The sequence below is a fragment of the Lithobates pipiens genome, unplaced genomic scaffold (genome assembly GCF_037356315.1).
Source record: "Lithobates pipiens isolate NorthernLeopardFrog02 unplaced genomic scaffold, aLitPip1_a1.2 Scaffold_80, whole genome shotgun sequence".
NCBI classification, from domain to species: domain Eukaryota; kingdom Metazoa; phylum Chordata; class Amphibia; order Anura; family Ranidae; genus Lithobates; species Lithobates pipiens.
In genome coordinates this window covers 47,508-1,200,940 of record NW_027507904.1, presented here as the reverse complement: position 1 = coordinate 1,200,940, position 1,153,433 = coordinate 47,508, and the positions used below count along the sequence as shown (strand labels likewise).

At 47.6% G+C, this 1,153,433-nt stretch overlaps 2 protein-coding genes, 1 long non-coding RNA gene and 3 pseudogenes across 3 annotated transcripts; 3 read left to right on the top strand and 3 right to left on the bottom strand.

The window, feature by feature from the left end:
• Positions 1-342,530: 342,530 nt before the first annotated feature.
• Positions 342,531-1,145,878, bottom strand: LOC143973410 (uncharacterized). Its single transcript, XM_077474402.1, has 8 exons — positions 1,145,750-1,145,878; positions 1,111,930-1,112,256; positions 1,102,967-1,103,293; positions 1,091,155-1,091,481; positions 1,060,272-1,060,598; positions 736,275-736,604; positions 346,701-347,027; positions 342,531-342,871 (listed from the first exon to the last, which is right to left on the bottom strand). The coding sequence occupies exons 1-8, from the start codon at positions 1,145,823-1,145,825 to the stop codon at positions 342,531-342,533; spliced, it is 2,382 nt and encodes a 793-aa protein (XP_077330528.1). The 5' UTR covers positions 1,145,826-1,145,878.
• LOC143973413 (5S ribosomal RNA) lies at positions 379,503-379,621 on the bottom strand (annotated as a pseudogene).
• Positions 567,873-583,264, top strand: LOC143973411 (uncharacterized). The gene is made up of 3 exons (XR_013272026.1): positions 567,873-568,137; positions 581,124-581,387; positions 582,881-583,264. It is a non-coding gene; the product is annotated as an uncharacterized LOC143973411 (long non-coding RNA).
• Positions 869,857-936,296, top strand: LOC143973409 (uncharacterized). Its single transcript, XM_077474401.1, has 5 exons — positions 869,857-870,009; positions 870,602-870,702; positions 873,794-873,939; positions 931,768-932,094; positions 935,956-936,296. The coding sequence occupies exons 1-5, from the start codon at positions 869,857-869,859 to the stop codon at positions 936,294-936,296; spliced, it is 1,068 nt and encodes a 355-aa protein (XP_077330527.1).
• LOC143973414 (5S ribosomal RNA) lies at positions 897,942-898,060 on the top strand (annotated as a pseudogene).
• On the bottom strand, positions 1,132,703-1,132,821 carry LOC143973415 (5S ribosomal RNA; annotated as a pseudogene).
• Positions 1,145,879-1,153,433: the final 7,555 nt, after the last annotated feature.

Genomic DNA, 1,153,433 nt, shown 5'->3' with positions numbered 1-1,153,433 from the left:
AGTCTATCTGTGATTGGAGGATCCCAGCGGAATTATTCCAATAACATTACAGCCATTGTGGGGTCCCCGGGGCCCTGGAACATCACCTGTACTGTGAAGAATGGGGTCAGCCAATCAGAGGAGAGTAGAGGCGGGGTCACCTATCCAGGGGAGGAGAGATCGGGGGATGGGCACAGAGACATTTCAACAGAGCAGGTGGGAGGGGCAGAAAACAAATAAGCTCCGCCCACTGACTGAATAGAGAATATGAAATATATACAGAAATGATAGATTTACATTACAGGTTTTATTTTTTAGTCCTGATCATAATAAAATAAAACACAATATTTCCCCTTCACGGTGTTTGTTCTCAGAGGACAGGAAATGATTTCCAATCATAGATGGCGGATAATATTCCTGTCTATATAATCCGCAGTCTAGAGCGGGTAACCACTTCCTTACCGGGCACTAACCCCCTCCTGCCCAGACCAATTTTCATCTTTCTTCGCTGACGCACTTTGAATGACAATTACACAGTCATACAACACTGTACCCAAATGACATTTTTATCAGTTTTCCCCACAAATAGAGATTTCTTTTGGTGGTATTTATTATTTTTTAATTTTTTTGCTAAACAAACAAAAAAAAGGGAGAATTTGGAAAAAAAATCATGCTTAACCACTTCAGCCCCGGACCAATAAACACCTTAAGGCCGCGTACACACGGGCGGACTGTTCGCCCAACCTTGTCCGCTGAACAGTGTTTGGGCGGACAGTCCGCTCGTGTGTGGGCTTTCAGCGGACAGTTTCAGCGGACAGTTGGACGGACAAAGTCTTTCGGAAATTCCGAAAAACTGTCCGCTGAAACTGTGTTTGAGCGAACAGTCCGCCCGTGTGTGGGCTTGTCCGCTGTACTTTCGAAATGAGCGGACTGTTCCCGCTCGGAAAGTCCGCCCATTTCGAGCGCGTGTACAGGTAGGCGGGGCCCGCGAAGGAGACGTCGCGGGCTCCGCCGCCTGGAATGGGCTTAAAGGGGAACCCCAACGCCGAAAAAAATCGGCGTGGGGGTTCCCCCAAAGTCCACACCAGACCCTTGTCCGAGCACGCTACCCGGCCGGCCAGGAAAGGGGGGCGAGCGAGCGCGCCCCCCCTCCTGAGCCGTACCAGGCCGCGTGCCCTCAACATGGGGGGTGCCTTGGGGAAGGGGGGGGCCGCGCGGCCCCCCCACCCCAAAGCACCTTGTCCCCATGTTGATGAGGACAAGGGCCTCTTCCCGACAACCCTGGCCGTTGGTTGTCGGGGTCTGCGGGCGGGGGGCTTATCGGAATCCGGGAGCCCCCTTTAAGAAGGGGGCCCCCGGATACCGGCCCCCCACCCTATGTGAATGAGTATGGGGTACAATGTACCCCTACCCATTCACCTGTGAAATAAAGTACAAATAAAAACACAACACAGGGGGAAAAAATATTTTATTGCACAGCCGGGGGTCTTCCGTCTTCGGGGGTCTTCTCGCCGGACTCCTCCGCTATGTGTGTGTAGCTCTTTTGCCAGCGGAGGAGTCCGGCTTTCTTCCTCCCCGCCGCCGGCCTCTTCTCCCGACTTCGGGGGTCTTGTCCCCCTCTTCGGTTCTTCTGCCGGGCCACCGCGCCTGGTCCGGTGGCCCGGTCTTCTGTCGCCGTCTTCCGTTCTTCTGTCGCCGCCTTCGGTTCTTCTGCCGGGCCACCGCGCCTTCTTGTAGCTCTTTTACAGGCGGTGGCCCGGTCTTCTGTCGCCGTCGCCGCCTTCCGTTCTTGTTCTTCTTGTTCTTCTCCTGGAGATGTTGACTCGACGAGCTCTCCGGCCGGAATGCCGGGGACGCGCTGTGCGGTCACTTATATAGTGACAATGGGGCGGGGTCACATGGTATATGTCACATGGGTTGGTCACATGGGTTGATGTCACATGGGGACTATGACATCGTAAGGGGGCGGGGTCACCATGTGACATCAACCCATGTGACATATACCATGTGACCCCGCCCCATTGTCACTATATAAGTGACCGCACAGCGCGTCCCCGGCATTCCGGCCGGAGGGAGCGACGTGTCAACATCGCCTGGAGAAGAACAAGAAGAAGAAGAAGAAGAAGAAGAAGAAGAACACGAACGGAAGGCGGCGACGGCGACAGAAGACCGGGCCACCGCCTGTAAAAGAGCTACAAGAAGGCGCGGTGGCCCGGCAGAAGAACCGAAGGCGGCGACAGAAGAACGGAAGACGGCGACAGAAGACCGGACCACCGGACCAGGCGCGGTGGCCCGGCAGAAGAACCGAAGAGGGGGACAAGACCCCCGAAGTCGGGAGAAGAGGCCGGCGGCGGGGAGGAAGAAAGCCGGACTCCTCCGCTGGCAAAAGAGCTACACACACATAGCGGAGGAGTCCGGCGAGAAGACCCCCGAAGACGGAAGACCCCCGGCTGTGCAATAAAATATTTTTTCCCCCTGTGTTGTGTTTTTATTTGTACTTTATTTCACAGGTGAATGGGTAGGGGTACATTGTACCCCATACTCATTCACATAGGGTGGGGGGCCGGTATCCGGGGGCCCCCTTCTTAAAGGGGGCTCCCGGATTCCGATAAGCCCCCCGCCCGCAGACCCCGACAACCAACGGCCAGGGTTGTCGGGAAGAGGCCCTTGTCCTCATCAACATGGGGACAAGGTGCTTTGGGGTGGGGGGGCCGCGCGGCCCCCCCTTCCCCAAGGCACCCCCCCATGTTGAGGGCACGCGGCCTGGTACGGCTCAGGAGGGGGGGCGCGCTCGCTCGCCCCCCTTTCCTGGCCGGCCGGGTAGCGTGCTCGGACAAGGGTCTGGTGTGGACTTGGGGGGAACCCCCACGCCGATTTTTTTCGGCGTTGGGGTTCCCCTTTAAGCCCATTCCAGGCGGCGGAGCCCGCGACGTCTCCTTCGCGGGCCCCGCCTACCTGTACACGCGCTCGAAATGGGCGGACTTGCCTCCGCCTTACGTGGGCGAGTCCGTTCATTTCAAAAGTTGAGCGAACTGTTTGCCCAACCTTGTTCGTCAAACAGTCCGCTCGTGTGTGGGCAAGTCCGCTCATGCAAATTTTGAGCGGACTGTTTGATGAAACTGTTTGCCGAACAAGGTTGGGCGAACAGTCCGCCCGTGTGTACGCGGCCTAAGGACCAGAGGTCTTTTTCCAATTTCGCACTGCACTGCTTTAACTGGTAATTGCGCGGTCATGCAATGTTGCACCCAAACGAAATTTGCGTCCTTTTCTTCCCACAAATAGAGCTTTCTTTTGATGGTATTTGATTGCCTCTGCGATTTTTATTTTTTGCGATATAAATGGAAAAAGAGCGAAAATTTTGAAAATAAATGATATTTTCTTCTTTTTGTTATAAGAAAAATCGAATAAACTAAATTTTAGTCATACATTTAGGCCAAAATTTATTCAGCCACATGTCTTTAGTAAAAAAAATGTCAATAAGTGTATATTTTTTGGTTTGCGCAAAAGTTATAGCGTCTACAAACTAGAGTACATTTTCTGGAATTTACACAGCTTTTAATTTATGACTGCCTATCTCATTTCTTGAGGTGCTAAAATGGCAGGGCAGTACAAACCCCCCCCAAATGACCCCATTTTGCAAAGTAGACACCCCAAGCTATTTGCAGAGGGCCATCTTGAGACTATTGAATATTTTTTTTTTTTGTCCCAAGGGATTAAATAATGACAAAAAAAAAAAAAAAAAAATTTTTACAAAAAGTTGTCACTAAATGATATATTGCTCACACATGCCATGGTTATATGTGGAATTGCACCCCAAAATATATTCAGCTACTTCTCCCGAGTATGGGGATACCACATGTGTGGGACTTTTTGGGAGTCTAGTCGCGTACGGCACCCCGAAAACCAATCACCACCTTCAGGATTTCTAAGGGTGCAAATTTTTGATTTCACCCCTCACTACCTATCACAGTTTCGAAGGCCATAAAAAGCCAAAATAGCACAAAACCCCCCAAAATGACCCCATTTTGGAAAGTAGACACCCCAAGCTATTTACTGAGAGGCATGTTGAGTCCATGGAATATTTTATATTTTGCCACAAGTTGCGGGAATATTACAAACTTTTTTTTTTTGCACAAAGTTGTCACTAAATGATATATTGCTCACACATGCTGTGGGCATATGTGAAATGACACCCCAAAATACATTCTGCTGCTTCTCCTGAGTACAGGGATACCACATGTGTGGGACTTTTTGGGAGCCTAGCCGCGTACAGGACCCCGAAATCCAAGCACCGCCTTCAGGATTTCTAAGGGCATAATTTTTTTATTTTACTCCTCACTACCTATCACTACCTATCACAGTTTTGACGGCCATAAAATGCCAAGATGGCACAAAACCCCCCCAAATGACCCCATTTTGGAAAGTAGACACCCCAAGCTATTTGCCGAGGGCCATCTTGAGACTATTGAATATTTTTTTTTTTTTTGTCCCAAGGGATTGAATAATGACAAAAAAAAAAAAAAAAACAATTTACAAAAAGTTGTCACTAAATGATATATTGCTCACACATGCCATGGTTATATGTGGAATTGCACCCCAAAATATATTCAGCTACTTCTCCCGAGTATGGGGATACCACATGTGTGGGACTTTTTGGGAGTCTAGTCGCGTACGGCACCCCGAAAACCAATCACCACCTTTAGGATTTCTAAGGGTGCAAATTTTTGATTTCACCCCTCACTACCTATCACAGTTTCGAAGGCCATAAAAAGCCAAAATAGCACAAAACCCCCCAAAATGACCCCATTTTGGAAAGTAGACACCCCAAGCTATTTACTGAGAGGCATGTTGAGTCCATGGAATATTTTATATTTTGCCACAAGTTGCGGGAATATTACAAACTTTTTTTTTTTGCACAAAGTTGTCACTAAATGATATATTGCTCACACATGCTGTGGGCATATGTGAAATGACACCCCAAAATACATTCTGCTGCTTCTCCTGAGTACAGGGATACCACATGTGTGGGACTTTTTGGGAGCCTAGCCGCGTACAGGACCCCGAAATCCAAGCACCGCCTTCAGGATTTCTAAGGGCATAATTTTTTTATTTTACTCCTCACTACCTATCACTACCTATCACAGTTTTGACGGCCATAAAATGCCAAGATGGCACAAAACCCCCCCAAATGACCCCATTTTGGAAAGTAGACACCCCAAGCTATTTGCCGAGGGCCATCTTGAGACTATTGAATATTTTTTTTTTTTTTGTCCCAAGGGATTGAATAATGACAAAAAAAAAAAAAAAAAAATTTACAAAAAGTTGTCACTAAATGATATATTGCTCACACATGCCATGGTTATATGTGGAATTGCACCCCAAAATATATTCAGCTACTTCTCCCGAGTATGGGGATACCACATGTGTGGGACTTTTTGGGAGTCTAGTCGCGTACGGCACCCCGAAAACCAATCACCACCTTTAGGATTTCTAAGGGTGCAAATTTTTGATTTCACCCCTCACTACCTATCACAGTTTCGAAGGCCATAAAATGCCAAAATAGCACAAAACCCCCCCAAATTACCCCATTTTGGAAAGTAGACACCCCAAGCTATTTACTGAGAGTCATGTTGTCTGAACGAAAAAAAAGAGATTGATCGGTGGGTATGCCCACCATTAGATACCTCCCTTCATCCACCCACTTCTAATGATGGACATACATGCACCATTTATATATGCCGAAGCATGGGGGCATCCTCCCGCAAAAAAGTTATGGCGCGTACATACGTTCAAACTTTTCCATGGGCAAGCCCTCCGTCGGAATTTTGACCGTATGTACGCGGCATTAGGAGCAAAATCGCTCCTCCACCCCTTATGCCCCCATGCTTCGGCATATATGCTCTTTTTTAACTGTGGTGGTGAAATCACCGCCTACAGCACTGGAGTCACGGCTTTATGTATCGTGGGAGCAAACGCTGTTGCTGTCAAGATAAATAAATCCGCGCTGCAGCTGAATGGCGTACCTGCTAAGCAAATTATGGTTAACGTTAAAACAAAGTAACATCACAGGAAAACCTTACCATACCATACCTGCAAAGCAAATGCCAAAAAAAACAGTAAAAAATAAAACATTTTTTAACACAACCTGTGCCTAAAATATATATATGCCGAAGCATGGGGGCATCCTCCCGCAAAAAAGTAATGCCGCGTACATACGTTCAAACTTTTCCACGGGCAAGCCCTCCGTCGGAATTTTGACCGTATGTACGCGGCATTAGGAGCAAAATCGCTCCTCCACCCCTTATGCCCCCATGCTTCGGCATATATGCTCTTTTTTAACTGTGGTGGTGAAATCACCTCCTACAGCACTGGAGTCGCGGCTTTATGTATCGTGGGAGCAAACGCTGTTGCTGTCAAGATAAATAAATCCACGCTGCAGCTGAATGGCGTACCTGAAAACATGAAAAATGGTTAACAATAACACAGTAAACAGTAAAGTATAAAAAATTAGAGAGAAGAGAGAGAGAGAGAGAGAACAATAAAACGACAACTATTTTTGGTTTTTATATTTTATATTTTTTTTGGTTTTTTTATTTTACTTTTTTTTTTATACACTTTTTTTTTAACTGTAAACTGTAACGGTTCGGGTCTCTCAAAATGCGATGGCATCTTGGGAGACTCTGTGTTAGTGTGTCTAGCCTGTGAAATGCTGTACCCTACGCTAATACTTCACTATATCATGGTAGCGTTCAAAACACTCACCCTGACAAAGACCAGGATTGCCAGGACAGCGTGGACAATAAGAACGGGTGTCACGCCTAAATCCGCGCTTGGTACAGACACGACATCTTTTTTGGGGGGCTCGTTGGGTAGGGGTACTCGGGAGGACATAAGAATAATGCCTCTCATGCAGCCGGCTTACTGCATTTGGTTGGGAATGGTGAGGTGCAGAACCCTCTGGATACAGAAGCTCTGTGACAACCTCTCTTTGGAAGAAAAGAAAGGTTAAAGTCCCGCCTGAAGCTTTGTATAGCACAAAAGCATTCAGCAAAGCCAATTGAAATAAGTAAGCAGACACTTTTTTGTACCAGCGTCTGGCCTTACGGGAAACTAGATACGGCGCCAACAACTGGTCATTGAGGTCCACCCCTCCCATATTTTTGTTATATTCGTGGACACAGAGGGGTTTCTCCACAATACCAGTCGCCGTAGAAATTTGGACCGTCGTGTCTGCATGAAGGGAGGTAAGAACGAAAACATTCTTATTATCCCTCCACTTCATAGCGAGCAAATTATTACACCGATAGCAGGCTCTCTCCCCCAGCCTAAGACGGGAATCTACAAGCCGCTGGGGAAAGCCCCGGCGATTAGGTCGCACGGTGCCACATGCTCCAATCTGATGATCAAATAAATGACTAAACCGTGGCACGCTGGTGTAATAGTTGTCCACGTACAAGTGGTACCCCTTTCCGAATAAGGGTGACACCAATTTCCACACTATCTTGCCAGCGCTTCCTATGTAATCAGGGCAGTTCTCCGGCTCTACGTAACTATCTTTACCCTCATAAACCATAAAGCTCCATGCATAGCCTATGGCCCTGTCACAGCACTTATAGAGCTTGACCCCGTATCTGGTACGCTTGTTGGGAATGTACTGTTTGAATGACAAGCGACCAGTAAACTTAACTAGGGACTCATCAACGCAGACAACTTTTTGGGGAGTAAACAAGTCTGCAAAACGTTGGTTGAAGTGGTTTATGAGGGGCCGAATTTTGTAGAGCCGATCGTATTCAGGGTCTCCACGTGGACGACAAAGTTCATTGTCACTGAAGTGCAAGAACCGCAAGATCTGCTCGTATCGTTTCCTGGACATGGAGTTAGAGAACACGGGCATGTGGTCAGCCGGATGCGTGGACCAATAAGCCCGCAACGTCATGAATTTATGTGTGCCCATGTTGAGGGAAAGGCCCAGAAACGTCTTAAATTCGGAAACCGTAACTGGTTTCCAATCTCTGGCAAGAGACGGCAACTGGGGATTAGCGGCGATGTGTTGACCAGCATATAAATTGGTTTGGTCCACAATAGATCTATAGAGATCTTCCGTGAAATACAGAGAATAAAAATCGAGTGGCGTAAAATCATCTGTATCCACCTGAATACCGGGTTGGGCAGTGAATGGGGGAAGTACTGGTGCTGCAGAAGTGGTGGGCACCCAATCAGGATTGGCGAATTCTGCAGGAAGGGCACTATGGGAAAGACGGGCCTGTCTTCGTCTTCTTGGTGGCAGCGGGACACTACTTGTGCTTGCCACCTCGCCAGCTTGAACTGCACTTATGGGACTCGCCACGTCACCACGTGATACTGCAGTGCTGGATGTACGTCCAGGGTGTACTAGGCCGCTGGTGCTTGCCAGTTCACCAAAAGGATGAGCGGGGCTAGTACTGGCTCTATACTCCATACGAGGGACTTGCGGTTCCTGCACCTCAACAACATCAGAAAATCGGGGTCGGGTACGCCTGACGTTAGCAGGGACCTCTTCTTCATCGTCAGAGCTATCTGACATGGAGGCTCTGTCCTCTACAGGTTCGTATTCTGAGCCTGAATCTGACAGATCAGTGTCTTCCTCTTCACTATCTGTCATGCTCAGAAACGTGTAGGCCTCTTCACTAGTGTACCTTCGCTTTGCCATTTTGGGCTCTAAATTTAGGGGTACAGTAGTGAGACTCACAGGTAAAAAAGCACCTAGCCTGTCAGCGACTGTATAAAACGCTACAAAAAAACCTGTTAGCGATGGCAGGGATCAGGCCTGACTCTGCGAACGCTGCAGTTATGTGTGTTGTGTTTTGTAAGTGACAGTGATCGATCGATACTGCACTTGGGTGGGCTGGGCTGGGCTGGGCTGGGCAGAGGGGCAAAACGCAGGTGCTAGCAGGTATCTGGATTGATCCTGCTAACAATGCGTTTTTTTAGAACCCTAAATTGCTGGGCACGCTAGTATAGATCTGATCAGATCAGATATTGATCTGTTCGGATACTATACCACTAAGGGAGGTGTATGCTTTGCGCGTGGGTGTTAGCGGTACTGGCACTAACCTAGCACTGCCTGGGGCGACGCAGACCCTTTCTGACCCTAAAACCAAATTTATATCACCCGCCGGGTGATCAGGGGGTTAAACCTTTATTAGGTAATAAATGGTGGGTGCCCTGATGCTATAAAAAGCAAAAACTACCTAACCAGCGTCACCCGTAACACTTATACGGTGATCACTGGTGAAAGGGTTAACTAAGGGCAATCAGGGGTTAAAACCTTTATTGGGTATTTATATGGGGGTACCTGAAGCTTTATAAAAACCTGACGGGAATAACTAAATAACTAACTGGCTAACCAGCGTCACCAGTGACACTTATGCAGCGATCGCTGGTGAAAGGGTTAACTCTAGGGGCAATCCAAGGGTTAAAACCTTTATTAGGTTATATATCGGGGTACCTAACGCTATAAAAACCTGGCGTTGAACCTAAAAAAAAACTAGCTTCCTAGCGGGACCAGTGACACTATTGCAACGATCAGAAAAACGATCGCTTAGTGACATTGGTAAAAGGGGGTGAAAGGGTTAACTGGGAGGGCAATCAAGGGGTTAAACCTTTATTAGGGGGGGTAGGGGGCTACCCTGGACCTAAAGGGGCCTAACACTAGCTGCCCTGACACTTTTTACAGTCACAACTGACACTAAATGTAGTGATCAATAAATAAATGAACACTGCATTAGTGACACTGTGACTGGGGGGGGGGGGGGGCGGGGGGCCGATCGGGGGGGTGATCGGGGGGTGACTGGGGTGAAATGTGTGCCTATGTGTACCTATGTGTCAGTGGACTGTTGGTGCACTTACTTGAATGTCTTCACTCCTCGCTGTCCGGTTCAAAAAGACCGCCACGAGGAGTGTGACATCACTTCCTCCTCCTGTGTTTACATTTTCACAGGGGAGGAAGTTCGTCACTGGCCAGGAGCGATCGAGAGGGGATGGCCAGAAATGAACGGCCATCCCCTCATCGCGGATCGCTCCGGCACCGAAAGGGACCGCCGTATCTAGCGGGAGGGGGTCCAATCGGACCCCCCACCCGCTGGAAGGCAGGCACGTACACCTACGTGATTGTGCCTGCCTGTGCCATTCTGATGACGTATAATGGCAATACGGCGGTCCTTAAGTGGTTAACCAGTTCCTGACTAGGGATGAGCTTCGTGTTCGAGTCGAACGTACGTTTGACTCGAACATTGGCTGTTCGTCCGCTTGGTGAAACCCGAACATTTTGGTCCGTTCGCGTCAAATTCGTTTGGCGCTCACGGCCCACAATGCACTGCAATGGCGCAGTGCATTGCTGGCTCATGATTGGCCAAGCATGCACTGTGACCCTGCATGCTTGGCCAATCGCAGCGCCAGCAGCGAGGAGAGCCATGATTGGCCACAGGCAGGATGCCTGTGGCCAATCATAGCTCAGGCTGTGTAGTGCACACCCCACACTATATAAGGCCGCCATCGCGGCGGCCTCGTGTAGTGTGTTGGCATCTGAAGCAGTGGGTGTTCTGTGTACCTTCAACACAGTACACACCGATCGTTTTCGGCCGATTTTCTATCTTGCTGTTGTGTAGTGGTTATTGTCTGTGTGCCCTGACCGCAGTATACACCGCTATATTCACCTCACCTATATAGCTAGTGATCTATCTTTTATAATAGAGCTTGCAGTCAGTAGTGTTAGGAGATAGTGCGTGCTGTCTGCGTGCTCTGTACCCAGTACATACCGCTATATCCACCTACATAGCTCTTCTCTATTTGAGCCCACTTGCCATCTGCAGGAGTTATTGGAAGTTGTGTGTGCCTCCAGCACAGCACAGTATACATCTGTATATACCCCTTTATCTCTGGTGTTCTATAATAAAGGCATCTGCAGGAGTTAGTGGGTGTTGTGTGCCTCCAGCACAATATCCACTACCCAACTGCTGTTTTACCCAACTCCCTTCAGGCCTATACCATGTCTGGAAGGCCGGCAAGGAGAGGCAGACGGGCGCGAGCCGATAAAAGAGGGCAAGCAGGCTCTGTGTCTAGAGACAACAGTGCTGGTCATGGACGCGGTGCATTGTCATCAGCACGTGGCCATGGGACATGCTTGTCCTTCTTTTCGGCAGCTGGACATGTTGAACCGCAACATGCCAACGACTTGGTAAAGTGGATGACCAAGCCCTCTTCATCCTCCTCATCCTCTCTCACCCAGTCTCAGGGTAGTAGCAAAGCAGCTGCCAACGCATCGTCTTCCCTCCTCTCAATGTCATCATCAGTGACTCCTTCCCTAGACCCACCACGTCCTCCTGAGGAGTCTCCTGAACTCTTTGAGCACAGTGTTGGGTACATGCTCCAGGAGGATGCCCAGTGTTTTGTGGGCTCTGATGATGACACTCAGCTAGAGGAAGGCAGTAGCGTGAGCGCAGAGAGAGGGGATGCTCAAGAAGGACAGCAATCTGGCAGTCATGTTCCACAAGCTGCAGCATACTGCCAGGTTTGCTACAGCGATGAAGAGGGAGGGGATGATGAGGGCACTGACTCCACGTGGGTGCTTGGAAGGAGGGAGGAGGAGGAGGAGGAGGAGGAGGCACATGTTCAACGAGGCAGGATGCCCTCCGGGGGCCAGCTTAGGGGCAGCACACCGACTGAATCACACCGCAGAGCTCCGCCTGTGCAGAGCGCTGCCTCTGCGCGTTATTCTAAAAGTTCTTTGGTGTGGGCCTTTTTTGAGACGAGTGCATCAGATCGCACCACTGCTATTTGCAACATATGTCTCAAGCGTATCTCACGTGGCCAAAACATCAGCCGCTTGGGCACCACATGCTTGACCAGACATATGTTGACCTGCCATGCAGCTCGTTGGCAAGCGTACCTCAAAGACCCACACCAAAGAACAAAGTGGACCTCTCCTTGCTCCTCATCAGCTGGCATCTCCAACCCCACTAGACCTTCAGTCCTCTCTGAAACCTGCTCTGAGAGGAATGAAGGTGTAGAATTAGGTGTGTCACAGCCAAGTGCTTCCGGGAACTCTGCTAGCGGTACACCCATGTCCGATTATAGCAGGCAAATGTCCCTGCCCCAGCTGCTGGACCGGCGGAAGAAGTTCACTCCCAGCCATCCACATGCCCAGCGGTTGAATGCTAGCTTGGCTAAATTGCTAGCACTTCAACTGCTGCCTTTTCAGTTGGTAGACTCTGCCCCCTTCCGTGAGTTTGTACAATGTGCGGTTCCTCAGTGGCAGGTCCCCAAACGCCACTTTTTCTCACAGAAGGCGATTCCGGCTCTCTACCGGCATGTGGAAGGCAAAGTCCTTGCCTCGCTGGACAGGGCGGTCAGCGGTAAGGTGCATATTACCGCTGACTCATGGTCCAGCAGGCATGGACAGGGACGTTACCTGTCTTTCACGGCCCATTGGGTCACTCTTCTGGCAGCTGGGAAGGATGCAGGACAAGGTGCAGTAGTGTTGGAGGTTGTTCCGCCACCACGCCTCCAAAATGCTACTATTGGTTGGGACACACCTCTCTCCTCCACCCCCTCCTCTTCTTCTTCCTCCATGGCCTCTTCCAGTGCTCTGTCCTCAGAACCAGCGGTGCTCCGTAGGCGTTCCAGGGGCTACGCAAGTACACAGGCAAAACGATGCCATGCCGTGCTTGCGCTGGTTTGTTTGGGGACAGGAGCCACACTGGGGCGGATGTTTTGTCAGCTCTGCAGGGGCAGGCTGAGAGGTGGTTGACGCCACGCCAGCTTAAGCCAGGAATGGTGGTTTGCGACAATGGCACCAACCTCCTCTCTGCCCTCTGACAGGGACAACTGACCCATGTGCCCTGTGTAGCTCACGTCCTTAACCTGGTGGTGCAGCGGTTCTTGGACAGGTACCCCGGCTTACATGATGTCCTGAAGCAGGCCAGGAAAGTCTGTGTGCATTTCCGCTGATCATTTAATGCCTGTGCTCGGCTGGCTGAGCTCCAAAAGGAGTTGAACCTGCCCAAGAACCGCCTTATATGTGACATGCCCACCAGCTGGAACTCAACATTGGCCATGCTGCAGCGGCTGCACACGCAGCAGAGGGCCATCAATGAGTACCTGTGCGACTACGGCACCAGGACAGGGTCAGGGGAGCTTGTTTTTTTCTCACCACGCCAGTGGGGCATGATCAGGGATGCATGCACTGTCCTGTCACCGTTTGAGGAGGCCACAAGGATGGTGAGCAGTGACAGTGCATGCATCAGAGACACTGTACCTCTTGTCCACCTCTTGGAGCATACGCTGCGTGGAATAATGGACAGGGCACTTGAGGCAGAACAGAGGCAGGAAGAGGAGGACTTCCTTGCCTCTCAAGGCCCCCTTTATCCAGACAGTGTTCCTGCTGTGCCACCCATCACACAAGAAGAGGATGAGGAGGAGGAAGAGGAGGAGGAGGATGATTGTGTCAGCATGGAGGTGGAGGCTGGCACTCAGCATCAGCAGCAGCAGCAGCAGTCCTGTAGGGATGATTTACAATCCCAAGAAACACGTGGACTTGTACGTGGCTGGGAGGAGGTAGCTGCGGATCATGTTGTCCTTAGTGACCCAGAGGACTCCGGACCGAAAGCTAACCTACGCTGCATGGCCTCCCTGATCCTGCAAAGCCTGCGGAAGGATCCTCGTATTCTTCGGATCAAGGAGAGGGACCATTACTGGCTGGCCACTCTCCTTGATCCACGGTACAAGGGTAAGGTTGCCGACCTTATCTTGCCATCGCAGAGGGAGCAGAGGATGAGACATCTCCGGGAGGCCTTAGAGAAAGGTCTGTGCAACGCGTTCCCAGAGACTGGGAGGTTACAAACTCCTGGTCCTGGACAACGTGTTGCTGAGGCATCGGTCAGAAGGAGCGGTGGAGAAGGTGGCCGTCTGACTGATGCTTTCAGACAATTTTTTAGTCCGCAGCCCCAAGGTATGATCGGTTCCAGCACCCATCGCCAGCGTCTGATTTACATGGTGCAGGAATACCCAGGGGCAAGGTCAGACTTGGACACCTTTCCCACCGAAAATCCTCTGGCTTACTGGGTCTTGAGGATGGATCACTGGCCAGAGCTTGCACAGTATGCAATTGAGCTACTGGCCTGTCCTGCATCCAGCGTTCTTTCGGAACGCACCTTCAGTGCTGCTGGTGGCTTTGTTACCGATCACAGGGTGCGCCTGTCCACCGAATCAGTTGATCGACTGACCTTTATCAAGATGAATCAGTCTTGGATCACCCACAGCTACCAAGCACCTGAAGCTGATGTAACCGAATAATTTTTTTTGAAATACCACATCCCTTCAAGACTGCCTATGCTGATGCTGACTGACTGTCCTGTTATGTTGATTGTCTATCCTCTTCCTCCTCCGCTGATATGTTGGAAGAACATTTCTGGTTCTGGTTGATGCCATCAGCCCAATTTTTCTGCCCCTGTTTAACAGGGGCGTTTAAGTACAATTTTTGATGCAATGCTTTGCAGCAGGGCTAATTCCTGCAATCAAACAAGAGTATATGGGAGAGGTTGCAGTGTGGTGGCACCAGCACCAGTGCCTAAGGCCCAATTTTTCTGCCCCTGTTTAACAGGGGCGTTTAATTACAATTTTTGATGCAATGCTTTGCTGCAGGGCTAATTCCTGTAATAAAACTAGAGTATATGGGAGAGGTTGCAGTGTGGTGGCACCAGCAGCAGTGCCTAAGGCCAAATTTTTCTGCCCCTGTTTAACAGGGACATGTAATTACAATTCTTGATATAATATTTCACAGGAGGGCCCCTTCCTGTGCCCACCCAGAGTAACGGTGAGGACTTATAGTGTTGTGGCACCAGCACCACAACCACCAAAGGTCAATTTTTCTACCACTGTTCAACAATGGCATGTAATTCCAATTCTTGATATGATCGTTCACAGCAGGGCGCTCCAGCGCCCACCAAGAGTCACTTTGAGGGCTTACAATGTTGTGGCAAAACCAACACCTTGTTCCGCCATTTCTGCAGAGCATATAGGGCAGGCCCCTACTTTCAAACATCCAACTTAGAAACATCTCCTACTTGCAAACGGAAGGAGACAACAGCAAGTGAGATGAAAAAAGATGGACGACAAAACAAATTATACAGGGGTGATAACCCTTCCCTATGTTTTCCAAAAAGCTTAAAAATCGTTTTTTTGACTGGAGCTACACTTTAAAAATGTACCAGTTGAAAATTACAAACAGATTCAACTTAACACAACAAACCTACACAGTCCCTGTCTTGTTTGCACCGCCTGTATACTGCTGTTCTGAGTATATAGGGCCTGGGGGCCACACGCATTTCCTTTTTTTAATATGGGTACGGGGTTCCCCTTAATATGCGTACAAGACCCAAATAGGCTGGTAATGGGCAGGGAGGGCTACCCATGCCATTTTTCTGAATGATTTTCAACCATATTGCAGGAACCAGATATAACATTAAAACCGCAAGCAGTTTTAAATGGTGTTATTTCCGCTTAATGTCATTTTGTGCAGGGACTGTTCTAAACACGGGAAACACGTGGCACTTCACAGGCATACTACAGACACCCCCCAGGCACCATATTTAAAGGAATATTTCATTTTTTTTTTCACTTTAATCGTCATTAAAATCAGTGTTCCCGCCAAAACGGCCGCTTTTAAAACTTTTTTTTGCAGTGACCCATGTCCCCTGAGGCAGGAGGCAGGTCCCCAAACCCTTTTTAGGACAGTATCTTGCATATCAGCCGTTAAAATTAGCACTTTCCATTTCAAACGTTCGAGTCCCATAGACTTCAATGGGGTTCTAACGTTCGTTACGAACGCGGGGTCCGTTCGAAAGTTCTGGTGCGAACCGAACCGGGGGGTGTTCGGCTCATCCCTAATCACAACCTTATCCTTTTCACACTCTCCTTGCCTCCTACATCCCATGCTGCCAACCTACAAACCGCGACCCGCAGAAACCTTCGCAACCTCAACCCTTCCCTTCTTCACTCTGCTACTGATGGCCTTTATGACAAAATCGCACCCCCTGTCCTGCCCAGACCTAACCACTTCCATCTACAACAACACGCTGTCATCCTCCCTAGACGTAATTCCTTCTCTTTCTACACATAGAACAAGGACCCATCTGCCACAACCCTGGCAAAGAGACGACACCAGAAGTCTTAAAAGACACAGCCGTGCTCTTGAGCGAGCATGGCGTAAATCTAAGTCCCTGCAAGATTTTACCCTCTACAAATCTGCTCTTCTCAAATACAACTCCTGCCTCCACACTGCTAAACAAACCGACTGCAACACTCTCATCAAAACCCTCTCATCCAAACCTCGTCAACTCTTTTATACCCTTAATTCCTTACTTCACCCACCACTGCCCCCACCCACCAACTTGCTTACCGCTCAACAGATTGCCAACCATTTCAATAGCAAGATTGACACAATTCGCAAGGAGATATCCAGCATTCAACTTCCTCCCCTACTCAACAACAGGTCCAACACCACACTCAATACTTTCCTCCTTCTGCCCAGTTACCACCGATGAAGTTAATAAACTCCTCTCCACGGCCCACCTCACTACCTGCTCCCTGGACCCTGTCCCCTCACAATTACTGCAACCACCTTCTCACTCTATCCTCAAATCCCTAACCCACATCTTCACCCTCTCCCTCTCCTCCGGCACATTTCATTCCCCGCTCAAACATGCACTGGTTACCTCCATACTCAAAAAACCCTCACTAGACCCCACCTGTTTGGACAACTTAAGACCCATCTCCCTGCTCCCGTTTGCCTCCAAGCTTATCGAACGCCTTGTCCATGACCAAATGAGTTGCTACCTCATGGACAACAACCTTCTGACCCCCTACAGTCCCACTACCGCCCACAACATTCCACTGAAACTGCACCACTAAAACTCACCAATGACCTACTAACTGCTAAAACTAACGGCCACTACTCCATACTCCATACTCATACTCCATCCTCCATCCTCCATCCTCCATACTCATCCTCCATCCTCCATACTCATCCTCCATCCTCCATACTTCATACTTATCCTCCATCCTCCATCCTCATACTCCATACTCCATCCTCCATCCTCCATACTCCATCCTCCATACTCCATACTCCATACTCATACTTTTAGACCTCTCTGCTGCCTTTGACACAGTTGACCACCTGCTCCTCCTCAGCAAATTACACTCTTGGCCTCCGTGATTCTGCTTTATCCTGGTTCTCCTCCTACCTATCTCACCACACTTTCAGTGTCGCTTACAACTCCATCTCCTCCGCTCCCCTTCCTCTTTCTGTTGGGGTACCCCAAGGTTCTGTCCTTGAATCCCCCTATTCTCGCTCTATACCTCTTCCCTGGGCCAGTTGATAACCTCCCATGGTTTCCAATACCAGCTCTATGCCGACGACACCCAGATCTATCTTTCCACTCCTCAACTCACCCCCTCCGTCTCCTCACCGATCTCCAACTTACTGAATGACATCTCAGTATGGAGGTCACACCACTTCCTCCAACTCATTTGTTCTAATACTGAGCTTCTTATATTTCCTCCTTCACAATCCACCCCCCCCCTTATGACTTCACCATTAATATCAACAACACAACCATTGGTCCCTCCACACATGCCAGGGTCCTGGGTGTAATCCTTGACTCTGACCTCTCCTTCAGCCCCCATATCCAATCACTGGCTAAATCCTGCCGCCTTCCCCTCCGCAACATCTCCAGAATTCCACCTTCCCGAATAATGACATCACAAAGCAACTTCTTCACTCCTCGATTATTTCCCACTTTGACTACTGCAACTCTCTCCTCAATGGCCGACCCTTACACAGGCCCCGCCCCTTCAGTCTATTATGAATGCTGCTGCTAGACTAATACACCTCACTAACCGATTCGTGACTGCCGCCCCTCTCTGCCAATCCCTTCACTGGCTTCCCCTCCCCCACCGTGTAAAATTCAAAATGCTAACCATAACATACAAAGCCATTCACAACATCGCCCCCCCCCCCCCCCCCCTCTACATCAACCAACCTCATCTGCAGATATCGCCCAAATCATCCCCCCCCATCTACATCACCAACCTCATCTGCAGATATCGCCCAAATCATCCCCTCCCCCCATCTACATCACCAACCTCATCTGCAGATATCACCCAAATCATCCCCTCCCCCCATCTACATCACAAACCTCATCTACAGATATCACCCAAATAATTGCCTCCCCCCCATCTACATCACCAACCTCATCTGCAGATATCGCCCAAATCGTCTCCTCCGCTCCTCCCAGGAGCTTCTGCTTTCTATCTCCCTTGTTACCTCCTCTCATGCTCGCCTTCAATACTTCTCCAGAGCCTCTCCCATCCTCTGGAACTCCCTGCCCCAGTCTGTCCGATCAGCCCCTACCCTGTCCACCTTTAGGAGTTCCCTGAAAACTCATTTATTCAGGGAAACCTATCCCACACCCACCTAACTGTCCCCGAGCCACCCCCATCAAATCATTCTCTGCAGCTATTACCTTTTGTACCACCACCCCCTCCCTTTAGATTGTAAGCTCTATGAGCCGGGGGCCCTCCTGTACCTTTTGTATTGTACTGTAATTGTGTTGCCCCCCCCCCCATACATTGTAAAGCACTGGGTAAACTGTTGGCGCTATATAAATTGTGAATAATAATAATAATAACAATGTTCAGCAGCCAAAACGAGTACTGCCTAGTTATTGGTTGCCAGAGGTTGGAAGATCTGACATCTATATTCAGACGGGAAGGAAGCGGTATATGACGGAAGCACTCAGGCGGAGTGTGGGGACGTTTCCTTATACAGAATACATTGTAAAATGGAAAACAGACACAGTGTTGGACCATTAAAGTCCCACAATGTCCATCCACTGTCAATCACATTGTCCAATGATGTAGATCCATATCAACCGTGATGCCCCGCTTCCTGCCGACCCACTGAAGGAAGAAAAACCCGGATCACCGACACACATCTGTTCCCCTTCCTTCGCTCCCTCTGAATGACAGGTCCGGTGGATGACGGCTTTGATAAACAAAGGGGTGGGTCGTCTGGATGATGTTATTGACCAGACTTAGTCCATAACGCCATGTTATCCCGGTGTGTTCCGAATGAACCTGAAGCTTATCCCTAGAGATCGATGACGGAGATTTTACTGCATGAGGAGCTACTCAACCTCTATTCATTTTTGGGGACAATTCAGTCCGGTGAGTTGCTCTGATCACATGGTTTGGGGTTTTGGTTTGAAGGACCTCATTATATGATGTTGCTAAGTGAGACTACAAATCGTTGGCGGATAACAAATGACTATTTATGTTTTTTTCCGACAAAAATTCCCGAATCAGCATCTTAAGGATTCTCAGATCATTACTATAGAAAACAAACCAGACTACCCACCACACCAAATATCAAAAGCAAGTAAACAGTCCAATCTCTGTATCTGCGGACAATACTAAGCTAAGCAGGGCAATAACTTCTCCGCAGGATGTGGGAACCTTGCAAGAAGATCGGAACAAATGAATGGGGGGAGGGGCAACTACATGGCAAATGAGGTTCAATGTAGAAAAATGTAAAATAATGCATTTGGGTGGCAAAAATCTGAATGCAATCTATAGACTGGGGGGAGAATCTGGGGGGGATGTAGGATGGAGGAGGACCTGGGGGTCCTAGTAGATGATGGGCTCAGCAATGGCAAGCTGCTGATAACAAAGCAAACAGAGTATTGGCATTAAAAAGGGATCAACTCCAGAGATAAAACGATAATTCTCCCCTCTACAAGACTCTGGTCCAGCCGCACCTGGAGTATACTGACATATAATCACACAACATACATGATATACAATGTAATACTGACATATAATCACACAACATACATGATATACAATGTAATACTGACATATAATCACACACATAGGTTGAACTTGATGGACTTGTGTCTTTTTTCGACCTCACCTACTATGTAATTATTATTATACACAATTTATATAGCGCCAACGGTGTACGCAGCACTTTACAATGTCAATGGGACAGTACAATTACAGTACAGTTCAATACAGAAGAGACAGGAGGGCCCGGCTCATTGAGCTTACAATCTAAAGGGAGGGGGGTGGTGGTACAAAAGGTAATGGCGGTAGGGGATGATGTGATGGGGGTGGCTCAGCTATGGTTCTTATGTGGGTGTGGGATAGGCTCCTCTGAATAAAAAAAAAGTTTTCAGGGATCGTCTAAAGGTGGACAGGTTAGGGGCTGAGCAGACATACCGGGGCAGAGAGTTCCAGAGGATGGGAGAGGCTCTGGAGAAGTTCTGGAGGTGGACAGGTTAGGGGTTGATCGGACATACCGGGGCAGGGAGTTCCAGAGGATGGGAGAGGCTCTGGAGAAGTCCTGGAGGTGGACAGGTTAGGGGTTGATCGGACATACCGGGGCAGAGAGTTCCAGAGGATGGGGGAGGCTCTGGAGAAGTCCTGGAGATGGACAGGTTAGGGGCTGAGCAGACATACTGGGGCAGAAAGTTCCAGAGGATGGGAGAGGCTCTGGAGAAGTCCTGGGGGTGGACAGGTTAGGGGTTGATCGGACATACCGGGGCAGAGAGTTCCAGAGGATGGGAGAGGCTCTGGAGAAGTCCTGGGGGTGGACAGGTTAGGGGTTGATCGGACATACCGAGGCAGAGAGTTCCAGAGGATGGGAGAGGCTCTGGAGAAGTCCTGGGGGTGGACAGGTTAGGGGTTGATCGGACATACCGAGGCAGAGAGTTCCAGAGGATGGGAGAGGCTCTGGAGAAGTCCTGGAGGTTGACAGGTTAGGGGTTGATCGGACATACCGGGGCAGAGAGTTCCAGAGGATGGGAGAGGCTCTGGAGAAGTCCTGGAGGTGGACAGGTTAGGGGTTGATCCGACATACCGGGGCAGAGAGTTCCAGAGGATGGGAGAGGCTCTGGAGAAGTCCTGAAGGCGAGGATGAGAGGAGGTAACACGGGAACTAGAGAGCAGGAGGTCCTGGGAGGAGCGGAGGGGATGATTTGGGCGATATCTGCAGATGGGGTTGGTAATGTAGATGGGGGCGATGTTGTAGGTGGCCTTGTATGTTGGGGTTAGCATTTTGAATTTTATACGGTGGGGGGAAAGGAAGCCAGTGAAGGGATTGGCTGAGAGGAGCAGCAGTCACAGATCGATTAGTGTAAGTAACAGACCGGCTAAACACTTCTCCGGGAAGTCTGAACCCAAAGCTCTCTCAGGCAAGATATCAGGAGGTTCTTCATTTCCTTGTCATCAAAGTCTCCACACTTAGAGATGGGATTAAGTCTGAAATATCATCAGACCCCCCAAGATCCGGTAATACAGACCCCCCATCTACAAGCCTACAGAGAACATTTGGTATCAGTGATGATTGGACCTTGGCCCAGATCCAAGGGCCCATCTACTGGTTATCACATCGGGAGCACCAGACAGCAGCTGATAGACAAATGACGTGTTTGTAGGATGCAGCCTGTGTAAATGTCTTGGATGTCTCCTCAGATCCCCTCTCCGCACCCCGCCTGACTGTCTCTTGCAACAATAATGGAAGTGCCAATGTCTCCTGTGTGTTAGAAGACAATGAGGATGTATCTTATCACTGGACATGGGACATCTCTTCCTAGAAATCACTCCCGTAATATCACCATTATTAATGAAGAATTCATCTCTGGCCCTCTGAATGTCAGCTGTTCTGTAAATAACTCAGTCAGCAAAAAAGAGAGCAACTACACCAACATTTTCTGCCTAGGTGAGTAGAGAGTGACCTCTACTCCCTGTCCTTCCCCATGTTCTCCCTCAGCTCCCTGTCCTTCCTCACAATCTCCCTCAGTTCCCTGTCCTTCCTCACACTCTCCCTCAGTTCCCTGTCCTTCCCTGCACTCTCCCTCAGTTCCCTGTCCTTCCTCACACTCTCCCTCAGTTCCCTGTCCTTCCTCACACTCTTCCTCAGTTCCCTGTCCTTCCTCACACTCTCCCTCAGTTCCCTGTCCTTCCTCACAATCTCCCTCAGTTCCCTGTCCTTCCTCACAATCTCCCTCAGTTCCCTGTCCTTCCTCACAATCTCCCTCAGTTCCCTGTCCTTCCTCACAATCTCCCTCAGTTCCCTGTCCTTCCTCACACTCTCCCTCAGCTCCCTGTCCTTCCTCACGCTCTCCCTCAGTTCCCTGTCCTTCCTCACAATCTCCCTCAGTTCCCTGTCCTTCCTCACACTCTCCCTCAGTTCCCTGTCCTTCCCTGCACTCTCCCTCAGTTCCCTGTCCTTCCTCACACTCTCCCTCAGTTCCCTGTCCTTCCTCACACTCTCCCTCAGTTCCCTGTCCTTCCTCACAATCTCCCTCAGTTCCCTGTCCTTCCTCACACTCTCCCTCAGTTCCCTGTCCTTCCCTGCACTCTCCCTCAGTTCCCTGTCCTTCCTCACACTCTCCCTCAGCTCCCTGTCCTTCCTCACACTCTTCCTCAGTTCCCCTGTCCTTCCCTGCACTCTCCCTCAGTTCCCTGTCCTTCCTCACACTCTCCCTCAGTTCCCTGTCCTTCTTCACACTCTACCTCAGTTCCCTGTCCTTCCCCACGCTCTCCCTCAGTTCCCTGTCCTTCCTCACACTCTCCCTCAGTTCCCTGTCCTTCCTCACACTCTCCCTCAGTTCCCTGTTCTTCCTCACACTCTCCCTCAGTTCCCTGTCCTTCCTCACACTCTCCCTCAGCTCCCTGTCCTTCCTCACACTCTCCCTCAGTTCCCTGTCCTTCCTCACACTCTCCCTCAGCTCCCTGTCCTTCCTCACACTCTCCCTCAGTTCCCTGTCCTTCCTCACACTCTCCCTCAGTTCCCTGTCCTCCCTCACACTCTCCCTCAGTTCCCTGTCCTTCCCTGTACTCTCCCTCAGTTCCCTGTCCTTCCCCATGCTCTCTCTCAGTTCCCTGTCCTTCACCATGCTCTCCCTCAGCTCCCTGTCCTTCCTCACACTCTCCCTCAGCTCCCTGTCCTTCCTCACACTCTCCCTCAGTTCCCTGTCCTTCCTCACACTCTCCCTCAGTTCCCTGTCCTTCCTCACACTCTACCTCAGTTCCCTGTCCTTCCTCACCCTCTCCCTCAGCTCCCTGTCCTTCCCCATGCTCTCCCTCAGTTCCCTGTCCTTCCCTGCACTCTCCCTCAGTTCCCTGTCCTTCCCGATGGTCATAGTATGATAACTGTCCTTTTCCATACCCACTCTCCACACTCTATCTCTACTAGTAATGGGTGAATCTGTGTCAGGGTCCCAATCTGAACCTGCAACCTCCGTGGTGTCTGGCCACAGCGATTCTTGCTGGACAGCTCCCTGTCTGATCTTTTTGGACAATCTTGCCTTGTTTCTGGTGAACCTTGAACTCTTTGCTCTTCCCATGAACTCCTTGACTTAAGCCATGAATCTGGACTTCCTGTTTGCCAGATTATTGTGCTCTCTTTAGCCTATATGTTGTTTGTCCTTATCTCGACATTTGTTACCAGAGTTTGGCTTGTTCCTCGACTATGCTTCCACTTTGACCTCAGCTACCTGTTACTGACCTTTGGCTTTTTTACTGACCATGCTTTTGCTTGATTCCTACCTGCTATATATGCTACTGGACCCTGGGTTGCTCACCTCCTGATGGGGCGATCCTGAGGACCGTGACCTGGTACTAACACGCAGCAAAATCCACCCCACCATCAGGAGCTCTGGCGAACACTGGTTAGTGCTTGCACCCCGCACTTTGGGGGAGCCCACATCATCCGCCAGGGTGACCTGCGAGTATACCTATCCTGCTGGTTGGTGGGAGCCTCTCTACTGGCATAGCAACTGGTCTCCGTTCCTGACCCTGGACCATGACAATCTGCTTGAAATTGATTCCGGGGCAGGTCCAGCCAACATGTCCAAACAAAATTCGATATGAACCCCATTAAGGTCAATGGGAGGTGAGTCTTGACAATGAATTCTCTACATTTTCAAGGTTAATAGGCAAGGGGGTGTCAAGCAAAGTGCACTGCCAGGGGGACGTGTGTCAATGCAAAAAAATAATAAGACTTTTCAACAGTTCCTGCTAATTAGGATTAAGGTGCAACATTTCTAAAATACACAAATTAAAGTTGTGTTATAAATTAAAAAAGGAAGGAAATAAAAAACAAATACAAACATTGCAACAATGTAGTCCATGAAGTGATAATAATCCAATATGTCCCTCGGTGTAAACATTCACCTGAATGGTGTGCGAATTCCAGAACAGCCTCTATAAGGATGGCCGCTTTCTTATGACCTCCCATTACGGAAAGGTCTTTCCCGCTTGTGGCTATAAACCCAGCCAGGGCCTTTAGTCATCCAGGGGAATCACGCTGCAGAGCATCCACCGCTCAAGGAAGAGCCCGATCGCATAAGAACCCCAAAAGAAATAAGGCTTCCATAGTATAAAATCTTTTGAGGTTTTAATAATATAAAAAGGCGGCACAAGGAAGTGGTAAAACACACACAAATAAGCCGGCTGGCTCGTTACAACAGCCCGTCCTTCCGGGACCCGCACAAGCACGGTGACGTCAGCAGGTCGCTCCTCCCTACGCATTTCGTCACAAGATGATGTCCTCCTGTGCCCCACCGTGAGATATATTGGATTCCTTATCACTTCATGGACTACTGTGTTGCACCGTGTTTTCATTCGTTTTTTTCTTTCCTTCTTTTTATAATTTATAGCGCAAATTTAATTTTGACCCTTTAAATAACATACTTGGGGGGATATCTTAAAGGTATCTTATATATCGTATAGCCCCCCCCACCGTTTTACTTATCTGAGCCCTGTAATTTCCCATGGTGAGGACACGTTGTCCCCCTCTGCCCGGGGGTTCTCGGCACTTGATTGGATAGATTGATAGCAGAGCAGCCTTTGGCTCCCGCTTCTGTCAATCAAATCCAATGATGCGGGCGCTGGTGGGGTGGGGCAGAGTCATACATTCGGCGGCTATGGACGCCGATTGATGGACTCGGGAGCACGCCCACAAGGTAACCCCCCTGGGTGAGCGCTTCTCCTAGGGGGTTATTTGATGCGGGGAGGAGCCGCGAGAGCTGACAGGGGACCCCAGACCTTCGGTGTTCTCGGCCACTCTGTGCAAAACGAGCTGCACAGTGGAGGTAAGTATGACATGTTTGTTATTTAAATAAAAATAAATAAAAATTGAAGCTTTACAATCATTTTGAACCTGCCTGTGAAGTGGCTCATTTTCAAAATGTACTGAAGCAAAGGGGACATTTACAAAGAAAATGGAAAATTCCCTTTCACATACTTTCCGTAATTTTCATTCCCTGATCATCTCAATGGCAGTATATGAATGGGTATTCTCCATCCTCACTCCTACTCCATAGGACCCCACTCTCATACATTTGAGGCTAGCACAGGCCTCGTGTTCCATAACTAGCCTACTCATCAAACTGGGAGAGATGTCCATGGAGTTATCAAGGAAAGGAAAATTAAGGTAAGTAATTGAGAAGGAATTTCCATTTTTCTGACTAAATCCATGGCAGCTCATAAATAGGGAATAACTCAGACAAGAAAAGAGAAAGTTGTAATCACAGTTCTTGACTAACAGAAACAATAAGGCCAAGATTACCAAGATAAAGGTTCTGGTGGCAGAGTGGCCGATAAAGGTTCTGGCTCCATGCCTAGTGAGCCATAAAGGTTCCACTGGAGCACCATGCTGTCACCCTACCTTTACTGCTGGTGCCCCATGACAGGGAGTCCACAAAGTCCACACACTTCTGGTTAGGTTTGTCATCGTTTCTGAAGAAGTCAAGCCTTTAGCCACATAAACCCATTAGTTAGCCAGCACAATCCATCCAGAGGTGATTCTGGATGATGTTTGCTTCTCTCTGGTTCTGCCAGGGAAGGTGAAAGCGATGGTCTAAGTTCCTAAAAGAAGCTGAAGCTTGTGAGTAAGTTGGAAGTCACCTGCCGACATCCAGCAGATGGAACAGGTCATCCTAATGCCCCGTACACACGATCGGACTTTCCGACAACAAAACCATGGATTTTTGTTCAAAAGGTTGTTGGCTCCAACTTGTCTTGCATACACACGGTCACACAAATGTTGGCCAACAATTATGAACGTAGTGACGTACAAGGTGTGCGGCAAGCTGATAAAAAGGAAGTTCAATAGTCATGTGATATCTCCATTATGAACGCTAGTTTTACAAGACCGAGCGATTCCGGCTAGTACTTGATTCCGACTTGACTCGGACTTGTGTACACATGATCGGAAAGTTTTGTTGGTGGAAAATTTTAGAAACTACTAGCCAACATTTGTTGGCAGAAAATCCGACAACAAATGTTTGATGGAGCGTACGCACGGTCAACCAACAAGCTCACATCCAACATTTCCCAGCGGAAAACCTGACCGTGTGTACGCGGCATGCTAGCACATTATGTGACACTTACCTGAAAACAAGTCCCACGTTGTACCCGATGCAGGCCGCATCTATGTTCGCCCCTACTCCTTCTGGGGCCACTCTGTGACTGGCTGGAGCCACGTGACGTCACCTCCAGTCACGGCACTCGTTCGTGAAGAAATGCCTGGGGGGTCCGTTTGTAGATGACACAGTATATATCTCATGAACAATGCACGTTGAGGAGATATCTACAGTACCTATATTTAAGCCTTATTTTAGGCTTACCTATAGGTACAACTTCCACAGAGAGGTTTACAACCTCTTTAAAATGGTGCAATCTGGAGATGGCATGGAACTTCAGAATGAGTGATAAATCCCAATAAGATGCAGTTCCTCTTTAAGGAATTGGGCGAATCGCTAGCAAAACTTTGGAGAAGACCAGGAGTGCAGAGATTTGTGCTTTCAGAGAGCTGATTTACAGTTCAATATTCAGGGTGACCTGTAATGCCGCGGTGGAGTTCCGACAGACTTTCGGTGGATTTCCGACAGACTTTCAGTGGAGTTCCGACGGACTTTCGGTGGAGTTCCGACAGACTTTTGGTGGAGTTCCGACGGACTTTCGGTGGAGTTCCGATGGACTTTTGGTGGAGTTCCGACCGATTTTCGGTGGAGTTCCGACCGACTTTTGGTGGAGTTCCGACTAACTTTCGGTGGAGTTCCGACTAACGTTCGGTGGAGTTCCGACTAACTTTCGGTGGAGTTCCGACTGACTTTTGGTGGAGTTCCGACCGATTTTCGGTGGAGTTCCGACCGACTTTTGGTGGAGTTCCGACAGACTTTCGGTGGAGTTCCGACTAACTTTCGGTGGAGTTCCGACGGACTTTTGGTGGCGTTCCGACGGACTTTCAGTGGAGTTCCGAAGGACTCTCCGAACGAACGGACTTGTCCAAACACAAGCACACCAAAGTCAGACGGATTCGAACGTGATGACGTTCGACCAGACTAGAATAAGGAAGTTCATAGCCAGTAGCCAATAGCTTCCCTAGCGTCGATTGTCATCTGTCGGACTAGCACACAGATGAACGGATTTTTCGGCCAGACTCGAGTCCATCGGTAAGATTTGAAACATGTTTTAAATCTGAAGTCCGCCTGATTTTTAGACAGCAAAGGTCCGATGAAACCCACACACGATCGAATTGTCCGGCGGATTCGCTCCTTCGGACCCAGTCCGTCAAAAAGTCCGCTCGTGTGTACGCGGCATAAGAAGTTCCGAATGTAATGGGCATGAGGATTGAAGCAGGACAAATCAGCAGCAGGTAGAACTGGACGAATCTTATTGAAAATCGGGAGTAAACTAGGCCGGTGCTCGATCATCCAGGATTATAGATATCAGCTTAGAAAAACAGCCAGTGCTGGTTATTCTTTCCTTCTCAAGAGCCCGACCATTACCAGAAGGTGGGATGGACAAGGAGGCAGTATTGTACCCTGTGGCCAAAGATCTTGTCTGAGTGACAGAGGGACCGATACTGAGATGGAGTAGAAGAAGAGATCCATGACGTCTTTAGTCAACAGGTGGAATTGCTACAACTTTTTTGCAGCAATGAAAGGGAGGTTTTTCCCATAACACATCTTGTTAGGTAGGAAGAGGATCACATGACCCGTGTAGGCCAAATGACCCCTTCTATTATACTGTTATGTCCTTATACTCCCATCCCCTTAAAACCCCCTTTCCAAAATAACCAAGACCACACATTGCTTATGGAGTATAACTGGCCATAACAACCTTTATTAAAACAATTCAACCAAATAACTCCAATATAAAATATGTAACATGAAAACAACATAACATTTTAAACCAGTTTGTTGTTCTCTGACGGCGACCCACCTTTTTACCATGTAATTATATCACCACACACTGCGGGACCATTTTACAACCTGTTAGGCCTCCAGCTGTCACCGCTCGGAGACACCCACCTCCCGCAGTGCCACCATTACCGAATTCCAGCCCCCTTACTGGAATACACTGGAGGGGCACATACCGAGATGAGCCCCCCACCCCTTTTCCATCACGTACATTTTACCACCACCGTCAGAGACCAACAAGCAGCACCGCCACAGCCCAAAAGGGTGACTAACTTACTCTTGAGGGCGCCTCCACAAACTCAAAGCCCTGTGAACCCCTTCCTGTGTACTCATTGTCCAGAGGTCAATCCCCACATCCGAATCCCCCATCCTTTCATCCTTCCATAAGTAAAGCCCAACATTCTTTTCCAGCTCTTGATGCCTGATCACCAAGCCACCATTTTTTATCACAAACCGCCCCACCACCTTGTTCACTCGAATACGTGTCTTCTGGATACTTGCCACCGACCTGGCCCATCTCCAAACTGTCCGTGCCACTATGTCCGACCACAGCACCACTGTATCAGGGAAAGTCACTCACAACTGCAAGAAGTCTGACTTGATGCCAGCGATCAGCCCCAAGTCACTGCCCCCCCCCACGTGCAAAACCAAGACATCCGGAGGTTTATCCAGACTGGCGTAGCGCAACTCATCCCTGAGCACCCTCTCCCACAACATCCCTGGTGAACCCAACCATCTCATATACGCCTCCCTTCTAGAGATACCTAACTGCCTTCCATCCGGCCTAGCATCTCCTCTCCTGGCCCCCCACTACACATAAGAATGTCCAAGAATCCAGACGAGGTGCGTTGAATCTCCATCTGAAACGAGACGATAACATAAAATAATAATACACACCCAGCTCACTGCTGATCGTACCCCTACCCCCATTCACCCCCCTTCTTTTTTTTTTATTCAATCACCATATGGGACCTAATATAGGACCAAAATCTCCTTGATTCCCAACTACCAATCCGACACACAGCCGCTTCGTCCAACCCACACCTGGCCGATTCGGTAGCTGCCCCAATGCGGAAGGAGTGCGAAGCGTACTGTGACACATCCAAACCCGCCCTCATCAGGCATTTCCTAAACACTGAAATAAATTGGAACCTAGATAAGCAGGACCCATCCTCGTGCTTCAGAAATGGCCTCCCCCAACCATTCTGACCTCTGCAAATTTCTTTACCACCCCTACCGGGCAGACTGCAGAACCCGGCAATGCAAACAGCCAAATATCCACACCCTTGCCCTGTTGGTCCGTCTTCGACTTACGCAGCCTACAACACACCCTATCCTCTTCCAAGCAAATATCCCTCTACAAAATACCACCAGCTGAAATCCATGATGGGCTCACTAATTCCTCTATCCGAGACGCCCCGTAAAACGAAAAGGCAGCCTTAAACAGTAGCACTTCATATGGAGAGGTACACACCGCCTCCAGCAACCCACAGATCGACTGCAGATTAGCAAACGTGACCGGGCACCTGGAATCCACTCTCCTATGCCCTTTTCTAAAACCCTTTAGGGCCTGCCTTACCCAGAAATCCTTCGTTGCATCCTCACCCCCGTCAACTTAAACAGGAAGGACAGCCCTGCCATCTTCCTCTCTAGGACAGAGACTGACACCCCCCCATTCCATGTGCCGGGATACAAAGTACAACACAACCTTACCTTACCTGTTCTTCCCAATCCCGGCCTCTTGCACCAATAATGACCATTCCTTCCACATCTTAAGGTAGTACGCCCACGTAGCTTTGCTCCCCGACCGGAAAATCCATCCTGCGACAACACCAATGCCCGCTCCCAAATCCACACCGGGCAAGGAATGCCATCCCTCTCTGCGCCCGGGGCCAGTTCCCTGAACCTGTCCCACTGAAAGCGAGACAGAGCATCAGCCAAATTATTGTCCACTCCCGGTATGTGAACAGCATAAATTAAAATATTTAAACTCAAACACCTCAAAACCAACCTGCGCAACAGCCGTCTTACAGGCGGCAACGACGCTGACATGCGGTTGATCACTTGGACCACCCCCATGTTGTCGCTATTCAGCCTCAACTTTAGGTTCCAGCAAGCCTCCCCCCATAGTTCCATGGCCAACACTACTGGAAACAGCTCCAATAGGTTCCGAGCAAAGCCGTCATCCACCTAGGACTGCGGCCATGACTCCGCGCTCCACTGCCCCCAAAAGAAGGCCCCGCAACCCGCGGATCCCGCCACATCCGCAGCCAACTCTACGTCAAAATTACTTACCGGGCCTGACATCCACACTGACCTGCCATTGAATGATTCCAGAAACTCTAGCCACACCCTAAGATCCTCCCGATGCTCTTTGTTAAGCCTAACAAAGTGCTTAGGAGCCTTCACCCCCGATGTGGCTGCCGACAGCCGTCGATAGAACACTCTCCCCATGGGGATTATTCTACAGGCAAAACTCAACTTAGCCAAAAGTGACTGCAGCACCCTCAACGGAACTTTCCGCATTCCTTGGATCCCACGAATTTCACTCTGCAAATCCTCAGATTTCTCTCTGGGCAGTCTGCATTTTATCGCAACTGCGTCAATGACTGCCCAAAAAACTGAGTTCCGTCGTTGGGCCCTCAGTCTTTTCCGTTGCCAAGGGCATGCCAAACCTGCCTGCGATGTGCTGCAAAGTTGACATTAGAATCGCACACACCACGGAGGCAGGGGGACCAATGCACAGGAAATCATCTACACAATGGATGACGGAATACAGACCCGACACATCCCTAACCACCCACTCCAGGAAAGAACTAAACGCCTCGAACATGGCACATGAAATGGAGCAACCCATAGGCAAACATTTGTCCACTTAGAATCGCTCCTGCCAACAACAACCCAACAACCGAAAACTACCCAGATGCACCGGTAACAAGCGGAAAGCCGACTCAATATCCGACTTCGCCCCTTGTCCGCATTTCCTGACCCACCACACCGCCGCACAAAAAGACGTGTACGAGACCGTGCACGCCTCCGGGTCATTGAAATCATTCACCGACCCCCCCATTGGGAATGACAAATGGTGTATAAGTTGGAACTTGTTTGGTTCCTTCTTAGGCACCACTCCCAATGGAGAAACCACCAAGTCAGGCAATGGAGTTTTTTCAAACGGCCCTCCCATGGGGACCTCCTTCGTCAGCTTCTCCCCCACCACCCCCACGTGTTCAAACGCAGACCTCAGATTGTAAGCCGGCGGGGGAACTACCGACAAGGAACACAGTATCTTAAAACCCTCCCTAAAACCATCCGCTAACAATTTTGCCGCCTCCGCCAGGCTCTCCAGCACGCTTCCCCTTCTTAAAGCAACGGGGCAGTGGGTGGGTACCCCCGCAACCTGAGCACTCGTGCTTGAATTTGCAGGAGCCCCCAAATCTGCAGGCACCCTCATTGTACTGCCAGCACAACCCCAATTTTTTTCCCACCGAAAGTCCTGAGGCTTGACTACTCTTGGCCCCCCCCCTTGAAGAAACTGTGATGGGGTCCTCGCCGAAGACATAAGCCGCATCCAGAGGCTTACGTCTTTGTGATCCCACCAGAGGGAAGGTGTGACCGCCCTAAGCTGGCCAAACTGCTCGTCATAACGTAACCAAGAAGACCCACCGTACACCCTGTGGGCCTCCCGATTGCGTCCATATAACAAAATAATGCCGAGCAATGCTCGGGGTTCTTTTCCCCTATCACGCTAGTCATAACGGAAAATGCCTGGAGCCAGTTCGCAAAAGTTCTTGGAATCAACCGATACCTCCTCTTTTCTTTGCCTTCTTTCTTGGAGTCATCTGGCTTCACCCTTTCCAGATTGAATTACTCTAAGGGAAGCAGTGAAAATATCTCCACATACTCACCCTTGTGGATCTTGTCCTGCACCTCCTGCTTCAAGTGTGCACCTAGCGGGCCCTCAAAGCACGCGTGTACCTCACACTTCGCCGCATCCTCACTATATCAGACCTTGCCGCGGGATCCGCGCTAGTTTTTTCCCCGGTACCTGTAGCCTGTTCACCCCCTCCCGCCCCCCTCAAGGTAGACTCCGCTGGGGCAACTGTGCTCGTAGCCCCCGTGTCCCCTTCCACAGCCCCCTACCCTGCACCTGCCCATGGGGCACCCTGAGGGGCCTGATCCTGCCTGTGCTCGAACTTACCCACCAGTGCCTTTAAACCCACCAATAACTCCTTCAGCTGTGTATCTGACCCGGGACCAGCCGCCCCCTTAGTCACTGGCTACCGTTCAGGTGCCCCACCTGCTGACCCCCCTGCCCCAGCCATTACCACCCCCAACAAGTCACTTAAAGCAGTAGATAACGACAGTGTATCAGTTGGCTTACCTGGCCGTCCGGGCCTACGCCCCACCTACTCTGAGCTGCTTGGGACTGCTGGTGCTTGTAGTTCCTCTTCCTCCGACACTTCCCCTTTGGATCGATCGCTGTGCTCCAGTACAGATGGTGCCGTCAGCCCCCCAGGGGAAGTAGCCCCAGAGGCCATTGTCTCCTGCTCCTGTAAGGGCCGACTCCCTCCATCCAATAACCTTCTGGCCAGCGCTGCACTTGGAGTCGCCCTGGACCTGGCTGATGCCATCTGCTGCAGTCCCCTCCTGACATCTTGGTCCCTTGTCCTCCCTCCTTGTAGGCCCCCCGACCGGTGCACTGCATCCTGCTCACCCCTGCCGCCCAGCCTGCTGCCTTTCCTTTCCCACAGCCACCCCCCCGCTCCCCCCTGCCTCTCTCACGCTGCTCTGCTCCATGCTGCTGCCTCACAGTCGCAGGCAGGGAAGCGGCACCATCCCGGTCCGTGGCCCCGCTCCCCCCTACAGGCCCTGCTTGAGCCCCAGAAACCAGTTGTTCGTTGGCGGTAACGACCGTTCCTCCCTCGGGCTCCTCGTGTACCTTACAGGCCGCTCCGGCGGCCCAGGCGAGAAACGCGCCGTAGGCCGCGACCTCCGCACGCAAGGGGTCTCCACCGCTGTGCTGGGTCCACCGGCCTCATCCTCCACCAGGCTCCCCACTTGCCTGGCTAGCCAGTCCGCCCCACGAGTCGCCGCCGCTGCCCGCAATTTTGCCAAGAGAGCGTCCACGTCGGCCACGCTGAAAAGTGGAGGAGCAGTGATTAAAAACTGCCTTCTCCCGTGACTTCCTTCTCCAACTGCTCTCTTGGCTCCTCCCCCACCTTAAATAAAGCCACTCCACCTCCAACAAAGTTCCCTAAACCCGTCCCCTTCTCACACGCAAGTTACCACCCCTATTAAACCCTGAATGACTCGGCCCTCCATTATTATCCCTTTCAGTCCTTTCCACTCCGTGCCTCACTAAATAGATCACATGGCCTGGGTCAGCCTCAAATTCATGGGAGCAGGGTCCTCTGGGGTAGAAGCAAGGGCAGAGAATACCCACTTGTGTGCTGCCATTGAGTGAGTCAGAAAATACCATTTAAATGACCATTAATTGACATAACCTGGCGACTTCATGCATTGCGTAAACATAGCTGATACCCCTTAACATCCATACTAGGCCTTTATCCTAGATGAAGGTCTGTCATGGATTCTAAGGGGTTCCCTCTTACAATCCATACAACACCAAACCCTTATCTTTGATTAGGATCAGGAAATGAAATGAACAAAAAAAAAAAAACGAGTGGGTTTCCCTCAAATGCTATACCAGACCCAAAGATTTTGAGGGAGAACCTCAGCTAAAAAATAAGCACCACAATATCCTCACCCAAGCATGTAGTCTGGCTGACCAAGAAAGGCAGCAGTAGTGAGTGTGCCACACAATCCCGGCCACATGCCTTCAACATACGGAGAGAGAAACGCAATATTCCCCGTGCACACGTTTCTGTAAATGAAGAAGGCGATATGCTAAGGGGGTCCCCCTAGAAAGGTTTCCTCCATATGTGAGTGAAGAAAGGTCACCAGCACACCGAGGATTCATTAAAATGGTTCCAAACTTTATTTTCATGGCCAGATGCATGGGCATCCGCAGGTAGGGGCAAGGGGGGGGGGGGCAAGTGCCCCCCCTGGAATCAGGGATCAGATCTTAAATTCAGCACAGTTGCGTCGCTATCAGGGTGCGGGCAGCCCGCACCTGGGTACCAACCACCAGTGGGGGGACACCATCAAGCTCCTGTCAAGCCCCCCCATCCGTGTAGTGTGATTTTGGCTCTTTTCCCTGCTTAGTCCAGCAGAGAACTCCGTGGCACTATGACAGGAGAAAGGCGAGCTGCGGGCTGTCAGAGGTTTCCCCCACTCGCCTCCCCTTCTCCTGTCAGGGAGAAGAGACAGCAGCTTTCACCAGGTTCCCCGCCCAGCTTCCTGCCCACTTCGTTCCTTGCCTATTGGCCATAACTGAGGGTCAATCCAAGGATACTAGGAGAGGATAGAATCATGGGACATGTAGTCTCAAAGATTGGAGGCCCCATTTTCCACAGGGAGGAGGCTACAGCTCAATCAAGAGAGAGATTGAGAGACTGCAGCCTGGGAAAAAAGCAGAGGGAGAGAGCGCTACAGGACAAAGAATGAGGCGTGTGCTGGGTGGAAGCCAGAGAGAGAGAGCCGCGCTGCCCAGCGCCACCAGAGAGAGAACCATGCTGCCCAGAGCCACCTGAGAGAGAACCACGCTGCCCAGCACTACCAGAGTGAGAGCCACGCTGCCCAGAGCCACCAGAGAGAGAGCCACGCTGCCCAGCACCACCAGAGAGAGAGACACACTGCCCAGCACCACCAGAGAGAGAACCACGCTGCCCAGCGCCACCAGAGAGAGAGCCAAGCTGCACAGCGCCACCAGAGAGAGAACCACGCTGCCCAGCGCCACCAGAGAGAGAGCCAAGCTGCACAGCGCCACCAGAGAGAGAACCACGCTGCCCAGCACCACCAGAGAGAGAGAGCCACGCTGCCCAGCGCCACCAGAGAGAGAGAGCCACGCTGCCCAGCGCTACCAGAGAGAGAGCCGCGCTGCCCAGCGCCACCAGACAGAGCCACGCTGCCCAGCGCCACCAGAGAGAGACCCACGCTCCTCAGTGCCACCAGAGAGAGACCCACACTGCCCAGCGCCACCAGAGAGAGAGCCACGCTGCCCAGCGCCACCAGAGAGAGAGCCGCGCTGCCCAGCGCCACCAGAGAGAGAGCCACGCTGCCCAGCGCCACCAGAGAGAGAGCCACGCTGCCCAGCACCACCAGAGAGAGAGCCACACTGCCCAGCGCCACCAGAGAGAGAGCCACGCTGCCCAGCACCACCAGAGAGAGAGCCACGCTGCCCTGCGCCACCAGAGAGAGAAAGATGAGCCACTACCAGGGTACAGAAATGCTACACTACTGACCAGAGTCGATCCCAGGGAACACAGAGTGAGCGATCGTCCAGCCCAGAGGGATCACTACTGTCGTTTCTCTGGGTCTGGTAACAGGACCTGTTGGCCATTATCCATTATTTATCCTAGGGACTGTACTACGTCTGCAGTCTGACCATGATAATGTGATAATGACATTGTCAGAAAGGGCAGTGCATGGATGACCCTAAAATAATGCCCCTCCCTGAAAAAGTTCTGCGGACGCCCATGGTCAGATGGTAAACATAAGACAATGTTTCAGAACTGCTCAGAGCCCCTTCGTTAGGCGAGTCACTTACCTGACAAAGGGGCACTGTGTGGCTCCGAAACGTTGCCTTATGTTTACCGTGTGCTGGGGACATTGTATCCATGTTGATGAGGATAAGGGATTCCTCTCCACATTCTGAGCTGAGTAGATGTGGGATTCTGCAGGGGGAATAATAAAATAAAGCGCTAATAATAAAATAATGACTGACGCATGTGTCCAAATACGATCACTGTCCTCACCCAGGATGCCCATCAGCATTTTTTATGAGCCACTGAGTATAGGGATAGGGGTTGCTAGGGCGCTGGTGGCCACCTTCACCTTGGCAACCAACAACTCTAGCAGCCCGCGAGGCGTTCCTATCATTTTTCATTGGAGGTAGTAATACCACCAAATAATCAATGGCTGAAGCTGCTTATATCAAGAGGTTTGGGTGGGCAAAAAGGCTGAATAGTTTGGCTGCTCCTTGACCCCCAAACAAGTACGAAGCAAACCCTGTGCTGCCAAACCCCTGAGCACCAACCCTAATCCTGCCCCACATTCACACTCCGCTCCCTGTTCTTTCCCAGGCTCCCTGTTCAATTCCTCTTCTTCCTAGCAGTAACATTATTCTTCCTCACCCTTCCCCATACTCTGCTCCTATCTTCTTCTCCTCTCCTCACCTCTACACTCTTCTTGTTTTCACCTTTATTTCCTCTCGTCTCCTCTTCTCCTTCCTCATCATCTCTTCCTTTGTAAGTGTCCTCAATGTCTTTTCAGCTCCACCCTCTACACCTAAGGTGATCTTCTCTTGCCAAAACAATGGAAGTGTCAGTGTCTCCTGTGTGCTAGAGAAGGAGCAGAATGTCACTTATAACTGGACAGTGAATGGGAAAGTATATGGAGATCACTCCAGTAATGTCACCTTCTCTAAAGAACGCAAGACTGTCCCAATGAATGTCAGCTGTTCTGTACAAAACTCAGTGAGCAGGAAAGAGAGCAACACCACCCACATCTCCTGTCCAGGTGAGTAGAGAGCGACCTCCCCTCCCCGTCCTTCCCCACATTCTCCTCTCTGTCCTTCCCCACACTCTCCTCCCCGTCCTTCCCCACACTCTTCTCCCCGTCCTTCCCCACACTCTCCTCCCCGTCCTTCCCCACACTCTCCTCCCTGTCCTTCCCCACACTCTCCTCCCCATCCTTCCCCACACTCACACTCTCCTCCCTGCCCTTCCCCACACTCTCCTCCCTGTCCTTCCCCACACTCACACTCTCCTCCCCGTCCTTCCCCACACTCTCCTCCCCGTCCTTCCCCACACTCTCCTCCCTGTCCTTCCCCACACTCTCCTCCCCGTCCTTCCCCACACTCTCCTCCCTGTCCTTCCCCACACTCACACTCTCCTCCCCGTCTTTCCCCACATTCTCCTCCCTGTCCTTCCCCACACTCTCCTCCCTGTCCTTCCCCACACTCTCCTCCCTGTCCTTCCCCACACTCTCCTCCCCGTCCTTCCCCACACTCTCCTCCCCGTCCTTCCCCACACTCTCCTCCCCGTCCTTCCCCACACTCACACTCTCCTCCCTGTCCTTCCCCACACTCTCCTCCCCGTCCTTCCCCACACTCTCCTCCCCGTCCTTTCCCACACTCTCCTCCCCGTCCTTCCCCACACTCTCCTCCCTGTCCTTCCCCACACTCTCCTCCCCGTCCTTCCCCACACTCTCCTCCCCTGCCTTCCCCACACTCTCCTCCCCGTCCTTCCCCACACTCTCCTCCCCGTCCTTCCCCACATTCTCCTCCCCATCCTTCCCCACACTCTCCTCCCTGTCCTTCCCCACACTCTCCTCCCCATCCTTCCCCACACTCTCCTCCCTGTCCTTCCCCACACTCTCCTCCCTGTCCTTCCCCACACTCTCCTCCCTGTCCTTCCCCACACTCTCCTCCCTGTCCTTCCCCACACTCTCCTCCCCGTCCTTCCCCACACTCACACTCTCCTCCCCGTCCTTCCCCACACTCTCCTCCCCGTCCTTCCCCACACTCTCCTCCCTGTCCTTCCCCACACTCTCCTCCCCGTCCTTCCCCACATTCTCCTCCCCGTCCTTCCCCTCACTCACACTCTCCTCCCCGTCCTTCCCCACATTCTCCTCCCCATCCTTCCCCACACTCACATTCTCCTCCCCGTCCTTCCCCACACTCTCCTCCCCGTCCTTCCCCACATTCTCCTCCCCGTCCTTCCCCACACTCGCACTCTCCTCCCCGTCCTTCCCCACACTCTCCTCCCCATCCTTCCCCACACTCTCCTCCCTGTCCTTCCCCACACTCTCCTCCCCGTCCTTCCCCACATTCTCCTCCCCGTCCTTCCCCACACTCTCCTCCCCGTCCTTCCCCACATTCTCCTCCCCGTCCTTCCCCACACTCTCCTCCCTGTCCTTACCCACACTCTCCTCCACGTCCTTCCCCACATTCTCCTCCCCGTCCTTCCCCTCACTCACACTCTCCTCCCTGTCCTTCCCCACATTCTCCTCCCCGTCCTTCCCCACACTTACACTCTCCTTCCCGTCCTTCCCCACATTCTCTGCCCTGTCCTTCCTCACACTCGCACTCTCCTCCCCGTCCTTCCCCACACTCGCACTCTCCTCTCCGTCCTTCCCCACACTCACACTCTCCTCCCCGTCCTTCCCCACACTCACACTCTGCTCCCCGTCCTTCCTCACACTCTGCCTTGGCATTCCTCTACTCTGAGTTTTATCAATGTATATCTGCTGTGTGATATCATCTAAGGCACTTCTGACTGACTATTGGTATCTCCAGATTCAGAGTAAGATTTGGTGATATCAGTGCTGCTCACTGTTTTCCTTACTGGAGAGGAAGTTGTACTTGAGGCCCTGCCATGCAAGGATCTCCATGCTTCTGATTCATCCATTCTGAGGACCTATGTTTCCTCCACCTCTATCATACCCCACCAGTCATCAGGACGTCTGTGGGCAGCTTTGAAATGAGGAAGCATAGCCCTGCTTGTACCAATATAACCACCTCCTTACAGCAACACAGTGCAGAACAAGGCATGATAGGCCAGTAATGAGGAATTGTTTAGCTGCTAGGAGGCCAGAGGCAATACCGGCCACTTGTCCTTTGTCCTCTCCTTGACTGTTTTTGCACAGCTTGCTATAGGTGACCAGTAGGAGGAGAGGAGCAGACAGTGCAACGGGGGGACTCCAGAAGAAGAGGTAAGAGACCACTCTCTGCAATACCATTGAACAAAGAAGGTAAGTTTACCGTCTTTTTTTATTTTTCCTAAAAAAATATAGACTTTACAATCACTTTAATAACAGACATTGTGATGCAATAAATCTTTCATGGGTGGGGTTCCGTATCCACTGAGAGGAGGACAGTCCTGGTGATTTGAGGAATGGATTGAAGGGTAGAGTCATCAGACGGTACTGAAGGTGGAGCATAGTAAGCCAGACAACTGCAGAGTGTGACAGAATCTATGAGTAGACACTGGTGTCATGGAGGTGTCACTAGAATGCTTCAGAATCACTAGAATCATGGGGCACAAAGGGGCACACTGGGGTCACCAGAGGGGCAGTACAGAGAACACTTGGCAGCTTAAGAATCTCAGGGGACACAAAGGACTGGAGCTGTGTCCTGATTGGTTGTGGCACAGGCACTCCAGGTGAAACCCAGAAGTTCTGGTGGCCACACACCAAAGAGTAGACTCAGCATTGGATTGGAAAAGGGGGTGAGTGTGATATAATTAGGGTTGTTATATAACGGCGAGTGAATGTAAGGTTCACATTGCTGGGTTTGCCACAAAACGGGTCAGAATTCCAGCTTGCAGCAGATTAATAAAATCATTTTAGGAAATTATTAATAAAATAATTGTCCATCATTTCCAGTTTGTGTTTCTTCATTGTGAGTCTACAAGTGGCATGTTCTGACTGAAGAGCGTCATTGTCCACCTAACACAGATAAAAGATGGAAAATCATGACCTCTTGTAAATATCTCACACTCTGATCTCTCCCGTCTCTTGTAGATCAGCCTTGTTTCAGCTGTTTGACGAAGTCCTTAATTGGGGGCTCTGTGGCTCTGCTTTTGACAATGCCCCCTGTCTTCGTCGCCCATTGGTGGATACTACGTGGTATGAGAAAGAAAACCTAGACCGTCCTCACATAGGACACAGAGGAACAATCCGCCTTCCAACATGAGACAACAAGGACAAAAGAACTGGGTTTGATTTATATAAAATGATCTGGGTCTTCAGAACGGACTTCTGCTGCAGAACGATCCCTTTATCACCTCTACCTGGCTATGGAAGATATAAACATTTCCTACAATCCCTGCAAGTTGCCCGATACTACCCACCATCCTCTTGTATGGCCAGAGCATGTCTACATTTCCCACCAACCCTCCAACTTCTATCCACATCTGCTATGACCTCATTGTGTCTACATGTCCTTCAATCCCTCCTCTTTCCCCAGTACTACCCACCATCTTCTATGACCTCATTGTGTCTACATTTCCTTCAATCCCCCCTCTTTCCCCAGTACTACCCACCACCTTCTTCTATGACCTCATTGTGTCTACATTTCCTTCAATCTCTCCTCTTTCCCCAGTACTACTCACCATCTTCTTCTATGACCTCATTGTGTCTACATTTCCTTCAATCCCCCCTCTTTCCCCAGTACTACCCACCACCTTCTTCTATGACCTCATTGTGTCTACATTTCCTTCAATCCCCCCTCTTTCCCCAGTACTACCCACCACCTTCTTCTATGACCTCATTGTGTCTACATTTCCTTCAATCTCTCCTCTTTCCCCAGTATTACCCACCATCTTCTTGTATGACCTCAGCGTGTCTACATTTCCTTTAATCTCTCCTCTTTCCCCAGTACTACCCACCATCTTCTTGTATGACCTCATTGTGTCTACATTTCCTTCAATCCATCTTCTTTCCCCAGTACTACCCACCACCTTCTTCTATGACCTCATTGTGTCTACATTTCCTTCAATCCCCCCTCTTTCCCCAGTACTACTCACCATCTTCTTGTATGACCTCAGCGTGTCTACATTTCCCTCAATCCCCCCTCTTTCCTAAATACTACTATACTACCATTATCTTGAAGGACCTCAGTGTGTCTACATTTCCTACAATCTCTCCTTTTTCTCCAATATTACTCATCATCTTATATGAGCTGATCGTGTCTACATTTCCTACAATCCCATCTTATGTCCCCACCAATATCCTGTATGACCACAGCGTGTCTACATTTCCTATAATCCCCCTCGTTCTCCAATACTACCCAACAACTTCTTGTATGATCTCAGTGTATCTACCTTTCCATACAGCTCAGCATCACAGGACAGAGTATATAGCTCAGCCTCACAGATCATGGTATATAGCATTTCTCACAAAGCCTGCTATATAGCATTTCTCACAAAGCCTGGCATATAACATTTCTCACAAGGATGGCATATAACATTTCTCACAAGGCTGGCATATAACATTTCTCACAAAGCCTGGTATATAGCATTTCTCACAAAGCCTGGCATATAGCATTTCTCACAAAGCCTGGCATATAACATTTCTCACAAGCCTGGCATATAGAGTTTCTCACAAAGCCTGGCATATAGCATTTCTCACAAGCCTGGCATATAGCATTTCTCACAAAGCCTGGCATATAACATTTCTCACAAAGCCTGGCATATAACATTTCTCACAAAGCCTGGCATATAACATTTCTTACAAGCCTGGCATATAGCATTTCTCACAAAGCCTAGCATATAGAATTTCTCACAAGCCTGGCATATAGCATTTCTCACAAAGCCTGGCATATAACATTTCTCACAAAGCCTGGCATATAGCATTTCTCACAAGCCTGGCATATAGCATTTCTCACAAAGCCCGGCATATAACATTTCTCACAAAGCCCGGCATATAGCATTTCTCACAAAGCATGGCATATAACATTTCTCACAAAGCATGGCATATAACATTTCTCACAAAGCATGGCATATAACATTTCTCACAAAGCATGGCATATAACATTTCTCACAAAGCCTGGCATATAGCATTTCTCACAATGCCTGGCATATAGAATTTCTCACAAAGCCTGGCATATAGCATTTCTCAGGGAGAATGCTGGCAGCGGATGGGGATGGGGTGCTGATATAAGGTGACTCTGATATAATGGTGGTATAATTAGCAGTCAGCATCCCCCATTAGTTCAGAGTCACCTTATAGCAGCGCCAGTGGCAACTATGGTGTGAATGAGCCCCTCCTGTAGCAATGCCACTGATCAGCAACCCGTCTTACAAAGTGATACCCCCATTGGATTATTGGAGTGAGTCCCTTAATAATAGCAGCACCCCCCACCTTAGAGACCCTATTAGCTCTGAGTGAGTCCTTATATGTATCAGCACCCCCCCCCCCCCCCAATGGAGACCTCCATTAGTGAGAAAAAAAACCTTACCATCCCGGAGTGCAGTGGGAGCAGCATTAGCCCAGTGCTGTATTGACAGGGCCCAGTGGAAAGCGGGACCAGAACGGGACTGAACTAATTGCCACTGCCCCATTAGCCCGGCGGAAGGGGGAAGTGTGCTGCTGGTGGGAGAGAGTGCAGTTGCCGACCACCTACATTTAGGCGGGGGCAGCTCCCCCACCAGTACCAGAACCTCACAAGCAGCCCCACCCCAATCTGTTCTCTCCAGAGTCCCGCACCTGTATTCGGGTTGTGGTCCCTTTAAGAGAGTCCCGGTAGACTTCAGGGGGTCACCCAGAATTGGTGAGGAGTTCTGGGTGTAGTCATCAGGAGAGGACTGACTCGCGGTCCTCTCTATATTAAGAGTAAGATAGTTGGGACCCGGAATTTGGGGGGGCTCTGAAGTGAGATTTGGGTGGGAAAGAGCCTCCCTCCCTGACCACAGGGATTCTGCTATTTTGTAGGCTGCAAAAGATTTCTATAAGGACTCTGAAAACTTTGGGGCGAAGACCCAGCTACAGAACTGTAGGTGCTTTCTTTAACCCTTTCATGACTAAGCCTATTTTTGGAATTTGGTGTTTACAAGTTAAAATCCATATTTTCTACTAGAAAATTACTTGGAACCCCCAAACATTATATATATTTTTTTAACAGAGACTCTAGAGAATAAAACGGCGATTGTTGCAATATTTTATGTCACACGGTATTTGCGCAGCGGTGTTTTAAATGCAACTTTTTGGGAAAAGGGACACTTTCATGAATTAAAAAAAAACAAAACAGTAAAATTATCCCATTTTTTTTGCATAATGTGAAAGATAATGTTACACCGAGTAAATAGATACCAAACATGTCACACTTTATAATTGCGCGCACTTGTGGATTGACGACAAAGTACGGTACCTAAAAATCTCAATAGGCGACGCTTTAAACATTTTTTACGGTTACCAGGTTAGCGTTACAGAGGAGGTCTAGTGCTAGAATTATTGCTCTCGCTCTGACGATCGCGGCGATACCTCACATGTGTGATTTGAACACCGTTTACATACGCGGGCGCGACTTCCGTATGCGTTTTCTTTGCTTTGCGAGCTCGCGGGGACGGCGGGCGCTTTAAAATTTTTTTTTTTATTTTTTTATTTATTTTTAAATGACTACATTTAAAAAAAAAAAAAAAAAAATTTTGATCACTTTTATTGCTGTCACAAGGAATGTAAACATCCCTTGTGACAGTAATAGGCGGTGACAGGTACTCTTTATGGAGGGATCGGGGGTCTAAAAGACCCCCCACCCCTCCTTTACACTTCAGTGTATTCAGATCGCCAAAAACGGCGATTCTGAATACCGGATTTTTTTTAAAACCGGCGCCATTGGCAGCCGAGTAAACGGGAAGTGACGTCATGACGTCGCTTCCGTGTTTACTATGAGGAGACTGGAACGAAGCCGATTACGGCTTCGTTCCAGTTCCTCCCCAGCGGCCGGAGGCAGTGCAAGTTGAATCGGTGCTCCCGATCGAGCGGGAGCACCGGTAACAGCGGCGGGAGGCATCCCCTCCCGCTCCTCCGGCATAACAGCCGAGCGGCTTTTAGCCGCATCGGTTGTTATGGCTGGATAGCCAATCGCCCGCTGAACAAAACAGTACCGGGATGATGCCTGCAGGTGCGGGCATCATCCCGGTATACCCCCCGGAAGCCGAGTACGCAGATCTGCGTACGCTCGGCGGGAAGGGGTTAATTTTAGTTTTTTGTGTTGAAGATAAGCAGACTTTAATTTACGTTTTGATATGTGTGCTGAAGAAAAGCCTTATTTTTGATTTAATTATAAATAAAAGTCTTTTGGTTTCACCTTTGACCGGTTTATGCACTTGGTCCCGTGGAGCTAGTATCCCCAAACTTTACAATTGCAACAGGAGCGGATTGGGCGGTGGGACTCTGGAGACCGGAGAGAACAGATTCGGGGGGGGGGGGGGCTGCTGGTGCTCCCCAGTAATACCCGCAATCTTCTTGTATGACCCCAGCATGGTCTACATTTCTTACAATCCTTCCTCCTTTGCCTTATGCCGCCCACCATCTTCTTGTATGACCTCAACAGTCTACATTTCCTACAATCCCTCCTTCTTCCTCCCATACCACCCACCATCTTCTTGTATGACCTCAACAAGTCTACATGTCCTATAATCCCTCCTTCTCCCTGCCATACCGCCCACCATCTTCTTCTATGACCTCAACAAGTCTACATTTCCTACAATCCCTCCTTCTTCCTCCCATACCGCCCACCATCTTCGTATATGACCTCAACAAGTCTACATTTCCTACAATCCCTCCTTCTTCCTCCCATACCGCCCACCATCTTCTTATATGACCTCAGCAAGTCTACATTTCCTACAATCCCTCCTTCTTCCTCCCATACCGCCCACCATCTTCTTCTATGACCTCAACAAGTCTACATTTCCTACAATCCCTCCTTCTTCCTCCCATACCGCCCACCATCTTCTTCTATGACCTCAACAAGTCTACATTTCCTATAATCCCTCCTTCTTCCTCCCATACCGCCCACCATCTTCGTATATGACCTCAGCAAGTCTACATTTCCTATAATCCCTCCTTCTTCCTCCCATACCGCCCACCATCTTCTTCTATGACCTCAACAAGTCTACATTTCCTACAATCCCTCCTTCTTCCTCCCATACCGTCCACCATCTTCTTCTATGACCCCAGCATGGTCTACATTTCTTACAATCCTTCCTCCTTTGCCTTATACCACCCACCATCTTCTTGTATGACCTCAACAGTCTGCATTTCCTACAATCCCTCCTTCTTCCTCCCATACTGCCCACCATCTTCTTGTATGACCTCAACAGTCTGCATTTCCTACAATCCCTCCTTCTTCCTCCCATACTGCCCACCATCTTCTTGTATGACCTGAACAAGTCTACATTTCCTACAATCCCTCCTTCTTCCTCCCATACTGCCCACCATCTTCTTGTATGACCTGAACAAGTCTACATTTCCTATAATCCCTCCTTCTTCCTCCCATACCGCCCACCATCTTCTTCTATGACTTCAGGGTGTATGCATTTTATTCAGTCCTTCAATGTTCCCCAACACTGCCCACCATCTTCTTGTATGACCTCAGCAAGTCTACATTTCCTACAATCCCTCCTTCTTCCTCCCCTTACTACCCGCCATCTTCTTGTATGACATCCCTGATGTGTCACAGATGAAATTCTGGTGATCCCTCTAATGGTGTCCCACCTAAACTATCGCCCCCTTTCCTGGATTTGCACTGTAACTAGGAGTTCCTGCTTCTTTGTAATATAAATATTGTTATTTTTGGTTACATTTTATGCAATTTTTTTTGAATAATCAGATGATTTGAGTTTGATGTATTTTATAAGCTTTGCTGTGTATGTTGTTTTATATCATCGCTTTCTATGGATTTTCTTTTCAATGTCTTGTTCATGAAAGTATGAGAAACATGAATTCAATAGTTCAACGAATTACGAGTTCTCATTCTTGTGTTCATCTATTGGATCGTATTTAGTACCGGTCATGACTTCATCCAATCAGAGTCAGGCCGGCGTAGGACAGAACTACAGCCCAGATATAGGAAGACAAGGGGCACCTAGTCCTCGGTCGGGACTTGGGAAGGGGTTTGTGGTCTACAACAGCTGACTTGATGTAGAGCTGCCCCCACAGGGGGTTCTTCTCTAATGTACAGAGGCCGTCCACCACCACAAGCACCAGGCCATGCACTCCGGCTCCAATACCTCAGCCTAGGGAATGTCTTTTTAAAACTTATTGCTTGAAGAACTTTAAACAGGAGAATGGTTAGGGCATGTGATACTCCAAAACACTGCACAGCAACAGGAGGACACTCTTGTCTAGGCTGACACTCCCAAATTCTGCTGAGGATGGACAATCGCAAACACTTTAGACCAGCGGTCATCAACCCTGTCCTCAGGGCCCACTAACAGGCCAGGTTTGCAGGATAACTGAAATACATCACAGGTGATATCATTGGCTGCTCAGCATTGCCATATTCTAGTTTGCATCTCCCCAAGGTAATACAGAAAACCTGGCCTGTTAGTGGGCCCTGAGGACAGGGTTGATGACCACTGCTTTAGACTATGAGAGGCTTCCCAAACCAAGCTATCTCTGGCACTTATATACCAAATGCACACAGTCACCAGGAGACAATCACAATCAGTTCACTCCAGGCCCTCAGTCCTGACACAGCCCCCAAAGAACAGCTACACAGTCCATGGGCTGTCTCAAAGGGGCAGCAGCCACCCCCCCCCCCCACCCAAGGCTTGAAATCCTCCCAAGGAACAAGAGCAATCTCTCCAGGGCTTCAGACTATTTCAACTCCTGAGCCACCTTCTGGACACTCCTCTCCAGGGATTGGCCAGGCCATGATAAAAATCCAGGCTTGTCATTTTAATCTCCCTCCCTAAGCTCTGGAAGCTTCTCCTAGTGGCAGGTGGAAGCAATCAAACTCCCAGTCTGTGAAACCCTGAACAGACCAGAATAAATGATCATTGCTCCCTTGACTACAGAAAGAGCCAACGACTAGATTGGCCACACATCCTGTGCTGGGGGGGGGGGGGGTGCTACACCTGCCAAGATCTGCTACCAGTCCATGGAATTCATATCCTCACCAGAACGCTAAAGGTTTAAGGTGCTCATAAAGATGAAAGGTGTCCAATCTACAATAGGCAAGAAGGTTTATGTATAGTCCATTTTTAATACATCCAGGGATGTAGATAAGGAGGGGGTCAGGGGGTCTGAATCTCCCCGGAGAGATGAAAGGTGTCCAATCTACAATAGGCAAGAAGTTTTATGTATAATCCATTCTTAATACATCCAGGGAGGTAGATAAGGAGGGGGTCAGGGGGTCTGAATCCCCCCCGGAGAGTCCTGCCAAAATTTGAAGTGTCACTGCCCTGCTGCTGTGCACGGTGGTTCTGCCACCGAGCAAAAGGCGGCACAGCGGTCCGCGTGTGTGGTGGAATGATCGGCCGGTGTAGTACCAGGCAGTGACTCTCGCTGTACAAGGCCAGGCTGGCTGATGGATCCCTCCGCTGCTGTTGGGCCCAGTGGATCACAGTGACGTATTCCCAGCACAGCGTGCAGCACCTGAACTCCCACCCACTGCGCTCTACGCTATATTCTCCTGCCACCGCACCGCTCCTGGGGTGGGAGGAGCCTGACCTGGAGGATAGAATGGGCAGGGTTGGTGGTGTACCAGAGAACTGATGCTCCCATCTTCCCTCAGCATCATAGACCACTTACCTCTGCTGCCATACATGGGTAAGTGACTGTGGCAAAGTCGGTGGGTGGTCCTCTGCTTACTGGTGCCCACTCCAGACATGTGCAGAATGGAAAAAAAAATTTGATTCGTTATTCAAAGTTTAGTTCAATTTGTTTTTTGGAATTTGTTTTATTTCATTCATTTAAAAAAAAAATAGATAAAAATTTGCCAAATTCGGTCGCATTTAATAAAACAAACAAAAATGGCCTGGCGCGCGGGAGTAATGGACGTCTAAAGACTGAGCTCCGGAGCAGAGCGACGGTTCTCCCAGCAAAAACGAACATCCTTTTGCAGCATGGGCAGACTCTATAGAGGGGGATTGCACCACAATCATCCCCGGACCCCGGGATCCTCAAAACACAAAGCGATACCTGAGATATTCCTGTCACAGGGACAGGGGAAGAGAGGCCCAGCAGATGACAACATGACGCGTTCCAGCACGAGGGAGGAGGAGGAGGATTTTGATTCGGAATCCCTGATGACTTCAGAGGATCTGGTAAGGAATTCCCTGCCACCCGATCAACCCCTCTCCGGGGGGAATTCAGATCCCCTGACCCCCTCCTTATCTACCTCCCTGGATGTGTTAAAAATGGACTATACATAAAGCTTCTTGCCTATTGTAGATTGGACACCTTTCATCTCTCTGGGGGGGGGGGATTCAGACCCCCTGACCCCCTCCTTATCTACCTCCCTGGATGTATTAAGAATGGACTATACATAAAGCTTCTTGCCTATTGTAGATTGGACACCTTTCATCTCTCCGGGGGGATTCAGACCCCCTGACCCCCTCCTTATCTACTTCCCTGGATGTATTAAGAATGGACTATACATAAAGCTTCTTGCCTATTGTAGATTGGACACCTTTCATCTCTCCAGGGGGATTCAGACCCCCTGACCCCCTACTTATCTACCTCCCTGGATGTATTAAAAATGGACTATACATAAAGCTTCTTGCCTATTGTAGATTGGACACCTTTCATCTCTCCGGGTGGATTCAGACCCCCTGACCCCCTCCTTATCTACCTCCCTGGATGTATTAAGAATGGACTATACATAAAGCTTCTTGCCTATTGTAGATTGGACACCTTTCATCTCTCTGGGGGGGGGGGGGATTCAGACCCCCTGACCCCCTCCTTATCTACCTCCCTGGATGTATTAAGAATGGACTATACATAAAACTTCTTGCCTAAAACTGCTATGATGGATATTGCAGCGGACATCAAATCCTCCCTCTCCACAGTGATTACGGATCTCAAGGCGGACATCTTAATGCTAACCGAACAAATGGCGGCGGGGGAGAGAGCGGGTAGACAGAGAGACAAAGCCATCTAAAGATTAGATGAGGTCTCTTATCAACATTCACAACATCTAATCAATGTCAACAGACATTTAGAAGATTTAGATAATCGGGACAGAAGGTGTAATATCAGAGTCAGAGGAATCCCAGAATCAATCACTGCGGATCAGATTAGACCCGTGTTGTGCTCAGTGTTCAATCAACTACTGGAGAGGCCACAAGAATCCCCCATTGAGTTTGACAGAGCCCATAGAGCCCCAGACCCAGCACCGCCACGTGACATCATTACCAGCTTTACCTTAAAGGAAGAAATCCTACAGAAGGCAAGACAAACCGACCAAATTATCTTTAATGAGACCACCATCCAGCTATTGCAGGATCTTTCTCCCATAACCCCGAGAAACAGGAGAGCCCTTATACCCCTGCTGGATGCCCTGAGGGAAAAGGGTATTCCTTACAGGTGGAAGTTCCCCTTGGCGGTCCAGGCATCTTACAATGGGAAGCAACACCCCTCTTGCGCACCCCAGATGAACTACCTAATTTCTGTAATAGCCTACAGATCGATCAAATCGAACTACCCGATTGGTACCAGGAGTTCCGTCTTCCACCACCGATCACTACAACATCCTCACCGCCACGCATATCGCCGTGGAAATCACCCTATGTCAAAGGCTTGGGAGGGAAAAAAACAGAAATTGTATGATAACTACAATCCCTCTACTCCACCACACAAATCAAGCAAAATGAAAGACAGTCGTCAATACAATCATCTATAACAGTCTGTAAATTGGCTTCATAATATGTTCTCTACTATAATACCATTATAGAGGTATTACAAGCTGATTTTCCACTATTGTCCTAAGTTTTTCTTTCTTTTTGTATTTAACCACTTCCCACCCGGCCAATGTACATATACGGCCCGGGTGGGAGCCGTCTACTTCTGATAGGACGTTCAGGAACGTCCTTCAGAAAGAGGGGGATCGCGCGCGCGCGCCTGCCCGCGCAGCGGCGCGATCCCGATGCGCTCGTGTCACCCGGACACGGCGCATCTCGGATCGGCAGGAGGGCTCTGTGATTGACCCTCCTGATCACATGACGGCCATGTCCAATCACGGCCGTCATGTGATGTAAACAAGCAGCCGGTTGCTAAGCAATCGGCTCCTCCTCTCCTCACACGGAAGTCGTCGCTGAGGAGAGGAGAGCAGATCGCTGCAGCCGGCTGATGATCAGTGAGTATGAGCTGTTTTTACAGCTTTTTACTCACTGATCCCCAGTCTAATGTAATACACACAACACACCACACAGTGTAAACACAGTCCCCACATATGTCCCCAAAACACACATGTCCCCAAATAAAAAAAAAAACATGTCCCCCACATATGTCCCACTAAAATCACATGTCCCAATGATTATCTGCACACATATGTACGTGATCATTTGCGTACATATATCCGTCATCACACAAACCAATTATTATACACTGAACGGATTTTTTTTTTACCAAAAACATGTAGCAGAATACATTTTGGCTTAAATTTATGACAAAATTTGATTTTATTGGATTTCTTTTAATCACTTGCAGACCGGACCATTTTGCTGGTCAAAGGCCAGACCACTTTTTGCGATTCGGCACTGCGTCGCTTTAACTGACAATTGCGCGGTCGTGCGACGTGGCTCCCAAACAGAATTGACGTCCTTTTTTTCCCACAAATAGAGCTTTCTTTTGGTGGTATTTGATCACCCCTGCGGTTTTTATTTTTTGCGCTATAAACAAAAATAGAGCGACATGAAAAAAACGCATTATTTTTTACTTTTTGTTATAATAAATATCCCCAAAAATATATAAAAAAACATTTTTTTCCCTCAGTTTAGGCCGATACGTATTCTTCTACATATTTTTGGTAAAAAAAATCGCAATAAGCGATTATTGATTGGTTTGCGCAAAAGTTATAGCGTTTACAAAATAGGGATAGTTTTATAGAATTTTTATTAATAATTTTTTATTATTTTTTTTTTTTACTAGTAATGGCGGTGATCAGCGATTTTTATTGTGACTGCGACATTATGGCGGACACATCGGACATTTTTGACACATTTTTGGGACCATTGTCATTTATACAGCAATCAGTGCTATATAAATGCAGTGATTCCTGTGTAAATGACACTGGCAGTGAAGGGGTTAACCAGTGGGTGGCAGTGTAGGTGTTAAGTGTTCCTAGGGGTGTGTTACTAACTGTGGGGGGGTTGGGCTTTCATTTAGTGAACACTGATCTCTGCTCCAATCACATGGAGCAGAGATCAGCGTCACTAGTTGCTAGGCCGAATGGAGAAATGTTGTTTACAACGGCACTTCTCCATTCGGCGGCTCCGTGAGACGATCGCGGGGATGCCCGCGGCGATCGAGTCCGCGAGTCCCGCGACCGGACTCACCGGGGTCCCAACCCGCCGCCGGCGCGCTCCCGATGGCAGGGCGGCATTGAATATTGGACATACCTGTACGCCAATATGCCTGCCCGTGCCATTCTGTCGACGTACATCGTCGTGCGCTGGTCGGGAAGTGGTTAATTTAGCCATCGAACCTCTAGCAGAACGTATACGATCTGACACAAAACTATCTGGTATAAAAATTGGGCAAATAGATAATAAAATAAGTCTGTTCGCAGATGACATAGTGCTTATAGTGTCTGATCCTATTTCATCTCTCCCGAATCTCCAAAATATACTAACGACATTTGGAGCAGCATCATATTATAAAATCAATGAAACTAAGTCCCATATTTTAGACCTAGGATTAGATAACACAACCAGGCAGTTATTGTCTAATAAATACCCCGACCACTGGAAAGACGAGGGGATTTCTTACTTAGGAATCACTCTCACTAACAAAACAAAACAGTTATTTGAAACAAACTTTTTACCATTTAAGAAACATTTTGAAACAGATCTGACAACACTTAGTAAATTCGAATTTACATGGGCCGGTCGCCTGGCAGCTTTCAAAATGATGACCTTACCAAAATTATTGTATCAACTCAGGTCCCTTCCAATATGTATCCCTAAATACTACTTTAAATCCTTACAAAGCAGTTTGGGAAAATATCTATGGAATGGCAAAAAATCCCGTTGCGCATACCATATACTAATTAAACATAGAAATATAGGTGGTGCGACCGTACCTGATCTACAGGATTATTATGACGCAACTCTTTTGACCCAATTGCAAGAATGGTTCTTGCCTACTCCTAAAACTTTATGGGGACAAATTGAGAAAGACATCACACGACAGCCTAATATGCAATTCTGGTTACTTAGTAGGAAAATTAAGTCCACAATTACAGCTCAATACCCACCAACGGTGAAAGCGACGCTACACTCTTGGCAGAGAATCATCACATACAAATGGGATAAAACTCCAATCACGGTGTTAAACCCTCCTCTAACAATCATACCAACATTAATTCCTGGCGTACAAATACACGACTGGAATTTGGGTCGGGATATCAAACTTGGTTCCTTCTTCCAACAGGGCTCATTAAAGTCTTTTTCTCAGTTAAGTAATGAATTACAGCTTCCGAATTCTGAGCGATCTACATATATTCAAATAGAAAAGTGTCTGCTACACAATCCACAACTCAGAGCTTCAATCCCGGTTAAAATATGGTCTTTCCTCAATAACCATGCCACCTCACAGAAAGGAGTAGCTACAATATACCGTATATACTCGAGTATAAGCCGAGATTTTCAGCCTCTTTTTTGAGGCTGAAAGTGCCCCCCTCGGCTTATACTCGAGTCATCGCCGTCTGACTGCCCGATCAGCGTATCGAGCAGACAGACGGCGGACATTCTACAATTCAAAAGCCGCGCCTCCGCCTCCGTCTCCGCCTCCGCCTGTGATAGGCGGAACACTCAATTTCCCAGCAGTCAGTGTTCCGCCTATCACGGACATCCGCTCATCCTCATACTACGGACGAGGATGAGAGGATGTCCGTGATAGGCGGAACACAGGCTGCTGGGAAATTGAGTGTTCCGCTTATCACAGGCGGAGGCGCGGCTTTTGAATTGTAGAATGGCCGCCGAGAAGAGCGGCAATCCTGGAAGGACGGAGGCTCGGCTCGGCACGGGACGGAGGAGGCTCAGGACGACTGAGGCTCGGGACGACGGCTCGGGACGGAGGCTCGGGACGGAGGCTCGGGACGGAGGCTCGGGACACAGGTAGGCTGGACACACACACACACAAGGCTGCACGGACACACACACAGGGATGGATGGATGGACACACACACACAGGGAGGGATGGATGGATGGATGGACACACACACAGGGATGGATGGACGGACACACACACAGGGATGGATGGATGGACACACACACAGGGATGGATGGATGGACGGACACACACACAGGGATGGACGGACACACAGGGATGGACAGCCATGTCTCACCCTCGGCTTATACACGAGTCAATAAGTTTTCCAGTTTTTTGGGGATAAATTGGGGGCCTCGGCTTATATTCGGGTCGGCCTATACTCGAGTATATACGGTACCCAATTCTAGGGGGAAAAAACATACCCAGCAAACTACCTTCCTTCCTTAAATGGGAACAAGATTTGGGGCAAAGATGTGTCTACGGCTATAAAGTGCATATAATTAATTATTATTGCAATGTGTATATAGAAAAAAAGGTGAAACATCTAGGATAAAACTACAAACAAATATGTACCAATAAATCAATGTGATAAATGATCTAAAAAAGATTCTATGGATACTTTAAACGTGCAAAGAACAGAGAGAAGCAATAATATATTCCTTGATAAAAAAGGAAACAGAGTAGCAGCAAAAAAAAAAAAATTGTGAATCTCGATAAAGTGTCCCATACACAGTCCAATCGTGCAACTCCAAAGTGTGATTTCACAACCAAACATAAAGTGCAATGTGCCAAGGTAGTTTTCCTCCAAACGGTATCCCGTGTCAGTGCTGGTACTCCTAAATAATTACCTCACAGCTGTAAGGTATACAGCAAGACAACAGATTTGCAGGGGGAATTCCGGGGGATGAAATAGGCTGTGACTGGGACTTCTGACAGTGCCGCTCTTCCTTGCAGTTTTGGCCAACAAGCAATGCTCAAAATAACAAGTGAGAGATATCCTCCATGGTGTAGTAATTTAAAACGAACGATTTATTTGTAAAAATAAAACTACTCACAAACAGGAGCGAATAAGCAGGCACACACAGCTAAACAGATCGATGGATGATACGAACGTCACTTCCGATTTCCTACGCGTTGCGTCACGAATGGACTTCAACTGGGATAGTTCTAAAGGGATCGGAAGTGCTTCATGAGAGTATTGGGCGGATCGCGTCCGCCCACTGTTTCCATAACTAGAGTGTGTAATCACACAAACAGGCAGTAGAATCGCCCAGCATTAGCATAGCTAGGATGTGCGTTAGTAGAGCGAGCCATTCGAATTCCGGGGGTGTGTCCCGCTCTATATCTCGCCTCCCACCACACTCACAATATATTCGTTAAAATTGCCCGCACCCGCTCGTTATTTTAACGAATATATTGTGAGTGTGGTGGGAGGCGAGATATAGAGCGGGACACACCCCCGGAATTCGAATGGCTCGCTCTACTAACGCACGCCCTAGCTATGCTAATGCTGGGCGATTCTACTGCCTGTTTGTGTGATTACACACTCTAGTTATGGAAACAGTGGGCGGACGCGATCCGCCCAATACTCTCATGAAGCACTTCCGATCCCTTTAGAACTATCCCAGTTGAAGTCCATTCGTGACGTAACGCGTAGGAAATCGGAAGTGATGTTCGTACCATTCACCCATCTGTTTAGCTGTGTGTGCCTGCTTATTCGCTCCTGTTTGTGAGTAGTTTTATTTTTACAAATAAATCGTTCGTTTTAAATTAATACACCATGGAGGATATCTCTCACTTGTTATTTTGAGCATTGCTTGTCGGCCAAAACTGCAAGGAAGAGCGGCACTGTCAGAAGTCCCAGTCACAGCCTATTTCATCCCCCGGAATTCCCCCTGCAAATCTGTTGTCTTGCTGTATACCTTACAGCTGTGAGGTAATTATTTAGGAGTACCAGCACTGACACGGGATACCGTTTGGAGGAAAACTACCTTGGCACATTGCACTTTATGTTTGGTTGTGAAATCACACTTTGGAGTTGCACGATTGGACTGTGTATGGGACACTTTATCGAGATTCACAATTATTATTTTTTTGCTGCTATTTTGCTGCTACTCTGTTTCCTTTTTTATCAAGGAATATATTATTGCTTCTCTGTGTTCTTTGCACGTTTAAAGTATCCATAGAATCTTTTTAGATCATTTATCACATTGATTTATTGGTACATATTTGTTTGTAGTTTTATCCTAGATGTTTCACCTTTTTTCTATATACACATTGCAATAATAATTAATTATATGCACTTTATAGCCATAGACACATCTTTGCCTATTCTTAGACACTGGAATGATGCACTAGCACATTATGTATTAGATGTTTATTTGAATGCAATTTTATAAGTTTTAAATATTATATACTAAGCACTATTGCACTTTTTTTCACATTCTGTGGAGAATTGATAGTCTCTATTTATCACATGAGTTTATCTCTTTCTTGGTATCTAAGGAAGCGCAACACACCCCCTTCTTCCCTTTTTCTATTTTTTATTAAGAGTTCACTCAAAAAAAGTGTCTGCTGCTCCGATTAGAACATACTTTCTACTTCCTTTCCAAAATTATTCTTCTTGCCATGGAGCGCAGGAGCCCCTCTACATACATAAGATTTGGGGGAAGACTTTTCAATTAAACAATGGATGGCTTCCCTACGAAGCATACATAGGGCCACTGCTTGTGTTACACTATGGGAATTGGCACAAAAAATTGTTCAAAGACAATACCTGACTCCACATATCCTAGCAAAATTCAAGGGGAACTCGTCACCTAATTGCTGGAGAAATTGTACCCAATTGGGGACCCTATTTCATATTATGTGGGACTGCCCAAGCTTACATAACTACTGGCAGGCAATCTCCCATTTACTCACTTCCGTATCAGGTATTGTCCTTCAACTTTCACCAGAACTAGCCATTCTGAATATGAATTTACATACCATTCCCAAACAATATGGTAAAGTAGTAACACATATACTTTTAGCTGCGAGACTATCCATAACTAGAAAATGGAAAACTGACTTTCTTCCTACTATGACAGAAGTTATAGAATTAACCCAACTCCACCACTCCTATGAATTGTTATTTCCTAATGACAAATCCCTATATATTAAGGAACAACAACTATGGGAACCTTGGAGTACATGGTACAAAAATTATACTTCCACAATTTAGATAATGCTGATTCTTTAATCATATAGAAGAAAGAACTCCTGTGCGTTTTAATATTTTTTTTTGGATGGCTTTAAAAATAATTTCATAACAAATTGACAAATATATCACATGTTTGTTTATCTGAATTGAGCTGCGGAATAAGAATAGATCTTTATTTTCCTTCATAAAAGATAACTGCTGTGTTTGAATTTCCTTTAGGATGTTGGCCTAGGTACTCCAAGACACAGATCGATCCCTGTGAGGGGTGTCTTGGGGTCCAGAAGTGGCCGTTATCCATATCGCTATTTATAAATCTTACAATAATTATATTACGGACTTTATTACACAAATTCTAAGAGACTTACTCTTGTTCGAGTCCCTTTATGACTATGAATATTAGATACTTGGGAATACTACTTTATTCTTTATTGTGGACTATTTGTTTCTATGCTATATTATGCTGAGAAAAACCTGTCACTACATTATACTGTGTTATGTTACTTTTATTACTATATATTATTTTTTTTTGTTTTGTAACCTTTGTTGTAACTAACTCTGCTAAAAATCTCAATAAAAACATTTGAAAAGAAAAGAACCTGGGGCCATGAAACAACTAATGAGTGCCAGTTGAAGGCAATGGTCCAGTGGATGGAGCTAAACAAAGTATGTATTAGTCTGGAGCTTGCATGTGGGGTTAGTGATGGACGAACTTCCGACGGGACTTTTCGCGAACGCGGACCACGAACGCGGCCGATAGTTCGCGAATCGTAACGTTCGCGGCGGGCCCCATTGACTTCAATGGGAGGCGAACTTTGCAAATCTACAGGTCAAATTTGCAGCCACAAAATAATTACTAGCTGTGCAAACATAGCCCCACCACATGGCCAATGACATAACACATGTATGAGGTGAATCTGGGATCGACAACTACAAGCATTCTTTTTTTATATGGGAAATTGTTGTGACAATTCAGGACTGTGGAGCGCATGAAGGCAATGGAGGAGAGGGAAGGTCAGGGACCAGGGTAGGCAAAGAAGAGGGTGCAGGAGATGATCACCAGCAGCGTGACATACAGCAATGACACCTGCACCGTGATAGAATCATCGGACAGCAGCACCGTGATAGAGAGCACTGACATCAGCAGCGTGACATACAGCACTGACAGCAGCACCGTGATAGAGAGCACTGACATTAGCAGCGTGACTTAAAGCACTGACACCAGCACCGTGATATACAGCACTGACACCAGCACCGTGATATACAGCACTGACACCTGCACCGTAAGCAGCCCCAGGAGGAAGTCAGCATAGCACAGGGATGGTGGGAGCCCCTTATAATGAGCATAGCACAGGGAAGATGGGAGCCCCTCATAATATGCACAGCAGAGGTACAGCCCCAGGAGGAAGTCAGCACAGCACAGGGATGGTGGGAGCCCCTCATAATAAGCAGCCCCAGGAGGATGTCAGCATAGCACAGGGATGGTGTGAGCCCCTCATAATAAGCAGCCCCAGGAGAAAATCAGCACAGCACAGGGATGGAGGGAGCCCCTCATAATAAGCAGCCCCAGGAGGATGTCAGCATAGCACAGGGATGGTGGGAGACCCTCATAATAAGCAGCCCCAGGAGGATGTCAGCACAGCACAGGGATGGTGGGAGCCCCTCATAATGAGCATAGCACAGGGATGGTAGGAGCCCCTCATAATATGCACAGCAGAGGTACAGCCCCAGGAGGAAGTCAGCACAGCACAGGGATGGTGGGAGCCCCTCATAATGAGCATAGCACAGGGATGGTAGGAGCCCCTCATAATATGCACAGCAGAGGTACAGCCCCAGGAGGAAGTCAGCACAGCACAGGGATGGTGGGAGCCCCTCATAATGAGAATAGCACAGGGATGGTGGGAGCCCCTCATAATATGCACAGCAGAGGTACAGCCCCAGGAGGAAGTCAGCACAGCACAGGGATGGTGGGAGCCCCTCATAATAAGCAGCCCCAGTAGAAATATGACACCGCTCAACCTCTTCAAACAGGAGGGTACGGGTATATAGTACGATGTGCTTTTTTTGGACAAGGAAGTGAGCCAAATGAAGAAAGAAGGTCTGTGTGCTCGATTAAAAAAATTGTTTATAGACATATACATGGTCTACTGGTCACATGTGTTGAACTCCTCTGAGATCCATGCCTCATTCATTTTTAGAAATGTGAGGTAGTTAACACTGTCGTGAGCTAGGCGAGTACACTTATCAGTCACAATCCCCCCTGCTGCACTGAACGTCCTTTCGGACAGGACACTGGATGAGGGGCAAGCCAACAGTTCGATTGCAAATTGGGCAAGCTCTGGCCAGAGGTCAAGCCTGCCCACCCAGTAGTCCAGGGGTTCATCACTCCTCAGAGCGTCCACATCGGCCGTTAACCTAATGTAGTCAGACACCTGACGGTCTAGGCGTTCCCTGATGCTGGATCCGGATGACACCTGTCGATGGGTCGGCTGAAAGAATGACCTCATATCCGAAGTCACCAACACATCTTCAAACCGGCCTCTTCTTGCAGGCGCTGTTGGATTGGTACCCGCAACTCCTTCTCTGGGAGTGGGAATTGCTCCTCTGCCAGCGCACGCAAAAGCAGAATGCAGCATTTCTCGAAGCAAGGCCTGGAAGTGCTCCATTCTGACAGCCCTCTGTGATGGTGGTAACATTTCCGCCATTTTGTGTTTGTACCGGGGGTCTAAGTACGTTGCCACCCAGTACTGGTCCTTGACCCTTATGTTTTTTATACGGGGTCCCTATTAAAACACTGGAGCATGAAGGCCCCTATTTGCACTAAACTGGAAGCGGTGTGGTGGCCTGGCTCCTGCTCATCATCCAGGATAATGTCGTCCTCTTCATTATCCTCTCCCCATGCACAACAACAGGGATCCCAGAAAGGTTTAAAGCATGCTCTTCTTGCTCCTCCTCATCCGCCCCGGCACCATCCTCCTCTGACTCCTCTTCAGACTCCTGTTGTTGACTTGTCTCAGATAGAGTAGCCCCCTCTGGAAATTCATCCAGCATTGCGACTTCCTCATCTTCCCGCTCCTGCTCCTCCACAGCTTGATCAATGACACGACGCAATGCACGCTCCATTAAGAAGGCATAAGGTACCATGTCACTGATGGTGCCATGGCTGCGACTGACCAGTTTGGTGATCTCCTCAAATGGCCGCAGAAGTCTTCATGCGTCGCGCATGAGCAGCCACTGGCGCGGTGAAAAAAAACCCAGCTCCCCAGAACCTGTTCTGCCGCAGAGTTCATACAGGTAGACGTTAACTGCACGTTTCTGCTGGAGCAGCCTATCAAGCATATAGAAGGTTGAGTTCCATCGCGTCGGGCAATCGCAAATAAGATGTCTGACCAGCAGATTGTGTCGCCACTGAATGTCAGCAAGGCGAGCCATGGCCGTGTAAGATCTTCTGAAATGGGCCGAGATTTTCCTTGCCTGCCACAAGATGTCCTGGACCCCAGGGTATTTGACAACGAATCGCTGCATGACCAAGTTTAAGACGTGTGCCATGCATGGCACGTGCGTCATTTTGCCCTGTTTCAATGCGCTAAGCAGATTGGCACCGTTGTCACACACCACTTTACCAACTGTCAAATTGAGTGGTGTTAACCACTGATCTGCCTGTGAATGCAAAGCTGAAAGGAGTGCCGGGCCAGTGTGGCTCTTGGCTTCCAGGCACAACAGACGCAGCACGGCGTGGCAACGTCTCACCTGGCATGTCGAATAGGTTCTGGGGAACTTGGGCGGCACAGCGGAAGAGACGCTAGCAGCGCAAAAGGAGGAGTCAGCCGAGGAGGAGAGGGAGGAGGATGGAGTAGGAGGAGGAGGAGAAGAAGAGCCAGGCCTGCATGCAATCCGTGGCAGTAAAACCAAATCTACACAGGTGCCACGGCTTACATGCTTGACGGCCGTCAGAAGGTTCATGCAGTGGGCAGCAAAAGTGATATACCTTCCCTGCCCGTGTTTGCTAGACCACGTGTTTGTGGTCAGATGTATCTTGGCACCGACACTGTGTGCCAGAGATACATTCGCTTGCCGCTGAACATGGCCATATAGCTCTGGGATGCCCTTCTGTGAGAAATACTTCCTTCCTGGGACCTTCCATTGTGGTGTTTCAATGGCCACAAATTTTCGAAAGGCCTCCGAGTCCACCAGTTTATATGGCAGTAGTTGGCAGGCTATCAGTTCTGAAAAGCCAGCCGTCAACCGTTGGGCAAGAGGGTTATCCGGCGCCATCATTTTTTTACGCTCGAACATTAGGCCCACGGAAGCCTGCCCTTTTGCAGAAAAACGTGAGCTTGGCGTGATGGAAGGTGGAGTGGAGGACAATTGTGAGGAGAGAGGAGAAGGAGAAGAAGAAGACGAGGCTGGGCGGTGAGAGCCTGCAGTGTGGCTTTGTGTGTTACATTGCTCCCACTCGGCTCGGTGATGGCTGCCCATGTGCCTTCTTAAGGCGGTCGTCCCTAGGTGAGTGTTGGGCTTACCACGACTAATGCGTTGACTGCAAAGATTGCAGATGGCAACGCTATTGTCAGCAGCGGACACGTTAAAAAAAGCCCACACTGCGGAGCCATGTGCCGGCGTCCTGGGAGCGCCAGATGTGACCATACATGGTCAATTACTCGCTCCTGATACATTAGCAGTCTGCTTTGTCCCTCCTGTGCAATGTAAGTTATTCCTGCTTCTCCTCCCTATCTGCTGGTCCATATCTCCCTCTGAACTCCCCTCCTCTTCCTCTCTTGTGGGCACCCACGTGACATCACTAGACACGTCATCATCAACGTCACCTTCCCCCCCGCTATAAGTAGAGATCTCGGAGTAGGCAGCAACACCGGGGACCAACCTCCTCCTTGGGCTGATCTGGGTACTGTCGTCAGACTGCTGAGTAGCGGTTGTTGCTGCCTCCTCTTCCTGATCCAATACCAAGAGTGGCTGCGCATCAGAAATGTCTTGATATGGATCGGAAAATAATTCCTGTGACTCAATCGGAAGGTATGTGGTGGTGGTGGTGTTGTTGGTGGTAGTGTCTTTGGGGGTGCACATAGCAGAGAGTGAAGAAGAGGGTGCAGATCGAGAGGATGAGGAGGGTGCAGAAGATTAAGGCTGAGTGAGCCACTCAACCAAGTCTGGTGCGTCCTTTAAAGTAATTGAATGCACCTTCTGCAACTTCCCACTTTGGCTCAAGCCTGTTGCTCCTGCCCTACCCCTACCACCCCTGCGGAAGGGCCTGCCTCTTCCTCTGCCTGTCATTTTTAAATGACCCTGTGACAAAACTCTCAGTCCCTATACCGATGAAGGACTGCTGCAGTATAGGGCAGCGGTCAGCAGTAGTGCACCTCAACCCTATGTATTGTGGACCTATACCAGTCCTTAAGGATTAGCAGACTGTACCTCACTCAACCCTATGTACTGTAGTACCCTAGACCTTACCAGTCCTTATAAGGACCTTTGTGGAACAAGTAGGTTGTGAATGATTAGCAGACTGTACCTCAGTCCCTATACTGATAAAGGACTGCTGCAGCAGAAGGGCAGCAGTCAAGTATAATATTTTTTCTATATTTGGAAGAAAGAATATTATAAGTGTACAAGCCTATTACCATACCACTGATACCAGTCCTGAAAAGAACCTTTGTGGACCTAATAGTAACAGCTACTGATTAAACTGACTGTCCCTCACTGCCACAGATAGCTTCCTTCCTGTCCCTATTTAAACTGACAAAACACAGGCTGCTGGAACAATAACTTGAATAGCACTCAAAACTATATCCTGTACTACTTTATCCTTCCAAGCCTGAAAAGGACTTTGTGGACCTAATAGTAACAGCTAATGATTAAACTGACTGTCCCTGCTGCACACAGCGTCCTGTCCCTCTCTCTACACTGACAAAAGACAGTCAGGCTGCTGCAACAATGACTTGAATAGCAGTGCCTCAAACCTATATCCTGAACTACACCTAACACCTATACCATGATACCAGTCCTTAAAATAACTTTTGTGGACCTAATAGATAGCGATTTGGGTCACTGCAGTCTCTCCCTGCTCCACACAGCAACCTCTCCCTATAGTGACATACAAAAGAATTTAAAATGGCCGCCGGATCGGGTCTATTTATAAGTTAGGGGGAATGTCCAAGTGTCCATGTGCTGTAATGTCTCAATTGGCTGTCCTGTACCCCATGATGGATGTGTCATCATAGGTCAAAGTTCTTTTACACAGTAAACACGGAAGTCTGCCGGGCGAACGGCGGCAATAGTCCACCGATCGGGCGGACGGCGAATAGCCGAAATTTGCTGCGAAACGACCGCCGGGCGAACCGTTCGGCCATCCCTATATGGGATGCCTTGTATTGGGAGGAATAAAAGGCACATTTGGGGAGTTAGAGGGACTGTTCTACCTAAGATACGTTCAGTCATCAGCTTGGCATTGTGCCAAATATCTTTAAGGAGGGGGCAGTCCCAGAAGATGTGAAGCAAAGTCCCATGTGTGGGGCAGCCTCTGAAACATAGTGGGGATGTTGAAGGGTAGAAAGAATTGAGTTTGGAGGGGGTAAGATACCACCTATAGAGCAGTTTAGTGGCAGAATCTCTGATAGTGGTAGTTTTGGAAGATTTGTGTAAGTTTTCAAATATAGTGTCCCATTGTTCGGTGGAGAATGAAATGTTTAAGTCTGATTCCCATTTGAGCATGGGGTGTGATTTATCAGGCATATTGAATTAATTCAAATTTTTATAGAATTTGGATATTAATCCTTTAGCTCGTGGGGAGGAAATACAAATCTGCTCAAATTGTGAGGGAGGGGTGTGAAAGGTCAGGGAGTAGTACTTGTGGTAGAATTCTTTTATCTTCCCATACATCACTTGTTCTGTAGGAGCAAGCTTGTATTTTATTTGTAGATCAGAGAAGGAGTAAAATATATTGTTATGTATAAGAGCGTTTAGGTTCGTTAGATTATGTTGTTTCCATATAGATAATGAATTATGGAGATAATCTGATGGAATGAAGTGAGGGTCTCCCAGAAAGGAAGCTAGTGGTGGGGTGATAGAGGACAAGTTGATTTTGGTATTTTGTCTGTTCCACAATTGTAAAGTATGTGTCACAGTAATATTCAATGGTCTTATTTTCTGAAGCGAGACGGTCTTGGACCATAACAGTCCTTGTAGATGGTATGCGAGGACCGATTGTTCTTCGAACAGGAGCCATGGGATTTGAGAGGAAGAAGCATACCATTGTGCAAGTTGAGTAAGTCTGGCTGACAGATAGTATATCCAAAGATTAGGTGTGCCAAGACCTCCCTTCAATTGGGGCCTAAACATCAAGGAGTAACTGAATCTTGGTTTTTGGTTTAGCCATATGAATTTGTTGATTTCTCTTTGGAGGGAGTCTAATGTGTTTTTAGGCACCGGGAGAGGAAGGGCTCTAAAAAGGAATAGTAGTTTGGGTAGTATAACCATTTTTGTAGCCACTATTCTACCAGAGAATGACATTTGGTATGATGACCATGTTTTCATTAGGTTTTGATGTTGTTAAATATTGGAGGGAAATTAGCATGAAATAGTGATTTGTAAGAGGGTGTGATATGGATACCTAGGTATCTAAATGCATTAGGACACCAGATGAAAGGGAATTTGTCTTTAAGTGTTGTAATCATGTTTGATGGGATAATAATAGGAAGGGCAGAACATTTAGACAAATTTACACTTAGGCTGGTCAGATCATAGAAAATATCCAGTTTTTTGGTCAGATTCGGTAAGGAGATGAATGGATCTGTTAGATATAGAAGGATGTCGTCAGCATAAAGGATACGTTTAAATTCCTGGGTCCTTTAGTGTACACTTTAATATCTGTATTGTTTCCAATTGCGCAAGCGAGGGGCTCTATTGCAAGCGCAAAGAGGAGCAGGGAAAGTGGGCATCCTTGTCTAGTACCCTTACTCAAGGGGAAGAAGTCAGAGTTAGACCCGGGTAGTTTGATGCGTATTTGTGGGTTGTGGTATAAAGCTTTAAAACCATGAAGAAATTCTGTTAATACCGAATCTAGGGAGTAAAATGTCCAAATATGACCAGCTAACGCTGTCAAAGGCTTTGTGGGTGTCAAGGCTGAGAAGAAGTGTGGGAGTAGAGTTTTGATTATGCCCCGTACACACGAGCGGACTTTTCGACATCCAAACTCCGACGGACCGAGTCCGTCAGACTATCCGATCGTGTGTGGGCTGCAACGGACTTTTGATTCGCCAAAGTCTGACGGACTTTAGAAATGAAGCATGCTTTAAATTTTCCCGTCGGAACTCCGCCGGACCCGGTCCCCTTCGAAAAATTCGCTCGTGTGTGTGCTACTCCGACGGACTAATACCGACGCTAGGGCAGCTATTGGCTACTGGCTATGAACTTCCTACGTCGAATCCAGTCGTACGTCATCACGTTCGACTCCGTCGGAGTTTGGTGTGATGGTGTGTGGTCAAGTCCGTTCGGTCGAAAAATCCGCCAGAACTCCGTCGGAACTCTGGCGGAACTCCTTTGGAGGTCTGTCAGACTTAATCCCTCTCGTGTGTACGGGGCATTAGAGTCTTGGATGATGTTTGTGGTCAGTCTTATGCCCCGTACACACGAGCGGACTTTTCGACATCCAAACTCCGACGGACCGAGTCCGTCAGACTATCCGATCGTGTGTGGGCTGCAACGGACTTTTGATTCGCCAAAGTCTGACGGACTTTAGAAATGAAGCATGCTTTAAATTTTCCCGTCGGAACTCCGCCGGACCCGGTCCCCTTCGAAAAATTCGCTCGTGTGTGTGCTACTCCGACGGACTAATACCGACGCTAGGGCAGCTATTGGCTACTGTCTATGAACTTCCTACGTCGAATCCAGTCGTACGTCATCACGTTCGACTCCGTCGGAGTTTGGTGTGATGGTGTGTGGTCAAGTCCGTTCGGTCGAAAAATCCGCCAGAAATCCGTCGGAACTCTGGCGGAACTCCTTTGGAGGTCTGTCAGACTTAATCCCTCTCGTGTGTACGGGGCATTATATTATCCGTTATCTGTCTGTCAGGGATAAATCCTGTTTGGTCTGGGTTAATTAACGGAGGGATAACTGCGGCCAGTCTATCAGCTAACAGACGGATGAATATTTTGAGATCATTGTCAATGACTGAAATGGGGCGATAGTTCTGTGGGATGGAATGGTCTTTGTTTGGTTTGGGAAGAAGGGACATGTTCGCTAAGGCAGTGCATTTTTCTTGTATTTGTTTGAAGAGATCACTAGAAGGGTTTTGGTTGTTCCGATGATACAAGTTGTCTAAATCTTCGGTAAGAGATCTTATATCAGATAGTTTAGTTTTGTTTTTGGTTGAGGCGATTTTTATCAAGTGGCCTCTCATGACTGCCTTATGTGCCATCCATAAGGTTGTGGGTAACGTGTCCGGGGATATATTAAGTGCAGAGTATTGTTCAAGGTGTGAAAGGATTTCTTGTGTGATTGTTGGGTCAGTCAATAGGGAATCGTTTATTCGCCATTTGTGTGTTGAAGTAGATAGGCTTATATGTGGGGTATTAAAGCGGGAGTCCGCCGGGACTCCGCGTTTTTTTTTTTTTTTAAAAGCCAGCAGCTACAAATACTGCAGCTGCTGACTTTTAAAATAGTGACACTTACCTGTCCAGCGCGCCCGCGATGTCGGCACCCGAAGCCGATCTCTAGATGCCGCCGCCATCTTGGGTATGGGAATCAGGAAATGGAGCCTTTCGTCTTCATTTCCCAGTTCCCTACTGCGCATGTGCGAGTCGCGCTGCGCAATAAGGACGGTCCCCGCTGCCTCTGGGATCTGTGTGTTTCCCAGCAGGCAGCGGGGCACTTGCGGAAAGGGGCGGGCACTTGCGGAAAGGGGCGTTATCTACGCCCCTTTCCGCAGAGAGCTATCCCGGAAGTGGGTGCAGATACCTGTACTGTACAGGTATCTGCACCCCCCTGAAAGGTGCCAATTGTGGCGCCGGAGGGGGGGAGGGTTCCGATGAGCAGAAGGTCCACTTTAGGGTGGACCTCCGCTTTAAAGGAAACTATATGATGACCTGACCAAGGACAAGGGTGGATCTCAGCCTTTGAAGAGTTAGTCAACAATATTGGGGTGCAGAAGACATAGTCAAGACGTGCGTAACTACCGTGTGGGTGAGAATAAAAAGTGTAGGCTTTGATGCCAACATTATGTGCTCTCCAGGTGTCTATTAGTTGGTGGGTATGTAATGCACGATTTAGAGACTTGGGGAAGGCTTTAGAGGATGGTACTACTCTGCGTCTATCAAGTGCTGAGTGTGCGGCTAGATTAAAGTCACCACCTACAATTAGATGTGTGGAGTGAAATCTATCCAAAGTGTTGAAAAATTTAGAAAAAAAAGCTTGTTTGTGCATCATTAGGGGCATATACTGAGGCTATAGTAATTGAGCGACCTTCAATTGAACCCCTCAAGATCAAATATCGGCTATCAGGGTCTTTAAACACCTTTTGTATTTCAAATACAACAGAATTCTTTATGAAAATTGCAACACCTCTAGACTTGGTACCAAATGTGGTGCAGTAAAATTGGCTATATATAACATTTGTCAAAAAATTTCGGATGCTTATCAGATGCGAAATGAGTTTCCTGCAACAAGATAATGTCAGCCCCCAATCTCTTGTAGTGTCGGAACGCCTTCTTCCTCTTTGGAGGAGAATTGATGCCCTGGGCAGTGTGAGATATCACCCAAAGCCCCATAGGATAGATGGTGAGAGACTATAATGGTTATAGGGTGAAAGGAAAGGCTCACGATGCACAGAGCATGGACCGCTTCCAACAAAATCATCAGCCCAGAAGGCCTTAGGATTACATTAGGACCCGAGAGAAAGAGTAAAATGGTATATGTAACGATGTAAAGTGAACTGTCATTATTGTACAACATCATTGAGTATAATGAACCCAGAGATGAGATTACTGTGGTTGACCTTTTTTTAAGAAAAAAACATGTGATAACAATTACTGTAAGATAGGGAGTCAGGGTGAACAATACTACCTGACCAAAGAACATTTTGAAGTGGACAAATATGTCCAGAACTCATAAGGGGAGCCCAATCTACACTGGTGATAGATATCATGATCAAGTGCGCAAAAATAAATGTGAACCGAACCATAGGCCGGGAACCCCAAATGAGTAGGGGGACAAACTAACTGAGACGGAGCAGACCAGCCTCAGTGAAGATTATGTATATCGAAAAGGTATAGACATACATTACGTCAAAAATAGAAAAATTTAAAAAAGAGGAAGTATATTATCTCATATAAACTGGGGATATATAAAAAAATAAAATAACAACAGTTAAACTCAGGGAGGGGTGCAACAGATTTTTGCTTTGAACTGCAAACTTATCTTGCATCATTGCAACAATACAATACACTATAATATATATGTATTTTCTTTTTTTTTCTTTTTTCCTCTTTACGCTTTTCCCCTCCCTTCAGTGTTTCCTTTGTCCCCCCCCCCTTCTAGGTCAGGTGGAGAAAGTAGGACACTCTAAAAAGAAAGTTTCTGTTAGAGATTATTCCTTTTCTTAGACGCATTCAGGGAGGGAGGAGTGGAAGGCAATTGGAGAAGAGAGACAGCTTAATCAAGCCTCCAGATTTCTAAAAGATTGTCGCCATCTTCTTTGGTCTCGACGTGTTGCAGGGGTATTAAAAAAAGATGCTAAAAATTATAAAAGCCGGCCCTAATAGCACACTGCTCTGCGCTCTTGGATGCAAATATGCAAACTTAAATTTAGTACATGAATGGTGCCCCACTTATATAGAAAACACATTTTAAAGCTGCTGCTTTTACAACCAAAGAAACATAAACATATATAAAAAATTGTAACTTAAATGAAAAGTCCACTTTTCACATATAGCAGCGCATGCACACTTTTCCCCAAAAGTGAGTTGATCTTAGTCCTATTCAGTGTCCGGAAAAAATGGTGCTTGATCTATCAGTTCCTATTGTGATTTAGGTACAGCTTCCACCATATAGTACACCACTTGTGGATCAAAGACGATCCCCCTTTGTGTGCAGGGGTAGCCCAGATTGGTGAGGAGTAGGGGGTCTGGCGTCCGCAGGTGCGTCTAGAAGCCCCAACTTTACCAAGAGTTCTTTTCCTTCTGAAACATTAACAACGGTGTAAGTGGATGCCGTTATGGGGCACTGTAAGTTTAAAAGGAAAACCCCATCTATATCTTATGTGTGCTGACTGTAGGACCGAGGTTATTTCCTTCATTTTACGTCTTCTTTCCAGTGTGGCCTGGGAAATGTCCGGAAAAATTTGAATTTTAGTACCATCTAATTCAATGTTGTGTATGTTGCTGGAGGCTCTTAGTATGTTTTCTTTTGTGATGAAGTCCTTCATGCATAGTATAATATCTCGAGGTGGCTTGTCCACTGGAGGTTTGGGACGTAAGGCCCTATGGATTCTATCACAGGCAAATGAAGATGGTGGTACTTCTGGAAGGAGGATGTGGAACAATTTGGTTACCGCCGGCATTAGGTCTGAGACTAATTCAGGAATACCGCGAATCCTAAGGTTGTTTCTGCGGTTACGGTTATCCAAATCCTCGACTTGTGATAGCGGAAAACTACTCATACCTGCAAGGAGCTCAAAGTCTTTCCTAAGGTCGTTATGGGCCAGGGATAGCTCATTGTGTTTAGTTTCAAGAACATCTGTACACCCCCCGAGGGAAGCTATCTCTTGTGTGAGTGTGCTTGTTGTTTTTTGGAGCTCAGATTGGATTTTGTCTGCAAGTTTTTCATAAATCTTAGTTAGACTAGCATCTAGGTCGGCTTTTGTAATCTGCGCTGAGTGTTCATTATCGTTTTGTGTAGAGGCACTCTTGAAGGGGGGTTCCTGTTATGTCAGGAGAACGCTCAGCCCTTGAGGTGCCAGCTCCTTTTTGAGCCATTTTCTTCTGCTCCTTGTTGCACAGAGGATATGAGGCTTAAGAGTGTTGCTGTGAGTGGCGACGGGGCGCCTTCTTGCCTGACGGCATGCACTGCGTTGGACTGCAGGAAAGGTAATTAAAGAGGTTTTGGAACCCCTTGTAGAGAGAGTAGAATCTTCGCTGAATTGGTGGGGTAGTTAATTTGTGTAGCTGATCTGCATCTTGTCCAATATGCGTCCCCCTTAGGCTGGGGGGGTGAGTTTAGATCATTTTAGTGGATCATAATTAAAGTAAGGGGTAGTCACGTGTTATGGTTGGGAAGATGGACAAATCAGCCCGGAGGTGACAGCTGATCCTGATAGAAATCCCACTGTCAGCTATGACCCAAGCAGAGATGGGGGGCCGACCATTAGGCTGGGGTATTGATTGGACCCGATGAGGGGACATCAAAGGGTGGGCCGGCACTGAAAGATCCTCCAGGGAAATTGCCAAGAGGAGAAAAAAAAAGTGTGGCTTTAAATGGTGAGTAAGAGCCTGGTGTTGGTATGGCCGCAGGCCCAACTGTAAGATGTGAGGCCCACTCACTAATACGGTCAGAGAGCGTTCAAACAAGGCTAATAATAACCCCTTGAGCAGAGAGTTCACTGAGAGGGAGGGGGTGCCTTAAATGTGCAGGCCTGGGGTGCCTGTTAAATCAGGGGGGGCTCAGGTTGTTGGAGCAATAATCCCTGTTCTGCCCAGCTGTAGAGCTGTAAGGGGTCAGATGGGAGGCCTGGCCAGTAAGGTTACACAGTCTATGGCCGCAATAGAAGGCTGGGTCGGCCGCGGTGCGCTCCCCCAGGCAGCTGCCTCAGGAAACACCAGGGATCGTCAGGCCTGACTAGGCTGCACCAGGCCGGAGCCGGACGCGGCCCCCCCCCGAGGAGTGTAGAAGCCCAAAACAGCCACCGGAGCGTACCCGGAGAAAGGATGGGTGGCAGGGGGGGGACAGATGATTGTCCCTTACCTTCACGAGCGTCCTGGCTCTGAATTTTCTGGGAGGCCTTGTGGATGCAAGATGGTTTCGGCCGAGAGGGATCCTCGGCGGAGAATCCTGGGTGTCCGTGGGTCAAGATTACCCAAAATAACTGCCTGGGGTGGTACAGCAGGGTGATCCAATCCTGATGATATAAAAATGTTGTCTTATAAAAATCGTTGTGGTGCGGATGGCGGTAGATTGCTCCGAGGTTGCACGGAGCTATCAGCAAACACGTCCGCCTCCATCCACGTCAGGACACGCCCCCTATAAATTTTGTTTTTTAATGGAATTACTCTATATGGCCTTATCTTTCCATTTTATGTGTCCATCATTTTGAGTTGGACCTCTATGTGATTGGAGAAAACCTAATGTTATCGGCTGTGTTGGCGAAAGGACTGCTTTGACGTTTTTTGGCATTCCAGCACCTGCGAGTTTGGATTCCTGCAGATATTGTACAAGTGTGTATGACCCTTGGAATATATATTCTTTTGGGTCAGATACATCTGGTAAGCCCGCATCCACAGAAGTGGTGTGACTGGCACTTGGGTGTTCACATGTGAATCCTTTAAGATTGGATGGTCTATTTGAAATTGAACTAAACAAAGGGACTTTATGTTTATTTTGTTCATTATTGATTATTTCTTGTTTTATGCATAAGCACAATTCTATTTGCCAAATGTTTCATTGATATGCTTTTTGCGTTTATCAATATAAAATATCCACTATGGATAGCACAACATTTACGTGGTTACACACGGGGATGTTATATATATTCTCTCGTAATATATTTAGCGCTACACTTTTTATAAAATGTACACTTTATACCTAAAATATCAATTTTTAGTGTGTTAGCAGCTTTTCAACATTGGGATAGAGCAGTGTTTTTTCTTTAAATAGTTTTTTTTGGTACCCAGCACCGTATTGCCAAGAATACAGCACCATATTGCCATGAATGCAGCACTGTATTGCCATGAATGCAGCACCGTATTGCCATGAATGAAGCACCCACCGTATTGCCATGAATGAATCACCCAGCCGTATTGCCAGGAATGCAGCCAGCACCAACCCACCGTATTGCCTCCCTCAGAGGCTCACACACACTCACCTGTCACACTGCAGACAGGGAATGATTTCCCAATCCCAGTCCCAGATGAAGTCCCACGTCCAGATCCGGCACAGTCAGGACTCAGGAAGAAGAGTGGAGGAGATGGCGGTGGCTTGGCTTACAGAAGCACCACCCAGGCGGGACTCCCGGAGGCAGAGCAGCCTTTGCACATGTGTTGCCCATGTTCAAGGACTGGCCACCACATTTGCCCAATCACAGGGTGCAACATGGCGGCTGGAACGCATTCGCAGGGAACACAGCAGTTAAATTCACAGAAGTGACACACAACACAGTGCAGGATTTAAATTTGCGCTCCCCCTTGGCCTGTGCGGCTGCACCCCTGTGGGCGTCGGCCTCGTCAACCCCTTGGTACGCCCCTGATCCACCATAAGCAAAATAACAAAAACATGCAGTTCCATATTACTGCTCCCGATCACGGTATTAAAATTTTTAATTTCCTCTATAAAAATTCAACCTTGGCTCTCTTGTGGGATAACATCAATTAAAGACATTAATACAACAATCCCGACGTATAACCACTAAGGATGAGCCGAACACCCCCCCGGGTTCGGTTTGCACCAGATCCTGCGAACAGACCGAAACTTTGTGTGAACTTTAGAACCCTATTAAAGTCTATGGGACTTGACGTTCAAAATCTAAAGTGCTAATTTTAAAGGCTAATATGCAAGTTACTGTCCTAAAAAGTGTTTGGGGACCCGAGTCCTGCCCCAGGGGACATGTATCAATGCAAAAAAAAGTTTTAAAAACGTCTGTTCTTTCGGGAGCAGTGATTTTAATAATGCTTAAAGTGAAACAATAAAAGTGTAATATTCCTTTAAATTTTGTACCTGGGGGGTGTCTATAGTATTCCTGTGAAGGGGCGCATGTTTCCTGTGCTTAGAACTGTCCCTGCACAAAGTGTCATTTCTGCAGGAAAAAAGTCCTTTAAAATCACTCGCGGCTATAACGAATTGTCGGCTCCCGTAATACAGAGAATACTGATTGAAAGTCATTGATAAAAACCCGCGTCAAATTTTAAAAAAATTACGTGGGGTCCCCCCTAAAAATCCATACCAGAACTGTACCAGGCCACATGCCCTCAATATTGGGAGGATGCTTTGGGGTCCTTCCCAAAGCACCATGTTCCCATGTTGATGAGGACAAGGGCCTCATCCCCTCAACCCTGGCCGGTGCTTGTGGGGGTCTGCGGGCAGGAGGCTTATCAGAATATGGAAGCCCCTTTAACAAGGGGACCCCCAGATCCCGCCCCCCTGTTTGAAATGGTAAGGGCGTTCAAAAGTGCCCCTACCATTTCACAAAGAAAGTGTAAAAGAATGTTAAAAAAGACAGACACTGTTGAAAAAGTACTTTATTTAAAAAAAAAAAAAAAAGATTCCAGCGGTGGTAATCCACTCTTGCTATCCATCGACGGATAATCATCTCTCCGGGGTCCAGCCATGGCTGATCTGATCCAGCGACGGGTGATCTCTCCATCCAGGGCAGCGCAGGATATACAGACTCAGAACATGTGCCAGCGTCCCTAGGAGGACTACAGCGCCCAGCAGAACGCCCAAACACAGATGGGGGGAAAAAGCAGCAAAAACAGGTACACAGGGAACAAAAGAAAGAGAGGCCCGGGAAGTGAGAGGAGCAAAGAGGAGCATAGCTAAAGGGCCAACATGACAGTTGGATAAGGGTACAGCAAGGGTTAAAATAGTAGTGAGTTGTGTGGAGTAGAAAGGGGGGTGGCTAGGTAAAGAACAGGAGGGGAGGAGTTGAATGCAGTGAGGAAGAGGAGGGGTTCCCGGACATTATTCCAGTGGGGGAGAGAAGGAGAGGATGTTTCCCACCCTCCCTTTGTGTTGTTTGTGTTTGTCTTGTACTAATTGTTGCCTCGTAGGTGCGCTTGTGGATTCATCATGGCAGCTTTCGGTGAGGCGGTGGTGGTGGTGGTCTTGTATGGTGGTAACTGACCCAGGAGATGGAAGTGTGGGGGACTCATTAGTGACATGGGCTCCCTTGGTTACAGCTAACACGGGTTAGCTGAGGATGGGAAAGTGGACACTGCGGGTAGTGAGTTGTCTGCGGGATGAAGTTATCACGGGCAGAGGCCTAGTACGGTAGCGTACCCGCAGTGTAAAAGTGGAACATTTATTTGGGGAAGTGCCGTACCAGGAAAAACTGATATTTTGAGTTTTGTTATTTATGGTTAAAGTTGATACATGTTTATGTATTTTGTAAATAAAAGGCTGCTGTGGCCGGTTATACCCTCAGGCTCGGTTCACACAGGGGGCGACACGAGGCGACACGACTTGCCGCGCCGCGACCTGACAAGTCGCCCCCGTTCTGTACTACGGAACCGTTCTAAGAGGAGCGACTCGAGTCGCTCCGACTTAGAAAAAAGGTTCCTGTACTACTTTTGGGCGACCTCGGGCGACTTGCATTGACTTCTATACAGAAGTCGTTTGCAAGTCGCCGCTGAGGTCGCGGCAGGTCGCGGCACGGCAAGTCGTGTCGCCCCCTGTGTGAACCGAGCCTAAAGAAAGTGTGGTCTCATTCTTATAGGTAAGAGGATGGGGAAAATAAGTTGGGTGTGTAATGAAGGGGAAGCAGTCAGTTGTGAAAGGAGGTGTATCTCTTATGCCGCGTACACACGATCAAATTGTCCGGCAAACAATCCGGCGGATAGTCTGGCGGACTTTCTACCGAATAGACACACAGAAAGTCCAGCGTTTGCTAGTGCGATGACGTACAGCACGTACGATGGGACTAGAAAAAGGAAGTTCCATGGCTAGTAGCCAATAGCTTCCTTTTCGTACTTGCTTCTGAGCATGTGTCATTCTTAGTCCGCCGGACTAGCATACTGACGAACGTATTGTCCGCTGAAACCCAAGTCCGACGGAAAGATTGGACTGCAAAAATACTTTCTAAGTCCGCCGGACTTTGCGCTGAGAAAGTCCACTGAAGCCCACACACCTAACCCTAAGCAGTGATTTTAATAATGCTTAAAGTGAAACAATAAAAGTGTAATATTCCTTTACATTTTGTACCTGGGGGGTGTCTATAGTATGCCTGTGAAGGGGCACATGTTTCCCGTGCTTAGAACTGTCCCTTTACAAAGTGTCATTTCTGCAGGAAAAAAAGTAATTTAAAATCACTCGTGGCTATAATGAATTGTCGGCTCCCGTAATACAGAGAACACTCATTGAAAGTCATTGATTAAAAAAAAAGCGTGGGGTTCCCCCAAATTAAATTACCAGGCCCTTCAGGTCTGGTATGGATATTAAGGGGAACCCTGCGTCAAATAAAAAAAATGACGTACCAGAACCGTACCAGGCCACATGCCCTCAACATTGCCCTCAACATGCCCTCAACATGCTCCCCAAAGCACCATGTTCCCATGTTGATGAGGACAAGGGCCTCATCCCCACAACCCTGGCCGGTGGTTGTGGGAGTCTGCGGAAAGGGGGCTTATCAGAATATGGAAGCCCCCTTTAACAAGGGGACCTTCAGATCCTGCCCCCCCCCTGTATAAAATGGTAAGGGCATACAAAAGTACCCCTACCATTTCACAAAGAAAGTGTAAAAGAATGTTAAAAAAGACACACTTTTGAAAAAATCCTTTATTAAAAAAAAAAAAAAAAAAAAAAAAGATTGCAGCGGTGGTCCAGCAATGGCTGATCTGATCCAGCAACGGGTGATCTCTCCCTCCAGTCCAGCACAGCGCAGTCCATCCATCCTCTGTCTCCACTGGCGGAGACTCTGCGGGGATCCCGCCAGCCTGACATTTCTTATATGAGGAGGGCGGGGCCACCCATCACCTGACCCTGCCCCCTCTGACGCAGGGTGAAAGCCTGGCTTCCCCAATGATGTGAGGGTGACCACGCCCCCTCTGATGTAACGCAGATTTCTGTTACATCAGAGGGGGCGGGGTCACCCACACGTCATTGGGGAAGCCAGGCTTCCCCACTTGCATCAGAGGGGGCGGGGTCAAGTGACGGGTGGCCCTGCCCTCCTCATATAAGAAATGTCAGGCTGCCGGGATCCCGCAGTGTCTCCGCCAGTGGAGGCAGAGGAAGGATGGATGGACTGTGCTGCGCTGGATGGAGAGCTCACCCGTCGCTGGATCAGATCAGCCATCGCTAGACCCCCGGAGAGATGATCATCCATCGCTGGATAGCAAGAGTGGATTACCACCGCTGGAATCTTTTTTTATTTTTTTTATTTTTAATAAAGGAATTTTTCAAAAGTGTCTGTCTTTTTTTAACATTCTTTTGCACTTTCTTTGTGAAATGGTAGGGGTACTTTTGTACCCCCTTACAATTTCAAATAGGGGGGCCGGGATCTGGGGGTCCCCTTTTTATAGGGGGCTTCCAGATTCTGATAAGCCTCCGGCCCGCAGACCCCCACAACCACCAGCCAGGGTTGTGAGGATGAGGCCCTTGTCCTCATCAACATGGGGACATGGTGCTTTGGGGGGGACCCCAGAGCATTCTCCCAATGTTGAGGGCATGTGGCCTGGTACAGTTCAGGAGGGGGGCGCTCTCTCGCCCTCCCCTCTTTTCCTGCGGCCTGCCAGATTGCATGCTCAGATAAAGGGTCTGTTATGGATTTTTAGGGGGAACTCCACTTCATTTTTTTTTTATTTGACGCAGGGTTCCCCTTTATATCCATAAAAGACCTGAAGGGCGTGGTAATTGAATTTGGGGGAACCGCATGCTTTTTTTTTAATCAATGACTTTCCATGAGTGTTCTCTGTATTACGGGAGCCGACAATTCATTATAGCCGTGAGTTCTTTTAAATTACTTTTTTTCTGCAGAAATTACACTTTGTGCAGGGACAGTTCTAAACATGGAAAACATGCGCCCCTTCACAGGCATACTATAGACACCCACCAGGTACGAAATTTAACCACTTAACAACCGGCCCATAGCCGAATGATGGCTACAGGGCGGTTGTTTAACTCTGGGAGGCCGTCATAGGACGTCCTCCCAGAACTCCGCTCTCGCGCGCCCCCTGGGGCGCGCACTCGAGAGCATCGCGGCCGTTTACCACGTGATCGCTCCGTCAAATGATGGAGCGATCACTTGTAAACAAACCGGCGTCATCTTATGACGCCGGTTCCTCTCTCCCCTCTCTGTACCGATCGGTACAGCGGAGGGGGAAGAGATCGGTGTTAGCAGTGATGTGGGCTGCATCTGCAGTGCCCACATCGCTGCTCACCGAAAATTAACCCCTCAATTCCCTGCCATTACTCTGCAATACTCTGCAACACTCTGCAATACCCTTCAATACTCTGCAACACTCTGAAATACCCTGCAACACTCTGCAACACTCTGCAACACTCTGCAATACCCTTCAATACTCTGCAACACTCTGCAACACTCTGCAAAACTCTGCAACACTCTGCAACACTCTGCAACACTCTGCCATACTCTGCAATACTCTGCAACACTCTGCAACACCCTGCAATACCCTGCAATACCCTGCAATACCCTGCAACACTCTGCAATACCCTGCAATACTCTGCAACACTCTGCAATACCCTGCAATGCTCTGCAACAACCGCCAATACCCTGCAACGCTCTGCAATGCTCTGCAACACCCGCCAAAACCCTGCAACACTCTGCAATGCTCTGCAACACCCGCCAATACCTTGCAACACTCTGCAACACCCTGCAATACCCTGCAATACCCTGCAATACCCTGCAACACTCTGCAACACTCTGCAACACTCTGCAACACTCTGCAATACCCTGCAATGCTCTGCAACAACCGCCAATACCCTGCAACACTCTGCAATGCTCTGCAACACCCGCCAATACCTTGCAACACTCTGCAATGCTCTGCAACACCCGCCAATATCCTGCAATGCTCTGCAACGCAATACTCTGCAACGCCATACTCTGAGATACCCAGCCATACTCGGAGATACCCAGCCATAGTCGGTGATACCCTGCAATACCCAGCCATAGACATCCGCCCCTCCCGCCGCCCTCCGGTGCTTCTACCGACTCGTCAATATGATCAAAGCCAGAATCTTTTTTTATTTATTTTTTTCAGGCTTCCCAGCCTAGAGGTGAGATGTGGGGTCTTATTGGCCGTCATAGGACGTCCTCCCAGACGCTCCTCCTCCGCTCTCGCGCGCCCCCTGGGGCGCGCACTCGAGAGCATCGCGGCCGTTTACCACGTGATCGCACCGTCAAATGATGGAGCGATCACTTGTAAACAAACCGGCGTCATCTTATGACGCCGGTTCCTCTCTCCCCTCTCTGTACGGATCGGTACAGCGGAGGGGGAAGAGATCGGTGTTAGCAGTGATGTGGGCTGCATCTGCAGTGCCCACATCGCTGCTCACCGAAAATTAACCCCTCAATTCCCTGCCATTACTCTGCAATACTCTGCAACACTCTGCAATACCCTTCAATACTCTGCAACACTCTGAAATACCCTGCAACACTCTGCAACACTCTGCAACACTCTGCAACACTCTGCAATACCCTTCAATACTCTGCAACACTCTGCAACACTCTGCAAAACCCTGCAAAACCCTGCAACACTCTGCAACACTCTGCAATACTCTGCAATACTCTGCAACACTCTGCAACACCCTGCAATACCCTGCAATACCCTGCAATACCCTGCAACACTCTGCAACACTCTGCAATACCCTGCAATACTCTGCAACACTCTGCAATACCCTACAATGCTCTGCAACAACCGCCAATATCCTGCAACACTCTGCAATGCTCTGCAACACCCTGCAATACCCTGCAATACCCTGCAATACCCTGCAACACTCTGCAACACTCTGCAACACTCTGCAACACTCTGCAACACTCTGCAATACCCTGCAATACTCTGCAACACTCTGCAATACCCTGCAATGCTCTGCAACAACCGCCAATACCCTGCAACACTCTGCAATGCTCTGCAACACCCGCCAATACCTTGCAACACTCTGCAATGCTCTGCAACACCCGCCAATATCCTGCAATGCTCTGCAACGCAATACTCTGCAACGCCATACTCTGAGATACCCAGCCATACTCGGAGATACCCAGCCATAGTCGGTGATACCCTGCAATACCCAGCCATAGACATCCGCCCCTCCCGCCGCCCTCCGGTGCTTCTACCGACTCGTCAATATGATCAAAGCCAGAATCTTTTTTTATTTATTTTTTTCAGGCTTCCCAGCCTAGAGGTGAGATGTGGGGTCTTATTGACCCCATATCTCACTGTAAAGAGGACCTGTCATGCCATATTCCTATTACAAGGGATGTTTACATTCCTTGTAATAGGAATAAAAGTGATCAAAAAAATTATTTTTGGGGAAAAAAATGTCAAACTAAAATAAATAAAGTAAAATTAACAATATATATTTTTTTTTTAAAGCGCCCCTGTCCCCATGTGCTTGCATGCAGAAGCGAACGCATACGTAAGTCCCACCCACATATGAAAACGGTGTTCAAACCACACATGTGAGGTATCGCTGTGAATGTTAGAGTGAGAGCAATAATTCTAGTCCTAGACCTCCTCTGCAACTCAAAACATATAACCGCCTATGGGGATTTTTAAGTAGCGACGTTTGGCGTCATTCCACGAGCGTGTGCAATTTTGAAGAGTGACATGTTAGGTATCTATTTACTCGGTGTAACTTCATCTTTCACATCATGCAAAAATTGGGCTAACTTTACTGTGGTTTTTTTTTAAGCACAAAACTGTTTTTTTTCCAAAAAAAAGCATTCGAAAAATTGCTGCGCAAATACCGTGCGAGATAAAAAGTTGCAACGACCACCATTGTATTCTCCAGGGTGTTTGCTAAAAAAACATATATAATGTTTTGAGATTCTATGTAATTTTCTAGCAAATAAATGATGATTTTTAGATGTAGGAGAGAAATGTCAGAATTGTCCTGGGTGCTCCAGAACGCCTGATGGCGCTCCCTGCATGTTGGGCCTCTGTATGTGGCCACACTGTGTAAAAGTCTCACACATGTGGTATCGCCGTACTCGGGAGTAATAGCAGAATGTGTTTTGGGGTGTAATTTGTGGTATGCGTATGCTGTGTGTGAGAAATAAACTGATAATATGACAATTTTGTGAAAAAAAAAAAGTAAAAAAAATCTTGATTTTGCAAAGAATTGTGGGAAAAAATGACAACTTCAAAAAACTCACCATGCCTCTTACTAAATACCTTGGAATGTCTTCTTTCCAAAAAGGGGTCATTTGGGGGGTATTTGTACTTTTCTGGCATGTTGGGGTCTCAAGAAATGAGATAGGTCGTCAGTACTTCAGGTGTGATCAATTTTCAGATATTGGCACCACAGCTTGTGGACTCTACAACTTTCACAAAAACCAAATAATATCCACCAATTTGTACTTATTTTTACCAAAGATATGTAGTAGTATAAATTTTGGCCAAAATTTATGAAGAAAAAATTACTAATCTGCTAAATTTTATAACAGAAACAAAGAAAAATTCATTTTTTTACAGAATTTTCGGTATTTTTTCTTTTATAGCACAAAAAATAAAAAAAATGAGCGGTGATTAAATACCACCAAAAGAAAGCTCCATTTGTGTGAAAAAAAGGACAAAAATTTCATATATGTCCAGTGTTGCATGACTGAGTAATTGTCATTCAAAATGTGAGAGCACCGAAAGCTGAAAATTGGTCTGGTTATTAAGGGTGTTTAAAGAGGAAGTAAACCCTGATGGGTGTTACTTCTTCTTTCATTCCCTGCAAAGGCAAAGCATAATGGACTACTATGCATCGCATCGCATCGCATAGTAGCCCATTATGTGTCACTTACCTGACACAGGAGCCAGCGAAGTCGCCGCTGTCCCCTGTAGTCCGCCGCATCCATCTTGCTGGTGGCGTCTCGCAGCTCCGCCGCTGTCATTCGGCGAAGCCGCGATGACGTCGCTCCCGCGCATGCGCACGGGAGTCGACACGCGCGGCAGCTCCATTCTAGGAAATGCCGTGCTCAGTGCGCCTGCGCGCCGCTGTCTACGGCGCATGCGCCGTAGACAGTGGTGCCCGTTTTCGGCCAAATATCTCCTAAACCATATAGGTTTAGGAGATATTGCTTGGACCTACAGGTAAGCCTTAATCTAGGCCTTAATCTAGGCTTACCTGTAGGTCAAAGTGGTTTGTAAGGGTTTACAACCACTTTAAGTGTCCAGTGGTCAAGTGGTTAAAGGAATATTACACTTTTATTGTTTCACTTTAAGCATTATTAAAATCACTGCTCCGAAAAAACTATATAGGATATAGGAATTTCGTTCAGCAGTATAGAATGGAAACAAGCTAGGAGAGCTACCTTTAAGGCTTCCAGGTGTGTCAATCATTGGGATAACTTTCTAAAAAAGACAAACGGAAGCTATCTTGTTCCATTTAGGCTGTCCAAAATTTTCCCTAACTCTGAAGCTAAGTGTTGGAGAGGGTGTGGAGCAGTGGCGGCTGGTGAAGTTTTAGGATGGGGGGGTGCAAGACCACGCCCCTCAGATTTGGCCCATCCCACTTCTCACAAGCCACACCCCTTATCAAATCAACATCATATACAAGGCTGCACATTATACATGGGGCTCTGCACATCATATACCAGGCTGCACATTATACACAGGGCTCTACTAAAGCAGATGAATCATGCCTATCTTGTTTATATTCACATCAGGCACCTTTTCTGCAACCTGTAAATCGCACATATTTGCATTCTGCAACCTGTAAATCACACATATCTGCATTCTGCAACCTGTAAATCACACATATCTGCATTCTGTAAATCACACATCTGCATTCTGTAAATCACACGTCTACATTCTGTAAATCGCACATATCTGCATTCTGCAACATGTAAATCGCACATATCTGCATTCTGTAAATCACACATATCTGCATTCTGTAAATCACACATCTGCATTCTGTAAATAGCACATATCTGCAACCTGTAAATAGCACATATCTACAACCTGTAAATCACACATATCTGCATTCTGCAACCTGTAAATTGCCCATATCTGCATTCTGCAACATGTAAATCGCACATATCTGCATTCTGTAAATCGCACATATCTGCATTCTGTAAATCGCATTCTGTAAATCGCACATATCTGCATTCAGCGGTAAAGTCCGATGGAGCCCACACACAGTCGGATTATCCGACAACACGGTCCGATCGGACATTTTCCGTTGGAATGTCCAACCGTGTGTATGGGGGCTTTGAATCTCAGCTGTTTGTTTTTATACATCAATTTCCTTTAATTTTTTTTTTTTTTTTTTCAAAATGATGTTTATTAAATTTCACAAAATACAAAGTATGTATAGCAACTACATCCAATACAATTCTTGGATGTCATACAGATATAGGCAGCATGAACAATGACGATATTAACAACAGTAACTTCGGCACATAGTTGTATCTGAATCAGAAAACAGGTACTAGCATATGTGTAACTCAAGGGTGTGCCTTGGAACATAGTACAGCAGTAAAAGTAGGGTAGAGGGTAGGGTAATGAAGGGAGGGAGAGACAGATAAAAAGAAGGGAAGAAGATGGGGGGGAGGTTGGGTTGTGGGAGGGAAGGGGGGGGGGAGGTTTTGGGAACAAAGTATGGAGTGAAGAACCAGCAATCACAAGTAAGTTAACAAAAATGATATTCATCAGGAACAAAGTCAGGTTATCTGGGATGAGTACCATTTGTGCCATGGGAGCCATTGGGCCTGGGTTTTTGCATAGGATGGTAAGCCTCTGGACCCAATCAGCTCGTATGTATAGTGAGAGTGCACTAGTGTGGTAACGTCTAGGATGCTAGGTATAGTAGAGGATTTCCAATTTCTGGTTAGAAGTAGTCTAGTTGCCAGAAGGATATGAGTAAGGACTGTGCGGCATGTATGAGGGACATCGTCCGGAAGTATGTTGAGTATAGCAAGTTGCGGAGACAGAGAGATTGGAACATTGCATACGTCTCGAATAAGTTTCGTAACGTCTGACCAAAGGAGATTAATATGTGGACATTGCCACAGAATGTGGAGTAAAGTTCCTGTATAGTTGCAGTTGCGCCAACACAGTGGGGTAGTGCCGGGTTGAAATTTAGCGAGTCTATGGGGAGTCATGTACCAGCGAAGAGTGATTTTTGACGTCAGTTCCCATAAGCCTGTGCACCGTGTGGCTTTGTATACAGAGGTAAATGCTTGTTGCCATTGGGCGTCAGAGAAGTGGAGAAGTGTGTCTGATTCCCAGTCTAGGAAGGGTTTGGATTTGAAGAAGATATTTTTCTCCTGTAACAGGGGGTAAATAATCGATATACCTTTATATGTGGAATCTTGTTTGAAATAGTAATTCCATAGTTTTAAGGGTATTGCACCCTCTAAGCGGGTGTGTGTGGTCAGACAGGAGCGTAATCTATGATAATTGAAAAAATCTGACGAGGGTGCCCCATAAATGGACTGGATCTCAGGGAAAGATTTGTTATCCGTGAGGGACCTAAGATCATTAGTGTGGGATGCCCTGGATGTGAGCCATGTAGGGATAGTTAGATCAGGTGATAAGATTTGGAGGGTCTGTAGTGATACCGGTATGTCTTTCATAGGGAGGGATGACCATGTGTTATTGCGAAGTATTTTCCATGCAGAAAGCGATGCTTTTATGGTGGGTGAGTAGATGCTGAGATTTGTCACCGAGACTAGGGAGCTAAATAACCAGCTTTTGAGGTCGGGACCAGGTGTGGCACAATTTTCTATATCTCCCCATAGCGTAGTATGGGGGGGGTTAGTCCATTCCCGCAATTGGGAGAGGATGGTGGCCAAGTAATAGTCCCGGATGTCTGTATATCCCATACCCCCAGCATGCTTATGTTTGAGAAGTTTGGAATAGTTGCTTCTAGGTTTTTTATCTTGCCACATGTATTTACTAAGAATAGATTGCAAAGAAGCTAGGTATGATTTAGATAAGGGGATGGGAAGGGTGCGAAATTGATATAGAATTTTAGGTAATGTGAGCATTTTAAACGCAGCGAGCCTACCCGACCATGAAAGTTCAAATTTGGCGAGGTTGGACAGATCTTTGATTAACAATTGTTTGGTTTTAACATAGTTGGCTTGAAACAATCTAGACACCGATTTAGTGAGTACAATGCCTAAGTACGGTATTCCTTGGTCCGCCCAAGGGTATGCATATTGGTTTCTTAGAATATTGCTAGTGACAGCATCAAGGCCCAGTTCTAAGATATATGATTTGGTTTCATTGACCTTATAATAAGAGATGGAGCCAAAGGTAGTTAAAACATGTTGTACCGAAGCCAGGGAAGTCATAGGGTTAGTAAGCATCAATATGACATCATCTGCAAATAAATTTATTTTGTGTTCTATGTGGCCTATTTTAAAGCCAGAGATGGTTGTGCAATTTCTGATGTGTGCCGCCAGGGGTTCCATGATCAGGTTAAAGATGAGTGGTGATAAGGGACAACCCTGGCGGGTACCATTGGTTATTGGAAAAGCTCGGGAGGTTATTCCGTCCGTGTAGACTTGTGCCGATGGAGAAGAATATAGGGCCATAATTGCTGAAAAAATATGACCTTGGAATCCAAATTTTTTAAGGGTAGCTTCTAGGTAAGCCCAATGGACTCTATCGAACGCCTTCTCTGCGTCTAGAGATAGAAGCAGAGAAGGCGTTCTACTAGTCTCAGCGTGATGAATTATGTTAATCAATCTCCTTGAAGCATCATAAGTTTGTCTACCCTTCGTGAAGCCTGATTGATCAGGGTGTATCAAAGTGGGCATAATTTGGACTAAGCGATTGGCTATGAGTTTAGCGAAGATTTTGGTGTCGGTGTTTAGGAGAGATATTGGTCGAAAATTTTGTGGTGTGTTGGGCTCTTTCCCTGGCTTCGGTAGAGTAATTATCAGAGCATTAAGCATTTCATTGGGAAGAGAAGAGGAGGAGGCAGCGTCATTGCACACTTGTGATAGGTAAGGAGCCAAAGTAGTACTGAATTGTTTATAGTACTCATTAGTTAAGCCGTCAGGCCCTGGTGATTTGTGGGAAGGCAAGGTTGATACTATGTTTTGAACTTCTAGGTGTGTGAAAGGGGTGTTCAGGTCAGAGATGTGTTGTTGTGATAATGTTGGTAGGTCGATCGTTTGAAGAAAGGAATTGATGTCAGCAATAGAGGGTTGAGTGGTGTTGGGGTCATCTTTCAAGTTATATAAAGTATGGTAGTACTGGCTAAAGGCATCTGCAATAGCTTGAGGGTCTAGAAGTTTCTGCTTTGTGGTTGGATGGAAGAGATGATGTGTTCTAGATTTAGCATAGTGACCCTTGATCCTTAGAGCAAGTGCTTTCCCAGCCTTGTTACCTGTAGTATAATAGTGTGCTTTGAATTTCGTGTTGGTGCGAGTATGATATTCTAGGAGTAAATTTCTAAGTTCCTGTCTAAGGAGGACTAACTGGTCTTTTGAATTAGGGTCTGGTGTGGTTTGGTTATGAACATCGAGTGCATGAATTTTGGCTATTAATGTGTCTAGACGCTGTGATCTCCTCCTCTTCTCTCGAGCAGAGAGTTGCATTATAATCCCTCTGACGAATGCCTTATGAGCATTCCAGAGGACAGTATTACTGGAGACTGAGCCAGTATTAAGGGTAAAAAACTCTTCAAGCTGGTTACGTATGTACAAGGAGTGTTCCGGAGAGTGAATGATGTCCGCATTCGCTCTCCATACCGTATGCCGTGGGGAGTTCAGATGATCGGTGACAGTTAGTGAGATCGGAGCGTGGTCCGACCAAGTGATCGTACCAATGCCTGATTCGGTGGAGTTGGTCAGCGTCCATTTATCTACAAGGAAGTAGTCAATTCTCGTGTAGCAGTTATGTCTGTGGGAAAAAAAGGAGTAGTCTCTTTCGGTGGTATGTTGGCATCTCCAGATGTCGTATAAGTTGTTGTTCCGTATGAAGGTAGTCATAGGGGAGGACAGCCTGGAGGAACGGGAGGAGGCATCCATGAAATTATCTGGAACTATGTTAAAGTCCCCACAGACAATGAGACATCCCTGTCGGAACTTGTTAAGCTTGTTCATCAGTCTAGAGAGGAATTTAATTTGGCCCGTATTGGGAGAGTAGACGTTAACGATAGTATATCTGGTTTTGTTGAGGGTACAATCCAGGGCTATATATCTTCCATCCTCGTCCTCCATGCTATTGTGGAGGGCGAAGGTGACAGTGTCTTTTACCGCTATCATAACCCCATTACGTTTGTCAGGTCCTGAGGAGTGAAAGATGTGAGAAAAGTGGCGGTTGGAACAACGGGGGCTGTCTAGCTTTTTGAAGTGGGTCTCTTGGAGGCAGAGGACATCACATTTGGATTGGAGAGCGGTCCTCCACATGGAGGATCTCTTCGCTGGGTGGTTAAGACCTTTAGTGTTAAGGGATAGAAATTTCGGCATTGTGCAGGTCAGGTGCAGATGTCAGACGTGGTGGTAGGTACTTACAGTGAGTGAGATTTTCTATAAGATGTCAGATGGTGTCCGGATGCGGGTTCCTGTAGCCGGAGCAGGTGCAGTTCTCAAAACAGAGGCAAACCAGGGAAGAGGAGAAGCAGGAGCAGTGGAAAGAAAGGGTAGAAATTAGTACTTCAGTAGTGGTAGTTAGAACAATAAAGAGGTAATTAATACTGTAGTGTAGAACAGCCAAAAAAAAACACTAGGCTGTTGAAACTATGCGGGGTGAAAGTTTATGGATAACACAGCTCGAGCAGGGCACCAACCGGAGTAATGTGGTGCAGAACATGAATTGAAGCGGGTGAGCATCGCCAGCAGTAAAGATTCAGCGGGCATTAGGCGGTTGTTTAGGATATAGAGGCGGAGAAGGCCCTCTGCGGTTGTTGGACTGTACGGCAGGCTCTTCCGGGAGAATATCCCATTGTTGTAGAAGCTTTATGCCCTCAGGTACTGATGTAATAATGTGTTTAGACCCATTCCTGGTTACAATGAGTTTAGTCGGGTAACCCCATTGATAGGGGATTTTGTGGTTGAACAGCGGTTTGGTAATCGTTATCAGCTGTTTGCGCAGTTGTCTGGTGTGTTGAGACAGATCCGCAAATAGTTGTAGATCAGAGAATGGTTCCGGTAGCCTATTCATATGCCGGGACTTGAACATTAGCTGATCTTTAGCATGATAGAAGTGCACCCTCATCAGGACATCCCTGGGTATGGTGTCAGCCAAGTGCGACGGCTTAGGGATGCGGTGTATGCGATCAATAATGGTCTCCATCGGTGACAGATCAGGTAGCAGTGTTGAGATCATTTTCCTGGCGTAGGTGTTAAGGTCATGAGGTAATACCGATTCGGGGATACCCCTGATCTTGACGTTATTACGTCTAGAGCGGTCTTCGAGGTCCGCCATTTTGGATTTCATCCATTTTTGTTCGTCATGTGTGTGGTCTTGGGCATCCACTAGGTCATTAACCGTAATAGTCAGGTCACTCATATGGTGTTCAATACGTTGGATTTTTTGCCCCATATGTAGCATATGAGATGAAAACTGGGTAAACATGGATGATAGTTCATTATGTATAGAGGATTGCAAGGAGATGAGCATCTCCTTCATAGTAGTGTCCAGGACAGGCTGGTCTGATGTGGGGAAGGCCGCAATAGCTGAGGGCTGGCGTGTGGGTAAGATGGATGCAGGGCTTACCTCAGAGTTGGGCCCTGCAGAATCCATTCGCATCCGCGCTTTGGCAGGGCTGTTACTGGCTGAAGAGGGAGAATTCTGTGGAGATATTGCAGGGGAGTGCTGCTGGATGGATATTGCAGATTCGTCCGCATCAGGGAGGTCAGTGTAATCCGAAGGTTTGACAGGGCCGCGGGCGCCATCTTGGATTTCTGTGTCAGGCGGCTGAGTAAAATAATCGGTCAATTTCTTCGGCGTCCGGTATTCCTTCCGCTTTCGGTTCGTCTGAGGCATAGCTGGGCTCTTCGGTAGTCACCCGGTCGTGTTAGGGAGTTCGTACGTGTGCTCTGTACGGCGATGCTCCGGTCGAAAGTCCGGTCGGTGCGGGAGCTGAGGAGTCAGACGTCCATCCTGCTCGGCGGTTAGCCACGCCCCAATTTCCTTTAATTTTTAATTGTTTGTATATATCCCAATGTATTGCCATGAATGCAGCACCCACCATATTGCCATGAATGCAGCACCCAGCACCGTATTGCCATGAATGCAGCACCCACCATATTGCCATGAATGCAGCACCCACCATATTGCCATGAATGCAGCACCCAGCACCATGTTCCCATGAATGCAGCACCCAGCACCGTATTGCCATGAATGCAGCACCCACCGTATTGCCATGAATGCAGCACCCACTCCATTGCCATGAATGCAGCCCCCACCGTATTGCTATGAATGCAGCACCCAGCACCATATTGCGATGAATGCAGCCAGCGCCAACCCACCGTATTGCCATGAATGCAGCCAGCATCAACCCACTGTATTGCCTCCCTCAGAGGCTCACACACACTCACCTGTCACACTGCAGACAGGGAATGATTTCCCAATCCCAGTCCCAGATGAAGTCCCCACTTCCAGATCCGGCACAGTCAGGACTCAGGAAGAAGAGTGGAGGCGGCGGTGGCTTGGCTTACAGAAGCACCACCCGGGCGGGACTCCTGGAGGCAGAGCAGCCTTTGCGCATGCGTTTCCCATGTTCAAGGACTGGCCAGCCCCGCAGCACAGCACATGACCAGTGACCACCACATTTGCCCAATCACAGGGTGCAACATGGCGGCTGGAACGCATTCGCAGGGAACCCAGCAGTTAAATTCACAGAACTGAATTTACATAGGACGTCCTCCCAGAACTCCGCTCTTGCACGCCCCCTGGGGCGCGCACTCGAGAGCATCGCGGCCGTTTACCACGTGATCGCTCCGTCAAATGGTGGAGCGATCACTTGTAAACAAACCGGCGTCATCTTATGACGCCGGTTCCTCTCTCCCCTCTCTGTACCGATCGGTACAGCGGAGGGGGAAGAGATCGGTGTTAGCAGTGATGTGGGCTGCATCTGCAGTGCCCACATCGCTGCTCACCGAAAATTAACCCCTCAATTCCCTGCCATTACTCTGCAATACTCTGCAACACTCTGCAATACCCTTCAATACTCTGCAACACTCTGAAATACCCTGCAACACTCTGCAACACTCTGCAACACTCTGCAATACCCTTCAGTACTCTGCAACACTCTGCAACACTCTGCAACACTCTGCAAAACCCTGCAACACTCTGCAACACTCTGCAACACTCTGCAACACCCTGCAATACCCTGCAATACCCTGCAACACTCTGCAATACCCTGCAACACTCTGCAACACTCTGCAATACCCTGCAATACCCTGCAATACCCTGCAACACTCTGCAACACTCTGCAATACCCTGCAATACTCTGCAACACTCTGCAATACCCTGCAATGCTCTGCAACACCCGCCAATACCCTGCAACGCTCTGCAATGCTCTGCAACACCCGCCAAAACCCTGCAACACTCTGCAACACCCGCCAATACCCTGCAACACTCTGCAAAGCTCTGATAAACCCGCCAATACCCTGCAAAACTCTGCAATGCTCTGCAACACCCGCCAATAGCCTGCAACACTCTGCAATGCTCTGTAACACCCACCAATACCCTGCAACACTCTGCAATGCTCTGCAACAACCGCCAATACCCTGCAACACTCTGCAATGCTCTGCAACACCCGCCAATACCTTGCAACACTCTGCAATGCTCTGCAACACCCGCCAATATCCTGCAATGCTCTGCAACGCCATACTCTGAGATACCCAGCCATACTCGGAGATACCCTGCAATACCCAGCCATAGACATCCGCCCCTCCCGCCGCCCTCCGGTACTTCTACCGACTCGCCAATATGATCAAAGCCAGAATCTTTTTTTTTTTTTTTCAGGCTTCCCAGCCTAGAGGTGAGATGTGGGGTCTTATTGACCCCATATCTCACTGTAAAGAGGACCTGTCATGCCATATTCCTATTACAAGGGATGTTTACATTCCTTGTAATAGGAATAAAAGTGATCAAAAAAATTATTTTTGGGGAAAAAAATGTCAAACTAAAATAAATAAAGTAAAATGAACAATATTTTTTTTTAAAGCGCCCCTGTCCCCATGTGCTCGCATGCAGAAGTGAACGCATACATAAGTCCCGCCCACATATGAAAACGGTGTTCAAACCACACATGTGAGGTATCGCTGCGAATGTTAGAGCGAGAGCAATAATTCTAGCCCTAGACCTCCTCTGTAACTCAAAACATATAACCGCCTATGGGGATTTTTAAGTAGCGACGTTTGGCGCCATTCCACGAGCGTGTGCAATTTTGAAGAGTGACATGTTAGGTATCTATTTACTCGGTGTAACTTCATCTTTCACATTATGCAAAAATTGGGCTAACTTTACTGTGTTTTTTTTTTAAGCACAAAACTGTTTTTTTTCCAAAAAAAAGCATTCGAAAAATTGCTGCGCAAATACCGTGCAAGATAAAAAGTTGCAACGACCACCATTGTATTCTCCAGGGTGTTTGCTAAAAAAACATATATAATGTTTTGAGATTCTATGTAATTTTCTAGCAAATAAATGATGATTTTTACATGTAGGAGAGAAATGTCAGAATTGTCCTGGGTGCTCCAGAACGCCTGATGGCGCTCCCTGCATGTTGGGCCTCTGTATGTGGCCACACTGTGTAAAAGTCTCACACATGTGGTATCGCCGTACTCGGGAGTAATAGCAGAATGTGTTTTGGGGTGTAATTTGTGGTATGCGTATGCTGTGTGTGAGAAATAAACTGATAATATGACAATTTTGTGAAAAAAATAAAGTAAAAAAATCTTGATTTTGCAAAGAATTGTGGGAAAAAATGACAACTTCAAAAAACTCACCATGCCTCTTACTAAATACCTTGGAATGTCTTCTTTCCAAAAAGGGGTCATTTGGGGGGTATTTGTACTTTTCTGGCATGTTGGGGTCTCAAGAAATGAGATAGGCCGTCAGTACTTCAGGTGTGATCAATTTTCAGATATTGGCACCACAGCTTGTGGACTCTACAACTTTCACAAAGACCAAATAATATCCACCAATTTGTACTTATTTTTACCAAAGATATGTAGTAGTATAAATTTTGGCCAAAATTTATGAAGAAAAAATTACTAATCTGCTCAATTTTATAACAGAAACAAAGAAAAATTAATTTTTTTACAGAATTTTCGGTATTTTTTCTTTTATAGCACAAAAAAAAAAAAAAACGAGCGGTGATTAAATACCACCAAAAGAAAGCTCCATTTGTGTGAAAAAAAGGACAAAAATTTCATATATGTCCAGTGTTGCATGACTGAGTAATTGTCATTCAAAATGTGAGAGCTGAAAATTGGTCTGGTTATTAAGGGTGTTTAAAGAGGAAGTAAACCCTGATGGGTGTTACTTCCTCTTTCATTCCCTGCAAAGGCAAAGCATAATGGACTACTATGCATCGCATAGTAGCCCATTATGTGTCACTTACCTGACACAGGAGCCAGCGAAGTCGCCGCTGTCCCCTGTAGTCCGCCGCATCCATCTTGCTGGTGGCGTCTCGCAGCTCCGCCGCTGTCATTCGGCGAAGCCGCGATGACGTCACTCCCGCGCATGCGCACGGGAGTCGACACGCGCGGCAGCTCCATTCTAGGAAATGCCGCGCTCAGTGCGCCTGCGCGCCGCTGTCTACGGCGCATGCGCCGTAGACAGTGGTGCCCGTTTTCGGCCAAATATCTCCTAAACCATATAGGTTTAGGAGATATTGCTTGGACCTACAGGTAAGCCTTAATCTAGGCTTACCTGTAGGTCAAAGTGGTTTGTAAGGGTTTACAACCACTTTAAGTGTCCAGTGGTCAAGTGGTTAAAGGAATATTACACTTTTATTGTTTCACTTTAAGCATTATTAAAATCACTGCTCCGAAAAAACTATATAGGATATAGGAATTTCGTTCAGCAGTATAGAATGGAAACAAGCTAGGAGAGCTACCTTTAAGGCTTCCAGGTGTGTCAATCATTGGGATAACTTTCTAAAAAAGACAAACGGAAGCTATCTTGTTCCATTTAGGCTGTCCAAAATCTTCCCTAACTCTGAAGCTAAGTGTTGGAGAGGGTGTGGAGCAGTGGCGGCTGGTGAAGTTTTAGGATGGGGGGGTGCAAGACCACGCCCCTCAGATTTGGCCCATCCCACTTCTCACAAGCCACACCCCTTATCAAATCAACATCATATACAAGGCTGCACATTATACATGGGGCTCTGCACATCATATACCAGGCTGCACATTATACACAGGGCTCTACTAAAGCAGATGAATCATGCCTATCTTGTTTATATTCACATCAGGCACCTTTTCTGCAACCTGTAAATCGCACATATTTGCATTCTGCAACCTGTAAATCACACATATCTGCATTCTGCAACCTGTAAATCACACATATCTGCATCCTGTAAATCACACATATCTGCATTCTGTAAATCGCACATATCTACAACCTGTAAATAGCACATATCTACAACCTGTAAATCGCACATATCTGCATTCTGCAACATGTAAATCGCACATATCTGCATCCTGTAAATCACACATATCTGCATTCTGTAAATAACACATCTGCATTCTGTAAATCGCACATATCTGCATTCTGTAAATCACACATCTGCATTCTGTAAATCGCACATATCTGCATTCTGTAAATCGCACATATCTACAACCTGTAAATTGCACATATCTGCATTCTGTAAAGCGCACATATCTGCAACCTGTAAATAGCACATATCTACAACCTGTAAATTGCACATATCTGCATTCTGCAACATGTAAATCACACATATCTGCATTTTGTAAATCACACATATCTGCATTCTGTAAATCACACATCTGCATTCTGTAAATCGCACATATCTGCATTCTGTAAATCACACATATCTGCATTCTGTAAGTAACACATCTGCATTCTGTAAATCACACATCTGCATTCTGTAAATCACACATCTGCATTCTGTAAATAGCACATATCTGCAACCTGTAAATAGCACATATCTACAACCTGTAAATCACACATATCTGCATTCTGCAACCTGTAAATTGCCCATATCTGCATTCTGCAACATGTAAATCGCACATATCTGCATTCTGTAAATCGCACATATCTGCATTCTGTAAATCGCATTCTGTAAATCGCACATATCTGCATTCTGTAAATCACACGTCTGCATTCTGTAAATTGCACATATCTACAACATGCAAATTGCACATATCTACAACCTGTAAATCGCACATATCTACAACCTGTAAATTGCACATATCTACAACATGCAAATCGCACATATCTACAACCTGTAAATTGCACATATCTACAACATGCAAATCGCACATATCTACAACCTGTAAATCGCACATATCTACAACCTGAAAATCGCACATATCTGCATTCTGCAACCTGTAAATTGCCCATATCTGCATTCTGCAACATGTAAATCGCACATATCTGCATTCTGTAAATCGCACATATCTGCATTCTGTAAATCGCATTCTGTAAATCGCACATATCTGCATTCTGTAAATCACACGTCTGCATTCTGTAAATTGCACATATCTACAACATGCAAATTGCACATATCTACAACCTGTAAATCGCACATATCTACAACCTGTAAATTGCACATATCTACAACATGCAAATCGCACATATCTACAATCTGTAAATTGCACATATCTACAACATGCAAATCGCACATATCTACAACCTGTAAATCGCACATATCTACAACCTGAAAATCGCACATATCTGCATTCTGCAACATGTAAATAGCACATATCTGCATTCTGTAAATCGCATTCTGTAAATCGCACATATCTACAACCTGTAAATTGCACATATCTGCATTCTGTAAATCGCATTCTGTAAATTGCACATATCTACAACCTGTAAATTGCACATATCGGCATTCTGTAAATCGCACATATCTACAACATGCAAATCGCATATATCTACAACCTGTAAATAGCACATATCTGCATTCTGTAAATCGCACATATCTACAACATGAAAATCACACATATCTACAACCTGTAAATCGCACATATCTACAACCTGTAAATTGCACATATCTACAACCTATAAATCGCACATATCTACAACCTGCAAATTGCACATATCTACTATTTTTATTAATAACCCTTTTTATTTTAAAGCTTCTTTGGGGGGGTGTATGCTGCCGGCCACCGATAACACTTTTTCTTTAAATCTTGTTTAGCAGGGGGTGGGGGGGTTGGGGTATGCTGCCGAGTGCGACCACCATAGTAACCCTGTCGATGTGGAGGGGGTACCGGTGGCTGGGCTGAATAAATTATCAAGAATTTGTAAGCTGCCATGCGGCAGCCCCTGCAGAAGAGGCAGAAGAGAGAAGAGCCGTGCCAATGTCACTTCCTTGAGTGATGTCGGAAGCACCGCCCACCGCTTACTCAAGTGCAAGTCTATGCACTTGCTTGGCCAGTCGATCGGCTGCGCCACAGAGCGCTCTTTTTTTGGGCAAATGAAGCGCCTCGTCTGCAATCTTGTGATTGCATAGACGTGGCATTTCCTATATTGCACTGCGCCCGGCACCAGTGCACATAGGGAGGGAAATAAAAAAAAAAAAAAATTCTTAAAGGGACATGTTTAAAAAAAATTGTCGGCTCCCCGTAATACAGAGAACAGTCATTGAAAGTCATTGTTAACAAATACAATTTGACACAGGGTTCCTCTTAATATCCATACCAGACCTGAAGGGCCTGGTAATTGAATTTGGGGGAACCCCACGCTTTTTTATTTTTATCAATGACTTTCAATGACTGTTCTCTGTAATACGGGGAGCCGACAATTCATTATAGCCGCGAGTGATTTTAACCACTTTCAGACCGGACCAATTTGCTGGTCAAAGACCAGACCACTTTTTGCGATTCGGCACTGCGTCGCTTTAACTGACAATTGCGCGGTCGTGCGACGTGGCTCCCAAACAAAATTGACGTCCTTTTTTTCCCACAAATAGAGCTTTCTTTTGGTGGTATTTGATCACCCCTGCGGTTTTTATTTTTTGCGCTATAAACAAAAATAGAGCGACAATTTTGAAAAAAACGCATTATTTTTTACTTTTTGTTATAATAAATATCCCCCAAAAATATATAAAAAAACATTTTTTTCCCTCAGTTTAGGCCGATACGTATTCTTCTACATATTTTTGGTAAAAAAAATCGCAATAAGCGATTATTGATTGGTTTGCGCAAAAGTTATAGCGTTTACAAAATAGGGATAGTTTTATAGCATTTTTATTAATAAAGTTTTATTATTTTTTTTTACTAGTAATGGCGGCGATCAGCAATTTTTATTGTGACTGCGACATTATGGCAGACACATCGGACATTTTTGACACATTTTTGGGACCATTGTCATTTATACAATAATCACTGCTATATAAATGCAGTGATTCCTGTGTAAATGACACTGGCAGTGAAGGGGTTAACCAGTGGGTGGCAGTGTAGGGGTTAAGTGTTCCTAGGGGAGTGTTACTAACTGTGGGGGGGTTGGGCTTTCATTTAGTGTACACTGATCTCTGCTCCAATCACATGGAGCAGAGATCAGCGTCACTAGTTGCTAGACAGAATAGAGAAATGTTGTTTACACAGCATTTGCTCTATTCGGCCGCTCCGTGAGACGATCACGGGGATGCCCGCGGCGATCGAGTCCGCGGGTCCCGCGACCGGACTCACGGGGGTCCCGACCAGCGCAGGAGCGCGCCACCGACGGCGTGCTCCCGATGGCAGGGCGGCATCGAATATTGGACGTACCTGTACGCCAATATGCCTGCCCGTGCCATTCTGTCGACGTACATCGTCGTGCGCTGGTCAGGAAGTGGTTAAATGACTTTTTTTCCTGCAGAAATAACACTTTGAACAGGGACAGTTGCGCCCCTTCACAGGCATACTATAGACACCCCCCAGGTACGAAATTTAAAGGAATATTACACTTTTATTGTTTCACTTTAATCATTATTAAAATCACTGCTCCCGAAAAAACTGCAGTTTTTAAAACTTTTTTTTTGCATTGATCCATGTCCCCTGGGGCAGGACCCGGGTCCCCAAACACTTTTTAGGACAATAACTTTCATATAAGCCTTTAAAATTAGCACTTTAGATTTCTCCCATAGACTTTTACAGGGTGTTCCATGGCTTGTCGAATTTGCCCCCGAACACCCCAAATTGTTTTGGGGCAAGCTGATCCCTACCAGTAGGTGATATGGAACTGGAAGCAAGAAAAGAATAAGGCACAACGAGCCTGGTGAGGTCTCAATCGTTTGGCAGACTGGAGGGGTTCTATATTTTTATGATCCGTATAGATCATAATAGGATGACTGGCTCCCTCTAGGAGGTACAGTACCTCCATTCTTCCAGGGCTGTTTTATAGCGAGAAGCTCTTAATTCCCCCACATTATAATTCTTTTCTGGTTGGCTCATCTTGCGGGAGGAGAAAGCTATGGGATGGAGACGTGCCTTGGGCCCCTGGCGCTGTGACAAAATGGCTCCTGTAACTATTTCTGAGGCATAAACTTCCAAAATATAGAGTAGTGCAGGGTCAGGGTGCTGAAGGATCGAAGCAGAAGTGAATCGGGACTTCAGGGTGTCGAAGGCGACCTGAGCCTCAAAGGACCATTGGAAGCATACATGCTTTCGGGTTGAATGAATGAATTAAATACTTGTATAGCGCACAATGCGAACTGAATCGCCTCTAGGCGCTGTGGCGAGCTTCGATCATCTGCTAAAAGAGGAAGGTCTTGAGTTTTTTCCTAAAAGCCAGGTGATTTTCTTCCAGGCGGATGTTGATTGGTAGAGCATTCCATAGCCGAGGCCCTTGGACAGCGAATCTCCGATCACCCTTGGATTTATACCGGGCTTTGGGCACGAGGAGGAGGTTTTTGTTGGCTGATCGAAGACTGCGGTTTGGTGTGTAATGATTTATTTTCTCCATTAGGTATTGCGGAGCTTCTCTATGCACGCATTTGTGGGTGAGGCAAAGGGTCTTGAACGTGATCCGATTTTTTACGGTTAGCCAATGTAAGCTCCTCAGTGAAGGAGAAATGGATTCCCAGGGTTTTTTTCCTGTTATCAGCCTTGCCGCCGTGTTTTGGATCAGTTGTAATCGCGCAAGTTGATATTGTGGTAATCCTATGTAAAGCGAGTTTGCGTAGTCCAGTCGTGAATTAATGATTGTTCCAACAACCACTGCTTTGTCATTCTTTGGGATAAAAGGGATGAGTCTGCGAAGCATGCGCAGCAGATGGTGAGATTGACTGACTACAGATCCTATTTGCGCATCCATTGACATTTGTGCGTCTAAAATAACCCCGAGACTCTTCGCTTTGGTCTTTGGGGAGATAGTCTGCCCAAAGACGGTTGGTGGAGACCAGGAGGTTTTGGTTGTGGGCTTATGATTTGGGTGTAAGATAAGAAGCTGTCTTGCTTGGGTAATTAGTGAAATAACGGTGGAGAAGTCCTTTATAAATTTCCTATAGAAGTTGGCAATGACAACGAACCTCTGCACACCCTTTTTATCCATTGGAGCTGGCCAGTCCACAATGGTTTTGACCTTTTTTGGCAGTCCATAGTGATCCCTTTGGTAGAAATAATGAGGCCTTAAAAACTGGATGAATTCTTTCTCAAAATCGCACTTTTCGACTTTTGCGAACAGTCTGTGTCTCCTCAGGGTGGCTAGCACCTTTTTTACATGAGACCTATGGAAATCCAAAGTATCCAAAAAGATAAGGATGTCATCTAGGTAAACGATAAGAAAATGGTCCAGTAACTCCCGGAAAATGTAATTCACCAGGTGTTGGAAAGTGGCAGGTATGTTGCTGAGACTAAAGGGCATGACCAGGTATTCGAAGTGTCCGAACCAAGTTCAGAACGCTGTTTTCCACTCATCACCCTCTCGGATGCAGATCGGGTTGTAGGCCCCCGCATAGGTCCAGTCTGGTGAAGACCCAGGCGTTACGGAATCTCTGGAAAAGTTATGAGATGAGAGGGAGCTGGTAGGAATTCTTAATTGTAATTTTTTGCACTCCATGTAGTCTATGCAGGGTCTTAGGGACTGGTCCTTTTTTTCTCACAAAGCATATGCCAGCGTCCACAGGAGAGGAAGAAGGATGGATGAACCCCCTTCTTTAGGTTGTCACCCAGATACAGCCGCAGGGTCTCAACCTCCTTTTTCAAGAGGGGGAATATTTGACCAAAGGGTATCTCAGAGCCTGGCAAAAGTTCAATGGGGCAGTCGTAGTGCCATTGCAGGGGAAGAGCATCTGCACTCTTGGGGTCAAAGATATCCAGGAACTCCCGGTAGACTGTAGGCACCTCCTGGTGGGCGTTGGGCTGAAATCAGATGGGATCCTGATGTTTGGGGTGAAGGCAATGCTGCTGGCAGATCTCCCTGCTGGACCAGTTGATGTGAGGCTTGTGTGCCTGCAGCCATGGGATACCCAGGATAACCAGGAATATGGGTACATTTAAAATATAAAATCTGAGGAACTCGTGCCGGCCAGACTCAGTGGACATGAGGAGAGGAGTAGTGGCTTGGGTGACCGGTCCAAAACGGGGCTCGGAGCCATCAACCACGTGGACAGTCAGGTGCTTTTCCTTAAGAAGGGGGGGTGTTGTATTTTGTTACCAGTGAGTGGTCCAGGAAACAACTGCATGCCCCCGAATCAACTATTGCCAGAAGTCAGATCACCTCTTCCACCACCTGCAGGGAAACAGAGATAACCAGGTTAGTAGGTGAGGTTGCAGCAACTTGGGAGAGAACAGGGATGTGTGGAGATGGCTCACTGGGACGGATATGGCAATTGGGGATGAAGTGGCCGATGATCTCACAGCATAGGTTGTCTTTTCCTGAGCTTCTCCTCAGCAGACAGAGATGACTGGACCAGGCCAATCTGCATAGGCTCCAACTCTGCAGGAGCTGTGGATTTGGGCACTGCTGCTGGGGAGGAGCGACCTTTGGTAGCATCCAGGTGGTCCTGAAAGCTTGAGTGCTTTCAGACCATCGCTCCCGCAAGCACCTGTCAAACTGGATGGCAACTTGAATAAGACCTTCCAAGGTGGCGGGAGTCTCTACTCTCACTAGCTCATCCTTGAGTGGCTTCAACAGGCCCTGATGGTACTGGCACCTCACTGCCGGCTCATTCCAGCCTGTCAGCTGACCACTTTGCGGAAGTCGACTGTATAATCTTTCACTGGCTGCCGCCCTTGTTGCAGGGTGGATTCAGCGGTGGCCACATGCTTTGGGTCATCATACAGTTGAGCTATAGCCTCAAAGAATGCATCCAGGGAATTGATGACAGGGCTCTTTTGCTCTAACAGGCCGTGGGCCCAAGCCTAGGGTTCAACGACCAACAGCGACACCATGAAACCCACCTTGATGGACTTGATGGAGAAGGTGTGGGGTTGTAGGGCCAGATACAGTAAACAGGTATTTTTAAAGGAGCGGAACTTCTTTTGGTCCCCAGTAAAGCACTCAGGGATTGGCATCTGGGGCTCAGGGGTGGGACCACTACTGTATGGGTAGAGGTGGTGCATTTCAGAGAAGAAGCTGCTCACACAGCGCTGGCAGAGGGCAAGCCTTGATCCAACAGAGCAGGTGGCACTGACAAGTGGCGCTGACAGGTGCTGCAGACAACCTTCCAACTGAAAGTAGCCCTCCTGTAATTGTTGCACTGCTTGTGTTAGGGTGGAAACTTGTTGGCACAGAGCCTCCAAAAGGGACGTGCTTCCATTGACCCCAGACATATGGCTGGATTATACTGTCAGGTTCCAAGGATGAGGCCGATTGTTGAGAGGGTGCCCCTTTGCGGCTAAGTGCAGTGCTCCCCTGGGAGTGATACAGAGGGAGCAGTGCACAAAGGTACATGATTTGCCAGGTGTTGATGATGAGCCAGTCACGTGGAGTGCACTGGTAGTTGCTGGGATGACCCACAGAGCCACTAAGCGTGAGGTACCAGGCAGAATATGTCAGTAGGGGCAAACCAGTAGCAAGAACTGAAGACAAGCCAGGGATAATACACAAGAGATCAGTCCAGAAATGCCAGAGACAAAGTACAGATGAAGGAGTGAACAGGAGCGTAGTCAGTGGTGCAAGCCAGAGTTCAACAGCGGATCAGAAGCAGAAGTCAAACAAGTCAGGTCGGTAACAGAGAACAGAATCACAGAGACACAGGAGCACAGGAAACATTGGGGAGCTGACGATTAATCCAGCAAGGGGTGGCTCCAACAGCAGGCTTAACCACTTCAGCCCCGGAAGGATTTACCCCCTTTCTGACCAGAGCGCTTTTTCCATTACGGCACAGTGTTGATTTAACTGACAATTGAGCGGTCGTGCGATGCTGCACCCAAACAAAATTGATGTACTTTTTTTTACACACAAATAGAGCTTTCTTTTGGTGGTATTTTGTCCATCTGTGTGCCTCACTGTGCCAATCTCCCTACCTGATCTGTGCCTCATGTACCACTGTGCCCATCTGCAGCCTTATGATCTCCATACCGTTTTTACTGCTACACCGGCGCTGTGATATGCAGTCTAGTCGGAGGCCGTGTATTGTAACAAAGCCCCGCCTCCTCCTCGTCCATGATGGAACACTGACTCAGTTTCCCAGCAGTGAGTCAGTGTTCCGCCTATCGAGGAGGAGGAGGGGCTTTGTTACACTGCACAGCCGCCGACTAGACTTACGTCACAGCGCTGGGAGATCATCTGCAGCCTCGTGCGCCTGGACACAGACTCGAGTATAAGCCGAGGGGGGGCATGCTGAAAAACTTGGCTTATACTCCAGTATATACGGTATATTGATTGGTTTGCACAAAAGTTATAGTGTCTACAAAATAGGGAATAGATTTATGCCATTTTTTTTTTTTTTTTACTAGTAATGGAGGTGATCTGTTTTTTTTTTTATTGTGACTGCGACATTGTGGCCGACACATCGGACCCTTTTGACACTATTTTGGGACCATTCACATTTATACAGCGATCAGTGCTATAAAAACGCACTGATTACAGTGTAAATGACACTGGCAGGGAAGGGGTTAAACACTAGGGGGCGATCAAGGGGTTAAGTGTGCCCTAGGGAGTGATTCTAATTGTAGGGGGGATGTTTACATAGGCATCTCCTCGATCTGCCTCTCCATGCCACGATCGCAGAACACCGGCAGACATTGAGCCCGCAGGGTGCGGTCACGCAGTATACTACGTGCGCCCCGCTGGTGGCACACGCCCACTAGCCCGCAAATTAAAGGGGAAATATTGGCGTGCATCGGATGGCAAGTGGTTAAATAGACCCAGAAGTACTGCCCACATCAGTCATCCTGTGCACCATGGTGGCCATGATTGTATTGGGTGGAATTGCCAGTCCTTCTTCGGCCATTTCCCTGACATTGGCTGATGTTCTTAAAGCCCCTTTTGATATTTCTGCTACACTTAGTCTGGTGCACTGTGTTGTCTTTCCATTTGTCTTCCAGAGAATTACTTCACTCTAAAGGGAGCTGCCACTAGTGTTGCCATAGCACTCAATTGGACTTTATGAACTCCATATCTGATTATCCACGACCTTTATTCTATATATGTTTTATGCATATTTTGTGACATTTCTTTCTCCCCCCAAGGTGTGTCTTCTGTACTAACCTTTGCTCTATCCTCCTTTTGTTGTTTTTTCTGTATATAGAAGGATATGGGGGCCACAAAGAGGATTTTAGTGGCTGCGTACCCTAAATTTACTCTGGTGTAAAGATATAATCAAAACCGTATATACATCCCAGATATGGAGACCACAGTGAGAAGTCCTACGTGTGAAGATCAGAGGTCCTTTTCAAAACCTCCAGAGATGAAACCTTGAAGAAATGGCTTGAAGTTAAAGGCCTCATTGAGTCCTGGGGCAAAGTGGAATTCAGATCAGAGATCCACCACAGTTCATGCCGGAGGAGGGACTTGTTGAAGTCCCCACCCCATGGACTGGGGTGGACTCGATCCAGGGCCAAGAATGACACTCGGGGTAGCAGCCAGCATGGACATATATTCAGGGTCACTTTGTTTCATACTTTATATGTGGCGATAGATATACGCTTCCAGAATTTTTGAATAGTCTTGTCCACATAGTAGCAACCACATTCACACTGCAAAAAATAGACTACCCCTGACGTTTGACAATTGCCAAAATGTTTGGGGATAAACATGCGGTCATTGGGTTGGCAAATGCATACTCGGGTCAATAAATTGGCAATGTGAACAGGAGCCACAGGGAAAGGTTCCAAGTACTTTACTCACTCTGCGCCAACTGGTCACCCATGGAGGATACCCACCTGTATGTGATTGGGGGAGCCGGAGGAACAGATGGACCCACTGTGGGATCTGAAGTGAGAAGACCGCTCATTACAAGAGGAAAAAATTGAGTATTGAATTGTGAGTAGCCAGGAACTCAGCACAGATATCGTACCAAGAAAGTCCCCGAGTTTTAAAAAACACTTTCTGTTGGTTTATCACTTTGAAATCCACTACAAATGAAATGTTGGATGTGATTGGTCTGACACACCAGGTGTTATTCTTGAAAAAAGAGGAAACAAGAGTTTTGCAATACAGAATCTTTTTCCTGTTTGAGTTTTCTGTAAATCTAAAACTTCTCATTATTTCATTATTTCACACAGACCAGATACCCCGACTGCAGCGATGTGCCCCCTGCGTGTCATCCTACTGTGCCCCCTGCGTGTCATCCTTCTGTGGACTCTTCTCTGTCCAGGCACAGGTATGTAAGAACATTATATTGTTTTAACATTAATGACTAAACTTTTTTTTTATATTCTTTTATATGCCAGTTTTAAAAAATATTGAATAGAAAAATGCATAAAATTGTAAAAAGAATTATTTATCTCATCTGTAAATAAGTTGGCCATGCTTTGTGGCAGGGATGTAATGTGTCGTTATAAAGTGGAATAAAATGTGTACTTTGTATCTCCAGTCACACTCCTTCCATGAAAACTAACATTTAGTGTTGGGTGAACACTGGCTGTTCGCCCGTTTGAGCACCCAAATTATTGGGGCGTTCGACCATTTGTTCAGTCCGCAGAATGACCACAATGCACTGCACCTCCGCACAGTGCATTGGAAGCCCTGATTGGCTTAAGCAAAGAAAGCTTTGCCCAATCAGGGCACAGAGCACTCTCAGAGCCACGATTGCAGAAAGTAATGATGACTTTATCCAATCATAGCTCATTGCTCTTAGTCCCGCTCCACACCCAAAAAATATTCTCCCCATAGTGGTCAGTGTGATATTGGCATGGAGAGAGATAGAATAGGGCTCTGTTCAGTGCTACTAGACAGTTAGTAGAGATGAGCCGAACACCCCCCTCGGTTCGGTTCGCAGCAGAACATGTGAACAAGCAAAAGATTTTTTCAAACATGCGGACACCATTAAAGTCTATGGGAAAGGAACATGAAAAATCACTTTCTAAGTGCTCATTTTAAAGGCTTATGAGCAAGTTATTGCCATAAAAAGTGTTTGGGGACCCGGGTTCTGCCCCAGGGGACATATATCAATGCAAAACAAACGTTTTTAAAATGCCAGTTTTTTCGGGAGCAGTGATTTTAATAATGATTAAAGTGAAACAATAAAAATGTAATATTCCTTTAAATATCACTGCTGATGAAGTCCCGCCCACTGGAACGATACACGTGCAGAGGAATCCACACCATGTCGGCTGCAGACACCTCTCATTCATTTCATTTTATCACTGGTCACCAAGCGTTTGACCGCATGCTCTTCATCCAGGCACTAGGATTTTAGTGCCTCGTATGTAAGTGTAGCTTTTTACCTTCTTAATAAATGCATACCTATAAGCAGAGAGCACTATATATTCTTTATTGATTTTACATGATACGGTGCAACACTGTCCCATGTTGAGTTGGAAGGTAAAGCTGGCTTTCTTGAAGTTGTGTGATCTAAACGTCTCAGGATCTCCACAGAGGCAATCAGCATACACTACTCCCAGAGTGGGAGGCTTAATTGACCTGACTGTGTAAACAGGGGTCCATTAAACAAGTCTCCAAGATCGGGCGAGGTAGCTGTTTTTGGTACTTTGAGAGTACTGAAGGATCCGGGATGGAGCCCCAGGAATGCCAGGCTTGCTAGCGGTGGGAGGATCGTAATTACCCAGGCTGGGTGACAAGCTATTATTTTCTGAGAAGCTGGTAAGCCTTCATTCTGTATGGTGGCCGAGTCACAGGGTGTTGCTTCTGGAAGATTTTTCACAGGGTGTTGCTGCGTTCATGTCTCTTGGACACACACAAAGAGACTTTTTATTATTTGCTTTGTATTTTACCAATTTATGTATTTGGTTACATTTATTTGTAAACACAATTTGATGGTTTAACTTAAAATGGTTATGGGGTGTGATAGCACTTAACCTTTCAGAACCTCTATGGAAAGGGTTTCTTTCCACATTTTTTACATATTAACCACTTGACCACTGGGCACTTAACCACTTGAGACCCGCGCTATAGCCGAATGACGGCTACAGCGCGGACCTCCTTTGCCGGGACGACGTCTATTGACGTTGTCCCATGCACAAGCGGCCTGCGCACCCCCTGAGGGGCACGCGTGGCACGCTCTGTGATCAGCGAGTCTATGAGACTCACCTGATCACCGATCTGTGCAAGGGGTCGATCCCGACCCCTTATCACATGATCAGCTGTCAGCCAATGACAGCTGATCATGTGATACAACGGAGCCGGTAATCGGCTATTATTCCTTCTCGCGCTGACAGCACGAGGAGAAAAAAAAAAGAGCCGATCACCGGTGGCCGTGATCGGGACTGACCAGCCCTGCCAGTGCCCACCTGCCCCCTGCCAGTGCCACCTCATTAAAAAATAAGTGCCCCCCGTCAGTGCCACCCAGCAGTGCCCACAGTGCCACCCAGCAGTGCCCACAATCTGCCTCAACAAAGGTGCTGCACCCCAGTGCCACATATCCGTGCCCATCAGTGTCATCTACCAGTGCCCATCAGTGCCGCCCATCAGTGCCCAGCAGTGCCACCTATCAGAGACACCTATCAGTGCCACCTATCAGTGCCCATCAGTCCCATCTATCAGTGGTACCTATCAGTGCCCCTTAGTGCCACCCATCCGTGCCACCCATCCGTGCCATCTTATCTGTGCCCATCTTTGCCCATCAGTGCCGCCTTATCTGTGCCCATCGGTGCCACCTTAACTATGCCTATCAGTGCCCACCAATGCAGCCTATCAGTGCCCACCAATGCAGCCTATCAGTGCCCACCAGTGCAGCCTATCAGTGCCGCCTCATCAGCGCACTTCAATGAAGGAGAAAAATTACCTGTTTGCAAAATTTTATAACAAACTATTAAACATGATTTTTTTTTGCATCTTTTTTTGTTTGTTTAGCAAAAAATAAAACTCCCAGCTGTGATTAAATACCACCAAAAGAAAACGGAAAATGTATGTCAAATACTTACTATAATTTTCCTTTCCTGATGGACTCCATGGCAGCCTACGTGTGGGTTTAGTCCCGCCTCCATTACCCTATAGGACGATACTCCCATAAATCTTTTCTCCCTGCCAGAGGCCGTGTTCGGTAACTATCCTACTCCAGCCATTTGGGAGGGAACTCCTGCTGCCATGGAGTTCATCAGGAAAGGAAAATTACGGTAAGTATTTGACATACATTTTCAGTTTTCCTGACAGACTCCATGGCAGCCTACGTGTGGGAAATAACTCGCCAAACACACTCGGGTGGGCAAAAATGCTGCTTAACAAAGATTTATTTGACACCGTCAACCGACAAAACTTTAACTCCAAAGTCAACTGAGGATAGAGCCGCCGGCTCAACACAATAATGAGACATAAAGGTGTGTATTGAAGACCACGAGGCCGCCCTGCATATCACGTCAGGAGCCACGTGGCGAGAGGCCGCCCACGAGGTAGAAAGACTTCTGGTTGAATGCGCCGTCACCGCCTGAGGAGGAGCCAAGCCCTTTTCTCTGTATGCCCACTGGATTGCTTGAACTATCCATGCCGCAATTGCCCTGACTGATGCTCTAGTGCCCTTGTTCTTCCCACAGAACAGAACGAACAGGAAGTCCGACTGCCGGAATGGAGCTGTAGCTTCCAAATAGAGCTTTAATGAGCGCCCAACATCAAGTGGATGAATTTCTGAGGAATCCGAGGATCTGAATATGGGTAGAGAGATTTCTTGATTCTCATGAAAAACAAAAGTGACCTTAGGGTTTGACCCCAACATTGGAACTAGGACCACTCTGTCCGGAAAAAAAGGTTAGAAAAGGCTCCTTGACTCCTAGAGCTTGAATCTCTGATACTCGTTTCGCCGAGGTGACCGCCACCAGGAATGCAGTTTTCAAGGTGAGTTCTCTGATGGAAAGAGCCTTACTGAAAAGAGAAAATAAGTCCAGAACTAGAGGCAGATCCCATTTAGGGAATCTGGGTTTTTTCTGGGGTCTCAATCTTACTGCGCCTTTGAAGAACTGCTGGATAAGGGCATGCTTGGCCCACTGAACCTCTGTAAACGCGGAGATAGCCGAGACTTGAACCCGAAGGGAGCTAACTGACAAGGGTAAGTCCAAGCCTGATTGCAGGAAACCCAAAACGTCTTGAACTGTGGGTGAAACATAGGAACTGGTTCTGGAGGACACATAAGATACAAATTTGGCCCAGATCCGTTCATACACCTTATTAGTACTTCTCCTTGCACTTAAGAGGGTGGAAATGGCTTCCTTAGGACACCCTAGTGCTTCCAGCCTTCCCCTCTCAAGAATCAGGCCCTCAACTGAAGGTGAGCCGGACATGGATGGAGAATGGGAGAGCAAGTCCCGTCTGGATGGAAGAGGAACTGGGTCCCGAAAGCTGAGGAGGGTTAGGAGAGGAAACCAAGGCCTGTTGGGCCAATGCAGGATTATTGCCAACACCTCCACTTCTTCCCATCTGAGTCTCTTCAGGAACTGAAAGATAATTGGAATTGGAGGGAAGGCGTATGCCTTGTGGAACCACCACTGCTCTGTTAGGGCATCTATCCCGTAGGCCTGCGGATCCTGGAACCTCGAATAGAACCTCGTTAGCTTCCTGTTGAAACGGGAGGCGAAGAGATCGACTTCTGGAGACATCCCCAGGGATAGAACCCACTGAAACACATCTTCGTGAAGGGTCCACTCGTTGTTGTCCAAGTGGACTCGTGATAGAAAGTCCACTTGGACATTGAGAACTCCAGGCACATAGGCTGCTGTTAGGTTGGCCAGATTCCTCTGGGCCCAACGCATTATTGGATCTACTTCCCTCAGCAGAGACCGACTTCTGGTGCCCCCTTGCTTCCTTACATATGCGACCGCAGTCGTATTGTCCAGCCTGAGGACTACAGATGCTCCCACTATCAGATGCGGAAATGCCAACAGCGCTAGGAAGGCTGCTCGTAGTTCTAATACATTTGACACTATTCCCCGAGAGGGAAAGTCCCAAATGCCCTGAGCCACTTCTGATAGACAATGTGCCCCCCAGCCCTTGTTGCTGGCATCTGACGTCACTGAGATCCATTTGATTGGAAGCAGAGAGTGGCAAATCAATATTTTCTCCCGACGAAGCACCCAGAGGAGGGAACCTCTCATGGTCTGAGTAATCTCGATGGACTGGACCTTTTCTCCCGACCATTGGCAAAGAAAACCCATTTGAAAGGGGCGCATCCTCCACTGTGCCCACTTCACCATCGGTATAGTAGACACCATGGTGCCTATGATCTTTAGGCAATGAAGAGCACTGAGACGAGACGAAGAGAGAGCCAGGTGGATCCTGTCCCGTACTACTGCAATCTTCTCCTCGGGCAGAGAGATGGTACCTTTTGCCGTATTGAATAGGGCGCCGAGGAACACCAGAGACTGTGTAGGAACTAACTGGCTTTTCTCTAAATTCAGGAGCCACCCGAATTCCTTGAGGGTTGCGATGACTTGATCCCTGTGTTTCAAGAGACAATCCTTGTCCTGAGCAAGAAGAAGCAAATCGTCCAGATAATGATGAATCCGGATTTTCCTGACTCTCAACAATGCTAGGACTGCTAGAAGGATCTTCGAGAAAGTGCGAGGGGAGGTTGACAGACCGAAAGGAAGGCAGGTAAACTGTAAATGAAGCTGGCCAATGGAGAAACAAAGAAACTGTTGGAACTCTGTGGCCACTGGGACGTGAAAATAGGCGTCTTTGAGGTCTATTGAGACAAGCCAGTCCCCTGGCTGCACTGATTGTTGAATCGTGGACAGAGTTTCCATTTTGAATTCCTCCTTTTTTATGAAGCGATTTGGACGCGTCAAGTCTATTACGGGTCTCCACGTACCGTTCTTTTCCTGGACCAGGAAAAGAGGTGAATACATTCCCCTGCCGCGTTGGTTGTCTGGAACAGGAATAGCGGCGCCTTGATCCAACAAAGATTTTATGTAGGTTAAAAGAATTTGTCTTTTTTCTTCCGACCTTGGAATCGATGTGGGAACACACTTGAGTTTGGGGACACTGCTGAACGACGAAGTGTGCCCGGAGGAGACAATCTTGACGGTCCAAAAGTCCTGGATCGAGGCCGCCCAGATATGCCGAAGGTGGAACAAACAAGCTCCTACCCGGACCGCCTGGACGGGCCCAAACTCAAAAGGACTTAGTAGGCTCCTTTTCCCCCATCGAACTGCCCTTTGCAGATTTTTTGAGAGATGTCTGTCTGGACCTCCAAGATCTGGAAAATTCCCGTCCAGGCCTGTAAGTGCGTGCCTCCCTGGCACGATCTTGACCCTGCTTTCTTGGGAACGATCTCCTTTGATTCTGCAGGTGCCTATCCTGGGGGAGAAACCCCGACTTACCCCCGGTGGCTCGAGTTATAGCACTATCCAGCTTATTGCCGAAAAGGGAAGAACCATCAAAAGGAATACGGCACCAAACCTGCTTAGAAGCGGGATTGTCTAGCCAAGGACGGAGCCACAGGGCACGCTTGGCAGTTACAGACGAGAGCATAACTCGAACCACCAGTCGGATAATATCGATCGAGGCCTATCCTAAGAAAGCTGAAGCCAGTCTTAGTTCTTGAATGGGAGAACTCTTGGCCAGATCTTCTGAAACGTTCCTGAGTGTTTCATCAACACTATCAGACCAAACTTCCATCGCTCTAGACAGAGCCGCTAAGGCCAGGGCCGGTTTACAGGCCATGCCAGCCGTAAGATAGATCCTCTTCAGGTCAGAATCATTTCTCCTATCCAGAGCGTCCTTAAAAGAGACTGTGTCCTCAAGAGGAAGGGTCACATGTCTGACCAATCTCATTACAGCCGCATCCACCAGAGGGAAAGACTCCAAATTTTTAACTTCTTCCTCCTTAAAAGGGTAAAGTCTCTGAATCTTAGATAGAAGAGAATTCTTTTTCTCTACCTTACTCCACTCATCCGAGATCACTTCTCCCAACTCTGAGAGGAAAGGGAAGCTAATACGCTCCTTCTTCAATTGCTTAAAAAACTTTCTTTGTTTCGCCGGGGCCACTACCGGCTCTTCCCAGTTCAGTGTTTCCTTGATGGCTTTGACCAAGGGAGGGAGCAGGGCAAAGTCAAAACCAGAACCAGACTCTTCTTCCTCAGATTCACTCTCTGAGAGGACAGCAGACGGATGGCTAGGCAACGAGGAATCCCATGTGTCGTGGGCCTGAGCATCCCTCCCCGGAGACCTTGGAGACTCTATGGGAGACAACTGGGGGGCTTCAAATTTCTTTAGACTGTCCTTGACCAATCTTTCCACCATAGACTTCAGCTGTTGGTCAGAGTCACTCCTTTCACCCGTCGCTTTAACATAACAGGCATCACAAAGGGACTTGTCAGCAGGAACCTGCGTCCTGCACCCCCAGCATAAACCTTCAGCTACGTGACTTGGGCAAGCTGTTGAAGGGCGGGAAGATTCCCGGCTACAGAGACTGGTTCTCGCAGGAGAATCATGTCGTCTGGATCTGGAAGAGGAATGCCGGCGGTGGGACTAAGGCCGCGTACACACGGGCGGACTGTTCGCCCAACCTTGTTCGGCAAACAGTTTCATCAAACAGTCCGCTCAAAATTTGCATGAGCGGACTTGCCCACACACGAGCGGACTGTTTGACGAACAAGGTTGGGCAAACAGTTCGCTCAACTTTTGAAATGAACGGACTCGCCCACGTAAGGAGGCAAATCCGCCCATTTCGAGCGCGTGTACAGGTAGGCGGGGCCCGCGAAGGAGACGTCGCGGGCTCCGCCGCCTGGAATGGGCTTAAAGGGGAACCCCAACGCCGAAAAAAATCGGCGTGGGGGTTCCCCCCAAGTCCACACCAGACCCTTGTCCGAGCACGCTACCCGGCCGGCCAGGAAAGGGGGGCGAGCGAGCGCGCCCCCCCTCCTTAGCCGTACCAGGCCGCGTGCCCTCAACATGGGGGGTGCCTTGGGGAAGGGGGGGCCGCGCGGCCCCCCCACCCCAAAGCACCTTGTCCCCATGTTGATGAGGACAAGGGCCTCTTCCCGACAACCCTGGCCGTTGGTTGTCGGGGTCTGCGGGCGGGGGGCTTATCGGAATCCGGGAGCCCCCTTTAAGAAGGGGGCCCCCGGATACCGGCCCCCCACCCTATGTGAATGAGTATGGGGTACAATGTACCCCTACCCATTCACCTGTGAAATAAAGTACAAATAAAAACACAACACAGGGGAAAAAAATATTTTATTGCACAGCCGGGGGTCTTCCGTCTTCGGGGGTCTTCTCGCCGGACTCCTCCGCTATGTGTGTGTAGCTCTTTTGCCAGCGGAGGAGTCCGGCTTTCTTCCTCCCCGCCGCCGGCCTCTTCTCCCGACTTCGGGGGTCTTGTCCCCCTCTTCGGTTCTTCTGCCGGGCCACCGCGCCTGGTCCGGTGGCCCGGTCTTCTGTCGCCGTCTTCCGTTCTTCTGTCGCCGCCTTCGGTTCTTCTGCCGGGCCACCGCGCCTTCTTGTAGCTCTTTTACAGGCGGTGGCCCGGTCTTCTGTCGCCGCTGTCGCCGCTGTCGCCTTCCGTTCTTCTTCTTGTTCTTCTTGTTCTTCTCCAGGAGATGTTGACACGTCGCTCCCTCCGGCCGGAATGCCAGAGCCGCCCTGCGCTGTGACTTATATAGTGACAATGGGGCGGTGTCACATGGTATATGTCACATGGGTTGGTCACATGGTGACCCCGCCCCCTTACGATGTCATAGTCCCCATGTGACATCAACCCATGTGACCAACCCATGTGACATATACCATGTGACACCGCCCCATTGTCACTATATAAGTCACAGCGCAGGGCGGCTCTGGCATTCCGGCCGGAGGGAGCGACGTGTCAACATCTCCTGGAGAAGAACAAGAAGAACAAGAAGAACAAGAAGAAGAACGGAAGGCGACAGCGGCGACAGAAGACCGGGCCACCGCCTGTAAAAGAGCTACAAGAAGGCGCGGTGGCCCGGCAGAAGAACCGAAGGCGGCGACAGAAGAACGGAAGACGGCGACAGAAGACCGGGCCACCGGACCAGGCGCGGTGGCCCGGCAGAAGAACCGAAGAGGGGGACAAGACCCCCGAAGTCGGGAGAAGAGGCCGGCGGCGGGGAGGAAGAAAGCCGGACTCCTCCGCTGACAAAAGAGCTACACACACATAGCGGAGGAGTCCGGCGAGAAGACCCCCGAAGACGGAAGACCCCCGGCTGTGCAATAAAATATTTTTTTCCCCTGTGTTGTGTTTTTATTTGTACTTTATTTCACAGGTGAATGGGTAGGGGTACATTGTACCCCATACTCATTCACATAGGGTGGGGGGCCGGTATCCGGGGGCCCCCTTCTTAAAGGGAGCTCCCGGATTCCGATAAGCCCCCCGCCCGCAGACCCCGACAACCAACGGCCAGGGTTGTCGGGAAGAGGCCCTTGTCCTCATCAACACGGGGACAAGGTGCTTTGGGGTGGGGGGGCCGCGCGGCCCCCCTTCCCCAAGGCACCCCCCATGTTGAGGGCACGCGGCCTGGTACGGCTCGGGAGGGGGGGCGCGCTCGCTCGCCCCCTTTCCTGGCCGGCCGGGTAGCGTGCTCGGACAAGGGTCTGGTGTGGACTTTGGGGGAACCCCCACGCCGATTTTTTTCGGCGTTGGTGTTCCCCTTTAAGCCCATTCCAGGCGGCGGAGCCCGCGACGTCTCCTTCGCGGGCCCCGCCTACCTGTACACGCGCTCGAAATGGGCGGACTTTCCGAGCGGGAACAGTCCGCTCATTTCGAAAGTACAGCGGACAGGCCCACACACGGGCGGACTGTTCGCTCAAACACAGTTTCAGCGGACAGTTTTTCGGAATTTCCGAAAGACCTTGTCCGTCCAACTGTCCGCTGAAACTGTCCGCTGAAAGCCCACACACGAGCGGACTGTCCGCCCAAACACTGTTCAGCGGACAAGGTTGGGCGAACAGTCCGCCCGTGTGTACGCGGCCTTAGACGAATCACTTCCTCGGTGAGAACTCCGTCGCTGAGTAGGCCTAGAAGGGCTGAAAAAGGGAAAAACCCAGCAGTGTTAGTGGAACATTCCCTAATGTTCCACTGCCCCCCGCCCCCCCGGCAGGTAACCCAAAAAAAAGTACCTTCTCCGAGAGGGCTGGCCACTAGCAGGCGGTGAGGCATCCAAAGGATCCATCAGGGCTGGAGATAAAACAGTCTCAATTAAACACAGAAAACAGCTAAGGAGGCAGAGATAAACTGATCTTATCAAAGACACATACCTAATGCTGAAGAACCAGGGCTCAGGAATGGCACTGCAGGCTTTACAAGCATCCCAGATTCACTGCAAGCTGTTTTCTGTTTTTAAAACTGCCGCCTTAATGACGTCACGAATTTCGTCATGAAAATGCTAACGCGCATGCGCAAACTAAGCCTCGTCCTCGTGCCGGTCTCGCGCATGCGCAGAACGACCGAGCGGCGAATGAGGAAGTAACTGAGCAGCTGGAACGCAAGGAAACCAGCTGCCCAGCAAGCCACATACACCGCACAGTGCTGTATGGGGGAAGAAAAGACACACTGCAAAAAAGAAAAGAAACACACAGAAAATGACACAGAAAGGCTGCCATGGAAAAACAAACAGCTCACCACTCCTGTAGACGGACACCAGCCGAGGTAGGTCCCCACACACATGCCGGACTTCTGTGAGGAGGGGGAAAGTCACCTGCTAGTAGCTAGGCTCACGACTAATCACGCGGCTTCACCTGTTAGTGACCAGGCATACACCTCTTCAGCGCCTCTTCCATATGCCCCTTTTCCATACTCCGCTAGTAGCTAGAGCTTATTGGAAATATGCGACTCCAAGTCGCTCGGCCGGTCCGTATCGCAGAAAAAAATGCAAGTCTTCAGGGTAAAAAGACACATGCTAGGTCCTATGGAGGAGGACAAAAAAGAACACGGCCTCTGGCAGGGAGCAAAGATTTATGGGAGTATCGTCCTATAGGGTAATGGAGGCGGGACTAAACCCACACGTAGGCTGCCATGGAGTCTTCAGGGTAAAGCTCTATTTGTGGGAAAAAAATGATAAAAATTTCATTTGGGTACAGTGTTGCATGCCCGCGCAATTGTCATTCAAAGTGCATCAGCGCTGAAAGCTGAAAATTGGTCTGGGCAGGAGGGGGGTTTAAGTGCCCAGTAAGCAAGTGGTTAACCACTTCAGCCCCGGACCAATAAACAGCCTAAGGACCAGAGGTCTTTTTACAATTTCGCAATGCACTACTTTAACTGGTAATTGCGCGGTCATGCAATGTTGTACCCAAACGAAATGTGCGTCCTTTTCTTCCCACAAATAGAGCTTTCTTTTGATGGTATTTGATTGCCTCTGCGATTTTTATTTTTTGCGATATAAATGGAAAAAGACCGAAAATTTTGAGAAAAAATGATATTTTCTAATTTTTGTTATAAGATAAATCGAATAAACTAAATTTTAGTCATACATTTAGGGCAAAATGTATTCAGCCACATGTCTTTAGTAAAAAAAATGTCAATAAGCGAATATTTATTGGTTTGCGCAAAAGTTATAGCGTCTACAAACTAGAGTACATTTTCTGGAATTTACACAGCTTTTAATTTACGACTGCCTATCTCATTTCTTGAGGTGCTAAAATGGAAGGGCAGTACAAACCCCCCCCCCCCAAATGACCCCATTTTGGAAAGTAGACACCCCAAGGAAGTTGTGGAGAGGCATGTTGAGCCCATTGAATATTTTTTTTTTGTCCCAAGTGATTGAATAATGACACAAAAAAATAAAAATAAAAAAAGTTTACAAAAAGTTGTCACTAAATGATATATTGCTCACACATGCCATAGTTATATGTGGAATTGCACCCCAAAATATATTCTGCTGCTTCTCCTGAGTACGGGGATACCACATACGTGGGACTTTTTGGGAGTCTAGCTGCGTACGGCACCCCGAAAACCAATCACTGCCTTCAGGGTTTCTAAGGGTGCAAATTTTTGATTTCACTCCTCACTACCTATCACAGTTTCGAAGGCCATAAAATGCCAAAATAGCACAAAACCCCCCCAAATGACCCCATTTTGGAAAGTAGACACCCCAAGCTATTTACTGAGAGGCATGTTGAGTCCATTAAATATTTTATATTTTGCCACAAGTTGCAGGAATTTTACAATTTTAAATAAATTCTGCTGCTTCTCCCGAGTACGGGGATATCACATGTGGGGGACTTTTTGGGAGCCTAGCCACGCACGGGACCCACGAAAACCAAGCACTGCCTTCCGGATTTAAATATAAAATGCTACCAAAAAAACTGTTAGCGATGGCAGGGATCAGGCCTGACTCTGCGATCGCTGCAGTTATGTGTTTAGTGTTTTGTAAGTGATAGTGATCGATCGATACTGCACTTGGGTGGGCTGGGCAGAGGGGCAAAACGCAGGTGCTAGCAGGTATCTGGGCTGATCCTGCTAACAATGCGTTCTTTTGGAACCCTAAACTGCTGGGGACGCTAGTATAGATCTGATCAGATCAGATATTGATCTGTTCAGATTCTATACCACTACGGGAGGTTTATGCTTTGCGTGTGGGTGTTAGTGGTACTGGCACTAACCTAGCGCTGCCTGGGGCGACGCAGACCCTGACCCTAAAACCTAATTGATATCACCCGCCGGGTGATCAGGCGGTTAAACCTTTATTGGGTAATAAATGGTGGGTGCCCTGATGTTATAAAAAGCAAACTAACCAGAGTCACCCGTAACACTTATACGGTGATCACTGGTGAAAGGGTTAACTAGGGGCAATCAGGGGGTTCAAATTTTTATTAGGTAGTATATGGGGGTCCCTGGCGCTATATAAAAACCTGATGGGGAACCTAAATAACTAACTGGCTACCTAACGACACTAGTGACACTAATGCAGCGATCAGAAAAATGATCGCTTAGTGACAGTGGCAAAAGGGGGTGAAAGGGTTAACTAGGGGCAATCAGGGGGTTAAAACCATTATTGGGTAGTATATCGGGGTACCTAGCGCTATAAAAACCTGGCGGTGAACCTAAAAAAAAACTAGCTACCTAGCGACACTAGCGACACTAATGCAGCGATCAGAAAAATGATCGCTTAGTGACACTGGCAAAAGGGGGTGAAAGGGTTAACTCTAGGGGCAATCAGGGGGTTAAACCTTTATTGGGGGGTGGTAGGGGGCTACCCTGGACCTAACACTAACTGCCCTGACAGTTTTTACTGTTACAACTGACACTGAATGCAGTGATCAGTAAATAAATGATCACTGCAATCAGTGACACTGACGGGGGGGGGGGGGGGGGGCGCGATCAGGGGGGGGATGGGGGGGGGGTTTGTGTGCCTGTGTGTGCCCTACATGTCAGTGTAGTGTTGGTGCACACTTACTTTGTCTTCTCCTCGTAGTCCGGTCAAAAGACCGCCCCGAGGAGAATGACATCACTTCCTCCCTGCCTGTGTATACAATACACAGTGGGAGGAAGCTTCTCATTCGCCAGGAGCGATCGAGAGGGGGTGGCCAGAAACCAACGGCCGTCCCCTCATCTCGGATCGCTCCTGAAGCGAACCGGACCGCCGTATCCAGCAGGAGGGGGTCCGATCGGACCCCCCACCCGCTGGAAGGCAAGCACGTACATGTACGTGCTTGTGCCTGCCTGTACTATTGCGATGATGTACAATGGTAATACGGACCTTAAGTGGTTAAACACCCTTAATAACCAGACCAATTTTCAGCTTTCGGTGCTCTCACATTTTGAATGACAATTACTCAGTCACGCAACACTGGACCTATATGAAATTTTTGTCCCTTTTTTCAAACAAATAGAGCTTTGTTTTGGTGGTATTTAATCACCGCTCGGTTTTTTATTTTTTGTGCTATAAGAGAAAAAATACAGAAAATTCTGTAAAAAAATATGAATTTTTCTTAGTTTCTGTTATAAAATTTAACAGATTAGTAATTTTTTCTTCATAAATTTTGGCCAAAATTTATACTACTACATATCTTTGGTAAAAATAAGTACAAATTGGTGGATATTATTTGGTCTTTGTGAAAGTTGTAGAGTCCACAAGCTGTGGTGCCAATATCTGAAAATTGATCACACCTGAAGTACTGACGGCCTATTTCATTTCTTGAGACCCTAACATGCCAGAAAAGTACAAATACCCCCCAAATGACCCCTTTTTGGAAAGAAGACATTCCAAGGTATTTAGTAAGAGGCATGATGAGTTTTTTGAAGTTGTCATTTTTTCCCCCAATTCTTTGCAAAATCAAGATTTTTTTTAACTTTTTTTTTTTTTTCACAAAATTGTCATATTATCAGTTTATTTCTCACACACAGCATATGCATACCACAAATTACACCACAAAACACATTCTGCTATTACTCCCGAGTACGGCGATACCCCAGCTGTGAGACTTTTACACAGCGTGGCCACATACAGAGGCCCAACATGCAGGGAGCACCATCAGGCGTTCTGGAGCACCCAGGACAATTCTGACATTTCTCTCCTACATGTAAAAATCATCATTTATTTGCTAGAAAATTACATAGAATCTCAAAACATTATATATGTTTTTTTAGCAAACACCCTGGAGAATACAATGGTGGTCGTTGCAACTTTTTATCTCGCACGGTATTTGCGCAGCAATTTTTCGAATGCTTTTTTTTGAAAAAAAAAAACAGATTTGTGCTTAAAAAAACAAAAAAAAAAAACAGTAAAGTTAGCCCAATTTTTGCATAATGTGAAAGATGAAGTTACACCGAGTAAATAGATACCTAACATGTCACTCTTCAAAATTGCACACGCTCGTGGAATGGTGCCAAACGTCGCTACTTAAAAATCCCCAAAGGCGACGATTTACATTTTTTTTACTGGTTATATGTTGAGTTACAGAGGAGGTCTAGGGCTAGAATTATTGCTCTCGCTCTAACGTTCGCAGCGATACCTCACGTGTGGTTTGAACACCGTTTTCATATGTGGGCGGGACTTACGTATGCGTTCGCTTCTGCATGCGAGCACATGGGGACAGGGGCACTTTAAAAAAAAAAAAAAACATTTATTGTTCATTTTACTTAATTTATTTTAGTTTTAAATTTTTCCCCCCCACCAAAAAAATTTTTTGATCACTTTTATTCCTGTTGCAAGGAATGTAAACATCCCTTGAAATAGGAATATGGCATAACAGGTCCTCTTTACAGTGAGATATGGGGTCAATAAGACCCCACATCTCACCTCTAGGTTGGGAAGCCTGAAAAAAAAAAAGATTCTGGATTTGATCGTATTGGCGAGTCGGTAGAAGCACCGGAGGGCGGCGGGAGGGGATGTCTAGGGCTGTGTATTGCCGGGTATCACCGACTATGGCTGGGTATCTCCGAGTATGGCGTTGCAGAGTATTGCATTGCAGAGTGTTGCAGGGTATTGGCAGGTGTTGAAGAGCATTGCAGGGTATTGGCGGGTGTTGCATTGTATCGGTGGGTGTTGCAGGGTATTGGCGGGTGTTGCAGAGCATTAGACATGTGCAGAGTAAAATATTTCGTTTCGCAATTTCGTTTTCGTCCAAAAACTTAATTTATTTAGTTACTCCCGAAATTCGTTTTTATTTATTTCGTTTTTCGTTCAAAAATTGCATTCGTCCGAAAATCCACATGAATTAAGGTCGAATCTGTCTTGGAAGGCTTATGGTGTCTGTCGAATGTATAAAGAAGATTCGACGGAGCTAACTATATAGCATACTTTAGAACCCTATTAACGTCTATGGGACTCCAACGTTCAAAATCTAAAGTACTAATTTTAAAGGCTAATTTGCAAGTTACTGTCCTAAAAAGTGTTTGGGGACCCGGGTCCTGCCCCAGGGGACATGGATCAATGCAAAAAAAAGTTTTAAAAACTGCCGTTTTTTCGGGAGCAGTGATTTTAATAATGATTAAAGTGAAACAATAAAAGTGTAAGGCCGCGTACACACGCGCGGACTGTTCGCCCAACCTTGTTCGGCAAACAGTTTGTCAAACAGTCCGCTCAAAATTTGCATGAGCGGACTTGCCCACACACGAGCGGACTGTTTCAGCGAACTGTTTGCCAAACAGTTCGCTCAACTTTTGAAATGAACGGACTCGCCCACGTAAGGAGGAGGCAAATCCGCCCATTTCGAGCGCGTGTACAGGTAGGCGGGGCCCGCGAAGGAGACGCCGCGGGCTCCACCGCCTGGAATGGGCTTAAAGGGGAACCCCAACGCCGAAAAAAATCGGCGTGGGGGTTCCCCCAAAGTCCACACCAGACCCTTGTCCGAGCACGCTACCCGGCCGGCCAGGAAAGGGGGGCGAGCGAGCGCGCCCCCCCTCCTGAGCCGTACCAGGCCGCGTGCCCTCAACATGGGGGGTGCCTTGGGGAAGGGGGGGCCGCGCGGCCCACCCACCCCAAAGCACCTTGTCCCCATGTTGATGAGGACAAGGGCCTCTTCCCGACAACCCTGGCCGTTGGTTGTCGGGGTCTGCGGGCGGGGGGCTTATCGGAATCCGGGAGCCCCCTTTAAGAAGGGGGCCCCCGGATACCGGCCCCCCACCCTATGTGAACGAGTATGGGGTACAATGTACCCCTACCCATTCACCTGTGAAATAAAGTACAAAAAAAAACACAACACATGGAAAAAGTATTTTATTGCACAGCTCCGGGGGTCTTCCGTCTTCGGGGGTCTTCTCGCCGGACTCCTCCGCTATGTGTGTGTAGCTCTTTTGCTAGCGGAGGAGTCCGGCTTTCTTCCTCCCCGCCGCCGGCCTCTTCTCCCGACTTCGGGGGTCTTGTCCCCCTCTTCGGTTCTTCTGCCGGGCCACCGCGCCTTCTTGTAGCTCTTTTACAGGCGGTGGCCCGGTCTTCTGTCGCCGCTGTCGTCGCCGCCGCCGCCGCCTTCCGTTCTTGTTCTTCTTCTTGTTCTTCTTCTTCTTCTCCTGGAGATGTTGACTCGACGAGCTCTCCGGCCGGAATGCCAGGGACACGCTCCGCTGCCACTTATATAGTGACAATGGGGCGGGGTCACATGGTATATGTCACATGGGTTGGTCACATGGGTTGATGTCACATGGGGACTATGACATCGTAAGGGGGCGGGGTCACCATGTGACCAACCCATGTGACATATACCATGTGACCCCGCCCCATTGTCACTATATAAGTGACCGCACAGCGCGGCTCTGGCATTCCGGCCGGAGAGCTCGTCGAGTCAACATCTCCAGGAGAAGAAGAAGAACAAGAAGAAGAACAAGAACGGAATGCGGCGGCGGCGGTGACGACAGCGGCGACAGAAGACCGGGCCACCGCCTGTAAAAGAGCTACAAGAAGGCGCGGTGGCCCGGCAGAAGAACCGAAGAGGGGGACAAGACCCCCGAAGTCGGGAGAAGAGGCCGGCGGCGGGGAGGAAGAAAGCCGGACTCCTCCGCTAGCAAAAGAGCTACACACACATAGCGGAGGAGTCCGGCGAGAAGACCCCCGAAGACGGAAGACCCCCGGAGCTGTGCAATAAAATACTTTTTCCATGTGTTGTGTTTTTTTTTTGTACTTTATTTCACAGGTGAATGGGTAGGGGTACATTGTACCCCATACTCGTTCACATAGGGTGGGGGGCCGGTATCCGGGGGCCCCCTTCTTAAAGGGGGCTCCCGGATTCCGATAAGCCCCCCGCCCGCAGACCCCGACAACCAACGGCCAGGGTTGTCGGGAAGAGGCCCTTGTCCTCATCAACATGGGGACAAGGTGCTTTGGGGTGGGGGGGCCGCGCGGCCCCCCCTTCCCCAAGGCACCCCCCATGTTGAGGGCACGCGGCCTGGTACGGCTCAGGAGGGGGGGCGCGCTCGCTCGCCCCCCTTTCCTGGCCGGCCGGGTAGCGTGCTCGGACAAGGGTCTGGTGTGGACTTTGGGGGAACCCCCACGCCGATTTTTTTCGGCGTTGGGGTTCCCCTTTAAGCCCATTCCAGGCGGCGGAGCCCGCGACGTCTCCTTCGCGGGCCCCGCCTACCTGTACACGCGCTCGAAATGGGCGGACTTTCCGAGCGGGAACAGTCCGCTCATTTCGAAAGTACAGCGGACAGGCCCACACACGGGCGGACTGTTCGCTCAAACACAGTTTCAGCGGACAGTTTTTCGGAATTTCCGAAAGACTTTGTCCGTCCAACTGTCCGCTGAAACTGTCCGCTGAAAGCCCACACACGAGCGGACTGTCCGCCCAAACACTGTTCAGCGGACAAGGTTGGGCGAACAGTCCGCCCGTGTGTACGCGGCCTAATATTCCTTTAAATTTCTTAGGGGGGGGGGTTGTCTATAGTATGCCTGTGAAGGGGCGCATGTTTCCCCTGCTTAGAACTGTCCCTGCACAAAGTGTCATTTATGCAGGAAAAAAAGTCCTTTAAAATCACTCGCAGCTATTATGAATTGTCGGCTCCGTAATACAGAGAACACTCATTGAAAGTCATTGATAAAAAAATAAATAAATAAATTTAAAAAAAAGCGTGGGGGTCCCCCAAATTCAATTACCAGGCCCTTCAGGTCTGGTATGAATATTAAGGGGAACCCTGCCTCAAATTTAAGAAAAAATTTGATGTGGGGTTCCCCCTAAAAATCCATACCAGACCCTTTATCCGAGCACGCAACCTGGCAGGCCGCAGGAAAAGAGGGGGGGACGAGAGAGCGGCCCCCCCTCCCTCCTGAACCATACCAGGCCACATGCCCTCAACATTGGGAGGATGCTTTGGGGGTCCGTGACCCCTCAAAGCACCTTGTCCCCATGTTGATGAGGACAAGGGCCTCATCCCCACAACCCTGGCCGGTGGTTGTGGAGGTCTGCGGGCGGGGGGCTTATCAGAATCTGGAAGCCCCCTTTAACAAGGGGACCCCCAGATCCCGGCCCCCCCCTGTTTGAAATGGTAAGGGGGTACAAAAGTACCCCTACCATTTCACAAAGAAAGTGTAAAAAATGGTTAAATAAAACAAACACACTTTTGAAAAATTCCTTTATTAAAAATAAAAAATAAAAAAAGATTCCAGCGGCGGTAATCCACTCTTGCTATCCAGAGACGGACGATCATCTCTCCAGCGATGTCTCATCTCATCCAGCGCAGCGATCCTCCATCCTTCTTCTGTCTCCTCCACGGAGACACTGCAGGCATTCCGGCGGCTGACGTTTCTTATATACGGAGGGCGGGGCCACCCGTCACCTGACCCCGCCCCCCACTGACGCAAGGGGAAACCCGGGGTTCCCCGTGACGTATGGGTGACCCCGCCCCCCTCTGATGTAACGGAAACCTGCCTGTGTTACATCAGAGGGGTGCGGGTCACCCCTACGTCACAGGGAACCCCGGGTTTCCCCTTGCGTCAGAGGGGGCGGGGTCAGGTGACGGGTGGCCCCGCCTCCGTATATAAGAAACGTCAGCCGCCGGAATGCCTGCAGTGTCTCCGTGGAGGAGACAGAAGAAGGATGGAGGATTCGCTGCGCTGGATGAGATGAGCCATCGCTGGAGAGATGACCGTCCGTCGCTGGATAGCAAGAGTGGATTACCACCGCTGGAATCTTTTTTTTATTTTTTTATTTTTAATAAAGGAATTTTTCAAAAGTGTGTTTGTTTTATTTAACCATTTTTTACACTTTCTTTGTGAAATGGTAGGGGTACTTTTGTACCCCCTTACCATTTCAAACAGGGGGGGGCGGGATCTGGGGGTCCCCTTGTTAAAGGGGTCTTCCAGATTCTGATAAGCCCCCCGCCCGCAGACCTCCACAACCACCGGCCAGGGTTGTGGGGATGAGGCCCTTGTCCTCATCAACATGGGGACAAGGTGCTTTGAGGGGTCACAGACCCCCAAAGCATCCTCCCAATGTTGAGGGCATGTGGCCTGGTACGGTTCAGGAGGGAGGGGGGGCCGCTCTCTCGTCCCCCCCTCTTTTCCTGCAGCCTGCCAGGTTGCGTGCTCGGATAAAGGGTCTGGTATGGATTTTTAGGGGGAACCCCACGTCAATTTGTTTTTAAATTTGATGCGGGGTTCCCCTTAATATCCATACCAGACCTGAAGGGTCTGGTTATGGATATTTAGGGGGAACCCCACGTTAAAAATGTTTCTTAAATTTGAGGCAGGGTTCCCCTTAATATCCATACCAGACCTGAAGGGCCTGATAATTGAATTTGGGGGACCCCCACGCTTTTTTTTAAATTTATTTATTTATTTTTTTATCAATGACTTTCAATGAGTGTTCTCTGTATTACGGAGCCGACAATTCATAATAGCTGCGAGTGATTTTAAAGGACTTTTTTTCCTGCATAAATGACACTTTGTGCAGGGACAGTTCTAAGCCCCAGAAACATGCGCCCCTTCACAGACATACTATAGACAACCCCCCCCCCTACGAAATTTAAAGGAATATTACACTTTTATTGTTTCACTTTAATCATTATTAAAATCACTGCTCCCGAAAAAACGGCAGTTTTTAAAACTTTTTTTTGCATTGATACATGTCCCCTGGGGCAGGACCCGGGTCCCCAAACACTTTTTAGGACAGTAACTTGCAGAATCTTTTCTCTCTGTCAAATCTTTTTTCTCTGTCGAATATTTTCTCTATATAATCTTGGACTAATAGAGGTAAGGTTAGGCACATTCGACCACAGGTTCTATAGACACATTGTTGTCAGAGTCATGTCGAATCTCCTATTCTATATCGAACTGTTGTAACAATGAAAACGAAAATAAAGCATTTATTTATGTCGGATCTTTCGTTTTTCAGATTTTGTGCTTTCGTTATTGTTTGTCAAAACGAAAACGAAAATAGCTGAAATTCGGACGAAAATGCATTCGGACGAAAACGAATGCACATGTCTACAGAGCATTGCAGAGTGTTGCAGGGTATTGGCGGGTGTTGCAGAGCATTGCAGAGTGTTGCAGGGTATTGCCGGGTGTTGCAGAGCATTGCAGAGTGTTGCAGGGCATTGCAGAGTGTTGCAGGGTAATGGAGGGTGTTGCAGAGCATTGCAGAGTGTTGCAGGGTATTGGCAGTTGTTGCAGGGCATTGCAGAGTGTTGCAGGGTATTGGCGGGTGTTGCAGAGCATTGCAGGGTATTGGCGGGTGTTGCAGGGTATTGGCAGAGTGTTGCAGGGCATTGCAGAGTGTTGCAGGGCATTGGCGGGTGTTGCAGAGCATTGCAGAGTGTTGCAGGGTATTGGCGGGTGTTGCAGAGTGTTGCAGGGTATTGGCGGGTGTTGCAGGGCATTGAAGAATGTTGCAGGGCATTGCAGAGTGTTGCAGGGTAATGGAGGGTGTTGCAGGGTATTGGTGGGTGTTGCAGGGTATTGGTGGGTGTTGCAGGGCATTGCAGAGGGTTGAAGGGTATTGGCGGGTGTTGCAGAGCATTGCAGGGCATTGCAGAGTGTTGCAGGGCATTGGCCGGTGTAGCAGAGCATTGCAGAGTGTTGCAGGGTATTGGCGGGTGTTGCAGAGCATTGCAGAGTGTTGCAGGGTATTGGCGGGTGTTGCAGAGCATTGCAGAGTGTTGCAGGGTATTGGCGGGTGTTGCAGAGCATTGCAGAGTGTTGCAGGGTATTGGCGGGTGTTGCAGAGTGTTGCAGGGTATTGGCGGGTGTTGCAGGGTATTGGCGGGTGTTGCAGGGCATTGCAGAGTGTTGCAGGGCATTGCAGAGTGTTACAGGGTATTGGCGGGTGTTGCAGAGCATTGCAGAGTGTTGCAGGGTATTGCAGGGTGTTGCAGGGTATTGCAGGGTGTTGCAGGGCATTGCAGTTTTGCAGGGCATTGCAGAGTATTGCAGGGCATTGCAGAGTGTTGTAGAGCATTGCAGAGTGTTGCAGGGTATTGCAGAGTGTTGCAGGGTATTTGCAATGCTCTGCAACACCCGCCAATACCCTGCAACACTCTGCAATGCTCTGCAACACCCGCCGAGTGTTGCAGGGTATTGGTGGGTGTTTCAGAGCATTGCAGGGTATTGGCGGGTGTTGCAGGGTATTGGCGGGTGTTGCAGGGTATTGGCAGGTGTTGCAGAGCATTGCAGAGTGTTGCAGGGATTTGGCGGGTGTTGCAGAGCATTGCAGAGTGTTGCAGGGTATTGGCGGGTGTTGCAGAGCATTGCAGAGTGTTGCAGGGTATTGCAGGGTGCTGCAGGGTATTGCAGGGTGTTGCAGGGCATTGCAGAGTGTTGCAGGGCATTACAGAGTGTTGTAGAGCATTGCAGAGTGTTGCAGGGTATTGCAGAGTGTTGCAGGGTATTTGCAATACTCTGCAACACCCGCCAATACCCTGCAACACTCTGCAATGCTCTGCAACACCCGCCGAGTGTTGCAGGGTATTGGCGGGTGTTTCAGAGCATTGCAGGGTATTGGCGGGTGTTTCAGGGTATTGGCAGGTGTTGCAGGATATTGGCGGGTGTTGCAGGGCATTGCAGAGTGTTGCAGGGTATTGGCGGGTGTTGCAGAGCATTGCAGAGTGTTTCAGGGTATTGCAGAGTATTGCAGGGTATTGGCGGGTGTTGCAGAGCATTGCAGAGTGTTGCAGGGTATTGGCGGGTGTTGCAGAGTATTGCAGTGTGTTGCAGGGTATTGCAGAGTGTTGAAGGGTATTGCAGGGTGTTGCAGAGCATTGCAGAGTGTTGCAGGGTACTGGCAGGTGTTGCAGAGCATTGCGGGGTATTGGCGGGTGTTGCGGGGTATTGGCGGGTGTTGCAGAGCATTGCAGAGTGTTGCAGGGTATTGGCGGGTGTTGCAGGGCATTTCAGAGTGTTGCAATGCATTGCAGAGTGTTGCAGGGTGTTGATGGGTGTTGCAGAGTGTTGCAGGTTATTGGCGGGTGTTGCAGAGCATTGCAGAGTGTTGCAGGGCATTGCAGAGTATTGCAGGGTATTGGCGGGTGTTGCAGAGCATTGCAGAATGTTGCAGGGTATTGGCGGGTGTTGCAGAGCATTGCAGAGTGTTGCAGGGTATTGCAGGGTGTTGCAGAGCATTGCACAGTGTTTCAGGGTATTGGCAGGTGTTGCAGAGCATTGCGGGGTATTGGCGGGTGTTGCGGGGTATTGGCGGGTGTTGCGGGGCATTGGCGGGTGTTGCGGGGCATTGCAGAGTGTTGCAGGGCATTGAAGAGTGTTGCAGTGTATTGGCGGGTGTTGCAGGGAATTGCAGAGTGTTGCAATACATTGCAGAGTGTTGCAGGGTATTGACGGGTGTTGCAGGGTATTGGAGGGTGTTGCGGTGTATTGGCGGGTGTTGCAGAGCATTGCAGAGTTTTGCAGGGTATTGGCGGGTGTTGCAGGGCATTTCAGAGTGTTGCAATGCATTGCAGAGTGTTGCAGGGTATTGATGGGTGTTGCAGAGTGTTGCAGGGTATTGGCGGGTGTTGCAGAGCATTGCAGAGTGTTGCAGGGCATTGCAGAGTATTGCAGGGTATTGGCGGGTGTTGCAGAGCATTGCAGAGTGTTGCAGGGTATTGCAGGGTGCTGCAGGGTATTGCAGGGTGTTGCAGGGCATTGCAGAGTGTTGCAGGGCATTACAGAGTGTTGTAGAGCATTGCAGAGAGTTGCAGGGTATTGCAGAGTGTTGCAGGGTATTTGCAATGCTCTGCAACACCCGCCAATACCCTGCAACACTCTGCAATGCTCTGCAACACCCGCCGAGTGTTGCAGGGTATTGGTGGGTGTTTCAGAGCATTGCAGGGTATTGGCGGGTGTTGCAGGGTATTGGCAGGTGTTGCAGAGCATTGCAGAGTGTTGCAGGGTATTGGTGGGTGTTGCAGAGCATTGCAGAGTGTTGCAGGGTATTGGCGGGTGTTGCAGAGCATTGCAGAGTGTTGCAAGGTATTGCAGGGTGTTGCAGGGCATTGCAGAGTGTTGCAGGGCATTACAGAGTGTTGTAGAGCATTGCAGAGTGTTGCAGGGTATTGCAGAGTGTTGCAGGGTATTTGCAATGCTCTGCAACACCCGCCAATACCCTGCAACACTCTGCAATGCTCTGCAACACCCGCCGAGTGTTGCAGGGTATTGGCGGGTGTTTCAGAGCATTGCAGAGTGTTGCAGGGTATTGGCGGGTGTTGCAGGGCATTTCAGAGTGTTGCAATGCATTGCAGAGTGTTGCAGGGTGTTGATGGGTGTTGCAGGTTATTGGCGGGTGTTGCAGAGCATTGCAGAGTGTTGCAGGGCATTGCAGAGTATTGCAGGGTATTGGCGGGTGTTGCAGAGCATTGCAGAATGTTGCAGGGTATTGGCGGGTGTTGCAGAGCATTGCAGAGTGTTGCAGGGTATTGGCGGGTGTTGCAGGGCATTTCAGAGTGTTGCAATGCATTGCAGAGTGTTGCAGGGTGTTGATGGGTGTTGCAGGTTATTGGCGGGTGTTGCAGAGCATTGCAGAGTGTTGCAGGGCATTGCAGAGTATTGCAGGGTATTGGCGGGTGTTGCAGAGCATTGCAGAATGTTGCAGGGCATTGCAGAGTGTTGCAGGGCATTGCAGGGCATTGCAGAGTGTTGCAGGGCATTGGCGGGTGTTGCAGAGCATTGCAGAATGTTGCAGGGTATTGGCGGGTGTTGCAGAGCATTGCAGAGTGTTGCAGGGTATTGCAGGGTGTTGCAGAGCATTGCACAGTGTTTCAGGGTATTGGCAGGTGTTGCAGAGCATTGCGGGGTATTGGCGGGTGTTGCGGGGTATTGGCGGGTGTTGCGGGGCATTGGCGGGTGTTGCGGGGCATTGCAGAGTGTTGCAGGGCATTGAAGAGTGTTGCAGTGTATTGGCGGGTGTTGCAGGGAATTGCAGAGTGTTGCAATACATTGCAGAGTGTTGCAGGGTATTGACGGGTGTTGCAGAGTGTTGCAGGGTATTGGAGGGTGTTGCGGTGTATTGGCGGGTGTTGCAGAGCATTGCAGAGTTTTGCAGGGTATTGGCGGGTGTTGCAGGGCATTTCAGAGTGTTGCAATGCATTGCAGAGTGTTGCAGGGTATTAATGGGTGTTGCAGAGTGTTGCAGGGTATTGGCGGGTGTTGCAGAGCATTGCAGAGTGTTGCAGGGCATTGCAGAGTATTGCAGGGTATTGGCGGGTGTTGCAGAGCATTGCAGAGTGTTGCAGGGTATTGCAGGGTGCTGCAGGGTATTGCAGGGTGTTGCAGGGCATTGCAGAGTGTTGCAGGGCATTACAGAGTGTTGTAGAGCATTGCAGAGAGTTGCAGGGTATTGCAGAGTGTTGCAGGGTATTTGCAATGCTCTGCAACACCCGCCAATACCCTGCAACACTCTGCAATGCTCTGCAACACCCGCCGAGTGTTGCAGGGTATTGGTGGGTGTTTCAGAGCATTGCAGGGTATTGGCGGGTGTTGCAGGGTATTGGAAGGTGTTGCAGAGCATTGCAGAGTGTTGCAGGGTATTGGTGGGTGTTGCAGAGCATTGCAGAGTGTTGCAGGGTATTGGCGGGTGTTGCAGAGCATTGCAGAGTGTTGCAAGGTATTGCAGGGTGTTGCAGGGCATTGCAGAGTGTTGCAGGGCATTACAGAGTGTTGTAGAGCATTGCAGAGTGTTGCAGGGTATTGCAGAGTGTTGCAGGGTATTTGCAATGCTCTGCAACACCCGCCAATACCCTGCAACACTCTGCAATGCTCTGCAACACCCGCCGAGTGTTGCAGGGTATTGGCGGGTGTTTCAGAGCATTGCAGAGTGTTGCAGGGTATTGGCGGGTGTTGCAGGGCATTTCAGAGTGTTGCAATGCATTGCAGAGTGTTGCAGGGTGTTGATGGGTGTTGCAGGTTATTGGCGGGTGTTGCAGAGCATTGCAGAGTGTTGCAGGGCATTGCAGAGTATTGCAGGGTATTGGCGGGTGTTGCAGAGCATTGCAGAATGTTGCAGGGTATTGGCGGGTGTTGCAGAGCATTGCAGAGTGTTGCAGGGTATTGGCGGGTGTTGCAGGGCATTTCAGAGTGTTGCAATGCATTGCAGAGTGTTGCAGGGTGTTGATGGGTGTTGCAGGTTATTGGCGGGTGTTGCAGAGCATTGCAGAGTGTTGCAGGGCATTGCAGAGTATTGCAGGGTATTGGCGGGTGTTGCAGAGCATTGCAGAATGTTGTAGGGTATTGGCGGGTGTTGCAGAGCATTGCAGAGTGTTGCAGGGTATTGCAGGGTGTTGCAGAGCATTGCACAGTGTTTCAGGGTATTGGCAGGTGTTGCAGAGCATTGCGGGGTATTGGCGGGTGTTGCGGGGCATTGGCGGGTGTTGCGGGGCATTGCAGAGTGTTGCAGGGCATTGAAGAGTGTTGCAGTGTATTGGCGGGTGTTGCAGGGAATTGCAGAGTGTTGCAATACATTGCAGAGTGTTGCAGGGTATTGACGGGTGTTGCAGAGTGTTGCAGAGTGTTGCAGGGTATTGGCGGGTGTTGCAGAGCATTGCAGAGTGTTGCAGGGCATTGCAGAGTATTGCAGGGTATTGGCGGGTGTTGCAGAGCATTGCAGAGTGTTGCAGGGTATTGGCGGGTGTTGCAGAGCATTGCAGAGTGTTGCAGGGTATTGCAGAGTGTTGCAGGGTATTGCAGGGTGTTGCAGAGCATTGCACAGTGTTTCAGGGTATTGGCAGGTGTTGCAGAGCATTGCGGGGTATTGGCGGGTGTTGCGGGGTATTGGCGGGTGTTGCGGGCATTGGCGGGTGTTGCAGAGCATTGCAGAGTGTTGCAGAGCATTGAAGAGTGTTGCAGGGTATTGGCAGGTGTTGCAGGGTATTGGCGGGTGTTGCAGGGCATGACTAGTGTAGTCTGAATGTTCCCCTTATATTATTCCTTACCCATACCTTCCCCTATTAGAAACGAGACCACACCATAAGTTGGAGTAAACTGGCCACAACAGCCTTTATTAAACATAACTCAAAATTCACTCCAATAACTTGTAAATATGAAAATATCTAAATATATATAGATATATAAATATAAATAACTTTATTACCATTAAACCACATTAAATAACATTAACTGCCCATTCTGGTGATCTCTGACGGTGACCCCACTTAAGCCAATACCAAATCACTGCGGTACACCTCACCAACTTCCCAAAGGCCTCCACCTGTGACCGGTCGGAGACAACTTCCGCCAGTGAACATAACCGTATTCCCTCCAACGTTCAGGAATACCCAGAGGGGCCGATCGTTAGATGAGCCCCCCACACCCTCAATTCCTTTCTGAGTACCTGTCTACCGTCAGAAACCACCAGAAAACACACCGCCAACACAGGAAAACCTTCAGCTGCCGTGACAACCGACAAAACCTGCAAAAGAAGAAAAGACCAGCAACAAACGACACAACAAAACAAACACATAACATTAGGGCGGGAGGGCGGGAAAAACTGCCTCCTCTGTGTCACGCTGGGATCCGAATGATCCCCTAAAGCCACACCCCTCCCTTTTATATGACCCCTCCCCTACACTGAACTTGCTTCCTGCAAACCTTTTTACTCAGCTCCACCCATAAAGCTTAACCCTCTGTGTCCCTCATCCACACTGTCATGTCCAGCACTCCTTATATCATTGCATTCATAATCCGTGCTTCTCTTGACTAGTGTAGTCTGAATGTTCCCCTTATATTATTCCTTACCCATACCTTCCCCTATTAGAAACGAGACCACACCATAAGTTGGAGTAAACTGGCCACAACAGCCTTTATTAAACATAACTCAAAATTCACTCCAATAACTTGTAAATATGAAAATATCTAAATATATATAGATATATAAATATAAATAACTTTATTACCATTAAACCACATTAAATAACATTAACTGCCCATTCTGGTGATCTCTGACGGTGACCCCACTTAAGCCAATACCAAATCACTGCGGTACACCTCACCAACTTCCCAAAGGCCTCCACCTGTGACCGGTCGGAGACAACTTCCGCCAGTGAACATAACCGTATTCCCTCCAACGTTCAGGAATACCCAGAGGGGCCGATCGTTAGATGAGCCCCCCACACCCTCAGATCCCTTCTGAGTACCTGTCTACCGTCAGAAACCACCAGAAAACACACCGCCACAGCCCGAAAGGGTGACCCCCTCAACCTTGAGGGCCACCCCACACCCTAAGAGCTATTTTGTATACCCTCCTGCAGACCCAATGACCAAAGGTCAATACCCACGTCCGACCCCCATCCTGGTTTTGTTGATGCTTACCATGGACCTAGCCCACCCCCACACCGATCTGCCCGCAATGACCTACCAAACCAAGATGGTACCAGGGAAGCGGACTCGTAAGTGCAAAACATCCGCCCTAACATCAGCTAAGATGTCCCTTTCCTTCCGTATGCCCAGGTCGTTGCCCCCTGCGTAAATGACCAACACATCCGGGGGCCTGTCCCTCATTGCAAAGCGCTCAACTTCCTTCATCACACGCTCCCACCGCATGCCCGGGAATCCCAACCACATCAACCTAGCCTCCCCCCAGGAATTCCCAACGGCCCGCCTGCTGGCTGAGCATCACCTCTCCCGGCCCCCCAGCACACGTCCGAGTGCCCTAGGATCCAAACGAGGCGTGAGGAACCTCCATCTGGAATGAAAAACATAACACAGAACACATAACAACCAACCAACGTAATATACCATAACACCTGTAACTCCCAACCCCATACTGCAAAACACTCCCAGCCGCGCCCCAGCTCACCCCAGGATCAACTGCGGCCGGACATACGAACGGAACCTCTTAGATTCCCAACGACCGATCCGGCGAACAATCGCCTCAGCCAGCCCACATCGGGCAGCCTCAGTGGCCGCCCCAATACGGAAGGAGTGCGACGAGTACTCCCGGTCGTCCAAACCCACAGTCCACAGGCACCGTTGAAAACTGACACGAATTGCAACCTAGAGAGAAAAGAGCCCCCCGCATGCAGCAAGAAAGGCCCCCCCCCTCCAGCCGCACCGCCCGAAAGGCCCTTACCGCCACCACAGGGCCCACTGCCGAGCCCGGCAAGGCAAACAGTATAATCACCACTCCCCTGCCCAGCTGGTCAGGCTTGGACCTCCGCCACCGTATACTCACCCGATCAGCAGCCACCTGTACATCCTGATCCAACAGCCCCACAGCACCCCGTTTAGACCGACACACCAACTCCCCAGTCCCAAACGCCCCATAAAACGCCAATGAAAAAGCCGCTGTGAACAGGATGGCCTTGTAAGCGGAAGAACAAACTTCCACAAGCCGGGAACAAATCGCCACCAAGTTATCACACTTCACCAGCCTGTGCGCCTCCCGACCTTTCCGTTCCCTCCTATACCCCTTCAAGGTTTGCCGCACCCAAAAAATACGCATTCCCGTCCGGCTCTCCCCACAGCTTAAACAAAAATGCCAACCCCGCCAATTTCCGATCAATCGACGCAGGTGCCAATCCCATCTCAATGTTCCGTGCCACCCAATACAGCACCAACCAGCGCTGGTCGGAGCCCCGACCAACCGCTCCAACCCAACCATTCTGACCACACCCCAGAATAGGCCGCCCACGTGGACCCACTCAAAGACCCCTGAATCCAACCTGCGGCGACTACAAGGGCATCCCCCACATCCACCCAGGGCAAGACGCCCTCGACTCCTCCGTTCTCGGCGCCAGATCCCGGAACTCGTCCCACTGAAAACGAGAGAGCGAGTTAGCCAAAGAATTAGGTATGTGCACTGCCGAAACGTAAACATTGAGCCGTAAGCACCGAAACACCAGCTGCCGTAGCAGCCAAATGGTTGAGGACCTGAACCACCCCCATGTCGTCTCAACTAATGCACAACTTCATATTACGGAACTCCTCCCCCCACAGCTCCAATACCAACACCACCGGGAATAGTTCGAGCAGAACCAGGTTGCCCAACAACCCCGCCACCTCTCAATATCGCGGCCAAGGTTCAGCACTCCACCGTCCCCGAAAATACGCCCCATAACCCGCCGACCCAGCCGCGGCAGCGACCAATTCCACATTGAAATTGCTCACTGGCCCTGACATCCACATGTCCCGCCCGTTACAAGAGGCTAGGAATTCAAGCCACGCCCACAAGTCTTCCCTGTGTTCCTTCCCGCAGACGCACAAAATGGTTAGGCACACTCACCCCGGCCGAGGCTGCCGACAGCCGACTGCAGAACACCCGCCCCCATAGGGATGATCCGGCAAGCAAAATTTAGCTAGCCCAACAGAGACTGCAGGGCCCTCAACCAGACCTTCTACTATCCTTGCATCTCCGCCAATTCCATCTTCAGATCAAGTAATTTATTCTCGGGCAATCGACACTCCATTGCCCTCGAATTGATCACTATCCCCAAAAAACTCAAGTCCGTAACTGGTCCCTCCGTGTTATCCCCCGCCAACGGTACCCCGAACTTACCTGCAATGTGCTGCAACGTAGACAGAAAAATCGCACCCACACTGGAGGCAGGCGGGGCCCACGCACAGAAAGTCGTCCAAATAGTGGACGACCGACTCCAGGCCCGAAACGTCACTCACCACCCACTCCAAAATGAGCTAAACGCCTCAAAGTAGGCGCAGGAAATGGAACAACCCATGGGCAGGCACTTACTCATATAGAACTGGCCCCGCCAATGGCACCCCACATCTGCCTTGGCCATAAGAGCCCCGCATCCAGAAAGCCTGACCCACCTCACCGCCGCATCAAAAGACGTGTATGAGACCGTACACGCATCAGGGCCGATAAAGTCATTGACCGACCCCCCTTTAGGAAAGGACAAGTGATGAATCAAGCGAAATTTCCCTGGCTCTTTCCCAGGAACTACACCCAGCGGGGACACCACCAGGTCGCCCCACGGTTGCACTTCGAAAGGCCCACCCATCCGGCCCAACGCCACTTCCTTGCCCAAGTTTTCGCCTACCACCCCCAGGGTATACCAAAGCCGATTGCAAGTTCCGGGCCACTGGCGGCACCTCCGCCAATGAACAAGGAATCCTGAAACCATCCCGAAACTCCGAAATCAACCCCAGCGCCGCCTCACCATCCGGATACTCACTTAGGAAAGGAAGCATCCTTCCCAGGGTTACCGGCGTCATCCCTTTCGTGAGCAACATCGCCGGAACGCTTTCCTTTCCTGAAACAGCGGGACAGTGCGAGGGCGCCGCCGCAGCCGGAGCACTCGTGCTTAAATCGGCACGCTCTCCCGAATTTACAAGCCCCCCGTTAAAGGGCCAGCACACACCCCACTTTTTCCCGGCCGGCAGCCCTGAGGACAACACACTCCCGCCCCCCCCTGAAGAAACGGAGCAGGAGTCCGAGCCGCAGACATAAGCCTCATCCAGCGGCTGATGTCCTTGCGGTCCCAGCGTAGTTCCGGCCGCACCGCTTACCGCTGCCCGGACTGTTCGTCATAACGCAGCCATGCCACCCCCCCCATACACCCGATAAGCCCCTCCAATCGCGTCCATATAGCAGAACAACGCCGAGCTCGGGGTTCTTCTCCCCAATCACGCTAGCTAAGCCAGCGAACACCTGAAGCCAAATGGAGAAAGTGCGCAGAATCAGCCGATACCTACGCTTCTCCTCGTCGTCCTTTTGGAACCGTCCGGCTTGACCCTATCCAAGTTGAACTTCTCAAGGGGGAGCAACGAGAAAATCTCCACATACTCACCCATGCCAATATTCTCCCGCACCTCCTGCTTCAGGCACGCCCCCACCGGGCCCTCGAATCAACATATGCTGCGCACCGGGCAGCATCCACAACCCTGACCACATCGGTCCACGCCCCAGGTTCCGTGACCACCGGGGGGACCCCCGTGCCCCCAGGCCCCATGTCTACCACCCCCCCAGAAGCCGCAGCGGTCGGGGGGTCCACCACCGGCGTGGTCCCGGACCCCCCACCCCCCGACCCTGGGCCCGCAGCCATCCAGGGACCCACTTGCGGTGCCCCCGAACCCCCGGCAAACTTACCCACCAGGGCCCGCAGCCCCTCCAAGAAGGTCCTGCAGCTGTCCGTGGGACCCCCCCCAGGGCGACATGCCCCACCCCCGCCGACCGGCCCTCTGCCCCCATCCCCTTGCCGTTCTGGGATACCGGGTCCCCCAGGAAATCCCCCCAAGGCTTCCGTCAGAACCAAAGGATCACGTGACTTACCTGGCCGCACCGGGGCCTTGCCGACAGTCATGGTTCCGTGCGCTGCATGTGAAAATTCCTCCTCCTGCGACAGCTCACCCTCGGACTTGTCCTCCGCGGTGCGCGCCGGGGGCACCGCCATCCCCCTGGGCGAATCGCAGACCTCCTGGTCAGCGCGGTCAGGCGCATCCCGCAGTGCCTGTGGCCCCCGACCACCCCCGGCATGCTGGCGTCCAAGACCAGCCCTGCCAGGCACCTCGGTGGCTCTCTGCATCCCACCCGCCCCATCCCGGGAGCAGCGACCCCCCCCCCCCGTGCCAAACCCTGCCCCCCACCGCGCGTGTCCCCATGCTGAAACCCCCAGTCCGAGGATCCCCCCTTCCGCCGCACCCCCAAGGTGGCTGGACCCAGAGCCCCCCGCCCGTTCCCCCCCCCGTACCCGGGTGCCGACCCGGAGCCGGCGCCATTTTGCCGCGAGGCCCCGCCCCCCTCCGGTCGGCGGCGCAATGACCACCCAGACCAGGGAGAGCCAGGCACCTTCCTCTTCGCCGGGGGGACCGAGCGGTCGGCCCCCGGGCTCCGACAGTCACGAGGTGGACGAGGGGTAGGCCCCGGGGAAAAAACGCGCCGGAGGCCGAGACCTCCGCGCATGCAGCGGCGCCTCACCTGCATCACCGACATCCTCCGCGGCGTCCTCCTGGTCCCCGCTCGGTCCCGCAGCCACTCCGCTCCGCGCGCCTCCGCCGCCCGTCTCAGCCTCTTGAAAATCCCATCCAGGTCGGCCATTACAGAGGAGCAGAGAAAAACTGCCTCCTCTGTGTCACGCTGGGATCCGAATGATCCCCTAAAGCCACACCCCTCCCTTTTATATGACCCCTCCCCTACACTGAACTTGCTTCCTGCAAACCTTTTTACTCAGCTCCACCCATAAAGCTTAACCCTCTGTGTCCCTCATCCACACTGTCATGTCCAGCACTCCTTATATCATTGCATTCATAATCCGTGCTTCTCTTTGCAGAGTGTTTCAGGGTATTGCAGAGTGTTTCAGGGTATTGGCGGGTGTTGCAGGGTATTGGCGGGTGTTGCAGGGCATTGCAGAGTGTTGCAGGGCATTGCAGGGCATTGCAGAGTGTTGCAGGGCATTGCAGAATGTTGCAGGGTATTGGCGGGTGTTGCAGAGCATTGCAGAGTGTTGCAGGGTATTGCAGGGTGTTGCAGAGCATTGCACAGTGTTTCAGGGTATTGGCAGGTGTTGCAGAGCATTGCGGGGTATTGGCGGGTGTTGCGGGGTATTGGCGGGTGTTGCGGGGCATTGGCGGGTGTTGCGGGGCATTGCAGAGTGTTGCAGGGCATTGAAGAGTGTTGCAGTGTATTGGCGGGTGTTGCAGGGAATTGCAGAGTGTTGCAATACATTGCAGAGTGTTGCAGGGTATTGACGGGTGTTGCAGAGTGTTGCAGGGTATTGGAGGGTGTTGCGGTGTATTGGCGGGTGTTGCAGAGCATTGCAGAGTTTTGCAGGGTATTGGCGGGTGTTGCAGGGCATTTCAGAGTGTTGCAATGCATTGCAGAGTGTTGCAGGGTATTAATGGGTGTTGCAGAGTGTTGCAGGGTATTGGCGGGTGTTGCAGAGCATTGCAGAGTGTTGCAGGGCATTGCAGAGTATTGCAGGGTATTGGCGGGTGTTGCAGAGCATTGCAGAGTGTTGCAGGGTATTGAAGGGTGCTGCAGGGTATTGCAGGGTGTTGCAGGGCATTGCAGAGTGTTGCAGGGCATTACAGAGTGTTGTAGAGCATTGCAGAGTGTTGCAGGGTATTGCAGAGTGTTGCAGGGTATTTGCAATGCTCTGCAACACCCGCCAATACCCTGCAACACTCTGCAATGCTCTGCAACACCCGCCGAGTGTTGCAGGGTATTGGCGGGTGTTTCAGAGCATTGCAGGGTATTGGCGGGTGTTTCAGGGTATTGGCAGGTGTTGCAGGGTATTGGCGGGTGTTGCAGGGCATTGCAAAGTGTTGCAGGGTATTGGCGGGTGTTGCAGAGTATTGCAGAGTGTTGCAGGGTATTGCAGAGTGTTGAAGGGTATTGCAGGGTGTTGCAGAGCATTGCAGAGTGTTGCAGGGTACTGGCAGGTGTTGCAGAGCATTGCGGGGTATTGGCGGGTGTTGCGGTGTATTGGCGGGTGTTGCAGAGCATTGCAGAGTGTTGCAGGGTATTGGCGGGTGTTGCAGGGCATTTCAGAGTGTTGCAATGCATTGCAGAGTGTTGCAGGGTGTTGATGGGTGTTGCAGAGTGTTGCAGGTTATTGGCGGGTGTTGCAGAGCATTGCAGAGTGTTGCAGGGCATTGCAGAGTATTGCAGGGTATTGGCGGGTGTTGCAGGGTATTGGCGGGTGTTGCAGGGCATTTCAGAGTGTTGCAATGCATTGCAGAGTGTTGCAGGGTGTTGATGGGTGTTGCAGAGTGTTGCAGGTTATTGGCGGGTGTTGCAGAGCATTGCAGAGTGTTGCAGGGCATTGCAGAGTATTGCAGGGTATTGGCGGGTGTTGCAGAGCATTGCAGAATGTTGCAGGGTATTGGCGGGTGTTGCGGAGCATTGCAGAGTGTTGCAGGGTATTGCAGGGTGTTGCAGAGCATTGCACAGTGTTTCAGGGTATTGGCAGGTGTTGCAGAGCATTGCGGGGTATTGGCGGGTGTTGCAGGGTATTGGCGGGTGTTGCGGGGCATTGGCGGGTGTTGCGGGGCATTGCAGAGTGTTGCAGGGCATTGAAGAGTGTTGCAGTGTATTGGCGGGTGTTGCAGGGAATTGCAGAGTGTTGCAATACATTGCAGAGTGTTGCAGGGTATTGACGGGTGTTGCAGAGTGTTGCAGAGTGTTGCAGGGTATTGGCGGGTGTTGCAGAGCATTGCAGAGTGTTGCAGGGCATTGCAGAGTATTGCAGGGTATTGGCGGGTGTTGCAGAGCATTGCAGAGTGTTGCAGGGTATTGGCGGGTGTTGCAGAGCATTGCAGAGTGCTGCAGGGTTTTGCAGAGTGTTGCAGGGTATTGCAGGGTGTTGCAGAGCATTGCACAGTGTTTCAGGGTATTGGCAGGTGTTGCAGAGCATTGCGGGGTATTGGCGGGTGTTGCGGGGTATTGGCGGGTGTTGCGGGCATTGGCGGGTGTTGCGGGGCATTGTCGGGTGTTGCAGAGCATTGCAGAGTGTTGCAGAGCATTGCAGAGTGTTGCAGGGTATTGGCAGGTTTTGCAGGGTATTGGCGGGTGTTGCAGGGCATTGCAGAGTGTTTCAGGGTATTGCAGAGTGTTTCAGGGTATTGGCGGGTGTTGCAGGGTATTGGCGGGTGTTGCAGGGCATTGCAGAGTGTTGCAGGGCATTGCAGACTGTTGCAGGGCATTGCAGGGCATTGCAGAGTGTTGCAGGGCATTGCAGAGTGTTGCAGGGCATTGCAGAGTGTTGCAGGGTATTGACGGGTGTTGCAGGGCATTGCAGGGCATTGCAGAGAGTTGCAGGGTATTGGCGGGTGTTGCAGAGCATTGCAGAGTGTTGCAGGGTGTTACAGAGCATTGCAGAGTGTTTCAGGGTATTGGCAGGTGTTGCAGAGCATTGCAGGGCATTGCAGAGTGTTGCAGGGCATTGCAGAGTGTTTCCGGGCATTGCAGAGTGTTGCAGGGTATTGGCGGGTGTTGCAGAGCATTGCAGAGTATTGCAGGGTATTGGCGGGTTTTGCAGGGTATTGGCGGGTGTTTCAGGGCATTGCAGAGTGTAGCAGGGCATTGCAGAGTGTTGAAGGGCAATGGCGGGTGTTGCAGAGCATTTCAGAGTGTTGCAGGGTACTGGCGGGTGTCGCAGAGCATTGCAGAGTGTTGCAGGGTATTGGCGGGTGTTACAGGGTATTGGCGGGTGTTGCAGAGCGTTGCAGAGTGTTGCAGAGTGTTGCAGGGCATTGCAGAGTGTTGTAGGGTATTGGCGGTTGTTGCAGAGCATTGCAGAGTGTTGCAGGTTATTGGCGGTTGTTGCAAGGTATTGGTGGGTGTTGCAGGGTATTGGTGGGTGTTGCAGGGCATTGCAGAGTGTTGCAGGGTATTGGCGGTTGTTGCAGAGCATTGCAGAGTGTTGCAGGGTATTGGTGGGTGTTGCAGAGCATTGCAGAGTGTTGCATGGCATTGCAGGGCATTGAAGAGTGTTGCAGGGCATTGCAGAGTGTTGCAGGGTATTGGCGGTTGTTGCAGAGCATTGCAGAGTGTTGCATGGTATTGGTGGGTGTTGCAGAGCATTGCAGAGTGTTGCAGGGTATTGGTGGGTGTTGCAGAGCATTGCAGAGTGTTGCATGGCATTGCAGGGCATTGAAGAGTGTTGCAGGGTGTTGCAGGGTGTTGCAGAGCATTGCACAGTGTTTCAGGGTATTGGCAGGTGTTGAAGAGCATTGCAGGGTATTGGCGGGTGTTGCAGGGTATTGGCGGGTGTTGCGGGGTATTGCAGAGTGTTGCAGGGTATTGGCGCGTGTTGCAGAGCATTGCAGAGTGTTGCAGTGTATTGGCGGGTGTTGCAGAGTATTGCAGAGTGTTGCAGGGTATTGCAGAGTGTTGAAGGGTATTGCAGGGTGTTGCAGAGCATTGCAGAGTGTTGCAGGGTACTGGCAGGTGTTGCAGAGCATTGCGGGGTATTGGCGGGTGTTGCGGTGTATTGGCGGGTGTTGCAGAGCATTGCAAAGTGTTGCAGGGTATTGGCGGGTGTTGCAGGGCATTTCAGAGTGTTGCAATGCATTGCAGAGTGTTGCAGGGTGTTGATGGGTGTTGCAGAGTGTTGCAGGTTATTGGCGGGTGTTGCAGAGCATTGCAGAGTGTTGCAGGGCATTGCAGAGTATTGCAGGGTATTGGCGGGTGTTGCAGAGCATTGCAGAATGTTGCAGGGTATTGGCGGGTGTTGCAGAGCATTGCAGAGTGTTGCAGGGTATTGCAGGGTGTTGCAGAGCATTGCACAGTGTTTCAGGGTATTGGCAGGTGTTGCAGAGCATTGCGGGGTATTGGCGGGTGTTGCGGGGTATTGGCGGGTGTTGCGGGGCATTGGCGGGTGTTGCGGGGCATTGCAGAGTGTTGCAGGGCATTGAAGAGTGTTGCAGTGTATTGGCGGGTGTTGCAGGGAATTGCAGAGTGTTGCAATACATTGCAGAGTGTTGCAGGGTATTGACGGGTGTTGCAGAGTGTTGCAGAGTGTTGCAGGGTATTGGCGGGTGTTGCAGAGCATTGCAGAGTGTTGCAGGGCATTGCAGAGTATTGCAGGGTATTGGCGGGTTTTGCAGAGCATTGCAGAGTGTTGCAGGGTATTGGCGGGTGTTGCAGAGCATTGCAGAGTGTTGCAGGGTATTGCAGAGTGTTGCAGGGTATTGCAGGGTGTTGCAGAGCATTGCACAGTGTTTCAGGGTATTGGCAGGTGTTGCAGAGCATTGCACGGTATTGGCGGGTTTTGCGGGGTATTCGCGGGTGTTGCGGGCATTGGTGGGTGTTGCGGGGCATTGGCGGGTGTTGCAGAGCATTGCAGAGTGTTGCAGAGCATTGCAGAGTGTTGCAGGGTATTGGCAGGTGTTGCAGGGTATTGGCGGGTGTTGCAGGGCATTGCAGAGTGTTTCAGGGTATTGCAGAGTGTTTCAGGGTATTGGCGGGTGTTGCAGGGTATTGGTTGGGTGTTGCAGGGCATTGCAGAGTGTTGCAGGGCATTGCAGAGTGTTGCAGGGCATTGCAGGGCATTGCAGAGTGTTGCAGGGCATTGCAGAGTGTTGCAGGGCATTGCAGAGTGTTGCAGGGTATTGACGGGTGTTGCAGGGCATTGCAGAGTGTTGCAGGGCATTGGCGGGTGTTGCAGAGCATTTCATAGTGTTGCAGGGTATTGGCGGGTGTTGCAGGGCATTGCAGAGTGTTGCAGGGTATTGGCGGGTGTTGCAGAGCATTGCAGAGTGTTGCAGGGTGTTGCAGAGCATTGCATAGTGTTGCAGGGTATTGGCAGGTGTTGCAGAGCATTGCAGGGCATTGCAGAGTGTTGCAGGGCATTGCAGAGTGTAGCAGGGCATTGCAGAGTGTTGCAGGTTATTGGCGGTTGTTGCAAGGTATTGGTGGGTGTTGCAGGGTATTGGTGGGTGTTGCAGGGCATTGCAGAGTGTTGCAGGGTATTGGCGGTTGTTGCAGAGCATTGCAGAGTGTTGCATGGTATTGGTGGGTGTTGCAGAGCATTGCAGGGTATTGGTGGGTGTTGCAGAGCATTGCAGAGTGTTGCATGGCATTGCAGGGCATTGAAGAGTGTTGCAGGGCATTGCAGAGTGTTGCAGGGTATTGGCGGTTGTTGCAGAGCATTGCAGAGTGTTGCATGGTATTGGTGGGTGTTGCAGAGCATTGCAGAGTGTTGCAGGGTATTGGTGGGTGTTGCAGAGCATTGCAGAGTGTTGCATGGCATTGCAGGGCATTGAAGAGTGTTGCAGGGTATTGCAGAGTGTTGCAGGGTGTTGCAGACTGTTGCAGGGCATTGCAGAGTGTTGCAGGGCATTGCAGAGTGTTGCAGTGCATTGCAGAGTGTTGCAGGGTATTGACGGGTGTTGCAGGGCATTGCAGAGTGTTGCAGGGCATTGGCGGGTGTTGCAGAGCATTTCATAGTGTTGCAGGGTATTGGCGGGTGTTGCAGGGCATTGCAGAGTGTTGCAGGGTATTGGCGGGTATTGCAGAGCATTGCAGAGTGTTGCAGGGTGTTACAGAGCATTGCAGAGTGTTGCAGGGTATTGGCAGGTGTTGCAGAGCATTGCAGGGCATTGCAGAGTGTTGCAGGGCATTGCAGAGTGTTGCAGGGTATAGGCGGGTGTTGCAGAGCATTGCAGAGTATTGCAGGGTATTGGCGGGTTTTGCAGGGTATTGGCGGGTGTTTCAGGGCATTGCAGAGTGTAGCAGGGCATTGCAGAGTGTTGCAGGGCAATGGTGGGTGTTGCAGAGCATTTCAGAGTGTTGCAGGGTACTGGCGGGTGTCGCAGAGCATTGCAGAGTGTTGCAGGGTATTGGCGGGTGTTACAGGGTATTGGCGGGTGTTGCAGAGCATTGCAGAGCGTTGCAGAGTGTTGCAGAGTGTTGCAGGGCATTGCAGAGTGTTGTAGGGTATTGGCGGTTGTTGCAGAGCATTGCAGAGTGTTGCAGGTTATTGGCGGTTGTTGCAAGGTATTGGTGGGTGTTGCAGGGTATTGGTGGGTGTTGCAGGGCATTGCAGAGTGTTGCAGGGTATTGGCGGTTGTTGCAGAGCATTGCAGAGTGTTGCATGGTATTGGTGGGTGTTGCAGAGCATTGCAGAGTGTTGCAGGGTATTGGTGGGTGTTGCTGAGCATTGCAGAGTGTTGCATGGCATTGCAGGGCATTGAAGAGTGTTGCAGGGTATTGCAGAGCATTGCAGAGTGTTGCAGGGCATTGCAGAGTGTTGAAGGGTATTGGCGGGTGTTGCAGAGCATTGAAGAGTGTTGCAGGGTATTGGTGGGTGTTGCAGAGCATTGCAGAGTGTTGCAGGGTATTGTAGGGTGCTGCAGGGTATTGCAGGGTGTTGCAGGGCATTGCAGAGTGTTGTAGAGCATTTCAGAGTGTTGCAGGGTATTGCAGAGTGTTGCAGGGCACTGCAGAGTATTGCAGGGTATTGGCGGGTGTTGCAGAGCATTTCAGAGTGTTGCAGGGTATTGGCGGGTGTTGCAGAGCATTGCAGAGTGTTGCAGGGTATTGCAGAGTGTTGCAGGGTATTGCAGGGTGTTGCAGAGCATTGCACAGTGTTTCATGGTATTGGCAGGTGTTGCAGAGTATTGCGGGGTATTGGCGGGTGTTGCGGGGTATTGGCGGGTGTTGCGGGGTATTGGCGGGTGTTGCGGGCATTGGCGGGTGTTGCGGGGCATTGCAGAGTGTTGCAGGGCATTGTCGGGTGTTGCAGAGCATTGCAGAGTGTTGCAGGGTATTGGAGGGTGTTGCAGAGCATTGCAGAGTGTTGCAGGGTATTGGCAGGTGTTGCAGAGCATTGCAGAGTGTTGCAGGGCATTGTCGGGTGTTGCAGAGCATTGCAGAGTGTTGCAGGTTATTGGAGGGTGTTGCAGAGCATTGCAGAGTGTTGCAGGGTATTGGCAGGTGTTGCAGGGTATTGGCGGGTGTTGCAGAGTGTTGCAGGGCATTGCAGAGTGTTGCAGGGCATTGCAGGGCATTGCAGAGTGTTGCAGGGCATTGCAGAGTGTTGCAGGGCATTGCAGGGCATTGCAGAGTGTTGCAGGGCATTGCAGAGTGTTTCAGGGTATTGGCATGTGTTGCAGAGCATTGCAGAGTGTTGCAGGGTATTGACGGGTGTTGCAGGGCATTGCAGAGTGTTTCAGGGTATTGGCGGGTGTTGCAGAGCATTGCAGAGTGTTGCAGGGTATTGGCGGGGGTTGCAGAGCATTGCAGAGTGTTGCAGGGTATTGGCATGTGTTGCAGAGCATTGCAGAGTGTTGCAGGGTGTTGCAGAGCATTGCAGAGTGTTGGAGGGTATTGGCAGGTGTTGCAGAGCATTGCAGGGTATTGTCAGGTGTTGCAGAGCATTGCAGGGCATTGCAGAGTGTTGCACGGCATTGCAGAGTGTTGAAGGGTATTGGCGGGTGTTGCAGAGCATTGCAGGGTATTGGTGGGTGTTGCAGGGCATTGGCGGGTGTAGCAGAGCATTGCAGAGTGTTGCAGGATATTGGCGGGTGTTGCAGAGCATTGCAGAGTGTTGCAGGGTATTGGCGGGTGTTGCAGAGCATTGCAGAGTTATGCAGGGTATTGGCGGGTGTTGCAGAGTGTTGCAGGGTATTGGCGGGTGTTGCAGGGCATTGCAGAGTGTTGCAGAGCATTGCAGAGTGTTGCAGAGCATTGCAGAGTGTTGCAGGGTATTGCAGGGTGTTGCAGGGTATTGCAGGGTGTTGCAGGGCATTGCAGTTTTGCAGGGCATTGCAGAGTATTGCAGGGTATTGGCGGGTGTTGCAGAGCATTGCAGAGTGTTGCAGGGTATTGCAGGGGGTTGCAGGGTATTGCAGGGTGTTGCAGGGCATTGCAGTTTTGCAGGGCATTGCAGAGTGTTGTAGAGCATTGCAGAGTGTTGCAGGGTAATGCAGAGTGTTGCAGGGTATTTGCAATGCTCTGCAACACTCGCCAATACCCTGCAACACTCTGCAATGCAGGGTATTGGTGGGTGTTTCAGAGCATTGCAGGGCATTGGCGGGTGTTGCAGGGTATTGGCAGGTGTTGCAGAGCATTGCAGAGTGTTGCAGGGTATTGGCGGGTGTTGCAGAGCATTGCAGAATGTTGCAGGTATTGCAGGGTGTTGCAGGGCATTGCAGAGTGTTGCAGGGCATTACAGAGTGTTGTAGTGCATTGCAGAGTGTTGCAGGGTATTGCAGAGTGTTGCAGGGTATTGGCGGGTGTTTCAGAGCATTGCAGGGTATTGGCGGGTGTTTCAGGTTATTGGCAGGTGTTGCAGGGTATTGGCGGGTGTTGCAGGGCATTGAAGAGTGTTGCAGGGCATTGCAGAGTATTGCAGGGTATTGGCGGGTGTTGCAGAGCATTGCAGAGTGTTGCAGGGTATTGGCGGGTGTTGCAGAGTATTGCAGAGTGTTGCAGGGTATTGCAGAGTGTTGAAGGATATTGCAGGGTGTTGCAGAGCATTGCAGAGTGTTGCAAGGTATTGGCAGGTGTTGCAGAGCATTGCGGAGTATTGGCGGGTGTTGCGGTGTATTGGCGGGTGTTGCAGGGCATTTCAGAGTGTTGCAATGCATTGCAGAGTATTCCAGGGTATTGGCGGGTGTTGCAGAGCATTGCAGAGTGTTGCAGGGTATTGCAGAGTGTTGCAGGGTATTGCAGGGTGTTGCAGAGCATTGCACAGAGTTTCAGGGTATTGGCGGGTGTTGCAGAGCATTGCGGGGTATTGGCGGGTGTTGCGGGGCATTGGCGGGTGTTGCAGGGCATTGCAGAGTGTTGCAATGCATTGCAGAGTGTTGCAGGGTATTGACGGGTGTTGCAGAGTATTGCAGAGTGTTGCAGGGTATTGGCGGGTGTTGCAGAGCATTGCAGAGTGTTGCAGGGCATTGCAGGGTATTGGCGGGTGTTGCAGAGCATTGCAGAGTGTTGCAGGGTATTGGCGGGTGTTGCAGAGTGTTGCAGGGTATTGCAGAGTGTTGCAGGGTATTGCAGGGTGTTGCAGAGCATTGCACAGTGTTTCAGGGTATTGGCAGGTGTTGCAGAGCATTGCGGGGTATTGGCGGGTGTTGCGGGGTATTGGCGGGTGTTGCGGGGCATTGGCGTGTGTTGCGGGGCATTGCAGAGTGTTGCAGGGCATTGAAGAGTGTTGCAGTGTATTGGCGGGTGTTGCAGGGAATTGCAGAATGTTGCAATGCATTGCAGAGTGTTGCAGGGTATTGACGGGTGTTGCAGAGTGTTGCAGAGTGTTGCAGGGTATTGGCGGGTGTTGCAGAGCATTGCTGAGTGTTGCAGGGCATTGCAGAGTATTGCAGGTTATTGACGGGTGTTGCAGAGCATTGCAGAGTGTTGCAGGGTATCGGCGGGTGTTGCAGAGCATTGCAGAGTGTTGCAGGGTATTGTCAGGTGTTGCAGAGCATTGCAGAGTGTTGCAGAGCATTGCAGAGTGTTGCAGGGTATTGGCAGGTGTTGCAGAGCATTGCAGGGTATTGGCGGGTGTTGCAGGGTATTGGCGGGAGTTGCAGGGTATTGCAGAGTGTTGCAGGGTATTGGTGGGTGTTGCAGAGCATTGCAGAGTGTTGCAGGGTGTTGCAGAGCATTGCAGAGCATTGCAGGGTATTGGTGGGTGTTGCAGGGCATTGCAGAGTGTTGCAGGGTATTGGCAGGTGTTGCAGGGTATTGGCGGGTGTTGCAGGGCATTGCAGAGTGTTTCAGGGTATTGGCGGGTGTTGCAGAGCATTGCAGAGTGTTGCAGGGTATTGGCATGTGTTGCAGAGCATTTCAGAGTGTTGCAGGGTATTGACGGGTGTTGCAGGGCATTGCAGAGTGTTGCAGGGTGTTTCAGAGCATTGAAGAGTGTTGCAGGGTATTGACAGGTGTTGCAGAGCATTGCAGGGTATTGGCAGGTGTTGCAGAGCATTGCAGGGCATTGCAGAGTGTTGCAGGGCATTGCAGAGTGTTGAAGGGTATTGGCGGGTGTTGCAGAGCATTGCAGGGTATTGGTGGGTGTTGCAGGGCATTGGCGGGTGTAGCAGAGCATTGCAGAGTGTTGCAGGGTATTGGCGGGTGTTGCAGGGCATTGGCGGGTGTAGCAGAGCATTGCAGAGTGTTGCAGGGTATTGGCGGGTGTTGCAGAGCATTGCAGAGTGTTGCAGGGTATTGGCGGGTGTTGCAGAGCATTGCAGAGTGTTGCAGGGTATTGGCGGGTGTTGCAGAGTGTTGAAGGGTATTGGCGGGTGTTGCAGGGCATTGCAGAGTGTTTCAGGGCATTGCAGAGTGTTACAGGGTATTGACGGGTGTTGCAGAGCATTGCAGAGTGTTGCAGGGTATTGCAGGGTGTTGCAGGGTATTGCAGGGTGTTGCAGGGTATTGCAGGGTGTTGCAGGGCATTGCAGTTTTGCAGGGCATTGCAGAGTATTGCAGGGCATTGCAGAGTGTTGCAGGGTATTGGTGGGTGTTGCAGAGCATTGCAGAGTGTTGCGGGGCATTGCAGGGCGTTGCAAGTGTTGCAGGGCATTGCAGAGTGTTGCAGGGTATTGGCAGGTGTTGCAGAGCATTGAAGAGTGTTGCAGGGTATTGACGGGTGTTGCAGAGCATTGCAGAGTGTTGCAGGGTGTTGCAGAGCATTGCAGAGTGTTGCAGGGTATTGGCAGGTGTTGCAGAGCATTGCAGGGTATTGGCGGGTGTTGCAGGGTATTGGCGGGTGTTGCAGGGTATTGGCGTGTGTTGCAGGGTATTGCAGAGTGTTGCAGGGTATTGGTGGGTGTTGCAGAGCATTGCAGAGTGTTGCAGGGTGTTGCAGAGCATTGCAGAGTGTTGCAGGGTATTGGCAGGTGTTGCAGAGCATTGCAGGGTATTGGTGGGTGTTGCAGGGCATTGCAGAGTGTTGCAGGGTATTGACGGGTGTTGCAGGGCATTGCAGAGTGTTGCAGGGCATTGGCAGGTGTTGCAGAGCATTTCATAGTGTTGCAGGGTATTGGCGGGTGTTGCAGGGTATTGCAGAGTGTTGCAGGGTATTGGCGGGTGTTGCAGGGCATTGCAGAGTGTTGCAGGGTTTTGCAGAGCATTGCAGAGTGTTGCAGGGTATTGGCAGGTGTTGCAGAGCATTGCAGGGTATTGGCAGGTGTTGCAGAGCATTGCAGGGCATTGCAGAGTGTTGCAGGGCATTGCAGAGTGTTGCAGGGCATTGCAGAGTGTTGCAGGGTATTGGCGGGTGTTGCAGAGCATTGCAGAGTGTTTCAGGGTATTGGTGGGTGTTGCAGGGCATTGGCGGGTGTTGCAGGGAATTGGCGGGTGTTGTAGGGCATTGCAGAGTGTTGCAGGGCATTGCAGAGTGTTGCAGGGCAATGGCGGGTGTTGCAGAGCATTTCAGAGTGTTGCAGAGTGTTTCAGGGTATTGGCGGGTGTTGCAGAGCATTGCAGAGTGTTGCATGGTATTGGTGGGTGTTGCAGAGCATTGCAGAGTGTTGCAGGGTATTGGTGGGTGTTGCAGAGCATTGCAGAGTGTTGCGGGGCATTGCAGGGCGTTGCAAGTGTTGCAGGGCATTGCAGAGTGTTGCAGGGTATTGGCAGGTGTTGCAGAGCATTGAAGAGTGTTGCAGGGTATTGACGGGTGTTGCAGAGCATTGCAGAGTGTTGCAGGGTGTTGCAGAGCATTGCAGAGTGTTGCAGGGTATTGGCAGGTGTTGCAGAGCATTGCAGGGTATTGGTGGGTGTTGCAGGGCATTGCAGAGTGTTGCAGGGCATTGCAGAGTGTTGCAGGGCATTGGCAGGTGTTGCAGAGCATTTCATAGTGTTGCAGGGTATTGGCGGGTGTTGCAGGGTATTGCAGAGTGTTGCAGGGTATTGGCGGGTGTTGCAGAGCATTGCAGAGTGTTGCAGGGTTTTGCAGAGCATTGCAGAGTGTTGCAGGGTATTGGCAGGTGTTGCAGAGCATTGCAGGGTATTGGCAGGTGTTGCAGAGCATTGCAGGGCATTGCAGAGTGTTGCAGGGCATTGCAGAGTGTTGCAGGGCATTGCAGAGTGTTGCAGGGTATTGGCGGGTGTTGCAGAGCATTGCAGAGTGTTGCAGGGTATTGGTGGGTGTTGCAGGGCATTGCAGAGTGTTGCAGGGTATTGACGGGTGTTGCAGGGCATTGCAGAGTGTTGCAGGGCATTGGCAGGTGTTGCAGAGCATTTCATAGTGTTGCAGGGTATTGGCGGGTGTTGCAGGGTATTGCAGAGTGTTGCAGGGTATTGGCGGGTGTTGCAGGGCATTGCAGAGTGTTGCAGGGTTTTGCAGAGCATTGCAGAGTGTTGCAGGGTATTGGCAGGTGTTGCAGAGCATTGCAGGGTATTGGCAGGTGTTGCAGAGCATTGCAGGGCATTGCAGAGTGTTGCAGGGCATTGCAGAGTGTTGCAGGGTATTGGCGGGTGTTGCAGAGCATTGCAGAGTGTTTCAGGGTATTGGTGGGTGTTTCAGGGTATTGGTGGGTGTTGCAGGGCATTGGCGGGTGTTGCAGGGTATTGGCGGGTGTTGTAGGGCATTGCAGAGTGTTGCAGGGCATTGCAGAGTGTTGCAGGGCAATGGCGGGTGTTGCAGAGCATTTCAGAGTGTTGCAGAGTGTTTCAGGGTATTGGCGGGTGTTGCAGAGCATTGCAGAGTGTTGCATGGTATTGGTGGGTGTTGCAGAGCATTGCAGAGTGTTGCAGGGTATTGGTGGGTGTTGCAGAGCATTGCAGAGTGTTGCGGGGCATTGCAGGGCGTTGCAAGTGTTGCAGGGCATTGCAGAGTGTTGCAGGGTATTGGCAGGTGTTGCAGAGCATTGAAGAGTGTTGCAGGGTATTGACGGGTGTTGCAGAGCATTGCAGAGTGTTGCAGGGTGTTGCAGAGCATTGCAGAGTGTTGCAGGGTATTGGCGGGTGTTGCAGGGTATTGCAGAGTGTTGCAGGGTATTGGTGGGTGTTGCAGAGCATTGCAGAGTGTTGCAGGGTGTTGCAGAGCATTGCAGAGTGTTGCAGGGTATTGGCAGGTGTTGCAGAGCATTGCAGGGTATTGGCAGGTGTTGCAGAGCATTGCAGGGCATTGCAGAGTGTTGCAGGGCATTGCAGAGTGTTGCAGGGCATTGCAGAGTGTTGCAGGGTATTGGCGGGTGTTGCAGAGCATTGCAGAGTGTTGCAGGGCATTGCAGAGTGTTGCAGGGCAATGGCGGGTGTTGCAGAGCATTTCAGAGTGTTGCAGGGTATTGCATGGTATTGGCGGGTGTTTCAGGGTATTGGCGGGTGTTGCAGAGCATTGCAGAGTGTTGCAGGGCATTGCAGAGTGTTGCAGGGTATTGGCAGGTGTTGCAGAGCATTGCAGGGTATTGGCGTGTGTTGCAGGGTATTGGCGTGTGTTGCAGGGTATTGCAGAGTGTTGCAGGGTATTGGTGGGTGTTGCAGAGCAATGCAGAGTGTTGCAGGGTGTTGCAGAGCATTGCAGAGTGTTGCAGGGTATTGGCAGGTGTTGCAGAGCATTGCAGGGTATTGGCGCGTGTTGCAGGGTATTGGCGTGTGTTGCAGGGTATTGGCGTGTGTTGCAGGGTATTGCAGAGTGTTGCAGGGTATTGGCAGGTGTTGCAGAGCATTTCATAGTGTTGCAGGGTATTGGCGGGTGTTGCAGGGTATTGCAGAGTGTTGCAGGGTATTGGCGGGTGTTGCAGAGCATTGCAGAGTGTTGCAGGGTTTTGCAGAGCATTGCAGAGTGTTGCAGGGTATTGGCAGGTGTTGCAGAGCATTGCAGGGTATTGGCAGGTGTTGCAGAGCATTGCAGGGCATTGCAGAGTGTTGCAGGGCATTGCAGAGTGTTGCAGGGCATTGCAGAGTGTTGCAGGGTATTGGCGGGTGTTGCAGAGCATTGCAGAGTGTTGCAGGGTATTGGTGGGTGTTGCAGGGCATTGGCGGGTGTTGCAGGGTATTGGCGGGTGTTGTAGGGCATTGCAGAGTGTTGCAGGGCATTGCAGAGTGTTGCAGGGCAATGGCGGGTGTTGCAGAGCATTTCAGAGTGTTGCAGGGTATTGCATGGTATTGGCAGGTGTTTCAGGGTATTGGCGGGTGTTGCAGAGCATTGCAGAGTGTTGCAGGGCATTGCAGAGTGTTGCAGGGTATTGGCAGGTGTTGCAGAGCATTGCAGGGTATTGGCGTGTGTTGCAGGGTATTGGCGTGTGTTGCAGGGTATTGCAGAGTGTTGCAGGGTATTGGTGGGTGTTGCAGAGCAATGCAGAGTGTTGCAGGGTGTTGCAGAGCATTGCAGAGTGTTGCAGGGTATTGGCAGGTGTTGCAGAGCATTGCAGGGTATTGGCGCGTGTTGCAGGGTATTGGCGTGTGTTGCAGGGTATTGGCGTGTGTTGTAGGGTATTGCAGAGTGTTGCAGGGTATTGGTGGGTGTTGCAGAGCAATGCAGAGTGTTGCAGGGTGTTGCAGAGCATTGCAGAGTGTTGCAGGGTATTGGCGGGTGTTGCAGGGCATTGCAGAGTGTTGCAGGGCATTGCAGAGTGTTGCAGGGCAATAGCGGGTGTTGCAGGGCAATGGCGGGTGTTGCAGAGCATTTCAGAGTGTTGCAGGGTATTGGCGGGTGTCACAGAGCATTGCAGAGTGTTGCAGGGTATTGCAGAGAGTTGCAGGGTATTGCAGGGTGTTGCAGAGCATTGCAGAGTGTTGCATGGTATTTCAGGGTATTGGCGGATGCTGCAGGGTATTGGCGGGCGTTGCAGAGGATTGCAGAGTGTTGCAGAGTGTTGCAGAGCATTGCAGAGTGTTGCAGGATATTGGCGGGTGTTGCAAGGTATTGGTGGGTGTTTCAGGGTATTGCAGAGTGTTTCAGGGTGTTGGCGGGTGTTGCAGAGCATTGCAGAGTGTATCAGAGTGTTGCAGGACATTGCAGAGTGTTACAGGGTATTGGCGGGTGTTGCAGAGCATTGCAGAGTGTTGCAGGGCATTGCAGAGTATTGCAGGGTATTGGCGGGTGTTGCAGAGCATTGCAGAGTGTTGTAAAGCATTGCAGAGTGTTGCAGGGTATTGGCGGGTGTTGCAGAGCATTGCAGAGTGTTGCAGGGTATTGGCAGGTGTTGCAGAGCATTGCAGGGTATTGGTGGGTGTTGCAGGGCATTGCAGAGTGTTGCAGGGCATTGCAGAGTGTTGCAGGGCATTGGCAGGTGTTGCAGAGCATTTCATAGTGTTGCAGGGTATTGGCGGGTGTTGCAGGGTATTGCAGAGTGTTGCAGGGTATTGGCGGGTGTTGCAGAGCATTGCAGAGTGTTGCAGGGTTTTGCAGAGCATTGCAGAGTGTTGCAGGGTATTGGCAGGTGTTGCAGAGCATTGCAGGGTATTGGCAGGTGTTGCAGAGCATTGCAGGGCATTGCAGAGTGTTGCAGGGCATTGCAGAGTGTTGCAGGGCATTGCAGAGTGTTGCAGGGTATTGGCGGGTGTTGCAGAGCATTGCAGAGTGTTGCAGGGTATTGGTGGGTGTTGCAGGGCATTGGCGGGTGTTGAAGGGTATTGGCGGGTGTTGTAGGGCATTGCAGAGTGTTGCAGGGCATTGCAGAGTGTTGCAGGGCAATGGCGGTTGTTGCAGAGCATTTCAGAGTGTTGCAGGGTATTGCATGGTATTGGCGGGTGTTTCAGGGTATTGGCGGGTGTTGCAGAGCATTGCAGAGTGTTGCAGGGCATTGCAGAGTGTTGCAGGGTATTGGCAGGTGTTGCAGAGCATTGCAGGGTATTGGCGTGTGTTGCAGGGTATTGGCGTGTGTTGCAGGGTATTGCAGAGTGTTGCAGGGTATTGGTGGGTGTTGCAGAGCAATGCAGAGTGTTGCAGGGTGTTGCAGAGCATTGCAGAGTGTTGCAGGGTATTGGCAGGTGTTGCAGAGCATTGCAGGGTATTGGCGCGTGTTGCAGGGTATTGGCGTGTGTTGCAGGGTATTGGCGTGTGTTGTAGGGTATTGCAGAGTGTTGCAGGGTATTGGTGGGTGTTGCAGAGCAATGCAGAGTGTTGCAGGGTGTTGCAGAGCATTGCAGAGTGTTGCAGGGTATTGGCGGGTGTTGCAGGGCATTGCAGAGTGTTGCAGGGCATTGCAGAGTGTTGCAGGGCAATAGCGGGTGTTGCAGGGCAATGGCGGGTGTTGCAGAGCATTTCAGAGTGTTGCAGGGTATTGGCGGGTGTCACAGAGCATTGCAGAGTGTTGCAGGGTATTGCAGAGTGTTGCAGGGTATTGCAGGGTGTTGCAGAGCATTGCAGAGTGTTGCATGGTATTTCAGGGTATTGGCGGATGCTGCAGGGTATTGGCGGGCGTTGCAGAGGATTGCAGAGTGTTGCAGAGTGTTGCAGAGCATTGCAGAGTGTTGCAGGATATTGGCGGGTGTTGCAAGGTATTGGCGGGTGTTGCAGAGCATTGCAGAGTGTATCAGAGTGTTGCAGGACATTGCAGAGTGTTACAGGGTATTGGCGGGTGTTGCAGAGCATTGCAGAGTGTTGCAGGGCATTGCAGAGTATTGCAGGGTATTGGCGGGTGTTGCAGAGCATTGCAGAGTGTTGTAAAGCATTGCAGAGTGTTGCAGGGTATTGGCGGGTGTTGCAGAGCATTGCAGAGTGTTGCAGGGTATTGCAGAGTATTGCAGGGTATTGGCGGGTGTTGCAGAGCATTGCAGAGTGTTGCAGGGTATTGGCGGGTGTTGCAGAGCATTGCAGAGTGTTGCAGGGTATTGCAGAGTGTTGCAGGGTATTGCAGGGTGTTGCAGAGCATTGCACAGTGTTTCAGGGTATTGGCAGGTGTTGCAGAGCATTGCGGGGTATTGGCGGGTGTTGCGGGGTATTGGCGGGTGTTGCAGGCATTGGCGGGTGTTGCGGGGCATTGCAGAGTGTTGCAGGGCATTGTCGGGTGTTGCAGAGCATTGCAGAGTGTTGCAGGGTATTGGAGGGTGTTGCAGAGCATTGCAGAGTGTTTCAGGGTATTGGCAGGTGTTGCAGAGCATTGCAGAGTGTTGCAGGGCATTGTCGGGTGTTGCAGAGCATTGCAGAGTGTTGCAGGGCATTGTCGGGTGTTGCAGAGCATTGCACAGTGTTGCAGGTTATTGGAGGGTGTTGCAGAGCATTGCAGAGTGTTGCAGGGTATTGGCAGTTGTTGCAGGGTATTGGCGGGTGTTGCAGGGCATTGCAGAGTGTTGCAGAGTGTTTCAGGGTATTGGCGGTTGTTGCAGGGCATTGCAGAGTGTTGCAGGGCATTGCAGAGTGTTGCTGGGCATTGCAGAATGTTGCAGGGTATTGGCGGGTGTTGCAGGGTATTGGCGGGTGTTACAGGGTATTGGCGGGTGTTGCAGGGCATTGCAGAGTGTTTCAGGGCATTGCAGAGTATTGCAGGGCAATGGCGGGTGTTGCAGAGCATTTGAGAGTGTTGCAGGGTATTGGCGGGTGTCGCACAGCATTGCAGAGTGTTGCAGGGTATTGCAGAGTGTTGCAGGGTATTGCAGGATGTTGCAGAGCATTGCAGAGTGTTGCAGGGTATTGCAGGGTATTGGCGGGTGTTGCAGAGCATTGCAGAGTGTTGCAGAGTGTTGCAGGGCATTGCAGAGTGTTGTAGGGTATTGGCGGTTGTTGCAGAGCATTGCAGAGTGTTGCAGGTTATTGGCGGGTGTTGCAAGGTATTGGTGGGTGTTGCAGGGTATTGGTGGGTGTTGCAGGGCATTGCAGAGTGTTGCAGGGTATTGGCGGTTGTTGCAGAGCATTGCAGAGTGTTGCATGGTATTGGTGGGTGTTGCAGAGCATTGCAGAGTGTTGCAGGGTATTGGTGGGTGTTGCAGAGCATTGCAGAGTGTTGCAGGGCATTGCAGGGCATTGCAGAGTGTTGCAGGGCATTGCAGAGTGTTGCAGGGTATGGGCGGGTGTTGCAGAGCATTGAAGAGTGTTGCAGGGTATTGGCGGGTGTTGCAGAGCATTGCAGAGTGTTGCAGGGTGTTGCAGAGCATTGCAGAGTGTTGCGGGGTATTGGCAGGTGTTGCAGAGCATTGCAGGGTATTGGCGGGTGTTGCAGGGTATTGGCGGGTGTTGCAGGGTATTGCAGAGTATTGGTGGGTGTTGCAGAGCATTGCAGAGTGTTGCAGGGTGTTGCAGAGCATTGCAGAGTGTTGCAGGGTATTGGCAGGTGTTGCAGAGCATTGCAGGGTATTGGTGGGTTTTGCAGGGCATTGCAGAGTTTTGCAGGGCAGTGCAGAGTGTTGCAGGGTATTGGCGGGTGTTGCAGAGCATTGCAGAGTGTTGCAGGGTATTGGCGGGTGTTGCAGGGTATTGGCGGGTGTTGCAGGGCATTGCAGAGTGTTGCAGGGCAATGGCGGGTGTTACAGAGCATTTCAGAGTGTTGCAGGGTATTGGCGGGTGTCACAGAGCATTGCAGAGTGTTGCAGGGTATTGCAGAGTGTTGCAGGGTATTGCAGGGTGTTGCAGAGCATTGCAGAGTGTTGCAGGGTATTGCAGGGTATTGGCGGATGTTGCAGGGTATTGGCGGGCGTTGCAGAGCATTGCAGAGTGTTGCAGGGTATTGGCGGTTGTTGCAGAGCATTGCAGAGTGTTGCAGGTTATTGGCGGGTGTTGCAAGGTATTGGTGGGTGTTTCAGGGTATTGCAGAGTGTTGCAGGGTATTGGCGGGTGTTGCAGAGCATTGCAGAGTGTTGCAGGTTATTGGCGGTTGTTGCAAGGTATTTGTGGGTGTTGCAGGGTATTGGTGGGTGTTGCAGGGCATTGCACAGTGTTGCAGGGTATTGGCGGTTGTTGCAGAGCATTGCAGAGTGTTGCATGGTATTGGTGGGTGTTGCAGAGCATTGCAGAGTGTTGCAGGGTATTGGTGGGTGTTGCAGAGCATTGCAGAGTGTTGCGGGGCATTGCAGGGCGTTGCAAGTGTTGCAGGGCATTGCAGAGTGTTGCAGGGTATTGGCAGGTGTTGCAGAGCATTGAAGAGTGTCGCAGGGTATTGACGGGTGTTGCAGAGCATTGCAGAGTGTTGCAGGGTGTTGCAGAGCATTGCAGAGTGTTGCAGGCTATTGGCAGGTGTTGCAGAGCATTGCAGGGTATTGGCGGGTGTTGCAGGGTATTGGCGTGTGTTGCAGGGTATTGCAGAGTGTTGCAGGGTATTGGTGGGTGTTGCAGAGCATTGCAGAGTGTTGCAGGGTGTTGCAGAGCATTGCAGAGTGTTGCAGGGTATTGGCAGGTGTTGCAGAGCATTGCAGGGTATTGGTGGGTGTTGCAGGGCATTGCAGAGTGTTGCAGGGCATTGCAGAGTGTTGCAGGGTATTGGCGGGTGTTGCAGAGCATTGCAGAGTGTTGCAGGGTATTGGCGGGTGTTGCAGGGCATTGCAGAGTGTTGCAGGGCAATGGCGGGTGTTGCAGGGCAATGGCGGTTGTTGCAGAGCATTTCAGAGTGTTGCAGGGTATTGGCGGGTGTTGCAGGGTATTGCAGAGTGTTGCAGGGTATTGCAGAGTGTTGCAGGGTATTGCAGGGTGTTGCAGAGCATTGCAGAGTGTTGCAGGGTATTGCAGGGTATTGGCGGATGTTGCAGAGCATTGCAGAGTGTTGCAGGGCATTGCAGAGTGTTGCAGGGTATTGACGGTTGTTGCAGAGCATTGCAGAGTGTTGCAGGTTATTGGCGGGTGTTGCAGGTTATTGGTGGGTGTTGCACGGTATTGCAGAGTGTTGCAGGGTATTGGTGGGTGTTGCAGGGCATTGCAGAGTGTTGCAGGGTATTGGTGGGTGTTGCAGAGCATTAAAGAGTGTTGCAGGGTATTGGCGGGTGTTGCAGAGCATTGCAGGGTATTGGCAGGTGTTTCAGGGTATTGCAGAGTGTTGCAGGGTATTGGTGGGTGTTGCAGGGCATTGCAGAGTGTTGCAGAGTGTTGCAGGGCATTGCAGAGTGTTGCAGGGTATTGACGGTTGTTGCAGAGCATTGCAGTGTTGCAGGTTATTGGGGGGTGTTGCAGGTTATTGGTGGGTGTTGCACGGTATTGCAGAGTGTTGTAGGGTATTGACGGGTGTTGCAGGGCATTGCAGAGTGTTGCAGGGTATTGGTGGGTGTTGCAGAGCATTGCAGAGTGTTGCAGGGTATTGGTGGGTGTTGCAGAGCATTGCAGAGTGTTGCAGGGTATTGGCGGGTGTTGCAGAGCATTGCAGGGTATTGGCAGGTGTTTCAGGGTATTGCAGAGTGTTGCAGGGTATTGGTGGGTGTTGCAGGGCATTGCAGAGTGTTGCAGGGTTTTGCAGGTTATTGCAGAGTGTTGCAGAGTGTTGCAGGGTATTGTAGGGTATTGCAGAGTGTTGCAGGGTATTGGTGGGTGTTGCAGAGTATTACAGAGTGTTGCAGAGTATTGCAGGGTATTGCAGAGTGTTGCAGGGTATATGTGGGTATTTCAGAGTGTTGCAGGGCATTGCAGAGTGTTGCAGGGCATTGCAGAGTGTTGCAGGGTAATGGTGGGTGTTGCAGAGTATTGCAGGGTATTGGTGGGTGTTGCAGGGTATTGGTGGGTATTGCAGAGTGTTGCAGAGTGTTGCAGAGTATTGCAGGGTATTGCAGAGTGTTGCAGGGTATTGGTGGGTGTTGCAGAGTGTTGCAGAGTATTGCAGGGTATTGCAGAGTGTTGCAGGGTATTGGTGGGTATTGCAGAGTGTTGCAGGGTATTGGTGGGTATTGCAGAGTGTTGCAGGGCATTGCAGAGTGTTGCAGGGTATTGCAGAGTGTTGCAGGGTATTGGTGGGTGTTGCCGGGCATTGCAGTGTGTTGCAGGGTATTGCAGAGTGTTGCAGGGTATTGGTGGGTGTTGCAGGGCATTGCAGAGTGTTGCTGGGCATTGCAGAGTGTTGCAGGGTATTGGCGGGTGTTGCAGGGTATTGGCGGTTGTTGCAGGGTATTGGCGGGTGTTGCAGGGCATTGCAGAGTGTTGCAGGGTATTGCAGAGTGTTGCAGGGTATTGGTGGGTGTTGCAGGGCATTGCAGAGTGTTGCAGGGCATTGCAGAGTGTTGCTGGGCATTGCAGAGTGTTGCTGGGCATTGCAGAGTGTTGCAGGGTATTGGCGGGTGTTGCAGGGTATTGGCGGTTGTTGCAGGGTATTGGCGGGTGTTGCAGGGCATTGCAGAGTGTTGCAGGGCAATGGCGGGTGTTGCAGAGCATTTGAGAGTGTTGCAGGGTATTGGCAGGTGTCGCAGAGCATTGCAGAGTGTTGCAGGATATTGCAGAGTGTTGCAGGGTATTGCAGGATGTTGCAGAGCATTGCAGGGTATTGCAGGGTATTGGTGGGTGTTACAGGGTATTAGCGGGTGTTGCAGAGCATTGCAGAGTGTTGCAGAGTGTTGCAGGGCATTGCAGAGTGTTGTAGGGTATTGGCGGTTGTTGCAGAGCATTGCAGAGTGTCGCAGGTTATTGGCGGGTGTTGCAAGGTATTGGTGGGTGTTGCAGGGTATTGGTGGGTGTTGCAGGGCATTGCAGAGTGTTGCAGGGTATTGGCGGTTGTTGCAGAGCATTGCAGAGTGTTGCATGGTATTGGTGGGTGTTGCAGAGCATTGCAGAGTGTTGCAGGGTATTGGTGGGTGTTGCAGAGCATTGCAGAGTGTTGCAGGGTATAGCAGGGCATTGCAGAGTGTTGCAGGGCATTGCAGAGTGTTGCAGGGTATTGGCGGGTGTTGCAGAGCATTGAAGAGTGTTGCAGGGTATTGGCGGGTGTTGCAGAGCATTGCAGAGTGTTGCAGGGTGTTGCAGAGCATTGCAGAGTGTTGCAGGGTATTGGCAGGTGTTGCAGAGCATTGCAGGGTATTGGCGGGTGTTGCAGGGTATTGGCGGGTGTTGCAGGGTATTGCAGAGTATTGGTGGGTGTTGCAGAGCATTGCAGAGTGTCGCAGGGTGTTGCAGAGCATTGCAGAGTGTTGCAGGGTATTGACAGGTGTTGCAGAGCATTGCAGGGTATTGGTGGGTGTTGCAGGGCATTGCAGAGTGTTGCAGGGCAGTGCAGAGTGTTGCAGGGTATTGGCGGGTGTTGCAGAGCATTGCAGAGTGTTGCAGGGTATTGGCGGGTGTTGCAGAGCATTGCAGAGTGTTGCAGGGCATTGCAGAGTGTTGCAGGGTATTGACGGTTGTTGCAGAGCATTGCAGAGTGTTGCAGGTTATTGGCGGGTGTTGCAGGTTATTGGTGGGTGTTGCACGGTATTGCAGAGTGTTGCAGGGTATTGGTGGGTGTTGCAGGGCATTGCAGAGTGTTGCAGGGTATTGGTGGGTGTTGCAGAGCATTAAAGAGTGTTGCAGGGTATTGGCGGGTGTTGCAGAGCATTGCAGGGTATTGGCAGGTGTTTCAGGGTATTGCAGAGTGTTGCAGAGTGTTGCAGGGCATTGCAGAGTGTTGCAGGGTATTGACGGTTGTTGCAGAGCATTGCAGTGTTGCAGGTTATTGGCGGGTGTTGCAGGTTATTGGTGGGTGTTGCACGGTATTGCAGAGTGTTGTAGGGTATTGGTGGGTGTTGCAGGGCATTGCAGAGTGTTGCAGGGTATTGGTGGGTGTTGCAGAGCATTGCAGAGTGTTGCAGGGTATTGGTGGGTGTTGCAGAGCATTGCAGAGTGTTGCAGGGTATTGGCGGGTGTTGCAGAGCATTGCAGGGTATTGGCAGGTGTTTCAGGGTATTGCAGAGTGTTGCAGGGTATTGGTGGGTGTTGCAGGGCATTGCAGAGTGTTGCAGGGTTTTGCAGGTTATTGCAGAGTGTTGCAGAGTGTTGCAGGGTATTGTAGGGTATTGGTGGGTGTTGCAGGGTATTGGTGGGTGTTGCAGAGTATTGCAGAGTGTTGCAGAGTATTGCAGGGTATTGCAGAGTGTTGCAGGGTATTGGTGGGTATTTAAGAGTGTTGCAGGGCATTGCAGAGTGTTGCAGGGCATTGCAGAGTGTTGCAGGGTATTGCAGAGTGTTGCAGGGTATTGGTGGGTGTTGCAGAGTATTGCAGGGTATTGGTGGGTGTTGCAGGGTATTGGTGGGTATTGCAGAGTGTTGCAGAGTATTGCAGGGTATTGCAGAGTGTTGCAGGGTATTGGTGGGTGTTGCAGAGTGTTGCAGAGTATTGCAGGGTATTGCAGAGTGTTGCAGGGTATTGGTGGGTATTGCAGAGTGTTGCAGGGCATTGCAGAGTGTTGCAGGGTATTGCAGAGTGTTGCAGGGTATTGGTGGGTGTTGCCGGGCATTGCAGTGTGTTGCAGGGTATTGCAGAGTGTTGCAGGGTATTGGTGGGTGTTGCAGGGCATTGCAGAGTGTTGCAGGGCATTGCAGAGTGTTGCTGGGCATTGCAGAGTGTTGCAGGGTATTGGCGGGTGTTGCAGGGTATTGGCGGGTGTTGCAGGGTATTGGCGGGTGTTGCAGGGCATTGCAGAGTGTTGCAGGGCAATGGCGGGTGTTGCAGAGCATTTGAGAGTGTTGCAGGGTATTGGCAGGTGTCGCAGAGCATTGCAGAGTGTTGCAGGATATTGCAGAGTGTTGCAGGGTATTGCAGGATGTTGCAGAGCAATGCAGGGTATTGCAGGGTATTGGTGGGTGTTACAGGGTATTAGCGGGTGTTGCAGAGCATTGCAGAGTGTTGCAGAGTGTTGCAGGGCATTGCAGAGTGTTGTAGGGTATTGGTGGGTGTTGCAGAGCATTGCAGAGTGTTGCAGGGTATTGGTGGGTGTTGCAGAGCATTGCAGTGTGTTGCAGGGTATTGGTGGGTGTTGCAGAGCATTGCAGAGTGTTGCAGGGTATTGGCGGGTGTTGCAGAGCATTGCAGGGTATTGGCAGGTGTTTCAGGGTATTGCAGAGTGTTGCAGGGTATTGGTGGGTGTTGCAGGGCATTGCAGAGTGTTGCAGGGTTTTGCAGGTTATTGCAGAGTGTTGCAGAGTGTTGCAGGGTATTGTAGGGTATTGGTGGGTGTTGCAGGTATTGGTGGGTGTTGCAGAGTATTGCAGAGTGTTGCAGAGTATTGCAGGGTATTGCAGAGTGTTGCAGGGTATTGGTGGGTATTGCAGAGTGTTGCAGGGCATTGCAGAGTGTTGCAGGGTATTGCAGAGTGTTGCAGGGTATTGGTGGGTGTTGCAGAGTGTTGCAGAGTGTTGCAGAGTGTTGCAGGGTATTGGTGGGTATTGCAGAGCGTTGCAGGGTATTGGCGGGTGTTGCAGAGCATTGCAGGGTATTGGCAGGTGTTTCAGGGTATTGCAGAGTGTTGCAGGGTATTGGTGGGTGTTGCAGGGCATTGCAGAGTGTTGCAGGGTTTTGCAGGTTATTGCAGAGTGTTGCAGAGTGTTGCAGGGTATTGTAGGGTATTGGTGGGTGTTGCAGGTATTGGTGGGTGTTGCAGAGTATTGCAGAGTGTTGCAGGGCATTGCAGAGTGTTGCAGGGTATTGGTGGGTATTGCAGAGTGTTGCAGGGCATTGCAGAGTGTTGCAGGGTATTGCAGAGTGTTGCAGGGTATTGGTGGGTGTTGCAGAGTGTTGCAGAGTGTTGCAGAGTGTTGCAGGGTATTGGTGGGTATTGCAGAGCGTTGCAGGGTATTGGTGGGTATTGCAGAGTGTTGCAGGGCATTGCAGAGTGTTGCAGGGCATTGCAGAGTGTTGCAGGGTATTGCAGAGTGTTGCAGGGTATTGGTGGGTGTTGCCGGGCATTGCAGAGTGTTGCAGGGTATTGCAGAGTGTTGCAGGGTATTGCAGAGTGTTGCAGGGTATTGGTGGGTGTTGCCGGGCATTGCAGAGTGTTGCAGGGTATTGCAGAGTGTTGCAGGGTATTGGTGGGTGTTGCAGAGTGTTGCAGAGTGTTGCAGAGTATTGCAGGGTATTGCAGAGTGTTGCAGGGTATTGGTGGGTATTGCAGAGCGTTGCAGGGTATTGGTGGGTATTGCAGAGTGTTGCAGGGCATTGCAGAGTGTTGCAGGGTATTGCAGAGTGTTGCAGGGTATTGGTGGGTGTTGCCGGGCATTGCAGAGTGTTGCAGGGTATTGCAGAGTGTTGCAGGGTATTGGCGGGCATTGCAGAGTGTTGCAGGGTATTGGCAGGTGTTGCAGAGCATTGAAGAGTGTTGCAGGGTATTGACGGGTGTTGCAGAGCATTGCAGAGTGTTGCAGGGTGTTGCAGAGCATTGCAGAGTGTTTCAGGGTATTGGCAGGTGTTGCAGAGCATTGCAGGGTATTGGCGGGTGTTGCAGGGTATTGGCGGGTGTTGCAGGGTATTGGCGTGTGTTGCAGGGTATTGCAGAGTGTTGCAGGGTATTGGTGGGTGTTGCAGAGCATTGCAGAGTGTTGCAGGGTATTTGGCAGGTGTTGCAGAGCATTGCAGGGTATTGGTGGGTGTTGCAGGGCATTGCAGAGTGTTGCAGGGCATTGCAGAATGTTGCAGGGTATTGGCGGGTGTTGCAGAGCATTGCAGAGTGTTGCAGGGTATTGGCGGGTGTTGCAGGGCATTGCAGAGTGTTGCAGGGCATTGCAGAGTGTTGCAGGGCAATGGCGGGTGTTGCAGGGCAATGGCGGTTGTTGCAGAGCATTTCAGAGTGTTGCAGGGTATTGGCGGGTGTCGCAGAGCATTGCAGAGTGTTGCAGGGTATTGCAGAGTGTTGCAGGGTATTGCAGGGTGTTGCAGAGCATTGCAGAGCATTGCAGAGTGTTGCAGGGTATTGGCGGGTGTTGCAGAGCATTGCAGGGTATTGGCAGGTGTTTCAGGGTATTGCAGAGTGTTGCAGGGTATTGGTGGGTGTTGCAGGGCATTGCAGAGTGTTGCAGGGTTTTGCAGGTTATTGCAGAGTGTTGCAGAGTGTTGCAGGGTATTGTAGGGTATTGGTGGGTGTTGCAGGTATTGGTGGGTGTTGCAGAGTATTGCAGAGTGTTGCAGAGTATTGCAGGGTATTGCAGAGTGTTGCAGGGTATTGGTGGGTATTGCAGAGTGTTGCAGGGCATTGCAGAGTGTTGCAGGGTATTGCAGAGTGTTGCAGGGTATTGGTGGGTGTTGCAGAGTGTTGCAGAGTGTTGCAGAGTGTTGCAGGGTATTGGTGGGTATTGCAGAGCGTTGCAGGGTATTGGTGGGTATTGCAGAGTGTTGCAGGGCATTGCAGAGTGTTGCAGGGCATTGCAGAGTGTTGCAGGGTATTGCAGAGTGTTGCAGGGTATTGGTGGGTGTTGCCGGGCATTGCAGAGTGTTGCAGGGTATTGCAGAGTGTTGCAGGGTATTGCAGAGTGTTGCAGGGTATTGGTGGGTGTTGCCGGGCATTGCAGAGTGTTGCAGGGTATTGCAGAGTGTTGCAGGGTATTGGTGGGTGTTGCAGAGTGTTGCAGAGTGTTGCAGAGTATTGCAGGGTATTGCAGAGTGTTGAAGGGTATTGGTGGGTATTGCAGAGCGTTGCAGGGTATTGGTGGGTATTGCAGAGTGTTGCAGGGCATTGCAGAGTGTTGCAGGGTATTGCAGAGTGTTGCAGGGTATTGGTGGGTGTTGCCGGGCATTGCAGAGTGTTGCAGGGTATTGCAGAGTGTTGCAGGGTATTGGCGGGCATTGCAGAGTGTTGCAGGGTATTGGCAGGTGTTGCAGAGCATTGAAGAGTGTTGCAGGGTATTGACGGGTGTTGCAGAGCATTGCAGAGTGTTGCAGGGTGTTGCAGAGCATTGCAGAGTGTTTCAGGGTATTGGCAGGTGTTGCAGAGCATTGCAGGGTATTGGCGGGTGTTGCAGGGTATTGGCGGGTGTTGCAGGGTATTGGCGTGTGTTGCAGGGTATTGCAGAGTGTTGCAGGGTATTGGTGGGTGTTGCAGAGCATTGCAGAGTGTTGCAGGGTATTGGCAGGTGTTGCAGAGCATTGCAGGGTATTGGTGGGTTTTGCAGGGCATTGCAGAGTGTTGCAGGGCATTGCAGAATGTTGCAGGGTATTGGCGGGTGTTGCAGAGCATTGCAGAGTGTTGCAGGATATTGGCGGGTGTTGCAGGGCATTGCAGAGTGTTGCAGGGCATTGCAGAGTGTTGCAGGGCAATGGCGGGTGTTGCAGGGCAATGGCGGTTGTTGCAGAGCATTTCAGAGTGTTGCAGGGTATTGGCGGGTGTCGCAGAGCATTGCAGAGTGTTGCAGGGTATTGCAGAGTGTTGCAGGGTATTGCAGGGTGTTGCAGAGCATTGCAGAGTGTTGCAGGGTATTGCAGGGTATTGGCGGATGTTGCAGGGTATTGACGGGTGTTGCAGAGCATTGCAGAGTGTTGCAGAGTGTTGCAGGGCATTGCAGAGTGTTGCAGGATATTGGCGGTTGTTGCAGAGCATTGCAGAGTGTTGCAGGTTATTGGCGGGTGTTGCAGGTTATTGGTGGGTGTTGCACAGTATTGCAGAGTGTTGTAGGGTATTGGTGGGTGTTGCAGGGCATTGCAGAGTGTTGCAGGGTATTGGTGGGTGTTGCAGAGCATTGCAGAGTGTTGCAGGGTATTGGTGGGTGTTGCAGAGCATTCAAGAGTGTTGCAGGGTATTGGCGGGTGTTGCAGAGCATTGCAGGGTATTGGCAGGTGTTTCAGGGTATTGCAGAGTGTTGCAGGGTATTGGTGGGAGTTGCAGGGCATTGCAGAGTGTTGCAGAGTGTTGCAGGGCATTGCAGAGTGTTGCAGGGTATTGACGGTTGTTGCAGAGCATTGCAGAGTGTTGCAGGTTATTGGCGGGTGTTGCAGGTTATTGGTGGGTGTTGCACGGTATTGCAGAGTGTTGTAGGGTATTGGTGGGTGTTGCAGGGCATTGCAGAGTGTTGCAGGGTATTGGTGGGTGTTGCAGAGCATTGCAGTGTGTTGCAGGGTATTGGTGGGTGTTGCAGAGTGTTGCAGGGTATTGTCGGGTGTTGCAGAGCATTGCAGGGTATTGGCAGGTGTTTCAGGGTATTGCAGAGTGTTGCAGGGTATTGGTGGGTGTTGCAGGGCATTGCAGAGTGTTGCAGGTTATTGCAGAGTGTTGCAGGGTATTGTAGGGTATTGGTGGGTGTTGCAGGGTATTGGTGGGTGTTGCAGAGTATTGCAGAGTGTTGCAGAGTATTGCAGGGTATTGCAGAGTGTTGCAGGGTATTGGTGGGTATTGCAGAGTGTTGCAGGGCATTGCAGAGTGTTGCAGGGTATTGCAGAGTGTTGCAGGGTATTGGTGGGTGTTGCAGAGTGTTGCAGAGTGTTGCAGAGTATTGCAGGGTATTGCAGAGTGTTGCAGGGTATTGGTGGGTATTGCAGAGCGTTGCAGGGTATTGGTGGGTATTGCAGAGTGTTGCAGGGCATTGCAGAGTGTTGCAGGGCATTGCAGAGTGTTGCAGGGTATTGCAGAGTGTTGCAGGGTATTGGTGGGTGTTGCCGGGCATTGCAGAGTGTTGCAGGGTATTGCAGAGTGTTGTAGGGTATTGGTGGGTGTTGCAGGGCATTGCAGAGTGTTGCAGGGTATTGGTGGGTGTTGCAGAGCATTGCAGTGTGTTGCAGGGTATTGGTGGGTGTTGCAGAGCATTGCAGAGTGTTGCAGGGTATTGGCGGGTGTTGCAGAGCATTGCAGGGTATTGGCAGGTGTTTCAGGGTATTGCAGAGTGTTGCAGGGTATTGGTGGGTGTTGCAGGGCATTGCAGAGTGTTGCAGGGTTTTGCAGGTTATTGCAGAGTGTTGCAGAGTGTTGCAGGGTATTGTAGGGTATTGGTGGGTGTTGCAGGGTATTGGTGGGTGTTGCAGAGTATTGCAGAGTGTTGCAGAGTATTGCAGGGTATTGCAGAGTGTTGCAGGGTATTGGTGGGTATTGCAGAGTTTTGCAGGGCATTGCAGAGTGTTGCAGGGTATTGCAGAGTGTTGCAGGGTATTGGTGGGTGTTGCAGAGTGTTGCAGAGTGTTGCAGAGTATTGCAGGGTATTGCAGAGTGTTGCAGGGTATTGGTGGGTATTGCAGAGCGTTGCAGGGTATTGGTGGGTATTGCAGAGTGTTGCAGGGCATTGCAGAGTGTTGCAGGGCATTGCAGAGTGTTGCAGGGTATTGCAGAGTGTTGCAGGGTATTGGTGGGTGTTGCCGGGCATTGCAGAGTGTTGCAGGGTATTGCAGAGTGTTGCAGGGTATTGCAGAGTGTTGCAGGGTATTGGTGGGTGTTGCCGGGCATTGCAGAGTGTTGCAGGGTATTGCAGAGTGTTGCAGGGTATTGGTGGGTGTTGCAGAGTGTTGCAGAGTGTTGCAGAGTATTGCAGGGTATTGAAGAGTGTTTCAGGGTATTGGTGGGTATTGCAGAGCGTTGCAGGGTATTGGTGGGTATTGCAGAGTGTTGCAGGGCATTGCAGAGTGTTGCAGGGTATTGCAGAGTGTTGCAGGGTATTGGTGGGTGTTGCCGGGCATTGCAGAGTGTTGCAGGGTATTGCAGAGTGTTGCAGGGTATTGGCGGGCATTGCAGAGTGTTGCAGGGTATTGGCAGGTGTTGCAGAGCATTGAAGAGTGTTGCAGGGTATTGACGGGTGTTGCAGAGCATTGCAGAGTGTTGCAGGGTGTTGCAGAGCATTGCAGAGTGTTTCAGGGTATTGGCAGGTGTTGCAGAGCATTGCAGGGTATTGGCGGGTGTTGCAGGGTATTGGCGGGTGTTGCAGGGTATTGGCGTGTGTTGCAGGGTATTGCAGAGTGTTGCAGGGTATTGGTGGGTGTTGCAGAGCATTGCAGAGTGTTGCAGGGTATTGGCAGGTGTTGCAGAGCATTGCAGGGTATTGGTGGGTGTTGCAGGGCATTGCAGAGTGTTGCAGGCCATTGCAGAATGTTGCAGGGTATTGGCGGGTGTTGCAGAGCATTGCAGAGTGTTGCAGGGTATTGGCGGGTGTTGCAGGGCATTGCAGAGTGTTGCAGGGCATTGCAGAGTGTTGCAGGGCAATGGCGGGTGTTGCAGGGCAATGGCGGTTGTTGCAGAGCATTTCAGAGTGTTGCAGGGTATTGGCGGGTGTCACAGAGCATTGCAGAGTGTTGCAGGGTATTGCAGAGTGTTGCAGGGTATTGCAGGGTGTTGCAGAGCATTGCAGAGTGTTGCAGGGTATTGCAGGGTATTGGCGGATGTTGCAGGGTATTGACGGGTGTTGCAGAGCATTGCAGAGTGTTGCAGAGTGTTGCAGGGCATTGCAGAGTGTTGCAGGGTATTGGCGGTTGTTGCAGAGCATTGCAGAGTGTTGCAGGTTATTGGCGGGTGTTGCAGGTTATTGGTGGGGGTTGCACAGTATTGCAGAGTGTTGTAGGGTATTGGTGGGTGTTGCAGGGCATTGCAGAGTGTTGCAGGGTATTGGTGGGTGTTGCAGAGCATTGCAGAGTGTTGCAGGGTATTGGTGGGTGTTGCAGAGCATTCAAGAGTGTTGCAGGGTATTGGCGGGTGTTGCAGAGCATTGCAGGGTATTGGCAGGTGTTTCAGGGTATTGCAGAGTGTTGCAGGGTATTGGTGGGTGTTGCAGGGCATTGCAGAGTGTTGCAGAGTGTTGCAGGGCATTGCAGAGTGTTGCAGGGTATTGACGGTTGTTGCAGAGCATTGCAGAGTGTTGCAGGTTATTGGCGGGTGTTGCAGGTTATTGGTGGGTGTTGCACGGTATTGCAGAGTGTTGTAGGGTATTGGTGGGTGTTGCAGGGCATTGCAGAGTGTTGCAGGGTATTGGTGGGTGTTGCAGAGCATTGCAGTGTGTTGCAGGGTATTGGTGGGTGTTGCAGAGCATTGCAGAGTGTTGCAGGGTATTGTCGGGTGTTGCAGAGCATTGCAGGGTATTGGCAGGTGTTTCAGGGTATTGCAGAGTGTTGCAGGGTATTGGTGGGTGTTGCAGGGCATTGCAGAGTGTTGCAGGGTTTTGCAGGTTATTGCAGAGTGTTGCAGAGTGTTGCAGGGTATTGTAGGGTATTGGTGGGTGTTGCAGGGTATTGGTGGGTGTTGCAGAGTATTGCAGAATGTTGCAGAGTATTGCAGGGTATTGCAGAGTGTTGCAGGGTATTGGTGGGTATTGCAGAGTGTTGCAGGGCATTGCAGAGTGTTGCAGGGTATTGCAGAGTGTTGCAGGGTATTGGTGGGTGTTGCAGAGTGTTGCAGAGTGTTGCAGAGTATTGCAGGGTATTGCAGAGTGTTGCAGGGTATTGGTGGGTATTGCAGAGCGTTGCAGGGTATTGGTGGGTATTGCAGAGTGTTGCAGGGCATTGCAGAGTGTTGCAGGGCATTGCAGAGTGTTGCAGGGTATTGCAGAGTGTTGCAGGGTATTGGTGGGTGTTGCCGGGCATTGCAGAGTGTTGCAGGGTATTGCAGAGTGTTGTAGGGTATTGGTGGGTGTTGCAGGGCATTGCAGAGTGTTGCAGGGTATTGGTGGGTGTTGCAGAGCATTGCAGAGTGTTGCAGGGTATTGGCGGGTGTTGCAGAGCATTGCAGGGTATTGGCAGGTGTTTCAGGGTATTGCAGAGTGTTGCAGGGTATTGGTGGGTGTTGCAGGGCATTGCAGAGTGTTGCAGGGTTTTGCAGGTTATTGCAGAGTGTTGCAGAGTGTTGCAGGGTATTGTAGGGTATTGGTGGGTGTTGCAGGGTATTGGTGGGTGTTGCAGAGTATTGCAGAGTGTTGCTGAGTATTGCAGGGTATTGCAGAGTGTTGCAGGGTATTGGTGGGTATTGCAGAGTGTTGCAGGGCATTGCAGAGTGTTGCAGGGTATTGCAGAGTGTTGCAGGGTATTGGTGGGTGTTGCAGAGTTTTGCAGAGTGTTGCAGAGTATTGCAGGGTATTGCAGAGTGTTGCAGGGTATTGGTGGGTATTGCAGAGCGTTGCAGGGTATTGGTGGGTATTGCAGAGTGTTGCAGGGCATTGCAGAGTGTTGCAGGGCATTGCAGAGTGTTGCAGGGTATTGCAGAGTGTTGCAGGGTATTGGTGGGTGTTGCCGGGCATTGCAGAGTGTTGCAGGGTATTGCAGAGTGTTGCAGGGTATTGCAGAGTGTTGCAGGGTATTGGTGGGTGTTGCCGGGCATTGCAGAGTGTTGCAGGGTATTGCAGAGTGTTGCAGGGTATTGGTGGGTGTTGCAGAGTGTTGCAGAGTGTTGCAGAGTATTGCAGGGTATTGCAGAGTGTTGCAGGGTATTGGTGGGTATTGCAGAGCGTTGCAGGGTATTGGTGGGTATTGCAGAGTGTTGCAGGGCATTGCAGAGTGTTGCAGGGTATTGCAGAGTGTTGCAGGGTATTGGTGGGTGTTGCCGGGCATTGCAGAGTGTTGCAGGGTATTGCAGAGTGTTGCAGGGTATTGGTGGGTGTTGCAGGGTATTGCAGAGTGTTGCAGGGTATTGGCGGGTGTTGCAGAGTGTTGCAGGGTATTGCAGAGTAATGGCAGGGAATTGAGGGGTTAATTTTCGGTGAGCAGCGATGTGGGCACTGCAGATGCACCGATCTCTTCCCCCTCCGCTGTACCGATCGTTACAGAGAGGGGGAGGGAGGAACCGGCGTCATAACATGACGCCGGTTCGGTTTGTTTACAAGTGATCACTCCGTCATTTGACGGAGCGATCACGTGGTAAACGTCCGCGATGAGCGCCCGTTTACCGAGATCCGTGATGCGCCGGGTCCACAGATGCTCTCGAGTGCACGCCCCAGGGGGCACGCGAGAGTGGAATTCTGGGAGGATGTCATATGACGGCCTCCCAGAGTTAAACAACCGCCCTGTAGCCGTCATTCGGCTATGGGTCGGTTGTTAAGTGGTTAATCAATACTGTTATTTTGTTTTTATTTGTTGGTACATTTGACCCTTCTCTATTATTCAGCTTTATTTTTTTTAATTAATTTTGTTGGTGTATATATCACTTTTAAGTTGCAGTTTGTTGTTTTTAGGTGAAATAGCATCATTTTTTTCTTTTTTCTTTAAATATCATGCCTGGGGGGTGTCTATAGTATGCCTATAAAGTAGCACATTTTTCCCGTGTTTAGAACAGTCACGCAGAAAAAATTGAAAATTGTATACTCACCTTTCCGTAATTTTCCTTTCCTGACGCATCTTCATGGCAGCACACACTGGGTTGTGACTCCGCCCCCACAACCTGACAGGATTGGATTAACTATAAATTTGAAGGGGAGACACCCTGCTGCATTCTCTGTAAATATCATCACAAAAGAAACAGGGAGGGCAACTGTGTGCTGCCATGAAGATGCGTCAGGAAAGGAAAATTACGGAAAGGTGAGTATACAATTTTCCATTTTCCTGACGCCTTCATGGCAGCACACACTGGGAAATAACTCGCCAGTCGGGTGGGTGCAAGTAAAATAATATTTATTCCTTATAATGCTGAAGAATTGGCTCTAATGACGGATCTGCCGAAGTCGGCCATGGATAAATTAGCAGAATCCACCTTGTAGTGGGAAATAAAGGCATTCCTGGAGGACCACGTTGCTGCCCTGCATATTGTCTCTGGTGAGACCCTGCAATACGCTGCCCAAGAGGTAGCCACTGCCCTAGTTGAATGAGCCCTGATGTCTTCAAAAATCGCCATATGCTGGGTGGAGTAAGCTTTTTTAATGGTACTGACTAACCAGGATGCAATAGTGCATGAGGAGGCGGCTTGCCCACGCCTGGTTCCATGGGGAATGATCAAAAGCGAGTTTGTTTTCCTAAAAGAGGTGGTAGCAGTTAAGTAGTTCATAATGGTTGTTTTGACATCTAGTGAATGAGGATTACCCTGATCGTCCGTGAAGGATGGAAGGATGATGGTTGTAATGGAAGGAAGTTGCCACTTTGGGTATGAAGTGTTCGGAAGGTCTGAGGACTACTTTGTCAGGAAAGAGAACTAACTTAATGCTTGGATCTCCGACACTCTCCTAGCTGATGTAATCACGATGAGAAAAGACAGTTTTAAAGTCAAGTCCCATAAAGAGATAGTTTCAAATGGAACAAACGGAGGAGAAGCGAGAGCATGGAGAACTATTGAAAGATCCCATGATGGAAAGACTGGCCTCCTGGGGGGTTTAAAGAGGAAGTAAACCCTGATGAGTTTACTTCCTCTTTCATTCCCTGCAAAGGTAAAGCATAATGGATTACTATGTATCACATAGTAGCCCATTATGTGTCACTTACCTGACACAGGAGACAGCGAAGTCGCTGCTGTCCCCTGTAGTCCGCCGCATCCATCTTGCTGGTTGCGTCTCGCAGCTCCGCCGCTGTCATTCAGCGAAGCCGCGATGACGTCACTCCCGCGCACGGGAGCCGACACGCGCGGCAGCTCCATTCTTGGAAATGGCGCGCTCAGTGCGACTGCGTGCCGCTGTCTACGGCGCATGCGCCGTAGACAGCGGTGCCCGTTTTCGGGCAAATATCTCCTAAACCATATAGGTTTAGGAGATATTGCTTGGACCTACAGGTAAGCCTTAATCTAGGCTTACCTGTAGGTCAAAGTGGTTTGTAAGGGTTTACAACCACTTTAATGTTTAATGTTTAATGCTCTGTAAATTGGATTACCAATGGGTGGAATGCCCACTTAGTATCTGTTTTAGCTGACAGAGCTGATACCTGAACCTTTAGGGTACTTAAGCTTAGACCCTTGTTGACCCCCGACTGGAGGAATTCCAGGACCTGAGAGGGTTCCGGAGAAAGGGAATTCCATCCTTTCTGTTGTGCCATGAAGCAGAATCTTCCCCAAACCTTTGAATAGATGGTATTGGTAGTGGCTTTCCTGGCTTGCATCAGGGTTAACTTCATGAGAACAGCCTTGCGCTTTTAGTCTAGCCCTCTCAATCTCCAGGCCATCAGGTGCAATTTCTCTGATGCAGGATGTAAAAATTGACCTTGAGACAGAAGATCCGGAGTTATTGGGAGAGGAACTGGAGGTTGAAGGCTGAGCTGTAAGAGTGTCGTGAACCACGGCCTCCTCGGCCACAGTGGAATAATCGTAAATACCGCCACCGAACCTTGAGCCTGAATATGCCACTGGCCCTGGGCTGCCTGGTCTTGATAGTGGGCCCCCCAACCGCTCTGGCAGGCACCCGAAGTGACTACTTCCGGGTCTGGAGGGACTATCGGTTTGTATTTCCTGAGATTGCTCGGGCGCGTCCACCACCATATCGATTGCTTCACCGATCTGGAGATGAAGATGGTCTGACGCATCGAGACTCCATCCCACTGCCTGAGGAATGAGTTCTGTAAGGTTCTCATGTGTCACTGTGCCCATCGCACCATGGGTATGGTTGAGGACATGGACCCTAGTACACTCAGACAGGCTCTGGCTGGTAAGTGATTCCTTGATAGCAGCTTCTGCATTTTCTGTATCAGAGGCCGGATCTTCTCTTGTGGGAGCTGTATCTTGTTTGTTTTGGTGTTCAGATCTGCCCCTAAAAATATCATATTTTGTGTGGGTCGCAGACAGCTCTTTTCCCAATTGATTATCCACCCACTTCTGGAGGGTTTGTAAGGAGGATCTCTCGGTGATGAATCAACGTCTCTTGATCCTTTGCTAAAAGTAGGATGTCGTCCAGATAATGGCGGACACGTAATCCCTTTTCTCTGAGGAAAGCCACCAACGGTAACAATACTTTTGTAAATGTCCTGGGTGCCGAAGAGATGCCAAATGGGAGGCACTGGAATTGGAAATGATGTTGGTTTATGGCTAACCGGAGTAACTTTTGAAAGGCCGGATGAATTGGTATATGCAGATAAGCGTCCGATAAATCTATTGAAAGCATCCAATCGCCCAGATTTATTGCTAGAAGTATGGATTGAAGGTTTTCCATTTTGAAAGCCTCCACTTTGATATCCTTGTTGAGCATCTTGAGGTCTAATACAGGACGCAAATCCCCTGTCTTTTAGCAGAAACAAGGAAGAGTAGAACCCTCTTCCCTTTTGGCATGATGGGACCTCCAGGATCGCTCCCTTTTTGTTTCAATTCTGCTACGTACTTTACTAGCAGAATCCTTTGGGGTACTGAGGATGGTACTCTGGTTGCCTGGAAATGATTTGGTGGGAGTCTGTTTTTAAATTTCCACCTGTGTCCGAATCGGATTGTGGACAATGTCCATAAATCCTTTATATGGTCTGACCAGATGTTGGTGAAGTTCCTTCTGTTCCCCTGCCGGGGTGGCCTTAGATTTCTGTATCCTTAGAAAAGAAGGTTTTGTGTTTTTCCAGTCCCTTCTAAATTCCCTACCAGGAGAGTAGGACCTGGACTCTCTATATTTGTCCGGAAGATTACGTCTGTAAACAGGTCCCTTCTGTGACTTGGGTCTCCTGTTGGAGGGGATCAGGCCTGACTTCCCTCCTGTTACCTTGGATATGGCAGAGTCTAACTTGGCACCGAACAGATTTGCGCCATTATATGGAATTCTGCACCAATTTATTTTGATGCTGTATCGGCCATCCACGGTTTGAGCCATAGCGCTCTTCTCACTGTTACGGAGGCCAGCATAGCCTTGGCTGAAGATCTTATAATATCTACTGATGCCTCTGCTAGCTTGACTTCTTGCAGAGAGGAAATCATCTTTCCCATTTCAATGCCATCCTGTAGGTCTTTTTCTATTTTAGATGCCCATCCTGAGATGGCTGTGGCCACTGCTGCTGTGGTAATTGCTGGTCTACAGGCTCCCCCAGCCATGGAATATGCCTTCTTCAATTCCTTCGAGCACATCCCGAAAGTAAACAGCATCCTCGATTGGTAGTGTGACGTGGCGGGTGAGGCGCATTAATGAGGAATCGGCGATGGGAGCATTAATTAAAGACTGAATATGTATATCAAAGGGCTTCCGCGCTCTATGGACAATAAAAGAAGGAGGTAAATAACTAAAGAAGCAGCAATCACTGTATGAGTTGGCTCTCAATGCTGTGAACTTAAAACAAGGTGGGGGTGTGTTGCGCTACCTTTAAAAAACAGATTTTATGAAAGAATAATAAATAAATAAAAATAACACTAATACTGGCGAAACAAAGTGTAGGTGCAGGTGTGCTTGTAAACAATACCAAGTGATTGTATATTATATAAAAAGTGCATACGTGCATTATTCATAAATCAAAAAGTGACTATGTGCATCATTCAAGTGTCCCAAATCCAAAGTACATATGCTACATGCAACAAAACGCATATGCCCAAAGGACAATGTAAAATTGCAGTGTCTAATTAAAATTACACAAAAAAAGAGAAATCAATTCCAATCAGGAATCCGATAGCAGCAAATGAGTGAATTACGCAAGTAATGGCAACAAAATGTACTAATAATAGCAGTAAAAATGGATAAATAAATATAAATCAAGGTGACATCAGTGAATCACACTAAAGTGTCCCATACATAATCCAATCGTGCGAATCGAATGATCACAATTCAAAAGATTTAAAGTGCAATATGCCAAGCCGACAATCCTCTGGTGATGATCCGTGCCAGTGATGCTTATGCTATGTAATTACCTCACCGCTGCAAGGTAAGCAGCGAAAGACAGGGCAACTAGATGGCAGGAAATGATCAAGGGGATGGCTGCACAGCAAGCTCCTGGAGATACCACAGACTCCTCCAATTTCCTCGTAAGTAATAAATGGCAGGCAAGCTCAAAGGGATAAGTCAGAAAGATCCACCATGGTGTAGTATTTCAAACACACACTTTTATTTAAAAAAACGTATCTACTCACAGGAGAAGTGGAACAGTACACAGTAAAAACATTAGACCGGCGAGTGCCTTGCTCGGGTGTAAACGTCACTTCCGGTTTCCTACGCGTTACGTCATCAAAAGACTTCAACTGGGATGTTTCTAAGGTGACCGGAAGTGGCTTTTGAGAGTACTGGGCGGGTAAGTTCCACCCTCTATTTGCATACTTTCGCTGCATACAGAGAGTATCATGGGCGAGAGCGGACCAATCAGGACGAGCGGGTGTGGTGGGGGAACATCGCCGCTTGATAAAAAAGGGCTGCGTCAATCATAGTATTCCGCGTCACTTTCGCCAATTTCATAACAGAGACTTAAAAAAAATTGAGGTTTTTGCGATTGAGGCCATCCCGAAGGGGACCCCAACGGATAACGAAAGGTTTTCCCTCCTTTGCCAGAGGGAAACCTTTTGGATATACCTGATGGGTTCCCTTTCACCGGGTGGCCTCAACGAAGAAATCGATGTTCTTAATATAACCAATTGAGATCTGTCATTCAGTCACAATGCGATCAATCTGAGCCGATTTCAATTTTAACCTAATGGATTACTTTTCTTACTAGTAATATGGGATTTCTAGTTAGATGGTTGTTATTGAGATTTATATCAATCTATCATGGTATCATCTTGTTTCAAATCTTCTCTTTATTATTTTTTTATAATAATCATAAAACATACAAGTCCATTTACAACACCATCATACAACATCATACATAAAACACAAACATTTTACTCCTCATTTAATATCACCCCAAAAAAATAAATAAATAAAATGACCCCCCTTTTCTCCTTCCCTCCCCCCCTCCTCTCCCTCCCCCCCCTTTCTTTAAATTGTAAATATTCTACCATTCCATTTGAGGACCGAAACTCTTCCCATTTTTTCCACACCATTGGTATCTGGCTTTTTACATAACCTTCTTCTCTTATTTGTTTTTCCATGAAACACATCTCATTCATTTCGCATATCCATTCTGATATTGTTGGACTAGTTGTTTCTTTCCATTTACGTGCTATTATTGTTCTAGCTGCTGTTGTCATATATTGAATTATCCAATTTTTCATGCTATCCAATGTATCTGTTGTAAGGGAAAATAATGCTACCTTTACATCTGGAGTTAATTCTTTTCCAGTCACTTTTTGGTAAATTTTTATCCAAAAGTTTCTCACTTTCTTACATCCATACCAAATATGTTCCAATGTTCCTTTTTCTATCCCACACCTCCAGCATTTCTCTGTATTTCCTTTATTAACTATTTTTAATGCCACTGGACTCCAATACCATCTCAGTGTAACTTTATAATTTCTTTCTTGATGTTTTAACGCCGTTGAGGTTTTATGTATTATTCCTAAAAAAAAATTCCAATCTTTCTCTGTAATTATCTCTCCCAATTCTTCTTCCCATTTTCCGATTCCTATTAAATCTCTAATGTCCCCCGTGGGTAGCAGCAATTCATATATTTTAGATAGCTTATTCTTATGGTTTTGCTCCTTCAATATTATCTGTTCAAACGTAGTTAATGGTCTATTTATTGAATTTTTATTTATCTCAATACATTTTTCTAGTTTATAATGTTGTAACCAGTATTTTTTAACTTCCAATCCCAAGTCAAGTAAACTTGGCATATTTCCATCCACCAGGATCTGTACTAGTCTTATATTCTCCATCTTGTTCCATTTTAGATAACTTAAACCTTCCAAAGCTGGCTTAAATTCTGGGTTGGACATCAATGGGGTCAAAGGTCCAGTCCTGGAGGATAGCTTACCTTTTTTCAGCATCACGTCCCAAATTTTTAAAGTAGCTCTCTCGAAAATTGGCAATTCCTTTTTCTTTATTCTTAATTCAGGTTTTATCCAAGGTAAAAATTTAAGCTGTTCTCCCGTAATTGCCTCTTCCAACGTTACCCATTGTTTATTTTTCTTATCATGTTGCCAATTTATAATTCTAACCAGTGATGCTGCTTGCATATATTTTACAAAATCAGGAAATGCCAACCCTCCATTTTCTTTTGTTCTGGTTAGTGTTTTTCTTTTTATTTGGCAGTTTTTTTTTTTGCCCATACTAAACTACTTATAGCTTTCCTTAGATCTATCATTATCTTCCTGGATGGAACAATAGGTAACGTTTGGAATACGTATAGTATCTTTGGCAGTATCTCCATTTTTACTATATTTACCTACCTAACCATGAATATGTTATTTTTTCGTATTTTTGCATTTGTTTTATTGTTTTGCGTATAATCGTATTATGATTTAATTTTTGTAACTGCTTCAAATCCTTCGGAATCATAACTCCCAAATACTTGATTGCCTCTTTCTGCCATCTAAACGGAAAATCTTTTTGCAAGAGTATCTGCATTTCTTCTTTTATTGTAATATTCATCATTTCTGATTTATCATAGTTTACCTTAAAATTACTTAATTCCCCGAATCGATCTAATTCTTTTATTATATTAGGAATTGTTATAATTGGGTTTGTTATATACAATAATAAATTGTCCGCATATACTGCCAATTTATATTCCTTATCCTTAATTTTGATCCCTTGTATATCTTTATTTTTCCTAATTGCGTTAATTAAGTGTTCCATCACTATTATATATAGGGGATAGGGGGCAACCTTGGCGGGTCCCATTTGATACCTTTATGTATTCTGAAAGTATTCCGTTTATTCTTACCTTGGCTCTTGAATTGGCATATAATGCCATAATCCTACGTAACATTTTTGGGCCCAATCCTAACTGTATTAGTGCCTCCTCTAAGAACCGCCATCCCACCCTATCAAAAGCTTTCTCAGCGTCTATAGTTAAGAGACAGGCCGGGATGGCGGCCCTCTGGGTATATTCCAACAACATACAGATCTTTATTATATTATCCCTAGTTTCTCGCCCCTTTGTAAAACCCGTTTGGTCCAGTTTTATATGTTCCGGCAAAACAGGGGTTAATCTATTAGAAATAATTTTTGAATATAATCTAATATCTATATTTGTTAGTGAAATAGGGCGGAAGTTTTTGCTTAATGTATGGTCTTTTTCTGGTTTTGGGATAAGTATAATGTGGGCTTCCGTACTCTGTGGTGCGAAAGTCTGCGTTTTCGTTATGGAATTATATGATTTTTTTAAGTATAGGTATGATTAGATCTTGGAACCGTTTATAAAACCTTGCTGTATATCCGTCTGGTCCTGGGCTCTTCCCCAGGGCCAGTTCGGCAATTGCCTGTTGAATCTCCTCTGTTGTAATTTCTTCTTCCATTTCCTCAATTATTTCTCTAGGGAATCTGGGTAACGCTGTTTCATTAACATATTTTCTAGTTTTTTCCGCCCTTTCCTCTTTTTTATTTTCCTGTTGTAATTCTATATTATATCATTTATTATAGTATTTTTGGAATGTTTTTACAATTTCGGTTGGATCATATATTATTTCCCCGTTTGCTTTTAAAATCTTTACTATAGATGTCGTGGATTGTTGTCTTCTCAGTGTTCTTGCAAGTAGTTTCCCCGTTTTATTTCCATAATAGTACCATTGTGTTCTATTCTTGTCCCTTATACGAAGGGACTCCTCATCAAGCACGGCCTGCAGCTCAATTCTTTTGTCTTTTAAAAGAATGTATCATCTGACTTCAAGCTCTGTTTATGTTTTCCTTCCAATATCCCAATTTCCAACAACAATTGAGCTTTTTTTGTTCTTTTTCCCTTTTTACCCTACATCCGTGCTTGATGAGCAGTCCCCTCAATACGCATTTTAATGTTTCCCATTGCATAGGAGATGAGGTGTTATCTTTATCATGAATTAGCTGGAATTCCTTTATCGCTCGCTGTATATCCTCCTCGCACTTTTTATCTTTAAGTAAATTATCGTTCAGACTCCACATCCCTCTTGTTTTTTTATATTCCATTATTTTTAATTCCAGATATATTGGTGCATGATCTGACCATAAAAATCCTTCTATATCTGTTGTTGGAGTCATCAATAATCCCGATTGATTCAGGAAAAAGTAGTCTATTCTATGATAAGAATCATGAATATTTGAATAATATGTGTAGTTCTTCTCCTTTTGATGTTGTACTCTCCATATATCAATCAGTTGATATTCATCTAGTAATTCCTTAAATTCTTTTAGTTGTTTATTTCTCCTCTGAGGGTGGGTATTAGTAGTGTCTATTTTCATATCCATTATAAAGTTCAGATCTCCGCCAATTATTATTGTTCCTTCTGCACTATCCATTGCATTCCTTAGAATTTTTATCCCTGTCTCAATTTGTTCATAGTTTGGTAAGTAGATATTAATGATTGTAAACATCCTACCAAATACTTTAACCTTTACAGCTAAAGATCCGTCATCTTTCCCTTTATACTCCTGAGCTATTTGATATAACGTATCTCTATGGAACGCTATTGATACCCCTCTTGACTTAGAATATGGGAATGTATCGTGAATCCAATTAGCGTAGTTCTTATTAGTTAATTTCGGAATGTGCTCTGAACGAAAATGTGTTTCCTGGAAAAGGACTATATTTACCTTTTGTTTATGGAAGAAGTTTAAAATTTGACTTCTTTTTGAGGGAGAGTTAAGGCCTCTTGCGTTGAAAGAACAGATTTTTAACCCCTCCATGTTAGACTTCCAGGAGGGGATGAATTATTCCTTAATCTACGGGGATCTCACAAGGTAACAGAAGAAGAGGGAAGAGAAGAAAAAAAAAAAAACCCAAAGAACTACAAATTTAATTAATCCTTCCTAACACAATTCTTACCTAATATTTCATATCCCCAATCTTACCCCCCTTATTCCTAGTTTTCCTCTCACCCCCCCAAAAAAATAAAAAATAAATAAATACTTGTTACTTACACTCGATCCTAACACCTTAAACTAATCAACTCACCACCCACTCCACTCTTTCCTTCACTTACACTACCCTATATCTAATGACTTCAAAAAGTCTAACTTAACCAGTAAGGTCCCTATTAAGAGGAAGGAAGTCGGAACCGCTGGTCTAGATTGGCTATCTGTCAGTTTTTCCAATGCCGCCTATCTTTTCATGTCTACGTCTACTATTATGGCTTCTAGTGCTGAAAGCTCGTCCCTTATTTCATATCGTTAGGCTTCTTCATTTTTTCCCTTTTTATCCATGACCCCAAAAAAAAAAAGGGGGAGCCACAGTCATAATCGGGAAGAGGAGGGCATAAGGATGGGTCATGGGGAGAGAGGGAAAGGGAAGAGAAAAAAAAACAAAACAAAAAAAAAACCCACAAACCTAACCCCCCCTCCCCAAAAAACACTTAATCGCTTAATCCCTTATTTATTTATTTTTCCCCTTTCCCCCACTTCCCTTCACCATACTCATGTGAAGAAAAGAAAAGAAAAAAAAGAAAACAAACAATTTATTACATTTATTTATTAATAGTGTTGTATCTAATTTTACTTGTTATTTAAATCTATCCCCCCTCCCCTCATTAATCGCATAATTGTGAAGAAGAAAGAAAGAAGAAGAGAAAGAGAGAGAGAGAGAAAAAAAAAAAAACCCTCCCCCATATCCTCCTTCGGACATTTATTCTTTCTTTTTTTTTATTTTGTATTGTGCTCACATATAAAAAAAAAAAAAAAAAAACGAAAAAAAAAACCAAAACACCCCACCCACTTTGAGACCTCCTACGGTCACTTATTTCATTTAGCTACTATGCTCGTGTATGGAAAAAAAAGAAAAAAAAAAGAGAAAAAACCCCCATTCTCCCTTATTCACTCATTTGTATTTTACTGTGCTTGTATACCTAATTTCGTGACATAAAAAAAAATAAAAAATACATATATATATATATATATAAACTTTTCTCCTTCCCTTCCTCCCTCCCCCTCCCCTTTTCTCTTCTCTTTCCTTCCCTCCTCTCCTCCTCCCTCCCCTCCCTCCTCCCGTTTCATTCCCCTTTTCACTTTGTGTGTAATTCCGTGAGAGAAAAAAAAAAAAAAGAAAAAAGGATCCCATCTTAAATCCCAATCAATCCCCCCATCCCCATCCCCCCCTTCTCCTCACTCCTCCTGTCCAATTCCTCAAGTCCTTATATTCTTGTTGCTGGTTTTCTGTATAGTTTTAGCCAGTCTGGTAATTCTACTAGCGGGAGACCAAGAATTTTTACAAATTCCGGTAGATCTTCTAGGTTCCTATAGGCTGCTATCGAACCTTCATAGTGAACCTGCAATTGGAATGGATATTTCCATCTATATTGCAAGTTCCTTTTTCTAAGTTGTTCCAACAGGGGTTTTAATGCTCTTCTTCTGTCCAAGGTATGCTTGGAAATATCCTGAAAAAATATCAATTGTTTTCCTTCGTATTCTATATTTTTTTTTTGTCTTGCCGCCATCATTATTTTATCTTTTATTTGTGCATAGTGCATCCTACAGATAACATCTCTAGCCTCACCAGGCTCTGTCCTTCTTGCTCCAGCTATTCTATGGACCCGATTGATCAGCAGATCGTCTAAGGACAAGTCCCCACCCACACTTTGGAAGACCCCTTGTATCACCGAAATCAAGTCCTTTGAGCTCACATTTTCACTCAGACCTCTAATTCTCATATTGTTTCTTCTGCTTCTGTTTTCCTGTTCATCTATAGCAGTTCTAGCTTGTATTAAATCTTTTTCCTGTTCTCTCTTTTAATTGAAACACTTCTTGCTCCATATTAGACACTCTTGCATCCAGTTTCCCTATTATTTCCTGTGTTTTTTGAGTGGATACTTTAATCTCATGGATTTCGGTTTTATGGGAATCCTCCAGTCTGTGTATGTATTGATCCATATCCGACCTGGTAGGGAGGGAGCGGATATATGTTCTTATGTCCCAACTTTCATTATCTCCCTCCCTTTGTTCTGTTGATAACCCTGTTATCTCAATCGGTGAGCTATTCCTGGGTTGACTTGTAGTTTCCTCTCCTAATATCCCCAAAGATGTTGATGTTGATGTTTCTGCCATTTCTATTAATTCCTGCGATATTTGTAATGTATGTGATGTATGCGATGTTTGTGATACTTGTTGGGGGGATTGAGATTGATCCTGTACCTCTATCTGTGGGTACATTTGCTGAAAAAATTCCTTGATATCCTTTGTTTGGGTAGCTTGTGGCCCCTGTAGAACCTTTGTTTCCACCTTCTTTTTTATCCCTTTTATTTTTTTGGCTTTGGGATGTCTTATTACCCCTCTTTGGTGCCATAACTTTAGCTTTCCTGGGATTTTCAGCCTTTTTCTAAGAACCGTTAATGTCCCTTTAAGGAGATTGCTGTACTTTTCAGCAATAGCTTTGCATTAGCCTTTGATAGTCTTTCAGAAAGCCAGTATACCTCAATAGCATTTAAATACCATCCTTATATATGTATACATAATAAAACAGTCCATGACATTCCATAATTATATTAATCAAAGCCTTTTTCTTTTGTTTGTTTAAATTTTAAATTCATTAATTAAATCGCCATAACTTAAATCATTAATTTCTTAACATCGAACCAGCAGTCCTAAATTATGTTTGCTTTAGCTTTTAGTTTTTTAAATTTGAGTACAGTTCCTCTCTTCCCTTTCTTTCTATGTCTCTTCCAGGACCTTTTCTCTTTTTTCTTACTTCACTTAACCACTTCAGCTCCGGACCAATAAACACCAGAGGTCTTTTTCCAATTTCGCACTGCGCTGCTTTAACTGGTAATTGCGCAGTCATGCAATATTGCACCCAAACGAAATTTGCGTCCTTTTCTTCCCACAAATAGAGCTTTCTTTTGATGGTATTTGATTGCCTCTGCGATTTTTTTTTTTTGCGATATAAATGGAAAAAGAGCGAAAATTTAGAAAAAAAAAGATATTTTCTTCTTTTTGTTATAAGAAATAATAGAAAAGAAAAGAATAAAACGGAAAATTGTATACTCACCTTTCCGTAATTTTCCTTTCCTGACGCATCCCATGGCAGCACACACAATGGGTTGTGACTCCGCCTCCACAACCTGATAGGACTGGTTAGCTATAAGATTTGAAGAGGAGTCCACCGTTGCATTCTCAGTAACTATCACCTTAGAGGGGTGGGATCCTGTGTGCTGCCATGGGATGCGTCAGGAAAGGAAAATTACGGAAAGGTGAGTATACAATTTTCCGTTTTCCTGACGCATCATGGCAGCACACACAATGGGAAATAACTCGCTAAATGGGAGGGTGCCTTTCAGAAGTTTTTATTTACTCAAGTACAAGGTATGGATGAATTTGATTGAATAATTGATCTCCCGAACTCAACCGTAGTTAGTTGAGTCGGGTCTATTCTGTAGTGCGACATGAATGTGGTTTTTGACGCCCAAGTTGCTGCCTTGCATATAGTCTCTGATGATACTCTACAGTACGCTGCCCATGAGGCCATCGCCCTCGTTGAATGCGCTTTCAGGTTTTCCGGTATTGAAAGATGTTGAACTAGATATGCTTTCTTGATAATTTTAATTAACCATGAAGCTATTGTCCTTGAAGAAGCCGCTTGACCTTTTTTGGCGCCATGCGGAATGACCAGGAGGTTTTCTGACTCTCTAAATGGAGCGGTGACTTCCAGATAGGTAGAGATTGCAGACTTCACGTCCAGAGGATGCGGATTTCCGTCTGTGTTGAGAAAAACAGGAAGATTGATCTCCGGATTGAAGTGGAAGCTAGATGCTACCTTCGGCACGAACCGGTCCGAAGGTTTGAGTGCGACCCTGTCTGGGTAAAAAAACTAGGTGTGGTTCTTTGATTAACGGAGCTTGCAGCTCGGAGACCCTCTTGGCCGGTGTGATTGCAACTAGAAATGATAGTTTTAGTGTCAAGTCCCATAGGGATATTGATCCCGCCAGTGTGAAAGGTTCTTTTATTAAAGCTTCCAGAACGATCGATAGATCCCAGGTCGGTAAAGTTGGTTTTCTGGGAGGCCTTATTTTTAGGCATTCCTTCTGAAACTGAATGATGAGGGGATTTAAAGCCTATTTGATTCCTGTCATTGCAGGTATGGCAGAGACGTGAACTTTTAAGGTGCTTGGCCTTAATCCTTTCTCTAGGCCTAGTTGTAGGAATTCTAACATCTGAGAGACTGATGGAGAAGGAAGGGTTCCAGGACTGCTGTTGGGCTATTGCGGAAAAATTCTCCCCAAATCTTATTGTATATGTTGTTTGTCGATTTCTTCCTTGCTTGTTGTAAGGTAGATACTACTCTTAATGAACAACCCTGTTCTCGCAACCTTTCCCTTTCAGTTTCCAAGCTGTCAGGTGTAATCGCTCTGGTGACGGGTGTAGGAATTGCCCTCGCGAGAGCAGGTCTGGGAACAGCGGAAGTGGGAGAGGCTCCTCTGTGTTCAATTGCAGGATGGTCGGAAACCACGGTTTTCTGGACTCGAAGGGCAACACTGCTATTACTGTGGAAGACAAACTCCTCAGTCTGGCCAGAAATCTGGCTAAACCGGGGCACCGGAGGGAATATGTAACCTAGGCGAAATACCCAATGATGGTGAAGACAGTCGATTTCCGTTGCTGGATAGGCTGTCCTTGCTAAGAAGCGAGTGCATTTGCGGTTCGCTGCCAGATCTATATCGGGAACGCCCCATTTGCGTGTCAGAAGAGTAAAGGCCTTGTGACTGAAAGACCACTCGTTGTTTGATATAAACATTCGACTTAGGTCGTCCGCGAGTTGGTTGTGAATCGCGGGTACATATACTGTCCTCAAAACCGTCAGGTGAACTTGAGCCCATTCGATTATAGGTCGAACTTCCCGCATTAGGACTTTGCTTCTGGTGCCCCCTTGCCTGTGGACATAATTCACAGCCGCTGTATTGTCCATACGTAGTAGGACACTCTTCCCTGAAAGAAGGGGACTGAAAGTTAGGAGTGCTTGCCATGCGGCTCTGAGCTCCAGAACGTTTGAGACTATCCCTTGTGGACAGAAGGGCCAGCGGCCCTGTGCTCCCCGGTCTAGATGATACGCTCCCCACCCAAGATGACTGGCGTCTGACGTTACTATTTCTGGGAGTGGGTGAACGATAGGACGACGGCGTGCTAAATTGCTGGTTTGAGTCCACCATCGTACTGATTCCTTGACTGCCCTGATGATCGATATTTGTTGTGACATTGATACCCCATTCCATTGTTTTAGGAACGAATTCTGGAGTATCCTCGAATTCCATTGGGACCACTGAACCATTAGAAAGGTTAATGACATTGAGCCCAGAACGCTTAAGCACTTTCTTGCAGACAGGTAGTCTGCTGACAGTAGCCTTTTTACTTTGCGGATGAGTGGATAAAGTTTTCCCTGGGGAAGTCCTACTGTGTTGGATCTGGTGTCTAATTCGGCTCCTACGAAGACCATTTTCTGTACTGGGACCAGGCTGCCCTTCCTCCAATTCACTATCCACCCGAATTGCTGGAGTGTGGAAATCAGGATTGAACGATGTTGTAGAAGTGTTTCTCGACTGTCTGCTAGAAGAAGAATATCGTCGAGATAGTGTAGGACCCTTAGTCCCCTCTCTCTCAATAGTGCTATGACTGGAAGTAAAACCTTTGTGAAGGTCCTGGGTGCCGTCGATATCCCGAATGGGAGGCTTTGAATTGAAAGTGTTGCTTGTCTATCGCGAAGCGCAGGTATTTTTGAAAGGTTTGATGCACTGGAATGTGTAGATAAGCGTCAGACAAATCGACTGAGAGCATCCAGTCTTGCTCTCCTACTGTTAGTAATATTGATTGGAGACTCTCCATCCTGAATGATTCGACTAGAAGCATTTGGTTCAACCTTTTCAAGTCCAACACAGGCCTCAGGTCTCCTGTTTTAAGAAAAAAGGGGGGAGTAAAGACCTTCTCCTCTCTGCTCCTGTGGAACTTCTATGATTGCCTGTTTTTGGAGCAACTGCATGATGTATTTGACTAAAAGCTTCCTTTTCCGACGCGAAAAAAGGTAGTTTGGTAGGCCTGTAGTGTTTTTTTTTTTTTGGTGGTTTTTGCTTGAACTTCCACCTGTGACCTTGCTGAATGGTGGATATCGTCCAGGGATCTTTTATTCTGTCTATCCATACTTGGGCAAATAACCTCAGCCTCGCACCTACTATTGCGGGCTGGGCATGCATGGCATCAAAAAGATTTTTGTTGGTCTCCCGGAATGGTTGTCTTTGATTTTTGGACTCTCACAAAAGAGAGTTGTGTGTTTCGCCAATACCGTTTGAATTCTTTCCCGGGTCTATAAGATCTTACGTCCCGGTACCTTTCGGGCAAGTGTCGTCTGAAGGACGGAGTTATCTGTTGTTTGGGTCTTCTGTCCGACGGTTTTAGACCCGATTTTCCTCCCGTGACGTTTGATATTACGGGATCTAATTTTAAACCGAAAAGGTTAGTGCCATCGTAAGGGATCTTACACCAGCTGGATTTGGAAGTTGCATCAGCAACCCAAGGTTTCAGGCAGAGCGCCCTCCTGGAAGTTACTGAGGCTAGCATCGCTCTTGCTGAAGATCGTATAACGTCCACCACCGCCTCTGCTACAAAATCGCCCGCTAGGCTGAGTTCCTGCAGCGCTGAAATAATCTTGTCTTCTATTGGTAGGGTTACATGGCGTGCTAAACGCATCAGTAAGGAGTTTACCACAGGAGCGGAGATAAGAGGGTTCACTGCTGGCTCTTTTAGGGGATAGAGCTTTGCTAATCTGTTATTCAAACCGGATTTTTTTATTTATTTTTTTTGGCCTTTGCCATTCATCTTTTATGAGCTCCTCTAGCTCTTCAATAAAGGGAAGGACCTCCGGGTCCTTTTTCAGATTAGGGAAATATTTTCCCAACTTAGGGGGGGTGTCTTTCTCTTCTTCCCAACCGATCGCCTCCTTAACTGTTTTCGCAATGGGTTTATCCATGCAAAATCGAAAATTGTAGGGGCCAAGGGTTCCTCTTCCTCCGAGGAGTCGTCTGGATCCTGAGGGGTGTGTGAAGTTGAGGCTGAGTTAGATGATCTGATTGGATCGTATGCTGTCACCTGCAAAATCGTTTTTTTTTTTTTAACCGAGTCTCTTATGATATTGGAAGCTTCTCTTGCGTCAGCTTCTTTGTCTCGAGTTGCTTCCTCCAGACAGATTTGGCAAACAAGCTTACTAGGTAATGCTTGCGCTCCACAGACCCAGCAGGTATTAACCGCAGGACGGGTATGGTGCTATGACTGGAAGTAAAACCTTGACCGACTACGCCGACGGTGCGAGTGTCTTGAGGGGAAACGTTCCTTTCGTTTAGAATAGGATGACCCCGATGACCTGCCAGAGCTACCAAAATGAAAGGTATTAATGGCAGTGCTCTCTTTTTCTCCTCTTCACTACTTACCAATCCATACGTCCCCTTACCTTGTAGTTCTTGGATGGTCTACTAAGGCAGCGGTCTCCATAGGGAAGGATAGAGTACACCTTCAGTGTAAAAAGCTCATGCAGAGTATAGGCAGAAGGTGCTGACACAGAAATTAATGGTACGCAACATAAAGATGATAGAAAAACACTTACCAGAGATCAAGGAGGACTTGTCTTGCAAGGTAGCAGGCTGTGTGCAGAGACCAGGATGACAGGTGGTGTAGAAACACAAGCAGCACATCAAAAATGAAAAAAGGCAGTTTTTAAATAGACCGCCGTCGCCGGAGGAGTGACGTCACCGCTGCGCATGCGCACTGGCCGCCCGCGCCGCCCCGCGCCATCTTGGATGCTGGCAAATGCAGAGGGCAGGGGGAAATGTCACTTCCTGAGCGCCGAGCGTCCAAACACGGCCGCCATGTTGGAAAGGGTATACCGCTGTGGAACTACAGGGCTCAGCATGCCCAGAGAAAGTAAAGAAGGAAAAGAAAAGGGAAAAAAGAGAAAAACGAAAATGAGACAAAGGATAAAGGTATGCCTGGGGAAGTAAGAGGGAGAGCAGTAGCTAGAACAAAATAGGTAGAGGGAGACCGCTGCATAACATTAAAAACCTCTTTAAGGTTTTTTTTTTTTTTTTTTTTTTTTTTTGCTTACTTGATTTTTTGCCCCTGAGACCACCAGAGTGGGGCCCCCTGCGTTATAGCTCATTTAGAGACCGTACGGACAGGAGCTTCCAGGTAGGAGAGGCTGAACCTAGCTGGGGTAGTGCGGTAAGGGGCTCCATTGCTAACTGATCGAATAGATGATGTCCCATTCAGGTGAGGAAAAAAAGGAGAATGCAACGGTGGACTCCTCTTCAAATCTTATAGCTAACCAGTCCTATCAGGTTGTGGAGGCGGAGTCACAACCCATTGTGTGTGCTGCCATGATGCGTCAGGAAACTAAATTTTAGTCATACATTGAGGGCAAAATTTATTCAGCCACATGTCTTTAGTAAAAAAAAATGTCAATAAGCGTATATTTTTTGGTTTGCGCAAAAGTTATAGCGTCTACAAACTAGAGTACATTTTCTGGAATTTACACAGCTTTTAATTTATGACTGCCTATCTCATTTCTTGAGGTGCTAAAATGGCAGGGCAGTACAAACCCCCCCAAATGACCCCATTTTGGAAAGTAGACACCCCAAGGAAATTGCTGATGGGTATGTTGAGCCCATTGAATATTTATTTTTTTTGTCCTAAGGGATTGAATAATGACAAAAAAAATTAAAAATAAAATGTTTTACAAAAAGTTGTCACTAAATGATATATTGCTCACACATGCCATGGTTATATGTGGAATTGCACCCCAAAATATATTCCGCTACTTCTCCCGAGTATGGGGATACCACATGTGTGGGACTTTTTGGGAGTCTAGTCGCACACGGCACCCCGAAAACCAATCACCACCTTCAGGATTTCTAAGGGTGCAAATTTTTGATTTAACTCCTCACTACCTATCACAGTTTCGAAGGCCATAAAATGCCAAAATAGCACAAAACCCCCCAAAATGACCCCATTTTGGAAAGAAGACACCCCAAGCTATTTACTGAGAGGCATGTTGAGTCCATGGAATATTTTATATTTTGCCACAAGTTGCGGGAATATTACAAACTTTTTTTTTTTTTGCACAAAGTTGTCACTAAATGATATATTGCTCACACATGCTATGGGCATATGTGAAATGACACCCCAAAATACATTCTGCTGCTTCTCCTGAGTACGTGGATACCACATGTGTGGGACTTTTTGGGAGCCTAGCTGCGTACGGGACCCCGAAATCCAAGCACCGCCTTCAGGATTTCTAAGGGCATACATTTTTTATTTTACTCCTCACTACCTATCACTACCTATCACAGTTTTGAAGGCCATAAAATGCCAAGATGGCACAAAACCCCCCCAAATGACCCCATTTTGGAAAGAAGACACCCCAAGCTATTTGCTGAGGGCCATGTTGAGACCATTGAATATTTTTTTTTTGTCCCAAGGGATTGAATAATGACAAAAAAAAAAAAAAAATTTTACAAAAAGTTGTCACTAAATGATATATTGCTCACACATGCCATGGTTATATGTGGAATTGCACCCCAAAATATATTCCGCTACTTCTCCCGAGTATGGGGATACCACATGTGTGGGACTTTTTGGGAGTCTAGTCGCGCACGGCACCCCGAAAACCAATCACCACCTTCAGGATTTCTAAGGGTGCAAATTTTTGATTTAACTCTTCACTACCTATCACAGTTTCGAAGGCCATAAAATGCCAAAATAGCACAAAACCCCCCAAAATGACCCCATTTTGGAAAGTAGACACCCCAAGCTATTTACTGAGAGGCATGTTGCGTCCATGGAATATTTTATATTTTGCCAAAAGTTGCGGGAATATTACAAACTTTTTTTTTTTTGCACAAAGTTGTCACTAAATGATATATTGCTCACACATGCTAGGGGCATAAGTCAAATTACACCCCAAAATAAATTCTGCTGCTTCTCCCGAGTACGGGGATACCACATGTGGGGGACTTTTTGGGAGCCTAGCCACGTACGGGACCCCGAAAACCAAGCACTGCCTTCCGGATTTAAATATAAAATGCTACCAAAAAACCTGTTAGCGATGGCAGGGATCAGGCCTGACTCTGCGATCGCTGCAGTTATGTGTTTAGTGTTTTGTAAGTGACAGTGATCGATCGATACTGCACTTGGGTGGGCTGGGCAGAGGGGCAAAACACAGGTGCTAGCAGGTATCTGGGCTGATCCCGCTAACAATGCGTTTTTTGGAACCCTGAACTGCTGGGGACGCTAGTATAGATCTGATCAGATCAGATATTGATCTGTTCAGATTCTATACCACTACGGGAGGTGTATGCTTTGCGCGTGGGTGTTAGCGGTACTGGCACTAACCTAGCGCTGCCTGGGGTGACGCAGACCCTGACCCTAAAACCTAATTGATATCACCCGCCGGGTGATCAGGGGGTTAAACCTTTATTGGGTAATAAATGGTGGGTGCCCTGATGCTATAAAAAGCAAACTAACCAGAGTCACCCGTAACACTTATACGGTGATCAGTGGTGAAAGGGTTAACTAGGGGCAATCAGGGGGTTCAAATTTTTATTAGGTAGTATATGGGGGTCCCTGGCGCTATATAAAAACCTGACGGGGAACCTAAATAACTAACTGGCTAACCAGCGTCACCAGTGACACTTATATTGTGATCGCTGGTGAAAGGGTTAACTAGGGGCAATCAGGCGGTTAAAACCATTATTGGGTAGTATATCAGGGTACCTAGCGCTATAAAAACCTGGCGGTGAACCTAAAAAAATAACTAGCTACCTAGCGACAGTAGCGACACTGATGCAGCGATCAGAAAAATGATCGCTTAGTGACACTGGCAAAAGGGGGTGAAAGGGTTAACTAGGGGCAATCAGGATGTTAAAACCATTATTGGGTAGTATATCGGGGTACCTAGCGATATAAAAACCTGGCGGTGAACCTAAAAAAATAACTAGCTACCTAGCGACTGTAGCGACACTAATGCAGCGATCAGAAAAATTATCGCTTAGTGACACTGGCAAAAGGGGGTGAAAGGGTTAACTCTAGGGGCAATCAGGGGGTTAAATCTTTATTGGGGGGTGATAGGGGGCTACCCTGGACCTAACACTAACTGCCCTGACAGTTTTTACTTTTACAACTGACACTGAATGCATTGATCAGTAAAGAAATGATCAATGCAATCAGTGACACTGTGACTGGGGGGGGGGGAGGGGGGGCGGGGGCGATCGGGGGGGGGGTTTGTGTACCTGTGTGTACCTACATGTCAGTGTAGTGTTGGTGCACACTTACTATTAGTCTTCTCCTCGTAGTCCGGTCAAAAAGACCGCCCCGAGGAGAATGACATCACTTCCTCCTTCCTGTGTAAACAATACACAGTGGGAGGAAGTTCGTCATTGGCCAGGGGCGATCCAGAGGGGGTGGCCGAAAACCAACGGCCATCCCCTCATCACGGATCGCTGCTGGAGGGAAACGGACCGCCGTATCCAACGGGAGGGGGTCCGATCGGACCCCCCACCCGCTGGAAGGCAGGCACGTAGATCTACGTGATTGTGCCTGCCTGTGCCATTCTGATCACGTATAATGGCAATACGGCGGTCCTTAAGTGGTTAATATGTATACAATCCTTTAACCTTTTACCTCGGAAATTTTTATTATTTTTTTTTTCTTTTATACACACAGTCCTTAATTAAATTTACTTCTTATTCATTATTATTGTTAAATGTTACGAGCATCTCTGGTTCTTCACTGCAGCTTTCTCCTATTCTTTTCCTTGCTTCTGCTGTCACTCAGACACAAAAAGGTCCTCTGGGTCTCTAGTCAGCCTTGGGGTTCCCCGAGACACCCCAAGGTTTCCAGCTCTCTTTCTCTTGGCAGGGCTCTCCGTAGCTCTCCGTAGCTCCCCCCGAGATTTTTCCTGATCTCCGCCTGGATCCTCCGAGACCGCCGCCGTGTGGACGGTCAAACAGCTGATGGCACAGTGGCAGCATTTGATGGGCACAGCGGTGACATTTGGTGGCACAGTGGTGGCGTTTGATGGTACAGTGGCTGCAATTGATGGGCACATTTGTGCCTACCTCGCCCGGTACATCCCCAATCCTTGGGTGGAAATGGCACAAGCATTCACCAAACTTTCTCAACTAATTAAGCTAAAACTAATAAAACTACACCCCTACCTGAATGTTTTTGCCCCCTTATTTTGGTATACCGACCATCAGACTAGACCAGATCACTTTTCAGAGGCATTTGACAGCCGGTAGAGAGGCAATATGTTGCCTACTGACCACCTGTTTTAACCCCTTAAATGCATCATCACTATGGTGCAACTTCATGCGATGCACACAGTTGCAGGGGGGTTGCAGTGCAGCCCCATTCACCTAGAGATGTACTTCAAGGGGGTCCTGACTGGAAAAAGATTGTGAAACACCGACACAGAGGAACCCGTCTCTCCATTTTCCTCCTGCAGCCGCCGAATGCCTGTGAGTGGGAGAGGAGGAGAAGCGGCCACCCACTTGGGACCGGCCCCGGTGTTCTGCCATTGCGCTCAGAGAAAAGAGCCCTGTCCGGAGGTCGGGGGTGGGGGGCCCTCCATGGTTTCTTGCATCGGGCCCTGAAGGTTCTAGTTACGCCACTGAAGTCTGTTATGGCCAATTATACTCCATAAGCAATGTGTGGATCCCGGTTATTTTAGTAAGAGTGTTAGGGGGATGGGAGTATTAAGGACATAACAGTATAATAGAGGGGCCATTTGGCCAACAGGGGTCAAGACACAACATACTATGAGATGAATACTTCCATATGTAGTCTGGTAATGGGCAGCTTCTCTCCTCCCCTCTGTCCTGCTGTCCCCAGCTCCTACTCCATGTAGCCCCTCCCTCTGCCCGCCCACACACTCACAGCTCCTCCCTCTGCCCACCCACACACTCACAGCTCCTCCCTCTGCCCACCCACACACTCACAGCTCCTCCCTCTGCCCACCCACACACTCACAGCTCCTTCCTCTGCCCACCCACACACTCACAGCTCCTCCCTCTGCCCACCCACACACTCACAGCTCCTCCCTCTGCCCACCCACACACTCACAGCTCCTTCCTCTGCCCACCCACACACTCACAGCTCCTCCCTTTGCCCGCCCACACACTCACAGCTCCTCCCTCTGCCCAGCCACACACTCACAGCTCCTCCCTCTGCCCACCCACACACTCACAGCTCCTCCCTCTGCCCACCCACACACTCACAGCTCCTTCCTCTACCCACACACTCACAGCTCCTCCCTCTGCCCACCCACACACTCACAGCTCCTCCCTCTGCCCACCCACACACTCACAGCTCCTCCCTCTGCCCACCCACACACTCACAGCTCCTCCCTCTGCCCACCCACACACTCACAGCTCCTCCCTCTGCCCACCCACACACTCCCAGCTCCTTCCTCTGCCCACCCACACACTCACAGCTTCTCCCTCTGCCCACCCACACACTCACAGCTCCTCCCTCTGCCCACCCACACACTCACAGCTCCTCCCTCTGCCCAGCCACACACTCACAGCTCCTCCCTCTGCCCACCCACAAACTCACAGCTCCTCCCTCTGCCCACCCACACACTCACAGCTCCTCCCTCTGCCGACCCACACACTCACAGCTCCTTCCTCTGCCCACCCACACACTCACAGCTCCTCCCTTTGCCCACCCACACACTCACAGCTCCTCCCTCTGCCCAGCCACACACTCACAGCTCCTCCCTCTGCCCACCCACACACTCACAGCTCCTCCCTCTGCCCACCCACACACTCACAGCTCCTCCCTCTGCCCACCCACACACTCACAGCTCCTTCCTCTGCCCACCCACACACTTACAGCTCCTCCCTTTGCCCACCCACACACTCACAGCTCTTCCCTCTGCCCAGCCACACACTCACAGCTCCTCCCTCTGCCCACGCACACACTCACAGCTCCTCCCTCTGCCCACCCACACACTCACAGCTCCTTCCTCTGCCCACCCACACACTCACAGCTCCTTTCTCTGCCCACCCACACACTCACAGCTCCTCCCTCTGCCCACCCACACACTCACAGCTCCTCCCTCTGCCCGCCCACACACTCACAGCTCCTTCCTCTGTCCACCCACACACTCACAGCTCCTTCCTCTGTCCACCCACACACTCACAGCTCCTTCCTCTGCCCAGCCACACACTCACAGCTCCTCCCTCTGCCCACCCACACACTCACAGCTCCTCCCTCTGCCCACCCACACACTCACAGCTCCTCCCTCTGCCCACCCACACACTCACAGCTCCTCCCTCTGCCCACCCACACACTCACAGCTCCTCCCTCTGCCCACCCACACACTCACAGCTCCTCCCTCTGCCCACCTACACACTCACAGCTTCTCCCTCTGCCCACCCACACACTCACAGCTCCTCCCTCTGCCCACCCACACACCCACAGCTCCTCTCTCTGCCCACCCACACACTCACAGCTCCTTCCTCTGCCCACCCACACACTCACAGCTCCTCCCTTTGCCCACCCACACACTCACAGCTCCTCCCTCTGCCCAGCCACACACTCACAGCTCCTCCCTCTGCCCACCCACAAACTCACAGCTCCTCCCTCTGCCCACCCACACACTCACAGCTCCTCCCTCTGCCGACCCACACACTCACAGCTCCTTCCTCTTCCCACCCACACACTCACAGCTCCTCCCTTTGCCCACCCACACACTCACAGCTCCTCCCTCTGCCCAGCCACACACTCACAGCTCCTCCCTCTGCCCACCCACACACTCACAGCTCCTCCCTCTGCCCACCCACACACTCACAGCTCCTCCCTCTGCCCACCCACACACTCACAGCTCCTTCCTCTGCCCACCCACACACTTACAGCTCCTCCCTTTGCCCACCCACACACTCACAGCTCTTCCCTCTGCCCAGCCACACACTCACAGCTCCTCCCTCTTCCCACCCACACACTCACAGCTCCTCCCTCTGCCCACCCACACACTCACAGCTCCTTCCTCTGCCCACCCACACACTCACAGCTCCTTTCTCTGCCCACCCACACACTCACAGCTCCTTCCTCTGTCCACCCACACACTCACAGCTCCTTCCTCTGTCCACCCACACACTCACAGCTCCTTCCTCTGTCCACACACTCACAGCTCCTCCCTCTGCCCACCCACACACTCACAGCTCCTCCCTCTGCCCACCCACACACTCACAGCTCCTCCCTCTGCCCACCCACACACTCACAGCTCCTTCCTCTGCCCACCCACACACTCACAGCTCCTTCCTCTGCCCACCCACACACTCACAGCTCCTCCCTCTGCCCAGCCACACACTCACAGCTCCTCCCTCTGCCCACCCACACACTCACAGCTCCTCCCTCTGCCCACACACCCACAGGTCTGTCCACTAGATCAGTCTGTGAACAGTGAACAGTCTGGGCAGGGCTCCAGTAGCCGGGACTAGAAGCAGAGCATCGGGAAATGCGGTCAGGAGGTTCTGTATCCCTCCACAGAGAGAAACAAGTCCCTTGTAATTAGGGCTGTTTCCATCCAGACAGTTACATTATTATTATTATTATTATTATTATTCAGGATTTATATAGCGCCAACAGTTTGCGCAGCGCTTTACAATATGAGGGCAGACAGTACACTTACAATACAAATCAATACAGGAGGGATCAGAGGGCCCGGCTCGTTAGAGCTTACAATCTAGAAACATATATGTATAGATATGTGACATTCTAATACATGTTATGGATCCTAAATTCTGATTAAGATTTTATGGGGGTGTTATAAGTATTTTTGAGGATGCCCTGGTGGCTGGACTGTCTGGGTGAATCCCGGACAGGTGGCAACCCTAGCTGGGGTGACATTTGGTAAGGGATACCTCGTGATTCCAGTCCTGATCAGGTGAGGAAAAAAAGGAGAATGCTGTGAGCCGGGTCTGTCTTTGATTTATAGTTAACCAGACCTATCAGGTTGTGGGGGCGGAGTCACAACCCATATGTATGATGTCATAATGCACCAGGAAAGTACATTTTATATACAACTCTATAGATCAGACCAAAATGAGGAGGAAAGAGGGACAGAGGGACATTGCTCCAAATCAGGGACAGTCCCTCAAAATCCGGAACGGTTGGGAGCGATGATAGAAGAGAAAAAAAATCCTCCAATCCCATCTACACAATCCTATACCTACAGAGGATCCAGAGGAAGGCCAAATAAAGGACGCTCCAATTTACTCCAGCAGGGGAAATGGGGGGAGGAATATTGTCTATTCATTGATGATTTATTGGTAGAATAATGGAGAGTATAGGGGTGTCAGAGGAGATTCCTCAATGATCTGAGATGGGAAGAAAACAGAGGAATCCCAGGAAGACCCGGAGGACTCTGATAGATGGAATCTGAATATTTCTGGGATCCTCATAGAGGGATATATGTTATATGAGGGGGGAGGGGAGTACACTGTGACCTGACTGGGATCTGTATTCTGTCTGTGCAGGAAATGTCCAGGAAATATTCACCCGGCCGGGATCTGACCTTCTCATCCCCATCAGAATCCATCTCACCCTCAACCGTCCAGATACAGGGGAATGTGACTGGATTATCTGGTACTATGAGAAATTTCCTGGAGACTGGGAGGAAATAGCTCATCACAGGAATTGTGATCCATATGATTTCAGATATTTCCCCAATACAAGGATATCAGAGAATGGAAGTCTGATCATATCCAATGTGACTCCGGAGAATGACGGGAGATACAATGTGGATATATACACCTCTACAGGATTACAGATAGATAATTACACCGTCCATGTAGAAGGTAAGTCCAGAAGATTGTAGAGCGCTGTGTATGGGGGTCACATGACTGAAGAGAATGGGTGTCATATTAGTGGGGGGATTTAGTGTTGGGGGAGGGGTGCACACAGACACAATCTATCTCCTCCAGTCTCATACTTGCCAACATTGTAAAAAAAAAATCGGGACACTTTTTTGGCAGTGGGCGGAGTTGTGGTATAATTAGGGGGCGGGGCATGCGTTTATAGGTGTGGCATAGGAAAAGGTAAAAATGCGTCACGCAGCGAAAAATGGGCATGGTTTACGTAAAATAGTGGGCATGGCTTACATGGGGCGTGGCTCAAAGGGGTGTTGTTAGAGTCTGAGATGAATGCGGGATGGATAGAGGGAAAGGAGGGGGGAGAGGGAAAGGGGGGACAGCAGCCCCCCGATCCCACACCACAATAGCAATATGTGTTTTTCAGAGTTTGACAATTAGCAGATAAAGATACTCCAAACACCTGGTGTTGGCGCTTCAATCATCCCGGCGCCATGATTGTTATGGTGTCAGGATGATTGAAGCGCATTATTTCTATTATTATATTGTAATATGAAATGAAATCATTCAACTCACCATAATGCCGAATCAGTGGTAGCCATGCGCGCGTCACTAGCCACGTCGCCTGCCACCAGATGCCATCAGGTGTCCCAAGCGGAGTCTGTCCTTACATCAGGTGCCCCATCAGAGGTACCTTCCTCACATCTGTGTCCATCAGTGGAGCACCTCCTTACATCTGGTGCCCCTCTGACATCCACAGACCGCCCCCCCCACATCCACAGACCACCCCCCCCACATCCTGCACAGACCTGCCCACACATACTCCACAGACCGGCCCCCACATCTCCAGACTGGCCCCCGACATACCACTGGCCCCCAACATCCACAGACTGGCCCCGACATACAACTGGCCCCCGACATCCACAGACTGGCCCCCGACATCCACAGACTGGCTCCCGACATCCACAGACTGGCCCCCGACATCCACAAACTGGCCCCCGACATCCACAGACTGGCCCCCGACATACCACTGGCCCCCACATTCACAGACTGGCCCCCCACATTCACAGACTGGCCCCCAACATCCTCAGACTGGCCCCCACATTGGCAGACTGGCCCCCGACATCCACATACCATGACTGTCACTGGCCCTCGACATCCGACTGGCCCCCGCCCCGACATCCACATTGACAGACTGGCCCCCGACATGCCGCCATTGCCACGCGCAGACATTTAACTGTGGCGCCGCCCACCGCCCTTTACACTGACACAAACACACACTAGCAGCGGGGGTGGGCGGCACCACAGGTGTAGACCAACTTCTGGTCTTCTTAAAAATGGCGGACAGCGAAGACATTGTCTCCGCCGGCCGCCGACCTCTAGCGGCCGGCGGCAAAAAAACGGGAAATTCAATTTCCCGGGACAAACCGAATTCCGCGGGACATTTCCCGGGACAAAATTAATTTGGGACAAATGTCCTAATTAGGGATGAGCTTCGTGTTCGAGTCGAACATACGTTCATCTCGAACATCGGCTGTTCGCCCGTTCGGCGAATTCCGAACGTTATGGGCCGTTCGCGCCAAATTCGTGTGGCGCTCACGGCCCACAATGCACTGCGTCATCGCAGTGCATTGCTGGCTCATGATTGGCCAAGCATGCACTGTGACCCCGCATGCTTGGCCAATCACAGCGCCAGCAGCGAGGAGAGCCATGATTGGCCACAGGCAGGATGCCTGTGGCCAATCATAGCTCAGGCTGTTTAGTACACACCCCACACTATATAAGTCCGCCAGCGCGGCGGCCTTGTGTAGTGTGTTGGCGTCTGAAGCAGTTAGTGGGTGTTCTGTGTACCTTCAACACAGTACACACCGATCGTTATCGGACGATTTTCGATCTTGCTGTTGTGTAGTGGTTGTTGTCTGCGTTCCCTGACCACAGTGTACACCGCTATATTCACCTCACCTATATAGCTAGTGATCTATCTTTAATAATAGAGCTTGCAGTCAGTAGTGTTAGGAGATAGTGCGTGCTGTCTGCGTGCTCTGTACCCAGTACATACCGCTATATCCACCTACATAGCTGTTCTCTATTTGAGCCCAATTGCCATCTGCAGGAGTTATTGGAAGTTGTGTGTGCCTCCAGCACAGCACAGTATACATCTGTATATACCCCTTTATCTCTGGTGTTCTATAATAAAGGCATCTGCAGGAGTTAGTGGGTGTTGTGTGCCTCCAGCACAATATACACTACCCAACTGCTGTTTTACCCAACTCCCTTCAGGCCATTACCATGTCTGGAAGGCCAGCAAGGAGAGGGAGACAGGCGCGAGCTGATAAAAGAGGGCAAGCAGGCTCTGTGTCTAGAGACAACAGTGCTGGTCGTGGACGCGGTGCATTGTCATCAGCATGTGGCCATGGGACACTCTTGTCCTTCTTTTCGGCAGCTGGACATGTTTAACCGCAACATGCCAACGACTTGGTAGAGTGGATGACCAAGCCCTCTTCATCCTCCTCATCCTCTCTCACCCAGTCTCAGGGTACTAGCAAAGCAGCTGCCAATGCATCGTCTTCCCTCCTCTCAATGTCATCATCAGTGACTCCTTCCCTAGACCCACCACATCCTCCTGAACTCTTTGAGCACAGTGTTGGGTACATGCTCCAGGAGGATGCCCTGTGTTTTGTGGGCTCTGATGATGACACTCAGCTAGAGGAAGGCAGTAGCGTGAGCGCTGAGAGAGAGGATGCTCAAGAAGGACAGCAATCTGGCAGTCATACTGCCAGGTTTGCTACAGCGATAAAGAGGGAAGGGATGATGAGGGCACTGACTCCACGTGGGTGCCTGGTAGGAGAGAGGAGGAGGAGGAGGAGGAGGCACATGTCCAACGAGGCAGGATGCCCTCCGGGGGCCAGCTTAGGGGCAGCACACCGACTGAATCACACCGCAGAGCTCCGCCTGTGCAGGGCGCTGCCTCTGCGCGTTATTCGAAAAGTTCTTTGGTGTGGGTCTTTTTTGAGACGAGTGCATCAGATCGCACCGCTGCTATTTGCAACATATGTCTCAAGCGTATCTCGCGTGGCCAAAACATCATCCGCTTGGGCACCACATGCTTGACCAGACATATGTTGACCTGCCATGCAGCTCATTTGCAAGCGTACCTCAAAGACCCACACCAAAGAACAAAGCGGACCTCTCCTTGCTCCTCATCAGCTAGCATCTCCAACCCCACTAGACCTTCAGTCCTCTCTGAAACCTGCTCTGAGAGGAATGAAGGTGTAGAATTAGGTGTGTCACAGCCAAGTGCTTCCGGGAACTCTGCTAGCGGTACACCCACGTCCGATTATAGCAGGCAAATATCCCTGCCCCAGCTGCTGGACCGGCGAAAGAAGTTCACTCCCAGCCATCCACATGCCCAGCGGTTGAATGCTAGCTTGGCTAAATTGCTAGCACTTCAACTGCTGCCTTTTCAGTTGATAGACTCGGCCCCCTTCCGTGAGTTTGTACAATGTGCGGTTCCTCAGTGGCAGGTCCCCAAATGCCACTTTTTCTCACGGAAGGCGATTCCGGCTCTCTACCCGCATGTGGAAGGCAATGTCCTTGCCTCGCTGGACAGGGCGGTCAGCGGTAAGGTGCATATTACCGCTGACTCATGGTCCAGCAGGCGTGGACAGAGACGTTACCTGTCTTTCACGGCCCATTGGGTCACTCTTCTGGCTGCTGGGAAGGATGCAGGACAAGGTGCAGTAGTGTTGGAGGTTGTTCCGCCACCACGCCTCCTAAATGCTACTATTGGTTGTAACACACCTCTCTCCTCCACCCCCTCCTCTTCTTCTTCCTCCATGGCCTCTTCCAGTGCTCTGTCCTCAGAACCAGCGGTGCTCCGTAGGCGTTCCAGGGGCTACGCAAGTACGCAGGCAAAACGATGCCATGCCGTGCTTGCGCTGGTGTGTTTGGGGGACAGGAGCCACACTGGGGTGGATGTTTTGTCACCTCTGCAGGGGCAGGCCAAGAGGTGGTTGACGCCACGCCAGCTTAAGCCAGGATTGGTGGTTTGCGACAATGGCACCAACCTCCTCTCCGCCCTCCGACAGGGACAACTGACCCATGTGCCCTGTGTAGCTCACGACCTTAACCTGGTGGTGCAGCGGTTCTTGGGCAGGTACCCCGGCCTACAGGATGTACTGAAGCAGGCCAGGAAAGTCTGTGTGCATTTCCGCCGATCATTTAATGCCTGTGCTCGGCTGGCTGAGCTCCAAAAGGAGTTGAACCTGCCCAAGAACCGCCTTATATGTGACATGCCCACCAGGTGGAACTCAACGTTGGCCATGCTGCAGTGGCTGCACACGCAGCAGAGGGCCATCAATGAGTACCTGTGCGACTACGGCACCAGGACAGGGTCAGGGGAGCTCGCCAGTGGGGCATGATCAGGGATGCATGCACTGTCCTGTCACCGTTTGAGGAGGCCACAAGGATGGTGAGCAGTGACAGTGCATGCATCAGTGACACTGTACCTCTTGTCCACCTCTTGGAGCATACGCTGCGTGGAATAATGGACAGGGCACTTGAGGCAGAACAGAGGCAGGAAGAGGAGGACTTCCTTGCCTCTCAAGGCCCCCTTTGTCCAGACAGTGTTCCTGCTGTGCCACCCATCACACAGAAAGAGGATGAGGAGGAGGAAGAGGAGGAGGAGGATGATTGTGTCAGCATGGAGGTGGAGGATGGCACTCAGCATCAGCAGCAGCAGCAGCAGCAGCAGCAGTCTTGTAGGGATGATTTACAGTCCCAAGAAACACGTGGACTTGTACGTGGCTGGGAGGAGGTAGCTGCGGATCATGTTGTCCTTAGTGACCCAGAGGACTCCGGACCGAATGCCTCAGCTAACCTACGCTGCATGGCCTCCCTGATCCTGCAAAGCCTGCGGAAGGATCCTCGTATTCTTTGGATCAAGGAGAGGGACCATTACTGGCTGGCCACTCTCCTTGATCCACCATACAAGGGTAAGGTTGCCGACCTTATCTTGCCATCGCAGAGGGAGCAGAGGATGAGACATCTCCGGGAGGCCTTGCAGAAAGCTCTGTGCAATGCGTTCCCAGAGACTGGGAGGTTACAAACTCCTGGTCCTGGACAACGTGTTGCTGAGGCATTGGTCAGAAGGAGTGGTGGAGAAGGTGGCCATCTGACTGATGCTTTCAGACAATTTTTTAGTCCGCAGCCCCAAGGTATGATCGGTTCCAGCAACCATCGCCAGCGTCTGATTTACATGGTGCAGGAATACCTAGGGGCAAGGTCAGACTTGGACACCTTTCCCACCGAAAATCCTCTGGCTTACTGGGTCTTGAGGATGGATCACTGGCCAGAGCTTGCACAGTATGCAATTGAGCTACTGGCCTGTCCTGCATCCAGCGTTCTTTCGGAACGCACCTTCAGTGCTGCTGGTGGCTTTGTTACCGATCACAGGGTGCGCCTGTCCACCGAATCAGTTGATCGACTGACCTTCATCAAGATGAATCAGTCTTGGATCACCCACAGCTACCAAGCACCTGAAGCTGATGTAACCGAATAATTTTTTTTGAAATACCACATCCCTTCAAGACTGCCTATGCTGATGCTGAGTGACTGTCCTGTTATGTTGAATGTCTATCCTCTTCCTCCTCCGCTGATATGTTGGAAGAACATTTCTGGTTCTGGGTGATGCCATTAGCCCAATTTTTCTGCCCCTGTTTAACAGGGGAGTTTAAGTACAATTTTTGATGCAATGCTTTGCAGAAGGGCTAATTCCTGCAATACAACTAGAGTATATGGGAGAGGTTGCAGTGTGGTGGCACCAGTGCCTAAGGCCCAATTTTTCTGCCCCTGTTTAACAGGGACATGTAATTACATTTCTTGATATAATATTTCACAGGAGGGCCTGTTCCTGTGCCCACCCAGAGTAACTGTGAGGACTTATAGTGTTGTGGCACCAGCACCACAACCACCAAAGGTCAATTTTTCTACCACTGTTCAACAATGGCATGTAATTACAATTCTTGATATAATCGTTCACAGCAGGGCGCTCCAGCGCCCACCAAGAGTCACTTTGAGGGCTTACAATGTTGTGGCAAAACCAACACTTTGTTCCGCCATTTCTGCAGAGCATATAGGGCAGGCCCCTACTTTCAAACATCCAACTTACAAACATCTCCTACTTGCAAACGGAAGGAGACAACAGCAAGTGAGATGAAAAAAGATGGACGACAAAACAAATTATACAGGGGTGATAACCCTTCCCTATGTTTTCCAAAAAGCTTAAAAATAGTTTTTTTGACTGGAGCTACACTTTAAAAATGTACCAGTTGAAAATTACAAACAGATTCAACTTAACACAACAAACCTACACAGTCCCTGTCTTGTTTGCACCACCTGTATACTGCTGTTCTGAGTATATAGGGCCTGGGGGCCACACGCATTTTCTTTTTTTAATATGGGTACGGGGTTCCCCTTAATATACGTACAAGAACCAAATAGGCTGGTAATGGGCAGGGAGGGCTACCCATGCCATTTTTCTGAATGATTTTCAACCATATTGCAGGAACCAGATATTACATTAAAACCACAAGCAGTTTTAAATGGTGTTATTTCCGTTTAATGTCATTTTGTGCAGGGACTGTTCTAAACACGGGAAACACGTGGCACTTCACAGGCATACTACAGACACCCCCCAGGCACCATATTTAATGGAATATTTCACTTTTTTTCACTTTAATCGTCATTAAAATCAGTGCTCCCGCCAAAACGGCCATTTTTTTGCATTGACCCATGTCCCCTGGGGCAGGAGCCAGGTCCCCAAACCCTTTTTAGGACAGTATCTTGCATATCAGCCGTTAAAATTAGCACTTTTAATTTCGAACGTTCGAGTCCCATAGACTTCAATGGGGTTCTAACGTTCGTACGAATTTGGGGTCCGTTCGAAAGTTCTGGTGTGAACCGAACCGGGGGGTGTTCGGCTCATCCCTAGTCCTAATCCCGGGAATGTCCCGCGAAATTTGGGACAGTTGGCAACTATGCAGTCTCCAGGAAGATGTCTGCACACCTGATTATAGGTAAGGATGGGGGAGGGGCATGCTGTGTATATATTGGATCTGATCAATGGAAATGATTGTCTCTCTCAGTTCCGCTCCTCCATGTCTCATGTCTCCGGAATGGCAGCGCTGAGATCTCCTGCAGGGTGGAGGAGGGGACTAAGTCAAATATCCGTCTATCTGTGATTGGAGGATCCCAGCGGAATTATTCCAATAACATTACAGCCATTGTGGGGTCCCCGGGGCCCTGGAACATCACCTGTACTGTGTAGAATGGGGTCAGCCAATCAGAGGAGAGCAGAGGTGGGGGGTCACCTATCCAGGGGAGAAGGGATTGGGGGATGGGCACAGAACATTTAAACAGAGCAGATGGGAGGGGCAGAAAACAAATAAGCTCCGCCCACTGACTGAATAGAGAATATGAAATGTATACAGAAATGATAGATTTACATTACAGGTTTTATTTTTTAGTCCTGATCATAATAAAATAAAAACACAATATTTCCCCTTCACGGTGTTTGTTCTCAGAGGACAGGAAATGATTTCCAATCATAGATGGCGGATAATATTCCTGTCTATATAATCCGCAGTCTAGAGCGGGTAACCACTTGCTTACCGGGCACTAAACCCCTCCTGCCCAGACCAATTTTCATCTTTCATTGCTGACGCACTTTGAATGACAATTACGGAGTCATATAACACTGCACCCAAATGACATTTTTATCAGTTTTTCCCCACAAATAGAGATTTCTTTTGGTGGTATTTAATCACCGCTGGGTTTTTCTTTTTTGCTAAACAAGCAAAAAAGATGGAAAATTTTGAAAAAAAAATCATGTTTAATAGTTTCTTATAAAACTTTGCAAACAGGAAATATTTCTGCTTCATTGATATGCGCTGATGAGGCGGCACTGATGGACACTGATAAGATTGCACTGATTGTGGGCACTGTGTTATAGGATCTGAAGAACACACACATTTGGGGTAGCTTCAGGTGTACACTGTGCAGGAGGCACAATACACCGACTGTAACTGCACTAGGTTCAATCACAAGAAAAGAAGACGCTGTCCCTGCATATCCTTCTCTCTATGAACGCTGCAGCACACTACACAAGGCCATCGTGCAGGTGGCATTATATAGTGTGGGGGGTGTACTTAACCCCCTGAGCTATAATTGGCCACAGACATCCTGCCTGTGGCCAATTATGGCTCTGCTCGCTACCGGCGCTGTGATTGGCCAAGCATGTGGGTCACAGTGCATGCTTGGCTAATCATCAGCCAGCAATGCACTGTGATGGCGCAGTGCCTTGTGGGCCGTGAGAACCACACGAATATAGTGCGAATGGCCCATAAAGTTCTGGCTTCACCAAACAGCCGGTGTTCGAGTTGAACGCATTTATTCAACTCAAATACCAAGCTCATCCCTAGTCTTCATCAAGATCTCTGCGAGTCTCAGCAGGAGCCAATCAGTGGGTCCGACAGAAGTGGTGAGTCTATAGCAAGAGCCCCACAAGTCCCCACAAGTCTATAGCACGGGTCTTGTAATGTGGATTCCCTACAATTGTACAACAAACTTGTGAAGTCCGGCAAGTCTGGCAATAGCTTGTCAAGTCATCTTCAAACTTGCAGCTGATTGGCTATCTGGGCCCCTTCCTACACCTTGTGATAGGGGGCGCCCCTCTTTCTTATCTCAGAAGGTTGTTGGGTTTCCATTTTCTGATGTGACTGTTGTGTCTTCTCTTCTTATGATAATGATAATTGTATGAGAGGTCAGGACCCCACATATAGGATACAGGATTGTCTGCATGCCAGTTTGAAATTCAAGCCATCCAAGGGCAGACTGATTGTACTGAAGTTGGTCCATCGGCTGACTTCAGAACAACCAGCCCGTCGTGTTCTTTTCTTGTACAATCACTGCCGGTGGCTATAGCCTCCAGCACTGATCATTGTATTCTGATGGCGGGGAAACCTTCCACTCTCAGAACACAATGACTCCACAAGAGGGATTCTTCCCATCAACACTGACTGTGCTGATGGGGAATCAAGCGATTTTCTTTCCTTCAATCTGTGGAAGAAGAACCGAAAATTGAAAATGTATGTCTAGCCTTAGACCAAATAATACAAAATATCCAGAGAAGACATTTATTGTCCTCCACATGTCCATTGTCCTTGTCCATGTATGGATGGACGCCCACCATCATCTACTGGAAGGTCAGGGATTATCTTACCTGACTGCATTATATATGTAATACATTCTCTATTTATCATCTCTTCATAAAGTCCATCCAGTTCCACCAATAAAAGAGAAGAAATCCTCCAATCCCATCTACACAATCCTATACCTACAGAGGATCCAGAGGAAGGCCAAATAAAGGACGCTCCAATTTACTCCAGCAGGGGAAATGGGGGGAGGAATGTTTGTCTATTCATTGATGATTTATTGGTAGAATAATGGAGAGTATAGGGGTGTCAGAGGAGATTCCTCAATGATCTGAGATGGGAAGAAAACAGAGGAATCCCAGGAAGACCCGGAGGACTCTGATAGATGGGATCTGAATATTTCTGGGATCCTCATAGAGGGATATATGTTATATGAGGGGGGAGGGGAGTACACTGTGACCTGACTGCGATCTGTATTCTGTCTGTACAGGAAAAGTCCAGGAAATATTCACCCGGCCGGGATCTGACCTTATCATCCCCATCAGAATCCATCTCACCCTCTACCATCCAGATCCAGATATATGGGAATGTGACGAGATTGGCTGGATATATGAGGAATCTCCTGAATACTGGAAAATAATAGCTCTACACAAGTATTGTAATCCATCTGATCTCAGATATTTCCCCAATACAAGGATATCAGAGAATGGAAGTCTGATCATATCCAATGTGACTCCGGAGAATGACGGGATGTACCGTGTGTATATATACAACTCTACCATTCACCGTTTACAGAGAGATGATTACTTCATCCATGTAGAAGGTAAGTCCATCCAACCCCCCACCCCCAGTCCTAGCAGTGTCCTCCCCGCTCCGTGTCTTTATATACAACGTCCATGTAGAAGGTAACTCCACCCAACCCCCACCCCCAGTCCTAGCAGTGTCCTCCCCGCTCCGTGTCTTTATATACACCGTCCATGTAGAAGGTAAGTCCACCACCCAACCCCCACCCCCAGTCCTAGCAGTGTCCTCCCCGCTCCGTGTCTTTATATACAACGTCCATGTAGAAGGTAACTCCACCCAACCCCCACCCCCAGTCCTAGCAGTGTCCTCCCCGCTCCGTGTCTTTATATACACCGTCCATGTAGAAGGTAAGTCCACCCAACCCCCACCCCCAGTCCTAGCAGTGTCCTCCCCGCTCCGTGTCTTTATATACACCGTCCATGTAGAAGGTAAGTCCACCCAACCCCCACCCCCAGTCCTAGCAGTGTCCCCCCCGCTCCGTGTCTTTATATACACCATCCATGTAGAAGGTAAGTCCATCCAACCCCCACCCCCAGTCCTAGCAGTGTCCTCCCCGCTTTCCGTGTCTTTATATACAACGTCCATGTAGAAGGTAACTCCACCCAACCCCCACCCCCAGTCCTAGCAGTGTCCCCCCGCTCCGTGTCTTTATATACACCGTCCATGTAGAAGGGAAGTTCAGTTTATTGGGATGGAGCTGATTCTTCAACAGGGTGGAGCTTCTTCCAACAGCAGCCAATCAGTTTTCACATCTCAGGAAAAAAGGAGTTGAGAATTCTGATTGGTCGCTGTGGGCAGCCCCTCCCCCGTGCTCATTTTCCTCTCTCACTATGAGGATTCCATGATCTGGATGGTGGGAATTCTGCTGATGGGTGACAATGGTGGATCTCCAGCTGGAAACACAGATGGGGTGTGAAGATCTCATCCTTCACCTGAGCGGGGAAATCTTCACCCCTCCCCCCTGCACAGATGTTGGGGGATTCCCAGCATGGGGGGGCATTTACATCTCCGGAGACTCTTCATCCCAGAAGACTCCACCAAGAACCACTGGGTGGAGGTCTCCTTTAGAGGGAACTCCTCACATCCTGTTTTGTATCATCCACTTTGTATTACAATGTACAGAATATCTCTCACACAGCAGTAGCCATGTACAATGTTCTTAGAGCCGATCATCCAGATGAGATTGTACAGCGCTGTGTATGGGGGTCACATGACTGAAGAAAATGGGTGTGATGTTAGTGGGGGGATTTAGTGTTGGGGGAGGGGTGCACACAGACACAATCTATCTCCTCCAGTCTCCAGGAAGATGTCTGCACACCTGATTATAGGTAAGGATGGGGGAGGGGCATGCTGTGTATATATTGGACCTGATCAATGGAAATGATTGTCTCTCTCAGTTCCAGTATCGGTTCCGCTCCTCCATGTCTCATGTCCCCGGAATGGCAGCGCTGAGATCTTCTGCAGGGTGGAGGAGGGGACTAAGCCGAATATCAGTCTATCTGTGATTGGAGGATCCCAGGAGAGATATTCCACATCTGCCAATAACATTACAGCCATTGTGGGGTCCCCGGGGCCCTGGAACATCACCTGTACTGTGGAGAATGAGGTCAGCCAATCAGAGGAGAGCAGAGTCGGGGTCACCTGTCCAGGGGAGGAGAGATCGGGGGATGGGCACAGAGCAGGTGGGAGGGGCCAGAAGCAGATAAACACAGAGCTCCGCCTACTAACTGAATAGAGAATATGAAATATATACAGTAATTATAGATTGATCTTACATGTTTTATTTTTAGTCCTGACCATAATAAAAATACATTATAACATTATTTACAATCATAGCGGCACATAAAATTCCTCTCCCTACAGTCCAAAGTTTTACATTTTTGTATGAATTTCCATTCCCATTCCAGTCTTTTGGAATGATTAGGGATCAGCTTCAGGTTCGGGTCAAACATGAGACTCCCCCAAATCCAGTCTATGGGATGTTCAGTGAAGGACAGGAGAACAAAGTGGGCAGATTTCTCCACTTCTCCCCCCAATCCTCCGCCCGGCATTTAGCGGTGATATCACTAATGTCAGTAAATGACAGATCCCTGCCGGCTCCATTCTGTGTGTAACAATCCAGCGAGGACTCCGAGTGACATCACTGACACAATGAGATCATCACCCCTACATGGTCTATGACATCACTGACACAAGGAGGTCATCACCCCTACATGGTCTATGACATCACTGACAAAATGAGGTCATGACCCCTACATGGTCTATGACATCACTGATACAATGAGGTCATCACCCCTACATGGTCTATGACATCACTGAGACAATGAGGTCATCACCCCTACATGGTCTATGACATCACTGACACAATGAGGTCATCACCCCTACATGGTCTATGACATCACTGACACAAGGAGGTCATGACCCCTACATGGTCTATGACATCACTGACACAATGAGGTCATCACCCCTACATGGTCTATGACATCACTGACACAATGAGGTCATCACCTCCACATGGTCTATGACATCACTGACACAATGAGGTCATGACCCCTTAATGGTCTATGACATCACTGACACAATGAGGTCATCACCCCTACATGGTCTATGACATCACTGACACAAGGAGGTCATGACCCCTACATGGTCTATGACATCACTGACACAATGAGGTCATCACCCCAACATGGTCTATGACATCACTGACACAAGGAGGTCATCACCCCTACATGATCTATGACATCACTGACACAGTGAGGTCATCACCCCTACATGGTCTATGACATCACTGACACAATGTGGTCATCACCCCTACATGGTCTATGACATCACTGAGACAATGTGGTCATGACCCCTACATGGTCTATGACATCACTGATACAATGAGGTCATCACCCCTACATGGTCTATGACATCACTGACACATTGAGGTCATGACCCCTACATGGTCTATGACATCACTGATACAATGAGGTCATCACCCCTACATGGTCTATGACATCACTGACACAAGGAGGTCATGACCCCTACATGGTCTATGACATCACTGACACAATGAGGGCATGACCCCTACATATCACTGACACAATGAGGTCATCACCCCTACATGGTCTATGACATCACTGAGACAATGAGGTCATCACCCCTACATGGTCTATGACATCACTGACACAAGGAGGTCATGACCCCTACATGGTCTATGACATCACTGACACAAGGAGGTCATGACCCCTACATGGTCTATGACATCACTGACACAAGGAGGTCATGACCCCTACATGGTCTATGACATCACTGACACAATGAGGTCATGACCCCTACATGGTCTATGACATCACTGACACAATGAGGTCATCACCCCCACATGGTCTATGACATCACTGACACAAGGAGGTCATGACCCTGTTTAGTCAATAACATCACCCATCACATTTCAGCAATGTCAGGCAGCTGTCCTTTACACACAGGAGTTTTCTGGGGGAAGCATTGTCATTGTGGATGTGGGGGCTCATCGGAATCTAAAATTCTTCTTTAACCCCTTCATGACGATCGTATGCAAATTTCTGTTCATGACTTGAAGGGGTTATACCGGGGGGGATATGCAGCTGCAGGCATCACTCCGGTACCGTTTTTTAGAGCCTTCGGTTGGCTCTTTAGTGATAACAACCGATGCGGCTAAAAGCCTCTTGGCTGTTTTTCTAAAGGAGTGGGAGGGGACCACCTTCCACCGCTCTTCCTAGACCTCCAATCCCACCGGGAGCCCCGAGACACCAGCTGGCACATGCGCCGCCCCGGCTAAGACCAGAGCAAAGCCGGATTTGGCTCTGATTGGGTCTCCGATGTAAAATCCCGGAAGTGACGTCACTTCCAGTTTATTTGCCTGCCAATGGCACCGATTTAAAAAACATTACTGTATTCAGAATCGCCAATTTTGGAATCATTTAGACCCCGGATCCTTCCATAAAGAGGACCCGTCACCCCCTATTACTGTCACATGGGATGTTTACATTTATTATAGACCCCGGATCCTTCCATAAAGAGGACCCGTCACCCCCTATTACTGTCACATGGGATGTTTACATTCATTATAGACCCCGGATCTCTCCATAAAGAGGACCCGTCACCTCCTATTACTGTCACATGGGATGTTTACATTCATTATAGACCCCGGATCTCTCCATAAAGAGGACCCGTCACCCCCTATTACTGTCACATGGGATGTTTACATTCATTATAGACCCCGGATCTCTCCATAAAGAGGACCCGTCACCTCCTATTACTGTCACATGGGATGTTTACATTCATTATAGACCCCGAGTCTCTCCATAAAGAGGACCCGTCACCTCCTATTACTGTCACATGGGATGGTTACATTCATTATAGACCCCGTATCTCTCCATAAAGAGGACCCGTCACCCCCTATTACTGTCACATGGGATGTTTACATTCATTATAGACCCCGGATCTCTCCATAAAGAGGACCCGTCACCTCCTATTACTGTCACATGGGATGTTTACATTCATTATAGACCCCGAGTCTCTCCATAAAGAGGACCCGTCACCCCCTAATACTGTCACATGGGATGTTTACATTCATTATAGACCCCGGATCTCTCCATAAAGAGGACCCGTCACCCTCTATTACTGTCACATGGGATGTTAACATTCATTATAGACCCCGGATCCCTCCATAAAGAGGACCCGTCACCCCCTATTACTGTCACATGGGATGTTTACATTCATTATAGACCCCGGATCTCTCCATAAAGAGGACCCGTCACCCTCTATTACTGTCACATGGGATGTTTACATTCATTATAGACCCCGGATCTCTCCATAAAGAGGACCCGTCACCCTCTATTACTGTCACATGGGATGTTAACATTCATTATAGACCCCGCATCTCTCCATAAAGAGGACCCGTCACCCCCTATTACTGTCACATGGGATGTTTACATTCATTATAGACCCCGGATCTCTCCATAAAGAGGACCCGTCACCCTCTATTACTGTCACATGGGATGTTTACATTCATTATAGACCCCGGATCTCTCCATAAAGAGGACCCGTCACCTCCTATTACTGTCACATGGGATGTTAACATTCATTATAGACCCCGGATCCCTCCATAAAGAGGACCCGTCACCCCTATTACTGTCACATGGGATGTTTACATTCATTATAGACCCCGGATCTCTCCATAAAGAGGACCCGTCACCTCCTATTACTGTCACATGGGATGTTTACATTCATTATAGACCCGGATCCTTCCATAAAGAGGACCCGTCACCCCCTATTACTGTCACATGGGATGTTTACATTCATTATAGACCCCGGATCTCTCCATAAAGAGGACCCGTCACCTCCTATTACTGTCACATGGGATGTTTACATTCATTATAGACCCCGGATCTCTCCATCAAGAGGATCAGTCACCTCCTATTACTGTCACATGGGATGTTTACATTCATTATAGACCCCGAGTCTCTCCATAAAGAGGACCCGTCACCTCCTATTACTGTCACATGGGATGGTTACATTCATTATAGACCCCGGATCTCTCCATAAGGAGGACCCGTCACCTCCTATTACTGTCATATGGGATGTTTACATTCATTATAGACCCCGGATCTCTCCATAAAGAGGACCCGTCACCTCCTATTACTGTCACATGGGATGTTTACATTCATTATATACTCCGGATCCTTCCATAAAGAGGACCCGTCACCCCCTATTACTGTCACATGGGATGTTTACATTCATTATATACTCCGGATCCTTCCATAAAGAGGACCCGTCACCCCCTATTACTGTCACATGGGATGTTTACATTCATTATATACTCCGGATCCTTCCATAAAGAGGACCCGTCACCCCCTATTACTGTCACATGGGATGTTTACATTCATTATATACTCCGGATCCTTCCATAAAGAGGACCCGTCACCCCCTATTACTGTCACATGGGATGTTTACATTCATTATATACTCCGGATCCTTCCATAAAGAGGACCCGTCACCCCCTATTACTGTCACATGGGATGTTTACATTCATTATAGACCCCGGATCCCTTCATAAAGAGGACCCATCACCCCCTATTACTGTCACATGGGATGTTTACATTCATTATAGACCCCGGATCCCTCCATAAAGAGGACCCGTCACCCCCTATTACTGTCACACGGGATGTTTACATTCATTATAGACCCCAGATCCTTCCATAAAGAGGACCCGTCACCCCCTATTACTGTCACATGGGATGTTTACATTCATTATATACTCCGCATCTCTCCATAAAGAGGACCCGTCACCTCCTATTACTGTCACATGGAATGTTTACATTCATTATAGACCCCGGATCTCTCCATAAAGAGGACCCGTCACCCCCTATTACTGTCACATGGGATGTTTACATTCATTATAGACCCCGGATCTCTCCATAAAGAGGACCCGTCACCTCCTATTACTGTCACATGGGATGTTTACATTCATTATAGACCCCAGATCCCTCCATAAAGAGGACCCGTCACCTCCTATTACTGTCACATGGGATGTTTACATTCATTATATACTCCGGATCCTTCCATAAAGAGGACCCGTCACCCCCTATTACTGTCACATGGGATGTTTACATTCATTATATACTCCGGATCTCTCCATAAAGAGGACCCGTCACCTCCTATTACTGTCACATGGGATGTTTACATTCATTATAGACCCCGGATCTCTCCATAAAGAGGACCCGTCACCTCCTATTACTGTCACATGGGATGTTTACATTCATTATAGACCCCGGATCCCTCCATAAAGAGGACCCGTCACCCCCTATTAGTGTCACATGAGATGTTTACATTCATTATAGACCCCGGATCTCTCCATAAAGAGGACCCGTCACCTCCTATTACTGTCACATGTGATGTTTACATTCATTATAGACCCCGGATCCCTCCATAAAGAGGACCCGTCACCTCCTATTACTGTCACATGGGATGTTTACATTCATTATATACTCCGGATCCTTCCATAAAGAGGACCCGTCACCCCTATTACTGTCACATGGGATGTTTACATTCATTATAGACACCGGATCCCTCCATAAAGAGGACCCGTCACCTCCTATTACTGTCACATGGGATGTTTACATTCATTATAGACCCCGGATCCCTCCATAAAGAGGACCCGTCACCTCCTATTACTGTCACATGGGATGTTTACATTCATTATATACTCCGGATCCTTCCATAAAGAGGACCCGTCACCCCTATTACTGTCACATGGGATGTTTACATTCATTATAGACCCCGGATCTCTCCATAAAGAGGACCCGTCACCCCCTATTACTGTAACATGGGATGTTTACATATATTATAGACCCCGGATCTCTCCATAAAGAGGACCCGTCACCCCCTATTACTGTCACATGGGATGTTTACATTCATTATAGACCCCGGATCTCTCCATAAAGAGGACCCGTCACCTCCTATTACTGTCACATGGGATGTTTACATTCATTATAGACCCCGGATCTCTCCATAAAGAGGACCCGTCACCTCCTATTACTGTCACATGAGATGTTTACATTCATTATAGACCCCGGATCCCTCCATAAAGAGGACCCGTCACCTCCTAATACTGTCACATGGGATGTTTACATTCATTATAGACCCCGGATCTCTCCATAAAGAGGACCCGTCACCTCCTTTTACTGTCACTTGGGATGTTTACATTCATTATAGACCCCGGATCCCTCCATAAAGAGGACCCGTCACCTTCTATTACTGTCACATGGGATGTTTACATTCATTATAGACCCCGGATCCCTCCATAAAGAGGACCCGTCACCTTCTATTACTGTCACATGGGATGTTTACATTCATTATAAACCCCGGATCCCTCCATAAAGAGGACCCGCCACCTCCTATTACTGTCACATGGGATGTTTACATTCATTATAGACCCTGGATCTCTCCATAAAGAGGACCCGTCACCTCCTATTACTGTCACATGGGATGTTTTCTTTCATTATAGACCCCGGATCTCTCCATAAAGAGGACCCGTCACCTCCTATTACTGTCACATGGAATGTTTACATTCATTATAGACCCCGGATCCCTCCATAAAGAGGACCCGTCACCTCCTATTACTGTCACATGGGATGTTTACATTCATTATAGACCCCGGATCTCTCCATAAAGAGGACCCGTCACCTCCTATTACTGTCACATGGGATGTTTACATTCATTATAGACCCCGGATCTCTCCATAAAGAGGACCCGTCACCTCCTATTACTGTCACATGGGATGTTTACAATCATTATAGACCCCGGATCTCTCCATAAAGAGGACCCGTCACCTCCTTTTACTGTCACTTGGGATGTTTACATTCTTTATAGACCCCGGATCCCTCCATAAAGAGGACCCGTCACCCCTATTACTGTCACATGGGATGTTTACATTCATTATAGACCCCGGATCTCTCCATAAAGAGGACCCGTCACCCCCTATTACTGTCACATGGGATGTTTACATTCATTATAGACCCCGGATCCCTCCATAAAGAGGACCTGTCACCCCCTATTACTGTCACACGGGATGTTTACATTCATTATAGACCCCGGATCCCTCCATAAAGAGGACCCGTCACCTTCTATTACTGTCACATGGGATGTTTACATTCATTATAGACCCCGGATCCCTCCATAAAGAGGACCCGTCACCTTCTATTACTGTCACATGGGATGTTTACATTCATTATAGACCCCGGATCTCTCCATAAAGAGGACCCGTCACCTCCTATTACTGTCACATGGAATGTTTACATTCATTATAGACCCCGGATCTCTCCATAAAGAGGACCCGTCACCTCCTATTACTGTCACATGGGATGTTTACATTCATTATAGACCCCAGATCCCTCCATAAAGAGGACCCGTCACCTCCTATTACTGTCACATGGGATGTTTACATTCATTATATACTCCGGATCCTTCCATAAAGAGGACCCGTCACCCCCTATTACTGTCACATGGGATGTTTACATTCATTATATACTCCGGATCTCTCCATAAAGAGGACACGTCACCTCCTATTACTGTCACATGTGATGTTTACATTCATTATAGACCCCGGATCCCTCCATAAAGAGGACCCGTCACCTCCTATTACTGTCACATGGGATGTTTACATTCATTATATACTCCGGATCCTTCCATAAAGAGGACCCGTCACCCCTATTACTGTCACATGGGATGTTTACATTCATTATAGACCCCGGATCCCTCCATAAAGAGGACCCGTCACCTCCTATTACTGTCACATGGGATGTTTACATTCATTATAGACCCCGGATCCCTCCATAAAGAGGACCCGCCACCTCCTATTCCTGTCACATGGGATGTTTACATTCATTATATACTCCGGATCCTTCCATAAAGAGGACCCGTCACCCCTATTACTGTCACATGGGATGTTTACATTCATTATAGACCCCGGATCCCTCCATAAAGAGGACCCGTCACCTCCTATTACTGTCACATGGGATGTTTACATTCATTATAGACCCCGGATCCTTCCATAAAGAGGACCCGTCACCCCCTATTACTGTCACATGGGATGTTTACATTCATTATAGACCCCGGATCCCTCCATAAAGAGGACCCGTCACCCCCTATTACTGTCACATGGGATGTTTACATTCATTATAGACCCCGGATCCCTCCATAAAGAGGACCTGTCACCCCCTATTACTGTCACACGGGATGTTTACATTCATTATAGACCCCAGATCCTTCCATAAAGAGGACCCGTCACCCCCTATTACTGTCACATGGGATGTTTACATTCATTATATACTCCGCATCTCTCCATAAAGAGGACCCGTCACCTCCTATTACTGTCACATGGAATGTTTACATTCATTATAGACCCCGGATCTCTCCATAAAGAGGACCCGTCACCTCCTATTACTGTCACATGGGATGTTTACATTCATTATAGACCCCAGATCCCTCCATAAAGAGGACCCGTCACCTCCTATTACTGTCACATGGGATGTTTACATTCATTATATACTCCGGATCCTTCCATAAAGAGGACCCGTCACCCCCTATTACTGTCACATGGGATGTTTACATTCATTATATACTCCGGATCTCTCCATAAAGAGGACCCGTCACCTCCTATTACTGTCACATGTGATGTTTACATTCATTATAGACCCCGGATCCCTCCATAAAGAGGACCCGTCACCTCCTATTACTGTCACATGGGATGTTTACATTCATTATATACTCCGGATCCTTCCATAAAGAGGACCCGTCACCCCTATTACTGTCACATGGGATGTTTACATTCATTATAGACCCCGGATCCCTCCATAAAGAGGACCCGTCACCTCCTATTACTGTCACATGGGATGTTTACATTCATTATAGACCCCGGATCCCTCCATAAAGAGGACCCGTCACCTCCTATTCCTGTCACATGGGATGTTTACATTCATTATATACTCCGGATCCTTCCATAAAGAGGACCCGTCACCCCTATTACTGTCACATGGGATGTTTACATTCATTATAGACCCCGGATCTCTCCATAAAGAGGACCCGTCACCCCCTATTACTGTCACATGGGATGTTTACATTCATTATAGACCCCGGATCTCTCCATAAAGAGGACCCGTCACCCCCTATTACTGTCACATGGGATGTTTACATTCATTATAGACCCCGGATCTCTCCATAAAGAGGACCCGTCACCTCCTATTACTGTCACATGGGATGTTTACATTCATTATAGACCCCGGATCTCTCCATAAAGAGGACCCGTCACCTCCTATTACTGTCACATGAGATGTTTACATTCATTATAGACCCCGGATCCCTCCATAAAGAGGACCTGTCACCTCCTAATACTGTCACATGGGATGTTTACATTCATTATAGACCCCGGATCTCTCCATAAAGAGGACCCGTCACCTCCTTTTACTGTCACTTGGGATGTTTACATTCATTATAGACCCCGGATCCCTCCATAAAGAGGACCCGTCACCTTCTATTACTGTCACATGGAATGTTTACATTCATTATAGACCCCGGATCCCTCCATAAAGAGGACCCGTCACCTCCTATTACTGTCACATGGGATGTTTACATTCATTATAGACCCCGGATCTCTCCATAAAGAGGACCCGTCACCTCCTATTACTGTCACATGGGATGTTTACATTCATTATAGACCCCGGATCTCTCCATAAAGAGGACCCGTCACCTCCTATTACTGTCACATGGGATGTTTACATTCATTATAGACCCCGGATCTCTCCATAAAGAGGACCCGTCACCTCCTATTACTGTCACTTGGGATGTTTACATTCATTATAGACCCCGGATCTCTCCATAAAGAGGACCCGTCACCTCCTTTTACTGTCACTTGGGATGTTTACATTCATTATAGACCCCGGATCCCTCCATAAAGAGGACCCGTCACCTTCTATTACTGTCACATGGGATGTTTACATTCATTATAGACCCCAGATCCCTCCATAAAGAGGACCCGTCACCTCCTATTACTGTCACATGGGATGTTTACATTCATTATAGACCCCGGATCTCTCCATAAAGAGGACCCGTCACCTCCTATTACTGTCACATGGGATGTTTACATTCATTATAGACCCCGGATCTCTCCATAAAGAGGACCCGTCACCTCCTATTACTGTCACATGGGATGTTTACATTCATTATAGACCCCGGATCTCTCCATAAAGAGGACCCGTCACCTCCTTTTACTGTCACATGGGATGTTTACATTCATTATATACTCCGGATCCTTCCATAAAGAGGACCCGTCACCCCTATTACTGTCACATGGGATGTTTACATTCATTATATACTCCGGATCCTTCCATAAAGAGGACCCGTCACCCCTATTACTATCACATGGGATGTTTACATTCATTATATACTCCGGATCCTTCCATAAAGAGGACCCGTCACCCCTATTACTGTCACATGGGATGTTTACATTCATTATATACTCCGGATCCTTCCATAAAGAGGACCCGTCACCCCCTATTACTGTCACATGGGATGTTTACATTCATTATAGACCCCGGATCTCTCCATAAAGAGGATCTGTCACCACCTATTACTGTCACATGGGATGTTTACATTCATTATAGACCCCGGATCTCTCCATAAAGAGGACCCGTCACCTCCTATTACTGTCACATGGGATGTTTACATTCATCATAGACCCCGGATCTCTCCATAAAGAGGACCCGTCACCTCCTATTACTGTCACATGGGATGTTTACATTCATTATATACTCCGGATCCTTCCATAAAGAGAACCCGTCACCCCCTATTACTGTCACATGGGATGTTTACATTCATTATATACTCCGGATCCTTCCATAAAGAGGACCCGTCACCCCCTATTACTGTCACATGGGATGTTTACATTCATTATAGACCCCGGATCCCTTCATAAAGAGGACCCGTCACCCCCTATTACTGTCACATGGGATGTTTACATTCATTATATACTCCGGATCCTTCCATAAAGAGGACCCGTCACCTCCTATTACTGTCACATGGGATGTTTACATTCATTATAGACCCCGGATCCTTCCATAAAGAGGACCCGTCACCCCCTATTACTGTCACATGGGATGTTTACATTCATTATAGACCCCGGATCCCTCCATAAAGAGGACCCGTCACCCCCTATTACTGTCACATGGGATGTTTACATTCATTATAGACCCCGGATCCCTCCATAAAGAGGACCCGTCACACCCTATTACTGTCACACGGGATGTTTACATTCATTATAGACCCCGGATCCTTCCATAAATAGGACCCGTCACCCCCTATTACTGTCACATGGGATGTTTACATTCATTATAGACCCCGGATCCCTCCATAAAGAGGACCCGTCACCTCCTATTACTGTCACATGGGATGTTTACATTCATTATATACTCCGGATCTCTCCATAAAGAGGACCCGTCACCTCCTATTACTGTCACATGGAATGTTTACATTCATTATAGACCCCGGATCTCTCCATAAAGAGGACCCGTCACCTCCTATTACTGTCACATGGGATGTTTACATTCATTATAGACCCCGGATCTCTCCATAAAGAGGACCCGTCACCTCCTATTACTGTCACATGGGATGTTTACATTCATTATAGACACCGGATCCCTCCATAAAGAGGACCCGTCACCTCCTATTACCGTCACATGGGATGTTTACATTCATTATATACTCCGGGTCCTTCCATAAAGAGGACCCGTCACCCCTATTACTGTCACATGGGATGTTTACATTCATTATAGACCCCGGATCCCTCCATAAAGAGGACCCGTCACCTCCTATTACTGTCACATGGGATGTTTACATTCATTATAGACCCCGGATCCCTCCATAAAGAGGACCCGTCACCTCCTATTACTGTCACATGGGATGTTTACATTCATTATATACTCCGGATCCCTCCATAAAGAGGACCCGTCACCCCCTATTACTGTCACATGGGATGTTTACATTCATTATATACTCCGGATCCTTTCATAAAGAGGACCCGTCACCCCTATTACTGTCACATGGGATGTTTACATTCATTATAGACCCCGGATCTCTCCATAAAGAGGACCCGTCACCCCCTATTACTGTCACATGGGATGTTTACATTCATTATAGACCCCGGATCTCTCCATAAAGAGGACCCGTCACCTCCTATTACTGTCACATGGGATGTTTACATTCATTATAGACCCCGGATCTCTCCATAAAGAGGACCCGTCACCTCCTATTACTGTCACATGGGATGTTTACATTCATTATAGACCCTGGATCTCTCCATAAAGAGGACCCGTCACCTCCTATTACTGTCACATGGGATGTTTACATTCATTATAGACCCCGGATCCCTCCATAAAGAGGACCCGTCACCCCTATTACTGTCACATGGGATGTTTACATTCATTATAGACCCCGGATCTCTCCATAAAGAGGACCCGTCACCTCCTATTACTGTCACATGGGATGTTTACATTCATTATAGACCCCGGATCCCTCCATAAAGAGGACCCGTCACCTCCTATTACTGTCACATGGGATGTTTACATTCATTATAGACCCCGGATCTCTCCATAAAGAGGACCCGTCACCTCCTTTTACTGTCACTTGGGATGTTTACATTCATTATAGACCACGGATCCCTCCATAAAGAGGACCCGTCACCTCCTATTACTGTCACATGGGATGTTTACATTCATTATAGACCCCGGATCTCTCCATAAAGAGGACCCGTCACCTCCTTTTACTGTCACTTGGGATGTTTACATTCATTGTAGACCACGGATCCCTCCATAAAGAGGACCCGTCACCTCCTATTACTGTCACACGGGATGTTTACATTCATTATAGACCCCGGATCTCTCCATAAAGAGGACCCGTCACCTCCTATTACTGTCACATGGGATGTTTACATTCATTATAGACCCCGGATCCCTTCATAAAGAGGACCCGTCACCCCCTATTACTGTCACACGGGATGTTTACATTCATTATAGACCCCAGATCCTTACATAAAGAGGACCCGTCACCCCCTATTACTGTCACACGGGATGTTTATATTCATTATAGACCCCGGATCCCTCCATAAAGAGGATCCGTCACCTCCTATTACTGTCACATGGGATGTTTACATTCATTATAGACCCCGGATCTCTCCATAAAGAGGACCCGTCACCCCCTATTACTGTCACATGGGATGTTTACATTCATTATATTGATTTTATCTCTCTACGACATTATCTAGTACTTCTCCTATCCAGGTTTTCCCATCACACTTCTCACACTTTCACCGTATCTGTTATCTGCATCATACTTTTGCAGGCATACTACAGCCTACACACGAGTACTCATTATTTTTAGTTCACACTTACATCCCTTCCAAACCTTTTTTGCACATCACTCCCACACCATATTTTTCATTACCACTACAATTCTGTAGATTTATGACATTTGCCCCACAAAATTACAACCTTCCCTTAGCTTACTAATATTTCCTCATTATTCCTCTTCACACCCAGGCATTTCTTCACTATAGCCGCTGCTGCCCAAACATGCCGCCCCAGCTCCCGGGGGGGTGAGTTGTGCCTCCGACTCGCCATGGGCCAGTTGCCGTTTGCTGCATTTGCTTCCGGGGATGGTAGATATGCTTGTTTAATTTCCTTTGAAAGCACTTTTTGTATTGTGTCTATTCCCCTCTATACAGAGTGTGGTTTATTATACCTATACATTTTACAGGAAACTGTCGCATCTGCTCCTGATGAGTGGAGGTGCATCCACGAAACGCGTCGAGCTACATTGGATGCTACAGTGATATCTATTACGCCCTGACGTTAATACCTACATCAATTCAGTATATTTATGCTTATATCATGCCATTATAGACATAGGTACCGGACATGTCGCCCTGAGGCACTTTTAGGCTATGCTGTTGCTCTACACACTATTTACTGTTTATATATGTTCCTTGATTTGATGTGTTTTTACATACACCTTGATGTTCTCCTAAACATATATTGTGCCAATAATTGTACATGTATGTATGTATATATATGAATTTACTCTGTATTATACATTATTATGGATCCAATTAAATTACTATTTTTTACCTTGACCTCCACACACCAGCCGCCTCATTTAAAGTCCCAACTCCCTTTCTATTTTTACATTCATTATAGACCCCGGATCTCTCCATAAAGAGGACCCGTCACCCCCTATTACTGTCACATGGGATGTTTACATTCATTATAGACCCCGGATCTCTCCATAAAGAGGACCCGTCACCCCCTATTACTGTCACACGGGATGTTTACATTCATTATAGACCCCGGATCTCTCCATAAAGAGGACCCGTCACCTCCTATTACTGTCACATGGGATGTTCACATTCAATATAGACCCCGGATCCCTCCATAAAGAGGACCCGTCACCTTCTATTACTGTCACATGGGATGTTTACATTCATTATAGACCCCGGATCCCTCCATAAAGAGGACCCGTCACCTCCTATTACTGTCACATGGGATGTTTACATTCATTATAGACCCCGGATCTCTCCATAAAGAGGACCCGTCACCTCCTATTACTGTCACATGGGATGTTTACATTCATTATAGACCCCGGATCTCTCCATAAAGAGGACCCGTCACCTCCTATTACTGTCACATGGGATGTTTACATTCATTATAGACCCCGGATCCCTCCATAAAGAGGACCCGTCACCTCCTATTACTGTCACATGGGATGTTTACATTCATTATAGACCCCGGATCTCTCCATAAAGAGGACCCGTCACCTCCTATTACTGTCACATGGGATGTTTACATTCATTATAGACCCCGGATCTCTCCATAAAGAGGACCCGTCACCTCCTATTACTGTCACATGGGATGTTTACATTCATTATAGACCCCGGATCTCTCCATAAAGAGGACCCGTCACCTCCTATTACTGTCACATGGGATGTTTACATTCATTATAGACCCCGGATCTCTCCATAAAGAGGACCCGTCACCTCCTATTACTGTCACATGGGATGTTTACATTCATTATAGACCCCGGATCTCCCCATAAAGAGGACCCGTCACCCCCTATTACTGTCACATGGGATGTTCACATTCATTATAGCCCCCGGATCACTCCATAAAGAGGACCCGTCACCTCCTATTACTGTCACATGGGATGTTTACATTCATTATAGACCCCGGATCTCTCCATAAAGAGGACCCGTCACCCCCTATTACTGTCACATGGGATGTTTACATTCATTATAAACCCCGGATCTCTCCATAAAGAGGACCCGTCACCTCCTATTACTGTCATATGGGATGTTTACATTCATTATAGACCCCGGATCTCTCCATAAAGAGGACCCGTCACCCCCTATTACTGTCACATGGGATGTTTACATTCATTATAGACCCCGGATCTCTCCATAAAGAGGACCCGTCACCTCCTATTACTGTCACATGGGATGTTTACATTCATTATAGACCCCGGATCTCTCCATAAAGAGGACCCGTCACCTCCTATTACTGTCACATGGGATGTTTACATTCATTATAGACCCCGGATCTCTCCATAAAGAGGACCCGTCACCTCCTATTACTGTCACATGGGATGTTTACATTCATTATAGACCCCGGATCTCTCCATAAAGAGGACCCGTCACCCCCTATTACTGTCACATGGGATGTTCACATTCATTATAGACCCCGGATCACTCCATAAAGAGGACCCGTCACCTCCTATTACTGTCACATGGGATGTTTACATTCATTATAGACCCCGGATCCTTCCATAAAGAGGACCCGTCACCTCCTATTACTGTCACATGGGATGTTTACATTCATTATAGACCCCGGATCCTTCCATAAAGAGGACCCGTCACCTCCTATTACTGTCACATGGAATGTTTACATTCATTATAGACCCCGGATCTCTCGATAAAGAGGACCCGTCACCTCCTATTACTGTCACATGGGATGTTTACATTCATTATAGACCCCGGATCTCTCCATAAAGAGGACCCGTCACCTCCTATTACTGTCACATGGGATGTTTACATTCATTATAGACCCCGGATCTCTCCATAAAGAGGACCCGTCACCCCCTATTACTGTCACATGGGATGTTCACATTCAATATAGACCCCGGATCACTCCATAAAGAGGACCCGTCACCTCCTATTACTGTCACATGGGATGTTTACATTCATTATAGACCCCGGATCCTTCCATAAAGAGGACCCGTCACCTCCTATTACTGTCACACGGGATGTTTACATTCATTATAGACCCCGGATCTCTCCATAAAGAGGACCCGTTACCCCCTATTACTGTCACACGAGATGTTTACATTCATTATAGACCCCGGATCTCTCCATAAAGAGGACCCGTCACCCCCTATTACTGTCACATGGGATGTTTACATTCATTATAGACCCCGGATCTCTCCATAATGAGGACCCGTCACCCCCTATTACTGTCACATGGGATGTTTACATTCATTATAGACCCCGGATCTCTCCATAAAGAGGACCCGTCACCCCCTATTACTGTCACATGGGATGTTTACATTCATTATAGACCCCGGATCCCTCCATAAAGAGGACCCGTCACCTATTATTACTGTCACATGAGATGTTTACATTCATTATAGACCCCGGATCTCTCCATAAAGAGGACCCGTCACCTCCTATTACTGTCACATGGAATGTTTACAATTATTATAGACCCCGGATCTCTCCATAAAGAGGACCCGTCACCTCCTATTACTGTCACATGGGATGTTTACATTCATTATAGACCCCGGATCTCTCCATAAAGAGGACCCGTCACCTCCTATTACTGTCACATGGCATGTTTACATTCATTATAGACCCCGGATCTCTCCATAAAGAGGACCCGTCACCTCCTATTACTGTCACATGGGATGTTTACATTCATTATAGACCCCGGATCCCTCCATAAAGAGGACCCGTCACCTCCTATTACTGTCACATGGGATGTTTACATTCATTATAGACCCCAGATCTCTCCATAAAGAGGACCCGTCACCTATTATTACTGTCACATGAGATGTTTACATTCATTATAGACCCCGGATCTCTCCATAAAGAGGACCCGTCACCTCCTATTACTGTCACATGGGATGTTTACATTCATTATAGACCCCGGATCCCTCCATAAAGAGGACCCGTCACCTCCTATTACTGTCACATGGGATGTTTACATTCATTATAGACCCCGGATCTCTCCATAAAGAGGACCCGTCACCTCCTATTACTGTCACATGGGATGTTTACATTCATTATAGACCCCGGATCTCTCCATAAAGAGGACCCGTCACCCCCTATTACTGTCACATGGGATGTTTACATTCATTATAGACCCCGGATCTCTCCATAAAGAGGACCCGTCACCCCCTATTACTGTCACATGGGATGTTCACATTCATTATAGACCCCGGATCACTCCATAAAGAGGACCCGTCACCTCCTATTACTGTCACATGGGATGTTTACATTCATTATAGACCCCAGATCTCTCCATAAAGAGGACCCGTCACCCCCTATTACTGTCACATGGGATGTTTACATTCATTATAGACCCCGGATCCCTCCATAAAGAGGACCCGTCACCTATTATTACTGTCACATGAGATGTTTACATTCATTATAGACCCCGGATCTCTCCATAAAGAGGACCCGTCACCTCCTATTACTGTCACATGGAATGTTTACATTCATTATAGACCCCGGATCTCTCCATAAAGAGGACCCGTCACCTCCTATTACTGTCACATGGGATGTTTACATTCATTATAGACCCCGGATCTCTCCATAAAGAGGACCCGTCACCTCCTATTACTGTCACATGGAATGTTTACATTCATTATAGACCCCGGATCTCTCCATAAAGAGGACCCGTCACCTCCTATTACTGTCACATGGGATGTTTACATTCATTATAGACCCCGGATCCCTCCATAAAGAGGACCCGTCACCTCCTATTACTGTCACATGGGATGTTTACATTCATTATAGACCCCAGATCTCTCCATAAAGAGGACCCGTCACCTATTATTACTGTCACATGAGATGTTTACATTCATTATAGACCCCGGATCTCTCCATAAAGAGGACCCGTCACCTCCTATTACTGTCACATGGGATGTTTACATTCATTATAGACCCCGGATCCCTCCATAAAGAGGACCCGTCACCTCCTATTACTGTCACATGGGATGTTTACATTCATTATAGACCCCGGATCTCTCCATAAAGAGGACCCGTCACCTCCTATTACTGTCACATGGGATGTTTACATTCATTATAGACCCCGTATCTCTCCATAAAGAGGACCCGTCACCCCCTATTACTGTCACATGGGATGTTTACATTCATTATAGACCCCGGATCTCTCCATAAAGAGGACCCGTCACCCCCTATTACTGTCACATGGGATGTTCACATTCATTATAGACCCCGGATCACTCCATAAAGAGGACCCGTCACCTCCTATTACTGTCACATGGGATGTTTACATTCATTATAGACCCCGAATCCTTCCATAAAGAGGACCCGTCACCTCCTATTACTGTCAAACGGGATGTTTACATTCATTATAGACCCCGGATCTCTCCATAAAGAGGACCCGTCACCCCCTATTACTGCCACATGGGATGTTTACATTCATTATAGACCCCGGATCTCTCCATAAAGAGGACCCGTCACCTCCTATTACTGTCACATGGGATGTTTACATTCATTATAGACCCCGGATCTCTCCATAAAGAGGACCCGTCACCTCCTATTACTTTCACATGGGATGTTTACATTCATTATAGACCCCGGATCTCTCCATAAAGAGAACCCGTCACCCCCTATTACTGTCACATGCGATGTTTACATTCATTATAGACCCCGGATCCTTCCATAAAGAGGACCCGTCATCCCCTATTACTATCACATGGGATGTTTACATTCATTATAGACCCCGGATCCCTCCATAAAGAGGACCCGTCACCTCCTATTACTGTCACATAGGATGTTTACATTCATTATAGACCCCGGATCCCTCCATAAAGTGGACCCGTCACCTCCTATTACTGTCACATGGGATGTTTACATTCATTATAGACCCCGGATCCTTCCATAAAGAGGACCCGTCACCTCCTATTACTGTCACATGGGATGTTTACATTAATTATAGACCCCGGATCTCTCCATAAAGAGGACCCGTCACCCCCTATTACTATCACATGGGATGTTTACATTCATTATAGACCCCGGATCTCTCCATAAAGAGGACCCGTCACCCCCTATTACTGTCACACGGGATGTTTACATTCATTATATACTCCGGATCCTTCCATAAAGAGGACCCGTCACCTCCTATTACTGTCACATGGGATGTTTACATTCATTATAGACCCCGGATCCTTCCATAAAGAGGACCCGTCACCTCCTATTACTGTCACATGGGATGTTTACATTAATTATAGACCCCGGATCTCTCCATAAAGAGGACCCGTCACCCCCTATTACTATCACATGGGATGTTTACATTCATTATAGACCCCGGATCTCTCCATAAAGAGGACCCGTCACCCCCTATTACTGTCACACGGGATGTTTACATTCATTATATACTCCGGATCCTTCCATAAAGAGGACCCGTCACCTCCTATTACTGTCACATGGGATGTTTACATTCATTATAGACCCCGGATCTCTCCATAAAGAGGACCCGTCACCTCCTATTACTGTCACATGGGATGTTTACATTCATTATAGACCCCGGATCTCTCCATAAAGAGAACCCGTCACCCCCTATTACTGTCACATGCGATGTTAACATTCATTATAGACCCCGGATCCTTCCATAAAGAGGACCCGTCACCCCCTATTACTATCACATGGGATGTTTACATTCATTATAGACCCCGGATCCTTCCATAAAGAGGACCTGTCACCTCCTATTACTGTCACATGGGATGTTTACATTCATTATAGACCCCGGATCTCTCCATAAAGAGGACCCGTCACCCCCTATTACTATCACATGGGATGTTTACATTCATTATAGACCCCGGATCTCTCCATAAAGAGGACCCGTCAACGTCTATTACTGTCACATGGGATGTTTACATTCATTATAGACCCCGGATCTCTCCATAAAGAGGACCCGTCACCCCCTATTACTGTCACATGGGATGTTTGCATTCATTATAGACCCCGGATCTCTCCATAAAGAGGACCCGTCACCCCCTATTACTGTCACATGGGATGTTTACATTCATTATAGAACCCGGATCTCTCCATAAAAAGGACCCGTCACCTCCTATTACTGTCACATGGGATGTTTACATTCATTATAGACCCCGGATCTCTCCATAAAGAGGACCCGTCACCCCCTATTACTGTCACATGGGATGTTTACATTCATTATAGACCCCGGATCTCTCCATAAAGAGGACCTGTCACCTCCTATTACTGTCACACGGGATGTTTACATTCATTATAGACCCCGGATCTCTCCATAAAGAGGACCCGTCACCCCCTATTACTGTCACACGGGATATTTACATTCATTATAGACCCCGGATCTCTCCATAAAGAGGACCCTTCACTCCCTATTATTGTCACATGGGATGTTTACATTCATTATAGACCCGGGATCCTTCCATAAAGAGGACCCGTCACCCCCTATTACTGTCACATGGGATGTTTACATTCATTATAGACCCCGGATCCCTTCATAAAGAGGACCCGTCACCTCCTATTACTGTCACATGAGATGTTTACATTCATTATAGACCCCGGATCTCTCCATAAAGAGGACCCGTCACCTCCTTTTACTTTCACTTGGGATGTTTACATTCATTATAGACCCCGGATCTCTCCATAAAGAGGACCCTTCACCCCCTATTATTGTCACATGGGATGTTTACATTCATTATAGACCCCGGATTTCTCCATAAAGAGGACCTGTCACCCCCTATTACTGTCACATGGGATGTTTACATTCATTATAGACCCCAGATCCTTACATAAAGAGGACCCGTCACCCCCTATTACTGTCACACGGGATGTTTATATTCATTATAGACCCCGGATCTCTCCATAAAGAGGACCCGTCACCTCCTATTACTGTCACATGGGATGTTTACATTCATTATAGACCCCGGATCTCTCCATAAAGAGGACCCTTCACCCCCTATTATTGTCACATGGGATGTTTACATTCATTATAGACCCCGGATCCCTTCATAAAGAGGACCCGTCACCTCCTATTACTGTCACATGAGATGTTTACATTCATTATAGACCCCGGATCTCTCCATAAAGAGGACCCGTCACCCCCTATTACTGTCACATGGGATGTTTACATTCATTATAGACCCCGGATCCCTTCATAAAGAGGACCCGTCACCTCCTATTACTGTCACATGGGATGTTTACATTCATTATAGACCCCGTATCTCTCCATAAAGAGGACCCGTCACCCCCTATTACTGTCACATGGGATGTTTACATTCATTATAGACCCCGGATCTCTCCATAAAGAGGACCCGTCACCCCCTATTACTGTCACATGGGATGTTCACATTCATTATAGACCCCGGATCACTCCATAAAGAGGACCCGTCACCTCCTATTACTGTCACATGGGATGTTTACATTCATTATAGACCCCGAATCCTTCCATAAAGAGGACCCGTCACCTCCTATTACTGTCAAACGGGATGTTTACATTCATTATAGACCCCGGATCTCTCCATAAAGAGGACCCGTCACCCCCTATTACTGTCACATGGGATGTTCACATTCATTATAGACCCCGGATCACTCCATAAAGAGGACCCGTCACCTCCTATTACTGTCACATGGGATGTTTACATTCATTATAGACCCCAGATCTCTCCATAAAGAGGACCCGTCACCCCCTATTACTGTCACATGGGATGTTTACATTCATTATAGACCCCGGATCCCTCCATAAAGAGGACCCGTCACCTATTATTACTGTCACATGAGATGTTTACATTCATTATAGACCCCGGATCTCTCCATAAAGAGGACCCGTCACCTCCTATTACTGTCACATGGAATGTTTACATTCATTATAGACCCCGGATCTCTCCATAAAGAGGACCCGTCACCTCCTATTACTGTCACATGGGATGTTTACATTCATTATAGACCCCGGATCTCTCCATAAAGAGGACCCGTCACCTCCTATTACTGTCACATGGAATGTTTACATTCATTATAGACCCCGGATCTCTCCATAAAGAGGACCCGTCACCTCCTATTACTGTCACATGGGATGTTTACATTCATTATAGACCCCGGATCCCTCCATAAAGAGGACCCGTCACCTCCTATTACTGTCACATGGGATGTTTACATTCATTATAGACCCCAGATCTCTCCATAAAGAGGACCCGTCACCTATTATTACTGTCACATGAGATGTTTACATTCATTATAGACCCCGGATCTCTCCATAAAGAGGACCCGTCACCTCCTATTACTGTCACATGGGATGTTTACATTCATTATAGACCCCGGATCCCTCCATAAAGAGGACCCGTCACCTCCTATTACTGTCACATGGGATGTTTACATTCATTATAGACCCCGGATCTCTCCATAAAGAGGACCCGTCACCTCCTATTACTGTCACATGGGATGTTTACATTCATTATAGACCCCGTATCTCTCCATAAAGAGGACCCGTCACCCCCTATTACTGTCACATGGGATGTTTACATTCATTATAGACCCCGGATCTCTCCATAAAGAGGACCCGTCACCCCCTATTACTGTCACATGGGATGTTCACATTCATTATAGACCCCGGATCACTCCATAAAGAGGACCCGTCACCTCCTATTACTGTCACATGGGATGTTTACATTCATTATAGACCCCGAATCCTTCCATAAAGAGGACCCGTCACCTCCTATTACTGTCAAACGGGATGTTTACATTCATTATAGACCCCGGATCTCTCCATAAAGAGGACCCGTCACCCCCTATTACTGCCACATGGGATGTTTACATTCATTATAGACCCCGGATCTCTCCATAAAGAGGACCCGTCACCTCCTATTACTGTCACATGGGATGTTTACATTCATTATAGACCCCGGATCTCTCCATAAAGAGGACCCGTCACCTCCTATTACTTTCACATGGGATGTTTACATTCATTATAGACCCCGGATCTCTCCATAAAGAGAACCCGTCACCCCCTATTACTGTCACATGCGATGTTTACATTCATTATAGACCCCGGATCCTTCCATAAAGAGGACCCGTCATCCCCTATTACTATCACATGGGATGTTTACATTCATTATAGACCCCGGATCCCTCCATAAAGAGGACCCGTCACCTCCTATTACTGTCACATAGGATGTTTACATTCATTATAGACCCCGGATCCCTCCATAAAGTGGACCCGTCACCTCCTATTACTGTCACATGGGATGTTTACATTCATTATAGACCCCGGATCTCTCCATAAAGAGAACCCGTCACCCCCTATTACTGTCACATGCGATGTTTACATTCATTATAGACCCCGGATCCTTCCATAAAGAGGACCCGTCACCTCCTATTACTGTCACATGGGATGTTTACATTAATTATAGACCCCGGATCTCTCCATAAAGAGGACCCGTCACCCCCTATTACTATCACATGGGATGTTTACATTCATTATAGACCCCGGATCTCTCCATAAAGAGGACCCGTCACCCCCTATTACTGTCACACGGGATGTTTACATTCATTATATACTCCGGATCCTTCCATAAAGAGGACCCGTCACCTCCTATTACTGTCACATGGGATGTTTACATTCATTATAGACCCCGGATCTCTCCATAAAGAGGACCCGTCACCTCCTATTACTGTCACATGGGATGTTTACATTCATTATAGACCCCGGATCTCTCCATAAAGAGAACCCGTCACCCCCTATTACTGTCACATGCGATGTTAACATTCATTATAGACCCCGGATCCTTCCATAAAGAGGACCCGTCACCCCCTATTACTATCACATGGGATGTTTACATTCATTATAGACCCCGGATCCTTCCATAAAGAGGACCTGTCACCTCCTATTACTGTCACATGGGATGTTTACATTCATTATAGACCCCGGATCTCTCCATAAAGAGGACCCGTCACCCCCTATTACTATCACATGGGATGTTTACATTCATTATAGACCCCGGATCTCTCCATAAAGAGGACCCGTCAACGTCTATTACTGTCACATGGGATGTTTACATTCATTATAGACCCCGGATCTCTCCATAAAGAGGACCCGTCACCCCCTATTACTGTCACATGAGATGTTTGCATTCATTATAGACCCCGGATCTCTCCATAAAGAGGACCCGTCACCCCCTATTACTGTCACATGGGATGTTTACATTCATTATAGAACCCGGATCTCTCCATAAAAAGGACCCGTCACCTCCTATTACTGTCACATGGGATGTTTACATTCATTATAGACCCCGGATCTCTCCATAAAGAGGACCCGTCACCCCCTATTACTGTCACATGGGATGTTTACATTCATTATAGACCCCGGATCTCTCCATAAAGAGGACCTGTCACCTCCTATTACTGTCACACGGGATGTTTACATTCATTATAGACCCCGGATCTCTCCATAAAGAGGACCCGTCACCCCCTATTACTGTCACACGGGATATTTACATTCATTATAGACCCCGGATCTCTCCATAAAGAGGACCCTTCACTCCCTATTATTGTCACATGGGATGTTTACATTCATTATAGACCCGGGATCCTTCCATAAAGAGGACCCGTCACCCCCTATTACTGTCACATGGGATGTTTACATTCATTATAGACCCCGGATCCCTTCATAAAGAGGACCCGTCACCTCCTATTACTGTCACATGAGATGTTTACATTCATTATAGACCCCGGATCTCTCCATAAAGAGGACCCGTCACCTCCTTTTACTTTCACTTGGGATGTTTACATTCATTATAGACCCCGGATCTCTCCATAAAGAGGACCCTTCACCCCCTATTATTGTCACATGGGATGTTTACATTCATTATAGACCCCGGATTTCTCCATAAAGAGGACCTGTCACCCCCTATTACTGTCACATGGGATGTTTACATTCATTATAGACCCCAGATCCTTACATAAAGAGGACCCGTCACCCCCTATTACTGTCACACGGGATGTTTATATTCATTATAGACCCCGGATCTCTCCATAAAGAGGACCCGTCACCTCCTATTACTGTCACATGGGATGTTTACATTCATTATAGACCCCGGATCTCTCCATAAAGAGGACCCTTCACCCCCTATTATTGTCACATGGGATGTTTACATTCATTATAGACCCCGGATCCCTTCATAAAGAGGACCCGTCACCTCCTATTACTGTCACATGAGATGTTTACATTCATTATAGACCCCGGATCTCTCCATAAAGAGGACCCGTCACCCCCTATTACTGTCACATGGGATGTTTACATTCATTATAGACCCCGGATCCCTTCATAAAGAGGACCCGTCACCTCCTATTACTGTCACATGGGATGTTTACATTCATTATAGACCCCGGATCCCTTCATAAAGAGGACCCGTCACCTCCTATTACTGTCACATGGGATGTTTACATTCATTATAGACCCCGGATCTCTCCAAAAAGAGGACCCGTCACCCCCTATTACTGTCACATGGGATGTTTACATTCATTATAGACCCCGGATCCCTTCATAAAGAGGACCCGTCACCTCCTATTACTGTCACATGGGATGTTTACATTCATTATAGACCCCGGATCTCTCCATAAAGAGGACCCGTCACCCCCTATTACTGTCACATGAGATGTTTACATTCATTATAGACCCCGGATCTCTCCATAAAGAGGACCCATCACCTCCTTTTACTGTCACTTGGGATGTTTACATTCATTATAGACCCCGGATCTCTCCATAAAGAGGACCCGTCACCTCCTATTACTGTCACATGGGATGTTTACATTCATTATAGACCCCAGATCCCTTCATAAAGAGGACCCGTCACCTCCTATTACTGTCACATGGGATGTTTACATTCATTATAGACCCCGGATCTCTCCATAAAGAGGACCCGTCACCCCCTATTACTGTCACATGGGATGTTTACATTCATTATAGACCCCAGATCCTTACATAAAGAGGACCCGTCACCCCCTATTACTGTCACACGGGATGTTTATATTCATTATAGACCCCGGATCTCTCCATAAAGAGGACCCGTCCCCTCCTATTACTGTCACATGGGATGTTTACATTCATTATAGACCCCGGATCCCTTCATAAAGAGGACCCGTCACCTCCTATTACTGTCACATGGGATGTTTACATTCATTATAGACCCCGGATCTCTCCATAAAGAGGACCCGTCACCCCCTATTACTGTCACATGGGATGTTTACATTCATTATAGACCCCGGATCTCTCCATAAAGAGGACCCGTCACCTCCTTTTACTGTCACTTGGGATGTTTACATTCATTATAGACCCCGGATCTCTCCATAAAGAGGACCCGTCACCCCCTATTACTGTCACATGGGATGTTTACATTCATTATAGACCCCAGATCTCTCCATAAAGAGGACCCGTCACCCCCTATTACTGTCACATGGGATGTTTACATTCATTATAGACCCGGGATCCCTTCATAAAGAGGACCCGTCACCCCCTATTACTGTCACATGGGATGTTTACATTCATTATAGACCCCGGATCTCTCCATAAAGAGGACCCGTCACCCCCTATTACTGTCACATGGGATGTTTACATTTATTATAGACCCCGGATCTCTCCATAAAGAGGACCCGTCACCTCCTATTACTGTCACATGCGATGTTTACATTCATTATAGACCCCGGATCTCTCCATAAAGAGGACCCGTCACCTCCTATTACTGTCACATGGGATGTTTACATTCATTATAGACCCCGGATCTCTCCATAAAGAGGACACATCACCCTGGCTAAATTTACCTATCACTACCTATGAAGCCCTATCTAGCACCCATCTAAATAGGTTGGGCGCTACATATACAATCCTATTCTCACAGTTGATCCAGAAGAAGGCAATAAAGCGTGATCCAATTTGCTCCAACAGTGAAAAAAAATCCTTCCTGATCCCCCGAGAGGCAATTGGATATTCCCTGGTTCAACTTTACCTATAAATATTAGTATCCGGCTATGTTTTATAAATGCAGGTGAGCTTACACTTCACTCTCTCTCTAGCCACAGGAATTGCAATTTACTGGGAAGTATCACTGACACTATACAGCTAATACTATACATATAGTATTGTACATAGCACTGTATATATGGCTGTATACCTGGAGTAGAACAATACATTGCCAACTCTCTCTCCCTGCAATACTGTCAGTTGCCCCCCACACTGACCCCCCATACACTGAGGAAGGGCTGCTGGGACATTTTACTTTTATAGTATGTGGGCTGCAAGTTTATCTACAACCATCACTATAGAATGTCTTGCGCTTCACCAGAGGTCAAGTCAGATGATTGCAATGTATTATGGGATATTCAGAGGAGTATTTCATGATGAACTTCCGAAACGTTTGGATTTTGTCTGAACACCCAAAATTCCGTCCACACCTAAGTTCCTGCTCAGCTTATCCTTAGTGGGGACATCGCCCACACTATACCAGAGGATGGCGCTCTCAGGAGAGGGAAACCTTGTAACTGGAGATGGAAGAGCTCTGTTCTGATTGGGTGATTAGAATGTAGGGTGCTGAGCACACAACACCTGGTAATTATTTCCATTTCAGGACCATTAATCATCCCAGTATGAGGTCAGCAGATTTCATAAAGCAGCCGTGATCTCCATCCCTTCCCCCTCATAGGGGGTTCATATACTTTTGGAAATGTTTATAGATGTGATGGCTGGTGACTCTGTCACATGGTCATGTCCTCACCCGGCCCGCTGTCATTGTCTGACCATAATCTGACCTCCTTCTATTCTCCATGTGTATGGAATGATTTAGGAGCAGCTACATCTTCATCAAGAGAAGAAGAATCTCCACATTGTAATTAGTGTGACTTCCCTGATACAGGTCCTACTGAATGATCTGACTGTGTCTGATATTTTATATTGGGGTTCTGTATATCTCTTTCATGGTGTCCCCATATTTTATCTCCATTTCCCAGAAATTCGGTCAGGTTGGGGTCACTTCCTGTCATCCGGTGCGGTCTTTGTCCTCTACACTGGGCTCCTCATCTTTATGGTCAATGACCTGAGGAAGATGAAGAATGAGAAGAATGAGAAGAGTCGGAGTGAGAGGAGGACGAGGAGAAGAGATCCGATGGAGGTGGAGATGGAAATGGAACCAACTTACTATAATGAAGGAACATAAAGATGTAACCAGATTCATCCTGGAAGTTGTATGAGGTCACAAACACATCTACAGAAAGGAGCACCTTGCAGTACATGGTCATATCTGTGTCTCCTGATGGCCTTGTGTATTGACCACCAATAATAGTTGGAGTGTAATTAGTTATAAAGTGATATAGATGTATACACCTGAAATGTCTTTAGTCTGTGAGATTGTAGATGTAGTGTGTTAGAGTGTGTGTAAGTAATAGCCGTGACAGAATCAACCAATCACAACGTGTGTCAGATCAGCTCAGCTCAGGGAAAATTGTCTTCAAATTAAATTTCCATAAAAATTGTTGCCATGAATTGTAAGATGTATTGTTCCATCTGATTGTACATGATATGGGGGGAGGGGATACATCACAACATCTTAAGGGGTGATGATGATGATGAGCCCAGAAGTGGGGTGTCAGCAGTTTCAATATGATAAAGCTGCTATAAGAGGAATCTCCGACTCTCAAGACGCTAATTAGAGGAAACTCAAATCCCGACCATAACTGAACCAGAAGAGCAATTTGGGTCATTTTGATTGGTTGAAGGAAAATATAAAAAGTTGTGTCAGTCTTTCCTCAGAATCGCTCACCGAGCCTTTAGAAATGACATTCTACCAGCTGATGACACCTAGAGAAGGTCATCGACTATCCAACCAGCCCTAGATGACATCAAGATGTAGCTAGTACCCGACATTAGCTGACCTGACCATCCAAATCACAAGGCCCCTTGAAGCTTGGAGTCATTTATCATTCCTTAGCCCTCATTCACATTGACCGCGGCTCTGAAATCATGTGACTTCACCTGAAATCGCACCATTTCAAAGCTGCATTTCAATGTGACTTGGGGTGAGACTCGGAAGACATCCGTCCAACTTCATGCAGAGATGTCTATGCAAGTCACCCCCAAAATCACCAAAAGTAGTGGAGGAATCACTTTTCTTTAAAGCGATGCAGCGCCACAAAGTCGGCATCGCACTGATCTGAACAGTGCGATTACCGGCGACATGACAAGTCGCTCCAATGTGACCGATGGATTAAGGACTAAGATTTGTTCATCTGTTATACTACTCTGACATTAAAGGAGTTGTAAAGGAAGAAGGTTTTTTATCTTAATACATTCTATACATTAGGATAAAAAACCTTCTGTGTGTAGTAGCCCCCCACCCCCTGTACCCCCTAATTACCTACCTGAGCCCCTTCTCTCTCCAGCCATGTCCACGATCCCTTCAGCCATTATGGATACCCCCGCAGCTATCAATCAATGTCAGTCAGCCAATCAGGGGAGAGAGAGGGCGGGGCCAGGTCGGGGCTCCGTGTCTGAATGGATACACAGAGCTCTGACCCGGCTTGGGTGCCCCCATAGAAAGCTGCTGGCTGAGGGGCTCTCAAAGGAGGGAGGGGCCAGGAGCAGCAGAAGAGGGACCCGAGAAGAGGAGGATCCGGGTTGCTTTGTGCAAAACATCCTCACAGAGGAGGGAAGTATAACATGTTTGTTATTAAAAACAAACAAAAGTGAGAGTTTACAATGACTTTAAGTTATGCTTGGATCCGAGGACATGAAATTTGGATATTTCAGTTGGGGGTGATCTCAGTGCCCATCGACTGGCCTGCGGGTCTGGGGACCTACACCTCCTTTGTCTCCCCTCTTCCTCCTTTTTGTTTAGGGGTGTGGAATTGGACACAAGTGGCGATTATCCACTTCTCCTCCTCTGGGGGTGTGAGAAGGATTATCTTTTCCCTGGGTACTCTCCGTATTACTTTGTACTGATCACAGAGCTACCCCTGAGGAAGGAGCCAAATGCCTGTGAAACGCGTCAGTTCTATGTGATTTGGACTAGGCTCTATTATGTACAAATAAGTATAAGTATACTGTACACTTACATATTTTTGTCATGTAATTTCTTATGTGAAAAAGTTTTTAATTCCACTTTTATATGATTACATTTATATTATTTGTAGACTAATATACTTTTTGTGCCATTAAGGTCCCATTATATGGGGGACCTGTTTTTCGCTATATATATAGATTTAAACATTGAGGTTATTTTATTTAAGGTTCACTTAGTCCACCTAGAGCTCTCTACCAGGAGGCAGTGATGACCCTATTGTGCACCCGGACAGTGGGTACCTTAATCCCTTCAGCCCCGGAAGATTTTACCCCCTTCCTGACCAGAGAACTTTTTGAGATTCGGCACTGCGTCGATTTAACTGACAATTGCATGGTCGTGCGGCTCTGCACCCAAAAACAATGATGTCCTTTTTTCCCACAAATAGAGCTTTCTTTTGGTGGTATTTAATCACCTCTGCGTTTTTTATTTTTTCACTATAAACAAAAAAAGCAACAATTTTGAAAAAAATGCATTATTTTTTACTTTTTGTTATAATAAATATCTTCAAAAAACATATAATTTTTTTTTCCCTCAGTTTAGGCCGATACGTATTCTTCAACATATTTTTGTTAAAAAAAATATCGCAATAAGCATATATTGATTGGTTTTCGCGAAAGTTATAGCGTTTACAAAATATGGGATAGTTTTATGGCATTTGTATTATTATTTTTTTTAATAGTAATGGTGGCGAAATGCGATTTTTATTGATACTGCAACATTATGGCGGACGCGTCAGTCAATTTTGACACATTTTTTGGACCACTGGCATTAATACAGCGATTAGTGCTATAAAATTGCATTGATTACTGTAAAAATGTCATTGGCAGTGAAGGGGTTAACCACTAGGGGGCAGTGAAGGGGTTAAGTGTGTCCTAGTGTGTGTTCTAACTGAAGGGGGTAGGGGACTGTGCAGGGGAGATGACAGATTGTCTGTATGAACAGAGGATTTGTCTTTTCCCCCCCTCAGAGAACCGGAAACTGTGTGTTTATACACTCAGATCCCGGTTCTCCGTGTGTCCCGAGAGATCGCGGTAGCCTGGCGGAGATTGTGACTGCCGGGCACTCACATCGGCACTGTGGGCGAGCAGGGGGTGTGCACGTGTGCCTGCAGCGGCGTGCTAGTGCCCCCTAGTGGCCGTCTATGGTATCGATGTATCATGATGCCGAGGTGCGGTGGCTCCTCAGCATGCGGTTAAAGTATCACAATGAATAAAGGTGGACTTTTAGGCCTCGGTCACACCATTCTGCATGCGTTGTACAAGGGCCACAACACTGGTATCACATGCAGATTTTTTCCACATTGGCGTGAATAGGGCACATAACTGACACGCGTGAAAATTGATGTGAAATTGATGTTGGTTTTCCCTTCAGTTCCCATCCGTTTTCATGCATGTACGGTGTGAACGAGCCCTTAAGGAAGCAGATCAAGACATGAATAAGGTAATCAATTCATTTTGTATTAGTGTTATAATAAATATGCTTAGAAACAGATAGATGACATCATCATTTTACATTGAGGCGTCTCGGTATTCGTCACCGGCCCCCAACCCCCACCCATCCACCTTCAATATATGTGAAGCACTTAGGGTGATTGGTGATAAAAGGGGCTCAGAAGTGCCATCACCGTGTATTACTATTCTGCTGGACAGGTGATGGGTTGGGGATTCCTGGTGATGTTTCCTGAACTCTGAATGGGGCTTCTTCAGGAGGAGGAGTGAGACTGATGTACTGGGTGTGGAGTCTGTACTGGAGCCTCTCACTAACATGACATTCCCGGGACCAGGAATAATTGTATTGAGGAATTCTTCTTACTCCTTGGATTTTGCTATTACTTCTTTCTAGTTTTGGGTGACGGCTCCAAAATCCAATGGTTGGTCTCTTGTATTTCCTCCTGGGAGGGACCTTTGTCTGTAAATGTTGTCTTTAGTCCTCCATGTTGGGGGACATCGTCTTCTTTCTGGGGACACTTTTTACTGCAATTCTGACTTTTTGGGATAATATTTTCCATTGTGGAAGGTGAGAAATATTATATTGTAGATTGGAGGGACAACCTGTTTCTTCAAATTGTTTCTTTGTAATAATCCCCCCAACAAAGTGAAGATCTTCAATCTATAGAAGAGATATTCTCTCTCTTCTTCTAGAAATAAAGGCTTGTACTGGATTTCCCCCAATTCTAAACCTTCTTCATTCACTTTAAAGATCATCAAATCTTATTTCTCAATCTCACTGGAAAAAAACATTTTTCAATGTAAAATGCAGAGAAGCTGTGAGAATTCTACAATCCGAGGGGAATGGAGGAGAGAAGTGATATTGTTCCTGAAGATGGGAAAGACCAGCAGGGAGATGAAGCGTTTGTAGAGTTATTAGTGGGAAATGATAGAAAATACAAGCACCTTGAAAAAGTATTCATACCTCTTGAAATTTCCCACATTTTGTCATGTTTCAACCAAAATCATAAATTTATTTTATTGGGATTTTATGTGATGGACCAACACAAAGTGTCACATAATTGTGAGGTGGAAGGAAAATTATACAAATAAATGTGAAAAGTATGGGGTGGCATTTGTATGGCGCCCCCTGGAGTCAATACAATGTGTCAGGCCGCGTACACACGGGCGGACTGTTCGCCCAACTTTGTCCGCTGAACAGTGTTTGGGCGGACAGTCCGCCCGTGTGTGGGCTTTCAGCGGACAGTTTCAGCGGACAGTTGGACGGACAAAGTCTTTCGGAAATTCCGAAAAACTGTCCGCTGAAACTGTGTTTGAGCGAACAGTCCGCCCGTGTGTAGGCTACTTTCGAAATGAGCAAACTGTTCCCGCTCGGAAAGTCCGCCCATTTCGAGCGCGTGTACAGGTAGGCGGGGCCCGCGAAGGAGACGTCGCGGGCTCCGCCGCCTGGAATGGGCTTAAAGGGGAACCCCAACGCCGAAAAAAATCGGCGTGGGGGTTCCCCCAAAGTCCACACCAGACCCTTGTCCGAGCACGCTACCCGGCCGGCCAGGAAAGGGGGGCGAGCGAGCGCGCCCCCCCTCCTGAGCCGTACCAGGCCGCGTGCCCTCAACATGGGGGGGTGCCTTGGGGAAGGGGGGGCCGCGCGGCCCCCCCACCCCAAAGCACCTTGTCCCCATGTTGATGAGGACAAGGGCCTCTTCCCGACAACCCTGGCCGTTGGTTGTCGGGGTCTGCGGGCGGGGGGCTTATCGGAATCCGGGAGCCCCCTTTAAGAAGGGGGCCCCCGGATACCGGCCCCCCACCCTATGTGAATGAGTAAGGGGTACAATGTACCCCTACCCATTCACCTGTGAAATAAAGTACTAAAAAAAAACACAACACAGGGAAAAAATATTTTATTGCACAGCTCCGGGGGTCTTCCGTCTTCGGGGGTCTTCTCGCCGGACTCCTCCGCTATCTGTGTGTAGCTCTTTTGCTAGCGGAGGAGTCCGGCTTTCTTCCTCCCCGCCGCCGGCCTCTTCTCCCGACTTCGGGGGTCTTGTCCCCCTCTTCGGTTCTTCTGCCGGGCCACCGCGCCTTCTTGTAGCTCTTTTGCAGGCGGTGGCCCGGTCTTCTGTCGCCGCTGTCGCTGTCGCCGCCTTCCGTTCTTGTTCTTCTTCTTGTTCTTCTTGTTCTTCTCCAGGAGATGTTGACACGTCGCTCTCTCCGGCCGGAATGCCAGAGCCGCGCTGTGCGGTCACTTATATAGTGACAATGGGGCGGGGTCACATGGTATATGTCACATGGGTTGGTCACATGGGTTGATGTCACATGGGGACTATGACATCGTAAGGGGGCGGGGTCACCATGTGACCAACCCATGTGACATATACCATGTGACACCGCCCCATTGTCACTATATAAGTGGCAGCGGAGCGTGTCCCTGGCATTCCGGCCGGAGAGCTCGTCGAGTCAACATCTCCAGGAGAAGAAGAAGAAGAACAAGAAGAAGAACAAGAACGGAAGGCGGCGGCGGCGGCGACGACAGCGGCGACAGAAGACCGGGCCACCGCCTGTAAAAGAGCTACAAGAAGGCGCGGTGGCCCGGCAGAAGAACCGAAGGTGGCGACAGAAGAACGGAAGGCAGCGGCGACAGAAGACCGGGCCACCGCCTGCAAAAGAGCTACAAGAAGGCGCGGTGGCCCGGCAGAAGAACCGAAGAGGGGGACAAGACCCCCGAAGTCGGGAGAAGAGGCCGGCGGCGGGGAGGAAGAAAGCCGGACTCCTCTGCTAGCAAAAGAGCTACACACAGATAGCGGAGGAGTCCGGCGAGAAGACCCCCGAAGACGGAAGACCCCCGGAGCTGTGCAATAAAATATTTTTTCCCTGTGTTGTGTTTTTTTTTGTACTTTATTTCACAGGTGAATGGGTAGGGGTACATTGTACCCCATACTCATTCACATAGGGTGGGGGGCAGGTATCCGGGGGCCCCCTTCTTAAAGGGGGCTCCCGGATTCCGATAAGCCCCCCGCCCGCAGACCCCGACAACCAACGGCCAGGGTTGTCAGGAAGAGGCCCTTGTCCTCATCAACATGGGGACAAGGTGCTTTGGGGTGGGGGGGCCGCGCGGCCCCCCCTTCCCCAAGGCACCCCCCATGTTGAGGGCACGCGGCCTGGTACGGCTCAGGAGGGGGGGCGCGCTCGCTCGCCCCCCTTTCCTGGCCGGCCGGGTAGCGTGCTCGGACAAGGGTCTGGTGTGGACTTTGGGGGAAACCCCACGCCGATTTTTTTCGGCGTTGGGGTTCCCCTTTAAGCCCATTCCAGGCGGCGGAGCCCGCGACGTCTCCTTCGCGGTCCCCGCCTACCTGTACACGCGCTCGAAATGGGCGGATTTGCCTCCGCCTTACGTGGGCGAGTCCGTTCATTTCAAAAGTTGAGCGGACTGTTTGGCAAACAGTTCGCTGAAACAGTCCGCTCGTGTGTGGGCAAGTCCGCTCATGCAAATTTTGAGCGGACTGTTTGCCGAAACTGTTTGCCGAACAAGGTTGGGCGAACAGTCCGCGCGTGTGTACGCGGCCTCAGGGGGACTTTAGTAGCTGCAATTTATGAGGAAAAGTCCAGCCAGGATTTATCAAGAGCTAAAATTGAAAGTTCATAACAGTGGGCAGAAATGGAATCCATAAGCCGCAATGTCAGAGGGAGAGAGCAGGCGTGATTTATGAGGAAGAACATTACAGTCTATTATTTCACACACAATTCTCATCAGTTTTATACAAAGAAAAGTCCATCCACGTTTCATCCAGAATTTCTAATCACAGCGTATTATTTCACAAAGTCCCTGGAAATATTCTTCATTAGACAATTCCTTATTCAGAAATTAAGATGTATCCAAATCTCCGAATTTAACCACATGCTGACCGCCGCACGCCGATTTACGTTGGCAGAATGACACGGGCAGGCAAAGGGTGTACCCCTACGTCCCTTTGAAATTCCTGACTAGCAGGCATGTGTGTGCCCGTCGTGTTCCATGGGAGCGTGCCCACGGGTCCCGCAACCTGTATGTTCACCAGCGTTTGCAGTGAAAAGAGGCAGAACGAGGGGGGGTGCCTATGTAGACAAGGAATTCCCCTGTTTTGCCTAGTAACGTGACAGAGATCCTACTGCTCCCTGTCTCCCAGTGATCTCTGTCATGGTGTAGTGAGCCCATCCCCTCTACAGTTATAACACATTCAGGGGAACACACTTAACCCCTTGATCTCCCCCTAGCATTTAACCCCTTCCCTGCCACTGACATTTATACAGTAATCAGTGGCTATTTTTAGCACCGATTGCTGTATAAATGACAATGGTCCCAAAATAGTGTAAAAAGTGGCCCATGTGTCCACCGCAATGTTACAGTCATGAAAAAAAAAGTACAGATCACCGCCATTACTAGTAAATAATAATAATAATAATAATAATGCAATAAATCTATTCCCTGTTTTGTAGACACTAAAACTTTTGTGCAAACCAATCAATATACACTTATTGTGATTTTTTTTTACCAAAAATATGTAGAAGAATACGTATCGCCCTAAACTGAGGAAGACATTTTTATACATTTTCGGTGGATATTTATTATATCAAAAAGTAAAAACAATATTGCTTTATTTTTTAAATAAAAACCGCAGAGGCGATCAAATACCACCAAAAGAAATCTCTATTTGTGAGAAAAAAATGGATGTCAATTTTGCTTGGGTGCAACGTCGCACGAGCGTGCAATTGTCAGTTAAAACGACGCAGTGCCAAATTGCAAAAAAATGCTCTGGTCAGGACGGGGGTAAATCCTTTCCGAGGCTGAAATGGTTAAATAGTAATGAATTTAAACAAAAATAACCACATTTAAACTAAACTAGATTCGGACGAAATTCTAATTGAATTTGAGAATTTATTTTACATTTAATTCAACAACACAAATAGAACACTATTGAATAGAAAAGAATAGAATAGAATAGAGAAAAATAGAACAGAATAGAATAAAACAAAACAGAATAGAAAATAAAAGAATAGTTTAAAATATAATAGAAAATAAAGGAATAGAATATAATAGAATAGAATAAAACATAGAGTAAAACAGAACAGAATAAAGTAATAATAGAGTATAAAATAAAATAATAGAATGAAATATAATAGAGAATAAAGGAATAGAAGAACAGAATAGAAAATAAAAGAACAGAATAAAATAGAATAGACAATAAAGGAGAAAGAAAATGAGGGGATATAATACAAAATAATACAATAAAATAGAAATAAAATAGAAAGATTATAACTGTCTTCCGAAATTTGAATGGAATACATTTGAATTAAAAGAATAGAATTGGAAATAGGAGAGTAGCATAGAAAAGAAAAAAAATAATAAAATAGAATATAATAAAAAAGAAATCATAAAACCATCTTCTGAAATTTGAATTTAGAATAGAATAGATGAAAATACAATAGAACAGAATAGAATGAATATAATCATCTTCTGAAATGTGAATTTCTAATAACATCGATTAGAATAGAATAGAATAAAATAGAAAATAAAACCATCTTTAGAAATTCTAATTTTGAATAGAATACATTTGAATGCTAACTGTGAATTAAATGCTGATATCAAATTTTCTGAATTTGGTCCAATTTAATTTAATTTGACTAAATTTGGAAAATTTTAATCAAATTTGAAAAGGAAAAAATTCATTCCTGACAATGAACTAAACAAAATTTAACGAAACAAAATTCTTTGAATAAGGGATAGAAAGGTAACAAATGTATTTGTTCTGCACATGTGTATTGCTGATAAAGAAGAGATATAATGTACACATCCAGTGACAGGAATATACAGCCACAATGTAAGAGATATATGTGGGGGGAGGGGCGGTACTATCCATAAAGAGTTCTGTAGATAGGATGGAATGTCCATCAGAGGAAATAGAAGTCTGAAGAATGGATGTCATGTACTATAATCCATCCAGAGTCACACTGTCCTCCCCCTGCAGCGCCATCATCAGGATCTGGGAGGAATCCCGCTGACACAGAAAGCACAGGGTACAAGAGGGTGTTTGTGGTGTAAAAATGTAACTCCCAATAAAACAATCTCCACTTAACACTCACAATCTACCAATATCGTGGTTCGGAAGAATTAGCATTATTTAAATGTCTATTGTTCCAAAATTTTTATATTTATTTAGAACACTTCCAATTCATATTCCTGCTTACTTTCTCAGACTAATTCAACAAAAAGTAACAAAAAGTAACACAATTTACTTGGGGAAAAATAAAACCTAGGTTGTATAAGAAAACACAAATTCTCCCTAAATCCATGGGTGGTCTGGGATTCCCAGACTTTACTGCATATTATAAAGCAGCTCAATTATCACAATTAACAAATTATCATTCGACCACAGAGATTCCTATGTGGGTATTCATTGAAGCTCTAAGGCCCCATGCACACGAGACGCAGATGCAAATTCTGCTGGACACATGTTATTAAAAGCTGAAACCTGCATTTAGAAACGTCTGTTTTGCCACGATTTTTACCGCAATTTAGCGGTGTTTTACCGCATTTGCTTCTAGAAGCATTTAGTTAAGCTAACATCATAGACCCTCCTCAGCTCATAAAACTGTATTATTAACTATTTCAGCCATTTTGTGAGACCAGCAGCAGCTGTGAGAGCAGCAGTGCACTTGTATTTAGCGTGTCACTTGCCACATCACCTGCCACAAGTTATGAATTGTCCACTTACCACGTCACTTGCCACGTCACTTGCCACGTCACTTGCCACGTCACCTACCACGTCACTTTCCACAAGTTGTGGATTGTCCACTTGCCACATCACTTGCCACATCACCTGCCACGTCACCTGCCACAAAATGTGGATTGTCCACTTGCCACATCACTTGCCATGTCACCTGCCAGGTCACCTGCCACATCACCTGCCACAAGTTGTGGATTGTCCAGTTGCCACGTCACTTGCCACGTCACCTGCCACGTCACCTGCCACGTCACCTGCCACAAGTTGTGCAAAGTCCACCTGCCACTTCACTTGCCACATCACCTGCCACAAGTTGTGGATTCTCCACCTGCCACTTCACCTGCCACAAGTTGTGGATTGTCCACTTGCAACGTCATCTGCCACACGTTGTGTATTCATCTGACACAAGTTGTGGATTGTCCACTTGCCACTTCACCTGCCACAAAATGTGGATTGTCCACTTGCAACGTCATCTGTCACACGTTGTGTATTGTCTACTTGCTACGTCACTTGCCACGTCACCTGCCACGTGACTTGCCACATCATCTGCCACAAGTTGTGGATTGTCCACTTGCCACATCACCTGCCACTAGTTGTGGATTGTCCACCTGCCACTTCACCTGCCACAAGTTGTGGATTGTGCACCTGCCACTTCACCTGCCACAAGTTGTGGATTGTCCACTTGCCACATCATCTGCCACAAGTTGTGGATTGTCCACTTGCCAAATCACCTGCCACAAGTTGTGGATTGTCCACCTGCCACTTCACCTGCCACAAGTTGTGGATTGTCCACTTGCAACGTCATCTGCCACACGTTGTGTATTGTCTACTTGCTACGTCACTTGCCACTCCACCTGCCACTTCACCTGCCACAAGTTGTGGATTGTCCACTTGCCACATCATCTGACACAAGTTGTGGATTGTCCACTTGCCACATCACCTGCCACTAGTTGTGGATTGTCCACCTGTCACTTCACCTGCCACAAGTTGTGGATTGTGCACCTGCCACTTCACCGGCCACAAGTTGTGGATTGTCCACTTGCCACATCATCTGCCACAAGTTGTGGATTGTCCACTTGCCACATCACCTGCCACAAGTTGTGGATTGTCCACCTGCCACTTCACCTGCCACAAGTTGTGGATTGTCCACTTGCAACGTCATCTGCCACACGTTGTGTATTGTCTACTTGCTACGTCACTTGCCACGTCACCTGCCACGTCACTTGCCACAAGTTGTGGAATGTCCACTTGCCACGTCACCTGCCACAAGTTGTGGATTGTCCACTTGCCAAATCACCTGCCACAAGTTGTGGATTGTCCACCTGCCACTTCACCTGCCACAAGTTGTGGATTGTCCACTTGCCACATCATCTGCCACAAGTTGTGGATTGTCCACTTGCCACATCACCTGCCACTAGTTGTGGATTGTCCACCTGCCACTTCACCTGCCACAAGTTATGGATTGTCCACTTGCCACGTCATCTGCCACAAGTTGTGGATTGTCTACTTGCAATGTCACTTGCCACGTCACCTGCCACGTCACTTGCCACAAGTTGTGGAATGTCCACTTGCCACGTCACCTGCCACAAGTTGTGGATTGTCCACTTGCCACATCACCTGCCACAAGTTGTGGATTGTGCACCTGACACTTCACCTGCCACAAGTTGTGGATTGTCCACTTGCCACATCATCTGCCACAAGTTGTGGATTGTCCACTTGCCACATCACCTGCCACAAGTTGTGGATTGTCCACCTGCCACTTCACCTGCCACAAGTTGTGGATTGTCCACTTGCAACGTCATCTGCCACACGTTGTGTATTGTCTACTTGCTACGTCACTTGCCACGTCACCTGCCACGTCACTTGCCACAAGTTGTGGAATGTCCACTTGCCACGTCACCTGCCACAAGTTGTGGATTGTCCACTTGCCAAATCACCTGCCACAAGTTGTGGATTGTCCACCTGCCACTTCACCTGCCACAAGTTGTGGATTGTCCACTTGCCACATCATCTGCCATAAGTTGTGGATTGTCCACTTGCCACATCACCTGCCACTAGTTGTGGATTGTCCACCTGCCACTTCACCTGCCACAAGTTATGGATTGTCCACTTGCCACGTCATCTGCCACAAGTTGTGGATTGTCCACATGCCACGTCACCTGCCAGGTCACTTGTCACGTCACCTGCCATGTCACCTGCCACAAGTTGCGGATTGTCCACATGCCACGTCACCTGCCAGGTCACTTGTCACGTCACCTGCCACGTCACCTGCCACAAGTTGTGGATTGTCCCCTTGCCACGTCACTTGTCACGTCACCTGCCAGGTCACTTGTTACGTCACCTGAGACAAGTTGTGGAATGTCCACCTGCGACTTCACTTGCCACGTCACCCGCCACAAGTTGTGGATTTTCCACTTGCCACGTCACTTGCCACTTCACCTGTCACATCACTTGCCACAAGTTGTGGATTGTCCACTTGCCACGTCACCTCCCACATCACTTGCCACAAGTTGTGGATTGTCAACTTGCCACATCACTTGCCACATCACCTGCCACGTCGCCTGCCACAAGTTGTGGATTGTCCACTTGCCACGTCACCTGCCACAAGTTGTGGATTGTCCACCTGCCACTTCACTTGCCACATCACCTGCCACAAGTTGTGGATTGTCCACCTGCCACTTCACCTGCTACAAGTTGTGGATTGTCCACTTGCCATGTCACCTGCCACAAGTTGTGGATTGTCCACTTGCCACATCACTTGCCATGTCACCTGCCACGTCATCTGCCACATGTTGTGGATTGTCCACTTGCCACATCACCTGCCAGGTCACTTGCCACATCACCTACCATGTCACCTGCCATAAGTTGTGGAATGTCCACCTGCCACTTCACTTGCCACAAGTTGTGGATTGTACACTTGCCACGTCACCTGCCACATCACCTGCCACGTCACCTGCCACGTCACCTGCCACAAGTTGTGGATTGACCACTTGCCATGTCACTTGCCACATAACCTGCCATGTCACCTGCCACGTCACTTGCCACATCACCTGCAACAAGTTTTGGATTGTCCACCTGCCACTTCACCTGCCACAAGTTGTGGATTGTCCACTTGCCATGTCACCTGCCACAAGTTGTGGATTGTCCACTTGCCACGTCACTTGCCATGTCACCTGCCACGTCATCTGCCACAAGTTGTGGATTGTCCACTTGCCACGTCACCTGTCACAAGTTGTGGATTGTCTACTTGCTACGTCACTTGCCACGTTACCTGCCACAAGTTGTGGATTGTCCATTGCCACGTCACCTGCCACAAGTTGTGGATTGTCCACTTGCCATGTCACCTGCCACAAGTTGTGGATTGTCTACTTGCTACGTCACTTGCCACGTCACCTGCCATGTCACTTGCCACAAGTTGTGGATTGTCCACTTGCCATGTCAACTGCCACAAGTTGTGGATTGTCCACTTGCCACGTCACCTGCCAGGTCACTTGCCATATCACCTGCCACGTCACCTGCCACAAGTTGTGGATTGTCCACTTGCCACGTCACCTGCCAGGTCACTTGCCATGTCACCTGCCACGTCACCTGCCACAAGTTGTGGATTGTCCACTTGCCACGTCACTTGCCAGGTCACCTGCCACGTCACCTGCCACGTCACCTGCCACAAGTTGTGCAAAGTCCACCTGCCACTTCACTTGCCACATCACCTGCCACAAGTTGTGGATTGTCCACCTGCCACAAGTTGTGGATTGTCCACTTGCCATGTCATCTGCCACACGTTGTGTATTGTCTACTTCTACGTCACTTGCCACGTCACCTGCCACGTCACTTGCCACAAGTTGTGGAATGTCCACTTGCCACATCACCTGCCGCAAGTTGTGGATTGTCCACTTGCCACATCAACTGCCACAAGTTGTGGATTGTCCACCTGCCACTTCACCTGCCACAAGTTGTGGATTGTCCACTTGCTACGTCATCTGCCACAAGTTGTGGATTGTCTACTTGTAACGTCACTTGCCACGTCACCTGCCATGTCACTTGCCACAAGTTGTGGATTGTTCACTTGCCACGTCACTTGCCATGTCACCTGCCATGTCACCTGCCACAAGTTGTGGATTGTCCCCTTACCACGTCACTTGTCACGTCACCTGCCAGGTCACTTTTCACGTCACCTGCCACAAGTTGTGGAAAGTCCACCTGCCACTTCACTTGCCACATCACCTGCCACAAGTTGTGGATTTTTCACTTGCCACGTCACTTGCCACTTCACCTGTCACATCACTTGCCGCAAGTTGTGGATTGTCCACTTGCCACGTCACCTGCCACATCACTTGCCACAAGTTGTGGATTGTCCACTTTCCACATCACTTACCACATCACCTGCCATGTTACCGGCCACAAGTTGTGGATTGTCCACTTGCCACATCACTTGCCACGTCACCTGCCACGTCACCTGCCATGTCACCTGCCACGAGTTGAGGATTGTCCACTTGCCACGTCACTTGCCACTTCACCTGCCATGTCACATGCCACCAGTTGTGGATTGTCCACTTGCCACATCACCTGCCATGTCACCTGCCACAAGTTGTGGATTGCCCACTTGCCACGTCACGTGCCACAAGTTGTGGATTGTCTACTTGCCATGTCACATGCCATGTCACCTGCCACGTCACCTGCCACGTCACCTGAAACAAGTTGTGCAAAGTCCATCTGCCACTTCACTTGCCACATCACCTGCCACAAGTTGTGGATTGTCCACCTGCCACTTCACCTGCCACAAGTTGTGGATTGTAAACTTGCAACGTCATCTGTCACACGTTGTGTATTGTCTACTTACTACGTCACTTGCCACGTCACCTGCCACGTCACTTGCCACAAGTTGTGGAATGTCCACTTGCCACGTCACCTGCCACAAGTTGTGGATTGTCCACTTGCCAAATCACCTGCCACAAGTTGTGGATTGTCCACCTGCCACTTCACCTGCCACAAGTTGTGGATTGTCCACTTGCCACATCATCTGCCACAAGTTGTGGATTGTCCACTTGCCACATCACCTGCCACTAGTTGTGGATTTTCCACCTGCCACTTCACCTGCCACAAGTTGTGGATTGTGCACCTGCCACTTCACCTGCCACAAGTTGTGGATTGTCCACTTGCCACATCATCTGCCACAAGTTGTGGATTGTCCACTTGCCACATCACCTGCCACAAGTTGTGGATTGTCCACCTGCCACTTCACCTGCCACAAGTTGTGGATTGTCCACTTGCAACGTCATCTGCCACACGTTGTGTATTGTCTAATTGCTACGTCACTTGCCACTCCACCTGCCACTTCACCTGCCACAAGTTGTGGATTGTCCACTTGCCACATCATCTGACACAAGTTGTGGATTGTCCACTTGCCACTTCACCTGCCACAAGTTGTGGATTGTCCACTTGCAACGTCATCTGTCACACGTTGTGTATTGTCTACTTGCTACGTCACTTGCCACGTCACCTGCCACGTCACTTGCCACAAGTTGTGGAATGTCCACTTGCCACGTCACCTGCCACAAGTTGTGGATTGTCCACTTGCCAAATCACCTACCAAAAGTTGTGGATTGTCCACCTGCCACTTCACCTGCCACAAGTTGTGGATTGTCCACTTGCCACATCATCTGCCACAAGTTGTGGATTGTCCACTTGCCACATCACCTGCCACTAGTTGTGGATTGTCCACCTGCCACTTCACCTGCCACAAGTTGTGGATTGTGCACCTGCCACTTCACCTGCCACAAGTTGTGGATTGTCCACTTGCCACATCATCTGCCACAAGTTGTGGATTGTCCACTTGCCACATCACCTGCCACAAGTTGTGGATTGTCCACCTGCCACTTCACCTGCCACAAGTTGTGGATTTTCCACTTGCAACGTCATCTGCCACACGTTGTGTATTGTCTACTTGCTACGTCACTTGCCACTCCACCTGCCACTTCACCTGCCACAAGTTGTGGATTGTCCACTTGCCACATCATCTGCCACAAGTTGTGGATTGTCCACTTGCCACATCACCTGCCACTAGTTGTGGATTGTCCACCTGCCACTTCACCTGCCACAAGTTGTGGATTGTGCACCTGCCACTTCACCTGCCACAAGTTGTGGATTGTCCACTTGCCACATCATCTGCCACAAGTTGTGGATTGTCCACTTGCCACATCACCTGCCACAAGTTGTGGATTGTCCACCTGCCACTTCACCTGCCACAAGTTGTGGATTGTCCACTTGCAACGTCATCTGCCACACGTTGTGTATTGTCTACTTGCTACGTCACTTGCCACATCACCTGCCACGTCACTTGCCACAAGTTGTGGAATGTCCACTTGCCACGTCACCTGCCACAAGTTGTGGATTGTCCACTTGCCACATCACCTGCCACAAGTTGTGGATTGTCCACCTGCCACTTCACCTGCCACAAGTTGTGGATTGTCCACTTGCCACATCATCTGCCACAAGTTGTGGATTGTCCACTCGCCACATCACCTGCCACAAGTTGTGGATTGTCCACCTGCCACTTCACCTGCCACAAGTTATGGATTGTCCACTTGCCACGTCATCTGCCACAAGTTGTGGATTGTCTACTTGCAACGTCACTTGCCACGTCACCTGCCACATCACTTGCCACAAGTTGTGGATTGTTCACTTGCCACGTCACTTGCCATGTCACCTGCCATGTCACCTGCCACAAGTTGTGGATTGTCCACTTGCCGCGTCACCTGCCAGGTCACTTGTCACGTCACCTGCCATGTCACCTGCCACAAGTTGTGAATTATCCCCTTGCCACGTCACTTGTCACGTCACCTGCCAGGTCACTTGTCACGTCACCTGCCACAAGTTGTGGATTGTCCACTTGCCATGTCACCTGCCAGGTCACCTGCCACATCACCTGCCACAAGTTGTGGATTGTCCACTTGCCACGTCACTTGCCACGTCACCTGCCACGTCACCTGCCACGTCACCTGAAACAAGTTGTGCAAAGTCCATCTGCCACTTCACTTGCCACATCACCTGCCACAAGTTGTGGATTGTCCACCTGCCACTTCACCTGCCACAAGTTGTGGATTGTCCACTTGCAACGTCATCTGTCACACGTTGTGTATTGTCTACTTAATACGTCACTTGCCACGTCACCTGCCACGTCACTTGCCACAAGTTGTGGAATGTCCACTTGCCACGTCACCTGCCACAAGTTGTGGATTGTCCACTTGCCAAATCACCTGCCACAAGTTGTGGATTGTCCACCTGCCACTTCACCTGCCACAAGTTGTGGATTGTCCACTTGCCACATCACCTGCCACTAGTTGTGGATTGTCCACCTGCCACTTCACCTGCCACAAGTTGTGGATTGTGCACCTGCCACTTCACCTGCCACAAGTTGTGGATTGTCCACTTGCCACATCATCTGCCACAAGTTGTGGATTGTCCACTTGCCACATCACCTGCCACAAGTTGTGGATTGTCCACCTGCCACTTCACCTGCCACAAGTTGTGGATTGTCCACTTGCAACGTCATCTGCCACACGTTGTGTATTGTCTACTTGCTACGTCACTTGCCACTCCACCTGCCACTTCACCTGCCACAAGTTGTGGATTGTCCACTTGCCACATCATCTGACACAAGTTGTGGATTGTCCACTTGCCACATCACCTGCCACTAGTTGTGGATTGTCCACCTGTCACTTCACCTGCCACAAGTTGTGGATTGTGCACCTGCCACTTCACCTGCCACAAGTTGTGGATTGTCCACTTGCCACATCATCTGCCACAAGTTGTGGATTGTCCACTTGCCACATCACCTGCCACAAGTTGTGGATTGTCCACCTGCCACTTCACCTGCCACAAGTTGTGGATTGTCCACTTGCAACGTCATCTGCCACACGTTGTGTATTGTCTACTTGCTACGTCACTTGCCACGTCACCTGCCACGTCACTTGCCACAAGTTGTGGAATGTCCACTTGCCACGTCACCTGCCACAAGTTGTGGATTGTCCACTTGCCAAATCACCTGCCACAAGTTGTGGATTGTCCACCTGCCACTTCACCTGCCACAAGTTGTGGATTGTCCACTTGCCACATCATCTGCCACAAGTTGTGGATTGTCCACTTGCCACATCACCTGCCACTAGTTGTGGATTGTCCACCTGCCACTTCACCTGCCACAAGTTGTGGATTGTCCACTTGCCACGTCATCTGCCACAAGTTGTGGATTGTCTACTTGCAACGTCACTTGCCACGTCACCTGCCACGTCACTTGCCACAAGTTGTGGAATGTCCACTTGCCACGTCACCTGCCACAAGTTGTGGATTGTCCACTTGCCACATCACCTGCCACAAGTTGTGGATTGTGCACCTGACACTTCACCTGCCACAAGTTGTGGATTGTCCACTTGCCACATCACCTGCCACAAGTTGTGGATTGTCCACCTGCCACTTCACCTGCCACAAGTTGTGGATTGTCCACTTGCAACGTCATCTGCCACACGTTGTGTATTGTCTACTTGCTACGTCACTTGCCACTCCACCTGCCACTTCACCTGCCACAAGTTGTGGATTGTCCACTTGCCACATCATCTGACACAAGTTGTGGATTGTCCACTTGCCACATCACCTGCCACTAGTTGTGGATTGTCCACCTGTCACTTCACCTGCCACAAGTTGTGGATTGTGCACCTGCCACTTCACCTGCCACAAGTTGTGGATTGTCCACTTGCCACATCATCTGCCACAAGTTGTGGATTGTCCACCTGCCACTTCACCTGCCACAAGTTATGGATTGTCCACTTGCCACGTCATCTGCCACAAGTTGTGGATTGTCTACTTGCAACGTCACTTGCCACGTCACCTGCCACGTCACTTGCCACAAGTTGTGGATTGTTCACTTGCCACGTCACTTGCCATGTCACCTGCCATGTCACCTGCCACAAGTTTTGGATTGTCCACTTGCCGCGTCACCTGCCAGGTCACTTGTCACGTCACCTGCCATGTCACCTGCCACAAGTTGTGAATTATCCCCTTGCCACGTCACTTGTCACGTCACCTGCCAGGTCACTTGTCACGTCACCTGCCACAAGTTGTGGATTGTCCACTTGCCATGTCACCTGCCAGGTCACCTGCCACATCACCTGCCACAAGTTGTGGATTGTCCACTTGCCACGTCACTTGCCACGTCACCTGCCACGTCACCTGCCACGTCACCTGAAACAAGTTGTGCAAAGTCCATCTGCCACTTCACTTGCCACATCACCTGCCACAAGTTGTGGATTGTCCACCTGCCACTTCACCTGCCACAAGTTGTGGATTGTCCACTTGCAACGTCATCTGTCACACGTTGTGTATTGTCTACTTAATACGTCACTTGCCACGTCACCTGCCACGTCACTTGCCACAAGTTGTGGAATGTCCACTTGCCACGTCACCTGCCACAAGTTGTGGATTGTCCACTTGCCAAATCACCTGCCACAAGTTGTGGATTGTCCACCTGCCACTTCACCTGCCACAAGTTGTGGATTGTCCACTTGCCACATCACCTGCCACTAGTTGTGGATTGTCCACCTGCCACTTCACCTGCCACAAGTTGTGGATTGTGCACCTGCCACTTCACCTGCCACAAGTTGTGGATTGTCCACTTGCCACATCACCTGCCACAAGTTGTGGATTGTCCACCTGCCACTTCACCTGCCACAAGTTGTGGATTGTCCACTTGCAACGTCATCTGCCACACGTTGTGTATTGTCTAATTGCTACGTCACTTGCCACTCCACCTGCCACTTCACCTGCCACAAGTTGTGGATTGTCCACTTGCCACATCATCTGACACAAGTTGTGGATTGTCCACTTGCCACTTCACCTGCCACAAGTTGTGGATTGTCCACTTGCAACGTCATCTGTCACACCTTGTGTATTGTCTACTTGCTACGTCACTTGCCACGTCACCTGCCACGTCACTTGCCACAAGTTGTGGAATGTCCACTTGCCACGTCACCTGCCACAAGTTGTGGATTGTCCACTTGCCAAATCACCTACCAAAAGTTGTGGATTGTCCACCTGCCACTTCACCTGCCACAAGTTGTGGATTGTCCACTTGCCACATCATCTGCCACAAGTTGTGGATTGTCCACTTGCCACATCACCTGCCACTAGTTGTGGATTGTCCACCTGCCACTTCACCTGCCACAAGTTGTGGATTGTGCACCTGCCACTTCACCTGCCACAAGTTGTGGATTGTCCACTTGCCACATCATCTGCCACAAGTTGTGGATTGTCCACTTGCCACATCACCTGCCACAAGTTGTGGATTGTCCACCTGCCACTTCACCTGCCACAAGTTGTGGATTTTCCACTTGCAACGTCATCTGCCACACGTTGTGTATTGTCTACTTGCTACGTCACTTGCCACTCCACCTGCCACTTCACCTGCCACAAGTTGTGGATTGTCCACTTGCCACATCATCTGCCACAAGTTGTGGATTGTCCACTTGCCACATCACCTGCCACTAGTTGTGGATTGTCCACCTGCCACTTCACCTGCCACAAGTTGTGGATTGTGCACCTGCCACTTCACCTGCCACAAGTTGTGGATTGTCCACTTGCCACATCATCTGCCACAAGTTGTGGATTGTCCACTTGCCACATCACCTGCCACAAGTTGTGGATTGTCCACCTGCCACTTCACCTGCCACAAGTTGTGGATTGTCCACTTGCAACGTCATCTGCCACACGTTGTGTATTGTCTACTTGCTACGTCACTTGCCACATCACCTGCCACGTCACTTGCCACAAGTTGTGGAATGTCCACTTGCCACGTCACCTGCCACAAGTTGTGGATTGTCCACTTGCCACATCACCTGCCACAAGTTGTGGATTGTCCACCTGCCACTTCACCTGCCACAAGTTGTGGATTGTCCACTTGCCACATCATCTGCCACAAGTTGTGGATTGTCCACTCGCCACATCACCTGCCACAAGTTGTGGATTGTCCACCTGCCACTTCACCTGCCACAAGTTATGGATTGTCCACTTGCCACGTCATCTGCCACAAGTTGTGGATTGTCTACTTGCAACGTCACTTGCCACGTCACCTGCCACATCACTTGCCACAAGTTGTGGATTGTTCACTTGCCACGTCACTTGCCATGTCACCTGCCATGTCACCTGCCACAAGTTGTGGATTGTCCACTTGCCGCGTCACCTGCCAGGTCACTTGTCACGTCACCTGCCATGTCACCTGCCACAAGTTGTGAATTATCCCCTTGCCACGTCACTTGTCACGTCACCTGCCAGGTCACTTGTCACGTCACCTGCCACAAGTTGTGGATTGTCCACTTGCCATGTCACCTGCCAGGTCACCTGCCACATCACCTGCCACAAGTTGTGGATTGTCCACTTGCCACGTCACTTGCCACGTCACCTGCCACGTCACCTGCCACGTCACCTGAAACAAGTTGTGCAAAGTCCATCTGCCACTTCACTTGCCACATCACCTGCCACAAGTTGTGGATTGTCCACCTGCCACTTCACCTGCCACAAGTTGTGGATTGTCCACTTGCAACGTCATCTGTCACACGTTGTGTATTGTCTACTTAATACGTCACTTGCCACGTCACCTGCCACGTCACTTGCCACAAGTTGTGGAATGTCCACTTGCCACGTCACCTGCCACAAGTTGTGGATTGTCCACTTGCCAAATCACCTGCCACAAGTTGTGGATTGTCCACCTGCCACTTCACCTGCCACAAGTTGTGGATTGTCCACTTGCCACATCACCTGCCACTAGTTGTGGATTGTCCACCTGCCACTTCACCTGCCACAAGTTGTGGATTGTGCACCTGCCACTTCACCTGCCACAAGTTGTGGATTGTCCACTTGCCACATCATCTGCCACAAGTTGTGGATTGTCCACTTGCCACATCACCTGCCACAAGTTGTGGATTGTCCACCTGCCACTTCACCTGCCACAAGTTGTGGATTGTCCACTTGCAACGTCATCTGCCACACGTTGTGTATTGTCTACTTGCTACGTCACTTGCCACTCCACCTGCCACTTCACCTGCCACAAGTTGTGGATTGTCCACTTGCCACATCATCTGACACAAGTTGTGGATTGTCCACTTGCCACATCACCTGCCACTAGTTGTGGATTGTCCACCTGTCACTTCACCTGCCACAAGTTGTGGATTGTGCACCTGCCACTTCACCTGCCACAAGTTGTGGATTGTCCACTTGCCACATCATCTGCCACAAGTTGTGGATTGTCCACTTGCCACATCACCTGCCACAAGTTGTGGATTGTCCACCTGCCACTTCACCTGCCACAAGTTGTGGATTGTCCACTTGCAACGTCATCTGCCACACGTTGTGTATTGTCTACTTGCTACGTCACTTGCCACGTCACCTGCCACGTCACTTGCCACAAGTTGTGGAATGTCCACTTGCCACGTCACCTGCCACAAGTTGTGGATTGTCCACTTGCCAAATCACCTGCCACAAGTTGTGGATTGTCCACCTGCCACTTCACCTGCCACAAGTTGTGGATTGTCCACTTGCCACATCATCTGCCACAAGTTGTGGATTGTCCACTTGCCACATCACCTGCCACTAGTTGTGGATTGTCCACCTGCCACTTCACCTGCCACAAGTTGTGGATTGTCCACTTGCCACGTCATCTGCCACAAGTTGTGGATTGTCTACTTGCAACGTCACTTGCCACGTCACCTGCCACGTCACTTGCCACAAGTTGTGGAATGTCCACTTGCCACGTCACCTGCCACAAGTTGTGGATTGTCCACTTGCCACATCACCTGCCACAAGTTGTGGATTGTGCACCTGACACTTCACCTGCCACAAGTTGTGGATTGTCCACTTGCCACATCACCTGCCACAAGTTGTGGATTGTCCACCTGCCACTTCACCTGCCACAAGTTGTGGATTGTCCACTTGCAACGTCATCTGCCACACGTTGTGTATTGTCTACTTGCTACGTCACTTGCCACTCCACCTGCCACTTCACCTGCCACAAGTTGTGGATTGTCCACTTGCCACATCATCTGACACAAGTTGTGGATTGTCCACTTGCCACATCACCTGCCACTAGTTGTGGATTGTCCACCTGTCACTTCACCTGCCACAAGTTGTGGATTGTGCACCTGCCACTTCACCTGCCACAAGTTGTGGATTGTCCACTTGCCACATCATCTGCCACAAGTTGTGGATTGTCCACCTGCCACTTCACCTGCCACAAGTTATGGATTGTCCACTTGCCACGTCATCTGCCACAAGTTGTGGATTGTCTACTTGCAACGTCACTTGCCACGTCACCTGCCACGTCACTTGCCACAAGTTGTGGATTGTTCACTTGCCACGTCACTTGCCATGTCACCTGCCATGTCACCTGCCACAAGTTTTGGATTGTCCACTTGCCGCGTCACCTGCCAGGTCACTTGTCACGTCACCTGCCATGTCACCTGCCACAAGTTGTGAATTATCCCCTTGCCACGTCACTTGTCACGTCACCTGCCAGGTCACTTGTCACGTCACCTGCCACAAGTTGTGGATTGTCCACTTGCCATGTCACCTGCCAGGTCACCTGCCACATCACCTGCCACAAGTTGTGGATTGTCCACTTGCCACGTCACTTGCCACGTCACCTGCCACGTCACCTGCCACGTCACCTGAAACAAGTTGTGCAAAGTCCATCTGCCACTTCACTTGCCACATCACCTGCCACAAGTTGTGGATTGTCCACCTGCCACTTCACCTGCCACAAGTTGTGGATTGTCCACTTGCAACGTCATCTGTCACACGTTGTGTATTGTCTACTTAATACGTCACTTGCCACGTCACCTGCCACGTCACTTGCCACAAGTTGTGGAATGTCCACTTGCCACGTCACCTGCCACAAGTTGTGGATTGTCCACTTGCCAAATCACCTGCCACAAGTTGTGGATTGTCCACCTGCCACTTCACCTGCCACAAGTTGTGGATTGTCCACTTGCCACATCACCTGCCACTAGTTGTGGATTGTCCACCTGCCACTTCACCTGCCACAAGTTGTGGATTGTGCACCTGCCACTTCACCTGCCACAAGTTGTGGATTGTCCACTTGCCACATCATCTGCCACAAGTTGTGGATTGTCCACTTGCCACATCACCTGCCACAAGTTGTGGATTGTCCACCTGCCACTTCACCTGCCACAAGTTGTGGATTGTCCACTTGCAACGTCATCTGCCACACGTTGTGTATTGTCTACTTGCTACGTCACTTGCCACTCCACCTGCCACTTCACCTGCCACAAGTTGTGGATTGTCCACTTGCCACATCATCTGACACAAGTTGTGGATTGTCCACTTGCCACATCACCTGCCACTAGTTGTGGATTGTCCACCTGTCACTTCACCTGCCACAAGTTGTGGATTGTGCACCTGCCACTTCACCTGCCACAAGTTGTGGATTGTCCACTTGCCACATCATCTGCCACAAGTTGTGGATTGTCCACTTGCCACATCACCTGCCACAAGTTGTGGATTGTCCACCTGCCACTTCACCTGCCACAAGTTGTGGATTGTCCACTTGCAACGTCATCTGCCACACGTTGTGTATTGTCTACTTGCTACGTCACTTGCCACGTCACCTGCCACGTCACTTGCCACAAGTTGTGGAATGTCCACTTGCCACGTCACCTGCCACAAGTTGTGGATTGTCCACTTGCCAAATCACCTGCCACAAGTTGTGGATTGTCCACCTGCCACTTCACCTGCCACAAGTTGTGGATTGTCCACTTGCCACATCATCTGCCACAAGTTGTGGATTGTCCACTTGCCACATCACCTGCCACTAGTTGTGGATTGTCCACCTGCCACTTCACCTGCCACAAGTTGTGGATTGTCCACTTGCCACGTCATCTGCCACAAGTTGTGGATTGTCTACTTGCAACGTCACTTGCCACGTCACCTGCCACGTCACTTGCCACAAGTTGTGGAATGTCCACTTGCCACGTCACCTGCCACAAGTTGTGGATTGTCCACTTGCCACATCACCTGCCACAAGTTGTGGATTGTGCACCTGACACTTCACCTGCCACAAGTTGTGGATTGTCCACTTGCCACATCACCTGCCACAAGTTGTGGATTGTCCACCTGCCACTTCACCTGCCACAAGTTGTGGATTGTCCACTTGCAACGTCATCTGCCACACGTTGTGTATTGTCTACTTGCTACGTCACTTGCCACGTCACCTGCCACGTCACTTGCCACAAGTTGTGGAATGTCCACTTGCCACGTCACCTGCCACAAGTTGTGGATTGTCCACTTGCCAAATCACCTGCCACAAGTTGTGGATTGTCCACCTGCCACTTCACCTGCCACAAGTTGTGGATTGTCCACTTGCCACATCATCTGCCATAAGTTGTGGATTGTCTACTTGCAACGTCACTTGCCACGTCACCTGCCACGTCACTTGCCACAAGTTGTGGAATGTCCACTTGCCACGTCACCTGCCACAAGTTGTGGATTGTCCACTTGCCACATCACCTGCCACAAGTTGTGGATTGTGCACCTGACACTTCACCTGCCACAAGTTGTGGATTGTCCACTTGCCACATCACCTGCCACAAGTTGTGGATTGTCCACCTGCCACTTCACCTGCCACAAGTTGTGGATTGTCCACTTGCAACGTCATCTGCCACACGTTGTGTATTGTCTACTTGCTACGTCACTTGCCACGTCACCTGCCACGTCACTTGCCACAAGTTGTGGAATGTCCACTTGCCACGTCACCTGCCACAAGTTGTGGATTGTCCACTTGCCAAATCACCTGCCACAAGTTGTGGATTGTCCACCTGCCACTTCACCTGCCACAAGTTGTGGATTGTCCACTTGCCACATCATCTGCCATAAGTTGTGGATTGTCCACTTGCCACATCACCTGCCACTAGTTGTGGATTGTCCACCTGCCACTTCACCTGCCACAAGTTATGGATTGTCCACTTGCCACGTCATCTGCCACAAGTTGTGGATTGTCCACATGCCACGTCACCTGCCAGGTCACTTGTCACGTCACCTGCCATGTCACCTGCCACAAGTTGTGGATTGTCCACATGCCACGTCACCTGCCAGGTCACTTGTCACGTCACCTGCCACGTCACCTGCCACAAGTTGTGGATTGTCCCCTTGCCACGTCACTTGTCACGTCACCTGCCAGGTCACTTGTTACGTCACCTGCCACAAGTTGTGGAATGTCCACCTGCGACTTCACTTGCCACGTCACCCGCCACAAGTTGTGGATTTTCCACTTGCCACGTCACTTGCCACTTCACCTGTCACATCACTTGCCACAAGTTGTGGATTGTCCACTTGCCACGTCACCTCCCACATCACTTGCCACAAGTTGTGGATTGTCAACTTGCCACATCACTTGCCACATCACCTGCCACGTCGCCTGCCACAAGTTGTGGATTGTCCACTTGCCACGTCACCTGCCACAAGTTGTGGATTGTCCACCTGCCACTTCACTTGCCACATCACCTGCCACAAGTTGTGGATTGTCCACCTGCCACTTCACCTGCTACAAGTTGTGGATTGTCCACTTGCCATGTCACCTGCCACAAGTTGTGGATTGTCCACTTGCCACATCACTTGCCATGTCACCTGCCACGTCATCTGCCACATGTTGTGGATTGTCCACTTGCCACATCACCTGCCAGGTCACTTGCCACATCACCTACCATGTCACCTGCCATAAGTTGTGGAATGTCCACCTGCCACTTCACTTGCCACAAGTTGTGGATTGTACACTTGCCACGTCACCTGCCACATCACCTGCCACGTCACCTGCCACGTCACCTGCCACAAGTTGTGGATTGACCACTTGCCATGTCACTTGCCACATAACCTGCCATGTCACCTGCCACGTCACTTGCCACATCACCTGCAACAAGTTTTGGATTGTCCACCTGCCACTTCACCTGCCACAAGTTGTGGATTGTCCACTTGCCATGTCACCTGCCACAAGTTGTGGATTGTCCACTTGCCACGTCACTTGCCATGTCACCTGCCACGTCATCTGCCACAAGTTGTGGATTGTCCACTTGCCACGTCACTTGCCACATCACCTGCCACGTCACCTGCCACGTCACTTGCCACAAGTTGTGAATTGTCCACTTGCCACGTCACTTGCCATTTAACCTTTCACGTCACTTGCCACAAGTTGTGGATAGTCCACTTGCCACATCACCTGCCACATTGCCTGCCACAAGTTGTGGATTGTCCACTTGACACATCACTTGCCACGTCACCTGCCACTTCACCTGCCATGTCACCTGACACAAGTTTTGGTTTGTGCATTTGCCACGTCACTTTCCACTTCACCTACCGTGTTACATGCCAAAAATTGTGGATTGTCCACTTGCCATGTCACCTGCCATAAGTTGTGGATTGTCCACGTGCCACATCACCTGCCACGTCACCTGCCACAAGTTGTGGATTGTCCACTTGCCATGTCAATTGCCACGTCACCTGCCACGTCACCTGCCACAAGTTGTGGATTGTCCACCTGCCACTTCACTTGCCACATCACTTGTCACAAGTTGTGGATTGTCCACTTGCCACGTCACTTGCCACAATTTGTTGATTGTCCACTTGCCACATCACTTGCCATGTCACCTGCCACGTCATCAGCCACAAGTTGTGGATTGTACACTTGCCACGTCACCTGGTACATCACCTGCCACGTCACCTGCCACAAGTTGTGGATTTTCCACTTGCCACGTCACTTGCCACATCACCTGCCACGTCACCAGCCACGTCACCTGCCACAAGTTGTGTATTGTCCACTTGCCACGTCACTTGCCACTTCACCTGCAGTGTCACATGTCAAAAATTGTGGATTGTCCACTTGCCATGTCACCTGCCACAAGTTGTTGATTGTACACTTGCCACGTCAACTGCCACGTCACTTGCCACATCACCTGCCGTGTCACCTGCCACGTCACATGCAACAAGTTGTGGATTGTCCACTTGCCACATCACTTGCCACGTCACCTGCCATGTCACCTGCCACGTCACCTTCCACAAGTTGTGGATTGTCCACTTGCCACGTCACTTGCCACTTCACCTGCCGTGTTACATGCCAAAAATTGTGGATTGTCCACTTTCCATGTCACCTGCCACAAGTTGTGGATTGTACACTTGCCACGTCAACTGCCACATCACCTGCCACGTCACCTGCCACAAGTTGTGGATTGTCCACTTGCCACGTCACTTGCCACATCACCTGCCACATCACCTGCCACGTCACCTGCCACAAGTTGTGGATTGTCCACTTGCCACGTCACTTGCCACTCCATCTGCCGTGTCACATGCCAAAAATTGTGGATTGTCCACTTGCCATGTCACCTGCCACAAGTTGTGGATTGTCCACTTGCCACATCACCTGCCACATCACCTGCCACAAGTTGTGGATTGTCCACTTGCCACGTCACCTGCCACGTCACCAGCCACAAGTTGTGGATTGTTCATTTGCCACGTCAGTGCCACTTCACCTGCCGTGTCACATGCCACAAATTGTGGATTATCCACTTGCCATGTCACCTGCCACAAGTTGTGGATTGTCCACTTGCCACGTCACCTGCCAGGTCACTTGCCAGGTAACCTGCCACGTCACCTGCCACAAGTTGTGGATTGTCCACTTGCCTCGTCACCTGCCAGGTCACTTGCCACGTCACCTGCCATGTCACATGGCACAAGTTGTGGAATGTCCACCTGCCACTTCAACTGCCACGTCACTTGCCACAAGTTGTGGATTGTCCACTTGCAACGTCACTTGCCACATTACCTGCCACTTCACTTGCCACAAGTTGTGGATTGTCCACTTGCCACGACACTTGCCACATCACCTGCCACGTGATCTGCCACAAGTTGTGGATTGTCCACTTGCCACATCACTTGCCACATCACCTGCCACAAGTTGTGGATTGTCCACTTGCCACGTCACCTGCCACATCACCTGCCACAAGTTGAGGATTGTCCACCTGCCACTTCACTTGACACAAGTTGTGAATTAACCACTTGCCACGCCACCAGACACAAGTTGTGGATTGTCCACTTGCCACGTCACCTGTCACAAGTTGTGGATTGTCTACTTGCTACGTCACTTGCCACGTTACCTGCCATGTCACTTGCCACAAGTTGTGGATTGTCCATTGCCACGTCACCTGCCACAAGTTGTGGATTGTCCACTTGCCATGTCACCTGCCACAAGTTGTGGATTGTCTACTTGCTACGTCACTTGCCACGTCACCTGCCATGTCACTTGCCACAAGTTGTGGATTGTCCACTTGCCATGTCAACTGCCACAAGTTGTGGATTGTCCACTTGCCACGTCACCTGCCAGGTCACTTGCCATGTCACCTGCCACGTCACCTGCCACAAGTTGTGGATTGTCCACTTGCCACGTCACTTGCCAGGTCACCTGCCACGTCACCTGCCACGTCACCTGCCACAAGTTGTGCAAAGTCCACCTGCCACTTCACTTGCCACATCACCTGCCACAAGTTGTGGATTGTCCACCTGCCACAAGTTGTGGATTGTCCACTTGCCATGTCATCTGCCACACGTTGTGTATTGTCTACTTCTACGTCACTTGCCACATCACCTGCCACGTCACTTGCCACAAGTTGTGGAATGTCCACTTGCCACATCACCTGCCGCAAGTTGTGGATTGTCCACTTGCCACATCAACTGCCACAAGTTGTGGATTGTCCACCTGCCACTTCACCTGCCACAAGTTGTGGATTGTCCACTTGCTACGTCATCTGCCACAAGTTGTGGATTGTCTACTTGTAACGTCACTTGCCACGTCACCTGCCATGTCACTTGCCACAAGTTGTGGATTGTTCACTTGCCACGTCACTTGCCATGTCACCTGCCATGTCACCTGCCACAAGTTGTGGATTGTCCCCTTACCACGTCACTTGTCACGTCACCTGCCAGGTCACTTTTCACGTCACCTGCCACAAGTTGTGGAAAGTCCACCTGCCACTTCACTTGCCACATCACCTGCCACAAGTTGTGGATTTTTCACTTGCCACGTCACTTGCCACTTCACCTGTCACATCACTTGCCGCAAGTTGTGGATTGTCCACTTGCCACGTCACCTGCCACATCACTTGCCACAAGTTGTGGATTGTCCACTTTCCACATCACTTACCACATCACCTGCCACGTTACCGGCCACAAGTTGTGGATTGTCCACTTGCCACATCACTTGCCACGTCACCTGCCACATCACCTGCCATGTCACCTGCCACGAGTTGAGGATTGTCCACTTGCCACGTCACTTGCCACTTCACCTGCCATGTCACATGCCACCAGTTGTGGATTGTCCACTTGCCACATCACCTGCCATGTCACCTGCCACAAGTTGTGGATTGCCCACTTGCCACGTCACCTGCCACAAGTTGTGGATTGTCTACTTGCCATGTCACATGCCATGTCACCTGCCACGTCACCTGCCACAAGTTGTGGATTGTCCACTTGCCACTTCACTTGCCACGTCACCTGCCAGGTCACTTGCCACATCACCTGCCACAAGTTGTGTTTTGCCCACTTGCCACGTCACCTGCCACAAGTTGTGGATTGTCTACTTGCTACGTCACTTGCCACGTCACCTGCCAGGTCACTTGCCACGTCACCTGCCACGTCACCTGCCACAAGTTGTGGATTGTCCATTTGCCACGTCACTTGCCACTTCACCTGTCACATCACTTGCCACAAGTTGTGAATTGTCCACTTGCCACGTCACTTGCCATGTCACCTGCCACGTCACCTGCCACAAGTTGTGGATTGTCCACTTGCCAGGTCACTTGCCACATCACCTGCCACGTCACCTGCCACAAGTTGTGGATTGTCCTTTTGCCACGTCACTTGCCACGTCACCTGCCAGGTCACCTGCCACGTCACCTGACACATCACCTGCCTCAAGTTGTGGAATTTCCACCTTCCACTTCACTTGCCACGTCACCTACCACAAGTTGTGCATTGTCCACTTGCCACGTCACTTGCCACATCACCTTCCATGTCACCTGCCACAAGTTGTGGATTGTCCACTTGCCACGTCATTTGCCACGTCACCTGTCATGTCACTTGCTACAAGTTGTGGATTGTCCACTTGCCACGTCACTTGCCACTTCACCTGTCATGTCACATGACACAAGTTGTGGATTGTCCACTTGCCATGTCACTTGCCATGTCACCTGCCACGTCACCTGCCACAAGTTGTGGATTGTCCACTTGCCACATTACCTGCCACGTCACCTGCCACAAGTTGCGGATTGTCCACCTGCCACGTCACTTGCCACATCACCTGTCACAAGTTCTGGATTGTCCACTTGACACGTCACTTGCCACGTCACCTGCCACGTCACCTGCCACAAGTTGTGGATTGTTCATTTGCCACGTCAGTGCCACTTCACCTGCCGTGTCACATGCCACAAATTGTTTATTATCCACTTGCCATGTCACCTGCCACAAGTTGTGGATTGTCCACTTGCCACGTCACCTGCCAGGTCACTTGCCACGTAACCTGCCACGTCACCTGCCACAAGTTGTGGATTGTCCACTTGCCTCGTCACCTGCCAGGTCACTTGCCACGTCACCTGCCATGTCACATGGCACAAGTTGTGGATTGTCCACTTGCAACGTCACTTGCCACATTACCTGCCACGTCACTTGCCACAAGTTGTGGATTGTCCACTTGCCACGACACTTGCCACATCACCTGCCACATGACCTGCCACAAGTTGTGGATTGTCCACTTGCCACATCACTTGCCACGTCACCTGCAACAAGTTGTGGATTGTCTACTTGCTACGTCACTTGCCACGTCACCTGCCATGTCACTTGCCACAAGTTGTGGATTGTCCACTTGCCATGTCAACTGCCACAAGTTGTGGATTGTCCACTTGCCACGTCACCTGCCAGGTCACTTGCCATGTCACCTGCCACGTCACCTGCCACAAGTTGTGGATTGTCCACTTGCCACGTCACTTGCCAGGTCACCTGCCACGTCACCTGCCACGTCACCTGCCACGTCACCTGCCACAAGTTGTGCAAAGTCCACCTGCCACTTCACTTGCCACATCACCTTCCACAAGTTGTGGATTGTCCACCTGCCACAAGTTGTGGATTGTCCACTTGCCATGTCATCTGCCACACGTTGTGTATTGTCTACTTGCTACGTCACTTGCCACGTCACCTGCCACGTCACTTGCCACAAGTTGTGGAATGTCCACTTGCCACATCACCTGCCGCAAGTTGTGGATTGTCCACTTGCCACATCAACTGCCACAAGTTGTGGATTGTCCACCTGCCACTTCACCTGCCACAAGTTGTGGATTGTCCACTTGCCACGTCATCTGCCACAAGTTGTGGATTGTCTACTTGTAACGTCACTTGCCACGTCACCTGCCATGTCACTTGCCACAAGTTGTGGATTGTTCACTTGCCACGTCACTTGCCATGTCACCTGCCATGTCACCTGCCACAAGTTGTGGATTGTCCCCTTGCCACGTCACTTGTCACGTCACCTGCCAGGTCACTTTTCACGTCACCTGCCACAAGTTGTGGAAAGTCCACCTGCCACTTCACTTGCCACATCACCTGCCACAAGTTGTGGATTTTCCACTTGCCACGTCACTTGCCACTTCTTCTGTCACATCACTTGCTTGCAAGTTGTGGATTGTCCACTTGCTACGTCACCTGCCACATCACTTGCCACAAGTTGTGGATTGTCCACTTTCCACATCACTTACCACATCACCTGCCACGTCACCTGCCACAAGTTGTGGATTGTCCACTTGCCACATCACTTGCCACGTCACCTGCCATGTCACCTGCCACGAGTTGAGGATTGTCCACTTGCCACATCACCTGCCATGTCACCTGCCACAAGTTGTGGATTGCCCACTTGCCACGTCACCTGCCACAAGTTGTGGATTGTCTACTTGCCATGTCACATGCCATGTCACCTGCCACGTCACCAGCCACAAGTTGTGGATTGTCCACTTGCCACTTCACTTGCCACGTCACCTGCCAGGTCACTTGCCACATCACCTGCCACAAGTTGTGTTTTGCCCACTTGCCACGTCACCTGCCACAAGTTGTGGATTGTCCACTTGCCACATCACCTGCCACAAGTTGTGGATTGTCTACTTGCTACGTCACTTGCCACATCACCTGCCACGTCACTTGCCACGTCACCTGCCACGTCACCTGCCACAAGTTGTGGATTGTCCATTTGCCACGTCACTTGCCACTTCACCTGTCACGTCACTTGCCACAAGTTGTGAATTGTTCACTTGCCACGTCACTTGCCATGTCACCTGCCACGTCACCTGCCACAAGTTGTGGATTGTCCACTTGCCAGGTCACTTGCCACATCACCTGCCACGTCACCTGCCACAAGTTGTGGATTGTCCTTTTGCCACGTCACTTGCCACGTCACCTGCCAGGTCACCTGCCACGTCACCTGACACATCACCTGCCACAAGTTGTGGAATTTCCACCTTCCAATTCACTTGCCACGTCACCTACCACAAGTTGTGCATTGTCCACTTGCCATGTCACTTGCCACATCACCTTCCATGTCACCTGCCACAAGTTGTGGATTGTCCACTTGCCACGTCACTTGGCACTTCACATGTCGTGTCACATGACACAAGTTGTGGATTGTCCACTTGCCATGTCTCCTGCCACATCACCTGCCACAAGTTGTGGATTGTCCACTTGCCACGTCAATTTCCAGGTCACCTGCCACAAGTTGTGGATTGCCCACTTGCCACGTCACTTGCCACGTCACCTGCCATGTCACCTGCCACGTCACCTGCCACATGTAGTGGATTGTCCACTTGCCATGTCAGTTGCCACTTCACCTGTCAGTCACTTACCACAAGTTGTGGATTGTTTACTTTCCACGTCGCTTGCCAGATCACTTGCCACGTCACCTGCCACAAGTTGTGGATTGTCCACTTGCCACGTCACTTGCCACTTCACCTGTCATGTCACATGCCACAAGTTGTGGATTGTCCACTTGCCATGTCACCTGCCACAAGTTGTGTATTGTCCACTTGCCACATCACCTGCCACATCACCTGCCACAAGTTGTGGATTGTCCACTTACCACGTCATTTGCCATGTCTCCTGCCAAGTCACCCGCCACAAGTTGTGGATTGTCCACTTGCCACGTCAATTGTCACGTCACCTGCCACAAGTTGTGGGTTGCCCACTTGTCACATCACCTGCCACGTCACCTGCCACATCACCTGCCACGTCACCTGCCACAAGTTGTTGGATTTCCACTTGCCACGTCACCTGCCAGGTCACTTGCCATGTCACCTACCACGTCACCTGCCACAAGTTGTGGATTGTCCACCTGCCACTTCACTTGCCACATCACCTGCCACAACTTGTGGATTGTCCACCTGCCACTTCACCTGCCACAAGTTGTGGATTGTCCACTTGCCATGTCTCCTGCCACAAGTTGTGGATTGTCCACTTGCCACGTCACTTGCCACGTCACCTACCACGTCACTTGCCACAAGTTGTGGATTGTCCACTTGCCACGTCACCTGCCATGTCACCTGCCACAAGTTGTGGATTGTCCACTTGCCACGTCACCTGCCAGGTCACTTGCCACGTCACCTGCCACAAGTTGTGGATTGTCCACTTGCCATGTAACTTGCCACTTCACCTGTCACGTCACTTGCCAAAAGTTGTGAATTGTCCACTTGCCACATCACTTGCCATGTCACCTGCCACGTCACCTGCCACAAGTTGTGGATTGTCCACTTGCCACGTCACCTGCCAGGTCACTTGCCAACTCACCTGCCAAAAGTTGTGGATTGTCCACTTGCCAAGTCACTTGCCACATCACCTGCCACAAGTTGTGGATTGTCCTTTTGCCACATCACTTGCCACGTCACCTGCCAGGTCACCTGCCATGTCACCTGCCACATCACCTGCCACAAGTTGTGGAATGTCCACCTTCCACTTCACTTGCCACGTCACCTACCACAAGTTGTGCATTGTCCACTTGCCACGTCACTTGCCACATCACCTTCCATGTCACCTGCCACAAGTTGTGGATTGTCCACTTGCCACGTCACTTGCCACGTCACCTGTCATGTCACTAGCCACAAGTTGTGGATTGTCCACTTGCCACGTCACTTTCCACTTCACCTGTCACGTCACAATCCACAAGTTGTGGATTGTCCACTTGCCACGTCACTTGCCACATCACCTGCCACGTCACCTGCCTTAAGTTGTGTATAGTCCACTTGCTACGTCACTTGCCACATCACTTGCCACGTCACCTGCCAGGTCACTTGCCACGTCACCTGCCACGTCACCTGCCACAAGTTGTGGTTTGTCCACCTGCCACTTCACTTGCCACATCACCTGCCACAAGTTGTGGATTGTCCACTTGCCATGTCACCTGCCACAACTTGTGGATTGTCCACTTGCCACGTCACCTGCCACAAGTTGTGGATTGTCTACTTGCTATGCCACTTGCCACGTCACCTGCCATGTCACTTGCCACAAGTTGTGGATTGTCCACTTGCCATGTCACCTGCCACAACTTGTGGATTGTCCACTTGCCACATCACCTGCCACAAGTTGTGGATTGTATACTTGCTATGCCACTTGCCACGTCACTTGCCACATCACTTGCCACAAGTTGTGGATTGTCCACCTGCCACATCACCTGGCAGGTCACTTCCCACCTCACCTGCCACAAGTTGTGGATTGTTCACTTGCCATGTCACTTGCCACTTAACCTGTCAAGTCACCTGCCACAAGTTGTGGATTGTCCCCTTGCCACGCCACTTGTCACGTCACCTGCCAGGTCACTTTTCATGTCACCTGCCACAAGTTGTGGAAAGTCCACCTGCCACTTCACTTGCCACATCACCTGCCACAAGTTGTGGATTTTCCACTTGCCACGTCACTTGCCACTTCACCTGTCACATCACTTGCTTGCAAGTTGTGGATTGTCCACTTGCCACGTCACCTGCCACATCACTTGCCACAAGTTGTGGATTGTCCACTTTCCACATCACTTACCACATCACCTGCCACGTCACCTGCCACAAGTTGTGGATTGTCCACTTGCCACATCACTTGCCACGTCACCTGCCACGTCACCTGCCATGTCACCTGCCATGAGTTGAGGATTGTCCACTTGCCACGTCACTTGCCACTTCACCTGCCATGTCACCTGCCACCAGTTGTGGATTGTCCACTTGCCACATCACCTGCCATGTCACCTGCCACAAGTTGTGGATTGCCCACTTGCCACGTCACCTGCCACAAGTTGTGGATTGTCTACTTGCCATGTCACATGCCATGTCACCTGCCACGTCACCAGCCACAAGTTGTGGATTGTCCACTTGCCACTTCACTTGCCACGTCACCTGCCAGGTCACTTGCCACATCACCTGCCACAAGTTGTGTTTTGCCCACTTGCCACGTCACCTGCCACAAGTTGTGGATTGTCCACTTGCCACATCACCTGCCACAAGTTGTGGATTGTCTACTTGCCATGTCACATGCCATGTCACCTGCCACGTCACCAGCCACAAGTTGTGGATTGTCCACTTGCCACTTCACTTGCCACGTCACCTGCCAGGTCACTTGCCACATCACCTGCCACAAGTTGTGTTTTGCCCACTTGCCACGTCACCTGCCACAAGTTGTGGATTGTCCACTTGCCACATCACCTGCCACAAGTTGTGGATTGTCTACTTGCTACGTCACTTGCCACATCACCTGCCACGTCACTTGCCACATCACTTGCCACGTCACCTGCCACGTCACCTGCCATGTCACCTGCCATGAGTTGAGGATTGTCCACTTGCCACGTCACTTGCCACTTCACCTGCCATGTCACCTGCCACCAGTTGTGGATTGTCCACTTGCCACATCACCTGCCATGTCACCTGCCACAAGTTGTGGATTGCCCACTTGCCACGTCACCTGCCACAAGTTGTGGATTGTCTACTTGCCATGTCACATGCCATGTCACCTGCCACGTCACCAGCCACAAGTTGTGGATTGTCCACTTGCCACTTCACTTGCCACGTCACCTGCCAGGTCACTTGCCACATCACCTGCCACAAGTTGTGTTTTGCCCACTTGCCACGTCACCTGCCACAAGTTGTGGATTGTCCACTTGCCACATCACCTGCCACAAGTTGTGGATTGTCTACTTGCTACGTCACTTGCCACTTCACCTGTCACGTCACTTGCCACAAGTTGTGAATTGTCCACTTGCCACGTCACTTGCGATGTCACCTGCCACGTCACCTGCCACAAGTTGTGGATTGTCCACTTGCCAGGTCACTTGCCACATCACCTGCCACGTCACCTGCCACAAGTTGTGGATTGTCCTTTTGCCACGTCACTTGCCACGTCACCTGCCAGGTCACCTGCCACATCACCTGACACATCACCTGCCACAAGTTGTGGAATTTCCACCTTCCACTTCACTTGCCACGTCACCTACCACAAGTTGTGCATTGTCCACTTGCCACGTCACTTGCCACATCACCTTCCATGTCACCTGCCACAAGTTGTGGATTGTCCACTTGCCACGTCATTTGCCACGTCACCTGTCATGTCACTTGCCACAAGTTGTGGATTGTCCACTTGCCACGTCACTTGCCACTTCACCTGTCATGTCACATGACACAAGTTGTGGATTGTCCACTTGCCATGTCACCTGCCACATCACCTGCCACAAGTTGTGGATTGTCCACTTGCCACGTCAATTTCCAGGTCACCTGCCACAAGTTGTGGATTGCCCACTTGCCACGTCACTTTCCACGTCACCTGCCGCGTCACCTGCCACGTCACCTGCCACATGTAGTGGATTGTCCACTTGCCATGTCAGTTGCCACTTCACCTGTCATGTCACATGCCACAAGTTGTGGATTGTCCACTTGCCATGTCACCTGCCACAAGTTGTGTATTGTCCACTTGCCACATCACCTGCCACATCACCTGCCACATCACCTGCCACAAGTTGTGGATTGTCCACTTACCACGTCATTTGCCATGTCTCCTGCCACGTCACCCGCCACAAGTTGTGGATTGTCCACTTGCCACGTCAATTGTCACATCACCTGCCACAAGTTGTGGGTTGCCCACTTGTCACGTCACCTGCCACGTCACCTGCCACATCACCTGCCACCTCACCTGCCACAAGTTGTTGGATTTCCACTTGCCACGTCACCTGCCAGGTCACTTGCCATGTCACCTACCACGTCACCTGCCACAAGTTGTGGATTGTCCACCTGCCACTTCACTTGCCACATCACCTGCCACAACTTGTGGATTGTCCACCTGCCACTTCACCTGCCACAAGTTGTGGATTGTCCACTTGCCACGTCTCCTGCCACAAGTTGTGGATTGTCCACTTGCCACGTCACTTGCCACGTCACCTACCACGTCACTTGCCACAAGTTGTGGATTGTCCACTTGCCACGTCACCTGCCATGTCACCTGCCACAAGTTGTGGATTGTCCACTTGCCACGTCACCTGCCAGGTCACTTGCCACGTCACCTGCCACAAGTTGTGGATTGTCCACTTGCCATGTAACTTGCCACTTCACCTGTCACGTCACTTGCCAAAAGTTGTGAATTGTCCACTTGCCACATCACTTGCCATGTCACCTGCCACGTCACCTGCCACAAGTTGTGGATTGCCCACTTGCCACGTCACCTGCCAGGTCACTTGCCAACTCACCTGCCAAAAGTTGTGGATTGTCCACTTGCCAAGTCACTTGCCACATCACCTGCCACAAGTTGTGGATTGTCCTTTTGCCACATCACTTGCCACGTCACCTGCCAGGTCACCTGCCATGTCACCTGCCACATCATCTGCCACAAGTTGTGGAATGTCCACCTTCCACTTTACTTGCCACGTCACCTACCACAAGTTGTGCATTGTCCACTTGCCACGTCACTTGCCACATCACCTTCCATGTCACCTGCCACAAGTTGTGGATTGTCCACTTGCCACGTCACTTGCCACGTCACCTGTCATGTCACTAGGCACAAGTTGTGGATTGTCCACTTGCCACGTCACTTGCCACTTCACCTGTCACGTCACATGACACAAGTTGTGGATTGTCCACTTGCCACGTCACTTGTCACGTTACCTGCCACGTCACAATCCACAAGTTGTGGATTGTCCACTTGCCACGTCACTTGCCACATCACCTGCCACGTCACCTGCCAGGTCACTTGCCACGTCACCTGCCACGTCACCTGCCACAAGTTGTGGTTTGTCCACCTGCCACTTCACTTGCCACATCACCTGCCACAAGTTGGGGATTGTCCACTTGCCATGTCACCTGCCACAAGTTGTGGATTGTCCACTTGCCACGTCACCTGCCACAAGTTGTGGATTGTCTACTTGCTATGCCACTTGCCACATCACCTGCCATGTCACTTGCCACAAGTTGTGGATTGTCCACTTGCCATGTCACCTGCCACAACTTGTGGATTGTCCACTTGCCACGTCACCTGCCACAAGTTGTGGGTTGTATACTTGCTATGCCACTTGCCACGTCACTTGCCACATCACTTGCCACAAGTTGTGGATTGTCCACCTGCCACATCACCTGGCAGGTCACTTCCCACCTCACCTGCCACAAGTTGTGGATTGTTCACTTGCCATGTCACTTGCCACTTCACCTGTCAAGTCACTTGCCACAAGTTGTGAATTGTCCATTTGCCACGTCACTTGCCACATTACCTGCCATATCACTTGCCACAAGTTGTGGATTGTCCACTTACCATGTCAATTGCCACATCACCTGCCACGTCAACTGCCACAAGTTGTGGATTGTCCACTTGCCACATCACTTGCCACGTCACCTGCCACAAGTTGTGGATTGTCCATTTGCCACGTCACTTGCCACTTCACCTGCCATGTCACATGCCACATCACCTGCCACAAGTTGTGGATTGTCCACTTGCCATATCACCTGCCAGGTCACTCGCCACGTCACCTGCCACGTCACCTGCCACAAGTTGTGGATTGTCCACTTGCCATGTCACTTGCCACGTCACCTGCCAGGTCACTTGCCATGTCACCTGCCACGTCACCTGCCACAAGTTGTGGATTGTAAACTTGCCACGCCACCTGCCACATCAACTGCCACAAGTTGTGGATTGTCCACTTGCCACGTCACTTGCCACTTCACCTGCCATGTCACATGCCACAAGTTGTGGATTGTCCACTTGCCATGTCACCTGCCACAAGTTGTGTATTGTTCACTTGCCACATCACCTGCCACGTCACCTGCCACAAGTTGTGGATTGTCCACTTACCACATCATTTGCCATGTCTCCTGCCATGTCACCTGCCACAAGTTGTGGGTTGCCCACTTGACACATCACTTGCCACGTCACCCTCCACATCACCTGCCACGTCACCTGCCACAAGTTGTTGATTGTCCACTTGCCACGTCACCTGCCAGGTCACTTGACACGTCACCTGCTACGTCACCTGCCACAAGTTGTGGATTGTCCACCTGCCACTTCACTTGCCACATCACCTGCCACAAGTTGTGGATTGTCCACCTGCCACTTCACCTGCCACAAGTTGTGGATTGTCCACTTGCCACGTCTCCTGCCACAAGTTGTGGATTGTCTACTTGCTACGTCACTTGCCACGTCACTTGCCACAAGTTGTGAATTGTCCACTTGCCACGTCACCTGCCACAAGTTGTGGATTATCCACTTGCCACGTCACCTGCCACAAGTTGTGGATTGTCTTCATGCTACGTCACTTGCCACGTCACCTGCAATGTCACTTGCCACAAGTTGTGGATTGTCCACTTGCCACGTCCCTTGCCATGTCACCTGCCACGTCACCTTCCACAAGTTGTGGATTGTCCACTTGCCACGTCACCTGCCAGGTCACTTTCCACCTCACCTGCCACAAGTTGGGGATTGTCCACTTGCCAGGTCACTTGCCACATCACCTGCCACAAGTTGTGGATTGTCCACTTGCCACGTCACCTGCCACGTCACTTGCCACGTCACCTGCCAGGTCACCTGCCACGTCACCTGCCACATCACCTGCCACAAGTTGTGGAATGTCCACCTTCCACTTCACTTGCCACGTCACCTGCCACAAGTTGTGCATTGTCCACTTGCTACGTCACTTGCCACATCACCTTCCATGTCACCTGCCACAAGTTGTGGATTGTCCACTTGCCACGTCACTTGCCAAGTCACCTGTCATGTCACTTGCCACAAGTTGTGGATTGTCCACTTACCACGTCACTTGCCACTTCACCTGTCACGTCACTTGACACCAGTTCTGGATTGTCCACTTGCCACGTCACTTATCACGTTACCTGCCACGTCACAATCCACAAGTTGTGGATTGTCCACTTGCCACGTCACTTGCCACATCACCTGCCACGTCACCTGTCACAACACCTGCCACGTCACCTGCCACGTCACCTGCCACAAGTTGTGGATTGTCCACTTGCCATGTCACCTGCCACAAGTTGTGGATTGTCCACTTGCCACATCAATTGCCACGTCAATTGCCACGTCACCTGCCACAAGTTTTGGATTGGCCACTTTCCACGTCACTTGCCACGTCACCTGCCACGTCACCTGCCACGTCACCTGCCACAAGTTGTGTATAGTCCACTTGCTACGTCACTTGCCACATCACTTGCCACGTCACCTGCCAGGTCACTTGCCACGTCACCTGCCACGTCACCTGCCACAAGTTGTGGTTTGTCCACCTGCCACTTCACTTGCCACATCACCTGCCACAAGTTGTGGATTGTCCACTTGCAATGTCACCTGCCACAACTTGTGGATTGTCCACTTGCCACGTCACCTGCCACAAGTTGTGGATTGTCTACTTGCTATGCCACTTGCCACGTCACCTGCCATGTCACTTGCCACAAGTTGTGGATTGTCCACTTGCCATGTCACCTGCCACAACTTGTGGATTGTCCACTTGCCACGTCACCTGCCACAAGTTGTGGATTGTATACTTGCTATGCCACTTGCCACGTCACTTGCCACATCACTTGCCACAAGTTGTGGATTGTCCACATGCCACATCACCTGGCAGGTCACTTCCCACCTCACCTGCCATAAGTTGTGGATTGTCCACTTGCCATGTAACTTGCCACTTCACCTGTCACGTCACTTGCCAAAAGTTGTGAATTGTCCACTTGCCACATCACTTGCCATGTCACCTGCCACGTCACCTGCCACAAGTTGTGGATTGCCCACTTGCCACGTCACCTGCCAGGTCACTTGCCAACTCACCTGCCAAAAGTTGTGGATTGTCCACTTGCCAAGTCACTTGCCACATCACCTGCCACAAGTTGTGGATTGTCCTTTTGCCACATCACTTGCCACGTCACCTGCCAGGTCACCTGCCATGTCACCTGCCACATCATCTGCCACAAGTTGTGGAATGTCCACCTTCCACTTCACTTGCCACATCACCTACCACAAGTTGTGCATTGTCCACTTGCCACGTCACTTGCCACATCACCTTCCATGTCACCTGCCACAAGTTGTGGATTGTCCACTTGCCACGTCACTTGCCACGTCACCTGTCATGTCACTAGGCACAAGTTGTGGATTGTCCACTTGCCACGTCACTTGCCACTTCACCTGTCACGTCACATGACACAAGTTGTGGATTGTCCACTTGCCACGTCACTTGTCACGTTACCTGCCACGTCACAATCCACAAGTTGTGGATTGTCCACTTGCCACGTCACTTGCCACATCACCTGCCATGTCACCTGCCACAAGTTGTGTATAGTCCACTTGCTACGTCAATTGCCACATCACTTGCCACGTCACCTGCCAGGTCACTTGCCACGTCACCTGCCACGTCACCTGCCACAAGTTGTGGTTTGTCCACCTGCCACTTCACTTGCCACATCACCTGCCACAAGTTGGGGATTGTCCACTTGCCATGTCACCTGCCACAAGTTGTGGATTGTCCACTTGCCACGTCACCTGCCACAAGTTGTGGATTGTCTACTTGCTATGCCACTTGCCACATCACCTGCCATGTCACTTGCCACAAGTTGTGGATTGTCCACTTGCCATGTCACCTGCCACAACTTGTGGATTGTCCACTTGCCACGTCACCTGCCACAAGTTGTGGGTTGTATACTTGCTATGCCACTTGCCACGTCACTTGCCACATCACTTGCCACAAGTTGTGGATTGTCCACCTGCCACATAACCTGGCAGGTCACTTCCCACCTCACCTGCCACAAGTTGTGGATTGTTCACTTGCCATGTCACTTGCCACTTCACCTGTCAAGTCACTTGCCACAAGTTGTGAATTGTCCATTTGCCACGTCACTTGCCACATTACCTGCCATATCACTTGCCACAAGTTGTGGATTGTCCACTTACCATGTCACTTGCCACATCACCTGCCACGTCAACTGCCACAAGTTGTGGATTGTCCACTTGCCACATCACTTGCCACGTCACCTGCCACAAGTTGTGGATTGTCCATTTGCCACGTCACTTGCCACTTCACCTGCCATGTCACATGCCACATCACCTGCCACAAGTTGTGGATTGTCCACTTGCCATATCACCTGCCAGGTCACTCGCCACGTCACCTGCCACGTCACCTGCCACAAGTTGTGGATTGTCCACTTGCCATGTCACTTGCCACGTCACCTGCCAGGTCACTTGCCATGTCACCTGCCACGTCACCTGCCACAAGTTGTGGATTGTAAACTTGCCACGCCACCTGCCACATCAACTGCCACAAGTTGTGGATTGTCCACTTGCCACGTCACTTGCCACTTCACCTGCCATGTCACATGCCACAAGTTGTGGATTGTCCACTTGCCATGTCCCCTGCCACAAGTTGTGTATTGTTCACTTGCCACATCACCTGCCACGTCACCTGCCACAAGTTGTGGATTGTCCACTTACCACATCATTTGCCATGTCTCCTGCCATGTCACCTGCCACAAGTTGTGGGTTGCCCACTTGACACATCACTTGCCACGTCACCCTCCACATCACCTGCCACGTCACCTGCCACAAGTTGTTGATTGTCCACTTGCCACGTCACCTGCCAGGTCACTTGACACGTCACCTGCTACGTCACCTGCCACAAGTTGTGGATTGTCCACCTGCCACTTCACTTGCCACATCACCTGCCACAAGTTGTGGATTGTCCACCTGCCACTTCACCTGCCACAAGTTGTGGATTGTCCACTTGCCACGTCTCCTGCCACAAGTTGTGGATTGTCTACTTGCTACGTCACTTGCCACGTCACTTGCCACAAGTTGTGAATTGTCCACTTGCCACGTCACCTGCCACAAGTTGTGGATTATCCACTTGCCACGTCACCTGCCACAAGTTGTGGATTGTCTTCATGCTACGTCACTTGCCACGTCACCTGCAATGTCACTTGCCACAAGTTGTGGATTGTCCACTTGCCACGTCCCTTGCCATGTCACCTGCCACGTCACCTTCCACAAGTTGTGGATTGTCCACTTGCCACGTCACCTGCCAGGTCACTTTCCACCTCACCTGCCACAAGTTGGGGATTGTCCACTTGCCAGGTCACTTGCCACATCACCTGCCACAAGTTGTGGATTGTCCACTTGCCACGTCACCTGCCACGTCACTTGCCATGTCACCTGCCAGGTCACCTGCCACGTCACCTGCCACATCACCTGCCACAAGTTGTGGAATGTCCACCTTCCACTTCACTTGCCACGTCACCTGCCACAAGTTGTGCATTGTCCACTTGCTACGTCACTTGCCACATCACCTTCCATGTCACCTGCCACAAGTTGTGGATTGTCCACTTGCCACGTCACTTGCCAAGTCACCTGTCATGTCACTTGCCACAAGTTGTGGATTGTCCACTTACCACGTCACTTGCCACTTCACCTGTCACGTCACTTGACACCAGTTCTGGATTGTCCACTTGCCACGTCACTTGTCACGTTACCTGCCACGTCACAATCCACAAGTTGTGGATTGTCCACTTGCCACGTCACTTGCCACATCACCTGCCACGTCACCTGTCACAACACCTGCCACGTCACCTGCCACGTCACCTGCCACAAGTTGTGGATTGTCCACTTGCCATGTCACCTGCCACAAGTTGTGGATTGTCCACTTGCCACATCAATTGCCACGTCAATTGCCACGTCACCTGCCACAAGTTTTGGATTGGCCACTTTCCACGTCACTTGCCACGTCACCTGCCACGTCACCTGCCACGTCACCTGCCACAAGTTGTGTATAGTCCACTTGCTACGTCACTTGCCACATCACTTGCCACGTCACCTGCCAGGTCACTTGCCACGTCACCTGCCACGTCACCTGCCACAAGTTGTGGTTTGTCCACCTGCCACTTCACTTGCCACATCACCTGCCACAAGTTGTGGATTGTCCACTTGCAATGTCACCTGCCACAACTTGTGGATTGTCCACTTGCCACGTCACCTGCCACAAGTTGTGGATTGTCTACTTGCTATGCCACTTGCCACGTCACCTGCCATGTCACTTGCCACAAGTTGTGGATTGTCCACTTGCCATGTCACCTGCCACAACTTGTGGATTGTCCACTTGCCACGTCACCTGCCACAAGTTGTGGATTGTATACTTGCTATGCCACTTGCCACGTCACTTGCCACATCACTTGCCACAAGTTGTGGATTGTCCACCTGCCACATCACCTGGCAGGTCACTTCCCACCTCACCTGCCACAAGTTGTGGATTGTTCACTTGCCATGTCACTTGCCACTTCACCTGTCAAGTCACTTGCCACAAGTTGTGAATTGTCCATTTGCCACTTCACTTGCCACATTGCCTGCCATATCACTTGCCACAAGTTGTGGATTGTCCACTTACCATGTCACTTGCCACATCACCTGCCACGTCAACTGCCACAAGTTGTGGATTGTCCACTTGCCACATCACTTGCCACGTCACCTGCCATGTCACATGCCACATCACCTGCCACAAGTTGTGGATTGTCCACTTGCCATATCACCTGCCAGGTCACTCGCCACGTCACCTGCCACGTCACCTGCCACAAGTTGTGGATTGTCCACTTGCCATGTCACTTGCCACGTCACCTGCCAGGTCACTTGCCATGTCACCTGCCACGTCACCTGCCACAAGTTGTGGATTGTCCACTTGCCACGTCACCTGCCACAAGTTGTGGATTGTAAACTTGCCACGCCACCTGCCACATCACCTGCCACAAGTTGTGGATTGTCCACTTGCCACGTCACTTGCCACGTCACCTGCCATGTCACCTGCCACGTCACCTTCCACAAGTTGTGGATTGTCCACTTGCCATGTCACTTGCCACTTCACCTGTCACGTCACTTACCACAAGTTGTGGATTGTCCACTTTCCACGTCACTTGACAGATTACCTGCCATGTCACCTTCCACAAGTTGTGGATTGTCCACTTGCCATGTCACTTGCCACATCACCTGCCACGTCACCTTCCACAAGTTGTGGATTGTCCACTTGCCACGTCACTTGCCACGTCACCTGCCATGTCACCTGCCACATCACCTGCCACAAGTTGTGGATTGTCCACTTGCCACGTCACTTGCCACTTCACCTGCCATGTCACATGCCACAAGTTGTGGATTGTCCACTTGCCATGTCACCTGCCCCAAGTTGTGTATTGTTCACTTGCCACATCACCTGCCACGTCACCTGCCACAAGTTGTGGATTGTCCACTTACCACATCATTTGCCATGTCTCCTGCCATGTCACCTGCCACAAATTGTGGATTGTCCACTTGCCACGTCAATTGCCATGTCACCTGCCACAAGTTGTGGGCTGCCCACTTGACACATCACTTGCCACGTCACCCTCCACATCACCTGCCACGTCACCTGCCACAAGTTGTTGATTGTCCACTTGCCACATCACCTGCCAGGTCACTTGACACGTCACCTGCTACGTCACCTGCCACAAGTTGTGGATTGTCCACCTGCCACTTCACTTGCCACATCACCTGCCACAAGTTGTGGATTGTCCACCTGCCACTTCACCTGCCACAAGTTGTGGATTGTCCACTTGCCACGTCTCCTGCCATAAGTTGTTGATTGTCTACTTCTTACGTCACTTGCCACAAGTTGTGAATTGTCCACTTGCCACGTCACCTGCCACAAGTTGTGGATTATCCACTTGCCACGTCACCTGCCACAAGTTGTGGAATGTCTTCATGCTACGTCACTTGCCACGTCACCTGCAATGTCACTTGCCACAAGTTGTGGATTGTCCACTTGCCACGTCACTTGCCATGTCACCTGCCACGTCACCTTCCACAAGTTGTGGATTGTCCACTTGCCACGTCACCTGGCAGGTCACTTGCCACCTCACCTGCCACAAGTTGGGGATTGTCCACTTGCCAGGTCACTTGCCACGTCACCTGCCACAAGTTGTGGATTGTCCACTTGCCACGTCACCTGCCACGTCACTTGCCACGTCACCTGCCAGGTCACCTGCCACGTCACCTGCCACATCACCTGCCACAAGTTGTGGAATGTCCACCTTCCACTTCACTTGCCACGTCACCTGCCACAAGTTGTGCATTGTCCACTTGCCACGTCACTTGCCACATCACCTTCCATGTCACCTGCCACAAGTTGTGGATTGTCCACTTGCCACGTCACTTGCCAAGTCACCTGTCATGTCACTTGCCACAAGTTGTGGATTGTCCACTTACCACGTCACTTGCCATTTCACCTGTCACGTCACTTGACACCAGTTCTGGATTGTCCACTTGCCACGTCACTTGTCACGTTACCTGCCACGTCACAATCCACAAGTTGTGGATTGTCCACTTGCCACGTCACTTGCCACATCACCTGCCACGTCACCTGTCACAACACCTGCCACGTCACCTGCCACAACACCTGCCATGTCACCTCCCAGGTCACCTGCTACAAGTTGTGGATTGTCCACTTGCAACGTCACCTGCCAGGTCACTTGCCACCTCACCTGCCACATGTTGTGGATTGTCCACTTGCCATGTCACTTGCCACTTCACCTGTCACGTCACTTGCCACAAGTTGTGAATTGTCCACTTGCCACGTCACTTGCCACATTGGACAATCCACAACTTGTGGCAAGTGACGTGGTAAGTGGACAATCCACAACTTGTGGCAAGTGACGTGGCAGGTACTTACCATGTCACTTGTCACATCACCTGCCACGTCAACTGCCACAAGTTGTGGATTGTCCACCTGCCATGTCACTTGCCACGTCACCTGCCACGTCACCTGCCACGTCACCTGCCACGTCACCTGCCACAAGTTGTGGATTGTCCATTTGCCACGTCACTTGCCACTTCACCTGCCATGTCACATGCCACATCACCTGCCACAAGTTGTGGATTGTCCACTTGCCATATCACCTGCCAGGTCACTTGCCACGTCACCTGCCACGTCACCTGCCAAAAGTTGTGGATTGTCCACCTGCCACGTCACTTTCCACATCACCTGCCAGGTCACTTGCCACCTCACCTGCCACAAGTTGTGGAATGTCCACCTGCCACTTCACTTGCCACGTCACCTGCCACAAGTTGTGGATTGTCCACTTGCCACGTCACCTGCCACGTCACCTGCAACGTCACCTCCCACAAGTTGTGGATTGTCCACTTGCCATGTCACTTGCCACTTCACCTGTCACGTCACTTACCACAAGTTGTGGATTGTCCACTTGCCACGTCACTTGCCACGTCACTTGCCACGTCACCTGCCATGTCACCTGCCATGTCACCTGCCACGTCACCTGCCACGTCACCTTCCACAAGTTGTGGATTGTCCACTTGCCATGTCACTTGCCACTTCACCTGCCATGTCACATGCCACAAGTTGTGGATTGTCCACTTGCCATGTCACCTGCCACAAGTTGTGTGTTGTCCACTTGCCACATCACCTGCCACGTCACCTGCCACAAGTTGTGGATTGTCCACTTACCACGTCATTTGCCATGTCTCCTGCCATGTCACCTGCCACAAGTTGTGGATTGTCCACTTGCCACGTCAATTGCCACATCACCTGCCACAAGTTGTGGGTTGCCCACTTGCCACGTCACTTGCCATGCCACCTGCCACGTCACCTGCCACAAGTTGTGGATTGTCCATTTGCCATATCACCTGCCAGGTCACTTGCCACGTCACCTGCCAGGTCACTTGCCATGTCACCTGCCACGTCACCTGCCACAAGTTGTGGATTGTAAACTTGCCACGCCACCTGCCACATCAACTGCCACAAGTTGTGGATTGTCCACTTGCCACGTCACTTGCCACTTCACCTGCCATGTCACATGCCACAAGTTGTGGATTGTCCACTTGCCATGTCACCTGCCACAAGTTGTGTATTGTTCACTTGCCACATCACCTGCCACGTCACCTGCCACAAGTTGTGGATTGTCCACTTACCACATCATTTGCCATGTCTCCTGCCATGTCACCTGCCACAAGTTGTGGGTTGCCCACTTGACACATCACTTGCCACGTCACCCTCCACATCACCTGCCACGTCACCTGCCACAAGTTGTTGATTGTCCACTTGCCACGTCACCTGCCAGGTCACTTGACACGTCACCTGCTACGTCACCTGCCACAAGTTGTGGATTGTCCACCTGCCACTTCACTTGCCACATCACCTGCCACAAGTTGTGGATTGTCCACCTGCCACTTCACCTGCCACAAGTTGTGGATTGTCCACTTGCCACGTCTCCTGCCACAAGTTGTGGATTGTCTACTTGCTACGTCACTTGCCACGTCACTTGCCACAAGTTGTGAATTGTCCACTTGCCACGTCACCTGCCACAAGTTGTGGATTATCCACTTGCCACGTCACCTGCCACAAGTTGTGGATTGTCTTCATGCTACGTCACTTGCCACGTCACCTGCAATGTCACTTGCCACAAGTTGTGGATTGTCCACTTGCCACGTCCCTTGCCATGTCACCTGCCACGTCACCTTCCACAAGTTGTGGATTGTCCACTTGCCACGTCACCTGCCAGGTCACTTTCCACCTCACCTGCCACAAGTTGGGGATTGTCCACTTGCCAGGTCACTTGCCACATCACCTGCCACAAGTTGTGGATTGTCCACTTGCCACGTCACCTGCCACGTCACTTGCCACGTCACCTGCCAGGTCACCTGCCACGTCACCTGCCACATCACCTGCCACAAGTTGTGGAATGTCCACCTTCCACTTCACTTGCCACGTCACCTGCCACAAGTTGTGCATTGTCCACTTGCTACGTCACTTGCCACATCACCTTCCATGTCACCTGCCACAAGTTGTGGATTGTCCACTTGCCACGTCACTTGCCAAGTCACCTGTCATGTCACTTGCCACAAGTTGTGGATTGTCCACTTACCACGTCACTTGCCACTTCACCTGTCACGTCACTTGACACCAGTTCTGGATTGTCCACTTGCCACGTCACTTGTCACGTTACCTGCCACGTCACAATCCACAAGTTGTGGATTGTCCACTTGCCACGTCACTTGCCACATCACCTGCCACGTCACCTGTCACAACACCTGCCACGTCACCTGCCACGTCACCTGCCACAAGTTGTGGATTGTCCACTTGCCATGTCACCTGCCACAAGTTGTGGATTGTCCACTTGCCACATCAATTGCCACGTCAATTGCCACGTCACCTGCCACAAGTTTTGGATTGGCCACTTTCCACGTCACTTGCCACGTCACCTGCCACGTCACCTGCCACGTCACCTGCCACAAGTTGTGTATAGTCCACTTGCTACGTCACTTGCCACATCACTTGCCACGTCACCTGCCAGGTCACTTGCCACGTCACCTGCCACGTCACCTGCCACAAGTTGTGGTTTGTCCACCTGCCACTTCACTTGCCACATCACCTGCCACAAGTTGTGGATTGTCCACTTGCAATGTCACCTGCCACAACTTGTGGATTGTCCACTTGCCACGTCACCTGCCACAAGTTGTGGATTGTCTACTTGCTATGCCACTTGCCACGTCACCTGCCATGTCACTTGCCACAAGTTGTGGATTGTCCACTTGCCATGTCACCTGCCACAACTTGTGGATTGTCCACTTGCCACGTCACCTGCCACAAGTTGTGGATTGTATACTTGCTATGCCACTTGCCACGTCACTTGCCACATCACTTGCCACAAGTTGTGGATTGTCCACCTGCCACATCACCTGGCAGGTCACTTCCCACCTCACCTGCCACAAGTTGTGGATTGTTCACTTGCCATGTCACTTGCCACTTCACCTGTCAAGTCACTTGCCACAAGTTGTGAATTGTCCATTTGCCACTTCACTTGCCACATTGCCTGCCATATCACTTGCCACAAGTTGTGGATTGTCCACTTACCATGTCACTTGCCACATCACCTGCCACGTCAACTGCCACAAGTTGTGGATTGTCCACTTGCCACATCACTTGCCACGTCACCTGCCATGTCACATGCCACATCACCTGCCACAAGTTGTGGATTGTCCACTTGCCATATCACCTGCCAGGTCACTCGCCACGTCACCTGCCACGTCACCTGCCACAAGTTGTGGATTGTCCACTTGCCATGTCACTTGCCACGTCACCTGCCAGGTCACTTGCCATGTCACCTGCCACGTCACCTGCCACAAGTTGTGGATTGTCCACTTGCCACGTCACCTGCCACAAGTTGTGGATTGTAAACTTGCCACGCCACCTGCCACATCACCTGCCACAAGTTGTGGATTGTTCACTTGCCATGTCACTTGCCACTTCACCTGTCAAGTCACTTGCCACAAGTTGTGAATTGTCCATTTGCCACTTCACTTGCCACATTGCCTGCCATATCACTTGCCACAAGTTGTGGATTGTCCACTTACCATGTCACTTGCCACATCACCTGCCACGTCAACTGCCACAAGTTGTGGATTGTCCACTTGCCACATCACTTGCCACGTCACCTGCCATGTCACATGCCACATCACCTGCCACAAGTTGTGGATTGTCCACTTGCCACGTCACTTGCCACTTCACCTGCCATGTCACATGCCACAAGTTGTGGATTGTCCACTTGCCATGTCACCTGCCCCAAGTTGTGTATTGTTCACTTGCCACATCACCTGCCACGTCACCTGCCACAAGTTGTGGATTGTCCACTTACCACATCATTTGCCATGTCTCCTGCCATGTCACCTGCCACAAATTGTGGATTGTCCACTTGCCACGTCAATTGCCATGTCACCTGCCACAAGTTGTGGGCTGCCCACTTGACACATCACTTGCCACGTCACCCTCCACATCACCTGCCACGTCACCTGCCACAAGTTGTTGATTGTCCACTTGCCACATCACCTGCCAGGTCACTTGACACGTCACCTGCTACGTCACCTGCCACAAGTTGTGGATTGTCCACCTGCCACTTCACTTGCCACATCACCTGCCACAAGTTGTGGATTGTCCACCTGCCACTTCACCTGCCACAAGTTGTGGATTGTCCACTTGCCACGTCTCCTGCCATAAGTTGTTGATTGTCTACTTCCTACGTCACTTGCCACAAGTTGTGAATTGTCCACTTGCCACGTCACCTGCCACAAGTTGTGGATTATCCACTTGCCACGTCACCTGCCACAAGTTGTGGAATGTCTTCATGCTACGTCACTTGCCACGTCACCTGCAATGTCACTTGCCACAAGTTGTGGATTGTCCACTTGCCACGTCACTTGCCATGTCACCTGCCACGTCACCTTCCACAAGTTGTGGATTGTCCACTTGCCACGTCACCTGGCAGGTCACTTGCCACCTCACCTGCCACAAGTTGGGGATTGTCCACTTGCCAGGTCACTTGCCACGTCACCTGCCACAAGTTGTGGATTGTCCACTTGCCACGTCACCTGCCACGTCACTTGCCACGTCACCTGCCAGGTCACCTGCCACGTCACCTGCCACATCACCTGCCACAAGTTGTGGAATGTCCACCTTCCACTTCACTTGCCACGTCACCTGCCACAAGTTGTGCATTGTCCACTTGCCACGTCACTTGCCACATCACCTTCCATGTCACCTGCCACAAGTTGTGGATTGTCCACTTGCCACGTCACTTGCCAAGTCACCTGTCATGTCACTTGCCACAAGTTGTGGATTGTCCACTTACCACGTCACTTGCCATTTCACCTGTCACGTCACTTGACACCAGTTCTGGATTGTCCACTTGCCACGTCACTTGTCACGTTACCTGCCACGTCACAATCCACAAGTTGTGGATTGTCCACTTGCCACGTCACTTGCCACATCACCTGCCACGTCACCTGTCACAACACCTGCCACGTCACCTGCCACAACACCTGCCATGTCACCTCCCAGGTCACCTGCTACAAGTTGTGGATTGTCCACTTGCAACGTCACCTGCCAGGTCACTTGCCACCTCACCTGCCACATGTTGTGGATTGTCCACTTGCCATGTCACTTGCCACTTCACCTGTCACGTCACTTGCCACAAGTTGTGAATTGTCCACTTGCCACGTCACTTGCCACATTGGACAATCCACAACTTGTGGCAAGTGACGTGGTAAGTGGACAATCCACAACTTGTGGCAAGTGACGTGGCAGGTACTTACCATGTCACTTGTCACATCACCTGCCACGTCAACTGCCACAAGTTGTGGATTGTCCACCTGCCATGTCACTTGCCACGTCACCTGCCACGTCACCTGCCACGTCACCTGCCACAAGTTGTGGATTGTCCATTTGCCACGTCACTTGCCACTTCACCTGCCATGTCACATGCCACATCACCTGCCACAAGTTGTGGATTGTCCACTTGCCATATCACCTGCCAGGTCACTTGCCACGTCACCTGCCACGTCACCTGCCAAAAGTTGTGGATTGTCCACCTGCCACGTCACTTTCCACATCACCTGCCAGGTCACTTGCCACCTCACCTGCCACAAGTTGTGGAATGTCCACCTGCCACTTCACTTGCCACGTCACCTGCCACAAGTTGTGGATTGTCCACTTGCCACGTCACCTGCCACGTCACCTGCAACGTCACCTCCCACAAGTTGTGGATTGTCCACTTGCCATGTCACTTGCCACTTCACCTGTCACGTCACTTACCACAAGTTGTGGATTGTCCACTTGCCACGTCACTTGCCACGTCACTTGCCACGTCACCTGCCATGTCACCTGCCATGTCACCTGCCACGTCACCTGCCACGTCACCTTCCACAAGTTGTGGATTGTCCACTTGCCATGTCACTTGCCACTTCACCTGCCATGTCACATGCCACAAGTTGTGGATTGTCCACTTGCCATGTCACCTGCCACAAGTTGTGTGTTGTCCACTTGCCACATCACCTGCCACGTCACCTGCCACAAGTTGTGGATTGTCCACTTACCACGTCATTTGCCATGTCTCCTGCCATGTCACCTGCCACAAGTTGTGGATTGTCCACTTGCCACGTCAATTGCCACATCACCTGCCACAAGTTGTGGGTTGCCCACTTGCCACGTCACTTGCCATGCCACCTGCCACGTCACCTGCCACAAGTTGTGGATTGTCCATTTGCCATATCACCTGCCAGGTCACTTGCCACGTCACCTGCCAGGTCACTTGCCATGTCACCTGCCACGTCACCTGCCACAAGTTGTGGATTGTAAACTTGCCACGCCACCTGCCACATCAACTGCCACAAGTTGTGGATTGTCCACTTGCCACGTCACTTGCCACTTCACCTGCCATGTCACATGCCACAAGTTGTGGATTGTCCACTTGCCATGTCACCTGCCACAAGTTGTGTATTGTTCACTTGCCACATCACCTGCCACGTCACCTGCCACAAGTTGTGGATTGTCCACTTACCACATCATTTGCCATGTCTCCTGCCATGTCACCTGCCACAAGTTGTGGGTTGCCCACTTGACACATCACTTGCCACGTCACCCTCCACATCACCTGCCACGTCACCTGCCACAAGTTGTTGATTGTCCACTTGCCACGTCACCTGCCAGGTCACTTGACACGTCACCTGCTACGTCACCTGCCACAAGTTGTGGATTGTCCACCTGCCACTTCACTTGCCACATCACCTGCCACAAGTTGTGGATTGTCCACCTGCCACTTCACCTGCCACAAGTTGTGGATTGTCCACTTGCCACGTCTCCTGCCACAAGTTGTGGATTGTCTACTTGCTACGTCACTTGCCACGTCACTTGCCACAAGTTGTGAATTGTCCACTTGCCACGTCACCTGCCACAAGTTGTGGATTATCCACTTGCCACGTCACCTGCCACAAGTTGTGGATTGTCTTCATGCTACGTCACTTGCCACGTCACCTGCAATGTCACTTGCCACAAGTTGTGGATTGTCCACTTGCCACGTCCCTTGCCATGTCACCTGCCACGTCACCTTCCACAAGTTGTGGATTGTCCACTTGCCACGTCACCTGCCAGGTCACTTTCCACCTCACCTGCCACAAGTTGGGGATTGTCCACTTGCCAGGTCACTTGCCACATCACCTGCCACAAGTTGTGGATTGTCCACTTGCCACGTCACCTGCCACGTCACTTGCCACGTCACCTGCCAGGTCACCTGCCACGTCACCTGCCACATCACCTGCCACAAGTTGTGGAATGTCCACCTTCCACTTCACTTGCCACGTCACCTGTCACAAGTTGTGCATTGTCCACTTGCTACGTCACTTGCCACATCACCTTCCATGTCACCTGCCACAAGTTGTGGATTGTCCACTTGCCACGTCACTTGCCAAGTCACCTGTCATGTCACTTGCCACAAGTTGTGGATTGTCCACTTACCACGTCACTTGCCACTTCACCTGTCACGTCACTTGACACCAGTTCTGGATTGTCCACTTGCCACGTCACTTGTCACGTTACCTGCCACGTCACAATCCACAAGTTGTGGATTGTCCACTTGCCACGTCACTTGCCACATCACCTGCCACGTCACCTGTCACAACACCTGCCACGTCACCTGCCACGTCACCTGCCACAAGTTGTGGATTGTCCACTTGCCATGTCACCTGCCACAAGTTGTGGATTGTCCACTTGCCACATCAATTGCCACGTCAATTGCCACGTCACCTGCCACAAGTTTTGGATTGGCCACTTTCCACGTCACTTGCCACGTCACCTGCCACGTCACCTGCCACGTCACCTGCCACAAGTTGTGTATAGTCCACTTGCTACGTCACTTGCCACATCACTTGCCACGTCACCTGCCAGGTCACTTGCCACGTCACCTGCCACGTCACCTGCCACAAGTTGTGGTTTGTCCACCTGCCACTTCACTTGCCACATCACCTGCCACAAGTTGTGGATTGTCCACTTGCAATGTCACCTGCCACAACTTGTGGATTGTCCACTTGCCACGTCACCTGCCACAAGTTGTGGATTGTCTACTTGCTATGCCACTTGCCACGTCACCTGCCATGTCACTTGCCACAAGTTGTGGATTGTCCACTTGCCATGTCACCTGCCACAACTTGTGGATTGTCCACTTGCCACGTCACCTGCCACAAGTTGTGGATTGTATACTTGCTATGCCACTTGCCACGTCACTTGCCACATCACTTGCCACAAGTTGTGGATTGTCCACCTGCCACATCACCTGGCAGGTCACTTCCCACCTCACCTGCCACAAGTTGTGGATTGTTCACTTGCCATGTCACTTGCCACTTCACCTGTCAAGTCACTTGCCACAAGTTGTGAATTGTCCATTTGCCACTTCACTTGCCACATTGCCTGCCATATCACTTGCCACAAGTTGTGGATTGTCCACTTACCATGTCACTTGCCACATCACCTGCCACGTCAACTGCCACAAGTTGTGGATTGTCCACTTGCCACATCACTTGCCACGTCACCTGCCATGTCACATGCCACATCACCTGCCACAAGTTGTGGATTGTCCACTTGCCATATCACCTGCCAGGTCACTCGCCACGTCACCTGCCACGTCACCTGCCACAAGTTGTGGATTGTCCACTTGCCATGTCACTTGCCACGTCACCTGCCAGGTCACTTGCCATGTCACCTGCCACGTCACCTGCCACAAGTTGTGGATTGTCCACTTGCCACGTCACCTGCCACAAGTTGTGGATTGTAAACTTGCCACGCCACCTGCCACATCACCTGCCACAAGTTGTGGATTGTTCACTTGCCATGTCACTTGCCACTTCACCTGTCAAGTCACTTGCCACAAGTTGTGAATTGTCCATTTGCCACTTCACTTGCCACATTGCCTGCCATATCACTTGCCACAAGTTGTGGATTGTCCACTTACCATGTCACTTGCCACATCACCTGCCACGTCAACTGCCACAAGTTGTGGATTGTCCACTTGCCACATCACTTGCCACGTCACCTGCCATGTCACATGCCACATCACCTGCCACAAGTTGTGGATTGTCCACTTGCCATATCACCTGCCAGGTCACTCGCCACGTCACCTGCCACGTCACCTGCCACAAGTTGTGGATTGTCCACTTGCCATGTCACTTGCCACGTCACCTGCCAGGTCACTTGCCATGTCACCTGCCACGTCACCTGCCACAAGTTGTGGATTGTCCACTTGCCACGTCACCTGCCACAAGTTGTGGATTGTAAACTTGCCACGCCACCTGCCACATCACCTGCCACAAGTTGTGGATTGTCCACTTGCCACGTCACTTGCCACGTCACCTGCCATGTCACCTGCCACGTCACCTTCCACAAGTTGTGGATTGTCCACTTGCCATGTCACTTGCCACTTCACCTGTCACGTCACTTACCACAAGTTGTGGATTGTCCACTTTCCACGTCACTTGACAGATTACCTGCCATGTCACCTTCCACAAGTTGTGGATTGTCCACTTGCCATGTCACTTGCCACATCACCTGCCACGTCACCTTCCACAAGTTGTGGATTGTCCACTTGCCACGTCACTTGCCACGTCACCTGCCATGTCACCTGCCACATCACCTGCCACAAGTTGTGGATTGTCCACTTGCCACGTCACTTGCCACTTCACCTGCCATGTCACATGCCACAAGTTGTGGATTGTCCACTTGCCATGTCACCTGCCCCAAGTTGTGTATTGTTCACTTGCCACATCACCTGCCACGTCACCTGCCACAAGTTGTGGATTGTCCACTTACCACATCATTTGCCATGTCTCCTGCCATGTCACCTGCCACAAGTTGTGGATTGTCCACTTGCCACGTCAATTGCCATGTCACCTGCCACAAGTTGTGGGCTGCCCACTTGACACATCACTTGCCACGTCACCCTCCACATCATCTGCCACGTCACCTGCCACAAGTTGTTGATTGTCCACTTGCCACGTCACCTGCCAGGTCACTTGACACGTCACCTGCTACGTCACCTGCCACAAGTTGTGGATTGTCCACCTGCCACTTCACTTGCCACATCACCTGCCACAAGTTGTGGATTGTCCACCTGCCACTTCACCTGCCACAAGTTGTGGATTGTCCACTTGCCACGTCTCCTGCCATAAGTTGTTGATTGTCTACTTCCTACGTCACTTGCCACAAGTTGTGAATTGTCCACTTGCCACGTCACCTGCCACAAGTTGTGGATTATCCACTTGCCACGTCACCTGCCACAAGTTGTGGAATGTCTTCATGCTACGTCACTTGCCACGTCACCTGCAATGTCACTTGCCACAAGTTGTGGATTGTCCACTTGCCACGTCACTTGCCATGTCACCTGCCACGTCACCTTCCACAAGTTTTGGATTGTCCACTTGCCACGTCACCTGGCAGGTCACTTGCCACCTCACCTGCCACAAGTTGGGGATTGTCCACTTGCCAGGTCACTTGCCACGTCACCTGCCACAAGTTGTGGATTGTCCACTTGCCACGTCACCTGCCACGTCACTTGCCACGTCACCTGCCAGGTCACCTGCCACGTCACCTGCCACATCACCTGCCACAAGTTGTGGAATGTCCACCTTCCACTTCACTTGCCACGTCACCTGCCACAAGTTGTGCATTGTCCACTTGCCACGTCACTTGCCACATCACCTTCCATGTCACCTGCCACAAGTTGTGGATTGTCCACTTGCCACGTCACTTGCCAAGTCACCTGTCATGTCACTTGCCACAAGTTGTGGATTGTCCACTTACCACGTCACTTGCCATTTCACCTGTCACGTCACTTGACACCAGTTCTGGATTGTCCACTTGCCACGTCACTTGTCACGTTACCTGCCACGTCACAATCCACAAGTTGTGGATTGTCCACTTGCCACGTCACTTGCCACATCACCTGCCACGTCACCTGTCACAACACCTGCCACGTCACCTGCCACAACACCTGCCATGTCACCTCCCAGGTCACCTGCTACAAGTTGTGGATTGTCCACTTGCAACGTCACCTGCCAGGTCACTTGCCACCTCACCTGCCACATGTTGTGGATTGTCCACTTGCCATGTCACTTGCCACTTCACCTGTCACGTCACTTGCCACAAGTTGTGAATTGTCCACTTGCCACGTCACTTGCCACATTGGACAATCCACAACTTGTGGCAAGTGACGTGGTAAGTGGACAATCCACAACTTGTGGCAAGTGACGTGGCAGGTACTTACCATGTCACTTGTCACATCACCTGCCACGTCAACTGCCACAAGTTGTGGATTGTCCACCTGCCATGTCACTTGCCACGTCACCTGCCACGTCACCTGCCACGTCACCTGCCACGTCACCTGCCACAAGTTGTGGATTGTCCATTTGCCACGTCACTTGCCACTTCACCTGCCATGTCACATGCCACATCACCTGCCACAAGTTGTGGATTGTCCACTTGCCATATCACCTGCCAGGTCACTTGCCACGTCACCTGCCACGTCACCTGCCAAAAGTTGTGGATTGTCCACCTGCCACGTCACTTTCCACATCACCTGCCAGGTCACTTGCCACCTCACCTGCCACAAGTTGTGGAATGTCCACCTGCCACTTCACTTGCCACGTCACCTGCCACAAGTTGTGGATTGTCCACTTGCCACGTCACCTGCCACGTCACCTGCAACGTCACCTCCCACAAGTTGTGGATTGTCCACTTGCCATGTCACTTGCCACTTCACCTGTCACGTCACTTACCACAAGTTGTGGATTGTCCACTTGCCACGTCACTTGCCACGTCACTTGCCACGTCACCTGCCATGTCACCTGCCATGTCACCTGCCACGTCACCTGCCACGTCACCTTCCACAAGTTGTGGATTGTCCACTTGCCATGTCACTTGCCACTTCACCTGCCATGTCACATGCCACAAGTTGTGGATTGTCCACTTGCCATGTCACCTGCCACAAGTTGTGTGTTGTCCACTTGCCACATCACCTGCCACGTCACCTGCCACAAGTTGTGGATTGTCCACTTACCACGTCATTTGCCATGTCTCCTGCCATGTCACCTGCCACAAGTTGTGGATTGTCCACTTGCCACGTCAATTGCCACATCACCTGCCACAAGTTGTGGGTTGCCCACTTGCCACGTCACTTGCCATGCCACCTGCCACGTCACCTGCCACAAGTTGTGGATTGTCCATTTGCCATATCACCTGCCAGGTCACTTGCCACGTCACCTGCCACGTCACCTGCCACAAGTTGTGGATTGTCCACCTGCCACGTCACTTTCCACGTCACCTGCCAGGTCACTTGCCACGTCACCTGCCACGTCACCTGCCACAAGTTGTGGAATGTCCACCTGCCACTTCACTTGCCACGTCACCTGCCACATGTTGTGGATTGTACACTTGCCACGTCACCTGCCACATCACCTGCCACGTCACCTGCCACTAGTTGTGGATTGTCCACTTGCCATGTCACTTGCCACGTCACCTGCCACGTCACCTGCCACGTCACCTGCCACAAGTTGTGGATTGTCCACTTGCCATGTCACTTGCCACTTCACCTGTCACGTCACCTACCACAAGTTGTGGATTGTCCACTTTCCACGTCACTTGCCAGATCACCTGCCATGTCACCTGCTACAGGTTGTGGATTTTCCACTTGCCACGTCACTTGCCACATCACCTGCCATGTCACCTGCCACGTCACCTGCCACGTCACCTGCCATAAGTTGTGGATTGTCCACTTGCCACGTCACTTGGCACTTCACCTGCCATGTCACACGCCACAAGTTGTGGATTGTCCACTTGCCATGTCACCTGCCACAAGTTGTGTATTGTCCACTTGCCACATCACATGCCACATCACCTGCCACAAGTTGTGGATTGTCCACTTACCACGTCATTTGCCATGTCTCCTGCCACGTCACTTGCCACAAGTTGTGGATTGTCCACTTGCCACGTCACTTGCCACGTCACCTGCCACGTCACCTGCCACAAGTTGTTGATTGTCCACTTGCCACGTCACTTGCCACGTCACTTGCCACGTCACCTGCCAGGTCACTTGCCACGTCACCTGCCACGTTACCTGGCACGTCACCTGCCACAAGTTGTGGATTGTCCACCTGCCACTTCACTTGCCACATCACCTGCCACAAGTTGTGGATTGTCCACTTGCCACGTCTCCTGCCACAAGTTGTGGATTGTCTACTTGCTACGTCACTTGCCACATCACCTGCCACATCACTTGCCACAAGTTGTGGATTGTCCACTTGCCACGTCACCTGCCACAAGTTATGGATTGTCCACTTGCCACGTCACCTGCCACAAGTTGTGGATTGTCTACTTGCTACATCACTTGCCACGTCTCTTGCCATGTCACTTGCCACGTCACCTGCCACAGATTGTGGATTGTCCACTTGTCACGTCACCTGCCACAAGTTGTGGATTGTCTACTTGCTACGTCACTTGCCATGTCACCTGCCACTTCACTTTCCACAAGTTGTGGATTGTCCACTTGCCACGTCACCTGGTACGTCACCTGCCACATCACCTGCCACAAGTTGTGGATTGTCCACTTGCCATGTCACCTGCCACAAGTTGTGGATTGTCCACTTACCACGTCATTTGCCATGTCTCCTGCCACGTCACCTGCCACAAGTTGTGGATTGTCCACTTGCCACGTCAATATCCACGTCACCTGCCACAAGTTGTGGGTTACCCACTTGCCACGTCACTTGCCATGTCACCTGCCACGTCACCTGCCACAAGTTGTGGATTGTCCATTTGCCACGTCACTTACCACTTCACCTGCCATGTCACATGCCACATCACCTGCCACGTCACCTGCCACAAGTTGTGGATTGTCCACTTGCCATATCACCTGCCACGTCACCTGCCACAAGTTGTGGATTGTCCACCTGCCACGTCACTTTCCACGTCACCTGCCAGGTCACTTGCCACGTCACCTGCCACAAGTTGTGGAATGTCCACCTGCCACAAGTTGTGGAATGTCCACCTGCCACTTCACTTGCCACGTCACCTGCCACAAGTTGTGGTTTGTACACTTGCCACGTCACCTGCCACATCACCTGCCATGTCACCTGCCACAAGTTGTGGATTGTCCACTTGCCGTGTCACTTGCCACGTCACCTGCCACGTCACTTGCCATGGCACCTGCCACAAGTTGTGGATTGTCCACTTGCCATGTCACTTGCCACTTCACCTGTCATGTCACTTACCACAAGTTGTGGATTGTCCACTTTCCACGTCACTTGCCAGATCACCTGCAACGTCACCTGCTACAAGTTGTGGATTGTCCACTTGCCACGTCACTTGCCACATCACCTGCCATGTCACCTGCCACGTCACCTGCCACGTCACCTGCCACAAGTTGTGGATTGTCCACTTGCCACGTCACTTGCCACTTTACCTGCCATGTCACATGCCACAAGTTGTGGATTGTCCACTTGCCATGTCACCTGCCACAAGTTGTGTATTGTCCTCTTGCCACATCACCTGCCACGTCACCTGCCACAAGTTGTGGATTGTCCACTTACCACGTCATTTGCCATGTCTCCTGCCACGTCACCTGCCACAAGTTGTGGATTGTCCACTTGCCACGTCACTTGCCACGTCACCTGCCGCGTCACTTGCCACGTCACCTGCCACAAGTTGTTGATTGTCCACTTACCACGTCACTTGCCACGTCACCTGCCAGGTCACTTGCCACATCACCTGCCACGTCACCTGCCACAAGTTGTGGATTGTCCACCTGCCACTTCACTTGCCACGTCACCTGCCACAAGTTGTGGATTGTCCACCTGCCACTTCACTTGCCACATCACCTGCCACAAGTTGTGGATTGTCCACTTGCCACATCTCCTGCCAAAAGTTGTGGATTGTCTACTTGCTACGTCACTTGCCACGTCACCTGCCACATCACTTGCCACAAGTTGTGGATTGTCAACTTGCCACGTCACCTGCCACAAGTTATGGATTGTCCACTTGCCACGTCACCTGCCACAAGTTGTGGATTGTCCACTTGCCACGTCACCTGCCACAAGTTGTGGATTGTCTACTTGCTACGTCACTTGCCATGTCACCTGCCACTTCACTTTCCACAAGTTGTGGATTGTCCACTTGCCACGTCACCTGCCACGTCACCTGCCACGTCACCTGCCACGTCACCTGCCACAAGTTTTGGATCGTCCACTTGCCACGTCACCTGCCATGTTACTTGCCACATCACCTGCCACGTCACCTGCCACAAGTTGTGGATTGTCCACTTGCCACGTCACTTGCCACGTCACCTGGCAGGTCACTTGCCACGTCACCTGTCACACGTTGTGGAATGTCCACCTGCCACTTCACTTGCCATGTCACCTGCCACAAGTTGTGGATTGTCCACTTGCCACGTCACTTGCCACATCACCTGCCACATTACCTGCCACAAGTTGTGGATTGTCCACTTGCCACGTCACCTGCCACGTCACCTGCCACAAGTTGTGGGTTGCCCACTTGCCATGTCACTTGCCACGTCACCTGCCACATCACCTGCCACGTCACCTGCCACAAGTTGTTGATTGTCCATTTGCCACGTCACTTGCCATGTCATCTGCCAGGTCACTTGCCACGTCACCTGCCACGTCACCTGCCACAAGTTGTGCATTGTCCACCTGCCACTTCACTTGCCACATCACCTGCCACAAGTTGTGGATTGTCCACCTGCTACTTCACCTGCCACAAGTTGTGGATTGTCCACTTGCCACGTCTCCTGCCACAAGTTGTGGATTGTCTACTTGCTACGTCACTTGCCACGTCACCTGCCACGTCACTTGCCACAAGTTGTGGATTGTCCACTTGCCACGTCACCTGCCACAAGTTGTGGATTGTCCACTTGCCACGTCACCTGCCACAAGTTGTGGATTGTCTACTTGGTACGTCACTTGCCATGTCACCTGCCACTTCACTTTCCACAAATTGTGGATTGTCCACTTGCCACGTCACTTGCCACTTCACCTGTCACGTTACTTGCCAAAAGTTGTGGATTGTCCACTTGCCACGTCACTTGCCACCTGCCTTGTCACTTGCCACAAGTTGTGGATTGTCCACTTGCAATTGCAATTGTATAAAATATTTTTTAAGGGTTTTTCATCATTTGCAATCATTTTTGAGCTTTTTAATGTAAAAAAGTTCACCTTTAAAAACGCTTATAAACTAAAATGTTTTGCCACGTTTTGTGACTGAAACGTGGAAACTTTTGCGTCTGAACCCATTTTTTTGCTTCTGGAAAAACGAGGTTAAATGCAACTGCATAAAAACGGCAAAAAACGAGACTGTGTGCATGGACACATAGGATAACATTGAATGAGTTCCGGGGCAGTTGAAAAAAGTGTCCAACTGCCTCTGAACACGCGTTTAACAACGTCTCGTGTGCATGAAGCTCTAAACTGTGATCCTTTTCCGATAAACAATTTATTATGATTACAACCTACAGATCATAAAATTATAGATAATCTAATCTCTAAACATTCTTTATCTATCTGGAATAGACATAGAATCTCACATGGTTTATAATCTTCACATAACCCATTACTTTCCTTTCACAAAAATCCGGCCTTTTACCCAGCTTGGACATTTCCTAAACCTTTTAAAGCTTGGTTCAAGGCTGGTATTACTTGCCTATATCATTTACCTTCAACCTCCTCAATAAGACCTTTCCCTGAACTCTGCGAGTTATATAAACTTCCTCAATCTGAAATATTCAGATATCTTCAAATCAAACATTTTTATACTCTCCTGCTCAACTCGTGTGAAAACCCTCACACTATTTCTCAATTTGAAAGATTCTGTCTCAAAGAAGCACATGCTAAAGGTCGTATTTCATCTATCTATGCACAATTGGTTTCTAAATCTAATACTATTGTACCTACATATGTTGTGGGGAAGAGATCTAGATCGTACGATTGACTCTAAAACTTGGGCTCACATATAGTCTAATACCAAATCTTCCTCTACAAATATATTGGCGTTAGAGACATCATATAAAGTCCTCCCCGATGGTATTTGGTTTCTGTGAGAATAGCCAAATTCACAACGGACAATGCCGGCCTCTGTTTTCGCGGCTGTCAGGAACTTGGTACATTTATGTACATTTGGTGGCGATGCCCAATTGTACAAAAATTTTGGAAAAAAGCCTTTGCAATAATTTCAAAATGATTTAATTGCTTAATTCTACCAGACCCAATGTTAGCTCTTCTCAATAATAAGATAAAAAAGACAATCAGCGCTCACATGTACCCAAAAAACAAATCATTTCTGCAAGCTGAACACCTAAAGGAGCAATACACAAAACACCTCACAACCAGATTAGAAGATACAAATGGTGCAGCGCAAATGAAAGTCCACCAAACATTGATGACATATCACTGTGTGACCGCCGAGAGAAGGGGAAGACACCACGTAGTGAGATAGATCTTCTTTTTTGTGTGACCGCTCCTTCCACCAGTAGAAATAAACTCTTACCAGCTGGGATGGACCTCTGAATTCTCAGATGGTCAAACATGCAGATTCATACTCATAGTATGCAGGAGCCTCACTGGTTGGTTTCCTACGTGTGGACAGAGAGAACTTCAAATCCCATTCGTCATCGGTCAGATGTAGCCGGCTTCCAAAATATGCCCAACGCTTTCACTCCAGGTGTATATGGGCCAATATATGTAGCCAGGAAAAAAATCCGAGGGAACCGCAGCCCAAAATAAATGTGCAAAAGGGATAAAAAACGATCTAAGTGTAGCTTAAAAAGGATTGTTTTATTTAATATTCACAATTACAGAAAATAAAAAAAATAAAAATATGATAATAAAAATAGTAGCCAAAAATTCCACTGTAATAGTCCACAGTTCAGTAAAGTAACTTATACTGATATTTCTGTGTCAGTACTCATAGCCACCACAAGATGTCAGTGTGGCAGCTTATATGATGCCAAAGAGCAGAGTGCACAGCGGAGAAAAAAACACAGTTCACGTGTATTGGATAATGACACCGTCCTAGTGCAAATACACCAAGCCACCACAAGATGGCAGTGTGGCAGCTTATATAATGTAAAAAGCAGAGCACACAGTGGAGAATGAAATATCAAACACATTCCTAAAGGAAGTCAAGTGTCGGTCTCTGCAGTTATTGGGCCATCAACCTCGGGAACCCCTAGACAAGAATGACGAGCTACGAGGTGAAGAAGGTAAACGGTAAGCCCAAAATAACAAGCCGCTCCTTTGGAGGTCAGTGCTACACGTGGGGGCTCACAGTCCGGGATTTTCCGTTACCTCTCACAATGGAGAAGAATTGTACATGTGAATTTATGGAATAGAGGGTGGAAAGTTTTTTTTGGACTGCGCCATTTTGAGAAAGACAAAAGACATTCACTGTTGGTGTGTAAGAGTGGGAGGAGCCCTGGAGAAAAGCCCACAAAATTGCATAACCAGAGGAACCAGCGGGAGGAGTCTTGCCTGTTTCGTCTTCCTACACGAGGCACGGCGTGAGTGTGTCGTAGGAAGATAGTGAAGCCAGTTGTGTTTTCTACGCGGAGAGGAAAAGTGTCTGGAAACAAAATGTCTCGTGTTCCGGGTGCATCATCTGTACCAGGACCCAGGATGCCTTCAGTGAGAGGTCCCACCAGTATGCAGATACCCGGTACTGTGTTGGCCGACACGGGGATCCGCCTGCTGCCACAGGGGTGGTTTGTCCTCTACACCGCCGGGGACATTGAGGCCCTTGACATGCTATGTGGAGGATGGGAGAGTTTGATCCCAAGCCCTCGGCCATTTGCCCGGTGTCGGAGATGTGGGGAGTACATTTTTTTAACATTAGTTTTTTATTGAAGAAAACAATTTCCATGACATATTTATGTTGTACATAGAGTCCTTTACATGTTATCAGTATACAGCAATGATATAATTATAGATCTGATTCTCATTGAGGTGATAATGTAGAACAGAACTAATGGCGGGTCTCAGAAGTGAACATTTATCATCTTTTAGGTTCCTTCTCATTCGTGTGAAGCTCTTCCAGCTCAAGATGCCCCATTGGGAACACTCTGCATCTCAGAGCTGGAGTTGCCCCTGTATTGTGCCCTCTGGTGGCCCAGATCACTAACTAACAGCTAATAAAGCAACAAAACATGAATGAAGGATGTAGTGAAGAATTACCAAATACAGTTATGTACACCAGTTATATACGGCCGTCCATATACTCCAGTTCCCGACAAATTCCTTACATTTCAAGGGGTTAATTTCTAGTTTCCTTTCAAGGTTGTGATGTCTTTGGACTCTCTTTGTCATGTCAGGTATATTTATGTATGTGGTGTTTTTCCATGAGCCCAGCACTAGGGATCTAGCGGTTAGGAGTATGGGGGTGACTACCTGTCACATATTATGTGGGAGTTTTTCTATTCCTATGTGTAGTATTGGGTGGTGTAAGCAGGGGTCAAGTCCTGGGGAAAAAAGTGTGGGAACTCCCACCCAAGATCCCCTCCCCCACTAAAAAAAAAATGATATAAATGCACAAACGCTTCAAAAGTTGTATTTATAAGGTATGGGAGACCTTTTTATTTATACTTTACTTTTATTTTATAAAGCCTGGGTTATGTGTACGTAACAAACTACTGATAACGTGATAATTAGTAGCGTGACAAAAAGAAGATGATTACTCAAGTCTGACCAGAAGGTCAGTCTCAAGTTTCTATACAAGCATCAATTGTCTGTTTCAACTTGTGATACCAACCGCATGGTGAGGTAATGCTGGTTGAGAATGGTTTTGCTGAACTCTTGACATATTTGGGGTCAGTCAGCAGACACTGATGTGCAAAGCGTAACGAGCTAACTAACCTTTGGTCTATATTTATTAACAAGGACTATTGTTTGAGGAAGTATAATGCTGACGTATGTTTATGTGTAATGACTTCTACGGGGCAGGGTCTTTTTCTTGTAATGCATAAAAGGCTATGTGTAAGTTAATAAACCTCGCAGTCATTATTCACGTACAATCGAGTATGTGTGGTGTCTGTCCACCGGTGATCGGGACCTCCGCTCTTCCATCCTAGCCTAGGCTACCAGGGGTTACTTACAGAAGACGAGCAACCTAACAGTTTTGGTACCAGAAGTGGGGTGCGTCTTGCGACAGGTAAGTCACTTTACTCTTTTTACCTGATTGGTGAATGGTGTAAACACTTACTCTGTCCGGGCGGCTGCTACGAACTTAGTTTAAATTTAAAAGAAGTAACTGTGCCTTCGCGGCGGACTAGGCTGGTCCCTCGGAAGGTTAAAAGGGCTCGCAAGGAATTTATAGGTTTAGGGGAGTCCGACTAGGTTGGTCTGACTTAAAACTATTGGTGATAGTATTTTTAACACGGGAAGTAGTAGATTACGCCCGTGACAAAGGGATTGGTGGAGTGGACGCCCATTTGAAAAAATTTTTTTTTTAAAAAGTGCACTATAAATTGATAAATGTATTGCAATACGGTTATTTCATGTCTTAAAGTATATTAAGAATATGTCTGTTTCTCTCTAGGTACGTGTGTAAGTATATAGAGTATAAGTTTTAATATAGAGTATAAGGAAAATAATTGTTGTTGTTTAAATGAGTGCAGAGTATGAGGAGCCCTCTTGTAGTGACATAGCATCCGCCTGCCCCCATTGCACGTTAGGTCTACTCTTCCTAAGAATAGATGACAAGTGGATTTTACTGACCACCAGACCAGGGGGGTTCTCTTGCAGACTTGGTGTAAGAGGGGTATATCCCGCCACCAGGAAAAGATTTACCCTTCATCATATATTCTTCATAGTTTTATATAAGTCCATCTGCCCAAAAAAAAAGATCAGGGATCCTACTCCCAGACCAGAGACCGGATTGTTGGACAAACCGGGTGTTATCACCTGTGTCCTGCCACTAGACACACACTGCCCAGACTACTAGATGGGGAATTCTGCAGCAACCCAAGCCATGGCCACCCCATCACCCTATGAATTTGTCAGTAATATGATCCCTGGCCCCCAGGTAGAATCATTTTGGACACAAGTCCGGGAAAGGTGTCACCAATTGGGAATACATGACCCAGGGCCATATGGTCCTTGTACTGAGGAAGACTGGCAAGAAGTCAGTAAAATTTGTCAGGTACATAAGCATTCTTATCCTCCCTGAAAAGGGGCTGACCCACAATACATGAAGGATTGTTTCTGTGCATGGAACAAATGCCTTGGAAAATATAGGCAATTGTGGAGAGCAAGGACATTGGAAATCCCAGTGCCCTTATAGGACTGGACAGATTAGAGCAAGAGGCAGAGGCAGGGGATTTAACCCCCAGACCCGCCCACAGTATCCCCGTTATCTGCCATACCAGAACCCTCGTCAACCACTACCCCAATATCCTACACAGCCACAAATAATGCACCGAGGGAAACTCTGTTGGTATTAATGGGACACCTGTCACCCATCCCATCACTCCACCACTGACTGTAGCCACTCCAGAAGGACGGAAATTATGTACCCAAACTTTTGCCGTCTTGTCCTCATGCCCTGTGCCCCTTATGGGACGGGACCTCTTGGCATAACTGTGTATTACCATTAAGTTTAATAGAGAAGGTTCCCTTACAGCTAGTTCACCATTATGTGACTTACATGGCCCTAAGCGACATGCACACAGAGGCTTCTTTATGCTACTCCCCGCCTCTCTCGAAACACATGCCATCTGGGCAGAAAATAAGGGGAGCGTGGGTTTCATCAACTGTACACCTTACTCCCCACAGATGCGCCCTGATGCAGAGACACAATATCACAAACAATACCCCTTGCCCCCCGAAAAAACCCAAGGCATTTCCCCCCAGATCAATGATTACATATCTAAAGGTATCCTAAAACCAATTATTAGCCCCTGGAACACACCCATTTACCCTGTAAAGAAGACCAGTGGCGAGTGGAGATTAGTCCAAGACCTCAGAGCAGTAAACAAACAAGTGGTTCCACTCCCGCCCTTAGTGTCAGATATCACATTTATTTTCTCACGCATACCGGCAGGCTCCCTCTGTTATACGGTAATTGATCTAGCGAATGCTTTCTTTAGCGTTCCTATTGCTGAGGAGGCGCAACCAATCTACGCCTTCTCCTGGGCCGGGGGCCAACTAACCTGGACGCGTTTACCGCAAGGGTATGTAGACAGCCCAGCCGCCTTCTCAATGGTGCTCAATGAGACTGTCAAGTCTTGGACATCTGAGCGAGGGTCGGTACTGATACAGTGTGTGGATGACTTGCTCCTGTGCAGTCGAACTGCTGAAGATTGTGCGGTCGATTCAACATCACTGTTGGGACACTTAGCCCGAGCTGGACACCTCGCCTCCAGGAAGAAGGTGCAATGGTGCCAGTCCCAGGTTGAATACTTAGGTTGTATCCTTAGAGAAGGAACAAGGCTGGTGTCACCTAAACGTGCCGCAGCCCTACAAGCTCTCAGTCCGCCAAAAGACAAGGCCGCCCTACTCTCATTTTTGGGTGCAATTGTATATTGCCGCCAATGGATCCCTGACTGTTCTCACTATGATAGCATCCTACGAGAGGCTACTGGGTCAAACGCCCCCAAATTGATAGATTGGACAGAAGACAGACTGAAAGCTTTTAAAGCTTTACTATACAGCCTGTCAAGTGCCCCCGCCCTAGGGTTGGTGAACTACGGTAAACCTTTTCAACTTTACTGTGTAGTTTCAGGAAGCTCTTTTGCCGCCGTGCTAACACAACAACATGGATCAGGGTATCGCCCTGTCTCATATCTATCAAAAAAACTCCCCATCCAAGTACAGGGACTGCCATCCTGTCTCCAAAATCTTGCTGCCTGTGCAATGGCTGTACAAGATGCAAACAAATTAGTGCTAGGTCACCCATTGACTCTCTATACCACTCATTCAGTCACGCATCTTATTCAGAACATGAATACCCAACATATGACCTCGCAAAGACTTAGTGGTTATGAGATAACACTGATGAACACTGATAACCTCACACTCAAATATGTGCCTGCCAGCAACCCCGCTGTGCGCCTTTTGCATTCCATGTTGCGTTTACCACATGACCCAGACATTATACATGACTGTTCGGAAAAGGTTGCTGCTATTACCAGTCCCAGACCGGATCTCACTGACACCCCTATCTCAGGTGCAGAGGATGTTTTCGTTGACGGTAGCTGCTCACGTCCCTCTGACTCCACCTTTTTAACCGGTTATGCAGTTGTTCAACTACCAGACATCGTACTGGAGGCAAAATCATTACCTCCTTCTTCAGCCCAGGTAGCAGAGTTAGAAGCCCTCACTAGGGCCTGCATTCTATTCACCGGTAAAGAGGTGAACGTCTACACAGACAGTAGATATGCTTTTGGAGTGGTGCATGATTTTGGTGTGATATGGGCCAATAGAGGTTTTAAAACAGCAGACAACAAAATAATTGCCAACTCCACACAGATTAGTGCTCTCCTCCAAGCCATTCTTCTTCCAAAAAAGGTAGCCATAATTAAAGTAAAGGCACACTCCTCTGACAGCAGTCGTGTTTCAAAAGGGAATGCTCTTGCTGACAGAGAAGCTAAAAGAGCTGCTGCCTTTTCCCCTAACCCACCTGCCCCCACAACAATGTTTTTCAAGGAACACTTCGCAGCACCTAACTTTAAAACTGTCATAGCACAGATGCAATCAATGGCCACAGAAGATGATGTCCATTTTTGGACACAGGAAGGATTGACCAAAGACCCTGAAGGTCTTTGGTCAAAAGAGGGGAAGATCCTGGGCATACCCGAAACAAACTGTGTACTTATACTCTCATATCTCCATGGTCCAGGACATATAGGGGCTGCCCCTTTGATCAATATATATATGAAATCCTTTTGTACAAATAATCTGAACAAACAGGTCAAGCTCCTGACTAGGAGTTGTCTAACCTGTGCCCAAAACAATGTCCAGGGGAAGAGACATGGTTTGCATGGTCACCTACCCCCACCCTTGGGCCCCCTGACGGATTTGCAAATAGATTTCACTCACATGCCCAAGCAGAAAGGCAATCTGAAATGCCTCTGCGTTATCGTGGATAAATGGTCAGGATGGGTTGAGGCGATCCCCTGTACAGGTGAGACAGCCAACATAGCAGCAAAGTGTTTGCTCAATCACTGGATTTGTAGGTTCGGCATACCTACATCCATTTGGTCAGACAGAGGACCCGCATTCAGTTCCTCTGTGACCCAGACTGTAGCCAAACTTTTGGGGTTGCAATGGAAATTGCACATCCCCTATCACCCACAAAGTGCAGGAGTAGTGGAAAGAATGAATAGGAATATCAAAGATAAACTAAAAAAGGCCACAGGAGGCACGTTGAAAGGATGGCTTGACCATCTGCCTGCTGTATTGTTCCAAATTAGGACCACACCACATGCAAGAACAAAATTATCACCCTTTGAGGTCCTCATGGGAATCCCCGCAAACATAGAATTACCCCCATTAGACCAAGACACTGATATTGACATTTATTCCCAACAGGAAATGTACGTGAAAAACCTGGTAAGTATGCTTCATGAAATGAACGAACAAGTTTCTGTCACCTTTTTCCCTCTTCCCACAGAACCAACGCATCCCTTCATCCCTGGGGATAAAGTGCTGATCAAACAATTAGCACAAAGAAAGAGTATCGGACCGGCTTTCTCAGGACCATGGAAGGTGGAAAAGGTATCCAGGACCGCAGTGTTAACAGACCTAGGAAACACCTGGATCCACGCCAGCCGTCTTAAGAAGTGTCCCCAGCTTCCCTCGACTCCAGAGCCCCTGGCAGTGACAGAGAGCAGCAACTCCCAAGAACAAGATCTACAAGAAGTTCAGAGAGGCATAGAACAAATTTCCCTGGAAGATCCCACACCCCCTCAAAAGGACAAAACAGAGCCAACAACTGCCGGGATGAGAAACGAAGAAGAAGAACAGAACTCTTAGATAACAAATAATCAGAACTTTAAAAAACAAAGATGCTTTCTCCATCAGTGTCAGGGAAGGCCTTGTGCCTCTTATGCTGTATTACCCTAGTAGTGTTCCTACCAACCTGGTTGATAGCTAATTGTATATACCACCCAGAAGATTTGGGACCATTAAAAGGGATTTGTGGGACTCCCTCCCCCAAGAGAAATAACACACCCGCTGTTAGACACAAAAGAAGTGAACCTCCCCAAGAGTTCACTGATAAAATGTTGTTATTAAAATTTAAATACAGTTATGCCCAAAAATCAGGTTTTGATAAATGCTGGATATGTAGTAAGCTTCACCCTAGTACTGCTAGGATTCCTTTGATGGCCATACCTTTAAATTTCACCCTTCTCCTTAAAGGCACACCCCCAATAGTTCTTACCGATGTTACAAGAAAAGCTTCTAACAAAACCCTCACTTTTCAGATCATAGGTAGAAGCCATTATCCAGATTGGTGTTTTAGGTTGGGAAATACTACCAAGGGAGCCAAAATTTGTAAGCAATCAAAGCTTAATATTTCAATGACAGCATTAAACGAGACCTTTTATAGAACTCAAGACACCACCTTAAACACCACATTATACCAATTCTTAAATACCAGCACCACTTCCCCTATGGCTCAACTCTTATCAACTCTTACATTTTCTGGCTATTCTGACAAATTGTATAAAGTGTTCCTCAAGCGCCCCATAGCCTTGGGGAATAATACTTATATCTGTTGTGGGAAGCTTTGTCACCCTTGGATCCCCACAAAACCCCAGGGATGGTGTTATCTCGCAGCACTAGCCCCCATTATGGGTGTGTTGGGGGATAAAGAAGGGAGTCACCTTCTTGAAGCCAGTGTTCATCCCAGATATCCCCTTAAACATCGTAATAAGAGAAAGATATTCCTAGAAAAAGATATGGCATGGGCCTGGTTCCCATCCTGGACAGGATGGGGAATAGATTTAATGAAGAGACTGAATAATTATACTGGAATTATTGATGAGATCTTGGAAAAGAATTCCGACGATATCACTAAATTAAACATAGAAACTAGGGCAATAAGGAAACAGCTAGAACTACATGAACTGGCCATAGAAAGTATGAGTGCAGCACTCACAGGGCTTTGTGAAATTACGGAAGACTATGAGTGTTGTACCTGGATTCATAATACTAGCATTGAAATACCTGATTACTATAATATAATTGCACAACACAGAAAAGAAGTAAATAAACTCCAAGACGAGGCTAGGAATATTGCAATAACATGGGACCCTCTAGCCAATTTTAGTCTTGGAAATATAACCTCTTGGTTAAAAAACACAGCCATGACTATTGTGATCATATTGTTTTTTATTTTATTTTTATATGCTTGCTATAGAATTGTAGGATGTCTTTGTTCTGCTAAGGGGACTGTATCAAATCAGGAGACCCTAAAGTTAACCGCCATTCCCAATAGTTCAAATATTTGGTATGAGAATCAGGAACATGAACCTTGATTAGGTTTTGACCATTCTGTATAGTACAGAATGGCCAAAGGGAGGATTATAAGGTATGGGAGACCTTTTTATTTATACTTTACTTTTATTTTATAAAGCCTGGGTTATGTGTACGTAACAAACTACTGATAACGTGATAATTAGTAGCGTGACAAAAAGAAGATGATTACTCAAGTCTGACCAGAAGGTCAGTCTCAAGTTTCTATACAAGCATCAATTGTCTGTTTCAACTTGTGATACCAACCGCATGGTGAGGTAATGCTGGTTGAGAATGGTTTTGCTGAACTCTTGACATATTTGGGGTCAGTCAGCAGACACTGATGTGCAAAGCGTAACGAGCTAACTAACCTTTGGTCTATATTTATTAACAAGGACTATTGTTTGAGGAAGTATAATGCTGACGTATGTTTATGTGTAATGACTTCTACGGGGCAGGGTCTTTTTCTTGTAATGCATAAAAGGCTATGTGTAAGTTAATAAACCTCGCAGTCATTATTCACGTACAATCGAGTATGTGTGGTGTCTGTCCACCGGTGATCGGGACCTCCGCTCTTCCATCCTAGCCTAGGCTACCAGGGGTTACTTACAGAAGACGAGCAACCTAACAGTATTTTTCATCCAATTTCCGTATTGTGTGTATGAAGCTTAACTGTTAGTACATAAAAAAAAAATCCTTAATAAACATAAATACGGTAATTCTCTGAATAATCAGCATTCATTCATTGTGCTTCCATGTAATGTGACCATCATGTTCTGATCTTTATTGGGGATGTTATTTTGTATATAGAGTGTTTATGTGGTGAGGTTACACTTTTCATTGAACAGAGTTTGGATAACACAGGGTTAAACGGAAAGGTCATAAATGAACTGCACATTATCTGGACAGAATGCTTGGGGAGATAGTGATGTGTTCCTGCTTAGGAGATGTATGTTAGCTTGGGGGGGGGCTGCAAACTCTGCAGGGGCTCCAACACACACTCGCCTTCTATTCCATCCCTTCACATATTTCCACATAAACTTCCCTCCTGGCATTAAACTTTGCCAGGTATTGTGCTCAGCTTACCACCCCAAACTGATGTTCCTCCCTCAGATCACCTCCCTGTATGTCCTGTGAGCAGAATAGCTCATCTACCCGTCAGCTAGACCTAGACCTGATCTACCCGTCAGCTAGACCTAGACCTGATCTATCCGTCAGCTAGACCTAGACCTGATCTACCCGTCAGCTAGACCTAGACCTGATCTACCCGTCAGCTAGACCTAGACCTGATCTACCCGTCAGCTAGACCTAGACCTGATCTACCCGTCAGCGAGCAGTGATTGACAGGTTGATCGAAGCGGAAGCTGTCATGGGGCCCCTTACTGGCAATGCCTGAATGGTCAGGTGTGCGGTACTTACTATTGCGAGCTGTGTCGGCACCTGTCACACAGCTCACATACTTCAAAGTCTTGCAGGACGCGGCTCCTAATGGGAACTGAGTTCCTGTTGTAGAAAAAGTACAGGAACTCCGTTCCCATGTGTTCCCGCAAGACTAGAGATCTGATTACAACCCTATATACTGTACACCTATACCAGTCCTTAAAAGGACTTTTGTGGACCTAATAGTAATAGCTAGTGATTACAGACTGACTGTCCCTGCTCCACACAGTGTCCTGTCCTTACACTGACTAAAGACAGAATGTAAAATGGCCGCCAGATCAGGTCTATTTATAAGGTAGGGGGAATGTCCATGTACTGAAATGTCTCAATTGGCTGTCCTGTACCCCATGATGGATGTGTCATGGGTCAAAGTTCTTTACAATGTAAACGAATATGTCCGCCGTGAACAGCGCCAAAAGACCGCCGGTTTGGCGAATTGCGAACGAGCAAAGTTCGCCGAAAACCGTCCGCCAGGCGAAGTGAAAGGCCATCTATATTTAGGAGGGTATTCAGGCAGTCTTGCGGGTGTGGAGGTGCCATCAAGGTTGAGGTTTCACCCTTTCAGGCTGTGGCAGTGTTTGTTTATTGGTCGGTGGCGCTAGCAGTAATAGAGGTGGTAAAGTGGGTGGGGGGCTCATCAGTAGATGCCCCTCCGGTGTGTACATCAAAGTATTGATGAATACGGGTGTTGTCGCACTGCGGGAAAGGTGGTTGTCTCCGAGCAGTACAGCTGGAGGCCTATGAGGTTATGGTAAAAGCCCCGCAGTGCCCCCTGGTGTATATATATATATATATATATATATATATATATATATATTTATATATACGGTAAAAGGAGTTAGCTCCATCACTGACCAATCAGGTGAAACGTGTTGTTTCTATGTTTTTAATATGTTATTTTATTAAAAGTTAATTTGGAGTTTATTTCAGTTGGTGTAATAAAGGCTGTTGTGGCCATTTTACTCCATAAGAATGGTGTGGTCTCTTATTAAGGGTAAAGGGGTAGGGAGTAGAAGGGGCTGTAGCAGCAGAGAGTGGCTATCTGGGCTACACTGCTCATGACTTTTTGCGGGGGGGTGGAGACCCCTAAGGTTAATGGATATATACTTGATATTCATTGAAGCTTGTCAGTGTTGTTGTGCGGCGCTCACTGCGATCCTTTGACCTCCTTTGGAGTGGTGGTTTTTCTTGCGTGTTGTATTGCTCTGTAGAGCGTCTTTTCTGCGGGTTTATGTTGGTCTTCTTCTTCTTCTGGCGTTTCCTTCAAACAGAGTGCTCAAAAAAAAGTTATAACCATATCAGTCCAAACTTATATCTAAGTAGAGTTTATTAAGAATGGGATCTAACAAGCGATCGATGAGCAGACGTAGCTGCTGGGATGTATTCGGGGGAGGGGAAGACAAGGAATGAAATGTTCCTTGTGCCCAATGAGAGAGGAGATGATGGTTTAGTTGTGCGTCATTCGTGGGGTTCACCGGATTATTTTTTGTGCTCTTTTTGCGTGAATCCACTTGCCGCTCTTCCTGGATGTGTCTGGGGGTTAGCATTGGTGCTATATCCGACGCGTTTTGCGGTTCTAAGATACCCCATTGGCATAAGATTTCTATTCCCTCATACAAGGTGGTTAGGAGGACTGTGGCACCGTTGTGTGTGACTGACAATTTTGCCGGGTATTTCCATTTGTGTGGTATGTTATGGTTCCTTGGTAATGGTTGCCAAGTTGCGGCGCTGCTGCAGAGCGTGTCTGGAGAAGTCTGGTAGTAGAATTACTTCTCCGTATTGCGGGGGGTTTGCTGTCATTCCTGCGGGAGGATAAGAGGATTTGTTCCTTAGCATGGTAGTAATGCATACGCAGGAGAACATCTCTGGGGGGGGTTTTCCGGGAGGAATGATGGTTTAGGAACTCTGTGAATTCTGTCCACCATCATGTCTTGTGCCGACATGCCCGGGACTAAGGCTGAGAAGAGTGTTTGGGCGTATTGTAGTAACTGGGTGGCTGGAATATTTCCGGGTATTCCTCTCATTTTTATGTTTTGTCTTCTGGACTGGTCTTCTAAGTCTGCCACCTTGTTTTTCAACCACAGAATTTCCTCATTGTGTGATGTATGGGCATCCACTAGCGTGTTGTATGATATGGAGTAGTCCCCCAATATGTCGCTCCATGTGATCTACCCTGTCCCCCAGAGCTTGCACTTCTTTCTGGCATCCCCTTATGCCTGCTGTCAGGTCAGTGTGGAGGGATGCCTTTAAGGACAGCAACATGTCTTTCAGGACAGTGTCTGACACCGGTTTGTCAGAGGTAGGGTAAGCTGCTAGGGGGTCCTGTACATGGCGTTGTGCTCCTGTGTTGTTGTCTGTGGGTCCACTTACCTCCATGTCCTGCTCTATATGTGCCTCCTCCTGTGTGCTTATCCTCATCCTCTGCTTGGCTGGGCTGTTGGTGGATGGAGTGTTTGTGCCCGATGAGGAGCCACTCCGCTGTGCCTCTGCTGTGTTTTGTCTTCCATTGCTGTGTCCGCTGCGGTGTGCTTCCTGGCTCCCCGTCATCTCTGCGTGCGCACTGCCGCCATCTTGGTATAGGCCGCGCGGCTGGAAGAAGCTGGGAAGCTTCTGCGGTTGCTGCTGCCCTTTTTTGTTTTTGGGCATCTTTCAGCTGCACGGGGGTTTGCCTGTGACTCGGAGGTATTTCTGTCTCTTGGGCTGCCGGCTTTCCCCTGTGTTGTCGTTCTCTCAGCGGAGCTCAGGATCAGGTGTCCATTCCGGAGCTCGGTCGCCACGCCCCGGGAGTACATTTTTAAGGTGGGGCAGCCTACCGAATTGCCTCGGGCCTACCATATGAACTGGGCCACAGGTTTGGCCACCAAGGAGTCTATTGTTTATGCTCTGGCTGCGAAGGAAGGAAAATCATGAGAAGTGGTATGCAGAGGATGTCTGGAACTACCTTAAACTTCCAAAGCCACTTCATAAGAAGGCATTCTGTCCGGAGATGTATGAACGCTTTCTGGGGTGTCTACAGCACTGGAGCCATGGCCGGCATATCTACACAGATAAAGTTCTCATTTGCAGGCCAGACAAAGACAGTGCAGTGTACTTTATAACAACCGTGGATGAGAATAGAAAAGACTTGACATTGCCTGATCCACGATTCTACTGGTGAACTGTTTCTTGAACTGAGTTTTTAATGCAAGAAGAGACTTTCTTCCTTTTTCTGCATTTTTCTTGAAAGTACAAGGACTGTGGGTAGATAGACAGGTTAGTTACTGGAGAGCTGCGTGTCAAGACTACCACATGGGTCGCAGGACTTGCTTTCAGGGAAAGGACTTGCAGTTACCCTGTCCCTGGAATTACTATGTCTATGTCTCCTGTCTATTACTATGTCCCTGGCATTCTCCTGTTGCTCCTCAGCAAGCGTATTCAACATAGCGCTTCTCCCTGCATGTGGGGCCATTGGTAATTATGCCGCATCATGTGTGTGGTGGGCCGGTGTCATTCAGAGGAGCCGGTCCGGTCCTGTGCACTTGATCCCCTTGTCATTAGACAAGGACGTGGCTCCTACTCGCGTGTTGGTGGCCCCCTGACGTCTGACATCATCACACAGTGCCTGCTCCCCGCGGTTCTCTTCTCCATTTACATTGCTGCTAAAAACAAAATACACTTCATCATTTTATATATACATATTGTATACCCATTTTCCCTTTTTAAATATTTTTATTACTATCAGGATTGGCTCCCCTTGTGCGATCCTCGTGAGCAGCCACTGGTGTCAGTGTGGGTATACCCTACATGTGGTTTTCATCGCCCACCTTCTCACCGCATGGGAAAACGTCTACTCTCACATCCAATCTGTACTGTGGGAACAATGCGGTGCGGCACACCCAAGAGACAAACCTTGATGTATATTCTTGGTGACAGAGCTATACATCGTGAGTATTACAAATCTGCTGTTATACTGGATGATTTACCTGTATTGATACTAACTGTAGACTGTAGACGCCCTCAGATGAAGTCGGAAGTGGTGAAACACGTCAGGACGTAATACACACCGGAAGTGACGTGTGCGGTCCACATTCCGTGTTCCGGCCAACCAAGGCACCAGGAAGTTAACCGATGGCTATAGAGCGGACGTCCGCTGTTTCTTGGGTACACCGAACAAGGAAAAGGTATAGTACACAATGATATTTTGAGCGATTATTTTTTATCTTTCTGGTACGCATATTTTTACTGTACGGGGGGTTTATAATAAAAAGGCTGAAGCAATATTACGCTATGTTGGCACATTTTGTTCTTTTTATATGAGAAACATTCGATCCCCCTTATCAACTAAAGAGACATCTAGCGGCCAAGGAGGAATTGGTTTTGATAGTGTGAAGGCTCTAATTATTTAGAGATTTGGTGAGTGTATCCCCAAAAGGGGCTCTTGTTTTGGAGCACAAGAGGTGGATCGTGAGGTGGAAGCTGTTTTGTATCCCTCCTTTTTTCACATATAGAACTGTATTCAATCACCACCATTTCATGGGCACTTGATAAAGGCTTTTCTGAACAGAAGTGCACGTTTATGCGCTGCTATATATAAATGAGTGGACTCTTGTTTCCAGGACTTGAACTATTTATATATTCTATGATTATATATATATATATATATATATGCACATACTGATATGTCACTATTACATCCTTAGAAAATTATATTTTGCTCTGACCTTTCCCTGAAGAAGGAATTATGATCTATTCTGAAACATGTCGGGAATGTCTTGTGAACTCTCCCTTGATTTGGTCTCCTATCATATGAGGCCAACCGTGTGTTCCAGATCATGAGCTATACAATATTGGTATCTCCATAAGTGTGTGTATATATATATATATATAATATGTATATGTTTGTGGATGTGTATATATGTGTATATATGAATTTATGTGTGTTTGCATATCTCCCTTTACAAACATCTAGCATATGTCAGATATACACATTTTTAACTATACCAATCATTATGGTTATCCTTCACCCTACCTCTAATCATATTCTCTATTTTCATTTCATTCAGATTCTTAAGTCATTTTTCAGGTAATAAGTTTCCAATTAGTTTATAATTTATAATAATCTCTATATATGAAATACCAATATGCACTATTCACTTCTTATTTATATATTATATTTTATTTATCTTTTATTAATTTGTACTCTATAATAGTTTCACCATATATTTCACTTGTTTTTAATCAATTGTATCCCAATACAACCTATCTTTAAGTTTTATTACGTTTTAATCAGTAAACAAACACACAAAATACCCTCTATGACACACTAGGTGTTAAAAAGCCAAAAAAAAACAAGAAAAATCATAATTAAGAAAACTAAAAAGTCATCCAATACAAAAAAAATATTAAAAACAAGATATTGATAAAAGAATCAACATGTGTGTGTCTATATGTGTATATGTATGTGTACAGATATATGCATGTATATAGAAAGAACCAAGGAATGAATTATAGAAGAACCCTAGTACTATTTTCTACCTATCCAATTTTATTAAAATGTATGATTTATTAATATATATATATATATATATGTATAGATAGATAGATAGATAGATAGATAGATAGATAGATAGATAGATAGATATAGATATGTTAAAATTATCTTTTATTTTTAATTTAATAGTACTGCTAAGAAAAGGGAAGAAAAAATGATATGTAATTATATCTTAGACATATTGTATGTATGCTGTTGTTGAATGTATTCTAGTTGTCATACTATCCCCCATATGTTTTTTAGTTGAAGTTTGATCAATTTTGATTACGGGGTTAAAAAACCCAGGCCAATTAATTTCAGCTACAAAAGGACTCTCTGAATAACAGCAGGGTGACCTGAGGAAGGAGGCCGCGGCCTCCGAAACACGTTATCCTGACAACTACCAGTTGGCTTCACCAAAGCTCTCCCTGGGACAAGTGTCAGAGGCGCCCCACAGCCCTCTCCTGACCGGCCGTCTCTTCAGTCGGTGAGCGGCTCACTCGTGGCCCGTCGGCAGCTGCTTGATGAGCCGGTGTCTGTGGAGCCAGCCCATCCATCCAGCGGTCTTTTCATCCACTCTGAAGCACGGATGTGTCCCTCACCTCAGATGGCTTTACCCAAACTCCTCATTGGGACTAAAGAGCTAACCTGCCAGATCAATCCCAGTTGAAAACCATAAAATCGTGGATTCCGCAGTTGGAAAAGTGAACATCATCAGCACTCCTGAAAATGGTGGTCAGGATCTCCAGCAGAGAAATCACCATAAACAAACATATCCCCTGCAAATGGACTCTTCATATCTATACAGCATGTAGAGCTTACTGGATGCTCATCAAGGCCAACCCAGGCTATGGATCCCGACACATTTTCTTCCTGTAGGGACTTCCTTGATTGAGGCCACACCCCCTGCGAGGAAGTCCCTATGAAGAGGAAACACATCAGGGATCCACATGCTTTATAGATATGAAAAACCCATTTTCAGGGGCCATGTTTGAGTCCTCTTGATGTACCTGCTGGAGATCCTGACCATCATTTCCAGGCACACTGTTTGGGACAATGGTCACAAAAATGGGTCAAAATTGTCCTACGTGTCCGCCATAATGTCGCAGTATCGATAAAAATCGCAGATCACCGCCATTTACTAGTAAAATAAAAAAATAATAATACAAAAGCCATAAATCTATTCCCTATTTTGTAGACGCTATAACTTTTGTGCAAACCAATCGATATACGCTTATTGCGTATTTTTTTTTTTTTTACCAAAAATATGTAGAAGAATACGTATCGGCCTAAACTGAGGAAAAAAAGTTTTTTTTATATTTTTTGGGGGATATTTTTTACAGCAAAAAGAAAAAAAAAAATTATTTTTTTTCAAAATTGTTGCTTTTTTTTGTTTATAGCGCAAAAAATAAAAAACGCAGAGGTGATCAAATACCACCAAAAGAAAGCTCTATTTGTGGGGAAAAAAGGACATCAATTTTCTTTGGGAGCCACGTCGCACGACCGCGCAATTGTCAGTTAAAGCGAAGCAGTGCCGAATCACAAAAAGTGCTCTGGCCAGGAAGGAGGTAAAATCTTCCAGGGCTGAAGTGGTTAAGGTACCCACTGTCCGGGGGCACAATAGGGTCATCACTGCCTCCTGGTAGAGATCTCTAGGTGGACTAAGTGGACCTTAAATAAAATAACCTCAATGTTTAAATCTATATATATAGCAAAAAAAGGATCCCTCATATAATGGGACCTTAACAGCTCAAAAAGTATATTAGTCTACAAATAATATAAATGTAATCACATAAAAGTGGAATTAAAAACTTTTTCACATTAGAAATTACATGAGAAAAATATGCCAGTGTACAGTATACTTATACTTATTTGTACATAAAAGAGCCTAGTCCAAATCACATAGGACTGACGCGTTTCACAGGCATTTGGCTCCTTCCTCAGGGGGAACTCTGTGATCAGTACAAAGTAATACGGAGAGTACCCAGGGAAAAGATAATCCTTCTCACACCCCCAGAGGAGGAGAAGTGGATAATCGCCACTTGTGTCCAATTCCATACCCCTAAACAAAAAGGAGGAAGAGGGGAGACAAAGGAGGTGCAGGTCCCCAGACCCGCAGGCCAGTCGATGGGCACTGAGATCACCCCCAACTGAAATATCCAAATTTCATGTCCCCGGATCCAAGCATAACTTAAAGTCATTGTAAACTCTCACTTTTGTTTGTTTTTTAATAACAAACATGTTATACTTCCCTCCTCTGTGCAGGTTGTTTTGCACAGAGCAGCCCGGATCCTCCTCTTCTCGGGTCCCTCTTCTGCTGCTCCTGGCCCCTCCCTCCTTTGAGTGCCCCTCAGCCAGCAGCTTTCTATGGGGGCACCCAAGCCGGGTCAGAGCTCCGTGTATCCATTCAGACACGGAGCTTCGACCTGGCCCTGCCTCCTCTCTCCCGTGATTGGCTGACTGACTTTGATTGACAGCTGCGGGGGTGTCCAGGGTGGCTGAGGGGATTGTGGACATGGCTGGAGAGAGAAGGGGTTCAGGTAGGTAAATAGGGGTACAGGGGGTGGGGAGGCTACTACACAGAGAAGGTTTTTTATCCCAATGTATAGAATGTATTAAGATAAAAAACCTTCTTCCTTTACAACTCCTTTAATGTCAGAGTAGTATAACAGATGAACAAATCTTAGTCCTTAATCCATCGGTCACATTGGAGCGACTTGTCATGTCGCCGGTAATTCAGATCAGTGCGATGCCGACTTTGTGGCGCTGCATCGCTTTAAAGAAAAGTGATTCCTCCACTACTTTTGGTGATTTTGGGGGTGACTTGCATAGACATCTCTGCATGAAGTTGGACGGATGTCTTCCGAGTCTCACCCCAAGTCACATTGAAATGCAGCTTTGAAATGGTGCGATTTCAGGTGAAGTCACATGATTTCAGAGCCGCGGTCAATGTGAATGAGGGCTAAGGAATGATAAATGACTCCAAGCTTCAAGGGGCCTTGTGATTTGGATGGTCAGGTCAGCTAATGTCGGGTACTAGCTACATCTTGATGTCATCTAGGGCTGGTTGGATAGTCGATGACCTTCTCTAGGTGTCATCAGCTGGTAGAATGTCATTTCTAAAGGCTCGGTGAGCGATTCTGAGGAAAGACTGACACAACTTTTTATATTTTCCTTCAACCAATCAAAATGACCCAAATTGCTCTTCTGGTTCAGTTATGGTCGGGATTTGAGTTTCCTCTAATTAGCGTCTTGAGAGTCTGAGATTCCTCTTATAGCAGCTTTATCATATTGTAACTGCTGACACCCCACTTCTGGGCTCATCATCATCACCCCTTAAGATGTTGTGATGTATCCCCTCCCCCCATATCATGTACAATCAGATGGAACAATACATGTTACAATTCATGGCAACAATTTTTATGGAAATTTCATTTGAAGACAATTTTCCCTGAGCTGAGCTGATCTGACACACGTTGTGATTGGTTGATTCCGTCACGGCTATTACTTACACACACTCTAACACACTACATCTACAATCTCACAGACTAAAGACATTTCAGGTGTATACATCTATATCACTTTATAACTAATTACACTCCAACTATTATTGGTGGTCAATACACAAGGCCATCAGGAGACACAGATATGACCATGTACTGCAAGGTGCTCCTTTCTGTAGATGTGTTTGTGACCTCATACAACTTCCAGGATGAATCTGGTTACATCTTTATGTTCCTTCATTATAGTAAGTTGGTTCCATTTCCATCTCCACCTCCATCGGATCTCTTCTCCTCGTCCTCCTCTCACTCCGACTCTTCTCATTCTTCTCATTCTTCATCTTCCTCAGGTCATTGACCATAAAGATGAGGAGCCCAGTGTAGAGGACAAAGACCGCACCGGATGACAGGAAGTGACCCCAACCTGACCGAATTTCTGGGAAATGGAGATAAAATATGGGGACACCATGAAAGAGATATACAGAACCCCAATATAAAATATCAGACACAGTCAGATCATTCAGTAGGACCTGTATCAGGGAAGTCACACTAATTACAATGTGGAGATTCTTCTTCTCTTGATGAAGATGTAGCTGCTCCTAAATCATTCCATACACATGGAGAATAGAAGGAGGTCAGATTATGGTCAGACAATGACAGCGGGCCGGGTGAGGACATGACCATGTGACAGAGTCACCAGCCATCACATCTATAAACATTTCCAAAAGTATATGAACCCCCTATGAGGGGGAAGGGATGGAGATCACGGCTGCTTTATGAAATCTGCTGACCTCATACTGGGATGATTATTGGTCCTGAAATGGAAATAATTACCAGGTGTTGTGTGCTCAGCACCCTACATTCTAATCACCCAATCAGAACAGAGCTCTTCCATCTCCAGTTACAAGGTTTCCCTCTCCTGAGTGCGCCATCCTCTGGTATAGTGTGGGTGATGTCCTCACTAAGGATAAGCTGAGCAGGAACTTAGGTGTGGACGGAATTTTGGATGCTCAGACAAAATCTAAACTTTTGGGATGTTCATCATGAAATACCCCTCTGAATATCCCATAATACATTGCAATCATCTGACTTGACCTCTGGTGAAGCGCAAGACATTCTATAGTGATGGTTGTAGATAAACTTGCAGCCCACATACTATAAAAGTAAACTGTCCCAGCAGCCCTTCCTCAGTGTATGGGGGGTCAGTGTGGGGGGCAGCTGACAGTATTGCAGGGAGAGAGAGTTGGCAATGTATTGTTCTACTCCAGGTATACAGCCATATATACAGTGCTATGTACAACACTATATCAAGTGCTGTATAGTGTCAGTGATACTTCCCAGTAAATTGTAATTCCTGTGGCTAGAGAGAGTGAAGTGTAAGCTCACCTGCATTTATAAAACATAGCCGGATACTAATACTTATAGGTAAAGTTGAGGCAGGGAATATCCAATTGCCTCTCAGGGGATCAGGAAGGATTTTTTTCCACTGTTGGAGCAAATTGGATCACGCTTTATTGCCTTTTTTGCCTTCCTCTGGATCCACTGAGAATAGGATTGTATATATATTTTGTGGCAGAGCGTTGCCCTGCCGGGGTCTAGAAGGAGGATGTGACCCACAATTATCAACCAGATGGGTTGAGGGGCTCCAGGGAGTTTGTAACGTGAAGAGGAAACTGGCCTTTCAGTTTCCTCCTTTCTTAAGCCTCATACACACGACTGGACTTTGTACAAACTTTCCCGTGGATTTTTGGTTACATTACATTTATTGAAGGTACAGCATTTAGCAACTCACATGGTTGATGATTAAAAGCGGCACATCTAAGTATGGAGACATCCGGGGTAAAGCTGTCCACATAGACCATCCCCCGCACCGCCATCAACGTTATCCTTTCCACGCTGTGCTTCATGAGAGCTTCAAGCATCACTTTCAGATCGCTCTACTGCAGGGGAGTCTTCCCGGTCACTATTGCAGACTGACATCGGTGAGAGCCGGCGGTGTGGGGGATGGTCTATGTGGACAGCTTTACCCCGGATGTCTCCATACTTAGATGTGCCTCTTTTAATCATCAACCATGTGAGTTGCTAAATGCTGCACCTTCAATAAATGTAACCATATTGCTACACTTAGAGGCGCCTCTCTCCTCTTTTATACTCTGTAGAAGGGATGAGCCCGATATTCGAGTCAAACTAAGTGCAACTCGAACATCGGGTGTTCACCAGTTCACCTAATAGCGAACAAATTGGGGTGGTCGCGGCAAATTCGATAGCTACAGAACACCCTTTAAAAGTCTATGGGAGAAATCTAAAGTGTTCATTGTAAAGGCTAATATGCAAGTTATTGTCCTAAAAAGTGTTTGGGGACCCGGCTCCTGCCCCAGGGGACATGGATCAATGCAAAAAAAGATTGAAAAATGTCAGTTTTTTCGGGAGCAGTGATTTTAATAATGCTTAAGTGAAACAATAATAATGAAATATTCCATTAAATTTCGTACCTGGGGGTGTCTATAGTATGCCTGTAAAGGGGGGCATGTTTCCCGTGTTTAGAACTGTCTGACAGCAAAATTACATTTATAAAGGAAAAAAAAGTAATTTAAAACTACTTGCGGCTACAATGAATTGTCGGTCTACAATACACATAAAAGTCATTGATAAAAACAGCATGGGGATTTCTCCACAGGGGAACCCCGAACCAAAATGTAAAAAAACATTTTAAAAAATGGCATGGGGTCCCCTCAAAAATCAATACCAGACCCTTATCCGAGCACGCAACTTGGCAGGCTGCAGGAAAAGAGGGGGGATGAGAGAGTGTGCCCCCTCCTTGAGCATACCAGGCCACATGCCCTCAACATTGGGAGGGTGCTTTGAGGTAGCCCCTCAAAGCACCTTGTCCCCAAGTTGATGCGCAGAAGGGCCTCATCCCCAGAACCCTTGCCCGGTGGATGTGGGGGTCTGTGGGCGGTGGGCTTATCGGAATCTGGAAGCCCACTTTAACAAGGGGACACCCAGGTCCAGCCCCTGCTGTGTGAATTGGTAATGGGGTACAAATGTACCCCTACCATTTCACAAAAAAGTGACAAAAAAGTTAAAAAATACCTTTATTAATTTCTTTGTGCTTCTTCTTTCATCTTCTTTCTTCTGGTTTTCCTTCAGTGTTGTTCTTCTTCTCCATTTTCTTCTTCATCTTCTTCTTCCTCCACTCTTCTCCTCCCGAGACGGGGCTGGTATGGATTTTGAGGGGGACCCCATGCCATTTTTTTTTTAAATTTTGACGCAGGGTTCCCCTTTATATCCATACCAGACCTGAAGAGCCTGGTATGGAATTTAGGGGGACCCCCACACATTTTTTTACATTTTGGTTTGGGGTTCCCCTGTAGGGAATCCCCATGCTGTTTTTATCAATGAACTTTTATGTGTATTGTTGGACCGACAATTCATTATACCTGCGAGTAGTTTTAAATGACTTTTATTTCCTTTTAGAAATGTAATTTTGCTGTCAGACTGTTCTAAACAAGGGAAACATGCGCCCCTTTAAAGGCATACATGTCCCCTGGGGCAGGACCCGGGTCCCCAAACACTTTTTAGAACAATAACTTGCATATAAGCCTTTAAAATTAGAACTTTTGATTATTCAGGTTCGTGTCCCATAGATTTAACAGTGTTCACGTGTTCAAACACATTTTTTGCCTATTCGCATGTTCTGCCGCAAACTGAATCGGGGGGGGGGGGGGTGTTCGGCTCATCTCTAATAAAGAGCCAACCGACGGCTCTAAAAAAATGGTACCGGAGTGATGTCTGCAGCTGATAACCCCTTCAAGCCATGAACGCAAATTTGCATACTGTAGTCATGAAGGGGTTAAAGAAGACTTTTAGATTCAGATGAGCCCCCCACATCCGCAATGACAATGCTTCCCCCCGAAAACTCCTGTGTGTAAAGGAAAGCTGCCTGACATTACTGAAATGTGATGGGTGATGTTATTGACTAAACACTAAATCCCCCCACTAACACGACACCCATTTTCTTCAGTCATGTGACCCCCATACACAGCGCTGTACAATCTCATCTGGATGATCAGCTCTAAGAACATTGTACATGGCTACTGCTGTGTGAGAGATATTCTGTACATTGTAATACAAAGTGGATGATACAAAACAGGATGTGAGGAGTTCCCTCTAAAGGAGACCTCCGCCCAGTGGTTCTTGGTGGAATCTTGTGGGATGAAGAGTCTCCGGAGATGTAAATGTCCCCCATGCTGGGAATCCCCCAACATCTGTGCAGGGGGGAGGGGTGAAGATTTCCCCGCTCAGGTGAAGGAGGAGATCTTCACATCCCGTCTGTGTTTCCAGCTGGAGATCCACCATTGTCACCCATCAGCAGAATTCCCACCATCCAGATCATGGAGTCCTCATAGTGAGGGAGGAAAATGAGCACAGGGGGAGGGGCTGCCCACAGCGACCAATCAGAATTCTCAAGTCCTTTTTTCCTGAGATGTGAAAACCGATTGGCTGCTGTTGGCAGAAACTCCACCCTGCTGAAGAATCAGCTCCATCCTAATAAACTGAACTTCCCTTCTACATGGAGGGTGTATATAAAGACACGGAGCGGGGAGGACACTGCTAGGACTGGGGGTGGGGGTTGGATGGACTTACCTTCTACATGGACGGTGTATATAAAGACACGGAGCGGGGAGGACACTGCTAGGACTGGGGGTGGGGGTTGGATGGACTTCCCTTCTACATGGACGGTGTATATAAGGACACGGAGCGGGGAGGACACTGCTAGGACTGGGGGTGGGGGTTGGATGGACTTACCTTCTACATGGAGGGTGTATATAAAGACACGGAGTGGGGAGGACACTGCTAGGACTGGGGGTGGGGGTTGGATGGACTTCCCTTCTACATGGACGGTGTATATAAGGACACTTAGCGGGGAGGACACTGCTAGGACTGGGGGTGGGGGTTGGATGGACTTACCTTCTACATGGAGGGTGTATATAAAGACACGGAGCGGGGAGGACACTGCTAGGACTGGGGGTGGGGGTTGGATGGACTTACCTTCTACATGGACGGTGTATATAAAGACACGGAGCGGGGAGGACACTGCTAGGACTGGGGGTGGGGGTTGGATGGACTTACCTTCTACATGGACGGTGTATATAAAGACACGGAGCGGGGAGGACACTGCTAGGACTGGGGGTGGGGGTTGGATGGACTTACCTTCTACATGGACGGTGTATATAAAGACACGGAGCGGGGAGGACACTGCTAGGACTGGGGGTGGGGGTTGGGTGGACTTACCTTCTACATGGACAGTGTATATAAAGACACGGAGCGGGGAGGACACTGCTAGGACTGGGGGTGGGGGTTGGGTGGACTTCCCTTCTACATGGACGGTGTATATAAAGACACGGAGTGGGGAGGACACTGCTAGGACTGGGGGTGGGGGTTGGGTGGACTTACCTTCTACATGGACGGTGTATATAAAGACACGGAGCGGGGAGGACACTGCTAGGACTGGGGGTGGGGGTTGGATGGACTTACCTTCTACATGGAGGGTGTATATAAAGACACGGAGTGGGGAGGACACTGCTAGGACTGGGGGTGGGGGTTGGATGGACTTACCTTCTACATGGACGATGTATATAAAGACACGGAGCGGGGAGGACACTGCTAGGACTGGGGGTGGGGGTTGGATGGACTTGCCTTCTACATGGACGGTGTATATAAAGACACGGAGCGGGGAGGACACTGCTAGGACTGGGGGTGGGGGTTGGATGGACTTACCTTCTACATGGACGGTGTATATAAAGACACGGAGCGGGGAGGACACTGCTAGGACTGGGGGTGGGGGTTGGGTGGACTTCCCTTCTACATGGACGGTGTATATAAAGACACGGAGTGGGGAGGACACTGCTAGGACTGGGGGTGGGGGTTGGATGGACTTACCTTCTACATGGACGGTGTATATAAAGACACGGAGCGGGGAGGACACTGCTAGGACTGGGGGTGGGGGTTGGGTGGAGTTACCTTCTACATGGACGGTGTATATAAAGACACGGAGCGGGGAGGACACTGCTAGGACTGGGGGTGGGGGTTGGGTGGAGTTACCTTCTACATGGACGGTGTATATAAAGACACGGAGTGGGGAGGACACTGCTAGGACTGGGGGTGGGGGTTGGGTGGAGTTACCTTCTACATGGACGGTGTATATAAAGACACGGAGCGCGGAGGACACTGCTAGGACTGGGGGTGGGGGTTGGATGGACTTACCTTCTACATGGACGGTGTATATAAAGACACGGAGCGGGGAGGACACTGCTAGGACTGGGGGTGGGGGTTGGGTGGACTTACCTTCTACATGGACAGTGTATATAAAGACACGGAGCGGGGAGGACACTGCTAGGACTGGGGGTGGGGGTTGGGTGGACTTACCTTCTACATGGAGGGTGTATATAAAGACACGGAGTGGGGAGGACACTGCTAGGACTGGGGGTGGGGGTTGGATGGACTTACCTTCTACATGGATGAAGTAATCATCTCTCTGTATAAGTCGTCCTGTAGAGTTGTATATATACACATTGTATCTCCCGTCATTCTCCGGAGTCACATTGGATATGATCAGACTTCCATTCTCTGATATCCTTGTATTGGGGAAATATCTGAGATCAGACAGATCACAACTCCAGTGATAAGCTATTCTCTTCCAGTCTCCAGGAAATTTCTCATAGTACCAGATAATCTCATCACATTCCCATCTATCTGTATGGTTGAGGGTGAGATGACGTCTGATGGGGATGAGAAGGTCAGATCCCGGCCGGGTGAATATTTGCTGGACTTTTCCTGTACAGACAGAATACAGATCCCAGTCAGGTCACAGTGTACTCCCCTCCCCCCTCATATAACATATATCCCTCTATGAGGATCCCAGAAATATTCAGATTCCATCTATCAGAGTCCTCCGGGTCTTCCTGGGATTCCTCTGTTTTCTTCCCATCTCAGATCATTGAGGAATCTCCTCTGACACCCCTATACTCTCCATTATTCTACCAATAAATCATCAATGAATAGACAATCATTCCTCCCCCCATTTCCCCTGCTGGAGTAAATTGGAGCGTCCTTTATTTGGCCTTCCTCTGGATCCTCTGTAGGTATAGGATTGTGTAGATGGGATTGGAGGATTTCTTCTCTTTTATTGGTGGAACTGGATGGACTTTATGAAGAGATGATAAATAGAGAATGTATTACATATATAATGCAGTCAGGTAAGATAATCCCTGACCTTCCAGTAGATGATGGTGGGCGTCCATCCATACATGGACAAGGACAATGGACATGTGGAGGACAATAAATGTCTTCTCTGGATATTTTGTATTATTTGGTCTAAGGCTAGACATACATTTTACATTTTCGGTTCTTCTTCCACAGATTGAAGGAAAGAAAATCGCTTGATTCCCCATCAGCACAGTCAGTGTTGATGGGAAGAATCCCTCTTGTGGAGTCATTGTGTTCTGAGAGTGGAAGGTTTCCCCGCCATCAGAATACAATGATCAGTGCTGGAGGCTATAGCCACCGGCAGTGATTGTACAAAAAAAGAACACGACGGGCTGGTTGTTCTGAAGTCATCCGATGGACCAACTTCAGTACAATCAGTCTGCCCTTGGATGGCTTGAATTTCAAACTGGCATGCAGACAATCCTGTATCCTATATGTGGGGTCCTGACCTCTCATACAATTATCATTATCATAAGAAGAGAAGACACAACAGTCACATCAGAAAATGGAAACCCAACAACCTTCTGAGATAAGAAAGAGGGGCGCCCCCTATCACAAGGTGTAGGAAGGGGCCCACATAGCCAATCAGCTGCAAGTTTGAAGATGACTTGACAAGCTATTGCCAGACTTGCCGGACTTCACAAGTTTGTTGTACAATTGTAGGGAATCCACATTACAAGAGCCGTGCTATAGACTTGTGGGGACTTGTGGGGCTCTTGATGAAGACTAGGGATGAGTTGGGTGTTCGAGTTGAATACCGGCTGTTCGGCGAAGCCAGAACTTTGTGGGCCGTTTGCACTATATTCATATGGCGCTCATGGCCCACAATGCACGGCGCCATCGCAGTGCATTGCTGGCTGACGATTGGCCAAGCATGCACTGTGACCCACATGCTTGGCCAATCACAGCGCCGGTAGCGAGGAGAGCCATAATAGGCGACAGGCAGGATGCCGGTGGCCAATTATAGCTCAGGGGGTTAAGTACACGCCCCACACTATATAAGGCCGCCTGCACGATGGCCTTGTGTAATGTGCTGCAGCGTTCATAGAGAGAAGGATAGGCAGGGACAGGGTCTTCTTTTCTTGTGATTGAACCTAGTGCAGTTACAGTCGGTGTATTGTGCCTCCTGCACAGTGTACACCTGAAGCTACCCCAATTACTCGTGTTCTTCAGATCCTATACCACAGTGCCCACCAGTGCCACCTGTCAGTGCCCACAATCAGTGCTTGGACAGTGCTGCTACACATCAGTGTCACCTATCAGTGCCCACCAGTGCCGCCTCATCAGCGCATATCAATGAAGCAGAAAAATTACCTGTTTGCAAAATTTTATAAGAAACTATTAACCACTTTCAGACCGGACCATTTTGCTGGTCAAAGACCAGACCACTTTTTGCGATTCGGCACCACGTCGCTTTAACTGACAATTGCGCGGTCGTGCGACGTGGCTCCCAAACAAAATTGATGTCCTTTTTTCCCCACAAATAGAGCTTTCTTTTGGTGGTATTTGATCAGCTCTGCGGTTTTTATTTTTTGCGCTATAAATAAAAATAGAGCCACAATTTTGAAAAAAACGCATTGTTTTTTACTTTTTGTTATAATAAATATCCCCCAAAAATACATTAAAAAAAAATGTTTTCCCTCAGTTTAGGCCGATACGTATTCTTCTACATATTTTTGATAAAAAAAATCACAATAATTGATTGGTTTGCGCAAAAGTTATAGCTTTTACAAAATAGGGGATAGTTTTATGGCATTTTTATTAATATTTTTTTTTACTAGTAATGGCGGCGATCAGCGATTTTTATTGTGACTGCGACATTATGGCGGACACATCGGACATTTTTGAAACATTTTTGGGACCATTGTCATTTATACAGCAATCAGTGCTATATAAATGCAGTGATTCCTGTGTAAATGACACTGGCAGTGAAGGGATTAACCAGCGGGTGGCAGTGTAGGGGTTAAGTGTTCCTAGGGGCGTGTTACTAACTGTGGGGGGCTGGGCTTTAATTTAGTGAACACTGATCTCTGCTCCAATCACATGGAGCAGAGATCAGCGTCACTGGTTGCTAGGTAGAACGGGGAAATGCTGTTTACAACGGCATTTCTCCGTTCAGCTGCCCCGTGAGACGATCGTGGGTATGCCTGCGGCGATTGAATCCACGGGACCCGCGACCGGACCCACGGGGTTCCTGACCGACACGCAAGCGCGCTGCCGCCGGCGTGCTCACGATGGCAGGGCAGCAATTTTAAAGGGACGTACAGGTACGCCCATTTGCCTGCCTGTGCCATTCTGCTGACATACATAGGCGTGCGCTGGTCAGGAACTGGTTAAGCATGATTTTTTTTCAAAATTTTCCATTTTTTTGTTTGTTTAGGAAAAAAATTAAAAAAATAATAAATACCACCAAAAGAAATCTCTATTTGTGGGGAAAAATGATAAAATTGTCATTTGGGTACAGTGTTGTATGACTGTGTAATTGTCATTCAAAGTACATCAGCGATGAAAGATGAAATTCGGTCTGGACAGGAGGGGTTTAGTGCCCGGTAAGGAAGTGGTTACCCGCTCTAGACTGCGGATTATATAGACAGGAATATTATCCGCCATCTATGATTGGAAATCATTTCCTGTCCTCTGAGAACAAACACCGTGAAGAGGAAATATTGTGTTTTTATTTTATTATGATCAGGACTAAAAAATAAAACCTGTAATGTAAATCTATCATTTCTGTATATATTTCATATTCTCTATTCAGGCAGTGGGCGGAGCTTATTTGTTTTCTGCCCCTCCCACCTTCTCTGTTTAAATGTCTCTGTGCTCATCCCCGATCTCTCCCCCCCTGGATAGGTGACCCCCCGGCTCTGCTCTCCTCTGATTGGCTGACCCAATTCTCCACAGTACAGTTGATGTTCCAGGGCCCCGGGGACCCCACAATGGCTGTAATGTTATTGGAATAATTCCGCTGGGATCCTCCAATCACAGATAGACTGATATTTGGCTTAGTCCCCTCCTCCACCCTGCAGGAGATCTCAGCGCTGCCATTCCGGGGACATGAGACATGGAGGAGCGGAACCGATACTGGAACTGAGAGAGACAATCATTTCCATTGATCAGGTCCAATATATACACAGCATGCCCCTCCCCCATCCTTACCTATAATCAGGTGTGCAGACATCTTCCTGGAGACTGGAGGAGATAGATTGTGTCTGTGTGCACCCCTCCCCCAACACTAAATCCCCCCACTAACATGACACCCATTTTCTTCAGTCATGTGACCCCCATACACAGCGCTGTACAATCTTCTGGACTTACCTTCTACATGGATGAAGTAATCATCTCTCAGTATACGGTGTCCTGTAGAGTTCTGTATATACACACGGTATATCCCGTCATTCTCCGGAGTCACATTGGATATGATCAGACTTCCATTCTCTGATATCCTTGTATTGGGGAAATATCTGAGATCAGACGGATCACAATTCCAGTGATGAGCTATTTTCTCCCAGACTCCAGGAGATTTCTCATAGTACCAGGAAATCTCGTCACATCTCCCTGTATCTGTACGGTTGAGGGTGAGATGACGTCTGATGGGGATGAGAAGGTCAGATCCCGGTCGGGTGAATATTTCCTCTGGGACTTTTCCTGTACAGACAGAATACAGATCCCAGTCAGGTCACAGTGTACTCCCCTCCCCCCTCATATAACATATATCCCTCTATGAGGATCCCAGAAATATTCAGATTCCATCTATCAGAGTCCTCCGGGTCTTCCTGGGATTCCTCTGTTTTCTTATTTTTTTTTTTCCATAAAAGAGTTTTATTGAAAAAATAGTATGCAAATATACAAGTAACAAACAGATGAACTGACAATGCGTGTACATTGCAAACAATGATAAGTTTAGTTAACAGCGTATCTTGGTAAATCAGTAATAAAACTTGTTTCCACCTAGTGTTGTTAAACCTATCAACACAATGCATTTGACATATGCGTCTGTCTTAAAGTATGATGCATAAAATCCGCATTACAACAATCAGGTTAGTAGACTTTGGACGGAAAAAATGGTGTCATCTGTCTCAATAGGTGGATTATGTAGAGCGGTTGATATTCATCTGGGATCGGGTGGTCAAAAGCAGAAAGAGGTCAGTCGTCAGTGTTGGAAAAAAGAAAATGAAAACAAGGAAAGAGAAAAAAGGGGAGAGGTGGGGGGAGGGTGATCAGAGGGATTGTGACTAGGGAGAATGTTGGGAATGGGCAGGGGTGATTCCAAAGAGAGGGGGGGGGACGGTTGACCAAGAGTGTCGCCCCCACAGTCCCCACCATCCTTCCAGTTAGAGAGGAGCTCTCAATGTGGGGGACCCCGTCCAGCGGGGATCCCTCTTAGATCTTTGTGGGAGGCGGGGTAAGAATAGTATGCAGCTCGAGGTGAACCCTCTAAAGGGGGAGCGCTGGTGAGGATATGTTGAGATCGCTATTGGGGCCGTTCGAACGATTTGAGTTCATGATGGAGGCATATCTATCCGAAGTACAAAAGTGATTCCAACAAGCCCATGTCTGTGAATATTTGGAAGGGGAATCTCGGGCAATGTGTATCATTTCCTCCAGCTCGGCTATTCTCCCCACTCCTACTAGCCATTCAGATGTCGTTGGAGAGTGTGGGGTGCCCCAATGAGTGGAAATACATAATTTGGCAGCATTAATCATATGGACCCCAACAGATTTCCTGTAAGATTGGATTGATGTAGAAGAGTGGTGCAGAATCATCCGAGCTGGGGAGAATTCAATAGGATATGTGGTTACTTGAGCGGTTATATCGCGTACCTGTGACCAAAAATTCTGAAGCCGTGGGCATGACCACCATATGTGTAGGAGTGTGCCCCTGTCTGTCGAGCATCGCCAGCATTTGTCTGATGTGTCCGGATTGAATTTGTGGAGAAGCTCAGGGGTGCGGTACCATCTTGAGAGCGTTTTGTAGTTATTTTCTTGAATTGTGACGTTAAGTGAGCCTTTGTGTGCTAACGTAAAGATTTTTTCCCAGTCCGCTTCTGATAGATCTAGTTGTAAATCTTTTTCCCATGACCTGCAAGATTTCCAATCTTTAGGCGAAACTGATGTGAAGAGCATAGAATGTGTGGTGGAGATCATGTGTTGCTGCGTCGAGGTCTGGGAACATAGGCTTTCAAATGGGGTCAAGGCTCGCGCCAGGCGCGAATCTAGATTAATAGTGGTGAGAAAGTGACGGATTTGCAAGTAGGACCAATAGGGGAATGGGGGGCTGTCTGGAAGACGTGGGAGTGCGTTTTGTTCTAGGAGTTTGCCTCCACTGAAAAAGTGTCTTGCTAAGACTAACTTGTGCGGCCATATAGAGGCTAAAAAATTCCTCGACATTCCTGGAGAGAAGGCAGGATTAAGGCGTACAGGTGTAAGGGGGCCCGGAATGGATGAGATCTGGGGATCCTTACATACCTCTCTAAAACATCCTAAAGTTGCTCCTATAAGTGGGTGTTCTTTCAAGGTTTTAGGGACATGAGAAAAGGGTATCCACGGCACGGACTTGAGAGGCAAGTCCGAAAATGACTCTTCTAACGATACCCAATCCTTACAGCTTTCGTGTAGTGACCAATCCGCTATCCTGCCCAGGTGACATGCTCGGGAGTAATTCAGGATATCTGGGAGGCCGATTCCTCCTTTGGTTTTGGGCTTGGATAGTTGTGAAAAACGTATTCTTGTTTTTTTTTGTTTCCATAAAAACTTTAAGGAAAGCCGTTTTACCGTCAGAAAGAAAGCTTTTGGGACTTTAATGGGTAGTGCTTGTAAGAGATATAAAATACGAGGCAGGATGTTCATCTTAAGAATGGCCGCTCTGCCAAACCAAGAAAAATTAGGTTTTTCCCATCTATGCAAGTCTGCGGATATAGATTGGATCAGCGGGACAAAGTTTTTAAGATATAAGTCAGCTAAGCGTGGGGTCAGTTGAGTGCCGAGATAAGTGATAGAGTCTTTTTTCCATATGAAGGGGAAATTCTCACTATATTGGGTTACTATCTCTTCGGGCAGGGAGATATTGAGGGCATGAGATTTAGAGAAGTTAATCTTTAAATTAGATATATGGCGAAATAACTCAAAGTCTTTAAGCAAATTGGGGATCGACGTTAAAGGTTCGGTCAGGAAGAGTAAAATATCATCGGCAAAGGCCGCAAGTTTATATGTGCGGCCTGCAACTGGGATCCCTTTTATATTATCATTGGTGCGGAGGCATTGGAGGAAGGGTTCTAAGGTCAAAATGAAAAGGAGTGGGGAGAGGGGACATCCCTGTCTCGTTCCGTTATGGATGGGAAAGGCGTCCGACAGGTGGCCGTTGACCCGGACCCTCGCCGTCGGCGCGGTATATAAGGCCATAATGAAGTCATACATACGATTCCGAAGACCCAGGTGGCGTAATACCGCCCCTAGATAGTCCCAGGCCAACCTGTCAAACGCCTTTTCCGCATCCAGAGACAGAAAGAAGCCCTGCCGATGTTGGGTAGTCAGTAAGTGGTGTAGGTTAATGGCTTTGATGGTGTTGTCCCTGGCCTCTCTGCCAGGGACGAACCCCACTTGATCTTTTGAAATAATAGAGGGTATGAAGGGAAGTAAACGGTTTGCTAGCATTTTGGCGAATAATTTGAGATCTACGTTCAGTAGAGAAATCGGTCTATAGTTGGCGGTTGATGTGGTATCCTTGTTTGCCTTCGGTATCACTGTAATATGCGCTTCTAGTAGTCTGTGGAAAGGTGTGGAGGTAGGGGAAAGGGAGTTAAATGCCTTAAGGAAGGGGGATATTAAAAGGTCCATAAAGGTTTTATAGTATGACGCTGAAAATCCGTCGGGACCTGGGCTCTTACCCGGCTTTAGTTGCTTTATTGCCTTCTTAAGTTCGTCTACCGATAAGGGGTTGTCTAATTCGCTTGCCTCCTCTCCAGGAATGGGTTTGAGGTTGTACTTAGTGAGAAAGTCCGAGATAAGCGATTGTCGTTTCGATTGACCTAGGGGGGTTGTAGACTGTAATGGTAGGTTGTAAAGCTCTGAGAAGTACTTCTCAAACTGTTTGGCTATATCAACTGTGGTCGAGTATGAGTTACCCCTGGCATCTTTTATGATATGTACGTTGGTACAGGCTTTCTGTGTTTGGATTGCTCTTGCCAAGAATTTCCCACATTTGTTGCCCTGTTCATAGAAAAGCTTTTGGGATAGAGTAAATTTTCGGTGCGTTCGACGATTAAGGATATCTAGGAGTGATTTCCTAGTTTGTGTGAGTTCCAAGTAGGTGTTCTGGGCATGTGAGAGTTTGTGAATTCTCTCCAATTTCCCTATTTTGTCAATCAGTTCCGAGATCAGGGCTTGTTGCTCTTTTTTCCGGATGGCTTTAAGGTGTATGAATCTGCCTCGAAGGACACATTTATGCGCTTCCCAGATATTAATGGGTGTCGTCTCCGGGTTATCATTGTTCTGGAAGTATTCGTTTAGGCTCGCGCGGATGCTAGAAATATCGCTTTCTGTGGTGAGGAGCGAAGGGTCTAGTCTCCATATTTTAGTGGAAGGGTTGTGTTCTGGGAATGTTAGGGAGAGGGTGATAGGATGGTGATCTGAGATGAGCAGTGGTTCTATTGTGGCTGAAGTTAGGAGGGGGAGGTCTTTCTGTGAGAGGAACAGGTAGTCAATTCTAGAATACCTGTTATGGGGTATAGAAAAGAAGGTATAGTCCTTCTCGGTTGGGTGCAAGGTCCTCCATGTGTCATGTACAAGAAGGTCCTGTAGTTGGGTTTTGATTTGCTTTAGCGCCCTATATGGTAGTGTCGTGGACCCTGTCGATGAGTCAAGAAGGGGTTGTAGGGGCACATTAAAATCGCCTCCCAGAATTAAGATTCCCGATTGGAAACTAGCTAGAGCAGATGCGATAGCTCGGATAAAACTAACCTGGGCCGAGTTAGGGCTGTAGATGTTTGCCAGGGTGACTGTTCGGTTATACAAGGTTCCTTTTAGGAAGATGAAACGTCCTTCTGGGTCTATACGGGTGTCAATTGTGTTCCAGTGAGTATTTTTTGAGAGCAAGATGGAGACTCCTTTCATTTTAGCTAAACTGTTGGAAGCGTGAAAGGCCGTTGGGTATAAGCGATTTGAAAGTTTCGGAATGTGCTTCGTGCAAAAGTGGGTCTCTTGCAGGAAAATGACGTCAGCTTTTAGTTTGGCCATCCTATCCAGAATTTGACTACGCTTTTCCGGGATATTGAGGCCCTTTACATTTTGTGAGACTACTTTAAGTTTACATTGGTTAGAACTATGCTGAGCTGTGTCCATGATGTGTGGGTTCATTCTCAACATTGGGAAAATAATTCAGAGGTTCACCTCCCAAGGGAGTAGGTCTTGATATAGAGTGTCTGTATGAAAATTAAAATTAAAATTGAAATTAAAAGAATAATTAAAGTCTGGCCCTCTGATTACTCCTCAATCTGAAATGACGTCAAGGTGGGGGCCGTGAGGGCGAGACTCAAGGCCAGGGGGGGGGGGGGTGGTGAATAAGGGGAATAGGGGTGTTACTCGAGGGCAGGGAAGGGAGGAGGGGAAAGGAATGTCAAGTGTTATGGGGTTAGGTTGTGTAGGAGAAGGGGAACCGGGGGTATATATAGTCCAGCTACCTTACCCTGTTAGAGCTAGCTCTGTCCGGTATTGGTCAACGGGGTTAGGTACTATCCCGTTGTGTGGGGAAGTGAAAGGCGATCGGGTGTCAGTCAAGGATGTGTCCAGTCCATAGGAGGTCAAAAAGAATCATTTAGGGTTATGAAGCAAGTGGCTAAACATAGAGGGGAAAGAAAAGCAAAATTAGGTCCAAATATACAAAAATTGTGAAACCACATTTATAAATCAGATAACAACCATGACTAGGATATATAGAACTGTATGCATAAACATAAAAACAGGAGAACATTGAAAGTAAGGCCTCTATGAAGGAGCAGGTGGATCTTGCGGAATTAAAAACAGCATTTCCGCTTGAGGGATATGGAGGTTGCTCAACTTCAGTAAGCTAAAGAGACATTATGATCTTAGATGATCCGCTAGCAGAGTTGGCATGTTCCCCCTTGGTACGGGGGGGATTACATTTCAGCTCGTAGAGGGATAACATTATGTTAAGCAGCGTGCATCTAACCATCAACCCTGGCCCTTGTCGGTGAACATGGTAGCTGGGAGTGTCCCTGGACATAATGTGAGAGGGTCTGGATTGTCTGATAATCCCCACCGTTTTTTTTTGTTAGGGTTAGCTGGGGGGAAATCAGACACGTATTCCTCAGAGATTAGTCTCGTCCCGTCCCAATGTTTATGGTGGGATTAGGGTGGCCTTTCTAGTCTGAAGATGGGAATAATCCCTGGCTGACTAGATATAATGTATGAGACGTGGCCCTGGCCACTAAGTAATGAATGCGGCCATGGCAACCCTGCTGGACTGTGGATTTGGGGAGTCACCCCGTTGTGAGGTGGGAAGTAGGGCGATGGAAGGCTCTGCATTAGCTTACTGGGAAGATCTCTGCCATAACATGCAGGTCTTTTTGGAAGTCTACAGCAGTATAAAAAGGGGAACCCATTCCTGGGAAAAAAAAAGGGTAAAGAGTTATGCATGCAACATATGAACATAAAAACACAGGCATATAGATGAGACGTTGTGTTCCCCCAGTATCTGAGTTAGATCCCCCCCTATTTCCTTTAACAAATCTTGCGCTGCAGGGTCGGAAAAGACCGTTTGGCATTGAGAACCTAGGGGGAGATGAGAGGAAGAAGAGCACAGCAAATAACAGTAGAAAAGGTATGATATTCATAATAGCTTATCTGTCGGGGTGAGGTAGGAACATCACGGTGCTAAGTTGGGCAAGGCGCGGTTTAGAACGCCTATGTATAGGTGAGAGCCGTAGACCAACGGTCTTTGAAGTAGCCGGAGATCTTAAAGGAAAAGTCTATTTCTCTCGTCGGGGTGGGTTGTAGAGATGAGTATGGGTGGCCATGTTCTGTCCTACACACCCCATTATGGGAATGCTGCAGGATGGGGACTTGTCTGCGAGAAAATCTCTAACAGTCTGAAGAAAGAGGAAAACCAGGGCATGTCCAAAAGAGACCATGGTTCTGGGCCAAGGCGATGGAAAGAGCGGGTGAGTGTTTCAATCGGGATCTTTAGGGCCTATCCGGCCGTGCCCTTCTGTGGGCTGGTGATGCTGTGGGGCTCTGGCGGTCTTGATCCCTCTGGTCTCTCTGAGCCGGTGGTCTGGGTGACGTCGACCTACGTCTCCGAATGTTGAACTCATCCCTCACCGGTATGGCATCCATGGAGCTGGTTCTCTGAAGGTGAGGGGAACGATAGGATTTGTACCACTCTGGAAGCTCTACAAGCGGGATTTGTAGTGTGCTGCAAAAACTCCTGAGGTCCTCCGGGACCCTCAGGTTGGCCGTGCGACCATCTGAGGAGGCAGATAGGCAAAAGGGGAACCTCCAACGGTACTGAATTCCCTTCTGGCGTAGGACATCCAGGAGCGGACGGAGATCCCTTCTGTGTTGGAGTGTTATAGGGGACAGGTCCTGGAATATTTTGATCTCTGCCCCGTGGTAGTTCAAGTTGCGGCGGTCTCTGGCCCTTCTGAGTATGTCCTCTTTCAGCCTGAAACTCACCAAGTAGCAGATTACGTCTCTGGGGGGGTCAGTTTCTCTGCCCCTGGGTTTGAGCGCCCTGTGAAGTCGTTCCCATTCAATGGGGGCTTCATATGGACCTAGTAGATCAATGGGGGCTTCATATGGACCTAGTAGATCATTAAAGATTTGGACAGTCACTTGTGCTAGGTGGGCCTGATCTACGGATTCAGGAATGCCTCTTACCCTCAGGTTATGGCGTCGTCCGCGATTGTCCAAATCTTCCAAGTGTCTGCTTAGATCTCTGAGTTGGCCGTGGTGAGCATGAGACATCTGTTGCATGTGGTGAATGGCGGTGTCATGGCGTGCTGTCTCTTCCTCCAGATCGCCTATTCTTACATGCATAGACTGTATATCCCTCCGGAGGTCGGATATGGCTGCTGTGAGGGATCCTTTGATGTCCTCTGCCATTGCTCTGAGGTCTTGTACGTTCAGTGGACGTGCAGCAACAGGACTTTCTGGATGCTGCGTATCCCTCCTGCTGTGTGGGCTAGGGCTGGGGGAGCGATGCTCCGTGTAGGCCTGAGGTGAGGCCGCGGCCTCGCGTGAGCGGGCCCGGAATATCTCCGGGATATTTCTTTCGAGCGGCGGGTCCGTCCCTCTCGGGGATCGGGACCTGGATTACGGCGATTTCCCCTTCTGCTTCACCATGGTTTCGGGTGAGTATTGCTCCGCTGGGCTTACTGCAGGACCTCCGATGGACGGAGCGGTAGAATCAGGCAGCCATCTCCCGTCCGCGCCAAGCCACGCCCCCCTCTGTTTTCTTCCCATCTCAGATCATTGAGGAATCTCCTCTGACACCCCTATACTCTCCATTATTCTACCAATAAATCATCAATGAATAGACAATCATTCCTCCCCCCATTTCCCCTGCTGGAGTAAATTGGAGCGTCCTTTATTTGGCCTTCCTCTGGATCCTCTGTAGGTATAGGATTGTGTAGATGGGATTGGAGGATTTCTTCTCTTTTATTGGTGGAACTGGATGGACTTTATGAAGAGATGATAAATAGAGAATGTATTACATATATAATGCAGTCAGGTAAGATAATCCCTGACCTTCCAGTAGATGATGGTGGGCGTCCATCCATACATGGACAAGGACAATGGACATGTGGAGGACAATGAATGTCTTCTCTGGATATTTTGGATTATTTGGTCTAAGGCTAGACATACATTTTACATTTTCGGTTCTTCTTCCACAGATTGAAGGAAAGAAAATCGCTTGATTCCCCATCAGCACAGTCAGTGTTGATGGGAAGAATCCCTCTTGTGGAGTCATTGTGTTCTGAGAGTGGAAGGTTTCCCCGCCATCAGAATACAATGATCAGTGCTGGAGGCTATAGCCACCGGCAGTGATTGTACAAGAAAAGAACACGACGGGCTGGTTGTTCTGAAGTCATCCGATGGACCAACTTCAGTACAATCAGTCTGCCCTTGGATGGCTTGAATTTCAAACTGGCATGCAGACAATCCTGTATCCTATATGTGGGGTCCTGACCTCTCATACAATTATCATTATCATAAGAAGAGAAGACACAACAGTCACATCAGAAAATGGAAACCCAACAACCTTCTGAGATAAGAAAGAGGGGCGCCCCCTATCACAAGGTGTAGGAAGGGGCCCAGATAGCCAATCAGCTGCAAGTTTGAAGATGACTTGACAAGCTATTGCCAGACTTGCCGGACTTCACAAGTTTGTTGTACAATTGTAGGGAATCCACATTACAAGACCCGTGCTATAGACTTGTGGGGACTTGTGGGGCTCTTGATGAAGACTAGGGAGGAGTTGGGTGTTCGAGTTGAACACCGGCTGTTTGGCAAAGCCAGAACTTTGTGGGCAGTTCGCACTATATTCGTGTGGCGCTCACGGCCCACAAGGCACTGTGCCATCGCAGTGCATTGCTGGCTGACGATTGGCCAAGCATGCACTGTGACCCGCATGCTTGGCCAATCACAGCGTCAGTAGCGAGGAGAGCCATAATAGGCCACAGGCAGGATGCCAGTGGCCAATTATAGCTCAGGGGGTTAAGTACACGCCCCACACTATATAAGGCCGCCTGCACGATGGCCTTGTGTAGTGTGCTGCAGCATTCATAGAGAGAAGGATAGGCAGGGACAGTGTCTTCTTTTCTTGTGATTGAACCTAGTGCAGTTACAGTCGGTGTATTGTGCCTCCTGCACAGTGTACACCTGAAGCTACTCCAATTGCTCGTGTTCTTCAGATCCTATACCACAGTGCCACCAGTGCCACCTGTCAGTGCCCACAATCAGTGCCTGGACAGTGCTGCTGCACATCAGTGCCACCTATCAGTGTCCATCAGTGCCCATCGGTGCCACTCATCTGTGCTCCCCATCAGTGCCATCTTATCAGTGCCCACCAGTGCCGCCTCATCAGAGCATATCAATGAAGCAGAAAAATTACCCGTTTGCAAATTTTATAAGAAACTGTTAACCACTTTCAGACCGGACCATTTTGCTGGTCAAAGACCAGACCACTTTTTGCGATTCGGCACCACGTCGCTATAACTGACAATTGCGCGGTCGTGCGACGTGGCTCCCAAACAAAATTGACGTCCTTTTTTCCCCACAAATAGAGCTTTCTTTTGGTGGTATTTGATCACCCCTGCGGTTTTTATTTTTTGCGCTATAAATAAAAATAGAGCCACAATTTTGAAAAAAAACGCATTATTTTTTACTTTTTGTTATAATAAATATCCCCCAAAAATACATAAAAAATTTTTTTTTCCCTCAGTTTAGGCCGATACGTATTCTTCTACATATTTTTGATAAAAAAAAATCACAATAAGTGATTATTGATTGGTTTGCGCAAAAGTTATAGCGTTTACAAAATAAGGGATAGTTTTATGGCATTTTTATTAATATTTTTTTTTTTTACTAGTAATGGCGGCGATCAGCGATTTTTATTGTGACTGCGACATTGTGGCGGACACATCGGACATTTTTGAAACATTTTTGGGACCATTGTCATTTATACAGCAATCAGTGCTATACAAATGCAGTGATTCCTGTGTAAATGACACTGGCAGTGAAGGGGTTAACCAGTGGGTGGCAGTGTAGGGGTAAAGTGTTCCTAGGGGTGGTTGCTAGGCAGAACGGGGAAATGCTGTTTACAACGGTATTTCTCCGTTCAGCAGCCCCGTGAGACGATCGCGGGTATACCTGTGGCGATCGAGTCCACGGGACCCACGACCGGGCTCACGGGGGTCCCGCCCGGCATGCAAGCGCGCCGGCGTGCTCATGATGGCAGGGCAGCAAATTTAAAGGGACGTACAGGTACGCCCATTTGCCTGCCTGTGCCATTCTGCTGACGTACATCGGCGTGCGCTGGTCAGGAACTGGTTAAGCATGATTTTTTTTCCAAATTTTCCCTTTTTTTTGTTTGTTTAGCAAAAAAATTAAAAAATAATAAATATCACCAAAAGAAATCTCTATTTGTGGGGAAAAATGATAAAATTGTCATTTGGGTACAGTGTTGTATGACCGCGTAATTGTCATTCAAAGTGCGTCAGCGATAAAAGATGAAAATCAGTCTGGGCAGGAGGGGGTTTAGTGCCCGGTAAGGAAGTGGTTACCCGCTCTAGACTGCGGATTATATAGACAGGAATATTATCCGCCATCTATGATTGGAAATCATTTCCTGTCCTCTGAGAACAAACACCGTGAAGGGGAAATATTGTGTTTTTATTTTATTATGATCAGGACTAAAAAATAAAACCTGTAATGTAAATCTATCATTTCTGTATATATTTCATATTCTCTATTCAGTCAGTGGGCGGGGCTTATTTGTTTTCTGCCCCTCCCACCTGCACTCTTTACATGTCTCTGTGCCCATCCCCCGATCTCTCCTCCCCTGGACAGGTGACCCCCCACCTCTGCTCTCCTCTGATTGGCTGAACCCATTCTTCACAGTACAGGTGATGTTCCAGGGCCCCGGGGACCCCACAATGGATGTAATGTTATTGGAATAATTCCTCTGGGATCCTCCAATCACAGATAGACTGATATTCGGCTTAGTCCCCTCCTCCACCCTGCAGGAGATCTCAGCGCTGCCATTCCGGGGACATGAGACATGGAGGAGCGGAACCGATACTGGAACTGAGAGAGACAATCATTTCCATTGATCAGGTCCAATATATACACAGCATGCCCCTCCCCCACCCTTACCTATAATCAGGTGTGCAGACATCTTCCTGGAGACTGGAGGAGATAGATTGTGTCTGTGTGCACCCCTCCCCCAACACTAAATCCCCCCACTAACATCACACCCATTTTCTTCAGTCATGTGACCCCCATACACAGCGCTGTACAATCTCATCTGGACTTACCTTCTACATGGACGGTGTAATCATCTCTCTGTATAAGTTGTCTTGTAGAGTTATATATATACACACGGTATCTCCCGTCATTCTCCGGAGTCACATTGGATATGATCAGACTTCCATTCTCTGATATCCTTGTATTGGGGAAATATCTGAGATCAGACGGATCACAATTCCTGTGTTGAGCTATTTTCTTCCAGTCTCCAGGAGATTTCTCATAGTACCAGATAATCCGGTCACATCTCTGTCTATCTGTATGGTTGAGGGTGAGATGGATTCTGATGGGGATGAGAAGGTCAGATCCCGGCCGGGTGAATATTTCCTGGACTTTTCCTGTACAGACAGAATACAGATCCCAGTCAGGTCACAGTGTACTCCCCTCCCCCTCATATAACATATATCCCTCTATGAGGATCCCAGAAATATTCAGATTCCATCTATCAGAGTCCTCCGGGTCTTCCTGGGATTCCTCTGTTTTCTTCCCATCTCAGATCATTGAGGAATCTCCTCTGACACCCCTATACTCTCCATTATTCTACCAATAAATCATCAATGAATAGACAATCATTCCTCCCCCCATTTCCCCTGCTGGAGTAAATTGGAGCGTCCTTTATTTGGCCTTCCTCTGGATCCTCTGTAGGTATAGGATTGTGTAGATGGGATTGGAGGATTTCTTCTCTTTTATTGGTGGAACTGGATGGACTTTATGAAGAGATGATAAATAGAGAATGTATTACATATATAATGCAGTCAGGTAAGATAATCCCTGACCTTCCAGTAGATGATGGTGGGCGTCCATCCATACATGGACAAGGACAATGGACATGTGGAGGACAATAAATGTCTTCTCTGGATATTTTGTATTATTTGGTCTAAGGCTAGACATACATTTTACATTTTCGGTTCTTCTTCCACAGATTGAAGGAAAGAAAATCGCTTGATTCCCCATCAGCACAGTCAGTGTTGATGGGAAGAATCCCTCTTGTGGAGTCCTTGTGTTCTGAGAGTGGAAGGTTTCCCCGCCATCAGAATACAATGATCAGTGCTGGAGGTTATAGACACCGGCAGTGATTGTACAAAAAAAAGAACACGACGGGCTGGTTGTTCTGAAGTCCTCCGATGGGCCAACTTCAGTACAATCAGTCTGCCCTTGGATGGCTTGAATTTCAAACTGTCATGCAGACAATCCTGTATCCTATATGTGGGGTCCTGACCTCTCATACAATTATCATTATCATAAGAAGAGAAGACACAACAGTCACATCAGAAAATGGAAACCCAACAACCTTCTGAGATAAGAAAGAGGGGCGCCCCCTATCACAAGGTGTAGGAAGGGGCCCAGATAGCCAATCAGCTGCAAGTTTGAAGATGACTTGACAAGCTATTGCCAGACTTGCCGGACTTCACAAGTTTGTTGTACAATTGTAGGGAATCCACATTACAAGAGCCGTGCTATAGACTTGTGGGGACTTGTGGGGCTCTTGATGAAGACTTGGGATGAGTTGGGTGTTCGAGTTGAACACCGGCTGTTTGGCGAAGCCAGAACTTTGTGGGCTGTTGGCACTATATTCGTGTGGCGCTCGCGGCCCACAAGGCACTGCGCCATCACAGTGCATTGCTGGCTGATGATTGGCCAAGCATGCACTGTGATCCACATGCTTGGCCAATCACAGCGCCGGTACTGAGCAGAGCCATAATTGGCCACATGCAGGATGTCTGTGGTTAATTATAGCTCAGGGCATTAAGTACACACCCCACACTATATAAGGCCGCCTGCACGATGGCCTTGTGTAGTGTGCTGCAGCGTTCATAGAGAGAAGGATAGGCAGGGACAGCGTCTTCTTTTCTTGTGATTGAACCTAGTGCAGTTACAGTCGGTGTATTGTGCCTCCTGCACAGTGTACACCTCAAGCTACCACAATTGCTCGTGTTCTTCAGATCCTATACCACAATGCCCACAGTGCCACCTGTCAGTGCCCACAGTGCCGCCTGGACAGTGCTGCTGCACATCAGTGCCACCTATCAGTGTCCATCAGGGCCCATCGGTGCCACTCATCTATGCCCCCATTATGCCCATCAGTGCCATCTTATCAGTGCCCAGCAGTGCCGCCTCATCAGCGCATATCAATGAAGCAGAAAAATTACCTGTTTGCAAAATTTTATAAGAAACTATTAACCACTTCAGCCCCGGACCATTTTGCTTGTCAAAGACCAGACCACTTTTTGCGATTCGGCACTGCGTCGTTTTAACTGACAATTGCGCAGTCGTGCGACGTGGCTCCCAAACAAAATTGATGTTCTTTTTTCCCCACAAATAGAGCTTTCTTTTGGTGGTATTTGATCACCTCTGCGGTTTTCATTTTTTGCGCTATAAACAAAAATAGAGCAACAATTTTGAAAAAAAAGCATTATTTTTTACTTTTTGTTATAATAAATATCCCCCAAAAATATATAAAAAAACATTTTTCCACTCAGTTTAGGCCGATACGTATTCTTCTACATATTTTTGGTAAAAAAAAAATCGCAATAAGCGATTATTGATTGGTTTGCGCAAAATTTATAGCGTTTACAAAATAGGGGATAGTTTTATGGCATTTTTATTATTTTTTTTTTTTACTAGTAATGGCGGCGATCAGCGATTTTTATTGTGACTGCGACATTATGGTGGACACATCGGACATTTTTGACACATTTTTGGGACCATTGTCATTTATACAGCAATCAGTGCTATATAAATGCAGTGATTCCTGTGTAAATGACACTGGCAGTGAAGGGGTTAACCAGTGGGTGGCAGTGTAGGGGTTAAGTGTTCCTAGGGGCGTGTTACTAACTGTGTCTGTGGGGGGCTGGGCTTTAATTTAGTGAACACTGATCTCTGCTCCAATCACATGGAGCAGAGATCAACGTCACTGGTTGCTAGGCAGAACGGGGAGATGCTGTTTACAACGGCATCTCTCCGTTCAGCCGCCCCGTGAGATGATCACGGGTATGCCCGTGGCGATTGAGTCCACGGGACCCGCGACCGGACTCATGGGGGTCCCGACCGGCACGCAAGCGCGCTGCCGGCGGCGTGCTCACGATGGCAGGGCAGCAATTTTAAAGGGACGTACAGATAAGCCCATTTGCCTGCCCATGCCATTGTGCCGATGTACATCGGTGTGCGCTGGTCAGTAACCGGTTAAGCATGATTTTTTTTCCAAATTTTTAATTTTTTTTGTTTGTTTAGGAAAAAATTCAAAAATAATAAATATCACCAAAAGAAATCTCTATTTGTGGGGAAAAATGATAAAAATGTAATTTGGGTACAGTGTTGTATGACCGTGTAATTGTCATTCAAAGTGTGTCAGCATTGAAACATGAAATCGGTCTGGGCAGGAGGGGGTTTAGTGCCCGGTGGGCAAGTGGTTACCCGCTCTAGACTGCGTATTATATAGACAGGAATATTATCCGCCATCTATGATTGGAAATCATTTCCTGTCCTCTGAGAACAAACACCGTGAAGGGGAAATATTGTGTTTTTATTTTATTATGATCAGGACTAAAAAATAAAACCTGTAATGTAAATCTATCATTTCTGTATATATTTCATATTCTCTATTCAGTCAGTGGGCGGAGCTTATTTGTTTTCTGCCCCTCCCACCTGCTCTGTTTACATGTCTCTGTGCCCATCCCCCGATCTCTCCCCCCCTGGACAGGTGACCCCCCATCTCTGCTCTCCTCTGATTGGCTGACCCCATTCTTCACAGTACAGGTGATGTTCCAGGGCCCCGGGGACCCCACAATGGCTGTAATGTTATTGGAATAATTCCGCTGGGATCCTCCAATCACAGATAGACTGATATTCGGCTTAGTCCCCTCCTCCACCCTGCAGGAGATCTCAGCGCTGCCATTCCGGGGACATGAGACATGGAGGAGCGGAACCGATACTGGAACTGAGAGAGACAATCATTTCCATTGATCAGGTCCAATATATACACAGCATGCCCCTCCCCCATCCTTACCTATAATCAGGTGTGCAGACATCTTCCTGGAGACTGGAGGAGATAGATTGTGTCTGTGTGCACCCCTCCCCCAACACTAAATCCCCCCACTAACATGACACCCATTGTCTTCAGTCATGTGACCCCCATACACAGCGCTCTACAATCTCATCTGGACTTACCTTCTACATGGACGGTGTAATCATCTCTCTGTATATGGTGTCCTGTAGAGTTCTCTATATACACATGGTATATCCCGTCATTCTCCGGAGTCACATTGGATATGATCAGACTTCCATTCTCTGATATCCTTGTATTGGGGAAATATCTGACATCAGACGGATTACAATTCCTGTGTTCAGCTATTCCCTCCCAGTCTCCATGAGATTTCTCATAGTACCAGTAAATCCGGTCACATCTTCCTGTATCTGTATGGTTGAGGGTGAGATGGATTCTGATGGGGATGAGAAGGTCAGATCCCGGCCGGGTGAATATTTCCTGGACTTTTCCTGCACAGACAGAATACAGATCCCAGTCAGGTCACAGTGTACTCCCCTCCCCCTCATATAACATATATCCCTCTATGAGGATCCCAGAAATATTCAGATTCCATCTATCAGAGTCCTCCGGGTCTTCCTGGGATTCCTCTGTTTTCTTCCCATCTCAGATCATTGAGGAATCTCCTCTGACACCCCTATACTCTCCATTATTCTACCAATAAATCATCAATGAATAGACAATCATTCCTCCCCCCCATTTCCCCTGCTGGAGTAAATTGGAGCGTCCTTTATTTGGCCTTCCTCTGGATCCTCTGTAGGTATAGGATTGTGTAGATGGGATTGGAGGATTTCTCTCTCTTTTATCATCGCTCCCAACTGTCCCGGATTTTGAGGGACTGTCCCTGATTTGGAGCAATGTCCCTCTGTCCCTCTTTCCTCTTCATTTTGGTCTGATCTATAGAGTTGTATATAAAATGTACTTTCCTGGTGCATCATGACATCATACATATGGGTTGTGACTCCGCCCCCACAACCTGATAGGTCTGGTTAACTATAAATCAAAGATAGACCCGGCTCACAGCATTCTCCTTTTTATTCTCACCTGATCAGGACTGGAATCGCGAGGTATCCCTTACCAAATGTCACTCCAGCCGGATTCAGCCTCTCCTGGGTGGAAGTCCTTCCTCTACAGCAGGGATCCTCAAACTACGGCCCTCCAGCTGTTGCGGAACTATACATCCCATGAGGCATTGTAAAACTCTGACATTCACAGATGTGACTAGGCATGATCGGAATTGTAGTTCTGGAACAACTGGAGGGCCGTAGTTTGAAGACCCCTGCTCTACAGTCTCTAAACGAGCCTATATGTTTGGAGCCCCATTCTGGTGGTGCAGTCTTCTCAAAGAAACCTTTAAACAAGCTTTGACACAAGTCACAGAGTTTCTTTTTGCTTTCCATGTGCTTTTTACCTCTTTTCTCTGTGTTAGGGGCATTTGCCATTCCCAAGATGGCCGTAGCAGTGAAAGTACACTGTGATCACGAGAGGCGGGAAGTAATGAGGCCTCTGTGTTTCCTGGCTAGAGCTTGTCCAGGATGGTGATCTGAGCATGCTCAGCACTGATATCATCACTAATGGCAAATGTGAGTTCTAAATGGTTTTATGGCATTTTGGGCAACAAATCCGCTGAAGCCCACACACGAGCGGACTGTCCGCCCAAACACTGTTCAGCGGACTAAGTTGGGCGAACAGTCCGCCCGTGTGTACGCGGCCTTAGTGTGATGCTGTTTTTCATTTCAGTCGGCTGCTTTGCTCTGTTTCTATGGGAAACGCTGTCCAGTCAGACCACCCATTGCTTGTAAGGTATAGGGATTAGGTAAGGGAGCTGACATGTTCCCTTGGCGTGTCTTCCGGGTATCGTGGCTCCGGCGCTGTGAGTGGCCAGACCCGTGATGTTGTCACTCCCGCACATGCACGCGGGAGATTTCTTTCCGGCAGGGTCTGGCGTCTGCCGGGCTTTCAGCCGAAAATCCCCTGTGCACATGCGCCGCTGCAGTCAGAGGCTCATTGCCAGGGGAATATCTCCTAAACCATACAAGTTTAGGAGATATTTTTTTACCTACAGATAAGCCTTATTATAGGCTTTCCTGTAGGTAAAAGTAAAAAAAAAACTCCTTACAACCGCTTTAAAGGGGCCACAAGGTTTGAAGATTGCCCAAGAGAAACTTTTTTGCAAGGGCAGTTAATCACTTGCCATCCGGCTCACGCCAAAATACATTGGCAAAATGGCACGGCTGGTTATATTAACATACCTGTACGTTCCTCTTTAAGATGTGGCATTGTGGGCGCATGCTGCGAGCTCCGTGAGTGTGACCGCGGGTGCTGCGGACTCGATGCCCGTGGGGGGTCGCACGATCGTCTCACAGAGGGGAAGAACGGGGGAAATGCTGATGTAAACAAGCGTCTCCCCATTCTGCCTAGTGACAGGACACTGATCACAGATCCCTATAATCAGGAGCGGTGATCAGTGTCATGTCACACATAGCCCCTCCCCCCCACAAATATAACACATCCCTCAGACACACTTAACCCCTTCACTGCCCCCTACTGGTTAACCCCTTCCCTGCCAGTGTAATTTTTACAGTAATCAATGCATTTTTAGAGCACTGATCGCTGCATAAATGACAATGGTCCCAAAATGATGTAAAAAATGTCCGATGTGTCTGCCATAATGTCGCAGTCATGATAAAAATCGCTGATCACCGCCATTACTTGTAAAAAAAAATAATAAAAATGCCATAAAACTATCCCCTGATTTGTAGACGTTATAACTTTTGTGCAAACCAAATATGTAGAAGAATACATATCGACCTAACCTGAGAAAAAAAATTATATATTTTTGGGGATATTATAGCAAAGTAAAAAATGTGTTTTTTCCAAAATTATCCCTCTATTTTTGTTCATAGCGTAAAAAATTCAAACCACAGAGGTGATCAAATGCCACCAAAAGAAAGCTCTATTTGTGGTAAAAATGGATGTCAATTTTGTTTGGGAGCCACGTTGCACGACCGCGCAATTGTCAGTTAAAGTGACGCAGCGCCAAATCGCAAAAAGTGCTCTGGTCTTTGGCCAGCCAAATGGTCCGGGGCTGAAGTGGTTAAGGTCGTGGGATGTTAATCTTATGAGGAATAGTCATAAATGTTCTTGAACTGAGTCGTGTTCAAAGCACTTTTGTCATTCACTCCTTTTAGAAAGAGGAACAAGATTTGTACGGTGAGGCCCGAAATGGAAAAGAGAGAAAAGAAAAAGTAGTGCAGGGTCGGGCATGACCATGTGTTTAGGGGAGACAATGCATGGGTTAATATGAAGAGATAAGAGGGGAGGGGACAGTGAGTAAAGTCCAAGGGGGAGTGGTAATATATAAGCAGGAGGCGGGGCTAGGCTGTGGAACAGAAAGTTGTGGAGAAAGAAAGGAGTAGGCAGTTTTTTGCACTGCTCCTCCAACATGGCTGAGATGTCACTCGGATAAAGGTCTTTATGGATGACCAGGTGAGCGGATGGAGGCTGGGAGGTGAGGGGTGCTGTGCATGCAGAGTTTGCGGCCTCTGGCACTCTGTTTTCACCAGGGCCCTCATCCGGGGCCATGCACCAGACGAGGAGCCCTCTGGGGGGAACAATCCTTTCCCCCAGCAAAGAATAGCCAGCCGTCTGCATGAGCAGGGTCTGGGCGGACTCCACGCCGCCAGCCCAGCTCGGTGGGCGGGGCCACGGGCCGTTATGGTGCCGCTTCCCCGCCCGTGATTTGCAGGACTACTACCTCCTCTGCCTGCATCGCTGTGCGGGGAGGAAGGCTCAGCGAGGGAGACTTATTAGTATGGCCGTCAGGCTGCTTGTATATAAAAAAAAAGTTTTAAGGGGGCAGGGCTCCGCGGGTGGGCGTGGCCTATACGGGCGGCGCAAGATGGCACAAGATGGCGGTGGAAGGACGAGGTTGACCTTCCAGGTCACAGTATGTGAGGGCATTTGTGGAACTGTGGCAGGAGGCGGAGTTTTGGGGGTGAGACAGGCACTACAACGGAGGGACTCCATGGCCCCCAGGACCTCTTTGCCTGGGGGGCTGATGACACCACTGGTCCTGGTCTAGGACCACAGGTCGGAAGGCGAGCTGACAGTATGCGAGGAGGAGGAGCCACAGGAATGCGAGCCAGCGATGGAGGCAAGCAAGGCGGCTGTTGGGGTTCCAGTCAGCCCAGTAAGTCAAATAATGTCTAAAGGTTTTTCGTTTAAGTTGCATTGCAGGATTTGTTGGGGGGTTGGAAAGGGGGGTGCAATGTCGGTGGCAGTTGCTCCTCCGGGAACAGAGGTGGTGGATGCTGGCCCACAAGTGGTGGGCGGTGCGCCTGCCAGTTTGGGGACAGTGGTGCAGCTGTGGGGTCGTCAGGTAATGGTAGGATGGAGATGGTAAGAATTGCAGATGCAAAAAAAAAAAAAAAAATGTGAGATGTATGGGTGCCTTGGGAACACAATTAAATAGGAGTCCGGGATACGATTTGAAAAGGTAAGTGGGTGGAGATCTTCTCATTATGGCCCCCTTTAAAAAAAAAAAGGGGGTGGGGGGAAATTTACATTTTAAGTGTATAGGGTCATGCAGGAAGATTAAGGGAAAAAGGATGAAGGTAAGAGGAGGTACCGATTGATTTTGCGGAAGGCGGTCGCCATTATGCGATTGTCATGGGGGGGAAAGAACCCGAACATGGTTCGGCCTTGTTCTGTTATATGCAGGCCATTAGTAGGTGCACATGTTAAAAAGAGGGATCTGATTGGCTACAGGATGATGAGCAGTTTAGACCGCGCAGGTCGGTATGGCCGTCTCTTAATGGGGATCAAAGGATAGCGGCCTCTGGATGCGGTTTCTGTAGTAGTAGAGGCCCACAAAGCAGTTCCTTCAGTGGGGATATACCCCCCTCTGGACGGTCGGCCGAAAAAGGAAGGGGGGTGGGTTGTCAGTGCAATGTGAGCTCCTGTCAGTTCGGTGGTTTTTGACGTTAAACACAAGTGTTAAAAGGGTGGGGGGACCCATCCATTGTATTGTGGCTTCATGTGAGGACAATGTACAGGCGAGCCTAGTCACACAAGGGATGACTTTTGGAAGGGGGTGAAAAGGTTGCAGCCTTTCATAAGTAGATACGGAAATGGTGAGGCTGCTTGCCTCCGGGGTTTTTTAATGGGGTCTACAGCGGGGGTGGTGCCTGAGAAGGAACCAACAAGTTTTGCCTCGTTTCCCCACTTATCTGTCAAAAAAAAAAAAAAAATAGAAAAAATAAATAAACCTTAAAAAAAAAAGTTCTGTCATAATCCGATGCGGTGCACTGTGTCCGATACTTCACATACACAGCTATAAGGTGGGTTAGGTGGGACAGAAAAGGGGCGCCTATGGCAAATTAGGAATCCGTGTACCACTTGCTTCCAGTTTATTCGGAGAGCTTTAGCTGCTGGATAGATGCTGGCAAGGGGAGTTTTTTCCTTGGAACGATGCCGGCCCAGGGGTTGCTGAATTTAGTGGGCTATGGTTAGATGTTTAGTTTCTTACCGGAGTGGGGGGGGTAGAGACGTGTTGGTCCCTGATTCAATCATACATGGCTTGGACGTTTGTGTGTTGGGCTGCCTTCCTCCGATGTGTGTGCGATTATACTTTATACATTGCAGCACATTGCAGGTAGGTTCATTAGTGCCATTGGCTGCAAAACACAAAGGGGCCGACGAGGGATATTGTACTATTTTGTTCTGGCATTGTGATTGTTTCAGGGGTTACGGAGGGTCATCTGCCAGTGACCAAGTTGGAGGTACTATAGAAGGGGGTGTGTGAGGCCCAGGGACGCGTGAGGTACAATTGAGGACTTTGCATTCGTTGCTGGGTAAGTTCAATTTCGCCTGCCGGTTTTATTCCGATGAGTGGGTTTTGGCCGATGGCTGCCGTCTGCTACATTGGGGGTTTCAGGCCCTGGCTAATTTAAACAGTGGAATGCGGAACATAGGGAGGGTTAGAAGGTTTGGTACGAGTTCTTGGCCGCATATAACGGACGATAGGTGGATCCCAGGTCGATGGGAAAAGAGGTCACGAACATGGCGGGGTAAACAGGTTTGTGGGAAATTTCTCTTTCAAGGGCAATAGAGTGAGAAAATTTGGCCCCAATTGTGTTGGGTGGAAGTGGGGTGTTCATTTGTAAATGTGTGCTATTGGAATTTTTCCAGTGGTTCCGGCTATGGAGCTGGGGTAAGGGTCATGCAGAAACCTGACATGGAGTTGAATTGTGATTAGGTGGGTGTGGTTTACGTGGTCAACCACATGTCTGCGTTGTCACAACTGGTCATACGGCGGCTACGCCATTTCGTGTTGCGTTAGGTGCAGTTGAACATTTTCGATATGCTATTCATCTTGCAGGCTTCGGAAACATGGGGGGCTTACTCCTTGCATCTATTTTCAGTGGGATATGTTCAGAGAGTTAGCCGGACACAGAGGGGGAGGGGGAGGAGTTCCCTACTCGGCTGGATATGGGAGATGGCATTGGAGTCACCACGGGAGGTAACAGGGCGGTCAGCCAGTGAGTCCACATGGGCGGCTTATGTGAAGGTATGAAAAGAAGGGTGGATTGTTCGGTGCAGGAGTCTGAGGTCAAACATGGCTGTGTGGGGGGTAAGGCTGTTGGTGGTACTGTGGTTCCAGGAACTTGGTAAACGTATCTGGTATCTGCCATCGAGCAGAAACTGGTGGGTTTCTTGACTTTTGTTTAACCTGCTGTGCAGGGTGGATGTCAGAGAATCACCAGACTTCAACGTCGGCACTTCCCCGTGCGCCTGCGGGGAAGAGCTGCACAACGACGCATGCATATGCGTCGTACGATACAATGTCGTACACGCATGTGCAAACCTATGCACACAGCTATGGGCCTTACCTGATTGGCCTGACAGTCCTATAAAAGGCATCAATGTGCTCTGTGTATTTTCTGGTTTGTCTCCTCAGCTCACCTGTGTTTCCTGGTTCCTGTTTCCTGTTCCTGTTGACCACTTCCTGTTGTGACCCGGCTTGTTTGAAGGCTACTCTGATTCTCTCCTGATCTGACCCCTGGCTTGTTTAAACGGACTTTCTGCACTTAGCCTTGCTGGCTTACGGACTGATACCTGTGCTTGACCCTCGGCCTGCCTCTGGAATATCCTTTATCTCACGGACTGTACCTGTGTTTGACCATCGGCCTGTCTCCGGAATATCCTCTGTCTCACGGACTGTACCTGTGTTTGACCCTCGGCCTTCACTCCAGGTGTTGGAACCCCTGGCAGGCATTTACTTCTACCAGTTCCAAGATCTTCTGCACGGGCATCTCTTCCTTCAGAAGACCTGCTGCATACAAGTCACCTGCTGGCAACCCGTGCCTCTTCGTGCCCTGTACCCACTGTTCCAACCTCAGGGGTACTGTGCACCCAGCTGCAAGGGAAGCCGCTCTCAGCACTTCGGCTTTGGTGAGTACCTGACAGTACAAACCAGCCAATGTCAGAAGCCGACAGAGCTGGCTCACCTCTTGAGGTTCTCTGCCAGCAGGTTGCAGCCCTCACTCAGGCAGTGCAGCGACTCCAGGATGGCTACTTTCAGATTGAAGGCCGGCTACAGCACCTGGCGATCTCTCCCAATCCATCGGATCCTTCGCCTTCTACAGCCAGCAGCTCTTCCGCTTCGCAGATTCAAGGCAGTGCTACACCTGCAGTAGTCATGAACTTTCCGGAACCCAGGGTCCCTACTCCTGAGCGTTTTTCAGGCAACCGCAAGAAGTTTAGGGCGTTCAAAAACGCATGCCTCCTGTACCTGGCCCTGCAGCCCCGGACTTTCCACTCTGAATCAGTGAAGGTGGGTTTCATCATCTCCCTGCTTTCCGATGAACCACAGTCCTGGGCCCATAACCTCCTGGAGCAGAAGAGCTCCCTTCTCGATTCCGTAGAGTCCTTTTTTGTAGCCATGTCACAATTGTATGATGACCCTCAACGCACCGCTACAGCCGAAGCCATCCTGCACTCCCTAACCCAGGGAAAAAGACCGGTAGAGGACTATATCGTAGAGTTTCGCAAATGCTCTGGGGACACTGACTGGAACGAGGCTGCCCTTAAATATCAATTTCGCCTAGGCCTCTCTGAGACCCTAAAGGACGAACTGGCCCGGGTAGATACCCCTGCATCTTTAGAAGACTTAGTCCAGTTGGCTACCAAGCTTGACCGACGTTTACGGGAGCGTCGCTCTGAGCGCCTTCAATCATCTAAACCCATGTGGATGCTACCCCGGGTACCCCCCTTGCCTATACCTGCTCCAGTCCCTTCCTCCTCTGCTGACAGTGAACCCATGCAGCTGGGCCTAGTCCGGGCTCCACTCACCCCTGATGAGAGACTCCGTCGGCGTCAAGCCAATCTTTGTCTGTACTGTGGTGAATCGGGCCATTTCCTGCGCAGCTGTCCTGTTAGGCCCAGTAAGTGCCGACCTCATGCTGCGAAGAATCCTCAAATTTCAGGTTTCACCCAATCTCATCTTGTCCTCCCGATTTCATTACAGGTGGCGGAAGAGGAGGTTCGGCTGGGAGCCATCATTGACTCAGGAGCCTGCAGTTGTTTCATGGACTTAACTTTAGCTCGGAAACTGCACATTCCTCTCTGCACTAAGAAACAACATCTACAAATCCACCTGGCTGACGGCTCCCTACCCTGCTCTGGTCCCGTGACCCAAGAAACGGTACCAATCTTAACATCCACTGATTCCGGCCATCGCGAATTTCTTCGCTTCGACATTATCCATTCTCCGATGTTTCCGATCATCCTCGGGTTTCCTTGGTTACAAGCCCACGACCCACTGATTAAATGGAATAAGAAGGAAGTACGCTTTTCTTCTCCCTACTGTTCACAGCACTGTCTCCTGCCAACCTCCCACAAGTCTACCTCTTGCTTGACAATACAGACTAGTCCTGACAATCTCCTGCATGTCCCCTCAGCTTATCATGACTTTTTGGACATTTTTGACAAAAAGAAAGCTGATACTCTGCCGCCCCATCGGCCCTATGACTGCCCGATTGATCTGCTACCCGGTTCCGAAATACCATTCGGGCGGATCTTCCCATTATCGGAAACCGAATTGGAAGCTCTGCGTTCTTACATTGATGAAAACCTAGAAAAAGGATTTATCCGACCATCCTCTTCTCCAGCTGGCGCAGGCATCTTTTTCGTTGAGAAAAAGGATGGTTCACTCAGGCCCTGTGTGGACTACAGGGAACTTAATAAAATTACTATTAAGAATCGGTATCCACTTCCCCTCATCCCTGAACTCTTCCAACGCCTAAGAACTGCTAAGGTATTCACTAAACTAGACCTGCGGGGAGCATATAATTTAGTCCGAATCCGCGATGGAGATGAGTGGAAAACGGCTTTCAGGTCTAGATTCGGACACTTTGAATACCTAGTGATGCCCTTCGGGCTCTGCAATGCCCCGGCCACATTCCAACACCTCGTCAACGATATTTTCCGTGAGTATCTAGACAACTTTGTAATTGTGTATCTTGACGATATTTTGATTTTCTCCAACACACTAGAAACACACCGAACACACGTCAGGAAGATCCTCCTCATCCTCAGAGAGCATGGGCTCTACCTAAAAGGAGAGAAATGTGAGTTTGAAAAAGACACTATCCAATTCCTCGGGTTCATCATCACCACAGGGGGCATATCAATGGACCCACAAAAGGTCAAAGCTATCCAAGAATGGCCAGCACCCACAGACAAGAGATCTGTTCAGCGATTTGTTGGCTTCGCCAACTTTTATCGCAGGTTTATTCAGGGATTCTCCACGATCATTTCCCCTATTACTCAACTAACCCGTCAGCAAGTTAAATTCCAGTGGTCTCAGCAAGCTCAGGAAGCTTTTGATGAACTAAAGAGACTTTTCACATCAGCACCTATCCTCCGGCATCCCGACCCAAGTCTTTCTTATGTATTGGAGGTAGACGCCTCCGAATCCACAGCAGGGGCGATTCTTTCCCAAAGGAGTGGCCCGAAGGCTCTCCTTCACCCAGTTGCCTTCGCCTCCCGGAAACTCAGTCCTCCAGAGAGGAATTACGATGTCGGGGACCGAGAACTTCTCGCTATAAAATTCGCCCTGGAAGAGTGGAGGTATCTATTGGAGGGTGCGTCTCAACCCATCATGATCTTCACAGACCACAGGAACCTGGAGTACCTTAGAGCTGCCAAACGCCTCAGACCTCGACAAGCACGCTGGGTCCTCTTTTTCTCCAGGTTTAATTTCCACATCACCTACCACCCCGGTTCCAAAAATGGAAAAGCGGACGCACTCTCCCGAATGTTTCCAGAAGCAGAAGAGCCACCTGAACCTGCAACTATTCTGTCTCCACACAACTTCCTCCAAATCATTCAGCCAGACCTAGAATCAGCCATTAAACAAGCCACCGGTCAAATTTCCGAAACTACAGCATCCTCCCTAGAAAAGAAAGAGGGTTTACTATGGGCACACAACAAGATATTCATTCCTCCCTCTGTAAGGCTCCGGATTTTGCAGACCTTTCACGATCATAAGATGGCAGGACATTTTGGGGTCCAGAAGACTGCTGATCTGATCTATCGTTCTTTCTGGTGGCCAGGTTGGAGGAAGGATTGCAGGAACTATGTCCAGTCTTGTATTACCTGCCAACGAAATAAGGGTGCTAACACCAAAGCATGGGGACTTTTGAGATCCTTACCTGTTCCCGAACGTCCCTGGAGAGAGATCTCTATGGATTTTATTGTGGATCTGCCACCTTCAGACAAGTTTACCACGATCCTAGTAGTAGTAGATCGCCTCTCGAAGATGGCGCACTTCCTACCCATGTGTGGCACTCCCTCTGCTGCGGCTACAGCAAATATTTTCATCAAGGAAGTTGTGAGGCTACACGGTGTCCCCTCCAATATCGTGTCTGATAGAGGAATTCAATTCACCTCCAAATTTTGGAAGAATCTCTGCAAGGCACTGGAGATCAAGACCTCTCTATCTTCCGCATACCATCCGCAAAGCAATGGGCAAACAGAAAGGACGAATCAAACGTTAGAGCAATACCTCCGCTGCTTTTGCTCCTGCTCCCAAGACGATTGGTCTTCTCTCCTGCCCTGCGCGGAATTTGCTTATAATAACTCTGTACATTCCGCTACCAACCAAACTCCATTTTGGGCGAACTATGGCTACCACCCTTCTTTCTTGCCAGATTCCGTCCCTGAAGTCTCCGCTCCTGCAGTCCAAGAACGGGTAAAGTCAATTCAGGACAATTTCCTTCAGATTCAGGAGGCCATGAAGAAGGCTCAAAGAGACTATGAGGTGTACTATAATAGAGGAAGAAGGAGTTGCCCAAGTTTCAAGATCGGGGATAAGGTTTGGTTATCTTCTGCCAACCTGAGATTGCCATACCCGTCTCGGAAGCTCGGTCCCAAGTTCATTGGCCCCTTTGAAATCAAAAGGGTAGTAAACCCAGTAGCTTTTGAACTGGCGCTACCTAGTTCATACAAAATTCACCCGGTGTTCCATGCATCCCTATTAAAACCAGTGATTCTAAGCTCCTTCACCGGAAGACAAGTGGCACCACCTCCACCCGTCAAAGTCGAAGGTGAGGAAGAATTCGAGGTGGAAGCCATAATGGACTGTCGAAGAAGGGGAAGACAGACCCAATACCTCGTAAAATGGAAAGGGTATCCCCCTGAAGACAGTTCTTGGGAACCCTCCAGTAACATCCACGCTCCTCGCCTGATACGGGATTTTTACCGGAGACACCCCAAGCAACCAACCAGATTGGGCATCCGGAGGCTGCCCCTTGGGGGGGGGCACTGTCAGAGAATCACCAGACTTCAACGTCGGCACTTCCCCGTGCGCCTGCGGGGAAGAGCTGCACAACGACGCATGCATATGCGTCGTACGATACAATGTCGTACACGCATGTGCAAACCTATGCACACAGCTATGGGCCTTACCTGATTGGCCTGACATTCCTATAAAAGGCATCAATGTGCTCTGTGTATTTGCTGGTTTGTCTCCTCAGCTCACCTGTGTTTCCTGGTTCCTGTTTCCTGTTCCTGTTGACCACTTCCTGTTGTGACCCGGCTTGTTTGAAGACTACTCTGATTCTCTCCTGATCTGACCCCTGGCTTGTTTAAACGGACTTTCTGCACTTAGCCTTGCTGGCTTACGGACTGATACCTGTGCTTGACCCTCGGCCTGCCTCTGGAATATCCTTTATCTCACGGACTGTACCTGTGTTTGACCATCGGCCTGTCTCCGGAATATCCTCTGTCTCACGGACTGTACCTGTGTTTGACCCTCGGCCTTCACTCCAGGTGTTGGAACCCCTGGCAGGCATTTACTTCTACCAGTTCCAAGATCTTCTGGACGGGCATCTCTTCCTTCAGAAGACCTGCTGCATACAAGTCACCTGCTGGCAACCCGTGCCTCTTCGTGCCCTGTACCCACTGTTCCAACCTCAGGGGTACTGTGCACCCAGCTGCAAGGGAAGCCGCTCTCAGCACTTCGGCTTTGGTGAGTACCTGACAGTACAAACCAGCCAATGTCAGAAGCCGACAGAGCTGGCTCACCTCTTGAGGTTCTCTGCCAGCAGGTTGCAGCCCTCACTCAGGCAGTGCAGCGACTCCAGGATGGCTACTTTCAGATTGAAGGCCGGCTACAGCACCTGGCGATCTCTCCCAATCCATCGGATCCTTCGCCTTCTACAGCCAGCAGCTCTTCCGCTTCGCAGATTCAAGGCAGTGCTACACCTGCAGTAGTCATGAACTTTCCGGAACCCAGGGTCCCTACTCCTGAGCGTTTTTCAGGCAACCGCAAGAAGTTTAGGGCGTTCAAAAACGCATGCCTCCTGTACCTGGCCCTGCAGCCCCGGACTTTCCACTCTGAATCAGTGAAGGTGGGTTTCATCATCTCCCTGCTTTCCGATGAACCACAGTCCTGGGCCCATAACCTCCTGGAGCAGAAGAGCTCCCTTCTCGATTCCGTAGAGTCCTTTTTTGTAGCCATGTCACAATTGTATGATGACCCTCAACGCACCGCTACAGCCGAAGCCATCCTGCACTCCCTAACCCAGGGAAAAAGACCGGTAGAGGACTATATCGTAGAGTTTCGCAAATGCTCTGGGGACACTGACTGGAACGAGGCTGCCCTTAAATATCAATTTCGCCTAGGCCTCTCTGAGACCCTAAAGGACGAACTGGCCCGGGTAGATACCCCTGCATCTTTAGAAGACTTAGTCCAGTTGGCTACCAAGCTTGACCGACGTTTACGGGAGCGTCGCTCTGAGCGCCTTCAATCATCTAAACCCATGTGGATGCTACCCCGGGTACCCCCCTTGCCTATACCTGCTCCAGTCCCTTCCTCCTCTGCTGACAGTGAACCCATGCAGCTGGGCCTAGTCCGGGCTCCACTCACCCCTGATGAGAGACTCCGTCGGCGTCAAGCCAATCTTTGTCTGTACTGTGGTGAATCGGGCCATTTCCTGCGCAGCTGTCCTGTAAGGCCCAGTAAGTGCCGACCTCATGCTGCGAAGAATCCTCAAATTTCAGGTTTCACCCAATCTCATCTTGTCCTCCCGATTTCATTACAGGTGGCGGAAGAGGAGGTTCGGCTGGGAGCCATCATTGACTCAGGAGCCTGCAGTTGTTTCATGGACTTAACTTTAGCTCGGAAACTGCACATTCCTCTCTGCACTAAGAAACAACATCTACAAATCCACCTGGCTGACGGCTCCCTACCCTGCTCTGGTCCCGTGACCCAAGAAACGGTACCAATCTTAACATCCACTGATTCCGGCCATCGCGAATTTCTTCGCTTCGACATTATCCATTCTCCGATGTTTCCGATCATCCTCGGGTTTCCTTGGTTACAAGCCCACGACCCACTGATTAAATGGAATAAGAAGGAAGTACGCTTTTCTTCTCCCTACTGTTCACAGCACTGTCTCCTGCCAACCTCCCACAAGTCTACCTCTTGCTTGACAATACAGACTAGTCCTGACAATCTCCTGCATGTCCCCTCAGCTTATCATGACTTTTTGGACATTTTTGACAAAAAGAAAGCTGATACTCTGCCGCCCCATCGGCCCTATGACTGCCCGATTGATCTGCTACCCGGTTCCGAAATACCATTCGGGCGGATCTTCCCATTATCGGAAACCGAATTGGAAGCTCTGCGTTCTTACATTGATGAAAACCTAGAAAAAGGATTTATCCGACCATCCTCTTCTCCAGCTGGCGCAGGCATCTTTTTCGTTGAGAAAAAGGATGGTTCACTCAGGCCCTGTGTGGACTACAGGGAACTTAATAAAATTACTATTAAGAATCGGTATCCACTTCCCCTCATCCCTGAACTCTTCCAACGCCTAAGAACTGCTAAGGTATTCACTAAACTAGACCTGCGGGGAGCATATAATTTAGTCCGAATCCGCGATGGAGATGAGTGGAAAACGGCTTTCAGGTCTAGATTCGGACACTTTGAATACCTAGTGATGCCCTTCGGGCTCTGCAATGCCCCGGCCACATTCCAACACCTCGTCAACGATATTTTCCGTGAGTATCTAGACAACTTTGTAATTGTGTATCTTGACGATATTTTGATTTTCTCCAACACACTAGAAACACACCGAACACACGTCAGGAAGATCCTCCTCATCCTCAGAGAGCATGGGCTCTACCTAAAAGGAGAGAAATGTGAGTTTGAAAAAGACACTATCCAATTCCTCGGGTTCATCATCACCACAGGGGGAATATCAATGGACCCACAAAAGGTCAAAGCTATCCAAGAATGGCCAGCACCCACAGACAAGAGATCTGTTCAGCGATTTGTTGGCTTCGCCAACTTTTATCGCAGGTTTATTCAGGGATTCTCCACGATCATTTCCCCTATTACTCAACTAACCCGTCAGCAAGTTAAATTCCAGTGGTCTCAGCAAGCTCAGGAAGCTTTTGATGAACTAAAGAGACTTTTCACATCAGCACCTATCCTCCGGCATCCCGACCCAAGTCTTTCTTATGTATTGGAGGTAGACGCCTCCGAATCCACAGCAGGGGCGATTCTTTCCCAAAGGAGTGGCCCGAAGGCTCTCCTTCACCCAGTTGCCTTCGCCTCCCGGAAACTCAGTCCTCCAGAGAGGAATTACGATGTCGGGGACCGAGAACTTCTCGCTATAAAATTCGCCCTGGAAGAGTGGAGGTATCTATTGGAGGGTGCGTCTCAACCCATCATGATCTTCACAGACCACAGGAACCTGGAGTACCTTAGAGCTGCCAAACGCCTCAGACCTCGACAAGCACGCTGGGTCCTCTTTTTCTCCAGGTTTAATTTCCACATCACCTACCACCCCGGTTCCAAAAATGGAAAAGCGGACGCACTCTCCCGAATGTTTCCAGAAGCAGAAGAGCCACCTGAACCTGCAACTATTCTGTCTCCACACAACTTCCTCCAAATCATTCAGCCAGACCTAGAATCAGCCATTAAACAAGCCACCGGTCAAATTTCCGAAACTACAGCATCCTCCCTAGAAAAGAAAGAGGGTTTACTATGGGCACACAACAAGATATTCATTCCTCCCTCTGTAAGGCTCCGGATTTTGCAGACCTTTCACGATCATAAGATGGCAGGACATTTTGGGGTCCAGAAGACTGCTGATCTGATCTATCGTTCTTTCTGGTGGCCAGGTTGGAGGAAGGATTGCAGGAACTATGTCCAGTCTTGTATTACCTGCCAACGAAATAAGGGTGCTAACACCAAAGCATGGGGACTTTTGAGATCCTTACCTGTTCCCGAACGTCCCTGGAGAGAGATCTCTATGGATTTTATTGTGGATCTGCCACCTTCAGACAAGTTTACCACGATCCTAGTAGTAGTAGATCGCCTCTCGAAGATGGCGCACTTCCTACCCATGTGTGGCACTCCCTCTGCTGCGGCTACAGCAAATATTTTCATCAAGGAAGTTGTGAGGCTACACGGTGTCCCCTCCAATATCGTGTCTGATAGAGGAATTCAATTCACCTCCAAATTTTGGAAGAATCTCTGCAAGGCACTGGAGATCAAGACCTCTCTATCTTCCGCATACCATCCGCAAAGCAATGGGCAAACAGAAAGGACGAATCAAACGTTAGAGCAATACCTCCGCTGCTTTTGCTCCTGCTCCCAAGACGATTGGTCTTCTCTCCTGCCCTGCGCGGAATTTGCTTATAATAACTCTGTACATTCCGCTACCAACCAAACTCCATTTTGGGCGAACTATGGCTACCACCCTTCTTTCTTGCCAGATTCCGTCCCTGAAGTCTCCGCTCCTGCAGTCCAAGAACGGGTAAAGTCAATTCAGGACAATTTCCTTCAGATTCAGGAGGCCATGAAGAAGGCTCAAAGAGACTATGAGGTGTACTATAATAGAGGAAGAAGGAGTTGCCCAAGTTTCAAGATCGGGGATAAGGTTTGGTTATCTTCTGCCAACCTGAGATTGCCATACCCGTCTCGGAAGCTCGGTCCCAAGTTCATTGGCCCCTTTGAAATCAAAAGGGTAGTAAACCCAGTAGCTTTTGAACTGGCGCTACCTAGTTCATACAAAATTCACCCGGTGTTCCATGCATCCCTATTAAAACCAGTGATTCTAAGCTCCTTCACCGGAAGACAAGTGGCACCACCTCCACCCGTCAAAGTCGAAGGTGAGGAAGAATTCGAGGTGGAAGCCATAATGGACTGTCGAAGAAGGGGAAGACAGACCCAATACCTCGTAAAATGGAAAGGGTATCCCCCTGAAGACAGTTCTTGGGAACCCTCCAGTAACATCCACGCTCCTCGCCTGATACGGGATTTTTACCGGAGACACCCCAAGCAACCAACCAGATTGGGCATCCGGAGGCTGCCCCTTGGGGGGGGGCACTGTCAGAGAATCACCAGACTTCAACGTCGGCACTTCCCCGTGCGCCTGCGGGGAAGAGCTGCACAACGACGCATGCATATGCGTCGTACGATACAATGTCGTACACGCATGTGCAAACCTATGCACACAGCTATGGGCCTTACCTGATTGGCCTGACATTCCTATAAAAGGCATCAATGTGCTCTGTGTATTTGCTGGTTTGTCTCCTCAGCTCACCTGTGTTTCCTGGTTCCTGTTTCCTGTTCCTGTTGACCACTTCCTGTTGTGACCTGGCTTGTTTGAAGACTACTCTGATTCTCTCCTGATCTGACCCCTGGCTTGTTTAAACGGACTTTCTGCACTTAGCCTTGCTGGCTTACGGAATGATACCTGTGCTTGACCCTCGGCCTGCCTCTGGAATATCCTTTATCTCACGGACTGTACCTGTGTTTGACCATCGGCCTGTCTCCGGAATATCCTCTGTCTCACGGACTGTACCTGTGTTTGACCCTCGGCCTTCACTCCAGGTGTTGGAACCCCTGGCAGGCATTTACTTCTACCAGTTCCAAGATCTTCTGGACGGGCATCTCTTCCTTCAGAAGACCTGCTGCATACAAGTCACCTGCTGGCAACCCGTGCCTCTTCGTGCCCTGTACCCACTGTTCCAACCTCAGGGGTACTGTGCACCCAGCTGCAAGGGAAGCCGCTCTCAGCACTTCGGCTTTGGTGAGTACCTGACAGTGGATTGAAAAAAGGAGTTTGGGTTGGACAATAAAAAAAAATGAATATAAAAATGATCTAAGGGTTAGAGGGGTGAAGGCGCTGCTGTTTGTGTTACCAGGATTCAGGGTAATAAAAATAAAATAAATAAATAATATTAAAAAAAAAAGGGATAAAAGGGTTAGGGAGTTTCTAGGGTTTGGAACAGATGGCATGGGGGGCAGTTCATGTGGCACAAGGCTGGGAAGTATTGGTCGAGGTTCCAGTTTGGATGGGTGTTCTGAAAATGCCACTGGGACGCAAGGTTGGATGGTGCAGAATACACTTCACACTCCCGCATCGGGGCGGCTGTAGAAGCTGCCAGATGTGGGTTGAATGAGGCGGTGGTAAGGAGGAATGGTAGGTGGGAAGCAAAGCGATTACGCACTTACCTATGCCTTCATGTGGTGGTGGAATAAATAATAATAAAAAAAAAAAACATGAGTGGGGGAGTAGTCTGTACTTACAAGCTGTGTTGTTTGTGGTATGGGGTACATTGGTTTATTTTAAAGTTGGTGCTGCCTTTGTTTGGCGTTTTTTTTCGTCCAGATGGAGGACTTGTCTGGATTTTCTTTGTTATCTGTATGTTTGTTGGGGGGCCAGGAGAGCAGATGCGAGATCGGTTGGCAGACAGTTGGGTAGTTAGAGGAGGGAGGCATGTGTTCACTGGCTAGGTGTATGGGGGTTGAAGTGCAGCAAGGTGATATGGGAAGTGGAACATTCGGCATGGCGGGATAAACCACCGGCCTTTGAGTTATGCATGCAAGGGGTAATGCTTTTGGGTTTGAATGATCAGGGAGCTGATCTCGGACGTTAAGTCAGATATTTTATGACTTCGTACGGTTGTCTAACACTCAGGTGGTGGGGAGGTTGTGGCTCAGAATGGGGGGGCTTGGGGATCAGGCAAGTAGAGGTGGAAACTAATGTGGGCCTGTAATTGGGGGTGTTAGAATACACCTCTAGGTAGTGGGGATTGTTTTCTGGGCTCTGAGGCTGCAAGATGGGATCCAGCGGGCCCTGGGGGTGTGGGGGAGCCCTTAAGGGTAAGGTGTCATTCTTGCGGGCTGTGGCGGTGTTTTGTTGGTCTTTGACGGTGGCAGTAAACATATGTGATGGAAAGGGGTGGGGGGCTCATCGGTAGTATGTGCCCCTCCGGTGTATTCCAGCGAAACGTTAGGTGGAATACTATAATGGTTGCACTGCGGGAAGGGGGTTGTCTCTGAGCCGATTATCTGCTGGAGGCCTATCGTGTGGAAAAAGGTCCCGCAGTGTATTGGTGGAACATGTGTTGGAGTTCCAGGCGGCCGTCAAAGACCAGCAGACTGGAGTTGAACAAGTTGTTACGGAGGTGATATTTTGGTATATATTTGATATTGGAGTTATTTATATGGTGTAAATAATAAATAGGCTGCTATGGCCATTTATACTCCAAAATGAAGGTGTGGTCTCATCATTTTAGAAGGGTAAGAAATGGGGATGTTGGAGTACAAGTGGTATAGCAGTAAGAGGCAAGTTGGGTACCTCTGAACTACACTGGTCAAGGTGAACCCGGCTCGCCACAGTAACATTTGGAAAATTCATGGTGCATACTTGCGCTCCTGATGATTACAACATTTTTCTCACACCCTCCCATATGGCGAGTTAGTTCCCATGTGTATGCTGCCATGATGCACCAGGAAAGTGGAAAATTGTATACTCACCTTTCCGTAATTTACAGATGCCCACCCAATGGGTGAGAGTTACAGAGAATGCTGTGAGGCGGGTCTGTCTTTGATTTATAGTTAACCAGTCCTATCAGGTTGTGGGGGCGGAGTCACAACCCATATGTATGCTTCCATGAAGATGCACCAGGAAAGAAAGATTATGGAATGGCGAGTATACAATTTTCCATTATTTATCTTTCAAGTGTTTCCCAGTGCTAAACCTTCCAAATCTTAAATTGCTGCATTTGTAAATTTAAATAGTCAATATAAAGGAATAGTAGTGGTAAAAAAGCCCTTGTGAGTTTAACTAAATATTTTTAGGGGTCAATTCTTCTTCAACCACTTTAGCCCTGGAAGGATTTGCCCCCCTTAATGACAGGCCATTTTTTGCGATTCGGCACAACGTCGCTTTAACTGACAATTGCGCGGTCGTGCGACGTTGTACACAAACAAAATGAATGTCCCTTTTTTCCCACAAAATAGGATTTGTATAACCGCTTACCTGTAAAATCCTTTTCTTTTGAAGTACATCATGGGACACAGAGCCATAGTAATTACTATGTGGGTTATAGTCCACCTTCAGGTGCTGGACACTGGCACATCCTAAACAGAATGTTGCCTCCCTATATAACCCCTCCCATACTGGGAGTACCTCAGTTTTTGTAGCAAAGCAATACACATATATACCAGAAAGAAGGGCGGGACCTCTGTCCCGTGATGTACTTCACAAGAACAGGATTTTACAGGTATTTTCTTTATCCTACATCATGGAACACAGAGCCATAGTAATTACTGTGTGGGATGTCCCTGAGCAATGCAAACTGAGGGGAGGGAGACACAAAAGAATTAGGGCAACATGAGACTAGAGGAGTTATACCGCTGCCTGCAGCACACTACGCCCAAAGACGATATCCTCATGCCTTTTTACATCCACCTGATAGAATCTGGTAAATGTCTGGATTGAAGACCAATTTGCGGCCTAGCAGATTTGAGCCATGGAGGCTCGATGATGCACTGCCCACGGGGCACTATCAACCCTAGAGGAGTGCGTTTTGATTTGAGAGGGTGGAACCACCTTTTGAAACCATAAGCTTGAATGATTACTTGTTGAATCCATTTTATAAATAGTAGATTTCGATGCTGCCTGTCCTCTTTTAAGACCTTCAGACAACACGAACAAAACATCAGTTTTTTTAATCTGTGTAGTCGCCTTTAAGTAGACTTTGACTGCTCTCACCACATCAAGAAAATTTAGTGGTTCTTCCATAGAACAAGGTTCTGGAAAAAAAAGGTAGAACAATATCCTGGTTTAGATAAAAAAACCTGATACTACCTTTGGTAAAAAGTTAGGATGAGGACACAATACCACCTTATCCTCGAAAACAATAATAATATGGCTCTTTACAAGAAAGAGCAGACAATTCTGATACCCTTCTTGCAGCAGATATGGTTACCAGAAAAAAATAAAAATAGTTTCCTTGTCAAAAATGTCCAATCGGCCCAAAAGGGCTATTTTGTAATGCCGACAAAACTAAATTCAAGTTTGAAAGGTTCAGGGGTGACCTAACCAGAGATTAAGCCGTGTTACCCCCTAAATAAAGTTACGAACCAAAGAATGCGAAGCAAGTGGTCGTTGAAATAATACAGATAAGGCCGAGGCCTGTCCTTAGAAAGCACTCAAGGCCAGCTTTATTTCTCACCCCATCTGTAGAAAGTCAAGGATTCTATCTTTGACCTATTTCCTGGGGTGCCATCCCTGGTTTTACACCAGGAGATGTATGCTTCCCAGACTCCATAATATATAATTATGGAGGCCGTCTCCCTTGCATTAACCAAGGTAGAAACCACTGAATCTGACAGCCCATGCTTCTTCAGAGTGTGGGTCTCAATAGCCAAACCATTAAATTTAGTGTTTACAAAGTAGGTTGGAATATCCAACCTTGTGAGAGAAGGTCTGGCCATGCAGGTAGGGTCCATGTGTGCCCTACTGCCATCTTTACAATATCTGCATACCAAGATTTCCTGGTCCCCACTGGGCCACAAGAATCCCGACTTCCCTTCCTGCTTGATCCTGCGAAGAAGTCATGGACGCAGGCAGAATAGGAGGGAATGCATAAATCAGTGACAATGGATTCCACGGAAATAGTAAGGCCTCCTTTGTTCTTGATACAAAGTTGTCAATTTCTTTGTTGAACCTGGACTCAAACAGATCTACGTCTGGAATCCCCTATCTTTGATATATTGACAGGAAGATATTGGGTTGAAGGAACCATTCTCCCGGGAACAACTACTGGCGACTCAAGTAGTTCTCCTGCCAATTTTTTATTCCTAGAATGAAGACTGCCGATAGGCAAAGTACATTGTTTTCTGTACAAGATAGGATATGATTCACCTTTCTCTGGGCCGCACAACTTCTTGTGCCCCCTTGGTGATTAATATAGGCCATTGTGGCATTGGGCAGGACAATTCCGTAAACTGAACGTTCAAGCCTTCAGGACCAAGTACTCTGCCTGAATTTTTAGAATGTTAATGGGCAAGGCCCTTTCTGATCTGGGCCACTTCTCTTGGACAGTTGCCTCTTCCGGGACTGCTCCCCAACCCAAAAAATGTTCTTACCATTTCCCAGGTAACTGAAGCAAGGATTTTTCCTTTTGCAGATTTTTGGTTATCAATAGAGATGAGCCGAACACCCCCCGGTTCGGTTTGCAGCAGAACATGCGAACAGCCAAAAAATTTGTTCGAACATCGCTAAAGTCTATAGGACACAAACATGAATAATCAAAAGTTCTAATTTTCCTTTGGGGTGACCCCGCCCCACTTTAACACCACAGGGAAAGCCATAGGGAAGTCCCCATGCATCAGAGGGGGGTGGGGTCACTGGGTGGCCCCTCCCTCAGTTATATAAGAGCTGTCACAAGAACAGAAGTATCACACAGAGGGAGCCTCCCATTGAGGCAGATTGTCCGGAGAACAAAGCGAGGGGAGAAAAAGCCAGAGGAAGATGCCGGAGGAAGCTTGAGAAGAACGGAGGAAGAAGCAGAGGAAGATAGAGGAAGAAGCAGGGAAAGAACAAGATGGAGGAAGAAGATGGAAGAAGCGGGGAAAGAAGAAGAAATTAATAAAGGACTTGTCAAAAACCGGCTATTGTCTTTTTAACATTTGACACTTTTTTGTGAAATGGTAGGGGTACATTTTTACCCCATTTCCATTTCACACAACAGGGCTGGGATCTGTGGGTGCCCTTGTTAAAGGAGGCTTCCAGATTCCCATAAATCCCCCACCCGCATACCCCCACAACCACTGGGAAAGGGTTGTGGGGATGAGGCCCTTGTCTCCATAAACATGGGGACACAGTGCTTTGAGGGGCTACTCCAAAGCACCCTCCCAATGTTGAGGGCATGTGGCCTGGTACAGTACAGGAGGGGGGGGCGCTCTTTCGACCCCCCTTTTCCTGTGGCCTACCAGGTTGCGTGCTCAGATAAGGGTTTGGTATGGATTTTTAGAGGGAACCCTATGCCATTTTTTTCTTAAATTGGTGCAGGGTTCCCCTTAATATCCATACCAGACCCGAAGGGCCTGGTATGGAATTTGGGGGGACCCCCACGCAATTTTTTATTTTTTAAATTTTGGTTCGGGGTTCCCCTTAATATTCATACCAGACCTGGCAATGGACTGTGGGGGAATCCCATGCCGTTTTTTTTTCAATTACTTTTATGTGTATTGCAGACCGAAAATTCATTATAGCCACGAGTACTTTTAAATTACTTTTTTTCCTTTAGAAATGTAATTTTGCTCTCTAACGGTTCTAAACATGGGAAACATGCGCCCCTTTACAGGCATACTATACACACCCCCCAGGTATGAAATTTAAAGGAAAATTTCACTTTTATTGTTTCACTTAAAGGGGTTGTAAAGGTTTGTTTTTCATTTTCTTAATAGGTTCCTTTAAGCTAGTGCATTGTTGGTTCACTTACCTTTCCCTTAGTTTTCCCTTCTAAATGTTTTTTTTTTTCTTTGTTTTCTTTGTCTGAATTTCTCACTTCCTGTTCTTCCTCAGTAAGCTGTTCAGTAAGCTGTTCTGGCTGACCAGACACCGCTCGGATGATGGTGTCAAGTTTACTGAGGAGAAACCGGAAGTGATAAATTCAAAGAAAAAAACATTTAGAAGGGAAATTGAAGGAAAAGGTAAGTGACCCAACAATGCACTAGCTTAAAGGAACCTATTTAGAAAATAAAAATAAAACAAAGCTTTACAACCCCTTTAAGCATTATTAAAATCACTGCTCCCAAAAAAAAACTTCAGTTTTTAAACCTTTTTTTGTATTTTTTTTTTTTTTCAAATTAGTTTTTATTAGAGATTTTCACAAACAAAGAAAATAGACATTTATATACATCATGTATATGAAAGGAGTTACAATAGTGTAGTAGCATATGCATCTTCATAAATGTTAAGTCATGTATAGAAAAGGAACGTATTGATGTAGCCACACAGTATTCACCTAAGCACCTAGAACCTAGGTTATTATGATAAAATTTATAACTGAACCCCTTTAACATACGCAAGATTTCTTACGGCATGAAAGTATAGATAGTACAGATTGGGATTGTAAGGTGCCAAGAACGGAGGGGAAAGGAGAACCAAAAGAAGGGCAGAGATATCAAGAAGGGGAGAAGGCGATAGGGTGGTAATCAAAAGAACGGGGAGAGGGGAAGGCATGGTAAGGGCAAGGGGGGGGGGGGGGGGGGTTGAGATGGACCTGAGGTTTTCAAGATATTAGGAGTGTAGAAGCAAGTTAGTGATATTTAACTTTCCATATTTTCCAGACTTCCACACGCTTCATACCATTACTTAGCCTAGAAAGTAGTGAGGTTTCATATATACAATTGGTTTTCACAACAGTAATTACATCAGAGAGGTTAGGAACTAGATCTGTTTTCCATTTCTGAGTTATGAGTGATCTGGCGGCTAGTAAGACATGTGTCACCACTGTTCTATATTGAGGGGGATATTTCTCAATACCCAAATTCAGTATAGCTAGCCCTGGGTCAGGCTGGGAAATAATTCCCGTAAGGGAGGTAATCATTCTGAATACACTGTTCCAGAAACTGGTCAAATGTCTACACGACCAAAAAATATGTTTGAGTGAGCCCACTTCTCCACAGCCCCTCCAGCACAAATTGGAATTCCCTCTGGAAAATTTAGATAGTCTATATGGGGTAAGGTACCATCTCAAGGATATTTTTTGGGACAATTCCCAATGGTTAACACAGCGAGATGCTCTGTAGATTGAGTTGAGAGCTTGGTACCATTGTTTTGATGTGTATACCTTTCCCAAGCCTCCTTCCCATTTTAAATATGGGGAGGATTTAGTAAATACATTTTTGTGCCGGAAGAGGCCGTAGAAAAATGAAACTCCTTTTGCTAGCTTAAGTTTGTTCGTGTAGAGCCTCCAAACAGCCTCCTGTAGGTAAATTCGGGTTGTGGGTAGGGAACGTAGAAAATGGGATACCTGACCATATTTAAACAGTTCACCCACTTCTAAACCGTATTCATTTTGGAGTGTTTTGAAGTCTTTGACATGTTTGTCATGCAACAGGTCCGAGAGAAGGGTAATACCTTTGAGTTTCCAGGTCTGAAGAACTAGACCAGGGATAGCCTTGGTGATTAGGTCGATAGGTATGGGGACATCAACCCTTCCTCCTTCCGAATGGCCGATCCGTCCGAGGGCCCTCCATCCCCAAAGAGAGGCTTGAATCATCAGCGGTAGTTGTCTCAAGTTAAAGGGCCTCAGACGGTCAAGTCAAAACAAGGAAGGAAGGTCGTCCGTCGGGGACATAGACTGTTCGATGTCTCTCCAAGGGACAAAAGCTTGTTTGTCGAACCAAGTGTTGAGTTGGGAGAGCACAGCTGCCATAAAATAATCTTGTAGTTCCACATAACCCATGCCCCCTACCTTTGTGTGTTTCACTAATAGACCCTTAGCGCATCTAGGCTTCTTATTTTGCCAAATATATCCATTTAGGAGAGAGTTAAGTAGCCTAAGATACATGGGTTTAATAGGTATGGGTAGCGTACGAAATACATAAAGAATCTGTGGAAGTAATAACATTTTAAAAGAGGCCAAGCGGCCCGACCACGTTAGTTCAGTTTTGGAGATGCGTTTGGTCTCGGAGTTTAGTTTTTGGAGTAGTAAGGAGTAAGTTAGCATCAGCTAGTTTATTAGGGTCTGCTGTGATCTGTAGGCCCAAATTCGTTATGCTGTCTTTTTTCCAAGAGTACGGGAAGGACTTTTGCAAGTTAAGTATTAGTTGCACTGGGATATCAAGAGGAAGGATAAGAGATTTAGTATTATTAACTTTATAATAGGAGGCATTACTAAATTGTTCCAGAATGTGGTGGGCGTGTGATAAAGTGTTGGGTATGTAAGAAACAAGATTATATCGTCCGCGAATAGATTTATTTTGTGCTGTTTGCCTCTGAAAGTAAAACCATGGATGTTTGGGTGAGATCAAATTTTTTCAGCTAGGGGTTCTATCAGTAAGTTGAATATGGAGGGGGACAGTGGGCATCCCTGCCGCGTACCATTCGTGATAGTAAAAGATTGGGATAGGATGCTAGAAGTATATACTTTTGCAGAAGGGGTAGAGTAAAGGGCTAAGATTGCAGATATGATAGGGCCTTGAAATCCGAATTTGCAGAGAACACAGTTCATATATCCCCAATGTATCCTGTCAAACGCCTTCTCCGCATCAAAAGAGAGGAGCAGAGAAGGCGTCCGACAGGTCCTCGCATGGCACACAACATCAATCACCCGCCTAGTTGCGTCGGAAGCTTGTCTTCCCACTGTAAATTCTGTTTGGTCAGGGCTTATAAGGGTTGGTAAAATGGGCAGCAGTCTCTGGGCCAGAATTTTAGCATAAACCTTTACATCTGTATTGAGAAGCGATATTGGACGGAAATTGGCTGGGATATCTGGGGGTTTCCCTGGTTTAGGAATGGTGACAACATATGCACCTAACATCTCCGGAGGGAAGGAGGAGGTAGTGGCCGCTTGTGAGTAGATTTCTTGTAGCGTCGGGGTTAAGATGTCACTAAATTTTGAATAATATTCGCCAGGAAGGCCATCAGGGCCTGGAGATTTGCCCGACGGTAATGTTCTAATAGCTTTTTGAATTTCCGTCTGAGAAATAGGGGCATTTAATGTGGAAAGTTGCTCCATAGAAAGTCTGGGAAGTGAGACACTGTCCAAAAAGGCAGCAATGTCCGCCTCTTTTGGTTGAGAGGTATTGGGGTCTGCTTTGATATTATATAGCGAGTAGACATGTGCATTCGTTTTCTTCCGAATGCATTTTCGTCCGAATTTCAGCTATTTTCGTTTTCGTTTTGACAAACGATAACGAAAGCACAAAATCCGAAAAACGAAAGATCCGACATAAATAAATGCTTTATTTTCATTTTCATTGTTATAACAGTTCGATATAGAATAGGAGATTCGACATGACTCTGACAATAACAATCTGTCTATAGAACCTGTGGTCGAATGTGCCTAACCTTACCTCTATTAGTCCAAGATTATATAGAGAAAATATTCCACAGAGAAAAAAGATTTGACAGAGAGAAAAGATTCTGCAAGTTACTGTCCTAAAAAGTGTTTGGGGACCCGGGTCCTGCCCCAGGGGACATGTATCAATGCAAAAAAAAGTTTTAAAAACTGCCGTTTTTTCGGGAGCAGTGATTTTAATAATGATTAAAGTGAAACAATAAAAGTGTAATATTCCTTTAAATTTCGTACCTGGGGGGTGTCTATAGTATGCCTGTGAAGGGGCGCATGTTTCCCGTGCTTAGAACTGTCCCTGCACAAAGTGTCATTTATGCAGGAAAAAAAGTCCTTTAAAATCACTCGCAGCTATTATGAATTGTCGGCTCCGTAATACAGAGAACACTCATTGAAAGTCATTGATAAAAAAAAAAAAAAGCGTGGGGGTACCCCAAATTCAATTACCAGGCCCTTCAGGTCTGGTATGGATATTAAGGGGAACCCTGCCTCAAATTTAAGAAAAAAATCGACGTGGGGTTCCCCCTAAATATCCATAACCAGACCCTTCAGGTCTGGTATGGATATTAAGGGGAACCCCGCGTCAAATTTTAAAAAAATTGACGTGGGGTTCCCCCTAAAAATCCATACCAGACCCTTTATCCGAGCACGCAACCTGGCAGGCCGCAGGAAAAGAGGGGGGGGACGAGAGAGCGGCCCCCCTCCCTCCTGAACCGTACCAGGCCACATGCCCTCAACATTGGGAGGATGCTTTTGGGGTCTGTGACCCCTCAAAGCACCTTGTCCCCATGTTGATGAGGACAAGGGCCTCATCCCCACAACCCTGGCCGGTGGTTGTGGAGGTCTGCGGGCGGGGGGCTTATCAGAATCTTGAAGCCCCCTTTAACAAGGGGACCCCCAGATCCCAGCCTCCCCCCTGTTTGAAATGGTAAGGGGGTACAAAAGTACCCCTACCATTTCACAAAGAAAGTGTAAAAAATGGTTAAATAAAACAAACACACTTTTGAAAAATTCCTTTATTAAAAATAAAAAAATTAAAAAAAGATTCCAGCGGCGGTAATCCACTCTTGCTATCCAGCGACGGACGGTCATCTCTCCAGCGATGGCTCATCTCATCCAGCGCAGCGATCCATCCTTCTTCTGTCTCCGTGGAGGAGACACTGCAAGGATTCCGGCGGCTGACGTTTCTTATATACGGAGGGCGGGGCCACCCGTCACCCGACCCCGCCCCCCTCTGACGCAAGGGGAAACCCGGGGTTCCCCATGACTTATGGGTGACCCCGCCCCCCTCTGATGTAACGGAAACCTGTCTGTGTTACATCAGAGGGGTACGGGGTCACCCATACGTCACAGGGAACCCCGGGTTTCCCCTTGCAGCAGAGGGGGGCGGGGTCAGGTGACGGGTGGCCCCGCCCTCCGTATATAAGAAACGTCAGCCGCCGGAATCCTTGCAGTGTCTCCTCCACGGAGACAGAAGAAGGATGGATCGCTGCGCTGGATGAGATGAGTCCTCGCTGGAGAGATGACCGTCCGTCGCTGGATAGCAAGAGTGGATTACCGCCGCTGGAATCTTTTTTTAATTTTTTTATTTTTAATAAAGGAATTTTTCAAAAGTGTGTTTGTTTTATTTAACCATTTTTTACACTTTCTTTGTGAAATGGTAGGGGTACATTTGTACCCCCTTACCGTTTCAAACAGGGGGGGGCCGGGATCTGGGGGTCCCCTTGTTAAAGGGGGCTTCCAGATTCTGATAAGCCCCCCACCCGCAGACCTCCACAACCACCGGCCAGGGTTGTGGGGATGAGGCCCTTGTCCTCATCAACATGGGGACAAGGTGCTTTGAGGGGTCACAGACCCCCAAAGCATCCTCCCAATGTTGAGGGCATGTGGCCTGGTACGGTTCAGGAGGGAGGGGGGCCGCTCTCTCGTCCCCCCCTCTTTTCCTGCGGCCTGCCAGGTTGCGTGCTCGGATAAAGGGTCTGGTATGGATTTTTAGGGGGAACCCCACGTCAATTTTTTTTAAATTTGACGCGGGGTTCCCCTTAATATCCATACCAGACCTGAAGGGTCTGGTTATGGATATTTAGGGGGAACCCCACGTCAAATTTTTTCTTAAATTTGAGGCAGGGTTCCCCTTAATATCCATACCAGACCTGAAGGGCCTGGTAATTGAATTTGGGGGACCCCCACGCTTTTTTTTTAATTTATTTATTTATTTTTTTATCAATGACTTTCAATGAGTGTTCTCTGTATTACGGAGCCGACAATTCATAATAGCTGCGAGTGATTTTGAAGGACTTTTTTTCCTGCATAAATGACACTTTGTGCAGGGACAGTTCTAAGCACGGGAAACATGCGCCCCTTCACAGGCATACTATAGATCCCCCCCCCCCCCCCTCCCTACGAAATTTAAAGGAATATTACACTTTTATTGTTTCACTTTAATCATTATTAAAATCACTGCTCCCGAAAAAACGGCCGTTTTAAAACTTTTTTTTTTTAATTGATACATGTCCCCTGGGGCAGGACCCGGGTCCCCAAACACTTTTTAGGACAGTAACTTGCAAATTAGCCTTTAAAATTAGCACTTTAGATTTTGAATGTTGGAGTCCCATAGACTTTAATAGGGTTCTAAAGTATGCTATATACTAGCTCCGTCCAATCTTCTTTATACATTAGACAGACACCATAAGCCTTCAAAGACAGATTCGACCGTAATTCATGTGGATTTTCGGACGAATGCAATTTTTGAATGAAAAACAAAATAAATAAAAACTAATTTCGGGAGTAACTAAATAAATTAAGTTTTCAGACGAAAACGAAATTCCGAAACGAAATATTTTACTCTGCACATGTCTAATAGCGAGGAGTAGTATCTGGCAAAAGAATCAGCAATATCCTTAGGGTTGTATACTTTACTTCTATCCGAGGGATTAATTAAATATGGAATAGTGGTTCTAGCCTTTTGTTCTCTCAAGCGTTGGGCTAAAGATTTACCTGCTCTGTTTCCCGCCGAATAATGAGTCAATTTTAGATAATGGACGAGTCTATTGTGGTCTTCTAGAAGCAGAAGTCTGAGCTCAGAACGAAGAGCATCCAGTCTGTGAGCCGTCGTAGGGCAGGGATTTATCTTATTCTGATTATCTAATGAGTCAATATCAGTTAGGAGTCGGTCTATCCTGAGGGATCTCTGTTTTTTAAGTCTTGCATTGGCTTGCAGCAAGATACCCCTTATAAAAGCTTTATGTGCACACCAAAGAGTCATTGGGTCGGTAACCGAGCCAATGTTGGTCACAAAAAACTCTTTAAGGCTCCTAGTGACCTCTAACATTTGTTCTTGTGAACTAAATACACCAACACTCGCCCTCCAGATTCCAGAAACATTATGAGTGTTCCCCTCCGCCACTACTGCCGAAACGGGGGCATGATCCGACCAAGAGATACCATGAATGGCGGAGGAGGACACTGCCTGCAACAAGAGTCTATCTACCAGGATCATATCAATTCTTGAATACGTATTATGTCTAGAGGAATGAAATGAATAATCCCTTTCAGTAGAATGCTGACACCTCCAGACGTCATATAGTCCTTCTTCTTGGAGCAAGCGTTGGAGAGATGGAAGAGGTCTGCGGGAACTAGTGGTTGTGTCTATTTGGAAATCCACTGTTATGTTATAGTCTCCACACATTACTAGGGCTCCTTGTCGCACTTCTTTGATTTTTGTGAGCAGTCTCTTGAGAGACCTGAGCTGGTGGGAGTTAGGAGCGTAAAGGTTTACAATGGTGTAGATCTTGTTGTTAAGCGAACCCACCAATATTATATATCTACCCTCAGGGTCCGTTAGTGTGAGAATATCAATTGAATCTCTAATAGCGATCACAACACCTTTACGCTTTTGTGAGGCGGATGAAAAAAAAAGATGAGGAAAATTCTTGTTGCGGAAGGGCGGAGGGTCGTTAGCTAAGAAGTGCGATTCCTGTAAGCAGAGTACATCTGCCCGCAGTTTCTGAGCTTCCTTCCATACAGATGCCCTCTTAGCCAGGTGGTTTAAGCCATGCACATTAAAGGAAATTAACTTAAACATTGAAAGTCCAGGAGTGTATTGAGTAAGTTAGTCCGCATACCTTTCCGATCCATAGAATAGCTTTGCAGAAGCATGGACGTCCAGGTCAATCTGATTCCACACCTCCGACCGACACAGCTAAAGTGCCACAAAGTCCATCTCATGAGGAAAGAGGGAAGGATCCAGGGATGGGGGAAATCAGAGGAAGAAAAAGAAAAAAAAAAAGTATAAATAAAAAAGAGGTTAGAGATCCAGAGCGTAGGCATAAGCCACATAGGTAAAAAGAAACAATTCAACTTGGAATCTGTAGGCAGTGAACCTGCCTGTCAAATAACGGGGGGGGAACAACAACGTTCACTTATATCCGCTGGTACCGAGAGCAACATTATTGAGAATAGCGGATGTTAAACAAAGAGTCCGGATAGCTCAATAATTGCTATTCAAACTCTTCTTCTTGCGAGACACCACTTGCCAGTTGTCCGGTGATGAGATCTTTGACAGAGGTTCTGGAGTGATGTCATTCTGCGAGGGAAGAATGTTCCATTGTTTGAGTAGCTCTAGACCATCTTCCAAGTTAGCAATTACTGTCGTATGGCCCTCCCTGGAAATGCTAAGCTTACACGGAAAGCCCCATCTGTAAACAATGGCATGGTTGCGAAGCGCCTTGGTGATGGGGAGCAAGGCTTTCCTCCTCTGCATGGTGTGTTGCGACAAGTCTGCGAAAACTTGAAGGTTAGCGTAGCGTTCCGGGGGTTGTTTGTTGGATCTGAAGGCGAAAGTGAATTTCTCCTTGACCTGGAAGAAGTGTACTCTCATCAATACGTCCCTCGGAATGTTATCCGGGAGGTGCGATGGCTTTGGGAGGCGATGGATTCTATCAATCGCCAGTTCTGAGGCAGGCAGGTCCGGCAAAAAGGCGCCCAACAGCTCTTGGGCATATTGGAGTAGTTGCGCTGGTAGTATTAACTCCGGGACTCCCCTCAATTTAATGTTGTTGCGTCGGGACCTATCTTCCAAATCTGCGACTTTTGCCTGTAACCACGCCACCTCCTCTGTCTGGTCGTTCTGGGCATCCACTACTGAATTAATGGTAGCTGCAAATTCGCCCATTTTGTTTTCCACATGGTCGATCCGTGCACCTACTGCATTGATATCTGATTTAAACCCTCGCATGTAGTGTGCTACGCAGGGAGATCAGCATATCTTTTAGTGTAGTGTCGGACACTGGCTGATTAGAGGTGGGGAATGTATCTATGGTGTCCGAAATTTCCCTGGTGTCCTCCAACTGATCCCCCTCTCCACTAACCTGTTCCGTGCCAGGGTTGTCCATCATCCGCTGCTTGGATTTCGCTGGACTGAGGGAGAGCGGGGTAGACATTCCTGGGGACCCACGTGGCGATCAATGATCTGGGCTTGGAGCTTCCGAGCCGGAGCTGCTGGAGGCTGAAGGCGAGGCGCCATCGGCGCCATCTTGGAGAAGGCCTTGAGGGTTCCGCGGGAAGAATTGCGGTAACTTCTTCAGTTGTGGTAGGTTCTTGCGCTTACGAGTCATCTCAACTGGATAAAGAGGAGATATGCCGTCGATGGATGCCAGTTTGGGATCGTAGGAGCACTCCGGAGTGTGAGTATTGCTCTCGGTGTAGAGGAGCTACCTTCTCACGCGTCCATACAGCAGCACGGTAGCCACGCCCCCCAAAACTTTTTTTGTATTGATACATGTCCCCTGGGGCAGGACCCGGGTCCCCTAATACTTTTTATGACAATACCTTGCATATTAACCTTTAAAATTAGCACTTTTGATTTCTCCCATAGACTTTTAAAGGCTGTTTGCCGCGATCACAAATTGTTCGCTATTTGGCGAATGGTGAACAGCCAATAATTGAGCCGAACTCATGTTCAACCCAAACATAAAGCTCATTCCTAGTTATCAACCATAAACTGAGGCTCCAGTGCACCCAGCCTACAGCACCTGGTATTTCCAGGTGGTCTCCCATCCAGGCACTAACCAGGCCTGACCCTGCTTAGCCTCCAAGATCTGACAAGATTGGGCACTTTCAGGGTGATGTGGCCGTAGGCTTGGGAATCCCACACATTGGGAATCTAGAGCTTGAACCCTTTGTTGCAAGCCGATAGGATTCTGTTTTGCAGCAGTCTTAAATGAAACTGAGCATAAAGAACGGCCTCGAATGAAGCCCCCCATCTTTCCCAAAAACCTCACGAAAAGCTGAATAGAAGAATTCACCTTGCTTCGACCACCTGAATCAGTTCCTTTAATGCGCTGATCTTTGTCTGGGGCAAGAATACCCTTTTCTGGGTGTATCTATGATCAGACCCAAGTATTTTAGCCTTCTTCATGCTTTATAAAAAATATTTCTTCTAGGTTGAGAATCCGACCTAGATATTTCAGGTACAGTAGTTTAATGTGGTGGCCATACTTTGGTCTAAGTGGGCTATTGACTGGTCTATGAAGAACAGATCGTCTAGTTAAACCATAATTGTTAAAGAGGAGGGCCGGTTTAAAAAAAAATGTAAAAGTCAGCAGCTGCAAACACTGTAGCTGCTGACTTTTAATAAGCAGACTTACCTGTTCAGGGCGCCCGTGATGTAGGCCGCCCGAGGCTGACCCTTCCCTCGGTCTCGGGTCCTGGCGCCGCCATTTTGGCTAAAGGAAACAGGCAGTGGAGCCTTGCGGCTTCACTGCCCATTTCCTACTGCGCATGCGCGAGTCACGCAGCGCTTTGTGAATGGGGCGCGCTGTGTTCTGGAACACACAGTTCCCAGAACACAGCGTGACCCATTACCCAGAAGACCCCACACGGAGGAAAGAAGACCAGAAGATCTCCGCAGAGGTGGAAGAGGCAGATTAGGATGATGTGCCTAGCAATAGGCATTTCTGGTAAGTTAAAATAAAATCATTTTTTTTTCTGATTTTTTTCTAATTTTAAATGGATTTTTTTTCAGGGTGGCCCTCCACTTTAAACCTTGAGCCCTTAATCTGGCTAGCAGAGGGGTCAGACCTCTGTAAACACTCAAGGTACAGTAGCTAGACCGAAAAGCAGAGCTACACCCTGAAAATGAAGGTTTTCCACCTTGAAAAGTAGATATTACTAGTGAGAGAGGAAATAGGCATATGGAGGTATGTCTCTTTGATGACGATTGACACCAGAAGTTCTCCTCCTTGTAGGATGGAGATAACTGATTGGATTGACTCCAGGCAAAAAAGAGTGGTTATATTCAGGAATTGAATTTTGATTTTTGAAAGAGGTTTGGACCAAATCCCAACTTCTGCTCTTACATGGGGATCACCATGATCACTTTTTGCCAAAAGATGGTCCAATGCTTGAGAAAGACTTCTTTTTCTCTGGATCCTTAGGAACTTTTGATTTGAGAAAACGAGGAGATGGGAACTCTTGGAACTTCAGTTTGTACCTTGGCGCTATTGAGGAAGTCCCATATGTCTTGACACTCTTCCTGCCAGATCCTTGAGAACTGCAGAAGAATTCCCAGATTGAGTGAGTGGGGCGCCTCCTCATAAGGGGGCTTCAGCATCTTGTAGGTTTCCTCCCCAATATCTCTTTTGTCCCTGGGGTTAAAGGGGTTGTAAAGGTAAAACAATTTTCACCTTAATGCATTCTATGCATTAAGGTGAAAAAACATCTGACAGTGCTGGCCCCCCCAGCCCCCCTTTTTTACTTACCTGACCCCTCGAAAGTCCTGCACTCGCCTCCAAAATCCTCTTCGCCACTCAGCCTAGCCGTAGTGGATGGATTTAAAGCAGCGCAGCCACTGGCTTGCGCTGCTGTCAATCACATCCAATGAGGTGGCGTGTCGGGGGGCGGGCCCGAATGATACAGTGAGCGGCTATGGCTGCCGGCTGTATCACAGAAGCATGCCCACAAGTGCTTCTCACCATGCGAGGGCGCTCGCATGAACGTGAGAAGTACTTGTGGGGGGAATCAGGGACAGCCGTCGAGGGACCCCAGAAAACCAGGTTTGGGGCCACTCTGTGAAAAACGAGCTGCACAGTGGAGGTGTATAACATGTTTGTTATTTTAAAAAGAAATTCTCTTTACAACCCCTTTAACCCTAAGATTACCTTTTGAACCTGACGGTGGAAGCCGTCGTGATTGCCTGGAGGCTGATGACCCTGGCACAGAAGAAGGAGCTTTAAATACAAAAACACATTTACTCCTTTTCTTAAATGGCAAAAGGGGTACAATTTCCACTAGAATTTCTTTGGATGTATTATCCAAAACATCCCCAAATACCTTTTTCACCGCAAAAGGAAGACTTTTGTCATGATGCTTAGAAAAGGGCGCAAGGCCTGAAGCATAGAATCTCTCAAAGCAACTATTGCAAACATAAAGCTGCCAGATCCTGGGCCTGCTGAGCAGGATAACCTTGAACACCTGCTTAAACTGGTCTCTGAACGATTAAGCAATTACTGTCAGGCTGAGACACTCAATCTGTCAGAGAAAAGTGTTTTTTTTAATCTTTTAATAGGAATTACAAATTTTTATCTGTTGGATCTCTAAGTATTTGAGTATTGTCTGCCAGAAAAGTCAAATTCTTATTCACAGAGGATATAGCAGCGTTACAGTGGTTGTAAACCCTTACAACACACTTTGACCTACAGGTAAGCCTAGATTAAGGCTTACCTGTAGGTCCAAGAAATATCTCCTAGACCTACACGTTTAGGAGATATTTGCCGAAAGACAGGCACCGTTATCTACGGTGCATGCGGCACCGTCAACAACGAAGATGCCGTGCGTGTCGGCTCCCGTGCGCATGCGCGGGAGTGACGTCATCGCGGCTTCGCCGAATGACAGCGGCGGAGCAGCGAGACCCCACCGAGAAGATGGATGTGCCGGACTACAGGGGACAGTGTTGACATTGCTGGCTCCTGTGTCAGGTAAGTGACACATAATGAACTACTATGTGATGCATAGTAGTCCATTATGCTTTGCCTTTGCAGGGAATGAAAGAGGAAGTAAACTCATCAGGGTTGCTGGTATACCCTACTTAGTGAATTTCCTCCACCATAGGATAAAGTGTGAAAACTTTTTAGGAGGGAAAATAATGTTTATCTGGGTGATCCTCTCAGATACAAAAAATCTTTTCCAGCAATGAATGGACAGGAAAGGCATGTGCAGCTTGAGGAGGCTTTAGCGAACCCAAACACTCAGTTAAGGGTACATAAATGTGGAGCAGACCATTCAGCAAGAAATTGAAAAGAGATTGAAACAGCGGACTCTCCCGCATTTGACATCTCAGAAGAGGAGTCATCAGCCTCACCATGGTCCCCTGAGGAAATTCATCTTCTCCCGCCCCTAGTTCCTGTTTGAGGGCCTTGGGCAATGGAAGAGAACCTGTCGCATTTTGACCCATACTGGGATGCGATTAAAGTCACTAAACTTTTTTTTTTAAACCTATCATGGCTGAGGAAAAAATATATTTTTAGTAAAATAAACAGGGGCTGCAGTGTTGAAAACAGGTGCAAACATTTCATGGCCCCGATGCTCACTCTGACCAGCCACCATCTCTCGGGGAGGATGCCATTTGTAGACATGAGTAAGCTTTCCAGAGCTTGAGGGAGACCCCTTTTATCTCTTTTTTGGGAGTGTTTCAACCCCCCTTCTGACCTTAGCCCGATGCTCAAAGCAGAGGTACTACCAGAAGAAATCACATCCACCACTTGAGCAAATAGTCCAGGCACTGCCGCTGCTATTAATGCTCAGCCTGATGCAAATAGTAAATGTGTCAAATAGGAAATGCCTGTGTCACCAAAACCTCTTTGATGCTCCTCTTTGCTCTTATGTCTCTCTGACAATTTTGCAGCCATCACAAATGGAGTGTTTTTTTTAATCGCACACTACCGCGTTAGAGGATGCCAATGCCATAATAAGCCTTGCCCCCACCTCACATTGCTCCCCTCTCTCTTTCAAAAAAAGAGTTTTCCCGCGCAAGCACAGGCCTCCGATCCACCGGGATCGGCTTGTGAGGGAGGGATGGCGTGGAGAAGACCTAAGAGCGTCCACCGAGTAGGGGCAGTGAAAGAAAAACGGCATTGCCGATCGTTTTCAGTTCTCCCTTATATTCAGCCTCATGAAGAGGGGAAGAGTTCAGCCGAGGTGGGAGTGTCTGGAGGAAGCAAAACCCCCAAAATTACTGGAGATCTGCCTGCTAGCCGGAGGAAAAAAAGTCTGTTGCTTCTGTGACACAGTGTGACTGAGTAAAGCATGAGAAGGTATGTGCTCCATACAGCTCCAGTGGTGACACTTAGGCATGACAGCATTTACTTTAAAGGAGACCTTTCATAAGAAAATTTAAAAATTCCTTAGAAAAACTCCACTTACCTTTCCTGCCGCAGGGATTTCTGTGTTAAAACCAACAATCTTCACCCTTCACAGTGGGTTCCGTTAACAAACCTTCAGGAGTCATGGACCCTCGGGGAACCCACATTCCTGGACCTGTAATAGCATCCCACCAGTAATACTTTATGGCCTTAATACCAAAAGTGCTGAATCCCGGAATCCAGCTCTCTCAAAAGAGAAGCGTTTAGAGGCAAAACCTTGTTTCTTCCGGCACAAGGCACGGGTACTATTCAATTCGGCCTAAAAGATACTTTGAATGGATCCGGCTGCATAGCTAGCCCCAGCAAGGATTGCTCCAGAAGGGCTCAGCACAGCACATCTTTAATTGTGGCCAACACCTTAGACACTGGCGAAAAAAACGGAGGACTCCCAGTAGTGGGAGGAGTTATATAGGGAGGCAACTTCTTGTTTAGGGTGTGCAAGTGTCCTGCATCTGAAGGTGGACTATAACCCACATAGTAACTACTATGGCTCTGTGTCCCGTGATGTACGATTAAAGAAATAGAGCTTTCTTTTGGTGGTATTTGATCACCTCTGTGTTTTTTTTTTTTTATCACTATTAATAAAAAAAAGACGGAAAATTAAGAAAAAAAGTATATATTTTACTTTTTGCTATAATAAATAACCCCCAAAAAAGTATTAAAAAACAAATTTCTTCCTCAGTTTAAGCTGATATGTATTCTTCTACATATTTTTGGTAAAGAAATTGCAATAAGCGTATATTGTTTAATTAGTGCAAAAGTTATAGCGTCTACAAAATAGGGGACAGATTTATGGCATTTTTATTACTAGTTTTTTTTCCAAGTAATGGCGGTGATCAGCGATTTGTAGCGGGACTGTGACATTGCAGCAGACACATCGGACACTTTTGACACTTATTTGAGACCATTGACATTTATACAGCGATCAGAGCTAAATAGCCACTAATTACTGTATAAATGTCACTGGCAGGAAAGGGGTTAACACTAGGGGGCGATCAAGGGGTTAAATGTGTTCCCTAGTGAGTGTTTCTAACTGTGGGGGGGGGGCTGCCTGGAGGAGGAGAACGATCTCTGTTCCTAATTACTAGGGACAGCAGATCTGTCTCGTCTCTCCTGACAGAACAGAGATCTGTCTGTTTACAGGCAGTCTCTTCACAGCAGCAATTGCGGGTGCCTGGTGCACATCGTGGTGGCCGGCCACATTCATCTGCTCCGTTATCGTGCCGCGCATCCCCTAGAGCTCTTAAAGTGGCTGACGTACCATGACGGCCATTCGCACAGGGGAGTCAACCTGCTGCAGTATAACTGTGCTGGCTGGTCCTTAAGCGGTTAAAGGGGCGTGACGGGGGGTGTGTCCAATGTCTTTATACTTCTGTTAGTAGGTTTCCCTCATTCCCATCTCAAAAAGTTGGGAGGTGTGATTTATTGGTTGAACTGGATGGACTTGTGTCTTTTTTGAACCAGACTGACTGTGTAATATGTAACTTACAAATACATACCGGACCCCCATCAGACCCAGTGAGGGAGTTTGTGAATAATAATAATAATAATAAGAAGAAGAAGAAGAAGAAGAATAAGTGTCCCAAAGCGTTGGAGTTCTCACATCAGATTAGGCAGGGAGATTAGGGGTTCCATTAGGTGGAAGAGCACATCATCGGCATACACCGAAAGCTTGTGCTCCGTATGACCCACCGTCAATCCTTTGATGTCTGTGTTAAACCAAACAGTGCATAGGAATGGTTCCAACACCAGGCAAACAAAATAGGCGAGAGAGGGCACCCCTGTCTCATGCCGTTTCTGATCCAGAATCTCGGGGAGAGGAAGCCATTAATCTTGACCTGAGCTCTCGGGTCTGAGTACAGGGCCAAACAGTGCATATGAATGGTTCCAACACCAGGCAAACAAAATAGGCGAGAGAGGGCCTATTTTGAGGCGAGAGAGCTAGCATGTGTGTATCGATGGACAGGATCAGGTAGTGGGGGGTCAGGAGAGGTACGTGCCCAATGGACGAGGTGAATTGCCCTAATGGAGTTGTCCCTAGCCTCTCGGCCCGTAATGAACCCTGTCTGGTCTGGGTGAACAATGAGCCGGATTAGGTGTTTTAATCTGGTTGCAAGGATCTTGGCTAGAATTTGCCCAAAGTGTGGCGGTAAAGAGCTGAAAAACCACGTGGTTTGGTGAATGTTGGCTGAAAATGTTGTGCCGTGTGTATGCAGAACAAGTTCACGGCCTTCAATGCCCTTCGGACCAAAATCCACAGTAAAGTCAGCTGGAAGTCCGATCGTGTGTACGAGGCTTTAGACTTCTGGCAGAATTCAGCTGTCCCAACTTATCAAAGTGTCTTTGTGTAAATATGTCAGCGTCATCTCTCCTAGTGTGTGTGTCTGTGTGTGTGTGTCTGTGTGTGTGTGTGTGTGTGTGTGTGTGTGTTCCTCCATCTGTCACTTTATACAGTATATTAAAATATGAACGTCATCACCTCACACAAACTTAGAACCTTGTATGGCACACATTCATTTCTGCTAACTTCAGTAATATGTTATTCAAAAGTAGATACCAATGCCGCGTACACACGATCAAACAATCCGGTGAAAAAGTCCGCCCGTGTATAGGCTCCGGCTGACTTTTTTTTATTTACCCAAAAGTCCGGCGGACTAAGATTGGAGTTTTGCACACCAATCTGTCCGCCGGACTTGCATTTCGGCGGACAGTACGGCCGTGTGTGTGCCAGTCCGCCGTACTTTTGAAATGAACAGACTTTTCCCACCCGGAGAAAAGTCCGCTCATTTTGAGCGCGGCTCCAGGTAGCCGGGACCAGCGAAGGAAGCGTCACTGGCCCCGTCACCTGGTATGGACTTAAAGGGGAATCCCTACGCTGAAAAAACGGCGTGGGGGTCCCCCCCCCAGGTCCATATCAGACCCTTATCTGAGCACGCTACCCGGCCGGACAGGAAAGGGGGTGAGGACGAGTGAGCGCCCCCCCCTCCTGAGCCGTACCAGGCCACGTGCCCTCAACATGGGGGGTGCCTTGGGGAAGGGGGGCAGCGTGCCCCCCCACTCCAAAGCATCGTGTCCCCATGTTGATGAGGACAAGGGCCTCTTCCCAACAACCCTGGCCGTTGGTTGTCGGGGTCTGCGGGCGGGGGGCTTATTGGAATTCGTGAGCCCCCTTTAATAAGGGGGCCCCCGGATCCCTGCTCCCACCCTATGTGAATGAGTATGGGGTACAATGTACTCCTACCCATTCACCTGTGAAAAAAATGTAAAAAAAAACACAACACACAAGGGTTAAAACAGTTTATTGCACAGCTCCGGGGGTCTTCTTCCGTCTTCGGGGGCTTCTCGCCGGACTCCTCCGCTATCTTCTGCTAGCTCTTTTACTAGCAGAGGAGCCCGGCTTTCTTCTTCGCTGCCGCCCTCTTCTTCCGACTTAGGGGGTCTTGTCCCCCTCTTCGGGGGTCTTGTCCCCCTCTTCAGTTCTTCTTGCCAGGCCACCGCTCCTTCTTCTAGCTCTTTTGCAAGTGGTGGCCCGGTCTTCTGTCGCCGTCTTCTGTTCTTCTCTTCTGGAGATGTTGCCTCATCGCTGTCTCCGGGCTCAATATGACAGGACACGCTGCGTGCAGCGACTTATAAAGGGACATCACCGGATGATGACCCCGCCCATTATGATGTCACAGTCCCGGAGGATGCACGCCACGTGTCCTGTCATATTGAGCCCGGAGACAGCGATGAGGGAACATCTTCAGAAGAGAAGAAGAGAACAGAAGACGGCGACAGCGGCAACAGAAGACAGGGCCACCGCTTGTAAAAGAGCTAGAAGAAGGCACGGTGGCCCGGCAAGAAGAACCGAAGAGGGGGACAAGACCCCCGAAGTCGGAAGAAGAGGGCGGCAGCTAAGAAGAAAGCCGGGCTCCTCCGCTAGTAAAAGAGCTAGCAGAAGATATCGGAGGAGTCCGGTGAGAAGACCCCCCAAAGACGGAAGAAGACCCCCTGTCATATTTCTACTGGGGCTGCTTATTATGAGGGGCTCCCACCATTCCTGTGCTGTGCTGACATCCTCCTGGGGCTGTACCTCTGCTGTGCATATTATGAGGGGCTCCCACCATCCCTGTGCTGTGCTGACTTCCTCCTGGGGCTGCTTATTATGAGGGGCTCCCACCATCCCTGTGCTATGCTGACATCCTCCTGGGGCTGCTTATTATGAGGGACTCCCACCATCCCTGTGCTATGCTTATTATGAGGGGCTCCCACCATCCCTGTGCTGTGCTGACTTACTCCTGGGGCTGCTTATTATGAGGGGCTCCCACCATCCCTGTGCTATGCTGACATCCTCCTGGGGCTGCTTATTATGAGGGACTCCCCCCATCCCTGTGCTATGCTCATTATGAGGGGCTCCCACCATCCCTGTGCTGTGCTGACTTACTCCTGGGGCTGCTTATTATGAGGGGCTCCCACCATCCCTGTGCTATGCTGACATCCTCCTGGGGCTGCTTATTATGAGGGGCTCCCACCATTCCTGTGCTATGCTCCTTATGAGGGGCTCCCACCATCCCTGTGCTGTGCTGACTTACTCCTGGGGCTGCTTATTATGAGGGGCTCCCACCATCCCTGTGCTATGCTGACATCCTCCTGGGGCTGCTTATTATGAGGGGCTCCCACCATCCCTGTGCTATGCTCATTATGAGGGGCTCCCACCATCCCTGTGCTATGCTGACATCCTCCTGGGGCTGCTTATTATGAGGGGCTCCCACCATCCCTGTGCTATGCTCATTATGAGGGGCTCCCACCATCCCTGTGCTATACTCATTATGAGGGGCTCCCACCATCCCTGTGCTATGCTGACTTCCTCCTGGGGCTGCTTACGGTGCAGGTGTTAGTGCTGTATATCACGGTGCTGATGTCAGTGCTCTCTGTCACGGTGCTGCTGTCAGTGCTGTATATCACGGTGCTGGTGTGAGTGCTTTATGTCACGCTGCTGATGTCAGTGCTCTCTGTCATGGTGCTGCTGTCAGTGCTGTATATCACGGTGCTGGTGTGAGTGCTTTATGTCACGCTGCTGATGTCAGTGCTCTCTATCATGGTGCTGCTGTCAGTGCTGTATATCACGGTGCTGGTGTGAGTGCTTTATGTCACGCTGCTGATGTCAGTGCTCTCTATCATGGTGCTGCTGTCAGTGCTGTATATCACGGTGCTGGTGTGAGTGCTTTATGTCACGCTGCTGATGTCAGTGCTCTCTATCACGGTGCTGGTGTCAGATGACTCTATCACGGTGCAGGTGTCATTGCTGTATGTCACGCTGCTGGTGATCATCTCCTGCACCCTCTTCTTTGCCTACCCTGACCTTCCCTCTCCTCCATTGCCTTCATGCGCTCCACAGTCCTGAATTGTCACAACAATTTCCCATATAAAAAAAGAATGCTTGTAGTTGTCGATCCCAAATTCACCTCATACATGTGTTATGTCATTGGCCATGTGGTGGGACTATGTTTGCACAGCTATTAATTATTTTGTGGCTGTAAATTTGACCTGTAGGTTTGCGAAGTTCGCCTCCCATTGAAGTCAATGGGGCCCGCCACGAACGTTCCGGTTCGTGAACTATCGGCCGCGTTCGCGGTCCGTGTTCGTGATACGTCCCGTCGGAAGTTCGTCCATCACTAGTAGTGTGTTCTGGCGTGCTGATAGAGAGATAGACAGTGTCATTTCATTTGAGTTAGATAGAGCAGGCAGGAGTTGAATCAGTTAGCTGCAGTCAGTTTATTATGTGTGTATATATATATATATATATATATATGCATCCTAGGTGTTGTGTGTGTGTGTGTATGTATATGTATATATATATATATATATATATCTCCCAATTGCTGGTGTTCTTCTGATCCTATACCACAGTCAGGCAGCTGCAGTAATTACAGCTGGGTTACTGTATACTCTGCATAGTGTGCACTTAAAGCTACCCCAATGGCTGGTGTTCTGATCCTATACCGCAGGCAGGCAGCTGCAGTATGTATAGTTGGTGTACTGTGTACTCTGCACAGTGTGCACATAAAGCTACCTGAAGACAATTTCTGGTGTTCTCATACTAATACTACAGGTAGGCAGTTGATTCTGCTAGCTGTAGTATATCAGTATATGCGTCCCAGATTTGTGCAGCTATATCTCCCTGCAGGCCATTAGTTTGTTTGGAAGGCCAGCAAGGAGAGGCAGACAGTCACAAGCCAATAAAAGAGGGCAAGCAGGCTCTGTGTCTAGAGGCAACAGTGCTGGTCGTGGACACAGTGCATCCTCATTAGCACGTGGCCATGGGACACACTTGTCCTTTTTTTCAGCAGCTGGCTGTGTTGAGCCGCATCAAGCAGAAGACTTGGTAAAGTGGATGACCAAGCCCTCATCCTCCTTATCCTCTCTCATCCAGGTTCAGGGTACTTTGTCTGGCAAAGCAGCTGCCAATGCGGCCTCTTCCCTCGGCTCAATGGCATCAGTCACTCCTTCCCTAGCCCCACCATGTCCCCCGAACTGTTTGACCACAGTGTTAGCTACATGCTCAAGGAGGATGCCCAGCTTTTTAAAGGCTCTGATGATGGTACCCAGCTAGAGGAAGGCAGTAACGTGAACCCAGAGAGAGGGGGTGCCCAAGAAGGACCGCAATCTGGCAGTCATGTTCCCCCAGCTGCAGCATACTGCCAGGTTTGCTCTAGTGATGAGGAGGGGGGATGATGAGGTCACTGACTCCATGTAGGGGCCCAATAGGAGAGAGGAGGAGGCACATCTCCAACGAGGCAGGATGCCCTCCAGGGTCCGGCTTAAGGGCAGCACACCGACTGAATCACACCGCAGAGCTCTGAATGTGCAGGGCACTGCCTCTGCGCTTTATTCCAAAAGTTCTTTGGTGTGGACCTTTTTTGAGACCAGTGCATCAGATCGCACCGCTGCCATTAGCAACATATGTCTCAAGCGTATCTCACGTGGCTAAAACATCAGCCGCTTGGCACCACATGCTTGATCAGACATATGTCGACCTGCCATTCAGTTCATTGGCCAAGCGTACCTCAAAGACCCACACCAAAGAACAAAGCGGACCTCTCCTTGCTCCTCATCAGCTGGGATCTCCAACCCCACTATACCTTCGGTCCTCTCTGAAACCTGCACTGAGAGGAATGAAGGTGTAGAATTAGGTGTGTCACAGCAAAGTACTTGCGGCAATCTGCTATCTGTACACCAACGTTTGATTGTACCAGGCAAATGTCCCTGCCCCAGCTGCTGCACCATCGAAAGAAGTTCACTCCCAGCCATCCACATGCCAAGCAGTTGAATGCTAGCTTGGCTAAATTGCTAGAACTTCAACTGCTGCCTTTTAAGTTGGTAGACTCGGCCCCCTTCCATGAGTTCATGGAATATGTGGTTCCTCAGTGGCAGGTTCCCAGACGCCACTTTTTCTCAGGGAAGGCGATTCCGTCTCTCTACTGGCATGTGGAAGTCAATGTCTTGGCCTAGCTGGACAGGGCGGTCAGCGGTAAGGTGCATATTACCGCTGACTCATGGTCCAGCAGGCATGGACAGGGACGTTACCCATCTTTCACAGCGCATTGGGTGACTCTTCTGGCAGCTGGGAAGGATGCATGACAAGGTACAGTAGTGTTGGAGGTTGTTCCACCACCACGCCTCCAAAATGCTACTACTGGTGATTCTGACACGCCTCTCTCCTCCACCCCCTCCTCTTCTTCTTTCTCCATGGCCTCTTCCTGTGCTTTGTCCTCGGGAACCAGTGGTGCTCTGTAGGTGTTCAAGGGGTTATGCAAGTACACAGGAAAAAAGATGCCATGTGGTGCTTGCACTGGTGTGCTTGGGGGACAGGAGCCACACTGGGGCAGAGATTCTGTCAGCTCTGCAGGGGGTGGTTGATGTCACACCAGCTTAAGCCAGGAATGGTGGTTTGCGACAATGGCACCAACCTCCTCTCGGCCCTCCGACAGGGACAACTGACCCATGTGCCCTGTGTGGCTCAGGTCCTTAACTTGGTGGTGCAGCAGTTCATGGGCAAGTATCCGGGCTAACAGGATGTCCTGAGGCAGGCCAGGAAAGTCTGTGTGCATTTCCGCCAGTCATATAATGCCGGTGCTTGGCTGGCTGACCTCCAAAAGGAATTGAACCTGCCCAAGAACCGCCTAATCTGTGACAAGCCCACAAGGTGAAACTCAACATTGGCCATGCTGCAGCGGCTGCACACGCAGCAGAGGGTCATCAATGAGTACCTGTGTGACTACGGCACCAGGACAGGGTCAGGGGAGCTTGTTTTTTTCCCCACGCCAGTGGGCCATGATCAGGGATGCATGCACTGTCCTGTCACCATTTGAGGAGGGCACAAGAATGGTGAGAAGTGACAGTGCATGCATCAGTGACACTGTACCTCTTGTCCACCTGTTGGAGCACACGCTGCGTGGAATAATGGACAGGGCACTTGAGGCAGAACAGAGGCAGGAAGAGGAGGACTTCCTTACCTCTCAAGGCCCCCTTTATCCAGACAGTGTTCCTGCTGTCCCACCCATCACACAGGAAGAGCACGCGGAGGAGGAGGATTGTGTCAGCATGGAGGTGGAGCCTGGCACTCAGCATCAGCAGCAGTCTTTTAGGGATCATTTACAGTCTCAAGAAACCCGTGGACTTGTACGTGGCTGAGAGGAGGTGACTGAGGATCATGTCATCCTTAGTGACCCAGAGGACTCCAGACCGAATGCTAACCTACGCTGCAAAGCCTGCGGAAGGATCCTCATATTCATCGGATTAAGGAAAGGGATCATTACTGGCTGGCAACCCTCCTTGATGGACATTGCAAAGGTAAGGTTGCGGACCTTATCTTGCCATCGCAGAGGGAGCAGAGGATGAGACTTGTTCGGGGGGCCTTGCAGAAAGGTCTGTGCAATGCGTTCCCAGAGACTGGGAGGTTACAAATTCCTGGTCCTGGACAACGTGTTGCTGAGGCTTCGGTCAGTCACAGAAGGAACGGTGGAGAAGGTGGCCATCTAACCGATGCGTTCAGACAATTTTTTAGGCCCCAAGCCCCAAGGTATGATTGGTTCCAGCAACCATCACCAGCGTCTGATTTACATCGTGCAGGAATACCTAGGGGCAAGGTCAGACTTGGACTCCTTTCCCACTGAAAATCCTCTGGGTTACTGGATCTTGAGGATGGATTACTGGCCAGAGCTTGCACAGTATGCAATTGAGCTACTGGCCTGTCCTGCATCCAGCGTTCTTTTGGAACGCACATTCAGTGATGCTGGAGGCTTTGTAACCGATCACAGGGTGCCCCTCTCCACCGACTCGGTTGATTGAGTGACCTTCATAAAAATGAATCAGTCTTGGATTACCACCAGCTACCAAGCACCTGATGATGATACAACCGAATATTTTATTTGAAATGTTAGATCCTTTCAAGACTGCCTATGCTGATGCTGAGTGACTATCCTGTTATGCTGAGTGACTATCCTCTTCCTCATCAACGATCATGCTGATAGCTTGGAAGAACATTTTTGCTTCTGGGCGCTGCCACCAGTGGCTAAGGCCCAATTTTTCAGCCCCTGTAATCCAATACTTTGCAGCAGGGCTCATTCCTGCTCTCCAACTAGAGTTTCTGTGAGGTGTTGCAGTGTTGTGCCACCAGTGCCTAAGGCCAAATTTTTCAGCCTCTGTTCAACAGGGGCATGTAATTACAATTCTTAATATAATATTTCACAGCAGGGCCCATTCTAGCACCCACCGAGAGTAACTGTGAAGACTTAGTTTTATGGCACCACTACCAAAGACCCAATTTTTCTACCACTGTTCAACAATGGCATGTAATTACAATTCTTGATATAATAGTTCACAGCAGGGTGCTCCATCGCCCACCAAGAGTCACTTTGAGGGCTTACAGTGTTGTGGCAACACCAACACCTTATTCCCAGATTTCTGCAGAGCATATAGGGCAGGCCCCTACTTTCAAACATCCAACTTAAAAACGTCTCCTACTTGCAAACAGAAAGAGTCAACAGGAAGTGAGATGAAATCTTACAGTGTTCTGGTACCACCAACACCTAAGGTCCAATTTTATGCACAGTATATAGAGAAGGCATATAGTAAATATACTGCTGTTCAGATTATATAGTGCCTGGGGGCCCCCCACACCATTTAAGAAAAATGGGTGCAGGGTTCCCCTTAATATCCATACCAGACCCAAAGCGGCTGGTAATGGACTGGGGGGAACCTATCAATTTTTTTTAATGATTTTCATCTATATTGCCGGGACCCGACAAAACATTATATCCGTAAGTAGTTTTAAATTACTTTTCCCCCCTTTAGAAATGTCATTTTTCTGCGGGACTGTTCTAAACACGGGAAAAATGTGCTACTTTATAGGCATACTATAGACACCCCCCAGGCACCATATTTAAAGTAAAAAGAAAAAAAAATGACGCTATTTCACCTAAAAACAGCAAACTGCAACTTAAAAGTGATATACACACCAACAGAATTAATAAAAAAAATAAAGCTGTTCTAATAGAGAAGGATCAAATGTACTAACAAATAAAAACTAAATAACAGTATTGATTAATATATGAAAAATGTGGAAAGAAACCCTTTCCATAGAGGTTCTGAGAGGTTAAGTGCTATCACACCCCATAACCATTTTAAGTTAAACCATCAAATTGTGTTTACAAATAAATGTAACCAAATCCCTAAATTGGTAAAATACAAAGCAAATAATAAAAAGTCTCTTTGTGTGTGTCCAAGAGACATGAATGCAGCAACACCCTGTGAAAAATCTTCCAGAAGCAACACCCTGTGACTCGGCCACCATACAGAATGAAGGCTTACCAGCTTCTCAGAAAATAATAGCTTGTCACCCTGCCTGGGTAATTACGATCCTCCCACCGCAGCGAATGGCTAGCAACTCTGGCGTTCCTGGGGCTCCAACCCGGATCCTTCGGTACTCTCAAAGTACCAAAAACAGCTCCCTCACCCCATGTTGGAGACTTGTTCAATGGACCCCTGTTTACACAGTCAGGTCAGTTAAGCCTCCCACACTGGGAGTAGTGTGTGCTGATTGTCTCTGTGGAGATCCTGAGTCGTTTAGATCACACAACTTCAAGAAAGCCAGCTTTACCTTCCAACTCAACAGGGGGCAGTGTTGCACCGTATCATGTAAAATCAATAAAGAATATATAGTGCTCTCTGCTTATAGGTATGCATTTATTAAGAAGGTAAAAAGCTACACTTACATACAAGGCACTAAAATCCTAGCGTCTGGATGAAGAGCATGCGGTCAAACACTTGGTGACCAGTGATAAAATGAAATGAATGAGAGGTGTCTGCAGCCGACATGGTGTGGATTCCCCTGCACGTGTATCGTTCCAGTGGGCGGGACTTCATCAGCAGTGATATTTAAAGGAATATTACATTTTTATTGTTTCACGTTAAGCATTATTAAAATCACTGCGCCCGAAAAAACGGGCATTTTAAAAACTTTTTTTCATTGATTCATGTCCCCTGGGGCAGTTGCCATCCCCTCTCGTTCGTTCCTGGCCAATGAGAAGCTTCCCCCGCCTGTGTAGTGTAAACATAGTCAGGGAGGAAGTGATGTCACTCTCCTCGGGGCGTTCTTTTTGACCGGACTGCGAGGAGACCACAGATAGTAAGTGCACCAACACTACACTGACATGTAGGTACACATAGGCACACAAATCACCCCCCGATCGTCCCCCCATCCCAGTAACAGTCACTGATTGCAGTGATCATTTATTTACTGATCACTGCATTTAGTGTCAGTTGTGACAGTAAAAACTGTCAGGGCAGTTAGTGTTAGATCCAGGGTAGCCCCCTACCCCCCTAATAAATGTTTAACCCCCTGATTGCCCCTAGAGTTAACCCTTTCACCCCCTTTTGCCAGTGTCACTAAGCAATCGTTTTTCTAATCGCTGCATTAGTGTCACTGGTGCCGCTAGGTAGCTAGTTATTTTTTTAGGTTCACCGCCAGGTTTTTATAGCGCTAGGTACCCCCATATACTACCCAATAAAGGTTTTAACCCCCTGATTGCCCCTTGAGTTAACCCTTTCACCAGCGATCACCGTATAAGTGTCACTGGTGATGCTGGATAGCCAGTTAGTTATTTAGGTTCCCCGTCAGGTTTTTATATAGCGTCCAGGACCCCCATATACTACCTAATAAAGGTTTTAACCCCCTGATTGCCCCTAGTTAACCCTTTAACCCCCTTTTGCCAGTGTCACTACGTGATTGCTTTTCTGATCGCTGCATTAGTGTCACTGGTGCCGCTAGGTAGCTAGTTATTTTTTTATGTTCACCGCCAGGTTTTTATAGCGCTAGGTACCCCCATATACTACCTAATAAAGATTTTAACCCCCTGATTGCCCCTAGTTAACCCTTTCACCAGCGATCACCGTATAAGTGTCACTGGTGACACTGGTTAGCCAGTTAGTTATTTAGGTTCCCCGTCAGGTTTTTATATAGCGCCACGGACCCCCATATACTACCTAATAGAAATTTGAACACCCTGATTGCCCCTAGTTAACCCTTTCACCAGTGATCACCGTAAAAGTGTTACGGGTGACTCTGGTTAGTTTGATTTTTATAGAATCAGGGCACCCACCATTTATTACCCAATAAAGGTTTAACCCCCTGATCACCTGGCGGGTGATATCAATTAGGTTTTAGGGTCAGGGTGTGCGTCGCCCCAGGCAGCGCTAGGTTAGTGCCAGTACCGCTAACACCCACGCGTAAAGCATACACCTCCCGTAGTGGTATAGAATCTGAACAGATCAATATCTGATCTGATCAGATCTATACTAGCGTCCCCAGCAGTTTAGGGTTTCAAAAAAACGCATTGTTAGCGGGATCAGCCCAGATACCTGCTAGCACCTGCGTTTTGCCCCTCCGCCCAGCCCACCCAAGTGCAGTATCGATCGATCACTGTCACTTACAAAACACTAAACACATAACTGCAGCGATCGCAGAGTCAGGCCGGATCCCTGCCATCGCTAACAGTTTTTTTGGTAGCGTTTTATATTTAAATCCTGAAGGCAGTGCTTGGTTTTCGGGGTCCCGTACGTGGCTAGGCTCCCAAAAAGTCCCCCACATGTGGTATCCCCGTACTCGGGAAAAGCAGCAGAATTTATTTTGGGGTGTAATTTCACTTATTCCCATAGTATGTGTGAGCAATATATCATTTAGTGACAACTTTGTGCAAAAAAAAAAAGTTTGCAATATTCCCGCAACTTGTGGCAAAATATTAAATAATTAATGGACTCAACATGCCTCTCAGTAAATAGCTTGGGGTGTCTACTTTCCAAAATGGGGTCATTTGGGGGGGGGTGTGATATTTTGGCATTTTATGGCCTTCGAAACTGTGATAGGTAGTGAGGAGTGAAATCAAAAATTTGCACCCTAAAGCCCCGTACACACGAGAGGACTTATGTCCGACAGACTTCCGAAGGAGTTCTGCCGGAGTTCTGCTGGAGTTCCGACAGAGTTCTGATGGACTTTTCGGCTGAGCGGACTTGGCCACACACAATCACACTAAACTCCGACGGATTTGAACGTGATGACGTACGACTGGATTCGAATAAGGAAGTTCATAGCCAGTAGCCAATAGCTGCCCTAGCGTCGGTTTTAGTCCGTCGGAATAGCATACACACGAGCGAATTTTTCGAAGGGACTGGGTCCGGCGGAGTTCCGTCGGAAAAATTTGAAGCATGTTCCATATTCTAAAGTCCGTCAGACTTTGGTGAATCAAAAGTCCGTTGCAGCCCACACACGATCGAATAGTCTGACGGACTCAGTCCATCGGACTTTGGATGTTGAAACGTCCTCTCGTGTGTACGGGGCTTTAGAAATCCTGAAGGCAGTGATTGGTTTTCGGGGTGCCGTACGCGGCTAGACTCCCAAAAAGTCCCACATATGTGGTATCCCCGTACTCAGGAGAAGCAGCAGAATATATTTTGGGGTGCAATTCCACATATAACTATGGCATGTGTGAGCAATATATCATTTAGTGACAACTTTTTGTAAACTTTTTTTTTTTTGTGTCATTATTCAATCACTTGGGACAAAAAAAAAAATATTCAATGGGCTCAACCTGCCCCTCAGCAATTTCCTTGGGGTGTCTACTTTCCAAAATGGGGTCATTTGGGGGGGGGGGGGGGTTGTACTGCCCTGCCATTTTAGCACCTCAAGAAATGAGATAGGCAGTCATAAATTAAAAGCTGTGTAAATTCCAGAAAATGTCCTCTAGTTTGTAGACGCTATAACTTTTGCGCAAACCAATAAATATACGCTTATTGACATTTTTTTTACTAAAGACATGTGGCTGAATACATTTTGGCCTAAATGTATGACTAAAATTGAGTTTATTTGATTTTTCTTATAGCAAAATGTAGAAAATATATTTTTCTTCAAAATTTTCAGTCTTTTTCCTTTTATATGAGCCCTCAGGAGTCATGAAGAGGAGTCATGATAGCCGTGAGGGATTCGGTGAACTTTGAACTTAAAGACTCTTTTATTGATCCGGATGGTAGGTTCATCATATTGGTTTGTACCATAAACAGGATTCCCATTACCTTTGCCTATATATATGCTCCTAACTCGCACCAACTAAAGTTTCTAAAGAAAGTTATTAAACAAATGGAGCAGGTGCAAGTTGGAAGCATATTGATTTGTGGGGACTTCAACATGATTTTAGATAGAGATTTGGATACCTCCTCTAGAGTCAGGAATCATTTCCCTAAATTCTGAGAACTCCTGCTCAAGGAAAGCTTATATGACGCCTGCCGTTGCCTAAATGCAAGCGAGAGATCATACACGTACTAATCCCCTAGATTTAATTCCTACTGCAGACTAGATATGTTTATTACTGATAAGGACTTGCTCCACAGGATTACACATTCATCTATCTTAGATATTACATGGCCAGACCATGCCCCGGTCTTGATTCACATTGAAGGATGCAGAACTCACACTCCATCCCGTATATGGAGGAACAACGAGACTATATTGCAAGACCCAAAATTTCAAATAGAAATCTCCCAACAACTTGAGGAATACTTTAATTTCAATGACCCTGAGTGCACCAGTCCTTTCACTAATTGGAATGCCCATAAAGCTTTTATAAGAGGAGCTCTAATAAAACTTAATTCCAAAATCCAGAAAGCCCGCTCTACCAAATTAAATAACCTACTAACTGAACTCCGTTCTTTAGAACAACGTAACCAGTCAAACCCATCCGTTGACCTCGCCACCCATTTATTTCAAGTAAGATATAAAATTAGAGAATGGTATAGCGTAAAACATGACCACGCTATGAAAAGGCTCCGACTTAATTATTATGGAAACAACAACAGAGCAGGTAAATTCCTGGCCAATCGTTTAAAAGATAAACGTTCTAAAACATCAATCCCACATCTGTTCCACCCCAAAACAACAGCTAAAGTAGAAAACCCCCAGGAAATTGCAGACGCATTCGCAGACTACTATGCATCCCTTTATAACCTACATACGGACCCCAACACAATTAGGCCAACAAAGGAAAACATAGAGTCTTTCTTAGCTAAAGTCCATCTACCCTCGTTATCGAACGCCCAACTTCAGGAATTAAGAGCCCCATTTACATCAACCGAGTTAGAGAAAGCTATCCAATCCCTACCTTTAGGGAAATCCCCAGGCCCAGATGGGCTTTCTAACGTGTATTACAAAAATTTCAGTGATATAATATCCCCTCACCTTCTCTCTATCTTTAACGTAGCTAGGACAACCGGATCCTTCCCAGCAGAAATGCTTAAGGCCTATGTTGTCACTCTGCCCAAGCCAGGGAAATCTCCAGACACACCAGCCAACTTCCGTCCCATATCTCTCCTCAATGGAGATATCAAACTGTACGCTAAAGTGATAGCAAACAGAATTTATGATATTATACCAGACTTAGTGTACCCGGACCAAACTGGATTCATGAAAGGGAGGCAGGCATCAGATGCCACACGGCGCTTACTAAATATCATTCACCAAGCTGGGACTCATGGAACGCCTTCTCTGCTTCTCTCAATAGATGCAGAGAAGGCATTTGACAGGGTCCAGTGGGAATACATGGAAGCGGCGCTAAGGAAGTTTGGCTTTCAAAATGAGGCCCTGTCGGCTATCCTGGCACTTTATTCCAATCCTTCTGCTTAGGTATTTACCGTGGGGCTTTTATCCAAAACCTTTACCATATCAAATGGCACCCGCCAGGGGTGTCCTCTGTCACCTTTAATATTTAATCTGATGATAGAACCCCTGGCGGAGGCCATTAGATCCCATCCACACATTTCAGGACTCAAAGTCCAACGAAAGGAACGCATAGCCAATTTGTTCGCTAATGATATCATTCTTTTCCTATCGAATCCAGTTGTGTCTCTACCATTTACACATGAAATTTTAGAAGCATTTGGACAGATTTCTTACTATAAAGTAAATTTTACTAAATCCCTAATATTAGATCTAGGGCTGAACCACCATGTGAGCTCATATCTTAAACGAACATTCCCATATTTATGGGCCTCCAAACAGATTCCCTACCTCGGCATACAGTTGACAACGAACCTGTCCCATATTGCAGATGTCAACATAAAAACTCTTCTACAAGACATAAAAAAACCCTTTCCAAAATCTCAACAACCAAATTATCGTGGGCAGGGAGAATAGCATCCTATAAAATGTTGATCCAAAAATTTTATACATATTCAGAACCCTCCCTATACCATATAAAGCCTCACATTTTCAGAATTGACTAAACTCCTCAAGCAATACATCTGGAAGGGTAAAAGAGTCAGATGCCCAATTAATAAACTTATAATGCATAGAAAAGCGGGAAGCATGGGCCTTCCTGACATCAAAGACTATTATTGGGCAGCCATACTGGCACAAGCTAAACTTTGGTTTCTTCCAAATCCTGAACCACTATGGGTAAACACTGAAACGTCTATAGCAAAAACCCAACATATGAGTCTACTTCTCATGGCAGACACTTGGAAATCTAGATCCTTAAAGAGGGATTCCACCTGCAAAAAAAATATTAAAAGGCAGCAGCTATAAATACTACAGCTGCTGACTTTTTATAAATGGACACTCACCTGTCCCGGGTTCCAGCGATGCCGAGGCCGATCGATCGCTCGGCCCTCGGCTGCTGCCGCCACCATTCCAGGTGAGGGAATCAGGAAGTGAAACGAATCGGCTTCACTTCCCGGTTCCCTACTGCGCATGCACGAGCCGCGCCGCGCAATAGGAAATCTCCGCGCTGTCACTGGGACCCGTGTGTGTCCCAGCAGACAGCGCGGCAAGGCAGGAAGTGGCGTAGACTCCCGTGGGAGTCTATGCCCGGAAGTGGGTGAAAATACCTGTCTTTGACAGGTATCTCCACCCCTTCCCCCCTGAAAGGTGTCAATTGTGACACCGGAGGGGGGGATCCGATCAGCGGAGGTTCCACTTTAGGGTGGAATCCCGCTTTAACATGCTTCTCCCCAACGATTACAGCGACTATCGTAGCATGGAGACACTTACGACAGCAACAATTGCTGGGAAATCTCCGCACTACAGTTAGAATCCCGATTCAAACTTCGGAAATACTGCTCCCGTATAGTACAGTTACCAAATGGAAGAAGAATGGAATAGAATGGGTAGACGACTTATACATTCATGAAACCCTAAGATCGTTCGACTCCTTAAAATCCAGCTATAATATACCCCAAACTAGCAAATTTCTATACAATCAGGTGTCATCCTTTCTACTGAAATCTCCCCCACCGAATATTGAAATAAACAGCCTCATATGTCAATACTATATGTCCCCCAACACCAAGAGTAAAGGCATCTCACTTTTATACAACACTTTGCAATACAAACAACTGTTGGTGAAATCCTCCTCTATGCTCACACGGGAGAAGGATTTAAACCAGACCTACGATGTCAATCAATGGAGCAATGCCTTCAGATATAACTACAAAGCCACCCATTGCATTAACCACAGGGAGCTCACTCAGAAGATACTTCATAAATGGTATAGAACTCCTCATCAATTGGCAAGAATGTTCTCTACACACTCTTCGCTTTGTTGGAGAGATTGCGGTAGCGTAGGCACTATACTGCATATATTCTGGCATTGCAAAAACATTTCTAGCTTTTGCAGGAAGTTGTTTAGTATACTCACAGAAATCACAGGAGTGTTACAGTCCCCAAACCCAGCTCTAGCAGTTCTCCACCTCGGTATTGACAATTATCCGCCCCAATTCCGTACAGTAGTGATCCATATCCTGATTACGGCTAAATTAGTTATTGCCCAACACTGGAAAGCATATTGTCCCCAAACCCATATGAAGTTCTAGTCCAGGTGAACCTGAATTTTCAATATGAAAGATTGTTGGCTCTTAGGAAATCTTGTGGCAAAAAATTGGACTCACAATGGAAATGTTGGACAGAATGGTATAAGAAATAATCTCTACTTCCATTGATAATGGGAATCCTTGAACAGATCCTCGAACAGACCCTCAAACTATGTCATGTATAGATACTTATTCTTTGTACAGATGCTAGTCCTTTTATATATCGCCACCCATTTTGGACTTTATTTTGATAAAAACCTGATTGCTGCGACTGACGTTATCCAGTGATACTCTGGATGGCCCTTCCGACACAGCGTGATCCCAGTTGGGGTGCGGAGGGAGCCAGACAGAGGTCACCGTACTATATGGTTGTACTAATTATTTAAGAGTACTGGTCGGACTTTCAATTCAAGAGATTGAGTTAGTAGTAATAAGATATGTATATGAAACCAGTGGAAGAAAACTGGTTTTATAACTATAAGAGCATTTTCGATATATATCATCTAATTGTAGTTCATCACCACTTGTATTTGTTTCATTTTGTTTGTACCAAATGAAAATTTCAATAAAAATTATTTAAAAGAATGTGATTTTTCATGTTCCTGTCCCATAGACTTTAATGGTGTTCGCATGTTCGAAAAAATCTTTTGCTTGTTCACATGTTCTGCTGCGAACCGAACCGAGGGGGTTGTTTGGCTCATCTCTACTAACTGTCTAGTAGCACTGAACAGAGCCCTATTCTATCTCTCTCCATGCCAATATCACACTGAAAATTACCACTATGGGGAGAATATTTTTTGGGTGTGGAGCGGGACTAAGAGTAATGAGCTATGATTGGATAAAGTCATCATTACTTTCTACAATTGTGGCTCTGACAGTGCTCTGTGCCCTGATTGGGCAAAGCTTTCATTGCTTAAGCCAATCAGGGCTTCCAATGCACTGTGCGGAGGTGCAGTGCATTGTGATCATTCTGCGGACCGAACAAATGGTCAAACACCTCAATAATTTGGGTGCTTGAACGGGCGAACAGCCAGTGTTCACCCAACACTAAATGTTAGTTTTCATGGAAGGAGTGTGACTGGAGATACAAAGTACACATTTTATTCCACTTTATAACGACACATTACATCCCTGCCACAAAGCATGGCCAACTTATTTACAGATGAGATAAATAATAAATTTTACAATTTTATGCATTTTTGTATTCAATATTTTTTTAAACTGGCATATAAAAGAATTTCTAAAAAGTTTAAACATTAATGTTAAAACAATATAATATTCTTACATACCTGTGCCTGGACAAAGAAGAGCCCACAGAAGGATGACACGCAGGGGGCACAGGAGGAAGACACACAGGGGGCACATCGCTGCAGTCGGGGTATCTGGTCTGTGTGAAATAATGAAATAATGAGAATTTATAAATTTACAGAAAACTCAAACAGGAAGAAGATTATATTTTGTAAAACTCTTGTTTCCTTTTTTTCAAGAATAAAATCTGGTGCCTCAGACCAACCACATCCAAAATTTCATTTGTAGTGGATTTCAAAGTGATAAACCAGCAGAAAGTGTTTTATATCTTGGGGACTTTCTTGGTAAGATATCTTTGCCGAGTTCCTGGCTACTCACAATTCAATACTCAATTTTTTCCTCTTGTAATGAACGGTCTTCTCACTTCAGATCCCACAGTGGGTCCATCTGTTTCTCCGGCTCCCCCAATCACATACAGGTGGATATCCTCCATGGGTGATCAGTTGGCGCAGAGTGAGTAAAGTACTTGGAACCTTTCCCTGTGGCTCCTGTTCACACTGCCAATTTATTCACCCGAGTAGGCATTTGCGACTACCCAATGACCGCATGTTTATCCCCAAACATTTTGGCAATTGTCAAACGTCAGAGGTAGTCTATTTGTTGCAGTGTGAATGTGGTTGCTACTATGTGGAAAAGACTATTCACAAATTCTGGAAGTGTATATCTATTGCCGCATACAAAGTATGAGACAAAGTGACCCTGAATATATGTTTATGCTGGCTGCTACCCTGAGTGTCATTCTTGGCCGTGGATCGAGTCCAACCCAGTCCACGGGGTGGGGACTTCAACAAGTCCCTCCTCCGGCATGAACTGTGGTAGATCTCTGATCTGAATTCCACTTTGCCCCAGGACTCAATGAGGCCTTTAGCTTCAAGACATTTCTTCAAGGTTTCATCTCTGGAGGTTTTGAAAAGGACCTCTGATCTTCACAAGTAGGACTTCTCACTGTGGTCTCCATATCTGGGATGTATATACGTTTATTATTATATCTCAACACCAGAGTAAATTTAGGGTATGCAGCCACTAAAATCCTCTTTGTGGCCCCCATATCCTTCAATATACAGAAAAAAACACCTTGGGGGGAGAAAGAAATGTCACAAAATATGCATAAAACATATATAGAATAAAGGTCGTGGATAATCAGATATGGAGTTCATAAAGTCCAATTGAGTGCTATGGCAACAATAGTGGCAGCTCCCTTTAGAGTGAAGTAATTCTCTTGAAGACGAATGGAAAGACAACACAGTGCACCAGACTAAGTGTAGCAGAAATATCAAAAAGGGCTTTATTAAGAACATCAGCCAATGTCAGGAAAATGGCCGAAGAAGGACTGGCAATTCCACCCAAGACAATCATGGCCACCATGGTGCACAGTGTGACTGATGTGGGCAGTACTTCTGGGTCTATTTAACCACTTGCCATCCTCTGCATGCCAATATGTCCCCTTTAATTTGCGGGCTAGTGGGCGTGTGCCAGGTGTTCTGCGATCGTGCCATGGAGAGGCAGATCGAGGAGATGCCTATGTAAACATCCCCCCTACAATTAGAATCACTCCCTAGGGCACACTTAACCCCTTGATCGCCCCCTAGTGTTTAACCCCTTCCCTGCCAGTGTCATTTACACAGTAATCAGTGCGTTTTTATAGCACTGATCGCTGTATAAATGTGAATGGTCCCAAAATAGTGTCAAAAGGGTCCGATGTGTCGGCCGCAATGTCGCAGTCACAATAAAAAAAAAAAAAAACAGATCACCTCCATTACTAGTAAAAGAATAATAATAAAAATGCCATAAATCTTTTACCTATTTTGTAGACACTATAACTTTTGTGCAAACCAATCAATATACCGTATATACTGGAGTATAAGCCAAATTTTTCAGCATGCCCTCCCTCGGCTTATACTCGAGTCTGTGTCCAGGCGCACGAGGCTGCAGATGATCTCCCGGCGCTGTGATGTAAGTCTAGTCAGCGGCTTTGCAGTGTAACAAAGCCCCTCCTCCTCCTCGATAGGCGGATCACTGACTCACTGCTGGGAAACTGAGTCAGTGTTCCATCATGGGCGAGGAGGAGGCAGGGCTTTGTTATACTACACGGCCTCCGACTAGACTGCATATCACAGCGCCGGTGTAGCAGTAAAAACGATATGGAGATCATAAGGCTGCAGATGGGCACAGTGGTACAGGAGGCACAGATCAGATAGGGAGATTGGCACAGTGAGGCACACAGATGGACAAAATACCACCAAAAGAAAGCTCTATTTGTGGGTAAAAAAAGTAAATACATTTTGTTTGGGTGCAGCATCACACGACCGCTCAATTGTCAGTCAAAACAACACTATGTCGTAATGGAAAAAGCACTCTGGTCAGAAAGGGGATAAATCCTTCCGGGGATGAAGTGGTTAAGCCTGCTGTTGGAGCCACCCCTTGCTGGATTAATCGTCAGCTCCCCAATGTTTCCCGTGACCCTGTGTCTCTGTGATTCTGTTCCCTGTTACCGACCTGACTGACGGCATTTCTGGACTGATCTCTTGTGTATTATAATTGGCTTGTCTTCAGTTCTTGCTACTGACATATTCTGCCTGGTACCCCACACTCAGCGGCTCTGTGGGTCATCCCAGCAACTACCAGTGCACTCCAAGTGACTGGCTCATCAACAACACCTGGCAAATCATGCACCTTTGGGCACTACTCCCTCTGTATCACTCCCAGGGGAGCACTACACTTAGCCGCAAAGGGGCACCCTCTCAACAATCGACCTCTTCCTTGGAACCTGACAGTATAATCCAGCCATATGTCTGGGGTCAATGGAGGCACGTCCCTTTTGGAGGCTCTGTGCCAACAAGTTTCCACCCTAACACAAGCAGTGCAACAATTACAGGAGGGCTGCTTTCAGTTGGAAGGTTGTCTGCAGCACCTGTCAGCGCCACTTGTCAGTGCCACCTGCTCTGTTGGATCAAGGCTTGCCCTCTGCCAGAGCTGTGTGAGCAGCTTCTTCTCTGAAATGCACCACCTCTACCCATACAGTAGTGGTCCCACCCCCGAGCCTCGGGTGTCAATCCCTGAGTGCTTTACTGGGGACCAAAAGAAGTTCCGCTCCTTTAAAAATACCTGTTTACTGTATCTGGCCCTGCAACTGCACACCTTCTCCATCAAGTCCATCAAGGTGGGTTTCATGATGTCGCTGTTGGTCGTTGAACACTAGGCTTGGGCCCACGGCCTGTGGGAGCAAAAGAGCCCTGTCATCAATTCCCTGGATGCATTCTTTGAGGCTAGAGCTCAACTGTATGATGGTCCACAGCGTGTGGCCACCGCTGAATCCAGCCTGCAACAAAGGCGGCAGCCGGTGGAACATTATACAGTGGACTTCTGCAAAGTGGTCAGCTGACAGACTGGAATGAGCATTGAGGTACCAGTACCATCAGGGCCTGTCTGAGCCACTCAAGGATGAGCTAGTGAGAGTAGAGACTCTCGCCACCTTGGAAGGTCTTATTCAAGTTACCGTCCAGCTTGACAGGTGCTTGCGGGAGCGATGGTCTGAAAGCGCTCAGGCTTTCAGAACCACCTGGATGCTACCAAAGGTCGCTCCTCCCCAGCAGCAGTGCCCAAATCCACAGCTCCTGCAGAGTTGGAGCCTATGCAGATTGGCCTGGTCCAGTCATCTCTGTCTGCTGAGTAGAAGCTCAGGCAAAGACAAGCTAATCTAATGTTAGAGCATCGGCCACTTCATCCCCAATTGCCCTATCCGTCCCAGTAAGCCATCTCCACACATCCCTGTTCTCTCCCAAGTTGCTGCAACCTCACCTACTCACCTGGTTATCTCTGTTTCCCTGCGGGTGGTGGAAGAGGTTGATTTGGGGGCATGCAGTTGTTTCCTGGACCACACACTGGAAACAAAATACAACACCCCCCTTCTTAAGGAAAAGCACCTGACTGTCCACGTGGCTGACGGCTCCGAGCCCCATTTTGGACCGGTCACCCAAGCCACTAGTCCTCTCCTAGTGTCCACTGAGTCTGGCCAGCACGAGTTCCTCAGATTTGATATTTTAAATGTACCCATGTTCCTGGTTATCCTGGGTATCCCATTGGCTGCAGGTACACAAGCCTCACATCAACTGGTCCAGCAGGGAGATCTGCTACTCCTCTCCATACTGCCAGCAGCATTGTCTTCACCCCAAACATCAGGACCCCGTCTGATTTCAGCCCAACGCCCACCAGGAGGTGCCTACAGTCTACCAGGAGTTCCTGGACATCATTGACCCCAAGAGGGCAGATGCTCTTCCCCTGCAATGGCCATACAACTGCCCCATTGAACTTTTGCCAGGCTCTGAGATACCCTTTGGTTGAATATTCCCCCTCTTGAAAAAGGAGGTTGAGACCCTGCAGCTGTATCTGGACGACAACCTAAAGAAGGGGTTCATCCATCCTTCTTCCTCTCCTGTGGAGGCTGGCTTATGCTTTGTGGGAAAAAAAAGGACCAGTCCCTAAGACTCTACATAGACTACATGGAGTGCAAAAAATTACAATTAAGAATTGCTACCAGCTCCCTCTCATCTCAGAACTTTTCCAGAGATTCCGTAACGCCTGGGTCTTCACCAAACTGGACCTATGCGGTGCCTACAACCTGATCTGCATCTGAGAGGGTGATGAGTGGAAAACAGCATTCCGAACTCGGTTCGGACACTTCGAATACCTGGTCATGCCCTTTAGTCTCTGCAACATACCTGCTACTTTCCAACACCTGGTGAATTACATTTTCCGGGAGTTACTGGACCATTTTCTTATCGTTTACCTAGATGACATCCTTATCTTTTTGGTTACTTTGGATTTCCATAGGTCTTATGTAAAAAAGGTGCTAGCCACCCTGAGGAGACACAGACTGTTCACAAAAGTCGAAAAGTGCGATTTTGAGAAAGAATCCATCCAGTTTTTTAGGTCTCATTATTTCTACCAAAGGGATCACTATGGACCCCCAAAAAAGGTCAAAACCATTGTGGACTGGCCAGCACCAATGGATAAAAATGGTGTGCAGAGGTTCATTGTCATCGCCAACTTCTATAGGAAGTTTATAAAGGACTTTTCCACCGTTATTTCACCAATTACCCAAGCAACCGGAAAGCATGTATGCTTCCAATGGTCCTTTGAGGCTCAGGTCGCCTTCGACACCCTGAAGTCCCGGTTCACTTCTGCTTCGATCCTTCAGCACCCTGACCCTGCACTACTGTATATTCTGGAAGTTTATGCCTCAGAAATAGTTACAGGAGCCATTTTGTCACAGCGCCAGGGGCCCAAGGCACTTCTCCATCCCATAGCTTTCTCCTCCCGCAAGATGAGCCAACCAGAAAAGAATTATAATGTGGGGAATCAAGAGCTTCTCGCTATAAAAACAGCCCTGGAAGAATGGAGGTACTGTACCTCCTAGAGGGAGCCAGTCATCCTAATATGATCTATACGGATCATAAAAATATAGAACCCCTCCGGTCTGCCAAATGGTTGAGACCTCACCAGGCTCTTTGGGGTGTTCGGGGGCAAATTCGAAAAGCCACGGAACACCCTGTAAAAGTCTATGGGAGAAATCTAAAGTGCTAATTTTAAAAGCTTATATGAAAGTTATGGTCCTAAAAAGTGTTTGGGGACCCGGGTCCTGCCCCAGGGGACATGGATCAATGCAAAAAAAAGTTTTTTAAAAAAAAGGGTTATTAATAATAATAGTAGATATGTGCGATTTTCAGGTTGTAGATATGTGCGATTTATAGGTTGTAGATATGTGCAATTTACAGGTTGTAGATATGTGCAATTTACAGGTTGTAGATATGTGCGATTTTCATGTTGTAGATATGTGCAATTTACAGAATACGATTTACAGAATGCAGATATGTGCAATTAACAAGTTGTAGATATGTGCAATTCACAGGTTGTAGATATGTGCAATTTACAGAATGTGATTTACAGAATGCAGATATGTGCTATTTACAGGTTGTAGATGTGTGCGATTTACAGAATGCAGATATGTGCTATTTACATGTTGCAGAATGCAGATATGTGCTATTTACATGTTGCAGAATGCAGATATGGGCAATTTACAGGTTGCAGAATGCAGATATGTGCAATTTACAGGTTGTAGATATGTGCAATTTGCATGTTGTAGATATGTGCGATTTACAGGTTGTAGATATGTGCAATTTATAGGTTGTAGATATGTGCAATTTACATGTTGTAGATATGTGCAATTTACAGAATGCAGATGTGTGATTTACAGAATGCAGATATGTGCGATTTACAGAATGTGATTTACAGAATGCAGATATGTGCAATTTACAGAATGCAGATATGTGCGAATTCCAGAATGCAGAATGCAGATATGGGCAATTTACAGGTTGCAGATATGTGCGATTTACAGAATGCAGATATGTGATTTACAGAATGCAGATGTGTGATTTACAGAATACAGATATGTGCAATTTACAGAATGCAGCTATGTGATTTACAGAATGCAGATGTGTGATTTACAGAATGCAGATATGTGTGATTTACAGAATACAGATATGTGAGATTTACATGTTGCAGAATGCAGATATGTGCGATTTGCAGGTTGTAGATATGTGCTATTTACAGGTTGCAGATATGTGCGATTTACAGAATGCAGATATGTGTGATTTACAGAATGCAGATATGTGTCATTTACAGGTTGCAGAATGCAGATATGTGTCATTTACAGGTTGCAGAATGCAAATATGTGTGATTTACAGGTTGCAGAAAAGGTGCCTGATGTGGTTGTACACAAGATAGGCATAATTCATCTGCTTTAGTAGAGCCCTGTGTATAATGTGCAGCCTGGTATATGATGTGCAGAGCCCCATGTATAATGTGCAGCCTTGTATATGATGTTTATTTGATAAGGGGTGTGGCTTGTGAGACGTGGGAGGGGCCAAATCTGAGGGTCGTGGTCTTGCGCCCCCCATCCTAAAACTTCACCAGCCGCCACTGCCCAACACCCTCTCCAACACTTAGCTTCAGAGTTAGGGAAGATTTTGGACAGCTTAAATGGAACAAGATAGCTTCAGTTTGTCTTTTTTAGAAAGTTTTCCCAATGATTGACACACCTGGAAGCCTTAAAGGTAGCTCTCCTAGCTTGTTGACATTCTATACTGCTGAACGAAATTCCTATATCCTATATAGTTTTTTCCGGAGCAGTGATTTTAATAATGCTTAAAGTGAAACAATAAAAGTGTAATATTCCTTTAAATTTCGTACCTGGTGGGTGTCTATAGTACGCCTGTGAAGGGGCGCATGTTTCTCATGTTTAGAACTGTCCCTGCGCAAAGTGTAATTTCTGCAGAAAAAAAGTAATTTAAAAGAACTCACGGCTATAATGAATTTTCGGCTCCCGTAATACAGAGAACACTCATTGAAAGTCATTGATAAAATAAAAAGCGTGGGGTTCCCCCAAATTTAATTACCAGGCCCTTCAGGTCTGGTACGGATATAAAGGGGAACCCTGCATCAAATTAAAAAAAAAAATGAAGTGGGGTTCCCTCTTAAAATCCATACCAGACCCTTTATCTGAGCACGCAACCTGGCAGGCTGCAGGAAAAGAGGTGGTTGGTTGTGGGGGTCTGCGGGCCAGAGGCTTATTAGAATCTGGAAGCCCCCTATAACAAGGGGACCCCCAGATCCCAGCCCCCCTATTTTAAATGGTAAGGGGGTACAAAAGTACCCCTACCATTTCACAAAGAAAGTGCAAAAGAATGTTAAAAAAGACAGACACTTGAAAAATTCCTTTATTAAAAATAAAAAAAATAAAAAAAAGATTCCAGCGGTGGTAGTCCATTCTTGCTATCCAGCGATGGATGATCATCTCCCCAGGGTCTAGCAATGGCTGATCTGATCCAGTGACGGGTGAGCTCTCCATCCAGCGCAGTCCATCTGTCCTTCCTCTGCCTCCACTGGCGGAGACACTGCGGGGATCCCGGCAGCCTGACATTTCTTATATGAGGAGGGCGGGGCCACCCGTCACTTGACCCCGCCCCCTCTGATGCAAGTGGGGAAGCCTGGCATCCCCAATGACGTGTGGGTGACCCCGCCCCCCTCTGATGTAACAGAAATCTGCTTTACATCAGAGGGGGGCGTAGTCATCCTCACGTCATTGGGGAAGCCAGGCTTTCTCCCTGCGTCAGACGGGGCGGGGTCAGGTGACGGGTGGCCCCGCCCTCCTCATATAAGAAATGTCAGGCTGCCGGGATCCCCGCAGTGTCTCTGCCAGTGGAGACAGAGGATGGATGGACTGCGCTGTGCTGGACTGGAGGGAGAGATCACCCGTTGCTGGATCACATCAGCCATTGCTGGACCACCGCTGCAATCTTTTTTTTTTAATAAAGGACTTTTTCAAAAGTGCGTTTGTCTTTTTAAACATTCTTTTACACTTTCTTTGTGAAATGGTAGGAGTACTTTTGTATGCCCTTACCATTTCATACGGGGGGGGGGCGGGATCTGAGGGTCCTCTTGTTAAAGGGGGCTTCCATATTCTGATAAGCTCCCTTTCCACAGACTCCCACAACCACTGGCCAGGGTTGTGGAGATGAGGCCCTTGTCCTCATCAACATGGGAACATGGTGCTTTGGGGGGCATGTTGAGGGCAATGTTGAGGGCATGTGGCCTGGTACGGTTCTGGTATGGATTTTTAGGGGGAACCCCACGTCATTTTTTTTATTTAACGCGGGGTTCCCCTTAATATCCATACCAGACCTGAAGGGCCTGGTAATTGAATTTGGGGGAACCCCACGCTTTTTTTTTTATCCATGACTTTCAATGAGTGTTCTCTGTATTACGGGAGCCGACAATTCATTATAGCTGATTGTAGTGATTTGAAATGACTTTTTTTCCTGCAGAAATGACACTTTGTGCAGGGACAGTTCTAAGCACGGGAAACATGCGCCCCTTCACAGGCATACTATAGACACCCCCCAGGTATGAAATTAAAAGGAATATTACACTTTTATTGTTTCACTTTAAGCATTATTAAAATCACTGCGCCCGAAAAAACGTCTGTTTTTAAAACTTTTTTTGCATTGATCCATGTCCCCTGGGGCAGGACCCAGGTCCCCAAACACTATTTAGGACAATAACTTGCATATTAGCCTTTAAAATTAGCATTTTAGATTTTGAACGTTCGAGTCCCCTAGACTTTAATAGGGTTCTAAAGTTCACACGAAGGATCTGGTGCGAACCGAACCCGGGGGGGTGTTTGGCTCATCCTTAGTGGTCATACGTCGGGTTTGTTGTATTAATCTCTTTAATTGATGTAATCCCGCAAGAGAGCCAAGGTTTGTTATTTTGCTTATGGTGGATCAGGGGCGTACCAAGGGGTTGGCGAGGCCGACGTCCGCAAGGGGCGCAGACGGACAGGCTGAGGGGGGGGGGGGGGGCAAATTGAAATCCTGCACTGCACCGTGTTGTGTGTCACTTCTGTGAATTTAACTGCTGTGTCCCCTGCGAATGCGTTCCAGCCGCCATGTTGCACCCTGTGATTGGGCAAATGTGGTGGCCACTGGTCATGTGCTGTGCTGTGGGGCTGGCCAGTCCTTGAACATGGGAAACGCATGCGCAAAGGCTGCTCTGCCTCCGGGAGTCCCGGGTGGTGCTTCTGTAAGCCAAGCCACCACCGTCTCCTCCACTCTTCCTCCTGAGTTCTGACTGTGCCGGATCTGGAAGTGGGACTTCATCTGGGACTGGGATTGGGAAATCATTCCCTGTCGGCAGTGTGACAGGTGAGTGTGTGTGAGCCTCTGAGGGAGGCAGTTTGGTGGGTTGATGCTGGCTGCATTCATGGCAATATGGCTGGGTGATGCATTCATGGCAATGGAGTGGGTGCTGCATTCATGGCAATATGGTGGGTGCTGCATTCATGGCAATATGGTGCTTCATTCATGGCAATACGGTGCTGGGTACTGCATTCATGGGAACATGGTGCTGGGTACTGCATTAATGGCAATACGATGAGTGCTGCATTCATGGCAATATGGTGGGTGCTGCATTCATGGCAATACTGTGGGTGCTGCATTCATGGCATTATGGTGGGTGCTGCATTCATGGCAATACAATGGGTGCTGCATTCATGACAATATGGTGGGTGCTGCATTCATGGCAATATGGTGCTGCATTCATGGCAATACGGGGCTGGGTGCTGCATTCATTGGAACATGGTGCTAGGTGCTGCATCCATGGCAATATGGTGGATGCTGCATTCATGGCAATACGGTGCTGGGTGCTGCATTCATGGCAATACGGTGTTGGGTGCTGCATTCATGGCAATATGGTGGGTGATGCATTCATGGCAATATGGTGGGTGCTGCATTTATGGCAATGGAGTGGGTGCAGCATTTATGGCAATGGAGTGGGTGCTGCATTCATGGCAACGCGGTGCTGGGTGCTACATTCATGCAGCACCCACTGTTTTGCAATGAATGCAGCACCAACTGTTTTTCCATGAATGCAGCACCCACTCCATTGCCATGAATGCAGCACCCACCATATTGCCATGAATGCAGCACCCACTCCATTGTCATGACTGCTGCATTCATGGCAATGGAGTGGGTGCTGCATTCATAGCAATACAGTGGGTGCTGCATTCATGGCAATATGGTGCTGGGTGCTGCAATCATGGCAATGGAGTGGGTGCTGCATTCATGGCAATGGAGTGGGTGCTGCATTCATGGCAATACGGTGGGTGCTGCATTCATGGCAATACATTGGGATATATACAAACAATTAAAAATTAAAGGAAATTGATGTATAAAAACAAACAGCTGAGATTCAAAGCCCCCATACACACGGTTGGACATTCCAACGGAAAATGTCTGATCGGACCGTGTTGTTGAATAATCCGACTGTGTGTGGGCTCCATCGGACTTTACCATCGGAACGTTCGACCAACAAAATTTCCTGTCGCATCATGGCAGCATAGACTCTGGGTTGTGACTCCGCCTCCACAACCTGATAGGACCACATAACTATAAGATGACGATACGGCCCCCGCCCCAGCATTCTGTTATTTTTCCTCACCTGTTGGGACGGCACGGATCAGCACCCCCTTACCACTTCACCCCAGCCAGGTTCTAGCCTCTCCTGGGTGGAAGTCCTTGCCGGTACAGCCTCTAAACGAAGATAAATGGAAGGAACCCCACTCCGGTGATCTCAGGGGTATGTTACAATCTCTCTCTGTGTCTTTGGATAAAAGCCTTAAACAGGCTTAAACTGCTTCAGTTATCTTTAACGATCTTCAGTTGAGTCTTAAATAGACTCTGGTGTAACTTCCTATTTACCATGATAAGCCTTAGACAGGCTTTACAGCATGCTATTAAGCACTCTGGCATATAAGCCTTAAACAGGCTTAGCCAAAATGCAGTGGTCTCCATGACCAGTGCATATAATGCCGCGTACACCATCAAATTGTCCGGCGTACTTAGTCCACAGAAACGCATTTCACCGGACAATTCGATGGTGTGTGGGCTTCAGTGGACTTTCTCAGCGGAAAGTCCGGCGGACTTAGAAAGTATTTTTGCAGTCCAATCTTTCCGCCGTACTTGGGTTTCAGCAGACAATACGTTCGTCAGTATGCTAGTCTGACGGACTAAGAATGACGCATGCTCAGAAGCAAGTACGAAAAGGAAGCTATTGGCTACTGGCCATTGAACTTCCTTTTTCTAGTCCCGTCGTACGTGCTGAACGTCATCGCGCTAGCAAACACCGGACTTTCTGTGTGTCCGTGTGTGGCCAAGTCCGTTCGGACTATCCGCCGGATTGTTTGCTGGACAATTCGATCATGTGTACGCGGCATAAGAGATACACCTCCTTTCACAACTGACTACTTCCACTTCATTACACCCCCAACTTATTTTCCCCATCCTCTTACCTATAAGAATGAGACCACACTTTCTTTGGGGTATAACTGGTCACAGCAGCCTTTTATTTACAAAATATATAATCATGTATCAACTTTAACCATAAATAACAAAACTCAAAATATCAGTTTTTCCCGGTGGTCTTGTACGGCACTTCCCCAAATAAATGTTCCACTTTTACACTACGGGCACGCTACCGTACTAGGCCTCCGCCCATGATAACTTCATCCCACAGACAACTCACTACCCGCAGTGTCCACCTTCCCATCCTCAGCTAACCCGTGTTAGCTGTAACCAAGGGAGCCCATGTCACTAATGAGTCCCCCACACTTCCATCTCCTGGGTCAGTTACCACCATACAAGACCACCGCCACCCCCACCTCACCGAAAGCTGCCATAATGAATCCACAAGTGCACCTACGAGGCAACAATTAGTACAAGACAAACACAAACAACACAAACAACACAAAGGGAGGGTGGGTGGGAAACTTCCTCTCCCCCACTGGAATAATGCCCGGGAACCCCCCCCCCCCTCTTCCTCACTGCATTCAACTCCTCCCCTCCTCTTCTTTACCTAGCCACCCCCCTTTCTACTCCACACAACTCACTACTATTTTAACCCTTGCTGTATCCTTCTCCCACTGTCATGTTGGCCCTTTTGGTATGCTCCTCTTTGCTCCTCTCACTTCCCCGGCCTCTCTTTTGTTCCCTGTGTACCTGTTTTTGCTGCTTTTTCCCCATCTGTGTTTGGGCGTTCTGCTGGGCGTTGAAGTCCTCCTAGGGACGCCGGCACGTGTTCTGAGTCTGTCTATCCTGTGCTGCCCTGGATGGAGAGATCACCCGTCGCTGGATCAGATCAGCCATCGCTGGACCCCAGAGAGATGATTATCTGTTGATGGATAGCAAGAGTGGATTACCACCGCTGGAATTTTTTTTTTTTTTTTTTTTTTTAAATAAAGGACTTTTTCAAAAGTGTCTTTGTCTTTTTTAACATTCTTTTACACTTTCTTTGTGAAATGGTAGGGGTACTTTTGAATGCCCTTACCATTTAAAACAGGGGGGCGGGATCTGGGGGTCCCCTTGTTAAAGGGGCTTCCATATTCTGATAAGCCTCCTGCCCGCAGACCCCCACAACCACCGGCCAGGGTTGAGGGGATGAGGCCCTTGTCCTCATCAACATGGGAACATGGTGCTTTGGGGAGGACCCCAAAGCATCCTCCCAATATTGAGGGCATGTGGCCTGGTACGGTTCTGGTATGGATTTTTAGGGGGAACCCCACGTCATTTTTTTTTAAATTTGACGCTGGTTTTTATCGATGACTTTCAATCAGTATTCTCTGTATTACGGGAGCTGACAATTCGTTATAGCCACGAGTGATTTTAAAGGACTTTTTTCCTGCAGAAATGACACTTTGTGCAGGGACAGTTCTAAGCACGGGAAACATGCGCCTCTTCACAGGCGTACTATAGACACCCACCAGGTATGAAATTTAAAGGAATATTACACTTTTATTGTTTCATTTTAAGCATTATTAAAATCACTGCTCCCGAAAAAATGGCAGTTTTTAAAACTTTTTTTGCATTGATACATGTCCCCTGGGGCAGGATCCGGGTCCCCAAACACTTTTTAGAACAATAACTTGCATATTAGCCTTTAAAATTAGCACTTTAGATTTTCAACGTCGAGTCCCATAGACTTTAATAGGGTTCTAAAGTTCACACAAAGTTTTGGTCTGTTCGCAGGATCTGGTGCAAACCGAACCCAGGGGGGGGGGGGGTGTTTGGCTCATCCTTAGTGGTTATATGTCGGGATTGTTGTATTAATGTCTTTAATTGATGTTATCCCACAAGAGAACCAAGGTTGAATTTTTATAGAGGGAATTAAAAATTCTAATACCGGGATCGGGAGCAGTAATATGGAGCTGCATGTTTTTGTTATTTTGCTTATGGTGGATCAGGGGCGTACCAAGGGGTTGACGAGGCCGACGCCCGCAGGGGTGCAGCCGCACAGGCTGAGGGGGGCGAAAATTGAAATCTCGCACCGTGTTGTGTGTCACTTCTGTGAATTTAATTGCTGTGTTCCGTGCGAATGCGTTCCAGCCGCCATGTTGCACCCTGTGATTGGGCAAATGTGGTGGCCACTGGTCATGTGCTGTGCTGCAGGGCTGGCCAGTCCTTGAACATGGGCAACACATGCACAAAGGCACCACCCGGGTGGTGCTTCTGTAAGCCAAGCCACCGCCATCTCCTCCACTCTTCCTCCTGAGTTCTGACTGTGCCGGATCTGAAAGTGGGACTTCATCTGGGACTGGGATTGGGAAATCATTCCCTGTCGGCAGTGTGACAGGTGAGTGTGTGTAAGACTCTGAGGGAGGCAATACGGTGGGTTGATGCTGGCTGCATTCATGGCAATACGGTGCTGGGTGCTGCATTCATGGCAATACGGTGCTGGGTGCTGCATTCATGGCAATATGGTGGGGGCTGCATTCATGGCAATATGGTGCTGGGTACCAAAAAATCTATTTAAAGCAAAAACACTGAGCTAACCTAATGTTGAAAAGCTGCTAACAGTAAAAATTCCTATTTTAGGTATAAAGTGTACAGTTTATAAAAAGTGTAGCGCTAAATATATTACGAGAGAATATATATATAACATCCCCATGTGCAACCACGTAAATTTTGTGCTATCCATAGTGGATACTTTATATCGATAAACGCAAAAAGCATATCAATGAAACATTTGCCAAATAGAATTGTGCTTATGTATCAAACAAGAAATAATCAATAATGAGCAAAAAAAACATAAAGTCTCTTTGTTTAGAAGGAAGTGTTCAAGTCCCACATGTTTAGTTAAATTTCAAATAGACCATCCAATCTTAAAGGATTCACATGCGAACACCCAAGTGCCAGTCCCACCACCTCTGTGGATGTGGGCTTACCAGATGTATCTGACCGAAAAGAATATATATTCCAAGGATCATACACGCTTGTACAATATCCGCAGGAATCCAAACTCGCAGGTGCTGGAATGCCAAAAAACATCAAAGCAGTCCTTTCCCCAACACAGCCGATAACATTAGGTTTTCTCCCATCACATAGAGGTCCAACTCAAAATGATGGACACATAAAATGGAAAGACTGGGCCATATAGCGTAATTCCATTAAAAAACAAAATTTATTAAAAGATAATAACAAACTCATATTTATGAGGTTTATCAAGCGCTTTCAAATAAAAATTGGTGGCAGTAGAGGCCTCCGACGCGTTTTGTCCTCATAGACATCGTCTGGGGTGCCCATCCACTGCAGCCAGACTCATTTTTATAACCACAAGAGCCCATTTAGCAAGATTCACTCACCCTGTGTCACCGCGTGTCACTTCCGGTTTCTAGGGGCCGAAATGGCCACCGCGGCGTGCGTTCCATGCCTCTATTTCAGTATCCCACCTCTATACTGATGTCATAAATCCTTTTGTAAATGCGTAATATATATATATATATATATATAGATATATATAGAAATCCAGATTCTAAAGTATACATATCCAATTCTTTAATTTCCTTGACCGTCTATCCGTAAATCTGTCTCCGCTGTGCGTTGGAACGCACGCTTATCGATTACGGAAGTGACGCATGGGTAGTCGCCATCGAGACACCAAGTCTCATATGGAAGTGAGGCCATAAAAACAACCCACGTCACTCCAGGAAGGTCCATGGAGGACACAATGACCCCCCTAATAGTGACAGGATATCGGCCACGTCACATCCGAACGGACGTAGCAGGCCCCATATTCATAAACCAATCCATAGGCCCTAAGTCTACACATTAGAATGATAAATATACTCAACCATTGCTATTCTGCTCTTTTTCTAAGACATTAAATATTAATCATTATCACATGAATGACTAAATACCGCAAATATGCTATGAGGGGGTTATATTACGCGTTGGTGCAGGAAGTGGATTGAGTCTTGCTGTAGGGCTTACTAATATAGAACAACATATTCATGTATTCCAAATACACATAAAAAACTTCTGGAAAAAATATAAAAGAATATTTTTATTAAAAAAATAAATGAAAAAATTAGAAATTATATCTCGTATCAGCCCATCTCTCCATCTTATTTTAAGCTTCATTAATGAAGGCATTAATGTCCCACTCTACGTTCAAACAGGGAGTGGGATCGGAGGGTATAGATCCAGTAAGTTTCTAATTGTGACACCCCTCTGGTCATAGCCCCCCTCCACGGGGGTACATATTTATCAATCGCTAAAAATTGTGTTCCCTTTGGATCACTATTGTGGCATTCTTTATGGTGTCTAGGGACACTATGTTTAGAGTCTTTGCCTTTAATCAAAGATATGTGTTCCTCTACTCTCACTGAAAATGTCCTTGTTGTCCTTCCGACATATTGCTTGCCACAGGGGCAGGTAATTAAATACACAACATATCTAGTACTGCACGTACAAAACGTTTTGATAGTGTGTCTCTTGTTAGTAACTAATGACATAAACTCAACCGTTTTTTCCCTCCCTGATATATTATGTTGACATACAATGCATTTCTTGCAGAGAAAGAAACCGATTAAATTATGAAAAAATGATGGGCGAATTTATAATATTTTGTGCAAGACGACTTTGTAAGGAGGGTGCTCCTCTAAAAGGTAATTTGGACCTAAGAATAAGATCCCTCCTCAAAACTCCCAGTGTCGGGGGCGTGGCGACCGCCGACCGTGATGGCTGCACTTGTATAGAGCTCCGCTCGGCTGCAGGGGAATTATCAGCTTATCGCCCGCCTGGTTGCAGCTAAGAACGCCGACGCCGCGCACAGCAATACCGCCAACATACAGAGCCCCCGGGGTATGAAGAAAAAGCTCCGAACACGGGAAAAGATGCTTAAATTACCAGACTTTTTTCCGGCCGTCTCCCGCGGACTACAGGAAAATGGCGCCGAGAGACCAGCCCACAGTCGTAGTCCAGGTGCTCTAGTGCCAGCTCCAGCAGCGAAAGAACAGAGAACGGGCCGAGAGAGGAACACTGCTATTATACCTGACATGCCTACCACACAAGATAGCGGTTCCTCTTCTCCCTGCAACTCGCCCACCACAAGGAGCCCTGCAAAATCCAAACCGAGGCTGGATCCGGAGATATCCACACACAGCAACAGGTTCTCGGCCCTGGATATGGAGGTGAGTGGGGCACATGACAGTGACCCGGGCGCACACTGTCCAGCAGACCCGATCGCCATGTTCCCGACCACCGGTCAAGCGATCTCAGATACAGTGTAGAGCAGAGATTACAGAGCTTGGGGATAGAGTGCATCAAGTTGAAACGAGAATGGGGGACGTTACTATATCCTTTAACGCACTCGTGGACTCCCACGTATCCCAGCAAGACTCTATCTCCAAAATACAAGTGAAACTGGCAGACCTCGAAGATCGTTCCCGCAGGAACAATTTGAAACTACGGGGTATACCTGAAACCGTGGCAGCACAACAGCTCCAGTCATATGTTATGGATCTATTCCATGCAGCAGCACCATCGTTATCTCCATTAGATCTCAAAATAGATAGGATCCATAGAGTACCTAAACCAGCCTTTCTACCACAGGAAGTTCCAAGAGATGTGCTACTCAGAGTTAATTTTTTTCAAACTAAAGAGATTCTCTTGGACGTTTTTCGCAAAGCAGAGAACCTACCAGAGTCAGCTGCGAATCTACAAGTGCTCCCGGATCTCTCGCAGTACACTTTGCAGCTGCGGCGAAACATGGCGACTATCACCAAAGCACTGCGAAACCACAAGATAGTTTACAAGTGGAAGTACCCGGCTAAACGAATTGTCTCGCACCAAGGCTCCACTCACCTAGTCAGCTCATTAGAAGAAGGGCTACAACTTCTCCGACAATGGCAAATCATAATTTCGGACACGAACACGGATCCACCTCCATTACACAAATCCCCTCTGGGCAAGATACAGCCGGAGTGGCAACCCAGACAGCAAAGACGTTCCAGCTCAAGACGCACCTGAAATTCAAGGAACAAGTTCCTACCTGCAAAGTTTAGTAGAATTCCCTGAAAGCCTTTGGTACAGTCTACCGTACCGTAGCACCCTCCAGTTGGGCAGTAATACTGCTTGGTCCATTTGGACTTTGTTCGTCTGTTTGTCCTTTTGATGGTTTTTCCTTTTTTCTTCCTTTTATTTTTTGTTTTCATTGGATGTTTTCACTCGACAGTTGAACACACATTCCTACTACTCTATATGTCTCCAGCTAAAGGTATTGTCAATTCAATCTTTTCAACCATGCAACTTCCTAACCCATGCTCCGGGCAGTCAGCCGGGATATTGACTGTCTTGAGAGTGCATTTACACTTCACCATTGATCCTTATATAACAGAATACAAACTTCCTGACTTTACCATCATTATAACTCAAATCTTTCCACCACAACCAACACAGTGCCACGCCTTCCACAGAAGTACTAGCCATCGACCACCACCCTATTCCATTGAGCAAAATGAACGTTAAGATTATGTCGATCAATGCGAGGGGCCTTAACCACCCGGCCAAAAGAAGATCCCTTTGGAAGGAAGCTATCCAGCATAAAGTGGATATCTTAGCAGTCCAAGAGACTCACTTTCACAGCTCAGCCACACCCCGATGCTCCCATCCAAACTTCCCGCATGTTTTCTTATCATCGACCTCAGCCAAGAAGAGGGGGGTTATGCTGGCTATAAGAGATACTGTGTCATTCGAACTGAAAGACTCCTTTATTGACCCGGAAGGTCGCTTTATTATACTGGTTTGTACCGTAGATAAGCTGCTTATGACTTTAACGTGTGTGTATGCTCCCAACTCGCATCAGTTACAATTCGTTAAGCGGGTTACCAAACAAATGTCAAAGATGCGAGCGGGGAACATACTAATGTGTGGGGATTTCAATATGATTATTAATGATGACTTAGATACCTCTTCTCGAGCCAAACAACGGGGCCCGAATTTCCGAGAATTTATTATAAAAGAGGAGTTATATGACGCTTGGCGTTGTTTACACGCTAATGATAAATCATTCACGTACTACTCCCCTAGGCACAATTCATACTCTAGATTAGACATGTTTCTAGTAGATAAGATACTGCTGCAGAAGAGAATTTCGCACTCTACTATACACGATATCACGTGGTCAGACCACGCTCCTGTAGTCATCCAGATAGAGGGTGGGAAACACTGTGCTACGGCACGTATATGGCGATGCAACGATTATTTAATCCAAGACCCTAAATTTCAAAAAGAGATAGCCCAACAGCTAAAAGAGTTTTTTCACTTTAATACTCCCAATGACACAAACCCATTTACTAATTGGAATGCCCACAAAGCATATATCCGAGGTATCCTTATTAAACTAAATGCAGCAGTATACAAAGCACGTTTGGCCAAAGTCACTGAACTCACAGCTACAATTCGCAAACTAGAGAAGGAAAATCAAAATACGCCTACTGAAGTTATAGCCTCGAAACTAGCCAATACACGCTTACAACTTAGAGAACTACTCAGTACACAACACGAACAATGTATGAATAAGCTTAAATTACGCTATTACGCTAACAATAACAAAGCAGGTAAATTTTTAGCGAATAGACTTAAACAACGTAGGTCCAAAACAGTAATTTCCCACTTGCACTACCCTGACTCTTCCAAAAAAGTAGAAAACCCACAAGAAATTGCAAATGCCTTTGCAGACTATTTCTCGTCACTATACAATTTGAAAGACGATCCCAAAACCACCCAACCATGTAAAACAGACATAGATGGCTTTCTATCCAAATTGAAATTACCCTCGCTTTCGGAGTCCCAACTCCAAACTTTAAACGACCCTTTCTACATCGCAGAGTTAGAAAAAGCTATAAAGTCCCTTCCCCTCAGCAAAGCCCCCGGGCCGGATGGTCTATCCAATGGATACTACAAAGCCTTTAGTCATATTCTAATTCCAAACCTTTTACCACTATTTAATGAGGCCCGGAAAAAAGGCACCTTTCCACCAGAGATGCTCAAAGCATATGTGATCACTCTACCGAAACCAGGCAAAACCCCAGATGTTCCGGCAAACTTTCATCCCATATCTCTTTTAAATGGCGACATAAAACTCTATGCCAAAATGATAGCTAACAGAATATATGATCTCATACCAGACCTTGTACAACCAGACCAAACGGGCTTCACCAAAGGACGCCATGCGTCAGATGCTACCAGACGCCTCCTAAACATCATTCACCACGCTGAAACTCGGAAAACGCCTTCTCTGCTTCTGTCAGTAGACGCAGAGAAGGCGTTTGATAGAGTTCACTGGGGATATATGGAGGCAGTATTACAGAAATTTGGATTCCATGGGGAGTCATTATCAGCTATTTTGGCCCTATACTCGAACCCAGCAGCACAAGTTTATACGTCAGGCCTACTATCAAAAGAATTTAAAATCACAAATGGAACCCGCCAGGGATGCCCATTATCGCCATTTATCTTCAACCTGATGATGGAACCCCTAGCCGAGACCATTCAAACTCACCCCCATATTGCAGGCTTTAAATTTCACCAGACGACTCACGTAATTAATCTTTTTGCAGACAACGTGATACTCCTTCTCACTAACCCTACTGTTTCATTGCAATTCACGCATGAAGTTCTTAATCAATTCGGGAACCTGTCATACTATAAAGTCAATTTCAATAAGTCCCTAATCCTAGACCTGGGCGTTCACCACGTTACTAGAGAACATCTGAAAAAACTTTCCCATATATATGGGCAGAGGAATATATCCCCTATCTGGGCATTCAACTAACGCCCAAAATATCACAGATAGCTGAATTAAATATCAAACTCCTGCTTTTAGACATTCGGAAATCACTAGACACTATGACCAAAACGGAACTATCCTGGGCAGGCAGAATTGCATCATATAAAATGGTTATTCTCCCTAAAATTCTGTATATCTTCAGAACCCTTCCCATCCCATTTACGGCGTCTCACTTCCGAGAATTAAATAAATCTCTCAAAGTGTTTATATGGCACGGGAAGAGGGCTCGTTGTTCCCACAAAATTCTTATACGACATAGAACAGGAGGTGGAATGGGTCTCCCGGATATAAAGGATTATTATTGGGCATCTATCCTAGCCCAAACCAAACACTGGTTTCAAGCATCTCCTTCCCCACTATGGGTAAATATTGAAGCATCTACTAATAATGTATACCCTCTAAGCTTACTACTATGCGCAGACTCCTGGAAACCGTTGTCGCTAAGCTCTATGTCCCCGACCACTAAGGCCACGCTGCTTGCGTGGAGACACCTTTTAGCCCAACCAAATAATGACAATACAACTGCCACCATCAACATTCCCTTGCAAACACTAGGGACATTACTCCCATATAGCCATATCGTCAAATGGACAGATCTAGGAATAGACAGAGTAGACGATCTTCTAGACAGAGGCATTCCTTTATTATTTCAGACCTTACAAAACAAATACAAACTACCTGCTTCACATTTCATGCTATACAAACAAATTTCTTCATTCTTAGTTAAAAACCCCATGCCAGAAATCAAAATAAACACACAAGCATGGCACTTTTTTACGAACAATCAGGATAAGTGTAGAGGTATATCTCTTATTTACAACCTACTTCGATCTAAACAAGAATTCATAAAGTCCCCAAATATATTATCCTGGGAGAAAGACCTAGGTACAACATTTGACACAAGCCACTGGCGTACAGCACTGAGATACAATTTTAAGGCCACGAGCTGCATTAATCACTGGGAATTAACCCAAAAAATGTTAACAAAATGGTACAGGACCCCCTTTCAACTAGCTAGGATGTTCCCTACACACTCCATATTATGTTGGAGGAATTGTGATACACCTGGAACAATCCTACATATTTTTTGGCAATGTAAGAACTTAACCAGCTACTGGAGGAAAATTTTTACCATCCTCGCAGATGTCACGGGGATACTACAAACACCAAACCCAGCACTGGCACTCCTTCATATAGGCATACATGAATACCCCTCCCAATATAGATCAGTGGTCACTCATATCTTAACCACTGCAAAACTTATCATAGCTAGACACTGGAAAAATATCCTCTCCCCGAACCCCTCAGAAGTAGTGGCACAAGTGAATCTTAATTATCATTACGAAAGACTATTGTCGATCAGAAACAATTCTTGCACAACTTTTGACAAAAACTGAAATTGTTGGAAAGACTGGTACGGTCGTTGAAACATAACCCTGTTTCCCCTCCCCCATCTTCCCCTACCCTACCCTCTTGACCTCTTATGCATATCTCTTCTACAACAATACTCCTAAAATGTAGAATCTGATAACTGGTTAGGAAACTAGACATTATTGCATTAGCACTATTAGTTGATACACGATAGCTGTATATCCCCTACCCATGTCTACCCTCTTCTGGGGCAGTGTGAGCCTAATTGGGCGCCAGAAGGGGCTAGATAGGGACCCAAGACGAGGTGACCAGCTGGAGTGGACACTGTTAATATTCATTGTTCATAATGGTAAATGTTAGCTCACATTAACGGTGTTAATCTCATTCATGTTTTATACTGTAGATTGATGACAATGTTACAATGTAAAATTTTTTATGACTTTATCTGATACTACCTGATGTATCTGTTATTCTTCAATAAAAATTATATTTAAAAAAAAAAAAAAAAAAACTCCCAGTGTCTATTAACAATGTTTTTAATTTGTTTACGTTGAATTGAAAATGATGTTAACATGGCCCATTTGGAACTGTCATCGGAGACTCGCTGTGGTTTAATTGCTACGAGACTCTCCCTACTTGTGTTAATTACTCTTTGTAATTCCCCGTCCAAAACTGAAATATCATAACCGTGATCTCGCGTATAGGCCGCTACATAGATTTTTATTTATAGCCTCTCATTAGGAAAACACCATTGTATCTTAAAGATACAGGCGCCACAATTAGAAGACTTGAGAGCATTGAACTTCAGGACCATTACATTATTGCCACAGCTGATGTGACGTCCTTACACACATGTATACCACATGGAAGAGGCATAGAGGCAGTTCGCTATTTTCTTAATCGCGAACAATCTCTTGCATCATTTCAATGCGAATACCTTGTGGAACTTCTAGAATTTTCCACAGAGCATAGTTATTTTTGGTTCAATGAATGTTATTACCTTCAACAACGGGGTGTGGCGATGGGGGCTAAATTTGCCCCCAGTCTTGCAAACCTCTTTATGGCCAAGTGGGAGGAGGATGTCATCTATGCCCAGCAGAACTCGTTAGTGATAGATAGACGTCATCCTCCTCCTCTGGAATGGCACCTCACAGTCTTTGAAGAAATTTTTTGTTTTTTTAAATCTCAATGATAGGGGGATAGTGCTATCATATGAAATGAGCACCTCAAAAATCAACTTTCTCGATTTAGAGATAGGAATAGTTAATAAGAGATTTGAATTTAAAACATACTTTAAGCCCACAGACCGTAATGGTTTTATTTCTGTTAACAGTTATCACCACAAGTTGTGGTTAAGTTCAGTTCCATGCAGTCAGTTCCTGAGGCTTCGGAGGAAATGCACAGATGTAAATACATTCATTGCACAATCCGAAGTCTTGAAACAGAGATTTCTTGATAAAGGTTATGATATTTCAGTTTTGGACGGGGAATTACAAAGACTAATTAACACAAGTAGGGAGAGTCTCGTAGCGATTAAACCACAGCGAGAGTCCGACGACAGTTTCAAATGGGCCATGTTAACATCATTTTCAATTCAACATAAACAAATTAAAAACATTGTTAATAGACACTGGGAGGTTTTGAGGAGGGATCCTATTCTTTTCTTTCAAAAGTTTGTATTTGTTACAGAGTAAAGTCCATACAGTAAACAATGACAACTTATCGTCTCATTTGTACATAAAAAACATGGAAAACATGTAATAAAGTACAGGCAATAAGTATAAACAGGTGAGATCAGTCTGTGGACTGTATGGCAGCTGTGTTGCTAAACAATCATATATGTCTGGTAAGGACTGGCTTGACTAATGGGGGGTGATGAAAAACGGGTCGCCGCCTAGATCCCCCGACACCCCAAATGGGATCACACTGTGTCGGGGTAGGCTGGCGCCCCCAAATTATATAAAAAAAAAGATAGATAAAAGAAAAGTGTCTGTCTCATACCAGAGCACATCTGTTCTGCCAGCTTATCAGCCCATGAGATATTCATCGGCTCATCTGCTGGGTGGAAAATACAAAAGCAAGTCACAGAGGACTCTTCATGCTGACCATCAAGCATTGCCTAAGAGACGTTTACAGATAATTATATTCCTTTCCGGACTAACCTTAATGTAGAGAATAGATAAAGTGAGGAAAAGTGAAAACAAAAGGCGAGAAAAGGAAAAAAAGAAAAGGGGGGACAGAGAGGGGGGGGGGGGAAGGGGAGAGCGTCACTACTCGCATACGGTTCAATAAGAGGAGTTCACACATATGAAACGTTGGATAGGCCCATTAATCGGGCCTAGGGCTCCCAAGGTGGCTATAAATCTATCAGAGGAGTCCTCCAGCAGACTGGCCAGTCTCTCCTGAGACATTATCCAGGAGATCTTTCTCTTGGCTATTGTAAAAGAAACCCCTGGTTCCTTCCAGTTCCTGGCTATGGAAATTTTGGCTCCCAGAAGTAGAAATTGGGCCAATCTGCTGGAGGGTTTAGAAAGATGAGGGATGGGTTCATTAAGAAGAGCCACCATGGGGGACCTGGGAATAGTGGAACTAACCAGCCTTTCAATCAGATTAAAAACCTTCTTCCAGAAGGGGCGAATTCTTGGACATTCCCACCAGATATGAGACATTGTCCCTATAAGCAGGCAGCCCCTGAAGCAGAGGGGGCTAGTTGTTGGGAACATGGATGCGATTCTGGCTGGCGTGTAATACCATCTGGTTAGTACTTTTGTCCCTGCTTCCATAAGGTTGGTGTTGAGCAGACCTCGGAAGGATTTAGAACTCATTGAGTGCCATTTGTCCAATGGCCATTGAAAAGTAAAGTCAGTTTCTCAAGCAACCATATAGGGCGCCTTTGTTTTGGGAGTGGTGAATGATGTGTATACCAAGGAGATCCCCCCTTTTTGGTCCATGGCTTGACCGCACCATAGTTCATATTCTGTAAACGTCGGGGGGGTTTGAGTCCCCGTTGCAAAGGGAGTGTAGGAAATGTTGAATCTGATGAAACCCGAAATATCTCTGTTAGAGATGAGCTTCGTGTTCGAGTCGAACATATGTTCATCTCGAACATTGGCTGTTCGCCCGTTTGAATTCCGAACGTTATGGGCTGTTCGCGCCAAATTCGTCTGGTGCTCACGGCCCACAATGCACTACGATGGTGCAGTGCATTGCTGGCTCATGATTGGCCAAGCATGCACTGTGGCCAATCACAGCGCCGGCAGCGAGGAGAGCCCTGGTTGGCCACAGGCAGGATGCCTGTGGCCAATCGTAGCTCAGGCTGTGTAGTACACGCCCCACACTATATAAGGCCGCCAGCGCGGCGGCCTTGTGTAGTGTGTTGGTGTCTGAAGCAGTTAGTGGGTGTTCTGTGTACCTTCAACACAGTATACACCGATCGTTATCGGCCGATTTTTCATTCTTGCTCTTCTGTAGTGGTTGTTGTCTGCGTGCCCTGACCGCAGTATACACCGCTATATTCACCTATTATAGCTAGCGATATATCTATCTTTTATAACAGAGCTTGCAGTCAGTGTTAGGAGATTGTGCGTGCTGTCTGCGTGCTCTGAACCCAGTACACACCGCTATATCCACCTATATAGCAAACTATCTTGCTCGTTTTAAATAGAGCTTGCAGTCAGCGGTAGGAGCTTGTGTGTGCTGTCTGCATGCTCTGAACCCAGTATACACCGCTATATCCACCTACATAGCTCTTCTCTATTTGAGCCATCTGCCATCTGCAGGAGTTATTGGAAGTTGTGTGTGCCTCCAGCACAATATACACTACCCAATTGCTGTTTTTCCCAACTCCCTTCAGGCCATTACCATGTCTGGAAGGCCAGCAAGGAGAGGCAGACAGGCGCGAGCCGATAAAAGAGGGCAAGCAGGCTCTGTGTCTAGAGACAACAGTGCTGGTTGTGGACGTGGTGCATCGTCATCATCAGCACGTGGCCATGGGACATGCTTGTCCTTCTTTTCGGCAGCTGGACATGTTGAGTCGCAACATGCCAACGACTTGGTAGAGTGGATGACCAATCCCTCTTCATCCTCTTCATCCTCTCTCACCCAGTCTCAGGGTACTAGCAAAGCAGCTGCCAACACATTGGCTTCCCTCCTCTCAATGTCATCATCAGTGACTCCTTCCCTAGACCCACCACGTCCTCCTGAGGAGTCTCCTGAACTCTTTGAGCACAGTGTTGGGTACATGCTCCAGGAGGATGCCCAGTGTTTTGTAGGCTCTGATAATGATACTCAGCTAGAGGAAGGCATTAGCGTGATTGCAGAGAGAGGGGATGCTCAAGAAGGACAGCAATCTGGCAGTCATGTTCCACAAGCTGCAGCATACTGCCAGGTTTGCTCCAGCAATGAAGAGGGAGGGGATGATGAGGGCACTGACTCCACGTGGGTGCCTGGTAGGAGAGAGGAGGAGGAGGAGGAGGAGGCACATGTCCAACGAGGCAGGATGCCCTCCGGGGGCCAGCTTAGGGGCAGCACACCGACTGAATCACACCGCAGAGCTCCGCCTGTGCAGGGCATTGCCTCTGCCCGTTATTCTAAAAGTTCTTTGGTGTGGGCCTTTTTCGAGACGAGTGCATCAGATCGCACCGCTGCTATTTTCAACATAGGTCTCAAGCGTATCTCGCGTGGCAAAAATATCAGCTGCTTGGGCACCACATGCTTGACCAGACATATGTTGACCTGCCATGCAGCTCATTGGCAAGCGCACCTCAAAGACCCACACCAAAGAACAAAGCGGACCTCTCCTTGCTCCTCATCAGCTGGCATCTCCAACCCCACTAGACCTTCAGTCCTCTCTGAAACCTGCTCTGAGAGGAATGAAGGTGTAGAATTAGGTGTGTCACAGCCAAGTGCTTCCGGGCACTCTCCTAGCAGTACACCCACGTCCGATTATAGCAGGCAAATGTCCTTGCCCCAGCTGCTGGACCGGCGAAAGAAGTTCACTCCCAGCCATCCACATGCCCAGCGGTTGAATGCTAGCTTGGCTAAGTTGCTAGCACTTCAACTGATGCCTTTTCAGTTGGTAGACTCGGCCACCTTCCGTGAGTTTGTACAATGTGCGGTTCCTCAGTGGCAGGTCCCCAAAAGCCACTTTTTCTCACGGAAGGCGATTCTGGCTCTCTACCGGCATGTGGAAGGCAATGTCCTTGCCTTGCTGGACAGGGCGGTCAGCGGTAAGGTGCATATTACCGCTGACTCATGGTCCAGCAGGCATGGACAGGGACGTTACCTGTCTTTCACGGCCCATTGGGTCACTCTTCTGGCAGCTGGGAAGGATGCAGGACAAGGAGCAGTAGTGTTGGAGGTTGTTCCGCCACCACACCTCCAAAATGCTACTATTGGTTGTGACACACCTCTCTCCTCCACCCCCTCCTCTTCTTCTTCCTCCATGGCCTCTTCCAGTGCTCTGTCCTCAGAACCAGCGGTGCTCCGTAGGCGTTCAAGGGGCTACGCAAGTATGCAGGCAAAACGATGCCATGCCGTGCTTGCGCTGGTTTGTTTGGGGGACAGGAGCCACACTGGGGCGGATGTTTTGTCGGCTCTGCAGGGGCAGGCTGAGCGGTGGTTGACGCTACGCCAGCTTAAGCCAGGAATGGTGGTTTGCGACAATGGCACCAACCTCCTCTCCACCCTCCGACAGGGACAACATGTGCCCTGTGTAGCTCACGTCCTTAACCTGGTGGTGCAGCGGTTCTTGGGCAGGTACCCGGGCTTACAGGATGTCCTTAAGCAGGCCAGGAAAGTCTCTGTGCATTTCCGCTGATCATTTAATGCCTATGCTCGGCTGGCTGAGCTCCAAAAGGAGTTGAACTTGCCCAAGAACCACCTTATATGTGACATGCCCACCAGGTGGAACTCAACGTTGGCCATGCTGCAGTGGCTGCACACACAGCAGAGGGCCATCAATGAGTACCTGTGCGACTACGGCACCAGGACAGGGTCAGGGGAGCTCGGTTTTTTCTCACCACGCCAGTGGGGCATGATCAGGGATGCATGCACTGTCCTGTCACCATTTGAGGAGGCCACAAGGATGGTGAGCAGTGACAGTGCATGCATCAGTGACACTGTACCTCTTGTCCACCTCTTGGAGCATACGCTGCGTGGAATAATGGACAGGGCACTTGAGGCAGAACAGAGGCAGGAAGAGGAGGACTTCCTTGCCTCTCAAGGCCCCCTTTATCCAGACAGTGTTCCTGCTGTGCCACCCATTACACAGGAAGAGGATGAGGAGGAGTAAGAGGAGGAGGAGGATGATTGTGTCAGCATGGAGTTGGAGGCTGGCACTCAGCAGCAGCAGCAGTCTTGTAGGGATGATTTACAGTCCCAAGAAACCCGTGGACTTGTACGTGGCTGGGAGGAGGTAGCTGCGAATCATGTTGTAGACATGGGCGCCATTAATAAATTTGTTTTGTTCCGTTCTGTTCCGGTTCGTGTTAGAATTAATTCGTACTTCGTATTTTGTGTCCGCAATTCAATTTCAATTCGTACGAAATACGAATTGTCGTTAGGTTCGTTAACTTGTACGAACGTTCTTTACGATGAATTTAAAGGAAAAAATATATACCTCAATATGACAATATGTCCAAATTTTGTTACTACGGAAACAACACGTGACTTGGTTGACCAATCAGAGGTTTTCTTATGCTGCTGAGGTCTACAGGGCAGGCCCTATCATGTGACTTCCCTTTGTGGGTTAGTTAGTGTAGTGGAGCAGATCACACGATTATTTGTCTGTGCATCTGAGCGAATATCTTTGCAATCCTTAGTTTTTCATTGTTCATTTTAGTTTATATCAGTTATAGTTTGCAAGTGTATCATCTCTTAGCGTTTAGTTTCTGGTTTTATTTGTTTTTTGGTTGGTTTTGAGAGATCTTTTTTTTTCATTTCTTGTTTCATTTACTTAATATTTTGTTATTTTCTGTTTGTATAATATTTTTTTGTACATTTGGTGATTTTGGTGTTAGTTTGCTGCAATCAAAATCATATTTTTTTGTCTACATTTTTCTAACTTTTAAAGGAAAAATGAGCAGCAAACAAGGCCAAAAAAGCAGTAAGAGTGCTGCTGGGAGAGGGAGAGCTATGAGCTGGAGTGGTGCTGGGAGAGGGAGAGCTAAGAGCTGGAGTTCTGCTGGGAGAGGGAGAGCTATGAGCTGTACATGAGCAGCAGGTGGGACGTTCTGTCTCTGCGCCCTCTGAGTTCAGCTCACCTCCCATAAAGCTGAGGCGACTGGGAGTGAAGACTGCTGGTGGTAAAGAGCCTGGCAAACAGCAGACATTTGCATGTCGCCAGCTGTTCCAGGATTTACCTCCTAGAACCAGCAGCACAATTCATAGCAAAAGTGGCGCTACCACCTCTGCCACTGCTGCTGGTAACATGCTGCCCATTGGTACCTTTTATGGAAGAGGGCAGGCCAAAGGGGTTCCCAGTGCACATACCGTATATACTCGAGTATAAGCCGAGATTTTCAGCCTCTTTTTTGAGGCTGAAAGTGCCCCCCTCGGCTTATACTCGAGTCATCGCTGTCTGCCTGCTCGATCAGCGTGTCGAGCAGACAGACAGCGGACATTCTACCATTCAAACGCCGCGCCTCCGCCTCCGCCTTCGCCTGTGATAGGCGGAACACTGAATTTCCCAGCAGCCTGTGTTCCGCCTATCACGGACATCGTCTCATCCTCGTACTACGGACGAGGATGAGACGATGTCCGTGATAGGCGGAACACAGGCTGCTGGGAAATTCAGTGTTCCGCCTATCACAGGCGAAGGCGGAGGCGGAGGCGCGGCGTTTGAATGGTAGAATGTCCGCCGAGGCGCCGACGAAGAGCGGCGATCCTGGCAAGGCACGGGACGGAGGCAAGGCAAGGCACGGCACGGGACGGGACGGAGGCAAGGCACGACACGGGACGGAGGCAAGGCACGGCACGGGACAGAGGCAAGGAGGCAAGGCACGGCACGGGACAGAGGCAAGGAGGCAAGGCACGGGACGGAGGCAAGGAGGCAAGGCACGGGACACAGGCTCGGGACACAGGTAGGCTGGACACACACACACACACACACACACACACACATGGACACACACACACAGGGATGGATGGATACACACACACACAGGGATGGATGGATGGATGGATGGAGACACACACACACAGGGATGGATGGATGGAGACACACACACACAGGGATGGATGGATGGATGGAGACACACACACACAGGGATGGATGGATGGATGGACACACACACACACAGGGATGGATGGATGGATGGACACACACACACACAGGGATGGATGGATGGATGGACACACACACACACAGGGATGGATGGACGGACACACAGGGATGGACGGACACACAGGGATGGACGGACACACACACAGGGATGGACGGACACACAGGGATGGACGGACACACAGGGATGGACGGACACACAGGGATGGACGGACACACACACAGGGATGGACAGGCATGTCTCACCCTCGGCTTATACACGAGTCAATAAGTTTGCCAGTTTTTTTGGGGGTAAATTGGGGGCCTCGGCTTATATTCGGGTCGGCCTATACTCGAGTATATACGGTACATTTGTGCAGCCAAAGCTGGAGATCCTGGCCATGCAGCAGGAAACATGTCAGGCTCATGATGCTGTCACCACCACCATTGCTGCCAGTGCCATAACCATCAGCACTACAGGGAGCTTGGCAGTGGTCATCAAGGAGACAGAGTTTACTGCTTCTAATGATCACTGTTCCCTTGGCAATGTGAAAGAGGTGGAAGCAGTCTTTCCTGACATTGTTGTAGACAAATTTAATTTCCACCCCTCTACCCATGTTGGCACCACCTACAGCCCAGAAAGTATCTCCCCTCAGTCCCCGCTACTTTTTTCTCCTGAAAAGACCCCTGCCCAAGTGCTTTCTAAGCCTCCAGCATCAGAATGGGCCAATGCAACCATTAGACCTCAATCCATCACAGCACCCAATATACCTGGGATGTTCAGGTCTCTTCCTCCTGCTCCTGCCGAATCTCAGAAAGAGAGTGTGACCACTGCAGTGGAAGGGATTCCATCAGGCAGTGTCTGAGGTGGTGGCTGCCGTTCCAGCATTTGGCAGCATTTTAAAAGAATTGGTGTCGGTCAGAAGGCCAAATGCAATCACTGTGGCAGAGAGGTCAGCCGGGGCGAGACATAGGGCATCTCAGTAACAGTGGCATGAACCAGCACATGCGTGTGCACCACCATGCAGTGCTGTTAGGGGAGAAAAGTATCATGCCACTCCTCCAAACACCAAAAGGGAACCAATAGTGGCACCGCCACAGCCACCATGAGTGCCAGCACCACCAGCCAGTATAAGGCAGAAAAAAATGCTGTTACCATCCCGCATCCAATCCATACCAGCCAGGCCACCCTGGAAGAGTTTGGTGGCTTTCAGAGTAAGGGTATGTCTCGGGCGCAGGTGCATAAAATAACACGCCTGATTGGCCAGCTCATTGCAGTTGGAGGAGCACCTTTCAACATGGTGGAAGGTGAGCCCTTCAAGCAGTTGATGCAGGCTGTTGCACCACAGTACCGTGTGCCATCACGTAAGACCTTCAGCCAAACTGTGGTGCCAGCCTTATACAGGTCTTGTGTCGGGGTGTTCAAGGAGGAGATTGGAAGGGCAGGTGGACAGGCAGTGCACTTGACCACTGACCTGTGGAGTGGATGGTAGTGCCCAGCGTGCCTTCCTGTCCCTGACGGCACATTGGTGGCAGGCCAAGGTGTCCCATGACATAGTTCAAACATCTGGATCCTCGTCAGTAGTTGACAAACATGGGTGCCATTCCTTCCTCCTGCATGCTGAGGTGCTTGTTGAAAAGCACACAGCACAAAACATCCTACAAGCCCTGCAGAAAATGTTGTTGCAGTGGTTTGGACAGGCAGACAGCAACTACCAGATTGGCTATGTTGTCACTGATGGAGGCAGCAACATGGTCAAGGCTGTAAGGGATTGCAGCTTTGTGGGTGTGCGCTGCTCAGCCCACCTTCTCCACCAGGTGGTAACTGACAGTTTTCTGTTGGTGGAGACCATTTCTGGCAGTGGTGGAAGGTTGTCCAAAGTGGTGGACTCTTGTCGGAAGATGGCTGGCCACTTCCATCGGAGTGTGAGGGACAGCCACCTCCTCAGGGTGGAACAGAGGAAGGCAGGCCTTCCAGAACACTGCCTAAAACAGGATGTGGGGACTAGGTGGAATTCAACCCTAGCAATGCTGGAACGCATCCTTGAGCAGCAGAAGGCTCTCCATGCCATGGCCTGTGATCATAACATTGGCATAGAGAGACCTTTAGGCAGGGAGGACTGGGCAATAATTGGACAGATTGTGGCAGTCCTCAAACCTTTCCTCTCTGTCACAGAACACCTAAGCCGTGAGGATGCCAGCATTGGTCATGTGCTCCCACTCTTCAACCACCTTCAGAGCAAATTGGAGTGGTTCAAGTCGGCTGAGGAACCTTTGCCTGGTGGTGGCCCTCAACCTGATGTGTTGGCAGCCAGCATCAGTTCTGGGCAAGAGGCGGTCAACTCCTGCGTGCGCCTGCCTAACTCTACTAAACACATTTCTGATGGAGTTAGGCAGGCGCACGCAGGAGTTGACCGCCTCTTGCCCAGAACTGATGCTGGCTGCCATGTGTGACCCTCGTATCAAGGGCAAAATGGCTGTGCAGTGTAGTGCTCTGACAACATGGCGGGACAGACTAATTGACAGGGTGCGTCAGAGGGAAAGGCAGATGGTAAGTCTGGGAGAAGAGGAAGAAGAAGATATTGAAGACCCCCTCTCCCATGCATCATCTACATCTAGTGAAGTGAGCAGAGCTCCTGCCAGCGGAGCATCTTCTGTCTTGGCTGAGGCACTTGACACCCTAATGGGAACCTCCAGCATAGTGCACCCCAAGAAACCCATATCAGCAAAGGAGGTTGTCATGTCCTATTTGTCAGCCCCACCAGTGTACCCCACCACAGATCCAATGTTTTTTCGGCAGGGGAAGAGCGAGGAGTGGCCTGCCCTCGCAGATATTGCCAAGAAGCTACTGTCCTGCCCTCCGACAAGTGTCCAGAGTGAGCGGGTGTTTTCTGTGACGGGAAACATCCTGTCACCCCAAAGATCCCAGTTGTCCCCCCAGCTAATGGAGCAGTTAGCATTTTTGAAAATCAATTTGCCAAAGCTGGGGTACCCCTCCCTCTCTCTGAACATTCCTTGAACTGACTGTCTGCAGCAGAGATGGCCATTTGGTCTTAGTAGTTGGTCCCTGTCCCTCCTCCACACAATCCCTCCTCTCGCTTCTCATCTACCCCTATTTGCTTGTGACATCATCTGGGATGGACGAGAAGAGAGGAGGTGCCACCAGGGAGGAGCGGAGAGAGAACTTATTACACACGCTTCCTGCGCTACTCTGCATGCTGGCTGGTAAACGCTGTGCCCTGATGTTCCCCAATGTGTCCCAATGTGCTCCAATATGCCCTGATGTTCCCCAATGTGCCCTGATGTTCCCCAATGTGTCCCAATGTGTTCCAATATGCCCCAATGTGCCCTGATGTGCCCTGATGTGCTCCAATATGCCCTGATGTGCCCCAATGCGCTCCAATATGCCCTGATGTGCCCCAATGTGCTCCAATATGCCCTGATGTGCCCCAATGTGCCCTGATGTTCCCCAATGTGTCCCAATGTGCTCCAATATGCCCTGATGTGCCCTGATGTGCCCCAATGTGCTCCAATATGCCCTGATGTGCTCCAATGTGCCCTAATGTGCTCCAATGTGCCCTGATGTGCCCCCACCATTCTTCTCATTTACACATATGACTGCTAGAACAGATAAAAAGACATTTAGGGAAATTGATCAAACTTGGAGCAAACAGAATCTGGAGCAGTTGCCCATGGCAACCAATCAGCTTCTCTTCAGTTTGTTCCGTTAAGATTTGAAAATACAAGAGAGAAGCGGATTGTCTGCCATGCATCACTGGTCCAGTTTTCGCCTGATCACCCCACACTGTTTGGGGTCACCGGGGATGTGCGGAGAGCACATGCTTGGTAACACCAAACAATTTCCAGTGACCCCGTACATCCCCGCTGACCCCGTAGAGTGCGGGGGATAAAAACTGGAACAGCTGTGCATGGCAGCCATGTGCTCATTATGAGGGGCTTCCACCATCCCTGTGCTGTGCTGACTTCCTCCTGGGGCTGTACCCCTGCTGTGCTCAGTATGTCAGCAGAGGAATGGTGGAAACCCCTCATAATGAGCACAGCAGAGGTACAGCCCCAGGAGGAAGTCAGCATAGCACAAGGATGGTGGGAGCTCCTCATAATAAGCAAAATGACTGAGTCGTCAATGCGACAACAACTGATCCGAAATTCGTAAACAAAAGTTCGTATTGCGTACAAAATTTGGATGAATGGCAATTTGTATTTTGGATCCTTCCGAACGTACGAATTTAGGGAAATTCGTACGAATTTGCGATTCGTACGAAACTAATCGCACATGTCTATCATGTTGTCCTCAGTGACCCAGAGGACTCCGGACCGAATGCCTCAGCTAACCTACGCTGCATGGCCTCCCTGATCCTGCAAAGCCTGCGGAAGGATCCTCGTATTCTTCGGATCAAGGAGAGGGACCATTACTGGCTGGCCACTCTCCTTGATCCACGGTACAAGGGTAAGGTTGTCGACCTTGTCTTGCCATCGCAGAGGGAGCAGAGGATGAGACATCTCCGGGAGGCCTTGCGGAAAGGTCTGTGCAACACGTTCCCAGAGACTGGGAGGTTACAAACTCCTGGTCCTGGACAACGTGTTGCTGAGGCTTTAGTCAGAAGGAGCGGTGGAGAAGGTGGCCGTCTGACTGATGCTTTTAGACAATTTTTTAGTCCGCAGCCCCAAGGTATGATCAGTTCCAGCAACCATCGCCAGGGTCTGATTTACATGGTGCAGGAATACCTAGGGGCAAGGTCAGACTTAAACACCTTTCCCACCGAAAATCCTCTGGCTTACTGGGTCTTGAGGATGGATCACTGGCCAGAGCTTGCACAGTATGCAATTGAGCTACTGGCCTGTCCTGCATCCAGCGTTCTTTCGGAACGCACCTTCAGTGCTGCTGATGGCTTTGTTACCGATCACAGGGTGCGCCTGTCCACCGAATCAGTTGATCGACTGACCTTCATAAAGATGAATCAGTCTTGGATCACCCACAGCTACCAAGCACCTGATGCTGATGTAACCGAATATTTTTTTTTTTTTAATATTACATCCCTTCAAGACTGCCTATGCTGATGCTGAGTGACTGTCCTGTTATGTTGATTGTCTATCCTCTTCCTCCTCCGCTGATATTTTGGAAGAACATTTTTGATTCTGGGTGATGCCATCAGCCCAATTTTTCTGCCCCTGTTTAACAGGGGCGTTTAATTACAATTTTTGATGCAATGCTTTGCAGCAGGGCTAATTCCTGCAATAAAACTAGAGTATATGGGAGAGGTTGCAGTGTCGTGGCACCAGCACCAGTGCCTAAGGCCCAATTTTTCTGCCCCTGTTTAACAGGGACATGTAATTACAATTATTGATATAATATTTCACAGGAGGGCCCCTTCCTGTGCCCACCCAGAGTAACTGTGAGGACTTATAGTGTTGTGGCACCAGCACTAGTGATGGCCGAAGGGTTCGCCCGGCGGTCGTTTCCCGGGCGAATTTCGGTCGTTCGCGGTCCGCACTTTCGATCGCCTTTTCCCGTCGTTCGCCCCGGCGGACTTACGTGTTTAATGTGTAAAAGAACTTTGACCTATGATGACACGTCTGTCATGGGGTACAGGCCAGCCAATTGAGACATGACAGCACATGGACACTTGGACATTCCCCCTAACCTATAAATACACCCGATCCGGTGGCCATTTTACATTCTTTCTTCTGTCACTATAGGGAAAGGTTCCTGTGTGGAGTAGGGATAGATAAATCGCTAGCTATTTGGTACACAAAAGTTCTTTTCAGGACTGGTATAGGTGTTAGGTGTATATAGGTTTGCTGTGCTACTGATTGTTGCAGCAGCCTGAGTGTCTTTTGTCAGTTTAGAGAAAGGGAAAGGACGGTGTGTGCTACAGGGACAGCCAGATTAGTCTTTCATCATCATCATCATCATCATCATCATCATTAGCAGTTACTATCAGGTCCACAAAAGAGCTGTTCCAGTAACCACTAATCGTTCCAGTCTACTCTTTTTTGCCACTTTGTATAGGGACAGGAAGGAAGCAGTGTTGTCAGGCAGTGAGGGTCAGATTAAAGACTTGCTGTTACTATTAGTTCCACAAAGGTTCTTTTCAGGACTGGTATCAGTGGTACGGTAATAGGCTTGTACACGTATAATATTCTTTCTTCCAAATATAGAAAGGATATTATACTTGACTGCTGCCCTTCTGCTGCAGTCTGCTAAACATTCACAACTCACTTGTTCCACAAAGCTCTTTATCAGGACTGGTAACTTGGTCTGTGTAGGGTGCTACAGTACATAGGGTTTAGTGCGCCAGTGCGGTACAGTCTGCTGTTCTGTAAGGACCGCTATCGGTCCACAATAGATAGGGTTGAGGTGCACCACTGCTGACTGCTGCCCTATACTGTAGCAGTCCTTCATTGGTATAGGGACTGACGTACAGTCTGCTAATCACTAACACACAACCTGCTTGGTCCACAAAAGTTCTTATAAGGACTGGTAACTTGGTCTAGGGTGCTACAGTACATAGGGTTCAGTGCGCCAGTGCGGTACAGTCTGCTGTTCTGTAAGGACCGCTATCGGTCCACAATAGATAGGGTTGAGGTGCACCACTGCTGACTGCTGCCCTATACTGCAGCAGTCCTTCATTGGTATAGGGACTGACGTACAGTCTGCTAATCACTAACACACAACCTGCTTGGTCCACAAAAGTTCTTATAAGGACTGGTAACTTGGTCTAGGGTGCTACAGTACATAGGGTTGAGTGCGCCAGTGTGGTACAGTCTGCTCTTCTGTAAGGACCGCTATCGGTCCACAATAGATAGGGTTGAGGTGCACCACTGCTGACTGCTGCCCTATACTGCAGCAGTCCTTCATTGGTATAGGGACTGACGTACAGTCTGCTAATCACTAACACACAACCTGCTTGGTCCACAAAAGTTCTTATAAGCACTGGTAACTTGGTCTAGGGTGCTACAGTACATAGGGTTGAGTGCGCCAGTGCGGTACAGTCTGCTGTTCTGTAAGGACCGCTATCGGTCCACAATAGATAGGGTTGAGGTGCACCACTGCTGACTGCTGCCCTATACTGCAGCAGTCCTTCATTGGTATAGGGACTGACGTACAGTCTGCTAATCACTAACACACAACCTGCTTGGTCCACAAAAGTTCTTATAAGGACTGGTAACTTGGTCTAGGGTGCTACAGTACATAGGGTTAGTGCGCCAGTGCGGTACAGTCTGCTGTTCTGTAAGGACCACTATCAGTCCACAATAGATAGGGTTGAGGTGCACCACTGCTGACTGCTGCCCTATACTGCAGCAGTCCTTCATTGGTATAGGGACTGACGTACAGTCTGCTAATCACTAACACACAACCTGCTTGGTCCACAAAAGTTCTTATAAGAACTGGTAACTTGGTCTAGGGTGCTACAGTACATAGGGTTGAGTGCGGTACAGTCTGCTATTCTATAAGGACTGTTATCGGTCCACAATACATAGGGTTGAGGTGCACCACTGCTGACTGCTGCCCTATACTGCAGCAGTCCTTCAGCGGTATAGGGACTGACATACAGTCTGCTAATCAGTCACACACAACCTACTTGGTCCACAAAGGTCCTTATAAGGACTGGTAACTTGGTGAAGGGTGCTACAGTACATAGGGTTGAGTGAGGCACAGTCTGCTGTTCTGTAAGGACTGGTATCGGTCCACAATAGATAGGGTTGAGGTGCACCACTGCTGACCGCTGCCCTATACTGCAGCAGTCCTTCATCGGTATAGGGACTAAGAGTTTTGTCACAGGGTCATTTAAAAAATGACAGGCAGAGGAAGAGGCAGGCCCTTCCGCAGGGGTGGTAGGGGTAGGGCAGGAGCAACAGGCTTGAGCCAAAGTGGGAAGTTGCAGAAGGTGCGTTCAATTCATTTAAAGGACGCACCAGACTTGGTTGAGTGGCTCACTCAGCCTTACTCTTCTGCACCCTCCTCATCCTCTTGATCTGCACCCTCTTCTTCACTCTCTGCTATGTGCACCCCCAAAGACACTACCACCAACAACACCACCACCACCACCACCACCACATACCTTCCGCTTGAGTCACTGGAATTATTTTCCGATCCATATCAAGAGGACATTTCTGATGCACAGCCACTCTTGGTATTGAACCAGGAAGAGGAGGCAGCAACAACCGCTACTCAGCAGTCTGACGACAGTACCCAGATCAGCCCAAGGAGGAGGTTGGTCCCCGGTGTTGCTGCCTACTCCGAGATCTCTACTTATAGCGGTGGGGAAGGTGACGTTGATGATGACGTGTCTAGTGATGTCACGTGGGTGCCCACAAGAGAGGAAGAGGAGGGGAGTTCAGAGGGAGATATGGACCAGCAGATAGGGAGGAGAAGCAGGACTAACTTACATTGCACAGGAGGGACAAAGCAGACTGCAAATGTATCAGGAGCGAGTCATCGACCATGTACGGTCATATCTGGCGCTCCCAGGACACCGGTACATGGCTCCGCAGTGTGGGCTTTTTTTAACGTGTTCGCTGCTGACAATAGCGTTGCCATCTGCAATCTTTGCAGTCAACGCATTAGTCGCGGTAAGCCCAACACTCACCTAGGGACGACCGCCTTAAGAAGGCACATGAGCAGCCATCACCGAGCCCAGTGGGAGCAACGGAACACTCAAAGCCACACTGCAGGCTCTCACCCTCCAGCCTCGTCTTCTCCTTCTCCTCTCTCCTCACAATTGTCCTCCACTCCACCTTCCATCACGCCAAGCTCACGTTTTTCTGCAAAAAGGCAGGCTTCCGTGGGCCTAATGTTCGAGCGTAAAAAAATGATGACGCCGGATAACCCTCTTGCCCAATGGTTGACGGCTGGCTTGTCAGAACTCATAGCCCGCCAACTACTGCCATATAAACTGGTGGACTCGGAGGCCTTTCGCAAATTTGTGGCCATTGGAACACCACAATGGAAGGTCCCAGGAAGGAAGTATTTCTCGGAGAAGGGCATCCCAGAGCTATATGGCCATGTTCAGCGGCAAGTGAATGTATCTCTGGCACACAGTGTCGGTGCCAAGATACATCTGACCACAGACACGTGGTCTAGCAAACACGGGCATTGAAGGTATATCAGTTTTACTGCCCACTGGTGAACCTTCTGACGGCCGTCAAGCATGTAACCCGTGGCACCCGCGTAGATTTGGTTTTACCGCCACGGATTGCATGCAGGCCTGACTCTTCTTCTCCTCCTCCACCTACTCCATCCTCCTCCCTCTCCTCCTCAGCTGGCTCCTCCTTTTCCGCTGCTAGCGTCTCTTCCGCTGCACCGCCCAAGCTCCCCAGAACCTATTCCACATGCCAGGTGAGACGTTGCCATGCCGTGCTGCGTCTGTTGTGCCTGGAAGCCAAGAGCCACACTGGCCCGGCACTCCTTTCAGCTTTGCGTTCACAGGCAGATCAGTGGCTAACACCGCTCAATTTGACAGTTGGTAAAGTGGTGTGTGACAACGGTGCCAATCTGCTTAGCGCATTGAAACAGGGCAAAATCACGCACGTGCCATGCATGGCACACGTCTTAAACTTGGTCGTGCAGCGATTCCTTGTCAAATACCCTGGGGTCCAGGACATCTTGCGGCAGGCAAGGAAAATCTCGGCCCATTTCAGAAGATCTTACACGGCCATGGCTCGCCTTGCTGACATTCAGCGGCGACACCATCTGCCGGTCAGACGTCTTATTTGCGATTGCCCGACGCGATGGAACTCAACCTTCTATATGCTTGATAGGCTGCTCCAGCAGAAACGTGCAGTTAACGTCTGCCTGTATGAACTCTGCGAAAGAAACGGTTCTGGGAGCTGGGTTTTTTTTCACTTGCCAGTGGCTGCTCATGCGCGATGCATGCAGACTTCTGCGACCATTTGAGGGGATCACCAAACTGGTCAGTCGCAGCCATGGTGCCATCAGTGACATGGTACCTTATGCCTTCTTTCTGGAGCGTGCATTGCGTCGTGTCATTGATCAGGCTGTGGAGGAGCAGGAGCGGGAAGATGAGGAAGTCGCAATGCTGGATGAATTCCCAGGGGGGGCTACTCTATCTGAGACAAGTCAACAACAGGAGTCTGAAGAGGAGTCAGAGGAGGATGGTGCCGGGGCGGATGAGGAGGAGCAAGAAGAGCATGCTTTAAACCTTTCTGGGATCCCTGTTGTGCGTGGATGGGGAGAGGAGAATGAAGAGGACGACATTATCCTGGATGATGAGCAGGAGCCAGGCCACCACACCGCTTCCACTTTAGTGCAAATGGGGGCCTTCATGCTCCAGTGTTTTAATAGGGACCCCCGTATAAAAAGCATAAGGGTCAAGGACCAGTACTGGGTGGCAACGTACTTAGACCCCCGGTACAAACACAAAATGGCGGAAATGTTACCGCCGTCGCAGAGGGCTGTCAGAATGCAGCACTTCCAGGCCTTGCTTCGAGAAATGCTGCATTCTGCTTTTGCGTGCGCTGGCAGAGGAGCAATTCCCACTCCCAGAGAAGGAGTTGCGGGTACCAATCCAACAGCGCCTGCAAGAAGAGGCCGGTTTGAAGATGTGTTGGTGACTTCGGATATGAGGTCATTCTTTCAGCCGACCCATCGACAGGTGTCATCCGGATCCAGCATCAGGGAACGCCTAGACCGTCAGGTGTCCGACTACATTGGGTTAACGGCCGATGTGGACACTCTGAGGAGTGATGAACCCCTGGACTACTGGGTGGGCAGGCTTGACCTCTGGCCAGAGCTTGCCCAATTTGCAATCGAACTGTTGGCTTGCCCCTCATCCAGTGTCCTGTCCGAAAGGACGTTCAGCACAGCAGGGGGGATCGTGACCGATAAGCGTACTCGCCTAGCTCACGACAGTGTTAACTACCTCACATTTCTAAAAATGAATGAGGCATGGATCTCGGAGGAATTCAACACATGTGACCAGTAGACCATGTATATGTCTATAAACTATTTTTTTTAATCAAGCACAGAGACCTTCTTTCTTCATTTGGCTCACTTCCTTGTCCCAAAAAAGCACACCGTACTATATGCCCCTACCCTCCTCTTTGAAGAGGTTGAGCGGTGTCATATTTCTACTGGGGCTGCTTATGAGGGGATCACACCATCCCTGTGCTGTGCTGACTTCCTCCTGGGGGTTCTTATTATGAGGGGATCACACCATCCCTGTGCTGTGCTGACTTCCTCCTGGGGTTTCTTATTATGAGGGGCTCCCACCATCCCTGTGCTGTGCTGACTTCCTCCTGGGGCTGCTTACGGTGCTGCTGTCAGTGCTGTCAGTGCTGCATATCACGGTGCTGGTGTGAGTGCTTAATGTCACGCTTCTGATGTCAGTGCTCTCTGTCACGGTGCTGCTGTCAGTGCTGTATATCACGGTGCTGATGTCAGTGCTGTATGTCACGCTTCTGATGTCAGTGCTGTATGTCACGGTGCTGCTGTCAGTGCTGTATGTCACGCTTCTGATGTCAGTGCTCTCTATCGGTGTTGCTGTCCATGCTGTATGTCACGGTACTGGTGTCAATGCTTTATGTCACGCTGCTGATGTCAGTGCCCTCTATCACGGTGCTGTTGTCAGATGCCTCCATCACGGTGCATGTGTCATTGCTGTATGTCACGCTGCTGGTGATCATCTCCTGCACCCTCTTCTCTGCCTACCCTGGTCCCTGACCTTCCCTCTCCTCCATTGCCTTCATGCGCTCCACAGTCCTGAATTGTCAGAACAATTTCCCATATAAAAAAAGAATGCTTGTAGTTATCGATCCCAAATTCACTCCATACATGTGTTATGTCATTGGCCATGTGGTGGCACTGTGTTTGCCCATCTAATAATTATCCTGTTGCAGCAAATTCGCCCTAAAGGTTTAAAACGTTCGCCTCCCATTGAAGTCAATGGAGCCCGCCGCGAACGTTCGGTTTTCGCGAACGTTCAGCCCCGTTCGCGGTCCGCGTTCGCGAAACGTCCCGTCAGAAGTTCGTCCATCACTAACCAGCACCACAACCACCAAAGGTCAATTTTTCTACCACTGTTCAACAATGGCATGTAATTGGACCTTTAGACTACACTGGTCATGATAGTCCTTAGGCCGATTCCAAGCTTACTACCTAAGGTTGCCATATGATTTCATATGAACTGGGAGGTCATTCTACCAGCCTTTCCGGCAGATACAGCTGATGATGAGTGGAGTAGGTTAGACCTGGGCTCTGCGGTTTCAGCCTACCTGAAATGATCTAAAAGCAGATCAGCTGTAGTTTTTTCCCAATGGGGCCTATAAGGGTATGCAGGAAACATCCAGAGTTTTTTCTTCCAGATTTGTCAAAGACCATGCATATAGCATACAAAACTCTGTGCCTTCCTCCTCCTTCAGAGATCAAAGCACATTCGATGAAGGGTATGGCAGCATCCTGGGAAGCATACGCAAAGGTCGCCCCTGAGTTAGTTTGCAGAGCAGCAAACTGGAGCGTGCCCAACGCCTTTTATTAGGCATTACAGGCTTAATTGGCTTGCCCACCTGAGGAGACATTTGGCTCTATGGTTATTATGGCGGCTGTCGCCCATTAAAAATTTAAGTAGCATTGAGGGTTTGGCTTATTTTTTGTCTTCCCTCCCTTCTTAAAAAGCTGCTACATCCCATAGTAGGCGGACATGGGGAGGTCCAGGAATAAGGAAAATTGTTGCCCATACTGTGCCCACCATGCAGCCTGTGTACCACCATGCAGCCTGTGTCCCATGTGCATCCTGTGTCCCATGTGCATCCTGTGTCCCATGTGCATCCTGTGTCCCATGTGCAGCCTGTGTCCCATGTGCAGCCTGTGCCTACCATGCAGCCTGTGCCTACCATGCTGCCTGTTCCTACCATGCAGCCTGTGCCCCATGTGATGCCTGTGTCCACCATGCAGCCTGTGCCCAGCATGTAGCCTGTGCACACCATGCAGCCTGTGTGCCATGTGCAGCCGGTGTCCCATGTGCAGCCTATTCCCACCATGCAGCCTGTGTCCACCATGCTGCCTGTGCCCACCATGCAGTCTGTGTCCCATGTGCAGTCTGTGTCCCATGTGCAGTCTGTGTCCCATGTGCAGCCAGTGTCCCATGTGCAGCCTATTCCCACCATGCAGCCTGTGCCCACCATTCAGCCTGTGTCACATGTGCAGTCTGTGTCCCATGTGCAGCCAGGGTCCCATGTGCAGCCTATTGCCACCATGCAGCCTGTGTCCACCATGCAGCCTGTGCCCACCATGCAGCCTGTGCCCACCATGCAGCCTGTGCCCACCATGCAGCCTGTGTCCCATGTGCAGTCTCTGTCCCATGTGCAGCTGGTGTCCCATGTGCAGCCGGTGTCCCATGTGCAGACTATACCCACCATGCAGCCTGTGTCCACCATGCAGCCTGTGCCCACCATGCAGCCTGTGCCCACCATGCAGCCTGTATCCCATGTACAGTCTGTGTCCCATGTGCAGTCTGTGTCCCATGTGCAGCCAGTGTCCCATGTGCAGCCTATTCCCACCATGCAGCATGTGCCCACCATTCAGCCTGTGTCCCATGTGCAGTCTGTGTCCCATGTGCAGCCATTGTCCCATGTGCAGCCATTGTCCCATGTGCAGCCTATTCCCACCATGCAGCCTGTGCCATATGCAGCCTGTGCCCACCATGCAGCCTGTGTCCCATATGCAGGCTGTGTCCCATATGCAGGCTGTGTCCCATGTGCAGCCCGTGTCCAATGTTCAGCCAGTGTCCCATGTGCAGCCTATTCCCACCATGCAGCCTGTGTCCACCATGCCGCCTGTGCCCACCATGCAGCCTGTGCCATATGCAGCCTGTGCCCACCATGCAGCCTGTGTCCCATGTGCAGTCTGTGTCCCATATGAAGTCTGTGTCCCATGTGCAGCCGGTGTCCCATGTTCAGCCAGTGTCCCATGTGCAGCCTATTCCCACCATGCAGCCTGTGCCCACCATGCAGCCTGTGCCCACCATGCAACCTGTGTGCCATATGCAGCCTGTGTGCCATATGCAGCCTGTGCCCACCATGCAGTCTGTGTCCCATGTGCAGTCTGTGTCCCATGTGCAGTCTGTGTCCCATGCAGCATGTGCCAACCATGCAGCCTGTCTCCCATGTGCAGCCAGTGTCCCATGTGCAGCCTATTCCCACCATGCAGCCTGTGTCCACCATGTAGCCTGTGCCCACCATGCAGCCTGTGCCCACCATGCAACCTGTGTGCCATATGCAGCCTTTGCCCACCATGCAGTCTGTGTCCCATGTGCAGTCTGTGTCCCATGCAGCATGTGCCAACCATGCATCCTGTGTCCCATGTGCAGCCTGTGTCCCATGTGCAGCCTGTGTCCCATGTGCAGCCTGTGTCCCATGTGCAGCCTACCTGTGGAGGGGAAGAGAGGAGAGCCGCCACTGGATGATCTGAGCAGGAAACATCACAGCTTTCATTTCAATAGCCACGTGTTCCCCCTCCGCGCGCCGTCACATAAGCCCCTCCCCTTGTCCGGAGAACTTTGATACATGTCACTCGTCCTAGGATTGGACACGCAATCTGTCTATCAAAGTCCTGGAAAAAGAAGAGGGATTTATGTGATGGCACACGGTGGGGGAACACACAGCTATTGAAACAAAAGCTATGATGTTCCTTGCGCTGATCATCCACTGGCGGCTCTCCTCTCTTCCCCTCTGTGATTGGCAGTGCTCACCCCCCCGGGTCCCAGGCAGCCCTTCTCGCCAGACCTCAAAATACACTCGCAAAATGTGAGCGTGCGAGTGGAATTTTTGAGGGCTGTATATGTGTGTGTGTATATATATATATATATATATATATATATATATATATATATATATATATATTATGTAACCTGGGGGACAGGTAGCAGGTACAAAGCTCCCTGGGATGAACAGTTTCTCAGGCGAAGATACCAAATCCAGTGATGAAGTGACAATTCAAACAGTGCTGTGTTTATTTGTGTTATATACAAGTCCATACACAGGTGCTGTACAGTGTTCCAGAAAGCAAATAAAGGACAAACAATAGCAAAACCCAAATCCTAGCCGTGTCTCGGCTCTAACTATACCATATGCAGCCCTCACTATCGGGATGAACAAGCCTAACGCTTGTCAGTCTCTACAAAAACTGCTTAACAGCTTTTACCGACCTTACTCTCTTCACAGACCGACTTTGTATGTTCCAGGCAGAGAGAAAGGCTGTCTGCTCAGGTGAGCTTAAATTAGCCTGGAGAAGAGGACCAAGACCCCAACTGGATCATGGATCAGAGATTTCTGAATGTGAGAGGAGCCTGGGAGACGTATGAACCCCGAACAGGACTTTTCCTGGCTCTCTCTGGGAATATATATATATATAATTTCATTTCTAGATGTGATATGCCTGCTTCAACTCCTCAGAAACTGCAACCTGCCCAATAATGTTTGGATTCTGTGGTGCAAATGTGTACATTTCTTCCATCTTCAGTCTCTGAAAAAAAATTGTATTTCCGGGTGCAATCTGCTTTCTCCTTCAGATATTGCAGCCTATTCAATCAATGTTCCAAAGTCATACTGCAAATCTCTACATTTTTTTTCTCTTTTCAATTTAATGTAAAATAAACAAACTCAACAATTTTTTTTCAAGTTGCTATCTGTCCACTCACTTTAAAACTGCAGCCGGTCTTAAAAGGCTTAATAGTTGTGGTTCAAATGTGTGAATTTTTACATTTTCAGAAAAAAAGGAACTGTTTTTAGATACAATCTTATTGCTCTCTGCCGCGGAAATTGCAGCCTATCCTAAAAGGTTTAGTATCTATGTTGCAAATGTGTTTTTTTTTATCTTCAGTCTCAAGACTAGACAATTATTTTTAACTTCCAGATGCAATATGCTTCCTTTCTAAAAAAAAAAAACAGTAAACAAATATCTGTGGTACAAATGTGTGATTTTTTTTATGCTTGCAATTTCATACAATAAAATGCAATTTTTTCATTCCCATGAATGTGTCTCAATCACTCTCAGTTCAATCACTCTGAAATTGTGACCAGATAATTTGTTCATAATAATATATATATAAAAAAAAAAGGTCTTAACTCAAACTTTACATGTGATGGTATTCTGGTTTCCATTTAAAAAAAAAAACAAAAAAAAAAAACTGAAAAAATACAAACTGAAACCAAATTCATATCTGCAATATGTTCTTAAACAAAATGTTTTGCTAAATTGGAAGGTTTATCCTATTTCTGATTCTTCTAGACATCCTACCGACATTTTATATTCCACATGCTTTACACATCATAAGATAAACAATATTTCTTGTTTTACATATTCTATACTGTACAGCCAAATTTCCAATTTTTTGTCCTGAGGCATTAACCAATTGCCTACTGGGCACTTACACCCCCCTACTGCCCAGACCAATTTTCAGCTTTCGGCGCTCTCACATTTTGAATGACAATTACTCAGTCATGCAACACTGTACCCAAATGAATTTTTTGTCCCTTTTTCCCACAAATAGAGCTTTCTTTTGGTGGTATTTGATCACCTCTGGGGTTTTTATTTTTTGTGCTATAAATGAAAAAAGACCGAAAATTTTGAAAAAACAAACAAATTTTTCTTTGTTTCTGTGATAAGATGATGCAAATTATTAATTTTTCTTCATACATTTTGGCCACAATTTGTACTGCTACATATCTTTGGTAAAAATAACCCAAATTAGTGGATATTATTTGGTCTTTGTGAAAGTTAGAGAATCTACAAGCTGTGGTGCGAATCATACAAAATTGATCACATCTGATGTACTGGCGGCCGATCTCATTTCTTGTGACCCAAACAAGCCAGGAAAGTACAAATACCCCCCAAATGACCCATTTTTTGAAAGTAGACATTCCAAGGTATTTAGTAAGAGGCATGGTGAGGTTTTTGATGTTGTAATTTTTTTCCCAAAATTCTTTTCAAAATGAAGATTTTTTATTTTTTTTCATTTTTTTTCCACAAAATTGTCAGTGTAATAGTTTATTTCTCTCACATGGCATGAGTATACCACAAATGACACCCCAAAATAAATTCTGCTACTCCTCCTGAGTATTACAATACCACATGTGTGGGACTTTTTCACAGCCTGGCCACTCAGAGGCCCAACATGCAGGGAGCGCCGTCACATGTTCGAGGAGCTCTGGTTTCAGTTCCAACTCAGGTCAAGAGGTCCCTTTGGTGGTGGAGAAAGGGGGAAATTTGCCATAAGGTCTAGAGTGTGTTTTACCAGTATCCAGGGTGGTTACAACCGATGCGAGCGGCTCAGGCTGGGGTGCGCACCTAGACTCCTGTTTGGTACAAGGTACCTGGGAGAGGAGGGACTCAAAGAGGTCCTCGAATTGGAGGGAGATCTGGCACTCAGGGCCTTTCAGAGGGAACTCCGGGGACATCATGTGAGAGTCCGGACGGACAACTCCTCGGTAGTGGCTTACATCAACAGGCAGGGGGGCACCAGGAGCGGATCCTTATGGGCCCTAGCAAAAGTCATCCTCAGGTGGGCCGAAGCAAATGTCCTGTCCCTTTCGGCGATACATTTGAAGGGGGAGCAGAATCAGGTAGCAGATTTCCTCAGCAGGAGAACACAGAGAATGCAACTGGGTTATCAAGCAAGAGGTTTTCGAAATGGTCACCCAAAGGTGGGGGATTCCTTCGACAGACCTCTTTGCCTGGAGGGAAAATGCAAAGGTAGCCATCTTCTTTTCCATAAACAGGGGGGATGGGGCGTTGGGGGTGGATGCACTAGCACAAAGTTGGAGATTCTCCAGATACTCTGCTTCCTCCCCCCCCCGTTCTGATCCCTGCAGTGTTAAGGAAGTTTCAGGCAGAGAACACTACTCTTATTCTAATCACGCCACACTGACCCAGGAGGCCGTGGTTCTCCATTCTGAAGGGCCCGTCTGTGGAACCCCCTGGATTCTCCCAGTCCAGGAGGATCTTCTTTCTCAGGTTCCATTCTGCTGTCCTCAGGTGGAACCTTGCAGCTTGGCTACTGAGGAGGAATTGCTGAGGGGCAAAGGGTTCTCAGATCATTTAGTAGCCACTCTTCTAAGTTGCAGGAAAAAGGAAGCGCAGACCATTTACTTGAAGGTATGGAGGCGGTTCAGTAGCTGGTGCTCAGAGAACTCCTTTGATGTGCACAGCTCGGTAGCCGTTCTAGAATTCCTGCAGGCAGGGGCAGATAAAGGTTTAGCCCTTGGAACCTTGAAGGGTCACATATCCGCTTTAAGCGTATTTCTGGAAAGGCATCTAGCGACAGACCCTTGGATAGTGAGGTTGTTTAGAGCTTTAAGTAGGCAGAGACCCGTTACAAATTCCCCCTTCCCAGTTTGGGATCTTTCATTAGTTTTACAGGTTCTCACAGGAGAACCTTTTGAGCCATTGGAATCTTGCTCGTTAAGATTGATTACTCTCAAAACGGTGTTTTTGGTGGCGATCACTACGGCAAGGAGAGTGAGTGAACTCAAAGCCCTTTCTATTAGGGCACCTTTTTTTCAGGTTTTTCCGGACCGTTTGATTTTTAAGACGGATCCGGCCTTTTTACCTAAGGTAGCCTCTAGTTTTAATAGTGTCCAGGAGATTGTGCTGCCTACTTTCTGTTCAAATCCGGTGAGAGAACAGGAACACATTTTTCATAGATTGGATGTTAGAAGATGTGTCTTTCATTATTTAGATTGCACAAGTCAGTTCAGGAAGTCTGATTCACTTTTTGTGTTATTTTCAGGGGCCAGGAAGGGTCCCAGAGCTTCTAAATGTACAATAGCCAGATGGTTAAGGTCAGCCATTGCGCAGGCTTACGTGACAGGGGTTAGAACCCCCAGTTGGGATCAGGGCACACTCAACCAGGGCAGTGGCAACTTCTCAGGCAGAGTGGGCTGGTGCTTCTCCTGAACAGATCTGTAGAGCTGCAATGTGGTCCAGTTTTTCTACGTTTGTGAAGCACTATAGATTGGATCTTCTGTCAGCCAAGGACCAAGCCTTTGATCGTAAAGTGCTGCAAGCAGTAGTCCCACCCTAAGTAAGGTGCTCGCTTATCCTCTCTACAGTGGCTGTTCTGAAAGACGGACTTGGGAAAAATGGAGTTACTTACCGGTAACATCCTTTTCCTGGAGTCTTTCAGGACAGCACCGGTTCCCACCCAGGTTTTTGGATATCTTTGGGAACTCATCACATGAGGCCGTCAGGTAAGATTAAAAGTTGGTTTGTTTAAAATGTTCTTGTGTCTCTCCAGTTGGCCGGAGGTACTCTGGAAGAACTGAGGGGACGGAGGGAGGATGAGACTTAAATTGTGAAATTGAAGGTGGTGTTTCCTAAGAGGGGAGGAGCCAGGGTCTCTCTACGGTGGCTGTCCTGAAAGACTCCCGGAAATGGATGTTACCGGTAAGTAACTCAGTTTTTTGCTAGAAAATTACTTAGAACCCCCAAACAGTATATACATTTTTTTAGCAGAGAACCATGATAATAAAATGGCAATCATTGCAATATTTTATGTCCCACTGTATTGGCTCAGCGGTCTTTCAAATGCAATTATTTAGGAAAAAATACGCTTTCATGAAATAAAAAAAAAACTTTCATGAAATAAAAAAAAACTATATGGTAAAGTTAGCCCGATTTTTTTTAATGATAAAGATGATGTTACACCGAGTAAACAGATACCCAACATGTCATGCTCTGAAATTGCGCACATTCGTGGAATTGTCGAAAAACGATGGTACCTAAAAATCTCCATTGGCGGTGCTTTTAAAAAAAAAAAAAACATTTACCAGGTTAGAGTTACAGAGGAGGTCTAGTGCCAGAATTATTGCACTCGCTCTGACGATCACGGTAATACCTCACATGTGTGATCTGAACACCATTTACATATGCAGGCACGACTTACGCATGTGTTTTCTTTGCTGCGTGAGCTCGCGGGGACGGGGGGGGGGGGGGGGGGGCGCTTTAAAAATAACTTTTTTTCTTATTATTTTTTTTTTTACATTGTCATATATGTCATAATATTGTGATGATTTTCTTTGCTGTCAGAAGGAATGTAAACATCCCTTGTGACAGTAGGATCTTTAATTTCCAGCTGGCCAGAGCCAAAAGAGTGGTGGAGAACACTTTTGGAATACTGGCCAGCCGGTTCCGCCTTTTTTTAATGCCTATCTACATGGCTGAATATAAACTCAATCACATAGTGCTTGCCTGCTGTGTTCTGCACAATTTCTTGAAAAGACATTCAGCAAACTATGTGGTCTCAGTTGGCCCAGATGCAGACTTGCCAGAAAATGAGAATCTCATGCCCCTTAAAGCTGCTCGTCCTGGCTTGCCCCCCCCCCAAAGTGCCCGTGAGGTCCGAACCCAATACATGGAGTACTTTGTGGGTAGGGGGGCCATTGATATTCCAGACAATGTCTGAGAGGCATTTTTGTAATAAATTTTTCTTTGAAACTACAATAATCTTTGTTTTCATTTACTGCTTGGCTTGGTTTTAGGTGTCTCCTAGGTACATTTTAGATTTTTGTTGTTGTGCCTTTTTCTACAACAATGCAAACCCAAGTTCTGAGTGAGATGAGGTGACAGTCTCTTCTTCAGATAATCTTATTATGTTGTGGGTCTGCTACACACACACCTTGTTTTTGTTAACTAATGTAAGTAGTGCATTACTGACCAAAATCTTGCTAATTTTCCACACCATGGCAGAAATATGTGGGGTCAGGAATTGGGGAAATTTACACATCACTGTGGGTGTTATTTACTAAAGGCACATCCACTATGTACTACAAGTGCACTGCAAAAGTACACCTGAAACTGCACTTGGAGTGCAAAGTGGAGTTGCCTTTAGTAAATAACACCCATTGTCACCGAAAATAACAATTTTACTCCAAATACTGCTTTTGCGCATTGAAAAAGGAAGCCACGCATTTTTGATAATTTAACTTTTTAATCAAAGCACATTCACATGTGCATTTAGAAAAGGGTTTTACAACAAGCCAACATATTGGGTGTATTAAAAACATTATTTAAGGTAATTTTTTTGTAACTTGGTGTTTTTGTGTAAACAGGCACGTATCAAAGCGTAACATACAGAACACAGGAACTTACAAAGTTCAACTTTGAAAAGTGAAGACAATATCAGACATGAGTATGTACAAACTGTGCTGATATTGCCTTCATCACATGGGGTGTCACCCCTGGAAAAGCCAAATTTGGAAGATGCACACAGTGTGTCAACATGTGCTATCTCCCATCATGGGGGATCAATGTACATGTTTTGGGGCCGCAACCCCTTCATCTCAGACACTTTCCACAAAACACGTACTTTGATCCCCCATGGTGGGAGATAGGGCATGTTGACACACTGTGTGCATCTTCCAAATTTGTTTTTTCCAGGGGTGACACCCCATGTGATGAAGGCAATATCAGCCCAGTTTGGCGGTGCTTTAAAAAACAGTGACAGAATTATTGCACTCGCTCTGACGATCACGGTAATACCTCACATGTGTGATTTGAACACCATTTACATATGTGGGTGCGACTTCCGTATGTGTTTTCTTTGTTGCGTGAGCTCGCGGGGACGGGGGGGGGGGGTGCTTTAAAAATAACTTTTTTTCTTCTTCTTTTTTTTTTTACATTGTCACTTAAAAAAATAAATAATGTGATGATTTTCTTTGCTGTCACAAGCAATGTAAACATCCCTTGTGACAGTAGTAAGTGGTGACAGGTAATCTTTATGGAGAAATCGGGGGTCTAAAAGACTCCAAATCCCTCCTTTTAACTTTAAAGTATTCAGATGACCGAAAACGGTGATTCTGAATACTATCGTTTTTTTTTTAAACTGCGCCATTGGCAGCCGAGTAAACTGGAAGTGACGTTGTGACGTTGCTCCCGTGTTTACAGAAAGAAGACTTTTCCGGCTTCCTTCCAGTCCTCCTCTAGCTGGCGGAGGTGCCGGATCGTGTCTCAGGTCTCCTGGTGGGGGGGGAGGCCCGGGAAGAGCGGCGGAAGGCGACGAGAGTGGGGGTCGTTCCCTCTCGCTCCTCCGGGATAAACCCTTGTACACACGGTCGGAGATTCCGACAACCAAATTTCCGGTTGCCAAGAACGCAGTGACGTAAGCCACGTACGGCGGCACTAGAAAAAGGAAGTTCAGCACCACGTCTGGCACCCTTTGAGCTCCTTCTGCTGATCTCGTGTTTATCGCGTGTTAGTAGAAGTTTGTTGAGAGACGATTCGCGCTTTTCAGATTTGTGCTTCAGTTCGGTACTGCGCTTCAGTTTCTGCTTGTCTTTGCGTATCTGATAATCAGTGCGTGTAGTCAGTATTTGTTTCTCATTGTGGACTATATCTTGGTATAGAACGCTTTGATTTGCATTGCTTATTGTCTGCTTGCTTCTGCTATTCAGGTCGTTCTTTCAGGCCTTGCTGTTTATCGGTGCTTTCTGTTGTCCGTTCTGACCAGCCGACTGTTTTCAAACCATGTTTCGTGTACGTACTCGTTGTAGAGTTTGTGCTGTGCGGGGGCTTCGTGTTGGGGTTCTTACTTTGACACAAGCCCGGTCAATGAACAGGGAGGGGAGGCGTTTGTGGGCCAAGAATTGGTTGCGCCAGCGTGACCAGTTCTCGCACATGCCTTTGCTCCGTGATATCCGGGAGAATAATCCTGATGATTTCAGGAATTATCTCCGGATGACGGACCCCGTTTTTCACTGTCTGCTGGCTTTGCTGTCCCCTTATATCACCAGGCAGGATACCTGCATGCGGCAAGCCATCACTCCGGAGCAGAGGCTCATCGCCACATTGCGCTACTTGGTGACAGGGAGAAGCCTTCAGGACCTCAAGTTCTCCACAGGCATCTCCCCCCAGGCTCTGGGGATCATTATTCCAGAGACCTGTTCTGCCATCATTCAGGTCCTGCAGAAGGACTATATTAACCCCTTCCCGCCGAGCGTACGCAGATCTGCATACTCGGCTTCCGGGGGGTATACCGGGAGGATGCCCACACCTGCAGGCATCATCCCGGTACCGTTTTCTTCAGCAGGCGATTGGCTTTCCAGCCATAACAACCGATGCGGCTAAAAGCCGTTCAGCTGTTATGGCGGAGGAGCGGGAGGGGACGTCCCCCCCTCCCGCCGCCTCCCGCCGCTGTTACCGGTGCTCCCGTTCGATCGGGAGCACCGATTCAAGTTGCGCTGCCTCCGGCCGCTGGGGAGGCACTGGAACGAAGCCGTAAGTGGCTTAGTTCCAGTCTCCTCATAGTCATGATGTCACTTCCCGTTTACTCGGCTGCCAATGGCGCCGGTTTTAAAAAAATATCCGGTATTCAGAATCACCTTTTTCGGCGATCTGAATACATTGAAGTGTAAAGGAGGGGTGGAGGTCTTTTAGACCCCCGATCCCTCCATAAAGAGTACCTGTCACCACCTATTACTGTCACAAGGGATGTTTACATTCCTTGTGACAGCAATAAAAGTGATAAAAAATTTTTAAAACAATTTAGTCATTTTAAAATAAATAAAATAAATAATAAAAAAAAAATTTAAAGTGCCCGCCATCCCCGTGAGCTCGCAAAGCAAAGAAAACGCATACGGAAGTCACGCCCGCGTATGTAAACGGTGTTCAAATCACACATGTGAGGTATCGCCACGATCGTCAGAGCGAGAGCAATAATTCTAGCACTAGACCTCCTCTGTAACGCTAACTGGTAACCGTAAAAATTTTTTAAAGTATGGCCTATTGAGATTTTTAGGTACCGTACTTTGTCGCCAATCCACAAGTGCGTGAGATTATAAAGTGTGACATGTTTGGTATCTATTTACTCGGCATAACATTATCTTTCACATAATGCAAAAAATTTGGGCTAATTTTACTGTTTTGTTTTTTTTTTATTCATGAAAGTGTCCCTTTTCCCAAAAAGTTGCGTTTAAAACACCGCTGCGCAAATACCGTGTGACATAAAATATTGCAACAATCGCCGTTTTATTCTCTAGAGTTTCTGATAAAAAAATATATATAATGTTTGGGGGTTCCAAGTAATTTTCTAGCTAAAAATATGGATTTTAACTTGTAAACACCAAATGCCAAAAATAGGCTTAGTCATGAAAGGGTTAAGGTAAGTTTTCTCCTTTAACATCACATTCTATGTATTAAATGATTGCTAATGTATTGGATTTCTTTCCTCCTTCCCTAATTACCATGATTGCAATATGCTCTAATTGATATGCTGTGCCCCTTTGTCCTCATGCATGCTGGAAGCTTTTCAAGTTCCTTTTTTGTCCTTCATTTATATTTGCCTTCACTAACTTCCCCACCATGCTCTTCTGGGCCCATAAAACTATAGTCTAGTCACTTAGCAATGTCTTTTGTCAGCTTCATAGTATTGCTTTCCCCCTAAACACCCCATAAAATGTCTACAAATGTTATGTGTGTGCTTCAATTCATGCAGAGTGACATTTTTTTTTTGGTTGGGCCAAACTCCTTAGGAACCCCCCTCCCCCCAACTGCTAGGTCAGCTGATAGCAATCCTCTATCTGCTGATTTTACCAAACCCAACACACACTCTACCTACCTTTTTGATGGTCACATTTATGGACGAGTTCACCAAAGCATGTAGTGCAAGGGCCTGCCTCAATACTTTCAAATGCTATATTTTTTATTTTTTTACCCTATTATTATCTTAATAGGTAATAGCAGAATGTCAAAATGTGCTTCCATTTTGTTTTAGTTTTGATATTATGACACTTCTTACCTGTCCGGTGGGCTGCCAATATTGTAATTAAGGAGGGGCTTCCCAAAGTATCACACATTATTTAGGCATTCAGCTCTCAATCAAGTGGAGAGGGTTACCTGTCCAAAACACCCCCCCTCTCATTTTTTGCAAGGGCCCATCAGATGGGGGGATGGGGAGTGATGACTCTGATAAGGGGACCTTATACTTTAGGCTTTAAATACTCATTTCCCAAAATGTTATACTGATCTTGGCCAAAAATGTTGTTGTCTAATCTGCTTGCAAAATTACTAATTTTTTGTCTTGTTTCACTCCACAGTTTCCTTCAACGCCACAGGAAAGGCAGACTGTGGCCTCCCACTTTGCCAGTCATTGGGACTTACCCAATTGTGGAAGTGCAATTGATGGGAAACACATTCGCATCATCCCACCCCTCAACTTGGGGTCGTACTATTATAATTACAAGGGGTTTAATAGTATCGTGATGTTGGCGGTGGTGTCAGCGACCTATAACTTCATGTATGTGGACGTGGGGCAAAATGGCCGTATGTCGGATGGTGGAGTGTTCTCACAGACGGAATTCTACTGGCGTCTCCTGTTCGTCTTTGTTGCGAATGAGGCGTTTGCCCTGGCAAACCACCTGATGCAGCCTTTCCCAATGAGGACCCTCACCCCGGACCAGAGGATCTTTAATTTCTGGCTGGCCAGAGCCAGAAGAGGGGTGGAGAACACTTTTGGAATACTGGTCAGCCGGTTCCGCCTTTTTTTAATGCCTATCTACATGGCTGAATATAAACTCAATCACATAGTGCTTGCCTGCACAATTTCTTGAAAAGACATTCAGCAAACTATGTGGTCTCAGTTGGCCCAGATGCAGAAAATGAGAACCTCACGTCCCTTGAACCTGCTCATCCTGGCTTGCCCCCCCAAAGCGCCCGGGAGGTCCGAACCCAATACATGGAGTACTTTGTGGGTAGGAGGGCCATTGATATTCCAGACAATGTCTGAGAGGCATTTTTGTAATACATTATTCTTTGAAACTACAATAATCTTTGTTTTCATTTACTGTTTGGCTTGGTTTTAGGTGTCTCCTAGGTAAATTTTAGATTTTTGTTGTTGTGCCTTTTTCTACAACAGTGCAAACCCAAGTTCTGAGTGAGATTAGGGGACAGTCTCTTCTTCAGATAATCTTATTATGTTGTGGGTCTGCTACACACACACACCTTGTTTCTGTTAACTAATGTATGTAGTGCATTACTGACCAAAATCTTGCTAATTTTCCACACCATGGCAGAAATATGTGGGGTCAGGAAAATGGCATGATTGGGGAAATGTACACATCACTGTGGGTGTTATTTACTAAAGGCACATCCACTATGCACTACAAGTGCACTGCAAAAGTGCACCTGAAACTGCACTTGGAGTGCAAAGTGGGGTTGCCTTTAGTAAATAACACCCATTCTCACCGAAAACAACAATTTTACTCCAAATACTGCTTTTGCGCATTGAAAAAGGAAGCCACGCATTTTTGATAATTTAACTTTTTAATCAAAGCACATTCACATGTGCATTTAGAAAAGGGTTTTACAACAAAGAAACATATTGGGTGTATCAAAAACATTATTTAAGGTAATTTTTTTGTAACTTGGTGATTTTGTGTAAACAGGCATGTATCAAAGCGTAACATACAGAACACAGGAACTTACAAAGTTCAACTTTGAAAAGTGAAGACAATATCAGACATGAGTATGTACAAACTGTGCTGATATTGCCTTCATCACATGGGGTGTTACCCCTGGAAAAGCTAAATTTGGAAGATGCACACAGTGTGTCAACATGTGCTATCTCCCATCATGGGGGATCAATGTACATGTTTTGGGGCTGCAACCCCTTCATCTCAGACACTTTCCAAAAAACACGTACATTGATCCCCCATGGTGGGAGATAGGGCATGTTGACACACTGTGTGCATCTTCCAAATTTGGCTTTTTGTAAAATACAAAATTAGTTGTTTCAAAACACAAAAATAAAACCCTAGCTAATTTGGGGTGTTTCAGACTCTCCCCAAAACATCAATGATGTTTTTCATTTTATTTTGAACATCATTGATGTTTTGCTGTATATTTTCTAAATCCCGATTGCACCCCATTATCTCCCTAATCAGGATCTGGGCACTTTCACTGGTAAAATGGGATTCTTCTTCCACATCACCTACAAAAAAAGCAAAAAAACACACCATGTATTATAAATATGACGACATACATTGATTAGCTTACTGGAAGCTGTGGTCTCCGACACTCACCTGTTGTGGTGACAATTTGTCCAACTTCAACGATCTCTCCTTCCTCCTCCTCCTGCTCCTCTGCTTCTGGTGTTGGAATTTCCCCTTCTTTTTGAGGTGTGGGGTCCCTGGTGTCCTCAGACTTTCCGAGTCTTCTCTCCCCTATGAGAATGTAAAAAAGCAATACTTAGCACACAGAGGGCAGAAATAGGAATATGAAACATTGCTTGGAAGTGTGGTCCAATTGTGTTTTTTGGTCGAGTTCAAAGGTGAGAACATTATTGTGGACACTTTGTTAAGCTGGAATACTTACCTGCAGTGTGAAGAAATGTAGTGAAGTGTAATTTGTGAAAACATTGTGTTGGGAGTGGGCTAACGAACAATGTTTCTAACGAACGATTGAACCCATGAACATGAACGTGGCCATTTTAAACTGTACAACATGAAATCAAAGCACATGGAGCAGTATGCAAGCAAGAATAACAATATGAACACACCACAACTACTTACTTTTTTGAAGAACACGCTTGATCCTTCTGTACTGATTGTGCTCCCTCAGTTTCAGGTTTGACCAGCGTTTTCTCAGTTGATCCTTGGATCGTCGTACCCCAAAATTCTTTCTTTCTGAAGACTCTTCACAACTTTAGTCATGATCTTGGCCTTTCTGATATTTGGGTTTGGGTAAGGTCCATACTTCCCATCATAATCGATCCTGTTCAATATGTCCACCATCTCCAACATCTCTCCAAAAGACATATTTGAGGCCTTAAATCTTCTCCTCCAGGATCGGGACATTTCAGGTTTTCGGGCTTTCCTCGCCCTCCTCCTCGTTAGTGGAACTCTGATTGCGCACCTGTGTTGTCTCCGCCATGTGCTCTCCCCACTGCGCCAAAAGAGAAGGGGCGGGGAATAGTCTAGAAAGAACGTCAGGGGCGGGCGGAGTTTCACGCATGCGCATTGTATATAAAATGCAACGCGCGTGTCGCGTACATGCGATCTGTCCACAGAGTGAGGAGCTGACGCGACGATCGTGCAAACAAAGGTAAAATTTTGAACTTGGTACATCACTAGACTACACTGCTTCTATCTCGGCCTATGTTGGGACAAGATTAGGAGGGTTTATCATGGCATTATTAGTATTTTAGGGTTTGTCTTGTGTTGTGTCTTGCAGACAAGATGGATCCCTTCCAAAACACCAATTTTATGGGGCTATTCCTTGAACTGTACAGGGAGATGCCCTGCCTGTGGCAGATGAACAGCCCATTTTATCATGACCGAAGAAAGAGGAAGGCAGCGCTGGAGAAACTTCTTGCTTTGGTGCGGATCATGGTCCCCACGGCAGACATGACCTATGTGATTTTTAAAATTGGTGCCATGAAGAGTACATAGCTCAGGGAGAGAAAGAAGCACCTGGAGTCCCTGAGATCAGGAGATCCAGATGTCATTTATTACCCCAGGATGGTGTACTTTGAGAGGCTGCATTTTCTGGTAGACCAGGGGGTACCCAGGCCACCACTCTCCAGTCTTCCTTCAAGGCTTCCTTCACCCCCAGCTGAGGCTTCCAATGTCCAACCTGGGCTTTCCAGGCAGCAACATGTGGTGAGGCCCAGCTTGAGACAGGTATAGCATTGTTGAACATATTTCTTGTCGTACATTTAATGATGTTAAACAGATGTTATTATTGATCAGTAAGTTGTGATTTAACAAAGTGGTTTACATCTCAATAGACAGTAGTGACCAAAAATGATTGGAAAAATGCTGGGCTCAGAATGATAGTCTGTTCTATTTGGTAACATTCAATTTGCAACAGTCATGAGCTCAAAATGGTGAGATTGATGAGCAAAAAACTAAAACTATGTCCCATTTTCATACACAGGAAGACCTCAGCCGGGGGGAGGCTGTGGCAAGTGGCAGCGAGGAGGTCGACCATTGCCCTCCTCCTCCTCCTGCCACAACTACAGGAGCCCAGCCACAGCCTGGAAGGATGCCTGGTGGGAAGTGCCTAAGGAAGACGAGAGAGTGATGGCCTGGGTTCAGTCTGGTCTGACAGAAGATGCAGCCTCTTGAAGAACCAAATCCTGGGGACATAGATGGCATCTGCTCTTCATGATCTCTGACTTCTGGACCAGACTTCTCTCCCTGAGATATGTACTCCTCAGGCCACCAATTTAGCATTTTCGAATTAGTTCATGTCTGCCCTGGGGGCCAAAGGCTTCGCCAAATTGACAAGTTTCTCCAGCGCTGCCTTCCTCTTTTTAGTTGTTTGACACCTAAATAACGTTTTTTTTTGTTTGAAGAAATACTTGCGTATGTGTTTTACTTCAAAAAGGACAGTTTATTTGTGAGCAGGCATGTACATTTCAAAAATACAAAGTGAAATGAATAACAAGGGGCACCAACACTAAACAACCTCCTGTAGATTAAAAAAGAAAAACAAAATACAAAAAAGATAATAATGGTGTTGTGGTAAGTTGAAACCCAAAGCACACCCCAAAAAATGCAAAGATGAGCAAACTGACAAAAAAGGAGATGTTGATGAAAAAACCAACCACAAAATTCCGACGATTTAAAATATTGTATTGCTGAAATTAGTAAAAAAACTCATGAAATATGTTCGGGAGAAGTGTGTGTGACTATGAGCATCAAAAGAAGTTCATTCTTGCAGCATTGTAAAGAACAAGAGAATGCGCTTTATGAAAGAATTTTTAACATTGCAGCATGACGAATGTGCTATATTGATTACGAGCGGTAGTTCTACCTGAGCGAGCGCTTCCGTGTCCAAATTTGATTGTGAGCATGCGTGGCACCTTATTCGTCGGAGTAGGCTACACATGATCAGACTATGTCCGATCGGAGCATATTGTCGGAAAATTTTACCGGCAAGTTGGAAAAGTTGGTCCGATGCAGACCACACACAGTCGGAATATCCGACAAAATGATCCGATCGGAAACATTCCATCGGAATCTCTGATCGTGTGTACAAGGGCTAACACATGAATATGCTTTGATGTAAACCATTCCATTGTAGCTCTGGCTGGATGTTTCGGGTCGTTGTCCTGCTGGAAGGTGAACCTCCGCCCCGGTCTCAAGTCTTTTGCAGATTCTAACTGATTTTCTTCTAACATTGTCCTGTATTTGTCTCCATCTATCTTCCCATCAACTCTGACCAGCTTCCCTGTCCCTGCTGAAAAAAAACATGCCCACTACATGATGCTGCCACCACCATGTTTCACAGTGTGTTCAGGGGGATGGGCAGTGTTAGTTTTCCACCACACATAACGTTTTGCTTGATAAAAGTACCCCAGATGTAATCTTATACTTTTGCATTACGAACCTTTACCGCACACCTCCCCTCTTACCCCAACTAAAATGACCAAAAACCATGACACAAATGTTGGAGGAAATTTGGGCGTATCGGCCTCTTTATTAAACAATAACAAATATAACAAACATTCCTTAACCAGTTCCGGACCGGCGCACGTTGGTGTACGTCAGCAGAATGGCACAGCTGGGCTTTAAATTTGCCACCGTGCCATCCTGTGTGGGCCTGCCGGGACCTCCGAGAGTCGGGTCGCGGGCCCCATGGACTCGATCGCCGCGGGGATACCCATTATCACCTCACGGAGAGGAAGACACTGCCTAGTGACAGTGTCACTGATCTCTGATCCCTGTGATTGGAGCAGAGATCAGTGATGTGTTACACATAGCCACGCCCCCCACACAGTTATAAACACTCCTTAGGGTACACTTAACCCCTACACTGCCCCTAGTGGTTAACCTCTTCACTGCCAGTGTCATTTACACAGGAATCACTGCATTTGTATAGCATTGATCGCTGTATAAATGACAATGGTCCCAAAAATGTATCAAAAATGTCAGCACCTTTCCGGTACCAGTCCTTCCACCTCAGCATCACCTCCTCTTCCTACTCAGCCTGCTACCCAGCCTGCAGTGGTGATGCTCCCTCCTGAACCGAGAGTACCTGCTCCAGAAAGGTTCTCGGGAGACCGATCCAAGTTCCGGGCCTTTCGTAATGCCTGTCAGCTATACTTCGCCCTCCAACCCAGGACTTTTTCCCTTGAAGCTACCAAGGTGGGGTTTGTGATATCGCTACTACAGGGAGAACCCCAGACGTGGGCCCACCGTCTCCTGGAGGGTGACAGTGCTATTACCCATTCCCTCTCTTCATTCTCCGAGGCTATGGCACAGCTTTATGAAGATCCTCAGCGAACTGCCACAGCTGAATTCACTCTGTCTGCGCTCCAGCAGGGCCGCCGCGCGGCCGAGGACTATGTTACTGACTTTCGGCGCTGGAGCGCAGACACCCAATGGAATGACTCTGCTCTAAGATATCAGTTCCGCATGGGCCTCTCTGAGGGACTGAAAGATGAACTGGCCCGTGTCGGTATCCCGGACTCTTTGGAGGAGTTGATCACCTTGGCAATACAAACTGACCGTCGACTTCGGGAACAGCGGGCCGAGCGCTCAACTCAGCCCTATCGCTCGAATTGGATGACTGCAAGGGTTCCTATTCCCACCTTCTGACCTCAGCCTGCTCCTCAAGGGGACTCTGCCAGTCCTGCTCCTGACACTTCTGAGCCAATGCATCTGGGATTGATGCGTCCCACCTTGTCTCCAGAGGAACGTGCCCGTCATCGCCAGTTGAACTTGTGTCTTTACTGCGAGGGGTTCGGACATTATGTTAACACTAGGCTTGTGCAATTCGTTTCGTAACGAATCGAAATTCGGCCGAATTTTGCATATTTCGGACATTCGGATGCATCCGAATGTCCGAATAAAAAAATAACAAATTACAATGAATACGAAAGAAATATAACGAATGAATTTGAATGAATTCGACATGATTCGAAATTATTTCAACCGCATTCGAAATTATTTCAACTGTATTCAAAATTATTTCAACTGCATTCGACATTATTTCAACCACATTATTTTCGAATGCGGTTGAAATAATGTTGAATCATGTTGAAATAATTTCGAATGCATTCAAAATTATTTCAACTGCATTCGACATTATTTCAACTGCATTTGAAATTATTTCAACATGATTCAACATTATTTCAACCGCATTCGAAAATATTTTGTGACCCAACTTTAGGGCCATGTATCTCGGGGTAATTTGGTGCTAGATACTTCAAATTTGGATATGTTGTAGTGCTAGTATTATTGTGTTTGCATACCAAATTTGGGGTTAGCTATAAGTGACCCCGAGATATGTGGCCCCAAAATCGGGTCGCAAAATGTTATTAGTTATTAGAGCAGAAAATGACATTTTGCGACCCGAATTTGGGGCCACATATCTCGGGGTCACTTATAGCTAGAAACCCCAAATTAGGTATGCAAACACAATATTACTAACACTACAACATAACTAAACAAAAAAATTGGAGTTTCTAGCACCAAGTGACCCCAAGATACATGGCCCTAAAGTCGGGTCACAAAATATTTTCGAATGTGGTTGAAATAATGTCGAATCATGTTGAAATCATTTCGAATCTGGTAGAAATATTCTCGAATTTGGTTGAAATATTTTCAAATGTGGCCGATTTTTCGAATTCGGTAGAAAACGAAACGAAATCCGAAAACGAATTTAAGGAAGTTAACGAATATAACTAAACAAAATTAATGAATTAACGAATTAAAACGAAACGAAACTAAACAAATTTTTTCCTTTTGCACATGTCTAGTTAACACTGCCTTTCCTCTGTGTCTCCTGTTCCTGTTTCCCTGCCAGCTAGCACAACCCACCTTGCTCTCCCTCTCTCATTGCAGTTCCAGGGAAGGATGGTCTCTACCAGCATCATCGTTGATTCTGGGGCTTGCAGTTGTTTTGTCAATGCCACCTTTGCCAGTCTGCAAGCCTTGCCCCTTCAGAAGAAAACCCACAGACTGTCTGTGTTCTTGGCTGATGGGTCCCGCATCAAGTCGGGACAAGTAACTCAAGAGACGTTACCTCTGATGGCTTGTACCCCTTCTCAGCACAAGGAGCTCCTAACTCTTGATGTGATTTCTTCCCCTCCATTTCCTGTGATCCTGGGCATCCCCTGGCTTCAGGCCCATAATTCCTGCATCAACTGGGCCACAGGGGAGATCAAGTTCCAGTCCAGCTACTGCCAAGAGCACTGTCTTCGTGTGAACTCTGTTGTGCCCCCTACCCTTCTTTGCCTTGATTCTGATCAGGACTTATGCCAGCTGGTTCCTGAACCATACCATGAATTTTTAGACATTTTCAGCAAGCGAGGAGCAGACACACTTCCACCTCACCGCCCCTATGACTGCCCCATTGAACTTCTTCCAGGAGCTGAGATCCCGTTTGGGCTTATCTTTCCCCTGTCTGAAAAGGAGCAGGAGTCTTTAAAGGTTTATATTACGGACAATTTGGAGAAGGGGTTCATTCGTCATTCCACCTCCCCAGCAGGCACTGGAATATTTTTTGTGACCAAGAAAGACCAGTCGCTCCGGCCCTGCGTGGACTATTGTGAGCTTAACAAGATCACGGTCAAGAACCGTTACCCTCTTCCTCTGATGCTAGAGCTCTTTCAGAAACTAAGATCAGCCACGATTTTCTCTAAGTTGGACTTAAGGGGGGCTTACAACCAGGTTCGCATTGGGGCTAGAGACGAGTGGAAGACAGCATTCAGGACTCGTTTCGGGCATTACGAATACCTGGTCATGCCCTTTGGAATTTGTAATGCTCCTGCCACCTTCCAGCATCTCATTAATGACGTGTTTAAAGACTTCCTGGACATTTTTGTGATCGTCTACTTGGACAACATTTAGATTTTTTCAGGGTCCCTCGAACGTCATCGGGTCACGTGGGCAGGGTGTTACTTCAGCTCCGTCAGCATGGACTGTATGCTAAGGCTGAGAAGTGTAGCTTTGAGCAACGGAACATCCAATTCCTCGGGCTTGAGATCTCCCCGGCTGGCATCAAGATGGATCCTCAGAAGGTTTCCGCTGTTCTGGACTGGCCGGCACCTACGGATAAAAAGGGGGTACAACGTTTTGCGGGCTCTGCAAATTTTTACAAGTTTTACAATTTTTACAAGTCAGGCTCATCACCAGGTACCTAACAAAACCAATCAATAAACGCTTATTGCGATTTTTTTTTTTAACCAAAAATACGTAGAAGAATACGTATCGGTCTAAACTGAGGAAAAATAATATACATTTTTGGGGGATATTTATTATAGCAAAATGTAAAAAATAATGTTTTGTTTTTTTTTGAATGTCGCTCCTTTTTTGTTTATAGCACAAAAAATAAAATCCGCCGAGGTGATCAAATACCACCAAAAGAAAGCTCTATTTGTGGGAAAAAAAGGACGTCAATTTTGTTTGGGAGCCACGTTGCACGACCGCGCAGTTGTCAGTTAAAGCGACGCAGCGCCGAATCTCAAAAGGGGCTCTGGTCTTTGGCCAGCACAATGGTCCGGGGCTGAAGTGGTTAATAAAGGAAAATAAAATAACACAATAACCATTAAATGAAGGTTGTTGATCCCTGGTAGCACCAAATAAAAAATGATCACTTTGTATCTGCGTACTACTACCACGGTCCACAGCCGCATCACACTGGCTCGGGACGAACCCCATTCTGCAGATGGCATCATTGCAATTACCAGTTAATCCACCATAACTGCCATTTCACCAGGGACTCCATACCTTAGATGGGTCCCTAATAAAATCATCACAGCAGGTTATTTTAAAATGCCTCCAAAGACCCCAACCGCCACAGCGCAAAGTGTGAAGCCCTCACACCTTTGTGCCCTGCCCAAAAAAGCAATGCCCTCTGAATCCTGTCTTGTAATCCCAGAGACCACAGATCCATGCCCATCGCATTATGATGCACCCCATCGCTGTCTAGATACTGCCACGTATCCACCGCCAGCTTCCCAATGCCTAATCACAAAACCCCCGTTGTGCGCTACGAACCTGCCAACTTCCTTATTGATGTTAACCTTGCCTTGTTCAATTTTTCCAACAGACCTGGTAAGACGTGCGGCCTGCAATGTCTGACCAAACTACCACTGTGTGAGGAAAATCCAACTGCAGCCGCAGAACAGCAAACTTGATATCCCGAATGAGATGTCGGATGGAACGAACACCCATTGCCAACAGCGTGCAAGACCAGAATGTCCAGGAACCTTGACCTTGTAGGACTTAGGCCCAGTGACCTAATGTCTTTTACCCCCTGACCACATACAACCCTCCAAAACCTGCTTCACAAAAGACCCAGCTAGGCTTTGGAGTAAATGGCCATCCAACTTTATTTTATTAACAAATATAAAATTTAATAAATAACATAATTTAACATTAACATCAACTTTCAACTTTTTTAAGCTGGTTCCTGGGTGGGGGGCCCACTGGTCACTGCTACCACATATTTTAACTTCAACCTTATGCCTCTAGTCGGAATCCCCTGACTCGGAGGCGTTACCAAAACTAGCAGTGACCTACCCCTTTTAACCCTTTCAGGTACCCCCTGTAACCTGGAAGTAACATAAACCACTCCCATCACATGGATAGGTACAGCATGTTTTAAACATGTACCTTTCCGATCTCCTCTCCCAGCAACCCAAAGAGCTACCACAGCCCACAAGGGGTAAACCCTTACCCTTGTGAGCACCTCCACACCCTCAGGCCCCCCTGGGTCCCCTCTTGCAATTCCAGGGCCCACAAATCCATACTGACCTCATTCAAGTGCACCCCATCACTCCACAAGTACCTCCACGTGTTCAACTCTAATTCCCTGTGTCGAACCACCAAACCCCCGTTCCTAATAAAGAACCTGCTCACTTCTTTGTTTACTTTTATTCTAGCCCTGTCAACTTTTTTGTCTAACCAAGCCCACCTCCAGGACATCTTGCCTATCATATCCGACCAGATGACCACCATTTGAGGATAAGCAGCTTTTATCCTCAAATGGTCACACTTTATGTCCCTAATCAAGTCGCGTATGGATCTAGCTCCCATGTCATTCCCCCAACATGTAACACCAAAACATTCGGAGGGCGGTCTAGTCTGGAGAATCCAAAAACTTCCCCCAGCACCCTATTCCACCACACGCCCGGTACCCAGGTCCAACGGACCAGGGCCTCCTGCCGGGGTATCCTCAATTGTCTGCCATTCAGCCGAATGTCAGCCCTCTTACACATACGAGTGGCCAAGTATCCACACCAAGCCGACTTCCCAACCTGTAAAAAAATAAAAATAACAGCAGGAACCTATACATTAGGGAAAAAAACATAAGTGTACCATAACCTCCCCCGTGCAATCGCCTGCAGCGGCCAAACATTTGCGGAACACCGCAATAAACTGGAATTTTGAGAGGGACCCCATCCCCATGTATAAGGAAAGAACCCCCATGTCTCCAAAAAGGCCGTCACCGCTTGTACCGGGCAGAGACCAAACCGTGAAATCCTCCCAACCTCTATCTGTGCCCCTCGTCCCCTTTGATCCATCTTGGATCATCTGATCCAGATTCCTGAGAGAATCCTGGCCACATTCCACATCTCTCGCCAGAAGCCCTCCAGCAACTCCCTTGGAAGGGCTTGCCAGCTCGGTAACTCTCAATGCACCAAAGAAAGCAATTGCAAAAGCTGCCCAGAATAAAATTTGTTCATAGACCGAGCTACAAACCTGCTCGACCACTGAACCCAAAGTTTGTAGCATGTCAAATGATACCGGGCGCCACCCATCCCTCTTTCTATGAGCCTTCCTATAGCCCTTCACCACCTGATTTACCAAGAAATCCTTGGTATAGTCCCTGTGCCCCTGCCACTTAAACAGGAACGCAAGACCCGCTAACTTACGGTCAATCGATGCTGGCGACAAGCCCGCATCCAAACCCAGGCCAACAAAATAGAGCACCGCATGAGCCATACCTGGATCCTCCGGGGATACCCTGATGCTCGCTAAGCAGTCCAACCATTCCCTTCATACCTTAGAATAGGTGTTCCAGGTGGCCTTACTCACTGATGCTCTGATCCATTTGGATGCAGTCCCAAAGCTACACTCCACAACCAATCGGGACAAGGCACCCCGTACTGTTCTGCCATTGGTGCCAGTTCCCGGAACCTGTCCCACTGGAAACAAGACAGGGTGTCAGCCAGAGTATTGTCAACCCTGGCAAATGCACAGCGCATATGAATGCATTAACCTGCAAGCAGAGCAGCACTAAACGCCTCAACAGCCTAATCACCGGCCCTGAATCCGCTGTCAACCTGTTGACCAACTGCACTACACCAAGATTGTCGCAATTGAAGCGGACTTTAAAATTGCAAAAGGATTCCCCCCAAATTTCCAGAGCAACCACTATAGGGAACAACTCCAACAAAACGAAATTCTTTAACACCCCCACTTCCTGCCACTCCGCCGGCCATTTTGCCGCGCACCACTGAAATTGAAATTGCTAATGGGGCCAGACATCCAGAGAGCTTGTCCATTGAACAACTCCAGGAACTCCTGCCACACCTGCAAGTCCTCCCTATGCTCCCTGCTCAGGGTCACAAAATGCGTGGGAGAACTGTCCCCTGCAGACACTCCCCCCGCTGGCCGACCAATGACCTCCTTATACTTGCTTTGAACACTTATCATGCTACCCTGTGCTTATTATTTTCTTTTTTGCTGTGGGCTGTACTAAACAGCTGAAAAGAGCTGAAATGTGCGCTTAATGGGCGGGAAGTGGTTAAATGAACAGTGATTTATTGATGCTTAAAGTGAAACAATAAAAAATGCAAAAATTACATAATAAACCATAAAAAATGAGAAATACATTTTTTTTTTTTCTATGTAGTGTGTGTGTGTGTGTGGGGGGGGGGGTCCCCTTAGTCTACATGTAAAGTGGTGCATCTGAACTATGTATAGAAGCTGCTGCAGCAAAAATGACATTTGCAAAGCCCAAAAGAAGACATTTTCCCTGCAAGCTTTCTTTATTTATAAACAACGGCTTGGGGAGCCGGTCTGTATGATGAGGCCACAATGTAGTGCACTTGGAACAAGATTAGAGATACATTCTGGTGTACTTTGGGTAGAAGTAACAGGTGCATAGAAATTGGGTATTAGATATTGGTGGTGCCTTCACACCGTAACCCTATAGAGCCGGGGTAGGCAACCTTAAAGAGATCTACCTGAACCACACGGAAGAAGTCAGAGATCTCCGGGCACACTGTCACCTCCTCACAGCTGATTTAAACCTCTTGGTCTTGGTTTTGTTATCCTGACTGGGTGTCTTATGACATTCAGCAGGATAACATGCCAGTGTGCGCCCACCAGGTGGCATGAAGCATGGTGATCAGTGGTGCCGTGTGTCACTCTGACACACCGCATCTCTGATCCTGGTATGGACCAGGGTTGCCAACCTCCCGCAACATTTTTTACTGACAAAACATAGAAAGTTTACTGACGAAGCACTTTTTTTACTGTCAGCCTGAGAAATGACAAAACTCCTACTGAAAACTAACACAGAGAATATTTGAACAGTATAAACATGATATGGAAACACTGACTATACCGATAACAAAGTCATTTGCTTGAGTTACACTTAAAAAGTCAACACAGCATGAAATGATCAGCCCCTGATATTTACTGGTTTTACAAACTGTCAGTAAATTTACTGGCGATTGGCAACCCTGATAAGGAGCCTCTGACAGAGGCTCCTTCCCATGTGATCAGCTGTGACCAATTACAGAGTGAACCAGGAAGTGCCGGTAAATGTCTTTCACGCTGACAGGGAGAGCCAATCGGAAACTCTCCTTGTCGGGGGGGTCTGTGCTGATCATCAGGACATTGATTATCAGCACAGCCCCCATCAGATGTGCCACCACAATACCAATCAGTGCCCATCAGCAGCCAGTCAGTGCTCCATCAAAAACACCTGTCAGTATCTCATCAATGGTGCTGCCCATCAGTGCCGTCTATCAGTGGCCATCAATTCTACATAGCAGTGCCTCCTCATCAGTGCCCATCAGTGAAGGAGAAAACAAAATTTTATAACAGAAAAAGAAGAAAAACTTTTTTTTTACATTTTGGTCTTTTTTAGTTTGTTTAGTAAAAAATAAAAACCTGCAGAGGTGATCAAATACCATCAAGAGAAATCTCTATTTGTGGGAAGAAAATTGTGACGGAACCGATCCCACACTCCGATTGAGTGCTTCCGTCTATATACCACTTCCTAAGTCCTGGAACACAAGTTCAATGGATCTGGCTTTAGGAACCCCCAAGAGACTAGATGACACCAGTCTTAGGAGGACATCAGAAATTACCTTTATTTGAGATCTCACACAAAATATATACAGTGGGGTGACTAAAACCTAACCTAATTAGCATGAGCTAATTATCTAAATCAACACTCAGACTAGTTGACTGGATAGGATAAGACTTTTCGGCTCCTAGCTCACTAACAATTCAATTGCAGGTTAATTAGCACAAACAACAAAACAACAATAGGTGAAATAATCTTTAGAATCTGTGTCAAGCCAGACTAGACTCATTTACATTATACAAGACAGTCAGATGGCTGGAGGTGATGATATTAGCATCTAAGAGTTTGTGTCCCAATAGTGCGATTTAGTCTATTGCTAACATGGCATTTACATATCCAAAGTCTGTGTGTCTTGGGGGCGGGGGGGGCCGGACCTGAATCCCAGTAACACCACCTCAGGGGTCCCCAGGCATACAGCTCACAAAGAGCACCATTCCCCCAAATGTGAGGGCTCATAATCACAAGGCAAGAGGCTCGCATTCAGTCCCCTCTAAGAGCCTCAGTCCCAGCTAGGTCTGTCACAAAAATGATAAAAATGTGATATGTGTACAGGTCTGTCACATTTCTCCCCTTTCGGCAGGAGACTAACAGGAGGAGACCCCATACGGGTTTACTCTGAAGTTAGTCAGGGTTTCCAGTCCTCTAATGCTGGCAGCCACACAGTACCCCAAATAAAGTGTCCCAAACAGAGTATTCCTCACCCAGCCAACCTCTGCCTCTCTCAGAGAACATGCCGGATGCTGGGGAGAGGTGTGGACTGGTCCTTCCCCCTGGAGTCCCTTTAGCCGCAGGAGAGAAGACAGGGTGGTTGGGCTCAGTCCGTCATGCTGTTGGGCATCTGGGCCTACTGCCCAGAATCCCTGGGGTATACAAGTGGAGACTGAAGTCCCATCCACCTTTACAGGAAATCTGTCCTCTGTTTGTTGTGGGCAGAGGCCAGCAGCGCTTTCTTCCATTGCCAGCAGTTCAGCTGGGCGTAGGAGCTTCCCTACATCATCTGCTCCAGCTAACTGTTGGGGAGGGAGCCTGAGTGCCCCAGCTCCCTGGAACTCCGCAGTTGTTGGTGGTGCTGGGCAGAGGTTCTTAGCACTCTGCCCAGTTGCCAGCACTTCTGCTGGTGTTCTGTTAGTGGAGACCACAAGCCCATCCCCCGACACCAGATCAAGCTGCAGTTGTGAGGTGGCGACTGCATTCTCTCCTTGGATCCTGATCTGCAGCTCATGATAGACTGCCACCTCCTCACCCTCGGCCTCCAGAATTGCTGCAGGTGTGGGGCAGAGGTCTTGGACCCTCTGTCAGGTTGCCAGCACTTCTGCTGGGGGTTTGCTAGGTGGTTCCTCCTCTACAGAAACGTCTATTAAATCCCCAGTCTCTGGAATTGCTAAAAGTGTGGGACAGAGGTCTTGGACCCTCTGTTCAGTTACCAGATCCTCAGCTGGAGAAGTTTGTTGTAACTCCATAGATGCTGCTGGCAGAAAATCACATGTCCCTGTCAGTGTTGTGGGAGAAAGGCTGACTGCCTCTTCTCTCAAGAAGGCCGAAGCCACTGTTGGTGCTGGGCAGAAGTTATCAGAACTCTGCCCTGTTGTCAGAACTTCAGGTTTGGAGACAACAATCTCCGGAGTTTCCACTGCCGATTCTCTGGCAGGCTGCTGAACGTGTTCTAGCAGTTTCCTGTATGCCCTTTCCAGATGCTGTTCCTTCCTTAACAAATGGTCCAGATCAGATTTAAGCTCTGAGACCCCTGCAAGAGTGAGCATAGCCTCTCTATATTCTCACAGGTCCTCAGGGGTAGGTTCCCCTTCATCGCCAAACACAAAACAATCCGTAAGGCTCTCCAACAGCAATCCAGGGCCTCCAAAGTCATATCCCTCTGGAGAGCATTCTGCTGTCTCCCCTAAATATCCCTGCTCTGCGTGCCGTTGCAGAGCCCGATAATGATTGTCCAGCTCTATCTCCTGCTGGACCAGCCTGTCCAACTCAGTCACCCATTGCTCCTGGGGCCGCTCTCCCAGGAATGCCATCTGCAATGCCCGTTGGTCACTGGCCCATTGCTCTTGGGTTGGAAAGCACTTGCCCTGTTTTATACCAGCAATCTGGAGGGCTCCAATCCAGAGCTCCACTCGAATCCGCTGCCTGAGCTCCAAGTATTCATCCACAGACAAAGTCCTGGTGTATGCTGAAAGGACAATCCGCAGCAGCCCCGGGAACTCTGATGCCAGGTCCATATTTCCACTGGGGTGACTTAAGTCTGCAATCCTGATCTTGGATCCCAGTGGAGGTTTGGATGTCCCAGACTGCAGGAAGCAACCCAGTGCTTACCACCAATGTGACGGAACCAATCCCACACTCTGATTGAGTGCTTCCATCTATATACTGCTTCCTAAGTCCTGGAACACAAGTCCAATGGATCTGGCTATAGGAAACCCCAAGAACTAGATGACACCAGGACATCAGGAATGACCTTTATTTGAGATCCCACACAAAATATATACAGCAGGGTGACTAAAACCTAACCTAATTAGCATGAGCTAATTATCTAAATCAATGCTCAGATTAGTTGACTGAGGGATAAGACTTTTCGGCTCATAGTTCACTAACAATTCAATTGCAGTTTAATTAGCACAAATAACAAAACAACAATAGGTGAAATACTCTTTAGAATCTGTGTCAAGCCAGACTAGACTCATTTACATTATACAAGACAGTCAGATGGCTGGAGGTGATGATATTAGCATCTAAGAGTTTGTGTCCCAATAGTGTAATTTAGTCTATTGCTAACATGGCATTTACATATCCAGAGTCTGTGTGTCTTGGGGGGGCACAGACCTGAATCGCAGTAACACCACCTCAGGGGTCCCCAGGCATACAGCTCACAAAGAGCACCGTTCCCTCAAATGCCAGAGCCCATAATCACAAGGCAAGAGGCTCACATTCAGTCCCCTCCAAGACCCTCGGTCCCAGCTAGGTCTGTCACAAAAATGATAAAAATGTGATATGTGTACAGTGTTGTATGACCGCGCAATTGTCATTCAAAATGTGACAGCGCTGAAAGCTGAAAATTGTGCTGGGCAGGAAGGGGCAAAAGTGCCCCCGGTATTGAAGTGGTTAAAAATGATGTTTATTAACTTTTTTCCCATTGATACATCCCCCTCCCCCAAGACACCACCCGGACCACCATAACCAATGTATTCCCAATAACTTGAATATAAGCCTTCAAATTGGACACTTTTCTTTTTTCTCAGTTCGGGTCCCATAGACTTCAATGGGGTTCATTGTTTGGCTCCAAAACTGTTGTGACTTTCTAAAGTTCTGCCGCAAACTGAACTGGGGGGGTGTTGGGCCCATCTTTACTGGGGATATACTAAGCACCACAGACTGGGAATGGGATTACAATGGAACATAACAAATAGCATGCAAATTATAAATCTGCTGCCCCTGGAAGCAATCGCCATATGAAATACATAAACCAGCAGGAATGGTGGGAGACCTGAAAACTCAGCACAGAGATCTCACCAATATAAGAAGATAGAAGAAGTCAGAGGATGTAACACTTCTACATCCACCCAACACTGAGATATTCATTACACCAAGTGTGACCCCCTATAAATTATAAATAATTCATGTGTGAGATGGAGAGGAAACACAAGTCTGCCGGGCAGAATCTTCTTCCTCTTTTATTATTTTACATACGTTGTATTTATTTATTTTGATTCTCACTCATTCCACACAGACCAGAGACCCCGACTGCAGTGATGTGTCCGCTCCGTGTCCTCCTCCCATGTCCCCTCCGTGTCCTCCTCCCGTGTCCCCTCCGTGTCCTCCTCTTGTGGGCTCTTCTCTGTCCAGGCACAGGTATGTAAGAACATTATACAGTATTATCATTTTTTTATTGTTTTAATATTTAAACTTTTTTTATTTTCTTTGTTTTTTCTTTTATATGCTAATTTTTAAATACTACATAAAAAATGCACAAAGTTGTAAAAAACCTCCTTTATCTGATGTGTAAATAGCTTGTCCATGCTTTGTATCAGGAATGTAATGTGTCATTATAAAGCAGACATATTATAGAATAAAATGTGTACTTTGTATCTCCAGTCACATTCCTTCCATGAATGGTGAGATGTGAGGTGATTCAACGCTATGGTCAGATATTTATAGTGATAAGTAGGGATGACCCCCCCGGTTCAGTTTGCTTCAGAACAGGCAAAAGATTTGGATGAACACCAATAAAGTCTATGGGACGCGAACGTGAAAAATCAAAAGTGCTCATTTTAATCGTTTATATTCAAGTTATTGCCAAAAAAGTGTTTGAGGACCCGGGTCCTGTCCCAGGGGACATGTATCAATGCAAAAAAAGTTTTAAAAATGCCTGATTTTCTGGAGTAGTGACTTTAATAATGCTTAAAGTGAAACAATAAAAATGAAATATTCCATTAAATATTGTGCATGAGGGTCCCCTTAGTATGACTGTATGACTGAAGTAGCGCATCTTTCCCTTGTTTAGAACAATACCACAGCAAAATGACATTTCTAAAGAAAAAATAAATTTAAAACTGCTCCTGGCTGTAATGAGTTGCATGGCTTCCCCCAGTCCGTTACCCGAACCACAATGTAAAAAAATGGCATAGGGGTGCCCCAAAATCCACACCAGGCCTCCAGATCTGGTATGGATATTAAGGGGAACCCTGTGCCAATTTTTTTTAAAAAAATGGTGTAGAGGTCCCCCCCAAAATCCACAGCAGACCCTTATCAGAGAACACAACCTGGCAGGCCACTGGGAAAGAGGGTGGGGGGATACCCCCTCCTAAACTGTACCAGGCCACATTCCCTCAACATGGGGAGGGTGCCCTCAAAACATCTTGTCCCCATCTGGATGGAGACAAGGGCCTCATCTCCACAATCCTTGTCGATGGTTGTGGGGGTCTGAAGGTGGGGGGCTTATCAGAATCTGGAAGCCCCCTTTAACAAGGAGACCCCACAGATCTCGGTCCCCCTATATAAATTGGTAATGGGTACATTGTACCCCTACCATTTCACAAAAAAGTGTCAAAAATAGTAGAACTGACAGGAGACACTTTGGCACAAGTCCTTTATTAACCACTTGACCACTGGGCACTTAAACACCCTTAATAACCAGACCAATTTTCAGCTTTCAGTGCTCTCACATTTTGAATGACAATTACTCAGTCATGCAACACTGTACCCATATGACATTTTCTTTTGGTGGTATTTAATCACCGCTGGGTTTTTTTTATTTTTTGTGCTATAAAAGAAAAAAGACCAAAAATTCTGTAAAAAAAGTGAATTTTTCTTAGTTTCTGTTATAAAATATAGCAGATTAGTAATTTTTCTTCATAAATTTTGGCCAAAATTTATACTACTACATATCTTGGGTAAAAATAAGTACAAATTGGTTGATATTATTTGGTCTTTGTGAAAGTTATAGAGTCCACAAGCTATGGTGCCAATATCTGAAAATTGATCACACCTGAAGTACTGACGGCCTATTTCAATTCTTGAGACCCTAACATGCCAGAAAAGTACAAATACCCCCCAAATTACCCTTTTTTGGAAATAAGACATTCCAAGGTATTTAGTAAGAGGCATGGTGAGTTTTTTGAAGTTGTCATTTTTTCCTACAATTCTTTGAAAGTCAAGATTTTTTTCCTTTTTTTCACAAAATTGTCATATTATGAGTTTAATTCTCACACACAGCATATGCATACCACAAATTACACCCCAAAACATATTCTGCTATTACTCCCGAGTACGGCGATACCACATGTGTGAGGCTTTTACATAGCGTGGCCACATACAGAGGCCCAACATGCATGGAGCACCATCAGGCGTTCTGGAGCACCCAGGACAATTCTGACATTTCTCTCCTACATGTAAAAATCATCATTTATTTGCTAGAAAATTACATAGAATCCCAAAATATTATATATGTTTTTTTTAGCAAAGACCCTGGAGAATACAATGGTGGTCGTTGCAACTTTATATCACACATGGTATTTGCGCAGAAATTTTTCGAACGCGTTTAAAAAAAAAAAACAGTTTTGTGCTAAAAACAAAACAAAGCAGTAAAGTTAGCCCAATGTTTTTGCATAATGTGAAAGATGAAGTTACGCCGAGTAAATAGATACCTAACATGTCACCCTTCAAAATTGCAAACGCTCGTGGAATGGCGCCAAACGTCGCTACTTAAAAATCCCCATAGGCGACACTTTACATTTTTTTACTGGTTACATGTTTTGAGTTAAAGAGTAGGTCTAGGGCCAAAATTATTGTTCTCGCTCTAACGCTTGCAGCGATACCTCACATGTGTGGTTTGAACACCGTTTTCATATTTGGGTGGGACTTATGTATGCGTTCACTTCTGCATGCGAGCACATGGGGCCAGGAGAGCTTTAATTTTTTTTCTTTTTTATTGTTCATTTTACTTTATTTATTTTAGTTTGACATTTTTCCCCAAAAATATTTTTTTTGATCACTTTTATTCCTATTATAAGGAATGTAAACATCCCTTGTAATAGTAAAAGGCATGACAGGTCCTCTTTAAAGTGAGATATGGGGTCAATAACACCCCACATCTCACCTCTAGGCTGGGAAGCCTGAAATAAAAAAGATGGCAGGGTATTGCAGAGTATTGGCGGGGTATTGCAGAGTATAGGTGGGAATTGCAGAGTATTGGCGGGGTATTGGCAGGGTATGGCAGAGTATTGGCAGGGTATTGCAGTGTATTGGCAGGGTATGGCAGAGTATTGCAGAGTATTGTCAGGGTAAGGCAGAGTATTGTCAGGGTATTGCAGAATATTGGCAGGGTATTCCAAAGTATTGTCAGGTATTGCAGAGTATTGGCAGGGTATTGCAGAGTATTGGCTGGGTATTGCAGAGTATTGGCAGAGTATTGGGTATTGCAGAGTATTGGCAGGGTATTGGCAGGGTATGGCAGAGTATTGGCAGGCTATTAGGTATTGCAGAGTATTGGCAGAGTATTGCAGAGTATTGGCAGGCTATTGGGTATTTCAGAGTATTGGCAGGGTATTACAGAGTATTGGCAGGGTATTGGGTATTGCAGAGTATTGGCAGGATATTGCAGAGTATTGGCAGGATATGACAGAGTATTGCAGAGTATTGGCAGGGTATGGCAGAGTTTTGCAGAGTATTGGCAGGGTATTGGGTATTGCAGAGTATTGGCGGGTATTGCAGAGTATTGGCAGGGTATAGGGTATTGCAGAGTTTTGGCAGGGTATTGCAGAGTATGGCAGAGTATTGGGTATTGCAGAATATTGGCAGGGTATGACAGAGTATTGCAGAGTATTGGCAGGGTATGGAATGGTATGGCAGAGTATTGGCAGGGTATTGCAGTGTATTGGCAGGGTATGGCAGAGTATTGGCAGGGTATTGGGTATTGCAGAGTATTGGCAGGGTATTGCAGAGTATTGGCTGGGTATTGCAGAGTATTGGCAGGGTATTGGGTATTGCAGAGTATTGGCAGGCTATTGCAGAGTATTGGCAGGGTATTGGGTATTGCAGAGTATTGGCAGGGTATTGCAGAGTATTGGCTGGCTATTGGGTATTTCAGAGTATTGGCAGGATATGACAGAGTATTGCAGAGTACTGCAGAGTATTGGAAGGGTATGGTAGAGTTTTGCAGAGTATTGGCTGGGTATTGCAGAGTATTGGCAGAGTATTGGGTATTGCAGAGTATTGGCAGGGTATTGGCAGGGTATGGCAGAGTATTGGCAGGCTATTAGGTATTGCAGAGTATTGGCAGAGTATTGCAGAGTATTGGCAGGCTATTGGGTATTTCAGAGTATTGGCAGGGTATTACAGAGTATTGGCAGGGTATTGGGTATTGCAGAGTATTGGCAGGATATTGCAGAGTATTGGCAGGATATGACAGAGTATTGCAGAGTATTGCAGAGTATTGGCAGGGTATGGCAGAGTTTTGCAGAGTATTGGCAGGGTATTGGGTATTGCAGAGTATTGGCGGGTATTGCAGAGTATTGGCAGGGTATAGGGTATTGCAGAGTTTTGGCAGGGTATTGCAGAGTATTGGCGGGGTAATGGGTATTGCAGAGTATTGGCAAGGTATTGTCAGGATATGGCAGAGTATTGGGTATTGCAGAATATTGGCAGGGTATGACAGAGTATTGCAGAGTATTGGCAGGGTATGGAATGGTATGGCAGAGTATTGGCAGGGTATTGCAGTGTATTGGCAGGGTATGGCAGAGTATTGGCAGGGTATTGGGTATTGCAGAGTATTGGCAGGGTATTGCAGAGTATTGGCTGGGTATTGCAGAGTATTGGCAGGGTATTGGGTATTGCAGAGTATTGGCAGGCTATTGCAGAGTATTGGCAGGGTATTGGGTATTGCAGAGTATTGGCAGGGTATTGCAGAGTATTGGCTGGCTATTGGGTATTTCAGAGTATTGGCAGGATATGACAGAGTATTGCAGAGTACTGCAGAGTATTGGAAGGGTATGGTAGAGTTTTGCAGAGTATTGGCAGGGTATTGGGTATTGCAGAGTATTGGCGGGTATTGCAGAGTATTGGCAGGGTATTGGGTATTGCAGAGAATTGGCAGGGTATTGCAGAGTATTGGCAGGATATGACAAAGTATTGCAGAGTATTGCAGAGTATTGTCAGGGTATGGCAGAGTTTTGAAGAGTATTGGCAGGGTATTGGGTATTGCAGAGTATTGGCAGGGTATTGCAGAGTATTGGCAGGCTATTGGGTATTTCAGAGTACTGTCAGGGTATTACAGAGTATTGGCAGGGTATTGGGTATTGCAGAGTATTGGCAGGCTATTGCAGAGTATTGGCAGGATATGACAGAGTATTGCAGAGTATTGCAGAGTATTGGCAGGGTATGGCACAGTTTTGCAGAGTATTGGCAGGGTATTGGGTATTGCAGAGTATTGGCGGGTATTGCAGAGTATTGGCAGGGTATTGAGTATTGCAGAGTATTGGCAGGGTATTGCAGAGTATTGGCGGGGTAATGGGTATTGCAGAGTATTGGCAGGATATTGTCAGGATATGGCAGAGTATTGGGTATTGCAGAGTATTGGCAGGGTATGACAGAGTATTGCAGAGTATTGGCAGGGTATGGAATGGTATGGCAGAGTATTGGCAGGGTATTGCACTGTATTGGCAGGGTATGGCAGAGTATTGGCAGAGTATTGGGTATTGCAGAGTATTGGCAGGGAATTGCAGAGTATTGTCAGGGTATTGCAGAGCATTGGCTGGGTATTGCAGAGTATTGGCAGGGTATTGGGTATTGCAGAGTATTGGCAGGCTATTGCAGAGTATTGTCAGGGTATTGGGTATTGCAGAGTATTGGCAGGGTATTGCAGAGTATTGGCAGGCTAATGGGTATTGCAGAGTATTGGCAGAGTATTGCAGAGTATTGGCAGGCTATTGGGTATTTAAGAGTATTGGCAGGATATGACTGCAGAGTATTGGCAGGGTATTGCAGAGTATTGGCAGGGTATTGCAGAGTATTGGCTGTGTATTGCAGAGTATTGGCAGGATATTGGGTATTGCAGAGTATTGGCGGGTATTGCAGAGTATTGGCAAGGTATTGGCAGGGTATGGCAGAGTATTGGGTATTGCAGAGTATTGGCAGACATTTGGGTATTGCAGAGTATTGTCAGAGTATTGCAGAGTATTGGCAGGCTATTGGGTATTTCAGAGTATTGGCAGGGTATTACAGAGTATTGGCAGGGTATTGGGTATTGCAGAGTATTGGCAGGCTATTGCAGTGTATTGGCAGGATATGACAGAGTATTGCACAGTATTGCAGAGTATTCGCAGGGTATGGCAGAGTTTTGCAGAGTATTGGCACGGTATTGGGTGTTGCAGAGTATTGGCGGGTATTGCAGAGTATTGGCGGGGTAATGGGTATTGCAGAGTATTGGCAGGGTATTGGCAGGATATGGCAGAGTATTGGCCGGGTATTGCAGAGTATTGGCAAGGTATTGGGTATTGCAGAGTATTGGCAGGGTATGACAGAGTATTGCAGAGTATTGGCAGGGTATGGAATGGTATGGCAGAGTATTGTCAGGGTATTGCAGTGTATTGGCAGGGTATGGCAGAGTATTGGCAGGGTATTGGGAATTGCAGAGTATTGGCAGGGTATTGCAGAGTATTGGCAGGGTATTGCAGAGTATTGGCAGGCTATTGGGTATTGCAGAGTATTGGCAGGGTATTGGCAGGGTACGGCAAAGTATTGGCAGGGTATTGGGTATTGCAGAGTATTGGCAGAGTATTGCAGAGTATTGGCAGGCTATTTGGGTATTTCAGAGTATTGGCAGGGTATTACAGAGTATTGGCAGGGTGTTGGGTATTGCAGATTATTGGCAGGCTGTTGCAGAGTATTGGCAGGATATGACAGAGTATTGCAGAGTATTGCAGAGTATTGGCAGGGTATGGCAGAGTTTTGGCAGGGTATTGCAGTGTATTGGCAGGGTATGGAAGAGTATTGCAGAGTATTGTCAGGGTAAGGCAGAGTATTGTCAGGGTATTGCAGAGTATTGGCAGGGTATTGCAGAGTATTGGCTGGGTATTGCAGAGTATTGGCAGAGTATTGGGTAATGCAGAGTATTTGCAGGGTATTGCAGAGTATTGGCGGGGTAATGGGTATTGCAGAGTATTGGCAGGGTATTGTCAGGATATGGCAGAGTATTGGGTATTGCAGAGTATTGGCAGGGTATGACAGAGTATTGCAGAGTATTGGCAGGGTATGGAATGGTATGGCAGAGTATTGGCTGGGTATTGCAGTGTATTGGCAGAGTATGGCAGAGTATTGGCAGGGTATTGGGTATTGCAGAGTATTGGCAGGGTATTGCAGAGTATTGGCAGGGTATTGCAGAGTATTGGCTGGGTATTGCAGAGTATTGGCAGGGTATTGGGTATTGCAGAGTATTGGCAGGCTATTGCAGAGTATTGGCAGGGTATTGGGTATTGCAGAGTATTGGCAGGATATGACAGAGTATTGCAGAGTACTGCAGAGTATTGGCAGGGTATGGTAGAGTTTTGCAGAGTATTGGCACGGTATTGGGTGTTGCAGAGTATTGGCGGGTATTGCAGAGTATTGGCGGGGTAATGGGTATTGCAGAGTATTGGCAGGGTATTGGCAGGATATGGCAGAGTATTGGCCGGGTATTGCAGAGTATTGGCAAGGTATTGGGTATTGCAGAGTATTGGCAGGGTATGACAGAGTATTGCAGAGTATTGGCAGGGTATGGAATGGTATGGCAGAGTATTGTCAGGGTATTGCAGTGTATTGGCAGGGTATGGCAGAGTATTGGCAGGGTATTGGGAATTGCAGAGTATTGGCAGGGTATTGCAGAGTATTGGCAGGGTATTGCAGAGTATTGGCAGGCTATTGCAGAGTATTGGCAGGGTATTGGCAGGGTACGGCAAAGTATTGGCAGGGTATTGGGTATTGCAGAGTATTGGCAGAGTATTGCAGAGTATTGGCAGGCTATTTGGGTATTTCAGAGTATTGGCAGGGTATTACAGAGTATTGGCAGGGTGTTGGGTATTGCAGATTATTGGCAGGCTGTTGCAGAGTATTGGCAGGATATGACAGAGTATTGCAGAGTATTGCAGAGTATTGGCAGGGTATGGCAGAGTTTTGGCAGGGTATTGCAGTGTATTGGCAGGGTATGGAAGAGTATTGCAGAGTATTGTCAGGGTAAGGCAGAGTATTGTCAGGGTATTGCAGAGTATTGGCAGGGTATTGCAGAGTATTGGCTGGGTATTGCAGAGTATTGGCAGAGTATTGGGTAATGCAGAGTATTTGCAGGGTATTGCAGAGTATTGGCGGGGTAATGGGTATTGCAGAGTATTGGCAGGGTATTGTCAGGATATGGCAGAGTATTGGGTATTGCAGAGTATTGGCAGGGTATGACAGAGTATTGCAGAGTATTGGCAGGGTATGGAATGGTATGGCAGAGTATTGGCTGGGTATTGCAGTGTATTGGCAGAGTATGGCAGAGTATTGGCAGGGTATTGGGTATTGCAGAGTATTGGCAGGGTATTGCAGAGTATTGGCAGGGTATTGCAGAGTATTGGCTGGGTATTGCAGAGTATTGGCAGGGTATTGGGTATTGCAGAGTATTGGCAGGCTATTGCAGAGTATTGGCAGGGTATTGGGTATTGCAGAGTATTGGCAGGATATGACAGAGTATTGCAGAGTACTGCAGAGTATTGGCAGGGTATGGTAGAGTTTTGCAGAGTATTGGCAGGGTATTGGGTATTGCAGAATATTGGCGGGTATTGCAGAGTTTTGGCAGGGTATTGGGTATTGCAGAGTATTGGCAGGGTATTGCAGAGTATTGGCAGGCTAATGGGTACTGCAGAGCATTGGCAGAGTATTGCAGAGTATTGGCTGGCTATTGGGTATTTCAGAGTATTGGCAGGATATGACAGAGTATTGTAGAGTACTGCAGAGTATTGGCAGGGTATGGCAGAGTATTGCAGAGAATTGTCAGGGTAAGGCAGAGTATTGTCAGGGTATTGCAGAGTATTGGCAGGGTATTGCAAATTATTGTCAGGTATTGCAGAGTATTGGCAGGGTATTGCAGTGTATTGGCTGGGTATTGCAGAGTATTGGCAGAGTATTGGCAGGGTATTGGCAGGGTATGGCAGAGTATTGGCAGGCTATTGGGTATTGCAGAGTATTGGCAGAGTATTGCAGAGTATTGGCAGGCTATTGGGTATTTCAGAGTATTAGCAGGGTATTACAGAGTATTGGCAGGGTATTGGGTATTGCAGAGTATTGACAGGATATTGCAGAGTATTGGCAGGATATGACAAAGTATTGCAGAGTATTGCAGAGTATTGGCAGGGTATGGCAGAGTTTTGCAGAGTATTGGCAGGGTATTGGGTATTGCAGAGTATTGGCGGGTATTGCAGAGTATTGGCAGGGTATTGGGTATTGCAGAGTATTGGCAGGGTATTGCAGAGTATAGTCAGGGTATTGCAGAGTATTGGCTGGGTATTGCAGAGTATTGGCAGGGTATTGGGTATTGCAGAGTATTGGCAGGCTATTGCAGAGTATTGGCAGGGTATTGGGTATTGCAGAGTATTGGCAGGGTATTGCAGAGTATTGGCAGGCTAATGGGTATTGCAGAGTATTGGCAGAGTATTGCAGAGTATTGGCAGGCTAATGGGTATTGCAGAGTATTGGCAGAGTATTGCAGAGTATTGGCTGGCTATTGGGTATTTCAGAGTATTGGCAGGGTATTACAGAGTATTGGCAGGGTATTGGGTATTGCAGAGTATTGGCAGGATATTGCAGAGTATTGGCAGGATATCACAGAGTATTGGCAGGGTATTGGGTATTGCAGAGTATTGACAGGGTATTGCAGAGTATTGGCAGGCTAATGGTATTGCAGAGTATTGGCAGAGTATTGCAGAGTATTGGCTGGCTATTGGGTATTTCAGAGTATTGGCAGGATATGGCAGAGTATTGCAGAGTACTGCAGAGTATTGGAAGGGTATGGTAGAGTTTTGCAAAGTATTGGCAGGGTATGGGGTATTGCAGAGTATTGGCGGGTATTGCAGAGTATTGGCAGGGTATTGGGTATTGCAGAGAATTGGCAGGCTAATGGGTATTGCAGAGTATTGGCTGGCTATTGGGTATTTCAGAGTATTGGCAGGATATGACAGAGTATTGCAGAGTACTGCAGAGTATTGGCAGGGTATGGTAGAGTTTTGCAGAGTATTGGCAGGGTATTGGGTATTGCAGAGTTTTGGCAGGGTATTGGGTATTGCAGAGTATTGGCAGGGTATTGCAGAGTATTGGCAGGCTAATGGGTATTGCAGAGTATTGGCAGAGTATTGCAGAGTATTGGCTGGCTATTGGGTATTTCAGAGTATTGGCAGGATATGACAGAGTATTGTAGAGTACTGCAGAGTATTGGCAGGGTATGGCAGAGTATTGCAGAGTATTGTCAGGGTAAGGCAGAGTATTGTCAGGGTATTGCAGAGTATTGGCAGGGTATTGCAAAGTATTGTCAGGTATTGCAGAGTATTGGCAGGGTATTGCAGAGTATTGGCTGGGTATTGCAGAGTATTGGCAGAGTATTGGGTATTGAAGAGTATTGGCAGGGTATTGGCAGGGTATGGCAGAGTATTGGCAGGCTATTGGGTATTGCAGAGTATTGGCAGAGTATTGCAGAGTATTGGCAAGCTATTGGGTATTTCAGAGTATTAGCAGGGTATTACAGAGTATTGGCAGGGTATTGGGTATTGCAGAGTATTGACAGGATATTGCAGAGTATTGGCAGGATATGACAGAGTATTGCAGAGTATTGCAGAGTATTGGCAGGGTATGGCAGAGTTTTGCAGAGTATTGGCAGGGTATTGGGTATTGCAGAGTATTGGCGGGTATTGCAGAATATTGGCAGGGTATTGGGTATTGCAGAGTATTGGCAGGGTATTGCAGAGTATTGGCAGGGTATTGCAGAGTATTGCCTGTTTATTGCAGAGTATTGGCAGGGTATTGGGTATTGCAGAGTATTGGCAGGCTATTGCAGAGTATTGGCAGGGTATTGGGTATTGCAGAGTATTGGCAGGGTATTGCAGAGTATTGGCATGCTAATGGGTATTGCAGAGTATTGGCAGGCTAATGGGTATTGCAGAGTATTGGCAGAGTATTGCAGAGTATTGGCTGGCTATTGGGTATTTCAGAGTATTGGCAGGATAATGGTTATTGCAGAGTATTGGCAGAGTATTGCAGAGTATTGGCTGGCTATTGGGTATTTCAGAGTATTGGCAGGATATGACAGAGTATTGTAGAGTACTGCAGAGTATTGGCAGGGTATGGCAGAGTATTGCAGAGTATTGTCAGGGTAAGGCAGAGTATTGTCAGGGTATTGCAGAGTATTGGCAGGGTATTGCAAAGTATTGTCAGGTATTGCAGAGTATTGGCAGGGTATTGCAGAGTATTGGCTGGGTATTGCAGAGTATTGGCAGAGTATTGGGTATTGAAGAGTATTGGCAGGGTATTGGCAGGGTATGGCAGAGTATTGGCAGGCTATTGGGTATTGCAGAGTATTGGCAGAGTATTGCAGAGTATTGGCAAGCTATTGGGTATTTCAGAGTATTAGCAGGGTATTACAGAGTATTGGCAGGGTATTGGGTATTGCAGAGTATTGACAGGATATTGCAGAGTATTGGCAGGATATGACAGAGTATTGCAGAGTATTGCAGAGTATTGGCAGGATATGGCAGAGTTTTGCAGAGTATTGGCAGGGTATTGGGTATTGCAGAGTATTGGCGGGTATTGCAGAATATTGGCAGGGTATTGGGTATTGCAGAGTATTGGCAGGGTATTGCAGAGTATTGGCAGGGTATTGCAGAGTATTGCCTGTTTATTGCAGAGTATTGGCAGGGTATTGGGTATTGCAGAGTATTGGCAGGCTATTGCAGAGTATTGGCAGGGTATTGGGTATTGCAGAGTATTGGCGGGTATTGCAGAGTATTGGCAGGGTATTGGGTATTGCAGAGTATTGGCAGGGTATTGCAGAGTATAGTCAGGGTATTGCAGAGTATTGGCTGGGTATTGCAGAGTATTGGCAGGGTATTGGGTATTGCAGAGTATTGGCAGGCTATTGCAGAGTATTGGCAGGGTATTGGGTATTGCAGAGTATTGGCAGGGTATTGCAGAGTATTGGCAGGCTAATGGGTATTGCAGAGTATTGGCAGAGTATTGCAGAGTATTGGCAGGCTAATGGGTATTGCAGAGTATTGGCAGAGTATTGCAGAGTATTGGCTGGCTATTGGGTATTTCAGAGTATTGGCAGGGTATTACAGAGTATTGGCAGGGTATTGGGTATTGCAGAGTATTGGCAGGATATTGCAGAGTATTGGCAGGATATCACAGAGTATTGGCAGGGTATTGGGTATTGCAGAGTATTGACAGGGTATTGCAGAGTATTGGCAGGCTAATGGTATTGCAGAGTATTGGCAGAGTATTGCAGAGTATTGGCTGGCTATTGGGTATTTCAGAGTATTGGCAGGATATGGCAGAGTATTGCAGAGTACTGCAGAGTATTGGAAGGGTATGGTAGAGTTTTGCAAAGTATTGGCAGGGTATGGGGTATTGCAGAGTATTGGCGGGTATTGCAGAGTATTGGCAGGGTATTGGGTATTGCAGAGAATTGGCAGGCTAATGGGTATTGCAGAGTATTGGCTGGCTATTGGGTATTTCAGAGTATTGGCAGGATATGACAGAGTATTGCAGAGTACTGCAGAGTATTGGCAGGGTATGGTAGAGTTTTGCAGAGTATTGGCAGGGTATTGGGTATTGCAGAGTTTTGGCAGGGTATTGGGTATTGCAGAGTATTGGCAGGGTATTGCAGAGTATTGGCAGGCTAATGGGTATTGCAGAGTATTGGCAGAGTATTGCAGAGTATTGGCTGGCTATTGGGTATTTCAGAGTATTGGCAGGATATGACAGAGTATTGTAGAGTACTGCAGAGTATTGGCAGGGTATGGCAGAGTATTGCAGAGTATTGTCAGGGTAAGGCAGAGTATTGTCAGGGTATTGCAGAGTATTGGCAGGGTATTGCAAAGTATTGTCAGGTATTGCAGAGTATTGGCAGGGTATTGCAGAGTATTGGCTGGGTATTGCAGAGTATTGGCAGAGTATTGGGTATTGAAGAGTATTGGCAGGGTATTGGCAGGGTATGGCAGAGTATTGGCAGGCTATTGGGTATTGCAGAGTATTGGCAGAGTATTGCAGAGTATTGGCAAGCTATTGGGTATTTCAGAGTATTAGCAGGGTATTACAGAGTATTGGCAGGGTATTGGGTATTGCAGAGTATTGACAGGATATTGCAGAGTATTGGCAGGATATGACAGAGTATTGCAGAGTATTGCAGAGTATTGGCAGGGTATGGCAGAGTTTTGCAGAGTATTGGCAGGGTATTGGGTATTGCAGAGTATTGGCGGGTATTGCAGAATATTGGCAGGGTATTGGGTATTGCAGAGTATTGGCAGGGTATTGCAGAGTATTGGCAGGGTATTGCAGAGTATTGCCTGTTTATTGCAGAGTATTGGCAGGGTATTGGGTATTGCAGAGTATTGGCAGGCTATTGCAGAGTATTGGCAGGGTATTGGGTATTGCAGAGTATTGGCAGGGTATTGCAGAGTATTGGCATGCTAATGGGTATTGCAGAGTATTGGCAGGCTAATGGGTATTGCAGAGTATTGGCAGAGTATTGCAGAGTATTGGCTGGCTATTGGGTATTTCAGAGTATTGGCAGGATAATGGTTATTGCAGAGTATTGGCAGAGTATTGCAGAGTATTGGCTGGCTATTGGGTATTTCAGAGTATTGGCAGGATATGACAGAGTATTGTAGAGTACTGCAGAGTATTGGCAGGGTATGGCAGAGTATTGCAGAGTATTGTCAGGGTAAGGCAGAGTATTGTCAGGGTATTGCAGAGTATTGGCAGGGTATTGCAAAGTATTGTCAGGTATTGCAGAGTATTGGCAGGGTATTGCAGAGTATTGGCTGGGTATTGCAGAGTATTGGCAGAGTATTGGGTATTGAAGAGTATTGGCAGGGTATTGGCAGGGTATGGCAGAGTATTGGCAGGCTATTGGGTATTGCAGAGTATTGGCAGAGTATTGCAGAGTATTGGCAAGCTATTGGGTATTTCAGAGTATTAGCAGGGTATTACAGAGTATTGGCAGGGTATTGGGTATTGCAGAGTATTGACAGGATATTGCAGAGTATTGGCAGGATATGACAGAGTATTGCAGAGTATTGCAGAGTATTGGCAGGATATGGCAGAGTTTTGCAGAGTATTGGCAGGGTATTGGGTATTGCAGAGTATTGGCGGGTATTGCAGAATATTGGCAGGGTATTGGGTATTGCAGAGTATTGGCAGGGTATTGCAGAGTATTGGCAGGGTATTGCAGAGTATTGCCTGTTTATTGCAGAGTATTGGCAGGGTATTGGGTATTGCAGAGTATTGGCAGGCTATTGCAGAGTATTGGCAGGGTATTGGGTATTGCAGAGTATTGGCAGGGTATTGCAGAGTATTGGCATGCTAATGGGTATTGCAGAGTATTGGCAGGCTAATGGGTATTGCAGAGTATTGGCAGAGTATTGCAGAGTATTGGCTGGCTATTGGGTATTTCAGAGTATTGGCAGGATATGACAGAGTATTGCAGAGTACTGCAGAGTATTGGCAGGGTATGGTAGAGTTTTGCAGAGTATTGGCAGGGTATTGGGTATTGCAGAGTATTGGCGAGTAGTGCAGAGTATTGGCAGGATATGACAAAGTATTGCAGAGTATTGCAGAGTGTTGGCAGGGTATTGGCAGGGTATGGCAGAGTATTGGCAGGCTATTGGGTATTGCAGAGTATTGGCAGAGTATGGCAGAGTATTGGCAGGGTATGGTAGAGTTTTGCAGAGTATTGGCAGGGTATTGGGTATTGCAGAGTATTGGCAGGGTATTGCAGAGTATTGGCAGGATATGACAAAGTATTGCAGAGTATTGCAGAGTATTGGCAGGGTATTGGCAGGGTATGGCAGAGTATTGGCAGGCTATTGGGTATTGCAGAGTATTGGCAGAGTATGGCAGAGTATTGGCAGGCTAATGGGTATTGCAGAGTATTGGCAGAGTATTGCAGAGTATTGGCTGGCTATTGGGTATTTCAGAGTATTGGCAGGATATGACAGAGTATTGCAGAGTACTGCAGAGTATTGGCAGGGTATGGTAGAGTTTTGCAAAATATTGGCAGGCTATTGGGTATTTCAGAGCATTGGCAGGGTATTACAGAGTATTGGCAGGGTATTGGGTATTGCAGAGTATTGACAGGATATTGCAGAGTATTGGCAGGATATCACAGAGTATTGGCAGGGTATTGGGTATTGCAGAGTATTGGCAGGGTATTGCAGAATATTGGCAGGCTAATGGGTATTGCAGAGTATTGGCAGAGTATTGCAGAGTATTGGCTGGCTATTGGGTATTTCAGAGTATTGGCAGGGTATGGTAGAGTTTTGCAAAGTATTGGCAGGGTATGGGGTATTGCAGAGTATTGGCGGGTATTGCAGAGTATTGGCAGGGTATTGGGTATTGCAGAGTATTGGCAGGGTATTGCAGAGTATTGGCAGGATATGACAGAGTATTGCAGAGTATTTCAGAGTATTGGCAGGGTATGGCAGAGTTTTGCAGAGTATTGGCGGGTTTTGCAGAGCATTGGCAGGGTATTTAGTATTGCAGAGTATTGGCAGGGTATTACAGAGTATTGGCAGGCTATTGGGTATTGCAGAGTATTGGCAGAGAATTTCAGAGTATTGGCAGGCTATCGGGTATTTCAGAGTATTGTCAGGGTATTACAGAGTATTGGCAGGGTATTGGGTATTGCAGAGTATTGGCAGGCTATTGCAGAGTATTGGCAGGATATGACAGAGTATTGCAGAGTATTGCAGATTATTGGCAGGGTATGGCAGAGTTTTGCAGAGTATTGGCATGGTATTGGGTATTGCAGAGTATTGGCGGGGTATTGGGTATTGCAGAGTATTTGCAGGGTATTGCAGAGTATTGGCGGGGTAATGGGTATTGCAGAGTATTGTCAGGGTATTGTCAGGATATGGCAGAGTATTGGGTATTGCAGAGTATTGGCAGGGTATGACAGAGTATTGCAGAGTATTGGCAGGGTATGGAATGGTATGGCAGAGTATTGGCTGGGTATTGCAGTGTATTGGCAGGGTATGGCAGAGTATTGGCAGGGTATTGGGTATTGCAGAGTATTGGCGGGTATTGCAGAATATTGGCAGGGTATTGGGTATTGCAGAGTATTGGCAGGGTATTGCAGAGTATTGGCAGGGTATTGCAGAGTATTGCCTGTTTATTGCAGAGTATTGGCAGGGTATTGGGTATTGCAGAGTATTGGCAGGCTATTGCAGAGTATTGGCAGGGTATTGGGTATTGCAGAGTATTGGCAGGGTATTGCAGAGTATTGGCATGCTAATGGGTATTGCAGAGTATTGGCAGAGTATTGCAGAGTATTGGCTGGCTATTGGGTATTTCAGAGTATTGGCAGGATAATGGTTATTGCAGAGTATTGGCAGAGTATTGCAGAGTATTGGCTGGCTATTGGGTATTTCAGAGTATTGGCAGGATTTGACAGAGTATTGCAGAGTACTGCAGAGTATTGGCAGGGTATGGTAGAGTTTTGCAGAGTATTGGCAGGGTATTGGGTATTGCAGAGTATTGGCGGGTAGTGCAGAGTATTGGCAGGGTATTGGGTATTGCAGAGTATTGGCAGGGTATTGCAGAGTATTGGCAGGATATGACAAAATATTGCAGAGTATTGCAGAGTATTGGCAGGGTATTGGCAGGGTATGGCAGAGTATTGGCAGGCTATTGGGTATTGCAGAGTATTGGCAGAGTATGGCAGAGTATTGGCAGGCTAATGGGTATTGCAGAGTATTGGCAGAGTATTGCAGAGTATTGTCTGGCTATTGGGTATTTCAGAGTATTGGCAGGATATGACAGAGTATTGCAGAGTACTGCAGAGTATTGGCAGGGTATGGTAGAGTTTTGCAGAATATTGGCAGGCTATTGGGTATTTCAGAGCATTGGCAGGGTATTACAGAGTATTGGCAGGGTAATGGGTATTGCAGAGTATTGGCAGGATATTGCAGAGTATTGGCAGGATATCACAGAGTATTGGCAGGGTATTGGGTATTGCAGAGTATTGGCAGGGTATTGCAGAATATTGGCAGGCTAATGGGTATTGCAGAGTATTGGCAGAGTATTGCAGAGTATTGGCTGGCTATTGGGTATTTCAGAGTATTGGCAGGGTATGGTAGAGTTTTGCAAAGTATTGGCAGGGTATGGGGTATTGCAGAGTATTGGCGGGTATTACAGAGTATTGGCAGGGTATTGGGTATTGCAGAGTATTGGCAGGGTATTGCAGAGTATTGGCAGGATATGACAGAGTATTGCAGAGTATTTCAGAGTATTGGCAGGGTATGGCAGAGTTTTGCAGAGTATTGGCGGGTTTTGCAGAGTATTGGCAGGGTATTTAGTATTGCAGAGTATTGGCAGGGTATTGCAGAGTATTGGCAGGCTATTGGGTATTGCAGAGTATTGGCAGAGAATTTCAGAGTATTGGCAGGCTATTGGGTATTTCAGAGTATTGTCAGGGTATTACAGAGTATTGGCAGGGTATTGGGTATTGCAGAGTATTGGCAGGCTATTGCAGAGTATTGGCAGGATATGACAGAGTATTGCAGAGTATTGCAGATTATTGGCAGGGTATGGCAGAGTTTTGCAGAGTATTGGCAGGGTATTGGGTATTGCAGAGTATTGGCGGGTATTGCAGAGTATTGGCAGGGTATTGGGTATTGCAGAGTATTTGCAGGGTATTGCAGAGTATTGGCGGGGTAATGGGTATTGCAGAGTATTTTCAGGGTATTGTCAGGATATGGCAGAGTATTGGGTATTGCAGAGTATTGGCAGGGTATGACAGAGTATTGCAGAGTATTGGCAGGGTATGGAATGGTATGGCAGAGTATTGGCTGGGTATTGCAGTGTATTGGCAGGGTATGGCAGAGTATTGGCAGGGTATTGGGTATTGCAGAGTATTGGCAGGGTATTGCAGAGTATTGGCTGGGTATTGCAGAGTATTGGCAGGGTATTGGGTATTGCAGAGTATTGGCAGCTTATTGCAGAGTATTGGCAGGGTATTGGGTATTGCAGAGTACTGGCAGGGTATTGCAGAGTATTGGCAGGCTAATGGGTATTGCAGAGTATTGGCTGGCTATTGGGTATTTCAGAGTATTGGCAGGATATGACAGAGTATTGCAGAGTACTGCAGAGTATTGGCAGGGTATGGTAGAGTTTTGCAGAGTATTGGCAGGGTATTGCTTATTGCAGAGTATTGGCAGGTATTGCAGAGTTTTGGCAGGGTATTGGGTATTGCAGAGTATTGGCAGGGTATTGTAGAGTATTGGCAGGCTAATGGATATTGCAGAGTATTGGCAGAGTATTGCAGAGTATTGGCTGGCTATGGGGTATTTCAGAGTATTGGCAGGATATGACAGAGTATTGTAGAGTACTGCAGAGTATTGGCAGGGTATGGTAGAGTTTTGCATAGTTTTGGCAGGGTATTGGGTATTGCAGAGTATTGGCAATGTATTGGGTATTGCAGGGTATTGGCAGGGTATTGCAGATTATTGGCAGGTATTGCAGAGTATTGGCATGCTAATGGGTATTGCAGAGTATTGGCAGGCTAATGGGTATTGCAGAGTATTGGCAGAGTATTGCAGAGTATTGGCTGGCTATTGGGTATTTCAGAGTATTGGCAGGGTATTGGGTATTGCAGATTATTGGCAGGCTATTGCAGAGTATTGGCAGGATATGACAGAGTATTGCAGAGGATTGCTGAGTATTCAGAGGGTATGGCAGAGTTTTGCAGAGTATTGGCAGGGTATTGGGTATTGCAGAGTATTGGCAGGTATTGCAGAGTATTGGCAGGGTATTGCAGAGTATTGGCTGGGTATTGCAGAGTATTGGCAGGATATTGGGTATTGCAGAGTATTGGCGGGTATTGCAGAGTATTGGCAGGGTATTGCAGAGTATTGACAGACTATTGGGTATTGCAGAGTATTGGAAGGGTATTGGCAGGGTATGGCAGAGTATTGCAGAGTATTGGCAGGCAATTGGGTATTGCAGAGTATTGCAGAGTATTGGCAGTCTATTGTGTATTTCAGAGTATTGGCAGGGTATTACAGAGTATTTGCAGGGTATTGGGTATTGCAGAGTATTGGCGGGCTATTGCAGAGTATTGGCAGGCTATTGGGTATTTCAGAGTATTGGCAGGATATGACAGAGTATTGCACAGTATTGCAGAGTATTCGCAGGGTATGGCAGAGTTTTGCAGAGTATTGGCAGGGTATTGGGTGTTGCAGAATATTGGCAGGTATTGCAGAGTATTGGCGGGGTAATGGGTATTGCAGAGTATTGGCAGGGTATTGGCAGGATATAGCAGAGTATTGGCCGGGTATTGCAGAGTATTGGCAAGGTATTGGGTATTGCAGAGTATTGGCAGGGTATGACAGAGTATTGCAGAGTATTGGCAGGGTATGGAATGGTATGGCAGAGTATTGGCAGGGTATTGCAGTGTATTGGCAGGGTATGGCAGAGTATTGGCAGGGTATTGGGTATTGCAGAGTATTGGCAGGGTATTGCAGAGTATTGGCAGGCTATTGGGTATTTCAGAGTATTGGCAGGGTATTGGGTATTGCAGATTATTGGCAGGCTATTGCAGAGTATTGGCAGGATATGACAGAGTATTGCAGAGTATTGCAGAGTATTGGCAGGGTATGGCAGAGTTTTGCAGAGTATTGGCAGGGTATTGGGTATTGCAGAGTATTGGCGGGTATTGCAGAGTATTGGCAGGGTATTGGGTATTGCAGAGTATTGGCAGGGTATTGCAGAGCATTGGCAGGCTATTGGGTATTGCAGAGTATTGGCAGGGTATTGCAGAATATTGGCAGGCTATTGGGTATTTCAGAGTATTGGCAGGGTATTACAAAGTATTGGCAGGGTATTGTAGAGAATTGGCAGGGTATTGCAGAGTATTGGATGGGTATTTCAGAGTATTGGCAGGATATTGGGTATTGCAGAGTATTGGCGGTTATTGGAGAGTATTGGCAGGGTATTGCAGAGTATTGGCAGAGTATTGGGTATTGCAGAGTATTGGCAGGGTATTGGCAGGGTATGGCAGAGTATTGGCAGGGTATTGCAGAGTATTAGCAGGCTATTGGGTATTGCAGAGTATTGGCAGAGTATTGCAGAGTATTGGCCGGCTATTGGGTATTTCAGAGTATTGGCAGGGTATTACAGAGTATTGGCAGGGTATTGAGTATTGCAGAGTATTGGCAGGCTATTGCAGAGTATTGGCAGGATATGACAGAGTATTGCACAGTATTGCAGAGTATTCGCAGGGTATGGCAGAGTTTTGCAGAGTATTGGCAGGGTATTGGGTGTTGCAGAGTATTGGCGGGTATTGCAGAGTATTGGCGGGGTAATGGGTATTGCAGAGTATTGGCAGGGTATTGGCAGGATATGGCAGAGTATTGGCCGGGTATTGCAGAGTTTTGGCAGGGTATTGGGTATTGCAGAGTATTGGCAGGGTATGACAGAGTATTGCAGAGTATTGGCAGGTAATTGAATGGTATGGCAGAGTATTGGCAGGGTATTGCAGAGTATTGGCAGGCAATTGGGTATTGCAGAGTATTTGCAGGCAATTGGGTATTGCAGAGTATTGGCAGAGTATTGCAGAGTATTGGCAGGCTATTGGGTATTTCAGAGTATTGGCAGGGTATTACAGAGTATTGGCAGGGTATTGGGTATTGCAGAGTATTGGCAGGCTATTGCAGAGTATTGGCAGGATATGACAGAGTATTGCAGAGGATTGCTGAGTATTCAGAGGGTATGGCAGAGTTTTGCAGAGTATTGGCAGGGTATTGGGTATTGCAGAGTATTGGCGGGTATTGCAGAGTATTGGCAGGGTATTGGGTGTTGCAGAGTATTGACAAGTTATTGCAGAGTATTGGCAGGGTATTGGCAGGATATGGCAGAGAATTGGCCGGGTATGGCAGAGTATTGGCAGGGTTTTGGGTATTGCAGAGTATTGGCAGGGTATGGAATGGTATGGCAGAGTATTTGCAGGGTATTGCAGTGTATTGGCAGGGTATGGCAGAGTATTGGCAGGGTTTTGGGTATTGCAGAGTATTGGCAGGGTATTGCAGAGTATTGGCAGACTATTGGGTATTGCAGAGTATTGGCAGGGTATTGCAGAGTATTGACAGGGTATTGCAGAGTATTGGCAGGCTATTGGGTATTGCAGAGTATTGGCAGGGTATTGCAGAGTATTGGCAGGCTATTGGGTATTGCAGAGTATTGGCAGGGTATTGGCAGGGTACGGCAGAGTATTGACAGGGTATTTCAGAGTATTGGCAGGCTACTGGGTATTGCAGAGTATTGACAGAGTATTGGAGAGTATTGGCAGGCTATTGGGTATTTCAGAGTATTGGCAGGGTATTACAGAGTATTGGCAGGGTATTGGGTATTTCCGAGTATTGGCAGGCTATTGCAGCGTATTGGCAGGATATGACAGAATATTGCAGAGTATTGCAGAGTATTGGGAGGGTTTGGCAGAGTTTTGCAGAGTATTGGCAGGGTATTGGGTATTGCAGAGTATTGGCGGGTATTGCAGAGTATTGGCAGGGTATTGGGTATTGCAGAGTATTGGCAGGGTATTGGGTATTGCAGAGTATTGGCAGGGTATTGCAGAGTATTGGCAGGCTATTGGGTATTGCGGAGTATTGGCAGGGTATTGGCAGGATATGGCAGAGCATTGGCAGGGTATTGCAGAGTATTGGCAGGATATTGGGTATTGCAGAGTATTAGCAGAGTATTGCAGAGTATTGGCAGGCTATGGGGTATTTCAGAGTATTGGCAGGGTATTACAGAGTATTTGCAGGGTATTGGGTATTGCAGAGTATTGGCAAGCCTATTGCAGAGTATTGGCAGAATATGACAGGGTATTGCAGAGTATTGCAGAGTATTGGCAGGGTATGGCAGAGTGTTGCAGAGTATTGGCTGGGTATTGGGTATTGCAGAGTATTGGTGGGTATTGCAGAGTATTGGCAGGGTATTGGGTATTGCAGTGTATTGGCAGGGTATTGCAGAGTATTGGCAGGCTATTGGGTATTTCAGAGTATTGGCAGGGTATTGGGTATTGCAGTGTATTGGCAGGGTATTGCAGAGTATTGGCAGGCTATTGGGTATTTCAGAGTATTGGCAGGATATGACAGAGTATTGCATAGTACTGCAGAGTACTGGCAGGGTATGGCATAGTTTTGCAGAGTATTGGCAGGGTATTGGGTATTGCAGAGTATTAGCAGGGTATTGGGTATTGCAGAGTATTGGCAGGGTATTTCAAAGTATTGGAAGGGTATTGGGTATTACAGAGTATTGGCGGGTTATGGAAGGGTATGGCAAAGTATTGGCAGGGTATTGCAGTGTATTGACAGAGTATGGCAGAGTATTACAGAGTATTGGCAGGGTATGGCAGAGTATTGGTAGGATATTGGGTATTGCAGAGTATTGGCAGGGTATTGCAGAGTATTGGCAGGTATTGCAGAGTATTGGCAGGGTATTGCAGAGTATTGGCTGGGTATTGCAGAGTATTGGCAGGATATTGGGTATTGCAGAGTATTGGCGGGTATTGCAGAGTATTGGCAGGGTATTGCAGAGTATTGGCAGAGTATTGGGTATTGCAGAGTATTGGCAGGGTATTGCCAGGGTATGGCAGAGTATTGGCAGGGTATTGCAGAGTATTGGCAGGCAATTGAGTATTGCAGAGTATTGGCAGAGTGTTGCAGAGTATTGGCAGGCTATTGGGTATTACAGAGTATTGGCAGGCTATTGCAGAGTATTGGCATGATATGACAGAGTATTGCAGAGTATTGCAGAGTATTGGCAGGCTATTGGGTACTGCAGAGTATTGGCAGGGTATTGGCAGGATATGGCAGAGTATTGGCAGGGTATTGCAGAGTATTAGCAGGCTATTGGGTATTGCAGAGTATTGGCAGAGTATTGCAGAGTATTGGCAGGCTATTGGTTATTTCAGAGTATTGGCAGGGTATTACAGAGTATTGGCAGGGTATTGGGTATTTCAGAGTATTGGCAGTCTATTGCAGAGTATTGGCAGAATATGACAGAGTATTGCAGAGTATTGGCAGGGTATTGGGTATTGCAGTGTATTGGCAGAGTATTGCAGAGTATTGGCAGGCTATTGGGTATTTAAGAGTATTGGCAGGATATGACAGAGTATTGCATAGTACTGCAGAGTATTGGAAGGGTATGGCAGAGTTTTGCAGGGTATTGGCAGGGTATTGGGTATTGCAGAGTATTGGCAGGGTATTGGGTATTGCAGAGTATTGGCAGGGTATTTCAGAGTATTGGAAGGGTATTGGGTATTACAGAGTATTGGCGGGGTATGAAAGGGTATGGCAAAGTATTGGCTGGGTATTGCAGTGTATTGACAGGGTATGGCAGAGTATTACAGAGTATTGGCAGGGTATGGCAGAGTATTGGTAGGATATTGGGTATTGCATAGTATTGGCAGGGTATTGCAGAGTATTGGCAGGGTATTGCAGAGTATTGGCTGGGTATTGCAGAGTATTGGCGGGTATTGCAGAGTATTGGCAGGGTATTGCAGAGTATTGGCAGAGTATTGGGTATTGCAGAGTATTGGCAGGGTATTGGGTATTGCAGAGTATTGGCGGGTATTGCACTGTATTGGCAGGGTATTGGGTATTACAGAGTATTGGCAGGGTATGGCAGAGTATTGGCGGGGTAATGGGTATTGCAGAGTATTGGCAGGGTATTGACAAGATATGGCAGAGTATTGGCCACGTATTGCAGAGTATTGGCAGGGTATTGGGCATTGCAGAGTATTGGCAGGGTATGATAGAGTATTGCAGAGTATTGCAGAGTATTGGCAGAGTATGGAAGAGTATTTCAGAGTATTGGCAGGGTATTGGCAGGATATGGCAGTGTATTGGCCGGGTATTGCAGAGTATTGGCAGGGTATTGGGTATTGCAGAGTATCGGTAGGGTATTTCAAAGTATTGGCAGGGTATTGGGTATTGTAGAGTATTGGCAGGGTATTGCAGAGTATTGGCAGGGTATGACAGAGTATTGCAGAGTATTGCAGAGTATTGGCATTGTATGGAAGAGTATTTCAGAGTATTGGCAGGGTATGGCAGTGGATTGGCAAGGTATTGGGTATTGCAGAGTATTGGCAGAGTATTGCAGAGTGTTGGGGGTATTGCAGAGTATTGGCTGGGTATTGCAGAATATTGGCTGGGTATTGCAGAGTATTGACAGGGTATTGGGTATTGCGGAGTATTGGCGGGTATTGCAGAGTATTGGCAGGGTATTGGGTATTGCAGTGTATTGACAAGGTATTGCATAGTATTGGCAAGGTATTGGGTATTGCAGAGTATTGGCAGGGTATTGCAGAGTATTGGCAGGGTATGGCAGAGTATCGCAGAGTATTGGCAGGGTATTGCAGAGTATTTGCGGGTATTGCAGAGTATTGGCAGGGTATTGCAGAGTAATGGCTGGATATTGCAGATTATTGGCAGGGTATTGCAGAGTATTGGCGGGTATTGCACTGTATTGGCAGGGTATTGGGTATTACAGAGTATTGGCAGGGTATGGCAGAGTATTGGCGGGGTAATGGGTATTGCAGAGTATTGGCAGGGTATTGGCAGGATATGGCAGAGTATTGGCCACGTATTGCAGAGTATTGGCAGGGTATTGGGCATTGCAGAGTATTGGCAGGGTATGATAGAGTATTGCAGAGTATTGCAGAGTATTGGCAGAGTATGGAAGAGTATTTCAGAGTATTGGCAGGATATGGCAGTGTATTGGCCGGGTATTGCCGAGTATTGGCAGGGTATTGGGTATTGCAGAGTATCGGTAGGGTATTTCAAAGTATTGGCAGGGTATTGGGTATTGTAGAGTATTGGCAGGGTATTGCAGAGTATTGGCCGGGTATGACAGAGTATTGCAGAGTATTGCAGAGTATTGGCATTGTATGGAAGAGTATTTCAGAGTATTGGCAGGGTATGGCAGTGGATTGGCAAGGTATTGGGTATTGCAGAGTATTGGCAGAGTATTGCAGAGTGTTGGGGGTATTGCAGAGTATTGGCTGGGTATTGCAGAATATTGGCTGGGTATTGCAGAGTATTGGCAGGGTATTGGGTATTGCAGTGTATTGACAAGGTATTGCATAGTATTGGCAAGGTATTGGGTATTGCAGAGTATTGGCAGGGTATTGCAGCGTATTGGCAGGGTATGGCAGAGTATTGCAGCGTATTTGCGGGTATTGCAGAGTATTGGCAGGGTATTGCAGAGTATTGGCTGGATATTGCAGATTATTGGCAGGGTATTGCAGAGTATTGGCTGGAAATTGCAGAGTATTGGCAGGGTATTGGGTATTGCAGAGTATTGGCGGGTATTGCAGAGTATTGGCAGGGCATTTGGTATTGCAGAGTATTGGCAAGGTATTGCAGAGTATTGGCAGGGTATGACAGAGTATTACAGAGTATTGGCAGGGTATGGAAGAGTATTTCAGAGTATTGTCAGGGTATTGGCAGGATATGGCAGAGTATTGGCCGGGTATTGCAGACTATTGGCAGGGTATTGAGTATTGCAGAGTATTGGCAGGGTATTGGCAGGATATGGCAGAGTATTGGCCGGGTATTGCAGACTATTGGCAGGGTATTGAGTATTGCAGTGTATTGGCAGGGTATTGCAGAGTATTGGCAGGGCATTGGGTATTGCAGAGTATTGGCAGGTATTGCACTGTATTGGCAGGGTATTGGGTATTACAGAGTATTGGCGGGTATTGCAGTGTATTGGCGGGGTAATGGGTATTGCAGAGTATTGGTAGGGTATTGGCATGATATGGCAGAGTATTGGCCGCGTATTGCAGAGTATTGGCAGGGTTTTGGGCATTGCAGCGTATGGGCAGGGCATGACAGAGTATTGCAGAGTATTACAGAGTATTGGCAGGGTATGGAAGAGTATTTCAGAGTATTGGCAGGGTATTGGCAGGCTATGGCAGAGTATTGGCCGGGTATTGCAGACTATTGGCAGGGTATTGAGTATTGCAGAGTATTGGCAGGGTATTGCAGAGTATTGGCAGGGTATTGGCAGGATATGGCAGAGTATTGGCCGGCTATTGCAGACTATTGGCAGGGTATTGAGTATTGCAGAGTATTGGCAGGGTATTTCAGAGTATTGGCAGGGTATTGTCAGGGGAAAGAAGAGTATTGCAGAGTATTGGCAGGGTATGGCAGAGTATTGCAGAGTATTGGGAGGGTATGGCAGAGTATTGGCAGGGTATTGGGTATTACAAAGTATTGGCAGGTTATTGCAGAGTATTGGCAGGGTATTGCAGAGTATTGACAGGGTATTGGGTATTGCAGGGTATTGGCAGGGTATTGCAGAGTATTGGCGGGTATTGCAGAGAATGGGCAGTTTATTGCAGAGTATTGGATAGGTATTGCAGAGTATTGGCAGGGTATTGGGTATTGAAGAGTATTGGCAGGGTATGGCAGAGTATAGGCAGGGTATTGGATATTGCAGAGTATCGGCAGGGTATTGCAAAGTACTGGCAGTGTATTGGGTATTGTAGAGTATTGGCAGGGTATTGCACAGTATTGGCAGGGTATTGGCTATTGTAAGGTATTGGCATTGTATTGCAGAGTATTGGAAGGGTATGACAGAGTATTGCAGAGTATTGTAGAGTATTGCAGAGTATTGCCAGGGTATTGCAGAGGATTGGCTGGGTATTGCTGAGTGTTGGCTGGGTATTGTGGAGTATTGACAGGGTATTGCAGAGTATTGGCAGGGTATTGCAGAGAATTGGCTGGGTATTGCAGAGTATGGGCAGGATATTGGGTATTGCAGAGTATTGGCAGGTATTGCAGAGTATTGGCAGGGTATTTCAGAGTATTAGCAGGGTATTGGCAGGGTATTTCAGAGTATTGGCAGAGTATTGGGCAATGCAGAGTATTGGCAGGGTATGGCAGAGTATTGCAGAGTATTGGCATGGTATGGCAGAGTAATGCAGAGTATTGACAGGGTATGGCAGAATATTGTCAGGGTATTGGGCATTGCAGAGTATTGGCAGGGTATTGCAGTGTATTGGCTGGGTATTGCAGAGTATTGGCGGGGATTGCAGAGTATTGGCAGGGTAGAGGGTATTGCAGAGTATTGGCAGAGTATTGCAGAGTATTGGCAGGCTATTGGGTATTGCAGAGTATTGGCAGGGTATTGCAGTGTATTGGCAGAGTATAACAGGGTATTGCAGAGTATTGGCAGGGTATTGGGTATTTCAAAGTATTGGCAGGGTATTGCAGAATATTGGCGGTTATTGCAGAGTATTGGTGGGTATTGTAGAGTATTGGCAAGGTATTGAGTATTGAAGAGAATTGGCAGGTATTGCAGAGTATTGGCTGGGTATTGTAGAGTATTGGCCAGGATTACAGAGTATTGGCAGGGTATTGGGTATTGCAGAGTATTGGCAGGGTATTAGGCATTGCAGAGTATTGGCAGGGTATGGCAGAGTACTGGCAGGGTATGGCAGAGTAATGGCAGCATATGGCAGAATATTGGCAGGGTATTGGGTATTTCAGAGTATTGGCAGGGTATTGGGTATTGCAGAGTATTGGCAGGGTATTTCAGAGTATTGGCAGGGTATTGGGTAATGCAGAATAGTGGCAGGGTATGGCAGAGTATTGCAGAGTATTGGCAGGGTATTGTTGGGGTATAGCAGAGTAATAGCAGGGTATTGCAGAGTATTGGCAGGGTATTGGGTATTGCAGTGTATTGGCAGGGTATTGCAGAGTATTGGCAGGCTATTGGGTATTTCAGAGTATTGGCAGGATATGACAGAGTATTGCATAGTACTGCAGAGTATTGGCAGGGTATGGCAGAGTTTTGCAGAGTATTGGAAGGGTATTGGGTATTGCAGAGTATTGGCAGGGTATTGGGTATTGCAGAGTATTGGCAGGGTATTTCAGAGTATTGGAAGGGTATTGGGTATTACAGAGTATTGGCGGGGTATGGAAGGGTATGGTAAAGTATTGGCAGGGTATTGCAGTGTATTGACAGGGTATGGCAGAGTATTACAGAGTATTGGCAGGGTATGGCAGAGTATTGGTAGATTATTGGGTATTGCAGAGTATTGGCAGGGTATTGCAGAGTATTGGCAGGGTATGGCAGAGTATTGCAGAGTATTGGCAGGGTATTGCAGAGTATTGGCAGGGTATTGGGTATTGCAGAGTATTGGCAGGGTATTGCAGAGTATTGGCAGGGTATTGCAGAGTATTGGCTGGGTATTGCAGAGTATTTGCAGGATATTGGGTATTGCAGAGTATAGGCGGGTATTGCAGAGTATTGGCAGGGTATTGCAGAGTATTGGAAGAGTATTGGGTATTGCAGAGTATTGGCAGGGTATTTCAGGGTATGGCAGAGTATTGGCAGGGTATTGCAGAGTATTGGCAGGCAATTGGGTATTGCAGAGTATTGGCAGAGTATTGCAGAGTATTGGCAGGATATGACAGAGTATTGCAGAGTATTGCAGAGTATTGGCAGGGTATGGCAGAGTTTTGCAGAGTATTAGCAGGGTATTGGGTATTGCAGAGTATTGGCAGAGTATTGCAGAGTATTGGCAGGATATGACAGAGTATTGCAGAGTATTGCAGAGTATTGGCAGTGTATGGCAGAGTTTTGCAGAGTATTAGCAGGGTATTGGGTATTGCAGAGTATTGGCAGGTATTGCACTGTATTGGCAGGGTATTGGGTATTACAGAGTATTGGCAGGGTATGGCAGAGTATTGGCGGGGTAATGGGTATTGCAGAGTATTGGCAGGGTATTGGCAGGATATGGCAGAGTATTGGCCGCGTATTGCAGAGTATTGGCAGGGTATTGGGCATTGCAGAGTATTGGCAGGGTATGACAGAGTATTGCAGAGTATTGCAGAGTATTGGCAGGGTATGGAAGAGTATTTCAGAGTATTGGCAGGGTATTAACAGGATATGGCAGTGCATTGGCCGGGTATTGCAGAGTATTGGCAGGGTATAGGGTATTGCAGAGTATCGGTAGGGTATTGCAAAGTATTGGCAGGGTATTGGGTATTGTAGAGTATTGGCAGGGTATTGCAGAGTATTGGCAGGGTATGACAGAGTATTGCAGAGTATTGGCAAGGTATGACAGAGTATTGGTGGGGTATTGGGTATTGCAGAGTATTGGAAGGGTATTGCAGAGTAGTGGCGGGTATTTCAGAGTATTGGCACAGTATTGCTGAGTATTGGCAGGGTATTGCAGAGTATTGGGTATTGCAGAGTATTGGCAGGGTATGGCAGAGTATTGGCAGGTTATGGCAGAGTATTGGCAGGGTATTGCAGAGTATTGACTGGGTATTGGCAGGGGAATGAAGAGTATTGCAGAGTATTGGCAGGGTATGGCAGAGTATTGCAGAATATTGGAAGGGTATTGGCAGGGAAAAGAAGAGTATTGCAGAGTATTGGCAGGGTATGGCAGAGTATTGCAGAGTATTGGCAGGGTATGGCAGAGTATTGCAGAGTATTGGAAGGGTATGGCAGAGGATTAGCAGGGTATTGGGTATTACAAAGTATTGGCAGGGTATTGCAGAGTATTGGCTGGGTATTGCAGTGTATTGGCAGGGTATTGGGTATTGCAGAGTATTGGCAGGATATGGCTGAGTATTGGCAGGGTAATGCAGAGTATTGGCAGGGTATTGGGTATTGCGGAGTATTGGCGGGTATTGCAGAGTATTGGCAGGGTATTGGGTATTGCAGTGTATTGACAAGGTATTGCATAGTATTGGCAGGGTATTGGGTATTGCAGAGTATTGGCAGGGTATTGCAGAGTATTGGCGGGTATTGCAGATTATTGGAAGGGTATTGGGTATTGCAGAGTATTGGCAGGATATTTCAGGGTATGGCAGAGTATTGGCAGGGTATTGCAGAGTATTAGCAGGCAATTGGGTATTGCAGAGTATTGGCAGAGTATTGCAGAGTATTGGCAGGATATGACAGAGTATTGCAGAGTATTGCAGAGTATTGGCAGGGTATGGCAGAGTTTTGCAGAGTATTAGCAGGGTATTGGGTATTGCAGAGTATTGGCAGGTATTGCACTGTATTGGCAGGGTATTGGGTATTGCAGAGTATTGGCAGGGTATGGCAGAGTATTGGCGGGGTAATGGGTATTTCAGAGTATTGGCAGGGTATTGGCAGGATATGGCAGAGTATTGGCCGTGTATTGCAGAGTATTGGCAGGGTATTGGGCATTGCAGAGTATTGGCAGGGTATGACAGAGTATTGCAGAGTATTGCAGAGTATTGGCAGGGTATGGAAGAGTATTTCAGAGTATTGGCAGGGTATTAACAGGATATGGCAGTGTATTGGCCGGTTATTGCAGAGTATTGGCAGGGTATAGGGTATTGCAGAGTATCGGTAGGGTATTGCAAAGTATTGGCAGGGTATTGGGTATTGTAGAGTATTGGCAGGGTATTGCAGAGTATTGGCAGGGTATTGGCAGGGTATTGCATAGTATGGGCAGGGTTTTTGGTATTGCAGAGTATTTTCAGGGTATTGCAGAGTATTGGCAGGGTATGGCAGAGTATTGCAGAGTATTGGCAGGGTATTGCAGAGTATTGGCAGGGTATGACAGAGTATTGCAGAGTATTGGCAAGGTATGGCAGAGTATTGCAGAGTATTGGCAGGGTATGGCAGAGTATTGGTGGGGTATTGGGTATTGCAGAGTATTGGAAGGGTATTGCAGAGTAGTGGCGGGTATTTCAGAGTATTGGCACAGTATTGCAGAGTATTGGCAGGGTATTGCAGAGTATTGGGTATTGCAGAGTATTGGCAGGGTATGGCAGAGTATTGGCAGGTTATGGCAGAGTATTGGCAGGGTATTGCAGAGTATTGACTGGGTATTGGCAGGGGAATGAAGAGTATTGCAGAGTATTGGCAGGGTATTGCAGAGTATTGCAGAGTATTGGCAGGGTATGGCAGAGTATTGCAGAGTATTGGAAGGGTATTGGCAGGGAAAAGAAGAGTATTGCAGAGTATTGGCAGGGTATGGCAGAGTATTGCAGAGTATTGGAAGGGTATGGCAGAGGATTAGCAGGGTATTGGGTATTACAAAGTATTGGCAGGTTATTGCAGAGTATTGGCAGGGTATTGCAGGGTATTGACAGGGTATTGTGTATTGCAGAGTATTGGCAGGGTATTGCAGAGTATTGGCTGGGTATTGCAGTGTATTGGCAGGGTATTGGGTATTGCAGAGTATTGGCAGGATATGGCTGAGTATTGGCAGGGTAATGCAGAGTATTGGCAGGGTATTGGGTATTGCGGAGTATTGGCGGGTATTGCAGAGTATTGGCAGGGTATTGGGTATTGCAGTGTATTGACAAGGTATTGCATAGTATTGGCAGGGTATTGGGTATTGCAGAGTATTGGCAGGGTATTGCAGAGTATTGGCGGGTATTGCAGATTATTGGCAGGGTATTGCAGAGTATTGGCTGAATATTGCAGATTATTGGCAGGGTATTGCAGAGTATTGGCTGGAAATTGCAGAGTATTGGCAGGGTATTGGGTATTGCAGAGTATTGGCGGGTATTGCAGAGTATTGGCAGGGCATTGGGTATTGCAGAGTATTGGCAAGGTATTGCAGAGTATTGGCAGGGTATGGCAGAGTACTGCAGTGTATTGGCGGGGTAATGGGTATTGCAGAGTATTGGCAGGGTATTGGCATGATATTGCAGAGTATTGGCCGCGTATTGCAGAGTATTTGCAGGGTATTGGGCATTGCAGCGTATTGGCAGGGTATGGCAGAGTATTGCAGAGTATTGGCAGGGTATGGAAGAGTATTTCAGAGTATTGGCAGGGTATTGGCAGGATATGGCAGAGTATTGGCCGGGTATTGCAGACTATTGGCAGGGTATTGGGTATTGCAGAGTATTGGCAGGGTATTGCAGAGTATTGGCAGGGTATTGGGTATTACAGAGTATTGGCAGGGTATTGCAGAGTATTGGCAGGGTATGACAGAATTTTGCAGAGTATTGCAGAGTATTGGCAGTGTATGGAAGAGTATTTCAGAGTATTGGCAGGGTATAGCAGTGTATTGGCAAGGTATTGGGTATTGCAGAGTATTGGCAGGGTATTGCAGAACGTTGGGTGGTATTGCAGAGTATTGGCGGGTATTGCAGAGTATTGGCAGAGTATTGCAGAGTATTGGCTGGGTATTGCAGAGTATTGGCAGGGTATTGCAGAGTATTGACAGGGTATTGGGTATTGCGGAGTATTGGTGGGTATTGCAGCGTATTGGCAGGGTATTGGGTATTGCAGAGTATTGGCAAGGTATTGCAGAGTATTGGGTATTGCAGAGTATTGGCAGGGTATGGCAGAGTATTGGCAGGGTTATGGCAGAGTATTGTCAAGGTATTGCAGAGTATTGGCTGGGTATTGGCAGGGGAAAGAAGAGTATTGCAGTGTATTGGCAGGGTATGGCAGAGTATTGCAGAGTATTGGCAGGGTATGGCAGAGTATTGCAGAGTATTGGCAGGGTATTGGGTATTGCAGAGTATTGGCTGGGTATTGCAGAGTATTGGCAGGCTATTGCAGAGTATTGGCAGGGTATTGGGTATTGCAGAGTATTGGCAGGTTATTGGAGAGTATTGGCGGGTATTGCAGAGAATGGGCAGTTTATTGCAGAGTATTGGATAGGTATTGCAGAGTATTGGCGAGTATTGAAGAGTATTGGCAGGGTATTGGGTATTGAAGAGTATTGGCAGGGTATGGCAGAGTATTGGCAGGGTATTGGGTATTGCAGAGTATCGGCAGGGTATTGCAAAGTACTGGCAGTGTATTGGGTATTGTAGAGTATTGGCAGGGTATTGCACAGTATTGGCAGGGTATTGGCTATTGTAAGGCATTGGCATTGTATTTCAGAGTATTGGCAGGGTATGACAGAGTATTGCAGAGTATTGCAGAGTATTGGCAGGGTATGGAAGAGTATTTCAGAGTATTGGCAGGGTATTAACAGGATATGGCAGTGTATTGGCCGGTTATTGCAGAGTATTGGCAGGGTATAGGGTATTGCAGAGTATCGGTAGGGTATTGCAAAGTATTGGCAGGGTATTGGGTATTGTAGAGTATTGGCAGGGTATTGCAGAGTATTGGCAGGGTATTGGCAGGGTATTGCATAGTATGGGCAGGGTTTTTGGTATTGCAGAGTATTTTCAGGGTATTGCAGAGTATTGGCAGGGTATGGCAGAGTATTGCAGAGTATTGGCAGGGTATTGCAGAGTATTGGCAGGGTATGACAGAGTATTGCAGAGTATTGGCAAGGTATGGCAGAGTATTGCAGAGTATTGGCAGGGTATGGCAGAGTATTGGTGGGGTATTGGGTATTGCAGAGTATTGGAAGGGTATTGCAGAGTAGTGGCGGGTATTTCAGAGTATTGGCACAGTATTGCAGAGTATTGGCAGGGTATTGCAGAGTATTGGGTATTGCAGAGTATTGGCAGGGTATGGCAGAGTATTGGCAGGTTATGGCAGAGTATTGGCAGGGTATTGCAGAGTATTGACTGGGTATTGGCAGGGGAATGAAGAGTATTGCAGAGTATTGGCAGGGTATTGCAGAGTATTGCAGAGTATTGGCAGGGTATGGCAGAGTATTGCAGAGTATTGGAAGGGTATTGGCAGGGAAAAGAAGAGTATTGCAGAGTATTGGCAGGGTATGGCAGAGTATTGCAGAGTATTGGAAGGGTATGGCAGAGGATTAGCAGGGTATTGGGTATTACAAAGTATTGGCAGGTTATTGCAGAGTATTGGCAGGGTATTGCAGGGTATTGACAGGGTATTGTGTATTGCAGAGTATTGGCAGGGTATTGCAGAGTATTGGCTGGGTATTGCAGTGTATTGGCAGGGTATTGGGTATTGCAGAGTATTGGCAGGATATGGCTGAGTATTGGCAGGGTAATGCAGAGTATTGGCAGGGTATTGGGTATTGCGGAGTATTGGCGGGTATTGCAGAGTATTGGCAGGGTATTGGGTATTGCAGTGTATTGACAAGGTATTGCATAGTATTGGCAGGGTATTGGGTATTGCAGAGTATTGGCAGGGTATTGCAGAGTATTGGCGGGTATTGCAGATTATTGGCAGGGTATTGCAGAGTATTGGCTGAATATTGCAGATTATTGGCAGGGTATTGCAGAGTATTGGCTGGAAATTGCAGAGTATTGGCAGGGTATTGGGTATTGCAGAGTATTGGCGGGTATTGCAGAGTATTGGCAGGGCATTGGGTATTGCAGAGTATTGGCAAGGTATTGCAGAGTATTGGCAGGGTATGGCAGAGTACTGCAGTGTATTGGCGGGGTAATGGGTATTGCAGAGTATTGGCAGGGTATTGGCATGATATTGCAGAGTATTGGCCGCGTATTGCAGAGTATTTGCAGGGTATTGGGCATTGCAGCGTATTGGCAGGGTATGGCAGAGTATTGCAGAGTATTGGCAGGGTATGGAAGAGTATTTCAGAGTATTGGCAGGGTATTGGCAGGATATGGCAGAGTATTGGCCGGGTATTGCAGACTATTGGCAGGGTATTGGGTATTGCAGAGTATTGGCAGGGTATTGCAGAGTATTGGCAGGGTATTGGGTATTACAGAGTATTGGCAGGGTATTGCAGAGTATTGGCAGGGTATGACAGAATTTTGCAGAGTATTGCAGAGTATTGGCAGTGTATGGAAGAGTATTTCAGAGTATTGGCAGGGTATAGCAGTGTATTGGCAAGGTATTGGGTATTGCAGAGTATTGGCAGGGTATTGCAGAACGTTGGGTGGTATTGCAGAGTATTGGCGGGTATTGCAGAGTATTGGCAGAGTATTGCAGAGTATTGGCTGGGTATTGCAGAGTATTGGCAGGGTATTGCAGAGTATTGACAGGGTATTGGGTATTGCGGAGTATTGGTGGGTATTGCAGCGTATTGGCAGGGTATTGGGTATTGCAGAGTATTGGCAAGGTATTGCAGAGTATTGGGTATTGCAGAGTATTGGCAGGGTATGGCAGAGTATTGGCAGGGTTATGGCAGAGTATTGTCAAGGTATTGCAGAGTATTGGCTGGGTATTGGCAGGGGAAAGAAGAGTATTGCAGTGTATTGGCAGGGTATGGCAGAGTATTGCAGAGTATTGGCAGGGTATGGCAGAGTATTGCAGAGTATTGGCAGGGTATTGGGTATTGCAGAGTATTGGCTGGGTATTGCAGAGTATTGGCAGGCTATTGCAGAGTATTGGCAGGGTATTGGGTATTGCAGAGTATTGGCAGGTTATTGGAGAGTATTGGCGGGTATTGCAGAGAATGGGCAGTTTATTGCAGAGTATTGGATAGGTATTGCAGAGTATTGGCGAGTATTGAAGAGTATTGGCAGGGTATTGGGTATTGAAGAGTATTGGCAGGGTATGGCAGAGTATTGGCAGGGTATTGGGTATTGCAGAGTATCGGCAGGGTATTGCAAAGTACTGGCAGTGTATTGGGTATTGTAGAGTATTGGCAGGGTATTGCACAGTATTGGCAGGGTATTGGCTATTGTAAGGCATTGGCATTGTATTTCAGAGTATTGGAAGGGTATGACAGAGTATTGCAGAGTATTGTAGAGTATTGCAGAGTATTGCCAGGGTATTGCAGAGGATTGGCTGGGTATTGCTGAGTGTTAGCTGGGTATTGCAGAGTATTGGCAGGGTATTGCAGAGTATTGGCGGGTATTGCAGAGTATTTGCAGAGTATTGCAGAGTATTGGCAGGGGATTGCAGAGAATTGGCTGGGTATTGCAGAGTATGGGTAGAATATTGGGTATTGCAGAGTATTGGCAGGTATTGCAGAGTATTGGCAGGGTATTTCAGAGTATTAGCAGGTTATTGGCAGGGTATTTCAGAGTATTGGCAGGGATTGCAGAGTATTGGCAGGGTAGAGGGTATTGCAGAGTATTGGCAGGGTATGGCAGAGTATTGCAGAGTATTGGCAGGGTATTGCAGTGTATTGGCAGAGTATAACAGGGTATTGCAGAGTATTGGCAGGGTATGGCAGAGTATTGGCAGGGTATTGGGTATTTCAGAGTATTGGCAGGGTATTGCAGAATATTGGCGGTTATTGCAGAGTATTGGTGGGTATTGTAGAGTATTGGCAAGGTATTGAGTATTGAAGAGAATTGGCAGGTATTGCAGAGTATTGGCTGGGTATTGCAGAGTATTGGTCGGGATTACAGAGTATTGGCAGGGTATTGGGTATTGCAGAGTATTGGCAGGGTATTGGGCATTGCAGAGTATTGGCAGGGTATTTCAGAGTATTGGCAGGGTATTGGGTAATGCAGAATAGTGGCAGGGTATGGCAGAGTATTGCAGAGTATTGGCAGGTTATTGGTGGGGTATAGTAGAGTAATAGCAGGGTATTGTAGAGTATTGGCAGGGTATGACAGATTATTGCAGAGTTTTGGCAGGGTATGGCAGAGAAATGCAGAGTATTGACAGGGTATGGCAGAATATTGTCAGAGTATTGGGCATTGCAGAGTATTGGCAGTGTATTGCAGAGTATTGGCAGGGTATTACAGAGTATTGGCTGGGTATTGCAGAGTATTGGCGGGGATTGCAGAGTATTGGCAGGGTATTGTAGAGTATTGGCTGGGTATTGCAGAGTATTGGCGGGGATTGCAGAGTATTGGCAGGGTATTGGGTATTGCAGAGTATTGGCAGGGTATTGCAGAGTATTGCAGAGTATTGGCACGGTATTGCAGAGTATTGGCAGGGTATGACAGGGTATTGCAGAGTATTGGCAGGGTATTGCAGGGTATGGCAGAGTATTGGCAGGTTATTGGGTATTGCAGAGTATTGGCAGGGTATCGCAAAGTATTGGCAGGGTATTGGGTATTGTAGAGTATTGGCAGGGTATTGCAGAGTATTGGCAGGGTATTGGCAGAGTATTGCCAGGGTATTGCAGAGGATTGGCTGGGTATTGCTGAGTATTGGCTGGGTATTGCTGAGTATCGGCAGGGTATTGCAGAGTATTGGCAGGGTATGGCAGAGTATTGCAGAGAATTGGAAGGGTATTGGCAAGGAAAAAAAGAGTATTGCAGAGTATTGGCAGGGTATGGCAGAGTATTGCAGAGGATTGGCAGGGTATTGGGTATTACAAAGTATTGGCAGGTTATTGGAGAGTATTGGCAGGGTATTGCAGAGTATTGACAGGGTATTGGGTATTGCAGAGTATTGGCAGGGTATTGCAGAGTATTGGCTGGGTATTGCAGAGTATTGGCAGGGTATTGGGAATTGCAGAGTATTGGCAGAATATGGCTGAGTATTGGCAGGGTATTGCAGAGTATTGGCAGGGTATTGGGTATTGCAGAGTAATGGCAGGGTACTGCAGAGTATTGGCAGGGTATTGGGTATTGCAGAGTATTGGCAGTGTATTGCAGAGTATTGGCAGGGTATTGGGTATTGCAGAGTATTGGCAGGGTTTTGCAGAGTATTGGCAGGGTTTTGCAGAGTATTGGCAGGGTATTGCAGAGTATTTTCAGGATATTGGGTATTGCAGAGTATTGACGGGTATTGGCGGGTATTGGCGGATATTGGCGTTTATTGCAGAGTATTGGCTGGGTATTTCAAAGTATTGGCAGGGTATTGGGTATTGCAGAGTATTGGCGGGTATTGCAGAGTATTGGCAGGGTATTGCAGAGTATTGGCATGGTGTTGGGTATTGCAGAGTATTGGCAGGGTATTGCAGAGTATTGGCAGGGTATTGGGTATTGCAGAGTATTGGCAGGGTATTGCAGATTATTGACAGGGCATGGCAGAGTATGGCAGAGTTTTGGCAGGGTATGACAGAGTATTGGCAGGGTATTGCAGAGCATTGGCAGGGTTTGACAGAGTGTTGCAGAGTATTGGCAGGGTATGGCAGAGTATTGGCAGGGTATTGGGTATTGCAGAGTATTGGCAGGGTATTGCAGAGTATTGGCGGGTATTGCAGAGAATGAGCAGTTTATTGCAGAGTATTGGTTGGGTATTGCAGAGTATTGGCGAGTATTGAAGAGTATTGGCAGGGTATTGGATATTGTAGGGTATTGGCATTGTATTGCAGAGTATTGGAAGGGTATGACAGAGTATTGCAGAGTATTGTAGAGTATTGCCAGGGTATTGCAGAGGATTGGCTGGGTATTGCTGAGTTTTGGCTGGGTATTTCTGAGTATTGACAGGGTATTGCAGAGTATTGGTGGGTATTGCAGAGTATTGGCAGGTATTGCAGAGTATTGGCAGGGTATTTCAGAGTATTAGCAGGGTATTGGCAGAGTATTTCAGAGTATTGGCAGGGTATTGGGCAATGCAGAGTATTGGCAGGGTATGGCAGAGTATTGCAGAGTATTGGCAGGGTATGGCAGAGTAATGCAGAGTATTGACAGGGTATGGCAGAATATTGTCAGGGTATTGGCATTGCATAGTATTGGCAGGGTATTGCAGAGTATTGACTGGGTATTGCAGAGTTTTGGCGGGATTGCAGAGTATTGGCAGGGTAGAGGGTATTACAGAGTTTTGGCAGGGTATGGCACAGTATTGCAGAGTATTGGCAGGGTATTGCAGTGTATTGGCAGAGTATAACAGGGTATTGCAGAGTATTGGCAGGGTATGGCAGAGTATTGGCAGGGTATTGGGTATTTCAGAGTATTGGCAGGGTATTGCAGAATATTGGCGGTTATTGCAGAGTATTGGTGAGTATTTGCAAGGTATTGAGTATTGAAGAGTATTGGCAGGTATTGCAGAGTATTGGCTGGGTATTGCAGAGTATTGGCCGTGATGGCAGGGTATTGGGTATTGCAGAGTATTGACAGGGAATTGGGCATTGCAGAGTATTGGCAGGGTATGTCAGAGTACTGGCAGGGTATGGCAGAGTATTGGCAGGGTATGGCAGAGTATTGGCAGGGTATTGGGTATTTCAGAGTATTGGCAGGGTATTGGGTATTGCAGAGTATTGGCAGGGTATTTCAGAGTATTGACAGGGTATTGGGTAATGCAGAATAGTGGCAGGGTATGGCAGAGTATTGCAGAGTATTGGCAGGGTATTGGCGGGGTATAGCAGAGTATTGGCAGGGTATTGCAGAGTATTGGCAGGGTATGACAGATTATTGCAGAGTTTTGGCAGGGTATGGCAGAGTAATGCAGAGTATTGACAGGGTATGACAGAATATTGTCAGAGTACTGGGCATTGCAGAGTATTGGCAGTATATTGCAGAGTATTGGCAGGGTATTGCAGAGTACTGGTTGGGTATTGCAGAGTATTGGCGGGGATTGCAGAGTATTGGCAGGGTATTGAGTATTGCAGAGTATTGGCAGGGTATTGCAGAGTATTGGCAGGGTATGGCAGAGCATTGCAGAGTATTGGCACGGTATTGCAGAGTATTGGCAGGGTATGACAGGGTATTGCAGAGTATTGGCAGGGTATGGCAGGGTATGGCAGAGTATTGGCAGGTTATTGGGTATTGCAGAGTATTGGCAGGGTATCACAAAGTATTGGGAGGGTATTGGGTATTGTAGAATATTGGCAGGGTATTGCAGAGTATTGGCAGGGTATGACAGAGTATTCCAGTGTATTGGCAGAGTATTGCAGTGTATTGGCAGAGTATTGCCAGGGTATTGCAGAGGATTGGCTGGGTATTGCTGAGTATTGGCTGGGTATTGCTGAGTATCGGCAGGGTATTGCAGAGTATTGGCGGGTATTGCAGAGTATTTGCAGAGTATTGCAGAGTATTGGCAGGATATTGTAGAGTATTGGCTGGGTATTGCAGAGTATTGGCTGGGTATTACAGAGTATTGGCAGGATATTGGGAATTGCAGAGTATTGGCAGGTATTGCAGAGTTTTAGCAGGGTATTGGGTATTGCAGAGTATTGGCAGGGAATTTCAGAGTATTGGCTGGGTATTGGGTAATGCAGAGTATTGGCAGGGTATGGCAGAGTAATGCAGAGTTTTGACAGGGTATGCCAGAATATTGGCAGGGTATTGGGCATTGCAGAGTATTGGCAGGGTATTGCAGAGTATTGGCTGGGTATTGCAGAGTATTGGTGGGGATTGAAGAGTATTGGCAGGGTATTGGGTAATGCATAGTATTGGCAGGTTATTGCAGATTATTGGCAGGGTATGGAAAAGTATTGCAGAGTATTGGCAGGGTATTGCAGAGTATTGGCAGGGTATGGTAGAGTATTGGCAGGGTATTGGGTGTTTCAGAGTATTGGCAGGGTATGGCAGAGTATTGGCAGGGTATTGGGTATTTCAGAGAATTGGCAGGGTATTGCAGAATATTGGTGGGTATTGTAGAGTATTGGCAAGGTATTGAGTATTGCAGAGTATTGGCGGTATTGCAGAGTATTGCCTCGGTATTGCAGAGTATTGGCTGGGATTGCAGAGTATTGGCAGGGTATTGGGTATTTAAGAGTATTGGCAGGGTATTGGGTATTGCAGATTATTGGCAGGGTATTTCAGAGTATTGGCAGGGTATTGGGTAATGCAGAGTATTGGCAGGGTATGGCAGAGTATTGCAGAGTATTGGCAGGGTATTAGCGGGGTATAGCAGAGTATTGGCAGGGTATTGCAGAGTATTGGCAGGGTATGACAGATTATTGCAGAGTATTGGCAGGGTATGGCAGAGTAATGCAGAGTATTGACAGGGTATGGCAGAATATTGTCAGGTTATTGGGCATTGCAGAGTATTGGCAGTGTATTGCAGAGTATTGGTAGGGTATTGCAGAGTATTGGCTGGGTATTGCAGAGTATTGGTAGGGTATGGCAGAGTATTGCAGAGTATTGGCACGGTATTGCAGAGTATTGACAGGCTTTTGCAGAGTATTGGCAGGTTATGGCAGAGTATTGGCAGGGTATCGCAAAGAATTGACAGGGTATTGGGTATTGTAGAGTATTGGCAGGGTATTGCAGAGTATTGGCAGGGTATGACAGAGTATTGCAGAGTATTGTAGAGTTTTGCAGAGTATTGGCAGGGTATGGTAGAGTATTGGCAGGGTGTTGGTTATTTCAGAGTATTGGCAGGGTATGGCAGAGTATTGGAAGGGTATTGGGTATTTCAGAGTATTGGCAGGGTATTGCAGAATATTGGCGGGTAATGCAGAGTATTGGCGGGGATTTTAGAGTATTGGCAGGATATTGAGTATTGCAGAGTATTGGCGGGTATTTCAGAGTATTGGCTGGGTATTGCAGAGTATTGGCCGGAATTGCAGAGTATTGGCAGGGTATTGGGTATTTCATAGTATTGGCATGGTATTGCAGAGCATTGGCAGAGTATTTCAGAGTATTGGCAGGGTATTGGCAGGGTATTGGCGGGGTATAGCAGAGTATTGGCAGGGTATTGCAGAGTATTGGCGGGTATTGCAGAGTATTGGCAGGGTATTGGGTATTTAAGAGTATTGGCAGGGTATTGGGTATTGCAGATTATTGGCAGGGTATTTCAGAGTATTGGCAGGGTATTGGGTAATGCAGAGTATTGGCAGGGTATGGCAGAGTATTGCAGAGTATTGGCAGGGTATTGGCGGGGTATAGCAGAGTATTGGCAGGGTATTGCAGAGTATTGGCAGGGTATGACAGATTATTGCAGAGTATTGGCAGGGTATGGCAGAGTAATGCAGAGTATTGACAGGGTATGGCAGAATATTGTCAGGTTATTGGGCATTGCAGAGTATTGGCAGTGTATTGCAGAGTATTGGTAGGGTATTGCAGAGTATTGGCTGGGTATTGCAGAGTATTGGTAGGGTATGGCAGAGTATTGCAGAGTATTGGCACGGTATTGCAGAGTATTGACAGGCTTTTGCAGAGTATTGGCAGGTTATGGCAGAGTATTGGCAGGGTATCGCAAAGAATTGACAGGGTATTGGGTATTGTAGAGTATTGGCAGGGTATTGCAGAGTATTGGCAGGGTATGACAGAGTATTGCAGAGTATTGTAGAGTTTTGCAGAGTATTGGCAGGGTATGGTAGAGTATTGGCAGGGTGTTGGTTATTTCAGAGTATTGGCAGGGTATGGCAGAGTATTGGAAGGGTATTGGGTATTTCAGAGTATTGGCAGGGTATTGCAGAATATTGGCGGGTAATGCAGAGTATTGGCGGGGATTTTAGAGTATTGGCAGGATATTGAGTATTGCAGAGTATTGGCGGGTATTTCAGAGTATTGGCTGGGTATTGCAGAGTATTGGCCGGAATTGCAGAGTATTGGCAGGGTATTGGGTATTTCATAGTATTGGCATGGTATTGCAGAGCATTGGCAGAGTATTTCAGAGTATTGGCAGGGTATTGGCAGGGTATTGGCGGGGTATAGCAGAGTATTGGCAGGGTATTGCAGAGTATTGGCGGGTATTGCAGAGTATTGGCAGGGTATGACAGAGTATTGGAGAGTATTGGCAGGGTATGGCAGAGTAATGCAGAGTATTGACAGGGTATGGCAGAATATTGTCAGGGTATTGGACATTGCAGAGTATTGGCAGGGTATTGCAGAGTATTGGCAGGATATTGCAGAGTATTGGCTGGGTATTGCAGAGTATTGGCGGGGATTGCAATATATTGGCAGGGTATTGGGTATTGCAGAGTATTGGCAGGGTATTGCAGAGTATTGGCGGGTATTGCAGAGTATTGGCAGGGTATGACAGAGTATTGCAGAGTATTGGCAGGGTATTGCAGAGTGTTGGCAGGGTATTGGGTATTGCAGAGTATTTACAGAGTTTTGCAGAGTATTGGCAGGGTATTGGGTATTTCAGAGTATTGGCAGGGTATTGCATAGTATGGTCGGGGTTTTGGGTATTGCAGAGTATTGGCAGGGTATTGCAGAGTATTGGCAGGGTATAGCAGAGTATTGCAAAGTATTGGCAGGGTATTGTTGGGGTATTGCAGAGTATTGGCAGGGTATTGCAGAGTATTGGCAGGGTATGACAGAGTATTGCAGAGTATTGGCAAGGTATGGCAGAGTATTGCAGAGTATTGGCAGGGTATGGCAGAGTATTGGTGGGGTATTGGGTATTGCAGAGTATTGGAAGGGTATTGCAGAGTAGTGGCGGGTATTGCAGAGTATTGGCAGAGTATTGCAGAGTATTGGCAGGGTATGGCAGAGTATTGGCAGGTTATGGCAGATAATTGGCAGGGTATTGCAGAGTATTGACTGGGTATTGGCAGGGGAAAGAAGAGTATTGCAGAGTATTGGCAGGGTATGGCAGAGTATTGCAGAGTGTTGGCAGGGTATGACAGAGTATTGCAGAGTATTGGAAGGGTATTGGCAGGGAAAAGAAGAAAATTGCAGAGTATTGGCAGGGTATGGCAGAGTATTGCAGAGTATTGGCAGGGTATGGCAGAGTATTGCAGAGTATTGGCAGGGTATGGCAGAGGATTAGCAGGGTATTGGGTATTACAAAGTATTGGCAGGTTATTGCAGAGTATTGGCAGGGTATTGCAGAGTATTGGCTGGGTATTGCAGTGTATTGGCAGGGTATTGGGTATTGCAGAGTATTGGCAGGATATGGCTGAGTATTGGCAGGGTATTGCAGAGTATTGGCAGGGTATTGGGTATTGCAGAGTATTGGCAGGGTACTGCAGAGTATTGGCAGGGTATTGGGTATTGCAGAGTATTGGCAGTGTATTGCAGAGTATTGGCAGGGTATTGGGTATTGCAGAGTATTGGCAGGGTTTTGCAGACTATTGGCAGGGTATTGGTGGGTATTGCAGAGTATTGGCTATGTATTGCAGAGTATTTTCAGGGTATTGGGTATTGCAGAGTATTGACGGGTATTGGCGGGTATTGGCGGGTATTGCAGAGTATTGGCTGGGTATTTCAAAGTATTGGCAGGGTATTGGGTATTATAGAGTATTGGCGGGTATTGCAGAGTATTGGCAGGGTATTGCAGAGTAATGGCATGCTATTGGGTATTGCAGAGTATTGGCAGGGTATTGCAGAGTATTGGCAGGGTATTGGGTATTGCAGAGTATTGGCAGGGTATATCAGATTATTGGCAGGGCATGGCAGAGTATGGCAGAGTATTGGCAGGGTATGACAGAGTATTGGCAGGGTATTGCAGAGTATTGGCAGGGTTTGACAGAGTATTGGCAGGGTATGGCAGAGTATTGGCAGGGTATTGGGTATTGCAGAGTATTGGGGGGTATTGCAGAGAATGGGCAGGGTATTGCAGAGTATTGGATGGGTATTGCAGAGTATTGGCGTGTATTGCAGAGTATTGGCAGGGTATTGGGTATTGAAGAGTATTGACAGGGCATGGCAGAGTATTGGCAGGGTATTGGGTATTGCAGAATATCGGCAGGGTATTGCAAAGTACTGGCAGTGTATTGGGTATTGTAGAGTATTGGCAGGGTATTGCACAGTATTGGCAGGGTATTGGATATTGTAGGGTATTGGCAGGGAATTGCAGAGTATTGGAAGGGTATGACAGAGTATTGCAGAGTATTGGCAGAGTATTGCCAGTGTATTGCAGAGGATTGGCTGGGTATTGCTGAGTATTGGCGGGTATTGCAGAGTATTGGCAGGGTATGACAGAGTATTGGAGAGTATTGGCAGGGTATGGCAGAGTAATGCAGAGTATTGACAGGGTATGGCAGAATATTGTCAGGGTATTGGGCATTGCAGAGTATTGGCAGGGTATTGCAGAGTATTGGCAGGATATTGCAGAGTATTGGCAGGATATTGCAGAGTATTGGCTGGGTATTGCAGAGTATTGGCGGGGATTGCAATATATTGGCAGGGTATTGGGTATTGCAGAGTATTGGCAGGGTATTGCAGAGTATTGGCAGGGTATGGCAGAGTATTGCAGAGTATTGGCAGTGTATTGCAGAGTATTGGCAGGGTATGAGAGGGTATAGCAGAGTATTGGCAGGGTATTGCAGAATATTGGTGGGTATTGCAGAGTATTGGTGAGTATTGTAGAGAATTGCCAGAGTATTGAGTATTGCAGAGTATTGGCAGGTATTGCAGAGTATTGGCTGGGTATTGCAGAGTATTGGCAGGGTATTGGGTATTGCAGAGTATTGGCAGGGTATTGGGTATTGCAGTGTATTTACAGAGTTTTGCAGAGTATTTGCAGGGTATTGGGTATTTCAGAGTATTGGCAGGGTATTGCATAGTATGGGCAGGGTTTTGGGAATTGCAGAGTATTGGCAGGGTATTGCAGAGTATTGGCAGGGTATAGCAGAGTATTGCAGAGTATTGGCAGGGTATTGTTGGGGTATTGCAGAGTATTGGCAGGGTATTGCAGAGTATTGGCAGGGTATGACAGAGTATTGCAGAGTATTGGCAAGGTATGGCAGAGTATTGGCAGGGTAGGGCTGAGTAGTGGTGGGGTATTGGGTATTGCAGAGTATTGGAAGGGTATTGCAGAGTAGTGGCGGGTATTGCAGAGTATTGGCAGAGTATTGCAGAGTATTGGCAGGGTATGGCAGAGTATTGGAAGGTTATGGCAGAGAATTGGCAGGGTATTGCAGAGTATTGACTGGGAAATGGCAGGGGAAAGAAGAGTATTGCAGAGTATTGGCAGGGTATGCCAGAGTATTGCAGAGTATTGACAGGGTATGGCAGAGTATTGCAGAGTACTGGAAGGGTATTGGCAGGGAAAAGAAGAAAATTGCAGAGTATTGGCAGGGTATGGCAGAGTATTGCAGAGTATTGGCAGGGTATGGCAGAGTATTGCAGAGTATTGGCAGGGTATGGCAGAGGATTAGCAGGGTATTGGGTATTACAAAGTATTGGCAGGTTATTGCAGAGTATTGGCAGGGTATTGCAGGGTATTGACAGGGTATTGTGTATTGCAGAGTATTGGCAGGGTATTGCAGAGTATTGGCAGGGTATTGCAGAGTATTGGCTGGGTATTGCAGTGTATTGGCAGGGTATTGAGTATTGCAGAGTATTGGCAGGATATGGCTGAGTATTGGCAGGGTATTGCAGAGTATTGGCAGGGTATTGGGTATTGCAGAGTATTGGCAGGGTACTGCAGAGTATTGGCAGGGTATTGGGTATTGCAGAGTATTGGCAGTGTATTGCAGAGTATTGGCAGGGTATTGGGTATTGCAGAGAATTGGCAGGGTTATGCAGACTATTGTCAGGGTATTGGTGGGTATTGCAGAGTATTGGCTATGTATTGCAGAGTATTTTCAGGGTATTGGGTATTGCAGAGTATTGACGGGTATTGGCGGGTATTGGCGGGTATTGGCGGGTATTGCAGAGTATTGGCTGGGTATTTCAAAGTATTGGCAGGGTATTGGGTATTATAGAGTATTGGCGGGTATTGCAGAGTATTGGCAGGGTATTGCAGAGTATTGGCATGGTATTGGGTATTGCAGAGTATTGGCAGGGTATTGCAGAGTATTGGCAGGGTATTGGGTATTGCAGAGTATTGGCAGGGTATAGCAGATTATTGACAGGGCATGGCAGAGTATGGCAGAGTATTGGCAGGGTATGATAGAGTATTGGCAGGGTATTGCAGAGTATTGGCAGGGTTTGACAGAGTATTGCAGAGTATTGGCAGGGTATGGCAGAGTATTGGCAGGGTATTGGGTATTGCAGATTATTGGCGGGTATTGCAGAGAATGGGCAGGGTATTGCAGAGTATTGGATGGGTATTGCAGAGTATTGGCGTGTATTGCAGAGTATTGGCAGGGTATTGGGTATTGAAGAGTATTGACAGGGTATGGCAGAGTATTGGCAGGGTATTGGGTATTGCAGAGTATCGGCAGGGTATTGCAAAGTACTGGCAGTGTATTGGGTATTGTAGAGAATTGGCAGGGTATTGCACAGTATTGGCAGGGTATTGGATATTGTAGGGTATTGGCAGGGAATTGCAGAGTATTGGAAGGGTGTGACAGAGTATTGCAGAGTATTGCCAGAGTATTGCCAGTGTATTGCAGAGGATTGGCTGGGTATTGCTGAGTGTTGGCTGGGTATTGCGGAGTATTGTCAGGGTATTGCAGAGTATTGGCAGGGTATGACAGATTATTGCAGAGTATTGGCAGGGTATGTCAGAGTAATGCAGAGTATTGACAGGGTATGGCAGAATAATGTCAGGGTATTGGGCATTGCAGAGTATTGGCAGTGTATTGCAGAGTATTGTCAGGGTATTGCAGAGTATTGGCTGGGTATTGCAGAGTATTGGCGGGCATTGCAGAGTATTGGCAGGGTATTGGGTATTGCAGAGTTTTGGCAGGGTATGGCAGAGTATTGCAGAGTGTTGGCACAGTATTGCAGAGTATTGGCAGGGTATGACAGGGTATTGCAGAGTATTGGCAGGGTATTGGGTATTGCAGAGTATTGGCAGGGTATCGCAAAGTATTGGCAGGGTATTGGGTATTGTAGAGTATTGGCAGGGTATTGCAGAGTATTGGCAGGGTATGACAGAGTATTGCAGAGTACTGTAGAGTATTGCAGAGTATTGGCAGAGTATTGCCAGTGTATTGTAAAGGATTGGCTGGGTATTGCTGAGTATCGGCAGGGTATTGCAGAGTATTTTAGAGTATTGCAGAGTATTGGCAGAGTATTGCCAGGGTATTGCTGAGTATTGGCTGGGTATTGCTGAGTATCGGCAGGGTATTGCAGAGTATTGGCGGGTATTGCAGAGTATTTGCAGAGTATTGCAGAGTATTGGCAGGGTATTGCAGAGTATTGGCTGGGTATTACAGAGTATTGGCAGGATATTGGGTATTGCAGAGTATTGGCAGGTATTGCAGAGTATTGGCAGGGTATTGGTTATTGCAGAGTATTGGCAGGGTATTTCAGAGTATTGGCCGGGTATTGGGTAATGCAGAGTATTGGCAGGGTATGGCAGAGTTTTGCAAAGTATTGGCAAGGTATGACAGAGTAATGCAGAGTATTGACAGGGTATGGCAGAATATTGTCAGGTTATTGGGCACTTCAGAGTATTGGCAGGGTATTGCAGAGTATTGGCAGAGTATTTCAGAGTATTGACAGGGTATTGGGTAATGCAGAGTATTGGCAGGGTATGGCAGAGTATTGGCATGGTATTGGGTATTGCAGAGTATTGGCAGGGTATTGCAGAGTATTGGCAGGGTATTGGGTATTGCAGAGTATTGGCAGGGTATTGCAGATTATTGACAGGGCATGGCAGAGTATGGCAGAGTATTGGCAGGGTATGATAGAGTATTGGCAGGGTATTGCAGAGTATTGGCAGGGTTTGACAGAGTATTGCAGAGTATTGGCAGGGTATGGCAGAGTATTGGCAGGGTATTGGGTATTGCAGATTATTGGCGGGTATTGCAGAGAATGGGCAGGGTATTGCAGAGTATTGGCAGGGTTTGACAGAGTATTGGCAGGGTATGGCAGAGTATTGGCAGGGTATTGGGTATTGAAGAGTATTGACAGGGTATGGCAGAGTATTGGCAGGGTATTGGGTATTGCAGAGTATCGGCAGGGTATTGCAAAGTACTGGCAGTGTATTGGGTATTGTAGAGAATTGGCAGGGTATTGCACAGTATTGGCAGGGTATTGGATATTGTAGGGTATTGGCAGGGAATTGCAGAGTATTGGAAGGGTATGACAGAGTATTGCAGAGTATTGCCAGAGTATTGCCAGTGTATTGCAGAGGATTGGCTGGGTATTGCTGAGTGTTGGCTGGGTATTGCGGAGTATTGGCAGGGTATTGCAGAGTATTGGCGGGTATTGCAGAGTATTTGCAGATTATTGCAGAGTATTGGCAGGGTATTGCAGAGAATTGGCTGGGTATTGCAGAGTATTGGCAGGATATTGGGTATTGCAGAGTATTGGCAGAGTATTTTAGAGTATTGGCAGGGTATTGGCAGGGTATTTCAGAGTATTGGCAGGGTATTGGGTAATGCAGAGTATTGGCAGGGTATGGCAGAGTAATGCAGAGTATTGACAGGGTATGGCAGAATATTGTCAGGGTATTGGGCATTGCAGAGTATTGGCAGGGTATTGCAGAGTATTGGCGGGGATTGCAGAGTATTGGCAGGGTAGAGGGTATTGCAGAGTATTGGCAGGGTATGGCAGAGTATTGCAGAGTATTGGCAGGGTATTGCAGGGTATTGGCAGGGTATTTGGTATTGCAGAGTATTGGCAGGGTATGGCAGAGTATTGGCAGGGTATGGCAGGGTATCGGCGGGGTATAGCAGAGTATTGTCAGGGTATTGCAGAGTATTGGCAGGGTATGACAGATTATTGCAGAGTATTGGCAGGGTATGTGAGAGTAATGCAGAGTATTGACAGGGTATGGCAGAATAATGTCAGGGTATTGGGCATTGCAGAGTATTGGCAGTGTATTGCAGAGTATTGTCAGGGTATTGCAGAGTATTGGCTGGGTATTGCAGAGTATTGGCGGGGATTGCAGAGTATTGGCAGGGTATTGGGTATTGCAGAGTTTTGGCAGGGTATGGCAGAGTATTGCAGAGTGTTGGCACGGTATTGCAGAGTATTGGCAGGGTATGACAGGGTATTGCAGAGTATTGGCAGGGTATGGCAGAGTATTGGCAGGTTATTGGGTATTGCAGAGTATTGGCAGGGTATCGCAAAGTATTGGCAGGGTATTGGGTATTGTAGAGTATTGGCAGGGTATTGCAGAGTATTGGCAGGGTATGACAGAGTATTGCAGAGTACTGTAGAGTATTGCAGAGTATTGGCAGAGTATTGCCGGGTATTGTAATGGATTGGCTGGGTATTGCTGAGTATCGGCAGGGTATTGCAGAGTATTTTAGAGTATTGCAGAGTATTGGCAGAGTATTGCCAGGGTATTGCTGAGTATTGGCTGGGTATTGCTGAGTATCGGCAGGGTATTGCAGAGTATTGGCGGGTATTGCAGAGTATTTGCAGAGTATTGCAGAGTATTGGCAGGGTATTGCAGAGTATTGGCAGGATATTGGGTATTGCAGAGTATTGGCAGGTATTGCAGAGTATTGGCAGGGTATTGGTTATTGCAGAGTATTGGCAGGGTATTTCAGAGTATTGGCCGGGTATTGGGTAATGCAGAGTATTGGCAGGGTATGGCAGAGTATTGCAGAGTATTTGCAGGGTATGACAGAGTAATGCAGAGTATTGACAGGGTATGGCAGAATATTGTCAGGGTATTGGGCACTGCAGAGTATTGGCAGGGTATTGCAGAGTATTGGCAGAGTATTTCAGAGTATTGACAGGGTATTGGGTAATGCAGAGTATTGGCAGGGTATGGCAGAGTATTGCAGAGTATTGGCAGGGTATTGGCGGGGTATAGCAGAGTATTGGCAGGGTATTGCAGAGTTTTGGCAGGGTATGGCAGAGTAATGCAGAGTATTGACAGGGTATGGCAGAATATTGTCAGGGTATTGGGCATTGCAGAGTATTGGCAGGGTATTGCAGAGTATTGGCAGGATATTGCAGAGTATTGGCTGGGTATTGCAGAGTATTGGCGGGGATTGCAAAGTATTGGCAGGGTATTGGGTATTGCAGAGTATTGGCAGGGTATTGCAGAGTATTGGCAGGGTATGGCAGAGTATTGCAGAGTATTGGCAGGGTATTTCAGAGTATTGGCAGGGTATGACAGGGTATTGCAGAGTATTGGCAGGGTATGGCAGAGTATTGGCAGGGTATTGGGTATTTCAGTGTATTGGCAGGGTATTGCAGAATATTGGTGGGTATTGCAGAGTATTGGTGGGTATTGTAGAGTATTGGCAGGGTATTGAGTATTGCAGAGTATTGGCGGGTATTGCAGAGTATTGGCTGGTTATTGCAGAGTATTGGCCGGAATTGCAGAGTATTGGCAGGGTATTGGGTATTGCAGAGTATTGGCAGGGTATTGCACAGTGTTGGCAGGGTATTGGGTATTGCAGAGTATTGGCAGAGTATTGCAGAGTATTGGCAGGGTATGACAGAGTATTGCAGAGTATTGTATAGTATTGCAGAGTATTGCCAGGGTATTGCAGAGGATTGGCTGGGTATTGCTGAGTATCGGCAGGGTATTGCAAAGTATTGTAGAGTATTGCAGAGTATTGGCAGAGTATTGCCAGGGTATTGCTGAGTATTGGCTGGGTATTGCTGAGTATCGGCAGGGTATTGCAGAGTATTGGCGGGTATTGCAGAGTATTTGCAGAGTATTGCAGAGTATTGGCAGGATATTGCAGAGTATTGGCTGGGTATTACAGAGTATTGGCAGGATATTGGGTATTGCAGAGTATTGGCAGGTATTGCAGAGTATTGGCAGGTTATTGGTTATTGCAGAGTATTGGCAGGGTATTTCAGAGTATTGGCCGGGTATTGGGTAATGCAGAGTATTGGCAGGGTATGGCAGAGTATTGCAGAGTATTGGCAGGGTATGGCAGAGTATTGCAGAGTATTGGCATGGTATTGCAGAGTATTGGCAGGGTATGACAGGGTATTGCAGAGTATTGGCAGGGCATGGCAGAGTATTGGCAGGGTATTGGGTATTTCAGAGTATTGGCAGGGTATTGCAGAATATTGGCGGGTAATGCAGAGTATTGGCGGGGATTGTAGAGTATTGACGGGGATTGCAGAGTATTGGCAGGGCATTGCAGAGTATTGGCAGGTTATTGCAGAGTATTGACAGGGTATGGCAGAGTATTGCAGAGTATTGGCAGGGTATTGCAGAGTATTGACAGGGTATGGCAGAGTATTGCAGAGTTTTGGCAGGGTATTGCAGAGTATTGGCAGGGTATGGCAGAGTATTGGCAGGGTATTGGGTATTTCAGAGAATTGGCAGGGTATTGCAGAATATTGGTGGGTATTGTAGAGTATTGGCAAGGTATTGAGTATTGCAGAGTATTGGCGGTATTGCAGAGTATTGCCTCGGTATTGCAGAGTATTGGCTGGGATTGCAGAGTATTGGCAGGGTATTGGGTATTTAAGAGTATTGGCAGGGTATTGGGTATTGCAGATTATTGGCAGGGTATTTCAGAGTATTGGCAGGGTATTGGGTAATGCAGAGTATTGGCAGGGTATGGCAGAGTATTGCAGAGTATTGGCAGGGTATTGGCGGGGTATAGCAGAGTATTGGCAGGGTATTGCAGAGTATTGGCAGGGTATGACAGATTATTGCAGAGTATTGGCAGGGTATGGCAGAGTAATGCAGAGTATTGACAGGGTATGGCAGAATATTGTCAGGTTATTGGGCATTGCAGAGTATTGGCAGTGTATTGCAGAGTATTGGTAGGGTATTGCAGAGTATTGGCTGGGTATTGCAGAGTATTGGTAGGGTATGGCAGAGTATTGCAGAGTATTGGCACGGTATTGCAGAGTATTGACAGGCTTTTGCAGAGTATTGGCAGGTTATGGCAGAGTATTGGCAGGGTATCGCAAAGAATTGACAGGGTATTGGGTATTGTAGAGTATTGGCAGGGTATTGCAGAGTATTGGCAGGGTATGACAGAGTATTGCAGAGTATTGTAGAGTTTTGCAGAGTATTGGCAGGGTATGGTAGAGTATTGGCAGGGTGTTGGTTATTTCAGAGTATTGGCAGGGTATGGCAGAGTATTGGAAGGGTATTGGGTATTTCAGAGTATTGGCAGGGTATTGCAGAATATTGGCGGGTAATGCAGAGTATTGGCGGGGATTTTAGAGTATTGGCAGGATATTGAGTATTGCAGAGTATTGGCGGGTATTTCAGAGTATTGGCTGGGTATTGCAGAGTATTGGCCGGAATTGCAGAGTATTGGCAGGGTATTGGGTATTTCATAGTATTGGCATGGTATTGCAGAGCATTGGCAGAGTATTTCAGAGTATTGGCAGGGTATTGGCAGGGTATTGGCGGGGTATAGCAGAGTATTGGCAGGGTATTGCAGAGTATTGGCGGGTATTGCAGAGTATTGGCAGGGTATGACAGAGTATTGGAGAGTATTGGCAGGGTATGGCAGAGTAATGCAGAGTATTGACAGGGTATGGCAGAATATTGTCAGGGTATTGGACATTGCAGAGTATTGGCAGGGTATTGCAGAGTATTGGCAGGATATTGCAGAGTATTGGCTGGGTATTGCAGAGTATTGGCGGGGATTGCAATATATTGGCAGGGTATTGGGTATTGCAGAGTATTGGCAGGGTATTGCAGAGTATTGGCGGGTATTGCAGAGTATTGGCAGGGTATGACAGAGTATTGCAGAGTATTGGCAGGGTATTGCAGAGTGTTGGCAGGGTATTGGGTATTGCAGAGTATTTACAGAGTTTTGCAGAGTATTGGCAGGGTATTGGGTATTTCAGAGTATTGGCAGGGTATTGCATAGTATGGTCGGGGTTTTGGGTATTGCAGAGTATTGGCAGGGTATTGCAGAGTATTGGCAGGGTATAGCAGAGTATTGCAAAGTATTGGCAGGGTATTGTTGGGGTATTGCAGAGTATTGGCAGGGTATTGCAGAGTATTGGCAGGGTATGACAGAGTATTGCAGAGTATTGGCAAGGTATGGCAGAGTATTGCAGAGTATTGGCAGGGTATGGCAGAGTATTGGTGGGGTATTGGGTATTGCAGAGTATTGGAAGGGTATTGCAGAGTAGTGGCGGGTATTGCAGAGTATTGGCAGAGTATTGCAGAGTATTGGCAGGGTATGGCAGAGTATTGGCAGGTTATGGCAGATAATTGGCAGGGTATTGCAGAGTATTGACTGGGTATTGGCAGGGGAAAGAAGAGTATTGCAGAGTATTGGCAGGGTATGGCAGAGTATTGCAGAGTGTTGGCAGGGTATGACAGAGTATTGCAGAGTATTGGAAGGGTATTGGCAGGGAAAAGAAGAAAATTGCAGAGTATTGGCAGGGTATGGCAGAGTATTGCAGAGTATTGGCAGGGTATGGCAGAGTATTGCAGAGTATTGGCAGGGTATGGCAGAGGATTAGCAGGGTATTGGGTATTACAAAGTATTGGCAGGTTATTGCAGAGTATTGGCAGGGTATTGCAGAGTATTGGCTGGGTATTGCAGTGTATTGGCAGGGTATTGGGTATTGCAGAGTATTGGCAGGATATGGCTGAGTATTGGCAGGGTATTGCAGAGTATTGGCAGGGTATTGGGTATTGCAGAGTATTGGCAGGGTACTGCAGAGTATTGGCAGGGTATTGGGTATTGCAGAGTATTGGCAGTGTATTGCAGAGTATTGGCAGGGTATTGGGTATTGCAGAGTATTGGCAGGGTTTTGCAGACTATTGGCAGGGTATTGGTGGGTATTGCAGAGTATTGGCTATGTATTGCAGAGTATTTTCAGGGTATTGGGTATTGCAGAGTATTGACGGGTATTGGCGGGTATTGGCGGGTATTGCAGAGTATTGGCTGGGTATTTCAAAGTATTGGCAGGGTATTGGGTATTATAGAGTATTGGCGGGTATTGCAGAGTATTGGCAGGGTATTGCAGAGTAATGGCATGCTATTGGGTATTGCAGAGTATTGGCAGGGTATTGCAGAGTATTGGCAGGGTATTGGGTATTGCAGAGTATTGGCAGGGTATATCAGATTATTGGCAGGGCATGGCAGAGTATGGCAGAGTATTGGCAGGGTATGACAGAGTATTGGCAGGGTATTGCAGAGTATTGGCAGGGTTTGACAGAGTATTGGCAGGGTATGGCAGAGTATTGGCAGGGTATTGGGTATTGCAGAGTATTGGGGGGTATTGCAGAGAATGGGCAGGGTATTGCAGAGTATTGGATGGGTATTGCAGAGTATTGGCGTGTATTGCAGAGTATTGGCAGGGTATTGGGTATTGAAGAGTATTGACAGGGCATGGCAGAGTATTGGCAGGGTATTGGGTATTGCAGAATATCGGCAGGGTATTGCAAAGTACTGGCAGTGTATTGGGTATTGTAGAGTATTGGCAGGGTATTGCACAGTATTGGCAGGGTATTGGATATTGTAGGGTATTGGCAGGGAATTGCAGAGTATTGGAAGGGTATGACAGAGTATTGCAGAGTATTGGCAGAGTATTGCCAGTGTATTGCAGAGGATTGGCTGGGTATTGCTGAGTATTGGCGGGTATTGCAGAGTATTGGCAGGGTATGACAGAGTATTGGAGAGTATTGGCAGGGTATGGCAGAGTAATGCAGAGTATTGACAGGGTATGGCAGAATATTGTCAGGGTATTGGGCATTGCAGAGTATTGGCAGGGTATTGCAGAGTATTGGCAGGATATTGCAGAGTATTGGCAGGATATTGCAGAGTATTGGCTGGGTATTGCAGAGTATTGGCGGGGATTGCAATATATTGGCAGGGTATTGGGTATTGCAGAGTATTGGCAGGGTATTGCAGAGTATTGGCAGGGTATGGCAGAGTATTGCAGAGTATTGGCAGTGTATTGCAGAGTATTGGCAGGGTATGAGAGGGTATAGCAGAGTATTGGCAGGGTATTGCAGAATATTGGTGGGTATTGCAGAGTATTGGTGAGTATTGTAGAGAATTGCCAGAGTATTGAGTATTGCAGAGTATTGGCAGGTATTGCAGAGTATTGGCTGGGTATTGCAGAGTATTGGCAGGGTATTGGGTATTGCAGAGTATTGGCAGGGTATTGGGTATTGCAGTGTATTTACAGAGTTTTGCAGAGTATTTGCAGGGTATTGGGTATTTCAGAGTATTGGCAGGGTATTGCATAGTATGGGCAGGGTTTTGGGAATTGCAGAGTATTGGCAGGGTATTGCAGAGTATTGGCAGGGTATAGCAGAGTATTGCAGAGTATTGGCAGGGTATTGTTGGGGTATTGCAGAGTATTGGCAGGGTATTGCAGAGTATTGGCAGGGTATGACAGAGTATTGCAGAGTATTGGCAAGGTATGGCAGAGTATTGGCAGGGTAGGGCTGAGTAGTGGTGGGGTATTGGGTATTGCAGAGTATTGGAAGGGTATTGCAGAGTAGTGGCGGGTATTGCAGAGTATTGGCAGAGTATTGCAGAGTATTGGCAGGGTATGGCAGAGTATTGGAAGGTTATGGCAGAGAATTGGCAGGGTATTGCAGAGTATTGACTGGGAAATGGCAGGGGAAAGAAGAGTATTGCAGAGTATTGGCAGGGTATGCCAGAGTATTGCAGAGTATTGACAGGGTATGGCAGAGTATTGCAGAGTACTGGAAGGGTATTGGCAGGGAAAAGAAGAAAATTGCAGAGTATTGGCAGGGTATGGCAGAGTATTGCAGAGTATTGGCAGGGTATGGCAGAGTATTGCAGAGTATTGGCAGGGTATGGCAGAGGATTAGCAGGGTATTGGGTATTACAAAGTATTGGCAGGTTATTGCAGAGTATTGGCAGGGTATTGCAGGGTATTGACAGGGTATTGTGTATTGCAGAGTATTGGCAGGGTATTGCAGAGTATTGGCAGGGTATTGCAGAGTATTGGCTGGGTATTGCAGTGTATTGGCAGGGTATTGAGTATTGCAGAGTATTGGCAGGATATGGCTGAGTATTGGCAGGGTATTGCAGAGTATTGGCAGGGTATTGGGTATTGCAGAGTATTGGCAGGGTACTGCAGAGTATTGGCAGGGTATTGGGTATTGCAGAGTATTGGCAGTGTATTGCAGAGTATTGGCAGGGTATTGGGTATTGCAGAGAATTGGCAGGGTTATGCAGACTATTGTCAGGGTATTGGTGGGTATTGCAGAGTATTGGCTATGTATTGCAGAGTATTTTCAGGGTATTGGGTATTGCAGAGTATTGACGGGTATTGGCGGGTATTGGCGGGTATTGGCGGGTATTGCAGAGTATTGGCTGGGTATTTCAAAGTATTGGCAGGGTATTGGGTATTATAGAGTATTGGCGGGTATTGCAGAGTATTGGCAGGGTATTGCAGAGTATTGGCATGGTATTGGGTATTGCAGAGTATTGGCAGGGTATTGCAGAGTATTGGCAGGGTATTGGGTATTGCAGAGTATTGGCAGGGTATAGCAGATTATTGACAGGGCATGGCAGAGTATGGCAGAGTATTGGCAGGGTATGATAGAGTATTGGCAGGGTATTGCAGAGTATTGGCAGGGTTTGACAGAGTATTGCAGAGTATTGGCAGGGTATGGCAGAGTATTGGCAGGGTATTGGGTATTGCAGATTATTGGCGGGTATTGCAGAGAATGGGCAGGGTATTGCAGAGTATTGGATGGGTATTGCAGAGTATTGGCGTGTATTGCAGAGTATTGGCAGGGTATTGGGTATTGAAGAGTATTGACAGGGTATGGCAGAGTATTGGCAGGGTATTGGGTATTGCAGAGTATCGGCAGGGTATTGCAAAGTACTGGCAGTGTATTGGGTATTGTAGAGAATTGGCAGGGTATTGCACAGTATTGGCAGGGTATTGGATATTGTAGGGTATTGGCAGGGAATTGCAGAGTATTGGAAGGGTGTGACAGAGTATTGCAGAGTATTGCCAGAGTATTGCCAGTGTATTGCAGAGGATTGGCTGGGTATTGCTGAGTGTTGGCTGGGTATTGCGGAGTATTGTCAGGGTATTGCAGAGTATTGGCAGGGTATGACAGATTATTGCAGAGTATTGGCAGGGTATGTCAGAGTAATGCAGAGTATTGACAGGGTATGGCAGAATAATGTCAGGGTATTGGGCATTGCAGAGTATTGGCAGTGTATTGCAGAGTATTGTCAGGGTATTGCAGAGTATTGGCTGGGTATTGCAGAGTATTGGCGGGCATTGCAGAGTATTGGCAGGGTATTGGGTATTGCAGAGTTTTGGCAGGGTATGGCAGAGTATTGCAGAGTGTTGGCACAGTATTGCAGAGTATTGGCAGGGTATGACAGGGTATTGCAGAGTATTGGCAGGGTATTGGGTATTGCAGAGTATTGGCAGGGTATCGCAAAGTATTGGCAGGGTATTGGGTATTGTAGAGTATTGGCAGGGTATTGCAGAGTATTGGCAGGGTATGACAGAGTATTGCAGAGTACTGTAGAGTATTGCAGAGTATTGGCAGAGTATTGCCAGTGTATTGTAAAGGATTGGCTGGGTATTGCTGAGTATCGGCAGGGTATTGCAGAGTATTTTAGAGTATTGCAGAGTATTGGCAGAGTATTGCCAGGGTATTGCTGAGTATTGGCTGGGTATTGCTGAGTATCGGCAGGGTATTGCAGAGTATTGGCGGGTATTGCAGAGTATTTGCAGAGTATTGCAGAGTATTGGCAGGGTATTGCAGAGTATTGGCTGGGTATTACAGAGTATTGGCAGGATATTGGGTATTGCAGAGTATTGGCAGGTATTGCAGAGTATTGGCAGGGTATTGGTTATTGCAGAGTATTGGCAGGGTATTTCAGAGTATTGGCCGGGTATTGGGTAATGCAGAGTATTGGCAGGGTATGGCAGAGTTTTGCAAAGTATTGGCAAGGTATGACAGAGTAATGCAGAGTATTGACAGGGTATGGCAGAATATTGTCAGGTTATTGGGCACTTCAGAGTATTGGCAGGGTATTGCAGAGTATTGGCAGAGTATTTCAGAGTATTGACAGGGTATTGGGTAATGCAGAGTATTGGCAGGGTATGGCAGAGTATTGGCATGGTATTGGGTATTGCAGAGTATTGGCAGGGTATTGCAGAGTATTGGCAGGGTATTGGGTATTGCAGAGTATTGGCAGGGTATTGCAGATTATTGACAGGGCATGGCAGAGTATGGCAGAGTATTGGCAGGGTATGATAGAGTATTGGCAGGGTATTGCAGAGTATTGGCAGGGTTTGACAGAGTATTGCAGAGTATTGGCAGGGTATGGCAGAGTATTGGCAGGGTATTGGGTATTGCAGATTATTGGCGGGTATTGCAGAGAATGGGCAGGGTATTGCAGAGTATTGGCAGGGTTTGACAGAGTATTGGCAGGGTATGGCAGAGTATTGGCAGGGTATTGGGTATTGAAGAGTATTGACAGGGTATGGCAGAGTATTGGCAGGGTATTGGGTATTGCAGAGTATCGGCAGGGTATTGCAAAGTACTGGCAGTGTATTGGGTATTGTAGAGAATTGGCAGGGTATTGCACAGTATTGGCAGGGTATTGGATATTGTAGGGTATTGGCAGGGAATTGCAGAGTATTGGAAGGGTATGACAGAGTATTGCAGAGTATTGCCAGAGTATTGCCAGTGTATTGCAGAGGATTGGCTGGGTATTGCTGAGTGTTGGCTGGGTATTGCGGAGTATTGGCAGGGTATTGCAGAGTATTGGCGGGTATTGCAGAGTATTTGCAGATTATTGCAGAGTATTGGCAGGGTATTGCAGAGAATTGGCTGGGTATTGCAGAGTATTGGCAGGATATTGGGTATTGCAGAGTATTGGCAGAGTATTTTAGAGTATTGGCAGGGTATTGGCAGGGTATTTCAGAGTATTGGCAGGGTATTGGGTAATGCAGAGTATTGGCAGGGTATGGCAGAGTAATGCAGAGTATTGACAGGGTATGGCAGAATATTGTCAGGGTATTGGGCATTGCAGAGTATTGGCAGGGTATTGCAGAGTATTGGCGGGGATTGCAGAGTATTGGCAGGGTAGAGGGTATTGCAGAGTATTGGCAGGGTATGGCAGAGTATTGCAGAGTATTGGCAGGGTATTGCAGGGTATTGGCAGGGTATTTGGTATTGCAGAGTATTGGCAGGGTATGGCAGAGTATTGGCAGGGTATGGCAGGGTATCGGCGGGGTATAGCAGAGTATTGTCAGGGTATTGCAGAGTATTGGCAGGGTATGACAGATTATTGCAGAGTATTGGCAGGGTATGTGAGAGTAATGCAGAGTATTGACAGGGTATGGCAGAATAATGTCAGGGTATTGGGCATTGCAGAGTATTGGCAGTGTATTGCAGAGTATTGTCAGGGTATTGCAGAGTATTGGCTGGGTATTGCAGAGTATTGGCGGGGATTGCAGAGTATTGGCAGGGTATTGGGTATTGCAGAGTTTTGGCAGGGTATGGCAGAGTATTGCAGAGTGTTGGCACGGTATTGCAGAGTATTGGCAGGGTATGACAGGGTATTGCAGAGTATTGGCAGGGTATGGCAGAGTATTGGCAGGTTATTGGGTATTGCAGAGTATTGGCAGGGTATCGCAAAGTATTGGCAGGGTATTGGGTATTGTAGAGTATTGGCAGGGTATTGCAGAGTATTGGCAGGGTATGACAGAGTATTGCAGAGTACTGTAGAGTATTGCAGAGTATTGGCAGAGTATTGCCGGGTATTGTAATGGATTGGCTGGGTATTGCTGAGTATCGGCAGGGTATTGCAGAGTATTTTAGAGTATTGCAGAGTATTGGCAGAGTATTGCCAGGGTATTGCTGAGTATTGGCTGGGTATTGCTGAGTATCGGCAGGGTATTGCAGAGTATTGGCGGGTATTGCAGAGTATTTGCAGAGTATTGCAGAGTATTGGCAGGGTATTGCAGAGTATTGGCAGGATATTGGGTATTGCAGAGTATTGGCAGGTATTGCAGAGTATTGGCAGGGTATTGGTTATTGCAGAGTATTGGCAGGGTATTTCAGAGTATTGGCCGGGTATTGGGTAATGCAGAGTATTGGCAGGGTATGGCAGAGTATTGCAGAGTATTTGCAGGGTATGACAGAGTAATGCAGAGTATTGACAGGGTATGGCAGAATATTGTCAGGGTATTGGGCACTGCAGAGTATTGGCAGGGTATTGCAGAGTATTGGCAGAGTATTTCAGAGTATTGACAGGGTATTGGGTAATGCAGAGTATTGGCAGGGTATGGCAGAGTATTGCAGAGTATTGGCAGGGTATTGGCGGGGTATAGCAGAGTATTGGCAGGGTATTGCAGAGTTTTGGCAGGGTATGGCAGAGTAATGCAGAGTATTGACAGGGTATGGCAGAATATTGTCAGGGTATTGGGCATTGCAGAGTATTGGCAGGGTATTGCAGAGTATTGGCAGGATATTGCAGAGTATTGGCTGGGTATTGCAGAGTATTGGCGGGGATTGCAAAGTATTGGCAGGGTATTGGGTATTGCAGAGTATTGGCAGGGTATTGCAGAGTATTGGCAGGGTATGGCAGAGTATTGCAGAGTATTGGCAGGGTATTTCAGAGTATTGGCAGGGTATGACAGGGTATTGCAGAGTATTGGCAGGGTATGGCAGAGTATTGGCAGGGTATTGGGTATTTCAGTGTATTGGCAGGGTATTGCAGAATATTGGTGGGTATTGCAGAGTATTGGTGGGTATTGTAGAGTATTGGCAGGGTATTGAGTATTGCAGAGTATTGGCGGGTATTGCAGAGTATTGGCTGGTTATTGCAGAGTATTGGCCGGAATTGCAGAGTATTGGCAGGGTATTGGGTATTGCAGAGTATTGGCAGGGTATTGCACAGTGTTGGCAGGGTATTGGGTATTGCAGAGTATTGGCAGAGTATTGCAGAGTATTGGCAGGGTATGACAGAGTATTGCAGAGTATTGTATAGTATTGCAGAGTATTGCCAGGGTATTGCAGAGGATTGGCTGGGTATTGCTGAGTATCGGCAGGGTATTGCAAAGTATTGTAGAGTATTGCAGAGTATTGGCAGAGTATTGCCAGGGTATTGCTGAGTATTGGCTGGGTATTGCTGAGTATCGGCAGGGTATTGCAGAGTATTGGCGGGTATTGCAGAGTATTTGCAGAGTATTGCAGAGTATTGGCAGGATATTGCAGAGTATTGGCTGGGTATTACAGAGTATTGGCAGGATATTGGGTATTGCAGAGTATTGGCAGGTATTGCAGAGTATTGGCAGGTTATTGGTTATTGCAGAGTATTGGCAGGGTATTTCAGAGTATTGGCCGGGTATTGGGTAATGCAGAGTATTGGCAGGGTATGGCAGAGTATTGCAGAGTATTGGCAGGGTATGGCAGAGTATTGCAGAGTATTGGCATGGTATTGCAGAGTATTGGCAGGGTATGACAGGGTATTGCAGAGTATTGGCAGGGCATGGCAGAGTATTGGCAGGGTATTGGGTATTTCAGAGTATTGGCAGGGTATTGCAGAATATTGGCGGGTAATGCAGAGTATTGGCGGGGATTGTAGAGTATTGACGGGGATTGCAGAGTATTGGCAGGGCATTGCAGAGTATTGGCAGGTTATTGCAGAGTATTGACAGGGTATGGCAGAGTATTGCAGAGTATTGGCAGGGTATTGCAGAGTATTGACAGGGTATGGCAGAGTATTGCAGAGTTTTGGCAGGGTATTGCAGAGTATTGGCAGGGTATGACAGGGTATTGCAGAGTATTGGCAGGGCATGGCAGAGTATTGGCAGGGTATTGGGTATTTCAGAGTATTGGCAGGGTATTGCAGAATATTGGCGGGTAATGCAGAGTATTGGCGGGTATTGCAGAGTATTGGCAGGGTATTGGGTATTGCAGAGTATTGGCAGGTTATTTCAGAGTATTGGCAGGGTATGGCAGAGTATTGCAGAGTATTGACAGGGTATTGCAGAGTATTGGCAGGGTATGACAGGGTATTGCAGAGTATTGGCAGGGTATTTCAGAGTATTGGCAGGGTATTGCAGAATATTGGCGGGTAATGCAGAGTATTGGCGGGGATTGTAGAGTATTGGCAGGATATTGAGTATTGCAGAGTATTGGCGGGTATTGCAGAGTATTGGCAGGGTATTGGGTATTTCATAGTATTGGCATGGTATTGCATAGTATTGGCAGAGTATTTCAGAGTATTGGCAGGGTATTGGGTAATGCAGAGTATCGGCAGGGTATGGCAGAGTATTGCAGAGTATTGGCAGGGTATTGGCGGGGTATAGCAGAGTATTGGCAGGGTATTGCAGAGTATTGGCAGGGTATGGCAGAGTAATGCAGAGTATTGACAGAGTATGGCAGAATATTGTCAGGGTATTGGGCATTGCAGAGTATTGGCAGGGTATTGCAGAGTATTGGCAGGATATTGCAGAGTATTGGCTGGGTATTGCAGAGTATTGGCGGGGATTGCAAAGTATTGGCAGGGTATTGGGTATTGCAGAGTATTGGCAGGGTATGGCAGAGTATTGCAGAGTATTGGCAGGGTATTGCAGAGTATTGGCAGGGTATGACAGGGTATTGCAGAGTTTTGGCAGGGTATGGCAGAGTATTGGCAGGGTATTGGGTATTTCAGTGTATTGGCAGGGTATTGCAGAATATTGGTGGGTATTGCAGAGTATTGGCTGGTTATTGCAGAGTATTACCCGGGATTGCAGAGTATTGGCAGGGTATTGGGTATTGCAGAGTATTGGCAGGGTATTGGGTATTTCAGAGTATTGGCAGGGTATTGGGTATTGCAGAGTATTGGCAGGGTATGGCAGAGTATTGGCAGGGTATTGGGTATTGCAGAGTATTGGCGGGTATTGCAGAGTATTGGCAGGTATTGCAGAGTATTGGCGGGTATTACAGAGTATTGGCAGGGTATTGGGTATTGCAGAGTATTGGCAGGGATTTAAGGGGTTAAATTTCGGTGAGCAGTGATGTGGGCACTGCAGATGCAGCCCACAGCGCTGCTGACACCGATCTTATCCCCCTTCGCTGTACCAATCGGTACAGAGAGGGAGGATCCGGCGTCATAACATGGCGCCGGTTTGTTTACAAGTAGGGATGAGCCGAACACCCCCCAGTTCGGTTCGCATCAGAACTGACCCCAAATTCGTATGAACTTTAGAACCCCATTGAAGTCTATGGGACTCGAACGGTCAAAATAAAAAAATGCTAATTTTAATGGCTAATTTGCAAGATTCTGTCCTAAAAAGGGTTTGGGCACCCGGCTCCTGCCCCAGGGGACAATGTTTTTAAAAATGCCAGTTTTGGCGGGAGCACTGATTTTAATGACGATTAAAGTGAAAAAAAAGTGAAATATCACTTTAAATATGGTGCCTGGGGGGTGTCTGTAGTATGCCTGTGAAGTGCCACGTGTTTCCCGTGTTTAGAACAGTCCCTGCACAAAATGACATTAAACGGAAATAACATCATTTAAAACTGCTTGCGGTTTTAATGTTATATCTGGTTCCTGCAATATGGTTGAAAATCATTGAGAAAAATGGCATGGGTAGCCCTCCCTGCCCATTACCAGCCTATTTGGGTCTTGTACGCATATTAAGGGGAACCCGTACCCATATTAAAAAAAGGAAATGCGTGTGGCCCCCAGGCCCTATATACTCAGAACAGCAGTATACAGGCGGTGCAAACAAGACAGGGACTGTGTAGGTTTGTTGTGTTAAGTTGAATCTGTTTGTAATTTTCAACTGGTACATTTTTAAAGTGTAGCTCCAGTCAAAAAAACTATTTTTAAGCTTTTTGGAAAACATAGGGAAGGGTTATCACCCCTGTATAATTTGTTTTGTCGTCCATCTTTTTTCATCTCACTTGCTGTTGTCTCCTTCCATTTGCAAGTAGGAGATGTTTGTAAGTTGGATGTTTGAAAGTAGGGGCCTGGCCTATATGCTCTGCAGAAATGGCGGAACAAGGTGTTGGTTTTGCCACAACATTGTAAGCCCTCAAAGTGACTCTTGGTGGGCGCTGGAGCACCCTGCTGTGAATGATTACATCAAGAATTGTAATTACATGCCATTGTTGAACAGTGGTAGAAAAATTGACCTTTGGTGGTTGTGGTGCTGGTGGCACAACACTATAAGTCCTCACAGTTACTCTGGGTGAGCACAGGAACGGGCCCTGCTGTGAACTATTATATCATGAATTGTAATTACATGTCCCAGTTAAACAGGGGCAGAAAAATTGGGCCTTAGGCACTGGTGCTGGTGCCACGACACTGCAACCTCTCCCATATACTCTAGTTGTAGTGCAGGAATGAGCCCTGCTGCAAAGCATTGCATCAAAAATTGTAATTAAACGCCCCTGTTAACCACTTACAAACCGGACCATTTTGCTAGTCAAAGACCAGAGCACTTTTTGTGATTCGGCACTGCGTCATTTTAACTCACCATTACGCGGTCGTGCGATGTGGCTCCCAAACAAAATTGACGTTCTTTTTTTCCCACAAATAGAGCTTTCTTTTGGTGGTATTTGATCACCTCTGCGGTTTTTATTTTTTGCACTATAAACAAAATAGCGCAACAATTTTGAAAAAAACGCATTATTTTTTACTTTTTGTTATAATAAATATCCCCCAAAAATATATAAAAAAACATTTTTTTCCCTCAGTTTAGGCCGATACGTATTCTTCTACATATTTTTGGCAAAAAAATCGCAATAAGCGATTATTGATTGGTTTGCGCAAAAGTTATAGCGTTTACAAAATAGGGATAGTTTTATGGCATTTTTATTAATCATTTTTTATTATTTTTTTTACTAGTAATGGCGGCGATCAGCGATTTTTATTGTGACTGCGACATTGTGGCGGACACATTGGACATTTTTGACACATTTTTGGGACCATTGTCATTTATACAACAATCAGTGCTATATAAATGCAGTGATTCCTGTGTAAATGACACTGGCAGTGAAGGGGTTAACCAGTGGGTGGCAGTGTAGGGGTAAAGTGTTCCTAGGGGTGTGTTACTAACTGTGGGGGGGTTGGGCTTTCATTTAGTGAACACTGATCTCTGCTTCAATCACATGGAGCAGAGATCAGCGTCACTAGTTGCTAGGCAGAATGGAGAAATACTGTGTAATTTCCTCCATTCAGCCGTCCCGTGAGACGATCGCGGGTATGCCCGCGGCGATCGAGTCCGCGGGACCCGCGACCGGACTCATGGGGGTCCCGAACGGTACGCGAGCACGCCGCCGACGGCGCGCTCACGATGGCAGGGTGGCATTGAAGATTGGACGTACCTATACGCCAATATGCCTGCCCGTGCCATTCTGCCGGCGTACATCGGCATGTGCTGGTCAGGAACCGGTTAAACAGGGGCAGGAAAATTGGGCTGCTAGCACTGGTGCTGGTGCCATGACACTGCAACCTCTCCCATATACTCTAGTTGTGGTGCAGGAATGAGCCCTGCTGCAAAGCATTGCATCAAAAATTGTAATTAAACGCCCCTGTTAAACAGGGGCAGAAAAATTGGGCTGGTGGCATCACCCAGAACCAAAAATGTTCTTCCAACATATCAGTGGAGGAGGAAGAGGATAGACAATCAACATAACAGGACAGTCACTCAGCATCAGCATAGGCAGTCTTGAAGGGATGTGATATTTAAAAAAAAAATTGGTTACATCAGCTTCAGGTGCTTGGTAGCTGTGGGTGATCCAAGACTGATTCATCTTGATGAAGGTCAGTCGATCAACTGAGTCGGTGGACAGGCACACCCTGTGATCGGTAACAAAGCCACCAGCAGCACTGAAGGTACGTTCCGAAAGAACGCTGGATGCAGGACAGGTCAGTAGCTCAATTGCATACTGTGCAAGCTCTGGCCAGTGATCCATCCTCAAGATCCAGTAAGCCAGAGGATTTTCGGTGGGAAAGGTGTCCAAGTCTCACCTTGACCCTAGGTATTCCTGCGCCGTGTAAATCAGACGCTGGCGATGGTTGCCTTGAGGCTGCGGACTAAAAACTTGTCTGAACGCATCGGTCAGATGGCCACCTTCTCCACTGCTCCTTCTGACCGATGCCTCAGCAACACGTTGTCCAGGACCAGGAGTTTGTAACCTCCCAGTCTCTGGGAACGCGTTGCACGGACCTTTCTGCAAGGCCTCCCGGAGATGTCTCATCCTCTGCTCCCTCTGCGATGGCAAGATAAGGTCGGCAACCTTACCCTTGTACCGTGGATCAAGGAGAGTGGCCAGCCAGTAATGGTCCCTCTCCTTGATCCGAAGAATACGAGGATCCTTCCGCAGGCTTTGCAGGATCAGGGAGGCCATGCAGCATAGGTTAGCTGAGGCATTCGGTCCAGAGTCCTCTGGGTCACTAAGGACAACATGATCCGCAGCTACCTCCTCCCAGCCACGTAAAAGTCCATGGGTTTCTTGGGACTGTAAATCATCCCTACAAGACTGCTGCTGCTGCTGCTGCTGCTGCTGCTGCTGCTGAGTGCTGGCCTCCACCTCCATGCTGACACAATCATCCTCCTCCTCTTCCTGTGTGATGGGTGGGACAGCAGGAACACTGTCTGGATAAAGGGGGCCTTGAGAGGCAAGGAAGTCCTCCTCTTCCTGCCTCTGTTCTGCCTCAAGTGCCCTGTCCATTATTTCACACAGTGTATGCTCCAAGAGGTGGACAAGAGGTACAGTGTCACTGATGCATGCACTGTCACTGCTCACCATCCTTGTGGCCTCCTCAAACGGTGACAGGACAGTGCATGCATCCCTGATCATGCCCCACTGGTGAGGTGAGAAAAAACCAAGCTCCCGTGACCCTGTCCTGGTGCCGTAGTCGCACAGGTACTCATTGATGGCCCTCTGCTGCGTGTGCAGCCACTTCAGCATGGCCAACGTTGAGTTCCACCTGGTGGGCATGTCACATATAAGGCGGTTCTTGAGCAGGTTCAACTCCTTTTGGAGCTCAGCCAGCCGAGCACAGGCATTAAATGATCAGCGAAAATTCCCACAAAGTTTCCTGGCCTGCTTCAGGACATCCTGTAAGCCCGGGTACCTGCCCAAGAACCGCTGCACCACCAGGTTAAGGAAGTGAGCCACACAGGGCACATGGGTCAGTTGTCCCTGTCGGAGGGCGGAGAAGAGGTTGGTGCCATTGTCACAAACCACCATTCCTGGCTTAAGCTGGTGTGGTGTCAACCACCTCTCGGCCTGTCCCTGCAGAGCTGACAAAATATCTGCCCCAGTGTGGCTCCTGTCCCCCAAACAAACCAGCGCAAGCACGCCATGGCATTGTTTTGCCTGCGTATTTGCGTAGCCCCTGGAACGCCTACGGAGCACCACTGGTTCTGAGGACAGAGCACTGGAAGAGGCCATGGAGGAAGAAGAGGAGGGGGTGGAGGAGAGAGGTGTGTTACAACCAGTAATAGCATTTTGGAGGCATGGTGGCGGAACAACCTCCAACACTACTGCACCTTGTCCTGCATCCTTCCCAGCTGCCATAAGAGTGACCCAATGGGCCGTGAAAGACAGGTAACGTCCCTGTCCATGCCTGCTGGACCATGAGTCAGCATTAATATGCACCTTACTGCAGCGAAGCAAGGAAATTGCCTTCCACATGCCGGTAGAGAGCCGGAATCGCCTTCTGTGAGAAAAAGTGGCGTTTGGGGACCTGCCACTGAGGAACTTCACATTGTACAAACTCACGGAAGGGGGCCGAGTCTGCCAACTGAAAAGGCAGCATTTGAAGTGCTAGCAATTTAGCCAAGCTAGCATTCAACCGCTGGGCATGTGGATGGCTGAGAGTGAACTTCTTTCTACGGTCCAGCAGCTGGGGCAGGGAAATTTGCCTGCTATAATCGGACATGGGTGTACTGCTAGCAGAGAGCCCGGAAGCATTTGGCTGTGACACACCTAATTCTACACCTTCATTCCTCTCAGAGCAGGTTTCAGAGAGGACTGAAGGTCTAGTGGGGTTGGAGATCCCAGCTGATGAGGAGCAAGGAGAGGTCCGCTTTGTTCTTTGGTGTGGGTCTTTGAGGTACGCTTGCCAAGGAGCTGCATGGCAGGTCAACATATGTCTGGTTAAGCATGTGGTGCTCAAGCGGCTGATGTTTTGGCCACGCGAGATACGCTTGAGACATATGTTGCAAATAGCAGCGATGCGATCTGATGCACTCGTCTCAAAAAAGGCCCACACCAAAGAACTTTTAGAATAACGCACAGAGGCAGCGCCCTGCACAGGCAGAGCTCTGTGGTGTGATTCAGTCGGTGTGCTGCCCCTAAGCTGGCCCCCGGAGGGCATCCTGCCTCGTTGGACATGTGCCTCCTCCTCCTCCTCTCTCCTACCAGGCACCCACGTGGAGTCAGTGCCCTCATCATCCCCTCTCTCTTCATCGCTGGAGCAAACCTGGCAGTATGCTGCAGCTTGTGACTGTCAGATTGCTGTCCTTCTTCAGAATCCCCTCTCTCTGTGCTCACGCTACTGCCTTCCTTTAGCTGAGTATCATCATCAGAGCCTACAAAACACTGAGCATTCTCCTGGAGCATGTTCCCAACACTGTGCTCAAAGAGTTCAGGGGACTCCTGAGACGAGGGAAGACGATGCGTTGGCAGCTACTTTGCTAGTACCCTGAGCCTGGGTGAGAGAGGATGAGGAGGTTGAAGAGGGCTTGGTCATCCACTCTACACGTCCAGCTGCCAAAAAGAAGGACAAGAGTGTCCCATGTCCACGTGCTGATGATGACGATGCACCGCGTCCACGACCAACACTGTTGTCTCTAGACACGGAGCCTGCTTGCCCTCTTTTATCGGCTCATGCCTGTCTGCCTCTCCTTGTTGGCCTTCCAGACATGGTAATGGCCTGAAGGAAGATGGGAAAACCAGCAATTGGGTAGTGTATATTGTGCTGGAGGCACACAACACCCACTAACTCCTGCAGATGGCATATAGGTGGATATAATAGTGTATTGTGCGGTCAGGGCACGCAGACAACAGGCACAATCTCCTACAACTGACTGCAAGCTCTATTACAAAAGAGAAATATAGCTAGCTATATAGGTGGATATAATGGTGTATACTGCGGTCAGGGCACGCAGACAACACCCACTACAGAAGAGCAAGAACGCAAAATTGGTCGATAACGATCGGTGTGTACTGTGTTGAAGGTACACAGAGAACACCCACTAACTCCTACAGACGCCAACACACTACACAAGGCCGCCGCGCTGGCGGCCTTATTTAGTATGGGGCGTGTACTACACAGCCTGAGCTATGATTGGCCATAGGCATCCTACCTGTGGCCAATCATGGCTCTCCTCACTGCTGGCGCTGTGATTGGCCAAGCATGCGGGGTCACAGTGCATGCTTGGCTAATCATGAGCCAGCAATGCACTGCAATGGCGCAGTGCATTGTGGGCCGTGAGCGCCACACGAATCTGGCGCAAACGGCCCATAACGTTCGGAATTCGCTGAACATGCGAACAGCCGATGTTCGAGACAAACGTATGTTTGACTCGAACACGAAGCTCATCCCTAATTACAAGTGATTGCTCTGTCATTTGACAGAGTGATCATGCGGTAAAGGGCCGCGATGAGCGGTCATTTACCGTGATCCGTGATGCACAAGTCCCGGCGGTCACGGATACTCTCGAGTGCGCGCCCCAGGGGGTGTGCGAGAGCGGAATTCTAGGAGGATGTTAATTAACGGCCTCTCAGAGTTAAACAACTGTCCTGTAGCTGTTAATCGGCTTTGGACTGGTTGTTAAGTGGTTAAAAAATAGTTCCGTAATGTAAATCCATCTCACGCTGCCCGACAGACTGAAAAAAAGAGCAACAGCTCCGCCTCCATGGGATTCTCCTGCTGGGTGACACAAAAGATTGAAAGCAGGTTCTTAATTTTTCGGTCGGAAAAAGTTCGGATGGGAAATTCCGATAGTCTTTAGCAATTCTGACAGCAAACTTCCTACGCATGCTTGGAAATAATTTGATGCACGCTCGGAAGCATTGAACTTAATTTTCTCGGCTCGTCGTAGTGTTGGACGTCACCGCGTTCTTGACGGTGGAAAGTTCAGCGAACTTTTGTGTGATGTGTGTATGCAAGCCAAGCTGGAGCGGAATTCCGTGGGAAAAACCATCCGAGATTTTTCAGGCGGAAAATGTGCTCCTGTGTACGGGGCATTAGGGGCTGGTGGTGTTTGTGGGGTGATTGGTCCATGGGGTCCAAAGTTCCTGTAGTTTAGGTACTGAAAGATGTGCTTTTGTATACACATGTTCCAGGTGGAAGTGCTGATTGGGCGTGGAGGGTAGTTGTTGACTGGAAGGAGGGAAGTTGCCGTTCCAGTTAAGTGCTATCAAGAGCCTCGCTGCAATGAAAATATGTGTGAGGATGAAATGGTAGGGACAGGACCTTGTGTCCCAATAACGCTTGTTGAGGGGGAAGTGTTTGCGGGTTCCAGTCATTTTCCCAATGAGGGATTCTACCTTATTCCAATAAGGGATGATTATTGGACAAGCATAGCAGATGTGGGGGGTAGATCCGTCTCTCTACATCCTCTCCAGCAGGCGGTATTACTGGGAGGAAGAGAATCGGGAAGGTCTGCGGTGTCTGATACTAGTGGTGTCTGATACTAGTGGTGTCTGATACTAGTGGTGTCTGATACTAGTGGTGTCCGATACTAGTGGTGTCCGATACTAGTGGTGTCCGATACTAGTGGTGTCCGATACTAGTGGTGTATGATACTAGCGGTGTCTGATACTAGAGGTGTCTGATACTAGAGGTGTCTAATACTAGCGGTGTCTGATACTAGCGGTGTCTGATACTAGCGGTGTCTGATACTAGCGGTGTCTGATACTAGCGGTGTCTGATATTAGCGGTGTCTGATATTAGCGGTGTCTGATACTAGTGGTGTCTGATATTAGCGGTGTCTGATACTAGTGGTGTCTGATACTAGTGGTGTCTGATACTAGCGGTGTCTGATACTAGCGGTGTCTGATACTAGTGGTGTCTGATACTAGTGGTGTGTGATACTAGTGGTGTCTGATACTAGCGGTGTCTGATACTAGCGGTGTCTGATACTAGTGGTGTCTGATAGACATGTGCATTCGTTTTCGTCCGAATGCATTTTCGTCCGAATTTCAGCTATTTTCGTTTTCGTTTTGACAAACGATAACGAAAGCACAAAATCCGAAAAACGAAAGATCCGACATAAATAAATGCTTTATTTTCGTTTTCGTTGTTACAACAGTTCGATATAGAATAGGAGATTCGACATGACTCTGACAACGTGTTTATAGAACCTATGGTCGAATGTGCCTAACCTTACCTCTATTAGTCCAAGATTATATAGAGAAAATATTCGACAGAGAAAAGATTTGACGGAGAGAAAAGATTCTGCAAGTTACTGTCCTAAAAAGTGTTTGGGGACCCGGGTCCTGCCCCAGGGGACATGTATCAATGCAAAAAAAAGTTTTAAAAACGGCCGTTTTTTCGGGAGCAGTGATTTTAATAATGATTAAAGTGAAACAATAAAAGTGTAATATTCCTTTAAATTTCGTAGGGGGGGGGTTGTCTATAGTATGCCTGTGAAGGGGCGCATGTTTCTGGGGCTTAGAACTGTCGCTGCACAAAGTGTCATTTATGCAGGAAAAAAAGTCCTTTAAAATCACTCGCAGCTATTATGAATTGTCGGCTCCCGTAATACAGAGAACACTCATTGAAAGTCATTGATAAAAAAATAAATAAATAAATAAATAAAAAAAAAAGCGTGCGGGTCCCCCAAATTGAATTACCAGGCCCTTCAGGTCTGGTATGGATATTAAGGGGAACCCTGCCTCAAATTTAAGAAAAAATTTGATGTGGGGTTCCCCCTAAATATCCATAACCAGACCCTTCAGGTCTGGTATGGATATTAAGGGGAACCCCGCGTCAAATTTAAAAAAAAATTGACGTGGGGTTCCCCCTAAAAATCCATACCAGACCCTTTATCCGAGCACGCAACCTGGCAGGCCGCAGGAAAAGAGGGGGGGACGAGAGAGCGGCCCCCCCTCCCTCCTGAACCGTACCAGGCCACATGCCCTCAACATTGGGAGGATGCTTTGGGGGTCCGTGACCCCTCAAAGCACCTTGTCCCCATGTTGATGAGGAGAAGGGCCTCATCTCCACAACCCTGGCCGGTGGTTGTGGAGGTCTGCGGGCGGGGGGCTTATCAGAATCTGGAAGCCCCCTTTAACAGGGGGACCCCCAGATCCCGGCCCCCCCCCCTGTTTGAAATGGTAAGGGGGTACAAAAGTACCCCTACCATTTCACAAAGAAAGTGTAAAAAAATGGTTAAATAAAACAAAGACACTTTTGAAAAATTCCTTTATTAAAAATAAAAAAATAAAAAAAAAAGATTCCAGCGGCGGTAATCCACTCTTGCTATCCAGCGACGGACGATCATCTCTCCCGCGATGTCATGTCATCCAGCGCAGTGAATCCTTCGTTCTTCTGTCTCCGCAGAGGAGACAATGCAGGGATTCCGGCTGGTTGACGTTTCTTAAATACGGAGGGCGGGGCCACCCGTCACCTGACCCCGCCCCCCTCTGACGCAAGGGGAAACCCGGGGTTCCCCGTGACGTATGGGTGACCCCGCCCCCCTCTGATGTAACGGAAACCTGCCTGTGTTACATCAGAGGGGTGCGGGTCACCTATACGTCACAGGGAACCCCGGGTTTCCCCTTGCGTCAGAGGGGGGCGGGGTCAGGTGACGGGTGGCCCCGCCCTCCGTATTTAAGAAACGTCAGCCAGCCGGAATCCCTGCATTGTCTCCTCTGCGGAGACAGAAGAACGAAGGATTCGCTGCGCTGGATGACATGACATCGCGGGAGAGATGATCGTCCGTCGCTGGATAGCAAGAGTGGATTACCGCCGCTGGAATCTTTTTTTTTTATTTTTTTATTTTTAATAAAGGAATTTTTCAAAAGTGTCTTTGTTTTATTTAACCATTTTTTTACACTTTCTTTGTGAAATGGTAGGGGTACTTTTGTACCCCCTTACCATTTCAAACAGGGGGGGGGCCGGGATCTGGGGGTCCCCTTGTTAAAGGGGGCTTCCAGATTCTGATAAGCCCCCCGCCCGCAGACCTCCACAACCACCGGCCAGGGTTGTGGAGATGAGGCCCTTCTCCTCATCAACATGGGGACAAGGTGCTTTGAGGGGTCACGGACCCCCAAAGCATCCTCCCAATGTTGAGGGCATGTGGCCTGGTATGGTTCAGGAGGGAGGGGGGGCCGCTCTCTCGTCCCCCCCTCTTTTCCTGCGGCCTGCCAGGTTGCGTGCTCGGATAAAGGGTCTGGTATGGATTTTTAGGGGGAACCCCACGTCAATTTTTTTTTAAATTTGACGCGGGGTTCCCCTTAATATCCATACCAGACCTGAAGGGTCTGGTTATGGATATTTAGGGGGAACCCCACGTCAAATTTTTTCTTAAATTTGAGGCAGGGTTCCCCTTAATATCCATACCAGACCTGAAGGGCCTGGTAATTCAATTTGGGGGACCTGCACGCTTTTTTTTTTATTTATTTATTTATTTATTTTTTTATCAATGACTTTCAATGAGTGTTCTCTGTATTACGGGAGCCGACAATTCATAATAGCTGCGAGTGATTTTAAAGGACTTTTTTTCCTGCATAAATGACACTTTGTGCAGCGACAGTTCTAAGCCCCAGAAACATGCGCCCCTTCACAGGCATACTATAGACAACCCCCCCTACGAAATTTAAAGGAATATTACACTTTTATTGTTTCACTTTAATCATTATTAAAATCACTGCTCCCGAAAAAACGGCCGTTTTTAAAACTTTTTTTTGCATTGATACATGTCCCCTGGGGCAGGACCCGGGTCCCCAAACACTTTTTAGGACAGTAACTTGCAAATTAGCCTTTAAAATTAGCACTTTAGATTTTGAACGTTGGAGTCCCATAGACTTTAATAGGGTTCTAAAGTATGCTATATAGTTAGCTCCGTCGAATCTTCTTTATACATTCGACAGACACCATAAGCCTTCCAAGACAGATTCGACCGTAATTCATGTGGATTTTCGGACGAATGCAATTTTTGAACGAAAAACGAAATAAATAAAAACGAATTTCGGGAGTAACTAAATAAATTAAGCTTTCGGACGAAAACGAAATTCCGAAACGAAATATTTTACTCTGCACATGTCTAGTGTCTGATACTAGCGGTGTCTGATACTAGCGGTGTCTGATACTAGCGGTGTCTGATACTAGTGGTGTCTGATACTAGCGGTGTCTGATACTAGCGGTGTCTGATACTAGTGGTGTGTGATACTAGTGGTATGTGATACTAGTGGTGTGTGATACTAGTGGTGTGTGATACTAGTGGTGTGTGATACTAGTGGTGTCTGATACTAGTGGTGTGTGATACTAGTGGTGTGTGATACTAGTGGTGTCTGATACTAGTGGTGTGTGATACTAGTGGTGTGTGATACTAGTGGTGTCTGATACTAGTGGTGTGCGATACTAGTGGTGTGTGATACTAGTGGTGTGTGATACTAGTGGTGTCCGATACTAGTGGTGTGTGATACTAGTGGTGTGTGATACTAGTGGTGTGTGATACTAGTGGTGTGTGATACTAGTGGTGTCTGATACTAGTGGTGTCTGATACTAGTGGTGTGTGATACTAGTGGTGTCCGATACTAGTGGTGTCCGATACTAGTGGTGTCCGATACTAGTGGTGTGTGATACTAGTGGTGTCTGATACTAGTGGTGTCTGATACTAGTGGTGTGTGATACTAGTGGTGTCCGATACTAGTGGTGTGTGATACTAGTGGTGTGTGATACTAGTGGTGTCCGATACTAGTGGTGTGTGATACTAGTGGTGTCTGATACTAGTGGTGTCTGATACTAGTGGTGTGTGATACTAGTGGTGTCCGATACTAGTGGTGTGTGATACTAGTGGTGTCTGATACTAGTGGTGTCTGATACTAGCGGTGTCTGATACTAGTGGTGTCTGATACTAGTGGTGTATGATACTAGTGGTGTCTGATACTAGTGGTGTCGGACCTTCTGTGTGTTTCCCAGTGAGGCATCCAGAGGATGTGAGTGGAGCTTTCGCAGAGTAGCGCCATGTTGAAACATCTGCTGAGAAGTTGAGGATTTTCCCCCTTTGAGGGAAGTTTAGTTGGTTTTCTGCAGCTTGTAAATGTGTGAAATCCCTTTATCTTGGTACGAGTATTAAACAAGGTAATTGTTTGTAGGGCGCGGCGTATCCAGAGGAATTTGTAGAAGTAGAGAAATAAAAAAGCTGCGCTAAACCATAATTATATCACAAGGTTAAAAAGTTAAAGCCTGCCGTGCATATGCTTCACAATTAGTGTGATAATATCATACAGGCCTATTTCACCCTATCCCATGGGTAATATAGGAAATTAATCTCCCCCTCTCTCCCTCCCTCTCTCTGCCCCTCCCCCTCTCCCCCCTCTCTCCCTCCCTCTCTCTGCCCCTCCCCCTCTCCCTTCCCCCTCCCCCCCCTCTCTCTTTGCTGGGATCCCCCACTCTCCTTCCTCTGTGGATGTGGAATGATTCAGTGACACCCCCTCCCCATTCTCCCAAGGCACAGAGGTAAATCCTAGAGGGGTTGTCATCTTGCTGGGCCCAGATGTTGTATTGGCTGCCTATGTCTGATGGGTGAGGAGGGCGCCCTGGAAGTGGTGCTGATCACCTGTGTGCTCCATCCACACAAAGCCTAGAGCCGCCTCTGCCCTGTACCACCCCAACCTGCCCTGTACCACCCCAAACCTACCCTGTACCACCCCAAACCTGCCCTGTACCACCCCAACCTGCCCTGTACCAACCCAACCTGCCGTGTGCCACCACAAACCTGCCCTATACCACCCCCAACCGGCCATGTACCACCTCCAACCTGCCCTGTACTACCCCAACCTGCCCTGTACCACCCCCAACTGGCCATGTACCCCCCAACTTGCTCTGTACCACCCCAAACCTGCCCTGTGACACCACAAACCTGCCCTGTACCACCTCCAACCTGCCCTGTACCACCCTCAACCTGCCTTGTACCACCCCCAATGTTTCCTATATCACCCCCAACCTGCCCTGTACCACCCCAAACCTGCCCTGTACCACCCCAACCTGCCTTGTACCACCCCAAACATGCCCTGTACCAACCCAAACCTGCCCTATACCACCCCAACCTGCCCTGTACCACCCCAACCTGCCGTGTGCCACCACAAACCTGCCCTATACCACCTCCAACCTGCCCTGTACCACCCTCAACCTGCCCTGTACCACCCCAACCTTTCCTGTATCACCCCAAACTGCCCTATACAACCCCAACCTGCTCTGTACCACCCCAAACTGCTCTGAACCACCCCGAACCTGCCCTGTACCATCCTAAACTGCCCTGTACCACCCCCAACCTGCCCATTTCCACCCTCAACCTGCCCTGTACCACCCCAAACTGCCCTGTACCACCCTCAATCTGCCCTGTAGCACCCTAAACTGCCCTGTAGCACCCCAATCTGCCTTGTACCACCCCACACCTGCCCTGTACCACCCCCAACCTGTCCTGCACCACCCCAACCTGCCCTGTACCACCCCAAACTGCCCTGTACCACCCCAACCTACCCTGTACCACCCCAAACCTGCCCTGTACACCCCAATGTGCCTTGTACCACCCAAAACTGCCCTGTACCACCCCCAACCTGCCCTGTACCACCCCAACCTGCCCTGTACCACCCCCAACCGGCCATGTACCCCCCAACTTGCCCTGTACCACCCCAAACCTGCCCTGTGACACCCCCCAACCTGCCCTGTGCCACCACAAACCTGCCCTGTACCACCTCCAACCTGCCCTGTACCACCCTCAACCTGCCTTGTACCACCCCCAATGTTTCCTGTATCACCCCCAAACTGCCCTGTGGCACCCCACACTTCCCTGTACCACCCCCAACTGCCCTGTACCACCCCCAACCTGCCCTGTACCACCCTCAACCTGCCCTGTACCACCCCAAACTGCCCTGTACCACCCCCAACCTGCCCTGTACCACCCCAATCCTGCCTTGTACCACCTCAACCTGCCTTGTACCACCCCAAACCTGCCCTGTACCACCCCAACCTGCCCTGTACCACCCCCAACCTGCCCTGTACCACCCCGAACTGCCCATTACCACCCAATTTGCCCTGTACCACCCTCAACCTGCCCTGTACCACCCCAAACTGCCCTGTATCACCCTCAACCTGGCCTGTACCACCCCAAACTGCCATGTAGCCTCCCAAACCTGCCCTGTACCATCCCAATTGGCCTTGTACCACCCCAAACCTGCCCTGTACCACTCAAAATGCCCTGTACCACCCCCAAGCTGCCCTGTGCCACCCCAGCCTGCCCTGTACCACCCTCAATCTGCCCTGTACCACCCCAAACTGCCCTGTAGCACCACAAACCTGCCCTGTACCACCCCAATCTGCCTTGTACCACCCCAAGCCTGCCCTTTACTACCCTCATCTTGCCCTGTACCACCTTAACCTGCCCTGTACCACCCCAACCCTAACCTGTACCACCCCAAACTGCCCTGTACTACCCCAACCTGCCCTGTACCACCCCAGACCTGCCCTGTACCCCCCAACTTGCCCTGTACCACTCCAAACCTGCCCTGTACCACCCCCAATCTGCCCTGTATCACCCCAACCTGCTCTGTACCACCCCAAACTGCCTTGTACCACCCCAACATGTCCTGTACCACCCCAAACCTGCCCTGTACCACCCCAAACTGCCCTGTACCACCCCTAACCTGCCCTGTACCACCCCAAACTGCTCTGTACCACCCTCAACCTGCCCTGTACCACCCCAAACTGCCCTGTACCACCCTCAACCTGCCCTGTACCACCCCAAACTGCCATGTAGCACCCCAAACCTGCCCTGTACCATCCCAACTGACCTTGTACCACCCCAAACCTGCCCTGTACCACTCAAACTGCCCTGTACCACCCCCAAGCTGCTCTGTGCCACTCCAGCCTGCCCTGTACCACCCTTAACCTGCCCTGTACCACCCCAAACTGCCCTGTAGCACCCCAAACCTGCCCTGTACCACCCCAATCTGCCTTGTACCACCCCAAGCCTGCCCTGTACTACCCCCAACTTGCCCTGTACCACCCTAACCTGCCCTGTACCACCCCAACCCTACACTGTACCACAACAAACTGCCCTGTACTACCCCAACCTGCCCTGTACCACCCCAAACATGCCCTGTACCCCCAAACTTGCCCTGTACCACCCCAACCCTGCCCTGTACCACCCCCAATCTGCCCTGTATCACCCCAACCTGCTCTGTACCACCCCAAACTGCCTTGTACCAACCCAACCTGTCCTGTACCACCCTCAACCTGCCCTGTACCACCCCAAACCTGCCCTGTACCACCCCAATCTGCTCTGTACCACCCCAACCTGCCCTGTACCACTCTCAACCTGCCCTGCACCACCCCAAACCTTTCCTGTACCACCCCAACCTGCCCTGTACCTCCCCAACCTGCGCTATACCACCCCAAACCTGTCCTCTACCATCCAATCTGCCTTGTACCAAGCCAAACCTGCCCTGTACCACCCCCAAACTGTCCTGTACCAGCCCAACCTGCCAATATACCAATCCAATCTACCCCATACCACCCCAACTTGCCACTATACTATTCTATACTACCCTAACCTGTCACTATACCACCCTATTCTATCATTTACAGGGGCTGGTTTTGGGTGCGCCCCGTGACTGTGCGCTGCCTGCAGGGTGCTGGCAGCCTAGGCAGGAGGGGTATGACACCATGTTTTACCGCATCAGGTGACACGAACCCTAGTGACGCTACTGGTGATGAGATCTCTGACCATACTTGGGTGCCTGAGAGAAGAGAGGAGGAAACTGAGGAGGAGAACGCACAACTCTAACAATGCAGGATGTCTTCCAGGGGTCAGGTTATGGGCAGCCTCCCTATGGCATCACACCACCAAGCTCCACAGATGCAGGGCATGATTGACTCCCCGCTGACTTGCAAAAGTTCCTTGGTGTGGGCTTTTTTCAACACATGTGCAGCAGATCGCACCATTGCTGTTTGCAAACTTTGTCTGAAGCAGATCAAGTGTGGCCAGAACAGCAGCCGCTTGGGCAACACATGCTTGACCAGACTTATGTCAACCTGCCATGCAGTTCATTGGCAGCAGTACCTGAAAGACCCACATCATAGAAAAAGGTAGACTTCTCCTTGCTCCTCATATGGGATCTCAGCCACCCTACTATACCTCCAGTCCACTCAACAACCTGCACCAAGAGGAATGAAGGTATAGCAATAGGTTCCACAAATACTTGCAGCCAATCTGCTAGCAGTACACCACCAGTAGGGATAAGCTTCTTGTTCGAGTCGAACATTGCCTGTTCGCCTGTTCAGCGAACAGTGAACAATTTGTGGTGTTCGCGGCAAATTCGAAAAGCCGTGTAACACCTTGTACAAGTCTATGGGAGAAATATAAAGTGCTAATTTTAAAGGCTGATATGCAAGTTATTGTCCTAAAAAGTGTTTGGGGACCCGGGTCCAGTGGCGTTGCTAGGTGGGTGCAGGGGGTACGGGCCGCACCTGGGTGACACCCACCAGAGGAGTGACACCCGTGGGTAGTGCCACCGCTAATACAGCCCGCTGCCCTTTCCAATGCCGTGGCTGTGTCCCTCAGTGGAGTGGAACAAAACCGCCTCCTCCTCCTCTCTGTTTACATCCACAGAGGAGGAGGAGCTGAGCTCGAGTGACACACACTGCCGTGTGTGTATGATTGTCTGCTGTTCTGAGGTATGTAAGGGGGTGTCTGCATTGGGGGGATCTTCACTGGGGGGGTGTCTGTACTGGGAGGTCTGCACTGGGGGTGTCTGCATGGGGGTTTGCACGGGCAGGGGTGTCTGTACTGGGGGGTGTCTGTACTTCTGGGGGTCTGTACTGGGGGGGTGTTTACTGCTGGGGAGTCTGCACTGAGGGGGGTCTGTAACTGAGGGGGGTCTGCAATGAGGGGGGTGTCTGTACTGTTGGGGGGTCTACACTGGGGGTATGCACTAAGAGGGGTCTGTAACTGAGGAGGGTCTGCACTGAGGGGGTGTCTGTACTGTTGGGGGGGTCTACACGGGGGTCTGCACTGGGAGGATGTCTGTACTGTTGGGGGATCTGCACTGGGGAGTCTACACTGAGGCGAGGGTGTCTGCACTGAGGGGGGACTGCACCGAGAGGGGTGTCTGTACTTTTTGAGGGTCTGCACTGAGGGGGGGTGTCTGTAATGCTAGAGGGGTCTGCACTGAGGTGGGGGTGTCTGTACTGATGGAGGGGTCTTCACTGAAGGGGTGTCTGTACTGAGGGGATGTTTATACTGAGGGAGGGGGTCTGTATTGATGGAGGGTGGTCTGTATTGAGGGAGGGGGATCTATACTGCGGGAGGAGGGTCTGTAGTTAGTGGAGGGGGTCTGCACTGAGGGGGAACTATAGTTGGTGGGGGGGACACCATTTTTTTCCCCACCGGGTGACACCAACCCTAGTGGTGCCACTGCCCGGGTCCTGCCCCAGGGGACATGTATCAATGCAAAAAAAAGTTTTAAAAACTGCCGTTTTTTCGGGAGCAGTGATTTTTTTTTTTTTTGATAAAATGTTTTTTATTATTCAGATTAACTTCGAATGACAGGGAGCAGTGATTTTAATAATGCTTAAAGTGAAACAATAAAAGTGTAATATTCCTTTAAATTTCGTACCTGGGGGGTATCTATAGTATGCCTGTGAAGTATGCCAGGGCGTGGCCAGATACGTACACCTTCAGCACAAACGGCGTGTCAGCCGAGTGGATATTCCGAACGCTTTTAATACAATACTCGTTTTTTTCGTACTAAATGTGAGTATTTTTAAGGTTGTTTCAATAAAACTGAGTTTCAAACATACTACACCATGGGCAGTCCTCTTTTCTATCACATGTAAACGAGGTACAACATCCCCACGGAAGAACGAAGGATCTCCCCAGCAGCATAGCAGAGACAGCCCAAGAAGCGACACAGTGGCTTATACTGTGGAGGCTGATCCACCCCGGACGGGGTCATATCTCTGGTGAGAGCAAAATCCATAAACGTTCACTGCAAACGTTCACTGCGAACGAATATCGATGTCACTTTCTTTACTTACTTTTTCCACCACCAAATATTCATTTCATGTTTAAATATCAACTATAAACTTTATTCAATTGGACTTTCATATTAGACTTGTCACCGCAAGATTTTTTAGATTTTTTACTTTTTACTTTCTGGACTAAAATATTTTTAATCTTTTATATCTTCATTTTTCATTTCCTCACTGGTTTTAATTTTCTATTTTTGAATTTTCTTAATTTTTTTGGCATGTTTTGATATTTGACACAGTGTGTTTACACCCACCACCCCACCAGTATTCACGTTTATATAGGTTTGATTGTTCCCCTTGTGTCCATTCATTTAGTTGTGCTACAATCACAGTCACAAGTAACTCTAAGTAGCCTTCACTACTAAGTATTGATCGATTCATGATAGTTTTACTATTATTTATCTAAATATTTATTTATTCACCTTTACCTAATTTGAGTGAACCGTACAGTTTCATTGCATTTATTAATCAGCAGGCTGGAAAATTTACATTCACTTTGCATTTACTAACTAATAAGGACATACCACTAGCACTTTATTATTATTTATTGATTTTACTATAGATTTTACTATAAGGTTTCTTGCTGTTTTTCAAAAAAATTTTAAAATATTAGCCAGCAAGCTGGAAAATTTGTACAATTTTATTTTTATTCATATTATATTTTCTAGTGAGTTTTATAAGGTATAGCGCCACATCTATTTTTCTTCTTTTCCCTATTTTACGGTTCCATCCATCTGGATGGAAACATAATAGAGGCTGCTCTTACCTTACATTACACTACAGACTCTCTGTATAACTGATTCCATAGCGCACCCTATCCTTCTGCTTAAATGCCTGTGAAGAGGCCCATGTTTTCCGTGCTTAGAACTGTCCCTGCACAAAATGTCATTTCTGCAGGAAAAAAAGTCATTTAAAATCACTTGCGGTTATAATGAATTGTCGGCTCCCGTAATACAGAGAACAGTCATTGAAAGTCATTGATTAAAAAAAGCGTGGGGTTCCACATCAAATTTAAAAAAAAATTACGTGGGGTTCATCTAAATATCCATACCAGACCCTTTATCTGAGCACACAACCTGACAGGCCGCAGGAAAAGAGGGGGGAACAAGAGACCCCTCCTGAACCGTACCAGGCCACATGCCCTCAACATTGGGAGGATGCTTTGGGGGTCTGTGACCCCTAAAAGTACCATGTCCCCATGTTGATGAGGACAAGGGCCTCATCCCCACAACCCTGGCCGGTGGTTGTGGGGGTCTGAGAGCGGGGGGCTTATCAGAATCTGGAAGCCCCCTTTAATACACACCCCAGGAACAAAATTCAAAGGAATATTACACTTTTATTGTTTCACTTTAATCATTATTAAAATCACTGCTCCCGAAAAAACATCAATTTTTAAAACTTTTTTTGCATTGATCCATGTCCCCTGGGGCAGGACCCGGGTCCCCAAACACTTTTTTGGACAGTAACTTGCATATAAGCCTTTAAAATTAGCACTTTATATTTTGAACGTTCGAGTCCCATAGACTTTAATAGGGTTCTAAAGTTCACAGGAAGTTTAGGTCTGTTCGCAGGTTCTGGTGTGAAGCGAATCGGGGGGGGGGGGGTGTTCGGATCATCCTTATTGAGCATAGTGACGAGCAGAGGTTCTGCAGTTTGCTGAGTAGGGCTTCATAGTTTAGTTGATGTTGCTGGTAGGAGTTGTTTTTTATGTTTCTAAGTAGGAAAAGGTGGAGGATGGGGCCCGAGGAAAAGGTGACGCGTGTGAGAGACAGTTTTTGTGGGATGGTCTAATCCTGTTCCAATCATGGAGGCCTTAGTGCAGTTGACTTTATAAAGAAATATATGCTGGGCTGCTGGAAGGATTTTTGACACCCTAGGCAAAACCTAATTTTGCCGCCCCCTTGGCTCCACCCTTGACTCCACCTCCTTTGTCCTGCCCATATATACCCTACATTTTTAATGAAGCGCCCGTCAAATGCAGCCCCACCAGCGCCCATCAAACGTTTCCATTCATTTGGAAGTCAGGACAGACACAGTCCTCTGCCACCGCTGTGCCTCTGACACATGGCTGCCTGCTGATGTTTGCTGAAGAGAGTAGGAACACCAGTGTCTGGGCGCCCTAGGCAGTAGTGCGCCCTAGGCAGCTGCCTAGTTTGCCTAGTGGTAGCACCGGCCCTGGATATATGACAGAATAGCATTAGGAGGTCATATAGTGCTGTGAGGATTTGGAGGGGATTTGTCATGGCTACAATAATATCGACTGCATACAGTCCAGACTTTAGCTGTGGGGGAGAAATATAATACTAGGAGGGCTGGATATATATTCCCAGAGAATCCACATTTTCGGAGCACTGCTCTGAGGTAGGACCAATGTACTCTGTCAAACACCTTCTCTGTGTCCAGTGATAGGAGCAGAGAAGGTGTTTTATGGTGTTCTGCCCACTGTATGAGATTTATGATTCTTCTGGTGCCATTAGAGGCTTGCTGGCATGGAGAAAAGCCTACCTGATCTTTGTGTACTAGCTTGGGAATAAACGAGAATATGGGTGTGGCTAGAATTTTTGGATACATTTTGAGATCCAAATTCAGGAGGGGAATGGGCCATAGTTGGCAGGGTCATCATGAGGTTTAGCAGGCTTTGGTATGGGGAGGATAAGGGCCTCAAATCCTTAGGGATGGCACCAGTGCACATTATGAGATTAAAAGAGTTGGTTAGCTGGGGTGCCAGGAGGTGTGCCTATGTTATAATATTCATTATAATATCCATCTGGTCCGGGGCCTTGTGGAGCGGCAGTGAGTGTATTGCTTTTAAGACTTCAGCCTCAGAGAACAGCTATTTGGTCTGGGGTGAGGGGGGTAAATGTAAGGAATTGTGATATTTGCACGGGGTCAGGGTCAGGATCTGTGGGGGAGACTCTAAGGTTCTATAAGGAGGATCCATAGGAGTGACTAAAGCAGATCGCTATGTCTTTAGGGTTGTCAACTTTAGGGCCAGACTGCTGGTTGGAAGCCAAACAGTGGAGACCTTGAGTGCAGAGTGAACAAGTCTTGCTTTTTGACTCATCCACCCCCTCCCTCACCTCCTGATATCCCCCCCATGACAGTGTGCGTCCACAAGGCTGGGCCATTTATTTATAGATTTCTTAGAAAAATATTTGCATATTTTTTTACCTGCAAAAAATGGGCATTTTATTATTTTTTTTCCAAAAGTTGAACTTAACCTTTAATAATCCTTCCCATATATACATAAACCTAAAAATAATTAACAAATTATTCTATATATATATTGTATATATTCGTAAAATTACATACACTCAGATATGTACATATATATATATATATATATATATATATATATATATATATATATATACACACACACATACTGTAAAGAAACACTAAGCTACTATATATATATATATATATATATATATATATATATATATATATATATATATATATATATATATATATACTAATGTAGCGCACTACTCCCTTGGGAGCTGCAAAGTTGTTTGTTTTCCCACTGGCCATCCCAGACATTCGGGGCTACCCTTACCTCTGACACTTCGGGTTCCATGCTTACATGACCAGGGTAGTTAAAGGGGTTGTAAAGGTAATGTTTTTATTTTCTACATAGGTTCCTTTAAGCTAATGCATTGTTGGTTCACTTACCTTTTCCTTTGATTTCCCTTCTAAATGTTTTTTTGCTTTGTCTGAATATCTCACTTCCTGTTTCTCCTCAGTAAACTTCTCACCATCATCCGAGCTGGTGGTTAGTCAGCCAGAACAGCTTACTGAACAGCTTACTGAGGAAGAACAGGAAGTGAGAAATTCAGACAAAGAAAACAAAGAAAAAAAAACATTTAGAAGGGAAATCGAAGGAAAAGATAAGTGAACCAACAATGCACTAGCTTAAAGGAACCTATGTAGAAAATAAAAAATTTACCTTTACAACCCCTTTTAAGATGTACACTTCCCTTTTTCATGACTGCCGCCATTCAGTATACTCCAACCTTACCCCGCTTTAATCTTACTTCTAAACAACGAGACCACACTTTTGTTGGAATATAACTGGCCACAGCAGCCTTTTATTCTCAAATATAAAAAATATATAACGATTTAACCATAACAAACTCAAAAATATCAGTTATTTCCCCCGGTGGTCTTTGACGGCACTTCCCCAAATAACTCTGTTCTACCTGTGGGCCTTCTACCGTATTAGTATAAAATCAGTCCGGAGACAACTCATTACTAGTGATGGACGAACTTCCGACGGGACGTTTCGCGAATGCGGCCGATAGTTTGCGAACCGGAACGTTCGCGGCGGGCCCCATTGACTTCAATGGGAGGCGAACTTTGCAAACCTACAGGTCAAATTTGCAGCCACAAAATAATTAATAGCTGTGCAAACATAGTCCCACCACATGGCCAATGACATAACACATGTATGAGGTGAATCTGGGATCGACAACTACAAGCATTCTTTTTTTATATGGGAAATTGTTGTGACAATTCAGGACTGTGGAGCGCATGAAGGCAATGGAGGAGACGGAAGGTCAGGGACCAGGGTAGGCAAAGAAGAGGGTGTAGGAGATGATCACCAGCAGCGTGACATACAGCAATGACACCTGCACCGTGATAGAGTCATCTGACACCAGCACCGTGATATACAGCACTGACAGCAGCACCGTGATAGAGAGCACTGACATCAGCAGCGTGACATAAAGCACTCACACCAGCACCGTGATATACAGCACTGACAGCAGCACCATAATAGAGAGCACTGAGATCAGCACCGTGACATAAAGCACTCACACCAGCACCGTGATATACAGCACTGACAGCAGCACCATGACAGTGAGCACTGACATCAGCACCGTGATATACAGCACTGACACCTGCACCGTAAGCAGCCCCAAGAGGAAGTCAGCATAGCACAGGGATGGTGGGAGCCCCTCATAATGAGCATAGCACAGGGATGGTGGGAGCCCCTCATAATATGCTCAGCAGAGGTACAGCCCCAGGGGGAAGAAAGCACAGCACAGGGATGGTGGGAGCCCCTCATAATAAGCAGCCCCAGGAGTAAGTCAGCACAGCACAGGGATGGTGGGAGCCCCTCATAATGAGCATAGCACAGGGATGGTGGGAGCACCTTAAAATATGCACAGCAGAGGAACAGCCCCAGGAGGAAGTCAGCACAGCACAGGGATGGTGGGAGCCCCTCATAATGAGCATAGCACAGGGATGGTGGGAGCACCTCAAAATATGCACAGCAGAGGTACAGCCCCAGGAGGAAGTCAGCACAGCACAGGGATGGTGGGAGCCCCTCATAATATGCACAGCAGAGGTACAGCCCCAGGAGGATGTCAGCACAGCACAGGGATGGTGGGAGCCCCTCATAATAAGCAGCCCCAGGAGGATGTCAGCATAGCACAGGGATGGTGTGAGCCCCTCATAATAAGCAGCCCCAGGAGGATGTCAGCATAGCACAGGGATGGTGTGAGCCCCTCATAATAAGCAGCCCCAGTAGAAATATGACCCACCCCTGTATACTACCCCTGCGGAAGGGCCTGCCTCTTCCTCTGCCTGTCATTTTTTAAATGACCCTGTGACAAAACTGTCAGTCCCTATACCGATGAAGGACTGCTGCAGTATAGGGCAGTGGTCAGCAGTAGTGCACCTCAACCCTATGTATTGTGGACCGATACCAGTCCTTATAGAATAGCAGACTGTACCTCACTCAACTCTATGTACTGTAACACCCTAGACCAAGTTACCAGTCCTTATAAGGACTTTTGTGGACCAAGTAGGTTGTGTGTGAGTGATTAGCAGACTGTACGTCAGTCCCTATACCAATGAAGGACTGCTGCAGTATAGTGCAGCGGTCAGCAGTAGTGCACCTCAACCCTATCTATTGTGGACCGATAGCGGTCCTTACAGAACAGCAGACTGTACCGCACTCAACCCTATGTACTATAGCACCCTAGACAGACCAAGTTACCAGTCCTGATAAAGCGCTTTGTGGAATAAGTGAGTTGTGAATAATGAGCAGACTGCAGCAGAAGGGCAGCAGTCAAGTATAATATTCTTTCTATATTTGGAAGAAAGAATATTATACGTGTACAAGCCTATTACCATACCACTGATACCAGTCCTGAAAAGAACCTTTGTGGAACTAATAGTAACAGCTACTGTTTAAACTGACCCTCACTGCCTGACACACTGCTTCCTGCCTGTCCCTATATAAACTGGCAAAACAGAGGCTGCTGGAACAATAACTGGTTACTGGAATAGCACTTTTGTGGACCTGATAGTAACAGCTAATGATGATGATGACTAATCTGGCTGTCCCTACAGCAGCACACAGCGTCCTGTCCCTTTCTCTAAACTGACAAAAGACACTCAGGCTGCTGCAACAATCAGTAGCACAGCAAACCTATATACACCTAACACCTATACCAGTCCTGAAAAGAACTTTTGTGTACAAAATAGCTAGTGATTTATCTCTCCCTATTCCACACAGCAACCTCTCCCTATAGTGACAGAAGAAAGAATGTAAAATGGCCGCCGGATCGGGTGTATTTATAAGTTAGGGGGAATGTCCAAGTGTCCATGTGCTGTAATGTCTCAATTGGCTGTCCTGTACCCCATGATGGATGTGTCATCAGGTCAAAGTTCTTTTACACAGTAAAAACACGGAAGTCCGCCGGGCGAACGGCGCCAATAGTCCGCCGAACGGGCGGACCGCGAACAGCCGAAATTCGCAGCGAAACGACCGCCAGGCGAACTGTTCGGCCATCACTAGCGGTGGAGGAGTGGTAAACACACCGCTCCTTCACCGCTCCAAAGAAGCTGCTGGCAGGACTTTTCTCTGACATCCTGCCAGCGCACCGCTCCGGTGTGAAAGCCCTCGGGGGATCACACTACAGACAATGGTGCAGCTTTTTTTTGGGCGGATTGCAGGCGCTATTTCTAACGCTATAGTGCCTGCAAAACACCCTGGTGTGAAAGGGGTCTACAGGTCAGAAGTTCCAAAGTACCTGAGCTATACTTCATCCTTATACCCTTTATTCCCAACTGAGAGACTGGGTTTTGTTCAACTGTTTTATGCAAATAAAAACCCTAAAAAGGAAGTCAGGTGTCGGTCTCTGTAGTTGCTGGGCCATCAACCTCGGCAACCACTAGACAAGAATGACAAGTTACGAGCTGGAGGAGGTAATCGGTAAGCCTTCAGGGGTCAGTGCTACATATACATACACACACACACACACATTGAGATACATACATGCACTCAGATACACACAAACAGGCATACATACATTAGACAACATACTATGAAATGAATACTTCCATATGTATTCTGGTAATGGGCAGCTTTTCTCCTCCCCTCTCTGTCCTGCTGTCCCCGCCTCACACTCCCTGCAGCTCCTCCCTCTGCCCACCCACACACTCACAGCTCCTTCCTCTGCCCACCCACACACTCACAGCTCCTCTCTTTGCCCACCCACACACTCACAGCTCCTTCCTCTGCCCACCCACACACACACAACTCCTTTCTCTGCCCACCCACACACTCACAGCTCCTCCCTCTGCCCGCCCACACACTCACAGCTCCTTCCTCTACCAGCCCACACACTCACAGCTCCTCCCTCTGCCCCCCACACACTCACAGCTCCTCCCCCTGTCCACCCACACACTCACAGCTCCTCCCTCTGCCCACCCACACACTCACAGCTCCTCCCCCTGTCCACCCACACACTCACAGCTCCTTCCTCTGCCCGCCCACACTCACAGCTCTCTCCACTAGATCAGTCTGTGAACAGTGAACAGTCTGGGCAGGGCCCCAGTAGCCGGGACTAGAAACAGAGCATCGGGAAATGTGGTCAGGAGGTTCTGTATCCCTCCACAGAGAGAAAAAAGTCCCTTGTAATTAGGACTGTTTCCATCTAGACAGTTACATATATGTGAAGATATGTGACATTCTAATACATGTTATGGATCCTAAATTATGATTAAGATTTTATGGGGGTGTTATAAGTATTTTTGAGGATGCCCTGGTGGCTGCTGACAGGTAGTCAGAAACCCGGGCAAAGGATGTAAAAACCGGAATGTCCGGGTGAATCCCAGACAGGTGGCAACCCTAGCTGGGGCGACATTTGGTAAGGGATACCTCATGATTCCAGTCCTGATCAGGTGAGAATAAAAAGGAGAATGCTGTGAGGCGGGTCTGTCTTTGATTTATAGTTAACCAGACCTATCAGGTTGTGGGGGCGGAGTCACAACCCATATGTATGTTGTCATGATGCACCAGGAAAGTACATTTTATATACAACTCTATAGATCAGACCAAAATGAGGAGGGAAGAGGGACAGAGGGACATTGCTCCAAATCCGGGTTAATCCCCCGAATTGCGGGACAGTTGGGATCGACGAGAAAAGAGAAAAAAAATCCTCCAATCCCATCTACACAATCCTATACCTACAGAGGATCCAGAGGAAGGCCAAATAAAGGACGCTCCAATTTACTCCAGCAGGGGAAATGGGGGGAGGAATGATTGTCTATTCATTGATGATTTATTGGTAGAATAATGGAGAGTATAGGGGTGTCAGAGGAGATTCCTCAATGATCTGAGATGGGAAGAAAACAGAGGAATCCCAGGAAGACCCGGAGGACTCTGATAGATGGAATCTGAATATTTCTGGGATCCTCATAGAGGGATATATGTTATATGAGGGGGAGGGGAGTACACTGTGATCTGACTGGGATTTGTATTCTGTCTGTACAGGAAAAGTCCCGGAGGAAATATTCACCCGGCCGGGATCTGACCTTCTCCTCCCCATCAGACGTCATCTCACCCTCAACCCTACAGATAGACGGGGATGTGACTGGATTATCTGGTACTATGAGAAATCTCCTGGAGACTGGGAGGAAATAGCTCAACACTGGAATTGTGATCCGTCTGATCTCAGATATTTCCCCAATACAAGGATATCAGAGAATGGAAGTCTGATCATATCCAATGTGACTCCGGAGAATGATGGGAGATACAATGTGGATATATACAACTCTGCAGGACTCCCCATACAGGAAGATGATTACACCGTCCATGTAGAAGGTAAATCCAGATGAGATTGTACAGCGCTGTGTATGGGGGTCACATGACTGAAGAAAATGGGTGTCATGTTAGTGGGGGATTTAGTGTTGGGGGAGGGGTGCACACAGACACAATCTATCTCCTCCAGTCTCCAGGAAGATGTCTGCACACCTGATTATAGGTAAGGATGGGGGAGGGGCATGCTGTGTATATATTGGACTGATCAATGGAAATGATTGTCTCTCTCAGTTCCAGTATCGGTTCCGCTCCTCCATGTCTCATGTCTCCGGAATGGCAGCGCTGAGATCTCCTGCAGGGTGGAGGAGGGGACTAAGCCGAATATCCGTCTATCTGTGATTGGAGGATCCCAGGAGAGATATTCCACATTCGCCAATAACATTACAGCCATTGTGGGGTCCCCGGGGCCCTGGAACATCACCTGTACTGTGGAGAATGGGGTCAGCCGGTCGGAGGAGAGCAGAGCCGGGGTCACCTGTCCAGGTGAGGAGAGATCGGGGGATGGGCACAGAGCAGGTGGGAGGGGCCGGAAGCAGATAAACACAGAGCTCCGCCTACTGACTGAATAGAGAATATGAAATATATACAGTAATTATAGATTGATCTTACATGTTTTATTTTTAGTCCTGACCATAATAAAAATACATTATAACATTATTTACAATCATAGCGGCACATAAAATTCCTCTCCCTACAGTCCAAAGTTTTACATTTTTGTATGAATTTCCATTCCCATTCCAGTCTTTTGGAATGATTAGGGATCAGCTTCAGGTTCGGGTCAAACATGAGACTCCCCCAAATCCAGTCTATGGGATGTTCAGTGAAGGACAGGAGAACAAAGTGGGCAGATTTCTCCACTTCTCCCCCCAATCCTCCGCCCGGCATTTAGCGGTGATATCACTAATGTCAGTAAATGACAGATCCCTGCCGGCTTCATTCTGTGTGTAACAATCCACCGAGGACTCCGAGTGACATCACTGACATGATGAGGTCATCACCCCTACATGGTCTATGACATCACTGACACAAGGAGGTCATGACTCCTACATGGTCTATGACATCACTGACACAATGAGGTCATCACCCCTACATGGTCTATGACATCGCTGACACAATGAGGTCATCACCCCTACATGGTCTATGACATCACTGACACAAGGAGGTCATGACCCCTACATGGTCTATGACATCACTGACACAATGAGGTCATGACCCCTACATGGTCTATGACATCACTGACACAATGAGGTCATGACCCCTACATGGTCTATGACATCACTGACACAATGAGGTCATCACCCCTATGTGGTCTATGACATCACTGACACAATGAGGTCATGATCGCTATATGGTCCATGACATCACCCAGGTTCCCTGATGCCGTTGTTTACATTTAGCACCACACTAGAATAATAAATGGGAAGGAGACAAAGCAGTCTCTATTGTTCTCACGGTTTTACAGGTACCCCATCCCTTCATGTATGACACTGAAATATAATGAATTCCTAACAAAATGCAAACTAATGGCACTTTCAAGGCACCACACCACAGATTACAATTCACATTTTTTTTTACTACAAACATATTAAAAATTTTTAAAGACAAAAAATATCCTTGACACATAAATATAAATGATATAGACACGTGCACTGCTGAAAAATTATTATTATTATTTTTTTTTTTAACGGGTCATTTTGTTATGAACGCAGTTCATAAATTGGAAAATTCATAAATTTGAAAATCTGAAAATAAGAAAGAAAATCCAAAAATTTGAAAGAATAACTAACTAATAATAACTAACTATTAAATTCTAGGTATTGGAATTTCCTTTCACATTTAGCAGTGAACATAACGAATACGAATTTATCGGATTATCCGAAATAACGAATGCCGTATCTAAATAAATGGAACAGAACAAATTAATAATAAATAATAACAATAATAATAAAAAATTCTAATTATTAGTATTATTAATCCATTACATTCCATTCGTTTAGATATGACATTCATTATTTTGAATAATTTTGTATTCGTTACGTTCACTAACAGCCACATTTGATAGGAAATTCCAATACCTATAATTTATTAGTTAGTAATAGTTAAGTTATTATTAGTTATTATTTCATATTTTCTAATTTTCAAATTTACGAATATTTGTAATAATTTGTGTAGCACTGACCCCCAAAGGAGCTGCTGGTTTTATTGGGCTTACCGTTACCTTCTTGACCTCATGTGTGTCTAGGGGTTTCCCGAGGTAGATGGCGCAAAGAATAGTAGAAACTGACACTGGATCCTCTTTTTCAGGATATTTATTTGAAAAGACAAGTACCGTATATACTCGAGTATAGGCCGACCCGAATATAAGCCGAGGCCCCCAATTTACCCCCAAAAAACTGGAAAAAATTATTGACTCGTGTATAAGCCGAGGGTGAGACATGCCTGTCCATCCCTGTGTGTCCGTCCATCCCTGTGGGTCCATCCATCCCTGTGTGTGTCCATGCATCCGTGTGTGTGTGTGTGTGTGTGTGTGTCCATGCATCCGTGTGTGTGTGTGTGTGTGTGTCCATGCATCCGTGTGTGTGTGTGTGTGTGTGTGTGTCCATGCATCCGTGTGTGTGTGTGTCCATCCATCCCTGTGTGTGTGTGTGTGTGTGTGTGTGCATGCATCTGTGTGTGTGTGTGTGTGTGTCCGTGCAGCCTACCTGTGTCCAGCCTGCCTGTGTCCGTCCAGCCTGCGTCCGTCCAGCCTGCGTCCCGTCCAGCCTGCGTCCCGTCCAGCCTGCGTCCCGTCCCGGCCCGTCCCGGCCCGTCCCGAGCCGAGCCTCCGTCCTTCAGCTCTTCGTCGGCGGCCCTTCTAGGATTCAAAAGCCGCGCCTCCGTCGGTGATAGGCGGAACACTCAATTTCCCACTGACTGCTGGGAAATTGAGTGTTCCGCCTATCGGATGTCCGTGATAGGCGGAACACTCAATTTCCCAGCAGTCAGTGGTCCGCCTATCATGGACGTCCGCTCATCCTCATACTACGGACGAGGATGAGAGGATGTCCGTGATAGGCGGAACACAGACTGCTGGGAAATTCAGTGTTCCGCCTATCACCGACGGAGGCGCGGCCTTTGAATCCTAGAATGGCCGCTGTCTGTCTGCTCGACACGCTGATCGGGCAGACAGACAGCGATGACTCGAGTATAAGCCGAGGGGGGCACTTTCAGCCTCAAAAAAGAGGCTGAAAATCTCGGCTTATACTCGAGTATATACGGTAACAGCTTCTCAATGAAGGGTAGAGGGTTAGGAAGGGAGTTCAGGTACTTTTTGAAATTGCAAAGAATAGGAAGTCTTTCACAATAGAAATCCAGAGAATTGTTTCACAACTGGATTGTCACAGCCACCGGATAGATCTCCTCTCACCAGGCCTAGCAGCCAATAGTGTTTAAGTAAAGCAAAAGTATCTGCCACAGACTTGAATGTAACTGAGGGACGTAGGTAAATTTAGAGAACTATCATACGGTACCAGTATCTTGCAGCCGGTCCGGCAATACCGTTTGAGTGTAGATCCACTTAGTGTCCTTCAACTGAGCCTCCAGGCTCCTTCTGAGAAGCCAGCCTTATGCATGGCCTTCTCCCAAAGAGTCCTCCCCTGGGTGCTTCTCCAGTTGCTGGGCCTCTCCACAGATGAGACGGCACCGGACCACCTTTGAATACTCACCAGGTCAGTGATTCTTGTAGTCAGAGGACCAGTATGACACCCAGGTAACTGGTACTTTAAGAAGGAGAGGGTCACCTTGGCAGCCTCCATATTCCTATAGGACCATTGTGATAAGTCTCACTTTCCATGTCATTACTCTGACCAATCATATCCTGGAATTCTGTTCCTCCAGTCCCCCTCTCTGACATGGCTGTGACCTCCTCCTGTCTCCCGGATGGGAGCGCAGAGGCCGAATGTTCGGTGAAAGGATCAGATCCACGTTATTCCTGGAGTTTGGATGGAAGATCCGTCTCCTCACACCGCCGGGTAACTCTTCCTCCTCCAGTCTCCGAAACCCTCCACTGTGATGTCACCAATCAGATCAATAATCTAAGAAGATCCATCAACATCTCCTGTTCAGGTGAGTGGGAGACCGAGACCTCTCTGGAGTTTATATATCATCCTAACACTGACACAATACCGGCTCATTCACACCAGCAGACCAGATTATAACACCGCCAATGGTGTGTGATGGGAACAAAACCGGGCATTGCTCTGATTACAACACATTGTACTCTTTCATTTTCTTGTTACTTGACTGGTGTAGTGCTGAGATGTTCGGTGCCCAGCTATATAACCAAAACAAAACCACCCCATTAAAATAATAATTTAACCTATTAAATTTACTTAAACACATGACACCTTCTGGATTAAATGACAAACAAAGACCCCTTTATTAAATCCCAACCAGAACTGTATCAAAAATAACTTTTATTAACTTATATATATATACAAATGTAGCGCTGGTATTTTTAATAGCAGTGCTATTATTTTTGTAAATTTAAGTTTGTCTGAAGCTGCAGTTTGCAAAAATAAACAGATAGGGATATCAAAAACACTTAGTGGTAAAAGTGGATATCCCGGGGTAAATCTTGATAAAGGGTGCCAGCGTCCATAATGAATGTATACAAGACGTAAAGATATAGGGGACTTATGGACTTTACAGGCACCAGTAGAAAACAAAATAATTCATTAATAAATTTTATTTATACAAATGACATACAAAAATGCATTAAAAACCAGGAATAGAAAAGTACATTTGTCAATGTGACCACTTTCAGCAAAAGATGTAATAAGTGAATATCATATAATACAACCACTTGGCTCAATACCCATCAGTATTATATTACAGACTGTTGGTGATATGCTGATGTGGGTCACATGCCCGACATGTTTCGTGTCGGATCGGCGCTTCTTCTGGGGCTCAGTAGATTTGATTCGTAAAAGCAGAGAAAAACATAACATGAATTAAAAAGAACACACAAAAATATATGGGTTGTAAACTGGTAATGTCAATTTGAGTATTGCCAGGGAGAAAGCTCGAGCGTGCACCATATAGATAGTCAGACATGAGCCCAGTGGGGACACACAACCATATAGTGTCAAGATATAGATGAAGATGAAATTACCCTTTAAATTGAAGGATCGCGGCCAATTATATAGAATGTACAGATCTCGAAGCAGATTAATGAATATAACCGCCAACAGCTGGAAAAAATATATACTGTAAGTATGGAAAGGATTTTATATATATAAATATATGTCAACCTATGTAGTCTATTTCCTTTTTAGAATAATAAGCCAGTATCAATACTATCAAATACGGTAGGGAGGTTCACCAGAATATAGTTTTCCATTGCAATAGATAGGGTAAAAGGTAAAATGAAGCGCATAAGAGGGATAATATATATCAAAATCTATATATGCACAGCTCCACGGAGAAACACAAAGGAAAGGCAGACAAATATGTCCATGTTAGAGAATCCAAGCTGAATTAGCCCAGCTATATAACCATAACAAAACCACCCCATTAAAATAATAACTTAAAGAGGAAGTTATCCCTGATGGGTTTACTTCCTCTTTGTCTCCCTGCAAAGGTAAAGCATAATGTGCTACTATGCATGCCGCTAACGGCGATAGTGCGCCTGCACATCACTGTCTACTGCGCATGCGCCGTAGATAGCTGTCACTGTCTTTTAGTAAATATCTCCTAAACCGTATAGGTTTAGGAGATATTTCTTGGACCTACAGGTAAGCCTTAATCTAGGCTCACCTGTAGGTAAAAGTGGTTTGTAAGGGTTTACAACCACTTTATCTTACTAAATCTAATTAAACACATGACACCTTCTGGATTAAATGGCCAACAAAGACCCCTTTATTAAATCCCAACCAGAACTGTATCAAAAATAACTTTTATTTATATATATATATATATATATATATATATATATATATATATATATATATATATCAAATATTTCAAACAACATACCTCCTTCTTGAACCTTCAGCTTGATGACCGATAGTCCAATTACCAATTAGGGAAAGGTACCCATCCCGAGATAGGTCCCAACCCATACCACACCAGAAACGTAATTTATTTAGTTACTCCCGAAATTCGTTTTTATTTATTTTGTTTTTCGTTCAAAAATTGCATTCGTCCGAAAATCCACATGAATTACGGTCGAATCTGTCTTTGAAGGCTTATGGTGTCTGTCGAATGTATAAAGAAGATTGGACGGAGCTAGTATATAGCATACTTTAGAACCCCTGTTAAAGTCTATGGGACTCCAACATTAAAAATCTAAAGTGCTAATTTTAAAGACTAATTTGCAAGTTACTGTCCTAAAAAGTGTTTGGGGACCCGGGTCCTGCCCCAGGGGACATGTATCAATGCAAAAAAAAGTTTTAAAAACGGCCGTTTTTTCAGGAGCAGTGATTTTAATAATGATTAAAGTGAAACAATAAAAGTGTAATATTCCTTTAAATTTCGTAGTGGGGGGTTGTCTATAGTATGCCTGTGAAGGGGCGCATGTTTCCCGTGCTTAGAACTGTCCCTGCACAAAGTGTCATTTATGCAGGAAAAAAAGTCCTTTAAAATCACTCGCAGCTATTATGAATTGTCGGCTCCGTAATACAGAGAACACTCATTGAAGGTCATTGATAAAAAAAATAAATAAATAAATAAATAAAAAAAGCGTGGGGGTCCCCCAAATTCAATTACCAGGCCCTTCAGGTCTGGTATGGATATTAAGGGGAACCCCGCGTCAAATTAAAAAAAAAAATTGACGTGGGGGTCCCCCTAAAAATCCTTACCAGACCCTTTATCCGAGCACGCAACCTGGCAGGCTGCAGGAAAAGAGGGGGGGATGAGAGAGCGGCCCCCCCTCCCTCCTGAACCGTACCAGGCCACATGCCCTCAACATTGGGAGGATGCTTTGGGGGTCTGTGACCCCTCAAAGCACCTTGTTCCCATGTTGATGAGGACAAGGGCCTCATCCCCACAACCGTGGCCGGTGGTTGTGGAGGTCTGCGGGCGGGGGGCTTATCAGAATCTGGAAGCCCCCTTTAACAGGGGGACCCCCAGATCCCACCCCCCCCCCCGTTTGAAATGGTAAGGGGGTACAAAAGTACCTCTACCATTTCACAAAGAAAGTGTAAAAAATAGTTAAATAAAACAAACACACTTTTGAAAAATTCCTTTATTAAAAATAAAAAAAATAAAAAAAAGATTCCAGCGGCGGTAATCCACTCTTGCTATCCAGTGACGGACGGTCATCTCTCCAGCAATGGCTCATCTCATCCAGCGCAGCGAATACATCCTTCTTCTGTCTCCGCAGAGGAGACACTGCAGGGATTGCGGCAGCCTGACATTTCTTATATACGGAGGGCGGGGCCACCCGTCACCTGACCCCGCCCCCCTCTGACGCAAGGGGAAACCCGGGGTTCCCTGTGACGTATGGGTGACCCCACCCCCCTCTGATGTAACGGAAACCTGCCTGTGTTACATCAGAGGGGTGCGGGGTCACCCATACGTCACAGGGAACCCTGGGTTTCCCATTGCGTCAGAGGGGGGCGGGGTCAGGTGACAGGTGGCCCCGCCCTCCGTATATAAGAAACGTCAGGCCGCCGGAATCCTTGCAGTGTCTCCTCTGCGGAGACTGAAGAAGGATGTATTCGCTGCGCTGGATGAGATGAGCCATCGCTGGAGAGATGACCGTCCGTCTCTGGATAGCAAGAGTGGATTACCGCCGCTGGAATATTTCTTTTATTTTTTTTATTTTTAATAAAGGAATTTTTCAAAAGTGTGTTTGTTTTATTTAACTATTTTTTACACTTTCTTTGTGAAATGGTAGGGGTACTTTTGTACCCCCTTACCATTTCAAACGGGGGGGGCGGGATCTGGGGGTCCCCTTGTTAAAGGGGGCTTCCAGATTCTGATAAGCCCCCCGCCCGCAGACCTCCACAACCACCGGCCATGGTTGTGGGGATGAGGCCCTTGTCCTCATCAACATGGTGCTTTGAGGGGTCACAGACCCCCAAAGCATCCTCCCAATGTTGAGGGCATGTGGCCTGGTACAGTTCAGGAGGGAGGGGGGCCGCTCTCTCGTCCCCCCCTCTTTTCCTGCGGCCTGCCAGGTTGCGTGCTCGGATAAAGGGTCTGGTATGGATTTTTAGGGGGAACCCCACGTCAAAATTTTTCTTAAATTTGAGGCAGGGTTCCCCTTAATATCCATACCAGACCTGAAGGGCCTGGTAATTGAATTTGGGGGACCCCCACGCTTTATTTATTTATTTATTTATTTTTTAATCAATGACTTTCAATGAGTGTTCTCTGTATTACGGAGCCGACAATTCATAATAGCTGCGAGTGATTTTAAAGGACTTTTTTTTCCTGCATAAATGACACTTTGTGCAGGGACAGTTCTAAGCACCAGAAACATGCGCCCCTTCACAGGCATACTATAGACACCCCCCCCCCCCTACGAAATTTAAAGGAATATTACACTTTTATTGTTTCACTTTAATCATTATTAAAATCACTGCTCCCAAAAAAACGGCCGTTTTTAAAACTTTTTTTGCATTGATCCATGTCCCCTGGGGCAGGACCCGGGTCCCCAAACACTTTTTAGGACATTAACTTGCAGAATCTTTTCTCTCTGTCGAATATTTTCTCTATATAATCTTGGACTAATAGAGGTAAGGTTAGGCACATTCGACCACAGGTTCTATAGACAGATTGTTATTGTCAGAGTCATGTTGAATCTCCTATTCTATATCGAACTGTTGTAACAATGAAAACGAAAATAAAGCATTTATTTATGTCGGATCTTTCGTTTTTCGGATTTTGTGCTTTCGTTATCGTTTGTCAAAACGAAAACGAAAAATTGCTGAAATTCGGACGAAAACGAATGCATATGTCTAATATCTACCACCACCATTCTGACCTTCAGGAACCAGAGACCCCTGCCACAGATGCCCACCAGTGATCCCTTACACATGGGTGACCCGCCACAGTCGCAAAGCTTGCTGGAGACCTTCCTGGAGCCCCAGGAACCACATATCTATTCCCACCTCTGACAGGTGAACCCCATCTCCCCTCAAATAAATGCCATTGTTCCCCTCTAATTCCAGATGCCAGGCCACCATCCCTCCGTTCCTGACCACAAACTTCGCCACAGCCTTGTTGACCTTTATCCTTGTTTTATTGATGCGGCCCCCTGCCATGTTGCCTTCCTGATGATATCCGACCAAACTATGGCCATATCAGGAAAGGCCAATCAGAGTCGAAGGATATACAACTTGACGTCACTAATCTGCTCCCTTGAAGTCCGAAGGCAAAGGTCGTTGCCCCCCAACATGTAATAATAACACATCCGGTGGCCTGTCCATGTGAGCGTACCATTGTATTTCCAGGATAACTATGGACCATAGCATACCCGGAATGACAATCCACCTCACCCTGGCCTCTTCCCTGGAGAAACCCAACTGACGGCCCTCTGGTCTGACCAATGCACTCCTTTCCCCCCAATGTACATAGGAATGGCCCAGGATCCACATCAGACAGGTAGGGGCTGAAAAGAAAGAAAAACACAGAAACATAGACCCAGAGGACAATCACCATCACACACCCGTCATGCAAGTACCCAGAAAAGAAAGCCCTTGGCACACAAAACATACACATGACAAACACCATATAGGACTTGTGACGGATCCGATCCCACACTCCGATTGAGTGCTTCCGTCAGTACATCCCGCTTCCTCCAATCTGACTATCAGAGAGATATATTATCATAGCTGCACTGTATACAAGTCTAGCTGAAAATAGCTTGTAGAATCTTGAATGCCTTTATTGGACAGAACCCAGTGCCTTTTATACACATTTTACACAAGGGGTAGATAACAAGGTAGGGCTGCTCATGGATACTCCCCCCTCCCCTATAGCAACAACTTAAAAAACAATTACACAATTAACATGTTAATTAAGCCAGCACTTAAGACAGCCTAGGTGACCAGATAGTCCGTATCCGGAGGTCAGTGTGATTAGCTCTTTTAAGGATTGTGTATTGTTCAAAATTAACATTCAAGAGAACAGTCTCGCAAAAATGTAACAAAAGAAAGATTAATATATCAATACCAAAAAAAACAGGGTGAATTTGGACAGAAAAGGGTCCTTGCAGCCAGTGTCCGTGACAGGACTCCCCCTACCCTTTCTCCCCCTACTGGAGGTGGGGCGGACATACATACAACCTGAAACGATGAGACTCCCATCGCCCAATCTGCTGTAGTATTTTATCACTCAAACCCCAGCATGAGGCCTCCGTTGCCGCCCCAATTCTGAAAGAATGGGACGCATATTCACCAACTAATAACCCCCATTTCCAAGCACTTCTTGAAGATCACCACAAACTGATATTGTGACAACGATAAACCAGTTTCATGAATCAACAAAGGACCACTACCAGGAGGCCGTAAAACTGACCACTCCCTTATAACCTTGACCGGGCATACTGCCAGGCCAGGCACACTCCCCAAAATTACCTTGATCCCTTTTCCCAACTGATCCGTCTTGGACTTGCGTACCAGCATACATTGCATACATGCAGTTGCGGGGTGGGCAATGCCTCCAACACCTATGATTTGTTGTCAGCTTTGATAGCTTCCAGGCAGGATAGCTTGAGTGGTTTTGGACTTGCATCACCCCTACCTAGGGAGGAACCCTGAACACTGGCAACCAACCCTTCACCACTGACCACACCACAGAACAAGTCCTAATATAAAATACAGTTTTGATGCAGAGGGACAGAGATAAAAAACCTAGAGACCCAACATTCAGTAGAAGAGGTCATACAAGTATATAATGTGAGGAGGACACCAGAATGAGCTGCTTCATAATCTCACAATTTATAATTGTGAGACCTTCTATTTTTCCCCCAATAAATCTACCAGAACATTTGTAGATGAAGCCCAATTCCAGCTAAGACTTTTTATAAACTATTATAACAGAGATAAGAAGAGTTAGAACTTCTGGCAGTTTTTTATTGCTGTCTTGCTCCATATTGGGAGGATTTCTATTCACTTCCTGTGTGGTCACCATGATAGGAAATGAGGGGAAATCTCCCCAATGGATAATAAGGAGGACACCAACAAAGGAGAATTTTATTATGAAGATATATTTTTACAGTATTGCCAAAACCAATATTGATCAAGGTAAAGACAAACATACTACAAGTATACTATACTCTCCTATAAAGTTCAGTGGTGGGGATAGGGAGCCAGTGGCAGGAACTATAAGGGTCGCTGCAGTCGCACTTGTGACTGGGTCCTGTTGTTCGGCCCCTGTGCATCTCTTCCTGCACCCCTGGCTGTCTTTTTAACATGCGGAGGGAGCGACGAGCAGGAGGAATAGCTGATGTAATTAAATAATTAGTTCTGGAGGTTTAACAGTTTCTGGTATGCCCTTAAATGTGATATTATTCCTCGTGGAGCGATCCTCTAAATCAGCCACTATCACTTGGAGGAATCTGATTTCTTCGGTGTAATGGTCATAGGCATCCGCCATTTTGTTATAAACTGAGGTATGTTCTGTCACCACTTTTTCCAGATCGGTCGTGCATTCCTCTACCCGATCATTTCTTTTTTGTAAGGTACTGTATATACTCGAGTATAGGCCGACCCGAATATAAGCCGAGGCCCCCAATTTACCCCCAAAAAAACTGGCAAACTTATTGACTCGTGTATAAGCCGAGGGTGAGACATGCCTGTCCATCCCTGTGTGTGTGTCCGTCCATCCCTGTGTGTCCGTCCATCCCTGTGTGTCCGTCCATCCCTGTGTGTCCGTCCATCCATCCCTGTGTGTGTGTGTGTCCATCCATCCATCCATCCCTGTGTGTGTGTGTCTCCATCCATCCATCCATCCATCCCTGTGTGTGTGTGTCTCCATCCATCCATCCCTGTGTGTGTGTGTCTCCATCCATCCATCCATCCCTGTGTGTGTGTGTATCCATCCATGTGTGTGTGTGTGTGTGTGTGTGTGTGTGTGTGTGTGTGTGTGTGTGTCCAGCCTACCTGTGTCCCGAGCCTTTGTCCCGAGCCTTCGTCCGGTGCCTTGCCTCCTTGCCTCCGTCCCGTGCCGTGCCTTGCCTCCATCCCGTGTCGTGCCTTGCCTTGCCTCCGTCCCGTCCCGTCCCGTCCCGTGCCGTGCCTTGCCTTGCCTTGCCTCCGTCCCGTGCCCTCTTCGTCGGCGCCTCGGCGGCCATTGTAAAATTCAAAAGCCGCGCCTCCGCCTTCGCCTGTGATAGGCGGAACACTGAATTTCCCAGCAGCCTGTGTTCCGCCTATCACGGACATCGTATCATCCTCGTCCGTAGTACGAGGATGATACGATGTCCGTGATAGGCGGAACACAGGCTGCTGGGAAATTCAGTGTTCCGCCTATCACAGGCGAAGGCGGAGCCGGAGGCGCGGCTTTTGAATTATAGAATGGCCGCTGTCTGTCTGCTCGACACGCTGATCGAGCGGGCAGACAGCGATGACTCGAGTATAAGCCGAGGGGGGCACTTTCAGCCTCAAAAAAGAGGCTGAAAATCTCGGCTTATACTCGAGTATATACGGTAGATATAGAGGAGAGCAGTTCATTATGAAAGTCTCTTTGCAGAGAAAGCAGAATGAGCTTTAGTGTGTGATCAGACGCTGGCTGGTCACTGGCAGGGAGGACTGCTAGGCAGTCTGAGGGATTTCCTCAGGGTTTGTGCGTGTCTGGACATCCCAGTGCTGCTTCTTAAGCAGTGGTTCCTTAGCAGGGGAAAGTGCTGGGGACAGTGCAGCCCGCTTACCTCTATCTGAAGGTGATTGCTGGGGAGAGGTAGGCTCTGATGTGAGATTTTCCATGGGCTCCGAGTTGTCTGCAGGTCCCTGCATGATGCCTGTGTCCTAGGAGGGATCACAAGGTGCCGCACCGGCGCCATCTTTGGATGATTGCATGGCCAGCTGTGGGAAATATTCGGTGAGGTGGTGCAGCTTGTGGAGGCTGAGGTATTTCCTCTTGGACATACCATCCATTCGCTGAGGATGAGGGCTCCCCTCCGGTGCATCAGGGAGAGGGAGCTGCTGCTGGTAAGTCCTGGGAGCAGCTATTTCTCCCAGGGCTGAGCAGAGCTGGGTGGTTAAGCCGCCATCTTGCTCCATGGCTGGCCACGCCCCCCAGGAAGGAGTCAATTTTTTTTGGCTGATGGTCTCCTTTAGAGATCAACCAAAGCCTAGGAATCCCGATCACATAATTGGCCCCTTTAGTATCTTGCAATAAAATTTTCTGCAGCAAAGATATTTCAGGAATTTTGTGACTTTTTATGACTGTAATGGATTGGGGTGGACGGGGTATTACAGGGGAAATCATATTTCATTATAGTGCAATGTTACAGATCTCCCCATCTCTGTGTCTCTTAGTTCCGGTATCAGATCCAGTCCTGGATGTGAGGTGTCTCCAGAATGACAGCGCTGAGATCTCCTGCTGGGTGGAGAACGGGACTGACCCCTCCATCTACCTGACTGTGAGTGGAGGATTGGGGATATATGATGTCACCAGCTCAGAGCGGACAGTCCGTGTCACTGTGCCTCCTGTGTCACCACCCGATTTCTGGAATATCAGATGTTCAGCAAAGAACAACATAAGTGAGAGTTCCACCAATCAGACACAAGACCCTTGTCCAGGTGAGTGACGTGTGACCTTTCCCTTCCCTTTAGAAAGGCCCGGAGTGAAAAGAAAGAATGCACTAGACGTAGGGCCTGCATGACAGGGGTTAAAAGGGGCTTGTTAGGACCTAGTTAAGGGCACAGGATAGGTCAGTAGTTGTAGGGGGCAGGCTTGGAGCGGGGAGGAGAATAAGTTATATTTTTACAGGAAGGGGAGGGCTTTGGTTAGCAAAAGAAAGTGAAGGAGCAACTTCTCAACTTCCCGCATCCTTAATCATGTGGTTTATATTTTTACATTCTTAGCTGTGCTTCATATAAAGTCCCAACTTTTCTTTTAGATATTGTATATACATTAGGGATGGAGGTAGAGGAACGTATCCATTCATTGTCTCATACAAAGTCCCAAATCCCCCTTTCCCCCCTTTTTTGACGACATGATTCAGGGATGGAAGCACATTAGCTAAGGTAGCATACAGTCTATTAATTGTATTAACTATATTGAGGTTTCACTATTGCAGGGAGACTTTTGCTGGACATTTTGGATTTTTTGCTATTAGTTTGTGTTTCGTTTTGTGGACTCCTGGGTTTTGCATCCTCGGGAGCTGCGATGTTTGATATGACCCCTCCCTCTGCCTCCCCCCTTGGTTGGGGTGGTGGGCGGTGCCACCCACACATCAACGCCAGGCCCGTGCTCCGAGTGCATGGCATTACATGATGCCGGGCGTCCACGTGCGGCGTTGTCATGGTGCCACGCACTGTTGTGCTTGTTTGTCTATCAGGTTTTGACATGAGGGAGGACTTTGAGCGCCAACTGTTGAGTGACACTGTGCGCCCGGGTGGTGGCTCCGCCTTCCTTCCCTCTGTTTCATAACGCAGCGTGGCATTGGCGGCATACTGTGGTTATCCTTGGCCATTGGGACTGCATGCTGGTGGAGCACACACCTCACTTTGATTTTGAGATACACACACACACCGGCTCCCATGATCTCCTTTCGAGATCTAAGGTAAATATACATTCTTATTTTTTCATTCATTTTTTATTTCTCCTGACATTCGTTTGGGCTGTCACACTATAGCCCTCACTTGGCTTGGGCAGGTTCTGCCCAAGAACGGCCCTTTTTTTGCACTTAACACAATCACACTTTTACATTTCATTTTTATTTATTTTTTTACTTTTTATTATTTCTTACAGTACATCTTATGGTACTTGTACACATACAGCATCATTTATTCTCTTATCTTATTACCAACTGTGAATCACAACGTCACTATCGCTCCACATGCTGCATCCCCGGCCTTGATGTGGCCGTGTTTATGTTGCCTCAGCTCCCGTGGGAGGTATGACTTCCCCATGGCGTCCGCAACCTCTAATACTATTACCTTATTACTAGCCTGTATTCTCTGGTAAGAGTGTTATACGTTATGTATACACTTGTACTTTTGCTTTTGTTTTCCTCGGTGTCCAGTGATTGTTCACCCTGTTAACCTTTTATATTATTTTATTATTATAGATGATTATGTATGCGAGTGCTCCTGATGAATGGGACTCCCCCACGAAACGCGTAGAGCCCTAGCCTTATGCTACATGTATTAATCACGTGATCTTGAGATGCCGCAATAAGTGATATCAACTTATTTTTTTGCTAATGTTTATCAATTGATTATTATTGCTATGGTTGTGTTTATGAATCAGCATAATCGCTTTACCGTGCTACCAGGTTTTTACTATTTATAGACTGGTTTTGAATTATGTTATTAACCTAATCATGCTGTTCATGAACTAGTATAAACTAGTATAATTGTACTATCATGTATCAATATTCTTTTACTTATAGATTGGTTATCAATTGTGTTATTATCATGTATAACAAATTATTAAAGATTTTTGAATTTTATTATTTTATTTATTATTGATTTTTTTTTATTTAATGTATATGCTTTTTGGCATCCTTAATTATGTGGATTCTATTTTTACATTCTTAGCTGTGCTTCATATAAAGTCCCAACGTTTCTTTTAGATATTGTATTAGCAAAAGTATGTGGCCATAGGACACACCCCCTTAAAGGAGAATTATACAAAAAATGATTAGTTAAATCCACAAGTGCTTTTTTTTACTACTACTATTCCTTTATATTGGCTTTTGGAATTTACAAATGCAACAATTCAGAATTTGGATGAAAGGTTTAGCTCTGGGAAACACGTTTTTAAATAATACATTTTATATACCATTATACAGATTAGACCAAAATGAGGGACAAATGAGGGGGACAGAGGGACACTCCCTCCAAATCAGAGACAGTTGGGAGCTATGTATACTTCATTCATTTCTGCTTTTCTTTTTTCTACTTTTCTAATCTTCCCATAATGTGATTTCCTGGACCTCCCCATGTCAACCTACTATGGGTCAGCTCTGCCCCCTCTGACCCCTCCAGGACCACCTTTTTCCTAGCCCATAAAGGGCGGCTGTCTGCCCACACCAGTGTTCTTTTTTCATCCTCGCTCCAGACACCTTTTAAAGTTTATTTATTTATTTTTATTTTGTATTTATTTATTTATTTATTTTTTCACCACCCATCCTGTTCGGGTTCAGCCTCTCCCGTATCAGAAGACCCCCCCATAGAGGCAGTAAATCTCCTGAGGAGTGTGGGTTCCCTTGGTGCTGGGATAAAAAGGTGCAGTATAAATGACTGTGTATTACTGGCAAAGGTAACTGGCAGTATAAATGACTGTATATACCTTCGTTGATTTGGCTCGCTGGGTCTTGTAGTTCACCACCTCCACATGTATTCCTTTCAGGAAGCTCAGTTGAGCAGGTGAGGTCAGAGGTGGCTTCCTCTTGGATTACCTAGCAAACACCAGAATTCTCACTGCTGATTAGGGATGAGCTTGATGTTCGAGTCGAACATACGTTCAACTCAAACATCGGCTGTTCGCACGTTCGGCGAATACCGAACGTTATGGGCCGTTCGCGCCATCGCAGTGCATTGCTGGCTCATGATTGGCCAAGCATGCACCGTGACCCGCAATGCTTGGCCAATCACAGCGCCGACAGCAAGGAGAGCCATGATTGGCCACAGGCAGGATGCCTGTGGCCAATCATAGCTCAGGCTGTGTAGTACACGCCCCATACTATATAATATTGTGTAGTGTGTTGGCATCTGTAGGAGTTAGTGGGTGTTCTCGGTGTACCTTCAACACAGCATACACCTTTCGTTATCGGCCGATTTAGCGTTCTTGCTCTTCTGTAATTGAGCTTTTAGCAATCTGCAGGAGTTTGTAGGTGTTGTCTGCATGCCCTGACCACAGTATACACCATTATATCCACCTATATAGCTAGCTATATTGCTCTTCTGTAATAGAGCTTTCAGTCAGCTGTAGGAGATTGTGGATGTTGTCTGTGTGCCCTGACCGCAGTATACACCATTATCCACCTATATAGCTCTTCTCTATTGAGCCATCTGCCATCTGCAGGAGTTAGTTGGTGTTGTGTGCCTCCAGCACAGCACAGTATACACCGGTATCTACCCTTTAATTCCTGTTCTATAATAAAGGCATCTGCAGGAGTTAGTGGGTGTTGTATGTGCCTCCAGCATAATATACACTACCCAATTGCTGGTTTTTCCATCTCCCTTCAGGCCATTACCATGTCTGGAAGGCCAACAAGGAGAGGCAGACAGGCACGAGCCGATAAAAGAGGGCAAGCAGGCTCTGTGTCTAGAGACAACAGTGCTGGTTGTGGACGCGGTGCATCGTCATCAGCACGTGGCCATGGGACATGCTTCTCCTTATTTTTGGCAGCTGGATGTGTTGAGCTGCATCATGCCGAAGACTTGGTAGAATGGATGACCAAGCCCTCTTCATCCTCCTCATCCTCTCTCATCCAGGCTCAGGGTACTAGCAAAGCAGCTGCCAACGCATCGTCTTCACTCATCTCAATGTCATCATCAGTGACTCCTTCCCTAGACCCACCACGTCCTCCTGTGGAGTCCCCTGAACTCTTTGAGCACAATGTTGGGTACATGCTCCAGGAGGATGCCCAGTGTTTTGTAGGCTCTGATGATGATACTTAGCTAGAGGAAGGCAGTAGCGTTAGCGCAGAGAGAGGGGATGCTTAAGAAGGACAGCAATCTGGCAGTCATATTCCACAAGTTGCAGCATACTGCCAGGTTTGCTCCAGCGATGAAGAGGGAGGGGATGATGAGGGCACTGGCTCCACGTGGGTGCCTGGTAGGAGGGAGGAGGAGGAATATGTCCAACAAGGCAGGATGCCCTCTGGGGGCCAGTTAGGGGCAGCACACCGACTGAATCACACCGCAGAGCTCCACCTGTGCAGGGCACTGCCTCTGCGCGTTATTCTAAAAGTTCTTTGGTGTGGGCCTTTTTTGAGACGAGTGCATCAGATCGCACCGCTGCTATTTGCAACATATGTCTCAAGCGTATCTCGAGTGGCCAAAACATCAGCCGCTTGGGCACCACATGCTTGACCAGACATATGTTGACCTGCCATGCAGCTCGTTGGCAAGCGTACCTCAAAGACCCACACCAAAGAACAAAGCGGACCTCTCCTTGCTCCTCATCAGCTGGGATCTCCAACCTCACTAGACCTTTAGTCCTCTCTGAAACCTGCTCTGAGAGGAATGAAGGTGTAGAATTAGGTGTGTCACAGCCAAGTGTTTGCGGGCACTCTGCTAGCAGTACACCCACATCCGATTATAGCAGGCAAATTTCCCTGCCCCAGCTGCTGGACCGTTGAAAGAAGTTCACTCCCAGCCATCCACATGCCCAGCGGTTGAATGCTAGCTTGGCTAAATTGCTAGCACTTCAACTGCTGCCTTTTCAGTTGGTAGACTCGGCCCCCTTCCATGAGTTTGTGCAATGTGCGGTTCCTCAGTAGCAGGTCCCCAAATGCCACTTTTTCTCATGGAAGGCGATTCTGGCTCTCTACCGGCATGTGGAAGGCAATGTCCTTGCTTCACTGGACAGGGCGGTCAGCGGTAAGGTGCAGGACAAGGTGCAGTAGTGTTGGAGGTTGTTCCACCACCATGCGTCCAAAATGCTACTACTGGTTGTGACACACCTCTCTCCTCCACACCCTCCTCTTCTTCTTCCTCCATGGCCTCTTCCAGTGCTCTGTCCTCAGAACCAGCAGTGCTCTGTAGGCGTTCAAGGGGCTACGCAAGTACGCAGGCAAAACAATGCCATGCTGTGCTTGCGCTGGTTTGTTTGGGGGACAGGAGCCACACTGGGGGAGATATTTTGTCAGCTCTGCAGGGGCAGGCCGAGAGGGGGTTGACACCACACCAGCTTAAGCCAGGAATGGTGGTTTGTGACAATGGCACCAACCTCCTCTCCGCCCTCTGACAGGGACAACTGACCCATGTGCCCTGTGTGGCTCACATCCTTAACCTAGTGGTGCAGCAGTTCTTGGGCAGGTACCCAGGCTTACAGGATGTCCTGAAGCAGCCCAGGAAAGTCTATGTGCATTTCTGCTGATTTAATGCCTGTGCTTGGCTGGCTGAGCTCCAAAAGGAGTTGAACCTGCCCAAGAACCACCTTATATGTGACATGCACACCAGATGGAACTCAACGTTGGCCATGCTGCAGCGGCTGCACACGCAGCAGAGGGCCATCAATGAGTACCTGTGTGACTACGGCACCAGGACAGGGTCAGGGGAGATCAGTTTTTTTCTCACCACGCCAGTGGAACATGATCAGGGATGCATGCTCTGTCCTGTCACCGTTTGAGGAGGCCACAAGGATGGTGAGCAGTGACAGTGCATGCATCAGTGACACTGCACCTCTTGTCCACCTGTTGGAGCATACGCTGCATGGAATAATGGACAGGGCACTTGAGGCAGAACAGAGGCAGGAAGAGGAGGACTTCCTTGCCTCTCAAGGCCCCCTTTATCCAGACAGTGTTCCTGCTGTCCCACCCATCACACATGAAGAGGACGAGGAGGAGGAGGAGGATGATTGTGTCAGCATGGAGGTGGAGGCTGGCACTCAGCATCAGCAGCAGTCTTGTAGGGATGATTTACAGTCCCAAGAAACCCGTGGACTTGTATGTGGCTGGGAGGAGGTATCTGCTGATCATGTTGCCCTTAGTGACCCAGAGGACTCCGGACCAAATGCCTCAGCTAACCTACGCTGCATGGTCTCCCTGATCCTGCAAAGCCTGCAGAAGGATCCTCGTATTCTTCGGCTCAAGGAGAGGGACCATTCCTTACTGGCCACTCTCCTTGATCCACGGTACAAGGGTAAGGTTGCCGACCTTATCTTGCCGTCACAGAGGGAGCAGAGGATGAGACATCTCTGGGAGGCCTTGCAGAAAGGTCTGTGCAACGCGTTCCCAGAGACTGGGAGGTTACAAACTCCTGGTCCTGGACAACGTGTTGCTGAGGTATCGGTCAGAAGGAGCGGTGGAGAAGGTGGCCGTCTGACCGATGCGTTCAGACACGTTTTTAGTCCGCAGCCCCAAGGTATGATTGGTTCCAGCAACCATCGCCAGCGTCTGATTTACATGGTGCAGGAATACCTAGGGGCAAGGTCAGACTTGGACACCTTTCCCACCGAAAATCCTCTGGCTTACTGGGTCTTGAGGATGGATCACTGGCCAGAGCTTGCACAGTATGCAATTGAGCTACTGGCCTGGCCTGTATCCAGCGTTATTTCGGAACGCACCTTCATAGCTGCTGGTGGCTTTGTTACCGATCACAGGGTGCACCTGACCACCGACTCGTTGATCGACTGACCTTCATAAAGATGAATCAGTCTTGGATCACCCACAGCTACTAAGCACCTGAAGCTGATGTAACCAAATATTTTTTTTTTTAAATATCACATCCCTTCAAGACTGCCTATGCTGATGCTGAGTGACTGTCCTGTTATGTTGATTGTCTATCCTCTTCCTCCTCTGCTGATATGTTGGAAGAACATTTTTGGTTCTGGGTGATGCAACCAGCCCAATTTTTAAGCCCCTGTTTAACAGGGGCGTTTAATTACAATTTTGATGCAATGCTCAGGGCTCATTCCTGCACTACAACTAGAGTATATGGGAGAGGTTGCAGTGTCGTGGCACCAGCACCAGTGCCTAAGGCCCAATTTTTCAGCCCCTGTTTAACAGGGGCATGTAATTACAATTCTTGATATAATATTTGTTATATTCTTAATATCTAAAATTTCAATTGGCTTTATTATACTTTATTTAGAATATGAATTCTCCATAATTGTGTGTATGATAACTTTGGATTAATATCTCCAGATGATGACATGCTGAAACTGAAAAAGTAAACATTTAAAACTTGTCAGGATTTTGATGGAAATTGTAAATCTTATATATGCGTTTAAAGACATATTCCTATGTAACTGATATTTTGTTTAAAGTCTAAAGCCACACGAGCGGACTTTTCGACATCCAAACTCCGACGGACCGAGTCCGTCAGACTATCCGATCGTGTGTGGGCTGCAACGGACTTTAGCTTCGCCAAAGTCTGACGGACTTTAGAAATGAAGCATGCTTCAAATTTTCCCGACGGAACTCCGCCAGACCCGGTCCCCTTCGAAAAATTCGCTCGTGTGTGTGCTACTCCGACGGACTAAAACCGACGCTAGGGCAGCTATTGGCTACTGTCTATGAACTTCCTACGTCGAATCCAGTCGTACGTCATCACGTTCGACTCCGTCGGAGTTTGGTGTGATGGTGTGTGGTCAAGTCCGTTCGGTCGAAAAGTCCGCCAGAACTCCGTCGGAACTCCGGCGGAACTCCGGCGGAACTCCTTTGGAGGTCTGTCAGACTTAATCCCTCTCGTGTGTACGGGGCATAAGATTTTCCTCCCCCCCACTTCCTGTCATTAGAATGGTCAGTCTGTGTTTTTCTACATGATACCAGATGTTGAAATAGCTATGGAAACCACTCCTTTGCCCACACCCTTGTGAGGGAGTGTTAATTAGAAGGAGGGTTTATTCTTTTGGCGCAAATTTAGAAGCTTTGAGTTCATATAAGCAAAATCTAGTTGGAAGACGGTCCTTCTGCTCCTACACTCAGCTATGAATACATCCATCTATTTCAGCACACAGACTTTCTTCAGCATACAAAGGGTTATTCCGCCATTTCTAAAAGCTAGAACAATAGAACACATGGTCTAACTTGAAGAACTCTTTTTATATCTTTTGAAACGAATGAACAATACTAGAATTTTATCATTGTACCATTTTTGTAAGTATTATTTTTCTTCTTTAGTGTGTACAATAAAACACACATTTTGATTTATGCTGACTCAGAACTAATTAGAGAGCACATCCTCTGTTTTACAGAGAGAAGGGCCCAGTGTGAGCTAAACGCCCACAAAGAGGTTCCTAATCAGCATTCCAGTCTCAAAAGGAGTAAAAAGGCTAGACATGACAAGTCACAGAATTGCATGCAGCTGGAAAGACGCCTTTTGTCACAGCATTCCAGATCTCCCTCGCCCTTACCTCACTTTAGTCGCTCGGACCTGAGCCAGGAGAGGTCAAGACATCAGAAAGCTCTAGAAAGAGGAAATCTGGGGGCAGACAGAGAAGATCCTGTTCTTCAGATAGGTCTTCATCAGAGGAAAGCGGTGTGCATCTTGCTTTAAGGAGGCGGCTCATGACAATGCTGTGAATGCACGCCAGGTTAAATCCTACATTAAGCATGCAGTCAAGGAAGGGTTGAGCAGTGTTTCAAGGAATCCTGCTCATCCTGCTGTATCTTCAGCATTTGCAGATTCAGATCATGTGTTTTCAGTGCGTTTTAACTTTGACGTCGATAGCGATTCAGATCCATCTGAGGCTGAGATGGTCTCGGAATCGCATACGTTTGATTTTTGCACTGGTCCCCCTTGGTGGAGGCCTCAAAGAAACAGCAGAGATACTACCCGTATTTTAAAAAATCTTTACCTTCCTTCCCATTCATTTCTGAAATTAAAGTGACTGGGCGGGGCCTGAGAAGCTCAATGTGCATAATAGAGTATCAAAGCTGTAACCCTTGGGAAACTATGCCAAAGGTGGATGCTTCATTACCTAGATTCTCCTGCCACATTCCGCTTCTGCTGGAGGATTCGGTCTCCTTTAGGGATCCTATGGATCGTAGAATAAACGCAGAACTAAATAGGTTGTATAGTTTGGCCGAGGCAGGCTGGTGGGTAGTGCTCACTTCTGTGGCAGCAGCACTTGGGTTGGATTCGCACCTGTGCGTTTTTTGTGCTTTTTGCGGTTTTGCGCTACCGTTCATTTACCATGGTCTCCTATGGGGCATGTTTGGTGGTGCGGATCTGCAGAATGCAGGAAGAGTGCATGAGTCTGAGTCCAGCCTTAGGCTGTGGGTAGCGGAGCTGGTGGATGGATGTTCAGATGAAAGTCTGGGAAGTGGCAGTTCTTCTCTTTTGCAGTTTTCAGGACTGATGTAGAGTTTGTGGCTGAAGTGGCTGTTGACCAGATCAGGGAGCCGGTTCAAAAGATGACAGCGATTGATGAGGCGATTCAGTTCGTGTTGTGAGCTATACAAATTATTCATTCATTCATTCATTCACAGCAAAGATAATGGCTCATTCCATCACAGCCGCAGAGCCTTATGGTTGAAGCATTGGTCAACCGACAAGGCTTCCAAACACAGTCTATGTTCGATTCCATTCTACGGGAAGATACTCTTCAGGAAGACTTAGAATCAGCAATTCAGCCGGTTTCTGACGGCAGATCTAGCCTAATCCTGCAGAAGAGAAAAAGACAACAGCAGCCCTTTCGGTTTAACAAGAGATCCAAAGTAGGGTCCAGCGAGGCCAGTACTTACAGTTTTTCATGGAAGGGAGCTGGTTAAACCTTCCAGAAACCTTCCAAACCCAGGGCCAACAAAGCTGCTAAGGCTTCAAATAAGTCGTTCTGAAGGTGTCTCCACTTAACCCTCTCAAGTAGGAGCAAGACTAGCCTAATTCGGGGGGGGTTTGGTTAGTCAAATTACAGGATTCCTGGATTGAATTATTGTCTCGAGTTCAGAACAAGGCCCCATCAGACCTTGTTCATGGAAACTGGGCTTCCTACAGATGTTTGAGAGAAAATATATGGGGAGCTGTTGGCAGCAAGGGCCATCCTTCCGGTTCCAAGGCACAAATTGGGTCAAAGAGTATGTTCCCCACTGTTTTTGGGCCCAAAGGCTTCAGGGGGATTCTGAACAGTTTTTTGGCTTCAAAGTCCTGAATTCTTTCATGAAGGTTCCACCATTCAAAATGGAGTCAGTGGAAACGATCATTTCCGTTGTGGACTTAGGAGACTGGATGGTTTCCATCGATTTGGTGGATGCGCATCTTCTTGTTTCCATAGATGCATCTCAGCATCGCTTTCTCATGTTTTCAGTGGAAGGCTCTCATTTTCACTTTTAATGTCTCCCATTCAGTCTCTGCACGGCTCTGAGAATTGTTGTCAAAGCTTCTGTCTGCTATCGTCGCGACTTTCAAGGTCAAGGGAGTGCAAATATTCCATTATCTAGTCAACATGCTACTTCTGGGTCCGTCAAATGAGCTCCTTCTACTTCATGTGAATTTCACCTGCAAACACTAGCTTGTTTTGCTTGGTTGTTCAACTATCGGAAGAGCCAGATGCATCCAACCCAAATGTTGGAGTATTTAGGAGTACAATTCAACACGGATCAGGATGGTGTTTCTCTTCCTCAGAGGTCCAGGAGATCCAGTCTTAGACAAAAGCAGTGATAGCAAGGTCTTCGATGATGGTGAAGGAATGCATGCAGTATCTGGGGGTTCTATCGGCCACAGTTCCAGTAGTCCAATGGGCCAGGTGGCGCAGAAGGAGGTTTCAATGCAACTTTCTTCTTCAGTGGGATCGTCACTCCTTCTACCAGAAGTTCTATCTGCCAATTCAGATAATCTGAAGAAAAAGACGAAAATATTGCGCTAACCCAAAAAATAAGTGTATAAACCAGCAGCTACATACGAATATAACCAAATTCTTAAATAAACCTAACACAATATAATGTAGCGCTAAAGTATACTGTATATATATATATATATATATATATATATATATCTTTATATGCATACATAAACTTATGGTTTCCGATAAGAGTACCCACCTTGGTTGCCTTTATTTAGAATCCACTGCATTAGAATGTCTTCAAGATCACCTTACAGCCTCCACATTTTGTGTATTATCACATCATCCTATGTCCTATAAGGATTCAAAAGACTTTTTCTATTCACTTAATATTTGGACTTTATTTTTTTCTTTATTTGTCACATATGTTTCTCACAGCATACTTTAGTGCTACATTATATTGTGTTAAATTCAGATAATCTGGTCCCTGGTTTGGAGGTCAGTAGCTTGCAATCTTTCCCGCAGAGTTCCGTTGAAGGCCTCAGAACCAATAGTGGTGACGATCAATGCCAGTCTGGCAGGCTGCGGGTACACTGCCTGGGACAGCAGGTTTAAGGCCAATGGAACTTTTGTGAATTTCCTAGGATTGGATGCTGTCAGACGCTCTCTCTCTTAGCGCTCCAACCTATGTTGCAAGGTTGAGCTGTCTAGATTCTTGGGCAACAATTACGGTGACTTATGTGTCTCAAGTGGGCACAAGCAGTCGCCCTCTCCTTCAGGTGACATGTCAATCTTCCTATGCGCAGAGAAGGATCTCGGCTCTTACAGCATCTTATCTCCCAGGGCCTGGGAATGGTTTTAGCAGATGAGTGGAGGCTTTGAGGATCCCAACGAATGGGGCCTGAATCGATAGATCTTATGGCATTGGAGGAGAATTGTCAACTGCCTTGCTTCTTCTCCTGTACCTGGCATCCACAGGCGTTGGGTCAGGGTGTTCTGTCCAGGTCTTGGAACTTCCCCTTGGTTTATGTGTTCCTGCTGCTTTCATTGGCTCTCAAAATCCTGCTGAAGATTTAGCGGGAAGGATCACAGCAATAGTAGTCTTACCTTACTGGCTCAGGGAGCCGTGGTTTCCTCTGGCTTGGAGGATAAAGTTGGGCTCGCCAATCCCACTGCCTCCTTGTCAAAATCTCCTTCTGCGGAGTGGGGCCTGACACCCGAACTGCAGGAGGATGAAGTTAATAACTTGAAAATGAGAGGGAGGCTTGTACTAGATATTCTCTACATCCGTTGGTGATCTGATTTTTAGGGGCAGCCATAGAAATCAGACCTCCATTTAAATCGTTTTTTCAAAAAGAGGACTTCACACTAGTTTTGGGAACATCGCTGGTTTCTCCATTTGATCAACCTTTCTCTTGTTTATTATTTCTTTTAACAGTTTTTTTTTTTTTTACTAGCTGTTGCCTCGGCCAGAAGGGTCTCTGAGTTGTGCGCCTTCTCATCTAAAGAATAATATTGTTTGGTGCTCCCAGACAAGGGAGGCCCGAAATGGCTGGACTGGAAGGAAAGTAAAGAAGGGCCGGGCATGACAGTGCTGGATAAGGCAGCAGAGGTAAGGGTTAAAGTTTAGAAGGAATAGTAGGGGAGAGAGAGAGCAGAGGGGGAGGAGCTGGATGAGAGTGTGGAGTGGGCGGAGCAAAGGTGTCGTATGGGGAAGGAGACAGAGAGAGGAGGCAGTTTTACTCACTGCTCCTCTATCATGGCGTAAATTGAGGCTTTGCTGGCGGGATTGCAGCGGACGGCGTAGAAGCACGGACCGGATTGGCTGCAGAGGCGACTGGGGGAGATGGCGGAGACGACTGGCGCAGACCCAGGGACTGGTGAGCGGACCCCACGCGCGCGGAGGTCGCGGCCTCCGGCGCGATTTTCGCCAGGGCCTGCTGCTCGGTCACCTCATGTGCTGAGGAGCCCAGGAGAGGACCGATCGATCCCCCCAGCGAAACAGACACAGCGGGACACTACAGGCCCGGGGCGGTCCACACGCCGCTGGCCTGTGTCTGGGGGAGGGGCAGAAGAAGCATGAGGTCTGGGCTCCAGCCCAGTGAGAGATAGGAGGGAGAATGGAACTGCAGCAGCAGGGCCCAGCTATGCAGGAGGGATGGCTGAGCTGGATGGATCCATGAGGGGGAAGATTTCCAGTGGCAGGCCTGGAGCAACACACCCTGTGCAGGGCCGGGGATCGCCTGCAGGCTCAACTAGCAAAGCTGGAGGGGGCGCCCAGATATCCGCATCCCCGGGGGCTGGCAGGGCTGGTGTTCACCGCCAGTCTGCCAGGGACTTCTCGGCCGGAGGGATGGCGGCACCGTTGCGGACAGTGGCATTGACCCCCGGGGTCTCTTCCCCGGGGGGCTTACGCCCCCGCCTACTTGGGATCAGGAGACCAGGTCTGAAGGGGAGATCTCGGACGAGGAAGAACCACAGGAACCAGCAAGGGATGTCACCGGTCCGGCTGTGGGGAGAGCTCCTGGACAACCTGGTGAGTCACATGATTCAATGTCTCTGACTACTGCCTTGCAGGGTTTGTTGGGAGTGGTTCAGGCGGGTGCAGGGGGGTCAGTAGCATCCATCAGGCAGGAAAATGGGGGGACTGAGGTTTGGGGGACAGGGAACAAGCCCCCTGTCATGGCGGAACCTGCCCACCAGATGCAGGACCTGTTGGAAGGACTGAGGGCTTTGGTGGGGAAGTTTGAGAAAGGGCTGGGGCAGCCGAGTACGGTGACCCCGTGGGTGGCTCCTGCAGTAGGGGTGCAGGGGGGGTAGCCGGGGATGCGGGGAGTGTGGTGTCAGTGGCTCCTTCCACACAGAGTTTGGCCGGGGAGGGGGTGACTAAGGCGTTGGTGGCGGACAAGGGGTCTAAGGAGGCGACTGCGTGGTCCGACATTGTGCGGCTGGCTGACGCCGCGCGTGTGAGGTCTACGTGTGTTTTGAGGGTCCGCTGGGGGCTCATTTTGAAGCCGGAGGTGTGGGAGAAAATTGCAAAGGGGGAGTATGTGGAGATTTTCTCGCTGCTCCCTTTGGAGAAGTTTAATTTGGATAGGGTCAAGCCCGACGATTCCAAGAAGGAAGATGAGGAAAAGCGCACTTTTTCTAATTGGCTGCAGGCGTTTGCCATTTTGGCGAGCGTCATCGGGGAGAAGAACTCCGAGCACTTCTCGGCGTTGTTCTGTTATATGGATGCGATCGGGGAGGCCCATAGGGTGTATGAGGGGGTGGCGTGGCTCAGGTACAATGAGCAGTTCAGGCAGCGCAAGGCGGTGCGGCCTGAATTGCGCTGGGACCCCAAGGACATCAGCCTCTAGATGAGGCTTATGTCCTTGGTGTGGGCCCCGCCTCAGTTTCTTCAGGGGGGGCGGGAGTGCGCCAGCCTCAGGACTGTCGGCCAGAAAGAAATGGGGGTGGGCTGGCAGTACAGTGAAGGCGTCTGCAAATTTGAGGGCACGTGTAAGTTCAAGCATGAGTGCTCCGGCTGCGGGGGAGCACACATGTTGTCCAGATGTTTCCGGAAAGGGAAGGGGGCCAGAGATCCTGCTCAGAAAAGGGAGGACGCCGGTGATACTGGCAAGGATGCTTCCTTTTCTAAGTAGGTATCCGGAGCCGGGAGCGGCTTGGTTGCTGGCGGTGGGGTTTCGGGTGGCTTTAGGTTTCCCTGCTCGCTGACGGCAGTGCCGCCGGTGGTGGAGAACTTGAAGTCGGCTTTGCAGCATCCGGGGGTGGTGGATGAAAAATTGGGTAAAGAAGTGGCCCTGGGGCGGATGGGGGGGCCGTTCAGGGATAGGCCTTGGCCTGACCTGGTCGTTTTCCCATTGGGGGTGTTTCCCAAGAAGGAGGTGGCCAAATTTCGCTTGATCCATCACCTGTCTTTTCCAAAAGGGGGCTCGGTCAACGATTTCATTGAGCCTGAGGTGTGCATGGTATCGTATACATCGTTTGATGCGGCAGTTCGGTGGGTGCAGCGATATGGAAGGGGGGCACTGATGGCTAAAGCCGATATCGAATCGGCTTTTCGGTTGCTCCCGGTTCATCCCGACAGCTTTCAGCTGTTGGGGTGCCACTGGCGTGGTCAATTGTATGTGGATAAGTGTCTGCCTATGGGTTGCTCGATTTGGTGCGCATATTTTGAGACATTTAGCTCCTTTTTGGAGTGGGTGGTGAGGGATGTTTCGGGCTTGGAGTCGGTTATCCATTACTTGGATGACTTCCTCTGCGTGGGCCCGCCTGCCTCCGCTGTGTGTGCGATTCTGCTGTCTACGTTGCAGCACATCGCAGGCAGGTTTGGGGTCCCCTTGGCGGCAGAAAAAAACGGAGGGTCCGACGTCGGAACTCAGTTTCCTCGGGATAGTGATTGATTCCGGGGCGGTTGGAATGCCGGTTGCCGAGGAACAAGTTGGAAGAATTGCAGCAGGGGATCAGGGACATCCAGGGGCGGAGTAAGGTCCAGTTGCAGACTCTCCAGTCACTCCTGGGTAAGCTGAACTTCGCTTTCAGGATCATTCCCATGGGGAGGATTTTCTGCCGACGGCTGTCGGCAGCTACAGCTGGGGTTACGGCCCGACGCATTTTGTGCGGCTGCGCCGGGACCATAGGGAGGACTTACGGGTGTGGCGTGAGTTTTTGTCCTCCTACAATGGTAGGGCCATGTGGATGGCTGGCCCGGTCAGCAACTTTGACGTGGACCTGGTTATGGATGCGGCTGGTTCGACAGGGTATGGCACATTTTTCAAGGGCACGTGGAGCGCAGAGCCTTGGCCACAGTCCTGGGTGGCAGCGGGTTTACTGGGAAATTTGGGGGGGACGAGTGTAGGAAATTGAAGTTGTGCATTAATTGCGACAATATGGGAGTAGTACTGGTTGTGAACCGCATGTCAGCTTCTTCACCTCCTGTCATACGGCTGATGCGGCAGTTGGTTTTTTTCGGTGTTTGCAGTTAAATGTTTTTGTTTATGCTGTGCATATGCCGGGCGTGGACAACGCGCTGGCTGACTCCCTGTCTCATTTTCTTTTTTTTATCCAGAAAAAACTTTATTCAGTAATGCACACATACAGTCCAAATAATCACAGTCAGTACAAAACAATGCAGTACAGTGCAAAGTAGTCCGAGGTACAGTACATGAGAACATTCAAGTCTCCCCCACCCCTCCAATCTATAACCCAATAATGTTAGTAATCTTTACATACACCAAAACATTAATCCACAGCCATGCAAATAGAAATATATTTATATTGCAGCGCTTAACGCACTCCTGGTCCGAGCAGTCGGTCCATGACTAAATCATCCGGGGAAAGACCCAGAGTATCCAGCCACGGCCCCCATAGTTTTTCAAATTTATCAGGGCAACCTCTGTGCTGATATACAATTTTTTCCATTCTCAGCGTATTACCAACAGTGGTGGTCCACTCCCGGACCGATGGAGGTGAGTCCGATTTCCAGTGGAGCATTATCAACTTACGAGCCGCAAAGAGCGCCCTGGTCAGGGCCTCTCTAGTATGGGATTCCCACTCCAACTCATCCAGCAAGTTCAAAATGCAACACCGAGGATCCCAGGGGACTGACACCCGAAACACTATGCTCAGGGTACCAGTCACCCCTCTCCAATAAAGATGAAGTTTGGGACATCGCCACAGCATGTGTATTAAGTCTCCGTGATCCCTTTCACATCTGGTACACACAGGTGTCGGTGTAAGACCCATAGAGTGTAGCCTATGGGGAGTATAGTAAATTCTTAGTATGGTGTACAGTTGTGTAAGTCATATGGCCACTCAGTCAGTGTAGAGCATACGGCCACCGATTGCAACACATCCTCCCACTGCTCGTCCTCCAGGGGCGCCACATCTAATTCCCATTCCCTTTTAACAGTCAGGGGGTGCTTCAACAAAAATCTGCTTAAAAGTGTAGCGTAACTCTGCGAGATAAATCCTTTTGAGTTTTCGGCTGATTTAAGCTGGGAAACAAGAGGCAGTCCCTCCAGCTGCCAATCCGAAACCTTTGATTGGGCTAGAAAGGCATGCCTAAGTTGCATATAATAAAAGTACATATGTGCCGGGAGTTGATATCTTGCTCTCAGGGCATCAAAGGGTAATAGTTTACCATTGCTGACTATCTGTGTAAGATAAAACACCCCCCTCCTCTGCTACCTCTCCTTGTGATGTAGCTTTGCTAATTCAGGGTACGACTGATTAGCCCATATAGGGCTATATTCACTAATTCCCGTTGCTCCCTGCAAATATTTGGTTTTGTTCCATACTTTCTGTATTAAATTATATGTGGGGAAACTTTTTTGGGGGGGCTTTACCGAAGGCCAGGGCTTCCAGGGCGGTCGGAACAGATCTCCCACCCACTGTGTGCAACATAATACCCTCAGAAGCACTGGGGACTCTGCCATTGGGGTCTCCCTCAGGGACCATAGTGCCTATCAAATGTTGTAGTTGAGAGGCTAAATAGTATAGCCAGGGGTTCGGCAGTGCAAGGCCACCGTCCCCCTTCGGGCGTTGGAGATGCTCTAATTTAATCCTAGGGCCTTTCCATATTAGCTCTCAGAATATTGAGTTTACTATCCTAAAGGTCTTCAATGGGATCACCACTGGAGAGTTGTGCAACATGTATAACAGTTGGGGCATAAGAATCATTTTAATAAGATTCACCTTGCCTGCAGCCGACATACACAGCATATTCCAAGTCTTAGTCCTGGAGCGGAACCTGGTCAGCAGCGGTGCAATGTTTAATGCAATATAGTCTCTGATCCGTGGCGTCACCTTTATCCCCAGATATTTGAACGTGAGGGCGATAGGGATCTCTCCCACCCGCCCCCCCTGTTGTAGTTGTGGTTCATCTATTGGCATAAGTGCTGATTTGGACCAATTTATCTTAAGACCAGAGAACTCCCCAAAACGGGTCACTGTGTCTAACGTGTTATTCAGAGACTGTGTCGTGTCCCCCAGTAAAATCATTGTATCATCTGCATAAAGCATCACCTTTTCCTGTCTATCCCCATAGCAGAAACCTGTGATGCCTCTGTGCTCCCTGATCCTAATGGCCAGTGGTTCTATTGCCAGGGCAAACAGCAGGGGGGACAATGGGCACCCCTGCCGAGTGCCCCGACCAAGACAAAATGGCAAGTACAGCCTACCGGCCTCCCTAATGCCTGCGCTCGGGTAGTAATAAAGCAGCCGTACCCATGAGATATACCCAACACTAAAGCCAAAACGCCTCAGTATCTCCCAAAGATATGGCCACTCCACACTATCAAATGCTTTCATAGCATCAAGGGACAGGAGAGCTCTCCTGCCCACATTATCAGCCACTGATTGTATATTAAGGAATAATCTACGGAGATTCACTGCCGTGGATTTATTCAGTATAAACCCTGCCTGGTCTGCGTGTATCACCGAGGTGATTACTTTGTTTAAACGGAGCACTAGCACCTTGGCCAATATTTTAATATCAGATTGTAGCAAGGAGATTGGCCTGTAAGAGGCCGGGTCCACCGGGTCCTTATCAGGTTTCAAAATTAAAACAATATTTGCCTCAGACATAGAGGGGGCAGAGTCTCCACCACCTTGGCAGCATTGAACACGTTCAGCAGTTTAGGGAGCAATACCTCCGAAAAGTGTTTGTAGATTTTAATAGGGATCCCATCCCCCCGGGGCCTTACAATTGGGGAACCCCGCCACTGCAGTCTGTAACTCCTCAAGGGTGAGTGGGGCGTCCAATGTCGCACACTGGGACCCCGAAATTTGTGGGAATGGTATTTCATCTAAGTAGGCATTCAGCTCCTCAGAACCATACTGCGAGGATGGGCAGTATAAGTCCTCATAATATGCAACTAGTGTCTGTATCACCCCATCAGGGGAGTGAGCCAATTTCCCCTCCTTCATTCGTATACTTCCAATAACTGGAAATCTCTGCTCAGAGTTAGCTATCCTGGCCAAGAGACGACCCGTAATCTCCCCTTCCTCAAAAAAAGCTGTCCTCGAAATAAATCTCTTTTTTTCCACAGAGGAGGCCAACAGGCGGTCATACGCTGATTGAGCCAACTGCCAGGCCCCCTTTGTGAACTCTGTTGGGTCCTGAATATACCGTGCCTCCAGGGAATGTACCTGTGCCTCAAGTGCCTCCCTGAGAGACTCCAACCGCCTCTTAACCTTTGTAACCTCCTTACTAAGTAGCTGTCTCAGAAATGTCTTGAACTCTTCCCATTCAGTAAGTATTGATAATGCATCAGGTTGCTGAGTGAAAATATCTCGGATGCTCCCCTCCATCACCTCGGGTGTTGTAAATAGCTGAAGCCAAAAGGCATTAAATTTCCAGGGCGCCCTAGAAAGTGAGGATGGTTGAGTGACTAGTAAATTGACTACTAAGTACGAGTGGTCCGAAACACATCTAGGTTTATAAGTAACATCCAGGACTGAAGGGAGCATGGTTGAGTTCCCCACCACCAAGTCTATCCTGGACAAAGACCCGTGATTTTTTGAGAAACAGGAGAATTGCTTACTAAAGGGATTACGCTGCCTCCATATGTCCCCCTGTCTTGTTTTCAGTGGGACAAGTTCAGGGAGCTGGCTCCGGGCACGGAGGTGGAGGGGGTCCCTTGCCCAGAGTGCATTTGGAGGCTGCCATTGGCATCGCCGCAGGATGGATCCGGCAGTCGGTGAGTACGGCAACGTTGTCAGCTTACTCGAGGGCTTGGTCGGAGTGGTCTGGATTGGCATGTGAAGCAAGGGTAAGTGATCAGGGACCCGATAGGCGTTTGCTGGTGCTCTACATCGTGGCCAGGAATATTGAGCGGAGGATGTCGGTGTCCGCCATTGAACGGAAGCTGGTGGGTCTCACGTTCTTATTTAAGTTGATGCGTGAGGAGGATTGGACTAAAGACTTTTGGGTAAAGCAGGCATTGAAGGGGTACCGTAAGCGGCACATGCAGAGGGATGTCAGGAGGCCGGTCACGTTTGCGAATCTTCAGGCGATGTGTGCCCGGCTGGGGGATATCTGTGCATCGGGCTATGAGGCGTGGCTGTTCATGGCCGTGTTTTCCCTGGCCTTCTATGGGGCAATCCAGTTTGGAGAATTGGTGAGCCCTACCAGGAAGGTGGCTGGGGGATTGTTGGATGGGGAGGTACACTTGGAAGGGGATCGGGTCAGGCTCTGGCTGCGCAGGTCTAAGACGGACCAGCGGGGTAAGGGAGCATTGGTGTCCCTGTATGCGCTCCCAGGATCCAGGGTGTGCCCGGTGGTGGCGGTTCGGGAGTTCAGGAGCGTGAGGCAGGGAGGGGAGGGGCCCTTCCTGCGGCATGAGGATGGGTCCTTTATGTCCAGGTACCAGTTCATGTCGGTGTTTAGGCGTTGTTTACGGGAGGTGGGTTTAGATTGTAAGGCGTATGCGCCACACTCCTTCCGTATTAGGGCAGACATGGAAGCTGCCCGATGCGAGTTGGACGAGGCGGTGGTACATAGGATTGGCAGATGGGAATCTCGCCGATTTCATACTTATGTGAGGACGCAACTGGCAGTCAACTAGGAAAAGCATTTCAACTGTGATTTAAAAAAAAAAGGAGAGTGGAAATTAACGGGAGGTTCCGTGGAGGGCTGTGCATCTTACAGGGGAGCAGGCTGTGGTTTGCGGTCTGTTGGAATTATGTTTTGGTTTATCTTTTGAGATGGAGGTTCGGCTCGCCTAGTCTGGATCGTAGGGCACTCCTACGTGTGTTGGGGGGCCAGGACAGGAGACCAAAGACCTGATGGCAGGCAGCTTGGTATTTCTAGGCAGGAAGCTTGTTTAAGGTGGTTGGGGGTCCCGGGGATGAAGTGGGAGAGAGTTTTGGGGGAGGTGGTGAAGTATGCGGGTAGAGACGGGCCCCCGGATGTCCTAGTGGTGCATGCGGGCGGGAACGATCTGGCAGTCCGGAAGGTCCGGGACCTGATTGCGGACATTAAGTCCGATTTCGAGAGACTGCGGGTCCTTTTCCCAGGTACCATATTGGTCTGGTCTGACATTGTGGCCAGGACGGTATGGAGGTGGGCTAGGTCCATCGCTAGTATTAACAAGACCCGTATTAGGGTCAATAAAGTGGTGGGGAGGTTTGTGGTGCGGAATGGTGGGATCGTTATTAGGCACCGGGAGCTCGAGTGTAACGTGGGGATGTATCTTAAGAAGGATGGGGTGCACCTCTCAGACGTAGGCATTGATCTATGATCCTTGGGGTTGCAGGAAGGCATTCAGAAGGCCTTGAGGGTGTGGGATTGCCCTAAAGGTTGAGGGAGGTCATCCTTTCGGGCTGTGGCAGGGTTTGTCTGGTGGTCTTTAACGGTGGGTGGTAAATCAGAGGTCATCTGAAAGGGGTGGGGGGCCCATTGCTAGTATGGGTCCCTCCGGTGTATTCCAGAACTTTGGATGGAATACGGTTATGGTTATAACTGTCGGAAGTTGTCTCCGAGCGGTCACAGCTGGAGGCCTGGTTAAGTTAAAATGGGTACACAGTGAGTTGGTTGTTTGGTAAAATTATGGGTCACCGTCAGAGATCACCAGACTGGACAGGTTGTTATATGCTATTTGTTTGTTATGCCGGATGGTTGTATATGGTTATATTTATGGTTATTTATATACAGTGGTGTGAAAAAGTGTTTGCCCCTTCCTCATTTCCTGTTCCTTTGCATGTTTGTCACACTTAAGTGTTTCGGAACATCAAACCAATTTAAACAATAGTCAAGGACAACACAAGTAAACACAAAATGCAATTTGTAAATGAAGGTGTTTATTATTAAAGGTGAAAAAAAATCCAAACCATCATGGCCCTGTGTGAAAAAGTGATTGCCCCCTAAACCTAATAACTGGTTGGGCCACCCTTAGCAGCAACAACTGCAACCAAGCGTTTGCGATAACGTGCAATGAGGCTTTTACAGCATCCTGGAGGAATTTTGGCCCACTCATCTTTGCAGAATTGTCCTAATTCAGTTACATTAGAGGGTTTTCGAGCATGAACGGCCTTTTTAAGGTCATACCACAACATCTCAATAGGATTCAGGTCAGGACTTTGGCTAGGCCACTCCAAAGTCTTCATTTTGTTTTTCTTCAGCCATTCGGTGGTGGACTTGCTGGTGTGTTTAGGATCATTGTCCTGCTGCAGAACCCAAGTTCGTTTCAGCTTGAGTACACGAACAGATGGTCGGACATTCTCCTTCAGGATCTCTTGGTAGACAGCAGAATTCATAGTTCCTTTTATCACGGCAAGTCTTCCAGGTCCTGAAGCAGCAAAACAGCCCCAGACCATCACACTACCACCACCATATTTTACTGTTGGTATAATGTTCTTTTTATGAAATGCAGTGTTCCTTCTACGCCAGATATACTTGGACACACACCTTCCAAAGAGTTCCACTTTTGTCTCATCGGTCCACAGAATGTTGTCCCAAAAGTCTTGGGGATCATCAAGATGTGTTGTGGAGAAATTGAGACGAGCTTTGATGTTCTTTTTGCTCAGCAGTGGTTTTCTCCTTGGAACTCTGCCATGCAGGCCATTTTTGCCCAGTCTTTTCCTGATGGTGGAGGCATGAACGCTGACCTTAACTGAGGCAAGTGAGGCCTTCAGTTCCTTGGACGTTGTTGTGGGGTCTTTTGTGACCTCTTGGATGAGTCGTCGCTGCGCTCTTGGGGTAATTTTGGGCGGCTGGCCACTCCTGGGAAGGTTCACCACTGTTCCATGTCTTCGCCATTTGTGGATAATGGCTCTCACTGTGGTTCGCTGGATTCCCAAAGCTTTGGAAATGGCTTTATAACCCTTTCCAGACTGATAGATCTCAATTACTTTCTTTCTCAATTGTTCCTGAATTTCTTTGGGTCTCGGCATGATGTGTAGCTTTTAAGGATCTTCTGGTGGACCTTACTGTGTCAAGCAGTTCCTATTTAAGTGATGCCTTGATTGTGAACAGGTGTGGCAATAATCAGGCCTGGGTGTGGCTAGAGAAATTGAACTCAGGTGTGGACAACCACAGTTATAGTATGTTTTAACAAGGGGGGCAATCACTTTTTCACACAGGGCCATGATGGTTTGGATTTTTTTTCACCTTTAATAATAAACACCTTCATTTACAAATTGCATTTTGTGTTTACTTGTGTTGTCCTTGACTATTGTTTAAATTGGTTTGATGTTCCGAAACACTTAAGTGTGACAAACATGCAAAGGAACAGGAAATGAGGAAGGGGGCAAACACTTTTTCACACCACTGTATATTGAATTGGAGTGTTTGAGTTATATTAATAAAGGCTGTTATGGCCATTTCACTCCAAATCAAGGTGTGGTCTCATCTTTCAACGTGAAGTGGGAAAAGGGGGAAGGGGTTGGAGTATAATGGATAACAGGGTGAGTGGGAAGGACCTTTAGACTACACTGGTCATGATAGTCATTAGGCCGATTCCAAGCTTACTACCTAAGGTTGCCATATGATTTCATATGAACTGGGAGGTCATTCTCCCAGCCTTTCCGGCGGATACAGCTGATGATGAGTGGAGTAGGTTAGACCTGGGCTCTGCGGTTTCAGCCTACCTGAAATGGTCTAAAAGCAGATCAGCTGTAGTTTTTTTCCCAATGGGGCCTATAAGGGTATGCAGGAAACATCCAGAGTTTTTTCTTCCAGATTTGTCAAAGACCATGCATATTGCATACAAAACTCTGTGCCTTCCTCCTCCTTCAGAGATCAAAGCACATTCGATGAAGGGTATGGCAGCATCCTGGGAAGCATACGCAAAGGTCACCCCTGAGGTAGTTTGCAGAGCAGCAAACAGGAGCGTGCCCAATGCCTTTTATTAGGCATTACAGGCTTAATTGGCTTGCCCACCTCAGGAGACATTTGGCTCTATGGTTATTATGGCGGCTGTCGCCCATTAAAAATTTAAGTAGCATTGAGGGTTTGGCTTATTTTTTGTCTTCCCTCCCTTTTTAAAAAGCTGCTACATCCTATAGTAGGCAGACATGGGGAGGTCCAGGAATAAGGAAAATTGTTGCCCATACTGTGCCCACCATGCAGCCTGTGCTCACCATGCAGCCTGTGCTCACCATGCAGCCTGTGTACCACCATGCAGCCTGTGTCCCATGTGCCACCTGTGTTCCATGTGCAGCCTGTGTCCCATGTGATGCCTGTGTCCCATGTGCAGCCTGTGTCCACTATGCAGCCTGTGCCCAGCATGCAGCCTGTGTGCCATATGCAGCCTGTGCACACCATGCAGCCTGTGTCCCATGTGCAGCCGGTGTCCCATGTGCAGCCGGTGTCCCATGTGCAGCCTATTCCCACCATGCAGCCTGTGTCCACCATGCAGCCTGTGCCCACCATGCAGCCTGTGCCCACCATGCAGCCTGTGTCCCATGTGCAGTCTGTGACCCATGTGCAGTCTGTGTCCCATGTGCAGCCAGTGTCCCATGTGCAGCCTATTCCCACCATGCAGCCTGTGCCCACCATTCAGCCTGTGTCCCATGTGCAGTCTGTGTCCCATGTGCAGCCAGTGTCCCATGTGCAGCCTATTCCCACCATGCAGCCTGTGTCCACCATGCAGCCTGTGCCCACCATGCAGCCTGTGCCATATGCAGCCTGTGCCCACCATGCAGCCTGTGTCCCATGTGCAGTCTGTGTCCCATGTGCAGCCAGTGTCCCATGTGCAGCCTATTCCCACCATGCAGCCTGTGTCCACCATGCAGCCTGTGCCCACCATGCAGTCTGTGCCATATGCAGCCTGTGCCCACCATGCAGCCTGTGTCCCATGTGCAGTCTGTGTCCCATGTGCAGTCTGTGTCCCATGTGCAGCCAGTGTCCCATGTGCAGCCCATTCCCACCATGCAGTCTGTGTCCACCATGCAGCCTGTGCCCACCATGCAACCTGTGTGCCATATGCAGCCTGTGAGCCCGTGTCCACCATGCAGCATGTGTCCCATGTGCAGTATGTGTCCCATGTGCAGTCTGTGTCCCATGTGCAGCCAGTGTCCCATGTGCAGCCTATTCCCATGCAGCCTGTGCCCACCATGCAGCCTGTGTCCCATGTGCAGTCTGTGTCCCATGTGCAGTCTGTGTCCCATGCAGCATGTGCCAACCATGCAGCCTGTGTCCCATGTGCAGCCTGTGTTCCATGTGCAGCCTGTGTGCCATATGCAGCCTACCTGTGGAGGGGAAGAGAGGAGAGCCGCCACTGGATGATCCGAGCAGGAAACATCACAGCTTTCATTTCAATAGCCGCGTGTTCCCCCTCCGCGCGCCGTCACATAAGCCCCTCCCCTTGTCCGGAGAACTTTGATACATGTCACTCATCCTAGGATTGGACGCACAATCTGTCTATCAAAGTCCTGGAAAAAGAAGAGGGACTTATGTGATGGCACACGGTGGGGGAACACACAGCTATTGAAACAAAATCTATGATGTTCCTTGCGCTGATCATCCACTGGCGGCTCTCCTCTCTTCCCCTCTGTGATTAACAGTGCTCACCCCCCCCCCCCCGGGTCCCAGGCAGCCCTTCTCGCCAGACCTCAAAATACACTCGCAAAATGTGAGCGTGCGAGTGGAATTTTTGAGGGCTGTATATGTACATGTGTGTATATATATATATATATATATATATATATATATATATATATAAAATGTAACCTGGGGGACAGGTAGCAGGTACAAAGCTCCCTGGGATGAGCAGTTTCTCAGGCACAGATACCAAATCCAGTGATAAAGTGACAAACAGTGCTGTGTGTATTTGTGTTATATACAAGTCCAAATACAGGTGTTGTACAGTGTTCCAGAAAGCAAATAAAGGACAAACAATAGCAAAACCCAAATCCTAGCCGTGTCTCGGCTCTAACTATACCATATGCAGCCCTCACTTTCGGGATGAACAAGCCTAAGCCCACGTACACACGGTCGGAGATTTTGGCAACCAAATCCGTCGGATTTTGCCCGTCGGATTTTGTCCGTCGGATTGTGTCCGAAACTGTTGCATACACACGGTCGGGCCAAGTTGGTGAAAAATCCGATCTTTCAGAATGTGATGACGTAATTTCGTTACGACGGGACTACGTTCAGGCTAGTAGCCAATAGCTTTGATGTAGGAATTTGATCTGAGCATGCGTGGCACTTCGTCCGATCGGAATTCTCTACACATGATCGGAGTATGTCCGACCGGCCCAGTTGGTCAGGAAATATTTCCAACATGTTGGAAAATTGGGTCCGACGGAGATTCGGACGGAATTAGTCCAATGCAGACCACACACAGTCGGATTATCTGACGACACTGTCCGATAGGACACATTCCGATGGATTCTCCGACCGTGTGTACGCGGCATAACGCTTGTCAGTCTCTACAAAAACTGCTTAACAGCTTTTACCGACCTTTACTCTCTTCACAGACTGACTTTGTGTGTATGTCCCAGGCAGAGAGAAAGGCTGTCTGCTCAGGTGAGCTTAACCGGTTCCCGACCAGCGCACGATGATGTACGTCGACAGAATGGCACGGGCAGGCATATTGGCGTACATGTACGTCCAATATTCAATGCCACCCTGCCATCGGGAGCACGCCGGCGGCGGCGCGCTCCCGCACTGGTCGGGACCCCCGTGAGTCCGGTCGCGGGACCCGCGGACTCGATCACCGCGGGCATCCTCGCGATCGTCTCGCGGGACGGCTGAATGGAGGAAATGCTGTGTAAACAGCATTTCTCCATTCTGCCTAGCAACTAGTGACGCTGATTTCTGCTCCATGTGATTGGAGCAGAGATCAGTGTTCACTAAATGAAAGCCCAACCCCCCCACAGTTAGTAACACACCCCTAGGAACACTTAACCCCTACACTGCCACCCACTGGTTAACCCCTTCACTGCCAGTGTCATTTACACAGGAATCACTGCATTTATATAGCAGTGATTACTGTATAAATGACAATGGTCCCAAAAATGTGTCAAAAATGTCCGATGGGTCCCCCACAATGTCGCAGTCACAATAAAAATCGCTGATCGCCGCCATTACTAGTAAAAAAATAAATAATAAAAAATTATTAATAAAAATGCTATAAAACTATCCCTATTTTGTAAACGCTATAACTTTTGCGCAAACCAATCAATAATTGCTTATTGCGATTTTTTTTACCAAAAATATGTAGAAGAATACGTATCGGCCTAAACTGAGGGAAAAAAATGTTTTTTTTATATATTTTTGGTGGATATTTATTATAACAAAAAGTAAAAAATAATGCGTTTTTTTCAAAATTGTCGCTCTAGTTTTGTTTATAGCGCAAAAAATAAAAACCGCAGGGGTGATCAAATACCACCAAAAGAAAGCTCTATTTGTGGGAAAAAAAGGACGTCAATTTTGTTTGGGAGCCACGTCGCACGACCGTGCAATTGTCAGTTAAAGCGACGCAGTGCCGAATCGCAAAAAGTGGTCTGGTCTTTGACCAGCACAATGGTCTGGTCTGAAAGTGGTTAAATTAGCCTGGGGAAGAGGACCAAGACCCCAACTGGATCATGGATCACAGATTTCTAAATGTGTACGAGAGGAGCCTGGGAGACGTATAAACCCTGAACAGGACTTTTCCTGGCTCTCTCTGGGACAATATATATATATAAATATATATATATATATATATATATATATATATATATATATATATAAAATTTAATTTCTAGATGTGATATGCCTGCTTCAACTCCTCAGAAACTGCAACCTGTCCAAGAATGTTTGGATTCTGTGGTGCAAATGTGTACATTTCTTCCATCTTCAGTCTCTGAAAAAAATGTTCTATTTCCGGGTGCAATCTGCTTTCTCCTTCAGATATTGCAGCCTATTCAATCAATGTTCCAAAGTCATACTGCAAATCTCTACATTTTTTTCTCTTTTCAACTTAATATAAAATAAACAAACTCAACATTTTTTTTTTCAAGTTGCTATCTGTCCACTCACTTTAAAACTGCAGCCTGTCTTAAAAGGCTTAATAGTTGTGGTTCAAATGTGTGAATTTTTACATTTTCAGAAAAAAAAGGAACTGTTTTTAGATACAATCTTATTGCTCTCTGCCTCGGAAATTGCAGCCTATCCTAAAAGGTTTAGTATCTATGTTGCAAATGTGTTTTTTTTTTCTTCAGTCAATTATTTTTAACTTCCAGATGCAATATGACTGTGCAAGTGCTCAGAAATTGCTTCCTTTCTAAAAAAAAAAAAAAAAACTGTTGAATAAATATCTGTGGTACAAATGTGTGATTTTTTTATGCTTCCAATTTCATACAATAAAATGCAATTTTTTTCATTCCCATGAATGTGTCTCAATCACTCTCAGTTCAATCACTCTGAAATTGTGACCAGATAATTTGTTCATAATAATATATATAAAAAAGGTCTTAATTCAAAGTTTACATGTGATGGTATTCTGGTTTCCATTTGAAAAAAAAACAAAAAAACTGAAAAAAATACAAACTGAAACCAAATTAATATCTGCAATATGTTCTTAAACAAAATGTTTTGATAAATTGGAAGGTTTATCCTATTTCTGATTCTTCTAGACGTCCTACCGACATTTTATATTCCACATGCTTTACACATCATAAGATAAACAATATTTCTTGTTTTACATATTCTATACCGTAGAGCCAAATTTCCAATTTTTTGTCCTGAGGCATTAACCACTTGCTTACTGGGCACTTACACCCCCCTACTGCCCAGACCAATTTTCAGCTTTCGGCGCTCTCCCACTTTGAATTACAATTACTCAGTCATGAAACACTGTACCCAAATGAATTTTTTGCCCCTTTTTCCCACAAATAGAGCTTTCTTTTGGTGGTATTTAATTACCTCTGGGGTTTTTATTTTTGTGCTATAAATACAAAAAGACCGAAAATTTTGAAAAAAAACACATTTTTCTTTGTTTCTGTGATAAGATGATGCAAATTATAAATTTTTCTTCATATATTTTGGCCACAATTTATATTGCTACATATCTTTGGTAAAAATAACCCAAATTAGTGGATATTATTTGGTCTTTGTGAAAGTTAGAGAATCTACAAGCTGTGGTGCAAATCATACAAAATTGATCACATCTGATGTACTGGTGGCCGATCTCATTTCTTGCGACCCGAACATGCCAGGAAAGTACAAATACCCCCCAAATGACCTTTTTTGAAAGTAGACATTCCAAGGTATTTAGTAAGAGGCATGGTGAGGTTTTTGATGTTGTCATTTTTTTCCCAAAATTCTTTTCAAAATGAAGATTTTTTTTTTTCCCACAAAATTGTCAGTGTAATAGTTTATTTATCTCACATGGCATGTGTATACCACAAATGACACCCCAAAATAAATTCTGCTACTCCTCCTGAGTATTACAATACCACATGTGTGGGACTTTTTCACAGCCTGGCCACTCAGAGAGGCCCAACATGCAGGGAGCGCCGTCACGTGTTCGAGGAGCATAAATTACACATCTAACTTGTTGACTACCTATTACACTTTTGAAGGACCTGGAGCACCAGGACAATGACATGTGGCACTGATGACAGATGGCACTGATACGTTGCACTGATGACAGATGGCACTGATACGTGGCACTGATGACAGATGCCACAGATACGTGGCATTGATGACACGTGATACTGATAACAGATGGCACGTGACACTGACAGGTGGCACTGATGACAAATGGCACTGATATGTGGCGCTGATGACAAATGGCACTGATATGGCACTGATGACAGATGGCATTAATATGTGGCACTGATGACACGTGGCACTGATGACAGATGGCACTGATACGTGGCACTGATGACAGATGGCACTTATACATGGCACTGGGGACAGATGGCACTAGGGACAAATGGCAATGACAACAGGTGGCACTGAGGACAGATGGTACTAACAGGTTGCACTTGGGACAGGTGGCACTGGGGGGCAGATGGCACCTTATTTTACTTTTTTTTTAACTTACGGCCGCTGCAGCCGTTCATCTCTCCCCTCTCACATGCTGTCTGACATCTTCATTGGATCCGCATCTTCCGGTTCCAGACGCGATTCATGAAAGGGGACCAAGCATTCGGGTGGTGCAGCCTCTCTCTCTAAGCTGTACAGGCAGCTGTCGGAGGCACATTCGTACCACTCTTCCTTAACAGGAAAATGTCCGAAGCAGAGGCTTCAAGAGCTCCTGGAGACAACAGCACCAGCCACTCAAAGGTAAGTGGAACCCTGGGGAGGTGTTCCCTTACTCTGTAACCAGTAGCTCCACTGGTGTTATCCCCCCTTGGTGGTCGGGGGGAAGGGGAGTGTGTCTGGGATCCTGGTGGTGGTTGGTCCTGGGGGGGCACTCCCGGTGGTCCTCTAAGTAGCGCTGGTGTTTTTTTAAACTTATGCTGCCATCTCTTTTATTTCTGTATTTCAGAGAGCCACAAGCAAGTCCCCCCATGGTTCTAGGAAGAAGTGTCCTTCATGTAGAGCCTCTATGGGGGATTCCTGGACCAAGGCACTTTGTAAGGAGTATATTGAGGGGTTGGTTAAGGAGCAGGCAGCAGAACAGGGTGCAGACCTGGCGGCATCTGTGAAGGAACTCTCTAGTACTTTCCAGTCCTTCAAAACGCTCTTTTTTAGTTTCCAGTGGCCTCAGCCCCAGAGCATTCCTCCACCAGCGCAGCAGAGGGTACCACCTAGCCCAGTGGATGTTCCTCCTGCAAGTGGGGAGAATCCACGGGGTTCCAGAGAGGAAGCTGAGGAAGAAGTTGACAGTGCCGCCTCAGACTCCCAAGAGGAATCTGATGGTGAGAGATTGGATGGGGAATCCAAAAGAACCTCACGGTATAAACTTTCCCTGGAAGAAGTGGATGAGCTCTTGGGAGCTATTCATACCACATTAGGTATACAAGAGGAAAGGAAGGCATTGTCACTCCACGATCAGATGTACAAGGGCCTGGGGAAACAGAAAAAGCGGGTGTTCCCGGTTCATGATGTCTTGATCGATGCCATCAAGAAGGAATGTCAGGTTTCTGAAAGAAAACCTTTCTTTTCTGGTGCGTTGAAACAAAGGTTTCCTTTTGCGGAAGAATATGGAGTATTGGCTTAACCAGATTAAGGCACACATTGAAGCAGGGACGGCGAAGGAGACTATTCTATCCTCCTTTCCCATGCTGCTTAAGGGGGTAGCATACATTGCGAATGCTTTGGCTGAATCGGTGCGAATGTCTGCAAGGTCTACGGCCCAGACCAACTCATCCAGGAGGGCCTTATGGCTGAAGACATGGCAGTGGGACAGTGTGTCCAAAAAAAAAAGCTCTGTGGGATCCCTTTTACAGGGGACTTGCTGTTTGGGCCAGGTCTTGAAGGAGTGCTAGATCGCACGGCTGATAAGAAAAAGGCCTTTCCCGTTAAGAGGAAGTATGGGGAGCAGTCAAAAAGAAAGACTCGTCCTCAGAAAAAGTTTGAAGCCCCTAGAACTGATCGGCAGAAGAAAAGTTGGGGGCTGAAGGGCAATGGGCGTGGGGGAGCGATTTTTCGCCCTCCTGAACAGCCCAAAAAGTCTCAATGACAGGGTCACGGTGGGAGGAAGGTTGGGGGCCTTCCTCCCACAGTAGGAGATGATCACCTCCAATCAGTTTGTGTTGGAGATCATCAGAATAGGTTACCGATTGGAGTTTTTAGAGCCCCCCCCCCTTTGAGACTCCTTGTCACCGAGCTGCCAAAGTGTGCAGAAAAATTGTCTGCCCTTCTTTCCTCTCTTCAGGAGTTAGAGGAACAGGAGGTGGTAGTACGGGTCCCAGCAGGAGAGACAGGCAAAGGCTTCTATTCTCACATTTTTGTGGTTCGCAAGCCTTAGGGAAAGTTCAGGCTCATCCTGAACCTGAAGCCTCTGATTATCTCAGTCACCTACAGGAGGTTTCGGATGGATTCAGTTTACTCGGTGAAGGCACTTCTTCCACCAAACTGTTTCATGGCATCGATAGATTTAAAAGATGCATACCTGCATGTTCACATCGCAGAGAGCCACCAGCGTTTCCTCAGGTTGGCAGTGAAAACCTCAGTAGGGGTGCTACACCTCCAGTTCAAAGCACTTCCCTTTGGGCTATCCTCTTCCCTCATATCTTCACCAAAGTGATGGCAGAAGTTCTGGCATTCCTGCGTCTCAGGAGAATCTTGGAGATCGCGTATCTCAACGATCTTCTCCTGTTTGCCCATTCCCTGGCGCAGTTGCCTGGGCCGGAGAAGGGGTGAGCCTGGGGTGGCTTCTGAACCTGGAGAAGTCCAACTTAATTCCATCCCAAAGGGTCACTTTCCTGGGGTATGTGTTGGACTCAACAGAACAAAAGGTCTTCCTTCCCTTAGAGAAAATCCAAAAGGTAGAAAAAGCATTGTTGTTTCTCCAGGCCAGCCGTCAGATCTCAGTGAGGAAGGTCATGTCAGTCTTGGGCTTGCTAACATCCACGCTCCCAGCAGTTCAGTGGGCGGGGTTACATTTCCGTCCTCGGCAACTATTCATCTTGAGGGTTTGGGACCACAGCCAGGGGTCTTTGGACTCTCTGGTTTCAGTTCCAACTCAGGTCAAGAGGTCCCTTTGGTGGTGGAGAAAGGGGGAAAATTTGTCATAAGGTCTAGAGTGAGTTTTACCAGTATCCAGGGTGGTTACAACCGATGCGAGCGGCTCAGGCTGGGGTGCGCACCTAGACTTCCGTTTGGTACAAGGTACCTGGGAGAGGAGGGAGTCAAAGAGATCCTCAAATTGGAGGGAGCTGAGAGCAGTAGATCTGGCACTCAGGGCCTTTCAGAAGGAACTCCGGGGACATCATGTGAGAGTCCGGTCGGACAACTCCTCGGTAGTGGCTTACATCAACAGGCAGGGGGGCACCAGGAGCGGATCCTTATGGGCCCTAGCAAAAGCCATCCTCAGGTGGGCGGAAGCAAATGTCCTATCCCTTTCGGCGATACATTTGAAGGGGGAGCAAAATCAGGTAGCAGATTTCCTCAGCAGGAGAACACTGAGAGAATGCAACTGGGTTCTCAAGAAGGAGGTTTTCAAAATGGTCACCCAAAGGTGGGGGATTCCTTCGATAGACCTCTTTTCCTCGAGGGAAAATGCAAAGGTAGCCATCTTCTTTAACATTAACAGGGGGGATGGGGCGTTGGGGGTGGATTCACTAGAACAGAGTTGGAGATTCTCCAGATGCTATGCTTTCCCCCCCGTTCTGATCCCTGCAGTGTTAAGGAAGTTTCAGGCGGAGAACACTACTCTTATTCTAATCACACCACACTGACCCAGGAGGCCGTGGTTCTCCATTCTGAAGGGCCCGTCTGTGGAACCCCCTGGATTCTCCCAGTCCAGGAGGATCTTCTTTCTCAGGGTCCAATCTGTTGTCCTCAGGTGGAGCGGTGGAACCTTGCAGCTTGGCTACTGAGGAGGAATTGCTGAGGGGCAAAGGGTTCTCAGATCATTTAGTAGCCACTCTTCTAAGTTGCAGGAAAAAGGAAGCGCAGACCATTTACTTGAAGGTATGGAGGCGGTTCAGTAGCTGGTGCTCAGAAAACTCCTTTGATGTGCACAGCTCAGTAGCCGTTCTAGAGTTCCTGCAGGCTGGGACAGATAAAGGTTTAGCCCTTGGAACCTTGAAGGGTCACATATCCGCTTTAAGCGTATTTCTGGAAAGGCATCTAGGGACAGACCCTTAGATAGTGAGGTTCTTTAGAGATTTAAGTAGGCAGAGACCCGTTACAAATTCCTCCTTCCCAGTTTGGGATCTTTCATTCGTTTTACAGGTTCTCACAGGAGAACCTTTTGAGCCATTGGAATCTTGCTCGTTAAGATTGATTACTCTCAAAACTGTGTTTTTGGTGGCGATCACTACGGCAAGGAGACTGAGTGAACTCAAAGCCCTTTCTATTAGGGCACCTTTTTTTCAGGTTTTTCCAGACCGTTTGATTTTTAAGATGGATCCGGCCTTTTTACCTAAGGTAGCCTCTAGTTTTCATATAGTCCAGGAGATTGTGCTGCCTACTTTCTGTTCAAATCCGGTGAGAGAACAGGAAAACATTTTTCATAGATTGGATGTTAGAAGATGTGTCCTTCATTATTTAGATTGCACATGTCAGTTCAGGAAGTCTGATTCCCAGAGCCTCTAAATTTAAAATAGCCAGATGGTTAAGATCAGCCATTGGGCAGGCTTACGTGACAGGGGGGTTAGAACCCCCAGTTGGGATCAGGGCAAACTCAACCAGGGCAGTGGCAACTTCTCAGGCAGAGTGGGCTGGTGCTTCTCCTGAACATATCTGTAGAGCTGCAACGTGGTCCAGTTTTTCTACGTTCGTGAAGCACTATAGATTGGATCTTCTGTCAGCCAAAGACCAAGTCTTTGATCATAAAGTGCTGCAAGCAGTAGTCCCACCCTAAGGTAAGGTGCTCGCTTATCCTCTCTACGGTGGCTGTTCTGAAAGACGGATTTGGGAAAAAATTGAGTTACTTACCGGTAACATCCTTTTCCGGGAGTCTTTCAGGACAGCACCGGTTCCCACCCAGGTTTTTGGATATCTTTGGGAACTCATCGCATGAGACCGTCAGGTAAGATTAAAAGTTGGTTTGTTTGACGTGTTCTTGTGTCTCTCCAGTTGGCAGGAGGTACTCTGGAAGAACTGAGGGGACGGAGGGAGGATGAGACTTAAATTGTGAAATTGAAGGTGGTGTTTCCTAAGAGGGGAGGAGCCACGGTCTCTCTCTACGGTGGCTGTCCTGAAAGACTCCCGGAAAAGGATGTTACTGGTAAGTAACTCAGTTTTTTGCTGGAAAATTACTTAGAACCCCCAAACAGTATATACATTTTTTTAGCAGAGACTCTAGAGAATAAAATGGTGATAATTACAATATTTTATGTCCCACTGTATTTGCGCAGCGGTCTTTCAAATGCAATTATTTATGAAAAAATACGCTTTCATTAAATTAAAAAAAAAACGATATGGTAAAGTTAGCCCGATTTTTTTTTTTAATGATAAAGATGACGTTACACCGAGTAAACAGATACCCAACATGTCATTCTCTGAAATTGTGCACATTCGTGGAATGGCGAAAAACGATGGTACCTAAAAATCTCCATTGGCGGTGCTTTAAAAAAAAAATACCAGTTACAGAGGAGGTCTAGTGACAGAATTATTGCACTCGCTCTGACGATCACGGTAATAACTCACATGTGTGATTTGAACACCATTTACATATGCGGGCGCAACTTCCGTATGCGTTTTCTTTGCTGCGTGAGCTCGCGGGGATGGGGGGGGGGGGCGCTTTAAAAATAACTTTTTTCTTATTATTTTTTTTTTACATTGTCACTTAAAAAAATAAATAATGTGATGATTTTCTTTGCTGTCACAAGGAATGTAAACATCCCTTGTGACAGTAGTAAGTGGTGACAGGTAATCTTTATGGAGGGATCGGGGGTCTAAAAGACTTCAAATCCCTCCTTTTAACTTTAAAGTATTCAGATGACCGAAAATGGTGATTATGAATACTGTCGTTTTATTTTATTTTTTTAAACTGCGCCATTGGCAGCCGAGTAAACTGGAAGTGACGTTATGACGTTGCTCCCGTGTTTACAGAAAGAAGACTTTTCCGGCTTCCTTCCAGTCCTCCTCTAGCTGGCGGAGGTGCCGGATCGTGTGTCTGGTCTCCCGGTGGGGGGGAGGCCCGGGAAGAGCGGCGGAAGGCGACAAGAGTGGGGGTCGTTCCCTCTCGCTCCTCCGGGATAAACCCTTGTACACACGGTCGGAGATTCCGACAACCAAATCCGTCGGATAAATTCCGATGGATTAATTCCGGAAGTGGTCCGGAAGTGATGTTGCATACACACGGTCGGACTAAGTTGTCGGAAATTTCCGGTTGCCAAGAACGCGGTGACATAAGCCACGTACGGCGGCACTAGAAAAAGGAAGTTCAGCACCCCCAAGGGTCTGGGGATTATTATTCCAGAGACCTGTTCTGCCATTATTCAGGTCCTGCAAAAGGACTATATTAACCCCTTCCCGCCGAGCGTACGCAGATCTGCGTACTCGGCTTCCGGGGGGTATACCGGGAGGATGCCCACACCTGCAGGCATCATCCCGGTACCGTTTTCTTCAGCAGGCGATTGGATTTCCAGCCATAACAACCGATGCGGCTAAAAGCGCCCCCCCTCCCGCTGCCTCCCGCCGCTGTTACCGGTGCTCCAGTTCGATCGGGAGCACTGATTCAAGTTGCGCTGCCTCCGGCCGCTGGGGAGGAACTGGAACGAAGCCGTAAGCGGCTTCGTTCCAGTCTCCTCATAGTAAACACGGAAGCGACGTCATGACGTCATTTCCAGTTAACTTGGCTGCCAATGACGCCGGTTTTAAAAAGATATCCGGTATTCAGAATCGCCTTTTTCGGTGATCTGAATACATTGAAGTGTAAAGGAGGGGTGGGGGGTCTTTTAGACCCCCAATCCCTCCATAAAGAGTACCTGTCACCACCTATTACTGTCACAAGGGATGTTTACATTCCTTGTGACAGCAATAAAAGTGATCAAATTTTTTTTTAAACAATTTAGTCATTTTAAAATAAATAAAATAAATAAAAAAAGAATAATTGTTTTTTTTAAAGCGCCCGCCGTCCCCGCGAGCTCGCTAAGCAAAGAAAACGCATATGGAAGTCGCGCCCGCGTATGTAAACGGTGTTCAGATCACACATGTGAGGTATCGCCACGATCGTCAGAGCAAGAGCAATAATTCTAGCACTAGACCTCTTCTATAACGCTAACCTGGTAACCGTAAATTTTTTTTAAAGCAACGCCTATTGAGATTTTTAGGTACCGTACTTTGTCGTCAATCCAAAAGTGCGTGCGATTATAAAGTGTGACATGTTTGGTATCTATTTACTCGGCATAACATTATCTTTCACATTATGCAAAAAAATTGGGCTAATTTTACTGTTTTGTTTTTTTTAAATTCATGAAAGTGTCCCTTTTCCCAAAAAGTTGCGTTTAAAACACCGCTGCGCAAATACCGTGTGACATAAAATATTTCAACAATCGCCGTTTTATTCTCTAGAGTCTCTGGTAAAAAAAATATATATATATAATGTTTTGGGGTTCCAAGTAATTTTCTAGCAAAAAATATGGATTTTAACTTGTAAACACCAAATGCCAAAAATAGGCTTAGTCATGAAAGGGTTAAGGTAAGTTTTCTCCTTTAACATCACATTCTATGTATTAAATGATTGCTAATGTATTGGATTTCTTTCCTCCTTCCCTAATTACCATGATTGCAATATGCTCTAATTGATATGCTGTGCCCCTTTGTCCTCATGCATGCTGGAAGCTTTTCAAGTTCCTTTTTTGTCCTTCATTTATATTTGCCTTCACAAACTTCCCCACCATGCTCTTCTGGGCCCATAAACCTATAGTCTAGTCACTTAGCAATGTCTTTTGTCATCTCCATAGTATTGCTTTCCCCTAAACACCCCCTAAAATGTCTACAAATCTTATGTGTGTGCTTCAATTCATGCAGAGTGACATTTTTTTTTTTTTGGTTGGGCCAAACTCCTTAGGAACCCCCCTCCCCCCAACTGCTAGGTCAGCTGATAGAAATCCTCTATCTGCTGACTTTACCAAACCCAATACACACTCTACCTACCTTTTTGATGGTCACATTTATGGACAAATTCACCAAAGCATGTAGTGCAAGGGCCTGCCTCAATACTTTCAAATGCTATATTTTTTATTTTTTTACCCTATTATTATCTTAATAGGTAATAGCAGAATGTCAAAATGTGCTTCCATTTTATTAGGAAAAATTAATTCTATTAAAATGACCCTCATGCCTAGACTCTTATACTTATTTCGTTCCTTACCCATTCCTATCATCAGAAAGCATCTGAAGTTATTCCAGAGTAAGCTGCTTAAGTTCGTATGGGGCAAGAAGGGGTACAGGATACCCCAGAGTATCTTATTTCATCACAGGAAGAAAGGAGGACTCGGTCTTCCCAACCTCCATTACTACTTTATTGCTGCCAGACTATCACAGATTTCGATTATTTATTCCAAGTTTGAAAAGCCGGATTGGGTTGGGATCGAGAGACAAGCTGCCCCACGTCACAATCTAGACTTTTTAATGTGGTCCTCTCCTAAAGAAAGACCCCCGATACTAGCACCCACTCTATCACACTCTCTAGCCCTCTGGGATAAGACTCGCAACTTGGGCTCCATCTCATCTCCGACCACACCGTTAGCGCATCTGTTTAATAACCCAGCTTTCCCCCCAGGTCAAAATATATCAGCTTTTAAATGGTGGTTGAATAAAGGGCTGTACCGGATCGGGCATTTCTTCTCCAGGTCGGGACCTCTCCCTCTGAAACACTACATTAAGAATCTAGAATTACCAATGTCGGAGAGGTTCAGATTCCATCAAATTTCCCACTTCCTACATTCTATCTGGTTGGAAAAACCTTTTCCTCCTAGTTTCACAGAGTATGAGACATGGTGTGGTCAGGGCTCGGAGCAGAGGGGAGGTATCTCTTGCATATACTCTTCACTGACGCAGCCCAAATCTAAGACTTCAGTCATGATCAAATGGGAAGAGGATCTCCAGTTTAATTGGGACCTGGGGCCATGGCACACGGCGATCTCGTTGGCCTACAAAGGAATACTAAACATGTCTTTAGCAGAAGCTAGTCTAAAAATTATTCTACACTGGTACTACACCCCAGCTAGGCTGGCCGGCATGTACCCCTCTGCTGATCCGCTGTGCTTCAGGGGTTGTCACCTCAGGGGCACTCTGGCCCACGTGTGGTGGGAGTGTCCCAGGTTACAATCCTTTTGGAGAAGAATTTTCAAAATTATTGACGGGATCGCTGGGTGCCGGGCCCCCCGGTCCCCTACCATTGCTCTTCTTAATGCTCCAATTATCGAGACCCCCAGGCATTCTATGAAACTGATAAGATTTATTCTAATAGGAGCCAAGCTCACCATTGCAAAAGCTTGGAAACAGCCCTCAGTTTCGGTCAAGGCTGCTCAAAGAAAAATCTCCTGGATCATGGCTCAAGAGAAAATGGCTAGCATTATATCTGACACACGCGCTAAATTTGACATTGTTTGGGAACCATGGGCTATGCTCATGGGCATCTCCTTAACCCACGCTCCAACGGAGCTATGATCACCCGTTCTTGTTTCTAGAGCATCGGAACTTAGGTAGTTAGCACAGACCTTTGGTTTAACTATGGACCATTCTACTTGATCCCCCACTCCTTCCTCTTTACCCCTCTTTACCCCTTCATCTTCCTTCTTTACCTCTCTTTATTGTTATGTTTGGCTCGGATGGCCGACGGCTGACCTCAAAATTTTTCACATGTCTTTATAGTGATGCCAGATATGATCCGTTTTGTGTGTTCAGGGGTGGGGGGATTGGTCCCCCATTTACGGGGGCCCTCTGGCTAGGTCCCTCACTTGGCACAGCATGATCCCGCGAGGGGTGCCGAGTGGCCCAGGGACCGCTAGGGTTCTTCCCTTACCCCGGGTCCAGGAATCTGCAGGAGATATCTCTGGATTTTGTTCTTCCCTGGACAGTGCTCTCCCTTTTTAGAGTACTGGTATAGGTTAGGTTTCTGGACCTCAATAACACTATGTTGGTTGGATCAGACTCTAATAGGCATAGATTTTCTTTGTTCAAATGTATGATTATGCATGGTTCTAATGCTCTGTTAAGTCATCTGTTGGCCATGTGGGCCTATTTCTTGTTTCCTATGCTGTATTCAAAAATAAAATATTTTGAAAGTAAAAATGTGCTTCCATTTTGTTTTAGTTTTGGTATTATGACACTTCTTACCTGTCCGGTGGGCTGCCAATAGTGTAATTAAGGAGGGGCTTCCCAAAGTATCACACATTATTCAGGCATTCAGCTCTCAATCAAGTGGAGAGGGTTACCTGTCCAAAACACCCCCCCCCTCTCATTTTTTGCAAGGGCCCATCAGATGGGGGGATGGGGAGTGATGACTCTGATAAGGGGACCTTATACTTTAGGCTTTAAATACTAATTTCCCAAAATGTTATACTGATCTTGGCCAAAAATGTTGTTGTCTAATCTGCTTGCAAAATTACAAATTTTTTGTCTTGTTTCACTCCACAGTTTCCTTCAACGCCACAGGAAAGGCAGACTGTGGCCTCCCACTTTGCCAGTCATTGGGACTTACCCAATTGTGGAAGTGCAATTGATGGGAAACACGTTCACATCGTCCCACCCCTCAACTTGGGGTCGTACTATTATAATTACAAGGGGTTTAATAGTATCGTGATGTTGGCGGTGGTGTCAGCGACCTATAACTTCATGTATGTGGACGTGGGGCAAAATGGCCGTATGTCGGATGGTGGAGTGTTCTCACAGACGGAATTCTACTGGTGTCTCCAGAGTGGCAGTCTGGGCTTGCCACCCCCAGAGGAGAATCAGGAAGGACTCCTGTTCGTCTTTGTTGCGGATGAGGCGTTTGCCCTGGCAAACCACCTGATGCAGCCTTTCCCGATGAGGACCCTCACCCCGGACCAGAGGATCTTTAATTTCCGGCTGGCCAAAGCCAGAAGAGTGGTGGAGAACACTTTTGGAATACTGGTCAGCCGGTTCCGCCTTTTTTTAATGCCTATCTACATGGCTGAATATAAACTCAATCACATAGTTCTTGCCTGCTGTGTTCTGCACAATTTCTTGAAAAGACATTCAGCAAACTATGTGGTCTCAGTTGGCCCAGATGCAGACTTGCCAGAAAATGAGAACCTCACGTCCCTTGAACCTGCTCATCCTGGCTTGCCCCCCCAAAGCGCCCGGGAGGTCCGAACCCAATACATGGAGTACTTTGTAGGTAGGGGGCCATTGACATTCCAGACAATGTCTGAGAGGCATTTTTGTAATAAATTTTTCTTTGAAACTCCAATAATCTTTGTTTTCATTTACTGTTTGGCTTGGTTTTAGGTGTCTCCTAGGTAAATTTTAGATTTTTGTTGTTGTGCCTTTTTCTACAACAGTGCAAACCCAAGTTCTGAGTGAGATGAGGTGACAGTGTCTTCTTCAGATAATCTTATTATGTTGTGTGTCTGCTACACACACACCTTGTTTTTGTTAACTAATGTATGTAGTGCATTACTGACCAAAATCTTGCTAATTTTCTGCACCATGGCAGAAATATGTGGGGTCAGGAAAATGGCATGATTGGGGAAATGTACACATCACTGTGGGTGTTATTTACTAAAGGCTCATCCACTATGCACTACAAGAGCACTGCAAAAGTGTACCTGAAACTGCACTTGGAGTGCAAAGTGGAGTTGCCTTTAGTAAATAACACCCATTCTCACCGAAAACAACAATTTTACTCCAAATACTGCTTTTGCGCATTGAAAAAGGAAGCCACGCATTTTTGATAATTTAACTTTTTAATCAAAGCACATTCACATGTGCATTTAGAAAAGGGTTTTACAACAAACAAACATATTGGGTGTATTAAAAACATTATTTAAGGTATTTTTTTGTAACTTGGCGTTTTTGTGTAAACAGGCAAAGTGTAACATACAGAACACAGGAACTTACAAAGTTCAACTTTGAAAAGTGAAGACAATATCGGACATGAGTATGTACAAACTGTGCTGATATTGCCTTCATCACATGGGGTGTCACCCCTGGAAAAGCCAAATTTGGAAGATGCACACAGTGTGTCAACATGTGCTATCTCCCATCATGGGGGATCAATGTACATGTTTTGGGGGCTGCAACCCCTTCATCTCAGCCACTTTCCACAAAACACGTACATTGATCCCCCATGGTGGGAGATAGGGCATGTTGACACACTGTGTGCATCTTCCAAATTTGGCTTTTTGTAAAATACTAAATTTGTTGTTTCAAAACACAAAAATAAAACCCTAGCTAGTTTAGGGTGTTTCACACTCTCCCCAAAACATCAATGATGTTCTTCATTTTATTTTGAACATCATTGATGTTTTGCTGTATATTTTCTAAATCCCGATTGCACCCCATTATCTCCCCAATCAGGATCTGGGCACTTTCACTGGTAAAATGTGATTCTTCTTCCACATCACCTACAAAAAAAAAAACACACCATGTATTATAAATATGACAACATACATTGATTAGCTTACTGGAAGCTGTGGTCTCCGACACTGACCTGTTGTGGTGACAATTTGTCCAACTTCAACGATCTCTCCTTCCTCCTCCTCCTGCTCCTCTGCTTCTGGTGTTGGAATTTCGCCTTCTTTGGGAGGTGTGGGGTCCCTGGTGTCCTCAGACTTCCCGAGTCTTCTATCCCCTATGAGAATGTAAAAAAGGAATACTTGGCACACAGAGAGCATAAATAGGAATATGAAATGTTGCTTGGAAGTGTGGTACAATTGTGTTTTTTTGCCGAGTTCAAAGGTGAGAACATTATTGTGGACACTTTGTTAAGCTGGAATACTTACCTGCAGTGTGAAGAAATGTAGTGAAGTGTAATTTGTGAAAACATTGTGTTGGGAGTGGGCTAACGAACAATGTTTCTAACGATTGATTGAACCCATGAACATGAACATGGCCATTTTAAACTGTACAACATGAAATCAAAGCACATGGAGCAGTATGCAAGCAAGAATAATCATATGAACACACAACTACTTACTTTTTAGAAGAACTCGCTTGATCCTTCTGTACTGATCATACTCCCTCAGTTTCAGGTCTGACCAGCGTTTTCTCAGTTGATACTTGGATCGGCGTACCCCAAAATTCTTATGAAGTCTCTTCACAACTTTAGTCATGATCTTGGCCTTTCTGATATTTGCATTTGGGTAAGGTCCATGCTTCCCATCATAGTTGGCCCTCTTCAATATGTCCACCATCTCCAACATCTCTCCAAAAGACATATTTGAGGCCTTAAATCTTCTCCTCCAGGATCGGGACGCTTCAGGCTCCGGCCTTTCCTCGCTCTCCTCCTTGTCAGTGGAACTCTGATTGCGCACCTGTGTTGTCTCCGCCATGTGCTTTCCCCACTGCGCCGAAAGAGAAGGGGCGGGGAATAGTCTAGAAAGAACGTCAGGGGCGGGCAGAGTTTCACGCATGCGCACTGTATATAAAACACAACACGCGTGTCTCGTACATACGATCTGTCAACAGAGTGAGGAGCTGACGCGACGATCGTACAAACGAAGGTAAAATTTTGAACTTGGTACATCACTAGACTGGACTTCTTCTATCTAGGCCTATGTTGGGACAAGATTAGGAGGGTTTATCATGGCATTATTAGTATTTTAGGGTTTGTCTTGTGTTGTGTCTTGCAGACAAGATGGATCCCTTCCAAAACGCCAATTTTATGGGGCTATTCCTTGAACTGTTCAGGGAGCTGCCCTGCCTGTGGCAGATGAACAGCCCATTTTATCATGACCGAAGAAAGAGGAAGGCAGCGCTGGAGAAACGTCTTGCACCTCATGGTCCCCATGGCAGACATGACCTATGTGAATTTTAAAATTGGTGCCATGAAGAGTACATATCTCAGGGAGAGAAAGAAGCACCTGGAGTCCCTGAGATCAGGAGATCCAGATGCCATTTATTACCCCAGGATGGTGTACTTCGAGAGGCTGCATTTTCTGGTAGACCAGGGGGTACCCAGGCCACCACTCTCCAGTCTTCCTTCAAGGCTTCCTTCACCCCCAGCTGAGGCTTCCGATGTCCAACCTGGGCCTTCCAGGCAGTAACATGTGGAGGGGCCCAGCTTGAGACAGGTATTGCAATGTTGAACATATTTCTTGTCGTACATTTAATGATGTTAACTAGATGTTATTATTGATCAGTAAGTTGTCATTTAACAAAGTGGTTTACATCTCAATAGACAGTAGTGACCAAAAATGATTGGAACAAGAATGAAAAATGTTGGGCTCAGAATGATAGTCTGTTCTATTTGGTAACATTCAATTTGCAACAGTCATGAGCTCAAAATGGTGAGATTGATGAGCAAAAAACTAAAACAATTTCCCATTTTCATACACAGGAAGACCTCAGCCGGGGGGAGGCTGTGGCAAGTGGCAGCCAGGAGGTCGACCAACGCCCTCCTCCTCCTCCTCTTGCCACAACTACAGGAGCTCAGCCACAGCCTGGAAGGATGCCTGGTGGGAAGTGCCTAAGGAAGACGAGAGAGTGATGGCCTGGGTGTCAGGAAGATCCTCCTCACGGACGTCCGAGCGGCGAAAGTCACAGAAGATCTTTTGTCCAGTTTCAGGAGCGTTACCGCGATCAGCGGCGCGTGCGCGGCCGTTTGACGCAAATTGGCGCCAATAGCGCTATTTAAACTGGAGCCATGCTTCAGTGCTTTGCTGCCTGATCAACAGCGTTCCTGTGCTTCCTGGTGATCCGTATCTGAACCTGAACCTGTACCTGTACCTGTATCCTGATCCGTATCGAACCCGGCTTGTTCCCGACTCTGCTGTTTGCTGCCTGCCTCCCCGACTTTTGCTTTGTACCCGACTACTCTTCTGGATTCCGTTTCTGTACCTGATCTGCCCGCCTGTGCTTGACCTGGACTGTTACACCATCCGTCAACTGTAAGTTGCTTGCTGTTGTACTACAGGACACCTCCCAGTCCTCCGCAATATTTGGCTGTACTCCTTCTGCGTTTGTAGCCTTCTACCTCTGGCTGCAGACTACTGGACTCTTCCACTTCCGCTTATCCATTGCACCTGCATCCGTTGTTGGACTACAATACCCCTCCGTTGTTTGTCACTTCCTGCAATCACTTGTATGCCGTTGCTGGACTACAGGAACCCTTCTGCTGTCTGCTGAACCTTATCTCACCTTTGCCTGCATTCTGACACCGGACTACAATACACCTCCTCCTTCAACGGTCTTCTGCCTCTACCACCTGCTATCCAGTCAGGCACTTGTGCCCCTCTGTGCTCCTGAGCCCCTGTCACCACTACCAGGGTCTCTCGAGTCAGAGGTCTACGAGAGGCCACTCCCTGCACTCCGGGCTCTGCTTAAAGGTACGTGACACTGGGTTCAGTCTGGTCTGACAGAAGATGCAGCCTCTTGAAGAACCACATCCTGGGGACATAGATGGCATCTGCTCTTCCTGATCTCTCGGACTTCTGGACCAGACTTCTCTCCCTGAGATATGTACTCTTCAGGCCACCAATTTAGCATTTTTGAATTAGTTCATGTCTGCCCTGGGGGCCAAAGGCTTCACCAAATTGACAAGTTTCTCCAGCGCTGCCTTCCTCTTTTTAGTTGTTTGACACCTAAATTAAGTTTTTTTTGTTTGAAGAAATACTTGCGTATGTGTTTTTCTTCAAAAAGGACAGTTTATTTGTGAGTAGGCATGTACATTTCAAAAATACAAAGTGAAATGAATAACAAAGGGCACCAACACTAAACAACCTCCTGTAGATTAAAAAAGAAAAAAAAAATACAAAAAAGATAATAATGGTGTTGTGGTAAGTTGAAACCCAAAACACACCCCAAAAAATGCAAAGATGAGCAAACTGACAAAAAAGGAGATGTTGATGAAAAAAACAACCACAAAATTCCAAAAATAAATAAAAAATTGTGTAGATGTGACGATTTAAAATATTGTATTGCTGAAATGAGTAAAAAGACTCAAGAAATACCTTCGGGAGAAGTGTGTGTGACTATGAGCATCAAAAGAAGTTCATTCTTGCAGCATTGTAAAGAACAAGAGAATGCGCTTCATGAAAGAATTTTTAACATTGCAGCGTGACGAATGTGCTATATTGATTACGAGCGGTAGTTCTACCTGAGCGAGTGCTTCCGTGTCCGAATTTGATTGTGAGCATGCGTGGCACTTTGTCCGCCGGAGTAGGCTACACATGATCAGACTATGTCCGATCGGAGCATATTGTCTGAAAATTTTACCGGTAAGTTGGAAAAGTTGGTCCGATGCAGACCACACACAGTCGGAATATCTGACAAAACGGTCCAATCGGAAACATTCCATCGGAATCTCTGACCGTGTGTACAAGAGCTAACACATGAATATGCTTTGATCTAAACCATTCCATTGTAGCTCTGGCTGGATGTTTCGGGTCGTTGTCCTGCTGGAAGGTGAACCTCCGCCCCGGTCTCAAGTCTTCTGCAGATTCTAACAGGTTTTCTTCTAAGATTGTCCTGTATTTGTCTCCATCCATCTTTCCATCAACTCTGACCAGCTTCCCTGTCCCTGCTGAAAAAAACCATCCCCACCACATGATGCTGCCACCACCATGTCTCACGGTGTGTTCAGGGGATGGGCAGTGTTAGTTTTCCACCACACATAACGTTTTGCTTGATAAAAGTACCCCAGATGTAATCTTATACTTTTTCATTACGAACCTTTACCGCACACCTCCCCTCTTACCCCAACTAAAACGACCAAAAACCATGACACAAATGTTGGAGGAAATTTGGGCGTATCGGCCTCTTTATTAAACAAAAACAAATATAACAAACATTCCTTAACTGGTTCCCGACCGGCGCACGCCGATGTACGTCAGCAGAATGGCACAGCTGGGCTTTAAATTTGCCGCCGTGCCATCCTGTGTGGGCCTGCCGGGACCTCCGAGAGTCGGGTCGCGGGTCCCATGGACTCAATCGCCGTGGGGATACCCATGATCACCTCACGGAGAGGAAGACACTGCCTAGTGACAGTGTCACTGATCTCTGCTCCCTGTGATCGGAGCAGAGATCAGTGTTGTGTCACACATAGCCACACCCCCCCACACAGTTATAAACACTCCTTAGGGCACACTTAACCCCTACACTGCCCCTAGTGGTTAACCTCTTCACTGCCAGTGTCATTTACACAGGAATCAGTGCATTTGTATAGCATTGATCGCTGTATAAATGACAATGGTCCCAAAAATGTGTCAAAAATGTCTGAATTGTCTGCCATAATGTCGCAGTCATGATAAAAATTGTTGATCGCCGCCATTACTAGTAAAAAAAATATTAATAATAAAAATGCCATAAAACTATCCCCTATTTTGTAGATGCTATAACTTTTGTGCAAACCTGTCAGGGTTTCTCCCGCTTGGAACAGGCGGGTGCGCGGGTGCGTGTGCGCATTAGCGCTGTTTGGCGCCAGTGGCCCTATTTAAAGGAGGTTGCTTTTTGTCTGCAGCTCTGTAACCGAACTACCTGCTATCTGCCTGCTGTTGTGATATCTGACCCGGCTTCCGTCTGACCTCGCTGACCTCTCTTGCTCTGACCGCGGCCTGCCTGACCTTGCTTTGGACTGTACCTCTGTTGCCGAACCTCTGCCTGCCTGCACTTCTCTTCTGCTGCTGTCTTACCTGTCTGCTTATCCGTTGTGACCCGGCCCGCCTGACTATTCTTCTGCTGACCAAGTGTGCTGCACCCGGTCCTTGCTGATCACTGCCTACCTGTCTACCATCTTCTCTGCAGTTCCAGCATCCAGAAGCAAACAGCCGCTGCTTCCAGTCAGACACTCCTACCCCACTGCACTCACGGGGCCACTGTCTCCATTCCAGTGGTCCCTGAACCAGAGCTGTAAGAGAAGTCTTCTTCCATCAAGTCGGGCTCATCACCAGGTACCTAACAAAACCAATCAATAAACGCTTTTATTTTATTTACCAAAAATACATAGAAGAATACGTATCGGTCTAAACTGAGGAAAAAAAAATATACATTTTTGGGGGATATTTATTATAGCAAAATGTAAAAAATAATGTGTTTTTTTTTTTAAATGTCGCTCTTTTTTTGTTTATAGCACAAAAAATAAAAACCGCCGAGGTGATCAAATACCACCAAAAGAAAGCTGTATTTGTGGGGAAAAAAGGACGTCAATTTTGTTTGGGAGCCACGTCGCACGACCGCGCAATTGTCAGTTAAAGCGTCGCAGTGCCAAATCTCAAAAGGGGCTCTGGTCTTGGGCCAGCACAATGGTCCGGAGCTGAAGTGGTTAATAAAGGAAAACAAAATAACACAATAACCATTAAATGAAGGTTGTTGATCCCTGGAGGCACCAGATATAAAATGATCACTTCGTATCTGCGTACTACTACCACGGTCCACAGCCACATCACACCGGCTCGGGGGCGAACCACATTCTGCAGATGCCATCATTGTAATTACCAGTTAATCCACCATAACTGGCATTTCACCAGGGACTCCATACCTTAGATGGCTCCCTAATAAAATCATCACAGCAGGTTATTTTAAAATGTCTCCAAAGACCCCAACCGCTACAGCGCAAAGTGTGAAGCCCTCACACCTTTGTGCCCTGCCCAAAAAAGCAATGCCCTCTGAATCCTGTCTTGTAATCCCAGAGACCACAGATCCATGCCCACCTCATTATGATGCACCCCATCGCTGTCTAGATACTGCCACGTATCCACCGCCAGCTTCCCAATGCCTAATCACAAAACCCCCGTTGTGCGCTACGAACCTGCCAACTTCCTTATTGATGTTAACCCTTGCCTTGTTCAATTCTTCCAACAGACCTGGCAAGACGTGTGGCCTGCAATGTCTGACCAAAGTACCACTGTGTGAAGAAAATCCAACTGCAGCCGCAGAACAGCAAACTTGATATCCCGAATGAGGTGTCGGATGGAACGAACACCCATTGCCAACAGCGTGCAAGACCAGAATGTCCAGGAACCTTGACCTTGTAGGACTTAGGCCCAGTGACCTAATGTCTTTTACCCCCTGACCACATACAACCCTCCAAAACCTGCTTCACAAAAGACCCAGCTAGGCTTTGGAGTAAATGGCCATCAGGCTTTATTTTATTAACAAATATAAAATTTAATAAATAACATCATTTAACATTAACATCAACTTTCAACTTTTTTAAGCTGGTTCCTGAGTGGGGGGGAACACCCACCCACTGGTCACTGCTACCACATATTTTAACTTCAACCTTATGCCTCCAGTCGGAATCCCCTGACTCGGAGGCGTTACCAAAACTAGCAGTGACCTACCCCTTTTAACCCTTTCAGGTACCCCATGTAACCTGGAGTAACATAAACCACTCCCATCACATGGATGGGTACAGCATGTTTTAACCACTTGCCGACCGCCTCACGCCGATGTACGTCCTATTTTTGAAGAGGGATATCTCGGTAACGGCAACAGCTGCTGCCACAACCGAGATATCCATCTCTTCAGGCGGCGGTCGGCTGTTCGATAACAGTGGTCTCCGCGGTGGATTTGCCGCGAGATCACCGCTATCGGCGGCGGGAGAGGTGCCACCCCCCTCCCGCCGCCCTCCCGCACCTTCCGCCGCTTACCGGAGCCGTCGGTAGCGGCGGAGGCGATCGGGTTATTTCATCTGCTGGGCATAGAGACAAGTGAGGCTAAGATGGCCCCCACTCGTCTCTATACCATAGGAGGGCAGAAGCGACGTCAAAACGTCACTTCCACCCATACCTCTTAAAGGTATATTTTTTTTAAATGTCAGATTTTCTTTTTTTTTTTTTTGCATTTTAGCCCAAATATGAGATCTGAGGACTTTTTGACCCCAGATCTCATATTTAAGAGGACCTGTCATGCTTTTTTCTATTACAAGGGATGTTTACATTCCTTGTAATAGGAATAAAAGTGATCAATTTTTTTTTTTTTTTTTTAAACAGTGTAAAAATAAATAAGAAAAAGGTGGTCAAACCACACATATGAGGTATCGCCGCGATCGGTAGAGCGAGAGCAATAATTCTAGCCATAGACCTCCTCTGTAACGCAAAAAATGCAACCTGTAGAATTTTCTAAATGTCGCTTATGGAGATTTTTGAGGCTAAAAGTTTGACGCCATTCCACGAGCGGGCGCAATTTTGAAGCGTGACATGTTGGGTATCAATTTACTCGGCGTACCATTATCTTTCACAGTATAAAAAAAAATTGGGCTAATTTAACTGTTGTTTTATTTTTTTATTCAAAAAAGTGAATTTTTTCCAAAAAAAGTGCGCTTGTAAGACCGCTGCGCAAATACGGTGTGAAAAAAAGTATTTCAATGACCGCCATTTTATTCTCTAGGGTGTTAGAAAAAAACCAATATAAAATGTTTGGGGGTTCTAAGTAATTTTCTAGCAAAAAAAACTGTTTTAAACATGTAAACACCAAGTCTGAAAAAGAGGCCTGGTCCTTAAGTGGTAAAACATGTACCTCTCCGATCTCCTCTCCCAGCAACCCAAAGAGCTACCACAGCCCACAAGGGGTAAACCCTTACCCTTGCGAGCACCTCCACACCCTCAGGCTCCTCTGGATCCCCTCTTGCAATACCAGGGCCCACAGATCTGTACCGACCTCATTCAAGTGCACCCCATCACTCCTCAAGTACCTCCACGTGTTCACCTCTAATTCCCTGTGTCGAACCGCCAAACCCCCGTTCCTAATAAAGAACCTGTTCACTTCTTTGTTTACTTTTATTCTAGCCCTGTCAACTTTTTTGTCTCACCAAGCCCACCTCCAGGACATCTTGCCTATCATATCCACCCAGATGACCATCATTTGAGGATAAGCAGCTTTTATCCTCAAATGGTCACACTTTATGTCCCTAATCAAGTCCCGCATGGATCTAGCTCCCATGTCATTCCCCCCACCGTATAACACCAAAACATTGGGAGGGCGGTCTAGTCTGGAGAATCTAAAAACTTCCCCAAGCACCCTATTCCACCGCATGCCCAGTACCCCAGTCCACCGGACCAGAGCCTCCTGCCGGGGTATCCTCAATTGTCTGCCATTCAGCCGAACGTCAGCCCTCTTACACATATGAGTGGCGAAGTATCCACACCAAGCCGACTTCCCGACCTGTAAAAAAAAAAAAAAATTAACAGCAGGAACATATACATTAGGGAAATAACATAAGTGTTCCAACACAGTGTACCATAACCTCCCCTGTGCAATCCCTTACATGTGTGGGCGAACATACAACTTAAACCTGTCCAAATCCCACCTACCTTTGCGACTAACCCCCTCCTGACTCATTCCTGCCTTTGACACGTCCATTGCAGCCCCAATTTGGAAGGAGGTAAAACTCTTGTGGTTGAAGCCTGCAGCGGCCAAACATTTGCGGAACACCGCAATAAACTGGAATTTTGAGACGGACACCCATCCCCATGTATAAAGAAAGAACCCCCACGGGTATCTCTCCAAAAAGTCTGTCACCGCTTGTACTGGGCAGAGACCAAACCGTGAAATCCTCCCAACCTCTATCTGTGCCCCTTGTCCCCTTTGATCCATCTTGGATCATCTGATCCAGAATACTGAGAGAATCCTGGCCACATTCCACATCCCTCACCAGAAGCCCTCCAGCAACTCCCTTGGATGGGCTTACCAGCTCGCTAACTCTCAACGCACCAAAGAAAGCAATTGCAAAAGCCACCCGGAATAAAATTTGTTCATAGACCGAGCTACAAACCTGCCCGACCACTGAACTCAAAGTTTGTAGCATGTCAAATGATACCGGGCACCTCCCATCCCTCTTTCTATGAGCCTTCCTATAGCCCTTCACCTCCTGCTTTACCAAGAAATCCTTGGTATAGTCCCTGTGCCCCTGCCACTTAAACAGGAACGCAAGACCCGCCAACTTACGGTCAATCGAAGCTGGCGACAAGCCCGCATCCAAACCCAGGCCAACAAAATAGAGCACTGCATGAGCTATACCTGGATCCTCCGGGGATACCCCGATGCTCGCTAAGCAGTCTGACCATTCCCTTCATACCTTAGAATAAGCGTTCCAGGTGGCCTTACTCACTGATGCTCTGATCCATTTGGCTGCAGTCCCAAAGCTACACTCCACAACCAATCGGGACAAGGCACCCCGTACTGTTCTGCCACTGGTGCCAGTTCCCGGAACCTGTCCCACTGGAAACAAGACAGGGTGTCAGCCAGTGTATTGTCAACCCCGGCAAATGCACAGCGTATATGAATGCATTAACCTGCAAGCAGCGCAGTACTAAAAAGAGGCTCACATTCAGTCCTCTCCAAGAGCCTCGATCCCAGCTAGGTCTGTCACAAAAATGATAAACATGTGATATGTGTACAGTGTTGTATGACCGCGTAATTGTCATTCAAAGTGTGACAGCGCTGAAAGCTGAAAATTGTGCTGGGCAGGAAGGGGCCCCCCGGTATTGAAGTGGTTAAAAATGATGTTTATTAACTTTTTTCCCATTGATACATCCCCCTCCCCCAGGGCACCACCCGGACCACCATAACCAATATATTCCCAATAACTTGAATATAAGCCTTCAAATTGGACACTTTTCTTTTACTCAGTTCGGGTCCCATAGACTTCAATGGGGTTCATTGTTTGGCTCCAAAACTTTTGTGACTCTCTAAAGTTCTGCCACAAACTGAACTGGGGGGTGTTGGGCCCATCTTTACTGGGGATACACTGAGCACCACAGACTGGGAATGGGGTTACAATGGAACATAACAAATAGCATGCAAATTATAAATTTGCTACCCCTGGAAGCAATCGTCATATGAAATACATAAACCAGCAGGAATGGTGGGAGACCTGAAAACTCAGCACAGAGATCTCACCAATATAAGAAGATAGAAGAAGTCAGAGGATGTAACACTTCTACATCCACCCAACACTGAGATATTCATTACACCAAGTGTGACCCCCTATAAATTATAAATAATTCATGTGTGAAATGGAGAGGAAACACAAGTCTGCCGGGCAGAATCTTCTTCCTCTTTTATTATTTTACATACATTGTATTTATTTATTTTAATTCTCATTCTTTCCACACAGACCAGAGACCCCGACTGCAGCGATGTGTGCGCTCCGTGTCCTCCTCCCATGTCCCCTCCGTGTCCTCCTCCCGTGTCCCCTCCGTGTCCTCCTCCTGTGGGCTCTTCTCTGCCCAGGCACAGGTATGTAAGAACATTATACAGTATTATCATTTTTTATTGTTTTAATATTTTATTATTTTTTATTTTCTTAGTTTTTTTCTTTTATATGCTAATTTTAAAATACTACATAAAAATATGCAGTTATAAAAAACCTCCTTTATCTGATGTGTAAATAGCTTGTCCATGCTTTGTATCAGGAATGTAATGTGTCATTATAAAGCGGACATATTATAGAATAAAATGTGTACTTTGTATCTCCAGTCACATTCCTTCCATGAATGGTGAGATGTGAGGTGATTCCACGCTATGGTCAGATATTTATAGTGATAGGTAGGGATGACCCCCCCGGTTCGGTTTGCATCAGAATAGGCAAAACATTTGGGCGAACACCGATAAAGTCTATGGGACGCGAATGTGAAAAATCTAAAGTGCTAATTTTAAAGGCTTATATACAAGTTATTGCCAAAAAAGTGTTTGGGGACCTGGGTCCTGTCCCAGGGGACATGGATCAATGCAAAAAAGTTTTAAAAACGCCCGATTTTCAGGAGCAGTGATTTTAATAATGCTTAAAGTGAAACAATAAAAATGAAATATTCCATTAAATATTGTGGCTGGGGGTCCCCTTAGTATGACTGTAAAGTAGCGCATCTTTCCCATGTTTAGAACAATACCACAGCAAAATGACATTTCTAAAGAAAAAAGTAATTAAAAACTGCTCGCGGCTGTAATGAGTTGCATGGCTTCCCCCAGTCCATTACTCGAACCAAAATGTAAAAAAATAAATGGCGTAGGGGTCCCCCAAAATCCATACCAGGCCCTTCAGGTCTGGTATGGATATTAAGGGGAACCCTGTGCCAATTTAAAAATAAATGGTGTAGAGGATCCCCCAATATCCACAGCAGACCCTTATCCGAGCACACAACCTGGCAGGCCACTGGGAAAGAGGGTGGGGGATACCCCCCTCCTAAACTGTACTAGGCCACATGCCCTCAACATGGGGAGGGTGCCCTCAAAACATCTTGTCCCCATCTGGATGGAGACAAGGGCCTCATCCCCACAATCCTTGCCCGATGGTTGTGGGGGTCTGCAGGCGGGGGGCTTATCAGAATCTGGAAGCCCCCTTTAACAAGGGGACCCCACAGATCCCGGTCCCCCTATATAAATTGGTAATGGGTACATTGTACCCCTACCATTTCACAAAAAAAGTGTCAAAAATAGTAGAACTGACAGGAGACACTTTGGAACGCGTCCTTTATTAACCACTTGACCACTGGGCACTTAAACACCCTTAATAACCAGACCAATTTTCAGCTTTCGGTGCTCTCACATTTTGAATGACAATTACTCAGTCATGCAACACTGGACCTATATGAAATGTTTTGTCCTTTTTTCACACAAATAGAGCTTTCTTTTGGTGGTATTTAATCACCGCTGTTTATTTTTTATTTTTTGTGCTATGAAAGAAAAAAGACCCAAAATTCTGTAGAAAAAAAAAATGAATTTTTCTTTGTTTCTGTTATAAAATTTAGCAGATTAGTAATTTTTTCTTCATAAATTTTGGCCAAAATGTATACTACTACATATCTTTGGTAAAAATAAGTACAAATTGGTGGATATTATTTGGTCTTTGTGAAAGTTATAGAGTCCACAAGCTGTGGTGCCAATATCTGAAAATTGATCACACCTGAAGGACTGACGGCCTATCTTATTTATTGAGACCCTAACAAGCCAGAAAAGTACAAATACCCCCCAAATGACCCCTTTTTGGAAAGAAGACATTCCAAGGTATTTAGTAAGAGGCATGATGAGGTTTTTGAAGTTGTCATTTTTTCCTACAATTCTTTACAAAATCAAGATTTTTTTTTCCTTTTTCTTTTTCACAAAATTGTCATATTATCAGTTTATTTCTCACACACAGCATATGCATACCACAAATTACACCCCAAAACACATTCTGCTATTACTCCCGAGTACGGCGATACCACATGTGTGAGACTTTTACACAGCGTGGCCACATACAGAGGCCCAAAATGCAGGGAGCGCCATCAGGTGTTCTGGAGCACCCAGGACAATTCTGACATTTCTCTCCTACATGTAAAAATCATCATTTATTTGCTAGAAAATTACATCGAATCCCAAAACATTATATATGTTTTTGTAGCAAACACCCTGGAGAATACAATGGTGGTCGTTGCAACTTTTTATCTCGCACGGTATTTGCGCAGAAATTTTTCGAATGCTTTTAAAAAAAAAAAAAACAGTTTTGTGCTAAAAAAAAAACAAAAAAACAGTAAAGTTAGTCCAATGTTTTTGCATAATGTGAAAGATGAAGTTATGCTGAGTAAATAGATACCTAACATGTCACCCTTCAAAATTGCACACGCTCGTGGAATGGCACCAAACGTCGCTACTTAAAAATCCGCACAGGCGACTCTTTACATTTTTTTACTGGTTACATGTTTTGAGTTACAGAGGAGGTCTAGGGCTAGAATTATTGCTCTCACTCTAACATTCGCAGCGATACCTCACATGTGGTTTGAACACTGTTTTCATATGTGGGTAGGACTTACGTATGCGTTCGCTTCTGCATGCGAGCTCATGGGGAAAGGGGCGCTTTAATTTTATTATTTTAGTTTTTATTGTTAATTTTACTTTATTTATTTTAGTTTGACATTTTTTTCCCCAAAAATATTTTTTTTATCACTTTTATTCCTATTACAAGGAATGTAAACATCCCTTGTAATAGGAATATGGCATGACAGGTCCTCTTTACAGTGAGATATGGAGGGTCAATAAGACCCCACATCTCACCTCTAGGCTGGGAAGCCTGAAATAAAAATAAAAAAATGGCAGGGTATGGCAGAGTATTGGCAGGGTATTGAAGAGTATTGGCAGGGTATTGGCAGGGTATTGCAGAGTATTGGCAGGGTATTGGATATTGCAGAGTATTGGCAGGGAATTGGCAGGGTATTGCAGAGTTTTGGCAGGGTATTGGATATTGCAGTGTATTGGCAGGGTATTGGGTATTGCAGAGTATTGGCAGGGTATTGGCAGGGTATTGGGTATTGCAGGGTATTGGCAGGGTATTGGATATTGCAGAGTATTGGCAGGGTATTGGATATTGCAGAGTATTGGCAGGGAATTGAGGGGTTAAATTTCGGTGAGCAGCAATGTGGGAACTGCTGATGCAGCCCACAGCGCTGCTGACACCGATCTCTTCCCCCTCCGTACTGATCGGTACAGAGAGGGGAGGGAGGAACCGGTGTCATATGACGCCAGTTTTTTTACAAGTGATTGCTCTGTCATTTGACGGAGCGATCACGTGGTAAACGGCCGCGATCACGGATGCTCTCGAGTGCGTCAGAGTGGAATTCTGGGAGGATGTTAATTAACGGCCTCTCAGAGTTAAACAACTGTCCTGTAGCCGTTAATCGTCTATGGGCTGGTTGTTAAGTGGTTAAAAAATACAAATAAAAAAAAAGTTCTGCGATGTAAATCCATCTCACGCTGCCCGACAGACTGAAAAAAAAAGCAACAGCTCCGCCTCCATGTTATTCTCCTGCTGAGTGACGCAAAAGATTGAAAGCAGGTTCTCAATTTTTCGGTTGGAAAAAGTTCCGATGGGAAATTCCAATAGTATTTAGCAATTCTGACAGCAAACTTCCTACGCATGCTTGGAAATAATTTGACGCACGCTCGGAAGCATTGAACTTAATTTTCTCGGCTCGTCGTAGTGTTGGACGTCACCGCGTTCTTGGAGGTGTATGCAAGCCAAGCTGGAGTGGAATTCCGTGGGAAAAACCATCCAAGATTTTTCAGGCGGAAAATGCACTCCTGTGTACGGGGCATTAGGGGCTGGTGGTGTTTGTGGGGTGATTGGTCCATGGGGCCCAAAGTTCCTGTAGTTTAGGTACTGAAAGATGCGCTTTTGTATACACATGTCCAGATGGAAGTGCTGATTGGGCGTGGAGGGTAGTTGTTGACTGGAAGGAGGGAGGTTGCTGCTCCAGTAAAAATGCTATCAAGAGCCTCGCTGCAATGAAAATATGTGTGAGGATGAAATGGTAGGGACAGGGCCTTGTGTCCCAATAACGCTTGTTGAGGGGGAAGCGTTTGCAGGTTCCAGTCATTTTCCCAATGAGGGATTTTACCTTATTCCAATAAGGGATGATTATTGGACAAGCATAGCAGATGTGGGGGGTAGATCCGTCTCTCTACATCCTCTCCAGCAGGCGGTATTACTGGGAGGAGGAGAATCGGGAAGGTTTGTGGTGTCTGATACTAGTGGTGTCGGACTTTCTGTGTGTTTCCCAGTGAGGCATCCAGAGGATGTGAGTGGAGATTTCGCAGAGTAGCGCCATGTTGAAACATCTGCTGAGAAGTTGAGGATTTTCCCCCCTTTGGTCATTGAGGGAAGTTTAGTTGGTTTTGTGCAGCTTGTAAATGTGTGAAATCCCTTTATCTTGGTACGAGTTTTTAAAAAAACAAGGTGATTGTTTGTAGGGCGCGGCGTATCCAGAGGAATTTGTAGAAGTCCCTGTTGGGGATTTGATATTGTGAGTGGCGGTCCTGAAATATGTGCAGAACTCCTTTATTGTATAAGTCCTTGATGCAGGAAATTCCCGCTGCTGACCATGCTGAGGTGGTTGGGTCGGCCCAAACAAGTTCCAGGGAGGAGAGAGGGAAGAACTTCAAAACTCGGGGTGACGGCCCTTTGGCAAGTTGGCAGCATGAGTTGCAGATTTTGGTCGTGGCATTTACTGTGTTAGGAAAGGAATGAAGCGGATTGTAGTGCAGCCAGAGAGCGGTGAGAAGGGATTACGGATGAGCTTGATGTTGGAGTCGAATGTAAGTTCATCTCCGAACAGCGAACATTATGGGGCGTTCGTGGCAAACTCAAAAGCCGCTGAACCCCCGATAATGCACCGCTAGATCACAGTGCATTGCTGATCACAGCGCCCTCTGCTAAGAGAGCTATCATTGGCCAAAGACAGGGTGCTCAGGGGGATTAAGTCCATTAAGCCACGCCCCCATGTAAGCCACACCCACTATTTTACGTAAACCACGCCCATATTTTGCAGCATTTTTTCTGTGCCACACCTATAACCGCATGCCCCGCCACCTAATTATAACACAGCTCCGCCTAATGACAAAAAAGTGTCCCGAATTTTTTTTTTTACAATGTTGGCAACTATGGGAGGAGTGACGGGGACAGGTGAATATGGAGGAATTTCATATTCCTCCTGCAGCTGCTGAATGGCCGCTTCTTCTGCGGGCGTTCATTGGCTGCAGAAAGAATATGGAAAGATCAATTCCTCCATATGCAGCTGTCCACGCCGCTCCTCCTATCCAGGCACACAGGAGGGCAGCACGGCCGGGCACTCACTTTCTCTCTGGGTGGTCGGCCAGGCTGCAGCGGGCGCTGGGAAGGGATCTATCCACCGGAGCTCCTCCTATCCAACTTCTTTTACTGCCCCCGGGCCCCCTGGTTCCTCCCAGTTCTCCCTGCATACCCCTTCTGCTCCCTGGCTCCCCCCAGTGCTCTTTGGTCCCCCATGCTCCCTGGCTCCCCCACTGTGCTGTCCAGTCCCACGTCCCCCCTGTGCTCCTCTACAGTGCCCCCCCCCCCACAGTGCTCTCTGGTCCTCCCTGTGCTCCCTGGCCCCCCACTGTGCTGTCCAGTCCCCCCCTATGCTCTCCCCCCACTGTGCTGTCCAGTCTACTGCTCCCCCTGTGCTCCTCTACAGTACTCTCCCCTACAGTGCTCTCTGGTCCTCTCTGTGCTCCCTGGCTCCCCCCATGCCCCCCCCCCCCCCACTGTGCTGTCCAGTTGCCCCCCCACTATTCTCCACCTCCCCCCAGTGCTCTGTGCTCCCTGGCTTCCCTCACACTTATATTCCCCCCACAGTGCTCTCTGGTCCTCCCTGTCTCCCCCCATACTCTCCCCATTGCTCTCCAACCCCTCGTGCTCCCTGGCTCCCCCTAACAGTTCTCTCCAGCCCCCCAGAGCTCTCTGCTCCCCGGTGCTCCCTAACCCCTCCCAGTTTTATCTGCACCCCAGTACTGTCCAGTTTCCTCCTGTGCTTCCAACTTCCCCCATGCTCTCCAGCTTCCCCACAGTGCTTTCCGGCCCCCACATTTCTCCCTGGCTCCCCCCCACTATGCTATCCACCACCCCTAGTTCTTTCCAATTCCTCCCACCCCCTGGGCTCCCTGGCTCCTCCCATGCTCTTCACCACACTGTGCTATCCAGCTCCCCCGGTGCTTTCTACCCCCCACCCTCCCTATGCTCCTCTGCCCCTCCACCAGTACTCTCTGGCCCCTAAGCTCTCCATCACCCCCCTGTGATCTCTGCCCCCACCAGGCTCTCCACTATCACCAGTGCATCCCCCTAGTGCTCTCTGCTCCCCCAGTCCTTCCCGCCCCCTGCTCTCCACTCCCCCAGTTCTCTCCGCCCCCAGTGCTCTTGCCCCCATACTCTCAGCCACCCCTCTGCTGCTCTCAGCATCACTCCATGCTCTCCGCCCCCCTGTTCTCCTTTCTGGCCCCCTCACCCCGGGCAGCTCTGCTAGGTTCCCCCATCTTTTCCCTCCAGCTGCTGTGGGGGTCTCTCAGGCTGGGGAGTGGGGAAGGGACCGCTCAGTCTATTTTTTGTCCCGGTCCGGGCCTGGCGGGTAAGTTGAGCAGCGAGGCTTGCAAGGATCAATAGTCCTGGAGGGAGAAGAGCTCTAAAGACCCCCCAGGACTGGAGGACAGGCTGACTGGGGCTGGTAATTGAGGACGGGTGGAAGGTAAAGGTGACCAGGGACCACCCCATCTCACAGCAAACAGATCCCCTGGAAGGAGCAGGACACTGTCCCCACCCGTCATGAACATCCTGCTGGCATGGAAGGTACCGTACCAAGCATCAGACACACCTTCCCACAGCGGGGCACTGCAGACAGGGACATGGGGCACAGTAGTTGCTGCAGACTGGGACATGGGGCACAGGAGGGGCTGCAGACTGGGACATTGGGCACAGGAGGGGCTGCAGACAGGGACATGGGGCACAAGAGGGGCTGCAGACTGGGACATGGGGCACAGGAGGAGCTGCAGACAGGGACATGGGGCACAGGAGGAGCTGCAGGCAGGGACAGATCACCTCTCCCTCCCTTTTTCTCCCCCTCCCTCTCTCTCTCCCTCCCTTTCCCTCTCACCTTCACTCTCCCCCTTTCCCTCTCTCTCCCCCCTCTCTACCCCCTCCTCCCTCTCTCCCTCCCTTTTATCCTCCCTCTCCCTCCTTCCCTCCCCTCCCTCTCTCTCTCTCCCTCCCTTTCCCTCCCTCTTTCCCTCCCCCTCTCTCCCTCTTTCATGCCTGATTTAAGAAGTCACGGATGTCGATCGCAAGGCAAGATATTTCTTGGACCTACAGGTAAGCCTTAATCTAGGCTTACCTGTAGGTCAAAGTGTGTTGTAAGGGTTTACAACCACTTTAAAATGGGATCAGAGGGTTGGAAAGGAAGTTCAGGTACTCTTATGCCACACACACACGATCATGTCGCATACACCCGACCGGACTATCCAGCAGATTTAGTCCAGTGGACAAACCGCCGGACTTTGCAGAGGAGGACCTGCCCACACACGACCAGACTTTTCCGGCATACTAGTTCCGGAAAACAAACCGCTGGACCATGGCGGGAGTCTGACGGACATTTGAAATGAACGGACTTGCCCACACACGGAGGAAAGTCTGTTAATTTTGAACGCGGCTCCAGGTAGACGGGATTAGCAAAGGAAGTCAATGTTGCCACCACCATCGGCGAGATTGACACCTCCCTGGCCCTGTCACCTGGTATGAACTTAAAGGGGAAGCCCTATGATGAAAAATTGGTGTGGAGGTCCCCCAAAGCCCATATCAGACCCTTATCCGAGCACGCAGCTCAGCCGGTCAGGAAAGGGGGTAGGGATGAACAAGCGCCCCTCCTCCTGAGCCATACCAGGCTGCGTGCCCTCAACATGAGGGGTGCTTTAGGGAAGGGGGGCCCTGCGGCACCCCACCCCAAAGCACCTTGTCCCCATGTTGATGAGGACAAGGGCCTCTTCCTGACAACCCTGGCCATTGGTTGTCGGGGTCTGCGGGCGGGGGGCTTATCGGAATCTGGGAGCCCCCTTTAATAAGGGGGCCCCCAGATACCAGCCCCCCACCCTATGTGAATGAGTATTGTGGTACCATGTACCTCTAATCATTCACCTGGTGAAAAAAAGTGTAAAGAAAAAAACACAACACATGTTTTTAAACTAATTTATTGCACAGCTCCGGTGGTCTTCCATCTTGGGGGGTCTTCTCGCTGGACTCCTCCTCTATCTTCTGCTTGCTCTTTTACTAGCGGTGGAGCCCGACTTTCTTCATCGTCATCGCCACTGCCATCCGGTGGTCTTCTTCTGACTTTGGGGGTCTTGTCACCCTCTTCAGGGGTCTTGTCCCCCTCTTCAGTTCTTCTTGCCGGGCCTCTGCTTTCTTCTTACAGCTCTTTTACTAGTGGTGGCCCAGTCTTCTTTCGCCGCCACCGCCTTCTCTTCTTCTTCTTCCTTGAGATGTTGACTCAACAATCTCTCTGGTCGCAATGACAGGGACGTGTTGTACGGCGACTTATATAGGGACAATGGGTGGTGTCACCGGGTGATGTCACATGGTGACCCTACCCCCTTATCATGTGACAGTCCCAGCATCCTACCAACCCGTACATGGCCTTCTACTAAAGAGTCCTGCCCTGGATAGTCACTGAGTCTCAAACTGGAGACGGCACCCAAACACCTCAGAAACCTCCTTTAGTTTCCTTGCCTCGGGCTAGCCAGCCCCAAGACAACATGATCAGGTGGATCCACACCCCAGGCCATAGCCTTCCTAGGGACTGGTCAGGAGGACCAGGACCATGAAGTCAGTACATCATTCTGGACCGGAACCCCGAACCACGTGACGTCCACATCTTAAATACCTTCTCCCAGAAAGCACAGCAAGAGCGCCACTCCAACTGGGTGGGCTCCGAGAGAGAGCAACTCAAGCACCTAACCAGACCATAGTTCCATGCCTGCCAGAAGAGAGCAGTGCCCCCTGTGGCCAGGCTGAACATCTCATAGCCCAGTCAGACTGATGTTGAAGTCCATATTTGGACAATTGTACCCAAAGCAAACTGCAGTTCAGGTGTAACTTTAACTTTGAAAAACATATAGAGCGTGCTCTTCAGGAGCCGGTGATACATATATTTCATTTTTGCTATAATAAATATCTCCCAAAAATATATATATATAAAAAACATTTTTTCCCTCAGTTTAGGTTGGTACGTATTTTTCTACAGGTTTTTGGTAAAAAAAAAAAAAAATAAACAAAATTGCAATAAGTATTTATTGATTGGTTTGCGCAAAAGTTATAGTGCCTAAAAAATAGGGGATAGATTTATGTCTTTTTTATTAATAATTATTTTTTTTTTTTACTATTAATGGCGGCGATCAGCGATTTTTATCATGAGTGCAACATTATGGAGGACACGTCGGACATTTTTGACACCATTTTGGGACCATTGCCATTTATACAGCGATCAGTGCTATAAAAATGCATTGATTACTGTAAAAATTGCAGTGGCAGGGAAGGGGTTAACCAGTAGGGGCACTGAAGGGGTTAAGTGTGTCTGAGGGATGTGTTATAACTGTAGGGGGGAGGGGCTATGTGTGACATGACACTGATCACGGCTCCCAATCACAGGGTATTGTGGTCAGTGTCCTGTCACTAGGCAGAATGGGAAGACGCTTGTTTACATCAGCATTTCCCCGTTCTTCCTCTCCGTGAGACTTTTGCATGATTACCGGCGGATAGGGATGAGCCGAACACCCCCCTGTTCGGTTCGCACCAGAACCTGCGAACAGACCTAAACTTCGTGTGAACTTTAGAACCCTATTAAAGTCTATGGGACTCGAACGTTCACAATCTAAAGTGCTCATTTTAAAGGGTAATATGCAAGTTACTGTCCTAAAAAGTGTTTGGGGACCCGGGTCCTGCCCCAGGGGACATGGATCAATGCAAAAAAAAAGTTTTAAAAAACGGCCGTTTTTTCAGGAGCAGTGATTTTATTAATGATTAAAGTGAAACAATAAAAGTGTAATATTCCTTTATATTTAGTAGCTGGGGGGTGTCTATAGTATGCCTGTGAAGGGGCGCATGTTTCCCGTGCTTAGAACTGTCCCTGCACAAAGTGTCATTTGTGCAGGAAAAAAAGTCTTTTAAATCACTTGCGGCTAAATTGTCGGTTCCCGTAATACAGAGAACACTCAATGAGTGTTCTCTGTATTAGCCACAATTCATTCATTCATTGATAAAAAAAAAAAAAAGCGTGGGGGTTCCCCTAAATTCAATTACCAGGCCCTTCAGGTCTGACATGGATATTAAGGGGAACCCCGTGTCAAATTTAAAAAAAAAATTGACATGGGGGTCCCCCTAAATATCCATAACCAGACCCTTCAGGTCTGATATGGATATTAAGGGCAACCCCTCATCAAATTTTAAAAAATTTTTACGTGGGGGTCCCCCTAAAAATCCATATCAGACCCTTTATCCGAGCACGCAACCTGGCAGGCCGCAGGAAAAGAGGGACTGAACTGTACCAGTCCACATGCCCTCAACATTGGGAGGATGCTTTGGGGGTCTGTGACCCCTCAAAGCACTTTGTCCCCATGTTGATGAGGACAAGGGCCTCATCCTCACAACCCTGGCCGTTGGTTGTGAGGGTCTGCGGGCGGGGGGCTTATCAGAATCTGGAAGCCCCCTACGAAATTTAGAGGAATATTACACTTTTATTGTTTCACTTTAATCATTATTAAAATCACTGCTCCTGAAAAAACGGCAGTTTTTAAAACTTTTTTTTGCATTGATCCATGTCCCCTGGGGCAGGACCCGGGTCCCCAAACACTTTTTAGGACAGTAACCTGCATATTACTAGTGATGGACGAACTTCCGACGGGACGTTTCGCGAACGCGAAACGCGAACGGACCCAAACGTTCGCGAAACCGAACGTTCGCCGCGGGCCCCATTGACTTCAATGGGAGGCGAACTTTGCAAACCTTCATGTCGAATTTGCGGCCACGTGGTAATTATTAGGAGGTAAAACGTAGTCCCACCATCTGGACAATGACATAATACATGTATGAGGTGAATTTGGGATCGATAACTACAAGCATTTTTTTTTTATTTGGGAAATTGTTCTGACAATTCAGGACTATGGAGCTAATGAAGGCAATGGAGGAGAGGGAAGGTCAGGGACCAGGGTAGGCAAAGAAGAGGGTGCAGGAGATGATCACCAGCAGCGTGACATACCGGAATGACACATGCACCGTGATAGAGGCATCTGACAGCAGCACCGTAATACAGAGCACTGACAGCAGCACCGTGACATACAGCGTTGACAGCAGCACCGTGACATACAGCCCTGACAGCAGCACCGTGACATACAGCGCTGACAGCAGCACCGTGACATACAGCGCTGACAGCAGCACCGTGACATACAGCGCTGACAGCAGCACCGTGACATACAGCCCTGACAGCAGCACCGTGACATACAGCGCTGACAGCAGCACCGTGACATACAGCGCTGACAGCAGCACCGTGACATACAGCGTTGACAGCAGCACCGTGACATACAGCGTTGACAGCAGCACCGTGACATACAGCCCTGACAGCAGCACCGTGACATACAGCCCTGACAGCAGCACCGTGACACTATAAGTAGAGATCTCGGAGTAGGCAGCAACACCGGGGACCAACCTCCTCCTTGGGCTGATCTGGGTACTGTCGTCAGACTGCTGAGTGGCGGTTGTTGCTACCTCCTCTTCCTGATCCAATACCAAGAGTGGCTGCGCATCAGAAATGTCCTCTTGATATGGATCGGAAAATAATTCCAGTGACTCAAGCGGAAGGTATGTGGTGGTGGTGGTGGTGGTGGTGTTGTTGGTGGTAGTGTCTTTGGGGGTGCACATAGCAGAGAGTGAAGAAGAGGGTGCAGATCGAGAGGATGAGGAGGGTGCAGAAGAGTAAGGCTGAGTGAGCCACTCAACCAAGTCTGGTGCGTCCTTTAAAGTAATTGAACGCACCTTCTGCAACTTCCCACTTTGGCTCAAGGCTGGTGCTCCTGCCCTACCCCTACCACCCCTGCGGAAGGGCCTGCCTCTTCCTCTGCTTGTCATTTTTTAAATCACCCTGTGACAAAACTCTTAGTCCCTATACCGTTGAAGGACTGCTGCAGTATAGGGCAGCAGTCAGCAGTAGTGCACGTCAACCCTATCTATTGTGGACCGATAGCGGTCCTTACAGAACAGCAGACTGTACCGCACTCAAGCCTATGTACCGTAGCACCCTACACCAAGTTACCAGTCCTTATAAGAACTTTTGTGGACCAAGCAGGTTGTGTATTAGTGTTTAGCAGACTGTACGTCAGTCCCTATACCGCTGAAGGACTGCTGCAGTATAGGACAGCGGTCAGCAGTGGTGCACGTCAACCCTATCTATTGTGGACCTATAGCGGTCCTTACAGAACAGCAGACTGTACCGCACTCAAGCCTATGTACCGTAGCACCCTATACCAAGTTACCAGTCCTTATAAGAACTTTTGTGGAACAAGTGAGTTGTGAATGTTTAGCAGACTGCAGCAGAAGGGCAGCAGTCAAGTATAATATTCTTTCTATATTTGGAAGAAAGAATATTATACGTGTACAAGCCTATTACCGTACCACTGATACCAGTCCTGAAAAGAACCTTTGTGGAACTAATAGTAACAGCAAGTCTTTAAAATTACCCTCACTGCCTGACACACTGCTTCCTTCCTGTCCCCATACAAATTGGCAAAAAAGAGTAGACTGGAACGATTAGTGGTTACTGGAACAGCTCTTTTGTGGACCTGATAGTAACAGCTAATGATGATGATGATGATGATGATGAAAGACTAATCTGGCTGTCCCTGTAGCACACACCGTCCTTTCCCTTTCTCTACACTGACAAAAGACACTCAGGCTGCTGCAAGAATCAGCAGCACAGCAAACCTATATACACCTAACACCTATACCAGTCCTGAAAAGAACTTTTGTGTACCAAATAGCTAGTGGTTTATCTCTCCCTACTCCACACAGGAACCTTTCCCTATAGTGACAGAAGAAAGAATGTAAAATGGCCGCCGGATCGGGTGTATTTATAGGTTAGGGGGAATGTCCAAGTGTCCATGTGCTGTCATGTCTCAATTGGCTGTCCTGTATCACATGATAAACGTGTCACCAAAGGTTAAAGTTCTTGTATACATTAAACACGTAAGTCCGCCGCGGCGAACGCCGGAAAAAGGCGTTCGAACGTGCGGACCGCGAATGTCGGAAATTCGCCGCGAAACGACCGCCGGGCGAAACGTTCGTCCATCACTACATATTACCCTTTAAAATTAGCACTTTAGATTTCTCCCATAGACTTGTACAGGGTGTTCCGGCTTTTCGAATTTGCCGCGAACACCCCAAATTGTTCACTGTTCGCTGAACAGGCAATGTTCGAGTAGAACATGAGTTCGACTCGAACTCGAAGCTCATCCCTACCGGCGGACATCAAGTCCGCAGGACCTGTGGTCACACTCACGGAGCTTGCGGGACATGCCCACAATGCCGTAAAGGTACAGGTAATATGCCCAGCTGTGCCATTTTGCCGATCGGCATGTGATTAACTGCCCTTGCAAAAGAGTCTCTATTGGGAAATCTTCAAAGCTTGTGGCCCCTTTCTTCCCATGGCAAGCTTTCTAATTTGGACACCACCTACTGGCTCTGGTTGGAAGTGCTAGGTGATTTTTGCACTGTAGCTTGTCAAGCAATGACTTCCCACCACGAATGCAGCAACCATTTGGGCCGGTATCCTGTGGTGTTTGTAAACGGGGAGCAAACATAATGAGGGGGGAGATGATGAGCTTAATCAACATTGCCTGGATGTCTGTTCTTAGATGGGGAATTGTCTTGACCGTCAGAAGGCTCCCTCCATCTTGTAGTCCTTACAGGACTATAGATATTGGCTCTCTTTTCCTCAATCTTCACTACTTACCTAATCCCTATACCTTTAAAGCAATGGGTGGTCTGACTGGACAGCGTTTCCCATAGAAACAGAGCAAAGCAGCCGACTGAAATGAAAAACAGCATCACACTAAGGCCGCGTACACACGGGCGGACTGTTCGCCCAACTTTGTTCATCAAACAATCCGACAAACAGTCCACTCAAAATTTGAATGAACGGACTTGACCACACACGATGAACTAACAGTCCGCTGAAAACGAGCGTGATGACGTGTACAGCACGTACGACGGGACTAGAAAAACGACGTCCTATACACTGCAATGCAACCTTCGGCCGTGTAAACCCTTTCTGAGTATGCGCGATACTTAGTCCGTCCAACATGCCTACACACGAGCGGACTGTCCGCTGAAACCAAGTTTGGACGGACAAAACCAAGTTTCAGCGGACTGTCTTACGGGAATTCCGAAAAACTTTGTTCGTCAGACTGTCCGCTGAAACTGTCCGCTGAAGCCCACACACGATCGGACTGTCCGCTGAAACACTGTTCAGCGGACTAAGTTGGGCGAACAGTCCGCCCGTGTGTACGCGGCCTAAGTCTACACTATTGCGACCTGAAAGTCACATGATTTTTCCACAAATTTGATGCGACTTGAAGCAATGCCTGTGTATTCTTGAGGTCTATGGACGCAGATATGAACGGTACTCATTGGAAATCATGGGGTACGGCTTGTCATGTGACTTTGCAGTGAAAAGGGGATAGGAAGAGCCCAGGTGAATGCCATAAAGAGCACAATGATCCTAGAGCAACACTGAGAAGGAGATAGAAAAAACACAGGTGAAAGCCATAAAGAGGGAAAACATACCTGTAAACAATGACCACATAAGCATCCAGCATGCATGAGTAGAGAGCTCCACCATTTGTTGCCCGAAATGCCATAAAACCATTTAGAACTCACATTTGCCATTAGTGGTGATATCAGTGCTGAGCATGCTCAGATCACCATCCTGGACAAGCTCTAGCCAGGAAACACCGAGGCCTCACCACTTCCCGCCTCTCGTGCTCACAGTGCACTTTCACTGCTACGGCCATCTTGGGAATGGCAAACGCCCCTAACACAGAGAAAGGAGGTAAAAAGCACATGGAAAGCAAAAAGAAACTCTGTGACTTACGTCAAAGCTTGTTTAAAGCTTTCTTTGAGAAGCCTGCACCACCAGAATGGGGCTCCAACCATATAGGCTCATTTAGAGACTGTAGAGGAAGGACTTCCACCCAGGAGAGGCTGAACCTGGCTGGGGCTAGGGTTGCCACCTTACCCGAACACTTTACTGGCGCATTTTTTTTTTTAGTATACACTATAGACAATAGGATTTTTAGACATTGGAGTGGGAGTGGACAGGGGGGCAGTGAGATGGACAATGCTTCTAAAAAAAATTTCAATGAATACTTTGAAAACGGTAGGGATGAGCTTCGTGTTCGAGTCAAACGTACGTTCGACTCGAACATTGGCTGTTCGGCCGTTCGGCGAATTCCGAACGTTTGGACCGTTCGCGTCAAAATTCGAGTGACGCGCGCGCGGACCACAATGCACTGCGGTGGCGCAGTGCATTGCTGCCCCATGATTGGCCAAGCATGCACTGTGACCCCGCATGCTTGGCCAATCGTAGCGCCGGCAGCGAGGAGAGCCATGATTGGCCACAGGCATCCTGCCTGTGGCCAATCATAGCTCAGGCTGTGTAGTGCACGCCCCACACTATATAAGGCCGCCTTTGAGGCGGCTTCGTGTAGTGTGTTACTTAGCATCTGAAGCAGTGGGTGTTCTGTGTACCTTCAACACAGTACACACCAATCGTTTTTGGCTGATTTCCTATCTTGCTGCTGTGTAGTGGTTGTTGTCTGTGCCCTGACCGCAGTATACACCACTATATTCACCTCACCTATATAGCTAGTGATCTAGCTTTAACCACTTAACAACTGCCCATTGCCGATTAACAGCTTCAGGGCGGTTGTTTAACTCTGAGAGGCCGTTAATTAACGGCCTCCCAGAATTCTGCTCTCGCGTGCCCCGAGGTGTGCGCACTCGAGAGCATCCGTGACCGCCGGGTCGCATCACGGATCACGGTAAACGGCCGCTCATAGCGGCCGTTTACCACGTGATTGCTCCGTCAAATGACGGAGTGATCACTTGGAAACAAACCGGCGTCATGTTATGACGCCTGTTCCTCCCTCCCCTCTCTGTACCGATCGGTACAGCGGAGGGGAAAGAGATCGGTGTCAGCAGCGATGTGGGCTGCATCTGCAGTGCCCACATCGCTGCTCACCGAATTTAACCCCTCAATTCCCTGCCAATACTCTGCAATACCAGTGCATACTCTGCAGTACCCTGCCATTACTCTGCAGTACCCCGCCATTACTCTGCAGTGCAGTACCCTGCCATTACTCTGCAGTACCCGCCATTACTCTGCAGTACCCCCAATACTCTGCAGTACCCTGCCATTACTCTGCAGTGCAGTACCCTGCCATTACTCTGCAGTACCCCCAATACTCTGCAGTACCCTGCCATTACTCTGTAGTACCCCCCAATACTCTGCAGTACCCCGCTATTACTCTGTAGTACCCCGCCAATACTCTGTAATACCCTGCCATAAATTGCCATACCCAGCCATACTCAGAGATACCCAGCCATACTCGGTGATACCTCGGTGATACCCTGAAATACCCAGCCATAGACGCCCTCCACCCCTCACCGCCCTCCGGTGCTTCTACCAACTCGCCAGTACGATCAAAGCCAGAATCTTTTTTTTATTTTTTATTTCAGGCTTCCCAGCCTAGAGGTGAGATGTGGAGTCATATTGACCCCCCAGATTTCACTGTAAAGAGGACCTGTCACCCCATATTCCTATTACAAGGGATGTTTACATTTCTTGTAATAGGAATAAAAGTGATCAAAAATATATTTTTGGGGAAAAAAATGTCAAACTAACATAAATAAAGTAAAATGAACAATAAAAAAATAAAATTAAAATTAAAGCGCCCATGTCCCCATGTGCTCGCATGTGCCACACATGTGAGGTATCGCCGAGAATGTTAGAGCGAGAGCAATAATTCTAGTCCTAGACCTCCTCTGCAACTCAAAACATGAAACCAGTAAAAAAAAAATTAAAGCGTAGCCTATGGGGATTGACGTTTGGCGCCATTCCACGGGCGTGTGCAATTTTGAAGAGTGACATGTTTGATATCTATTTACTCAGCATAACTTCATCTTTCACTTTATGCAAACATTGGGCTAACAAGTGGTTAATAATAGAGCTTGCAGTCAGTAGTGTTAGGAGATAGTGCGTGCGTCTGCGTGCTCTGTACCCAGTACATACCGCTATAATATAGGGCAGGCCCCTACTTTCAAACATCCAACTTACAAACATCTCCTACTTGCAAACGCAAGGAGACAGCAGCAAGTGAGATGAAAAAAGATGGACGACAAAACAAATTATACAGGGGTGATAACCCTTCCCTATGTTTTCCAAAAAGCTTAAAGATATTTTGACTGGAGCTACACTTTAAAAATGTACCAGTTGAAAATTACAAACAGATTCAACTTAACACAACAAACCTACACAGTCCCTGTCTTGTTTGCACCGCCTGTATACTGCTGTTCTGAGTATATAGGGCCTGGGGGCCACACGCATTTCCTTTTTTTAATATGGGTACGGGGTTCCCCTTAATATGTGTACAAGACCCAAATAGGCTGGTAATGGGCAGGGAGGGCTACCCATGCCATTTTTCTGAATGATTTTCAACCATATTGCAGGAACCAGATATAACATTAAAACCGCAAGCAGTTTTAAATGGTGTTATTTCCGTTTAATGTCATTTTGTGCAGGGACTGTTCTAAACACGGGAAACACGTGGCACTTCACAGGCATACTACAGACACCCCCCAGGCACCATATTTAAAGGAATATTTCACTTTTTTTTTCACTTTAATCGTCATTAAAATCAGTGCTCCCGCCAAAACGGCCATTTTTAAAACATTTTTTTGCAGTGACCCATGTCCCCTGAGGCAGGAGGCAGGTCCCCAAACCCTTTTTAGGACAGTATCTTGCATATTAGCCGTTAAAATTAGCACTTTCCAATTCGAACGTTCGAGTCCCATAGACTTCAATGGGGTTCTAACGTGCGTACCGAACGCTGGGGTCGTTCGCAAGTTCTGGTGCGAACCGAACCGGGGGGTGTTCGGCTCATCCCTAGAAAACGGTCTGTTTAAATGTTCAGTTAAATCAGCCCAGGAGTGGAGTATTGTGTACCTTATTGGTTGGTGGTCATTGTAGATGGCCTGGGTATAATACAGGGGTGTTGCTAGAACTATACAAGACCTGGGACATCTTTGGACACCCAAACTTAAGCAGTAATGTGGCATGCACAGCGCGTCCCGGTGAACACTGGGTGCTGCCCAATTACAGAGAACAGTGAATGGAGTGTGGGGGGTTAATAAATCAAACCTTTGTGAACTCATAAAATAGGCTTTGTTTGCTTTGCCACAAGAAATAGTCTCACAGATATGCCAACCCATCAGCACTATCATTGAAAAAAATGAAACGCTACAATTACATGAGATTTTATGTGCACTGAATATAAACAAACAGCAAACTCTTTGAGCCGACCTTAAATAAGACCCTCATTAAAATAGTCAGGGGCTGATTAGCAACCAGCAAATGTGGAGACAAGGATCACTTTGGTCAGAAGTATGTGATGTACAATAGTGTGAATAGTGCAGGAGTCTGTTAAGCTGGCCGTACACAGTTACTTTTCATTCAGCCAAAGGGCTGAACAAAAAAAAAATAACTTGATCCAAACAAATGAAGTACTGTAGATGGAGGAATCTCCCTATTGGATTCTGACAGCAGCACTAGACTCTGTCAAGAAAATGCTAATCAGCATCTGTAGCTCCCCCACATCCTACATCCTAATACAAGCCCCCAAAATTCATCCTCCTAGCAAAATACTTACCACCCCTCAAATCCCCCTCCTAGCACAAGCCCTTCCCCTACAAATGCCACCTCCCCAGCACAAATACTCCAAATCCTTCCTCTAAGCCCAAATTCCTCCTCCTAGCACAAATCCTTCCCCCACCAAATTCCAATCTTCCAGCACAGCCCTCTTCCCCTACCAAATTCCAATCTCCCAGCACAGCCCTCTTCCCCTACCAAATTCCAATCTCCCAGCACAGCCCTCTTCCCCTACCAAATTCCAATCTCCCAGCACAGCCCTCTTCCCCTACCAAATTCCAATCTCCCAGCACAGCCCTCTTCCCCCACCAAATTCCAATCTCCCAGCACAGCCCTCTTCCCCCACCAAATTCCAATCTCCCAGCACAGCCCTCTTCCCCTACCAAATTCCAATCTCCCAGCACAGCCCCCTTCCCCTACCAAATTCCAATCTCCCAGCACAGCCCTCTTCCCCTACCAAATTCCAATCTCCCAGCACAGCCCTCTTCCCCTACCAAATTCCAATCTCCCAGCACAGCCCTCTTCCCCTACCAAATTCCAATCTCCCAGCACAGCCCTCTTCCCCTACCAAATTCCAATCTCCCAGCACAGCCCTCTTCCCCTACCAAATTCCAATCTCCCAGCACAGCCCTCTTCCCCTACCAAATTCCAATCTCCCAGCACAGCCCTCTTCCCCTACCAAATTCCAATCTCCCAGCACAGCCCTCTTCCCCTACCAAATTCCAATCTCCCAGCACAGCCCTCTTCCCCTACCAAATTCCAATCTCCCAGCACAGCCCTCTTCTCTACCAAATTCCAATCTCCCAGCACAGCCCTCTTCTCCTACCAAATTCCAATCTCCCAGCACAGCCCTCTTCTCCTACCAAATTCCAATCTCCCAGCACAGCCCTCTTCTCCTACCAAATTCCAATCTCCCAGCACAGCCCTCTTCCCCTACCAAATTCCAATCTCCCAGCACAGCCCTCTTCCCCTACCAAATTCCAATCTCCCAGCACAGCCCTCTTCCCCTACCAAATTCCAATCTCCCAGCACAGCCCTCTTCCCCTACCAAATTCCAATCTCCCAGCACAGCCCTCTTCCCCTACCAAATTCCAATCTCCCAGCACAGCCCTCTTCCCCTACCAAATTCCAATCTCCCAGCACAGCCCTCTTCCCCTACCAAATTCCAATCTCCCAGCACAGCCCTCTTCCCCTACCAAATTCCAATCTCCCAGCACAGCCCTCTTCCCCTACCAAATTCCAATCTCCCAGCACAGCCCTCTTCCCCTACCAAATTCCAATCTCCCAGCACAGCCCTCTTCCCCTACCAAATTCCAATCTCCCAGCACAGCCCTCTTCCCCTACCAAATTCCAATCTCCCAGCACAGCCCTCTTCTCTAGTGATGGACGAACTTCCGACGGGACGTTTCGCGAACGCGAAATGCGAACGGACCCAAACGTTCGCGAAACCGAACGTTCGCCGCGGGCCCCATTGACTTCAATGGGAGGCGAACTTTGCAAACCTTCATGTCGAATTTGCGGCCACGTGGTAATTATTAGGGGGTAAAACGTAGTCCCACCATCTGGACAATGACATAATACATGTATGAGGTGAATTTGGGATCGATAACTACAAGCATTTTTATTTTATTTGGGAAATTGTTCTAACAATTCAGGACTATGGAGCTAATGAAGGCAATGGAGGAGAGGGAAGGTCAGGGACCAGGGTAGGCAAAGAAGAGGGTGCAGGAGATGATCACCAGCAGCGTGACATACCGGAATGACACATGCACCGTGATAGAGGCATCTGACAGCAGCACCGTAATACAGAGCACTGACAGCAGCACCGTGACATACAGCGCTGACAGCAGCACCGTGACATACAGCGCTGACAGCAGCACCGTGACATACAGCGCTGACAGCAGCACCGTGACATACAGCGCTGACAGCAGCACCGTGACATACAGCGCTGACAGCAGCACCGTGACATACAGCGCTGACAGCAGCACCGTGACATACAGCGCTGACAGCAGCACCGTGACATACAGCGCTGACAGCAGCACCGTGACATACAGCGCTGACAGCAGCACCGTGACATACAGCGCTGACAGCAGCACCGTGACATACAGCGCTGACAGCAGCACCGTGACATACAGCACTGACAGCAGCACCGTAAGCAGCCCCAGGAGGAAGTCAGCACAGCACAGGGATGGTGTGATCCCCTCATAATAAGAACCCCCAGGAGGAAGTCAGCACAGCACAGGGATAGTGTGATCCCTTCATAATAAGAACCCCCAGGAGGAAGTCAGCACAGCACAGGGATATCATAAGCAGCCCCAGTAGAAATATGACACCGCTCAACCTCTTCAAAGAGGAGGGTAGGGGCATATAGTACGGTGTGCTTTTTTGGGTCAAGGAAGTGAGCCAAATGAATTAAGAAGGTCTGTGTGCTTGATTAAAAAAATAGTTTATAGACATATACATGGTCTACTGGTCACATGTGTTGAATTCCTCCGAGATCCATGCCTCATTCATTTTTAGAAATGTGAGGTAGTTAACACTGTGGTGAGCTAGGCGAGTACGCTTATCGGTCACAATCCCCCCTGCTGCGCTGAACGTCCTTTCGGACAGGACACTGGATGAGGGGCAAGCCAACAGTTCGATTGCAAATTGGGCAAGCTCTGGCCAGAGGTCAAGCCTGCCCACCCAGTAGTCTAGGGGTTCATCACTCCTCAGAGCGTCCACATCGGCCGTTAACCCAATGTAGTCGGACACCTGACGGTCTAGGCGTTCCCTGATGCTGGATCCGGATGACACCTGTCGATGGGTCGGCTGAAAGAATGACCTCATATCCGAAGTCACCAACACATCTTCAAACCGGCCTCTTCTTGCAGGCGCTGTTGGATTGGTACCCGCAAATCCTTCTCTGGGAGTGGGAATTGCTCCTCTGCCAGCGCACGCAAAAGCAGAATGCAGCATTTCTCGAAGCAAGGCCTGGAAGTGCTGCATTCTGACAGCCCTCTGCGACGGCGGTAACATTTCCGCCATTTTGTGTTTGTACCGGGGGTCTAAGTACGTTGCCACCCAGTACTGGTCCTTGACCCTCATGCTTTTTATACGGGGGTCCCTATTAAAACACTGGAGCATGAAGGCCCCCATTTGCACTAAAGTGGAAGCGGTGTGGTGGCCTGGCTCCTGCTCATCATCCAGGATAATGTCGTCCTCTTCATTCTCCTCTCCCCATCCTCGCACAACAGGGATCCCAGAAAGGTTTAAAGCATGCTCTTCTTGCTCCTGCTCATCCGCCCCGGCACCATCCTCCTCTGACTCCTCATCAGACTCCTGTTGTTGACTTGTCTCAGATAGAGTAGCCCCCCCTGGGAATTCATCCAGCATTGCGACTTCCTCATCTTCCCGCTCCTGCTCCTCCACAGCCTGATCAATGACACGACGCAATGCACGCTCCATAAAGAAGACATAAGGTACCATGTCACTGATGGCGCCATGGCTGCGACTGACCAGTTTGGTGATCTCCTCAAATGGCCGCAGAAGTCTGCATGTGTCGCGCATGAGCAGCCACTGGCGCGGTGAAAAAAAACCCAGCTCCCCAGAACCGTTTCTTTCGCAGAGTTCATACAGGTAGACGTTAACTGCACGTTTCTGCTGGAGCAGCCTATCAAGCATATAGAAGGTTGAGTTCCATCGCGTCGGGCAATCGCAAATAAGACGTCTGACCGGCAGATGGTGTCGCCGCTGAATGTCAGCAAGGCGAGCCATGGCCGTGTAAGATCTTCTGAAATGGGCCGAGATTTTCCTTGCCTGCCGCAAGATGTCCTGGACCCCAGGGTATTTGACAAGGAATCGCTGCACGACCAAGTTTAAGACGTGTGCCATGCACGGCACGTGCGTGATTTTGCCCTGTTTCAATGCGCTAAGCAGATTGGCACCGTTGTCACACACCACTTTACCAACTGTCAAATTGAGCGGTGTTAGCCACTCATCTGCCTGTGAACGCAAAGCTGAAAGGAGTGCCGGGCCAGTGTGGCTCTTTGCTTCCAGGCACAACAGACGCAGCACGGCATGGCAACGTCTCACCTGGCATGTGGAATAGGTTCTGGGGAGCTTGGGCGGTGCAGTGGAAGAGACGCTAGCAGCGGAAAAGGAGGAGGCAGCTGAGGAGGAGAGGGAGGAGGATGGAGTAGGAGGAGGAGAAGAAGAGTCAGGCCTGCATGCAATCCGTGGCGGTAAAACCAAATCTACACGGGTGCCACGGGTTACATGCTTGACGGCCGTCAGAAGGTTCACCCAGTGGGCAGTAAAACTGATATACCTTCCCTGCCCGTGTTTGCTAGACCACGTGTCTGTGGTCAGATGTATCTTGGCACCGACACTGTGTGCCAGAGATACATTCACTTGCCGCTGAACATGGCCATATAGCTCTGGGATGCCCTTCTCTGAGAAATACTTCCTTCCTGGGACCTTCCATTGTGGTGTTCCAATGGCCACAAATTTGCGAAAGGCCTCCGAGTCCACCAGTTTATATGGCAGTAGTTGGCGGGCTATGAGTTCTGACAAGCCAGCCGCCAACCGTTGGGCAAGAGGGTTATCCGGCATCATCATTTTTTTACGCTCAAACATTAGGCCCACGGAAGCCTGCCTTTTTGCAGAAAAATGTGAGCTTGGCGTGATGGAAGGTGGAGTGGAGGACAATTGTGAGGAGAGAGGAGAAGGAGAAGTAGAAGACGAGGCTGGACGGTGAGAGCCTGCAGTGTGGCTTTGTGTGTTCCGTTGCTCCCACTGGGCTCGGTGATGGCTGCTCATGTGCCTTCTTAAGGCGGTCGTCCCTAGGTGAGTATTGGGCTTACCGCGACTAACGCGTTGACTGCAAAGATTGCAGATGGCAACGCTATTGTCAGCAGCGGACACGTTAAAAAAAGCCCACACTGCGGAGCCATGTGCCGGTGTCCTGGGAGCGCCAGATGTGACCGTACATGGTCGATGACTCGCTCCTGATACATTTGCAGTCTGCTTTGTCCCTGCTGTGCAATGTAAGTCATTGCTGCTTCTCCTCCCTATCTGCTGGTCCATATCTCCCTCTGAACTCCCCTCCTCTTCCTCTCTTGTGGGCACCCACGTGACATCACTAGACACGTCATCATCAACGTCACCTTCCCCACCGCTATAAGTAGAGATCTCGGAGTAGGCAGCAACACCGGGGACCAACCTCCTCCTTGGGCTGATCTGGGTACTGGCGTCAGACTGCTGAGTAGCGCTTGTTGCTACCTCCTCTTCCTGATCCAATACCAAGAGTGGCTGCGCATCAGAAATGTCCTCTTGATATGGATCGGAAAATAATTCCAGTGACTCAAGCGGAAGGTATGTGGTGGTGGTGGTGGTGGTCGTGTTGTTGGTGGTAGTGTCTTTGGGGGTGCACATAGCAGAGAGTGAAGAAGAGGGTGCAGATCGAGAGGATGAGGAGGGTGCAGAAGAGTAAGGCTGAGCGAGCCACTCAACCAAGTCTGGTGCATCCTTTAAAGTAATTGAACGCACCTTCTGCAACTTCCCACTTTGGCTCAAGCCTGTTGCTCCTGCCCTACCCCTACCACCCCTGCGGAAGGGCCTGCCTCTTCCTCTGCCTGTCATTTTTTAAATGACCCTGTGACAAAACTCTTAGTCCCTATACCGATGAAGGACTGCTGCAGTATAGGGCAGCGGTCAGCAGTGGTGCACGTCAACCCTATCTATTGTGGACCGATAGCGGTCCTTACAGAACAGCAGACTGTACCGCACTCAAGCCTATGTACCGTAGCACCCTATACCAAGTTACCAGTCCTTATAAGAACTTTTGTGGACCAAGCAGGTTGTGTATTAGTGTTTAGCAGACTGTACGTCAGTCCCTATACCGCTGAAGGACTGCTGCAGTATAGGGCAGCGGTCAGCAGTGGTGCACGTCAACCCTATCTATTGTGGACCGATAGCGGTCCTTACAGAACAGCAGACTGTACCGCACTCAAGCCTATGTACCGTAGCACCCTATACCAAGTTACCAGTCCTTATAAGAACTTTTGTGGAACAAGCAGGTTGTGTGTTAGTGATTAGCAGACTGTACGTCAGTCCCTATACCGCTGAAGGACTGCTGCAGTATAGGTGAGCGGTCAGCAGTGGTGCACGTCAACCCTATCTATTGTGGACCTATAGCGGTCCTTACAGAACAGCAGACTGTACCGCACTCAAGCCTATGTACCGTAGCACCCTATACCAAGTTACCAGTCCTTATAAGAACTTTTGTGGAACAAGCAGGTTGTGTGTTAGTGATTAGCAGACTGTACGTCAGTCCCTATACCGCTGAAGGACTGCTGCAGTATAGGTGAGCGGTCAGCAGTGGTGCACGTCAACCCTATCTATTGTGGACCGATAGCGGTCCTTACAGAACAGCAGACTGTACCGCACTCAAGCCTATGTACCGTAGCACCCTATACCAAGTTACCAGTCCTTATAAGAACTTTTGTGGACCAAGCAGGTTGTGTATTAGTGTTTAGCAGACTGTACGTCAGTCCCTATACCGCTGAAGGACTGCTGCAGTATAGGGCAGCGGTCAGCAGTGGTGCACGTCAACCCTATCTATTGTGGACCGATAGCGGTCCTTACAGAACAGCAGACTGTACCGCACTCAAGCCTATGTACCGTAGCACCCTATACCAAGTTACCAGTCCTTATAAGAACTTTTGTGGAACAAGCAGGTTGTGTGTTAGTGATTAGCAGACTGTACGTTAGTCCCTATACCGCTGAAGGACTGCTGCAGTATAGGTGAGCGGTCAGCAGTGGTGCACGTCAACCCTATCTATTGTGGACCTATAGCGGTCCTTACAGAACAGCAGACTGTACCGCACTCAAGCCTATGTACCGTAGCACCCTATACCAAGTTACCAGTCCTTATAAGAACTTTTGTGGACCAAGCAGGTTGTGTATTAGTGTTTAGCAGACTGTACGTCAGTCCCTATACCGCTGAAGGACTGCTGCAGTATAGGGCAGCGGTCAGCAGTGGTGCACGTCAACCCTATCTATTGTGGACCGATAGCGGTCCTTACAGAACAGCAGACTGTACCGCACTCAAGCCTATGTACCGTAGCACCCTATACCAAGTTACCAGTCCTTATAAGAACTTTTGTGGAACAAGCAGGTTGTGTGTTAGTGATTAGCAGACTGTACGTCAGTCCCTATACCGCTGAAGGACTGCTGCAGTATAGGTGAGCAGTCAGCAGTGGTGCACGTCAACCCTATCTATTGTGGACCGATAGCGGTCCTTACAGAACAGCAGACTGTACCGCACTCAAGCCTATGTACCGTAGCACCCTATACCAAGTTACCAGTCCTTATAAGAACTTTTGTGGACCAAGCAGGTTGTGTATTAGTGTTTAGCAGACTGTACGTCAGTCCCTATACCGCTGAAGGACTGCTGCAGTATAGGGCAGCGGTCAGCAGTGGTGCACGTCAACCCTATCTATTGTGGACCGATAGCGGTCCTTACAGAACAGCAGACTGTACCGCACTCAAGCCTATGTACCGTAGCACCCTATACCAAGTTACCAGTCCTTATAAGAACTTTTGTGGAACAAGCAGGTTGTGTGTTAGTGATTAGCAGACTGTACGTCAGTCCCTATACCGCTGAAGGACTGCTGCAGTATAGGTGAGCGGTCAGCAGTGGTGCACGTCAACCCTATCTATTGTGGACCTATAGCGGTCCTTACAGAACAGCAGACTGTACCGCACTCAAGCCTATGTACCGTAGCACCCTATACCAAGTTACCAGTCCTTATAAGAACTTTTGTGGACCAAGCAGGTTGTGTATTAGTGTTTAGCAGACTGTACGTCAGTCCCTATACCGCTGAAGGACTGCTGCAGTATAGGGCAGCGGTCAGCAGTGGTGCACGTCAACCCTATCTATTGTGGACCGATAGCGGTCCTTACAGAACAGCAGACTGTACCGCACTCAAGCCTATGTACCGTAGCACCCTATACCAAGTTACCAGTCCTTATAAGAACTTTTGTGGAACAAGCAGGTTGTGTGTTAGTGATTAGCAGACTGTACGTCAGTCCCTATACCGCTGAAGGACTGCTGCAGTATAGGGCAGCGGTCAGCAGTGGTGCACGTCAACCCTATCTATTGTGGACCGATAGCGGTCCTTACAGAACAGCAGACTGTACCGCACTCAAGCCTATGTACCGTAGCACCCTATACCAAGTTACCAGTCCTTATAAGAACTTTTGTGGAACAAGCAGGTTGTGTGTTAGTGATTAGCAGACTGTACGTCAGTCCCTATACCGCTGAAGGACTGCTGCAGTATAGGTGAGCGGTCAGCAGTGGTGCACGTCAACCCTATCTATTGTGGACCTATAGCGGTCCTTACAGAACAGCAGACTGTACCGCACTCAAGCCTATGTACCGTAGCACCCTATACCAAGTTACCAGTCCTTATAAGAACTTTTGTGGACCAAGCAGGTTGTGTATTAGTGTTTAGCAGACTGTACGTCAGTCCCTATACCGCTGAAGGACTGCTGCAGTATAGGGCAGCGGTCAGCAGTGGTGCACGTCAACCCTATCTATTGTGGACCGATAGCGGTCCTTACAGAACAGCAGACTGTACCGCACTCAAGCCTATGTACCGTAGCACCCTATACCAAGTTACCAGTCCTTATAAGAACTTTTGTGGAACAAGCAGGTTGTGTGTTAGTGATTAGCAGACTGTACGTCAGTCCCTATACCGCTGAAGGACTGCTGCAGTATAGGGCAGCGGTCAGCAGTGGTGCACGTCAACCCTATCTATTGTGGACCGATAGCGGTCCTTACAGAACAGCAGACTGTACCGCACTCAAGCCTATGTACCGTAGCACCCTATACCAAGTTACCAGTCCTTATAAGAACTTTTGTGGACCAAGCAGGTTGTGTATTAGTGTTTAGCAGACTGTACGTCAGTCCCTATACCGCTGAAGGACTGCTGCAGTATAGGGCAGCGGTCAGCAGTGGTGCACGTCAACCCTATCTATTGTGGACCGATAGCGGTCCTTACAGAACAGCAGACTGTACCGCACTCAAGCCTATGTACCGTAGCACCCTATACCAAGTTACCAGTCCTTATAAGAACTTTTGTGGAACAAGCAGGTTGTGTGTTAGTGATTAGCAGACTGTACGTCAGTCCCTATACCGCTGAAGGACTGCTGCAGTATAGGTGAGCGGTCAGCAGTGGTGCACGTCAACCCTATCTATTGTGGACCGATAGCGGTCCTTACAGAACAGCAGACTGTACCGCACTCAAGCCTATGTACCGTAGCACCCTATACCAAGTTACCAGTCCTTATAAGAACTTTTGTGGAACAAGTGAGTTGTGAATGTTTAGCAGACTGCAGCAGAAGGGCAGCAGTCAAGTATAATATCCTTTCTATATTTGGAAGAAAGAATATTATACATGTACAAGCCTATTACTGTACCACTGATACCAGTCCTGAAAAGAACCTTTGTGGAACTAATAATAACAGCAAGTCTTTAAAATTACCCTCACTGCCTGACAACACTGCTTCCTTCCTGTCCCTATACAAATTGGCAAAAAAAGAGAACGATTAGTGGTTACTGGAACAGCTCTTTTGTGGACCTTGATAGTAACAGCTAATGATGATGATGATGATGATGATGATGAAAGACTAATCTGGCTGTCCCTGTAGCATACACCGTCCTTTCCCTTTCTCTAAACTAACAAAAGACACTCAGGCTGCTGCAAGAATCAGCAGCACAGCAAACCTATATACACCTAACACCTATACCAGTCCTGAAAAGAACTTTTGTGTACCAAATAGCTAGTGGTTTATCTCTCCCTACTCCACACAGGAACCTGTCCCTATCGTAACAGAAGAAAGAATGTAAAATGGCCACCGGATCGGGTGTATTTATAGGTTAGGGGGAATGTACAAGTGTCCATGTGCTGTCATGTCTCAATTGGCTGTCCTGTATCACATGATAAACGTGTCACCAAAGGTTAAAGTTCTTGTATACATTAAACACGTAAGTCCGCCGCGGCGAACGACGGAAAAAGGCGTTCGAACGTGCGGACCGCGAATGTCGGAAATTCGCCGCGAAACGACCGCCGGGCGAACCGTTCGGCCATCACTATCCATCACTACTAATAACTGTTAGGGCAGTTAGGGTTAGCCCCCTTTAGTTCTAAGGTACCCCCCTAACCCCCCCAATAAAGGTTTAACCCCGTGATCACCCCCCGTCGCCAGTGTCACTAAGGCTGGGTTCACATTGCAGCGGTTTATGAGAACGGATGTGATTCGCACCGCACTGCAGTGCAAATCACATCCGATCTCTGTGCGATTCGAGTTCAGCCATTCGCCGCACCCGCCGCAAATTCGCACGGGACCCTTTTTTTGGCCCGCAGCAGAATCGGATCGCATGGGTGTTCACACCATGCGATCCGAGTTTGCAGATCGCACTGCGATATGCGAACTGATCTGGGGGTGTCAGTAACATTTCACTGACACTCCCAGCAGTCCGCATAGGGCAGTGTGAACTGCCGCCGGGAGGCATGCGATGCGGGAACCCGCCGCGCATTCGTGGCGTTCCCGCATCGCTCCAGTGTGAACCCAGCCTAATAAGCGATCGTTTTTCTGATCACTGTATTAGTGTCACAGGTGACGCTAGTTAGGCAGGTAGGTATTTAGGTTCGCTGCAGCTTTTTATAGCGCCAGGGACCCCCATATACTACCGCATAAAGCCCCCTAATTGCCCCCTAGTTAACCCTTTCACCAGTGATCACCATATAACTGTTACAGGTGACGCTGGTTGGTTAGTTATTTTTTTATAGTTTCAGGGCACCCGCCATTTATTACCTAGTCTCACTAGTGTACCCCTAAATTTAGGGGTGTCTACTTTCCAAAATGGGGTCATTTGGGGGGGGTTTGTGCCATCTTGGCATTTTATGGCCTTCAAAACTGTAACGCCCTTAGAAAGCCTGAAGGCGGTGCTTGGTTTTCGGGGCCCCGTACGCGGCTAGGCTCCCAAAAAGTCCCACATATGTGGTATCCCCATACTCAGGAGAAGCAGCAGAATTTATTTTGGGGTGTCATTTCACATACGCCCATAGCATGTGTGAGCAATATATCATTTAGTGACAACTTTGTGTAAAAAAAAAAAAAAAAAAATTTTTTTTGTCATTATTCAATCGCTTGAGGCAAAAAAATAAAATATTCAATGGGCTCAACATGCCACTTATCAATTTCCTTAGGGGGTCTACTTTCCAAAATGGGGTCATTTGGGGGGGTTTTGTACTGCCCTGCCATTTTAGCACCTCAAGAAATGAGATAGGCAGTCGTAAACTAAAAGCTGCGTAAATTCCAGAAAACGTACCTTAGTTTGTAGATGTGACAACTTTTGCGCAAACCAATAAATATACAATTATTGACTTTTTTTTTACCAAAGACATGTGGCTGAATACATTTTGGCCTAAATGTATGACTAAAATTGAGTTTATTGGATTTTTCTAATAACAAAAAGTAGAAAATATCATTTTTTTTCAAAATTTGCGGTCTTTTTACGTTTATATCGCAAAAAATAAAAATCGCAGAGGCAATCAAATACCATCAAAAGAAAGCTCTATTTGTGGGAAGAAAAGGACGCAAATTTTGTTTGGGTACAACATTGCATGACCGCGCAATTAATAGTTAAAGCAGCGCAGTGCCAAAGTGTAAAAAGACCTCTGGTCATTTACCAGCAAAATGGTCCGGTCTGAAAGTGGTTAAGGACCAGGCCTCTTTTTCAGACTTGGTGTTTACATGTTTAAAACAGTTTTTTTTGCTAGAAAATTACTTAGAACCCCCAAACATTTTATATTGTTTTTTTTCTAACACCCTAGAGAATAAAATGGCGGTCATTGAAATACTTTTTTTCACACCGTATTTGCGCAGCGGTCTTACAAGCGCACTTTTTTTGGAAAAAATTCACTTTTTTGAATAAAAAAATAAAACAACAGTTAAATTAGCCCAATTTTTTTTTATACTGTGAAAGATAATGTTGCGCCGAGTAAATTGATACCCAACATGTCACGCTTCAAAATTGCGCCCGCTCGTGGAATGGCGTCAAACTTTTAGCCTCAAAAATCTCCATAAGCGACATTTAAAAAATTCTACAGGTTGCATTTTTTGCGTTACAGAGGAGGTCTAGGGCTAGAATTATTGCTCTCGCTCTACCGATCGCGTCGATACCTCACATGTGTGGTTTGACCACCGTTTTCTTATTTATTTTTACACTGTTTAAAAAAAAAAAAAAAAAATTGATCACTTTTATTCCTATTACAAGGAATGTAAACATCCCTTGTAATAGAAAAAAGCATGACAGGTCCTCTTAAATATGAGATCTGGGGTCAAAAAGTCCTCAGATCTCATATTTGGGCTAAAATGCAAAAAAAAAAAAAAGAAAATCTGACATTTAAATAAAATATACCTTTAAGAGGTATGGGTGGAAGTGACGTTTTGACATCGCTTCTGCCCTCCTATGGTATAAAGACGAGTGGGGGCCATCTTAGCCTCACTTGTCTCTATGCCCAGCAGATGAAATAACCCGATCGCCTCCGCCGCTACCGACGGCTCCGGTAAGCGGCGGAAGGTGCGGGAGGGCGGCGGGGGTGGCACCTCTCCCGCCGCCGATAGCGGTGATCTCGCGGCAAATCCACCGCGGAGACCACTGTTATCGAACAGCCGACCGCCGCCTGAAGAGATGGATATCTCGGTTGTGGCAGCAGCTGTTGCCGTTACCGAGATATCCCTCTTCAAAAATAGGACGTACATCGGCGTGAGGCGGTCGGCAAGTGGTTAAAACATGCTGTACCCATCCATGTGATGGGAGTGGTTTATGTTACTCCAGGTTACATGGGGTACCTGAAAGGGTTAAAAGGGGTAGGTCACTGCTAGTTTTGGTAACGCCTCCGAGTCAGGGGATTCCGACTGGAGGCATAAGGTTGAAGTTAAAATATGTGGTAGCAGTGACCAGTGGGTGGGTGTTCCCCCCCACTCAGGAACCAGCTTAAAAAAGTTGAAAGTTGATGTTAATGTTAAATGATGTTATTTATTACATTTTATATTTGTTAATAAAATAAAGCCTGATGGCCATTTACTCCAAAGCCTAGTCGGGTCTTTTGTGAAGCAGGTTTTGGAGGGTTGTATGTGGTCAGGGGGTAAAAGACATTAGGTCACTGGGCCTAAGTCCTACAAGGTCAAGGTTCCTGGACATTCTGGTCTTGCACGCTGTTGGCAATGGGTGTTCGTTCCATCCGACATCTCATTCGGGATATCAAGTTTGCTGTTCTGCGGCTGCAGTTGGATTTTCTTCACACAGTGGTAGTTTGGTCAGACATTGCAGGCCACACGTCTTGCCAGGTCTGTTGGAAGAATTGAACAAGGCAAGGGTTAACATCAATAAGAAAGTTGGCAGGTTCGTAGCGCACAACGGGGGTTTTGTGATTAGGCATTGGGAAGCTGGCAGGGGGTACGTGGCGGTATCTACACAGCGATGGGGTGCATCATAATGAGGTGGGCATGGATCTGTGGTCTCTGGGATTACAAGACAGGATTCAGAGGGCATTGCTTTTTTGGGCAGGGCAAAAAGGTGTGAGGGCTTCACACTTTGCGCTGTAGCGGTTGGGGTCTTTGGAGACATTTTAAAATAACCTGCTGTGATGATTTTATTAGGGACCCATCTAAGGTATGGAGTCCCTGGTGAAATGCCAGTTATGGTGGATTAACTGGTAATTACAATGATGGCATCTGCAGAATGTGGTTCGCCCCCGAGCCGGTGTGATGTGGCTGTGGACCGTGGTAGTAGTACGCAGATACGAAGTGATCATTTTATATCTGGTGCCTCCAGGGATCAACAACCTTCATTTAATGGTTATTGTGTTATTTTGTTTTCCTTTATTAACCACTTCAGCTCCGGACCATTGTGCTGGCCCAAGACCAGAGCCCCTTTTGAGATTTGGCACTGCGACGCTTTAACTGACAATTGCGCGGTCGTGCGACGTGGCTCCCAAACAAAATTGACGTCCTTTTTTCCCCACAAATACAGCTTTCTTTTGGTGGTATTTGATCACCTCGGCGGTTTTTATTTTTTGTGCTATAAACAAAAAAAGAGCGACATTTAAAAAAAAAAAAACACATTATTTTTTACATTTTGCTATAATAAATATCCCCCAAAAATGTATATTTTTTTTTCCTCAGTTTAGACCGATACGTATTCTTCTATGTATTTTTGGTAAATAAAATAAAAGCGTTTATTGATTGGTTTTGTTAGGTACCTGGTGATGAGCCCGACTTGATGGAAGAAGACTTCTCTTACGGCTCTGGTTCAGGGACCACTGGAATGGAGACAGTGGCCCCGTGAGTGCAGCGGGGTAGGATTGTCTGACTGGAAGCAGCGGCTGGTTACTTCTGGATGCTGGAACTGCAGAGAAGATGGTAGACAGGCAGGCAGTGATCAGCAAGGACCGGGTGCAGCACACTTGGTCAGCAGAAGAGTAGTCAGGCGGGCCGGGTCACAACGGATAAGCAGACAGGTAAGACAGCAGCAGAAGAGAAGTGCAGGCAGGCAGAGGTTCGGCAACAGAGGTACAGTCCAAAGCAAGGTCAGGCAGGCCGCGGTCAGAGCAAGAGAGGTCAGCGAGGTCAGACGGAAGCCGGGTCAGATATCACAACAGCAGGCAGATAGCAGGTAGTTCGGTTACAGAGCTGCAGATATAAAGCAACCTCCTTTAAATAGGGCCACTGGCGCCAAACAGCGCTAATGCGCACACGCACCCGCGCACCCGCCTGTTCCGTGTGGGAGAAACCCTGACAGGTTTGCACAAAAGTTATAGCATCTACAAAATAGGGGATAGTTTTATGGCATTTTTATTATTAATATTTTTTTTACTAGTAATGGCGGCGATCAACAATTTTTATCATGACTGTGACATTATGGCAGACAATTCAGACATTTTTGACACATTTTTGGGACCATTGTCATTTATACAGCGATCAATGCTATACAAATGCACTGATTCCTGTGTAAATGACACTGGCAGTGAAGAGGTTAACCACTAGGGGCAGTGTAGGGGTTAAGTGTGCCCTAAGGAGTGTTTATAACTGTGTGGGGGGGTGTGGCTATGTGTGACACAACACTGATCTCTGCTCCAATCACAGGGAGCAGAGATCAGTGACACTGTCACTAGGCAGTGTCTTCCTCTCCGTGAGGTGATCATGGGTATCCCCACGGCGATTGAGTCCATGGGACCCGCGACCCGACTCTCGGAGGTCCCGGCAGGCCCACACAGGATGGCACGGCGGCAAATTTAAAGCCCAGCTGTGCCATTCTGCTGACGTACATCGGCGTGCGCCGGTCGGGAACCAGTTAAGGAATGTTTGTTATATTTGTTATTGTTTAATAAAGAGGCCGATACGCCCAAATTTCCTCCAACATTTGTGTCATGGTTTTTGGTCGTTTTAGTTGGGGTAAGAGGGGAGGTGTGCGGTAAAGGTTCGTAATGAAAAAGTATAAGATTACATCTGGGGTACTTTTATCAAGCAAAACGTTATGTGTGGTGGAAAACTAACACTGCCCATCCCCTGAACACACCGTGAGACATGGTGGTGGCAGCATCATGTGGTGGGGATGGTTTTTTTCAGCAGGGACAGGGAAGCTGGTCAGAGTTGATGGAAAGATGGATGGAGACAAATACAGGACAATCTTAGAAGAAAACCTGTTAGAATCTGCAGAAGACTTGAGACCGGGGCGGAGGTTCACCTTCCAGCAGGACAACGACCCGAAACATCCAGCCAGAGCTACAATGGAATGGTTTAGATCAAAGCATATTCATGTGTTAGCTCTTGTACACACGGTCAGAGATTCCGATGGAATGTTTCCGATTGGACCGTTTTGTCAGATATTCCGACTGTGTGTGGTCTGCATCGGACCAACTTTTCCAACTTACCGGTAAAATTTTCAGACAATATGCTCCGATCGGACATAGTCTGATCATGTGTAGCCTACTCCGGCGGACAAAGTGCCACGCATGCTCACAATCAAATTCGGACACGGAAGCACTCGCTCAGGTAAAACTACCGCTCGTAATCAATATAGCACATTCGTCACGCTGCAATGTTAAAAATTCTTTCATGAAGCGCATTCTCTTGTTCTTTACAATGCTGCAAGAATGAACTTCTTTTGATGCTCATAGTCACACACACTTCTCCCGAAGGTATTTCTTGAGTCTTTTTACTCATTTCAGCAATACAATATTTTAAATCGTCACATCTACACAATTTTTTATTTATTTTTGGAATTTTGTGGTTGTTTTTTTCATCAACATCTCCTTTTTTGTCAGTTTGCTCATCTTTGCATTTTTTGGGGTGTGTTTTGGGTTTCAACTTACCACAACACCATTATTATCTTTTTTGTATTTTTTTTTTCTTTTTTAATCTACAGGAGGTTGTTTAGTGTTGGTGCCCTTTGTTATTCATTTCACTTTGTATTTTTGAAATGTACATGCCTACTCACAAATAAACTGTCCTTTTTGAAGAAAAACACATACGCAAGTATTTCTTCAAACAAAAAAAACTTAATTTAGGTGTCAAACAACTAAAAAGAGGAAGGCAGCGCTGGAGAAACTTGTCAATTTGGTGAAGCCTTTGGCCCCCAGGGCAGACATGAACTAATTCAAAAATGCTAAATTGGTGGCCTGAAGAGTACATATCTCAGGGAGAGAAGTCTGGTCCAGAAGTCCGAGAGATCAGGAAGAGCAGATGCCATCTATGTCCCCAGGATGTGGTTCTTCAAGAGGCTGCATCTTCTGTCAGACCAGACTGAACCCAGTGTCACGTACCTTTAAGCAGAGCCCGGAGTGCAGGGAGTGGCCTCTCGTAGACCTCTGACTCGAGAGACCCTGGTAGTGGTGACAGGGGCTCAGGAGCACAGAGGGGCACAAGTGCCTGACTGGATAGCAGGTGGTAGAGGCAGAAGACCGTTGAAGGAGGAGGTGTATTGTAGTCCGGTGTCAGAATGCAGGCAAAGGTGAGATAAGGTTCAGCAGACAGCAGAAGGGTTCCTGTAGTCCAGCAACGGCATACAAGTGATTGCAGGAAGTGACAAACAACGGAGGGGTATTGTAGTCCAACAACGGATGCAGGTGCAATGGATAAGCGGAAGTGGAAGAGTCCAGTAGTCTGCAGCCAGAGGTAGAAGGCTACAAACGCAGAAGGAGTACAGCCAAATATTGCGGAGGACTGGGAGGTGTCCTGTAGTACAACAGCAAGCAACTTACAGTTGACGGATGGTGTAACAGTCCAGGTCAAGCACAGGCGGGCAGATCAGGTACAGAAACGGAATCCAGAAGAGTAGTCGGGTACAAAGCAAAAGTCGGGGAGGCAGGCAGCAAACAGCAGAGTCGGGAACAAGCCGGGTTCGATACGGATCAGGATACAGGTACAGGTACAGGTTCAGGTTCAGATACGGATCACCAGGAAGCACAGGAACGCTGTTGATCAGGCAGCAAAGCACTGAAGCATGGCTCCAGTTTAAATAGCGCTATTGGCGCCAATTTGCGTCAAACGGCCGCGCACGCGCCGCTGATCGCGGTAACGCTCCTGAAACTGGACAAAAGATCTTCTGTGACTTTCGCCGCTCGGACGTCCGTGAGGAGGATCTTCCTGACACCCAGGCCATCACTCTCTCGTCTTCCTTAGGCACTTCCCACCAGGCATCCTTCCAGGCTGTGGCTGAGCTCCTGTAGTTGTGGCAAGAGGAGGAGGAGGAGGGCGTTGGTCGACCTCCTGGCTGCCACTTGCCACAGCCTCCCCCCGGCTGAGGTCTTCCTGTGTATGAAAATGGGAAATTGTTTTAGTTTTTTGCTCATCAATCTCACCATTTTGAGCTCATGACTGTTGCAAATTGAATGTTACCAAATAGAACAGACTATCATTCTGAGCCCAACATTTTTCATTCTTGTTCCAATCATTTTTGGTCACTACTGTCTATTGAGATGTAAACCACTTTGTTAAATGACAACTTACTGATCAATAATAACATCTAGTTAACATCATTAAATGTACGACAAGAAATATGTTCAACATTGCAATACCTGTCTCAAGCTGGGCCCCTCCACATGTTACTGCCTGGAAGGCCCAGGTTGGACATCGGAAGCCTCAGCTGGGGGTGAAGGAAGCCTTGAAGGAAGACTGGAGAGTGGTGGCCTGGGTACCCCCTGGTCTACCAGAAAATGCAGCCTCTCGAAGTACACCATCCTGGGGTAATAAATGGCATCTGGATCTCCTGATCTCAGGGACTCCAGGTGCTTCTTTCTCTCCCTGAGATATGTACTCTTCATGGCACCAATTTTAAAATTCACATAGGTCATGTCTGCCATGGGGACCATGAGGTGCAAGACGTTTCTCCAGCGCTGCCTTCCTCTTTCTTCGGTCATGATAAAATGGGCTGTTCATCTGCCACAGGCAGGGCAGCTCCCTGAACAGTTCAAGGAATAGCCCCATAAAATTGGCGTTTTGGAAGGGATCCATCTTGTCTGCAAGACACAACACAAGACAAACCCTAAAATACTAATAATGCCATGATAAACCCTCCTAATCTTGTCCCAACATAGGCCTAGATAGAAGAAGTCCAGTCTAGTGATGTACCAAGTTCAAAATTTTACCTTCGTTTGTACGATCGTCGCGTCAGCTCCTCACTCTGTTGACAGATCGTATGTACGAGACACGCGTGTTGTGTTTTATATACAGTGCGCATGCGTGAAACTCTGCCCGCCCCTGACGTTCTTTCTAGACTATTCCCCGCCCCTTCTCTTTCGGCGCAGTGGGGAAAGCACATGGCGGAGACAACACAGGTGCGCAATCAGAGTTCCACTGACAAGGAGGAGAGCGAGGAAAGGCCGGAGCCTGAAGCGTCCCGATCCTGGAGGAGAAGATTTAAGGCCTCAAATATGTCTTTTGGAGAGATGTTGGAGATGGTGGACATATTGAAGAGGGCCAACTATGATGGGAAGCATGGACCTTACCCAAATGCAAATATCAGAAAGGCCAAGATCATGACTAAAGTTGTGAAGAGACTTCATAAGAATTTTGGGGTACGCCGATCCAAGTATCAACTGAGAAAACGCTGGTCAGACCTGAAACTGAGGGAGTATGATCAGTACAGAAGGATCAAGCAAGTTCTTCTAAAAAGTAAGTAGTTGTGTGTTCATATGATTATTCTTGCTTGCATACTGCTCCATGTGCTTTGATTTCATGTTGTACAGTTTAAAATGGCCATGTTCATGTTCATGGGTTCAATCAATCGTTAGAAACATTGTTCGTTAGCCCACTCCCAACACAATGTTTTCACAAATTACACTTCACTACATTTCTTCACACTGCAGGTAAGTATTCCAGCTTAACAAAGTGTCCACAATAATGTTCTCACCTTTGAACTCGGCAAAAAAACACAATTGTACCACACTTCCAAGCAACATTTCATATTCCTATTTATGCTCTCTGTGTGCCAAGTATTCCTTTTTTACATTCTCATAGGGGATAGAAGACTCGGGAAGTCTGAGGACACCAGGGACCCCACACCTCCCAAAGAAGGCGAAATTCCAACACCAGAAGCAGAGGAGCAGGAGGAGGAGGAAGGAGAGATCGTTGAAGTTGGACAAATTGTCACCACAACAGGTCAGTGTCGGAGACCACAGCTTCCAGTAAGCTAATCAATGTATGTTGTCATATTTATAATACATGGTGTGTTTTTTTTTTTGTAGGTGATGTGGAAGAAGAATCACATTTTACCAGTGAAAGTGCCCAGATCCTGATTGGGGAGATAATGGGGTGCAATCGGGATTTAGAAAATATACAGCAAAACATCAATGATGTTCAAAATAAAATGAAGAACATCATTGATGTTTTGGGGAGAGTGTGAAACACCCTAAACTAGCTAGGGTTTTATTTTTGTGTTTTGAAACAACAAATTTAGTATTTTACAAAAAGCCAAATTTGGAAGATGCACACAGTGTGTCAACATGCCCTATCTCCCACCATGGGGGATCAATGTACGTGTTTTGTGGAAAGTGGCTGAGATGAAGGGGTTGCAGCCCCCAAAACATGTACATTGATCCCCCATGATGGGAGATAGCACATGTTCTTTTTTTTTTTTTTTTTTTTTTTTTTTTTTTTTTTTCTTTTTTTGCCACATCAGCGAATCTTTACCTGAGACTATGAATCAACTTAACGTTCATTGTTGTCTCTTAGAATTAATCTTCACATCATTGTGGCTGTTTTCTTGTTGCTTACTTGTATAATTAAATGTAAAAACATTTATCCAACTTTTATTTCATATTTCTTAAAACAATTCTTATATCTTACTCCCAATATTTCACTGAAATTATATTAAAGTTATACTACCCCCCCCCCCCTCCCCTTTCCCCTTGTCAGTAGTGTCCCTGCTCCTGATATTCTGGTCTTTATGGTCTTAGTTGTGCGGAGAAACTCCAATCCCACTTAAATTGTTTCCAACCTCTCCATTTTTTTAGAAATATTACCCTTTCCTCTTCTTCTCTCAAACACAGGCTTTCCATATTATATATTTCTTCTACCGCATCTACCCACTCCCATGTTGTTGGGCACTCTACCTCTCGCCATTTTTTAGGGATCAGTTTTTTCGCAGCGTTTAATAGATGCGGGATGATTGTGTCTTGGTATTGTTTAACCCCAACCTCCGTGCCGTGAAAGAGTACTACCCAGGGGTCTGATTTCAATGCTGTTTGAGTTATTTCCTTAATCATTTGAAGGATCTTTTCCCAGTATAGTTTAATTTTAGCGCACTCCCACCAAATGTGTGTCATGGTACCTGTTTTCCCACAGCCCCGCCAGCACTCGGCGGTCCCGCCTAGCTGGAATTTAGATACCTTATCCGGGGTGTTATACCATCGGGAGATAAGTTTGTAGTTCATCTCAGCTGTTTTATTGTCCCTTGCCGAGCGGTGTGTCATTTTCAAAATTTTATTTATTGTTTCTTTACCTTTTTGTGATCCCAATTCCCTTTCCCATTTATTTATATATGGCGGCGTATCTTTCCAGCTGGTCCGCATCAATAGCCCATATAGCTTTGATATTATACCCTTTGTACTATCAGCCGTACAAAGTTGTTCCACCCCTGTCAAATCCTTTTCAGACCTAATCGGCTGGGGAAGTTTTTCTATGAAACGGGTCAGCTGGAGATATCGCCACCTATCCCTTCTCATAAATCCCATGTGCACTAACTCTTCATGTGAAAGAAGTTTCCCTTTTTTAATTATATCTTTTATTTGTGACCCCTCTAATCTTATCCAGTTCCCTCCTATCACCCCTCTACCCGGTGGGAAATATTCGTTATCTTTTAAGGTTATCAGTGGCGAATTATAGTGTCCATTTAATCTTTTATATTCCTTATCCCATATCTTCAGTGCAGTCTGTGTTAACTTATTTGTGTCTATATCTAGTACCCTGTATTTTGGGGGATTCCATATTATCTTATTTAATTGTGCTTTACTGTATGTATATTCTAAATTAACCCATCTTTTTTCCTCTTTTTTTTTCCCTTTTACCCATTCTACAATTCTTGATAAGACCACCGCCTGATAATAATATTGTAAATCAGGGACCGCTAATCCTCCCCTCCCTTTTTCTTGTTTTAATACTCCATAGGAGATCCTAGGTTTTTTGTTATTCCATATAAATTTGCTCATTATTGCTTTTAATTTTTGGAAATAGCTGGATGGGATTTCAACTGGCAACATCTGGAATTTATATACAATTTTTGGAAGAATAAACATTTTATACACGTTTATTCGACCTATCCACGAGATCGATCTATTACTTGCTCTTCTGAGTTCAGTTTTTATTTCATTCAATAAAGGGATATAATTTAGACGGTATATCTTATCCAGAGTGTTTGCCAATTTTACCCCCAGGTATTTCAGCTCTTTTGTCCATTTAAATTTACTTTGTTCTTGGATTAGTTGTACTTCCGTCGCACCTACATTTATATTAAGGATTTCAGATTTTGTTTGGTTAATTTTGAAGTTTGATAATTTCCCGTACTCATCCAGGGCCTTTGTTATCTTGGGCAGAGAATCTACTGGGTTACTTATATAAAACAACACGTCGTCTGCATATGCTGCGAGTTTATGTTCCTCTTGCTCAGCCTTAATTCCGCTTATTTCCGGGTTGTTTCTGATTGTCGCGAGTAGGGGTTCCAACGAAAGCACAAAAAGAAGAGGTGATAGTGGGCATCCCTGTCTGGTCCCATTTTCCATCTCAAAGGAAGAGGAGGGCAACCCGTTGATGTTTACAGTCGCTGTCGGGTGGTCATACATCGTTTTAATCCATCTGGCCATCCTAGGGCCTATGCCCATTTTGTCCATTGTCTGGAACATGAATCCCCAATCGACTCTATCAAAGGCCTTTTGGGCATCTATTGATAATAGTAGCGCCGGGGGTTCCGTCTTCTTCCTTTGAGATAGAATCAATAAAGTTCTCACTCCATTGTCCTTTCCCTCTCTCCCGGGGATAAACCCAGTCTGATCTGGATGTACTAGTATATTCATTACTTTTTTCATTCTATTTGCTAACACCTTAGCAAATAGTTTAGTATCCTCATTAAGGAGTGATATTGGTCTGTAACTTGCGCACTTGGTCTCGTCTTTTCCTTCTTTCCGTATGATCGTTATTGAGGCAGATAGCGCCTCTTTACTCATGGCGTACTCTGTCCCAATCCCGTTCATATATTTACAGAGTTTCGGTACTAGTATATTCTTAAACCTCTTGTAGTGACTAATTGTCAGACCGTCTGGTCCCGGGCTTTTCCCAGGAGCTGATTCCGCTAATACCTCGTTTATTTCTGCTTCCGTTATGGGGTTTTCTAAGTATTCTTTATCAATTTCACTGATCCTGGGGAGTCTCGCCTTATTTAAATATTTAACAGTTTCTTTTAGTTTACCTTCTTTATCTATCAAGTTGTTTTTTACCGCATATAATTTCCCGTAGTATGTTTTGAATGATTCGGCTATTTCTTTTGAAGCGTATACCATGTCCCCGGTTTCTGTTTGAATTTTCTCTATGTAGTTCGTAGCTTTTTTCTTTTGGAGCGTCCTGGCTAGATATTTAGTAGGTTTGTTTTCTTCTTGATACCTCACTTTATTGAGTTGATTAAAAAATTTTTTAGTTTCTTGTTCCATTAACCCACGTAGTTCTTCTCTCCTGGACGTTAATTTTTGATATAGCTTTTTATCTGTAAGCCCCCTTTTATGTTGTTGTTCAATTTTGAGGATTTCCTCTCTGAGTTTATTACCCCTCTCTATACGTTCTTTTTTTTTCTGCGAGCCTCGTGCAATCAAGATCCCCCGAATATACGCCTTATGGGCATCCCACAGGACCTGCCCAGAGATTCCTTCGGTCTCATTCATCAGAAAGTACTTCTCTAATTCCTTACTCACTACTTCCCCCCCCTCCTTATCAAGAATCAACGTGTCATTTAGTCGCCACCTAGAGAAACATTTACTTTGTCCGGGAATCTGCATTTTCATTTTTAAAGGCGCGTGATCTGACTGTGTTGTTATTTCTATACTTGTTTCTAGTACCATCTCTAGGGCTCTGTGTTCCACAAGAATATAATCAATCCTTGAGTACGACCCGTGTACTGGGGAGAAAAATGTGTAGTCCCTTATTTTGGGGTGTTGTGCCCTCCATACATCAACTAGTTGGTTTTTATTCAAGTTTTGAATTAACCTTTTTAATTGAGTGCTATTCCCTCCCAGTACCCGGGACGTACTGTCAAGTATGGGGTCTAGACAGAGATTCAGATCTCCCATTATAACTACATGGCCACTTTTAAATTCTTGTATTTTGGCCAGTATTCCCCTCAAGAAATTTATAGGGTTTTTATTTGGAGAGTAAATGTTAGCCAGTGTATACCTAATATTTCCTAATTTTCCTTTCAAAAATAGATATCTTCCTTCTGGGTCTGCTACTCTTCCTTCTACAGTGAATCGAATATCCTTACCGAATCCTATTGCTACTCCTCTTGCCCTTTTTGAGATCGTATCCCCATAGTACCATTTCGGGTGGTCTTTAGAGTAAAGCCTACTCCTTGACGTATGTGTTATATGTGTCTCCTGGAGAAAGATCACATCTGCCTCTAGTTGTTTTAATTCTACCAGGATTTTATGCCTCTTTTTTGCTGTGTTGAGCCCCCTAACATTATAAGATAGGAAGTTTAATTCCAGTTTCCTTTTATCCATATTCTCTGTCCTGACCATGTTTTCGTTTTTCTTTTCCTTCCCTCCTTTTTTCCCTCAGGGTTTCACTACTGACATCTTCTTCTCCTTCCTCCCTCCCCTTCCCCCTCTCCCCCATACCCCCCTCTCCCGCCCATCTCCCCATCCCCCTCCCCCCCCCCTGTTTTGGCCATCCTGCGGCCCTCGACTTATCAATTGGCCTCAAATCTCTGGCCATTTCTAAGTCTTAGTGCTCCGAGGTGGGGTTCGCCAGTTGCCTCCTTTCCCTCCCTACTTTGGTATATCTCCTCATAGGGATGGGAATGGGACTGCCCCACCCAACCGGTCCGACCACATACATCCCCCTACCTCTCCACCCCTCCCCCCCCCCCCCCCGTCTCCCCCATGATCCCAGTCTCTTCCACTTCTAATTTATCATTTAAGTTGGGTGGCATTTTAAGGTGATTCCTCTGACTCGTCTGTCCAGCCGGGTAAACTTGGAGTTGGAATCTCCAGTTTTTCACAAAATTCTCTTAACTCTTCAGGGAAACTTAATTTAGCTGTTATTCCATCTTTAAATGCCAACAGGCAAGCCGGGAAGCCCCATCTGTATCTAATGTTTCGTACTCTCATCTGTTCCAAGAGAGGTTTCAGGAGACGTCTTCTGGCTAGGGTCTCAAATGCTAGGTCCGGGAAGATTTGTATTTCTGTTTCCGCATACTTTAATGGGGGGTTTCCCCTTAATTTCCTCCAGATCTCCTCTTTATCTTCATAGTGTTCAAACCTTACGATAATATCGCGGAATCTTCCCCTTCCTGTTTCTTCCGATCCTATCCTCCCAACCCGATGCACCCTCTCTAACAAAGGGAGTACCCCCTCTGCATTGTCTAGTATGGGGCGAAATATATCTTTCAGAACCTCCCTTAAATCTTCTTTCTTGTTCTCTGGGACATTTCTTATTCTCAGATTTAGTCTTCTATTTCTATTTTCTTGGTCTTCGAGTCGGTAGAGAATTCTTCTCTGGTTCTGAGAAATTGATTTAACTTGCGTCTGTACTTTCTTTAACTTCTGTTCTTGATTCTCAGTTCTTTCTTCTACAGCTTCAACTCTCGCTAGCATATGACCAAGGTCACTTCTTAGGAGACTAATATCTGATCTTATAGAGTTCTCCAGTTTTTGGAGCATCTCCCTCATGAACCCTTTTGTTATTCCCAGGTCTTCCATCCTCTGATCCTCATTTTTACTTAGTTCTAATTCGCTTTCCGTTGTCAGTTCGTCTCTAGACTGATCCGGGGTCTCCCCTGCTGTTTTTTCCACTCCCCTTTTTCCTCCATGGTTTGTGGGTATCTTTTCCTTCCCTCCTCCTCTTGGGCTAGCTCCTTGGGTCATATATTGTTTTATGGTGCTTTCCGTGTTGGGATTTTTTGGGGTTTTAAGGCCCCCCTTAGTATTTTGCTTTGAGGCTCTGCTCATTTTGGTTTTTTTTGCTTCCCGTGGTCGTCGCCCCAGTTTGCTGGTCTTCTCACGTTCTCCTTCTATGGCTGGTGCTTTTTCTTCTGAGAATTCCCTCCAATCAGCCCCTTACAGTATCTACCAGGGTAGGATCCCTTGGTTATGGCTGAGCGGTTTTCCGCCCTAAGTTTGTCAGTCTGCTATAAGTGTTTCTCCCCCTTCTTTATGGTCGATCAAGGGCAGGTACTTTCAGTCCAAGCATTTATTCTTATTATCTCCTCTCTTTCTTCCTCCCTCCCTCCAACACAGGGAAAGGGGGTCCGGGAGAAAGAGGGAGAAGCAAGGGGTAACAAAAAAAAAAAAAAAGAGAAGACAGAAAGTAGAGCGAAAAAACCAGTGGCACCACAGTTAGCTTTATCTATTGAGCAATGACGTCTTCCGTCCCTATATCTTTAATAGACACCTGTAAGTCGCATGTCATAATTTCGTTATGCGTTAAATATGGGGTTTCTCCCCTTATTGTGCCTCTCCTGATATTTTACCTCTATATTAGCTGGTCATCGAATTCTATAGGGACGTGCGTACTATGTAAGGTTATGTTTACTCTTGAGAATTCTGCTGGGCTCCCAGGAAAGTATGCAGCTGCAAAATGGGATCGCTTTCCATGCGTGTACTGTCCTTCATGCAGTTTCCTACATGCTATGAATATATTACTCCACCGAGTTACATCACTGCTCATGCGTTTAGAAAATATGCGATTTTTGAGTAGCTAAGCAGGAGTGCCGTGGGGTTCTTTTCCAGGGGGTTACCTTATATTAACCATCTATCATTACATTTAAGGATCCGGATTGATTTTCTGAAAGCAGGCAGCTAAGGAGTTATTCGTTCATTCCATCTTGAGTGTCTTATGCACACAGTGTGTCAACATGCCCTATCTCCCACCATGGGGGATCAAAGTACGTGTTTTGTGGAAAGCGGCTGAGATGAAGGGGTTGCAGCCCCAAAACATGTACATTGATCCCCCATGATGGGAGATAGCACATGTTGACACACTGTGTGCATCTTCCAAATTTGGCTTTTCCAGGGGTGACACCCCATGTGATGAAGGCAATATCAGCACAGTTTGTACATACTCATGTCCGATATTGTCTTCACTTTTCAAAGTTGAACTTTGTAAGTTCCTGTGTTCTGTATGTTACACTTTGCCTGTTTACACAAAAACGCCAAGTTACAAAAAAATACCTTAAATAATGTTTTTAATACACCCAATATGTTTGTTTGTTGTAAAACCCTTTTCTAAATGCACATGTGAATGTGCTTTGATTAAAAAGTTAAATTATCAAAAATGCGTGGCTTCCTTTTTCAATGCGCAAAAGCAGTATTTGGAGTAAAATTGTTGTTTTCGGTGAGAATGGGTGTTATTTACTAAAGGCAACTCCACTTTGCACTCCAAGTGCAGTTTCAGGTACACTTTTGCAGTGCTCTTGTAGTGCATAGTGGATGAGCCTTTAGTAAATAACACCCACAGTGATGTGTACATTTCCCCAATCATGCCATTTTCCTGACCCCACATATTTCTGCCATGGTGCGGAAAATTAGCAAGATTTTGGTCAGTAATGCACTACATACATTAGTTAACAAAAACAAGGTGTGTGTGTAGCAGACACACAACATAATAAGATTATCTGAAGAAGACACTGTCACCTCATCTCACTCAGAACTTGGGTTTGCACTGTTGTAGAAAAAGGCACAACAACAAAAATCTAAAATTTACCTAGGAGACACCTAAAACCAAGCCAAACAGTAAATGAAAACAAAGATTATTGGAGTTTCAAAGAAAAATTTATTACAAAAATGCCTCTCAGACATTGTCTGGAATGTCAATGGCCCCCTACCTACAAAGTACTCCATGTATTGGGTTCGGACCTCCCGGGCGCTTTGGGGGGGCAAGCCAGGATGAGCAGGTTCAAGGGACGTGAGGTTCTCATTTTCTGGCAAGTCTGCATCTGGGCCAACTGAGACCACATAGTTTGCTGAATGTCTTTTCAAGAAATTGTGCAGAACACAGCAGGCAAGAACTATGTGATTGAGTTTATATTCAGCCATGTAGATAGGCATTAAAAAAAGGCGGAACCGGCTGACCAGTATTCCAAAAGTGTTCTCCACCACTCTTCTGGCTTTGGCCAGCCGGAAATTAAAGATCCTCTGGTCCGGGGTGAGGGTCCTCATCGGGAAAGGCTGCATCAGGTGGTTTGCCAGGGCAAACGCCTCATCCGCAACAAAGACGAACAGGAGTCCTTCCTGATTCTCCTCTGGGGGTGGCAAGCCCAGACTGCCACTCTGGAGACACCAGTAGAATTCCGTCTGTGAGAACACTCCACCATCCGACATACGGCCATTTTGCCCCACGTCCACATACATGAAGTTATAGGTCGCTGACACCACCGCCAACATCACGATACTATTAAACCCCTTGTAATTATAATAGTACGACCCCAAGTTGAGGGGTGGGACGATGTGAACGTGTTTCCCATCAATTGCACTTCCACAATTGGGTAAGTCCCAATGACTGGCAAAGTGGGAGGCCACAGTCTGCCTTTCCTGTGGCGTTGAAGGAAACTGTGGAGTGAAACAAGACAAAAAATTTGTAATTTTGCAAGCAGATTAGACAACAACATTTTTGGCCAAGATCAGTATAACATTTTGGGAAATTAGTATTTAAAGCCTAAAGTATAAGGTCCCCTTATCAGAGTCATCACTCCCCATCCCCCCATCTGATGGGCCCTTGCAAAAAATGAGAGGGGGGGGGTGTTTTGGACAGGTAACCCTCTCCACTTGATTGAGAGCTGAATGCCTGAATAATGTGTGATACTTTGGGAAGCCCCTCCTTAATTACACTATTGGCAGCCCACCGGACAGGTAAGAAGTGTCATAATACCAAAACTAAAACAAAATGGAAGCACATTTTTACTTTCAAAATATTTTATTTTTGAATACAGCATAGGAAACAAGAAATAGGCCCACATGGCCAACAGATGACTTAACAGAGCATTAGAACCATGCATAATCATACATTTGAACAAAGAAAATCTATGCCTATTAGAGTCTGATCCAACCAACATAGTGTTATTGAGGTCCAGAAACCTAACCTATACCAGTACTCTAAAAAGGGAGAGCACTGTCCAGGGAAGAACAAAATCCAGAGATATCTCCTGCAGATTCCTGGACCCGGGGTAAGGGAAGAACCCTAGCGGTCCCTGGGCCACTCGGCACCCCTCGCGGGATCATGCTGTGCCAAGTGAGGGACCTAGCCAGAGGGCCCCCGTAAATGGGGGACCAATCCCCCCACCCCTGAACACACAAAACGGATCATATCTGGCATCACTATAAAGACATGTGAAAAATTTTGAGGTCAGCCGTCGGCCATCCGAGCCAAACATAACAATAAAGAGAGGTAAAGAAGGAAGATGAAGGGGTAAAGAGGGGTAAAGAGGAAGGAGTGGGGGATCAAGTAGAATGGTCCATAGTTAAACCAAAGGTCTGTGCTAACTACCTAAGTTCCGATGCTCTAGAAACAAGAACGGGTGATCATAGCTCCGTTGGAGCGTGGGTTAAGGAGATGCCCATGAGCATAGCCCATGGTTCCCAAACAATGTCAAATTTAGCGCGTGTGTCAGATATAATGCTAGCCATTTTCTCTTGAGCCATGATCCAGGAGATTTTTCTTTGAGCAGCCTTGACCGAAACTGAGGGCTGTTTCCAAGCTTTTGCAATGGTGAGCTTGGCTCCTATTAGAATAAATCTTATCAGTTTCATAGAATGCCTGGGGGTCTCGATAATTGGAGCATTAAGAAGAGCAATGGTAGGGGACCGGGGGGCCCGGCACCCAGCGATCCCGTCAATAATTTTGAAAATTCTTCTCCAAAAGGATTGTAACCTGGGACACTCCCACCACACGTGGGCCAGAGTGCCCCTGAGGTGACAACCCCTGAAGCACAGCGGATCAGCAGAGGGGTACATGCCGGCCAGCCTAGCTGGGGTGTAGTACCAGTGTAGAATAATTTTTAGACTAGCTTCTGCTAAAGACATGTTTAGTATTCCTTTGTAGGCCAACGAGATCGCCGTGTGCCATGGCCCCAGGTCCCAATTAAACTGGAGATCCTCTTCCCATTTGATCATGACTGAAGTCTTAGATTTGGGCTGCGTCAGTGAAGAGTATATGCAAGAGATACCTCCCCTCTGCTCCGAGCCCTGACCACACCATGTCTCATACTCTGTGAAACTAGGAGGAAAAGGTTTTTCCAACCAGATAGAATGTAGGAAGTGGGAAATTTGATGGAATCTGAACCTCTCCGACATTGGTAATTCTAGATTCTTAATGTAGTGTTTCAGAGGGAGAGGTCCCGACCTGGAGAAGAAATGCCCGATCCGGTACAGCCCTTTATTCAACCACCATTTAAAAGCTGATATATTTTGACCTGGGGGGAAAGCTGGGTTATTAAACAGATGCGCTAACGGTGTGGTCGGAGATGAGATGGAGCCCAAGTTGCGAGTCTTATCCCAGAGGGCTAGAGAGTGTGATAGAGTGGGTGCTAGTATCGGGGGTCTTTCTTTAGGAGAGGACCACATTAAAAAGTCTAGATTGTGACGTGGGGCAGCTTGTCTCTCGATCCCAACCCAATCCGGCTTTTCAAACTTGGAATAAATAATCGAAATCTGTGATAGTCTGGCAGCAATAAAGTAGTAATGGAGGTTGGGAAGACCGAGTCCTCCTTTCTTCCTGTGATGAAATAAGATACTCTGGGGTATCCTGTACCCCTTCTTGCCCCATACGAACTTAAGCAGCTTACTCTGGAATAACTTCAGATGCTTTCTGATGATAGGAATGGGTAAGGAACGAAATAAGTATAAGAGTCTAGGCATGAGGGTCATTTTAATAGAATTAATTTTTCCTAATAAAATGGAAGCACATTTTGACATTCTGCTATTACCTATTAAGATAATAATAGGGTAAAAAAATAAAAAATATAGCATTTGAAAGTATTGAGGCAGGCCCTTGCACTACATGCTTTGGTGAATTTGTCCATAAATGTGACCATCAAAAAGGTAGGTAGAGTGTGTATTGGGTTTGGTAAAGTCAGCAGATAGAGGATTTCTATCAGCTGACCTAGCAGTTGGGGGGAGGGGGGTTCCTAAGGAGTTTGGCCCAACCAAAAAAAAAAAAATGTCACTCTGCATGAATTGAAGCACACACATAAGATTTGTAGACATTTTAGGGGGTGTTTAGGGGAAAGCAATACTATGGAGATGACAAAAGACATTGCTAAGTGACTAGACTATAGGTTTATGGGCCCAGAAGAGCATGGTGGGGAAGTTTGTGAAGGCAAATATAAATGAAGGACAAAAAAGGAACTTGAAAAGCTTCCAGCATGCATGAGGACAAAGGGGCACAGCATATCAATTAGAGCATATTGCAATCATGGTAATTAGGGAAGGAGGAAAGAAATCCAATACATTAGCAATCATTTAATACATAGAATGTGATGTTAAAGGAGAAAACTTACCTTAACCCTTTCATGACTAAGCCTATTTTTGGCATTTGGTGTTTACAAGTTAAAATCCATATTTTTTGCTAGAAAATTACTTGGAACCCCAAAACATTATATATATATATTTTTTTACCAGAGACTCTAGAGAATAAAACGGCGATTGTTGAAATATTTTATGTCACACGGTATTTGCGCAGCGGTGTTTTAAACGCAACTTTTTGGGAAAAGGGACACTTTCATGAATTTAAAAAAAACAAAACAGTAAAATTAGCCCAATTTTTTTGCATAATGTGAAAGATAATGTTATGCCGAGTAAATAGATACCAAACATGTCACACTTTATAATCGCACGCACTTTTGGATTGACGACAAAGTACGGTACCTAAAAATCTCAATAGGCGTTGCTTTAAAAAAAATTTACGGTTACCAGGTTAGCGTTATAGAAGAGGTCTAGTGCTAGAATTATTGCTCTTGCTCTGACGATCGTGGCGATACCTCACATGTGGGATCTGAACACCGTTTACATACGCGGGCGCGACTTCCATATGCGTTTTCTTTGCTTAGCGAGCTCGCGGGGACGGCGGGCGCTTTAAAAAAAACAATTATTCTTTTTTTATTTATTTTATTTATTTTAAAATGACTAAATTGTTTAAAAAAAAATGTGATCACTTTTATTGCTGTCACAAGGAATGTAAACATCCCTTGTGACAGTAATAGGTGGTGACAGGTACTCTTTATGGAGGGATTGGGGGTCTAAAAGACCCCCCACCCCTCCTTTACACTTCAATGTATTCAGATCACCGAAAAAGGCGATTCTGAATACCGGATATCTTTTTAAAACCGGCGTCATTGGCAGCCAAGTTAACTGGAAATGACGTCATGACGTCGCTTCCGTGTTTACTATGAGGAGACTGGAACGAAGCCGCTTACGGCTTCGTTCCAGTTCCTCCCCAGCGGCCGGAGGCAGCGCAACTTGAATCAGTGCTCCCGATCGAACTGGAGCACCGGTAACAGCGGCGGGAGGCAGCGGGAGGGGGGGCGCTTTTAGCCGCATCGGTTGTTATGGCTGGAAATCCAATCGCCTGCTGAAGAAAACGGTACCGGGATGATGCCTGCAGGTGTGGGCATCCTCCCGGTATACCCCCCGGAAGCCGAGTACGCAGATCTGTGTACGCTCGGCGGGAAGGGGTTAATATAGTCCTTTTGCAGGACCTGAATAATGGCAGAACAGGTCTCTGGAATAATAATCCCCAGACCCTTGGGGGTGCTGAACTTCCTTTTTCTAGTGCCGCCGTACGTGGCTTATGTCACCGCATTCTTGGCAACCGGAAATTTCCGACAACTTAGTCCGACCGTGTGTATGCAACATCACTTCTGGACCACTTCCGGAATTAATCCATCGGAATTTATCCGACGGATTTGGTTGTCGGAATCTCCGACCGTGTGTACAAGGGTTTATCCCGGAGGAGCGAGAGGGAACGACCCCCACTCTTGTCGCCTTCCGCCGCTCTTCCCGGGCCTCCCCCCCACCGGGAGACCAGACACACGATCCGGCACCTCCGCCAGCTAGAGGAGGACTGGAAGGAAGCCGGAAAAGTCTTCTTTCTGTAAACACGGGAGCAACGTCACAACGTCACTTCCAGTTTACTCGGCTGCCAATGGCGCAGTTTAAAAAAATAAAATAAAACGACAGTATTCATAATCACCATTTTCGGTCATCTGAATACTTTAAAGTTAAAAGGAGGGATTTGAAGTCTTTTAGACCCCCGATCCCTCCATAAAGATTACCTGTCACCACTTACTACTGTCACAAGGGATGTTTACATTCCTTGTGACAGCAAAGAAAATCATCACATTATTTATTTTTTTAAGTGACAATGTAAAAAAAAAATAAGAAGAAAAAAGTTATTTTTAAAGCGCCCCCCCCCCGTCCCCGCGAGCTCACGCAGCAAAGAAAACGCATACGGAAGTTGCGCCCGCATATGTAAATGGTGTTCAAATCACACATGTGAGTTATTACCGTGATCGTCAGAGCGAGTGCAATAATTCTGTCACTAGACCTCCTCTGTAACTGGTATTTTTTTTTTTAAAGCACCGCCAATGGAGATTTTTAGGTACCATCGTTTTTCGCCATTCCACGAATGTGCACAATTTCAGAGAATGACATGTTGGGTATCTGTTTACTCGGTGTAACGTCATCTTTATCATTAAAAAAAAAAATCGGGCTAACTTTACCATATCGTTTTTTTATTTATTTAATGAAAGCGTATTTTTTCATAAATAATTGCATTTGAAAGACCGCTGCGCAAATACAGTGGGACATAAAATATTGTAATTATCACCATTTTATTCTCTAGAGTCTCTGCTAAAAAAATGTATATACTGTTTGGGGGTTCTAAGTAATTTTCCAGCAAAAAACTGAGTTACTTACCAGTAACATCCTTTTCCGGGAGTCTTTCAGGACAGCCACCGTAGAGAGAGACCGTGGCTCCTCCCCTCTTAGGAAACACCACCTTCAATTTCACAATTTAAGTCTCATCCTCCCTCCGTCCCCTCAGTTCTTCCAGAGTACCTCCTGCCAACTGGAGAGACACAAGAACACGTCAAACAAACCAACTTTTAATCTTACCTGGCGGTCTCATGCGATGAGTTCCCAAAGATATCCAAAAACCTGGGTGGGAACCGGTGCTGTCCTGAAAGACTCCCGGAAAAGGATGTTACCGGTAAGTAACTCAATTTTTTCCCAAATCCGTCTTTCAGAACAGCCACCGTAGAGAGGATAAGCGAGCACCTTACCTTAGGGTGGGACTACTGCTTGCAGCACTTTATGATCAAAGACTTGGTCTTTGGCTGACAGAAGATCCAATCTATAGTGCTTCACGAACGTAGAAAAACTGGACCACGTTGCAGCTCTACAGATATGTTCAGGAGAAGCACCAGCCCACTCTGCCTGAGAAGTTGCCACTGCCCTGGTTGAGTTTGCCCTGATCCCAACTGGGGGTTCTAACCCCCCTGTCACGTAAGCCTGCCCAATGGCTGATCTTAACCATCTGGCTATTTTAAATTTAGAGGCTCTGGGAATCAGACTTCCTGAACTGACATGTGCAATCTAAATAATGAAGGACACATCTTCTAACATCCAATCTATGAAAAATGTTTTCCTGTTCTCTCACCGGATTTGAACAGAAAGTAGGCAGCACAATCTCCTGGACTATATGAAAACTAGAGGCTACCTTAGGTAAAAAGGCCGGATCCATCTTAAAAATCAAACGGTCTGGAAAAACCTGAAAAAAAGGTGCCCTAATAGAAAGGGCTTTGAGTTCACTCAGTCTCCTTGCCGTAGTGATCGCCACCAAAAACACAGTTTTGCGAGTAATCAATCTTAACGAGCAAGATTCCAATGGCTCAAAAGGTTCTCCTGTGAGAACCTGTAAAACGAATGAAAGATCCCAAACTGGGAAGGAGGAATTTGTAACGGGTCTCTGCCTACTTAAGGCTCTAAAGAACCTCACTATCTAAGGGTCTGTCCCTAGATGCCTTTCCAGAAATACGCTTAAAGCGGATATGTGACCCTTCAAGGTTCCAAGGGCTAAACCTTTATCTGTCCCAGCCTGCAGGAACTCTAGAACGGCTACTGAGCTGTGCACATCAAAGGAGTTTTCTGAGCACCAGCTACTGAACCGCCTCCATACCTTCAAGTAAATGGTCTGCGCTTCCTTTTTCCTGCAACTTAGAAGAGTGGCTACTAAATGATCTGAGAACCCTTTGCCCCTCAGCAATTCCTCCTCAGTAGCCAAGCTGCAAGGTTCCACCGCTCCACCTGAGGACAACAGATTGGACCCTGAGAAAGAAGATCCTCCTGGACTGGGAGAATCCAGGGGGTTCCACAGACGGGCCCTTCAGAATGGAGAACCACGGCCTCCTGGGTCAGTGTGGTGTGATTAGAATAAGAGTAGTGTTCTCCGCCTGAAACTTCCTTAACACTGCAGGGATCAGAACGGGGGGGAAAGCATAGCATCTGGAGAATCTCCAACTCTGTGCTAGTGAATCCACCCCCAACGCCCCATCCCCCCTGTTAATGTTAAAGAAGATGGCTACCTTTGCATTTTCCCTCAAGGAAAAGAGGTCTATCGAAGGAATCCCCCACCTTTGGGTGACCATTTTGAAAACCTCCTTCTTGAGAACCCAGTTGCATTCTCTCAGTGTTCTCCTGCTGAGGAAATCTGCTACCTGATTTTGCTCCCCCTTCAAATGTATCGCCGAAAGGGATAGGACATTTGCTTCCGCCCACCTGAGGATGGCTTTTGCTAGGGCCCATAAGGATCCGCTCCTGGTGCCCCCCTGCCTGTTGATGTAAGCCACTACCGAGGAGTTGTCCGACCGGACTCTCACATGATGTCCCCGGAGTTCCTTCTGAAAGGCCCTGAGTGCCAGATCTACTGCTCTCAGCTCCCTCCAATTTGAGGATCTCTTTGACTCCCTCCTCTCCCAGGTACCTTGTACCAAACGGGAGTCTAGGTGCGCACCCCAGCCTGAGCCGCTCGCATCGGTTGTAACCACCCTGGATACTGGTAAAACTCACTCTAGACCTTATGACAAATTTTCCCCCTTTCTCCACCACCAAAGGGACCTCTTGACCTGAGTTGGAACTGAAACCAGAGAGTCCAAAGACCCCTGGCTGTGGTCCCAAACCCTCAAGATGAATAGTTGCCGAGGACGGAAATGTAACCCCGCCCACTGAACTGCTGGGAGCGTGGATGTTAGCAAGCCCAAGACTGACATGACCTTCCTCACTGAGATCTGACGGCTGGCCTGGAGAAACAACAATGCTTTTTCTACCTTTTGGATTTTCTCTAAGGGAAGGAAGACCTTTTGTTCTGTTGAGTCCAACACATACCCCAGGAAAGTGACCCTTTGGGATGGAATTAAGTTGGACTTCTCCAGGTTCAGAAGCCACCCCAGGCTCACCCCTTCTCCGGCCCAGGCAACTGCGCCAGGGAATGGGCAAACAGGAGAAGATCGTTGAGATACGCGATCTCCAAGATTCTCCTGAGACGCAGGAATGCCAGAACTTCTGCCATCACTTTGGTGAAGATATGAGGGAAGAGGATAGCCCAAAGGGAAGTGCTTTGAACTGGAGGTGTAGCACCCCTACTGAGGTTTTCACTGCCAACCTGAGGAAACGCTGGTGGCTCTCTGCGATGTGAACATGCAGGTATGCATCTTTTAAATCTATCGATGCCATGAAACAGTTTGGTGGAAGAAGTGCCTTCACCGAGTAAACTGAATCCATCCGAAACCTCCTGTAGGTGACTGAGATAATCAGAGGCTTCAGGTTCAGGATGAGCCTGAACTTTCCCGAAGGCTTGCGAACCACAAAAATGTGAGAATAGAAGCCTTTGCCTGTCTCTCCTGCTGGGACCCGTACTACCACCTCCTGTTCCTCTAACTCCTGAAGAGAGGAAAGAAGGGCAGACAATTTTTCTGCACACTTTGGCAGCTCGGTGACAAGGAGTCTCAAAGGGGGGGGCTCTAAAAACTCCAATCGGTAACCTATTCTGATGATCTCCAACACAAACTGATTCGAGGTGATCATCTCCTACTGTGGGAGGAAGGCCCCCAACCTTCCTCCCACCGTGACCCTGTCATTGAGACTTTTTGGGCTGTTCAGGAGGGCGAAAAATCGCTCCCCCATGCCCATTGCCCTTCAGCCCCCAACTTTTCTTCTGCCGATCAGTTCTAGGGGCTTCAAACTTTTTCTGAGGACGAGTCTTTCTTTTTGACTGCTCCCCATACTTCCTCTTAAAGGGAAAGGCCTTTTTCTTATCAGCCGTGCGATCTAGCACTCCTTCAAGACCTGGCCCAAACAGCAAGTCCCCTGTAAAAGGGATCCCACAGAGCTTTTTTTTTTGGACACACTGTCCCACTGCCATGTCTTCAGCCATAAGGCCCTCCTGGATGAGTTGGTCTGGGCCGTAGACCTTGCAGACATTCGCACCGATTCAGCCAAAGCATTCGCAATGTATGCTACCCCCTTAAGCAGCATGGGAAAGGAGGATAGAATAGTCTCCTTCGCCGTCCCTGCTTCAATGTGTGCCTTAATCTGGTTAAGCCAATACTCCATATTCTTCCGCAAAAGGAAACCTTTGTTTCAACGCACCAGAAAAGAAAGGTTTTCTTTCAGAAACCTGACATTCCTTCTTGATGGCATCGATCAAGACATCATGAACCGGGAACACCCGCTTTTTCTGTTTCCCCAGGCCCTTGTACATCTGATCGTGGAGTGACAATGCCTTCCTTTCCTCTTGTATACCTAATGTGGTATGAATAGCTCCCAAGAGCTCATCCACTTCTTCCAGGGAAAGTTTATACCGTGAGGTTCTTTTGGATTCCCCATCCAATCTCTCACCATCAGATTCCTCTTGGGAGTCTGAGGCGGCACTGTCAACTTCTTCCTCAGCTTCCTCTCTGGAACCCCGTGGATTCTCCCCACTTGCAGGAGGAACATCCACTGGGCTAGGTGGTACCCTCTGCTGCGCTGGTGGAGGAATGCTCTGGGGCTGAGGCCACTGGAAACTAAAAAAGAGCGTTTTGAAGGACTGGAAAGTACTAGAGAGTTCCTTCACAGATGCCGCCAGGTCTGCACCCTGTTCTGCTGCCTGCTCCTTAACCAACCCCTCAATATACTCCTTACAAAGTGCCTTGGTCCAGGAATCCCCCATAGAGGCTCTACATGAAGGACACTTCTTCCTAGAACCATGGGGGGACTTGCTTGTGGCTCTCTGAAATACAGAAATAAAAGAGATGGCAGCATAAGTTTAAAAAAACACCAGCGCTACTTAGAGGACCACCGGGAGTGCCCCCCCAGGACCAACCACCACCAGGATCCCAGACACACTCCCCTTCCCCCCGACCACCAAGGGGGGATAACACCAGTGGAGCTACTGGTTACAGAGTAAGGGAACACCTCCCCAGGGTTCCACTTACCTTTGAGTGGCTGGTGCTGTTGTCTCCAGGAGCTCTTGAAGCCTCTGCTTCGGACATTTTCCTGTTAAGGAAGAGTGGTACGAATGTGCCTCCGACAGCTGCCTGTACAGCTTAGAGAGAGAGGCTGCACCACCCGAATGCTTGGTCCCCTTTCATGAATCGCGTCTGGAACCGGAAGATGCGGATCCAATGAAGATGTCAGACAGCGTGTGAGAGGGGAGAGATGAACGGCTGCAGCGGCCGTAAGTTAAAAAAAAAGTAAAATAAGGTGCCATCTGCCCCCCAGTGCCACCTGTCCCAAGTGCAACCTGTTAGTACCATCTGTCCTCAGTGCCACCTGTTGTCATTGCCATTTGTCCCTAGTGCCATCTGTCCCCAGTGCCATGTATAAGTGCCATCTGTCATCAGTGCCACGTATCAGTGCCATCTGTCATCAGTGCCACATCAGTGCCACGTGTCATCAGTGCCACATATTAATGCCATCTGTCATCAGTGCCATATCAGTGCCATTTGTCATCAGCGCCACATATCAGTGCCATTTGTCATCAGTGCCACCTGTCAGTGTCACGTGCCATCTGTTATCAGTATCACGTGTCATCAATGCCACGTATCTGTGGCATCTGTCATCAGTGCCACGTATCAGTGCCATCTGTCATCAGTGCAACGTATCAGTGCCATCTGTCATCAGTGCCACATGTCATTGTCCTGGTGCTCCAGGTCCTTCAAAAGTGTAATAGGTAGTCAACAAGTTAGATGTGTAATTTATGCTCCTCGAACACGTGACGGCGCTCCCTGCATGTTGGGCCTCTCTGAGTGGCCAGGCTGTGAAAAAGTCCCACACATGTGGTATTGTAATACTCAGGAGGAGTAGCAGAATTTATTTTGGGGTGTCATTTGTGGTATACACATGCCATGTGAGATAAATAAACTATTACACTGACAATTTTGTGGGAAAAAAAAAAATCTTCATTTTGAAAAGAATTTTGGGAAAAAAATGACAACATCAAAAACCTCACCATGCCTCTTACTAAATACCTTGGAATGTCTACTTTCAAAAAAGGTCATTTGGGGGGTATTTGTACTTTCCTGGCATGTTCGGGTCGCAAGAAATGAGATCGGCCACCAGTACATCAGATGTGATCAATTTTGTATGATTTGCACCACAGCTTGTAGATTCTCTAACTTTCACAAAGACCAAATAATATCCACTAATCTGGGTTATTTTTACCAAAGATATGTAGCAATATAAATTGTGGCCAAAATATATGAAGAAAAATTTATAATTTGCATCATCTTATCACAGAAACAAAGAAAAATGTGTTTTTTTTTCAAAATTTTCGGTCTTTTTGTATTTATAGCACAAAAATAAAAACCCCAGAGGTAATTAAATACCACCAAAAGAAAGCTCTATTTGTGGGAAAAAGGGGCAAAAAATTCATTTGGGTACAGTGTTTCATGACTGAGTAATTGTAATTCAAAGTGGGAGAGCGCCGAAAGCTGAAAATTGGTCTGGGCAGTAGGGGGGTGTAAGTGCCCAGTAAGCAAGTGGTTAATGCCTCAGGACAAAAAATTGGAAATTTGGCTCTACGGTATAGAATATGTAAAACAAGAAATATTGTTTATCTTATGATGTGTAAAGCATGTGGAATATAAAATGTCGGTAGGACGTCTAGAAGAATCAGAAATAGGATAAACCTTCCAATTTATCAAAACATTTTGTTTAAGAACATATTGCAGATATTAATTTGGTTTCAGTTTGTATTTTTTTCAGTTTTTTTGTTTTTTTTTTCAAATGGAAACCAGAATACCATCACATGTAAACTTTGAATTAAGACCTTTTTTATATATATTATTATGAACAAATTATCTGGTCACAATTTCAGAGTGATTGAACTGAGAGTGATTGAGACACATTCATGGGAATGAAAAAAATTGCATTTTATTGTATGAAATTGGAAGCATAAAAAAATCACACATTTGTACCACAGATATTTATTCAACAGTTTTTTTTTTTTTTTTTAGAAAGGAAGCAATTTCTGAGCACTTGCACAGTCATATTGCATCTGGAAGTTAAAAATAATTGACTGAAGAAAAAAAAAACACATTTGCAACATAGATACTAAACCTTTTAGGATAGGCTGCAATTTCCGAGGCAGAGAGCAATAAGATTGTATCTAGTGATGGACGAACTTCCGACGGGACGTTTCGCGAACGCGAAATGCGAACGGACCCAAACGTTCGTGAAACCGAACGTTCGCCGCGGGCCCCATTGACTTCAATGGGAGGCGAACTTTGCAAACCTTCATGTCGAATTTGCGGCCACGTGGTAATTATTAGGGGGTAAAACGTAGTCCCACCATCTGGACAATGACATAATACATGTATGAGGTGAATTTGGGATCGATAACTACAAGCATTTTTATTTTATTTGGGAAATTGTTCTAACAATTCAGGACTATGGAGCTAATGAAGGCAATGGAGGAGAGGGAAGGTCAGGGACCAGGGTAGGCAAAGAAGAGGGTGCAGGAGATGATCACCAGCAGCGTGACATACCGGAATGACACATGCACCGTGATAGAGGCATCTGACAGCAGCACCGTAATACAGAGCACTGACAGCAGCACCGTGACATACAGCGCTGACAGCAGCACCGTGACATACAGCGCTGACAGCAGCACCGTGACATACAGCGCTGACAGCAGCACCGTGACATACAGCGCTGACAGCAGCACCGTGACATACAGCGCTGACAGCAGCACCGTGACATACAGCGCTGACAGCAGCACCGTGACATACAGCGCTGACAGCAGCACCGTGACATACAGCGCTGACAGCAGCACCGTGACATACAGCGCTGACAGCAGCACCGTGACATACAGCGCTGACAGCAGCACCGTGACATACAGCGCTGACAGCAGCACCGTGACATACAGCGCTGACAGCAGCACCGTGACATACAGCACTGACAGCAGCACCGTAAGCAGCCCCAGGAGGAAGTCAGCACAGCACAGGGATGGTGTGATCCCCTCATAATAAGAACCCCCAGGAGGAAGTCAGCACAGCACAGGGATAGTGTGATCCCTTCATAATAAGAACCCCCAGGAGGAAGTCAGCACAGCACAGGGATATCATAAGCAGCCCCAGTAGAAATATGACACCGCTCAACCTCTTCAAAGAGGAGGGTAGGGGCATATAGTACGGTGTGCTTTTTTGGGTCAAGGAAGTGAGCCAAATGAATTAAGAAGGTCTGTGTGCTTGATTAAAAAAATAGTTTATAGACATATACATGGTCTACTGGTCACATGTGTTGAATTCCTCCGAGATCCATGCCTCATTCATTTTTAGAAATGTGAGGTAGTTAACACTGTGGTGAGCTAGGCGAGTACGCTTATCGGTCACAATCCCCCCTGCTGCGCTGAACGTCCTTTCGGACAGGACACTGGATGAGGGGCAAGCCAACAGTTCGATTGCAAATTGGGCAAGCTCTGGCCAGAGGTCAAGCCTGCCCACCCAGTAGTCTAGGGGTTCATCACTCCTCAGAGCGTCCACATCGGCCGTTAACCCAATGTAGTCGGACACCTGACGGTCTAGGCGTTCCCTGATGCTGGATCCGGATGACACCTGTCGATGGGTCGGCTGAAAGAATGACCTCATATCCGAAGTCACCAACACATCTTCAAACCGGCCTCTTCTTGCAGGCGCTGTTGGATTGGTACCCGCAAATCCTTCTCTGGGAGTGGGAATTGCTCCTCTGCCAGCGCACGCAAAAGCAGAATGCAGCATTTCTCGAAGCAAGGCCTGGAAGTGCTGCATTCTGACAGCCCTCTGCGACGGCGGTAACATTTCCGCCATTTTGTGTTTGTACCGGGGGTCTAAGTACGTTGCCACCCAGTACTGGTCCTTGACCCTCATGCTTTTTATACGGGGGTCCCTATTAAAACACTGGAGCATGAAGGCCCCCATTTGCACTAAAGTGGAAGCGGTGTGGTGGCCTGGCTCCTGCTCATCATCCAGGATAATGTCGTCCTCTTCATTCTCCTCTCCCCATCCTCGCACAACAGGGATCCCAGAAAGGTTTAAAGCATGCTCTTCTTGCTCCTGCTCATCCGCCCCGGCACCATCCTCCTCTGACTCCTCATCAGACTCCTGTTGTTGACTTGTCTCAGATAGAGTAGCCCCCCCTGGGAATTCATCCAGCATTGCGACTTCCTCATCTTCCCGCTCCTGCTCCTCCACAGCCTGATCAATGACACGACGCAATGCACGCTCCAGAAAGAAGGCATAAGGTACCATGTCACTGATGGCGCCATGGCTGCGACTGACCAGTTTGGTGATCTCCTCAAATGGCCGCAGAAGTCTGCATGTGTCGCGCATGAGCAGCCACTGGCGCGGTGAAAAAAAACCCAGCTCCCCAGAACCGTTTCTTTCGCAGAGTTCATACAGGTAGACGTTAACTGCACGTTTCTGCTGGAGCAGCCTATCAAGCATATAGAAGGTTGAGTTCCATCGCGTCGGGCAATCGCAAATAAGACGTCTGACCGGCAGATGGTGTCGCCGCTGAATGTCAGCAAGGCGAGCCATGGCCGTGTAAGATCTTCTGAAATGGGCCGAGATTTTCCTTGCCTGCCGCAAGATGTCCTGGACCCCAGGGTATTTGACAAGGAATCGCTGCACGACCAAGTTTAAGACGTGTGCCATGCACGGCACGTGCGTGATTTTGCCCTGTTTCAATGCGCTAAGCAGATTGGCACCGTTGTCACACACCACTTTACCAACTGTCAAATTGAGCGGTGTTAGCCACTCATCTGCCTGTGAACGCAAAGCTGAAAGGAGTGCCGGGCCAGTGTGGCTCTTTGCTTCCAGGCACAACAGACGCAGCACGGCATGGCAACGTCTCACCTGGCATGTGGAATAGGTTCTGGGGAGCTTGGGCGGTGCAGTGGAAGAGACGCTAGCAGCGGAAAAGGAGGAGGCAGCTGAGGAGGAGAGGGAGGAGGATGGAGTAGGAGGAGGAGAAGAAGAGTCAGGCCTGCATGCAATCCGTGGCGGTAAAACCAAATCTACACGGGTGCCACGGGTTACATGCTTGACGGCCGTCAGAAGGTTCACCCAGTGGGCAGTAAAACTGATATACCTTCCCTGCCCGTGTTTGCTAGACCACGTGTCTGTGGTCAGATGTATCTTGGCACCGACACTGTGTGCCAGAGATACATTCACTTGCCGCTGAACATGGCCATATAGCTCTGGGATGCCCTTCTCTGAGAAATACTTCCTTCCTGGGACCTTCCATTGTGGTGTTCCAATGGCCACAAATTTGCGAAAGGCCTCCGAGTCCACCAGTTTATATGGCAGTAGTTGGCGGGCTATGAGTTCTGACAAGCCAGCCGCCAACCGTTGGGCAAGAGGGTTATCCGGCATCATCATTTTTTTACGCTCAAACATTAGGCCCACGGAAGCCTGCCTTTTTGCAGAAAAATGTGAGCTTGGCGTGATGGAAGGTGGAGTGGAGGACAATTGTGAGGAGAGAGGAGAAGGAGAAGTAGAAGACGAGGCTGGACGGTGAGAGCCTGCAGTGTGGCTTTGTGTGTTCCGTTGCTCCCACTGGGCTCGGTGATGGCTGCTCATGTGCCTTCTTAAGGCGGTCGTCCCTAGGTGAGTATTGGGCTTACCGCGACTAACGCGTTGACTGCAAAGATTGCAGATGGCAACGCTATTGTCAGCAGCGGACACGTTAAAAAAAGCCCACACTGCGGAGCCATGTGCCGGTGTCCTGGGAGCGCCAGATGTGACCGTACATGGTCGATGACTCGCTCCTGATACATTTGCAGTCTGCTTTGTCCCTGCTGTGCAATGTAAGTCATTGCTGCTTCTCCTCCCTATCTGCTGGTCCATATCTCCCTCTGAACTCCCCTCCTCTTCCTCTCTTGTGGGCACCCACGTGACATCACTAGACACGTCATCATCAACGTCACCTTCCCCACCGCTATAAGTAGAGATCTCGGAGTAGGCAGCAACACCGGGGACCAACCTCCTCCTTGGGCTGATCTGGGTACTGGCGTCAGACTGCTGAGTAGCGCTTGTTGCTACCTCCTCTTCCTGATCCAATACCAAGAGTGGCTGCGCATCAGAAATGTCCTCTTGATATGGATCGGAAAATAATTCCAGTGACTCAAGCGGAAGGTATGTGGTGGTGGTGGTGGTGGTCGTGTTGTTGGTGGTAGTGTCTTTGGGGGTGCACATAGCAGAGAGTGAAGAAGAGGGTGCAGATCGAGAGGATGAGGAGGGTGCAGAAGAGTAAGGCTGAGCGAGCCACTCAACCAAGTCTGGTGCATCCTTTAAAGTAATTGAACGCACCTTCTGCAACTTCCCACTTTGGCTCAAGCCTGTTGCTCCTGCCCTACCCCTACCACCCCTGCGGAAGGGCCTGCCTCTTCCTCTGCATGTCATTTTTTAAATGACCCTGTGACAAAACTCTTAGTCCCTATACCGCTGAAGGACTGCTGCAGTATAGGTGAGCGGTCAGCAGTGGTGCACGTCAACCCTATCTATTGTGGACCTATAGCGGTCCTTACAGAACAGCAGACTGTACCGCACTCAAGCCTATGTACCGTAGCACCCTATACCAAGTTACCAGTCCTTATAAGAACTTTTGTGGACCAAGCAGGTTGTGTATTAGTGTTTAGCAGACTGTACGTCAGTCCCTATACCGCTGAAGGACTGCTGCAGTATAGGGCAGCGGTCAGCAGTGGTGCACGTCAACCCTATCTATTGTGGACCGATAGCGGTCCTTACAGAACAGCAGACTGTACCGCACTCAAGCCTATGTACCGTAGCACCCTATACCAAGTTACCAGTCCTTATAAGAACTTTTGTGGAACAAGCAGGTTGTGTGTTAGTGATTAGCAGACTGTACGTCAGTCCCTATACCGCTGAAGGACTGCTGCAGTATAGGGCAGCGGTCAGCAGTGGTGCACGTCAACCCTATCTATTGTGGACCGATAGCGGTCCTTACAGAACAGCAGACTGTACCGCACTCAAGCCTATGTACCGTAGCACCCTATACCAAGTTACCAGTCCTTATAAGAACTTTTGTGGAACAAGCAGGTTGTGTGTTAGTGATTAGCAGACTGTACGTCAGTCCCTATACCGCTGAAGGACTGCTGCAGTATAGGTGAGCGGTCAGCAGTGGTGCACGTCAACCCTATCTATTGTGGACCGATAGCGGTCCTTACAGAACAGCAGACTGTACCGCACTCAAGCCTATGTACCGTAGCACCCTATACCAAGTTACCAGTCCTTATAAGAACTTTTGTGGACCAAGCAGGTTGTGTATTAGTGTTTAGCAGACTGTACGTCAGTCCCTATACCGCTGAAGGACTGCTGCAGTATAGGGCAGCGGTCAGCAGTGGTGCACGTCAACCCTATCTATTGTGGACCGATAGCGGTCCTTACAGAACAGCAGACTGTACCGCACTCAAGCCTATGTACCGTAGCACCCTATACCAAGTTACCAGTCCTTATAAGAACTTTTGTGGACCAAGCAGGTTGTGTATTAGTGTTTAGCAGACTGTACGTCAGTCCCTATACCGCTGAAGGACTGCTGCAGTATAGGGCAGCGGTCAGCAGTGGTGCACGTCAACCCTATCTATTGTGGACCGATAGCGGTCCTTACAGAACAGCAGACTGTACCGCACTCAAGCCTATGTACCGTAGCACCCTATACCAAGTTACCAGTCCTTATAAGAACTTTTGTGGAACAAGCAGGTTGTGTGTTAGTGATTAGCAGACTGTACGTCAGTCCCTATACCGCTGAAGGACTGCTGCAGTATAGGGCAGCGGTCAGCAGTGGTGCACGTCAACCCTATCTATTGTGGACCGATAGCGGTCCTTACAGAACAGCAGACTGTACCGCACTCAAGCCTATGTACCGTAGCACCCTATACCAAGTTACCAGTCCTTATAAGAACTTTTGTGGAACAAGTGAGTTGTGAATGTTTAGCAGACTGCAGCAGAAGGGCAGCAGTCAAGTATAATATCCTTTCTATATTTGGAAGAAAGAATATTATACATGTACAAGCCTATTACTGTACCACTGATACCAGTCCTGAAAAGAACCTTTGTGGAACTAATAATAACAGCAAGTCTTTAAAATTACCCTCACTGCCTGACAACACTGCTTCCTTCCTGTCCCTATACAAATTGGCAAAAAAAGAGAACGATTAGTGGTTACTGGAACAGCTCTTTTGTGGACCTTGATAGTAACAGCTAATGATGATGATGATGATGATGATGATGAAAGACTAATCTGGCTGTCCCTGTAGCATACACCGTCCTTTCCCTTTCTCTAAACTAACAAAAGACACTCAGGCTGCTGCAAGAATCAGCAGCACAGCAAACCTATCAACACCTAACACCTATACCAGTCCTGAAAAGAACTTTTGTGTACCAAATAGCTAGTGGTTTATCTCTCCCTACTCCACACAGGAACCTGTCCCTATCGTAACAGAAGAAAGAATGTAAAATGGCCACCGGATCGGGTGTATTTATAGGTTAGGGGGAATGTACAAGTGTCCATGTGCTGTCATGTCTCAATTGGCTGTCCTGTATCACATGATAAACGTGTCACCAAAGGTTAAAGTTCTTGTATACATTAAACACGTAAGTCCGCCGCGGCGAACGACGGAAAAAGGCGTTCGAACGTGCGGACCGCGAATGTCGGAAATTCGCCGCGAAACGACCGCCGGGCGAACCGTTCGGCCATCACTAATTGTATCTAAAAACAGTTCCTTTTTTTCAGAAAATGTAAAAATTCACACATTTGAACCACAACTATTAAGCCTTTTAAGACCGGCTGCAGTTTTAAAGTGAGTGGACATATAGCAACTTGAAAAAAAATTGTTGAGTTTGTTTATTTTATATTAAGTTGAAAAGAGAAAAAAAATGTAGAGATTTGCAGTATGACTTTGGAGCATTGATTGAATAGGCTGCAATATCTGAAGGAGAAAGCAGATTGCACCCGGAAATAGAACATTTTTTTCAGAGACTGAAGATGGAAGAAATGTACACATTTGCACCACAGAATCCAAACATTCTTGGACAGGTTGCAGTTTCTGAGGAGTTGAAGCAGGCATATCACATCTAGAAATTAAATTTTATATATATATATATATATATATATATATATATATATATATATTTATATATATATATTGTCCCAGAGAGAGCCAGGAAAAGTCCTGTTCAGGGTTTATACGTCTCCCAGGCTCCTCTCGTACACATTTAGAAATCTGTGATCCATGATCCAGTTGGGGTCTTGGTCCTCTTCCCCAGGCTAATTTAACCACTTTCAGACCAGACCATTGTGCTGGTCAAAGACCAGACCACTTTTTGCGATTCGGCACTGCGTCGCTTTAACTGACAATTGCACGGTCGTGCGACGTGGCTCCCAAACAAAATTGACGTCCTTTTTTTCCCACAAATAGAGCTTTCTTTTGGTGGTATTTGATCACCCCTGCGGTTTTTATTTTTTGCGCTATAAACAAAACTAGAGCGACAATTTTGAAAAAAACGCATTATTTTTTACTTTTTGTTATAATAAATATCCACCAAAAATATATAAAAAAACATTTTTTTCCCTCAGTTTAGGCCGATACGTATTCTTCTACATATTTTTGGTAAAAAAAATCGCAATAAGCAATTATTGATTGGTTTGCGCAAAAGTTATAGCGTTTACAAAATAGGGATAGTTTTATAGCATTTTTATTAATAATTTTTTATTATTTATTTTTTTACTAGTAATGGCGGCGATCAGCGATTTTTATTGTGACTGCGACATTGTGGGGGACCCATCGGACATTTTTGACACATTTTTGGGACCATTGTCATTTATACAGTAATCACTGCTATATAAATGCAGTGATTCCTGTGTAAATGACACTGGCAGTGAAGGGGTTAACCAGTGGGTGGCAGTGTAGGGGTTAAGTGTTCCTAGGGGTGTGTTACTAACTGTGGGGGGGTTGGGCTTTCATTTAGTGAACACTGATCTCTGCTCCAATCACATGGAGCAGAAATCAGCGTCACTAGTTGCTAGGCAGAATGGAGAAATGCTGTTTACACAGCATTTCCTCCATTCAGCCGTCCCGCGAGACGATCGCGAGGATGCCCGCGGTGATCGAGTCCGCGGGTCCCGCGACCGGACTCACGGGGGTCCCGACCAGTGCGGGAGCGCGCCGCCGCCGGCGTGCTCCCGATGGCAGGGTGGCATTGAATATTGGACGTACATGTACGCCAATATGCCTGCCCGTGCCATTCTGTCGACGTACATCATCGTGCGCTGGTCGGGAACCGGTTAAGCTCACCTGAGCAGACAGCCTTTCTCTCTGCCTGGGACATACACACAAAGTCAGTCTGTGAAGAGAGTAAAGGTCGGTAAAAGCTGTTAAGCAGTTTTTGTAGAGACTGACAAGCGTTATGCCGCGTACACACGGTCGGAGAATCCATCAGAATGTGTCCTATCGGACAGTGTCGTCAGATAATCCGACTGTGTGTGGTCTGCATTGGACTGATTCCGTCCGAATCTCCGTCGGACCCAATTTTCCAACATGTTGGAAATATTTCCCGACCAACTGGGCCGGTCGGACATACTCCGATCATGTGTAGAGAATTCCGATCGGACGAAGTGCCACGCATGCTCAGATCAAATTCCTACATCAAAGCTATTGGCTACTAGCCTGAACGTAGTCCCGTCGTAACGAAATTACGTCATCACATTCTGAAAGATCGGATTTTTCACCAACTTGGCCCGACCGTGTGTATGCAACAGTTTCGGACACAATCCGACGGACAAAATTCGACGGGCAAAATCCGACGGATTTGGTTGCCAAAATCTCCGACCGTGTGTACGTGGGCTTAGGCTTGTTCATCCCGAAAGTGAGGGCTGCATATGGTATAGTTAGAGCCGAGACACGGCTAGGATTTGGGTTTTGCTATTGTTTGTCCTTTATTTGCTTTCTGGAACACTGTACAACACCTGTATTTGGACTTGTATATAACACAAATACACACAGCACTGTTTGTCACTTTATCACTGGATTTGGTATCTGTGCCTGAGAAACTGCTCATCCCAGGGAGCTTTGTACCTGCTACCTGTCCCCCAGGTTACATTTTATATATATATATATATATATATATATATATATATATATATATATATATATATATATACACACATGTACATATACAGCCCTCAAAAATTCCACTCGCACGCTCACATTTTGCGAGTGTATTTTGAGGTCTGGCGAGAAGGGCTGCCTGGGACCCGGGGGGGGGGGGGGGTGAGCACTGTTAATCACAGAGGGGAAGAGAGGAGAGCCGCCAGTGGATGATCAGCGCAAGGAACATCATAGATTTTGTTTCAATAGCTGTGTGTTCCCCCACCGTGTGCCATCACATAAGTCCCTCTTCTTTTTCCAGGACTTTGATAGACAGATTGTGCGTCCAATCCTAGGATGAGTGACATGTATCAAAGTTCTCCGGACAAGGGGAGGGGCTTATGTGACGGCGCGCGGAGGGGGAACGCGCGGCTATTGAAATGAAAGCTGTGATGTTTCCTGCTCGGATCATCCAGTGGCGGCTCTCCTCTCTTCCCCTCCACAGGTAGGCTGCATATGGCACACAGGCTGCACATGGAACACAGGCTGCACATGGGACACAGGCTGCATGGTTGGCACATGCTGCATGGGACACAGACTGCACATGGGACACAGGCTGCATGGTGGGCACAGGCTGCATGGTGGGCACAGGCTGCATGGTGGACACAGGCTGCATGGTGGGAATAGGCTGCACATGGGACACTGGCTGCACATGGGACACAGACTGCACATGGGACACATACTGCACATGGGACACATGCTGCATGGTGGACACGGGCTCACAGGCTGCATATGGCACACAGGTTGCATAGTGGGCACAGGCTGCATGGTGGACACAGACTGCATGGTGGGAATGGGCTGCACATGGGACACTGGCTGCACATGGGACACAGACTGCACATGGGACACAGACTGCACATGGGACACAGGCTGCATGGTGGGCACAGGCTGCATATGGCACAGACTGCATGGTGGGCACAGGCTGCATGGTGGACACAGGCTGCATGGTGGGAATAGGCTGCACATGGGACACTGGCTGCACATGGGACACAGACTGCACATGGGACACAGGCTGCATGGTGGGCACAGGCTGCATATGGCACAGGCTGAATGTTGGGCACAGGCTGCATGGTGGACACAGGCTGCATGGTGGGAATAGGCTGCACATGGGACACTGGCTGCACATGGGACACAGACTGCACATGGGACACAGGCTGAATGGTGGGCACAGGCTGCATGGTGGGAATAGGCTGCACATGGGACACTGGCTGCACATGGGACACAGACTGCACATGGGTCACAGACTGCACATGGGACACAGGCTGCATGGTGGGCACAGGCTGCATGGTGGGCACAGGCTGCATGGTGGACACAGGCTGCATGGTGGGAATAGGCTGCACATGGGACACCAGCTGCACATGGGACACCGGCTGCACATGGGACACAGGCTGCATGGTGTGCACAGGCTGCATATGGCACACAGGCTGCATGCTGGGCACAGGCTGCATAGTGGACACAGGCTGCACATGGGACACAGGCATCACATGGGACACAGGCTGCACATGGAACACAGGTGGCACATGGGACACAGGCTGCATGGTGGTACACAGGCTGCATGGTGAGCACAGGCTGCATGGTGGGCACAGTATGGGCAACAATTTTCCTTATTCCTGGACCTCCCCATGTCTGCCTACTATAGGATGTAGCAGCTTTTTAAAAAGGGAGGGAAGACAAAAAATAAGCCAAACCCTCAATGCTACTTAAATTTTTAATGGGCGACAGCCGCCATAATAACCATAGAGCCAAATGTCTCCTGAGGTGGGCAAGCCAATTAAGCCTGTAATGCCTAATAAAAGGCATTGGGCACGCTCCTGTTTGCTGCTCTGCAAACTACCTCAGGGGTGACCTTTGCGTATGCTTCCCAGGATGCTGCCATACCCTTCATCGAATGTGCTTTGATCTCTGAAGGAGGAGGAAGGCACAGAGTTTTGTATGCAATATGCATGGTCTTTGACAAATCTGGAAGAAAAAACTCTGGATGTTTCCTGCATACCCTTATAGGCCCCATTGGGAAAAAAACTACAGCTGATCTGCTTTTAGACCATTTCAGGTAGGCTGAAACCGCAGAGCCCAGGTCTAACCTACTCCACTCATCATCAGCTGTATCCGCCGGAAAGGCTGGGAGAATGACCTCCCAGTTCATATGAAATCATATGGCAACCTTAGGTAGTAAGCTTGGAATCGGCCTAATGACTATCATGACCAGTGTAGTCTAAAGGTCCTTCCCACTCACCCTGTTATCCATTATACTCCAACCCCTTCCCCCTTTTCCCACTTCACGTTGAAAGATGAGACCACACCTTGATTTGGAGTGAAATGGCCATAACAGCCTTTATTAATATAACTCAAACACTCCAATTCAATATACAGTGGTGTGAAAAAGTGTTTGCCCCCTTCCTCATTTCCTGTTCCTTTGCATGTTTGTCACACTTAAGTGTTTCGGAACATCAAACCAATTTAAACAATAGTCAAGGACAACACAAGTAAACACAAAATGCAATTTGTAAATGAAGGTGTTTATTATTAAAGGTGAAAAAAAATCCAAACCATCATGGCCCTGTGTGAAAAAGTGATTGCCCCCCTTGTTAAAACATACTATAACTGTGGTTGTCCACACCTGAGTTCAATTTCTCTAGCCACACCCAGGCCTGATTATTGCCACACCTGTTCACAATCAAGGCATCACTTAAATAGGAACTGCTTGACACAGTAAGGTCCACCAGAAGATCCTTAAAAGCTACACATCATGCCGAGACCCAAAGAAATTCAGGAACAATTGAGAAAGAAAGTAATTGAGATCTATCAGTCTGGAAAGGGTTATAAAGCCATTTCCAAAGCTTTGGGAATCCAGCGAACCACAGTGAGAGCCATTATCCACAAATGGCGAAGACATGGAACAGTGGTGAACCTTCCCAGGAGTGGCCAGCCGCCCAAAATTACCCCAAGAGCGCAGCGACGACTCATCCAAGAGGTCACAAAAGACCCCACAACAACGTCCAAGGAACTGAAGGCCTCACTTGCCTCAGTTAAGGTCAGCGTTCATGCCTCCACCATCAGGAAAAGACTGGGCAAAAATGGCCTGCATGGCAGAGTTCCAAGGAGAAAACCACTGCTGAGCAAAAAGAACATCAAAGCTCGTCTCAATTTCTCCACAACACATCTTGATGATCCCCAAGACTTTTGGGACAACATTCTGTGGACCGATGAGACAAAAGTGGAACTCTTTGGAAGGTGTGTGTCCAAGTATATCTGGCGTAGAAGGAACACTGCATTTCATAAAAAGAACATTATACCAACAGTAAAATATGGTGGTGGTAGTGTGATGGTCTGGGGCTGTTTTGCTGCTTCAGGACCTGGAAGACTTGCCGTGATAAAAGGAACTATGAATTCTGCTGTCTACCAAGAGATCCTGAAGGAGAATGTCCGACCATCTGTTCGTGTACTCAAGCTGAAACCAACTTGGGTTCTGCAGCAGGACAATGATCCTAAACACACCAGCAAGTCCACCACCGAATGGCTGAAGAAAAACAAAATGAAGACTTTGGAGTGGCCTAGCCAAAGTCCTGACCTGAATCCTATTGAGATGTTGTGGTATGACCTTAAAAAGGCCGTTCATGCTCGAAAACCCTCTAATGTAACTGAATTAGGACAATTCTGCAAAGATGAGTGGGCCAAAATTCCTCCAGGATGCTGTAAAAGCCTCATTGCACGTTATCGCAAACGCTTGGTTGCAGTTGTTGCTGCTAAGGGTGGCCCAACCAGTTATTAGGTTTAGGGGGCAATCACTTTTTCACACAGGGCCATGATGGTTTGGATTTTTTTTCACCTTTAATAATAAACACCTTCATTTACAAATTGCATTTTGTGTTTACTTGTGTTGTCCTTGACTATTGTTTAAATTGGTTTGATGTTCCGAAACACTTAAGTGTGACAAACATGCAAAGGAACAGGAAATGAGGAAGGGGCAAACACTTTTTCACACCACTGTATATAAATAACCATAAATATAACCATATACAACCATCCGGCATAACAAACAAATAGCATATAACAACCTGTCCAGTCTGGTGATCTCTGACGGTGACCCATAATTTTACCAAACAACCAACTCACTGTGTACCCATTTTAACTTAACCAGGCCTCCAGCTGTGACCGCTCGGAGACAACTTCCGACAGTTATAACCATAACCGTATTCCATCCAAAGTTCTGGAATACACCGGAGGGACCCATACTAGCAATGGGCCCCCCACCCCTTTCAGATGACCTCTGATTTACCACCCACCGTTAAAGACCACCAGACAAACCCTGCCACAGCCCGAAAGGATGACCTCCCTCAACCTTTAGGGCAATCCCACACCCTCAAGGCCTTCTGAATGCCTTCCTGCAACCCCAAGGATCATAGATCAATGCCTACGTCTGAGAGGTGCACCCCATCCTTCTTAAGATACATCCCCACGTTACACTCGAGCTCCCGGTGCCTAATAACGATCCCACCATTCCGCACCACAAACCTCCCCACCACTTTATTGACCCTAATACGGGTCTTGTTAATACTAGCGATGGACCTAGCCCACCTCCATACCGTCCTGGCCACAATGTCAGACCAGACCAATATGGTACCTGGGAAAAGGACCCGCAGTCTCTCGAAATCGGACTTAATGTCCGCAATCAGGTCCCGGACCTTCCGGACTGCCAGATCGTTCCCGCCCGCATGCACCACTAGGACATCCGGGGGCCCGTCTCTACCCGCATACTTCACCACCTCCCCCAAAACTCTCTCCCACTTCATCCCCGGGACCCCCAACCACCTTAAACAAGCTTCCTGCCTAGAAATACCAAGCTGCCTGCCATCAGGTCTTTGGTCTCCTGTCCTGGCCCCCCAACACACGTAGGAGTGCCCTACGATCCAGACTAGGCGAGCCGAACCTCCATCTCAAAAGATAAACCAAAACATAATTCCAACAGACCGCAAACCACAGCCTGCTCCCCTGTAAGATGCACAGCCCTCCACGGAACCTCCCGTTAATTTCCACTCTCCTTTTTTTTTTAAATCACAGTTGAAATGCTTTTCCTAGTTGACTGCCAGTTGCGTCCTCACACTCGTCCCCCCCAAATTTCCCAGTAAACCCGCTGCCACCCAGGACTGTGGCCAAGGCTCTGCGCTCCACGTGCCCTTGAAAAATGTGCCATACCCTGTCGAACCAGCCGCATCCATAACCAGGTCCACGTCAAAGTTGCTGACCGGGCCAGCCATCCACATGGCCCTACCATTGTAGGAGGACAAAAACTCACGCCACACCCGTAAGTCCTCCCTATGGTCCCGGCGCAGCCGCACAAAATGCGTCGGGCCGTAACCCCAGCTGTAGCTGCCGACAGCCGTCGGCAGAAAATCCTCCCCATGGGAATGATCCTGAAAGCGAAGTTCAGCTTACCCAGGAGTGACTGTAAAGTCTGCAACTGGACCTTACTCTGCCCCTGGATGTCCCTGATCCCCTGCTGCAATTCTTCCAACTTGTTCCTCGGCAACCGGCATTCCAACCGCCCCGGAATCAATCACTATCCCGAGGAAACTGAGTTCCGACGTCGGACCCTCCGTTTTTTTCTGCCGCCAAGGGGACCCCAAACCTGCCTGCGATGTGCTGCAACGTAGACAGCAGAATCGCACACACAGCGGAGGCAGGCGGGCCCACGCAGAGGAAGTCATCCAAGTAATGGATAACCGACTCCAAGCCCGAAACATCCCTCACCACCCACTCCAAAAAGGAGCTAAATGTCTCAAAATATGCGCACCAAATCGAGCAACCCATAGGCAGACACTTATCCACATACAATTGACCACGCCAGTGGCACCCCAACAGCTGAAAGCTGTCGGGATGAACCGGGAGCAACCGAAAAGCCGATTCGATATCGGCTTTAGCCATCAGTGCCCCCCTTCCATATCGCTGCACCCACCGAACTGCCGCATCAAACGATGTATACGATACCATGCACACCTCAGGCTCAATGAAATCGTTGACCGAGCCCCCTTTTGGAAAAGACAGGTGATGGATCAAGCGAAATTTGGCCACCTCCTTCTTGGGAAACACCCCCAACGGGAAAACGACCAGGTCAGGCCAAGGCCTATCCCTGAACGGCCCCCCCATCCGCCCCAGGGCCACTTCTTTACCCAATTTTTCATCCACCACCCCCGGATGCTGCAAAGCCGACTTCAAGTTCTCCACCACCGGCGGCACTGCCGTCAGCGAGCAGGGAAACCTAAAGCCACCCGAAACCCCACCGCCAGCAACCAAGCCGCTCCCGGCTCCGGATACCTACTTAGAAAAGGAAGCATCCTTGCCAGTATCACCGGCGTCCTCCCTTTTCTGAGCAGGATCTCTGGCCCCCTTCCCTTTCCGGAAACATCTGGACAACATGTGTGCTCCCCCGCAGCCGGAGCACTCATGCTTGAACTTACACGTGCCCTCAAATTTGCAGACGCCTTCACTGTACTGCCAGCCCACCCCCATTTCTTTCTGGCCGACAGTCCTGAGGCTGGCGCACTCCCGCCCCCCCTGAAGAAACTGAGGCGGGGCCCACACCAAGGACATAAGCCTCATCTAGAGGCTGATGTCCTTGGGGTCCCAGCGCAATTCAGGCCGCACCGCCTTGCGCTGCCTGAACTGCTCATCGTACCTGAGCCACGCCACCCCCTCATACACCCTATGGGCCTCCCCGATCGCATCCATATAACAGAACAACGCCGAGAAGTGCTCGGAGTTCTTCTCCCCGATGACGCTCGCCAAAATGGCAAACGCCTGCAGCCAATTAGAAAAAGTGCGCTTTTCCTCATCTTCCTTCTTGGAATCGTCGGGCTTGACCCTATCCAAATTAAACTTCTCCAAAGGGAGCAGCGAGAAAATCTCCACATACTCCCCCTTTGCAATTTTCTCCCACACCTCCGGCTTCAAATGAGCCCCCAGCGGACCCTCAAAACACACGTAGACCTCACACGCGCGGCGTCAGCCAGCCGCACGATGTCGGACCACGCAGTCGCCTCCTTAGACCCCTTGTCCGCCACCAACGCCTTAGTCACCCCCTCCCCGGCCAAACTCTGTGTGGAAGGAGCCACTGACACCACACTCCCCGCATCCCCGGCTACCCCCCCTGCACCCCTACTGCAGGAGCCACCCACGGGGTCACCGTACTCGGCTGCCCCAGCCCTTTCTCAAACTTCCCCACCAAAGCCCTCAGTCCTTCCAACAGGTCCTGCATCTGGTGGGCAGGTTCCGCCATGACAGGGGGCTTGTTCCCTGTCCCCCAAACCTCAGTCCCCCCATTTTCCTGCCTGATGGATGCTACTGACCCCCCTGCACCCGCCTGAACCACTCCCAACAAACCCTGCAAGGCAGTAGTCAGAGACATTGAATCATGTGACTCACCAGGTTGTCCAGGAGCTCTCCCCACAGCCGGACCGGTGACATCCCTTGCTGGTTCCTGTGGTTCTTCCTCGTCCGAGATCTCCCCTTCAGACCTGGTCTCCTGATCCCAAGTAGGCGGGGGCGTAAGCCCCCCGGGGAAGAGACCCCGGGGGTCAATGCCACTGTCCGCAACGGTGCCGCCATCCCTCCGGCCGAGAAGTCCCTGGCAGACTGGCGGTGAACACCAGCCCTGCCAGCCCCCGGGGATGCGGATATCTGGGCGCCCCCTCCAGCTTTGCTAGTTGAGCCTGCAGGCGATCCCCGGCCCTGCACAGGGTGTGTTGCTCCAGGCCTGCCACTGGAAATCTTCCCCCTCATGGATCCATCCAGCTCAGCCATCCCTCCTGCATAGCTGGGCCCTGCTGCTGCAGTTCCATTCTCCCTCCTATCTCTCACTGGGCTGGAGCCCAGACCTCATGCTTCTTCTGCCCCTCCCCCAGACACAGGCCAGCGGCGTGTGGACCGCCCCGGGCCTGTAGTGTCCCGCTGTGTCTGTTTCGCTGGGGGGATCGATCGGTCCTCTCCTGGGCTCCTCAGCACATGAGGTGACCGAGCAGCAGGCCCTGGCGAAAATCGCGCCGGAGGCCGCGACCTCCGCGCGCGTGGGGTCCGCTCACCAGTCCCTGGGTCTGCGCCAGTCGTCTCCGCCATCTCCCCCAGTCGCCTCTGCAGCCAATCCGGTCCGTGCTTCTACGCCGTCCGCTGCAATCCCGCCAGCAAAGCCTCAATTTACGCCATGATAGAGGAGCAGTGAGTAAAACTGCCTCCTCTCTCTGTCTCCTTCCCCATACGACACCTTTGCTCCGCCCACTCCACACTCTCATCCAGCTCCTCCCCCTCTGCTCTCTCTCTCCCCTACTATTCCTTCTAAACTTTAACCCTTACCTCTGCTGCCTTATCCAGCACTGTCATGCCCGGCCCTTCTTTACTTTCCTTCCAGTCCAGCCATTTCGGGCCTCCCTTGTCTGGGAGCACCAAACAATATTATTCTTTAGATGAGAAGGCGCACAACTCAGAGACCCTTCTGGCCGAGGCAACAGCTAGTAAAAAAAAAAAAAACTGTTAAAAGAAATAATAAACAAGAGAAAGCTTGATCAAATGGAGAAACCAGCGATGTTCCCAAAACTAGTGTGAAGTCCTCTTTTTGAAAAAACGATTTAAATGGAGGTCTGATTTCTATGGCTGCCCCTAAAAATCAGATCACCAACGGATGTAGAGAATATCTAGTACAAGCCTCCCTCTCATTTTCAAGTTATTAACTTCATCCTCCTGCAGTTCGGGTGTCAGGCCCCACTCCGCAGAAGGAGATTTTGACAAGGAGGCAGTGGGATTGGCGAGCCCAACTTTATCCTCCAAGCCAGAGGAAACCACGGCTCCCTGAGCCAGTAAGGTAAGACTACTATTGCTGTGATCCTTCCCGCTAAATCTTCAGCAGGATTTTGAGAGCCAATGAAAGCAGCAGGAACACATAAACCAAGGGGAAGTTCCAAGACCTGGACAGAACACCCTGACCCAACGCCTGTGGATGCCAGGTACAGGAGAAGAAGCAAGGCAGTTGACAATTCTCCTCCAATGCCATAAGATCTATCGATTCAGGCCCCATTCGTTGGGATCCTCAAAGCCTCCACTCATCTGCTAAAACCATTCCCAGGCCCTGGGAGATAAGATGCTGTAAGAGCCGAGATTCTTCTCTGCGCATAGGAAGATTGACATGTCACCTGAAGGAGAGGGCGACTGCTTGTGCCCACTTGAGACACATAAGTCACCGTAATTGTTGCCCAAGAATCTAGACAGCTCAACCTTGCAACATAGGTTGGAGCGCTAAGAGAGAGAGCGTCTGACAGCATCCAATCCTAGGAAATTCACAAAAGTTCCATTGGCCTTAAACCTGCTGTCCCAGGCAGTGTACCCGCAGCCTGCCAGACTGGCATTGATCGTCACCACTATTGGTTCTGAGGCCTTCAACGGAACTCTGCGGGAAAGATTGCAAGCTACTGACCACCAAACCAGGGACCAGATTATCTGAATTTAACACAATATAATGTAGCACTAAAGTATGCTGTGAGAAACATATGTGACAAATAAAGAAAAAAATAAAGTCCAAATATTAAGTGAATAGAAAAAGTCTTTTGAATCCTTATAGGACATAGGATGATGTGATAATACACAAAATGTGGAGGCTGTAAGGTGATCTTGAAGACATTCTAATGCAGTGGATTCTAAATAAAGGCAACCAAGGTGGGTACTCTTATCGGAAACCATAAGTTTATGTATGCATATAAAGATATATATATATATATATATATATATATATATATACAGTATACTTTAGCGCTACATTATATTGTGTTAGGTTTATTTAAGAATTTGGTTATATTCGTATGTAGCTGCTGGTTTATACACTTATTTTTTGGGTTAGCGCAATATTTTCGTCTTTTTCTTCAGATTATCTGAATTGGCAGATAGAACTTCTGGTAGAAGGAGTGACGATCCCACTGAAGAAGAAAGTTGCATTGAAACCTCCTTCTGCGCCACCTGGCCCATTGGACTACTGGAACTGTGGCCGATAGAACCCCCAGATACTGCATGCATTCCTTCACCATCATCGAAGACCTTGCTATCACTGCTTTTGTCTAAGACTGGATCTCCTGGACCTCTGAGGAAGAGAAACACCATCCTGATCCGTGTTGAATTGTACTCCTAAATACTCCAACATTTGGGTTGGATGCATCTGGCTCTTCCGATAGTTGAACAACCAAGCAAAACAAGCTAGTGTTTGCAGGTGAAATTCACATGAAGTAGAAGGAGCTCATTTGACGGACCCAGAAGTAGCATGTTGACTAGATAATGGAATATTTGCACTCCCTTGACCTTGAAAGTCGCGACGATAGCAGACAGAAGCTTTGACAACAATTCTCAGAGCCGTGCAGAGACTGAATGGGAGACATTAAAAGTGAAAATGAGAGCCTTCCACTGAAAACATGAGAAAGCGATGCTGAGATGCATCTATGGAAACAAGAAGATGCGCATCCACCAAATCGATGGAAACCATCCAGTCTCCTAAGTCCACAACGGAAATGATCGTTTCCACTGACTCCATTTTGAATGGTGGAACCTTCATGAAAGAATTCAGGACTTTGAAGCCAAAAAACTGTTCAGAATCCCCCTGAAGCCTTTGGGCCCAAAAACAGTGGGGAACATACTCTTTGACCCAATTTGTGCCTTGGAACCGGAAGGATGGCCCTTGCTGCCAACAGCTCCCCATATATTTTCTCTCAAACATCTGTAGGAAGCCCAGTTTCCATGAACAAGGTCTGATGGGGCCTTGTTCTGAACTCGAGACAATAATTCAATCCAGGAATCCTGTAATTTGACTAACCAAACCCCCCCCGAATTAGGCTAGTCTTGCTCCTACTTGAGAGGGTTAAGTGGAGACACCTTCAGAACGACTTATTTGAAGCCTTAGCAGCTTTGTTGGCCCTGGGTTTGGAAGGTTTCTGGAAGGTTTAACCAGCTCCCTTCCATGAAAAACTGTAAGTACTGGCCTCGCTGGACCCTACTTTGGATCTCTTGTTAAACCGAAAGGGCTGCTGTTGTCTTTTTCTCTTCTGCAGGATTAGGCTAGATCTGCCGTCAGAAACCGGCTGAATTGCTGATTCTAAGTCTTCCTGAAGAGTATCTTCCCGTAGAATGGAATCGAACATAGACTGTGTTTGGAAGCCTTGTCGGTTGACCAATGCTTCAACCATAAGGCTCTGCGGCTGTGATGGAATGAGCCATTATCTTTGCTGTGAATGAATGAATGAATGAATAATTTGTATAGCTCACAACACGAACTGAATCGCCTCATCAATCGCTGTCATCTTTTGAACCGGCTCCCTGATCTGGTCAACAGCCACTTCAGCCACAAACTCTACATCAGTCCTGAAAACTGCAAAAGAGAAGAACTGCCACTTCCCAGACTTTCATCTGAACATCCATCCACCAGCTCCGCTACCCACAGCCTAAGGCTGGACTCAGACTCATGCACTCATCCTGCATTCTGCAGATCCGCACCACCAAACATGCCCCATAGGAGACCATGGTAAATGAACGGTAGCGCAAAACCGCAAAAAGCACAAAAAACGCACAGGTGCGAATCCAACCCAAGTGCTGCTGCCACAGAAGTGAGCACTACCCACCAGCCTGCCTCGGCCAAACTATACAACCTATTTAGTTCTGCGTTTATTCTACGATCCATAGGATCCCTAAAGGAGACCGAATCCTCCAGCAGAAGCGGAATGTGGCAGGAGAATCTAGGTAATGAAGCATCCACCTTTGGCATAGTTTCCCAAGGGTTACAGCTTTGATACTCTATTATGCACATTGAGCTTCTCAGGCCCCGCCCAGTCACTTTAATTTCAGAAATGAATGGGAAGGAAGGTAAAGATTTTTTAAAATACGGGTAGTATCTCTGCTGTTTCTTTGAGGCCTCCACCAAGGGGGACCAGTGCAAAAATCAAACGTATGCGATTCCGAGACCATCTCAGCCTCAGATGGATCTGAATCGCTATCGACGTCAAAGTTAAAACGCACTGAAAACACATGATCTGAATCTGCAAATGCTGAAGATACAGCAGGATGAGCAGGATTCCTTGAAACACTGCTCAACCCTTCCTTGACTGCATGCTTAATGTAGGATTTAACCTGGCGTGCATTCACAGCATTGTCATGAGCCGCCTCCTTAAAGCAAGATGCACACCGCTTTCCTCTGATGAAGACCTATCTGAAGAACAGGATCTTCTCTGTCTGCCCCCAGATTTCCTCTTTCTAGAGCTTTCTGATGTCTTGACCTCTCCTGGCTCAGGTCCGAGCGACTAAAGTGAGGTAAGGGCGAGGGAGATCTGGAATGCTGTGACAAAAGGCGTCTTTCCAGCTGCATGCAATTCTGTGACTTGTCATGTCTAGCCTTTTTACTCCTTTTGAGACTGGAATGCTGATTAGGAACCTCTTTGTGGGCGTTTAGCTCACACTGGGCCCTTCTCTCTGTAAAACAGAGGATGTGCTCTCTAATTAGTTCTGAGTCAGCATAAATCAAAATGTGTGTTTTATTGTACACACTAAAGAAGAAAAATAATACTTACAAAAATGGTACAATGATAAAATTCTAGTATTGTTCATTCGTTTCAAAAGATATAAAAAGAGTTCTTCAAGTTAGACCATGTGTTCTATTGTTCTAGCTTTTAGAAATGGCGGAATAACCCTTTGTATGCTGAAGAAAGTCTGTGTGCTGAAATAGATGGATGTATTCATAGCTGAGTGTAGGAGCAGAAGGACCGTCTTCCAACTAGATTTTGCTTATATGAACTCAAAGCTTCTAAATTTGCGCCAAAAGAATAAACCCTCCTTCTAATTAACACTCCCTCACAAGGGTGTGGGCAAAGGAGTGGTTTCCATAGCTATTTCAACATCTGGTATCATGTAGAAAAACACAGACTGACCATTCTAATGACAGGAAGTGGGGGGGAGGAAAATCTTATGCCCCGTACACACGAGAGGGATTAAGTCTGACAGACCTCCAAAGGAGTTCCGCCGGAGTTCCGCCGGAGTTCCGACGGAGTTCTGGCGGACTTTTCGACCGAACGGACTTGACCACACACCATCACACCAAACTCCGACGGAGTCGAACGTGATGACATACGACTGGATTCGACGTAGGAAGTTCATAGACAGTAGCCAATAGCTGCCCTAGCGTCGGTTTTAGTCCGTCGGAGTAGCACACACACGAGCGAATTTTTCGAAGGGGACCGGGTCTGGCGGAGTTCCGTCGGGAAAATTTGAAGCATGCTCCATTTCTAAAGTCCGTCAGACTTTGGCGAAGCTAAAGTCCGTTGCAGCCCACACACGATCGGATAGTCTGACGGACTCGGTCCGTCGGAGTTTGGATGTCGAAAAGTCCGCTCGTGTGTACGGGGCTTTAGACTTTAAACAAAATATCAGTTACATAGGAATATGTCTTTAAACGCATATATAAGATTTACAATTTCCATCAAAATCCTGACAAGTTTTAAATGTTTACTTTTTCAGTTTCAGCATGTCATCATCTGGAGATATTAATCCAAAGTTATCATACACACAATTATGGAGAATTCATATTCTAAATAAAGTATAATAAAGCCAATTGAAATTTTAGATATTAAGAATATAACAAATATTATATCAAGAATTGTAATTACATGCCCCTGTTAAACAGGGGCTGAAAAATTGGGCCTTAGGCACTGGTGCTGGTGCCACGACACTGCAACCTCTCCCATATACTCTAGTTGTAGTGCAGGAATGAGCCCTGAGCATTGCATCAAAATTGTAATTAAACGCCCCTGTTAAACAGGGGCTTAAAAATTGGGCTGGTTGCATCACCCAGAACCAAAAATGTTCTTCCAACATATCAGCAGAGGAGGAAGAGGATAGACAATCAACATAACAGGACAGTCACTCAGCATCAGCATAGGCAGTCTTGAAGGGATGTGATATTTAAAAAAAAAAAATATTTGGTTACATCAGCTTCAGGTGCTTAGTAGCTGTGGGTGATCCAAGACTGATTCATCTTTATGAAGGTCAGTCGATCAACGAGTCGGTGGTCAGGTGCACCCTGTGATCGGTAACAAAGCCACCAGCAGCTATGAAGGTGCGTTCCGAAATAACGCTGGATACAGGCCAGGCCAGTAGCTCAATTGCATACTGTGCAAGCTCTGGCCAGTGATCCATCCTCAAGACCCAGTAAGCCAGAGGATTTTCGGTGGGAAAGGTGTCCAAGTCTGACCTTGCCCCTAGGTATTCCTGCACCATGTAAATCAGACGCTGGCGATGGTTGCTGGAACCAATCATACCTTGGGGCTGCGGACTAAAAACGTGTCTGAACGCATCGGTCAGACGGCCACCTTCTCCACCGCTCCTTCTGACCGATACCTCAGCAACACGTTGTCCAGGACCAGGAGTTTGTAACCTCCCAGTCTCTGGGAACGCGTTGCACAGACCTTTCTGCAAGGCCTCCCAGAGATGTCTCATCCTCTGCTCCCTCTGTGACGGCAAGATAAGGTCGGCAACCTTACCCTTGTACCGTGGATCAAGGAGAGTGGCCAGTAAGGAATGGTCCCTCTCCTTGAGCCGAAGAATACGAGGATCCTTCTGCAGGCTTTGCAGGATCAGGGAGACCATGCAGCGTAGGTTAGCTGAGGCATTTGGTCCGGAGTCCTCTGGGTCACTAAGGGCAACATGATCAGCAGATACCTCCTCCCAGCCACATACAAGTCCACGGGTTTCTTGGGACTGTAAATCATCCCTACAAGACTGCTGCTGATGCTGAGTGCCAGCCTCCACCTCCATGCTGACACAATCATCCTCCTCCTCCTCCTCGTCCTCTTCATGTGTGATGGGTGGGACAGCAGGAACACTGTCTGGATAAAGGGGGCCTTGAGAGGCAAGGAAGTCCTCCTCTTCCTGCCTCTGTTCTGCCTCAAGTGCCCTGTCCATTATTCCATGCAGCGTATGCTCCAACAGGTGGACAAGAGGTGCAGTGTCACTGATGCATGCACTGTCACTGCTCACCATCCTTGTGGCCTCCTCAAACGGTGACAGGACAGAGCATGCATCCCTGATCATGTTCCACTGGCGTGGTGAGAAAAAAACTGATCTCCCCTGACCCTGTCCTGGTGCCGTAGTCACACAGGTACTCATTGATGGCCCTCTGCTGCGTGTGCAGCCGCTGCAGCATGGCCAACGTTGAGTTCCATCTGGTGTGCATGTCACATATAAGGTGGTTCTTGGGCAGGTTCAACTCCTTTTGGAGCTCAGCCAGCCAAGCACAGGCATTAAATCAGCAGAAATGCACATAGACTTTCCTGGGCTGCTTCAGGACATCCTGTAAGCCTGGGTACCTGCCCAAGAACTGCTGCACCACTAGGTTAAGGATGTGAGCCACACAGGGCACATGGGTCAGTTGTCCCTGTCAGAGGGCGGAGAGGAGGTTGGTGCCATTGTCACAAACCACCATTCCTGGCTTAAGCTGGTGTGGTGTCAACCCCCTCTCGGCCTGCCCCTGCAGAGCTGACAAAATATCTCCCCCAGTGTGGCTCCTGTCCCCCAAACAAACCAGCGCAAGCACAGCATGGCATTGTTTTGCCTGCGTACTTGCGTAGCCCCTTGAACGCCTACAGAGCACTGCTGGTTCTGAGGACAGAGCACTGGAAGAGGCCATGGAGGAAGAAGAAGAGGAGGGTGTGGAGGAGAGAGGTGTGTCACAACCAGTAGTAGCATTTTGGACGCATGGTGGTGGAACAACCTCCAACACTACTGCACCTTGTCCTGCACCTTACCGCTGACCGCCCTGTCCAGTGAAGCAAGGACATTGCCTTCCACATGCCGGTAGAGAGCCAGAATCGCCTTCCATGAGAAAAAGTGGCATTTGGGGACCTGCTACTGAGGAACCGCACATTGCACAAACTCATGGAAGGGGGCCGAGTCTACCAACTGAAAAGGCAGCAGTTGAAGTGCTAGCAATTTAGCCAAGCTAGCATTCAACCGCTGGGCATGTGGATGGCTGGGAGTGAACTTCTTTCAACGGTCCAGCAGCTGGGGCAGGGAAATTTGCCTGCTATAATCGGATGTGGGTGTACTGCTAGCAGAGTGCCCGCAAACACTTGGCTGTGACACACCTAATTCTACACCTTCATTCCTCTCAGAGCAGGTTTCAGAGAGGACTAAAGGTCTAGTGAGGTTGGAGATCCCAGCTGATGAGGAGCAAGGAGAGGTCCGCTTTGTTCTTTGGTGTGGGTCTTTGAGGTACGCTTGCCAACGAGCTGCATGGCAGGTCAACATATGTCTGGTCAAGCATGTGGTGCCCAAGCGGCTGATGTTTTGGCCACTCGAGATACGCTTGAGACATATGTTGCAAATAGCAGCGGTGCGATCTGATGCACTCGTCTCAAAAAAGGCCCACACCAAAGAACTTTTAGAATAACGCGCAGAGGCAGTGCCCTGCACAGGTGGAGCTCTGCGGTGTGATTCAGTCGGTGTGCTGCCCCTAACTGGCCCCCAGAGGGCATCCTGCCTTGTTGGACATATTCCTCCTCCTCCCTCCTACCAGGCACCCACGTGGAGCCAGTGCCCTCATCATCCCCTCCCTCTTCATCGCTGGAGCAAACCTGGCAGTATGCTGCAACTTGTGGAATATGACTGCCAGATTGCTGTCCTTCTTAAGCATCCCCTCTCTCTGCGCTAACGCTACTGCCTTCCTCTAGCTAAGTATCATCATCAGAGCCTACAAAACACTGGGCATCCTCCTGGAGCATGTACCCAACATTGTGCTCAAAGAGTTCAGGGGACTCCACAGGAGGACGTGGTGGGTCTAGGGAAGGAGTCACTGATGATGACATTGAGATGAGTGAAGACGATGCGTTGGCAGCTGCTTTGCTAGTACCCTGAGCCTGGATGAGAGAGGATGAGGAGGATGAAGAGGGCTTGGTCATCCATTCTACCAAGTCTTCGGCATGATGCAGCTCAACACATCCAGCTGCCAAAAATAAGGACAAGCATGTCCCATGGCCACGTGCTGATGACGATGCACCGCGTCCACAACCAGCACTGTTGTCTCTAGACACAGAGCCTGCTTGCCCTCTTTTATCGGCTCGTGCCTGTCTGCCTCTCCTTGTTGGCCTTCCAGACATGGTAATGGCCTGAAGGGAGATGGAAAAACCAGCAATTGGGTAGTGTATATTATGCTGGAGGCACATACAACACCCACTAACTCCTGCAGATGCCTTTATTATAGAACAGGAATTAAAGGGTAGATACCGGTGTATACTGTGCTGTGCTGGAGGCACACAACACCAACTAACTCCTGCAGATGGCAGATGGCTCAATAGAGAAGAGCTATATAGGTGGATAATGGTGTATACTGCGGTCAGGGCACACAGACAACATCCACAATCTCCTACAGCTGACTGAAAGCTCTATTACAGAAGAGCAATATAGCTAGCTATATAGGTGGATATAATGGTGTATACTGTGGTCAGGGCATGCAGACAACACCTACAAACTCCTGCAGATTGCTAAAAGCTCAATTACAGAAGAGCAAGAACGCTAAATCGGCCGATAACGAAAGGTGTATGCTGTGTTGAAGGTACACCGAGAACACCCACTAACTCCTACAGATGCCAACACACTACACAATATTATATAGTATGGGGCGTGTACTACACAGCCTGAGCTATGATTGGCCACAGGCATCCTGCCTGTGGCCAATCATGGCTCTCCTTGCTGTCGGCGCTGTGATTGGCCAAGCATTGCGGGTCACTGTGCATGCTTGGCCAATCATGAGCCAGCAATGCACTGCGATGGCGCGAACGGCCCATAACGTTCGGTATTCGCCGAACGTGCGAACAGCCGATGTTTGAGTTGAACGTATGTTCGACTCGAACATCAAGCTCATCCCTAATCAGCAGTGAGAATTCTGGTGTTTGCTAGGTAATCCAAGAGGAAGCCACCTCTGACCTCACCTGCTCAACTGAGCTTCCTGAAAGGAATACATGTGGAGGTGGTGAACTACAAGACCCAGCGAGCCAAATCAACGAAGGTATATACAGTCATTTATACTGCCAGTTACCTTTGCCAGTAATACACAGTCATTTATACTGCACCTTTTTATCCCAGCACCAAGGGAACCCACACTCCTCAGGAGATTTACTGCCTCTATGGGGGGGTCTTCTGATACGGGAGAGGCTGAACCCGAACAGGATGGGTGGTGAAAAAATAAATAAATAAATAAATACAAAATAAAAATACATAAATAAACTTTAAAAGGTGTCTGGAGCGAGGATGAAAAAAGAACACTGGTGTGGGCAGACAGCCGCCCTTTATGGGCTAGGAAAAAGGTGGTCCTGGAGGGGTCAGAGGGGGCAGAGCTGACCCATAGTAGGTTGACATGGGGAGGTCCAGGAAATCACATTATGGGAAGATTAGAAAAGTAGAAAAAAGAAAAGCAGAAATGAATGAAGTATACATAGCTCCCAACTGTCTCTGATTTGGAGGGAGTGTCCCTCTGTCCCCCTCATTTGTCCCTCATTTTGGTCTAATCTGTATAATGGTATATAAAATGTATTATTTAAAAACGTGTTTCCCAGAGCTAAACCTTTCATCCAAATTCTGAATTGTTGCATTTGTAAATTCCAAAAGCCAATATAAAGGAATAGTAGTAGTAAAAAAAAGCACTTGTGGATTTAACTAATCATTTTTTGTATAATTCTCCTTTAAGGCGGTGTGTCCTATGGCCACATACTTTTGCTAATACAATATCTAAAAGAAACGTTGGGACTTTATATGAAGCACAGCTAAGAATGTAAAAATAGAATCCACATAATTAAGGATGCCAAAAAGCATATACATTAAATAAAAAAAAATCAATAATAAATAAAATAATAAAATTCAAAAATCTTTAATAATTTGTTATACATGATAATAACACAATTGATAACCAATCTATAAGTAAAAGAATATTGATACATGATAGTACAATTATACTAGTTTATACTAGTTCATGAACAGCATGATTAGGTTAATAACATAATTCAAAACCAGTCTATAAATAGTAAAAACCTGGTAGCACGGTAAAGCGATTATGCTGATTCATAAACACAACCATAGCAATAATAATCAATTGATAAACATTAGCAAAAAAATAAGTTGATATCACTTATTGCGGCATCTCAAGATCACGTGATTAATACATGTAGCATAAGGCTAGGGCTCTACGCGTTTCGTGGGGGAGTCCCATTCATCAGGAGCACTCGCATACATAATCATCTATAATAATAAAATAATATAAAAGGTTAACAGGGTGAACAATCACTGGACACAGAGGAAAACAAAAGCAAAAGTACAAGTGTATACATAACGTATAACACTCTTACCAGAGAATACAGGCTAGTAATAAGGTAATAGTATTAGAGGTTGCGGACGCCATGGGGAAGTCATACCTCCCACGGGAGCTGAGGCAACATAAACACGGCCACATCAAGGCCGGGGATGCAGCATGTGGAGCGATAGTGACGTTGTGATTCACAGTTGGTAATAAGATAAGAGAATAAATGATGCTGTATGTGTACAAGTACCATAAGATGTACTGTAAGAAATAATAAAAAGTAAAAAAATAAATAAAAATGAAATGTAAAAGTGTGATTGTGTTAAGTGCAAAAAAAGGGCCGTTCTTGGGCAGAACCTGCCCAAGCCAAGTGAGGGCTATAGTGTGACAGCCCAAACGAATGTGAGGAGAAATAAAAAATGAATGAAAAAATAAGAATGTATATTTACCTTAGATCTCGAAAGGAGATCATGGGAGCCGGTGTGTGTGTGTATCTCAAAATCAAAGTGAGGTGTGTGCTCCACCAGCATGCAGTCCCAATGGCCAAGGATAACCACAGTATGCCGCCAATGCCACGCTGCGTTATGAAACAGAGGGAAGGAAGGCGGAGCCACCACCCGGGCGCACAGTGTCACTCAACAGTTGGCGCTCAAAGTCCTCCCTCATGTCAAAACCTGATAGACAAACAAGCACAACAGTGCGTGGCACCATGACAACGCCGCACGTGGACGCCCGGCATCATGTAATGCCATGCACTCGGAGCACGGGCCTGGCGTTGATGTGTGGGTGGCACCGCCCACCACCCCAACCAAGGGGGGAGGCAGAGGGAGGGGTCATACCAAACATCGCAGCTCCCGAGGATGCAAAACCCAGGAGTCCACAAAACGAAACACAAACTAATAGCAAAAAATCCAAAATGTCCAGCAAAAGTCTCCCTGCAATAGTGAAACCTCAATATAGTTAATACAATTAATAGACTGTATGCTACCTTAGCTAATGTGCTTCCATCCCTGAATCATGTCGTCAAAAAAGGGGGGAAAGGGGGATTTGGGACTTTGTATGAGACAATGAATGGATACGTTCCTCTACCTCCATCCCTAATGTATATACAATATCTAAAAGAAAAGTTGGGACTTTATATGAAGCACAGCTAAGAATGTAAAAATATAAACCACATGATTAAGGATGCGGGAAGTTGAGAAGTTGCTCCTTCACTTTCTTTTGCTAACCAAAGCCCTCCCCTTCCTGTAAAAATATAACTTATTCTCCTCCCCGCTCCAAGCCTGCCCCCTACAACTACTGACCTATCCTGTGCCCTTAACTAGGTCCTAACAAGCCCCTTTTAACCCCTGTCATGCAGGCCCTACGTCTAGTGCATTCTTTCTTTTCACTCCGGGCCTTTCTAAAGGGAAGGGAAAGGTCACACGTCACTCACCTGGACAAGGGTCTTGTGTCTGATTGGTGGAACTCTCACTTATGTTGTTCTTTGCTGAACATCTGATATTCCAGAAATCGGGTGGTGACACAGGAGGCACAGTGACACGGACTGTCCGCTCTGAGCTGGTGACATCATATATCCCCAATCCTCCACTCACAGTCAGGTAGATGGAGGGGTCAGTCCCGTTCTCCACCCAGCAGGAGATCTCAGCGCTGTCATTCTGGAGACACCTCACATCCAGGACTGGATCTGATACCGGAACTAAGAGACACAGAGATGGGGAGATCTGTAACATTGCACTATAATGAAATATGATTTCCCCTGTAATACCCCGTCCACCCCAATCCATTACAGTCATAAAAAGTCACAAAATTCCTGAAATATCTTTGCTGCAGAAAATTTTATTGCAAGATACTAAAGGGGCCAATTATGTGATCGGGATTCCTAGGCTTTGGTTGATCTCTAAAGGAGACCATCAGCCAAAAAAAATTGACTCCTTCCTGGGGGGCGTGGCCAGCCATGGAGCAAGATGGCGGCTTAACCACCCAGCTCTGCTCAGCCCTGGGAGAAATAGCTGCTCCCAGGACTTACCAGCAGCAGCTCCCTCTCCCTGATGCACCGGAGGGGAGCCCTCATCCTCAGCGAATGGATGGTATGTCCAAGAGGAAATACCTCAGCCTCCACAAGCTGCACCACCTCACCGAATATTTCCCACAGCTGGCCATGCAATCATCCAAAGATGGCGCCGGTGCGGCACCTTGTGATCCCTCCTAGGACACAGGCATCATGCAGGGACCTGCAGACAACTCGGAGCCCATGGAAAATCTCACATCAGAGCCTACCTCTCCCCAGCAATCACCTTCAGATAGAGGTAAGCGGGCTGCACTGTCCCCAGCACTTTCCCCTGCTAAGGAACCACTGCTTAAGAAGCAGCACTGGGATGTCCAGACACGCACAAACCCTGAGGAAATCCCTCAGACTGCCTAGCAGTCCTCCCTGCCAGTGACCAGCCAGCGTCTGATCACACACTAAAGCTCATTCTGCTTTCTCTGCAAAGAGACTTTCATAATGAACTGCTCTCCTCTATATCTACCGTATATACTCGAGTATAAGCCGAGATTTTCAGCCTCTTTTTTGAGGCTGAAAGTGCCCCCCTCGGCTTATACTCGAGTCATCGCTGTCTGCCCGCTCGATCAGCGTGTCGAGCAGACAGACAGCGGCCATTCTATAATTCAAAAGCCGCGCCTCCAGCTCCGCCTTCGCCTGTGATAGGCGGAACACTGAATTTCCCAGCAGCCTGTGTTCCGCCTATCACGGACATCGTATCATCCTCGTACTACGGACGAGGATGATACGATGTCCGTGATAGGCGGAACACAGGCTGCTGGGAAATTCAGTGTTCCGCCTATCACAGGCGAAGGCGGAGGCGCGGCTTTTGAATTTTACAATGGCCGCCGAGGCGCCGACGAAGAGGGCACGGGACGGAGGCAAGGCAAGGCAAGGCACGGCACGGGACGGGACGGGACGGGACGGAGGCAAGGCAAGGCACGACACGGGACGGAGGCAAGGCACGGCACGGGACGGAGGCAAGGAGGCAAGGCACGGGACGGAGGCTCGGGACAAAGGCTCGGGACACAGGTAGGCTGGACACACACACACACACACACACACACACACACACACACACACACACACACATGGATGGATACACACACACACAGGGATGGATGGATGGATGGAGACACACACACACAGGGATGGATGGATGGAGACACACACACACAGGGATGGATGGATGGATGGATGGAGACACACACACACAGGGATGGATGGATGGATGGACACACACACACACAGGGATGGATGGACGGACACACAGGGATGGACGGACACACAGGGATGGACGGACACACAGGGATGGACGGACACACACACAGGGATGGACAGGCATGTCTCACCCTCGGCTTATACACGAGTCAATAAGTTTGCCAGTTTTTTTGGGGGTAAATTGGGGGCCTCGGCTTATATTCGGGTCGGCCTATACTCGAGTATATACGGTACCTTACAAAAATGAAATGATCGGGTAGAGGAATGCACGACCGATCTGGAAAAAGTGGTGACAGAACATACCTCAGTTTATAACAAAATGGCGGATGCCTATGACCATTACACCGAAGAAATCAGATTCCTCCAAGTGATAGTGGCTGATTTAGAGGATCGCTCCACGAGGAATAATATCACATTTAAGGGCATACCAGAAACTGTTAAACCTCCAGAACTAATTATTTAATTACATCAGCTATTCTTCCTGCTCGTCGCTCCCTCCGCATGTTAAACAGACAGCCAGGGGTGCAGGAAGAGATGCACAGGGGCCGAACAACAGGACCCAGTCACAAGTGCGACTGCAGCGACCCTTATAGTTCCTGCCACTGGCTCCCTATCCCCACCACTGAACTTTATAGGAGAGTATAGTATACTTGTAGTATGTTTGTCTTTACCTTGATCAATATTGGTTTTGGCAATACTGTAAAAATATATCTTCATAATAAAATTCTCCTTTGTTGGTGTCCTCCTTATTATCCATTGGGGAGATTTCCCCTCATTTCCTATCATGGTGACCACACAGGAAGTGAATAGAAATCCTCCCAATATGGAGCAAGACAGCAATAAAAAACTGCCAGAAGTTCTAACTCTTCTTATCTCTGTTATAATAGTTTATAAAAAGTCTTAGCTGGAATTGGGCTTCATCTACAAATGTTCTGGTAGATTTATTGGGGGAAAAATAGAAGGTCTCACAATTATAAATTGTGAGATTATGAAGCAGCTCATTCTGGTGTCCTCCTCACATTATATACTTGTATGACCTCTTCTACTGAATGTTGGGTCTCTAGGTTTTTTATCTCTGTCCCTCTGCATCAAAACTGTATTTTATATTAGGACTTGTTCTGTGGTGTGGTCAGTGGTGAAGGGTTGGTTGCCAGTGTTCAGGGTTCCTCCCTAGGTAGGGGTGATGCAAGTCCAAAACCACTCAAGCTATCCTGCCTGGAAGCTATCAAAGCTGACAACAAATCATAGGTGTTGGAGGCATTGCCCACCCCGCAACTGCATGTATGCAATGTATGCTGGTACGCAAGTCCAAGACGGATCAGTTGGGAAAAGGGATCAAGGTAATTTTGGGGAGTGTGCCTGGCCTGGCAGTATGCCCGGTCAAGGTTATACGGGAGTGGTCAGTTTTACGGCCTCCTGGTAGTGGTCCTTTGTTGATTCATGAAACTGGTTTATCGTTGTCACAATATCAGTTTGTGGTGATCTTCAAGAAGTGCTTGGAAATGGGGGTTATTAGTTGGTGAATATGCGTCCCATTCTTTCAGAATTGGGGCGGCAACGGAGGCCTCATGCTGGGGTTTGAGTGATAAAATACTACAGCAGATTGGGCGATGGGAGTCTCATCGTTTCAGGTTGTATGTATGTCCGCCCCACCTCCTGTAGGGGGAGAAAGGGTAGGGGGAGTCCTGTCACGGACACTGGCTGCAAGGACCCTTTTCTGTCCAAATTCACCCTGTTTTTTTTGGTATTGATATATTAATCTTTCTTTTGTTACATTTTTGCGAGACTGTTCTCTTGAATGTTAATTTTGAACAATACACAATCCTTAAAAGAGCTAATCACACTGACCTCCGGATACGGACTATCTGGTCACCTAGGCTGCCTTAAGTGCTGGCTTAATTAACATGTTAATTGTGTAATTGTTTTTTAAGTTGTTGCTATAGGGGAGGGGGGAGTATCCATGAGCAGCCCTACCTCGTTATCTACCCCTTGTGTAAAATGTGTATAAAAGGCACTGGGTTCTGTCCAATAAAGGCATTCAAGATTCTACAAGCTATTTTCAGCTAGACTTGTATACAGTGCAGCTATGATAATATATCTCTCTGATAGTCAGATTGGAGGAAGCGGGATGTACTGACGGAAGCACTCAATCGGAGTGTGGGATCGGATCCGTCACAAGTCCTATATGGTGTTTGTCATGTGTATGTTTTGTGTGCCAAGGGCTTTCTTTTCTGGGTACTTGCATGACGGGTATGTGATGGTGATTGTCCTCTGGGTCTATGTTTCTGTGTTTTTCTTTCTTTTCAGCCCCTACCTGTCTGATGTGGATCCTGGGCCATTCCTATGTACATTGGGGGGAAAGGAGTGCATTGGTCAGACCAGAGGGCCGTCAGTTGGGTTTCTCCAGGGAAGAGGCCAGGGTGAGGTGGATTGTCATTCCGGGTATGCTATGGTCCATAGTTATCCTGGAAATACAATGGTACGCTCACATGGACAGGCCACCGGATGTGTTATTATTACATGTTGGGGGGCAACGACCTTTGCCTTCGGACTTCAAGGGAGCAGATTAGTGACGTCAAGTTGTATATCCTTCGACTCTGATTGGCCTTTCCTGATACGGCCATAGTTTGGTCGGATATCATCAGGAAGGCAACATGGCAGGGGGCCCTGTCAGTGGGCCGCATCAATAAAACAAGGATAAAGGTCAACAAGGCTGTGGCGAAGTTTGTGGTCAGGAACGGAGGGATGGTGGCCTGGCATCTGGAATTAGAGGGGAACAATGGCATTTATTTGAGGGGAGATGGGGTTCACCTGTCAGAGGTGGGAATAGATATGTGGTTCCTGGGGCTCCAGGAAGGTCTCCAGCAAGCTTTGCGACTGTGGCGGGTCACCCATGTGTAAGGGATCACTGGTGGGCATCTGTGGCAGGGGTCTCTGGTTCCTGAAGGTCAGAATGGTGGTGGTAGATATTAGACATATGCATTCGTTTTCGTCCGAATTTCAGCAATTTTCGTTTTCGTTTTGACAAACGATAACGAAAGCACAAAATCCGAAAAACGAAAGATCCGACATAAATAAATGCTTTATTTTCGTTTTCATTGTTACAACAGTTCGATATAGAATAGGAGATTCAACATGACTCTGACAATAACAATCTGTCTATAGAACCTGTGGTCGAATGTGCCTAACCTTACCTCTATTAGTCCAAGATTATATAGAGAAAATATTCGACAGAGAGAAAAGATTCTGCAAGTTAATGTCCTAAAAAGTGTTTGGGGACCCGGGTCCTGCCCCAGGGGACATGGATCAATGCAAAAAAAGTTTTAAAAACGGCCGTTTTTTTGGGAGCAGTGATTTTAATAATGATTAAAGTGAAACAATAAAAGTGTAATATTCCTTTAAATTTCGTAGGGGGGGGGTGTCTATAGTATGCCTGTGAAGGGGCGCATGTTTCTGGTGCTTAGAACTGTCCCTGCACAAAGTGTCATTTATGCAGGAAAAAAAAGTCCTTTAAAATCACTCGCAGCTATTATGAATTGTCGGCTCCGTAATACAGAGAACACTCATTGAAAGTCACTGATTAAAAAATAAATAAATAAATAAATAAAGCGTGGGGGTCCCCCAAATTCAATTACCAGGCCCTTCAGGTCTGGTATGGATATTAAGGGGAACCCTGCCTCAAATTTAAGAAAAATTTTGACGTGGGGTTCCCCCTAAAAATCCATACCAGACCCTTTATCCGAGCACGCAACCTGGCAGGCCGCAGGAAAAGAGGGGGGGACGAGAGAGCGGCCCCCCTCCCTCCTGAACCGTACCAGGCCACATGCCCTCAACATTGGGAGGATGCTTTGGGGGTCTGTGACCCCTCAAAGCACCATGTTGATGAGGACAAGGGCCTCATCCCCACAACCATGGCCGGTGGTTGTGGAGGTCTGCGGGCGGGGGGCTTATCAGAATCTGGAAGCCCCCTTTAACAAGGGGACCCCCAGATCCCGCCCCCCCCCCCGTTTGAAATGGTAAGGGGGTACAAAAGTACCCCTACCATTTCACAAAGAAAGTGTAAAAAATAGTTAAATAAAACAAACACACTTTTGAAAAATTCCTTTATTAAAAATAAAAAAAATAAAAGAAATATTCCAGCGGCGGTAATCCACTCTTGCTATCCAGAGACGGACGGTCATCTCTCCAGCGATGGCTCATCTCATCCAGCGCAGCGAATACATCCTTCTTCAGTCTCCGCAGAGGAGACACTGCAAGGATTCCGGCGGCCTGACGTTTCTTATATACGGAGGGCGGGGCCACCTGTCACCTGACCCCGCCCCCCTCTGACGCAATGGGAAACCCAGGGTTCCCTGTGACGTATGGGTGACCCCGCACCCCTCTGATGTAACACAGGCAGGTTTCCGTTACATCAGAGGGGGGTGGGGTCACCCATACGTCACAGGGAACCCCGGGTTTCCCCTTGCGTCAGAGGGGGGCGGGGTCAGGTGACGGGTGGCCCCGCCCTCCGTATATAAGAAATGTCAGGCTGCCGCAATCCCTGCAGTGTCTCCTCTGCGGAGACAGAAGAAGGATGTATTCGCTGCGCTGGATGAGATGAGCCATTGCTGGAGAGATGACCGTCCGTCACTGGATAGCAAGAGTGGATTACCGCCGCTGGAATCTTTTTTTTATTTTTTTTATTTTTAATAAAGGAATTTTTCAAAAGTGTGTTTGTTTTATTTAACTATTTTTTACACTTTCTTTGTGAAATGGTAGAGGTACTTTTGTACCCCCTTACCATTTCAAACGGGGGGGGGGGTGGGATCTGGGGGTCCCCTTGTTAAAGGGGGCTTCCAGATTCTGATAAGCCCCCCGCCCACAGACCTCCACAACCACCGGCCATGGTTGTGGGGATGAGGCCCTTGTCCTCATCAACATGGGAACAAGGTGCTTTGAGGGGTCACAGACCCCCAAAGCATCCTCCCAATGTTGAGGGCATGTGGCCTAGTACGGTTCAGGAGGGAGGGGGGGCCGCTCTCTCATCCCCCCCTCTTTTCCTGCAGCCTGCCAGGTTGCGTGCTCGGATAAAGGGTCTGGTAAGGATTTTTAGGGGGACCCCCACGTCAATTTTTTTTTTAATTTGACGCGGGGTTCCCCTTAATATCCATACCAGACCTGAAGGGCCTGGTAATTGAATTTGGGGGACCCCCACGCTTTTTTTATTTATTTATTTATTTATTTTTTTTATCAATGACCTTCAATGAGTGTTCTCTGTATTACGGAGCCGACAATTCATAATAGCTGCGAGTGATTTTAAAGGACTTTTTTTCCTGCATAAATGACACTTTGTGCAGGGACAGTTCTAAGCACCAGAAACATGCGCCCCTTCACAGGCATACTATAGACAACCCCCCACTACGAAATTTAAAGGAATATTACACTTTTATTGTTTCACTTTAATCATTATTAAAATCACTGCTCCTGAAAAAACGGCTGTTTTTAAAACTTTTTTTTGCATTGATACATGTCCCCTGGGGCAGGACCCGGGTCCCCAAACACTTTTTAGGACAGTAACTTGCAAATTAGTCTTTAAAATTAGCACTTTAGATTTTTAATGTTGGAGTCCCATAGACTTTAACAGGGGTTCTAAAGTATGCTATATACTAGCTCCGTCCAATCTTCTTTATACATTCGACAGACACCATAAGCCTTCAAAGACAGATTCGACCGTAATTCATGTGGATTTTCGGACGAATGCAATTTTTGAACGAAAAACAAAATAAATAAAAAATAATTTCGGGAGTAACTAAATAAATTACGTTTCTGGTGTGGTATGGGTTGGGACCTATCTCGGGATGGGTACCTTTCCCTAATTGGTAATTGGACTATCGGTCATCAAGCTGAAGGTTCAAGAAGGAGGTATGTTGTTTGAAATATTTGATATATATATATATATATATATATATATATATATATATATATATATATATATATATATATATATATATATATATATATATATATATATATATATATATATATATATATATATAAATAAAAGTTATTTTTGATACAGTTCTGGTTGGGATTTAATAAAGGGGTCTTTGTTGGCCATTTAATCCAGAAGGTGTCATGTGTTTAATTAGATTTAGTAAGATAAAGTGGTTGTAAACCCTTACAAACCACTTTTACCTACAGGTGAGCCTAGATTAAGGCTTACCTGTAGGTCCAAGAAATATCTCCTAAACCTATACGGTTTAGGAGATATTTACTAAAAGACAGTGACAGCTATCTACGGCGCATGTGCAGTAGACAGTGATGTGCAGGCGCACTATCGCCGTTAGCGGCATGCATAGTAGCACATTATGCTTTACCTTTGCAGGGAGACAAAGAGGAAGTAAACCCATCAGGGATAACTTCCTCTTTAAGTTATTATTTTAATGGGGTGGTTTTGTTATGGTTATATAGCTGGGCTAATTCAGCTTGGATTCTCTAACATGGACATATTTGTCTGCCTTTCCTTTGTGTTTCTCCGTGGAGCTGTGCATATATAGATTTTGATATATATTATCCCTCTTATGCGCTTCATTTTACCTTTTACCCTATCTATTGCAATGGAAAACTATATTCTGGTGAACCTCCCTACCGTATTTGATAGTATTGATACTGGCTTATTATTCTAAAAAGGAAATAGACTACATAGGTTGACATATATTTATATATATAAAATCCTTTCCATACTTACAGTATATATTTTTTCCAGCTGTTGGCGGTTATATTCATTAATCTGCTTCGAGATCTGTACATTCTATATAATTGGCCGCGATCCTTCAATTTAAAGGGTAATTTCCTCTTCATCTATATCTTGACACTATATGGTTGTGTGTCCCCACTGGGCTCATGTCTGACTATCTATATGGTGCACGCTCGAGCTTTCTCCCTGGCAATACTCAAATTGACATTACCAGTTTACAACCCATATATTTTTGTGTGTTCTTTTTAATTCATGTTATGTTTTTCTCTGCTTTTACGAATCAAATCTACTGAGCCCCAGAAGAAGCGCCGATCCGACACGAAACATGTCGGGCATGTGACCCACAACAGCATATCACCAACAGTCTGTAATATAATACTGATGGGTATTGAGCCAAGTGGTTGTATTATATGATATTCACTTATTACATCTTTTGCTGAAAGTGGTCACATTGACAAATGTACTTTTCTATTCCTGGTTTTTAATGCATTTTTGTATGTCATTTGTATAAATAAAATTTATTAATGAATTATTTTGTTTTCTACTGGTGCCTGTAAAGTCCATAAGTCCCCTATATCTTTACGTCTAGTATACATTCATTATGGACGCTGGCACCCTTTATCAAGATTTACCCCGGGATATCCACTTTTACCACTAAGTGTTTTTGATATCCCTATCTGTTTATTTTTTGCAAACTGCAGCTTCAGACAAACTTAAATTTACAAAAATAATAGCACTGCTATTAAAAATACCAGCGCTACATTTGTATATATATATATAAGTTAATAAAAGTTATTTTTGATACAGTTCTGGTTGGGATTTAATAAAGGGGTCTTTGTTTGTCATTTAATCCAGAAGGTGTCATGTGTTTAAGTAAATTTAATAGGTTAAATTATTATTTTAATGGGGTGGTTTTGTTTTGGTTATATAGCTGGGCACCGAACATCTCAGCACTACACCAGTCAAGTAACAAGAAAATGAAAGAGTACAATGTGTTGTAATCAGAGCAATGCCCGGTTTTGTTCCCATCACACACCATTGGCGGTGTTATAATCTGGTCTGCTGGTGTGAATGAGCCGGTATTGTGTCAGTGTTAGGATGATATATAAACTCCAGAGAGGTCTCGGTCTCCCACTCACCTGGACAGGAGATGTTGATGGATCTTCTTAGATTATTGATCTGATTGGTGACATCACAGTGGAGGGTTTCGGAGACTGGAGGAGGAAGAGTTACCCGGCGGTGTGAGGAGACGGATCTTCCATCCAAACTCCAGGAATAACGTGGATCTGATCCTTTCACCGAACATTCGGCCTCTGCGCTCCCATCCGGGAGACAGGAGGAGGTCACAGCCATGTCAGAGAGGGGGACTGGAGGAACAGAATTCCAGGATATGATTGGTCAGAGTAATGACATGGAAAGTGAGACTTATCACAATGGTCCTATAGGAATATGGAGGCTGCCAAGGTGACCCTCTCCTTCTTAAAGTACCAGTTACCTGGGTGTCATACTGGTCCTCTGACTACAAGAATCACTGACCTGGTGAGTATTCAAAGGTGGTCCGGTGCCGTCTCATCTGTGGAGAGGCCCAGCAACTGGAGAAGCACCCAGGGGAGGACTCTTTGGGAGAAGGCCATGCATAAGGCTGGCTTCTCAGAAGGAGCCTGGAGGCTCAGTTGAAGGACACTAAGTGGATCTACACTCATACGGTATTGCCGGACCGGCTGCAAGATACTGGTACCGTATGATAGTTCTCTAAATTTACCTACGTCCCTCAGTTACATTCAAGTCTGTGGCAGATACTTTTGCTTTACTTAAACACTATTGGCTGCTAGGCCTGGTGAGAGGAGATCTATCCGGTGGCTGTGACAATCCAGTTGTGAAACAATTCTCTGGATTTCTATTGTGAAAGACTTCCTATTCTTTGCAATTTCAAAAAGTACCTGAACTCCCTTCCTAACCCTCCACCCTTCATTGAGAAGCTGTTACTTGTCTTTTCAAATAAATATCCTGAAAAAGAGGATCCAGTGTCAGCTTCTACTATTCTTTGCGCCATCTACCTCGGGAAACCCCTAGACACACATGAGGTCAAGAAGGTAACGGTAAGCCCAATAAAACCAGCAGCTCCTTTGGGGGTCAGTGCTACACAAATTTTTACAAATATTCGTAAATTTGAAAATTAGAAAATATGAAACAATAACTAATAATAACTTAACTATTACTAACTAATAAATTATAGGTATTGGAATTTCCTATCAAATGTGGCTGTTAGTGAACGTAACGAATACAAAATTATTCAAAATAATGAATGTCATATCTAAACGAATGGAATGTAATGGATTAATAATACTAATAATTAGAATTTTTTATTATTATTGTTATTATTTATTATTAATTTGTTCTGTTCCATTTATTTAGATACGGCATTCGTTATTTCGGATAATCCGATAAATTCGTATTCGTTATGTTCACTGCTAAATGTGAAAGGAAATTCCAATACCTAGAATTTAATAGTTAGTTATTATTAGTTAGTTATTCTTTCAAATTTTTGGATTTTCTTTCTTATTTTCAGATTTTCAAATTTATGAATTTTCCAATTTATGAACTGCGTTCATAACAAAATGACCCGTTAAAAAAAAAATAATAATAATAATTTTTCAGCAGTGCACGTGTCTATATCATTTATATTTATGTGTCAAGGATATTTTTTGTCTTTAAAATTTTTTAATATGTTTGTAGTAAAAAAAAATGTGAATTGTAATCTGTGGTGTGGTGCCTTGAAAGTGCCATTAGTTTGCATTTTGTTAGGAATTCATTATATTTCAGTGTCATACATGAAGGGATGGGGTACCTGTAAAACCGTGAGAACAATAGAGACTGCTTTGTCTCCTTCCCATTTATTATTCTAGTGTGGTGCTAAATGTAAACAACGGCATCAGGGAACCTGGGTGATGTCATGGACCATATAGCGATCATGACCTCATTGTGTCAGTGATGTCATAGACCACATAGGGGTGATGACCTCATTGTGTCAGTGATGTCATAGACCATGTAGGGGTCATGACCTCATTGTGTCAGTGATGTCATAGACCATGTAGGGGTCATGACCTCATTGTGTCAGTGATGTCATAGACCATGTAGGGGTCATGACCTCCTTGTGTCAGTGATGTCATAGACCATGTAGGGGTGATGACCTCATTGTGTCAGTGATGTCATAGACCATGTAGGGGTGATGACCTCATTGTGTCAGTGATGTCATAGACCATGTAGGAGTCATGACCTCCTTGTGTCAGTGATGTCATAGACCATGTAGGGGTGATGACCTCATCATGTCAGTGATGTCACTCGGAGTCCTCGGTGGATTGTTACACACAGAATGAAGCCGGCAGGGATCTGTCATTTACTGACATTAGTGATATCACCGCTAAATGCCGGGCGGAGGATTGGGGGGAGAAGTGGAGAAATCTGCCCACTTTGTTCTCCTGTCCTTCACTGAACATCCCATAGACTGGATTTGGGGGAGTCTCATGTTTGACCCGAACCTGAAGCTGATCCCTAATCATTCCAAAAGACTGGAATGGGAATGGAAATTCATACAAAAATGTAAAACTTTGGACTGTAGGGAGAGGAATTTTATGTGCCGCTATGATTGTAAATAATGTTATAATGTATTTTTATTATGGTCAGGACTAAAAATAAAACATGTAAGATCAATCTATAATTACTGTATATATTTCATATTCTCTATTCAGTCAGTAGGCGGAGCTCTGTGTTTATCTGCTTCCGGCCCCTCCCACCTGCTCTGTGCCCATCCCCCGATCTCTCCTCACCTGGACAGGTGACCCCGGCTCTGCTCTCCTCCGACCGGCTGACCCCATTCTCCACAGTACAGGTGATGTTCCAGGGCCCCGGGGACCCCACAATGGCTGTAATGTTATTGGCGAATGTGGAATATCTCTCCTGGGATCCTCCAATCACAGATAGACGGATATTCGGCTTAGTCCCCTCCTCCACCCTGCAGGAGATCTCAGCGCTGCCATTCCGGAGACATGAGACATGGAGGAGCGGAACCGATACTGGAACTGAGAGAGACAATCATTTCCATTGATCAGTCCAATATATACACAGCATGCCCCTCCCCCATCCTTACCTATAATCAGGTGTGCAGACATCTTCCTGGAGACTGGAGGAGATAGATTGTGTCTGTGTGCACCCCTCCCCCAACACTAAATCCCCCACTAACATGACACCCATTTTCTTCAGTCATGTGACCCCCATACACAGCGCTGTACAATCTCATCTGGATTTACCTTCTACATGGACGGTGTAATCATCTTCCTGTATGGGGAGTCCTGCAGAGTTGTATATATCCACATTGTATCTCCCATCATTCTCCGGAGTCACATTGGATATGATCAGACTTCCATTCTCTGATATCCTTGTATTGGGGAAATATCTGAGATCAGACGGATCACAATTCCAGTGTTGAGCTATTTCCTCCCAGTCTCCAGGAGATTTCTCATAGTACCAGATAATCCAGTCACATCCCCGTCTATCTGTAGGGTTGAGGGTGAGATGACGTCTGATGGGGAGGAGAAGGTCAGATCCCGGCCGGGTGAATATTTCCTCCGGGACTTTTCCTGTACAGACAGAATACAAATCCCAGTCAGATCACAGTGTACTCCCCTCCCCCTCATATAACATATATCCCTCTATGAGGATCCCAGAAATATTCAGATTCCATCTATCAGAGTCCTCCGGGTCTTCCTGGGATTCCTCTGTTTTCTTCCCATCTCAGATCATTGAGGAATCTCCTCTGACACCCCTATACTCTCCATTATTCTACCAATAAATCATCAATGAATAGACAATCATTCCTCCCCCCATTTCCCCTGCTGGAGTAAATTGGAGCGTCCTTTATTTGGCCTTCCTCTGGATCCTCTGTAGGTATAGGATTGTGTAGATGGGATTGGAGGATTTTTTTTCTCTTTTCTCGTCGATCCCAACTGTCCCGCAATTCGGGGGATTAACCCGGATTTGGAGCAATGTCCCTCTGTCCCTCTTTCCTCCTCATTTTGGTCTGATCTATAGAGCTGTATATAAAATGTACTTTCCTGGTGCATCATGACAACATACATATGGGTTGTGACTCCGCCCCCACAACCTGATAGGTCTGGTTAACTATAAATCAAAGACAGACCCGCCTCACAGCATTCTCCTTTTTATTCTCACCTGATCAGGACTGGAATCATGAGGTATCCCTTACCAAATGTCGCCCCAGCTAGGGTTGCCACCTGTCTGGGATTCACCCAGACATTCCGGTTTTTACATCCTTTGCCCGGGTTTCTGACTACCTGTCACCCAGACAGCAGCCACCAGGGCATCCTCAAAAATACTTATAACACCCCCATAAAATCTTAATCATAATTTAGGATCCATAACATGTATTAGAATGTCACATATCTTCACATATATGTAACTGTCTGGATGGAAACAGTCCTAATTACAAGGGACTTTTTTCTCTCTGTGGAGGGATACAGAACCTCCTGACCACATTTCCCGATGCTCTGTTTCTAGTCCCGGCTACTGGGGCCCTGCCCAGACTGTTCACTGTTCACAGACTGATCTAGTGGAGAGAGCTGTGAGTGTGGGCGGGCAGAGGAAGGAGCTGTGAGTGTGTGGGTGGACAGGGGGAGGAGCTGTGAGTGTGTGGGTGGACAGGGGGAGGAGCTGTGAGTGTGTGGGTGGGCAGAGGGAGGAGCTGTGAGTGTGTGGGTGGACAGGGGGAGGAGCTGTGAGTGTGTGGGGGGCAGAGGGAGGAGCTGTGAGTGTGTGGGCTGGTAGAGGAAGGAGCTGTGAGTGTGTGGGCGGGCAGAGGGAGGAGCTGTGAGTGTGTGGGTGGGCAGAGAAAGGAGTTGTGTGTGTGTGGGTGGGCAGAGGAAGGAGCTGTGAGTGTGTGGGTGGGCAAAGAGAGGAGCTGTGAGTGTGTGGGTGGGCAGAGGAAGGAGCTGTGAGTGTGTGGGTGGGCAAAGAGAGGAGCTGTGAGTGTGTGGGTGGGCAGAGGGAGGAGCTGTGAGTGTGTGGGCGGGCAGAGGAAGGAGCTGTGAGTGTGTGGGTGGGCAGAGGGAGGAGCTGCAGGGAGTGTGAGGCGGGGACAGCAGGACAGAGAGGGGAGGAGAAAAGCTGCCCATTATCAGAATACATATGGAAGTATTCATTTCATAGTATGTTGTCTAATGTATGTATGCCTGTTTGTGTGTATCTGAGTGCATGTATGTATCTCAATGTGTGTGTGTATGTATATGTAGCACTGACCCCTGAAGGCTTACCGATTACCTCCTCCAGCTCGTAACTTGTCATTCTTGTCTAGTGGTTGCCGAGGTTGATGGCCCAGCAACTACAGAGACCGACACTTGACTTCCTTTTTAGGGTTTTTATTTGCATAAAACAGTTGAACAAAACCCAGTCTCTCAGTTGGGAATAAAGGGTATAAGGATGAAGTATAGCTCAGGTACTTTGGAACTTCTGACCTGTAGACCCCTTTCACACCAGGGTGTTTTGCAGGCACTATAGCGTTAGAAATAGCGCCTGCAATCCGCCCAAAAAAAAGCTGCACCATTGTCTGTAGTGTGATCCCCCGAGGGCTTTCACACCGGAGCGGTGCGCTGGCAGGATGTCAGAGAAAAGTCCTGCCAGCAGCTTCTTTGGAGCGGTGAAGGAGCGGTGTGTTTACCACTCCTCCACCGCTAGTGATGGCCGAACAGTTCGCCTGGTGGTCGTTTCGCTGCGAATTTCGGCTGTTCGCGGTCCGCCCATTCGGCGGACTATTGGCGCCGTTCGCCCGGCGGACTTCCGTGTTTTTACTGTGTAAAAGAACTTTGACCTGATGACACATCCATCATGGGGTACAGGACAGCCAATTGAGACATTACAGCACATGGACACTTGGACATTCCCCCTAACTTATAAATACACCCGATCCGGCGGCCATTTTACATTCTTTCTTCTGTCATTATAGGGAGAGGTTGCTGTGTGGAGCAGGGAGAGATGGCAGTGACCCAAATCGCTAGCTATTTTGTACACAAAAGTTCTTTTCAGGACTGGTATAGGTGTTAGGTGTATATAGGTTTGCTGTGCTACTGATTGTTGCAGCAGCCTGAGTGTCTTTTGTCAGTTTAGAGAAAGGGACAGGACGCTGTGTGCTGCTGTAGGGACAGCCAGATTAGTCATCATCATCATTAGCTGTTACTATCAGGTCCACAAAAGTGCTATTCCAGTAACCAGTTATTGTTCCAGCAGCCTCTGTTTTGCCAGTTTATATAGGGACAGGCAGGAAGCAGTGTGTCAGGCAGTGAGGGTCAGTTTAAACAGTAGCTGTTACTATTAGTTCCGCAAAGGTTCTTTTCAGGACTGGTATCAGTGGTATGGTAATAGGCTTGTACACGTATAATATTCTTTCTTCCAAATATAGAAAGAATATTATACTTGACTGCTGCCCTTCTGCTGCAGTCTGCTCATTATTCACAACTCACTTGTTCCACAAAGCGCTTTATCAGGACTGGTAACTTGGTCTGTCTAGGGTGCTATAGTACATAGGGTTGAGTGCGGTACAGTCTGCTGTTCTGTAAGGACCGCTATCGGTCCACAATAGATAGGGTTGAGGTGCACTACTGCTGACCGCTGCCCTATACTGCAGCAGTCCTTCATTGGTATAGGGACTGACGTACAGTCTGCTAATCACTCACACACAACCTACTTGGTCCACAAAAGTCCTTATAAGGACTGGTAACTTGGTCTAGGGTGTTACAGTACATAGAGTTGAGTGAGGTACAGTCTGCTATTCTATAAGGACTGGTATCGGTCCACAATACATAGGGTTGAGGTGCACTACTGCTGACCACTGCCCTATACTGCAGCAGTCCTTCATCGGTATAGGGACTGACAGTTTTGTCACAGGGTCATTTAAAAAATGACAGGCAGAGGAAGAGGCAGGCCCTTCCGCAGGGGTAGTATACAGGGGTGGGTCATATTTCTACTGGGGCTGCTTATTATGAGGGGCTCACACCATCCCTGTGCTATGCTGACATCCTCCTGGGGCTGCTTATTATGAGGGGCTCACACCATCCCTGTGCTATGCTGACATCCTCCTGGGGCTGCTTATTATGAGGGGCTCCCACCATCCCTGTGCTGTGCTGACATCCTCCTGGGGCTGTACCTCTGCTGTGCATATTATGAGGGGCTCCCACCATCCCTGTGCTGTGCTGACTTCCTCCTGGGGCTGTACCTCTGCTGTGCATATTTTGAGGTGCTCCCACCATCCCTGTGCTATGCTCATTATGAGGGGCTCCCACCATCCCTGTGCTGTGCTGACTTCCTCCTGGGGCTGTTCCTCTGCTGTGCATATTTTAAGGTGCTCCCACCATCCCTGTGCTATGCTCATTATGAGGGGCTCCCACCATCCCTGTGCTGTGCTGACTTACTCCTGGGGCTGCTTATTATGAGGGGCTCCCACCATCCCTGTGCTGTGCTTTCTTCCCCCTGGGGCTGTACCTCTGCTGAGCATATTATGAGGAGCTCCCACCATCCCTGTGCTATGCTCATTATGAGGGGCTCCCACCATCCCTGTGCTATGCTGACTTCCTCTTGGGGCTGCTTACGGTGCAGGTGTCAGTGCTGTATATCACGGTGCTGATGTCAGTGCTCACTGTCATGGTGCTGCTGTCAGTGCTGTATATCACGGTGCTGGTGTGAGTGCTTTATGTCACGGTGCTGATCTCAGTGCTCTCTATTATGGTGCTGCTGTCAGTGCTGTATATCACGGTGCTGGTGTGAGTGCTTTATGTCACGCTGCTGATGTCAGTGCTCTCTATCACGGTGCTGCTGTCAGTGCTGTATATCACGGTGCTGGTGTCAGATGACTCTATCACGGTGCAGGTGTCATTGCTGTATGTCACGCTGCTGGTGATCATCTCCTACACCCTCTTCTTTGCCTACCCTGGTCCCTGACCTTCCCTCTCCTCCATTGCCTTCATGCGCTCCACAGTCCTGAATTGTCACAACAATTTCCCATATAAAAAAAGAATGCTTGTAGTTGTCGATCCCAGATTCACCTCATACATGTGTTATGTCATTGACCATGTGGTGGGACTATGTTTGCACAGCTATTAATTATTTTGTGGCTGCAAATTTGACCTGTAGGTTTGCAAAGTTCGCCTCCCATTGAAGTCAATGGGGCCCGCCGCGAACATTCCGGTTCGCAAACTATCGGCCGCATTCGCGAAACGTCCCGTCGGAAGTTCGTCCATCACTAGTAATGAGTTGTCTCCGGGCTGATTTTATACTAATACGGTAGAAGGCCCACAGGTAGAACAGAGTTATTTGGGGAAGTGCCGTCAAAGACCACCGGGGGAAATAACTGATATTTTTGAGTTTGTTATGGTTAAATCGTTATATATTTTTTATATTTGAGAATAAAAGGCTGCTGTGGCCAGTTATATTCCAACAAAAGTGTGGTCTCGTTGTTTAGAAGTAAGATTAAAGCGGGGTAAGGTTGGAGTATACTGAATGGCGGCAGTCATGAAAAAGGGAAGTGTACATCTTAAAAGGGGTTGTAAAGGTAAATTTTTTATTTTCTACATAGGTTCCTTTAAGCTAGTGCATTGTTGGTTCACTTATCTTTTCCTTCGATTTCCCTTCTAAATGTTTTTTTTTCTTTGTTTTCTTTGTCTGAATTTCTCACTTCCTGTTCTTCCTCAGTAAGCTGTTCAGTAAGCTGTTCTGGCTGACTAACCACCAGCTCGGATGATGGTGAGAAGTTTACTGAGGAGAAACAGGAAGTGAGATATTCAGACAAAGCAAAAAAACATTTAGAAGGGAAATCAAAGGAAAAGGTAAGTGAACCAACAATGCACTAGCTTAAAGGAACCTATGTAGAAAATAAAAACATTACCTTTACAACCCCTTTAACTACCCTGGTCATGTAAGCATGGAACCCGAAGTGTCAGAGGTAAGGGTAGCCCCGAATGTCTGGGATGGCCAGTGGGAAAACAAACAACTTTGCAGCTCCCAAGGGAGTAGTGCGCTACATTAGTATATATATATATATATATATATATATATATATATATATATATATATATATATATATATATATATATATATATATATATAGTAGCTTAGTGTTTCTTTACAGTATGTGTGTGTGTATATATATATATATATATATATATATATATATATATATATATATATATATATGTACATATCTGAGTGTATGTAATTTTACGAATATATACAATATATATATAGAATAATTTGTTAATTATTTTTAGGTTTATGTATATATGGGAAGGATTATTAAAGGTTAAGTTCAACTTTTGGAAAAAAATAATAAAATGCCCATTTTTTGCAGGTAAAAAAATATGCAAATATTTTTCTAAGAAATCTATAAATAAATGGCCCAGCCTTGTGGACGCACACTGTCATGGGGGGGATATCAGGAGGTGAGGGAGGGGGTGGATGAGTCAAAAAGCAAGACTTGTTCACTCTGCACTCAAGGTCTCCACTGTTTGGCTTCCAACCAGCAGTCTGGCCCTAAAGTTGACAACCCTAAAGACATAGCGATCTGCTTTAGTCACTCCTATGGATCCTCCTTATAGAACCTTAGAGTCTCCCCCACAGATCCTGACCCTGACCCCGTGCAAATATCACAATTCCTTACATTTACCCCCCTCACCCCAGACCAAATAGCTGTTCTCTGAGGCTGAAGTCTTAAAAGCAATACACTCACTGCCGCTCCACAAGGCCCCGGACCAGATGGATATTATAATGAATATTATAACATAGGCACACCTCCTGGCACCCCAGCTAACCAACTCTTTTAATCTCATAATGTGCACTGGTGCCATCCCTAAGGATTTGAGGCCCTTATCCTCCCCATACCAAAGCCTGCTAAACCTCATGATGACCCTGCCAACTATGGCCCATTCCCCTCCTGAATTTGGATCTCAAAATGTATCCAAAAATTCTAGCCACACCCATATTCTCGTTTATTCCCAAGCTAGTACACAAAGATCAGGTAGGCTTTTCTCCATGCCAGCAAGCCTCTAATGGCACCAGAAGAATTATAAATCTCATACAGTGGGCAGAACACCATAAAACACCTTCTCTGCTCCTATCACTGGACACAGAGAAGGTGTTTGACAGAGTACATTGGTCCTACCTCAGAGCAGTGCTCCGAAAATGTGGATTCTCTGGGAATATATATCCAGCCCTCCTAGTATTATACTCCTCCCCCACAGCTAAAGTCTGGACTGTATGCAGTCGATATTATTGTAGCCATGACAAATCCCCTCCAAATCCTCACAGCACTATATGACCTCCTAATGCTATTCTGTCATATATCCAGGGCCGGTGCTACCACTAGGCAAACTAGGCAGCTGCCTAGGGCGCACTACTGCCTAGGGCGCCCAGACACTGGTGTTCCTACTCTCTTCAGCAAACATCAGCAGGCAGCCATGTGTCAGAGGCACAGCGGTGGCAGAGGACTGTGTCTGTCCTGACTTCCAAATGAATGGAAGCGTTTGATGGGCGCTGGTGGGGCTGCATTTGACGGGCGCTTCATTAAAAATGTAGGGTATATATGGGCAGGACAAAGGAGGTGGAGTCAAGGGTGGAGCCAAGGGGGCGGCAAAATTAGGTTTTGCCTAGGGTGTCAAAAATCCTTCCAGCAGCCCAGCATATATTTCTTTATAAAGTCAACTGCACTAAGGCCTCCATGATTGGAACAGGATTAGACCATCCCACAAAAACTGTCTCTCACACGCGTCACCTTTTCCTCGGGCCCCATCCTCCACCTTTTCCTACTTAGGAACATAAAAAACAACTCCTACCAGCAACATCAACTAAACTATGAAGCCCTACTCAGCAAACTGCAGAACCTCTGCTCATCACTATGCTCAATAAGGATGATCCGAACACCCCCCCCGATTCGCTTCACACCAGAACCTGCGAACAGACCTAAACTTCCTGTGAACTTTAGAACCCTATTAAAGTCTATGGGACTCGAACGTTCAAAATATAAAGTGCTAATTTTAAAGGCTTATATGCAAGTTACTGTCCAAAAAAGTGTTTGGGGACCCGGGTCCTGCCCCAGGGGACATGGATCAATGCAAAAAAAGTTTTAAAAATTGACGTTTTTTCGGGAGCAGTGATTTTAATAATGATTAAAGTGAAACAATAAAAGTGTAATATTCCTTTGAATTTTGTTCCTGGGGTGTGTATTAAAGGGGGCTTCCAGATTCTGATAAGCCCCCTGCTCTCAGACCCCCACAACCACCGGCCAGGGTTGTGGGGATGAGGCCCTTGTCCTCATCAACATGGGGACATGGTACTTTTAGGGGTCACAGACCCCCAAAGCATCCTCCCAATGTTGAGGGCATGTGGCCTGGTACGGTTCAGGAGGGGTCTCTTGTTCCCCCATCTTTTCCTGCGGCCTGTCAGGTTGTGTGCTCAGATAAAGGGTCTGGTATGGATATTTAGAGGAACCCCACGTAATTTTTTTTTAAATTTGATGTGGAACCCCACGCTTTTTTTAATCAATGACTTTCAATGACTGTTCTCTGTATTACGGGAGCCGACAATTCATTATAACCGCAAGTGATTTTAAATGACTTTTTTTCCTGCAGAAATGACATTTTGTGCAGGGACAGTTCTAAGCACGGAAAACATGGGCCTCTTCACAGGCATACTATAGATACCCCCCAGGTACGAAATTTAAAGGAATATTACACTTTTATTGTTTCACTTTAAGCATTATTAAAATCACTGCTCCCTGTCATTCGAAGTTAATCTGAATAATAAAAAACATTTTATCAAAAAAAAAAAAATCACTGCTCCCGAAAAAACTGCAGTTTTTAAAACTTTTTTTTGCATTGATACATGTCCCCTGGGGCAGGACCCGGGCAGTGGCACCACTAGGGTTGGTGTCACCCGGTGGGGAAAAAAATGGTGTCCCCCCCACCAACTATAGTTCCCCCTCAGTGCAGACCCCCTCCACTAACTACAGACCCTCCTCCCGCAGTATAGATCCCCCTCCCTCAATACAGACCACCCTCCATCAATACAGACCCCCTCCCTCAGTATAAACATCCCCTCAGTACAGACACCCCTTCAGTGAAGACCCCTCCATCAGTACAGACACCCCCACCTCAGTGCAGACCCCTCTAGCATTACAGACACCCCCCCTCAGTGCAGACCCCCAAAAAGTACAGACACCCCTCTCGGTGCAGTCCCCCCTCAGTGCAGACACCCTCGCCTCAGTGTAGACTCCCCAGTGCAGATCCCCCAACAGTACAGACATCCTCCCAGTGCAGACCCCCGTGTAGACCCCCCCAACAGTACAGACACCCCCTCAGTGCAGACCCTCCTCAGTTACAGACCCCTCTTAGTGCATACCCCCAGTGTAGACCCCCCAACAGTACAGACACCCCCCTCATTGCAGACCCCCCTCAGTTACAGACCCCCCTCAGTGCAGACTCCCCAGCAGTAAACACCCCCCCAGTACAGACCCCCAGAAGTACAGACACCCCCCAGTACAGACACCCCTGCCCGTGCAGACCCCCATGCAGACACCCCCAGTGCAGACCTCCCAGTACAGACACCCCCCCAGTGAAGATCCCCCCAATGCAGACACCCCCTTACATACCTCAGAACAGCAGACAATCATACACACACGGCAGTGTGTGTCACTCGAGCTCAGCTCCTCCTCCTCTGTGGATGTAAACAGAGAGGAGGAGGAGGCGGTTTTGTTCCACTCCACTGAGGGACACAGCCACGGCATTGGAAAGGGCAGCGGGCTGTATTAGCGGTGGCACTACCCACGGGTGTCACTCCTCTGGTGGGTGTCACCCAGGTGCGGCCCGTACCCCCTGCACCCACCTAGCAACGCCACTGGACCCGGGTCCCCAAACACTTTTTAGGACAATAACTTGCATATCAGCCTTTAAAATTAGCACTTTATATTTCTCCCATAGACTTGTACAAGGTGTTACACGGCTTTTCGAATTTGCCGCGAACACCACAAATTGTTCACTGTTCGCTGAACAGGCGAACAGGCAATGTTCGACTCGAACAAGAAGCTTATCCCTACTGGTGGTGTACTGCTAGCAGATTGGCTGCAAGTATTTGTGGAACCTATTGCTATACCTTCATTCCTCTTGGTGCAGGTTGTTGAGTGGACTGGAGGTATAGTAGGGTGGCTGAGATCCCATATGAGGAGCAAGGAGAAGTCTACCTTTTTCTATGATGTGGGTCTTTCAGGTACTGCTGCCAATGAACTGCATGGCAGGTTGACATAAGTCTGGTCAAGCATGTGTTGCCCAAGCGGCTGCTGTTCTGGCCACACTTGATCTGCTTCAGACAAAGTTTGCAAACAGCAATGGTGCGATCTGCTGCACATGTGTTGAAAAAAGCCCACACCAAGGAACTTTTGCAAGTCAGCGGGGAGTCAATCATGCCCTGCATCTGTGGAGCTTGGTGGTGTGATGCCATAGGGAGGCTGCCCATAACCTGACCCCTGGAAGACATCCTGCATTGTTAGAGTTGTGCGTTCTCCTCCTCAGTTTCCTCCTCTCTTCTCTCAGGCACCCAAGTATGGTCAGAGATCTCATCACCAGTAGCGTCACTAGGGTTCGTGTCACCTGATGCGGTAAAACATGGTGTCATACCCCTCCTGCCTAGGCTGCCAGCACCCTGCAGGCAGCGCACAGTCACGGGGCGCACCCAAAACCAGCCCCTGTAAATGATAGAATAGGGTGGTATAGTGACAGGTTAGGGTAGTATAGAATAGTATAGTGGCAAGTTGGGGTGGTATGGGGTAGATTGGATTGGTATATTGGCAGGTTGGGCTGGTACAGGACAGTTTGGGGGTGGTACAGGGCAGGTTTGGCTTGGTACAAGGCAGATTGGATGGTAGAGGACAGGTTTGGGGTGGTATAGCGCAGGTTGGGGAGGTACAGGGCAGGTTGGGGTGGTACAGGAAAGGTTTGGGGTGGTGCAGGGCAGGTTGAGAGTGGTACAGGGCAGGTTGGGGTGGTACAGAGCAGATTGGGGTGGTACAGGGCAGGTTTGGGGTGGTACAGGGCAGGTTGAGGGTGGTACAGGACAGGTTGGGTTGGTACAAGGCAGTTTGGGGTGGTACAGAGCAGGTTGGGGTGATACAGGGCAGATTGGGGGTGGTACAGGGCAGGGTTGGGGTGGTACAGGGCAAGTTTGGGGGTACAGGGCATGTTTGGGGTGGTACAGGGCAGGTTGGGGTAGTACAGGGCAGTTTGTTGTGGTACAGTGTAGGGTTGGGGTGGTACAGGGCAGGTTAGGGTGGTACAGGGCAAGTTGGGGGTAGTACAGGGCAGGCTTGGGGTGGTACAAGGCAGATTGGGGTGGTACAGGGCAGGTTTGGGGTGCTACAGGGCAGTTTGGGGTGGTACAGGGCAGGTTAAGGGTGGTACAGGGCAGGCTGGAGTGGCACAGGGCAGCTTGGGGGTGGTACAGGGCAGTTTGAGTGGTACAGGGCAGGTTTGGGGTGGTACAAGGTCAGTTGGGATGGTACAGGGCAGGTTTGGGGTGCTACATGGCAGTTTGGGGTGGTACAGGGCAGGTTGAGGGTGGTACAGGGCAGTTTGGGGTGGTACAGGGCAGGTTGAGGGTGGTACAGAGCAGTTTGGGGTGGTACAGGGCAGGTTAGGGGTGGTACAGGGCAGTTTGGGGTGGTACAGGGCAGGTTTGGGGTGGTACAGGACATGTTGGGGTGGTACAAGGCAGTTTGGGGTGGTACAGAGCAGGTTGGGGTGATACAGGGCAGATTGGGGGTGGTACAGGGCAGGTTTGGAGTGGTACAGGGCAAGTTGGGGGGTACAGGGAAGGTTGGGGGTGGTACAGGGCAGGTTGGGGTGGTACAGGGCAGGTTTGGGGTGGTACAAGGCAGGTTGAGGTGGTACAAGGCAGGATTGGGGTGGTACAGGACAGGTTGGGGGTGGTACAGGGCAGTTTGGGGTGGTACAGGGCAGGTTGAGGGTGGTACAGGGCAGGTTGGGGGTGGTACAGGGCAGTTGGGGGTGGTACAGGGAAGTGTGGGGTGCCACAGGGCAGTTTGGGGGTGATACAGGAAACATTGGGGGTGGTACAAGGCAGGTTGAGGGTGGTACAGGGCAGGTTGGAGGTGGTACAGGGCAGGTTTGTGGTGGCACAGGGCAGGTTGGGGGGTGTCACAGGGCAGGTTTGGGGTGGTACAGGGCAAGTTGGGGGGTACATGGCCGGTTGGGGGTGGTACAGGGCAGGTTGGGGTGGTACAGGGCAGGTTGGGGTGGTACAGGGCAGTTTGGGGTGGTACAAGGCACATTGGGGTGTACAGGGCAGGTTTGGGGTGGTACAGGGTAGGTTGGGGTGGTACAGGGCAGTTTGGGGTGGTACAGGGCAGGTTGGGGTGGTGCAGGACAGGTTGGGGGTGGTACAGGGCAGGTGTGGGGTGGTACAAGGCAGATTGGGGTGCTACAGGGCAGTTTAGGGTGCTACAGGGCAGATTGAGGGTGGTACAGGGCAGTTTGGGGTGGTACAGGGCAGGTTGAGGGTGGAAATGGGCAGGTTGGGGGTGGTACAGGGCAGTTTAGGATGGTACAGGGCAGGTTCGGGGTGGTTCAGAGCAGTTTGGGGTGGTACAGAGCAGGTTGGGGTTGTATAGGGCAGTTTGGGGTGATACAGGAAAGGTTGGGGTGGTACAGGGCAGGTTGAGGGTGGTACAGGGCAGGTTGGGGTGGTATAGGGCAGGTTTGGGTTGGTACAGGGCATGTTTGGGGTGGTACAAGGCAGGTTGGGGTGGTACAGGGCAGGTTTGGGGTGGTACAGGGCAGGTTGGGGGTGATATAGGAAACATTGGGGGTGGTACAAGGCAGGTTGAGGGTGGTACAGGGCAGGTTGGAGGTGGTACAGGGCAGGTTTGTGGTGTCACAGGGCAGGTTTGGGGTGGTACAGAGCAAGTTGGGGGGTACATGGCCAGTTGGGGGTGGTACAGGGCAGGTTGGGGTAGTACAGGGCAGGTTGGAGGTGGTACATGGCCGGTTGGGGGTGGTATAGGGCAGGTTTGTGGTGGCACACGGCAGGTTGGGTTGGTACAGGGCAGGTTGGGGTGGTACAGGGCAGGTTTGGGGTGGTACAGGGTAGGTTTGGGGTGGTACAGGGCAGGTTGGGGTGGTACAGGGCAGAGGCGGCTCTAGGCTTTGTGTGGATGGAGCACACAGGTGATCAGCACCACTTCCAGGGCGCCCTCCTCACCCATCAGACATAGGCAGCCAATACAACATCTGGGCCCAGCAAGATGACAACCCCTCTAGGATTTACCTCTGTGCCTTGGGAGAATGGGGAGGGGGTGTCACTGAATCATTCCACATCCACAGAGGAAGGAGAGTGGGGGATCCCAGCAAAGAGAGAGGGGGGGGAGGGGGAAGGGAGAGGGGGAGGGGCAGAGAGAGGGAGGGAGAGAGGGGGGAGAGGGGGAGGGGCAGAGAGAGGGAGGGAGAGAGGGGGAGATTAATTTCCTATATTACCCATGGGATAGGGTGAAATAGGCCTGTATGATATTATCACACTAATTGTGAAGCATATGCACGGCAGGCTTTAACTTTTTAACCTTGTGATATAATTATGGTTTAGCGCAGCTTTTTTATTTCTCTACTTCTACAAATTCCTCTGGATACGCCGCGCCCTACAAACAATTACCTTGTTTAATACTCGTACCAAGATAAAGGGATTTCATACATTTACAAGCTGCACAAAACCAACTAAACTTCCCTCAAAGGGGGAAAATCCTCAACTTCTCAGCAGATGTTTCAACATGGCGCTACTCTGCGAAAGCTCCACTCACATCCTCTGGATGCCTCACTGGGAAACACACAGAAGGTCCGACACCACTAGTATCAGACACCACTAGTATCATACACCACTAGTATCAGACACCACTAGTATCAGACACCGCTAGTATCAGACACCACTAGTATCAGACACCACTAGTATCACACACCACTAGTATCGGACACCACTAGTATCACACACCACTAGTATCACACACCACTAGTATCGGACACCACTAGTATCACACACCACTAGTATCAGACACCACTAGTATCAGACACCACTAGTATCAGACACCACTAGTATCAGACACCACTAATATCAGACACCGCTAATATCAGACACTGCTAATATCAGACACCGCTAATATCAGACACCGCTAGTATCAGACACCGCTAGTATCAGACACCGCTAGTATCAGACACCGCTAGTATTAGACACCTCTAGTATCAGACACCTCTAGTATCAGACACCGCTAGTATCATACACCACTAGTATCGGACACCACTAGTATCGGACACCACTAGTATCGGACACCACTAGTATCGGACACCACTAGTATCGGACACCACTAGTATCGGACACCACTAGTATCAGACACCACTAGTATCAGACACCACTAGTATCAGACACCACTAGTATCAGACACCACAGACCTTCCCGATTCTCTTCCTCCCAGTAATACCGCCTGCTGGAGAGGATGTAGAGAGACGGATCTACCCCCCACATCTGCTATGCTTGTCCAATAATCATCCCTTATTGGAATAAGGTAGAATCCCTCATTGGGAAAATGACTGGAACCCGCAAACACTTCCCCCTCAACAAGCGTTATTGGGACACAAGGTCCTGTCCCTACCATTTCATCCTCACACATATTTTCATTGCAGCGAGGCTCTTGATAGCACTTAACTGGAACGGCAACTTCCCTCCTTCCAGTCAACAACTACCCTCCACGCCCAATCAGCACTTCCACCTGGAACATGTGTATACAAAAGCACATCTTTCAGTACCTAAACTACAGGAACTTTGGGCCCCATGGACCAATCACCCCACAAACACCACCAGCCCCTAATGCCCCCTACACAGGAGCACATTTTCCGCCTGAAAAATCTCGGATGGTTTTTCCCACGGAATTCCGCTCCAGCTTGGCTTGCATACACACATCACACAAAAGTTCGCTGAACTTTCCACCGTCAAGAACGCGGTGACGTCCAACACTACGACGAGCCGAGAAAATTAAGTTCAATGCTTCCGAGCGTGCGTCAAATTATTTCCAAGCATGCGTAGGAAGTTTGCTGTCAGAATTGCTAAAGACTATCGGAATTTCCCATCCGAACTTTTTCCGACCGAAAAATTGAGAACCTGCTTTCAATCTTTTGTGTCACCCAGCAGGAGAATCCCATGGAGGCGGAGCTGTTGCTCTTTTTTTCAGTCTGTCGGGCAGCGTGAGATGGATTTACATTACGGAACTATTTTTTAACCACTTAACAACCAGTCCAAAGCCGATTAACAGCTACAGGACAGTTGTTTAACTCTGAGAGGCCGTTAATTAACATCCTCCTAGAATTCCGCTCTCGCACACCCCCTGGGGCGCGCACTCGAGAGTATCCGTGACCGCCGGGACTTGTGCATCACGGATCACGGTAAATGACCGCTCATCGCGGCCCTTTACCGCATGATCACTCTGTCAAATGACAGAGCAATCACTTGTAATTAGGGATGAGCTTCGTGTTCGAGTCAAACATACGTTTGTCTCGAACATCGGCTGTTCGCATGTTCAGCGAATTCCGAACGTTATGGGCCGTTTGCGCCAGATTCGTGTGGCGCTCACGGCCCACAATGCACTGCGCCATTGCAGTGCATTGCTGGCTCATGATTAGCCAAGCATGCACTGTGACCCCGCATGCTTGGCCAATCACAGCGCCAGCAGTGAGGAGAGCCATGATTGGCCACAGGTAGGATGCCTATGGCCAATCATAGCTCAGGCTGTGTAGTACATGCCCCATACTAAATAAGACCGCCAGCGCGGCGGCCTTGTGTAGTGTGTTGGCGTCTGTAGGAGTTAGTGGGTGTTCTCTGTGTACCTTCAACACAGTACACACCGATCGTTATCGGCCAATTTTGCGTTCTTGCTCTTCTGTAGTGGGTGTTGTCTGCGTGCCCTGACCGCAGTATACACCATTATATCCACCTATATAGCTAGCTATATTTCTCTTTTGTAATAGAGCTTGCAGTCAGTTGTAGGAGATTGTGCGTGCTGTCTGCGTGCCCTGACCGCACGATACACTATTATATCCACCTATATGCCATCTGCAGGAGTTAGTGGGTGTTGTGTGCCTCCAGCACAATATACACTACCCAATTGCTGGTTTTCCCATCTTCCTTCAGGCCATTACCATGTCTGGAAGGCCAACAAGGAGAGGCAGACAGGCATGAGCCGATAAAAGAGGGCAAGCAGGCTCCGTGTATAGAGACAACAGTGTTGGTCGTGGACGCGGTGCATCGTCATCATCAGCACGTGGACATGGGACACTCTTGTCCTTCTTTTTGGCAGCTGGACGTGTAGAGTGGATGACCAAGCCCTCTTCAACCTCCTCATCCTCTCTCACCCAGGCTCAGGGTACTAGCAAAGTAGCTGCCAACGCATCGTCTTCCCTCGTCTCAGGAGTCCCCTGAACTCTTTGAGCACAGTGTTGGGAACATGCTCCAGGAGAATGCTCAGTGTTTTGTAGGCTCTGATGATGATACTCAGCTAAAGGAAGGCAGTAGCGTGAGCACAGAGAGAGGGGATGCTGAAGAAGGACAGCAATCTGACAGTCACAAGCTGCAGCATACTGCCAGGTTTGCTCCAGCGATGAAGAGAGAGGGGATGATGAGGGCACTGACTCCACGTGGGTGCCTGGTAGGAGAGAGGAGGAGGAGGAGGCACATGTCCAACGAGGCAGGATGCCCTCCGGGGGCCAGCTTAGGGGCAGCACACCGACTGAATCACACCACAGAGCTCTGCCTGTGCAGGGCGCTGCCTCTGTGCGTTATTCTAAAAGTTCTTTGGTGTGGGCCTTTTTTGAGACGAGTGCATCAGATCGCATCGCTGCTATTTGCAACATATGTCTCAAGCGTATCTCGCGTGGCCAAAACATCAGCCGCTTGAGCACCACATGCTTAACCAGACATATGTTGACCTGCCATGCAGCTCCTTGGCAAGCGTACCTCAAAGACCCACACCAAAGAACAAAGCGGACCTCTCCTTGCTCCTCATCAGCTGGGATCTCCAACCCCACTAGACCTTCAGTCCTCTCTGAAACCTGCTCTGAGAGGAATGAAGGTGTAGAATTAGGTGTGTCACAGCCAAATGCTTCCGGGCTCTCTGCTAGCAGTACACCCATGTCCGATTATAGCAGGCAAATTTCCCTGCCCCAGCTGCTGGACCGTAGAAAGAAGTTCACTCTCAGCCATCCACATGCCCAGCGGTTGAATGCTAGCTTGGCTAAATTGCTAGCACTTCAAATGCTGCCTTTTCAGTTGGCAGACTCGGCCCCCTTCCGTGAGTTTGTACAATGTGAAGTTCCTCAGTGGCAGGTCCCCAAACGCCACTTTTTCTCACAGAAGGCGATTCCGGCTCTCTACCGGCATGTGGAAGGCAATTTCCTTGCTTCGCTGCAGTAAGGTGCATATTAATGCTGACTCATGGTCCAGCAGGCATGGACAGGGACGTTACCTGTCTTTCACGGCCCATTGGGTCACTCTTATGGCAGCTGGGAAGGATGCAGGACAAGGTGCAGTAGTGTTGGAGGTTGTTCCGCCACCATGCCTCCAAAATGCTATTACTGGTTGTAACACACCTCTCTCCTCCACCCCCTCCTCTTCTTCCTCCATGGCCTCTTCCAGTGCTCTGTCCTCAGAACCAGTGGTGCTCCGTAGGCGTTCCAGGGGCTACGCAAATACGCAGGCAAAACAATGCCATGGCGTGCTTGCGCTGGTTTGTTTGGGGGACAGGAGCCACACTGGGGCAGATATTTTGTCAGCTCTGCAGGGACAGGCCGAGAGGTGGTTGACACCACACCAGCTTAAGCCAGGAATGGTGGTTTGTGACAATGGCACCAACCTCTTCTCCGCCCTCCGACAGGGACAACTGACCCATGTGCCCTGTGTGGCTCACTTCCTTAACCTTTTGGTGCAGCGGTTCTTGGGCAGGTACCCGGGCTTACAGGATGTCCTGAAGCAGGCCAGGAAACTTTGTGTGCATTTTCGCTGATCATTTAATGCCTGTGCTCGGCTGGCTGAGCTCCAAAAGGAGTTGAACCTGCTCAAGAACCGCCTTATATGTGACATGCCCACCAGGTGGAACTCAACGTTGGCCATGCTGAAGTGGCTGCACACGCAGCAGAGGGCCATCAATGAGTACCTGTGCGACTACGGCACCAGGACAGGGTCACGGGAGCTTGGTTTTTTCTCACCTCACCAGTGGGGCATGATCAGGGATGCATGCACTGTCCTGTCACCGTTTGAGGAGGCCACAAGGATGGTGAGCAGTGACAGTGCATGCATCAGTGACACTGTACCTCTTGTCCACCTCTTGGAGCATACACTGTGTGAAATAATGGACAGGGCACTTGAGGCAGAACAGAGGCAGGAAGAGGAGGACTTCCTTGCCTCTCAAGGCCCCCTTTATCCAGACAGTGTTCCTGCTGTCCCACCCATCACACAGGAAGAGGAGGAGGATGATTGTGTCAGCATGGAGGTGGAGGCCAGCACTCAGCATCAGCAGCAGCAGCAGCAGCAGCAGCAGCAGTCTTGTAGGGATGATTTACAGTCCCAAGAAACCCATGGACTTTTACGTGGCTGGGAGGAGGTAGCTGCGGATCATGTTGTCCTTAGTGACCCAGAGGACTCTGGACCGAATGCCTCAGCTAACCTATGCTGCATGGCCTCCCTGATCCTGCAAAGCCTGCGGAAGGATCCTCGTATTCTTCGGATCAAGGAGAGGGACCATTACTGGCTGGCCACTCTCCTTGATCCACGGTACAAGGGTAAGGTTGCCGACCTTATCTTGCCATCGCAGAGGGAGCAGAGGATGAGACATCTCCGGGAGGCCTTGCAGAAAGGTCCGTGCAACGCGTTCCCAGAGACTGGGAGGTTATCAAACTCCTGGTCCTGGACAACGTGTTGCTGAGGCATCGGTCAGAAGGAGCAGTGGAGAAGGTGGCCATCTGACCGATGCGTTCAGACAAGTTTTTAGTCCGCAGCCCCAAGGCAACCATCGCCAGCGTCTGATTTACATGGCGCAGGAATACCTAGGGTCAAGGTGAGACTTGGACACCTTTCCCACCGAAAATCCTCTGGCTTACTGGATCTTGAGGATGGATCACTGGCCAGAGCTTGCACAGTATGCAATTGAGCTACTGACCTGTCCTGCATCCAGCGTTCTTTCGGAACGTACCTTCAGTGCTGCTGGTGGCTTTGTTACCGATCACAGGGTGTGCCTGTCCACCGACTCAGTTGATCGACTGACCTTCATCAAGATGAATCAGTCTTGGATCACCCACAGCTACCAAGCACCTGAAGCTGATGTAACCAATTTTTTTTTTAAATATCACATCCCTTCAAGACTGCCTATGCTGATGCTGAGTGACTGTCCTGTTATGTTGATTGTCTATCCTCTTCCTCCTCCACTGATATGTTGGAAGAACATTTTTGGTTCTGGGTGATGCCACCAGCCCAATTTTTCTGCCCCTGTTTAACAGGGGCATTTAATTACAATTTTTGATGCAATGCTTTGCAGCAGGGCTCATTCCTGCACCACAACTAGAGTATATGGGAGAGGTTGCAGTGTCATGGCACCAGCACCAGTGCTAGCAGCCCAATTTTCCTGCCCCTGTTTAACCGGTTCCTGACCAGCACATGCCGATGTACGCCGGCAGAATGGCACGGGCAGGCATATTGGCGTATAGGTACGTCCAATCTTCAATGCCACCCTGCCATCGTGAGCGCGCCGTCGGCGGCATGCTCGCGTACCGTTCGGGACCCCCATGAGTCCGGTCGCGGGTCCCGCGGACTCGATCGCCGCGGGCATACCCGCGATCGTCTCATGGGACATCTGAATGGAGGAAATTACACAGTATTTCTCCATTCTGCCTAGCAACTAGTGACGCTGATCTCTGCTCCATGTGATTGAAGCAGAGATCAGTGTTCACTAAATGAAAGCCCAACCCCCCCACAGTTAGTAACACACCCCTAGGAACACTTTACCCCTACACTGCCACCCACTGGTTAACCCCTTCACTGCCAGTGTCATTTACACAGGAATCACTGCATTTATATAGCACTGATTGTTGTATAAATGACAATGGTCCCAAAAATGTGTCAAAAATGTCCAATGTGTCCGCCACAATGTCGCAGTCACAATAAAAATCGCTGATCGCCGCCATTACTAGTAAAAAAAATAATAAAAAATGATTAATAAAAATGCCATAAAACTATCCCTATTTTGTAAACGCTATAACTTTTGCGCAAACCAATCAATAATCGCTTATTGCGATTTTTTTGCCAAAAATATGTGGAAGAATACGTATCGGCCTAAACTGAGGGAAAAAAATGTTTTTTTATATATTTTTGGGGGATATTTATTAGAACAAAAAGTAAAAAATAATGCGTTTTTTTCAAAATTGTTGCGCTATTTTGTTTATAGTGCAAAAAATAAAAACCGCAGAGGTGATCAAATACCACCAAAAGAAAGCTCTATTTGTGGGAAAAAAAGGACGTCAATTTTGTTTGGGAGCCACATCGCACGACCGCGTAATGGTGAGTTAAAATGACGCAGTGCCGAATCACAAAAAGTGCTCTGGTCTTTGACTAGCAAAATGGTCCGGTTTGTAAGTGGTTAACAGGGGCGTTTAATTACAATTTTTGATGCAATGCTTTGCAGCAGGGCTCATTCCTGCACTACAACTAGAGTATATGGGAGAGGTTGCAGTGTCGTGGCACCAGCACCAGTGCCTAAGGCCCAATTTTTCTGCCCCTGTTTAACTGGGACATGTAATTACAATTCATGATATAATAGTTCACAGCAGGGCCCGTTCCTGTGCTCACCCAGAGTAACTGTGAGGACTTATAGTGTTGTGCCACCAGCACCACAACCACCAAAGGTCAATTTTTCTACCACTGTTCAACAATGGCATGTAATTACAATTCTTGATGTAATCGTTCACAGCAGGGCGCTCCAGCGCCCACCAAGAGTCACTTTGAGGGCTTACAATGTTGTGGCAAAACCAACACCTTGTTCCGCCATTTCTGCAGAGCATATAGGCCAGGCCCCTACTTTCAAACATCCAACTTACAAACATCTCCTACTTGCAAATGGAAGGAGACAACAGCAAGTGAGATGAAAAAAGATGGACGACAAAACAAATTATACAGGGGTGATAACCCTTCCCTATGTTTTCCAAAAAGCTTAAAAATAGTTTTTTTGACTGGAGCTACACTTTAAAAATGTACCAGTTGAAAATTACAAACAGATTCAACTTAACACAACAAACCCACACAGTCCCTATCTTGTTTGCACCGCCTGTATACTGCTGTTCTGAGTATATAGGGCCTGGGGGCCACACACATTTCCTTTTTTTAATATGGGTACGGGGTTCCCCTTAATATGCGTACAAGACCCAAATAGGCTGGTAATGGGCAGGGAGGGCTACCCATGCCATGTTTCTCAATGATTTTCATCCATATTGCAGGAACCAGATATAACATTAAAACCGCAAGCAGTTTTAAATGATGTTATTTCCGTTTAATGTCATTTTGTGCAGGGACTGTTCTAAACACGGGAAACACGTGGCACTTCACAGGCATACTACAGACACCCCCCAGGCACCATATTTAAAGTGATATTTCACTTTTTTTTCACTTTAATCGTCATTAAAATCAGTGCTCCCGCCAAAACTGGCATTTTTAAAAACATTGTCCCCTGGGGCAGGAGCCGGGTGCCCAAACCCTTTTTAGGACAGAATCTTGCAAATTAGCCATTAAAATTAGCATTTTTTTATTTTGACCGTTCGAGTCCCATAGACTTCAATGGGGTTCTAAAGTTCATACGAATTTGGGGTCAGTTCTGATGCGAACCGAACTGGGGGGTGTTCGGCTCATCCCTACTTGTAAACAAACCGGCGCCATGTTATGACGCCGGATCCTCCCTCTCTGTACCGATTGGTACAGCGAAGGGGGATAAGATCGGTGTTAGCAGCGCTGTGGGCTGCATCTGCAGTGCCCACATCACTGCTCACCGAAATTTAACCCCTTAAATCCCTGCCAATACTCTGCAATACCCAATACCCTGCCAATACTCTGTAATACCCGCCAATACTCTGCAATACCTGCCAATACTCTGCAATACCCGCCAATACTCTGCAATACCCAATACCCTGCCAATACTCTGCCATACCCTGCCAATACTCTGCAATACCCAATACCCTGCCAATACTCTGAAATACCCAATACCCTGCCAATACTCTGCAATACCCAATACCCTGCCAATACTCTGCAATCCCGGGTAATACTCTGCAATAACCAGCCAATACTCTGCAATACCCACCAATATTCTGCAATACCCTGCCAATACACTGAAATACCCAATACCCTGCCAATACTCTGCCATACCCTGCCAAAACTCTGCAATACCCTGTCATACCCTGCCAATACTCTGCAATACCCTGCCAATACTCTGCAATACTCTGCCATACCCTGCCAATACTCTGCAATACCCAATACCCTGCCAATACTTTGCAATCCCCGCCAATACTCTGCAATACCCAGCCAATACTCTGCAATATCCTGCCAATACTCTGCAATACCCTGCCAATACTCTGCAATGCCCAATACCCTGACAATATTCTGCCATACTCTGTCAATACTCTGCATTACTCTGCCATACCCTGCCAATACTCTGCAATACCCTGCCAATACTCTGCTATACCCCGCAAATACCCTGCCAATACTCTGCAATACTCTGCCATACCCTGCCGATACTCTGCATTACCCAATACCCTGCCAATACTCTGAAATACTCTGCCAATACTATGCAATACCCAATACCATGCCAATACTATGAAATACCCAATACCCTGCCAATACTCTGCAATACCCGCCAATACTCTGCAATACTCAATATCCTGCCAATACTCTACAATCCCCGCCAATACTCTGCATTACCCGCCAATATTCTGCAATACCCTGCCAATACTCTGAAATACCCTGCCAATACTCTGCAATACCCTGTCATACCCTGCCAATACTCTGCAATACCCTGTCAATACTCTGCAATACTCTGCCATAACCTGCCAATACTCTGCAATACCCAATACCCTGCCAATACTCTGCAATACCCGCCAATACTCTGCATTACCCGCCAATATTCTGCAATACCCTGCCAATACTCTGAAATACCCAATAGCCTGCCAATACTCTGCCATGCCCTGCCAATACTCTGCAATACCCTGTCATACCCTGCCAATACTCTGCAATACCCTGCCAAAACTCTGCAATACTCTGCCATACCCTGTCAATACTCTGCAATACCCTGCCAATACTCTGCAATACTCTGCCATACCCTGTCAATACTCTGCAATAACCTGCCAATACTCTGCAATGCCCTGCCAATACTCTGCAATCCCCGTCAATACTCTACAATCCCCGCCAATACTCTGCATTACCCGCCAATATTCTGCAATACCCTGCCAATACTCTGAAATACCCAATACCCTGCCAATACTCTGCCATGCCCTGCCAATACTCTGCAATACCCTGTCATACCCTGCCAATACTCTGCAATACCATGCCAATACTCTGCAATACTCTGCCATACCCTGCCAATACTCTGCAATACTCTGTCATACCCTGCCAATACTCTGCATTACCCAATACCCGGCCAATACTCTGAAATACCCTGCCAATACTCTGCAATAACCAATACCCTGCCAATACTCTGTAATACCCAGCCAATACTCTGCAATATCCTGCCAATACTCTGCAATACTCTGCAAATACTCTGCAATACCCGCCAATACTCTGCAATACCCTGCCGATACTCAGCAATACCCAGCCAATACTCAGCAATACCCTGGCAATACTCTGCCAATACTCTGCAATACTCTACAATACTTTGCAATACCCTGCCGATACTCAGCAATACCCAGCCAATCCTCTGCAATACCCTGGCAATACTCTGCAATACTATACAATACTCTGCAATACTCTGTCATACCCTGCCAATACTCTGCAATACTCTGCCAATACTCTGCAATACCCAATACCCTGCCAACACTGTGCAATACCCTGCCAATACTCTGCAATACCCAATACCCTGCCAATACTCTGCAATTCCGGCCAATACTCTGCAATAACCAGCCAATACTCTGCAATACCCGCCAATACTCTGCAATACTCAATACCCTGCCAATACTCTACAATACCCACCAATACTCTGCAATACCCACCAATATTCTGCAATACCCTGCCAATACACTGAAATACCCAATACCCTGCCAATACTCTGCCATACCCTGCCAATACTCTGCAATACCCTGTCATACCCTGCCAATACTCTGAAATACCCTGCCAATACTCTGCAATACTCTGCCATACCCTGCCAATACTCTGCAATACCCTGCCAATACTCTGCAATACCCAATACCCTGCCAATACTTTGCAATCCCCGCCAATACTCTGCAATACCCAGCAAATACTCTGCAATATCCTGCCAATACTCTGCAATACCCTGCCAATACTCTGCAATGCCCAATACCCTGACAATATTCTGCCATACCCTGTCAATACTCTGCATTACTCTGCCATACCCTGCCAAAACTCTGCAATACCCTGCCAATACTCTGCTATACCCCGCCAATACCCTGCCAATACTCTGCAATACTCTGCCATACCCTGCCAATACTCTGCATTACCCAATACCCTGTCAATACTCTGAAATACTCTGCCAATACTCTGCAATACCCTGCCAACACTCTGCAGTGCCCAATACCCTGACAATATTCTGCCATACCCTGTCAAAACTCTGCATTACTCTGCCATACCCTGCCAATACTCTGCAATACTCTGCCATACCCTGCCAATACTCTGCATTACCCAATACCCAGCCAATACTCTGAAATTCCCTGCCAATACTCTGCAATAACCAATATCCTGCCAATACTCTGCAATACCTGCCAATACTCTGCAATACCCAATATCCTGCCAATACTCTGCAATACCCAGCCAATACTCTACAATATCCTGCCAATACTCTGCAATACTCTGCAATACTCTGCAAATACTCTGCAATACCCGCCAATACTCTGCAATACCCTGCCGATACTCAGCAATACCCAGCCAATACTCAGCAATACCCAGCCAATCCTCTGCAATACCCTGGCAATACTCTGCCAATACACTGCAATACTCTGCCAATACACTGGAATACTCTGTCATACCCTGCCAATACTCTGCAATACCCTGCCAATATTCTACAATACCCAATACCCTCCCAATACTTTGTGATACCCTGCCAATACTCTGCAATACCCAATAACCTGCCAATACTCTGCCATACCCTGCCATACCCTGCCAATACTCTGCAATACCCTGTCATACCCTGCCAATACTCTGCAATACCGTGCCAATACTCTGCAATGCTCTGCCATACCCTGCCAATACTCTGCAATACCCAATACCCTGCCAATACTCTGCAATCCCCGCCAATACTCTGCAATACCCAACCAGTACTCTGCAATACCCTGCCAATACTCTGCAATATACTGCCAATACTCTGCAATGCCCAGTACTCTGACAATATTCTGTCATACCCTGTCAATACTCTGCATTACTCTGCCATACCCTGCCAAAACTCTGCAATAATCTGTCATACCCTGCCAATACTCTGCAATACCCTGCCAATACTCTGCTATACCCCGCCAATACCCTGCCAATACTCTGCAATACTCTGCCATACCCTGCCACTATTCTGCATTACCCAATACCCTGTCAATACTCTGAAATACCCTGCCAATACTCTGCAATACCCAATACCCTGCCAATACTCTGAAATACCCAATACCCTGCCAATACTCTGCCATACCCTGCCAATACTCTGCCATACCCTGCCAGTACTCTGACATACCCTGCCAATACTCTGCAATGCCCAATTCCCTGTCAATACTCTGCAATACCCAATACCCTGCCATCACGGCCAATACTCTGCAATACCCAGCCAATACTCTGCAATACCTGCCAATACTCTTCAATACTCAATACCTTGCAAATACTCACCAATACTCTGCAATAACCGCCAATATTCTGCAATACCCTGCCAATACTCTGAAATACCCAATACCCTGCCAATACTCTGCCATACCCTGCCAATACTCTGCAATACCCTGTTATACTCTGCCAATACACTGCAATACCCTGCCAATACTCTGCAATACTGTGCCATACCCTGCCAAAACTCTGTAATACCCTCTACCCTGCCAATACTCTGCAATCCCGCCAAAACTCTGCAATACCCAGCCAATACTCTGCAATACCCTGCCAATACTATGCAATGCCAATACCCTGACAATATTCTGCCATACCCTGTCAATACTCTGCATTACTCTGCCATACCCTGCCAATACTCTGCAATACTCTGCCATACCCTGCCAATACTCTGCATTGCCCAATACCCTGCCAATACTCTGAAATACCCTGCCAATACCCTGCTAATACTCTGAAATACCCTGCCAATACTCTGCAATACCTGCCAATACTCTGCAATACCCGCCAATACTCAGCAATACCCAGCCAAAACTCAGCAATACCCAGCCAATCCTCTGCAATACCCTGGCAATACTCTGCAATACTCTACAATACTCTGCAATACTCTGTCATACCCTTCCAATACTCAACAATACAATGCCAATACCCTACAATATCCAATACCCTGCCAATACTCTTCAATACTCGCCAATACTCTGCAATACCCAACCAATACTCTGCAATAAACTGCCCATTCTCTGCAATACCCGCCAATACTCTGCAATACCCTGCCAATACTCTGCAATACCCAATACCCTGCCAATACTCTGCCATACCCTGCCAATACTCTGCAACACTCTGTCAAACCCTGCCAATGCTCTGCAATACCCTGCCAATACTCTGTCATACCCTGCCAAAACTCTGCCATACTCTGCCATGCCCTGTCAATAATCTGCAATACCCTGCCAATACTCTGCAATACCCAATACCCTGCCAATACTCTGCAATACCCTGCCAATACTCTGCAATACCCAACACCATGCCAATACTCTGCAATACCCTGCCAATACTCTGCAATACCCGCCAATACTCTGCAATACCCAATACCCTGCCAATACTTTGAAATACCCAGCCAATACTCTGCAATAAACGCCAATATCCGCCAATACCCGCCAATACCCGCCAATACCCGCCAATACCCGTCAATACTCTGCAATACCCAATATCCTGAAAATACTCTGCAATACCGCCAATACCCTGCCAATACTCTGCAAAACCCTGCCAATACTCTGCAAAACCCTGCCAATACTCTGCAATACCCAATACCCTGCCAATACTCTGCAATACACTGCCAATACTCTGCAATACCCAATACCCTGCCAATACTCTGCAGTACCCTGCCATTACTCTGCAATACCCAATACCCTGCCAATACTCTGCAATACCCTGCCAATACTCAGCCATATCCTGCCAATACTCTGCAATTCCCAATACCCTGCCAATACTCTGCAATACCCAGCCAATACTCTGCAATACCCTGCCAATACTCTGCAATACTCAATACCCTGTCAATACTCTGCAATACCCTGCCAATACTCTCCAATAACCTGCCAATACTTTGTAATACCCAATACCCTGCCAATCCTCTGCAATACTCTGCCATACCCTGCCAATACTCTGCAATACTCTTCTTTTCCCTGCCAATACCCTTCCAATTCTCTGCAATACTCTGCCATACCCTGCCAATACTCTGCAATACCCTGCCGATACTCAGCAATACCCAGCCAATACTCAGCAATACCCAGCCAATCCTCTGCAATACCCTGGCAATACTCTGCCAATACCCTGCCAATACTCTGCAATACCCTGCCAATACTCTACAATACCCAATACCCTGCCAATACTTTGCGATACCCTGCCAATACTCTGCAATACCCAATAACCTGCCAATACTCTGCCATACCCTGCAATACCCTGCCAATACTCTGCAATACCCTGTCATACCCTGCCAATACTCTGCAATACCGTGCCAATACTCTGCAATACTCTGCAATACCCTGCCAATACTCTGCAATACCCAATACCCTGCCAATACTCTGCAATCCCCGCCAATACTCTGCAATACCCAGCCAATACTCTGCAATACCCTGCCAATACTCTGCAATCCCCGCCAATACTCTGCAATACCCAGCCAATACTCTGTAATACCCTGCCAATACTCTGCAATACACTGCCAATACACTGCAATGCCCAATACTCTTACAATATTCTGCCATACCCTGTCAATACTCTGCATTTCTCTGCCATACCCTGCCAAAACTCTGCAATAATCTGTCATACCCTGCCAATACTCTACAATACCCTGCTATTACTCTACTATACCCCACCAATACCCTGCAAATACTCTGCAATACTCTGCCATACCCTGCCACTATTCTGCATTACCCAATACCCTGCCAATACTCTGAAATACCCTGCCAATACTCTGCAATGCCCAATACCCTGCCAATACTCTGCAATACCCAATACCCTGCCAATACTCTGTAATCCCGACCAATACTCTGCAATACCCAGCCAATACTCTGCAATACCTGCCAATACTCTTCAATACTCAATACCTTGCCAATACTCTACAATACCCACCAATACTCTGCAATAACCGCCAATATTCTGCAATACCCTGCCAATACTCTGAAATACCCAATACCCTGCCAATACTCTGCCATACCCTGCCAATACTCTGCAATACCCTGTTATACTCTGCCAATACACTGCAATACCCTGCCAATACTCTGCAATACTCTGCCATACCCTGCCAATACTCTGCAATACCCTCTACCCTGCCAATACTCTGCAATCCCTGCCAATACTCTGAAATACCCTGCCAATAACCTGCTAATACTCTGAAATACCCTGCCAATACTCTGCAATACCTGCCAATACTCTGCAATACCCAATATTCTACCCATACTCTGCAATACCCAGCCAATTCTCTGCAATACCCTGCCAATACTCTGAAATACTCTGCAAATACTCTGCAATACCCGCCAATACTCTGCAATACCCTGCCAATACTCCGCAATACCCAGCCAACACTCAGCAATACCCAGCCAATCCTCTGCAATACCCTGGCAATACTCTGCAATACTCTACAATACTCTGCAATACTCTGTCATACCCTTCCAATACTCTGAAATACAATGCCAATGCCTTACAATAGCCAATACCCTGCCAATACTGTGCAATACCCTGCCAATACTCTACAATACCCAATACACTGCCAGTACTTTGCAATACCCTGCCGATACTCTGCAATACCCAATACCCTGCCAATACTCTGCCATACCCTGCCAATACTCTTCAATACCCAATACCCTGCCAATACTCTTCAATACTCGCCAATACTCTGCAATACCTATCCAATACTCTGCAATAAACTGCCCATTCTCTGCAATACCCGCCACTACTCTCCAATAACCTGCCAATACTCTGCAATACCCAATACCCTGTCAATCCTCTGCCATACCCTGCCAATACTCTGCAATACTCTGCCTTACCCTGCCAATACTCTGCAATACTCTTCTTTCCCCTGCCAATACCCAGCCAATACTCTGCAATACCTTGACAATACTCTGCCATAACCCTGCCAATACTCTGGCATACCCTGCCAATACTCTGCAATACCCAATACTCTGCAATACCTTGCCAATACTCTGCAATACCCAATACCCTGCCAATACGCTGCAATACCCACCAATACTCCGCAATACCCAATACCCTGTCAATACTCTGCAATACCCAGCCAATACTCTGCAATACCCAGCCAATACTCTGCAATACTCTGCCAATACTCTGCAATACCCAGCCAATACTCTGCAATACCCAGCCAATACTCTGCAATACTCTGCCAATACTCTGCAATACCCGCCAATACTCTGCAATACCACCCAACGTTCTGCAATACCCTGCCAATACTCTGCAATACCCAATACCTTGCCAATACACTGCTATACCCTGCCAATACTCTGAAATACTCTTCCATACACTGCCAATACTCTGCAATACTCTGCAAAATTCTGTCATACCCTGCCAATACTCTGCAATACCCTGCCAATACTCTGTAATACCCAATACCCTGCCAATACTCTGCAATACCCTGCCAATACTCTGCAATACCCAATACCCTGCCAATAGTCTGCAATACCCGGCCAATACTCTGCCATATCCTGCCAATACCCTGCCAATACTCTGCCATACCCTGCCAATACTCTTCAATACCCAATACCCTGCCAATACTCTTCAATACTCGCCAATACTCTGCAATACCTATCCAATACTCTGCAATAAACTGCCCATTCTCTGCAATACCCGCCACTACTCTCCAATAACCTGCCAATACTCTGCAATACCCAATACCCTGTCAATCCTCTGCCATACCCTGCCAATACTCTGCAATACTCTGCCTTACCCTGCCAATACTCTGCAATACTCTTCTTTCCCCTGCCAATACCCAGCCAATACTCTGCAATACCTTGACAATACTCTGCCATAACCCTGCCAATACTCTGCCATACCCTGCCAATACTCTGCAATACCCAATACTCTGCAATACCTTGCCAATACTCTGCAATACCCAATACCCTGCCAATACGCTGCAATACCCACCAATACTCCGCAATACCCAATACCCTGTCAATACTCTGCAATACCCAGCCAATACTCTGCAATACCCAGCCAATACTCTGCAATACTCTGCCAATACTCTGCAATACCCGCCAATACTCTGCAATACCACCCAACGTTCTGCAATACCCTGCCAATACTCTGCAATACCCAATACCTTGCCAATACACTGCTATACCCTGCCAATACTCTGAAATACTCTTCCATACACTGCCAATACTCTGCAATACTCTGCAAAATTCTGTCATACCCTGCCAATACTCTGCAATACCCTGCCAATACTCTGTAATACCCAATACCCTGCCAATACTCTGCAATACCCTGCCAATACTCTGCAATACCCAATACCCTGCCAATAGTCTGCAATACCCGGCCAATACTCTGCCATATCCTGCCAATACCCTGCCAATACTCTGAAATACTCTTCCATACCCTGCCAATACTCTGCAATACTCTGCCATACCCTGCCAATACGCTGCAATGCCCAATACCCTGCAAATACTCTGCAATACGCGGCCAATACACTGCCATATCATGCCAATACCCTGCCAATACTCTGCAATACCCATTACCCCGCCAATACACTGCAGTACTCTGCCATACCCTGCCAATACTCTGCAATACCTTGCCAATACTCTGCAATACCCAATGCCCTGCCAATACTCTGCAATACCCGCCAATACTCTGCAATACCCAATACCCTGCCAATACTCTGCAATTTCCAGCCAATACTCTGCAATACCCTGCCAATAATCTGCAATATTCAGCCAATACTCTGCAATACCCTGCCAATAATCTGCAATACCCGCCAATACTCTGCAATACCCTGCCAATACTCTGCAATACCCAATACCCTGCCAATACTATGCAATACCTTGTCAATACACTGCAATACCCAATACCCTGCCAATACTCTGCAATACCCGCCAATACTCCACAATACCCAATACCCTGCCAATACTCTGCATTACCCTGCCAATACTCAGCCATATCCTGCCAATACTCTGCAATACCCAATACCCTGCCAATACACTGCAATACCCAGCCAATACTCTGCAATACCCTGCCAATACTCTGCAATACACAATACCCTGTCAATACCCTGCAATACCCTGCCAATACTCTGCAATAACCTGCCAATACTTTGTAATACCCAATACCCTGCTAATCCTCTGCCATACCCTTCCAATACTCTGCAATACTCTGCCATACCCTGCCAATACTCTGCAATACTCTTCTTTTCCCTGCCAATACCCTTCCAATACTCTGCAATACTCTGCCATACCCTGCCAATACTCTGCAATACTCTGCAATACCCTGCCAATACTCTGCAATACTCTTCATTCCCCTGCCAATACCCTGCCAATACTCTGCCATAACCTGCCAATACTCTGCCATACCCTGCCAATACTCTGCAATACCCAATACTCTGCAATACCCTGCCAATACTCTGCAATACCCATTACCCCGCCAATACTCTGCCATACCCTGCCAATACTCTGTAATACCCAATACCCTGCCAATACAGTGCAATACCTGCCAATACTCTGCAATACCCAATACCCTGCTAATACTCTGCAAAACTCTGCCATACACTGCCAATACTCTGCAATACTCTGTCATATCCTGCCAATACTCTGCAATACTCTGCCAATACTCTGCAATACCCAATACCCTGCTAATACTCTGCAAAACTCTGCCATACCCTGCCAATACTCTGCAATACTCTGCAATACTCTGCCAATACTCTGCAATACCCAATTGCCTGCCAATACTCTGCAATACCCTGCCAATACTCTGCCATACCCTGAAATACCCTGCCAATACTCTGCAATACCCAATACTCTTCCAATACTCTGCAATACCCTGCCAATACTCTGCAATACCCGCCTATACTCTGCAATACCCAATATCCTGCCAATACTCTGCAATACCCAGCCAATACTCTGCAATACCCTGCCAATACTCTGCAATACCCTGCCAATACTCTGCAATACCCAATACCCTGCCAATACTCTGCAATACCCTGCCAATACTCTGCAATACTCTGCCATACCCTGCCAATACTCTGCAATACCCTGCCAATACTCTGCAATACCCAATAATCTACCAATACTCTGCCATACCCTGCCAATACTCTGTAATACTCTGCCATACCCTGTCAATACACTGCAATACCCTGCCAATACTTTGCCATACCCTTCCATACCCCGCCAATGCTCTGTAATACCCAATACCCTTCCAATACTCTGAAATACCCTGCCAATACTCTGCAATACCCAATACCCTGCCAATACTCTGCAATACCCAATACCCTGCCAATACTCTGCAAAACTCTGCCATACCCTGCCAATACTCTGCAGTACTATGCAATACTCTGTCATATCCTGCCAATACTCTGAAATACCCAATAGCCTGCCAATACTCTGCAATACCCTGCCAATACACTGCAATACCCAATACCCTGCCAATACTCGGCAATACCCTGCTATTACTCTGCTATACCCCAACAATACCCTGCCAATACTCTGCAATACTCTGCCATACCCTGCCACTATTCTGCATTACCCAATACCCTGCCAATACTCTGAAATACCCTGCCAATACTCTGCAATACCCAATACCCTGCCAATACTCTGAAATACCCAATACCCTGCCAATATTCTGCCATACGCTGCCATTACTCTGCCATACCCTGTCAGTACTCTGCCATACCCTGCCAATACTCTGCAATGCCTAATACCCTGCCAATACTCTGCAATACCCAATACCCTGCCAATACTCTGTAATCCTGGCCAATACTCTACAATACCCAGCCAATACTCTGCAATACCTGCCAATTCTCTTCAATACTCAATACCTTGCCAATACTCTACAATACCCACCAATACTCTGCAATAACCGCCAATATTCTGCAATACCCTGCCAATACTTTGAAATACCCAATACCCTGCCAATACTCTGCAATACCCTGTTATACTCTGCCAATACACTGCAATACCCTGCCAATACTCTGCAATACCCAATAGCCTGCCAATACTCTGCAATACTCTGCCAATACTCTGCAATACCCTCTACCCTGCCAATACTCTGCAATCCCCGCCAATACTCTGCAATACCCAGCCAATACACTGCAATACCCTGCCAATACTCTGCAATGCCCAATACCCTGACAATATTCTGCCATACCCTGTCAATACTCTGCATTACTCTGCCATACCATGCCAATACTCTGCAATACTCTGCCATACCCTGCCAATACTCTGCATTGCCCAATACTCTGACAATACTCTTAAATACCCTGCCAATACCCTGCTAATACTCTGAAATACCCTGCCAATACTCTGCAATACCTGCCAATACTCTGCAATACCCAATATCCTGCCCATACTCTGCAATACCCAGCCAATTCTCTGCAATACCCTGCCAATACTCTGCAATACCCTGTCAATACTCCACAATACCCAGCCAACACTCAGCAATACCCAGCCAATCCTCTGCAATACCCTGGCAATACTCTGCAATACTCTACAATACTCTGCAATACTCTGTCATACCCTTCCAATACTCTGCAATACAATGCCAATACCTTACAATAGCCAATACCCTGCCAATACTGTGCAATACCCTGCCAATACTCTACAATACCCAATACACTGCCAGTACTTTGCAATACCCTGCCGATACTCTGCAATATCCAATACCCTGCCTATACTCTGCCATACCCTGCCAATACTCTTCAATACCCAATACCCTGCCAATACTCTGCAATACCTATCCAATACTCTGCAATAAACTGCCCATTCTCTGCAATACCCGCCAATACTCTGCAATACCCTGCCAATACCCTGCAATACCCAATACCCTGTCAATACTCTGCAATACCCTGCCAATACTCTGCAATAACCTGCCAATACTTTGTAATACCCAATACCCTGCCAATACTCTGCCATACCCTCCCAATACTCTGCAATACTCTGCCATACCCTGCCAATACTCTGCAATACTCTTCTTTCCCCTGACAATACCCTGCCAATACTCTGAAATACCCTGCCAATACTCTGCAATACTCAATACCCTGCCAATAGTCTGCAATAGCCGGCCAATACTCTGCCATATCCTGCCAATACCCTGCCAATACTCGGCAAAACCCTGCCAATACTCTGCAATACTCAATACCCTGCCAATAGTCTGCAATACCCGGCCAATACTCTGCCATAGCCTGCCAATACCCTGCCAATACTCTGAAATACTCTTCCATACCCTGCCAATACTCTGTAATACTCTGCAATACTCTGTCATGCCCTGCCCATACGCTGCAATGCCCAAAACCCTGCCAATACTCTGCAATACGCGGCCAATACTCTGCCATATCATGCCAATACCCTGCCAATACTCTGCAATACCCATTACCCCGCCAATACACTGCAATACTCTGCCATACCCTGCCAATACTCTGCAATACCTTGCCAATACTCTGCAATACCCAATGCCCTGCCAATACTCTGCAATACCCTGCCAATACACTGCAATACTCAATACCCTGCCAATAGTCTGCAATACCCGGCCAATACTCTGCCATATCCTGCCAATACCCTGCCAATACTCTGCAATACTCAATACCCTGCCAATAGTCTGCAATACCCGGCCAATACTCTGCCATATCCTGCCAATACCCTGCCAATACTCTGAAATACTGTTCCATACCCTGCCAATACTCTGTAATACTCTGCCATACCCTGCCAATACTCTGCAATACCTTGCCAATACTCTGCAATACCAAATGCCCTGCCAATACTCTGCAATACCCGCCAATACTCTGCAATACCCAATACCCTGCCAATACTCTGCAATTTCCAGCCAATACTCTGCAATACCCTGCCAATAATCTGCAATATCCAGCCAATACTCTGCAATACCCTGCCAATACTCTGCAATACCCGCAAATACTCTGCAATACTCTGCCATACCCTGCCAATACGCTGCAATACCCTGCCAATACTCTGCAATACCCAATACCTTGCCAATACTATGCAATACCTTGTCAATACACTGCAATACCCAATACCCTGCCAATACTCTGCAATACCCAGCCAATATTCTGCAATACCCAGCCAATACTCTGCAATACCCCCAACACTCTGCAATACTCTGCCAATACTCTGCAATACCCAATACCTTGCCAATCCACTGCCATACCCTGCCAATACTCTGAAATACTCTTCCATACAATGCCAATACTCTGCAATACTCTGCAATACTCTGTCATACCCTGCCAATACTCTGCAATACCCTGCCAATACTCTACAATACCCAATACCCTGCCAATACTTTGAAATACCCTACCGATACTCTGCAATACCCAATACCCTGCCAATACTCTGCAATACCCGGCCAATACACTGCCATATCCTGCCAATACCCTGCCAATACTCTGAAATACTCTTCCATACTCTGCCAATACTCTGCAATACTCTGCAATACTCTATCATACCCTGCCAATACTCTGCAATGCCCAATACCCTGCCAATACTCTGCAATACGTGGCCAATACTCTGCCATATCCTGTCAATACCCTGCCAATACTCTGCAATACCCATTACCCCGCCAATACTCTGCCATACCCTGCCAATACTCTGTAATACCCAATACCCTGCCAATACAGTGCAATACCCGCCAATACTCTGCAATACCCAATACCCTGCCAATACTCTGCAATACCCAATACTCTGCCAATACTCTGCAATACCCTGCCAATACTCTGCAATACCCGCCAATACTCTGCAATACCCAGCCAATACTCTGCAATACCCTGCCAATACTCTGCAATACCTGCCAATACTCTGCAATACCTGCCAATACTCTGCAATACCCTGCCAATACTATGCAATACCCAATATCCTACCAATACTCTGCCATACCCTGCCAATACTCTGTAATACTCTGCCATACCCTGTCAATACACTGCAATACCCTGCCAATACTTTGCCATACCCTTTCATACCCCGCCAATACTCTGTAATACCCAATACCCTTCCAATACTCTGAAATACCCTGCCAATACTCTGCAATACCCAATACCCTGCCAATACTCTGCAATACCCAATACCCTGCCAATACCCTGCAAAACTCTGCCATACCCTTCCAATACTCTGCAGTACTATGCAATACTCTGTCATATCCTGCCAATACTCTTAAATACCCAATAGCCTGCCAATACTCTGCAATACTCTGCCAATACACTGCAATACCCAATACCCTGCCAATACTCTGCAATACTCTGTCATATTCTGCCAATACTCTGCAATAGACTGCCAATACTCTGAAATACCCAATACCCTGCCAATACTCTGTAATACCCTGCCAATACTCTGAAATACCCAATAGCCTGCCAATACTCTGCAATACTCTGCCAATACTCTGGAATACCCAATAGCCTGCTAATACTCTGCAATACCCTGCCAATACTCTGCCATATCCTGCCAATACCCTGCCAATACTCTGCAGTACCCAATAGCCTGCCAATACTCTGCAATACTCTGCAATACTCTGTCATATCATGCCAATACTCTGCAATAGCCTGCCAATACTCTGTAATACCCAATAGCCTGCCAATACTCTGCAACACTCTGCCAATACTCTGCAATACTCAATTGCCTGCCAATACTCTGCAATACCCTGCCAATACTCTGCCATACCCTGGCAATACCCTGCCAATACTCTGCAATACCCAATACTCTGCCAATACTCTGCAATACCCAGCCAATACTCTGCAATACCCTGCCAATACTCTGCAATACCTGCCAATACTCTGCAATACCCTGCCAATACTCTGCAATACCCAATATCCTACCAATACTCTGCCATACCCTGCCAATACTCTGTAATACTCTGCCATACTCTGTCAATACACTGCAATACCCTGCCAATACTTTGCCATACCCTTCCATAACCCGCCAATACTCTGTAATACCCAATACCCTTCCAATACTTTGAAATACCCTGCCAATACTCTGCAATACCCAATACCCTGCTAATACTCTGCAATACCCAATACCCTGCCAATACTCTGCAAAACTATGCCATACCCTGCCAGTACTCTGCAGTACTATGCAATACTCTGTCATATCCTGCCAATACTCTGAAATACCCAATAGCCTGCCAATACTCTGCAATACCCTGCCAATACACTGCAATACCCAATACCCTGCCAATACTCTGAAATACCCAATAGCCTGCCAATACTCTGCAATACCCTGCCAATACACTGCAATACCCAATACCCTGCCAATACTCTGCAATACCCACCAATACTCTGCAATACCCAATACCCAGCCAATACTCTGCAACACTCTGCCATACCCTGCCAATACTCTGCAATACTCTGCAATACCCTGTCATATTCTGCCAATACTCTGCAATAGGCTTGCCAATACTCTGCAATACCCAATACCCTGCAAATACTCTGTAATACCCTGCCAATACTCTGAAATACCCCATAGCCTGCCAATACTCTGCAATACTCTGCTAATACTCTGCAATACCCAATACCCTGCCAATACTCTGCAATACCCAATACTCTGCCAATACTCTGCAATACCCTGCCAATACTCTGCAATACCCGCCAATACTCTGCAATACCCAGCCAATACTCTGCAATACCCTGCCAATACTCTGCAATACCTGCCAATACTCTGCAATACCCTGCCAATACTATGCAATACCCAATATCCTACCAATACTCTGCCATACCCTGCCAATACTCTGTAATACTCTGCCATACCCTGTCAATACACTGCAATACCCTGCCAATACTTTGCCATACCCTTTCATACCCCGCCAATACTCTGTAATACCCAATACCCTTCCAATACTCTGAAATACCCTGCCAATACTCTGCAATACCCAATACCCTGCCAATACTCTGCAATACCCAATACCCTGCCAATACCCTGCAAAACTCTGCCATACCCTTCCAATACTCTGCAGTACTATCCAATACTCTGTCATATCCTGCCAATACTCTTAAATACCCAATACCCTGCCAATACTCTGCAATACTCTGTCATATTCTGCCAATACTCTGCAATAGACTGCCAATACTCTGAAATACCCAATACCCTGCCAATACTCTGTAATACCCTGCCAATACTCTGAAATACCCAATAGCCTGCCAATACTCTGCAATACTCTGCCAATACTCTGGAATACCCAATAGCCTGCTAATACTCTGCAATACCCTGCCAATACTCTGCCATATCCTGCCAATACCCTGCCAATACTCTGCAGTACCCAATAGCCTGCCAATACTCTGCAATACTCTGCAATACTCTGTCATATCATGCCAATACTCTGCAATAGCCTGCCAATACTCTGTAATACCCAATAGCCTGCCAATACTCTGCAACACTCTGCCAATACTCTGCAATACTCAATTGCCTGCCAATACTCTGCAATACCCTGCCAATACTCTGCCATACCCTGGCAATACCCTGCCAATACTCTGCAATACCCAATACTCTGCCAATACTCTGCAATACCCTGCCAATACTCTGCAATACCCGCCAATACTCTGCAATACCCAATATCCTGCCAATACTCTGCAATACCCAGCCAATACTCTGCAATACCCTGCCAATACTCTGCAATACCTGCCAATACTCTGCAATACCCTGCCAATACTCTGCAATACCCAATATCCTACCAATACTCTGCCATACCCTGCCAATACTCTGTAATACTCTGCCATACTCTGTCAATACACTGCAATACCCTGCCAATACTTTGCCATACCCTTCCATAACCCGCCAATACTCTGTAATACCCAATACCCTTCCAATACTTTGAAATACCCTGCCAATACTCTGCAATACCCAATACCCTGCTAATACTCTGCAATACCCAATACCCTGCCAATACTCTGCAAAACTATGCCATACCCTGCCAGTACTCTGCAGTACTATGCAATACTCAGTCACATCCTGCCAATACTCTGAAATACCCAATAGCCTGCCAATACTCTGCAATACCCTGCCAATACACTGCAATACCCAATACCCTGCCAATACTCTGAAATACCCAATAGCCTGCCAATACTCTGCAATACCCTGCCAATACACTGCAATACCCAATACCCTGCCAATACTCTGCAATACCCACCAATACTCTGCAATACCCAATACCCAGCCAATACTCTGCAACACTCTGCCATACCCTGCCAATACTCTGCAATACTCTGCAATACCCTGTCATATTCTGCCAATACTCTGCAATAGGCTTGCCAATACTCTGCAATACCCAATACCCTGCAAATACTCTGTAATACCCTGCCAATACTCTGAAATACCCCATAGCCTGCCAATACTCTGCAATACTCTGCTAATACTCTGCAATACCCAATATCCTGCCAATACTCTGCAATACCCTGCCAATGCTCTGCCATATCCTGCCAATACCCTGCCAATACTCCGCAATACCCAATAGCCTGCCAATACTCTGCAATACCCTGCCAATACTCTGCAATACCCAATACCCTGCCAATACTCTGCAATACCCAATACCCTGCCAATACTCTGCAATACCCGCCAATACTCTGCAATACCCAATACCCTGCCAATACTCTGCAAAACTCTGCCAAACCCTCCCAATACTCTGCAATACTCTGCAATATTCTGTCATATCCTGCCAATACGCTGCAATAGCCTGCCAATACTCGGAAATACCCAATACCCTGCCAATACTCTGTAATACCCTGCCAATACTCTGAAATACCCAATAGCCTGCCAATACTCTCCAATACTCTGTCAATACTCTGCAATACCCAGTAGCCTGCCAATACTCTGAAATACCCTGTCAATACTCTGCCGTACCCTGCCAATACCCTGCCAATACTCTGCAATACCCAATAGCCTGCCAATACTCTGCAATACCCTGCCAATACTCTGCAATACCCAATAGCCTGCCAATACTCTGCAATACCCTGTCAATACTCTGCAATACCCTGCCAATACTCTGCAATACCCAATAGTCTGCCAATACTCTGCAATACCCTGCCAATACTCTGCAATTCCCAAAACCCTGCCAATACTCTGCCATACCATGCCAATACACTGCAATACCCTGCAAATACTCTGCCATACCATTCCATACCCTGCCAATACTCTGCAATACCCAAAACCCTGCCAATACTCTGCCATACCCGGCCAATTCTCTGCAATACCCAATACCCTGCCAATACTCTGCAAAACTCTGCCATACCCTCTGAATACTCAGCAATCCTCTGCAATACTCTGTCATATCCTGCCAATACTCTGCAATAGCCTGCCAATACTCTGCAATACCCAATACCCTGCCAATACTCTGTAATACCCTGCCAATACTCTGAAATACCCAATAGCCTGCCAATACTCTGCAATACTCTGCCAATACTCTGCAATACCCAATTGCCTGCCAATACTCTGCAATACCCAATTGCCTGCCAATACTCTGTAATACCCTGCCAATACTCTGAAATACCCAATAGCCTGCCAATACTCTGCAATACCCTGCCAATACTCTGCAATACCCAATAGCCTGCCAATACTCTGCAATACCCTGCCAATACTCTGCAATACCCAATACCCTGCCAATACTCTGCAATACCCGCCAATACTCTGCAATACCCAATACCCTGCCAATACTCTGCAAAACTCTGCCATACCCTGCGAATACTCTGCAATACTCTGCAATACTCTGTCATATCCTGCCAATACTCTGCAATAGCCTGCCAATAATCTGCAATACCCAATACCCTGCCAATATTCTGTAATACCCTGCCAATACTCTGAAATACCCAATAGCCTGCCATTACTCTGCAATACTCTGCCAATACTCTGCAATACCCAATAGCCTGCCAATACTGTGCCATACCCTGCCAATACACTGCAATACCCTGCCAATACTCTGCCATACCATTCCATTACCTGCCAATACTCTGCAATACTCTGTCATACCCTGCCAATACTCTGCAATACCCAATACCCTGCCAAAACTCTGCAATACCCGGCCAATACTCTGCCATATCCTGCCAATACCCTGCCAATACTCTGCAATACCCATTACCCCGCCAATACTCTGCAATACCCGCCAATACTCTGCAACACCCAATACCCTGCCAATACTCTGCAAAACTCTGCCATACCCTGCGAATACTCTGCAATACTGTGCAATACTCTGTCATATCCTGCCAATACTCTGCAATAGCCTGCCAATACTCTGCAATACTCAATACCCTGCCAATACTCTGTAATACCCTGCCAATACTCTGAAATACCCAATAGCCGGCCAATACTCTGCAATACTCTGCCAATACTCTGCAATACCCAATAGCCTGCTAATACTCTGCAATACCCTGCCAATACTCTGCCATACCCTGCCAATACTCTGCAATACCCAATACTCTGCCAATACTCTGCAATACCCTGCCAATACTCTCCAATAACCGCCAATACTCTGCAATACCCAATATCCTGCCAATACTCTGAAATACCCATCCAATACTCTGCAATACCCTGCCAATTCTCTACAATACCCTGCCAATACTTTGTAATACCCTGCCAATACTCTGAAATACCCAATAGCCTGCCAATATTCTGCAATACCCTGCCAATACTCTGCAATACCCAATAGCCTGCCAATGCTCTGCAATACCCTGCCAATACTCTGCAATACCCAATACCCTGCCAATACTCTGCAATACCCGCCAATACTCTGCAATACCCAATACCCTGCCAATACTCTGCAAAACTCTGCCATACCCTGCCAATACTCTGCAATACTCTGCAATACTCTGTCATATCCTGCCAATACTCTGCAATAGCCTGCCAATAATCTGCAATACCCAATACCCTGCCAATACTCTGAAATACCCAATAGCCTGCCAATACTCTGCAATACTCTGTCAATACTCTGCAATACCCAATACCCTGCCAATACTTTGCCGTACCCTGGCAATACCCTGCCAATACTCTGCAATACCCAATAGCCTGCCAATACTCTGCAATACCCTGCCAATACTCTGCAATACCCTGCCAATACTCTGCAATACCCAATACCCTGCCAATACTCTGCCATACCCTGCCAATACACTGCAATACCCTGCCAATACTCTGCCATACCATTCCATACCCTGCCAATACTCTGCAATACTCTGTCATACCCTGCCAATACTCTGCAATACCCAATACCTTGCCAATACTCTGCAATACCCGGCCAATACTCTGCTATATCCTGCCAATACCCTGCCAATACTCTGCAATACCCATTACCCCGCCAATACTCTGCAATACCTGCCAATATTCTGCAACACCCAATACCCTGCCAATACTCTGCAAAACTCTGCCATACCCTGCGAATACTCTGCAATACTGTGCAATACTCTGTCATATCCTGCCAATACTCTGAAATACCCAATAGCCTGCCAATACTCTGCAATACCCACCAATACTCTGCAATACCCAATACCCAGCCAATACTCTGCAACACTCTGCCATACCCTGCCAATACTCTGCAATACTCTGCAATACCCTGTCATATTCTGCCAATACTCTGCAATAGGCTTGCCAATACTCTGCAATACCCAATACCCTGCAAATACTCTGTAATACCCTGCCAATACTCTGAAATACCCCATAGCCTGCCAATACTCTGCAATACTCTGCTAATACTCTGCAATACCCAATATCCTGCCAATACTCTGCAATACCCTGCCAATGCTCTGCCATATCCTGCCAATACCCTGCCAATACTCCGCAATACCCAATAGCCTGCCAATACTCTGCAATACCCTGCCAATACTCTGCAATACCCAATACCCTGCCAATACTCTGCAATACCCAATACCCTGCCAATACTCTGCAATACCCGCCAATACTCTGCAATACCCAATACCCTGCCAATACTCTGCAAAACTCTGCCAAACCCTCCCAATACTCTGCAATACTCTGCAATATTCTGTCATATCCTGCCAATACGCTGCAATAGCCTGCCAATACTCGGAAATACCCAATACCCTGCCAATACTCTGTAATACCCTGCCAATACTCTGAAATACCCAATAGCCTGCCAATACTCTCCAATACTCTGTCAATACTCTGCAATACCCAGTAGCCTGCCAATACTCTGAAATACCCTGTCAATACTCTGCCGTACCCTGCCAATACCCTGCCAATACTCTGCAATACTCAATAGCCTGCCAATACTCTGCAATACCCTGCCAATACTCTGAAATACCCAATAGCCTGCCAATACTCTGCAATACCCTGGCAATACTCTGCAATACCCTGCCAATACTCTGCAATACCCAATAGTCTGCCAATACTCTGCAATACCCTGCCAATACTCTGCAATTCCCAAAACCCTGCCAATACTCTGCCATACCCTGCCAATACACTGCAATACCCTGCAAATACTCTGCCATACCATTCCATACCCTGCCAATACTCTGCAATACCCAAAACCCTGCCAATACTCTGCCATACCCGGCCAATTCTCTGCAATACCCAATACCCTGCCAATACTCTGCAAAACTCTGCCATACCCTCTGAATACTCAGCAATCCTCTGCAATACTCTGTCATATCCTGCCAATACTCTGCAATAGCCTGCCAATACTCTGCAATACCCAATACCCTGCCAATACTCTGTAATACCCTGCCAATACTCTGAAATACCCAATAGCCTGCCAATACTCTGCAATACTCTGCCAATACTCTGCAATACCCAATTGCCTGCCAATACTCTGCAATACCCAATTGCCTGCCAATACTCTGTAATACCCTGCCAATACTCTGAAATACCCAATAGCCTGCCAATACTCTGCAATACCCTGCCAATACTCTGCAATACCCAATAGCCTGCCAATACTCTGCAATACCCTGCCAATACTCTGCAATACCCAATACCCTGCCAATACTCTGCAATACCCGCCAATACTCTGCAATACCCAATACCCTGCCAATACTCTGCAAAACTCTGCCATACCCTGCGAATACTCTGCAATACTCTGCAATACTCTGTCATATCCTGCCAATACTCTGCAATAGCCTGCCAATAATCTGCAATACCCAATACCCTGCCAATATTCTGTAATACCCTGCCAATACTCTGAAATACCCAATAGCCTGCCATTACTCTGCAATACTCTGCCAATACTCTGCAATACCCAATAGCCTGCCAATACTCTGCCATACCCTGCCAATACACTGCAATACCCTGCCAATACTCTGCCATACCATTCCATTACCTGCCAATACTCTGCAATACTCTGTCATACCCTGCCAATACTCTGCAATACCCAATACCCTGCCAAAACTCTGCAATACCCGGCCAATACTCTGCCATATCCTGCCAATACCCTGCCAATACTCTGCAATAGCCATTACCCCGCCAATACTCTGCAATACCCGCCAATACTCTGCAACACCCAATACCCTGCCAATACTCTGCAAAACTCTGCCATACCCTGCGAATACTCTGCAATACTGTGCAATACTCTGTCATATCCTGCCAATACTCTGCAATAGCCTGCCAATACTCTGCAATACTCAATACCCTGCCAATACTCTGTAATACCCTGCCAATACTCTGAAATACCCAATAGCCGGCCAATACTCTGCAATACTCTGCCAATACTCTGCAATACCCAATAGCCTGCTAATACTCTGCAATACCCTGCCAATACTCTGCCATACCCTGCCAATACCCTGCCAATACTCTGCAATACCCAATACTCTGCCAATACTCTGCAATACCCTGCCAATACTCTCCAATAACCGCCAATACTCTGCAATACCCAATATCCTGCCAATACTCTGAAATACCCATCCAATACTCTGCAATACCCTGCCAATTCTCTACAATACCCTGCCAATACTTTGTAATACCCTGCCAATACTCTGAAATACCCAATAGCCTGCCAATATTCTGCAATACCCTGCCAATACTCTGCAATACCCAATAGCCTGCCAATGCTCTGCAATACCCTGCCAATACTCTGCAATACCCAATACCCTGCCAATACTCTGCAATACCCGCCAATACTCTGCAATACCCAATACCCTGCCAATACTCTGCAAAACTCTGCCATACCCTGCCAATACTCTGCAATACTCTGCAATACTCTGTCATATCCTGCCAATACTCTGCAATAGCCTGCCAATAATCTGCAATACCCAATACCCTGCCAATACTCTGAAATACCCAATAGCCTGCCAATACTCTGCAATACTCTGTCAATACTCTGCAATACCCAATACCCTGCCAATACTTTGCCGTACCCTGGCAATACCCTGCCAATACTCTGCAATAACCAATAGCCTGCCAATACTCTGCAATACCCTGCCAATACTCTGCAATACCCTGCCAATACTCTGCAATACCCAATACCCTGCCAATACTCTGCCATACCCTGCCAATACACTGCAATACCCTGCCAATACTCTGCCATACCATTCCATACCCTGCCAATACTCTGCAATACTCTGTCATACCCTGCCAATACTCTGCAATACCCAATACCTTGCCAATACTCTGCAATACCCGGCCAATACTCTGCTATATCCTGCCAATACCCTGCCAATACTCTGCAATACCCATTACCCCGCCAATACTCTGCAATACCTGCCAATATTCTGCAACACCCAATACCCTGCCAATACTCTGCAAAACTCTGCCATACCCTGCGAATACTCTGCAATACTGTGCAATACTCTGTCATATCCTGCCAATACTCTGAAATACCCAATAGCCTGCCAATACTCTGCAATAGCCCGCCAATACTCTGCAATACCCAATACCCTGCAAATACTCTGTAATACCCTGCCAATACTCTGAAATACACAATAGACTGCCAATACTCTGCAATACTCTGCAATACCCAATTGCCTGCCAATACTCTGCAATACTCTGCCATACCCTGCCAATACCCTTCCAATACTCTGCAATACCCAATAGTCTGTCAATACTCTGCAATACCCTGTCAATACTCTGCAATGCCCGCCAATACTCTGCAATACCCAATATCCTGCCAATACTCTGCAATACCCAGCCAATACTCTGCAATACCCTGCCAATACTCTGCAATATCTGCCAATACTCTGCAATACTCTGCCAATACCCTGCAATACCCAATACATTGCCAATACTCTGCAATACCCAATACCCTGCCAAAACTATGCAAAACTCTACCATACCCTGCCAATACTCTGCAGTACTCTACAATACTCTGTCATATCCTGCCAATACTCTGAAATACCCCATAGCCAGCCAATACTCTGCAATACTCTGCCAATACTCTGCAATATCCATTAGCCTGCCAATACTCTACAATACCCTGCCAATACTCTGCAATACCCAATACCCTGCCAAAACTCTGCAATACCTGCCAATACTCTGCAATACCCAATACCCTGCCAATACTCTGCAAAACTCTACCATACCCTGCCAATACTCTGCAGTACTCTGCAATACTCTGTCATATCCTGCCAATACTCTGAAATACCCAATAGCCAGCCAATACTCTGCAATACCCATTAGCCTGCCAATACTCTGCAATACCCTGCCAGTACTCTGCAATACCCAATACCCTGCCAATACTCTGCAATAAGCTGCCAATACTCTGCAATACCCAATACCCTGCCAATACTCTGCAATACCCAGCCAATACTCTGCAATACCCTGCCAATACTCTGCAATACCCAATACCCTGCCAAAACTCTGCCATACCCTGCCAATACACTGCAATACCCAGCCAATACTCTGCCATACCATTCCATACCCTGCCAATACTCTGCAATACTCTGTCATACCCTGCCAATACTCTGCAATACCCAATACTCTGCCATATCCTGACAATACCCTGACAATACTCTGCAATACCCATTACCCCGCCAATACTCTGCAATACCCTGCAAATACTCTGCAATACCCAATACCCTGCCAATACTCTGCAATACCCGCCAATACTCTGCAATACCCAATACCCTGCCAATACTCTGCAAAACTCTGCCATACCCTGCCAATAATCTGCAATACTCTGCAATACTCTGTCATATCCTGCCAATACTCTGCAATAGCCTGCCAATACTCTGCAATACCCAATACCCTGCCAATACTCTGTAATACCCTGACAATACTCTGAAATACCCAATAGCCTGCCAATACTCTGAAATTCTCTGCCAATACTCTGCAATACCCAATAGCCTGCCAATACTCTGCAATACCCTGCCAATACTCTGCAATACTAAATACCCTGCCAATACTCTGCAAAACCCGCCAATACTCTGCAAAACTCTGCCATACCCTGCCAATACTCTGAAATACTCTGCAATACTCTGTCATATCCTGCCAATACTCTGCAATACCCTGCCAATACTCTGCAATACCCAATACCCTGCCAATACTCTGCAATACCCGCCAATACTCTGCAATACCCCATACCCTGCCAATACTTTGCAAAACTCTACCTTACCCTGCCAATACTCTGAAATACCCAATAGCCAGCCAATACTCTGCAATACTCTGCCAATACTCTGCAATACCCATTAGCCTGCCAATATTCTGCAATACCCTGCCAATACTCTGCAATACCCAATACCCTGCCAATACTCTGTGATATCCTGCCAATACTCTGCAATATCCTGCCAATATTCTGCAATACCCATTACCCTGCCAATACTCTGTAATACCCTGCCAATGCTCTGAAATACCCAATAGCCTGCCAATATTCTGCAAAACTCTACCATACCCTGCCAATACTCTGCAGTACTCTGCAATACTCTGTCATATCCTGCCAATACTCTGAAATACCCAATAGCCAGCCAATACTCTGCAATACTCTGCCAATACTCTGCAATACCCATTAGCCTGCCAATACTCTGCCATACTCTGCCAATACTCTGCAATACCCAATAGCCTGCCAATACTCTGCCATACCCTGCCAATACCCTGCCAATACTCTGCAATACTCTGCAATACTTTGTCATATCCTGCCAATACTCTGCAATACCCTGCCAATACTCTGCAATACCCAATACCCTGCCAATACTCTGCAATACCCGCCAATACTCTGCAATACCCCATACCCTGCCAATACTTTGCAAAACTCTACCATACCCTGCCAATACTCTGAAATACCCAATAGCCAGCCAATACTCTGCAATACTCTGCCAATACTCTGCAATACCCATTAGCCTGCCAATATTCTGCAATACCCTGCCAATACTCTGCAATACCCAATACCCTGCCAATACTCTGTGATATCCTGCCAATACTCTGCAATACCCTGCCAATACTCTGCAATACCCATTACCCTGCCAATACTCTCTAATACCCTGCCAATGCTCTGAAATACCCAATAGCCTGCCAATATTCTGCAAAACTCTACCATACCCTGCCAATACTCTGCAGTACTCTGCAATACTCTGTCATATCCTGCCAATACTCTGAAATACCCAATAGCCAGACAATACTCTGCAATACTCTGCCAATACTCTGCAATACCCATTAGCCTGCCAATACTCTGCCATACTCTGCCAATACTCTGCAATACCCAATAGCCTGCCAATACTCTGCCATACCCTGCCAATACCCTGCCAATACTCTGCAATACTCTGCAATATTTTTTCATATCCTGCCAATACTCTGCAATACCCTGCCAATACTCTGCAATACCCAATACCCTGCCAATACTCTGCACTACCCGCCAATACTCTGCAATACCCAATACCCTGCCAATACTCTGCAAAACTCTACCATACCCTGCCAATACTCTGCAGTACTCTGCAATACTCTGTCAAATCCTGCCAATACTCTGAAATACCCAATAGCCAGCCAATACTCTGCAATACTCTGCCAATACTCTGCAATAACCATTATCCTGCCAATACTCTGAAATACCCAATAGCCAGCCAATACTCTGCAATACTCTGCCAATACTCTGCAATACCCATTAGCCTGCCAATACTCTGCAATACCCATTAGCATGCCAATACTCTGCAATACCCTGCCAATACTCTGCAATACCCAATACCCTGCCAATACTCTGCAATAGCCTGCCAATACTCTGCAATACCCAATACCCTGCCAATACTCTGCAATAAACAGGCAATACTCTGCAATACCCTGCCAATACTCTGCAATACCCTGCCAATACTCTGCAATACCCAATACCCTGCCAATATTCTGCAATACCCGCCAATACTCTGCAATACCCAATACCCTGCCAATACTCTGCCATACCCTGCCAATACACTGCAATACCCAGCCAATACTCTGCCATACCATTCCATACCCTGCCAATACTCTGCAATACTCTGTCATACCCTGCCAATACTCTGCAATACCCAATACTCTGCCATATCCTGACAATACCCTGACAATACTCTGCAATACCCATTACCCCGCCAATACTCTGCAATACCCTGCAAATACTCTGCAATACCCAATACCCTGCCAATACTCTGCAATACCCGCCAATACACTGCAATACCCAATACCCTGCCAATACTCTGCAAAACTCTGCCATACCCTGCCAATAATCTGCAATACTCTGCAATACTCTGTCATATCCTGCCAATACTCTGCAATAGCCTGCCAATACCCTGCAATACCCAATACCCTGCCAATACTCTGTAATACCCTGACAATACTCTGAAATACCCAATAGCCTGCCAATACTCTGAAATTCTCTGCCAATACTCTGCAATACCCAATAGCCTGCCAATACTCTGTAATACCCTGCCAATACTCTGCAATACTAAATACCCTGCCAATACTCTGCAAAACCTGCCAATACTCTGCAAAACTCTGCCATACCCTGCCAATACTCTGAAATACTCTGCAATACTCTGTCATATCCTGCCAATACTCTGCAATACCCTGCCAATACTCTGCAATACCCAATACCCTGCCAATACTCTGCAATACCCGCCAATACTCTGCAATACCCCATACCCTGCCAATACTTTGCAAAACTCTACCATACCCTGCCAATACTCTGAAATACCCAATAGCCAGCCAATACTCTGCAATAATCTGCCAATACTCTGCAATACCCATTAGCCTGCCAATATTCTGCAATACCCTGCCAATACTCTGCAATACCCAATATCCTGCCAATACTCTGTGATATCCTGCCAATACTCTGCAATATCCTGCCAATACTCTGAAATACCCAATACCCTGCCAATATTCTGTAATACCCTGCCAATGCTCTGAAATACCCAATAGCCTGCCAATACTCTGCAAAACTCTACCATACCCTGCCAATACTCTGCAGTACTCTGCAATACTCTGTCATATCCTGCCAATACTCTGAAATACCCAATAGCCAGCCAATACTCTGCAATACTCTGCCAATACTCTGCAATACCCATTAGCCTGCCAATACTCTGCCATACTCTGCCAATACTCTGCAATACCCAATAGCCTGCCAATACTCTGCCATACCCTGCCAATACCCTGCCAATACTCTGCAATACTCTGCAATACTTTGTCATATCCTGCCAATACTCTGCAATACCCTGCCAATACTCTGCAATACCCAATACCCTGCCAATACTCTGCAAAACTCTACCATACCCTGCCAATACTCTGCCATACTCTGCCAATACTCTGCAATACCCAATAGCCTGCCAATACTCTGCCATACCCTGCCAATACCCTGCCAACACTCTGCAATACTCTGCAATACTTTGTCATATCCTGCCAATACTCTGCACTACCCGCCAATACTCTGCAATACCCAATACCCTGCCAATACTCTGCAAAACTCTACCATACCCTGCCAATACTCTGCAGTACTCTGCAATACTCTGTCATATCCTGTCAATACTCTGAAATACCCAATAGCCAGCCAATACTCTGCAATACTCTGCCAATACTCTGCAATAACCATTATCCTGCCAATACTCTGAAATACCCAATAGCCAGCCAATACTCTGCAATACTCTGCCAATACTCTGCAATACCCATTAGCCTGCCAATACTCTGCAATACCCATTAGCATGCCAATACTCTGCAATACCCTGCCAATACTCTGCAATACCCAATACCCTGCCAATACTCTGCAATAGCCTGCCAATACTCTGCAATACCCAATACCCTGCCAATACTCTGCAATAAACAGGCAATACTCTGCAATACCCTGCCAATACTCTGCAATACCCTGCCAATACTCTGCAATACCCAATACCCTGCCAATATTCTGCAATACCCGCCAATACTCTGCAATACCCAATACCCTGCCAATACTCTGCAAAACTCTGCCATACCCTGCCAATACTCTGCAATACTCTGCAATACTCTGTCATATCCTGCCAATACTCTGCAATATCCTGTCAATACTCTGCAATACCCAATACCCTGCCAATACTCTGTAATACCCTGCTAATACTCTGAAATACCCAATAGCTTGCCAATACTCTGCAATACTCTGCCAATACTCTGCAATACCCAATAGCCTGCCAATACTCTGCCATACCCTGCCAATACCCTGCCAATACTCTTCAATACCCAATACTCTGCCAATACTCTGCAATACCCAGCCAATACTCTGCAATACCCTGCCAATACTCTGCAATACCTGACAATACTTTGCAATACCCTGCCAATACTCTGCAATACCCTGACAATACTCTGCCTTACCCTGACAATACTCTGCAATACTCTGCCATACCCTGCCAATACTCTGCAGTACTCTACAATACTCTGTCATATCCTGCCAATACTCTGAAATACCCAATAGCCAGCCAATACTCTGCAATACTCTGCCAATACTCTGCAATACCCATTAGCCTGCCAATACTCTGCAATACCCTGCCAATACTCTGCAATACCCAATACCCTGCCAATACTCTGCAAAACTCTACCATACCCTGCCAATACTCTGCCATACTCTGCCAATACTCTGCAATACCCAATAGCCTGCCAATACTCTGCCATACCCTGCCAATACCCTGCCAACACTCTGCAATACTCTGCAATACTTTGTCATATCCTGCCAATACTCTGCACTACCCGCCAATACTCTGCAATACCCAATACCCTGCCAATACTCTGCAAAACTCTACCATACCCTGCCAATACTCTGCAGTACTCTGCAATACTCTGTCATATCCTGTCAATACTCTGAAATACCCAATAGCCAGCCAATACTCTGCAATACTCTGCCAATACTCTGCAATAACCATTATCCTGCCAATACTCTGAAATACCCAATAGCCAGCCAATACTCTGCAATACTCTGCCAATACTCTGCAATACCCATTAGCCTGCCAATACTCTGCAATACCCATTAGCATGCCAATACTCTGCAATACCCTGCCAATACTCTGCAATACCCAATACCCTGCCAATACTCTGCAATAGCCTGCCAATACTCTGCAATACCCAATACCCTGCCAATACTCTGCAATAAACAGGCAATACTCTGCAATACCCTGCCAATACTCTGCAATACCCTGCCAATACTCTGCAATACCCAATACCCTGCCAATATTCTGCAATACCCGCCAATACTCTGCAATACCCAATACCCTGCCAATACTCTGCAAAACTCTGCCATACCCTGCCAATACTCTGCAATACTCTGCAATACTCTGTCATATCCTGCCAATACTCTGCAATATCCTGTCAATACTCTGCAATACCCAATACCCTGCCAATACTCTGTAATACCCTGCTAATACTCTGAAATACCCAATAGCTTGCCAATACTCTGCAATACTCTGCCAATACTCTGCAATACCCAATAGCCTGCCAATACTCTGCCATACCCTGCCAATACCCTGCCAATACTCTTCAATACCCAATACTCTGCCAATACTCTGCAATACCCAGCCAATACTCTGCAATACCCTGCCAATACTCTGCAATACCTGACAATACTTTGCAATACCCTGCCAATACTCTGCAATACCCTGACAATACTCTGCCTTACCCTGACAATACTCTGCAATACTCTGCCATACCCTGCCAATACTCTGCAGTACTCTACAATACTCTGTCATATCCTGCCAATACTCTGAAATACCCAATAGCCAGCCAATACTCTGCAATACTCTGCCAATACTCTGCAATACCCATTAGCCTGCCAATACTCTGCAATACCCTGCCAATACTCTGCAATACCCAATACCCTGCCAATACTCTGCAAAACTCTACCATACCCTGCCAATACTCTGCCATACTCTGCCAATACTCTGCAATACCCAATAGCCTGCCAATACTCTGCCATACCCTGCCAATACCCTGCCAACACTCTGCAATACTCTGCAATACTTTGTCATATCCTGCCAATACTCTGCACTACCCGCCAATACTCTGCAATACCCAATACCCTGCCAATACTCTGCAAAACTCTACCATACCCTGCCAATACTCTGCAGTACTCTGCAATACTCTGTCATATCCTGTCAATACTCTGAAATACCCAATAGCCAGCCAATACTCTGCAATACTCTGCCAATACTCTGCAATAACCATTATCCTGCCAATACTCTGAAATACCCAATAGCCAGCCAATACTCTGCAATACTCTGCCAATACTCTGCAATACCCATTAGCCTGCCAATACTCTGCAATACCCATTAGCATGCCAATACTCTGCAATACCCTGCCAATACTCTGCAATACCCAATACCCTGCCAATACTCTGCAATAGCCTGCCAATACTCTGCAATACCCAATACCCTGCCAATACTCTGCAATAAACAGGCAATACTCTGCAATACCCTGCCAATACTCTGCAATACCCTGCCAATACTCTGCAATACCCAATACCCTGCCAATATTCTGCAATACCCGCCAATACTCTGCAATACCCAATACCCTGCCAATACTCTGCAAAACTCTGCCATACCCTGCCAATACTCTGCAATACTCTGCAATACTCTGTCATATCCTGCCAATACTCTGCAATATCCTGTCAATACTCTGCAATACCCAATACCCTGCCAATACTCTGTAATACCCTGCTAATACTCTGAAATACCCAATAGCTTGCCAATACTCTGCAATACTCTGCCAATACTCTGCAATACCCAATAGCCTGCCAATACTCTGCCATACCCTGCCAATACCCTGCCAATACTCTTCAATACCCAATACTCTGCCAATACTCTGCAATACCCAGCCAATACTCTGCAATACCCTGCCAATACTCTGCAATACCTGACAATACTTTGCAATACCCTGCCAATACTCTGCAATACCCTGACAATACTCTGCCTTACCCTGACAATACTCTGCAATACTCTGCCATACCCTGCCAATACTCTGCAGTACTCTACAATACTCTGTCATATCCTGCCAATACTCTGAAATACCCAATAGCCAGCCAATACTCTGCAATACTCTGCCAATACTCTGCAATACCCATTAGCCTGCCAATACTCTGCAATACCCTGCCAATACTCTGCAATACCAAATACCCTGCCAAAACTCTGCAATACCCAATACCCTGCCAATACTCTGCAAAACTCTACCATACCCTGCCAATACTCTGCAGTACTCTGCAATACTCTGTCATATCCTGCCAATACTCTGAAATACCCAATAGCCAGCCAATACTCTGCAATACCCATTAGCCTGCCAATTCTCTGCAATACCCAATACCCTGCCAATACTCTGCAATACCCGCCAATACTCTGCAATACCCCATACCCTGCCAATACTTTGCAAAACTCTACCATACCCTTCCAATACTCTGCAGTACTCTGCAATACTCTGCCATATCCTGCCAATACTCTGAAATACCCAATAGCCAGCCAATACTCTGCAATACTCTGCCAATACTCTGCAATACCATTAGCCTGCCAATACTCTGCAATACCCTGTCAATACTCTGCAATACCCAATACCCTGCCAATACTCTGTGATATCCTGCCAATACTCTGCAATATCCTGCCAATACTCTGCAATACCCAATACCCTGCCAATACTCTGTAATACCCTGCCAATGCTCTGAAATACCCAATAGCCTGCCAATACTCTGCAAAACTCTACCATACCCTGCCAATACTCTGCAGTACTCTGCAATACTCTGTCATATCCTGCCAATACTCTGAAATACCCAATAGCCAGCCAATACTCTGCAATACTCTGCCAATACTCTGCAATACCCATTAGCCTGCCAATACTCTGCAATACTCTGCCAATACTCTGCAATACCCAATAGCCTGCCAATACTCTGCCATACCCTGCCAATACCCTGCCAATACTCTGCAATACTCTGCAATACTTTGTCATATCCTGCCAATACTCTGCAATACCCTGCCAATACTTTGCAATACCCAATACCCTGCCAATACTCTGCAATACCCGCCAAAACTCTGCAATACCCAATACCCTGCCAATACTCTGCAAAACTCTACCATACCCTGCCAATACTTTGCAGTACTCTGCAATACTCTGTCATATCCTGCCAATACTCTGAAATACCCAATAGCCAGCCAATACTCTGCAATACTCTGCCAATACTCTGCAATACCCATTAGCCTGCCAATACTCTGCAATACTCTGCCAATACTCTGCAATACCCATTAGCCTGCCAATACTCTTCAATACCCTGCCAATACTCTGCAATACCCAATACCCTGCCAATACTCTGCAATAGCCTGCCAATACTCTGCAATACCCAATACCCTGCCAATACTCTGCAATACCCAGCCAATACTCTGCAATACCCTGACTATACTCTGCAATACCCTGCCAATACTCTGCAATACCCAATACCCTGCCAATACTCTGCAATACCCGCCAATACTCTGCAATACCCAATACCCTGCCAATACTCTGCAAAACTCTGCCATACCCTGCCAATACTCTGCAATACTCTGCAATACTTTGTCATATCCTGCCAATACTCTGCAATATCCTGTCAATACTCTGCAATACCCAATACCCTGCCAATACTCTGTAATACCCTGCTAATACTCTGAAATACCCAATAGCCTGCCAATACTCTGCAATACTCTGCCAATACTCTGCAATACCCAATAGCCTGCCAATACTCTGCCATACCCTGCCAATACCCTGCCAATACTCTGCCAATACTCTGCAATACCCAGCCAATACACTGCAATACCCTGCCAATACTCTGCAATACCTGACAATAATTTGCAATACCCTGCCAATACTCTGCAATACCCTGACAATACTCTGCCTTACCCTGACAATACTCTGCAATACTCTGCCATACCCTGCCAATACTCTGCAGTACTCTACAATACTCTGTCATATCCTGCCAATACTCTGAAATACCCAATAGCCAGCCAATACTCTGCAATACTCTGCCAATACTCTGCAGTACCCATTAGCCTGCCAATACTCTGCAATACCCTGCCAATACTCTGCAATACCCAATACCCTGCCAAAACTCTGCAATACCCGCCAATATTCTGCAATACCCAATACCCTGCCAATACTCTGCAAAACTCTACCATACCCTGCCAATACTCTGCAGTACTCTGCAATACTCTGTCATATCCTGCCAATACTCTGCAATACCCAATACCCTGCCAATACTCTGCAATAGCCTGCCAATACTCTGCAATACCCAATACCCTGCCAATACTCTGCAATACCCAGCCAATACTCTGCAATACCCTGCCAATACTCTGCAATACCCTGCCAATACTCTGCAATACCCAATACCCTGCCAATACTCTGCCATACTCTGCCAATACACTGCAATACCCAGCCAATACTCTGCCATACCATTCCATACCCTGCCAATACTCTGCAATACTCTGTCATACCCTGCCAATACTCTGCAATACCCAATACTCTGCCATATCCTGACAATACCCTGCCAATACTCTGCAATACCCATTACCCCGCCAATACTCTGCAATACCCTGCAAATACTCTGCATTACCCAATACTCTGCCAATACTCTGCAATACCCAGCCAATACTCTGCAATACCCTGCCAATACTCTGCAATACCTGACAATACTTTGCAATACCCTGCCAATACTCTGCAATACCCTGACAATACTCTGCCTTACCCTGACAATACTCTGCAATACTCTTCCATACCCTGCCAATACACTGCAATACCCTGCCAAAACTCTGCCATACCCTGCCAATACTCTGCAATACTCTGCAATACTCTGTCATATCCTGCCAATACTCTGCAACAGCCTGCCAATAATCTGCAATACCCAACACCCTGCCAATACTCTGTAATACCCTGCCAATACTCTGAAATACCCAAATAGCCTGCCAATACTCTGCAATACCCAGCCAATACTCTGCAATACCCTGCCAATACTGTGCAATACTCTGCCAATACTCTGCAATACCCAATACCCTGCCAATACTTTGCCGTACCCTGCCAATACCCTGCCAATACTCTGCAATACCCAATAGCCTGCCAATACTCTGCAATACCCTGCCAATACTCTGCAATACCCTGCCAATACTCTGCAATTCCCAATACCCTGCCAATACTCTGCCATACCCTGACAATACACTGCAATACCCTGACAATACTCTGCCATACCATTCCATACCCTGCCAATACTCTGCAATACTCTGTCATACCCTGCCAATACTCTGCAATACCCAATACCTTGCCAATACTCTGCAATACCCGGCCAATACTCTGCCATATCCTGCCAATACCCTGCCAATACTCTGCAATACCCATTACCCCGCCAATACTCTGCAATACCCGCCAATACTCTGCAACACCCAATACCGTGCCAATACTCTGCAAAACTCTGCCATACCCTGCGAATACTCTGCAATACTGTGCAATACTCTGTCATATCCTGCCAATACACTGCAATAGCCTGCCAATACTCTGCAATACCCAATACCCTGCCAATACTCTGCAATACCCTGCCAATACTCTGAAATACCCAATAGCCTGCCAATACTCTGCAATACTCTGACAATACTCTGCAATACCCAAATGTCTGCCAATACTCTGCAATACCCAATACTCTGCCATACCCTGCCAATACCCTGCCAATACTCTGCAATACCCGCCAATACTCTGCAATACCCAATATCCTGCCAATACTCTGCAATACACAGCCAATACTCTGCAATACCCTGCCAATACTCTGCAATACCCTGCCAATACTCTGCAGTCATATCCTGCCAATACTCTTAAATACCCAATAGCCTGCCAATACTCTGCAATACTCTGCCAATACTCTGCAATACCCATTAGCCTGCCAATACTCTGCAATACCCTGCCAATACTCTGCAATACCCAATACCCTGACAATACTCTGCAATAGCCTGCCAATACTCTGCAATACCCAATACCCTGCCAATACTCTGCAATACCCAGCCAATGCTCTGCAATACCCTGACAATACTCTGCAATACCCTGCCAATACTCTGCAATACCCAATACCCTGCCAATACTCTGCCATACCCTGCCAATACAGTGCAATACCCTGCCAATACTCTGCCATACCATTCCATACCCTGCCAATACTCTGCAATACTCTGTCATACCCTGCCAATACTCTGCAATACCCAATACTCTGTCATATCCTGACAATATCCTGCCAATACTCTGCAATACCCATTACCCCGCCAATACTCTGCAATACCCTGCCAATACTCTGCAATACTCAATACCCTGCCAATACTCTGCAATACCCGCCAATACTCTGCAATACCCAATACCCTGCCAATACTCTGCAAAACTGTGCCATACCCTGCCAATACTCTGCAATACTCTGCAATACTCTGTCATATCCTGCCAATACTCTGCAATAGCCTGCCAATACTCTGCAATACCCAATACCCTGCCAATACTCTGTAATACCCTGACAATACTCTGAAATACCCAATAGCCTGCCAATACTCTGCAATACCCTGCCAATACTCTGCAATACCCAATACCCTGCCAATACTCTTAAAAACTCTGCCATACCCTGACAATACTCTGCAATACTCTGCAATACTTTGTCATATCCTGCCAATACTCTGCAATACCCTGCCAATTCTCTGCAATACCCAATACCCTGCCAATACTCTGCAATACCCGCCAATACTCTGCAATACCCAATACCCTGCCAATACTCTGCAAAACTCTACCATACCCTTCCAATACTCTGCAGTACTCTGCAATACTCTGTCATATCCTGCCAATACTCTGAAATACCCAATCGCCAGCCAATACTCTGCAATGCCCTGCCAATACTCTGCAATACCCAATACCCTGCCAATACTCTGCAATAGCCTGCCAATACTCTGCAATACCCAATACCCTGCCAATACTCTGCAATACCCAGCCAATACTCTGCAATACCCTGCCAATACTCTGCAATACCCAATACCCTGCCAATACTCTGCCATACCCTGCCAATACACTGCAATACCCTGCCAATACTCTGCCATACCATTCCATACCTTGCCAATACTCTGCAATACTCTGTCATACCCTGCCAATATTCTGCAATACCCAATACTCTGCCATATCCTGACAATACCCTGCCAATACTCTGCAATACCCATTACCCTGCCAATACTCTGCAATACCCTGCCAAAACTCTGCAATACCCTATACCCTGCCAATACTCTGCAATACCCGCCAATACTCTGCAATACCCAATACCCTGCCAATACTCTGCAAAACTCTGCCATACCCTGCCAATACTCTGCAATACTCTGCAATACTCTGTCATATCCTGCCAATACTCTGCAATATCCTGCCAATACTCTGCAATACCCAATACCCTGCCAATACTCTGTAATACCCTGCCAATACTCTGAAATACCCAATAGCCTGCCAATACTCTGCAATACTCTGCCAATACTCTGCAATACCTAATAGCCTGCCAATACTCTGCCATACCCTGCCAATACCCTGCCAATACTCTGCAATACCCAATACTCTGCCAATACTCTGCAATACCCAGCCAATACTCTGCAATACCCTGCCAATACTCTGCAATACCTGACAATACTTTGGAATACCCTGCCAATATTCTGCAATACCCTGACAATACTCTGCCTTACCCTGACAATACTCTGCAATACTCTGCCATACCCTGCCAATACACTGCAATACCCTGCCAATACTCTGCCATACCCTGCCAATACCCCGCCAATACTCTGCAATTCCCACCTCTACTCTGCAATACCCCGCCAATACTCTGCAATACCCTGCCATCTTTTTTATTTCAGGCTTCTCAGCCTAGAGGTGAGATGTGGGGTCTTATTGACCCCATATCTCACTTTAAAGAGGACCTGTCATGCCTTTTACTATTACAAGGGATGTTTACATTCCTTATAATAGGAATAAAAGTGATCAAAAAAAATATTTTTGGGGAAAAATGTCAAACTAAAATAAATAAAGTAAAATGAACAATAAAAAAGAAAAAAAATTAAAGCTCTCCTGGCCCCATGTGCTCGCATGCAGAAGTGAACGCATACATAAGTCCCACCCAAATATGAAAACGGTGTTCAAACCACACATGTGAGGTATCGCTGCAAGCGTTAGAGCGAGAACAATAATTTTGGCCCTAGACCTACTCTTTAACTCAAAACATGTAACCAGTAAAAAAATGTAAAGTGTCGCCTATGGGGATTTTTAAGTAGCGACGTTTGGCGCCATTCCACGAGCGTTTGCAATTTTGAAGGGTGACATGTTAGGTATCTATTTACTCGGCGTAACTTCATCTTTCACATTGTGCAAAAACATTGGGCTAACTTTACTGCTTTGTTTTGTTTTTAGCACAAAACTGTTTGTTTTTTTTAAACGCGTTCGAAAAATTTCTGCGCAAATACCATGTGTGATATAAAGTTGCAACGACCACCATTGTATTCTCCAGGGTCTTTGCTAAAAAAAACATATATAATATTTTGGGATTCTATGTAATTTTCTAGCAAATAAATGATGATTTTTACATGTAGGAGAGAAATGTCAGAATTGTCCTGGGTGCTCCAGAACGCCTGATGGTGCTCCATGCATGTTGGGCCTCTGTATGTGGCCACGCTATGTAAAAGCCTCACACATGTGGTATCGCCGTACTCGGGAGTAATAGCAGAATATGTTTTGGGGTGTAATTTGTGGTATGCATATGCTGTGTGTGAGAATTAAACTCATAATATGACAATTTTGTGAAAAAAAGGAAAAAAATCTTGACTTTCAAAGAATTGTAGGAAAAAATGACAACTTCAAAAAACTCACCATGCCTCTTACTAAATACCTTGGAATGTCTTATTTCCAAAAAAGGGTCATTTGGGGGGTATTTGTACTTTTCTGGCATGTTAGGGTCTCAAGAATTGAAATAGGCCATCAGTACTTCAGGTGTGATCAATTTTCAGATATTGGCACCATAGCTTGTGGACTCTATAACTTTCACAAAGACCAAATAATATCAACCAATTTGTACTTATTTTTACCCAAGATATGTAGTAGTATAAATTTTGGCCAAAATTTATGAAGAAAAATTACTAATCTGCTATATTTTATAACAGAAACTAAGAAAAATTCACTTTTTTTACAGAATTTTTGGTCTTTTTTCTTTTATAGCACAAAAAATAAAAAAAACCCAGCGGTGATTAAATACCACCAAAAGAAAATGTCATATGGGTACAGTGTTGCATGACTGAGTAATTGTCATTCAAAATGTGAGAGCACTGAAAGCTGAAAATTGGTCTGGTTATTAAGGGTGTTTAAGTGCCCAGTGGTCAAGTGGTTAATAAAGGACTTGTCCCAAAGTGTCTCCTGTCAGTTCTACTATTTTTGACACTTTTTTGTGAAATGGTAGGGGTACAATGTACCCATTACCAATTTATATAGGGGGACCGAGATCTGTGGGGTCTCCTTGTTAAAGGGGGCTTCCAGATTCTGATAAGCCCCCCACCTTCAGACCCCCACAACCATCGACAAGGATTGTGGAGATGAGGCCCTTGTCTCCATCCAGATGGGGACAAGATGTTTTGAGGGCACCCTCCCCATGTTGAGGGAATGTGGCCTGGTACAGTTTAGGAGGGGGTATCCCCCCACCCTCTTTCCCAGTGGCCTGCCAGGTTGTGTGCTCTGATAAGGGTCTGCTGTGGATTTTGGGGGGGACCCCTACACCATTTTTTTAAAAAAAATTGGCACAGGGTTCCCCTTAATATCCATACCAGATCTGGAGGCCTGGTGTGGATTTTGGGGCACCCCTATGCCATTTTTTTACATTGTGGTTCGGGTAACGGACTGGGGGAAGCCATGCAACTCATTACAGCCAGGAGCAGTTTTAAATTTATTTTTTCTTTAGAAATGTCATTTTGCTGTGGTATTGTTCTAAACAAGGGAAAGATGCGCTACTTCAGTCATACAGTCATACTAAGGGGACCCTCATGCACAATATTTAATGGAATATTTCATTTTTATTGTTTCACTTTAAGCATTATTAAAGTCACTACTCCAGAAAATCAGGCATTTTTAAAACTTTTTTTGCATTGATACATGTCCCCTGGGACAGGACCCGGGTCCTCAAACACTTTTTTGGCAATAACTTGAATATAAACGATTAAAATGAGCACTTTTGATTTTTCACGTTCGCGTCCCATAGACTTTATTGGTGTTCATCCAAATCTTTTGCCTGTTCTGAAGCAAACTGAACCGGGGGGGTCATCCCTACTTATCACTATAAATATCTGACCATAGCGTTGAATCACCTCACATCTCACCATTCATGGAAGGAATGTGACTGGAGATACAAAGTACACATTTTATTCTATAATATGTCCGCTTTATAATGACACATTACATTCCTGATACAAAGTATGGACAAGCTATTTACACATCAGATAAAGGAGGTTTTTTACAACTTTGTGCATTTTTTATGTAGTATTTAAAAATTAGCATATAAAAGAAAAAACAAAGAAAATAAAAAAAGTTTAAATATTAAAACAATAAAAAAATGATAATACTGTATAATGTTCTTACATACCTGTGCCTGGACAGAGAAGAGCCCACAGGAGGAGGACACGGAGGGGACACGGGAGGAGGACACAGAGGGGACATGGGAGGAGGACACGGAGCGCACACATCGCTGCAGTCGGGGTCTCTGGTCTGTGTGGAATGAATGAGAATCAAAATAAATAAATACAACGTATGTAAAATAATAAAAGAGGAAGAAGATTCTGCCCGGCAGACTTGTGTTTCCTCTCCATTTCACACATGAATTATTTATAATTTATAGGGGGTCACACTTGGTGTAATGAATATCTCAGTGTTGGGTGGATGTAGAAGTGTTACATCCTCTGACTTCTTCTATCTTCTTATATTGGTGAGATCTCTGTGCTGAGTTTTCAGGTCTCCCACCATTCCTGCTGGTTTATGTATTTCATATGACGATTGCTTCCAGGGGCAGCAGATTTATAATTTGCATGCTATTTGTTATGTTCCATTGTAATCCCATTCCCAGTCTGTGGTGCTTAGTATATCCCCAGTAAAGATGGGCCCAACACCCCCCCAGTTCAGTTTGCGGCAGAACTTTAGAAAGTCACAACAGTTTTGGAGCCAAACAATGAACCCCATTGAAGTCTATGGGACCCGAACTGAGAAAAAAGAAAAGTGTCCAATTTGAAGGCTTATATTCAAGTTATTGGGAATACATTGGTTATGGTGGTCCGGGTGGTGTCTTGGGGGAGGGGGATGTATCAATGGGAAAAAAGTTAATAAACATCATTTTTAACCACTTCAATACCGGGGGCACTTTTGCCCCTTCCTGCCCAGCACAATTTTCAGCTTTCAGCGCTGTCACATTTTGAATGACAATTGCGCGGTCATACAACACTGTACACATATCACATTTTTATCATTTTTGTGACAGACCTAGCTGGGACCGAGGGTCTTGGAGGGGACTGAATGTGAGCCTCTTGCCTTGTGATTATGGGCTCTGGCATTTGAGGGAACGGTGCTCTTTGTGAGCTGTATGCCTGGGGACCCCTGAGGTGGTGTTACTGCGATTCAGGTCTGTGCCCCCCCAAGACACACAGACTCTGGATATGTAAATGCCATGTTAGCAATAGACTAAATCACACTATTGGGACACAAACTCTTAGATGCTAATATCATCACCTCCAGCCATCTGACTGTCTTGTATAATGTAAATGAGTCTAGTCTGGCTTGACACAGATTCTAAAGAGTATTTCACCTATTGTTGTTTTGTTATTTGTGCTAATTAAACTGCAATTGAATTGTTAGTGAGCTAGGAGCCGAAAAGTCTTATCCCTCAGTCAACTAATCTGAGCATTGATTTAGATAATTAGCTCATGCTAATTAGGTTAGGTTTTAGTCACCCTGCTGTATATATTTTGTGTGGGATCTCAAATAAAGGTCATTCCTGATGTCCTGGTGTCATCTAGTTCTTGGGGTTTCCTATAGCCAGATCCATTGGACTTGTGTTCCAGGACTTAGGAAGCAGTATATAGATGGAAGCACTCAATCAGAGTGTGGGATTGGTTCCGTCACATTGGTGGTAAGCAGTGGGTTGCTTCCTGCAGTCTGGGACATCCAAACCTCCACTGGGATCCAAGATCAGGATTGCAGACTTAAGTCACCCCAGTGGAAATATGGACCTGGCATCAGAGTTCCCGGGGCTGCTGCGGATTGTCCTTTCAGCATACACCAGGACTTTGTCTGTGGATGAATACTTGGAGCTCAGGCAGCGGATTCGAGTGGAGCTCTGGATTGGAGCCCTCCAGATTGCTGGTATAAAACAGGGCAAGTGCTTTCCAACCCAAGAGCAATGGGCCAGTGACCAACGGGCATTGCAGATGGCATTCCTGGGAGAGCGGCCCCAGGAGCAATGGGTGACTGAGTTGGACAGGCTGGTCCAGCAGGAGATAGAGCTGGACAATCATTATCGGGCTCTGCAACGGCACGCAGAGCAGGGATATTTAGGGGAGACAGCAGAATGCTCTCCAGAGGGATATGACTTTGGAGGCCCTGGATTGCTGTTGGAGAGCCTTACAGATTGTTTTGTGTTTGGCGATGAAGGGGAACCTACCCCTGAGGACCTGTGAGAATATAGAGAGGCTATGCTCACTCTTGCAGGGGTCTCAGAGCTTAAATCTGATCTGGACCATTTGTTAAGGAAGGAACAGCATCTGGAAAGGGCATACAGGAAACTGCTAGAACACGTTCAGCAGCCTGCCAGAGAATCGGCAGTGGAAACTCCGGAGATTGTTGTCTCCAAACCTGAAGTTCTGACAACAGGGCAGAGTTCTGATAACTTCTGCCCAGCACCAACAGTGGCTTCGGCCTTCTTGAGAGAAGAGGCAGTCAGCCTTTCTCCCACAACACTGACAGGGACATGTGATTTTCTGCCAGCAGCATCTATGGAGTTACAACAAACTTCTCCAGCTGAGGATCTGGTAACTGAACAGAGGGTCCAAGACCTCTGTCCCACACTTTTAGCAATTCCAGAGACTGGGGATTTAATAGACGTTTCTGTAGAGGAGGAACCACCTAGCAAACCCCCAGCAGAAGTGCTGGCAACCTGACAGAGGGTCCAAGACCTCTGCCCCACACCTGCAGCAATTCTGGAGGCCGAGGGTGAGGAGGTGGCAGTCTATCATGAGCTGCAGATCAGGATCCAAGGAGAGAATGCAGTCGCCACCTCACAACTGCAGCTTGATCTGGTGTCGGGGGATGGGCTTGTGGTCTCCACTAACAGAACACCAGCAGAAGTGCTAGCAACCGGGCAGAGTGCTAAGAACCTCTGCCCAGCACCACCAACAACTGCGGAGTTCCAGGGAGCTGGGGCACTCAGGCTCCCTCCCCAACAGTTAGCTGGAGCAGATGATGTAGGGAAGCTCCTACGCCCAGCTGAACTGCTGGCAATGGAAGAAAGCGCTGCTGGCCTCTGCCCACAACAAACAGAGGACAGATTTCCTGTAAAGGTGGATGGGACTTCAGTCTCCACTTGTATACCCCAGGGATTCTGGGCAGTAGGCCCAGATGCCCAACAGCATGACGGACTGAGCCCAACCACCCTGTCTTCTCTCCTGCGGCTAAAGGGACTCCAGGGGGAAGGACCAGTCCACACCTCTCCCCAGCATCCGGCATGTTCTCTGAGAGAGGCAGAGGTTGGCTGGGTGAGGAATACTCTGTTTGGGACACTTTATTTGGGGTACTGTGTGGCTGCCAGCATTAGAGGACTGGAAACCCTGACTAACTTCAGAGTAAACCCGTGGGGTCTCCTCCTGTTAGTCTCCTGCCGAAAGGGGAGAAATGTGACAGACCTGTACACATATCACATTTTTATCATTTTTGTGACAGACCTAGCTGGGACTGAGGCTCTTAGAGGGGACTGAATGCGAGCCTCTTGCCTTGTGATTATGAGCCCTCACATTTGGGGGAATGGTGCTCTTTGTGAGCTGTATGCCTGGGGACCCCTGAGGTGGTGTTACTGGGATTCAGGTCCGGCCCCCCCCCGCCCCCAAGACACACAGACTTTGGATATGTAAATGCCATGTTAGCAATAGACTAAATCGCACTATTGGGACACAAACTCTTAGATGCTAATATCATCACCTCCAGCCATCTGACTGTCTTGTATAATGTAAATGAGTCTAGTCTGGCTTGACACAGATTCTAAAGATTATTTCACCTATTGTTGTTTTGTTGTTTGTGCTAATTAACCTGCAATTGAATTGTTAGTGAGCTAGGAGCCGAAAAGTCTTATCCTATCCAGTCAACTAGTCTGAGTGTTGATTTAGATAATTAGCTCATGCTAATTAGGTTAGGTTTTAGTCACCCCACTGTATATATTTTGTGTGAGATCTCAAATAAAGGTAATTTCTGATGTCCTCCTAAGACTGGTGTCATCTAGTCTCTTGGGGGTTCCTAAAGCCAGATCCATTGAACTTGTGTTCCAGGACTTAGGAAGTGGTATATAGACGGAAGCACTCAATCGGAGTGTGGGATCGGTTCCGTCACAATTTTCTTCCCACAAATAGAGATTTCTCTTGATGGTATTTGATCACCTCTGCAGGTTTTTATTTTTTGCTCAACAAAATAAAAAAGACCAAAATGTAAAAAAAAAGTTTTTCTTCTTTTTCTGTTATAAAATTTTGTTTTCTCCTTCACTGATGGGCACTGATGAGGAGGCACTGCTATGTAGAATTGATGGCCACTGATAGACGGCACTGATGGGCAGCACCATTGATGAGGTACTGACAGGTGTTCTTGATGGAGCACTGACTGGCTGCTGATGGGCACTGATTGGTATTGTGGTGGCACATCTGATGGGGGCTGTGCTGATAATCAATGTCCTGATGATCAGCACAGACCCCCCCGACAAGGAGAGTTTCCGATTGGCTCTCCCTGTCAGCGTGAAAGACATTTACCGGCACTTCCTGGTTCACTCTGTAATTGGTCACAGCTGATCACATGGGAAGGAGCCTCTGTCAGAGGCTCCTTATCAGGGTTGCCAATCGCCAGTAAATTTACTGACAGTTTGTAAAACCAGTAAATATCAGGGGCTTATCATTTCATGCTGTGTTGACTTTTTAAGTGTAACTCAAGCAAATGACTTTGTTATCGGTATAGTCAGTGTTTCCATATCATGTTTATACTGTTCAAATATTCTCTGTGTTAGTTTTCAGTAGGAGTTTTGTCATTTCTCAGGCTGACAGTAAAAAAAGTGCTTCGTCAGTAAACTTTCTATGTTTTGTCAGTAAAAAATGTTGCGGGAGGTTGGCAACCCTGGTCCATACCAGGATCAGAGATGCGGTGTGTCAGAGTGACACACGGCACCACTGATCACCATGCTTCATGCCACCTGGTGGGCGCACACTGGCATGTTATCCTGCTGAATGTCATAAGACACCCAGTCAGGATAACGAAACCAAGACCAAGAGGTTTAAATCAGGTGTGAGGAGGTGACAGTGTGCCCGGAGATCTCTGACTTCTTCCGTGTGGTTCAGGTAGATCTCTTTAAGGTTGCCTACCCCGGCTCTATAGGGTTACGGTGTGAAGGCACCACCAATATCTAATACCCAATTTCTATGCACCTGTTACTTCTATCCAAAGTACACCAGAATGTATCTCTAATCTTGTTCCAAGTGCACTACATTGTGGCCTCATCATACAGACCGGCTCCCCAAGCCGTTGTTTATAAATAAAGAAAGCTTGCAGGGAAAATGTCTTCTTTTGGGCTTTGCAAATGTCATTTTTGCTGCAGCAGCTTCTATACATAGTTCAGATGCACCACTTTACATGTAGACTAAGGGGACCCCCCCCCCACACACACACACACTACATAGAAAAAAAAAAATGTATTTCTCATTTTTTATGGTTTATTATGTAATTTTTGCATTTTTTATTGTTTCACTTTAAGCATCAATAAATCACTGTTCATTTAACCACTTCCCGCCCATTAAGCGCACATTTCAGCTCTTTTCAGCTGTTTAGTACAGTCCACAGCAAAAAAGAAAATAATAAGCACAGGGTAGCATGATAAGTGTTCAAAGCAAGTATAAGGAGGTCATTGGTCGGCCAGCGGGGGGAGTGTCTGCAGGGGACAGTTCTCCCACGCATTTTGTGACCCTGAGCAGGGAGCATAGGGAGGACTTGCAGGTGTGGCAGGAGTTCCTGGAGTTGTTCAATGGACAAGCTCTCTGGATGTCTGGCCCCATTAGCAATTTCAATTTCAGTGGTGCGCGGCAAAATGGCCGGCGGAGTGGCAGGAAGTGGGGGTGTTAAAGAATTTAGTTTTGTTGGAGTTGTTCCCTATAGTGGTTGCTCTGGAAATTTGGGGGGAATCCTTTTGCAATTTTAAAGTCCGCTTCAATTGCGACAATCTTGGTGTAGTGCAGTTGGTCAACAGGTTGACAGCGGATTCAGGGCCGGTGATTAGGCTGTTGAGGCGTTTAGTGCTGCTCTGCTTGCAGGTTAATGCATTCATATGCGCTGTGCATTTGCCAGGGTTGACAATACTCTGGCTGACACCCTGTCTTGTTTCCAGTGGGACAGGTTCCGGGAACTGGCACCAATGGCAGAACAGTACGGGGTGCCTTGTCCCGATTGGTTGTGGAGTGTAGCTTTGGGACTGCAGCCAAATGGATCAGAGCATCAGTGAGTAAGGCCACCTGGAACACCTATTCTAAGGTATGAAGGGAATGGTTGGACTGCTTAGCGAGCATCAGGGTATCCCCGGAGGATCCAGGTATGGCTCATGCGGTGCTCTATTTTGTTGGCCTGGGTTTGGATGCGGGCTTGTCGCCAGCATCGATTGACCGTAAGTTAGCGGGTCTTGCGTTCCTGTTTAAGTGGCAGGGGCACAGGGACTATACCAAGGATTTCTTGGTAAATCAGGTGGTGAAGGGCTATAGGAAGGCTCATAGAAAGAGGGATGGGTGGCGCCCGGTATCATTTGACATGCTACAAACTTTGGGTTCAGTGGTCGAGCAGGTTTGTAGCTCGGTCTATGAACAAATTTTATTCCGGGCAGCTTTTGCAATTGCTTTCTTTGGTGCATTGAGAGTTACCGAGCTGGCAAGCCCCTCCAAGGGAGTTGCTGGAGGGCTTCTGGCGAGAGATGTGGAATGTGGCCAGGATTCTCTCAGGAATCTGGATCAGATGATCCAAGATGGATCAAAGGGGACGAGGGGCACAGATAGAGGTTGGGAGGATTTCACGGTTTGGTCTCTGCCCGGTACAAGCGGTGACGGCCTTTTTGGAGACATGGGGGTTCTTTCCTTATACATGGGGATGGGGTCCCTCTCAAAATTCCAGTTTATTGCGGTGTTCCGCAAATGTTTGGCCGCTGCAGGCGATTGCACGGGGGAGGTTATGGTACACTTATGTTTTTTTCCCTAATGTATAGGTTCCTGCTGTTATTTTTATTTTTTTACAGGTTGGGAAGTCGGCTTGGTGTGGATACTTGGCCACTCGTATGTGTAAGAGGGCTGACATTTGGCTGAATGGCAGACAATTGAGGATACCCCGGCAGGAGGCCCTGGTCCGTTGGACCTGGGTACCGGGCGTGTGGTGGAATAGGGTGCTGGGGGAAGTTTTTGGATTCTCCAGACTAGACCGCCCTCCGAATGTTTTGGTGTTACATGTTGGGGGAATGACATGGGAGCTAGATCCATACGCGACTTGATTAGGGACATAAAGTGTGACCATTTGAGGATAAAAGCTGCTTATCCTCAAATGGTGGTCATCTGGTCGGATATGATAGGCAAGATGTCCTGGAGGTGGGCTTGGTTAGACAAAAAAGTTAACAGGGCTAGAATAAAAGTAAACAAAGAAGTGAGCAGGTTCTTTATTAGGAACGGGGGTTTGGTGGTTCGACACAGGGAATTAGAGTTGAACACGTGGAGGTACTTGTGGAGTGATGGGGTGCACTTGAATGAGGTCAGTATGGATTTGTGGGCCCTGGAATTGCAAGAGGGGACCCAGAGGGGCCTGAGGGTGTGGAGGTGCTCACAAGGGTAAGGGTTTACCCCTTGTGGGCTGTGGTAGCTCTTTGGGTTGCTGGGAGAGGAGATCGGAAAGGTACATGTTTAAAACATGCTGTACCTATCCATGTGATGGGAGTGGTTTATGTTACTTCCAGGTTACAGGGGGTACCTGAAAGGGTTAAAAGGGGTAGGTCACTGCTAGTTTTGGTAACGCCTCCGAGTCAGGGGATTCCGACTAGAGGCATAAGGTTGAAGTTAAAATATGTGGTAGCAGTGACCAGTGGGCCCCCCACCCAGGAACCAGCTTAAAAAAGTTGAAAGTTGATGTTAATGTTAAATTATGTTATTTATTAAATTTTATATTTGTTAATAAAATAAAGTTGGATGGCCATTTACTCCAAAGCCTAGCTGGGTCTTTTGTGAAGCAGGTTTTGGAGGGTTGTATGTGGTCAGGGGGTAAAAGACATTAGGTCACTGGGCCTAAGTCCTACAAGGTCAAGGTTCCTGGACATTCTGGTCTTGCACGCTGTTGGCAATGGGTGTTCGTTCCATCCGACATCTCATTCGGGATATCAAGTTTGCTGTTCTGCGGCTGCAGTTGGATTTTCTTCACACAGTGGTACTTTGGTCAGACATTGCAGGCCGCACGTCTTACCAGGTCTGTTGGAAAAATTGAACAAGGCAAGGTTAACATCAATAAGGAAGTTGGCAGGTTCGTAGCGCACAACGGGGGTTTTGTGATTAGGCATTGGGAAGCTGGCGGTGGATACGTGGCAGTATCTAGACAGTGATGGGGTGCATCATAATGCGATGGGCATGGATCTGTGGTCTCTGGGATTACAAGACAGGATTTAGAGGGCATTGCTTTTTTGGGCAGGGCACAAAGGTGTGAGGGCTTCACACTTTGCGCTGTGGCGGTTGGGGTCTTTGGAGGCATTTTAAAATAACCTGCTGTGATGATTTTATTAGGGACCCATCTAAGGTATGGAGTCCCTGGTGAAATGGCAGTTATGGTGGATTAACTGGTAATTGCAATGATGCCATCTGCAGAATGGGGTTCGTCCCGAGCCAGTGTGATGCGGCTGTGGACCGTGGTAGTAGTACGCAGATACAAAGTGATCATTTTTTATTTGGTGCCCCCAGGGATCAACAACCTTCATTTAATGGTTATTGTGTTATTTTATTTTCCTTTATTAACCACTTCAGCCCCGGACCATTGTGCTGGCCAAAGACCAGAGCCCCTTTTGAGATTCGGCGCTGCGTCGCTTTAACTGACAACTGCGCGGTCGTGCAACATGGCTCCCAAACAAAATTGACGTCCTTTTTTTCCCACAAATAGAGCTTTCTTTTGGTGGTATTTGATCACCTCGGCGGATTTTATTTTTTGTGCTATAAACAAAAAAGGAGCGACATTCAAAAAAAAAAAAACATTATTTTTTACATTTTGCTATAATAAATATCCCCCAAAAATTTATATTATTTTTCCTCAGTTTAGACCGATACGTATTCTTCTACGTATTTTTGGTTAAAAAAAAAAATCGCAATAAGCGTTTATTGATTGGTTTTGTTAGGTACCTGGTGATGAGCCTGACTTGTAAAAATTGTAAAACTTGTAAAAATTTGCAGAGCCCGCAAAACGTTGTACCCCCTTTTTATCCGTAGGTGCCGGCCAGTCCAGAACAGCGGAAACCTTCTGAGGATCCATCTTGATGCCAGCCGGGGAGATCTCAAGCCCGAGGAATTGGATGTTCCGTTGCTCAAAGCTACACTTCTCAGCCTTAGCATACAGTCCATGCTGACGGAGCTGAAGTAACACCCTGCCCACGTGACCCGATGACGTTCGAGGGACCCTGAAAAAATCTAAATGTTGTCCAAGTAGACGATCACAAAAATGTCCAGGAAGTCTTTAAACACGTCATTAATGAGATGCTGGAAGGTGGCAGGAGCATTACAAATTCCAAAGGGCATGACCAGGTATTCGTAATGCCCGAAACGAGTCCTGAATGCTGTCTTCCACTCGTCTCTAGCCCCAATGCGAACCAGGTTGTAAGCCCCCCTTAAGTCCAACTTAGAGAAAATCGTGGCTAATCTTAGTTTCTGAAAGAGCTCTAGCATCAGAGGAAGAGGGTAACGGTTCTTGACCGTGATCTTGTTAAGCTCACAATAGTCCACGCAGGGCCGGAGCGACTGGTCTTTCTTGGTCACAAAAAATATTCCAGTGCCTGCTGGGGAGGTGGAATGACGAATGAACCCCTTCTCCAAATTGTCCGTAATATAAACCTTTAAAGACTCCTGCTCCTTTTCAGACAGGGGAAAGATAAGCCCAAACGGGATCTCAGCTCCTGGAAGAAGTTCAATGGGGCAGTCATAGGGGCGGTGAGGTGGAAGTGTGTCTGCTCCTCGCTTGCTGAAAATGTCTAAAAATTCATGGTATGGTTCAGGCACCAGCTGGCATAAGTCCTGATCAGAATCAAGGCAAAGAAGGGTAGGGGGCACAACAGAGTTCACACGAAGACAGTGCTCTTGGCAGTAGCTGGACTGGAACTTGATCTCCCCTGTGGCCCAGTTGATGCAGGAATTATGGGCCTGAAGCCAGGGGATGCCCAGGATCACAGGAAATGGAGGGGAAGAAATCACATCAAGAGTTAGGAGCTCCTTGTGCTGAGAAGGGGTACAAGCCATCAGAGGTAACGTCTCTTGAGTTACTTGTCCCGACTTGATGCGGGACCCATCAGCCAAGAACACAGACAGTCTGTGGGTTTTCTTCTGAAGGGGCAAGGCTTGCAGACTGGCAAAGGTGGCATCGACAAAACAACTGCAAGCCCCAGAATCAATGATGATGCTGGTAGAGACCATCCTTCCCTGGAACTGCAATGAGAGAGGGAGAGCAAGGTGGGTTGTGCTAGCTGGCAGGGAAACAGGAACAGGAGACACAGAGGAAAGGCAGTGTTAACTAGACATGTGCAAAAGGAAAAAATTTGTTTAGTTTCGTTTCGTTTTAATTCGTTAATTCATTAATTTTGTTTAGTTATATTCGTTAACTTCCTTAAATTCGTTTTCGGATTTCGTTTCGTTTTCTACCGAATTCGAAAAATCGGCCACATTTGAAAATATTTCAACCAAATTCGAGAATATTTCTACCAGATTCGAAATGATTTCAACATGATTCGACATTATTTCAACCACATTCGAAAATATTTTGTGACCCGACTTTAGGGCCATGTATCTTGGGGTCACTTGGTGCTAGAAACTCCAATTTTTTTGTTTAGTTATGTTGTAGTGTTAGTAATATTGTGTTTGCATACCTAATTTGGGGTTTCTAGCTATAAGTGACCCCGAGATATGTGGCCCCAAATTCGGGTCGCAAAATGTCATTTTCTGCTCTAATAACTAATAACATTTTGCGACCCGATTTTGGGGCCACATATCTCGGGGTCACTTATAGCTAACCCCAAATTTGGTATGCAAACACAATAATACTAGCACTACAACATATCCAAATTTGAAGTATCTAGCACCAAATGACCCCGAGATACATGGCCCTAAAGTTGGGTCACAAAATATTTTCGAATGCGGTTGAAATAATGTTGAATCATGTTGAAATAATTTCAAATGCAGTTGAAATAATGTCGAATGCAGTTGAAATAATTTTGAATGCATTCGAAATTATTTCAACATGATTCAACATTATTTCAACCGCATTCGAAAATAATGTGGTTGAAATAATGTCGAATGCAGTTGAAATAATTTTGAATACAGTTGAAATAATTTTGAATACAGTTGAAATAATTTCGAATGCGGTTGAAATAATTTCGAATCATGTCGAATTCATTCAAATTCATTCGTTATATTTCTTTCGTATTCATTGTAATTTGTTATTTTTTTATTCGGACATTCGGATGCATCCGAAAGTCCGAAATATGCAAAATTCGGCCGAATTTCGATTCGTTACGAAACGAATTGCACAAGCCTAGTGTTAACATAATGTCCGAACCCCTCGCAGTAAAGACACAAGTTCAACTGGCGATGACGGGCACGTTCCTCTGGAGACAAGGTGGGACGCATCAATCCGAGATGCATTGGCTCAGAAGTGTCAGGAGCAGGACTGGCAGAGTCCCCTTGAGGAGCAGGCTGAGGTCAGAAGGTGGGAATAGGAACCCTTGCAGTCATCCAATTCGAGCGATAGGGCTGAGTTGAGCGCTCGGCCCGCTGTTCCCGAAGTCGACGGTCAGTTTGTATTGCCAAGGTGATCAACTCCTCCAAAGAGTCCGGGATACCGACACGGGCCAGTTCATCTTTCAGTCCCTCAGAGAGGCCCATGCGGAACTGATATCTTAGAGCAGAGTCATTCCATTGGGTGTCTGCGCTCCAGCGCCGAAAGTCAGTAACATAGTCCTCGGCCGCGCGGCGGCCCTGCTGGAGCGCAGACAGAGTGAATTCGGCTGTGGCAGTTCGCTGAGGATCTTCATAAAGCTGTGCCATAGCCTCGGAGAATGAAGAGAGGGAATGGGTAATAGCACTGTCACCCTCCAGGAGACGGTGGGCCCACGTCTGGGGTTCTCCCTGTAGTAGCGATATCACAAACCCCACCTTGGTAGCTTCAAGGGAAAAAGTCCTGGGTTGGAGGGCGAAGTATAGCTGACAGGCATTACGAAAGGCCTGGAACTTGGATCGGTCTCCCGAGAACCTTTCTGGAGCAGGTACTCTCGGTTCAGGAGGGAGCATCACCACTGCAGGCTGGGTAGCAGGCTGAGTAGGAAGAGGAGGTGATGCTGAGGTGGAAGGACTGGTACCGGAAAGGTGCTGACATTTTTGATAAATTTTTGGGACCATTGTCATTTATACAGCGATCAATGCTATACAAATGCAGTGATTCCTGTGTAAATGACACTGGCAGTGAAGAGGTTAACCACTAGGGGCAGTGTAGGGGTTAAGTGTACCCTAAGGAGTGTTTATAACTGTGTGGGGGGCGTGGCTATGTGTAACACATCACTGATCTCTGCTCCAATCACAGGGATCAGAGATCAGTGACACTGTCACTAGGCAGTGTCTTCCTCTCCGTGAGGTGATAATGGGTATCCCCGCGGCGATCGAGTCCATGGGGCCCGCGACCCGACTCTCGGAGGTCCCGGCAGGCCCACACAGGATGGCACGGTGGCAAATTTAAAGCCCAGCTGTGCCATTCTGCTGACGTACACCAACGTGCGCCGGTCCGGAACTGGTTAAGGAATGTTTGTTATATTTGTTATTGTTTAATAAAGAGGCCGATACGCCCAAATTTCCTCCAACATTTGTGTCATGGTTTTTGGTCATTTTAGTTGGGGTAAGAGGGGAGGTGTGCGGTAAAGTTTCGTAATGCAAAAGTATAAGATTACATCTGGGGTACTTTTATCAAGCAAAACGTTATGTGTGGTGGAAAACTAACACTGCCCATCCCCCTGAACACACTGTGAAACATGGTGGTGGCAGCATCATGTAGTGGGCATGTTTTTTTTCAGCAGGGACAGGGAAGCTGGTCAGAGTTGATGGGAAGATGGATGGAGACAAATACAGGACAATGTTAGAAGAAAATCAGTTAGAATCTGCAAAAGACTTGAGACCGGGGCGGAGGTTCACCTTCCAGCAGGACAACGACCCGAAACATCCAGCCAGAGCTACAATGGAATGGTTTACATCAAAGCATATTCATGTGTTAGCCCTTGTACACACGATCAGAGATTCCGATGGAATGTTTCCGATCGGATCATTTTGTCGGATATTCCGACTGTGTGTGGTCTGCATCGGACCAACTTTTCCAACTTGCCGGTAAAATTTTCCGACAATATGCTCCGATCGGACATAGTCTGATCATGTGTAGCCTACTCCGACGAATAAGGTGCCACGCATGCTCACAATCAAATTTGGACACGGAAGCGCTCGCTCAGGTAGAACTACCGCTCGTAATCAATATAGCACATTCGTCATGCTGCAATGTTAAAAATTCTTTCATAAAGCGCATTCTCTTGTTCTTTACAATGCTGCAAGAATGAACTTCTTTTGATGCTCATAGTCACACACACTTCTCCCGAACATATTTCATGAGTTTTTTTACTAATTTCAGCAATACAATATTTTAAATCGTCGGAATTTTGTGGTTGGTTTTTTCATCAACATCTCCTTTTTTGTCAGTTTGCTCATCTTTGCATTTTTTGGGGTGTGCTTTGGGTTTCAACTTACCACAACACCATTATTATCTTTTTTGTATTTTGTTTTTCTTTTTTAATCTACAGGAGGTTGTTTAGTGTTGGTGCCCCTTGTTATTCATTTCACTTTGTATTTTTGAAATGTACATGCCTGCTCACAAATAAACTGTCCTTTTTGAAGTAAAACACATACGCAAGTATTTCTTCAAACAAAAAAAAACGTTATTTAGGTGTCAAACAACTAAAAAGAGGAAGGCAGCGCTGGAGAAACTTGTCAATTTGGCGAAGCCTTTGGCCCCCAGGGCAGACATGAACTAATTTGAAAATGCTAAATTGGTGGCCTGAGGAGTACATATCTCAGGGAGAGAAGTCTGGTCCAGAAGTCAGAGATCATGAAGAGCAGATGCCATCTATGTCCCCAGGATTTGGTTCTTCAAGAGGCTGCATCTTCTGTCAGACCAGACTGAACCCAGGCCATCACTCTCTCGTCTTCCTTAGGCACTTCCCACCAGGCATCCTTCCAGGCTGTGGCTGGGCTCCTGTAGTTGTGGCAGGAGGAGGAGGAGGGCAATGGTCGACCTCCTCGCTGCCACTTGCCACAGCCTCCCCCCGGCTGAGGTCTTCCTGTGTATGAAAATGGGACATAGTTTTAGTTTTTTGCTCATCAATCTCACCATTTTGAGCTCATGACTGTTGCAAATTGAATGTTACCAAATAGAACAGACTATCATTCTGAGCCCAGCATTTTTCATTCTTGTTCCAATCATTTTTGGTCACTACTGTCTATTGAGATGTAAACCACTTTGTTAAATCACAACTTACTGATCAATAATAACATCTGTTTAACATCATTAAATGTACGACAAGAAATATGTTCAACAATGCTATACCTGTCTCAAGCTGGGCCTCACCACATGTTGCTGCCTGGAAAGCCCAGGTTGGACATTGGAAGCCTCAGCTGGGGGTGAAGGAAGCCTTGAAGGAAGACTGGAGAGTGGTGGCCTGGGTACCCCCTGGTCTACCAGAAAATGCAGCTTCTCAAAGTACACCATCCTGGGGTAATATATGACATCTGGATCTCCTGATCTCAGGGACTCCAGGTGCTTCTTTCTCTCCCTGAGCTATGTACTCTTCATGGCACCAATTTTAAAAATCACATAGGTCATGTCTGCCGTGGGGACCATGATCCGCACCAAAGCAAGAAGTTTCTCCAGCGCTGCCTTCCTCTTTCTTCGGTCATGATAAAATGGGCTGTTCATCTGCCACAGGCAGGGCATCTCCCTGTACAGTTCAAGGAATAGCCCCATAAAATTGGTGTTTTGGAAGGGATCCATCTTGTCTGCAAGACACAACACAAGACAAACCCTAAAATACTAATAATGCCATGATAAACCCTCCTAATCTTGTCCCAACATAGGCCTAGATAGAAGCAGTGTAGTCTAGTGATGTACCAAGTTCAAAATGTTACCTTTGTTTGCACGATCGTCGCGTCAGCTCCTCACTCTGTGGACAGATCGCATGTACGCGACACGCGCGTTGCATTTTATATACAATGCGCATGCGTGAAACTCCGCCCGCCCCTGACGTTCTTTCTAGACTATTCCCCGCCCCTTCTCTTTTGGCGCAGTGGGGAGAGCACATGGCGGAGACAACACAGGTGCGCAATCAGAGTTCCACTAACGAGGAGGAGGGCGAGGAAAGCCCGAAAACCTGAAATGTCCCGATCCTGAAGGAGAAGATTTAAGGCCTCAAATATGTCTTTTGGAGAGATGTTGGAGATGGTGGACATATTGAACAGGATCGATTATGATGGGAAGTATGGACCTTACCCAAACCCAAATATCAGAAAGGCCAAGATCATGACTAAAGTTGTGAAGAGTCTTCAGAAAGAAAGAATTTTGGGGTACGACGATCCAAGGATCAACTGAGAAAACGCTGGTCAAACCTGAAACTGAGGGAGCACAATCAGTACAGAAGGATCAAGCGTGTTCTTCAAAAAAGTAAGTAGTTGTGGTGTGTTCATATTGTTATTCTTGCTTGCATACTGCTCCATGTGCTTTGATTTCATGTTGTACAGTTTAAAATGGCCACGTTCATGTTCATGGGTTCAATCGTTCGTTAGAAACATTGTTCGTTAGCCCACTCCCAACACAATGTTTTCACAAATTATACTTCACTACATTTCTTCACACTGCAGGTAAGTATTCCAGCTTAACAAAGTGTCCACAATAATGTTCTCACCTTTGAACTCGACCAAAAAACACAATTGGACCACACTTCCAAGCAATGTTTCATATTCCTATTTCTGCCCTCTGTGTGCTAAATATTGCTTTTTTACATTCTCATAGGGGAGAGAAGACTCGGAAAGTCTGAGGACACCAGGGACCCCACACCTCAAAAAGAAGGGGAAATTCCAACACCAGAAGCAGAGGAGCAGGAGGAGGAGGAAGGAGAGATCGTTGAAGTTGGACAAATTGTCACCACAACAGGTGAGTGTCGGAGACCACAGCTTCCAGTAAGCTAATCAATGTATGTCGTCATATTTATAATACATGGTGTGTTTTTTTGCTTTTTTTGTAGGTGATGTGGAAGAAGAATCCCATTTTACCAGTGAAAGTGCCCAGATCCTGATTGGGGAGATAATGGGGTGCAATCGGGATTTAGAAAATATACAGCAAAACATCAATGATGTTCAAAATAAAATGAAAAACATCATTGATGTTTTGGGGAGAGTCTGAAACACCCCAAATTAGCTAGGGTTTTATTTTTGTGTTTTGAAACAACTAATTTTGTATTTTACAAAAAGCCAAATTTGGAAGATGCACACAGTGTGTCAACATGCCCTATCTCCCACCATGGGGGATCAAAGTACGTGTTTTGTGGAAAGCGGCTGAGATGAAGGGGTTGCAGCCCCAAAACATGTACATTGATCCCCCATGATGGGAGATAGCACATGTTGACACACTGTGTGCATCTTCCAAATTTAGCTTTTCCAGGGGTAACACCCCATGTGATGAAGGCAATATCAGCACAGTTTGTACATACTCATGTCTGATATTGTCTTCACTTTTCAAAGTTGAACTTTGTAAGTTCCTGTGTTCTGTATGTTACGCTTTGATACATGCCTGTTTACACAAAATCACCAAGTTACAAAAAAATTACCTTAAATAATGTTTTTGATACACCCAATATGTTTCTTTGTTGTAAAACCCTTTTCTAAATGCACATGTGAATGTGCTTTGATTAAAAAGTTAAATTATCAAAAATGCGTGGCTTCCTTTTTCAATGCGCAAAAGCAGTATTTGGAGTAAAATTGTTGTTTTCGGTGAGAATGGGTGTTATTTACTAAAGGCAACCCCACTTTGCACTCCAAGTGCAGTTTCAGGTGCACTTTTGCAGTGCACTTGTAGTGCATAGTGGATGTGCCTTTAGTAAATAACACCCACAGTGATGTGTACATTTCCCCAATCATGCCATTTTCCTGACCCCACATATTTCTGCCATGGTGTGGAAAATTAGCAAGATTTTGGTCAGTAATGCACTACATACATTAGTTAACAGAAACAAGGTGTGTGTGTAGCAGACCCACAACATAATAAGATTATCTGAAGAAGAGACTGTCACCTCATCTCACTCAGAACTTGGGTTTGCACTGTTGTAGAAAAAGGCACAACAACAAAAATCTAAAATTTACCTAGGAGACACCTAAAACCAAGCCAAACAGTAAATGAAAACAAAGATTATTGTAGTTTCAAAGAATAATGTATTACAAAAATGCCTCTCAGACATTGTCTGGAATATCAATGGCCCTCCTACCCACAAAGTACTCCATGTATTGGGTTCGGACCTCCCGGGCGCTTTGGGGGGGCAAGCCAGGATGAGCAGGTTCAAGGGACGTGAGGTTCTCATTTTCTGCATCTGGGCCAACTGAGACCACATAGTTTGCTGAATGTCTTTTCAATAAATTGTGCAGGCAAGCACTATGTGATTGAGTTTATATTCAGCCATGTAGATAGGCATTAAAAAAAGGCGGAACCGGCTGACCAGTATTCCAAAAGTGTTCTCCACCCCTCTTCTGGCTCTGGCCAGCCAGAAATTAAAGATCCTCTGGTCCGGGGTGAGGGTCCTCATTGGGAAAGGCTGCATCAGGTGGTTTGCCAGGGCAAACGCCTCATTCGCAACAAAGACGAACAGGAGACGCCAGTAGAATTCCGTCTGTGAGAACACTCCACCATCCGACATACGGCCATTTTGCCCCATGTCCACATACATGAAGTTATAGGTTGCTGACACCACCGCCAACATCACGATACTATTAAACCCCTTGTAATTATAATAGTACGACCCCAAGTTGAGGGGTGGGATGATGCGAATGTGTTTCCCATCAATTGCACTTCCACAATTGGGTAAGTCCCAATGACTGGCAAAGTGGGAGGCCACAGTCTGCCTTTCCTGTGGCGTTGAAGGAAACTGTGGAGTGAAACAAGACAAAAAATTAGTAATTTTGCAAGCAGATTAGACAACAACATTTTTGGCCAAGATCAGTATAACATTTTGGGAAATTAGTATTTAAAGCCTAAAGTATAAGGTCCCCTTATCAGAGTCATCACTCCCCATCCCCCCATCTGATGGGCCCTTGCAAAAAATGAGAGGGGGGGTGTTTTGGACAGGTAACCCTCTCCACTTGATTGAGAGCTGAATGCCTAAATAATGTGTGATACTTTGGGAAGCCCCTCCTTAATTACAATATTGGCAGCCCACCGGACAGGTAAGAAGTGTCATAATATCAAAACTAAAACAAAATGGAAGCACATTTTGACATTCTGCTATTACCTATTAAGATAATAATAGGGTAAAAAAATAAAAAATATAGCATTTGAAAGTATTGAGGCAGGCCCTTGCACTACATGCTTTGGTGAACTCGTCCATAAATGTGACCATCAAAAAGGTAGGTAGAGTGTGTGTTGGGTTTGGTAAAATCAGCAGATAGAGGATTTCTATCAGCTGACCTAGCAGTTGGGGGGAGGGGGGTTCCTAAGGAGTTTGGCCCAACCAAAAAAAAAATGTCACTCTGCATGAATTGAAGCACACACATAACATTTGTAGACATTTTATGGGGTGTTTAGGGGGAAAGCAATACTATGAAGCTGACAAAAGACATTGCTAAGTGACTAGACTATAGTTTTATGGGCCCAGAAGAGCATGGTGGGGAAGTTAGTGAAGGCAAATATAAATGAAGGACAAAAAAGGAACTTGAAAAGCTTCCAGCATGCATGAGGACAAAGGGGCACAGCATATCAATTAGAGCATATTGCAATCATGGTAATTAGGGAAGGAGGAAAGAAATCCAATACATTAGCAATCATTTAATACATAGAATGTGATGTTAAAGGAGAAAACTTACCTTAACCCTTTCATGACTAAGCCTATTTTTGGCATTTGGTGTTTACAAGTTAAAATCCATATTTTTAGCTAGAAAATTACTTGGAACCCCCAAACATTATATATATTTTTTTATCAGAAACTCTAGAGAATAAAACGGCGATTGTTGCAATATTTTATGTCACACGGTATTTGCGCAGCGGTGTTTTAAACGCAACTTTTTGGGAAAAGGGACACTTTCATGAATAAAAAAAAAACAAAACAGTAAAATTAGCCCAAATTTTTTGCATTATGTGAAAGATAATGTTATGCCGAGTAAATAGATACCAAACATGTCACACTTTATAATCTCACGCACTTGTGGATTGGCGACAAAGTACGGTACCTAAAAATCTCAATAGGCCATACTTTAAAAAATTTTTACGGTTACCAGTTAGCGTTACAGAGGAGGTCTAGTGCTAGAATTATTGCTCTCGCTCTGACGATCGTGGCGATACCTCACATGTGTGATTTGAACACCGTTTACATACGCGGGCGTGACTTCCGTATGCGTTTTCTTTGCTTTGCGAGCTCACGGGGATGGCGGGCACTTTAAATTTTTTTTTTATTATTTATTTTATTTATTTTAAAATGACTAAATTGTTTTAAAAAATTTTTATCACTTTTATTGCTGTCACAAGGAATGTAAACATCCCTTGTGACAGTAATAGGTGGTGACAGGTACTCTTTATGGAGGGATCGGGGGTCTAAAAGACCTCCACCCCTCCTTTACACTTCAATGTATTCAGATCGCCGAAAAAGGTGATTCTGAATACCGGATATTTTTTTAAAACCGGCGCCATTGGCAGCCGAGTAAACGGGAAGTGACATCATGACTATGAGGAGACTGGAACTAAGCCACTTACGGCTTCGTTCCAGTGCCTCCCCAGCGGCCGGAGGCAGCGCAACTTGAATCGGTGCTCCCGATCGAACGGGAGCACCGGTAACAGCGGCGGGAGGCGGCGGGAGGGGGGGACGTCCCCTCCCGCTCCTCCGCCATAACAGCTGAACGGCTTTTAGCCGCATCGGTTGTTATGGCTGGAAAGCCAATCGCCTGCTGAAGAAAACGGTACCGGGATGATGCCTGCAGGTGTGGGCATCCTCCCGGTATACCCCCCGGAAGCCGAGTATGCAGATCTGCGTACGCTCGGCGGGAAGGGGTTAATATAGTCCTTCTGCAGGACCTGAATGATGGCAGAACAGGTCTCTGGAATAATGATCCCCAGAGCCTGGGGGGAGATGCCTGTGGAGAACTTGAGGTCCTGAAGGCTTCTCCCTGTCACCAAGTAGCGCAATGTGGCGATGAGCCTCTGCTCCGGAGTGATGGCTTGCCGCATGCAGGTATCCTGCCTGGTGATATAAGGGGACAGCAAAGCCAGCAGACAGTGAAAAACGGGGTCCGTCATCCGGAGATAATTCCTGAAATCATCAGGATTATTCTCCCGGATATCACGGAGCAAAGGCATGTGCGAGAACTGGTCACGCTGGCGCAACCAATTCTTGGCCCACAAACGCCTCCCCTCCCTGTTCATTGACCGGGCTTGTGTCAAAGTAAGAACCCCAACACGAAGCCCCCGCACAGCACAAACTCTACAACGAGTACGTACACGAAACATGGTTTGAAAACAGTCGGCTGGTCAGAACGGACAACAGAAAGCACCGATAAACAGCAAGGCCTGAAAGAACGACCTGAATAGCAGAAGCAAGCAGACAATAAGCAATGCAAATCAAAGCGTTCTATACCAAGATATAGTCCACAATGAGAAACAAATACTGACTACACGCACTGATTATCAGATACGCAAAGACAAGCAGAAACTGAAGCGCAGTACCGAACTGAAGCACAAATCTGAAAAGCGCGAATCGTCTCTCAACAAACTTCTACTAACACGCGATAAACACGAGATCAGCAGAAGGAGCTCAAAGGGTGCCAGACGTGGTGCTGAACTTCCTTTTTCTAGTGCCGCCGTACGTGGCTTACGTCACTGCGTTCTTGGCAACCGGAAATTTGGTTGTCGGAATCTCCGACCGTGTGTACAAGGGTTTATCCCGGAGGAGCGAGAGGGAACGACCCCCACTCTCGTCGCCTTCCGCCGCTCTTCCCGGGCCTCCCCCCCACCAGGAGACCTGAGACACGATCCGGCACCTCCGCCAGCTAGAGGAGGACTGGAAGGAAGCCGGAAAAGTCTTCTTTCTGTAAACACGGGAGCAACGTCACAACGTCACTTCCAGTTTACTCGGCTGCCAATGGCGCAGTTTAAAAAAAAAAAAAAAACGATAGTATTCAGAATCACCGTTTTCGGTCATCTGAATACTTTAAAGTTAAAAGGAGGGATTTGGAGTCTTTTAGACCCCCGATTTCTCCATAAAGATTACCTGTCACCACTTACTACTGTCACAAGGGATGTTTACATTGCTTGTGACAGCAAAGAAAATCATCACATTATTTATTTTTTTAAGTGACAATGTAAAAAAAAAAAGAAGAAGAAAAAAAGTTATTTTTAAAGCACCCCCCCCCCCGTCCCCGCGAGCTCACGCAACAAAGAAAACACATACGGAAGTCGCACCCACATATGTAAATGGTGTTCAAATCACACATGTGAGGTATTACCGTGATCGTCAGAGCGAGTGCAATAATTCTGTCACTGTTTTTTAAAGCACCGCCAAACTGGGCTGATATTGCCTTCATCACATGGGGTGTCACCCCTGGAAAAAACAAATTTGGAAGATGCACACAGTGTGTCAACATGCCCTATCTCCCACCATGGGGGATCAAAGTACGTGTTTTGTGGAAAGTGTCTGAGATGAAGGGGTTGCGGCCCCAAAACATGTACATTGATCCCCCATGATGGGAGATAGCACATGTTGACACACTGTGTGCATCTTCCAAATTTGGCTTTTCCAGGGGTGACACCCCATGTGATGAAGGCAATATCAGCACAGTTTGTACATACTCATGTCTGATATTGTCTTCACTTTTCAAAGTTGAACTTTGTAAGTTCCTGTGTTCTGTATGTTACGCTTTGATACGTGCCTGTTTACACAAAAACACCAAGTTACAAAAAAATTACCTTAAATAATGTTTTTAATACACCCAATATGTTGGCTTGTTGTAAAACCCTTTTCTAAATGCACATGTGAATGTGCTTTGATTAAAAAGTTAAATTATCAAAAATGCGTGGCTTCCTTTTTCAATGCGCAAAAGCAGTATTTGGAGTAAAATTGTTATTTTCGGTGACAATGGGTGTTATTTACTAAAGGCAACTCCACTTTGCACTCCAAGTGCAGTTTCAGGTGTACTTTTGCAGTGCACTTGTAGTACATAGTGGATGTGCCTTTAGTAAATAACACCCACAGTGATGTGTAAATTTCCCCAATTCCTGACCCCACATATTTCTGCCATGGTGTGGAAAATTAGCAAGATTTTGGTCAGTAATGCACTACTTACATTAGTTAACAAAAACAAGGTGTGTGTGTAGCAGACCCACAACATAATAAGATTATCTGAAGAAGAGACTGTCACCTCATCTCACTCAGAACTTGGGTTTGCACTGTTGTAGAAAAAGGCACAACAACAAAAATCTAAAATGTACCTAGGAGACACCTAAAACCAAGCCAAGCAGTAAATGAAAACAAAGATTATTGTAGTTTCAAAGAAAAATTTATTACAAAAATGCCTCTCAGACATTGTCTGGAATATCAATGGCCCCCCTACCCACAAAGTACTCCATGTATTGGGTTCGGACCTCACGGGCACTTTGGGGGGGGGGCAAGCCAGGACGAGCAGCTTTAAGGGGCATGAGATTCTCATTTTCTGGCAAGTCTGCATCTGGGCCAACTGAGACCACATAGTTTGCTGAATGTCTTTTCAAGAAATTGTGCAGAACACAGCAGGCAAGCACTATGTGATTGAGTTTATATTCAGCCATGTAGATAGGCATTAAAAAAAGGCGGAACCGGCTGGCCAGTATTCCAAAAGTGTTCTCCACCACTCTTTTGGCTCTGGCCAGCTGGAAATTAAAGATCCTACTGTCACAAGGGATGTTTACATTCCTTCTGACAGCAAAGAAAATCATCACAATATTATGACATATATGACAATGTAAAAAAAAAATAATAAGAAAAAAAGTTATTTTTAAAGCGCCCCCCCCCCCCCCCCCCGTCCCCGCGAGCTCACGCAGCAAAGAAAACACATGCGTAAGTCGTGCCTGCATATGTAAATGGTGTTCAGATCACACATGTGAGGTATTACCGTGATCGTCAGAGCGAGTGCAATAATTCTGGCACTAGACCTCCTCTGTAACTCTAACCTGGTAAATGTTTTTTTTTTTTTTAAAAGCACCGCCAATGGAGATTTTTAGGTACCATCGTTTTTCGACAATTCCACGAATGTGCGCAATTTCAGAGCATGACATGTTGGGTATCTGTTTACTCGGTGTAACATCATCTTTATCATTAAAAAAAATCGGGCTAACTTTACCATATAGTTTTTTTTTATTTCATGAAAGTTTTTTTTTTATTTCATGAAAGCGTATTTTTTCCTAAATAATTGCATTTGAAAGACCGCTGAGCCAATACAGTGGGACATAAAATATTGCAATGATTGCCATTTTATTATCATGGTTCTCTGCTAAAAAAATGTATATACTGTTTGGGGGTTCTAAGTAATTTTCTAGCAAAAAACTGAGTTACTTACCGGTAACATCCATTTCCGGGAGTCTTTCAGGACAGCCACCGTAGAGAGACCCTGGCTCCTCCCCTCTTAGGAAACACCACCTTCAATTTCACAATTTAAGTCTCATCCTCCCTCCGTCCCCTCAGTTCTTCCAGAGTACCTCCGGCCAACTGGAGAGACACAAGAACATTTTAAACAAACCAACTTTTAATCTTACCTGACGGCCTCATGTGATGAGTTCCCAAAGATATCCAAAAACCTGGGTGGGAACCGGTGCTGTCCTGAAAGACTCCAGGAAAAGGATGTTACCGGTAAGTAACTCCATTTTTCCCAAGTCCGTCTTTCAGAACAGCCACTGTAGAGAGGATAAGCGAGCACCTTACTTAGGGTGGGACTACTGCTTGCAGCACTTTACGATCAAAGGCTTGGTCCTTGGCTGACAGAAGATCCAATCTATAGTGCTTCACAAACGTAGAAAAACTGGACCACATTGCAGCTCTACAGATCTGTTCAGGAGAAGCACCAGCCCACTCTGCCTGAGAAGTTGCCACTGCCCTGGTTGAGTGTGCCCTGATCCCAACTGGGGGTTCTAACCCCTGTCACGTAAGCCTGCGCAATGGCTGACCTTAACCATCTGGCTATTGTACATTTAGAAGCTCTGGGACCCTTCCTGGCCCCTGAAAATAACACAAAAAGTGAATCAGACTTCCTGAACTGACTTGTGCAATCTAAATAATGAAAGACACATCTTCTAACATCCAATCTATGAAAAATGTGTTCCTGTTCTCTCACCGGATTTGAACAGAAAGTAGGCAGCACAATCTCCTGGACACTATTAAAACTAGAGGCTACCTTAGGTAAAAAGGCCGGATCCGTCTTAAAAATCAAACGGTCCGGAAAAACCTGAAAAAAAGGTGCCCTAATAGAAAGGGCTTTGAGTTCACTCACTCTCCTTGCCGTAGTGATCGCCACCAAAAACACCGTTTTGAGAGTAATCAATCTTAACGAGCAAGATTCCAATGGCTCAAAAGGTTCTCCTGTGAGAACCTGTAAAACTAATGAAAGATCCCAAACTGGGAAGGGGGAATTTGTAACGGGTCTCTGCCTACTTAAAGCTCTAAACAACCTCACTATCCAAGGGTCTGTCGCTAGATGCCTTTCCAGAAATACGCTTAAAGCGGATATGTGACCCTTCAAGGTTCCAAGGGCTAAACCTTTATCTGCCCCTGCCTGCAGGAATTCTAGAACGGCTACCGAGCTGTGCACATCAAAGGAGTTCTCTGAGCACCAGCTACTGAACCGCCTCCATACCTTCAAGTAAATGGTCTGCGCTTCCTTTTTCCTGCAACTTAGAAGAGTGGCTACTAAATGATCTGAGAACCCTTTGCCCCTCAGCAATTCCTCCTCAGTAGCCAAGCTGCAAGGTTCCACCTGAGGACAGCAGAATGGAACCTGAGAAAGAAGATCCTCCTGGACTGGGAGAATCCAGGGGGTTCCACAGACGGGCCCTTCAGAATGGAGAACCACGGCCTCCTGGGTCAGTGTGGCGTGATTAGAATAAGAGTAGTGTTCTCTGCCTGAAACTTCCTTAACACTGCAGGGATCAGAACGGGGGGGGGGAGGAAGCAGAGTATCTGGAGAATCTCCAACTTTGTGCTAGTGCATCCACCCCCAACGCCCCATCCCCCCTGTTTATGGAAAAGAAGATGGCTACCTTTGCATTTTCCCTCCAGGCAAAGAGGTCTGTCGAAGGAATCCCCCACCTTTGGGTGACCATTTCGAAAACCTCTTGCTTGATAACCCAGTTGCATTCTCTGTGTTCTCCTGCTGAGGAAATCTGCTACCTGATTCTGCTCCCCCTTCAAATGTATCGCCGAAAGGGACAGGACATTTGCTTCGGCCCACCTGAGGATGACTTTTGCTAGGGCCCATAAGGATCCGCTCCTGGTGCCCCCCTGCCTGTTGATGTAAGCCACTACCGAGGAGTTGTCCGTCCGGACTCTCACATGATGTCCCCGGAGTTCCCTCTGAAAGGCCCTGAGTGCCAGATCTCCCTCCAATTCGAGGACCTCTTTGAGTCCCTCCTCTCCCAGGTACCTTGTACCAAACAGGAGTCTAGGTGCGCACCCCAGCCTGAGCCGCTCGCATCGGTTGTAACCACCCTGGATACTGGTAAAACACACTCTAGACCTTATGGCAAATTTCCCCCTTTCTCCACCACCAAAGGGACCTCTTGACCTGAGTTGGAACTGAAACCAGAGCTCCTCGAACACGTGACGGCGCTCCCTGCATGTTGGGCCTCTGAGTGGCCAGGCTGTGAAAAAGTCCCACACATGTGGTATTGTAATACTCAGGAGGAGTAGCAGAATTTATTTTGGGGTGTCATTTGTGGTATACTCATGCCATGTGAGAGAAATAAACTATTACACTGACAATTTTGTGGAAAAAAAATGAAAAAAAATAAAAAATCTTCATTTTGAAAAGAATTTTGGGAAAAAAATTACAACATCAAAAACCTCACCATGCCTCTTACTAAATACCTTGGAATGTCTACTTTCAAAAAATGGGTCATTTGGGGGGTATTTGTACTTTCCTGGCTTGTTTGGGTCACAAGAAATGAGATCGGCCACCAGTACATCAGATGTGATCAATTTTGTATGATTCGCACCACAGCTTGTAGATTCTCTAACTTTCACAAAGACCAAATAATATCCACTAATTTGGGTTATTTTTACCAAAGATATGTAGCAGTACAAATTGTGGCCAAAATGTATGAAGAAAAATTAATAATTTGCATCATCTTATCACAGAAACAAAGAAAAATTTGTTTGTTTTTTCAAAATTTTCGGTCTTTTTTCATTTATAGCACAAAAAATAAAAACCCCAGAGGTGATCAAATACCACCAAAAGAAAGCTCTATTTGTGGGAAAAAGGGACAAAAAATTCATTTGGGTACAGTGTTGCATGACTGAGTAATTGTCATTCAAAATGTGAGAGCGCCGAAAGCTGAAAATTGGTCTGGGCAGTAGGGGGGTGTAAGTGCCCAGTAGGCAATTGGTTAATGCCTCAGGACAAAAAATTGGAAATTTGGCTGTACAGTATAGAATATGTAAAACAAGAAATATTGTTTATCTTATGATGTGTAAAGCATGTGGAATATAAAATGTCGGTAGGATGTCTAGAAGAATCAGAAATAGGATAAACCTTCCAATTTAGCAAAACATTTTGTTTAAGAACATATTGCAGATATGAATTTGGTTTCAGTTTGTATTTTTTCAGTTTTTTTTTTTTGTTTTTTTTTTAAATGGAAACCAGAATACCATCACATGTAAAGTTTGAGTTAAGACCTTTTTTTTTATATATATATTATTATGAACAAATTATCTGGTCACAATTTCAGAGTGATTGAACTGAGAGTGATTGAGACACATTCATGGGAATGAAAAAATTGCATTTTATTGTATGAAATTGCAAGCATAAAAAAAATCACACATTTGTACCACAGATATTTGTTTACTGTTTTTTTTTTTTAGAAAGGAAGCATATTGCATCTGGAAGTTAAAAATAATTGTCTAGTCTTGAGACTGAAGATAAAAAAAAACACATTTGCAACATAGATACTAAACCTTTTAGGATAGGCTGCAATTTCCGCGGCAGAGAGCAATAAGATTGTATCTAAAAACAGTTCCTTTTTTTCTGAAAATGTAAAAATTCACACATTTGAACCACAACTATTAAGCCTTTTAAGACAGGCTGCAGTTTTAAAGTGAGTGGACAGATAGCAACTTGAAAAAAAATTGTTGAGTTTGTTTATTTTACATTAAATTGAAAAGAGAAAAAAAATGTAGAGATTTGCAGTATGACTTTGGAACATTGATTGAATAGGCTGCAATATCTGAAGGAGAAAGCAGATTGCACCCGGAAATACAATTTTTTTTCAGAGACTGAAGATGGAAGAAATGTACACATTTGCACCACAGAATCCAAACATTATTGGGCAGGTTGCAGTTTCTGAGGAGTTGAAGCAGGCATATCACATCTAGAAATGAAATTATATATATATATATTCCCAGAGAGAGCCAGGAAAAGTCCTGTTCGGGGTTCATACGTCTCCCAGGCTCCTCTCACATTCAGAAATCTCTGATCCATGATCCAGTTGGGGTCTTGGTCCTCTTCTCCAGGCTAATTTAAGCTCACCTGAGCAGACAGCCTTTCTCTCTGCCTGGAACATACAAAGTCGGTCTGTGAAGAGAGTAAGGTCGGTAAAAGCTGTTAAGCAGTTTTTGTAGAGACTGACAAGCGTTAGGCTTGTTCATCCCGATAGTGAGGGCTGCATATGGTATAGTTAGAGCCGAGACACGGCTAGGATTTGGGTTTTGCTATTGTTTGTCCTTTATTTGCTTTCTGGAACACTGTACAGCACCTGTGTATGGACTTGTATATAACACAAATAAACACAGCACTGTTTGAATTGTCACTTCATCACTGGATTTGGTATCTTCGCCTGAGAAACTGTTCATCCCAGGGAGCTTTGTACCTGCTACCTGTCCCCCAGGTTACATAATATATATATATATATATATATATATATATATATATATATATATATATATATATATATATATATATATATATATATATATATACACACACACATATACAGCCCTCAAAAATTCCACTCGCACGCTCACATTTTGCGAGTGTATTTTGAGGTCTGGCGAGAAGGGCTGCCTGGGACCCGGGGGGGTGAGCACTGCCAATCACAGAGGGGAAGAGAGGAGAGCCGCCAGTGGATGATCAGCGCAAGGAACATCATAGCTTTTGTTTCAATAGCTGTGTGTTCCCCCACCGTGTGCCATCACATAAATCCCTCTTCTTTTTCCAGGACTTTGATAGACAGATTGCGTGTCCAATCCTAGGACGAGTGACATGTATCAAAGTTCTCCGGACAAGGGCAGGGGCTTATGTGACGGCGCGCGGAGGGGGAACACGTGGCTATTGAAATGAAAGCTGTGATGTTTCCTGCTCAGATCATCCAGTGGCGGCTCTCCTCTCTTCCCCTCCACAGGTAGGCTGCACATGGGACACAGGCTGCACATGGGACACAGGCTGCACATGGGACACAGGCTGCACATGGGACACAGGATGCATGGTTGGCACATGCTGCATGGGACACAGACTGCACATGGGACACAGACTGCATGGTGGGCAAAGGCTGCATATGGCACACAGGTTGCATGGTGGGCACAGGCTGCATGGTGGGCACAGGCTACATGGTGGACACAGGCTGCATGGTGGGAATAGGCTGCACATGGGACACTGGCTGCACATGGGAGACAGGCTGCATGGTTGGCACATGCTGCATGGGACACAGACTGCACATGGGACACAGACTGCACATGGGACACAGACTGCATGGTGGGCACAGGCTGCATATGGCACACAGGCTGCATATGGCACACAGGTTGCATGGTGGGCACAGGCTGCATGGTGGGCACAGGCTGCATGGTGGGAATAGGCTGCACATGGGACACTGGCTGAACATGGGACACCGGCTGCACATGGGACACAGACTTCATATGGGACACAGACTGCACATGGGACACAGGCTGCATGGTGGGCACAGGCTGCATATGGCACAGGCTGCATGGTGGGCACAGGCGGCATGGTGGACACAGGCTGCATGGTGGGAATAGGCTGCACATGGGACACTGGCTGAACATTGGACACGGGCTGCACATGGGACACAGCCTGCATATGGGACACAGCCTGCATATGGGACACAGGCTGCATGGTGGGCACAGGCTGCATATGGCACAGGCTGCATGGTGGGAATAGGCTGCACATGGGACAATGGCTGCACATGGGACAATGGCTGCACATGGGACACAGACTGCACATGGGACACAGGCTGAATGGTGGGCACATGCTGCATGGTGGGAATAGGCTGCACATGGGACACTGGCTGCACATGGGACACAGACTGCACATGGGACACAGACTGTACATGGGATACAGGCTGCATGGTGGGCACAGGCTGCATGGTGGGCACAGGCTGCATGGTGGACACAGGCTGCATGGTGGGTATAGTCTGCACATGGGACACCGGCTGCACATGGGACACCAGCTGCACATGGGACAGAGACTGCACATGGGACACAGGCTGCATGGTGGGCACAGGCTGCATGGTGGGCACAGGCTGCATGGTGGGCACAGGCTGCATGGTGGACACAGGCTGCATGGTGGCAATAGGCTGCACATGGGACCCTGGCTGCACATGGGACACAGACTGCACATGTGACACAGGCTGAATGGTGGGCACAGGCTGCATGGTGGGAATAGGCTGCACATGGGACACTGGCTGCACATGGGACACAGACTGCACATGGGACACAGACTGCACATGGGACACAGACTGCATGGTGGGCACAGGCAGCATGGTGGACACAGGCTGCATGGTGGGAATAGGCTGCACATGGGACACCGGCTGCACATGGCACACAGGCTGCATGGTGTGCACAGGCTACATGCTGGGCACAGGCTGCATGGTGGACACAGGCTGCACATGGGACACAGGCATCACATGGGGCACAGGCTGCATGGTAGGAACAGGCAGCATGGTAGGCACAGGCTGCATGGTAGGCACAGGCTGCACATGGGACACAGGCTGCACATGGGACACAGGATGCACATGGGACACAGGATGCACATGGGACACAGGCTGCATGGTGGTACACAGGCTGCATGGTGGGCACAGTATGGGCAACAATTTTCCTTATTCCTGGACCTCCCCATGTCCGCCTACTATGGGATGTAGCAGCTTTTTAAGAAGGGAGGGAAGACAAAAAATAAGCCAAACCCTCAATGCTACTTAAATTTTTAATGGGCGACAGCCGCCATAATAACCATAGAGCCAAATGTCTCCTCAGGTGGGCAAGCCAATTAAGCCTGTAATGCCTAATAAAAGGCGTTGGGCACGCTCCAGTTTGCTGCTCTGCAAACTAACTCAGGGGCGACCTTTGCGTATGCTTCCCAGGATGCTGCCATACCCTTCATCGAATGTGCTTTGATCTCTGAAGGAGGAGGAAGGCACAGAGTTTTGTATGCTATATGCATGGTCTTTGACAAATCTGGAAGAAAAAACTCTGGATGTTTCCTGCATACCCTTATAGGCCCCATTGGGAAAAAACTACAGCTGATCTGCTTTTAGATCATTTCAGGTAGGCTGAAACCGCAGAGCCCAGGTCTAACCTACTCCACTCATCATCAGCTGTATCTGCCGGAAAGGCTGGTAGAATGACCTCCCAGTTCATATGAAATCATATGGCAACCTTAGGTAGTAAGCTTGGAATCGGCCTAAGGACTATCATGACCAGTGTAGTCTAAAGGTCCAATTACATGCCATTGTTGAACAGTGGTAGAAAAATTGACCTTTGGTGGTTGTGGTGCTGGTTAGTGATGGACGAACTTCCGACGGGACGTTTCGCGAACGCGGACCGCGAACGGGGCTGAACGTTCGCGAAAACCGAACGTTCGCGGCGGGCTCCATTGACTTCAATGGGAGGCGAACGTTTTAAACCTTTAGGGCGAATTTGCTGCAACAGGATAATTATTAGATGGGCAAACACAGTGCCACCACATGGCCAATGACATAACACATGTATGGAGTGAATTTGGGATCGATAACTACAAGCATTCTTTTTTTATATGGGAAATTGTTCTGACAATTCAGGACTGTGGAGCGCATGAAGGCAATGGAGGAGAGGGAAGGTCAGGGACCAGGGTAGGCAGAGAAGAGGGTGCAGGAGATGATCACCAGCAGCGTGACATACAGCAATGACACATGCACCGTGATGGAGGCATCTGACAACAGCACCGTGATAGAGGGCACTGACATCAGCAGCGTGACATAAAGCATTGACACCAGTACCGTGACATACAGCATGGACAGCAACACCGTGATAGAGAGCACTGACATCAGAAGCGTGACATACAGCACTGACATCAGCACCGTGATATACAGCACTGACAGCAGCACCGTGACATACAGCACTGACATCAGAAGCGTGACATACAGCACTGACATCAGCACCGTGATATACAGCACTGACAGCAGCACCGTGACAGAGAGCACTGACATCAGAAGCGTGACATTAAGCACTCACACCAGCACCGTGATATGCAGCACTGACAGCAGCACCGTAAGCAGCCCCAGGAGGAAGTCAGCACAGCACAGGGATGGTGGGAGCCCCTCATAATAAGAACCCCCAGGAGGAAGTCAGCACAGCACAGGGATGGTGTGATCCCCTCATAATAAGAACCCCCAGGAGGAAGTCAGCACAGCACAGGGATGGTGTGATCCCCTCATAAGCAGCCCCAGTAGAAATATGACACCGCTCAACCTCTTCAAAGAGGAGGGTAGGGGCATATAGTACGGTGTGCTTTTTTGGGACAAGGAAGTGAGCCAAATGAAGAAAGAAGGTCTCTGTGCTTGATTAAAAAAAATAGTTTATAGACATATACATGGTCTACTGGTCACATGTGTTGAATTCCTCCGAGATCCATGCCTCATTCATTTTTAGAAATGTGAGGTAGTTAACACTGTCGTGAGCTAGGCGAGTACGCTTATCGGTCACGATCCCCCCTGCTGTGCTGAACGTCCTTTCGGACAGGACACTGGATGAGGGGCAAGCCAACAGTTCGATTGCAAATTGGGCAAGCTCTGGCCAGAGGTCAAGCCTGCCCACCCAGTAGTCCAGGGGTTCATCACTCCTCAGAGTGTCCACATCGGCCGTTAACCCAATGTAGTCGGACACCTGACGGTCTAGGCGTTCCCTGATGCTGGATCCGGATGACACCTGTCGATGGGTCGGCTGAAAGAATGACCTCATATCCGAAGTCACCAACACATCTTCAAACCGGCCTCTTCTTGCAGGCGCTGTTGGATTGGTACCCGCAACTCCTTCTCTGGGAGTGGGAATTGCTCCTCTGCCAGCGCACGCAAAAGCAGAATGCAGCATTTCTCGAAGCAAGGCCTGGAAGTGCTGCATTCTGACAGCCCTCTGCGACGGCGGTAACATTTCCGCCATTTTGTGTTTGTACCGGGGGTCTAAGTACGTTGCCACCCAGTACTGGTCCTTGACCCTTATGCTTTTTATACGGGGGTCCCTATTAAAACACTGGAGCATGAAGGCCCCCATTTGCACTAAAGTGGAAGCGGTGTGGTGGCCTGGCTCCTGCTCATCATCCAGGATAATGTCGTCCTCTTCATTCTCCTCTCCCCATCCACGCACAACAGGGATCCCAGAAAGGTTTAAAGCATGCTCTTCTTGCTCCTCCTCATCCGCCCCGGCACCATCCTCCTCTGACTCCTCTTCAGACTCCTGTTGTTGACTTGTCTCAGATAGAGTAGCCCCCCCTGGGAATTCATCCAGCATTGCGACTTCCTCATCTTCCCGCTCCTGCTCCTCCACAGCCTGATCAATGACACGACGCAATGCACGCTCCAGAAAGAAGGCATAAGGTACCATGTCACTGATGGCACCATGGCTGCGACTGACCAGTTTGGTGATCCCCTCAAATGGTCGCAGAAGTCTGCATGCGTCGCGCATGAGCAGCCACTGGCAAGTGAAAAAAAACCCAGCTCCCAGAACCGTTTCTTTCGCAGAGTTCATACAGGCAGACGTTAACTGCACGTTTCTGCTGGAGCAGCCTATCAAGCATATAGAAGGTTGAGTTCCATCGCGTCGGGCAATCGCAAATAAGACGTCTGACCGGCAGATGGTGTCGCCGCTGAATGTCAGCAAGGCGAGCCATGGCCGTGTAAGATCTTCTGAAATGGGCCGAGATTTTCCTTGCCTGCCGCAAGATGTCCTGGACCCCAGGGTATTTGACAAGGAATCGCTGCACGACCAAGTTTAAGACGTGTGCCATGCATGGCACGTGCGTGATTTTGCCCTGTTTCAATGCGCTAAGCAGATTGGCACCGTTGTCACACACCACTTTACCAACTGTCAAATTGAGCGGTGTTAGCCACTGATCTGCCTGTGAACGCAAAGCTGAAAGGAGTGCCGGGCCAGTGTGGCTCTTGGCTTCCAGGCACAACAGACGCAGCACGGCATGGCAACGTCTCACCTGGCATGTGGAATAGGTTCTGGGGAGCTTGGGCGGTGCAGCGGAAGAGACGCTAGCAGCGGAAAAGGAGGAGCCAGCTGAGGAGGAGAGGGAGGAGGATGGAGTAGGTGGAGGAGGAGAAGAAGAGTCAGGCCTGCATGCAATCCGTGGCGGTAAAACCAAATCTACGCGGGTGCCACGGGTTACATGCTTGACGGCCGTCAGAAGGTTCACCAGTGGGCAGTAAAACTGATATACCTTCAATGCCCGTGTTTGCTAGACCACGTGTCTGTGGTCAGATGTATCTTGGCACCGACACTGTGTGCCAGAGATACATTCACTTGCCGCTGAACATGGCCATATAGCTCTGGGATGCCCTTCTCCGAGAAATACTTCCTTCCTGGGACCTTCCATTGTGGTGTTCCAATGGCCACAAATTTGCGAAAGGCCTCCGAGTCCACCAGTTTATATGGCAGTAGTTGGCGGGCTATGAGTTCTGACAAGCCAGCCGTCAACCATTGGGCAAGAGGGTTATCCGGCGTCATCATTTTTTTACGCTCGAACATTAGGCCCACGGAAGCCTGCCTTTTTGCAGAAAAACGTGAGCTTGGCGTGATGGAAGGTGGAGTGGAGGACAATTGTGAGGAGAGAGGAGAAGGAGAAGACGAGGCTGGAGGGTGAGAGCCTGGAGTGTGGCTTTGAGTGTTCCGTTGCTCCCACTGGGCTCGGTGATGGCTGCTCATGTGCCTTCTTAAGGCGGTCGTCCCTAGGTGAGTGTTGGGCTTACCGCGACTAATGCGTTGACTGCAAAGATTGCAGATGGCAACGCTATTGTCAGCAGCGAACACGTTAAAAAAAGCCCACACTGCGGAGCCATGTACCGGTGTCCTGGGAGCGCCAGATATGACCGTACATGGTCGATGACTCGCTCCTGATACATTTGCAGTCTGCTTTGTCCCTCCTGTGCAATGTAAGTTAGTCCTGCTTCTCCTCCCTATCTGCTGGTCCATATCTCCCTCTGAACTCCCCTCCTCTTCCTCTCTTGTGGGCACCCACGTGACATCACTAGACACGTCATCATCAACGTCACCTTCCCCACCGCTATAAGTAGAGATCTCGGAGTAGGCAGCAACACCGGGGACCAACCTCCTCCTTGGGCTGATCTGGGTACTGTCGTCAGACTGCTGAGTAGCGGTTGTTGCTGCCTCCTCTTCCTGGTTCAATACCAAGAGTGGCTGTGCATCAGAAATGTCCTCTTGATATGGATCGGAAAATAATTCCAGTGACTCAAGCGGAAGGTATGTGGTGGTGGTGGTGGTGGTGGTGTTGTTGGTGGTAGTGTCTTTGGGGGTGCACATAGCAGAGAGTGAAGAAGAGGGTGCAGATCAAGAGGATGAGGAGGGTGCAGAAGAGTAAGGCTGAGTGAGCCACTCAACCAAGTCTGGTGCGTCCTTTAAATGAATTGAACGCACCTTCTGCAACTTCCCACTTTGGCTCAAGCCTGTTGCTCCTGCCCTACCCCTACCACCCCTGCGGAAGGGCCTGCCTCTTCCTCTGCCTGTCATTTTTTAAATGACCCTGTGACAAAACTCTTAGTCCCTATACCGATGAAGGACTGCTGCAGTATAGGGCAGCGGTCAGCAGTGGTGCACCTCAACCCTATCTATTGTGGACCGATACCAGTCCTTACAGAACAGCAGACTGTGCCTCACTCAACCCTATGTACTGTAGCACCCTTCACCAAGTTACCAGTCCTTATAAGGACCTTTGTGGACCAAGTAGGTTGTGTGTGACTGATTAGCAGACTGTACGTCAGTCCCTATACCGCTGAAGGACTGCTGCAGTATAGGGCAGCAGTCAGCAGTGGTGCACCTCAACCCTATGTATTGTGGACCGATAACAGTCCTTATAGAATAGCAGACTGTACCGCACTCAACCCTATGTACTGTAGCACCCTAGACCAAGTTACCAGTTCTTATAAGAACTTTTGTGGACCAAGCAGGTTGTGTGTTAGTGATTAGCAGACTGTACGTCAGTCCCTATACCAATGAAGGACTGCTGCAGTATAGGGCAGCAGTCAGCAGTGGTGCACCTCAACCCTATCTATTGTGGACTGATAGTGGTCCTTACAGAACAGCAGACTGTACCGCACTGGCGCACTAACCCTATGTACTGTAGCACCCTAGACCAAGTTACCAGTCCTTATAAGAACTTTTGTGGACCAAGCAGGTTGTGTGTTAGTGATTAGCAGACTGTACGTCAGTCCCTATACCAATGAAGGACTGCTGCAGTATAGGGCAGCAGTCAGCAGTGGTGCACCTCAACCCTATCTATTGTGGACCGATAGCGGTCCTTACAGAACAGCAGACTGTACCGCACTGGCGCACTCAACCCTATGTACTGTAGCACCCTAGACCAAGTTACCAGTGCTTATAAGAACTTTTGTGGACCAAGCAGGTTGTGTGTTAGTGATTAGCAGACTGTACGTCAGTCCCTATACCAATGAAGGACTGCTGCAGTATAGGGCAGCAGTCAGCAGTGGTGCACCTCAACCCTATCTATTGTGGACCGATAGCGGTCCTTACAGAACAGCAGACTGTACCGCACTGGCGCACTGAACCCTATGTACTGTAGCACCCTAGACCAAGTTACCAGTCCTTATAAGATCTTTTGTGGACCAAGCAGGTTGTGTGTTAGTGATTAGCAGACTGTACGTCAGTCCCTATACCAATGAAGGACTGCTGCAGTATAGGGCAGCAGTCAGCAGTGGTGCACCTCAACCCTATCTATTGTGGACCGATAGCGGTCCTTACAGAACAGCAGACTGTACCGCACTGGCGCACTAAACCCTATGTACTGTAGCACCCTACACAGACCAAGTTACCAGTCCTGATAAAGAGCTTTGTGGAACAAGTGAGTTGTGAATGTTTAGCAGACTGCAGCAGAAGGGCAGCAGTCAAGTATAATATCCTTTCTATATTTGGAAGAAAGAATATTATACGTGTACAAGCCTATTATCGTACCACTGATACCAGTCCTGAAAAGAACCTTTGTGGAACTAATAGTAACAGCAAGTCTTTAATCTGACCCTCACTGCCTGACAACACTGCTTCCTTCCTGTCCCTATACAAAGTGGCAAAAAAGAGTAGACTGGAACGATTAGTGGTTACTGGAACAGCTCTTTTGTGGACCTGATAGTAACTGCTAATGATGATGATGATGATGATGATGAAAGACTAATCTGGCTGTCCCTGTAGCACACACCGTCCTTTCCCTTTCTCTAAACTGACAAAAGACACTCAGGCTGCTGCAACAATCAGTAGCACAGCAAACCTATATACACCTAACACCTATACCAGTCCTGAAAAGAACTTTTGTGTACCAAATAGCTAGCGATTTATCTATCCCTACTCCACACAGGAACCTTTCCCTATAGTGACAGAAGAAAGAATGTAAAATGGCCACCGGATCGGGTGTATTTATAGGTTAGGGGGAATGTCCAAGTGTCCATGTGCTGTCATGTCTCAATTGGCTGGCCTGTACCCCATGACAGACGTGTCATCATAGGTCAAAGTTCTTTTACACATTAAACACGTAAGTCCGCCGGGGCGAACGACGGGAAAAGGCGATCGAAAGTGCGGACCGCGAACGACCGAAATTCGCCCGGGAAACGACCGCCGGGCGAACCTTTCGGCCATCACTAGTGCTGGTGCCACAACACTATAAGTCCTCACAGTTACTCTGGGTGGGCACAGGAAGGGGCCCTCCTGTGAAATATTATATCAATAATTGTAATTACATGTCCCTGTTAAACAGGGGCAGAAAAATTGGGCCTTAGGCACTGGTGCTGGTGCCACGACACTGCAACCTCTCCCATATACTCTAGTTTTATTGCAGGAATTAGCCCTGCTGCAAAGCATTGCATCAAAAATTGTAATTAAACGCCCCTGTTAAACAGGGGCAGAAAAATTGGGCTGATGGCATCACCCAGAATCAAAAATGTTCTTCCAAAATATCAGCGGAGGAGGAAGAGGATAGACAATCAACATAACAGGACAGTCACTCAGCATCAGCATAGGCAGTCTTGAAGGGATGTAATATTAAAAAAAAAAAAATATTCGGTTACATCAGCATCAGGTGCTTGGTAGCTGTGGGTGATCCAAGACTGATTCATCTTTATGAAGGTCAGTCGATCAACTGATTCGGTGGACAGGCGCACCCTGTGATCGGTAACAAAGCCATCAGCAGCACTGAAGGTGCGTTCCGAAAGAACGCTGGATGCAGGACAGGCCAGTAGCTCAATTGCATACTGTGCAAGCTCTGGCCAGTGATCCATCCTCAAGACCCAGTAAGCCAGAGGATTTTCGGTGGGAAAGGTGTTTAAGTCTGACCTTGCCCCTAGGTATTCCTGCACCATGTAAATCAGACCCTGGCGATGGTTGCTGGAACTGATCATACCTTGGGGCTGCGGACTAAAAAATTGTCTAAAAGCATCAGTCAGACGGCCACCTTCTCCACCGCTCCTTCTGACTAAAGCCTCAGCAACACGTTGTCCAGGACCAGGAGTTTGTAACCTCCCAGTCTCTGGGAACGTGTTGCACAGACCTTTCCGCAAGGCCTCCCGGAGATGTCTCATCCTCTGCTCCCTCTGCGATGGCAAGACAAGGTCGACAACCTTACCCTTGTACCGTGGATCAAGGAGAGTGGCCAGCCAGTAATGGTCCCTCTCCTTGATCCGAAGAATACGAGGATCCTTCCGCAGGCTTTGCAGGATCAGGGAGGCCATGCAGCGTAGGTTAGCTGAGGCATTCGGTCCGGAGTCCTCTGGGTCACTGAGGACAACATGATAGACATGTGCGATTAGTTTCGTACGAATCGCAAATTCGTACGAATTTCCCTAAATTCGTACGTTCGGAAGGATCCAAAATACAAATTGCCATTCGTCCAAATTTTGTACGCAATACGAACTTTTGTTTACGAATTTCGGATCAGTTGTTGTCGCATTGACGACTCAGTCATTTTGCTTATTATGAGGAGCTCCCACCATCCTTGTGCTATGCTGACTTCCTCCTGGGGCTGTACCTCTGCTGTGCTCATTATGAGGGGTTTCCACCATTCCTCTGCTGACATACTGAGCACAGCAGGGGTACAGCCCCAGGAGGAAGTCAGCACAGCACAGGGATGGTGGAAGCCCCTCATAATGAGCACATGGCTGCCATGCACAGCTGTTCCAGTTTTTATCCCCCGCACTCTACGGGGTCAGCGGGGATGTACGGGGTCACTGGAAATTGTTTGGTGTTACCAAGCATGTGCTCTCCGCACATCCCCGGTGACCCCAAACAGTGTGGGGTGATCAGGCGAAAACTGGACCAGTGATGCATGGCAGACAATCCGCTTCTCTCTTGTATTTTCAAATCTTAACGGAACAAACTGAAGAGAAGCTGATTGGTTGCCATGGGCAACTGCTCCAGATTCTGTTTGCTCCAAGTTTGATCAATTTCCCTAAATGTCTTTTTATCTGTTCTAGCAGTCATATGTGTAAATGAGAAGAATGGTGGGGGCACATCAGGGCACATTGGAGCACATCAGGGCACATTGGAGCACATCAGGGCATATTGGAGCACATTGGGGCACATCAGGGCACATCAGGGCATATTGGAGCACATTGGGACACATTGGGGAACATCAGGGCACATTGGGGCACATCAGGGCATATTGGAGCACATTGGGGCACATCAGGGCATATTGGAGCGCATTGGGGCACATCAGGGCATATTGGAGCACATCAGGGCACATCAGGGCACATTGGGGCATATTGGAACACATTGGGACACATTGGGGAACATCAGGGCACATTGGGGAACATCAGGGCATATTGGAGCACATTGGGACACATTGGGGAACATCAGGGCACAGCGTTTACCAGCCAGCATGCAGAGTAGCGCAGGAAGCGTGTGTAATAAGTTCTCTCTCCGCTCCTCCCTGGTGGCACCTCCTCTCTTCTCGTCCATCCCAGATGATGTCACAAGCAAATAGGGGTAGATGAGAAGCGAGAGGAGGGATTGTGTGGAGGAGGGACAGGGACCAACTACTAAGACCAAATGGCCATCTCTGCTGCAGACAGTCAGTTCAAGGAATGTTCAGAGAGAGGGAGGGGTACCCCAGCTTTGGCAAATTGATTTTCAAAAATGCTAACTGCTCCATTAGCTGGGGGGACAACTGGGATCTTTGGGGTGACAGGATGTTTCCCGTCACAGAAAACACCCGCTCACTCTGGACACTTGTCGGAGGGCAGGACAGTAGCTCCTTGGCAATATCTGCGAGGGCAGGCCACTCCTCGCTCTTCCCCTGCCGAAAAAACATTGGATCTGTGGTGGGGTACACTGGTGGGGCTGACAAATAGGACATGACAACCTCCTTTGCTGATATGGGTTTCTTGGGGTGCACTATGCTGGAGGTTCCCATTAGGGTGTCAAGTGCCTCAGCCAAGACAGAAGATGCTCCGCTGGCAGGAGCTCTGCTCACTTCACTAGATGTAGATGATGCATGGGAGAGGGGGTCTTCAATATCTTCTTCTTCCTCTTCTCCCAGACTTACCATCTGCCTTTCCCTCTGACGCACCCTGTCAATTAGTCTGTCCCGCCATGTTGTCAGAGCACTACACTGCACAGCCATTTTGCCCTTGATACGAGGGTCACACATGGCAGCCAGCATCAGTTCTGGGCAAGAGGCGGTCAACTCCTGCGTGCGCCTGCCTAACTCCATCAGAAATGTGTTTAGTAGAGCCAACACATCAGGTTGAGGGCCACCACCAGGCAAAGGTTCCTCAGCCGACTTGAACCACTCCAATTTGCTCTGAAGGTGGTTGAAGAGTGGGAGCACATGACCAATGCTGGCATCCTCACGGCTTAGGTGTTCTGTGACAGAGAGGAAAGGTTTGAGGACTGCCACAATCTGTCCAATTATTGCCCAGTCCTCCCTGCCTAAAGGTCTCTCTATGCCAATGTTATGATCACAGGCCATGGCATGGAGAGCCTTCTGCTGCTCAAGGATGCGTTCCAGCATTGCTAGGGTTGAATTCCACCTAGTCCCCACATCCTGTTTTAGGCAGTGTTCTGGAAGGCCTGCCTTCCTCTGTTCCACCCTGAGGAGGTGGCTGTCCCTCACACTCCGATGGAAGTGGCCAGCCATCTTCCGACAAGAGTCCACCACTTTGGACAACCTTCCACCACTGCCAGAAATGGTCTCCACCAACAGAAAACTGTCAGTTACCACCTGGTGGAGAAGGTGGGCTGAGCAGCGCACACCCACAAAGCTGCAATCCCTTACAGCCTTGACCATGTTGCTGCCTCCATCAGTGACAACATAGCCAATCTGGTAGTTGCTGTCTGCCTGTCCAAACCACTGCAACAACATTTTCTGCAGGGCTTGTAGGATGTTTTGTGCTGTGTGCTTTTCAACAAGCACCTCAGCATGCAGGAGGAAGGAATGGCACCCATGTTTGTCAACTACTGACGAGGATCCAGATGTTTGAACTATGTCATGGGACACCTTGACCTGCCACCAATGTGCCGTCAGGGACAGGAAGGCACGCTGGGCACTACCATCCACTCCACAGGTCAGTGGTCAAGTGCACTGCCTGTCCACCTGCCCTTCCAATCTCCTCCTTGAACACCCCGACACAAGACCTGTATAAGGCTGGCACCACAGTTTGGCTGAAGGTCTTACGTGATGGCACACGGTACTGTGGTGCAACAGCCTGCATCAACTGCTTGAAGGGCTCACCTTCCACCATGTTGAAAGGTGCTCCTCCAACTGCAATGAGCTGGCCAATCAGGCGTGTTATTTTATGCACCTGCGCCCGAGACATACCCTTACTCTGAAAGCCACCAAACTCTTCCAGGGTGGCCTGGCTGGTATGGATTGGATGCGGGATGGTAACAGCATTTTTTTCTGCCTTATACTGGCTGGTGGTGCTGGCACTCATGGTGGCTGTGGCGGTGCCACTATTGGTTCCCTTTTGGTGTTTGGAGGAGTGGCATGATACTTTTCTCCCCTAACAGCACTGCATGGTGGTGCACACGCATGTGCTGGTTCATGCCACTGTTACTGAGATGCCCTATGTCTCGCCCCGGCTGACCTCTCTGCCACAGTGATTGCATTTGGCCTTCTGACCGACACCAATTCTTTTAAAATGCTGCCAAATGCTGGAACGGCAGCCACCACCTCAGACACTGCCTGATGGAATCCCTTCCACTGCAGTGGTCACACTCTCTTTCTGAGATTCGGCAGGAGCAGGAGGAAGAGACCTGAACATCCCAGGTATATTGGGTGCTGTGATGGATTGAGGTCTAATGGTTGCATTGGCCCATTCTGATGCTGGAGGCTTAGAAAGCACTTGGGCAGGGGTCTTTTCAGGAGAAAAAAGTAGCGGGGACTGAGGGGAGATACTTTCTGGGCTGTAGGTGGTGCCAACATGGGTAGAGGGGTGGAAATTAAATTTGTCTACAACAATGTCAGGAAAGACTGCTTCCACCTCTTTCACATTGCCAAGGGAACAGTGATCATTAGAAGCAGTAAACTCTGTCTCCTTGATGACCACTGCCAAGCTCCCTGTAGTGCTGATGGTTATGGCACTGGCAGCAATGGTGGTGGTGACAGCATCATGAGCCTGACATGTTTCCTGCTGCATGGCCAGGATCTCCAGCTTTGGCTGCACAAATGTATGTGCACTGGGAACCCCTTTGGCCTGCCCTCTTCCATAAAAGGTACCAATGGGCAGCATGTTACCAGCAGCAGTGGCAGAGGTGGTAGCGCCACTTTTGCTATGAATTGTGCTGCTGGTTCTAGGAGGTAAATCCTGGAACAGCTGGCGACATGCAAATGTCTGCTGTTTGCCAGGCTCTTTACCACCAGCAGTCTTCACTCCCAGTCGCCTCAGCTTTATGGGAGGTGAGCTGAACTCAGAGGGCGCAGAGACAGAACGTCCCACCTGCTGCTCATGTACAGCTCATAGCTCTCCCTCTCCCAGCAGAACTCCAGCTCTTAGCTCTCCCTCTCCCAGCACCACTCCAGCTCACAGAAAACTGTCAGTTACCACCTGGTGGAGAAGGTGGGCTGAGCAGCGCACACCCACAAAGCTGCAATCCCTTACAGCCTTGACCATGTTGCTGCCTCCATCAGTGACAACATAGCCAATCTGGTAGTTGCTGTCTGCCTGTCCAAACCACTGCAACAACATTTTCTGCAGGGCTTGTAGGATGTTTTGTGCTGTGTGCTTTTCAACAAGCACCTCAGCATGCAGGAGGAAGGAATGGCACCCATGTTTGTCAACTACTGACGAGGATCCAGATGTTTGAACTATGTCATGGGACACCTTGGCCTGCCACCAATGTGCCGTCAGGGACAGGAAGGCACGCTGGGCACTACCATCCACTCCACAGGTCAGTGGTCAAGTGCACTGCCTGTCCACCTGCCCTTCCAATCTCCTCCTTGAACACCCCGACACAAGACCTGTATAAGGCTGGCACCACAGTTTGGCTGAAGGTCTTACGTGATGGCACACGGTACTGTGGTGCAACAGCCTGCATCAACTGCTTGAAGGGCTCACCTTCCACCATGTTGAAAGGTGCTCCTCCAACTGCAATGAGCTGGCCAATCAGGCGTGTTATTTTATGCACCTGCGCCCGAGACATACCCTTACTCTGAAAGCCACCAAACTCTTCCAGGGTGGCCTGGCTGGTATGGATTGGATGCGGGATGGTAACAGCATTTTTTTCTGCCTTATACTGGCTGGTGGTGCTGGCACTCATGGTGGCTGTGGCGGTGCCACTATTGGTTCCCTTTTGGTGTTTGGAGGAGTGGCATGATACTTTTCTCCCCTAACAGCACTGCATGGTGGTGCACACGCATGTGCTGGTTCATGCCACTGTTACTGAGATGCCCTATGTCTCGCCCCGGCTGACCTCTCTGCCACAGTGATTGCATTTGGCCTTCTGACCGACACCAATTCTTTTAAAATGCTGCCAAATGCTGGAACGGCAGCCACCACCTCAGACACTGCCTGATGGAATCCCTTCCACTGCAGTGGTCACACTCTCTTTCTGAGATTTGGCAGGAGCAGGAGGAAGAGACCTGAACATCCCAGGTATATTGGGTGCTGTGATGGATTGAGGTCTAATGGTTGCATTGGCCCATTCTGATGCTGGAGGCTTAGAAAGCACTTGGGCAGGGGTCTTTTCAGGAGAAAAAAGTAGCGGGGACTGAGGGGAGATACTTTCTGGGCTGTAGGTGGTGCCAACATGGGTAGAGGGGTGGAAATTAAATTTGTCTACAACAATGTCAGGAAAGACTGCTTCCACCTCTTTCACATTGCCAAGGGAACAGTGATCATTAGAAGCAGTAAACTCTGTCTCCTTGATGACCACTGCCAAGCTCCCTGTAGTGCTGATGGTTATGGCACTGGCAGCAATGGTGGTGGTGACAGCATCATGAGCCTGACATGTTTCCTGCTGCATGGCCAGGATCTCCAGCTTTGGCTGCACAAATGTATGTGCACTGGGAACCCCTTTGGCCTGCCCTCTTCCATAAAAGGTACCAATGGGCAGCATGTTACCAGCAGCAGTGGCAGAGGTGGTAGCGCCACTTTTGCTATGAATTGTGCTGCTGGTTCTAGGAGGTAAATCCTGGAACAGCTGGCGACATGCAAATGTCTGCTGTTTGCCAGGCTCTTTACCACCAGCAGTCTTCACTCCCAGTCGCCTCAGCTTTATGGGAGGTGAGCTGAACTCAGAGGGCGCAGAGACAGAACGTCCCACCTGCTGCTCATGTACAGCTCATAGCTCTCCCTCTCCCAGCAGAACTCCAGCTCTTAGCTCTCCCTCTCCCAGCACCACTCCAGCTCATAGCTCTCCCTCTCCCAGCAGCACTCTTACTGCTTTTTTGGCCTTGTTTGCTGCTCATTTTTCCTTTAAAAGTTAGAAAAATGTAGACAAAAAAATATGATTTTGATTGCAGCAAACTAACACCAAAATCACCAAATGTACAAAAAAATATTATACAAACAGAAAATAACAAAATATTAAGTAAATGAAACAAGAAATGAAAAAAAAAGATCTCTCAAAACCAACCAAAAAACAAATAAAACCAGAAACTAAACGCTAAGAGATGATACACTTGCAAACTATAACTGATATAAACTAAAATGAACAATGAAAAACTAAGGATTGCAAAGATATTCGCTCAGATGCACAGACAAATAATCGTGTGATCTGCTCCACTACACTAACTAACCCACAAAGGGAAGTCACATGATAGGGCCTGCCCTGTAGACCTCAGCAGCATAAGAAAACCTCTGATTGGTCAACCAAGTCACGTGTTGTTTCCGTAGTAACAAAATTTGGACATATTGTCATATTGAGGTATATATTTTTTCCTTTAAATTCATCGTAAAGAACGTTCGTACAAGTTAACGAACCTAACGACAATTCGTATTTCGTACGAATTGAAATTGAATTGCGGACACAAAATACGAAGTACGAATTAATTCTAACACGAACCGGAACAGAACGGAACAAAACAAATTTATTAATGGCGCCCATGTCTACAACATGATTCGCAGCTACCTCCTCCCAGCCACGTACAAGTCCACGGGTTTCTTGGGACTGTAAATCATCCCTACAAGACTGCTGCTGCTGCTGAGTGCCAGCCTCCAACTCCATGCTGACACAATCATCCTCCTCCTCCTCTTACTCCTCCTCATCCTCTTCCTGTGTAATGGGTGGCACAGCAGGAACACTGTCTGGATAAAGGGGGCCTTGAGAGGCAAGGAAGTCCTCCTCTTCCTGCCTCTGTTCTGCCTCAAGTGCCCTGTCCATTATTCCACGCAGCGTATGCTCCAAGAGGTGGACAAGAGGTACAGTGTCACTGATGCATGCACTGTCACTGCTCACCATCCTTGTGGCCTCCTCAAATGGTGACAGGACAGTGCATGCATCCCTGATCATGCCCCACTGGCGTGGTGAGAAAAAACCGAGCTCCCCTGACCCTGTCCTGGTGCCGTAGTCGCACAGGTACTCATTGATGGCCCTCTGCTGTGTGTGCAGCCACTGCAGCATGGCCAACGTTGAGTTCCACCTGGTGGGCATGTCACATATAAGGTGGTTCTTGGGCAAGTTCAACTCCTTTTGGAGCTCAGCCAGCCGAGCATAGGCATTAAATGATCAGCGGAAATGCACAGAGACTTTCCTGGCCTGCTTAAGGACATCCTGTAAGCCCGGGTACCTGCCCAAGAACCGCTGCACCACCAGGTTAAGGACGTGAGCTACACAGGGCACATGTTGTCCCTGTCGGAGGGTGGAGAGGAGGTTGGTGCCATTGTCGCAAACCACCATTCCTGGCTTAAGCTGGCGTAGCGTCAACCACCGCTCAGCCTGCCCCTGCAGAGCCGACAAAACATCCGCCCCAGTGTGGCTCCTGTCCCCCAAACAAACCAGCGCAAGCACGGCATGGCATCGTTTTGCCTGCATACTTGCGTAGCCCCTTGAACGCCTACGGAGCACCGCTGGTTCTGAGGACAGAGCACTGGAAGAGGCCATGGAGGAAGAAGAAGAGGAGGGGGTGGAGGAGAGAGGTGTGTCACAACCAATAGTAGCATTTTGGAGGTGTGGTGGCGGAACAACCTCCAACACTACTGCTCCTTGTCCTGCATCCTTCCCAGCTGCCAGAAGAGTGACCCAATGGGCCGTGAAAGACAGGTAACGTCCCTGTCCATGCCTGCTGGACCATGAGTCAGCGGTAATATGCACCTTACCGCTGACCGCCCTGTCCAGCAAGGCAAGGACATTGCCTTCCACATGCCGGTAGAGAGCCAGAATCGCCTTCCGTGAGAAAAAGTGGCGTTTGGGGACCTGCCACTGAGGAACCGCACATTGTACAAACTCACGGAAGGTGGCCGAGTCTACCAACTGAAAAGGCATCAGTTGAAGTGCTAGCAACTTAGCCAAGCTAGCATTCAACCGCTGGGCATGTGGATGGCTGGGAGTGAACTTCTTTCGCCGGTCCAGCAGCTGGGGCAAGGACATTTGCCTGCTATAATCGGACGTGGGTGTACTGCTAGGAGAGTGCCCGGAAGCACTTGGCTGTGACACACCTAATTCTACACCTTCATTCCTCTCAGAGCAGGTTTCAGAGAGGACTGAAGGTCTAGTGGGGTTGGAGATGCCAGCTGATGAGGAGCAAGGAGAGGTCCGCTTTGTTCTTTGGTGTGGGTCTTTGAGGTGCGCTTGCCAATGAGCTGCATGGCAGGTCAACATATGTCTGGTCAAGCATGTGGTGCCCAAGCAGCTGATATTTTTGCCACGCGAGATACGCTTGAGACCTATGTTGAAAATAGCAGCGGTGCGATCTGATGCACTCGTCTCGAAAAAGGCCCACACCAAAGAACTTTTAGAATAACGGGCAGAGGCAATGCCCTGCACAGGCGGAGCTCTGCGGTGTGATTCAGTCGGTGTGCTGCCCCTAAGCTGGCCCCCGGAGGGCATCCTGCCTCGTTGGACATGTGCCTCCTCCTCCTCCTCCTCCTCCTCTCTCCTACCAGGCACCCACGTGGAGTCAGTGCCCTCATCATCCCCTCCCTCTTCATTGCTGGAGCAAACCTGGCAGTATGCTGCAGCTTGTGGAACATGACTGCCAGATTGCTGTCCTTCTTGAGCATCCCCTCTCTCTGCAATCACGCTAATGCCTTCCTCTAGCTGAGTATCATTATCAGAGCCTACAAAACACTGGGCATCCTCCTGGAGCATGTACCCAACACTGTGCTCAAAGAGTTCAGGAGACTCCTCAGGAGGACGTGGTGGGTCTAGGGAAGGAGTCACTGATGATGACATTGAGAGGAGGGAAGCCAATGTGTTGGCAGCTGCTTTGCTAGTACCCTGAGACTGGGTGAGAGAGGATGAAGAGGATGAAGAGGGATTGGTCATCCACTCTACCAAGTCGTTGGCATGTTGCGACTCAACATGTCCAGCTGCCGAAAAGAAGGACAAGCGTGTCCCATGGCCACGTGCTGATGATGACGATGCACCACGTCCACAACCAGCACTGTTGTCTCTAGACACAGAGCCTGCTTGCCCTCTTTTATCGGCTCGCGCCTGTCTGCCTCTCCTTGCTGGCCTTCCAGACATGGTAATGGCCTGAAGGGAGTTGGGAAAAACAGCAATTGGGTAGTGTATATTGTGCTGGAGGCACACACAACTTCCAATAACTCCTGCAGATGGCAGATGGCTCAAATAGAGAAGAGCTATGTAGGTGGATATAGCGGTGTATACTGGGTTCAGAGCATGCAGACAGCACACACAAGCTCCTACCGCTGACTGCAAGCTCTATTTAAAACGAGCAAGATAGTTTGCTATATAGGTGGATATAGCGGTGTGTACTGGGTTCAGAGCACGCAGACAGCACGCACAATCTCCTAACACTGACTGCAAGCTCTGTTATAAAAGATAGATATATCGCTAGCTATAATAGGTGAATATAGCGGTGTATACTGCGGTCAGGGCACGCAGACAACAACCACTACAGAAGAGCAAGAATGAAAAATCGGCTGATAACGATCGGTGTATACTGTGTTGAAGGTACACAGAACACCCACTAACTGCTTCAGACACCAACACACTACACAAGGCCGCCGCGCTGGCGGCCTTATATAGTGTGGGGCGTGTACTACACAGCCTGAGCTACGATTGGCCACAGGCATCCTGCCTGTGGCCAACCAGGGCTCTCCTCGCTGCCGGCGCTGTGATTGGCCACAGTGCATGCTTGGCCAATCATGAGCCAGCAATGCACTGCACCATCGTAGTGCATTGTGGGCCGTGAGCACCAGACGAATTTGGCGCGAACAGCCCATAACGTTCGGAATTCAAACGGGCGAACAGCCAATGTTCGAGATGAACATATGTTCGACTCGAACACGAAGCTCATCTCTAACAGAGATATTTCGGGTTTCATCAGATTCAACATTTCCTACACTCCCTTTGCAACGGGGACTCAAACCCCCCCGACGTTTACAGAATATGAACTATGGTGCGGTCAAGCCATGGACCAAAAAGGGGGGATCTCCTTGGTATACACATCATTCACCACTCCCAAAACAAAGGCGCCCTATATGGTTGCTTGAGAAACTGACTTTACTTTTCAATGGCCATTGGACAAATGGCACTCAATGAGTTCTAAATCCTTCCGAGGTCTGCTCAACACCAACCTTATGGAAGCAGGGACAAAAGTACTAACCAGATGGTATTACACGCCAGCCAGAATCGCATCCATGTTCCCAACAACTAGCCCCCTCTGCTTCAGGGGCTGCCTGCTTATAGGGACAATGTCTCATATCTGGTGGGAATGTCCAAGAATTCGCCCCTTCTGGAAGAAGGTTTTTAATCTGATTGAAAGGCTGGTTAGTTCCACTATTCCCAGGTCCCCCATGGTGGCTCTTCTTAATGAACCCATCCCTCATCTTTCTAAACCCTCCAGCAGATTGGCCCAATTTCTACTTCTGGGAGCCAAAATTTCCATAGCCAGGAACTGGAAGGAACCAGGGGTTTCTTTTACAATAGCCAAGAGAAAGATCTCCTGGATAATGTCTCAGGAGAGACTGGCCAGTCTGCTGGAGGACTCCTCTGATAGATTTATAGCCACCTTGGGAGCCCTAGGCCCGATTAATGGGCCTATCCAACGTTTCATATGTGTGAACTCCTCTTATTGAACCGTATGCGAGTAGTGACGCTCTCCCCTTCCTCCCCCCCCTCTCTGTCCCCCCTTTTCTTTTTTTCCTTTTCTCGCCTTTTGTTTTCACTTTTCCTCACTTTATCTATTCTCTACATTAAGGTTAGTCCGGAAAGGAATATAATTATCTGTAAACGTCTCTTAGGCAATGCTTGATGGTCAGCATGAAGAGTCCTCTGTGACTTGCTTTTGTATTTTCCACCCAGCAGATGAGCCGATGAATATCTCATGGGCTGATAAGCTGGCAGAACAGATGTGCTCTGGTATGAGACAGACACTTTTCTTTTATCTATCTTTTTTTTTATATAATTTGGGGGCGCCAGCCTACCCCGACACAGTGTGATCCCATTTGGGGTGTCGGGGGATCTAGGCGGCGACCCGTTTTTCATCACCCCCCATTAGTCAAGCCAGTCCTTACCAGACATATATGATTGTTTAGCAACACAGCTGCCATACAGTCCACAGACTGATCTCACCTGTTTATACTTATTGCCTGTACTTTATTACATGTTTTCCATGTTTTTTATGTACAAATGAGACGATAAGTTGTCATTGTTTACTGTATGGACTTTACTCTGTAACAAATACAAACTTTTGAAAGAAAAGAATAGGATCCCTCCTCAAAACCTCCCAGTGTCTATTAACAATGTTTTTAATTTGTTTATGTTGAATTGAAAATGATGTTAACATGGCCCATTTGAAACTGTCGTCGGACTCTCGCTGTGGTTTAATCGCTACGAGACTCTCCCTACTTGTGTTAATTAGTCTTTGTAATTCCCCGTCCAAAACTGAAATATCATAACCTTTATCAAGAAATCTCTGTTTCAAGACTTCGGATTGTGCAATGAATGTATTTACATCTGTGCATTTCCTCCGAAGCCTCAGGAACTGACTGCATGGAACTGAACTTAACCACAACTTGTGGTGATAACTGTTAACAGAAATAAAACCATTACGGTCTGTGGGCTTAAAGTATGTTTTAAATTCAAATCTCTTATTAACTATTCCTATCTCTAAATCGAGAAAGTTGATTTTTGAGGTGCTCATTTCATATGATAGCACTATCCCCCTATCATTGAGATTTAAAAAAACAAAAAATTTCTTCAAAGACTGTGAGGTGCCATTCCAGAGGAGGAGGATGACGTCTATCTATCACTAACGAGTTCTGCTGGGCATAGATGACATCCTCCTCCCACTTGGCCATAAAGAGGTTTGCAAGACTGGGGGCAAATTTAGCCCCCATCGCCACACCCCGTTGTTGAAGGTAATAACATTCATTGAACCAAAAATAACTAGGCTCTGTGGCAAATTCTAGAAGTTCCACAAGGTATTCGCATTGAAATGATGCAAGAGATTGTTCGCGATTAAGAAAATAGCGAACTGCCTCTATGCCTCTTCCATGTGGTATACATGTGTGTAAGGACGTCACATCAGCTGTGGCAATAATGTAATGGTCCTGAAGTTCAATGCTCTCAAGTCTTCTAATTGTGGCGCCTGTATCTTTAAGATACAATGGTGTTTTCCTAATGAGAGGCTATAAATAAAAATCTATGTAGCGGCCTATACGCGAGATCACGGTTATGATATTTCAGTTTTGGACGGGGAATTACAAAGAGTAATTAACACAAGTAGGGAGAGTCTCGTAGCAATTAAACCACAGCGAGTCTCCGATGACAGTTCCAAATGGGCCATGTTAACATCATTTTCAATTCAACGTAAACAAATTAAAAACATTGTTAATAGACACTGGGAGTTTTTTTTTTTTTTTTTTTAAATATAATTTTTATTGAAGAATAACAGATACATCAGGTAGTATCAGATAAAGTCATAAAAAATTTTACATTGTAACATTGTCATCAATCTACAGTATAAAACATGAATGAGATTAACACCGTTAATGTGAGCTAACATTTACCATTATGAACAATGAATATTAACAGTGTCCACTCCAGCTGGTCACCTCGTCTTGGGTCCCTATCTAGCCCCTTCTGGCGCCCAATTAGGCTCACACTGCCCCAGAAGAGGGTAGACATGGGTAGGGGATATACAGCTATCGTGTATCAACTAATAGTGCTAATGCAATAATGTCTAGTTTCCTAACCAGTTATCAGATTCTACATTTTAGGAGTATTGTTGTAGAAGAGATATGCATAAGAGGTCAAGAGGGTAGGGTAGGGGAAGATGGGGGAGGGGAAACAGGGTTATGTTTCAACGACCGTACCAGTCTTTCCAACAATTCCAGTTTTTGTCAAAAGTTGTGCAAGAATTGTTTCTGATCGACAATAGTCTTTCGTAATGATAATTAAGATTCACTTGTGCCACTACTTCTGAGGGGTTCGGGGAGAGGATATTTTTCCAGTGTCTAGCTATGATAAGTTTTGCAGTGGTTAAGATATGAGTGACCACTGATCTATATTGGGAGGGGTATTCATGTATGCCTATATGAAGGAGTGCCAGTGCTGGGTTTGGTGTTTGTAGTATCCCCGTGACATCTGCGAGGATGGTAAAAATTTTCCTCCAGTAGCTGGTTAAGTTCTTACATTGCCAAAAAATATGTAGGATTGTTCCAGGTGTATCACAATTCCTCCAACATAATATGGAGTGTGTAGGGAACATCCTAGCTAGTTGAAAGGGGGTCCTGTACCATTTTGTTAACATTTTTTGGGTTAATTCCCAGTGATTAATGCAGCTCGTGGCCTTAAAATTGTATCTCAGTGCTGTACGCCAGTGGCTTGTGTCAAATGTTGTACCTAGGTCTTTCTCCCAGGATAATATATTTGGGGACTTTATGAATTCTTGTTTAGATCGAAGTAGGTTGTAAATAAGAGATATACCTCTACACTTATCCTGATTGTTCGTAAAAAAGTGCCATGCTTGTGTGTTTATTTTGATTTCTGGCATGGGGTTTTTAACTAAGAATGAAGAAATTTGTTTGTATAGCATGAAATGTGAAGCAGGTAGTTTGTATTTGTTTTGTAAGGTCTGAAATAATAAAGGAATGCCTCTGTCTAGAAGATCGTCTACTCTGTCTATTCCTAGATCTGTCCATTTGACGATATGGCTATATGGGAGTAATGTCCCTAGTGTTTGCAAGGGAATGTTGATGGTGGCAGTTGTATTGTCATTATTTGGTTGGGCTAAAAGGTGTCTCCACGCAAGCAGCGTGGCCTTAGTGGTCGGGGACATAGAGCTTAGCGACAACGGTTTCCAGGAGTCTGCGCATAGTAGTAAGCTTAGAGGGTATACATTATTAGTAGATGCTTCAATATTTGCCCATAGTGGAGAAGGAGATGCTTGAAACCAGTGTTTGGTTTGGGCTAGGATAGATGCCCAATAATAATCCTTTATATCCGGGAGACCCATTCCACCTCCTGTTCTATGTCGTATAAGAATTTCGTGGGAACAACGAGCCCTCTTCCCGTGCCATATAAACACTTTGAGAGATTTATTTAATTCTCGGAAGTGAGACGCCGTAAATGGGATGGGAAGGGTTCTGAAGATATACAGAATTTTAGGGAGAATAACCATTTTATATGATGCAATTCTGCCTGCCCAGGATAGTTCCGTTTTGGTCATAGTGTCTAGTGATTTCCGAATGTCTAAAAGCAGGAGTTTGATATTTAATTCAGCTATCTGTGATATTTTGGGCGTTAGTTGAATGCCCAGATAGGGGATATATTCCTCTGCCCATATATATGGGAAAGTTTTTTCAGATGTTCTCTAGTAACGTGGTGAACGCCCAGGTCTAGGATTAGGGACTTATTGAAATTGACTTTATAGTATGACAGGTTCCCGAATTGATTAAGAACTTCATGCGTGAATTGCAATGAAACAGTAGGGTTAGTGAGAAGGAGTATCACGTTGTCTGCAAAAAGATTAATTACGTGAGTCGTCTGGTGAAATTTAAAGCCTGCAATATGGGGGTGAGTTTGAATGGTCTCGGCTAGGGGTTCCATCATCAGGTTGAAGATAAATGGCGATAATGGGCATCCCTGGCGGGTTCCATTTGTGATTTTAAATTCTTTTGATAGTAGGCCTGACGTATAAACTTGTGCTGCTGGGTTCGAGTATAGGGCCAAAATAGCTGATAATGACTCCCCATGGAATCCAAATTTCTGTAATACTGCCTCCATATATCCCCAGTGAACTCTATCAAACGCCTTCTCTGCGTCTACTGACAGAAGCAGAGAAGGCGTTTTCCGAGTTTCAGCGTGGTGAATGATGTTTAGGAGGCGTCTGGTAGCATCTGACGCATGGCGTCCTTTGGTGAAGCCCGTTTGGTCTGGTTGTACAAGGTCTGGTATGAGATCATATATTCTGTTAGCTATCATTTTGGCATAGAGTTTTATGTCGCCATTTAAAAGAGATATGGGATGAAAGTTTGCCGGAACATCTGGGGTTTTGCCTGGTTTCGGTAGAGTGATCACATATGCTTTGAGCATCTCTGGTGGAAAGGTGCCTTTTTTCCGGGCCTCATTAAATAGTGGTAAAAGGTTTGGAATTAGAATATGACTAAAGGCTTTGTAGTATCCATTGGATAGACCATCCGGCCCGGGGGCTTTGCTGAGGGGAAGGGACTTTATAGCTTTTTCTAACTCTGCGATGTAGAAAGGGTCGTTTAAAGTTTGGAGTTGGGACTCCGAAAGCGAGGGTAATTTCAATTTGGATAGAAAGCCATCTATGTCTGTTTTACATGGTTGGGTGGTTTTGGGATCGTCTTTCAAATTGTATAGTGACGAGAAATAGTCTGCAAAGGCATTTGCAATTTCTTGTGGGTTTTCTACTTTTTTGGAAGAGTCAGGGTAGTGCAAGTGGGAAATTACTGTTTTGGACCTACGTTGTTTAAGTCTATTCGCTAAAAATTTACCTGCTTTGTTATTGTTAGCGTAATAGCGTAATTTAAGCTTATTCATACATTGTTCGTGTTGTGTACTGAGTAGTTCTCTAAGTTGTAAGCGTGTATTGGCTAGTTTCGAGGCTATAACTTCAGTAGGCGTATTTTGATTTTCCTTCTCTAGTTTGCGAATTGTAGCTGTGAGTTCAGTGACTTTGGCCAAACGTGCTTTGTATACTGCTGCATTTAGTTTAATAAGGATATCTCGGATATATGCTTTGTGGGCATTCCAATTAGTAAATGGGTTTGTGTCATTGGGAGTATTAAAGTGAAAAAACTCTTTTAGCTGTTGGGCTATCTCTTTTTGAAATTTAGGGTCTTGGATTAAATAATCGTTGCATCGCCATATACGTGCCGTAGCACAGTGTTTCCCACCCTCTATCTGGATGACTACAGGAGCGTGGTCTGACCACGTGATATCGTGTATAGTAGAGTGCGAAATTCTCTTCTGCAGCAGTATCTTATCTACTAGAAACATGTCTAATCTAGAGTATGAATTGTGCCTAGGGGAGTAGTACGTGAATGATTTATCATTAGCGTGTAAACAACGCCAAGCGTCATATAACTCCTCTTTTATAATAAATTCTCGGAAATTCGGGCCCCGTTGTTTGGCTCGAGAAGAGGTATCTAAGTCATCATTAATAATCATATTGAAATCCCCACACATTAGTATGTTCCCCGCTCGCATCTTTGACATTTGTTTGGTAACCCGCTTAACGAATTGTAACTGATGCGAGTTGGGAGCATACACACACCTTAAAGTCATAAGCAGCTTATCTACGGTACAAACCAGTATAATAAAGCGACCTTCCGGGTCAATAAAGGAGTCTTTCAGTTCGAATGACACAGTATCTCTTATAGCCAGCATAACCCCCCTCTTCTTGGCTGAGGTCGATGATAAGAAAACATGCGGGAAGTTTGGATGGGAGCATCGGGGTGTGGCTGAGCTGTGAAAGTGAGTCTCTTGGACTGCTAAGATATCCACTTTATGCTGGATAGCTTCCTTCCAAAGGGATCTTCTTTTGGCCGGGTGGTTAAGGCCCCTCGCATTGATCGACATAATCTTAACGTTCATTTTGCTCAATGGAATAGGGTGGTGTTCGATGGCTAGTACTTCTGTGGAAGGCGTGGCACTGTGTTGGTTGTGGTGGAAAGATTTGAGTTATAATGATGGTAAAGTCAGGAAGTTTGTATTCTGTTATATAAGGATCAATGGTGAAGTGTAAATGCACTCTCAAGACAGTCAATATCCCGGCTGACTGCCCGGAGCATGGGTTAGGAAGTTGCATGGTTGAAAAGATTGAATTGACAATACCTTTAGCTGGAGACATATAGAGTAGTAGGAATGTGTGTTCAACTGTCGAGTGAAAACATCCAATGAAAACAAAAAATAAAAGGAAGAAAAAAGGAAAAACCATCAAAAGGACAAACAGACGAACAAAGTCCAAATGGACCAAGCAGTATTACTGCCCAACTGGAGGGTGCTACGGTACGGTAGACTGTACCAAAGGCTTTCAGGGAATTCTACTAAACTTTGCAGGTAGGAACTTGTTCCTTGAATTTCAGGTGCGTCTTGAGCTGGAACGTCTTTGCTGTCTGGGTTGCCACTCCGGCTGTATCTTGCCCAGAGGGGATTTGTGTAATGGAGGTGGATCCGTGTTCGTGTCCGAAATTATGATTTGCCATTGTCGGAGAAGTTGTAGCCCTTCTTCTAATGAGCTGACTAGGTGAGTGGAGCCTTGGTGCGAGACAATTCGTTTAGCCGGGTACTTCCACTTGTAAACTATCTTGTGGTTTCGCAGTGCTTTGGTGATAGTCGCCATGTTTCGCCGCAGCTGCAAAGTGTACTGCGAGAGATCCGGTAGCACTTGTAGATTCGCAGCTGACTCTGGTAGGTTCTCTGCTTTGCGAAAAACGTCCAAGAGAATCTCTTTAGTTTGAAAAAAATTAACTCTGAGTAGCACATCTCTTGGAACTTCCTGTGGTAGAAAGGCTGGTTTAGGTACTCTATGGATCCTATCTATTTTGAGATCTAATGGAGATAACGATGGTGCTGCTGCATGGAATAGATCCATAACATATGACTGAAGCTGTTGTGCTGCCACGGTTTCAGGTATACCCCGTAGTTTCAAATTGTTCCTGCGGGAACGATCTTCGAGGTCTGCCAGTTTCACTTGTATTTTGGAGATAGAGTCTTGCTGGGATACGTGGGAGTCCACGAGTGCGTTAAAGGATATAGTAACGTCCCCCATTCTCGTTTCAACTTGATGCACTCTATCCCCAAGCTCTGTAATCTCTGCTCTACACTGTATCTGAGATCGCTTGACCGGTGGTCGGGAACATGGCGATCGGGTCTGCTGGACAGTGTGCGCCCGGGTCACTGTCATGTGCCCCACTCACCTCCATATCCAGGGCCGAGAACCTGTTGCTGTGTGTGGATATCTCCGGATCCAGCCTCGGTTTGGATTTTGCAGGGCTCCTTGTGGTGGGCGAGTTGCAGGGAGAAGAGGAACCGCTATCTTGTGTGGTAGGCATGTCAGGTATAATAGCAGTGTTCCTCTCTCGGCCCGTTCTCTGTTCTTTCGCTGCTGGAGCTGGCACTAGAGCACCTGGACTACGACTGTGGGCTGGTCTCTCGGCGCCATTTTCCTGTAGTCCGCGGGAGACGGCCGGAAAAAAGTCTGGTAATTTAAGCATCTTTTCCCGTGTTCGGAGCTTTTTCTTCATACCCCGGGGGCTCTGTATGTTGGCGGTATTGCTGTGCGCGGCGTCGGCGTTCTTAGCTGCAACCAGGCGGGCGATAAGCTGATAATTCCCCTGCAGCCGAGCGGAGCTCTATACAAGTGCGGCCATCACGGTCGGCGGTCGCCACGCCCCCGACACTGGGAGTTTTGAGGAGGGATCTTATTCTTAGGTCCAAATTACCTTTTAGAGGAGCACCCTCCTTACAAAGTCGTCTTGCACAAAATATTATAAATTCGCCCATCATTTTTTCATAATTTAATCGGTTTCTTTCTCTGCAAGAAATGCATTGTATGTCAACATAATATATCAGGGAGGGAAAAAACGGTTGAGTTTATGTCATTAGTTACTAACAAGAGACACACTATCAAAACGTTTTGTACGTGCAGTACTAGATATGTTGTGTATTTAATTACCTGCCCCTGTGGCAAGCAATATGTCGGAAGGACAACAAGGACATTTTCAGTGAGAGTAGAGGAACACATATCTTTGATTAAAGGCAAAGACTCTAAACATAGTGTCCCTAGACACCATAAAGAATGCCACAATAGTGATCCAAAGGGAACACAATTTTTAGCGATTGATAAATATGTACCCCCGTGGAGGGGGGCTATGACCAGAGGGGTGTCACAATTAGAAACTTACTGGATCTATACCCTCAGATCCCACTCCCTGTTTGAACGTAGAGTGGGACATTAATGCCTTCATTAATGAAGCTTAAAATAAGATGGAGAGATGGGCTGATACGAGATATAATTTCTAATTTTTTCATTTATTTTTTTAATAAAAATATTCTTTTATATTTTTTCCAGAAGTTTTTTATGTGTATTTGGAATACATGAATATGTTGTTCTATATTAGTAAGCCCTACAGCAAGACTCAATCCACTTCCTGCACCAACGCGTAATATAACCCCCTCATAGCATATTTGCGGTATTTAGTCATTCATGTGATAATGATTAATATTTAATGTCTTAGAAAAAGAGCAGAATAGCAATGGTTGAGTATATTTATCATTCTAATGTGTAGACTTAGGGCCTATGGATTGGTTTATGAATATGGGGCCTGCTACGTCCGTTCGGATGTGACGTGGCCGATATCCTGTCACTATTAGGGGGGTCATTGTGTCCTCCATGGACCTTCCTGGAGTGACGTGGGTTGTTTTTATGGCCTCACTTCCATATGAGACTTGGTGTCTCGATGGCGACTACCCATGCGTCACTTCCGTAATCGATAAGCGTGCGTTCCAACGCACAGCGGAGACAGATTTACGGATAGACGGTCAAGGAAATTAAAGAATTGGATATGTATACTTTAGAATCTGGATTTCTATATATATCTATATATATATATATATATATATATATATATATATATATATTACGCATTTACAAAAGGATTTATGACATCAGTATAGAGGTGGGATACTGAAATAGAGGCATGGAACGCACGCCGCGGTGGCCATTTCGGCCCCTAGAAACCGGAAGTGACACGCGGTGACACAGGGTGAGTGAATCTTGCTAAATGGGCTCTTGTGGTTATAAAAATGAGTCTGGCTGCAGTGGATGGGCACCCCAGACGATGTCTATGAGGACAAAACGCGTCGGAGGCCTCTACTGCCACCAATTTTTATTTGAAAGCGCTTGATAAACCTCATAAATATGAGTTTGTTATTATCTTTTAATAAATTTTGTTTTTTAATGGAATTACGCTATATGGCCCAGTCTTTCCATTTTATGTGTCCATCATTTTGAGTTGGACCTCTATGTGATGGGAGAAAACCTAATGTTATCGGCTGTGTTGGGGAAAGGACTGCTTTGATGTTTTTTGGCATTCCAGCACCTGCGAGTTTGGATTCCTGCGGATATTGTACAAGCGTGTATGATCCTTGGAATATATATTCTTTTCGGTCAGATACATCTGGTAAGCCCACATCCACAGAGGTGGTGGGACTGGCACTTGGGTGTTCGCATGTGAATCCTTTAAGATTGGATGGTCTATTTGAAATTTAACTAAACATGTGGGACTTGAACACTTCCTTCTAAACAAAGAGACTTTATGTTTTTTTTGCTCATTATTGATTATTTCTTGTTTGATACATAAGCACAATTCTATTTGGCAAATGTTTCATTGATATGCTTTTTGCGTTTATCGATATAAAGTATCCACTATGGATAGCACAAAATTTACGTGGTTGCACATGGGGATGTTATATATATATTCTCTCGTAATATATTTAGCGCTACACTTTTTATAAACTGTACACTTTATACCTAAAATAGGAATTTTTACTGTTAGCAGCTTTTCAACATTAGGTTAGCTCAGTGTTTTTGCTTTAAATAGATTTTTTGGTACCCAGCACCATATTGCCATGAATGCAGCCCCCACCATATTGCCATGAATGCAGCACCCAGCACCGTATTGCCATGAATGCAGCACCCAGCACCGTATTGCCATGAATGCAGCCAGCATCAACCCACCGTATTGCCTCCCTCAGAGTCTTACACACACTCACCTGTCACACTGCCGACAGGGAATGATTTCCCAATCCCAGTCCCAGATGAAGTCCCACTTTCAGATCCGGCACAGTCAGAACTCAGGAGGAAGAGTGGAGGAGATGGCGGTGGCTTGGCTTACAGAAGCACCACCCGGGTGGTGCCTTTGTGCATGTGTTGCCCATGTTCAAGGACTGGCCAGCCCTGCAGCACAGCACATGACCAGTGGCCACCACATTTGCCCAATCACAGGGTGCAACATGGCGGCTGGAACGCATTCGCAGGGGACACAGCAATTAAATTCACAGAAGTGACACACAACACGGTGCGAGATTTCAATTTTCGCCCCCCTCAGCCTGTGCGGCTGCACCCCTGCGGGCGTCGGCCTCGTCAACCCCTTGGTACGCCCCTGATCCACCATAAGCAAAATAACAAAAACATGCAGCTCCATATTACTGCTCCCGATCCCGGTATTAGAATTTTTAATTCCCTCTATAAAAATTCAACCTTGGTTCTCTTGTGGGATAACATCAATTAAAGACATTAATACAACAATCCCGACGTATAACCACTAAGGATGAGCCAAACACCCCCCCCCCCCCCCCCCCCTGGGTTCGGTTTGCACCAGATCCTGCGAACAGACCAAAACTTTGTGTGAACTTTAGAACCCTATTAAAGTCTATGGGACTCGACGTTGAAAATCTAAAGTGCTAATTTTAAAGGCTAATATGCAAGTTATTGTTCTAAAAAGTGTTTGGGGACCCGGATCCTGCCCCAGGGGACATGTATCAATGCAAAAAAAGTTTTAAAAACTGCCATTTTTTCGGGAGCAGTGATTTTAATAATGCTTAAAATGAAACAATAAAAGTGTAATATTCCTTTAAATTTCATACCTGGTGGGTGTCTATAGTACGCCTGTGAAGAGGCGCATGTTTCCCGTGCTTAGAACTGTCCCTGCACAAAGTGTCATTTCTGCAGGAAAAAAGTCCTTTAAAATCACTCGTGGCTATAACGAATTGTCAGCTCCCGTAATACAGAGAATACTGATTGAAAGTCATCGATAAAAACCAGCGTCAAATTTTAAAAAAAATGACGTGGGGTTCCCCCTAAAAATCCATACCAGAACCGTACCAGGCCACATGCCCTCAATATTGGGAGGATGCTTTGGGGTCCTCCCCAAAGCACCATGTTCCCATGTTGATGAGGACAAGGGCCTCATCCCCTCAACCCTGGCCGGTGGTTGTGGGGGTCTGCGGGCAGGAGGCTTATCAGAATATGGAAGCCCCTTTAACAAGGGGACCCCCAGATCCCACCCCCCTGTTTTAAATGGTAAGGGCATTCAAAAGTACCCCTACCATTTCACAAAGAAAGTGTAAAAGAATGTTAAAAAAGACAAAGACACTTTTGAAAAAGTCCTTTATTTAAAAAAAAAAAAAAAAAAAAAAATTCCAGCGGTGGTAATCCACTCTTGCTATCCATCAACAGATAATCATCTCTCTGGGGTCCAGCGATGGCTGATCTGATCCAGCGACGGGTGATCTCTCCATCCAGGGCAGCACAGGATAGACAGACTCAGAACACGTGCCGGCGTCCCTAGGAGGACTTCAACGCCCAGCAGAACGCCCAAACACAGATGGGGAAAAAGCAGCAAAAACAGGTACACAGGGAACAAAAGAGAGGCCGGGGAAGTGAGAGGAGCAAAGAGGAGCATACCAAAAGGGCCAACATGACAGTGGGAGAAGGATACAGCAAGGGTTAAAATAGTAGTGAGTTGTGTGGAGTAGAAAGGGGGGTGGCTAGGTAAAGAAGAGGAGGGGAGGAGTTGAATGCAGTGAGGAAGAGGGGGGGGGGGGTTCCCGGGCATTATTCCAGTGGGGGAGAGGAAGTTTCCCACCCACCCTCCCTTTGTGTTGTTTGTGTTGTTTGTGTTTGTCTTGTACTAATTGTTGCCTCGTAGGTGCACTTGTGGATTCATTATGGCAGCTTTCGGTGAGGTGGGGGTGGCGGTGGTCTTGTATGGTGGTAACTGACCCAGGAGATGGAAGTGTGGGGGACTCATTAGTGACATGGGCTCCCTTGGTTACAGCTAACACGGGTTAGCTGAGGATGGGAAGGTGGACACTGCGGGTAGTGAGTTGTCTGCGGGATGAAGTTATCATGGGCGGAGGCCTAGTACGGTAGCGTGCCCGTAGTGTAAAAGTGGAACATTTATTTGGGGAAGTGCCGTACAAGACCACCGGGAAAAACTGATATTTTGAGTTTTGTTATTTATGGTTAAAGTTGATACATGATTATATATTTTGTAAATAAAAGGCTGCTGTGACCAGTTATACCCCAAAGAAAGTGTGGTCTCATTCTTATAGGTAAGAGGATGGGGAAAATAAGTTGGGGGTGTAATGAAGTGGAAGTAGTCAGTTGTGAAAGGAGGTGTATCTCTTATGCCGCGTACACATGATCGAATTGTCCAGCAAACAATCCGGCGGATAGTCCGAACGGACTTGGCCACACACGGACACACAGAAAGTCCGGTGTTTGCTAGCGCGATGACGTTCAGCACGTACGACGGGACTAGAAAAAGGAAGTTCAATGGCCAGTAGCCAATAGCTTCCTTTTCGTACTTGCTTCTGAGCATGCGTCATTCTTAGTCCGTCAGACTAGCATACTGACGAACGTATTGTCTGCTGAAACCCAAGTACGGCGGAAAGATTGGACTGCAAAAATACTTTCTAAGTCCGCCGGACTTTCCGCTGAGAAAGTCCACTGAAGCCCACACACGATCGAATTGTCCGGTGAAATGCGTTTCTGTGGACTAAGTACGCCGGACAATTTGATGGTGTACGCGGCATTATATGCACTGGTCATGGAGACCACTGCATTTTGGCTAAGCCTGTTTAAGGCTTATATGCCAGAGTGCTTAATAGCATGCTGTAAAGCCTGTCTAAGGCTTATCATGGTAAATAGGAAGTTACACCAGAGTCTATTTAAGACTCAACTGAAGATCGTTAAAGATAACTGAAGCAGTTTAAGCCTGTTTAAGGCTTTTATCCAAAGACACAGAGAGAGATTGTAACATACCCCTGAGATCACCGGAGTGGGGTTCCTTCCATTTATCTTCGTTTAGAGGCTGTACCGGCAAGGACTTCCACCCAGGAGAGGCTAGAACCTGGCTGGGGTGAAGTGGTAAGGGGGTGCTGATCCGTGCCGTCCCAACAGGTGAGGAAAAATAACAGAATGCTGGGGCGGGGGCCGTATCGTCATCTTATAGTTATGTGGTCCTATCAGGTTGTGGAGGCGGAGTCACAACCCAGAGTCTATGCTGCCATGATGCGACAGGAAATTTTGTTGGTCGAACGTTCCGATGGTAAAGTCCGATGGAGCCCACACACAGTCGGATTATTCAACAACACGGTCCGATCAGACATTTTCCGTTGGAATGTCCAACCGTGTGTATGGGGGCTTTGAATCTCAGCTGTTTGTTTTTATACATCAATTTCCTTTAATTTTTAATTGTTTGTATATATCCCAATGTATTGCCATGAATGCAGCACCCACCGTATTGCCATGAATGCAGCACCCACTCCATTGCCATGAATGCAGCACCCACTCCATTGCCATGATTGCAGCACCCAGCACCATATTGCCATGAATGCAGCACCCACTGTATTGCTATGAATGCAGCACCCACTCCATTGCCATGAATGCAGCAGTCATGACAATGGAGTGGGTGCTGCATTCATGGCAATATGGTGGGTGCTGCATTCATGGCAATGGAGTGGGTGCTGCATTCATGGAAAAACAGTTGGTGCTGCATTCATTGCAAAACAGTGGGTGCTGCATGAATGTAGCACCCAGCACCGCGTTGCCATGAATGCAGCACCCACTCCATTGCCATAAATGCTGCACCCACTCCATTGCCATAAATGCAGCACCCACCATATTGCCATGAATGCATCACCCACCATATTGCCATGAATGCAGCACCCAACACCGTATTGCCATGAATGCAGCACCCAGCACCGTATTGCCATGAATGCAGCATCCACCATATTGCCATGGATGCAGCACCTAGCACCATGTTCCAATGAATGCAGCACCCAGCCCCGTATTGCCATGAATGCAGCACCATATTGCCATGAATGCAGCACCCACCATATTGTCATGAATGCAGCACCCATTGTATTGCCATGAATGCAGCACCCACCATAATGCCATGAATGCAGCACCCACAGTATTGCCATGAATGCAGCACCCACCATATTGCCATGAATGCAGCACTCATCGTATTGCCATTAATGCAGTACCCAGCACCATGTTCCCATGAATGCAGTACCCAGCACCGTATTGCCATGAATGAAGCACCATATTGCCATGAATGCAGCACCCACCATATTGCCATGAATGCAGCACCCACTCCATTGCCATGAATGCATCACCCAGCCATATTGCCATGAATGCAGCCAGCATCAACCCACCAAACTGCCTCCCTCAGAGGCTCACACACACTCACCTGTCACACTGCCGACAGGGAATGATTTCCCAATCCCAGTCCCAGATGAAGTCCCACTTCCAGATCCGGCACAGTCAGAACTCAGGAGGAAGAGTGGAGGAGACGGCGGTGGCTTGGCTTACAGAAGCACCACCCGGGACTCCTGGAGGCAGAGCAGCCTTTGCGCATGCGTTTCCCATGTTCAAGGACTGGCCAGCCCCACAGCACAGCACATGACCAGTGGCCACCACATTTGCCCAATCACAGGGTGCAACATGGCGGCTGGAACGCATTCGCAGGGGACACAGCAGTTAAATTCACAGAAGTGACACACAACACGGTGCAGTGCAGGATTTCAATTTGCCCCCCCCCCCCCTCAGCCTGTCCGTCTGCGCCCCTTGCGGACGTCGGCCTCGCCAACCCCTTGGTACGCCCCTGATCCACCATAAGCAAAATAACAAACCTTGGCTCTCTTGCGGGATTACATCAATTAAAGAGATTAATACAACAAACCCGACGTATGACCACTAAGGATGAGCCAAACACCCCCCCGGGTTCGGTTCGCACCAGATCCTTCGTGTGAACTTTAGAACCCTATTAAAGTCTAGGGGACTCGAACGTTCAAAATCTAAAATGCTAATTTTAAAGGCTAATATGCAAGTTATTGTCCTAAATAGTGTTTGGGGACCTGGGTCCTGCCCCAGGGGACATGGATCAATGCAAAAAAAGTTTTAAAAACAGACGTTTTTTCGGGCGCAGTGATTTTAGTAATGCTTAAAGTGAAACAATAAAAGTGTAATATTCCTTTTAATTTCATACCTGGGGGGTGTCTATAGTATGCCTGTGAAGGGGCGCATGTTTCCCGTGCTTAGAACTGTCCCTGCACAAAGTGTCATTTCTGCAGGAAAAAAAGTCATTTCAAATCACTACAATCAGCTATAATGAATTGTCGGCTCCCGTAATACAGAGAACACTCATTGAAAGTCATGGATAAAAAAAAAAGCGTGGGGTTCCCCCAAATTCAATTACCAGGCCCTTCAGGTCTGGTATGGATATTAAGGGGAACCCCGCGTTAAATAAAAAAAATGACGTGGGGTTCCCCCTAAAAATCCATACCAGAACCGTACCAGGCCACATGCCCTCAACATTGCCCTCAACATGCCCCCCAAAGCACCATGTTCCCATGTTGATGAGGACAAGGGCCTCATCTCCACAACCCTGGCCAGTGGTTGTGGGAGTCTGTGGAAAGGGAGCTTATCAGAATATGGAAGCCCCCTTTAACAAGAGGACCCTCAGATCCCGCCCCCCCCCCGTATGAAATGGTAAGGGCATACAAAAGTACTCCTACCATTTCACAAAGAAAGTGTAAAAGAATGTTTAAAAAGACAAACGCACTTTTGAAAAAGTCCTTTATTAAAAAAAAAAGATTGCAGCGGTGGTCCAGCAATGGCTGATGTGATCCAGCAACGGGTGATCTCTCCCTCCAGTCCAGCACAGCGCAGTCCATCCATCCTCTGTCTCCACTGGCAGAGACACTGCGGGGATCCCGGCAGCCTGACATTTCTTATATGAGGAGGGCGGGGCCACCCGTCACCTGACCCCGCCCCGTCTGACGCAGGGAGAAAGCCTGGCTTCCCCAATGACGTGAGGATGACTACGCCCCCCTCTGATGTAAAGCAGATTTCTGTTACATCAGAGGGGGGCGGGGTCACCCACACGTCATTGGGGATGCCAGGCTTCCCCACTTGCATCAGAGGGGGCGGGGTCAAGTGACGGGTGGCCCTGCCCTCCTCATATAAGAAATGTCAGGCTGCCGGGATCCCCGCAGTGTCTCCGCCAGTGGAGGCAGAGGAAGGACAGATGGACTGCGCTGGATGGAGAGCTCACCCGTCACTGGATCAGATCAGCCATTGCTAGACCCTGGGGAGATGATCATCCATCGCTGGATAGCAAGAATGGACTACCACCGCTGGAATCTTTTTTTTATTTTTTTTATTTTTAATAAAGGAATTTTTCAAGTGTCTGTCTTTTTTAACATTCTTTTGCACTTTCTTTGTGAAATGGTAGGGGTACTTTTGTACCCCCTTACCATTTAAAATAGGGGGGCTGGGATCTGGGGGTCCCCTTGTTATAGGGGGCTTCCAGATTCTAATAAGCCTCTGGCCCGCAGACCCCCACAACCAACCACCTCTTTTCCTGCAGCCTGCCAGGTTGCGTGCTCAGATAAAGGGTCTGGTATGGATTTTAAGAGGGAACCCCACTTCATTTTTTTTTTTAATTTGATGCAGGGTTCCCCTTTATATCCGTACCAGACCTGAAGGGCCTGGTAATTAAATTTGGGGGAACCCCACGCTTTTTATTTTATCAATGACTTTCAATGAGTGTTCTCTGTATTACGGGAGCCGAAAATTCATTATAGCCGTGAGTTCTTTTAAATTACTTTTTTTCTGCAGAAATTACACTTTGCGCAGGGACAGTTCTAAACATGAGAAACATGCGCCCCTTCACAGGCGTACTATAGACACCCACCAGGTACGAAATTTAAAGGAATATTACACTTTTATTGTTTCACTTTAAGCATTATTAAAATCACTGCTCCGGAAAAAACTATATAGGATATAGGAATTTCGTTCAGCAGTATAGAATGTCAACAAGCTAGGAGAGCTACCTTTAAGGCTTCCAGGTGTGTCAATCATTGGGATAACTTTCTAAAAAAGACAAACTGAAGCTATCTTGTTCCATTTAAGCTGTCCAAAATCTTCCCTAACTCTGAAGCTAAGTGTTGGAGAGGGTGTTGGGCAGTGGCGGCTGGTGAAGTTTTAGGATGGGGGGCGCAAGACCACGACCCTCAGATTTGGCCCCTCCCACGTCTCACAAGCCACACCCCTTATCAAATAAACATCATATACAAGGCTGCACATTATACATGGGGCTCTGCACATCATATACCAGGCTGCACATTATACACAGGGCTCTACTAAAGCAGATGAATTATGCCTATCTTGTGTACAACCACATCAGGCACCTTTTCTGCAACCTGTAAATCACACATATTTGCATTCTGCAACCTGTAAATGACACATATCTGCATTCTGCAACCTGTAAATGACACATATCTGCATTCTGTAAATCACACATATCTGCATTCTGTAAATCGCACATATCTGCAACCTGTAAATAGCACATATCTACAACCTGCAAATCGCACATATCTGCATTCTGCAACATGTAAATCTCACATATCTGTATTCTGTAAATCACACATATCTGCATTCTGTAAATCACACATCTGCATTCTGTAAATCACATAGCTGCATTCTGTAAATTGCACATATCTGTATTCTGTAAATCACACATCTGCATTCTGTAAATCACATATCTGCATTCTGTAAATCGCACATATCTGCAACCTGTAAATTGCCCATATCTGCATTCTGCATTCTGGAATTCGCACATATCTGCATTCTGTAAATTGCACATATCTGCATTCTGTAAATCACATTCTGTAAATCGCACATATCTGCATTCTGTAAATCACGCATCTGCATTCTGTAAATTGCACATATCTACAACATGTAAATTGCACATATCTACAACCTATAAATTGCACATATCTACAACCTGTAAATCGCACATATCTACAACATGCAAATTGCACATATCTACAACCTGTAAATTGCACATATCTGCATTCTGCAACCTGTAAATTGCCCATATCTGCATTCTGCAACATGTAAATAGCACATATCTGCATTCTGCAACATGTAAATAGCACATATCTGCATTCTGTAAATCGCACACATCTACAACCTGTAAATAGCACATATCTGCATTCTGTAAATCACATTCTGTAAATTGCACATATCTACAACCTGTGAATTGCACATATCTACAACTTGTTAATTGCACATATCTGCATTCTGTAAATCGTATTCTGTAAATTGCACATATCTACAACATGAAAATCGCACATATCTACAACCTGTAAATTGCACATATCTACAACCTGTAAATTGCACATATCTACAACCTATAAATCGCACATATCTACAACCTGAAAATCGCACATATCTACTATTATTATTAATAACCCTTTTTTTTAAAAAACTTTTTTTTGCATTGATCCATGTCCCCTGGGGCAGGACCCGGGTCCCCAAACACTTTTTAGGACCATAACTTTCATATAAGCTTTTAAAATTAGCACTTTAGATTTCTCCCATAGACTTTTACAGGGTGTTCCGTGGCTTTTCGAATTTGCCCCCGAACACCCCAAAGAGCCTGGTGAGGTCTCAACCATTTGGCAGACCGGAGGGGTTCTATATTTTTATGATCCGTATAGATCATATTAGGATGACTGGCTCCCTCTAGGAGGTACAGTACCTCCATTCTTCCAGGGCTGTTTTTATAGCGAGAAGCTCTTGATTCCCCACATTATAATTCTTTTCTGGTTGGCTCATCTTGCGGGAGGAGAAAGCTATGGGATGGAGAAGTGCCTTGGGCCCCTGGCGCTGTGACAAAATGGCTCCTGTAACTATTTCTGAGGCATAAACTTCCAGAATATACAGTAGTGCAGGGTCAGGGTGCTGAAGGATCGAAGCAGAAGTGAACCGGGACTTCAGGGTGTCGAAGGCGACCTGAGCCTCAAAGGACCATTGGAAGCATACATGCTTTCCGGTTGCTTGGGTAATTGGTGAAATAACGGTGGAAAAGTCCTTTATAAACTTCCTATAGAAGTTGGCGATGACAATGAACCTCTGCACACCATTTTTATCCATTGGTGCTGGCCAGTCCACAATGGTTTTGACCTTTTTTGGGGGTCCATAGTGATCCCTTTGGTAGAAATAATGAGACCTAAAAAACTGGATGGATTATTTCTCAAAATCGCACTTTTCGACTTTTGTGAACAGTCTGTGTCTCCTCAGGGTGGCTAGCACCTTTTTTACATAAGACCTATGGAAATCCAAAGTAACCAAAAAGATAAGGATGTCATCTAGGTAAACGATAAGAAAATGGTCCAGTAACTCCCGGAAAATGTAATTCACCAGGTGTTGGAAAGTAGCAGGTATGTTGCAGAGACTAAAGGGCATGACCAGGTATTCGAAGTGTCCGAACCGAGTTCGGAATGCTGTTTTCCACTCATCACCCTCTCAGATGCAGATCAGGTTGTAGGCACCGCATAGGTCCAGTTTGGTGAAGACCCAGGCGTTACGGAATCTCTGGAAAAGTTCTGAGATGAGAGGGAGCTGGTAGCAATTCTTAATTGTAATTTTTTGCACTCCATGTAGTCTATGTAGAGTCTTAGGGACTGGTCCTTTTTTTTCCCACAAAGCATAAGCCAGCCTCCACAGGAGAGGAAGAAGGATGGATGAACCCCTTCTTTAGGTTGTCGTCCAGATACAGCTGCAGGGTCTCAACCTCCTTTTTCAAGAGGGGGAATATTCAACCAAAGGGTATCTCAGAGCCTGGCAAAAGTTCAATGGGGCAGTTGTATGGCCATTGCAGGGGAAGAGCATCTGCCCTCTTGGGGTCAATGATGTCCAGGAACTCCTGGTAGACTGTAGGCACCTCCTGGTGGGCGTTGGGCTGAAATCAGACGGGGTCCTGATGTTTGGGGTGAAGACAATGCTGCTGGCAGTATGGAGAGGAGTAGCAGATCTCCCTGCTGGACCAGTTGATGTGAGGCTTGTGTACCTGCAGCCAATGGGATACCCAGGATAACCAGGAACATGGGTACATTTAAAATATCAAATCTGAGGAACTCGTGCTGGCCAGACTCAGTGGACACTAGGAGAGGACTAGTGGCTTGGGTGACCGGTCCAAAATGGGGCTCGGAGCCGTCAGCCACGTGGACAGTCAGGTGCTTTTCCTTAAGAAGGGGGGTGTTGTATTTTGTTTCCAGTGTGTGGTCCAGGAAACAACTGCATGCCCCCAAATCAACCTCTTCCACCACCCGCAGGGAAACAGAGATAACCAGGTGAGTAGGTGAGGTTGCAGCAACTTGGGAGAGAACAGGGATGTGTGGAGATGGCTTACTGGGACGGATAGGGCAATTGGGGATGAAGTGGCCGATGCTCTAACATTAGATTAGCTTGTCTTTGCCTGAGCTTCTACTCAGCAGACAGAGATGACTGGACCAGGCCAATCTGCATAGGCTCCAACTCTGCAGGAGCTGTGGATTTGGGCACTGCTGCTGGGGAGGAGCGACCTTTGGTAGCATCCAGGTGGTTCTGAAAGCCTGAGCGCTTTCAGACCATCGCTCCCGCAAGCACCTGTCAAGCTGGACGGTAACTTGAATAAGACCTTCCAAGGTGGCGAGAGTCTCTACTCTCACTAGCTCATCCTTGAGTGGCTCAGACAGGCCCTGATGGTACTGGTACCTCAATGCTCATTCCAGTCTGTCAGCTGACCACTTTGCAGAAGTCCACTGTATAATGTTCCACCGGCTGCCGCCTTTGTTGCAGGCTGGATTCAGCGGTGGCCACACGCTGTGGACCATCATACAGTTGAGCTCTAGCCTCAAAGAATGCATCCAGGGAATTGATGACAGGGCTCTTTTGCTCCCACAGGCCGTGGGCCCAAGCCTAGTGTTCAACGACCAACAGCGACATCATGAAACCCACCTTGATGGACTTGATGGAGAAGGTGTGCAGTTGCAGGGCCAGATACAGTAAACAGGTATTTTTAAAGGAGCGGAACTTCTTTTGGTCCCCAGTAAAGCACTCAGGGATTGACACCCGAGGCTCGGGGGTGGGACCACTACTGTATGGGTAGAGGTGGTGCATTTCAGAGAAGAAGCTGCTCACACAGCTCTGGCAGAGGGCAAGCCTTGATCCAACAGAGCAGGTGGCACTGACAAGTGGCGCTGACAGGTGCTGCAGACAACCTACCAACTGAAAGCAGCCCTCCTGTAATTGTTGCACTGCTTGTGTTAGGGTGGAAACTTGTTGGCACAGAGCCTCCAAAAGGGACGTGCCTCCATTGACCCCAGACATATGGCTGGATTATACTGTCAGGTTCCAAGGAAGAGGTCGATTGTTGAGAGGGTGCCCCTTTGCGGCTAAGTGTAGTGCTCCCCTGGGAGTGATACAGAGGGAGTAGTGCCCAAAGGTGCATGATTTGCCAGGTGTTGTTGATGAGCCAGTCACTTGGAGTGCACTGGTAGTTGCTGGGATGACCCACAGAGCCGCTGAGTGTGGGGTACCAGGCAGAATATGTCAGTAGCAAGAACTGAAGACAAGCCAATTATAATACACAAGAGATCAGTCCAGAAATGCCGTCAGTCAGGTCGGTAACAGGGAACAGAATCACAGAGACACAGGGTCACGGGAAACATTGGGGAGCTGACGATTAATCCAGCAAGGGGTGGCTCCAACAGCAGGCTTAACCACTTCATCCCCGGAAGGATTTATCCCCTTTCTGACCAGAGTGCTTTTTCCATTACGACATAGTGTTGTTTTGACTGACAATTGAGCGGTCGTGTGATGCTGCACCCAAACAAAATGTATTTACTTTTTTTACCCACAAATAGAGCTTTCTTTTGGTGGTATTTTGTCCATCTGTGTGCCTCACTGTGCCAATCTCCCTATCTGATCTGTGCCTCCTGTACCACTGTGCCCATCTGCAGCCTTATGATCTCCATATCGTTTTTACTGCTACACCGGCGCTGTGATATGCAGTCTAGTCGGAGGCCGTGTAGTATAACAAAGCCCTGCCTCCTCCTCGCCCATGATGGAACACTGACTCAGTTTCCCAGCAGTGAGTCAGTGATCCGCCTATCGAGGAGGAGGAGGGGCTTTGTTACACTGCAAAGCCGCTGACTAGACTTACATCACAGCGCCGGGAGATCATCTGCAGCCTCGTGCGCCTGGACACAGACTCGAGTATAAGCCGAGGGAGGGCATGCTGAAAAATTTGGCTTATACTCCAGTATATACGGTATATTGATTGGTTTGCACAAAAGTTATAGTGTCTACAAAATAGGTAAAAGATTTATGGCATTTTTATTATTATTCTTTTACTAGTAATGGAGGTGATCTGTTTTTTTTTTTTTTTATTGTGACTGCGACATTGCGGCCGACACATCGGAACCTTTTGACACTATTTTGGGACCATTCACATTTATACAGCGATCAGTGCTATAAAAACGCACTGATTACTGTGTAAATGACACTGGCAGGGAAGGGGTTAAACACTAGGGGGCGATCAAGGGGTTAAGTGTGCCCTAGGGAGTGATTCTAATTGTAGGGGGGATGTTTACATAGGCATCTCCTCGATCTGCCTCTCCATGGCACGATCGCAGAACACCTGCAGACATTGAGCCCGCAATGTGCGGTCACGCAGTATACTGCGTGCGCCCCGCCGGTGGCACACGCCCACTAGCCCGCAAATTAAAGGGGACATATTGGCATGCAGCGGATGGCAAGTGGTTAAATAGACCCAGAAGTACTGCCCACATCAGTCACACTGTGCACCATGGTGGCCATGATTGTCTTGGGTGGAATTGCCAGTCCTTCTTCGGCCATTTTCCTGACATTGGCTGATGTTCTTAATAAAGCCCTTTTTGATATTTCTGCTACACTTAGTCTGGTGCACTGTGTTGTCTTTCCATTCGTCTTCAAGAGAATTACTTCACTCTAAAGGGAGCTGCCACTATTGTTGCCATAGCACTCAATTGGACTTTATGAACTCCATATCTGATTATCCACGACCTTTATTCTATATATGTTTTATGCATATTTTGTGACATTTCTTTCTCCCCCCAAGGTGTTTTTTTCTGTATATTGAAGGATATGGGGGCCACAAAGAGGATTTTAGTGGCTGCATACCCTAAATTTACTCTGGTGTTGAGATATAATAATAAACGTATATACATCCCAGATATGGAGACCACAGTGAGAAGTCCTACTTGTGAAGATCAGAGGTCCTTTTCAAAACCTCCAGAGATGAAACCTTGAAGAAATGTCTTGAAGCTAAAGGCCTCATTGAGTCCTGGGGCAAAGTGGAATTCAGATCAGAGATCTACCACAGTTCATGCCGGAGGAGGGACTTGTTGAAGTCCCCACCCCGTGGACTGGGTTGGACTCGATCCACGGCCAAGAATGACACTCGGGGTAGCAGCCAGCATAAACATATATTCAGGGTCACTTTGTCTCATACTTTGTATGCGGCAATAGATATACACTTCCAGAATTTGTGAATAGTCTTTTCCACATAGTAGCAACCACATTCACACTGCAACAAATAGACTACCTCTGACGTTTGACAATTGCCAAAATGTTTGGGGATAAACATGCGGTCATTGGGTAGTCGCAAATGCCTACTCGGGTGAATAAATTGGCAGTGTGAACAGGAGCCACAGGGAAAGGTTCCAAGTACTTTACTCACTCTGCGCCAACTGATCACCCATGGAGGATATCCACCTGTATGTGATTGGGGGAGCCGGAGAAACAGATGGACCCACTGTGGGATCTGAAGTGAGAAGACCACTCATTACAAGAGGAAAAAATTGAGTATTGAATTGTGAGTAGCCAGGAACTCGGCACAGATATCTTACCAAGAAAGTCCCCAAGATATAAAACACTTTCTGCTGGTTTATCACTTTGAAATCCACTACAAATGAAATTTTGGATGTGGTTGGTCTGAGGCACCAGATTTTATTCTTGAAAAAAAGGAAACAAGAGTTTTACAAAATATAATCTTCTTCCTGTTTGAGTTTTCTGTAAATTTATAAATTCTCATTATTTCATTATTTCACACAGACCAGATACCCCGACTGCAGCAATGTGCCCCCTGCGTGTCTTCCTCCTGTGCCCCCTGCGTGTCATCCTCCTGTGCCCCCTGCGTGTCTTCCTCCTGTGCCCCCTGCGTGTCATCCTTCTGTGGGCTCTTCTTTGTCCAGGCACAGGTATGTAAGAATATTATATTGTTTTAACATTAATGTTTAAACTTTTTAGAAATTCTTTTATATGCCAGTTTAAAAAAATATTGAATACAAAAATGCATAAAATTGTAAAATTAATTATTTATCTCATCTGTAAATAAGTTGGCCATGCTTTGTGGCAGGGATGTAATGTGTCGTTATAAAGTGGAATAAAATGTGTACTTTGTATCTCCAGTCACACTCCTTCCATGAAAACTAACATTTAGTGTTGGGTGAACACTGGCTGTTCGCCCGTTCAAGCACCCAAATTATTGAGGTGTTTGACCATTTGTTCAGTCCGCAGAATGATCACAATGCACTGCACCTCCGCACAGTGCATTGGAAGCCCTGATTGGCTTAAGCAATGAAAGCTTTGCCCAATCAGGGCACAGAGCACTGTCAGAGCCACAATTGTAGAAAGTAATGATGACTTTATCCAATCATAGCTCATTACTCTTAGTCCCGCTCCACACCCAAAAAATATTCTCCCCATAGTGGTAATTTTCAGTGTGATATTGGCATGGAGAGAGATAGAATAGGGCTCTGTTCAGTGCTACTAGACAGTTAGTAGAGATGAGCCAAACACCCCCCTCGGTTCGGTTCGCAGCAGAACATGTGAACAAGCAAAAGATTTTTTCGAACATGCGAACACCATTAAAGTCTATGGGACAGGAACATGAAAAATCACATTCTTTTAAATAATTTTTATTGAAATTTTCATTCGGTACAAACAAAATGAAACAAATACAAGTGGTGATGAACTACAATTAGATGATATATATCGAAAATGCTCTTATAGTTATAAAACCAGTTTTCTTCCACTGGTTTCATATACATATCTTATTACTACTAACTCAATCTCTTGAATTGAAAGTCCGACCAGTACTCTTAAATAATTAGTACAACCATATAGTACGGTGACCTCTGTCTGGCTCCCTCCGCACCCCAACTGGGATCACGCTGTGTCGGAAGGGCCATCCAGAGTATCACTGGATAACGTCAGTCGCAGCAATCAGGTTTTTATCAAAATAAAGTCCAAAATGGGTGGCGATATATAAAAGGACTAGCATCTGTACAAAGAATAAGTATCTATACATGACATAGTTTGAGGGTCTGTTCGAGGATCTGTTCAAGGATTCCCATTATCAATGGAAGTAGAGATTATTTCTTATACCATTCTGTCCAACATTTCCATTGTGAGTCCAATTTTTTGCCACAAGATTTCCTAAGAGCCAACAATCTTTCATATTGAAAATTCAGGTTCACCTGGACTAGAACTTCATATGGGTTTGGGGACAATATGCTTTCCAGTGTTGGGCAATAACTAATTTAGCCGTAATCAGGATATGGATCACTACTGTACGGAATTGGGGCGGATAATTGTCAATACCGAGGTGGAGAACTGCTAGAGCTGGGTTTGGGGACTGTAACACTCCTGTGATTTCTGTGAGTATACTAAACAACTTCCTGCAAAAGCTAGAAATGTTTTTACAATGCCAGAATATATGCAGTATAGTGCCTACGCTACCGCAATCTCTCCAACAAAGCGAAGAGTGTGTAGAGAACATTCTTGCCAATTGATGAGGAGTTCTATACCATTTATGAAGTATCTTCTGAGTGAGCTCCCTGTGGTTAATGCAATGGGTGGCTTTGTAGTTATATCTGAAGGCATTGCTCCATTGATTGACATCGTAGGTCTGGTTTAAATCCTTCTCCCGTGTGAGCATAGAGGAGGATTTCACCAACAGTTGTTTGTATTGCAAAGTGTTGTATAAAAGTGAGATGCCTTTACTCTTGGTGTTGGGGGACATATAGTATTGACATATGAGGCTGTTTATTTCAATATTCGGTGGGGGAGATTTCAGTAGAAAGGATGACACCTGATTGTATAGAAATTTGCTAGTTTGGGGTATATTATAGCTGGATTTTAAGGAGTCGAACGATCTTAGGGTTTCATGAATGTATAAGTCGTCTACCCATTCTATTCCATTCTTCTTCCATTTGGTAACCGTACTATACGGGAGCAGTATTTCCGAAGTTTGAATCGGGATTCTAACTGTAGTGCGGAGATTTCCCAGCAATTGTTGCTGTCGTAAGTGTCTCCATGCTACGATAGTCGCTGTAATCGTTGGGGAGAAGCATGTTAAAGCGGGATTCCACCCTAAAGTGGAACCTCCGCTGATCGGATCCCCCCCTCCGGTGTCACAATTGACACCTTTCAGGGGGGAAGGGGTGGAGATACCTGTCAAAGACAGGTATTTTCACCCACTTCCGGGCATAGACTCCCACGGGAGTCTACGCCACTTCCTGCCTTGCCGCGCTGTCTGCTGGGACACACACGGGTCCCAGTGACAGCGCGGAGATTTCCTATTGCGCGGCGCGGCTCGTGCATGCGCAGTAGGGAACCGAGAAGTGAAGCCGATTCGTTTCACTTCCTGATTCCCTCACCTGGAATGGTGGCGGCAGCAGCCGAGGGCTGAGCGATCGATCGGCCTCGGCATCGCTGGAACCCGGGACAGGTGAGTGTCCATTTATAAAAAGTCAGCAGCTGTAGTATTTATAGCTGCTGCCTTTTAATATTTTTTTTGCAGGTGGAATCCCTCTTTAAGGATCTAGATTTCCAAGTGTCTGCCATGAGAAGTAGACTCATATGTTGGGTTTTTGCTATAGACGTTTCAGTGTTTACCCATAGTGGTTCAGGATTTGGAAGAAACCAAAGTTTAGCTTGTGCCAGTATGGCTGCCCAATAATAGTCTTTGATGTCAGGAAGGCCCATGCTTCCCGCTTTTCTATGCATTATAAGTTTATTAATTGGGCATCTGACTCTTTTACCCTTCCAGATGTATTGCTTGAGGAGTTTAGTCAATTCTGAAAATGTGAGGCTTTATATGGTATAGGGAGGGTTCTGAATATGTATAAAATTTTTGGATCAACATTTTATAGGATGCTATTCTCCCTGCCCACGATAATTCGGTTGTTGAGATTTTGGAAAGGGTTTTTTTATGTCTTGTAGAAGAGTTTTTATGTTGACATCTGCAATATGGGACAGGTTCGTTGTCAACTGTATGCCGAGGTAGGGAATCTGTTTGGAGGCCCATAAATATGGGAATGTTCGTTTAAGATATGAGCTCACATGGTGGTTCAGCCCTAGATCTAATATTAGGGATTTAGTAAAATTTACTTTATAGTAAGAAATCTGTCCAAATGCTTCTAAAATTTCATGTGTAAATGGTAGAGACACAACTGGATTCGATAGGAAAAGAATGATATCATTAGCGAACAAATTGACTATGCGTTCCTTTCGTTGGACTTTGAGTCCTGAAATGTGTGGATGGGATCTAATGGCCTCCGCCAGGGGTTCTATCATCAGATTAAATATTAAAGGTGACAGAGGACACCCCTGGCGGGTGCCATTTGATATGGTAAAGGTTTTGGATAAAAGCCCCACGGTAAATACCTAAGCAGAAGGATTGGAATAAAGTGCCAGGATAGCCGACAGGGCCTCATTTTGAAAGCCAAACTTCCTTAGCGCCGCTTCCATGTATTCCCACTGGACCCTGTCAAACGCCTTCTCTGCATCTATTGAGAGAAGCAGAGAAGGCGTTCCATGAGTCCCAGCTTGGTGAATGATATTTAGTAAGCGCCGTGTGGCATCTGATGCCTGCCTCCCTTTCATGAATCCAGTTTGGTCCGGGTTCACTAAGTCTGGTATAATATCATAAATTCTGTTTGCTATCACTTTAGCGTACAGTTTGATATCTCCATTGAGGAGAGATATGGGACGGAAGTTGGCTGGTGTGTCTGGAGATTTCCCTGGCTTGGGCAGAGTGACAACATAGGCCTTAAGCATTTCTGCTGGGAAGGATCCGGTTGTCCTAGCTACGTTAAAGATAGAGAGAAGGTGAGGGGATATTATATCACTGAAATTTTTGTAATACACGTTAGAAAGCCCATCTGGGCCTGGGGATTTCCCTAAAGGTAGGGATTGGATAGCTTTCTCTAACTCGGTTGATGTAAATGGGGCTCTTAATTCCTGAAGTTGGGCGTTCGATAACGAGGGTAGATGGACTTTAGCTAAGAAAGACTCTATGTTTTCCTTTGTTGGCCTAATTGTGTTGGGGTCCGTATGTAGGTTATAAAGGGATGCATAGTAGTCTGCGAATGCGTCTGCAATTTCCTGGGGGTTTTCTACTTTAGCTGTTGTTTTGGGGTGGAACAGATGTGGGATTGATGTTTTAGAACGTTTATCTTTTAAACGATTGGCCAGGAATTTACCTGCTCTGTTGTTGTTTCCATAATAATTAAGTCGGAGCCTTTTCATAGCGTGGTCATGTTTTACGCTATACCATTCTCTAATTTTATATCTTACTTGAAATAAATGGGTGGCGAGGTCAACGGATGGGTTTGACTGGTTACGTTGTTCTAAAGAACGGAGTTCAGTTAGTAGGTTATTTAATTTGGTAGAGCGGGCTTTCTGGATTTTGGAATTAAGTTTTATTAGAGCTCCTCTTATAAAAGCTTTATGGGCATTCCAATTAGTGAAAGGACTGGTGCACTCAGGGTCATTGAAATTAAAGTATTCCTCAAGTTGTTGGGAGATTTCTATTTGAAATTTTGGGTCTTGCAATATAGTCTCGTTGTTCCTCCATATACGGGATGGAGTGTGAGTTCTGCATCCTTCAATGTGAATCAAGACCGGGGCATGGTCTGGCCATGTAATATCTAAGATAGATGAATGTGTAATCCTGTGGAGCAAGTCCTTATCAGTAATAAACATATCTAGTCTGCAGTAGGAATTAAATCTAGGGGATTAGTACGTGTATGATCTCTCGCTTGCATTTAGGCAACGGCAGGCGTCATATAAGCTTTCCTTGAGCAGGAGTTCTCAGAATTTAGGGAAATGATTCCTGACTCTAGAGGAGGTATCCAAATCTCTATCTAAAATCATGTTGAAGTCCCCACAAATCAATATGCTTCCAACTTGTACCTGCTCCATTTGTTTAATAACTTTCTTTAGAAACTTTAGTTGGTGCGAGTTAGGAGCATATATATAGGCAAAGGTAATGGGAATCCTGTTTATGGTACAAACCAATATGATGAACCTACCATCCGGATCAATAAAAGAGTCTTTAAGTTCAAAGTTCACCGAATCCCTCACGGCTATCATGACTCCTCTTCATGACTCCTGAGGGCTCATATAAAAGGAAAAAGACTGAAAATTTTGAAGAAAAATATATTTTCTACTTTTTGCTATAAGAAAAATCGAATAAACTCAATTTTAGTCATACATTTAGGCCAAAATGTATTCAGCCACATGTCTTTAGTAAAAAAAATGTCAATAAGCGTATATTTATTGGTTTGCGCAAAAGTTATAGCGTCTACAAACTAGAGGACATTTTCTGGAATTTACACAGCTTTTAATTTATGACTGCCTATCTCATTTCTTGAGGTGCTAAAATGGCAGGGCAGTACAACCCCCCCCCCCCAAATGACCCCATTTTGGAAAGTAGACACCCCAAGGAAATTGCTGAGGGGCAGGTTGAGCCCATTGAATATTTTTTTTTTTGTCCCAAGTGATTGAATAATGACACAAAAAAAAAAGTTTACAAAAAGTTGTCACTAAATGATATATTGCTCACACATGCCATAGTTATATGTGGAATTGCACCCCAAAATATATTCTGCTGCTTCTCCTGAGTACGGGGATACCACATATGTGGGACTTTTTGGGAGTCTAGCCGCGTACGGCACCCCGAAAACCAATCACTGCCTTCAGGATTTCTAAAGCCCCGTACACACGAGAGGACGTTTCAACATCCAAAGTCCGATGGACTGAGTCCGTCAGACTATTCGATCGTGTGTGGGCTGCAACGGACTTTTGATTCACCAAAGTCTGACGGACTTTAGAATATGGAACATGCTTCAAATTTTTCCGACGGAACTCCGCCGGACCCAGTCCCTTCGAAAAATTCGCTCGTGTGTATGCTATTCCGACGGACTAAAACCGACGCTAGGGCAGCTATTGGCTACTGGCTATGAACTTCCTTATTCGAATCCAGTCGTACGTCATCACGTTCAAATCCGTCGGAGTTTAGTGTGATTGTGTGTGGCCAAGTCCGTTCAGCCGAAAAGTCCGTCAGAACTCTGTCGGAACTCCAGCAGAACTCCGGCAGAACTCCTTCGGAAGTCTGTCGGACATAAGTCCTCTCGTGTGTACGGGGCTTTAGGGTGCAAATTTTTGATTTCACTCCTCACTACCTATCACAGTTTCGAAGGCCATAAAATGCCAAAATATCACACCCCCCCCCAAATGACCCCATTTTGGAAAGTAGACACCCCAAGCTATTTACTGAGAGGCATGTTGAGTCCATTAATTATTTAATATTTTGCCACAAGTTGCGGGAATATTGCAAACTTTTTTTTTTGCACAAAGTTGTCACTAAATGATATATTGCTCACACATACTATGGGAATAAGTGAAATTACACCCCAAAATAAATTCTGCTGCTTTTCCCGAGTACGGGGATACCACATGTGGGGGACTTTTTGGGAGCCTAGCCACGTACGGGACCCCGAAAACCAAGCACTGCCTTCAGGATTTAAATATAAAACGCTACCAAAAAAACTGTTAGCGATGGCAGGGATCCGGCCTGACTCTGCGATCGCTGCAGTTATGTGTTTAGTGTTTTGTAAGTGACAGTGATCGATCGATACTGCACTTGGGTGGGCTGGGCGGAGGGGCAAAACGCAGGTGCTAGCAGGTATCTGGGCTGATCCCGCTAACAATGCGTTTTTTTGAAACCCTAAACTGCTGGGGACGCTAGTATAGATCTGATCAGATCAGATATTGATCTGTTCAGATTCTATACCACTACGGGAGGTGTATGCTTTACGCGTGGGTGTTAGCGGTACTGGCACTAACCTAGCGCTGCCTGGGGCGACGCACACCCTGACCCTAAAACCTAATTGATATCACCCGCCAGGTGATCAGGGGGTTAAACCTTTATTGGGTAATAAATGGTGGGTGCCCTGATTCTATAAAAATCAAACTAACCAGAGTCACCCGTAACACTTTTACGGTGATCACTGGTGAAAGGGTTAACTAGGGGCAATCAGGGTGTTCAAATTTCTATTAGGTAGTATATGGGGGTCCGTGGCGCTATATAAAAACCTGACGGGGAACCTAAATAACTAACTGGCTAACCAGTGTCACCAGTGACACTTATACGGTGATCGCTGGTGAAAGGGTTAACTAGGGGCAATCAGGGGGTTAAAATCTTTATTAGGTAGTATATGGGGGTACCTAGCGCTATAAAAACCTGGCGGTGAACATAAAAAAATAACTAGCTACCTAGCGGCACCAGTGACACTAATGCAGCGATCAGAAAAGCAATCACGTAGTGACACTGGCAAAAGGGGGTTAAAGGGTTAACTAGGGGCAATCAGGGGGTTAAAACCTTTATTAGGTAGTATATGGGGGTCCTGGACGCTATATAAAAACCTGACGGGGAACCTAAATAACTAACTGGCTATCCAGCATCACCAGTGACACTTATACGGTGATCGCTGGTGAAAGGGTTAACTCAAGGGGCAATCAGGGGGTTAAAACCTTTATTGGGTAGTATATGGGGGTACCTAGCGCTATAAAAACCTGGCGGTGAACCTAAAAAAATAACTAGCTACCTAGCGGCACCAGTGACACTAATGCAGCGATTAGAAAAACGATTGCTTAGTGACACTGGCAAAAGGGGGTGAAAGGGTTAACTCTAGGGGCAATCAGGGGGTTAAACATTTATTAGGGGGGTAGGGGGCTACCCTGGATCTAACACTAACTGCCCTGACAGTTTTTACTGTCACAACTGACACTAAATGCAGTGATCAGTAAATAAATGATCACTGCAATCAGTGACTGTTACTGGGATGGGGGGACGATCGGGGGGTGATTTGTGTGCCTATGTGTACCTACATGTCAGTGTAGTGTTGGTGCACTTACTATCTGTGGTCTCCTCGCAGTCCGGTCAAAAAGAACGCCCCGAGGAGAGTGACATCACTTCCTCCCTGACTATGTTTACACTACACAGGCGGGGGAAGCTTCTCATTGGCCAGGAACAAACGAGAGGGGATGGCAACTGCCCCAGGGGACATGAATCAATGAAAAAAAGTTTTTAAAATGCCCGTTTTTTCGGGCGCAGTGATTTTAATAATGCTTAACGTGAAACAATAAAAATGTAATATTCCTTTAAATATCACTGCTGATGAAGTCCCGCCCACTGGAACGATACACGTGCAGGGGAATCCACACCATGTCGGCTGCAGACACCTCTCATTCATTTCATTTTATCACTGGTCACCAAGCGTTTGACCGCATGCTCTTCATCCAGGCACTAGGATTTTAGTGCCTTGTATGTAAGTGTAGCTTTTTACCTTCTTAATAAATGCATACCTATAAGCAGAGAGCACTATATATTCTTTATTGATTTTACATGATACGGTGCAACACTGCCCCCTGTTGAGTTGGAAGGTAAAGCTGGCTTTCTTGAAGTTGTGTGATCTAAACGACTCAGGATCTCCACAGAGACAATCAGCACACACTACTCCCAGTGTGGGAAGCTTAACTGACCTGACTGTGTAAACAGGGGTCCATTGAACAAGTCTCCAACATGGGGTGAGGGAGCTGTTTTTGGTACTTTGAGAGTACCGAAGGATCCGGGTTGGAGCCCCAGGAACGCCAGAGTTGCTAGCCATTCGCTGCGGTGGGAGGATCGTAATTACCCAGGCAGGGTGACAAGCTATTATTTTCTGAGAAGCTGGTAAGCCTTCATTCTGTATGGTGGCCGAGTCACAGGGTGTTGCTTCTGGAAGATTTTTCACAGGGTGTTGCTGTGTTCATGTCTCCTGGACACACACAAAGAGACTTTTTATTATTTGCTTTGTATTTTACCAATTTAGGGATTTGGTTACATTTATTTGTAAACACAATTTGATGGTTTAACTTAAAATGGTTATGGGGTGTGATAGCACTTAACCTCTCAGAACCTCTATGGAAAGGGTTTCTTTCCACATTTTTCATATATTAATCAATACTGTTATTTAGTTTTTATTTGTTAGTACATTTGATCCTTCTCTATTAGAACAGCTTTATTTTTTTTATTAATTCTGTTGGTGTGTATATCACTTTTAAGTTGCAGTTTGCTGTTTTTAGGTGAAATAGCGTCATTTTTTTTCTTTTTACTTTAAATATGGTGCCTGGGGGGTGTCTATAGTATGCCTATAAAGTAGCACATTTTTCCCGTGTTTAGAACAGTCCCGCAGAAAAATGACATTTCTAAAGGGGGGAAAAGTAATTTAAAACTACTTACGGATATAATGTTTTGTCGGGTCCCGGCAATATAGATGAAAATCATTAAAAAAAATTGATAGGTTCCCCCCAGTCCATTACCAGCCGCTTTGGGTCTGGTATGGATATTAAGGGGAACCCTGCACCCATTTTTCTTAAATGGTGTGGGGGGCCCCCAGGCACTATATAATCTGAACAGCAGTATATTTACTATATGCCTTCTCTATATACTGTGCATAAAATTGGACCTTAGGTGTTGGTGGTACCAGAACACTGTAAGATTTCATCTCACTTCCTGTTGACTCTTTCTGTTTGCAAGTAGGAGACGTTTTTAAGTTGGATGTTTGAAAGTAGGGGCCTGCCCTATATGCTCTGCAGAAATCTGGGAATAAGGTGTTGGTGTTGCCACAACACTGTAAGCCCTCAAAGTGACTCTTGGTGGGCGATGGAGCACCCTGCTGTGAACTATTATATCAAGAATTGTAATTACATGCCATTGTTGAACAGTGGTAGAAAAATTGGGTCTTTGGTAGTGGTGCCATAAAACTAAGTCTTCACAGTTACTCTCGGTGGGTGCTAGAATGGGCCCTGCTGTGAAATATTATATTAAGAATTGTAATTACATGCCCCTGTTGAACAGAGGCTGAAAAATTTGGCCTTAGGCACTGGTGGCACAACACTGCAACACCTCACAGAAACTCTAGTTGGAGAGCAGGAATGAGCCCTGCTGCAAAGTATTGGATTACAGGGGCTGAAAAATTGGGCCTTAGCCACTGGTGGCAGCGCCCAGAAGCAAAAATGTTCTTCCAAGCTATCAGCATGATCGTTGATGAGGAAGAGGATAGTCACTCAGCATAACAGGATAGTCACTCAGCATCAGCATAGGCAGTCTTGAAAGGATCTAACATTTCAAATAAAATATTCGGTTGTATCATCATCAGGTGCTTGGTAGCTGGTGGTAATCCAAGACTGATTCATTTTTATGAAGGTCACTCAATCAACCGAGTCGGTGGAGAGGGGCACCCTGTGATCGGTTACAAAGCCTCCAGCATCACTGAATGTGCGTTCCAAAAGGACGCTGGATGCAGGACAGGCCAGTAGCTCAATTGCATACTGTGCAAGCTCTGGCCAGTAATCCATCCTCAAGACCCAGTAACCCAGAGGATTTTCAGTGGGAAAGGAGTCCAAGTCTGACCTTGCCCCTAGGTATTCCTGCACGATGTAAATCAGACGCTGGTGATGGTTGCTGGAACCGATCATACCTTGGGGCTTGGGGCCTAAAAAATTGTCTGAACGCATCGGTTAGATGGCCACCTTCTCCACCGCTCCTTCTGTGACTGACCGAAGCCTCAGCAACACGTTGTCCAGGACCAGGAATTTGTAACCTCCCAGTCTCTGGGAACGCATTGCACAGACCTTTCTGCAAGGCCCCCCGAACAAGTCTCATCCTCTGCTCCCTCTGCGATGGCAAGATAAGGTCCGCAACCTTACCTTTGCAATGTCCATCAAGGAGGGTTGCCAGCCAGTAATGATCCCTTTCCTTAATCCGATGAATATGAGGATCCTTCCGCAGGCTTTGCAGCGTAGGTTAGCATTCGGTCTGGAGTCCTCTGGGTCACTAAGGATGACATGATCCTCAGTCACCTCCTCTCAGCCACGTACAAGTCCACGGGTTTCTTGAGACTGTAAATGATCCCTAAAAGACTGCTGCTGATGCTGAGTGCCAGGCTCCACCTCCATGCTGACACAATCCTCCTCCTCCGCGTGCTCTTCCTGTGTGATGGGTGGGACAGCAGGAACACTGTCTGGATAAAGGGGGCCTTGAGAGGTAAGGAAGTCCTCCTCTTCCTGCCTCTGTTCTGCCTCAAGTGCCCTGTCCATTATTCCACGCAGCGTGTGCTCCAACAGGTGGACAAGAGGTACAGTGTCACTGATGCATGCACTGTCACTTCTCACCATTCTTGTGCCCTCCTCAAATGGTGACAGGACAGTGCATGCATCCCTGATCATGGCCCACTGGCGTGGGGAAAAAAACAAGCTCCCCTGACCCTGTCCTGGTGCCGTAGTCACACAGGTACTCATTGATGACCCTCTGCTGCGTGTGCAGCCGCTGCAGCATGGCCAATGTTGAGTTTCACCTTGTGGGCTTGTCACAGATTAGGCGGTTCTTGGGCAGGTTCAACTCCTTTTGGAGGTCAGCCAGCCAAGCACCGGCATTATATGACTGGCGGAAATGCACACAGACTTTCCTGGCCTGCCTCAGGACATCCTGTTAGCCCGGATACTTGCCCATGAACTGCTGCACCACCAAGTTAAGGACCTGAGCCACACAGGGCACATGGGTCAGTTGTCCCTGTCGGAGGGCCGAGAGGAGGTTGGTGCCATTGTCGCAAACCACCATTCCTGGCTTAAGCTGGTGTGACATCAACCACCCCCTGCAGAGCTGACAGAATCTCTGCCCCAGTGTGGCTCCTGTCCCCCAAGCACACCAGTGCAAGCACCACATGGCATCTTTTTTCCTGTGTACTTGCATAACCCCTTGAACACCTACAGAGCACCACTGGTTCCCGAGGACAAAGCACAGGAAGAGGCCATGGAGAAAGAAGAAGAGGAGGGGGTGGAGGAGAGAGGTGTGTCAGAATCACCAGTAGTAGCATTTTGGAGGCGTGGTGGTGGAACAACCTCCAACACTACTGTACCTTGTCATGCATCCTTCCCAGCTGCCAGAAGAGTCACCCAATGCGCTGTGAAAGATGGGTAACGTCCCTGTCCATGCCTGCTGGACCATGAGTCAGCGGTAATATGCACCTTACCGCTGACCGCCCTGTCCAGCTAGGCCAAGACATTGACTTCCACATGCCAGTAGAGAGACGGAATCGCCTTCCCTGAGAAAAAGTGGCGTCTGGGAACCTGCCACTGAGGAACCACATATTCCACGAACTCATGGAAGGGGGCCGAGTCTACCAACTTAAAAGGCAGCAGTTGAAGTTCTAGCAATTTAGCCAAGCTAGCATTCAACTGCTTGGCATGTGGATGGCTGGGAGTGAACTTCTTTCGATGGTGCAGCAGCTGGGGCAGGGACATTTGCCTGGTACAATCAAACGTTGGTGTACAGATAGCAGATTGCCGCAAGTACTTTGCTGTGACACACCTAATTCTACACCTTCATTCCACTCAGTGCAGGTTTCAGAGAGGACCGAAGGTATAGTGGGGTTGGAGATCCCAGCTGATGAGGAGCAAGGAGAGGTCCGCTTTGTTCTTTGGTGTGGGTCTTTGAGGTACGCTTGGCCAATGAACTGAATGGCAGGTCGACATATGTCTGATCAAGCATGTGGTGCCAAGCGGCTGATGTTTTGGCCACGTGAGATACGCTTGAGACATATGTTGCTAATGGCAGCGGTGCGATCTGATGCACCGGTCTCAAAAAAGGTCCACACCAAAGAACTTTTGGAATAAAGCGCAGAGGCAGTGCCCTGCACATTCAGAGCTCTGCAGTGTGATTCAGTCGGTGTGCTGCCCTTAAGCTGGACCCTGGAGGGCATCCTGCCTCGTTGGAGATGTGCCTCCTCCTCTCTCCTATTGGGCCCCTACATGGAGTCAGTGACCTCATCATCCCCCCTCCTCATCACTAGAGCAAACCTGGCAGTATGCTGCAGCTGGGGGAACATGACTGCCAGATTGCGGTCCTTCTTGGGCACCCCCTCTCTCTGGGTTCACGTTACTGCCTTCCTCTAGCTGGGTACCATCATCAGAGCCTTTAAAAAGCTGGGCATCCTCCTTGAGCATGTAGCTAACACTGTGGTCAAACAGTTCGGGGGACATGGTGGGGCTAGGGAAGGAGTGACTGATGCCATTGAGCCGAGGGAAGAGGCCGCATTGGCAGCTGCTTTGCCAGACAAAGTACCCTGAACCTGGATGAGAGAGGATAAGGAGGATGAGGGCTTGGTCATCCACTTTACCAAGTCTTCTGCTTGATGCGGCTCAACACAGCCAGCTGCTGAAAAAAAGGACAAGTGTGTCCCATGGCCACGTGCTAATGAGGATGCACTGTGTCCACGACCAGCACTGTTGCCTCTAGACACAGAGCCTGCTTGCCCTCTTTTATTGGCTTGTGACTGTCTGCCTCTCCTTGCTGGCCTTCCAAACAAACTAATGGCCTGCAGGGAGATATAGCTGCACAAATCTGGGACGCATATACTGATATACTACAGCTAGCAGAATCAACTGCCTACCTGTAGTATTAGTATGAGAACACCAGAAATTGTCTTCAGGTAGCTTTATGTGCACACTGTGCAGAGTACACAGTACACCAACTATACATACTGCAGCTGCCTGCCTGCGGTATAGGATCAGAACACCAGCCATTGGGGTAGCTTTAAGTGCACACTATGCAGAGTATACAGTAACCCAGCTGTAATTACTGCAGCTGCCTGACTGTGGTATAGGATCAGAAGAACACCAGCAATTGGGAGATATATATATATATATATATATATATATATATATATATATATACATATACATACACACACACACACACACACACAACACCTAGGATGCATATATATATATATATATATATACACACATAATAAACTGACTGCAGCTAACTGATTCAACTCCTGCCTGCTCTATCTAACTCAAATGAAATGACACTGTCTATCTCTCTATCAGCACGCCAGAACACACTACTAGTGATGGACGAACTTCCGACGGGACGTATCACGAACGCGGACCGCGAACGCGGCCGATAGTTCACGAACCGGAACGTTCGTGGCGGGTCCCATTGACTTCAATGGGAGGCGAACTTCGCAAACCTACAGGTCAAATTTACAGCCACAAAATAATTAATAGCTGTGCAAACATAGTCCCACCACATGGCCAATGACATAACACATGTATGAGGTGAATTTGGGATCGACAACTACAAGCATTCTTTTTTTATATGGGAAATTGTTGTGACAATTCAGGACTGTGGAGCGCATGAAGGCAATGGAGGAGAGGGAAGGTCAGGGTAGGCAAAGAAGAGGGTGCAGGAGATGATCACCAGCAGCGTGACATACAGCAATGACACCTGCACCGTGATAGAGTCATCTGACACCAGCACCGTGATAGAGAGCACTGACATCAGCAGCGTGACATAAAGCACTCACACCAGCACCGTGATATACAGCACTGACAGCAGCACCATGATAGAGAGCACTGACATCAGCAGCGTGACATAAAGCACTCACACCAGCACCGTGATATACAGCACTGACAGCAGCACCATGATAGAGAGCACTGACATCAGCAGCGTGACATAAAGCACTCACACCAGCACCGTGATATACAGCACTGACAGCAGCACCATGACAGAGAGCACTGACATCAGCAGCGTGACATAAAGCACTCACACCAGCACCGTGATATACAGCACTGACAGCAGCACCGTGACAGAGAGCACTGACATCAGCACCGTGATATACAGCACTAACACCTGCACCGTAAGCAGCCCCAGGAGGAAGTCAGCATAGCACAGGGATGGTGGGAGCCCCTCATAATGAGTATAGCACAGGGATGGTGGGAGCCCCTCATAATGAGTATAGCACAGGGATGGTGGGAGCCCCTCATAATGAGCATAGCACAGGGATGGTGGGAGCCCCTCATAATAAGCAGCCCCAGGAGGATGTCAGCATAGCACAGGGATGGTGGGAGCCCCTCATAATGAGCATAGCACAGGGATGGTGGGAGCCCCTCATAATAAGCAGCCCCAGGAGGATGTCAGCATAGCACAGGGATGGTGGGAGCCCCTCATAATAAGCAGCCCCAGGAGTAAGTCAGCACAGCACAGGGATGGTGGGAGCCCCTCATAAGGAGCATAGCACAGGGATGGTGGGAGCCCCTCATAATAAGCAGCCCCAGGAGGATGTCAGCATAGCACAGGGATGGTGGGAGCCCCTCATAATAAGCAGCCCCAGGAGTAAGTCAGCACAGCACAGGGATGGTGGGAGCCCCTCATAATGAGCATAGCACAGGGATGGGGGGAGTCCCTCATAATAAGCAGCCCCAGGAGGATGTCAGCATAGCACAGGGATGGTGGGAGCCCCTCATAATAAGCAGCCCCAGGAGTAAGTCAGCACAGCACAGGGATGGTGGGAGCCCCTCATAATAAGCATAGCACAGGGATGGTGGGAGTCCCTCATAATAAGCAGCCCCAGGAGGATGTCAGCATAGCACAGGGATGGTGGGAGACCCTCATAATAAGCAGCCCCAGGAGGAAGTCAGCACAGCACAGGGATGGTGGGAGCCCCTCATAATATGCACAGCAGAGGTACAGCCCCAGGAGGATGTCAGCACAGCACAGGAATGGTGGGAGCCCCTCATAATAAGCAGCCCCAGTAGAAATATGACAGGGGGTCTTCTTCCGTCTTCGGGGGTCTTCTCACCGGACTCCTCCGATATCTTCTGCTAGCTCTTTTACTAGCGGAGGAGCCCGGCTTTCTTCTTAGCTGCCGCCCTCTTCTTCCGACTTCGGGGGTCTTGTCCCCCTCTTCGGTTCTTCTTGCTGGGCCACCGCGCCTTCTTCTAGCTCTTTTACAAGCGGTGGCCCTGTCTTCTGTTGCCGCTGTCGCCGTCTTCTGTTCTCTTCTTCTCTTCTGAAGATGTTCCCTCATCGCTGTCTCCGGGCTCAATATGACAGGACACGTGGCGTGCATCCTCCGGGACTGTGACATCATAATGGGCGGGGTCATCATCCGGTGATGTCCCTTTATAAGTCGCTGCACGCAGCGTGTCCTGTCATATTGAGCCCGGAGACAGCGATGAGGCAACATCTCCAGAAGAGAAGAACAGAAGACGGCGACAGAAGACCGGGCCACCACTTGCAAAAGAGCTAGAAGAAGGAGCGGTGGCCTGGCAAGAAGAACTGAAGAGGGGGACAAGACCCCCGAAGAGGGGGACAAGACCCCCTAAGTCGGAAGAAGAGGGCGGCAGCGAAGAAGAAAGCCGGGCTCCTCTGCTAGTAAAAGAGCTAGCAGAAGATAGCGGAGGAGTCCGGCGAGAAGCCCCCGAAGACGGAAGAAGACCCCCGGAGCTGTGCAATAAACTGTTTTAACCCTTGTGTGTTGTGTTTTTTTTTACATTTTTTTCACAGGTGAATGGGTAGGAGTACATTGTACCCCATACTCATTCACATAGGGTGGGAGCAGGGATCCGGGGGCCCCCTTATTAAAGGGGGCTCACGAATTCCAATAAGCCCCCCGCCCGCAGACCCCGACAACCAACGGCCAGGGTTGTTGGGAAGAGGCCCTTGTCCTCATCAACATGGGGACACGATGCTTTGGAGTGGGGGGGCACGCTGCCCCCCTTCCCCAAGGCACCCCCCATGTTGAGGGCACGTGGCCTGGTACGGCTCAGGAGGGGGGGGCGCTCACTCGTCCTCACCCCCTTTCCTGTCCGGCCGGGTAGCGTGCTCAGATAAGGGTCTAATATGGACCTGGGGGGGGACCCCCACGCCGTTTTTTCAGCGTAGGGATTCCCCTTTAAGTCCATACCAGGTGACGGGGCCAGTGACGCTTCCTTCGCTGGTCCCGGCTACCTGGAGCCGCGCTCAAAATGAGCGGACTTTTCTCCGGGTGGGAAAAGTCTGTTCATTTCAAAAGTACGGCGGACTGGCACACACACGGCCGTACTGTCCGCCGAAATGCAAGTCCGGCGGACAGATTGGTGTGCAAAACTCCAATCTTAGTCCGCCGGACTTTTGGGTAAATAAAAAAAAGTCAGCCGGAGCCTATACACGGGCGGACTTTTTCACCGGATTGTTTGATCGTGTGTACGCGGCATTGGTATCTACTTTTGAATAACATATTACTGAAGTTAGCAGAAATGAATGTGTGCCATACAAGGTTCTAAGTTTGTGTGAGGTGATGACGTTCATATTTTAATATACTGTATAAAGTGACAGATGGAGGAACACACACACACACACAGACACACACACACACAGACACACACACTAGGAGAGATGACGCTGACATATTTACACAAAGACACTTTGATAAGTTGGGACAGCTGAATTCTGCCAGAAGTCTAAAGCCTCGTACACACGATCGGACTTCCAGCTGACTTTACTGTGGATTTTGGTCCGAAGGGCATTGAAGGCCGTGAACTTGTTCTGCATACACACGGCACAACATTTTCAGCCAACATTCACCAAACCACGTGGTTTTTCAGCTCTTTACCGCCACACTTTGGGCAAATTCTAGCCAAGATCCTTGCAACCAGATTAAAACACCTAATCTGGCTCATTGTTCACCCAGACCAGACAGGGTTCATTACGGGCCGAGAGGCTAGGGACAACTCCATTAGGGCAATTCACCTCGTCCATTGGGCACGTACCTCTCCTGACCCCCCACTACCTGATCCTGTCCATCGATACACACATGCTAGCTCTCTCGCCTCAAAATAGGCCCTCTCTCGCCTATTTTGTTTGCCTGGTGTTGGAACCATTCATATGCACTGTTTGGCCCTGTACTCAGACCCGAGAGCTCAGGTCAAGATTAATGGCTTCCTCTCCCCGAGATTCTGGATCAGAAACGGCATGAGACAGGGGTGCCCTCTCTCGCCTATTTTGTTTGCCTGGTGTTGGAACCATTCCTATGCACTGTTTGGTTTAACACAGACATCAAAGGATTGACGGTGGGTCATACGGAGCACAAGCTTTCGGTGTATGCCGATGATGTGCTCTTCCACCTAATGGAACCCCTAATCTCCCTGCCTAATCTGATGTGAGAACTCCAACGCTTTGGGACACTTCTTCTTCTTCTTCTTCTTCTTCTTATTATTATTATTATTATTCACAAACTCCCTCACTGGGTCTGATGGGGGTCCGGTATGTATTTGTAAGTTACATATTACACAGTCAGTCTGGTTCAAAAAAGACACAAGTCCATCCAGTTCAACCAATAAATCACACCTCCCAACTTTTTGAGATGGGAATGAGGGAAACCTACTAACAGAAGTATAAAGACATTGGACACACCCCCCGTCACGCCCCTTTAACCGCTTAAGGACCAGCCAGCACAGTTATACTGCAGCAGGTTGACTCCCCTGTGCGAATGGCCGTCATGGTACGTCGGCCACTTTAAGAGCTCTAGGGGATGCGCGGCACGATAACGGAGCAGATGAATGTGGCCGGCCACCACGATGTGCACCAGGCACCCGCAATTGCTCCTGTGAAGAGACTGCCTGTAAACAGACAGATCTCTGTTCTGTCAGGAGAGACGAGACAGATCTGCTGTCCCTAGTAATTAGGAACAGAGATCGTTCTCCTCCTCCAGGCAGCCCCCCCCCCACAGTTAGAAACACTCACTAGGGAACACATTTAACCCCTTGATCGCCCCCTAGTGTTAACCCCTTTCCTGCCAGTGACATTTATACAGTAATTAGTGGCTATTTAGCTCTGATCGCTGTATAAATGTCAATGGTCTCAAATAAGTGTCAAAAGTGTCCGATGTGTCTGCTGCAATGTCACAGTCCCGCTACAAATCGCTGATCACCGCCATTACTTGGAAAAAAAACTAGTAATAAAAATGCCATAAATCTGTCCCCTATTTTGTAGACGCTATAACTTTTGCACTAATTAAACAATATACGCTTATTGCAATTTCTTTACCAAAAATATGTAGAAGAATACATATCAGCTTAAACTGAGGAAGAAATTTGTTTTTTAATACTTTTTTGGGGGTTATTTATTATAGCAAAAAGTAAAATATATACTTTTTTTCTTAATTTTCCGTCTTTTTTTTATTAATAGTGATAAAAAAAAAAAAACACAGAGGTGATCAAATACCACCAAAAGAAAGCTCTTTTCTTTAATCGTACATCACGGGACACAGAGCCATAGTAGTTACTATGTGGGTTATAGTCCACCTTCAGATGCAGGACACTTGCACACCCTAAACAAGAAGTTGCCTCCCTATATAACTCCTCCCACTACTGGGAGTCCTCCGTTTTTTTTGCCAGTGTCTAAGGTGTTGGCCACAATTAAAGATGTGCTGTGCTGAGCCCTTCTGGAGCAATCCTTGCTGGGGCTAGCTATGCAGCCGGATCCATTCAAAGTATCTTTTAGGCCGAATTGAATAGTACCCGTGCCTTGTGCCGGAAGAAACAAGGTTTTGCCTCTAAACGCTTCTCTTTTGAGAGAGCTGGATTCCGGGATTCAGCACTTTTGGTATTAAGGCCATAAAGTATTACTGGTGGGATGCTATTACAGGTCCAGGAATGTGGGTTCCCCGAGGGTCCATGACTCCTGAAGGTTTGTTAACGGAACCCACTGTGAAGGGTGAAGATTGTTGGTTTTAACACAGAAATCCCTGCGGCAGGAAAGGTAAGTGGAGTTTTTCTAAGGAATTTTTAAATTTTCTTATGAAAGGTCTCCTTTAAAGTAAATGCTGTCATGCCTAAGTGTCACCACTGGAGCTGTATGGAGCACGTACCTTCTCATGCTTTACTCAGTCACACTGTGTCACAGAAGCAACAGACTTTTTTTCCTCCGGCTAGCAGGCAGATCTCCAGTAATTTTGGGGGTTTTGCTTCCTCCAGACACTCCCACCTCGGCTGAACTCTTCCCCTCTTCATGAGGCTGAATATAAGGGAGAACTGAAAACGATCGGCAATGACGTTTTTCTTTCACTGCCCCTACTCGGTGGACGCTCTTAGGTCTTCTCCACGCCATCCCTCCCTCACAAGCCGATCCCAGTGGATCGGAGGCCTGTGCTTGCGCGGGAAAACTCTTTTTTTGAAAGAGAGAGGGGAGCAATGTGAGGTGGGGGCAAGGCTTATTATGGCATTGGCATCCTCTAACGCGGTAGTGTGCGATTAAAAAAAACACTCCATTTGTGATGGCTGCAAAATTGTCAGAGAGACATAAGAGCAAAGAGGAGCATCAAAGAGGTTTTGGTGACACAGGCATTTCCTATTTGACACATTTACTATTTGCATCAGGCTGAGCATTAATAGCAGCGGCAGTGCCTGGACTATTTGCTCAAGTGGTGGATGTGATTTCTTCTGGTAGTACCTCTGCTTTGAGCATCGGGCTAAGGTCAGAAGGGGGGTTGAAACACTCCCAAAAAAGAGATAAAAGGGGTCTCCCTCAAGCTCTGGAAAGCTTACTCATGTCTACAAATGGCATCCTCCCCCAGGTATGGTGGCTGGTCAGAGTGAGCATCGGGGCCATGAAATGTTTGCACCTGTTTTCAACACTGCAGCCCCTGTTTATTTTACTAAAAATATATTTTTTCCTCAGCCATGATAGGTTTAAAAAAAAAAGTTTAGTGACTTTAATCGCATCCCAGTATGGGTCAAAATGCGACAGGTTCTCTTCCATTGCCCAAGGCCCTCAAACAGGAACTAGGGGCGGGAGAAGATGAATTTCCTCAGGGGACCATGGTGAGGCTGATGACTCCTCTTCTGAGATGTCAAATGCGGGAGAGTCCGCTGTTTCAATCTCTTTTCAATTTCTTGCTGAATGGTCTGCTCCACATTTATGTACCCTTAACTGAGTGTTTGGGTTCGCTAAAGCCTCCTCAAGCTGCGCATGCCTTTCCTGTCCATTCATTGCTGGAAAAGATTTTTTGTATCTGAGAGGATCACCCAGATAAACATTATTTTCCCTCCTAAAAAGTTTTCACACTTTATCCTATGGTGGAGGAAATTCACTAAGTAGGGTATACCAGCAACCCTGATGAGTTTACTTCCTCTTTCATTCCCTGCAAAGGCAAAGCATAATGGACTACTATGCATCACATAGTAGTTAATTATGTGTCACTTACCTGACACAGGAGCCAGCAATGTCAACACTGTCCCCTGTAGTCCGGCACATCCATCTTCTCGGTGGGGTCTCGCTGCTCCGCCGCTGTCATTCGGCGAAGCCGCGATGACGTCACTCCCGCGCATGCGCACGGGAGAAGACACGCACGGCATCTTCGTTGTTGACGGTGCCGCATGCACCGTAGATAACGGTGCCTGTCTTTCGGCAAATATCTCCTAAACGTGTAGGTCTAGGAGATATTTCTTGGACCTACAGGTAAGCCTTAATCTAGGCTTACCTGTAGGTCAAAGTGTGTTGTAAGGGTTTACAACCACTGTAACGCTGCTATATCCTCTGTGAATAAGAATTTGACTTTTCTGGCAGACAATACTCAAATACTTAGAGATCCAACAGATAAAAATTTGTAATTCCTATTAAAAGATTAAAAAAAACACTTTTCTCTGACAGATTGAGTGTCTCAGCCTGACAGTAATTGCTTAATCGTTCAGAGACCAGTTTAAGCAGGTGTTCAAGGTTATCCTGCTCAGCAGGCCCAGGATCTGGCAGCTTTATGTTTGCAATAGTTGCTTTGAGAGATTCTATGCTTCAGGCCTTGCGCCCTTTTCTAAGCATCATGACAAAAGTCTTCCTTTTGCGGTGAAAAAGGTATTTGGGGATGTTTTGGATAATACATCCAAAGAAATTCTAGTGGAAATTGTACCCCTTTTGCCATTTAAGAAAAGGAGTAAATGTGTTTTTGTATTTAAAGCTCCTTCTTCTGTGCCAGGGTCATCAGCCTCCAGGCAATCACGACGGCTTCCACCGTCAGGTTCAAAAGGTAATCTTAGGGTTAAAGGGGTTGTAAAGAGAATTTCTTTTTAAAATAACAAACATGTTATACACCTCCACTGTGCAGCTCGTTTTTCACAGAGTGGCCCCAAACCTGGTTTTCTGGGGTCCCTCGACGGCTGTCCCTGATTCCCCCCACAAGTACTTCTCACGTTCATGCGAGCGCCCTCGCATGGTGAGAAGCACTTGTGGGCATGCTTCTGTGATACAGCCGGCAGCCATAGCCGCTCACTGTATCATTCGGGCCCGCCCCCCGACACGCCACCTCATTGGATGTGATTGACAGCAGCGCAAGCCAGTGGCTGCGCTGCTTTAAATCCATCCACTACGGCTAGGCTGAGTGGCGAAGAGGATTTTGGAGGCGAGTGCGGGACTTTCGAGGGGTCAGGTAAGTAAAAAAGGGGGGCTGGGGGGGCTAGCACTGTCAGATGTTTTTTCACCTTAATGCATAGAATGCATTAAGGTGAAAATTGTTTTACCTTTACAACCCCTTTAACCCCAGGGACAAAAGAGATATTGGGGAGGAAACCTACAAGATGCTGAAGCCCCCTTATGAGGAGGCGCCCCACTCGCTCAATCTGGGAATTCTTCTGCAGTTCTCAAGGATCTGGCAGGAAGAGTGTCAAGACATATGGGACTTCCTCAATAGCGCCAAGGTACAAACTGAAGTTCCAAGAGTTCCCATCTCCTCGTTTTCTCAAATCAAAAGTTCCTAAGGATCCAGAGAAAAAGAAGTCTTTCTCAAGCATTGGACCATCTTTTGGCAAAAAGTGATCATGGTGATCCCCATGTAAGAGCAGAAGTTGGGATTTGGTCCAAACCTCTTTCAAAAATCAAAATTCAATTCCTGAATATAACCACTCTTTTTTGCCTGGAGTCAATCCAATCAGTAATCTCCATCCTACAAGGAGGAGAACTTCTGGTGTCAATCGTCATCAAAGAGACATACCTTCATATGCCTATTTCCTCTCTCACTAGTAATATCTACTTTTCAAGGTGGAAAACCTTCATTTTCAGGGTGTAGCTCTGCTTTTCGGTCTAGCTACTGTACCTTGAGTGTTTACAGAGGTCTGACCCCTCTGCTAGCCAGATTAAGGGCTCAAGGTTTAAAGTGGAGGGCCACCCTGAAAAAAAATCCATTTAAAATTAGAAAAAAATCAGAAAAAAAAAATGATTTTTTTTTAACTTACCAGAAATGCCTATTGCTAGGCACATCATCCTAATCTGCCTCTTCCACCTCTGCGGAGATCTTCTGGTCTTCTTTCCTCCGTGTGGGGTCTTCTGGGTAATGGGTCACGCTGTGTTCTGGGAACTGTGTGTTCCAGAACACAGCGCGCCCCATTCACAAAGCGCTGCGTGACTCGCGCATGCGCAGTAGGAAATGGGCAGTGAAGCCGCAAGGCTCCACTGCCTGTTTCCTTTAGCCAAAATGGCGGCGCCAGGACCCGAGACCGAGGGAAGGGTCGGCCTCGGGCGGCCTACATCACGGGCGCCCTGAACAGGTAAGTCTGCTTATTAAAAGTCAGCAGCTACAGTGTTTGCAGCTGCTGACTTTTACATTTTTTTTTAAACCGGCCCTCCTCTTTAACAATTATGGTTTAACTAGACGATCTGTTCTTCATAGACCAGTCAATAGCCCACTTAGACCAAAGTATGGCCACCACATTAAACTACTGTACCTGAAATATCTAGGTCGGATTCTCAACCTAGAAGAAATATTTTTTATAAAGCATGAAGAAGGCTAAAATACTTGGGTCTGATCATAGATATACCCAGAAAAGGGTATTCTTGCCCCAGACAAAGATCAGCGCATTAAAGGAACTGATTCAGGTGGTCGAAGCAAGGTGAATTCTTCTATTCAGCTTTTCGTGAGGTTTTTGGGAAAGATGGGGGGCTTCATTCGAGGCCGTTCTTTATGCTCAGTTTCATTTAAGACTGCTGCAAAACAGAATCCTATCGGCTTGCAACAAAGGGTTCAAGCTCTAGATTCCCAATGTGTGGGATTCCCAAGCCTACGGTCACATCACCCTGAAAGTGCCCAATCTTGTCAGATCTTGGAGGCTAAGCAGGGTCAGGCCTGGTTAGTGCCTGGATGGGAGACCACCTGGAAATACCAGGTGCTGTAGGCTGGGTGCACTGGAGCCTCAGTTTATGGTTGATAACTAGGAATGAGCTTTATGTTTGGGTTGAACATGAGTTCGGCTCAATTATTGGCTGTTCACCATTCGCCAAATAGCGAACAATTTGTGATCGCGGCAAACAGCCTTTAAAAGTCTATGGGAGAAATCAAAAGTGCTAATTTTAAAGGTTAATATGCAAGGTATTGTCATAAAAAGTATTAGGGGACCCGGGTCCTGCCCCAGGGGACATGTATCAATACAAAAAAAGTTTTGGGGGGCGTGGCTACCGTGCTGCTGTATGGACGCGTGAGAAGGTAGCTCCTCTACACCGAGAGCAATACTCACACTCCGGAGTGCTCCTACGATCCCAAACTGGCATCCATCGACGGCATATCTCCTCTTTATCCAGTTGAGATGACTCGTAAGCGCAAGAACCTACCACAACTGAAGAAGTTAACGCAATTCTTCCCGCGGAACCCTCGAGGCCTTCTCCAAGATGGCGCCGATGGCGCCTCGCCTTCAGCCTCCAGCAGCTCCGGCTCGGAAGCTCCAAGCCCAGATCATTGATCGCCACGTGGGTCCCCAGGAATGTCTACCCCGCTCTCCCTCAGTCCAGCGAAATCCAAGCAGCGGATGATGGACAACCCTGGCACGGAACAGGTTAGTGGAGAGGGGGATCAGTTGGAGGACACCAGGGAAATTTCGGACACCATAGATACATTCCCCACCTCTAATCAGCCAGTGTCCGACACTACACTAAAAGATATGCTGATCTCCCTGCGTAGCACACTACATGCGAGGGTTTAAATCAGATATCAATGCAGTAGGTGCACGGATCGACCATGTGGAAAACAAAATGGGCGAATTTGCAGCTACCATTAATTCAGTAGTGGATGCCCAGAACGACCAGACAGAGGAGGTGGCGTGGTTACAGGCAAAAGTCGCAGATTTGGAAGATAGGTCCCGACGCAACAACATTAAATTGAGGGGAGTCCCGGAGTTAATACTACCAGCGCAACTACTCCAATATGCCCAAGAGCTGTTGGGCGCCTTTTTGCCGGACCTGCCTGCCTCAGAACTGGCGATTGATAGAATCCATCGCCTCCCAAAGCCATCGCACCTCCCGGATAACATTCCGAGGGACGTATTGATGAGAGTACACTTCTTCCAGGTCAAGGAGAAATTCACTTTCGCCTTCAGATCCAACAAACAACCCCCGGAACGCTACGCTAACCTTCAAGTTTTCGCAGACTTGTCGCAACACACCATGCAGAGGAGGAAAGCCTTGCTCCCCATCACCAAGGCGCTTCGCAACCATGCCATTGTTTACAGATGGGGCTTTCCGTGTAAGCTTAGCATTTCCAGGGAGGGCCATACGACAGTAATTGCTAACTTGGAAGATGGTCTAGAGCTACTCAAACAATGGAACATTCTTCCCTCGCAGAATGACATCACTCCAGAACCTCTGTCAAAGATCTCATCACCGGACAACTGGCAAGTGGTGTCTCGCAAGAAGAAGAGTTTGAATAGCAATTATTGAGCTATCCGGACTCTTTGTTTAACATCCGCTATTCTCAATAATGTTGCTCTCGGTACCAGCGGATATAAGTGAACGTTGTTGTTCCCCCCCCTGTTATTTGACAGGCAGGTTCACTGCCTACAGATTCCAAGTTGAATTGTTTCTTTTTACCTATGTGGCTTATGCCTACGCTCTGGATCTCTAACCACTTTTTTATTTATACTTTTTTTTTTTCTTTTTCTTCCTCTGATTTCCCCCATCCCTGGATCCTTCCCTCTTTCCTCATGAGATGGACTTTGTGGCACTTTAGCTGTGTCGGTCGGAGGTGTGGAATCAGATTGACCTGGACGTCCATGCTTCTGCAAAGCTATTCTATGGATCGGAAAGGTATGCGGACTAACTTACTCAATACACTCCTGGACTTTCAATGTTTAAGTTAATTTCCTTTAATGTGCATGGCTTAAACCACCTGGCTAAGAGGGCATCTGTATGGAAGGAAGCTCAGAAACTGCGGGCAGATGTACTCTGCTTACAGGAATCGCACTTCTTAGCTAACGACCCTCCGCCCTTCCGCAACAAGAATTTTCCTCATCTTTTTTTTTCATCCGCCTCACAAAAGCGTAAAGGTGTTGTGATCGCTATTAGAGATTCAATTGATATTCTCACACTAACGGACCCTGAGGGTAGATATATAATATTGGTGGGTTCGCTTAACAACAAGATCTACACCATTGTAAACCTTTACGCTCCTAACTCCCACCAGCTCAGGTCTCTCAAGAGACTGCTCACAAAAATCAAAGAAGTGCGACAAGGAGCCCGAGTAATGTGTGGAGACTATAACATAACAGTGGATTTCCAAATAGACACAACCACTAGTTCCCGCAGACCTCTTCCATCTCTCCAACGCTTGCTCCAAGAAGAAGGACTATATGACGTCTGGAGGTGTCAGCATTCTACTGAAAGGGATTATTCATTTCATTCCTCTAGACATAATACGTATTCAAGAATTGATATGATCCTGGTAGATAGACTCTTGTTGCAGGCAGTGTCCTCCTCCGCCATTCATGGTATCTCTTGGTCGGATCATGCCCCCGTTTCGGCAGTAGTGGCGGAGGGGAACACTCATAATGTTTCTGGAATCTGGAGGGCGAGTGTTGGTGTATTTAGTTCACAAGAACAAATGTTAGAGGTCACTAGGAGCCTTAAAGAGTTTTTTGTGACCAACATTGGCTCGGTTACCGACCCAATGACTCTTTGGTGTGCACATAAAGCTTTTATAAGGGGTATCTTGCTGCAAGCCAATGCAAGACTTAAAAAACAGAGATCCCTCAGGATAGACCGACTCCTAACTGATATTGACTCATTAGATAATCAGAATAAGATAAATCCCTGCCCTACGACGGCTCACAGACTGGATGCTCTTCGTTCTGAGCTCAGACTTCTGCTTCTAGAAGACCACAATAGACTCGTCCATTATCTAAAATTGACTCATTATTCGGTGGGAAACAGAGCAGGTAAATCTTTAGCCCAACGCTTGAGAGAACAAAAGGCTAGAACCACTATTCCATATTTAATTAATCCCTCGGATAGAAGTAAAGTATACAACCCTAAGGATATTGCTGATTCTTTTGCCAGATACTACTCCTCGCTATTAGACATGTGCAGAGTAAAATATTTCGTTTCGGAATTTCGTTTTCGTCTGAAAACTTAATTTATTTAGTTACTCCCGAAATTAGTTTTTATTTATTTTGTTTTTCGTTCAAAAATTGCATTCGTCCGAAAATCCACATGAATTACGGTCGAATCTGTCTTTGAAGGCTTATGGTGTCTGTCTAATGTATAAAGAAGATTCCACGGAGCTAGTATATAGCATACTTTAGAACCCTATTAAAGTCTATGGGACTCCAACATTCAAAATCTAAAGTGCTAATTTTAAAGGCTAATTTGCAAGTTACTGTCCTAAAAAGTGTTTGGGGACCCGGGTCCTGCCCCAGGGGACATGTATCAATTAAAAAAAAAAAGTTTTAAAACGGCCGTTTTTTCGGGAGCAGTGATTTTAATAATGATTAAAGTGAAACAATAAAAGTGTAATATTCCTTTAAATTTCGTAGGGGGGGGGGGGTATCTATAGTATGCCTGTGAAGGGGCGCATGTTTCCCGTGCTTAGAACTGTCCCTGCACAAAGTGTCATTTATGCAGGAAAAAAAGTCCTTCAAAATCACTCGCAGCTATTATGAATTGTCGGCTCCGTAATACAGAGAACACTCATTGAAAGTCATTGATAAAAAAATAAATAAATAAATTAAAAAAAAAGCGTGGGGGTCCCCCAAATTCAATTACCAGGCCCTTCAGGTCTGGTATGGATATTAAGGGGAACCCTGCCTCAAATTTAAGAAAAAATTTGACGTGGGGTTCCCCCTAAATATCCATAACCAGACCCTTCAGGTCTGGTATGGATATTAAGGGGAACCCCGCGTCAAATTTAAAAAAAATTGACGTGGGGTTCCCCCTAAAAATCCATACCAGACCCTTTATCCGAGCACGCAACCTGGCAGGCCGCAGGAAAAGAGGGGGGACGAGAGAGCGGCCCCCCTCCCTCCTGAACCGTACCAGGCCACATGCCCTCAACATTGGGAGGATGCTTTGGGGGTCTGTGACCCCTCAAAGCACCTTGTCCCCATGTTGATGAGGACAAGGGCCTCATCCCCACAACCCTGGCCGGTGGTTGTGGAGGTCTGCGGGTGGGGGGCTTATCAGAATCTGGAAGCCCCCTTTAACAAGGGGACCCCCATATCCCGGCCCCCCCCTGTTTGAAATGGTAAGGGGGTACAAATGTACCCCTACCATTTCACAAAGAAAGTGTAAAAAATGGTTAAATAAAACAAACACACTTTTGAAAAATTCCTTTATTAAAAATAAAAAAATTAAAAAAAGATTCCAGCGGCGGTAATCCACTCTTGCTATCCAGCGACGGACGGTCATCTCTCCAGCGATGGCTCATCTCATCCAGCGCAGCGATCCATCCTTCTTCTGTCTCCGTGGAGGAGACACTGCAAGGATTCCGGCGGCTGACGTTTCTTATATACGGAGGGCGGGGCCACCCGTCACCTGACCCCGCCCCCCTCTGCTGCAAGGGGAAACCCGGGGTTCCCTGTGACGTATGGGTGACCCCATACCCCTCTGATGTAACACAGACAGGTTTCCGTTACATCAGAGGGGGCGGGGTCACCCATAAGTCATGGGGAACCCCGGGTTTCCCCTTGCGTCAGAGGGGGGCGGGGTCGGGTGACGGGTGGCCCCGCCCTCCGTATATAAGAAACGTCAGCCGCCGGAATCCTTGCAGTGTCTCCTCCACGGAGACAGAAGAAGGATGGATCGCTGCGCTGGATGAGATGAGCCATCGCTGGAGAGATGACCGTCCGTCGCTGGATAGCAAGAGTGGATTACCGCCGCTGGAATCTTTTTTTAATTTTTTTATTTTTAATAAAGGAATTTTTCAAAAGTGTGTTTGTTTTATTTAACCATTTTTTACACTTTCTTTGTGAAATGGTAGGGGTACTTTTGTACCCCCTTACCATTTCAAACAGGGGGGAGGCTGGGATCTGGGGGTCCCCTTGTTAAAGGGGGCTTCCAGATTCTGATAAGCCCCCCGCCCGCAGACCTCCACAACCACCGGCCAGGGTTGTGGGGATGAGGCCCTTGTCCTCATCAACATGGGGACAAGGTGCTTTGAGGGGTCACAGACCCCAAAAGCATCCTCCCAATGTTGAGGGCATGTGGCCTGGTACGGTTCAGGAGGGAGGGGGGCCGCTCTCTCGTCCCCCCCTCTTTTCCTGCGGCCTGCCAGGTTGCGTGCTCGGATAAAGGGTCTGGTATGGATTTTTAGGGGGAACCCCACGTCAATTTTTTTTAAATTTGACGCGGGGTTCCCCTTAATATCCATACCAGACCTGGAGGGTCTGGTTATGGATATTTAGGGGGAACCCCACGTCGATTTTTTTCTTAAATTTGAGGCAGGGTTCCCCTTAATATCCATACCAGACCTGAAGGGCCTGGTAATTGAATTTGGGGGACCCCCACGCTTTTTTTTTTTTTTATTTATTTTTTTTTTTATCAATGACTTTCAATGAGTGTTCTCTGTATTACGGAGCCGACAATTCATAATAGCTGCGAGTGATTTTAAAGGACTTTTTTTCCTGCATAAATGACACTTTGTGCAGGGACAGTTCTAAGCACGGGAAACATGCGCCCCTTCACAGGCATACTATAGACACCCCCCAGGTACGAAATTTAAAGGAATATTACACTTTTATTGTTTCACTTTAATCATTATTAAAATCACTGCTCCCGAAAAAACGGCCGTTTTTAAAACTTTTTTTTGCATTGATACATGTCCCCTGGGGCAGGACCCGGGTCCCCAAACACTTTTTAGGACAGTAACTTGCAGAATCTTTTCTCTCTGTCAAATCTTTTTTCTCTGTGGAATATTTTCTCTATATAATCTTGGACTAATAGAGGTAAGGTTAGGCACATTCGACCACAGGTTCTATAGACAGATTGTTATTGTCAGAGTCATGTCGAATCTCCTATTCTATATCGAACTGTTATAACAATGAAAATGAAAATAAAGCATTTATTTATGTCGGATCTTTCGTTTTTCGGATTTTGTGCTTTCGTTATCGTTTGTCAAAACGAAAACGAAAATAGCTGAAATTCGGACGAAAATGCATTCGGAAGAAAACGAATGCACATGTCTACTCGCTATATAATATCAAAGCAGACCCCAATACCTCTCAACCAAAAGAGGCGGACATTGCTGCCTTTTTGGACAGTGTCTCACTTCCCAGACTTTCTATGGAGCAACTTTCCACATTAAATGCCCCTATTTCTCAGACGGAAATTCAAAAAGCTATTAGAACATTACCGTCGGGCAAATCTCCAGGCCCTGATGGCCTTCCTGGCGAATATTATTCAAAATTTAGTGACATCTTAACCCCGACGCTACAAGAAATCTACTCACAAGCGGCCACTACCTCCTCCTTCCCTCCGGAGATGTTAGGTGCATATGTTGTCACCATTCCTAAACCAGGGAAACCCCCAGATATCCCAGCCAATTTCCGTCCAATATCGCTTCTCAATACAGATGTAAAGGTTTATGCTAAAATTCTGGCCCAGAGACTGCTGCCCATTTTACCAACCCTTATAAGCCCTGACCAAACAGAATTTACAGTGGGAAGACAAGCTTCCGACGCAACTAGGCGGGTGATTGATGTTGTGTGCCATGCGAGGACCTGTCGGACGCCTTCTCTGCTCCTCTCTTTTGATGCGGAGAAGGCGTTTGACAGGATACATTGGGGATATATGAACTGTGTTCTCTGCAAATTCGGATTTCAAGGCCCTATCATATCTGCAATCTTAGCCCTTTACTCTACCCCTTCTGCAAAAGTATATACTTCTAGCATCCTATCCCAATCTTTTACTATCACGAATGGTACGCGGCAGGGATGCCCACTGTCCCCCTCCATATTCAACTTACTGATAGAACCCCTAGCTGAAAAAATTCGATCTCACCCAAACATCCATGGTTTTACTTTCAGAGGCAAACAGCACAAAATAAATCTATTCGCGGACGATATAATCTTGTTTCTTACATACCCAACACTTTATCACACGCCCACCACATTCTGGAACAATTTAGTAATGTCTCCTATTATAAAGTTAATAATACTAAATCTCTTATCCTTCCTCTTGATATCCCAGTGCAACTAATACTTAACTTGCAAAAGTCCTTCCCGTACTCTTGGAAAAAAGACAGCATAACGAATTTGGGCCTACAGATCACAGCAGACCCTAATAAACTAGCTGATGCTAACTTACTCCTTACTACTCCAAAAACTAAACTCCGAGACCAAACGCATCTCCAAAACTGAACTAACGTGGTCGGGCCGCTTGGCCTCTTTTAAAATGTTATTACTTCCACAGATTCTTTATGTATTTCGTACGCTACCCATACCTATTAAACCCATGTATCTTAGGCTACTTAACTCTCTCCTAAATGGATATATTTGGCAAAATAAGAAGCCTAGATGCGCTAAGGGTCTATTAGTGAAACACACAAAGGTAGGGGGCATGGGTTATGTGGAACTACAAGATTATTTTATGGCAGCTGTGCTCTCCCAACTCAACACTTGGTTCGACAAACAAGCTTTTGTCCCTTGGAGAGACATCGAACAGTCTATGTCCCCGACGGACGACCTTCCTTCCTTGTTTTGACTTGACCGTCTGAGGCCCTTTAACTTGAGACAACTACCGCTGATGATTCAAGCCTCTCTTTGGGGATGGAGGGCCCTCGGACGGATCGGCCATTCGGAAGGAGGAAGGGTTGATGTCCCCATACCTATCGACCTAATCACCAAGGCTATCCCTGGACTAGTTCTTCAGACCTGGAAACTCAAAGGTATTACCCTTCTCTCGGACCTGTTGCATGACAAACATGTCAAAGACTTCAAAACACTCCAAAATGAATACGGTTTAGAAGTGGGTGAACTGTTTAAATATGGTCAGGTATCCCATTTTCTACGTTCCCTACCCACAACCCGAATTTACCTACAGGAGGCTGTTTGGAGGTTCTACACGAACAAACTTAAGCTAGCAAAAGGAGTTTCATTTTTCTACGGCCTCTTCCGGCACAAAAATGTATTTACTAAATCCTCCCCATATTTAAAATGGGAAGGAGGCTTGGGAAAGGTATACACATCAAAACAATGGTACCAAGCTCTCAACTCAATCTACAGAGCATCTCGCTGTGTTAACCATTGGGAATTGTCCCAAAAAATATCCTTGAGATGGTACCTTACCCCATATAGACTATCTAAATTTTCCAGAGGGAATTCCAATTTGTGCTGGAGGGGCTGTGGAGAAGTGGGCTCACTCAAACATATTTTTTGGTCGTGTAGACATTTGACCAGTTTCTGGAACAGTGTATTCAGAATGATTACCTCCCTTACGGGAATTATTTCCCAGCCTGACCCAGGGCTAGCTATACTGAATTTGGGTATTGAGAAATATCCCCCTCAATATAGAACAGTGGTGACACATGTCTTACTAGCCGCCAGATCACTCATAACTCAGAAATGGAAAACAGATCTAGTTCCTAACCTCTCTGATGTAATTACTGTTGTGAAAACCAATTGTATATATGAAACCTCACTACTTTCTAGGCTAAGTAATGGTATGAAGCGTGTGGAAGTCTGGAAAATATGGAAAGTTAAATATCACTAACTTGCTTCTACACTCCTAATATCTTGAAAACCTCAGGTCCATCTCAACCCCCCCCCCCCCCCCCTTGCCCTTACCATGCCTTCCCCTCTCCCCGTTCTTTTGATTACCACCCTATCTATCGCCTTCTCCCCTTCTTGATATCTCTGCCCTTCTTTTGGTTCTCCTTTCCCTTCCGTTCTTGGCTCCTTACAATCCCAATCTGTACTATCTATACTTTCATGCCGTAAGAAATCTTGCGTATGTTAAAGGGGTTCAGTTATAAATTTTATCATAATAACCTAGGTTCTAGGTGCTTAGGTGAATACTGTGTGGCTACATCAATACGTTCCTTTTCTATACATGACTTAACATTTATGAAGATGCATATGCTACTACACTATTGTAACTCCTTTCATATACATGATGTATATAAATGTCTATTTTCTTTGTTTGTGAAAATCTCTAATAAAAACTAATTTGAAAAAAAAAAAAAAAAAATACAAAAAAAGGTTTAAAAACTGAAGTTTTTTTTTGGGAGCAGTGATTTTAATAATGCTTAAAGGGGTTGTAAAGCTTTGTTTTATTTTTATTTTCTAAATAGGTTCCTTTAAGCTAGTGCATTGTTGGGTCACTTACCTTTTCCTTCAATTTCCCTTCTAAATGTTTTTTTCTTTGAATTTATCACTTCCGGTTTCTCCTCAGTAAACTTGACACCATCATCCGAGCGGTGTCTGGTCAGCCAGAACAGCTTACTGAACAGCTTACTGAGGAAGAACAGGAAGTGAGAAATTCAGACAAAGAAAACAAAGAAAAAAAAAAACATTTAGAAGGGAAAACTAAGGGAAAGGTAAGTGAACCAACAATGCACTAGCTTAAAGGAACCTATTAAGAAAATAAAAAACAAACCTTTACAACCCCTTTAAGTGAAACAATAAAAGTGAAATTTTCCTTTAAATTTCATACCTGGGGGGTGTGTATAGTATGCCTGTAAAGGGGCGCATGTTTCCCATGTTTAGAACCGTTAGAGAGCAAAATTACATTTCTAAAGGAAAAAAAATGGAAAATTGTATACTCACCTTTCCGTAATTTTCCTTTCCTGACGCATCTTCATGGCAGCACACACTGGGTTGTGACTCCGCCCCCACAACCTGACAGGATTGGATTAACTATAAATTTGAAGGGGAGACACCCTGCTGCATTCTCTGTAAATATCATCACAAAAGAAACAGGGAGGGCAACTGTGTGCTGCCATGAAGATGCGTCAGGAAAGGAAAATTACGGAAAGGTGAGTATACAATTTTCCATTTTCCTGACGCCTTCATGGCAGCACACACTGGGAAATAACTCGCCAGTTGGGTGGGTGCAAGTAAAATAATATTTATTCCTTATAATGCTGAAGAATTGGCTCTAATGACGGATCTGCCGAAGTCGGCCATGGATAAATGAGCAGAATCCACCTTGTAGTGGGAAATAAAGGTATTCCTGGAGGACCACGTTGCTGCCCTGCATATTGTCTCTGGTGAGACCCTGCAATACGCTTCCCAAGAGGTAGCCACTGCCCTAGTTGAATGAGCCCTGATATCTTCAAGAATCGCTGTATGCTGGGTGGAGTAAGTTTTAATAGTTCTGACTAACCAGGATGCAATAGTGCATGAGGAGGTGGCTTGCCCACGCCTGGTTCCATGGGGAATGATCAAAAGAGAGTTAGTTTTCCTAAAAGAGGTGGTAGCAGTTAAGTAGTTCATGATGGTTGTTTTGACATCTAGTGGGTGAGGATTACCCTGATCGTCTGTGAAGGATGGAAGGATGGAAGGATGATGGTTGTAATGGAAGGAAGTTGCCACTTTGGGTATGAAGTGTTCGGAAGGTCTGAGGACTACTTTGTCAGGAAAGAGAACTAACTTAATGCTTGGATCTCTGACACTCTCCTAGCTGATGTAATCACAATGAGAAAAGACAGTTTTAAAGTCAAGTCCCATAAAGAGATAGTTTCAAATGGAACAAACGGAGGAGAAGCAAAAGCATGGAGAACTATTGAAAGATCCCATGATGGAAAGACTGGCCTCCTGGGGGGTTTAATGTTTAATGCTCTGTAAATTGGATTACCAATGGGTGGAATGCCCACTTAGTATCTGTTTTAGCTGACAGAGCTGATACCTGAACCTTTAGGGTACTTAAGCTTAGACCATTGTTGAACCCCGACTGGAGGAATTCCAGGACCTGAGAGGGTTCCAGAGAAAGGGAATTCCATCCTTTCTGTTGTGCCATAAAGCAGAATCTTCCCCAAACCTTTGAATAGATGGTATTGGTAGTGGCTTTCCCTGGCTTGCATCAGGGTTGACTTCATGAGAACAGCCTTGCGCTCTTAGTCTAGCCCTCTCAATCTCCAGGCCATCAGGTGCAATTTCTCTGATGCAGGATGTAAAAATTGACCTTGAGACAGAAGATCCGCAGTTATTGGGAGAGGAACTGGGAGGTTGAAGGCTGAGCTGTAAGAGTGTCGTGAACCACGGCCTCCTCGGCCACAGTGGAATAATCGTAAATACCGTCACCGAGGATCTCCGAAGCCTGGATAGGAACCTCACAATTAACAGAGTTGGAGGGAATATATACCCCAACTTGAAGTTCCATGGGTGAACTAGACAGTCCACTCCCTCCACCGATGGGAATGAACCTCTTGACAGGAATCTGTGGCACTTGGTATTCGTCGGAGTGGCTGCTAAATCTACTTCCGGCATTCCCCAGATTTCCGTAAGGAGGGAGAAAGTCCGAGGGTTCAACCACCACTCGTTGTTGGATAGCGTTTCTCGACTCAGGCAGTCGGGTAGTATGTTCTGTGCCACTGGGACATACACTGCTTTTAAACTTGTTAGATGTATCCGAGCCCATTCCAAGAAGGGCCAAACTTCTTCCATCAAGGTGGCACTCCTGGTACCCCTTTGCTTCTGAACATAAGACACTGCTACTTGGTTGTCCATTCGAATGAGCACATTCTTGTCCGTCAGAAATGGTGCGAATGCCCTTAAGGCATGAACGGCTTCCCTGAGCTCTAAAATGTTAGAGACCAAACCTTGAGCCTGAATATGCCACTGGCCCTTGGCTGCCTGGTCTTGATAGTGGGCCCCCCAACCGCTCTGGCAGGCATCCGAAGTGACTACTTCCGGGTCTGGAGGGACTATCGGTTTGTATTTCTTGAGATTGCTCGGGCTCGTCCACCACCATATCGATTGCTTCACCGATCTGGAGATGAAGATGGTCTGACACATTGAGACTCCATCCCACTGCCTGAGGAATGAGTTCTGTAAGGTTCTCATGTGTCACTGTGCCCATCGCACCATGGGTATGGTTGCGGACATGGACCCTAGTACACTCAGACAGGCTCTGTGATTCCTTGATAGCAGCTTCTGCATTTTCTGTATCAGAGGCCGGATCTTCTCTTGTGGGAGCTGTATCTTGTTTGTTTTGGTGTTCAGATCTGCCCCTAAAAATATCATATTTTGTGTGGGTCGCAGACAGCTCTTTTCCCAATTGATTATCCACCCACTTCTGGAGGGTTGTAAGGAGGATCTCTCAGTGATGAATCAACATCTCTTGATCCTTTGCTAAAAGTAGGATGTCATCCAGATAATGGTGGACACGTAATCCCTTTTCTCTGAGGAAATCCACCAACGGTAACAATACTTTTGTAAATGTCCTGGGTGCCGAAGAGATGCCGAATGGGAGGCACTGGAATTGGAAGTGATGTTGGTTTATGGCTAACCGAAGAAACTTTTGAAAGGCCGGATGAATTGGTATATGCAGATAAGCGTCCGATAAATCTATTGAAAGCATCCAATCGCCCAGATTTATTGCTAGAAGTATGGATTGAAGGTTTTCCATTTTGAAAGCCTCCACTTTGATATCCTTGTTGAGCATCTTGAGGTCTAATACAGGACGCAAATCCCCTGTCTTTTAGCAGAAACAAGGAAGAGTAGAACCCTCTTCCCTTTTGGCATGATGGGACCTCCAGGATCGCTCCCTTTTGTTTCAATTCTGCTACGTACTTTACTAGCAGAATCCTTTGGGGTACTGAGGATGGTACTCTGGTTGCCTGGAAATGATTTGGTGGGAGTCTGTTTTTGAATTTCCACCTGTGTCCGAATTTGATTGTGGACAATGTCCATAAATCCTTTATATGGTCTGACCAGATCTTGGTGAAGTTCCTTCTGTTCCCCTTCCGGGTGGCCTTAGGTTTCTGTATCCTTAGAAAAGAAGGTTTTGTGTTTTTCCAGTCCCTTCTAAATTCCCTACCAGGAGAGTAGGGCCTGGACTCTCTATATTTGTCCGGAAGATTACATCTGTGAACAGGTCCCTTCTGCGTCTTGGGTACCTGTCGGAGGGGATCAGGCCTGACTTCCCTCCTGTTACCTTGGATATGGCAGAGTCTAACTTGGCACCGAACAGATTTGCGCCATCATATGGAATTCTGCACCAATTTATTTTTGATGCTGTATCGGCCATCCACGGTTTGAGCCATAGCGCTCTTCTCGCTGTTACGGAGGCCAGCATAGCCCTGGCTGAAGATCTTATAATATCTACTGATGCCTCTGCTAGCTTGACTTCTTGCAGAGAGGAAATAATCTTTCCCATTTCAATGCCATCCTGTAGGTCTTTTTCTATTTTAGATGCCCATCCTGAGATGGCTGTGGCTACTGCTGCTGTGGTAATTGCTGGTCTACAGGCTCCCCCAGCTATGGAATATGCCTTCTTCAATTCTAGGTCCATCTTTCGGTCGAGCACATCCCGAAAGGAACCAGCAACTTCGATTGGTAGTGTGACGTGGCGGGTGAGGTGCATTAATGAGGAATCGATGATGGGAGCATTAATTAAAGGCTTCACTTTTGACTCTTTTAAAGGGTACATCTGTTTGTAAGACTAGATCTTTTGTCAGACCTCTCCCACTCGTCTTTAATGAGATCCTCCAGCTCCTCTATAAATGGGAAGGATAACGGATCTCTTTTTAGGTTTGGAAAATATTTCCGTATTTTCTGAGGTTCCGCCGCATCCTCTTGCCAGCCGAATGCTTCTTTAACGCCCTTTGCAAAGGGTTCCACCAGGGAAAAATCAAAGCCCACTGACATCTCCTGACCCTCATCTTCAGAGGAAGATTGTGATGCCTGAGTGAGATGGGGGTCTGCTGAAGATGTACTGGGAGCAGCTCTATCTAATGCTGGTGTTGTTGTTTCCAGTATGGACTCCCGCACTGATTTTCTTATGAGGTCTGTAGCAATTCTTGCGTCTGCGACAGGCAAGTTATCTGGCAGTGCCGGAGCGCCGCATACCCAGCAAGCGTTTGCTGCAGGTTGGGTGTGGCGGCTTTGACATTGTGAGGAAGGAGATGTCCTGCGACTTGATCGACTGTGGCATGAGTAGCTATGTTGTGAGTGGCTGTGTCTTCAGTGCCATGAAGGAGATCTTGAGTGGCTCCTGCGGGACATCCTGCTAGACGTATGGCTAGACCTTCTCCCATGGCTGGAACTTGCGCCTCTTGATCTAGACGAGCTGCCAAAAAAATGCAGCATTTAACGTCTGGCACTCTTTTTTTCTCCCCTTCAATACTTACCTTGCCCGGTAAAGCCTCTTACCTAACTTGCTGATGGTGGTCTGCGTGGGCAGTGGACTCCATAGAAAAAAAAAAAAGGGGTGAAGGACAGTCTGAGATATAGAGAGAAATAATGTGTACACATATACATATACACACATATATACACACACATATATACACATACAATTCACTTATAAATATAAATATATATATTATTTATTAACAAAGTTTATCTGCAAGAAACAATATAATAACAATAATAATATATATAGGAGTCCCACAGGGACTTACCTGGAGACTGCAGAGTGATCTACATGCAGAGGCAGGAACCTTCCTTCAGTTTTGCAGATTGCACAGCAGAATCACAGAGAAATACAGCTCTGTATTTAAAAATAGCGCCATGGCGGCTAATTGACGCTCTGCGCATGCACAGAAGCATCCCGAGTGTTCCGGCGCCATTTTGGATAAGGGAACACACATTAAAAACATAGGGGGTAAAAAACACTAGCACTGCACGTGCTCAGAGTGGCCGAATGGCGCCATCTAGGCTGGAATTACAGCATAGAGAAAACACCAGGAATTACACCATAGAGAAAACCTGAAAGAGAAACAAACGGCGGCCATGACAGGGGACTACAAAAGACAGCAATCCCAAAGGTAGAGAAAAAAAGGGAATATAAACCACCACTTACTATAGGAATAAAAGATGGATATTATTTAAATAAGAGGAATCAATAGGCAAAAGAAGAAGGGGAGTCCACTGCAAAGCAAAAAAGCTTCTTTAAAGCTTTGGTAATGCCAGAAATCCAGTAGCCCCTTGAGACCACCAGAGCGGGGGTTCCCTCCATAGAAGCTCCTTTAGAGACTGTACAGGAGGGACTTCCAAACAGGAGAGGCTTGAACCTGCTGGGGCGAATGCGGTAGAGGCTTATTCATCTGTAACAGGAAAACTCCGTCCGTCCAACCTGTCAGGTGAGGATAAAAAAGAGAATGCAGCAGGGTGTCTCCCCTTCAAATTTATAGTTAATCCAATCCTGTCAGGTTGTGGGGGCGGAGTCACAACCCAGTGTGTGCTGCCATGAAGGCGTCAGGAAAGTAATTTAAAAGTACTCGTGGCTATAATGAATTTTCGGTCTGCAATACACATAAAAGTAATTGAAAAAAAAACGGCATGGGATTCCCCCACAGTCCATTGCCAGGTCTGGTATGAATATTAAGGGGAACCCCGAACCAAAATTTAAAAAATAAAAAATTGCGTGGGGGTCCCCCCAAATTCCATACCAGGCCCTTCGGGTCTGGTATGGATATTAAGGGGAACCCTGCACCAATTTAAGAAAAAAATGGCATAGGGTTCCCTCTAAAAATCCATACCAAACCCTTATCTGAGCACGCAACCTGGTAGGCCACAGGAAAAGGGGGGTCGAAAGAGCGCCCCCCCCTCCTGTACTGTACCAGGCCACATGCCCTCAACATTGGGAGGGTGCTTTGGAGTAGCCCCTCAAAGCACTGTGTCCCCATGTTTATGGAGACAAGGGCCTCATCCCCACAACCCTTTCCCAGTGGTTGTGGGGGTATGCGGGTGGGGGATTTATGGGAATGTGGAAGCCTCCTTTAACAAGGGCACCCACAGATCCCAGCCCTGTTGTGTGAAATGGAAATGGGGTAAAAATGTACCCCTACCATTTCACAAAAAAGTGTCAAATGTTAAAAAGACAATAGCCGGTTTTTGACAAGTCCTTTATTAATTTCTTCTTCTTTCCCCGCTTCTTCCATCTTCTTCCTCCATCTTGTTCTTTCCCTGCTTCTTCCTCTATCTTCCTCTGCTTCTTCCTCCGTTCTTCTCAAGCTTCCTCCGGCATCTTCCTCTGGCTTTTTCTCCCCTCGCTTTGTTCTCCGGACAATCTGCCTCAATGGGAGGCTCCCTCTGTGTGATACTTCTGTTCTTGTGACAGCTCTTATATAACTGAGGGAGGGGCCACCCAGTGACCCCACCCCCCTCTGATGCATGGGGACTTCCCTATGGCTTTCCCTGTGGTGTTAAAGTGGGGCGGGGTCACCCCAAAGGAAAATTAGAACTTTTGATTATTCATGTTTGTGTCCTATAGACTTTAGCGATGTTCGAACAAATTTTTTGGCTGTTCGCATGTTCTGCTGCAAACCGAACCGGGGGGTGTTCGGCTCATCTCTATTGATAACCAAAAATCTGCAAAAGGAAAAATCCTTGCTTCAGTTACCTGGGAAATGGTAAGAACATTTTTTGGGTTGGGGAGCAGTCCCGGAAGAGGCAACTGTCCAAGAGAAGTGGCCCAGATCAGAAAGGGCCTTGCCCATTAACATTCTAAAAATTCAGGCAGAGTACTTGGTCCTGAAGGCTTGAACGTTCAGTTTACGGAATTGTCCTGCCCAATGCCACAATGGCCTATATTAATCACCAAGGGGGCACAAGAAGTTGTGCGGCCCAGAGAAAGGTGAATCATATCCTATCTTGTACAGAAAACAATGTACTTTGCCTATCGGCAGTCTTCATTCTAGGAATAAAAAATTGGCAGGAGAACTACTTGAGTCGCCAGCAGTTGTTCCCGGGAGAATGGTTCCTTCAACCCAATATCTTCCTGTCAATATATCAAAGATAGGGGATTCCAGACGTAGATCTGTTTGAGTCCAGGTTCAACAAAGAAATTGACAACTTTGTATCAAGAACAAAGGAGGCCTTACTATTTCCGTGGAATCCATTGTCACTGATTTATGCATTCCCTCCTATTCTGCCTGCGTCCATGACTTCTTCGCAGGATCAAGCAGGAAGGGAAGTCGGGATTCTTGTGGCCCAGTGGGGACCAGGAAATCTTGGTATGCAGATATTGTAAAGATGGCAGTAGGGCACACATGGACCCTACCTGCATGGCCAGACCTTCTCTCACAAGGTTGGATATTCCAACCTACTTTGTAAACACTAAATTTAATGGTTTGGCTATTGAGACCCACACTCTGAAGAAGCATGGGCTGTCAGATTCAGTGGTTTCTACCTTGGTTAATGCAAGGGAGACGGCCTCCATAATTATATATTATGGAGTCTGGGAAGCATACATCTCCTGGTGTAAAACCAGGGATGGCACCCCAGGAAATAGGTCAAAGATAGAATCCTTGACTTTCTACAGATGGGGTGAGAAATAAAGCTGGCCTTGAGTGCTTTCTAAGGACAGGCCTCGGCCTTATCTGTATTATTTCAACGACCACTTGCTTCGCATTCTTTGGTTCGTAACTTTATTTAGGGGGTAACACGGCTTAATCTCTGGTTAGGTCACCCCTGAACCTTTCAAACTTGAATTTAGTTTTGTCGGCATTACAAAATAGCCCTTTTGGGCCGATTGGACATTTTTGACAAGGAAACTATTTTTATTTTTTTCTGGTAACCATATCTGCTGCAAGAAGGGTATCAGAATTGTCTGCTCTTTCTTGTAAAGAGCCATATTATTATTGTTTTCGAGGATAAGGTGGTATTGTGTCCTCATCCTAACTTTTTACCAAAGGTAGTATCAGGTTTTTTTATCTAAACCAGGATATTGTTCTACCTTTTTTTTCCAGAACCTTGTTCTATGGAAGAACCACTAAATTTTCTTGATGTGGTGAGAGCAGTCAAAGTCTACTTAAAGGCGACTACACAGATTAAAAAAACTGATGTTTTGTTCGTGTTGTCTGAAGGTCTTAAAAGAGGACAGGCAGCATCGAAATCTACTATTTATAAAATGGATTCAACAAGTAATCATTCAAGCTTATGGTTTCAAAAGGTGGGTTCCACCCTCTCAAATCAAAACGCACTCCTCTAGGGTTGATAGTGCCCCGTGGGCAGTGCATCATCGAGCCTCCATGGCTCAAATCTGCTAGGCCGCAAATTGGTCTTCAATCCAGACATTTACCAGATTCTATCAGGTGGATGTAAAAAGGCATGAGGATATCGTCTTTGGGCGTAGTGTGCTGCAGGCAGCGGTATAACTCCTCTAGTCTCATGTTGCCCTAATTCTTTTGTGTCTCCCTCCCCTCAGTTTGCATTGCTCAGGGACATCCCACACAGTAATTACTATGGCTCTGTGTTCCATGATGTAGGATAAAGAAAATACCTGTAAAATCCTGTTCTTGTGAAGTACATCACGGGACAGAGGTCCCGCCCTTCTTTCTGGTATATATGTGTATTGCTTTGCTACAAAAACTGAGGTACTCCCAGTATGGGAGGGGTTATATAGGGAGGCAACATTCTGTTTAGGATGTGCCAGTGTCCAGCACCTGAAGGTGGACTATAACCCACATAGTAATTACTATGGCTCTGTGTCCCATGATGTACTTCAAAAGAAAAGGATTTTACAGGTAAGCGGTTATACAAATCCTATTTTGTGGGAAAAAAGGGACATTCATTTTGTTTGTGTACAACGTCGCACGACCGCGCAATTGTCAGTTAAAGCGACGTTGTGCCGAATCGCAAAAAATGGCCTGTCATTAAGGGGGGCAAATCCTTCCAGGGCTAAAGTGGTTGAAGAAGAATTGACCCCTAAAAATATTTAGTTAAACTCACAAGGGCTTTTTTACCACTACTATTCCTTTATATTGACTATTTAAATTTACAAATGCAGCAATTTAAGATTTGGAAGGTTTAGCACTGGGAAACACTTGAAAGATAAATAATGGAAAATTGTATACTCACCATTCCATAATCTTTCTTTTCTGGTGCATCTTCATGGCAGCATACATATGGGTTGTGACTCCGCCCCCACAACCTGATAGGACTGGTTAACTATAAATCAAAGACAGACCCGCCTCACAGCATTCTCTGTAACTCTCACCCATTGGGTGGGCATCTGTAAATTACGGAAAGGTGAGTATCAAATTTTCCACTTTCCTGGTGCATCATGGCAGCACACACATGGGAACTAACTCGCCATATGGGAGGGTGTGAGAAAAATGTTGTAATCATCAGGAGCGCAAGTATGCACCATGAATTTTCCAAATGTTACTGTGGCGAGCCGGGTTCACCTTGACCAGTGTAGTTCAGAGGTACCCAACTTGCCTCTTACTGCTATACCACTTGTACTCCAACATCCCCATTTCTTACCCTTCTAAAATGATGAGACCACACCTTCATTTTGGAGTATAAATGGCCATAGCAGCCTATTTATTATTTACACCATATAAATAACTCCAATATCAAATATATACCAAAATATCACCTCCGTAACAACTTGTTCAACTCCAGTCTGCTGGTCTTTGACGGCCGCCTGGAACTCCAACACATGTTCCACCAATACACTGCGGGACCTTTTTCCACACGATAGGCCTCCAGCAGATAATCGGCTCAGAGACAACCCCCTTCCCGCAGTGCAACCATTATAGTATTCCACCTAACGTTTCGCTGGAATACACCGGAGGGGCACATACTACCGATGAGCCCCCCACCCCTTTCCATCACATATGTTTACTGCCACCGTCAAAGACCAACAAAACACCGCCACAGCCCGCAAGAATGACACCTTACCCTTAAGGGCTCCCCCACACCCCCAGGGCCCGCTGGATCCCATCTTGCAGCCTCAGAGCCCAGAAAACAATCCCCACTACCTAGAGGTGTATTCTAACACCCCCAATTACAGGCCCACATTAGTTTCCACCTCTACTTGCCTGATCCCCAAGCCCCCCCATTCTGAGCCACAACCTCCCCACCACCTGAGTGTTAGACAACCGTACGAAGTCATAAAATATCTGACTTAACGCCCGAGATCAGCTCCCTGATCATTCAAACCCAAAAGCATTACCCCTTGCATGCATAACTCAAAGGCCGGTGGTTTATCCCGCCATGCCGAATGTTCCACTTCCCATATCACCTTGCTGCACTTCAACCCCCATACACCTAGCCAGTGAACACATGCCTCCCTCCTCTAACTACCCAACTGTCTGCCAACCGATCTCGCATCTGCTCTCCTGGCCCCCCAACAAACATACAGATAACAAAGAAAATCCAGACAAGTCCTCCATCTGGACGAAAAAAACGCCAAACAAAGGCAGCACCAACTTTAAAATAAACCAATGTACCCCATACCACAAACAACACAGCTTGTAAGTACAGACTACTCCCCCACTCATGTTTTTTTTTTTTATTATTATTTATTCCACCACCACATGAAGGCATAGGTAAGTGCGTAATCGCTTTGCTTCCCACCTACCATTCCTCCTTACCACCGCCTCATTCAACCCACATCTGGCAGCTTCTACAGCCGCCCCGATGCGGGAGTGTGAAGTGTATTCTGCACCATCCAACCTTGCGTCCCAGTGGCATTTTCAGAACACCCATCCAAACTGGAACCTCGACCAATACTTCCCAGCCTTGTGCCACATGAACTGCCCCCCATGCCATCTGTTCCAAACCCTAGAAACTCCCTAACCCTTTTATCCCTTTTTTTTTTAATATTATTTATTTATTTTATTTTTATTACCCTGAATCCTGGTAACACAAACAGCAGCGCCTTCACCCCTCTAACCCTTAGATCATTTTTTTATTCATTTTTTTTTATTGTCCAACCCAAACTCCTTTTTTCAATCCACTGTCAGGTACTCACCAAAGCCGAAGTGCTGAGAGCGGCTTCCCTTGCAGCTGGGTGCACAGTACCCCTGAGGTTGGAACAGTGGGTACAGGGCACGAAGAGGCACGGGTTGCCAGCAGGTGACTTGTATGCAGCAGGTCTTCTGAAGGAAGAGATGCCCGTGCAGAAGATCTTGGAACTGGTAGAAGTAAATGCCTGCCAGGGGTTCCAACACCTGGAGTGAAGGCCGAGGGTCAAACACAGGTACAGTCCGTGAGACAGAGGATATTCCGGAGACAGCCCGATGGTCAAACACAGGTACAGTCCGTGAGATAAAGGATATTCCAGAGGCAGGCCGAGGGTCAAGCACAGGTATCAGTCCGTAAGCCAGCAAGGCTAAGTGCAGAAAGTCCGTTTAAACAAGCCAGGGGTCAGATCAGGAGAGAATCAGAGTAGTCTTCAAACAAGCCGGGTCACAACAGGAAGTGGTCAACAGGAACAGGAAACAGGAACCAGGAAACACAGGTGAGCTGAGGAGACAAACCAGCAAATACACAGAGCACATTGATGCCTTTTATAGGAATGTCAGGCCAATCAGGTAAGGCCCATAGCTGTGTGCATAGGTTTGCACATGCGTGTACGACATTGTATCGTACGACGCATATGCATGCGTCGTTGTGCAGCTCTTCCCCGCAGGCGCACGGGGAAGTGCCGACGTTGAAGTCTGGTGATTCTCTGACAGTGCCCCCCCCCAAGGGGCAGCCTCCGGATGCCCAATCTGGTTGGTTGCTTGGGGTGTCTCCGGTAAAAATCCCGTATCAGGCGAGGAGCGTGGATGTTACTGGAGGGTTCCCAAGAACTGTCTTCAGGGGGATACCCTTTCCATTTTACGAGGTATTGGGTCTGTCTTCCCCTTCTTCGACAGTCCATTATGGCTTCCACCTCGAATTCTTCCTCACCTTCGACTTTGACGGGTGGAGGTGGTGCCACTTGTCTTCCGGTGAAGGAGCTTGGAATCACTGGTTTTAATAGGGATGCATGGAACACCGGGTGAATTTTGTATGAACTAGGTAGCGCCAGTTCAAAAGCTACTGGGTTTACTACCCTTTTGATTTCAAAGGGGCCAATGAACTTGGGACCGAGCTTCCGAGACGGGTATGGCAATCTCAGGTTGGCAGAAGATAACCAAACATTATCCCCGATCTTGAAACTTGGGCAACTCCTTCTTCCTCTATTATAGTACACCTCATAGTCTCTTTGAGCCTTCTTCATGGCCTCCTGAATCTGAAGGAAATTGTCCTGAATTGACTTTACCCGTTCTTGGACTGCAGGAGCGGAGACTTCAGGGACGGAATCTGGCAAGAAAGAAGGGTGGTAGCCATAGTTCGCCCAAAATGGAGTTTGGTTGGTAGCGGAATGTACAGAGTTATTATAAGCAAATTCCGCGCAGGGCAGGAGAGAAGACCAATCGTCTTGGGAGCAGGAGCAAAAGCAGCGGAGGTATTGCTCTAACGTTTGATTCGTCCTTTCTGTTTGCCCATTGCTTTGCGGATGGTATGCGGAAGATAGAGAGGTCTTGATCTCCAGTGCCTTGCAGAGATTCTTCCAAAATTTGGAGGTGAATTGAATTCCTCTATCAGACACGATATTGGAGGGGACACCATGTAGCCTCACAACTTCCTTGATGAAAATATTTGCTGTAGCCGCAGCAGAGGGAGTGCCACACATGGGTAGGAAGTGCGCCATCTTCGAGAGGCGATCTACTACTACTAGGATCGTGGTAAACTTGTCTGAAGGTGGCAGATCCACAATAAAATCCATAGAGATCTCTCTCCAGGGACGTTCGGGAACAGGTAAGGATCTCAAAAGTCCCCATGCTTTGGTGTTAGCACCCTTATTTCGTTGGCAGGTAATACAAGACTGGACATAGTTCCTGCAATCCTTCCTCCAACCTGGCCACCAGAAAGAACGATAGATCAGATCAGCAGTCTTCTGGACCCCAAAATGTCCTGCCATCTTATGATCGTGAAAGGTCTGCAAAATCCGGAGCCTTACAGAGGGAGGAATGAATATCTTGTTGTGTGCCCAAAGTAAACCCTCTTTCTTTTCTAGGGAGGATGCTGTAGTTTCGGAAATTTGACCGGTGGCTTGTTTAATGGCTGATTCTAGGTCTGGCTGAATGATTTGGAGGAAGTTGTGTGGAGACAGAATAGTTGCAGGTTCAGGTGGCTCTTCTGCTTCTGGAAACATTCGGGAGAGAGTGCGTCCGCTTTTCCATTTTTGGAACCGGGGTGGTAGGTGATGTGGAAATTAAACCTGGAGAAAAAGAGGACCCAGCGTGCTTGTCGAGGTCTGAGGCGTTTGGCAGCTCTAAGGTACTCCAGGTTCCTGTGGTCTGTGAAGATCATGATGGGTTGAGACGCACCCTCCAATAGATACCTCCACTCTTCCAGGGCGAATTTTATAGCGAGAAGTTCTCGGTCCCCGACATCGTAATTCCTCTCTGGAGGACTGAGTTTCCGGGAGGCGAAGGCAACTGGGTGAAGGAGAGCCTTCGGGCCACTCCTTTGGGAAAGAATCGCCCCTGCTGTGGATTCGGAGGCGTCTACCTCCAATACATAAGAAAGACTTGGGTCGGGATGCCGGAGGATAGGTGCTGATGTGAAAAGTCTCTTTAGTTCATCAAAAGCTTCCTGAGCTTGCTGAGACCACTGGAATTTAACTTGCTGACGGGTTAGTTGAGTAATAGGGGAAATGATCGTGGAGAATCCCTGAATAAACCTGCGATAAAAGTTGGTGAAGCCAACAAATCGCTGAACAGATCTCTTGTCTGTGGGTGCTGGCCATTCTTGGATAGCTTTGACCTTTTGTGGGTCCATTGATATTCCCCCTGTGGTGATGATGAACCCGAGGAATTGGATAGTGTCTTTTTCAAACTCACATTTCTCTCCTTTTAGGTAGAGCCCATGCTCTCTGAGGATGAGGAGGATCTTCCTGACGTGTGTTCGGTGTGTTTCTAGTGTGTTGGAGAAAATCAAAATATCGTCAAGATACACAATTACAAAGTTGTCTAGATACTCACGGAAAATATCGTTGACGAGGTGTTGGAATGTGGCCGGGGCATTGCAGAGCCCGAAGGGCATCACTAGGTATTCAAAGTGTCCGAATCTAGACCTGAAAGCCGTTTTCCACTCATCTCCATCGCGGATTCGGACTAAATTATATGCTCCCCGCAGGTCTAGTTTAGTGAATACCTTAGCAGTTCTTAGGCGTTGGAAGAGTTCAGGGATGAGGGGAAGTGGATACCGATTCTTAATAGTAATTTTATTAAGTTCCCTGTAGTCCACACAAGGCCTGAGTGAACCATCCTTTTTCTCAACGAAAAAGATGCCTGCGCCAGCTGGAGAAGAGGATGGTCGGATAAATCCTTTTTCTAGGTTTTCATCAATGTAAGAACGCAGAGCTTCCAATTCGGTTTCCGATAATGGGAAGATCCGCCCGAATGGTATTTCGGAACCGGGTAGCAGATCAATCGGGCAGTCATAGGGCCGATGGGGCGGCAGAGTATCAGCTTTCTTTTTGTCAAAAATGTCCAAAAAGTCATGATAAGCTGAGGGGACATGCAGGAGATTGTCAGGACTAGTCTGTATTGTCAAGCAAGAGGTAGACTTGTGGGAGGTTGGCAGGAGACAGTGCTGTGAACAGTAGGGAGAAGAAAAGCGTACTTCCTTCTTATTCCATTTAATCAGTGGGTCGTGGGCTTGTAACCAAGGAAACCCGAGGATGATCGGAAACATCGGAGAATGGATAATGTCGAAGCGAAGAAATTTGCGATGGCCGGAATCAGTGGATGTTAAGATTGGTACCGTTTCTTGGGTCACGGGACCAGAGCAGGGTAGGGAGCCGTCAGCCAGGTGGATTTGTAGATGTTGTTTCTTAGTGCAGAGAGGAATGTGCAGTTTCCGAGCTAAAGTTAAGTCCATGAAACAACTGCAGGCTCCTGAGTCAATGATGGCTCCCAGCCGAACCTCCTCTTCCGCCACCTGTAATGAAATCGGGAGGACAAGATGAGATTGGGTGAAACCTGAAATTTGAGGATTCTTCGCAGCATGAGGTCGGCACTTACTGGGCCTTACAGGACAGCTGCGCAGGAAATGGCCCGATTCACCACAGTACAGACAAAGATTGGCTTGACGCCGACGGAGTCTCTCATCAGGGGTGAGTGGAGCCCGGACTAGGCCCAGCTGCATGGGTTCACTGTCAGCAGAGGAGGAAGGGACTGGAGCAGGTATAGGCAAGGGGGGTACCCGGGGTAGCATCCACATGGGTTTAGATGATTGAAGGCGCTCAGAGCGACGCTCCCGTAAACGTCGGTCAAGCTTGGTAGCCAACTGGACTAAGTCTTCTAAAGATGCAGGGGTATCTACCCGGGCCAGTTCGTCCTTTAGGGTCTCAGAGAGGCCTAGGCGAAATTGATATTTAAGGGCAGCCTCGTTCCAGTCAGTGTCCCCAGAGCATTTGCGAAACTCTACGATATAGTCCTCTACCGGTCTTTTTCCCTGGGTTAGGGAGTGCAGGATGGCTTCGGCTGTAGCAGTGCGTTGAGGGTCATCATACAATTGTGACATGGCTACAAAAAAGGACTCTACGGAATCGAGAAGGGAGCTCTTCTGCTCCAGGAGGTTATGGGCCCAGGACTGTGGTTCATCGGAAAGCAGGGAGATGATGAAACCCACCTTCACTGATTCAGAGTGGAAAGTCCGGGGCTGCAGGGCCAGGTACAGGAGGCATGCGTTTTTGAACGCCCTAAACTTCTTGCGGTTGCCTGAAAAACGCTCAGGAGTAGGGACCCTGGGTTCCGGAAAGTTCATGACTACTGCAGGTGTAGCACTGCCTTGAATCTGCGAAGCGGAAGAGCTGCTGGCTGTAGAAGGCGAAGGATCCGATGGATTGGGAGAGATCGCCAGGTGCTGTAGCCGGCCTTCAATCTGAAAGTAGCCATCCTGGAGTCGCTGCACTGCCTGAGTGAGGGCTGCAACCTGCTGGCAGAGAACCTCAAGAGGTGAGCCAGCTCTGTCGGCTTCTGACATTGGCTGGTTTGTACTGTCAGGTACTCACCAAAGCCGAAGTGCTGAGAGCGGCTTCCCTTGCAGCTGGGTGCACAGTACCCCTGAGGTTGGAACAGTGGGTACAGGGCACGAAGAGGCACGGGTTGCCAGCAGGTGACTTGTATGCAGCAGGTCTTCTGAAGGAAGAGATGCCCGTGCAGAAGATCTTGGAACTGGTAGAAGTAAATGCCTGCCAGGGGTTCCAACACCTGGAGTGAAGGCCGAGGGTCAAACACAGGTACAGTCCGTGAGACAGAGGATATTCCGGAGACAGGCCGATGGTCAAACACAGGTACAGTCCGTGAGATAAAGGATATTCCAGAGGCAGGCCGAGGGTCAAGCACAGGTATCAGTCCGTAAGCCAGCAAGGCTAAGTGCAGAAAGTCCGTTTAAACAAGCCAGGGGTCAGATCAGGAGAGAATCAGAGTAGCCTTCAAACAAGCCGGGTCACAACAGGAAGTGGTCAACAGGAACAGGAAACAGGAACCAGGAAACACAGGTGAGCTGAGGAGACAAACCAGAAAATACACAGAGCACATTGATGCCTTTTATAGGACTGTCAGGCCAATCAGGTAAGGCCCATAGCTGTGTGCATAGGTTTGCACATGCGTGTACGACATTGTATCGTACGACGCATATGCATGCGTCGTTGTGCAGCTCTTCTCCGCAGGCGCACGGGGAAGTGCCGACGTTGAAGTCTGGTGATTCTCTGACATCCACCCTGCACAGCAGGTTAAACAAAAGTCAAGAAACCCACCAGTTTCTGCTCGATGGCAGATACCAGATACGTTTACCAAGTTCCTGGAACCACAGTACCACCAACAGCCTTACCCCCCACACAGCCATGTTTGACCTCAGACTCCTGCACCGAACAATCCACCCTTCTTTTCATACCTTCACATAAGCCGCCCATGTGGACTCACTGGCTGACCGCCCTGTTACCTCCCGTGGTGACTCCAATGCCATCTCCCATATCCAGCCGAGTAGGGAACTCCTCCCCCTCCCCCTCTGTGTCCGGCTAACTCTCTGAACATATCCCACTGAAAATAGATGCAAGGAGTAAGCCCCCCATGTTTCCGAAGCCTGCAAGATGAATAGCATATCGAAAATGTTCAACTGCACCTAACGCAACACGAAATGGCGTAGCCGCCGTATGACCAGTTGTGACAACGCAGACATGTGGTTGACCACGTAAACCACACCCACCTAATCACAATTCAACTCCATGTCAGGTTTCTGCATGACCCTTACCCCAGCTCCATAGCCGGAACCACTGGAAAAATTCCAATAGCACACATTTACAAATGAACACCCCACTTCCACCCAACACAATTGGGGCCAAATTTTCTCACTCTATTGCCCTTGAAAGAGAAATTTCCCACAAACCTGTTTACCCCGCCATGTTCGTGACCTCTTTTCCCATCGACCTGGGATCCACCTATCATCCGTTATATGCGGCCAAGAACTCGTACCAAACCTTCTAACCCTCCCTATGTTCCGCATTCCACTGTTTAAATTAGCCAGGGCCTGAAACCCCCAATGTAGCAGACGGCAGCCATCGGCCAAAACCCACTCATCGGAATAAAACCGGCAGGCGAAATTGAACTTACCCAGCAACGAATGCAAAGTCCTCAATTGTACCTCACGCGTCCCTGGGCCTCACACACCCCCTTCTATAGTACCTCCAACTTGGTCACTGGCAGATGACCCTCCGTAACCCCTGAAACAATCACAATGCCAGAACAAAATAGTACAATATCCCTCGTCGGCCCCTTTGTGTTTTGCAGCCAATGGCACTAATGAACCTACCTGCAATGTGCTGCAATGTATAAAGTATAATCGCACACACATCGGAGGAAGGCAGCCCAACACACAAACGTCCAAGCCATGTATGATTGAATCAGGGACCAACACGTCTCTACCCCCCCCACTCCGGTAAGAAACTAAACATCTAACCATAGCCCACTAAATTCAGCAACCCCTGGGCCGGCATGGTTCCAAGGAAAAAACTCCCCTTGCCAGCATCTATCCAGCAGCTAAAGCTCTCCGAATAAACTGGAAGCAAGTGGTACACGGATTCCTAATTTGCCATAGGCGCCCCTTTTCTGTCCCACCTAACCCACCTTATAGCCGTGTATGTGAAGTATCGGACACAGTGCACCGCATCGGATTATGACAGAACTTTTTTTTTTAAGGTTTATTTATTTTTTCTATTTTTTTTTTTTTTTTGACAGATAAGTGGGGAAACGAGGCAAAACTTGTTGGTTCCTTCTCAGGCACCACCCCCGCTGTAGACCCCATTAAAAAACCCCGGAGGCAAGCAGCCTCACCATTTCCGTATCTACTTATGAAAGGCTGCAACCTTTTCACCCCCTTCCAAAAGTCATCCCTTGTGTGACTAGGCTCACCTGTACATTGTCCTCACATGAAGCCACAATACAATGGATGGGTCCCCCCACCCTTTTAACACTTGTGTTTAACGTCAAAAACCACCGAACTGACAGGAGCTCACATTGCACTGACAACCCACCCCCCTTCCTTTTTCGGCCGACCGTCCAGAGGGGGGTATATCCCCACTGAAGGAACTGCTTTGTGGGCCTCTACTACTACAGAAACCGCATCCAGAGGCCGCTATCCTTTGATCCCCATTAAGAGACGGCCATACCGACCTGCGCGGTCTAAACTGCTCATCATCCTGTAGCCAATCAGATCCCTCTTTTTAACATGTGCACCTACTAATGGCCTGCATATAACAGAACAAGGCCGAACCATGTTCGGGTTCTTTCCCCCCCATGACAATCGCATAATGGCGACCGCCTTCCGCAAAATCAATCGGTACCTCCTCTTACCTTCATCCTTTTTCCCTTAATCTTCCTGCATGACCCTATACACTTAAAATGTAAATTTCCCCCCACCCCCTTTTTTTTTTTAAAGGGGGCCATAATGAGAAGATCTCCACCCACTTACCTTTTCAAATCGTATCCCGGACTCCTATTTAATTGTGTTCCCAGGGCACCCATACATCTCACTTTTTTTTTTTTTTTTTTGCATCTGCAATTCTTACCATCTCCATCCTACCATTACCTGACGACCCCACAGCTGCACCACTGTCCCCAAACTGGCAGGCGCACCGCCCACCACTTGTGGGCCAGCATCCACCACCTCTGTTCCCGGAGGAGCAACTGCCACCGACATTGCACCCCCCTTTCCAACCCCCCAACAAATCCTGCAATGTAACTTAAACGAAAAACCTTTAGACATTATTTGACTTACTGGGCTGACTGGAACCCCAACAGCCGCCTTGCTTGCCTCCATCGCTGGCTCGCATTCCTGTGGCTCCTCCTCCTCGCATACTGTCAGCTCGCCTTCCGACCTGTGGTCCTAGACCAGGACCAGTGGTGTCATCAGCCCCCCAGGCAAAGAGGTCCTGGGGGCCATGGAGTCCCTCCGTTGTAGTGCCTGTCTCACCCCCAAAACTCCGCCTCCTGCCACAGTTCCACAAATGCCCTCACATACTGTGACCTGGAAGGTCAACCTCGTCCTTCCACCGCCATCTTGTGCCATCTTGCGCCGCCCGTATAGGCCACGCCCACCCGCGGAGCCCTGCCCCCTTAAAACTTTTTTTTTATATACAAGCAGCCTGACGGCCATACTAATAAGTCTCCCTCGCTGAGCCTTCCTCCCCGCACAGCGATGCAGGCAGAGGAGGTAGTAGTCCTGCAAATCACGGGCGGGGAAGCGGCACCATAACGGCCCGTGGCCCCACCCACCGAGCTGGGCTGGCGGCGTGGAGTCCGCCCAGACCCTGCTCATGCAGACGGCTGGCTATTCTTTGCTGGGGGAAAGGATTGTTCCCCCCAGAGGGCTCCTCGTCTGGTGCATGGCCCCGGATGAGGGCCCTGGTGAAAACAGAGTGCCAGAGGCCGCAAACTCTGCATGCACAGCACCCCTCACCTCCCAGCCTCCATCCGCTCACCTGGTCATCCATAAAGACCTTTATCCGAGTGACATCTCAGCCATGTTGGAGGAGCAGTGCAAAAAACTGCCTACTCCTTTCTTTCTCCACAACTTTCTGTTCCACAGCCTAGCCCCGCCTCCTGCTTATATATTACCACTCCCCCTTGGACTTTACTCACTGTCCCCTCCCCTCTTATCTCTTCATATTAACCCATGCATTGTCTCCCCTAAACACATGGTCATGCCCGACCCTGCACTACTTTTTCTTTTCTCTCTTTTCCATTTCGGGCCTCACTGTACAAATCTTGTTCCTCTTTCTAAAAGGAGTGAATGACAAAAGTGCTTTGAACACGACTCAGTTCAAGAACATTTATGACTATTCCTCATAAGATTAACATCCCACGACCTTAACCACTTCAGCCCCGGACCATTTGGCTGGCCAAAGACCAGAGCACTTTTTGCGATTTGGCGCTGCGTCACTTTAACTGACAATTGCGCGGTCGTGCAACGTGGCTCCCAAACAAAATTGACATCCATTTTTACCACAAATAGAGCTTTCTTTTGGTGGCATTTGATCACCTCTGTGGTTTGAATTTTTTACGCTATAAACAAAAATAGAGGGATAATTTTGGAAAAAACACATTTTTTACTTTGCTATAATATCCCCAAAAATATATAATTTTTTTTCTCAGGTTAGGTCGATATGTATTCTTCTACATATTTGGTTTGCACAAAAGTTATAACGTCTACAAATCAGGGGATAGTTTTATGGCATTTTTATTATTTTTTTTTACAAGTAATGGCGGTGATCAGCGATTTTTATCATGACTGCGACATTATGGCAGACACATCGGACATTTTTTACATCATTTTGGGACCATTGTCATTTATGCAGCGATCAGTGCTCTAAAAATGCATTGATTACTGTAAAAATTACACTGGCAGGGAAGGGGTTAACCAGTAGGGGGCAGTGAAGGGGTTAAGTGTGTCTGAGGGATGTGTTATATTTGTGGGGGGGAGGGGCTATGTGTGACATGACACTGATCACCGCTCCTGATTATAGGGATCTGTGATCAGTGTCCTGTCACTAGGCAGAATGGGGAGACGCTTGTTTACATCAGCATTTCCCCCGTTCTTCCCCTCTGTGAGACGATCGTGCGACCCCCCACGGGCATCGAGTCCGCAGCACCCGCGGTCACACTCACGGAGCTCGCAGCATGCGCCCACAATGCCACATCTTAAAGAGGAACGTACAGGTATGTTAATATAACCAGCCGTGCCATTTTGCCAATGTATTTTGGCGTGAGCCGGATGGCAAGTGATTAACTGCCCTTGCAAAAAAGTTTCTCTTGGGCAATCTTCAAACCTTGTGGCCCCTTTAAAGCGGTTGTAAGGAGTTTTTTTTTTACTTTTACCTACAGGAAAGCCTATAATAAGGCTTATCTGTAGGTAAAAAAATATCTCCTAAACTTGTATGGTTTAGGAGATATTCCCCTGGCAATGAGCCTCTGACTGCAGCGGCGCATGTACACGGGGGATTTTCGGCTGAAAGCCCGGCAGACGCCGGACCCTGCCAGAAAGAAATCTCCCGCGTGCATGTGCGGGAGTGACAACATCACGGGTCTGGCCACTCACAGCGCCGGAGCCACGATACCCGGAAGACACGCCAAGGGAACATGTCAGCTCCCTTACCTAATCCCTATACCTTACAAGCAATGGGTGGTCTGACTGGACAGCGTTTCCCATAGAAACAGAGCAAAGCAGCCGACTGAAATGAAAAACAGCATCACACTAAGGCCGCGTACACACGGGCGGACTGTTCGCCCAACTTAGTCCGCTGAACAGTGTTTGGGCGGACAGTCCGCTCGTGTGTGGGCTTCAGCGGACTGTTTCAGCGGACAGTCTGACGAACAAAGTTTTTCGGAATTTCCGTAAGACAGTCCGTCCAAACTTGGTTTCAGCGGACAGTCCGCTCGTGTGTAGGCTTGTTCGACAAACTAAGTTTCGCGCATGCTCAGAAAGGATTTACACGGCGAAGGTTGCATTGCAGTGTATAGGACGTCGAATTTCTCGTCCCGTCATACGTGCTGTACACGTCATCGCGCACGCTTTCAGCGGACTGTTCGTTCATCGTGTGTGGTCAAGTCCGTTCATGCAAATTTTGAGCGGACTGTTTGTCGGATTGTTTGACGAACTAAGTTGGGCGAACAGTCCGCCCGTGTGTACGCAGCCTTAGTCTCCACTATTGCCACCTGAAAGTCACATGATTTTGCCGCAAATTTGATGCGTCTTGAAGCAATGCCTGTGTATTCTTGAGGTCTATGGACACAGATATGAACGGTACTCATTGGAAATCATGGGGTACGGCTTGTCATGTGACTTTGCAGTGAAAAGGGGATAGGAAGAGCCCAGGTGAATGCCATAAAGAGCACAATGATCCTAGAGCAACACTGAGAAGGAGATAGAAAAAACACAGGTGAAAGCCATAAAGAGGGAAAACATACCTGTAAACAATGACCACATAAGCATCCAGCATGCATGAGAAGAGAGCTCCACCATTTGTTGCCCAAAATGCCATAAAACCATTTAGAACTCACATTTGCCATTAGTGATGATATCAGTGCTGAGCATGCTCAGATCACCATCCTGGACAAGCTCTAGCCAGGAAACACAGAGGCCTCATTACTTCCCGCCTCTCGTGATCACAGTGTACTTTCACTGCTACGGCCATCTTGGGAATGGCAAATGCCCCTAACACAGAGAAAGGAGGTAAAAAGCACATGGAAAGCAAAAAGAAACTCTGTGACTTGTGTCAAAGCTTGTTTAAAGGTTTCTTTGAGAAGACTGCACCACCAGAATGGGGCTCCAAACATATAGGCTCGTTTAGAGACTGTAGAGCAGGGGTCTTCAAACTACGGCCCTCCAGTTGTTCCAGAACTACAATTCCGATCATGCCTAGTCACATCTGTGAATGTCAGAGTTTTACAATGCCTCATGGGATGTATAGTTCCGCAACAGCTGGAGGGCCGTAGTTTGAGGATCCCTGCTGTAGAGGAAGGACTTCCACCCAGGAGAGGCTGAACCCGGCTGGAGTGACATTTGGTAAGGGATACCTCGCGATTCCAGTCCTGATCAGGTGAGAATAAAAAGGAGAATGCTGTGAGCCGGGTCTATCTTTGATTTATAGTTAACCAGACCTATCAGGTTGTGGGGGCGGAGTCACAACCCATATGTATGATGTCATGATGCACCAGGAAAGTACATTTTATATACAACTCTATAGATCAGACCAAAATGAAGAGGAAAGAGGGACAGAGGGACATTGCTCCAAATCAGGGACAGTCCCTCAAAATCCGGGACAGTTGGGAGCGATGATAAAAGAGAGAGAAATCCTCCAATCCCATCTACACAATCCTATACCTACAGAGGATCCAGAGGAAGGCCAAATAAAGGACGCTCCAATTTACTCCAGCAGGGGAAATGGGGGGGAGGAATGATTGTCTATTCATTGATGATTTATTGGTAGAATAATGGAGAGTATAGGGGTGTCAGAGGAGATTCCTCAATGATCTGAGATGGGAAGAAAACAGAGGAATCCCAGGAAGACCCGGAGGACTCTGATAGATGGAATCTGAATATTTCTGGGATCCTCATAGAGGGATATATGTTATATGAGGGGGAGGGGAGTACACTGTGACCTGACTGGGATCTGTATTCTGTCTGTGCAGGAAAAGTCCAGGAAATATTCACCCGGCCGGGATCTGACCTTCTCATCCCCATCAGAATCCATCTCACCCTCAACCATACAGATACAGGAAGATGTGACCGGATTTACTGGTACTATGAGAAATCTCATGGAGACTGGGAGGGAATAGCTGAACACAGGAATTGTAATCCGTCTGATGTCAGATATTTCCCCAATACAAGGATATCAGAGAATGGAAGTCTGATCATATCCAATGTGACTCCGGAGAATGACGGGATATACCATGTGTATATAGAGAACTCTACAGGACACCATATACAGAGAGATGATTACACCGTCCATGTAGAAGGTAAGTCCAGATGAGATTGTAGAGCGCTGTGTATGGGGGTCACATGACTGAAGACAATGGGTGTCATGTTAGTGGGGGGATTTAGTGTTGGGGGAGGGGTGCACACAGACACAATCTATCTCCTCCAGTCTCCAGGAAGATGTCTGCACACCTGATTATAGGTAAGGATGGGGGAGGGGCATGCTGTGTATATATTGGACCTGATCAATGGAAATGATTGTCTCTCTCAGTTCCAGTATCGGTTCCGCTCCTCCATGTCTCATGTCCCCGGAATGGCAGCGCTGAGATCTCCTGCAGGGTGGAGGAGGGGACTAAGCCGAATATCAGTCTATCTGTGATTGGAGGATCCCAGCGGAATTATTCCAATAACATTACAGCCATTGTGGGGTCCCCGGGGCCCTGGAACATCACCTGTACTGTGAAGAATGGGGTCAGCCAATCAGAGGAGAGCAGAGATGGGGGGTCACCTGTCCAGGGGGGGAGAGATCGGGGGATGGGCACAGAGACATGTAAACAGAGCAGGTGGGAGGGGCAGAAAACAAATAAGCTCCGCCCACTGACTGAATAGAGAATATGAAATATATACAGAAATGATAGATTTACATTACAGGTTTTATTTTTTAGTCCTGATCATAATAAAATAAAAACACAATATTTCCCCTTCACGGTGTTTGTTCTCAGAGGACAGGAAATGATTTCCAATCATAGATGGCGGATAATATTCCTGTCTATATAATACGCAGTCTAGAGCGGGTAACCACTTGCCCACCGGGCACTAAACCCCCTCCTGCCCAGACCGATTTCATGTTTCAATGCTGACACACTTTGAATGACAATTACACGGTCATACAACACTGTACCCAAATTACATTTTTATCATTTTTCCCCACAAATAGAGATTTCTTTTGGTGATATTTATTATTTTTGAATTTTTTCCTAAACAAACAAAAAAAATTAAAAATTTGGAAAAAAAATCATGCTTAACCGGTTACTGACCAGCGCACACCGATGTACATCGGCACAATGGCATGGGCAGGCAAATGGGCTTATCTGTACGTCCCTTTAAAATTGCTGCCCTGCCATCGTGAGCACGCCGCCGGCAGCGCGCTTGCGTGCCGGTCGGGACCCCCGTGAGTCCGGTCGCGGGTCCCGTGGACTCAATCGCCACGGGCATACCCGTGATCATCTCACGGGGCGGCTGAACGGAGAGATGCCGTTGTAAACAGCATCTCCCCGTTCTGCCTAGCAACCAGTGACGTTGATCTCTGCTCCATGTGATTGGAGCAGAGATCAGTGTTCACTAAATTAAAGCCCAGCCCCCCACAGACACAGTTAGTAACACGCCCCTAGGAACACTTAACCCCTACACTGCCACCCACTGGTTAACCCCTTCACTGCCAGTGTCATTTACACAGGAATCACTGCATTTATATAGCACTGATTGCTGTATAAATGACAATGGTCCCAAAAATGTGTCAAAAATGTCCGATGTGTCCACCATAATGTCGCAGTCACAATAAAAATCGCTGATCGCCGCCATTACTAGTAAAAAAAAAAAATAATAAAAATGCCATAAAACTATCCCCTATTTTGTAAACGCTATAAATTTTGCGCAAACCAATCAATAATCGCTTATTGCGATTTTTTTTTTACCAAAAATATGTAGAAGAATACGTATCGGAATAAACTGAGTGGAAAAATGTTTTTTTATATATTTTTGGGGGATATTTATTATAACAAAAAGTAAAAAATAATGCTTTTTTTTCAAAATTGTTGCTCTATTTTTGTTTATAGCGCAAAAAATGAAAACCGCAGAGGTGATCAAATACCACCAAAAGAAAGCTCTATTTGTGGGGAAAAAAGAACATCAATTTTGTTTGGGAGCCACGTCGCACGACTGCGCAATTGTCAGTTAAAACGACGCAGTGCCGAATCGCAAAAAGTGGTCTGGTCTTTGACAAGCAAAATGGTCCGGGGCTGAAGTGGTTAATAGTTTCTTATAAAATTTTGCAAACAGGTAATTTTTCTGCTTCATTGATATGCGCTGATGAGGCGGCACTGCTGGGCACTGATAAGATGGCACTGATGGGCATAATGGGGGCATAGATGAGTGGCACCGATGGGCCCTGATGGACACTGATAGGTGGCACTGATGTGCAGCAGCACTGTCCAGGCGGCACTGTGGGCACTGACAGGTGGCACTGTGGGCATTGTGGTATAGGATCTGAAGAACACGAGCAATTGTGGTAGCTTGAGGTGTACACTGTGCAGGAGGCACAATACACCGACTGTAACTGCACTAGGTTCAATCACAAGAAAAGAAGACGCTGTCCCTGCCTATCCTTCTCTCTATGAACGCTGCAGCACACTACACAAGGCCATCGTGCAGGCGGCCTTATATAGTGTGGGGTGTGTACTTAATGCCCTGAGCTATAATTAACCACAGACATCCTGCATGTGGCCAATTATGGCTCTGCTCAGTACCGGCGCTGTGATTGGCCAAGCATGTGGATCACAGTGCATGCTTGGCCAATCATCAGCCAGCAATGCACTGTGATGGCGCAGTGCCTTGTGGGCCGCGAGCGCCACACGAATATAGTGCCAACAGCCCACAAAGTTCTGGCTTCGCCAAACAGCCGGTGTTCAACTCGAACACCCAACTCATCCCTAGTCTTCATCAAGAGCCCCACAAGTCCCCACAAGTCTATAGCAAGAGCCCCACAAGTCCCCACAAGTCTATAGCACGGCTCTTGTAATGTGGATTCCCTACAATTGTACAACAAACTTGTGAAGTCCGGCAAGTCTGGCAATAGCTTGTCAAGTCATCTTCAAACTTGCAGCTGATTGGCTATCTGGGCCCCTTCCTACACCTTGTGATAGGGGGCGCCCCTCTTTCTTATCTCAGAAGGTTGTTGGGTTTCCATTTTCTGATGTGACTGTTGTGTCTTCTCTTCTTATGATAATGATAATTGTATGAGAGGTCAGGACCCCACATATAGGATACAGGATTGTCTGCATGACAGTTTGAAATTCAAGCCATCCAAGGGCAGACTGATTGTACTGAAGTTGGTCCATCGGAGGACTTCAGAACAACCAGCCCGTCGTGTTCTTTTTTTTGTACAATCACTGCCGGTGTCTATAACCTCCAGCACTGATCATTGTATTCTGATGGCGGGGAAACCTTCCACTCTCAGAACACAAGGACTCCACAAGAGGGATTCTTCCCATCAACACTGACTGTGCTGATGGGGAATCAAGCGATTTTCTTTCCTTCAATCTGTGGAAGAAGAACCGAAAATTGAAAATGTATGTCTAGCCTTAGACCAAATAATACAAAATATCCAGAGAAGACATTTATTGTCCTCCACATGTCCATTGTCCTTGTCCATGTATGGATGGACGCCCACCATCATCTACTGGAAGGTCAGGGATTATCTTACCTGACTGCATTATATATGTAATACATTCTCTATTTATCATCTCTTCATAAAGTCCATCCAGTTCCACCAATAAAAGAGAAGAAATCCTCCAATCCCATCTACACAATCCTATACCTACAGAGGATCCAGAGGAAGGCCAAATAAAGGACGCTCCAATTTACTCCAGCAGGGGAAATGGGGGGAGGAATGATTGTCTATTCATTGATGATTTATTGGTAGAATAATGGAGAGTATAGGGGTGTCAGAGGAGATTCCTCAATGATCTGAGATGGGAAGAAAACAGAGGAATCCCAGGAAGACCCGGAGGACTCTGATAGATGGAATCTGAATATTTCTGGGATCCTCATAGAGGGATATATGTTATATGAGGGGGAGGGGAGTACACTGTGACCTGACTGGGATCTGTATTCTGTCTGTACAGGAAAAGTCCAGGAAATATTCACCCGGCCGGGATCTGACCTTCTCATCCCCATCAGAATCCATCTCACCCTCAACCATACAGATAGACAGAGATGTGACCGGATTATCTGGTACTATGAGAAATCTCCTGGAGACTGGAAGAAAATAGCTCAACACAGGAATTGTGATCCGTCTGATCTCAGATATTTCCCCAATACAAGAATATCAGAGAATGGAAGTCTGATCATATCCAATGTGACTCCGGAGAATGACGGGATATACCGTGTGTATATATATAACTCTACAAGACAACTTATACAGAGAGATGATTACACCGTCCATGTAGAAGGTAAGTCCAGATGAGATTGTACAGCGCTGTGTATGGGGGTCACATGACTGAAGAAAATGGGTGTGATGTTAGTGGGGGATTTAGTGTTGGGGGAGGGGTGCACACAGACACAATCTATCTCCTCCAGTCTCCAGGAAGATGTCTGCACACCTGATTATAGGTAAGGATGGGGGAGGGGCATGCTGTGTATATATTGGACCTGATCAATGGAAATGATTGTCTCTCTCAGTTCCAGTATCGGTTCCGCTCCTCCATGTCTCATGTCCCCGGAATGGCAGCGCTGAGATCTCCTGCAGGGTGGAGGAGGGGACTAAGCCGAATATCAGTCTATCTGTGATTGGAGGATCCCAGAGGAATTATTCCAATAACATTACATCCATTGTGGGGTCCCCGGGGCCCTGGAACATCACCTGTACTGTGAAGAATGGGTTCAGCCAATCAGAGGAGAGCAGAGGTGGGGGGTCACCTGTCCAGGGGAGGAGAGATCGGGGGATGGGCACAGAGACATGTAAAGAGTGCAGGTGGGAGGGGCAGAAAACAAATAAGCCCCGCCCACTGACTGAATAGAGAATATGAAATATATACAGAAATGATAGATTTACATTACAGGTTTTATTTTTTAGTCCTGATCATAATAAAATAAAAACACAATATTTCCCCTTCACGGTGTTTGTTCTCAGAGGACAGGAAATGATTTCCAATCATAGATGGCGGATAATATTCCTGTCTATATAATCCGCAGTCTAGAGCGGGTAACCACTTCCTTACCGGGCACTAAACCCCCTCCTGCCCAGACTGATTTTCATCTTTTATCGCTGACGCACTTTGAATGACAATTACGCGGTCATACAACACTGTACCCAAATGACAATTTTATCATTTTTCCCCACAAATAGAGATTTCTTTTGGTGATATTTATTATTTTTTAATTTTTTTGCTAAACAAACAAAAAAAAGGGAAAATTTGGAAAAAAAATCATGCTTAACCAGTTCCTGACCAGCGCACGCCGATGTACGTCAGCAGAATGGCACAGGCAGGCAAATGGGCGTACCTGTACGTCCCTTTAAATTTGCTGCCCTGCCATCATGAGCACGCCAGCGCGCTTGCATGCCGGGCGGGACCCCCGTGAGCCCGGTCGTGGGTCCCGTGGACTCGATCGCCACAGGTATACCCGCGATCGTCTCACGGGGCTGCTGAACGGAGAAATACCGTTGTAAACAGCATTTCCCCGTTCTGCCTAGCAACCACCCCTAGGAACACTTTACCCCTACACTGCCACCCACTGGTTAACCCCTTCACTGCCAGTGTCATTTACACAGGAATCACTGCATTTGTATAGCACTGATTGCTGTATAAATGACAATGGTCCCAAAAATGTTTCAAAAATGTCCGATGTGTCCGCCACAATGTCGCAGTCACAATAAAAATCGCTGATCGCCGCCATTACTAGTAAAAAAAAAAAATATTAATAAAAATGCCATAAAACTATCCCTTATTTTGTAAACGCTATAACTTTTGCGCAAACCAATCAATAATCACTTATTGTGATTTTTTTTTATCAAAAATATGTAGAAGAATACGTATCGGCCTAAACTGAGGGAAAAAAAATTTTTTTATGTATTTTTGGGGGATATTTATTATAACAAAAAGTAAAAAATAATGCGTTTTTTTTCAAAATTGTGGCTCTATTTTTATTTATAGCGCAAAAAATAAAAACCGCAGGGGTGATCAAATACCACCAAAAGAAAGCTCTATTTGTGGGGAAAAAAGGACGTCAATTTTGTTTGGGAGCCACGTCGCACGACCGCGCAATTGTCAGTTATAGCGACGTGGTGCCGAATCGCAAAAAGTGGTCTGGTCTTTGACCAGCAAAATGGTCCGGTCTGAAAGTGGTTAACAGTTTCTTATAAAATTTGCAAACGGGTAATTTTTCTGCTTCATTGATATGCTCTGATGAGGCGGCACTGGTGGGCACTGATAAGATGGCACTGATGGGGAGCACAGATGAGTGGCACCGATGGGCACTGATGGACACTGATAGGTGGCACTGATGTGCAGCAGCACTGTCCAGGCACTGATTGTGGGCACTGACAGGTGGCACTGGTGGCACTGTGGTATAGGATCTGAAGAACACGAGCAATTGGAGTAGCTTCAGGTGTACACTGTGCAGGAGGCACAATACACCGACTGTAACTGCACTAGGTTCAATCACAAGAAAAGAAGACACTGTCCCTGCCTATCCTTCTCTCTATGAATGCTGCAGCACACTACACAAGGCCATCGTGCAGGCGGCCTTATATAGTGTGGGGCGTGTACTTAACCCCCTGAGCTATAATTGGCCACTGGCATCCTGCCTGTGGCCTATTATGGCTCTCCTCGCTACTGACGCTGTGATTGGCCAAGCATGCGGGTCACAGTGCATGCTTGGCCAATCGTCAGCCAGCAATGCACTGCGATGGCACAGTGCCTTGTGGGCCGTGAGCGCCACACGAATATAGTGCGAACTGCCCACAAAGTTCTGGCTTTGCCAAACAGCCGGTGTTCAACTCGAACACCCAACTCCTCCCTAGTCTTCATCAAGAGCCCCACAAGTCCCCACAAGTCTATAGCACGGCTCTTGTAATGTGGATTCCCTACAATTGTACAACAAACTTGTGAAGTCCGGCAAGTCTGGCAATAGCTTGTCAAGTCATCTTCAAACTTGCAGCTGATTGGCTATCTGGGCCCCTTCCTACACCTTGTGATAGGGGGCGCCCCTCTTTCTTATCTCAGAAGGTTGTTGGGTTTCCATTTTCTGATGTGACTGTTGTGTCTTCTCTTCTTATGATAATGATAATTGTATGAGAGGTCAGGACCCCACATATAGGATACAGGATTGTCTGCATGCCAGTTTGAAATTCAAGCCATCCAAGGGCAGACTGATTGTACTGAAGTTGGTCCATCGGATGACTTCAGAACAACCAGCCCGTCGTGTTCTTTTCTTGTACAATCACTGCCGGTGGCTATAGCCTCCAGCACTGATCATTGTATTCTGATGGCGGGGAAACCTTCCACTCTCAGAACACAATGACTCCACAAGAGGGATTCTTCCCATCAACACTGACTGTGCTGATGGGGAATCAAGCGATTTTCTTTCCTTCAATCTGTGGAAGAAGAACCGAAAATGTAAAATGTATGTCTAGCCTTAGACCAAATAATCCAAAATATCCAGAGAAGACATTTATTGTCCTCCACATGTCCATTGTCCTTGTCCATGTATGGATGGACGCCCACCATCATCTACTGGAAGGTCAGGGATTATCTTACCTGACTGCATTATATATGTAATACATTCTCTATTTATCATCTCTTCATAAAGTCCATCCAGTTCCACCAATAAAAGAGAAGAAATCCTCCAATCCCATCTACACAATCCTATACCTACAGAGGATCCAGAGGAAGGCCAAATAAAGGACGCTCCAATTTACTCCAGCAGGGGAAATGGGGGGAGGAATGATTGTCTATTCATTGATGATTTATTGGTAGAATAATGGAGAGTATAGGGGTGTCAGAGGAGATTCCTCAATGATCTGAGATGGGAAGAAAACAGAGGGGGGCGTGGCTTGGCGCGGACGGGAGATGGCTGCCTGATTCTACCGCTCCGTCCATCGGAGGTCCTGCAGTAAGCCCAGCGGAGCAATACTCACCCGAAACCATGGTGAAGCAGAAGGGGAAATCGCCGTAATCCAGGTCCCGATCCCCGAGAGGGACGGACCCGCCGCTCGAAAGAAATATCCCGGAGATATTCCGGGCCCGCTCACGCGAGGCCGCGGCCTCACCTCAGGCCTACACGGAGCATCGCTCCCCCAGCCCTAGCCCACACAGCAGGAGGGATACGCAGCATCCAGAAAGTCCTGTTGCTGCACGTCCACTGAACGTACAAGACCTCAGAGCAATGGCAGAGGACATCAAAGGATCCCTCACAGCAGCCATATCCGACCTCCGGAGGGATATACAGTCTATGCATGTAAGAATAGGCGATCTGGAGGAAGAGACAGCACGCCATGACACCGCCATTCACCACATGCAACAGATGTCTCATGCTCACCACGGCCAACTCAGAGATCTAAGCAGACACTTGGAAGATTTGGACAATCGCGGACGACGCCATAACCTGAGGGTAAGAGGCATTCCTGAATCCGTAGATCAGGCCCACCTAGCACAAGTGACTGTCCAAATCTTTAATGATCTACTAGGTCCATATGAAGCCCCCATTGATCTACTAGGTCCATATGAAGCCCCCATTGAATGGGAACGACTTCACAGGGCGCTCAAACCCAGGGGCAGAGAAACTGACCCCCCCAGAGACGTAATCTGCTACTTGGTGAGTTTCAGGCTGAAAGAGGACATACTCAGAAGGGCCAGAGACCGCCGCAACTTGAACTACCACGGGGCAGAGATCAAAATATTCCAGGACCTGTCCCCTATAACACTCCAACACAGAAGGGATCTCCGTCCGCTCCTGGATGTCCTACGCCAGAAGGGAATTCAGTACCGTTGGAGGTTCCCCTTTTGCCTATCTGCCTCCTCAGATGGTCGCACGGCCAACCTGAGGGTCCCGGAGGACCTCAGGAGTTTTTGCAGCACACTACAAATCCCGCTTGTAGAGCTTCCAGAGTGGTACAAATCCTATCGTTCCCCTCACCTTCAGAGAACCAGCTCCATGGATGCCATACCGGTGAGGGATGAGTTCAACATTCGGAGACGTAGGTCGACGTCACCCAGACCACCGGCTCAGAGAGACCAGAGGGATCAAGACCGCCAGAGCCCCACAGCATCACCAGCCCACAGAAGGGCACGGCCGGATAGGCCCTAAAGATCCCGATTGAAACACTCACCCGCTCTTTCCATCGCCTTGGCCCAGAACCATGGTCTCTTTTGGACATGCCCTGGTTTTCCTCTTTCTTCAGACTGTTAGAGATTTTCTCGCAGACAAGTCCCCATCCTGCAGCATTCCCATAATGGGGTGTGTAGGACAGAACATGGCCACCCATACTCATCTCTACAACCCACCCCGACGAGAGAAATAGACTTTTCCTTTAAGATCTCCGGCTACTTCAAAGACCGTTGGTCTACGGCTCTCACCTATACATAGGCGTTCTAAACCGCGCCTTGCCCAACTTAGCACCGTGATGTTCCTACCTCACCCCGACAGATAAGCTATTATGAATATCATACCTTTTCTACTGTTATTTGCTGTGCTCTTCTTCCTCTCATCTCCCCCTAGGTTCTCAATGCCAAACGGTCTTTTCCGACCCTGCAGCGCAAGATTTGTTAAAGGAAATAGGGGGGGATCTAACTCAGATACTGGGGGAACACAACGTCTCATCTATATGCCTGTGTTTTTATGTTCATATGTTGCATGCATAACTCTTTACCCTTTTTTTTTCCCAGGAATGGGTTCCCCTTTTTATACTGCTGTAGACTTCCAAAAAGACCTGCATGTTATGGCAGAGATCTTCCCAGTAAGCTAATGCAGAGCCTTCCATCGCCCTACTTCCCACCTCACAACGGGGTGACTCCCCAAATCCACAGTCCAGCAGGGTTGCCATGGCCGCATTCATTACTTAGTGGCCAGGGCCACGTCTCATACATTATATCTAGTCAGCCAGGGATTATTCCCATCTTCAGACTAGAAAGGCCACCCTAATCCCACCATAAACATTGGGACGGGACGAGACTAATCTCTGAGGAATACGTGTCTGATTTCCCCCCAGCTAACCCTAACAAAAAAAAACGGTGGGGATTATCAGACAATCCAGACCCTCTCACATTATGTCCAGGGACACTCCCAGCTACCATGTTCACCGACAAGGGCCAGGGTTGATGGTTAGATGCACGCTGCTTAACATAATGTTATCCCTCTACGAGCTGAAATGTAATCCCCCCCGTACCAAGGGGGAACATGCCAACTCTGCTAGCGGATCATCTAAGATCATAATGTCTCTTTAGCTTACTGAAGTTGAGCAACCTCCATATCCCTCAAGCGGAAATGCTGTTTTTAATTCCGCAAGATCCACCTGCTCCTTCATAGAGGCCTTACTTTCAATGTTCTCCTGTTTTTATGTTTATGCATACGGTTCTATATATCCTAGTCATGGTTGTTATCTGATTTATAAATGTGGTTTCACAATTTTTGTATATTTGGACCTAATTTTGCTTTTCTTTCCCCTCTATGTTTAGCCACTTGCTTCATAACCCTAAATGATTCTTTTTGACCTCCTATGGACTGGACACATCCTTGACTGACACCCGATCGCCTTTCACTTCCCCACACAACGGGATAGTACCTAACCCCGTTGACCAATACCGGACAGAGCTAGCTCTAACAGGGTAAGGTAGCTGGACTATATATACCCCCGGTTCCCCTTCTCCTACACAACCTAACCCCATAACACTTGACATTCCTTTCCCCTCCTCCCTTCCCTGCCCTCGAGTAACACCCCTATTCCCCTTATTCACCACCCCCCCCCCCCCTCTGGCCTTGAGTCTCGCCCTCACGGCCCCCACCTTGACGTCATTTCAGATTGAGGAGTAATCAGAGGGCCAGACTTTAATTATTCTTTTAATTTCAATTTTAATTTTAATTTTCATACAGACACTCTATATCAAGACCTACTCCCTTGGGAGGTGAACCTCTGAATTATTTTCCCAATGTTGAGAATGAACCCACACATCATGGACACAGCTCAGCATAGTTCTAACCAATGTAAACTTAAAGTAGTCTCACAAAATGTAAAGGGCCTCAATATCCCGGAAAAGCGTAGTCAAATTCTGGATAGGATGGCCAAACTAAAAGCTGACGTCATTTTCCTGCAAGAGACCCACTTTTGCACGAAGCACATTCCGAAACTTTCAAATCGCTTATACCCAACGGCCTTTCACGCTTCCAACAGTTTAGCTAAAATGAAAGGAGTCTCCATCTTGCTCTCAAAAAATACTCACTGGAACACAATTGACACCCGTATAGACCCAGAAGGACGTTTCATCTTCCTAAAAGGAACCTTGTATAACCGAACAGTCACCCTGGCAAACATCTACAGCCCTAACTCGGCCCAGGTTAGTTTTATCCGAGCTATCGCATCTGCTCTAGCTAGTTTCCAATCGGGAATCTTAATTCTGGGAGGCGATTTTAATGTGCCCCTACAACCCCTTCTTGACTCATCGACAGGGTCCACGACACTACCATATAGGGCGCTAAAGCAAATCAAAACCCAACTACAGGACCTTCTTGTACATGACACATGGAGGACCTTGCACCCAACCGAGAAGGACTATACCTTCTTTTCTATACCCCATAACAGGTATTCTAGAATTGACTACCTGTTCCTCTCACAGAAAGACCTCCCCCTCCTAACTTCAGCCACAATAGAACCACTGCTCATCTCAGATCACCATCCTATCACCCTCTCCCTAACATTCCCAGAACACAACCCTTCCACTAAAATATGGAGACTAGACCCTTCGCTCCTCACCACAGAAAGCGATATTTCTAGCATCCGCGCGAGCCTAAACGAATACTTCCAGAACAATGATAACCCGGAGACGACACCCATTAATATCTGGGAAGCGCATAAATGTGTCCTTCGAGGCAGATTCATACACCTTAAAGCCATCCGGAAAAAAGAGCAACAAGCCCTGATCTCGGAACTGATTGACAAAATAGGGAAATTGGAGAGAATTCACAAACTCTCACATGCCCAGAACACCTACTTGGAACTCACACAAACTAGGAAATCACTCCTAGATATCCTTAATCGTCGAACGCACCGAAAATTTACTCTATCCCAAAAGCTTTTCTATGAACAGGGCAACAAATGTGGGAAATTCTTGGCAAGAGCAATCCAAACACAGAAAGCCTGTACCAACGTACATATCATAAAAGATGCCAGGGGTAACTCATACTCGACCACAGTTGATATAGCCAAACAGTTTGAGAAGTACTTCTCAGAGCTTTACAACCTACCATTACAGTCTACAACCCCCCTAGGTCAATCGAAACGACAATCGCTTATCTCGGACTTTCTCACTAAGTACAACCTCAAACCCATTCCTGGAGAGGAGGCAAGCGAATTAGACAACCCCTTATCGGTAGACGAACTTAAGAAGGCAATAAAGCAACTAAAGCCGGGTAAGAGCCCAGGTCCCGACGGATTTTCAGCGTCATACTATAAAACCTTTATGGACCTTTTAATATCCCCCTTCCTTAAGGCATTTAACTCCCTTTCCCCTACCTCCACACCTTTCCACAGACTACTAGAAGCGCATATTACAGTGATACCGAAGGCAAACAAGGATACCACATCAACCGCCAACTATAGACCGATTTCTCTACTGAACGTAGATCTCAAATTATTCGCCAAAATGCTAGCAAACCGTTTACTTCCCTTCATACCCTCTATTATTTCAAAAGATCAAGTGGGGTTCGTCCCTGGCAGAGAGGCCAGGGACAACACCATCAAAGCCATTAACCTACACCACTTACTGACTACCCAACATCGGCAGGGCTTCTTTCTGTCTCTGGATGCGGAAAAGGCGTTTGACAGGTTGGCCTGGGACTATCTAGGGGCGGTATTACGCCACCTGGGTCTTCGGAATCGTATGTATGACTTCATTATGGCCTTATATACCGCGCCGACGGCGAGGGTCCGGGTCAACGGCCACCTGTCGGACGCCTTTCCCATCCATAACGGAACGAGACAGGGATGTCCCCTCTCCCCACTCCTTTTCATTTTGACCTTAGAACCCTTCCTCCAATGCCTCCGCACCAATGATAATATAAAAGGGATCCCAGTTGCAGGCCGCACATATAAACTTGCGGCCTTTGCCGATGATATTTTACTCTTCCTGACCGAACCTTTAACGTCGATCCCCAATTTGCTTAAAGACTTTGAGTTATTTCGCCATATATCTAATTTAAAGATTAACTTCTCTAAATCTCATGCCCTCAATATCTCCCTGCCCGAAGAGATAGTAACCCAATATAGTGAGAATTTCCCCTTCATATGGAAAAAAGACTCTATCACTTATCTCGGCACTCAACTGACCCCACGCTTAGCTGACTTATATCTTAAAAACTTTGTCCCGCTGATCCAATCTATATCCGCAGACTTGCATAGATGGGAAAAACCTAATTTTTCTTGGTTTGGCAGAGCGGCCATTCTTAAGATGAACATCCTGCCTCGTATTTTATATCTCTTACAAGCACTACCCATTAAAGTCCCAAAAGCTTTCTTTCTGACGGTAAAACGGCTTTCCTTAAAGTTTTTATGGAAACAAAAAAAAACAAGAATAAGTTTTTCACAACTATCCAAGCCCAAAACCAAAGGAGGAATCGGCCTCCCAGATATCCTGAATTACTCCCGAGCATGTCACCTGGGCAGGATAGCGGATTGGTCACTACACGAAAGCTGTAAGGATTGGGTATCGTTAGAAGAGTCATTTTCGGACTTGCCTCTCAAGTCCGTGCCGTGGATACCCTTTTCTCATGTCCCTAAAACCTTGAAAGAACACCCACTTATAGGAGCAACTTTAGGATGTTTTAGAGAGGTATGTAAGGATCCCCAGATCTCATCCATTCCGGGCCCCCTTACACCTGTACGCCTTAATCCTGCCTTCTCTCCAGGAATGTCGAGGAATTTTTTAGCCTCTATATGGCCGCACGAGTTAGTCTTAGCAAGACACTTTTTCAGTGGAGGCAAACTCCTAGAACAAAACGCACTCCCACGTCTTCCAGACAGCCCCCCATTCCCCTATTGGTCCTACTTGCAAATCCGTCACTTTCTCACCACTATTAATCTAGATTCGCGCCTGGCGCGAGCCTTGACCCCATTTGAAAGCCTATGTTCCCAGACCTCGACGCAGCAACACATGATCTCCACCACACATTCTATGCTCTTCACATCAGTTTCGCCTAAAGATTGGAAATCTTGCAGGTCATGGGAAAAAGATTTACAACTAGATCTATCAGAAGCGGACTGGGAAAAAATCTTTACGTTAGCACACAAAGGCTCACTTAACGTCACAATTCAAGAAAATAACTACAAAACGCTCTCAAGATGGTACCGCACCCCTGAGCTTCTCCACAAATTCAATCCGGACACATCAGACAAATGCTGGCGATGCTCGACAGACAGGGGCACACTCCTACACATATGGTGGTCATGCCCACGGCTTCAGAATTTTTGGTCACAGGTACGCGATATAACCGCTCAAGTAACCACATATCCTATTGAATTCTCCCCAGCTCGGATGATTCTGCACCACTCTTCTACATCAATCCAATCTTACAGGAAATCTGTTGGGGTCCATATGATTAATGCTGCCAAATTATGTATTTCCACTCATTGGGGCACCCCACACTCTCCAACGACATCTGAATGGCTAGTAAGAGTGGGGAGAATAGCCGAGCTGGAGGAAATGATACACATTGCCCGAGATTCCCCTTCCAAATATTCACAGACATGGGCTTGTTGGAATCACTTTTGTACTTCGGATAGATATGCCTCCATCATGAACTCAAATCGTTCGAACGGCCCCAATAGCGATCTCAACATATCCTCACCAGCGCTCCCCCTTTAGAGGGTTCACCTCGAGCTGCATACTATTCTTACCCCGCCTCCCACAAAGATCTAAGAGGGATCCCCGCTGGACGGGGTCCCCCACATTGAGAGCTCCTCTCTAACTGGAAGGATGGTGGGGACTGTGGGGGCGACACTCTTGGTCAACCGTCCCCCCCCCTCTCTTTGGAATCACCCCTGCCCATTCCCAACATTCTCCCTAGTCACAATCCCTCTGATCACCCTCCCCCCACCTCTCCCCTTTTTTCTCTTTCCTTGTTTTCATTTTCTTTTTTCCAACACTGACGACTGACCTCTTTCTGCTTTTGACCACCCGATCCCAGATGAATATCAACCGCTCTACATAATCCACCTATTGAGACAGATGACACCATTTTTTCCGTCCAAAGTCTACTAACCTGATTGTTGTAATGCGGATTTTATGCATCACACTTTAAGACAGACGCATATGTCAAATGCATTGTGTTGATAGGTTTAACAACACTAGGTGGAAACAAGTTTTATTACTGATTTACCAAGATACGCTGTTAACTAAACTTGTCATTGTTTGCAATGTACACGCATTGTCAGTTCATCTGTTTGTTACTTGTATATTTGCATACTATTTTTTCAATAAAACTCTTTTATGGAAAAAAAAAAAAAAGAAAACAGAGGAATCCCAGGAAGACCCGGAGGACTCTGATAGATGGAATCTGAATATTTCTGGGATCCTCATAGAGGGATATATGTTATATGAGGGGGGAGGGGAGTACACTGTGACCTGACTGGGATCTGTATTCTGTCTGTACAGGAAAAGTCCCAGAGGAAATATTCACCCGACCGGGATCTGACCTTCTCATCCCCATCAGACGTCATCTCACCCTCAACCGTACAGATACAGGGAGATGTGACGAGATTTCCTGGTACTATGAGAAATCTCCTGGAGACTGGGAGAAAATAGCTCATCACTGGAATTGTGATCCGTCTGATCTCAGATATTTCCCCAATACAAGGATATCAGAGAATGGAAGTCTGATCATATCCAATGTGACTCCGGAGAATGACGGGATATACCGTGTGTATATACAGAACTCTACAGGACACCGTATACTGAGAGATGATTACTTCATCCATGTAGAAGGTAAGTCCAGAAGATTGTACAGCGCTGTGTATGGGGGTCACATGACTGAAGAAAATGGGTGTCATGTTAGTGGGGGGATTTAGTGTTGGGGGAGGGGTGCACACAGACACAATCTATCTCCTCCAGTCTCCAGGAAGATGTCTGCACACCTGATTATAGGTAAGGATGGGGGAGGGGCATGCTGTGTATATATTGGACCTGATCAATGGAAATGATTGTCTCTCTCAGTTCCAGTATCGGTTCCGCTCCTCCATGTCTCATGTCCCCGGAATGGCAGCGCTGAGATCTCCTGCAGGGTGGAGGAGGGGACTAAGCCAAATATCAGTCTATCTGTGATTGGAGGATCCCAGCGGAATTATTCCAATAACATTACAGCCATTGTGGGGTCCCCGGGGCCCTGGAACATCAACTGTACTGTGGAGAATTGGGTCAGCCAATCAGAGGAGAGCAGAGCCGGGGGGTCACCTATCCAGGGGGGGAGAGATCGGGGATGAGCACAGAGACATTTAAACAGAGAAGGTGGGAGGGGCAGAAAACAAATAAGCTCCGCCCACTGCCTGAATAGAGAATATGAAATATATACAGAAATGATAGATTTACATTACAGGTTTTATTTTTTAGTCCTGATCATAATAAAATAAAAACACAATATTTCCCCTTCACGGTGTTTGTTCTCAGAGGACAGGAAATGATTTCCAATCATAGATGGCGGATAATATTCCTGTCTATATAATCCGCAGTCTAGAGCGGGTAACCACTTCCTTACCGGGCACTAAACCCCTCCTGCCCAGACCGATTTTCATCTTTCATCGCTGATGTACTTTGAATGACAATTACACAGTCATACAACACTGTACCCAAATGACAATTTTATCATTTTTCCCCACAAATAGAGATTTCTTTTGGTGGTATTTATTATTTTTTTAATTTTTTTCCTAAACAAACAAAAAAATGGAAAATTTTGAAAAAAAATCATGCTTAACCAGTTCCTGACCAGCGCACGCCTATGTATGTCAGCAGAATGGCACAGGCAGGCAAATGGGCGTACCTGTACGTCCCTTTAAAATTGCTGCCCTGCCATCGTGAGCACGCCGGCGGCAGCGCGCTTGCGTGTCGGTCAGGAACCCCGTGGGTCCGGTCGCGGGTCCCGTGGATTCAATCGCCGCAGGCATACCCACGATCGTCTCACGGGGCAGCTGAACGGAGAAATGCCGTTGTAAACAGCATTTCCCCGTTCTACCTAGCAACCAGTGACGCTGATCTCTGCTCCATGTGATTGGAGCAGAGATCAGTGTTCACTAAATTAAAGCCCAGCCCCCCACAGTTAGTAACACGCCCCTAGGAACACTTAACCCCTACACTGCCACCCGCTGGTTAATCCCTTCACTGCCAGTGTCATTTACACAGGAATCACTGCATTTATATAGCACTGATTGCTGTATAAATGACAATGGTCCCAAAAATGTTTCAAAAATGTCCGATGTGTCCGCCATAATGTCGCAGTCACAATAAAAATCGCTGATCGCCGCCATTACTAGTAAAAAAAAATATTAATAAAAATGCCATAAAACTATCCCCTATTTTGTAAAAGCTATAACTTTTGCGCAAACCAATCAATTATTGTGATTTTTTTTATCAAAAATATGTAGAAGAATACGTATCGGCCTAAACTGAGGGAAAACATTTTTTTTTAATGTATTTTTGGGGGATATTTATTATAACAAAAAGTAAAAAACAATGCGTTTTTTTCAAAATTGTGGCTCTATTTTTATTTATAGCGCAAAAAATAAAAACCGCAGAGCTGATCAAATACCACCAAAAGAAAGCTCTATTTGTGGGGAAAAAAGGACATCAATTTTGTTTGGGAGCCACGTCGCACGACCGCGCAATTGTCAGTTAAAGCGACGTGGTGCCGAATCGCAAAAAGTGGTCTGGTCTTTGACCAGCAAAATGGTCCGGTCTGAAAGTGGTTAATAGTTTCTTATAAAATTTTGCAAACAGGTAATTTTTCTGCTTCATTGATATGCGCTGATGAGGCGGCACTGGTGGGCACTGATAGGTGACACTGATGTGTAGCAGCACTGCCCAAGCACTGATTGTGGGCACTGACAGGTGGCACTGTGGGCACTGTGGTATAGGATCTGAAGAACACGAGTAATTGGGGTAGCTTCAGGTGTACACTGTGCAGGAGGCACAATACACCGACTGTAACTGCACTAGGTTCAATCACAAGAAAAGAAGACCCTGTCCCTGCCTATCCTTCTCTCTATGAACGCTGCAGCACATTACACAAGGCCATCGTGCAGGCGGCCTTATATAGTGTGGGGCGTGTACTTAACCCCCTGAGCTATAATTGGCCACCGGCATCCTGCCTGTCGCCTATTATGGCTCTCCTCGCTACCGGCGCTGTGATTGGCCAAGCATGCGGGTCACAGTGCATGCTTGGCCAATCGTCAGCCAGCAATGCACTGCGATGGCGCCGTGCATTGTGGGCCATGAGCGCCATATGAATATAGTGCAAACGGCCCACAAAGTTCTGGCTTCGCCGAACAGCCGGTATTCAACTCGAACACCCAACTCATCCCTAGTCTTCATCAAGAGCCCCACAAGTCCCCACAAGTCTATAGCACGGCTCTTGTAATGTGGATTCCCTACAATTGTACAACAAACTTGTGAAGTCCGGCAAGTCTGGCAATAGCTTGTCAAGTCATCTTCAAACTTGCAGCTGATTGGCTATCTGGGCCCCTTCCTACACCTTGTGATAGGGGGCGCCCCTCTTTCTTATCTCAGAAGGTTGTTGGGTTTCCATTTTCTGATGTGACTGTTGTGTCTTCTCTTCTTATGATAATGATAATTGTATGAGAGGTCAGGACCCCACATATAGGATACAGGATTGTCTGCATGCCAGTTTGAAATTCAAGCCATCCAAGGGCAGACTGATTGTACTGAAGTTGGTCCATCGGATGACTTCAGAACAACCAGCCCGTCGTGTTCTTTTTTTGTACAATCACTGCCGGTGGCTATAGCCTCCAGCACTGATCATTGTATTCTGATGGCGGGGAAACCTTCCACTCTCAGAACACAATGACTCCACAAGAGGGATTCTTCCCATCAACACTGACTGTGCTGATGGGGAATCAAGCGATTTTCTTTCCTTCAATCTGTGGAAGAAGAACCGAAAATGTAAAATGTATGTCTAGCCTTAGACCAAATAATACAAAATATCCAGAGAAGACATTTATTGTCCTCCACATGTCCATTGTCCTTGTCCATGTATGGATGGACGACCACCATCATCTACTGGAAGGTCAGGGATTATCTTACCTGACTGCATTATATATGTAATACATTCTCTATTTATCATCTCTTCATAAAGTCCATCCAGTTCCACCAATAAAAGAGAAGAAATCCTCCAATCCCATCTACACAATCCTATACCTACAGAGGATCCAGAGGAAGGCCAAATAAAGGACGCTCCAATTTACTCCAGCAGGGGAAATGGGGGGAGGAATGATTGTCTATTCATTGATGATTTATTGGTAGAATAATGGAGAGTATAGGGGTGTCAGAGGAGATTCCTCAATGATCTGAGATGGGAAGAAAACAGAGGAATCCCAGGAAGACCCGGAGGACTCTGATAGATGGAATCTGAATATTTCTGGGATCCTCATAGAGGGATATATGTTATATGAGGGGGGAGGGGAGTACACTGTGACCTGACTGGGATCTGTATTCTGTCTGTACAGGAAAAGTCCAGCAAATATTCACCCGGCCGGGATCTGACCTTCTCATCCCCATCAGACGTCATCTCACCCTCAACCATACAGATAGATGGGAATGTGATGAGATTATCTGGTACTATGAGAAATTTCCTGGAGACTGGAAGAGAATAGCTTATCACTGGAGTTGTGATCCGTCTGATCTCAGATATTTCCCCAATACAAGGATATCAGAGAATGGAAGTCTGATCATATCCAATGTGACTCCGGAGAATGACGGGAGATACAATGTGTATATAGAGAACTCTACAGGACGACTTATACAGAGAGATGATTACTTCATCCATGTAGAAGGTAAGTCCACCCAACCCCCACCCCCAGTCCTAGCAGTGTCCTCCCCGCTCCGTGTCTTTATATACACCGTCCATGTAGAAGGTAAGTCCATCCAACCCCCACCCCCAGTCCTAGCAGTGTCCTCCCCACTCCGTGTCTTTATATACACCCTCCATGTAGAAGGTAAGTCCACCCAACCCCCACCCCCAGTCCTAGCAGTGTCCTCCCCGCTCCGTGTCTTTATATACACCGTCCATGTAGAAGGTAAGTCCATCCAACCCCCACCCCCAGTCCTAGCAGTGTCCTCCCCGCTCCGTGTCTTTATCTACACCATCCATGTAGAAGGTAAGTCCACCCAACCCCCACCCCCAGTCCTAGCAGTGTCCTCCCCGCTCCGTGTCTTTATATACACCGTCCATGTAGAAGGCAAGTCCATCCAACCCCCACCCCCAGTCCTAGCAGTGTCCTCCGCGCTCCGTGTCTTTATATACACCGTCCATGTAGAAGGTAACTCCACCCAACCCCCACCCCCAGTCCTAGCAGTGTCCTCCCCACTCCGTGTCTTTATATACACCGTCCATGTAGAAGGTAACTCCACCCAACCCCCACCCCCAGTCCTAGCAGTGTCCTCCCCGCTCCGTGTCTTTATATACACCGTCCATGTAGAAGGTAACTCCACCCAACCCCCACCCCCAGTCCTAGCAGTGTCCTCCCCGCTCCGTGTCTTTATATACACCGTCCATGTAGAAGGTAAGTCCATCCAACCCCCACCCCCAGTCCTAGCAGTGTCCTCCCCACTCCGTGTCTTTATATACACCGTCCATGTAGAAGGTAAGTCCACCCAACCCCCACCCCCAGTCCTAGCAGTGTCCTCCCCACTCCGTGTCTTTATATACACCGTCCATGTAGAAGGGAAGTCCACCCAACCCCCACCCCCAGTCCTAGCAGTGTCCTCCCCGCTCCGTGTCTTTATATACACCGTCCATGTAGAAGGTAAGTCCATCCAACCCCCACCCCCAGTCCTAGCAGTGTCCTCCCCGCTCCGTGTCTTTATATACACCGTCCATGTAGAAGGCAAGTCCATCCAACCCCCACCCCCAGTCCTAGCAGTGTCCTCCCCGCTCCGTGTCTTTATATACATCGTCCATGTAGAAGGTAAGTCCATCCAACCCCCACCCCCAGTCCTAGCAGTGTCCTCCCCACTCCGTGTCTTTATATACACCCTCCATGTAGAAGGTAAGTCCATCCAACCCCCACCCCCAGTCCTAGCAGTGTCCTCCCCGCTCCGTGTCTTTATATACACCGTCCATGTAGAAGGTAAGTCCACCCAACCCCCACCCCCAGTCCTAGCAGTGTCCTCCCCACTCCGTGTCTTTATATACACCGTCCATGTAGAAGGGAAGTCCACCCAACCCCCACCCCCAGTCCTAGCAGTGTCCTCCCCGCTCCGTGTCTTTATATACACTGTCCATGTAGAAGGTAAGTCCACCCAACCCCCACCCCCAGTCCTAGCAGTGTCCTCCCCGCTCCGTGTCTTTATATACACCGTCCATGTAGAAGGTAAGTCCATCCAACCCCCACCCCCAGTCCTAGCAGTGTCCTCCCCGCTCCGTGTCTTTATATACACCGTCCATGTAGAAGGTAAGTCCATCCAACCCCCACCCGCAGTCCTAGCAGTGTCCTCCCCGCTCCGTGTCTTTATATACACCGTCCATGTAGAAGGTAAGTCCATCCAACCCCCACCCCCAGTCCTAGCAGTGTCCTCCCCGCTCCGTGTCTTTATATACACCCTCCATGTAGAAGGTAAGTCCATCCAACCCCCACCCCCAGTCCTAGCAGTGTCCTCCCCGCTAAGTGTCCTTATATACACCGTCCATGTAGAAGGGAAGTCCATCCAACCCCCACCCCCAGTCCTAGCAGTGTCCTCCCCACTCCGTGTCTTTATATACACCCTCCATGTAGAAGGTAAGTCCATCCAACCCCCACCCCCAGTCCTAGCAGTGTCCTCCCCGCTCCGTGTCCTTATATACACCGTCCATGTAGAAGGGAAGTCCATCCAACCCCCACCCCCAGTCCTAGCAGTGTCCTCCCCGCTCCGTGTCTTTATATACACCGTCCATGTAGAAGGTAAGTCCATCCAACCCCCACCCCCAGTCCTAGCAGTGTCCTCCCCGCTCCGTGTCTTTATATACACCCTCCATGTAGAAGGGAAGTTCAGTTTATTAGGATGGAGCTGATTCTTCAGCAGGGTGGAGTTTCTGCCAACAGCAGCCAATCGGTTTTCACATCTCAGGAAAAAAGGACTTGAGAATTCTGATTGGTCGCTGTGGGCAGCCTCTCCCCCTGTGCTCATTTTCCTCCCTCACTATGAGGACTCCATGATCTGGATGGTGGGAATTCTGCTGATGGGTGACAATGGTGGATCTCCAGCTGGAAACACAGACGGGATGTGAAGATCTCCTCCTTCACCTGAGCGGGGAAATCTTCACCCCTCCCCCCTGCACAGATGTTGGGGGATTCCCAGCATGGGGGACATTTACATCTCCGGAGACTCTTCATCCCACAAGATTCCACCAAGAACCACTGGGCGGAGGTCTCCTTTAGAGGGAACTCCTCACATCCTGTTTTGTATCATCCACTTTGTATTACAATGTACAGAATATCTCTCACACAGCAGTAGCCATGTACAATGTTCTTAGAGCTGATCATCCAGATGAGATTGTACAGCGCTGTGTATGGGGGTCACATGACTGAAGAAAATGGGTGTCGTGTTAGTGGGGGGATTTAGTGTTTAGTCAATAACATCACCCATCACATTTCAGTAATGTCAGGCAGCTTTCCTTTACACACAGGAGTTTTTGGGGGGCAGCATTGTCATTGCGGATGTGGGGGCTCATCTGAATCTAAAAGTCTTCTTTAACCCCTTCATGACTACAGTATGCAAATTTGCGTTCATGGCTTGAAGGGGTTATCAGCTGCAGACATCACTCCGGTACCATTTTTTTAGAGCCGTCGGTTGGCTCTTTATTAGAGATGAGCCGAACACCCCCCCCCCCCCGATTCAGTTTGCGGCAGAACATGCGAATAGGCAAAAAATGTGTTTGAACACGTGAACACTGTTAAATCTATGGGACACGAACCTGAATAATCAAAAGTTCTAATTTTAAAGGCTTATATGCAAGTTATTGTTCTAAAAAGTGTTTGGGGACCCGGGTCCTGCCCCAGGGGACATGTATGCCTTTAAAGGGTGCATGTTTCCCTTGTTTAGAACAGTCTGACAGCAAAATTACATTTCTAAAAGGAAATAAAAGTCATTTAAAACTACTCGCAGGTATAATGAATTGTCGGTCCAACAATACACATAAAAGTTCATTGATAAAAACAGCATGGGGATTCCCTACAGGGGAACCCCAAACCAAAATGTAAAAAAATGTGTGGGGGTCCCCCTAAATTCCATACCAGACTCTTCAGGTCTGGTATGGATATAAAGGGGAACCCTGCGTCAAAATTAAAAAAAAAAATGGCATGGGGTCCCCCTCAAAATCCATACCAGCCCCGTCTCGGGAGGAGAAGAGTGGAGGAAGAAGAAGATGAAGAAGAAAATGGAGAAGAAGAACAACACTGAAGGAAAACCAGAAGAAAGAAGATGAAAGAAGAAGCACAAAGAAGAAGAAATTAATAAAGGTATTTTTTAACTTTTTTGTCACTTTTTTGTGAAATGGTAGGGGTACATTTGTACCCCATTACCAATTCACACAGCAGGGGCTGGACCTGGGTGTCCCCTTGTTAAAGTGGGCTTCCAGATTCCGATAAGCCCACCGCCCACAGACCCCCACATCCACCGGGCAAGGGTTCTGGGGATGAGGCCCTTCTGCGCATCAACTTGGGGACAAGGTGCTTTGAGGGGCTACCTCAAAGCACCCTCCCAATGTTGAGGGCATGTGGCCTGGTATGCTCAAGGAGGGGGCACACTCTCTCATCCCCCCTCTTTTCCTGCAGCCTGCCAAGTTGCGTGCTCGGATAAGGGTCTGGTATTGATTTTTGAGGGGACCCCATGCCATTTTTTAAAATGTTTTTTTACATTTTGGTTCGGGGTTCCCCTGTGGAGAAATCCCCATGCTGTTTTTATCAATGACTTTTATGTGTATTGTAGACCGACAATTCATTGTAGCCGCAAGTAGTTTTAAATTACTTTTTTTTCCTTTATAAATGTAATTTTGCTGTCAGACAGTTCTAAACACGGGAAACATGCCCCCCTTTACAGGCATACTATAGACACCCCCAGGTACGAAATTTAATGGAATATTTCATTATTATTGTTTCACTTAAGCATTATTAAAATCACTGCTCCCGAAAAAACTGACATTTTTCAATCTTTTTTTGCATTGATCCATGTCCCCTGGGGCAGGAGCCGGGTCCCCAAACACTTTTTAGGACAATAACTTGCATATTAGCCTTTACAATGAACACTTTAGATTTCTCCCATAGACTTTTAAAGGGTGTTCTGTAGCTATCGAATTTGCCGCGACCACCCCAATTTGTTCGCTATTAGGTGAACTGGTGAACACCCGATGTTCGAGTTGCACTTAGTTTGACTCGAATATCGGGCTCATCCCTTCTACAGAGTATAAAAGAGGAGAGAGGCGCCTCTAAGTGTAGCAATATGGTTACATTTATTGAAGGTGCAGCATTTAGCAACTCACATGGTTGATGATTAAAAGAGGCACATCTAAGTATGGAGACATCCGGGGTAAAGCTGTCCACATAGACCATCCCCCACACCGCCGGCTCTCACCGATGTCAGTCTGCAATAGTGACCGGGAAGACTCCCCTGCAGTAGAGCGATCTGAAAGTGATGCTTGAAGCTCTCATGAAGCACAGCGTGGAAAGGATAACGTTGATGGCGGTGCGGGGGATGGTCTATGTGGACAGCTTTACCCCGGATGTCTCCATACTTAGATGTGCCGCTTTTAATCATCAACCATGTGAGTTGCTAAATGCTGTACCTTCAATAAATGTAATGTAACCAAAAATCCACGGGAAAGTTTGTACAAAGTCCGATCGTGTGTATGAGGCTTAAGAAAGGAGGAAACTGAAAGGCCAGTTTCCTCTTCACGTTACAAACTCCCTGGAGCCCCTCAACCCATCTGGTTGATAATTGTGGGTCACATCCTCCTTCTAGACCCCGGCAGGGCAACGCTCTGCCACAAAATATATATACAATCCTATTCTCAGTGGATCCAGAGGAAGGCAAAAAAGGCAATAAAGCGTGATCCAATTTGCTCCAACAGTGGAAAAAAATCCTTCCTGATCCCCTGAGAGGCAATTGGATATTCCCTGCCTCAACTTTACCTATAAATATTAGTATCCGGCTATGTTTTATAAATGCAGGTGAGCTTACACTTCACTCTCTCTAGCCACAGGAATTACAATTTACTGGGAAGTATCACTGACACTATACAGCACTTGATATAGTGTTGTACATAGCACTGTATATATGGCTGTATACCTGGAGTAGAACAATACATTGCCAACTCTCTCTCCCTGCAATACTGTCAGCTGCCCCCCACACTGACCCCCCATACACTGAGGAAGGGCTGCTGGGACAGTTTACTTTTATAGTATGTGGGCTGCAAGTTTATCTACAACCATCACTATAGAATGTCTTGCGCTTCACCAGAGGTCAAGTCAGATGATTGCAATGTATTATGGGATATTCAGAGGGGTATTTCATGATGAACATCCCAAAAGTTTAGATTTTGTCTGAGCATCCAAAATTCCGTCCACACCTAAGTTCCTGCTCAGCTTATCCTTAGTGAGGACATCACCCACACTATACCAGAGGATGGCGCACTCAGGAGAGGGAAACCTTGTAACTGGAGATGGAAGAGCTCTGTTCTGATTGGGTGATTAGAATGTAGGGTGCTGAGCACACAACACCTGGTAATTATTTCCATTTCAGGACCAATAATCATCCCAGTATGAGGTCAGCAGATTTCATAAAGCAGCCGTGATCTCCATCCCTTCCCCCTCATAGGGGGTTCATATACTTTTGGAAATGTTTATAGATGTGATGGCTGGTGACTCTGTCACATGGTCATGTCCTCACCCGGCCCGCTGTCATTGTCTGACCATAATCTGACCTCCTTCTATTCTCCATGTGTATGGAATGATTTAGGAGCAGCTACATCTTCATCAAGAGAAGAAGAATCTCCACATTGTAATTAGTGTGACTTCCCTGATACAGGTCCTACTGAATGATCTGACTGTGTCTGATATTTTATATTGGGGTTCTGTATATCTCTTTCATGGTGTCCCCATATTTTATCTCCATTTCCCAGAAATTCGGTCAGGTTGGGGTCACTTCCTGTCATCCGGTGCGGTCTTTGTCCTCTACACTGGGCTCCTCATCTTTATGGTCAATGACCTGAGGAAGATGAAGAATGAGAAGAATGAGAAGAGTCGGAGTGAGAGGAGGACGAGGAGAAGAGATCCGATGGAGGTGGAGATGGAAATGGAACCAACTTACTATAATGAAGGAACATAAAGATGTAACCAGATTCATCCTGGAAGTTGTATGAGGTCACAAACACATCTACAGAAAGGAGCACCTTGCAGTACATGGTCATATCTGTGTCTCCTGATGGCCTTGTGTATTGACCACCAATAATAGTTGGAGTGTAATTAGTTATAAAGTGATATAGATGTATACACCTGAAATGTCTTTAGTCTGTGAGATTGTAGATGTAGTGTGTTAGAGTGTGTGTAAGTAATAGCCGTGACGGAATCAACCAATCACAACGTGTGTCAGATCAGCTCAGCTCAGGGAAAATTGTCTTCAAATGAAATTTCCATAAAAATTGTTGCCATGAATTGTAACATGTATTGTTCCATCTGATTGTACATGATATGGGGGGAGGGGATACATCACAACATCTTAAGGGGTGATGATGATGAGCCCAGAAGTGGGGTGTCAGCAGTTACAATATGATAAAGCTGCTATAAGAGGAATCTCAGACTCTCAAGACGCTAATTAGAGGAAACTCAAATCCCGACCATAACTGAACCAGAAGAGCAATTTGGGTCATTTTGATTGGTTGAAGGAAAATATAAAAAGTTGTGTCAGTCTTTCCTCAGAATCGCTCACCGAGCCTTTAGAAATGACATTCTACCAGCTGATGACACCTAGAGAAGGTCATCGACTATCCAACCAGCCCTAGATGACATCAAGATGTAGCTAGTACCCGACATTAGCTGACCTGACCATCCAAATCACAAGGCCCCTTGAAGCTTGGAGTCATTTATCATTCCTTAGCCCTCATTCACATTGACCGCGGCTCTGAAATCATGTGACTTCACCTGAAATCGCACCATTTCAAAGCTGCATTTCAATGTGACTTGGGGTGAGACTCGGAAGACATCCGTCCAACTTCATGCAGAGATGTCTATGCAAGTCACCCCCAAAATCACCAAAAGTAGTGGAGGAATCACTTTTCTTTAAAGCGATGCAGCGCCACAAAGTCGGCATCGCACTGATCTGAACAGTGCGATTACCGGCGACATGACAAGTCGCTCCAATGTGACCGATGGATTAAGGACTAAGATTTGTTCATCTGTTATACTACTCTGACATTAAAGGAGTTGTAAAGGAAGAAGGTTTTTTATCTTAATACATTCTATACATTGGGATAAAAAACCTTCTCTGTGTAGTAGCCTCCCCACCCCCTGTACCCCTATTTACCTACCTGAACCCCTTCTCTCTCCAGCCATGTCCACAATCCCCTCAGCCACCCTGGACACCCCCGCAGCTGTCAATCAAAGTCAGTCAGCCAATCACGGGAGAGAGGAGGCAGGGCCAGGTCGAAGCTCCGTGTCTGAATGGATACACGGAGTTCTGACCCGGCTTGGGTGCCCCCATAGAAAGCTGCTGGCTGAGGGGCACTCAAAGGAGGGAGGGGCCAGGAGCAGCAGAAGAGGGACCCGAGAAGAGGAGGATCCGGGCTGCTCTGTGCAAAACAACCTGCACAGAGGAGGGAAGTATAACATGTTTGTTATTAAAAAACAAACAAAAGTGAGCGTTTACAATGACTTTAAGTTATGCTTGGATCCGGGGACATGAAATTTTGATATTTCAGTTGGGGGTGATCTCAGTGCCCATCGACTGGCCTGCGGGTCTGGGGACCTGCACCTCCTTTGTCTCCCCTCTTCCTCCTTTTTGTTTAGGGGTGTGGAATTGGACACAAGTGGCGATTATCCACTTCTCCTCCTCTGGGGGTGTGAGAAGGATTATCTTTTCCCTGGGTACTCTCCGTATTACTTTGTACTGATCACAGAGTTCCCCCTGAGGAAGGAGCCAAATGCCTGTGAAACGCGTCAGTCCTATGTGATTTGGACTAGGCTCTTTTATGTACAAATAAGTATAAGTATACTGTACACTGGCATATTTTTCTCATGTAATTTCTAATGTGAAAAAGTTTTTAATTCCACTTTTATGTGATTACATTTATATTATTTGTAGACTAATATACTTTTTGAGCTGTTAAGGTCCCATTATATGGGGGATCCTTTTTTTGCTATATATATAGATTTAAACATTGAGGTTATTTTATTTAAGGTCCACTTAGTCCACCTAGAGATCTCTACCAGGAGGCAGTGATGACCCTATTGTGCCCCCGGACAGTGGGTACCTTAACCACTTCAGCCCTGGAAGATTTTACCTCCTTCCTGGCCAGAGCACTTTTTGTGATTCGGCACTGCTTCGCTTTAACTGACAATTGCGCGGTCGTGCGACGTGGCTCCCAAAGAAAATTGATGTCCTTTTTTCCCCACAAATAGAGCTTTCTTTTGGTGGTATTTGATCACCTCTGCGTTTTTTATTTTTTGCGCTATAAACAAAAAAAAGCAACAATTTTGAAAAAAAATAATTTTTTTTTTCTTTTTGCTGTAAAAAATATCCCCCAAAAAATATAAAAAAAACTTTTTTTCCTCAGTTTAGGCCGATACGTATTCTTCTACATATTTTTGGTAAAAAAAAAAAAAATACGCAATAAGCGTATATCGATTGGTTTGCACAAAAGTTATAGCGTCTACAAAATAGGGAATAGATTTATGGCTTTTGTATTATTATTTTTTTATTTTACTAGTAAATGGCGGTGATCTGCGATTTTTATCGATACTGCGACATTATGGCGGACACGTAGGACAATTTTGACCCATTTTTGTGACCATTGTCCCAAACAGTGTGCCTGGAAATGATGGTCAGGATCTCCAGCAGGTACATCAAGAGGACTCAAACATGGCCCCTGAAAATGGGTTTTTCATATCTATAAAGCATGTGGATCCCTGATGTGTTTCCTCTTCATAGGGACTTCCTCGCAGGGGGTGTGGCCTCAATCAAGGAAGTCCCTACAGGAAGAAAATGTGTCGGGATCCATAGCCTGGGTTGGCCTTGATGAGCATCCAGTAAGCTCTACATGCTGTATAGATATGAAGAGTCCATTTGCAGGGGATATGTTTGTTTATGGTGATTTCTCTGCTGGAGATCCTGACCACCATTTTCAGGAGTGCTGATGATGTTCACTTTTCCGACTGCGGAATCCACGATTTTATGGTTTTCAACTGGGATTGATCTGGCAGGTTAGCTCTTTAGTCCCAATGAGGAGTTTGGGTAAAGCCATCTGAGGTGAGGGACACATCCGTGCTTCAGAGTGGATGAAAAGACCGCTGGATGGATGGGCTGGCTCCACAGACACCGGCTCATCAAGCAGCTGCCGACGGGCCACGAGTGAGCCGCTCACCGACTGAAGAGACGGCCGGTCAGGAGAGGGCTGTGGGGCGCCTCTGACACTTGTCCCAGGGAGAGCTTTGGTGAAGCCAACTGGTAGTTGTCAGGATAACGTGTTTCGGAGGCCGCGGCCTCCTTCCTCAGGTCACCCTGCTGTTATTCAGAGAGTCCTTTTGTAGCTGAAATTAATTGGCCTGGGTTTTTTAACCCCGTAATCAAAATTGATCAAACTTCAACTAAAAAACATATGGGGGATAGTATGACAACTAGAATACATTCAACAACAGCATACATACAATATGTCTAAGATATAATTACATATCATTTTTTCTTCCCTTTTCTTAGCAGTACTATTAAATTAAAAATAAAAGATAATTTTAACATATCTATATCTATCTATCTATCTATCTATCTATCTATCTATCTATCTATCTATACATATATATATATATATATATATATTAATAAATCATACATTTTAATAAAATTGGATAGGTAGAAAATAGTACTAGGGTTCTTTTATAATTCATTCCTTGGTTCTTTCTATATACATGCATATATCTGTACACATACATATACACATATAGACACACACATGTTGATTCTTTTATCAATATCTTGTTTTTAATATTTTTTTTGTATTGGATGACTTTTTAGTTTTCTTAATTATGATTTTTCTTGTTTTTTTTTGGCTTTTTAACACCTAGTGTGTCATAGAGGGTATTTTGTGTGTTTGTTTACTGATTAAAACGTAATAAAACTTAAAGATAGGTTGTATTGGGATACAATTGATTAAAAACAAGTGAAATATATGGTGAAACTATTATAGAGTACAAATTAATAAAAGATAAATAAAATATAATATATAAATAAGAAGTGAATAGTGCATATTGGTATTTCATATATAGAGATTATTATAAATTATAAACTAATTGGAAACTTATTACCTGAAAAATGACTTAAGAATCTGAATGAAATGAAAATAGAGAATATGATTAGAGGTAGGGTGAAGGATAACCATAATGATTGGTATAGTTAAAAATGTGTATATCTGACATATGCTAGATGTTTGTAAAGGGAGATATGCAAACACACATAAATTCATATATACACATATATACACATCCACAAACATATACATATTATATATATATATATACACACACTTATGGAGATACCAATATTGTATAGCTCATGATCTGGAACACACGGTTGGCCTCATATGATAGGAGACCAAATCAAGGGAGAGTTCACAAGACATTCCCGACATGTTTCAGAATAGATCATAATTCCTTCTTCAGGGAAAGGTCAGAGCAAAATATAATTTTCTAAGGATGTAATAGTGACATATCAGTATGTGCATATATATATATATATATATATAATCATAGAATATATAAATAGTTCAAGTCCTGGAAACAAGAGTCCACTCATTTATATATAGCAGCGCATAAACGTGCACTTCTGTTCAGAAAAGCCTTTATCAAGTGCCCATGAAATGGTGGTGATTGAATACAGTTCTATATGTGAAAAAAGGAGGGATACAGAACAGCTTCCACCTCACGATCCACCTCTTGTGCTCCAAAACAAGAGCCCCTTTTGGGGATACACTCACCAAATCTCTAAATAATTAGAGCCTTCACACTATCAAAACCAATTCCTCCTTGGCCGCTAGATGTCTCTTTAGTTGATAAGGGGGATCGAATGTTTCTCATATAAAAAGAACAAAATGTGCCAACATAGCGTAATATTGCTTCAGCCTTTTTATTATAAACCCCCCGTACAGTAAAAATATGCGTACCAGAAAGATAAAAAATAATCGCTCAAAATATCATTGTGTACTATACCTTTTCCTTGTTCGGTGTACCCAAGAAACAGCGGACGTCCGCTCTATAGCCATCGGTTAACTTCCTGGTGCCTTGGTTGGCCGGAACACGGAATGTGGACCGCACACGTCACTTCCGGTGTGTATTACGTCCTGACGTGTTTCACCACTTCCGACTTCATCTGAGGGCGTCTACAGTCTACAGTTAGTATCAATACAGGTAAATCATCCAGTATAACAGCAGATTTGTAATACTCACGATGTATAGCTCTGTCACCAAGAATATACATCAAGGTTTGTCTCTTGGGTGTGCCGCACCGCATTGTTCCCACAGTACAGATTGGATGTGAGAGTAGACGTTTTCCCATGCGGTGAGAAGGTGGGCGATGAAAACCACATGTAGGGTATACCCACACTGACACCAGTGGCTGCTCACGAGGATCGCACAAGGGGAGCCAATCCTGATAGTAATAAAAATATTTAAAAAGGGAAAATGGGTATACAATATGTATATATAAAATGATGAAGTGTATTTTGTTTTTAGCAGCAATGTAAATGGAGAAGAGAACCGCGGGGAGCAGGCACTGTGTGATGATGTCAGACGTCAGGGGGCCACCAACACGCGAGTAGGAGCCACGTCCTTGTCTAATGACAAGGGGATCAAGTGCACAGGACCGGACCGGCTCCTCTGAATGACACCGGCCCACCACACACATGATGCGGCATAATTACCAATGGCCCCACATGCAGGGAGAAGCGCTATGTTGAATACGCTTGCTGAGGAGCAACAGGAGAATGCCAGGGACATAGTAATAGACAGGAGACATAGACATAGTAATTCCAGGGACAGGGTAACTGCAAGTCCTTTCCCTGAAAGCAAGTCCTGCGACCCATGTGGTAGTCTTGACACGCAGCTCTCCAGTAACTAACCTGTCTATCTACCCACAGTCCTTGTACTTTCAAGAAAAATGCAGAAAAAGGAAGAAAGTCTCTTCTTGCATTAAAAACTCAGTTCAAGAAACAGTTCACCAGTAGAATCGTGGATCAGGCAATGTCAAGTCTTTTCTATTCTCATCCACGGTTGTTATAAAGTACACTGCACTGTCTTTGTCTGGCCTGCAAATGAGAACTTTATCTGTGTAGATATGCCGGCCATGGCTCCAGTGCTGTAGACACCCCAGAAAGCGTTCATACATCTCCGGACAGAATGCCTTCTTATGAAGTGGCTTTGGAAGTTTAAGGTAGTTCCAGACATCCTCTGCATACCACTTCTCATGATTTTCCTTCCTTCGCAGCCAGAGCATAAACAATAGACTCCTTGGTGGCCAAACCTGTGGCCCAGTTCATATGGTAGGCCCGAGGCAATTCGGTAGGCTGCCCCACCTTAAAAATGTACTCCCGGGGCGTGGCGACCGAGCTCCGGAATGGACACCTGATCCTGAGCTCCGCTGAGAGAACGACAACACAGGGGAAAGCCGGCAGCCCAAGAGACAGAAATACCTCCGAGTCACAGGCAAACCCCCGTGCAGCTGAAAGATGCCCAAAAACAAAAAAGGGCAGCAGCAACCGCAGAAGCTTCCCAGCTTCTTCCAGCCGCGCGGCCTATACCAAGATGGCGGCAGTGCGCACGCAGAGATGACGGGGAGCCAGGAAGCACACCGCAGCGGACACAGCAATGGAAGACAAAACACAGCAGAGGCACAGCGGAGTGGCTCCTCATCGGGCACAAACACTCCATCCACCAACAGCCCAGCCAAGCAGAGGATGAGGATAAGCACACAGGAGGAGGCACATATAGAGCAGGACATGGAGGTAAGTGGACCCACAGACAACAACACAGGAGCACAACGCCATGTACAGGACCCCCTAGCAGCTTACCCTACCTCTGACAAACCGGTGTCAGACACTGTCCTGAAAGACATGTTGCTGTCCTTAAAGGCATCCCTCCACACTGACCTGACAGCAGGCATAAGGGGATGCCAGAAAGAAGTGCAAGCTCTGGGGGACAGGGTAGATCACATGGAGCGACATATTGGGGGACTACTCCATATCATACAACACGCTAGTGGATGCCCATACATCACACAATGAGGAAATTCTGTGGTTGAAAAACAAGGTGGCAGACTTAGAAGACCAGTCCAGAAGACAAAACATAAAAATGAGAGGAATACCCGGAAATATTCCAGCCACCCAGTTACTACAATACGCCCAAACACTCTTCTCAGCCTTAGTCCCGGGCATGTCGGCACAAGACATGATGGTGGACAGAATTCACAGAGTTCCTAAACCATCATTCCTCCCGGAAAACCCCCCCCAGAGATGTTCTCCTGCGTATGCATTACTACCATGCTAAGGAACAAATCCTCTTATCCTCCCGCAGGAATGACAGCAAACCCCCCGCAATACGGAGAAGTAATTCTACTACCAGACTTCTCCAGACACGCTCTGCAGCAGCGCCGCAACTTGGCAACCATTACCAAGGAACCATAACATACCACACAAATGGAAATACCCGGCAAAATTGTCAGTCACACACAACAGTGCCACAGTCCTCCTAACCACCTTGTATGAGGGAATAGAAATCTTATGCCAATGGGGTATCTTAGAACCGCAAAACGCGTCGGATATAGCACCAATGCTAACCCCCAGACACATCCAGGAAGAGCGGCAAGTGGATTCACGCAAAAAGAGCACAAAAAATAATCCGGTGAACCCCACGAATGACGCACAACTAAACCATCATCTCCTCTCTCATTGGGCACAAGGAACATTTCATTCCTTGTCTTCCCCTCCCCCGAATACATCCCAGCAGCTACGTCTGCTCATCGATCGCTTGTTAGATCCCATTCTTAATAAACTCTACTTAGATATAAGTTTGGACTGATATGGTTATAACTTTTTTTTGAGCACTCTGTTTGAAGGAAACGCCAGAAGAAGAAGAAGACCAACATAAACCCGCAGAAAAGACGCTCTACAGAGCAATACAACACGCAAGAAAAACCACCACTCCAAAGGAGGTCAAAGGATCGCAGTGAGCGCCGCACAACAACACTGACAAGCTTCAATGAATATCAAGTATATATCCATTAACCTTAGGGGTCTCCACCCCCCCGCAAAAAGTCATGAGCAGTGTAGCCCAGATAGCCACTCTCTGCTGCTACAGCCCCTTCTACTCCCTACCCCTTTACCCTTAATAAGAGACCACACCATTCTTATGGAGTAAAATGGCCACAACAGCCTTTATTACACCAACTGAAATAAACTCCAAATTAACTTTTAATAAAATAACATATTAAAAACATAGAAACAACACGTTTCACCTGATTGGTCAGTGATGGAGCTAACTCCTTTTACCGTATATATAAATATATATATATATATATATATATATATATATATATACACCAGGGGGCACTGCGGGGCTTTTACCATAACCTCATAGGCCTCCAGCTGTACTGCTCGGAGACAACCACCTTTCCCGCAGTGCGACAACACCCGTATTCATCAATACTTTGATGTACACACCGGAGGGGCATCTACTGATGAGCCCCCCACCCACTTTACCACCTCTATTACTGCTAGCGCCACCGACCAATAAACAAACACTGCCACAGCCTGAAAGGGTGAAACCTCAACCTTGATGGCACCTCCACACCCGCAAGACTGCCTGAATACCCTCCTAAATATAGATGGCCTTTCACTTCGCCTGGCGGACGGTTTTCGGCGAACTTTGCTCGTTCGCAATTCGCCAAACCGGCGGTCTTTTGGCGCTGTTCACGGCGGACATATTCGTTTACATTGTAAAGAACTTTGACCCATGACACATCCATCATGGGGTACAGGACAGCCAATTGAGACATTTCAGTACATGGACATTCCCCCTACCTTATAAATAGACCTGATCTGGCGGCCATTTTACATTCTGTCTTTAGTCAGTGTAAGGACAGGACACTGTGTGGAGCAGGGACAGTCAGTCTGTAATCACTAGCTATTACTATTAGGTCCACAAAAGTCCTTTTAAGGACTGGTATAGGTGTACAGTATATAGGGTTGTAATCAGATCTCTAGTCTTGCGGGAACACATGGGAACGGAGTTCCTGTACTTTTTCTACAACAGGAACTCAGTTCCCATTAGGAGCCGCGTCCTGCAAGACTTTGAAGTATGTGAGCTGTGTGACAGGTGCCGACACAGCTCGCAATAGTAAGTACCGCACACCTGACCATTCAGGCATTGCCAGTAAGGGGCCCCATGACAGCTTCCGCTTCGATCAACCTGTCAATCACTGCTCGCTGACGGGTAGATCAGGTCTAGGTCTAGCTGACGGGTAGATCAGGTCTAGGTCTAGCTGACGGGTAGATCAGGTCTAGGTCTAGCTGACGGGTAGATCAGGTCTAGGTCTAGCTGACGGATAGATCAGGTCTAGGTCTAGCTGACGGGTAGATCAGGTCTAGGTCTAGCTGACGGGTAGATGAGCTATTCTGCTCACAGGACATACAGGGAGGTGATCTGAGGGAGGAACATCAGTTTGGGGTGGTAAGCTGAGCACAATACCTGGCAAAGTTTAATGCCAGGAGGGAAGTTTATGTGGAAATATGTGAAGGGATGGAATAGAAGGCGAGTGTGTGTTGGAGCCCCTGCAGAGTTTGCAGCCCCCCCCCAAGCTAACATACATCTCCTAAGCAGGAACACATCACTATCTCCCCAAGCATTCTGTCCAGATAATGTGCAGTTCATTTATGACCTTTCCGTTTAACCCTGTGTTATCCAAACTCTGTTCAATGAAAAGTGTAACCTCACCACATAAACACTCTATATACAAAATAACATCCCCAATAAAGATCAGAACATGATGGTCACATTACATGGAAGCACAATGAATGAATGCTGATTATTCAGAGAATTACCGTATTTATGTTTATTAAGGATTTTTTTTTTATGTACTAACAGTTAAGCTTCATACACACAATACGGAAATTGGATGAAAAATACTGTTAGGTTGCTCGTCTTCTGTAAGTAACCCCTGGTAGCCTAGGCTAGGATGGAAGAGCGGAGGTCCCGATCACCGGTGGACAGACACCACACATACTCGATTGTACGTGAATAATGACTGCGAGGTTTATTAACTTACACATAGCCTTTTATGCATTACAAGAAAAAGACCCTGCCCCGTAGAAGTCATTACACATAAACATACGTCAGCATTATACTTCCTCAAACAATAGTCCTTGTTAATAAATATAGACCAAAGGTTAGTTAGCTCGTTACGCTTTGCACATCAGTGTCTGCTGACTGACCCCAAATATGTCAAGAGTTCAGCAAAACCATTCTCAACCAGCATTACCTCACCATGCGGTTGGTATCACAAGTTGAAACAGACAATTGATGCTTGTATAGAAACTTGAGACTGACCTTCTGGTCAGACTTGAGTAATCATCTTCTTTTTGTCACGCTACTAATTATCACGTTATCAGTAGTTTGTTACGTACACATAACCCAGGCTTTATAAAATAAAAGTAAAGTATAAATAAAAAGGTCTCCCATACCTTATAATCCTCCCTTTGGCCATTCTGTACTATACAGAATGGTCAAAACCTAATCAAGGTTCATGTTCCTGATTCTCATACCAAATATTTGAACTATTGGGAATGGCGGTTAACTTTAGGGTCTCCTGATTTGATACAGTCCCCTTAGCAGAACAAAGACATCCTACAATTCTATAGCAAGCATATAAAAATAAAATAAAAAACAATATGATCACAATAGTCATGGCTGTGTTTTTTAACCAAGAGGTTATATTTCCAAGACTAAAATTGGCTAGAGGGTCCCATGTTATTGCAATATTCCTAGCCTCGTCTTGGAGTTTATTTACTTCTTTTCTGTGTTGTGCAATTATATTATAGTAATCAGGTATTTCAATGCTAGTATTATGAATCCAGGTACAACACTCATAGTCTTCCGTAATTTCACAAAGCCCTGTGAGTGCTGCACTCATACTTTCTATGGCCAGTTCATGTAGTTCTAGCTGTTTCCTTATTGCCCTAGTTTCTATGTTTAATTTAGTGATATCGTCGGAATTCTTTTCCAAGATCTCATCAATAATTCCAGTATAATTATTCAGTCTCTTCATTAAATCTATTCCCCATCCTGTCCAGGATGGGAACCAGGCCCATGCCATATCTTTTTCTAGGAATATCTTTCTCTTATTACGATGTTTAAGGGGATATCTGGGATGAACACTGGCTTCAAGAAGGTGACTCCCTTCTTTATCCCCCAACACACCCATAATGGGGGCTAGTGCTGCGAGATAACACCATCCCTGGGGTTTTGTGGGGATCCAAGGGTGACAAAGCTTCCCACAACAGATATAAGTATTATTCCCCAAGGCTATGGGGCGCTTGAGGAACACTTTATACAATTTGTCAGAATAGCCAGAAAATGTAAGAGTTGATAAGAGTTGAGCCATAGGGGAAGTGGTGCTGGTATTTAAGAATTGGTATAATGTGGTGTTTAAGGTGGTGTCTTGAGTTCTATAAAAGGTCTCGTTTAATGCTGTCATTGAAATATTAAGCTTTGATTGCTTACAAATTTTGGCTCCCTTGGTAGTATTTCCCAACCTAAAACACCAATCTGGATAATGGCTTCTACCTATGATCTGAAAAGTGAGGGTTTTGTTAGAAGCTTTTCTTGTAACATCGGTAAGAACTATTGGGGGTGTGCCTTTAAGGAGAAGGGTGAAATTTAAAGGTATGGCCATCAAAGGAATCCTAGCAGTACTAGGGTGAAGCTTACTACATATCCAGCATTTATCAAAACCTGATTTTTGGGCATAACTGTATTTAAATTTTAATAACAACATTTTATCAGTGAACTCTTGGGGAGGTTCACTTCTTTTGTGTCTAACAGCGGGTGTGTTATTTCTCTTGGGGGAGGGAGTCCCACAAATCCCTTTTAATGGTCCCAAATCTTCTGGGTGGTATATACAATTAGCTATCAACCAGGTTGGTAGGAACACTACTAGGGTAATACAGCATAAGAGGCACAAGGCCTTCCCTGACACTGATGGAGAAAGCATCTTTGTTTTTTAAAGTTCTGATTATTTGTTATCTAAGAGTTCTGTTCTTCTTCTTCGTTTCTCATCCCGGCAGTTGTTGGCTCTGTTTTGTCCTTTTGAGGGGGTGTGGGATCTTCCAGGGAAATTTGTTCTATGCCTCTCTGAACTTCTTGTAGATCTTGTTCTTGGGAGTTGCTGCTCTCTGTCACTGCCAGGGGCTCTGGAGTCGAGGGAAGCTGGGGACACTTCTTAAGACGGCTGGCGTGGATCCAGGTGTTTCCTAGGTCTGTTAACACTGCGGTCCTGGATACCTTTTCCACCTTCCATGGTCCTGAGAAAGCCGGTCCGATACTCTTTCTTTGTGCTAATTGTTTGATCAGCACTTTATCCCCAGGGATGAAGGGATGCGTTGGTTCTGTGGGAAGAGGGAAAAAGGTGACAGAAACTTGTTCGTTCATTTCATGAAGCATACTTACCAGGTTTTTCACGTACATTTCCTGTTGGGAATAAATGTCAATATCAGTGTCTTGGTCTAATGGGGGTAATTCTATGTTTGCGGGGATTCCCATGAGGACCTCAAAGGGTGATAATTTTGTTCTTGCATGTGGTGTGGTCCTAATTTGGAACAATACAGCAGGCAGATGGTCAAGCCATCCTTTCAACGTGCCTCCTGTGGCCTTTTTTAGTTTATCTTTGATATTCCTATTCATTCTTTCCACTACTCCTGCACTTTGTGGGTGATAGGGGATGTGCAATTTCCATTGCAACCCCAAAAGTTTGGCTACAGTCTGGGTCACAGAGGAACTGAATGCGGGTCCTCTGTCTGACCAAATGGATGTAGGTATGCCGAACCTACAAATCCAGTGATTGAGCAAACACTTTGCTGCTATGTTGGCTGTCTCACCTGTACAGGGGATCGCCTCAACCCATCCTGACCATTTATCCACGATAACGCAGAGGCATTTCAGATTGCCTTTCTGCTTGGGCATGTGAGTGAAATCTATTTGCAAATCCGTCAGGGGGCCCAAGGGTGGGGGTAGGTGACCATGCAAACCATGTCTCTTCCCCTGGACATTGTTTTGGGCACAGGTTAGACAACTCCTAGTCAGGAGCTTGACCTGTTTGTTCAGATTATTTGTACAAAAGGATTTCATATATATATTGATCAAAGGGGCAGCCCCTATATGTCCTGGACCATGGAGATATGAGAGTATAAGTACACAGTTTGTTTCGGGTATGCCCAGGATCTTCCCCTCTTTTGACCAAAGACCTTCAGGGTCTTTGGTCAATCCTTCCTGTGTCCAAAAATGGACATCATCTTCTGTGGCCATTGATTGCATCTGTGCTATGACAGTTTTAAAGTTAGGTGCTGCGAAGTGTTCCTTGAAAAACATTGTTGTGGGGGCAGGTGGGTTAGGGGAAAAGGCAGCAGCTCTTTTAGCTTCTCTGTCAGCAAGAGCATTCCCTTTTGAAACACGACTGCTGTCAGAGGAGTGTGCCTTTACTTTAATTATGGCTACCTTTTTTGGAAGAAGAATGGCTTGGAGGAGAGCACTAATCTGTGTGGAGTTGGCAATTATTTTGTTGTCTGCTGTTTTAAAACCTCTATTGGCCCATATCACACCAAAATCATGCACCACTCCAAAAGCATATCTACTGTCTGTGTAGACGTTCACCTCTTTACCGGTGAATAGAATGCAGGCCCTAGTGAGGGCTTCTAACTCTGCTACCTGGGCTGAAGAAGGAGGTAATGATTTTGCCTCCAGTACGATGTCTGGTAGTTGAACAACTGCATAACCGGTTAAAAAGGTGGAGTCAGAGGGACGTGAGCAGCTACCGTCAACGAAAACATCCTCTGCACCTGAGATAGGGGTGTCAGTGAGATCCGGTCTGGGACTGGTAATAGCAGCAACCTTTTCCGAACAGTCATGTATAATGTCTGGGTCATGTGGTAAACGCAACATGGAATGCAAAAGGCGCACAGCGGGGTTGCTGGCAGGCACATATTTGAGTGTGAGGTTATCAGTGTTCATCAGTGTTATCTCATAACCACTAAGTCTTTGCGAGGTCATATGTTGGGTATTCATGTTCTGAATAAGATGCGTGACTGAATGAGTGGTATAGAGAGTCAATGGGTGACCTAGCACTAATTTGTTTGCATCTTGTACAGCCATTGCACAGGCAGCAAGATTTTGGAGACAGGATGGCAGTCCCTGTACTTGGATGGGGAGTTTTTTTGATAGATATGAGACAGGGCGATACCCTGATCCATGTTGTTGTGTTAGCACGGCGGCAAAAGAGCTTCCTGAAACTACACAGTAAAGTTGAAAAGGTTTACCGTAGTTCACCAACCCTAGGGCGGGGGCACTTGACAGGCTGTATAGTAAAGCTTTAAAAGCTTTCAGTCTGTCTTCTGTCCAATCTATCAATTTGGGGGCGTTTGACCCAGTAGCCTCTTGTAGGATGCTATCATAGTGAGAACAGTCAGGGATCCATTGGCGGCAATATACAATTGCACCCAAAAATGAGAGTAGGGCGGCCTTGTCTTTTGGCGGACTGAGAGCTTGTAGGGCTGCGGCACGTTTAGGTGACACCAGCCTTGTTCCTTCTCTAAGGATACAACCTAAGTATTCAACCTGGGACTGGCACCATTGCACCTTCTTCCTGGAGGCGAGGTGTCCAGCTCGGGCTAGGTGTCCCAACAGTGATGTTGAATCGACCGCACAATCTTCAGCAGTTCGACTGCACAGGAGCAAGTCGTCCACACACTGTATCAGTACCGACCCTCGCTCAGATGTCCAAGACTTGACAGTCTCATTGAGCACCATTGAGAAGGCGGCTGGGCTGTCTACATACCCTTGCGGTAAACGCGTCCAGGTTAGTTGGCCCCCGGCCCAGGAGAAGGCGTAGATTGGTTGCGCCTCCTCAGCAATAGGAACGCTAAAGAAAGCATTCGCTAGATCAATTACCGTATAACAGAGGGAGCCTGCCGGTATGCGTGAGAAAATAAATGTGATATCTGACACTAAGGGCGGGAGTGGAACCACTTGTTTGTTTACTGCTCTGAGGTCTTGGACTAATCTCCACTCGCCACTGGTCTTCTTTACAGGGTAAATGGGTGTGTTCCAGGGGCTAATAATTGGTTTTAGGATACCTTTAGATATGTAATCATTGATCTGGGGGGAAATGCCTTGGGTTTTTTCGGGGGGCAAGGGGTATTGTTTGTGATATTGTGTCTCTGCATCAGGGCGCATCTGTGGGGAGTAAGGTGTACAGTTGATGAAACCCACGCTCCCCTTATTTTCTGCCCAGATGGCATGTGTTTCGAGAGAGGCGGGGAGTAGCATAAAGAAGCCTCTGTGTGCATGTCGCTTAGGGCCATGTAAGTCACATAATGGTGAACTAGCTGTAAGGGAACCTTCTCTATTAAACTTAATGGTAATACACAGTTATGCCAAGAGGTCCCGTCCCATAAGGGGCACAGGGCATGAGGACAAGACGGCAAAAGTTTGGGTACATAATTTCCGTCCTTCTGGAGTGGCTACAGTCAGTGGTGGAGTGATGGGATGGGTGACAGGTGTCCCATTAATACCAACAGAGTTTCCCTCGGTGCATTATTTGTGGCTGTGTAGGATATTGGGGTAGTGGTTGACGAGGGTTCTGGTATGGCAGATAACGGGGATACTGTGGGCGGGTCTGGGGGTTAAATCCCCTGCCTCTGCCTCTTGCTCTAATCTGTCCAGTCCTATAAGGGCACTGGGATTTCCAATGTCCTTGCTCTCCACAATTGCCTATATTTTCCAAGGCATTTGTTCCATGCACAGAAACAATCCTTCATGTATTGTGGGTCAGCCCCTTTTCAGGGAGGATAAGAATGCTTATGTACCTGACAAATTTTACTGACTTCTTGCCAGTCTTCCTCAGTACAAGGACCATATGGCCCTGGGTCATGTATTCCCAATTGGTGACACCTTTCCCGGACTTGTGTCCAAAATGATTCTACCTGGGGGCCAGGGATCATATTACTGACAAATTCATAGGGTGATGGGGTGGCCATGGCTTGGGTTGCTGCAGAATTCCCCATCTAGTAGTCTGGGCAGTGTGTGTCTAGTGGCAGGACACAGGTGATAACACCCGGTTTGTCCAACAATCCGGTCTCTGGTCTGGGAGTAGGATCCCTGATCTTTTTTTTTGGGCAGATGGACTTATATAAAACTATGAAGAATATATGATGAAGGGTAAATCTTTTCCTGGTGGCGGGATATACCCCTCTTACACCAAGTCTGCAAGAGAACCCCCCTGGTCTGGTGGTCAGTAAAATCCACTTGTCATCTATTCTTAGGAAGAGTAGACCTAACGTGCAATGGGGGCAGGCGGATGCTATGTCACTACAAGAGGGCTCCTCATACTCTGCACTCATTTAAACAACAACAATTATTTTCCTTATACTCTATATTAAAACTTATACTCTATATACTTACACACGTACCTAGAGAGAAACAGACATATTCTTAATATACTTTAAGACATGAAATAACCGTATTGCAATACATTTATCAATTTATAGTGCACTTTTTAAAAAAAAAATTTTTTCAAATGGGCGTCCACTCCACCAATCCCTTTGTCACGGGCGTAATCTACTACTTCCCGTGTTAAAAATACTATCACCAATAGTTTTAAGTCAGACCAACCTAGTCGGACTCCCCTAAACCTATAAATTCCTTGCGAGCCCTTTTAACCTTCCGAGGGACCAGCCTAGTCCGCCGCGAAGGCACAGTTACTTCTTTTAAATTTAAACTAAGTTCGTAGCAGCCGCCCGGACAGAGTAAGTGTTTACACCATTCACCAATCAGGTAAAAAGAGTAAAGTGACTTACCTGTCGCAAGACGCACCCCACTTCTGGTACCAAAACTGTTAGGTTGCTCGTCTTCTGTAAGTAACCCCTGGTAGCCTAGGCTAGGATGGAAGAGCGGAGGTCCCGATCACCGGTGGACAGACACCACACATACTCGATTGTACGTGAATAATGACTGCGAGGTTTATTAACTTACACATAGCCTTTTATGCATTACAAGAAAAAGACCCTGCCCCGTAGAAGTCATTACACATAAACATACGTCAGCATTATACTTCCTCAAACAATAGTCCTTGTTAATAAATATAGACCAAAGGTTAGTTAGCTCGTTACGCTTTGCACATCAGTGTCTGCTGACTGACCCCAAATATGTCAAGAGTTCAGCAAAACCATTCTCAACCAGCATTACCTCACCATGCGGTTGGTATCACAAGTTGAAACAGACAATTGATGCTTGTATAGAAACTTGAGACTGACCTTCTGGTCAGACTTGAGTAATCATCTTCTTTTTGTCACGCTACTAATTATCACGTTATCAGTAGTTTGTTACGTACACATAACCCAGGCTTTATAAAATAAAAGTAAAGTATAAATAAAAAGGTCTCCCATACCTTATAAATACAACTTTTGAAGCGTTTGTGCATTTATATCATTTTTTTTTTAGTGGGGGAGGGGATCTTGGGTGGGAGTTCCCACACTTTTTTCCCCAGGACTTGACCCCTGCTTACACCACCCAATACTACACATAGGAATAGAAAAACTCCCACATAATATGTGACAGGTAGTCACCCCCATACTCCTAACCGCTAGATCCCTAGTGCTGGGCTCATGGAAAAACACCACATACATAAATATACCTGACATGACAAAGAGAGTCCAAAGACATCACAACCTTGAAAGGAAACTAGAAATTAACCCCTTGAAATGTAAGGAATTTGTCGGGAACTGGAGTATATGGACGGCCGTATATAACTGGTGTACATAACTGTATTTGGTAATTCTTCACTACATCCTTCATTCATGTTTTGTTGCTTTATTAGCTGTTAGTTAGTGATCTGGGCCACCAGAGGGCACAATACAGGGGCAACTCCAGCTCTGAGATGCAGAGTGTTCCCAATGGGGCATCTTGAGCTGGAAGAGCTTCACACGAATGAGAAGGAACCTAAAAGATGATAAATGTTCACTTCTGAGACCCGCCATTAGTTCTGTTCTACATTATCACCTCAATGAGAATCAGATCTATAATTATATCATTGCTGTATACTGATAACATGTAAAGGACTCTATGTACAACATAAATATGTCATGGAAATTGTTTTCTTCAATAAAAAACTAATGTTAAAAAAATGTACTCCCCACATCTCCGACACCGGGCAAATGGCCGAGGGCTTGGGATCAAACTCTCCCATCCTCCACATAGCATGTCAAGGGCCTCAATGTCCCCGGCGGTGTAGAGGACAAACCACCCCTGTGGCAGCAGGCGGATCCCCGTGTCGGCCAACACAGTACCGGGTATCTGCATACTGGTGGGACCTCTCACTGAAGGCATCCTGGGTCCTGGTACAGATGATGCACCCGGAACACGAGACATTTTGTTTCCAGACACTTTTCCTCTCCGCGTAGAAAACACAACTGGCTTCACTATCTTCCTACGACACACTCACGCCGTGCCTCATGTAGGAAGACGAAACAGGCAAGACTCCTCCCGCTGGTTCCTCTGGTTATGCAATTTTGTGGGCTTTTCTCCAGGGCTCCTCCCACTCTTACACACCAACAGTGAATGTCTTTTGTCTTTCTCAAAATGGCGCAGTCCAAAAAAAACTTTCCACCCTCTATTCCATAAATTCACATGTACAATTCTTCTCCATTGTGAGAGGTAACGGAAAATCCCGGACTGTGAGCCCCCACGTGTAGCACTGACCTCCAAAGGAGCGGCTTGTTATTTTGGGCTTACCGTTTACCTTCTTCACCTCGTAGCTCGTCATTCTTGTCTAGGGGTTCCCGAGGTTGATGGCCCAATAACTGCAGAGACCGACACTTGACTTCCTTTAGGAATGTGTTTGATATTTCATTCTCCACTGTGTGCTCTGCTTTTTACATTATATAAGCTGCCACACTGCCATCTTGTGGTGGCTTGGTGTATTTGCACTAGGACGGTGTCATTATCCAATACACGTGAACTGTGTTTTTTTCTCCGCTGTGCACTCTGCTCTTTGGCATCATATAAGCTGCCACACTGACATCTTGTGGTGGCTATGAGTACTGACACAGAAATATCAGTATAAGTTACTTTACTGAACTGTGGACTATTACAGTGGAATTTTTGGCTACTATTTTTATTATCATATTTTTATTTTTTTTATTTTCTGTAATTGTGAATATTAAATAAAACAATCCTTTTTAAGCTACACTTAGATCGTTTTTTATCCCTTTTGCACATTTATTTTGGGCTGCGGTTCCCTCGGATTTTTTTCCTGGCTACATATATTGGCCCATATACACCTGGAGTGAAAGCGTTGGGCATATATTGGAAGCCGGCTACATCTGACCGATGACGAATGGGATTTGAAGTTCTCTCTGTCCACACGTAGGAAACCAACCAGTGAGGCTCCTGCATACTATGAGTATGAATCTGCATGTTTGACCATCTGAGAATTCAGAGGTCCATCCCAGCTGGTAAGAGTTTATTTCTACTGGTGGAAGGAGCGGTCACACAAAAAAGAAGATCTATCTCACCACGTGGTGTCTTCCCCTTCTCTCGGCGGTCACACAGTGATATGTGATCAATGTTTGGTGGACTTTCATTTGCGCTGCACCATTTGTATCTTCTAATCTGGTTGTGAGGTGTTTTGTGTATTGCTCCTTTAGGTGTTCAGCTTGCAGAAATGATTTGTTTTTTGGGTACATGTGAGCGCTGATTGTCTTTTTTATCTTATTATTGAGAAGAGCTAACATTGGGTCTGGTAGAATTAAGCAATTAAATCATTTTGAAATTATTGCAAAGGCTTTTTTCCAAAAATTTTGTACAATTGGGCATCGCCACCAAATGTACATAAATGTACCAAGTTCCTGACAGCCGCGAAAACAGAGGCCGGCATTGTCCGTTGTGAATTTGGCTATTCTCACAGAAACCAAATACCATCGGGGAGGACTTTATATGATGTCTCTAACGCCAATATATTTGTAGAGGAAGATTTGGTATTAGACTATATGTGAGCCCAAGTTTTAGAGTCAATCGTACGATCTAGATCTCTTCCCCACAACATATGTAGGTACAATAGTATTAGATTTAGAAACCAATTGTGCATAGATAGATGAAATACGACCTTTAGCATGTGCTTCTTTGAGACAGAATCTTTCAAATTGAGAAATAGTGTGAGGGTTTTCACACGAGTTGAGCAGGAGAGTATAAAAATGTTTGATTTGAAGATATCTGAATATTTCAGATTGAGGAAGTTTATATAACTCGCAGAGTTCAGGGAAAGGTCTTATTGAGGAGGTTGAAGGTAAATGATATAGGCAAGTAATACCAGCCTTGAACCAAGCTTTAAAAGGTTTAGGAAATGTCCAAGCTGGGTAAAAGGCCGGATTTTTGTGAAAGGAAAGTAATGGGTTATGTGAAGATTATAAACCATGTGAGATTCTATGTCTATTCCAGATAGATAAAGAATGTTTAGAGATTAGATTATCTATAATTTTATGATCTGTAGGTTGTAATCATAATAAATTGTTTATCGGAAAAGGATCACAGTTTAGAGCTTCATGCACACGAGACGTTGTTAAACGCGTGTTCAGAGGCAGTTGGACACTTTTTTCAACTGCCCCGGAACTCATTCAATGTTATCCTATGTGTCCATGCACACAGTCTCGTTTTTTGCCGTTTTTATGCAGTTGCATTTAACCTCGTTTTTCCAGAAGCAAAAAAATGGGTTCAGACGCAAAAGTTTCCACGTTTCAGTCACAAAACGTGGCAAAACATTTTAGTTTATAAGCGTTTTTAAAGGTGAACTTTTTTACATTAAAAAGCTCAAAAATGATTGCAAATGATGAAAAACCCTTAAAAAATATTTTATACAATTGCAATTGCAAGTGGACAATCCACAACTTGTGGCAAGTGACAAGGCAGGTGGCAAGTGACGTGGCAAGTGGACAATCCACAACTTTTGGCAAGTAACGTGACAGGTGAAGTGGCAAGTGACGTGGCAAGTGGACAATCCACAACTTGTGGAAAGTGAAGTGGCAGGTGACATGGCAAGTGACGTACCAAGTAGACAATCCACAACTTGTGGCAGGTGACGTGGCAAGTGGACAATCCACAACTTGTGGCAGGTGACGTGGCAAGTGGACAATCCACAACTTGTGGCAAGTGACGTGGCAGGTGACGTGGCAAGTGACGTAGCAAGTAGACAATCCACAACTTGTGGCAGGAGACGTGGCAAGTGGACAATCCACAACTTGTGGCAGGTGAAGTAGCAGGTGGACAATCCACAACTTGTGGCAGGTGATGTGGCAAGTGAAGTGGCAGGTGGACAATGCACAACTTGTGGCAGGTGACGTGGCAGGTGACGTGGCAAGTGACCTGGCAGATGACATGGCAAGTGACGTGGCAAATGGACAATCAACAACTTGTGGCAGGTGACGTGGCAGGTGATGTGGCAGGTGACGTGGCAAGTGACATGGCAAGTGGGCAACCCACAACTTGTGGCAGGTGACGTGGCAGGTGACGTGGCAAGTGGACAATCCACAACTTGTGGCAGGTAATGTGGCAGGTGATGTGGCAAGTGACGTGGCAAGTGGACAATCCACAACTTGTGGCAGGTGACATGGCAAGTGAAGTGGCAGGTGGACATTCCACAACGTGTGACAGGTGACGTGGCAAGTGACCTGCCAGGTGACGTGGCAAGTGACGTGGCAAGTGGACAATCCACAACTTGTGGCAGGTGACGTGGCAGGTGATGTGGCAAGTAACATGGCAGGTGACGTGGCAAGTGGACGATCCAAAACTTGTGGCAGGTGACGTGGCAGGTGACGTGGCAGGTGACGTGGCAGGTGACGTGGCAAGTGGACAATCCACAACTTGTGGAAAGTGAAGTGGCAGGTGACATGGCAAGTGACGTAGCAAGTAGACAATCCACAACTTGTGGCAGGTGACGTGGCAAGTGGACAATCCACAACTTGTGGCAGGTGACGTGGCAAGTGGACAATCCATAACTTGTGGCAGGTGACGTGGCAAGTTGACAATCCACAACTTGTGGCAAGTGATGTGGCAGGTGACGTGGCAAGTGACGTAGCAAGTAGACAATCCACAACTTTTGGCAGGAGATGTGGCAAGTGGACAATCCACAACTTGTGGCAGGTGATGTGGCAAGTGAAGTGGCAGGTGGACAATCCACAACTTGTGGCAGGTGACGTGGCAAGTGAAGTGGCAGGTGGACAATCCACAACTTGTGGCAGGTGACGTGGCAGGTGATGTGGCAAGTGACCTGGCAGGTGACGTGGCAAGTGACGTGGTAAGTGGACAATCAACAACTTGTGGCAGGTGACGTGGCAAGTGACGCGGCAGGTGACGTGGCAAGTGACGTGGCAAGTGGACAATCCACAACTTGTGGCAGGTGACGTGGCAGGAGACATGGCAAATGACGTGGTAAGTGGACAATCCACAACTTGTGGCAGGTGACGTGGCAGGTGATGTGGCAAGAGGACAATACACAACTTGTGGCAGGTGACATGGCAAGTGGACAATCCACAACTTGTGGCATGTGACATGGCAGGTAAAGTGGCAAGTGACGTGGCAAGTGGACAATCCACAACTTGTGGCAGGTGACGTGGCAGGTGACGTGGCAGGTGACATGGCAGGTGATGTGGCAAGTGACGTGGCAAGTGGACAATCCACAACTTGTAGCAGGTGACGTTGCAGGTGATCTGGCAAGTGACGTGGAAAGTGGACAATCCACAACTTGTGGTAAGTGACATGACAGGTGAAGTGGCAAGTGACATGGCAAGTGGACAATCCACAACTTGTGGCAGGTGCCATGGCAAGTGACGTGGCAGGTGACGTGGCAAGTGACACGGCAAGTGGACAATCCACAACTTGTGGCAGGTGACATGGCAGGTGATGTGGCAGGTGACGTGGCAAGTGTACAAACCACAACTTGTGGCAGGTGACGTGGCAAGTGAAGTGGCAGGTGGACATTCCACAACTTGTGGCAGGTGGACATTCCACAACTTGTGGCAGGTGACGTGGCAAGTGACCTGGCAGGTGACGTGGAAAGTGACGTGGCAGGTGGACAATCCACAACTTGTGGCAGGTGACGTGGCAGGTGATATGGCAAGTGGACAATCCACAACTTGTGGCAGGTGACGTGGCAGGTGATGTGGCATGTGACATGGCAGGTGAAGTGGTAAGTGACGTGGCAAATGGACAATCCACAACTTGTGGCAGGTGACGTGGCAGGTGACATGGCAAGTGACGTGGCAAGTGGGTAACCCACAACTTGTGGCAGGTGACGTGGATATTGACGTGGCAAGTGGACAATCCACAACTTGTGGCAGGTGACGTGGCAGGAGACATGGCAAATGACGTGGTAAGTGGACAATCCACAACTTGTGGCAGGTGACATGGCAAGTGGACAATCCACAACTTGTGGCAGGTGATGTGGCAGGTGACGTACCAGGTGACGTGGCAAGTGGACAATCCACAACTTGTGGAAAGTGAAGTGGCAGGTGACATGGCAAGTGACGTAGCAAGTAGACAATCCACAACTTGTGGCAGGTGACGTGACAAGTGGACAATCCACAATCTGTGGCAGGTGACGTGGCAAGTGACATGGCAAGAGACGTGGCAAGTGATGTAGCAAGTAGACAATCCACAACTTGTGGCAGGTGACGTGGCAAGTGGACAATCCATAACTTGTGGCAGGTGACGTGGCAAGTGGACAATCCACAACTTGTGGCAAGTGATGTGGCAGGTGATGTGGCAAGTGACGTAGCAAGTAGACAATCCACAACTTGTGGCAGGAGACGTGGCAAGTGGACAATCCACAACTTGTGGCAGGTGATGTGGCAAGTGAAGTGGCAGGTGGACAATCCACAACTTGTGGCAGGTGACGTGCCAGGTGACGTGGCAGGTGACGTGGCAAGTGACCTGGCAGGTGACGTGGCAAGTGACGTGGCAAGTGACGTGGCAAGTGGACAATCAACAACTTGTGGCAGGTGACGTGGCAGGTGACGTGGCAAGTGACGTGGCAAGTGGACAATCCACAACTTGTGGCAAGTGACGTGGCAGGAGACATGGCAAATGACGTGGTAAGTGGACAATCCACAACTTGTGGCAGGTGATGTGGCATGTGATGTGGCAAGTGGACAATACACAACTTGTGGCAGGTGACATGGCAAGTGGACAATCCACAACTTGTGGCGTGTGACATGGCAGGTGAAGTGCCAAGTGACGTGGCAAGTGGACAATCCACAACTTATGGCAGGTGACGTGGCAGGTGACGTGGCAGGTGACATGGCAGGTGATGTGGCAAGTGACGTGGCAAGTGGAAAATCCACAACCTGTAGCAGGTGACATGGCAGGTGATCTGGCAAGTGACGTGGAAAGTGGACAATCCACAACTTGTGGTAGGTGACGTGACAGGTGAAGTGGCAAGTGACATGGCAAGTGGACAATCCACAACTTGTGGCAGGTGACGTGGCAGGTGACGTGGCAGGTGACGTGGCAAGTGACATGGCAAGTGGACAATCCACAACTAGTGGCAGGTGACGTGGCAGGTGATGTGGCAGGTGACGTGGCAAGTGTACAATCCACAACATGTGGCAGGTGACGTGGCAAGTGAAGTGGCAGGTGGACATTTTCTACAACTTGTGGCAGGTGACGTGGCAGGTGACGTGGCAAGTGACCTGGCAGGTGACGTGGAAAGTGACGTGGCAGGTGGACAATCCACAACTTGTGGCAGGTGACGTGGCAGGTGACGTGGCAAGTGACCTGGCAGGTGATATGGCAAATGGACAATCCACAACTTGTGGCAGGTGACGTGGCAGGTGGCATGGCAAGTGACGTGGCAAGTGGGCAACCCACAACTTGTGGCAGGTGATGTGGCAATTGACGTGGCAAGTGGACAATCCACAACTTGTGGCAGGTGACATGGCAGGAGACATGGCAAATGACGTGGTAAGTGGACAATCCACAACTTGTGGCAGGTGACGTGGCAGGTGATGTGGCAAGTGGACAACACACAACTTGTGGCAGGTGACATGGCAAGTGGACAATCCACAACTTGTGGCATGTGACATGGCAGGTGAAGTGGCAAGTGACATGGCAAGTGGACAATCCACAACTTGTGGAAGGTGACGTGGCAGGTGACGTGGCAGGTGACATGGCAGGTGACATGGCAGGTGACGTGGCAAGTGACGTGGCAAGTGACGTGGCAAGTGGACAATCCACAACTTGTGGTAAGTGACGTGACAGGTGAAGTGGCAAGTGACATGGCAAGTGGACAATCCACAACTTGTGGGAGGTGACGTTGCAGGTGACGTGGCAGGTGACGTGGCAAGTGGACAATCCACAACTTGTGGCAGGTGACATGGCAAGTGAAGTGGCAGGTGGACATTCCACAACTTGTGGCAGGTGAGGTGGCAAGTGACCTGGCAGGTGATGTGGAAAGTGACGTGGCAGGTGGACAATCCACAACTTTTGGCAGGTGACGTGGCAGGTGACGTGGCAAGTGACCTGGCAGGTGATATGGCAAGTGGACAATCCACAACTTGTGGCAGGTGATGTGGCATGTGACATGGCAGGTGAAGTGGCAAGTGACGTGGCAAATGGACAATCCACAACTTGTGGCAGGTGACGTGGCAGGTGACGTGGCAGGTGACGTGGCAGGTGACGTGGCAAGTGACATGGCAGGTGGACAATCCACAACTTGTGGCAGTTGACGTGGCAGGTGATGTGACAAGTGACATGGTAAGTACCTGCCACGTCACTTGCCACAAGTTGTGGATTGTCCACTTACCACGTCACTTGCCACAAGTTGTGGATTGTCCAATGTGGCAAGTGACGTGGCAAGTGGACAATTCACAACTTGTGGCAAGTGACGTGACAGGTGAAGTGGCAAGTGACATGGCAAGTGGACAATCCACAACATGTGGCAGGTGAGGTGGCAAGTGACCTGGCAGGTGACGTTGCAAGTGGACAATCCACAACTTGTAGCAGGTGACCTGGGAGGTGACATGGCAGGTGTTGTGGCAGGTGACGTGGCAGGTGTTGTGACAGGTGACGTGGCAGGTGATGTGGCAAGTGACGTGGCAAGTGGACAATCCACAACTTGTGGATTGTGACGTGGCAGGTAACGTGACAAGTGACGTGGCAAGTGGACAATCCAGAACTGGTGTCAAGTGACGTGACAGGTGAAATGGCAAGTGACGTGGTAAGTGGACAATCCACAACTTGTGGCAAGTGACATGACAGGTGACTTGGCAAGTGACGTGGCAAGTGGACAATCCACAACTTGTGGCAGGTGACATGGAAGGTGATGTGGCAAGTGACGTGGCAAGTGGACAATGCACAACTTGTGGCAGGTGACGTGGCAAGTGAAGTGGAAGGTGGACATTCCACAACTTGTGGCAGGTGATGTGGCAGGTGACGTGGCAGGTGACCTGGCAGGTGACGTGGCAAGTGACGTGGCAGGTGACGTGGCAAGTGGACAATCCACAACTTGTGGCAGGTGACGTGGCAAGTGACCTGGCAAGTGGACAATCCCCAACTTGTGGCAGGTGAGGTGGCAAGTGACCTGCCAGGTGACGTGGCAAGTGGACAATCCAAAACTTGTGGAAGGTGACGTGGCAGGTGACATGGCAAGTGACGTGGCAAGTGGACAATCCACAACTTGTGGCAAGTGACATTGCAGGTGACGTGGCAAGTGACGTAGCATGAAGACATTCCACAACTTGTGGCAGGTGACGTGGCAAGTGGATAATCCACAACTTGTGGCAGGTGACGTGGCAAGTGGACAATTCACAACTTGTGGCAAGTGACGTAGGAAGTAGACAATCAACAACTTATGGCAGGAGACGTGGCAAGTGGACAATCCACAACTTGTGGCAGGTGAAGTGGCAGGTGGACAATCCACAACTTGTGGCAGGTGATGTGGCAAGTGAAGTGGCAGGTGGACAATCCACAACTTGTGGCAGGTGACGTAGCAGGTGACGTGTCAAGTGACCTGGCAGGTGACGTGGCAAGTGGACAATCAACAACTTGTGGCAGGTGACGTGGCAGGTGATGTGGAGGGTGACGTGGCAAGTGATGTGTCAAGTGGGCAGCCCACAACTTGTGGCAGGTGACATGGCAATTGACGTGGCAAGTGGACAATCCACAACTTGTGGCAGGTGACATGGCAGGAGACATGGCAAATGATGTGGTAAGTGGACAATCCACAACTTGTGGCAGGTGACGTGGCAGGTGATGTGGCAAGTGAACAATACACAACTTGGGGCAGGTGACATGGCAAGTGGACAATCCACAACTTGTGGCATGTGACATGGCAGGTGAAGTGGCAAGTGACGTGGCAAGTGGACAATCCACAACTTGTGGCAGGTGATGTGGCAGGTGACATGGCAGGTGACGTGGCAAGTGACGTGGCAAGTGGACAATCCACAACTTGTGGAAGGTGACGTGGCAGGTGATGTGGCAAGTGACATGGCAAGTGGACAATCCACAACTTGTGGAAGGTGACATGGCAGGTAATCTGTCAAGTGACGTGGAAAGTGGACAATCCACAACTTGTGGTAAGTGACGTGACAGGTGAAGTGGCAAGTGACATGGCAAGTGGACAATCCACAACTTGTGGAAGGTGACGTGGCAGGTGACATGGCAGGTGACGTGGCAAGTGACGTGGCAAGTGGACAATCCACAACTTGTGGCAGGTGATGTGGCAGGTGGCGTGGCAAGTTTACAATCCACAACTTGTGGCAGGTGACGTGGCAAGTGGACAATCCACAACTTGTGGCAGGTGACGTGGCAGGTGACATGGCAAGTGACCTGGCAGGTGACGTGGCAAGTGACATGGCAAGTGGACAATCCACAACTTGTGGCAGGTGACGTGGCAGGTGACGTGGCGAGTGACCTGGCAGGTGATATGGCAAGTGGACAATCCACAACTTGTGGCAGGTGATGTGGCATGTGACATGGCAGGTGACGTGGCAAGTGATGTGGCAAGTGGACAATCCACAACTTGTGGCAGTTGACGTGGCAGGTGATGTGGCAAGTGACATGGTAAGTGGACAATCCACAACTTGTGGCAAGTGATATGGCAGGCAATGTGGCAAGTGAAGTGGCAAATGGACAATTCACAACTTGTGGCAAGTGACTTGACAGGTGAAGTGGCAAGTGACATGGCAAGTGAACAATCCACAACTTGTGGCAGGTGAGGTGGGAAGTGACCTGCCAGGTGATGTGGCAGGTGGACAATCCACAACTTGTGGCAAGTGATGTGGCAAGTGACGTGGCAAGTGGCATAGCAAGTATACAATCCACAACTTGTGGCAGGTGACGTGGCAAGTGGACAATCCACAAGTTGTGGCAGGTGACATGGCAAGTGGACAATCCACAACTTGTGGCAAGTGACATGGCAGGTGACGTGGCAAGTGGCATAGCAAGTAGACAATCCACAACTTGTGGCAGGTGACGTGGCAAGTGGACAATCCACAAGTTGTGGCAGGTGACATTGCAAGTGGACAATCCACAACTTGTGGCAGGTGATGTGGCAAGTGAAGTGGCAGGTGGACAAACCACAACTTGTGGCAGGTGACGTGGCAGGTGACGTGGCAAGTGACCTGGCAGGTGACGTGGCAAGTGATGTGGCAAGTGACGTAGCAAGTGGACTATACACAACTTGTGGCAGGTGACGTGGCAGGTGACGTGGCAGGTGACGTGGCAAGTGACGTGGAAAGTGGCCAATCCAAAACTTGTGGCAGGTGACGTGGCAATTGACGTGGCAATTGATGTGGCAAGTGGACAATCCACAACTTGTGGCAGGTGACATGGCAAGTGGACAATCCACAACTTGTGGCAGGTGACGTGGCAGGTGACGTGGCAGGTGTTGTGACAGGTGACGTGGCAGGTGATGTGGCAAGTGACGTGGCAAGTGGACAATCCACAACTTGTGGATTGTGACGTGGCAGGTAACGTGACAAGTGACGTGGCAAGTGGACAATCCAGAACTGGTGTCAAGTGACGTGACAGGTGAAGTGGCAAGTGACGTGGTAAGTGGACAATCCACAACTTGTGGCAAGTGACATGACAGGTGACTTGGCAAGTGACGTGGCAAGTGGACAATCCACAACTTGTGGCAGGTGACATGGAAGGTGATGTGGCAAGTGACGTAGCAAGTGGACAATGCACAACTTGTGGCAGGTGACGTGGCAAGTGAAGTGGAAGGTGGACATTCCACAACTTGTGGCAGGTGATGTGGCAGGTGACGTGGCAGGTGACCTGGCAGGTGACGTGGCAAGTGACGTGGCAGGTGACGTGGCAAGTGGACAATCCACAACTTGTGGCAGGTGATGTGGCAAGTGACCTGGCAAGTGGACAATCCCCAACTTGTGGCAGGTGAGGTGGAAAGTGACCTGGCAGGTGACGTGGCAAGTGGACAATCCACAACTTGTGGAAGGTGACGTGGCAGGTGACATGGCAAGGGACGTGGCAAGTGGACAATCCACAACTTGTGGCAAGTGACATTGCAGGTGACGTGGCAAGTGACGTAGCATGAAGACAATCCACAACTTGTGGCAGGTGACGTGGCAAGTGGATAATCCACAACTTGTGGCAGGTGACGTGGCAAGTGGACAATTCACAACTTGTGGCAAGTGACGTGGCAAGTGACGTAGCAAGTAGACAATCCACAACTTGTGGCAGGAGACGTGGCAAGTGGACAATCCACAACTTGTGGCAGGTGAAGTGGCAGGTGACATGGCAAGGGACGTGGCAAGTGGACAATCCACAACTTGTGGCAAGTGACATTGCAGGTGACGTGGCAAGTGACGTAGCATGAAGACAATCCACAACTTGTGGCAGGTGACGTGGCAAGTGGATAATCCACAACTTGTGGCAGTGACCTGGCAAGTGGACAATCCCCAACTTGTGGCAGGTGAGGTGGAAAGTGACCTGGCAGGTGACGTGGCAAGTGGACAATCCACAACTTGTGGAAGGTGACGTGGCAGGTGACATGGCAAGGGACGTGGCAAGTGGACAATCCACAACTTGTGGCAAGTGACATTGCAGGTGACGTGGCAAGTGACGTAGCATGAAGACAATCCACAACTTGTGGCAGGTGACGTGGCAAGTGGATAATCCACAACTTGTGGCAGGTGACGTGGCAAGTGGACAATTCACAACTTGTGGCAAGTGACGTGGCAAGTGACGTAGCAAGTAGACAATCCACAACTTGTGGCAGGAGACGTGGCAAGTGGACAATCCACAACTTGTGGCAGGTGATGTGGCAAGTGAAGTGGCAGGTGGACAATCCACAACTTGTGGCAGGTGACGTAGCAGGTGACGTGGCAAGTGACGTAGCATGAAGACAATCCACAACTTGTGGCAGGTGACGTGGCAAGTGGATAATCCACAACTTGTGGCAGGTGACGTGGCAAGTGGACAATTCACAACTTGTGGCAAGTGACGTGGCAAGTGACGTAGCAAGTAGACAATCCACAACTTGTGGCAGGAGACGTGGCAAGTGGACAATCCACAACTTGTGGCAGGTGAAGTGGCAGGTGGACAATCCACAACTTGTGGCAGGTGATGTGGCAAGTGAAGTGGCAGGTGGACAATCCACAACTTGTGGCAGGTGACGTAGCAGGTGACGTGTCAAGTGACCTGGCAGGTGACGTGGCAAGTGGACAATCAACAACTTGTGGCAGGTGACGTGGCAGGTGATGTGGAGGGTGACGTGGCAAGTGATGTGTCAAGTGGGCAACCCACAACTTGTGGCAGGTGACATGGCAGGAGACATGGCAAATGATGTGGTAAGTGGACAATCCACAACTTGTGGCAGGTGACGTGGCAGGTGATGTGGCAAGTGAACAATACACAACTTGTGGCAGGTGACATGGCAAGTGGACAATCCACAACTTGTGGCATGTGACATGGCAGGTGAAGTGGCAAGTGACGTGGCAAGTGGACAATCCACAACTTGTGGCAGTTGATGTGGCAGGTGGCGTGGCAAGTTTACAATCCACAACTTGTGGCAGGTGACGTGGCAGGTGACATGGCAAGTGACCTGGCAGGTGACGTGGCAAGTGACCTGGCAGGTGATATGGCAAATGGACAATCCACAACTTGTGGCAGGTGACGTGGCAGGTGGCATGGCAAGTGACGTGGCAAGTGGGCAACCCACAACTTGTGGCAGGTGATGTGGCAATTGACGTGGCAAGTGGACAATCCACAACTTGTGGCAGGTGACATGGCAGGAGACATGGCAAATGACGTGGTAAGTGGACAATCCACAACTTGTGGCAGGTGACGTGGCAGGTGATGTGGCAAGTGGACAACACACAACTTGTGGCAGGTGACATGGCAAGTGGACAATCCACAACTTGTGGCATGTGACATGGCAGGTGAAGTGGCAAGTGACATGGCAAGTGGACAATCCACAACTTGTGGAAGGTGACGTGGCAGGTGACGTGGCAGGTGACATGGCAGGTGACATGGCAGGTGACGTGGCAAGTGACGTGGCAAGTGACGTGGCAAGTGGACAATCCACAACTTGTGGAAGGTGACGTGGCAGGTGACGTGGCAGGTGACATGGCAGGTGACATGGCAGGTGACGTGGCAAGTGACGTGGCAAGTGACGTGGCAAGTGGACAATCCACAACTTGTGGCAAGTGACATGACAGGTGACTTGGCAAGTGACGTGGCAAGTGGACAATCCACAACTTGTGGCAGGTGACATGGAAGGTGATGTGGCAAGTGACGTAGCAAGTGGACAATGCACAACTTGTGGCAGGTGACGTGGCAAGTGAAGTGGAAGGTGGACATTCCACAACTTGTGGCAGGTGATGTGGCAGGTGACGTGGCAGGTGACCTGGCAGGTGACGTGGCAAGTGACGTGGCAGGTGACGTGGCAAGTGGACAATCCACAACTTGTGGCAGGTGATGTGGCAAGTGACCTGGCAAGTGGACAATCCCCAACTTGTGGCAGGTGAGGTGGAAAGTGACCTGGCAGGTGACGTGGCAAGTGGACAATCCACAACTTGTGGAAGGTGACGTGGCAGGTGACATGGCAAGGGACGTGGCAAGTGGACAATCCACAACTTGTGGCAAGTGACATTGCAGGTGACGTGGCAAGTGACGTAGCATGAAGACAATCCACAACTTGTGGCAGGTGACGTGGCAAGTGGATAATCCACAACTTGTGGCAGGTGACGTGGCAAGTGGACAATTCACAACTTGTGGCAAGTGACGTGGCAAGTGACGTAGCAAGTAGACAATCCACAACTTGTGGCAGGAGACGTGGCAAGTGGACAATCCACAACTTGTGGCAGGTGAAGTGGCAGGTGACATGGCAAGGGACGTGGCAAGTGGACAATCCACAACTTGTGGCAAGTGACATTGCAGGTGACGTGGCAAGTGACGTAGCATGAAGACAATCCACAACTTGTGGCAGGTGACGTGGCAAGTGGATAATCCACAACTTGTGGCAGTGACCTGGCAAGTGGACAATCCCCAACTTGTGGCAGGTGAGGTGGAAAGTGACCTGGCAGGTGACGTGGCAAGTGGACAATCCACAACTTGTGGAAGGTGACGTGGCAGGTGACATGGCAAGGGACGTGGCAAGTGGACAATCCACAACTTGTGGCAAGTGACATTGCAGGTGACGTGGCAAGTGACGTAGCATGAAGACAATCCACAACTTGTGGCAGGTGACGTGGCAAGTGGATAATCCACAACTTGTGGCAGGTGACGTGGCAAGTGGACAATTCACAACTTGTGGCAAGTGACGTGGCAAGTGACGTAGCAAGTAGACAATCCACAACTTGTGGCAGGAGACGTGGCAAGTGGACAATCCACAACTTGTGGCAGGTGATGTGGCAAGTGAAGTGGCAGGTGGACAATCCACAACTTGTGGCAGGTGACGTAGCAGGTGACGTGGCAAGTGACGTAGCATGAAGACAATCCACAACTTGTGGCAGGTGACGTGGCAAGTGGATAATCCACAACTTGTGGCAGGTGACGTGGCAAGTGGACAATTCACAACTTGTGGCAAGTGACGTGGCAAGTGACGTAGCAAGTAGACAATCCACAACTTGTGGCAGGAGACGTGGCAAGTGGACAATCCACAACTTGTGGCAGGTGAAGTGGCAGGTGGACAATCCACAACTTGTGGCAGGTGATGTGGCAAGTGAAGTGGCAGGTGGACAATCCACAACTTGTGGCAGGTGACGTAGCAGGTGACGTGTCAAGTGACCTGGCAGGTGACGTGGCAAGTGGACAATCAACAACTTGTGGCAGGTGACGTGGCAGGTGATGTGGAGGGTGACGTGGCAAGTGATGTGTCAAGTGGGCAACCCACAACTTGTGGCAGGTGACATGGCAGGAGACATGGCAAATGATGTGGTAAGTGGACAATCCACAACTTGTGGCAGGTGACGTGGCAGGTGATGTGGCAAGTGAACAATACACAACTTGTGGCAGGTGACATGGCAAGTGGACAATCCACAACTTGTGGCATGTGACATGGCAGGTGAAGTGGCAAGTGACGTGGCAAGTGGACAATCCACAACTTGTGGCAGTTGATGTGGCAGGTGGCGTGGCAAGTTTACAATCCACAACTTGTGGCAGGTGACGTGGCAGGTGACATGGCAAGTGACCTGGCAGGTGACGTGGCAAGTGACCTGGCAGGTGATATGGCAAATGGACAATCCACAACTTGTGGCAGGTGACGTGGCAGGTGGCATGGCAAGTGACGTGGCAAGTGGGCAACCCACAACTTGTGGCAGGTGATGTGGCAATTGACGTGGCAAGTGGACAATCCACAACTTGTGGCAGGTGACATGGCAGGAGACATGGCAAATGACGTGGTAAGTGGACAATCCACAACTTGTGGCAGGTGACGTGGCAGGTGATGTGGCAAGTGGACAACACACAACTTGTGGCAGGTGACATGGCAAGTGGACAATCCACAACTTGTGGCATGTGACATGGCAGGTGAAGTGGCAAGTGACATGGCAAGTGGACAATCCACAACTTGTGGAAGGTGACGTGGCAGGTGACGTGGCAGGTGACATGGCAGGTGACATGGCAGGTGACGTGGCAAGTGACGTGGCAAGTGACGTGGCAAGTGGACAATCCACAACTTGTGGTAAGTGACGTGACAGGTGAAGTGGCAAGTGACATGGCAAGTGGACAATCCACAACTTGTGGGAGGTGACGTTGCAGGTGACGTGGCAGGTGACGTGGCAAGTGGACAATCCACAACTTGTGGCAGGTGACGTGGCAAGTGAAGTGGCAGGTGGACATTCCACAACTTGTGGCAGGTGAGGTGGCAAGTGACCTGGCAGGTGATGTGGAAAGTGACGTGGCAGGTGGACAATCCACAACTTTTGGCAGGTGACGTGGCAGGTGACGTGGCAAGTGACCTGGCAGGTGATATGGCAAGTGGACAATCCACAACTTGTGGCAGGTGATGTGGCATGTGACATGGCAGGTGAAGTGGCAAGTGACGTGGCAAATGGACAATCCACAACTTGTGGCAGGTGACGTGGCAGGTGACGTGGCAGGTGACGTGGCAGGTGACGTGGCAAGTGACATGGCAGGTGGACAATCCACAACTTGTGGCAGTTGACGTGGCAGGTGATGTGACATGTGACATGGTAAGTACCTGCCACGTCACTTGCCACAAGTTGTGGATTGTCCACTTACCACGTCACTTGCCACAAGTTGTGGATTGTCCAATGTGGCAAGTGACGTGGCAAGTGGACAATTCACAACTTGTGGCAAGTGACGTGACAGGTGAAGTGGCAAGTGACATGGCAAGTGGACAATCCACAACATGTGGCAGGTGAGGTGGCAAGTGACCTGGCAGGTGACGTTGCAAGTGGACAATCCACAACTTGTAGCAGGTGACCTGGGAGGTGACATGGCAGGTGTTGTGGCAGGTGACGTGGCAGGTGTTGTGACAGGTGACGTGGCAGGTGATGTGGCAAGTGACGTGGCAAGTGGACAATCCACAACTTGTGGATTGTGACGTGGCAGGTAACGTGACAAGTGACGTGGCAAGTGGACAATCCAGAACTGGTGTCAAGTGACGTGACAGGTGAAATGGCAAGTGACGTGGTAAGTGGACAATCCACAACTTGTGGCAAGTGACATGACAGGTGACTTGGCAAGTGACGTGGCAAGTGGACAATCCACAACTTGTGGCAGGTGACATGGAAGGTGATGTGGCAAGTGACGTGGCAAGTGGACAATGCACAACTTGTGGCAGGTGACGTGGCAAGTGAAGTGGAAGGTGGACATTCCACAACTTGTGGCAGGTGATGTGGCAGGTGACGTGGCAGGTGACCTGGCAGGTGACGTGGCAAGTGACGTGGCAGGTGACGTGGCAAGTGGACAATCCACAACTTGTGGCAGGTGACGTGGCAAGTGACCTGGCAAGTGGACAATCCCCAACTTGTGGCAGGTGAGGTGGCAAGTGACCTGCCAGGTGACGTGGCAAGTGGACAATCCACAACTTGTGGAAGGTGACGTGGCAGGTGACATGGCAAGTGACGTGGCAAGTGGACAATCCACAACTTGTGGCAAGTGACATTGCAGGTGACGTGGCAAGTGACGTAGCATGAAGACATTCCACAACTTGTGGCAGGTGACGTGGCAAGTGGATAATCCACAACTTGTGGCAGGTGACGTGGCAAGTGGACAATTCACAACTTGTGGCAAGTGACGTAGGAAGTAGACAATCAACAACTTATGGCAGGAGACGTGGCAAGTGGACAATCCACAACTTGTGGCAGGTGAAGTGGCAGGTGGACAATCCACAACTTGTGGCAGGTGATGTGGCAAGTGAAGTGGCAGGTGGACAATCCACAACTTGTGGCAGGTGACGTAGCAGGTGACGTGTCAAGTGACCTGGCAGGTGACGTGGCAAGTGGACAATCAACAACTTGTGGCAGGTGACGTGGCAGGTGATGTGGAGGGTGACGTGGCAAGTGATGTGTCAAGTGGGCAGCCCACAACTTGTGGCAGGTGACATGGCAATTGACGTGGCAAGTGGACAATCCACAACTTGTGGCAGGTGACATGGCAGGAGACATGGCAAATGATGTGGTAAGTGGACAATCCACAACTTGTGGCAGGTGACGTGGCAGGTGATGTGGCAAGTGAACAATACACAACTTGGGGCAGGTGACATGGTAAGTGGACAATCCACAACTTGTGGCATGTGACATGGCAGGTGAAGTGGCAAGTGACGTGGCAAGTGGACAATCCACAACTTGTGGCAGGTGATGTGGCAGGTGACATGGCAGGTGACGTGGCAAGTGACGTGGCAAGTGGACAATCCACAACTTGTGGAAGGTGACGTGGCAGGTGATGTGGCAAGTGACATGGCAAGTGGACAATCCACAACTTGTGGAAGGTGACATGGCAGGTAATCTGTCAAGTGACGTGGAAAGTGGACAATCCACAACTTGTGGTAAGTGACGTGACAGGTGAAGTGGCAAGTGACATGGCAAGTGGACAATCCACAACTTGTGGAAGGTGACGTGGCAGGTGACATGGCAGGTGACGTGGCAAGTGACGTGGCAAGTGGACAATCCACAACTTGTGGCAGGTGATGTGGCAGGTGGCGTGGCAAGTTTACAATCCACAACTTGTGGCAGGTGACGTGGCAAGTGGACAATCCACAACTTGTGGCAGGTGACGTGGCAGGTGACATGGCAAGTGACCTGGCAGGTGACGTGGCAAGTGACATGGCAAGTGGACAATCCACAACTTGTGGCAGGTGACGTGGCAGGTGACGTGGCGAGTGACCTGGCAGGTGATATGGCAAGTGGACAATCCACAACTTGTGGCAGGTGATGTGGCATGTGACATGGCAGGTGACGTGGCAAGTGATGTGGCAAGTGGACAATCCACAACTTGTGGCAGTTGACGTGGCAGGTGATGTGGCAAGTGACATGGTAAGTGGACAATCCACAACTTGTGGCAAGTGATATGGCAGGCAATGTGGCAAGTGAAGTGGCAAATGGACAATTCACAACTTGTGGCAAGTGACTTGACAGGTGAAGTGGCAAGTGACATGGCAAGTGAACAATCCACAACTTGTGGCAGGTGAGGTGGGAAGTGACCTGCCAGGTGATGTGGCAGGTGGACAATCCACAACTTGTGGCAAGTGATGTGGCAAGTGACGTGGCAAGTGGCATAGCAAGTATACAATCCACAACTTGTGGCAGGTGACGTGGCAAGTGGACAATCCACAAGTTGTGGCAGGTGACATGGCAAGTGGACAATCCACAACTTGTGGCAAGTGACATGGCAGGTGATGTGGCAAGTGGCATAGCAAGTAGACAATCCACAACTTGTGGCAGGTGACGTGGCAAGTGGACAATCCACAAGTTGTGGCAGGTGACATTGCAAGTGGACAATCCACAACTTGTGGCAGGTGATGTGGCAAGTGAAGTGGCAGGTGGACAAACCACAACTTGTGGCAGGTGACGTGGCAGGTGACGTGGCAAGTGACCTGGCAGGTGACGTGGCAAGTGATGTGGCAAGTGACGTAGCAAGTGGACTATACACAACTTGTGGCAGGTGACGTGGCAGGTGACGTGGCAGGTGACGTGGCAGGTGACGTGGCAAGTGACGTGGAAAGTGGCCAATCCAAAACTTGTGGCAGGTGACGTGGCAATTGACGTGGCAATTGATGTGGCAAGTGGACAATCCACAACTTGTGGCAGGTGACATGGCAAGTGGACAATCCACAACTTGTGGCAGGTGACGTGGCAGGTGACGTGGCAGGTGTTGTGACAGGTGACGTGGCAGGTGATGTGGCAAGTGACGTGGCAAGTGGACAATCCACAACTTGTGGATTGTGACGTGGCAGGTAACGTGACAAGTGACGTGGCAAGTGGACAATCCAGAACTGGTGTCAAGTGACGTGACAGGTGAAGTGGCAAGTGACGTGGTAAGTGGACAATCCACAACTTGTGGCAAGTGACATGACAGGTGACTTGGCAAGTGACGTGGCAAGTGGACAATCCACAACTTGTGGCAGGTGACATGGAAGGTGATGTGGCAAGTGACGTAGCAAGTGGACAATGCACAACTTGTGGCAGGTGACGTGGCAAGTGAAGTGGAAGGTGGACATTCCACAACTTGTGGCAGGTGATGTGGCAGGTGACGTGGCAGGTGACCTGGCAGGTGACGTGGCAAGTGACGTGGCAGGTGACGTGGCAAGTGGACAATCCACAACTTGTGGCAGGTGATGTGGCAAGTGACCTGGCAAGTGGACAATCCCCAACTTGTGGCAGGTGAGGTGGAAAGTGACCTGGCAGGTGACGTGGCAAGTGGACAATCCACAACTTGTGGAAGGTGACGTGGCAGGTGACATGGCAAGGGACGTGGCAAGTGGACAATCCACAACTTGTGGCAAGTGACATTGCAGGTGACGTGGCAAGTGACGTAGCATGAAGACAATCCACAACTTGTGGCAGGTGACGTGGCAAGTGGATAATCCACAACTTGTGGCAGGTGACGTGGCAAGTGGACAATTCACAACTTGTGGCAAGTGACGTGGCAAGTGACGTAGCAAGTAGACAATCCACAACTTGTGGCAGGAGACGTGGCAAGTGGACAATCCACAACTTGTGGCAGGTGAAGTGGCAGGTGGACAATCCACAACTTGTGGCAGGTGATGTGGCAAGTGAAGTGGCAGGTGGACAATCCACAACTTGTGGCAGGTGACGTAGCAGGTGACGTGTCAAGTGACCTGGCAGGTGACGTGGCAAGTGGACAATCAACAACTTGTGGCAGGTGACGTGGCAGGTGATGTGGAGGGTGACGTGGCAAGTGATGTGTCAAGTGGGCAACCCACAACTTGTGGCAGGTGACATGGCAGGAGACATGGCAAATGATGTGGTAAGTGGACAATCCACAACTTGTGGCAGGTGACGTGGCAGGTGATGTGGCAAGTGAACAATACACAACTTGTGGCAGGTGACATGGCAAGTGGACAATCCACAACTTGTGGCATGTGACATGGCAGGTGAAGTGGCAAGTGACGTGGCAAGTGGACAATCCACAACTTGTGGCAGTTGATGTGGCAGGTGGCGTGGCAAGTTTACAATCCACAACTTGTGGCAGGTGACGTGGCAGGTGACATGGCAAGTGACCTGGCAGGTGACGTGGCAAGTGACATGGCAAGTGGACAATCCACAACTTGTGGCAGGTGACGTGGCAGGTGACGTGGCGAGTGACCTGGCAGGTGATATGGCAAGTGGACAATCCACAACTTGTGGCAGGTGATGTGGCATGTGACATGGCAGGTGAAGTGGCAAGTGACGTGGCAAATGGACAATCCACAACTTGTGGCAGGTGACGTGGCAAGTGATGTGGCAAGTGGACAATCCACAACTTGTGGCAGTTGACGTGGCAGGTGATGTGGCAAGTGACATGGTAAGTGGACAATCCACAACTTGTGGCAAGTGATATGGCAGGTAATGTGGCAAGTGACGTGGCAAATGGACAATTCACAACTTGTGGCAAGTGACTTGACAGGTGAAGTGGCAAGTGACATGGCAAGTGAACAATCCACAACTTGTGGCAGGTGAGGTGGGAAGTGACCTGCCAGGTTATGTGGCAGGTGGACAATCCACAACTTGTGGCAAGTGATGTGGCAAGTGACGTGGCAAGTGGCATAGCAAGTATACAACCCACAACTTGTGGCAGGTGACGTGGCAAGTGGACAATCCACAAGTTGTGGCAGGTGACATGGCAAGTGGACAATCCACAACTTGTGGCAAGTGACATGGCAGGTGATGTGGCAAGTGGCATAGCAAGTAGACAATCCACAACTTGTGGCAGGTGACGTGGCAAGTGGACAATCCACAACTTGTGGCAGGTGACATGGCAAGTGGACAATCCCCAACTTGTGGCAGGTGATGTGGCAAGTGAAGTGGCAGGTGGACAAACCACAACTTGTGGCAGGTGACGTGGCAGGTGACGTGGCAAGTGACCTGGCAGGTGACGTGGCAAGTGATGTGGCAATTGACGTAGCAAGTGGACTATACACAACTTGTGGCAGGTGACATGGCAGGTGATGTGGCAAGTGACGTGGCAAGTGGACAATCCACAACTTGTGGATTGTGACGTGGCAGGTAACGTGACAAGTGACGTGGCAAGTGGACAATCCACAACTTGTGTCATGTGACGTGACAGGTGAAGTGGCAAGTGACGTGGCAAGTGGACAATCCACAACTTGTGGCTAGTGACATGACAGGTGACGTGGCAAGTGACGTGGCAAGTGGACAATCCACAACTTGTGGCAGGTGACATGGAAGGTGATGTGGCAAGTGACGTGGCAAGTGGACAATGCACAACTTGTGGTAGGTGACGTGGCAAGTGAAGTGGAAGGTGGACATTCCACAACTTGTGGCAGATGATGTGGCAGGTGACATGGCAGGTGACCTGGCAGGTGACGTGGCAAGTGATGTGGCAAAAGGACAATCCACAACTTGTGGCAGGTGATGTGGCAAGTGACTTGGCAAGTGGACAATCCACAACTTTTGGCAGGTGAGTTGGCAAGTGACCTGGCAGGTGACGTGGCAAGTGGGCAATCCACAACTTGTGGCAGGTGACGTGGCAGGTGACATGGCAAGTGATGTGGCAAGTGGACAATTCACAACTTTTGGCAAGTGACGTGACAGGTGAAGTGGCAAGTTACATGGCAAGTGGACAATCCACAACTTATGGCAGGTGAGGTGGGAAGTGACCTGCCAGGTGATGTGGCATGTGGACAATCCACAACTTGTGGCAAGTGATGTGGCAAGTGACGTGGCAAGTGGCATAGCAAGTATACAATCCACAACTTGTGGCAGGTGACGTGGCAAGTGGACAATCCACAAGTTGTGGCAGGTGACATGGCAAGTGGACAATCCACAACTTGTGGCAAGTGACATGGCAGGTGACGTGGCAAGTGGCATAGCAAGTAGACAATCCACAACTTGTGGCAGGTGACGTGGCAAGTGGACAATCCACAAGTTGTGGCAGGTGACATTGCAAGTGGACAATCCACAACTTGTGGCAGGTGATGTGGCAAGTGAAGTGGCAGGTGGACAAACCACAACTTGTGGCAGGTGACGTGGCAGGTGACGTGGCAAGTGACCTGGCAGGTGACGTGGCAAGTGATGTGGCAAGTGACGTAGCAAGTGGACTATACACAACTTGTGGCAGGTGACGTGGCAGGTGACGTGGCAGGTGACGTGGCAAGTGACGTGGAAAGTGGCCAATCCAAAACTTGTGGCAGGTGACGTGGCAATTGACGTGGCAATTTATGTGGCAAGTGGACAATCCACAACTTGTGGCAGGTGACATGGCAAGTGGACAATCCACAACTTGTGGCAGGTGACGTGGCAGGTGACGTGGCAGGTGTTGTGACAGGTGACGTGGCAGGTGATGTGGCAAGTGACGTGGCAAGTGGACAATCCACAACTTGTGGATTGTGACGTGGCAGGTAACGTGACAAGTGACGTGGCAAGTGGACAATCCAGAACTGGTGTCAAGTGACGTGACAGGTGAAGTGGCAAGTGACGTGGTAAGTGGACAATCCACAACTTGTGGCAAGTGACATGACAGGTGACTTGGCAAGTGACGTGGCAAGTGGACAATCCACAACTTGTGGCAGGTGACATGGAAGGTGATGTGGCAAGTGACGTAGCAAGTGGACAATGCACAACTTGTGGCAGGTGACGTGGCAAGTGAAGTGGAAGGTGGACATTCCACAACTTGTGGCAGGTGATGTGGCAGGTGACGTGGCAGGTGACCTGGCAGGTGACGTGGCAAGTGACGTGGCAGGTGACGTGGCAAGTGGACAATCCACAACTTGTGGCAGGTGATGTGGCAAGTGACCTGGCAAGTGGACAATCCCCAACTTGTGGCAGGTGAGGTGGAAAGTGACCTGGCAGGTGACGTGGCAAGTGGACAATCCACAACTTGTGGAAGGTGACGTGGCAGGTGACATGGCAAGGGACGTGGCAAGTGGACAATCCACAACTTGTGGCAAGTGACATTGCAGGTGACGTGGCAAGTGACGTAGCATGAAGACAATCCACAACTTGTGGCAGGTGACGTGGCAAGTGGATAATCCACAACTTGTGGCAGGTGACGTGGCAAGTGGACAATTCACAACTTGTGGCAAGTGACGTGGCAAGTGACGTAGCAAGTAGACAATCCACAACTTGTGGCAGGAGACGTGGCAAGTGGACAATCCACAACTTGTGGCAGGTGAAGTGGCAGGTGGACAATCCACAACTTGTGGCAGGTGATGTGGCAAGTGAAGTGGCAGGTGGACAATCCACAACTTGTGGCAGGTGACGTAGCAGGTGACGTGTCAAGTGACCTGGCAGGTGACGTGGCAAGTGGACAATCAACAACTTGTGGCAGGTGACGTGGTAGGTGATGTGGAGGGTGACGTGGCAAGTGATGTGTCAAGTGGGCAACCCACAACTTGTGGCAGGTGACATGGCAGGAGACATGGCAAATGATGTGGTAAGTGGACAATCCACAACTTGTGGCAGGTGACGTGGCAGGTGATGTGGCAAGTGAACAATACACAACTTGTGGCAGGTGACATGGCAAGTGGACAATCCACAACTTGTGGCATGTGACATGGCAGGTGAAGTGGCAAGTGACGTGGCAAGTGGACAATCCACAACTTGTGGCAGTTGATGTGGCAGGTGGCGTGGCAAGTTTACAATCCACAACTTGTGGCAGGTGACGTGGCAGGTGACATGGCAAGTGACCTGGCAGGTGACGTGGCAAGTGACATGGCAAGTGGACAATCCACAACTTGTGGCAGGTGACGTGGCAGGTGACGTGGCGAGTGACCTGGCAGGTGATATGGCAAGTGGACAATCCACAACTTGTGGCAGGTGATGTGGCATGTGACATGGCAGGTGAAGTGGCAAGTGACGTGGCAAATGGACAATCCACAACTTGTGGCAGGTGACGTGGCAAGTGATGTGGCAAGTGGACAATCCACAACTTGTGGCAGTTGACGTGGCAGGTGATGTGGCAATTGACATGGTAAGTGGACAATCCACAACTTGTGGCAAGTGATATGGCAGGTAATGTGGCAAGTGACGTGGCAAATGGACAATTCACAACTTGTGGCAAGTGACTTGACAGGTGAAGTGGCAAGTGACATGGCAAGTGAACAATCCACAACTTGTGGCAGGTGAGGTGGGACGTGACCTGCCAGGTGATGTGGCAGGTGGACAATCCACAACTTGTGGCAAGTGATGTGGCAAGTGACGTGGCAAGTGGCATAGCAAGTATACAACCCACAACTTGTGGCAGGTGACGTGGCAAGTGGACAATCCACAAGTTGTGGCAGGTGACATGGCAAGTGGACAATCCACAACTTGTGGCAAGTGACATGGCAGGTGATGTGGCAAGTGGCATAGCAAGTAGACAATCCACAACTTGTGGCAGGTGACGTGGCAAGTGGACAATCCACAACTTGTGGCAGGTGACATGGCAAGTGGACAATCCCCAACTTGTGGCAGGTGATGTGGCAAGTGAAGTGGCAGGTGGACAAACCACAACTTGTGGCAGGTGACGTGGCAGGTGACGTGGCAAGTGACCTGGCAGGTGACGTGGCAAGTGATGTGGCAATTGACGTAGCAAGTGGACTATACACAACTTGTGGCAGGTGACATGGCAGGTGATGTGGCAAGTGACGTGGCAAGTGGACAATCCACAACTTGTGGATTGTGACGTGGCAGGTAACGTGACAAGTGACGTGGCAAGTGGACAATCCACAACTTGTGTCATGTGACGTGACAGGTGAAGTGGCAAGTGACGTGGCAAGTGGACAATCCACAACTTGTGCCTAGTGACATGACAGGTGACGTGGCAAGTGACGTGGCAAGTGGACAATCCACAACTTGTGGCAGGTGACATGGAAGGTGATGTGGCAAGTGACGTGGCAAGTGGACAATGCACAACTTGTGGTAGGTGACGTGGCAAGTGAAGTGGAAGGTGGACATTCCACAACTTGTGGCAGATGATGTGGCAGGTGACATGGCAGGTGACCTGGCAGGTGACGTGGCAAGTGATGTGGCAAAAGGACAATCCACAACTTGTGGCAGGTGATGTGGCAAGTGACTTGGCAAGTGGACAATCCACAACTTTTGGCAGGTGAGTTGGCAAGTGACCTGGCAGGTGACGTGGCAAGTGGGCAATCCACAACTTGTGGCAGGTGACGTGGCAGGTGACATGGCAAGTGATGTGGCAAGTGGACAATTCACAACTTTTGGCAAGTGACGTGACAGGTGAAGTGGCAAGTTACATGGCAAGTGGACAATCCACAACTTGTGGCAGGTGACGTGGCAAGTGACCTGGCAGGTGACGTGGCAAGTGGACAATCCACAACTTGTGGCAGGTGACATGGCAGGTGACGTGGCAAGTGGACAATCCACAACTTGTGGCAAGTGACGTGGTAGGTGACGTGGCAAGTGACGTGGCAAGTGGACAATCCACAACTTGTGGCAGGAGACGTGGCAAGTGGACAATCCACAACTTGTGGCAGGTGAAGTGGCAGGTGGACAATCCACAAGTTGTGGCAGGTGATGTGGCAAGTGAAGTGGCAGGTGGACAATCCACAACTTGTGGCAGGTGACGTGGTAGGTGACATGGCAAGTGACCTGGCAGGTGACGTGGCAAGTGGAAATCCAACAACTTGTGGCAGGTGACGTGGCAGGTGATGTGGCAGGTGACGTGGCAGGTGACGTGACAAGTGGGCAACCCACAACTTGTGGCAGGTGATGTGACAATTGACGTGGCAAGTGGACAATCCACAACTTGTGGCGGGTGACGTGGCAGGAGACATGGCAAATGACGTGGTAAGTGGACAATCCACAACTTGTGGCAGGTGATGTGGCAGGTGATGTGGCAAGTGGACAATACACAACTTGTGGCAGGTGACATGGCAAGTGGACAATCCACAACTTGTGGCATGTGACATGACAGGTGAAGTGGCAACTGACATGGCAAGTGGACAATCCACTACATGTGGCAGGTGACGTGGCAGGTGACGCGGCAGGTGACGTGGAAAGTGACGTGGCAAGTGGGCAATCCACAACTTGTGGCAGGTGACCTGGAAATTGACGTGGCAAGTGGACAATCCACAACTTGTGGCAGGTGATGTGGCAGGTGACATGGCAAGTGGACAATCCACAACTTGTGTCATGTGACATGACAGGTGAAGTGGCAAGTGACGTGGCAAGTGGACAATCCACAACTTGTGGCAAGTGACATGACAGGTGACGTGGCAAATGACGTGGCAAGTGGACAATCCACAACTTGTGGCAGGTGACATGGAAGGTGATGTGGCAAGTGACGTGGCAAGTGGACAATGCACAACTTGTGGTAGGTGACGTGGCAAGTGAAGTGGAAGGTGGAAATTCCACAACTTGTGGCAGGTGATGTGTCAGGTGATGTGGCAGGTGACCTGGCAGGTGACGTGGCAAGTGACGTGGCAAAAGGACAATCCACAACTTGTGGCAGGTGACGTGGCAGGTGATGTGGCAAGTGACCTGGCAAGTGGACAATCCACAACTTGTGGCAGGTGACGTGGCAGGTGACATCGCAAGTGACGTGGCAAGTGGACAATTCACAACTTGTGGCAAGTGACGTGACAGGTGAAGTGGCAAGTGACGTGGCAAATGGACAATCCACAACTTGTGGCAGGTGACGTGGCAGGTGACGTGGCAAGTGACGTGGCAGGTGATGTGGCAAGTGACGTAGCAAGTAGACAATCCACAACTTGTGGCAGGTGATGTGGCAAGTGGACAATCCACAACTTGTGGCAGGTGACGTGGCAAGTGGGCAAAACACAACTTGTGGCAGGTGATGTGGCAAGTGACCTGGCAGGTGACGTGGCAAGTGAAGTGGCAAGTGGACAATCCACAACTTGTGGCTGGTGACGTGGCAGGTGACATGGCATGTGACATGGCAAGTAGACAATCCACAACTTGTGGCAGGTGACGTGGCAAGTGGGCAATCCACAACTTGTGGCAGGTGACATGGCAGGTGATGTGGCAAGTGGACAATCCACAACTGGTGGCAGGTGACATGGCAGGTGAAGTGGCAAGTGACGTGGCAAGTGGACAATCCTCAACTCATGGCAGGTGACATGGCAGGTGACGTGGCAGGTGACGTGGCAAGTGATGTGGCAAGTGGACAATCCACAACTTGTGGCAGGTGACGTGGCAGGTGATGTGGTAAGTGATGTGGAAAGTGGACAATCCACAACTTGTGGCAAGTGATGTGGCAGGTGACGTGGCAAGTGGACAATCCACAACTTGCAAGCAAGTGATGTGACAGGTGAAGTGGCAAGTGACGTGGCAAGTGGAAAATCCACAACTTGTGGCAGGTGATGTGGCAAGTGAAGTGGCAGGTGGACTTTCCACAACTTGTGGCAGGTGACATGAAAAGTGACCTGGCAGGTGACGTGACAAGTGGCGTGGCAAGGGGACAATCCACAACTTGTGGCAGGTGACTTGACAGGTGAAGTGGCAAGTGACATGGCAAGTGAACAATCCACAACTTGTGGCAGGTGAGGTGGGAAGTGACCTGCCAGGTGATGTGGCAGGTGGACAATCCACAACTTGTGGCAAGTGATGTGGCAAGTGACGTGGCAAGTGGCATAGCAAGTATACAATCCACAACTTGTGGCAGGTGATGTGGCAAGTGGACAATCCACAAGTTGTGGCAGGTGACATGGCAAGTGGACAATCCACAACTTGTGGCAAGTGACATGGCAGGTGACGTGGCAAGTGGCATAGCAAGTAGACAATCCACAACTTGTGGCAGGTGACGTGGCAAGTGGACAATCCACAAGTTGTGGCAGGTGACATGGCAAGTGGACAATCCACAACTTGTGGCAGGTGATGTGGCAAGTGAAGTGGCAGGTGGACAAACCACAACTTGTGGCAGGTGACGTGGCAGGTGACGTGGCAAGTGACCTGGCAGGTGACGTGGCAAGTGATGTGGCAAGTGACGCAGCAAGTGGACTATACACAACTTAAGGCAGGTGACGTGGCAGGTGATGTGGCAAGTGACGTGGCAAGTGGACAATCCACAACTTGTGGATTGTGACGTGACAGGTGAAGTGGAAAGTGACGTGGCAAGTGGACAATCCACAACTTGTGGCTAGTGACATGACAGGTGACGTGGCAAGTGACGTGGCAAGTGGACAATCCACAACTTGTGGCAGGTGACATGGAAGGTGATGTGGCAAGTGACGTGGCAAGTGGACAATGCACAACTTGTGGTAGGTGACGTGGCAAGTGAAGTGGAAGGTGGACATTCCACAACTTGTGGCAGGTGATGTGGCAGGTGACATGGCAGGTGACCTGGCAGGTGACGTGGCAAGTGATGTGGCAAAAGGACAATCCACAACTTGTGGCAGGTGATGTGGCAAGTGACTTGGCAAGTGGACAATCCACAACTTTTGGCAGGTGAGTTGGCAAGTGACCTGGCAGGTGACGTGGCAAGTGGACAATCCACAACTTGTGGCAGGTGACGTGGCAGGTGACATGGCAAGTGATGTGGCAAGTGGACAATTCACAACTTTTGGCAAGTGACGTGACAGGTGAAGTGGCAAGTTACATGGCAAGTGGACAATCCACAACTTGTGGCAGGTGACGTGGCAAGTGACCTGGCAGGTGACGTGGCAAGTGGACAATCCACAACTTGTGGCAGGTGACATGGCAGGTGACGTGGCAAGTGGACAATCCACAACTTGTGGCAAGTGACGTGGTAGGTGACGTGGCAAGTGACGTGGCAAGTGGACAATCCACAACTTGTGGCAGGAGACATGGCAAGTGGACAATCCACAACTTGTGGCAGGTGAAGTGGCAGGTGGACAATCCACAAGTTGTGGCAGGTGATGTGGCAAGTGAAGTGGCAGGTGGACAATCCACAACTTGTGGCAGGTGACGTGGTAGGTGACATGGCAAGTGACCTGGCAGGTGACGTGGCAAGTGGAAATCCAACAACTTGTGGCAGGTGACGTGGCAGGTGATGTGGCAGGTGACGTGGCAGGTGATGTGACAAGTGGGCAACCCACAACTTGTGGCAGGTGACGTGACAATTGACGTGGCAAGTGGACAATCCACAACTTGTGGCGGGTGACTTGGCAGGAGACATGGCAAATGACGTGGTAAGTGGACAATCCACAACTTGTGGCAGGTGATGTGGCAGGTGATGTGGCAAGTGGACAATACACAACTTGTGGCAGGTGACATGGCAAGTGGACAATCCACAACTTGTGGCATGTGACATGACAGGTGAAGTGGCAAGTGACGTGGCAAGTGGACAATCCACAACTTGTGGCAGGTGACGTGGCAAGTGATCTGGCAAGCGACGTGGAAAGTAAACAATCCACAACTTGTGGTAAGTGACTGACAGGTGAAGTGGCAACTGACATGGCAAGTGGACAATCCACTACATGTGGCAGGTGACGTGGCAGGTGACATGGCAGGTGACGTGGCAAGTGACGTGGCAAGTGGGCAATCCACAACTTGTGGCAGGTGACCTGGAAATTGACGTGGCAAGTGGACAATCCACAACTTGTGGCAGGTGATGTGGCAGGAGACATGGCAAGTGGACAATCCACAACTTGTGTCATGTGACACGACATGTGAAGTGCCAAGTGACGTGGCAAGTGGACAATCCACAACTTGTGGCAGGTGACATGGAAGGTGATGTGGCAAGTGACATGGCAAGTGGACAATGCACAACTTGTGGTAGGTGACGTGGCAAGTGAAGTGGAAGGTGGAAATTCCACAACTTGTGGCAGGTGATGTGTCAGGTGACGTGGCAGGTGACCTGGCAGGTGACGTGGCAAGTGACGTGGCAAAAGGACAATCCACAACTTGTGGCAGGTGACGTGGCAGGTGATGTGGCAAGTGACCTGGCAAGTGGACAATCCACAACTTGTGGCAGGTGACGTGGCAGGTGACATGGCAAGTGACGTGGCAAGTGAACAATTCACAACTTGTGGCAAGTGACGTGACAGGTGAAGTGGCAAGTGACGTGGCAAATGGACAATCCACAACTTGTGGCAGGTGACGTGGCAGGTGACGTGGCAAGTGACGTGGCAGGTGATGTGGCAAGTGACGTAGCAAGTAGACAATCCACAACTTGTGGCAGGTGATGTGGCAAGTGGACAATCCACAACTTGTGGCAGGTGACGTGGCAAGTGGGCAAAACACAACTTGTGGCAGGTGATGTGGCAAGTGACCTGGCAGGTGACGTGGCAAGTGAAGTGGCAAGTGGACAATCCACAACTTGTGGCTGGTGACGTGGCAGGTGACATGGCATGTGACATGGCAAGTAGACAATCCACAACTTGTGGCAGGTGACGTGGCAAGTGGGCAATCCACAACTTGTGGCAGGTGACATGGCAGGTGATGTGGCAAGTGGACAATCCTCAACTCGTGGCAGGTGACATGGCAGGTGACGTGGCAAGTGATGTGGCAAGTGGACAATCCACAACTTGTGGCAGGTGACGTGGCAGGTGATGTGGTAAGTGATGTGGAAAGTGGACAATCCACAACTTGTGGCAAGTGATGTGGCAGGTGACGTAGCAAGTGGACAATCCACAACTTGCAAGCAAGTGATGTGACAGAAGAAGTGGCAAGTGACGTGGCAAGTGGAAAATCCACAACTTGTGGCAGGTGATGTGGCAAGTGAAGTGGCAGGTGGACTTTCCACAACTTGTGGCAGGTGACGTGAAAAGTGACCTGGCAGGTGACGTGACAAGTGACGTGGCAAGGGGACAATCCACAACTTGTGGCAGGTGACATGGCAGGTGACATGGCAAGTGACGTGGCAAGTGAACAATCCACAACTTGTGGCAAGTGACATGGCAGGTGACGTGGCAAGTGACGTTACAAGTAGACAATCCACAACTTGTGGCAGATGACGTGGCAAGTGGACAATCCACAACTTGTGGCAGGTGAAGTGGCAGGTGGACAATCCACAACTTGTGGCAGTTGATGTGGCAAGTGGACAATCCACAACTTGCGGCAGGTGATGTGGCAAGTGGACATTCCACAACTTGTGGCAAGTGACGTGGCAGGTGACGTGGCAAGTGACGTAGCAAGTAGACAATACACAACGTGTGGCAGATGACATGGCAAGTGGACAATCCACAACTTGTGGCAGGTGGACAATCCACAACTTGTGGAAGGTGATGTGGCAAGTGAAGTGGCAGGTGGACTTTGCACAACTTGTGGCAGGTGACGTGGCAGGTGACGTGGCAGGTGATGTGGCAGGTGACCTGGCAAGTGACGTGGCAAGTGGACAATCCACAACTTGTGGCAGGTGACGTGGCAGGTGACATGGCAAGTGACCTGGCAGGTGACGTGGCAAGTGGACAATCCACAACTTGTGGCAGTTGACATGGCAAGTGGACAATCCACAACTTGTGGCAAGTGACATGGCAGGTGACGTGGCAAGTGACGTAGCAAGTAGACAATCCACAACTTGTTGCAGGTGACGTGGCAAGTGATGTGGCAAGTGGACAATCCACAACTTGTGGCAGGTCATGTGGCAGGTGATGTGGCAAGTGTCGTGGCAAGTGGACAATCCACAACTTGTGGCAAGTGACGTGGCAGGTAATGTGGCAAGTGACGTTGCAAGTGGACAATCCACAACTTGTGCCATGTGACGTGGCAGGTGACGTGGCAAGTGACCTGGCAGGTGACGAGGCAAGTGGACAATCCACAACTTGTGGCAGGTGACGTGGCAGGTTACGTGGCAAGTGACCTGGCAGGTGACGTGGCAAGTGGACAATCCACAACTTGTGGCAGGTGACATGGCAAGTGGATAATAAACAATTTGTGGCATGTGACACGGCAGGTGAAGTGGCACTGACGTGGCAAATGAACAATCCACAACTTGTGGCAGGTGACGTGGCAGGTGACGTGGCAAGTGACGTGTCAAGTGGACAATCCAGAACTTGTGACAGGTGATGTGGCAAGTGACGTGGCAGGTGGACAATCCGCAACTTGTGGCAGGTGACGTGGCAGGTAATGTGGCAAGTGGACAATCCACAACTTGTGGCAGGTGACGTGGCAGGTGACATGGCAAGTGACATGGCAAGTGGACAATCCACAACTTGTGTCATGTGACATGACAGGTGAAGTGGCAAGTGACGTGGCAAGTGGACAATCCACAACTTGTAGCAAGTGACATGACAGGTGACGTGGCAAATGACGTGGCAAGTGGACAATCCACAACTTGTGGCAGGTGACATGGAAGGTGATGTGGCAAGTGACGTGGCAAGTGGACAATGCCCAACTTGTGGTAGGTGACGTGGCAAGTGAAGTGGAAGGTGGAAATTCCACAACTTGAGGCAGGTGATGTGTCAGGTGACGTGGCAGGTGACCTGGCAGGTGACGTGGCAAGTGACGTGGCAAAAGGACAATCCACAACTTGTGGCAGGTGACGTGGCAGGTGATGTGGCAAGTGACCTGGCAAGTGGACAATCCACAACTTGTGGCAGGTGACGTGGCAGGTGACATGGCAAGTGACGTGGCAAGTGGACAATTCACAACTTGTGGCAAGTGATGTGACAGGTGAAGTGGCAAGTGACGTGGCAAATGGACAATCCACAACTTGTGGCAGGTGACGTGGCAGGTGACGTGGCAAGTGACCTGGCAGGTGACGTGGCAAGTGACGTAGCAAGTAGACAATCCACAACTTGTGGCAGGTGACGTGGCAAGTGGGCAAAACACAACTTGTGGCAGGTGATGTGGCAAGTGACCTGGCAGGTGACGTGGCAAGTGAAGTGGCAAGTGGACAATCCACAACTTGTGGCAGGTGACGTGGCAGGTGACATGGCATGTGACATGGCAAGTAGACAATCCACAACTTGTGGCAGGTGACGTGGCAAGTGGGCAATCCACAACTTGTGGCAGGTGACATGGCAGGTGATGTGGCAAGTGGACAATCCACAACTGGTGGCATGTGACATGGCAGGTGAAGTGGCAAGTGACGTGGCAAGTGGACAATCCTCAACTCGTGGCAGGTGACATGGCAGGTGATGTGGCAGGTGACGTGGCAAGTGATGTGGCAAGTGGACAATCCACAACTTGTGGCCGGTAACGTGGCAGGTGATGTGGTAAGTGATGTGGAAAGTGGACAATCCACAACTTGTGGCAAGTGATGTGGCAGGTGACGTGGCAAGTGGACAATCCACAACTTGCGGCAAGTGATGTGACAGGTGAAGTGGCAAGTGACGTGGCAAGTGAAAAATCCACAACTTGTGGCAGGTGATGTGGCAAGTGAAGTGGCAGGTGGACTTTCCACAACTTGTGGCAGGTGACGTGAAAAGTGACCTGGCAGGTGACGTGACAAGTGACGTGGTAAGGGGACAATCCACAACTTGTGGCAGGTGACATGGCAGGTGACATGGCAAGTGACGTGGCAAGTGAACAATCCACAACTTGTGGCAAGTGACATGGCAGGTGACGTGGCAAGTGACGTTACAAGTAGACAATCCACAACTTGTGGCAGATGACGTAGCAAGTGGACAATCCACAACTTGTGGCAGGTGAAGTGGCAGGTGGACAATCCACAACTTGTGGCAGTTGATGTGGCAAGTGGACAATCCACAACTTGCGGCAGGTGATGTGGCAAGTGGACATTCCACAACTTGTGGCAAGTGACGTGGCAGGTGATGTGGCAAGTGACGTAGAAGTAGACAATACACAACGTGTGGCAGATGACATGGCAAGTGGACAATCCACAACTTGTGGCAGGTGGACAATCCACAACTTGTGACAGGTGATGTGGCAAGTGAAGTGGCAGGTGGACTTTGCACAACTTGTGGCAGGTGACGTGGCAGGTGACGTGGCAGGTGACCTGGCAAGTGACGTGGCAAGTGGACAATCCACAACTTGTGGCAGGTGACGTGGCAGGTGACATGGCAAGTGACCTGGCAGGTGACGTGGCAAGTGGACAATCCACAACTTGTGGCAGTTGACATGGCAAGTGGACAATCCACAACTTGTGGCAAGTGACATGGCAGGTGACGTGGCAAGTGACGTAGCAAGTAGACAATCCACAACTTGTGGCAGGTGACATGGCAAGTGGACAATCCACAACTTGTGGCAGGTGACGTGGCAATGGACAATCCACAACTTGTGGCAAGTGACATGGCAGGTAACGTGGCAAGTGACGTAGCAAGTAGACAATCCACAACTTGTGACAGGTGACGTGGCAAGTGGACAATCCACAACTTGTGTCTGGTGGCGTGGCAAGTGGTTAATTCACAACTTGTGTCAAGTGAAGTGGCAGGTGGACAATCCTCAACTTGTGGCAGGTGATGTGGCAGGTGACGTGGCAAGTGGACAATCCACAACTTGTGGCAGGTGATGTGGCAAGTGATGTGGCAAGTGGACAATCCACAACTTGTGGCAGGTCACGTGGCAGGTGATGTGGCAAGTGTCGTGGCAAGTGGACAATCCACAACTTGTGGCAAGTGAAGTGGCAGGTAATGTGGCAAGTGACGTTGCAAGTGGACAATCCACAACTTGTGGCAAGTGACGTGGCAGTTGAAGTGGCAGGTGGACATTCCACAACTTGTGCCATGTGACATGGCAGGTGACGTGGCAAGTGACCTGGCAGGTGACGAGGCAAGTGGACAATCCACAACTTGTGGCAGGTGACATGGCAAGTGGATAATCCACAATTTGTGGCATGTGACACGGCAGGTGAAGTGGCACTGACGTGGCAAATGAACAATCCACAACTTGTGGCTGGTGACGTGGCAGGTGACGTGGCAAGTGGACAATCCACAACTTGTGGCAGGTGATGTGGCAGGTGATGTGGCAAGTGGACAATCCACAACTTGTGGCAGGTGACATGGCAAGTGGACAATCCACAATTTTTGGCATGTGACACGGCAGATGGAGTGGCAAGTGACGTGGCAAGTGGACAATCCACAACTTGTGGCAGGTGACGTGGCAGGTGATGTGGCAGGTGATGTGGCAAGTGACGTGGCAAGTGGACAATCCACAACTTGTGGCAGGTGACGTGGCAGGTGATGTGGCAGTTGACGTGGCAAGTGTACAATCCACAACTTGTGGCAGGTGACATGGAAAGTGGACAATCCACAATTTTTGGCATGTAACACGGCAGGTGAAGTGGCAAGTGACGTGGCAAGTGGACAATCCACAACTTGTGGAAGGTGACGTGGCAGGTGACATGGCAGGTGACGTGGCAAGTGATGTGGCAAGTGGACAATCCACAACTTGTTGCATGTGACGTGGCAGGTGACACGGCAGGTGATGTGGCAAGTGACGTGGCAGTTGACGTGGCAAGTGTACAATCAACAACTTGTGGCAGGTGACATGGCAAGTGGACAATCCACAATTTTTGACATGTGACACTGCAGGTGAAGTGGCAAGTGACGTGGCAAGTGGACAATACACAACTTGTGGCAGGTGACGTGGCTGGTGACGTGGCAGGTGATGTGGCAAGTGACGTGGCAAGTAGAAAATCCACAACTTGTGGCAGGTGACGTGGCAGGTGATGTACCAGGTGACGTGGCAAGTGTACAATCCACAACTTGTGGCTGATGACGTGGCAGGTGACATGGCAAGTGATGTGGCAAGTGGACAATCAACAAATTGTGGCAAGTGACGTGGCAAGTGGACAATCCACAACTTGTGACAAGTGATGTGGCAAGTGAAGTGGCAGGTGGACAATCCACAACTTGTGGCAGGTGACGTGGCAGGTGACGTGGCAATTGACATGGCAAGTGGACAATCCACAACTTGTGGCAGGTGATGTGGCACGTGGACAATCCACAACTTATGGCAGGTGACATGGCAAGTGGACAATCCACAATTTTTGGCATGTAACACGGTAGGTGAAGTGGAAAGTGACGTGGCAAATGCACAAACCAAAACTTGTGTCAGGTGACATGGCAGGTGAAGTGGCAGGTGACGTGGCAAGTGATGTGTCAAGTGGACAATCCACAACTTGTGGCAGGCAATGTGGCAGGTGATGTGGCAAGTGGACTATCCACAACTTGTGGCAAGTGACGTGAAAGGTTAAATGGCAAGTGACATGGCAAGTGGACAATTCACAACTTGTGGCAAGTGACGTGGCAGGTGACGTGGCAGGTGATGTGGCAAGTGACGTGGCAAGTGGACAATCCACAACTTGTGGCAGATGACGTGGCAGGTGACATGGCAAGTGACGTGGCAAGTGGACAATCCACAACTTGTGGCAGGTGACATGGCAAGTGGACAATCCACAACTTGTGGCAGGTGAAGTGGCAGGTGGACAATCCAAAACTTGTTGCAGGTGATGTGGCAAGTGACGTGGCAGGTGACATGGCAGGTTATGTGGCAAGTGACATGGCAAGTGGTCAATCCACAACTTGTGGCAGGTGACGTGGCAGGTGACGTGGCAGGTGATGTGGCAGGTGACGTGGCAAGTGTACAATCCACAACTTGTGGCAAGTGAAGTGGCAGGTGGACATTCCACAACTTATGGCAGGTGACATGGTAGGTGATGTGGCAAATGACCTGGCAGGTGATGTGGCAAGTGGACAATCCACAACATGTGGCAGATGACGTGGCAGGTGACATGGCAAGTGATGTGGCAAGTGGACAATCCACAACTTGTGGCAGGTGACATGGCAAGTGGACAATCCACAACTTGTAGCAGGTGAAGTGGCAGGTGGACAATCCACAACTTGTGGCAGGTGATGTGGCAAGTGAAGTGGCAGGTGGACAATCCACAACTTGTGGCAGGTGACGTGGCAAGTGGACAATCCACAACTTGTGGCAGGCGACGTGGCAGGTGATGTGGCAAGTGATGTGGCAAGTTGACAATCCACAACTTGTGGCAAGTGATGTGGGAGGTGACGTGGCAAGTGGACAATCCACAACTTGTGGCAAGTGATGTGACAGGTGAAGTGGCAAGTGACGTGGCAAGTGGAAAATCCACAACTTGTGGCGGGTGACGTGGCAAGTGAAGTCGCAGGTGGACATTCCACAACTTGTGGCAGGTGACGTAACAAGTGACCTGGCAGGTGACGTGACAAGTGACGTGGCAAGGGGACAATCCACAACTTGTGGCAGGTGACGTGGCAGGTGACGTGACAAGTGACCTGGCAGGTGACGTGGCATGTGGACAATCCACAACTTGTGGCAGATGACGTGGCAAGTGGACAATCCATAACTTGTGGCAGGTGAAGTGGCAGGTGGACAATCCACAACTAGTGGCAGGTGATGTGGCAAGTGGACAATCCACAACTTATGGCAGATGATGTGGCAAGTGGACAATCCACAACTTGTGGCAGGTGAAGTGGCAGGTGGACAATCCACAACTTGTGGCAGGTGATTTGGCAAGTGGACAATCCACAACTTGTGGCAGGTGACGTGGCAAGTGGACATTCCACAACTTGTGGCAAGTGACGTGGCAGGTGACGTGGCAAGTGACGTAGCAAGTAGACAATACACAACGTGTGGCAGATGACGTTGCAAGTGGACAATCCACAACTTGTGGCAGGTGAAGTGGCAGGTGGACAATCCACAACTTGTGGCAGGTGACATGGCAGGTGACGTGACAAGTGACCTGGCAGGTGACGTGGCATGTGGACAATCCACAACTTGTGGCAGATGACGTGGCAAGTGGACAATCCATAACTTGTGGCAGGTGAAGTGGCAGGTGGACAATCCACAACTAGTGGCAGGTGATGTGGCAAGTGGACAATCCCCAACTTATGGCAGATGATGTGGCAAGTGGACAATCCACAACTTGTGGCAGGTGAAGTGGCAGGTGGACAATCCACAACTTGTGGCAGGTGATTTGGCAAGTGGACAATCCACAACTTGTGGCAGGTGACGTGGCAAGTGGACATTCCACAACTTGTGGCAAGTGACGTGGCAGGTGACGTGGCAAGTGACGTAGCAAGTAGACAATACACAACGTGTGGCAGATGACGTTGCAAGTGGACAATCCACAACTTGTGGCAGGTGAAGTGGCAGGTGGACAATCCACAACTTGTGGCAGGTGATGTGGCAAGTGGACAATCCACAACTTGTGGCAGGTGAAGTGGCAGGTGGACAATCCACAACTTGTGGCAGGTGATGTGGCAAGTGGACAATCCACAACTTGTGGCAGGTGAAGTGTCAGGTGCACAATCCACAACTTGTGGCAGGTGATGTGGCAAGTGGACAATCCACAACTTGTGGCAGGTGACGTGGCAAGTGGACATTCCACAACTTGTGGCAAGTGACGTGGCAGGTGACGTGGCAAGTGACGTTGCAAGTAGACAATCCACAACTTGTGGCAGATGACGTGGCAAGTGGACAATCCACAACTTGTGGCAGGTGAAGTGGCAGGTGGACAATCCACAACTAGTGGCAGGTGATGTGGCAAGTGGACAATCCACAACTTGTGGCAGATGATGTGGCAAGTGGACAATCCACAACTTGTGGCAGGTGAAGTGGCAGGTGGACAATCCACAACTTGTGGCAGGTGATTTGGCAAGTGGACAATCCACAACTTGTGGCAGGTGACGTGGCAAGTGGACATTCCACAACTTGTGGCAAGTGACGTGGCAGGTGACGTGGCAAGTGACGTAGCAAGTAGACAATACACAACGTGTGGCAGATGACGTTGCAAGTGGACAATCCACAACTTGTGGCAGGTGAAGTGGCAGGTGGACAATCCACAACTTGTGGCAGGTGATGTGGCAAGTGGACAATCCACAACTTGTGGCAGATGATGTGGCAAGTGGACAATCCACAACTTGTGGCAGGTGAAGTGGCAAGTGGACAATCCACAACTTGTGGCAGGTGAAGTGGCAGGTGCACAATCCACAACTTGTGGCAGGTGAAGTGACAGGTGGACAATCCACAACTAGTGGCAGGTGATGTGGCAAGTGGACAATCCACAACTTGTGTCAGATGATGTGGCAAGTGGACAATCCACAACTTGTGGCAGGTGAAGTGGCAGGTGGAGTGGCAAGTGACGTAGCAAGTAGACAATACACAACGTGTGGCAGATGACGTTGCAAGTGGACAATCCACAACTTGTGGCAGGTGAAGTGGCAGGTGGACAATCCACAACTTGTGGCAGGTGATGTGGCAAGTGGACAATCCACAACTTGTGGCAGATGATGTGGCAAGTGGACAATCCACAACTTGTGGCAGGTGAAGTGGCAGGTGCACAATCCACAACTTGTGGCAGGTGAAGTGGCAGGTGGACAATCCACAACTAGTGGCAGGTGATGTGGCAAGTGGACAATCCACAACTTGTGGCAGGTGAAGTGGCAGGTGGACAATCCACAACTTGTGGCAGGTGATTTGGCAAGTGGACAATCCACAACTTGTGGCAGGTGACGTGGCAAGTGGACATTCCACAACTTGTGGCAAGTGACGTGGCAGGTGACGTGGCAAGTGACGTATTAAGTAGACAATACACAACGTGTGACAGATGACGTTGCAAGTGGACAATCCACAACTTGTGGCAGGTGAAGTGGCAGGTGGACAATCCACAACTTGTGGCAGGTGATGTGGCAAGTGAAGTGGCAGATGGACTTTGCACAACTTGTTTCAGGTGACGTGGCAGGTGACGTGGCAGGTGACGTGGCAAGTGACGTGGCAAGTGGACAATCCACAACTTGTGGCAGGTGATGTGGCAGGTGACCTGGCAGGTGACATGGCAAGTGGACAATCCACAACTTGTGGCAGGTGACGTGACAAGTGACCTGGCAGGTGACGTGACAAGTGACGTGGCAAGGGGATAATTCACAACTTGTGGCAGGTGACATGGCAGGTGACGTGACAAGTGACCTGGCAGGTGACGCGGCAAGTGGACAATCCAAAACTTGTGGCAGGTGACATGGCAGGTGACATGGCAAGTGACGTGGCAAGTGAACAATCCACAACTTGTGGCAAGTGACGTGGCAGGTGACGTGGCAAGTGACGTTGCAAGTAGACAATCCACAACTTGTGGCAGATGACGTGGCAAGTGGACAATCCATAACTTGTGGCAGGTGAAGTGGCAGGTGGACAATCCACAACTTGTGGCAGATGATGTGGCAAGTGGACAATCCACAACTTGTGGCAGGTGAAGTGGCAGGTGCACAATCCACAACTTGTGGCAGGTGAAGTGACAGGTGGACAATCCACAACTAGTGGCAGGTGATGTGGCAAGTGGACAATCCACAACTTGTGGCAGGTGAAGTGGCAGGTGGACAATCCACAACTTGTGGCAGGTGATTTGGCAAGTGGACAATCCACAACTTGTGGCAGGTGACGTGGCAAGTGGAGTGGCAAGTGACGTAGCAAGTAGACAATACACAACGTGTGGCAGATGACGTTGCAAGTGGACAATCCACAACTTGTGGCAGGTGAAGTGGCAGGTGGACAATCCACAACTTGTGGCAGGTGATGTGGCAAGTGGACAATCCACAACTTGTGGCAGATGATGTGGCAAGTGGACAATCCACAACTTGTGGCAGGTGAAGTGGCAGGTGCACAATCCACAACTTGTGGCAGGTGAAGTGGCAGGTGGACAATCCACAACTAGTGGCAGGTGATGTGGCAAGTGGACAATCCACAACTTGTGGCAGGTGAAGTGGCAGGTGGACAATCCACAACTTGTGGCAGGTGATTTGGCAAGTGGACAATCCACAACTTGTGGCAGGTGACGTGGCAAGTGGACATTCCACAACTTGTGGCAAGTGACGTGGCAGGTGACGTGGCAAGTGACGTATTAAGTAGACAATACACAACGTGTGACAGATGACGTTGCAAGTGGACAATCCACAACTTGTGGCAGGTGAAGTGGCAGGTGGACAATCCACAACTTGTGGCAGGTGATGTGGCAAGTGAAGTGGCAGATGGACTTTGCACAACTTGTTTCAGGTGACGTGGCAGGTGACGTGGCAGGTGACGTGGCAAGTGACGTGGCAAGTGGACAATCCACAACTTGTGGCAGGTGATGTGGCAGGTGACCTGGCAGGTGACATGGCAAGTGGACAATCCACAACTTGTGGCAGGTGACGTGACAAGTGACCTGGCAGGTGACGTGACAAGTGACGTGGCAAGGGGATAATTCACAACTTGTGGCAGGTGACATGGCAGGTGACGTGACAAGTGACCTGGCAGGTGACGCGGCAAGTGGACAATCCACAACTTGTGGCAGGTGACATGGCAGGTGACATGGCAAGTGACGTGGCAAGTGAACAATCCACAACTTGTGGCAAGTGACGTGGCAGGTGACGTGGCAAGTGACGTTGCAAGTAGACAATCCACAACTTGTGGCAGATGACGTGGCAAGTGGACAATCCATAACTTGTGGCAGGTGAAGTGGCAGGTGGACAATCCACAACTTGTGGCAGGTGATGTGGCAAGTGGACAATCCACAACTTGTGGCAGATGATGTGGCAAGTGGACAATCCACAACTTGTGGCAGGTGAAGTGGCAGGTGGACAATCCACAACTTGTGGCAGGTGATGTGGCAAGTGGACAATCCACAACTTGTGGCAGGTGACGTGGCAAGTGGACATTCCACAACTTGTGGCAAGTGACGTGGCAGGTGATGTGGCAAGTGACGTAGCAAGTAGACAATACACAACGTGTGGCAGATGACGTTGCAAGTGGACAATCCACAACTTGTGGCAGGTGAAGTGGCAGGTGGACAATCCACAACTTGTGGCAGGTGATGTGGCAAGTGGACAATCCACAACTTGTGGCAGATGATGTGGCAAGTGGACAATCCACAACTTGTGGCAGGTGAAGTGGCAGGTGCACAATCCACAACTTGTGGCAGGTGAAGTGGCAGGTGGACAATCCACAACTAGTGGCAGGTGATGTGGCAAGTGGACAATCCACAACTTGTGGCAGATGATGTGGCAAGTGGACAATCCACAACTTGTGGCAGGTGAAGTGGCAGGTGGAGTGGCAAGTGACGTAGCAAGTAGACAATACACAACGTGTGGCAGATGACGTTGCAAGTGGAAAATCCACAACTTGTGGCAGGTGAAGTGGCAGGTGGACAATCCACAACTTGTGGCAGGTGATGTGGCAAGTGGACAATCCACAACTTGTGGCAGATGATGTGGCAAGTGGACAATCCACAACTTGTGGCAGGTGAAGTGGCAGGTGCACAATCCACAACTTGTGGCAGGTGAAGTGGCAGGTGGACAATCCACAACTAGTGGCAGGTGATGTGGCAAGTGGATAATCCACAACTTGTGGCAGATGATGTGGCAAGTGGACAATCCACAACTTGTGGCAGGTGAAGTGGCAGGTGGACAATCCACAACTTGTGGCAGGTGATTTGGCAAGTGGACAATCCACAACTTGTGGCAGGTGACGTGGCAAGTGGACATTCCACAACTTGTGGCAAGTGACGTGGCAGGTGACGTGGCAAGTGACGTAGCAAGTAGACAATACACAACGTGTGACAGATGACGTTGCAAGTGGACAATCCACAACTTGTGGCAGGTGAAGTGGCAAGTGGACAATCCACAACTTGTGTCAGATGATGTGGCAAGTGGACAATCCACAACTTGTGGCAGGTGAAGTGGCAGGTGGAGTGGCAAGTGACGTAGCAATTAGACAATACACAACGTGTGGCAGATGACGTTGCAAGTGGACAATCCACAACTTGTGGCAGGTGAAGTGGCAGGTGGACAATCCACAACTTGTGGCAGGTGATGTGGCAAGTGGACAATCCACAACTTGTGGCAGATGATGTGGCAAGTGGACAATCCACAACTTGTGGCAGGTGAAGTGGCAGGTGCACAATCCACAACTTGTGGCAGGTGAAGTGGCAGGTGGAAAATCCACAACTAGTGGCAGGTGATGTGGCAAGTGGACAATCCACAACTTGTGGCAGATGATGTGGCAAGTGGACAATCCACAACTTGTGGCAGGTGAAGTGGCAGGTGGACAATCCACAACTTGTGGCAGGTGATTTGGCAAGTGGACAATCCACAACTTGTGGCAGGTGACGTGGCAAGTGGACATTCCACAACTTGTGGCAAGTGACGTGGCAGGTGACGTGGCAAGTGACGTAGCAAGTAGACAATACACAACGTGTGACAGATGACGTTGCAAGTTTACAATCCACAACTTGTGGCAGGTGAAGTGGCAGGTGGACAATCCACAACTTGTGGCAGGTGATGTGGCAAGTGAAGTGGCAGATGGACTTTGCACAACTTGTTTCAGGTGACGTGGCAGGTGACGTGGCAGGTGACATGGCATGTGACATGGCAAGTAGACAATCCACAACTTGTGGCACGTGACGTGGCAAGTGGGCAATCCACAACTTGTGGCAGGTGACATGGCAGGTGATGTGGCAAGTGGACAATCCACAACTGGTGGCATGTGACATGGCAGGTGAAGTGGCAAGTGACGTGGCAAGTGGACAATCCTCAACTCGTGGCAGGTGACATGGCAGGTGACGTGGCAGGTGACGTGGCAAGTGATGTGGCAAGTGGACAATCCACAACTTGTGGCCGGTAACATGGCAGGTGATGTGGTAAGTGATGTGGAAAGTGGACAATCCACAACTTGTGGCAAGTAATGTGGCAGGTGACGTGGCAAGTGGACAATCCACAACTTGCGGCAAGTGATGTGACAGGTGAAGTGGCAAGTGACGTGGCAAGTGAAAAATCCACAACTTGTGGCAGGTGATGTGGCAAGTGAAGTGGCAGGTGGACTTTCCACAACTTGTGGCAGGTGACGTGAAAAGTGACCTGGCAGGTGACGTGACAAGTGACGTGGTAAGGGGACAATCCACAACTTGTGGCAGGTGACATGGCAGGTGACATGGCAAGTGACGTGGCAAGTGAACAATCCACAACTTGTGGCAAGTGACATGGCAGGTGACGTGGCAAGTGACGTTACAAGTAGACAATCCACAACTTGTGGCAGATGACGTAGCAAGTGGACAATCCACAACTTGTGGCAGGTGAAGTGGCAGGTGGACAATCCACAACTTGTGGCAGTTGATGTGGCAAGTGGACAATCCACAACTTGCGGCAGGTGATGTGGCAAGTGGACATTCCACAACTTGTGGCAAGTGACGTGGCAGGTGACGTGGCAAGTGACGTAGAAGTAGACAATACACAACGTGTGGCAGATGACATGGCAAGTGGACAATCCACAACTTGTGGCAGGTGGACAATCCACAACTTGTGGCAGGTGATGTGGCAAGTGAAGTGGCAGGTGGACTTTGCACAACTTGTGGCAGGTGACGTGGCAGGTGACGTGGCAGGTGACCTGGCAAGTGACGTGGCAAGTGGACAATCCACAACTTGTGGCAGGTGACGTGGCAGGTGACATGGCAAGTGACCTGGCAGGTGACGTGGCAAGTGGACAATCCACAACTTGTGGCAGGTGACGTGGCAGGTGATATGGCAAGTGACCTGGCAGGTGACGTGGCAAGTGGACAATCCACAACTTGTGGCAGTTGACATGGCAAGTGGACAATCCACAACTTGTGGCAAGTGACATGGCAGGTGACGTGGCAAGTGACGTAGCAAGTAGACAATCCACAACTTGTGGCAGGTGACATGGCAAGTGGACAATCCACAACTTGTGGCAGGTGACGTGGCAATGGACAATCCACAACTTGTGGCAGGTAACGTGGCAAGTGACGTAGCAAGTAGACAATCCACAACTTGTGACAGGTGACGTGGCAAGTGGACAATCCACAACTTGTGGCAGATGACGTGGCAGGTGACATGGCAAGTGACGTGGCAAGTGGACAATCCACAACTTGTGGCAGGTGACATGGCAAGTGGACAATCCACAACTTGTGGCAGGTGAAGTGGCAGGTGGACAATCCAAAACTTGTTGCAGGTGATGTGGCAAGTGACGTGGCAGGTGACATGGCAGGTTATGTGGCAAGTGACATGGCAAGTGGTCAATCCACAACTTGTGGCAGGTGACGTGGCAGGTGACGTGGCAGGTGATGTGGCAGGTGACGTGGCAAGTGTACAATCCACAACTTGTGGCAAGTGAAGTGGCAGGTGGACATTCCACAACTTATGGCAGGTGACATGGTAGGTGATGTGGCAAGTGACCTGGCAGGTGATGTGGCAAGTGGACAATCCACAACATGTGGCAGATGACGTGGCAGGTGACATGGCAAGTGATGTGGCAAGTGGACAATCCACAACTTGTGGCAGGTGACATGGCAAGTGGACAATCCACAACTTGTAGCAGGTGAAGTGGCAGGTGGACAATCCACAACTTGTGGCAGGTGATGTGGCAAGTGAAGTGGCAGGTGGACAATCCACAACTTGTGGCAGGTGACGTGGCAAGTGGACAATCCACAACTTGTGGCAGGCGACGTGGCAGGTGATGTGGCAAGTGATGTGGCAAGTTGACAATCCACAACTTGTGGCAAGTGATGTGGGAGGTGACGTGGCAAGTGGACAATCCACAACTTGTGGCAAGTGATGTGACAGGTGAAGTGGCAAGTGACGTGGCAAGTGGAAAATCCACAACTTGTGGCGGGTGACGTGGCAAGTGAAGTCGCATGTGGACATTCCACAACTTGTCTCAGGTGACGTAACAAGTGACCTGGCAGGTGACGTGACAAGTGACGTGGCAAGGGGACAATCCACAACTTGTGGCAGGTGACGTGGCAGGTGACGTGACAAGTGACCTGGCAGGTGACGTGGCATGTGGACAATCCGCAACTTGTGGCAGGTGACATGGCAGGTGACGTGACAAGTGACCTGGCAGGTGACGTGGCATGTGGACAATCCACAACTTGTGGCAGATGACGTGGCAAGTGGACAATCCATAACTTGTGGCAGGTGAAGTGGCAGGTGGACAATCCACAACTAGTGGCAGGTGATGTGGCAAGTGGACAATCCACAACTTATGGCAGATGATGTGGCAAGTGGACAATCCACAACTTGTGGCAGGTGAAGTGGCAGGTGGACAATCCACAACTTGTGGCAGGTGATTTGGCAAGTGGACAATCCACAACTTGTGGCAGGTGACGTGGCAAGTGGACATTCCACAACTTGTGGCAAGTGACGTGGCAGGTGACGTGGCAAGTGACGTAGCAAGTAGACAATACACAACGTGTGGCAGATGACGTTGCAAGTGGACAATCCACAACTTGTGGCAGGTGAAGTGGCAGGTGGACAATCCACAACTTGTGGCAGGTGATGTGGCAAGTGGACAATCCACAACTTGTGGCAGATGATGTGGCAAGTGGACAATCCACAACTTGTGGCAGGTGAAGTGTCAGGTGCACAATCCACAACTTGTGGCAGGTGATGTGGCAAGTGGACAATCCACAACTTGTGGCAGGTGACGTGGCAAGTGGACATTCCACAACTTGTGGCAAGTGACGTGGCAGGTGACGTGGCAAGTGACATTGCAAGTAGACAATCCACAACTTGTGGCAGATGACGTGGCAAGTGGACAATCCATAACTTGTGGCAGGTGAAGTGGCAGGTGGACAATCCACAACTAGTGGCAGGTGATGTGGCAAGTGGACAATCCACAACTTGTGGCAGATGATGTGGCAAGTGGACAATCCACAACTTGTGGCAGGTGAAGTGGCAGGTGGACAATCCACAACTTGTGGCAGGTGATTTGGCAAGTGGACAATCCACAACTTGTGGCAGGTGACGTGGCAAGTGGACATTCCACAACTTGTGGCAAGTGACGTGGCAGGTGACGTGGCAAGTGACGTAGCAAGTAGACAATACACAACGTGTGGCAGATGACGTTGCAAGTGGACAATCCACAACTTGTGGCAGGTGAAGTGGCAGGTGGACAATCCACAACTTGTGGCAGGTGATGTGGCAAGTGGACAATCCACAACTTGTGGCAGATGATGTGGCAAGTGGACAATCCACAACTTGTGGCCGGTGAAGTGGCAGGTGCACAATCCACAACTTGTGGCAGGTGAAGTGACAGGTGGACAATCCACAACTAGTGGCAGGTGATGTGGCAAGTGGACAATCCACAACTTGTGTCAGATGATGTGGCAAGTGGACAATCCACAACTTGTGGCAGGTGAAGTGGCAGGTGGAGTGGCAAGTGACGTAGCAAGTAGACAATACACAACGTGTGGCAGATGACGTTGCAAGTGGACAATCCACAACTTGTGGCAGGTGAAGTGGCAGGTGGACAATCCACAACTTGTGGCAGGTGATTTGGCAAGTGGACAATCCACAACTTGTGGCAGATGATGTGGCAAGTGGACAATCCACAACTTGTGGCAGGTGAAGTGGCAGGTGCACAATCCACAACTTGTGGCAGGTGAAGTGGCAGGTGGACAATCCACAACTAGTGGCAGGTGATGTGGCAAGTGGACAATCCACAACTTGTGGCAGATGATGTGGCAAGTGGACAATCCACAACTTGTGGCAGGTGAAGTGGCAGGTGGACAATCCACAACTTGTGGCAGGTGATTTGGCAAGTGGACAATCCACAACTTGTGGCAGGTGACGTGGCAAGTGGACATTCCACAACTTGTGGCAAGTGACGTGGCAGGTGACGTGGCAAGTGACGTATTAAGTAGACAATACACAACGTGTGACAGATGACGTTGCAAGTGGACAATCCACAACTTGTGGCAGGTGAAGTGGCAGGTGGACAATCCACAACTTGTGGCAGGTGATGTGGCAAGTGAAGTGGCAGATGGACTTTGCACAACTTGTTTCAGGTGACGTGGCAGGTGACGTGGCAGGTGACGTGGCAAGTGACGTGGCAAGTGGACAATCCACAACTTGTGGCAGGTGATGTGGCAGGTGACCTGGCAGGTGACATGGCAAGTGGACAATCCACAACTTGTGGCAGGTGACGTGACAAGTGACCTGGCAGGTGACGTGACAAGTGACGTGGCAAGGGGATAATTCACAACTTGTGGCAGGTGACATGGCAGGTGACGTGACAAGTGACCTGGCAGGTGACGCGGCAAGTGGACAATCCACAACTTGTGGCAGGTGACATGGCAGGTGACATGGCAAGTGACGTGGCAAGTGAACAATCCACAACTTGTGGCAAGTGACGTGGCAGGTGACGTGGCAAGTGACGTTGCAAGTAGACAATCCACAACTTGTGGCAGATGACGTGGCAAGTGGACAATCCATAACTTGTGGCAGGTGAAGTGGCAGGTGGACAATCCACAACTTGTGGCAGGTGATGTGGCAAGTGGACAATCCACAACTTGTGGCAGATGATGTGGCAAGTGGACAATCCACAACTTGTGGCAGGTGAAGTGGCAGGTGGACAATCCACAACTTGTGGCAGGTGATGTGGCAAGTGGACAATCCACAACTTGTGGCAGGTGACGTGGCAAGTGGACATTCCACAACTTGTGGCAAGTGACGTGGCAGGTGATGTGGCAAGTGACGTAGCAAGTAGACAATACACAACGTGTGGCAGATGACGTTGCAAGTGGACAATCCACAACTTGTGGCAGGTGAAGTGGCAGGTGGACAATCCACAACTTGTGGCAGGTGATGTGGCAAGTGGACAATCCACAACTTGTGGCAGATGATGTGGCAAGTGGACAATCCACAACTTGTGGCAGGTGAAGTGGCAGGTGCACAATCCACAACTTGTGGCAGGTGAAGTGGCAGGTGGACAATCCACAACTAGTGGCAGGTGATGTGGCAAGTGGACAATCCACAACTTGTGGCAGATGATGTGGCAAGTGGACAATCCACAACTTGTGGCAGGTGAAGTGGCAGGTGGAGTGGCAAGTGACGTAGCAAGTAGACAATACACAACGTGTGGCAGATGACGTTGCAAGTGGAAAATCCACAACTTGTGGCAGGTGAAGTGGCAGGTGGACAATCCACAACTTGTGGCAGGTGATGTGGCAAGTGGACAATCCACAACTTGTGGCAGATGATGTGGCAAGTGGACAATCCACAACTTGTGGCAGGTGAAGTGGCAGGTGCACAATCCACAACTTGTGGCAGGTGAATTGGCAGGTGGACAATCCACAACTAGTGGCAGGTGATGTGGCAAGTGGACAATCCACAACTTGTGGCAGATGATGTGGCAAGTGGACAATCCACAACTTGTGGCAGGTGACGTGGCAAGTGGACATTCCACAACTTGTGGCAAGTGACGTGGCAGGTGACGTGGCAAGTGACGTAGCAAGTAGACAATACACAACGTGTGGCAGATGACGTTGCAAGTGGACAATCCACAACTTGTGGCAGGTGAAGTGGCAGGTGGACAATCCACAACTAGTGGCAGGTGATGTGGCAAGTGGACAATCCACAACTTATGGCAGATGATGTGGCAAGTGGACAATCCACAACTTGTGGCAGGTGAAGTGGCAGGTGGACAATCCACAACTTGTGGCAGGTGATTTGGCAAGTGGACAATCCACAACTTGTGGCAGGTGACGTGGCAAGTGGACATTCCACAACTTGTGGCAAGTGACGTGGCAGGTGACGTGGCAAGTGACGTAGCAAGTAGACAATACACAACGTGTGACAGATGACGTTGCAAGTGGACAATCCACAACTTGTGGCAGGTGAAGTGGCAAGTGGACAATCCACAACTTGTGTCAGATGATGTGGCAAGTGGACAATCCACAACTTGTGGCAGGTGAAGTGGCAGGTGGAGTGGCAAGTGACGTAGCAAGTAGACAATACACAACGTGTGGCAGATGACGTTGCAAGTGGACAATCCACAACTTGTGGCAGGTGAAGTGGCAGGTGGACAATCCACAACTTGTGGCAGGTGATGTGGCAAGTGGACAATCCACAACTTGTGGCAGATGATGTGGCAAGTGGACAATCCACAACTTGTGGCAGGTGAAGTGGCAGGTGCACAATCCACAACTTGTGGCAGGTGAAGTGGCAGGTGGACAATCCACAACTAGTGGCAGGTGATGTGGCAAGTGGACAATCCACAACTTGTGGCAGATGATGTGGCAAGTGGACAATCCACAACTTGTGGCAGGTGAAGTGGCAGGTGGACAATCCACAACTTGTGGCAGGTGATTTGGCAAGTGGACAATCCACAACTTGTGGCAGGTGACGTGGCAAGTGGACATTCCACAACTTGTGGCAAGTGACGTGGCAGGTGACGTGGCAAGTGACGTAGCAAGTAGACAATACACAACGTGTGACAGATGACGTTGCAAGTTTACAATCCACAACTTGTGGCAGGTGAAGTGGCAGGTGGACAATCCACAACTTGTGGCAGGTGATGTGGCAAGTGAAGTGGCAGATGGACTTTGCACAACTTGTTTCAGGTGACGTGGCAGGTGACGTGGCAGGTGACGTGGCAAGTGACGTGGCAAGTGGACAATCCACAACTTGTGGCAGGTGATGTGGCAGGTGACCTGGCAGGTGACATGGCAAGTGGACAATCCACAACTTGTGGCAGGTGACGTGACAAGTGACCTGGCAGGTGACGTGACAAGTGACGTGGCAAGGGGATAATTCACAACTTGTGGCAGGTGACATGGCAGGTGACGTGACAAGTGACCTGGCAGGTGACGCGGCAAGTGGACAATCCACAACTTGTGGCAGGTGACATGGCAGGTGACATGGCAAGTGATGTGGCAAGTGAACAATCCACAACTTGTGGCAAGTGACGTGGCAGGTGACGTGGCAAGTGACGTTGCAAGTAGACAATCCACAACTTGTGGCAGATGGCGTGGCAAGTGGACAATCCATAACTTGTGGCAGGTGAAGTGGCAGGTGGACAATCCACAACTTGTGGCAGGTGATGTGGCAAGTGGACAATCCACAACTTGTGGCAGATGATGTGGCAAGTGGACAATCCACAACTTGTGGCAGGTGAAGTGGCAGGTGGACAATCCACAACTTGTGGCAGGTGATGTGGCAAGTGGACAATCCACAACTTGTGGCAGGTGACGTGGCAAGTGGACATTCCACAACTTGTGGCAAGTGACGTGGCAGGTGATGTGGCAAGTGACGTAGCAAGTAGACAATACACAACGTGTGGCAGATGACGTTGCAAGTGGACAATCCACAACTTGTGGCAGGTGAAGTGGCAGGTGGACAATCCACAACTTGTGGCAGGTGATGTGGCAAGTGAAGTGGCAGATGGACTTTGCACAACTTGTTTCAGGTGACGTGGCAGGTGACGTGGCAGGTGACATGGCATGTGACATGGCAAGTAGACAATCCACAACTTGTGGCACGTGACGTGGCAAGTGGGCAATCCACAACTTGTGGCAGGTGACATGGCAGGTGATGTGGCAAGTGGACAATCCACAACTGGTGGCATGTGACATGGCAGGTGAAGTGGCAAGTGACGTGGCAAGTGGACAATCCTCAACTCGTGGCAGGTGACATGGCAGGTGACGTGGCAGGTGACGTGGCAAGTGATGTGGCAAGTGGACAATCCACAACTTGTGGCCGGTAACATGGCAGGTGATGTGGTAAGTGATGTGGAAAGTGGACAATCCACAACTTGTGGCAAGTGATGTGGCAGGTGACGTGGCAAGTGGACAATCCACAACTTGCGGCAAGTGATGTGACAGGTGAAGTGGCAAGTGACGTGGCAAGTGAAAAATCCACAACTTGTGGCAGGTGATGTGGCAAGTGAAGTGGCAGGTGGACTTTCCACAACTTGTGGCAGGTGACGTGAAAAGTGACCTGGCAGGTGACGTGACAAGTGACGTGGTAAGGGGACAATCCACAACTTGTGGCAGGTGACATGGCAGGTGACATGGCAAGTGACGTGGCAAGTGAACAATCCACAACTTGTGGCAAGTGACATGGCAGGTGACGTGGCAAGTGACGTTACAAGTAGACAATCCACAACTTGTGGCAGATGACGTAGCAAGTGGACAATCCACAACTTGTGGCAGGTGAAGTGGCAGGTGGACAATCCACAACTTGTGGCAGTTGATGTGGCAAGTGGACAATCCACAACTTGCGGCAGGTGATGTGGCAAGTGGACATTCCACAACTTGTGGCAAGTGACGTGGCAGGTGACGTGGCAAGTGACGTAGAAGTAGACAATACACAACGTGTGGCAGATGACATGGCAAGTGGACAATCCACAACTTGTGGCAGGTGGACAATCCACAACTTGTGGCAGGTGATGTGGCAAGTGAAGTGGCAGGTGGACTTTGCACAACTTGTGGCAGGTGACGTGGCAGGTGACGTGGCAGGTGACCTGGCAAGTGACGTGGCAAGTGGACAATCCACAACTTGTGGCAGGTGACGTGGCAGGTGACATGGCAAGTGACCTGGCAGGTGACGTGGCAAGTGGACAATCCACAACTTGTGGCAGGTGACGTGGCAGGTGATATGGCAAGTGACCTGGCAGGTGACGTGGCAAGTGGACAATCCACAACTTGTGGCAGTTGACATGGCAAGTGGACAATCCACAACTTGTGGCAAGTGACATGGCAGGTGACGTGGCAAGTGACGTAGCAAGTAGACAATCCACAACTTGTGGCAGGTGACATGGCAAGTGGACAATCCACAACTTGTGGCAGGTGACGTGGCAATGGACAATCCACAACTTGTGGCAGGTAACGTGGCAAGTGACGTAGCAAGTAGACAATCCACAACTTGTGACAGGTGACGTGGCAAGTGGACAATCCACAACTTGTGGCAGATGACGTGGCAGGTGACATGGCAAGTGACGTGGCAAGTGGACAATCCACAACTTGTGGCAGGTGACATGGCAAGTGGACAATCCACAACTTGTGGCAGGTGACATGGCAAGTGGACAATCCACAACTTGTGGCAGGTGAAGTGGCAGGTGGACAATCCAAAACTTGTTGCAGGTGATGTGGCAAGTGACGTGGCAGGTGACATGGCAGGTTATGTGGCAAGTGACATGGCAAGTGGTCAATCCACAACTTGTGGCAGGTGACGTGGCAGGTGACGTGGCAGGTGATGTGGCAGGTGACGTGGCAAGTGTACAATCCACAACTTGTGGCAAGTGAAGTGGCAGGTGGACATTCCACAACTTATGGCAGGTGACATGGTAGGTGATGTGGCAAGTGACCTGGCAGGTGATGTGGCAAGTGGACAATCCACAACATGTGGCAGATGACGTGGCAGGTGACATGGCAAGTGATGTGGCAAGTGGACAATCCACAACTTGTGGCAGGTGACATGGCAAGTGGACAATCCACAACTTGTAGCAGGTGAAGTGGCAGGTGGACAATCCACAACTTGTGGCAGGTGATGTGGCAAGTGAAGTGGCAGGTGGACAATCCACAACTTGTGGCAGGTGACGTGGCAAGTGGACAATCCACAACTTGTGGCAGGCGACGTGGCAGGTGATGTGGCAAGTGATGTGGCAAGTTGACAATCCACAACTTGTGGCAAGTGATGTGGGAGGTGACGTGGCAAGTGGACAATCCACAACTTGTGGCAAGTGATGTGACAGGTGAAGTGGCAAGTGACGTGGCAAGTGGAAAATCCACAACTTGTGGCGGGTGACGTGGCAAGTGAAGTCACAGGTGGACATTCCACAACTTGTCTCAGGTGACGTAACAAGTGACCTGGCAGGTGACGTGACAAGTGACGTGGCAAGGGGACAATCCACAACTTGTGGCAGGTGACGTGGCAGGTGACGTGACAAGTGACCTGGCAGGTGACGTGGCATGTGGACAATCCGCAACTTGTGGCAGGTGACATGGCAGGTGACGTGACAAGTGACCTGGCAGGTGACGTGGCATGTGGACAATCCACAACTTGTGGCAGATGACGTGGCAAGTGGACAATCCATAACTTGTGGCAGGTGAAGTGGCAGGTGGACAATCCACAACTAGTGGCAGGTGATGTGGCAAGTGGACAATCCACAACTTATGGCAGATGATGTGGCAAGTGGACAATCCACAACTTGTGGCAGGTGAAGTGGCAGGTGGACAATCCACAACTTGTGGCAGGTGATTTGGCAAGTGGACAATCCACAACTTGTGGCAGGTGACGTGGCAAGTGGACATTCCACAACTTGTGGCAAGTGACGTGGCAGGTGACGTGGCAAGTGACGTAGCAAGTAGACAATACACAACGTGTGGCAGATGACGTTGCAAGTGGACAATCCACAACTTGTGGCAGGTGAAGTGGCAGGTGGACAATCCACAACTTGTGGCAGGTGATGTGGCAAGTGGACAATCCACAACTTGTGGCAGATGATGTGGCAAGTGGACAATCCACAACTTGTGGCAGGTGAAGTGTCAGGTGCACAATCCACAACTTGTGGCAGGTGATGTGGCAAGTGGACAATCCACAACTTGTGGCAGGTGACGTGGCAAGTGGACATTCCACAACTTGTGGCAAGTGACGTGGCAGGTGACGTGGCAAGTGACATTGCAAATAGACAATCCACAACTTGTGGCAGATGACGTGGCAAGTGGACAATCCATAACTTGTGGCAGGTGAAGTGGCAGGTGGACAATCCACAACTAGTGGCAGGTGATGTGGCAAGTGGACAATCCACAACTTGTGGCAGATGATGTGGCAAGTGGACAATCCACAACTTGTGGCAGGTGAAGTGGCAGGTGGACAATCCACAACTTGTGGCAGGTGATTTGGCAAGTGGACAATCCACAACTTGTGGCAGGTGACGTGGCAAGTGGACATTCCACAACTTGTGGCAAGTGACGTGGCAGGTGACGTGGCAAGTGACGTAGCAAGTAGACAATACACAACGTGTGGCAGATGACGTTGCAAGTGGACAATCCACAACTTGTGGCAGGTGAAGTGGCAGGTGGACAATCCACAACTTGTGGCAGGTGATGTGGCAAGTGGACAATCCACAACTTGTGGCAGATGATGTGGCAAGTGGACAATCCACAACTTGTGGCCGGTGAAGTGGCAGGTGCACAATCCACAACTTGTGGCAGGTGAAGTGACAGGTGGACAATCCACAACTAGTGGCAGGTGATGTGGCAAGTGGACAATCCACAACTTGTGTCAGATGATGTGGCAAGTGGACAATCCACAACTTGTGGCAGGTGAAGTGGCAGGTGGAGTGGCAAGTGACGTAGCAAGTAGACAATACACAACGTGTGGCAGATGACGTTGCAAGTGGACAATCCACAACTTGTGGCAGGTGAAGTGGCAGGTGGACAATCCACAACTTGTGGCAGGTGATTTGGCAAGTGGACAATCCACAACTTGTGGCAGATGATGTGGCAAGTGGACAATCCACAACTTGTGGCAGGTGAAGTGGCAGGTGCACAATCCACAACTTGTGGCAGGTGAAGTGGCAGGTGGACAATCCACAACTAGTGGCAGGTGATGTGGCAAGTGGACAATCCACAACTTGTGGCAGGTGAAGTGGCAGGTGGACAATCCACAACTTGTGGCAGGTGATTTGGCAAGTGGACAATCCACAACTTGTGGCAGGTGACGTGGCAAGTGGACATTCCACAACTTGTGGCAAGTGACGTGGCAGGTGACGTGGCAAGTGACGTATTAAGTAGACAATACACAACGTGTGACAGATGACGTTGCAAGTGGACAATCCACAACTTGTGGCAGGTGATGTGGCAAGTGGACAATCCACAACTTGTGGCAGATGATGTGGCAAGTGGACAATCCACAACTTGTGGCAGGTGAAGTGGCAGGTGGACAATCCACAACTTGTGGCAGGTGATTTGGCAAGTGGACAATCCACAACTTGTGGCAGGTGACGTGGCAAGTGGACATTCCACAACTTGTGGCAAGTGACGTGGCAGGTGACGTGGCAAGTGACGTAGCAAGTAGACAATACACAACGTGTGACAGATGACGTTGCAAGTGGACAATCCACAACTTGTGGCAGGTGAAGTGGCAAGTGGACAATCCACAACTTGTGTCAGATGATGTGGCAAGTGGACAATCCACAACTTGTGGCAGGTGAAGTGGCAGGGGGAGTGGCAAGTGACGTAGCAAGTAGACAATACACAACGTGTGGCAGATGACGTTGCAAGTGGACAATCCACAACTTGTGGCAGGTGAAGTGGCAGGTGGACAATCCACAACTTGTGGCAGGTGATGTGGCAAGTGGACAATCCACAACTTGTGGCAGATGATGTGGCAAGTGGACAATCCACAACTTGTGGCAGGTGAAGTGGCAGGTGCACAATCCACAACTTGTGGCAGGTGAAGTGGCAGGTGGACAATCCACAACTAGTGGCAGGTGATGTGGCAAGTGGACAATCCACAACTTGTGGCAGATGATGTGGCAAGTGGACAATCCACAACTTGTGGCAGGTGAAGTGGCAGGTGGACAATCCACAACTTGTGGCAGGTGATTTGGCAAGTGGACAATCCACAACTTGTGGCAGGTGACGTGGCAAGTGGACATTCCACAACTTGTGGCAAGTGACGTGGCAGGTGACGTGGCAAGTGACGTAGCAAGTAGACAATACACAGCGTGTGACAGATGACGTTGCAAGTTTACAATCCACAACTTGTGGCAGGTGAAGTGGCAGGTGGACAATCCACAACTTGTGGCAGGTGATGTGGCAAGTGAAGTGGCAGATGGACTTTGCACAACTTGTTTCAGGTGACGTGGCAGGTGACGTGGCAGGTGACGTGGCAAGTGACGTGGCAAGTGGACAATCCACAACTTGTGGCAGGTGATGTGGCAGGTGACCTGGCAGGTGACATGGCAAGTGGACAATCCACAACTTGTGGCAGGTGACGTGACAAGTGACCTGGCAGGTGACGTGACAAGTGACGTGGCAAGGGGATAATTCACAACTTGTGGCAGGTGACATGGCAGGTGACGTGACAAGTGACCTGGCAGGTGACGCGGCAAGTGGACAATCCACAACTTGTGGCAGGTGACATGGCAGGTGACATGGCAAGTGACGTGGCAAGTGAACAATCCACAACTTGTGGCAAGTGACGTGGCAGGTGACGTGGCAAGTGACGTTGCAAGTAGACAATCCACTACTTGTGGCAGATGACGTGGCAAGTGGACAATCCATAACTTGTGGCAGGTGAAGTGGCAGGTGGACAATCCACAACTTGTGGCAGGTGATGTGGCAAGTGGACAATCCACAACTTGTGGCAGATGATGTGGCAAGTGGACAATCCACAACTTGTGGCAGGTGAAGTGGCAGGTGGACAATCCACAACTTGTGGCAGGTGATGTGGCAAGTGGACAATCCACAACTTGTGGCAGGTGACGTGGCAAGTGGACATTCCACAACTTGTGGCAAGTGACGTGGCAGGTGATGTGGCAAGTGACGTAGCAAGTAGACAATACACAACGTGTGGCAGATGACGTTGCAAGTGGACAATCCACAACTTGTGGCAGGTGAAGTGGCAGGTGGACAATCCACAACTTGTGGCAGGTGATGTGGCAAGTGGACAATCCACAACTTGTGGCAGATGATGTGGCAAGTGGACAATCCACAACTTGTGGCAGGTGAAGTGGCAGGTGCACAATCCACAACTTGTGGCAGGTGAAGTGGCAGGTGGACAATCCACAACTAGTGGCAGGTGATGTGGCAAGTGGACAATCCACAACTTGTGGCAGATGATGTGGCAAGTGGACAATCCACAACTTGTGGCAGGTGAAGTGGCAGGTGGACAATCCACAACTTGTGGCAGGTGATTTGGCAAGTGGACAATCCACAACTTGTGGCAGGTGACGTGGCAAGTGGACATTCCACAACTTGTGGCAAGTGACGTGGCAGGTGACGTGGCAAGTGACGTAGCAAGTAGACAATACACAACGTGTGACAGATGACGTTGCAAGTTTACAATCCACAACTTGTGGCAGGTGAAGTGGCAGGTGGACAATCCACAACTTGTGGCAGGTGATGTGGCAAGTGAAGTGGCAGATGGACTTTGCACAACTTGTTTCAGGTGACGTGGCAGGTGACGTGGCAGGTGACGTGGCAAGTGACGTGGCAAGTGGACAATCCACAACTTGTGGCAGGTGATGTGGCAGGTGACCTGGCAGGTGACATGGCAAGTGGACAATCCACAACTTGTGGCAGGTGACGTGACAAGTGACCTGGCAGGTGACGTGACAAGTGACGTGGCAAGGGGATAATTCACAACTTGTGGCAGGTGACATGGCAGGTGACGTGACAAGTGACCTGGCAGGTGACGCGGCAAGTGGACAATCCACAACTTGTGGCAGGTGACATGGCAGGTGACATGGCAAGTGATGTGGCAAGTGAACAATCCACAACTTGTGGCAAGTGACGTGGCAGGTGACGTGGCAAGTGACGTTGCAAGTAGACAATCCACAACTTGTGGCAGATGGCGTGGCAAGTGGACAATCCATAACTTGTGGCAGGTGAAGTGGCAGGTGGACAATCCACAACTTGTGGCAGGTGATGTGGCAAGTGGACAATCCACAACTTGTGGCAGATGATGTGGCAAGTGGACAATCCACAACTTGTGGCAGGTGAAGTGGCAGGTGGACAATCCACAACTTGTGGCAGGTGATGTGGCAAGTGGACAATCCACAACTTGTGGCAGGTGACGTGGCAAGTGGACATTCCACAACTTGTGGCAAGTGACGTGGCAGGTGATGTGGCAAGTGACGTAGCAAGTAGACAATACACAACGTGTGGCAGATGACGTTGCAAGTGGACAATCCACAACTTGTGGCAGGTGAAGTGGCAGGTGGACAATCCACAACTTGTGGCAGGTGATGTGGCAAGTGGACAATCCACAACTTGTGGCAGATGATGTGGCAAGTGGACAATCCACAACTTGTGGCAGGTGAAGTGGCAGGTGCACAATCCACAACTTGTGGCAGGTGAAGTGGCAGGTGGACAATCCACAACTAGTGGCAGGTGATGTGGCAAGTGGACAATCCACAACTTGTGGCAGATGATGTGGCAAGTGGACAATCCACAACTTGTGGCAGGTGAAGTGGCAGGTGGAGTGGCAAGTGACGTAGCAAGTAGACAATACACAACGTGTGGCAGATGACGTTGCAAGTGGAAAATCCACAACTTGTGGCAGGTGAAGTGGCAGGTGGACAATCCACAACTTGTGGCAGGTGATGTGGCAAGTGGACAATCCACAACTTGTGGCAGATGATGTGGCAAGTGGACAATCCACAACTTGTGGCAGGTGAAGTGGCAGGTGCACAATCCACAACTTGTGGTAGGTGAAGTGGCAGGTGGACAATCCACAACTAGTGGCAGGTGATGTGGCAAGTGGACAATCCACAACTTGTGGCAGATGATGTGGCAAGTGGACAATCCACAACTTGTGGCAGGTGAAGTGGCAGGTGGACAATCCACAACTTGTGGCAGGTGATTTGGCAAGTGGACAATCCACAACTTGTGGCAGGTGACGTGGCAAGTGGACATTCCACAACTTGTGGCAAGTGACGTGGCAGGTGACGTAGCAAGTAGACAATACACAACGTGTGACAGATGACGTTGCAAGTGGACAATCCACAACTTGTGGCAGGTGAAGTGGCAGGTGGACAATCCACAACTTGTGGCAGGTGATGTGGCAAGTGAAGTGGCAGATGGACTTTGCACAACTTGTTTCAGGTGACGTGGCAGGTGACGTGGCAGGTGACGTGGCAAGTGACGTGGCAAGTGGACAATCCACAACTTGTGGCAGGTGATGTGGCAGGTGACCTGGCAGGTGACATGGCAAGTGGACAATCCACAACTTGTGGCAGGTGACGTGACAAGTGACCTGGCAGGTGACGTGACAAGTGACGTGGCAAGGGGACAATTCACAACTTGTGGCAGGTGACATGGCAGGTGACGTGACAAGTGACCTGGCAGGTGACGCGGCAAGTGGACAATCCACAACTTGTGGCAGGTGACATGGCAGGTGACATGGCAAGTGACGTGGCAAGTGAACAATCCACAACTTGTGGCAAATGACGTGGCAGGTGACGTGGCAAGTGACGTTGCAAGTAGACAATCCACAACTTGTGGCAGATGACGTGGCAAGTGGACAATCCATAACTTGTGGCAGGTGAAGTGGCAGGTGGACAATCCACAACTTGTGGCAGGTGATGTGGCAAGTGGACAATCCACAACTTGTGGCAGATGATGTGGCAAGTGGACAATCCACAACTTGTGGCAGGTGAAGTGGCAGGTGGACAATCCACAACTTGTGGCAGGTGATGTGGCAAGTGGACAATCCACAACTTGTGGCAGGTGACGTGGCAAGTGGACATTCCACAACTTGTGGCAAGTGACGTGGCAGGTGATGTGGCAAGTGACGTAGCAAGTAGACAATACACAACGTGTGGCAGATGACGTTGCAAGTGGACAATCCACAACTTGTGGCAGGTGAAGTGGCAGGTGGAGAATCCACAACTTGTGGCAGGTGATGTGGCAAGTGAAGTGGCAGGTGGACTTTGCACAACTTGTGGCAGGTGACGTGGCAGGTGACGTGGCAGGTGACGTGGCAGGTGACGTGGCAGGTGACGTGGCAAGTGACGTGGCAACTGGACAATCCACAACTTGTGGCAGGTGACCTGGCAGGTGACATGGCAAGTGATGTGGCAAGTGGACAATCCACATTTTGTGGCAGGTGACGTGGCAGGTGATGTGGCAAGTGATGTGGCAAGTGGACAATCCACAACTTGTGGAAAGTGACGTGGTAGGTGACGTGGCAAGTGACGTGGCAAGTGACGTGGTAAGTGGACAATTCATAACTTGTGGCAGGTGATGTGGCAAGTGACACGCTAAATACAAGTGCACTGCTGCTCTCACAGCTGCTGCTGGTCTCACAAAATGGCTGAAATAGTTAATAATACAGTTTTATGAGCTGAGGAGGGTCTATGATGTTAGCTTAACTAAATGCTTCTAGAAGCAAATGCGGTAAAACACCGCTAAATTGCGGTAAAAATCGTGGCAAAACAGACGTTTCTAAATGCAGGTTTCAGCTTTTAATAACATGTGTCCAGCAGAATTTGCATCTGTGTCTCGTGTGCATGGGGCCTTAGCGCTTCAGTGAATACCCACATAGGAATCTCTGTGGTCGAATGATAATTTGTTAATTGTGATAATTGAGCTGCTTTATAATATGCAGTAAAGTCTGGGAATCCCAGACCACCCATGGATTTAGGGAGAATTCGTATTTTCTTATACAACCTAGGTTTTATTTTTCCCCAAGTGAATTGTGTTACTTTTTGTTGAATTAGTCTGAGAAAGTAAGCAGGAATATGAATTGGAAGTGTTCTAAATAAATATAAAAATTTTGGAACAATAGACATTTAAATAATGCTAATTCTTCCGAACCCCGATATTGGTAGATTGTGAGTGTTAAGTGGAGATTGTTTTATTGGGAGTTACATTTTTACACCACAAACACCCGCTTGTACCCTGTGCTTTCTGTGTCAGCGGGATTCCTCCCAGATCCTGATGATGGCGCTGCAGGGGGAGGACAGTGTGACTCTGGATGGATTATAGTACATGACATCCATTCTTCAGACTTCTATTTCCTCTGATGGACATTCCATCCTATCTACAGAACTCTTTATGGATAGTACCGCCCCTCCCCCCACATATATCTCTTACATTGTGGCTGTATATTCCCGTCACTGGATGTGTACATTATATCTCTTCTTTATCAGCAATACACATGTGCGGAACAAACACATTTGTTACCTTTCTATCCCTTATTCAAAGAATTTTGTTTCGTTAAATTTTGTTTAGTTCATTGTCAGGAATGAATTTTTTCCTTTTCAAATTTGATTAAAATTTTCCAAATTTAGTCAAATTAAATTAAATTGGACCAAATTCAGAAAATTTGATATCAGCATTTAATTCACAGTTAGCATTCAAATGTATTCTATTCAAAATTAGAATTTCTAAAGATGGTTTTATTTTCTATTTTATTCTATTCTATTCTAATCGATGTTATTAGAAATTCACATTTCAGAAGATGATTATATTCATTCTATTCTGTTCTATTGTATTTTCATCTATTCTATTCTAAATTCAAATTTCAGAAGATGGTTTTATGATTTCTTTTTTATTATATTCTATTTTATTATTTTTTTTCTTTTCTATGCTACTCTCCTATTTCCAATTCTATTCTTTTAATTCAAATGTATTCCATTCAAATTTCGGAAGACAGTTATAATCTTTCTATTTTATTTCTATTTTATTGTATTATTTTGTATTATATCCCCTCATTTTCTTTCTCCTTTATTGTCTATTCTATTTTATTCTGTTCTTTTATTTTCTATTCTGTTCTTCTATTCCTTTATTCTCTATTATATTTCATTCTATTATTTTATTTTATACTCTATTATTACTTTATTCTGTTCTGTTTTACTCTATGTTTTATTCTATTCTATTATATTCTATTCCTTTATTTTCTATTATATTTTAATCTATTCTTTTATTTTCTATTCTGTTTTGTTTTATTCTATTCTGTTCTATTTTTCTCTATTCTATTCTATTCTTTTCTATTCAATAGTGTTCTATTTGTGTTGTTGAATTAAATGTAAAATAAATTCTCAAATTCAATTAGAATTTCGTCCGAATCTAGTTTAGTTTAAATGTGGTTATTTTTGTTTAAATTCATTACTATTTAACCATTTCAGCCTCGGAAAGGATTTACCCCCGTCCTGACCAGAGCATTTTTTTGCAATTTGGCACTGCGTCGTTTTAACTGACAATTGCACGCTCGTGCGACGTTGCACCCAAGCAAAATTGACATCCATTTTTTTCTCACAAATAGAGATTTCTTTTGGTGGTATTTGATCGCCTCTGCGGTTTTTATTTAAAAAATAAAGCAATATTGTTTTTACTTTTTGATATAATAAATATCCACCGAAAATGTATAAAAATGTCTTCCTCAGTTTAGGGCGATACGTATTCTTCTACATATTTTTGGTAAAAAAAAATCACAATAAGTGTATATTGATTGGTTTGCACAAAAGTTTTAGTGTCTACAAAACAGGGAATAGATTTATTGCATTATTATTATTATTATTATTATTTACTAGTAATGGCGGTGATCTGTACTTTTTTTTTCATGACTGTAACATTGCGGTGGACACATGGGCCACTTTTTACACTATTTTGGGACCATTGTCATTTATACAGCAATCGGTGCTAAAAATAGCCACTGATTACTGTATAAATGTCAGTGGCAGGGAAGGGGTTAAATGCTAGGGGGAGATCAAGGGGTTAAGTGTGTTCCCCTGAATGTGTTATAACTGTAGGTGGGATGGGCTCACTACACCATGACAGAGATCACTGGGAGACAGGGAGCAGTAGGATCTCTGTCACGTTACTAGGCAAAACAGGGGAATTCCTTGTCTACATAGGCACCCCCCCTCGTTCTGCCTCTTTTCACTGCAAACGCTGGTGAACATACAGGTTGCGGGTTCCGTGGGCACGCTCCCATGGAACACGACGGGCACACACATGCCTGCTAGTCAGGAATTTCAAAGGGACGTAGGGGTACACCCTTTGCCTGCCCGTGTCATTCTGCCAACGTAAATCGGCGTGCGGCGGTCAGCATGTGGTTAAATTCGGAGATTTGGATACATCTTAATTTCTGAATAAGGAATTGTCTAATGAAGAATATTTCCAGGGACTTTGTGAAATAATACGCTGTGATTAGAAATTCTGGATGAAACGTGGATGGACTTTTCTTTGTATAAAACTGATGAGAATTGTGTGTGAAATAATAGACTGTAATGTTCTTCCTCATAAATCACGCCTGCTCTCTCCCTCCGACATTGCGGCTTATGGATTCCATTTCTGCCCACTGTTATGAACTTTCAATTTTAGCTCTTGATAAATCCTGGCTGGACTTTTCCTCATAAATTGCAGCTACTAAAGTCCCCCTGAGGCCGCGTACACACGCGCGGACTGTTCGCCCAACCTTGTTCGGCAAACAGTTTCGGCAAACAGTCCGCTCAAAATTTGCATGAGCGGACTTGCCCACACACGAGCGGACTGTTTCAGCGAACTGTTTGCCAAACAGTCCGCTCAACTTTTGAAATGAACGGACTCGCCCACGTAAGGCGGAGGCAAATCCGCCCATTTCGAGCGCGTGTACAGGTAGGCGGGGCCCGCGAAGGAGACGTCGCGGGCTCCGCCGCCTGGAATGGGCTTAAAGGGGAACCCCAACGCTGAAAAAAATCGGCGTGGGGGTTCCCCCAAAGTCCACACCAGACCCTTGTCCGAGCACGCTACCCGGCCGGCCAGGAAAGGGGGGCGAGCGAGCGCACCCCCCCCTCCTGAGCCGTACCAGGCTGCATGCCCTCAACATGGGGGGTGCCTTGGGGAAGGGGGGGCCGCGCGGCCCCCCACCCCAAAGCACCTTGTCCCCATGTTGATGAGGACAAGGGCCTCTTCCCGACAACCCTGGCCGTTGGTTGTCGGGGTCTGCGGGCGGGGGGCTTATCGGAATCCGGGAGCCCCCTTTAAGAAGGGGGCCCCCGGATACCTGCCCCCCACCCTATGTGAATGAGTATGGGGTACAATGTACCCCTACCCATTCACCTGTGAAATAAAGTACAAAAAAAACACAACACAGGGAAAAAATATTTTATTGCACAGCTCCGGGGGTCTTCCGTCTTCGGGGGTCTTCTCGCCGGACTCCTCCGCTATCTGTGTGTAGCTCTTTTGCTAGCGGAGGAGTCCGGCTTTCTTCCTCCCCGCCGCCGGCCTCTTCTCCCGACTTCGGGGGTCTTGTCCCCCTCTTCGGTTCTTCTGCCGGGCCACCGCGCCTTCTTGTAGCTCTTTTGCAGGCGGTGGCCCGGTCTTCTTTCGGCGTTGGGGTTCCCCTTTAAGCCCATTCCAGGCGGCGGAGCCCGCGACGTCTCCTTCGCGGGCCCCGCCTACCTGTACACGCGCTCGAAATGGGCGGACTTTCCGAGCGGGAACAGTTTGCTCATTTCGAAAGTAGCCTACACACGGGCGGACTGTTCGCTCAAACACAGTTTCAGCGGACAGTTTTTCGGAATTTCCGAAAGACTTTGTCCGTCCAACTGTCCGCTGAAACTGTCCGCTGAAAGCCCACACACGGGCGGACTGTCCGCCCAAACACTGTTCAGCGGACAAGGTTGGGCGAACAGTCCGCCCGTGTGTACGCGGCCTGACACATTGTATTGACTCCAGGGGGCGCCATACAAATGCCACCCCATACTTTTCACATTTATTTGTATAATTTTCCTTCCACCTCACAATTATGTGACACTTTGTGTTGGTCCATCACATAAAATCCCAATAAAATAAATTTATGATTTTGGTTGAAACATGACAAAATGTGGGAAATTTCAAGGGGTATGAATACTTTTTCAAGGCACTTGTATTTTGTATCATTTCCCACTAATAACTCTACAAACGCTTCATCTCCCTGCTGGTCTTTCCCATCTTCAGGAACAATATCACTTCTCTCCTCCATTCCCCTCGGATTGTAGAATTCTCACAGCTTCTCTGCATTTTACATTGAAAAATGTTTTTTTCCAGTAAGATTGAGAAATAAGATTTGATGATCTTTAAAGTGAATGAAGAAGGTTTAGAATTGGGGGAAATCCAGTACAAGCCTTTATTTCTAGAAGAAGAGAGAGAATATCTCTTCTATAGATTGAAGATCTTCACTTTGTTGGGGGGATTATTACAAAGAAACAATTTGAAGAAACAGGTTGTCCCTCCAATCTACAATATAATATTTCTCACCTTCCACAATGGAAAATAATATCCCAAAAAGTCAGAATTGCAGTAAAAAGTGTCCCCAGAAAGAAGACGATGTCCCCCAACATGAAGGACTAAAGACAACATTTACAGACAAAGGTCCCTCCCAGGAGGAAATAGAAGAGACCAACCATTGGATTTTGGAGCCGTCACCCAAAACTAGAAAGAAGTAATAGCAAAATCCAAGGAGTAAGAAGAATTCCTCAATACAATTATTCCTGGTCCCGGGAATGTCATGTTAGTGAGAGGCTCCAGTACAGACTCCACACCCAGTACATCAGTCTCACTCCTCCTCCTGAAGAAGCCACATTCAGAGTTCAGGAAACATCACCAGGAATCCCCAACCCATCACCTGTCCAGCAGAATAGTAATACACGGTGATGGCACTTCTGAGCCCCTTTTATCACCAATCACCCTAAGTGCTTCACATATATTGAAGGTGGATGGGTGGGGGTTGGGGGCCGATGACAAATACCGAGACGCCTCAATGTAAAATGATGATGTCATCTATCTGTTTCTAAGCATATTTATTATAACACTAATATAAAATGAATTGATTACCTTATTCATGTCTTGATCTGCTTCCTTAAGGGCTCGTTCACACCATACATGTATGAAAACGGATGGGAACTGAAGGGAAAACCGACATCAATTTCACATCAATTTTCACGCGTGTCAGTTATGTGCCCTATTCACACCAATGTGGAAAAAATCTACATGTGATACCAGTGTTGTGGCCCTTGTACAACGCATGCAGAATGGTGTGACCGAGGCCTAAAAGTCCACCTTTATTCATTGTGATACTTTAACCGCATGCTGAGGAGCCACCGCACATCGGCATCATGATACATCGATACCATTGACGGCCACTAGGGGGCACTAGCACGCCGCTGCAGGCACACGTGCACACCCCCTGCTCGCCCACAGTGCCGATGTGAGTGCCCGGCAGTCACAATCTCCGCCAGGCTACCGCGATCTCTCGGGACACACGGAGAACCGGGATCTGAGTGTATAAACACACAGTTTCCGGTTCTCTGAGGGGAGAAAAGATAGATCCTCTGTTCATACAGACGATCTGTCATCTCCCCTGCAAAGTCCCCTACCCCCTTCAGTTAGAACACACACTAGGACACACTTAACCCCTTCACTGCCCCCTAGTGGTTAACCCCTTCACTGCCAATGACATTTTTACAGTAATCAATGCAATTTTATAGCACTAATCGCTGTATTAATGCCAGTGGTCCAAAAAATGTGTCAAAATTGACTGACGCGTCCGCCATAATGTTGCAGTATCAATAAAAATCGCATTTCGCCACCATTACTATTAAAAAAAATAATAATACAAATGCCATAAAACTATCCCATATTTTGTAAACGCTATAACTTTCGCGAAAACCAATCAATATATGCTTATTGCGATATTTTTTTTAACAAAAATATGTTGAAGAATACGTATCGGCCTAAACTGAGGGAAAAAAAATTATATGTTTTTTGGAGATATTTATTATAACAAAAAGTAAAAAATAATGCATTTTTTTCAAAATTGTTGCTTTTTTTGTTTATAGTGAAAAAATAAAAAACGCAGAGGTGATTAAATACCACCAAAAGAAAGCTCTATTTGTGGGAAAAAAGGACATCATTGTTTTTGGGTGCAGAGCCGCACGACCATGCAATTGTCAGTTAAAGCGACGCAGTGCCGAATCTCAAAAAGTTCTCTGGTCAGGAAGGGGGTAAAATCTTCCGGGGCTGAAGGGGTTAAGGTACCCACCGTCCGGGGGCACAATAGGGTCATCACTGCCTCCTGGTAGAGAGCTCTAGGTGGACTAAGTGAACCTTAAATAAAATAACCTCAATGTTTAAATCTATATATATAGCGAAAAACAGGTCCCCCATATAATGGGACCTTAATGGCACAAAAAGTATATTAGTCTACAAATAATATAAATGTAATCATATAAAAGTGGAATTAAAAACTTTTTCACATAAGAAATTACATGAGAAAAATATGCCAGTGTACAGTATACTTATACTTATTTGTACATAATAGAGCCTAGTCCAAATCACATAGAACTGACGCGTTTCACAGGCATTTGGCTCCTTCCTCAGGGGTAGCTCTGTGATCAGTACAAAGTAATACGGAGAGTACCCAGGGAAAAGATAATCCTTCTCACACCCCCAGAGGAGGAGAAGTGGATAATCGCCACTTGTGTCCAATTCCACACCCCTAAACAAAAAGGAGGAAGAGGGGAGACAAAGGAGGTGTAGGTCCCCAGACCCGCAGGCCAGTCGATGGGCACTGAGATCACCCCTAACTGAAATATCCAAATTTCATGTCCTCGGATCCAAGCATAACTTAAAGTCATTGTAAACTCTCACTTTTGTTTGTTTTTAATAACAAACATGTTATACTTCCCTCCTCTGTGAGGATGTTTTGCACAAAGCAACCCGGATCCTCCTCTTCTCGGGTTCCTCTTCTGCTGCTCCTGGCCCCTTCCTCCTTTGAGAGCCCCTCAGCCAGCAGCTTTCTATGGGGGCACCCAAGCCGGGTCAGAGCTCTGTGTATCCATTCAGACACGGAGCCCCGACCTGGCCCCGCCCTCTCTCTCCCCTGATTGGCTGACTGACATTGATTGATAGCTGCGGGGGTATCCATAATGGCTGAAGGGATCGTGGACATGGCTGGAGAGAGAAGGGGCTCAGGTAGGTAATTAGGGGGTACAGGGGGTGGGGGGCTACTACACACAGAAGGTTTTTTATCCTAATGTATAGAATGTATTAAGATAAAAAACCTTCTTCCTTTACAACTCCTTTAATGTCAGAGTAGTATAACAGATGAACAAATCTTAGTCCTTAATCCATCGGTCACATTGGAGCGACTTGTCATGTCGCCGGTAATCGCTCTGTTCAGATCAGTGCGATGCCGACTTTGTGGCGCTGCATCGCTTTAAAGAAAAGTGATTCCTCCACTACTTTTGGTGATTTGGGGGTGACTTGCATAGACATCTCTGCATGAAGTTGGACGGATGTCTTCCGAGTCTCACCCCAAGTCACATTGAAATGCAGCTTTGAAATGGTGCGATTTCAGGTGAAGTCACATGATTTCAGAGCCGCGGTCAATGTGAATGAGGGCTAAGGAATGATAAATGACTCCAAGCTTCAAGGGGCCTTGTGATTTGGATGGTCAGATCAGCTAATGTCGGGTACTAGCTACATCTTGATGTCATCTAGGGCTGGTTGGATAGTCGATGACCTTCTCTAGGTGTCATCAGCTGGTAGAATGTCATTTCTAAAGGCTCGGTGAGCGATTCTGAGGAAAGACTGACACAACTTTTTATATTTTCCTTCAACCAATCAAAATGACCCAAATTGCTCTTCTGGTTCAGTTATGGTCGGGATTTGAGTTTCCTCTAATTAGCGTCTTGAGAGTCGGAGATTCCTCTTATAGCAGCTTTATCATATTGAAACTGCTGACACCCCACTTCTGGGCTCATCATCATCATCACCCCTTAAGATGTTGTGATGTATCCCCTCCCCCCATATCATGTACAATCAGATGGAACAATACATCTTACAATTCATGGCAACAATTTTTATGGAAATTTCATTTGAAGACAATTTTCCCTGAGCTGAGCTGATCTGACACACGTTGTGATTGGTTGATTCCGTCACGGCTATTACTTACACACACTCTAACACACTACATCTACAATCTCACAGACTAAAGACATTTCAGGTGTATACATCTATATCACTTTATAACTAATTACACTCCAACTATTATTGGTGGTCAATACACAAGGCCATCAGGAGACACAGATATGACCATGTACTGCAAGGTGCTCCTTTCTGTAGATGTGTTTGTGACCTCATACAACTTCCAGGATGAATCTGGTTACATCTTTATGTTCCTTCATTATAGTAAGTTGGTTCCATTTCCATCTCCACCTCCATCGGATCTCTTCTCCTCGTCCTCCTCTCACTCCGACTCTTCTCATTCTTCTCATTCTTCATCTTCCTCAGGTCATTGACCATAAAGATGAGGAGCCCAGTGTAGAGGACAAAGACCGCACCGGATGACAGGAAGTGACCCCAACCTGACCGAATTTCTGGGAAATGGAGATAAAATATGGGGACACCATGAAAGAGATATACAGAACCCCAATATAAAATATCAGACACAGTCAGATCATTCAGTAGGACCTGTATCAGGGAAGTCACACTAATTACAATGTGGAGATTCTTCTTCTCTTGATGAAGATGTAGCTGCTCCTAAATCATTCCATACACATGGAGAATAGAAGGAGGTCAGATTATGGTCAGACAATGACAGCGGGCCGGGTGACGACATGACCATGTGACAGAGTCACCAGCCATCACATCTATAAACATTTCCAAAAGTATATGAACCCCCTATGAGGGGGAAGGGATGGAGATCACGGCTGCTTTATGAAATCTGCTGACCTCATACTGGGATGATTAATGGTCCTGAAATGGAAATAATTACCAGGTGTTGTGTGCTCAGCACCCTACATTCTAAGCACCCAATCAGAACAGAGCTCTTCCATCTCCAGTTACAAGGTTTCCCTCTCCTGAGGGCGCCATCCTCTGGTATAGTGTGGGTGATGTCCTCACTAAGGATAAGCTGAGCAGGAACTTAGGTGTGGACGGAATTTTGGGTGTTCAGACAAAACCCAAACTTTTGGGATGTTCATCATGAAATACTCCTCTGAATATCCCATAATACATTGCAATCATCTGTCTTGACCTCTGGTGAAGCGCAAGACATTCTATAGTGATGGTTGTAGACAAACTTGCAGTCCACATACTATAAAAGTAAACTGTCCCAGCAGCCCTTCCTCAGTGTATGGGGGGTCAGTGTGGGGGGCAGCTGACAGTATTGCAGGGAGAGAGAGTTGGCAATGTATTGTTCTACTCCAGGTATACAGCTATATATACAGTGCTATGTACAACACTATATCAAGTGCTGTATAGTGTCAGTGATACTTCCCAGTAAATTGCAATTCCTGTGGCTAGAGAGAGTGAAGTGTAAGCTCACCTGCATTTATAAAACATAGCCGGATACTAATATTTATAGGTAAAGTTGAGGCAGGGAATATCCAATTGCCTCTCGGGGGATAAGGAAGGATTTTTTTTCCCACCGTTGGAGCAAATTGGATCACGCTTTATTGCCTTTTTTTCCTTCCTCTGGATCCACTGAGAATAGGATTGTATATATATTTTGTGGCAGAGCGTTGCCCTGCCAGGGTCTAGAAGGAGGTTGTGACCCAGAATTCTCAACCAGACGGGTTGAGGGTCTCCAGGGAGCTTGTAGCGTGAAGAGGAAACTGGCCTTTCAGTTTCCTCCTTTCTTAAGCCACACACACACGATCGGACTTTGTACAAACTTTCCCGTGGATTTTTGTACAAAGGGCGTTGGCTGTGATCTTGTATTGCATACACACAGCAGGACTTTTTCATCCAACTTTCACCAAATCATGTGGTTTTTCTACTCTTTACCGCCACCTTTGGTCAACTTCTGTATTGTTGTCTGATCTTTTGCATTGGTTCTGAGCATGCGTGTTTGTACTTTGTACAAAAGTCCTATGGTTTTCTCTACACACGATTTGACTTTGCTCCATTGGACTTTTGTTACCGGAAAGTTTGTTCGTTCGCACAGCCAACAAAAGTCAGATGAAAACCGAAAAAGTTTCTCCAATGGAGCATACACACGGTCAGATGTTGCCTTAAAACAGCTAATTTGCATGTTTGTTGTCAAAAAGTCAGATCGTGTGTATGAGCCTATGGAGAGGTCCACCTTGGGACCTGGAGCCCGGGGATTTCCGAGAGATCGGGGTTAGATGAAGTCCTCAGTCCTGGGTCCTGATTTGGAGAACAGCCAGCATACTGATTGGTCAGGTGTGTGCTGGGCTTTTAGTAGTAACCTGACCATAGTTCTGGGCTCCACCCCGCGGATAGGAAGTCTGAGTACCAGGAGTCAGGAGGGCTCTACGGGGAGCCAGTGCAGCAAGAGGCTGCTAGCTGTGTGCACCAAGGTGGTTGGTTGGTGAGACAGTCCTGTACGGGACAGACAAGGGGCTGGAGTGTAAGGCCAGAGCTGCAGTGCTGCAAGTGAGAGACAACTAGAAGGAATGTCATTTTTTGTTGATGGAAAAAGGAATGCTGAAAACCCCTGTGAGGGAAACCTGAGTATAAAAGAGAAGAGAGGCGCCTCTAAGTGTAGCAATATGGTTACATTTATTGAAGGTACAGCATTTAGCAACTCACATGGTTGATGATTAAAAGAGGCACATCTAAGTATGCCGGCATCTGGGGTAAAGCTGTCCACTTAGACATGTATCAATCCAAAAAAAAGTTTTAAAAGAGCCATTTTTTTCGGGAGCAGTGATTTTAATAATGCTTAAAGTGAAACGATAAAAGTGTAATATTCCTTTAAATTTCGTACCTGGGGGGTGTCTATAGTATGCCTGTAAAGGGAAGCATTTTTCTTTCTTAGAACAGTCTGACAGCAAAATGACATTTCTAAAGGAAAAAAAGTAATTTAAATCTACTTACGGCTATAATGAATTGTCGGTCTCGGCAATACAGATAAAATAAATCATTGAAAAAAACAGCAGTCCATTACCAGGCCCTTCAGGTCTGGTATGGATATTAAGGAGAACCCTGCGCCATTTTTTTTTAAAATCCATATCAGACCTTTATCTGAGCATGCAAAAGAGGGGGGGATGAGATAGTGCCCCCCCCCTCCTGAACTGTATCAGGCTACATGGCCTCAACATTGGGAGGATGTCCCCATGTTGATGGGGACAAGGGCCTCATCCCCACAACCCTTGCCCGGGGGTTGTGAGAATCTGTGGGCAGTGAGCTTATCGTAATCTGGAAGCCCCCTTTAATAAAGGGGACCCCCAGATCCCGCCCCCATCTAAATTGGTAAAGGGGTACATTTTACGACTACCATTTCACAAAAAAAGTGTCAAAAATGGTTAAAAAAAAAAACAGTAGACAGCTTGGGACAAGTCCTTTATTTAAAAAAAAAAGAAAAAAAATTCCAGCAATTTACATCCATTCTCTGGCGGAGGATACGGAACCCCCCTGCTAACACGATCTGCCTCCATGGGTGGTTCTCGTTGCCTCAGAAAGGGCGGGGTCACCCACGCATGTCACAAGGGCATGTGGCCTGGTACGATTCGGGAAGGGGGCCTCTCTCTTGTCCTCCCTCTTTTCCTGCAGCCTGCCAGGTTGCATGCTCAGATAAGGGTCTGGTATGGATATTGAGGGGGACCCCTACGCCATTTAAAAAAAAAAGAATTGGCGCAGGATTCCCCTTGATATCCATACCAGACCTGAAGGGCATGGTATGGAATTTGGGGGGCCCCTCACGCAATTATTTTTTAAAATTTTGGTTCGGGGTTCCCCTTAATATTCATACCAGACCAAAGGGGCCGGGTAATGGACTGGGGGGAACCTGTGCCGTTTTTCTTCAATTACTTTTATGTGTATTGCCGTGAACCCAACAATTCATTAAAGCCGCAAGTAGATTTAAATGACTTTTTTCCTTTAGAAATTTCATTTTTAGGGATGAACTTCATGTTCGAGTCAAACTCAACATTGACTGTTCGGCCGTTCACCGAATTTCAAACATTATGGGCCGTTTGCGCCAAAATTGAGTGGCGCGTCACAGTGCATTGCTGGCTGATGATTGGCCAAGCATGCACTATGACTCTTTGGCCAATCACAGTGTCATCAGCACAGAGAGCCATAATTGGCCAAAGGAAGGATGCCTTTGGCCAATCATGGCTCAGGGGAGTAGGTACACACCCCACACTATATAAGACCGCCTGCGTGTCGACCTTGTGTAGTGTGTTGCGGAATGTGACAGAGATAGAGAGAGAGTCAGAGTGTCATTTCATTTCAGTTAGACAGGGCAGGCAGTTTAGCTAGATCTCACTTCAGAGTGTTCCTGTTATTCTCGCTGCAGTTTATTAAGTCAGTGTACTGTATACTGGGCTCAGTGTGCAGCTAAAGCTGACTGCAGACCATCCCTGTTCTCTGCCTAATAATATTGGCTGGCAGTAGATTGAGCTAAGCTGCAGTTTATTAAGTCAGTGTACTGTATACTGGGCACAATTCCTTGTGTACCTATTCCAATACATCAAAGACAGTATGTCTGGAAGGCCAACAAGGAGAGGCAGACACACACAAGCCAATAAAAGAGGGTAAGCAGACTCTGTGTCTAGAGGCAACAGTGCTGGTTGTGGACACGGTGCATCCTCATCAGTACGTGGTCATGGGACACGCTTGTCCGTTTTTTCATCAGCTGCCCGTGTTGAGGCGCAACATGCCGAAGAGTTGGTAGAGTGGATGACCAAGCCGTCCTCATTCTCCTCATCCTCTCTCGCCCAGGCTCAGGGTACTTTGTCTGGCATCAGTGACTCCTTCCCTAGCCCCAGCATGTCCTCCTGAGGAGTCCCCAGAACTGTTTGAGCACAGTGTTGGGTACATGCTCCAGGAGGATGCCCAGCATTTTGAAGGCTCTGATGATGGTACCCAGCTAAAGGAAGGCGGTAACGTGAGCCCAGAGAGAGGGGGTGCCCAAGAAGGACAGCAACCTGGCAGTCATGTTCCCCCAGCTGCAGTATACTGCCAGGTTTGCTCCAGTGATAAGGAGGGAGAGGATGATGAGGTCACTGACTCTACATGGGTGCCTGATAGGAGAGAGGAGGAGGAGGCACATCTCCAACGAGTCAGGATACCCTCCAGGGGCCAGCTTAAGGGCAGCCAACCGACTGCATCACACCGCAGAGCTCTGCATGTGCAGGGCGCTGCTGTCTCTGTGCGTTATTCTAAAAATTCTTTGGTGTGGGCCTTTTTTGAGATGTGTGCAGTAGATTGCACTGTTGCTGTTTGCAACATATGTCTGAAGCGTATCTCACGTGGCCAAAACAGCAGCCGCTTGGGCACCATATGCTTGACCAGACATATGTCGACCTGCCGTGCAGTGCGTTGGCAATCGTACCTCAAAGACCCACACCAAAGAACAAAGCGGACCTTTCCTTGCTCCTCATCAACTGGGATCTCCAACCCCACTAGACCTTCAGTCCTCTCTGAAACCTGCACTGAGAGGAATGAAGGTGTAGAATTAGGTGTGTCACTGCCAAGTACTTGCGGGCAATCTGCTATTGGTACACCAACGTACGATTGTACCAGGCAAATGTCCCTGCCCCACCTGCTGCACCGCCGAAAGAAGTTCGCTCCCAGCCATCCACATGCCCAGAGGTTGAATGCTAGCTTGGCTAAATTGCTAGCACTTCAATTGCTGCCTTATCAGTTGGTAGACTCTGCCCCTTCCGTGAGTTTGTGGAATGTGCGGTTCCTCAGTGGCAGGGTCCCAAATGCATTCCAGCTCTCTACCGGCATGTGGAAGGCAATGTCTTGGCCTCGCTGGACAGGGTGGTCAGCAGTAAGGTACATATTGCCTCTGACTCATGGTCCAGCAGGCATGGACAGGGATGTTACCTATCTTTCATGGCGCATTGGGTGCTGGTAGCTGGGAAGGATGCAGGACAGGGTGCAGTAGTGTTGGAGGTTGCTCCACCACCAAGCCTCCAAAATGCTACTAGTGGTGATTCTGACACACCTCCACCCCTCCTTTTCATCTTCCTCCATGGCTTCTTCCTGTACCGATTTGTCCTCGGAACCAGCGGTGCTCTGTAGGCCTTCAAGGGGCTACGCAAGAACACTGGCAAAAAGATGCCATGTGTTGCTTGCGCTGGTGTGCTTGGGGGACAGGAGCCCCCCTGGGGCAAGGATTCTGTCAGCTCTGCAGGGGCAGGCTCAGAGGTGGTTGACACCACGTGAGCTTAAGCCAGGAATGGTGGTTTGCAACAATGGCACCAACCTCCACTGACAGGGACAACTTACCCATGTTCCCTGTTTGGCTCACATCCTTAACTTGGTGGTGCAGCGGAACTTGGGCAGGTACCCGGGCTTACAGGATATCCTGAGGCAGGCCAGGAAAGTCTGTGTGCATTTCCGCTGGTTATATAATGCCAGTGCTCGGCTGGCTGACCTCCAAAAGGAATTTAACCTGCCCGAGAACCGCCTAACCTGTGACATGCTCACCAGGTGGAACTCAACGTTGGCCATGCTGCAGTGGCCGCACAGGCAGCAGAGTGCCATCAATGAGTACCTGTGCGACTACGGCACCAGGACAGGGTCAGGGGAGCTCGTTTTTTTCTCACCACGCCAGTGGGGCATGATCAGAGATGCATGCACTGTCCTGTCACCATTTGAGGAGGCCACAAGGATGGTGAGCAGTGACAGTGCATGCATCAGTGACACTGTCCCTCTTGTCCACCTGTTGGAGCATACACTGCGTGGAATAATGGACAGGGCACTTGAGGCAGAACAGAGGGAGGAAGAGGAGGACTTCCTTACCTCTCAAGGTCCAGACAGTGTTCCTGCTGGCCCGCCAATCACACAGGAAGAGGATGAGGAGGAGGAGGATTTTGTCAGCATGGAGGTGGAGCCTAGCACTCAGCATTAGCAGCAGTCTTCCATGGATCATTTACAGTCCCAAGAAACCCGTGGACTTGTACATGGCTGAGAGGAAATGGCTGTGGATCATGTTGTCCTTGGTGACCCAGAGGACTCTGGACCGAATGCCTCAGCTAACCTACACTGCATGGCCTCCCTGATCCTGCAAAGCCCACAGAAGGATCCTTGTATTTGTCTTATCAAGGAGAGGGATCATTACTGGCTGGCAACCTTCCATGATCCACGTTACAAGGGTAAGTTTGCAGACCTTATCTTGATGTCGCAGAGGGAGCAGAGGATGAAACATCTTCGGGAGGCCTTGCAGAAAGGTTTGTGCAACGTGTTTCCTGAGCCTGGGAGGTTACAAACTCCTGGTCCTGGACAAAGTGTTGCTGAGGCATCGATCAGAAGGAGCGGTGGAGAAGGTGGCCATCTGACCGATGCTTTCAGACAATTTTTTATTCCGCAGCCCCAAGGTATGATCGGTTCCGGCAACCATCGCCAGCGTCTGATTTACATGGTGCAGGAATACCTAGGGGCAAGGTCAGACTTGGACACCTTTCCCACCGAAAATCCTCTGGCTTACTGGGTCTTGAGGATCACTGGCCAGAGCTTGCACAGTATGCAATTGAGCTACTGGCCTGTCCTGCATCCAGAGTTCTTTCGGAACGCACCTTCAGTGCTGCTGGAGGCTTTGTAACCAATCACAGGGTGCGCCTGTCCACCCACTCGGTTGATCGGCTGACCTGTCATTTTGTGCAGGGACAGTTCCAAACACGGGTAACACGCGCCCCTTTACAGGCATACTATAGATACCCCCCAGGCACCATATTTAAATTAAAATTTCACTTTTATTGTTTCACTTTAAGCATTATTAAAATCACTGCTCCCGAAAAAACTGGCGTTTTTAAAACTTTTTTTGCATTGATACATGTCCTGAAAATAATGTTATAATGTTTTTTTATTATGGTCAGGACTAAAAATAAAACATGTAAGATCAATCTATAATTACTGTATATATTTCATATTCTCTATTCAGTCAGTAGGCGGAGCTCTGTGTTTATCTGCTTCTGGCCCCTCCCACCTGCTCTGTGCCCATCCCCCGATCTCTCCTCACCTGGACAGGTGACCCCGGATCTGCTCTCCTCCGACCGGCTGAAATCATTCTCCACAGTACAGGTGATGTTCCAGGGCCCCGGGGACTCCACAATGGCTGTAACGTTATTGGCGGATGTGGAATATCTCTCCTGGGATCCTCCAATCACAGATAGACTTATATTCGGCTTAGTCCCCGCCTCCACCTTGCAGGAGATCTCAGCACTGCCATTCCAGAGACATGAGACATGGAGGAGTGGAACCGATACTGGAACTGAGAGAGACAATCATTTCCATTGATCAGGTCCAATATATACACAGCATGCCCCTCCCCCATCCTTACCTATAATCAGGTGTGCAGACATCTTCCTGGAGGAGATAGATTGTGTCTGTGTGCACCCCACCCCAACACTAAATCCCAGGGGCGGACTGACTATTCGGGCATTTGGACGCCGACTGAAGCCAGTAGGGGGCCGTGAGAAGCTCCTAAGAGATGCTCGTCGGATCTTTCTAGGGGTATGCTGCTGGCAGTGCTGCGGCGGAGCCGTTCTGCTGCTGTGGGGGGAGTCCAAGACACAGCATCTCCCCCCTGCATCTCTGGCTTTCAGTGCAGTGGTGGGAGTGGAAGGCGGAGATTGGCAGCTCTATGGTGCTGGCGGCATCTCCCTGGGGCTTGTAGTTCTCTTCCCGATTCTGTACAGTAGAGAGGGGAGGGGCCTCTGACCCGGGCAGCTACAAGTTTCACTCTTCAGTGTACAAGTGAGTCGCTCTTCTTGTACACTGTTGCCGACTTCTGCTCGGGTCAGAGGCCCCTCCCCTCTCCAATGTACAGAATCGGTAACAGAACTACAAGCCCCAGGGAGATCCCGCAGTCCACAGGCACCATAGAGCTGCCGATCGCCACCTCCCCCTGTGCTGGGGGTTAGAGGTGCACAGCCAGGTACAAGGGAATCTCTGAGGGGGTGTTTGAATTCTGGGGACCCTGATGTATGGGGGGCTCTCTGGGGACCCAGATCTATGGGGGGCTCTCTGGGACCCCGATGTATGGGGGGGGGCTTTCTGGGATCCTGATTTATGCCAGGCTCTCTGGGGACTCTTTTGTATGGGGGGAAGGTCTCTGGGGACTTTGATGTATGGGGGGAGGCTCTGTGGATCATGATGTAAAGGGAGTTCTCTAGGGACCCTGATGTAAGGGGGAGCTCTCTAGGGACCCTGATGTAAGGGGGAGCTCTCTGGGGACCCTGATGTAAGGGGGGTTGGGGCTCTCTGGGGATCCTGAAATAAGGAGGGGGCTCTTTGGGGACCCTGATGTAAGGGGGTCTCTCTGGGAACCCTGATGTAACAAGGTCTCTCTAGGGACCCTGATGTAAGGGGGGTCGGGGGCTCTCTGGGGACCCTGATGTAAGGGGGGCTCTCTGGGGACCCTGATGTAAGGGGGGGCCCTCTGGGGACCCTGATGTAAGGGGGGGGCCCTCTGGGGACCCTGAAATAAAGAGGGGGCTCTCTGGGGACCCTAATGTAAGGGGGCTCTCTGGGAACCCTGATGTAAGGGGGTCTCTCTGGGAATCCTGATGTAAGGGGGGCTCTCTGGGAACCCTGATGTAAGGGGGGCTCTCTGGGAACCCTGATGTAAGGGGGGGCTCTCTGGGAACCCTGATGTAAGGGGGGGCTCTCTGGGAAACCCTGATGTAAGGTGGTCGGGGGCTCTCTGGGGACCCTGAAGTAAGGAGGGGGCTCTCTGGGGACCCTGATTTAAGGGGGGCTCTCTGGGGACCCTGAAGTAAGAAGGGGGCTCTCTGGGGACCTTGATGTAAGAGGAGGCTCCCTGGGAACCCTGATGTAAGGGGGGCCCCTTTGGGGACCCTGATGTATGGGGGGCTCTCTGGGGACCCAGATCTATGGGGGGCTCTCTGGGGACCCTGATGTATGGGGGGGCTTTCTGGGGATCCTGATGTATGCCACGCTCTCTGGGGACTCTTTTGTATGAGGGGAGGGTCTCTGGGGACCCTGATGTAAGGGGGTCGGGGGCTCTCTGGGGACCCTGAAGTAAGGAGGGGGCTCTCTGGGGACCCTGATGTAAGAGGAGGCTCTCTGGGGACCCTGATGTAAGAGGAGGCTCTCTGGGGACCCTGATGTAAGGAGGGGGCTCCCTGGGAACCCTGATGTAAGGGGGGCCCCTTTGGGGACCCTGATGTATGGGGGGCTCTCTGGGGACCCAGATCTATGGGGGGCTCTCTGGGGACCCTGATGTATGGGGGGGCTTTCTGGGGATCCTGATGTATGCCACGCTCTCTGGGGACTCTTTTGTATGAGGGGAGGGTCTCTGGGGACCCTGATGTAAGGGGGTCGGGGGCTCTCTGGGGACCCTGAAGTAAGGAGGGGGCTCTCTGGGGACCCTGATGTAAGAGGAGGCTCTCTGGGGACCCTGATGTAAGAGGAGGCTCTCTGGGGACCCTGATGTAAGGAGAGGGCTCTCCGAGGACCCTGATGTAAGAGGACGCTCTCTGGGGACTTGTTTACATCGGCAGACCACCGTTCTGCCTCTGTTGGAAATGATCGTCGGGGCCCGGCAGACCCGCTGATTAGCTCTCAGTGTGTCCAATCACAGTGGCAGGGGGGTAAACAGCACGCAGATCTGCAGGTGCAGAATCAAGGGGTCTCTGATGTATGGGGGGCTCTCTGGGGACCCTGATGTTTGAGGGGCTCTCTGGGGACCCTGATGCATGAGGGGATTTTTGGGGACCCTGATGTATGGGGGGCTCTCTGGAGACCTTGATGTAAGGGGAAGCTCTCTGGGGACCGTGATGTAAGGGGGGCTCTCTGGGATCCTGATGTAAGGGGGGCTCTCTGTGGACCCTGATGTATGGGGGGGCTCTCTGTGGACCATGATTTATGGGGGTCTCTCTAGGGACCCTGATGTATGGGGGGCTCTCTAGGGACCCTGATGTATGGGGGGCTCTCTGAGGACCCTGATGTATGGGGGGCTCTCTGGGGACACTGAAGTATAGGGGGCTCTCTGGGGACTCTGATGTATGGGGGAGCTCTGGGGAACCTGATGTATGGGGGGCCCTCTGGGGAACCTGATGTATGGGGGGCCCTCTGGGGACCCTGATGTATGGGGGAGCTCTCTTGGGACCCAGATCTATGGGGGGCTCTCTGGGAACCCTGATGTATGGGGGGCTCTCTAGGACCCTGATGTATGGTGGGGGGCTTTCTGGGGACCCTTATGTATGGGGGGGGCTTTCTGGGGACCCTGATTTATGCCAGGCTCTCTGGGGATCCTGATGTTTGGGGGCCTCCCTGGGGACCCTGATGTATGGGGAGAGGCTCTCTGGGGACCCTGATGTATGGGTGGAGGCTCTATCGATCATGATGTAAGGGGGGCTCTCTGGGGACCATTATGTAAGGGGGGCTCTCTCTGGGAACCCTGATGTAAGGGGGGCTCTCTGGGAACCCTGATGTAAGGGGGGCTCTCTGGGGACCCTGATGTAAGGGGGGCTCTATGGGGACCCTGATGTAAGGGGGGGCTCTCTGGGGACCCTGATGTAAGGGGGGGCTCTCTGGGGACCCTGAAGTAACCAGGGGGCTCTCTGGGGACCCTGAAGTAAGCAGGGGGCTCTCTGGGGACCCTGATGTAAGGAGGGGGCTCTCTGGGGACCCTGATGTAAGGAGGGGGCTCTCTGGGGACCCTGATGTAAGGAGGGGGCTCTCTGGGACCCTGATGTAAGGAGGGGGCTCTTTGGGGACCCTGATGTAGGCAGGGGGATCTCTGGGTACCCTGATGTAAGGAGGGGGCTCTCTGTGGACCCTGATGTAAGGAGGGGGCTCTCTGGGGACCCTGATGTAAGAAGGGGCTCTCTGGGGACTTGTTTACATTGGCAGACCACCGTTCTGCCGATGTTGTAAACAGCATGCAGACCCGCAAGTGCAGAATCAAGTCCCTGTAGGTGATTCTGCTCACAGGAGACGCAGCCCCGCAGTAAATGTATGCGGTTAATGTGAGTTTATTTTTCTTTATTTTCTTAACTCTTTAAATGTTTATTTTGAACATACAGTAGAGAAATTCTGTGACCAATGCATGTAATGTACAATATCTATGTGGGGCTTTGTGAGGGTGTGGCTTGTGTGTGTGTGGGTGGGGACAAAGGGAGCCCCATGATCCCCTATTGCCCGGGGGCCCCATGAGTTGTCAGTCCACCCCTGCTAAATCCTTCCACTAACATGACACCCATTTTCATCATGTGACCCCCATACACAGCGCTGTACAATCTCATCTGGATGATCGGCTCTAAGAACATTGTACATGGCTACTGCTGTGTGAGAGATATTCTGTACATTGTAATACAAAGTGGATGATACAAAACAGGATGTGAGGAGTTCCCTCTAAAGGAGACCTCCGCCCAGTGGTTCTTGGTGGAGTCTTCTGGGATGAAGAGTCTCCGGAGATGTAAATGCCCCCCCATGCTGGGAATCCCCCAACATCTGTGCAGGGGGGAGGGGTGAAGATTTCCCCGCTCAGGTGAAGGATGAGATCTTCACACCCCGTCTGTGTTTCCAGCTGGAGATCCACCATTGTCACCCATCAGCAGAATTCCCACCATCCAGATCATGGAGTCCTCATAGTGAGAGAGGAAAATGAGCACAGGGGGAGGGGCTGCCCACAGCGACCAATCAGAATTCTCAAGTCCTTTTTTCCTGAGATGTGAATCCTGATTGGCTGCTGTTGGCAGAAGCTCCACCCTGTTGAAGAATCAGCTCCATCCCAGTAAACTGACCAATGACTTACATCGGAGAGGTGGCTCCAGCCAGGTCAGAGGTCAGCCTGAGGGTCGGAGCCCCAACTGGGGTTACTGAAATCCCCTCCGAGGTCTCCAGATTGCTGCATTGTCAGTGTGTGTATTGGGGATCTGTCACCCCACCATCAATGGTCACATCTACCACATGGGGACCCCGAGCAGAAGGCACAGCACAGTTCAGATCACAGCAACTTCAGGAGGGCTGAGCACTGCAGATGTGACTCTACAGGGAATGGTGAGGATGGCGCAGTAATCAGAGGACATTGTACATACGTCTCTCCCAGATCTTCTACTATATAATGTATGGATATAAAGACACAGAGCGGGGAGGACACTGCTAGGACTGGGGGTGGGGGTTGGATGGACTTACCTTCTACATGGATGAAGTAATCATCTCTCTGTATAAGTCGTCCTGTAGCGTTCTCTATATACACACGGTATATCCCGTCATTCTCCGGAGTCACATTGGATATGATCAGACTTCCATTCTCTGATATCCTTGTATTGGGGAAATATCTGAGATCAGACAGATAACAATACCAGTGTTGAGCTATTGTATTCCAGTATCCAGGAGATTTCTCATAGTACCAGATAATCTCGTTACATTCCCATCTATCTGTAGGGTTGAGGGTGAGATGACGTCTGATGGGGATGAGAAGGTCAGATCCCGGCCGGGTGAATATTTCCTGGACTTTTCCTGTACAGACAGAATACAGATCCCAGTCAGGTCACAGTGTACTCCCCTCCCCCCTCATATAACATATATCCCTCTATGAGGATCCCAGAAATATTCAGATTCCATCTATCAGAGTCCTCCGGGTCTTCCTGGGATTCCTCTGTTTTCTTCCCATCTCAGATCATTGAGGAATCTCCTCTGACACCCCTATACTCTCCATTATTCTACCAATAAATCATCAATGAATAGACAATCATTCCTCCCCCCATTTCCCCTGCTGGAGTAAATTGGAGCGTCCTTTATTTGGCCTTCCTCTGGATCCTCTGTAGGTATAGGATTGTGTAGATGGGATTGGAGGATTTCTTCTCTTTTATTGGTGGAACTGGATGGACTTTATGAAGAGATGATAAATAGAGAATGTATTACATATATAATGCAGTCAGGTAAGATAATCCCTGACCTTCCAGTAGATGATGGTGGGCGTCCATCCATACATGGACAAGGACAATGGACATGTGGAGGACAATAAATGTCTTCTCTGGATATTTTGTATTATTTGGTCTAAGGCTAGACATACATTTTCAATTTCCGGTTCTTCTTCCACAGATTGAAGGAAAGAAAATCGCTTGATTCCCCATCAGCACAGTCAGTGTTGATGGGAAGAATCCCTCTTGTGGAGTCATTGTGTTCTGAGAGTGGAAGGTTTCCCCGCCATCAGAATACAATGATCAGTGCTGGAGGCTATAGCCACCGGCAGTGATTGTACAAAAAAAGAACACAACGGGCTGGTTGTTCTGAAGTCATCCGATGGACCAACTTCAGTACAATCAGTCTGCCCTTGGATGGCTTGAATTTAAAACTGGCATGCAGACAATCCTGTATCCTATATGTGGGGTCCTGACCTCTGATCGGGGAAATGGAATCGCCATTTATTTATCAAACATTTAGTTATTATTATCAAAACATGTATTCTGATAAAAAATGTTTAGTTATAGGATGTATGTAAGCGGTTCTTGTGTTTGTGGTCAAATGCCATTCACACCTCCATCTGTGAGAAGACATTTCCCAGAGAACTCTGGAAGTGACGTATAGGTGCCAAATGACCGTCTGTTTATTAATGTAAATAACCAATAAATTGATTAGGCCTACAAAGAGGCTCACAAAGGTACCCCTCCCCCTTCAGAATTGTATAAATGTTTTTAGGCTCCCGGCCTCAGAGAGCAATTACTTCATCATGTGTACTGTATACGCTTGCTCCCCTGTCTATGGCTAAAACTATAGGCTTGAATATTAAATACATCTTTTTGAATGTGGTTCAGCAGCCAACATGTTATTGGAATCCCCTAAGTTCTGGGATTTCCATATCAATTGGTCCTTCGAATGCCGGAAAAGATACTCTACAGACACCGCCGAGACACGGAACAGGACAACCCAAGCTGGGAATTCACTTCTGCTGGTGAAGGTAAGAGAACTCTCTGCTTACTGTGACTTCCCCTTGTGCTGTGCTGATTTTTGTAAGTCCATGTCACATAGAATTATTCTTTCCAAGAACCTTGACTGTTGAATTTTGTTATTTTTATGTTTCTTTTTTACTTTCCATACTATCTGTACTTATTACTGTCCTTGCAAGTGTGTGTTCTGTGTGAATGACTTGCCCTATTTCAGGTGCAATGTGTGCTTAGATAGGATTTTTGCATTTCCTGCGTCTGGGTGACCGGCCAGGTCAAGAATCGGGTCTTCAGACTCAAGAGATCATTCATAGGCTGTGGCTGATAAGGTACTGTGTGTGGTGAGGTCCTGGTTTATTGCTGAGGGTGATGGCCTGCTTAAAAAACAGCACCGCTTGAAACCGTAGTACCAGTTTTGAATGAAATTCTATTTTCCGGTTCTCGTCTGCGTAGTTCTCCATAAAACTACACCATGAGCAGATGCACTATCTCTCCTATTCTTCCTATTGTCCACCTCCGCAATTGTCCGATTTTGCAGACGGAGGAAAATCCTATTTTTCTATCCGTCTGCAGAGCGGATCGAATGAACATGGACAGACGGTCCGTGCTCATCCGATCCCCATAGAGGAGAGCGGAGAACTGACAGGGCGGTCCCTGCACAGTGTGCTGGGACCGCCCTGTCCGCCGCCGGCTCACCGGGGACAACTAAGCGATGCCTGCTGAGCGAGTGGATCATCAGGGGGCGGATCATTACTGATCTGTCCCGTGTGAAAGGGGCCTAAGGGCAACAGAACTGTCAGATTCTATACTCCACAACTTCCTCCTATTGAGATTGTTTTGGTTACTGTACTGCACAATTTGTTGGAATATGTGATGCTGTGTGTGTCCTGCATGAGTGGCTTGTTTAAAGGACAGCTTTTTACATTCTTGAACTGTTTTAATCTGTCTGTGTGACCCCAATCCGGTTGTGTAACTGAACCCCTATTCAGTTGTATGCCGGTCATATGTGATGCCACGTATTTTGCATATAAGCTGACTGTTTTGCGTTTTTACATCTTAAATCCAGAGTTTCCTTTTCTTTTTTTTTTCTTTTTTTAGCAGCTTCTGTGACTGTTCTGTGTGCTTATCAGTCTGTGTGGCTGATTAGTACAGTGTATAGTCTGGTACCAGATATACAGTTCCTGATTAGGGATGAGCCGAACATCCCCCGGTTCGGTTCGCACCAGAACTTTCGAACGGACCGCAAATTCGTACGAATGTTAGAACCACATTGAAGTCTATGGGACTCGAACGTTCAAAATAAAAAGTGCTAATTTGAATGGCTAATATGCAAGATACTGTCCTAAAAAGGGTTTGGGAACCTGGCTCCTGCCCCAGGGGACATGGGTCAATGCCTAAAATGTTTTTAAAAATGGCAGTTTTGGCAGGAGCACTGATTTTAATGGCGATTAAAGTGAAAAAAAAAGTGAAATATTCCTTTCAATATCGTGCCTGGGGGGGTGTCTGTAGTATGCCTGTGAAGTGCCACGTGTTTCCCGTGTTTAGAACAGTCCCTGCACAAAATGACATTTAACTGAAAAAAAGTCATTTCAAACTGCTTGCGTTTTTACTGTAATATCTTGTTCCGGCAATATGGATGAATTTCATTGAGAAAAATGGCATGGGTAGCCCCCCTGCCCATTACCAGCCCCTTTGGGTCTTGTACGGATATTAAGGGGATCCCCGTACCCATATTAAAAAAAGGAAATGCGTGTGGCCCCCAGGCCCTATATACTCAGAACAGCAGTATACAGGCGGTGCAAACAAGACAGGGACTGTGTAGGTTTGTTGTGTTAAGTAGAATCTGTTTGTAATTTTGAACTGCTACATTTTTTAAGTGTAGCTCCACTCAAAAAATCTATTTTTAAGCTTTTTGGAAAACATAGGGAAGGGTTATCACCCCTGTATAATTTGTTTTGCCGTCCGTCTTTTTTCATCTCACTTCCTGTTGTCTCCTTCCGTTTGCAAGTAGGAGACGTTTGTAAGTTGGATGTTTGAAAGTAGGGGCCTGCCCTATATGCTCTGCAGAAATGGCGGAACAAGGTGTTGGTTTTGCCACAACATTGTAAGCCCTCAAAGTGACTCTTGGTGGGCGCTGGAGCGCTCTGCTGTGAACGATTATATCAAGAATTGTAATTACATGCCATTGTTGAACAGTGGTAGAAAAATTGACCTTTGGTGCTTGTGGTGCTGGTGCCACAACACTATAAGTCCTCACAGTTACTCTGGGTGGGCACAGGAACGGGCCCTGCTGTGAAATATTATATCAAGAATTGTAATTACATGTCCCTGTTAAACAGGGGCTGAAAAATTGGGCCTTAGCCACTGGTGCTGGTGCCACAACACTGCAACCTCTCCCATATACTCTAGTTGTGGTGCAGGAATGAGCCCTGCTGCAAAGCATTGCATCAAAAATTGTAATTAAACTTCCCTGTTAAACAGGGACTGAAAAATTGGGCTGGTGGCATCACCCAGAACCAAAAATGTCCTTCCAACATATCAGCGGAGGAGGAAGAGGATAGACAATCAACATAACAGGACAGTCACTCAGCATCAGCATAGGCAGTCTTGAAGGGATGTGATATTTCAAAAAAAAATATTCGGTTACATCAGCTTCAGGTGCTTGGTAGCTGTGGGTGATCCAAGACTGATTCATCTTGATGAAGGTCAGTCGATCAACTGAGTCAGTGGACAGGCGCACCCTGTGATCGGTAACAAAGCCACCAGCAGCACTGAAGGTGCGTTCCGAAAGAACGCTGGATGCAGGACAGGCCAGTAGCTCAATTGCATACTGTGCAAGCTCTGGCCAGTGATCCATCCTCAAGACCCAGTAAGCCAGAGGATTTTCGGAGGGAAAGGTGTCCAAGTCTGACCTTGCCCCTAGGTATTCCTGCACCATGTAAATCAGACGCTGGCGATGGTTGCTGGAACCGATCATACCTTAGGGCTGCGGACTAAATAATTATCTGAACGCATCGGTCAGACAGCCACCTTCTCCACCGCTCCTTCTGACCGATGCCTCAGCAACACGCTGTCCAGGACCAGGAGTTTGTAACCTCCCAGTCTCTGGGAACGCGTTGCACAGACCTTTCTGCAAGGCCTCCCAGAGATGTGAAGTTTGGGGATACTAGCTCCGCGGGATTAAATGCATAAAACGTTATAAGGTGAAACCAAAATATATTTATTTATATTCAAATCAAAAATAAAGCTTTTCTTCAGCATATAAAAAACGTAAATTAAAGTCCGCTTATCTTCAGCACAAATAATATGAAAAGAAATGCACCTACAGTTCTGTAGACAGGTCTTCACCAAAAAGTTTCTTTAGAGTCCTTGCAGAGATCTTTTTGCAGCCTCCAAAACAGCAAAACAGCAAATACAACAACACAGCCAGACAGCTCCTCAGACAGGTGTTCATCTCCTTCTCCTCCTCCTCACCACCACCTCTCTACTGCTTCCTGTCTTATAGGCTGTCTGTCTTCCTGGAGGCCGTTAACCCCCTGTTGGCCAAATCCCTGTGGTCAGGGAGGGAGGCTCTTTTCCACCCAAATGTCACTTCAGAGCCTCCCAAATTCCGGGTCCCAACTATCTCTCTTAAAATATAGAGATGACTGCAAGTCAGTCTTCTCCCGAAAATATCCCCGGAATTTGTCACCCATTTTTGGGTGACCCCCTGAGGCCTACCATGATTCCCTTAAAAGGGACCACATCCCAAATATAGGCGCCACATAGCACCCGTCCAGGACCCAACCTTGGCATCCTGTACATATCCCCCCCTCTGCCTCAATGCGGAGGTGTTGGAGGCACCATTTGACACCATACAGTGGACCCGGGAGAGGGCATCGGCATTCTGATGTAGTCTCCCGGGTCTGTGCTCCACCACAAAATCGAACTCCTGGAGAGACAGGAACCACCTCGTTACTCTGGCATTCGTGTGTTTATTTTGTCTCATCCAGGTCAGTGGGGCGTGGTCGGATACCAGGCGAAACCTTCTGCCTAGGAGGAAATACCGCAAGGAGTCCAAGGCCCACTTAATGGCAAGACACTCCCGCTCTACCACCACATAGTTTTTCTCCGCTGCCGTCAGCTTTCTACTCAGGAAAATGACGGGATGCTCTTCCCCGTTGATTACCTGCGACAGGACTGCTCCTAAGCCCTCATTTGAAGCATCTGTCTGTACAACAAAATCCTTATTAAAGTCTGGGGCAGCAAGCACCGGATCCTGGCACAATGCCGTCTTAAGCTTCTGAAAAGCTTTTTCGGCATCATTATTCCATTTTATCATCGCCGACTTTCTGCCTTTGGTCAGGTCAGTCAAGGGTGCAGCAATGGTGGCAAAGTTGGGGATAAACCTCCGGTAGTAGCCAACTATGCCCAAAAACGCTCTGACCTGCTTCTTGGTTAGGGGACGGGGCCAGTCCTGTATGGCTTTCACTTTACTCATTTGGGGCTTTACCAGCCCTCTACCCACAAGGTACCCTAGGTACTTGGCTTCCTCCACCCCAACTGCACATTTTTCTGGATTTATGGTGAATCCTGCTCTTCTCAGGGAGTCTACGACTGCCTGAACTCGGGGAAGATGTGACTCCCAATCAGGGCTGAAGATGACGATGTCATCCAAATAAACCGAAGCGTACCGATGATGTGGATGCAAAATTTTGTCCATGGCCCTTTGGAACGTAGCGGGGCAGAGTGCAAACCAAACGGCATTTGTTTGTCCTGGAAGTGGCCTTCCGGGTTAGAGAAGGCCATTTTCTCCCTAGCTTCCTTGGTTAGGGGAATCTGCCAGTACCCTTTTGTGAGGTCCAGCGTGGTAATATACCTGCCAGGCCCCAACCTCTCAATTAGCTCATCTACCCGTGGCATGAGATAAGCATCAAACGTGGAGATTTCATTCAGTTTTCTAAAATCATTGCAGAAGCGAAGAGTGCCGTTGGGTTTGGGTACCAACATGATTGGACTCGACCACTCGCTCTGCGATTCCTCAATGACATTAAGCTGAACCATTCTTTTCACCTCTTCAGACACTGCCACTCTATGAGCTTCTAGAATACGGTAAGGCTTTAACCGCACTTTTACCTTGGGGTCAGTTACAATGCCATGCTCGATGATATTGGTGAGTCCTGGCAACCCTGAAAACATGTCCCTATTTCTTTGAAGAAACTCCTTTGCTTGCTGGGTTTGGGGTCTAGTTAAAGGTAGCAGCCACCTGCACCAGGTCGATCCCTGCATGGTCTCCTGACTGTACCGCTACCACTGCAGATACCTGGTCTCTGTCTCTCCAGGGTTTCAACAAATTCACGTGGTAGATCTGGTATGGTTTCCTTTTCCCTGGCTGGTGTACCTTGTAGTTTACCTCCCCCACTTTTTCCACTATCTCAAACGGACCTTGCCACTTGGCCAAGAACTTGCTCTCCACTGTGGGTATTAGGACAGCCACCCGGTCTCCTACTTGAAACTGTCTGACTTTCGCAGACCGGTTATATACCCTTCTTTGGGCTTCCTGAGCTCTCTGCATGTGCTCCCTCACCAGCGGCATCACCTTAGCCACCCTCTCTCGCATTTGAGAGATATGCTCTACTATGGTTTTGTGTGGTGAGGACTCACTTTCCCATGTTTCCTTTACCAGATCCAGCAACCCCGAGGCCGTCGCCCATACACTAGTTCAAATGGGGAGAAGCCCGTGGATGCTTGTGGAACCTCCTGGATGGCAAACAAAAGGGCGGGGAGTAACATATCCCAATCCTTCCCGTCCTTCTGGACGACTCTTTTTAGCATGGTCTTTAAAGTTTTAATAAACCTCTCCACTAGGCCATCAGTCTGCGGGTGATAGACGGACGTCCGCAACTGCTTAATTTGAAACAGTTTGCACAGGTCCACCATCACCTTTGACATAAAAGGGGTGCCCTGGTCCGTTAATATCTCTTTGGGAAAACCAGTTCGCGAAAACATTTGAAATAGTTCCCGGGCAATGGCTTTAGAGGAAGTTTTCCTCAAAGGAACTGCTTCTGGGTACCAGGTTGCATAGTCTAGGATGACTAATATATACTGGTGCCCTCTTGCCAATTTTACCAGGGGTCCCACAAGATCCATGGCGATCCGCTCGAATGAAACCTCAATAATTGGCAAGGATACCAGAGGGCTTCTATAGTGGGGCACTGGGGCAGTTAACTGGCAAACGGGACAAGATGCACAATATCTTTTAACCTCAACTTTCACCCCTGGCCAGTAAAACCAGTCAGTTATCCTGGCCTCTGTTTTCTCTGCCCCCAAGTGTCCTCCCAGTGCGTCATTGTGGGCTAGATCGAGTAGCATCCGCCTATACGGTTGGGGAACCAGCAACTGCTCTATAGTTTCCCCACGGCTTTCAGCCACTCCATAAAGCAAGTCCCCCTTTAAGGCAAAATGAGGAAACCTCTGATCTGCTCCTGGCATTTGTGAGACCCCATCCACAACAGAAACCTGCTCTCGGGCATTGACCAAGGTAGGATCCCACAGCTGGGCGGTGCCAAACGCACCCCTGGGTACATCTAGATCTGGGTGTACTGGCCTTGAGGATGTTTCCTCTTCACTTTCCTCAACCGGGGACTGCAATGGGGAGAGCTCCTCGTCATCCTCCCCCAGCATAACCTGTAACGGGAAGACTCCCCCCCCCCTCAGAATTTAACTCGGTTTTGCAATCTGAAACAGCCACATCCTTCAACTTAATATTCTCTACAGTATCATTATCAATAATGGGTATCTTTGTATCAGGGGGTGGGTTGTGGGGGGTTTCAGGCCCAGGTCCTTCAGACTCTCCTGGCTGTCCTGGCATCCCCATCTGTACCTGGCTCCACAGTTCGAAATATAGTGGACAGTCCCGCCCCACTATAATGTCATGTATTAGACTTCTCACTACCCCGACCTCTTGGGTCACTGAGGTATGGCCATAGGACACAGTCACCGAAACCATGGGGTATTCCTTGGTGTCCCCATGGATGCACACTACCCGTAGGGTTTTCCTTACAGGGCCAAGTCTCCCAATCACCCTGGCATGTACCAATGTTACCATGCTACCAGAGTCCAGTAGCGCCCTGGCAGGAAGGTGGTTCATCCACACTTCACACTCAAACTGTCCTGCAATTGGATCCAGGTGAGTGGTGCAGACTTTTTGCACGTAGAAGGAGCTTCTCCAACCACTCCCGCAGTCCATAGGCTCCTCCTGAATTGGGCATTGCGCCCGGGTATGTCCCCAGGACCGACATTGCCAACACTGTAGGTCTCCTGTTCTTGGGACAGGAACCACCCTTCGAGGTTCTGTAGCAGATGATGCGGTTTTGCGGATCCCAGCATCTGCCAGGGCTTCTCTCCTAGGCGCTATGGCTGGTCTGGTTGCCCTTGGTGTGGGTTCCCTACGCCTGGCAGGCCCAAGTAGGTCCTCCACCACGGTGTATCTTTCAACCAACTTCACCAGCTGGTCAGCGGTTGCGGGGTCTCCATGGCTTACCCAGCACTGTAGGTCATCTGGCAGGGACCGCAGGTACCAGTCCATCACTATTAGTTCCACCATCTGTGGGCCTGACAGTTTTTCTGGCTGCAGCCATTTTTTAACCAGCTGAACCAGTTCATAGATTTGCGACCTGGGTGGTCGGTCAGGTTTGTACCGCCAGCGATGCACCCTCTGAGTCCGGACAGCTGTGGTCACTCCTAGGCAGGCCAGGATCTCTGCCTTCAGACGCTCATAGTCGCTGATATGTTGTGCTTGGAGGTCAAAATAGGCCTTTTGCGGGTCACCGGTGAGGAAAGGGGAGATAATGCCGGCCCATTGGTCACGGGGCCACCCCTCTCTCTCCGCTATCCTCTCAAAGGTGGTGAGAAAGGCCTCCACATCATCGCTGGACGTTAATTTTTGTAAAAAATGGCTGACCCTCACAGACACCTGGTTGCCAGCGGCAACAGCCACTTGTTCACGTCCCTGAGCCAGCCGCTGTACTGCCTCTTGCAAGGCAGCCAGCTGTGCTTGAGTGGACTCCTGCTGAGCAGTAAACTGGGCGGCTAGCAGCCGTGTGCTTTCCTGTTGTGCAGCTATGGCTTGTGCCAGGGCCTGCTGCTGCTGAGCCATCGCTTCCTCATGGCGACGGTTTGCGTCTGCTGAAGCTTGCTGCTGGGTCACGGTGGCTTGTACCAAAGCCCTGATGACCTCCTCCATGTCTTTGCCTGTTGCTTGCAGCGTCTGGGCTGGCTTCACCCAAGATATGCAATTTGTACACAGTCTCTTTTAAATGTCAGTTTTTAAAAGTTTTTTGCGGCTGCAAATGCACTTTTGCCAGCATCCAAGACACCAGTTGTGAAGTTTGGGGATACTAGCTCCGCGGGATTAAGTGCATAAACCATTATACGGTGAAACCAAAATATATTTATTTATAATCAAATCAAAAATAAAGCTTTTCTTCAGCATATAAAAAACGTAAATTAAAGCCTGCTTATCTTCAGCACAAATAATACGAAAAGAAAAGCACCTACAGTTCTGTAGACAGGTCTTCACCAAAAAGTTTCTTTAGAGTCCTTGCAGAGATCTTTTTGCAGCCTCCAAAACAGCAAAACAGCAAATACAACAACACAGCCAGACAGCTCCTCAGACAGGTGTTCATCTCCTTCTCCTCCTCCTCACCACCACCTCTCTACTACTTCCTGTCCTATAGGCTGTCTGTCTTCCTGGAGGCCGTTAACCCCCTGTGGTCAGGGAGGGAGGCTCTTTCCCACCCAAATGTCACTTCAGAGCCTCCCAAATTCCGGGTCCCAACTATCTCTCTTAAAATATAGAGAGGACCGCGAGTCAGTCTTCTCCCGAAACTATCCCCGGAATTTGTCACCCATTTTTGGGTGACCCCCTGAGGCCTACCATGATTCCCTTAAAGGGACCACATCCCGAATATAGGTGCCACATAGCACCCGTCCAGGACCCAACCTTGGCGTCCTGTACACCTTGTACCGTGGATCAAGGAGAATGGCCAGCCAGTAATGGTCCCTCTCCTTGATCCAAAGAATACGAGGATCCTTCCACAGGCTTTGATCAGCTAGGCCATGCAGCGTAGGTTAGCTGAGGCATTCGGTCCGGAATCCTCTGGGTCACTAAGGACAACATGATCCGCAGGTACCTCCTCCAAGCCACGTACAAGTCCACAGGTTTCTTGGGACTGTAAATCATCCCTACAAGACTGCTGCTGCTGCTACTACTAATGCTGAGTGCCAGCCTCCACCTCCATGCTGACACAATCATCCTCCTCCTCCTCCTCCTCCTCTTCCTGTGTGATGGGTGGGACAGCAGGAACAGTGTCTGGATAAAGGGGGCCTTGAGAGGCAAGGAAGTCCTCCTCTTCCTGCCTCTGTTCTGCCTCAAGTGCCCTGTCCATTATTCCACGCAGCGCATGCTCCAACAGGTGGGCAAGAGGTACATTGTCACTGATGCATGCACTGTCACTGCTCACCATCCTTGTGGCCTCCTCAAATGGTGACAGGACAGTGCATGCATCCCTGATCATGCCTCACTGGCATGGTGAGAAAAAACCGAGCTCCCCTGACCCTGTCCTAGTGCCGTTGTCGCACAAGTACTCATTGATGGCCCTCTGCTGCGTGTGCAGCTGCTGCAGCATGGCCAATGTTGAATTCCACTTGGTGGGCATGTCACATATAAGGTGGTTCTTGGGCAGGTTCAACTCCTTTTGGAGCTCAGCCAGCCAAGCACAGGCATTAAATGATCGACGGAAATGCACACAGACTTTCCTGGCCTGCTTCAGGACATAGTGTAAGCCCGAGTACCTTCCCAAGAACTGCTGCACCACCAGGTTAAGGACGTGAGCCACACAGGGCACATGGGTCAGTTGTCCCTGTCGGAGGGCGGAGAGGAGGTTGGTGCCATTGTCGCAACCCACCATTCCTGGCTTAAGCTGGCATGGCGTCAACCACCTCTCGGCCTGCCCCTGCAGAGTTGACAAAATATCTGCCCCAGTGTGGCTCCTATCCCTCAAAAAAACCAGCGCAAGCACGGCATGGCATTGTTTTGTCTGCGTACGTGCATATCCCCTTGAATGCCTATGGAGCACCGCTGTTTATGAGGACAGAGCACTGGAAGAGGCCATGGAGGAAGAAGAAGAGGAGGGGGTGGAGGAGAGAGGGGTGTCACAACCAGTAGTAGCATTTTGGAGGCGTGGTGGCGGAACAACCTCCAACACTACTGCACCTTGTCCTGCATCTTTCCCAGCTGCCAGAAGAGTGATCCAATGGGCCGTGAAAGGCAGGTAACATCCCTGTCCATGCCTGCTGGACCATGAGTCAGCGGTAATATGCACCTTACCGCTGACTGCCCTGTCCAGCGAGGCAAGGACATTGCCTTCCACATGCCGGTAGAGAGCCGTAATCGCCTTCCGTGAGGCATTTGGGGACCTGCCACTGAGGAACTGCACATTGTACAAACTCACGGAAGGGGGCCGAGTCTACCAACTGAAAAGGCAGCAGTTGAAGTGCTAGCAATTTAGCCAAGCTAGCATTCAACCGCTGGGCATGTGGATGGCTGGGAGTAAACTTCTTTCAACGGCCCAGCAGCTGGGGCAGGGAAATTTTCCTGCTATAATCGGACGCCGGTGTACTGCTAGCAGAGTGCCCAGAAGCACTTGGCTGTGACACACCTAATTCTACACCTTCATTCCTCTCAGAGCAGGTTTCAGAGAGGACTGAAGGTCTAGTGGGGATGGAGATCCCAGCTGATGAGGAGCAAGGAGAGGTCCGCTTTGTTCTTTGGTGTGGGTCTTTGAGGTACGCTTGCCAATGAGCTGCATGGCAGGTCAACATATTTTTTTATTATTTTGGCCACGCGAGATATGCTTGAGACATATGTTGCAAATAGCAGCGGTGCGATCTGATGCCCTCGTCTCAAAAAAGGCCCACACCAAAGAACTTTTAGAATAACGCGCAGAGGCAGCGCCCTGCATAGGCGGAGCTCTCCAGTGTGATTCACTTGGTGTGCTGCCCCTAAGCTGGCCCTCGGAGGGCATCCTGCCTCGTTGGACATGTGCCTCCTCCTCTTCCTCCTCCTCCTCTCTCCTACCAGGCACCCACGTGGAGTCAGTGCCCTCATCATCCCCTCCCTCTTCATCGCTGGAGCAAACCTGGCAGTATGCTGCAGCTTGTGGAACATGACTGCCAGATTGCTTTCCTTCTTCAGCATCCCCTCTCTCTGCGCTCACCCTACTGCCTTCCTCTAGCTGAGTGTCATCATCAGAGCCTACAAAACACTGGGCATCCTCCTGGAGCATGTACCCAACACTGGTACACACTCAAAGCGTTCAGGGGACTCCTCAGGAGGATGTGGTGGGTCTAGGGAAGGAGTCACTGATGATGACATTGAGATGAGGGAAGACAATGCATTGGAAGCTACTTTGCTAGTACCCTGAGCCTGGGTGAGAGAGGATGAGGAGGATGAAGAAGGCTTGGTCATCCACTCTACCAAGTCTTCGGCATGATGCGGCTCAACGCGTCCAGCTGCTGAAAAGAAGGACAAGCGTGTCCCATGGCCACGTGCTGATGATGACGATGCACCGCGTCCATGACCAGCACTGTCGTCTTTAGACACAGAGCCTGCTTGCCCTCTTTTATTGGCTCACGCCTGTCTGCCTCTCCTTGTTGGCCTTCCAGACATGGTAATGGCCTGAAGGGATTTGGGAAAACCAGCAATTGGGTAGTGTATATTGTGCTGGAGGCACACAACACCCACTAACTCCTGAAGATGGCTCAATTAGAGAACAGCTATATAGGTGGATATAACGGTGTATACTGCGGCCAGGGTACGCAGACAACAGGCACAATCTCCTACAACTGACTGCAAGCTCTATTACAAAAGAGCAATATAGCTAGCTATATAGGTGGATATAACGGTGTATAGTGCGGTCAGGGTACGCAGACAACAGGCACAATCTCCTACAACTGACTGCAAGCTCTATTACAAAAGAGCAATATAGCTAGCTATATAGGTGGATATAATGGTGTATACTGCGGTCAGGGCATGCAGACAACACCCACTACAGAAGAGCAAGAACGCAAAATCAGCCGATAATGAACGGTGTATACTGTGTTGAAGGTACACAGAGAACACCCACTAATTCCTACAGAGGCCAACACACTACACAAGGCTGCCGCGCTGGTGGCCTTATATGGTGTGGGGCGTGTACTACACAGCCTGAGCTATGATTGGCCACAGGCATCCTGCCTGTGGCCAATCATGGCTCTCCTCGCTGCCGGCGCTGTGATTGGCCAAGCATGCGGGGTCACAGTGCATGCTTGGCCAATCATGAGCCAGCAATGCACTGCGATGGCGTAGTGCATTGTGGGCCGTGAGCGCCACACGAATTTGGCACGAACGGCCCATAACGTTCGAGATTCGCTGAACGTGGGAACAGCCGATGTTCGAGTCGAATGTATGTTCGACTCGAACACAAAGCTCATCCCTATAGGTGGATATAACGATGTATTCTGCGGTCAGGGCACTCAGACAACACCCACAATCTCCTACAACTGACTGAAAGCTCTATTACAGAAGAGCAATATAGCTAGCTATAAAGGTGGATATAATGGTGTATACTGCGCAGATACGCACACAGATAACACCCACAACCTCCTGCAGATTGCTAAAAGCTAAATTACAGAAGAGCAAGAACGCAAAATCAGCTGGTAACAAACGGTGTATACTGTGTTGAAGGTACACAGAGAACACCCACTAACTCCTACAGACGCAAACACACTACACAAGGCCACCGCGCTGGCGGCCTTATATAGTGTGGGGCGTGTACTACACAGCCTGAGCTATGATTGGCCACAGGCATCCTGCCTGTGGCCAGTCATGGCTCTCCTCGCTGCCGGCGCTGTGATTGGCCAAGCATGCAGGGTCACAGTGCATGCTTAGCCAATCATGAGCCAGCAATGCACTGCAATGGCGCATTGTGGGCCTTGAGCGCCACACGAATTTGGCGCAAACGGCCCATAATGTTCGGTATTCGCCGAACGTGTGAACAGCCGATGTGCGTGTCGAACATCAAGCTCATCCCTATTAGTTGTATTAACATGCCCAAAGTGCTGTATCAGCAAAACAGTTGATCCAAACCACAACTTTACCTACATGGAGTTTGCGTGTTCTCCCTGTGCCTGCACGGGTTTCCTCCGGGTACTCCAGTGTCTTCCCACGCTCCGGGGAAATGCTGGTAGGTTAATTGGATCCTGTCTAAATTGTCCCTAGTGTATGTATGAATGTGAGTTGAGGACCTTGAGGTTAGGGACTGATAAATGTGAAATAATAGTAACACAGTATGAATATGGGGGGCATGATGATTTGCTTTGATGTTTGTGATGTATGTTTTGACTTTTGTTTTTGTTTGTTGTATGTTTTCTGCCTTAAAATCATGAACAATTTGATCTATATAATTTGGGTAAATAGTGAATTAAAATTGTTCAAAAATAATGTGCAAATGTTAATTTAAATACTTGCTAGGTGGCTAATAATGTGGTCATTGAAGCTACACCCAATACACTTAATAAAATTGATAAAAATAATTAAAATTGCATGGCTTGTGTGTGTGTGAACAGCTGTATTGTCATGCAAATTGAGTGAGCTGAGTGAACTGTAAAAAAAAAGAGAGAAAAGGTAAAATACCTCCTAATAATGTATATTTACATGTTTGTGTAAACGGTAATCTTTGTTTCCATAGAAGAAACAGTTTTTGAAGACGTTTTCCAATATGCTCAGTATGGTGAAGTATAACTGTCTTGCAAGACATAGGGGAACTTATAAAAAAAAAATCGTTTTTTTTAGCTGCTCATTTTTACCCATGGTGAATAAAAGTTTTTTTTTATAGTAATGGTATACCACACATAAAATCCACGTGGTAACATTTAGTTTGACGTCAAACAATTTTTGATATTAGAAAAAGTGCACTGGTAAAATATCTAAGAAAGAAAATGTTAAATATCTCTAATGTTTGTTTTATTTTTAGGAGGAAAATAAAATGTGTTTTGTTACTAAAATTTGGATGCTTATTCCTCAGATTAGTTCTATGCCCTGAGTTGATTCATTTAACCACTTACAGACCGGACCATTTTGCTGGTCAAAGACCAGACCACTTTTTGCGATTCGGCACCGCGTCGCTTTAACTGACAATTTCGTGGTCGTGCGACGTGGCTCCCAAACAAAATTGACGTCCTTTTTTTCCCACAAATAGAGCTTTCTTTTGGTGGTATTTGATCACCCCTGCGGTTTTTATTTTTTGCGCTATAAACAAAAATAGAGCGATAATTTTGAAAAAAAGCATTATTTTTTACTTTTTGTTATAATAAATATCCCCCAAAAATATATAAAAAACATTTTTTCCCTCAGTTTAGGCCGATACGTATTCTTCTACATATTTTTGGTAAAAAAAATCGCAATAAGCGATTATTGATTGGTTTGCACAAAAGTTATAGCGTTTACAAAATAGGGGATAGTCTTATAGCATTTTTATTAATAATTTTTTATTATTTTTTTTTACTAGTAATGGCGGTGATCAGTGATTTTTATTGTGACTGCGACATTGTGGGGGACCCATCGGACATTTTTGACACATTTTTGGGACCATTGTCATTTATACAGCAATCACTGCTATATAAATGCAGTGATTCCTGTGTAAATGACACTGGCAGTGAAGGGGTTAACCAGTGGGTGGCAGTGTAGGGGTTAAGTGTTCCTAGGGGTATGTTACTAACTGTGTGGGGGTTGGGCTTTCGTTTAGTGAACACTGATCTCTGCTCCAATCACATGGAGCAGAGATCAGCATCACTAGTTGCTAGGCAGAATGGAGAAATGTTGTTTACACGGCATTTCCTCCATTCAGCCGTCCCGTGAGACGATCGCGGGTATGCCCGCGGCGATCAAGTCCGCGGGTCCCACGAACGGACTCACAGGGGTCCCAGCCAGCGCGGGAGTGCGCCAAGCAAGTCTGCCTTTGTGTCTCCGAGTGTATTGTAAGCTAGTTTCCTGTCCTTTGACACCATCCATCCTGTGTGACTGTTTGCATGGCTACTCATTTCTAGCCATCTTATGTGTCTTTGTGTATCTGTCCCCAATGTCTGTGTGTCCAGGCACACACCTGTCAGCTGGAATTTTACTCCCTACTGTTTAGTGACCCCAGAACCTCAGCGCTGCAAGGGGTTCTCATTTGTCCATTGGCCCTTAGTTCTAGGTATCTGCCTGCATGGGTGGGTAAGAGGGCCACAACCGGGGAACTGTCTGCAGCACAACCCATCTCTACCATCAAGAGGTCTGGAGAAGACAAGGCAGTTCCTTAGACTCTGCGCCTCGGCCCTTTCAAGGGTCCTCACCATTGCTGCATGCGCGGACATGCTGCGTCCTCCCCAAATAGTCCCATTAGGGATCCTTCCTGCCTTACAATCCTTGTACATCATCTGTATCTTGTGTACCTGACTTCCTGTGATCCCTGAACCCCAATACTGCACTATAGTTCTGTCATTCCTGTAAATCCCGTATTCTGTGTTCCTGGAGGATGGCGGATCCAAGCCATACGTGATCGCCCCTCCCCCTCTGAGGAGCCCATTGTTCATGATAAATCTTTCATTGAATTAGGAGAGTCTAGACAGTTTAGTTTGAATGACAGTTGAATAATGTTTTATACTGAATGATAATGGTTTCTCCTCGTATTAAGACGTTTTATTTGTTTTTGTTTTTTCTAGATTGTATTGCCTCTAGAACGTAGATTTACTTCAGCAGTAAAAAACTCAACGTCTTTATGGGCATTTCTGTTAATGGTGGAATGTTGGACTAACAATCTGAGTGACGCCATCTTCACAAATCTCCTCCCTGATTTTGTGGCGTTATGACATCTGCCACAAGCGGCATTGATGGAGAAGAGGCTTTCAAAAGCTTAGATGTCTGAAGAACCTTGATACTTATCATGTCAGCTGTCTAAAAAGAAAATCAAAACTCAAAAAGATCTGCACACCTAGCGGAAGTTTCTTGTCATGTGGACTGCGATAGTCCTGAAGAAAAGAAGATTATGTATGAACATTGTATGCGTTCTTAAGGTGTTGCAGTGGAGTCTTATAGACTAGCTGTCAAAGTTACAGCGGAGGAATCAACTAAAGACTTGGCGTTCATTGCTAGATCAACGTGTCATTTATTTTAGACATTTTTTGTATTTTTCATATTGTTGTTTAGCCTTGAAAAAGCAAAATGAGATTTTTCTGCAGAAGTAAATTGGGTACATAAATTAGGAGGAATGTGACCTAGAAAAATAGATAGTCCAACTAAGATTAGACAGTTAGAGAGATGTTGGAGCGATTGATAGGAATTGGAATTGTATCGGCTTTTCTTTACAATGTCATTTGTGTTTTGTATGTTATGAGACTTGGTTTTCTCCATCTTCCCCGTTATCATGACAATTAATAGTCACATCTCGTTGGCCTCACACAGCTTTACCTGTCACCAGAAGAATCTCTACACGGAATAGTCGGGAACCCAACTGTCACACCCAGCGTATCAACTGTTTGTTATCGTGTCTTATCTGCTGTTTTGTTAGTTATCCCTCTTGTGGAGTCATTGTGTTCTGAGAGTGGAAGGTTTCCCCGCCATCAGAATACAATGATCAGTGCTGGAGGCTATAGCCACCGGCAGTGATTGTACAAAAAAGAACACGACGGGCTGGTTGTTCTGAAGTCATCCGATGGACCAACTTCAGTACAATCAGTCTGCCCTTGGATGGCTTGAATTTCAAACTGGCATGCAGACAATCCTGTATCCTATATGTGGGGTCCTGACCTCTGATCGGGGAAATGGAATCGCCATTTATTTATCAAACATTTCATTATTATTATCAAAACATGTATTCTGATAAAAATGTTTAGTTATAGGATGTATGTAAGCGGTTCTTGTGTTTGTGGTCAAATATCATTCACACCTCCATCTGTGAGAAGACATTTCCCAGAACTCTGGAAGTGACGTATAGGTGCCAAATGATCCACCTGTTTATCAATGTAAATAACCAATAAATTGATTAGGCCTACAAAGAGGCTCACAAAGGTGTCCCTCCCCCTTTAGAATTGTATAAATGTTTTTAGGCTCCCAGCCTCAGAGAGCAATTACTTCATCATGTGTACTGTATACGCTTGCTCCCCTGTCTATGGATAAAACTATAGGCTTGAATATTAAATACATCTTTTTGAATGTGGTTCAGCAGCCAACATGTTATTGGATTCCACTAAGTTCTGGGATTTCCTTATCACCTCTCATACAATTATCATTATCATAAGAAGAGAAGACACAACAGTCACATCAGAAAATGGAAACCCAACAACCTTCTGAGATAAGAAAGAGGGGCGCCCCCTATCACAAGGTGTAGGAAGGGGCCCAGATAGCCAATCAGCTCCAAGTTTGAAGATGACTTGACAAGCTATTGCCAGACTTGCCGGACTTCACAAGTTTGTTGTACAATTGTAGGGAATCCACATTACAAGAGCCGTGCTATAGACTTGTGGGGACTTGTGGGGCTCTTGCTGAGGAATAGGGATGAGTTGGGTGTTCAAGTTGAACGCATGTTCGTCTTGAACACTGGCTGCTCGCCCGTTCGGCGAAGTCAGAACTTTGTGGGCCATTCACACCGTATTCATGTGGCTCTTACAGCCCACAATGCACTGTGCCATAGCAGTGCATTGCTGGCTGATGATTGGCCAAGCATGCACTGTGACCCGCATGCTTGGCCAATCACAGCACCAGTAGTGAGGAGAGTCATAATTGGCCACAGGCAATTATAGCTCAGGGGGTTAAGTACACGCCCCACACTATATAAGGCCGCCTGCACGATGGCCTTGTGTAGTGTTCTGCAGTGTTCATAGAGAGAAGGATAGGCAGGGACAGTGTCTTCTTTTCTTGTGATTGAACCTAGTGCAGTTACAGTCGGTGTATTGTGCCTCCTGCACAGTGTACACCTGAAGCTACCCCAATTGCTTGTGTTCTTCAGATCCTATACCACAGTGCCCACAGTGCCGCCTGTCAGTGCCCACAGTGCCGCCTGTCAGTGCCCACAATCAGTGCCTGGACAGTGCTGCTGCACATCAGTGCCATCTTATCAGTGCCCACCAGTGCCGCCTCACCAGCGCATATCAATGAAGCAGAAAAATTACCTGTTTGTAAAATTTTATAACCAACTATTAAACATGTTTTTTTTTTCAAAATTTTCTTGTTTGTTTAGCAAAAAATAAACTCCCAGCGGTGATTAAATACCACCAAAAGAAATCTCTATTTGTGGGGAAAAAATTATAAAAATGTAATTTGGGTACAGTGTTGTATGACCGCGTAATTGTCATTCAAAGTGCATCAGCGATGAAAGATGAAAATTGGTCTGGGCAGGAGGGGGTTTAGTGCCCGGTGGGCAAGTGGTTACCCGCTCTAGACTGCGGATTATATAGACTGGAATATTATCCGCCATCTATGATTGGAAATCATTTCCTGTCCTCTGAGAACAAACACCGTGAAGGGGAAATATTGTGTTTTTATTTTATTATGATCAGGACTAAAAAATAAAACCTGTAATGTAAATCTATCATTTCTGTATATATTTCATATTCTCTATTCAGTCAGTGGGCGGGGCTTATTTGTTTTCTGCCCCTCCCACCTGCTCTGCTTATATGTCTCTGTGCCCATCCCCCGATCTCTCCTCCCCTGGATAGGTGACACCCCGCCTCTGCTCTCCTCTGATTGGCTGACCCCATTCTTCACAGTACAGATGATGTTCCAGGGCCCCGGTGACCCCACAATGGCTGTAATGTTATTGGAATAATTCCGCTGGGAACCTCCAATCACAGATAGACTGATATTCGGCTTAGTCCCCTCCTCCACCCTGCAGGAGATCTCAGCACTGCCATTCCGGGCACATGACCATAATGGGGGTGGTAGTGACGCAGCCCCAAATCCACAATGGCTCAAAAGTGATATGGTCCAGAAATATTTGGACAGAATAAAGGTAGATAAAGCACCTGGACCTGATGGCATCCACCCACGGATCCTAAAAGAATTGAGCTCCGTAATTTCAAAGCCATTGTATCTAATTTTTAAGGACTCATTAATGACAGGAATAGTACCACTGGATTGGCACAGGGCCAATGTGGTGCCAATATTTAAAAGGGAACAAAGTATTTACCAAGTAATTATAGACCTGTTAGTTTAACTTCTATAGTTGGGAAGATACTGGAGGGATTAATAAAGGACCACATAGACGAGTTCTTGCAGGGAAAAAATATTTTGAGCAACAGACAGCATGGATTCATGAAAGACAGAAGTTGTCAGATGAACCTGATTTCTTTTTATGAGGTGGTAAGTAAAACTTTGAACAGAGGGAGGGGCGTGGTCTGGCCGCTGCTGAGGATGGCCGCCTGAAGAGTCTGCTCCGCTCCTCCACAGCCTAGTTCAGCGACATAGGCAGCCTGCTGCATTCGCAAATCCTCCGGAACGGAGGGCACAGCTGCGGGTCATACAGCGGAGTATGTCCCGCAAGAAATCTAAGCTCAAAGGACCCCGTAGGCTTCTAGACTTCTACATGAAGCCTCCAAGGCCTAGAAGCCAAGATGGCGCCGACCGCGCTGACCGCGCCGAGTGCAGGAGACCTGGGACCCCGCCGCTCGTACAGGCGAACGAATCACCCGACGGCCCTGCGCTGCTGGAAGATATGGATCAGCTAGACAACCACAGCATGTCGCCGGGGGATAGAGGTAAGAGGCTTGCTGACTTCCCTGCTCCCTCTCCTGACAAACAGCCTCCCTCTAAGAAGCAACACAGCGCTGGGACTTGTAGTTCCTCTCTAGCGCAACCCCAGGCACAGTCACAGTCACTTGCTGAGTTTCCTTCCACTGATAATCCAGCCTCAGAACACAGCATGAAAGCGATGCTAATGTCTCTTCAAGCTGAATTGCACAGAGAGCTTAAAATATCTGTTAATCAAATCCAGGATACAGTTAATGTGTTAGAACGCCGTACTGAGCACATTGAACAACACCTGTCTGAAGCCACCATTGCGCATAATATGATGGTTGACTTACAGGATGAGCAGGCCGCAGCGATTTCCCAAATGCGATTAAAAATCGCAGACCTCGAAGATCGCTCACGCAGGAATAATATCAAGATAAGGGGAGTGTCCGAATCCTTAGCAACTCCAGATATAATTCCATACCTGCACCAGTTATTTCGCAAACTTGTTCCATCTCTGACGACACAAGATTTACTGATAGATCGGGCGCACAGGCTGCACAAGCCACAACACCTCCCATCCTCAGTGCCCAGAGACATTTTAGCGAGAGTGCACTTCTTTCATGCTAAGGAAGATATTATGCGTGCTGCGAGAGCCTTGCGCACCCTGCCTGAGCCCTTTTCCAAAGTACAACTGTTTAACGACATCTCGGCAACTACGGCTCAAGCTCGCAGAGCGTTCGCCCCAGTTACATCCATCCTGACCGAACAAAAAGTGGCCTACAAATGGGGTCACCCCACCAAGCTCCTGGTGTCATACAGGAACCAACAAGTTGCCATCCTGTCACCAAAGGAAGGCCTTAAGCAACTACATAACTGGGGTATGACCCCCCAAGCACCGCCGCCTAATACACCTGGTACGAGACCATCGTCAAGAATGGCTACACCTTGGGACTCTCACGCTCTCACTTAGATTGATCTGGCCGGAGCCCTTGCGGTAATAAGTATGTTCAGTAGTTACGATTATATGTTGCTGCCTATGTTTAACGTTTAATGTGTTATACCATTTATATACAGTGTTGCTGTGGGGGAGGGGAAGCGGTTATGATACCCCTTCCACACTCCTCATTTTCTTTTGATGTGCTATGCACATCCACTGGTTTGATTTACCTGTTTCAACAATTGGCCTGGTAGTTACCAATACACTACCTTACAACTGGTCTTTTTTTAGATTTCTCCTATTTGTTTTGTTGCTCCTGTTATTACTCTAGCGTTTTCTTTTATTTTTATTTTTACCTTCCTTTTTTATTTTTTTTGTGTCCGCATAGTACGCTATAGGGGCTTAGTCGGGACGCTCAGTCTCTCTTGTGGACTGCCTGACTTGGTCATCCCTCTTAGCAACTACGAAGTATTTGAGCTAACCTACTCTAACCATCGCATATTGCTCTAGTTTCCTCCTGTCATCACTCATCCCTACAGTGAGGATAGTATCTCTCGGTACTGTAGTAAGATTCATAGCAGGCCTACTATTCGGGGGACATGTCGATCACAATAGTCTCACTAAACGCTAAGGGCCTTAACAGCCCCTTTAAAAGATCCCTGTTGTGGCGAGAGGCATTAGCCCAAAAGGCAGATATCTTATGCGTCCAGGAAACGCATTTCTCTGAGCTTAACTCCCCAAAATGCTCTCACAGGCTATTCTCCCATTACTTCCATGCCCGCTCAGACAAGAAAACGAAGGGTGTGATGATTGCTGTACGTTCATCCATATCATTCTCCCTCAAACACATCGAACAAGATACAGCGGGTAGATACTTAATCCTATCAGCCGTTTGTAACAACCAACCCCTGGTCTTGGTCAATCTTTATGCCCCCAATACGGGCCAAAAAGAATTCTATAGATCCATACTGAGCAAAATTCAGCCATACCCCAAGGAACACCTAGTGATATGTGGTGACTTTAATGATGTTCTTGACAATCAGCTGGACACTTCTAATACGAAGCGTAGACACTCCACAGCCATTTCTAGTGTAGCTCTACAGGAGGACCTCCACGATCCTTGGAGGTGCCTCCATGGTACCGAGAGGGACTATTCCTTTTATTCGCATGCCCAACGATCTTACTCTCGGATCGATCTATTCTTAGTCTCGAAAACGGCACTTCAGAAAATTAATCGCGCTACGGTGGGCCTCATAACCTGGTCCGACCACGCCCCAGTATCAATTACTATCGCCACCTCTCCACCGGTGGCCAGACATACACTTTGGCGTTTGAATTCCGCACTCATTAGTACGCCGGAGACTCGAGAGCTGATTCGATCCGAGATATTGCAATTTTTTGACTCTAATTATGATTCTGTTTCTAGTCCCACTACCCTTTGGAATGCTCACAAGGCGGTAATCCGCGGAGTATGCCTCAAGCTGGGTGCACAGGAGAAGAAAAGGAGGTTGGCAACGATTGAATCCTTTCTACAGAAAATTCGTGGTCTTGAAATTTCGAATAAAAACGCCCCTTCCCCCCAAATTACCAAAGAACTTAGTACCCTAAGAAATGACCTTAGCTCATTTCTTCACAGAAATTTTGAATTTTACTTAAGCAGGATGAGACTTACGTGGTATTCCCAAGGTGATAGGGCGGGGAAACACCTGGCACAGCAATATAAAAAAAGAGCCGCACAACATAGGATCCCCTTTCTTTTAAACCAGAAAGGTCAGAAAGTTAGCAACCCCAAAGAGTTAGCCGAGGAATTTAGTCTCTTCTACTCAAAGCTATACAATCTCTCCAGTTCCCCTTCAGAGCCACGTCCCGAGGAAGGGAATATATCTGGGTTCCTAGATCCGCTGCAGCTTCCCTCACTCTCCCCAGAACAAGTAGAACTTCTCTCCCGGCCTTTTACCCATCAAGAAATATCTGACGCAATAAAGGGTCTCCCCCTTCACAAAGCTCCTGGGCCTGATGGGTACACTAATAGCTACTATAAAACATATGTAGACCAATTGTTACCTCACCTATGTGCCACACTTAATGACTTCTTAGCAACTGGGAAGATACCCTCAGAATCCCTTGAGGCGACTATCACCACTATTCATAAAGTAGGCAAACCTTCTCATGACCCCGTAAATTATCGGCCCATATCTTTGTTAAATACTGACACCAAACTTTATTCAAAACTTCTAGCTGCTAGGCTGGCGAGTTATATCTCTACCCTGATCCACCCGGATCAGGTGGGTTTTATCCCCTTGAGACAGACCTCAGATGGAACCCGTAGAATAATTGACATGCTTCACTGGGCAGAGCATCATCAAATGCCTTCTCTGCTGATATCATTAGACGCAGAGAAGGCATTTGATAGGGTCAACTGGCTCTATTTGAAAATGGTCCTTCAAAAATTCGGCATCACGGGCAAATTTCTCCAAGCCATACTAGGACTATATTCCACCCCTAGTGCCAGGGTCCTGAATTCGGGTCTACTTTCGTCTCCCTTTATGATTACAAATGGGACACGTCAGGGGTGCCCTCTTTCACCTTTAATATTTGCATTAATGATAGAACCGCTAGCGCAAGCTATTAGATCACACCCGGACATCAAAGGTTTGGAAATCAACCAATGTAGCCACAAAATCAGTTTATATGCAGATGACGTAATCATCTGGCTCACTGACCCAGTTCATTCTCTCCCCCCGCTTTGTGATCTTTTACAAACTTTTAGCCAAGTCTCTTTGTATAAGCTGAACCATTCCAAATCGGCGATGCTAGGCATATCCCTCCCCACCCATCTTAAAACAAGTATATCGTCCATTTCTCCTTTCTCCTGGGCACCCAACTCCTCTGTCTCTTATCTGGGCATCCGATTGACTTCCCCAGCATCCTTGTTGCTACGTACCAATATGGCTATTCTGACCCAGAAAATTCAGGAGACTGCCACCTCACTCCTCTCAATTAAAGCCTCCTGGGCAGGAAGAATTGCATTGGCTAAAATGCTTTTGTTACCTCACATTCTTTATATGTTTAGAACTTTGCCTTTACCTATTTTGAAACCTGATATAGCTGGACTACAAAGAATTGTTAACAAGTTTATATGGGCGGCCCACAAATCACGTATTAGGTCCTCGTTGTTGTGCATCCCGACTAAATGTGCTGGGATGGGAGTTCCGGACCTCAAGGCTTACTACAAAGCCACTGTTTTAGACCAAACCAGGAAACTTTGGGATCCAACCTCCTCTCTGCCATGGACTTCAATTGAAACCGCTGATATGGTGTCGCCTCCATCACACCTACTCGCAGCCATCTGGATGGGTTTACACCCCACACACTCTCTATTACCAACAGTCAAAGCCCTCACAAACAACTGGAAAGCAATTGTACAATCTGCGGGCGGACTACATATACAAGCTTTATATCGGCTACCACTCGCCTCCATTTCACTTATGTCTCAGGACTTATCGCTTTTTAGCTGGGCCTCAAAAGGCATTAAAACCCTCGGAGACTTATTTCAAAATGGTCATCTTAAGTCCTTCGCTCAACTTTCTAAAATCTTTAACATTCCTAGTAAAGACTTCTACATCTACCTTCGGATCCGTCATGCTCTTTCCTCTGTACATATGTCGAGCTGCTCTTTGACTAAAGACATAATACAAGCATTTACCTCAACGATCAACAACTTTAGGGGTATTTCATACTTCTATGGTCTTTTGACAAAGCCTAGCCCGGAACGAGCCACTCCAGCGATTGTCTCATGGGAGCGAATTCTACACATACAAGTCTCCCCAGCGACCTGGTACCGGGCAATCCGTTTTCCAGCTATAGTATCCAGAAATGTGTCACACTGGGAGACTGTGATGAAAATCCTTTACAAGTGGTATTACACTCCGTCTAAATTAGTAAGGTTTTTTCCGTCCATGTCTGGAAAGTGTTGGCGAGAGTGTAATCAAAACGGACATATTTACCATATTTGGTGGGAATGCCCGCTCATAACTACCTTCTGGGCCGGAATTTCCTCCTTCATCCAGAGCATAACGAATGTCACTTGCAGACTGACACCGCAGACGGCTCTCTTTGGTCTTGATCTTGCATCCTGGCCTTCAAAATTTCATACCATAATCACTCACATCCTAATAGCGGCTAGACTCGCTATTTCCCGTCGTTGGAAACAATCTTGCTCGCCCTCTGTCCCAGATGTAATCATAATATTAAACAACCATATGTTGATGGAATTCATGTTTGCGAAAGCACATATGAAATTGAGTAAATTCTATGCATCTTGGCAGCACTGGATACAAGATCCCAGAGCTCAATTGCACCATTGATTGTAACAGTCTTTCGTGTGCCCATATGCCACTGTCCTCAGACGGATAGATGGGGGGATAGTCCATCTGACCCCCATAGGTCCTGGACCCGAGCCCTCTGCGGTGTGCCTGCCTACAGTATTTAAGTATTTCTCGTCTTCTACCCTCTTTAACGCCATAATCACCCTTTTCTCAGCTAATCCTCCACCTTTCTCGAACTTTCTTTAGATGCTCTGAGGGGGAGAGATATGAGGCAGTCTCTCCCCGCCAGTTATTCCCTTCTTGCTAAGGTATCATGATCTTACGCCTGTCACCTCTCTGCCCCACTCTTCTCGCTTCTCTCTCCACAATTTGCTGTGTAGCATTACCCTTTTGTCATGTTAAGTGTATTGGCTTTGATATGGCATTATTTACCTTGATTTTTTTTATGTTATCTGTGCTGTACCTGCAGTTTTTGGTTCAATAAAATTTTTGAAACCTTAAAAAAAAAAAAAAAAAAAAAAAAAAAAACTTTGAACAGAGGGGTGGCGGTGGACGTGGTATACTTGGACAGAGGGGTGGTGGTGGATGTGGTATACTTGGATAGAGGGGGGGCTGTGGATGTGGTATACTTGGACAGAGGGGGGGCTGTGGATGTGGTATACTTGGACAGAGGGGTGGCGGTGGACGTAGTATACTTGGACAGAGGGGTGGCTGTGGACGTGGTGTACTTGGACAGAGGGGTGGTGGTGGATGTGGTATACTTGGACAGAGGGGGGGCTGTGGATGTGGTATACTTGGACAGAGGGGTGGCGGTGGACGTAGTATACTTGGACAGAGGGATGGTGGTGGATGTGGTATACTTGGACAGAGGGGTGGCGGTGGATGTGGTATACTTGGACAGAGCGGTGGCGGTGGATGTGGTATACTTGGACAGAGGGGTGGCAGTGGATGTGGTATACTTGGACAGAGGGATGGTGGTGGATGTGGTATACTTGGACAGAGGGGTGGCGGTGGATGTGGTATACTTGGACAGAGGGGTGGGGGTGGACGTGGTATACTTGGACAGAGGGGTGGCGGTGGACGTGGTATACTTGGACAGAGGGGTGGCAGTGGACGTGGTATACTTGGATTTTGCAAAAGCGTTGGATACAGATCCGCACACACGGCTCATGTGTAAGGTAAAGTCTACAGGTTTGGAAATATCAGATTGTAAATGGATAGAAAACTGGCTAAAAGACAGAATTCAGAGAGTCGTGGTTAATGATTCTTACTCTGAATGGTCTGAGGTTATCAGTGGTGTACCCCAATGTTCAGTGCTGGGACTCTTACTTTTTAATATCTTTATAAATGATATTGGGTCTGGGATCAAAAGTAACATTTCCGTCTTTGCAGATGACACCGAGCTATGCAGTGGAATAACGTCCTTACAGGATGTCTCCAATTTACAAGCCGACCTCAATGTTCTGTCTAATTGGGCGACTATGTGGCAGATGAGGTTTAATGTTGAGAAATGTAAAGTTATGCACTTGGGGGCTACGAATATGCATCATACATGCTAGGGGGAGTACAACTGGTGGATCCATAGGGGAGAAGGATCTGGGGGAGTCCATAGTGGAGAAGGATCTGGGGGGATCCATAGTGGAGAAGGATCTGGGGGGATCCATAGTGGAGAAGGATCTGGGGGGATCCATAGTGGAGAAGGATCTGGGGGGATCCATAGTGGAGAAGGATCTGGGGGGATCCATAGTGGAGAAGGATCTGGGGGGATCCATAGTGGAGAAGGATCTGGGGGGATCCATGGTGTAGAAGGATCTGGGGGGATCCATAGTGGAGAAGGATCTGGGGGTTTTGGTAGATCATAAGCTCAATAATAGCATGCAATGCCAAGCTGCGGTTTCCAAAGCGAGCAAAGTCCTTTCCAGTATTAAGAGAGGTATGGACTCCAGAGAGAGAGATATCATTTTGCCCCTGTTCAAATCATTAGTAAGAACTCACCTGGAATATGCCGTTCAGTTTTGGGCTCCAGTTCTCAAAAAGGATATCGGGGAACTGGAGAAAGTGCAGAGAAGGGCAACCAAACTGATAAGAGGCATGGAGGAGCTCAGCTATGAGGAAAGATTAGAGGAACTGAATTTATTCTCTTGATAAGAGGAGATTAAGGGAGGATTTGATCAACATGTACAAATATATAAGGGCTCCATATAGTGAACTTGGTGTTGAGTTATTCACTTTACAGTCAACATTGAGGACAAGGGGGCGCTCTTTACATCTAGAGGAAAAGAGATTTCATCTCCAAATATGGAAAGGTTTCTTCACAGTAAGAGCTGTGAAAATGTGGAATAGACTCCCAGCAGAGGTGGATCTGGCCGGCTCAGTGGATTGCTTTAAGAAAGGCCTGGATTATTTCCTAAGTGTACAGAATATAACTGGGTACATTTATAGGTAAAGGTGATCCAGGGAAAATCTGATTGCCTCTCGGGGGATCAGGAAGGAATTTTTTCCCCTGCTTTAGCAAATTGGATCATGGCTCTGCTGGGGTTTTTTGCCTTCCTCTGGATCAACCGTGGGTATAGAATTGGATATATTGTCTGGTATGATATTTATTATAGATTTTTTTTTTGGTTGAACTGGATGGACTTGTGTCTTTTTTCAACCTGACTAACTATGTAACTATGAGACATGGAGAAGCGGAACTGATACTGGAACTGAGAGAGACAATCATTTCCATTGATCAGGTCCAATATATACACAGCATGCCCCTCCCCCATCCTTACCTATAATCAGGTGTGCAGACATCTTCCTGGAGACTGGAGGAGATAGATTGTGTCTGTGTGCACCCCTCCCCCAACACTAAATCCCCCACTAACATGACACCCATTGTCTTCAGTCATGTGACCCCCATACACAGCACTGTACAATCTCATCTGGATGATCGGCTCTAAGAACATTGTACATGGCTACTGCTGTGTGAGAGATATTCTGTACATTGTAATACAAAGTGGATGATACAAAACAGGATGTGAGGAGTTCCCTCTAAAGGAGACCTCCGCCCAGTGGTTCTTGGTGGAGTCTTCTGGGATGAAGAGTCTCCGGAGATGTAAATCCCCCCCATGCTGGGAATCCCCCAACATCTGTGCAGGGGGGAGGGGTGAAGATTTCCCCGCTCAGGTGAAGGATGAGATCTTCACACCCGTCTGTGTTTCCAGCTTGAGATCCACCATTGTCACCCATCAGCAGAATTCCCACCATCCAGATCATGGAGTCCTCATAGTGAGAGAGGAAAATGAGCACGGGGGAGGGGCTGCCCACAGCGACCAATCAGAATTCTCAAGTCCTTTTTTCCTGAGATGTGAAAACCGATTGGCTGCTGTTGGCAGAAGCTCCACCCTGTTGAAGAATCAGCTCCATCCCAATAAACTGAACTTCCCTTCTACATGGATGGTGTATATAAAGACACGGAGCGGGGAGGACACTGCTAGGACTGGGGGTGGGGGTTGGATGGACTTACCTTCTACATGGACGGTGTATATAAAGACACGGAGAGGGGAGGACACTGCTAGGACTGGGGGTGGGGGTTGGATGGACTTACCTTCTACATGGACGGTGTATATAAAGACACGGAGCGGGGAGGACACTGCTAGGACTGGGGGTGGGGGTTGGGTGGACTTACCTTCTACATGGACGGTGTATATAAAGACACGGAGCGGGGAGGACACTGCTAGGACTGGGGGTGGGGGTTGGATGGACTTACCTTCTACATGGACGGTGTATATAAAGACACGGAGCGGGGAGGACACTGCTAGGACTGGGGGTGGGGGTTGGGTGGACTTACCTTCTACATGGACGGTGTATATAAAGACACGGAGCGGGGAGGACACTGCTAGGACTGGGGGTGGGGGTTGGATGGACTTACCTTCTACATGGACGGTGTATATAAAGACACGGAGCGGGGAGGACACTGCTAGGACTGGGGGTGGGGGTTGGGTGGACTTACCTTCTACATGGAGGGTGTATATAAAGACACGGAGCGGGGAGGACACTGCTAGGACTGGGGGTGGGGGTTGGGTGGACTTACCTTCTACATGGATGAAGTAATCATCTCTCTGTATAAGGTGTCCTGTAGAGTTGTATATATACACACGGTATATCCCGTCATTCTCCGGAGTCACATTGGATATGATCAGACTTCCATTCTCTGATATCCTTGTATTGGGGAAATATCTGAAATCAGACGGATCACAATACCAGTGTTGAGCTATTCTCTTCCAGACTCCAGGAGATTCCTCATAGTACCAGGTAATCCGGTCACATCTCCCTGTATCTGGATGGTTGAGGGTGAGATGACGTGTGATGGGGATGAGAAGGTCAGATCCCGGCCGGGTGAATATTTCCTGGACTTTTCCTGCACAGACAGAATACAGATCCCAGTCAGGTCACAGTGTACTCCCCTCCCCCTCATATAACATATATCCCTCTATGAGGATCCCAGAAATATTCAGATTCCATCTATCAGAGTCCTCCGGGTCTTCCTGGGATTCCTCTGTTTTCTTCCCATCTCAGATCATTGAGGAATCTCCTCTGACACCCCTATACTCTCCATTATTCTACCAATAAATCATCAATGAATAGACAATCATTCCTCCCCCCATTTCCCCTGCTAGAGTAAATTGGAGCGTCCTTTATTTGGCCTTCCTCTGGATCCTCTGTAGGTATAGGATTGTGTAGATGGGATTGGAGGATTTCTTCTCTTTTATTGGTGGAACTGGATGGACTTTATGAAGAGATGATAAATAGAGAATGTATTACATATATAATGCAGTCAGGTAAGATAATCCCTGACCTTCCAGTAGATGATGGTGGGCGTCCATCCATACATGGACAAGGACAATGGACATGTGGAGGACAATAAATGTCTTCTCTGGATATTTTGTATTATTTGGTCTAAGGCTAGACATACATTTTCAATTTTCGGTTCTTCTTCCACAGATTGAAGGAAAGAAAATCGCTTGATTCCCCATCAGCACAGTCAGTGTTGATGGGAAGAATCCCTCTTGTGGAGTCATTGTGTTCTGAGAGTGGAAGGTTTCCCCGCCATCAGAATACAATGATCAGTGCTGGAGGCTATAGACACCGGCAGTGATTGTACAAAAAAAGAACACGACGGGCTGGTTGTTCTGAAGTCATCCGATGGACCAACTTCAGTACAATCAGTCTGCCCTTGGATGGCTTGAATTTCAAACTGGCATGCAGACAATCCTGTATCCTATATGTGGGGTCCTGACCTCTCATACAGTGGCGGAACTACCACCATAGCAACCCGTGCGGTTGCTACGGGGCCCCCAGCTGAGGAGGGCCCGGTGAGCGGGCGGCAGGTGAGCCGCAGAGCTCCCTGTCCGCTCGGTGCTCGTACAGTCACACTGACTGTACGAGCGGACACAGCCAGGTGACTCGGCGGCGGCGGGGGTTGTTGGGGAAGCTGCGGGGAGGCTTAGTGGGTGGCCAATCAGCGGGTGGCGGGGCAGAGAGATGACATCATCTCTCACCGCCCGGCGCCCGCCCTGCAAACTGCCAGCTCCGCTCTCACTCACTGTGCAGGCAGCAGAGAGATTACATCATCTCTCTGCTGCCTAACTCAGACTGGCAAACAGAGTGACCTTAGCAGGAAAGTGACAATCCCCAATGTGTGACAGGTGACATGGCAAATGGACAATCCGCAATGTGTGACAGGTGACATGGCAAATGGACAATCCGCAATGGATGGCAGGTGACATGGCAAGTGGACAATCCGCAATGTGTGGCAGGTGACGTGCCAAGTGGACAATCTGCAATGTGTAGCAGGTGACGTGGCAAGGGGACAATCTGAAACTTGTGGCAGGTGACGTGGCAAATGGACAATCCGAAATGGGTGGCAGGTGACGTGGCAAGTGAACAATCCGCAATGTGTGGCAGGTCACGCGGCAAGTGGACAAACCGCAATGGGTGGCAGGTGACGTGGCAAATGGACAATCCGCAGTGGGTGGCAGGTAACGTGGCAAATGGACAAACCGCAATGGGTGTCAGGTGACGTGGCAAATGGACAATCCGCAATGGGTGGCAGGTGACGTGGCAAATGGACAATCCACAATGTGTGGCAGGTGACGTGGCAAGTGGACAATCCGCAATGTGTGGCAGGTGACGTGGCAAGTGGACAATCTGAAACTTGTGGCAGGTAACGTGGTAAATGGACAATCCGCAATAGGTGGCAGGTGACGTGGCAAGGGAACAATCCGCAATGTGTGGCAGGTGATGTGGCAAGTGAACAATCCGCAATGTGTGGCAGGTCATGTGGCAAGTGGACAAACCGCAATGGGTGGCAGGTGACGTGGCAAATGGACAATCCGCAGTGGGTGGCAGGTAACGTGGCAAATGGACAAACCGCAATGGGTGTCAGGTGACGTGGCAAATGGACAATCCGCAATGGGTGGCAGGTGACGTGGCAAATGGACAATCCACAATGTGTGGCAGGTGACGTGGCAAGTGGACAATCCGCAATGTGTGGCAGGTGACGTGGCAAGTGGACAATCTGAAACTTGTGGCAGGTAACGTGGTAAATGGACAATCCGCAATAGGTGGCAGGTGACGTGGCAAGGGAACAATCCGCAATGTGTGGCAGGTGATGTGGCAAGTGAACAATCCGCAATGTGTGGCAGGTCATGTGGCAAGTGGACAAACCGCAATGGGTGGCAGGTGACGTGGCAAATGGACAATCCGCAGTGGGTGGCAGGTAACGTGGCAAATGGACAAACCGCAATGGGTGGCAGGTGACGTGGCAAATGGACAATCTGCAATGGGTGGCAGGTGATGTGGCAAATGGACAATCCGCAATGGGTGGCAGGTGACGTGGCAAATGAACAATCCACAATGTATGGCAGGTGACGTGGCAAGTGGACAATCCACAATGAGTGGCAGGTGACATGGCAAGTGGACAATTTGTAATGTGTGGCAAGTGACAATCTGCAACTTGTGGCAAGTGGACAATCTGAAATAAGTGGCAGGTGATGTGGCAAGTGGACAATCCACAATGGGTGGCAGGTCACGTGGCAAGTGGACAATTCGCAATGTGTGGCAGGTGGCGTGGCAAGTGGACAATCCCCAATGTGTGACAGGTGACGTGGAAAGTGGACGATTTGCAATGTGTGGCAGGTCACGTGGCAAGTGGACAATGCACAATGGGTGACAGGTGACGTGACAAGTGGACAATCCGCAATGGGTGGCAGGTGGACAATCCGCAACTTGTGACAAGTGACAATCTGCATCTGGTGGCAGGTGACACACTCGAGGCTCCCACTGATTCTGCATTATGGTGAGTTGAACTATTTAATTTTCTATAACAATGTAATAATAGAAATAATGTGTTTCAATCATCCTGACACCATAACACAAATGGTGCCGTGATAATTGAAGCGCCAACATCAGCCATTGCCCCAATAAATTGCCCCCCCATAAAAGTATTTTCTATCAGTGCCCCTCCCGAGACTAGAATCTGGATCCGCCCCTGGGTGGGGGGGGCCCATACAACATTTTGCTATGGGGCCCTGTGATTTCTAGTTACGCCCCTGCTCTCATACAATTATCATTATCATAAGAAGAGAAGACACAACAGTCACATCAGAAAATGGAAACCCAACAACCTTCTGAGATAAGAAAGAGGGGCGCCCCCTATCACAAGGTGTAGGAAGGGGCCCAGATAGCCAATCAGCTGCAAGTTTGAAGATGACTTGACAAGCTATTGCCAGACTTGCCGGACTTCACAAGTTTGTTGTACAATTGTAGGGAATCCACATTACAAGAGCCGTGCTATAGACTTGTGGGGACTTGTGGGGCTCTTGATGAAGACTAGGGATGAGTTGAGTGTTCGAGTTGAACACCGGCTGTTCGGAGAAGCCAGAACTTTGTGGGCAGTTTGCACCATATTCGTGTAATGCTCATGGCCCACAATGCACTACGATATCACAGTGCATTGCTGGCTGACCATTGGCCAATCACAGCGCCAGTAGCGAGGAGAGCCATAATTGGCCAGAGGCAGGATGCCTGTGACCAATTATAGCTCAGGGGGTTAAGTACACGCCCCGCACTATATAAGGCCACCTGCACGATGGTCTTGTGTAGTGTGCTGCATCATTCATAGAGAGAAGGATAGGCAGGGACAGCGTCTTCTTTTCTTGTTGGTGTATTGTGCCCCCTGCACAGTGTACACTTGAAGCTACCCCAATTGCTTGTGTTCTTCAGATCCTATACCACAGTGCCCACAATCAGTGACTGGACATGACTAGTGTAGTCTGAATGTTCCCCTTATACTATTCCTTATCTATTAGAAACGAGACCACACCATAGGTTGGAGTAAACTGGCCACAACAGCCTTTATTAAACATAACTCAAAATTACTCCCATAACTTGTAAATATGAAAATATATAAATATATAAATATATATAAATATATAAATATAAATATAAATAACTTTATTAACATTAAACCACATTTTAATTAACATTAACTGCCCATTCTGGTGATCTCTGACGGTGACCACACTTAAACCAATACCCAATCACTGCGGTACACCTGACCAACTTCCCAAAGGCCTCCACCTGTGACCGGTCGGAGACAACTTCCGCCAGTGAACATAACCGTATTCCCTCCAACGTTCAGGAATACCCAGAGGGGCCGATCGTTAGATGAGCCCCCCACACCCTCAGATCCCTTCTGAGTACCTGTCTACCGTCAGAAACCACCAGAAAACACACCGCCAACACGAAAAACTTTCAGCTGCCGTGACAACCGATGAAACCTGAAAAAGAAGAAAAAGACCAGCAACAAAACACCACAAAACAAACACATAACAATAGGGCGGGAGGGTGGGAAAAACTGCCTCCTCTGTGTCACACTGGGCTCCGAATGATTCCTTACAGCCACACCTCTCCCTTTTATGTGACCCCTCCCCTACACTGAACTTGTTTCCTGCAAACCTTTTCCTGAACTCCACCCATAAAGCTTAACCCTCTGTGTCCCTCATCCACACTGTCATGTCCAGCACTCCTTATATCATTGCATTCTTAATCCGTGCTTCTCTTGACTAGTGTAGTCTGAATGTTCCCCTTATACTATTCCTTATCTATTAGAAACGAGACCACACCATAGGTTGGAGTAAACTGGCCACAACAGCCTTTATTAAACATAACTCAAAATTACTCCCATAACTTGTAAATATGAAAATATATAAATATATAAATATATATAAATATATAAATATAAATATAAATAACTTTATTAACATTAAACCACATTTTAATTAACATTAACTGCCCATTCTGGTGATCTCTGACGGTGACCACACTTAAACCAATACCCAATCACTGCGGTACACCTGACCAACTTCCCAAAGGCCTCCACCTGTGACCGGTCGGAGACAACTTCCGCCAGTGAACATAACCGTATTCCCTCCAACGTTCAGGAATACCCAGAGGGGCCGATCGTTAGATGAGCCCCCCACACCCTCAGATCCCTTCTGAGTACCTGTCTACCGTCAGAAACCACCAGAAAACACACCGCCACAGCCCGAAAGGGTGACCCCCTCAACCTTGAGGGCCGCCCCACACCCGAAGAGCTTTCTGTATGCCCTCCTGTAAGCCAAAGGACCAGAGGTCAATCCCCACATCCGATAGATGAACGCCATCCCGCCTAAGATAAAGCCCTACATTCACCTCCAATTCCCTGTGTCTTACCACAATGCCCCCGTTCTGCACTACAAACCGCCCAACAACCTTATTAACCCTAATCCTAGTTTTCTCGAGGCTGGCTAAAGACCTGGCCCCACGCCACACCGTTCTGGCCACAATGTCCGACCACACCAAAATGGTGCCCGGGAACAGGACTCGCATGCGCAACACATCAGCCTTGATATCCGCCAAAATGTCCTTCACTTTCCGAACTCCCAGGTCATTGCCCCCCGCATGAACAACCAGCACATCCGGGGGCCTATCCCTCAAAGCGAAGCGCTCCACCTCCCTCATGACACGCTCCCACCTCATGCCCGGGAAACCCAACCACATCACCCTCGCTACCTCCCTGGGGATACCCAATTGCCTGCCTGCTGGTAGAGAATCACCTCTCCTGGCCCCCCAGCAGACGTACGAATGCCCCAGGATCCAAACGAGGCGTTGAGAACCTCCATCTGGAATGAAAACAAGAGAAATAACACAACAACCAAAGGAATGTTACAGCACAGTCCTCCCCCCCATACATCCCACAGCAAACAACCCCCAGCCGCACCCTCCTTACCCCAGTAGCAACTGCGGCCGGACATAGGACCGGAACCTCCGGGACTCCCATCTACCAATCCGGCGCACCACCGCCTCCTCCAGCCCACATCGAGCCGCTTCCGTGGCCGCCCCAATCCGAAAAGAGTGGGACGCGTAGTCCCGCTCATCCAAACCCACCGCCCTCAGGCATTGCCGAAAGACCGACACAAATTGAAAACGGGATAGAAAAGAACCCCCCTCGTGCACCAAAAAGGGGCCCGCCCCCACAGGCCGTACCGCCCGGAAAGCCCGTACCGCCGCCACCGGGCACACTACCGAGCCCGGCAGGGCGAGCAGCGTAATCGCCACTCCCCTGCCCCGTTGATCAGTCTTAGACCTACGCAACCGTATACTCACCCGATCCGCAACCACCTGCACATCCTGATCCAACAGACCCCCAGCCACCCGTTTTGAGCGACACACCAACTCCCCAATCCTAAAAGCCCCATAAAACGCCAACGAAAACGCTGCCGTAAACAGAACGGTCTCGTAAGCAGACGAGCAAACGTCCACCAGCCGAGAACAAATTGCCACCAAATTGTCAAATGACACCGGCCGGCGCGCATCCCTACCCTTCCAATCCCTCCTGTACCCTTTTAACGTTTGCCTCACCCAAAAATCCTTCGTCCCGTCCGGCTCCCCCCACAGTTTGAACAAAAAGGCCAACCCCGCCAGCTTCCGCTCAATAGACGCGGGAGACAGGCCCGTCTCAATGTTCCGGGCCACCCAGTACAATACCACCCAGCGCCGGTCGGAGCCCCGACCAGCCACTCCAACCTCCCGCAGGAACGCCCACCATTCCGCCCACACTCTAGAATAAGCGGACCATGTAGCCTCACTCAACGACCTTTTTAACCAACCTGCGGCGATTCCAAGGGAAGTTCCCACATCCACCCGGGGCATGGCGCCCCCGACTCCTCCGCTCCCGGCGCCAGCTGCCGGAACTTGTCCCACTGAAAACGAGAGAGCGAGTCAGCCAAAGAATTCTCCACCCCAGGTATGTGCACAGCATAAACGTAAACATTGAGCCGCAAACAGCGAAAGACCAGGTGTCGCAGCAGCCGGATGACCGGGGGGGAGGAAGCAGTCATCCGATTGAGGACCTGGACCACCCCCATGTTATCGCAATTGATGCGCAACTTCAAATTACGAAACTCCGCCCCCCACAGCTCCAATGCCACCACTATCGGGAACAATTCTAGCAAAACCAAATTGCCCAACAACCCCGCAACCTCCCATGAGCGTGGCCAAGGTTCCGCACTCCACCGACCCCGGAAAAATGCCCCATAACCCGCTGAGCCAGCCGCGTCAGTAACCAACTCCACATCGAAGTTGCTCACTGGCCCCGACATCCACATAGCCCGCCCATTATATGACTCCAAAAATTCATGCCAAGCCCGCAGGTCCTCCCGGTGTTCCCTTCGCAAACGCACAAAGTGGGTAGGGGCGGTTACCCCGGCAGTGGCCCCCGACAGCCGTCGGCAGAACACACGGCCCATAGGGATGATCCGGCAAGCGAAATTCAGCTTGCCCAACAGGGACTGCAGGGCCCGAAGCTGAACCTTCGGCCGGCCCTGCATGCCTGCCAACTCCGCCTGCAGATCCCGTAATTTATTCTCTGGCAAGCGACACTCCATTGCCATAGAATCAATCACGATTCCCAAAAAACTCAATTCCGTCACCGGGCCTTCCGTCTTATCCCCTGCCAACGGCACCCCGAACCTGCCCGCAATGTGCTGCAACGTGGACAGAAGAATCGCACACACATTGGAGGCAGGCGGGCCCACGCACAGAAAGTCATCCAAATAGTGGATGACCGACTCCAGGCCCGAAACATCTCTCACCACCCATTCCAAAAATGAACTAAAAGCTTCAAAATAGGCGCATGAAATGGAACAACCCATGGGCAGGCACAAGTCCACATAAAACTTGCCCCGCCAATGGCATCCCAACAGCCGGAAGCTGTCCGGGTGGACCGGCAGAAGGCGAAACGCCGATTCCACATCCGCCTTGGCCATGAGAGCCCCACGACCATACCGCCTGACCCACCGTACCGCCGCGTCAAAAGAAGTGTAGGAAACCGTACACGCCTCCGGGTCAATGAAATCATTGACCGACCCCCCTTTCGGAAAAGACAGGTGATGAATCAAGCGAAACTTCCCCGGCTCCTTCTTAGGAACTACACCCAACGGGGAGACCACCAGGTCCCCCCACGGCTGCACTTCGAAAGGACCACCCATCCGGCCCAGCGCCACCTCTTTACCCAATTTGTCATCCACAACCCCCGGGTGATCTAAAGCCGATCGCAAATTCCTGGCCAACGGCGGCACCCCTCCCAAAGAACAGGGAATCCTAAAACCGTCCCGAAAACCCAGAATTAACCCACGCGCCGCCGCACCATCCGGATACCTATTTAGGAAAGGAAGCATCCTTCCCAGGTTCACCGGCGTCATCCCTTTTGTGACCGGCGGCACTGGCACGCTGACCTTTTTTGAAACAGCGAGACAGGGGGTGGGTGCCGCCGCACCCGGAGCACTCATGCTTGAAGCGGCACGCGCCTCCGAATTTACAAGCCCCTTCATTAAAGGGCCAGCACACCCCCCACTTCTTTCCGGCCGGCAGTCCCGAGGAAGACGCACTCCCGGCCCCCCCCTGAAGAAACGGAGTGGGGGCCCGCGGAGCAGACATAAGCCTCATCCAGAGGCTTATGTCCTTGTGATCCCACCGCAGGTCAGCCCGCACTGCCTTACGCTGACGAAACTGCTCATCATAGCGCAGCCAAGCCAGCCCTCCATACACTCGGTGAGCCTCCCCAATCGCGTCCAGGTAACAAAATAACGCCGAGCAATGCTCGGGGTTCTTTTCCCCTATCACGCTAGCCAATATAGCGAACGCCTGAAGCCAATTTGCAAATGTGCGCGGGATCAGCCGATACCTACGTTTTTCCTCGTCGTCCTTCTTGGAACTGTCCGGCTTAACCCTGTCCAAATTAAATTTCTCGAGGGGGAGCAAGGAGAAAATCTCCACATACTCGCCCTTGCCGATCTTGTCCCGCACCTCCTGCTTCAAATGCGCCCCCAATGGGCCTTCGAAACAAACATAGACTTCGCACCGGGCAGCATCCGCGATCCTAACCAGGTCAGACCGCGCCCCCGGGTCCGCGGGCACCGGGGGGACCCCCGAGCCCACAGCCCCCGCATCCGTGCTCCCCGACACCGCGGCAGGCGGTGCATCCCGCGCAGGAATGACCTCCGCCCCCCCGGCCCCCCCCACAGTACCCAGCCAGGGGGCCACCTGAGGCGACCCGGAGCCCCCAGCAAACTTACCAACCAGGGCCTGCAGCCCCCCCAACAGCTCCTGCAACTGACCTGACGGCCCCCCCCGGGGCCACAGGCCCCGCCCCCTGCGCTGAACCTGCCGCAACCCCCCCCAATACGTCCCGGGATCCCGTGGGCACCGCACCCCCCTGCGCCACCCCCATCAGATCCCGCAAGGCATCCGCCAGCAATGTAGACTCCCGCAACTTACCCGGGCCCCCAGGGGCCTCGGCGACCGGTACCGGTCCGGGTGTAGAAAAGGACCCCTCCTCCTCCTGGGACAGCTCGCTCTCCGAACCGACCTCTCCAACGCGCACCGGGGACGCGGCAATCCCCCTGTGCTCCGCGCGGTCCATCCGGTCCCTGCGATCCGGGACTGCAGGCAATGTCCTCCTCCCCCCGCCGCCCCCGGCATGCCGGCGTCTAAAACCAGCCCTGCCAGGCACCTTGGCAGCCTTCTGCGACCCACCCTCCCCCCCCTCCGGCATGCGACCCCCCCGGAGCGCCCCCCTCCCCCCCACCGCGCGGATGCTGGCCCCAGACCCAGCCTGCCGCAGATCCCCCGCCACGTGCACCCCCCCCCCTTGGCCTGCCGACCCAGAGCCATCCACACTCCCCCCCACCTCCACCGGGCCCCGTGCGGTCCCGGCGCCATTTCCATGCGGCCGTGAAGCCCCGCCCCCCTCCGTTCGGCGGCGTAACGACCGCCCGGACCGGGGGGAGCCGATAACCTGCCGTTTTGCCGGGGGGACCGATCGGTCCACCCCCGGGCTCCGGGAGTCACGAGGCGGCCGAGGAGTAGGCCCAGGAGAAAAACGCGCCGGAGGCCGAGACCTCCGCGCGCGCAGTGGAACCTCACCTGTCCCGCCGCCGTCCACATCGCCGTCCGTCAGGTCACCCACACGTTCCCGCAGCCAGTCCACACCGTGCACCTCCGCCGCCCGTCGCAGCCGCGCGAAGAGTCCCTCGAGGTCCGCCATAGCAGAGGAGCAGCGAAAAAACTGCCTCCTCTGTGTCACACTGGGCTCCGAATGATTCCTTACAGCCACACCTCTCCCTTTTATGTGACCCCTCCCCTACACTGAACTTGTTTCCTGCAAACCTTTTCCTGAACTCCACCCATAAAGCTTAACCCTCTGTGTCCCTCATCCACACTGTCATGTCCAGCACTCCTTATATCATTGCATTCTTAATCCGTGCTTCTCTGTGCTGCTGCACATCAGTGCCACCTATCAGTGTCCATCAGTGCCCACCTGTGCCACCCATCTGTGCCCCCCATCAGTGCCCATCAGTGCCGCCTCATCAGCGCATATCAATGAAGCAGAAAAATGACCTGTTTGCAAAATTTTATAAGAAACTATTAAATGTCATTTGGGTACAGTGTTGTATGACTGTGTAGTTGTCATTCAAAGTGCATCAGCGCTGAAAGATGAAAATTGGTCTGGGCAGGAGGGGGTTTAGTGCCCGGTGGGCAAGTGGTTACCCGCTCTAGACTGCGGATTATATAGACAGGAATATTATCCGCCATCTATGATTGGAAATCATTTCCTGTCCTCTGAGAACAAACACCGTGAAGGGGAAATATTGTGTTTTTATTTTATTATGATCAGGACTAAAAAATAAAACCTGTAATGTAAATCTATCATTTCTGTATATATTTCATATTCTCTATTCAGGCAGTGGGCGGAGCTTATTTCTTTTCTGCCCCTCCCACCTGCTCTGTTTAAATGTCTCTGTGCCCATCCCCCGATCTCTCCTCCCCTGGACAGGTGACCCCCGTCTCTGCTCTCCTCTGATTGGCTGACCCCATTCTTCACAGTACAGGTGATGTTCCAGGGCCCCGGTGAACCCACAATGGCTGTAATGTGATTGGAATAATTCCCCTGGGATCCTCCAATCACAGATAGACTGATATTCGGCTTAGTCCCCTCCTCCACCCTGCAGGAGATCTCAGCGCTGCCATTCCGGGGACATGAGACATGGAGGAGCGGAACCGATACTGGAACTGAGAGAGACAATCATTTCCATTGATCAGGTCCAATATATACACAGCATGCCCCTCCCCCATCCTTACCTATAATCAGGTGTGCAGACATCTTCCTGGAGACTGGAGGAGATAGATTGTGTCTGTGTGCACCCCTCCCCCAACACTAAATCCCCCCACTAACATCACACCCATTTTCTTCAGTCATGTGACCCCCATACACAGCGCTGTACAATCTCATCTGGACTTACCTTCTACACGGACGGTGTAATAATCTCTCTGTATATGGTGTCCTGTAGAGTTCTCTATATACACATGGTATCTCCCGTCATTCTCCGGAGTCACATTGGATATGATCAGACTTCCATTCTCTGATATCCTTGTATTGGGGAAATATCTGAGATCAGACGGATTACAATTCTTGTGTTCAGCTATTTCCTCCCAGTCTCCAGGAGATTCCTCATAGTACCAGATAATCCGGTCACATCTCCATCTATCTGGATGGTTGAGGGTGAGATGACGTCTGATGGGGATGAGAAGGTCAGATCCCGGCCGGGTGAATATTTCCTGGACTTTTCCTGTACAGACAGAATACAGATCCCAGTCAGGTCACAGTGTACTCCCCTCCCCCTCATATAACATATATCCCTCTATGAGGATCCCAGAAATATTCAGATTCCATCTATCAGAGTCCTCCGGGTCTTCCTGGGATTCCTCTGTTTTCTTCCCATCTCAGATCATTGAGGAATCTCCTCTGACACCCCTATACTCTCCATTATTCTACCAATAAATCATCAATGAATAGACAATCATTCCTCCCCCCATTTCCCCTGCTGGAGTAAATTGGAGCGTCCTTTATTTGGCCTTCCTCTGGATCCTCTGTAGGTATAGGATTGTGTAGATGGGATTGGAGGATTTCTTCTCTTTTATTGGTGGAACTGGATGGACTTTATGAAGAGATGATAAATAGAGAATGTATTACATATATAATGCAGTCAGGTAAGATAATCCCTGACCTTCCAGTAGATGATGGTGGGCGTCCATCCATACATGGACAAGGACAATGGACATGTGGAGGACAATAAATGTCTTCTCTGGATATTTTGTATTATTTGGTCTAAGGCTAGACATACATTTTCAATTTTCGGTTCTTCTTCCACAGATTGAAGGAAAGAAAATCGCTTGATTCCCCATCAGCACAGTCAGGGAAGCCCGGAGCGTAGGACACGCAGGGGGATTTAGAGCAGGGCTGGGCATGACGAGGTGCCCAGTCACGCCCAGGGGGAGGAGTTCTGGAAGGAACGCGGGTGGGGGAGCGGCCATATTTAAAAGGGGGCGGGGCTGGGGGAAAGCCAGTCGGAGGTCAACGTGCGAGGAGGCAGTTTTTCACACACCGCTCCTCGCTGCATCTTCACCATGGCAGACGTCGCGGGACTCCTTGAACAGTTGCGGGCGGCGGCGGAGAGGAGGGGGCCCGGCTTGGCTCCAAGCCCAGGTCGCGGCGGCGCTGGCTGGGGGCGGCGAGGTCGGGCATAGCCAGCGGGAGGCCGCGCGCTGCCGGGTGTCCAGGCCGCCGCTCCGTTATTCTCCGGGGGGCGGGGGGCCCGCGAGGTTGGCGGGGAGCCCGGGAAGTGATGTGTCTGCCCCGCCGGCGAAGAGGGGCTTCTATTCGCCCACCGGAGGACTGAAGAGGCCTGCTCGGCGGCCTGCAGGTTCGGGGGGCAGGGCCACGGGCCAAGATGGCGCCGATTCACCACCGCATGGCGGTCGGCCTGGGCGGGATGATCCCCCTGCAGCTCTGCACGGGCTGAGGGGGAGGGTTGGGGGGAAGCATAAGGAGAAGAGCTCCGGAGGTGGAAAGGCACGGGGGGGTGGTGGACAGCGGTGGCCAGCATGGGGGGGTTGTGGCCAGGGTTTCAGCGCTGACGGGGGGGTGCAGGCCTGGGTAGGTGGCAAGCACATGGGGCTGCAGGCCCGGGGGGAGCTTTGGGGGGACCACCGCTGGATTCGGGCTCCCCCGCAGCCCTGGATTCGGCAACTCCGGCCGCAGCTGGTTCTGCGGGCCAGGTCTCGGGAATCGCGGCAGGGAGGTGGACGCCTCCGGGCAGTAGCCGACAGGGATCACGGATGCAGAGCGGTGCCGTGGACGGCCCTTCTGCGCAGCAGCCCAGGAGCAAAGGGACCCCTGCAAGAAGTGGTGCTTTGTCCGTGTGCCGCGGAACCGAGGGTGGCCGCACGGCATCCAGGTCTCCATCGCCTGGGGGGCTGCAGTCGGCAAGCGGTCTAGAAGAGGATGGTCGTTCCGAAGGAGAGCTGTCGGAGGACGGTGATGTGTCCGGACAGTCGGTTCCTGCGCAGGCGGTCTGCGCAACGGCTGTGGGGACGGCTCCCAGTCAGCCCGGTAAGTCGAGTGACAACTCCGTTTTTACTAATGCATTGCAATGTTTGTTGGGGGTGGTCTCGGGGGGTGGGGGCCAAGCGGTCTCCCCGGCTGCGCAGGTGGCTGCCGCGTGCCAACCGCAGGTTGGGACGGGGACGGGGGCCATGGGATCTGGGGGTCAGTTGCAGGAGCTACTGGAGGGTTTGAGGGAGTTGGTGGGTCGCTTTGATGGGGGTACGGGGCAGTCCGTGGGGGTGGTTCCTGGGGGTGGGCCGGTTTTGGGATTGGGGGTGACTCCCTCGAGGGGGGCAGAGGTTTCGTCCCACCCGGGTGCGGCGGCTGCTCCCCCGGGGGCGCCGGCGGTGGCGGACGCAGGGGCTGGTTTCAAGGGGTCCGCGGAGCCATCCGTTAGGTCGGACATTGTGCGGATAGCGGACGCGGCCAAATGTGAGATGTATGTGTGCTTCGAGGGGCCCTTGGGCGCACATTTAAAACAGGAGGTCAGGGATAAAATTGTCAAAGGGGAATAGGTGGAGATATTTTCACTATTGCCCCTTGAGAAGTTTAACTTGGATCGGGTGAAGCCGGACGATTCCAAGAAGGAAGACGAAGAGAAGAGGCGTTATAGATTGATTCCGGGAACGTTTGCCAACTGGTTGCAAGCATTCGTGATCATGGCCAGCGTCATAGGAGAAAAGAACCCCGAGCATTGCTCGGCGTTGTTTTGTTATATGGACGCTATTGGGGAGGCTTACAGGGTCTATGGGGGTACTGCTTGGTTGAGGTACGACGAGCAGTTCCGCCAGCGTCAGGCAGTCTGACCCACGCTGCGCTGGGACCATAAGGACATTAGCCTCTGGATGAGGCTCATGGCTGCTGCGCGGACGCCTTCGCAGTTATTTCCAGGGGGGCCAGGGGTAGCCACTCCTTGGGATCGCCGGCCGGAAAAAAGTGGGGAGTGTGCTGGCAATTTAATGAAGGCACGTGCAAATTCGGGGGAACATGCAAGTTTAAGCATGAATGCTCTGGGTGTGGGGGAGCCCACACTTTCGCCCGCTGTTTTAAGAAGGGGAGACGTCCCGGAGAGCCTGCTCACAAGAGGGACGACTCCGGTGATGTGGGAAAGGATGCAACCTTTCCTAAATAGATACCCGGACCGGGATGTGGCGGGGTTGCTGGGGGCGGGCTTCCGCCACGGTTTTAGGATTCCTTGTGGGTTGTCAGTGGTCCCTTTGCAGGCCGGGAACTTGCGGTCGGCATTACAACACCCTGGGGTGGTGTCGGAAAAATTGGCTAAAGAGGTGGCGTTGGGGCGCGTAGCGGGGCCGTTCACGAGCAAGCCCATTGGGGATTTGGTGGTGTCACCATTGGGGGTGGTCCCCAAAAAGGAACCCAACAAGTTTCGGCTGATCCACCATCTGTCCTTTCCGAAGGGGGGGTCGGTGAATGATTTAATTGACCCAGAGGCGTGCGCGGTGTCCTACACGTCGTTTGATGCTGCGGTGCGTTGGGTACGGCGTTACGGGAAGGGGGCGTTGATGGCGAAGTCGGATGTGGAGGCGGCGTTTCGGTTGCTGCCAGTGCACCCCGAGAGTTTTCGATTGTTGGGATGTTGCTGGCAGGACCGGTTCTATGTCGACAAGTGCCTGCCCATGGGTTGCTCCATTTCCTGCGCAATGTTTGAGGCGTTTAGTTCATTCTTGGAGTGGGTGGTACGGGACGTGTCAGGTGTGGAGTCGCTCATACATTACTTGGACGATTTCTTGTGTGTGGGCCCTCCCTCTTCGAATGTGTGTGCGATTTTGCTTTCTACGTTGCAGAACATGGCGGAGAGGTTCGGCATGCCATTGGCTGCCGAAAAGACGGAGGGTCCTAGGACTGAACTGAGCTTCCTTGGCATCGTGATCAGTTCCATGGCTATGGAATGCCGGTTGCCTGAGGCTAAGTTGGTGGACTTACGCAGGGTCATCAGGGAAATTCAAGGTCTACGAAAGGTTTGGTTACGCTCGTTGCAATCGTTGTTGGGCAAGCTTAATTTTACTTGCCGGATTATTCCCATGGGGAGGGTTTTGTGTAGACGGATGTCTGTGGCGACGGCGGGGGTCGCTTCTCCAACTCACTTCATTCGCCGCACCAAGGAACACAGGGAAGATCTGAAGGTGTGGTATCGGTTCTTGGTTGAGTACAATGGCAGGGCAATGTGGATGTTGGGCCCGGTGAGCAATTTCGACGTGGCATTGGTCACTGATGCAGCGGGGTCCACGGGGTACGGGGCCTTTTTCCAGGGACGGTGGAGTGCGGAACCCTGGCCACGCTCCTGGGTCGCAGCGGGCCTTGTGCGGAATCTGGTACTGCTGGAACTGTTTCCGGTAGTGCTGACTTTGGAATTGTGGGGGGAGTCATGTCGGAACCTTAAGCTTAGGCTGAACTATGACAATATGGGGGTGGTGCAGGTCATCAATAGTATGTCGGTGTCTTGACAACCTGTCATTCGGCTGATGCGACAGTTGGTGTTGCGTTGCATGCAATTGAACGTGTTTCTTTACGCTGTACACATCCCGGGGGTGGATAACACTTTGGCTGACGCTTTGTCTCACTTTCAGTGGGACAAGTTCAGGGCCTTGGCTCCGGAGGCGGACGAAGAGGGCAGGGATTGCCCGGGCTGGATGTGGGAGCTGGTATTGGAACCGCCGCAGGATGGATCCGGAGGTCGGTGAGTGGCGTGACGTGGGGGGCCTATACGAGAGTGTGGCAGGAATGGTCGGCTCTGGTGCAGGAGGCGGGAGTGGAGCAGGATGGGCCGGCCGTGCAGCTGTTGGTCCTGTATTTTGTGTCCAGAAATATGGAAGAAGGGCGCTCGGTGTCGTCTATCGAGAAAAAGCTGGCGGGTTTGGCGTCTTGGTTCAAATTGGGCGGACAGGTGGATTGGACGAAGGGTTTTTGGGTGCGGCAGGTGCTCAGGGGTTACCGGAAGGCTCACCGGTGACCGGATACGCGTAGGCCTATTACTTTTGCTAATTTGCTGGCCTTGTTGCAACAGTTGGGTTCGGTGTGTTCCTCCTCTTATGAGGTGTCGCTGTTTTCGGCGGCCTTTTCTTTAGCGTTTTTCGGGGCGTTTCAAGTAGGGGAACTGGTTAACCTGTCTAGGGCTGTGGCGGGGGGGTGTTGGTGGAGGATGTACTCCTCGGGGTGGATAGGTTGTCGGTGGTGCTGCGTAAATCGAAAACTGATCAATGGGGAAAAGGGGTTCGGGTGTGTTTGTTTGCGTTGCTTGGGTGTGCAGCGTGCCCGGTGGAGGTGGTGGGGTGTTTTCTCCGTAGGAGAGTGGTTGGTGGAGGGCCGTTGCTGGAGCACGAAGATGGGTCTTGTTTGTCTAAATTTCAATTCGTGGCGGTATTGAGAAAATGTCTTGGTAATCTGGGGATGGACGGTTCGGCATACGCCTCGCACCCCTTCCGGATCGGGGCCGCCACGGAGGCAGCCAGGTGCGTGTTGGACGAGGCGGCAGTGCGTAGGTTGGGGAGATGGGAATTGAGGCGATTCCGCAGTTACGTTAGGCCAGGTTTGGTTTGGGAATGAATTTTCTGTACAGGAACTAAAAATATAAACAATAAAAAAAAAAAAGGGTTTGTGATGAGGGTGGGGGGTGTTGCTTGCTGTGTTCCTCTGGGGTTGTCCATTATTTTGTTTTGGTCTTTTTCGTTTCAGATGGAGGTTACCCACGCCTTGTCTGGATCGTGGGACATTCTTATGTTTCCTGGGGAGCCAGGAGAGGGGATGCCAGACCTGAGGGGAGGCAGTTGGGGATATCTCGGATGGAGGCTCAGATCAGGTGGCTGGGTAGGCCTGGGATGATGTGGGGGGGGTTGTCCCGGAGGTTAAAAAATATGTGCGGTTCGGCGGGCCACCAGATGTGTTGGTGATACAACCGGGGGGTAATGATTTGGGGGTGCGGACAGTCAGGGATCTGATCGCGGACTTAAAGTCGGCATTTCCGAACACATTGTTGGTGTGGTCCGATATGGTGGCTAGGACTGTGTGGCGCATGGCTAGGTCCATAGACAGGCTCAATAAGGCCAGGATTCGGGTTAACAAGGTGGTTTGGAGGTTTTTGGTCCGGGAGGGGGATTTGGTGGTACGTCACAGGGAGCTGGAGCAGAATGTCAGCCTTTACCTACGGAGGGACGGAGTGCACCTTACCGATGTGGGACTTGATCTGTGGTCCCTGGGATTGCAGGGGGGGATACAGCAGGCCCTGCGGGTGTGGAGGGGCCCTCTAGGTTGAGGTGTCATCCTATAAGGCTGTGGCAGTGTTTTGTTTGTTGGTCAGTGATGGGAGCGGTAACGGAGGTGACAAAATGGGGGTGGGGGGCTCATCGGTAGTATGGCCCCTCCGGTGTATTCATCAAATGGTTGGTGAATACCAGTGGTTGCACTGCGGGAAAAGGGGGTGTCTCCGAGCGCGACAGCTGGAGGCCTATGATGGTTGATAAAGGTCCCGCAGTGTACTGGTGTGGTTTAGAGGGATATATATATATATATATATATATATATTCGGTGAAAGAGGAGATAGCTACGTCACTGACCAATAAACGGGGGTTGAAACATGTTGTTTCTCATGATTGTTATTACTTTGTTTTATAAAGTTATTTTGGAGTTTTATGTTATCTGGTTAATAAAAGGCTGTTATGGCCATTTATACTCCATAAGAACGATGTGGTCTCTTATTTTAAAGAAGGTAAAAGGGGGTATGATGGGTCTGTAACAGTTAGAAGGAAGTTATCTGGGTTACACTAGTCAAGTGTTGATGGGAAGAATCCCTCTTGTGGAGTCATTGTGTTCTGAGAGTGGAAGGTTTCCCCGCCATCAGAATACAATGATCACTGCTGGAGGCTATAGCCACCGGCAGTGATTGTACAAAAAAAGAACACGACGGGCTGGTTGTTCTGAAGTCATCCGATGGACCAACTTCAGTACAATCAGTCTGCCCTTGGATGGCTTGAATTTCAAACTGGCATACAGACAATCCTGTATCCTATATGTGGGGTCCTGACCTCTCATACAATTATCATTATCATAAGAATAGAAAATGGAAACCCAACAACCTTCTGAGATAAGAAAGAGGGGCGTCCCCTATCACAAGGTGTGGGAAGGGGCCCAGATAGCCAATCAGCTGCAAGTTTGAAGATGACTTGACAAGCTATTGCCAGACTTGCCGGACTTCACAAGTTTGTTGTACAATTGTAGGGAATCCACATTACAAGAGCCGTGCTATAGACTTGTGGGGACTTGTGGGGCTCTTGATGAAGAGTAGGGAGGAGTTGGGCGTTCGACTTGAACAACGGCTGTTTGCCTGTTTGGCGAAGCCAGAACTTTGTGGGCCGTTCGCACCATATTCGTGTGGCACTCACGGCCCACAATGCACTACGCCATCGCAGTGCATTGCTGGCTGATGATTGGCCAAGTGTGCACTGTGATTCGCATGACTGGCCAATCACAGCGCCAGTAGCGAGGAGAGCCATAATTGGCCACAAGCAGGATGCCTGTGGCCAATTATAGCTCAGGGGGTTAAGTACACACCCCACACTATATAAAGCCGCCTGCACGATGGCCTTGTGTAGTGTGCTGCAGCATTCATAGAGAGAAGGATAGGCAGGGACAGCGTCTTCTTTTCTTGTGATTGAACCTAGTGCAGTTACAGTCGGTGTATTGTGCCTCCTGCACAGTGTACACCTGAACCTACCCCAATTGCTCGTGTTCTTCAGATCCTATACCACAGTGCCCATCAGTGCCACCTGTCAGTGCCCACAGTGCCACCTATCAGTGTCCATCAATGCCTATCTGTGCCCCCCATCAGGGCCTATCAGTGCCATCTTATCAGTGCCCACCAGTGCTGCCTCATCAGCGCATTTCAATGAAGCAGAAAAATTACCTGTTTGTAAAATTTTATAAGAAACTATTAAATATAATTTGGGTACAGTGTTGTCTGACTGTGTAATTGTCATTCAAAGTGTGTCAGCGATGAAAGATGAAAATTGGTCTGGGCAGGAGGGGGTTTAGTGCCCGGTAAGCAAGTGGTTATCCGCTCTAGACTGCGGATTATATAGACAGGAATATTATCCGCCATCTATGATTGGAAATCATTTCCTGTCCTCTGAGAACAAACACCGTGAAGGGGAAATATTGTGTTTTTATTTTATTATAATCAGGACTAAAAAATAAAACCTGTAATGTAAATCTATCATTTCTGTATATATTTCATATTCTCTATTCAGTCAGTGGGCGGAGCTTATTTGTTTTCTGCCCCTCCCATCTGCTCTGTTTAAATGTTTCTATACCCATCCCCCGATCTCTCCTCCCCTGGACAGGTGACCCCCGTCTCTGCTCTCCTCTGATTGGCTGACCCCATTCTTCACAGTACAGGTGATGTTCCAGGGCCCCGGTGACCCCACAATGGCTGTAATGTTATTGAAATAATTCCTCTGGGATCCTCCAATCACAGATAGACTGATATTCGGCTTAGTCCCCTCCTCCACCCTGCAGGAGATCTCAGCGCTGCCATTCCGGAGACATGAGACATGGAGGAGCGGAACCGATACTGGAACTGAGAGAGACAATCATTTCCATTGATCAGGTCCAATATATACACAGCATGCCCCTCCCCCATCCTTACCTATAATCAGGTGTGCAGACATCTTCCTGGAGACTGGAGGAGATAGATTGTGTCTGTGTGCACCCCTCCCCCAACACTAAATCCCCCCACTAACATCACACCCATTGTCTTCAGTCATGTGACCCCCATACACAGCGCTCTACAATCTCATCTGGACTTACCTTCTACATGGACGGTGTAATAATCTCCCTGTATAAGGGGTCCTGTAGAGTTCTCTATATACACATTGTATATCCCGTCATTCTCCAGAGTCACATTGGATATGATCAGACTTCCATTCTCTGATAATCTTGTATTGGGGAAATATCTGAGATCATATGGATTACAATTCCTGTGTTCAGCTATTTCCTCCCAGTCTCCAGGAAATTTTTTATATCTCCAGATAATCCGGTCACATCTCTGTCTATCTGTATGGTTGAGGATAGGATGGATTCTGATGGGGAGGAGAAGGTCAGATCCCGGCCGGGTGAATATTTCCTGGACTTTTCCTGTACAGACAGAATACAGATCCCAGTCAGGTCACAGTGTACTCCCCTCCCCCTCATATAACATATATCCCTCTATGAGGATGCCAGAAATATTCAGATTCCATCTATCAGAGTCCTCCGGGTCTTCCTGGGATTCCTCTGTTTTCTTCCCATCTCTGATCATTGAGGAATCTCCTCTGACACCCCTATACTCTCCATTATTCTACCAATAAATCATCAATGAATAGACAATCATTCCTCCCCCCATTTCCCCTGCTGGAGTAAATTGGAGCGTCCTTTATTTGGCCTTCCTCTGGATCCTCTGTAGGTATAGGATTGTGTAGATGGGATTGGAGGATTTCTTCTCTTCTTTTTATCAACTGTCCCACATTTTGAGGGACTGTCCCTGATTTGGAGCAATGCCCCTCTGTCCCTCTTTCCTCCTCATTTTGGTCTGATCTGTAGAGTTGTATATAAAATGTACTTTCCTGGTGCATTATGACATCATACATATGGGTTGTGACTCCGCCCCCACAACCTGATAAGTCTGGTTAACTATAAATCAAAGACAGACCCGGCTCACAGCATTCTCCTTTTTATTCTCACCTGATCAGGACTGGAATCACGAGGTATCCCTTCCCAAATGTCGCTCCAGCCGGGTTCAGCCTCTCCTGGGTAGAAGTCCTTCCTCTACAGTCTCTAAATGAGCCTATATGGTTGGAGCCCCATTCTGGTGGTGCAGGCTTCTCAAAGATAGCTTTAACTAGTCATATGACGGCCTCCCGTTTAAACAGGGAATGCACGCGATCGTGCGCGCGCATCCCTGTTTCTTCGGTGGTGGCGTGTCACGGGACACCGCTCGCCACCGAAGGGGGTGAACAGCCATTCGTTATGGCTGTTTACCACGTGATCGGCCGTGATGGAGTCACGGCCGATCACAGATGGTAACACTCCGAACGTGCACGGCGCACTCCGAACGTGCCCAGGAACACTGCTCGTCACCGACGCTGGTAAACAGCTGGTAAACAGCCATTGTTTACCCACGTGATCGGCTGTGATCCTTTCACAGCCGATCACTCAAATGTAAACAAACCGCGGTAACGGGATGTTACCGGGTTCTCCTCCTCACACACCGATCATGTGTGAGGAGGAGATTGTGGTAACATCTCGTTACCGCATACAGTGTACACCAAACATACTGATTGCCCCCCCCAAATAAAGAGGACCTGTCACCACCCCTCATAGTACCTGTCAATCACAGTCCATCAGAGTACCTGTCACAGCCCATCAGAGTATTTGAGTACCTGTCACAGCCCATCAGAGTACCCGAGTACCTTTCCCGGCCCATCAGAGTACCCGAGTACCTTTCCCGGCCCATCAGAGTACCCGAGTACCTGTCCCGGCCCATCAGATTACCCGAGTACCTGTCCCGGCCCATCAGAGTACCCGAGTACCTGTCACGGCACATCAGGGTACCCGAGTACCTGTCACGGCACATCAGGGTATTCGAGTACCTGTCACGGCACATCAGGGTACCCGAGTACCTGTCAAAGTCCATTAGAGTACCCGAATACCTGTCACAGTCCATTAGAGTACCGAGTACCTGTCACAGTCCATCAGGGTACCCGAGTACCTGTCACAGTCCGCTCGTGTGTGGGGCTTCAGCGGACAGTTTCAGAGGACAGTTTGACGAACAAAGTTTTTCGGAAATCCCGAAAAACTGTCCGCTGAAACTTGGTCTGAGCGGACAGTCCGCCCATGTGTAGGCCAGTCCGCTGTACTTTCGAAATGAGCGAACTGTTCCCGCCCGGAGGAAAGTCTGCTCATTTCGAGCGCGTCTCCAGGTAGGCGGGGCCCGCAAAGGAGACGTCGCGGGCCCCGCCGCCTGGCATGGACTTAAAGGGGAACCCCAACGCCGAAAAAAAACGGCGTGGGGGTTCCCCCAAAGTCCACAACAGACCCTTGTCCGAGCACGCTACCCGGCCGGCCAGGAAAGGGGGGCGAGCGAGCGTGGCCCCCCCACCTCCTGAGCCGTACCAGGCCGCGTGCCCTCAACATGGGGGATGCCTTGGGGAAGGGGGGGCCGCGCGGCCCCCCCACCCCAAAGCACCTTGTCCCCATGTTGATGAGGACAAGGGCCTCTTCCCGACAACCCTGGCCGTTGGTTGTCGGGGTCTGCGGGTGGGGGGCTTATCGGAATCCGGGAGCCCCCTTTAATAAGGGGGCCCCCGGATACCGGCCCCCCACCCTATGTGAATGAGTATGGGGTACAATGTACCCCTACCCATTCACCTGTAAAATAAAAGTACCCAAAAAAAACCACAACACACGAGATAAAATATTTTATTGCACAGCTCCGGGGGTCTTCCGTCTTCGGGGGTCTTGTCCCCCTCTTCGGTTCTTCTTCTTCTGACATGGGTTGATGTCACATGGGGACTATGACATCGTAAGGGGGCGGGGTCACCATGTGACCAACCCATGTGACATATACCATGTGACACCGCCCCATTGTCACTATATAAGTGGCCGCGCAGCGCGGCTCTGGCATTCCGGCCGGAGAGAGCGACGTGTCAACATCTCCTGGAGAAGAAGAAGAAGAAGAAGAAGAAGAACGGAAGGCGACCGGAAGGCGACAGCGACAGCGGCGACAGAAGACCGGGCCACCGCCTCTAAAAGAGCTATAAGAAGGCGCGGTGGCCCGGCAGAAGAACGGAAGGCGGCGACAGAAGACCGGGCCACCGCCTGTAAAAGAGCTATAAGAAGGTGCGGTGGCCCGGCAGAAGAACGGAAGGCGGCGACAGAAGACCGGGCCACCGCCTGTAAAAGAGCTATAAGAAGGCGCGGTGGCCCGGCAGAAGAACCGAAGAGGTGGACAAGACCCCCGAAGATGGAAGACCCCCGGAGCTGTGCAATAAAATATTTTATCTCGTGTGTTGTGTTTTTTTTTGGGTACTTTTATTTTACAGGTGAATGGGTAGGGGTACATTGTACCCCATACTCATTCACATAGGGTGGGGGTCTGGTATCCGGGGGCCCCCTTATTAAAGGGGGCTCCCAGATTCCGATAAGCCCCCCGCCCGCAGACCCCGACAACCAACGGCCAGGGTTGTCGGGAAGAGGCCCTTGTCCTCATCAACATGGAGACAAGGTGCTTTGGGGTGGGGGGGCCGCGCGGCCCCCCATTCCCCAAGGCACCCCCCATATTGAGGGCACGCGGCCTGGTACGGCTCAGGAGGGGGGGCCGCGCTCGCTCGCCCCCCTTTCCTGGCCGGCCGGGTAGCGTGCTCGGACAATGGTCTGTTGTGGACTTTGGGGGGACCCCCACGCCGATTTTTTTCGGCATTGGGGTTCCCCTTTAAGTCCATTCCAGGCGGCGGAGCCCGCGACGTCTCCGTCGCGGGCCCCGCCTACCTTGACACGCGCTCGAAATGAGCGAACTGTTCCCTCGTGTGTGGGCGAGTCCGTTCATTTCAAAAGTTGCGCGGACTTAGTACGATGAACTAAGTCCGCTCAAAAAAAGTGCCGTGTGTGGGCAAGTTCGTTCATTCAAAAGTTTGAGCGGACTGTTTGACGAACTTAGTTTCGGCAGACAGTCCGCCCGTGTGTACGCCGCCTCACAGTTCATCTGAGTACCCGAGTACCTGTCACAGTTCATCTGAGTACCCAAGTACCTGTCACAGTTCATCTGAGTACCCGAGTACCTGTCACAGTCCATATGAGTACCTGTCACCGCCCTTCAGAGTACCCAAATACCAGTCACCAAACCATCAGAGTACTTGTCACCAGGCCATCAGAGTACCTGAGTACTTGTCACCAGGCCATCAGAGTACCTGAGTACCTGTCACCAGGCCATCAGAGTACCCGAGTACTTGTCACCAGGCCATCAGAGTACCCGAGTACCTGTCACCAGGCCATCAGAGTACCCGAGTACCTGTCACCAGGCCATCAGAGTACCTGAGTACTTGTCACCAGGCCATCAGAGTACCTGAGTACTTGTCACCAGGCCATCAGAGTACCTGAGTACTTGTCACCAGGCCATCAGAGTACCCGAGTACCTGTCACCAGGCCATCAGAGTACCCGAGTACCTGTCACCAGCCCATCAGAGTACCTGAGTACTTGTCACCAGGCCATCAGAGTACCAGAGTACCTGTCACCAGGCCATCAGAATACCTGAGTACTTGTCACCAGGCCATCAGAGTACCAGAGTACCTGTCACCAGGCCATCAGAGTACCAGAGTACCTGTCACCAGGCCATCAGAGTACCTGAGTACTTGTCACCAGGCCATCAGAGTACCCCAGTACCTGTCACCAGGCCATCAGAGTACCTGAGTACCTGTCACCAGGCCATCAGAGTACCCGAGTACCTGTCACCAGGCCATCAGAGTACCTGAGTACCTATCACCAGGCCATCAGAGTACCCGAGTACCTATCTCCAGCCCATCAGAGTACCCGAGTACCTATTTGCAGCCCATGTCTTATAGAATATACGTTGGGGTGTTTGCTTTCCAAAATGGGGGCATTTTGTGGGTAATTTCACTGTCCTGGTGGTCCAGGACCTTCAAAAGTGTGATGGGTAGGAATGAAATGAGATGTGTCATTTATGCTCCTAGAACGCCTGAACGTACTACTTCAATGTTCGGCCTCTCTATGTGGCCAGGCTGTGTAAAAGTCTCACACATGTGATATCGCCGTACTCGGGAAGAGTAGCAGAATGTATTTTGGGGTGTAATTTTTGCTATATACATGATATGTGTTAGAAATATCTTATAAATTGACAATTTTGTGTAAAAAAAAAATGCGTTTTAATTTTTTTCCACATATTCCAAAAACTTCTGGAAAAAAATTAACCATTCAAAAGACTCATTATGCCTCACAGATTATACGTTGGGGTGTTTGCTTTCCAAAATTGGGTCATTTTATGGGAAATTCCATTGTCCTGGTACTCCAGGGACTTCAAAAGTGTAACAGGTGGTTGAGAAATTAGATGCGTCATTTTTGCTCGTAGAACGTCTGAAGGTACTACATCAATGTTGGGCCTCTGTATGTGGCCAGGCTGTGTAAAAGTCTCACACATGTGGTATCGTCGTACTCGGGAAGAGTAGCGGAATGTATTTTGGGGTGTAATTTGTGGTATGCATATGCTGTGTGTGAGAAATAACCTGATAATATGACAATTTAGTAAAAAAAAATAAAAAAAAATAAAAAATCCTCATTTTGCAAAGAATTGTGGGAAAAAATGACAACTTAAAAAAACTCACCATGCTACTTACTTAATACCTTGGAATGTCTACTTTGTAAAAAGGGGTCATTTGGGGGGTATTTGTACTTTCCTGACTTGTTAGTGTCTCAAGAAATGAGATACACCTGATGTACTGAAGGCCTGATCAGAAGTGATCAATTTTCAGTGATTGGCACCATAGATTGTAGACTCTATAACTTTCACAAAGACCAAATAATATATACTAATGTGGGTTATTTTTACCAAAGATATGTAGCAGTATAAATTTTGGCCAAAAATTATGAAGGAAAATTACTAATTAGCAAAAATTTATGACAGAAACTAAGAAAAAGGCATTTTTTTTCACAAAATTTTATTTTATTTATAGCACAAAAAATAAAAAACCTACTAGTGATTAAATACCACTAAAAGAAAGCTCTATTTGTGTGGAAAAAAGGACGCAAGTTTCATATGGATACAGTGTTGCATGACTGAGTAATTGTCATTCAAACTGTGAGAGCGCTGAAAGCTGAAAATTGGTCTGGTCAGGAAGGGGGTGTAACTGCACTGTATTGAGGTGGTTAAACAAGCTTTGACACAAGTCACAGAGTTTCTTTTTGCTTTCCATGTGCTTTTTACCTCTTTTCTCTGTGTTAGGGGCGTTTGCCATTCCCAAGATGGCCGTAGCAGTGAAAGTACACTGTGAGCACGAGAGGCGGGAAGTGATGAGGCCTCTGTGTTTCCTGGCTAGAGCTTGTCCAGGATGGTGATCTGAGCATGCTCAGCACTGGTATCATCACTAATGGCAAATGTGAGTTCTAAATGGTTTTATGGCATTTCGGGCAACAAATGGTGGAGCTCTCTACTCATGCATGCTGGATGCTTATGTGGTCATTGTTTACAGGTATGTTTTCCCTCTTTATGGCTTTCACCTGTGTTTTTTCTATCTCCTTCTCAGTGTTGCTCTAGGATCATTGTGCTCTTTATGGAATTCACCTGGGCTCTTCCTATCCCCTTTTCACTGCAAAGTCACATGACAAGCCGTACGCCATGATTTCCAATGAGTACCGTTCATATCTGTGTCCATAGACCTCAAGAATACACAGGCATTGCTTCAAGACGCATCAAATTTGCAGCAAAATCATGCGACTTTCAGGTGGCAATAGTGGAGACTAAGGCGGCGTACACACGGGCGGACTGTCTGCCCAACTTAGTCCGCCGAAACACATTTGAGCGGACAGTCCGCTCGTGTGTGGGCTTCAGCGGACTTTTTCAGCGGACTGTCTGACGAACAAAGTCTTGCGGAATTTCCGTAAGACTGTCCGTTCAAACTTGGTTTGAGCGGACAGTCCGCCCGTGTGTGTGCCAGTCCGCTGTACTTTCAAAATGAGCGGACTTTTCCCGCCCGGAGAAAAGTCTGCTCATTTCGAGCGGGTATCCAGGTAGGCGGGGCCCACGACGGAGACGTCACGGGCCCCGCCGCCTGGTATGGACTTAAAGGGGAACCCCAACGCCGAAAAAAATCGGCGTGGGGGTCCCCCCAAGTCCAGAACAGACCCTTGTCCGAGCACGCTACCCTGCCGGCCAGGAAAGGGGGCGAGCGAGCGCCCCCCTCCTGAGCCGTACCAGGCCGCGTGCCCTCAACATGGGGGGTGCCTTGGGGAAGGGGGGGCCGCGCGGCCCCCCCACCCCAAAGCACCTTGTCCCCATGTTGATGAGGACAAGGGCCTCTTCCCGACAACAGTGGCCGTTGGTTGTCGGGGTCTGCGGGCGGGGGGCTTATCGGAAACCGGGAGCCCCCTTTAATAAGGGGGCCCCCGGATACCGGCCCCCCACCCTATGTGAATGAGTATGGGGTACAATGTACCCCTACCCATTCACCTGTGAAAAAAAGTACAAAAAAAACACAACACAGGGTTAAAATATTTTATTGCACAGCTCCGGGGGTCTTCCGTCTTCGGGGGTCTTCTCGCCGGACTCCTCCGCTATCTTCTTGTAGCTCTTTTGCTAGCGGAGGAGTCTGGCTTTCTTCCTCCCCGCCGCCGGCCTCTTCTCCCAACTTCGGGGGTCTTGTCCCCCTCTTCGGTTCTTCTGCCGGGCCACCGCGCCTTCTTATAGCTCTTTTAGAGGCGGTGGCCCGGTCTTCTGTCGCCGCTGTCGCTGTCGTCGTCGCCGCCGCCTTCCCTTCTTGTTGTTGTTGTTGTTGTTCTTCTTCTTCTCCAGGAGATGTTGCCTCGACGATCTCTCCGGCCGGAATGCCAGAGCCGCACTGCGCGGCCACTTATATAGTGACAATGGGGCGGTGTCACATGGTATATGTCACATGGGTTGGTCACATGGGTTGATGTCACATGGGGACTATGACATCGTAAGGGGGCGGGGTCACCATGTGACCAACCCATGTGACATATACCATGTGACACCGCCCCATTGTCACTATATAAGTGGGCGCGCAGCGCGGCTCTGGCATTGCGGCCGGAGAGATCATCGAGGCAACATCAACTGGGGAAGAAGAAGAAGAAGAAGAAGAAGAAGAAGAACGGAAGGCGGCGGCGGCGACAGCGACAGAAGACCGGGCCACCGCCTCTAAAAGAGCTATAAGAAGGCGTGGTGGCCCGGCAGAAGAACCGAAGAGGGGGACAAGACCCCTGAAGTCGGGAGAAGAGGCCGGCGGCGGGGAGGAAGAAAGCCGGACTCCTCCGCTAGCAAAAGAGCTACAAGAAGATAGCGGAGGAGTCCGGCGAGAAGACCCCCGAAGACGGAAGACCCCCGGAGCTGTGCAATAAAATATTTTAACCCTGTGTTGTGTTTTTTTTTGTACTTTTTTTCACAGGTGAATGGGTAGGGGTACATTGTACCCCATACTCATTCACATAGGGTGGGGGGCCGGTATCCGGGGGCCCCCTTATTAAAGGGGGCTGCCGGATTCCGATAAGCCCCCCGCCCACAGACCCCGACAACTAACGGCCAGGGTTGTTGGGAAGAGACCCTTGTCCTCATCAACATGGGGACAAGGTGCTTTGGGGTGGGGGGGCCTTGGGGCCCCCCCTTCCCCAAGGCACCCCCCATGTTGAGGGCACGCGGCCTGGTACGGCTCAGAATGGGGGGGGCGCTCGCTCGCCCCCTTTCCTGGCCGGCTGGGTAGCGTGCTCAGACAAGGGTCTGTTGTGGACTTGGGGGGACCCCCACGCTGATTTTTTTCGGCGTTGGGGGTTCCCCTTTAAGTCCATACCAGGCGGCGGGGCCAGCGACGTCTCCTTCGCGGGCCCCGCCAACCTGGAGACGCGCTCGAAATGAGCGGACTTTCCTCCGCGTGTGTGGGCGAGTCCGTTTATTTCAAAAGTTGAGCGGATTGTTTGGCGGACTTAGTCCGCTGTAATTAGTCCGCTCAAAAAGTGCCGTGTGTGGGCAAGGCCGTTCATTCAAAAGTTTGGACGGACTGTCTGTCGGATTGTCTGACGAACTTAGTTGGGCAGACAATCCGCCCGTGTGTACGCGGCCTTTAGTGTGATGCTGTTTTTCATTTCAGTCTGCTGCTTTGCTCTGTTTCTATGGGGAACGCTGTCCAGTCAGACCACCCATTGCTTGTAAGGTATAGGGATTAGGTAAGTAGTGAAGATTGAGGAAAAGAGAGCCAATATCTATAGTCCTGTAAGGACTACAAGATGGAGGGAGCCTTCTGACGGTCAAGACAAGTCCCCATCTAAGAACAGACATCCAGGCAATGTTGATTAAGCTCATCCTCTCACCCCTCATTATGTTTGCTCCCCGTTTACCAACCCCACAGGATACCGGCCCAAATGGTTGCTGCATTCGTGGTGGGAAGTCATTGCTTGACAAGCTACAGTGCAAAAATCGCCTAGCACTTCCAACCAGAGCCAGTAGGTGGCATCCAAATTGGAAAGCTTGCCATGGGAAGAAAGCGTTAAAGTGGTAGTAAAATCGGTGGATTTTTTTTCAGACCTGCAAGGGGAAAGGCATAATGAGCTAGTATGCACCGCATACTAGCTCATTATGAAATACTTACCTTAGAACGAGGCCCCGACATCTCCGAAGATCCACACCAAGGGAGCCGACATGTTTCCTTGGTGTTTCTTCTGGGTATCGCGGCTCCGGCGCTGTGAGTGGCCAGAGCCGTGATGTTGTCACTCCCATGCATGCACGCGGGAGATTTCTTTCCGGCAGGGTCCGGCGTCTGCTGGGATTTCAGCCGAAAATCCCCTGTGTACATGCGCCGCTGCAGTCAGCTCATTGCGAGGGGAATATCTCCTAAACCATAGAGGTTTAGGAGATTTTTTTTACCTACAGATAAGCCTTATTATAGACTTTCCTGTAGGCAAAAGTAAAAAAAAAACACACACAAGGTTTAAAGATTGCCCAATAGAGACTTTTTTTGCAAGGGCAGTTAATCACTTGCCGACCGGCTCACGCCGATGTACATTGGCAAAATGGCACAGCTGGGCATATTAACATACCTGTACGTTGCACATTAAGATGTGGCATTGTGGGCGCGTGCCGCAAGATCTGTGAGTGTGACCGCGGGTGCCGCAGACTCTATGCCCGATCGTCACACGGAAGGGAAGAGGGGGGGAAATGCTGATATAAACAAGCATCTCCCCATTCTGCCTAGTGACAGGACACTGATCACAACACCCTGTAATCAGGAGCGGTGATCAGTGTCATGTCACGCATAGCCCCTCCCCCCACAGATATAACACATCCCTCAGACACACTTAACCCCTTCCCTGTCAGTGTCATTTTTACAGTAATCAATGCATTTTTAGAACACTGATCGCTGCATAAATGACAATGGTCCCAAAATGACGTAAAAAATGTCTGATGTGTCCGCCATAATGTCGCAGTCATGATAAAAATCGCTGATCACCGCCATTACTTGTAAAAAAAATTAAATAATAAAAATGCCATAAAACTATCCCCTATTTTGTAGATGCTATAACTTTTGCGCAAACCAAACACTTATTGCTATTTTTTTTTTTTTTTTTTACCAAAAATATGTAGAGGAATATGTTTTGGCCTAAACTGAGAAAAAAAAATATATATATTTTTTGGGGATATTTATTATAGCAAAAAGTAAAAAATGTGTTTTTTCCAAAATTGTCGCTCTATTTTTGTTTATAGCGTAAAAAATTCAAACCACAGAGGTGATCAAATGCCACCAAAAGAAAGCTCTATTTGTGGGAAAAAAAGGACACAAGTTTTGTTTGGGAGTCACGTCGCACGACCGCGCAATTGTCAGTTAAAGTGACGCAGCGCTGAATCGCAAAAAGTGCTCTGGTGGTCTTTGGCCAGCCAAATGGTCCGGGGCTGAAGTGGTTAAGGTCATGGGATGTTAAGCTTATGAGGAATAGTAATGAATGTTCTTGAACTGAGTCGTATTCAAAGCTCTTCTGTCATTCACTCCTTTTATAAAGAGGAACAAGATTTGTACTGTGCCTAGACCGCAGTGGAGGGGTAAAATTCTGAGGCTGTCAGTGGAGCTTCCTGTATCAATAATTGCAAATATACTGTAGCTCCGGGCTCCTGAAGAGCACACGCTATGTTTTTGTAAATTTCCTTTTTCCTAAGACCATAGTTGGGTTTTAGGATTAATTTCAGTAAATTATGGTCTCGGCATAAGTTTAGCTGGACTGTATCATGTTCTGCCTGGTCATAGGTGTAGGTATCACCTCTGACAGGCATTGGAATGCAGTGTGGTTGGACGCATTGGGTACCAATCTCTCTCTCTTGGAGCCAATCAGTGGGTGTATTGTCTCGCTGTGTATTCTTAAGGTGCTGAAGTCACGTGGTTCTAGGTTCCGGTCCAGAAGCATGTTCTGACTCCCTGGTCCTGGTCCTTCTGACCAGCCCCCAGAGGCCCTCATGGCCTGGGGTGCGGATCCATCTTTTTCCGAGTCTCGGGGCTGGCTAGCCCGAGTCACAGTAATTGGAAGGAGGGTTCCAAGGTGGTCCGGTGCCGTCTCGGGTTTGGAGAGGCCCAGCAACTGGAAACGCAACCAGGGGCGGACTCTTCAGAAGAGGGCCACACACGAGGTTGGCTGCTCGGTAAGAGCCTGGATGCTAAGCTGAAAGGACACCAAGTGAATCCACATTCTTATGGTATCGCCGGACCGGCTGCAAGATATTGGTACTGTAAGAGAGTTCCTAACTTCATCCTTCAGTTACAACTAAGTTCCTGTGAGAGACTTTCTGTTCTATTCTAAAGTTCTACAACCAAGTCTTTGGCAGATGCTTTGCTAAACTTCAATCACCTGTCGGCTAAGTCCACTAAAGGGGATTTATCCGATAGTTGAAATATCCAGTTGCGAATGGCTATTCCCTGGATTATCTAGAGAGAGACATGTCAAGTGTCAGAAATTCCAAGAGTACCTGAGCTTTACTACCCATCCCCTCTATTCCCTACGTTTAGGCTTAGGAGGCTCTAGTGTCTCGCTCTCTCTCCTACTCTTAAGCATTGACTCACCACTGCCGCTTCCAGTGATGAAGGATTTGCTCTCTCTTGGACAGTTTTCACATCCAGCTCCAAAAGACAGAGGCTCTCTAATTAGGCAAGTTAGGAGATTGCCAAAGGCCTCGTGCTCCCAGGGACCTTGCAGCGGCCACTTAATTTGCCTAAGTTGTGTGTGGAAATGGTCGGTGTCCCTGAATTGTCTTTAACGCGGATGAAAAGCCTGCAGTGTCCGCAACTACTTTTCCCAGCCGTGAGCGGGTGGGTGGACTGACCACTTGAGAACTGCTCGAGGTCCCCAGGTCAATAGGTGGCTGTATGTATTTCCCTCCCTGGCTCCTCCCCCTTCTGCCACACTCTGTGAATCCCCTGCATGCACCGGCTATGCAGCTTCCTTCTCTACTCTCCAGAATGGATTGACCTGTAATGGAGGACTTGCCAGAGCTGCCGTGTCATCGAGGAGCCAGTCTGCCATAGCCTTAAGGTACTAACCGACACTGACAGGCTGACAACATCCCGTGATGTCACCTCCTGACCGAGGGGACCCCAAAAATTCAAGGCTGCCAGTTGCCCGTGACCTATCTGGTATATGATGCCACCTACTGACCCCCTGTCATAATCATAATCCTCCTTATCATCCCCCTGTTCCTGGCATCCCACTACCCTCCTATCATCATACTTCCTACCAACTTACCCTGTCATCCTTTCTATCCTCACCATAATCCCCCTATGCCTGGCATCCTACTACCCCACCACCATGTCATATTCATCCCCCCTGCAACCCACTGCCAGCTTCCTATCACCCCACCCACATCATCTTCATCCCCCTGCCAGCTTTATACCACCCCTGTCACCCCCTGCATCTCACTGCCAGCTTCCTACCACCCCACCCCTGTCACTCCCCTGCATCCCACTTCCAGGTTCCTACCACCCCACGCCACCCCATCACCCTCTGCACCCCACTGCCAGCTTCCTACCACCCCACTCCCATCATCTTCATCCCCACTACAAGCTTCCTACCACCTCACCCCGTTATCTTCATCCCCCTGCCAGCTTCCTACCACCCCACCCCATCATCTTCATCCCCCCTGAACCCCACTGCCAGCTTCCTGCCACCCAACCCCTGTCACCCCCCTGCATCCCACTGCCAGGTTCCTACCATCCCACTCCCATCATCTTCATCCCCCCTGCACCCCACTGCCAGCTTCCTACCACCCCACCCCTGCCACCTTCACCCCCTCTGCCAACTTCCTACCACTACTCTGTCATCTTCATCTCCCCTGTACCCTACTGTTCACATCCTACCACTTCATCCATTGTGATCAGCAACCCCATCAGTGTTAATATTGAGCAGTAACTTCTAACAACCAATCGGTGAGCAGTACTGATGTGCACTAACCTATAAAAACCAATCAGTGAGCTTGGGGCAATCAGTGAGTGTGAACCAGACTTTTATGTGTACATTATTAAAGTTTTTTTTTTTTTTTAAGATAAGTCTATGTGCATGTTTGTTTTATTGGATGTTGGGGTGGAGAGTGAAATTGTTAGGGGTCTATCGCTTGAGTTTTCCCATCATGGGAGTTAGTAGGGCCTCATGTCTAAGGCCTCACAAAGTCTAGAGCTGCCTCTGGCAAGAGACTACTTTTGATGGCATAGAAATTGAGAGGCGGAAGCTACCAAGTCAAGCGTGCTCGGTGCAGGTAGTGCCTACCTTGTGTCAACCCAGAGAGGTCTTCATGAAGAAGACTTACCAAAGAATATGGGAAAATGATGCAGATCTCAGACCTAAGCAAGCCAATATTCTACAGTTCTTTCAACTGGAGCTGAACAGGGGCCTAGGTTCAAATATTCAGCCTTGTCTACACTTGCAAAGGTTTAAGGAGTCCTGAACCCTTTAGTGATGCAATTCTTAAAAAGGCTTGCTTGATGTTATAGACCTCCCAGGAAACCATTGTTCCCTATGTGGAAGGTGCTTATGATAGAGAGGATGAACCATCGCTCCAAAGTAATCCTCGAGGACTGAATGATGAGCCCCAGGTGCTGACAATTACATACACTGTGCAAACAAGCAGGACAAAACTCGGGATAGCCGCACACTGGAAAAAGACTTGAAATCTCAGCTATGAGTAAGCACTGATTGTGGTGTGAAACGCGTCAGTTTTTTGTATACCCTGTTATTCATTTTGCTGTGGATTTTTTGATTTTGTTTTGATGTGACCCCCGTTGTTTCAATTAAAGATGGGATTTCAAGTCTTTTTCCAGTGTGCGGCTATCCAGAGTTTTGTCCTGCTTCTTTGCTCAGTGGAAGGTGCTTATGGTTTTCATTTCTATCAAGGCCTTTTTTCTATTCTTGGCTACACTCTGCAAACCCTAAGGACCGTATTTCTGGTTGCTACAAACTCTGAAAAATGGGTGTCAGAACTGCAGGCTTTGTACTCGAGGAGCCTCACTTAACATTCTACTTTTTATCAATGGGGTATTTTTCTCCTTCCAATTTAACCAGGAAGTCAATTTGCCGTCTTTCTTGGTTGAGTGAGAGAACCACATTCCCCGGATGTTGAGCTAACGCTGGTGACCTGCTTGGCAGCTACCTTTTCATTCAGGAAAGCTGAAATATGTACTTGGTTCCAGCAAAGTGATTGTAAACCCAATACAACCACTTTATCCTACAGGTAAGTCTAGATTAAGGCTTACCTGTAGGTGTAAGAAATATCTTCTAAACCTAAAATGTTTAGGAGATATTTGCAGAAGTATTGCCACCCATGTCTATGCATGAAACCGGGCGCAAGCGCACTGAGCGTGCCATTTCTAACAGCGATCATGCCATTAGTGTTGGCATCAGCGTGGGAGTGACATCATCGCAGCTCTGTTCAGTCACAGCGCCAGAGCCGCGATACCGGAAGTCACTCCCGGATAGATGTCGGCATCAGAGGAGGCGAACGAGGGCCAATGTGGGGGCTTCGATCTCAGGTAAGTAATTCATAATGAGTTAGTATGCTATATGTACTAGCTCATTATGCCTTTTGTCTTGCAGGGTGTATTTTTTTTTTTTTTTCAGAGGCTTTACTTCCTCTTTAAGGCAGGGTCAGTCAGCATCAACACGTTCAGTCACCTCCCAGATTGTTAAGACAATTAAAAGATCCTACTCTTCAAGGCCTTCCTGTTTTGGAGGTCTTAAGAGCACATTTAACTAGGGCAGTGCCAGCTCTGTGGACAGCTCAGTGCTGAGTGTCTCCTGAGGTTATTTGCAAATCAGCAATACGGTCCTCGCAGGACACCTTCATTACACTTTGATAGGTGAACCCGGCTCGCCACAGTAAAATTTGGAAAATTCATGGTGCATACTTGCACTACTGATGATTACAACATTTTTCTCGCACCCTCCCGTATGACGAGTTAGTTCCCATGTGTATGCTGCCATGATGCACCAGGAAAGTGGAAAATTGTATACTCACCTTTCCGTAATTTACAGATGCCCACCCAATTGGTGAGAGTTACAGAGAATGCTGTGAGGCGGGCCTGTCTTTGATTTATAGTTAACCAGTCCTATCAGGTTGTGGGGGCGGAGTCACAACCCATATGTATGCTGCCATGAAGATGCACCAATAAAGGAAGATTATGGAATGGGGAGTATACAATTTTTCATTATTTATCTTTCAAAAAGTGTTTCCCAGTGCTAAACCTTTCATCCAAATCCTAAATCGCTTTAACTGACAATTGCGTGGTTGTGCGACGTTGTGGGGACACAGAGCCATAGTAATTACTATGTGGGTTATAGTCCACCTTCAGGTGCTGGACACTGGCACATCCTAAACAGGAAGTTGCCTCCCTATATAACCCCTCCCATACTGGGAGGACCTCAGTTTTTGTATCAAAGCATACACATATATACCAGAAAGAGGGGCGGGGCCTCTGTCCCGTGATGTACTTCACAAGAACAGGATTTTACAGGTATTTTCTTTATCCTACATCACGGGACACAGAGCCATAGTAATTACTGTGTGGGATGTCCCTGAGCAATGCCAACTGAGGGGAGGGAGACACAAGAGAATTAGGGCAACATGAGACTAGATGAGTTATACTGCTGCCTGCAGCACACTACGCCCAAAGGCGATAGCCTCATGACTTTTAACATCCACCTGAAAGAATCTGGTAAATGTCTGGATTGAAGACCAATTTGCGGCCTAGCAGATTTGAGCCATGGAGGCTCGATGATGCACTGCCCACGGAGAACTAATGTGACGGACTGGGGTTTATATGGTCACAAAACAGACACCCCAAACCAAAGTACATATTCATTTTTTTTAATTTTAGTTCTAAGTATGTCCCTTCTATTCTATTAATAACCAGTAGATGGCAGAGAAGGTACACAAACAGAGTCTATATAAGGCCACACACCATGTGACTGGAAATTAAACTACTTCCAGCCATAAAGTCAGTGGTCATATCTCTATGCTGTTTGTGTGATTCTTTGCAGGTATGTACTCTAAATTGTTCCTAATCTGTATTAACCTGTGATAGAAAGATTCCTAAACATCTTGAGCAGATGCAGAAAAAGTCTCAGCAGATTTTATGCTATAGTTTTGCTGTAATTAGAAGTTTAGAACAGCATGTGTCAGAAACAAGTGAAAAGTGCATAAGAACATGAAAATACTGCATTAGTCAGAACAAATGTCTATGATAAACACTAAACCTTTCTAAATAGGTATATTTAAACATGATTTATTGGAAATTGCATAGATTTATAGAAGCACATGTTTTCTGTTATTTAATATAGAAAAAAACCTATTGTATGTAAAGCTTATGTATTGCATCATACAGACATGCAATGTGCACCATCTAGTGGTTAAAAAAGAGTACCACCATGATAATATTTGTATTAAAGCAATGCATTGATAGTATGATTATTGCACACTTAAAATGTACCAGAGCGATAAAGATAATTATCTATAACACTGAATAACAGGGATATATATGTTATTAAATTTAGTAATGTTCATTGTTGTAACTATGTGTTAAAATACTTTAGTTAAAATCGGTATTATATATATTGTTAATGGTTATAAACATGTGACTATAAAAATGTAAAATATGTATTGTTATGTAAAAATTAAACTACTTCCAGCCATAAAGTCAGTGGTCATATCTCATGCTGTTCGTGTGATTCTTTGCAGTCCACGCCAAGCTGATCACCTTATCTCATCGCGTCTACAATCATCGGCTCTCTTCATTCACATTTTGAGGCCGGTAACACTAACAACCCTAGAGGAGTGCGTTTTGATTTGAGAGGGTGGAATCCACCTCTTGAAACCATAAGCTGGAATGATTACTTGTTGAATCCATTTTATAAATAGTAGATTTCGATGCTGCCTGTCCTCTTTTAGGACCTTCAGGCAACACGAACAAAACATCAGTTTTTTTAATCTTTAAGTAGACTTTGACTGCTCTCACCACATCAAGAAAATGTAGTGATTCTTCCATAGAACAAGGTTCTGGAAAAAAAAGGTAGAACAATATCCTGGTTTAGCTAAAAAAAAACTGATACTACCTTTGGTAAAAAGTTAGGATGAGGACACAATACCACCTTATCCTTGAAAACAATAATAAATTGGCTCTTTACAAGAAAGAGCAGACAATTCTGATACCCTTCTTGCATCAGATATGGTTACCAGAAAAAAATAGTTTCCTTGTCAAAAAGGACCAAGGGAAAAAGTCCAATCGGCCCAAAAGGGCTATTTTGTAATGCCGACAAAACTAAATTCAAGTTTGAAAGGTTCAGGGGTGACCTAACCAGAGATTAAGCCGTGTTACCCCTAAATAAAGTTACGAACCAAAGTGGTCGATGAAATAATACAGATAAGGCTGAGACCTGTCCTTAGAAAGTACTCAAGGCCAGCTTTATTTCTCACCCCATCTGTAGAAAGTCAAGGATTCTATCTTTGACCTATTTCCTGGGGTGCCATCCCTGGTTTTACACCAGGAGATGTATGCTTCCCAGACTCCATAATATATAATTATGGAGGCCGTCTCCCTTGCATTAACCAAGGTAGAAACCACTGAACCTGACAGCCCATGCTTCTTCAGAGTGTGGGTCTCAATAGCCAAACCATTAAATTTAGCGTTTATAAAGTAGGATGGAACACCTGACCTTGTGAGAGAAGGTCTGGCCGTGCAGATAGGGTCCATGTGTCCCCTACTGCCATCTTTACGATCTCTGCATACCAAGATTTCCTGGTCCACAAGAATCCCGACTTCCCTTCCTGCTTGATCCTGCGAAGAAGTCATGGACGCAGGCAGAATAGGAGGGAATGCATAAATCAGTGACAATGGATTCCACAAAAATAGTAAGGCCTCCTTTGTTCTTGATACAAAGTTGTTGATTTCTTTGTTGAACCTGGATTCAAACAGATCTACGTCTGGGATCCCCTATCTTTCATATATTGACAGGAAGATATTGGGTTGAAGGAACCATTCTCCCGGGAACAACTGCTGGCGACTCAAGTAGTTCTCCTGCCAATTTTTTATTCCTAGAATGAAGACTGCCGATAGGCAAAGTACATTGTTTTCTGCCCAAGATAGGATATGATTCACCTTTCTCTTGGCCGCACAGCTTCTTGTGCCCCCTTGGTGATTAATATAGGCCATTGTTGTGGCATTGGGCAGGACAATTCCGTAAACTGAACGTTCAAGCCTTCAGGACCAAGTACTCTGCCTGGATTTCTAGAATGTTAATGGGCAAGGCCCTTTCTGATATGGGCCACTTCTCTTGGACAGTTGCCTCTTCCAGGACTGCTCCCCAACCCAAAAAAGGTTGGCATATGTTCTTACCATTTCCCAGGTAACTGAAGGAAGGATTTTTCCTTTTGCAGATTTTTGGTTATCAATAGAGATGAGCCGAACACCCCCCGGTTCAGTTTGCAGCAGAACATGCGAACAGCGAAAAAATTTGTTTGAACACCGCTAAAGTCTATGGGACACAAACATGAATTATCAAAAGTTCTAATTTTCCTTTGCGGTGACCCCGCCCCCCTCTAACACCACAGGGAAAGCCATAGGGAAATCCCCATGCATCAGAGGGGGTGGGGTCACTGGGTGGCCCCGCCCTCAGTTATATAAGAGCTGTCACAAGAACAGAAGCGTCACACAGAGGGAGCCTCCCATTGAGGAGGATTGTCCAGAGAACAAAGCGAGGGGAGAAAAACCCAGAGGAAGATGCTGGAGGAAGCTTGAGAAGACCGGAGGAAGAAGCAGAGGAAGATAGAGGAAGAAGCAGGGAAAGAACAAGATGGAGGAAGAAGATGGAAGAAGCGGGGAAAGAAGAAGAAATTAATAAAGGACTTGTCAAAAACCAGCTATTGTCTTTTTAACATTTGTCACTTTTTTTGTGAAATGGTAGGGGTACATTTTTACCCCATTTCCATTTCATACAACAGGGCTGGGATCTGGGGGTGCCCTTGTTAAAGGAGGCTTCCAGATTGCGATAAACCCCCCGCCCGCATACACCCACAACCACTGGGAAAGGGTTGTGGGGATGAGGCCCTTGTCTCCATAAACATGGGGACACAGTGCTTTGAGGGGCTACCCCAAAGCACCCTCCCAATGTTGAGGGCATGTGGCCTGGTATGGTACAGGAGTGGGGGGGGCGCTCTTTCAACCCCCCTTTTCCTGTGGCCTACCAGGTTGCGTGCTCAGATAAGGGTTTGGTATGGATTTTGAGAGGGAACCCTACGCCATTTTTTTTCTTAAATTGGTTCAGGGTTCCCCTTAATATCCATACCAGACCCGAAGGGCCTGGTATGGAATTTGGGGGGATCCCCACGGAATTTTGGTTCGGAGTTCCCCTTAATATTCATACCAAACCCAAAGGGCTTGGAAATGGACTGTGGGGGAATCCCATGCCGTTTTTTTTTTCAATGACTTTTATGTGTATTGCAGACCGAAAATTCATTATAGCCACGAGTACTTTTAAATTACTTTTTTTCCTTTAGAAATGTAATTTTGCTCTCTAACTGTTCTAAACATGGGAAACATGTGCCCCTTTACAGGCATACTATACACACCCCCCAGATATGAAATTTAAAGGAAAATTTCACTTTTATTGTTTCACTTAAAGGGGTTGTAAAGGTTTGTTTTTTATTTTCTTAATAGGTTCCTTTAAGCTAGTGCATTGTTGGTTCACTTACCTTTCCCTTAGTTTTCCCTTCTAAATGTTTTTTTTCTTTGTTTTATTTGTCTGAATTTCTCACTTCCTGTTCCTCCTCAGTAAGCTGTTCAGTAAGCTGTTCTGGCTGACCAGACACCGCTCAGGTGATGGTGTAAAGTTTACTGAGGAGAAACAGGAAGTGAGAAATTCAGACAAAATAAAAAAACATTTAGAAGGGAAATTGAAGGAAAGGGTAAGTGACCCAACAATGCACTAGCTTAAAGGAACATATTTAGAAAAACAAAAAAAAACAAAGCTTTACAACCCCTTTAAGCATTATTAAAATCACTGCTCCCAAAAAAAAACTTCAGTTTTTAAAACTTTTTTTGTATTGATACATGTCCCCTGGGGCAGGACACTGGTCCCAAATACTTTTTTATAAAAATAACTTGCATATTAACCTTTAAAATTAGCACTTTTGATTTCTCCCATAGACTTTTAAAGAGTGTTTGCCGCGATCACAAATTGTTCACTATTTGGCGAATGGCGAACAGCCAATAATTGAGCCGAACTCATGTTCAACCCAAACATAAAGCTTATTCCTAGTTATCAACCATAAACTGAGGCTCCAGCGCACCCAGCCTACAGCACCTGGTATTTCCAGGTGGTCTCCCATCCAGGCACTAACCAGGCCTGACCCTGCTTAGCCTCCAAGATCCGACAAGATTGGGCGCTTTCAGGGTGATGTGGCCGTAGGGAATCCCACACATTGGGAATCTAGAGCTTGAACCCTTTGTTCCAAGCCGATAGGATACTGTTTTGCAGCAGTCTTAAATGAAACTGAGCATAAAGAACGGCCTCGAATGAAGGCTCCCATCTTTCCCAACAACCTCATGAAAAGATGAATAGAAGAATTCATCTTGCTTCGACCACCTGAATCAGTTCCTTTACTGTGCCGATCTTTGTCTGGGGCAAGAATACCCTTTTCTGGGTGTATCTATGATCAGACCCAAGTATTTTAGCCTTCTTCATGGTTTATAAAAAATATTTCTTCTAGGTTGAGAATCCAACCTAGATATTTCAGGTACAGTAGTTTAATGTAGTGGCCATACTTTGATCTAAGCGGGCTATTGACTGGTCTATGAAGAACAGATCGTCTAGTTAAACCATAATTGTTAAAGAGGAGGGCCGGTTTAAAAAAAAAAGTAAAAGTCAGCAGCTGCAAACACTGTAGCTGCTGACTTTTAATAAGCAGATTTACCTGTCCAGGGTGCCCGCGATGTCGGCCGCCCGAGGCTGACCCTTCCCTCTGTCTCGGGTCCCGGCGCCACCATTTCGGCTAAGGGAAACAGGCAGTGGAGCCTTGCGGCTTCACTGCCCGTTTCCTACTGCGCATGCGCGAGTTGCGCAGCGCTTTGTGAATGGAGCGCACTGTGTTCTGGAACACACAGTTCCCAGAACACAGCGCGACCCATTACCCAGAAGACCCCACACGGAGGAAAGAAGACCAGAAGATCTCCGCAGAGGAGGAAGAGGCAGATTAGGATGATGTGCCTAGCAATAGGCATTTCTGGTAAGTTAAAAAAAAAATCTTTTTTTTTTCTGATTTTTTTTTCTAATTTTTAATGTATTTTTTTTTTCAGGGTGGCCCTCCACTTTAAACCTTGAACCCTTAATCTGGCTAGCAGAGGGGTCAGAACCTCTGTAAACACTCAAGGTACAGTAGCTAGACCGAAAAGCAGAGCTACACCCTGAAAATGAAGGTTTTCCACCTTGAAAAGTAGATATTACTAGTGAGAGAGGAAATACGCATATGGAGGTATGCCTCTTTGATGACGATTGACACCAGAAGTTCTCCTTGTAGGATGGAGATAACTGATTGGATTGACTCCATGCAAAAAAGAGTGGTTATATTCAGGAATTGAATTTAGATTTTTGAAAGAGGTTTGGACCAAATCCCAACTTCTGCTCTTACATGGGGATCACCATGATCACTTTTTGCCAAAAGATGGTCCAATGCTTGAGAGAGACTTCTTTTTCTCTGGATCCTTAGGAACATTTGATTTGAGAAAACGAGGAGATGGGAACTCTTGGAACTTCAGTTTGTACCTTGGCGCTATTGAGGAAGTCCCATATGTCTTGACACTCTTCCTGCCAGATCTTGTAGGTTTCCTCCCCCATTACCTCTCTTGTCCCTGGGGTTAAAGGGGTTGTAAAGGTAAAACAATTTTCACTTTAATGCATTCTATGCATTAAGGTGAAAAAACATCTGACAGTGCTGGCCCCCTCAGCCCCTCTGTTTTACTTACTCGACCCTTCAAAAGTCCCGCACTCGCCTCCAAAATCCTCTTCGCCACTCAGCCTGGCCGTAGTGGATGGATTGAAAGCAGCGCAGCCATTGGCTTGCGCTGCTGTCAATCACATCCAATGAGGTGGCGTGCCAGGGGGCGGGCCCGAATGATACAGTGAGCGGCTATAGCCACCGGCTGTATCACAGGAGCGTGCCCACAAGTGCTTCTCACCATGCGAGGGAGCTCACATGAACGTGAGAAGTACTTGTGGGGGGAATCAGGGACAGCCATCGAGGGACCCAAGAAGTCCAGGTTTGGGGCCACTCTGTGAAAAACAAGCTGCACAGTGGAGGTAAGTATAACATGTTTGTTATTTAAAAAAAAAATTCTCTTTACAACCCCTTTAACCCTAAGGATTACCTTTTGAACCTGACGGTGGAAGCCGTCGTGATTGCCTGGAGGCTGATGACACTGGCACAGAAGAAGGAGCTTTAAATACGAAAACACATTTACTCCTTTTCTTAAATGGCAAAAGGGGTACAATTTCCACTAGAATTTCTTTGGATGTATTATCCAAAACATCCCTAAATACCTTTTTCACCGCAAAAGGAAGACTTTTGTCATGGTGCTTAGCAAAGGGCGCAAGGCCTGAAGGATAGAATCTCTCAAAGCAACTATTGCAAACATAAAGCTACCAGATCCTGGGCCTGCTGAGCAGGATAACCTTGAACACCTGCTTAAACTGGTCTCTGAACGGTTAAGCAATTATTGTCAGTGCAGGCTGAGACACTCAATCTGTCAGAGAAAAGTGTTTTTTTTTTTTCTCTTTTAATAGGAATTACAACTTTTTATCTGTTGGATCTCTAAGTATTTGAGTATTGTCTGCCAGACAAGTCAAACTCTTATTCACAGAGGATATAGCAGCGTTAAAGTGGTTGTAAACCCTTACAACACACTTTGACCTACAGGTAAGCCGTTTAGGAGATATTTGCCGAAAGACAGGCACCGTTGTCAGCGGCACGCAGGCGCACTGAGCGCGGCACTGTCAACAACGAAGATGCCGTGCATGTCGGCTCCCATGCGCATGCACGGGAGTGACGTCATCGCGGCTTCGCCGAATGACAGCGGCGGAGCAGCGAGACCCCACGAGAAGATGGATGCGCCGGACTACAGGGGACAGCGTTGACATCGCTGGCTCCTGTGTCAGGTAAGTGACACATAATGGACTACTATGAGATGCATAGTAGTCCATTATGCTTTGCCTTTGCAGGGAATGAAAGAGGAAGTAAACTCAGGGTTGCTGGTATACCCTACTTAGTGAATTTCCTCCACCATAGGATAAAGTGTGAAAACTTTTTAGGAGGGAAAATAATGTTTATCTGGGTGATCCTCTCAGATACAAAAAATCTTTTCCAGCAATGAATGGACAGGAAAGGCGTGCGCAGCTTGAGGAGGCTTTAGTGAACCCAAACACTCAGTTAAGGGTACATAAATGTGGAGCGGACCATTTAGCAAGAAATTGAAAAGAGATTGAAACAGCTGAGACTCTCCCACATTTGACATCTCAGAAGAGGAGTCATCAGCCTCACCATGGTCCCCTGAGGAAATTCATCTTCTCCCGCCCCTAGTAGCTCAGTTTGAGGGCCTTGGGCAATGGAAGAGAACCTGTCGCATTTTGACCCATACTGGGATGCGATTAAAGTCACTAAACTTTTTTTTTTAAACCAATCATGGCTGAGGAAAAAATATATTTTTAGTAAAATAAACAGGGGCTGCAGTGTTGAAAACAGGTGCAAACATTTGATGGCCCCGATGCTCACTCTGACCAGCCACCATCTCTCGGGGAGGATGCCATTTGTAGACATGAGTAAGCTTTCCAGAGCTTGAAGGAGACCCCTTTTAGCTCTTTTTTGGGAGTGTTTCAACCCCCCTTCTGACCTTAGCCCGATGCACAAAGCAGAGGTACTACCAGAAGAAATCACATCCACCACTTGAGCAAATATTCCAGCCACTGCCGCTGCTATTAATGCTCAGCCTGATGCAAATAGTAAATGTGTCAAATAGGAAATGCCTGTGTCCCCAAAACCTCTTTCATGCTCCTCTTTGCTCTTGTGTCTCTCTGACAATTTTGCAGCCATCACAAATGGAGTGCTTTTTTTAATCACACACAGTACCGCGTTAGAGGATGCCAATGCCATAATAAGCCCCACCCCCACCTCGCATCGCTCCGCCCTCTCTCTCTAAAAAAAAGTTTTCCTGTGCAAGCACAGGCCTCCGATCTGCCAGGATTGACTTGTGAGGGAGGGATGGCGTGGAGGAGACCTAAGAACCTCCACCGAGTAGGGGCAGTGAAAGAAAAACGGCATTGCCGATCATTTTCAGTTCTCCCTTATATGCAGCCTCATGAAGAGGGGAAGAGTTCAGCCTAGGTGGGGGTGTCAGGAGGAAGCAAAACCCCCAAAATTACCGGTTATCTGCCGGAGCAAAGCATGAGAAGGTACGTGCTCCATACAGCCCCCAGTGGTGACACTTAGGCATGATAACATTTACTTTAAAGGAGACCTTTCATAAGAAAATTAAAAAAAAATTCCTTAGAAAATCTCCACTTACCTTTCCTGCCGCAGGGATTTCTGTGGTAGAACCAACAGACCCAATCTTCACCCTTCACAGTGGGTTTCGTTAACAAACATTCAGGAGTCATGGACCCTCGGGGAACCCACATTCCTGGACCTGTAATAGCATCCCGCCAGTAATACTTTATGGCCTTAATACCAAAAGTACTGAATCCCGGAATCCAGCTCTCTCAAAAGAGGAGTGTTTACAGGTAAAACCTTGTTTCTTCCGACATGAGGCACGGGTACTATTCAATTTGGCCTAAAAGATATTATGAATGGATCCGGCTGCATAGCTAGCCCCAGCAAGGATTGCTCCAGAGGAGCTCAGCACAGCACATCTTTTTTTCTCGTGGCCAACACCTTAGACACTGGCGAAAAAACGGAGGACTCCCAGTAGTGGGAGGAGTTATATAGGGAGGCAACTTCCTGTTTAGGGTGTGCAAGTGTCCAGCATCTGAAGGTGGACTATAACTTACATAGTAACTACTATGGCTCTGTGTCCCATGATGCACGATTAAAGAAATAGAGCTTTCTTTTGGTGGTATTTGATCACCTCTGTGTTTTTTTTTTTTTTATCACCATTAATAAAAAAGACCAACAATGAAGAAAAAATGTACGTAAACCGAGAGCCTCCAACACCGCGCGTAAGTATGTCCAGTCCACTCGATCGAAGGCCTTCTCTGCATCGGCGGACAGGATCAGGTAGTGGGGGGGGTCAGGAGAGGTACGTGCCCAATGGACGAGGTGAATTGCCCTAATGGAGTTGTCCCTAGCCTCTCGGCCCGTAATGAACCCTGTCTGGTCTGGGTGAACAATGAGCGGGATTAGGTGTTTTAATCTGGTCACAAGGATCTTGGCTAGAATTTGCCCAAAGTGTGACGTAAAGAGCCGAAAAACCACGTGGTTTGGTGAATGTTGGCTGAAAATGTTGTGCCGTGTGTATGCAGAACAAGTTCACGCCCTTCAATGCCCTTCGGACCAAAATCCACGGTAAAGTCAGCTGGAAGTCCGATCGTGTGTACGAGGCTTTAGACTTCTGGCAGAATTCAGCTGTCCCAACTTATCAAAGTGTCTTTGTGTAAATATGTCAGTGTCATCTCTCCGTGTGTGTGTGTGTGTGTGTTCCTCCATATTTCAATCTGGAAGCCTTCACTTTATATGTTAACATAGGAACGTCATCACCTCACACAAACTTAGAACCTTGTATGGCACACATTCATTTCTGCTAACTTCAGTAATATGTTATCCAAAAGAAGATACTAACTCAGAGAGTCGTATGGAGTTTGATTGACAAGCCCACATGTAACACTCTATACTACTGATCATGTAATGTCATATAACCAAACATCTACTATATAAACACATATTACCAACTTTAACTACATTAAATAACTATATACTAATACTTATTAATGTGACTGAGACTACACTAAACTAACTTAACAGCATATAAACAAATATATATATATATATACCTCTAACTACTTAAATACTGATCTATTCTTGTCTTCTCATGACATTATTTACTAGGGATGAGCTGTTTGACCATTCGTCGAATTGCGAATGTTATGGGATGTACGCGCCAAATTAGAGTGGCACGTCACGACCCATAATTCATTGCAGCATCGCAGTGCATTGCTGCCCGATGATTGGCCAAGCATGCACTATGACCCGCATGCTTGGCCAATCACAGCGCTGTATGCACAGTGAGCCGCAATTGACCAAAGACAGAGTAGTTGTGGCCAAATATGGCTCAGGGGGTTTATTACATGCCCCACACTATATAAGGCTGCCTGGAAGTCGGCCTTGTGTAGTGTGTTCTGGCGTGCTGATAGAGAGATAGACAGTGTCATTTCATTTAAGTTAGAGCAGGCAGGAGGTGAGTCAGTTAGCTGCAGTCAGTGTATTGTGTATATATATATATATGCATCCTAGGTGTTGTGTGTGTGTGTGCAAATATATATATATATCTACCCCAATTGCTGGTGTTCTTCTGATCCTATACCACAGTCAGGCAGCTGCAGTAATTACAGTTGGGTTACTGTGTACTCTGCACAGTGTGCACTTAAAGCTACCCCAATGGCTGGTGTTCTTCTGATCCTATACCGCAGGCAGGCAACTGCAGTATTTATAGTTGATGTACTCTGCACAGTGTGCACATAAAGCTACCTGAAGACAATTTCTGGTGTTCTCCTACTAATAATACTACAGGTAGGCAATTTATTCTGCTAGCTGCAGTATAATCAGTATATGCATCCCAGATTTGTGTAGCTACATCTCCCTGCAGGCCATTAGTACTGTATGTCTAGAAGGCCAACAAGGAGAGGCAGACAGTCACAAGCCAATAAAAGAGGGCAAGCAGACTCTGTGTCTAGAGGCAACAGTGCTGGTCATGGACACAGTGCATCCTCATCAGCACGTGGCCATGGGACAAGCTTGTCCTTTTTTCGGCAGCTGGCCATGTTGAGCCGCAACATGCAGAAGACTTAGTAGAGTGGATGACCAAGCTGTCCTCTTCCTCCTTATCCTCTCTCACCCAGGCTCAGGGTACTTTGTCTGGCAAAGCAGCTGCCAATGCAGCCTCTTCCCTTGGCTCAATGGCATCAGTCACTCCTTCCCTAGCACCACCATGTCCTCTAGAGGAGTCCCCCGAACTGTTTGACCACAGTGTTGAGTACATGCTCCAGGAGGACGCCCAGAGTTTTAAAGGCTCTGATGATGGTACCCAGCTAGAGGAAGGCAGTAACGTGATCCCAGAGAGAGGGGGTGCCCAAGAAGGACAGCAATCTGGCAGTCATGTTCCCCTAGCTGCAGCATACTGCCAGGTTTGCTCCAGTGATGAGGAGGGAGGAGATGATGAGGTCACTGACTCCACGTGGGGGCCTGATAGTAGAGAGGATGAGGAGGCACATCTCCAATGAGGCAGGATGCCCTCTAGGGGGCCAGTTTAAGGGCAGTACACCGACTGCATCACACCGCAGAGCTCCACATGTGCAGGGCGCTGCCTGTGTGTGTTATTCCAAAAGTTCTTTGGTGTGGGCCTTTTTTGAGACGAGATCATCAGATCGTACCGCTGCTATTTGCAACATGTGTCTCAAATTCATCTCGTATGGCCAAAACATCAGCCGCCTGGGCTTCACATGCTTAACCAGACATATGTCGAACTGCCTAAAAGACCCACACCAAAGAACAAAGCGGACCTCTCCTTGCTCCTCATCAGCTCGGATCTCCAACCCCACTAGACCTTCAGTCCTCTCTGAAACCTGCATTGAGAGGAATGAAGGTATAGAATTAGGTGTGTCACAGCCAAGTACTTGCGGGCAAACACTGACGTCCGATTGTACCAGGCAAATTTCCCTGCCCCAGCTGCTACACCATCAAAAGAAGTTCACTCCCAGCCATCCACATGCCCAGGGGTTGAATGCTAGCTTGGCTAAATTGCTAGCACTTCAACTGCTGCCTTTTCAGTTGGTAGACTCTGCCCCCTTCTGTGAGTTTGTGGAATGTGCGGTTCCTCAGTGGCAGGTTCCCAAACGCCACTTTGAAAAATAGACCCTGTAAAAAATCTTCCAGAAGCAACACCCTGCGACTCGGCCACCATACAGAATGAAGGCTTACCAGCTTCTCAGAAAATAATAGCTTGTCACCCAGCCTGGGTAATTACGATCCTCCCACCGCAGCGAATAGCTAGCAAGCCTGGCGTTCCTGGGGCTCCAACCCGGATCCTTCGGTACTCTCAAAGTACCAAAAACAGCTACCTCGCCTGATGTTGGAGACTTGTTCAATGGACCCCTGTTTACACAGTCAGGTCAGTTAATCCTTCCCACACTGGGAGTAGTGTATGCTGATTGTCTCTGTGGAGATCCTGAGTCGTTTAGATCACACAACTTCAAGAAAGCCAGCTTTACCTTCCAACTCAACAGGGGGCAGTGTTGCACCGTATCATGTAAAATCAATAAAGAATATATAGTGCTCTCTGCTTATAGGTATACATTTATTAAGAAGTTAAAAAGATACACTTACATACGAGGCACTAAAATCCTAGCGCCTGGATGAACAGCATGCGGTCAAACGCTTGGTGACCAGTGATAAAATGAAATGAATGAGAGGTGTCTGCAGCCGACATGGTGTGGATTCCCCTGCACGTGTATCGTTCCAGTGGGCAGGACTTCATCAGCAGTGATATTTAAAGGAATATTACCCACTTTCAGACCGGACCATTTTGCTGGTAAATGACCAGAGGTCTTTTTACACTTTGGCACTGCGCTGCTTTAACTGGTAATTGCGCGGTCATGCAATGTTGTACCCAAACAAAATTTGCGTCCTTTTCTTCCCACAAATAGAGCTTTCTTTTGATGGTATTTGATTGCCTCTGCGATTTTTATTTTTTGCGATATAAACGTAAAAAGACCGCAAATTTTGAAAAAAAATGATATTTTCTACTTTTTGTTATTAGAAAAATCCAATAAACTCAATTTTAGTCATACATTTAGGACAAAATGTATTCAGCCACATGTCTTTGGTAAAAAAAAAGTCAATAATTGTATATTTATTGGTTTGCGCAAAAGTTGTCACATCTACAAACTAAGGTACGTTTTCTGGAATTTACGCAGCTTTTAGTTTACGACTGCCTATCTCATTTCTTGAGGTGCTAAAATGACAGGGCAGTACAAAACCCCCCCAAATGACCCCATTTTGGAAAGTAGACCCCCTAAGGAAATTGATAAGAGGCATGTTGAGCCCATTGAATATTTTATTTTTTTGCCTCAAGCGATTGAATAATGACAAAAAAAAAATTTTTTTTTTTTTTTTACACAAAGTTGTCACTAAATGATATATTGCTCACACATGCTATGGGCGTATGTGAAATGACACCCCAAAATAAATTCTGCTGCTTCTCCTGAGTACGGGGATACCACATATGTGGGACTTTTTGGGAGCCTAGCCGCGTACAGGGCCCCGAAAACCAAGCACCGCCTTCAGGCTTTCTAAGGGCGTCAATTTTTGATTTCACGCCTCACTACCTATTACAGTTTTGAAGGCCATAAAATGCCAAGATGGCACAAAACCCCCACAAATGACCCCATTTTAGAAAGTAGACACCCCAAGCTATTTGCTGAGAGGCATGTTGAGTCCATGGAATATTTTATATTTTGCCACAAGTTGCGGGAAAATTACAAACTTTTTTTTTTTTTTTTTTTTTTTTCACAAAGTTGTCACTAAATGATATATTGCTCATGCATGCCATGGGCATATGTGAAATGACACCCCAAAATAAATTCTGCTGCTTCTCCTGAGTACGGGGATACCACATATGTGGGACTTTTTGGGAGCCTAGCCGCGTACGGGGCCCCGAAAACCAAGCACCGCCTTCAGGCTTTCTAAGGGCGTAATTTTTTGAGTTCACTTCTCACTACCTATTACAGTTTTGAAGGCCATAAAATGCCAAGATGGCACAAAACCCCCACAAATGACCCCATTTTAGAAAGTAGACACCCCAAGCTATTTGCTGAGAGGCATGTTGAGTCCATGGAATATTTTATATTTTGCCACAAGTTGCGGGAAAATTACAAACTTTTTTTTTTTTTCACAAAGTTGTCACTAAATGATATATTGCTCACGCATGCCATGGGCATATGTGAAATGACACCCCAAAATAAATTCTGCTGCTTCTCCTGAGTACGGGGATACCACATATGTGGGACTTTTTGGGAGCCTAGCCGCGTACGGGGCCCCAAAAACCAAGCACCGCCTTCAGGCTTTCTAAGGGCGTTACAGTTTTGAAGGCCATAAAATGCCAAGATGGCACAAACCCCCCCCCCCCAAATGACCCCATTTTAGAAAGTAGACACCCCTAAATTTAGGGGTACACTAGTGAGACTAGGTAATAAATGGCGGGTGCCCTGAAACTATAAAAAAATAACTAACCAACCAGCGTCACCTGTAACAGTTATATGGTGATCACTGGTGAAAGGGTTAACTAGGGGGCAATCAGGGGGCTTTATGCGGTAGTATATGGGGGTCCCTGGCGCTATAAAAAGCTGCGGCGAACCTAAATACCTACCTGCCTAACTAGCGTCACCTGTGACACTAATACAGCGATCAGAAAAACGATCGCTTATTAGGCTGGGTTCACACTGGAGCGATGCGGGAACGCCACGAATGCGCGGCGGGTTCCCGCATCGCATGCCTCCCGGCGGCAGTTCACACTGCCCTATGCGAACTGCTGGGAGTGTCAGTGAAATGTTAATGACACCCCCAGATCAGTTCGCATATCGCAGTGCGATCTGCAAACTTGGATCGCATGGTGTGAACACCCATGCGATCCGATTCTGCTGCGGACCAAAAAAAGGGTCCCGTGCGAGTTTGCGGCGGGTGCGACACGAATTCAGCCATACTATCTGTATAGCTGAACTCGAATCGCACAGAGATCGGATGTGATTTGCACTGCAGTGCGGTGCGAATCACATCCGTTCTCATAAACCGCTGCAATGTGAACCCAGCCTTAGTGACACTGGCGACGGGGGGTGATCACGGGGTTAAACCTTTATTGGGGGGGTTAGGGGGGTACCTTAGAACTAAAGGGGGCTAACCCTAACTGCCCTAACAGTTATTAGTCACAAATGACACCTGCCGGGTGATCAGGGGGTTAAACCTTTATTAGGTAATAAATGGCGGGTGCCCTGAAACTATAAAAAAATAACTAACCAACCAGCGTCACCTGTAACAGTTATATGGTGATCACTGGTGAAAGGGTTAACTAGGGGGCAATCAGGGGGCTTTATGCGGTAGTATATGGGGGTCCCTAGCGCTATAAAAAGCTGCGGCGAACCTAAATACCTACCTGCCTAACTAGCGTCACCTGTGACACTAATACGGCGATCAGAAAAATGATCGCTTATTAGGCTGGGTTCACACTGGAGCGATGCGGAAACGCCGCGAATCCGCGGCGGGTTCCCGCATCGCATGCCTCCCGGCGGCAGTTCACACTGCCCTATGCGAACTGCTGGGAGTGTCAGTGAAATGTTACTGACACCCCCAGATCAGTTCGCATATCGCAGTGCGATCTGCAAACTCGGATCGCATGGTGTGAACACCCATGCGATCCGATTCTGCTGCGGGCCAAAAAAAGGGTCCCGTGCGAATTTGCGGCGGGTGCGGCGGGTGTGGCGGGTGCGGCGGGTGCGGCGAATGGCTGAACTCGAATCGCACAGAGATCGGATGTGATTTGCACTGCAGTGCGGTGCGAATCACATTCGTTCTCATAAACCGCTGCAATGTGAACCCAGCCTTAGTGACACTGGCGACGGGGGGTGATCACGGGGTTAAACCTTTATTGGGGGGGTTAGGGGGGTACATTAGAACTAAAGGGGGCTAACCCTAACTGCCCTAACAGTTATTACAGTCACAAATGACACCAATGCAAAAAAAAAAAAAAAAAAAAAAAAAATGACATTGGTGTCACTGTGACTGGGGGGCAGGGGTAATTGGGGGGGTGATCGGGGGGTAAAGGGGGGGTGTGAGTGTGCCTGGCATGTTCTACTGTGTGTGGGATGTGTTGGTGCAACTCACTGATCCGCTCTCCTCCGTGTCGGAACGAAAAATACCGACACGGAGGAGAGAATACATCACTTCCTCTCCTGTGTTTACATTACAGGAGAGGAAGTGATGTCACCGGGGATTTCCATTCGTCGGGAGCGATCGCGAGGGGGTGGCCATGAATGAATGGCCGTCCCCTCGTCCGGGATCGCTCCCGAACGAAAACCGACCGCCGCAGGCACCGGGCGGGGGCCCGATCGGGCCCCCGACCCGCGGGAGGCAAAGGACGTACATATATGTGCTTATGCCTGCCCGTGCCATTCTGATGACGTACATCGGCGTGAGGCGGTCGGCAAGTGGTTACATTTTTATTGTTTCACTTTAATCATTATTAAAATCACTGCTCCCGAAAAAACGGGCATTTTAAAACTTTTGTTTTGCATTGATACATGTTCCCTGGGGCAGGACCCGGGGCCCCAAACACTTTTTATGGCAATAACTTGCTCATAAGCCTTAAAAATTAGCACTTAGAAAGTGATTTTTCATGTTCCTGTCCCATAGACTTTAATGGTGTTCGCAAAAATGTTTGAAAAAATCTTTTGCTTGTTCACATGTTCTGCTGCGAACCGAACCGAGGGGGGTGTTCGGCTCATCTCTACTAACTGTCTAGTAGCACTGAACAGAGCCCTATTCTATCTCTCTCCATGCCAATATCACACTGAAAATGACCACTATGGGGAGAATATTTTTTGTGTGTGGAGCGGGACTAAGAGCAATGAGCTATGATTGGATAGAGTCATCATTACTTTCTGCAATCGTGGCTCTGACAGTGCTCTGTGCCCTGATTGGGCAAAGCTTTCATTGCTTAAGCCAATCAGGGCTTCCAATGTACTGTGCGGAGGTGCAGTGCATTGTGGTCATTCTGCGGACCCAACAAATGGTCGAACGCCCCAATAATTTGGGTGCTCGAACGGGCGAACAGCCAGTGTTCACCCAACACTAAATGTTAGTTTTCATGGAAGGAGTGTGACTGGAGATACAAAGTACACATTTTATTCCACTTTATAACGACACATTACATCCCTGACACAAAGCATGGCCAACTTATTTACTGATGAGATAAATAATTATTTTTACAATTTTATGCATTTTTCTATTCAATAATTTTTAAAACTGGCATACAAAAGAATATAAAAAAAGTTTAAACATTAATGTTAAAACAATATAATGTTCTTACATACCTGTGCCTGCACAGAGAAGAGTCCACAAGAGGATGACACGGAGAGGGCACAGGAGGATGACACGCAGGGGGCACATCGCTGCAGTCGGGGTATCTGGTCTGTGTGAAATAATGAGAAGTTATATATTTACAGAAAACTCGAACAGGAAGAAGATTATATTTAGCAAAACTCTTGTTTCCTTTTTTTCAAGAATAAAACCGGGTGCGTCAGACCAACCACATCCAACATTTCATTTGTAGTGGATTTCAAAGTGATAAACCAACAGAAAGTGTTTTATATCTCGGGGACTTTCTTGGTAAGATATCTGTGCCGAGTTCCTGGCTACTCACAATTCAATACTCAATTTTTTCCTCTTGTAACTTCAGATCCCACAGTGGGTCCATCTGTTTCTCCGGCTCCCCCAATCACATACAGGTGGATATCCTCCATGGGTGACCAGTTGGCGCAGAGTGAGTAAAGTACTTGGAACCTTTCCCTGTGGCTCCTGTTCACACTGCCAAATTATTGACCCGAGTATGCATTTGTGACTACTCAATGACTGCATGTTTATCCCTAAACATTTTGCCAATTGTCAAACGTCAGGGGTAGTCTATTTGTTGTATATCTATCACCACATACAAAGTATGAGACAAAGTGACCCTGAATATATGTCCATGCTGGCTGCTACCCCGAGTGTCCTTCTTGGCCCTGGATCGAGTCCACTCCAGTCCATGTTGTGGGGACTTCAACAAGTCCCTCCTCCGGCATGAACTGTGTTGGATCTCTGATCTGAATTCCACTTTGCCCCAGGGCCTCAATGAGGCCTTTAACTTCAAGCCATTTCTTCAGGGTTTCATCTCTGGAGGTTTTGAAAAGGACCTCTGATCTTCACACGTAGGACTTCTCACTGTGGTCTCCATATCTGGGATGTATATACGTTTTTAATTATATCTCAACACCAGAGTAAATGTAGGGTACACAGACATTAAAATCCTCTTTGTGGCCCCCATATCCTTCTATATACAGACAAAAGGAGGATAGAGCAAAGGTTGGTACAGAAGACAAACCTTGGGGGGAGAAAGAAATGTCATAAAATATGCATAAAATATATATAGAACAAAAGTCCTGGATAATCAGATATGGAGTTCATGAAGTCCAATTGAGTGCTATGGTAACACTAGTGGCAGCTCCATTTAAAGTGAAACAATTCTCTGGAAGACAAATGGAAAGACAACACAGTGCACCAGACTAAGTGTAGCAGAAATATCACAAGGGGCTTTATTAAGAACATCAGCCAATGTCAGGGCAATGGCCAACAAAGGACTGGCAATTCCACCCAAGACAATCATGGCCACCATGGTGTATAGTGTGTGTGCTGCCTTTACAGGATAATGTAGTTATAATTACTTATATAGAATGTGTAGTTTACCACTGCCATCTAGTGGCCAAAGTCTCTGTAGCAGTTTTATCTCTAGTTAAGTTAATTTCTCAGACAGGAAGTGACCTTTGGTTCAGGAAGCTCTTCTTCCATTTTAGATTGTCATTCTACATGGAGGCAGCATGTCTGTTTCTCTCCCAAGGGGCTTGAGACATCATCACCTGTAAGTGCCTTTCTGTTGTGTCATCTGTCATTTATCCTAGACTAGTTCTTCTATGTGTACTGATATCTTGTCATTGTATTGTATTGCAGTTTCACAAATAAAAAAAGAAGTAAAATAAAGTTGGATTACTTCGGTAGACAAATCAAGCATTGGGCTTCCGTTTACTGGAGTCTCTGACAAGTGTTTAGCTGTCCGTTTAGAACGGCGCACATAGTCAGTGTTTTGAGAGCGGAACAGTGAAAAGGTGAAGCACAAGAAGCCTGGAGATATTAGTCTCTGCACAGACAGGATGAGTCTAAGATCAGGAAGACAGTATAAGGCTGAAGATCAGCTACCCGGGACACATCAAGGCAGGGAGAGCATGCCAAGTGTCCAGCAAGACCATACACGCTCGCACTCGTCTAAATCAACAAGGTCCAGTCAGATTTCATCAGCAAGTGCCCTTTTAGTCAGAGCTCGGGTCAAAGCAGAGGCAGCTCATGTTCAGCTAGAATTTGCCACGACAGAGGCTGCCATTATGAAAGAAAGATCAGGACAGGAAGCAAAGTTGCATATACTTCAGCGTCAGTGTGCAGCCGCCCCTGAAGCAGCAGAGGCCGCACCTTATGCTGATATTGAGCGGTCTGGAACTGGGTCTATCCACAAAGGCCCAGATGTGCCAGAGAAACCCTGTTCCTTCGAAGAACATACAATGCAGTATGTCCAAGAACTTTTAAACAGGAATGCAACAAAACAGTTTCCCAATCCAGAGTCAGCTGAATTTAAACCAGAACCAGCAGAACCCCTGAGTGTACGAAAACAAACCCACAAAGTCAGCAGTGCCCAAACAATTAAAGATAAACCATTAGAGACATATAGGAACAGGCCAAGTGAATCCTCACTACAGCAACCCAAACACCAGTGCACACAAGATGTCCCTAAATATCTTATCCGTAAAGAAATGGTTAATTCAGGCTTTCTCAATTTCGATGACAGCCCCGAGAATTACTGGGCATGGAAGTCTTCTTTTCTGAATGCAGTCAAAGACTTAGGCCGCGTACACACGGGCGGATTGTCTGGCCAACTAAGTTCGTCAGACAATCCGACAGACAGTCCGTCATACTTTGGAATGAACGGACTTGCCCACACACGGCACTTTTTGAGCGGACTAATACGGCGGACTAAGTCCGCCATACTATCCGCCCTACTTTTGAAATGAACGGACTCGCCCACACACGCGGAGGAAAGTCCGCTCATTTCGAGCGCGTCTCCAGGTAGGCGGGGCCCGCGAAGGAGATGTCGCTGACCCCGCCGCCTGGTATGGACTTAAAGGGGAACCCCAACGCCGAAAAAAATCGGTGTGGGGGTCCCCCCAAGTCCACAACAGACCCTTGTCCGAGCACGCTACCCAGCCGGCCAGGAAAGGGGGGCGAGCGAGCGCCCCCCCCTCCTGAGCCGTACCAGGCCGCGTGCCCTCAACATGGGGGGGTGCCTTGGGGAAGGGGGGGCCGCGCGGCCCCCCCACCCCAAAGCACCTTGTCCCCATGTTGATGAGGACAAGGGCCTCTTCCCGACAACCCTGGCCGTTGGTTGTCGGGGTCTGCGGGCGGGGGGCTTATCGGAATCCGGGAGCCCCCTTTAATAAGGGGGCCCCCGGATACCGGCCCCCCACCCTATGTGAATGAGTATGGGGTACAATGTACCCCTACCCATTCACCTGTAAAATAAAAGTACCAAAAAAAAACACAACACACGAGATAAAATATTTTATTGCACAGCTCCGGGGGTCTTCCGTCTTCGTGGGTCTTCTCGCCGGACTCCTCCGCTATCTTCTTGTAGCTCTTTTGCTAGCGGAGGAGTCCGGCTTTCTTCCTCGCCGCCGGCCTCTTCTCCCGACTTCGGGGCTCTTGTCCCCGTCTTCGGTTCTTCTGCCGGGCCACCGCACCTTCTTATAGCTCTTTTACAGGCGGTGGCCCGGTCTTCTGTCGCCGCCGCCTTCCGTTCTTCTTCTTCTTCTCCAGGAGATGTTGACGCGACGATCTCTCCGGCCACAATGCCAGGGATGCACTGCGCGGCCACTTATATAGGAACAATGGGGCGGTGTCACATGGCTTTATGTCATATGGGTTGGTCACATGGTGACCCCGCCCCCTTACGATGTCATAGTCCCCATGTGACATCAACCCATGTGACCAACCCATGTGACATAAAGCCATGTGACACCGCCCCATTGTCCCTATATAAGTGGCCGCGGAGCGCGGCCCTGGCATTGTGGCCGGAGAGAGCGTCGTGTCAACATCTCCTGGAGAAGAAGAAGAAGAACGGGCAGGGGCGGCGACAGAAGACCGGGCCACCGCCTGTAAAAGAGCTATAAGAAGGCGCGGTGGCCCGGCAGAAGAACCGAAGATGGGGACAAGACCCCCAAAGTCGGGAGAAGAGGCCAGCGGCGAGGAAGAAAGCCAGACTCCTCCGCTAGCAAAAGAGCTACAAGAAGATAGCGGAGGAGTCCGGCGAGAAGACCCCTGAAGACGGAAGACCCCCGGAGCTGTGCAATAAAATATTTTTTCTCGTGTGTTGTGTTTTTTTTTTGGTACTTTTATTTTACAGGTGAATGGGTAGGGGTACATTGTACCCCATACTCATTCACATAGGGTGGGGGGCCGGTATCCGGGGGCCCCCTTATTAAAGGGGGCTCCCGGATTCCGATAAGCCCCCCGCCCGCAGACCCTGACAACCAACGGCCAGGGTTGTCGGGAAGAGGCCCTTGTCCTCATCAACATGGGGACAAGGTGCTTTGGGGTGGGGGGGGCCGCGCGGCCCCCCCCTTCCCCAAGGCACCCCCCATGTTGAGGGCACGCGGCCTGGTACGGCTCAGGAGGGGGGGCGCTCGCTCGCCCCCCTTTCCTGGCCGGCCGGGTAGCGTGCTCGGACAAGGGTCTGTTGTGGACTTGGGGAGAACCCCCACACCGATTTTTTTCGGCGTTGGGGTTCCCCTTTAAGTCCATACCAGGCGGCGGGGCCAGCGACGTCTCCTTCGCGGGCCCCGCCTACCTGAATACCCGCTCGAAATGAGCGGACTTTTCTCCGGGCGGGAAAAGTCCGCTCATTTCGAAAGTGGCCTACACACGGGCGGACTGTCCGCTCAAACCAAGTTTCAGCGGACAGTTTTTCAGAATTTCCGAAAAACTTTGTTCGTCAAACTGTCCGCTGAAACTGTCCGCTGAAGCCCCACACACGAGCAGACTGTCCGCTGAAACACTCTTCAGCGGACAAAGTTGAGCGAACAGTCCGCCCGTGTGTACGCGGCCTAAGCCGCGTACGGCGGGACTAGAAAAGGGAAGTTCAGCGCCACGTCTGGCACCCTTTGGGCTCCTTTTACTGATCTCATGTTTATCGCGTGTTAGTAGAAGTTTGGTAAGAAACGATTCGCACTTTTCAGATTTGTGCTTCAGATCATTACTGCTCTTAAGTTTGTGCTTGTTGGTGCGTATCTGATTATCAGTGCGTGTAGCCAGTTCGCATTTGTTGGACATTGTGGACTGTATCTTGCTATATAGTACGCTTTGATTTACAGTGTTTATTGTCCGGTCATTTCTGGTTTTTAGTTCGTTCTTTCAGGCATTGCTGTTTATCGCTGCTTTCTGTTATCCATTCTGACCAGCCAACCTGTTTAAACCATGTTTCTAAGTCTTCAGGACCTGAAGTTCTCGACAGGCATCTCCCCCCAGGCTCTGGGAATCATTATTCCAGAGACCTGTTCTGCCATCATTCAGGTCCTGCAGAAGGACTATATTAAGGTAAGTTTTCTCCTTTAACATCACATTCTATGTATTAAATGTTTGCTAATCTATTGGATTTCTTTCCTCATTCACTAATTACCATGATTGCAATATGCTGTAATTGATATGCTGTGCCCCTTTGTCCTCCTGCATGCTGGAAGCTTTTCAAGTTCCTTTTTTGTCCTTCATGCATATTTACCTTCACTACCTTCCCCAGCATGCTCTTCTGGGCCCATAAACATATAGCCTAGTCACTTAGCAATGTATTTTGTCAGCTCCATAGTATTGCTTTCCCCTAAACACCCCCTAAAATGAGTACAAATGTTATGTGTGTGCTTAAATTCATGCAGAGTGCCAGAGTTTTTTTTGGTGGGCCAAACTTATTAGGACCCCCAACTGCTAGGTCAGCAGATGGCAATCCTCTATCTGCTGACTTTGCCAAACCCAATACACACTATACCTACCTTTTTCTGGTCAGATTTATGGATGAATTCACCAAAGCATGTAGTGCGAGGGCCTGCCTCAATATTTTCAAATGCTACAGTTTAACGTTTTTTTTTTCTCCTATTATTATCTTGATAGGTAATAGCAGAATGTCAAAATGTGCTTCCATGTGTTCCTTTTTTTGCATTATGACACTTCTTACCTGTCCAGTGGGCTGCCAATAGTGTAAGTAAGGAGGGGCTGGCCAAAGTATCACACATTATTTCTGCATTCAGCTCTGAATGAAGTAGAGAGGGTTACCTGTCCAAAACACCCCCCCCCCCTTAATTTTTTGCAATGGGCCATCAGATGGGGGGGTGAGGAATCCTATAAGGGGACCTTATACTTTAGGCTTTAAATACTCATTTACAAAAATGTTATACTGATCTTGGCCAAAAATGTTTGTGTCTAATCTGCTTGCAATGTTCATGTGCAAATCGACAATTTTTTTTCTTGTTTGACTCCACAGTTTCCTTCAACGCCACAGGAATGGCAGACTGTGGCCTCCCACTTTGCCAGCCGTTGGGACTTTCCCAATTGTGGAGGTGCAATTGATGGGAAACACGTCCGCATCGTCCCACCCCCCAACTCAGGGTCCTACTATAATAATTACAAGGGGTATAATAGTATCGTGATGTTGGCGGTGGTGTCAGCGACGTATGACTTCCTGTATGTGGACGTGGGGAAAAATGGCGTATGCCAGATGGTGGAGTGTTCACACAGACGGAGTTCTACTGGCGTCTCTAGAGTCACAGTCTGGGATTGCCACCTCCAGAGGAGAATGTCGAAGGACTCCACTTCGTTTTCGTCACGGATGAGGCGTTTGCGCTGGCAAATCATCTGATGATGCCTTTCCTGATGAGGACCCTCACCCCGGATCAGAGGATCTTTAATTTGCGGCTGGCCAGAGCCAGAAGAGTAGTGGAGAACACTTTCGGGATAATGGCCAGCCGGTTCTGCTTATTTTTGACTCCAATCCACATGGCGGAATCTAAACAAAATCATATTGTGCTTTAGTGCTGTGTTCTGCACAATTTTTTTTAAAAACACTCAGGAAACTATGTGGCCTCAGTTGGGCCTGATGCAGACTTGCCAGAAAATGTCAACCTCACGGCCCTTGAAGCTGCTTGTCCTGGCTTGCCCCCCCAAAGCGCCCGTGAGGTCAGATCAAGATATACGGAGTACTTTGTGGGTAGGAGGGCCATTGATATGCCAGACAATGTCTGAGAGGCATTTTTTTAATACATTTTTCTTTGAAACTCCAATAATCTTTGTTTTCATTTACTGCTTGGCTTTGTTTTAGGTGTCTCATAAGTTTTATTTGGGGTTTTTTGGGCCTTTTTCTACAACAATGCAAACCCAATTTCAGAGCAAGATGAGATGACAGTCTCTTCTTCAGATAATCTTATTATGTTGTGGGGCTGCTACACACACACACCTTGTTTTTGTTGATAATGTATGTAGTGCATTACTGACAAAAATATTGCTCATATATGTGGAGTCATGAAAATGGCATGATTGGGGAAATTTAAACATCACTGTGGTTGTTATTTACTAAAGGCAAATCCACTATGCACTACAAGTGCACTGCAAAGGTGCACCTGGAACTGCACTTGGAGTGCAAAGTGAATTTAACACCCATTGCCACAGAAAACAACAACTTTACTACAAATACATCTTTTGCGCATTGAAAAAGGAAGCCACACATTGTTGATAAGTTTTTACTCAAAGAACATTCACATGTGCGTTAAGAAAAGGGTTTTTACAACAAACCAACATTTTTGGTGTATATAAAACATTTATTTTTGGTAACATTTTTCTAACTTGGTGTTTTTGTGTAAACAGGCATGTATCAAAGCATAA

Coding starts and splice junctions, on each gene's coding strand:
- LOC143973410 (XM_077474402.1), bottom strand. CDS start 1,145,825: ATGTGCCCCCTGCGTGTCATCCTCCTGTGCCCTCTCCGTGTCATCCTC. Junction 1,091,482..1,102,966: donor TTACACCGTCCGTGTAGAAG/GTAAGTCCAGAT, acceptor CTGTCTGTGCAG/GAAAAGTCCAGGAAATATTC. Junction 1,060,599..1,091,154: donor TTACTTCATCCATGTAGAAG/GTAAGTCCACCC, acceptor CTGTCTGTACAG/GAAAAGTCCAGGAAATATTC.
- LOC143973409 (XM_077474401.1), top strand. CDS start 869,857: ATGGGGCTCGGAGCCGTCAGCCACGTGGACAGTCAGGTGCTTTTCCTT. Junction 870,703..873,793: donor CAGTTGCAGGGCCAGATACA/GTAAACAGGTAT, acceptor TATTTCACACAG/ACCAGATACCCCGACTGCAG. Junction 932,095..935,955: donor TTACACCGTCCATGTAGAAG/GTAAGTCCAGAT, acceptor CTGTCTGTACAG/GAAAAGTCCAGGAAATATTC.